The sequence below is a fragment of the Furipterus horrens genome, unplaced genomic scaffold (genome assembly GCF_987537825.1).
Source record: "Furipterus horrens unplaced genomic scaffold, mFurHor1.1.pri manual_scaffold_1, whole genome shotgun sequence".
Taxonomy (NCBI): Eukaryota; Metazoa; Chordata; class Mammalia; order Chiroptera; family Furipteridae; genus Furipterus; species Furipterus horrens.
In genome coordinates this window covers 193,375,246-194,528,678 of record NW_028327171.1, presented here as the reverse complement: position 1 = coordinate 194,528,678, position 1,153,433 = coordinate 193,375,246, and the positions used below count along the sequence as shown (strand labels likewise).

Here is a 1,153,433-nt window from a genome sequence, read left to right as displayed (position 1 = left end):
CACTTTTTGGCTAATGTGAATAACACTGCTATGAATGTTGATGCACAAGTATCTGTTTGACTCCCTGCTTTCAATTCTTCTAGGTATGTGTATCTAGAAGGGAAACTGCTGAATCAATGGTAATTCTGTGTTTAACATTTTGAGGACCCACCATATTCTTTTCCACAGTGGCTGCATAGGATACTTCTATTTGGTAAATCTGGCAACCCTCCAACTTTCAACAGCGTTTTTATCTGAATATATTTACCCTAAATTGTCATATATCATTTGTCATAAAATTATTATTTTACTCAGAAATGAATAATACCCATCTCCATGTTGGAACTTGTGGATATAACTTCTCAGTTCAGACTCTAGGAAACTTCCATGTTTCCCACTACAGTGAAGCACAGGTAGCAATTAGGAAGAACTAACACACTTACATTTTGGCCTGTACAAACAGGGCAGCTTGATCCCTGTCAGAAAGGGGAATTAAGACAAGTCACTCATTCATTCATTCATTCAACAAATGTTTGTTGTGCTTGCCTAGTAAATGCCAGGTATGAGTTGGGCGTCCCCATATGGTGGTGAATGAGATGCTTCTCCTTACCCCCCACCCCATTTTACTCCAGCCAGGTTTCCCTCCACCTCTGATCTTTGCACATACTGTCCCTTCTGTTTGACATGCTCTCCCTCCTGCCTGTCCCAGTCATCTGACTCACCCTGAGATTTCAGCTCCCATTGGACATGGTACTCAGGGGTGGCTTCCCCGACCCTCCCCCACACTCGCAGGTCTCTACACTTCACTTTATACCTCCTGCCATGATGATTCTGAGAGAGTTGTGTGGTTATTTGATTCACCAACATCTTTGTCCCTAGAGTGTAAGCTCCCTGAAGGCAGGGACCATTTCTGTTATGCTTATTGTCTCCTAGTATCTAGCCAGACACATAGTAGACACTTAATATAAAATACATTGATTATATGAATGAATACATGCATAAGTTCTTCTCTCAAGAGCTAGTGGGAGATAGACAAGTAAGCATATCAATATCTATGTAAATAGAAGTGAAGGGCTCTGGGAAAAAGAGCAATTCTGTTGAATGAGAGCTAGCTTGGATTTGGGCCAGCACCACAATAGAATCAGGCCTAAAGATGTGCTCCTGGCTTCTTCACAAAAGGAAGACTGAGAGAACTTGGGAACAGGCGCGTCTGCAGAGCTTTACCCTCCCTGCATGTACAATATGGATTCACACAACTAAACAGAACTATGCTATCTGCTTGGCTGTCAGAGCTCAGGGCTCAAAAATAATTTAGCCCAAATGTCCACTTTAGAGATGGGAAAGCCAAGATGTGCATGACCTTCCCAAGGTCACAGAATTAAGGCAGAACTGAGAGTCCTGGTCTCCCAACCTCCGGGACCAGGGCTCTCCCACCTCCTCAGAATGTCCAGGTTCAAGGGCAGAGGAGCATTGGTGGCTTTCATAGCCTTCTAAAGTGTTCTTTGAAGTCCCACAAGGTTTAAAAAGAATTGGCTGGGAATACAAGTGTGAATGCTCAAGAAGAGGTGAGAGGAAGGGGTCGGGGGAGAAAAAAGTGAAGGAAGAAAGCAAATTCAGAGGGGCCACCTGCCATGGCTCTGGAGTGCAGCCCAGCCAGGGCAGCTATGTGTGCGGCTTGGCAGTGCAGCGGGGCAGCCAGCGGGTGCTCCGGAAGGCTGCGCTTCAATTCCCAGTGGAGGCTGTCAGGGCTTCACGATGGAGATTTATTAGTGGAGCTGCGCTCCAAGCCGCGGCAACCTGGCTCAGCTGATGATCCGAGGCCTGGGGTGGGGTGGGGAGGCTGTAGAGGCTGCAGCCTGCACTTTGCAAAGGGCACTAGTTTCCAAGGGAGGCTGTTTGAATTGGGACAGAGGACGGTTCATACCCAACCGCAGCTCTCCAGGCCCGCTGGTTTGGTGAGGAGCCCAGAGCGAAACACCCCAAGTTCTCAGACCCCAAGTCCCTGGCCCAGAGGTTTTACTTCTGTGCTGGTGAAGGGCTGTGCTGCACACCTGCCGCTGTGTGCACAACACCTGGCAGGCTCTTGGGTCGGGGCATTGAAACACCGTGTCTGAGCCTGTGCAGGCTGGATCTTCTGTGGAGACAAGGGCCCCACTAACCTGGGGCCATCGGGCAGGAGGTGGGTGGAGGAAAGGCTCAGACCACTTCTGCTAGGTGAGCACGAGTCCTCCACTGGGTGCTCTCTTTCCCACGCACAGTTGTCCTGTGGGGGTTTCTGGCAGGGGACAGAGAGGAGACGGGTGTCATCCTCTGGGTAAGCTGAAGAAATAACTTGGCTCAGGGCTCCTTGGTGGTCTCTCACTCCCGTGTTCAGGGGGAACATAGAAGGCATGTTCTTCCTCCGGGAGGTCCTTTCTCCTCTGGGTCACTGAGGAAAGGAAGGACTGAAGAGGACCAGCATTGGCTGGGTGGCATGGGAATTTGACGAGGTGGGAATTCAGGGGCACGTGTGCTTCTGTCTCAGTCCTCAGGGTTCTTAGGACCCCTCTCCTTTGGCTGATTGGAATGGGCATTCAAGTTACTGTGAAGCCCAAGGCTGGACAGAAGGAAGCCCTGAGAACCTGCATAGGTAGCATTTCATGCTCTGGTCATCACCCCCTCATCTCACACCCTACTCCCCCCCGGGAAATATTCCCCCAGGTGTAGCTCAGCCTGGGATTAGAGGCTGAAGTTTGTGAGATCTGGAACAGTCATCTTTCCGTTTCTCCTTCAGGCTCCTCTCCCGTGCTCTACCACCACCAGCGTTGCGGGGGCAAAGGTGCCTCCGCATCCAGATGGGTCCCATTTCCCTCAAGGATGGGCCTGTTCCAACTTCATTTCACTGCCTCCCCTGAGGATTGTATAAACATTTCCAGAAGGACACAGATAAGAAAGAAAAAAAAAAAACTTATATAAACACTAGATGGCTAGAGACCAGGAGATATTATTAGTTTATTAGGGCTTTTAAAATACCCAAAAGCTCAACTAAAGGAAAATGGAATTTGCTTTTCATTTTAACCTCTGTTATTGTTGCTTGGGTCAGTAATACAATAGAAGCGGCTGTCTCAGCAGACACATAATATAAAGATCACAGCAAGGGCAGAGAAGGAAGTTGCAGGAATATGAGTCTGGTGACCTTACCGGCCAGTGAGGAATGGGGATGGGGAGTGGAGGAGCTGTACTTTCCATAAATTAAGGAAGGCCAAAGAGTGATGCAGATTCGACAGCACCTCCCTACTGGCTGTGAAGGATCTTACCTGGCCTCCAGCCTCTTCTGGCCCTGTTACCCCCTGCTGATCCTGCTTTCCATGCTTGTGTTCCCAGGAGCACAGCAGACTCATCCCCCAGTAGCGTCTCTGTGTGCTGTTCCTTCAACACGAAAAGTTTTTCCCAGACACTTTGCTTAGCTGACTCCTCATCTCTCCAGGTTTTAGCTTAAATATCACCTGCACAGAGACGCCCTCCCTGATCAACTGTCAAGAGGTATATTTGTAGAGATCACAGTCTTGGAAATCTGCCAGGCAAATCTTTGAGTTAAAATAGCCCTATGGCTTGGTAGCCCATTACCCATCTCCATCATATTTTCACTTTATAAAAAAGCCAGGCAGACAATTAACCTATTAATCCCACATGAAAGTGTTGAGAACCATTGTCCCAAGAGGGTGAGACTGAGGGGTTTTGGGGACATAGGACTTTCATGGAAGTCTTGGGCAAACTGTGATGATTTGCTCACCCCACGTCTCCTTTGTCTCCAATAAAAAAAGCATGCAACAAAATATCTCTGGTATAATGTTTATTTAAATAGTAATCTTAAAAAGGCTTTATACAAATCATATAAACACAGTTTGACATTGTTGTTTGTTTATTTTTTACATTGAAGAATCACAGTAAAAGCTCTCAAGTTCCCGTGATCTGGGTCAGCCAGCGAATGGTCGAATACCTTTAACTGCAAACCCTGGAATAGTTAACCTTCTGTATGATGGTTTAACTTTTTCCCTTGTTTTCTTGCCATCCGTGCCCATTCCTTGGACCCTTATCCCTGTTAACTCCTCATTCCCACCTAAGAGAGAAAGCAACCCTGTGGCCCTGTTGACCATCTAGTCTGGGAGAGCGTGGAGGTAATATGTCATTAAGTACAAGGCAAAAAAGGAGATCAATACTGTGAGTTGGGTTTCCCAAAGGGAATGACTTAAGGAGATGGGCCAGCCAGTCTACCTGCAGATGGAGACAACAAATGCACCAGGGCGCCCCCTGGCCAAGTTATAAAATTGGGCCTCACTGTCTTTCTGTCTCACAAGAGCCCAGCCTCCAGCGCTAGTGAGGTATCTACATGTAGCCCTGGGCAGCCTGCTTTCATTCAGCATTCAGGGCCCATGGTGAATGTGGCTACAGAGGGATGCAGGTTGAGCTGTACATAACTTAGAGGTGAACTGCAGGCTGGAGACAGGGCTGGTCTTTGGGGAACTGTAAAATGGCCCGCTGGGCATGAGACGGCCAGACACCCAGAGTAGGCTTTTGAACTTCTCTTCTTCTGCAGGCTACTTCTGGAAATCCCTAGGACTTGTTAGCTTCCTGAACACTGAGCTACGTGGGAAGGCAAAGAGGAGGGTAGACTAATTAAAAACTTGCTTCTGCTGTATGCCCAGCTCAGGGGGTATCCTTGAGCTTGACAGCTTTACTTTTCACCTCTAACTACCACTGTGCCAACGAGATCAGCAGTTAACTCAGGCCCTAGGTCAAAGTCAAAGTCACAACAACAACACTGAGTCCCACGTGACCATTCACATACACAGTAGATACAGAGAACTCAAAGGCGGCAAAGACACATACACATATGAATAAATAGCTGTGGGTAGGAACTCTCCCTCTCTGCATACAAAACACTGTGACATTACCATTTGAACTAGCATTTCCATAAGTTAACATTTAAAGGAAACTGCCAGCCCCATTCACCCTTGCCCTTTCACCTGGGTATGAGACAAATGAAATCGTGGGTGACCATAGCAGCAAAAATGGTCGCAGCAAAAATGGTCGGACAGTTTACCACTGATATGCAATAGGCTGGGCACACTGGTTGGGTTTCAAATATATTTCCAGCACACAGGCAATCCTTAGGCATTATTACAAAATCAGATTTGGACCTTGATGCGGACAACCTTACCCTTCATACAGTTTCATTCTATTCCTATGCCTCCCCTTCTGGAGTAGTTGAGAGTCATCTAGGGCTATGACTACCACTTGGGTAGCAGGGCTCATTCCATAGTAGGATCAGCGGTGAGGTGGGGGGACTGGGAGTGGAGCCATTGGGGTTAGGGAAGGAGGAATGCCTTAACTTGTATGATGTTCACCGATTTCGACATAGAGGGAAAATACATTTTTCTTCACTTTTTCAAGGCACTTAATAAAAAACACATAAACTGGCATTTGCGTGTGTGTGTAAGAATATTGGTCTCTATGGGGTTCAAGTAGAGTTGTTATGTTTTGGTTCACAGAGCTTGCAGACCTCTGGCTTGATTTGCACACATCCTAGCTCTGACTCTCCTGAAAGGCTGACATGGTGGCTGTAAATCCTAAGGAGAAATCAATGTTTACTAGCCTATTGGAGAGACTAACTTATCAAAACGCCTGTACTGTCTGCTCAGCCTTTGCCATCACGTGATCACAGTGGTAGGACTTTTTCTTCCCTCTCCACTGCTCTCCTTCCTATGCAGGGCACAGTGACATCGCACCGACAGAGAAAACATACCAACAGCCTGTATTTCCCCACCCCATCTTTGAGAATATCAGACAATGTGTATGTGTACATGTGTATGTGTGTGTGTGTGCATGTGTGTATGTACATATTTTAGAAGAACAAGGAGGGGGGAAAAGAAAAAGCAAAACTACCAGCAGAGGCCCTATGAAGTAGCCTCACAGCCATAAATTCTGGTCTGAATGGCTCCTATTCACAAAGCAAGTTAAGGCTTGTCCACTTCTAACAAGGAGGTGCTTTCTATGGATTTTGACGTGTGAAGTTTCCTCTCTGGTTTGTTTTACATCACATATAAGAAAGACCTGTTCATGCTGACCCTAAAATGGCAATTTTCCCCTGGATAAAAAAAGTTAAAGGCAACAACATCCTACTTAAATGCTAGGACTGGAAACGGCAGCTTGCAGGGTTGGCTGGCAGAGTCTACGCCACAGCAAATCCCGTAAGTCATGAGAGGGCCAGAAGACGGGATAAGCTGGTCAGGTTTTTTTTGTTTTTGTTTTTGTTTTTTTGTTTTGAGCTTTTTTCTTAAAGATGGAAAGTCTGAAAAGACTCTGCTTTTCAAATGTTAATTAGAAAGAGAAAGCAGAGGATAATGATCACCTCTCTGCTTCTATACTGGAAAAGTCATTCTCTTCTGCCTCTTTGAGTTGCTCACATACAAAAGAAATAAAATATAATAATAATAACAAATTCACAAACAAAATAGAACTGTGACCCCCAAAGAGATGAGCTCCCATCTTTGTCCCAGCAATGACTCGGCCACCGCGGTGCTAGGTGATTATAACCCCCGGCGCGGCTGCATCTTCACTCTCCCTAGACTTGCCTGTCTGTCCTGTCCGGACCTTCGGTATTCTGGATCAGTTTGATCAAGATTATGGCATTCAGTTTCCAAAGGAAAAAAAAACTGTAATCTTCATTAGCCCCTCTTGCTGGAATGAACCGTCAAGTGTGATTCTGGTGCAATCCGTCATGCCTCTGAGCAGCACTTCTGGTGGTTCATCTTGACCTTGTGCTTGAGGCCGTCGTAGAGCTCGAAGTTGTAGTTCTCCAGCGTGGTGCAGCTGCGGGGGCTCAGGCCAGAGTAGGAACAGGTGCAGTAGAGCAGGAGCCCTGCACACGTGGCCCCCAGGAGGACGCCCAGCGAGCTCATGGCGATGATGGTAATGAGGATGGGATCCAGTGTGTAGAGCCAGCTCTTTTCTTTGTTGGTTGAAGGGCCACTGGACCCCGAGGTTGAGGAAGAAGAGTTGTTCCAGTCCACTTCGTACTCATCTGTGACATAAAGCACATGACAGATTGCAGGCAAGTCTTCCTTCAGGGTGAAATAATGGAGCCTCCCCAACCCAGTTCAGAGGTTCTTCAGAGCCCAGATAGGAAGCTGGAACCTACATTGCTAGGCTTCGAAGCCCAGCCCTGCCGCATTCTAGCTGTGTAACTTTGGGCAATTTGCTTAACTTCTCTTTGCCTCAGTTCTCTCATCTGTAAATGGGGTTACTAATAAAATCTACCTTATTGGATTGTTAGGAGAATTAAATGAATATTTATAAAATGCTCGGTGTCCAGCACATAGTAAGTACAGTATTCCCTCACTTATCATGGGTATTACATTCTAGACACCCGTGTGATAGGTGAAAATCCACGAAGTAGGAACCTTACATTTATTTTAGTATTTATATATATTTTAAGGGTTTATAAACCCTCCCCACACACTTATAAACCGTTCCCAGTCCCTTATTAACCTTTCCTACTCCCTTACTAACCTTTCCCACAATTTTATAAACACTACTTATGTTCTTAAACATATTCTACACTCTTAAACCTACATATCTTTAACAACATACATATATAGTACCGCAAAATCCTGCGATATAGCCAAAAATCCATGATAAATAATTAAATATAATATTTAAAAAAATCTCGCGATACAGTGAACCATGATATAGAGAGGGACTACTGTATAGTCTAAGTACTTGATACTTAAATAATTTGACCTGTGTTAAGAAAACACATAACACAACTTTCAGGCCATCTTTGGAGAACCTGGGATGGCCCTCTGTCTGGACACCCTTCTTTCTTTGCCTCCTTGTCCCTTACTTCCAACCACTTTGAGTTAAGTCAAAGGACAGGCTGAGACTATTTTCCCATGAAGTTTCTCAATTTAGCATTCCTGGCCATCCAAGCAGCAGGCTTTTTGGAGACACCAAACCGCACTTGACACACCTCTTACTTCACTAATGGGTTGAATCATGTACCTTCCCCAGATTCGTATGTTGAAGTCATAAACCCAGAACCTCAGAATGTTACCTTATTTGGAGATAGGAGTTTTATGGAGGTACTCAAATTAAAACAGGGTAGGCCCTCATTCAGTATGACTGGTGTTCTTATAAAAAGGGGAAATTTGGAGATGACACAGATGGCAGAATGCCATGTGGATATAGAGGCGGCCATCTACAAGCCAAATGAAAGGCTTATAACAGATTTTGCCCTCACAACCTTCAGAGAAAAGCAACCCTGTTGACACCTTGACCTTGGATTTCCAGCCTCCAGAATGGTGAGAAATAATTTCTGTTGTTTAAGCCACTCAGTTTGTGGTACTTTGTTAGGCAGCCCAAGCAAACTAATATATTTTTACAGTGTGGCCAAGGCATGCCTACTCCATGACTCATTTTGTGGGATTTCCTAATAATTCCATGAAGAAAGGAAGGTGATATTAATATATGAGGAAACTGAGGTTTTAAGAAATTAGGTGACAAAAAAAAAAAAAAAAAGAAGAAGAAATTAGATGTCTAGGTAACGCATTCGAGGTCTCAGAGTTAGCAAGCAGTTACTCTAGGACTTGGATCCAGGCTGCCTGCCTCCTTCTGCCTTTCCTTCTCTCCCCCGTCACCGTGCTTCTGCTGCTAATCCGCTGCAGCCTCTCTGCAGAGGCCAGTTGCGCAGCTTTGTCCATAAAAGGAGTGTTAGACTAGGTTTTGCAGGGAGAGTCTGCATTCAGTTAACAAGGTGCTGTTTGGATTAGTCACTCTGTTTCTATAACTACACTTGAAGTGTTTGATTAAGGTCAGGTTAAAAGCAGCTGCTCTATAAACTGCTCTTCTTAAATGCATCAATCTTGGTCTAGAGCTGTTCTTTGAGGCGAACCTTAGTGATCTCTCTCAGAGATCAACTCTGGCACTCAGAGAAGCCCCGGGAGACCTGGGCTGCTCTGGGCTGAGGGAAGAAATTACATCTACACGGTTGCTCAGTGGCCCTCCAGTCAAGACTCGTGCTTCAGCCTCTTGAAGTATGTATGTTTGAAGGGGGAAAATAGAGCTTGGAATAAATAGGAAAATGTGAGATGGGCAGTGTGAAAAAGAAACATAAATCTTACAAGTCCCAACTTGGAGTCCTGGATAGTGAGAAGGGTGGCTGCAAGCCAGGGGTCTGGAAACCGCAGCAGGCCTGGGGGAAAATTCACGTTGACACGCACTCACTCAGGCCCTTTTTGGAAGGAGGTTAATGGGTTTGAGCCGTGACTTGTGTAGAGGAGCCTGGCTTTCACTTCTAAAGGGTTTATCCAGATTTGAAGTCCATCAGTGTTGAAAGTGGCCTGAAGTAGGGGACCTGTTTCAGATTAGGCAGAGGGAACTCAATAAACTTTCTAAATTCTAAATTTGACCTTGACAGAGCAATTGGTGGTTTCTAGCCTTATAATACCCTTCTAATAACCTGGGCAGTTTTTTTTTTTTGTTGTTGTTGACATCTTTATAACCAAACTTGAATTTCATGATTATCTGCTAAATCATAGCCATACTCACCATCAATTTCATCTTCAGAGTCCTCTCTCCCATGTATTTCTGGGATGTCCACTACAATGAAAAAGAAAATGGGAAAATCAAGTTATTATAAGTTCTACCGCCATGGCTAAAAGGCAGAAGACAGCCTTTCTGAGAATGACTCCCCAGGATGGTGGGCAGTAAAGCATCATATCTGCTTCTAGATCACTTACTGGGTATATTACTGAGCCTTTTTCCTTCACATGATTTGTCTTTACTTCCAGTAACCAGAAGCATGGAAACAATAAGAAAGGTCTTCAGTGCCACATAAGTTCTCACCTGTGTCTTTATAATGACTGTCTAAGGCAACTTCGACGACATCATATGCCCACACTCAGTTGCCATTACTGTGATGTTCATTTAGTATAACATGCTGCCCCTCCTTATATGCATATGTCTAAGTACAAGAGTCCTTTTCTTCTGGATTTCAAATAAACGTATGGTAATTTAAGGACGTCACATTTCATTGTTATGTATTTTAATGTAGATATAGAATTGGAAAGAATGTCCTAATGCCTATTCACCCTCACATATCTGTGTTAATATCTCTCATCTTGCCTTCCCTGTCTATTTTTCCTATTGGCTTTCTTCAGTTTAGAAAAGATCAAACATGGGCATCCAATATGACTAGCCCAGGCTTGAATAGAGCTAAGTTAATTTACTCTGAATTTTCTGCAGTATTATCACTCCTTTTTTCTTTTCTTTTTATGATAATTTTTTGGTGTGGGGTATAATACAGGTCTCTCTATTCACTATGCTGTCCATGTTATAGAAATGAGAGCCAATAAAAATTACCTGTTTAAAATGGTAAAATATTAAAAAAGAGAATCAAATATGTGGTGATGAGGAGGTTCTTATCATTTCTTTCAATCTCACAACTTAATTATACTTGTCCTGGCTGTCAGCAAAATGGCACCAACTGAATGTATGAGGGAGTTTTATTCAACCCAAAGTCAGGTAGATAACCTTGAAGTCAGCACTATAAGTTGATATCCAAAAAATCAAGGCTTAACCAAAACCCAAATTGCGAACAGATAAAGTATCAAACAAAAAGGAAAAAAGAACTTCAGACCAGCCTGAATTCCTCCCTCATCAGCACAACATCTCAGGGAAGATCCACTTGACCATGACCTGAACTGAGGATCGATCCATCATGGCCACACATAATATTCAGTCTTCTGGAGGTAGTGGTTGTGATCATGTTAGAAGGCCTCCTCATTCCTGGCCTAAGTGCTAAAGCACATTCTCATCCTCTTGGTCTCTAGGAAGGCATGCACAAAACAACGTGCCAAGGCCCCACTTAGAAGAATTGACACCATGTGGCACCGATCTGCCATAAATCCAGCCTGCTGCTGGCATGTTTATAGCACACCAACTGGCACCCGCTGGCCAGGCCAGCTTCCCCACCTCAGTGCCCATCCCCTGCATTGTTCTCTAGGCTCCTACATTGCAGCCTGTTTCCTTGGAACAAAGATGTGAATGTGAATCAACAAAAGACAGGTGGTGTCTGTCATAGGGATCAAATCAAGCTTGTGAAAGTCAACCTGGAGATTTTTATTTTTAACCGTATTAAAAAAAAAAAAAAGAACTGTGGAAGAAAGCCATTGCATTTCCAACAATTAATTGCTTTGATGGCAAGCTCATAGATCTTAACACCTTCATGGTTAAAAGATGTAGAACACTGGGTAAGACTGTATGAATCAGCCTAGAACAAAAATTGTGGGGCTTGTGCCAGTGAGTTTGGGCCAAATCCTGTTCTTGCTTTAAGGTATTTGGTCTTTGCCAAGGATATGACGAATTCTTGGAGGCCAGACTGCCATCTTATTCCATCTCATGGCCTCAGGGAAGAACTCTGAGGACACTATTGATGATGGGCTGGAAAGGGGTGGATGTGGCACGAATCTTACAGAAAAAAGGCTAAGAGGGTGGTAATGACTATGAGGACATTTTGTCCCAAGAGATCATAGCCTCTTGTCTCTGGAGGCAGAGGACTGGATGACATGTCGTCCTAAAAATTAATCAGTCCATTTCTAAGAAATTGAACCAATAAAATTGGTCTATGAAATTGATTGCCTAGATGTGACTGGTATTTCTGCAGCTGGAGAACCAAAGCCTACTTAAGGCGAAGAAGAATACATTAGAGGTTTAACTTGGCTTTTGACCGCTTCCAGCAGTTTGGGTGAGTGAGAAGGGGTCCAAAAAAGGATAAGTTAATCAAAATTTTCAAAAGCACATCTGCTCACCAAGCCTTAAAGAAAGAATGGCACACTGGGGAAAACCCAAATAAAGGGAACATTTGTACAAAAAGCAATTTAACTTGATAGCAATTTTCTCGAGTCCTTTTGCTAATATTCTTGATATCTATGGTTGATTAAGAGCTTTCTTTCTCAAAATCCTCTTTGCCCTTCACGGGCCACCTTCCTCTTCTGTTGAGCCAGGTAGGTAAACAGCCTGTTTCCTCAGAGTGCTGACAAAAAGAAGTGTGGTTCTGCCACTGGGTTCCTGTAGTTCTAGCAAAGAGAACGCAAGGGTTCAGAGGAGGAAAAGTGATGAACTAGGAGCTCAAGGCAGAAGAGTGGAGGCAGCACCTTCCTGGGAAGGAAAAATGACAGCCACAGGATGGGGACCCAGCTTGGGAAGTGAGGCAGATAGCAAAAAAATGTGGGCACCAGGGACTTGGAACTTTGTTTTTAACTTTAATTTTTAATGAGGAAGAACTTGGAGAGCCCCTTCCAGGACTCTGTTTAAGTGGGTGGGCGTGGTTATGACTGTGAGGTGCACGAGGAGTGGAATGGGCCACACAGGGATCTTACCACCCACATGAGTTCCACCTCCAACTTCTGTGCTCACATGACCCTGTTTCCTTTTGGACCCTTGCATGGGTTCAATCTCAGGCTAGACTGACCGCGAAGCCTGAATTCTGACTCTCAGTACTGGTGTGAGGGCCAGAGCAGAGCCCCTTCTCCCCAGGTCTGCACTCCAGTTCTCTGGGTGTGGGCAGGACGCTACAACTGCCACCACAGTACCGTTACCCCATTCTATTAACAGAGTCTGAGTAACCAAGTGAGCAGAGTAGTCTACTTAAAAAAAACCCAATTCAACAAAACATGGTCGTTTTCATATTGACACTGAACCTGAGACTGAAAGTCCTCTTGTCTCCCCAGGCGTCCCTTCTCTTAGCATCATCAAGAGGTGGGTCAGGTTCCCAGTGATGAGTGAGTCAAGGTCTCATCTGTCTCCCATTATCCTGATTTTTCAGAGCGAGAGTTATTTAAATACCCACTGGACTGCTGCAGGAACTCCCTCCACCCTAGAAGAGTCAAATATTCTCCAGTGCCACTATCAGTAAGATCACAATGCTGGCAGGAAGGGTGAACAGCCATACCCAGGTAAGAACCAAACTTGGTCTAAGGAGATGTTTTCCCCCAAGGAGTCTGGAACGCTGCCTGGTAGTGTAAGGCCACACGTGCTATTGCAGGGGAAACACCATAGAAATTCCCTGCTGAGGGTGATTAGGTCTCAAACAAGAACTCTTTCTCTCACAGTCCTTTCTCCTCCCCCCACCACACACACACACACACACACACACACACCCCTTTTCTCTCCCTTGTTTTCTTCCTTTTTCTCGTATATTAAGATCCTTTGGGGTTAGTTTGTTTCTCTGTTACAGAAAAATTGTGACCTTCACATGCACCACTTCTGCTCTGTTGTGGTTTACTGTGTGTATTGGCATTGACATTGTTCTTTGTACTTTCTGCATTGTGAAGGGAGCTTCGCAGGATTGCTAGGAGAGTGAGAAGTTTGCTCCAAACCACTGGCTACTTTTAGAGAAATGATTTATGACAGTCCATCCCTGGGTCATTTGCACACAGATCACTTCAGGACACTGGCGTACACTGGTTCTTTTTGAAGAGTCCCTTCCATGGCAACTCGGAACAGTGGCTTAAGAGGCTTGGTTGATGCTGAGGACAGGTTTGCCATCCAGAATGTGTAGGAGAGACACTCTAAGGGACATCCACTCTGTACCAGAGGGAAGCCACATGGGACATGGAGGAGTCATGGACTAGGAGCACTAGCCTGGGAACAGACTGCCTACTTCTTGTCTGAGTTCTGCCACTGCCCGGACAAGTCACTGACTTTTGTGAGTCTGTTCCTCTCTACGTAACTACTGATTGTCTTCCCTGCTCTAGAACTCTATCATCTTCATGGGCAGAAAATGAGAAAGTGATGAGGGCCCCTCTGATGAAGGCGCTCTGAGGAGGGCTGCTGGCTGAAGGGGACAAGGTGCCGCCTACAGAAAATGGCTCCATGGTGGCACACTCCTCACTGCCCCAGTCTTCGCCCCAGGTCTGCCCTCCCCTGGAAGTGGCTGCTCCCTGAAGGCATCAATCTTGAGGTGTGCGTGGAAAGAGAAGACCATGAAAAGGACAGATAAATGGGAGCCATGAGGTTCTATGTTTGCAATACTTGCTTATTAGGCTTAGGAATCAGTCCTGCCAGCCGGCACTGCAGGAACTGATGAAGCGGTAACTGTGCCCCAAGTTTTAAGCCTCTGCTGTAACTGAGGCAGGGCTGAGAAAAACTCATGGAAAGCCAGCCTTAATACCTCCACGTAACCCATCAAGCTGCAAGCGCCCTTTAAAGTAAGGATTGAAGAGACCGCCACACAGAAAATCATTGAAATCATTCATTTTCAATGGTACCCAGTGTCATCGCTTCTCTTAAAGAGGAAGGAAGGTAGAAAAACTCAATAAATCACTGAACAAATCAGCAGTAGAACTGAGAGCAAGCCACATTTTCAACACGTTATTTTGGGACTATGATTTGTTTGGGAAAAGCTCTCAGCCACTTCGAGCCCCTGCTGAATTTGATTCCAAGTTCCTGAACACCCTGAACCAGCTAAATCACTGGACTGTTTGGATGGGAGTAGCCTTCAGAAAATTATCTCAGCCATTCTGCTTTGACCCCAGCAGGAGATACAACACTGGGACCAAAATAAGTGAGACCTAATGAAGGGCTAGGAGATATTTCTTGGCCCTTCAATGTGTTTAATTTAGTATTGGCTAGAGGCCCCTCACCCCCCACCACCACTCCACTCAATTTCCTTAGTTTGATTTGCTTGTCCCCAGTTGCTATAAAAAGCTGAAAGTTCAGATGTTAATCCAAACTTTGCTAAAGCTGCTCCACAGAATCAATCTACTTGAACGCCATTCACCTCTCACTGGGTTTGGCTTGAGTTTAGAAGCTCCACCAGAAGACCCTTCACCATGGGCTTCTACCTCTTGGGCTACAGCCAAATCTATGGAAAGTCATGGAAAAAAAATTTTTTTTTGGAGTTTTCAAATGGGTTTAAGCTGGTAAGGAAAAGGGCGTTTGGTTTGAGATATTCGAAGAGTCTGAACTTGAATTTAGCCATTATTTTCTATTATCGTTAGTTGAGTAACTAGGAGGAAACACTAAAAAGGATTGGAAACACCAACTGCAATCAGAAGGCTGTGAAATGACCTAATAAAACTTTCAAGTGTGGAGGTGGATGAGCAGCAGAGGCCAGAATGGCTCCACTGAGCCCCAACAATGGTGTGAAAATAAGAAAAATGCAGCCAGAGAAAGGTTAGCTATGGAGAGAGGCTTTGTAACTGTGCAGGAGGGAAAAATCCAGCCATGCAGACAGAGGTCAATTCTGGAACCTCTTCTTTACTCTAGGTCTTTGAAAAATCAGAGCCGTTTTCCATCACATAAGGTAGATATGTCAAAAGAATGTCTTCTTAAAGATGGCTCGTCATATTCTATAGCTTCTTGAGAAAACTCTCTTACACATATATCTCACCAAGGGAGTTGGTTATACTCAGAAACTGGGCAGCTCTTCTGAACACAAGAATAAATGAATGATTTTGTGATGAGATTTCGGGTGTTCCAAAAAGGTACCTCTCTCTATCCACTCAAGAAGTGATTTCCCTAGCAGCTTGCTCATGACCAATGTAATTATGTATATTTTTGTAAATAATTAGAACATAATAGAATAATTGCTCTGGCTTTAGGTTTGGTCTCCTCTAAGATGGCAACTAGTTGGAGGAAATAAGCACTCATGTCTTTGTGTGAAGGAGTCTGATCCATGCTTTTCTGGGAGAAGGCTTTTGTGGAGGGAGGGCAAAGAGAGGGTAAGACTGCCAGAGGAGGCACAGGGGCCACCAAGAGAGAAGAGGGCAGAGGTGGAAGGTGAACGTCTGGGACAAAGGCAGAGGGTGGAGACCGGTCCTCCTTGGGGAAAGAGGAGGGCAATGATGGCCCTATCAGGAGTTAGAGCAGACGGTGATGATGGTGTGGGCCCAGGGCTTCTCATGAACACCACTGCTGAGCTCACACTCTTGGTCTGTATCTGGTCAAGGCCCCCAGGTCTCCTTTGATGCTCCCATATCACCCCCACCTGGATTCTAATGACTGTCTTCCTACCTCAGTACCAGCTGTAGAGAAAGTGACGGGGAAGCCTACACAGGTTCCTGAGGTCCTTATACCCCTTTTCCCAACTCCTTGGTGGCAGTAGGGAATCAGTGAGGAACAAAATAGTTCTTTAACAGTCTGCACTAAAATAGAGTCTCAAACCAGCAGGCTGGCTGAGAATAGGACTCTGGTCAAGGCCACCTCTGTCTCAAAGCTTTCTCTGTACTCCCATCATTACTGGAGCTGGCTGCTCTCTAACAAGGTACAGAGAACTCTAGTTCAAGCATCCTGTTAATAAGTCCTGCTGCCTGAGAAAAATTGCTGTGGTCAAAGGCCAAGACATGGCATACTCTCATTCCAGCTCTGGATCAGAGCCTTTGCTTTTGGGTTTGTTAGTTAATGATGTTAAAAGGGTTCAATTTTGCACAATTATACACAGAAGACAAAACAAAGCTTGTGTGTGTGTGTGTGTGTGTGTGTGTGTGATGACATGTCTCTTAGCTCACCCACATACCTCAGGCTTATGCTGCTTTTTCCCCCCTGAGCCATCCAGAGTTATCTACAAAAGCCTCGTGTCCAGGAGTTAGCAGTCCTGGAATTCTGGTAGGTCATAGAAAGCCCACAAAACCATATATGGCCATAGGATCCATCCATTATGCTTCGAGTTCAAGTAACATTTTCATAACCCCTTTGTCCTAGTGCATGGCAGAAATCAGGGTGGTGCTCTTGGAAGAACTGGTGTTTCAACCTAACAGGTCCCTTGTTTTCTCTTCCATTTGCCACTCCTCCCTGGAGCCATTCGGGGCTCGTAGCTTTGCCTGCACATATAAACCTCTCACTAGAAAACAGCCTTGTAGCCCAGTGCCTTTTCTTGGGTCACATTAGCCCCAAGCCTCCTCGGAAGGAAGCTGGATGCTGCCTTTCAGCGCAGAAAGTCTGCTCCTCTGAAGGTCAGTGTGGGGCCTTAGTCACAAGACCCCAAAGATTGTAGAGTCTCAGTTGGCATGTAGACCTACTTGTGGCTGCTGGAACATTTTAGTCTGCAGTACAATACTGTGCACTGACCTTAAAGGATGTTTTTTACATGAATTTTTTAGCAGAAAGCATAAATAAATAACAGCAAGGCACAGCACAGGCACTCTCTGAGGAAGCCAAGTGGAACTCATTAATCATGGAGAACAGGGCTCTGCCTGCTGAACCCAGGCGCAGAATTAACTCCTGGGCCACAGCTGCCACCGCTCCGGTGGGCTGCCATGTACGGCCAGGCCCACATTCTCCACATAGTATAAGCTTTTTTGAAAAAGTCCCTGGGATTAAAATTCCCTCTGGGTAAAACTATCCAGTCTTCTCTTTCACGTTAGAGAAAGGGAGACAGTCACAGAGATTATGTGGCTTGTGCAAACGTGACAGGGGATGTCCATTACTTTGTTACCCTCTCAGAAAGGGACAGGGTCATTTAAAAGGAAAACTTTAGCCATTCATTGGGTCATGTACTAAAATGAAGACAGGCATGCCCATCTGACCCAAAAATTCTATTGGAGAGAAACATGTGCACAGAGAGGTGATGTCAATAATGTTCATTGCCATATTATTTATAATGGTAAAAACAACAACAAAATCTAGACACAATCTGAATGCTCACCAGTAGGGGAGCAGTTAATAAACTACAGTACTTAAACACGAAATGGGATGCTATCCAACAGCTAAAAAGGGTGGGGTACATCTGTCTGTGTGTTCTGAAGTATCCTTGAGATTTTGTCAAATGAAAAGATGCATGTTGTCCAAAGAGAGCGAACGCTATGATACCATTCACGCAAAACAAAACAAAGCCTCAACCCAACCCAACCACAGCATTAGACATGCACACACATGTTTGTAAAGGTATAAAACAAAGTCTAGAAATACATAGCTCCAACCCTGTCTCTCGGTTATGCTTTTTGGGGAGGAGAGGGAGGATGTAGTCATGTATACCTTGTAAGAAAGAAAAGAAAGAAAAAAACGAAAAGAAACCAGTCATGGCCCTAAAATTTTCCCCAAGCTTCTTTGGGATGAATAAATACTCTGGTCATAAGTCTGCAAAAAAAGGTGTTTCCCCACTCAACACCCACTCCTACTGCCGGCAAGTGTTTTTTGACTCTTCAAATGGCCTTTCCCATCTCTTGGCCTAATGCCCATGATACTTTAGCTTTTTTTTTTTTTTTTTTTTTTTAACTCTTGAAGGTCAGTGACCAAAAGGCTGAAGAATAATTACTTTACCCAGAAAAGGAGAATGATTCTGGGTTTCCTGCCCACTTTCTGGGCTTAGGGCAAGAATGGTTTTCGCTGGTTTTCCTGAAGCACCTAGAGTCTTCTTTGTGCCATTCCATGCTAAAAGGGGTTTTGTTCTTTGGCGATTCCCCAAACTTCAAATCTCTGCTTTGCTTAGGTTTGGGGCCAAAGGGAACGCCTCCACACAGTACAGATGGACTCTGGCTGAGGCCGGTGGCCTGACGCCTTCCGTGGGTGCAGCTTTCTGATTATATCTAACCTCCAGACACACTCCAGTGCACCTGATCCATGTCAGGCTTCATTAGTTCCTACACTCTTCCTAGCTTTTAATTTATTAACATAAGGCGATGTTTTTCTGGGCCGATTGCAGGGCCATCCGCTGGTGTTCCCCTCTCCCCTTCTTTTCCTCTGGTTGGATTTGTTTTGTGTTTTCTTTGGGCCATCACTGAAGTGGATGAAAGGCAAACTACAGCTGTGAGCACCCCAGTAATGTGCACAATTAAGGACAGCAAACAAGCCGCATGGACAGATCTGCAGATTGGCTCAGATGTGCAGCCCACAACACAGGCAAATCAAAACCTAAAAATGAAGCGCTTTCTGTCAAAGATTACAGAAAGGCCACAAAGTGTGTGCCAAACAACTGCAGTCAGCGAAGAGGGGCAGGAACAATAAACACAGGGCTGCAGCTGATTGGCTGGGCTTCAGTTATCTGGGCTAGGAGGGCGGTGTCTGCTTCAACAGCAAGAGTGCACATTTAAACTGCCATAAAGGGCCAGGTAGGAGCCCAAACAGACCATGCTGCGCCTTGACATCTGGTATTTATGATCCATGGAACACAATTTCTGTAACATTTATGCTTGAGTTTGATATGAAACACCACACTGATAATAGCACTGTGTCTGATGCCTAAGATTAGAGTCCTAACAATCTTTGTCCTTTTGGGGCAGAGAAAGTACCTCCAGAATAAGCCTTGGGACTAGAACCAAGGTGGGAAGAGCCATGATGAAATTCTCAAAGGGGGCTCCAAAAACAGCAATGCTAATGAAGCATAATTGATGGCTAATTTAATTTAGTCTGGCAAATTTGGTTCCAGGCCAGCTCAGGAAAATGTTGACTGAGCCTGGGTCTTTGCCTGAAAGAAATGCTTTTTGAGATGTTTTCATTTTATCTTTTACTAATGAGAACAAATGGCTGTAAGGAAAGCCAAATGTTATTTAGACAAAATGGGTAATTATGCTTGTCATTGGAGGAACAAACAAGCTCTCATCATACACATTCTACTCTGTTCCCCAGCACAGGACAGAGAGGCATCTGTACTGAGCCATCTATACTAACAGAGCTTCCTGTCAGGTCTGAAAACTGGAAGCCTGGGAGAGGTTTTAGACTGTAAAAGCACTTTATCATGGATCTAGGTTTAGAGAGGGAAAGAAAGAAGGACTCTGGTGGAAATTGGATCTCCTCGATATGTCCCTTTTAAGACCTTTAATCATAGTTCTCAGACCCCTGAGGAAGGTTCCTAGGTTGATGGAATGCTCCATGAATAGGGAGTGGTGGAAAATCCTGCCATGACCTCTTCTTCACCACATTCTAGAAATATTGAACATCTGGGAGGTTGTAGTTCCTAGATTTTTCTCCCCTAATCCCCATATGTTAGAAATATTTTGTATAACTAATCACTAACAACCCAAAGAAGAGAACCAAAGAAAAATACCTGTCAACAAGACCTGACTTTTTGAGTAAGTTTCCTCAAGCTCCTCTCAGTTTTTATAGAACGTTCCTTTTATAAATGGTTCTAACCTGATAGTTCCAGGTTCACAGTAATCATATCATTGTCTTTATTACTTGCTCCAAAATGAAGTCTGGAATATCTTTGAGCCTCAGACATGCTACAAATTCCCGTTTTGCCTGCAAAAGTGCTCATAAATGGGAGATCAACATTCCCCTGGAAATAATAATAAGGTAGACGAGGGCTAAGATGTCGCCACTTCTTCTCCAAAGGAAGTTGATCTGTCTCTGCAGAGCCAAGTACAGGATTCAGCCCACTGGTCCCATCCCCTCAGGGACCCTTTGACAGTAGAGTCCAATCTCCAGGGGTTTGCCAGCAAGAGAAATTTTGTAGAAATCACATTGAGCAATTTAGCACTTTCCAACTTTCACAAAAGTCCCACACCAATCATAAATGTTGGCTGAGCTGCACACACTGGATAAAACCCCTAACAAGCAGTAATAAAAATATCAGAAAGAGCTGGCATTTGGTCTCAAAGAGAAAACCCACCTACTTCCCACAGAAATGCCCTACAGCTCAGAAGACAATCTGTAAACTTTGAAAATACCAATTTGTTCAAAGCCTACATTTCAACTTTGTTCTCGCAGGCAAAGGGGGAAAGAAAAACCCAGATGTTTGTATAAAAATATTATCACTTTATTACATTCCACACAATACATTTTCAAAGTTTCCAATGTCCACAAGTTATTTTGACACACAGGCAACTGAGCAATGCAAGAGCTGTCACAGTTACAGGGAGAGGGGATAAGAATAGGAAGTTCAAATGTTTAAGTTTTCTTTCTTTCTTTTTTGTTTTTTTGTTGTTTGTTTGTTGTTGTTGTTCTTTGGTAATTTTTGATTATTTAGGTGTTTGCTTGCCTGCTAGTTTCATTTTCAAGACAGGGTCTTTTGAAAGATGAGGTACCAACCTCAGAAACATTACTGTATTTCCTATCCTATTCTGGCTTTAATCCCATAAATGTGGGATAAGGGAAAAGACAATTTTACTTTAAGCATCCTGTTTTTTAAAAAGATGAGATGATATTTTTTTCCCCTTCTTTCTGCCTTTGCCAGCAATTAGGGGCTAGCAGTTGCCAGCACAATGTCCAGGAAGGGATTTTCACCCAGAGATAAGGGTTTCCTTCCCAGGTCTCTTGCTGTGAGACTTCTACTAAGGCAAAAATGTTAATAGCCCAAGCTGAACCTTCAATTCATTCATTCATCCTTTTATATTTTATTAGTTGCTATTTCCTCTTTGTCTTCTGAGAAGCAACTCTAAATACATGCACGCATGCATTCACCTTTCTGGTCTATTTTTCTTAGAAGAGCATGAGCCTTCCCTCCCTCTATAAAATACAGAATTTTGCTTTTTAAATGTGCAAGCCATGAGTTTATAGAAGAGCTGCCCTTTTAGCATAGTACCTGGATAATACTATGAAAGTTGCTGGGGGGCGGGGAGAGAGAGAGAGAGAGAGAGAGAGAGAGAGAGAGAGAGAGAGAGAGAGAGAGAGAGAGAGAGAGACACCCCCAGCTGAAATGCATCATGGGATTCACAAAGATTTGAGCAGTGTTATGTTCTCAACTATGAATGATGCCACAAGGGGCACCAGATAAAGATACAGCAAATTCACAAAGTTGATGTCATCTTCTTTTAAAGAAAGGAAATCCTCAAGGGTATATAGTAACTCAGACAGTTGCTACACTGGCTGGATTTTCCAGGAGTAATTTTCCTAACACCACACTTGCAGGGGGTGCCTGCAGGGGTGCCAATCATTTCAAGGGGACGCCTGGCCTGAGTGCATGACTGGATGTGGACACATGAGACAAAAGGCCCGTAGTGACTGGCATGGAAGTCATCACACGGTATCCTGGGCTCCGGCCCTTCCTCCCTCTCCCTGCTTCTCTTTTCCATCTTCAGCTGGGATAGGACTCTTCTTGAAATGTCAAGGTGGCTCATACTCTAGCCTTTCATCTTTTCTTTTCTTGGCAGGGCTGCTGTGGTTGAGACAGAGTTGCTCTTTGAAATAGAATTAAGAGTGGGAGAGCACCATTTTTTCAGGAGGATGAAACAAACCAGATGCGAAAGTGAGTGTGTACACTAGAGGGAGGATGTGGATATTCTGAAAGAATGCTAAAGTCTCTCTCTCCCAAGCAGCCAGAAAAAGGAAAAAATCAGTCATTAGTATTTCGTTCTCAGAAGGTACCTGGACGCTTTCAGCCCAAGCAACCATCTTTGGAGAGAATCTTCTACTTTCCCTGGGGATTCCTAGCAGGGAGTTGACAAATAAACACCCCAAAGGTGGAGCCCCAGTACACTGAGAATCTCATTAAAATCTATCAATGAAATTAACTCCATTATTGAATCTATCCTTTGTACAATATCATTAGGCCGTTTATCTCCAACATCCCTTTTCCCATGTTGCTTAGAGGACAAATGGGCAGCAACGGATTTATCTTCATTATACTTTCTCCTGATGATGCAGCAACATCTGGAAATGCCAGGCCAGACTATGAGGGTGTATTTGCCAGATGCTATGAATATGCGTTAAGGGGTAGTGCATTGGTACATTAAAAAAAAAAAAAAAAAGATTACTCTTTATTCTGTTATGATATTGAAATAAGTCAGGTGGACAGCCTTACATTTTACTGGCTATAGTTTCAGGCACACATCAACACCATGAAAGGAAAGCAAATGATCCCCTTTCCCCATATTTTACAAATGCTATCACAATGACCAATATAATACCAAAGAATACGGGTCGTGACGTTCCTACTCAACTCCTTCCAAAGTTGGGCACAATGATTCCCCTCGGGCGAGGAGACAAAAAGACAACGTTTCAGTCCTTCCTTCTCCTCCTTTCTTTCCCTCACCTCCTCTTGCTCTCAACTTAAGCTGCTGCTTTTCCTACATCAGTCTCAGTTCCGTCATACTCTATGACTTATTCCAAGATTGGACTTAACTGATAAAAGCTAAACATTCATTATGAGCTTCTCTTTTATAAGGCAACATGAGACAGATTTGCTTCAGGGCTGGAAACAGAGATGGTTCCACTGGCACCCAGTGGCTGTTATCTCATTACTTCAAAGGCGCCAGGAGACGGGATGGGGGTCACGTCTGAGTGCATCAGGGAACCTTCTTCCTGGGTCAGGTGGGTGGGGAATGGGGATAGGGATGGGAAGGGCCACATTTCAGTCCATGTGGCCTCTAGTTGTTTTTTTTCAGGTACCTGGAAATGACAATGGTAGCCAACAGAAAGCCAGCCAGGGCTAGCTAAGGCAACAAAAAGCTTCAATCTCTTCTCCAAGTAAACAAAACTAGTACAGTATATTATTTTCTTGTAAAATGTACCCCCGGAGAAGTAACACAAAAGTTAAAGGGGGCCCTCTCTGAACACACCCACACATTTCCCGTGACAATGAACCAGTCTCTCTCACACCCACCCCCCCCCCACACACAGAGCTACTCACACACACAAAATGTATGTTATGTACAAACACACAGATCCCAGTTTCCCCTCAAGTCTCCTGGCAGACTGCCCGCCGAGAGGAGGTGTGGGGTAAGGCAAGGGGAAGGATCAGGGAACCAGTCTCTGGAAGAAAACCAGCTGAGCCTTCAGCTGTGAAGTGCTTAGGGGTGTATCTCTTCCCACATCCAAAACGCAACATTAGACTTGGGGTCGGCTGGTTGGTTTGGTATCAACAAAAGGAAAAAGGAAAAGAACTCAAGAAAAACGGTCAGGATGGATAAGGGTGCACAGGGTTTGGGCCCCGAGAGGGATGTCTGAGAGTTCACACAGAGACTAGGCGAGGAGAAAAAAGTGCAAATCGAGGCAACGTGTTTGCAGTCTTTCTTGTTTGTTTTGGGCGCTGTCCTTGCTTCGGCCCTCAGCAGTGCGAGCTGCGGTCTTGCTCTAGCTTAATGGTTAGGGTGGGCTCCACCGCCAGAGGGGCCCCGTTGGTGTAGTGGGAGGTTTTGTAGGTGATGGAGTGATCGGTCTTCTTGGCCGCATAGCGGAACCGGTGGTAGTGGAGCACCAGGGCCAGCGCGACGGAGACCAGCACCAGCACGGCGCCCCCGGCGGCCATTACGTAATACCAGTAGACTGGGATGGGCTGCACGGGCACCGTGTCCACTGTGGGCTCGGTCCCTGGCAGGAGGGTGCCCCCTGGTGGAGAGACACAGAAGAGTGTTGCTAGGCTGAGAGCATGCAGACTAATCAAAAAATTAATATTAAAAAAAAGAAAAACACACACACATGCTTTGAAGTGGATAGGGAAGGGGAGAGGGGAATAAGATGGCACTATTAGTTCGTGGCAAGCACTTCTATTCACAACTTTCGAGTTAGGTACTATCAGACCCATTTTACAGATGAGGAAATAGAGGCTCAGAGATGTTAAACCAACAGTGGTTACGCAGCAAGTCAACAGTAAGTATGGGATTCAACCAAGATGTGTATGATTAGAAAGCTCTTTTTTTCTTTGTTACACCAGTTACTCTATAATACATAGAAGTGTATAATTCACATACGCGCACACACAAATGTACACAAACATGTACACACACACACACACACACACACACACACACACAAGTAAATAATGTTGAAATGACTTCTGGGATTCTGTAAGGCTGATTCCCTGAATGGATGGAAATACAGTATTTGGTCTGGCTGGCCAGCATTTTCAAACAGTGTATTAATTAGGCTGGCTAGACTTGAAGGTAAATTCCACGTTGGCTTGCCAAGGATTCCATGCCCACTGAAATCAGCCTGGTCTTGTCTAAACAGGTCAATTACCACAGTTAAGCAATGACTAACGATTCATTTTTTTTTTAATTGGGTAGAGGATTTAAAAATCTGATTGGAAGGATGTTGCAAGAAAAAAATGTGGGCACAAAATGATTGTGGGTGTGTGAGAACGAGAGTGAGGGAGAGCAAAGGGAGGGAGATCATTCTTAATCATGGAAAAGACAGAGGAGGGAAGAGAAGCTAGCAGAGGATTTAGGAGGCAACCACATTTGCTGGCCAGCCTCTGGTTGCCATGGAGATGATGTAGTAGATTTAAGCCCAGTGTAACTCTGGGGAAAGACTGGCTGGAGTCCCACTTGATGCAAAACAGTACTACAACTTGATTCTCCCAAAGATTTACATCAGATCAGAGCCTGGCCCAGAATGGGACTAGGAGCTTTAGAGCTTGCCAAAACCAAACATGATCTTTACTTCTGAAAAATGATGTATGCTTAACCTATGAGAAATCCCTCCCTAGCTGCTCACATCAAAGGCTGGTGGCCAGAAGGATGTATCTTCTCTATCCATGGGCTATCCCATGGTCCTCTTCTGTGGGTTTATCTCTGCTCAAGACACAGACAGAGCTTATTTATACTTTCAGACCTCCCCCATGAGACCAAGAGCTCCTTGAGCAGAAGAACACACTCTCGTCTTGGTTTCTACCCCTGGGTATGCACAAAGAAGACACTCAGTAGATGCTTGTGATTAAAGGACTGAACTGAGGCAATGCCTTCTGTCTGAGTCAGTGCTTGCCCACTGCTGCAAGCCCAAACACCAGAACTCCTCTCTGTGATTGGGGCACAGCTGAGGGCTGGTCAGACCCTCTGATGCCTTCTCAGATGTGGCAGAAAAATGAGCGCATTTTTCTTGAAAAATTTTCAGAGCCTGTCCACCTTCTCAGATCTTAGTTATTGGTTCCTCTAGTCTTAGGGATCCCTTCCATGAAGGTGCAGGGTTCGCGGATGCCTTTCAGGCCATCTGAAGTGCCACAGTATTGGAGGAACTTTGACAAGCATGTGTCACACAGCATGTACTCTGGCAGCCACATCCACAGCCCCCACCCACCCTGGGGGAAAGGATCCCAGAATCCCAGGATCCCCTCCATGCCCCTGCCTACATTGTCATCTTCAACATTGCCTAGTCTATTTTTTCTTGATTCCCATACTATTTCTGGAATCAAGAAGGTGCTTCCCCCTCCCCAACCATATTAAACATTATGCATAGAAACAGGAAAGGAAAGCAAAGCGCTGAAAACAGCTCCTTGAAATGGCCAACTTTCGAGTCACAGTGAATGAGTGTCACCTCATTATTCAGGTCACCAAGAGTGTCTGCTGCCTGGCAACCATCCTGCTGTTGGATTTCTGTGTGGGCTCAGAAGGATGCACAAGAAACCACAAAGCATGCGGGAATGGCCTGGAGTGCCTCCATGCCAACCCCCTGCCTAAAGGGCACCCTAGGCCTTGCCTCTGATGTCGATTTGGCCACACAGGGAGGGCCGTCCTCTAATGAGGCTGCAGCTCACCCAGGAGAGGAAAGGAAGGTGATAAGCCCACAGGGATTAACTCCCCAACTGAAGCACCTGACCAGACCACAAAGGCAGGAGTGCAAATGTTTGTCAAGCAGAAAACGGTCACAGTGGCCCACATTCCCTCCATCACTACCTAGTTGCAATTCAAAGGGTTGCTTTCCTTCAGTTAAAATGCTGGTTCTCAACATTAAATACACCACCCAGGGCTCAGAGGGCTGGGGCTGAGGAAGGATGTGGCCTTAATGTTATTCCTAAAGTGTTTCTTATGATAGAGACAAAGTTGGGGCACAGTGGGGAGGGTCTAGGGGGCCCACTAGAGGAAGGTAAAATGACAATATGTGGATCACCCATTCAAAATCAGAGACAGACACCCTGGCCTCAGAGTTCTGCTCTGCATCGGAAGACAAACTCCACTTTGGATAGAAGACCCTCTTCCTCTTTGCGAGCAATATTCCCCCACTTCAGTCAGCTCCTTAAATGTTTTCCTTATACATTGGAGAAATGAGAAAACAAACTATGTGAGTTTGTGCCAATGTTAATTAAGAGAGTTAGAAAAAAAAGGATATACCTAATAATCCTTCCCTCATCTCCTACAGGAGAGTTTTGGGTGACCTGCAGTTGGGGGTCAGGGTTTCTCACAATACTCTCCAGCTAGAGACTCAATCCCCACAGGCAGATGGATCACTGGTTGGGAACCTGGCTCTGTGGTGGCCTCCAAGGGCTGTACGCTAATGAGGCTATGGTAAAGGTAATAGATCAGTAGGGGTTAAATCCCTTTCTAAAGCACCTTCCAAGAGCAGCAAATCCAATAAATTGGTTGGATGGATGTATGGATGGATGGATGTATTTTGGACCAACATTCAGATTCCCTGGAAAATGTTAATGACCCACTGGCTTTTTACCTAACAGCTATTCTTGGAAAGTGCTGGACATTCTGCTAGCTCTACTGTGCCTCTATGTAAACTTGCAAGAAAGTGTCCCTTTCAGGCAGATTCTACCTGCGTCAGGTGCCTGGGTTGGTGAGTGGCTGTATTTATGCCCCACTTGTACACTCAGCCACATGGGGTGGCTGGGCTGTTGCTTCATGACAAAGGAGCCTGAGTTTGGTCCCCAACATGGGAGGAAGAGCGCAGGTGAGACTTCAACCTGGCCTAGAGTTGGTCAGGTGCTGACCTGAATGTTCCCTTTGACTGCTCTAACTTCCACTGCTTACTCACCTACCTCCTTTTCCCCAGTTGGAAAATCAACTCCCGAACCATTGTTTTATTAATTTCCACCCCCCATCCCCAAGGCTCCACAGAACTTTTTCTTTGCGTGAGATAATAAGAGACATATTTAAAGAGTCAGTAACTGCAAGTAAAGGCTCTCGGGGAGGGGGGCAAGGTAAACGGACAGATTTTAATTTGGAGAAACAGTAAATCTAAAGAAACCATGCATGGGAGGAAAGTAAGCAGAGAAATTACATAGCGGCCAGTGCTCCTTCCATTCGTAGTGTGCAAATGGAGTTACTGGGTTAATATGTAATTGGGAAATGTGGCCAGAACAGCAGCGACCATACTTGGGCATTTCCTGTGTGGCGGTCACAGGGCTATGGGCTTCACGTGTATTATCATGACCCTCAAATGGGAGAATTGAGAACTTGAAAGGGTGAGTGATTTTCTCCTGGTTTCACCTGGAGGAGAATTGAGGAGGAGGGTAGAGCCACACACAGTGAGACCGGAAATGGCCCAGAGCCCTCAGAAGACATTCATGCCACTGGTAAGGAGCAGGGCCAGGGCCGGAAGCACATTCTGTGTGCAAGCCCAGGGCTCAGATAACAGCACCTGTAGGTCAAACCTAGCCCACCTGGACATTGTACATTTCAGAACACAGCCTCCTTCATTTGTTCCCATATCACTGGTGGCTGCCTTTGTGCTCAGGGGCAGCACTGAGTACTTGCCACAGAGTCTCATAAAGCCCAACGCAGTGACTGTCTGGCCTTTCACAGAAAAAGTGTGCAGACCCCTCTGTCAGATCCTGTCTGAGGACCGTCTCAGTCAAGTCAGGTTCTCACTGAATTGCTGAGAAGAGAAACTGTCTGTTACAGCTAAGTTTACAACACTTCCCCCAGACCTGGAGGAGTCACCCAGGTTTCCTAAGTAATGTTTTGAAAGACAACAGGGGTGAGTCATCTCTCTCAGACAGGAAAAGAAAAGCGTTCAATGCAAATAAGAACTGTTGTAGGCCTGGCCTATCTGTGGAGTCCTTTTTGTATAGGTTGAAAATAAAGTGTTGGTGAAGGGGTATTTCAGATAAAAGCTTTATTTAATTTGAGAGATTAAACAAGCCAAAAAAAAAAAAAAAGTTTGGCTTCTCTAGAAAAGTTTACAGAAGATAGTAGAGGAATGTGGTGTGTTTGGAAAAAGAATGTAAAAGTATGAAATATCCCTGAGAAACGACTCTCGATTTGCCTGACAAGCAGTGTGTAGAGGGAAGGTTTGCACTAAGCCAGCAGAAACCTTGCTGACCCCACCTCCCCCCAATCTATCTAAAATGCCTTTTTTTTTTTTTTTTTTACATAGAACATGTACTGGTGTAAAAGGACCCTCTATGTTGGTGTTCAAATTTTGCTCTAAAAGATTTTAAATTCAGGGGATTGTGTGCTCAATGAGTGAATGTAGACAAAAAAACCCCTGTAAAGTCTGTATGAAGATTGAAAGCGCTAAAAATATTTTTTCTGTAGTCATCCCCCTTTTAAAAAACATCTGAATTATGCCCTATCCTACAGGTGTCTTGTCGGCAGCCGTCCGTCTCGAGAGACGATGGTGTAGCTTCTTAAGAGTCTATCTGCACCGCCGAGAATGGCTGTGCAGTCCGACTCGGGAGTGACACGGTATCTGTCTCCTCCCGTGTTGAATCGACATCTTGCAATGACGCTGAAGCTACAGAGCCTGGGCAGGGTAATATGGAGGGTCTGCTGTTGCCCATGCAGCAGACCCCCCCTCTCTTCGCAGCTGAAGGGTCCAAGGGAAAGACGGAGTCGATACAGCTTGGCTTCAGGTGCGCCGCAGGAGTTGCCGGTGTTGATCACAACATCAAACCTCCTTAGGGACTCCGGCTCCGGATTTTCTGTCGGGGTTTACTCCCTTAGCCTTTCCCCTGAAGAGGTATGCCGCAAGGCAGCGGAGGTTTTTTGGAGTCAGAGTTTTCCTTCTCTGATGTACCCTGACTGGAAGATCGAACCAGCGACACTTAGCTCGCAGGCCGACGCTCAATCCACTGAGCTAAACCAGCTAAGTTTTAATTATTGCATTGAAAAAAAAAAATAAATACAATGCCTCTAAATTCAGATCTGTGGTTGGTTGGTTGGCTGAAGTCTTGGAGACACTTACGCTACTGTCTTTAACCCTTTAAGTGCCAACGTCGCTGTGAGCGATGCTGACAATTTTTCCCAAAAGTGCCAGTGTCGCTCCCAGTGACTCTATTTTCGATGGCTATAAATGTAAACAACAATGGAATAATTCGTATTCTATGTTTTGTTCTCTTTTTTTGTACCTCGGGTTATATATTGATACAACTTTTTCTCATGTTGATCCAGATTTTGAATTTTTACCCTTGTTCAAATACTGACATATTAATTCTGTTATAATTTTACTTACATTTTAAATGGTCCTTTTAATTTCATTTATTTTTGCAATAATCGTCGAAACTCTATGCAGTGAGCATGATAAGGAAGCTTTTGCTAATGGACATTTTCATTGCTTCATGGTATAACGTTAGTATTTTGTTTATAAACTGTTTTTCACTGTTGATATCTATTGATATATGTCTCTAGTGTGAATGCCATTTTGTATTCATTTTTTGTATGTTATAAAGTTTTCTTTCTTCCCCCCAAATTTATGCAACATTTGGCATATTTCTTGCTTGTTATCCATGTTGTTATGTGTTTTTTCAAATTATAATCATAGGTTTTATATTATGCCATATATTATACTTCAAAAGCCATATTGAAGGAAAGACTGTATTTTTTCTAAAATAATTGTTATAATAAAATAACTTAAATTCAATAAATTTCTTGCTAAATTGAGTCAAAGAACACTGCTTACAAAAGAAGCGTGCATTTACTATATGTCATGGAATTTTCAGCAAATTATTATGAATAATAATGTTTTTATAGATATTTTTCATAAACTCTGCATTTCTCAGCAAAGTAGCCTGGCATTTTTCACACGAATTTTAGCAATTACGCATGGCACCCAAAGGGTTAAACTAAGGCTTGTCCTTTCTGTTCCTGGAGATAGGAAAGGTCCGCCAAAAAATATATTTTCAACCCTTAGAGAAACTGACACTGGCAGCTGTTTGGATAAATGGTAAACCTGCAGGGAGGGGACGTGCCAGGTCTCTGTGACGGGAGAGGTGCGGTGTACACGCGAACCTCACAGAGAAGGCCTCGGTTGTCCCCTTGGGCAGGCAACAGCAGCCAGGCAGTTACCCCATTCACACACATCTGATCTCCAGGCTTCCTTGCTCAGCAACACCTAGGCTTCATCTGGCAGCTGGAGACGGGAGGCGGGGGCAAGGAGAAGGAGTCACCCAGCACAGCTGCCTATCTGGAGCCCTGGCAGGGTGTAGGAATACTTCTCTGCCTTTCATCAGGAGATTATGTGCACAAACACCATTTAACCCTCACTGCAGCTCAGAAGTGCTTCTAATAGGGAGAGAACTGTGGGAGAAAAGAAGCCAAGGAGAGAGGGAATTGGAGGCCAAGCCCAGATCCTGTGCCCTGGGAGGGGGGCCATGACGCAGGTGGGCAAAGCCTCTGGCAGGCAGTTGATAGGGAATGGGGGTGGGGGTGGGGGTGGGGAGGGAGAGACAGGCCAGTTGTCACCAGTAAACAAAATGTAAGACCTGATGCAGGCTCTGGCTCTGGCACCCCCAAATGGCTCTCTCTTATGACTGCTCCCCTCTATGCCCTCGAGAGATGCCTTTGATGTTCACTTTCTCCTGGATTTACCTGGATGAAAATTGTGGAGGACTGCAGAACGTGAAAACCAAGAGATGGGCCCTATGCCCCTCTGACCTGCTCTGAGACACAGAACCCACATTCACGGTCATTAACAGGACATACTGATCTTCCATTTAGCACCCACCATTCCTGACTCTAACAACGACCGGATTCCACAAGTGCACCCAGCCTGGGATTGCCATGGATCTCTAACAAGTAGGGTACCAGACCCAGTCTCTCTGCTCCTGTTCGTTCAGAGCCCACAGCCTCTAACATGAACAAGGACTCCTGCTTCCACTATGAGCTGCTAAAAATAACCACATGGTCAACAACTACAGAAATCTGATTATGGGCTTTATATATTTTTACTGGCTTCTTTATTATTCTTTTTTATTTTACTGAAAAAAGAAAAGTATTGGTTAAGAGGAAATAATCCATCACCTTAATTACACCACTTTTTGCTTTTTGTTTTTCCCTCCTTTACACAGTTTTTCATTTGTTACAGCTCAAATTCTAGGAAAAGACATGACGGTACTCTGTTTATAGCTAGTGATTTAAAAAAAGAAAGAGAGAAAAGGAAAAGAGTGCACACCCAGGTTACATTGTTTAAAATGTGACTCATAACAACAAGAAAAGAAGTCTTTTTAAAAATCGCACGACAATGCAGCTTATTCATTCTCTCTTCTCCTTGTCCCTTTTCTGTACAGTTCTTTTTCTCCATGGCTTGATTCTCTTTATTACTGACTCACGCCCTGCTGTACAACCACAGTATATACACTAAGCAGAAAACACAAGGTGATTTGAATGAAAAGAAAGTTGCATGGCGAGAAACAAGGGGCAGAAAATTAAAGAGACATCAAAATATAAGAGATCAAGAATATCTAATAAGCCCAGGTCCACAGGCCAGTCTTATTGCATTTCCTTCAACATTTACCTAGTACACATTGGTCTTTCCTAAAGAATGAGAATGTGCCTCTCTCATGGTTAATTTATAATGAAAAAGAAAAACAACTCAAATTCAAAAAACATACTAACAATGTAAATGCCTGTTGTTAGTAGTGTTTTACCATCAACTTTCCATATCCTGTCTGCCTAAACCTGATTTCTCTTTCTGAGTAAGGAGGCTGATTTAATCCCAAGGCCCCCGGTCCCCACCAACAGAGGTCCTTCCTCTGTCCTGACCAGGCAAGGAACGGTATGCCAGTTGCTAGGTTAGAAAGAGCAAAGGGTCCTCTTCCCTCTCCCAAATGGAAAGCTTCGCATGAATCAAAACAAAGTTGCATATTGAGGTCCAATGGGCCTCAGCCCAAAAGAAGCCTCTCTGGCCCTGGAATCAGCCGGCTACCAACTCGGAGCTCCATGTCAAACTTGTCAATGTGATTGCAATTGTCCATTCTCAGTTCTGGCCCTGCTGTTGATTCTGTGTTTCTCAGCCAAGTCTCTGCTCCCAAGACTTGGTTCCATCCTTCCAAAGATGCTCTTTACCTCCCAAGACAACACTGGTGGGCCGATACATGCCACCCGTGCTCTGCCTTTGCTTAACCCTCAACCGGCCAGCCAGGAGCGCTGGAAATTCTTACCTTCAGATCACTGAGTTTCTGTGTTTATTTTGGCTAAATGAGCTCTGTGGCTCTGACGATGTTTTATTTATATATTTTTTACAAGGGAACATGACTGGACTGTGAAGTTCCACGGTAAACACAGCCTCAAGGAGAGCACATGTGCCCCGGTGTGTTTATTCTCTTACGGAAGCAAAGCACTCAGCCACCGGACCTGTCAGTCATGGACCCAGGCGTGCGTGCGCACACATTATACACAGTCTGCGGCAGTGGCTGCAAGTCTCTAACTAGCCTTCCTGGGGGCTTTGGGTCTCAACAACCAACCAGAGTCTGGCAAAACAGCATAGCAGGTTCCACATCCCCAACACCATCATCACCTTGGGTCCTGAAGGTTAGAACTTGAATTCAGCTACAATCTGAGTCGTTCAATTCTGACCTCAGCTTTCCTTCCCCTGCTCAGATTTGCATTAATATAAATCTCACACCCAAAAAGCGCCAACAAAGGCCCATGAATACTCTTAACCCTTCAAATGCTCAATGGGGTGTGGGGAGGGGGCTAAGGAGGAGGGTCAATGAAGGTGAGAAAGAAAGAAAAGATAATCTGTGTGGGCCCTCCTCCCCGTCTATTGTTGTAAGGCTGTGGGTGATGAGTGGCAAATTAGGTGACATGATTTGGAGTCAGAGAGTGCATCTAGGTGACAAACCAGGAATCCATCTCTTTCTAGCCAGGAGCTGGACAGATTAATGAGAGTGAAGATAATGAGTCTAGACTTCAGATGTAAAACTGACGTCCCTTATCTCTGAAATGCTGTCACCTGCGGGGTTAAGGCCAGCCAGCACAAACCGGGCCCAGCAACCTCACAGTTGTTTGCATAAATTAGGTTCTGCAGAGCGAGTCCTTAGGTGAGGGTGCATGTCCCCGAGTGTGCTGTCACACCCAGGCTTCTAAATGCTCAGCACGGGAACCTGGGTGGAAACTTCAGCAGCGACAACTAACTGGACTGCAAAGAGGGCAAAATGTGGAACCCTTTGCATGATAAAAGCACCAGTGGTACCACCCCCCCTCAGCTGGGAGGCCTCCCTCTCCCCTCCCCACCCCCAGCAGGAGGCAAGCATCTCAAATTCTTCTCTCTTTGATCTCCTCTGTATTTATTTTATGAGGGAGAAAATGCCCTTTTTGGTGTTTCAGCCCTCTTTTTAAAGTGCTCTAATTCCAGTCATCAGATGTGCCTCCTAATTCCTTTTATTAAGACACCAGCTCCTGAATTCTGCAACTTCTCCTCTGCAGGGTTCTCTCTCTTGGTGTCTTTTCCCTCCTGCTCCTCCCTCACAACACTGCCTGCCACTGGCTCTCGCTGAGGGTTAATAGAGACAGCTGCCTTGGTACCCCAGAACTGGAACTGGAAAGAAACCGTCTTCAGGCTAAAATAAATCATTGCCACCTCATTTCACTTTTAATTTGCTACTGATTTTTTGTTGTTGTTGCTCAGTCCCCCCACAGCCTCTCCTTTCTCACCACTCAGGCATTTTCAGCCTCATTGCTCCCTGTCGGACAATGCAAGGCTGAAAGGTTTATCTGTAACCTATTTGTCTCTATTGGAGGTCTCTAAACTTTAATTAAACAAGAGACAGTGAGGATCTCAATCCTCCCGCCTCTGCTTCTACAGGTGTTGTTGGCGCCATCTAGCGACAGCAAGGTGTGGTGTCTGTTTTCTCTTGTGACACTTGTTAAATTTGGAGGTTTATTTCCTCCATCAAATTCACATCACACGAGGGGAAGGAAAAGGCATGCAGAAAAAAACATTTTTTTTTTACCTTTAAAATTCTCACCTGCAAAAGCTGAGATGGGTTCTGGAAAAAAAAAAAGACAACATTTTGAGTTAGATAAGGGGAAGAAAGAATTGGACAAACATAGGGCATGATGACGACTTCCATTAAGTTTTTAAAAATAATATCCCTCAGAAAGTGTCCCAGGTCCTCCCCATGCTCTAGACTGTGTCTAACACATGATTATCATGGGGGCCAGTGGGTGGAGAGAGATTCTCACAGTTGCTTTGGAACAAAAAGCCCTTTATAGAGTAATGGGTCCCAGAAGCATTGTAATCAGTCACTTACCACTGATTACTTTCTCAGAGTCTGGATTACTTTTAGATGCCCGGGGCCTGAGAGTTGCCTGAAGGGACTGGGGTGGTCCCAGGTGCTCCTGACATCATCAGGCACACACCACCCCCGGGACCCGTGTGCCAAGAAAAGCACTTGGTGAGTTATTACGGTCACTCTGCTGATGGAAAGCAGGTTCCGTTCCTTCTCAGGATTTCCTCTCGCTTTCAAGAATGTCTACGGCTCTGATAGAAGATGACCAGGGTACCCTTGGGGTGAGCTGGGTAAAATGTGTACATTTGAGGTGGGCTCTGCACTTCCGTCCAAGAGGACAGTTATGGTACCCTCCCTATGCTGGTCACCTCGTGTGGAATGTTTAATCTTCCAATAATTCTGGGATCTTGGGCATTAGACGTATGAGTTTCAGAGCAAAATCTACAATGTTACTTCACACGCCGTAGTTTGCCCTGCAATTCAACCATGCCAAAGAACTACTTGGGTAATTACATTATCACTCTGATATAACAGAGGTACTATTCTTTCTCATTATTAAAGGCTTCCAATAAATCCATCAAAACTTTCCAGCATGTAATTCTGACTGGCAGTTGTTCTGATCCTCTAGCATTTCCTTTGCTAAAAGCTGGAGTCTGATGAAGGGGTGTCGACACCCAGAATCTCCCTGTACTTAGCGCACGTCTATTTCTGAATGGGAACGGGGCTATCACACTTCCCCTCATGTGACACCCTACCATTCTGAATGTAGTCAAAGACACAGCGACGCTCACCCCTCACCTCCTGTGCAGGCTTCCACTGCCTCTCCCACTGGGTAACAGCTGTGTCTGAAAAGGGTATGCTACCTTCTCTTGTATATCCCAGCCCTTAGGGTATTATTTGGAAGAGTCATGAAGAGACTGATATTCACGTACCCATACAGCTCTCCAGCGGGACATCAGTGCTTAGACGAATGTCATCAATGGCAATTTCTCCCGAATGTCCTTTTCTTATAACTCCCTCGAACACAATCTAGAAGCCAGAAGAACACGAGCCATGGTTAACTGAGCTTCCTGGTCCAGACAGTGCAAGGATTCCCAGTTTTCTGTTAACTGGTGCTTAAAATGTGTGTGTGTGGTGTATGTGTGACTGCTCCTGGTACACATCTGTTGACCACATGGCTATGGTGCTTGGAATCTTAATTTAAAAAGAGTTGGTCCAAATCAAATGTGTATTTGAAGGGATTAAAAATATATGTATTACAAAGTGATGGATATTGTTGTCTGGTAACTCGAATGTATTGATTAAAAGGACCACATTTGGAGTGTGTTTAAAGGGTTACATTTTCCATAGCCATTTTTTGAGCTTCCGTTCTCATAAATCTTCCAAATGCCCAATCCAAATATTTGGAAACTCAGGACACATGAGCAGGTGGGGGTAAGGTGAGAAATAAGAGTATACAGGTTTGGACTGCCTTGGGGGGAACACTGTTTTATGGCTCTATCATTACAACGAGAAAGGGAATGACTTGTTCCTTCACCAATAGTTACTGAGCACCTACTATGTGCCAGGCACAAGGACAGTAACAAAACCTAATAGGCAAGGCCCTTTGAGAATCTCACTATCTAGAGGGTGAGACAAAAATGCAAATGAATACTTACAATACATTATATTAAGATTTAAAGCGGGAATGCAGGTGGGGGTGGGCAGGAACTCAGAGGACACCTTACAACCTTGCAAGTGACTGCACACTGCACACAGAAGCCCCTCTGCTCTCTGGTCTTCAACCATTCCCCATTCTCGCCCTCACCAGATTTTCTCCGCAAACTAGCACATGTCCTCTGGCAAGCTAAGCAAGCAGTTGGCTGCCTCACCAGCCATCTGTTGCTGCTCCTCATCTGGGGAGGAGCAGGTTAACGCTTTGGCTGGTTCTCAGTCACCTCGTCCACAGTGTGTCTACTCTCCCCAAGTTTCAGGCACAGCTGCGCATGCCCATCTGTGCCTCAGTCTCCGCTCTGTGGGGCAGGGATAATAGAACTCAACTCCTCGAGCCGCTTCGTGAGAAACCACTCATTTGGAGATGAGTCTCTCTGTTCCACTGGCCATTAAGCACAAACAGCAACCTGCCCCTTCCTGTGTTCACACGGGGCTGGAACAGGTCTGGGAGGTTGTTCCCCTTGCTCCTCTGGAGTCTGCGCGGCTCCACAGGCCTCTTCCATGTGTGTGGAGGGTTTGTTTGTGTTTATTTCCCTGGCTGCTATGTGCCTTTGTCAGCCTACCTGATAGCAATCTAAAATAGAATGGAGAGAAGAAACATTTGCTGGAGAAGATTTCAGCAATATAAAAGGCAATAGGAGGAACAAAGAACCAAGTCTGGGTGTAGAGATAGTCACATTATGAATAACAAATAAGAGTGTCATTTAGTTACCATGGCAACGTGAGAAACACAATGAAAACAGCAGTGCTTAACCACGTTCCCTAATGATGAATGGGCACGGGCCCTTTGAAATATTGAAATACAGATCACAAGGACTCCCGCGGATCTCCGCACCTGCCTCCCGTCACCACCCCACCTGATACTCCATGTCGTAGCTGGGCAGGATGATTCGCCCGTGTTTCCACTCGCTGCCCTGGTCCTCGCGGATGACCCAGAGGAGCTTGCTCTCCTGGCTGGCTTCGCGCAGCACCTGCAGCGCCACCCCGCGGCCGCCTGTGGCTTGGTACTGGAACTCCAGGCACACGGGGCTTCGGGACAGGTGCACTGGCGGGCTGATGAGCCGAGCGTACTGGCCCTCTCTGCGGCCATCACTCTGCAGCCGCAAGAAATTCCTGTCATCTGGGGAAAATAAACCAAACAGAGGTTCCCGGTAAATGCTTGGGAAAGATACCAGTTTGCAGCTGTCGCTCCTCCAGGGGAAAAGCAGGGACCAGAGTTTGGGTATCTTGTTTTTTCACGTCCTCGTTCCCCAGGTCCTGTATCCCTTTCTTAAGGCTCCCTCAGGGCCTTGATTCTCATGCTGCATCCCTTGAAGTCCTTTGAGTTTTCCCATTAAGCCAGTCCCTTCTGCCTATTCCTTGCCACCACTTTCTTTGAGCCTCTTTTACATGTGACATCTGGTGCTGTTGGCCTTATGTCTTGGCTGGTTGTGTCTGCACTTGTCTTCTCTCCCTAGATTCTGAGAGGCCAGACCTGCATCGTGTTCATCACTGGCATCCCAGAGGGGCCACTGCACTCTAATGAACTAAATGATAAGGCCGTGAGGTGGCTGCTAGACTAGAGGATGATTCTGGCCAGGTGGTTTATGCTTCAAGCCTTTATCATCTGGGCTGGGCCTTGTCCAAATGGGAGACATTTAAAACCTTCTGTCTCCACCAGTGTTACTAGATGGTGCCTGGGCAGGACAGAGGGTGAGGGCTGATTAGGGGTGATTCACAGACTCCACGCCCTTCCTTGCCCAGCCTGGGGAGGCCTGAACTTGGCCTTTCTCAGACAGCCAGGCAAACACACTTCCAGTGAAAAGAGGTGGTGTCATCATCCCTAACAAAGGCTATGTAGTTAGTAGAGGATATACACATGCTGGAAAATGAGGGTTTCACCCATCCAAATGGTTGGAGAATGGGCCTTTTAGCTGATTAGCTTTCAACTACATCAGACACTGTGCAAGACCGAGTTCCTCTTCCTGTTTGCAGACCTCAGGCCTTGCAGACACAGGTGTGAGGACCTGCACCTGCAAAGCCAACTTGTGCAGGGGTGTTCTGGTCCCCTGTACAGAGAACCAGGTGGCCTCTGAGGAGACAGTCTCACTGCCTCCTTTTTGGCCCTGAAACCTCTGATGCTGACCACTTCTGTAAGATGGCTGGGCCGCTTTGTACCTCACACCTAGCACATCAGATGCCTCAGGATCATGCCAATTAGAGACATGTTCACAGAGCTTTCTTACTCAGCTGGGTCTGTGAGTACCCTGGGCTTGTCAGGGAAGGAGAGTCGAGGACTTCAGAGCTCTGAAACAGCTGGTTTGCTGTTGTTATTCCTGCTGACATAATCTTTCTAGTGAGAGCTGAGCCTGTGACAGTCCTCCCATCGGTGGCTCAGAAACAGCTTCTTCCTCCCCCCAACCCCCTCCCAGATACCTTGCTTCTCTTCCCTGGCTTCCCTATATCCCTTCTGGTTAGATTCTCTGGGATTTTTGCTCTAGAAGCTATCCTGCCCTGAAGTCAAATTAAGAGTAGTTTAGGATGCATAGTTGGAATTCCAGTTTGTGTCTCCTTCACCATTCAAAGCCATGTCTGTCTAATACCCCACAACACAAGGCCTCCTCAAGGCCAAAGTCAGCACAGATAAGCAGCCAGCTGCCTACAGCTTAGAATTTGAATGATGGCGATCTACTGAGGGAGGAGATACTGGTGCCACACCAGACACTCAGAGAGCTCCTGAACCTCTGCTTCTCCTATCAGATCTCATTACTGCTGCTATTAATGATAATAATTACAAGTCATATTTGCATAATGCCTTACAGGTTACAAAGCATGTTCATATGCATTATTTCATCTAATCCTTGCTCTACACCTGTGAGCTCAGTTTTATTAATCTTACTTTGTACAGGATGAAAAACTGAGGCTCAGAAAGGTTCAAGTGACTTGTCCCGGGTAGAGTGAGTGACTAGTAAGTAGTAGAGCTGGACTTGACATTAGGTGTCCCCACTTTCAGACAATAGGCTCTTCACTTCAGCTGTGTCCCATGCACCCTGCCCAAGTCTGGGCAGTTAATCACACTCTATTCAAGGTAAACTGGCTTCTCCCCTGGGCCCTGCTCCTTTTGCCCCTCTTGCTCTTCTTACCTGTAGTTCCTCCCTCCCTGACCAATCCACCTATCCCACCTCTTTTGCTAGTATTTCTCCTAACCCTTCTGGCACATTTCAGCATTAATTCTTCCCTTGTCTGAACAACTTGAGCATTTACTGACTGTATCACTGATGTTCCCTTGTTTCTTTAAAAGACCGGAGGCAATTTTTTCATGCATTTCAGCAGGTAGACACACATTGCCTTATATTATAATCTAACTGTTTTGGGCCTGTCTTTCTTATTGCCCTGGTTAGATGAAAGGGTCCTGGTGTCACACATATAAGGCTTAATACAACTTCTTCTCACAGTCCCTAAATAGTGACACAGATATGCCACTAACTCAAGAAAATTTTGTTTCTACGAATCATTGAATAACAAACACAAGGATCAAGAATGATATGAGGCTAACATGTTAGAAATGAGAACAGAGGGAGAATCAGCTAGCCTCTGGCAATCCCTCAGACTCACAATTCCCTCCCACTGTCCTGAGCCAACAAACAGCCCTTTCAAAGGTGAGGTGAACTAATAAGAACACAGTGACCTGTGGACACACTTATCCACTGACCACCAGTGAGAATCCCCCAAATGCTCCCACGCTCCAGTCATTTCCAAGCCTTGACTGTTTCCACCTTATATATAAAGAAAACCAGATTTCAGAGACTTATTATTCAGCCTTCTTCCTTCACAGTTTCACAAATAAGACCCCCTTGCTGCCTGAAAATTGCTTGGCAGAAATACTGTCACTTATGTGAATTTACATTCTTAAGCGGCAGGGGAATCATGGTATAATGGTTAGCATTTAGTAAGTAAAATGTGCGTGGAGGTGTAAAGAGCTGGGCTGGCTGGATGTTATCTGGGTCTGTTCTGTTGGCCCCTCCTGTTGCTAAAACTTCAGGCACAATTAGGCCAAAGATTTCACAGACTGCTTCCCCCAGGGGCCCAAGCTCACCCCCTCTCCTCTCACCTCCTTCCCCCTCTTCTCCTTTCCTCTCCCCTCTCTCTCTCACAATAAGATGATAATCACTATGCATGATTTAAAGGACCACTGGAAGACCAGGGAGCTAATGCTGGTGGCGTGCTAAGCACGAGCAGCTGAGGGATCATAATTCAGTGCTGACATCTGAGCTAATCCACTAGTTTGCAGAATCTCGAGACAAGCAGGCCTCTGAATTTCACTTAGTTAAATCATTTGTGCCCCACTTGTCTGTTAAGTGCTATGAGCTTGAGGGAAGAAAGATGATATGTAAATTTAAGGAATTAGCAGTAGACATCAGTCAGAGGGACGCTGAGCTGCAAAATGTCCCTGCCTATCACTGAGAGAGACCTGATTAGAACCAGGACATCATGAAGGAATGGCTCAGACTATGAAAATCCCAGGGAGGGGGAGAGGAGGAGCAGGGGGAAGGAAACCAGGAAACCGATGTTAACTGAGCACCTACTATGTGCCAGATAGTATATCAGAGGCTTTGTCTGCCTATCTTATGTATTCTTCCACCTTTACAAAGAAAGAAAGTGAGGCTCAGAGAACTGAAGTGATGTGTCTGAGACCCTAGCTACAGAGTGATGGAAGGAGGATATGAGCCCTGAGCAGACTGAGTGAAATTGCCCAAGCACAGTCTTTCACCTGGGCTGGAATCCTGGACTGATTCTCACTAATCTTTTAAAGCCTCAGTCTTCCCACCTGTAAAGTGAGTGTAATAACATCATTACTGCACAGGGCTGAAAAGGAGTAAAGAGAATGAGCCATGCACAATGCTTTGCATAGTAACGAGGACATGGTAAAAGCTCAGTAAGAAACATGGTCTTTAGTACTCCTACTATGGTTATACACACTGCCTCCTGTGCTGGCCTTAATGTTTGTTTTGTTTTATTTTAGAAGGAAAAAGGCTAGAAAGAGCACCAAGAACTTGGAGAGACCAATGCAAGACTCAAAGGGAAGTATGGTTTGGCCTGGGGACAGGAAAGATGTTTTTTGGAATAAGATGGTTCCCAGATCCATCATTTCAATCCCAGAAACCAGCCAGCCCCAAGTTACATATCATGCACTATTTACCACATATGTGTGTGTGACTCTATGGTAGGTGAAATAAAATAATACATGATCCTGGAATGAGAGTGGGACCTCAGGAGATGGTTTAGAGCAGGCCAGCCCTGTGATCCAGAGAAATGATGCCAAAAACATCCAGAACAGCTGTCCACCTCTTTGCTTTAAATCTCCCGCAGAAGGCATGGCCATAGGCCACATTGGCAATGTGTTTTCTGGGTCACAACCCTAACTGTCAGGAACTTCTTAAATCCAGTTTTAGGTTCTCCTGCTGTCATTTACACACATGTCTTCCTTCTATCCCTGATGGAGCATAGTCAATATCTGTCCTCTGACTTAGAAACACTGTCACTTGTGAAGAATTAAGACCCTTAGTCTTCATTTCTTTGGGAAACACAACCTTCTCCTTTAAGTGGCCACTTTGCAGGCCTTTAGTTATAGTGGTAGGTCTCCACTGACCCTTCTCCAAGCTAAGTGCTTCTGTTCTTTTAAGTCAGGGCACCCACTTACGTGCTGTAATGAAGCACACGTGTACAAGTGAGGGTCGTTCTTCTAGAATGTCCCAGTTTAGGGCCCATTACTGTCAAACACAGAGGGACTTTAAAGCACACCCCGGCTGTTGATTACTTGAGAGAGCAAAGGGCTGGCATGGCATGTGTGAGCTGCTTTCATAATTTACTTGGACTTTAAAGAAGAGCCCTTTGAATTGCCAAGAGGTGGCCTGAACATGACAATTGACTAGCTAAGAACCAGCTCTGCCTGCTGGAGGCTGTCTTCTTATTTTTGTAGTTGACGGCAGTGATGCCGGCAATGCAGAGCTTCCAACAGAATGACAATGGGAAGGAAATATGTTCAGTTGTTGAAAGAGAATGAAGAAATAATGTCCCAGAGACACAATCCCTCTCCTCACAGACCTGACATACTTGGGAGGCATTTTGCAAGGGTCCCTGACTCAAAACATCTGTTGTTGCCCACGACACAGGGAAAACAATCACATGGGAATGAACAACAGGAGTTTAAAAGGGCAGAGAGGAAGTGCAGAGGATAGGGCCATTCAGGCGTTTTAACCTGCTGCTGTCTCTGAGAAGGGTCTCCTGATATTTCACCTGGCAATTTACGGCCACATCTGGCTTCAGCTGCGTAAGTGCTTTGTGAGCACGTGACAGCGTCTGACCCAACAGCAATGGAACCACTGTGTCCCCACCTTATCGAACTCTGAAATAAATTACCAGTCTGATCCTCCTGGCTATCACAAAGCCAAACACACCATCTGTCCAGTACGTGCATCTCCTGGCTAGCATCTTGCCCTCCTGCTAGAGCAACCATCTGAAAGAATATTTAGTGCTGTAGGAGATGTAGTCTCTTTGTATAGGTCATGCTTAAAACATGAGTCAGCCCTGCAGCTGGCCTCCCAAGGTCACTCTGTCTCAGTAAGGTCCTCGAATTAACAACCAGTGAATGGAAACATTGACTTTGGATGAACTCAGCAGGATGTTCTCAAGGTTTACAACTGAGAGTTTTGTGGACAATTTGAGCTTTCTGGCCTGGTCTTTGCAGGAGTCTACTTGACGCTTTGTTTCGGTAGGTCAGTTTTCATGAAGGTTTTGCGATGGAGGCAGTGTTGTTATCATTCTGTCCCTTTGTTATCAAGTCACACACTGCTGGGGGACTCAAGGAATCATGACTTTCAAAAACTAATAATAATTGCTTCTCTTCTCTACTGCAGTCTTTTCTACAAAGTCAGAGAAGTGTTTCTACTTTCCTTAATGAAGGACCCCTATGCTTTCTTTTTCAGGTTGAAGTTATGAAGTTATCGCTGGAATATTGGCTTTCTTTTAGCCAAGCTGTTCCTGGTCTTTAATTATATCATGATCTAAGCCCAAGAAGTTCCTGTCTCAGTATTGCTGTGGCTGCAGCACCTGAGTCAAGCCACAGCAACCTCTCTCCAAAGGCAGTTCAAGCAAATGCCACTCCTGCATCTGGACTGTCTGTTGCCATCGGTCCTGTCCATGGGGAAGGTGTTTTGAGCTCACAGAGTTGCTTTTTAACTCACAGAGTCACCAGTAGCTCTCTGACAAAAATCAAGCCCATCATTAGCAAGTTCGCTCATCAATTACTTCCTTTGATTTCTTTGCAACCATCTGCCCACCATATCAATCCACACTCCATTGTCTCATGTGTGTGTGTGTGTGTGTGGCCCACAGTTTTGGCCCTCCATTCCAATGGAGCTTATTCAATGGCCCAATCTGCATCAGACCAGCCCCATGTCTACCATATACATTTGATGGGATGGCCACTGTTTGTAAAATTCAAATATTTCAGAACATTGTATTCTTGATTTTATGCCCACTTAAGATTGTTTTTGAACCTGGAGTAAAGACTGTGTTCTCTCAAATGCAATAAACATATAAATGCGAGGCAGCTCAAGCTCTGTCCTTTCATAATGGCATACTATCCGAATGGGCTTTGCCTGTTTCCTTTGCATCACTTCCATGATCTGGACTTATTGAAATGAATACTGCAATCATCCTTCATGAGGTCAACAACTGCATAAAGAGCACACATTTAGGGAGACCACACACACCTGAGGATTCTGAGGTTAACCTGGCATAGTACCTGTATTTCTAGTCTTCTTGTCTCATTTCTGACAATAATAATAACAGCAACAATAACAACAATTATTATTACTATTATTGGTATTACTTAGTATTTATTTAGGATGTTCTTTCTGGTTGAATGAAATAATTCCTACACGACGCAATACTCTCTTACTTGCTTACTTGATTATGGTTGCGCACCCAGGTAAAATGAAACAATGACCAAAATACCAGCCATTAAACACACCCATCAAGGGATAGTAGAGATGGCACATCCCCCTAATTACTGGTTCTTGTTTACATCAAACCAAGGAGCAATGGCATCAGCGAGGGTCCCAGAGGTCACACTCATGTTAACATCTCATGGTGCCAGGGCAGCGCTCGCCAAGACAGCATTCTATGATGATGAGCACTCTGTATACCGGCTCTGTCCAATACAGCATGGCTACTGAGCCCCCAAATGTGGCTAGCATGAGGAAGGAGCGGAACTTTGAGCTGCATGCAATTTTAACAAATTAAAATTAAAAGAGCCACATGTGGCTAGGGAAGACACTGTTGGCATCATTGAAGCTGCAGAGAAAAGGAAAAGTGGCCTGTGAGAGAACATGGGAGCAGCTCCTCTGTGACCACCAGAGGTCACTGACTTGGGAATAGGTTTCCCAGGGGCGGGTGTGAGCACACTACAGGCTTCTGAGCCCAAGCAAAGAGCTAAAAAAAGAAATTCCGAGTGGCCTTGAAAGACTATCTTGAAAAACAAAAACAGTGGAATGAAACCAGTGGGTGTCTTGTCAGCCCTAAGCACCCGCTACCGCCAGCCAAAAGAACAGAACTAATTGCTTACTTAAAAGCAAAAGAAAAAAAAATGAGAAAAACAAAACAAAACATGAGAAAAGAACTAAATCAGAAAATATCTAAGGAATGTAAGTAGTTTCCACAGACACTTCTAACCCAACGGCCTTGAGTATGATATTTCAACATGGCTGTTTCCTTTTTTCTTTCCTCCCTTCTTTTTTTCTCCCTACTTGATGGAGACACTTCCTTCCTTAAACGTAATTATTTTGTTTACCAATCTAATAAAGGGATAAAGCATACGGCACACTTCTAAAGAGCAGAGTGGGCTCCTCTCTGGGAAACCGGGGATGTGCCGGTGGCACGGCAGCTTTCAGGTTTGACTCCGAAGGTCCAGCACTCTGATCCCATTAGCATCTGCCCTGCCCTGAACCAGCACAGCTGTTTCCTTTCTCCCAACTGCTCCCCTCAGGGCCCCATTTTTTTTTTTTTTTTTTAAGAAAGGACCACCCTGAACAGAAAGGGCTTTCTATCTTCTCTTCCTTAAAGCCTGGTATCCAGTTCTGCAAGGAAGAAGGAACATGGGAAATAACAGCAAATAATTTTGTAACTCATCAGAGGGTAGAAGGACGGGCCCTGAAAACAATATTATGATTTTGTTTTCTGGAGGCAATTACAAGTGCCATTTTTCCAAACTTCAGGGATTCCTTTGGAAGAGGAAAATAATTATTTTCTTTCTCAATATCTTAGGAGGAAAACATCATTAGATCTAGCAGTTCCTTATGGCCCTAATTTTCCTTCTGTCCCTGTCCATCCAGCTAAAGGTTGGGATTCTGCCCACTTTGTGAGCTTGCTCTGAGAAGCACCCCCTCGACTCCCCAACCACAGGGTATAATGAATCAACCAGAATGAGAACAAGGACTAGGATTCCCAACCAGTAGCCAGGGGCGGCAGACGGGACATTCAGGTGAGGGTGGAGGCTGGGCCAGGGGCAGGCGGAGGTGAGTTGGCAATAGAACAGAGGTAAAGGCCAGAGTCAAATGGAGAGCTCTCCCAGAAGTGTCACTTGCTAATCGGTGGCCTCGCCAACTGAACTGGACAGGCCTCAGACGTTCTCAGAGACAATCTGCCCTGAAGAGTGCAAGGGAGGAGGTTGAATTATTAGAACCTAAATGTGAATAAGAGCCAGTAGATGTCTTCATGCTGTGTCATCTACGTCTATTTATTCCAACTGCCTCTGCCAAGCTTCCCTCAACCACACATAGAAGCCATGAACACACGCAAACACAAACCTACAGACACACACACACACACATGGAGATTCATGCATAAAACACACACACAAACACTAAATGCATCTACATCTACACATAAAAAACATATAACATATGCATATACACACCAAACACCTTGAGAAAGAAACACATACATACACATATAACCCACAAGTACACACATGTAACAACACTATGCATACACACAGAGACACATAACCTACAAATCTTTAAGATAAAAAGTGGGGGTTGGGAAAACAACCAATTAATTGGGCCAAGTCTCAAAGGAGAGGAAATAAAATGAAAATCCAGGCTGGGTTATAAAAATAAGTATTTTTTTTCCAACGTGCAGGAGGCTCATTATATTAATTAAACATTATTGCAGTGAACGAGAGGAGGGAGGGTGATTAAGGCTGGGACGAGGGTAAGTGTTCTCTCCTGTTGCCCGAGGCTGTGGTGATCTTCAGATATTAATCTCTCCAAGCACTTGAATGCTGAAGAGATAAACACTTGAAATATGAAAATGTTTTTCTCCAGAGCAGACGCTGTGACCCTCTGGGAAAGCAAGTGCAGTTGTGTCAGGAGGCCGGCCGCAGTGCTCTCCTAGCGCCTGTCCTTCTGCAGCCCCTGGGGACAGGGGACACGGCCAGTTCTTGGGGTGAGGGGCAGTGGAGCTGCTCTGGGGGACCATGCAGAAGGGGAGGATAGCTTCCCCTGTTTATTCTCTAGGCAACATTTAATCTACTAATTTCCAGAATTAACCCCTTTCCTCTCAAATACTTACGGGGACCTAAGGTCCAGGCTGGGGATGTAGGAAAATTGAAAGCTAATGCCTGCAGTGTTGGAGCTGATGTTTGTGAGAGGCCATTGTTAAATAATCTGGAATTCTGCAAGCCAGGTGTTAAATGCAAGCATTATTAAAAATTAAATTATATAAAGTTACAATTAAGTGAATTATATTAAAAACTAAAGGTAATAAGTTCTCAAAATTCAAGACTTCCTAATTATTTTAATACAATTTACCCGTACCTATGCTCCTGAAGTTATTTATATGTATTACACCTGTCTGATGGGAAAACACTATACAATACTGTGCTATTGCATTTTCTCCACTCCACCTCCAATGATGGTTGGCAGCTTGAATTCCATCCTAATAGTGGTATTTACATCACTGATAGTGGCAAACATTACAATGCAGGGTTTTTAAATCCTTGGAGAGATGGTTGTTCAACTTTTACCAGAATATCACTGTAACAGCATGAGACAGCAGATGACTTGCTTCTACTTACTCAGAAGGGCCAAAGGCAACCCCTCTCTGTCAAAGTGCCAAAGAGGTTTCTGAGATCGGACACTCTGAAAGGACAAGTGCCAGGTAGCTCTGCTAGATACCCTAATGTATGGCAGCATTCCAAGCCCTCTGACTGGGTTCTGCAGAAGCAATGATGCCCTAGGAGAAGGATCAGTCGGACCTGAGGCCACTGCTTTACTAATGGGCCATTTTAGGAACAATACCCAGCTTGAAGTTGACAAGAGGCTCTGTGATGGTGGCAGCGAGTCCTGGCTATGGGAACAAGAGGACATTGACTCATCCCATCTCTTAGGACCTCCCAATTGCTCTTTCTTTCTCCCTCTTCTTTAATCTTGGCCTCCCTCCCTCCCTCCCTCTCAGCTTCTAGGCTGTCCTGTAATCATAAGAGAGGGTAGGAACCACCAACCCGCTATTCTGTGGGGTGACGCTGTGAGCAAAGACTGTGGTGGTTTGCGGGCAAAGAGCAGAGGATGGCTCTGTGGTAGGAAGTTATGAAGCCTGCCAGGGAATCTGAGCTGACTAACATGGGGCAGGCTAGCATTAACTCTTTTGTTGCTCACTTCGCAGCTGGCTTACCTGGAAACGTCCGGTCGATCGGGCTGGTGCTGCTGACCCAGGTGCTCCTGAGCCACTTGGCGTGGTCATACATCCAACCACAGGGCTCCTCGGGGAAATCAAAGTTGCAGTTGAATCCTGAAGGGAGCTGCAAATCTTTGTCTAAAGGGGGAAAAAAACAACCCAAAGGAAGGCAAATGAAATGGATTCAGAGAACAGCCACAGTGGTGCTATTTAAATGGCTGGCAAGGCCTGAGTGCAGAGAAAAAAGTGGCTCCCTTTGCTTATTCATTTAACTCATCTTGGCGATTGTTGGCTTTCGGGTCAGCCTTTGGTCTCATCCTTCCCAGGCATGAAAGCCAAGTCTGCCAGAGGTTCCCATAGTACGCAATTATAAATAAGGCCACCAAATGACTTCAGGCTCTAATCTGCCTCTTCTGTCCAGCTCAGAGAGCAGACAAATGTGAAAATCGCTGTTCCCTAAATGCCAAAGAAGAATGTCTCCCCAGTGCCTCAGTGGATGGCTGGCTCCTGCCAACCTGCCTCGCAGGAGTGATGGCGCGGGCAGTGAGGAGAAAGTGGTCTTAGAAACAAGGAAGGCTTGTTTGCTCTCGTTCACCTCCTTGTGATGGTGTCTCTTGTTTCAGAAAGTCCAGGTCATTTCGGCGTTCCCAGGGGGAGGCACTGCCAGGTAGCATGTTAGGGCAAAGTGAGGGGAGTGGATCAGCTGGACCAGCCATCTACCCAGCTCGGGGCTGACCGGGAGGAAAAGTAATCCCACATGGTGCTGAGAGCCTGAAGGCCCGGATCCGAGGTCAGCAGAGAGTGCATTCTCAGGGAAATCTAAGAAGTGACCACCCAGCGGCTTGTCCTATCTGCTCGGTTGTTCACCTGCCTACGTGAGAAGACTGAACACAAGGCATTTCTTTTGAGATTCCACTCAGCTCTAAAAACTCAGTATGCGCTGGTGCCAAATATATGATGAAGCGGGGGTGAGTGTGGAGGTGGGGAAAAAAGGAAACGGGAACCCAAATCTGGACACTTGCCAGCTGTGGCTGTGGAGACAGCAGCAAAGTGTTGGCTAATGCTGGTAGCAGAGAGGAAGTGGGGTCTTTGGCCTTCTCACTTCCCTTCTCGGGGTTCCCAGGGAGGAATTTCTGCAGGGAAAGCCTAGAATGCAGGCTAGGAAGTCTAACAGGAACAACAGACTGCTGGAAACAAATTGCTCGTACTGCAGAGGTGAGGAGGGCTCACCTCTGAGACGAAGGGCACTGCTGGCTTTGGAGGCAGGGCACCATGGGGCACTGTTTATGCCTCTCTTTCCCAAGAGGCAATACATAATGCTTGCCCACCATTGGCCAAAGTCAGCTTGAGTCAAGAAGAAACACATGGAATCTATTACAGAAGTATCAACCTGTGGCTTGGAAAAGTCAGCTCTCAGCCCTCACCATCCCCTTCTCCCGACAATTTCTGAATTTCTATTTTTCCGTTTGAAAATATGGAGTAATTCAATATATCGTAATTTCTCTCTAATGTTTATATGCATACTGTATCTCAGGAACCAAATTCCACAATGAGATCTTATGCACGAAAAAGCAAAGGGAGGAACCACCAAAGAAACCTCAAAGGAAACAAACCACTACAAAAGGGAAAATTATATTAAACTTCTGAATGTTTGCAGCAGAACCCTTTAAGTTTTCCTTTGGACTGCCATTTAGATAGAGTCCCACCTCCTGCCTGCCATCAAGCTAACTTTGCTAATCTGAAACCATATATTAACTCCCTGTGCATTCCACTTTTGGTCCTCAAACTATCTTAAACATGTCTTGGAAGATTCTCCAAGTCTCTTCTCTCCTTCTCCTAAAACAAAAACAAGTTCATTAAAATGTCAGAATTCTGTATTCAACTAACCCTGACCAATAGTGTCCCTCCGCCCACACAATATACAAAAGCACATTCCTAAAAGCATGTGCATTAAATTATCATTTTTCAGTCACACAACTTCAGCGTTTATTTTTGGCTTCCCTCCCATTCTTCTCTGCAGCCACTTTTTGGGAGGCGGCCGTTCCATCAGCGCAGCACCTCAGACTGTCAAATGGCTGAGGGTGCGGGTTCCACAGACTGCACCATCCACCATCCACCTACCGAGTCGGTGCTACGTCTTCATGTCTCCATCACTTCCCAGGTCTCTTCTCCAATCCTTCCTCATTTTGTTTAACAAACATTTATTAATGGTCCGTAATTTACTGGAAATTGAGGCTGTCAAGCATTAAGTTCCAGCCAAAAATGCCAGGTGTTCCAAAATCTGTGGTTTGTTAGGAATGTCCTCAGACTCGGTCACCTTAGTGGTATGATTTAAAATGTGCCGCACTTTTCGGCCCTGCCAATTGTTTGTATCTAATGTGGATACGCTTAGAAGATGAAATGAAAGCAATACGGATTTCCCATGTGATGAGAAGGAGGCCCTGCGTTCTGAAGGAACGCCGAAGTACCTTTTCCCAATTCTGCCTTTGTCGCTGACCTGCCCTCCCCTCGTGGAGGATGCGCTATCTTACGGAGACATGATTATTCCACTTTCTCAATCAATGGTGAAAGACACAGGGAAATACAATTAAGGAATGGTTAACCGCTGAGTTAACCCGACCGTAGTGCTCTACCAACCATGTCAGCTCCAGATGTTCACCTGACTGTACAGTGAAGACATGACTAGTAGGAAAAAGGATCACAGCTGCAGATTCTGAAGATGTGAAGTGAGGGCTAGAGAAAAAGACTTCTTGGAGCAAGAATCCTTTTGCAATGGATACCGTATCTCAGCTGATGACCAGTGGATTTAGACCTGTAGGGCTCTACAGGTTGTTCCAATATCTGAGTGCTTCCAGATTGCTTGCAAATAGCCACTGCTCCAAGCGCCTGAGTACCCACACCTTCCTGACCTCTGACCCAGGCGACCTCCAGGTTTCTGCCCCAGCCACAGCTCAGCTTCCAACCCCACTGGTTGGCATCCATGCCATCCTGGATGAAATAGGACTTTGACCCCCATTCTCACCATCCTCAAAGCTGCAGTTCTCTCCACACTCTGTGGCCTCCTCATCGATGGGATATGGGGTGGTGGTCTCTTCGCTCTTCATAGTGGGTCCCAGCGTCTCTACCGTGGGCTTTGCATCTGCATAAAGGCAAAGGAAGAGGCATGAATGTTGCATGCAGTAGCCAGCATTGAAACGCAGCAGGAAGAAAATGCCAAAAACTAAGTTTCCTCTCTAAGTGTGTGCTACCAGAGAAGGGAAAGAAAGAAAAACTAAGATGGACATACACACCCACACACCTGAAGTCACCTTGGTGTGCTGTCAATGATGTCAGGAGTATTTTCTGAGTTGAACCAAAATGGACCCATGCTGCAGAAACAGCCCTGAGAGCAGCTCAGAGACAACCCCATGCTCCTTAAGGTACATCAGAAGCCCCATTGCGGCACAGAGGCTGCGTAAATGTTAATGAATGTGGGCGGTGCTGACCCGGAGGCGGGGCTCAACCATGCCCTGGGTGCTCTGTTTAAAACAGAAGTGTGGCTGGGCAGACACAAAACGAATGACGCCCATCAAGAATGGTTTAAGAAAATCTCAGTGCTTAACGAAGAGAGCTTCCATTCCATGGAAAATGCCTATCCGTGCACTTACCCTTTGGGGGCGTGTCTAACTCCTGCTTTCAGGTGGAATAGGTTTTCTCCTTTCAGCTTTCTCTGAGTCAGAAAGAACTTTCTGAACCAAAGCTAACCTGACCTAGGAGGCCCACCTATAACAAGATAATCAGCAACACAATCACCAAAGCCATAAGCAGAGCCAAACGCTTGGAGGTGTGACTCTAGACACTGTTGTCCTGTTTACACAAAAGTGAATGAAAAGCAACAGGGATTCAAGGGGACTCAGACTCCACTTGGTGGAAATAATTTGGGGCTGTGCCTTTAGGTCAAGGTGTGGCACATTCAAATGCTTCCTCGATGCAAACAGCTACTGTAAGCAAGGATAAATGGATTGGGGGTTAGGGAGAGTCAAATGTGGGACAGAAGGTGGCAGAGGGGATCTTGCATGCTTGGTTTAAAGGAGGCCACCATGGCTGTCTCCAGCAGATTGAGGCTCTGAAGGGTGGGGGTGGGGAGGCTTGGGGAGGTGGCCCGGTGTGGCCAGATCTTGTAAACCCCCCCCCACCCACCCACATGAATCCAACAATCCCCATGGAAGACCTCCAGACTCATCAATGTTGGCAGCTTATTCAAAATATTATAATAAGTAGAAAGCAACAGAACTGGGCTGGGCCAAACCTGGCTGCGGGCAGTTAGTTCTGACCTGGGTGATTCATGCCCCCATTCATTCACTTGTTTATTTGCTCACACCAATCATTCATTCAGCAACCATTTATGAAATGAATAAAACTGTGAGTCAGACCCTTGGTGGGACAAAAACAAGTTCTGGTAACTGGTGCTCTGGTCCATGTGTTGTGGGTGGGGTCTTCGTCCCAGAGCTGGGCTCCGACGAGACTCCGCGAGTAAGTTCATGCATTGTCCCTCCCATTTTTATATGTGTTCCTTGGCACGACTGTGTGTGATTAGGCATCTTTGTCAGGCCCCCTTCAGGATACCATTTAATCAAGCCGGGAGCTGAAAGAAATCACTAAATATGCTGAATAGCTTTCTCACGGTTGACTGCCCATCTCTTTGCTATTAAATACTACGCACATAACCTTTCAGACTTCCCTTTGCCGTGCCTGCCTCTTGCTCACAGTAAATAGCCAATAACCTCAAAGTGTCCTAATTTGTAAGTTCAAATTTGTCACTGTGTCACAGAATCTCAAACTCAATTGTAAAGCAAACTCTGGGCAGCAAGGCAAGAAATAATCATTTGAAACACAAACCAACTAACAGGTGAGGCACCCTGTCAAATTATTTAGCTGCAGTGACTCAGCCCAGCCCATTCTTTTTCCAGGGATCCTTCTGGGGTAGGAATGGAGAAGTGAACCAAGGATGAGTCGCAGAAATGAATGGACATGTGAAAAGCAAGAAAACCATATGCCATAGCACAGCAGCGTCTGGAAATGTTAGGTAGCAACATGGGTAAGCTGGTTGGTGGAGATGATGTTAAATCTAAGGGCACAGGGGGTTGGGGGGCCACAAGTGAGCAGGGCGTGTGACTGACAGTAAAGAAACAGCAGCCGGCCTCTGTGACCACGGTGTTTGTACTGGGCGCTCCGAGGTAACTGCCCGTTAAACTGCAATTGAAACCAGATGTCTGAGACTTCAAAGGGAGGGAGGGAAGCCCCAACTCTGATCTTCTGAGGAATGGCCAGGCAGGACTTTGAAATGAGAAACCTGTTGCTGACCATCACCAGTGTAATTTGGGCCAGGTTGGGGTGGGGGAGCACTAAGGGGAAAAGGCCATTTGCAACTGTCCGGCCGGTCACAGAGCAGAGCCAGGCTGGAAGAAGCATGGCAGGGAGGGACCGAGGACAGGAGGGCAGCGTGAGTCAGCCCCCAGTGAGCTGAGCGACCTCTGGCAGGTCATTTCCTCTCTCTGGGACTCAGCTTCTTCGTCTGTGAAAGGGGTGTTGGCTTAGATTTATGATTTTTTTCCCCCAAACTGTGTGTTGAACTTGTGAGTAGGTTGTAGAGTCAATTTAATGGGTCATGACCAGCATTTTAAAAATAGGAACTATACTATTTCAAAGTGCATGCACATGGTGAGGATGAGCACCGCTCTGGGAACCTTTTGCTTCAGTCATAGTTACTTACTCAAACATGTCGGATGCCAGGCTGCAGTCTAAGCACTTGAACTCTATGATTTTATTGAATCTTCATAATAACCCTCGGGGTGTAGCTCTGCCATTATCATCCCCATTTTTCAGCTAAGATAAGCGAAATGTGGAGAGGCTGAGTAACTCGTCTGAGGTTATGCCACCAGTGATTGGCAAAGGCAGGACTTGGACGTGGCAATCTGTCGCCAGAGTCCAGGCACTTCATGATAGTACACTATTCCCCATAGACACACACATGGGTGTGATTTTGTGTGTGTACATGCACACATGTATGCTTGTAAGTCAGGTGGGTTGTTCTATAAATTTATTTTAAGTTGCAGAGGATGGTTAAAAACATTTGAAAGCCACTGGCCCAGAGGCTCCTGGGTCTTGTGACTCTCTAATAATCTGATTTCAAGGAGGCCATAAATGCCACCAGCTTGTGTCACTGTTGGAGGGAGAGTTTTCAGCACCTCAAGCGGACAGGTGACGCACATTCAGCAGGGAAACTTGGCCTTAGTCCTGCCTAATGGGGAGTAAAGTGTCGTCCCATGAAATGTGTTATGGGGGCTGCTTTCAATCTGAGGGCGAGAGAGGCTAATTTGGGCCCGACCCCCACCTGCGTGCCTCAACAGGCCTCCTCCTCTGTGCCAATGCAGCCGGCACGCGGGAGGCACTTTTCTCCCTGGGAGCCAAAAGCACTTCTCCGACATGCCCTTATTAATCCTTCAGGCTACCCTGCGGGGGGAGCTGGTGACAGGTACTGCACAGACAGGAAAATGGAGACACCTGGGGCCCTGGTGGAGCGGGGCAGCCAGGCTCAGCTGCCTGCCACTCCCGCTGGCATGGGGCTCATGTGGCTGCCTCAAGCCCCTTCAGACAGGCAGTGTGGAAGTCCAGGGAGACCCAGTGTCAGCTCTGTGGAAGAGGGAGGGCCAGTGCCCAGAGGAAAGTGGGGGGGCAAGTCAGAAGGACGGGGCACTTCCCAGCAAACAAGAGGGTGGGCATGTGTCCTCAGTGAGCCTGGACCACCTGGCGGGGGCAGGAATGAGCAGTCCCCTGCCACACACTGGAAAGAAGTCTCCAGCAACAACGTCCCTCCTGAGCAAATGAATGCCTTTTACAGATGTGGCTTCCAAATGAAAATGCAGTCTCTTAGCCACTGACATCTGGAGGCCAGATTCAGACATAAACCAATTACTTTATTATCATGAGGGTTTTTTTTTCCTTCCCTAAATCAACAGCCACAGCTCCCTGGCCTGAAGAGTCAGGGTCTAATTGAATTTGGGTGGGTGGTGTGTGGTTATGATTTGTTTTTGAGAGACTCGGGCTGGAGAGCTGAAATCATCCTTTAAAAATGACAAAACCCCTCCCTTGAGAGATTGTCCCAAGACCAGAGGCTGTGGTGCCCATGGTCTGAGGCAGGAGAACATGGCAGGACCCAGGGTGGGCAGGCTCTGCAGGGTTTCGGGCTAGAGGGCTTCAACTGGGGATGGGTGTTCCCTCTGTTCCCATCCATGTCATGGTCTGACCTCCTCCCAGGGCATCCTGAGAAAGCAGGGCCTTACCTGTCCAGTCACAGCCAAGCACCTCCAGCCGCATCCCAATTCCTGCTGGCGACCACCTCTCGGGGTACACCCGCACGTACTGAGCAGGGACAGGGTCGAACCTTCGGATGTCAGGGGTGTCATAGTGCATGTTCCCTTCAAATAGCTGCAGGGAAGACAGGCTGCTCAGCCCTTCTTATGGGTGACCCCCTCCTCCATCATCCCTTTCTTCCCTCCCTGCCTCCTTCTCTTTCCCACACTTCACATCCAGCCAGAAGGCAGCGTCTTAGTTGATTCATTGTCATTAAACATTAAGATCCGCAAGGAGCTCCGTTCTCAGATCGAGCCTCTCATTCACTGAGAAGGTGGTTAGAGACCCAGAACACAGAAAACGGAAAGCAGACGTAGTGGCAATTGCCAGGGGCTGACTTCTGTCCTGGGACTGAAACTGAGGGCTCAGAAAAGAATTGGGCTTCCAGTGAGTCTTAAGCTGGGCCGAGCCAGAACGAAGAGAAGGAAGTTTAGGCTGCCTTGCCTGTTCCAAAGTTCTCAGCTTATTAGAGAAAGGCATTCTAATCCAGTTCTTTTTCTATTTTCTGAAAGCCTAGATTTAGAAAGTCCCAGTTGAGTGATAGGTCTTAAGTTCGCTGAGAGGCTAAGGGGAAGGTGACTGTCCCCTTCTCTAGATGAACAGCAATGCCTTCTGGTCACACACTGATAGTCAGAGACTGTGTCTTCCAAGCCTTCGCTTTAATGGAGGCAATTCCATCCAGAGAAAACTCGCCTAGTGCCCCAATACATAAAACTGATGACAGCGGGACTTCTCTGGTGAAGGTAGGTGGGGGACCCAACCCAGAGCACACCTGGGGGCCACTGATTTAGGGGAATGTTGGTGTGGGGACAGCCAGGGGTTGTGGCTGATTAGCATCCAGGAATGCTGCAGAATCACCTCACTTTGCAGGATGCCCTGGGCCCACAGTTCAAAAAGACGGGGGGCATAGTCATGCGGAGGGCAGGCTCTGACCCTGGCTAAGACCATCTCCTTTCCCAGGCCCCCACAATGATTAGGAGAGCCAGGGTCAGCTCTCCCTGGGGAAGCCTGTGGTCCAACTTCTGCTCCATCCACTGAGGGTTCCGGTTACCAAACCCGGAGCCTTTCCCAAGCCTCCAATTGCAAGCTGGGAGTGTACATCAGCATTGCAAAACCTCCAAGCCAGCCCTTGTCTCTGCATTAAGAATGAAAACATTTGCTTAGTAAAGGGGCTAGACAGAGACATGTGATACCCCCTTACTTGTTAGGGGCCCTGGTCTTCTGAAGAAAACAGGGTGGCAGGTGCGGAGTAACTTAGAAGTGAGGATGGGAAAGCCTGGCTAACCGGGAAATTAACCTGGAGAAGAGATATGATGTCCTCTCCTTCCTGGGGCTCCTCTGTGCCCTGTGGAAGGTGGACCCTCACTCCTCCAATGGCAGAGGAGTGTGCTACCCTGGCTTGCACTTGAGGCTGGCAGTGGGTTTCTCTTGCCTCTCCCCTGCCTCAGTATGAGAGGCGGGGAAGATCTAAGAGTCAAGACTAGGAAACTAAGAAAGAGGGCAGCAACATTCAGAAAAACACAGTTGTTTTTGGAAGTATATCCTTTGTTTCTATAGTTCAGCCTCCAAAAACCACATCTCTTTTGGAAGTCTGGCCAATTTGAAGGAAACTTGATCTGAAAGAGAATACAACGGGCATCAGACTTTACAGAAAGGCATTTGGGTTTTGAGATCAGACTAGCGAAGTCTGAATCATGGAACTACTGCAGGTGCACTGTGTGGCCCTGGGCATGACATCAAGCCTCAGTTTGTCATCTCTAAAATGGGAGTGGCCAGAGGGTCTACCTTCTACAAATGTTGTAAGGATTAAAATAATAATGATTAACATAAGGTGTTTAGTGCAGTGCCTGGCACAAGGTAATCTCTTAATATGTCATCCTGGAATAGAGGGGCTTGGTGATGACCATGAAGACGGGAAACCAGCAGCTCCCACTTAAATGGCCTGTTTATGGTAAGGTTACAGAGTCCTCTGGGATCAGCCTACCTTCGGCTGCTGGGTCCTGGGGTCCTGGACGTATTCCCAGTCCTTGCCATTTAGGCTGTAGGAGACTTTGAATTTGCGCACAAATGCCCTGGCTTCCACCGCAGTGATGCTGTCTCCTCCTCGGGCCCCCTGGATGATGACGCCTTTCACTGTCTTGGGTGCTCCCAGGTCCACCTGAAGCCACTCCTCACCTGGCTGGGCCTGTGGGATCCGAGGGAACCAGCCCGAGCGGCTGCTGACCAGGCGAGCGGTGCTGGAGCTCCAGAGGTACTCACGGGTGGAGGAGGCAGAGATCTGAGAGTCGGCGATGAGGCCTGAGAGCATCCCCAGCATGTTGGAGCAGGGGGCGTCTGCGGAGAGGCAAGGAAGGCATGGAGGTCAGGGCTGACACTGTACTAACTGGGGACCCCCCTGCCTTAGTAGAGAGCAGTAAAAAACACCCAACTGGTATCAAACACTTTAAGTCAGCACGAATTTCTTTGCATTTCAAGGGAGAACAGTGCTATGGCTAAGGGCTGAGAGTGGGAGCCCGACCATCTGGGTTCATGTTCGCTCTACCACTTACTATCTGGATGATCTTGGACAGAGGATTGAATTGCTTGCTGCCTCAGTTTCCCCAGGTCTAAAGGAGGACTAATAGTAGTACTTACCTTTTGGGGGTTGTTGCAAGGATTCCGCTAGTTATTATATAAATGCTCACAGCCTAACATGTCTAAGTATCTACTGCTGTCAGCCAAGGACTCTCATATCCTCGTTGGTGACACCAGTGCCCACTGACCCCCCTCGCCCCCCCCCCCCCCCGGGGGTGGTGAGCACAGGCAGGAGCTCAGCTGAGCATTGTTTCCTGGGTGATTGTTTTCCCAACTGGATGGAACCCTTCCTGGGGTCAGGTCTCTACCTCCTCAGCTGTTACCGAAGCCCTTTCCTACCTTCTGTCCTTCCCACATGGCGTTCTGCTGCCCCAAATGCTCTTTCCTTCAGTCATCGCTAGACTAACCTGTACCCGCCCCCCAAGCTTAAGTGTCACGCCCTCAGAAAGGCTGTCCCCACATTTCAATCAAGTCGGTTAGGTTGCTTCACTCTTTCTCAGAGCCCGCTGTTTTTTTCCTTCAGACACGCTTCTTAGTTTATAATGATGCAGTACTTGTCTTTGTGAATTATCTACCTTGCCCACTACCCTGCACGTTCCATGATGTCAGAGACAGCATCTGCTTCGCTCACTTCTCTAGCCCCAAGCTCCCAGCATGGGGCCCGGTACACAGCAGGCCTTCAACAAGTATTTGTGGAGCAAATGAGTCAGTGGAGGAGGCAGGGTCTACCGTCAGTGCGTATTAGACGCTAGTAAACAGAATGACAGATCCCCCAGGTGGTCCCAGTTCTTCAAATCCACTGGTTCTCTCTTTTCAGTTTTTCAGAAAAATGAGTTTTAACTGGGTCCTTGCTGGTTAGCCTGTGCTGACCTGGAACAGTAATGTGAAAGGGACCAAAAACGGGTGCCTAGGTAGGGTTAGGATGAACCACTTCCATTAGAGGGAAGCCGAGTCTTTGTACAAAGGTGACAAGAGCAGAGGATTGGTACTGAGAAAATGTGGGTTCAGTTCCTGGCTCTGCCACCTCCTAGTTGGGTGACTGTGGGCAAGCTCTTTATCCTCTCTGAGCTGTGGTTTTCTGCCCCTACTGACCTCATAGGGTTGTTACAGACAGTAGACAAGATGGTGTGCAAAGAAGACATGCAGAAATGTAGAGACCATATATATACAAGGTACTTTTAACTATTAATAGAAGTCTAAAACAGTGTTCCACAATGGGGCACTCACTCTCTGAGCTGGAATGAATGACTAGGGGACAGGCTGGTGGGGGGAAGATATACACTGAATACCCTGCTCTGGGCTTAGTCTACAAGACAAAGGGCTCAGACTCTTCATAAATGCTTGGGGCTGGTCCAGTCACCATCTCCCCCCATCCCCACCACTACACCAACCTACAGATGCGATTCCAGCTCCTGCTGTGGTCCTTCCAATCTGTCCTGGGGTCTCAGCTCACATTCCATGCCCCCTCACTTTCTCCTTTGGTCCCTCTTGCCCCTGTGCCGTTGAGCAAGCTGTGACTACTCCCTGCTGGACTCCCCACCAGTCTTTGCCCAGTAAGGCCTCTATGCCCTTTGCCCTCAGCTCAGTCACTACTTCCTCAAGAAAGTCCTCCTCCTCCCTGACCTCCAAGACTGAGGTCAAGTCCCCTAAAATGTTATTTATCATAGTTTTGATTTTACTTTCATTTATGGATTTGTTCGTATATTACTATGTCTTCCCAGCTTGTCCAGGTGTCCCTACAGTGTTGAGTCTGTTGTGTTCATCACTGTATAGCTCTTGGCCCCCAGCTGAGGCAGCAGAAAGTGTTATTTGAGAGCTGGGCTCTGAATTCAAACTGCTTAGTTTATTTATTTATTTATTTTTAGAGAGAGAGGGAGAGAAACATTGATGTGTGAGAGTAACATTGATTGGTTGCCTCTTGCATGCCCTTAACCGGGGACCCGGCCCACAAGCCAGCCATGTGCCCTGACCGGGAATTGAACCAGTGGCCTTTTGGTTCATAGGCAGGACTCAATGCACTGAGCCACACCTGCCAGGGCTCAAGCTGCTTAGTTTCAAACCCTGGCTCTACCACTTAGTGGCAGGGAACCTATGTCTCCAAGTCTTGGTTTCCTCATCTATAAAATGAAGAGAATAATAACATGTAACTTGTAGAAATGGAACATGATACATAGGTAGCATGCAATAAATGTTAGCTGGTAGAGATAGTAGACTTTTAATAAGTATATACTGAATGAATGAATGAACAGAGGAATTCTGCTAAGACTTGAATCCTTAAGCCAATCCTTCTAGAAAGTTCATGTGATGCAATCATGTGTTTGCAGAGCCTGGGACACAACCGACTCCCCAACCTAACGGGCGCACCCCCCTTACCTGTGACCCGGCAGCCGAAGAGCTCCAGCCGGAGGGCGATGCCCGAGTGCCAGGTCTGAGGGCGAACCCGGACGAACCTTGTCAGCAGCGGTGTGTGCAACTTGTTCAGAACCACCTCTGTTGCGTCGTTGTTGGCTTGGAATACCTGTAATATAAGACGCGAAACCACATTAATAAAATCCCCATTTGTAGTTGGGCCACCCGTGCAGCCTTTGAAGGGGGTGGGAAAGTTATGTTGAATTTTATTTCCCTCAAGTTTAAAAATAATCAGTGGGTTTGTTGTTTGGGGATTTTTTGGAAGCACCATGAAAAATATTTTAATTTCTCACAGAGCTCTAACTTGAAAACAATAAATGGTCTTCACAAAAACTTGGGGAGGCAAAGAAAATTTTGCCTCTGGGCTGAGAGCAAGCAAAGGAAGGAGCTTTGAAAAGGAAAACATGTCAGAAGCACAGGGGTGGAGGGAGTAGAAGAGCCTTTAAAAATGGAGCAGAACTATCATCTTTTAGGGCTAGTGGACCTCACTCACTAGCTTGAACTTGACTCTCCCCCCTCCTCATGTTGCAGGCATATACTAATATTTGCAGGGTATTTAATAATTAGGAAGGGCTTCACAATTGTTTTTGTTAGCTACTTAGAGGCCTGTTTGTGCCATGAAAGGGTGGGAGGGTGGGGGGCACCATCTATCCCCAGTGCCCCTGTGTCAATCAACATGTTCTTGGTTCTCTCTGGTCTTTGTTGTAGGGTCAGGGTTGCAGACAGTCCCCTTGGAGTCCTGCTCTGGCTTCCTCTCGCTATAGTCCCCGCCCTGTAATGAAATCCATCCCTGTCCTCATCTGACCAATGCATCTCTTACAGGAGGAAAGGCTTTCTGGAATAGCTTCTAATCCAACATGGTGGGAGCAAGTCCTAGCTTACCAGATGGCCCAAATCAATAACTGCCATATGGACCTTATGCTTTTTTGTGTTTGCTCTCCATTAAAAAAATAGCTGGAGCAAGTATATGTGAATTTTTCCTGGTTTCCTGGATAAGGATGGAGGGAAAAACCAAGTAACCAACCATCACTTTTAAATCATACCTGTTATGGCAGTAATAACCAAGTGACTATAAATCTATTCACAGCCAGCTGTGCCATGGCTAGCAATTTCTCCTGGGTAGGGGAGTTGATACTTCAGTTCATGATATCTAGATTGTGCCAGGTGTTTGGTCATTGATAGGGCTGGGAAACTGGTATATTAGAATATGAATACCTTCGAGCCAGACACTCTGTAAAGACAATTGCATCTATAACACCCTGCGGTTAAGTATTATTATTCACACTTTATTGATGAGGAAACTAAGGCTCAGAGACATCAGTCTGGATCCAAATGCCCTTGCCATATTTTTAGGTTTTAGGCTGCGTTTTCCTAGGTGGACTGTCATCTCTTTTAATACATCTGCAGTGTTTATGTTCGTGCCTAGAAGTCATGGAGCCCAGAAGTCATGGAGCCCTTAAGGTCTCCAAGCACAGATTGAATAGATGTAGAGCTGCTATTCCAGGTGAGTTTATTATCCCATTTTAGAATGTTCTGGGAAACAGCAAAGAGCAGCATGGAAATTCAGAGTTAATGAACAGTGTGGTGCTTTCTTCCCCAGGAGGGGTAGCCAGGAGCTCTGCCTTTTGGCAACCTTGAACCTGCCACATTTTCTGCTTGCTAAGGTCCAAAGTAAGAGCCATTTAATATAAAGCACACCACTGACGGTAAGGGTGAAGGGTCAAGAGACATCACACCTTTTGCAAGGAGATAAGAAGTGGCTTGCTTAAGACAAAGGAGAGGAAGAAATAGGTTTCTGCCAGCCCACCATATTCTGTTTAAATCTCTTGTTCTGGGTGCTAAATACCGCGGGTCCTAGGGAGCGTCCTGTTCTGGCCCTAAGGTCATCAGCTTCCTCCTTGGCTGCCTTGCTGGTCGCAGGGAGCACACAGGCAGGACTGCTTGACCACTCATGTCTCCCAGGTTCCATCTGGCTGCCTTATGCATAGGGACTGAGGGAAAAGGGGCGGGAAGACAAAGTGGGGAAGGCAAAGGGCCAAGGAAACACACAGAAAGAGGGCGAGAGCCGGACACCTGGGAGAAGACCTGTGGAGGGAGGTGGAGGGGGGGTGCTGAGGCTTTTACTCTCAGAGAGGGAGGACCAGATGGAGGGAGCAGGGCCCAGGAAGGCCCCCAGCTCACCATGCCTGTTTCTGGGCTTCCTCGGTGCTTATAAAGTACTCCGTGGCTCTGAGGAAAAGGAGAGAGGAATGGAACCCATTCAGGGAAGATGAATCAGTTCGCCCAGAATCCTAGAATTCAGCATGAGGCTGAGGCTTTGTGTTTGTTTTTTTGTTTTGTTTTGGCAAGGAAGAAGCAAATGCAGCACTTTGCTTATTTCGGGGACGGGTGCTGTGAGCAGTGGGGGGCCACCACTGGCCAGCTCCCTGAGGATGATGGCAGTGACTGTGTGTGGCCTCCATCAGGAGATGCTAAGGAGATTGAGGGGAGGGGGCCTCATTGGCCATGTGAATGCATAATTGGAGTGTTAGTGGATTTGAACTTTAACACAGCTGCAATCCACAGCGCACACACCACGCTGGTACTGTTTAGTTAGGAACACAGCACGTCTTATGTGTTTTTAATATCCAATTTTATCTTATCTGACCCCTTCATTTCTCAGCCTTGGCAGATAATACCAAGAAACCTTTCTTCCTTGACCTCAGTAGGGGAATGACTGTGCCTTTGGACTGCCTTTGGGAGGCTGGCGTTTGTGTGTGTGTGACTGCATGTGTGTGCATGTGCATTTGTACACGTCCAGGGAGAGGGCTGGCCTTCCTGTGGAAGCACGTGGTCACAGGCTTTGAGGGAGAGCCCCCAGGTCTCTGCCTACAGTGACATCAGTCAGACAGGGAGGCACACACTTGGTTTATCTGCCCTAGGCCACCAACCTGGCTGCTCAAATTGAACTTCACTCAGCCATTCCATTTTGCTCAGCTTCTTTCACTCCTGGAACCAAAAGAGGCTCTTTTAATGTGGCCTCAAATTGCCCTTCATGTTTCCAAGCCCAATCCCTTCTTGGTGTCTTATTTGCTCTTGGCCTTGTGCTTATATCTTCCCTCTGCAATTTGGATGCTTTGCTGAAGGAATACCATCTTATTTTAGTGAACTATTTATACACCTTTTACTTGGAGTGTGGCATATGGCAGCAGTGGGGGGTGGGGATGGGGGACCCAAACATCACTGAACTAGGATCCAGGAGACAGACTCTACTGCTAATTAGCTCAGAAGTGTGAGCCCCAACTTCCTCCTCTGTTAAATGAAGGGATTGTATGAGTCGATTTGTAAGTTCCTTTCTGGCCCTCAGATCCTAAGGCTTCCTTCACAAGAGTTTTCAATCTAGCACTGTCCCAGGAGTGTCCACTTTGTAACGGGGCATTTTAGTTACGCACTGTCCCTTACAGCCTAAGTGGTTTGTGGACAAGTGCTGAGGACTTTTATACACCTTAAATGGTGACCAAAACACACAGTGAGTGCCCCACTCAAAGGGAGAGTACACCTGGTGGATGTTTGGTTCAATAACAGTCCAAATTATTAATAACAAAGAGTAACAAATAACAACACCTTGGTCCTTACATATTGTCTTTCACCCAAAGATATCAAAGTGCAATTTATGAAAATCCATTTTAATGAAATATTAAGCACTTTCTATTTCTCCTGACCCACTGGATTTATAAGGTCTCTATTTTTTCCCCCTGCATCTCCCTATTTATAGCTGGTAAATGCTATCATATATTATACATCTTTATTATTTTCTCAATGCTTCTGTGGTTTCAGAATCACCTTTCATAAGTTTTCTGATCAAATTCTCTGAGATGGATTCTTGGCTTCCAGTCTAGGCATTGCAAGGTAAGGGGCTCTGCACGAGAAATGGTGCCAGGAAATTGGTTTTATACCCTATTCCCTGCCGACTCACTGAATCAGTACAGGCAAATCAATAAACCTTAGGTACCTTGGTCTCTCCTTCAGGAAAATAAAGTCAGTAACAGGCTTGCAGATAGATAGTATAACGTCTACCAGCCCTCCCCACTGAACTCAATGCCTACATAACACTCAGGACAGATGTTAAAGTAGAAACCATGTCACAAGTAACAAGTAGGTCTTTGTGAGATCGGGGGACTTCCAGTTCTGAAAGCCATTGACTCCCAAGTCGAACCTCGAGGCCACAAATTTTCCAGCCATAACTTCACAGTGAGATGTCCATGATGCTGAGAGAACTCCGTGGATTGTCAGCATGAGGGACACCCGGAAAGGCATAGATCAAATGCGATCAGATTATAACATCTGCTTTAAAAGCTGGATGTCACAGATGGTATACTTTTTTGTTAATTTTAAAAGAAAATGTTAATTTGGTTGCCTTACCACCCAAAGGAAGACCAGAAGTGTGTTCACGGTGACCCTAACTTCCTTAAGAAGTGGGAATAGAGAAAAAAAATCTATATATTATATTAATATAAAAGCTATGTTGGACATAAAGGTTTATTCAAATGTATCTCTGTAAACAAAGTTTAAAAAACAGTTCAGGGTACAAAGTTGTTTGGATAATCCATTTGGTGCCTCGCTGAATTCTGAACATAATCCAACACTTTGCAATTGATTCTTGAGATTTTTGGTTTCTTTTTCTTTTTTTAAATTTTATTTTGTTTTAAATTTAAATTTTATTGTATTTTTTTCCATTACCATTTAGTCCCTTACCCGTCCCCTCCCCTCACCCCAAGCAATCACCACACTGTTGTCCATGAGTCCTTTTTCCTTTTTGCTCAGTCCCTCCACCCCCTAATCCCCCCACCTCGCCCAAGTAGCTGTCATCTGCTCTCCATCTATGAATTTGTCTGTCTTGCTTGTTAGTTCAGTTTGTTCATAGATTCTACATATGAGTAAAATCATACGGTATTTGTCTTTCTCTGACTGGCTTATTTCACTTAGCATAATGTTCTCCAGGTCCATCCATACTGTTAAGGGTAATATTTTCTTCTTTTTTTATGGCCGAGTAGTATTCCATTGTGTAAATGTCCCATAGTTGTTTTACCCACTCATCTTCTGATGGACACTTGGGCTGCCTCCATATATGGGCAACTGTAAATAATGCTGCAATGAACATAGGGGTGCTAATGTTCTTTCAAATTAGTGTTTGGGGTTCCTTTGGGAACCCCAGAAGTGGGAGAGCTAGGTGAAAAGGTAGATTCATTTTTAATTTTTGAGGTATCTCCACACCGCTTCCCACAGTGGCTGCACCAGTCTGCATTCCCACCAACAGTGCAAAAGGGTCCCTTTCTCTACACTCTCATCAGCACTTGCTGTTTGTTGATTTACTGATGATGGCCATTCTGATAGGTGGTATCTCATTGTTGTTTCAATTTGCATTTCTCTGATGATTAGTAACGAGCATCTTTTCATATGTCTACTGGCCATCTGTATGTCCTCTTTGGAGAAGTGTCCTTAGCCCATTTCTTAATTGGGTTATTTGGTTTTTTGGTGTTGAGTTTTGTAAGTACCTTATAAAATTTGGATATTAACCTCTTATCAGATGTATTGGTGACTATGTCCTCCAATTCTGTGGGTGGCCTTTTTATTTTGTTGATGTTTTCCTTTCCTGTGCAAAAACTTTTCAGTTTGATGTAGTCCCATTTTCTTTTTTTTCCTCTTTCCTGGGGAGACTCATCCAATAAAATTTTTCTACAAGTAGTAACTGAGATTTTGCTACCTATGTTTTCTTCTGGGATTTTTATGGTTTCAGGTCTAACATTTAAGTATTTGATCCATTTTGAATTTATTCTTATGTGTGGTATAAGAAGGTAGTCTAGTTTAATTTTTCTGCAAGTATCTGTCTAATTTTCCCAACACCATTTATTGAATAAACTATCTTTAGTCCATTGAATGTGTTGCTTCCTCTGTTGAATATTAATTGGCTATAAAGGTGTGGGTTTATTTCTGGGATCTCTATTCTTTTCCAGTGATCTATGTGCCTTTTTTGTCAATACCAGGCTGTTTTGATTATTATGGGCTTGTGGTATAGTTTGATATTAGGTAGCATGATTCCTTCAACTTCGTTCTTCTTTTTCAGGATCACTTTTTTAAGTGGGACTTTTTTGGTTCCATATAATTTTTTGAAATATTTATTCTAATTTTCTGAAATACACCATTGGAATCTTGATAGGAATTGCATCAAATCTATAGATGCTTTGAGTAATATGGACATTTTAATGATGTCAATCCTTCCTATCCATGAACATGGTATGTGCTTCCACCTATTTGTATCTTCTTCCATGTGTTTCTTCAGTGTCTTATAATTTTCCATGTACAGGTCTTTTATAACCTTAGTTAGGTTCATTCATAGGTATTTTATTCTTTTGAAGCAATTGTGAATGGGATTGTTTTCTTAATTCCCCTTTCTGTCAGTTCTTTATAGGCATATAAAAATGCACCTTATTTCTGGGTATTAATTTGCTGAATTCATTTATTAGTTCTAATAGTTTCTTCATGGAATCTTTGGGGTTCTCTATGTACAGTACCATGTTATCTGCAAATAATGAAGTTTTACTCCTTCCTTTCCAATTTGGATGCCTTTTATTTCTTCCCTTTGTCTGATTGCTGTGACTAGGACTTCCAGTACTTTGTTGAATAAGAGAGGTGAAAGTGGACATCCCTGTCTTGTTCCTGATATTAAGGGGAACGCTTGTAGTTTTTGCCCATTGAGTGTAATGCTGACAGTGGGTTTGTCATATATGGCCTTTGTTATGTTTAGGTATGTTCCCTCTATTCCCACTTTGCTGAGAGTTTTGATCATAAATGGGTGCTGGATTTTATCAAAAGCTTTTTCAGCATCTATTGATATGATCATGTGGTTTTAGCCCTCATTTTGTTTATATGATGAATCACATTTGTTGATTTGCAAATGTATCAACCTTGCATTCGCAGAATAAATCCCACTTCGTCATGGTGTATAATGTCCTTGATGCATTGCTGTATTTGGTTTGCTTATATTTTGTTGGGGATTTTAGCATCTATGTTCATCAGGGTTACTGGCTTATAATTTTCTTTCTTTCTACTGTCTTTATCTGGTTTTGGAATTAGGATAATACTGGCCTCATAAAATGAGTTTGGGAAACTTCCCTCTTCTTGAACTTTATGAAGTAGTTTGAGGAGAAGTGTTAGTTCTCTTTGGAATGTTTGGTAAAAATTCACCTGTGAAGCCATCTGGTCCAGAGCATTGGTTTGTTGGGGTTATCTTTATTACTACTTCAATTTTATTAAGTATAATCCATCTATTGAGATTCTCTGACTCTCCTCCTAATTTATTTTTGGAAGATTGTATGTTTCTAGAAATTTATTCATTTCATCCAGGTTGTCCAGTTTGTTGGCATCTAATTGTTCATAATATTTTCTTACAATTCTTTGCATTTCTTTGGTGTCAGTTGTTATTTCTCATCTTTCATTTCTGATTTTATTTATTTGGGTCCTTTCTCTTTTTTTCTTGATGAGTCTGGTCAAAGGTTTGTCAATCTTATTTATCTTTTCAAAGAACCAGTTCCTGGATTCATTGATCTTTTGTATCATTTTTTTTTAGATTCTATTTCATTTATTTCTGTTCTGATCTTTATTATTTCCTTTCTCCAACTCAATTTGGGCTTTGTAGTTCTTTTCTAAGTCCCTTTAAGTGTGAAGTTAGATTGTTTATTTGAGCTTTTTCTTGTTTTTTTTTTAAGATAAACCTATAATGCTATCAATTTCCCTCTTAGGATTGTTTTCTCAGCCCCACAGATTTTCAATTGTTGTGTCCTTATTTTCATTTGTTTCAGGGTATCTTTTGATTTGTTCCTTGGTCTCACTGTTGATTCGTTCATTGTTTAATAACATGTTATTTAGCTTCCATGTCTTGGTGTGTTTTTCAGTGTTCTTGTGATTGATTTCTAGTTTCATAGCATTGTGATCAGAGAAGATGCTTGATATGGTTTCAATCTTCTTAAATGCATTGAGACTTGTTTTGTGTCCCAACATATGGTCCATCTTAGAAAAGTTTCCCTGTGCACTTGAAAAGAATGTATATTCTGCTTCTTTGGGGTGAAATGCTCTGAAGATATCAATTAAATCCATTTGATCTAGTGTGTCATTTAATGCCACTGTCTCCTTGCTGATTTTCTGCCTGGGAGATCTATCCATTGACATCAATGGGATGTTAAAATCCCCAACTATGACTGTATTTCTGTTGATCTCTCCTTTTATGTCCATCAAGATTTGCTTTACATATTTAGGTGCTCCTATGTTGGGTACATAAATATTAACAAGAGTTCTAACCTCTTGCTGGATTGCTCCCTTTATCATTGCATAGTGTCCTTCTTTGTCTCTTACTATACTCTTTGTTTTAAAGTCTATTTTGTAAGATATAAGTACTGTTACCCAGCTTTTTTTTCTTTTCCATTTGTATGAAATATCTTATTCCAACCCTTTACTTTTAGTCTGTGTGTATCTTTTGATCTGAGATGGGTGTCTTGGAGGCAGCATATATATATGGGTCATGTTTCTTATCCATTCAGCTACTATATGTCTTTTGTTTAAATGTAAATGGCATTTAAGCCGTTCACATTTAAGGTGATTGTTGATAGATACATATGTAGTGCCATTTTATCATTAGACTGTTTTTTTCCATTTTTTCTCTTTCTTTCCTCTGTCCTTCTTTCCTTCCTTCCTTCTCTCTCTCTCTTTTCTTCCTTCCTTCCTTCCTTCCTTCCTTTCTTTCTTTCTTTCTTTCTTTCTTTCTTTCTTTCTTTCTTTCTTTCTTTCTTTCTTCCTTTCTCTCTCTCTCTCTCTCTCTCTCTCTCTCTCTCTCTCTCTCTCTCTTTCTTTCTTTCTTTCTTTTTCTTTTTCTTCTTCTTAAAGCAAGCCCTTAAACATTTGCTCTCTCTCTCTCTCTCTCTCTCTCTCTCTCTCTCTCTCTCTCTCTCTCTCTTTCTTTCTTTCTTTCTTTTTCTTTTTCTTCTTCTTAAAGCAAACCCTTAAACATTTGTTGCAGTATTGGTTTGGTGTTAACAAATTCTTTTAGCTTTTTCTTGTCTGAGAAGCTCCTTATTCTCCTTCAATTTTAAATGATAGCCTTGCTGAGTAAAGTAGCCTTGGTTGTAGGTTCTTGCTTTTCATCACCTTGAATATTTCGTAGCACTCCTTTCTGGCTTGAAATGATTCCGTTGAGTAATCAGATGGCAGTCTAATTGGTGGTCTCTTGTAGGCTACTACCTGCTTTTCTCTTGTGTCTTTTAGGATTCTCTCCTTGTCTTTAAGCCTTGATGTTTTAATTATGATGTGTCCTGGTGGCCTCTTTGGGTTCAACTTGTTTTGGACTCTCTGAGCTTCCTGGACTTGTGTAACTTTTTCCTTCATCAGATTAGGAAATTTTTCAGTTAATATTTCTTTAAATAGGTTCTTGATCTCTTTCTTATTCTCTTCTCCTTCTGGTATTCCCGTGATGCAGATGCTGTTATGCTTCATGTTGTCCAAAATGTTTCTTAATTGCTCCTCAATTTTTAAATTCTTTTTTCTTTTTTCTGCTCTGCCTGGGTGTTCTTTTCTACCTTGTTCTCCAAAACACTGATTTTATCCTCTGCTTAATTTCACCTACTGTTTATTTCTTCCAGTGTATTACTTATTCAAGATATTGCATTCTTTATTTCTGACTAGTCCTTTTTTATGGTTTCTATGTCTTTTTTCATGCTGTTGAGTATCCTTATAATTTTTACTCTAAACTCTCAATCTGATAAATTGCTTGCCTCCATTTCATCTAGTTCTGAAGAATTCTCTTGCTCTTTTATTTGGGGTGCATTTTTTTTACCTTCCTATTTTGGCTGCTTCTTTGTATATTCCACCTTAGATGTTAAACTAATCAATCACTAAATTTATCAGTTGTTAATCTAATCAAGCTGTAATCAGCAGTTGTGATTAAGATCCACAGGGTGGGGCAGAGTAATTCCTGGGTGGGGCTATTTCTTCCTCTCAGGCTGATGCCACTTGGAGAGGAATGCTTTGCCTGAAAAAGATGGCTTCTAGTCTGGGGAATGACTCAGCATAGGGATCCTGGTAGCTGTTCCTTCGGTCTTCTCCCCAGAGCTACCAGCCCCAGACTCTCGTCTAGTGTCTCTAGTCTGCTCTAGCTCTCTCTCTGACTGAGCCCAGGTTAAGTGGCTGCATATGAAATTTTGTGCACTGGCTCTTTAAGAGGCTCTCTGCATCTCCAATAGTCTCTCCCTGGCAGATAGAAACCCTGCTGCTTTTCACAGCTGGATGTTATCTGGGTTTCTTTCCAGCTCTGGTGCTGTAGGCTGGGGAGCCCAACTTGGGGTTTAAACCCCACACTTCTCAGGGGGAACACCCGGTCACTGAAATATCCTTCTAGAACTTGAGCTGCCACCCATGGGAGCCTAGTCAGTCCTGTCATGTCTCTTCTGCATTCCCTGCCAGTCACATTATAGTGTAGTGGTTTCTTCTGTCAGTCCATGGTTATATGGCTTCTCTCTAGCTGGTTGGTTATTTTGGGTGATTTCTCCACAATTTAGTTGTAATTCCAGATTGCTCCTGGGAGGAGGTTATGTAGCATCCACTTACTCCTCTGCCATCTTTGATCTCGGTAAAAAAATTTAAAACCAAGAACTTTGGTTTCTTTTCAGTAAGACAGAATCTGAAACCAGCAGCACCTCATGGATTTTCTGATTTGTACCTCTTGGGGAGGGAGGCACCTGACAATTAAATTGGCTGCTATCCAACATCCCAGTTTGGTTATTATCTATACCCCCTCCCCCCAGTCAGAAAAAGAAAATCAACATATTTTGACCATGCCTGTGAGTTCATAATGTGTGGACTATAATACTATGTAAAATACAAGAAAATTAGAATTTGAAAATATTACTAATAGTTTCTAAGGTCAACATTTCTCTCTTTTTCATCCCATTTCTAGTTACAGCTACCCCTCCCTGCTGACCGTTGCTTGTGCTCTCGTTGAATAATATGCAGTGAATTTGGCACGGCTAGGAATAGTGAGCATTTTGGCCTGCCTATCCCGGAAGCCTCTGAGGTGGGGGATTTTCTGCCACGCCTAAGTCCCTTTCTTACAGACCATAATGTCTGCCACCAACATCTCGGTGCCCAGAACAGTGGAGATGCTCTTTAACCAGAGACCTGCTGGCTGAGGAAGCTTGAATAGCCAGGTAACACCATAAGCCTGCCCTCCAAAGCCTTTGAGTATAGGCTTTGGTGTTACCTGGCTATTCAAGCTTCCTCAGCGAGCAGGTGTCTGGTCAAAGATGCAAGCTCCAATTATGGGCAGTGCCTCTCATTTGAATAGGCCTTTGGCATTCAGTCTGCACCCGCCCATCTCCTCATTACCTGTGGTGTGACCTACAGTTTACTTCTATTTTGCTGTAAATATCTGAATGCAGCCAGCTCCAGGGACTGCAAAGAAAGCAGGAAATTTTTCAAAGCCAGCTCAGTGCTGGGGCCCTGAGGTAGAAATTGTGCAGGAGATATTCTTCTACTTCTTTCTTTTTTAAAAAAGTACTTCTCTCCACTAATAAATGTTTCACAGCACCCCAAGTTCTCCTTTCCTATGTACTTGGCACAGGCAGGGAAGGAGGAGGAGGACAAGGCAGGCGGCACAGAGAGGTAACAGGAATGAAGGGAGGAAACTGGGGAAACCAGGAGCAGAAACAAATGTACCGGCTCATCCTCCCTGCACAGCCCAGGGGCCTGTCCTCCCTCTCCACCCCCTGCCCTTGCATTTCTCTAAAACCAGCCATCGGATCTACATGTAAAAATAAATTGTTAATCGATGAATGCCACCCTGTATAATTAATTTGTTGCACCAAACAGGCAGGGGTGGTGTGTGTGTTGTGGCTTGGCAGGGGGAGAGTTGCACAAGGAGAAAATGATATTAAAGTAATGGACATTTTTTTCCCTTTTTGTAAATCACGGTCCTGACATTTCTCTCTTAAGACTCCTCCTTGAAGACTACTAAAAAATTTTCTTTTTAACCTGCTTTCATTCTAGTGGCTGTGGGAACTTAGCCAGACACAGAGTCAGAAAGATGTGTCTCTCCCTCATATATATGAGAGAGAGAATTTAAGTGAGGCTGGGAAGGGGGGTAGGGCAAAGAAAGTTCCCTAACCACCAAATGCTCATTTATGACCATGATGCCCTCCTGTCTCCTCCTCCTTTACTTTAGGGCTGTTTTTGTCATCAAGCCATTTTTGCTAATGTGGAGGAGACAGAGAAGCAGGAGCGTGTCATGGGGTGTAGGGCGGGGGAGGCCTGTGGGTTTCTTTCGGAGGGTGGTGGTGGGGAGGTGGGTGGGATGTGTACATCCCCATCTGCATGTGCAGGATTATGTTACCCCCATGGAGACACTGAGCCCTGGAACATAGCATACTAACAGGATTAGGGTTTCAGGATTTGAGACAGGAAAGCATCAGGGAGGAGAGCAGAGGAGGGCCGCTCAGGGATTTGGGGCTGGAGGAGGGACGGGGTGGGGGAGAGTGTAGCAGCAGAGCAATGAAGGGATGGAGGGAATGGTCAATGTTCTCCTGTGAAGGTGGGGGGAGAAACAGACATTCTAACTGGGTAGGAAGGGCCCTCCACAGGGAAAGCCTCCTAACACAGACATTGCCACTTTTTTTTAAAACTTGCAGGGGGGCAAAAGAGAAACCGGAGAGGTACAGGGAGTGATGTTCCTGAGCCTATCTGCCATCTGTCTTCCTCTTCTGAGGGAATCTCAGCAAACTGGAGAAGGAAAATGGTGAGAGAAAGTACCTGACAATCTACCAGCAGATGAGCAGTTGGCTCCAGTGCTCATCCAGAGACTCTATGGTCAGGGCACAGAGCATGTTTTCCCAGCCCAGTAAAATCACAGCACCTTTCCACATCCCTTGCTTACTGGCTCCGTCCCACTGGCCCCTGTGTGCAGCAGTGGCCTGGGAAGCATGGGGAATTTAGTCTCAAGGCTGAAAGCGCCAGGGAGGCTGGTGTCAGCTCCCATAGACAATTCAGCACCCATGGGAATAGGGTGAAGCTAGCAATGGGGGCCTGATAGAGAAAAGATTTCAAGCTTATGCATAATGACATTTTCCCTTGAGTTTCCTAAGTGGAGAGGCTAAAGGTCTGAGCTCATCTCATGTCAAATGGATAAGGTACTAACTTAATTACCTAGGGCCCTGCATTCTTCTCAGTTATGATTGAGCGGGGGCAGATAAACTGGGGGTTTTGACTTGGGAGAGGGCATTGGTCCTCTTCTGAAAACACAGAACCCTGGTGAGATGATGCATTCATACCCTTGACTTCTGGAGGCTGATACCCATTCCTTGCTGAGGGTTTGAGTCATTGCCCTGATCTTACATCCAAGAAACACAATTATTGCTGTTAACCACCAGGAAGATTTCAAAAAGGTATTTTTGGAAAACTCAAAATTATTAATTAGAGGAATGGTCGCACGCCTCAGAGAAGAATGAGGCCAAGAGGGGTAGCATTGATCTCAGACAGCTTCAGTGTAGGTCCCATCAGATGCGGGGAGAGGTCTGGATGACTTATCAGGCCCCTTCCAGACCTCTGACTTTAAAACAAGGCACATAAATATCCCACGGGGCCTTGTTGCTTTTTAAATTGATAACTTGCTTCTGCTCAAGAAGAGCTTTGTGGGCCCAATACATTAATTATATCGTCAGAGAGCCTTCCATCTACAGATCCCAAGGTGCCTTGCCAACAGTAGCTGCAGCACCATTCCACATGGGCAGACGGCAACATTGAGGCACAGAGCTGTTTGGGAACATTCCCAGGTCACACAGCCCATGGTCTAAAAATAGACGCCGCCACGTGGGTCACACTGTGATTTGGGGGGTTTGGTTTTCCGACACTGCTCTCTCTGCTCCTCAGTCTCTGATCTGTTTCACAGAGGTTTTTAAATTCCCCAACAGCTTTCAAAATGATTAGTTTTAATTTAGAAAATAAATAGAGGACAGAGGATTTTTGAAGTGGGGTGTTTGTTTTCAAGGGATGTGGCCAAAACAAATGCAAAGCAGCTTCTTTCAACTCTATGTCCTCAGGATTCTAGGACGGAGCCCAAAGTCTGAAATGCTGAGCCTGGCGCTTTAAGCTGCACTGTCCAGGCCGACTCGCCTTTGGACCTCAGTTATAACGGAGGCTCTCCTCGAGAATGCACACCTCTTGACCTCTAGACCAAATATCTAGGAAGCCAATTTCCCCCTGATGCAAGATGAGTTCAAGGCATGGATCCACCACCAGTCTGGAAATCAAAGCCTGGCAACCAGGTGCCTTCTACAGGGTTCCCCATGTCCCTGGGACAAATTACTTGTCTGAAATCTTCAATTTCACAGTCTTTGAAACATCAATGGAAGTGAAGAAGCCAGTGCCTGAGGGTTCTCTGAGCCCCTTGGAGGTCACCATTACATTAATTTGATGAGCTTAGTGCATTTCTACCACTCATTACGGAGTGATTTGAAAAACTCCTGGACCCAAACCTTTCCTCATCCCAGCCCTCCCCCTCCCATCCTCAATTCGGTCATCAGGATATATTTAGCAACCCCTAGACTTTCTCTTTTAGCCAAAATTACTTCTAAATGCATCCGACTAGCCCAGCAGCACTGTGACTAAGAGAAAGGTAACCAGAGCTGTGTCAGCAAGGGAGATGCCCACATTTTCCAAATAAGGGAAGACTGAAGACAAGGGCTTTTGCTTGGACATATAAGGGCAATGGTCTCTGTCCTCCTGTCCCGATACCAGTCTTGGTCTCATTCTCTCCAATGCAGACTCATGGAACCAGTGTCTCAGAGGCGAGCGGGAGCTGGGCCAAGGCCTCATGCCTTCCAGTGCCTCTTGCTTGCTCTAGGCCTCTCCCTGGGTTTGTGTGTACATAATTGTTCCTATAATTATAGACCCATCCACGAACCGTCTACTTTTGTATTTACAACACTTGTGTCTATGTTTTGGGTGTTATTAATACACCTGGGGAAACCTAAAGCAGTTGTTTTCTGCTTGTGGTTTCTGAGGAAGTCTATGTGAAGCAATTTGTATAATCTCAGGGAGCACATGGGCTGGACATGGCTCCATCAGAGGGACGAGCTCTCTGCCTTGTGGTTATGCCATAAATATACATAAGGAGGGCCCACCCTATAGGAAAATCATAGGTTCCATGTTCGTGGCATGTGGAATTGGATAAGGGTCGGGGAATGTGCTGTGCATGTGGCATGCATAATTGTGCTGTGTTTTGCTGGGAGGATGCTTGCAATATGCATAGTAACAATGTAGTACCTTTTACACAGGCAACCTCACCAGTACCTGTTGGATGGAAAGAGACTAAAAAGAAGCTGCTTCTGGACTGGGGAAGGCTGGAAAAGAGTTCCTGAGTTTTCCTCGCTTCCTAGCTACAAGGAGAAAGTTGTGCCCCCATAGGCCAGTCCTCGCGTTAGCCCAGCCTGGGTCCAAATTGTAGTGTTTTGCAAGGAAATAGCCCCGTCGTTTCTCATCACCTTATGTGCTCATTAATCTTGTTTTTCTCCAATTTCCCCAATTCCCTGGTCTTTGGTTCACTGCATTGGTGTTGACAGTGACCAGGGAATAAAGTCAAGTTCCCACATCTCTGCTCCAAACATTGCCATCCGCTCTTCACACTGTGCACTGGTTTGCATCTGTGAACCCTTCCCCATACACGGAGCAGAGCCGGCTGCTGCCTCCTTCTCAGCTACACTTTGCTCACAGGTCCTGCTGTCTGAATTTTGCTTTCAAGCCCGCTACTTAGCACCAGTTAGCTTGGCACGGCGCCCACCATCCAGCGGCTACAAAGAAAGGCTCAGCGGTAGCACCGGGCATAGACAGAGCCTCTCCCTCCACTGCCCTCAAGTCCCCTCCTCACCCCGCCTCCCCTTCATGGCATCAAATCAAACTGAAGCAGACTTGACAAATCTATTTGGCATGGTTCACTCAACTATTTCAACCCGAACAGCCCAGAGAGCCACGCTGAGGCCCAGGCATGGTATGGAACCTGCACATTAAATACAGACGTCCGGGGGTAGATCGGCTAATGAAAGGGCAGCGGAGATCACCCTTGGAGGGGAGGACTCAGCAGGTCTCCCAAGTCGCCTGCCTGCCACTTGCAGTGGGGCAAGGGAGCTTGGGGGAGGGGGCGACGCCTAATTGGCAGGCTTTGCATTCTCCTGCCTCCTTTTAGGTACTAAGAGGATGAATTTCTAATGGGGAGAGACTGCTATTCCTCTGCCCCAGTGCCTCTATGTGGGCAGGACTGATTCACTAAACAAGCAGACAGCCATAACAACACAAAAACAAAATTAACCTTTGGCTACTGGGGAAAACAATGTAGCCAGGGGTGGGAAGAGGAGGAGGAAGAGGAAGAGGAAGAGAGAGAGAGAGGGGGCGGGGGGGCAGGGGAAGAGAGAGAGAGAGAGAGAGAGAGAGAGAGAGAGAGAGATGTATCCAATATGGAAAAGTTGAGAAGAATGATTTTAAGAATGATTTTAAAGGAGCCTAGAAGGCAAAATTCAATTCTCAGGCATATCTTCCCTGCAGAATGAATACCAGGGATAAAGCCAGGAAGGACAGCATTCTATCAAAATATGCAGCGCTAAGGTATTTCCAAAAGCAGATTTCCTACAAATGGTGTTTTAAATAGCATCCCAGTCCATCTGTGTGCTTTTAAAATCAGCTTATGCTATAGTATCCCTCTGGCCAGCACTGCTTAGTCATTGAGCCTGGACAGGAAGGCAGCCAGGTGGGCCTCCTCCTCCTCCCCCAGGACCCACACCTACCCAGCTGGCTGGCCCTCGCCTACCTGGCTAAGCTTCTGGGTTCTACCAGATTCTAACTACAAACGGTGGGTGAAGAACGAAGGCATGAAAATGCGTGGGATGTGATGGAGATTCAGCCCACAGTGTGCCCAGCCCCCAGTGCCGACCCAGGCTCCCCATGGCCAAGTGCTGTTTGACAACTCTTTCCAAAACAAATGAGGTCAGTGAGAAACTAGACCTGGCTCTGCATGTCAGGGTGAAGAAGCCTTTCACTTGCTTTATCCGTGAAATGGGGAATTTCTGTGAATGTGTGCATTGATACCTAGTAATATCTAGAAGCCACAATTTTCAGATGAATGGTGCCATGTTACTATGGTAATTTTAATTTTTAAAAAAACCACATTTCCTGAGTGAAACAGTGCCACCAACATTATAGCTCAGGATTTTCTGGGTCCAAGATTTCCAGCAGCACCGGGAAGAGCAAGCTGTCATGGGTCAGTGACAGGAGCCGAGCAGACTCTGGAAAAGATCTTTGGCCCCTCTAGGTCTGGCCGCATGTATCCCATTTTGATCATTCAGAATCCAACAGATCAGGGGCCTGGTAGAACTATAACACTAAAGAGGGGAGACCCTTTCCCTCTGTTCCCGGTTCCCTTCCGAGAAGGATGAACACTCTCCCTCCAGACCTGAGAGCCAGTCAACGATTAACAGAGCTCCCCCTCCGCCCAGGTGAGACCACCGAACATTTCCAATAAGCGCCCCCAACCTCTTGCCCCAAACACCGAGCGCACAACCACATTGCCCACGCCAGATGCCGGCCTGTTCACTGTCAGAATCCCACACCTCTTAAGAAACCTGAGTGCCAGACATTCATCCATTTTACAGCAAAAGCCCCACATCACGCACCCGAACACGCCTCCAGGAGCCGCAGGCAGCAAAGGCACCAGCTGAGAGAACTCAGTGCTTTGCTGCCAAGCCTGATGGCCAGTTCAGATGCCATCCCCGACAAACTAAATTTCTCCTCGTTATGTATTGTCCTCTTTCTTCTTCGGGATATTGTGATTCCCTCTCAGGATTTGTACCCCTTTCATTTCCGGACCTTGGTAACTCCTGAACTGCCATTTCATGTGGTTTTGTGATTGTTAACCCAGCATGTGGAAGGGACTCAGGCCATAAATGCTCATTGAATCCTGTGGGGAGAGACACGGGCTGGGAACACGTTTTCTCCTTCATTTGTAGTCAGAGAGCACACTGCATGTTCGTTCTCTCTCTCTCTCTCTCCCACCTCTCTCTCCTCTTTCTGCTCTGCAAGATGCAATAGCAACCAGGCTGTTGGAGAAACGGTATTTTCCAATCGCTTTAGCATAAAGAAAGAATATTTTCTGGGCCAGCGTCTCCCATGCCTCCATCAATTATTTGAGCCTCAATGAACCAGGCTCCTTCCCTGTGTGGGGTCGATTTGAAACTCTTCTTGCCCCTCCCCTCCTCCCTGTCCCAGCATGTCTGTAAGGAGGGAAAGTGGGTTACCTTGTGGTTTTTGCCATGCCGATACACCATCCAGTCTTCGCCATTAGTGCTGACTTCCAGCTTGTAGGATTTGACATAATAGCCATTTTGAGTTTCCCTGGAAATCGCTCCCTGTGTTGCAATGGCCGTGAGCATGGTTAGAAAGCGCAGGTCCACCTGAGGAAGAGAGGTGGCAAAGTAAGAGGCGTGTGACTCACAACACAAAGCGGCATCTTGCTTTTTCCTTCAAAGGACACAGGTGTAATACTTAGCTCACAACCCATGTGTGTGATTCACTCACATGTACTGGTGATTAAGGACCAATTTGCAATTCTGCTGGACAGGAAAACTCAACTTAGTCGACACTAAATTGGACACATTTGAAATTGTAACAATTATTTTTTTCCTCCTTTTTGCAGATCTGAATGGACAGTATTAAGTTTAGCTTAAAGGAATCATTGAGCACCTAGAATTAGGACCCCTACTTACTGAACAACAGTCTGCCTTGGATGGCAAAAGTAGATTCTGTTTTAAAGGAATAATGGCTAAATCCAATCCAATCTACGCCACTCTGATCCGGTCCAGTTAAATCCAATTCACTTATAATGCCCAAGTGGCAAAAGTCTCAGCTCAGGGCTGTCTCCCCTTCCCTCAGTACCTCACTCCATTGTGTATTTAGTCACTCAGGTCAGGCAGGGGTCAAAGGGCATGCAGAGTCTGCCCAAGCAATTAGGCTTATGCACCAAGTCCTGACCTTTTGCTCGGTGAGGAGGATGGTCCACATTTTGAGGAAGCTCCTCTCCCACAACACCAAACCCATTTGGAAATCACTGGATGTCATTCCTTTGCTGGCCACAGTGTTTCTTAATGGTAATCTCAGTGGGATCAAAATGTAGTCAGCACACACTGGTAAAATTTAATTCAGCAAGCATTTATTGGCTACTTAATATGCACTCGGCACTATTAAGCATTCAAACAAAGTACCCAGTGCTGTACATGTGCATGATAAACAGGTGAATAGCAGTGAGAGAAAGTATGTGATTCAAGACCAAAACTAAGGGTATAATCAATGGGATGCCCATTCTAAGGGAGAACTTTCTGGAAGCTTTGCAGGATGGGAAGGATTTTGGGAGAGGCAGAGGAAAGACAGTGACAAATGGCCTCAGGGTTGTGCTGAGAGAACCTCCCTGGAAGTTTCTAAGTGGCCTTTCTCCCTTTCCCTTTTGTGCTCTGCAATGCCCTTCTCAGAGCAGAGATCACCAAGTCACATCAGAACTCAGACAGGCTTGTCATTGGGTCACAATGCTGTCTGCCGTGTGTCATAAGTCATTGCTCTAGCATGGAACTAGCAGCTTGCTCTTCCCTGGGGATGAGAATTGGACCAGTCTGTCATGCAGGGAGGGGTTACTCAACATGACTGCAAGTCTCATTCAGGAGGAAAGCAAACAATAGTCTGAAAAGATGCTGCCGAGCATCTGGGCAACTCGAGTTTCATAGCTGGTAGTGACATTTTCCCATGTGTTCTTCTGATAGCTATGTGCAAACCTTCCTGGCAGGGCTCCTTCCCAACAGCAAAGATCATGAGAAGCTGCTGTGCTCAGCTAGCAACTCAACAAGCCTGCCCGTAGGAAAATGCCCTCCATCTCCCTACTCCCCATCACATTTCTGTTGCCTGCCTGTGCCAAGCATGAGGAAGTCTGGAACCGTTCATAGACTGTTCCTTGGATGTCTAGAGTGAAAGGGCAAACAGCACCCTGGCCAAACAACTTCTCCAAGGCTGTAAATGTTCACAAGAGCAGGGGCAGTGTCCACCTTACTCACCATTTTATCCCAGTGCACAGCAAAGTGCCTGGCACAGCCTGCTTACGCCTGGCATGTGTATCTGTTTGGATGGATGGATGAATGAATGGAGTTCTCAAGTATGCTGTGTTTATTTTCTTTGTGTCCTTTATCCATTTGAGATGAGGAGCCACCCCTCTTGCCCACCAATACACACATGCACCCTGCATGCCCTCTGAGATCTGAGTAAATACCTGGAGATACTCCTTGTTGGAATCCAAGTTGGGTGTCCAGCCATTGTCATCACCATGGAGCCGGCTTTGCTGAGGTCTCCACCTCCCGTCAGAGTAGGTAGATGAGGCACTGATCTGTTCATTAGCAATCCTGCCAGACTCCATTCCCAGAGGGACATTGCACTGAAAGTCTGGGAAACAGAGATGGTCAAGTATAGAGTTAGGTATCTCTGCCTCATACCCCTGGGGCTCTCAAAACACTCCTCCCTTCTAGGGACAAGTCCTTGCAGGCACTCTCATCTTAAAGACCTAATTATACACTCACATTTTAAAAACAACTACACCAAGTCACAGAGCTTGACAACCCCTCTGGGTCTGAAAGAACCTAAATTGGACCTAAAAGAAATCAGGCTGTGGATAAATAAGAATCATCATACAAATTAAAAATGCAATCTAAAGCACAAGAACTGTTAGTGCTGCAGGCTACAGATGCTCACAGATGCCAGATGCACCATTATTGAAATACAGGTACACGTGTGATAGACTTGTGGCAATTTGGGTGGGCTGATACATCGTGGGAAGCCTGCTTTATTAATAAACACCCAGAGGCACTTTTGCTTCTTTCTTTCTTGCACTCCAGTGTCTAATGAGTTCTAGCACAGAAGGCAGACATTACAAAGCAATAAATACCTGTCTTTGGGAGACCTCTCTCTAAAGACATGCATGTCACTCACATTCCCCTGAACTACCTGTCTGGACAAATGGACCCAGAAGTCACTTACTCTGACCTTGTGCCATCAGTTTAATTGCTGTCCTTCCCATGGACACTGTGGATACTGGTTAATATTTGTGTGTGCATGTGTCTGATAAGGACCAGCAATCTTTTCAGGTATCAAATCTATTCTTTAACTTTGTCGACTGCCCTGGCCATTTGGAGGACTTGGTGCAAGTTGCAATACTATTTTCTTGTCACTCAATATACATGAGCTCTTTGGAAAAACAAACAAACAAAAAATAAATAAAGAAAGAAATATATAAAACCCATCAACTTTCCCCCAGGTCAGGCTGCCACGCCCATAGGTAAGCACGTGGCCTGCTGTCTGCAAACATGGAAGGATTTCCCCAGCTCTAATCATCCATAAAGTGTTCCTTTAGTCCTTAAAGTTTTCATTTGGGTTTCTTCCACTAAAGCACATGTCCAAGAGGAGCTGATATAAAGATGTAGCTCAGGGCAAAAGACTAGATGGCAAATTCCATGACCGCTGGGGTCAAAGCTACACTTATAATGCTTGGCAGAGTGCCTGGCACATTGTAGAAGCTTAAAAAGCCATGCTTATTGGAATTGTGAGGTGGACAATTCCAGTGGACCAGTCCAGTGACAGAAACTCTACTTAGGACCAGAGATGTTTCATGTCAAAATATTTATATATATATAGAGAGAGAGATTTAAAGTTGCTATTTTGTGACAATGGCCACTGAGGTGTGGAGAGGAAGAAAAATAGCCTCAGATTCTAAAAATGTTAGCATGGGGGAGACTTTATATAGATATCCTAATTAATCTCCTTTTTATTCATAGATGAGAAAACTGAAGCTTGAGGTGGTCCTATAGCTTCCCTTGGGAATAACTAATTCTTAGTACACATACTTTTTCTTTTTCCTTTAAAGAAATGAGCACCCAGATGGACATTTATTCTATTTTCATTAATATTTGTCTAACAAGAGGCTACAACTCCCATTCTCTGAACTCATAGGCCATTGTAAATTCTGTAGAATTCCCACCAGGTCCCTTGTCTTGAAGAGGCCAGCAAAACCTCACAGTTCTGCTGGAAAGACAGACAGAGGTTTCCAACTTGCCAACTCACTTTCTAGCGGTTCTTGGTGGACCAGGTAGTAACGTGCAGAGAAGCCGTCCTTGGCCACTGCCATGTCTGTGTGAAAGGTCAGAGAGAGGATCCCAGTTGCCGAACGGAGTTCAGAGGGTGTTTTAGTCCCACAGTACTTGCCAATCAGGGGGCCAACTGGATATGAAAGACAGAGAGACGTCAACAGATATGGAAACGTCAGACTCCATTTACAATACATTCTTTCCCGCAACGGCAGGTCATTCAAAAGAACATCACTTTGTATATCTTGGAGTAAAAGAACAACCAAAGGCATGTTTTAAAAACAATGTCCAATATTTCTCTTGCACATTAAAAAATACTTCCACTAACTGGCTTAGTTCTGTATTCACAGCTTTGGGAGATGGGCTATTAATATAATGCCTACTCTACAGAGGAAGAAATTGAGGTTCAGAGAGGTCACATGACTTTCCACTGTTCATACAACCAGGAAATAACGGAGATGGGACTCAAATCCAAGTTTTGTGACTAAGTCTTCATTCAGAAAATAAAACTACTTAGCTTCTGAGCCTACATTACAGGGTAAAATACTTAGAATGGCTACCAAAGCAAAAGGTTGGTTTGCTTGCTGATACTGACTATACCCAATACTTACGCTGGTCTCCTCCTAAGAATTACAGGCTCCTGGTTCCTTGTGGCCTTGGGTAATGTACTTTTTTAACATCTATGACTTTATTAATAATAATGAAATTATAGTAACGATAATGATGATGACAGCAGCTTATTTAGGCAGATATGACAAATAGGTTAGTAACTTTTCCAAGGTTGCAGAGGTGCTAATAAGCAGAGTCAGGATTTAAACCTCATCAATCTGGCTTTAGAGTCCTATTTGGGCAGAGAAGGTCGTCACTTTTCCATTTTCTATGGACATCCTGACATCTTGGAGCAGAGAAAAACATTGCCTATGGTTTTTCTCATCCTTATCCAAGTATCTATTCAGTCTCCTCCTATCCTTCTTCAAACAAATATCTCCAAGAAAGGAAATGGCCCTTCTGCAATTTCTCCGAAATCATCCTTGGTGAAGGATAACAAAAGAAAGTCATCGTGGGTCACACACAAATCCTAAGGAGCTTTTAAGTCTTGGTTCTCTTTTTAGTTTTACTAAAGCAATTAACAGGCACAGGAGAGGCTTCTGAGAAGTGCCTTGTGACAATGACATCACTCACCATGCGGAATGCCATCCCAGATGTCCAGCCAATCGTATTTGCAGTCTCCCTCTCCCACCTGCAAGGGGTCGTGTTCCAGGTCAAAGGTCAGAAATTGCAGGACGATCTCCATCTTGGGTCTGGCCAGGATGGTAAAGGTGCAGTCCAAGTTATGTGGGTACTTCTCTGGAAACCCGGGAGATTCGATGGTCCCGTTGGGGCTTGTGAAGTTTTTAGAACAATCTTCAGAGCCTATATATAAAAGAGAACCTTAACATTAAGAAAGTAGAAGAAGATGCCTTTCTTAGCTGCTGCTGTTATGTGGGTTATTTAAATGTTTGGGGCCAAGTCCCCCTACTCTTTGTTTCCACTGGAGTGGCCCCTAAAGCAACATACTCTTCACAGTCATGTTTCAAGCCTTTAAGCCAGACCTTCTTTAAGAGATAAATTAAGGAGGTGAAATGGCTTGTTCTACATACTAGAGTAAGAAAAGCAATTGAAGAATTGGGGGGGGGGGCATTAGAAAGAAGTTGTGTGTGTGTGTGTGTGTGAGAGAGAGAGAGAGAGAGAGAGAGAGAGAGATTCTCTTGAAAAGAAGAACAGAGTCTTCTTTCTCAATTACTCAGCTGCTTGCTCCAGAAATGTAAGTTATTTCAATCCTTAAGGAAGGCTTGCTGATTGCCAGCAGGGCAAACAATGTTACCCCTTATTTATTGCTGACCTCAACACAGCCCCTATTGTACCAGAGCCAACTAAGTGCCCCCTTCTCCCTCCAAGATCCAAGGTGCCTCAGGGGAGGGGCAAAGGGGAGCTCGGGTCTCATTCATGTCATGACTATATTAAAACGAGCTGCTCTGTAGTGGCCAGACAATTAACAATTGACGTTTTTAGCCGGTGGATCACAGCAGGGCGTTGGGGATGTTAAAGGCCGCTCCAGCCACAAGTTTGGAAAAATGCGGCAGTGTATTGACGTTTGGAAGGCTTCTGGCTCCTTTCTGGTGGGGATGGCCTTGTTTCTCTCCTAAGCGCTTGTGTATGCTTTCTTGGGACTTAGGAGGTGCCCTTATTAAATGCAGCACACATTCGCTTCCTGGTGCAGGCTTGGAGGGCAGTAGGAGCTGTAAAAGGATTACAGCACCGTATCTCCTAATGCCTCTAGGTGGAGTCACCTTAAAAGAGCCCCGTGTAGTTTAACGAGGCCACCATTTGCCAGGAGGGGCCCAGAGGCCGGTCCCAGAACACTGTGGCCCAGACTAGGGCTGGACAATCAGAATTGATTTCACGATGTTCTGATTTTAAAATTAAAAAACGTAGCAGGATTTATGAGGAGGATAAATAGGCATTCTAAGCATGAAGAAAAAACACAGAAATACTCAATAAAGCAGGTGTTTACTGGCAGGAAGTGTCCTCTGGGGATCCCACTGAAATATAACTATGCAATGTCAATATGCTGATCTTAGCCCGCAGCAATGTCTTTATCCGAGACTCCTGCAGAGGCCCCTCCATGAGTCTCTTTATTGATGATGGCTTTCTGGAAAGCTGCAAATGTCTGACTTGGAAAGGTGCTATGCAAATAAGCAGGAGAGAGGATTGCAACTTTTCATTTTTAGTATCAGGCAGGAAATTCCAATATTCCTACCTACCCATCCATCATCTCCACCCTTCTGCCTAGCACTGTGCTGTGGCAAGATAGGAGCCCCAGACACCTGGGGCTAGAGCTAACCTTTCCAGGACTTATTGGAGGCTCTCTATGTGCTGCATCTTAGCAGGTCTGCATTCCATCATTCAGGACAGGGCAGCCGAATGGGCAGCCAGGGCTTCCCCCAGTTTGTAAACCATAGAATCCCCAGCTTTGTTTGCCATTGAGCCCTCAGCTCCTGAGGGACTCCTCAGTGGCCGGAAATGAGAGACTTTGGCAAAGCCAAGCCAGCTGGCAGCTCTTGGGGGGCCTGAAAAGAACTCTGAAAGGTTAGGGCTTATGACTGCTGTACAGCCTTCTTCATGGGGGCCGATTAGCCAGAGGAAATTCACTCTTTATTCACAAGGTGCCTCCAGAGCTAGAAAAGGCATCCTGACATCCCCTCCTAGTCTGCTCGACTTGTTCTTCTCTTCCTGGGCAAGGGGAATCCTCCATCCCCTCTGGGAGTAGGGAATTTATGGAGGAATCTTTCATTGGTCCTTCCTATCCATGGGGGCCAGGGTCTTCCACAATGGATACCTAGTAAGTCCTAGAGAAGCCTGGAGAATGTGAAGTTCTAAAGTACTCAGTTTCCAGAGTTCTGAGGCTCTGCATTCAACTGATGGGGATTTTTCAATCTGACATTCTTAAGGCAAAAAAAAAAAAAAGTGTATCTATCTTTGACATATGGCCATATATACATGGGTATATCCCTTGGCTTATTTTGAATGAGGTAGACAAACAATTTTATCCCTTTTATGCAAAAAAAAAAAAAAAAATTAAACATCCATTATAATTGTGAATTTGTCTCACTGTTTAAAGTGTGGTCAAGGCATCAGAAAGCAGGCAGCTGGCTACCAAATGTGGAGAAGAGATCACAGAAAAGGGTGACCGTCCTTTAGATAAAAGTTGAATCTTGCAGATATATACCTAATCCAAGATCTTTGCTGTAATGTGTTAAAGGGACTAAAGGTTGAAAAAAAGAGCTCAATCAACAAACACTCAAGTCACTCAGCACTGAGATTGTCCACAGAAGCTGGAGGATTTTGGCTGTAGTGAATCATTTCACACCAAAGGATTCTGGTACGAAAAATGCCTCCTTCATGTTTTTTCACTGTAAATTTTACAGTAACCCTGCAAGCGGAAGAAGAATCTATACGTATAAAGCTATTTAAAACATGGTGGATTTATCCAAAGCTTAGCTTGACCTGAAAAACACATATAGTTTTTCAATTTTGGGAGTGGGGAAAAGGGGCCCTCCAGGCTTTTTTTATCTGTGAAAGACCCCAGAAATTTCAGTTCTCAAAATGTCTCTGAGCACCCGAAAAGAAGACTTTTTTTGAACATTGGTCCACAGAACATCAGAAAACCAACAAACAAAAAACCCACATTTTCCAGTGATTCAGTCTCCAACGCTACATTTTAAGTTATTTTAAAATTCCTTTCTCTGTTATGCTCATGATGTAGTGATTTGAGAGCCTTTAAGTGTGTGAGTTGTTCTGGTTTACCCTTTTGTATGGGGATAGTTTGGTAACATATAGACTCTTTTATAAGCCACTTCACTCAGGGCAGACATGAACTTCCCACTCTAGCCACATGTCCCCTGTCTGTACCCAAGTTGTGGGTTTATGTCTGTCAGTAATTGTGCAGCAGAGTCAATGTGCTGTCGAAGGCTTCCAGAAACCTTTGTGTGGATATTTGCGTATCTGTGTTTACGGTTCCCCCATCTTTCTCTACAAATCTGACCAGCAAACATAGCTGTGTTTGTTTGGATTTCGTTAGACTGTTCATGCATTTCTTTCATGTTCTGCAGATGATGTAAATGGTGTCTTTTCTCTCAAGACTCCAGCAGTGGGGGCAGAACATGGCACCTGAAGCATGTCGAATTTTGCATCCCTGCACACATAGTGTTTTATTCAGAGCTGGCTTCCATGCCGAGAGCTGCTCTTTGGAATGGCAGGTGGAGTGGCCCTAGGAAGCCATTGGGCTCTCTCTTCTTTCTTACATTCCCTACAAGTGGCTGCTGTTGGCAGGACATTCCTCCCACTGCAGTTACTTCCTTCTTTCTTGTGTAGACAATGCCGGTTCATAAAGCAGGCTGCCCCATTTCTCCACACCCAAACCACCTGTCTTGGCTGGCACTGTTGTTTCTAGGAAGCCCACAGACTTGTTGCCTCATTCTAAATCCTACTTCAGCCTGTCCTCCAAACAGCCAGGCTGAGTTGTAATACCCTCTTGTGTGTTTCATCTTTTAACATCGTCCATGCAAATTTGCCCGATGGGTAGGGTGAACATTCACGTTTTCTGTGGTTTTCTGGTGAATGTGGCAGCATCCTTGTGCAATACGAAGTCAGGAGGCAAGCCTGAGTGGTCCTGCACATCTTGTTCTGACGTCCCGTGGCCTGGCTTACAGCTGCTTTCCTTTCATGGTCAGCACAGTGGCGCTGAGTGACAGTTTTAGCACCGGGGACTTTGCTATCTAATAGACTCTCTAGGCTCTCCGCTTGCAACGTCACCCAATGGAGCCCTCATTTTCATAACCATGGCATGTCAGCCATGCCTTTACTTAGCACTTACTTTCAATTCACATACCTATTTACATATAATCATCCAACAATGTCTACTGTGCCTCTGTTCTGTGCTAAGGGTTTACACCCCTGTCAGCCTCACTAGAAGAGGGCAAACACTCTTCTGGTCCTTTTCCCCTCTCTCTCCCCTGTGCTCCCCAGCAGAAAATGGTACAATGAGCATTTTATCAGTGATCTGGTTCTTGTACAGGACTCAAGGGAATGTGGATCAAGCTATTCAGGAGCCCCCCACCAGCCCCGAGCCACTGGACACAGATTGTCAGTGCCTGTGGCCTCATGTGGTCAGGAGCATGATGACCCACAGCAGATGGTGCTTCTTGGGACTGGTGCCCTGAGAGAGTCCGGCTGCCACTCTGGCTTGACACGGTCCCCTTGGCCCCGCCCCTTCATTGGACTCAACATTCTTGTTCTCAGGCAGACAAATCCGACAAATATTTAGACAGAGTGGATATAAAAAGTGCTTTCAGCAGCTACCACTTCCTTTCAAGAACTGTTTAGTGAAAAAGAAAATATATATGAATAGCTCCCCTCACACTGAACTCGACAGGCGCCGGACTTGGGCCTCTCGATGACAAGGCCTCCCCTTTCACTGGGCTCCAACCACAAGTTGCCAAACTTAGGCTGGAGAGGAGAACACACTAGTTAGATGCGGCGGGGCCTCTTGGGTGGAGCAGCGGGCAGAGGGAGAGGGGAGAATTGGAGAATAAGCTTCACTTGGCCTCATGATAATGAGCTCACATACTGGAGGGAAGAGCACACTGCTTGGAGTGCTTAAGTGTAGGTGCTGAGCCAGCGTCTTGTGAGTGAAAGTTGGCTCTTCCCAGTTATGGAAATACGCACTGGCCCATGTTCTCAGGGCCTAAGGTAATCGAAGGGGGAGCAAAAGGAAAGCAAGCGGTCGACTTGACGTGCAGTGTTCTCTGCCTCTTTTTCTCCTATCTTTTTCATTGCTTTTCAGGGAGTCAGCTTCATTGGCATTTAGCAAGTAGGCCATTGGCATTCAATGGGTAGAAGTGGTAAAATGGGTCAGCAAGGGGGAAGCCATATCAGGCTACTGCAGGACCCCACTGGGAGGGGGCAGGTCATAGTGAGAGCTTTAGAGACTCTAAACACTAAAAAGATTATATCCTCTCTGCCCCATGTAATTCCAAATAAAAGCCACATTAAACCATGAAGTAATTAGGAGGAAGTTCAACCAAGTTTTGCTTTTTCCCATGAAGATTATTATGATTTTTAAAAACACATAAAGATCAGACTCTTTTCAAAAGTGGTTTTCTATTTAATTGGTGCCCCTCCTCTTTCAGTGCCACAAACAATGGCTTGGCCCGTCAGGCAGCACCCAGCACTAACCCTGCAACTTGCTCTCTCAAGTTGGATGATAACTTAAACTGGCTTTTTATCTTGGGCTATCTCCAGGTTCACCTTGAACCTCTCTGCCCTCCATCAGCTTGTCTATGCGCACATGACCATCACACAGTTCCCGGACATTGTGCCCCATGGCCAGACACAGATGGCGATGTCCCATCTTCTCTTAGATGCCCAGCCCCTGGCTATCCACCCACGACCACACTGACCTGTCTTGAAGATCTCATAGCGCAGGGAGAAGCCTGCACCCTGCCGGGCATAGTCGGAGGTGAACTTGATGTAGAGAACAGAGCCCGAGGAGATGATGGTGGGTGGAGCGATGTTCCCACAGTGCTTTCCCAGGAGGTCTGCAGAGTCACTGTCTCCATCTCGAATCTCAATGAAGTCATACCTAGGTGAGGATGGCACGGAGGGGCAAATGTGAGAAAAGCTCACTTTAAGGAGATGAAAAGGACACTTTGTCTTACTCTGGCTCATGTGCTCTCCATTCGTTTCTAGACACATAGGTGTTCCAGATTGCTAAACCAACTTATGTTTGCTTGCAGACTTTCAAACACAGATACAGGAAGTTGCATTGCTTTGTTAAAGCCACAGAAAGAACAAGCACCTTGGCGATGACTAGACTTGAAGGCCTTATCGCACCTACATAAGAGCAGTAGCATCATTCTATCAAACATCTAAAAAAAAAAAACCCCCAAAAACCCAGAAATTTCTTTGTTCCTTCCGTAGGACCATTTTTATTTCCATTATAATTTATCTGAATCTTGCTCTTTTCTTCTTAGGTCTATATCACAGCAAGTTGCTTTTACCCATTTGAGCATCCATTGCCTCATCTGCAAGATGAGGATAAAGGTATGCACTTCAGAGGGTTGGGATAGAGATGGAATGAAAAAAAAAAAGTAAGGTGCTAGGCACCAAGCCAGGCACACTGGGGATGTTTCGGAGATATTTTTATTTTCCTGCTCTTCCCCATGCTCCGGTTTTCTCCTGGGTCATCCCCTCTTCTCTCATTTTTAATTGTTAATGACAAAGACTTCCCACACATGGGCCACCTCCCTCACTGGGATGACTCTGCGAAGTTCACATCAGCATTGTCTAGTCAACAACGCATTTTAGAAGGGAATCAGCATCATCTCAGATAAGGCAATAAAAACATTTCTCCCAATGCAGGGGGTGAATCCCCAGGGACTAGCGTCTTTGAGCACAGAACTCCTTGCCTCAGCAAGAGACAGAGCAGCCGCCCTCCCTACACCACCAAGGCCTGAGCTCATTTCACACAGAATCAAACTGGATCCAGGTGGGGAAAGGCACCTCAAAGACATCCTTGGCTAGGCTCATGGGACGGCACCATTTTATCTGTACAGACACACGTATTCAGCCTTGCCATATGCTCTGACAATCATCACTGGGCCCTCTTCGGACTCCTTCTCTGGGCTCCCGACTGCTCAGGTAGGAAATTTCCCCACTAGCTCTCTTCCAGTTGTTAGCCACTATACCATTATTTACTGAAAACTCTCTATCTCTGTTTATTTATTTTGCATCAACCTGTTAAAACAACATGGGAGAATCTCTTTCTTTTGGTTAAAAAGAGGCTCTGGAAAGGCTTCCCGTCCTGGCGTGTGCCTGCCACACACACAGGGTCTGTGGGGGCTGTCTGTCTGCAGGAGTGGCTTGTTTGAGCCTCAGTGGTCTGAGGCCTCACTCCAGCCCCTGGGAGCCATATTTCAAATTGCTCAACTACTTCCAGATAACTAGGCCTGCAAAGGATGGATAAGGTGTGGACCAGGGTTAGTTCATTCTTTGATACCAGAGAGCTGGAATCCCACAGTCAAAAGAATCCCAGAAGTCGGTGAGACTTCTTCTGGGGAAGATGATGGCAGGGTTTCCCCTGAGAGTTCTGGGGAGATGGCCACGAATTGAGACAGGCAGTGGGGTGGAAAAATCTGGGTGGGTCTGTGATTTCAGCATGGGAGATGGTACTGACTTTGAAAAACACGCTTCCTCACTTCGAAAATAAAAGTGAAAAGACACTGCGTTACTTCTCAAAGGAAATTTCCCAAACCTGGAAAACCCCTTCTTACTATCTCTGTACTGAGGCAGTACTGCTGCCCTGTCACTCCCAGCTGAGTCATGGTGACACCCCTCCCTACCCCACGCCCCAGCATGCGCGATGGTGGGGGAGCCACGAGGATGCCTTAAACAGATACTACCCGTCTCCCCTCGATTAGCAAATGCATGGCCCATAAGCAAGAGACACCCCCCCCCCCAATTCCCCTGTCCATCTGGGAAGTGACACCACTGGGTTTGAACCCCCACTCAGCCTTCTTCACTGGGTACCCTCAGGCAAGTTACTTAACCCCTCAGCGCCTCAGAAATGGGGAAAATGAAAGTAAGATAGGGATAGTTGAACCTTTCTCTTTGGACTGTTATGAGCTTTAAATGACCAACATAATCTATATGAAGTGTCAGCTCACAGCTTGGCAGTGAGTGTGTGCTTAACAAGTGTTCACCAGGACCTGTTGCCCTCACACCCATTTCAGAGGGGAGGAGGCTGAGCCTGGAGCTGAGGAGACTTTCCCGGAGAGACGGAGCGAGTAAGGAGAGGTGCAGCATAAGCAGGAATGCACATCTGTTCAAACATTTTGGAGGGCATCTTGGCAAAAATGTGAAAAAAGTTAATATGTACATACCCTTTACTCCAGCTATCACACTGCTAGGAATTTTTCCTAAGAAAATAATCAGACAACTGTGCAAAGATATATATGAATATGTATATGAATCTCTGAGCATAGACATATAAGAGGCATATAAAGAGTGAAAAGATGCTTTGTTTATAAACAGTGTCATGTCTGAATGCCCAACGACAGAGAATAGGTAAATCAGTTTTGGTATACGAATAAAATGCAATACTCCACTGCTATAGTTAATAGTGCTGTAGGTATATGTTTTTTGTTTTTATGGACAAAAATGTTCATGATATATTGTTAAGTTGAAAAAAGTAGATATTTTTAAAAGCATGTTTTAAAAACATATGTGTGTGTGTTTATGTATATATTTCCTTGCATGCACTTACAGAAAAAAAAGTCTAAAAGAGTGTACATTAAAATATTAACAGTGGGGAGATAGATGTATGGTGGGAGAACTGGTAATTTTTACTTGTTTCTTTGTTCACTTCTATTATCTACCTGTATTGTTTACAATAAGTCTACATTTCTTCAATAAGCCACAAACATATAAAATAGAACTGCTTCCATGAAGACGTTTTCTTCAAAGTAGAAGAGCTGGGAAAAATAACCAGCTTTCATGAGTGAGCAGATGAAAACATAAATATCCCCATCACCATCACCATCACGATCACCGTCAACATCATCCACCTCAGACTCACAGTAAGGACTCAGTAACACACAGCCTTTGGGGGCACCTAGGCTAGTGCCAGTGACAGGGCCTACACTCAATAAATACTGAACGCTAGTTTTATGAAGACCACCAGATAGCTCTAGTCTTTGTGGTGCCAATTTCTCTAGGAAGGACAGAGAGGCCCTGACATCCCACTGGCTCCTTCATGAGAAGTGGGAGGGTCTGAGCTGCGTGGCCTCATCACCCAGGGAGCAATTGAGAGGATTAGCAGAATGAGCCAGGGAGCAGGGCTGCCTAACAAATGCCACAGATCTAGGCTGGCCTCAGTTTCCTCCATGGATACAGGGCCCCCAACCCTTCTGTGTAATGCTGGCAGTTACAAATGTGTCCTTGCATATCTACATGCACATAGAGTGAAGACACCCACTTTGGGAAAAAGTTTTTCTATGAATCAATCATTATTATAAATTTTCTCTCTGAGCTTGTTATTTAAAGGACCCCTCTAGTGAGTCCTTTTATAAAGCAAATAATCAGCCCTCACTAGCACTCCTTAGGATAGCTGGTCTTTCCTATCAGGTTCACTTCAGGGGAAAACTACCTTGCGTTTCAGTTTGGTGGTAAAATCCCTCCTCCCTCCAGTGTCTGCGCTCTGCCCTGTGGACAAGCCCCAGTTAACCACCAGGGCTCTGGCTGGGCTTTTTGTAGACAAGGCGCACTCCAAATGACATGCTGACTTCACACAGAATGTCTCATTTACCTCCTGTGTGACTGACTCATTTGGGGAAATTTTTTATTAGGGATTTGCCACAGCTGGAGTAAATCTCAGAAATTTCAGTGCTGTTGGGTTCATTTGGGAAAGCACACAGAAGCTTAGGAAATTTGCGCCCTTGGAATAAATATGGTTCTGCATCTAGCACCTAAGCTCCAGCATCTGCTTGGTAAAAGAATCTGGGGTACAAACTCAGGGCTCACCCCCTTCCCTCAACAGTCCAGTAGGATAATGCAGAAAGCCGTTCCTTTTAGAACATCATCATTCACTTTCTGGAAGGACACACAGACCAGCTAATGGACATATGAATTAACATGTTTACATTTCACTGTTCATAGTCCCCCTCAAGTGAAAAAATTCCTTTCCAAGCTTTAATGTTACCTTTTAGTGTTTAATTTACTTATTTACTTTCCTAGGCTGAAGTAGCCAGCCCTCTCTACCCCTTGCTCCATTTTCTTTTCTGTCTCTAAAATGGTTCCCCAAGTGCCTTTTTACTTTTCTCCTCACAGATTCTGACACCCACGTGTTGAGCATTTGCCCAGAGGACACTTTCTGTACTTTCTTTCTGGACTTCAAAGCCTTAGTTTCTCTCCCTAAACCCACATTAGGGGCATGGGAATCTTGATAGTGGAACTAATTTTAAGAGTCCACCGGAGAGATATGAAAAAGCAAGAGTCTCAACTCTTCCTCTCATCACTAAGCAAATCTTAAAAAAGGCTTTGTGGTCTCCATGACTCTATCCATACTTGACACTTTCCAGCAGGAGAGGCCAGCCACCTGGGCCTGGGCAGGAAGATGCACCATGCCGAGGCCCTTCTCGCAGGGCGAGATCCTACCCAGGCCCTTCCAGAGTCTCCCTTTGTGAGGGAGTTTCTGCACCACAGGGGGCTCTGAGGAAGAAAGCTGTGGCCATCCTATGGGATTTCGGTCTCCATGTCAGAACACCTGTACCCAGCCAAGTCCTGAAGCCGTAACATTTTACAACCAGGTAACGCCTCCTTTCATGCTACTTGATAAAACATTTATGACATCACAGTTGGTACAGCCTCTGGGCCTTGGCACTTGCTCTTCCCTCTGCCTACAGCACCATGAGCTTTTTCTACTGGCCGATACCTACTCATTCTTCTAAGTGCAAATGTCACCTCCATAGGGAAACCTGCCCTGACCACCCTATTTCAGACGGCATGTTCTTATTCTCTGCCTCACCACCCTCTTATTCCCTTTATCCTGTTAGCATAATCTGTAAAGATCTTGTCAATATGCTTATTTATCTGTTCAGAATCTGTCCTGCACTGGAGAGTGAGCACCAGGAGGGCAAGGGCCTTGCCTTCTCACTGCTGAATTTATAATACTTGTTTGGGACGTTGCACATAGGAGGGCTCCCTAACTTCCTGCTGAGTGAATAAATGAATGAGGGAGTGGGGGCTGGTGTTACACGTGAACTCTGGGACGACACTTTCCGAGTAATTTAATATGTTCGGTCCGTTTTACCGTTTGCCTTTGTGTTCTGACATATTCACCAAGCTATTCTGGTTGCATCTGGAAACCAAAAAATGTTGCCTCGTAACTCAAAAGCATGAAATATAACATTTTGAGTGGAAGAAACATCTCAAATCATGCTGACAGAATTTTCACTATTAGTGGCAAACAAATCAACTATAATTAAAATGCTGTCAAAATGATCTGAGATTTTTCTCACACTTTCAAAGTTCCATATTTCATGAGTAGATTATCCAGGCCAGAGAATTTATCACCTCCTGGAGTGCCTTTCTTCCAGGAAGCTCAAAGACATCTACAAACACTGTCTTATTAATCCTTACATTAAAACCTGCAGGGAAAATAGGAGCAAAAATAACTGTCATTTACAACTTCACGAAGAAGAAGCTGTCCAAGACATGAAGAGGCTGCATGGGGCACAGTGCTGAAGGCTCTGGTCACTCCAGGCCCAAAGTCAGGTCGCCTGTTTCTCGGGGTCAGTAGGGATATCCAGCCTTTATGGAGAGATCAGCTTGCCATCAGGTGGGGTTATTTAAGAAGCAAATTCATTTTCTTGAAATTCTCCCTTTCATTGCTACCACCCATTTGATAAGAAGCTGATGTATCAATGGGATGAGAGCCTATTTACTGAGCACTTACTATGGGCTAGGCCCTCAGTTTAGATACTATTTAATTCTATCCGCACTCAGTACACACCATGCCTTGTTCCAATTACCAGCCATTTGCAGGTGCTGATACTGAAGCTCAGAGAGGTTACATGACCTGACTAAAGTCACATGATGAAAAATGGTCAGAGGCAGGCTTTGAACCCAGGCAGTCTCGCTCCAGGGCACAGAGGACTCGCCTCTGTCACTCTGCCTCACTGCTGAAGGAATAGCTGAGAGCAGGAGGAGTGCCAGATGGCTAAAGCACAAGAATATTAGAAGGTACCAGGAGTAAAGCAACTGCTTGGTCTTTTTATTTAGCTGCTTTGTTTAAACAAAGTCCTCTAGGCTTTGTTTAAACAAATCACCAGGAGAAGCAGTGAGCAGATTTGGAATTCATGGTTGCAAGACTCACCCTGTAGAAATCTAGCATGTAAGTGTTCATATGGGATAACATATTAATTTTTGTAAGTGAAGTATTTTTATATGCACATATACACCGATACGTGAACATATGGTCTATCGAGTGAGAAAATAGTATCCTGTATATTCATAAGCTCCTAAAGTATGTTCTAGAGTATATATCCTTGAGCCCGTGGATTTTCAGTAGGGTCCACGGATGAGTTTCAGTAGGTTGGGAACCCCTATAATCACACGCAGAACTGCTGAGTGTTTGCGTGTAGAAAAGGAATCTGTGACAAAAACAAATCTTAAATCACTCTTACACAGAAACATATCTGTCTGTAAGGGTGTGTGTACTCTGAGAAGTATAGTACACAGCCTTGCAGACAGACCCATCTAGTTTCTGGTTCTCGCTAATGGTATGACTGCAGGCAATGCGTTATCTTCCAACTCTCAGTTTCTTTAATTATAAAATGGAAATGACACTAGTCCCCACCTTGTGAGATGGTTGGAAGGATTGCAAAGAGACATGCAGGCCCAACATAAAGCTGGGCGCCTTAGAATGTGCCTTGGAAACAGTGGCTCTTCTTATTATTACCTGTGTTCTGCAAAGCAGGATGGTAGACTTGGGGGAGAGGAGAATCGCATACATGACACTTTGGAAGCCAAACACGTGATGATGAAATGAAAGTTCATCAAGTTAGAGGATCTCAGTGCCCCACAACTTGGGTGCTGGGGAGGGTGGTTTCTAAAAACCTTCCTCCTGTACAAACCCATCAAGAGTGCCTCAGTCACTTGAGTTTTTGAAATTTCATTTCATTCTCGTGTTTCTGAGCCCAGGCTCTGGAACCAGCCTGCCAGGCTGAGTTCAAAACCCCCTGTCCCGCCATTGGCCAGGTCCTGAACAGCAACGCACTCATCTTTGCTCAATTTAGTGAGTTTATGCACATCGACAACTCAGCACAGTGCCTGGTACATAGGAGACACTCGATAAGTAGAAGTCAGTTATGATTGCTCCTGCTGCCAGTGTATTATTATTATTAGTTATCTAACTTATTATTATCATTTGTTATCTAACTCCATGGACTCAAACAGTGCCAAGACTCTACACTTGTTTGTGTATTTGCACTGGTGCCAACTGTTTTGTTAATAGTGCCCATTTGCAGTTCCATTTTCTTCCTTCATTTCTTCCCATCCCAAATTTCTGATATTTTGAGCTTATTCACAATCCCCTCCCAGCCAGGGTCACCATGACTCTTGAAAAAGGGAAGAAATCTGACCACCCGGCAAAGGAAGGATACGAAGAGAATAATCCAAAACAAACCGAACGAATTATTCCAAAAAAACTTGAAGGCAAGACTCTGGAAACTACAAATACTATCTATTTATAATTGCAGGTTGTTCTTCCACAGGAGCCCCGAGATGATGGAGAGGGCCCCACCAATCTCATTGTTTCTGACAGTGCAGGCTGCCAAGAATGCCTCCCAACATGAGGAAGGCTTCTCAAGACAGAGTGTCTGATAAGTGTCACTGCAGATGAACTTGCAGAGAACTAAGGGCAGACAACAAAGCCTCCACCACCTCTCCCCTGACCCTCTGGCTGCACACCGCTTCCCCTACTGCCCTGGCTCCCCAGCACTGCGCATTCCTGAGGCCGTGTGGCCACAGACCTGCTCTGCTCCTGGACCAGCAAGCACTCTGGAGGCCAGCCTGGATGGGATGTGTTTGCTTACGTAAGAAATGATTTTTTAGGCAAACAGTGCCAATGGGAAGTTTAAGGCTTTTGGGTCAGCTGTTTTCAGGGTGATTGTGGGGTCTTTCTTCTGTCTGTTGTACACATCTGTCAAGTCCTCACCCTCTGTGGTCAGCTTACCCATTTTGTAATGACACCAGAGAGGTATAAGAACAACCTCCAGTTTAGGTCCATTTACCAGCAGGCTGGTGCTCGGACTTACGGAGAACCCCAGCAGGGCCAGGGAGTCCCTACCTTGTCCTAGCTGACCTGGGTCAATCAAACTCGCCTGCCTCATATATGGAAACAGGGACCATGGCTCCGTGCCTCTTGGGGATGACTGGAAGGGGGCAGAAAGTGGCTGGTCATCACTGAGGGAAATCAGAGAACATGACCCTGGACCTGGGGTGCTGACAGCATCCCTGCACTTGGCCGGGTGAAGGGTTCCCTCTAGGACAGGTATACTCTAACCCTGGCTCCCAGAGGGTCTAACTGTGAGAGCGAATCAGAATCTCCCCATCTATCCAAAAAGTGGGGGCCTGCTGGGACCGAGGTGTGCTGGGCACGAGGGAACCCACTGTGGCCTCAGGAAAGTCCTTCATGGCTTCCCAGGAATTTAAGCTCCCAATCATTTTTCTACCCCCCATTGCTGGCATCCAGGCTCCACAACAAAACTTGGAAAATATGAAACTTGTCTGAAAAACATGGCATGTGGAAATCTAAACGGGACAATTGAGGAGTAGGTGGTAGGTGTGCTGGGCCTGTCCTGGTATTGCATTCACTCAGAGCTTCAAGTTACAGAGCTCAGAGCTTCTCCTGGCTCCAGGGACAAAGCTGTCATTACTGTGCAGAAAGCACTGTGGTGTGGGAATAACGCGCCTGCACTAACGTCGGAGCAGGAAGGGGCTCCTGCCACGCCAGGGTGGAGATTCTGAATATAGCACTCAGTGGCCAGTCAGCTGGAACTTCTTCCGCCTTTCAAACAGCAACTTGCTAAGTGTGGCTTCTTCGATGGCCGTGCTCTGCAGGCGCCGTGCCTGAGCTTGGAGCAAAAGCAGTCCTGTCCATGTTAAAGCAGAGCATTCCCCCTGCGCATGGAAGAACTGGTGGGCGTTCACTGTGGTTGGAAGCTGCACATGTTCTGGAATGTTGGGTGATCTTGGCCGGAGGCTCCAAAAGACCTGAGGAAATATGTCTAGAAAGGACACCAGCTTCTACAAGAAAGGGAACCAGATTGCAGGAAGTCTCCTCGAAGGATGGGAACAGTGTGCGTCAGACCTCGAGGGACATTTATTTATCCCACAGCCATCGTGTGGTGTTTCCTTTTTGCACAGAACTGCTGGCTGGCCGGCCACCAGGGGAAAAGGGCCCTGGTAGGCAGTAGAGAGCCCCCCAGAAACCCCAGAAGAGCAGTCAGTACCCCAATACTTAACCCAGCAGCCTGCTGTGAAGCTTGGCCCTAATCCTGTATCTTCTTGGACCTCAGTTTCCCAGTAGATAAGACCAAAAAAAAAAAAAACCAAAAAAAAAAAACCCAAAAAAACCAAAAAATACTTTCTTACCCTCCTACCACTCTCAAAGGGATGCCACATAGACAAATCACTTTGAACTTTTAGATGAAAGGTGCTCTCTAAACCTGAGGTCTCATCAACTGTAATTGTTACAGTAATTATTTTAATGATAATAATGATGATAATGGGAGACGGGGGTGGGTGGGCGGGCGGGGATGAACCTCCTGCCTTGAGACAAAGAAAATCTCTTCCATTAAAACCTGCATCAGGATTCCTTCTACTCCCAGCACTCAACCAGGTCTTTCAAACTGTCGATTCCTGGGCTGAAATATTATTTATTCTCCCACCCCCAATAAAACAATGATTTGTTCCACCGTTTTCCCTCTCGCTCACTCTCTGGTGTGTCTGGCTTCGCCCTGACAGCTCAGCCATGGACTGTTTACATGTCTCGCTCACCCTCCAAGACTCTGGTTCAGCTCCACTGACACTAAAGGCAGGAGAATTCTCTCTCTGTGAGGAATCAATTACTTCCGCTGACACTCTATTACTAGCCCTCACATCTTTGGAGTCCAGATGGAGAGTGAGGTGGGGGGGGATGTGAGGTGATAGCAGGGAACTTGAAGAGGATGGTGGGGGGGGGGAGGGTGGAGGAGACCAGGGGAGCAGGAGGTGGATGACAGGGAGGCAGACACAGACTATTGACAGAGTCAGGCCTCCAGCTTGTATAATAAAGACAGAAAGCGCTCTCTCTCCTTGACCGCCCTGCTGGCATCCGGAGGTGACCACATGGCAGGAAGGGGCAAGGGAAAGGAAGAAGAGAAGAGAACAGGAAAAGACTTGTCAGGATTAGCTAAGGAAACCAGAGAGTCCCCAAATCCCTAAGCACTGGGGCAGCAGATGACAGCTCTAGGTACGCGAGCACAGGTGTGTGAGGGCAGCTTTGGGTGGTGGGCTTCAAATTCCAGCCCTTCCATGACTGTGTTATTTCTCAGGGCCTCAGTAGTCCCATCTGTTAAATGGGAATAACGGTAGTATCAGACCCATAGGTTTGCTGCTGAAGTAAAACATGGAATGTTCTCGGTGTAGTAGCGTCGGACACCTGTTGAGAGTGTAATAAATGTTGGCCGTTATTGTCTAACTGCCAGTCCCTGAACAGCACCCACACACACGCAGTGAGGCAGGGCAGAAAAGTACACACCGACGGCCAGGGTGCCTGGCTACAAAGCTAGAAAACAAAGCATAAAAAATCCTGTGGATTTTCCTTTATCACGCTTTGCCGCCCTCCCAAACCTAAGCCTAATTCACATTTCTTTCAAATTTTATTTTGACCCAGCTAACATCTTTCAGGGGTTTTTCTCTGCCTATTCAGCAATCAGCACAGATGAGTTTTGAGGCCCTGTGTCCCCTAATGAAGGACAAGTATGAAAGCTCTTTTCTAGAAGGAAAGACAAGGGCAGATGATGTATTTTTTTTTCTCCCCGAGATGATTTATCCAGGCAGAAGCAGAAGGATGGAATTAAATTATCTGTTGAGTTTCTCTTAATTCAAAGGTTTCAAGCCCCCTTGCCACTAAAAGGACAAAACAAAATATATCTATATCCACCCCCGCCCCCCAGCAAACCCTGCGCCCCAGGACTCATGACTACAGGAAAACACACAAATCCCTTTTTAGAAAAATCTAATTTCTTTACTTGGTCCATTTCCTTTTCCTCTTTATCCCCTCCCCACCCAGAGCTCCCACTGAATTTCTGAAGACACTCTCACCCCGTGTAATTAGATGGGAGAATTACACGGAGTTACATGGGGTGAGATGCAAGCCTTCTGGGACCTCTGGGTTCAGAGAAGGTGCTCAGGCTGCGAGGCAGGACAAGTGGGATTGTGTATTAGGAAATCTCAAGTGGTTTTTCTCAATCAGAAGATAAAGTGCATTGTTAAGAAGGACGTCCACACTGAGGCTTGCATTTGGAGAGTTGCGATTGCAACATCGCCTGTTTGAAAACAAATGGCCAAAAATAACCATTGTCCCAACTGCTCTTTAACCTTGGTAGGAGGAGAAGAAGAATTTTGTGGTGTTTTTTCTCACTTCTTCAGTGAGCTCAGCTGCTGGGTGGAGTCCTTCCTTCGTCAAGGCTGGTGAGCGTGGGGTCAGCTGCCAGCTGAGCTTGAGTCAGCCAGGCCTGTTCCCCTTTATTGCACCACATACCTGGAGGGGGATCTGTTTCTGTTATTAGCAGGGTTGTTGCCATACACAAAGTATTGCTGCTCCTTGGTTCCCTGGGGGAATCAGAATATTTCTGTGGTTGGGCAGGCAGTACTACTGGAATAATGTTGTTAGTAATCACCTGAGGGTCTCTCCTGAGTGCAAGACACCCTCTTGAACCACAGAGAACTCTCACTCTGCTTCAATTTCTAGAGACTCAGGCAGATACCTCCAATTGGACGATGTGGCCTCCCGCTATCTATTCATAGGAAAGAGATGTGTGTTCAGAGGCAGCCCTGTGTAGGAGTAAACAAATGAGCAGAGCCTAATCCAAAGTGTTACCAGGACTTTCCCAGGCAACCCACTTTCAGACATTAAACTGAGGTTCCTGGACATAGAGTATGAGACCCAGAGACACTGGCCAGTGAGGGTGGGGGCAGCAGAGAATCCCCATAACCTCAGTCTTTCCTGCTTCCTGAGCACACTCCTTCTTTGAGATGGTGGAAGTTGCCTGGCCAGAAAATGAAATTAAACAGCAATGCTCAGGCCCCTCTTTGCCAAGAAGAGGGTTTGTATCAGCAAGTCACAAGAACAGTCCTTCAAATTACTGTGGTTCCTAAAGTCATTAAATTCTCTCCCCTTCTTGTCTTTGACATGCTGCTCTCTGCCTGGACCACCAGCGATACATACTCCTCTACCTGGCTAGTTCTCAGGATCAGCACAGGCATCATCACCTCCTCCAGGGAGCCCTCCCTGGTCTACCCAGCCTAAGCTGGATCTTCATGCTTTGTGCTCACATAACATGTTCATATCTGTTCCCAGTTAGAAGCAGGGTGTAGGGGGAGGCAGCAGAGCATAAGAGTAAAGAGCACAGGTTGCACAGTAGAGTATTCCAGCATTCAAACCCTTCTCTGCCACCTGGGTCAGTTGCTTAACTTCTTTGAGTCCAAGTTTCTCCAGCTATACAATGGAAAGAGTAACAATGACTTCACAGGTTTTTGTTTTTTGTTTTTGCAAGAATCAAATGAAATGATGTAGAGTGCTTAGGTGATACTCCACATGTGGCAGCTTTAACATCAGTTACCATATGTTTTTACTTACCTCCTCCTTTAAAACTCTAAGTTCCATGAGGGCAAAGAGCATGATTTACTCATCACTGGGTTCCCAATGCTATTATCATGCTTGGCACAGAGCAGGTTCTTAAAAACTATTTTTGGATGAGTGAATGAATAGTCTATTGACACTTTGTGGGTGAGAGACCAAGTCACAGAGAGCTTGGAGACATCCATAGCCTGTGTCTGATCCTCATGCTGTCATTATGTCACATTACAAGATGGACAACACAGAAGACAGCGCTGTCAGCCTTCCAAGGCAGGTTCATGTCATGCCGACCTATGTGCTGGCATCTCAAATGTAAAACAGCACTAAAACAATCACCGGCACGCACCTGCTTTAGGGGCAAAGACACGAAATCTGGGGTCCATGCCCTTAGAGAATTTACATGCTCAGAACACAAGGTGACCACACATGAACTAAAGGCAAGCAAGCAAATCAAGGTGCTCTGCAATGCTCTGAGTTCAGAGCTGGGGGTCCATAAGAGAGACCTGGAGGGACCCAGGACACTGAGGGCCAGAAGAAGGGGGCATGCAGCTGAATACCGTGGAGGGGTGGGTAAGGAGAGCCCGGTCACTGGGCACTCACAGGGTCTCCTGCAGATTTGGTTGTTTGACTCAAATCAAGAGTGTGTATCGAGCACAGGAAATCAATGTTGGCCAGGTGGGGAGGGACCTGCTTACTGAAGTCTGATCTGTTTCCTCTGTTTACTGTAGTCAATTTATCAACTGCTACCTTTCCAAGATAGCATCCCCTCCTTTGGGAAAAACAGATGCAATCTAGGATTTCTAGGGCTCCTCTGGCTGTAAATAGAAAGGAGCACCTTGTTTACCCAGGACACTTAGCTAGAGGCCAAACAGCCCACACCTCAAATATCCAGAACATGGGGATGGGGGGAGGATGGTTTCAGGAGGAAAGATCATGAGCAGCTCAATGAATGCAAGGTCTCCATGCACGGATGCTCTTAGAACTATTCCCTTCCTCGTTCTATGGTAAGCTTGGCTGGCTAGAGTGAAGCAGGAATGCTGGCCCTGGGGGTGCACTGCCCGGGGCAATGTGTAGACCTCAGGACCAAAACTTCCCAACAGACCAGTGATTTTCAACCCTTTTCACCGAATGGCACACAAAAAGTCTGACCAAAAAAAGGATAATTTTGATTCATTCACACCAGATGGCTAATTGTTGTGTTGGCTGTTATCCTTTTATTTTATTTTTTTTACTTGACAATCTAAAGGAAAAGAGATCAGTACACCTGACTAAATAGTCAGGTATTGCATGTTTAAAAAATTCCCCTGACACACCAGTGTGCCTCTTGCAACACACAAGTTGAAAATTGCTGCAATAGACAGCAAGACCTCCTGAAGCAAAATCCAGACCCATTATAAAAGAGTAAAAACTGGTCAGAAGAAGAAGGCTCCAGGAGATAGGCTACTCTTAACAGGAAGTAACAGCAAGAGCATTGACAGAAAGAAGTCCCCAACTTCCCCATGACAAAACATAAAGATGCTAACACGGTTGCTAATTTATTGTGCATCTACATTAACAAATAGTACTGTAATCATCATCATCACAGTTTTGCAAATAGAGAAACTAAGGGCTGGGAAGTTTAAAAGGTCAAAACAAAACAAAACAAAAAACAAACCTCAACTCTAAATCTATCTGATCCACATATGACGGAACCCAACTAGCCTGTCACAAAAGGTGAAGTTTACAATTCAAAGCCTGAATCATCATCATAAAAAAAAAAAAAAAAAATAAGTTGACTCTCCTTTGTTTCAGATGACAGGGAAGTGTGGCACATGCTTCAGAAGGCCCTTTATCAGCTAAACTTTTTAGAAAAAATTTTTGGAACTTTAAAGGGGTATGTTTCAGTACCCGGGAATTTCACTTGGATGGAATGTTATTCTGCAATGACCCACGGTAAATCATATATTGTTGAGCTGAACACACACATGAAGTCATTAGTGTAGACTTCTGTGTGGGTTTTTAGCCTAAGAAACATTCTTTCAAGTCTTCTTAGTGGTTTTTGCACTTTGTAAAACATGTTTTCCAAGATACTCATCTGGAAATGACCAGTTCCTTTTTTTTTTTTTTTTTTGGTATTTTTAAAATTTGTATTTGTTTTCCATTACCATTTATCCCCCTTATGTCCCCTCCACTCCCCGCAAGAAAATGACCAATTCTTCAAAGGACCCAGGCTCTCTCAATTTTGGTTTTATTGGTGGAGCCTCTGGGATGGGCTTGGATGCCAGGCCTGTGTGGACTCATGAATAAGCTGTGTATCATTTGAGGTGGGTGTTTTTCAAAATGCATACATTTTAGATTTCAGAAAGGGAAAAATACTAAGTTTGTGTGCATATGCTTCTAAAACCTTGCGTTCAGCCTGTTGGCTGATGACTCAATTCAAAGGCAACGAGCAGTAGCTTCTTCTCACCACATGAAATAAAGTGGCTTCTCCCTGTTTGTTCAGATGGCCCGAGTCCTGCCCTTTTGTCCCTGGGCCACAGTGACCTGGCAGGGCCACAGGGCCATCGGGTTTCTGACCACAGCAGGCCAGGAGGCTCCAGAGCAGCCTGAGGGTGCTGGGGATTTCGATTCCTGAGTATGGCCAGAGGGCATGATTCAGGCAAGCTGAGGCTTGTGAGGGAAAGTTCCCAAGCAGACAGAACAATTAAAAGGAACAAAATTCACAAGAAGATTAGGGGAAAAGGTCTCTGGGGTTTATTCAGTAATGGCCTAGACCAGCAATTTTCAACTGGTGTGCCACAAGAATTTTTAAAACATGTAATACCTGACTACTTAGTCAGGGACACTGACCTCTTTTCCCTTAGACTGTCAAACAAAAAAATGACAACAGCCAACACCTCAATAGCTGTCTGGTGTGAAGAAATCAAAATGATGCCTGTTTTTTTTGTTGTTGTTGTTTTTTTGGGTTTTTTTGGTCAGATAGGCAAAATATATATTTTTTTGGTGTGTCACAGAATTTTGATAGTTTATTTGTGCTGTGAGATGAAAAAGGTTGAAAATTGCTGTCTTAGACCTTCAGTGGCTGATTTCAAGGCACAGAGTGCCAACTGCACCGGCTGGGACAATCATCTCTGACCGGGGAACATTCCCAGGTCCTGGGGCAAATCTCTGCCGTTAATCCTGCACAGAGCAAGAAGAGGGAAAAACATGGTGGGGGGGGGGGGGGGGTGTTTGCTGGCTGATTGTCTGAGTTTCTCACTCATTTCCCTTTTTGCAGAGGTGTTACTGCTGTATTTTCTCATCAGAAGGACAGTTTTCTCTTGGTAAGCATCCACTCGATGGGCTTCGAGAGCCAAATCCAATTCGAAACATGCACCCGGCATGAAAGGAGAAAGGAGGCTAATTTCATTTGATAGTAAGTGCTTTCCAAACCCAGGAGCTCCCTTGGAACAGAAATGAGAGAGGGAAAGAGAGGAGGAACAAGACAGACCTTCCAGGACTTCAATTAGATTAATTGTTCCTTTCACAAGGAAGTGAAACAAGGCAATGGTAGGGAGAAGCCTATTTATTCTGAATGCAAATGGCCAGGGAAGAATGTTAAAAATACCTTGTAGAGTGAGAGGTTGAGAGAACCGGATGTGTCGTTTTAAATACAAAAATTAATCAGGATGAGAGAGAAATGGGGAGTGGAGGGGAAATGAGGGAGGGAGACAGAAAGAAGGACGAGGTTAAGTAGCAGAGGCTTGACCCCAACAGACCCTTTCTGACAATTTGGCACTAGAAGAGAGAGACCCCAGAAAGATTTTTTTTCTGACCTTCCTGACCTTTCTGGTTCAAGCCAGAAGCATAGCATAGGGGAGTGCGAAGAAAAACAGGAAGCTACTTAGTGAAGATGATAAGCCAGAAGATAACCTGTCACTGGCCTGCTTCCCCTACTCTAACCCAGGCAAGAAACTACTTTGTCCCTCCTCTACAAGAGCCTTCAGCAACCTGACTTCTCCCTGTCCCTGGAACTGAGTCCTGTAAGGGGAAGGGGAACCCTGCAGCCCCAAACAGGACAGGAACATGTTTTCCTGGCCTTTTCACACTTCAAAACATGTGTAAAAACACGCTCACTAGCTCCTGAGTTTTTCTTTCCAAAGCCATGCCTTCTCCCTCTGCCGCTATGAATATACATAAGATGACCTCTTAGCAATTTCCCTGGGAGATTTGCTGGCATAAGCAGAGCAGAATTTGGCCCTCAGTCGAGAGAGGTGCTTAGTCAAATTTCTCTGAGCTCAGACCCAAGCTCTCTGTGCATTACGTTTCAGTCTGTGCCAACCTTCTGCAGCCATGCCAGAGGCACCAAGAGCTAAAACACCTTATAAAGAAGCCCTTCTAATAGATATTCTTGGTAAAGTTCACTGGCAGGGAATAGGCAGCCCTGAGATTCTGTGCAAATGCATCCAAGGGAGTGCACTTAACTTAGACAAGAGGAACTGAGGAGTTACCCTATGTCAAGAGATGATCTGCAATTACAAAGTCTTGTCTTATGACCCCTTGTCACATGAGGCATGTATCCAGGAAACCCTTGGGTTTTCAACAAAGACTGCATCTTGTTGGGGGAAAATCATTATGTATTGTAGGTGAAAAGAGAGGAGAGCAATGACATTGATTCACAGCTTCACAGTCCAGCACTGGTTACAGAGGGTCCTGTCTCTCTACGAGGAAGCGCTGGCTAGACCTAGGCCTGTGTCCTCTACCTGGCCCCTCACCAGCTGGCCCCTTTATTCATTTTCAGTATCCCAATGCCTTGGCCACAAGAGAGGCGCAGACTATTTATAATCATAAGGGGGCACTGGGCGCCCATCAGAGCTATGGCCGTTATAGGAGCTCATCTGGAGCAGGACATGATCATCTGCACATTATTTCCTGCACAGAGAACTTTCCCTTTTGTTTCAAGAAGAAAACACTGTAAGACGGAGCCCACGAGATGGTACAAAGCACCTTCACATTCTTGACAGGACAATGCTGCCTGCTCCCTCACCGTAACTTAGAGGGCCCTAAGTGTTAACATGGCATTCCTGAAGCACTCACAGATGTCTAAATGTCCATGTGGTGTCTCCTAAGTCACACATTTCCAGTGACAGAACTGATGCTGTGAGACCAGCCGAGTCATCTTGGTGACTAACTTAAGTTCTCTGGGCTTTGGTTTTTCTTATTGGCAAAATGGAGGTCGTCGCGACCCCAATTTCCCAGGGCCACTGTGAGAATTGAATGGATTGATACTTATAAAGCAATTAGAAGAGTGTTTCTTAAATAAATCCAGCTTTGAGACACTAACCTGTGCAGCCCAGATACCAAGAATCAATGAAAATCTTAGATCTACCAGTGGAGACTCCGATTTTTAACTGTCAGGAAAGCAGATGCCGCTTCATAAGGTAACAGCCTGATCCTCCACGGCTGGTTGCAGAGGAAGTCTTCACTTGGGGACTTGGCTATTATTTTATTAAGGAAGCTGGTGGGGTTCCTACATGTGGTAGCAGCAGTGGAAATGGGGAGCTCTCTAAAGGGGAGGCAAATCCCACCGTCAAGAGCTGGTGTTTTTGTAGTCCACTGCCCACTCCGCCCCCACAGGGATTTCCCTCACTGCCAGCTCGTGAAGATATCATGCTATTCTTGACATAATTCACTCAAGAAGACTCTTTCCTCCGTACCAGGGGACCAACTGGGCCTTTACTTCCCCCTGAAGGAGAATGCCATCTTGGGTGAGATCCAGCACTGTTTAGCAGGACCCAGTGTTAGGGGTGTGGCTGTTAGGTGGCAGCGGGGGGGGGGGGGGGGGGGTGTACCCTGGGGGCGGGGGTGAGGTGGAGAGTGTGTCTCATGGATGTGCATTGAGCAGGATGGTGCTTACTTGCAATCATGCTTCTCGATTTCAAAGTGAGGGTTGAAGTTGAGGACAATCTTCTGGTTGGGTTCAGGGGCATAAACAATCCACTCGCAGTTCTGGTGGGACGGGTAGTCCTGGGGGTAACCAGGGGAAGTGATGTAACCGGCATCTTTGGAATTCAAACGTCCTCCACAGGGTGGGTCTGAAAGAGAAGGCAAACAACCCAAAGAATTTCAAATGGATTCCAGCACTTTTACCCCCTCTCCCCGTTTTCTCTTCTCCACACCACTGGCCGTCCAGAACATTAACCTACTTCCTCATTCAGTGGGAGAGATTATCAGCTCCTTGTGCTCCCTACTCCATGACTGAGCACACGTGCACACACACACACACACACACGTGCACACACTCCCCAAATGAAAAGATTCCAGCAAATGGTCATAAATATTCCCAATCATATGCTCTGGGGTTAAAAAAATATAAGAAAGCTGCAAACTTAGCATGCCTCCCTGCTTTTCCCATCTCTCCACCCACCTTGGCCCATCTTCTGCGCTTGTTCAAGCCTCTCATCTCTATCTTTACCTCATAAATCCTTCATGGTCTCCGGTGTGTCCCAGCCCAGCCCGGCCCAGCCCAAGCAGCCAGAAGTAACGGCTCCGGGAACTGACAAGGGCGGTTTTGTGGTGCCGACCCACAGGCAAGCCTGGTAACAATTACATGTGATGCAGAGGAAGCATTTTCAGCTTTGGGCCAGAACAGGCCCTGGAGGGTGATTTCAGCCCTTTTTTTAAAAAAAAAAAGAGAGAAAGAAAGAAAAAGCAAAACCCCCAAACACTTAATTCCACATACACCACAAATTTGATTTATTATTTCATTATACACAGAGTGGAAAATCAGCATTGGAGAATCCATCGACTCTGACCTCAGAGTTTCGACAAAGAGTGCTTTGTGCTGAGTGGATGGCTCTGTTTTTTCCGAGCTTTCTGCCCATTGTCCCTCCTGCCTGGTCACCACCACCAGAGTGTGCTGCTGCTTTGTCCAGCGGGAACCAGCGCTTGGAAAGGCAGCTGGCTGCAGGGGTGCAGCCCCCACCCCACCCCCCCTCTTCCCAATAGTGCCTGAGTGCCTGGCTGGATAAACAGCTTCACGTGTGCCAGGAAGGGAAGGGGCAATCTTCAAAGGCAGAAAAGGTGGGTGATGACATTTGAAGAATCTCATATATTTGGGAGTGCAGTTCTTCAATCCCCAGGAGGGGTTCCTGGGAAACTGGGGGGTTTGCTTAATACCACAGGAGATCAGAGGACAAGAAGACACAAGAGACCTGGAAATATTCAGAAGCCTCTTGGAGACCTTCCTGAGAGTTGCAACCCTCTTACCATCAACCACGATTTAATATCGCCATCTGCATGAGCAGCATGGGCCTGTGAATTATGTATTAGGGCTCAGCAGCCACCTTCCAGGATGGGTCTCTCTCCTGTGCTCACTCTTTGAGGGAAAGGGTCATGCATTTTTTAACTCTACAGGTGCACTTTACTATTCCCCCTGCCTGTTGGCATTACTGTCTTCCAGAACTCTGCTTTCCATTACTAGGCTGACAGGCTTTAAATGCATAAAAGATGGGCACGCTGCACAGTGGTGGTTGGGACACACAAATCCACACACGTAGCCTTTTAGGCATTGCGCCTCCAAGAACTCAAACTGTGCCCTGTTGAACTGCCCAGATCGAATGGATTCAGGTTCCATTTCCTACTGGGTGGAAAACAAAAGCACGCCATTTCCTCTGGCTAGCAGACACATCATCTTCTAATGGCCCTGAGCTCGCCCCAGCCCAGAAGGACAATAAGCCCAGGCCTCCTGCCCAGATGAAGAGGAGGCCAGCAGTGAGGCCTAGTGCCCCAGCCTCCCCTGCAGCCAATCCCTGCAAGCTTTCCGAGTGCTCACTCCACTCACCCGCGCTGGGCACCTAACATCCTTTAGCAAGTCAAATTGTGGCCCTTTGCTCCTGGCTCGGGCATGTCAATGAGGACCAAGAGTGGCCCTTGGAGAAGGCAGACGTGTGGGGACTTAGATCACCAGCTGTCTTACCAAGCCAGCAGGAGAGGAAATTTTCTACTGAACTTTTCTACAGAAAGAAGAACTTCACTCCCTCAGTTCCCCTGCCGCGTCAAGTTTAAGTTTTCAGTAATTGGAGCAGGCACACATGATCAGCAGGAAAGGCAGGAAACTTCCTCCTAGGAAGGTTTCATTTCTGATCCACACCAGGAGTCATCACTTCCCCACTGAAGAAAAAATTCCAGCTCTATATGTCTCATAGCTGACTGTCTGCCTTTTCTGCTGGTAAAGACTTAGTTCACTTAAACCAAAAGGAGCAAGTAACCCATTTCTTTTTCTCTGCCCTTTCTTTATGTGAAGAAGAATCAAGGCACTCATAAAATAGTTGAGAACTCAAGAAAAGATCTGTTTTGCTTGTGTTACCTTTCCAATATCCAAACATTTATAGTTACACTCAGAAACACACACAGATACCACACACATAGGGTACACATACATATTAGAAATTAACACTTTAGTCCCATACACACTTTCACACTCTCTCATAAAATATCACACATCGTTTGCACAAGACACAGATCCACCAAGATAAACACTAGAATTTCCATCTCTGTGTTTCTTGGAGAAAATAAAATTCGTGAAATATATCAGTAAAAATTGTAACGAAAACACACAATCCTTCTATGCCTTCTTTTGATAATCGATGATTTCCAGGTTTGGAGGACCCTCCACTCCTAAAATGTGATTATGCCCCTGAGAGAAATGACCTGGGTTTTCTTCTGAGTAGCTACACCACCCAGTCCTTTGGAGGCCTTCACTGTGTTCCAAAAGGAACAATATCAACGCTCTCTCTCCCTCTCTCTCCATAAGTCCAGCCCACCCAGAAGAAGGTTGAACTCAAGGGCAAAAGCCTTGAGGCCAATATGCATGTACAGAAGGGAGGCTGACCAGGTTGAAGTTTGAGCTACTGAGCCTGTTTGGTGAGTTGACAAGGGACTTCTTTCTCTAATGATTTTGTGAATACCTTTCACCTGGGGCAAATTCATTTCCCAAAGAGAAGCAGGCAAACTCAGACCTGCACTGTCCAGAGAAGTTTCTTCCTACTTCTGAGATGGGCCAGGTCAGGATAAAGACCTCAGAGGCCCGAGGACGAAAGGATTGAAACGGCATCTCTAGACAACAGTACAGTGGTTACCAGAGGGGAAGAGGGTACAGGGGCTCAAGTACATGGTGACAGAAGGAGACTAGACTTTGGGAGGTGAACACATAACGAAATATAAAAATGATGTATTACAAAACTGTACACCTGAAACTTACATTTTTTAACCAATGTTACCCTAATTAATTTAATTTCAAGAAGTAATTGAAATAAAGGGAATATTATGCTCTAAAGTCACAAAGGTCTGATCCCCTGCCCCCATAATGACTACTTAGGTGTTTTTATTTGGTATATAAAATGTTAGATTATTTATTTATTTATTGTTTAGAGAAAGAGGGAGGGAGAAAGAGAAGGAGAGAGACATCGATTGGTTGCCTATTATATGCTGCCCGAACCCCCACCTAAACCTGCAACGTAGGTATGTGCCCTGACTGGGACTCAAACTGGCAACCTTTTGCTTTCCTGGATATAGCCCAACCCACTGAGCCACACCGGTCAGAGCAAAATGTCAGATTATTTCTGACATTTCCCTCCTCCCTGCTCTCCCTCCCCCTTTTCCTCCCTTCCTCCCTCCCCAAGGTGCCCTGCTTTGCTGGTGGCCTGAGGGCCATCTGATACTGCCTTGGGGTAACCAGGCCCTGTGACCCTCCTACAGAATCCGAGGGACAACCCACTGGTTCCTAGTACTATCTGATTTTTAGAAAGTATTGAGGGGAAAATCTTTTTAAAAATCTGGTCTGTCTTTTGAGGAAAGTCATCTGGAGTTGTCTTATAGGAACACTGTATGGCCACAACTTGACAAAAATAGTTGTTAAAAACTGAAGCCTGACTACAGTGGGGACTTTTAAATGATCAGAATCACGACAGCCAGAGACACCAGTTGACACCAGGTAACGACCTGCTGGCATTCCCACAGCAAAAGAACAATCAGATCACCTGGTTTAGCTGAGCTGAAGGAAAAAGTCCTTGGCAAAAACAGGGGACTTTAGGACTGGCTGGATATGAGCGTGGAGAGTCAGGATGTTGTTACAAGTGGGTCTGGGTTAATGGAACCAGGTTACTAGGAAGGGGTGGGTGCTGATATTAGCAAGAAGAGAGATGAAATTCAATGAGTGAATGAAGTAAGTGTGTAATTTTCTAAATTCTTTTAGAAGTGTTTGCTTGTTTTCTCCTTGAACAAAATTCTACCCTGAACCCCAATGTGCAAGGCAGGTAAAAGTGGAGCTCTTCTTATGTGCTTCTGGGACAGAGGGCAGCCAGAACTGGTATAGTGTCCAGGCCTCGAAGCCCCTCCCCTCATCTCTGCTGGGCCTTCTTTGTAAGAACGTCAGGGCTTCCTGGAATAGGTTTTGAAACCCACAGAGCAGATTCCAGGTCCCTTGTTACTTAAAAAATGCCATGGAAAACAGAAAGAGCAGAAGGATTAGAATACATCTATTTCTTACATGGCCCTGGCTGGTTTAGCTCAGTGGATTGAGCGTCGGCCTGCGAGCTAAGTGTCGCTGGTTCGATCTTCCAGTCAGGGTACATCAGAGAAGGAAAACTCTGACTCCAAAAAACCTCCGCTGCCTTGCGGCATACCTCTTCAGGGGAAAGGCTAAGGGAGTAAACCCTGACAGAAAATCCGGAGCCGGAGTCCCTAAGGCGGTTTGACGTTGTAGTCAACACCGGCAACTCCTGCGGCGCACCTGAAGCCAAGCTGTATTGACTCCGTCTTTCCCTTGGATCCTTCAGCTGCGAAGAGAGGGGGGGTCTGCTGCATGGGCAACAGCAGACCCTCCATATCACCCTGCCCAGGCTCTGTAGCTTCAGCGTCATCGCAAGATGTCGATTCAACACGGGAGGAGACAGATACGATGTCACTCCCGAGTCGGACTGCACAGCCATTCTCGGCGGTGCAGATAGACTCTTAAGAAGCTACACCATCGTCTCTCGAGACGGACGGCTGCTGACGATGACGATTTCTTACATACACCTGAGGGCACTTGGTGGCGAGAAGTAGTGGGTCACATTTCCATTAAAATAACATACTTGGTTTACTTTATAATTTATCCTTTATCCACAGTATAATCCCATCCTGTTTCTATTTCCACAGCATTGTTTTCATTTAATTATTAGTAACCAAGGCAAAGAAGATTTCTTCTACTTAAAAAGAAAAGGCTGTCACCTAGCTACTTAGCCATTAAGAAGTACTGCACTGAGTTGCAAGCTGTGTGACCTTAGGCAAGTTAGTATATAACTCTGAGCCTTTGTTTTCTCATCTATAAAATGAGGAGAGTGAGTCTAAAGGTCAATTACAGTTCTAAAATTCAAAGCCTGTATAATGAGGTGGGGGGAAGATCTTATAACCTATTGATGAAGCAAAAAAAATTAAAGGTTCTCTACCCTTCTAGATGGCCAGATAATCTATTCAAGGTTTTACACCTGTTTCATCTGCTTTGGCTAAGCCTAAAACGAAACTCCAGGGTTCTTCAGATGAACATGTCTGTCTTGTATTATGGAAAGTTTAAATGTCACTTTTAATCACATTAGCTCTACTGACGTGAGTTTCTTTTCTTAACTGAGTCTCTGGCTGTATATTTATAAATATTATGGATACACAGTTCTGTGTGTGAGCCTGTCAACAACCGTGATGCATTAAAAGAAAGACCAAAAAGAGTTTCTTAAAATCCCTCACCCCAATCATTCAAGTCCTCTGCTCAGGGTTTTAACTAAATTTTGCTCACTTACCCTGGATAAGCTGCTTTTAAAGAGTTTTTCTCTGTGAGCTGAGGCTGGATTTTGTTTTATTCAAAGCGACTTCAGCCTGTCACAAGACAGTCTCATAAAATCTGTATCTTGGCTTAAGCTGGGAAGAAATGAGCCAATCCATCAGCCCAGGAATGCGGCTGTTTGACCACTTCCTAAGGCAACTGGGAAGGGATGCAATCTATTCAATTTATGGGGCCCGGTGGCAGTGAGTGATGCACTCCCGAAGGCACAGCAAATGGAAACCCTTGTGAACTTCTGCAGTGATAAAGTTCAAAATCTGAATAAAAATATCTCAGGGAGGGCAGAAAGGAGGGGATCTGAGAGCAGAAGAGAAAGCCAGCCCAGGGGTGTGGAAAAAGGAGAACAGAACACGGCGAATCTCCCTCCTCTAGAACACCTCCCATGATTCATCAAAGAGAGACCTGGATATTGGGTCTGGAAATAGGGCTTTGGAAAGTCTCTTCCCCTCAATTTGGATTCTAAAAATGAACCTTGGTTTAATCGTTAGAATGTAAGTTTGATGTGATTACTTCCCTGACCTCGAATCATGCCACCTGTGGTAACCTTGTTATTTGTCATCTTATATCATAAACAAATGCAATTCCAATAGGGCGGCCAATATAATATCATTAGTTTATATTTATGTCCACTCTTTTCAGCCTTCATTGCAAATGCAATTTTGATGCCATTGATGAGAGATCTGGGATTACAATTCCTGACCATTTCAACAGACATTTGGGGAAGGAAATAGAAGAAGAATAATTTTGAGGTCTCTCCAAAAACCAAAGGAGGAAAAAATTTGTAATATTTTTTTTCATTTATTTTGATTAACAGAAGGCTTATGTTGAAACATCAATGGCTCCCCATTTGCTAGTAAATGAAATCTAAACCCCTTGGCCTAGCAATTTGGGCCTTGCATTTAGCCCAAGCTACTATTTCCAACCTCATTTGCAATTATTTCCCCCATACATTCTACACTGCAGCTTCGAGTGTTACCTCAGACAAGCCCAGTGCCCCGTTCTCTGCTCCCACTTACCCTTCCCTGCTCTAAATCCTATCTCTTCTCTCATTCCAGGCTCAGATGCTACCTCCGCCCTCCCTGACCACCCATACCAAGGGCGCCCCTCCCCTTTCCCTGTCTCCACCCTGGGAGACTGAAGCTTCAGAATATCCTAAGGCAGCATTTTTTAACCCTTTTCACATAAACTAATTACTAAAATTGTGCAGCACACGCAAAAATATTGCTGATCTGACAAAAAAAATAGGTATAATTTTAATTCATTCACACTGGATGCTTATTGTTGTGTTGGCTGTTGTCATCTTTTTTAAAATTTGAAAATCGAAGGGAAAAGAGGCCAGTGTCCCTGACTAAAAAGTCAGGTACGGCATAGTAAAAAAAACTTTGTGGCACACTGGTTGAAAGTCACTGTTCTAAGTGGTGCGAGAGCCTGGGACAGCCTTATCTGTCCTGCTGGACCACCATAACTGGAGGGAACGGCTCCCTCTGATTCATCTTTGGTGAACCTCATAGGATCAAACCCAGAGTCTTTCCCAAGAATCAATCTCAATGAGATTTGATGAGGTAATAAATTACTAATTGCCTAAAGTAACACCAAAAGTATCAGTAGGTATCACAAATTCTAAGATAGCCTTATCACAAATTGTTCTGCTTCTCCAGCTACAACTCTTTCTTCCCAGCCCATAGCTGCTATTAAATGGGAATTTTCTTTAGTGATAAACTGAGTGTTTAAATAATTTGCTTGGGACAACAATACCTAGTCATAAGTCAAGGTAGACTTAGTGTAAACTATGTCTTTGAAGAGACCTTAACTTCAGATAATAATGATGAAGTTCAAATGACACTTACATTTTAATAATGGTAAAAATAATTTGTCAGAGGGTTTTCTTGCCCCCTCATTCCAGCTCCCCACCATCCCTCCCAAAGGCAAGTTCCAGGTATTTGTTATGAGCAGCACCAGGAAATGCAAACTATTACTTCATCACTAAACTTGTGCTAGTGAGGGACTGATTGTCTCTTGCTGGGTTTTAGTTCATTTCTCTCTGCCCATCCCCTAACCCTAGCCCCCAAAATGCCTTTTGGGCACATCTGTTTCATTTTTCCCTGTTATCAAAACAATTATTATTACCACTCAGTCCAGTAATTTGCAATTCCCTTTATCTTTTTCACTGAAAGACTGGCCAGAGCCCTGGTTATCACGGGATCTTTGGAGGCAGGAGCAGGGTCGCACTGGGTGTGTGCATTAAGCTGGCCAGCAGCCCCAGCCACTGCACACTACAGGGAGGGCTCTCCTTTTGTTAGTCCCAGGCCCCCTCCCTTTTTTCTGGATTAGATCATGACTCTTTTATGAAGACCCAGAGGGAAATGGGATTATTAAGAGTCTTGCTGGGTAAAAGCTATTTTGTCTTTATGATGACTTTTTTGAGTTCAGCTGCTGAGGAGCCTTAATGCCAGAGTAGAAGTTATTACACATTCGGGATGGGGGGTGGGGGGCACCTTCAACACTGTGATCCCTGCTGAGCACACTTTCCTGATGAAGGATAGAATATAAGAAAAGGAAAAAAGGGAGAGAGGTTTAAAATAATCAGCTCAAACACAAAGTGGAAGAACAAGAAGAGAAAAAAAAAAACAAAAAACAAAGAGAAGAAGTAGATCTAAGGTGAGAACCCAGGAGAAAACAGCCATCTCTGGAGGACAGAGTGCCGAGATAATCCGAAGCTTATAAAACACAGGCAAAGGTTTAGTGGGGTAAGAGCTGAGAAGGAATAATTATTTACTTATTAAAAAAACTCATAAAAATAACATAAACTTACCACAATGGTTATGGTGTGTTTTCTGTAATACCCCACTGAAGCTGTTTTCTTTTTTCAAGATTTTATTTATTTATTTTGAGAGAAAGGGAAGGGAGGGATAGAAACATCGATGTGAGAAACATCAATCAGTTGCTCCTAGTACGTGACCCAACCAGAGACCAAACCGGCAACTAGGTGTGTGCCCTGACAGGGAATCGAACCTGCAACCTTTTGCTTTGTGGAATGACGCCCAACCCACTGAGCCACACCAGTCAGGGCTGAAGCTGTTTTAAAGAAGCAATGACTTCAGAACAGGCAGATAATGATACCTATGATGCAGGCTTTATTGTTATCCACCACATTTTACAGACCAGGAAACTAAGGCACAGAGAAATTAAGTATTCCGGATCACAGAACTGGCAAGTGGCTGGGCTGGATTTTAAACCCAGGCGGTCTGTCTCCAGTGCTTCAGAAGCTGGAAATCCCAATGGAGGTCTCCCCAAAACTTCCATGTGACAAACTTCTTTAGTGGCATTTAGGGAAAGACAAATGTTTTGCCTGTTTGAAACTCCCTTTTCTCTTCCTGTGCCAGTGATCTTTCTGTGTGGACAATGGGAGATGTGTTCAAGGCTGGGTGTGAGAGGGCTGGAAACACTTAACACCTTCTCCGTTCTCTGCTCCCCCAGGCACCCTGCTCCTTGTCCTCCTGGCCCTTCCCTGTGTACTGGAAACTAGGGTGTGTGTTGTGAGAGTGTGGGGGGTAGAACGGACGCTCAGGCCTGAAACTATGTGTCACAACATGGGAGGGTTTTTTGCTGGCAACTCCCCCTTTTCTCCTTTCTTGTCAACCCTACTCTTCATCTATGCCAAATACCACGTTGTTATTGTTCTACTGGATAAGAGCAGCATTTTCAGAAATGGGGGATTTATTTTTATAGCACAGCTGGTCTGCCAAAGGTCACATAATTTGGCAACGTTCCCAGTGGTTAAAAATTAATTTCTCCTTATTAATACAACCAAGGTCCCATAGGATCAGAGCTCAGCCTTATCTAAACTTGACAGTTTCCTAAACCTTTAGAAGATGCTTTCTCCTAGAGGGCCAGCCACACTACAAGACCACTGTGTGCAGGAATTCAGCCCCACTGAATCCTGAATCCTGTTATGTAAGGAAACCATTAAGGCCCTCGGCCATTTCTCATCAAGGCAGATCAAGCTTTGAAGAATGCTATAGGCTCTCCAGCACAAACTTCTACAGTATCTTCCAAGAATGAGTTAATTTTTTTTTAAGTGAGTTCCTCACCTGGAAGGAACAGTACAAGGACTAACTTCTGGGGGTCAAACACATGTCTGCCACTCATGGAGGGTGCCTCAAAGACCATCCAGTGGCAAATGATGGTCAGATGATATAATAACCAAATATGTTAATGATATTACAAACTACTTCTCAGATGACACATTCCAAGTCCTTTCTTGGCAGTATAAGAAATTAAAATGGTATTATGCTTCTGTTCTATCCTTCAAGAATGGGAAATCACATCTTTTATTTCCTAAAGTCTTTCCAAACTGGACTTCTGGCGACTATATTCTGAAAACTCTTTACCAATGAACCGATCTCTGAATTCTGTTAACTCAGAATTGTCCCACACTTGGATTACCCAAAGTTAGCCATTCTCTTGACTGCTTTAATGAGCAGCTGAAGAAAAACACCAGGCAGGTTACCCGGAATCATCTAGTCCGTGGTGCGACCCCCCTGCCCCAACCAGGCCCAACTGTTATCTGCATTCATGCCTCTCAATTCAATGCATATGAACTGGCATTTGGGCTCCCAGCTTCTTCTATACCATGAAGATAGAAACTAACCTTTCATTTTCCCAGTGTGGACTTTACATTCAATAGCAGGGGTTGAAAGCCATTTGGTAGACAGCAGGAGTCCTGTCTGGATAGCCTGGGGTTCCAGTCACTTCCAACCTTTCCTTTTGCTAGCTGGGTGCTCCATCGCTTAATCTGAGGGCGCCACAGAATGACAAAAAACCAAACTGCGGGGCTGCCTGGGCATTCACAATTCTACCAGGCACATCTTGGACAAGAAGGGGCTTGCCCTGAAGCCCGCCCTCGTGGGAGCGCTCTTCTTCCCACTGTTTCGAACTGTGCACTCTGTTGGCAACAGGCAACAGTTTTACTACCTCTAGTGGCAGTTTATGGGGTAAAGTTTACTGGGCACCTATGGGACCAATCCCCAGAGCCTAGAACAGGCTGCCTGTGCAGAACCTAGGAGTTTATATAGTCATGTTGCAAATTATTATGCCTGCTCATAATGATCCCGCATTTGGGGGAGGGGGAACAGGCTAAAAAAGAAACCCTCTTCCAACCCTAATCTGGCACCTAAACCAACATTGTTTCTCTTTCAGGAGTTGTTTGAACTCAGACCTGTCTCCCACAGCCAATTTACACCTCTTATCTGATCATTTCAGACGAGAGGTTGAATTGACCGTGTCTGTCCGTGTCCATGGCAATGTTGTTAAAACCCAAGCACCATCAAAGCTCTCTTGGTGAGGAGGGGTATGTGGGGTAGCTAATGGGGGTCTGAGTTCTTTTGGCTCCAGGCAGTATGGACATTGGGGCTGGGAGTTGCCACTATCTGAAGAAACCCATTGTCAGGGCCTGAATGATTTCCTGAGCATAACCCAGTCCCCCGCAGACCATGATTAACTCCAGCAAAGGGGGAGTTTCATGGCCAGGCGCTGACAGGGAATGGCTAGCGCCAGGGGGCTCTCCTCTCTGAAACTGAAAGGAAGGAAGGGAGGCGGCAAGCAGTGAACACACTCCAATAAACCAGAGTGTGCATTCCCCCCTCTTCCAGATAAATTCAGGCAGAGCTGCAGAAGCAGCAACACAGACGAGCCGGATTGTCATGAGCGTATGTTCCTGACAGTTTTTCCTTTAAGTCAGATGGACAACTGCTCAGCTAGCTGCTTGCCTAGCAGCTCGGCACCAAGGAATAGACAAGAGTCACACATAGTAACTATGCTATTCGCTCCGCGTTTATTGAATGCAGGTTCACTCAAAGTAGAACATCAACATGCATTAATATCCTACTTGGATCAGTGTGGTGTGGAGCAGCACTGTGGTGTGTGGAGCTCAGCTGTCTTAGCAGTGGTATGGAGCCTGCCTCCGTTATACCTTGACAGTAATGTACTTCACCCTTCTGGTTCTTTTTTTTTTTTTAAGATTTCATGTAGTTATTTTTAAAGAGAGGGGAGAGAGGGCAAAAGAGAGGGAGAGAAACATCAATGCGTGGTTGTCTCTCATGTGCCCCCAACCTGGGACCTGATGTGTAACCCAGGCATGTGCCCTGACTGGGAATGGAACTAGCAACCTTTTGGTTTGGGGGCCAGTGCTCAATCCACTGAGTCATACCAGCCAGAGTCCTTCTGGGTCTTTTGATAGTGTCTTGGCACCCCTGATGGCAAGTGGGGCAATGCCCCTAGGATACTATCTATGGGTGGTCCTGCTCTTCAGACACGGCTGCTCTGATCACATGTGCAGATATCTTAGGTGTGTCTTCTTGCCAGATGTGTCTGCTCTGACTTAGGCAGTTTCCCTCTTGAACCCAAGTGTCATGGATGACTGGTAGCCATCTGGGTTGACATGAGTGACTCCACTTTGTTTTATATATTATACTTCACGCTGTCTTGATTGGACGAATGTCATTTTATTGGTCCTGCTCTCCACAGGGATGGATCCTCTAAGCTTGGCCCAGAAAGTTGATTCCCCCTCCCACACTCCCTTGATTCCCAGGGGGTCCATCGTTTTTTTTTTTTTTCCACCACCAACGACCAGCCCTAGGGTCTTAGCTCTGCGCCTTGTTGCAGCCGCCAGCCCCCACTCTAGGCCCCCAGCAGACTGGAGCCCCGACCTGAAGGGAGAAACGGCGGTTCAGGCAGCCCCAGGCTAAAGATAGGGGCAGCCATTTAATCACAGCCTGCCTCGCCTCCATTAAATTGGGTTGATATTAAAAAGAAATCAATCAGTAAAATGAAGCATTGGCCGTGAATATTTCTTTTTCTCACGTGGAAAAGCAAAAAGCAAGACGGCAGGGGGACGGGAGGCGGGGTGGCGAAGAGGAGGCTCGCCAGCGACTGCAGAGGTTTCTTCCAAGCAGGGAACTGCAGCCGCGACTCAACTTTCTGGCAAAGGGCAGCGTCGAGGAAAAGCCGCAGGCTTCTCCCTGGTGGTGTCCTTAGTCAGAAGGATAAGGGGGGGGTGGTGTCGGGGGGGCAAGGCTGGAGGAGTTAGAGTCTGCCAATTTTGCCCAGCTGGGTTTTGCTTTCATTGGGAATATTTTTGCCTAATAGAATGTTTATGGATCGCTGGGCTCTGTTTCTGCTGCGTAGCCCAAACAAATCGATGCGGCGTTAGAGACGGCACTGGGGATTGGGGTGGGCTGGGGGCCACTACGTCCTCACCACCACGTGGATGCCAGTGCCGCGTGCTCTTCACCTGTTTCAGCGCACCGGCGGGCGCTTGGCGCGCTGCGCTACTAGAGGCGGTGCAATTTGCGCGCATTCCCGCGGCTCCAGCTGGCTCTTTTCAGTCTCTCCGCCCTGGGTTCGGAAATGCCATCCCGGCTTCCCGCCGCCCAGCTCAGCCAGCGCTCAGATCCCCAGCTTCTCCGGCCCCGGGCCTCAGCCCTTCAAAGCCGGCCCTCCAGGGGTGGAGGGAGGGGTGATGCAGTGCAGAATGGAACGCGGGAAGGCGGAGGGGGAGCGCCGGACAAGATCTGACGAGCGGCCCCGGGTCCCCGAGCACGGGCTGGAGGGAGGCAGAACGGCTGCGGTGCTGCGATCTGGCTTGGCAGCGTGACAAGGAGTGAGGGAACCTGGTGCGCGCTGCCCGCTAGTCCCAGAGGCCGCACGCCACCAGGTTATTTGCTCAAATGCTCCCCGCTTTCACCTTTTACCCTCTTTTGCCTGACTCCTCAGAAAGGGTTCCCGCCGTCTCCGCCGCTGGCTGGGCCCGGCCCCCTCCCAGCCGGCGCGCACCGGGTGAGTCAGAGGTCTAGCTGGGCCTCGCCCTCTGCCACCCGCCGCCAGCTGCCTGGGTGCCAGTGGACTGCTCCGACAGAAAGCCCAAGCAGCCCGGAGCACTGGGATTGCCTTTTCGGGGGGCTGGAGAATATCTGTCCATGGGCGTGTCCCAGCTCCGCGATCCACCAAAAGGGTGACTTGCCCCGAGCTCAGCGTCTCTGGGCTTCTCTAGAAGTGACGTAGCGGGGTTGCGGGGTGGGAGTTGAGTGGGGGGCTCTGCAGAGAGCGCGTGAGGCAGGTGGCGGCGGAGCGGGAGTAGGACCCATCCGGTGTCGCGAGCACACACGTACACACTCCACACAGCGCTCGGGGACAGATGTGGGAACATCTGGGGTAGAAAATGGCCCCCGAGTCTTCGCGACCCCCCACCACCCCCGGCTCTGCACAACACACGGAAACTGAAGTTGTGTGTGCATGTGTGTGAGTGTGTGTGCGTTTGCCGGTGTGTGCGCCAGTGTCTGCACACTCCTGCACCGGGGCCTACCAGAGACTGTGCCTGAATACATAATCTACCTTGGGCATCCTCATCGCGCATTCGCGTGCGAGTGCGCGCGCGCACACACACACACACACACACACAGAGCGAATCACACAAACATACATAATTTATGCAGCCTTAAGGTCTGTGGGAGGTAATTTCATTTCACTTCAAACTGGGAACTTGGCATTAAGGCAAGAGGGAATGGGGAGGCACAGGTAATCTCCCCAAGTGAAGACCAGTTATGGCAGAGAAGGCACAGCAAACATGTGGATTTGGATAGCAAGGGCAATCCTGAATTTTCTTCCCCCTCCGATAAACAGCCGAGCTTAAAGTGGGGTGTGTGGTGTCTTAGGAGGTGAGAACCAGAGAACCAGGCACAAAGCTGGCTGCCTCCGGACCCACTAGCTGTTGTGATGGGGGGAGGTGCCCGAGAGGCTGCAAAGGGTTAGCCCCTACACTGCAGCTGTAGCCTTGGAAATGCTGCTGGTTTAGCAGGCAGGAGGGCTTTTGCTCCTTTCTCTTTTCCCTCTTTCCTTCATAGATGGTTTCCTCATTCTCACTCACCTGTAGCAGCTTCTGAGAGTTTTGTCAGATTCCAGACCCTGTTCCCAGAGGGAAGAGAGGCTCACCCTAGAAGGTGGTGTGGGGAAGGAAGGACAAACTCCACCAGATGCCCTGAAACCAGAGATCCCTGCTCAGAAGTGTACCCCTGTGCCAGCTGCCCCTACACACACACACACACACACACACACACACACACACACACACACACACTGGCCCCAGACATTTGGGGCCTTCAGTGCTTATCTCTGCACTCAGTCCACACACCCTTTTTGGCATCGGTTGAGAACAAATTCCACTCAAAAGTTTCTAACCACTTCACAAGAGAGACCTGGGAGGGCCACACAGTTTGTTTTATCTAATAATATATATATTTTAAAAGAACATGATTTACTTTCCCAGAAGACACATGGATGCAGGAAAGAGAGCAGAGACGATTCACCAACCGCCTTGGTAGCCAGCAGTGCCCAGCTCCAAGACCCTAACTCAGCGGAAAGCCAACTTGCTTCATGAGCCTGAGCCCCATGATTTTGAGGCGTATCCGCACATTCTGCAAAGAATCCACAGCACTGGAAAACCAAAACTAGCCTCTTGCTTTTTTCCCAAGCCCTTCAGTTAACATTGCTCAATGTAGCTAAGTGGAGGGAATGCAAATGATTTATATTTCGCTGGCTAGGTTGAAGAAACTCAAGGGAGATGTGCTCTGCTTCAAGAAAGGGAAAAAATTCCCAAAAACTGTAACGCAAAAAGGCTTTGTAGTATTTTTAAACCTTTGATTCAGTCCATATGTGACATCTGAACACCGCCAAATTCTATGTTTCAACACACACACACACACACACACACACACTCCTAGCAAGAGAATAAAGTTGGGTTTTAGCAACAGTGGTGGTGTAAGGTAGGGAAGGTCGGCTGGGATCTCTCTTTAAATTATTCAGTATTGAGGGAGCCTCTTTTCTGGTGCCATTCCTTGTGCCCCCCACCCCCTACATTAGCAGTTACTTTTAAAGGGAAAGAATGTTGAAATGAATAGAAAAAACTTTCAGGAGCTTACCTGGTTGGCCTCTCACTTCGCGTCCTGAAAAGTAGAGAGCTAAGAAGACCCAGGTGAGAAGAAACATATCCATTTTGGAGAAAGAGGCTCTCTCCAGAGCTGGATTTGTAGGTTTCTTGTATAATTGTAAGTCTTTGTGTTTTCTCGCTCTTATGTCTTCCTTACAGTGTCTTCTGCAGAGGTTTCTAAGGGTCAGTGTTTCCCTCCTGGGTCCCGGCGGCCAGTCTTCACCTTTATTCTTGCTGGATCCCCACCTCACCCAGCGGAGGGTCGCTCTTGAAATCGGCAAAGAGGGAGCAGACCGGGAAGAGGGGACAGGTTTCCTCTCTTAAAAACAAAACGGATTTATGTCCTCTCCAGTTCCTCAAAGTATCATTTCCTTTATCCTACAACATCACGAATATTTCCCGAAAGACAAGCGTAAAAAAATTATAATAAAAATAAAAGCCAAGACTTGCCTTGGGCATCCCACGGCCCCCGGGCAGCTGTGTGATCTCAGAGACGTAAACTGACACACATCCCCCCGGCACCCGGGACCCACAGGAGGGCGGAGGCACCCACCGCCGCTCGGCCGGAGTAGGAGGTGGCCGCCGGGCTCTTGCCCTCGCCGAGCTCCCCTAGCGGGATCCTCCCCCAAGGGCTACACCCGCTTGGCTAGCCTCAGGAGGGGAGTCTGAGGAAGGAAGCCGCTGGTGCTGCTGCTGCTGCTGCTGCTGCCGCCAGTGCGGCGGAGGCGGCTGGGATCGCCTGGGAGTGAGCGAGCCCCTCTCCGAGTTCGCTCGCGCCCGCCTTCACCTCCACCTCGCCCAGCGCCTGGCCGAGTGTCTGCGCGTCTGAAGATGTGCTGGGAGCCGGCTGCGGGCTGCTGCCTCGCTCGCGTTCTCTGCTTCCCCTCCGGCTGCCCCCTGCCTTTTCAGGCCGAGCAGCATGTGGATGTCAGAGCCGCGGCAGAGCTATCCGATTACGCGCCGGCTCAGGGCCCGCCCCTTCTGTGTTACTGATTAAAGAGGCAGCCGCGGAGACGCGCGGCGCAGAGCCGAACGCCGCGGCACCCAACTCGGGCGGGGCGGCGGCGGCTTCCCCCGGGCCGCGGCCGGATCAAAGTTAAGGCAGCTCCCACCCAGCCTCCCCATTCCCACCCGGAACCTCCCGGCCACCCTAGGCTCCTCAGCTCCTGGCTGCGCCCACCCGTCCGTGCGTAATGCCCCGGAGCAGGAGCGCCCCCGGGCACCTCCAGGGCGCGCTGCCCTTGACCACGTCGCCCCCCGCCCGAGGGAGACTCCGCGGGAAACGGGGAAATCCTTGTTCCCCCTAAGTCCCTGACTTGGATGCCACACACGTAGAACCCAACACAATGCCACGCGCAATGGCGTTACAAGAGGAGTTGGGCAGCTCACGGTGTTTGGAGTAGAGAGCGAGCCGGCAGCTCAGCCATGCGTTCGCACAGGCAGCAGTGCGTGGAGGCGACACTCACGCAGAGCCCAGGCCGAATAAAATCCCAAACACCCTGCGTTTACTGCTCAGATCCTTTGTTGTGTCCCAAACACACTCCTCTCCGTTCTAGGTGGTGATTTACTTCTCCCTGCGCCCCTAACTTGCAACGACCAGGAGAGAAAAGACTTCAAAAGAATTGGTTCAGGTAATTAAACTGGATTCCCCCGAGCCTCCAAAAAAAAAAAAAAAAACGTACAGGTATATGAAGTCTTCTCCTTGAAATGCGACTGTAACTACTATATATACATTTTCTCCTTGGAAATATGGCCACAACGTGGGGTGAAAAAACAGCTTAATGACAACTATTAAATGGAGGTGTGAAAACTGTTTGGAGGGAGCTGCAAGCTAACAGTTGGGGACACTTGTATCTTTGTTTCTGAGGATGGCTTTGTGGATTCCGAACTGTCTTGTTTCATTAGGCACCTATTACTACATTATCATAAAGACTCTAACAGGACAGTCTAAATAACACCCTGCATATACCTTTTCTGCCACTCTGCAGATTAAGAAAAATAAAGTTTCCGTGACAAGAAACATACACATACACACATCTGACTATCCCATTTATTTCTTTGCTTGTACTTGTGGATTCTTCTGGGTGGTTTTCCTCCTTATCTGGACTTGCCATTAGCTTTGTTTATCACTTTTAGTGTTTGAAAAATCTGTAACTCCCACTTAACTGTTATTTACACTGAGATAACCAAAACAAAATTGAATCACAAGTGATTTGCAAATAGTGAAGCCAAGCCATGGAGGGGTTTTACAATTCTGTGTAAATCCACAGGCTGCATATCACACTGTGAATCTTAGATGCCTGGTCTGAAAGGGCATTGAACAGATGCCTGGCGATTTCTTCTAGCAAGTACATCGCCAGGCCACTGGACTGATGGCTACCTTTCATTCCTTTCATTTTTTTCTCTTTCTCTCTTCCTGCCTTCTTTCCCTCCCCCTTTCCTTGGCTTGAGAGCACATCCACAAGATTAAAATCTCCAAATTTACCCTTTTCCTGTTTAAATGTCAATTATAAAGAAAGGCTGCCACTCCCCAATATTTAATGGAGTAAAGAGGTAGTTTGGATTTTGAACCTTAAGCAGATATCCCGGCTTCTATTATGGTCAAGATACCAACCTAAGGACAAATAACACTATCTACAGTGACAGTGCCTAACTGAAGAGGGTCATTTAGTATCACCTCCCCTCACCACTTACCAGGCTTGCCAGAACATTCCAGCCCATGACCAACATGGAAGAATCCTGTTTCTGAGAACATAATAGCCAGAGTTTAGGTGAAGGCCATGGAGAAGAGGACAGAGAGAGCAAACAACAACAACAAACAAACAGCCCAAGTCCATTGGGACTTCTGATCTTGGGGTCTCAAGGTTGCGGGTCTGTCTTTTCATTAGGCTGCTTCCAGAGTCCTTGGTCTGGTAGAGAGAAGTGTCTGTTTCAGTGTTCTATCTCTCGACCTGACTGCCAGCATTATGGATTTTAATTTTTCAGAGGTGTCCTAAAGGGGGAGCTAATTTACTTCCTGGGAGTCCTCAGACGGACTGCTGCAAGATCTCTCATGAGCCCACTTGAGTAAAGGCCTGATTTCCTGCAGGTGGGTCCAGGTCTGGCGAGTATGGTTCAGAGCCCTCAGGACTCCATTTGTTAATCCTCTAGGGGGCAGCACTCAATAAATAATGGTAATAACGACCTGCGGTAGCACTTCTGGTGGTGCTTTTATGTCTAGGAGCTCAAAGCCCTTTATCAGACCAGGGGGGATTCAGAGTGAGGCCGGTTCTCTCCCAGTCCACTCTGAACAAGATTCCATGGGCCCAGGGAGGATTTAGAATTACTTTAATCCAGGACTTCCAAGGACTCTTGGGAACGAAACACAAATCCCACATGAGCCTGATGGAAAATGAATCTTTAGGGAAATCTCCAGACTGGGGCTGGCTCAGACCTGCCAAGCCCCAGATTTTTGTCTAGACTGGAATCTCAGGGGTTTGGCTAGAACTGGTTTGGTTTCCACCGGAGGTGCAGAGGTGAGGAGCCAGGCACCGTACTTTTCATAACTGTGTGAGTTCACATCCTTGACCCATGGAGAAGCCTGCCTACTAAATGGCTAGTAGGTGGCACAAAAAGAAAAAACGGGCTTGTGAACAGAAATACCAAACGGATTAGAAAACAGCTAACTGGAGAAGCTTCCTGGCAGCATCACTGACTCACCTAGGATAGTTCACACCATTATCTCTAACTGTGAAATAATAATAGATAATCCCACCTTACATTCCATTTCTCTGACAGGGAAGGATGTGGGAAACATAAAAGAGATTTGTAAAAGATGCTGAGAGAAAGCTGTAACCTAGCTACACCCCAGTGGAAAGATGGACGTTCCCAGCTAGGCCTCAAACCAGAGGGTACATCAGAATTGCCCAAGGTGAGTGGTAAAAACTCAGGTCTCTGGGTGCCATCCTCCTGCAGCTTGGATTCCTTAGATCTGGGATGTTGTCTAAAAATCTATTTTAACACACATTTTAGGTGATTCTGATGCAGGCCAAGCAATTGGCAACCTCTGTCCTGAGGTATTATATTTACACATAGCCTTCGATACTTATACTTTCATTGGATAAGTATTTTTTTCACATTTCCTCTCCAGGCACTTTTTATCTTTATTTTTAATTAATTTGTTTGTTTGTTTATTTATTTATTTTTAGAGAGAGGGGAAAGGAGAAAGGGAGAGAGAAACATTACTGTGTGGTTGCCTCTCACTCACGCCCCCAACTGGGGACTTGACCTGCAACTTAGTCATGTGCCCTGACTGGGAATCGAACCAGCGACACTTGGTTTGCAGGCCGACGCTCAATCCACTGAGCCACAGCAGCCAGGGGGTTCCAGGCACTTTTTAAAAAGGGGCCCATGTCTCAAGATTCAGGGAAAAGCCACTGAGAACATGGTCCTTCAAACTCCCGAGTCGGGGGATTCCCAGCTTTGCCTCATGACCTTATTTAGCAGCCACAGCAAAGCGCCTATTTGAATAGAGGCAAAGCTCAGGTAAGGGGCAGGAGGGTTGCAGGAACATGTTCAAAGTGCCCGCTAATGGGAGCAGGCTCCAGCGCTTCCCCCACCTACCTACTCAACCACTGGTTGCTACTAGGGGTTTGTTTCAGGTATGGTTCTCCATCTGTGTTCATCACATCGTACTCATTAAATGCTCACAGAAGCATGACTACGCAGGAGGTATGCAAGCGAGTAAGACATTTGGGTCTTGCCTCCTGGGAACACAGGATTTAAAAGCTCCAGAAACTTCATGCTTCCACAATAGATGCCACCTGTCTCATGGTGCTTCCCCTTATCTCAGCCCTAACATCGACAAGCTCTCACCCTGAAAGGGGGAGATAGGAGGCATAATTGTGTCCTAATCTGTAATTTACTACCCTGCTTTAGTTAATATTTAGCTGCATCTGTCTCAGAGGCAAAGCTTCAGTTAACATGTAATAGCCCCTCATTTTTTATTCTTTTGTTTGACATGAAAATCCAGGTTTCTGGTCAATGAGGGTTTTCCCACTCACCCTTTAAGCAATCAACATTTTTCTTTCTTTTCAACACATTCAAACCCTGCCTAGTAGTTTCTTTTTGATATTACCTTTGGTCGATTCCCAGAATTCTTCAGATTTCCATACGGTATTGAAATCCCCTTGACTCTAATTGGTGTTTGTGACTCTCATCTCTTTCTCTGACACAGCCCCTGGGTCAGGTGGGAGGGAGCCGTATGAATGAAAGAAAAAGGGAAAAAGGAGCGAAAAGTGCAAAATTCATCCAAACATTCCTGGAATCCTTGCAAAGGAAACTAAAGTCATGTTTCTCTCTCTACTCTGTCTTAAGCATGAGGCTCATGTCCTTCTGCTAACTAATTTTTATACATTTAAGGTATCAGCGCTTCCAAAAGGACCCTGTCAACGTCTTCCTTTAGAGCAGCCTTCTCCAACACGACTCGACGTGATGCTGGAGATATCTGTGCTCTTCAGATGGCTATTGGGCATTCGAAACATGTCTGGTGTGACTGAGTAACTGAACAGCATTTTATTAAGTACAATTTCCCAGCACATCAAAAAGACACAGATTCTACATTGTTTAATGGTGATCATATTCAGCAACTCAGCTTTAGATAATCGTAAGACCAGAGATTGAAATTTCCCATAGAAGCCCAGAGAAATTCAGACTCTTATACGTCTCTGAGGCTACCTTGTCTGTTCACCAAAAAATGAACCCCAATATCAGCAGAGGCATCACTTGAAAAAGTTTGGTGTTTATTTAGCGAGGGAGAGAAGTGGTGGCTCATATTACTGTCTATCGTCCTGTGTCACTTCTGTGTGCTCTTGGATGACTTTCCAGAGCACTCACCAGAAATCGGGCACTTCATGGTGCTCCAGGCCTCAGCTGCAGCCCGTAGTAGAGAGAAGCAGGTCCAAGCAGCAGGAACCTGAGGTCAGGGCAGGTGGACCTTAGAGCTCCACTGCCCTTGGATGGCCTTGAAAAGTCTGTGAACCAATTTGGGACCAGTTTCCTCACCCGTAGAAGGAAGAAGCTGATTTGAATGACTACTAATCTTTTCCAGTTTTGAATTTTGGTTAGGGTCTTTTCTGACTTCATCCTCATTCATAAATTTAAAACCTGGTTTAGTTCTAATTTCTAGCTACCCTAATTAATTACCCCCAAGAGGATGTTAATGCATAGATGGGGCTTAATGGGATGTTCTAGTATTACAGTATTTATATTGCCTATCTTTTGTCAAAAAGTATGTTAGGCATCTTGGCAGAGCTTTTAGAGGAGACATTTTCAGACAAAGGAATTTCCCAATACCTCAAAACAAACAAACAAACAAACAAATCATATTCCACTTCACACTCACAAAGGCCAAGAACTTATTTGTAATCTTACAGCATTTACAGGTGATGTGATTAAAAATCTTAGAATTATGATCTGAATTTTTTTTTTACTACTCAAGAAAACTATCTTATTTTGAACTGGAAATTCCCATTCTCTTACTAAATTCATAGGCTAGTTTTCTTGGAAACTTGAATCTTCCATCTATAAGTGCCCATTGTTATTCCTTTGTTCACCTGCATACATACCCTATCAAGCCCCACAGATTTATAAGGGACTTTTTTTTTGTTATTGCTATTTTAAAATTTGTAACTTGTGACAAGTGATTGTTACATTATGATGGTAGTAGCAGCTAATTTGAACATGTAAGTCATGATGGAAAGGCAAGAGTCAGGGAGCTGACCTTTTGCTATTGAGGATACTCCATGGTGGGTTAATTCACACTCACCATAGTCATTAGTTCCTACACTCCCCCTTCATATTTACTCCTACGCAGTTTACTGAGCTGCCAATCAACCCATAGGATCCGGATGAGAGCCCCGATAGGGAGGAGGCTCTAAAGGATGCTTTCTTTCTGGAGGGATCGAGAAACATTTGTAGAGGCAGTCTTCTTTCGCAATTCCAGACTTGGATTCTACTTATTTTTTAAATTAAAAAAGAAAAATCAGTGGTACATGGACTTCTTTAAAAAAAAAAAAATCAAAAACACATAAAAGGAATTCTTTGAAGACTTAAGCTTCGCTCCCACCCTGTCCCCCAGTTTTTCAGTTCATCTCTCCATTGAAACAGGATTTGGGTACCCTTCCAGAGATATTAGACTATGTTCCAAGTTAAAAACAAAAACACATTTTATGTTTTCCCTCAGCTTCCTTTCTCCAGCTCTCTCCTTCCCTCCTTTTCTTCTCCAGCCCTAAGCAGTAATGATCTTGAAAACCATTAGGGGGCAGCTGTGACCAGAAAAGGAAAAAACAGGAGAAAATGTAAAACTAAAATCCAAGAGGAAAAGACGCAACAGGAATGCTAGGAGAGAGATCAGGAAAAAAGGGAGGAAATAAAAAAGAAAGCAGAAGCAAACAAATACAATGCATTACAAAATAAAAGGAAATGGAGAATGAAGTAATAATATTAAAAAGCTAAAGGAAGTGCACGTGTTAAGTAAGGGGAAAATTATAAAGAAAAGCCAGAGATTGAGGCTATTTTTTTGTTTATTCGTCTTGTCTTGTTTTAGGCAAACCTGTAGAACCCAAATTGGCTCAATGTTAGCAGAACGTGGTAGGTTATCGTTTACTGAACTGGAAGACATTTATTACGCCAAACTTCACATTCTTAGGACCTGGTCTATACTGAAAGGTTCAGTTAAGCTTGTCCAGTTAAGCTTGATGTGGGGGATGGGAACGGAGAGGAACAGCCCCCTTCCCTCACATCTCCCAAATGGTTAAGAATGCCTTCAGCCCTCAGCAAGGCAGCACAATTAGCCTGATAGAAGCACTTCTATTTCTCAGTGCCGAACTCAGAAATGAGGCAACGGGTTTCTTTTGAAGCTGATGCCATAATCAAAGTGCTTTCAGGTGGCGTTCAGGCAAACTTCCCCTAGTTTCAGCAGGTTAACTTCATGAAAGCTCCTAGCTACTGCTTGAATGTTTTCTAGGCTTCCCCCTGGGGTACATTAGGCATAAACAAGCCTTCGTGGGAGATCTGTGCCCTGATGTTTGGCATTGTGAATGGAATGCAGGGGCAACATTTATGCTGGGATCATAGGAAATGGAAAATTGCCTCTAGGGCATGGGCAAATGTGACCACTTGTACATTAGTCTTCTCTTTCTCATCGAAATTTCCCCACCCTACCTTTAAAAAAGACAAAACACCTTGAGGAAACCATAGTCTAGGGTAACTAGATAAAACATGGAATGCCTGGGCATCCTGTTTTTGTTAGTTGCTCAGTCTGATTCAGAAGATGGAATTGTCCCAGGCTGTCCAAAACTCTGTACTCACGGTCCTTCATCAAAATCCAGTGAAAACTCTTATTTTAGGATCGAAGGCACTAGTTCTCAATCACCCATCACGGTTGGTAGACTCACATTATTTACTGAAGACCCAGGATGGGCAGGGCGCACCTTGGGCATGTGGAGGTTAGAAAACCAAAGGTTGGAGTGCACTTGCTGTAGGGTACCGCTAAACCCCATGTCAGATGCAGCTGGGCTTTCTCAAGTGGGCCCTGGAGTTTTGAGGAACTGAGAAAAGTTGCAACATGAGCTGTTTCAAATAATGGTCATTTTGCAGAATTTGGGGCTTTCCCTGTAGCCGCAAGTCAAAATTTCTCTTGAGTTCTCTCTTTCTCTTATTCTCTTTTTCTTTAACATGGAATCCTGGAATTTCATTTTTAAGAAGTTTAAAAAGTTATACTGGAAACCTGGCCAAACAAAAATCTCTCTGACCAGAAGCAATTTGCTTCCCTTTAAACAAGTTCCCTAGAGTTAAATCTCAAAGAATTTGTCTAGGAGCTAGGATGTGAAAACACTTCCCGTTTGATTTGATCATAATTTAGAAGAAGCAAATGTAATTTTTGACCTTTCAACACATCTGGAAGTATCCTTCCCTGTTGCTATACCAGACTGACTGCATCATCACATAGACTGGCTTTTCAACACTGAGGTCCTCTAGCCCTTAGAGAATGGATACCTTGCACTGTAGGGATGAAGAATATTCTAGGATAAGGCAGCCTAGAAACATTAATAATTAGGTTAACAACGTAAGACGGCAGACATGTCAGAGGGAACTCAAGGCCCTGAACTGGGGTCAGGAGACCTGGTTTCTGGTTCTAGCTTTTTCATTGACACCATGTATACCTTGTGTCAAATCTTTTCATCTCTCTCTGATTTAGTTTCCTCACTCATAAAAGCCATGTTGTTATTCCAAAGCAATGGGCCTACCAAACATTCAGATAAATCTACACTTGATATAGACCAGGGTCCATTTAGAGCCCCCACTGTTTCAAAAAAATATTTATTGAGCACATAGTATATACCAAGTTGTGCATGGGTGGAATAATAGTGTCTACATCAGTAAAAACAGCTGTGCTCAAGAGCTTTATTTCCTTGTGGGAGAGATAGGTAACACCCAAGTCAACAATGAGCAGGATCATTTCAGATAATGATAGTGAGTTCTAAGAAGAAAACAGAATGAGATAATGTGATAGAGATCAGTAAACCAGGGGATAGGAAATCTGGGTTAGCCCTCCCATTAGCTAAGGCCCTACTGAGCAAGTAAACTAGCTCAGGCTCCATTTCTCACCTTTAAGATAAGGGGTTGTGGTTTTCAAAGTTCAGTTTGAGATCCATTGGTAAGTTGTTAAATCAACTTAGAAGTTTATGATCAATATTTTAAAAAATGCAATAGATGACAATAAGAGTGTATATTGTTTCATGAGACTTGTTTTCGTTAATGTATGGATTTTATGTATACACATCAACACACAGAAGTACTCTGGATCATATATAAAATATATTTCTGTGGGTTACAGTGGCTTGGGTGATTTTTAAGCTCTCAAATTCTATGATTCTATTAAACTTTGAAAGCGGGGCCCAATGGAGCATAGTTCTTCCTTGATTTTACTTATCATTGAATAAATAGTAGCATTGCTTATCAGAGAATCCCAGTGTTTAACCAGTTTCAGGCTCATGATTGGTGCTTGATAAATGTTTTTTGAATTAGTGGAAACATGAGACTTATGCACTTAATCTTAAAATAAATATAGCCACCTAATATAAATTGCCAAATAACTCACCAAAGTATCAAAGTAATTTATTATATTTTACCAAATGCCAGGTTTACACACCAAATTCAAAATTATATTGCCTTTGTTATGCTGGAAATTGCCTTTTTTGTAGAATTCTCAGAAACTTGGTTAAGATATTTATGAGAGAGAGAGAGAGAGAGAGAGAGAGAGAGAGAGAGAGAGAGAGAAATATGTTCTTCTCCCAAGTAATCTGCTCCCCTCAGCTTGGTACCCCCCTTCCCTCCAGCATGTCCATGGGTCCTGCATATATGTTCTTTGGCTTCTCCATTTCCCTTACTATTCTTAACATCCCCCCTGTCTATTTTGTACCTACCAATCATGCTTCTTAATCCCTGTACCTTTTCCCCTATTCTCCCATTTCCCAATCCCAGCTGGTAATCCTCCCAATGATCTCCATAACTATGATTTTGTTCTTGTTTTGGTTGTTTGCTTAGTTTGTTTGTTTGTTTAGATTCAGTTGTTGATAGCTATGAATTTGTTGTCATTTTAATGTTCATAGTTTTGATCTTCTTTTTCTTAAATAAGTTTCTTTAACATTTCCTATAATAATGGCTTGGTGATGAACTCCTTTAGCTTTACCTGTCTGGGAAGCACTTTATCTGCCCTTCCATTCTAAATGATAGCTTTGTTGGATAGAGTAATCTAGATTGTAGGTCCTTGCTTTTCATCACATTGAACACATCTTTCCAGTCCCTTCTTGCCTGAAAAGTTTCTTTTGAAAAATCAGCTAATAGTCTCATGGGAACTTCTTTGTAGGTAACTCTTTGCTTTTCTTTTGTTGCTTTTAAGACTCTTTCTTTATCTTTAACCATTGACATTTTAATCATGATGTGTCTTGATGTGGTCTTCTTTGGGTCCAACTTGTTTGGGACTCTCTGTGCTTCCTGGACTTACATGTCTATTTCTTTTGCCATATTATAGAAGTTTTCTTTCATTATTTTTTCAAATAAGTCTACAATTTCTTGCTCTCCCTCTTCTCCTTCTGGCACTCCTATGATTTGGATGTTGGTATGTTTGAAGATGTCCCAGAGGGTCCTTAAACTATCCTCATTTTTTTGAATTCTTTTTTCTTCTTGCTGTTCTTGTAGAATGCTTATTTCTTCCTTATGTTTCAAATTGTAGATTTGAATCCTGGCTTTCTCCCCTTCACTGATGGTTCTCTGTAGATTTTTCTTTGTTTCATTTAGTGTAACCTTCATTTTCCTTTATGTTGTTGCTGTACTCAGTGAGTTCTTTGAACATCCTGATCACCAGTGTTTTAAACTCTGCATCTGACAGGTTGCTTCTCTCCATTTTCTTTATTTCTTTTTCTGGGGGTTTGTTCTGTTCTTTCATTTGGGCCATATTTTTTGTCCCCTGAATTTGACATCTTCCTTGTGTTTGTTCCTGTGTGTTAGGTAGAGCTACTCTGACTCCCTGTTTTAGCAGTGTGACCTATTGTAGAAAAGGCATTTGTAAATTGTGTGGGGCAGAGCCTTAGGTAACTGCCAGGGTGGGGCAACCCACTTCACCGCTTTGCAGCTTGGTGTAGGGGAGGGCTAGGAGAAGGGACAGATCCACTGCCTGGCTTCTGGAGGTTTGTCTGGCTCTCACCCCATTTCCAGTCACTTCACCCCCTTCCCATATGCAACCATTGCCCTTCCAGCTGTTGCCCTTGTGGTGAATCCCAGAGTGGGTGAGTGAGTGTACATTCTAAGACTGTGCAGGATCATTCAGTGGAGTCTCCTGAAAATCCAGAAGTTTCTTCCATGTCCAACCCCCACTGGTTTTTACAGCCAGAAGTTATGGGGAATTATCTTTTTGGTGCTGGAGCCCTGGGCTCTGTGGTCTGGCCTGGGGCCAGGATCACTTACTTGCAAGGTATCCCCCTGATTTTTATTCACCACATGTGAATGTGAGATCATTCATTCCACTGCCACTGCTGCCTTTCTGTGCCACACTGAGTCTCTGTATCTCTTTGCCCATCTTCGTAATGCTGTCCCTCCTACCCATCTGGATGAATGTGGTATCTTTAAATCCTTGGTTCTTGGACTTCCATACAATTTGATTTTCTGACAGTTCTGGGTGTTATTTCTTTTGAGATCTAGTTGTAATTCTTTCAATGGTTGTGCAAGGAGGAGAAGCATGTCTACCTATGTCTCCATCTTGACCAGAAGTCCCTAAAATGTTTTTTAAAAGAAAGGATTAGTGGGGAAATTTTTCTGTTTCTTGTCTCTGGGGAGCCAGATAATTCTGCCTTCTTAAAACTGGCCTTGTACGTTTTCATTTGTTAAGTCACCTTTTCCAAAACAGCATTAATTTTACTTTAATAAAGATTTTTTTCCTCTTAGTTATGGCTTAAAAGTAGTCTTCTCAGTCTCAGAATCAATTTTTAAAATTATACATTTGATTAGAAATAGATGGCCCAAGTCTTCCATCCTTCCTTGCCAGCAACCCTTGTTGCCATCCATTGGGATGGGAGTACCAGACCGAGGCGATCTCATTGGAGAATCAATGATACATCATCCTTAAGAAAGGCAAGAGTCAATGGACCTTGCTCAGGGCCCAACGCACATGTCCATGAGTTAATTTTCAAGTCCATTTCCTTAATTGCCAGAAAATCCGTGGCCAGGCAAATTGACTTAGAGTTTAGAATTGCTACACCCAACCTTCTGTATCCATCCCCTCCCACATTCCTGAAGGCAGAGCAGACACACATATACCAAGAAGAAACAGCAGCATCACAGCACCCCAGTTGCATTGCAACTGCTTACCCGGTGCCAACACAATGGCCACAGATGTGTATTTGTTATGGGGCACCTTGGTTCATGCAAAAATGTGCCCTTGTGCTATAACGTAGGAAATCAGTTTTGTGAATTAAAGTATATTATAAGTAATCAAAAGGGGGGGCACTGTTTGAAGGAAACCCATATTTGAAAAGTAAATAATGATCTCAGAGTTGATCAGCCTAATCAGTTTAGGTTGACCTGGACTTAACTAAAGCATATTTGCTCTGAATAGTTCTAAAACTACTGTTTCGACCAAAATGTGTAAAAGTCATGAAAGCCTTTTGCATCATTTTATGGTCTTCATTTGTATTTTTATTGTTGCTATACTGCTTTTACTAATGATGAATTTGCCCAGGTTGGGAAAATTCGATATACTCACTTTTTTCTTCCTTTTGTTTTGCCAAATATAAGTCATATCAAATACAACCCCATCCCATGTATTTCTCTAAGTAATTCCAGTCGGTACATTTTCTCCTTGTAGGATCTCTCAAAGAATCATTTTGACAATGACATTCTGGTGAAAATATGCTGAGACTCATAATTTTCTTGTGGTAGCTGAAGTTAACTGTGCTCATCATTTTGAGATGCGACACCAAACCGACACCAAAATGGCAGCTTTCAGTTAAACAAATGCAAAGCTGTATTTAGGCTCTTCTGTAACATTGTGATGGGGAAAATCAAAGCCTCTTCCACTGCTATTTTTAAGACTTAGAGGGCAATTCCACCAGAAATATTGTTACGATAGATTTTGTATTTTGATATTTCTCTGTTCAATGGTAATGGGTTGAGAGAAACCCCAGATCCAGTGAAAATTATTTTAAGAAGTCAAGTTGAACAAATGTTGCTGTGATATTTATGAGTTAATAAATAAAAATTGTCAGAGTCTCTTAAAATGTGGTAGCAGAAGGGCTGTTTAAAGAGGAGGGAGCTGCGAACAATCAGTGTCAGGAGAGTCAAGTCTGGGATCCTCACTAAATTCTTCAGAGAAGACCCTTTACCTTTTGTTAATTGCAAAGTAAACAGACCTCCCTGCTCCAGAGTCTGGGAGACAGTCATTCTGCCTATGGGTACAGGGATGTCAGTTTATTTATCACACAAAGAGTTGTTGGCTGAGCAGGAAATTAAACTCTAAACTTCTGACACCAAGTTCTGAACTTTCACCACAGGGCAATGTTAGGACTCCAAACCCCAGCTCTCCCCACCTCTGTCCACATGGTCTCTTTATGCACATGGCTGCAAAAGAACTTGGGCATAGATTCCAAAAGAAATCTTGCAACATACTGAAAATCAGCATCAGCTGGTCAAACTGGGTTCTGTCATCAAGATGTTGATATAAAAAAAAAGAAAAAACCAGTTATCATCATTGTAGTAAAAACATGTCACCCTACAATAGCATTACTAAGCACCTAATTGCTCCTGGGGCATAGCTGGAGCCACATGAAGAGTTCGTTCCCCCTTCAGCTGATCTGTGAGTACAGATCACAGAGTTACACGTTCTGTGAGCAAGAGAGGGAAAGACTCACACATGCCATGCATAGAGTGAGATACACACTCCCGAGTGAAAGCTTGTCTAGTGTTGGTGTGTTAGCTCCAGGAACAAGCAGATAGGGTGTGCTTGGGTGGGGAGAACCACTGAATGTTATTTCTATTACTTCCAATGGGAACTTAGTTAAATAAACTAGCTTCTATCTACATGGGGACAAGTTGCCATTACCTGTCATGTAACAGTCTCAGAGATAGAAATATCTCAAATGTCTTCTTGTTGGTTTGTTGTTGTAGAAAATATTACTGTGCTTAGCCCAAGGAGGAGGCATGATGAAGGAGAAAGAGCATTGCTTTAAGAGATAAGAAGGCTCCTTTCTGGAATTACCTGCCTTGTAAGCAAGTTATACTCAACAATTCAGGTTTCTGTTTCTTCCTCTATAAAATGAGGGAGTAAGGGGGCCCTTGCCAGGTAGCTCAGTTGGTTAGAACATTGTCCCGATAGCTCAGTTGGTTAGAGCATTGTCCTGATACACCAAGGTTGTGAGTTCCGTCTCCCATCAGGGCACATGCAAGAAGCAACCAATGATGTATAATTAAGTGGAACAACAAACTGATGATGCTCTTTCTCTCTTCCTCTGTCTCAAATCAATCAGTTAATTAAAATAAAAATAAATAAGGGGGTTGGAATAGATTGGTATCCCTACAAGATTAGTTTTACTCGGTGGTTCTATGAAGAGGTTGCTCATTGAACATTTTTATCAACAGCCCTCTCACACTGGGTGTTCTTTCACCAGGCAGTTAGCTTTACATGATTCCAAATGGTTATCCATATTTGAAAAGAAAGAGCCTGGCAATTTATAGGTTAGCACCCTTTGTCCCAAAGCAGTGGGATTAAGCCCAAGGGTGGAATGCAAACACCAAGAGGGTCAAAGGTCTTGACCTTTCTGGGTGGAAACCAAGGCAACTGCATACCTGAGTGGCATTATGGTCTTGATCTGGGCTGGTCTCAAGGTCCCTTTGCACTGGAGCATTCTGTGAGTCCCAGGCCCTGGGTGGAGAGCTTCCTCATCAGGGGAGACGAGGTTATAGGCAGAGTTCAGGCTGGAGTTCTTTCAGTGGCTATAGAAAGACAATTTGGGAAAGTGAAAAGTGACAAAACAACAGAAGTGTTATTTTGGAGATGATATAGAAGTGTCAGTGTGTGTGACTACAATGTCTGGCTATTTCCCTGATGTCCATGGGAGCTTAAACAATGGTATAAGGTCATGGACCAATGACAGGGACAGTGCAATGCTGGGAGCAGCACCTGTGGACACAGGACTTTGAAAATGCTCATCTGTGCCAGGCACCTTCTAGACAGGAGGAAGTTCCTGCAGAGGATTGTATAAAGAGGCGGTGGTACCTGGGGCAGAGATGAGGAAATGTGGGGGTAGTGGAGGGTGCCACAGTGCCACAGATGTGGGTGGCACCCTGCAGCGGGCTTGACTGAACTGATTTCACTCACTGCTGAAAACAAATGAACAAAAAACCAGAAAGGAGAACACACACACGTGCACACACTGAGAAATGTTAAAGTGCAGCCACTGGGTATGTCTCTCAAGGATAAGTTGACAGAAAAGTAATTTGTCTGTAACCAAAGGTTGTGAAGGAGACAGATATCCTTTCAGGCTAAGAAAGTACGAAAGCTTTGCTAGCAGGGGGAGCGTGAGTCTCATCTGTAAAGTCACGGAAAGCCATTGGTAGGAGATAAACTCTTGCAGTGGAAGTGATCTGATATATTTAAAATGTGCCCGTGTGCCAGAGAGGGAGAGAGAGACAGAGACAGAGAGAGAGAGAGAGAGAGAGAGAGAGAATGACAGCATGCTCACTCCTAAAGTGAAGCCCACACTTTGCTTTTTTTCTTCCTTTTACCATAAAGACTTGAGGTTTTCCTCTTACCTTCCCCAACAGAGGAAATAGGACCAGGCAAGAACATTGGTGCCTCCTACCCCTAAAGGTGTCTGAAGCACAAGCAGAGACTTTGGGGAAGACTACAGCCTGGGAATGAACAGAAGGCTGGGAATTTGGGAGAGTAAAGAAGTCCCAGCTGCTGTGTGTGTGTGAGATAAGGAGGGAGGTAAAGAGTGAATATTGTGGCATAAAAAAGGGACAAGAAATTCTGTGGAGGACACTCAGTGCTGAAAAATAGCAATGAGCTGATACTCCACCACCACCACCCCCGCCCCTGCCAAATCTAAACAGTGAAACTTCATGACACTTTATAGTTGGAATAAACAAGCTAGCTTCTCCGTGGGAGCTTTTCTCAAACTTTAATGTCACTAACTGAAATAGGTTGTGTTGTTGGTCCTATTATTCACTTCATTCGCTGCAAAAACATGAAACAGCCCTCCTTTGTTCTTGGTGTGCAGTGCCTCTCTAAGGTGTAGTATCTCCCCCTTTGGCATCAGACTTGGCCATATAATGTGCTCTGGCCAATGGAAGGTGAGTGAGAGTGACATAAGTCACCTTCAGGCAGCCGCCTGAAGAGCCATTGTGAGTTTCGGCCATTGTCCATTGCCTCTGCTGTTGCCTCTGCTGTGAGAATGGCGTGTACCAGCCCAGGGCTGCGCGCCAGCTGAGTCCCAGCACGAAGAGGACACAGGGAGCAGACCTGAGCTGCAGGGAGCCATGCTGCTGTGTGCTGTGAGCAAGATGCTGATACTTGCGCTTGGAGTTGCTGAGACATTGGGGGTACGACAGCATGATCTAGTGAACGTGGAATTGGCAAACCCACTTTACACTGTGTGGATGCCCCCTGTGATCCTGGAACAATGTGGCAGGTAGGATGAGACTCACTACAGTTATGAGGGAAGGTGTGTCCCTGCTAGAAAGAGGTGTCCTGGCACCCCTCACCCCCCACAGTGTGGGTATGGAAATCAGAAGTCTCTGGCAATCAGCTGACCAGCTTAACTGTCAGATAATATTACTGCCCACGTTTTCCCAGCCCAAAGGAGAGCTATAGTCCCCTCTTGAGTGGCCAAAGGAAGGACCTAGTCTTTAAAGCAGAAATAACTGGGGGAACTGACCCAGAAAGGAGGAAGTTTAGGGCAGGGAGATTCTGTAGACAGAGTCCAGGAAATTCCACTGAGTCAGAGTGTGGGTGACAGACTATGAGATGAGGGTTTCCATCTGGAAGCAGAGGGTAGGAGAGGGTAGAGCGGGAGTTCAGAGAGCAAAGACTCTTGCTTTTCCGGTGACCTTAAGAAAGAGAAAAACTGAAAGAGAAGCTGGGAATGCCTCAGGTACTGCATATTGAGAGAAACGTTCTATCATCAGGCAGTGGCAGTAGGGAACAACCTGCGCTTTTTGTGACAGAGTTTTCCCAGGGAGACTCAAACTTTCTTCGCTCACTGGGCAACTCACCAAGCTTCATGTCATCAGTGCGGGCTTCTCATGGACATGACAATGCCGACGCTAGGGGTTGGGAGGTATGACGAGATGACCTGTCAAACTCTTTCAACTCAAATAGATTAATAGTTATATTTTAATGCTATAATGTATGACATTAAAATGTCAAAATTGACTTCATCAGGGCAAACAAGTCAAATTAAATCTAAAGTGCAGACATACTATTTTATCATCTTTATTCCTAATTTATAGGAATAAGGTGGGGAATAAATAAGTGAATGGATGAATAAAATGTCACATTGCAGCCTAATGCCACGTTCAGACTAATATGAGTGAGCTGTGGCAAGTTTTGAGAGGCGCAAGAACATGGAAATGGAATCTTCAGTCATGGGGAAAATTTTAATAAATTTGGGTAAAGAGGGAAAAGGACTGATAATGTACGTTAGGTTCATGAGCAGCAATACTTTTACAAACCACTGGAAATGATTCAAAGGAAAAGTGAACCATTAGGTAGTTCCCAGCAGGCCCTGGTGCATCCCAACGAGGCATGTGCCATTGCTTTGGCTTTACATTAATTTCTTTTTCATCCCAAATGTTCATTTTAGTCTCCTGAGAGGATTTCCCCCGCAGTATGACAAATCTTCCAATTTTGTAATGGAAGCCAGGAGAAAATAGAATTCTCTTTACAGAAGCCCATTTTGTAGCCAACTTTCTTGGGATGCATGTATCCCTGAAAGCAATTTTCCTCATACAGTAGAGGCAGCTGAGGTGTTTAGGGCCAACTACGTGGATGGTTGACGATTTGCTCCCAGAGCCTGTGGGAGATTTAACAGCAAGGCCTTGGGGGGAAATGTGATAGCCGTTCTTTGCTGGCTGCACCGAGTTCTGTTTCCCAGGCAGTGATTTCACGAGGGAGTAGGCAGCGGGGCTGGGAGCTGCTTCAGCACCTGAAAGTAGCAGGTCACTTCTCCTTTACATGTCTCCAGCATGCTTTAGAATATGGCTGAGAAACCCGCAGCTCTCACCAGTGAGGTGAACGGAAGACAAGTCAACAGATAGTGGTGGTGTCAAAGTATGTCCCTGTCACAGACCGAAATGGCCAACTGTGGATTTGTAGGAAAGGGAAAGGAGTTTTCTAACAAGGATGAGAACTCATGTCTGGCTGGCTCCTTGCCCTGGCTTACATTCCAACGCAGCCTCTTTGGGGGCACATTTGTGATTATGTAATGGCAAAACAAAGCGTTTAGTAGTAAATTAAATCAGTTTTAGACTATGTGGGTGACTTGCATGCAGTGTATACCGCCAGGCTTTGATGCATTCCGATGTGGGAAATGTACTTGGAGCATGACAACTGGCTCTTCTCCATCTGTTCATGTTCCCCATTTGACTCATCCCTGCTCTGTAAGTACTCTCTGACTTGTTAGCAAGTTGAACAAATTTCAAAGCTCTGTGAACGAAGTGCATGTAGGTCAGAAGTTACCTTGTGGGAGGCCTCAAAGGACTCGTGAGCTTGCCTTAGCATGAGAGTTGTTTCATCTGTTCGACACTCATGAACAACTACGTTTCTCACGCAAGCAAGGGGATGCAAATGAAGATCAGATGAGGGCGAGTGGGGAGGGAAATGGGTGAAAAAGTAAAAGTTTATGTTCTCAAATAGAGAGTGAAAATCTACCACTGGGATGAAATAAAGAAAAATAACTATTTGCGAGGGTAATAAGGCAGGAAACAAAAAACATTGACAAGAACAAAAAGGAGATTCTTAACTGAATTAAATTATTTTTAACTAAAACTTGATGGGTACCCTCGGTCCCCCTCACTGGCTTCCATAATGGTGTCTCAGGATGCCATCTGTGCCTTGCCATGGTGGCGACACAGTATGGAAGGCTTTCACGCGCAATGCCACCTGTTGTCCAGTCCCGCAGGACAGTGATTTAGTGTGGAAAAACAAGTATCTGATTTCACAGGCAAACAATCAGAAAAACTAAAAAGTGCCACTGGAGAGCAGAGAGGAGCTGGCTGATCCCCCGGTGAATGAGTACTACAGGCCAGATTTCACTCTTCATAATGCCAGCTTATATTTATTCTTTGCTATGTTCTAACTGATCTACTGGTGCAAATCAATTTAATTTTCACAATAATGAGGTAGGTTTATTTCTTTCCCCCTTTCACAGAGAAGGAGAATGAGATACAGAGATACAATAATTAACCAAAAGTCACACATGTGTTGAGATTTAAACTCAGGCCATCTGGAACCAGAGATAGAACTTGTAACCATAAACTCTAGTATAAAATACCCCGATCTAGTCAACAAAAAGCCTATGAGTGAGTTAAAACACACACACACACACACACACATGCACTTACACTTAAGTGTGTTGATTGACCTAACCAATCAGATTGATCGCAGAGTAAAAAATTGATTCTTTTGTGCCTTAGCTTTCCCTTAAATCTAGTGAGCAGTATGATATGTCACAGTCAATATCATTTTAGTAAATGCAAGCTCCAGCTACATACCAGGCAGTACACACATGCTGTCCCCAAAGAGCTTTCAATTTACACACAGTATAGCATCTAGGCTTATTGAGAATAATGTGATGCAAATGACAGAGCATTGGGATGAGAGTGAAGACTTCTGGTGGGTTAGAGCAGAAGAGAGGGGGAAGCCCAAGCAGAGGAACAAATATCAGGAGAATATTTGCTGTTGACCATGTGGATTAAATTATAAGGAGCAGGCAGAGAGGATGGACTCCAAACTTCTAATGATGCCCAACTGACTTATGGGGAGGCCAATTATATTCTCTTTAAAAAAACAGGGTTATTTCAAATCATGTTTGCTATCTACTTTATAGGTACTCTGAAAAAGTTCACAATCCTTCACCCAGTTATGGACATTGGACTTATGTGTCTCATCTTCCTCCAAAGGTGAACTGATCAGTCTTGTCTATTCTTCACTGGCAAGCTTGAATTAATTAAACCTTTTACTATAACAAGAAACAGATATTCAACCCAAATTAGCTCAAGCAAAATGGGATTCATTGACTCATACAATCAGGAAATCGGGGACCTAGGCACATTTAGATCCAGGGACCCAAATAATGTTGTTAATTTATTACGTCCTTGTCCCACAGTACACAACTGCCCCAAGTAATCAATTGTCTCTCTTGCTTCAGTTTGTCTCTGATTGGTGACATTCACAAGCAGGCTTTGTTCAAGTGGCAGAGAACTCACATCCTCCTGGCTTTAGCAACTTCAGTGGAAATTGGACTTCTCTCTCCCAACATCTGAACATCAATCATTGAAAAGGCTCCAACTGGCGGTGGTTAAGTTGAGGCCCATTGCTTAGGCCAGAGGATGGTGTCAACCTCGGTCATGTGCCCACCCTCACAGGGGGATGTGGAAGACACTCCATACATGAAAGCCTTACTATGCATACACAGTGTTGGGGCACAATCCTAGGAGACTAGGAGATGGGTGTGGGGGTTGGGTGGGGGCGTGGGAAAGAAGCTAGAGCAACAGAACCATAATTGCTACAATCCATCTGATAAGGCCTAAGGATTTCAAAGTCTTAGAGCCCTTTAATTTTTCCCATTGGTGCTACTTAGCATGGATAATACCTAGACGTGGCTACCTCAGTGTGATTTATGACTATGAACAAGTTTGTCTTCCCATAGCTGCAAGATTCCTATGATGACTTGCCTCCTGCTATTAGCAGTCACTTGCACTTGTATTGTTTTTATGGTTTCCCAAGCATTCCCTCCAAAAAACGATCTTATCGCATCAATACAACAACATAAAATGTAGGTAGGGCAGCCATCATTATTCCTACTTTATAGATGAGGACATGGTCACCTCAGAGCAGTTAATGGCTTGTCCCAGGTAACATGACTGGTAAGTGGTTAACCCACCTAGAAACCTGGGTCTTCTAGCTCCAAGATGAGCACAAGAGAAATTGGAAGCTTTATGTGAGCTTAGGGAATGTTTCTGAGGTCACAGAGTGACTCAACCCCTGAGAGAGGATTAGAGTTGCAAATTGTGATTTTCCTTCCAGGTTTTCATGACTAGAATGTTGGCCTCTGAAGAAAATTCCTGTCTCAAAACCTGTTCAGAACCCATGCCAAAAAGTTCTGTTTCAAAATGCATTCGGGGAGGACTCTGTGGGGCTGATTTGTCTCCAGCGCACACTGGAATGCTCCACATGCTCACTTGATCTCCAGGTTCCTTTTAAAAGGAGCCAAGACAAGAGATTTGTGCTTATGAAATACTACGCTTGTAATGAAGAAAGAATTACAATACATCCTTGAGATCCTCATATGTTAGATGAGCGTGTCGTTTTTATTATAGATTGCTAACATGGCATCTAACTGCCCAGCCTATTAATAATCTCATTAAACTTTTTACAAAAGGTAAGTCAACTTCTTTTGGGTGTCGTGTGATGGCAGGGGTGGGGGTAAGGGGCAACCTGTTTCTGGAATTACAGAAGCTAAGGAATAGGATTAGAAAGTGGAGTCAGAACACTAACTTGTTACGGTGGCTAATTGGGCGCTTATCTGACAAGCACCTTGTTCCTTTACAGTGGAGGAAGAAAAATAAAACAAGCAGCCCAGGCAATTAGGGACCAAGCAAAATTAAACAAGTCCTTATGGCCATAGGTATCCGCGCAGTGCTTTGCCTTGCAGTGTTAGCAACTCATGTATTAGGAAGCACTTAGGGATGTTCACTAATGGGGCCTCTCTGCCTCCTGGAGGGCGACTTGAACATTAGACTCTGTGACTCAGGTGTAGAAGCTAGGCTGTATTAGTGAGGGCAGAATGACGCTTTCCTCCCTCACAGGGGTGTAGTGAGGCTTAATTAATTGTTGGGGAAGCAATCTGTGATTCTGGGATGAAAAGCACTATAGGATGATAATAATTTGCATAGACAAGGTACATTTCTTCAGTGGAATTCCAAGCGCTTCACAAACATTAATTAATCCTCATAACACCCTGGCGAGGCAGGTAAGTTTTCCCAGGATACATTAAACAAACCCACCATGTTATGAGTAGGAGGGAGGCTACTGCTATGAGCTCACTTTATTATTTACTCTTGGTGGGAACTTCCAGAAAGGCTGATGCAGACTCTGCTTCCCATTAGTCCCAACCAGTTGCCATTCGCTTTTGATTACCCACAAATATCGTATTCTGCTGGAGCGCTAATCATTCTGCTGGAGGGACACGTGTCCTGAGCAAAGCGAGTCATAAACAGCTGTCATTCCAATGGATATTAATGCCTATTGTTCCTCATTCTGGAGCTCTGTGCCTCCCTTATGCAGAGAGAATGGCGGAGGAGTGGGAGACATCTGTTTCAGAGACAGTCCGCAGCCATACTGGAGAGCACGCACCTGGTTTCCAATTTCAAACCCATGTAACCAGTGGCTTCCTGGCCTTCCTTTGTCACGAGTGCATTTTATAATATATTCTACACTCTGGCTTTTCATCTCCATGCGGCATGGGAAAGCGGAACTGAGAGGCTGGGGAGGGGAGGGAGCTCTGAGTTGCACGTAAACAGGGCAACCAGTGTTTTCAGAGTCAGGGGTCTGGTATAAATCAGCAGTGCAGAAGCAGCTCAAGTGTCGGGACCCAAACAGCTCCCCCGAACCCCAACCGTTTTCCAACTGAAATAAACCTAAAGGGGGAAAACAAGCCTGGAGTCAGAAAAATGACTTCAACATGCTGAGTGGTTGACTTAGCCTTGAGTGGCTCTCTGATTATACCTCTGGTCCTCTACTCCTGGCTTCAATTCTGCACATATTCATTGATTGGAGGGTTTCACATGGGAAAGGAAATCAGCAAAGAAACTCGCTTGCTGTCGTTCCACACAAGCACCTGCACTTTAAGACAGTTGTCCCTCAGCCAGCCTCCTGGGCTGCAGGAAGAGGGTGGGGCTGATGAATCAGACGCCATCCAGGTATAGTAAGATGCCCTGACAAGAGATGGAAGCATTGTTTCCAGGCTTGTCTCTGATCAAAGGGAGAGTAAGCCCCTCTGGACAGGTACTTGATTTTGTCCAAAGGCAGCCCCTGATGCCAACCTGGCTCACTCTTTGAGTGAATCACCCACTTCTGTTTTCTATATTCCATTTTCTCTTCTGTGAAAGGAAGGAATTAGAACAGACTATTTTTCCAAGATACCCCTTTACCTCTAGTAGTCTATATATAGCAGGATGACCTGGTAAAACCACCCCCCCACCTCTTTCCATAAAGCCCCCAATCGGCGTGCCTTGAAAGGGACACAGTGTGAAATCACCTCCCCTTATTTGTTTACTCTGGGGTGCTTTACAGATATTTTAATTTTCTCTGTGTTCGATGACATTAACAAACTTGGAAGGGCTTCTCTTCTTACTGGTCCACAGACGAATAAACATAGGCAAGGAATGCTTGAGTGACTTGCCTGTCACTACACAGCTAGTGAGTAATAAGGGTCTGTCTGATTCCAAAGACTGAGCTCTGAACCACTATCCCAAGAGTTCCCAATCCTGGTGGCCCATTAATACCAGGGGAGGAGCTTTTAAAAGTACCTATGCCTAGCCCTAGAGGTTCTGATTGCACTAGTCAGGGTGGAATGTAGGCTTTGTTATTTCCTATAGTCTCCCCAAGTGACTCTCATGTGCAGCCAGCACTGAGAACACTGAGCCAGACGATATTGTTTCTGCTGTAGCAGTTGAAACCCAGGGAGTATATCTGCCCTTGAAAAGTCAGTGAGTAGCTGAGAGTCACCTACATGATGCACTAGAGGCAATCTTCTGTTTTTATTCCCACACAATGAAAACTGAAAATTTGTTTGAAAGTGAAATGTCAAAAAGCTGCAGAGAGTTAAACAATCTAAAATCCTAGATTATGTTCTAAATAATTTGGTAGGTGGCTGAGAAGCTTTCCTGCCCCTTGGAGTGAGGGCTGGAGGTTGCTCTGGGCTGCTTCCTTTCTCCCTTGTCCTTGGGTTGGGGACGTAGCAGAACCTGGTGGTATACCATTTCCCAGACACTGGGACTTTATCACATCAGACAAGAAGGTTCCATAGCCCTTTGGGCTTCAAATTTCCTTCAGTGCCTGGATGGGTGTCTGGAACCATGGTGAAGGAAAGGGTCAGGTACAGCCTTGGCACCTGCCCCCATTCTCACATGGTAGTGATGTTCTCAAGGCCACTGCTAATGCCTGTGGTAATGAGCCTTTGGTTGGTGGATGGAGGGAGGAAGGAACAGTGTTGGCACCTAATGAATAGGAGGGGAGTTGGGGCAGGTGTTTTAATTCTGCTCCCAGGGAGGAAGTAATCTCCAACCCTTCCAACTGGATAGTGGCTCAAGCCAGGTTCCTTGGGGGAAAGGGTAGAGTGCCCACCATAGCTCTGCTTCAACAGACAGCCTCCAACACATGTTGCTGCTTTGGGGGAAGCCAGCTCTGTCTCCCATCTGTGGTGTTCTAGCAGTCCCATCCAGCAGGAGTGAGAAATCCCTGTGAGCTAGGTTTTATCACCTTTGTTTTAGAAGTGAAGTAACAGAGGCCCAAATTGTGAAGAGATCAGTGTGAGTTGCATAGCTGGTAAGAAAGGGAAGAGCTAGACTTGAGTCAGTGCTTTTGGCTCCAACTCTAGTGCTCTCCTTTCTGTGATTTGGCATGGTGGTTTGAAAAAGGCATGGGGTTGGGATGCCCCCACTTCAATATTTGTATGACCTTAGACAAAGCACTTGAGGTGATAGTAGAGACTGAATGATATATGTGGCAGTGTCTACCACAGCCCTAGCAGTAACAGGTGCTCAATAATATGCTAGGCTTGGTGGAGTGGGTTTGGAGGGGAGGGAGTAAAAACAAGAATAACACTGAATCTTGGCCCTTAGGAAGTTCATTGTTATGAGGTACAAGATAGCATAGCAATTAGGCTCATAGATTTTGGAGCCATACCACCTGGATTTAAAGGCTGGCTTGTCTTCTTCTTAGCTGTGTCACTTGGGGAAAGTGACTTATTCCCACATTGCTTCACTTTCCTCATCTGTAAAATGGGCATAATGATATTAAATACTTCAAAAGGTTATTGTGAAGATTAAATGAACAAATGTGTGTAAATGCTTTGGACAGTGCCTGTAGGTCGTCAGTACTATTATATAACTACATAAAAATATAAATAAAAGATGTGGGTAACAGTCAATAAAAACAATGGAAGAAATGGAACAAAAGAAAGAATAAAAACTTTTCAAATATTTTCTAAAGAATAAATTTCCTGCTATGTCTGGAAACACTTGCAGGTACAATTCGTGACCAGACAGCAAATGATCTAGTTCTTAGTTAATCATGAAACAGAATCCAGAGGATGATGCAAATCTTTCTTTTAAAAATAGTCTTATTGTGTTTTTTCTCATCTTGTGCTATGATTCTCTCTGGGCATCGTGCTGCAAGGTCAAGACCTGAATTTTTCAGGTTTCACGTGGGGAAAGTCTGCGTTTGGTATAGAGCATTGGATTATTTTCCTGTTGCTATAACAAAGCAGCATAAAATTGCCAACTTAAAGCAACACAAATATATTATCCTACAGTCCTGGAGGCCAGAAGTCTAAAATGAAGATGTAGCATTTCTTTTTAAAAATTTTTTTTAATTTTTTAATTTTTTAAAGTATATTTTATTGATTATATTGTTACAATAGTTCCAATTTTTTCCCCTTTGCTCCCCTCCACCCAGCACCCACCCTCCCCCAGCAATCCCACCCCAAGTTCATGCCCATGGGTCGTACATACAAGCTCTCCCGCTTCACATTTTCATATATTCTTGTTCTTTTTTTTTAAATAAATAAATGATTAATTATTTTAACAATAAAAAATAACAATTTCTCCCTCTCAGACTTAAGACCCTTTATAATCTTATAAAGGACAATGGGTGAAGGTCTCGAGCTGCTTCACGCTGGACATGGTCGTTATCCTACCTACCCTTGGGTCCAGAAATCCCTAATAAGAGTGGGGGTGTGGAGGGGAGGGTGGCCTTCCCACATGGGGAAGGATAGCATTTCTTTTGGAGGTTAAAGGGGAGAATCTGTTCTCAGCTCCTAAAGTCTACTTATATTCCTTGGCTTGTGGTTCCTTCCTCCATCTTCAAAGCCAGCAATGTATCATCATCTGCCTTTTCTGATCTCCTGCCTCCCTCTTATATGATCTCCCCACCTCAATTTCCTTAATATAATCACATCTGCCTTATAAGGTAACATAGGCAACTAGTTCTGGGGATTAGCATGTAGACATTTGTAGGAGGCCATAAGCAGCTTATCCCAAGTATCTAGAAGTCAAACACATCTTTCTCTTGCTAATGTGGGCAGCCTTGCTCAGAATAATTAACGTGAGCTCTTATGCAAATTTGTCACCCTATCATGTGTAGGAAGGGGAAAAATACCAGTGGTGAAGGGGAGTGAGAACACTGTCCTACCACTTATCTACATAATAATTGCTAGGAAAATGGCAAGAAGAGAAGGTTTTTGCTGAACCTAAAACTTTTAAAATATCTTGAGAAAGGAGCGGGTCCAAAATATACTTTATTTACTCATCAAAACACGTTTATAGAACTTGATATATTCCAGGCAGTGTTCTAAACATTTCATTAATAGTCATTCAATCCTTCTAACAACCCCACGAGGTACCTCCTAGTAACATTATTTCCATTGTATAGATGAGGAGACTGAGACACACCAAGGTTAAGTTAGTGCCCAAGGTCACACAACTAGAAGTGGTGGCTCTTCATGAGGTGGTATCAGATGATCTTGAACAGCAGAACTCCTGGTTCCTGCCACCTTGAGCATTCTCCACGCAGGGCTTCATGTGTCCTCAGGCTTATAATTCTCACAGTGTTCCATCAGGGTGGCTTTTTGTTTAGATGGTAGAGCATGAACATGGGGAGAAGTAGTTTTCGCCTAGTGGAATGTCTTTGTCTCAAATCTGGAATAAATGAGGGCCCCAGGACAGCAGGGAGGAGGTACTTTTGAATCCAAGAGTTGGAATAGATCTTAATTATCATTCTGATTATCAAGGTTTCCCAAACTTCTATCCCTGGGGGCAAAGCAAAGTAGCTGAGCTGGCCTTGGGGTCCAAATACTTTGCCCGAATCTTCTGCTTCAAGTTAGAAAATGCCTTTCAAGTCTCAAGTTTTAGCTTAAAAAAATTCTCAAAGCGTTTTGCATTTTAAAGCTGTAATGTCTGTTAATGTACTGTTTTTCCATAAAATAAATCTTTGAATAAAATTATCAGAACATTGTGCAAGGTGTATTTGGTGATTTGAGTTTCCCCAGACCTACTTCTGAACTGAACACCTAATTCCCACACCTATTTAGGGACATAGACTTTAACTTCACCCATTCATAAGTCTAAGCACCGGACACATCAACTTGATGGTTTTGACCTGGCTTGGATATACTCCACTGAGAAGCAGAAAGGGACCAAAAGCCAGCTCGTGAGATGCACAAAGTGATGTTGTCAATCTGTCTTGTTGCTAAGGGCTGAGTTCTTACTCTTGCTTCTCAGTCCTCTCATGTCAGATCATCAAGGCTGGTGTGAGAGAAGAGACAATGGCAGTAGGTGGGGACATGGGGACCCTCCCTTTGCCTTAGGCCTGCCTGGGCTCCTGGGGACAGAATGGCTGACTTTAATGGAGAAGGAGCAATGGTTGGTGCCATGATCAGACAGCAATAGTGCTGAATCCCCACAGGACTTGAGGTATTTTTTAGCTTGTATTAGAAGCAAATAGTAACTGTGGTAAGGCAAGGGAGAGCCACGTCATTCAGTTCAAGTTCAGTGGGTTTCCCTATGCAGATACTGACAGGGCTAGATTTAGGGTCCAGGAGAGTGGTGTGGTGGGCAGTGAAAGTGGGGGACAAATATACCAAATAAGCCAAGAGTCTGTGTTCCAGTCTCTGGCTGGTCCACAAGGCAAATGGTAAATTCCTCTTAGTGACTACCTACCTTCAAGTCTCAGTTTACCAAACAGGTCAGAAATCTGTAGCTTATGGTTCTAGCAGGCCTAAGGCCATTGACTGGATGGCATGTATGCATCATTTTCAAAGCTTCACAAGATGTTTTATTCATGCTTGAAACAGGCAGATGGAAGGCTAAGAGCCTGTTTCTGTCTAGGGATATTGCCCAACCAACTTGGGCATCTCTCACTCAAGAAAACAAGATGGTGTTGAGGAGGAAGGAAGAAGCCCTGGTTTATATTTGGTTCTGGTAAGACTACACCAAAAATGTTCAAAGATCTATAAACTACGAAAGTTCACACCAACCTCAACTTAAAAAAAGATTAAAAAAAAAAAAAAAGCACCAGGTGGCTTTAGTGTGGTTCTTAAGATCAAGATGGGGAAATGGCTACTTTGCCATTCTACTGACTGCTCAGAGCCTCATTGTAAGTCTTTTAGAAATATGGTTCTAATCAGAAATGAAATCATAGAAGGAAGAGGATTAGAGGGAGAAATCTAGGAGCTGTGCCAGGGGCCTCTTGGTTTCAAGACCCAACCCACGGGGAGCTCCAAGACAGAGCGTTTCAGCTCGTGCTGCTAACAGGGGATTCTCATCAGAGCAAGGGGGTGGTTCAGAGCTGGGGCGAGCCTTCCTTTGAAGCCTTTGTTTCTTGAGTAGACACAATAATGGAAGGATCAGAAAGGAGAAGGAACCCAGCAGACTGGGTGTTACTAGGGACAGATGGTGACTCCTCTGGCAGAGGCAGAACCTGGATGGGGGTGCCGCTTGTCCTCCCTGCCGCTGCTTGCCCTTGCCGTGAGCTGCCGCAGACTGAAATGAAACTCTGGCTGTGGCACTTTGAAGTCTCTTTCTGACTGAGGTTTTGGTAGAGGACTAATCAGTGGATGAAAGGCCTTTTTAGCTAAGGCTGTGAACAGCCAGTTCCAGATGAATGGGCACTAGCAACACAGGGCGGCCTGGGGTGGGGGGGCTGTTCAAGAGAGGGAGATAGGAACAGAGCAGGCCTTTGGAGGCTGTCTGTCCCCAGTGCTAGCCCTGGAAACAATTAGTGAGGGCACGGCAACCGAAGGTAAGCAAGGACAGAAGGATAGTCCTCCCAGACTGGGTGACTCATTCAGGTTCTGACTTTGCCTGTCCTTAGGCATTTGAATGGACTGAGGATAGTAGAGGGTGTGAGCTGGTAGAACAAGGCAGATTCTGGCAGAAATCTCATCTTTTTTAGATAGGAGGCTTTTCATCCTCCTATATTTATGCATCAAGGGTTATAATATCACTATTTGGGGCCACAGAGCAATCTTTTGGATGCCCTGGCCTTGAGGTCCAGTAAGACCCTGTGTTCTGACCCTAGGGCCCTGGGCTCCTCTTCTTATTTTGAGGAAATTTCCGTCTCTCTTTCCTCTGTCCTTACATAAGAGAACAAATGCCTTTGGGCTCGGTTTTCCATTATCCCTGAAATGCATCCCTTCCCAGGCCATTACCTGGTTACTGTAAAACAGGCCACAAGCCCAGCAGCCTGCAGATGGGCTGTGTGAGGCTGAATTCTGTGTCTTCATTTAACAATCAGGAAATTTCCCCGGTTATAAACCATCCTAAGCCAGAAGCTTGGCCAGCACCTGGCCCTGCAATAAGCTGGAGCCGAATAGGGGCTGCCACCTTTGGGAGGGGCGTGGGCGCTCCTGTTCCCAAAGCACAATCTCGGGCCCCACCCCATCTTCTCCCAGACCCTACATCTGCCTGCTGTTGTTCTTGACCCTCTTACATGCTTGTGTGTGTCACATTGCCACACTATTATCCCGTAAGCATTTGAGTTTGTGACCCCAGATGAGGTCGGTGGGGGACAATCTCATCTCCCCTCTTTTGTGTTTCTACGTAGAGAGAGTTTTGAGTAACACTCCTGGCCTGTCTCCTTCTCCTGACTTGGTAAGTTTGGAAAAAGGACCCAGGCATGTCCAACTCAGACTTGCCTGCCTATAGGGAAATCTCTAACAGCTCTTTTCTCACCCAGAGATGGGGGCTGTCCCTGCAGAGGACCACTGAAGTTGTTCATCACTGCTTATCCACATTGGACTAATTTGGGGTTAAATGTTAGCAAGCCAACTCGGCTGCAATTTCAAGCCATGTTCTTCAGTGGGTTCTATCAGTGATCAGCTGACATTTCTATCAGTTATTCTGATATTTGGTTCAGAACAGGTGAGAGCTGTGGTTCAGATGGTGAAGACTATAGTCTAGCTTGGGAGAGCAAACTTCATACCCTGAAGTGCTACCCGAAAGTCCCCAGGCCTCATGGGTGTGTGTATACCCGTGGGCCACAGGATTTAATCCCCTAATTTTACTGACTCGGGCTCCCTCACCTGCATGGTGAGGACTTCAGCCCTGTACCAAATCCCCCTCCCTGCAAGTCAGAGAGCCACAAGGGCGTCTCTTGCTCTCACCCTGGCCCATGTATGGACAGCTTCTGCCCACCTGATGATGTCCCTGTTTACATTGTTTCTCAATGCCACCCATGGGTCCTCCCTGGGAAAGCTGATATCTCAGCGTATCCCTTGAGTTCCCATCCAAGGTCTGTTGGGTTCTCTTCAGGCCTCGCTGCCTAAGAGCAGTTTTGTGTTCTGTGCCGAAGTGTCAGGGAGACTTGTTTTTCTCGTCCTGGGTCATGCTTTGTCTAGCGCCAAAGCAGCTGTGTGTGCCTCTTCACATTCTATCCCTGGTTCATCCTCTCTTTCCACGGGCCTCCCTGGAGTTGACCGAGGGGCTGTGTTATGAATACTAGGTTCCGTCCACCCCATCCCAGGCTCCCTTAAAGCTCCTCTCTCCGCCAAAATCTCTCATGAACCTCTACTCACACGAATGGACTTCTCAATGGCCAATTCAACAGTCCTGTCCAGACGAACTGAATGACAAAAGCCAACATTTATTGAGCCAGACACTGTTCTAACCACTTTTTGTGAACTAAGTTACAGAAGCCTCCCAACAGCTCTGTGAGATGCTGCTTCTATTATCATTATCTTTTGTGGACATGGATGCTGGTTCAAAGGGCCTCAGAGATTTGCTCCAGGTCACACAGCTGGTCAGTTATAGAACTGCTCTTCAGATACAGGTGGTCTGGATTCAAAGCCAAGTGTCTTAGCCCTCCTAGGACTGAATCTGTATTGTAGGCCAGGGATAAGGAAAAAGGGAGAGGAAAATTTAAGAAAAGTTGGAGATGTGCAGAGAAGTAAAATAAAAAGGGAGAAAAAAGAACAATAAGCAGGTGGCCCAGCTCCCACTGTTTGCATGAGAAATTACTCCATCACACTCTATTATAAAGAGCTTGAAGGGACCTCAGAGACTCTACCCTCCTCATTTCATCAAAGAAACTGTTAAGGCCCAGAGCAGTAAGAAACTTGCCCAAGATGAAAATGTGTGTATTTTGAGAGGATAAGGGAAAACAAAATAAAAACTAAAACAGCTTCTCAAATGGAGAGGGTGCAAACCTTTGTTTTGCTTTATAGATGGGTTACTAAGGCCCAGAGGATGAAATGACTTGCCCCAAGATTAAAATCTGTGTATTTCAAAGAGGATAAAGAGAAAGGAACCAAAAAAAAAAAAAAAAAAAAAAAAAAAAAGAAAGCAAGGAACTAGCCTGAATGAACTTCTAAAATGAAGCTTATTCACTTTTTTGTGTTATAAATGGAAAAAAAATTACTTTCTATTAAATAAGAGGAGTATATTAAGTGTACTCTTTACACTGCTGTTGAGTAATGGTGAAAATGAAAGGTAGCTTATTGATTCCTTTGTGTGCAATGTAAAACCAAGCAATTTGCTAGCTGGAATATACTAGAATTTTGGGCCAGATGCTCTCAGATTTCATGAATTAAAAATGCTTTTTTAGGTACCTCACTTGCATGCGGGGGCTCTGCCATGAGGAGAGGCACACAAACTCATGGCGGCTGGAGAGGCATGATGACAAAGTGCGTGGCTTTGGGCTTGAGCGAGAGTCATCTGTGTTTAGGCATCAGGATAGATCAATGACTAGGAAGCACTAAGCATTGCAAACATTAGGCATATGTTTAAACATGAATCACTGTAAAAAGGCTGAGGTTAATGTGAGCGCCTTTCAATTCCCTAATAGAAAATCGAGCCAACCCACGCCTCTACCCACAGACTCAGCGATGCCTGAGTGGTTTCCGTGTGGTCAGAAGCATTAGTTAGGGTCTTGTCCATATCTATTAGGAGGGAGGAAGCCCATTTAGCAAATTAAAATTGTTTTTATTTCTCTAGCTAATTGTTTTCTAATTGTTTAAGTAAAAGGTTTTGGTCTTGATTAGAGGCTTTTAGTAAATTAAATGTGTTCACATTTTACAAGTCTAATATTTAGATCATAGAGAGGCCGTAATGGTTAGTGAGGTTTGCTATGGCAGAGGTTTCAAAATACAAATGCTGAGACTGAATAGGCCTCAGAAATTATCTGCTTCAATAGTCTCATCCTGCTACGGAAGAAGGGCTGGAGGCCCAGAGAGGCTAATGGATTTGTCAAGGGTCACACAGCATGAGAATGAAGGAATCTAGGCAAGAGCTGTTCAGTGTTATATCCCAGGTCAAGCAAACATTTTAAAAGTGAACACCTGTGATTAATGCAAAAGGCTTTAACTGATTACTAACCTAAAAAATAGCCTATACATAGAATAAGTGGGGCATGCAGAAACATGGATTAATATGTTTTATATCTTAATGTAAATTACGTGTTCACACTGTAATGTAAACTGGTCAGTTAATATTTAATTGAGCAGTTGTTATAGGAAAATTTAACAAAACCGTCATGAGAATTTGGGCTAAGTAACCCAGAGGGAGACATAGAAGTGTATACGTACTCCTTAAAATAAAGTCAATATATTCCATTATAATTTTTAGAACAAAAGTGAAAAAAATAATGTTAATATGATGTGTGATTTTTCAAAGTGTGTTCCTTGAACCCCACGCAATTACATGTAATGATAACAGAGCTTACGGGGTTGTGGTCTAATAAGGCTGGAAAACACCAGGTTATGCAAGGTTAAATAGATTTTTTTTTTCTCTTTATTTCCCTCCTCTGCTTTTCTCTTTCTCTTGCTTGTTCCTTCCCTCCCTTCCTTATTTCTTTTGTCCTCCATTCTTTCTTGCCCTCTAATTAATTAACATCAGGCCATTGGGAGACTTGAGCGTTGGCAATCATGGGCAGAGGGAGTATGTGACTCAGCTGGACACAGCCCCTCTTGGTTTCCAGGCAGGAGCCGGGGGAGGCTGGCTTGAGTCACACCAGAAATTTCTTTCTGACCAGAAGTCTGGCCAGGCTCACCTTGGCTTACTCACCACTCAAATCAGGAAGCCTCAGCCTTTTCCTCAGATTTAGACATCTCTACTCCATCCTTGTCTCCTGATCAGCGCTCTGGCCTAGTTGTCCTCTCTGCTCCTCTTTCTCTAGTGTCCATCCCAAGCCCCGCTGGCCATCAGACTTCCAGGATTCCCAGGGTGACTTTAAAAACAGGAGGATCCTCCAGCTTCTCCTAGAAAACTACGAGACACCTCCTGTTTGTATTCTGACAGTTCACCACAGCCTGTTTTCAGGGACTTTGTAATGGAGCACAGTCCTACACCAGCTGGGAATCCATGAAAACAAACTCTCTCCCCATCTCCAGGAAGGATCTGTGAGGGGCCAGTGGTAGACACAAGCTTCCCCTTACTTATCCGGTCACTTTGGTTATTAACAGCCTTGTAGAAATGAGCTTCTCTGTCTTGAAATATGGAATGACTGGGAATACAGCCCCTGGATTTATTGCTCCATACGGCATGTAGATATAATTTTTTCTTGGCTGTTGTGATGACAAGATTCAGTAAGGCATTAGCCAAGTAAGTCTGAATTACTTGGGTAAAATATGGGCCATTCCTGGACACTCAGTTTCTCCAAGAGGATCCCTGGTTTGCCGTGGTCCCTCTGGGGGCAGGGAGGTGTTTGGAATCTAAATTCCATTTGGCTGACTTGGAAAGGTGGGGACCATGTTGGCTAAGACTTTCCCTTGGGATTTTTGAAGGAACGTGTGAATAATGAAGACTGGCCACCTAGCCGCCACTCAGTGTCAGTCACTCAGATTTTAGATAAGGACTCCTTCTCTATTGTCCCCCTCACTTAACCTCTGCCTTTCTTTTTCTTTTCTGTCCCCTCTGGGAGTAGGGGAAGGGGAGAGGGGGGAGGAAAGGGAAAGGGTTCTTTCTTTTCAAGCCTGTAACCATTTCGGTTCATGTCTGTAAATAAAGGTTAAACTGAGAGGGAGCCTGAGTTAGCACAATAAATGCCCACTTGAGCTTTTCGGGAACTCTCTCCCCCACTGGTTAGTCTCCTGGAGTCTCCCTTGAAGAAGCAGCTGCAAAGATCAAACCCTTTAGCTATTTGGTCTTCTGAAGGCAATTTGATTTGGCCCCACTATCACCCACTGACATTTGAAATGTGTCTATTTAAAAAGGAAAAGAGAAAAGAGCACAAATAGGAGGAAAAAACTATGCTGGAGATGTCATATCCTGCCAGGCGAGAAAAAGAAATATCCGGCTTTGCAGAGGCCGAGCCTGTGTGTGTGTGTGGTATTGGGTTTTGTTGCTTTTTTGTCTTGATCTTTTCCTGTGTTTCTGCCCTCACACTGTAGCTTTATTAAGATGAGGATAACGATGACTTAAACGGAGTTTTTCTAATAGGAGAGGGCTTAGGAAATGAATGGTCTGAACCTCCCTCCTGATTAGTCACAGGGCCGTGCTTTGAAGGGTGTCCTTATGTTCTGGGTCCCTGGCTGGCTGGGTGAGGGGGGCCCCTGGAGGAAGTTGGCTGGCCTCAGACAAAGATAACAAACGCAGGAAGGATGTCCTTGACCTGGCTGCCAAACCCCAAGACCAAGGGACAGGGTCCTGCCGGCTTGCCTTTTGGTGGTCAAGCGGCACTAGGCGTTAGATGTGCCCTTTGAGAACCAGTCCAGGGGAGATTCTGACCAGGGCTTGGGTCATTCTGTTCTGGTGCTCGTAGGTGTTCTAGCTCAGTGCTTCCGAATCCTGTTAAAATGCAGGCTCTGAGTCAGTTGGTCTGGGGTGGGATCCGAGATTTCTGCATTTCTAACGAGCTTCCAGGTAATAATGGCGTTGCTGGTCATGGACCACACTTTGGAGAGCAAATGTGCTTGGCACAAAGTCAGAGGGGAGAAAGTGAGAAGGGGTTGGGGCCTGAGGCTACAGCAGTGAGGGCAAGTTTTCTTCAGAAGTGTTAAAAATGTTTTTATTTTTTTGGAGGCAGACCAAGGTGGCACTTGGTTTCCCCACACTTACCCATATCTAATACATTGGGCATTTTGTAACCTTAGAAGAGATTTCTTCTCAATAAGGAGTAGTGCATAGCAGTGTCTCTCAAAGCGTTGCCCCTAGGTTGGTTGTCACAGAATCACCTTTAAAGCATGTTAAGGTTGTAGCTTCTGAGGCTTTTCTAAGACCTCTTTAATCAGATGCTCTGGAGGGGTGGGCATGGGCGTGGGGGGTTAGAGGAGTCCAGATATTGGCATTTATCAACCTCACCTGCCGATTCATGGGTACACTGAAGTATTAGGTCCCCATGTCCAGTTGTTCTTAAATCTCAGTAGAGGAATAAGCATCACAAGAAAATAGAACATTTGTTTAACAGATATTTAAGAAACACAAGTAACACATATTCAGTAGAGAAACAGAAATGACAGAGAAGCAAAAACAAAGTGAATTTTCTTAAGATTTTGGTGTATGCTTTTTCAGATGGTTTTCCGTATGCATTTTAGAAACAAAAATGGAAGCATATTTGTAATAAGATGTTAACTTAAAAAAAAAAAAAAAAAAACCTCTACAACATATGGGAAACTTCTCTGATATACATTTTAATGATCCTGTTGGATTTTTCTCTCTAAAATCTATTGTCTCTAAGTGATCTCTTTTGGAACATTTCTTCCCTGAACAAAGTGAAATCTATTTTTTCCTTCCTCCCTCCCTTCCTCCCTTTCTTTTAAACTTTACCTGTACAAATCAGGTGACAAGCAAGGTGGGAAAGTTTGGTAATTAATTTCCCAGTTCTGCTGGGTCTCACTTGCTGAGTCACCCTGAGAAAGGCTGTCCCTTCTCTGTGCTCTAGGTTATTTACCTCTAGATGAGACTAATAACGTCTGCCCTTAACCCAGTCATGAGAGTTACATTAGGATAAAATTTTTAAATCTCTCCGAGTGAGGCAGTGATAAAAATCATCCAAGGCACTCTTATTATTTTTTTGGTACTCATCACAGAATTCCCAGTTGTCATCATATAAACCCACTTAAAATATAAACACTTTAAAGGTAAAGACAGAATGCCCTTCAGTCTTCACTTCTGTGAAGGACACATTCCTGATTTTTCCTGTTAGACATTGTCATGACATTGGCTGCAAAGGGCTAGGAGATAGACGGGGTCTATTTATAAGCCACTTAATTTAATTCTACTTTGAATTCAGTTTCTATAACATGGACCAGGTAGAGTTGTATTAGCCAGGTCTAACCAGATAAGCAGAATCAATAGGGGATGATGGGTAGGTAGGTAGGTAGGTAGTTAGGTAGCAGAAAGACAGACAGATTGATTTAGATATATGGAATATCTATGTTTATTTACCTGTGAAGTGTGTGTGTGCATGCGTGTATCTATATCTATATATATAAGTGGTCCACATATAGATTAAGTACAAGCTATTGGCTTACCTAATGGGGGATGATTAAGCAAGTGCAAAGTCTACAGGGCAGACAGAAAGGAAGATCACAGGGAAGCTAGAACTCCACAGGCACTGGCTGAAGCTGTTGTCCACAGGCAGTGATCTCTTCTTTTGCTAAAGAAGTCCTCGCCTGCTTTTAAGACATTTCAACTGATTGGTTCAGGCCCACCAGGACAATTTCTTTAACTTAAAGTCAACTGATTAGGGATTTTATATTTATCAAATCCCTTCACAGCATCACCTGGGTTGATGTTGGATTAAATAAGTGGGGGTTGTTGCCTAGCCAAATTGACACATTAATGGGTGTCTTGTCCACTTTACAACCAATGGTCTCCAAATGAAGACAGTAGCTAAGTAATACTTCCACCAAACAAAATATAACTATCAAGCACACAACTGAAAACAGTTGTGAAATTTGCATACCCCACTCACACTACCTCTTTTTGACCCTACCACTTTTTTTCATTCTCTTACTATCATTCTTCCATAACTTGTTAGCCTTATTTCCTCATATCTTTTCCACTGATCTTTCCAAGGCCAATATCTTCTTGATTTATTTTCATTGTTTCTGTGATAAAAAGCCAACTTAACAATAAAACAGCAATCAACTCTTTGATAAGTCTGCTTTAAACTTTTCCATTAGCAATAGCTGTCTCTGTATGAAATGTTTATAATTACCAGGCCAAGTGTTTAACATTGTTTATATAGTATTTTATTTAATCCCTGCAACAACCTTATGGCATAGGTATTATCTTTTTACTCCAGCTTGGGAAACTGAGTCTTAAAATGGTTATATTGCCTAAGACCATATATTGAAAATAGTAAATGGCAAAACTGGGATTTTTACCTAGTTTGATTTTTATTCCAAAGACAATGCTATAAAACACAACTGAGATATTATGAAGATCCCTGTAAGGATAATGTTTCTTCAAGGGTGGTCTTCAGAAAATCTGTATCAGAATTACCTTCTGTACATGTTAAAAATGCAGATTCCTGGACTTCTGACCAGATGGAGACCTAGACAGACATGCTGGATCTCCCTCCATAACTAAGAAGGAATATGACTACCTCAAAACTAGAGACAACCAGAAGTTCCAGAAAATCAAACTGCATGGAAGCCCAGCAAACAAAGATATAAAGAAGAAATACTCATCCAGACAGGTAGGAGGGGCAGACCTGTGGCAGAGAGGATGCAGTGTGGTGGCAGTAGTAGCAGGGGCAGTGGCAGGCTGGTGAAATGCCCAGTCACACATTTTAAAAAGTAAGGAGGGACACCTGGGGAGCACTCTCAGCACAGTCCCAGCACTGGGGAAAATAAAGCCTCATTGCTTCTGACTGTGCAAACTAGTAGGGGATGGGGCAGAGGCAGAAACTGCTGGTCTCTCAGCAGAGTCTGCTAGTTTAAAGGGCCCCCATGGTCCTAGAACATCCATAGACCCACCCACTCTGGGAAAGACAGCCAGGAGGACAGCCAGGAGAACAGCCAGAGAGGCGCCAGTCCCATACAAAGTGGGAGAAGTGCCTAGAAAAGGGGCGAGTGCTGAGCAAGTGACATTGTTCCCTCTCAGACCCCTCCCCCACAAATAGTGCCACAATGTGGTGAAATGGGCGCCAAGTACTGACGAATACCTAAGGCTCCGTACCTTACAATGTAACAGGAGCCACAGCTCTACCTGGGAGACAGAGGCAAACAAACACGGGAACCTGTCAAGATGAGGAGACAGAGAAGTATGGCCCAAAAGGGGGAACAGATCAAGTTCCAGTGGGAGAACTAAGTGATGAGGAGACAGCCAACCTAACAGATGTTGAGTTCAAAACACTGGTGATAAAGATACTCACAGGCTTGACTGATATGCTTAAGTACGGCAAATGCATAAGGGAAGAAGTGAAGGCTATGCTAAATGAAATGAAGGAAAATTCACATAAAACTAATGGTGAAAGGAAGGAAACCAAGGTTCAAATCAATGATTTGAAACGCAAGGAAGAAAAAAAATCAACCAGTACAGAATGAGAAAAAAAGAATTGAAAAAGATGAGGAGAGGCTTAGGAACCTCTGGGACAACTTTAAACATGTCAACATCCGAACCATAGGGGTGCCAGAAGGAGGAGAAGAAGAGCAAGAAATTGAAAGCTTATGTGAGAAAATAATAAAAGAAAATTCTCCAAATTTTGTGAAGGAAATAGACATACAAGTCCAGGAAGCACAGAGAGTCCCAAATAAGCTAGACTCAAAGAGGACCACACCAAGGCACATCATAATTAAAATTCCAAAGGTGAAAGATAAAGAGAGAATCTTAAAAGCAGCAAGAGAAAAGCAGAGAGTTGCCTACAAAGAGGTGCCTATAAGACTATCAGCTGATTTCTCAAAAGAAACTTTGCAGGCAAGAAGGGAATGGCAAGCAGTATTCAATATGATGAAAAGCAAGGACCTACAACAAAGATTACTCTATCCAGCAAATCTATCATTTAGAATGGAAGGGCAGATAAAGTGCTTCCCAGTCAAGGTAAAGCTAAAGGAGTTCATCATCACCAAGCTATTATTATATAAAATGTCAAAGGGACTTACTTATGAAAAAGATCAAAACTATGAACATTAAAATGACAACAGGACTTCCGGCCAAGATGGAGGCTTAGACGGACACGCTAGGTCTCCCTCTACAACCAGAGAGGAATACAACTACTTCAAAACAAAGGATAACTAGAAATTCCAGAAAATAAAGCTACACGGAAGCCCAACATATGAAGTTATAAACCAGCGGTGCCATTTGGGCAGGTAAGAGTTAAAGAAGGCAAAGCTGTTTGCGGAGCGGCGGGGCGGGGCGGCGAAAAAGCCCGGAGGCAATCAAGCCCCTGGCGTGCGCGACTCCAATCAAGCCCCTGGCGTGCCCGACTCCGGCGCTGGGGAGCAGCCGCAGCATCGCCTTGAACAGTGAGGCCCAGGGGGGGGGGGGGAGGACGGATCCCGGTCTCCTAGCTGAATAACTGTGTGAATCCATCTTGGACCCCCGCCCCCACAGAAAGCACCACAGGGCTGCGAAATAGGTCGCGGACAGGCAGGCGCCGGCAGGTCGCTGATTTGTGACGCGTACACAGGCACCGCCCCCGACAGCCAGCCCAGGAAAACAAAACGCATCTGTCAAAATGTGGCAGACAAATATAGAGATCCCGGTGGTGCAGCTCACCAGGCAGCAGATAGAGAACCTGACAGATGAACAGATAAGAAACCTGTCAGAGGCTCAGTTCTGGGCCATTGTTATCAGGTGGCTTACAGAATTCACAAAAGAGCAGGAAAAAGATATGAAAGAAGCGAAAAACTTTCATAACGAAAGGAACAAAACCATGTACGAGACAGATGGTGAGGAATCCAGAGTTCATTTCAACAAACTGGAATATGGAGAAGGAACAAGCAGTCAACCAATGCAGCGAGAGGAAATAGGAAGCAACAATGAGAGGATCAGAAACCTCTGGGACAGCTATAAAAGGCCCAACATAAGAATCATTGGTTTGCCAGAGAATGAGGAAGATGAACTAGAACTTGAAAAATTGAGTGAAAATATAATAAAGGAGAACTTCCCAGACTTGGGGAAGGGAATAGACTTGCAGGTCCAGGAAGCAAGGAGAGTTCCCAAGAGACTGGACCCAGGGAGAACCACTCCAAGACACATTATAATCAAAATGTCAAAAATTAAAGATAAAGAGAGAATCTTAAAAACAGCAAGAGAGAAGAAAAGAATTATGTACAAAGGAGTCCCAATTAGACTATCAGCTGACTTCTCAAGGGAAACCCTACAAGCAAGAAGGGACTGGCAAGAAATATTCAAAGTAATGAAAATCCAAAACCTACAACCACGAATACTCTATCCAGCGAAATTGTCATTCAGAATAGAAGGACAGAGAAAGTGTTTCCAGGACAAAATAAAACTGAAAGAGTTCATTAGATCCAAACCACTGTTATATGAGAAGTTAAAGGGACTGGTTTAAAAAACAGAAGCTAGGGAGATGAAACAAAGGCAAACGAAACAGGCAACGAGAGTGGAAAAGGAACTGTGGGTAAGGGAAGCATAGTGGGGGGAGGTCAACAGGGAGGGGGAGTGGGGAGAGGGAGGGAGATGATATAGGAATTGGGGATCATGGTAGGAGGGAATGGAATAGACGGAGAGAGGTTGGGAGGAACTGTATGCACAACTAATGGACATAATCTAAAAGGGGGGGACAACTGGAGGGAGGGGGCCACCGGGTGGAGGGGAGCAGAGGGAAGGGAAAGTGGCACAAATGTAATATTTTAATCAATAAAACACATTAAATCTGAAAAAAAAAATGACAACAAACTCACAACTATCAACAGCAGAATCTAAAAAATAAAAACAAAATCCAACTAAGCAAACCAGAATAGGAACAGAATCATAGGTACAGGGATCACTTGGAGGGTTATCAGCTGGGAGGGGGAAGGGGGAGAAATGGGGAAATGGTGCAGGGATTAAGAAGTGTAATTGTTTGGTACAAAATAGACAGGGGGGAGTTAAGAATAACATAGGAAAGGGTGAAGCCAAAGAACTTATATGCATGATCCATGGACATGAACTAAGGTGGGTGGGATTGCTAGAGGGAAGGGGGGTACTGGGTAGAGGGGAGCAAAGGAAAGAAAGAATTGGGACTACTATAACAACATAATCATTAAAATATACTTTAAAAAATGCATATCCCTGGGTCCAATCCCAAACCCAGTAAGGCTGCTTCTTTAGAGACAGGCCTGGGATCCATCAGTTTTAACAAGTTTCTTAGGTTTTATTTTTATTTCTATTTTTTTATTCTGTGGTTTGAGAAACCCTAAAGTAGAGAGTAAAGGAAAGCATTTTCAAAGATGGACCATCTTGACAGTTGGTAGGTTTCAATTATGCATGTTGTTGATAAAAAGCATTGTCAAATATTGAGAATAGCCTCCTAGGTGGGTTGGGGCTAGCAAGTTGGGAGGCTTTCCATTGCTTGGAGAATAGGTTATGCTAACTAGGGAAGTGTGTTGTCCATACAGGAGAATTTCTCCGCTTTCCCTAGGGGTTCGAGGTGTGGGTCCCTGCCAGTGCCATATATCTCACACTCAGAGGACCAATCTCATTACATATGTCAGTGGTCCCAACAGATTCAGACAAAACTATGAAATGCTGTTACTACTATACCTGGTGCAACAGAGTCAGCATTAGATGAATGGACAACTCAAATTACAGTGCAATTTTTGGTAACAAATATATACACTGGAATTTATAAGACCTTTTCATTACCCTGGTTTTGCAGATAAAGGCAAGGGTGGGGGAGGAAAGACGGCCAGAGGGACTCTGTAAGACATGTGGTTTAAAAAGAGAAGGGGAGGAGGAGCTTATTCTCATTCCCAAGCCAGATCAATCATTATTCCAAAGTGATCTCTAATCAAAACTCAGCATAAGGTTTTGATTAATTTGGGGGCAATTCCCCTACCATCTAGTGTAATAAAAAAGGTGTTGATCTTATAAAAGATTATAGCATCCCTTATCAAGCTAGCAAACAAGAAGTATAAAATCCAATGTAATAAAATAAGTTGAATTGCTTCACGCTTCCTTTTCTGGTTTTATTATTATTATTACTATTATTTTATTGCTGAAAGTTCTGAGGGGAAGAGATTCAGAACTGGGCTATGAATAGATTATAAGTCAGGTTCATTTCCAGCACAAAGTTGGTACCAAGAGCCCAAGCTTCTCCTCAACAGCCTCTGTAAGGCGAGAGCAAAGCACTATCTTTAAGCTCTAACTTGCAGGAATGATTCACCCATATTTGACTTTCTCTTTTCAGAAGGTAGAAAAAACCCGAGCTTATGAGTTGTTTTTTTTTTAAAAACTTTGTTGTTGTTGTTGCCATCAGTTGGTTTGACCCACTCTTGTTCCCTTTGGTATAGATCAGGTCCATGCTACTCTCTCCTCGGGGCCACAGAGACGCATAGTTCCCCTATGAAAGCCCCACTGTGCATCTTCGGTGAACTCCTGAAAAATAGCCTCCAACTCTGACGCATGCAGATACAGCCTGGGAAACAGTGAGAGCTGGTAATGCAGGAGGAGATGACCGTCCATGTCTGGGAGGCTGCTGATCCATCTTGAGGGAGGCCAGGCAGGAGGCGTAGGGGAAGAGCACTGGGCTGTGCTAGGTCTGTTTGCACAGGTAACACCTTCATCTTCTTAAACATCCTGTGAGGCAGCAATTGTGACCCCACCTCACGAACGAAGACAATGTGTCTCAGAGAGGTCAGGTAACCCACTCAAGGCCACGCAATGACTTGGCGGTGGAACAGGGACAGACTTTGCCCTTCCGTGGTGCTCGCTGAGGTGACTCCCTTCAGCCCTGAGGCGAGGGAGAAGCCAGGAGGCCCGTGGGTGGAGACAGGAGGAGTCTTTCTGCTGCACGTTGGTGCCCACAGCTCTGGTGTGCCGCCAGCTCTGGGGGACAGGGGCAGGGCTCTGACTCACGGGCTCTCTCGGGGCAGCCTGAGAATGGCTTTTCCTGTGCAGCTTACCAAGCCGAATGATGCCTCTTTGTGTGCCGGCTCTGTGCTTGGGAGAAAAATTCAGACCCACGGGACTTCTTTCTTACCAAAGTGCATGCTGCGGATTGCCACGGCACAACCGTTCAAAAGAGGTTACCATGGATGGGGTAGTTCACAAGGAAGAAATGATTATGCCATATTTTGCGGGTGATGGGGTGTCTTGATCAGCGCAGGCTGCTCTAACAAAATGCCACAGATGGGTGGCTTAAACAACAGACTTTATTGTTCACAGTTCTGGAAACTGGAAGTCCAAGATCAAGGTGCTGGCAGCTCAGGTTCCTGATGAGGTCCCTCTTCCTGACCTGCAGATGGCTGCCTTCTCCAGGTGTCCTCTCAAGGCAGAGAGAGCAAGTGAGGGCAGCAAGCTCTGGTCTGTCCTCCCTTTCTAGAAAGACACTAATCCCATCCTAAGCGTTCTACCTCCATGACCTTATCTAAACCCAATTAACTTCCGAAGGCCTTGCCTCCAAATACCACCACACTGGACGTTAGGGCCCCGCATATGAAATTTGGGCTGGGGGTAACACAGACATTGTCTACAACCGGGGGTCACTACATCAGTGAGGACAGGCCTGGCCACTTTCTGCTGTGCTCGGGTCTACTGTGTGAGAGGCATGATGGGGGTGGGGGTCGGACTGCAAAGGAACCGCTCTGAGGATCAGGCAGGCAGGTGGGGGCAGAGCTTCCCCTCTAGAATTGCTTTGAAGCCCCTGGACCTGGCAGAGGGCTCTTCGGTGACTCTCAGGGAAATTCTGGGATATTTTCCAGCCGAATGAACTGCTGTTTCAGGCTTTAGTAACTGGACACATAAAATCTTTTCCTGTCATCCTTAAGTCATTTTTCCAACCTTGAAGCTTTGCAACCTCAGCATCCTTTTTCTAAAAGCTGAGAAGCATCTCAGGATAGTTCCTGGAATGCTGTTTGTGATGTGTGATGCAAGAAGGAAATTTAACATTGAAGAATTCCGTAAGATTAAAATGCAAGGGAACTGTTTAGAGAGAAGCTGAGACCATACATAGATAGAGTTTGGCAGACAAGCAGTTTCTCACTAATAGGGCCAACGATTTCAAGGAGAATGTCATTAATTGCAATATTAGTTTACTTTTCATCTAATGAGCTGTAATGGCAGCTTTCACCATTACCTCCGGGAATCCATAAGAAACAGAAAAACCTGCCTGGCAATGTCGTCGCGAAAGCCAAAACTCTGGCATTATCTCAGCTCCTTTTAAAAAACACATTATTTTCCCATGAAAATAATGGTACTTTTGCCAAGTACCATATTTTAAATATAGCACAAGAAATATTCATCATATTGCTTGTACTCACTGTAACCTGAATGCAGACTTGCTTTGAACAGTCTTTTTTTTTTTTTTTTTTGCCTATCTTATTTTGTTATTCAAATGATGAAGCATATTTTGCATGAACTTACACCTTTTTAGAGGCAGATTTTGTTCTGGAAAATTGGTGCAGCATTTTCATTTCTCACATATTTACATGGCTGGTTTCTTGTCAGCAGATGTAACTGTGTTTGACAAGAGAGCCCTGTAATCTGCATCCCTGCAGGGAATGCGCTTTCGTGAGTTTCCCAGTCTCTGGTTAGGAGGTACTATAGCTTTCCCAGGAAGAAGGTGAAAATGGACAGGTGTTCCCAGAGCTCTTAAATAGTTCATTCGCCAAGTTTTTATTCAAAATACAGACGCTGGTAACCTGACAGTCAACTCTGTTCTCAAGTTAACCTTCAGGTTTCAACCTGACTGGCTTCCTAACAAGGTGTGCTCCTCATTAGCTCTGACGGAGAGCCACTGGCAACACAAGGCCCGCATTGACCCAGCTCACTGGGCTGTGGAGGCTGAGCGGAGAGGAAGAAATCCCAAAGCGTTCCTTTTTGGTCTCTTTTTACATGGAGTTTTTGACATTACAAGGTGGCATTTGGCACTCATGATCAAAAACCAAAATCACTGGCCTGCAAGCAGGTGCTTTTCAGATCGGCCGCCTGTACAATGTCTTGCACAGACATTGCCCCATTTATCCCTGGCTCACTAAGCTTTAGCCCCTGTTCTCACTGTGATCCCACATGACCCCTCTCAACTCTAGGAGGCACTGTTTACATTACATTCTATAGGAATGACGCCCCTGGGGCTATTGGAGTGGTGCCTCCTGAGCTGAATATCACAGTAGCCCTGCATGGTGATTAAAACAAGGTCAGTCACACCACAGGGCAAGAAGGCTTCCTACCCCAATTCTTCCTGATTCCATACCATGGTGGGATTCTCACCGGCCTGGGTAAGCAGCTTGTAGCTTCTTCTCTGAAGTCTCTGGATGTTGCCTGAAATTCCATTAATTTTGGTATTAGTTTTCTATTGCTGCTACAACAAAGTATCACAAACTTGATGGCTTAATACAAATTTATCTTACAGTTCTGAAGGTCAGAAATTCACAAAGAGTCTTACCAGGCTAAAATCTAGGTGCTGGCAGGCTGTGCTCTTTTCTGTCTGCTCTAGGGGAGAATTCATTTTCTGGCTCACTTAGGCGTTGACAGAATTCAGTTCCATGATGTTACAGGACTGAGGGCTCTAATTCCTCACTGGCAGTCCACTCCTACAGGCCTCTCTCTGGTCCTCATAGGTAGACTCTTATACTTGAGAGCAGCCTTCTAGAAGGAAGAACCTTTCTCACCTCAGTTGGGAAAGGTTCTCTGCTTTAAGGGCTCATGTGATTGGGTTGAACGCACCTGTATAATCCAAAATAATCTCCCCATCTGAAGGTACTTCACTTTAACCACATCTGCAACGTCTGTTTTGCCAAGTACCATAAAATAGTCACAGGTTCCTGGGATAATGATGAGGATGTCTTTGGGAGGCCATTCATCTGCCTTTTACATTATTGATTCAAGTATTTTATGCCTTTGAATGGTTAAATGTTGAAACCAATTATTTATTGAGAACCTTTATTGAGAATTCTGTTTCAGAGAACATTAACTGATTGTCATTGTTTTCTCCATGCACAGACACATATTTTCTGATTTAATTCCTTTGATAATCCTATGAGGTAATGTCAGTGTCAACCAAGAATATAATCAGTTGCAAGTAACATAAACCGCAAACAATGGGTTTATTATTATTTTAAAATAAAAAGGTACTACATAGCAGCTCAATGATGCCATCAGAACCTCTAGGCTCTATCTTTTCTGATAGTAATTACTAATCTTTTACTATAGTAATTAATAGTATAGATCCTGTAGCCCATTGTGTGGGTTTGTACAAGTTTCATTCACTGCAAATAGGGATAATCATATACTCAGCCAATGGGATTGATGGAGTGAGTTAATACATTTAATGTACCCCAAACCATGCCTAGTGCATAGTAAATGCTCAATAACTGTTGGCTATTTTAAATGTTATTCCTGTATCACCATCCTTAGCTTGTTGGGTTTTGACTTCATATCTTCATGCTTATCACCTCATGGTTACAAGATGGCTGCTGAACTTCTAGCTATCACATCTAGGACTTAGGCAGGAAAGAGAAGGGACAAGTAAGAGAGAAGGAGGCAGGTTTGCTACTTGTGTCAGGAAGTGAAACACTTCCCAGGAATCCCCATCCACTTCTGCTTCCTTTTCATTGGCAGAACAGTGACCTATAACCTTACCTATGTTGAAGGAGAGTCTAGGAAAGCAAGTTTTTTTATTTGTTTTTCATATAATGAGGAATATGAATGGGCAGACTTCATCCTTATCTCTTGCTGACTTTTCCGCAGTCTTAATAAAATGGTGACCTTTTCGGTAAAGAAGAGGAGAACAAAGACACTGGGAGACACTAATAAGATATGCAGTCAGTCACTGGCACTTGAGTGGGCATGAGTCTTTTTTTTTTTTTTTTAACTTTTTAATAACTATATTTTATTGATAATGTTGTTACAGTAGTCCCAATTTTAGGCCTTTGCTCCCTTCTGCCCAGTACCCCCTTTCCCTCTAGCAATCCCACCTGCCTTAGTTCATGTCCATGGGTTGTGCATATAAGTTCTTTGGCTTCACCCTTTCCTATATTATTCTTAACTTCCCCCTGTCTATTTTGTACCAAACAATTATGCTTCTTAATCCCTACACCATTTCCCCATTTCTCCCCCTCCCCCCTCCCAGCTGATAACCCTCCAAATGATCCCCATAACTATAATTCTGTTCCTATTCTGGTTTGCTTAGTTGGATTTTGTTTTTATTTTTTATATTCAGTTGTTGATAGTTGCAAGTTTGTTGTCATTTTAATGTTCATAGTTTTGATCTTCCTTTTCTTAAATAAGTCCCTTTGACATTTCATATAATAATGGCTTAGTGATGATGAACTCCTTTAGCTTTACCTTGTCTGGGAAGCACTTTATCTGCCCTTCCATTCTAAATGATAGCTTTGCTGGATAGAGTAATCTTGGTTGTAGGTCCTTGCTTTTCATCACATGGAATACTGCTCTTGCCATTCCCTTCTTGCCTGCAAAGTTTCTTTTGAGAAATCAGCTGATAGTCTTATAGGCACCTCTTTGTAGGCAACTTTCTGCTTTTCTCTTGTTGTTTTTAAGATTCTCTCTTTATCTTTCACCTTTGGAATTTTAATTATGATGTGCCTTGGTGTGGTCCTCTTTGAGTCTAGCTTATTTGGGACTCTCTGTGCTTCCTGGACTTGTATGTCTATTTTCTTCACCAAATTTGGGCAGTTTTCCTTTATTATTTTCTCACATAAGCTTTCAATTTCTTGCTCTTCCTCTCCTCCTCCTGGCACCCCTATGATTCAGATGTTGGCATGTTTAAAGTTGTCCCAGAGGTTCCTAAACCTCTCCTCATTTTTTCAATTCTTGTTTCCTCATTCTGTATTGATCGACTGTTTTTTTTTTCTTCCTTATGTTTCAAATTGTTGATTTGAATCCTGGTTTCCTTCCCTTGGTTTTGTGTGAATTTTCCTTCATTTCATTTAGCATAGCCTTCACTTCTTCCCTTATGTGTATGCTGTACTTAAGCATATCAGTCAAGCATATGAGTATCTTTATCACCAGTGTTTTGAACTCAACATCTGTTAGGTTGGCTGTCTCCTCATCACTTAATTCTCCCACTGGAACCTTGATCTGTTCCCCCTTTTGGGCCATACTTCTCTGTCTCCTCATCTTGACAGGTTCCCGTGTTTGTTTGCCTCTGTATCTTAGGTAGACCTGTCACACCTGTTACATTGTAAGTGGCGAAGTCTTAGGTATTCGTCAGTATGGGTGACCCAGTTCACCACTTTATGGAACTGTTTGTGGGGGAGGGGTCTGACAGGGAACAATGTTGCTTGCTCAGCACTCACCCCTTTTCCAGGCACTTCTCCCAGGTCCGTATGGGACTGGTGCCTCTCTAGCTGTTGCCATGGTCATCATTCCCAGAGTGGGTGGGTCTGTGGATGTTCTAGGACCAAACAGACTCTGCTGAGAGACCAGCAGTTTCTGCCTCTGCCCCAACCCCACTGATTTGCACAGTCAGAAGCAATGAGGCTTTATTGTCCCCAGAGCTGAAACTGTGAGCTGTGCAGTCTGATCTGGTGCTGGGTGGGCTCCCCAGGTGTCCCTTCTGACTTTTAAAATGTGTGACTGGGCTTTCCACCAGCCTGCTGCTGCTGCCGCCACTGCTGCCACCACACTGTGTCCTCTCTGACCTGGCTCCACCTGTCTTACCTGTTTGGATGAGTATTTCTTCTTTATATCTTTGTTTGTTGGATTTCCATGCAGCTTGATTTTTCTGGAACTTATGGTTGTCTCTAGTTTTGAGGTAGTTGTATTCCTTCTTAGATGTGGAGGGAGATGCAACGTGTCTGTCTAGGCCTCCATCTTGGCCAGAAGTCCCGAGTATGGATGAGTCTTGAGTGCATACTTGGCAAAGATTTTGGTGGGAGAATGGTGGAAGGTGCAGAGATGGGGGAGAGCCTCTGGGTGTTGTGTAGTATTTTGGGTTGAATTGTGCCCCCCAACAAAATATGTTCAAAATATGTCCTAAGTTCTCCTACCTGTGAAGGGGACCTTATTTCAAAATTGGATCTTTGCAGATATAATCAAATTAAAATGATATAATACTGGATTAGGGTGGGCCCTGATTTAATGCTTGGCATCTTCATAAGAGGAAAAATTTAAACACAAAGACCCATAGGTAGGATGCCATGTGACAACAGAGGCAGAGATTGCGGTCTGCTCTAATAAAGGTGTAATTCCAAAGTTTGCAGAAAAACGGAGCTTCTATTTGATTCTTTTAATACTTGGGTGCAGTCTGGTTTGCCTCTGGCTCTAGCAAGAGAATCAGCCAAACACTTCTGCAGTCATCACTGCTGCCAGGGAAGGGGGCAGTGAGAGCAAGAAAAAGACCCATGGGCAGGAGGCAGAACTCCGGCCAAGATCAAGTAGAGGCGAGGGAACCGGTTCGCTCCTCTTTAGCTCACCCTGAGTGCCAGGATTCAGACAAACAGTTTGTGTCCCCCAGAAGTCACCCTGCCTCTGGAAGCCTCACAGGTTCCCGGGGTGCCTTTTCACTGGCTTTGCACAGTGTTTCTAAACTTCTCTCTCTCTCTTTTTTTCTTTTTTCTTTCTTTCTTTCTCTTTCTTTCTTTCTTTCTTTCTTTCTTTCTTTCTTTCTTTCTTTTCTTTCTTTCTTTCTTTCTTTCTTTCTTTCTTTCTTTTTCTTTCTTTTCTTTCTTTTCTTTTTCTTTCTTTCTTTCTTTCTTTCTTTTCTTTTTCTTTCTTTCTTTCTTTCTTTCTTTCTTTCTTTCTTTCTTTCTTTCTTTCTTTCTTTCTTTCTCTCTCTCTCTCTCTCTCTCTCTCTCTCTCTCTCTCTCTCTCTCTCTCTCTCTCCTCTCTCTCCTCTCTCTCTCTCTCTCTCTCTCCTCTCTCTCTCTCTCTCCTCTCTCTCTCTCTCTCTCTCTCTCTCTCTCTCTCTTTCTTCTTTCTTTCCCATGCTGTGATTGTTACTGTATCTATTTGTACCATTATTTACTTAATATTTGCATACATATTTTTATTTTAACGGTAACTGATTTCACTATCATAAGTGGAAAAATGCCAGGATCATTCTGTATTACACAGAAGACAATTATACAATTAATACAATGAAAGCAAAGCAGTTATTACATTCAGGCTAGAGCCTGCAGAAGTCTGAGGTCTGCTCTCTGTTAACAGGAGATTAGCGAGTTGTAGGTGGGTGTTGAAGACATGCTGGCACCTGACCAAGTATTTCTCCTTGTAGGAAGTAGAGCATTGGAAGGGAAGTGTTTTCTCATGGTGATTATGTGCTATCTGAGTACCATGGAAAGTCAGATACTTCATGAAAATCAGGGCTAATAATGGTCAAAACATTGAGCATCCATTGGCTGATATAATAAATGCTTCATGTACACTGTTTCATGGACTATTCACGCCATCCCACGAGGTGAGCATGATCATTACCACATTATAGAGACAAGTAGCTGAGGCTAGGAAGTCAACAACTAAGGAAATCACCCAGCTTGTCGGTGCAAGAGCCACTTGTAACCCATCCACCCAGTGCCTGACTCTAGGATGGCCTGTTCTCCCAGGGAGGAATGGGGGCTAGGGAAGGTGCATCTGCCAGTCACCACGCTTCAACCTTGGCCCAACATGACTCTGTGTATCAATACCACTCTGATGAGTCTGCTTGAGCAGGGTGATGGTGTAAGATCCCAGGGACAGAGTGCAGCAACATCACAGCAGAAGTCCCAGAGGGAGCTGGGGACATTGCCAAGGAAGGATGGAGGTGTCCTAATGTCAGGTCCTTGGGAAGGACCTCTCTGCTCCTCTACAGAGTGGGCTGGCACTTACAACCGGAAATCCTGTTTGCACACCCCCACCTTCCATAGCACCGGCCTGGTTTGTGTGTTGACGGAGGGGGGGTGATCCATCATTAGAGGCCGAATTCCCTGTTCTGGGACAAAGCTGGGTTTCACACACCTGACACCTATGACAGGGGGTTCATCTGCAGATCTTCATATGCTCATCACTCTACCGTGTTCCCTGCTGTGGGCCTGCATCCTGTCGCTTGGTTTTGCAGAACACAGCCCAGAGGGCAGGGGCCTTTGAAAATGGGTCCCAAAGCAGTCTGGCACCACCTTTGAGGCTTCCCCTTTAAAGCCTGGGAGGAAGAAATCACCACAAAGAGGTACAGCCTCAGGCCAAACATTGTCACACTGTGAAGGTCAAGAGAGGGTCAGGAGAAAAACGGATATTGAAAGGCCACCTGCAGAGCAGGGCTCTGCCTGGGTCTCCATCATCCCTTTCCCTGCCCTGCCATCTCACCTGGGGGGTTGAGAGGCAGGATGGTGGGTGGGAGGGTACAAGGCAAAGGCCTCATTTCTTAACACCCCAAATGCTGCTGCTTATCAAAGGGATTTTGACTCGTAGGTTGTGGAGCTACTGGGAACTGGGAACTGGGCAGGTGTAATAGGACTAACTGCTGCTTTAATAAAACACAGGGCTGGGTTTAAGCCACACTCTCCTTAAATCAAAGGGTGACACCACCATTCTGTCTGAAGATCAGCAAGACAGTGTGTTGTTGGGGCTGGGGCGGTCCTTAAATCTAATCGACAGCTCTCTGAGCATAAACAGCCGTGACTGGAGGTCCAAAGGGGCTGCATACTGGAAAATACCCGAGGAGCACGCACATCTCCCTGGCGATATGAATGCTGAATGGTTCTGAGCTGAGAAGCCTTGGAAAACAATTAGCCAGAGAAGCAAGATAACCTGTTGAAATTATGGCCCTGCACTTTACTGCTCTTAATAAATTTTCTGGCAGCCTCTCTCCAACTCAGGGTCCTGGTCTCCTTCTACCTTTAACAGTTGTGGGCATTAAGTCATCAAAGTTTCATCTACCTGTCTGACTTCAGCCAGAAGGACAACTTATTTGCCTGGTTACCTTTCAAAACTGCTGTCTCCATAGATTATAATGTAATATATGGTAGAACTAACACAAGGCTGCCTGTTTCTTGAGTCTAAAATGTCAAAATCTGCATTTACACGTTCTAAATTTTCTTCAGCATTGCCCTCACTTTACATAGTAATCACAGTGTTAGCTACGGAGAATAAAAAAAACCGTACTGAGGTTTACCTTCGGTCTCCACTATTCATTGCTATAGTGAGGAGCATGGTGGACTCAGAGCTGCCACTTTGCTAGCTACAGCTGTTTCTTATTCTCTTAGACCCTCAGTTTTCTCATCTGTAAAGTGGAGATAATGCCCACCTTAGCTGATGTGAAGAGAAAATGAGATAAATGTAGAGAAAGCAACTAGCATAGCTCCTCTGTAGTCAATAAATATCAGCCCTGCCCTCTTCAGAAAGAACTCATGATTTGATGACATTTTCTAGTGTAAATCACACCATGCTTTCATCTGGGCCTGTTTGATTTATTTAAGCACCCATTTGTGTGAGCGATTTTCCCAAGTACCTAAGTCCCTGGAGTCTCTAAGTATCTTTTATTCTTGTTGGGTCCAGAATTCCAAAAGTAAGTTACTTAGTTCATTTAAGGCTCTGTTTCCTCACAGAGTTAGAGAGTTAAATGGGATAAATTATGAAAGATATTTAGGCCAGTCCCTGGCACTTACTAAGCACTTAAAAATATCAGCTATTATTATTATTAAGCAACAAACTTCCTTCCTCCTGGCCCCCAGATCATATGTATTTAGAGGTTGTCTGTGTAGACGCTTGTGTTCTGTTCTTTATCTGGAAAGCCAGTATGCTTCTTTGTGTGGCCTGTTTACATTCTTCCCATTCTTTAATGGAATTTCAGATGCCACATCTTCCCTAAGACCTACCCTGATCCTGTCTCTACTCAAAGCCAACAGTCAGGTTTTCCTGGGAGTCCCCACCTCCCCAAGCACTCACCACAGTCAGTTTTGGTTCTTTGTACACCTGTTTTTCACTCCTACTTGACTCTCAAGTGTTTGAGGTCAGAATCCAAGGCTCTTCCATGTTCCGGATCCTTTGTCGCATTTAACAGTGTCTGACAGGAAGTATCTATTGAGTTATAATTGAATCTCATTTCATTTTTATACTTCTTCTTATTAGCTGGACTGGGCAGAAGAAGTACAAAGTCAAGGGTTGTTAGGGTTCAGGTACACTCTTTTTTTATGGTGTCACGTATTTATGGTTTTGCAGCAAATGTAGGTATTTGCGATTATGTGGAGACGGTCAGTAACGACCAGCCAAATAAAGGTTCAAGTCGAAAGGATGATAGTCAAATGTTAAATGTTGGCAGCTGATCTCTCCTCTTCTTCTGGAGGACATGAGCCACCTTTAATCAGGACCAATGACCTCTGAGAATCCAGTGGATAGGAAGGTGCAGGGATGATGCACACTGGTCAGATATTGAGGGTAGAACTTCTAGTATAAGCTGGTGATATGCTCACCCACATTGCAGAGCCCACTCAGGAGCTAGCACAGTGTGCCAGGAACACAGTAGGTTCTCAGAAAATTCAAATGAATAAAGGAAGTTCAGCCTTTTCTTCTCCGTGTGGCCCTGGGTTGCTGGGTTGGCTACTTCATGCCTCAGTTCCTTCAGCTATAAACTAAGTATGAACCTGATGTTCTTTGACTATAGGAGAATCAAAAGTTACTGTGATCTTGAAACAGCATGTATTGTAAATAATAATTAGTGAGAATAAACCTGGCTGCTAAAAAAGAAATTTCAGTTGTCAAGACACTTATAAGGCAATCTCTAGTTTCTCTGGATATGCCTAAATAGTGTTCATTAAATCTTTATCTCAGTACCATTGTACGCAGGACTCAGTTTTCTTTCGGAAAGTTGGGGACCATCCAACTCACCACCTACAGCTGTAGAAAGGAATAAATAATGCAAGGGATTGCAAAGCCCTGGCCTAAAATCTGAGGAATTATGCAATAATAACAGCAATCATCTGTTACTAAAAATATTTCCATCTTAGTAGGTTGTAAGTAATACATTTTCTCTTTACTTAAGTCTCCCTTACTCTCTAAATAATGCATTACCCATTGCATTTACAAGCTGCTAGCCTGCTTCGTGTTTTAAATCGGAATCTGGCCTGCCCACGTGAGCTAACACTGTTCACCTCAAGAATAATACCAAGCGATCTTTAACAACAGGACTTTGAGATTTATGGTTTGGGCTGTGAGATGGAACGTCAGCCGTGCAGCAATTCAGAAAAAGAATCCTCACACCTCATTTCTTCCTTCAAATGAATTCAGCAAACATGTCTCGAGCACAGAGGCAGAGCCAGGCAATGTGTTGCAAATCCGATACTCCTTAGAAGGCCACACAGACATGGAAGCTAATCACTGTAATCGAGGTCATAAAAGTTTTATTGAGGACCTGCAGAAAGTAGCTTGGTAACATACAGGATGGAATTACCAAGTGGGCCTTGGGAGGAGGGCTGTGGAAGGTGTCTTGGTGGGCTTAGTTGTAGATAACCGCGTCCCTTCTAGCTTAAAAAGAGGGATTTAATGTGGGCAAAATTGTTGGAAGGATGGGAGGAGCAGGCTCCAGGCAGGGCTTTCAGAAATAACTCTCAGAACAACATTACAGGATTGGTTCACTGAGGCACTTGGTACCCTTCAAGGATCAGAAGGTTGGGGCCTCAAAGAGCAATACCCCAGCTGTCAGCAACAGAATTGCGTTGCCTTGGCTGTGATCCTTGCTAACACAACCCTCACACAGACTCAGGGTCCCCAAGAAGCTAGACTGGACACTGCTGTAGTAAAACCAAAAGCCTCTACTACTGTGTTTGCCAGCAGAAGCATGCCCGGACCTCAGTTCCAGGGTGTTTGGTCTGATTGGTAGAAGCCGAGCCTGTTGGAACTCAGGCTGCAAGGAACTCTGGGAAATGTGGTCTCCAGCTTTAGTGCCTCTGGCCTGTAGTAACTCCTGCTGTAAGAGGGTGGGATGGATATGAGGAGGCCAGTCTCCAATTTCTGCCTTTAAGTCTTCATGGGGAAAGTGTTGCTTTATCTGGGACCTGCAGGATGTTGAGGAACCAAAGGACACAGGGCATCTGAGCAGGGGCAGCTATGCTTACTGCATGTTGTCATGGTATGGAGCTGTGAAATGCATGCCTGGTTCGAAGAAACAGAAGTAATTTGAAATAATAGTAGCATAAGATGTAAACCTAAGAGCAACAAGACATGAGGAGGGAGAGGCACGGTGGCTTTATTTGGATTTTAGACTTTAAGTTGTAAGTAGTAGAGATATCCATAAAGGTTTTAAGGAATGTGTGCGTGTGTGTTTGTGTATTGTGTGTGTGTGTGGGGGGGGGGTGGGGGGGAGAAGAAAAAAAGAGAGAATTGGGGGGGGGGGGCAAGGATTAATTTTCCTTGATTGCCAGGCAACTATGTATGTTATATACAGTGGCACGCTGGTAAATGTTTAACAACTGGACTCTCCAGAGGCAAAACAGTTCCAATTTGTACAGTAGGCCAATTTCTGTGTTGTAAATGCTTCCAACACAGGGATGGTCTCTTTCAAGCTACCGATGTCACTGAGCATGCGGATGGGAAGAGAAATGGACATCTGGCTCCACAGCTCCTATATTTGTGATGGGAGTACGTTCTCAAAATGGTTCCATGAGAATTACAGCACCCTTTCACAACTGCTGAAACCGAGGCCTAGAGAGATAAGTATTTTACCCCAGGTCATGCAACTAATTAGTGGTCGAACTTTGTTTTAGGTTTGGGTCTGCCGGTTCTCAAAGCCAGCGTTCCTTCAACAAGACTATGCTGCCTGTAGAAGAGTAATGTGGTCAGATCTCCATTTCAGAAAAATTCCTCTGGAAGCGCCGAGCACAGGTTGGTATCATAGCATAAAAGAGTTCTAGACAGTTTATAAATCAATGGGTGAGTCTGTATGCCAATAAGATTTTATTTACCAAAGCATGGGGTAGGTCTGTGTAGTACAGTGGCAGGTTGGGAGGAAGCATGATCAGGGGCAAGAGTCACATAAAGGTTACTGAAGAAGCTAAGTGAGAAGCAATGAGGCTGAGCCAAGTATGCAAGGTAGGCTTTCAGGAAGGATGGGCACATTGGACAGGTGGCAGGATGCAATGGCTAGCCTTCCATCACATCAAATGGGGATGGGCTGGGGGGAAGGGGCACAGTTATAAGTGGGAAGGCAAGGATAATTTCCAGGTCTGGTTTCTAACTGTGAACATGGTGGTGCCATTGGCCAGGACAGAGTCATGAGATGCAGGTTTCTTTACAAGCTTCTGTTTTGAATGTGGGCATGTTGAGTTCAGAGGGCCTGTGGGAAGCCCCAGTGGGGATGACCAGGAGAGAAGCAGAAACCCATGTGCTCAGGAGACAGACCTGAGCTGGCGATGGTGAGCAGATCAGTCCAGAGATGATAGCTGAAACGTTGGCTGTTGGTGAACTTGCCAGAGCAAGTGTGGGGAGGTCTGAGAATAAGCCAATAAAGGGATGCTCTCAAGGAAGTCAACTCAGCCTTTTCTATAGACAAGGTAAGAGTTTTTCTAGCATTGAGAGAGTTCAACAGTGTTGGACATTGTCACGGATACTTCGATGCACTCCCCAGATTCCACTTCAGCAATAAAAACTGTTCTACCAAACACTTTGAATACCTCCCAAGGATGACCTCCAGCTGCTGGTCCTCTTTGGGGATTTCTCACCTGAAGAACACTGCCTGGTCCTGGGTCTCACCTCCTTCCAAGGGTAGCCCATATCCACTGACCAATACAGTGGGATAAATGTCTAGCTCCCTTGTCCCATCCTGGGACACCTCTGTAGGGCCCCTGTGGCTTCAAATTTCTCTGTAGAATTGGTAATGATTGCAGCTCAGCTTCTGCCTCTACCCTGTCCCACTTCCTGCTCATGCCTTCTGTATGGAACTGAGCCCAAGTGCACTCCCAAATAAACATCCTGCTTGCTCATCTTTGTTTCAAGTCTGTTTCTCAAGGAGCCCGGCATGGGACAGAGCCTTATTCCTTGTGTCCTCTGTCCCATGGCATTGCTGTTGAAGGGTTGGCAGGACCACACCAACCCACTCAATCACAAAATCCTAAAACAAAATGGTGGTAGGTGAAAACCAAGACTCTGACAAGTTGTTGACTGAATAAAGCTTTATTTTAATGCAAAATAAAATGAGAAAAATTTGTATATTCACATATAACAACATCCAAAATGTTTTCTGTAGTACAAATGGAATCATCTTAAAAAGCCTGTAAAGAATTTATTCTCTACCCCCATATGCCAAAATGTGATTCACATAATTTATATTCAGAACTTATGAACAGACTTGGTATCACATAAGCACAGGAAAACACTAGGAAAAGTGACTGTATCAACAGCAGGTTTTGGTTCTATGTTCCAGTAGTAAACAGCACTGCAGTCAGAACAGATGGAACAGAACACTCTCAAGAGCTGAGTCAGGAGATGGTCTGGGGTTAGTTCACTCTCCACTCGGCTTGGTAGTTAAGCCCAGTCAGGCTGTGTGCGATCCTATTACTATTTAAGGACAGGAGGGAGAAAGGGTTTCCCTTACAAGTCATAACTGCGTGTGAGATTCTAAGCTTATTTTAGATGCCTAACTTTTATTCTCTTTTTTATCAGACAGGTGACTCTGTAGGAGTATCTCATGGAGAATCCTCTTTGTGATCTCGTTGTGGCACCATTTCTACCTAAGTCAGTGTGAACGGGGCGTGCAGAGAAATACTACTGCGGGCTGTTTCTGAATCCCACGCCCTCCTGCCTAATTGTACTGAGTCTGGACTTTCTGTTGCTCATGGACTCAGAAAGCAGTAGGATGCCTACCCACCTGATTTAGCACCAGTTTGAAGGTCGATCGTTGTGGATTTCGGTGTTTAATGCTGATGGGAATTTTACAGACACACATTCCTCTCCACACCATACTGTCCACATCTCTCTCTCCCCCTGAAATGCTAAGATGTCCCTCCAAAGAAAACAATTGCGGTGGTTTTAGGTTAGGAGAATAAACAGTCTTAAGGGCTTGATCTCTATGCATTCCAACTCATGACAGCTCCAAAAGTTGCCAGGTAGAGTTCCTTGAGAAAATAGGTTTAATTAGAGAAGTTCATAAATCTTTGGAAGGAATAATGCGTCATGTTTTAATTGTATTTAATTAGTGGCAAAAATAAGGCTACAGTGAAATCTCAAATCTCCTCTATCAGGCAGTTGCATAGTTTGGGTGACATGGGTCTGAGGATCTGACCAAGGTCATGATTATAAGAGCTTTGCTCTGCTCTGTCTTATGGGGCTCAATACACAGAGACCTAAAAAATCTACCCAAAATGATATTTTTCCTACAATTTTTGTTACTCAGTTGTGATTTAAGTAAATGCTCTTGTCTTTGAGCTTGCCTTTCATCCACTGATTTGCTATAGTGGAGGAGCAATTATTATACCAAGAGTGATACTGCCAGAGCCCAGTGACACAACAGGCTCATGAGATATTGTATTTTTCTCCCTTGCAGAGGAATAAATTCTCCTGCAACTTAACATTTTCAGTGGTTTTGTCCCTTTCATCCCCTGTAAAAAGGGACAAAAACAAAGCCCTTTAAAATATCAAGTGACTTGAGGGCAAAACACCATTTCAAGGCTTAAATGACCCAGTGGTCATATCATGAGCCAAGTGGTGCATGTCAGTGGATTTGCAGCTCCCTGTGCCATCTATTCCTGGGAGGGTTCTGAGCTACAGGAGACCCCTGATTGAGTTTTTCCAAGGCCATAAACAAACCAGGAACTATTTCCTGCTACTGGGTATCTACTGATTATAGCCTGGTCTTCTAAATATTCTAAATAACCTGTTCTCTTAAATTCTGGAAAGAGGTTTTGGGACCTCTGGGTGGTGACAATTGGAGGGTTGGTACAAAGCCATTTATAAAGCTTATATTCAAGCTGTTCTTAATTGGTGCTTGGCTTGGTGGTATCTCTTTCCTACACATAATGTTAGGTTCTTTTGGGCAAGGTCAATAGGGCATGTGTTACACTTCAAGCAAAAAGAAAACTGCTCTAATCATTTTGTGGTTCCTTTTAATAGTACCTTCCCATCATGGGCTGCCCCTCAGAATTAGCAGCTGTTTGTGCTGTGCATACAACATGAAACCACACTTGGAGCAACTTATCCTGAGCCTTCCTGCAAGAGTACCATGCTCACAAGGTGGCAACATGGTGAAAATATAGGCATTCTTCCTACAAAGGCCACTCCTCCAATAAGCCTTGGCCTTAATCCAGAAGCAGCCTTCTGGCTTGATTATGTCCAGTAGTCCATAGACATTTGGTTAAACTAGGGGACATAATGAAGAGCTGACTTTCAAAGCTTCAAAACAGGTTCGATTTCCCTCACATTACCATTTTCTTCTTGAAGGTTTATTCCAATTGAAGGGAAGGCAGCGTTCAGCATGTTGGCTCTCAGAGACCCTATAGCTCACCTGCACTTCACTTCTAGGTGAACAGGGCCAGAGATTCTCCACCTCCTTGCACAAATTGCAAACAATCTAAAAGTGTGTGGCTTAAGAGAGATGACAGAGGGCAGACCCAACTTGACAGTCTATTTTCAAGAGGGCCATAAGTAAATTATAGTTTAGAAAATGATACCTCTTCAAGTCCAGTAAAGACCACTATTTAAGTCTAAAACCAGCAGCTGCATGATTCTTGGTAACAGAACTCTATTTTAAATTAAGAAAAGACCAAAACAGGCTAGATGGATACTCTATATATTTAATAATACTACAAGTTATTAAATCCTATCAGTCAGAGGTATTCTAATATTGGCCAACATACCTTAAATTGAACACAAGACATTTTAATTTGGAGTAGGGAATAAAGAAGGAATGTGAAAAGCCTTAAAGTATGTCGAGGGTCACTGAACGATTTGAACTGCTATTCCCGTTTCACTGTTTCTCAGTCTTTTGTCTGCATTCTCATTTGGGTCAGGGTTATGTTTTAGATTTTTAGATGTTCTGTTGAAATAAACAGAAAAATAGCTGCAAACCTCAAAAGAAACTGTGACGGGTTTTGGAGGGTGGGGGTTTCAGCTTTTTAAAACCATAGACCTTCATTTCCTAATTAGACACCTTGGTCTTGCGCTTGCCCTGACTTTTGTTAATGAAATAGGCAATATAGAATGATCTAGTTTTATATGTCTTCTCCTTTCTGTTTTCCTTTTTCCTTTATTATTCCCTTTCTCACCAAACTTTCCAGAAAGCATTTTTATCTTTCATTCTCAATACTGGTAATCACACACTTTCACACACACACACATATACACACACACTTACTGCCAGTCACCGCCATCTACTACCTGCTGGTTATCAATCTCCAAAGGTCACAGTCAGCTCCTCCCTGTCCCTGGGGTACAGATGACACTGTTTGGCACTGAGTCTGGACTTGGCACCTCCAGGGCATTGCCTCCTGTGTGGCCTAGTCAGTGGGCCCTCTTTTTCTCAAGTACATTTTAGTTCTGCAGCCCTGAAGTGTGAGGCTTAAAGCAGAGGCCCCAGTACGTAATTACAGACAGGAGATCTGGGGATGACTGAGGCCTCACATCTCCATGCTATTGTGCCTGGGGCATGTGAGGAAGGAAGGTGGGGACCAAGGAGGGGCAAGTTCAGCCCTCCTAACCTGATCACCTTGGTCCTTGGAATATATTCCTTCTGGAAGTTCTGACCGGCTTTGCACATTCTCCCAGGACACTAATACTGCATTTGCATCGTACTTTTATATAAAAAGTGAGGAATCGTGAAACACTTATACCAAGTAAATGGTACCAGGAACCTGAGAAATTCTACAAAAAAAGAATTGCAGTCTTCCTCTGGGTATAAGACATTTCAAGGAGATCACAAGTCATGCTTGCTGTTTTATTTTGTTTTGTTTTGTTTTTGTTTTTCTCATTGAAAAAAATCACTCACTTAAGAGACCATATTTGCGACCATTCTTCAGACTTAACAGTACCGTGGGTGAAGCTCAGCTTCTGAATGGATGACGATCCAGGGCAGAGTGGCCTCTACGCCACCAATTCTGTGGGTTGTGCCTGTGCACAGGTTATCTGGCCAGGGACGCACCGCATAGTGTATCTCCTTTGTTATTTGCTTGTTCAAGTGCCACTCTCACCGAATTTAACCATCCCCAAAGTATTTCAAATTACCAGGCAGCGTTCTTTTTATGGCCCCATCCATCCTCTTTGTCCCGATGTTTCCCCTCCAAACTTTTGCCCCTTCCTTTTCCCTCTAATCAGCAGTCAGGTGTTACAAACTCAAAAAACAAAAACCAAAAGACAAAGAAACATAACGTGTACCACGGAGAAGTCTTCACAGGAAGGCGCCTGTAAGAAAGGGCGACGTTAGCTGTCCCCCTTCCTGGGCTGCGCTGAGCTCAGTGGTGTCCGGCTACACGGCTGCGGTCATGGGGTTCTTCTGCCGGGGATCCTGGCTTCGGTAGGGGTACTGGTCTGGGCTGCCCCCTCGGGGGCCTGGCCTGCCCACTTCCTGATAGGCTGGCACTCTGTGGTGCTGAGGGGGCGAGGGCGGAACATCTTGTCGGAAGGGTCCTTTGTGCTGGGGGGCTGGCGGAGGTGGGTAGTACTGGGGGTACCGGAGATCTGCGACCCTCAGATCCGGGGGGCGGGGATAGCTCCCTTTGGGGGGATGCACATGGTGAGCCCCTGGGTAATATGGAAGCTCCCTCTCCTTGTAGAGCCCTCGAGGTACTGCTGTCAGATAGTCTATAGGATCGGCTGGTCCTCCCCTGGAAAGAAAAGAACAGACACATATCAACAGCTACTAAGCTGGCTGCCCAGCTGAAGGCCACATTCCTGTCTTCCATCAAGCCAAGCAACAATTAAGAACAACTTGAATGGAAGGTTTATTAATGCCTGGTGCCAACCCTCTGAATGCCACCACCCAGAGGTTACACAACTTTTCCCCAGTATTCAGGAGAACGGGTTGGCGTGACCAATGGAACGTGAGCAGAAGTGACATGGGCCCTTAAAAAGAAAAGTGGGAACCTTCTTCTTCCCTTCTCTCCTTCCTGTTGGCCATTGGAGTGGCCACGTTAGACCACAAGGAGAACACTACATGCCGAGGAAGGCAGAGCAGCCAAAGGCAAGAGCCTGGGTGCTTGACACCATGGAGCCACCCTGTCAGCCAGGACTGCTTCCCCTCAGGCTGGTACGTCAGAGAGACATAGACTCCTATCTTGTTCATACCCATTTATGCTGGCCTTTATTATACTAATCAGACTAGTTTCCTCAGCAAGGCAGAGCCTGGCTCTCTGAAGGCTGTGATCATTCCAGCCCTTCCCTTCTCTGCCTCTCTGAAGATGGTCCAGCATGTGATGGTAGAAATACTTGTGTTATTTGGAGTCATCAAGTTCCCACAGATTGCACTCAGTTCTCTCCTGGGTCTGTGGGTACTTTTTACATGGGCCACAGTCTTGGTCTAACTCTTTTGTCTTCTGTCACATCCCCGTGTGGATTAGGGTACCTTCCCCGCTCTACAGTTCCTAGAAAAAGTCCTGACCCAGAGCTGGGAATTATCTCACCTAGAACTTCCATATAAAGCCATTCTCCTGCAAAGTCAAGAAGCACCGCCAGGCCGGTAGCAGAGTGGGAAAAGCCAAACCAGCTGTACGTTACACAGTGTAACCAGTAGGCACAGGGAAAGGTCCAGGGCAAGGATAAACACTAACAGAAAGCGACCCTGTCTAGATCTTGCTGCTAAGACAACAAGCATCTTCTGATCCATTTGCCATAACAGAAGCAATACGTCTCTAAACCACGCACAGATGACTGCATCTTATCTAGCCTGGGGTTAAACAGATGAGTTCTATTTGCAGCTCTTAAAATCCCATAAACCTTCTGTGCACATATACACCACCCCCATCCCCAGATCTTTCCCACTTTTTACTCCTCCCCACCTTTTATTATTTTCTTAAAGGAAAACAGCAACAATCATAATTAGTGAAAAGCTCTCCAATGTCAGAATACACACTGGTAGAACTCTTGAAAGAAATGACAGGGCTGTAGGGACAGAGTGTCTGTGGTTAATCAAACACAGGCAATGAGGGTCAAAATCACCCTGTAATCTTCAGAGTTGGATGTTAAAACAGCTCTGTAAGTTCCCCAAATCAATGAAGGTTTGACAAGCTTCAAGCTCCAAGCATGTGGAAAGCCGCATGTGTGCACATTTATAAAGATGAACAATAGAATTCTCCCTCCACTTCTTTATGTCTTAATTTGGCTATGTATAATAATGAAAGATAGATCCTTGAGCTTGGGGTAATTTAGTCAGTGAGAGTTTTCAGATAAAAAAATTAAATTGTTTACGTACAAGTTATTATAGCCTCGACTGCTATTATTCAGTGCAGTGTGCTTTGCTCTATTTTAAATTGCCCATGACAAATTGAGCACAAATACATCATCTGTCACTCCAGCCAGGGGAAATTAAGGATCAGGATTTCATCTTCCCTTTTCCTTAGAATTTTATGTTTGATTTAGGAAAACTTCCAGCATTCCTTATATCTTTTACCATAAAATATTTGAAGCCCCCTGGTACCCCCACACTGATTTCTATGCTTTTTGGTTCATGTTAGAGATTTCCAAAATGTTTAAGAAGAAAAAATGTTTAACCTGTGCTTTCTCTCAAAATCTACTGGAGATATTTCTCTGCATGAAGTGAAACATGTGGTTTTTCTGCACTCATTTTAAGCCCTTGGGATAAATCACTGACATTTGCAACACACAAACATTATCTGCTTTAAAATGAACACACAGCCAGTGCTCCCTCCGGACCCTCTTAGCCTGGATGTTTCCTGTTTAAAATGGAAAGAGAGAAAGGAGGAATTCCAGGCCTTGGACTTTTAGGGTCCTGTTCTCTCCCTGGAGGTTTCTCTCTTTTAAAACAGAACATTATAAAAGACAGGCATGCCTTTTTTTTTTTTTTCCCCCCTTTCTTTCTTTCTTTCTTTCTTTCTTTTTTTTTTTTGAGAGAGAAAACCCAGATCAAGTGGTGACGGGGCAGGAGCCACCCTGAGGGCCACCATGACACCGCACACAGGGACAGTCGCTATCCCTTCCCCCACACCTTACTCCGGCAACTCCTCCACCTCCCAGGGCAAGGGCCGGGAGGGCTCCCTAGGCAGCTGGGGCAGAACTCAAGATAGTTTTGTGGTCCCATGTTGCTTCCTCTGAGGGGGGATTTCATGTCTGGGAGCTTGCTTACATGCATCAGAAACCAAGTAAGGTAGTTGTTCTTTGTCAAGCAATGAAATCATGGAAATCATCTTATTCTGTAGAACTCATCAAAACAGTTATCGTTTTTAATTTTTCAGAGAGAAGAAAAACAATGAGCTGGCCTATAAAAACACTGTTTAAGGTTCAAAGAGTGCTAGAAGAATTTTTCTTTCTTTGATTGGGGAGGGGGAGTTGCTAGTGTTTATAACTTTGCTCAAAATTAAGCACTTTCTACAGACTTTTCCCAGAACATCTAAGTGCTTTTGAATACTGTACATATATACACTTAAAAGAATGATTTTTAATGTAAAAAAAAAAAAAGAAAAAAGAAGGCCTCTCGTTAACTACAGGACTTGGTAGGAAAAAGGAAGAACAAGAAGGAGCTGAAATTTTAGCTTTGTTAATCTTGAGTTTCCTTATCCAAAGTTTCTTCATTTGGGTGAAATTTCTTATTGGTAGGACCACACAGAAATCAATCCATGCTTATTACAGTTACCAATGCTGCATGTTTTGAGCCAACCTTGAGAAACCCAGGCAGCTTCCTCTGGAGATTCTGATGTAAACAAGGATCCAAACAGAAAATGTATCAGAACTTTAAGACCCCCTCATTTCTCATGTGACCTCATGATTTTCATTTGTATGTGTTATTGTTTTTCTTAAAAACAATTTCCCATTGAAAGTCTCACCCAGGAACTATATTTACTTAAGGAAAGAGAAACAAGCCTATATTTGCTTTCTTTATAATAACTCTTTGAGGAAGCTGTCATGAAGATATCTATTTTTAAAATTTCACTTATTTTTTCATGTTTTTCACTGTTTACTTTTTATTTTAGTTTTGATAAGGCTCATTTTTGAGGCCAAAAGGATGCAAATTTTGCTTGGAAAACTCATAGAAAGTATCTCAGACATACAATTTCCAATCTCATAGACACATGCAATAATGAGTGTTAATCTTTAGGTCTAAACATGAGAAAGCTATATGATAGTGACATGTGAAGAAACAATAAGGATCACTTTATTTATACGAGGATTTCCTCTTTTGCCATTTAGGTATGCCACTATTTTTCATTAAGCAAAAACGGGGCTGAAAATCAGAGGCTATGCAGGTCAGAGAGCCAGCCCCTGGATACCAATAGTCTTTGTTCTATGGGAGGATGGAAGGCATGCTCCTACATTTGCTAAGACAATTCTATGTGGGGAAGGGGCTCAGTATTGGATGAACTGAGTCACTGATAAACCTTCTGGCTAGGAATGAGGTGGCTATGCTTACAATACTGGGAATAGATGAAGGGGCATGAGCAATTCTGAATTGTCCCATCTGTCCCTGCATCCCCTCACCCCCCCACCACCCTAAATTGCATAGAAGATCTCTTTCTTCGGCACTCACTACAGTCAGTCATTCTCCCCTCACCTGTCCTTCGCACTGCCCTGTGACTACTTTATCTACTACACTGGAGCACAAGCATCTTGAAGGAAGGAACTGAGCTTCACATATCTAGTGATCTCCCTCGGAGCTTAGCACAGAGCTTTGCACCTCACAGGTGCTCCATAAATGTATATTGAATTTATTCAAGGGTGTTTAAAGTAAAGAGAAAACCCACAAACAGATCCAATAATCATCGAGGGTCAGATGTAGGGGCTGGAAGGTGTTGGTAGGTGGTTAGAGGAATGAAAGGAAAAAGTGGACTCTCATTGAGATTCAGAGACTATAATGGCCGAGGTAAGATGACTCCTTAATTTTTAAAAAAGGAGGGATGGAGAGAGGGGTATGGGCTGAAAAAAGGGGTTGGATTGTGTCCAACACAGACTGATTCTCAATACTATCAGCGCACAGATTATTATACAAGGTCTGTCCAGAAAAAGTCCAGCCATTGTTAATATAATGAGAATGGTTTGCATGATATCAATGTAACCTGGCAGCCAAGGAGAGTGGACTGGAATGCACATGCGTGAACAACGACAAGTTCACTGTACTAGTAAGCATGGGTGGTAGATGTCATTGAGCATGTGTACTGTGTGGCTGTCACATTCAAAATGACAGAGTGAGTAGAGCAATGGCTCTGCATCAGATTTTGTGTTAAGTGCGAAGATTCCTCCATGGAAACTGTCTGGATGATTCAGAGGCTGCAACTATGGGCAACTGGTGATCGGCAGCCTCATCACGACAACACCCCTGCTCTTGCATTACGTCTCCTGCAGTTATTTTGTGAAACATAAAATTACCGAGGTGACTTAGTGCCCCCTACAGCCAGATTTGGCACCCTGCAACTTCTGGCTTTTCCCAAAACTAAAATCACCTTTGAAAGGGAAGAGATTTCAGATTGTCGATGAGATTCAGGGAAATATGATGGGGCAGCTGATGGTGATTGGGTAAACTGTGTGAGGTCCCAAGGTGCCTACTTTGAAGGGGACTCAGGCATCATTGTCCTATGTACAGTGTTTCTTGTATCTTGTATCTTCTTCAATAAATGTCTCTATTTTTCACATTACATGGCTGGATGCCTTCTGGACAGATCTCGTATATGTCTTTTTTGCCAATAACAAAAGTCCACTGTCTTATCTCTATTGACTTGCATAGTACTTGAAACATAGTAGGTGCTTAATACATCCTGGACTTGAATTTAATTGCCTTGACCTACCAGTGAGGTTAACATGACTATAACTGGTGCACGTTAAGTGTATTTATTCAAGAATCATTTAAGGGTTGTTTCTATTATGGTACAGCAAAGAAATTGTCTTTGTTTCTGTCATAACACAACAATCTAGTGACATCTTAATGTATACATTTAAAAATACAGTATACATGGTCTCAAATAAAAGGTCTTAGGAGATGATGTCAAAGGTGAAAACCAGGTGCAGTTTCAAGTACCTGAGCTTGAGGATTGATAAACACCAGTCAGAGGAAGAGGTGATGTCCAGTTCCCATCTGTCACAGAGCTTCCTGACCTTTTCTCTACCAGAATACACAAGATGGGTGACTTTCATACAAATCACATATGTGCAAGAGCGGCAGAGGCTAGGATTATGCAAATTTCTCTACCTCCTGCTGTAACTGAATGCCCTTCCCTCTCACTCAAAAAAAGAAAAAAAAACCCACAAGGAGATTCAAGAGAGTGGGGGCAACATTATCAAGGGAGAAAATTTGAATCTGCTATAACTTATTAAAATAAATTATTTTCAACCTTTTGTTCTTCAAGAATCAGGGACAAATGTTTGTAATAAATAGCTCATCACAATGCCCCTATGTGTGTCAAGCCCGAGTTTAAGAACAACGGCTTCATCCATGCAATGAGCTCCCTTTACGAGTAAGGACAGGCGCAGTTGAACAATGGGAAGAACAATTAAGGTGCAGGCAAAGTTTAGCAGGTGTAAAAATAAGATATGCAGTAAACAGGGTGAAAGCCATAAGAAAAAGTTTCCGAAGGAGAGAACCACGTTCCTCTTAATTTTTGTAAAATACTTCGCATACTAATAGCTGCCAAAACAAAGACAACTTCTTAACTTCCAAGGTCGCCTTCATGGGTTTCCTTTTGTGGTAATAATTGACTGTGACCAAATTTGGGGTGGAAATAAAAGGAAGGAACATGATGTAAAACTGCTGGTGCTGAGAGGTCCTTGTCCGTGTTGGCAGAAATTTGACACCTGGCAAAGCCACTCTGCTCTCAAGTACACCTAGTCAAGAGTAGTTACTGGGGATGTTGGTGCCTTCTTCTCTGATTCTTTGACAAATACGGCAATGTTAAAAAAAATGATCAGTGCAAATGAATATACTTGTAGGCGCTTGAATCCCCCAGGCTACGTGGCCAGAGATGCTTTCAGTCTGTGTTTGGAAATTCCTTCAGTGTCAGATTTCCAGTTAGCAGGCCTTCCCCCTTCACCCAGGCGTGAATGTGGTTGGCCAGGATAGGCAGGGCCCTCTGCACTGTACACCACACAGCTATGATTTCTGCAGATTTTACAGAATTGTGAAGTATAACGATAATTTGATGGCCTATTTCAGGAAGAAATTCCACTTTCATCACACATTTCCCACGGCATTACCAGGACTGGACTCTTGCTCTTTGCTAAGAACTGAAGTGGGAAGAGATTTATCAGCAGATGCCTTTAGCCCTTGTTAACACCAAGGAAATGTTTGCAAAGAAATGAAAGAGGAATGAGAATGACTGAGTGCTCAGAAGACATTTCTGAGACAGTTGAAGGCATTTTAAGAATTCTGGTGGCCCACATTTAATTCCTTCTTTCATGTTTTGCAACAATGACCACAAACAAGAATTCAGTTTTTAACAAACTTCACGTGCAAGGAGGACGGGATCCTAGATAACTGGTTAGCAGATATTATCTGGAAAATGGCCCTTAATGATAAATGTTTCATTCTATCAGACAATGGCAGGTATTCCCTAAAAGTGTTCCTGCTAAAATAATTTTCTTTATGAGGGGGGAGCAAGATTTTAAAAGTGGGTGCCGAGGACAACTAGAAAGGGTAACGTGAGAGCATATACACAGAGGGAATCTTAGGAAGCCCAACTGCTGTGAGTGGCCACAACAAAGAAAGTCATGAAATCCATTGAGCGATACCTGCATATAATTACCCCGCAGTCTTTTTCACTCCAGAAGAGGTTTTATTTAAATGGTAACCAAGGGAACAAATCATCATAACTTGTTAGTCCACTAAAGTTCTCTCTCTCTCTTTCTCAACAGTAGTTCTAGAATTTTAATATCTAAACACTGAAGATTTTATCGAATTGTCATGCAAGAGACAACAGTTCAAGTTTAAGGTCAGACTTGGAGGGGCCAACAGGTTCGAGAGTATAGGGTCCTGAATTCTAAAGATGGTTTTGCCTGCCTCTTAGGAGAAGCACCGCACAGTTTTCTGCCCCAAGGTCACTGCCTAGAGATGGGACATTCTAGGAGAAAATACACTGTTCACGAGGCTGTTTCCCCTGATCAGTTTAATTATATTTATTTTTAGAGTAATGCATAGAATTTTTGGTTAAGATATTCCTATGTCTTATCTAAAGGAATTCAGATACCATATAGCTGCCACATCTTTACATGCTCCCATTCCTCTGCCATTAATTTCTAATACCTGGGCAACAGGAGGCTTTTGACGTAAATCCCTCTTCAGTAAAGGCAAGGACCAGTGTCAATGAATCTTAAACATGTTCACCTTTGTGTGTGTGGGGGGGGGGGGTGGGCTTTCATATCATGATTTTATTAAGACCCAAGTGAAACCTAACACTGCAGTTGTCTTACTCTGAGATTCAGAAGCAGAAATATTAGTGTTGGGAATAGTGCTACTAGTCTATTGGATGAGCTCAGGAACAAACTTGGAAAGCTGAATTTAGAATTGCAGATTCAACGGCTGCCAAGCACAGAGGCTCTTTCCCAAGTGCCTACAGCGGGCCAGGTTCCATCCTAAGCATTTTCTCCACGTTAACATGCTTGTTCCTCACAACAGCACTGCAAGGTACTATCCTCCTCCCTGGTTTGCAGCTGGGAAAACAGGAAGACAGAAAGATTAAGTAACTTGACCAAAATCACACAGGAAGTAGCAGGCCCAGATTCAAGCCCAGGTCGACTGATAGGGAGGTCACATGCAGGACCACTAAGCTAGACCATGCAGCCTCCGACCTCTCTTGCTTGTCACCTGCCTGCAAAGTGCCTATTAGCAGCGAATGAGAGGAGGATTAAGGAGTGTGATTTTTATTCAGTAGAAGCTGGAGCAGGAGAGTGGCCTGAATTACCTATGGCGATGGCTCCACATGGAGGTTCCTTACAGGTACAAAATCAAACAATTACTTCTCCCCAGATCGGCTATTCCTTCAGGGGTCCCTTTGGAGAATGACACAATCTATTTTTGGCTGTCCATCCTCTCGGCTGTGGCCTTACTTTACTCAAATCCCTTTTCAACTGGCCTAGTACGTAGTAGTATATCATGGCTAGCAGACAAGCAGGCAGAGCTTGGGGCCAACTTCACAAGAGAGCAATTCAATAACCCGGGGCTGGGCGCACACGAATCTGAAGGACAGTTGAAGTCTGTAACCATCAAGCCAGTTGTCACCAACTCTGAAGCAATTTCGAATACATTGCTTTGTCCTTGCTCTCAAATGAAAACATGGCATAATTTGTAGACAGGGGAGTTCAGTTTTCTTTGCGGACTGTGTGGTCATTTACATTTTTTTGCATATGAAGCTCTCAAACGTAAATTCTGACAACTGTAAATGTTTTTCTTGTGCCTGAATATAAGATCGTCATAAAACTTTTTTTTTTTTTTTTAACACCAGGTAATATTTTCACCTAAATTTATATAATGTATCTTATAAACCTCCGGCTTTACTTTGTGCCTTAAGAAATGAGCTTGCTAGTATCAGTATTTAATGGATAAGGTAGTTGAAAGACCAGCGGACCAGGGACCAATGTAAAAACGAGTGCTAGGTTCATTTTTGGTTAGGAAGGGTTTTGATATCAGCACCTCCAAATACTGACTTGATTTCACCTCCATGCAGGTTTCCTGTGGAAAGACCTTTCTTCATCCTTCTCTCAGTAGTGACATCAGCTTCTTGGTCCTGCCCTCAGTTAGAGGGGGCGCATTGAGGGAGATACAGTCCGGCGCCAGAGCTCCATTTGGGGTTAGTTTGGATTTTGATCATTGATTCAGCCACAGCCAGGCTTGGGTGTATTTTGGAGATTTCTGTTCTAACAATTTCCCTGATATCCAGCAGCAAGGCAATGGGTCCATTCTTCAATTTCCACCGCATAATAAATGAAAGCCCTTTGGGCGTCTCTGTACTACTTTGATGTGGAACAGAAACACCTTATGATAATGTGCACTGAAATATGGAGGGTAATTCTGGGACTTCGTCTCCTGTCTGTGCTGAGCAGGTTCCAAGGCCCTGGGCTTGCCCTGGTGGGCACACAATGCTTAGCTGTTGGCCCCACTCAGCCCTTTTATCCGGAATCCCTCTCATTATTTGGCAGAATGCTTTGGAGCTAGCATCAGCATGACAGATTCCATATAGTATCGCATTCAAATAATCTTTCATTTTTGCAGATGAAATGGATTTACATCACGAAGGTTACTGAACTATATTGTAAAAATGGTTTTCGGCAGATGATAAAAGTTATTAAGAGCATCTTAGGTGCTGATGACTAGCGCTGAGCTCCTCTGTCCTTCCTGGGTCTCTTCATCCTGTGGCTGATCATTACATGGCTGGGAAAGTCCGGTTATTAATGTCATTACAAATCTTTTCCTTTCATGTCTCCTTTTATTGAAATTAGAGCATTCTTTGTCCTTTCTCTTTCTGGTGTAACGTAGCCTGTCAGCCCAGCTTCTTCGGGTTCCAGCCCCGCCTTTGATGCTGGTAAAATTGAGCAGCTAGCAAATCAAGGCTTATCATAGCTCATACTGATTGGGGCTACGCAATTGCTCTCCTCATCCCTTCTTCCTCTTCTTTTCATCTCCAATCTTCTTGTACAGTTACTGTCCTGAGCCTTTCCACAACCCTCTCCTATGCCCCCACCCAACTCCCTTTAGCAAACTAACATGTGGGTCCCAAGCCACTGATAAGTGCTTTTAACAAAGACAGAGCAAGACCAGCTTTTATTGTGAGTGAGCTCTTTCAGATGTTATTTCATCCCACATTTGTTCTCTCATTCCCTGATTTATTGATCTGTTCCTTGAACAATTCAAAGAAAACTGAAAACTCAGCCTCGCTTCTACTTCTTTGAGTGCTGCCTTGCTCTCCGTCCTATTTGGTGCTGGCACCTGTACCCATAATGAGGTGGTGTCCCTGTTTTATCCCATGCGTTCTACTATGAGCATGGTGGCAATCTGATTCTTAAAATCAGTCACGAAGCTGAAGCTTTAATAATTTAAATAAAAGCTTATCATAGAAAAGCAAATATTTACAAGTAGAAGGCATCTAATTTAAAGAAATTAATTAAAAGTAAATGCTGAAGTGATTTGAAACTAAGGAGTCATTACCAAATAAAACGGTATTTACCATTCACCCCATGGCAGCTTGATTTTGAACTTCAGGAGGGTTGTGATCCTAGGCTCTCCCCTAGGGCCCCAAGGTGCTCTCAGGGTTTTGGTACTGAGGGATCTCAGGGTGCACCTCTGAGTGTGGGACTCAGAGACACTAGATTGGGCTTGAACCGAACAAGGTACTTTGTGGAAATATGATCCAGGTGACTTAACTTTTTCTGAGTCTCAATGATCTCATCTGTAAAATGGGGATATTACTCCTGCCTTTCCTCCCCTTGCAGGGTTGTGAAGGGAACTGACCGAGAAAGAGCAAATAATCAAACAAAAAAAACGAATCATACAAAAGTTCTCAATACTTGTTGCATTTGAAATCGTAATCATTTTTTAAAAAAAATGAAACTGAATCTTTTATATGGAGTTTAAGGTGATTGTGCAAAGACCTAGAATGAGCAAGTAAACACATTTGTAAACAAATCCAAAATGTATGACTGAGAACTACGGCCCCTATGTACCCCCTCCCCTTTAACACGTGTCAGTGTAGGAAATCCTCTTACATAGGTTGCAACTTGTAGGCGTGCAGACGCATGTGCGCGCGTGCGCACACACACACATTCACTGTATATATAGGCTTACATGGTATTTAACATTTTTTTCAGTTGATTGCTGACACTGAAACACCGAGGGCTTTCACATAAAAACTTGGCTTTCCTGTTTTTCTTTAAGCCCAGGCCTCACCTTCCCTTAAGGCTGTAATCAGCTGGAGCTGCCCCCCTGGAGGCAGGGACAGAGCCCTCCTTAAGCTGTACTCCTGCCTGCTGCTCTCCTTGACAGTTCCCACCTGCCCCTACAGCTATTTAGGTTTGCAGCCCCTCCCCCCTGGGAATAAATCTCACTCCCTAAGTTTCTGCATCATTGCACTCAGTTTGCACCCTCCACTTATGGGTGAATGTTATCCAACTGCCCACTGTGAAGAGGAAAAGTAGACTAAAGTTTCTATCACCATACCTGGTCCACCTTTAAATCTTTCAAAATAAAGTCTCCATCACTAGCTCTGTGCTAGATAGAGAGCTGCAGAATGGAAAAGGACCCTGTCCCAGGGGGTTTCAGACAAGTCATTTCACTTTCTCAGGCCTTATCTTCAACTTTGTAAAATGAACAGGTTGCCCCAATGTGTCACCGTTACCGGGGTTACGATTTCATGACCCTTCCAGGAAACCACACAGGCTCCAATCCAAATTGACCTCGGGTCACACCGCTGCATTTCAGCCTGACCTCTGCAAGGCTGACCTGGCTGGACTTCTTTACTTATCTGTGCCTTGGTTTCTCCATCTGTAAAGTAATATGTGCTTTTCTTCTCATAAGAGAGAATGCAATGATATGGGTGAAAGTGTACTGGTGGAAAGTTGGGGTAAAACGAATCTACAATCTTATATTACTCCTGTAGCTCAAAGGTTGCAATTATGAAGGGAAACTTGCCTTGCCTAATGGGATTTCTGGATCAGACCTTGCACTCCCCACTGAAAGGCATTATGCAGATATTTTCCTGGCCAACAAGGTGATATTGTGCAAGTCTAATCAGCGCTGGGCAGAGTAATACCAGACGTCAGTTCCAGGGTATGTGTGCCCCACTTCAGAAAAACTGGATTCTAATCTGCCTCCTTGCCCCGTGCATTTTATGAGGAATGTATGTAGTTGGCTGTTATCAGGTGGTTAAGCAATTTGATGAGGTGTGAACTAGCCCTTTAATTGTTTTATTTACAACATACTTATCCACCCCCTGACATCCCATTGGGGAATTCTCTACTTAGTTGATTAAGTGAGGTTTAGGGAACTACAATTTGGTAAAACCAGAAGCTGAAAAATCTCCTTGGAGTTTTAGCAATCTTACAGTCATTTGTAAGTGTGCAACACACTTAGTTGATGTTAAAAAAAAGTCTCAACAACAAAAATAGATTAAATCATTAGTTACCATTATCTTCACCATTTAGAGAAATAATAACACGGAGAATCAAGGCGGAAAAATAACTAAATTTAAATCGTTTTGTTCTTCTCTTGGTATTGTTTCTAATAGAAAGAAATGGCTTCAGGGACTGTTTAATTTATCAGAGGCAGGTAATCAGAATTGCTTTTAGAAGCCAGCGCTTCTTTAAAAAAATAATCCTCTTATCTTTCCTCTGTACAGTAGTTCTAAATCCAGATGGATGATACTCCTAAAGTTAACCTAGCCTTGGTTGGCAGCAGTGCTAAATGAACCCCAAAATATCAAGTATCCATGGAAGGGTATGTACCCCAATGTCTACCCCAAGGATCTTACCACCTAGCTGGGGAGACAAAGGAAGAAACTAAAGACAACCCAGGACACTTATGCTAAATGCTAAGTGCCAAGAGGTTCCTGCTACAGGACAGGGTTCTGATGAGGGAGTGCCTTAGGGAAATCTTGAAGGAAGAGGTGGACGTAGGCAAGCAGAGAGAAGGGGATGGTGAGAGATGATGACCCTATAAGTGAGGCTGTTGAAAAACTGCAGGATACTGGGCAGAAAAGCTCAGAGGTCAAGGAAGTGTTCTTAATGCCAAAACTTCCTTGTCCCACATACTATTTCTTCCTGATCCCTTATTTCTGAATCAGATGCCCTTCTTAGGAACTTAATATCAGCAAATGTCAGCAATGTTCGAAAATTAAGTCATGATTGGTTTAAGTTTATATGGTAAAATTATATAAGATCATGGAAAATCTTTAATATAACGCAGACTTTATACATGCATAGGGAAAAGTTCTGCCTCTGTGGAATTGCTAACCACTATATTTAATTACCTATTTTCTTATGTGTCCCCCAATAAACTATGAGCTTTTTAACGTAAGGACTATTACTGAGTTACTGTTGACTTCCCAGTGCCTGGCACATGGTAGGTACTTGAAATAATACTTACTAAATGAATGCTATCTGGAGAGTTTTGGTGGAAAAAGGAATCCTCTTCTCTTTAAATTGAGTGGGACTTACACTTGCTGACTGAGAAAAAAATCTTCTCATTCGAGTTTCAGCCACGTACCTCTCTCCCCCATCAATTGGCCTCCTTCTTGTTGCCTAGTGACCAAACTCGCATCTCGAACACCAGCTCTACTAAATTAATCTCCATTGTAATAGTCTGTGGGCTCAGCTGCACTATGGTAAATGAGAGCCCTAGGCTTGGGGTCAAATCTGGCTTTGCCACTTGCTTGGAGAGAGGAATCTTCATGTCCATTTTCTTCACTCAAAAGTGGGGATTGTAGTACCAAGCTCATAGGGTTGTTAGGAGAAGGTCAAATTTAAAGATATATGGAAAAGCACTGTGTAACTGACAAAGCCCCCTCATTTATAAGATCATATTAGCATTACCCCTCCACTTTCTCCAGGCCTGAGGTTCTGCCCTACCCATTAAAATCCTTCAAGGAAATGAAGTCCTAGTCCTGAATCTTAATGTCCAAAACTGGGTGCCTTCATTCACTGCTGGACCTTTCTGATGCCAACAGAACCCCTTTGTGTTCACTCTCTGATAAGATTCCCTCTCAGGCTACGTTGGGATCCTGGGTTTTTGTTCGATCTGGCCTCACCACCAGATCTCTCATATCTCCTTCTGTTGGGGCCTCTCCCGATCTCCTTTGCTACTTCCAGGTGTGTCTGTGTTTAGGTCTCAGCCAACTTTCAGCTAAGCAATGCTGACCATCAATATGGACTCTGCTCTAAACACTAAGAAGTGAGATAAAACAGCAGGGGCGTTAGGCACAAATAATTACTGGTTTCCATTGAATGGACCTGTGACTTTGGAAAGCTGCTATCCTCTGTAACATAGTCTCAGTTTCCTCATCGGTAAAATTGGGATAGTAATGGTTACCTGATGCTCTAAGTACTTAGGAGGGTGATATTAGAATCTCTGTAAAGCACTTGGCCTAGTGCCTGGGCATGGTACGTGATTGGTAAAGATTGGGTATTGTTATTACTTTTCTTCCTGCTCCAATCTTTTATTGCTTATTCTTGATTCCATAATGTCTTATATGCTTTTCTTAGCCTTACAAATATTCAAATACGCCCAGAGGCATTTTTCTTCTCCAAAAATATGGTTCCTCCAGATGGAAATGAGGCAAGTTATCGCCACTTTCCCAACATTTATAAACCATGTTCATCAAAAAGACTTTACGACTTACAGTAAAATATAGACTCTCTTTTTTTGTGCAGCCTCAGTTACATTCTTTATTACTAATTGCTATTTACTGCTGTACCCTGGCTGGTTTGGCTCAGTGGATTGAGCGTCGGCCTGCGAGCTAAGTGTCGCTGGTTCGATCTTCCAGTCAGGGCACATCAGAGAAGGAAAACTCTGACTCCAAAAAACCTCCGCTGCCTTGCGGCATACCTCTTCAGCGGAAAGGCTAAGGGAGTAAACCCCGACAGAAAATCCGGAGCCGGAGTCCCTAAGGCGGTTTGACGTTGTAGTCAACACCGGCAACTCCTGCGGCGCACCTGAAGCCAAGCTGTATTGACTCCGTCTTTCCCTTGGACCCTTCAGCTGCGAAGAGAGGGGGGGTCTGCTGCATGGGCAACAGCAGACCCTCCATATCACCCTGCCCAGGCTCTGTAGCTTCAGCTTCACTGGAGAGGACACTCCAGCGTCATCGCAAGATGTCGATTCAACACGGGAGGAGACAGATACCGTGTCACTCCCGAGTCGGACTGCACAACCATTCTCGGCGGTGCAGATAGACTCTTAAGAAGCTACACCATCGTCTCTCGAGACGGACGGCTGCCAACGATTTACTGCTGTGTCCACACTGGTGCCACCTCTTGGGGGACTGCTGGGGGGTTGTTCACATTCTCAGAGGAAGACAAACACAACCACATGTGTGGCTATACAGGCAGCTGTAGATGCAAACGTCCAAATCCAAAGGACACTGTGATGTAGCCAAAAAGACCACAAAGCATGATCTCAAAAAAGACATATTATCCCCCATTTCTAGTCTTTTTCTTTTCCATTGAACTATCTGGATGAATCAAGCACTGGATTTCATTTACTTGAGGGAGCATTCTTGAAGCCTGCGGGTCAGATGACAATCATCCCCAGGAACAGAAAACAGTCTTGGTGCATTTGTCTGACGGATCATTGTTTAGGGTTTTGGCACTCATCCTGCTTTTTACGTGTGTGTGACAAGACCTTCCATTTGTTTCTTCATCCCTGATTCTATTTTTCTCCTTCCTGTTTTGTCAGCAGAGTTGGGACAGGGGAAAGTTGCCCTTTTCCTGTCCAGCACCTGTCCCATCTTATCCTGGTGGCAGTATTCTATCTCTGGGGAATCATCCCACGCCCCCTCTCTGTTCATGTTGTTCCAGGGGATTGACTCCACCCTCTACTCCAGAGGCGGAATGTGACCAAGACCCGGCCATCAGGCCGTTTCACCCCCTGGGCGCAGTGGCTGCTTATGGTCTGGTGTATAACCCAATCATAGCAACCTGAGACGGTTCTAGGACTTTTGTTGGATGTGTTGAAATGAGTGGCTACAAAGATAGGAGATAAGCCTGGTGCTGTGGGTACCCACCTCAACCCCAGGGGGGAGAGTTCGCCTGAGAACGAAGCCAATAGAGAAGCAAGCAGAGTCAAGAGACAGGAAGAAGCAAGCCAGCTCAGAATTCTTCCAAGTTCCTAGGTAACTAAATCTGAAGAAAAGCCTATCCTTGGACTATTTTTCAGTTATATTTGCCAGGAGATGTTTGTTCTGTAGCAGATACAGTGAAGTATTTCTGAATGATGTAGAGGGAGACTGACTATGCCTAACCACTGTTTGTGTGCTATAAACACCAGTTCTACAGGACAGCATTCGTCAAAGGGAAGCTGGCCATTCACTTTAGAAACCACGCAGGGAAAGAGAAGCTTCCCCATCACTCACGGTGCCTCAGCCTGGCAGTCTCCAACACCTCCAGGGTAGAGAAGGCGAAAAGCAAAAGGCCTAGAATAATTCGCTCTTTCAACTGTGATAAAGAGGGCACTGGGTGGGAACAGAGAAGAGGCACGGAGCATGGGCGGGTGCCTGACAGATTTCTGGTCCTCGATAAAGTTCTTTTAGGCTTAGATGCCTGTGCCCATAACTATGTATGCAATTATGCTAATATATTTCCAAGAAAGTGAATAATTCCAAACCCTTGTCCTCCAGCAATTATCCAATAGGTGACAACAATGAGAGTTTGCAAATAATTAGTAATTAGTTGCATAAATATAAAACATGCCAGGAAAATTCCTGCCCGCTTAGACCCAAGGGAGTAAATAAAGAAGATACCAAAATGACTTCCCATCTCCTTCAGCCTCTTCCTCTCCCTTCCAGCCGCAGACACATGCAGCCTTTATTAGTTCCTCACCTCTGCCTGTGTCTCGGTTCACATACACCATTGGAGATGGGGCAGGATCTGGAGTTGCTTTGAGAAAGGAGGTCTGGAGAGCTGATTTTTATGAGACTGTAACCTCATCCTATGCCATAGTGATTTCATAAAAAGAGTAACAAGGCTTGTGATGTTTATTTGAATGGCAAATAGACTCTTTCACTGCCTGAGAACGTGGAAACTTGTTTTTCAGAAGCAGCACAAGGCAGCCAGACTCCCTTGGTTTCTCTCCTTTGCTTCTGAAAGTGTGGTAAGTATGGGCCAGGGTGTTCCGGGGGTCTCAGGAGAGTTGGAGTTTGCCGAGGACCAGGAACGACAGAGCAACTGAAGATTTCTCAAGATCTCAAGCTCTACCGTGACATGACCTGGAAGTGAAGCCCAGAGAAAAATGGGCCTCTCTTTTCATCTTATTCAAAATTGACTAAGGCATAATGTACATGCAATAAATGTGCCCATTTGAAGTATTTAGTTCCATGAGATTTTACAAATGGACACATCTGAGCCACCACCAGAATTAAGGTTATGGGTGACTTTTCACTTTATTCAGCTCTCCAGTTTCTTTACCAACTCTTAAACTGAGCATTCCACAGCTCCACAAAAGGCACAAAGAAAACCCCACACTTAAAAAATGCATTACTTGTCTGGAAAAACTCCAATAACTCATGTTTGATAAAAATTGTTGAACACATTAAAAAAAAAAGAACGGGTCTGGATGGCTAACAAAAGTGAAAAATTAGAGTTTTAGAAATAATTCCCTGGGATAGATACACAAACTATTCAAAATTGAAACTTGGGAAAACATGCCAACTCATCTCAATGATTATGCACTGAGAAATGTTTTATGCATTTCTGTTCACAGAAATCTTTTTTTTTAAATGACAGAAATACAACTTAAAAAGAATTTGCTTTCAATGAAAGAATACTCATGACTCAATTAGAAAACCAGCAAAATTTAAAACAAACAGAATTTCCACTTAAATTCAATATGATTGAAAGTAGAAAACTGTCCTTCCTGACACCTGCGTAGTGAAATGTCTGTACTCCCTCCCTACCAGTTGCATATTCCTTCCTCTGTTTAAATTTTTTTTACTTATTGATTTGAGAGAGAGATGAAGCAGGGGACAGAGAGAGAGAGAGAGAGAGAGAGAGAGAGAGAGAGAGATTTATTGTTCCACTTATTTATGCATTCACCGGTTAATTCTTGACCAGGGATCAAACCTGCCACCTTGATGTAATGAGCTCATGCTCTAACCAACTGAGCTACACGGCCAGGGCCTGTCCTTCCTGTGTTTTTGCCTTCCTTTCTTTTTGCCTTAAATTTTAGTTGAATGCCTACTATGTAAGGCTGAGGATACAGTGGTGACAAGGCAAGGCGCTGCCCTTGAGGAGCCTGTAACGTTTGCTTTCTATCTCAGAAGTCTACTCTTATTCTCATCCCACTTCAAGTGGGTCTCTTGCTCTTTGCAAAGCATGGTTATATGTGGGAAACTGGGAAAAGAAAAAAGGAAAGGAAAGTAGCACAGTAAATATTTTCCATTTGATGAAGACTGGCAATTTTGTTTAGTTTTCCAGCATTTGAAATGGCTAGGGTTCATGGTACAGAAAGATTCTAACAATCCAAATCAATGAAAAACAAGAAACCAATAAGAATAGCCCAGTACCTGAGTGCTCACCTGAAACACAGAACTCTTTCTTGGCAGCTCTGTCTACAGTCACGCACCATTCAGTCAACGACACCTCGTATATACTACAGTGGTCCCGTGAAATTATAATGGAGCTGAAAAATTCCTGTTGCCTAGTGACATTGTAGCCACTGCAATGTCACAATGTATTGCTAATGTGTTTGTGGTAGTGCTGGTATAAGCAAATCTATTGTGCTGCCAGTCTTATAAAAGTACAGCATACACAATTATATACAGTACACAATATTTGATAATTATAATAGATGACTATATTACTGGTTTATGCATTTACTATATTATTCTTTTAATTGAAATTTCAGAGTATGTTCTTTCTACTTATAAAAAAAATTTGTTATGAAATAGTATGCTGTGTTACACTGGCAGCAGCCTCATACATCTGTTCACTGCATTTCTGGGTTGTATAATTTTTCCTTGTGCTTGATCAAATCATGTGTTGTCTTGTATTAGTAACATGCTGTGCAGGCTTGTAGCCTGGGAGCTAGGCTATATCATATAATCTAGGTGTATAATAGGCTACACCATCTAGATTTGTGTAAGCACACTGTATGATGTTTACACAATGACAAAATTCCTAATTTCCTAGAATTAAGGGGCACTTGGGTGCACATTAGAAAAAGAGAAATCCACAGAGAGAAATTAAAGTCAATGCCAATACAGCGAGGTGCCAGAAGTTTCCAATAATTAAAGTATTTCTTACATGTCAGAAATTTTGAGAACAGGATAAACTATTTATAATGGTCATGGTATTATTATTCAGACATTGGCCTAAATATAGACAGCATGATAGTCAACCACAAATCTAAATCTGATCTGTTCTAGTGCTGATTGTGAATTCCTTTCAATTAAGTACCTTCTATTTTTTTATTGGCATTTTTTAAAGTATATTTCATTAATTATGTTGTTACAGTAGTCCCAATTTTTTTCCCTTTGCTCCTCTCTGCCCAGTAACCCCCTTACCTCTAGCAATCCGACCCCCCCCCCCTAGTTCATGTCCATAGGTCATGCATATAAGTTCTTTGGCTTCATCCTTTCCTATATTATTCTTAACTTCCTCCTGTCTATTTTGTACTAACCGATTATGCTTCTTAGTCCCTGCACCATTTCCCCATTTCTCCCCCTTCCCCCTCCCAGCTGATAACCCTCCAAATGATCCCCATACTTATGAGTCTATTCCTATTCTGGTTTGTTTCGTTGGATTTTGTTTTTATTTTTTAAACTCAGTTGTTCATAGTTGTGAGTTTGTTGACATTTTAATGTTCACAATTTTGATCTTCTTTTTCTTAAGTAAGTCCCTTTGACATTTCATATAATAATGGCTTGATGATGATAAACTCCTTTAGCTTTACCTTGTCTGGGAAGCACTTTATCTGCCCTTCCATTCTAAATGATACCTTTGCTGGATAGAGTACTCTTGGTTGTGGGTCCTTGCTTTTCACCACATTGAATACTTCTTGCCAGTCCCTTCTTGCCTGCAAAGTTTCTTTTGAGAAATCAGCTGACAGTCTTATAGGTACCCTTTTGTAAGTAACTCTCTGCTTTTCTCTTCCTGCTTTTAAGATTCTCTCTTTATCTTGAACCTTTGGCTTTTTAATTATGATGCGTCTTGGTGTGGTCGTTTTTGGGTCTAGCTTGTTTGGGACTCTGTGCTTTCTGGACTTGTATGTCTATTTCCTTTGCAAAATTTGGGAAATTTTCCTTCATTATTTTTTCACATAAGCTTTCAATTTCTTGTTCTTCCTCTTCTCTTTCTGGCACCCCTATGACTCGGATGTTGGCATGTTTAAAGTTGTCCCAGAGGTTCCTAAGCCCCTCCTCATTTTTTTCAATTCTTGTTTCCCCATTCTGTACTGGTTGACTTTTTTTCCCCTTATGGTCCAAATCATTGATTTGAACCTTGGTTTCCTTCCCTTCACCATTGGTTTTGTGTGGATTTTCCTTCATTTCATTTAACATAGTCTTCAGTTCTTCTCTTATGCATTTGTCATACTTAAGCATATCTCTCAAGCGTGTGAGCATCTTTATCACCAGTGTTTTGAACTCTACGTCTGTTAGGTTGGCTATCTCCTCATCGCTTAGTTCTCCCACTGGAACATCGATCTGTTCCCTCTTTTGGGCCACATTTCTCTGTCTCCTCATCTTGATAGGCTCCTGTGTTTGTTTGCCTTTGTGTCTTAGGTAGAGCTGTCACACCTGTTATATTATAAGGGGTGAAGCCTTAGGTATTTGTCAGTATAGGGTGACCCGTTTCACCACATTGTGGCACTGTGTGTGTGGGAGGGTTCTGAGGGAACAATGCTGCTTGCTCAGTACTCGCCCGTTTTCCAGGAACTTTTCCCACTTCTGTGTGGGACTAGTGCCCCTCTAGTTGTTGTCCTGACTGTTGTTCCCAGGGTGGGTGGGTCTGCTGATGTTCTAGGACCATGGGGCCCGTTAAACAAGCAAACTTTGCTGAGAGATGGGCAATTTCTTCCTCTGCCCCAACCCCCACTGATTTGCACAGTCAAAAGCAATAAGGCTTTATATTCCCTGGTGCTGGAACCATGAGCTGCGTGGTCTGGTCTGGTGCTGGGAGTGCTCCCCAGCTGTCCTTCCCCACTTTTTAAAATGTGTGACTTTGCTTTCCACCGGCCTGCTGCTACTGCAGCCACCACACTGCATCCTCTCTGCCCCGGCTCCACCCCTCCTACCTGTCTGAATGAGTATTTCTTCTTTATATCTTTGTTGAACTTCTATGCAGCTTGATTTTCTGGAACTTCTGGTTGTCTCTAGTTTTGAGGTAGTCATATTCCTTCTTAATTGTGGAGGGAGATACCGCGTGTCTGTCTAGGCCTCCATCTTGGCCAGAAGTCTAAGTACAGTACCTTCTTAAAACACCAAGTAAAACAAAATCTACAACCCAAGTATAACTGTGGTTTATAAAGAAATGAAAACTATTTGGAAGAATATACATTTACTTTTTGACAAGTGACTCCTTTGATTTTTCATGATGCAATGGCTCATTCAAAATCACCACTGACTCTATGAGACCTCTGATTTCTATAGTAGTAACTTAGACTAGACTCCACAAGATACTAATCTGTGTCTTCTGGTCAACCAGGGTTGTGAATGTGGAACTTTCTTCTTGAGACCAAAAAATGGAAATACTATAAATGTGTGGGTATAGAAACTCATTGCTCTTGGCTTCTTGGAAGAAAGGCTCAAGAAATTTACAATGCAAATTGTTATCAGAAATTTGAAACAGACAAAGGGAATAGCCTGACAACTACCACCATGTACTTGGTTCTTTCTTAGGATTTCCATCTCTCTGCTTACATTGCCCATTTGTTCTTGTGTGTTCTCTACTTTATCCACTAAAGCCCTTAGCATATAATCATAGTTGTTTTAAGTTCCTGGTCTGATAATTCCAACATCACTGCCTAGTCTGGTTCTGGTGTTTGCTCTGTCCTTCCTTTTTTTTTTGGCTGTTAGTATACTCTGTTTTTTATTTTTGTTTGTTTGTTTTTTTGATAGCTGGACATAATGTACTGTGTAGAAAGAACTGCTATAAACAGGCCTTTAGTAATGTGGGGGGAAGATGGCAGAGGGAAGGGGAAGCAATCCATAGTCCTATGATAGATCTCAGTCTTTAAGAGCCTGTGCCTCTGAAATGTGAACTTCACAAGTGCTTCTCAGTTTTTTCTCCCCACTTAGGTGGGACAGGATGGCCAGAGTGGGCTGGAGTTGGATAGTTCCCTTCTCCCATGTTGGGGGCTAGCGCCAGAGAGAGTTGGGTATTTCCCTTCCAGTAGGTCATTTAGGTTCTGATAATACCCCCAGCAGGTTAGGCTCTGATAACTAGTTTCCCCTGAGTGAAGGCTTGTTAAGAACAGAGAGCTCTGGTGTATTTCAAAATGGTCCCCTTTTTCTTCCTCCATCTGGAAGCATGAGGGCATTTTCTCCAATATTTACTATGAGAAGCTGGTTGAGCTCCTGGACATGAATCTCACAATATTGTGGGGCCCTGCATTACTGAGTCCCCCAGAGTTTTTAACTCTCAAGAGCTGTCCTTATTGAGCCTCCAGCACTGATCCATCAGTTCTCTCCTGGCGCTGGTTCCCACAGTGGCTCTGCTCGAGAATCTGCTCTGGTGAGTCATGACTGCCTCTCCAACCTTGGGGACAGCAGTTTGCCCTGTGCTCTGTGTCCTTCCTTGCCTCTCTTATGGATCCAAGAAGAGTTGGTGATTTTCAGTCTGTTTAGCTTTTTACTTGTGAGTATCAAATGGTGACTTCCAAGCTCCTAACCTGCAGGACAGTAAACTGGAAATCTCCACCACATATTTGATGTCAAAGATTACAACTTGTGGAAAATTAAAAAAAAAAAATAGTAAAGTACAGGGACACTTGGCCCAGACTGAAAACTTGCAATCCCTCTGTACAACAGAAAACAACCATTCTCAGCTAGTCCCCTTCAGTGCTCAACTGCCTCCAATAACTGGGCAGAAAATAATGGGTAATGAGTCAAGTAGATGAAGATTTTGACTTAAAATTTATAAAATTGTAAAACCCAAATCACTTTTTATTCTTAGCCCAAATTCCGAAAGAAATTGTATCTTTTCATGTATATCTTGTATCTATGTATAAGGGTTAGTAGCAGGATAAGAGAATATGTCCCACTGTGACTTTAAAAAGAAAGAAAGAAAAATCATATGGGATGCAATATCATAGGTGAAGAAAATTCTTCAGTAATCTCCCATCAACCTTCCTTGGATATTAGGCAATGAGAGAGAAAATCATAATGGAATAATAACCTTCTACAAAAAAGAATTATAGTAAATCGACATTAGTTTGATCTGCAGTCCAGTCAAAATGAAAGAAGCTCAGAGCTGAGCCTGTCACAGAGTTTATAAAAGAGGACAATCAATGTATGTTTTTAAACTGTCTTTCTCATATTCAGCCTGCAGTAACTTGAACTGAGAATTGGCTTTTTATGGAGATTTATTACAATAGCATTGCCATTCAAGAATAAGCAGCTATTGTCATAAATAAAGAGCAGACACAAAGGGATCTGAAGATCCAAGACAGAGAATTTGTCAGGGTGGGTAAATCATGAACTTACTTATATTGCAAATAAATACACACTACTAAAGCAATCATTCATTAGGAGGAAATATTTTTTCTGCCCTAGGAAAACCGAGTCAAGCTTCCACGGTTTGAATTTCCCCACCTCGTCCAAGGAGTCCTTGGTCTTCTTCGAGCTCAGATACCAATGCTGGGTACCTCTGTTTTACAGCACACATAGGCCTTTCTGATGAAGAAAAGGTGTGGATTTTCTTGAACACCAATTCTGCAGTGGCCTGAGGGTGGATACTTAGGATCAACAGTGCTGAATTAGGCTTGCTTTCTGCAAGAGACCACAAAGCTATTGCAATCTACAAAGCCCTTCCTGAAATATCAGGGGAGAAAGACTGTAGACTTCTTATTCCTGGTACTTGCCCTAAAGGTTGAGAGGCAGGGCTTAAGTGTCTCCCCACATTTCTTTTGGACATTGACATCTGTGTAAGTGAACGTGTTTCCATGTCCAGCTTTGTTGTTTCAGCTGCTACAAGAGCTGGGGATATCAATTACTCCCTGCCTGGAGATGCTGACCTGCATAAAGGCTCCAGGCTTCTAGGCTGGCCCCCTTGCTCCCGCATTTCAGTAGGTGCCTGTGGAGTCTTCCTGGGGCTACCATTCTGGCCTCCGCATCCCCACTAAATGATTCATTAGATTGGATTAACCCTTTAAACACTACTATTTACCAAAGGGTCCCTGGGGATTCTCACACACTCCATCATTTTTAGCCATTATAAACAGTTGGTCCCAGCAGGGCAGAATCCACTTTAAGGCTACTCAGGTTGACAATGTGGGTTTTGTTAGCCCCAATTTACTTAAAAGCTCAAGACAGCATTTACTTTGTGCAATGGGGCACACGCATTTTCATCTCCCAGCCTGTGCATTCCAACTCCACCTCTCACCATAAACACCTAAGTGGGCATTCCACACAAAAAAAGACTGAACCAGAAGGAGTGATAACAGCAAGACGACGGGGTTATGTGGAATCTGTTTCCAGGCCTCTGTTCTCCAGGCCTCCTTTTTGGTTGTTGCCATTTTCTGCCTATAATCAGCTGTGTGCACAATGAGTGGTGCCTGCCAAATGGCCCTTTGTGGGCGCAATTAGACACCTGTGCCTTCAAACACGTTGCAAGCACCTAATTGTGTCTGCATGCAGCCACTTGTGGGTGCAATTATCCAGAAATCCAGGTGTGCCTGGCATTATGCACAATTTAAGGGGGAAAAAAAGAGTGTTTTCCAAAAAAGAAGGCTTAGGTTGAACACGTGCCCTTCAGACTTTAACCAGGGTGGTTCAGCAGAAGTTACTACCACTCTGTATATGTGGAGCTTCTTTCTTTTAGAAAATAATGCAAGCCACCTATATAACTTAAAATTTTCCAATAGCCACATTAACAAGTAAAATGAAATAGGTGAAACTAAATTTAATAATTTATATTACTTAATTTTTCTAAAATATTAGTTCAACATGTTATCAATATAAAAATAATTAATGAGATATTTTACATTTTGGGAGGTGGTTGTATCAAACCTTTGAAGCCGGGCTTATACTTTACACTTAAAACACATTCTAATTCAGGCTAGTTCCATTTTAAGTGATTGATAATACCATGTGGTAGGAGCTACCATATTGGAAAGTACAGGTCAACAAAGAATTATTTTCAATTGTGATTCAATTGGAATTTTTAACCCTTAAGCACTTTCCTGAATATGTACAAAATCAGATTTCAAAGAAAGAACATCAGAGAATGTCATTTAGTGTTTAGGATGGTCATTGGTTAACACAATTCTTCATATAATTATGAATAAAATAGTTAAGTAAAGTAGAATGTTGAAAATCTACCCCTAACTCTGTATTATGGTTTATGAGGAGTGTGTTGAGGCTAGTTCTGGAAGTGACAGGCACATGGTGTGTAGACAGAGTTAGAAGAGGGGCAGCTAGAATTGGAAGGTGGGCAGAAATGGGGCACCTAGGACAGGAAAAGGGAATGGACCCAAGACTGTGGCAGACTGCTGCATTTATTCTAATTTACCCAGGTGGCTATGGCTTTAAGATAAATTTAACAGAAAGTATGATTTATCTTGGTTGTATATGATAACCACTGAATTAATATTTGGTAAGATATTCAAGAAGTTATTTGTATTTAACTATAAAGTAAAGAAATGATAGCATCTAGGTGGTATACTTATGGTAAGGATTAAATGAGGTAATACTCGAGCTGACACCTAGAACAGTGTCAAACACATAATAAGCAGTCAATGGATAGCAGTTGCTATCATCCTCCTTCTCACTCTCACTATCATCATGATTTTTATCATGATATTGATTTTCAATTCATTCCAGGATACTATGCATCTATCATATATACACACACACGTGTATATATGTATGTACATATATACAAGGTCTGTCCGGAAGAAGTCCAGCCATTGTTAATATGATGAGAACGATTTGCATGACATTGGTATAACCTGGCAGCCAAGGAGAGAGGACTGGAATGGGCATGTGTGACAATGATGACTTCACTGTACTAGTCAGTTGGGGCAGTAGAAGCTGCTGAGCGAGCCTGTGTACTGTGCGGCCGTCACATTCAAAATGACTGAGCGAGTAGAGCAATGACTCTGCATCAGATTTTGCATTAAGCTTGAACAATCCGCCATGGAAACTATTCAGATGACTCAGAAGGCTGCAGCTCTGGGCACCTGGTGACTGGCCGCTTCATCATGACAACGCGCCCACTCATGCATCACATCTCATGCAGAGTGTTTTTGTGAAACACCAAATCACCCCGGTGACTCAGCCACCCTACAGCCCAGACTTGGCATCCTGCAACTTCTGGCTTTTCCCAAAACTAAAATCATCTTTGAAAGGGGAGAGATTTCAGACCATCAATGAGATTCAGGAAAAGATGACGGGGCAGCCAATGGCGATTGGGTAAACTGTGTGAGGTCCCAAGGTGCCTACTTTGAAGGGGACTGAGGCGTCATTGTCCTATGTAGAGTGTTTTTTGTATCTTATTCAATAAATGTCTCTATTTTTCATACTTCATGGCTGATTTTCTTCTGGACAGATCTTATATACACATATATACATAGAGTGTTTTGGAGGAGGGAGATGACTTCCTCTTTGCATACGGTTTCCAATGTCTCCTAATCCTTCAGAAATCATTACCATGTACTCAGCTCTCTGAGTGCAAAACTCACATGTGCATATCTCTGATTCTCCCATCATTCCTAGTAGACTTCAAGCTCATGACACAGACATTACGTCAGAATTGGTTAAGCAAAGGCTCAAAGCCAGCTGTAGTGCTCGAACTTTCATTTCACAAAAGAATCCGTGGAGAACCTGCATAGTGTTCTTTTTCTGACTCAAGAACAACCAATCTCACACATTTATGTAATAATTAAGTACATTTTTACACAATGAGGTTATATATTTACATACCTATATTCACAAACCCCCCTTTCCCCCACTCCCCCCACAAACAATAACCCACTTTTTATTCCTTTCCTGACTACCCTCAGAATAGCTAGTTCAATAATCCAGCTGTCCTGGGTTCTGTGCTTTGTGTACCATTTGTCACAAGAAACTGCTGGCTAGAATATTTCTTCCTTGTGCCTTTTTTTCCTCCTGTGTCAGTTGGCAAGAGAATTGAGTGTGCTCAGTGTTCCTCTGGGTGTCAATAATAAACACCCAGGTTAATTCCATCAGAGGCAACCCCACTTTCTTTGATAGATCCCTACCTCCTCCTCACTCTTCACTCCCCAGACACCTCAAGAAAAATGTACTTTGTTTCTTTTAGTTCCATTTTCTCTTTGTTCCATTGCCAAAATTATTCCAGGAAAAGGTAAGCTAGACTTCTCTACCGAATTTTTTAGGAAAAAAAATATACCAAAGGAAGCAAAGCCATCAACCTGGAGAGCGGCCAGATGTCTCTTTCAGAACTTCAACAACAGCTTCCAGCTACTTCCTCATCTTTCTCTGATTGAACCTGCTTTTTCTCAAGCACAATTATTAAAATAGATAAAGCAGGAGTTATTCAATTTTATATTTTTCTGCTTTAATTATCAGCATTGTAATGGTATTCTTCAGAGTAATGTTTCTTTATTCTGTTTCCTTTCATTACTTCTCATTTTTGTGTTCAGACTCTGGTGTGTTTACTCCAGAAGGCAAGATGATGTGAGTCAGAGAATTTCCCACTCTAGGGCAGGTGTGTCAAGTGTCCCATAGCAACAATATTTTAAAAAATGATTTTCATGTAGAAAGCACTTCAATTATATAATGAGATAAGTAGGCTTATGTGGTTGGTAGCCTGGCAACCTACTACTCACTGGTCAGAACATCCTTTCTATGAGGAATGCACTCCAAGTCCCAGGACACTTGGTATATGCACAGGCTATAGAAAACATGGCTTGTTTGAGATTGGGGACTGACTGCCTGAGGGATGGATTTGGGCTGGCTTACCCATTTATTTGCAAGTGGCAACCAGAAAAGAAGGCAGCAGGACCAGATTCCACATCTTGGATCTGGGACACAGCCAGGCTGTATCGATGAGCTCAAAACCCAATCCAGAGGAGGTAACTTTTATGTGCCTGAAAACTAGAGTTATGACTTCTTCCATCATCTTTTTGCTCTAAGAAAATAAAATTAATTTTTTAGACTGTTTCGGTGTCTTTAATTGTAAGTTAGTTCATTCTCAACCCTATTCAAATGCTTGAAATGTGAGCATTTTCTCAATTTAAGATACATATTTTCAAAAGTTTCTAGTTATTTTATCTACAGATTGCAAGCAGTTACTTCTAAATAACTTTCAGTATGACATAGAATAATTTAGAGTTAAACTTGTCATGATAATTTTAAAGAAGGCTACTATAGGTATTGTTGTATCAAAGCAAGTAGCTTTTATTCCAAGAGATTTTACATCTTTTGCCTTTCCATGATTCAATAAATGAAGAATGAAACAGCTATCTGTGGAAAGGTTGAAAAATAAGAAGGTTTTAAATCTTTCTTCTATGATTTTCATTAGTAGATCCATTTATGCTTCCAAGTTCCATTCTTCATGATTAATTTTTTTTACCATCTATGATCATGTCGAGTAAGAACAAGTCCTCCCTCTTTCAGGCACTGAAACTTATTCCTTAAATTTATGTATAATTAAAAAATAGACATTAGCATAGCTTTTGGTTCCAAATCTGAGACAGAAGTCATTGATGCATGCTCTCAACTCACCCTCTGCACATGGGGCTGAAGTCCCCACCATGGACAAATATCAGCACGCCCTGTCACAGTGTCACTGCTCACATGTCATTCCCATTATTACAGATGTTGAGAAAAGACAGGAGAAGCCTATTTTATTAGGGCCGTGAATAATGGTGAGAGACTGAACCTTCCAGGGGCCCTCTGATAAAATGGGTGATTCAGAGATGCTGCACCTCATACTTGAAAAAAAGATAGAAATTTATTACGTTTAATGTTTAAGATAAATCACCAAACCTGACTGTGCTATAAAAATGAGCTAAAATGTGGCTTAACAGACATTATTAAAGAGTCTTAAGTATGGAGCCACTTCTAATTGGTAAAAGTTCACAGACGCACACTTCTTGCAAGTACTCATTTTTAAGAACTATTTCTTCCAGTAAGAAGGCCTTTATTTCAGTGTAAGATATAATCTAGGAAACAAATCTCTTTATGAGAACATCATTTTTAACTTCACAGAAGGAATCTCAGTGAAATCTATGATTTAATTCTTATTCCTCACTTATTTTATTAGACAAATCAAGGTTAAAAATAATTAAGAATACAATTGATAAACAGTTTAAGCCAGTGCACTCTGAGGAAAACTTCTGCTCTGTGAGACAACAACTGTCCAGAGCCAATCTGCTATTATTAGTCTCAAAAAAGAAAAACAACAAAAGAGCAGTGCAGAAAATTATCTGTGCTGTTTTTTTTTTTTTTTATCATCTCGATTAAAGGATATAAACATGGGTAATTTAAAATTAATCTGTGGAAGAATATGCTGTCATTTCAATGAAAGGAAAAAGAGTCATTCTTCAGCTGTCCCACCTTAGCAAAGGCACCAACCTAAACTAGGGAAGTTTGGCCTCCAAAATGGGATGGGCGCAGTAAACCAATTTTCAGCCACGAAATGTGATTTGCAAAAATAGGTTTGAAGTGCTGCCGGCTGGCTGGCTGGCTACCACCTCTGCTGGGGAGTGAAATGAAAACTGTCATGCATTCACACAAAGTCCCCAAGAGCTTGGCTGCGTCTGGTGTTTGCCGGTTCATAACCACAGCTGCCTTCCTGACCGGCACAAAGGTAGCCCTTTGGGGACTCTGCTTCTTCTGCTTGTTTATTAGAATTCTCCAGCTGCTAATGGACGGTACCTCTGGGTCACAAGGGGAACTGAACCTCAGAAAAAGAGGACAGGAGAGGACAGGAAAAACTGACTAGCCACCATGGCTTTTTGTTCCCTTGTATGGGTCACTCCATTTTTTTTCTAACTCCTTGACTTCAAACTTTTTCTCTGCCTCGTCATTCCCTCCACCACATTTCCTTGCCCCACCCCAAAATGTAGGTTCTGAACAACCAGATATAAGAATAATGACTTCCATTCTGTTTTGAAAAGAGAATTCAGGACTCACAGAAATAAACAATTACAATGCTAGGAAGAGAAATATATTTTCTTATATCTTCAAAACTCTGAATTTTTTGTGGAAATATGTTCAGTTTTACATTTTACTGATTTATTTAGTTGTTCATTATGTTACTTGTACCCTTCACAAATAAATATTATTATAACCATAGCTCATTATAATCAATCTGAAGAAAACAAATACAGAATGGGGCAAAAGTAGGTTTACCATTTTGAGTATGTGAAACACAGAGTTTATTCTTGCATCAGTATTTATTAATCACTGTATAATTTTCCATATGAAGAACTGTAAACCTATTTTTGCCTGACTGTATTTACCAAGCACCTACGATCTAGCTGGGCACTGCAGAGGATACAGAAAGGTTTAAGACATAGTCTTTATCTTCAAAAAGCTTATGCTTCCTAGTTGGGGAAATAAGCTAAAATTGCCCCCTCCCCCTAAAAAAAAGATAATTTCACAGGCTACGTTAATGCAAGAATCCATGTAAGAATGACATAGAATTGGACTTACTATAAAGTTAAATCACTTGATGGTTATATAACAAAATCTGGTTGCTAACATAGTCACTTGAAAGGTGGACTCTGGGCTATGCCATTTGACTCCACCATGTTAATACTGTTTTTCCTTATGATTCTACTTTTATCATCCATTCTTATGATTCTGGTTTATATTATTTGACCCATCTCATAAGGGTATATGCTTTATGTCTTATAGTAGACAGGTCTTCATCCACTTATGTACCTTGCCAATAATTTAACTGCAGCTTTCTGTACAGGTGCCAAGATGGTTGTAATGACTGTAGATGTGCCTGTTCTAATTTTTTAAATGTCACAGGCCCATGTAAGAGAATGGCCTTGCTTTTGGGGAGGATCTTGTTCTTTAAATGCACATGATTAGAGAGTCGACAATGGATTTAAAACTCTTGCTTTGAATGACATGGTACTAATGAAACTCTAGCTACAGTCAATCGACTTACAGAGTTTATTTTATCTAACGCACTGGGAATACCTGTCAAGGTAAGGAGAGGAAAGAGAGAGGAACTGCATCTGCAGGGAACTCCCTCCAGGCACACTGGTGAGGCTCATCAGTGGAAGAGCAGTTGCTCCACAGCCAGTGGTGCCGGCTCTTGGGAATCTCCCTGGTGAGAAACTGGTTAGAAGTCCCTGCTGAGTGCATGGGCATTGAGGCCGACAACAATCCGGTGAGGTGGCCCTTGCATTTGTACCACTAAAGCTGAAAGGTTAGGACTCTGTCAGCAGCCTGGGCTGCTTCCTATCAGCATTATTCTAATCAGTGTTCAGGAATAAATGTCATCTAAGAGCCCACAAAATAAAGAATTGTCTAGTTTTGGAAAGCAACGGATGGCTCTGAACCAATCCACAGGTAGGTCAGATACCCAGAAGCTACCCAGGTACCTGCAAAAATTAACCGCATTAAACCATCTGCCCAGAGCAGGGAAACCTGAGCACTCTTGGAGACACTCTAACATATTAAAGATCCTATGAAAAGAAATATTAATTTCCATTGTGTTCTTGGTCTCAGGGGAACAAAGAAAAAAATCTTTGCAGACATTATCTTTAAGCTATCCTTGTCAAATATTCAAATATGTGGTACCCGCTTTCCTTTTATTATTATTATTTTTTGAAATTCAGCCCAGAAGGGATTTAAATATAAAATCCATATACATTTGTTTTCTCTTTAAAAAACTTACCTATCACTCACGGTGTATCAAATCCTCTGAATCAGTACCTATTTACAATCTTTCCCCATTTCCTCGGCCCATCTCAAGCCTAAAAATCAGAAAAACATTTTCCTCAAATATGCATTTTTCTTGGCTTTGATTGACATTTATTTTGTTTGTTTGGTTTTCAAAACAGCAAACGTGATACTCAAAAATGTATCCTGACGTGGAACATGCCTTGGTCTTGCCAAAGCCAGCAAATAGTTAAAGAGGCAGCCTGTGGCTTTTTCCCTCTCTCCTTTCCCCTCTGGCCAGTGACAAAGGACAGATGAACCCTTCTGTGTAGGACAGATGAAGCCACAGGCTCTATTTTAAGTTTGTAAATGCTGACTTTGGTTTGCCCTCTCTGTTTTTTACCCCTCAGTGGCTGCTATCCCCTTATAGCTCCTATGGGTCCCAAAGCTTTTCTATTTTCTAGCTCCCTCTCCGTATGAACACAGAAAAGAATGACATGATCTCATACATTTTAGCTCAGGAATTCCTGTTTTTAAGTTCATTAATGTAACTGTGAAGGGTACATGTTAAAATGATGTCAAGTTAGAGCATTCAAGTCAATGAGTCTGTATTGATTCCGGTATATACTAGGAAATGGGGGTCTTTACTACCAGGAATGACTCGGGGGGTCTCTTTGAGAAGAACAGATGACAATGAAGAGCACTGTTGGTGGAGACGTTTTTGGAATTCTTCCAGAGGCATCATTGTCAACTATAGTGGAAACGCGTGCGTAACAGTGAAAAACAAGGCTCATGCGGAACTTTGGGATAGTTCATTGCCATCCACCTGGAAGCCTCTCCCTGGAACCGTAATACAATTGGCACCACAACGACACCCTGACTTACAAAAAACACTGAGTGACGTGTTTAGTCCTGTTTGTTGTCTGCCTTTGCTGAGTTCTCTTTAGGCAATCCATGAACTCTGTACCCTTTTAATTCTATGCTTCTCACATTCCTGAAGAATGTAGTTCTCACCATGAAGTGGCCACAAGGGTTACTGGTTTAGTAAACTTTGATGTCAATTTTCTTTCGAAAAATGACTTTTGTGCACATAGTATAACATTGTAACAGTGGTTTCTGAAATTCTGAAATAATAAGTGTTCTATCCTTAAGGACATTTTTGCTATTCTGTGGTGAAGTTGTCAACACCTTCTAATATATAAGAATTTCTCCCTTTCCCCCAATATATAATTTCTTCCATATTTTCAGATACTTACATCATCTAAGGCAATTTGTTGGCACATTTCACCCCATACTATAGAGAGAAACCACAGTATAGATTTTAAGTGCTGACAGAGAAAGAACTGTTAATTTGCCTAGTCTGCAACCTGTGCAATTTTCTACTTCTTACATAGAGTATAAATTTCCTGATAGTCATATTGATGTTTTATTAACTATTGATGTGCTGGGTGAGAAAAGTGGCTTTTCTAGAGATGATTTGTTCTTGTTACTTTCCTATCACCTGAATACTCTCTCTCTCTTTTTTAAAAAAGTTTTATTTATTTATTTTTAGAGCGAAGGGAAGGGAGGGAGAAAGAGAGGAAGAGCAACATCTACTGGTTGCCTCGGGAATTGAACTAGCGACTTTAGGCTTGGGATGACACCCAACCCAGTGAGGTACACCAGTCAGGGCCTGAATACTCTTAATAGTGAGCGATGATAGAGCCTTAGTTTGGAGATATCTGTATCTTTGAAATCCTCTCCTTTGGCAGAAGAACTAAGAAGAACAAAATACTGTTTAGGGATGTAATTTACACTTGTCGCATTAGGCAGCTTTGTAAATCTCATTTTTTTTTTCCAGTTTTCTTACGGTATATACTTATCGGCTCTCAAGTGATCCATGTAGATGACTTCTAGTCTCTACGTGCCCTCTCAATAGCCTTTGCAGGCCCACAACTGTCACCACACTGCCTCTCCATCAAACTTTGCATCCCATCCTCTGTCACATATTGAGGAGAATGGCACCTCCATTTATCCAGGTGCCCAAGCTCTGGACCCTCGAGTTATCTATGTCACCCGCTTTTCCCTCAAGGACCACACACCTTATCAGCCATCAAGACATGTCAAGGTGAATCTTCTTAACAGGACATGCCTTTCTTCTCTTCCCAGCATTGCGTACTGTCAGCCTGATGTCAGGCCCTCAGCATTCCCCATAGGAATTACATCAACAGCTTCACATTGTCTTCCCTGATTCCAGTCTTATCCTTCTAATTCATTCTCCATGAAATTAACAAGGGGTTTTTCCTAAAGTGCGAATCTGATCAAACCATCCCCTTGTTTAAAACCCTTCAATGGCCAGAAGGCTTTTGAGTAGTCAAACTCCTTAGCATGCTGTGCCAGGGGCTTCAGAACTATACATCTGGCCACTTCGTCACCTCAAATGCAATGAAAGCATATAAAATTTTTAGCACTTAATATACTGTATTGCACTATATTTATTTGTCTCTCTGCCATTCCTTATTGAAGCCACCAGAGACTAGACTATAAAGCACCAGGGACAAAGATGGTGTTTCATTAAGGAATATTTTTTCTGTGCCTAGCTCAGTGACAGCTACACATTATTTGTCCAACTAAAAGTTTACTGCACTAGTGAATGAATCAATCAACGAAGCATCAACTCTCTCTACCATCATGATCTTACCCAACTATAGAACACTAGATTGAATGTCCCTCACAACTCAACTTCTCAAATTTCCTATGCTCATCTCAGATGTCATAGTGACAAAAGTCGGAGGTTTACTTCCTTCCATCAGATTCCATCTTGTCTTCATCTTCTCTTTGCTCAGCTTTGGCCAGATTCCCTCCAATTTCCTCCTACACATAAAGTGCACTAAATTGAACTCTAATCTTCTTAAAGAGTTAATGTGCCTCCCTAAATGACTAATTTACTACTAGAGAGTGACTTCGGCACTGGGGAGAATATGGCTCATTATTTAATAGCCAATAAGGCCAGCTGTTTCATTTCAAGAAATTAATGGTCTTTAAAACCTTTCCATATTGTACCAACTGTGCTTCTCAATGAAGAGCCAAGTGACTTTTATTAGTAAGGTTGATAAAATCCAAACCCTGTTAGTCTATGCTAGCCTTCTTCATAATTCCAAGAGAGTCTTCTGGGACATCTGGTTATTTTTGCCTTACTCTCCCTGTTGATTCTTTGAGATTGTTTTCTTTGCTGAATTTTCTTTGGTTGGTCCCTTAGCGACTGCAAAAGGTGGTCTGACAGCTGCACTCCATGGCCTGATGGCTTGACCCCCAGCCTTCTTGACTTTTTAAGGAATGCCTTTCAGCATTAAGCCTAATTTGGCTGAGACAGTGAGCAGCTTGTTATTTTCGGGTTAGCTCATTCCATCTCTAGCCACTTGAAATTACTCTTATGTAAAAAAAAAAAAAAAAAACACTCACATTCAGAGGATGTTTTATGAAACCATCTTTCTCTTATTAATACCCCGCCATAGGCAATAAGGTCAAGAAAAGGCTAGATTAAGCCACAAATCCAAATTATGAGCCGAAGATATAATAGCCCTTACATTTCTAGCCCTTGATAAGTATTTGAGGACATTTGGTTTTTAAGAACAGGAATGAATAAATTACATTTGCCATCTACCAGCAGCTAATGCCGCTATCCTTTTTAAATATAAACTATTGCCCATGGCACATGAACAGCTATGCTACCATACCCTACATACGTTAAATGGATTATTTATCTAAGTTATATATGGCAGGGTGGCTATGGCTTAATGTTAATATTTTCCTTTCTTTGGGTTTCCTGTGGTTTAACGCTGCTATAATTTAAAGTGAGATCGACATAGTACGTTTTGTCCCAAAGAAGGTTGCTGCCTGCTCATTCTCAGTGCTTCCTCTCCCTCTTTACTTTTTGGGGGGTGAGAACAGATTGTTAGTTTCCAAATGCAGGGAAGGCAGCCTTGGTGAGCACACAAATGTGGCCTCTGACACTTAAGCAGGCCCTATATTTCACGGGCTGGTGGGTGTGGTGGTGGGAGGGGAATGAGTGCACAGAGTCAAGAGTTTGATGTCATTCAGCCTGCTTTCTGGGCTTTATATGATGAACCCCGATACTGAACCCACAACCTAGGCATGTGTCCTGACCAGGAATCAAACTCATAACCTTTCAGTTTACAAGATCATGATCCAACTGAGCCACACTGGCCAGTTCATTTTGATGAACTGTATATTTGAGTGATACAAAGAAAAACTAGAAATACATTCTTCTGGGGTTATGTTCTTAAGCTGCTCTGTCAATGCTATAGTTGTTCATTGAGTACCACATAAGACATAACCAATTCACAGAACACCTCCAAAAATGAAATACAGGCATCAAGACTGTCTGGGCTCCTTAATGATTACTTATTTTTCTCTCATCAAAGGCAACCAGGACTGATCACTTTAGCCCTGGGACTTCACACCCAGGAGTGCTGCTGTGCCCCACCCATACCCTTCATCACTTCCGGTCCACTATAGGACTTACTCCAACTATTCGTGGTTCTTGGCTTAGGGCTTCCTGTCACTGGTGCACTGGATGGGCAGAAGTGCTGGGGAGCTGCCTCCTTTAGGAGCTACTCTTAGCCAGGAAAGAATAGGACATGAAAGATACATGGCTCAATATCCTGCCCTTCAGGCGGGGCAGAGTATGAGCACATCTATAGCATTTGCAGAGGGCCCTAGCAGAGTTGCTCCTCATTGTCTGCAGCAGTAACCTGCTGATGGACCACCATCCTGGCATTCTTGCCTTGCCTTCCCTTCCTCACTCCCCTTCCAGCGCATCCTGGGATCACTTCCCAAGTGGAACAGCTTGCTCTGAAGTCTTTGTCTCAGGGTCTGCGTTTGGGGCAAATCCAGTCTAAGACTCCAGAATGCAGGCATGTTTTACTTTTGAGTTTGTACTAGAAAATTAGGAGAACTTCTTTGTTTTGTTATTATTGCCACAATAGTGCAATGAACTCCAATATCTTCTATTTAGATTCACCAAATCCTTACATTTTGCTCCCTTTATGATTCATTCTCTCTCTTTTTCAATTACTTTCCTTCCCCACCCCCTCCTTCTCTCAATATACAATATGCACACATGTACACATATTAGTATACATGCATGCTGTTTCCTGAACCATTTGAGAATAAATTGAAGACTTGTGCCTCTTTACCCCTAAGTATTTCAGTGCATATTTCTGAAGAACAAGGATATTCACAGTTACCCAAATGATTTCCACTGTTTCTCTTACCCTCATGCTTAACACTTTATGGGGTCAGAGCTATGCTTAGTCACAGACTGCCAGATGGCATTAAGTCTCCAATTCTTTCTATATGAGAAAAGTATTATTTCCAGAATGAAATTACACAGACAGTGATAGATAAGACTTTGCTGTCCATATAAGCAGTGAAGACATGTCACAACCACAGACTGGCAGCCAGGCCTGTGCAATTTGCACTGATCACCTGCCTCTTTTTGTACTTTCTGAGTAGGAGACTCTGTGGCTTATTACATCATCACCCCTGATGTGCTCTGGGGTCTTCTGTTCAGTGTCAATGAATACATGTCCGTCTAACATCCTGGACTGGCCCCTGCAGTTCCTGTGCACATTAAGCCATTTCTCCTGCCCTTTTCAGGGTCTCCTCCTGGAAGTCTGAAAGGCACCTAGAATCTAGCACCTCCCCAACTACACTCATCATCTTCTTTCCAAACCTAGTCCTCTGCGAGCACCTCCTTACTTGGGGAATGGTAACACCACCCATGCTATTCTGTGTGCATTCATTCTTGACACCTGGCTTTACTTCCCCCCCATACCTCCACCTGCAATCCATCCTTGAGGTCTGTCAGTTCTCTCCACTATCTTTTTTGATCTCTACTATTGTTGCCACCAAGCTTGTACATACTACTAACATCTGTCACCTGAACTACAGCAATAATCTTTGAGCCGTTTGCACCCACCCCAGTCTCTCTCCCATCTATTCTCCACCCTGCAGCTAGAAAAAAAAATAATTGAAACACAGAAATGACCATGTCATTATTCTGCTTAAAAGACGTAAGTGGTTTCTAATTAGAGTATGAATATATACAAACATCTTTAACTTAACCACCCCTGGTCTGACTTCCACCTACTCTCCTGCTCTACCCCCGCAGTCTCCTCCCAGCCACACTACCTTCTTTCAGCCTCTCCGCTTCCCATGTTCTCTCCACCACAGGGCCTCTGCACGTGTTCTTTCTGTTGGGAATAGTCATCATTTCTTCCTCTAACCTCTTTTTAGACCACAGTTCAAGTTTCACTCCTGCCTTGATTTGGTCCAATTACACATGACACGTTCTTGAATGACATATCTCTTTCTTTTCATAATGAGCAGAGTTGCAAATGTTATACTTACTTTGTGATTGTATAATTACTATCTCCTTCACTAGATTATATAAAATCCATAGTATAGGACTGTGTCTTGTGGGCTTATTATTGTGTCCTCAAGGCCTACAGAGTATATTGAACTTGGTAGGCAGATAGTGAATAATTGCTGAATGAAGAAAGAAGCAAGGAGAGATGCCTTTTCTAGCTCATTTTGTTCAGGCTAAAAAATTGTTCAGGCACAATTTACTCTCAATCACTCACGACTGATCTGTTTTTTTAAAAAAAATCAGATATGAAAGGATTGATCAGAAAAAGGACAAACTGAGGAATTCGAGGTTTTGACAAGTGATAACGTAAGTGACTTGTCTATAATCAACCCACAGAAGGCAGTCATCATAATATCTTGGCCACGGTATATGTAGTGCATCCAAAAATCACTCGTATGAAGCACTGGCTAGAAGCTGTCTTATACAGGAACCTGACTTTGATGTTGGAGAAAACTGAAAAAGGGTGTTGCACAATCCAGGTCATTTAGGATAAATTGTCAAAGGCACCAACATTTCAGTAGAAAGTGACCAAGCAGAAATTCCAGTCCTGATTTTATAGGACTGTTTCCAGGAGAAAAAGTTCATTGTGGCAAACTCCTTCTCAAAATAGCTCAACGTGCTTATTTTCCATCTTAAGCCTGTGCTGCTACAATTACAACTCTTTCCAGAACCCTGCGAAAACTGGGCTGCTAGACAGACACTATCATTTCTGAAAATGGGTCTGCATTTGCCTCAGCTACATGCGAGCAATTAGTGGGCAGAAACCTTATCTGAGCAGTCAACACCCTGTCTTCACTTTTAAGCAATGGCCAAGTTTAAAGGCTACTAATAATGTCCCAGAACATATTGTTGGTGGAGAGTGGCCAGTGAGAATTGCCAGGTTCCTACCTATTTAACATAGCATTCCATGTCCAGCCATAAGGGTCAGTCTTGCTGATTGTGTGGTGGGACAACCCTCTACTGGGACAAGCCCCAAGCACTTCTATCTAGGCTTAATTGAAGTCTTGGAATATAAGCAAGGACACAGTCTGGATGCTGCTCTTTTTGTACCACCCCTTCCCACATTTGTACCGCAAATGTTTGCCTTTGCTAGAAATAATGGAGCTGGACCAAGGCGTTTCCTGGCACACTGACTGAGGTCATGGGGCCTGTGTCACACGAAATCCAGGGCACAGATGGGCTCATGTGGCACCTCTATGGTAATTGACTGCCAAAGCTCTCTTCTTTGGACTTGGAGCAACAGAGTCAATAAAAACCATCCCTCCAGTTTTCTGGCATGTACATCTCAGCCATGTACCCTGAGAATGTGCCAGGACTATACTGTGAAGAAAGCAACAATACTTTCCTGATACAAAAACTGCTGAAGCGGAATTAACTGGTGTGTGTGTGTGTGTATACACATATATATGTATATTTAAATATATATATATATATATATATATATATTTAAACTCTAGCATAACAAAGAGGCAGTCTTTAAAAAAGAGCACTGTTTAAAAGATATTTCAGTTGGAAGGAAGTGGGTGTTTATGTATGTTAAGGGGAGCTCTGTGGTTCTTAGTAATTTTGAATGCCTATTAGGGGTTTTTCCATTTTAATGTCCTACAGTTATATATTGCAGTGATTTTGGGGGGGGTGTGTGTGGAAGCAGGGCGGGCAGGGGGGGACGTCAGCATAGTGAGAGCTGCCTCAGTACAGGATGGTCATTGAATACTTCGCTCCTGTTTACAGACAGCCTAGCACAAGACAACTCGATTCTTGGAGATTCTAGAGGCTTTGAAGATAGGAGGAGCTGGACTAAATTCAAAGCAGCCCCTTATTATTCTGTGTGTAATCTTAGCCATTTCACTTTGCATCTCTCAGCCTCAGTTTCTTCATCCATAAAATAGGGATAGTAATATTTCAGGACTGTTACTAGAAATAAATGAAGTGGTATATTTAAAGTACCCAGCAGAGTTCTTGGAGTATAACTGGATACACAAGTGTTGGTTGTCAACCTCCACGCCCCATTACAAGAGTTTCTGTGGAAGAGCAGTGCACAGTGCAGTCTGGGCCTGGGAACCTGACCTCGCAGTTCGGGGTACATAACTGCTGTGCCTGCAAAGCCTGAAGCAGAGCCATTTACAGCTTCTTTATGCTCCCTATAGGAACAGAAGGGTTGTTGTAAGGAAAATGTGGCCACCTTGTTTTCACTTAGGGAAAACTTACAGTGATATAAGAATAAAAATAGCATACTTCATAAGTATTTTTCTTTTTTCCCATAAATTCCCTACTGTTTGTCTCATTGTATTTTATTACTTTTCCAACACCTCTAGGTCTCCACATTTTCCATGTTCTTGGAGCCCTAGAAGACAACGAACAAGGATGTGTTGTTAATATGGTCTAATACACGTCCCTTCTCATGGACTCATGTTACTCAAGAAAGAAGCTGCTGTATTCTAACCTCTCCCTACATTGTCTGTGTTGGTGGCATGGCAAAGTGAAATAAGATGGAAACCGGAAAGAACTAAGTTTGAATTCTCGCTCTGATGCTCCTTCAAGGATGGCTCTTTTTCTGTTGTGAGATGAGCAGCCATCACAACTACTTCCCAGTTCACTGGTGAGGATAAATGAGGCGACGCCTGTCCAACACTAGCCCGTGGTAGGTACTCAGTACATTCACAACACTCCCCTCACTTCCTTTGCCTTAACTGTTCTTAGTTTGATATTCAGTTCTAACATAATTGGCTACTTTAGGAGTAAATGTGACACCTTTGAAACAATCTGTATGCAGATTTTGGTACATAAAAATGGAAACTAAACCCAGTAATTTTACTCTCCATTATTCCTGTTGAGTATGTGTTCATGCATTTGGGGATACGCTTGCTTTTCATCCAGGATGCCTGCATGTTATAGTGATGAAGTATCATTTTAAATAATCATAAAGCACAGGACTCATAAACACACACAAACCAGACAGTAAAATGAATTAATACACTTGGTTTGTTCAGAGCACTTCTGCCTGCAGTAGGTTGACATTAGGACAAAAGCTGTGTACAGCAAACCCAGGAACCTGGGGCAAGGGACAGCTGCAAATGGCTGGAGTGACGTAGAAGACAGGGAGGTGGGTGCTGTGAGGGTGGTGTATCGGGTGGTGTATCGGGTGGTGTATCGTGCGGAACAGATCGGCCCGGTCGGTAAACTCACCACAATAATCCTAGTGCGTAAGCTTTGGGAGGCAGATGATAGAATGGGAATACAGAAGGAAAACATCCAGAACAACTAAAGAAAATGAGAAATCAAGTTGAGCAGTTGCCTAGGCGGCAAGTAACCTTTCCTTTTGGCTGGAGAAGTCGGAAATAAGTGCTGAAACTTTTTAAGTATGTGCAAGGAGGAAAAACAATGAAGTCAGCTTACCAAATTTAACACATTTCAAGTTCAAGGTAATGTCAGATTTGGCACTCTTAAAATAACAGGCAAATACTCTTCCTCTAAAAAGAGTACTTAACAAGCAAATGTGTAGTAGTTTAGAGTTTCCTATGGAAAATGAGGGAAAAGTAAGAATTTATGGAATTTAATATATATAGTCCATCAAAGTTCAGTTAAAACTATTTTTGGGACTTGAGTACTGTAATGGGTCTTAACATGTTTTAAATCACTAATCTTCTAACTAAACTCATAATGGAGGCCTTCTTTTGAATAATTAATATCAAATATTCTAACTGGCATCAAGGATATATTGCCTATGAGGAAACGATGAAAAATTTTATTAAAATGGACTTTTATCAGAGGAACTAAGTGACATAAAAATGATATGGCAGTAGCATTAACCCCCTGATCTCAGTTCTTGGCCATCGTATGGCAGTATTACATATAAGGGCGTTTTGCATTTTTCAGGACGTTGGAGTTGACAATGGAGGTATCCTAATCTCACAAAGAATTAAATCGCTGCTAATTCATCATTTTGTCCTCTGCATTAAGAGTGAGGTGGTGTCAGGCCAGTCAAACATGCAGCTACCTCTACAGGGCAGGGGAGTAGAGACTAGATTTCCAATATAGGGAACCTGAGGAACAAGAAGTTGAATCTGCTGGGGGAAAAGAGCTTCACGGATCTTCAAAAGGCATTAAACTTTGTCAAATGCGGATATGCAGAAGATATAATCTAGACAAGTTCATCAGCTCATCTTAGCATTCTTGCGAAGTCAGGCAGCAACCACAGCCATGAGCTCTGAAAGGTGGCTTTTCACGGTAAGAAAGGGCAGTTCAGATAAAGTTGTGCCACCAGGAAGGTGTCAGTGAGACTGGCCATGATCCGCAGTATCAGATGAAGTGTGACAAGCCCCTGTCTAGAGTCCTGCGGACAAGGACTACTTTTAGCTAAAATGACCTCAGATTCTGCCATGACTGCAGGGAGCAACATATATTCTCATGAAGCATCTTATTTGACACACTGGCCTTGTGGCAGAGAGAAGTACTCAATTAGGCAGCAGGGGGACTTTGTCAACTGCCACAGGCCCAGATGGCCAAACCCCCACCCACACCAGACACACGCTCACACACACATACACCCAGTGTGCTGATTGCTTATGTTTTCATTGAACTCATTTTATCACTGTCTAGATTAGCTCCAGCAAAGACCTGCACCGTGGCATTGGTGAATATCTTCGCAGAAGTTGAATGTCACTGCCACCTGCTTAGCAAGTGTCATAAAACAATGCAAGGTTGCCAATGGAAAATTCAATAGCTACAAGCAGAGCAGAGGCTAAATGGAGAAAGAACGAGAGAAATCAGAGGGGCGAGTGTCTTTAAGCAGTGAGGTAAATGACAATCAAGGACAATAGTGTGGTGATCGCTGGAGGGAGGGGTATAAGGGGACTAAATGGTGATGGAAAAAATACAATAAAGATAAAAGAAATGAGTTGGGAATCACTGGAGGGTTTTGAGCTGAGGAATGACATGAGCTGACATTATTCTAGATCCCTGATACTCAAATCATGATCTGTGGACCAGCAACATCGCCATCACTTAAAAGTGGTTCTCAACCTTCCTAATGCCGCGACCCTTTAATACAGTTCCTCATGTTGTGGTGACCTCCAACCATAAAATTATTTTCGTTGCTATTTCATAACTGTAATTTTGCTACTGTTATGAACCATAATGTAAATATCCGATATGCAGGATGTATTTTCATTGTTACAAGTTGAACATAATTAAAGCATAGTGATTAATCACAAAAAAATATGTAATTATATGTGTTTTCTGATTGTCTTAGGCGACCCCTGTGAAAGGGTCGTTCGACCCCCAAAGGGGTTGCAACCCACAGGTTGAAAACTGCTGACTTAAAGCTTGTTAGAAATGAAGCATCTCAGGCCCTACCCCAAACACACTAAACCAGAATCCACATTTAATAAGATTCCCCAGATAAGTGGAATGCATAGTAAAGTTGGAAACTTAGTGGCATCAGAATCACCTGGCAGGTTTTTTGAAATACAGCTTGCTGGTATCCCCACCCTCATCCAGAGTTTCTGAACCAGTATGTACATTTCTAGCAAGGTCCGAGGTGAACCTGACGCTGCTGGTGCAGGCACCACGCTCTGAGAACCACTGGTCCACAGTGTGCCCCGTGCCAGGGCTCAGGGCTGAGTAAGACAAAACCCCTGTCTTGAAGTTACTCACAGTGTCAAGCCTTTCTCCCAGCTCCTGGGGAAAGACAACATATCAGAGCAAAAGCTCTTTCCTTGTCATAAATCCTAGAATGGTAGATTTCATTAAAAAAAAAAAAAAAAAAAAGACACAGAGAGGATTCCCAGACAAAATGCTCTCAGGGACAATACAGGTAGTGGGTGCTGTGCGTGTTGCAAACTTCAGTTAGCCGCACACTTGTGAATGGAACCCTCCTGGGGATGGGCAAAAGCATATGTAGGAAAGAAAGCTGAAACTGACAAAATGAACCAACTGAAATGTTAAAGCAGAAGTATGTTCTCATGGTGTGTTCTTCTGATCTGAACACAATCTTACCCAATACCAAAACACTGGGAACACACTTAGAAAGCAAGAGTATTTTAGGTTCTCAGGCAGCAAGCATAAGCTGTTTGCGCCTTCTAAAGTTGTTCTTTCTACCAGAACTCAGTTCTAAGATGCTGCTTCTCATTACACAGCCAAGTTAAAGCTGCTTGAGAAGTTCAGAGAGAGGCCCCCCTCCCCGACAACTAACTTATGCAGTATGGTTACAATGACATCACTACTGGAAGCCACACACAACCTGAACGGGCCTTCAGCTCATAGCAGTCTCAGGAAAGAGTCTCTCACCCCAGGAGTGCTCATGAAGCTTTCCACCAGAAAATTTATTGTCATTTTGTGTCTTCTGGGTAGAGATTATTCTTAATCTTAAAGATCCAAAGTACCAATTTGCAGATACTGCTTTTTCAACTCTCAGGAGTATTCTAACAAAACAGGATCATCTTTTTGGTAGGCAGAGTACATTGCTTAGTGCTCATCAGGCAATTACACATTAAACTGTTCATATTTCAATGGAAGGACTTGAGGGAACGGGAGGAGAATTGATTTTATGACAGCGTTACAGAGACGGTTGAAAGGCATTACCTAACCTGTATATTAGTAATGTTCTGTGTCGTATAGACAGATAAGACACAGTCCCTGTCCTCAGAAGCACTTACGGTTTAGTGAGAAAGATAGACGGGGAGCAAATAATACATGAGAGGGTGATAACTGCAGGGTCTGGATCTGACTCTGAGTTGGGTAACCTTAGTCTCAGAGGTTAAATGTATGAACCTGCAACCAGATGGGGTTCAAATCCCAGCTCTTCCACTTCTAGCTATTGAACTTGGGCAATTTTACTTACTCTCTCTATGCCTGTGTCCCTGCCTGTGAAATGGGGATAATAATAGGGTTGCTACTGAGTCATAGAGTCTCTGTGAGCATTAAGCCAGTCAGTAGATGCAGAGCATTTAAAACAGTGCCTGGGACAGAGTAAGTGCTCACTAAGACTTTTATTGATTTTAGGGAAGAAAGATGTTCTCATGAAAAATCAGTACTTTCATTAGAAAACAACACCCTGAAATAGTCAAGAGAGCTTGGGAGAAATTCTTTCCCACAATTTACTTAAATAAAAACAAATCTATTGTTACCTGTATACCAATATATTAAGAACCTATTATATCCATGGTTCTAGGTCCTGGTAAATGGTATAAAAAGTGATGGGTATAAAACACAATCCTTACTTCAAGGGATTTATAATCCGATGCAGGTGGAAAGGGACAGAAAGAAATCATAATCTAATTTAGGGTGTTTTCAGTAGCCCTGAAAAGGTGCCAAACAAATATTACAGAAGTTAAAAGAAAGAAGAGCTTAAAAAGGCTTGGCTTTTGGCGTGGGGACTTTGGAGTATCTTAGAGGTAAAGGGGTGGGTGTATCAAGCAGACAGTTATAACTGGGGTCACAAGAAGAGGGAGATAGAAGGTTAGTCAGGTTCATTTTCAATCATCATCACAGTGATGAGAACCGAATCTGTAGGGATGGAGGATGCTGCTTAGAGAGCGTTAACACAAAGGAAAAGGCTAGAGGAGGAACCGGCTGGAAGTATCAGTGGTGTGGTCAGAAGCCTGCGGCAAGAGGCTAGAGCGTCAGTGGGTGGTGTGGAAATATAGCCAACAGGCACATGATACATTTTCCTAAAGTAGGAAATGAGGGAATTAAAGAAGGAAGAAAGGTTGAAGGAAGGTCTTCATTTTTGCTGATGGACTTGAGTCAAGTTCGCGGGGCAAGTCCTGCCACCTGAGCCCTGCTTGGCTATGAGTCACTACAGCTGCATGTTCAGCACTGCCTGGTCCCGAGCCAACAGGAGTATCTCAGGATTTCCTCCCACCAGTAAATAGAGTGCTGCTCCCACACCATATCTGACCTGGGAGCAAGAGCATCATGTTCAGCCTTCCTGGCTAACTTACATTGGCTATGTTCTCCACCACTGGGGAGATTCTAGGCCTGGACCTATGTCCTGTTGGATAGAGGCCATGGCCTCTTGCCTAGACCCAAGTCAGCATCCTGTATCCCTTATATAAACTTTCCTCTAAAAGAATTGCTGTCTCCTAGCATGTCCATAGCATAGCTTATGCTGATAATCTCAGATTACTATGTCCTCTTGCCCTTGACCACCTGGACTACTGGTTCTTTCTCACAGCTGGCTAATCCTTCTGCCTCAGTTATACCCCCAGTATACCTCTGTTCAGCTATTGGCTCTTCCCTTCTCCATGCTATGGGATTCTCAGAGAAATGTGTGGCTGAGCCTCTGCACTTATACTAATAGACAGAGGGAGGTAAGCAATTCCCAAAGGGCTTAAAGATGTAGCTGGGCATGGGGGTAGTTGGTGGTACAGGGTCCCCAAGAAACCAATGAAGATGAACTCTGTTGTATGGGTTTGACTCATTAAAGAAAGAAACACATTTCCCCCAGAGATAAAATTAAAAAGAGCTAACAATATTAAAACAGTCCATAAAATATATCAGGCAGGCCCTTCACTAAGTGGTTTGCTTATACTATTGTATTTAATACTTATACCAGCACCATTCAGAGGCCCAAATATCATCCCCAATTTGCAGATGAGAAAACTGAGCCTGGAGCAATTAGATCCCGGGCCCAAGGTCGCACAGGTGGGAAGTGATGGCTGAGCTGCAATTATGGCTTGACTCCAAGTCCTGCCCTCATCGTCTCCCCTCAGGTAGTGTATGTTAATGAAGATTCTGAAGTATAGGGAGCAGCAATTGAGGATCTAATGTTGACTCTTTCAAGGTCATAAAGAAAAGGAAGTGAGGTCATCCCTAGAGATTGGGTTTGTGGGGCTTAGTCGTCTTCCCAGAACTTGATTGGAGTAGAAAAGGGTTGGAATGGCCACTGTGGGACAGTCATGGGAGTTGACAGCACGACTAGAAGGTTCTGGACAGCAGCAGGGGCCCAGCTGGGGCTAGATAATGTGAATTTTCTAGTGAGACCCATTAATGCAGTTTTATGAGTTTTTCAAGCAGTCTTTCGCCACCCACATACAGAAGACTGCAGAAGAGATGGGGAGCCTTTTTGCTCATTCCTCAGGACTCAACACTTGGATTACAAGCCCGGAAGAGCAGTGTCATGTGCTAATGTACTGAGCCATCTGCAGAGAAGGAATAATGGGATCCCGTGGGGCCAGGGATGGGCCAGGTGGGAACGATGGAAGCTTGAGATGGGAGAGGAGAGTTCATTGCTGAAGGGATGGACCACAGGGAATCCTGTACAATCAGAATGGGTCCAGAGAGAATTGAAAGGGGTGGGAGGCTGCCGTGAAAAAGAAGTCATTTGCAAAAATATATACATTGATGTCTGCTTATTACAGCCGCCTAGGAAACAGCACCTTCCCTACTCTCCCAGGGTGAGTAATAATTTGTGTCAGGCAAGGATACAGGAATGCTTATTTCCTTCTGTTTACTACCGAAGAAAATTGGGGGCTGGACAGGATGGTAAAACACCGGCTCTGCTAAAACGCCTGGTGTTTACTAATGAGATTGTATTACAACCATGCTCTGCCTTTCAAAACAACACCCTCAGGAGAACAGAAATAAAGTCATTTTCCTTTGGAGGCAGAAGATTTAACATTGCTTAACAATAACACTTAACATCGCTGAGCCCTTAGCCTCAAGCAACCTCATAACTACTAAGTGTTAGGAACTGTCTTGTTCCTGGACCAGCTAGGGCTCTGGCTTTATTGTGTGGAGTGGCATTTAGCCTGGCAGCGAGCTGCATGGGCCCACTTTAAAGATGGCAGAGTTCCATGAAAGCATAGCAGGGTATCCCTGACTTGGGATATTCACCTACTGCATGCCCACTGGGAAGCATTTCCTCTCTGTCGATGGCTCTGAATTTGGCACATAAATCAACATAATTGAGTTTATCTTAAAAACTCTGGTGAAAGCCCTCCACAAACAACATAGGAGCTGAATCAGTCAGTAGCATATTAAGTCCTCTATAAGGCTGGCCACCAACTTCCTATAGATAGAATTATTCCTAATTTTATTTAAAAATTTAACTCCATCAATATCTTAAAGCTTCCTGCTGCTATGACAAAGAGGGGACCTGGTGCCTTAAGAAGGTGTGCTCTTCCAACTCTCCTGGCAAAAGGGAGAGAGAGGTGGAGTCGGTGTGATTCAGTTAAGAGGACAGTAAGATCTCCAGGGCCTGCAGAATGGAATATCAGGGTAAATGGCAGGGGCACTCAGTGCGGACTCTGCGTAACTTCTCTGCAGCCAGCAGGGTATCTTCTGCCTCTGCATTCTGCAGCTTGTTGGATAAGTATGGAGCCCCCATCTGTCCAAGGATTAGAGCACATGGTTGAGGGTCCTTTGCCTCTTCCTTTTAGATACTGAGATGGAAATTTGAATTTGAGCCCCCACTCCCCATTTACAGAACAGTGCCAGGGATCTCTCCTGCATTTGTCTGAACTCTACTCACAAACATCATGGCAACATGGTTGCCAGGTAGCTACAAAGATCTGTTTGCACGTGCAGCTCATCACTCCTGCCCTTGAGTATGTGTATGAGTGGACGGTTTGTCAAATTTGTTTCTTGCTTAAGATGCTTGCGTTCAGCTACAGTTATATTCTCAGGGCTGGCAGGATTTTATCAATTCATATGTGGTGATAATAGCTTCAGAGCCACATACAGCATAAAAGTATTGCCTTTGTCAGAAAACACCCTTTGCAGTATTTAGTACTAAAATAGACTTGTTTATATGCAGCCATGATTGAATATTTCAAGGCTTATTAGTAAAAATAAATACAGGTTGGAAATTCAGAGGACTTTATGTTAATAATAATGAAACTAAGCACCTGTCGCATCATCATAAAAGGTTGATTTGCTGCCTCCTGTCCTAGACTGCAGGGCCCTGAGGATAGACTGTGTCTCCAGTCTCCATGGTCTTAGGGCCTGCTACAGAATAGATGAACAATAGACATATTGGGAATGAATGGATGACTGAAATTTATAGAATTTTCAGTGTTATTTTTGTGCTTTTGATTTGTACCAAAAGATCCATTTCCTCAGTCTGAGTTCAGGCTGGCCAGGAAGACATTAAACTGTTTCCAATTTTCATTTTTTTCTTCCCTCTCACAAGAACATACTACTTTCCATCTGCTTTAACCACAATTTCCATACACTTCAACACTGGAAGCCAGAAATTTTATATTTAAAACAAATTTTGGAGATGACTTCCATTTTTTCAGAATGAAAACAAAATACCAGGCTAGGGAAAAGTAGGGAGAGGCAGGAAATCAAGGATGGGAAAAAACTGTGAGAAAAAATACAAAAAATAAAAAATAAAAAAAATAAAACACTTGATCTTAGGAAAATAAAGGAAAAAAACACGATACTACATCAAATTAAAAAGCTTCTGCACAGCTAAAGAAACGATCATCAAAATGAAAAGGGAACTGACTATGGGAGAATCTATTTGCCAATGATATATCAGAGAGGGTTTAATCTCAAAAATATATAAAAAACTTATATGACTCAACACCAAGAAGACAGACAACCCAATTAAAAAATGGGCAAAGGACCTGAACAAGCACTTCTCCAAGGAGGACATACAGAGGGTCCAAAGGCATGTGAAAGAATGCTCAACATCACTAGCCATCAGAGAGATGCAAATAAGAACTACAATGAGATACCAGCTCACACCAGTCAGAATGGCCATTATCAACAAATCAACAAACAACAAGTGCTGGTGAGGATGGTGAGAAAAAGGAACCTAGTGCACTGTTGGTGGGAATGCAGACTGGTGCAGCCACTGTGGAAAACAGTATAGAATTACCTCAGAAAACTAAAAATGGATCCACCTTTGATCCAGCAATTCCACTGCTGGGAATATACCCTAAGAATCCTGAACCACCAATTCAAAAGAACCTATGCACTCCTATATTCAAAGCAGCGCTATTTACAATAGCCAAGGGCTGGAAACAGCCCAAGTGCCCACCAGTAGATGAATGGATTAAAAAACTGTGGTACATCTACACAATGGAATACTATGCAACAGAAAGGAAGGAACTCCTACCTTTTGCAACAGCATGAATGGAACTGAAGAGTATTATGCTTAGCGAAATAAGCCAGGCGGTGAAAGACAGATACCGTATGATCTAATTTATGTGTGGAATCTAATGAACAAAATAAAATGAGGAACAAAACAGAAACAGAGGCATGGATACGTGGAACAGACTGACAGCTGCCATAGGAAAGGGGGTGGAATGGTGGAAAGAAGGGGAAGGGATTAGTCGAAGAACATGTATGAATGATCCATGGTGTGGGGATGAACTGTGGGAGCGGGGGGTGTGAGGGGGATGGAGGGCAAAGGGGGAAAATTGGGACAACTGTAATAGAAAAAAACAAGAATAAAAAAATAAAATAGGGAGTAAATAAAATATAGAGGTACAGAAGTTTTAAAAATATTGTATTTTGGGTATCCTGCCTAATCCATGTTAAAAATTGGTTCTCTGCTAGACTTGAGATTTTATTACATTTGACAATCAACATACTATGTGGAGCAGATGGTCACTTAGGCTATGCCTATTATAATTTTCAGGATGTTATTTTGGTTAAAATTTGTTATGAATTTACACCCAGAAGTTAGCACTTTTACAACTCAGCTTTGATGAAAAGTTCAGCTTAGGGTCCTCCTCTCCTTTCGTAAAGAAGATGTTTTGTCACATTTCAGTTTTCTGGCTGTCACTGACCTTTCTTTGTCTTATTTTTCCCCAAACTCACTAATTCTCACACTCCCAACTCATTTAACTCTCATAGTAGCTGTACTGTATGTAAGTTTGAAAAGGTTTCCTCTTTGTCATGTGCTACTGATAGCAGACTAAAATTATTCTTCATCTCGCAGATAAGAGCACCAACCTTTGAGAACTGTATCTCATTTTCAGGGTGTCTAGTTACAGCATCACTGGATCACGTTAGGCCAGAATCGCCAGATGAACTTTTCCCACGCAGTTGTTCCTTTCCTGCACTGTGCCCCTGCCTCTCATAAATATTTGCTTATTGCCCAAAGATCACAGTCAGATTCCAAGTCAAGCAAAGGACACCTTCCCAGGCTCACATTTCTCTCCTGCATTTTAACACCCACGTGAAGCTCCAAGGTTAAGGTTGGCATGCCCTTCCTCATGGGTAGCTCCTAGGACAGAGAATTTACTATTTTATTGTCTCTAAGCTTAGTGCAGGATGTTCAATACCATTTTTATAGTGATGGCTTAGGATTTCCATTCAGGATCCAATATTCTTGCTGACACGTTCAATTGCAGTGATATACTATTTTCCTCCCTTAAAAAATAACCCACAAGTGTTTCAATTATTGGCACGGTTGTGAAGATGGCACTACGGTTGCAGTGAGGCAAAATGATAAACATATTCCCTACTTCAAAGCCAGATTTCTATCTCATGTAGATTTCAATAAAGACTTCATTTGCGGGGGAGCTTGTGAAGGGAGACCCCTCAGTGATCTACCTGGGTAAAGATGCGTACTGTCTCTCCATCCCCTCAAAGAGGAGGTTGTGTGCATTCCCATCTGGACCCTTTCCAGACACCTGTGGAGAGAAAAGTAATTAGAGATGAAGATCCATTACACACCCTGGTTACTGACAATGCATTTCAAAATTATAATCAGTGCACAAATGCTGCTGTTGCCTGCCAAAAATCAACCATGGGAAAGCAAGCAAGAATTCAGTATCGCTATACGAATTGACGATTAAGCCACAATCACAGCATTTAACAACGAAGTCACTTCTTTCAAAAAAGAGTCATTGTCAAACTGACTCCTTCCTGTCACCATGCCAGGGATAATCTGGAGGCTGTAAGAACACTTAAAAAAAAAAAAGGCTTTAATTTTTATAACAGCTTTAGACTTACAGAAAAATCGAGCATCCCCTTATACCCAGTTACCCTATTACTAACATCTCACATTAATATGGTACGTCTTACAATTGATGAATTAATGTTGATACATTATTATTAACTATAGCCCACAGCTCATCCAGATTTTTACCTAATGTATTTTCTGTTCCAGAATTCCATATGACATTTGGTCATCATGTCTCCTTAGGTTTTTATTGGCTGTGACAAAAATTGTATTTTCAAAAGTACATTTTCAAGGAAACCTTTCCTTACTAATAGGTGCTGGTGACAGACAACTGCCTGCTCCGCAGCTTCCAGGAAGCGCTTCCTTCCCTAAACTTCACTTAGTTCCCTCACTTAGGAACAACCCAAGGGAAGCGATTATTTTCTGTCTAGTGTTGGTCTTCATTGTTTTTCTTTCCTTTTCTATATACTTCCTGTGTTCACCTCTCTCCAGGTCTCTTCTATCAGCCTCTGAAATTCTGAAGGGCAGTGATTGTCCCAGTAGTTTCTCAATAAAGTGTGTTAGTTCCACGAGTCTACAGACTTTATATATAGTCTTTCTGTATCCATCCTAGCAACTAAAAACAGGATGAACACTTACAGGTATTTAAAGGTACTTGTTGACTGATCGATTCCTCACATGTTCATGTCAACACACGAGGCTCTGTGGACCACTCATGTGCTTGCTCTTGCGCTGGGGTAGCCCTCATATACTGGGCATGAAAGATAGGTGAGTTGAAAATCTGGACTGTTATTTTGGGGGAAAGGGAAAGTTTGTTAGAAAACACAGGACATATCAGTGTCAAGGTCTCTAGGAAACTTTCTTTTTAGGTAGTACTCAACCTGGAGGTTATTTTCTTCCTACCCCTAGTCCTAGCTCTCTATAAAACCAGCATCCCAGCTTGGGTGGTATATGTAGGGAAGGTTTGCTGGGGAGGTGTTGCCAAGTAAGTGCACACACTCATTTAGAGTAAGGAAGACTACTGCTGGTGTTGATTTACTATAGGAGGCCCTTCAGAGTGGATCCTATAAAATCTCTTCATATTTCGCCGATGCCTAGAATGGGAGTGGCTGGAGTTATCCGAGAAGACAACCACTCAGTGACCTACCTAGGTAGAATGAAGATTGCACACACAGACTTATAAGCAACAGGGAGAAGGTTTAACGCTGACCTTTCTAACAAAGGCCAGAGCAAGGACGGTATCGACAGACGGGACAAACAGGGCAAAAAAAGAAGTGAAGGATAGAAGTACTGTCGTCAGGCACGCCCATCTAAGGTTTCTTTTGTTTCCAACCTATTTTTTGTTTTTAGGAAGGAAAAATGAACATAAATACAAAACTATGTTAAAGACTATTCATTGTAGTTGTTGGAAAAGATTATGACTATGTATCCCTAGTATGGCTGTAGACATTTACAACCAATCTTTTTTCGTGGGGCCACACAATTCCAAGTTGATACTTTCATCCTGGGTATCTAGACTGGCCTGGCCTGCTGATGGCAGTCAGCATCCTGGTGGTTCTAGGAGGCATCACCCATGCGGCTGTTCTTCTGGTGAGTTACCAGAAGACTAGAATTCTATGGAGGATAAGGTGATCCATATCCTTAAGGGACGTCCAGTCTCGGTAAAGTGTGCTGTAGGACACTGTATGATCCAGGGCCATTCAGGATGTTACTAACTGTAGCACAGATAGCACCTGAAGGTGTTTGGGAAAAAATTCATGGAAGTAGCAGAACATAGGCCAGGCTTCAGAAGATGGGTGATATTCTTTTATATCAAAGACTATTCTGTTCTTCACCAATTGTGTATATATTTAATATGCTTCTCTATTAATATCACAACATCTTTAAGACAATCATTCAGTTAGTGATTACTGAGCACCTACTACATCCATATGCTAGGCGCTACAGTCAAAGCAGGAACAGGAGCTGGATTCTTCATTGCTCTGACTACAGACGAGACCGGCCTGCAAACAATTACGGTGCAATGAGATCACTGGTAGAGTACTGGTCTGAGGAAGGAGGCTGCGGGAGTCTGAAGAAACAGATACCACAGTCCTCCTGGGAGAGTTGAAGACGGCTTCAGATGGGTGTTGAAGCCTTCTCTAAAACATGAATATGGATGAGGAGGAGTTTTTTAGGGGGAGGAGGGTATAGGAGTAGCAGGAAAAGGCATTCTAAGTAACAGGAACAAAAGTGAAACAACACAGAGGCATAAAGAAAAAAAGCACTGTGTTTTGTGGGAACGTCAAGATTTTGGTTAAGGAGGAATGCGGTCACGAGGGAAAGGATATCAGTAACAGTCAGGAACACCACCGGTGCTTCATTGGCCGTACCTGTCATGGCCACCACCGCAAGTTCTTTTCGCTTGTGTTTAAATTGACTTGGGGGTTAAATGGTGATCAAAAAAAACACAATAAGTTTTTTTGTTTTTTTTTTAATGGACTTTAGTCTTTAGAGAAATTTTATATTCACAGCAAAATTGAAGGTAGAGAGAACTCTCATCTGCTGCCCGCCTCCACTCACGCAGCCTTCCTCTCGTTGTCACCGATCCCCACCAGAGTGGCACATTTGTTACAAGGCATGAGCCGACACGGACACATCACTGTCACCCAAAGCCCATCGTTTGTGTTAGGGCTCACTGTTAGTGTGGTACATTTTATGGGTTTGGTCCCCATCCCCTGGTAACTACTGATCCTTTTATTGTCTCCATACTTTTGACTTTTTCAGAATGTTAGGTAGTTAGAATCATACAGCCTGTAGCCTTTATATACTGACTTCTTCCACCTTGCAATATGAATTTAAGGTTCCTCCATGTCTTTTCATGGCTTGATAGTTCATTTCTTTTTAGTGCTGAATAATATTCTACTGCCGGAATATACTACTATTTATTTATCCATTCACTTACTGAAGAACAGTCTAGTGGCTTCCAAGTTTTGGAGATAATGAATAGAGCTACTGTAAACATCCATGCACAGGCTTTTGTGTGGCATAAGTTTTCAACTCTTTTGGGTAAATACCAAGGAGTGTAACTGCTGTGTCATAGAGTAAAATGTATTTAGTTTGGTGAGAAACTGACAACTTTCCACAGTGGATATACCATTTTGCATTCCCACCAGCAACGACTAAGAGTCCTTATGGTTCCACATCCTTACCAGAATTTGTTGTTGTCAGTGTTTTAGATTTTGGCCATTCTAATGGGGGTGTAGTGGTGTTTTAGTGTTTTATTTGCCCTTCCCTGGTAACAAATGATGTATTTTTTCATATGCTTATTTACCATCTGAATTCTTCTTTGATGAGATATCCATTAGGTCTTTGGTTCATATTTTTATTGGGTTGTTTTCTTATTGTGGGCTTTTAAGAGTCTTTTTTGTACATTTTGGATAACAGTCCTTATCAAATATGTCTTTTGCATGTATTTCTACCTTTATGTGTTTGTCCTTTCATTCTTTTGTGAGTGTCTTTTGCAGAGCAGATACTTTTTATCTTAATGAAAGCCAGCTTATCAATTCTCCCTTTTATGAATTATACCTTTGGTATCATACCTAAAAAGTCATTGCCAAACTCAAGATCATCTAGATTTTGTTATCAATGTTGATATTCTAGAAGTTGTATAGTTCTGAATTTTACTTTGGGGTCTGTGATCCATTTTGAATTATTTTTGTGGAGGTTATAGTTCTGTGTGTACATTATTATTATATTTTGCTTGTGGACACCTAGTTGTTCCAGTACCATTTGTTGAAAAGACTATCCTTGCTCTGTCATATGGCCTTAGCTCCCCTGTCGAAGATCAGTTGGTTACATTTATGTGGATCTATTTCTGGGCTCTCTATTCTGTTTCATTGATCTTTTTGTCTATTCCTACACCAATACCACACTGTCTTGATTATTGTAGCTTAATAGTAAATCGAGAGTTGGGTAGTGTCAGTCCTCCAATGTGGTTCTCTATCAATGTTGTGTTGGCTATTCTGGATCTTTTTCCTCTCAACAAAAACGTTAGAATTAGTTTGTCAAGATCCACTAAATAATTTGCTGGAGCCCTGGCTGCTGTGGCTCAGTGGATTGAGCGTCGTCCTGCGAGCCAAGTGTCACTGGTTCGATTCCCAGTCAGGACACATGACTAGGTTGCACGTCAGGTCCCCAGTTGGGGGCGCGAGTCAGAGGCAACCACACAGTGATGCTTCTCTCCCTCTCTTTCTCCTTTCCCTTCTCTCTAAAAATAAAATAAACAAATAAACAAACAAAAAATAAATAAAATTAAAAAACAATAATAATTTGTTGGGATTTGGACTGGGATTGCATTGAATCTGTAGAACAAGTTGGGACTGACTGACATCTTGACAATAACGAGTCTTCCTATCCAAGAACATGGACTGTTTCTCCATTTATTTAGTTCACTTTTGGTTATTACAATTTAACATTTATTTGTCACTTACTGAATGTCAAGCACAAGGCTAAATTTTTTTTTTTTTTTTGCATTAGCCCATTCAATTCTCCAAATAGCTGCAATGGTTGTCCCATTTAGCAGAAGAGAAAACCGAGTAGTTGCCCAAAGTCATATAGCTAGTACATGGAATATACGAGTCAAGGATCAGGTATGTTTGCTCTCGGTGACGAAGCTCTGGAGATACAGACATAGACCAGATTTTAAAGGAGCTCATATGTCATGCTAAGGGACTTGATCTTATCTTTAGGTGACAGTGAAACCTTTGAGAAGTACAACATGAGAACTGATATGACATATTTGTAGGTTAGAGAGATTATTTTTGCTATAGTGTGGAATTCCAGTGCAGTCTTAGCCAGAGATAATAAAGACCTAAATTAGGGGATATTCAAAAGAATGGAGAAAAGGGAGTGACAGAAGGATGCTATGGAGGTAGGTTTGATAGGACTGACTGAGAATTAATGGGAAGGATGTGTGTGGAATGATGCACAACTACAATGGACTAAAGGAAGAACAAATGTAGGGGTATGAATGAGAGGAAGTAATACTTAGATATATTAAGCTTGACTTGGGACAGCAGATGGAGATGTCTGACAGAAATTGAGTATAAAGTTTGCAACTTAGAAGTCTAGAGTAGAGATGTAAAATGGGAAACAGTTAGCCTATAGATCTACCATAAAACCTTGGGAAAGAATTAGAATGCCCAGAGAGTCTGTGGAGACACACTAGAAGAAAATACATGCGATGAAAATAGGGAATGCTGATAATTCTCTTAAAAACACTATCACTTAAGGGGCAGGCAAAAAAAGTTGAACCCAGGAGGGAGGTTGATAAAAAGTAGTTGGTTTAGATGAGAATTAGGAAAGAGAGTTATCACAGAAAACAAGAGAAAAGAATTCATGACGGAGGGAATGGTCAACAGTGTGAAAAGCAGTCAAGAGCTGCTTCAATAAGACAAGGTCTATGGTGAATATGGTGTGTTGGTGTTTTACCAAATTCTCCATCCTTGTAAAGTGTAATCTGAACTACAGAGCCTAGAAAGCTAAAAAATGCATTTCCTTGAATTCCCTTGCAGTCACTGTACTGGTTATGGTTTAAGTTAGGCCAAGACACTTGAGAAATGAAACTGAGACAGGAATGACTAAAGGTGTGGTTGGTTTTCCTGTAGCAGTTTTGGCAGATGTACCAACATTGCTAGTTTCTGGGGTGGAGTGCTAGCTTTGGAGTTGTTGGCGTTAGTGGGTTCCTGATTGTGGTACCTTCTTCATTACGGTGGCTCCTGATAACAGGCAACGTTGTGTGGCTTCCCATATGGAGCAACAGCAGCTCCCGTGATAGCCTCGCTATGTAATGTGGCTTGGGACATTATTCCTGAAAGCGTACCCAAGAATTTATTTCTTTAGCCTTCCTTATGATTCTATAAGCCCATTAATATGGTGCAATAAATTTGTTTCTACTTAAACTAGCTGGAGTGGGTTTTGTTCTCTGCAACAGAACAGTGACTAATAATGTCTGCAACAGTGTATGCTGGAGTTGGCAATGAGATGGTGGTTGGTGCTTTACTAAGAGCGATTTCAGTGTATTAATGGAGAGAGAAAGCTAGACTCTATGGTGTTGAAAATCTTTATAGTTTTCTAATAAATAAACAACCACTGGTTGAACTGTCTTATGCTCTCATGCTCAGAAAATGAGATTAATACTTTCAAGTGAATAAACATTTGTTAGTGTCTCCTAAGATGAGAGAAAATCTTCTCCCTCAGGGACACACTGTTAGTTAATGGAAATGATGGGAATAAATTTGTGATCCATTATTTTAAAAACAGATTTAACTATTTTTTTCCCTGAATAATTATTGTGGAAAACTACCCAAAGATGCCCTCTGTTAATTTTATAAATATATACATATTTTAATGGTATATATAGTTTTTCCCCAACTATTTAATATTGGCATTTTCCTGTGCTATTAGATATATTTCATAAACATGAATAATCATGGCTAACTAGTATCCATTGGTAGATAAATCATAATTGATCTAAACCCCTCCTGTAACTTGATCAACTTTTAATATCCCCATCAGAAATGGTGGCAATAAAGATTATTGTGTAGGGTATAAAGGTTCTTGCAAATATCTGTGAACTGAGGGTAGGAAATTGCTGATAGAAGGCTGCCAAAGAGAAACTAATTATAAATTGCAGTTAGGCCCCTAGGAAGTCAAGCCACTTCAGGAGGGAGTGAGGGGACAGAGAACAGGCACAGGCATTTATAAGCTCATTTCTCATTTTGCTCTGTGTGCAACGGGACTCAGAAATGTTCCTACTCGAAGAACTCCTTATTAGGTAATTTCCCTCATCTCAAAAAAATAAGGTCAATGGCTTTGTTCCAATTAATTTTTTTTTTTTAAAGAAGCCCTTTATCTTACTTGGTATCGTGCAGGTTTAAAAAAAAAAAATTAATGACCTAAATATATGCCTGATAGAAATAATCTTGACTTCAGCCATAACAGAAACCAAGTTTTTCCACAACACTGTAACGTTAGAACTTATGCTTGGACTGGTGGCATAGCTGTCTTTCTCTGATAATAAACCTCAGGAAGTGAAACTTCAGAGGGCTTATTCAAAACAACCTGAAAAGCCCGTGCTCTGGTGGGCCCTGTACAAGGCTGGGTCAGGACAGCCTATCACGTGGGTTTGGTGTTTGGGAGGACTGTTGAATTAAGACACTTTTAGTCTATGGGAATTCTCCCAATTTTGTTTTCCTCAGTGCCTGCTGCCGGCTGGGGTGTTAAAAGCCTTGTTAAAATAAAGCCATTAGTCTTTCTTTCTACAAAAGCAAGGAGCTTGCTGCTTACAGTCAGGGTTCCTTAAATTAGTATGTATTTCTGGCCCAGCATTGCTAGAATCAGCAGTTTCACAAAGCGATGTACTAAAGAGGCCATTTAACCCCCCTCTTTCTCACATTTTCAGATTAATGGCAGAGGGCTAGATTTAATACCCTTGCAAACATTTTTTTAACAAATCACTGAAAATAAAAGAATAAATCACACAAAATTTCCTGCAAATGTCTGATGATAAAAAGTGAAAACAATTCAAAATTAGCATGTTTTCCAGTTCCTACAGGTTAGGTCACATTTTTGCCAGTGCTGTAATTTATGTCCCATAAGTCAATTTTCCTGAGGAAATTTAGATGCTGCTGTGATGGGAAGGCTGTGCAAAGTTGCAATGCAGCTTATTCACCCATATATAACGTCCTCATTTGCAAACATGTCTTACTCAGATGCATTACAAAATATGTTTCATGCTGCCAGCCACATCATAAAAGTAAGATGCAAAGTATAAAAATTTTAGGAAATATGCCTTTCATTTCAAGTTGGTGTCCTGACAGGTATTTTTGAGCAGTTTCCAGATGCTTTCTTTTAATTACATTGCTCTTACCTAGGCTCCAGTTTGGGCTGGAAGATTTTTGAAGAAATCAACACGATGAAAACACCTAAAAAGTTATGAACTTGGCTTTGAGCATCTTCTAATCATAAGATGTCTGCTAAAATGCTACATATTTGCAGGGACACTTACTACACTCCATTTAAACCTAAACAAATTAATCAAAATAGGTTGTTTAATTATTTCTCTTTGGTAATGTGAAGTATATTACTTTTGAGATGTATTTGCAAATGTGCTACCTAAGATAAGCAGAAGTATACACACTCGTTCAGACCATTATTTCTGAAGTGTTTGTCTAATTTAATTTCTGCAATTTTGTTAAATAACTGGGTATTCAGCTTATAGAGTATCTTAGAACATCTGCTAATTTAGAAAATACAGCAAATAAAAATATTTTTAAAATAACTCTCGGGTAAGCTTTTTAACCATTTTGTTCCTACAATTTTCCTCCCTTGTAAAATGTTGGAGTTAAAATATTGAAGTTGAAATAAATCCTTGAAGTTCCTTCTAACTTATGCGTATTTATAAAAGTTATCTTGCATACAGTGTCCACATTATATTAACCACTTACACTTCATTGATATAGTGACTATATGTAGGTACCCAACAATTGTTTTAAAGCTGAATGACCAATGTAGCAAAGTTATCAGCAACATTATGAAATTATAAAGTATTTATTGGAATTTAAGCCTTAAATTTCATGCTAGCACCAAGTACTAGCCATATGCACAACGAGCTGTGTCACATCTTGATAACCTGAGCTATCTTTCTTCTGATTGTCCTTGGAGAAAATAAAATCAAACATCTCCTGCCTAGCTCTGTTTGTTTCTGGGCCTAAGATACAGTTACCATAGAAACTATGATTGTGGATATGATTTTACAAATTTGGCTTCATTTTTGAGATGCACTTTGTGTGTGTGTGTGTGCGTGTATGTATGTCTTGCCAATAAGCTTAAGGAGCAAACAGGCTCTACATCTTTAATTAAAGAGCCAGACACCATTCCTCATTTCCTATCCTCAATCTGTCTGTGTACAAATGGAGATACTGTAACTCTGGCTGAAATATAACTCTTATTTAATATAAGACAAAGATTTGATAAAAATATGAATAAAAGGTATTAGGAATAGCATTCCCTAAGAAATCTGTCTATATACCTGTCCTGTGTTTTCCAGAAAAAGAGTAAACAGGAATTTTGTGGATTCTTAGCTAGTTACATTAATTACTAGATACTAGAATTTAGTACTTGTTGAATTTGGTTTCTAATTGTTTCTTGGATGTAATATGTGAAATTATTTATTCCTCTGATGTTTAATGGCATTGATTCTGTGACAGTGTTCTTTACTTTTCCTAAAAGAAACAGTTGGCCCTCAAAATGTGTCTACATCTTAAAATGATATAAAAGTTTGTTCATGTAATTTCTTATGGGTTCATACTATCCATTTAAACTAATAAGCCATATAAAGAATACTCATTGACTAAAGCTCTCCAATGTACTTAAAATATACTTGCATTTATAAAGATTAAACAATGTAACTATATATAAAATTGTACGTTTTACAGAATGTTTTCTTTTTGTAGTTTAGTCAGTGGGCAAGTTCCAGTTACTCCCATTTCTAGTTCCTAGGAATAAATGACTCTCTGGAACACTATAAAATCAGTATCATGAATTACAATCAATGAATTACAATCTCTGCCTCATTTTACACGCGAGGAAACTAGCCAAAGAGTCACACAGTGGTAAAGCCAAGATGTGAACTGATATCTGTCTGACCTCAAAATAATGCTTTTCTCACTCCCAATGCTGCCTCAGATTCTGGCAGTGACAGTCAAGTTACCTATGCTGTTTCCTAAACAAAGAGCTGAGGCCTAAGACCTGGAAGTTCAGAAGAGCCTATGGTGGCAGTGAGACGGAGTATGTGAACTCCTGACTGTCTGCGAGCTTTCTGAATGTGCTTATGGTCATCACAGCCATTTCACTGAAACAAAATTGCCTAACAACCTTCTTTCACATAGCTAGAGGCATTCATACATGTCTACATGTTAATTTTTGGTATAATAAAAGTAACTTTTTAGTAAAGTTATGTTTTATAAAACAGCCTGTATTACGTACATTTTTAAAAGTATTCATGCATGGTGTCAGTCTATTAATTTGGTTTACACAGGACATCCAATTTTAAGCTTCATTAGAGTTGGGGCAATGCCTCTTTTGGAGCTCGTGCATTCCCAAGGCCTGGCATATCCCCTCCTTCATGAATAGTTATTGAGTCAATAAAACAAAAGTCTCAAATATCTACTCAGTGGCAGTTAGCAGAAGGAGTCAGCTTATTTTCATTCACTAGTTCCTTTTCCATATGTGATATTACAACACATGTCGTCAAAATGTTTCTAGGGAAGTTTTATGACATTTGTCCTATGATTGAGTCTTAATAAGGCTGCCACTTTCAAGCTCTTTTGTTTATGTAGTCCTGTTTTTTTCCACTTTCCATAAAAACAAACAAACAAACAAAAAAACCAAAAAGAACCCCTACAAACATTCGTACAATTTAGATTTAAACTTGGATCTGGAGTATAAATCAAAACTATTAGGAACCTTAAGTATGTAATTGCTTAGAGTGAAGGATGATCCTATAAGCTGAAAATAATAGTGGAGTAGGAAAGGAACCTTCCCTGATAAGACAAATTACTGGTTTCATGAGGCATAACTACTGCTGATCTGAATGGCTATTTCAATGTACAGTACCTATTTGATTCACAATGTTAGCAGACCCATGCTACCACTAATGCTGAAATCAGGCACACATTAGCCCTAAATTTATGTTAACCAAATTATTCTGCAACTCACTATTATATCAACAGAGCTCAAGTTCTGGAAAGATGAATGAAGACAAGAGGAGGAGAAAAGAAGAATTAAACATGACATTCTGAAAATTGATATTCTTGTGTCAAAACCTGGTTTGAAAAACCAAACCAAACACACACACACTCATCAGTGGTTTTCCACTAACTGGCGAATAAAGGCTTTCAGTAACCTACAGCAAGCTAACGTTCCAGCTTTATCTCACCCCTCTCATATATGCTTAACGATTTAATCCCACTGGGTATTTTATGGATCCCATTTTGTGCCTATGGCAGAATGCCCACTTCCTGTGGTTAGTTTAGTGCCTTAAACATGGCAAGGCCTTAATAAATGCTTATTGTGTGAATGAATAAAGCAAAAAATGTTGCTCTGATTGGTTGTATTTACTGCTGTGAAGGGATAAGAACAGGTGAGGGTAGTAGTGGATAAACAAAACAGATTCTGCAGAAGCTGGTGGGAACATTAAAATAGTGATAAACAGAGATGGGAGCCTAAAAAAGGTGGTATAGATAAAGAAACAGAAAAACAGGAAAGTTGCAAAAGAGAAAGGGAACTATGGAATGAAAATAAGCTTGGTTATTGCAATCTATCCTAATTTGTAGCATACAGGTAGTTCCTGCCCTAAGTTTCTCTCAATTAATCAAACTCTGGGAATCAGAACACTCCATTCCTCTACCAGGCTTGGTAATATGTCTTTGCTCTTCTGCAATATATATATATATAAATAATCTTTAAAATGTGATTATTTTAAGTCAACATTTAAAGTTGAATTTGATAGAATCATTTAATTGGGCATTGATTCATCTGCACAGAACGCATTACTTACTGACTTCTTCAATTTCACCAACATAATTTCCTTCCAAATTATCTTTTATCTAGATGCTGGAAGTCCAAGTGCTATGAAAACTGCCAAAATAAAAAGCTTTTAGATTTCTAACGCTGGCTGGACACAAACCCATGGAAGAGTGTTGAAGAATAATGCATGCTTGCCAACTGCCAGAGACAATTGCTTTTCGCATAATTAATGTCATTCTTGCTGTTCGAGTACCATTTCCATCCTCTAATAATTTCCATTAATAGAGGAAGTCTCTGCAATAATTTTTGCATCCTGAAAAACCACTGTGGCTTCTATAGACCTTTTAATCAAAATAATGACAATGAGTGAAAGGGGCATGGTTAGAGATATTACTGTAACCCTGGGTTACATTTCCTTAGTCATTGTTTTGAATCTCCAAAACCTGTCCAAAGGTCTCATCGTGTTGACTATAATTATATCAATTAGACCTTGGTGCTTTGAGTTCAATAGCACTGAACCGCATGGATTTATACCAAGAAGAGAAAAGTATATAAAATGAGGGTATTGGGCAATTTGTCTACAAAAATATAAATGTAAAAAGAGAGTGTTTTTAAAAAAGCAATAACAAAAGATGAGCAGATACATATATAAGCTCAGGTTCTGTAATATATGAAAATTGTACAATAAGCGGAATCTTCCAGTAAGAGAAAGTGATAGACCAGCTGCAAATCATACCCCCAAACCTGCTATTTTACACTGTTTTTTATTATGCTCTTACAAAATCAAGAACTCTACTTGGGATATAAAATTATGCAAATATACAGAGAGCAACAACAACAACAAAAATCAGCTCAAGTTTCTTACAGGAGCCACTAAATGGATATAGCTAATGGCTTAGCAGTAGTCCCATACCAGGCAGAAGGCACCAGGTTTGTAGTTAACTGGGGTTCTGGGAACCTTCTCCTAATTTTCCCTATAAGCTGAGTGCTGATACTAAAATGAGGGAAGTCTGGATACAAGGAGGTCAGTACTGAGAGTATTTCCCCTTCTGTTCCTGAGTTGCTTTGGAAACTGAAAGTCTACATCAAAGCCTCATTCTTCTTTGCCTATGATGGCTTTGAAAAAAAAGTCACTTGAGTCACATCTCACCTTCCATGGCCTTCTCTGTGAAGTCCACCCAGTGGAGATCTGATGATGCCTAATGAGCAGGAAGCACTTGCTCTGTGCAGTGACCTGGAGGTGGGCACGGAGTTTAGGTCTAAAGGCTATGTTCAGTGACCTGATTGAAGCTTGAGACCCAGGTACCTAAGGTACTGAGGAAATAGTGCAGAAACAATACTTGTGTATGGGTTTTGATAGCCATTGTTAAAATACAAAACAGCTGGTTACAAATTGGGACAACTGTGCTTCCACTAGGTACTTAGGGGAGAACAGAGTGATGAGCAAGGGCTGGCTTCAGGGCTTGGATGTTGATGGCACCTGACCATGGGCTTGGCAGGACTGTTCACCCATTTACTCTAGAGGCTGAGCCCTAAGGGGTCAATACCAATTTTCAAAATATCTTTGTACAATGTGCTCACTGTCTAGTTCATCCATACATATAGAATGAATTGCGCATATCATCATATATTACTTTCATACAGACTTTTGCAATGATGAAAATATATTCTAAGTCATCTGATCTGTGCTGCTACCCTGACCAGAGAAAGATCGTCGGCAGCCGTCCGTCTCGAGAGACGATGGTGTAGCTTCTTAAGAGTCTATCTGCACCGCCGAGAATGGCTGTGCAGTCCGACTCAGGAGTGACATGGTATCTGTCTCCTCCCATGTTGAATCGACATCATGCGATGACGCTGAAGCTACAGAGCCTGGGCAGGGTAATATGGAGGGTCTGCTGTTGCCCATGCAGCAGACCCCCCCTCTCTTCGCAGCTGAAGGGTCCAAGGGAAAGACGGAGTCGATACAGCTTGGGTTCAGGTGCGCCGCAGGAGTTGCCGGTGTTGACTACAACGTCAAACCGCCTTAGGGACTCCGGCTCCGGATTTTCTGTCGGGGTTTACTCCCTTAGCCTTTCCCCTGAAGAGGTATGCCGCAAGGCAGCGGAGGTTTTTTGGAGTCAGAGTTTTCCTTCTCTGACCAGAGAAAGATAGTGTTGTGAATTCCTTGCAAAATTATTTTGCTCAAAGAGAGAGGCATAACAGTAAGACAGTCCTAGAATACCATAATTCCTCTAATGTACCGTGTTCCTCCATTCTCAGTGGAAAACAGCCAGCATGAAGGGTTCTGTATTGGACATGGACAGGCCATGGTCACTGGCCTGCACGCAGTGAGGAAAGTAGGTTAGAAGCACTGACTGCAGGACAGATCGCCTGGGCTTGAATTTCATCACGAACTGACTGGGTGACCTTAAGTTCCCTTCTGAGAATTTTTTTCACCTACAAAATGAGGATAGTAGTAGCTCCTACCTAAGATGCTTGATTTGAAGATTCAGTGGTACGATGCATGTGAACCACACAGCATATATTGTACATATAGGTGTTTAATAAATCTTAGTTGTTCCTATTGTTGCTGCAGTTATTAAACTGAACCTGGCCTTCCTTTCGGTAAGGAAAACACCTGTAGAAAAATATTTCTCCTGTCCTGTAGAATCCATTTCTATGAATCTTTGACTAGCCTGGTTCAGTTAATGGAAGCTTCTTTGATGATATTGTTCCAAAAATAGTCTTGGGAAAGAGTGAGGAGAGAGAAAAAGAAGGCAGAGACAAAAAGAGAGAACGAGAAAGAGAAAAAGAGAGGTGGAGGCAGATCCCTTACTTTCTGTTGTAAAATAGTCTATTTTCTACAACTTTATATAGGATGAGTGGCTGGAATTATAAAACATTAAAAAAGATGATATATGTATGTACATATACATGTAAATATGTAGATGGATTTACACACCCACACACAATCATCTTACTGCTCTTCACAGAAACTACTCAATGCCGGGATAAAGTTTAAATTCCTAAACATGACACCCAAGCCTTTCACAGTCTACCGCTGTCATCATCTTCATCGTCATCATCATCGCCACCATCTTTGCAGCCCCATTTCCTGCCACTTCATTCTTATACACCCTACTTGTGCCTTCTTTACTCTTGGTCCTCCCCTGTCCGCCATATGCTCTCCCACTCCCTTACCTAGCCTCAGCTTTCTCCTTTGCCCCTCTCTTCCTCCATCAGGTCCTTTTATAAGTTCTTCAGACAAAACTACATACTTCCTATTTTCTGAGAGTTTGGAGTATATCTTAAAGTCATTACCTAGAATGGTATCTTATAATGATCTCTGTTAACCCTTATAGTTCAGCACACATTTCAAGCTCAGTAAATGCTGAATGATTAAACAAATAAACCACTTAAATGAAAACGTAATACTGAAGGTGGGATGTAACACAGGTAAGCAGAGAAACACATAATCCTAAACTATCCACAAAAACAGACTTGGATTAGTGTAGCTGGCCTACCTCAAGAGGCTATTAACAGCTGAGTACAATGCTCCAATTCATGTGGGAACATTAATTCCACTGCATGGAATGAAGTCAAGAAAGAGTATTCTTTGTGATTGAGGCATTTAACAGTACAGCCGTGAAGTGTGTATTGTATTACAGCACTATCACGCTGTTTGGGATCAAACATAAATACCAGGGCTGTGTGTGTGTGTGTGCACTCCTACCGAGTGGGTCTGGAGAGGATGGCAGCTGGGACCCATTTCAGGGCCGAATGGGCTCTGTGCAGAGGGAGGGAGTGAGTCCACCTCCAACCGCTGACCTCAGCTATTCCATTAGAAGTTCTGCCATAGACCACTGGCAGGTTTTCCTAACTGAGTGCCCCCCAGATTGAGTGCTGCACTGTGGGGGAAGGCCCCATCGTTGTGTTTTCAAGTCTGACAGCATTCCTGGCTTCTATGTCCAGGAAGAGGCCCAACCAGGTATAGCTCCTTCCAGAGAAGCAAAGATTCAGAGTCTGAAGGGAAGTGTATGGAACAAGAGGTCAGTGGACAGGAGAAAAAAAAAAGAAAACGAAAAATGAAACCAACATCCAATCTGGTTCTTTCTGAGCAAAGAAACAAAATCCTAACTTTGGCAGCTAAGAACTGAAATGGTGGTTCAGTGCTGTGTAGATGATTTCCCATAGTTTAGAAAAAAGATGTTCATCCGCTTACTTAAGGGTGTACTCATTATGGCCCAGTACAGTATGAATGTTAAGCAGCAACCAGCACCTATTTATTATCTACTATTGCTTTTTGCTGTTTCAGTGGGCTCAATTGGAGAACTGCAACGTGATTTACAAACTTTAGCCTAATATTCCTAATGTCCATAAGATATAGGCAAAGGATATATAGGGATTTCTGCTCATCAATGTAATAAAATTAAGAAAAGTGAAATTTTAGGATGAATATGGCAAAGAACTTCCTATGGTGTAATCCATTAGGATGAGGGATAATTTCCCAGGGGGAATTGATGTGTATGTTAGAAAATGTATAACACCCATTTATAATGTATTTGTGACAGATGCAATGCCATGTCCATCTATAAATCAGATTTACCTTCTGTGTGAAGCCCCAGGGTCCTTCCTTACTGAAGGCTATCCTCATGGGCTCTGACCTGAGAGGATTTAAAATCCAAAAGGGCCCATTACTAAAAAATCCTCCATCATGTAATTGGTCTTTGGTATGGAAAATAACACCAGTATTAATCCAAGTCACTTGGAAGAAAGAAAAGAGAGCCACATCTCATTCTGCCAATTGGTCCAATGCAGTCTAGGGGATGGGTCTAAGCATCTCTCCCCAGGGCTGCGAGAAACTCACTTTTACTTTGCAGACAGAAACTACATAAATTACACTAGCAATCCACAAATGAATGGCTAACTACGTGAAGAACACTGAATTTAAACTTAGGAAACATCGTTTTCCATTTCAGGGGTATCCACTGGGAGCAACTCATCTAAACAAAGCTGGGTAGAATCATCTATTCTTAGGACAGAGACCAAACCCCATAATTCAAAAAGCAGCAAAACTCAAGTGAGTGGGAGCAGGAGGATGCAAAGCTCTGAAAAGAACAGGCATAGAGCTCCTTTCACTCCATTCCTGGGAACAAGGGACCATGTGGTTCAAAAGTTAATGGAGTCACTTAAAAAACAATCAAAATTCAATTCAGAATATAATGTTCCAGTGGCACACAACTTAGTTAACAGCCACCAGGTAGTTGCTTTGCCTTGTCCTCCTCACTCAATGGGAATTAAAATAGCTGGCCATAGTAATACCTTTAAAGGTTCCCCATTGCCCAGATATTCATGAAAACCAAACTGCAAGAGCCTATAGAAAGAGAAAAAGCTTATTAAGGGCTTTTGGGTCCACTCCAATTTCCATTAGGCCTGCTGCCAAGTTTTTATTAGATCCACCCCTATTATTTCTCAACCTACCCTTGTGAATTAACACAATGTAACACCGTTGGGCTTGTTTATAATCAGGAAGGACAATGTACCAAGAAATGCAATTTGGGAATAATTCTCTACTAGTAAGGGCTTGAAAGAGAAATGACCCGATGCTGTGGTGTGTTTCTAATTGCTAATTCCTATGAGTCATGAAAATTGGGGATCCTTAAAATGTGGGAGCTTGACTGTTGGGCTGTTACTTGCGGAGGTGAAGTGAAGCAGCAGGAAGGCCAGCATGGCTTTGTACCAAAGAAGAAATTACAGAGGGGGTGGCATGAACTCACCTGCTGCATGGGGTGGAACCCTTTAACTGAATAATATCTTCAAATACCTTGTGGTTTTAAACATTGTGAATTAAAGAGCCCCATTAACTCAGGCCCTATATCAGTACTTTCATACCTTTCTGAAGCAAATATATTTATTTTTATGTTATAAATATCCCACTAATGGTAGTATTATTGTGTGACTAGAATGGTAGTATTCAGTTTGACCAGAATATTCACTTATAAGTTAGAATGAACCACAGTGGCCCTGCTGTTTGGGGTTTCTAATCACAGTTGCAAACTGTCTAGTCTTGAAAGGTCCTATGACATCTTTTTAGAAAAAGTACCCCAGTAAGGAGTCTTAGGACCATGATTCTGCCCCTTTCTCCACCTGTTGGTGGGGGACAACCCTGAAGGACAGTGACACAAGGATTGAGCATGTGTTAAACAAAAGGAAGGACTTAGATGTCTGTGATGCACATGACCAGTGGCTGTGGCTACTTCCTCTTCCCATTACCTGTGGAATTCATAGGTGGGTGCAGTCCATAGTACTGCCAACCTCAAAAGGAAGGGGAGCAGATTTGCTGATGGGCACAGTATGTCTGCACGCAAGACATGGAGCCAAGAGATATGCATGATGGAACCTCACTCTCATCTGTATACACCCCTCTGTGGAGTGGAAACCTCCTATGGTCACAATTATGACAAATTTGTGAGTATGGTAGCCTCTGGCATAGGCAGTCTGCAGTGAAATCACAGGTTATTCTGAAAAGTGTTCATTAGAGTTGGGCTGTAAAAGAATATAGCAAGCTACACCCAATGCCAACCCTTTTCACTGTTTTCTAGGCAAGTGTTAGGTGTTGTAGATGCATCTTAGAAAACTAGAAACAACAACCGTCAGTGAGAATGGTGAAGTAGCGTGAACTGAATAATCTTGCAACAAACAACTCATAGGGTTTTCACTGAGCTGCCCCTCGGGCTTGTTCCCCGCAGTGTCCTCCTTGTTCTGATCGCTCCACCTATGCTGCTCTCCTCGTTGCGCCGCTGACTGCCAAGCAAGTTGCTACCCCAGGGCCTTTGTATGCGCATTTCCCACCGCCACGGAATGTCTGCTCTTCCAGATGTCCATATGTTTTACTCCCTCACTTTGCTCATGTCTCTGCTTAAAAGTCTCCTCTCCAGAGAAGCTTTCTCTGACCACCTTATACGAAACAGCCCAGCCTCATGCTCTGGCCCCTTAGCCCAGCATTATTCCTTCATGGAAATGATCATGGCCTGATAGTTACTCTTCAGTTGCTTATGGTCTATCTCTCTCCCCGTCACCTAGACCAGTGCCTGGATGGCATTCGGTAAATCAAAATTTAAGTGAAAATGTTATAAATCACTTTTCTAGACATCCATTTCTTCTCTTGTTACATTCCTGTTCCTTTCTTTTCATTTTTTCTTTCTTTGCAAAGACCTACAGTAAATGAATATACATAGTGATCCAACTTAAGAAGTCTTCTTAAATGTCTTTACTAGAGTTTATTAGAAGTCCCTGGCTGTCTAGTGATTCCTTTTTACATCTCTTACAGCTTTCCATATTGAAATCTTTGTCTTTTTATAATTCTAGTATTTATTTTCTTAAATTTGAGAATGATTTTGGTCACATGGGAGTCCTTTACTTATGTTTTCTGTTATTGATTTTTAAATTGGGTGATGAAAGATTTTTTTTTTAAATGTATATTTAAAAATTAACCTGAAGAAAAGATGTCTCTTGACCACAAACTTAATTCTTATTTGGGATAAAAGGTGATAGGGGTTTGGTAGTGAGAGAAGTATGGAATGTGATGAAAATGAGCTTTTATTTCTAATATTTATTATTTTGAATTAACCTATGAAAACTTTCATACACAAAAATATCTAGTGGCTAGGATAGTAAAATAAACCACTTAAAGCTCTGTTTAGAGAGAGTGTGGGTTTCATTTATTTGTCTTCTGTCATCAAGGTATAAAACGACACATCCAGGCACTGCACTATTCCTCACACTTCAGTCCCACTGCTGAATTGTTTTATTTACGATCATTATTATCCCCACCCCCACCTTCCTTTGAGGGAAGAGAAGGCAAAAATTAGAATTTATAAATTTAGAATATCTAAATCTTAAAGAGAATATGTCTAATATTTTCCTTGAGTGAAAAAAAGAGGGCCGGACATATTTTGCTTTCCTTTCTTTGCAATGGAAGTTAAAACAGTGATTTTGTGTTATTATAACACTCATCATTTCTCCTTCTAATTTGGATGGTTTTTTAATAAAGCTCCATTGATTCCACTGAAAGGAATTCCTCCTGGCAAAAGCAGAACACATACACTGATTGCTAAATATGCAGCAATTATCATATTCAGCAGCACACTTTAATATCTTATTTATAGATGTACCTATCTGTAATTTGCTTTAATTAAGTTGCATTGATTTTAATGACAGGAGAGATCCTCAGATAACAGGCTGGTGTCATATGCTCCTAAGAGTTCTGGTCTATCAATCACTCTTTAAGATGTGGGCCTGTGCCTTACTGACTTGTAGCTCCAGGCAAGCCCATCCAGACTTAGTAAAGTTTCATAGAAATGTTTAGTGCTGACACCTCAGAATTCATTCAACTTATAATAGGATGGTATGAATTGAAAGGTTGCTTGGTGGAATGAAAGCGGCCTCCAAATTTCAAAATGGCTTCGCTTCTGTATAATGTCATCACCTGCCCGAAGTCCAACTATTTTGACAACTACTCTCTTTCAGGTATAGCTAGCAACACTATTTTGCCACTCTAGTAACGTAGCCTCCCCCACTCTTGCCCCATATTGCCAATAACACCATACAGATCTCAGAAGGATCTTGGGACCTGAGGCATTTTTGCATTCTTGAGTATTTTTCACATCCCCTCCTGGTGAAAGTTTTGAGAAAACTGGAGACAAGAACTTATAACAGTTTTGCCTTTTACAACACCCATGATCAAGAGTGAAGGCTGGCTAAACATAACACAAAAAAAACACGAAGACAGCAAGTATATTTTTAAGGGCTCTAAAATATTACTCATCATGACCAGAAATGATTTCTCTCTCTTTTTTAATGGATGAAGAAGTAAGCACTGCTTCTATAAATCTTTGCACCTCGGAAGGTGCCAACATTAATTTTGTATAAATTATCCATGTTAGAATGCCAAGGCATGATCACAAAGGAAAACTCAGACAGCTATGCCAGTGCATTCGCAGATGCTGGTCACCGTTTTTCACTTACTGATGATTGCTACAAGTGTTGATTAATAGCGGTGCTCACACTGCTAGAATGCATTTCCCTGGAGCTAAAGAAAACATTTATGGACAGAAACAAAAAGGAAGAAATGAAAGATAATAATCAGCCCATCCTTCTGCTGCTCTGTAACAACTCTGCAGAGGGTGTGCAAATCATGGATCCAGATGATCTCCATGAGTGGCTTCTGAGTCATTACATTCAAAAGGTCATCCATATGCATCAGATCATCAATTTGTCAATCAGTTTTTAAGCCACTTAAATGTTCCCTACTCACCGCCTTCCCCCTATGGGAAAGTATAAAATGATATAAGCAGCAGGGCTCCGAGTGTGGTGTTGGGACATCTCCTGTCCAGGAGCTCTCCTGTGTCTCTGAGTCCTCTCTGAATGCTGGGGTAAAGCTTCCGTGACAATAACGTGCAAGCCCGGAATTTACTGAGGCTGATTAGCTTAGACTTATTTTTCTCTCATCAGTAATGCCATACCTCTTATCCATGAAGGGAAACTAATGAATTGGATTTAGAGAGTGAGAACATTTCTTAATAAATGCAATATGACAGGAGATATGACAAACATAGATGAGAACACAGCAGGGGAGGGGACTATGGCCAGGCCATTCGCCTTTAGACCCTGTTCAGACCTTTGCTGGAAGAGCGGTTGATTTTGAAGACCATATATTTCTTTTGTCCAGCTCAATAAGATCATTTCCTGCATTGCGTTTCTCTCTCTGGGTGGCTTTTTATCATTAATTCAATGATGTGATTTTGTTCTTCTAATCTTAATTGTCTCTAATGAGGAAAAGACCAGGGACGGCTACATTTTGCAGTTCCCCTCTTGATTTAAGTGGAAAGATTAATTAATATAAATTATGGTAAAAGAACTTGAGTCCCAAAATTGGAAGAATAAAAGCAAGTGGATTTACAATATTATATTTTCTTTCACAGAGCATACCATTTAATTCTACCTTGTGGAATCGGGTTTAGTTCATTTTGGCTTTTCCATACATTCTTTTGTGCAGAACAGGTCAAAGTCCACGTCAGTGCTTTTGGATCATACCTCCTTTGACATCTCATCTCATCCTCCACTCTCCCCCATCCTGGCACTTCTCTATGATTCCTCCTCCCCTACTATCAAGTTACTTTGTAACAATTCTTGTCCAGGTGATTCCTGCCTCTAATCACACCCTTTCTTCCCCACTGCATCTTTAGCTCTGGTCTTTGTGTGTGACCAATCCGCAAAGGTATTTTTCTTTGCTTTCTCTCTCAGTGCAAGTAGGTGAAATGTTGTGTAGATTAGGAAAGAGAGGAATTCACCTCAGCTCTCATCCCTCCAGCCATCCACAGGGCAGGACATTTTGTTTTGTGGTGAATTTCTCTCTCTGACTCTGTCATTCTATGGGAAACTGCAATGATCCTTAAGTAGTTCAATACTTAACTCTTGTAAGGAGGGAGCAGAAGTTCAGAGACAAAAAGCACACTCTTCTACCTAAATATGGTAGAAGAGTCTCAGACGTTGGGGTCATATGATCTGGGTTCAAAGCCAATGATGTGATTGTCAGCAACCATGTAACTTTTCTGAGCCTCAGTTTTCTTGTCAGTGAAAATGGGTTCCTGTCTCAATTGAATTGCACAGAGGTAATGAGAATGTCTTTCAGAATATATGGCAGTACGTGAATTACCATATATATATATAGTATTATTTTAAAGATAATGCTTTTAATGCACAGAAATGGCCACACAGAGCGTGTTGTTGTTTAGGTGATCACAATGCCACTAAATTCTCACTCTAATATTTCCCTTCATTTGGTCATTCATGCCTGGCATTCATGCAGAGAAAAAGCAAGGCAGGGACCAACAGTGCAAAGCAGATGAGGAAGTGAGCAGGAAGGCTCCCACGGACGAAGCAGCCTCATCGGCAAGCATGCTCTCGCTATCGGGAACCAGCGTTTGCCTTTGGAGCTCCTCGGGAGGGGAGGTGCTCTCTGAAGATGGCAATCTCTGGTGGAATGTATAGAATCTCAGCTATTAGCTATTGTACGAACCAGAGCACATGCCATTCCTGAAGGAAGCAAACAAATCAGAAAAGAAGGATATAAGAACAAGGAGAAGGTAATGAGTCGATAAATGTCTAAATCATTTCATAGCAACCACAAAATCCTTATTTTTTGCTACCATGGAACTGACTACTGTCTGCAAAGTGGCATGACATGGAACTTAAATTAATGCCCTTAAGATGTTGGTAGCTACGCCTCATCCTGAAGTCCTCAAGTCCTGTTAAGCACTTGGGGGTGGATGTGGTGGCAAAAGGTCTCAAGCATGTTAGGATAACATTTTCCCCTAAACTCCACCGGCAACTTACATGCGGAAGCAGACACGGTTTAATGTTGATCAAGTTGCAGCTCTAAGCTTAGATGTCTGCAGTGTTTCAGTTCCATATGCTCTCACATGCTGTTCTTTTGCATCTTGGGTTGGAAACGTGCATACCCTATGGACATTTCTTATTCTTCACAGAGCTGTTGGGTGGCACTTTTCTTTGCCTACTTATACCCTCTTGGCAGTTGGTACAGTTTCTCTGAGATCTGGTAATATCTTTCATTCCTGCCACCAGATGGATAGCAGATGGGTAACTGCAGCCAGTGCCTGAGCCCCACGTAAGTCCACACCAGAGCCTACGGCATGGACCTGTCGGTGAGCTGACTAAAATGGCGCTTCAAAGAAATACTTAAAACTATATGCATCTGTTCCCTACTTTAATAACCCCCCAAAATAGGGGGAAAAAAAGAAAACGTTTGAGACAAGCTTTCTATTCACTAGATGTCACATCTGTAAGAAGAGGGGGAGAAAACCATATAGTGGCTTGTGGATGTCAAACTCATTTCTAGCTAATGGAACCTCCAAAAAGCAACCAACTCAAATAGGCATGTTAGTAGAGAAAGTGAAGTATAATCAATATATTTCTTTTATGGTGATATCCTCAAAATGTTGGCTCTCAATTCCAGAAGTGCAGCTTCTATGTAACATTTTCTGAGGCCAAGAATGGGAGAGAGAGAAAGCTCAGATTTGAAAGGCCTTGGTGATGCCTGGGGAAGAACACTGAGTTTAGATTAAAAGGAACAAGCAAAAGAGACCTGTTGGAAGAACTCAGCCCTAATCTATTTCTCTTAAACTGATGCCTCTGCCACATATGACAAGTTATATTTAAAAAAATATCCTGAATGGATCATCAGGTTGTTTCAAGTGTGTGTTTCAACAGTTCATTATGAAGGTTTATTTTCTAAATTAAAGACAAATAAAGAGAAATCTTCTAACCATTCACTCATGCAATGCTGGTGGCTATTTTTTTTTTATTTCCCCAACAAACATCAAAACATCCATGCCTGGCTCTTTCATGGAGAAGTTATCACAAACAGGTTATGTGTTCCCTTAGGTTACTATGGAAACGCTTTTCCAGTCATCCACTTACAGTGGTAACATTTGCATTAAAGTATGTTGGAAGTTAATTTTTTTAATCCTCAAGTGGGGTCATGCCACCATATTCATATCTATTATTTCAAAATCCATGAACATACATTGATTTAATCTGTAAAAAGACTTGAATGACGTGCTCACCCTCCAGGTGTAATTGCCTATGTATCAGGTACTATCTGGAACATTGTAAAAGACACTAACCAAATTAACTTTTGTTGAAAAAAATAATAATAATGTTAGTAGTGACTCATTAATGTTAGCTGGCATTCCCATTATGCTGATTTGTTGAATATTTAAGTTTCTATTATCTCTGACGTGGAGAAAAGAGGTTGGAGATAAGAACACAGGGCAGGTATCAATGGTATGTATCCTGTCTTCAGAGATTATTAGGTGACTCTGACTCAGTTTACCCCTGTAGGCCATCAAGAATTCAATCTGGCAAACATCCGTCTAGGGGAGGCAAAGCTGTCGACGTGAGACTGAACACAATGTAGGTTCACATGTGCACAAGATCTCACCCAGCTAAGTTCTGTGAGGGCACCGGGGAGGATATGGTTAAGTTTTACCTCCTGGTGCGGACAGGAAATGGTAGAGAAGCAGTGACAGGAAACAGGAGGTGTGGCTGGAGCAGCCAGGGAAGGCTTCCCAAAGGAGTTTATTGTGGCAGTGTAGATATACAAACTGGGCATAAACTCCTCCTGGGACGGCTAATGGGGCCACTATCTCACCTATGTTGTGGATCCCATTGTAGACCACAGGCCAGTGACTGCAGTGATAGGATGCTTGGGAAGGACTCTGACCAAGTAAGAATCACTGTGCCTCACAGGCCATGAGGAATGTCTCCTGAAAAGCCACCAATCCACCTCTGGCTGCATCATGCAGTCATCAGCTCATTCCAAAAGGAAATGAGGTGAGCCCATGCATTGTAGCAGAAGGACCTTCCTATGTGCTACTCTTAAGATGATTATGGAAGTGTCTCAATCCTCCCCCCTTTTCACAAGAGAAACCTAGAGATAATGGTGTGCAATCCAGCAAGCATTTATCAGTATTATGGGGTGCTCTACGTGAGAAGAAGGTAGAGGTGGAAGCTGAGACAGACTGTGGTAAGGGTATGTTCTGCACCTGTCCTTATACATTGAAACAGAGGCAGGAGGGGTCTCCTGGTTGACCTCCAGAAAGTTTCATGTGGCAGAAGAGTCCCGAGTAGCCCCACCTTTCACCAGCCTGGTCAGTTACCAACACAGAGAAGGCGATTTGGCATGCTGTGGCCCAATGACATGGAGACATTAACGACTTGCTTTACAAGTATCCCTAAGCCATCGCCCACCTCTATAAAAGAAAGGAGAGCTTACTCTTCTCCTTTACTGATGTTGGTCCCATGCCGCAGAATCAAAAGCCTTACTACAGTCAGAAATGACTTTCCTATTTCTCTCCCTTGTCAGAGGCCAGATACTCTTCTATAGAAGGACATTAAGTTGTTTCGACAAGATTTGTGCTAACCAGTGCTCCTTGTTTCCCTGCCGTGTGTGTATATGAGTGTGTATTTATGTTTCCAAATAGATTGTTTAATTATATGCTCCATTATCTTTCTGGAAGCTGTACTTCATTGTATCAAGCATATTTATCAATAAGAAATGAATACCATCCTGGGAAGTGATTTGTTCAAGGTAACTTTCATTATAATCACACTTGCATGTCTGATAATGGTTCTATGCTTGTGCTGTTTTATTTATAGCTGCAAACCTCTCATTTGACTTCTTCATCATCCTGAAAGCCAAGTGGGATCTCAGCGGACACTTGTGTTTCTGAACAGAATTTACCCGGAAAAGGGTTGTGGACCTATGAATATAAAAATCATTGAAAATTATGTTTAAATCACTATTCATTATTGATGAAGATTGGTCTTCGCCACCCTACATTACCCCCAGATGCTTTTTCTAAGCATTAGGAAATAAAAGCAGCGAAGTTGCACTTTGGATGTTGCATATCTCAGGAATTTTAAACTCCTCAAAAGTGCAATAATCATTAAAGACAAAGCACTAGGCAGAAATTCAATGGTAATCTTGTAAGTTAAAAATATTTTTCTTGTCAATTACTGAGCATCTTACATTATTTTCCTCGTTAGAACTAAAAAAGGTAGGGACATGGAATGTGGCATCTGTCATGTTTGCTTCCGAGTTAAAAATGGAAATATGGCTAGGCAGTAAGTGCCATAAACAGAAGACGAGCAGTGTGACACCAAAGTTGAGCTTGCTACCAAGTTGGAGAATCACATGTATGGCCCTGAAGCTTGTGAGCTCCTGCGGGCCTTCTGACTGGCACAGTTCTAGGTCCACACACTTAACCAACATTTCAGGAAAACAGGCAATAGAAGTCAACGATGTACTCTAGAACTCTACCTTGCAATATGGGAATGAGCTTTGTATCTTCCAACCTTTCCAAAGGTTTGGTCACTACCAGCTAGAAAGGCAGCAACTGAATGTGCCAGACCCGTGACAGTTGCACAAGGGTGGGCAGAAGCACGCACCCACAACCCTGCAATCCACACCCTGGGGTGGTTGTGACTACCCAGTAGGATGGAGAGAGGAGATAGGTCTGAGAAAAAAGGGTTAGACCTAACTCTGAAGCAGAATCTGTTCAAGATCGTCCACAGCAAGCTGGCAAGCAGTTGGATCAAGTTCAAATGCGTGACCAATCCCGATCAGGGAATTCCAAAAGAAACTATAACTGGACGGTTCTGGGAGTACCAGAGATATCAGCCTCAATGGAAATCTGATACTCATGAGGAGGTGGAGCCCCTGACCCTGACAGATAGGAGGTCATACCAATCAGAGCAGGACTGGCTCGATTCTAAGAGAACTTTTGGAAAAGTATCCTGCAGATTTTCCTATACTATCTCAGGATTGAGCACAAATACTGGACCCTGAGGAACACAAGTAACAATATCTGCAGGGGTGAAGAGACTGGGCGGGGCAGGGAGTCAACCAGGCTGTTTTTGAAATTCTCATTGAGATAGAATTGTCACCAGAAATGAAGGGTGACTATTAGTTAGCTCAGGGTGTGAAAGGACAAGCCTTCAGTGATGCTGGGTCTTATGTGCACTGTTCTAAATACACAGTGAGAATTTTCTCCTCTTTTGCAAACATGATTTTGTTATTAGATTAGCATCTGCATTGCAGACCTCAGTCTAGGAATTAATAAAGTCATTCAACCAGTATCTCTAAGTGTGTGGCAGGTATCTTTTCATTGTAATCGCTTATAACAATGCATCTTGGCAGAGAAAATGAAACTTTTATATGTTGATAGGTTGCTTATACACAACACTCAGCATTGCATTATTTTTCACATCTTCACTGTGAACAAGAAAACACACAACAACTCAGCCCTCTGGATTTCTGTGGCCTTCTCAGCTTAGCTCTACTGGAGTGATACTGATGTGCAACCAGAAAACCAGCTTTGTTACTACATTTTGCAGAGGTCCTTTTCTTGAAGTGGCAAGGAAACTAATTTGGAAGTTTTACCCATGGCTCACTTTTGCAAGACCGTTGGAAAAAAAAAGGAGTTAACAGTGGAGGAAGGAAAGAAAAGCAGTTATATTTTCCACTCATATCACTAGATGTGCATCGTTTTACTGTGTGTGAATAAGAATAGGCTGCAGCTAGAAAAATGGTCTTTGTTGATGCCATAACACTGTCCTGATCTTGCTATGATTCATCATCAAGAAATCCCTTCATAAAGTAAGTTTAAGCGCTATAATGGGTCTTGAGTTCTGGATTCGATGGCAATGAGGGCACAGGCAATTCATTATTGATGTCCCAGATTCTGGCCGAAATGACCAACAGCATATAAAATAGGTAAAAATTGCACCTGTACTGGGCATTGAGGAGTACATACTAGAAACAGTGGCAGGGGTGAAGCAGAAAGGAGGACAGTGGGACCAGCTCACAGCCAACCTTCCGGGGGAGCTGGCAGAGGGAGGTTAAACTGTTGCATCTGAGGGGTGAGGTTTGGGGGCTGATGAGCTCACACGGATTCTCTCTTGTCTCTGGAGCAGAAGACTTTCTCAAGGGTACATCTGGAGAGCTGAGGGTTCTGGAGGAGGTTACGGCAGGGGAAAACAATCTAAGAGATAGGAAGTGCTCTCTCCTGATTTGCTGGGCAACAGTATGAGGAGGAAGGGTGGACACAAACACAGGCAATACAGCATGAGGGGGCTGGAACCAACAGAAATCAGGGCACAGAAAGCTGGCCCCTTGTTCACAGATTTCAGAGACACCATCTGAGAAACTAAGCAGAAGCCAAGTACCCCAGGCCTTGATCGGGATTTCAGTTCCCTGTCTTCTCAAGCTGCTTAATCTCTACACAGGAGGTTTGAATTCACATCAGCCAGCCCTCCCTTGCCCCCACGCCCCCATCCCTGGGTTTGGGCTCACCTACAGTCAGGTGTAAGGTGATGAAAACCAAGGGAACATCAACCATCTTGTTTCAAGAACCAAATCATGCTTTCAAGTAATAAAACAGAAATAAATCAACACAAAGCTGTTAACTGAAAGAACTCAGTAAATATCTGACAAAATGAATAAAAAGAGAATGATCTGGGTGAAAATTTTGAATGTCATGAATAAAGAAAGAGTCCCATAAGATCCAGAGAGGGAAAACATGCTACTTGTAAAGAAGAAAAATCAGGTCAGCTTCAGATTTCTCCCTCACCAATATTAAAAACCAAAATAGCATTGAATTTCTAAGAAAAAACCCTTGGGAAGCAGGTATATCATTCGTTCAACAAATATTTATTGTATACCTCAAATCATCAGGCATTGCTATGAGTTGAGATTTATACATAAAGGATATTATCAGATTTTAAGGATTTAGAAATATATGATCTATATATCCTTCCTGAAATAAAATTACTCAAAAAAGGTAAGCAGATTAACCTAGAGGGGAATCGAAATAAAGAACTCAAGGACGGCGATGTCATAGCAAAGAAAGGCTGGGGTGATAGGAAACATACCCCATAAAGAATAGGAAAAGAGAGGCTACCCACTCTTCCTGAAAAACATGATTGGATGTAAAATATGACTGGTGAAAATGTGAGGGAAAGTTGTGATAACATACAGTTGTTTCTTTTACATGGAAGGGACTCAACAGAGCTTATGTCATTTTTGAATTTGATAGAGAATATTTTCATCAAGTCAGAATGATTAAAGTTATGAAAATAAAATAATCAAGTAAATATAGCACATGGGGTAAAAAATAGCAAACAGAAAAGGGTGTACAAAAGAGAAAGCCTAAAACAAAAAGACAGAAAGAGTAATGCCAGTTATGATAACAGATATAAATGGGTTAAACACTTCTTTGGAAGAGAAAGTCCCAGAATGAACCAAGTGTCATAATTCAACCTTTTACAAGAGATAGACCTAAAAAAAAATTATGCTGTAAGGCTTCAGAAAACAAGAGCAGATGGAGACTTTAACCTAATGTTTATCTGTCTTTGACAGATCAAGGTGATAAATAAATATATATAATGTCAAGAAACAACATAATTTATAAGATTATTTTACCATATTTTACCAATTATAGGACATACATTTGTCATGCTTAAAAGTGTGTGAAATGGTGATGGCTCTTAATATGAAAGCTTATATTTAATGTCGTGGTCTCTTTTGTCCTTTTCCTGAAAAGCTGTTAATAAATGTATTTTGTGTATAGCTATGCTGGCTTATATTTAAGAAAACATAGGGATATAGGTATGTTATACACTACAGTGCGAGTACCATAGGCAAAGATTTTTGCCTGTTTTGCTCTCTGTTATATCCCTAGCACCATAACAGCACTTAAAATATAAGCACACAATAAATACATATTAAAATACGAGCAGCGAAAATGCGAAGGAAAGTTGTGATAACATACAGTCCTGGAGCTTTCTTTTTTTTACATGGAAGGGACTCAACAGAGATTATGTCATTTTTGAATTTGATAGAGAAAATGAGATAAAGAATGTTTTCATTAAGTCAGAATGATTAAAGTTATGAAATAAAATAATCAAGTAAATATAGCGCATGGGGTAAAAGGTAGCAAACAGAAAAGGGTGTACAAAAGAGAAAGCCTAAGACAAAAAGACAGAAAGAGTAATGCCAGTAATGATAACAGATATAACCATTAGTTTTAATTTAATTAATTTAAATCTTTAAATGACAAAAATTACATATATTAGGTCAACTTTTAATAAGTGCAAAAATTGCATAAGTCACTGTCCTTGACTACAAAGCATGAAAATTATATATATATATTAATAATATAATCTTAAATACATCTAAATTCTTAAAAATTTAAATAATGATCAGATGAGTAATGTGCTCAGAGAAGAGATAAAATCTTTAATTTCAGAATTCCAAGAAAATATAAGAACATTAAGATAATAACACTTCTGGAAGTACACCAAATTAAATTCAAAAGCAAATTCATTGATTTAAATTATACTGTTATTAAACAGGTTTAAAAAGTAACTGAAATAAATAAGCTAAATAATTAACAAAATAAAATAATTTAAAACATTTGCTTTATCTCTTCTTAAGAAAAGAGAAATAAGTTAATGAAGTAAAAAATGATTATTAAATATATTAAATGATAACAAAATATACCAAAAGGTTGAAAATATCAATATAATAAGTGATTGTATAGAAAAAAATAGAAAATTTCTAAAATTCAGTAAAGGAGAAAATCTCTCCTTTCCCAAAGATCTCTATCTACGGTAAAAGTTGGAAAAGATGTCAAAGAATTACTCACAAAAAAGCATCAGGCTAGACAGTTTTATGGATGAGTTATTTTAAATCTTCACAAAGAGATAATTTTTAGACTATAGAAATTGTTACAAAGCACAGAAAAAGGTAAAAAGCTACTAAAATTGTTTTACAAAGGTAATATAACCCTTCTACGTAATACTGCTAAGGTTACAAAAAGCTCAGATATCAATTGCACTTACAAATATACATATGAAACCACAACTGAAATACCAGCAATCCGTGCCCAGCTCTATCTTCACAGAAAAACAGACAGCATATATGAGTATAGATTTATTTTTTCAGAATTGCAAGAGCTATTCAGTATGAAGAAACTCTATTAATATAAATATGCTTTTGGGAGAATATAAACTTATCAACTTTTCTCGAGGCAAGTTGGGCAATTTGTATTCATTTAAAATTTTTTCATATCCTTATATTAGATAGAATCTTGTATTGATTTATGATTAAGAGTAATAAGAGTGTAAAGATTTATTTATAATGCTAATTATTACATCATTACTTATGATAAAAATGATGAAATAACTTAAGTATCCAACAATAATAGTGATTAATCAATTATTAAATATAATTTCTAGAAAGTACTGAGCATTAATATTAAATTGACATTTCTTAATGACATGAGAAATGCTCACAATATAATAGAAAGTGGAAAAAGTAGCTTACGTAACAGCATATCCAATAGGATTCCAATTTAATTGCTACATGTGACATGCATGTATGTGCATGTATTTATAGAAAAGAAAATACTCTAAAACATAGTGTTCATTTATTGTGTGGTCAGATAATAGATAATTTAAGTTTCTGTTTCAATGCTTTTATCAATTATCTAATTTTTTTACAGTGACCATGTATTACATTTATAATAAAAAATTTAAATATAAAAGAAAAAGTTATTTTCAGGAAAACAAGGAAGACTAGTGTATAACAACTATATCCACACAGTCTTTAAAATAAATTTTGTCTATATAATTAAAACCTCTTTTAATATGTTTATTCAATAGCTACATAAACCACTAGCTGCTAAATTAAAATTCATTAAAACACCTGCAAATTGTGTACATATCTATCTTTAAATACCAGTATATATGTATATCTGTATTGATATATGGATATAATTAAGAAAAGCAAACTCTGTTCAGATAGAATGTATTCAAAAACATTTACTCATAAAAAATTTGGAGCCCCCAGAAACAAATACCATGTGGGTCCTTATAAATGAAATACACCGATCAAATATGGAACTTAAAGTATAGAGTTTTTCAACCTTTTAAAATCGTAACCCATAGGAAGAAATATAGTTTATATATATCCTAGTACATATGTGTAGGTGTGCATGCCCTGGATATGAAACAAAAAAATTCACCAACCAATAGTATTATTTACTACTTGTCATACCCTCTATTCTAATTCTTTTTTTACTTATTGATTTGAGAGAGAGAGGGAGAGAGAAACATCAGTTTGGTTGTCTCACTTATTTATGTGTTCATTGGTTACTTCTTGTATGTGCGCTGACCAGGGATTGAACTGGCAACCTTGGATTATCAGGAGGGTGCTCTAACCAAATTAGCTACCCAGCCAGTACCTATTCTGGGCCATTCTAAATCTTTAAAATTGTCAGTTGTGACCAACTAATTGATGCTATGATCATCTAATAAGTTGTGATACACAGACTGAAAAATTAACCTGTAGGGCAGATCTCAGTAACTAGGACAGACGATGCACAAATTTTCAAAACCTCAAAATGAGAGGTTGAGCCAAAAGAAAAGTATCATTACAAAACATATGTTAAAAGCCACCTTATATTTGCTTAAAAATTACAAAGGGCAATTGGAGTGTCCTACATGCAGACAAAAGGAAAGGCTGAACACACAAGGGAAACATCTGGGATGAAAGGAAATCTATCTTATTAATTCTTGGGTAGTCTATGTATTCACTTATCATTTTTTTCTGCACAATTATTTCTAAATATCTCATTATATTTTAAATTATGTTTCCCGTCTGCCTCTCCCACCAGACAGGAACTCCTTATTCATTTTTGAATTCTCAGAGTCAAGTAAATTTCTAGAGCAAAGTTGCCACCAAATAAAAGTCTAAGGAATTAATTAATAAATGAATAAACTACATGCTTTGAAATTCTGTTCTTCAATCCTGGGGCCAAAGTGACACAACATAAATGAAAATGGGTTTATTCTTCTTAACTGATGATAGAAACAGGTTTTTTTCTTACTTTGGATATAAAAATCTTTAAGAAGGTTAGGAAAGTCGCATGAACTTCTAATTGAGAAGGTAGTCACATTTCTGATAAATTAAATTTATGTATCAATGAAGTGGAAATACTGAATGCTTAAAACAAAATGTTAGTTTTTTCCTATTTGCTTGTCATCTTTTTATTCCCCCTTTATCATGTATATTAAGATTAGATTTTTTAAACCTTACACATATGCAGAAAGGCGAATGTTATCCACTTTCTCAAACTGGAAAATTAAAAAATAGAACCACATGTAAACCATAAACTTATAAATCCCATGATATTTTTTCACAATCACCAATTTAAGTACAATGTTAAAAGACTTCTTTCTGCCTTCATTCCCATCACTTAAAAGGCCATAACCCCCTCTTCTGGAATGTGGGGCTCTGATTCCCTTATAACCACACAGACACCCAGCCCACTGCTGCTGGAGTGCGGCCTGACCATTAAAAACTGAGAAATTGCCACAAAGGGAACTGCATGGAAAACAGGAAATCTGGTCCATACTAAATATATGAAGAAAGGAAAAGTAGCTGACATATATACAAAACAATAAAAATAGACTTGCTATTCAGAAACAATCTGGGATTCTTGATAATTGTGAGGATGTAAAAATAAAACTGAAAAATGAAGGATCGCCACATGGTTTGGAAGTATCCATTATCAGAGAGTGAGCCAGAAGGTTCACTACAGAAAAGACATCTGATCATGACAGGGGATGTCTTTCTCATACAACATTTCTTACTGTTTCTCAAAAGGAACGACTGCAAAACATTAATATCTTTACACACACACACACACACACACACACACACATACACACAGCAATGAGGTCCTCCTTCTTGTTGGTTAGTGTTGATGCAATCATTGGACTTGCTGAGCACTTACCCATACATTGTCAAGTATTCAGTGAATGATGAGACCAGCAAAGCAATGAATGATTGTGGAAAATCTCTTTCCCTCACCTGCTGCTTTGGCTTTGCCAGCTAGGGAACGGAGCTATGTCTGGGAATAGGCTGAATGAAAGATCACATAGAAGGAGCTAAATCATTTGAAAAAACCTTCAGAAAGATAAAACTCAAGAACTCCATTACTTTATTAAAGTATTATCTTGAAAACAGAAAAGAAACAATTTCTTAATTGTTTATAATAACGCTGTTAAGCCCTTTCTTCTTAGATCATTTACTTGAATAAATGGAAAGGTTTCCTGTCAGCCTAGCTGAAATTAGTGGCATCACCTTTTGCCCTTTCTCATAAGCGCTCTGAAAATTAGCACTGTGATTTCAAGGTTCAGAATGAAGCACAGAGAAATTAATGAGATGCAGAGGAGGGCTGTAAAGTTATAGAGTCTAGTGTGAGACATTATAATTGTATTCAGAAACAGTAATTATTCTTATGGAGAATGGCAATTCCGATACCACTGTAGTGATTATTAGTATTTAAGGGTTTTCTTTGGTTCACATATTCTTCCTGTTTCAGAGAAGAATTTTCCGTGCGTTTTCTTTTTCCCACCATAACACCAGACTAGTTACTGAACTTTGGAACGACTGAGTCAAAAGAACAAGATGGCCCCTGCAGCGGCCTGATTGGTTGATCCAGCTTGGGCGGCTGTGGAAGGGATGTTCCAGGCTACGGAATCTGATCGCAAACGTGGCTCACGTCGAGTTTTAATTGCCTTCGTAGTTAAGTGCTACATGTGTTATAAATGCCAGTTAAGTGGACTTTCATCTTCTACTCCGAAGATCTTCATTTAAAATTTTGGTACCCAAAGTTTATTTTGGGACTTTTGAACTCTGCTAAAATAAAATGTATTCAACAGCTTTGAGAATAGTTTAGGGAGTCTGGAATTCATAGGCGTCTCTGCTATGGTTTTTCCTATATTACATGAAATGGCCATTTCTCCCATTGCAGTTGAAGAAAAGAATGTGATTATCATAGAAGTTGTAATTTTGGGTTTCACGATCCAACACAAACGGTTGTGGTTTGGGGGAAGTTAACCTATTATAAACTTGATATCCTGAGCTGGAATTAATTGCTCATTACAAGCAGAAAGAGTTCTCTTTTGACTCTAATGTAAGTGCAATATCGCGTTTTTTGACATATTAGGGAAAAATAATGTGGTTCTGAACTTTCTTTTTCTGCTTTTTGGTATTTTGGTTTGGGTCAGAGCCAGAGATAGGCCAACTCATTTGATTACAGCATAAAAAGAATGATTTCATATCAGCTTTTACAGAGAACTGATGAAACAATACCCAAATCTGGTTTTGGTTCAATAGTATGGGGTTAAAAAAACAAATTACGAGTGGTAATTAAAGAGTGGTTCAGCAGAGGTAGAACACAGTTTTTATAAGGTTTATGAATGACTAATAAGAGATTCTCTTTCTTTCAAACTTCTCATGTAAAAGGAAGTGTAAACAGCGCCCCAGTGGTCCTCCTTTCCTTCTAGTCCCAGAATTAGCAGAGATGAGAAAATCAGCATGGCTAATGATTGTTTGAGTAAGGTGCAAAGTCTTAGAACCGTAGTTTTCTTATCTGTAAATAGGATGAAAGCTACAACAACCTTATGGAATTCTTGTCTGGATTAATTGATAGAAGGTATTTTTTATTACACAGTATCTGGTAGAATCAGTACTGAGTAAATGCTGCCATTGTTGATATTCATCTGGCTGTAGCATAATTTATTAAGTAAATAATTTGCAAATATTCTCTTTGTGTTTCCCTCTATCCCCTATTTGAAGACCTTCACTAGACCTTGGTATTTCTTTGCTTTAGGGTTTTTGCAGAGTTGAAAGCAGAAGCTTCTAACTTTCTTCTGGTCTTTGGACTTTGATTTTGGAAGAAGATCTTTAAAAAGATCAGGTGTGCCCCCAGGGTCAGGGATGAAAGGCGTGCACTTTTGTGTGTGGGAGAAGGAAATAGGTTTTGACTTTTTTACCCAAGGGGCTTTGCCAAAAGTGCCTGACAACAAGGCCTGACAATCACTACCTAAAGGGACTGGGACCTTCTCAGTGGTAACCAGAGCGAGTTTGACCGGTAGGACTCCTGAATGCTTTGTGTGTTGTATAATGTCCCAGGATGTTGTAATTAAGCTCTAATAATGACTATGATAGAATGGTTTTCTGGCTAATGGCACGCAGTTTCTGAACACCTCAGTATGTGTACTACTTAAACTCCTCACATTTATTGAACACTTGCTACATGCCACGCGATATTCTTTTTTTTTTTAATTGCTAGTACTTGATCATTTTTTTTTAATTTTATTTTTTAGTTTTTCAATTACAGTTATCCCATTTTTCCCCCATTGCTCTCCCCCACCCAGCCCACTCCTTCTCCCTCAATCATATCCCTCCCCGTTGTCCATGTCCATGAGTCATTCATACACGTTCCTTGACTAGACCCTTTCCTTACTTATGCCCCTTCTCTCCCTCCCCCCTCCCCCCATTGACTGCTATTCTGCTCTTTGTTCTATTTAGTTCCTTTGTTTGTGTTGTTCTTTAGTTTCCTGTATTAGGTGATATGATATGTTATTTTTCTTTCTTTGCCTGGCTTATTTCACTAAGCATAATTCTCTCTAGTTCAATCCATGTTGTCGCAAATGGCAGGAGTTCCTTCTTTCTCTCTGCTGCATAGTATTCCATTGGCCACACAATATTCTTTACATAATCATTTATAAGTTGCCCAAATTTCCAGTTAGTAAGCGGTGTAGCCTGGATGTGATTGAGAGCTCACAATCCAAGCTCTCACACATTATGCTAAGACAGTTCCCATACCTGCCACATCATTATATTTAAAGTTAAAGTCATCTGTGGGTTTAGAAAGACCGATGGGAAGGTAGAAGCAGTTTAGAGTAGCTGTCTTCAGGGGAGATTTTCAGACAGTGCTGACTGAGGAGTCATGGTCCATGTTAGTTGTGGCAACTGGCCGTGGGCCACAGAGGACAGACTTAGAAACAAAAGGCTTCCTTTGGGGGCCGAGAGGACCAGCTTGCAGGAGAAATCAGTACCACTCTCAGGATCAGATCATTGACCACAGAAAGCCAGTTAGACTGGGAGATCTGGGGCCTTGGGCTCTGTGTATGAAAGAGAAATGCTGGAGAAACTTCAGGCTGTGGAGTAGCAATAAGACATCAAGAATGTGACCTCCAGGCCATGGGCCCTTTCTCTGTTTCATAAAGGAGAAGTTCCTAGGGGTAGAGTCCATTAGCTTCTCTCCTGCCCCCTTCTCATAGACGTCCCCTAAGTACCTAATTTTGCACTTAATCAGGTTAATCAAATGTCTTCTTCAAACAGAGAAGTCTCTCAGGGAGTGTTAAGGACCTTTATGGGTCAGATTTTGCCTCCCTCCTCTCCCAGATGAACTGCACTGAGAGAATGGTGACTTGGACGGAGGATGGGGAGAGAGGTTACTTTGCATTCCCGAGCACTTTGGGGGAAAGGGTGGGCTTAAGTGGTGTGCCATGATGCAGAATTAGGGGTGATTAAGGGTCATGAAACCTGGGGAGACACCCTAAAGACTGGTAAATGGGAAAGGGCTAGAGAACATCTCAAGAGTATATGAGGGAACGAGGTAAAGGGAATTTCCTTCTCCACCTCTTGGCTCAGATGGCTCCCTGCTCCTGCTCCTAGGTTACTGTTCTATCATTAGCACGAGGTTACTGGATTTTAGTGGGCTCTTGTGGGTTGGTCAGGGGCCCCACAACCAATAATTTTTTTTTCCTATGGGAAATCATTCCCAGTTCCAAATTGGCAATTTCTAAATGGGTTTCTGAAACACAGTTTATATCTATGTTGGGAATTGCCTATAAACATGTTGCCTCCTTTCAAAATGATTTATGCTATGTTTAAAAGCTAGACATTCACTCACATGATCTTCTCCCATATAGCTAATATGTCAACATGTTCCTTTGAAATCCACATTGAAATACACATGAAATAAAGCTACCAACCAAAACAAACAAACAAAAACCCAAAAAATACCCTTAAACTTATTTTTGTCTTCTTCTTTCCTCAAATTTTCACTACTTCCTGAAATCTAGGTGTCCCGACTCTTTAAGTGGCATTTAGTGTTCTACCCATACCAAGTTCGATCAAACCTCAAAGTCCACTAGTGACACAGTGGGTTCTTTTTCCTGCCTCAGAACCTCTTCTGCTCTGCAGTTCAGCTATGCTAGGAACTCAGGGGCAATATTAATCTGATGATGGAGGGACACACTGGGAAGGAACTGTTTATGGAGCTCTAGAGGGCTCATTGACAGTGAAGGCGTTGGTTATTTCCCGGTGGGAGCTAAACTACAGCACTTTCTGGATGGGTACTTCTGATGGCTCCAATTCTTTACTTCATTCCATATTTTAAAGATTTTAATAACAGAATATTTTTTAATTGACATATAACAACCCATTAGTTTTAGGTGTACAACATAATGATTTTGATGTATGTATATAGAATACATATTCCCTGGCTGGTTTGGCTCAGTGGATTGAGCGTCAGCCTGCGAGCTAAAGTGTCGCTGGTTCGATCTTCCAGTCAGGGCACATCAGAGAAGGAAAACTCTGACTCCAAAAAACCTCCGCTGCCTTGCGGCATACCTCTTCAGCGGAAAGGCTAAGGGAGTAAACCCCGACAGAAAATCCGGAGCCGGAGTCCCTAAGGCGGTTTGACGTTGTAGTCAACACCGGCAACTCCTGTGGCGCACCTGAAGCCAAGCTGTATTGACTCCGTCTTTCCCTTGGACCCTTCAGCTGCGAAGAGAGGGGGGGTCTGCTGCATGGGCAACAGCAGACCCTCCATATCACCCTGCCCAGGCTCTGTAGCTTCAGCTTCACTGGAGAGGACACTCCAGCGTCATCGCAAGATGTCGATTCAACACGGGAGGAGACAGATACCGTGTCACTCCCGAGTCGGACTGCACAGCCATTCTCGGCAGTGCAGATAGACTCTTAAGAAGCTACACCATCGTCTCTCGAGACGGACGGCTGCCGACCGATATAGAATACAATCTTGTCACACACACACACTCACTCAAAAATAATCTAAGGGGACGTAAAATAGAGCAATTCTACCCAAAAAATGAGAATCACTTTTAGTCCTTTCAAAGAATTCTATTGCCTTCTTCTGGAACAAATTCCCAGCTTGAGCGTGAATCAAACTTTTACTTGCCATGTGGGTTCCTGGGATAACTCAAAGATCCTGGACCAGTAGGAAAAAAATTTTTTTTTTCTTTTTACCTAGCCAACAATGGCAGCAAGTTTAAGGCTGATAATAGACCTGTTCTTTCTGATGATAAACAGGAAACTATCCAAAGGAAAAGGCCTTTTCTTCTTTTTCTTTTCCCCTTAAAAATCTAAGATGGTGGAGGAATTTTATATTGTTATTAGACCTAGACATTATAGATGAGACCTAATTGATTTTCCCTTCCTGTTGATAGCACTTTCATCGTTTGGGGACTACCTCTTTACCTATATTTATTTATGGAATTTATGTAGCTCTGATTCTACTTTCTGGTTCCAGGGGTGGCCTTGTGACCCAGTTCTGGTCAGTAAGAGTACTACATCTTTCTGGCCATAGGAATTCAGAGTAGATATGTGACCCAGGTTGAGTCAATAAGTGATTGAATATTGCATTGAACAGCAGTTCTAGGACTTCCTGGATGTATGGAAGTGATACAGTCTCTTCCTATAGAGTTGGGTTGAAGCTGCTGAAGGCTGTCTTGACACCAGATGGTATCCCTGAGAATGGTGCCTTCAGAGAGAATAACAAAACTGAGAGAAGAAGAAAGACTCCTAGTGGCCTGTAGGGAGGCGCTGGATCCAGCTTTGCCTGAAGTCAGATATGCCAATGGGCTTTAAAGTCATATAAGCCCACAAAATTTCCTTTTGTGCTTATGCCAGTTTGTATTATGTTTCTGTTCTTTGCAGAGCCATTGACTAATCAAAGACTGTTTATCGATGTCCTTAGTTTTAATTTAAGGAGCAGAGAAGGAAAACTCAGTCTCATCTTAATTCTTGTATTGGCCTATTGACAGCAGGAGCTCATTCTTTTTTCCCTCATTTTTAGGAAATAATGTTTTGATGGTTTTTATACTTGTGTGGCTATTAGACATTCCATCTTAAATCCCTTTCTCAAGATGGCTAATATGATCTCAGCATCTTGTTCTCCCTTTCCTCTGACTTCAGAATTCACCGGATATGTATTTCATTGTCCAGACAGTTGCCAAGAATGTTCTCTTAGGTTGCTTCCTAGACCATCTTCATAATAAGGTGAACAAATCTTTCAGAATGTTTTCATTTACTCACCCAACCATCACCTTCCTGAATCAATCCTCTCTGCCAGAAAAATAAATCACCATGCCTTTTATGACAGTGGAAACCAGCATACCTCCTTCCCATCCATGTGTCTACAAACCCCTTCTTCAGATAAACATTTTTCTAATTTAGTCAAAGAGTTAAAAAAAAAGCCAGGAGGAGATATGGTATAGTCCATGCTGCTCTGTACAAAAGACAATAATAAAGGTACTGGTATTTTTTCTAAAACTCTAGAGCCATCTTATTTCTGAAATTATTTACAGGATATTCATGTGGCTGTCAAATAAACAGACAATCTTTATCTGCTAAAAAAACAAAAAAACAACAACAAAAATCCCCCTGCTTATTGCCAGAGGACTGTCACAGTCTTAACAAGTTTTACGGAAAATAAAATACCAGCAGATAACAGGTATTATGTTTTCTTTTGGCAAATATTAACACTTCCCAGCTAGCATATCTTGCTTACTTAATTGGCCTATAAACATTCACCAGCCCTTTTCACTTGGAGCCATTGAAATTCTCTCAATTTGTTCTTTACAGCCTTTCAGAGCCTGGATGGGAGAACAGCTACAAAACAGACTGGCTGAAAAGATTTTTAAGGTCTCATGTCCATATTTACAAATCTTGCAATCTGTGTGTATTCACTGATTTTAACACAAATAAAGGGAATAAATTAGGAGCTCCTTTGGGGAAAAGAAAAACACCAACTTTAAGAGAAAAAGAACAAAGTGTGTCTGCTGAGGCAACTCTCAAATGGTCTCTGTGGCTTTCCCAGCACTCCTAACTGCATACCCTGCCTCCACAAGAGTTCATTGCTAATTCTCCGAGCTCATTTAGAAGCTCATACCTCTCTATAAGATAGCATTTCTCACATATATTATTGTCCTTTTTAGGTCGAGCTCAGATGTCTATATTCATGGCTAGATTGGTGAGTTCTCCCAAGGTAGAGATAATATTATATTCTTGTTACCAGCACTTAGCCTACACTAAGTCTGAGTATATATTGGTTAAGTTGAATAGGAGACATGGAGAAAAGAGAAGGAAAAGAGAATGATGTCAGAGCAAGGAAGAATCCAAGAGAATAGTGGGAGAAGTCTTCAGCTTTGGGCTGTTAGGCAGGCGTGATAATGGTGAGAACTACCAACAAGATGGCTGGGGAAGATTCAGAAGGTTCAAGGCCAGCCAAAGGAAGACTATTAGTTTCATTTGTAAAAATATTTTTCCTTTCAAAAAATAAGCATGGATTATAATCAAGTGTTTGCTTTCATCATTTGGCTTTGAAGATTTTTGTGAGCATACTTTCTTTCTGGCCTATTTTAAAACTACTTCAAATGTAGTTATTAGGTAACTTGTTTTCCTAATTTCCTTCTTGTTAGCTCAGAAGTTCCCCTGTGTAATGGGACTTGGGAATATTTGTTAGGCCTCTCAATGAAGTACCGGACTTGGTGAGTTCTGAGTCCATGACGGTATTTTTTGATGACACTGGTCCATGTACTAATTATCTTGTTAGAGAAGCCAAACTACTTTGGTGCTTAGAAGTGATCAGAATTAATGTTTTAATTTTAGAATTGTTAATCAGAAACCTTGATGACTACCTGGAGGCCCTCTCTTAGACCCCATTCATCCCCCTCTGTTGATAACTATTTAACAAGTGATACTGAAGAGCAGCACAATCCAGGGACTGCAGTCTCATTCATAAAAGCTGTCTTGTTGGGTCTGGCTGACTAACAGGAGTGAAATGTTAACTTTCTAAACTTGCTTTTCTAGATCTCTCCAAAACCAGCAAGAGAACGGTGCAATTTCTCAGGCCTATGCTGGACAAAAGACACTAGTGTTTTTTCCTTGGCTTGGAGAAAGGACAGGAAAGGACGCTGAGATTCTAATCCCTGTTTTGGAGTATCTCAGGTGATGAAAAAGAGCTCTTGTCTTTTATGACAGAGCATTTTCCAAGCATCCCTTTGGGAAGCCTTAGTTCCCAATTGTCTGGGAAGCATAAAATCAGTCACTTTTGGCAACACTCAACACATCTGAGCATGGGAAACACAAATTAAAATAGAGATACTTCTTTACTCACCAGGTTGTTTGTCCAGTTACGATTTTGCTTGGCATAAAAATAGAATCAGTAAGATAGGACAGACCTCAGTGTGCAGTTTTCTAGCTCAGGTTTGGTGAAGGTCAGAGGAAACTTTAAGTCTTGTGAAATAACCTTTTGGTTATGATGTAAAGAGATCATAGAAAATAAGGCCAAAAAGTCAAGACTGCTTACTCTAAAATAACTTGTCTTATTTTGCTCATAATGGTTTTGAGATGGAGGACTTTTCAATGCATTGGACAGGGTGTTCCATTTTGGTTAGGGGGGAAATGACTTCCCTTCATTTTATTGCTTGTTTGTTTGACTAAGGAGCAAGTCAATCTCAATTAAGTTCGAAATGCAGGGAATTGTTATCTACATTGTTATTCTCTAGAAATCGTTTTCTTCTGTTACTGAGAATTTAAATAACCAGTTGCTTCATCACTGTTAATGTTATTCTGTTTAATCCAAATGTCTGTAATAAAACCAAAAAACAGCTGTTTGTTCTGACCTACGGTCACAGGATGCCTACCTCTGGAAGAGGCTGAAGTCATTTGGTTGGAGGCTGCCTGTCCTTACGATGCATTTCTGAAGAGTGTTGTTAAAAATCTATCATACGTGGAAGAGCCTGCTGGGCCAAAGGGCTGCAGTTGCTCTGCACGGCAGTGTGAATGCTGAAACCGACTGTAAAACGGCAGCGTGGAAGTGCGGAGCGTCACACATGAGAGGTTACAGCACTGAAGTGAAAACTACAGGAATCAGCTCGGACACTGGACTTTGCTCTCCCAATCCTGACCTTGTGAGCAAAAATATGAGTGTGAAAAATCAGAAAAGTACCCTTTCTTTTAATAGATTTGCCCTTCAAAAGAGCTGATGTCTTTAGTGGCCACCGGGGATAAGAGAGTTCCTTACATGTTTCTTAAGAAAGCACTAAGAACGGTAGTAGACGGCAGTAATCATCAAAGGGAGCGAGAGCTGATGCACAAGGGGATGTTACTACGACCACATACAGCTGTGCCCCAATAATAATGTCAGCAATGAGAGCTAACATTGATTCCACACCAAATCCTCAGTGTCAGGCACTCTTCTAAGTAGGTGATATGTACTTTTAATCAAATTCTAAGCACCCTCCTTTGGGGCATTTTTGTGGATGCTCAAGAGTCTAATGTACTGTTTAAGTACAGCCTTGCCTTCTTGTAAGAGGCAGGAGAATGAATCACACTACCCTGAAAACAACCCCAGAGATGATCTCTTTAGGTGTCACAATATTCTTTTCTGTTTCCAAATGCTGAGGGACTGACAACGAGAATCCTCTAATATAAAAATTGCCATTGTCTCAAAATAAAATAATCTAGTGTCTGGTAAGAGCAAAGACGTGAATTGTTCAGATGCACCATTCAAACAATTGATATCTCTGAAGAAAACCCTTCTGATGTTTACTTCTAATAAGCATTTTCCAAAGGCAAGATGACTTGTGTTGCAGGTCCTATTAATGCTTGCCTAGATGTCTGAGACCAAAGAGATGGAGGGCAAGGATTAAGGCTCAGTAGATGATGACAAAGATTCTTTGTCCTCTTTAAAATAGCAAACATCTGTTCCACCCCAAGCCAGTATATAAGTCCAACAGGGAGTAAACATGAGAGCAATTAAACTGAACTACTGTACATTCGGTGCTTTGATTTATGTGAATGACGTCTGTGGGAGAGGACGGCTGTGGCTAGGGTAACCTAAATATAACTTGATAGATATAGAACGTCCTTGGCCATGCTCTTTGGCTCTAAACCATCTCAGTAAAGAGGAATTCAGTGATTGGAAGCAGGCATCGGCTTACCCAATGAAGGTCATAATCAGATGGCCTTGCTCTTCCTTCGTCGTCCTCATAGAACGTGAAACCTTCCCTCCGAGCCTGATAGTACTCCTTCCGCAGCTTCTGGATGCGGTCAGCACTTCCGCTCATGGGACGGCCACTACAGAACGTAAACAAACACAATCACACAGTGCACGTCATCCTGGAAACTCACTTTTTGATCTTGTTATTAAAGAAGCTGACCTTGACATTTGGAAGATTCAATAATGTCATTCAAATATGCAAGAAAAACTGTGAAATCAGTAATACCAATGAACAAAAAATCAGCCCTGATGTGCGTACCTTTAGCTTCAAGGGTCAGACCACCTACCTTGAAATTAATAAATGTCTTTTAAGTCAAAAGGTAAAAAAGGTCCTGACCTTCAGAGCAATTGAGAGAGCTATCACATTTTTCTTATAGTAATACCCAGAGTTTGGTTACATTTCAATGTGGGCATCTCCTTTTCTCAACTAACTGATGCCTATGTGAGACCAGTTGTTTGACCTGAATATTGGGGTGACTCAGAGTTGGCATGTGCCAGTTTTCAATTCAGTGAGACTCATGAATTTTGGGACTTGGGGGGGGTGAGGTACATGTACTTATCAATATATGGGAACAGGCTGGCCATAGGGAAAGGAAAAATGACACCATGCCAAGAAGTAAAAAGAAAAACAGAAAGCCGGTGATAGTAGAATGTGTCATCTTGGTTACTTGTCTAAGGTTCTCTTCCTACTTTAGCAACTATTTTTTCTCAGGAACCATAGCTTCCCCGGTGACCCATCCACTCAACTCCAAACTGGTCAGCCAGAGGCTCCTTTTAACTAGTATTGTCCCCATCATTTCAACAGAACCAGTATCATGTGATACAATTCAGGGTTAGGAAACAAGAGAAGAATGATAGGCAGAACTCAACGGTTTTCAACTTTTTTGGTTCATTTGAGGTGTAACTGAGAGTGCTATTGTGTTGGACCTTAAGTTAAGATTTGGGAAAGTGAAAATGAACAATTCACAATCCTTGTCTGCGAAAAGTACACAGTCTGGGAGTTAGGGGACTGGTAGGGATAAAGAAGACTACAATCCACCGTGACAGGCAATATCACAGATCTGCAGAGGCATTGAGAAAACATACACTGTGTAAACTTTGACAAGGTGAGAGAGCAGAGGCACAGGAGAAGATCGCAAAAGGCTCCATAAAGGAGGTGACACCTTGGTTGAATCTTGAAGGATGCATAGATACTCAACAGCTGGATAAGTGAGATGAGAAAATTCTGGTAGAGGAAAGGGCCATGCAAAGGACAGGAATGAGAAAGCATCTTGCTTTGGGGAGATGCAAGTAACTCATCTGGGACAAGCAGTGGTCCCCAACTTCATCTGCCCTGACATACACACATATCAGTTAATATTTGCTCTCTTCCCTCTCTCATTTAGGAAGCAAATTACAATAAAAGTGAGTGCTGGTGGTTAGGGTTGTTTTGAATATACTCTAGTGAAAAAAGTATATCACTTGCAAATGTTGGTATTTTAACTAAATTTGTAACAACTTATCAATCATAATGACACTCATGTTTCATGAGTATGAGAGTCACTGCTCTAGTATTCAGGGTATATGGGAGGGAGGGAGCAGGGAGGAGAGACAGGTGTTACTGGGGAAGGTAAGTGGGGCACCATTATGAACAGCTTTACAAGCCCAGAAGATGCCCGAATATTACAGCTGAGTTTTAAGTTTAAATAAGAGATCTTATAAAATAAGATATCTGAAAGCAATAGAGAGAGGTCTTATACCATTTTGTTAAAACATTTAACATTATACCTGTAAACTATAACAAGAAAATGGTGGTTAAACATCTTTTGGAGGAAAAGCATTCTTCCCAAACTAGACTGTAAGTTAACTGAGAGCATGAGCATGTGTCAGTATTATACAGCCTCTCCACAAAGTTAGTGCTGGGTTCTTGGCTTCCTACCTGCCTTACAGACAATAAGCAGACGATGCCTTTGATTAAGAAAAGACAAACGTTTACAGAGCACATGCCTTTATTTTTTTTTCAATATGTATTTTAAAACTCCCAAATAATTCTTTCTATGCCATACTTTTTAAAAAATAAAAATAAAAGTTTTTTTTTCTTGAGCACTTGAAAAAAATAAGAAAAATATGGAAGGCCCAAAATGCTTTTCTGAACAATAGGAAGCTATTTGGAACCACTCCCTTTGTGCATGAGTATGAGGAGCAGTCTGGGGTCCCTGTATCCAACATGCAGGCTTCTGCCGATTATGTGAGTGCACGGCCTTCCTTGAACACACCGGGTGACTTTGACCAGCACAGTGCAAACATCACATACATAGTCTGTTAGCTTACCCAGAGAAACTGAAGCATTGAATTCGAGCAGAATGAAGTCGTTAGTAATGGGGAAAAAAAAATGAAACCGATAAAGCACTGTTAAAAAAAAAAAAAACTCTGCAATTTTCCTCCATTTGTGGTGGGGAAAAATCATACTCAGACTATAAACTATTCTTCTATATGTCTAGAAATACACAAACTTAAAAATATGAGTTTTATCAGATTTTAGCTCTCAGATAGAAGAATTAGTGCAAGAATACAAAATCAGGTGTATAGGAGTCAGAAAATCTCTTACAGCTGACAGGAACATGAACATTCACACAGGAAAGAAATCTGGCTTCAGAGAAACAACAGAAAAAAGTCTAGAAAGTCGTGGACCATCTAAGTTTAAAACATGCTGTCCCTTCTCCCTTGTGTGAATATTTTAAAGTAGATATGGGCCACTGTGCAAACCTGCCTAACCTGGGACTACATCTCAATACTATCTTCTCTCTTTTTTTTCTCCCCGACTCCGATTTCACTGTTAGTACCTCTGTCATATTTTTTCCAAGTGGGTGTTTTATATAATAAAATTAGGAATAGAAAATTCTGATTTCATTTTTTACTTTTCTCTGCAGATAACAGGCACAAGTTCACCATCACATCAATGAAAATGATATGCACAGCTCTTGTAACCAAAGGAATTAATTGATTCTATTTTGTGTTGAGGATACAGAAATTTGAAAACGAATATAAAAAATACCTTTATCATAATAGTAGTAATAATCATAATAGTTATAATTTACGGAAACTTATATAGCAAACATACTTTTACTCCACTTTCTACCCAGAGAAGATATCACTAATAAATTACGGCATTCTTTCCCAATGACCCTAGACATGGTCTTAGAATCTTTCTCAACTGATAACCTCAGGAAGCCCCTACCAAGCCACAAGAGCTGGCACTTGAGTTTATTTTTAATTTTTATGTAACAGGTGCTGTAAATATCTCCAAATATTAAATAAAATTCAAAGATAGGTTCCATTGCTCTGTTCCAAAAAGATGAGGAATCTGAGGCTCATGGCTAATAGATGATGATGAAGGTCTGTCTGATTTTACGTCTCTCCACCATTGCATACTATATTCCAACCTGAGTCTCTTCCTTCATCTTATTTGTATCTTAGACTCTGTGTCCTCTAGCAACATACTGGGCCTTAAGAACTTGTTTTTTGTAGACTCCTATGTTCCTTTCTCTATTACATGCTATCTGTTCTAGTTTTCTGGCTTTATGGAACTTAGCAGTAGTAATTCTATCAAATCTTTTGCTTAATAGCTTCAGAAGTAATGTCAGATGATAATGTAACTCAAATATTCTTGCAATCATATAAAATCAGGCAAAGCATCAATAAGCCCATCTCCAAGTTGCTAGTTAGAAAATTAGGCTTTCTGTATTAGTTGTTCACTGGATAAAGTTAGCCATTCTTATTTTTTTTTTAAAGTTTCCTATTTTAGTTGTATCTATATTTAGTGATCAATGTTACTCCTATACTTTCAGTGTGCTGAAATTTTTTTGTGAAATGAATTTAAAGAGTATAACAAAACAGATTTATTTTGTAGAGACTTATCGTAAATTATACTGGCTATGGCTTTAAAAACAGATGTGTAGTTAAACAGGCTCTTCCTATAACGGTTGAGAGCTGGACAGAGTTTAAAGTTGTGATGAAGTTCAGAAACCATGTCTTTTTTTTCATAGCCACCTATGGCAATACATACCCATATGCAATAAATATACCACAGTAAGGTATTATCTGCTCTTTTGAAATCTAACCTTATCCTTCCTAGTTCATAATTAATTCAATTGAAGTACATTTTAAAATCAGTGTTCATTTGGGCATGTCATAGGCTCCTCCCATTACTGCTGCAGGCTGGAAAAGGGAAACCAATATTTATTAAGCCCCTATAATGCCTTGAATATTATATTTATGCCTTATATACTTCATCTCATTTAATCCTCATCAAATTTATGAGGATCACGCTATTACTGACATTTCACAGATGAGTACACTGAGGCTCAGAGAAATTAAGTAGCACAATTTGTTGAACAGTGGACCAGGAGTTTGTGACTCCAAAGCCAGTGCTATTTCTACCATATCATGTTGCCTTTCAAGAAAGGCATTAAAATGCAGCAGGCATTTTGTAGCAGCAGTTCACAGGCGTGTCAAGGCAGAGGGAATTTAGCAGAGCACATTTATAGCCATACCTTTTGATACATTTTTATTTGCACAGATCTGTGCAATAAAAATAGAAATAAAAATAGCTCAAGTAATAGAAATACATGTAATGAAATCTTTATTTATTAAGGAATGATATTGGAGCAACTGCAGACTGAGATTTCAGGATAATTAATATTACATTTCTAACAGGCTTATGTGAGAAAACTGGTATAAAACTGAATGGGGTGTAAAAGAGAATCAACATAAGACAAAGATCCCACAGGAAAGAGAAAGAAACTGGTCAAGACCAGGACTTACTGGCAGCCAGGTTGCTCCTGGTAAAGTTCACCACAGACTGAATAAGAGGGAGTTGATTGCTGACAATGAACCACTGTTGGACTTGTGAATTAATTTGGGAGGATTCTTTGTGTATGCTGAAGTAGGCATGTACGTAAATACACGGGTTCTAACTATTTTTAAAGTGTGTATGGTTAACTCCAAAGAGCTGAGCTATTTCAGATAGACTCGGGACACGCAGCTCTTCTCTGAAGGGCAGGTGTTTTTTTTTTTTTTTGCACTTGGTGAGTACCGCCCTCATTTGTAGGTACCAGCCTGGGGTCAAGAATTAGTGTAGTGGTTAAAAAATAGTCTTTATTAAATGGAACCTTCACAGGAGATTCCTACCTCGATGTGGTAATCCTTACAAAGTCACTGAATAAAACTATTTAAATTAGATTAATGCATGCCAACAATCATCAGTAGAATAGAGAGTGTTTTAAAGTTTGGGGTTAGATTCTTTAATTTTTTAATGACATTACTATAAAATGTTATTTTGATGTTTATCATTAAATTTTAATTATGTAAATATGGTGTTAATCTTTTGGTACTTACAAAAGCGTGGAACTTTAAAGGTTTTCTCAAAAAAGGGTTTCTTGAAAGATATGAAGTGAAAAAAAACACCTTTGCACCCTTTTAAGAATGCCAAGATGCTCTTCTTTTCCTGTTTTTTTCCCCCATGGGAAGGGTTGTTTGTCTATTTACATTCAAGGACCTAAAAATTATAGTTTTAACCTTCAAATTCAGTAGTACCACTGTTCTGCCTTAGAAAAACAGGGCATATTAGTTTTCTCAAAGTGGGAACAGAGCTCTCAAAGTACCTGAGATTCTGTGGCATTCACACTCTTGATAACATAAATAAAATCTAAAATATAATAAAATCTATATGTAACCTTATTTTTACTAAATTTACTTTAAGTCCCAAACTAGTTTCTGGAAAAAAAAATATTCAGCTGAGGACAGAGACAGTCATGGGAGCAACTGTTACTTATTTTCTGTTGGTGATAAAGATTCCTGTCAAATAAAAAATTTCAGAGTCTCATAAATGCACTCAGAATAATTAATTCAAAAGCCCTTTGAAGATTTACAAAAACTACAGACCAACAGCACTTACATTAATACTCTACAGATTTGCCATCCTTAATAAAAATATATTTATATAGTGTGCCCACTTTTAATGGGGCTTAATTTTAAATAAATCTTCAAGTGATGTTTTATTCTTGAAAAGCTTTAAACGTTATCCAGTGTAAATATTCAGTAAATATTATGATTATGTAAATTCTTTATCTTCCCCTTACTCCCAATTTCTTATAAAGAATACCTATTTCCTGAAAGGTACCTTGACAAGTAAGATTTTTCATTGTTTAGCCCAGTGAAATTTTGGGACCCACAGCTGAGTATCCATGAACAACATTTAGGAGTTCTAATTTCTTCCCAAATTCATCATCACTATTTATGATGGTGGCCTCCATTTTCAATTATTTTTGCTAACATATTTCCCCAAATAATAAGAATATGCCTTTCCTCATAAGGACAAGTAATGTCTTTCAGATTTATGTTATCTTGTTGATTAGACAGTTACTTTAAATTAATAATTTCTTGCCAATAAGGACTGCCTAAAAATTCCTACATTAAGAGTGATGAGTTTAGAGAAACAGTAAAGAACATTATTAAAAGGATATTTTAACAGGCAAAACAAATTGTTCACATCTACATCCTCCCTTTATTTCTAGAACTACATTTGTCCATTATCTCTGATCTTTACTTCTTAGTAGGTGAAGAAACAGTGCTTAGGCATTTTAAGAGAATATTTAATGTCACACAGAAAATTGATGGCAGAATATAAGAAAAAACTGTGCTCTATGCTAATATATATGTACACACACACACACATAACTTTGAAAAGTATGTATCTATAAATTACTAAAGGTTCAACTAAATTACTTTCTATGTCAGAATCCTGTGGGGAAGCTGAAAAACCAGTGCAGGGAGGCTGATATGCAAGTAGGGTCATAAAGAGGAAGAAAAGCCACCAAGCACAAGGATGTATTAGCTCAGCCTGTAATCCTGAACATAGTTCTTCCCCCAGTCATGCTGATGCCGTTTGGGGCGTTCTGACCTAGAAGCAATAATTTGACAATGTCACTTGGCTTACCTGGGCCTGATTTTGCCATGGCAACCTGAGCCTGACCTTTTTTTTATCTTTCTCAACATGTTTCCTGCTTTGAGCATCTGCTCTCTTTGAGATCCTTGTTTAGGTTTTTCCATCCCTAACTTGGCGAACTAAACTTGAAGATCTGTCCTGGAAATCTTAACCCTGGACTGGACCTTGACACTTGATAAATCAAGCCTTGGTAGAAATAAAGGCCCCCTTCCCTGGGCACTTTTGATTGCATAATGGCAAGCATTTCTACTCACACTACGAACCACTGCTGCCATTTATCGTTGAAAGCAATCTCATTGATGCATGAAGGACAACTTTCTCCCATGTGATTGATTGTTGTGACTGTGAATCTCACCAGATCAATGTCATCTCCTCTTCTGATAAAAGGCATTGCTCTACCTTTGCTCTTTATCACTTGAGACAATGCGAAGGTCAATCTCTAAGCAGATCATCTCTAATCGGAACATTCTGCTTCTCCATCTCTATTTCTAGCAAAGGTAGAAATTTCTTGGGAGCGATACTGACAGTGTTTTCCCCATTCAGCAACACACAAGCTATTAGTCACAGCTTGGACATCCCATTATAAGCCTGAAACACATAATTGCATGATTCTGATACTGTACAATGACCTCCTGGCTATGTTCAGATTTCAGAAGCCAGTTTTGCCATTAGTCATAAAATATCCGTTTGAGTTATTCATATTTTGTACAATATTCTAATATGTTTTCTCTGTGCAGTGTTTTTTTGAGCCTTAAGTAATTTACACAAATACTGGACACATTCAGAATTATGTATAAGCACATGATACATATTGTCTGGAGACATTTTGCCAATTTTATTAACAATACAAATTATGTGGAGGTCAAAGAAAAAATTTGTCAAGTGTTTCATATGGTAACTTTAGTTGTGTAAGAAAGATTTTAAAATATAGCTGGAAAGCTCACAATGGATGCTTGCAAAATTAGCCCTTCATTTCTACTCTACATCTTTGCAAAACAAGCATACATAGATGCAAAGAAAAACAGATTTGGATCAATTTGGAACTGTGCATCCACTGTGTCTTTTATTAAAGATGATCAACAAACCATGCTCTCGATTATAATTCATGTAGTTACAACTGTTCTTACATGGCTGAAATACAGTGACATTGTATCACAACTGCATTTAACTGATGCACCCAACATCTGAGCTTAGAGAAAAATGGGAATCTGTGAGAAACTAGCAATTTAAGTAGTGATAGTATTCCTACTGGCTATTCCATGTAATAAGTGTATGCCCTGGACATGAGCTGAGTTCATTTCTCTTGGTTGGCATCAGTACCTAAGCACCTCTCATAATGTAAGCTTGACATTGTGCTGAACATGATTCCAATGTTTTGAGATATGCATTACTTGTACAACACGGCCTTTTATATGCAAGCCAATGCCTTTAACTGATGCTTGACCAGGAACAGCCATCTGATGCTGTGCTAAAAGAAACAGTGTGGGGTGGATTTAGTGAGTCTAGGTAGGGTCCAAAATAGCCTTTTCCTTAAGTGTTTTTCAAGGTTTATTCTCACTATACACAATTTTCATCTCATGTAATGGCTTTAGAAACTAACCTTAAGACAGGATTCCACATGAAACATTACAAGTTTTCTCAAAGAGTTCTATGGTCCAAAATAAAATTAACAAAATATTGATAAAAAGGTAAATGGAAGAAACCTATAAAACTTGTATTATTTTAACTCTTATTCATGTTCTTGAGCTGAACAATAATGGTTTAAGGAGAAATAAACAATAAAGTTTGGTTGCTTATAGAGTACTTGAGCAAATTAATGATATTATAACACATACACACCAAAGAAGTTCTCACTCACAACTGCAGGACTTGCAAGATGAAATTATTATCTTCTAGGCTTAAATCAAACACAGCTTGCATTTTAGAAATACACAGCTGACATTTAGATGGGAATTAAACTTTCAGAGTCAATTCTGGGAAAAATAAGCCTTTGTGGGCTGCAGGCCATAAGACCTTGGGATTTCCTAGGCTTCCATAAAATTCCCTCTTTCTCAGAGGGAAGAACACAGAAGTTCTTCTTCTCCCAAGGGATTGCAGAATGCCACCCAAAGCCACTAATTCCCAAACCTGGACACCTAGAACTTCCGTTTTAGACAGTAAGAAAATAAGGCCTAATTGACTACAAAACAGTAAGGGAAAAGAAGCAGATTCTCAATGATTCAGTGTATGTATGCTGGTTTTTTTTTTAGAGGATTCTATCAGTCAGAGAGGCTATTGTATGCTGTGGTGAGTAAATGTCAGTAGATTAAAACAGCAATTTCTTACTCACATGGCAAGGCTAGTTTTCCCCTTCCAATGAAGGACATTGGGAAAATAGCAAGAGTGACAAGAAAAAAATATGTATATAAAAGAACAAAGTTTTCAATTAAAAGAAACTAAAGATTGTGATTAGGGACCCAACAGTAAACATTAGGAGACAAACCCTTCTAAATTCATGAGGTATGTAAACCGGTTGTTAGCCACCCTTTAAAGAGATATGATAATAAGTTGTCCAGACACCCAGAAAGGATGCATAGGTCATACAGGTATGTGATTGTGGGGCCGATGCTAATGATCATATGTATGGTGTTAAATCATACTGTCTCATAAGCATTAAAGTCCACATGCAGTATTCTTGCATGATTGGCATAATAGCAATTAAGTCCAAGAACTTATCAAGAACACTTTTTATATTATCCAATTCCTTTCATTCCTTTTACACCTACAAGCTTGGATACTGAGCTCTAGACATTTTAAATAAGGTTATAATAATTAGCCAATCCAAACAGATTTTCAACCCCAAGGAGCCACATAAAAAGTTAACATAGACCTAGGTCCCAAAGGATGTCCAGTCTAAGAATACCCCACTGCTCTCATCTGCCTGGGTGTAAAGTGAGCTCTGGCACCTCTGTAACCTCATGCTGACCTTCTGACACCAGAGATTTATGGATACAGACTGTTGACATTATCATCTCCTACGGATTGTTTCAGTTGTTTTTAAAAGATGTTCAGATTCCTACCAATCTTATTTAGGAGCATGGTGACATCCTTTTCAGAATAGAAGAGAAACTGATAAATTGGCACCAAACCTAGATCAACTGTTTTTATATACATTTTCCAATAATTTTCTGAATGTTTTCAGATCTGTAAATTTATTATTTATTCTTAAACATTCCATGTCCCTGGTCCTAATGATGTCAAGGTGATTAAGACCCAGAACCTGACCCCTAGAGATCTGACAGTCACGTGAGTGCTGTAGAGACATAAATAAAGAAATACAGTGCAATGTGGCAGTTATTGTGAGGAACTATCATGAAGGATACTGAAGATCTGCAGTAGCTCAGAGGAGAGGGTGATTAACTGTTTGAGGGGCGAGGAAAGGCCTCAAGGAGGAAAGGGGAGCAAGCCTGAGGAGTGGGGCACTGAGCATGCCCACGCGAGCTGAACACCTATAAAGGTGACAACAGAACAGGTCACATGGGCAGGCATAGCGGGAGTGTGGGAGTGGGTGGAGAAATTCTGGGCAGTGAAGCTGGTAGGACTTGAACAGCTGCGTATGTCCGTCTTTCCCAAAGGTGCGATGATGTGGAATCACTGTAGGATTTCAAATAAGGTTGCACCATCATGAGAGTTATTCTTTACATCCGGTTAACCCTGGGAAACCCTTCCTTTCTTTGACCCTGCGTAGCAGAACTTGTGAAGTGAACCTTTATGGGATTTTCCTAGCATTTGTATCCAATGATTTCTTGAGTGTGCCTAGAATTCAAGGGACAAGGCTGACAATATGATTGGCAAAAGTCACCTTCTGTTTCCATTTCTTCATTTGTTGGATACTATGCCTGGAGGGCCACTTTTGTTCCAGCCAATGGGCCATTGAGATTTTCTTTCAGTCTGAAAACTGAGTGTTTTCTATAACCAGAGTTCTTGTTTAACCAGTAACACTCACTGGTGATGAAGCATGACGCATCGTTAATATAGTGATAAAGTTCCCATTAGCAACAGGGCACTGGCTGCCAAATCTGAGGGTAGAAAGTTAAAAAAACAGAAGAAAGCAAGTGAAACCAACCCAGTATGGGTTGACAAAGACTTTTATTTTCACTGGCACTTTAAGGGAAAGTAGTCACAGAATCTTCATTAATAAATAGCCATTGCTCCATTGAGGCGAGGTAATGGTAGCGCCTCAGTATCTGCTATGGAGCAATTTGTAGCTGTCTTGGTGCTCTGAAAAGTGAATGAGTCGTTGCCTATCAAAGAAGAGGGAAAATTAGGCACTACGCTGTTGACAATTGAACTCTATAAATAACCTACAGTGAACATGAATAGAAGCATGCCTTCCTCTAGCTTTCAGTAGCCTCTCGACAGTGCGACAGTTGCTAGTTTTTTCAATAAACATGATGTCAATTATGCCTTTGATCCATCATGGCAAGTAGAACATTGAGTATCTTTTTCTTGGCACTTTCTATAACAATGCTTTTCTGTTTTATTTACATTATACTGACGCAAAGCAGCTGTCTGATCTGTAATCTATACGTTGCTTCAACATTCTTCTTTCTTCCTTAGTCCCAACAACTTTACTAGCAACAGCATTTTAGTCAGCTTCCAATTATAGGTAGAAATAGGAGGTTTGGAAGATGCTACAGATGATTTTCAAAACTCATTTAAACCAGCAACTTTAGTTTCTTTCCCAAACAGTGTTTTCCTAGAGCTGTAAACTATCCCCCAATTAATTGACTTAAGTTTCACATTCTTTTCCTTGCCCAGCCCCTTGTTTGGTTAAGGTACTAATGAGAGAAAAAAAGGGCCAAAAGGCAGGCAGGATTTAGAAAAATGGAGGAGCTACAAAGGCTCAAATGGAGAAAAACCGAATTTGGATGGTTGAGAGTTAACGACCCAGGAAACATTCCCCCTAAAGGATTTACTGTGTTCCTAGAGAAATGTAACTTGTCAGATTAAAAAGTAACAGGTATTAGCTTTGTAAGCGTATAGATGGAAAGCAAAGTGTTATCTGGAACACAGAGAATTAATGAGTACTAACAGAGCCAGCTCTAAGGCGCTGGTGGGTGACTGCATCCGTTTCCAGAATTCTGCTTTGTCATGAACTTAATTACCACCTTTCCCAATAACAGCTATTTTTTTCCTCCCTAGTTGCAGATATATTAAGTATAGTCATGCAGGTGTCATCAGTTCATCATTCATTAAAGACGCTGGTTCCTAGGAAGGAAGAGGGAAGAACATGTCGACCGCAAGCACTGAGTTATTTTGTGCATTCCACATGACGGTGGAAGGAAGAGGTATTGCGTCTTCTTCCAAATAGTTTCTAGTCTAAAAATCATCTTTTATCCAAGTGTAAACAAGCTTACTAGCTAGAAGCCTTTTCTCTCACCCAAGTTCTATATAAAATGTAAGCCAGAAAGCTTAAATTGAATCTCTATATTATTTCTTTATATATTACTTTTACATTTTTTAACGGAATGCTTACTGTTTATCTAAGAACACTTTTAAATTTATAATCTTCCAAAAAAAGAGGGGTATTTCCTCTTCTTCAAAGAAGCTTTTTAATACTGTATCCAAAATATCCTGGGAATTGGAGGGAGAAAAAGGAGAGTGGGGAGGGAGGAGGAGCCAAAGGAAAGAGCTAATGGTCAAAATGCATCCTTATAATAAAATGAGCTTCTTAATGGATGCTCACTACAGAAATAACATTAATTCAGTATTATGACTTTCACTAGAAAAATATGAATGTAATTTATCTTTTTAACTGTCAGCTGCATTTCTAAAGCTCCGAAGTCTGTAGCTTCCAGAGGCCTTTTGTCTTTCTGCCATGGCAGGGATATCTTGGACAGCTCTAAGAGCTTTCTAAGCGATCTTTCTCAAAATCCATTAGCTAATTCAAGGAACCTAATTAGAGCTGCCATTTTGATGGAGCATACTGAATGCTCAGTACAAACTAGTAACACCATCAATGTTTATTAGAAATTGCAAAACCCAAAGTGCTCCATTCCCTATGAATATTAATGGGAATACAGCGAACAAAATATTTATTAAAACATATGCTTAATAACATCAAGGTTTACAGACAGATATTGAAAGGGAGAGAGAGAGGCGCCCACTTGCATATGAAGGCATGTGCCCATGGACACACAATAAACCAAGATTGATATTTAAGCAGCATGTAATCATTATTTGTATGCCCCTCCCATTTGTCTGCCTTGGTTTTGCACCCTGGAATTCAGCAGCTCACAGCTAGGAAGACAGATGTAAGTCTAGAGAATTCTGAAGAAGGGAGTGGAGGCAGACATTTTTTTTTTTTTTTTTAACAGCTGCCGAGTAACACAGATTCTTGTCAGTGGAGAAGTATGTCTTGCTTCTCTAGAAAATCAGCAGCAAGATGATATCAGTACTTTCTACTGCCCGCTCAATGAGGGTGTTACCAAATTAATCCTAATAGCTATTATGCCATGTACCCGCCTCGGTGAGTTTCTGCCAGGACATGGTTCTGACTCAAGTGGTGCCTAAGGCTGGATGTAGCCCTGCTGTTATGCTGATTGGGGCCCAGCTGCCTATTCCAGTGCAGGTACAGACTCACACGCCCCTGCCAAAGCCCAGAGGACGGCTCTTCCTGGTCTTCTCTTGGGAGCAATTAAAGGACCTCTGTGACCTGTGACTGTCCAGCAGCTTTTACTATGAGTTATGGTTAAACTGTTGCCTCTTGTCTCTCTTTCTCTTTTATACCAACTTTTAAGAAGAATCATCTGTTGTCTCCTTTTGTCGTCTGCCATCCTCTCTTTCCGGCCGATGGCAATGTGGTTTGCACCCTCTCCTCTGCTGAGACTGCTCTCAGGAGGTTCACTCACACCCTCTCCTCTCTGCAGACTGGACAGTGACAGCAACTTCCTCGCCAGTCTCTCTTCTTTGTTTACTTCCTACTCTTTCAATTTCACTGTCCTTTTCCCTCAATGTCCTTCCCACTGTTCTCTAAACACAGGCCTTCTCTAGGATTCTCTACCTGCTTCTTGTGTATATCCTTCACTCTTGGGGATCCTGTTTACTCGAACGGCTTTGAGGATTATATCCCTCCTCATGTTCACTTATTTACTCATCCATCCATTCAACAGATGATTACTGGAGTGCCTCATGTGGGGCAGGTCCTGAACTCAGTCTGCCTACCTGAAGACACCCATCTCTACTGGTGACACCTCAAGGGAGCTCTAAGGACCATGCCCAGTCCCTGCACCTCGTTTGCACCTGAAATCTAACAACACCTAATACTCAACTTGCCCAGTAACAATCTCATCCCCTCTCCCCTAAAATCTACTTTCCCCCCTATATTCCTGGCTTTTTAATTGCTTCTCCACACTCATTAAGGTTTGAAACAATGATTGGCATTCAGAGTACAGACTCTGGAGTCAGACAGCCTGAGGTCAAACCCTGGTTCTGCCACTTCCCTTCTCCCTGCATTGGGGAAGTTATGTAACCTCTCTATCTACAGAGGGAGGATAACGTAGTAAGACCTCAGAGGGTTGTTTTGAGGATTAAATGAGCTATTACATTTAAAGCAGTTAGAATAGTGCCTGGCACATAATAAGATTCAATAAACAAGCTGCTACTGTTGTCAATATTATCTTATGTTATTGTGGACTTCTTTTCTCCCACATATTCTATATCCAGTCGGTTGTAATCAATTGCCTGTGGCAATGTGCCCTCCCATGTATTCTTTCTTCCATGAACCTAGTTCATATACTCATTGCAGGGATCATAATAACAGTTTGACAACTAGTCTCTCCATCCGACTCCACTCTAATCTGCTGCCAGATGAGACAAACTTCTGCTCACATAATTCTCCTGCTCTAGAAACCTCTCTGCTCTCTTCCCTTTGCCCCTACTTCCAACCCCAGTGATACTCTTACTGTTCCCTAAACTTACCCTCAGTTTTCACTCACCACCCCCTCCTGCAAGCCTGGGTCCATACTACCTCTTCTACCTGTAATCTTATGTTTAAACAATATAATTAAGATGATATTAATCTTTACTTTTTTTTAAAGTATATTTTATTGATTATGTTTACATTAGTCCCAATTTTTTTCCCTTTGCTCCCCTCCACCCGGTACCCACCTTGCCTTCAGCAATCCCATCCTCCTTAGTTCATGTCCATGGGTCACGCATATAAATTCCTTGGCTTCACCCTTTCCTACATAATTCTTAACTTCCCCCTGTCTATTTTGTACCAAACAATTATGCTTCTTAATCCCTGCACCATTTCCCCATTCCTCTCCCTTCCCCCTCCCAGTTGATAACCCTCCAGATAATCCCCATGCCTATGATTCTGTTCCTATTCTGGTTTGCTTAGTTGGATTTTGTTTTTATTGTTTAGATTCAGTTGTTGATAGTTGTGAGTTTATTGTCATTTTAATGTTCATAATTTTGATCTTCTTTTTCTTAAGTAAGTTCCTTTGACATTTCATATAATAATGGCCTGGTGATGATGAACTCCTTTAGCTTTACCTTGTGTGGGAAGCACTTCATCTGCCCTTCCATTCTAAATGATAGCTTTGCTGGCTAGAATAATCTTGGTTGTAGGTCCTTGCTTTTCATCACATTGAAAACTTCTTGCCAGTCCCTTCTTGCCTGCAAAGCGTCTTTTGAGAAATCAGCTGATAGTCCTATAGGCACCCCTTTGTAGGTAACTCTCTGCTTTTCTCTTGCTGCTTTTAAGTTCTCTCTTTATCTTGAACCTTTGGCATTTCAATTATGATGTGCCTTGGTGTGGTCCTCTTTGGGTCTAGCTTGTTTGGGACTCTGTGCTTTCTGGACTTGTATGTCTATTTCCTTCCCTAAATTTGTGAAGTTTCCCTTCATTATTTTTTTCACATAAGCTTTCAATTTCTTGCTCTTCCTCTTCTCCTTCCGGCACCCCTATGATTTGGATGTTGACATGTTTAAAGTTGTCCCAGAGGTTCCTAAGCCTCTTCTCATTTTTTTTTCAATTCTTGTTTCCTCATTCTGCACTGATTGATTGTTTTTTTCTTCCTTTTGGTCCAAATCTTGATTTGAACTTTGGTTTCCTTCCCTTCACCATTGGTTTTGTGTGGATTTTCCTTCGTTTCATTTAGCATTGCCTTCACTTCTTCCCTTATGTGTTTGTCGTACTTAAGCATATGTAAAGCGTGTGAGCATCTTTATCACCAGTGTTTTGAACTCAACATCTGTTAGGTTGGCTGTCTCCTCGTCTGTTAGGTTGGCTATCTCCTCATCACTTAGTTCTTCCACTGGAACCTTGATCTGTTCCCTCTTTTGGGCCATACTTCTCTGTCTCCTCATCTTGACAGGCTCCCGTGTTTGTTTGCCTTTGTGTCTTAGGTAGAGCTGTCAGCTCCTATTACGTTGTAAGGGGTGGAGCCTTAGGTATTCGTCAGTACAGGGCAATCTGTTTCACCATGTTGTGGCACTGTATGTGTGGGAGGGGTCTGAGAGGGAATAATGCTGCTTGCTCAGCACTCGCCCCTTTTCCAGGCACTTCTCCCACTTTTGTATGGGCCTGGTGCCTCTCTAGCTGTTGCCCTGGCCTTTGTTCCCAGAGTGGGTGGGTCTGTGGACATTCTATGACCATGGGGGCCCTTTAAACAAGTGGACACTGCTGAGACCAGCAGTTTCTGCCTCTTCCCCAACCCCCACTGGTTGGACAGTCAGAAGCAATGAGGTTGTATTTTCCCTGGCACTGGAACTATGAGCTGTGAGGTTTGGTCTGGTGCTGGGAGCGCTCCCCAGGTGTCCCTCCCGACTTTTTTAAATGTGTAACTGCACTTTCCGCTGGCCTGCCACTGCTGCTGCTGCCACTGCATCCTCTCCACCCCGGCTCCGCCCCTCCTACCTGCCTGGATGCGTATTTCTTTTTTATTTCTTTGTTTGCTGGACTTCCATGCAGCTTGATTTTCTGGAACTTCTGGTTGTCTCCTGTTTTATTCCTTCTTAGTTGTGGAGGGAGATGCAGCGTGTCTGTCTAGGCCTCCATCTTGGCCGGAAGTCTCTTAACCTTTACTTTTAAAACATCCACTGCCTTGTCATTACATGCAGACAAACTGTCAAACCACCTCTACTGGTTCACATGGTCTCTGCCCACAGCATTGGCCTCGGTTTCCCTTTCCCCCTCATCACGGACCATTCTCTACTGTGTTTAGCAGTTTCTTTCTTGCTTTCCCCTGGTTCCTTGGACAGCCCAAGCTTGTCACAGCCCCGGGGAGTCTGTCACTGCTTTTCCTTCCTCCTAAAACACTCTGACTCAAGTGTTTCAAGGCATGCTCTTCCTCGTTAGGGAGCCTTCTCCAGCCACCCCATCTGAAGACCCTTCAAGCCACTTCCTAGCCAGTCAGTCTGCTTGTTTCCTTTGTAGCACTGATCACTCCATGCACACATCTTAATTACCTATTTGTTCACTTCTCTCCATCTGCTTCCTCCACAAGAAGGAAACATGTGTGAGACTGGGACCATCTATGTCCTGCTCACAGCTGTCTGTCCAGGGTCAGTGCCTGGCACATTCACTAAAGAAATGACTGTCTGCCTGTGAAATCCTTCAAGAGTCTTATATTCATTCAGCAAGCATTTATTGAACAGCTATTATTCACTAGAACTGCTCTATGCCCTGATTATTTATGGGAGTACAAGACACACACCTTGTGGCCTTATGTTCCGGTGGGGGAGTGAGACAATACACAAACCAATGGAAAAAGATATTAACAAGTGGTGCCACTAGATTCTTAAAATATAATGTGGTGATAAAATAGTGGCTGGGTAGCTACTTTAGACTGAGTAATATTTTAAGCTAAGGTCTAAATTACTGAAAATATTTAAAGCCAATACCCTACTGAGGGGTGAGTGTCATGAGTTAAAGGGACAGAAAGAAAGTGCTGTGAATGGAGCTAATGCTCATGGATGTAGTGGTAAGTGACAAGATCAAGTGGACAGGCAAGGCTGAGATTTGTGGGACCTTGTAAGATCTTTGTATTTTATTCTGTTTAAAATGAGATGATATTAGAAGACATCAAGCCAGGAAGAAGCATGATCTAATTTAACTATTTACGACACAACTCTGGCTTTTCTGGAGAAGATTGAATAGAGGGTGTTGCAGAAGTGCAAGTGAGAACTTACAGTAGGCTGGCCACAGGGGTACTCGTGAAGATGGAGATGAATAGCTGAATTCGGAAGGATTTTGTCCCAAGCGCAGCCTATTACATGAACTTTTCCTAGCAGAAAACAGTCTTCCCTGCCTTGGGATCCTCATGGTACTTTGTATTTTTACTATGGCCCTTACTTTCCTCTTCAATCATTCATATGTTTTATATAGTTTAAATCTCTGTTTAATCCCCAGCCACTAGTGGCTAAGCAATATGAGGAGTTTAATCATTCTTGTGTCTTCTGTGGAACTTGGTACAGCGCCCTCGCCTAGGATGTAGTCCATAAACACATTTCTGTGGGAGTTGAAAACAAGAAAGTGATTTCAGAAAGTGTGCCTGGAGAGGTGGGAAGGAAGAGGAAGAAACAGTGTAAGGGTGAGGAAGGGTACGTGCACAAGCGTAATTATGGGAGAAGGTGTAGGGCCAAACCACTTGGCACCACCTCAAGCTGCTGCCACCTGGAGAATGCTTCCTTTCTGTATTTCTCTTTCCCAGGCTCATAAGCTGAACACTACGAGTATATCCATAATGGTTTGGGGCAAGCTACTTTGCTATTCCTAGGTGTTGCACAGATAGCTCAGTATTTAAAGACATTTCTATGTGTTTTTGACATTCTCTCCACTGCATCACAGATTCAAGGCCTTCTCTTTTCAGCTAGCTATGGCTGAACATCTTGGTGCCATCCACTCCCACATGGATTGTCTAACGAAGCAGCGATGCACTTGGCTTATTAATGTTCATGGAAGAGATGTGTGCTGAGATGGTGTTATCAGAAACCTTTTCTATGCTATTTCATACTAAATATAGCATGCACACTTCCAGGTGAAACTGTCCGGAAACTGAGCTAACGCTTTAGAGGAGGTAGGCTGGCACCATTTGCTGACCTTTAGCTTTGAATTAAATTTAGCTCCTCATCCTCATTAGAATCTAACTGCCAAATAGCACTCTGCTCTGATTAATAAAGTTTTCTAATAAGCATATCACTTTCTAGCACTCTGCCGAGGTAGCTGAAATCTTGAGCAGGGCTAAAAGAACTGCCAAGTGGACATATTACATTCCCTATCCAGTAATATCAAAAGCATCCCCCTTGTTGTTAAGTCAAGCCCAGCGCTGGGTGGAAGAGAATAGACTATGAGGTTACTATGGGAGTGGGGGCTGGGAAGAGCAGAGGACAAAGAGGGAAGAATTGAAAAAACCGTAATAGAATACCAATAAAAAGTGATTAAAACAAAGAAAAAGAAATGGGACAAAGTCAATGCTTAAGAAGTCAGTCCCACAGAAGACTTAGAAACCATGAACAGTAGCCACTCAATCCAATGCTCTAGTTCAGCGATTTTTAACCAGTGTGCTGCAAGAATTCTTAAAACATGCAATACCTGACTATTTGTCAGGGGCACTGACCTCTTTTCTCATAAGACTGTCAAATAAGAAAATGACAAAAGCCAACACAACAATAGCTGTCTGGTGGGAATGAATCAAAATTAAACCTATTTTTTTTTGTCAGATTGGCAAAAATATATATATATATATACTTCTGGTGTGCCGTGGAGTATTAATAATTAGTTTATGTGTGCCATAACACAAAAAAGGTTTACAAGCACTGCTCTGGGCTAATTTAGACTCTGACAACCCCCTTTCTGAAATGCTCCAATTAATAATTCCAGGAAAATCTGGCTGGACCTAGTAAAGGGACTTACGGGCTATGGGAAAAAGACATAAAGGTAGGTGGGTTTTTTTGTTGTTTGTTTGTTTTTTCCCTCAGGGTACTTGAGGAGCCCTCAGCACCTACCCATTGTCTCCAGGCTGATGCCAGAAATTTAACCTTGGTCTTCCCCCAAGGCTTTGCCCTCCATTAAAGTGCAGATGGTGCTGAATGTCTGCCTCTGTAAGACAGCATTGTGAGTTAATGCTTTGTGGAGAAGTGTTGATACCAGGAAAGAAAGTTGCAGAAGCTGAGGGACTTGGTGTCCTGGTGAGGGGCTGGGTGTAGTGGAGTGAGGTTCCCCAAATTAAACCTCTCCTTTCTCTACATTCCTCTCCAAGCCTAGTGCTGTGTGGGATATTCATGGTACTGAAGACCAGTCATTGATGGACAAAAGGAATTTACTGAATGCCTACTGTATACAGGGTGCTGTCCTTTGCATGAGAATTCAAGAAGAAAATTATGACATTTCCCTCAAAGAAACCAAAAAAGCTATTCTCATGCATATAATTTCCCTTTTCATCTGTTGCATGAACACGTGCCTCCTTGTAAATGCACGTGTAGGTCAGCAATGGTAACGGTAGTTCAGGGTGATAAGGTGGGTACTGTTTCCCGTACTAGGGTGCTCTATACTGAAATCTCAGGGACTATAATAATGGAATTCCTCCTCTGACCTCCCTAGACACAAGAGCAAGAAAGAGAGTCTAACATCTTGTGCTTTTAAAAGTGTTTTTACTGAGCAAGAGTAGGACAACAAGAGAAGACGTCTGTTTACCTCTAGAATGCTTTGCAGCTGTAGCCATTTTATTGCTTTTTGTTAAAACCAATACCTCTAGTTTCTTCACTCAAGACATTTAGACATATTCCACAACAGTGCACTTCAGGGCAACTGAACTATTAAAAGAGGATTCATACAGTTGAGGTATGACTCAAATTTTGTGGGAGACAGCAGCTACAGTGGCAAAAAGAGTGAACCTATAAAAAATTCAGAAGTAATGTTTCCAACCACATCCTCTACTCTGTGCCGAAGAGAATATTCATGGAGTTGTTCTAAAAACCTACAAGCCAGACTCAGAGTCAGTGTGCTTATTTGCTCATAAAATATTTTAGATAACTAATTACGTAATAACCTGAAGCATATTCCTTGTTGTGTAAAGTGGGGAATGCAGGTAAAGTGCAAAAGCAAATGTTTGCAGAGTTCAGGATGAAGTCCTACATCAGGGCTTCAGGGTAAAGGCTTGAAACCTTGCAATTTGGCAAACAAAAGGCCAGACATATAGTTACTGAGTTTTGTTTGAAGTGCATCTTTATATAACCAATGTGGCAACCGCCCACAAAAAAAAAAAAAAAAAAAAAAAGTGAAGAAACACTATTGCCATGGGTGAGCAACAGATGTTTTCAGTATACCACTGGAATACACAGGCAAAGGTTAATATTTCTGAGAGAAAAACAACCCATTAATGCTGTAACTACAAGATAACGTGAATCACAGGGCATGATTAGGAGATGAACTTTTCAGCCAATAAGTTTGATAAATGTTTCCTAAGTCTTATAAGGAGATAAAATGGTTCCTGTGGGACTCAAAATCAAAACTTCACTTTCAAAATTGTTTGCACACTTTAACTCCAATCAGAGGATAATGCAAAATTCATTCATGATAAAGGAAAAAGAGACCACATGGAGATGATCCAGTACAGGAATAATCATGCTGTGCATATAAAACATTTTGAAACCCAACAGAGGTCCAATAGATGTGGCATCAGAACTTCCCATTGCACACGCTGTGCTGTAGTTCAGTGCGTGGAAGAGTTACAGGCTACTCAGAAATGCATGCACTGAGGGTAGTGATTGAAAACAAATGGAGTGAGAAGCCTAGTTAACATGGCTTTTCCTCCCGTGATTCTTTAAAAAAAAAGGAAACGTCATCATTCCGCCTAATGCATTTGTTAGAAAAATGTTAAATTAAGTCATTTGCAGTCCAAATGAACAAATTGCAGGTCTGCCTAGGTGCACTGGTGGCTCACCCTACACGCGCTCCAACGTGTAGTCTGGCTGAAGAGATAGCTAATTGACGATTGTTCCTTCTCCTGCTTGTCCATTAGGATAAATCCAGCTTGTGGACACTGAACCTTTCAAAGACAAAGAACTGCATTAATTTCATAGTTCTAGAGTGCTTAATAAATCTGACACTGGTGGTTTTTTTTGTATTTTTTTTTTTCCTTTTAGACTACTTGACAACCACTGTGATCACAAGTTTTCAGAGAATCTATTTTCCTGTGTAAAATTAACAGCAATAAAACAAGCTAAATGGACTATGACCAAGTCAGAGCTTGTCACATCATGGAATTGCAAAACAAATCCTGCAAGCATATTGGAGAGGATTTGCATTATACACGTAAATTCAAAACGCAGCTCTGAATCAGAGGCATTCATTTAATATCAAAACAAACACAATGCTACTTCATTTGCAGAAGCAAACAGTTTGCCTATCACCGAGGAGCAGCCCTGGGTGGTCGAGGCTTCTCACAGTAAAAATGCCCAGGACTTTTTCTTTCTTAGGCTGGCATTTGTATTGAATCAAGTAAGTTCTTCATAATTTTTCTCTTCTAATGGATTTTCCCCCCATATATGTTTGCAAGGGGGAAGAAAAGCAAAGGGCAGCAAAACCAGCCTTAAGTGCTTGGCAAATGATCTTCCTGAATCTGGACCTCATAAATCCTACAAAATGTGATATTTCAACAATAGGCTGGAAAAGCTTTTCTCTCTGCAATGATGAAGCCTGGCTTCAAAATTTATAGTTTCATCTCAGAAATGGACTATAAAAAGAGATTGACTTAGCTGTCTATCAACTAAGTCTGACAATAGCAAATAAGGTGGGAGCCTTCAATGTCAAATATATATTGAATATTAAAATTCTCAGATTAAACATTGCAAAGGGGTTTCCTTTGCAACACATGCTAATGGGAGTGGTGATAGATGGAGCCTGGGTTGTCATAGCAATGTCCAGACCCTGATGTGACATTTCTTTCATTATCTGCTATGAGGGTCTTGTTTTTCTAATACCATCTATTCAAAGGGATGCTGTTCTGATAGGGGTAAGGATGTGTCAATTAAAACAAGATCCAAATAGATGCGGCTTAGTTTAGTGCATAAAAGAGCCAGGTGTATAATCATTCATTTTTGTCAACTTGGGTATAAAAGCCTGTATCCTAATACATCTTGATAAACCCAAATAGATTTTTTAAAATTTAAAAATATGTTTATTGATTTTAGAGAGAGGAAAGGGGAGAAGAGAGAGAAAAACATTAATGTGAGAGAGAAACATTGATTGGTTGCCTCCCATATGTGCCTTGACCAGGGATCAAACTGGACACCTAGGTATGTGCTCTGACTGGCGATCAGTCCCCCAACCTTTTGCTGTGTGAGACAACGCTCCGGCCAGGGAGCCACATTGGCCAGCGTAATCCAAACAGATTTCTTGAGGGAGAAAACAGAGGTTGATTAAAATAACTATCCCTCCTGGTAATGGAACAGAGCTGAGGTAAAATGAAAACTTCTAATGGTAATTGGGAACAAGCATGAGTTTCCATAAAGATGTTTAAACTTACTAGTGAGTTAAGAAGTTTAAGATAAAATGATAAGGTACTGTTTTTCAGCAATAAAATTGGCAAAGATTAAAGGAAGAAAAAAAGATAATAGTCAATGCTGTCAGGTATGGGGTGAAATGAGTTTTTACCCACGTTGCTGGAAGATGCATTATTTGCTTCAATTTTTCTGGGAAATTGTTGGCAATGTGTTTCAATCCCTTAATGCATCATTTACCTTCTAGAAATCATAAGAAAATAATCTAAGCTGTATAGCAAGATATATGCACAAAGATGCTTGTCAAAGAGCAATTTATAACAGTGGAAACTTTGAAATACCCTAAATGTCTACCATTAAGGAAAGGCTACATAAATTAATATATAGTTATACAATGATGTTTTATGTAACCATTCAAAGTGAGGGTTTTAAAAAGATTAATTTGCACAGAAAAAGGTCACAGTATAATGGTAAAAATGCAAGATACCCAAATTTATATATGTATATAAATATTATATATCTATATAAATGTGTGAGCACTATGCACACACAAATTTTATATACAGTGACAGACACACATGAGACTGGAAGAAGTACTCTAAAATGTTAAAGATGGTCAGCTCTGGATTGTGGAATGATTGGTAATTAGATTTTTGTTTTTCGCTTTAGCTTATTTAACATAATTATTATGGAAAATTTAGAAAAAAACATATATATTTAAATGACAAAAATATAAAAAGAAGATATATAACATTGGAGCCAGAACTAACTAGACTAGGGAAGAAATTTAATATTTATTAACTTGGTGATATGGGATTTCTCTTCTATCAGATAGATATAGCTTCCTTTTCTTCCTTATTAAGAAGAAAGGTTGTATTGAAGATTAAATGAGACAGTGTATGTGAAAGTGCTGTGTAACCCATAAGGAAAGCTGCAGATATTAGTTGCTTTAAATTTAACATAGAAGCCAGGTGGCTAAAGACAAATACTGTATGATCTCACCTACAACAGGAACCTAACGAACAAAACAAACTAACGAGCAAAAGAGAATCAGAGGCATGGAAACAAGGGACAGACTGACAGTGACCAGAGGGGAGGGGGGAGGGGAAGAAGGGGAGAAAGAAGGATCTAGTCAAGGAACATGTATAAATGACCCATGGACAGGGACAACAGGGTGGGGATTGACTGTGGGGGGGTGGGCAGTAGAGAGCAACGGGGTTGGGGGGGAATTGGGACAAGTGTAATAGAACGGCAATAAAAAAGTTTAACATAGAGTAAGGGAGCATTTCATGGGGGACATAAGAGGCTGAAGACTATGTTTCCAAAAATATAATTTGGTAGTGGAGGGTTCATTTAGACTTAACAAAGAAAAGGATATTTCCCCACTCATAAGATGGCAGACTGAATTGCAAATATAAAAATATATACACAAAGTAATATATTGAGAAATGCATAGGAAAGAAGCATTTCAGTTAGTGCATGCTACCTTCCTGTTGAATTTTATTTTGGCTCCTACTAACAATGTAAGATATCAGCAACATTAATGAGTGAAGCGTGTCCTGTCAGGCAGCAGTGAACCAGCAGTGTATAAACAATTTGGTATTGTAAAATACTCTAATGGAGCTTAATAAGAGAGGCAACATTTATACACTACAGGGCTGAGACAAGATGTGACATCTACCATAACACAGAATCTCATTACTTTGTTGGTTGTCTGAATCATAAATAGAATTTTAAGTTTGTTTGTATTTTTCATAACTGACCCATGAAGAATTAACCTGTGATTTGAAAGGTAGGATATTGCAATGGGTAATATGCTAAATTTATTAAAGCAGTCCTCTTTTTATTAATGGGAAAAGGAGAGTTTGTAGAGGTCTGGCAGTTGAAAAGTATCATGGGAGATCATTACAGTGGGAAGCTCTATGGGGATTATATGTGCAGTGGGAAAACTATCATGGGAGACTACCTAACCCAGAGCTATTTCATGAGCTTTTTAAGGTGTTGCTGGCATTTGTAAAAAGGTCTGGCCCCAATGGGTCACTTTAGCTTTCATTTTTGGTCATTCTTTATTTTTTAATTATTTTTTAATTTTTGGTTATTAGTTGTCATTCTCTCTAAACCAGGTGACTACCCATTTCTGTCCCTGTCTTTTTCCTGTATGCAACTTCCCATAGTCTCATTTGTCTCCCTTCTCCCTTCTGAGAGTTTGTCTCCCTTCTTCCTTCTGAGAGTTACAGACTCCTAGGACTGGAAGGGATATCTAGAACTCACTCTTCTCTCTATTTATTTGACTGACCATAAATACTCCAGGTTGATTATCCAAGGTTTCAAATGATGTCTTACAGAACCTGAGAGCTATGAGGACCATTTTTCAGCATCTTGTTTTGCCCTATGCGGCTTCTGCTTCTGGGAATCAAGTAAGTTTTAAGAATAGAGAATTATTATTCCTTGGGAAGGTAATAGGTAAAGTCTTGACATGTTATTAAGTTATGACATAAATTATGATTATATCATCACATATTATGTGATCCAAAATATTTATCTCATAAACTCAATATAATGGCCACTATGTACCCTAAAAACAAAACTTCCCTTTTTTAACAATGGACAAAATTTAACCTATATTATTTTATTGATTCTTGGAAATGTATATATCTTGGCTCTAATTTTAATAAAACCAGGACAACTTTGAAAGACACTCAAGAGGAAGTGTGTGTGTAAGTTCAGAGGTTTAGTTTTTTTTCATAACTTTCTGTGACTTCAAGAGCTGAGTAGACAACTGAAATTACACAGTTTACATATCCTGCATTACCAGCATAGAATAACAATATGCACTAATCTACTTACAGTTTTCATAAAACAGCACAGGAAAAAGAAAATCAAATACAAAGACTATAGAAGCCCTGCTGGCTAAAGGGAAGCCAAGCTAAACAAAAGGGCCCTCAGACAGAGACCAACGTTGCTCTTTTTGTTCTAAGTAGGCTGAGTAGGCCCTGTTCCCTATGAATGTGTATCACTGGGTTAGTGATGCTTTTGTAAAGAGGGTTTGACAACAATGGAGAGTCTCCTGCTGGCTAAACAAAAAGTGACAACTCCATTTGAAAACTGTCCCTAGGTATATTTTATGTGCAGAAATTATCTGTGACAGTCCCCATCAAAATAGAGTTTTATTTCACTCGGAATGGAAATGGACAATACAATAGGTTACCTTGAATGTTATCATTTTGTTCAATTAATGGTTAAGATACTTTCTAGTGAGCTTCTCATAGATTACTCTTTTCAAACTTAGAAAGTAAAAGTAGGCTTTTATTGATAATGTCTTCTCTTAAAAAGCCAATGTTTTTAACTTAAGAAAAACATGTATGCAGACAGAGAGATATGGATATATCAATTTGAAAACCCAGCTCTGGTTACATAAAACTGAATGTTAAAAGATAAATCATATTTCTATTGATGGAACCCAGATGTTTCTAGGCAACTTCACCCTGAGACTTTTCAGGTCACTCCTAATATTTGGAACCCACCTTAACAACAAACATCAACATGGATGCACCTACAAAGACAAAACTGTGAACACTTCCAGCCTCCAAATTAAAGGGTATGAGCAAGGACACAAACTTGTAATTTGTCAAATGTCAGACTACAAGGATGAATTCTCTCTTCTGATGTCTGACACACATTATTTCTGTGTTTGAAAAATCACAACAGACTTTGTTCTAAAGAATACTTTTATGCCTACCAGTCTATCATAGGCCAGGGTGATAAGAAATCTATTTAAGAAATTTCCAGGATTCCATACAATTTTGCATGCTATATTTAATATAGGCCTAAACATTACGTTCTCTGCCTTGTCCCACAAAGGATCCTATAAACTCCTGGGAGGGAGGGGCTACCTCTGTCTGAAACTTCATTAGCTTTATAGGTAGATCTTCAGTAGATTTTGGGCTGGAGAACCTAAGTGAGAAAGGGGATTGTCCTGAAATTACCTAGTGACTCACCTGTAATTCTTTATTCTATAGTCCTTGTCCCTTCTTTAAAGATTTTGATATTATTATTGAATTAAAGAGATTCTCTTTTATCTTTTTAAGGGCTATTTCTGCAAAAACAAATAAAGTTTGTAATAGCATAATTACAAATTTTGATATTAAATTGGAGTAAGAAAAAATTGCTAAGTATGTATGTATGTATGTATGTATTTATATGTGTGTTTATATAACATTCTATTGACAAAAGCTATTTACAAATCTCATAACCCAAGTTCTCATTCTTCAGGACCACCTGGATGACAGACAAAAGAGGTTTCCAATGTGAGTTTAAGGAAGCTCAGATCAACGCTCCAGTTCCCGGACTGGGTCAGGGTGAAGTGCGGCTGCAGGGGTGAGCACAGGGAGTAGGCGAGTGGCTCCGTTGTTAACAAAGAAGGGAGCAAAGGGTACGAAACAGGAGAAGTGAAGCTCAAAGGGGCCCTGTGGAACAAATGATGACATTAAAGATTTATTTTTTTACTTAATTGTTTAAAGCTACTTTGAAGAATAATAAGAAAGGATAGGTCGCTGCTGGGAGGAGATGCTTTGACAAGATAACAGCACCAGAGAAAAGGCAGAGCAACCTGAACTCCTATTTTCCTTCCATTAAAGAATCGCAGAACCATATAATTTTGGAGCTGGAAAGAAATGCTGAGATTGCTTAGTCCCACCCTCCTGTCTTTATAGATGAGGAAAGATACACAGAGCCATTAAATGACTCATCTGACACCTCCGTCAAGGAAGGCAGAAGAGAGGCAGAAAAGAGAGGACCATGGGAGGGAGAGAGAAAATACAGGATTCAGGATGCTTTAATGGCATTCTGGTTGCTGGTACTTATGAATTTGATCCAGGGTTTTGAGAGAGCTAAAAAGTGTGCCCCTGGAAGCAGAGATGTTGTCATTGAGAAATTATGGACAATGCGAGAAGTGTCCAGATGCCAGATGTGAGCAAATAACAGTCATCTTCTTTTAAATGGCGAAAGCAAACTCCAGGAAAACTAGAGGGCAATAAATTTAATGTTCATTGCAAGGAAAATTCTCTGGAATGAAACAGTAGAGGTGACTAGAGATTATCACCAGGAGTCAGTGATAAATATTAGGTGTGGGAAAGAGATTTACAAAATGTAATTGCCAAGAAGAGCCATTTCTCCTGGTGTAACAACCAGATTAGGATGACTGTAGCTTCTGAATTGTAAATACTACCTTATGTGCTTAGGAAGCTTTTGAAGCAGAGCCTAGATGAGGGAAACAGTGACCTGCCGTGTCTAGGGAAGTCTTTCATGTAGGGGTACTTGGCTGGGAGGGATTTCTTGTCAGAACAGGAATATGATACGTTGCCCCAAGTTGGGAGCCAAGGACCAAGAGAAACAAGTGGACTCACTGAAACCTAAGATTCAGGGCAGACCAGAGGGAGGAGGCTGTGCTGACCAGGAGGCCAGGCAAGTCATATTACCCTGGGAGGCTGGCCCATCAAAGAGCGGGACCAGAAAGCTGTGTGATCTTGAAGTCAGGCAGCTAAGACTGGAGCCACTTTAATTAATTAACTCATTCAAAACACACGTATTTATTGAGAACCAGATGCCACAGGAACTTTGCCAGGACTGGAAATACAGTGCCTGTGTCAAGATCTCACGAAGTAATGAACAAGTACCAGTTAATTCCAATACGTGATCCTTCTGGTGGTACAAGTCTCCATGGAAACTTTGGGAGGATTGCTGAGGGATGGGATGTCTGGGCTCAATCCTGAATGACACATAGGACTTAACCTAGAAAGTGACAGGCACAGGGAAAAATGACACTGTGGTCAGTTGGAGCAATGGTCTTGGGTCATACAGCAAGGTTGGCATCCTGAGAAAAGCAGAATGGGGTGCGCTTTAGCAAGAACAATGCTGTATAGAGAGTTGTATTTTGAGAGGCATTTGTAAAAGGTAATGCATACAAGGAGCACAGGGCAATGTTCTCGAACGCAGGCATCCCGCATCGAGCCTCATCCAGATTAATGCAGCATGCCAAAGCTAAAGCACAATGAACCAATGAGGTGTTTGAAGAATGTTGGACCCAACATTTCCTCATCGGTGAAATGCAGGGCACAGAGGCAAGAACCAAAGCTACCCATTCCTCTGGATCTTTCTGGGGAAAAGTGGGTGTGTGGCTAAAGGAGGTGGGAGCCTCCAGAAGGGGTCCCAGATTTCTGGCTTGGGCAACCAGGTGAATAAGGCGGCTCTATACTGAGGTTTCACAGGCACAAAATAGCAGCAATAGTAGGCAGGAAAGACTTGCAATTAGGAGTGGATGTTGATAAAGTGAGGACCAAGTCTGTTGTTACGTAAACTTCTAGAGACATGACATCTTAGGAGGAGGATCAGTTTACTGAAAATAAGAATAAGACCTAGGGAAAGAGAAGGTTGTGGTCTAAGGCACTGCCTTTCACTACTCCTGGCCAGAATGAATACCTGTTGGTAAGGTAGGGAGGATTTGTAGTTCAGTGAGAATCCCTTGCTGTTGTACTTTCGTAATTAGTCACACATATGCCTGAGTTAGTTACTGACAAAACTTTGTATAAGAGGACCAGGCTTCATTCTCCTGTCTAAGGTGGAAGCCTTTTAAGGCAAGCCAATGCCATTGGTTCTGTCTTCTTTTATAGGCAAAGCAAAGACAGATCTGGGATGTGATCAGACCTGCTGAGGTTACCTCGGCACTGCTCTGGCTACCCTGTCTAGCTCAGCCCATGCTGAGGGTCCCTCACAGCAGCAGCTGGCACCTACGGTGGGTGCATCTCTCTGGAGATGGAAAACGTAGGGCCGGCATGTCTGTCTGTTGCCTGGGGGTAGGAATGAGTTGTTTACTTGTCTTTTTCTTACCCGAGCTTGGAAACTCTGTGAGAGAAGAAGAGTGGTGCTTGTCTAGCAGCAGTTTAAGGTTTAACATGAGGAAAAATTTCCTGCTGTTAGAGCTACCCTAAAATAAGAGGGTCCTTCCATGACCCTGAACTCTAGTACCTGGAAAACTTCAAAGTGAAGCATCAGCCAGCACTGAGGGTATGTTGAAGGGATTCCAGTGCTGTCCAATATGGCGGCCAATAGCCACATGTGGCTACTGAGCACTTGAAATGCTGCTGGTCCAAACTGAGATGTGCTGGAAAAGTGTAAGATGGACACCAGATTTCGAAGACTTAGCATAAAAAAGAAGAAGGTAAAATAGCTCTACTCTACAGCAATTGTTTTGAATGCATATTGAAATTATATTTTGCGGATATTAAATTAAATAAAATATTATAAAATGAATCTTACTTTGTAAAATGAGGCTCATAATAAATTAAAAATTACCTATGTGGTTCACGTATTTCTTTTGGACAGAGCTTCTCTAAACTGAAGTCGAACAGTCCCACTCTCCTGACACCAGGCTGGGCCTAGTGGTTCTGTTCTCGATTTTGATGGTGTTCCACACAGAGAAGAAAGTCTCATTAATTGAGAGCATTTCCCATTTATTGCTAGTCAGTGGCATTCCACATACTTCATAAATACATGGATATGCAGCCCCACCCTCACAGGAAAATTCTTGCTTTCTCTCTTTTCACTAAGTTATAAATGGTTCCCATGTTGCCAACTTTTTGTTGTTGTTCAACAAGAAAAATAATTTAACCTAAAATATTGACATTCAAACAAAAATATCCAGAAAGACATACTCTAGAAAGCATTGTGCTTATTGAGGATGCAAATCAATGAAGGTGAATATCCCTTGTCAGAGAAGTTCCTATCTAGTTAGTTAAAATAATACCAAGCCACAAGCATTAGCTAAGTTTAATGTAATTGGCTTCGAATGAAATGATGGAATCAACAGAACCATTGAAACTCTTAATTGAATGGGATGCGGTGGGAAAAATGGATTACTTATTTGTATTGCTAAAACCTCTTGGCAGGTCTGTAATAGCGCGTGAGGAAAGAAATTTAAATTTATGCCTATTCAACTGTGGAGACAGAGCATGTTGCTAAGGTGCAGGAGATTTCTCTGAGTGCAGCGAGAGGTCAAAGCAGGGACACTGGTGCAGACAGCAGCATTTACAATACAAATCTGTCCTTTCCAGAAAACAGAACCCAAGCAGACCCAGGAATATACTGGCCTGTATAGGTATGACCTCCCTTATACTTCTCACTGATACGAGTAAATGACAGCTGAAACTTCAGAAGGTCGTAAAAAGGCTTTTGCATGTTTATTTACAATGATTTTTATAATCAGTAACTATTAATCACTACCTTACTCTAGTGGACACCCTTGCAAATCACAGCGTGAACCTGGGACCAGCAGTGTGACTGTCGCCAGGGAGCTTGTTAGAAATGCAGAGCCTCAGGCTCCATCTTGGGCATTTGGAATCAAAAATCTGCATTTTAACAAGATCCCCAGGTGAGTCAAATGCAGGGGGTTTGAAAAGCTAAGATTTTTTCCTTTGTAGAAATATACCTCTCTGTCACAGCTGCTTATTTTCTTGTAAAGGTGACCTCCTGCCTCTCACTCTGCTTATGAAAAGAGCACCTGAATGTTGGGGATCCTGGTTGGAGGCAGCTTTCAACCCATCCCTGGTCAATTAGTGCAGCTTTTAGCTGCAATTATTGGACATCACTGCTCCTCCCCGAGTGCTTCTGACACCAGCACACAGGTTTTTACCCCGTTCCTTCAATGGGGCAGGCTTTCTGCCAGAAGTACCTATTTTCTCTCCTTTTGCATCATTTGATTTTCACCAGAATGGAAAAGCTTTGAATTATCAGTTTTTCTAAAGCGAGCCACTACTGTCTTTTTTAAAGTAGAATGCACTTGCCACTCAACTGCCCGTAATCGCAGCCAGAGCTGTGGCTGACCTGGGGACCATTATTCAGCAGAGTGCTATTACTTTACACGGGGAAAGTTTATAGATTTAGACTTTACACACATGAGGGAGGAAAAGAGTCCAGATAATGAAATAGAATTTTAGAGAAAGAAATAATTTGTACAATAGTCAGCATAGCACAGTGGTTAAGCGTCTAGGCTCTGGATTCAGGCTAACTACGTAGAAATCCTGGCCCACCCTCAATGGCATTGGCCAGTTCCTTGCAACTTAGGTTCCTCATTTGTACCTTGGGAATAGTAATAGTGCTACCTGTCAGGTGGTTAGGAGGATGAAGTGATACAGGTAAAGCAATTAGCACAGTGCCTAGCAATGGTAAATTCTCAACAGCATTTAGTGTTGGCTATTATTAACAATCCTGAAGATTACTTCCTATCAAAACACTGCGATTTGGTTTCTGAATTATATGGCATTAGGGCAAACTTCAGTCATATTTAACTAAATATGTAGATAAAAATGTAATAAACTAATTTCTGTAAAACATGCTAAAATATCAAATTACTCTCTCTCTCTTTAAACCAGGAAGAAAGCTATTTTGCGTTATTAGAGATGTAACAAAATCCTACTATTACTACAGTGCAGGCACAGAGCCTGCCCGTTAGAAGGCACGTGGTGGAACCTGGAGCAGCCCAGTGTTGACTAATTACCTTCTCAAGGCTTCTAAGGGGTCTCATGGGTATTTTACAGGTTCCACCAACCCAAAGAAGGCTCCAGAAGAGGAAATAGGATTAACTTCTTGATTAGAAGGGTGATTAAACACTGGAACAGGATACCAAGAGAGGCTGCAAGATTTCCATCTCCAGGGAACTTTTAAACAAGAGACATAACTGTCTAGCTTGCGTGATTTGGGTCTTCTTCCTGGAGGTAGGACGTTGAACTAAATGAATTCAAACAGAAAAATGTGTATATTTAATACGAATGTTTTTTTTAATTGGTAGGATTAATTTCCTTGTGATTTATAGGTAACTAGACTCCTGACTGTCCTCCAGTCTCACCTGAGAGGCCAGCTCCCTCCCTTGGCCACTCTAACTGTACTCAGCATGACTGTAATTTGCTTATTGACGTGCCTGCGTCTCCTTGTCTCCTCCATTAGACTATGTGGTCCTTGAGGCTGGGATTGTCATTGTGTAGCCACACGTTAATACCTGGTGCAGGAGAGCAGTAGGGCAGCCAATTAGGTGGGTAGATGGAAAGGTATTTAAAGGAACTACTGATATTCTACTACCCAACCTTTAGGTAGGTCATTCATTAATTTATTCAGTATTTATTGAGTTGAGCTATGACAAAAGGAATTCAAAGAATATTTTTACAGTACCTCCTATGCACAAGGCAAGCCCGTCCCCAAGGAACTGATTGATGGTAGAGCCAGGTGCACAAAAACCATGTTTCTACCACCAAAAAGTCTAGCACTTTCAGACTTAAGGAAGTGTCTGCTACAGGTTGAAAACAACATGCTGCAATTCCTCGTCTCTCTTACAGAACTACTGAGTAACTTCTTAAGCAACCCATGTGTTCTGCCTACCCTGAGAACTACGCAGCACATAGGAAGGAAGTAAAATATACCTGGTTGCCTCGGATGAAGGTGTTAATGAAGATCCCTTCAGTAAGATGCTTTTCTGGTCCACTTTCCTACTTGCTAACTTTTACGTCAAAGAAAGGTCCCTGAGACTATTATTGCCACGCGCAGCTGTGGGGTGTGTGAGAATGGTGGGTTTTCCTCCTCCAGAAGGAGGCTTGCTTCATTCACCAGCTCTCTCGGTTAAGGGAAAGGCCACAATCTATCAGGATTTCACTTTCAGCATTCAAGTGACTGGCCTATAAACATAATTTTTAACAGCTTTTCTTCAGCAACTCTGACTGTTTAATTAATCTTCAGCCATTAACCATTCATTTAAAATGCCACTTATGAAATCTTAATTTTGCACATTATCAGCTGGTTCACAAATAGCTAACCATGAGCAGAAGCATAATGATCACTCTCTCCCTGTTCTTAGAGCCCAACAAGCTTAGAGCCAATTTGGCTTCTTAATTAACCATATGCATACTAGCATTTAAAATTAAATGACAGTTTTTTAAAAAAGAATTAATGCACAGGGAAATGTTAACATGAACATTATTCTGCTGCCTTTGGAAAAGGCCTGAAGGCAGTGTCTGGCCAGGCCACAGCTTACTGTGGGTGACCAAACACTACACTTGTGGGGATGTTCCTCACCTGAGTGGATTTCCCATAAATGAGTGCACACTTGCAATGATAGTTTGGATCCATTGTTCAAATCCTTCAACTTGTATGTTTAAAGAACAATAAAAAATGTCATCCCCAAAGATACTCATTGACACTGGGCATTTGATAATACCATACTCAGCAGCCCAGCCTTTTTCAGTGGTTGACCCCCATTAGGTAAGTCAGTTCAAACCAAATAATGGGACAGAGGCGGATTAAGGGCAGTTGAGGCTCCGGGCGCAGAAGGAAATATTGGGCCCCTTAAAAAAAAAGAGAGGGACAGAGAAAATAAAAAAATATGTTAGCCATATTTTATGCAGCATAGTAGTGAACCCAAACTTGGTGTCATTAGAAAAAAGTGTAAAGTTGGGGTTTTGCAGGGCCCTTCAGAAGTTGGGGCCCAGGGCACGCACCCAGTGTGCCTGCCGTTAAATCCACCTCTGAAAGGATATTCAGGGCAAAAAATAATAATAAGTGTCAGCTGATGCTGAAATGATTTTTTCTCTAAGTAGGACTCTGGTTACTAGAGACTTCAAGGAAGTCACTTGCAATTTGACAGGTGTCAGCTAGGGTCAAGGTGCGATCTAAAAATGGCACAGAATTGTTTAGGTTGGTTCATCACAGTATGGAGGGCTTTTTGGCCTGTGAGCCAGCACCTGGGTCACATCTGAGATTGGACGAATGGCTCACATCAGAACAGCTGCAAACTTCAGGGACTACACTATGCGTTGCTACTAGATCGGATAGGTGGCAGTAATATACTCCCAGATTATACACATCATATTTTGGAGAATTATGGTGATCCTGGGCACTTCTTCTTTTATCCAATAAAGAGATTGCAAGGACAAACAAATGAAAAATCACAAATGAAAATTACGTTGCATCATCTACTAAAACTCCATGCTCCTGGGATGACAAAAAAAATGGATAGAGTGTTCAACAACATTGTGGCAGTGAAGATGGGGAAAATAGCAGGCCATTTTATGAATCACAATGTGAACAAGGTAAAACACCTCAGAATTCATTAGGCACGCAGTGTAGGAGACAATGGTGGTTATGAGCCTTGTTTTAGTTATTCTATACCTGCGCAAATTACTCAGGCTGGTTTTGACTGAGAATGCATGTGCAGGTGTCAAAAAAAAAAGAAAAAATCCACAAAAAAACCAACAACAACTAAAACATTAAGACCGTAATTTGAAACAGAAATGTACTGACTGAAGAAACAACTTATAACCAAACATGCACATAAACAATTTGAATCTCAGTAAACTTGGCATTTTGTAATCTTGTTTGCAATTCAGCTTTTAATCCAAGTAAGTACTTAAAACACAAGCATAACTTGAGTCTGCAATTTCTGGGACTGTATTCTAAGAGAATTACAATAATTTATTCTCCTAGAAGGCCTTTCAAACTGAAAGGAATCATGAGAACTTTCCAAAGAATAATGTATAAAATCCACTGAGCTAGATCCATTATGTGATTCCTTCACTAGTTCAATTCACTTAAGGAACATGCATTGGGTACCTGCTAGGTGCTAAGCACTGGGATGCAGATATTTAAGGTAAGTCTCACCCACAAAAAGGTAGAGTTCCATTCGGCAAATGTGGGAGTTACCCACAAAGTTTGTTTTGATTTCAGTACTTTGGAAAATGCTACAAGGAACTAATTGTGATTGTTAAGCTGCTGATTGAAGAACGACACCTTAAACAAGTGATTCACCAAGTATGAAATCCCTGCCAGCAACAACAGTATCACCGGGGAGTTTCTTAGAAATGCAAATTTTAGGGTCCCATCCCAGACCTGGTGGGTGGAGCCCAGATCTGTAATTTAACAAGTCTTCTGGCGATTCAGACTCAAGGTCAAGTTTGAGAACCTCTTCCTCAGACAATTCAAGGTTGGCCTTTTACTGCAGAAGCAGACATTTACTACATTAATAAGGAATCTCATAGCCCTGAAGATGAGTGAAGGGGTGGAAAATAAGTTAGATCTGTTGAAGCTACATGTCCCTGGATAGGTTGAGAATAATGGATACCCTGAGATGTGGTAATGAAGAAAATGGGAACCTTTTTTACATCATGATTTATGGTGAAGCATATCTTCTAGTCCAAGGGAAGAGACAGAAGGTATGCAGACTGATTAAGTCATCCCATTACTAAGCCTCTGTTCTGTGTTCTTTGTGGGTGTTGGTCAGAGGACCTTCTTTCACGTCTTCACACACGCAGGCTCTTTCCATATCAGGGCTCGCTCCCAGGCTGCTCTTCTGTTTGAAATGCCTTTTTGCCCCTTTTACTACCAAATTTCTCTTGTCTACTCACACTTCAAGTCTCAAATGTCACTTTCTTAGTTAACTCCTCCTTGATCTTTCATAATGTCAAATATGTTTACAGGACCTTGTACTTGTCCTTGGTAGTTATAATAAAATATTTGACATTTGTCTCTGCCAGTAGATCTTAAGTTCCATGATAGTACAAACTATGCTCAAATCTTATTCAATAAATATTTGTTGAATAAATGGGGATTTAATTTGTAAATTTTATGGGATTCAAATGAATGTGAAAAGAACCACAATTCCTAACCTCTGGCCTGGGTGTTAAGAAGGTTCATAATACATCATCAGTGGTTCCTATAATCCCCTCTTTTTAGACTTTTGAGATATTTCTATTGATATTTGTTACATTCTTCACCTGACTGGTCTACTGAAGGGCAACTTGACCAATAGTGGTAGAAAAATGAAAAAATAAACAAACAAAAAAACCCCGAAAGCAAAAACAATAATGGATAAAATTCGCCAAGCACTCAATACGAGCCAGTCACTGTGCTACAGGTCTAACGTACATTAGCTCTTCCAGTCTCACAGAATTCTAGGAGTCATAGCCTCATCTACACCCTAGAGGGGAAGACAGAGAGGCTTGAAGATATTACATATTGTGTCTGAAGACCGCAGAATGATAGAGTTAGGATTTACACCTAGGACTTATGCCCAGCTTTAAATTCCATGTAATTGACTAGTAGGAGAAAGACTATAATCTCAAGAAAAGTAATAAATAGTTAAATACTGTTCAAGAGACAATGCAATGTAAGATGTAAAATGTTTGGACATAATTAGGTTTCAATGAATACTATTATTAGCGATCATCATCATCATCACTATCACCACACTTAGTCTTGAAAATATTTGTATATATTATGCTCATAGATTATAAATCCCACATCTGAACAGATTCTGGAAATACTTTATTTCTGATATGGCTAAGTTTGGAGAAATTCTCTCTCAGAAATAAATGACCCAAAAGGAAATTTATGAACTGAGGCTCTTCAAAACTGCATGTAGACTCAAATGGTCTAAAAATTACTGTTGACGTCTACTGCTTTACATTTTTTGTTTTCCAGTGCATTAGTTTTGAACTTAGAAATCACACAGCCTCATAAAAGTTCTTGCCCAGCCTTGAAACTGAAATTAAGCATGTATAAGCCTCTTGGTACTGTAATGTCCTGAATTTCTGCAATACTTAGGTCGTGTTCTGCTTCTCAGTCTTGGCATTTCATGGTCGTCACTCCCATCAGTGCCCAGATAAGTCAATTCACAAGATACTTGCCAGCTTTCACCAACACGGCCTTACTGTCAGAAGAAAAAGGCTGGAACAAAGCTGTCATGAGTGGAAGCTGTGGTAAGCTGTGGTAGACCACAGGAAAACACGTAATGAGAGAAAGGGCTGAACTTGAGCACCACCGGGTGAGTTCTTTGCTAAGGAAGAACATTGAGACATGAGCAGCAAGAAAAGAAAACAAACTTGTCCTCTCACCTGCTAAATGATGCCACTGAAATGGTGAGGATGGCCTCTGGGGTCTCTAAGTGAGAGCATGGTAGGGAGAGGTAGCCTTTAGACATGTTACTGATGCCAAGTCCATGAGACCAACACTCAAGAACACAAGACTGAGTGCTGTTCTGTGGGGCCTCAATAAAAAAGATCGATATGAAAAAATTGAATGCTAATGATGAATTCCTTCTACAACTTTTTCAAAATCAGTGTATACTTAGATTCAATTGTCAAATCAGTTACAAGTTCCTAGTATGTATCAGGTACTATACATGTGGCTTCCATGTATATTATTTTTTAATCCTCTAACAAAAAAGTTAACTATAAATTGATGTTATAATACTTAACATTAAAGAAGGGTGAGGGAGTTGCATTTTTGGTACTGATGGAATAGCTTGTTTTACTCTCACTTTCCTAAGAATAACCAGAACTGAACAAACTTAGGAAAACAACAACAACAAAAAGAACTCTTTAAAGGCACTGGATAACTCCCAAGGCAGCCAGAACTTGAGGGTCCAAGATTGATTTGCAAAAAGTAAGTAAGGACATTGAAATGAGACCAGTATTCTGTGTCACTTTGCTTTACAAGTTATTTGCAAATTCATAAGTGGCACAGCATCAAATGCTAAAAAAAGAAAAGAAGAAGAACAGAGTTTAGTGGCTAAGAGACCTGCAGACTGAGCAAATATTTTGACAGTCTTATAAGGTTGGAAAAATAGAACTTATAGTTCATGGTCTGACAAGAAAGTTGGGCCTGATAAATAATCCAGATTTCTAGTTAGGATCACAGGAAGACTACACTCCAGGAGTCAGGGTCAACTCCGAATAGACTACCCTCACAACAACTGAAACTCAGCTTCCAGACATCTCCATCCAACACTGGATTAAGGCAATATGTTCCTACTCTAACTGCCCATCAGAAAGCAAATATAAATCCTCTCTGGAAAAATAAAACATTAGCTTGAAATTATTTCTACAACTTCTCAACCAGTATGTTTAGAATTTGATCAATGCTTCTCAGGAATGACTAAAAACCAAGGGGAAAATAAAAGAATATGAATTGACCCACAGATAATGGAGACATATACATTATTAGACATACTTCTTAAAATAACTGTAATTAATAAAGTCACAAAGAAAGATAAGATGAAGAATGTTATCAGAGAAGTAGAATCTCAGGGTAAAACAAATGGACATTCAAACCTGAAAATTACAATAACTATAATTAAAAGCTGAACAGGTGGGTTTAATAAAAGATTGGGCAGAGAAGAGGCAATATTAATTACCTGAAAGATAGGACATACAAAAATAACAAAGCTAAAACACAGAGAATAAAAAATAGGAGCAAAGAGTAAGGAGCATGTTCACTTATTTTTTATTTTTTTAATTTAATTTTTATTGTATATTTTTCATTACCATTTAGTCCCCTTATTCCCCCTCCCCAAGCAATCACCACACTGTTGCCCATGTCCATGAGCCCTTTCTCCTTTTTGCTCAGTCCCTCCACCCCCTAGCTTGACCACTCCCTTGCCCTCCGCCAAATGTCATTCTGCTGCCCATTGACGAGTCTGTCCCCATTTTCCTTGTTAGTTCAGTTTGTTCATTAGATTCCACAATGTAAGTGAAATAGTATTTTTGTGTTTCTCTGACTGGCTAATTTCACATAGCATAATTTTCTCCAGGTTCATCCATACTGTCACAAAGGGTAAAATTTTCTTCTTTTTTTATGGCTGAGTAACATTTTGTTGTGTTGATGTTCTGTAGTTGTTTAGCCACTCACCTACTGATGGACACTTGGGCTGTTTCCATATCTTGGCGATTGTAAATAATGCTGCAATGGACATAGGGGTGCTTATGTTCTTTTGAATTAGTATTTTGGTTCCTTCAGATATTTTTCAAGAAGTTCAATAGCTGGGTCCAAAGGAAAATCAATTTTTTATTTTTTGAGGTATCTCCATACTGCTTTCCACAGTGGCTGCACCAGTCTGCATTCCCAGCACCAGTGAAAAAGGGTCCCCTTTCTCCTCATCCTCGCCAGCACTTGGTGTTTGTTGATTTATTGATGATGGCCACTCTAACCGGTATGAGATGGTACCTCATTGTGATTTTAATTTGCATTTCTCTGATTATTAGTGATGTTGAGCATCTTTTCACACGTATATTGGCCATCTGTATGTCTTCTTTGGATTAAGTGTTTATTCAGGTCTGTTGCCCATTTTTTAATTGGGTTGTTAGTTATTTTGGTGTTGAGTTTTAAAAGTTCTATATCAGTTTTGGATATTAACACCTTACAGATGCATCAGTGAATACATTCTCCCATTCTGTGGGTTGTCTTTTTATTTTCTTGATTATTTCCTGTGCTGTGTAGAAACTTTTTAGTTTGATGTAGTCTCATTTATGTATGTCTGTGTGTGTCCCCTGCCTGGGGAGGTATATCCAATATAATATTGCTATGAGCAATGTCTGAGATTTTGCTGCCTATGTTTTCTTCTACGATTTTTATGGTTTTTAAGTCTTTGATCCATTTTGAGTTTATACTTCTGTATGGTGTAAGAAGGTGGTCTACGTTCATTTTTTCTTCACATATCTGTCCAATTTTCCCAACACCGTTTATTGAATAAACTATCTTTAGCCCATTGTATGTGCTTGCTTCCTCTGTTGAATATTACTTGACTATAAATGTGTGGGTTTATTTCTGGGCTCTCTATTCTGTTCCATTGATCTAAGTGTCTGTCTTTATGCCAATACCAGGCTGTTTTGACTACTACGGCCTCATAATATGCTTAAAGTATACTTAGATATTAGGTAGTGTGATTCCTCCAACTTTGTTATTTGTTCTCAGAATTGCTGTTGCTATGGGGGGCCTTATGTGGTTCCATATAAATGTTGAAATATTTGTTCTAGTTCTGTGAAATAAGTCATTGAATCTATAGATTGCATTGGGTAGTATGGACATTTTAATGTTAATTCTTCCTATTCATGAACATGGTTTCTCCTTCCACTTATTTGTATCTTCTATTTCTTTCTTCAGTGTCTTACAATTTTCTGAGTACAGGTCTTTTACATCCTTGGTTAGGTTTACTCCTAGGTATTTTATTCTTTTTGTAGCAATTGTGAATGGGATTATTTTCTTAATTTCCCTTTCTGTTCGTTTATTATTGGCACATAAAATGCAATTTATTTCTGGATATTAATTTTGTATCCTGCTACTTTGCTGAATTCATTTATCAATTCTAGAAGTTTCTTGGCAGAATATTTGGGGTTCTCTCTACACAGTATCACATCATCTATAAATAATGATAGTTTTACTTCTTCTTTTCCAATTTGGATGCCTTTTATTTCTTCTTATCTGATTGCTGTGGCTAGGACTTCTAATACTATGTTGAATAAGAGAGGTGAAGCAGACATCTCTGTGTTGTTCCCAATCTTAAGGAGAATGCTTTATTTTTTGCCCATTGAGTATGATGCTGGCAGTGGGTTTGTCATATATGGCCTTTGTTATGTTTAGGTATGTTCCCCCTATTCCCACTTTTCTGAGAGTTTTGACAATAAATGTGTGTTGAATTTTATCAAATTCTTTTTCTGCATCTATTGATATGATCATGTGGTTTTATCCTTCATTTTGTTTATGTGGTGAATCACATTTATTGATTTGCAAATGTTCTATCAACCTTGCATTCCCAGAATAAATCTCATTTGATCCTGGTGTATGATTTTTTTTTATGCATTACTATATTCAGTTTGTTAATATCTTGTGAAGGATTTTAGCATCTATGTCTATCAGGAATACTATTGGCCTATAATTTTCTTTCTTTGTAGTGCCTTTATCTGGTTTTGGAATTAGGATAATGCTGGCTTTGTAAAATGAGTTTGGGAGCCTTCCCTCCTCTTGAATTTTATGAAATAGTTTGAGAAGTAAAGGTATTAGTTCTTCTCAAAATGTGTGGTAAAATTGACCTGTGAAGCCATTTGGTTCAGGGCTTTTGTTTTTTGGAAGTTTTTTTTATTACTGCTTCAATTTCATTAGGTGAAATCTGTCTATTCAGATTCCCTGGTTCTTCTTGCTTTAGTTTTGGAAGATTGTTCAGCCAGGTTGTTCAGTTTGTTGGCATATAATTATTCATAATATTTTCTTACACTTGTTTGTATTTCTTTGTGTCAGTTGTTATTTCTCCACTTTAATTTCTGATTTTATTTACCTTTGTCCTTTCTCTTTTTTCTTGATGAGTCTGGCTAAAGGTCTGTCAATCTTGTTTATCTTTTCAAAGAACCAGCTCTTAGATTCTTGATATTTGTATTGTTTTATTTTAGACTTAATTTCATTTATTTCTGCTCTGATCTTTATTTCCTTCCTTTTGCTAACCTGGGCTTTGTTGTTCTTTTTCAAGTTTCTTTAAGTGTGAAGTTAGATTGTTTATTTGCACTTTTTTTTTCTTTCTTTCTTTTATTTATTTATTTATTTATTTATTTATTTATTTATTTTTTTTTTTTTGAGGTAGGCCTGTAATGCTATGACTCTCCCTCTTAGGATTGCTTTCCCAGTGTACCACAGATTTTGGATTGTTGTGTCCTCTTTTCATTTGTTTCAAGGTATCTTTTGATTTCTTTCTTGATTTTGTTGTTGACCCACTCATTGTTTAATAACAGGTTATTTAGCTTACATGTCTTTGTGTGTTTTTCAGTGTTCTTGTGATTGATTACTAGTTCATAGCATTTTGGTCAGAGAAGATGCTTGATATGAGTTCAATCTTCTTAAATTTATTGTGACTTGTTTTGTGTTCTAACATGTGGTCTATCCCAGAAAACATCCCATGTGAACTCAAAACATTTGTATATTCTGCTTTGGGAAGATATCAATTAAACTAATTTGATCTAATGGGTCATTTAAGGTTGCCATCTCCTTGTTGATTTTCTGTCTGGAAGATCTCTATTCATTGATGTCAATGGGGTGTTAAAATCCCTAACTATGACTAAAGTTCTGTTGATCTCTCTCTTTGGGTCCATCAAGATCTGCTTCACATCTTTAGGTCCTTCTATGTTGGGTATATAAGGGTTTACTAGGGTTATATCCCCTTGTTGGACTGTTCCCTTTATCATTGTGTAGTGTCCTTCTTTGGTTTTAAAGTCTATTTTGTTGGATATAAGTACTGCTACCCAGCTTTTTTCCCTTTCCATTTGTATGGAATATTTTTTTACATCTCTTTACTTTTAGTCTGTGTGTATCTTTCAATCTGAGATATGTTTCTTGGAGGCAGCATATATACGGGTTTTGTTTTCTTATCCATTCAGTTATCCTATGCCTTTTGGTTGGAGCATTTACGCTATTTACGTTTAAGGTGATTATTGATAGATATGTATTTAGTATCATTTTATTGTTAATTATTTTCCTTTTTTTTTTTCTTTTTCTTTTCCTTCTTCTTAAGCTCCACAGGGTGGGGCAGAATTCCTGCAGGTGGGACTATTGCTTCCCTTCAAACTGATGCAATTCAGGGAGGAGTGCTATGCCTGAGAAAGATGGCTTCTGCAGTATGGGGAATGACTTAGCACAGAGATTTTGGTGGCTGTTCCTTCAGTTCTCTCACCAGAGCCACCAACTACAGACTCTCCTCAAGTGTCTCTAGTCCACTCTGCCCTTCCTTTGCTGGAGCCCAGGGTAAGTGGCAGCAAATGGAATTTTACTCATTGGCTCTTTAAGAGGCTCTTTGCATCTCCAGCTGTTTCCTCTCTGGAAGACACAAAACTTGCTGCTTTTCACAGCTGGATGATATCTGGGTTCCTTCCCAGCTCTGGGGCTATAGGCTTGGAGACTGGCTTGGGGTAGACCCCACACTTCTCTGTGGTAACCTCCAGCCACTGAAATATAATATCTCTCTGGAACTTACGCTGCCGCCCATTGGAGCCCAACCAGCCCTATTACACCTCCTCCACAATCCTACCAGTCTCATTGTGGTGAAGTGGTTTCTTCTGTTTGTCCGTGGTTATAAGGCTTCTCTCCAGCTAGTGTTCAGGTGGTTATTCAGGATGATTTCTCTCCAATTTAGTTGTAATTCTAGGTTGGTCCTGGGAGTAGGTTTGTGGAGCTTCCACTTACTCCTACACCACCTTCAGACTATGTACGTTAAAAAAAAAGGTCTAATATTTTTGTGTCATTGGAGTTTCAGAAGAAAAAGCAAGAGAATGAAAGTGAATGGCACAAAAAACAATATTTCAGGAGATATCAGCTCAGAATTTTCCAAAATTGACAAAGGACATTAAACTACAGATTCAAGAAGCTCTACAAATTCTAATCCAGTTTAAACACAGTACCACACACATACACACACACACACACACACACACTCACACATGAACACACACCATAGTAAAATTGTGAACAACAAAGTCAAGTTTTAAAGCAGTCATAAAAAGATCCATTATTTTTAAAAAAGTAACAACAGCCTGTCAACAGGTTTTGATAAAAACATCGAAAGCCAGAACATAGTGGAATATCTTTAAAATGTTTAAAAGGAATAACACCTGATAACTCCTACCCAAAGAAAGTATAATTAAAAAAAAAAATGAAATAAAATTTTTTAATACAAATAAAAATGGAGAGGATTTGCCATAGGAAGTTATAAGGGGAAAAGGAATAATATTCTAGATGGGAGCAATGTTTCTGAAAGAAATAAAGAGAAAGAGAAATATTAAAAATAAATGAGTAGTTGTCATATAAAACAATTACTGTATTGTAGAGTTTAAGACATATGTAAATTTAAAATACATTAAAAAAGATCTTAAACATAGAAGGGGTTAAATGCAGTTAAAGTACTGCAATTTATTTTGGATTTCTGTAATTCAAGAATGAATGTTATCATCTTTTGAGTACTAATGGCACTAAAACAGTAAAAGAATGTATAACAAACTCGTAGAGGGGAATAACTGAATAATAGAAAATGCTTGATTAATAATCTTTAAAAAGAAAAAAGGAAGAAAAATATAAAATAGCTATAAAAATAGAAAATAGAGAGTAAGATAGAAATTACATGTAATGAAATCAAATTATATTTCCAATATTATTAAATGTAAACATACTATTATAATTCAATACAGATATTGTTGGACTGGATATAAAAACAAAACAAAACCTAACTCAATATAAGTGTCCAGAAATATTGAAAGTAGGTTAAAAAATATATACTAAGAAAAAAATTATGCAAAAGAAAGATGGAATAGCTATTAATATCAGAGAAAGTAGATTTTACTGAAGTAGGCATTACTAGACATAAGATTAATTATAATAACAAAAGGGTGGATCTTCCAGAAATATATTACAATCCTAAATTTATATGAATGTAATAACAAGCTTCAAAATGCATAAAGTAAAAATTGACAAGACTAAAAGAGAAAAATAGACAAATCCACAATCATAGGAGGCTATTTTAACTTTAAAAGAGAAAGCATAAAGTTGTACAGAGCATGTTGCATGAAGTTCAACATATCAAAAATTTATGAGATACACATAAAGCAGTGATGACAGGGAAACTTGTAGCATTATATGCTTATATTAGGAAATAAAAAGGAGGTGCACTTTCCTACTCACAATGAAACTAGTATTATCCTGATACCAAACCTAAGGAGATTACCACTCCCTCCCCACAAAACTACAGACTAATATCTTTTTATTAATATAGATGCAAAGTTCTAATAAAAATATTAGCAAATAAAATTAACATATGAAAAGAATTGTACACCATGATCAAATAACTTTTAATCCAGGATGCAAGGTTAGCTCAATGTTTAAAAATCAGTAAATGCAACCCAACATGAAGAAAATAAAAAATCACAGAATTATATGAATTGAATCAGAAAAAGCATTTGACAAAACTCAACATCCATTTATGATTAAAAAAAGAACCCTCATAAAATTAGGAATTAATGAGAAACTCCTTAACTTAATAAAGATTTCTACAAAAAACTTACAGCCAACATTGTACTCAATGGTGAAAGAAAATGCTTTCTCCTAAGGTCAGGAAAAAGTCAAGAATGCTCACTTTCACTATTGCTTTTCAACATAGCACTGGAAGTTCTAGCTAGTGCAATAAGACAAGAAAAATAAATAAAGACAGGCACTTACAGAGAGGAAAGAAAAATTATGTTCACCTAAAAATCTATAGGTGATTATTCATAGAAGCTCTACTTGTAATAGCGCCCAAATTGAAAACAACTAAAATGTCCCTCAATAGGTGAATGATTAAACAAAGTGTGGTGTATCCATACCATTGGAATGCTACTCAGCCATAAAAAGAAATAACTGGGACTTCTAGCCAAGATGAAGGCATAGACATGCTGCGTCTCCCTCCATAACTAAGAAGAAATACAACTATCTCAAAACTAGAAACAACCAGAAGTTCCATAAAATCGAGCTGCATCGAAGTTCAACAAACAAAAATATAAAGAAGAAATACTCATCCAGACAGGTAGGAGGGATAGAGCCCGGACAGAGAGGATGCAGTGTGGTGGTGGCAGCAGCGGCGGCAGTGACAGGCCAGCGGAAAGCACAGTTACACATTTAAAAAAGTTAGGAGGGACACCTGGGGAGCGTTCCCAGCTCTTCACCAGACCAGACTGCGCAGCTCATGGTTCCAGCACCAGGGAAAATCAAGCCTCATTGCTTCTGTGAAAACCAGTGGGGGTTGGGGCAGAGGAAGAAACTGCCAGTCTCTCAGCAGAGTCCACTTGTTTAAAGAGCCTCCATGGTCCTAGAACATCCACAGACCCACCCACTCTGGGAAAGACAGCCAGGGGAACAGTTAGAGGGGCGCTAGTCCGATATGGAAGTGGGAGAAGTGCCTGGAAAAGGAGCGAGTGCTGGAAAAGCAGCATTGTTCCCTCTCAGACTCCTCCCACACATACAGTGCCACCACATGGTGGAACAGGTCACCCTGTACTGATGAATCCCTAAGGCTCCACCCCTTACAATGGAATAGGAGCTGACAGCTCTACCTAAGACACAGAGGCAAACACAGGAGCCTGTCAAGATGAGGAAACAGAGAAGTATAACCCAAAAGAGGGAACAGATCAAGGTTCCAGTGGAAGAACTAAGTGATGAGAAGATAGCCAACCTAACAGATGCAGAATTCCAAACACTGGTCATAAAGATGCTCACAGACTTGACAAATATGCTTGAGTATGGCAAACACATAAAGAAGAAGTGAAGGCAATGCTAAATGAAATGAAGGAAAATCCACACAAAACCAATGGTGAAGGGAAGAAAGCTGGGGTTCAAATCAATGATTTGGACCACAAGGAAGAAAAAAACAGTCAACCAGTACAGCATGGGGAAACAAGAATTGAAAAAAATGAGGAGAGGCTTGGGAACTTCTGGGACAACTTTAAATGTGCCAACATCCGAATCATGGGGGTGCAGAAGAAGAGGAAGAGCAAGAAATCAAAAACTTATGTGAAAAAATAATGGAGGAAAACTTCCCAAATTTTGCGAAGGAAATAGACATACAAGTCCAGGAAGCAGAGAGAGTACTGGGTGAGCTGGACCCAAAGGGGATCACACCAAGACACATCATGATTAAAATGCTAAAGGTGAAAGATGAAGAGAGAATCCTAAAAGCTGCAAGAGAAAAGTGGAGAGTTGCCTACAAAAGGGTGCCTATAGGACTATCAGATGATTTCTCAAAAGACACTTTGCAGGCAAGAAGGGACTGGCAAACAGTATTCAATGTGATGAAAAGCAAGGACCTACAACCAAGATTACTCTATTCAACAAAGCTATCATTTAGAATGAAAGGACAGATAAAGTGCTTCCCAGACAAGGTAAAGCTAAAGGAGTTCATCATCACCAAGCCATTATTATATGAAATGTTAAAGGGACTTACTTAAGAAAAAGAAGCTCAAAACTATGAACACTAAAATGACAACAAACTCACAACTATCAACAACTGAATCTAAAAAATAAAAACAAAACCCAACTAAGCAAACCAGAATAGGAACAGAATCATAGGTATGGGGATCATTTGGAGGGTTATCAGCTGGGAGGGGGAAGGGAGAGAAATGGGGAAATGGTGCAGGGATTAAGAAGCATAATTGGTTGGTATAAAATAGACAGGGGGAAGTTAAGAACAATATAGGAAAGGGTGAAGCCAAAGAATTTATATGAACGACCCATGGACATGAACTAAGTGGTGTGGGATTGCTGGAGGGAAGAGGGGTACTGGGCAGAAGGGAGCAAAGGGGAAAAATTGGAACTACTGTAACAACATAATCAATAAAATATACTTAAAAAAAAGAAATAACTGTTGGTATTTGTAATAACTTGGATGGATCACAAGTGCATTATACTGTGTGAAAAAGGTCACATACTTCTCTACTTATGTGACTGCATTTATGTAGCATTCTAGTAATAACAGAATTATAGAGATAGGAAACAGATTAGTTATTACCAGGAATTAGAGATGGTGGAAAGAAGAGTGAATAACAATAAAGGGATAAATTACCTTTGTATCTTGATTGCAGCAGTGATTATATGTGTAATAAAATGGCATAGAACTAGACACACATACTTACCAATGCTAAATTCCTAGTTTTCATGTTGTACTATAATTATTTAAGATGGAACCACTGGAGAAAACTGGGTGATGAATACAAGGGACTTTTCTGTATTATAATTGCAACTTCCTATGGCTTTATAAAAATTTGAAAATAGTTAAAAAATGATTATAACTATATATAGTTATGGCTATATATTATAACTATAAGCACCTGGTTATGAAAAAAAGCAAATAAAAATACATGAAGTCATGGTGGCAAGAACTGTCCATCTAACCTGAAAAGAAAATCTACTCAATAGAGAAATAATACTGTGAAATTCTCCAGACAACTTCAATTTTCTCCTAGGGGATTAGTAGTAATCTTAACAGCAGAATGGTGTAAATGCTGAGGTAGCAACAAATATGTAAAATATTAAAGTTAAATGGTACTTATGAATGCCAGATGCTTTTTTTTGTTTGTTTACCTATATAAAGTCTGTTAAAATCTTATAACAATAGTCTTTTGTAGATACTAGGATTATTCTCATTTTATAGATGAGGAAACTAAGCCAGAGAGAAGGTAAAGGGAGTGATATAAAAATATCTTGTCAGGCTTTGCTCTAAGAATGGACATGTTATTGGCCCAGGCCACCTACTGACCTTGACATACAAAATCGACTTTGTCTGCATTGAAGAGAATATCCCTTCTAGTCTTGTGATCAGAAGTCTTGGCAATTTGGAAAGTCAGAGGCTAAGTAATGGCTAAATTCAAGGGAATCCAGAGTGCTTGCTCAGGATTAACTGAAAGTCTGTGCAAAAACAGTAGCTACTGAATTCTATTTTCTGCATGGGTTCATATCAATCTCAGTCAGCTCTTCAGAAGGGAGGGTAGTCTACAGCACATAAATAATAAAAAAATCTCTTTAAGATGTTAGATATGTATGAGTCCTAACATTAAAACTATCTTAAAACTATCTTTTATTGCCCTTTCTCATCCCACTGATTATTTATTGTTTGAAAAGGTAAATACAGGAAAGCAATTGACCTAACAATGGCCTATTCTTGATTACACATTACATTAAATACAGAAATTATAAAGGGGGCACTTTGGAACTTGTCTTCAGCATTGGAAAAAATTGTGTAATGAAAAGGTATATGGTTTTACCTAACAGATTAATGCAAACCACAGGTCACAAGTGGCCTGGAGTAAGTGCTACCGGTCAACACAAACCTAGTGCTACTACAGAGAGGTAGGTCAAAGCCCAAGGCTTCTGTTACATCATTGTGTCTCTCTGGTCTTGAGTAGGGTGTTTTGCATATAATAGGCATCCAATGTTTTTTAATGAATCAAACAAACAAATTAATTAGTTAATCTAGGAGAAATGTCTGGCAGATGAGGAGCAATGTGCATGCTCTTCGTACATGCTTATTGCTTTCCAACTTTTCCTATTGCAATCAGCAGTGGGAAACCCATTTTGCATCATGTCCTAGTACTCAGCTACATATATACCCTGTATACACATGCACATATATACATTTTACATACAGCTGTAACTTAAAGAAATCATGGAGCAACTCTTACACTCATTACAATCTATACAATGATATTTTCTAATCTTTCTATCCTATTCTCTTTAAAGAATGTTGGTTGTTTCCACCAAACTGATTTCAGCGTATACTTATACATCACAACCTGCAATTTGAGAAATGCTAACATAGCTGCAAGCTCATGCATGGGTTTTGGAGTTAGACCTGGGTTAAATCCTGGCTCTGTCAATTTATTACCTGTGTCACCCTAGGTAAGTTTCCTAATTTCTCTGAGCCATCAGTTTCTTATTTGTGTAATACCTACTCTGTTATCTTTCTAAAGCTTGAATCTCAACACACCATCTCCATTTCAAAGGTTCCCTGTTGTTCTTGAGCTAAAGGCTAAATGCTTCATCCTTGATAATACGGCCTTTAATAATTTGGCCTGTGTTTGCCTTCATCTTTTTCCTCCAGCTGAACCTAATTTACATACCACTCTATACCTCTTCTTATACATAAAGTTCCTTAAACAGTTTCTCTTTGGGCCTATGTGCATGCTCTTCTGCCCACTTGATTAATTTCTACTTGTTCTTTAGGACATAAAATAGATTCCCTCAAGGAGCCTTCACTGACCACCCCCACCCCAGAACTGCATTCAGTGCCCCTCTATTATGATCCTATAGCATCTTTGGCTTACCCTTATCATAGCCTATCACCATTGTTACTCCAAAATATCAGCTGCATCCTCTGGAAGTCAGAAGACTCTCTATTCTGTTCTATTTTCTTTGTGTTATTTTATATGTTTAAAAAAACTCTATATACTCTCTTTATCTCCTCTAAGTAAACAGGATAACTTAGATGAATATATCCTAAGAATTGGGTCATTTGTTTGAAAAACAGTCAAGTCAATGCTTAAATGACAGCTTTGAGAAATCAGAGTAACCCTTTGGCAAGCATTCTTCAGCATGCTCACTTACTATCAGTGACTGAGGATGGCAGAGGAGCGGAGGCCTTGGAAATGGATGGCCATTGAGTACCAACCCTCCTTGCCTAGCTCATGTATAATAAGGAAAAGGTTGTCTACATTTGTCACTCCTGGAAGCTGACAACTTATGCAGACATAAGTCTAGTGAAGTCCCAAGAGTAGGACTTTCAGAAGATAGAAAAAAATCAATGAGAACATCAAGTTTTAAAGAGAGGGAATGGAGGAAAGTAGTTAATGGTATATCAGTTACTATTAGCACTTACCTGGTCCTAGATATTCTTTCATTAAGAGATTTCTCATTATTGTTTAAAAGTCACTTAAAAATTGATGGCAATATGTTCTAAGAAAAAAATCTGATTGCTTTGTTCAGTTGATGAATTTTAACTTTATGGAAACAGAATTTATCACTGAGGTTCACAAATGAAATGAGATCACTTCGGCTCTCTTGGTAGAAACTAAAAGCACATCTCCAAGTAATCTACTGTATTCACTCTTCAAGGCCCTACACAGAGCCTCATAAGCTGAGTCAGAAGTAAGAAGAGAAAAGCTTCACTTCTAAAAAACTTAAGAAAAATTAACAGAAAAAATCACTAGAGACATAAATTGGGGACAAATACCAAGAAAGGAATGAACTCTGCACAACAAAGCTGTGGCTCAATGAAATACAAACTCTTTGAAATCAAGAAATGAGATGTCAATTTTCCTGCATTGCCCAATAGCACAAAATATGTTCACATCCACCTGTTCACACCTGGCTACCAAGCTTTCATGTTAACACTTTTTTCTATCCTTCATCACTCTTAAATTGAAATTTCCCAAAATGTACTTTTTCAGTGATCATAAAAACTAAGAACGTATGTCCCTCACTTGCTTTACTTAAGTGATATTAGAAGTTATTCACACTGAAATATTTTTGTCTCAGGTTTAAAGGAAGGTCTACATAATAAAGATAGCCTCCCATAGGGAGTTAATAAAAATATATTTGAACAGATTTGCAACATGGAATTAATCTATAACTTTTACATTATTAAAGGGAAGTGGAATTATCTATAGGTAATCTGTGTGTGTCAGATTCCATGGAATGACTCCCTGAAAGCCACTTGCAATTCCTTTCTCCTTTGCCTTTGAAATACTATTTGTCAGTCCCTTTTACAGTTACCAGTGACTTTTAAAAAGACTTTTTACCAATGAGACGTTGTCTTCTGGGAAATGTTTTCAAAGGGATAAACTTGCCTGAAATACTCCATTGGCCATTTGCCCCTTTCTCCTTGGAAAGTGGACATGAAGCCTAGAGCTGCAATAGCCACCTTAGAATCACGATGCAACATGAGCACGAGGCCCAAGCATTGGGGAAAGCAAAGTAGAAGAATGAAAAGAGGTCACTTTATGAGGCCAGGGTCACCTAAATTACTTAAAGGGTGAGATAAATATATCAACTGAGTTCTCTGTTGTTTACAGCCAAACAGCATCTGACTGGACATGTTGTTGTTATTGACAGCTCTTCTGGGGCCCATAGAAATTCAGCTAGTCCATTCTAGGAGTAACTGTTGAGCCCAACTTCGAACCAAATGAACATTCAAGTGACACGGCAGGAAGAAAGTGTTAGTTTTAATGACAAGCGTAGGGACGTCTAATGAGCTATAGTTTTTAACGAGCAATTGACAAAGTAGGTAAGTGAGTAATAACTCTTCTTCATGTATGCATGATATGACTGATCTAAAATAATCTGAGCTAGTTTTCTTGCCTTTTATCCCTTCACCTTCTTTTCTGTTTCTACTTTTTGTTTCCGATGATTGAAATACACCAGCAAAAATTTGGGCTAGCGTTAGGAATTAACCATTAACCATGTATCCATGGAACAGCCAGAATCTAACAGGTTCCTAAACTCATGAATTTAAGGGTCAACAGCTAGATATAATCAATAATTTTTCTAAATAGTTATATTTAGTTCAATAATCTTATTAATATATATCCCAACAATATGTAATATCGTCCAATAGTATATAGCATAATAGCCTTCCTAAACAGGTATTGTATTGTTGTTGGCAGCCGTCCGTCTCGAGAGACGATGGTGTAGCTTCTTAAGAGTCTATCTGCACCGCCGAGAATGGTTGTGCAGTCCGACTCGGGAGTGACACGGTATCTGTCTCCTCCCGTGTTGAATCGACATCTTGCGATGACGCTGGAGTGTCCTCTCCAGTGAAGCTGAAGCTACAGAGCCTGGGCAGGGTGATATGGAGGGTCTGCTGTTGCCCATGCAGCAGACCTCCCCTCTCTTCGCAGCTGAAGGGTCCAAGGGAAAGACGGAGTCAATACAGCTTGGCTTCAGGTGCGCCGCAGGAGTTGCCGGTGATGACTACAACGTCAAACCGCCTTAGGGACTCCGGCTCCGTATTTTCTGTCGGGGTTTACTCCCTTAGCCTTTCCCCTGAAGAGGTATGCCGCAAGGCAGCGGAGGTTTTTTGGAATCAAGAGTTTTCCTTCTCTGATGTGCCCTGACTGGAAGATCGAACCAGCGACACTTAGCTCGCAGGCCGACGCTCAATCCACTGAGCCAAACCAGCCAGGGCTCTAAACAGGTATAGTCAACATTTATTGAACCAGGTACTGGGATAATTTTATTTAATCCACAAACAATTAATGCAATAGGATATACTCTTGTTCCTATTTTGCAGTGAGAAAACTGAGGCTTTAAAAAATTAATACATTTGAATTAAAATTGTAGAAACACCAAGCCATAGCCTCTAGTTTTCTCCAAATTGAATGCCTACATAATTTCATAATCTTTGCAATATATTCTGTACATATCCCTATTTTAATGGAATACATTATACTGTAATTATTTGTGTATGAGACAGTTTCAGCTATTTGACTGAGTTCCTTGAGGATAAGGATAATTTCTAAACTTGTTTGTATGACCTAAGAAATACAACAGATGCTTGATAAAAGCTTCTTACAAACAGTGGTGAACATCTGTTGGGAAATCAAGGCCGCTTAGCTATAATACTGAGGAGCTGTGTGCCACTTGCCACTTTAAGTTCATAGCTATGGTATATTGGTCAATAAATATTTAGTAAGCATATACTAATAGCCTAAAATTACACTGGACCCCAGAATGTCTTATTTTGCATAATTAAGTTTAAATGGACACATTATTTAAAAATACCTAGAAGAGAATAAAGTTGTCTTTAGGATTCACCAACAGCAAGCAATTCCCTTTCTTTTCTGGGTTACTAGGCTGGTAAGTTAGGGGATATGTACTTGCAAACACAGTGTACCTTAATATCAGTAAGATATGTGACAAAGTCTTCCCTAATGTTCATGGATGAACTGGAGAATGCACAATGGATAACAGTAGACTGGATTACTAGCTAACTGAACATCCCAAAGAGTAATGGAGGTCTTGAGCGTTGAGTTGCAGAAATTACATTTGACTTTGATCAACAGTGTTATCAATGACATGGATGAGTCCACAATGATCAAATATAAAGATAATATAAAGCTAGGAAGGATAGCTAATGTGTTGGAGGACAAAAATAAATACCTTTAAGTATCTTTATTGGCTACAAAAAATGGGATAAACCTATAAGCAACTATTTAACTTGAATAAAGAGAATATCTTACATTAAAAAAAAAAAAAACTATTGTATAACTGATTGGATTTTGTATAATATATTGAGGAATCTGGCTTATAGCAACTCAAGTGAAAACAAAATAGAAGTTTTAGTTAGAAAGTGCAATCTAAGCCAATAATGGCAACTGATACAAACGTTAAGTCCATGTTTATAAGTTTAAAGGATTAAGACCAAAAGATACATGAGCTGTATTGATTGCTGTGCTTTTCTGACCACATCTGAAATATGATGTCCATATCTCCATGCCATGTGCAACAAACAGCAGTCATAAACTCTATAAATTTAGTAGAGTTGAGTGTATTCAGAATCTAGTTATCAATATAAGACAAAAGTAAAGGAGTCCGTTATCATCAAACTGTTATTATATGAAATGTTAAAGGGACTTATTTAAGAAAAAGGAGAAGATCAAAACTATAAACAATAAAATGGCAATAAATACATATCCTGCTACAATTGAATCTAAAAAACAAACCAAGCAAACAAGAAGAACAGAGACCGAATCATGGAGACAGACAGTATTTTGATGGTTGCCAGATGGGAGGGAGATGTAGGGGAATGGGTGAAGAGGTGAGGGGATTAAGAAGTACAAATAGGTAGTTACAGAATAGCCAAGGGGATGTGAAGTACAGTATAGGAAATGGAGAAGCCAAAGAGCTTATGTGCATGACCCATGGACATGAACAATGGTGTGGGGATTGCTTGAGGGACTGAGGGGTGCTGGGTGGAGGGGGGCAAATGGGGGAAAACTGGGACAATTGTAATAGCATAATCAATAAAAATAATTTAAAAATAAAGATAAAAAGGGTTAAAAATTTTCCATTCTTTTATTAATTACTATACTTGGTATACATTGTATAGACATATAATATCTTACTAAGGTAAGTAAGCGTGTATCATTTAGAATCAAATACATAAATTTGGGGGAGTTAATACCCAAAAACATTTTTACTGACATGGTGTGTGTGATCAATTAACATAACTAATCATGTGAACTAATGCAAAACTGCAACCATGTCAAATGCCACATTTTCTATTCCCCTTCTTGGTACTACTCTAAATACATTAAAACATAAAGCTTTAACGTTCACACAGGGTGGGAGCCACCAGTGTTGCAGTGGAGACTAACACATTCTAAACCCTAAGTAGTTGTCAGGCTTTTGGGGACAGGATTTAACTCATGCTATGTTCATATCCTGGGAGCATCAGCACCATGAGAATCCAGTCCTATGATTTTTCAGAGTGGTAGGGATATTTTTAACTACCATCATTTACAGATGAATCCTGTATAAGCTAAGCTCTTCTTAGAAGAGCTGAAGGTTCAGGGCCAGGCCGTAAGAAGCAGAGACAAGAGGCAGATGTTGCTTCTATTAGGAAGCCATTGTGGGCCACACACATATGATGCATTCTTGTGATATAGAGATATATGGACAAATAGAGGTTTGTCTACATATTTATATATATATTGCTAGCTATATATACAAAGTGTAAAATTGCATTTAATCATCACAACATGTGAGGATGAATCACCTCGGCCATTTAACAGCCAGTTGAATTCCAGGATTTATGTCTCATGTTAAAAATCCTCAGTGACCCCTTCCCTACCTCACCCCTGCCCCACCTCTCAGGATGGAGTCCAGACTCCCCATCAAGAATCTGTCATCTGCCTTTTTCCCAGCTCTCTGACTCTCCCATTTGCTATCTTGCCACGGAAATCCTCCCTCTCAGCTTTCTATTTTATTGAGCTTCTTATAGCTGCTCTAACACACTCTGCTTCCTCTCACCTCCGCGCTGCTCTTTGTGCCTCCCACCCAACAGCCCCGGCTGCAGCAGTTACCCGGGCTCTGTACAGTAGCACTTCTCACGCTGTGTTCTCACTGTGTGTTTACATTTTTGTAACCTCTGTTGGACTGTAAGCTCCACAAGGAGGAATAGGTACCCAATCTTCCTCCTTTTTCCCTTATGAGCACCATACTGAACTCAGGTCCCGGTACTTAGTAGACAGGAAATATTTGTTGAGTTATATGTATGAGGTTGAAAAATAGCATCTTGGAGAAGTTAATTTACTGAAGGTCATGCAGTAGTATCTGGAAGAGAACTGGACCCAGCTCATCCTTATTCCAAAAGCCATGATTTAACCTGCCCTTAAGATGTTGGGAGTCCAAATGGATACCACTCTACCTATTTATTTATTTTATAAATGGAAATTTGTACCTTTTCATCCCCTTCTTCTATTTTTCATTCATCTCCCACCCTCTCCTCTGGCAACTATCAGTTTGTTCTTTGTGTGTCTGCATCTGTCCTCATTTTGTTAATTTGTTTTGTGTTTTAGATTCCACATATAAGTGAAATCATGCAATATTTGTCTTTCTTTGTCTGACTTTCATTTAGCATAATACCTTCTAGGTCCATCCATGCTATCACAAATGGCAAGACTTCATTTTTGTTTGTGGCTGAGTAATATTCCATTATAGTGTATATTTATATACACAATGCTTTCTTTATCCTTTTATCTACTGATAGAGATCTAGGTGGTTTCCATAACTCGGCTATTCTAAGTAATGCTTCAACGAACATAGGGGTGCATATATCTTTTCAAATTAATGCTTTTGTTTTCTTCAGATAAATATCCTGTGGTGGATTTCCTGGACTTTAGGGAAGCCAGAACCCTTCTTAACACAGATTTCTGGACAGCTACTACCAATCAATCCGGATGAATAGGTTTTCCAGGCTCATTTCCTATTACTTTCTTGCTCAGTCCATATTCTGGATACCTCTGATCTTCCTTAATATATCATCATGCTCTTTCAGGCTATTTCACCCTTGTGAATGATGATTATTCTAAAAGGAAAACAATTTTTCTACTGAACCTGGTTAGTTCTTATTAATCCCTCAAGAACCAGTTCAAATATCGCTTCCTTTTGGAGACTTTTCCTGAGCATCAGAATTAGAAAAGAAAAGCTTCCTTTTCTTCTGTTTACTGTATATTATAATGATCTATTTGGTCCACATGACTTCATCCCCTTCCAACTAGAACATGACTTCCCTTGGACTAGAACCATATCTGAGTCATGTTTGTATCTTCCCTAGAGCTTACTACAGTAGCTAGAACACATTAGGTGCCAAACAAATGCTTATTGAAAGAGTGAGAGATTGAAGAGAGAAAAAAAGAATGGTGTGCCTCTAATAGTACATATAGTAGGTTTAGAATTCATAGTTCCTGCTTATGAACAGTTATTGTCACGGCCATCACAACTCACTTCTTAGACTCACCTGGTCCCAGGTATATCAGGAATGTTCATAGTATCATTGATGAAGGACAGTAATAATAACAACAATGATAATGATAGCAGCTAACATTATTGCATGCGTATTATGTGCCCAGACAAAAAGTGCTTGCGTTAAAACTTAAAGAACAGGAGCAGAACAATCTTTAAATACAATTAAAGATAAGGGCAGAATAAAAAAAAATCCTGAGGATAAAGAATCACACTTTGATCTTTTATCCAAAACTATGACACCTGTCTAAAACTCCACTGGAAGAACTTTAGATCATTTATTAATACAAAGAGGCCAGAGTCAAAGGGAAGACTATTGCTTATACACATGTTCTGCTGGGCAGTAAATTATATATATATTTTCTGATATCATTCTATAGTAGCTCCAGTTATATGATTAGCTTAAAAAAATTGCTTTCCTAGTCAAAATTAGTTTCAGGAGAGTGTCTCCTAGTATTCCAAAGAAAAACTTTAAGAATCTGGGGGAAAAAAATAAGTGCTAGGTGACAAAACTCTGGGGCGTGATAAGTGCTGATTGTTGTATGCTCTGTGTAGAGACTTACAATGCACACGAGTATAACAGAGATAAAAAGACCACATTAAGGAAATTTGTTCAGTGTTGCTTAATCCAGAATTCTCTATAGCATTTGACTAGTGAACATTTTTTAAACAGAATGCTTCATATTTATTTTCTTGGTATTAGAACTGAGAAATTCTGGCTTTGGAAGTTCCTAGAAAGAGGCCTGTGCTGGGGTCCTAGCAGATTGCTATGAAGATATACCTGATTTAGAGGAAGTAAGATTTCCTATGGCCTGGGCTAAAAGGGACTCATACTTGGTGTCATTTATATGACAAAAATCCAACCCTACATAAAGGCTTGGGAGAAAAAGGCCGACTTTTAATCAGTTGTTTGAATTAACAGTTTAGTTATCATGGCTGTCTCACACAGTCATAGAAATTTATATTTTCATTTTATCCCAAAGAAAAACTTGACCATCTTTCTTTCATACTATCAACCTGCAAGCCTGACAGTAAGGATTAAAAATTGCTCCTTCCTTCCCACTTGGTTATTGGAAAGGCTCTGAAAGGTAATCAGTCTTGTGCAGCTACACTTTACAGTCTGCATAAAAATGCCATGATTCCCCTGCTTCTCCCCAACCTAATTGAAAGTGCATAATATCACCCAGCCGGGGAAATGTAAACGGTAAACATATGCAATATATCATACTATCACACAAAAGTTGGTTACTAATAGGACCAAAAGGAATCTGGAAAACGAGTCTTTCTTTCCATATAGAAGGAGAGCTCTTTGTGCCTTACAACCTCCCCCTCCCCCTCCTCCCTCCAGACTTCAAGCTACAGCCAGATTAAACCAAGGTCAGTAAACTCATTCCTTGCCCATGTAATTCTAAGGGTCACCTAACAATGTATATTGACTAACACTCTCTTCTATCAGCCTCTCAAAAGATGAGGTATTTTACTTTTGGCAGGAGGTGGGGTTGGAATCATCTTGTTCCCTACCTACTTCAATTGCATGACAGACGGTCCTATTATCTCTTTCCTTAGCTGCTACACCTAAAGATCCTTGGCCTTGTCACTTCTTATCTTTCTCTACTTCATCAAACTCCGATTGCAAAGATTATCTCCTTCTCTACCTCTGATCATCCATGAGTATCTGTACAGGATCACATTTTCCACGAGTATAAAATCCCAGTCTTACTTTTCAAAGTCCTCTGCATCTCTGCAGTGATCTATGATTCTGCTTCAATTATGCCTACTTATAAGTCATGATTCTCTCCTCTGACTCCTCCTCACTTCTTTGAAATAAGACAGTTGGGCTTTTAGGAGAAAGGACAATATTCCTTCAAAGTTTTCACCATTAATTCTATGTCATAATATTCCTTCACAAATCACTCCCCGCTGTACCATGAACTTAACTCCTACTACTCACTCATTCATGTCATCTTATAACTGGTTATTGCTTTATGTCTGATAGCTGATACCTTAGTTAGGTCAAAGCATAGCACTTGTCAAGGGTACTGTGTCATTTCAGTTTTAATAGATTGAAGGATATAGTCTTACCTGCTTCAGAAGTAGAGCTGATTTGAAACTTACTACATTAAAACTACATCCATCTTTCAATATTACCTGTCAACTGGCACTGGTGGATGGTATGGCTTGTTGACCTTGGCATAGAGACCCTCTAAGTGGTCTCTCTCTGGAGACAGAGGACGGCCATCTCGAGGATAAACCAGTGGTCCAGTTCGAGGGGGAGATGGAGACCTATAGACATTTGCTGATGCACATGGTTCCCGGAAGTGGTTCACTCTGGCATAATTGGGGTCCATTTCATCATCGTCCATATCATGCAATGATCCAATTGTACCAGTAGCATAATCAATAAGACCTCTTGCCTGCTTTTCCCTTAGCTCCTGATGTTTTGCTCCAATCCTGAAAAATGTAGAACAGATAGAGATATATGTGAGTTTATATGCTAATACAATGACACAGTCTCCTGAGTGTATGTTAATTCTTCTTAGTCACTTTCCTGTATACTCAAAACCATACCATGCAGAAATATGAATAGCATATTCCATGGGATTAATTTTTTATCTATGGCCTTTGTTACAGAGTCTTTACTTTTATAGCAATACTGTAGGTATTTTAACATCTTGCTCACTGATGACTGGGCTGATTGCAGAGTCAGAGGCTGATTTTCATGAACATTTTCTCTATAAATGAAATGTGCTCATTTATGGGAACAGTACATCTTTGGTGTGAAATTATGGAAGCCTGCTTTGGAATAGGGATGCATGCTAAAGAGCCTATCAGAATCTTATACTTTGTCTATGATTTCAATATTTGGCATCCTAGAGTTCAGTGTATTCTTCTAAATAAGAGAGCTTGCAAAAATTGATTTGAATATGAAAAAGAAATATAGAGGTTTTCTGGTCACTAAAAGCAGTTGGGAAAAGATGTAATTTATAAGAGGCTAAGTTTTTTTGGTTACGTAAATGGGAATCATTGTGTCTCATTATATAGGGACTAGGAATATAGTAAAATAGTGAAGAAATTAATAGACTCCTGACAGAGATGAATTGGCACCTATAAGAGAATTAAATACCATTACTGGCATAACTCCATGGTGCTAAAGCCTTAAGTGATATTACAAAATGCTTCTGCTAATCAGTGTACTGTGTAGACTACTGGGAATGAGAGTAGGAAAGTATACTTAGGTGGATTCCAAATCTATCTGAATTTTGAGAATTTGACATTTAATCTGGAAAGTGTTAGATCAGCTCTCCTAAATTCCCAGTTAGGTGTTAAATGGAAAGGTCACTGTGTATCTTATTGGACAATGGTGATCTGATGGTGTCAGGAGGTTTTCAGCGCTAATGAGGAAAGAATGTAACCTCACACATCACTGGGCAAACAAGGTGTATTGTGTAAAGGATGAGCGAAGTAAGATGATGAAAGAAAGACTCAAGAAAGGATGCTGACAAATCCGAAGTCCTGGGCTCAGAGAATACGAGAGGGCTGTGGGCTAGAAGCAAAAGATCTATATATGTCTGGTGATGTATATCGAAGGTTCAGATGAGTGAAAACAAAACCTGAACTCTCTCAATATCTTCTTCTCTTCAAACAAAAACAGCTGTTTTTGCACATGGCAGCTAGTTTTATTTTACAGAACATCAAACTCTTGGTAAAAAAAAAATCTTTAAAAGCCATGATCTTTCAAGGTATTTTTCTTTTGGCAGAATGGCGCTTTTTTTTTTTTTTTTTTTTTTTTTGAGTTGAGAGGAGGGAAGGAGAAAAAAACATGAAGGAAGTATAGGATAAAAAGAAACCCAGCATCTATCCTCAAGTCACAACAGATGAAAATAAATGCCAGGGAACATTACTGCATATTGCTTTTGACTAGGTCAAATCATGTACCTTACACTGCACATATAAATAATTAGAAGAATTTATAGTTTTGCAAATGGGAGTTTGAATCTCCAAGGGATTTTGAATGAAGATGAAAGGACGATTACACAGCAGGGTAGCCACTAAGAGTCCCAGCCTATCCTCTTTTAATGCCTGTTAGTCCTAGATTTATGGATGTTTGTTTTGAATAATTTTTTGATGAAGGAGATAACCTGCTCCATTCTGCAACAAAACAGTCTTTCCAGGGACAGTGCAGACTGGATTATTATAGAATGCTTGCTGCACTATGGTGATAGGATGGATTTCCATTGCTAATAGAGTGCAGGACATCAATAAAGTCAGGGGGTGGCACTCTGTGTGGTTACTGTCCCTCCTAAGTGGGATGCCTTCAAGAGAAATCATTCAGCAGAAAGATAAACATCTCATGGCTGCCGCATGGGGCAACACTTGTGCATTAATGAAAGAGGAAAACACCAAGCTCGATTTTTAAAAAATCACAGAAACAGAACATTAGTATCTGTGTTCCTTATTTCATCACTTCTCTTTCTTTGAGGTTTCTCATTAATTAAGTGTGCTGAGTAGGCAGAGATTCTCAGATGAAAAGTACCCTGTGAATGCATAGCAATGTTTTATCTTGTGTTTTTCCTTTCTAAAACAAAACCAAATTTCTCCTTGATCCTCTCCACACTACTAAATGTGACAGTAACTAATTTCCTATTAACCACTCAGTAGGTGCAATAGTAACTTTCTGAACCATCATTATTATGCCATATATCAAGGTCTCTCGAGAGAAGGTGGGCAAGGCAATCTCTGCAAAGGGTGTATGGAGGCAGAAGAGATTCTTTCTTTCTTTCTTTTTTTTTTTTTTTTAACATTACTGTGTGGTTGCCTCTCACACGTCCCCAACTGGGGAACTGACGTGCAACCTAATTATGTGCCCTGACTGGGAATCGAACTAGCGACACTTGGTTCGCAGGCCGACGCCCAATCCACTGAGCCACAGCAGCCAGGGCTGAAGAGATTCTTTCAAGAGAGAAATGGAAAAAAATATATTTTTGTTTTGCTTTGACCTCTGGCCCCAATTCAGCGTGAGAATTCTAATTGTTTATAGTCACTGCCACGTGGAGGTCTACTTATCCCTGGGAACACAACCTATTAAAATATCTATTATTCAAAATAGCCCTGGGGAATGTACCCTTTTTATTGGATGGTACCACCAATTTCCCAGTTCTCCCCAGTACTCTGCCCTTGAATTGTTTAAATCTTTCTCACTTTTTCCCCCATTAAAACATTTTTTTTTCCTATTACACTTCTAATTCTATTTCTTTTAATTCAATTTCTTTAGCCACAGTCCAGTGTTTAGGCTTTAAATAGCCTACATCCTCATTGTCCAACATGGTGATCATTAATTTAATGATGTTATAAATTGAAACTAATTACAATTAAATAGAATTTAAAAACTCAGTTCTTCAGTCTCACAAACCACATTTCAAGTGCTCAACAGCCACATGAGCTCGTGACTACTATATTGGACAGTACAGTTAGAGACTAACTCCATGCAATACTATATTAGTTTCAGGTATATAACCTAGTAACTTGACATTTATGTACCGTAAGATGTGACATCCCACTTTAATCTGTACCTTAAAAGGTTGCTAGAATAATCTTCCTCAAAGAGGATTTCCATCATATCTCTGTCAGTCAGTTTTGATTCGCAACAGCTCACCTTTTTCCTTGTGTATTTTAAATATATGACTATTTTCTTATGACAAAGTGTTGCTGTTGAAAAGTTAGTAATAATCTAATTTTATTTCTCTTATTAATTACTTGTAAAAAACTTGCCCTTTTGGCTTATCTGGTCAAAGTCCTTTCTCTTCTTTAGAGTCCAATAACCTTACTAAAAATGTCATTCTTGGTTGATAACTCTCAATATGTACTTTTAAGTATATATATATTTTCTATCAGGGAAGTTTTCTTAAATTATATATTTTATTGTTAATGTTGAAGGATGAAAGTTAAATATAAAAAAATTCAATTGTATTTCACTATATACTATAGTGAACAATGAGGCAATAAAACCAAGAAAACTATACCATTTAAAATAGGATTAAAGAACATTGCAAACTTAAGGATAAATTTAACAAAAGATGTGTAAGTACTCTACACTGAAAACGAAAAAAGTACTGTTAGGAGAAAATAAACAAGATCTAAACAAGTGGAGTATTTACCTTCTTCATAGATCAGGAAAAGTCATTATTGTTAAGATATCGGTTCATCTAAGTTATTTGATAGATAAAATATCATCCCATTCCTGCTTCTAACAGGTTTATTTTCTAAAAATTAACAATGTGATTTTAAAATTTACTTTGAAAGTTAAAGGGAAAAATATAGTCAAAATACTTTTGAAAAATAAGAATAAAGTTGACTCACACTACTGACTTCAAGACTTATAGTACTAGAGAGCTTCAGTAACCAAGCCAAAGGTTAGACAAACAGGGGAATGACACAGAAGACAGATTCTAGTTAACACACACACACACACACACACACACACACACACACACACACATTTGGTGAAGTAATTTACAACAAAAGTGCTGAAGTAATTCAATTAAGAAGGAAAAAAATCTCTTCAACAAGTAGTCCTGAAAAATCAGTAAGAGAAAGCCATAAGAGAAGAACCCTTGGTCCCCCCACATAGTACCATAACAAAAATCAATTCAAGATGGAAGGTAAGCCTAAATATAAAGTCTACAAAAATAAAGCTACTAGAATAAAATAAAGGAGAATATTTTCACAACCTTGGGGCAGGCAAATATTTCTTAGAGAGAATACAAAAAACATAAACCATAAAGGGAAAAAAAACATAAAAGGAGAAGAGAAAAACCAAAAAGAAAAAAATTCACTCAAATTAAAAACTTTCATTAAAAAGCATCAAGAAAATGACAGGCAGAGATCCAAGATGGCTACAGAGTAGGTGGAAGTTACACTCACCTCCTCTCAGGACCAAAGGTCAAACTGGAATTACAACTAAAATATGGAACAATCAACCTGAATAACTGACCTAAGACTAGCTGCACAGAAGTCTGATAACCAAGGATTTACAGAAAAAGCCCCATCAAGATTGGTATAAAGGGTGGAGATACAAAAGGGCTGGCTCTGCTTCCATAGGGAGTGACTGAGAATCCAGAGAAATATCTCAGCTGCAAAGGTTCCCCTTGAGGGGAATAAGGTTTCAATCCCATGCCAGACTCCCAAGTCCAAAGCACCAGAGTTGGGAAGAGATACCCACATAACGTCTAGTTGCTAGGGATCGAACCTGCAACCTTGGGGTATGGGGACAATGCTCTAACCAGCTTAATACATGTCCAGGGCCTAGTATATATGCTTTAAACTATGTCACATTAAGAGGCACACAATCTCAGGTTGTCTTACTTTAGTGGTGCTAAATTGACAAACTGATGTCTCTCCATTGCTCATTGGATCATTTCTTCCACCAATGATTTTTGCTTGAATTGTTTTATTAGAGGTTGCAAATTGATAATTTTAAAAGTAATTATTCCTTTCACATTTATTACTTGAAACTCTTCTATAAATAAAAACTTTCCCTCAAAATTTTTGGTGTTTTGTTTACCCTAAATTACACATAGTACAGGGAAGGCAGGATAAATGCTTAATTGTTCTTAATTGCTGGTTTTCAGAGTAAGGACTTAGTATTCTAGATATTTCCAATGGTGACCAATGAGTTATTAGATACTGTCTGAGGGTAAATGGGGGTAGTGAATATCATTATGAAGTCTATGTTTAAAAAAATACATACTTAGGGTTTTCAATCAATTATATTCCTTACTCTCTTTGTTGTACAAATTGCCCAAGATTTAGTCAAGTTGGACTACTTTATGTTGGTTCCTTTGTCCTTTTGATTTGACCCACTTGTCATTAATAGCATTTTTGCTATCTGACAAACAAGCTATCACAGGTTCCTGTTGAGTACTTTGTGTCCTTATCCTCAAAGCAGCCATTTCTCCAAGGAATTCTTCTTTTTTTTTAAATGGGAAATTATATCTAGAGAACACTATCTGGGCCCTAGGATAGCTCACTGCCATAGGGTTGTCATTGCCTCTATACCTGTTCTATGGATAGAGCTAGGATATAAAACCTTTTGAAAAAAATCACAAGTCCATACAGATAGTTTTAATTCAAATATAAAATCACAGAATTTTGAGTTTACTTTTAAGACATTTATATTTATTTCTGCTTTTTTAAAATGAAAAACCTTGATTCTTAAAACCACTGACATAATTATTTGTATTATTACACATGATTTTAAATACCTACAGTTTTACAATAATACCAATATTACTAACAGACTATTGAATGACATTTAAGATGTTTATAGCTCTATTTTTTTTGGTTAGAATGTATTTCACATTTAATGAGCTGATGCTCATTAAAGCAGGTCAAAATGTTCTAATATCACTTGAAATAATTCACTTTCCTAAGTTGATACACATCCAATTTCTTTTACAATTAAGTTATTTGCTTTAGTTCATTTTCAATGTTTAGGAATTGCTTTTTTCTTTTGTTTCAATTTCATTTGTTAAATATGTAAAACAATTACATATTAGCAAACAGAAAAAGATTGCATATTAGTGAACAGAGATCTTATTTAAAAAAAGTTTCATAGTAGTCTACCATGTGAACATGCTTTTTTTAATCTAATGAGTCACTATTCTTGAACATTAGGGTATTTCCAATCTTTTACTATTACAAATAATGCTGTAATGGCAAATCTTACACAAAAGTCAGTATATATTTGCCATTGTGGCTTTCAGATGAATTCACAGAAGTAGGATAGCTGGGTCAAAGAGCAAGTCACATTTAATATTCCTAGGTTATGACAAATTTCCTTCCATAATTGTTCTATTTTGCATTATCACCTGCAATGTAGAAGGATACCTGTTTCTCTATAGTCTCTCCAATAAAATAGGTTCTTGAACTTTGAGATATTTGATAAACATAAGTGAAAAGTAATATTTCAGTGAAGTTTTAATTAGCCTGTCTCTTATTATGTGATGCTGAGTATCTTTTCATATGTTTAAGCGCCATTTTCATTTCCTCTTCTGTGAGGTGCCCATATCTTTTGCTGATTTTTCTATCAGATTGTCATTTTTTCCCCTCAATTTTTCAAAGACCTTTGTGTAGCAGCAATATTAGCGCTGTATCTGTGATATAAGTTGCATACATTTTTTTTCTGTTTGCCATTTGCCTTTTATGATTCCACTTAAAGTTACTGATTAGCATTCATACTTTATACTTTACCCTCAAACACTTTATAAAATGTTGTTACTCTTGCATACTATTTCTTGATTGATTTGTCTCTTGCAGAATGAGTCAACAGTATAGTTCTGATTGACTTGTCCAGTGCTAGGAAAATGCAGCCTCCAGAATTCTCTTTGTTGGCCACTGTGTAAGCCCGAAAAACAGAGATACAGATGAATAGGCAGTAGAAGAGAAAATTTGCTACCTGTAGTGGTGACAGTAGCTGAGGTCAGAAAAGGTTTTTCAGGGGAGATCAACGGGGTTAAAGAAGTAGTATCATTAAAAGAGATTACAAACTACCTGCTGTACAGCCTTTTTTTTTTTTTTTGGACAGCGGAGATAATTTGTCCTGCTATCATTTCTGCTTTTATAAGAGAAGCTGCAATTAGGTCACTACTATTATCCTTTGTTCCAGTGAACAGGCCCAGTTTCTTCAGCTTTTCCTTATGAATACCATTTTAAGCTGCAATATACCTGACCAAGAAAAATTACAGTTATTATTATTATTATTATTATTATTATTATTCTGACCAGCAAATACAGGGTCACAAGCAGTCTTTGTGATCAATGTTTCATCTTTTCAACACAACTATTTTAAGTGCATTAATATTTTTCATGACTTTCTCAATCCTGCCTAGGTATCTATAACATTTTCAAAATGATCTCCTTTTGCCCTGTGCATTTTTCTTGTCAGCCTAAACCAGACCTGATGTGGTAAGAGAACTAGATTGATAGGATAATTTATCACTTATCTTGTAACAAATAGATAAATGTTCTGGAAAGTTAATTTACATTCTACAACACTGACATGCAAATTCTTTAATGCTGTTAACTGAATCTTTTAAGTAGACTTTTGCTTCATGTTTTCCTTTTTGCACACAGATTTGTAGATCTTGTGCCTAATATGAATACTGTCTATGAATCTGTATCTGTGGTTTGTCAAATATTATCGGGTAAGGGCAATGCTGATGCTCATTAAAGCAGGTCAAGACAATAACATTTGGCAAGCTCGTGAGAGTCAGGTGTGGTCTCAGAACTTTCAAACACTGGAGACCCCTGAGAGGCTCACTGGTTCTTTGTGTCAGTGGGATGACCATAGGAAAGATTTTCACATCCCACGTGGTCCAACTCCAACTGACTTTCCCACATCGGATGGTTTTTACCTATTTGACACTGAGCGCATTTCATATCCTAAAATCACAGCAGTCATTTTCAATTCCTACCTAATAGCTATATTGTTTTACAATGTCAAATGGCATGATTCTCTAGTACTTCCCCATTGCTACTAAATATTACCGTTTCAAGAGAATTGCCATTCAGCAAAGGCTCTCTTATTATTGCAATTTACATTTTCCCTTAATTTATACCTTTCCCAGACCCATTAAACTCCTCCATTGCTAATGTACTGAGTTCCTGTAATCTGTATTCTCATAATGTAGACAAATTTCTCAGAAGTGCTTAGTAAACATCTTTTAGCCTGCATTGGGAAATTAGCCCCAAAAGGGAGTGAGGGGGACACATGACACAGTGCTTGCCATCTTCTCTGATAATGCAGCATTCCCTTACAGCAACCCTAGACAGTCTCCATATAAATGGTGTTGTTAGGCAGTGAAGACATTAAAAGATGTCCAGGTTGCTGGCCAAACGTACATCAAAGAGTTATAGAAATCTGCCCTTGAGAGGGCTCTGCTGGTTGACTAAAGTTAGTAAGTTATTGATGTGCTTTATCCTTGTTCTTTATACTTATTGTCATGACATTTGTATGCAGCGAGAACGAGCCTTATTTATTTTTTATAATTCCACCCATTTATGTGTGTCCATTGTGGAAAGCAGAGGGGAAAGTAAGCTTTCTGTATGAAAATTATCTGGACTACAGCACTTTTTAATTGTAGGAACTGTCTGGGGTGATATCTGTAAAAATAAATGACTGGCCTTTGACATGCCAGTGGATGCCATCATATGGAAAAGAATGAGAATAAATCCTTAATGCTGACTGTCTGTGGTACTGTAAATCTATATACATTTCCTGGGGAGGAAACAGGAAGAATCCAGAGAATAAACGGAAACTAGCTACATTTCCTTTCCTTTCCCTTCCCACTCTTCTTTCCCTTCCATTTTATCACCTGGAATTTCACACTTAGCCACTGTTCTCTTGGACAGATCTTTGATCTCTGTCCCTAAAAGCTTGCTCACATAAAAATATGCTGATGCAGGGGGAACAGGGACACCCACGCAGTATAGTCAGCTTTATTTCCTTTGTTTTCTCAGCCATAAATCCCAGATGTCTGAAGCCCGTCTCAAGCCCATGGTCACACAGTCTTTCTTGAAAGAACTCTGGGTTTATGAAGACTCTAGAAGGATTATCACCTTCCACAGGACATGGACATACCATGTATGTAACTGGGACAAAGCAAGTGTGGAACCATGACTGAGACAGGATCAACACACATTTTGCACATAAGGTCTCCATCATTCGTGTACTCTGCATGATGAAGCATTTTAAAAGAAGCAGAAAGTATGGTCTTTTCTCTCCTATCCTATTTATACAAGAGACTTTAAAGAGGTCAGCAAAAATATTTTATTAAACCACTGCATTTTCTGCAGTACTTGTTAGGATTGTTATTTTTGCCTTTTCAAGATTTTACTTTGTCCTAGAGAAACCATATAGATTATTCTCGAAAGTCAAGACACATGCCAAAAAATGGAACTTGTCAATCAATGTGGTTTTTTGGTTCCAACATTTATTGAGAGTTTATTATGTGTTCAAAACTGTGCTAGGCAAGATTAAAAGGACAAGGGACTTTGACAGGTGGAAGAACCACTGGCTTGTCCATCGTGACTGCAAATTTAGGTCTCCTCTTAATTCCAAGATAGTAGCAACAGGGTCTCCTCAACACGGGTCCAGTTCTAAGATGAACTGGCACCTGGAGTATCCCTGTCATATGGCCTTCCTTCGTGTACATGCTAAGAATGGAACATGAGAAGAAGCCAACCACCACCTTCGATGATTACCACCATGCAGCCATCAGAGAAGGTCCAACAAGCTAATCCAGATGGCACCCATTGTGTCTACAGTGATTCTGCCAGTGAGTTGCTGGGCACTTAGGTAAGAAGACAACTACAAGGAATTACCCCATTCCTGCTCCAGTGGATAATAAGGAGAAATGTTCAACCACAACCATTGATTTCCATCTAGTAGTTTGAGGGAGGCTATTTAACAGAGCATGTACTAAGTAAATGCACACAGTCTTGAGAATGACAGTGTGGATTTTTTATTTGATATGAGAGCTGGTGGGTTTTTGCACATGGGAGTCTAATGTCTGATTTAACCTCACTTGTCCCTCCACAAAGACCAACAGACATTATGTCAGACATACTCTTTTGAGTGGTCATTCTCAGTTCTGACCACAGCATTCCATTCCTTGATTGGCTCCCAATTCCTCGGTTCACCTAGTGGCCTTTATCCAGGTTTTGTTCATAATTAACCTAAGAAATCTCTTAACAATTGAAAGGAGGTTTGGTTTACCTCCTATGGGAGTAATAAATTGCCAAAGTACTGTAAAGTATTGGGAATAAGGGAGAGGTTAGCGTTTTTTTTATTGTGGTTAGCAAGGTACTGCAGTGGTCTGAGTTTTAAGATGTGGGGAAACATCCTTAATTCCCTTCAATACTACCTGAGATTTAGACAGTCAGTTTCCGCCTAATAGCAATAAAGAAGCATACATTTTAAAAGGGAGGAAGGGTGTGGCTAGACGTCTCCCTGCAGGGAGAATCCATTCATTAGATAGTAGATTGGATGATTACATAAAAAATAAAAGTTTAACTGCTTCTCCGTTTGAAACACTTCCATGTCTTCCTTTTACACTTCCTTTTATATCAATCACCTTACTATGACTTATGAGGCTATGTCATCAGACAAAGTTCTCAATGACTTTGGCTTATGCCACCCTGTGTCTTAGTTATCAAACTCCAGTCACAGTTTCATTTGCCTTAGGCTTGATTAGCACTTGCTGTTCTTTGTGTCGGAAACCCTCTGCCTCCAGGGCTTCCTGTAGCTGGCACATCACTGTGATTTGAGTCTGGGCATTGCAGACATCCTTCCCAGTCCCATCTGCCTCTCATGTTATTCTATTTTATTTTCTTTATAGTTATATTACTACATGATTTGATCTCTTTCATTTATCTCTTTACAAGAATGTAAGTTTCACAAGAGCAGGGACCCAGTTGCCTGACTATTGATGTGACCCCAATAGCACAGTGCTTGGCATGTGGTAGGCACTTACGAATACAATGGAAGCGGAGAGAAGCAGAGTCTGAGAGAGAAGGCCATGTGACAACGTAAACAAAGATTGGAAAGATGTACTTTGAAGATAAAGGAAGGAGCTATGAGCCAGGGTTGCAGGAAGCCCCATTAAGGCAAAGAAATGGATTCTTCCCTTGAGTTTGTGGAAGGAATCAGCTAGCCTACAACTTGGTCTGTATCTCAGTGAAATTGTTTTCTGAATAGTGGCCTCCAGAACTATAAGAGAACCAATCTTCGTTATTTAAGCCACAAAGTTTGTGATAATTTGCTACAACAGCAATAATAGAAAACTAATACAGATTATAAATAAATTGAGTTGATAAATAAAAGTATTTAGGTATGACCTATTTTCTTTCAGAGCCTAGGATGGTGTGTCGATGTGACTCTTTTTTTTGCTGTAGAAATATAAGCAATGAAACCAACCTCACACCCTATAGAGAGACTAAGTAAGTCAAATTCTGGAAGCTTTCATACTGTGTTATTGACAGATTAAAAATAAAAATATATGTTTACTGTGGAACATAGAAGAAGGAACCTAAATGAATGGCTCTAAATGTCAAACATAACAATTATACTGTGGACATTACTGTGGATACAACACCTACACAGACTGGTCCTGGCAGCTGACATCAAGAAATGACACTGCAGAAGGAGAATTGTGGACTTAAAAGAGCTGATGTCAGGCCTTTCCTAAAGATATTTTCTTATTATTTCCCAAAAATACATTATACAGTACACATTTTCTTTAGCATTTTGAACAAAGGAAAACTTAAAAATAAGCAGCAATCTTTTCATTCCCCTTCTTAAAAAATCTACAGTGACCTGCTTGCTAACATACAGGGGAAGTTATCCCAGAAGAACCCTTTGGTTCATTAAAATAATCAGCATATTCCAACAGGCATTCATCCCTGAAATAATAACCATTCACTTCCAATAAATTAATTATGGTTTTAACAAGTGAAATTTACATTTACACTTCTGCCTTAAGACCTTGACAGAGGCAGTCTCCTTGCGCTTACAGTTCCGCTGAAGCAGACCTTTTTCCTAGTGAGTGGGAGCCCAGCAGCTGTTGGTGGACAGGCTGACACGCTGCTGCTTCCGAAATGGAGAAGCGGGTGGCAGAAGCAGCCAGAGAACCTGGGTTTGGAACCGAGTTTTGTCACATTTTAATGCTGTGACCACAGGCAAATTATGTAACCCTCTGTCACCCGTAAAATGAGACATACAGTCGTACCTACACAAAAGGAGAAGGCTACATGACTTAATACTACAGCTAAAGCTGTTAGAAGATTGTGACTGGCACGTAAGTGGCAGTGATTGTTGTTAGCAAGAGTAATAACAGTCCTCCATTCCTGACACAGGTGAGCGGCAGGTAGCGGAGAGGATCCTCAAGCAGCCCTCACCTGCGCACACAACCAGTGGTGCCTGAAAAGCATACACACAGTTCCTCCAGCTCCTTCACAGCTCTACTTGGAACCCTGGATAGAGGAGATACTTTTAATAATTGCTCTGTAATCTAGATTGGCGAAGTGCTCTGGGGATTGGGGGTGTTATGGCTAATTGAATTTTTAGTTTGAAAGCAGCAAATGCTTCTGGCTTGAATCTGTTGGCTGCAAATCTTTCTAAAATGTCCTAATCCTTTAACTTATCCTAACTGAACTCACAGATTTTTTTTTTTAGAAAATTGAGAACAGGCATTACTCGAAGACCATTCTTCTCAGTGCCACTATTTATCCTGTAACACTTGAGATATTGAAAGATCGCAATGGAGGAGCTAAATATTAGCTGTAAGTTGACTTGGTACATTTCATCTACATTTGCTGGTGCCTAGCCTGGGCCTGGACCTGGGGAGTGTGGTTTATTTTCTCCTGATTCTTCCCCCAGGCCCATGAGTGATATGTTCAAAAGAAAAATAAAAAGGAGTCTGGTTAGCTGAGTCCAGGTTAATGCAATTTGGGTATAATTACTAAGCTGAAAAAGTTTAAAAGGTAAGAGAATTATATGAAACATGGAACTTACTTCTTCAGACAGCTTGAGGTTTGTCATAGCTGTGCCAATATATGGGGCAAAAGGAGAAAAATATGGCCTTTTGTTATACTAGTTAGTTTTTGCAGTTTTTATCAAAACTGTAACAAAAGTTCAATTTACTCTACCTTTTTTGAATACAGAGCACATAGACTTATACACAGATAGTATGCAACTCACCTATCAACTGCAATATTGCCATATTTCGGCAAAATTTGCACAGACTACTGGAAAATGAATCTATCTGCCTGACTCAACTACTATTTTCCAAGAAAGTTTTGCCCTAAACTTTTCAACTGTTGCATCTGTCAGCTTTGGAGAAAGAAACTATAATCAAAAGCACCCTGATTACTTGGAAAATCCCTTAGATTTCAAATGAAAAATTTTCCTGAGTCTTAAATTCCTCTCCAGTTAGCAGCAAAAATATCATATATTATTGATGGGATTAAGAATTCAAACTTTTAAAAGTCTCTTTCAATATGTTGCACAGTTAAGTTGTACTTTATAATTGATATTAATGATTTCACTGCAAGTGTCTAGATATACTGGATGATAAAGAAGGTCCTTTCCATTGTCCCAGCCATAACACAATTTATTCATGTGACTCCTCTATGATTATACAGCATTTTATATGTCATTACACATTTTTAAAGTTTAAACTTATTGTAATTAGTTGTGTATTGGTTTTCTTAATCATGAACTTGTTGAGGGCAGGGACTAGGCTGTGTTTTACTCATCTTGCGATTTCCCCTAAGTGCCTAGCACCTCAGTTAAAGCTTGCTGAATTATTGAAGTGATCGGGCCAAAAATAATTAAAAAGTCAAAAGTGAATCATAACAGAAAGCATCTATCCAAATCTTCTAAGTGGGAAAATTTCATGTAACTATAATTTAGCTTTAGATACAAAGGCGTGATGGTGTGTCCTGAAGAAAAACATCTAGAGATGTAAAATGGATTGTTAGGTCCCCTGGTGATCAAAATATTTAAATTCATCAAAACACATATCTTTCTTATGTGCTTTTACAACTGAAATTGGAAACTCTTCAACTGAAGTGACCAACTAAAGGTGACCTTTCACACAAGAAATGCGAAAAATTAAAAAAGAGAAAAGAAAAAGCAAATACAAGATGGTAAAGATAAGCAATAGTTTCTCCAAAGAAGTACTGCCTATTAGAAAAAGCATGCCTGTTATATCTTAAAATTCACAGATAGTAACTGGAACTCAACTATGACCTCAGCTGAGGGCCCCTGCAGAAGGCCAGCCTCTAGTGTCCTTTTGTCTGAATGGGGCCCAGGGTCGTTAAACACAGAGCAGATTAAGAGACATTTCTGCACTTCAGCGAAAGGTGAAGGCAGCTGAGTTGGTCCTTCAAGGAAGGCTCCAGCCTGTGGGGATCAGTCTGGAGGGTTACAAGGAAGAGAGGCAAAGAGATGCACTGAATAAATCATGGTTGAGATGGAATGTGCCACCTTATGTTTATGCAGATGACATGGTCTAGTGTCCTCTCAGGTGTTCTCCCTGAAAACAGAGGTTTATTTGTTCTCTTAACTTGAAGGCCCTTGTTCAAGAGAACACTTTATATGTTCACGTGGGGTTGGAGGTACACTTTTGGGCTACTTATAGGAATTGCAGATTACTTGTTAAAAACAGAACAGAACAGAACAAAACAAAACAACTACAAAAGAAACGCCTCATCTCTGAGTCCTTAGCATCTGTTACAGTACTTGGACCACAGTGAGCGTGAACTGACTTTTGGATGCATCAGCGGTCAATAGAAGGGTATGGTTTATATAGTATCAACCTTATTAGCATGTTACCTTAATTATCTGAGCCAACCAACTGTATTCATTGAACAAAATGAAAACCTACTTTCGCTCACCTGCAGGTGCAGCCTTCAGGGGCATTTCAGGGATGAAGTGAGGAAGAGGGCAAGCTGGCTTCCCCACATGGTGGCCCGCTCCCCGCACCCTGTCATTTCTCTCCTTTTCTTTTCAATACCTTCCCCTTTCTTCCAAATACCCAATTCTCTTCATGAATACCCTTTTATACAGTATGTAAACTGATGCTCTATAATAACTGATTTAAAATGGAAAACTTCTACCTTTCTAATCAGTCAAGAAATGATTAGGAAATGCTTGAGATGGGACTAAGAAGTGTAGGACTTAGCACTACTAAAACTGTATGCATCTTATCTATCTATGTAGCTGCCAACCTCACAGACAGGCAGACACCCATACACAAACATGCACAGCCGTCTGTAGGGGTTACAACATTACAGATATTCCCACAAACAGTAAAACTTTCAGACAGCTAAGCTCTCTTAATACCAGAAAGATGTCCTTTGATGCCAGAAAGTAATAAAATAAAACTTAAGCACTCCTCAGCTAGTCTATGCCTGAAACTGCTTCTCGTGTTTTGCTAGATGGGAAAAATTCCTTTCCTATGTCATCTGATTATAAGGCAATGTGAAAGTGAATGTGTAAATAGAATCATAAACATGTCTGTATAGTTTCATATGTTTTCAAATGCTCCAGAAAAGTTGAAAAACATACTACACATTTGACTTTTAACTTGTGATATTTGGAAATCTTCCCCAATTTTCCCTTCTTAATTGGCATGCTTTTAGCAAAATGTGTTCCTCCTCTCCTACTTAGAAGCAAAATCTCTAAGAATATTTTTGATAAGTTGGATTTCCATTTTGGTTCATAGCCCATATTAGTTTATTATGTCACTGTAAAAAATTATTATGTAAACTGCAGCAGTGGGAACCATGGCAATTGACATCTGTAGAAGGTTATTTCGGACTGATCAATGAGGACTGCAGGACTAGCTCCAGCAGAGTATATTTATTTCCTCTGAATATTCCTCATTTGATGATGTGAATTGGCCAATGCTATTAGGCATCCATTTCAATCTTAAGTCATATGCATATTTGAGTCAGGGAATATTTTAGCATAATGTCAGTTTTTTTGGCATTGAAATTTTGTTTGCTGGTGAAAAGAATTATGCTTTCTCAAGAACTGACTGCCCATTTCTTAACATTTTATAAAATGTTCTGGTTTTGTTTAAAGCTTTTTTCTGTTGGGCCTTACCTGTCCAGCCTTGGAAAGTAACAAAGTAACTCTACAATTGTTGAGAATATAACTAATGGTTAAAAATTAGAAAAATTACTACACCAAGTTTTTAATCTGCTGTGTAAAAAAAAAAAAGCAACATATTTAATTTAATGTCAAAAGCAGCCAACTATAATACAAAAGCATTTTGTTAAAGCTATGATCTTGTTTTTCCAAGATGGACTATTTAATGGTCTTTGGATAATTTTTTTCAATACGTGTTTGCTTATGTGACCATTACAAAACACAGCTCTGAAATTTAAAAGCTCAACCAGTAAATTATCCTCTCATGACTTTATTACATCTATTATAACCAGATTTAAAAAAACATGAGTTACTCTAGATATTTTCTTGACTCTGATTTTTTCTTAAACAAAGTCAACCCACTAAAATGTCCTTTGATGCTCGTTCAGCTAAAATGTTATACTTTTTTTGCAAAGACATATTATTTGATCTGAAAATATCTTTAAATGCCTTGAATATATCTATTTTTAGCACTTGAAACTTTCTCTGGCTATCACAGCTTCTATTAGAGACTGTGAAACACTTTAGGATTATTGAACAAATATAAATTATTTCTATGACCTCAGTATCAATCTGAATTGGAAATATGCCATCTTTTATATCTTCACTAATAGAATTTTTAATTAGCTATTGATACTGTCAATAATAGAGTTTCCTATTATTTTAAACAGATTTGTCTGAGCAATTCCTTATCTAGACATTTTTAAAAAATTGGTGGTTACTGTTATAATAAGGGTAAGTTTTAAGCAGAACATTAGACTTCTAAAAATTTTAGGCAATCTATTTCATTTCACTTTTTTAATTTATTGAATTTATTGGGGTGACATTGGTTAATACAATTATATAGGTTCCAGGTGCACTATTCTGTAATACATCATCTGTATATTGTACTGTGTTCACCACTCCAAGTCAAGTCTCCTTCCATCACCATTTACCCCCTTTTACCCTCATCTACCTCCCCTCATGCTCCTTTCCTTCCTTCTGATAATCACCATGCTGTTGTCTGTGTCTACGAGTTTATTTTTTTTGCTTAGTTCCTTCACTTTTTTCCACCAAAAAACCCCCTCTCCTCTGACAGCTGTCAGTTTAGGCAATCTATTTTAATGTTATTAATTATTTTCCCATTTATTTTTAGAAGTTTCTCAATTTAAAAAATTACATACATAACTTATTATAAACCTGATATTATTTTATACTTTTAGGTCAACTAGGACTTTACTCACTATCGTCTCTCAAATGAGAATGTAAGGAAATGAAGTACATAGCAGTTACAATCTATGCCTCAAGAGAATTAGGATCTAGACAAGAAGAAAAGACATGAAGTTGCAGGAGAGTATAAAGTAAGAAATTATAAGATAAAAACTGTAATTTAATCATAATGTGGACTCTTAGTTATGGAGTAGAATTTTAGTACTATTGCCTCCAGGAGAGAGTAGCTCTATAGCATCTGGTATATTACCAATGGCTTTTACCATGTTTCATAATCCTCCCTTTCCATTATAGACTTTTATGCTTGCACCTTGAAATATAATCTGCACCATGAATTCTGATCGAATAGGCTCAACATGCAGTGCAAAAAAGATTCTCCTTTGATGGAGAATAAGCGAAGGACAGTGTGTCTTATCTATTTCAGTTTTCCCTCTAAAGGCAAATCTTTCATTTTTAGAGGTTGAAATGAATGGTACTTAGTAATTTCAGCTGGTTAAATTTAAGCCAATGGAAGAGGATGAGGGAAAAATCCCAATTAAAAAAATAAACAACTCTCTAGAACCATAGCATTTCCATTTCATTCACTTTAAGGTCTTGCCTCAGGATCTGGTTCAGTGACAGGAAAACAAGTGTTGATAGTTCTGATGGGCTGGCCACTCTGCGTCAATGATCCATTTCCACTGTTCTACTGCTCATTACAAATGACCTCATATTTCTTGACACCACTTCATAGCCCAAGGGACTGTCTTATTTTTCTAAACTCTGTGGCTCTCTCAACCGTTGATTTTTGCCTATTCTGCCTTTTGGTTCCATTCTAGTGATGATTCACTTGAAATATAAAATTAAAATTAGTGCAGTTTTATATTTGTTCATTCATTCATTCACCCATTACTCAACAACTGCTTATGAAGTGCCTACTCTGTGAAATTTAATGTATTAGATGCTGAGAAAAATAGAAAATGACTATAATGTAGTTCTTGCCTCAAGGAAATTACAACATAGTAAGGGAGAGAAGGCATGTTTGTAATCACAAACATCTACAATTCAGTGAAGCAAAATAGCAACAATGATAACAATGCGTATCTACTATATGCCAAGACCTGCTCTAGATGCTTTAATTATTTCATCTTATGTAAATTTCATAGGAACTCTGAAGGCTACATATTATTTCTCCTTTATGAAAAAATTTTCCTAACGAGCAAGCTGAGGCTCCGAGGATTTCAGCAAAACATGCACAACTGCACAGCCAGTGTAGAGAGGAGTTGGGCTTGCGATGCGACACTACTTGATTTTAATGCTCATTTTCTTTCAAATAAACACTGTCTCTAAGAAAAATGGTAAGTTCACCATCTACTGAGAGTCTCTACGCCTGGCACTATTCTGAACGCTTCACATGAGTACATCATTTAACCCTCACAATATTATGATGCTACGATGACTATATATCCATTTTGCAGTTAAACAAATGGAAGATAGGAAAATTAAGTAACTTGACCTAGGTTATTTAGTGGAAGAATTTTCTTCCAATTTAGGTAGTTTGGGAAGGCATAACGGAAGAAGTGAGGCTTTCTGAATTTTCATTGATTTAGACCAACTTATGCAGAAGGAGGATTTCTAGGCAAGGAAAATGGTATTTGGAATGGCCCAGAGACAGGAAAGGGCTATGATAATCTCAAAAAAGTGAACATTTCAGAATGGCTGGGGTATACAAGTCATCTTGACCAGAAGTAAAAATTATAATAGGAAACCTAGGCTACTATCAGGTACTATCAGGCCAAGAAGTTTGAACTGTATACAGTAGGCAACCCAAAGCCATTAATAATTTTGGAGAGTGAAATGGCTGATAAAAAGCTATTATTTATTGATCCCGTTACCAACCAGTTATATATAGCAGTCTCTACTTCAAGAAATCACAATTTTACAAAATATTTATTTTACATTCTTCCCAAGAACATGAATATTTATAGCTTCCATCTAAACAGCCAATTGTTCTTTTTTTTTTTTTCTTAAATAAAGCCTCTTTTAAGTGACCTCTTGAAAAAGCAGACTTTTATGCCCAGCCCAAACCACTTTAACATCTTTAACTTTCTATACTAAAATCAAACAAAGGACACAAAGCAGGAAGAGGCAGGAGTCTGAGCCCGGGGAAGGGGCCAGGTTCCTTCTGACATCAACCTAAGTCAGTTCAGATGCACTATAAAGTCATTAAATAATTAAACTACAAAGCAAGAACAGGTAGGTGGGAGAGAGTGAATGGAGACAAAAAGGACACGTTTGTTCCATTTCCACCAAAAACTGGATTTGAAATATTATCAGGCCAAAGCCCCAACCCCTCCCCCCCATCTTTATGTAATGCATACAACAAAAATGCAAAGTGAGGATTTTGTGAATTTAATGACTGTGGTTACAAGTGTTTTCTGCAGTCACATACCCTGTGGACTTGGAGAGGCTGGCAGTCACCCATGCTATTTGTGCCCCTACTTCTGAATTTGTTTCCATGATGTCCAGCACTGGTGGCAGCCAGCTCTCCCCTGCTCCTGGGCTGCCATCTCATGCCAAGACCCCTATGAGGTGCAACTTGCAACTGGTGATCAGTAAGAGATGAGGAGAAGCTTCTTGAATGGAATTATCTGGCATGACTCCAAGCTGGGCAAAGTCTGCATTCAAGTTGGCCTTCTTCATCATGACAGTATCTAATTCAGCAATTTTCACAGATGGTGTGTCTCAGAGCATTCTGGGCTCCCAAAGGCTACGGAATGGATTATCTGGGGCTTTGAATCCCCAGAGCTGGTTAGAAAATAACACTGAGCACCTAGAGTGAGCCAGGTGCTTGCTTCATACATATTCCTTTTCACAACAGCCTAAAAGACAGACTACTCATTTAACAGAATAGAACACAGCAGCTTGAAACAGTTAAGTAGCTACGGTGTGTTCAGGCAGAATCAGGTCTTTAACCCAGGTCTGACCCATTCCTGGGTCTTATATGTAATCTGACCACTGGACCACATGCCTCCCCAGGCCACCACCTAGGCAGGTGATCCCAATCAGTTTATAAACAACAATCATTTGAGAACTGGTTTTTAAAATACACATCTTCAGGTCCACTCACAGAAGTACTGGATACCTATTTCTATCTAAATATGTACATCTGTATCCACATTATATAACTATCTATTTATTTAAAACAGAGTTTTTTAACCTTGGCACAACTGACATTTAGGGCTGGATAATCCTTTCTCATAGGGGGACTGTCCTAAGCATTGTAGGACGCTGAGAAGCATCCTTGTTTTCTAATTACTAGATTCCAGTCGCACCTCTGTCCTAGTGTGACAGCTAAAAAGGTCTTCAGACATTGTTAAATGCACCCAGGGGGTGTATCACTCCCAGCTGAAAAGTGCCCAGAAATTTTGGGAAAAAGCATATTCAGAGTTTGGTGTTTGTAAGTCACAGGCCTAGGTTAGGATCACTGTATAAAGAATGTGAAAGGAAAAGAGAAGATTCTGGAAGACAATAGGCTGAGTATCCTTTCAACCTGCAGAATTTGCCAGCCCGTGAGCACAATAACTAACCTTGGCCTCCAGAGTGGATGTGTTGTCCTGGAAGCTTTCCAAAGCAGGATACAACATAACGTATGTCCAAATATGAAGTGAAGGTGACATATGTACTCTAGAAATTCTAGAAAGTACCATTTGACTTATGAAAGTATGACTTGTCCACATTTTTCAGAGCACTTTTAACAAATTAAGTTTATTTGTACACTGCCTAGCCCCAAACTAGTTCACAGTAAATATTCTGGATCCACTTAACTTTTATTTATTATTTTTCTTCAAAGAAACTTGCAGTTAAAAATCACTTTATCTAAACATAAGGTACAAAGCTGAGGTCTTAAAATATTATTATTACCATTTCATTTCACAGTAATAAAAAGAGGAACTTTAAGAATACATTCTCAAAAGTGGTTTATCCAAAAGCATGAAAGGAGTTGATAAAATGAGTACAGGAACTGTACTCTCATTCCTAAACTCTAGTCACCAAATGGCTTTCTACCTGGTTATAGTTACTCAAAGCTCTCACAGAAAATGCTCTTCTGAATTCCGCCTCTGCTGTAGGTAACCTCCATTGAATCAAATATACCTGTAACTCTAATTGGCATAAAGTTCAGTGCATGACCGATGTTTATTGATTATGTTGAATATGTTTTTTATGTGTTTATTAAAAGAAAATATCCAGATAAATAGAATTTAGGACATCTTTCCAAGTGTTTTTTTTCAAAAATCAGATCAGGCATTCTATACATTTCTGTAGGATCACTCTAGGTAGATTAGTATTTTTAGAATGTATTTTAACTGTACTATAATTGAATACAATAATATAATATGTCACTCCAGGGTATTTGAATATAAAAGTATCCTCTTAAAACACTTTTTAAAGAGCCAGTGTACTTTAATCTTAGAAGTTTGTCTAAACGACTTTTGGAAAGCACGCCAGTCAAGTGATTCATTTTATGTATTAATCCAGCTCAGTTGACAAGTAGTTGCTAGTACAGCACTTCTAGCATTGATTAAGGCTCCATAAAAGGATTTTGGCTCATCAAAAATGCTGGCATGGCATTAGGATGTAGGTGTTCCCATCTCTTGTCTAGAGAAACAGAGTAACGTGCCAAATTTTTTTGGTGGCCACAAGCATTTCTGATAGGTGTTACAATTATCAAATAAATGTACAGGTATTAAAGTCACCAGCATCCCCTGTGTCTTACCCCACCCCCCAATCCTTCTAAATTAGAAGTAAATCTTGAAAGATGGCCTCTGAATGAGGGGTGGTGGGGTGTAGCCACTGTGCTCTGTGTGTTGGTGCATTTTCTCTCTCTCTTTCTCTCTCTCTTTCTACCTCCCTTCCCCCCAATTCTTATTCTAGGAAAGGAGGCTATCCTTACTGTAACACAAGCATCAGTAGTCATTACTGGGATGTGGCAAATCTTTTATCATTCACTGAGATGGTTAGCACTATGAAAAACAAAAATCTGATTGCTTTTTTCTGTCAGCATAAAATGAGAACATGGCCTTGTCCTGAGAAACATTATCTAGTAATATTTTTCATAACTTCTGTGCAGTGATGATCTAATAAGAATCTAAAAGTAATTAACTGGATCTCATTTAGCCAATCAAAGCCTTATTCAAATATACATTTTTTTTCCCCCAGGATTCTAAAGGAGCCATAAATTGGGGCATTTTGAAAAACTGGGATCTAATCCAGTCCATGATCTGATCAGGGTTCAGTGGTAATAATAAATTGGGACTATTAAAACTGGGAAGCCTTCCAACATTTTATTTTGCCCACACCACAAGATCTAGCAAAATCTACTGCAAAAAACAGGGATATTCAGTGAGGAGTAAAACCATGCTGAATTAATCACTTGTGTGTAATCATGCCAAAACATGGGTGTTTTCAACAGTTTAAATACTGCCAAAGTTTAAGTTCAGTAAATAATTAATTATAGAGAGTCTCTTGGCATATCAAAGAAATCAACCTTCTGGTTTCTTTAATAAAATACGTACTCTTTTTAGGATACAGTAATGAAAAATCCTATCAATTCATTTGTTGCTCTATGTATTTAGAAGGGTAATACTTATGTAGGTTACAACTAAAATATTAATTCAGAATATAATACTTTCATTTCCTTTCTTAGAATGCAATAAGCATCTTCATTTTTCAGCATGGACAAATGTTGGATAAACTCTAGCCTTATTCTGGTTTTCATTTCAATTTCCAGTAACATAAAAATTTCCCAAAATTAAATAAAATTCTGAGAGTCTGGGAATAGACTTTCACCCACTTGTATTCTCAAACTATAAATGGTTTCTGAATGTTTTTATTTCTCTAAGATGCATTTCGTTTATGTGGGGAACTTGCAGCTGCATAATTAAATCTTGGTTTGCCAAATATCAAAAACACATGTATTGATTTAAACTAAGGGAACAGGCCACAAGCAGCTCAGCTGATAAGCAAGGGAGAAGTGTCTGCAGTTCTTGGAAGGCTTCCTAAAAGGCAAGAAAACTTAGAACCTTGAATTCAGACACTGAACCAGATTAACTTTCCTAAATCTTAGCTTCACTTTCACTTAGACATTCCGTTCAGGCCAGTTGTTGAAAACAAGAGCCATATGTTTTCATACTTCCCGATCCTGGGACCGGAGAGGTCGCCTCTTTCCCCTTCACCTCTTCGTTTACCCTACTAAGAGTCTAATAAGATCTACAAAAACAACGTTTCATTAATGCATTGAAGAGCTCCCCTGCAAAAGAAACTCTGACAATGATATAAGAGTAATAGGAAATCTTGGAGTACAAACTCATGTATTGTTAAACTCACCTCCCCATATTCGTAAGATGCTTTATTTAGTGAAATTGTATTTCAGTAACATGGGACTTTAATGGAAGACAGCCTTTGGTGTCAAAGGAGACTTTTTTCCCCCTCAGTACAATAATCCTAAATAAATGAGGGGGACATGTTTTTCTTTACCTGATCTCCACCTGACTACTGAGAAGGTATTAAAAGTACAACATGCAGGTAGTACTTTAGAGATCCAAGAATTTGGTGAATTTCACACTTTGCACAAGTTTACAAACTTAAGTTCAAGTCTTATAATCAAACAAAAAAATATGTTCACCAACTGGCTAAGATAATCTCTTGCTTTCTGCTCATGTACTAATATACATAATCTGAATGTTTGGAAAATGTTAATTGAATTTAGCGTGGTAAAAAATTCTAGAAGAAATAATCTTTGAATATAATAGTGAATTAATCCTCCTAGCAATGGACATCGGCATTTGGACTAATGTTTTATTATGACCAATCTCACTGAAGTATGAAAAAGATGAGTTTATTTAAAACAGGGCTTCACTGCAATGGACTGTTTGACTTGTTTCAGGAGGGAACACATGATCAGCCCAGGAAATCAAATATGAGACAAAAAAGACCCTGATGCACAGTGTTGAGCAAGAAACTTAGGCTTATCCACTCCGATAAGAATAGTGCATATACCACCACATGAGCCAATGCCATAGTAAGTTCAAGAAAGCCGGCTCTAGGAAATTCAAAGTCAATGCTTCTAGACTTAGGTATTTACACACTTCTCAAACCCTAAGTCAGAGAGATAATCTAAGGACAAATGCAGCATTAACAATATGCAAGATGACTTTTGATGGTATGTGGTTTAATGTATTTAATTACATTAACTCCCATGATTTTTCATTTATATATATTTTATTTATTTGGATATATAAATATAAAGAAGGCAATGGAGGCCATATATCAATGACTGAAGCTTAGGAAACGCTGATCTAGTCCAATACTTCCCCAATGCACTAATTCTTTCTCATTTAGCTCCTTATTTAGACATTTCCAGTGGCAAGAAAGTCACTGGCTCCTGAGCCACACTAATTGTCAAGATGTTTTCCCTTCTTCCCTTCTACTAAGCTGAAGGCTGCCTCTCTTAAAATAATTCCTCATTAGCATCTTCAAGAAAATAAAATGAATGTACAAGAAGAGAGAGAGAGAAAGAAAGAAAGAGAGAGGAAGAGAGAGAGGATAGAATGGATGGTATAAAATACAGTTGATTCCTCTTTTATGGGGAAGTTCCTCAATCATGTGAAATCAGCTAACTCTGAAGACTATGCATTCTCAGGTCCTTCAACATTTTCAAAAGACTTGGATTTAGTGCCACCATTCTTTGTCTGTGAGAGAGGGTTAGGACATTCCAGGTATTATCTCAGCTGCATAAAATTGGAACTATCGTTTCTTCCTTCACTGTGAACATGAACTTCCATCATGTAGCCTAGGACTGGATTAAGTTTTTTGGCAGTCATAGACTGATATTGACTCATGCTAACCTACCCTCAAGTAAAACCATCAGGCAAAGTTTTCATATATTTGGTACTAAGTCAAACCTTCCACATCCTGTGTTTATACTGTTCATTTCTGGACCTAAAAGCAAGACTTTACATATATTCCTATTAACTTTCTTTGTGTTCAATTCAGTCAATTGTTCCAGATGATTCTGTCATCGGACACATTATCAACCCCTGTGGCTTCTTGGCATTCAAATATTATATGATCAACAGGCACCATCATTTGATGCCAATTTCAGCAGGCCAACGTTAAAAATAAATTTTGAGAAAAACTTTTTTATTGCAAGCCTATTCTGATGGAATTTTTATTAGCAATCTTGTGGTACAGTTCCTCAAACAGCTAATAATCCCTCTAGGGTTATGTCATCTGGTGTGCATTTCTCTATGTTATTCACAGGACATCATGAGACAATCAATTCTAATGTCCAAGAGAGTACTCTCACTCTTTGTGAAGTCCAGAGACTTGAACAGCGGTTTTTAACCACTACACTGACAGTATGAGGCGGAAAAGTCATTGTTGGGGGATGGGGACTGCGTCTTATGCATTTTAGGATGCTTAGCCACATCCCTGACCCCTACTCAGTACATGGCAGTAGAAACTTTCTCTCCTGTCTCTATCCCCTCAAAATTGTGACAATCAAAAATGTCTCCAGATACAGCCAAATTTTCCTTGGGGGATGAACTTGCCCCCCCGCCTCCCTGAGAAACACTGTTCTGGACTCTGAGTTCCTTCAATCTCATCTAGTAACTCAATCCACCTGTTATGACTTTTTTTTACCTTTTCATAGCTATAGTTATGAAAAAGCTATTTATATATAGTACCAAATACTCCATATCATAAATTAGATATACAGATAAATAAAAATGAGATATAGGGATCATAATAAAAATAATGGGAGAAATGGAGAGGTAAGATACAATCCTAAAATTTAGAATTGAAGTTACATTAACCCTTAAGTGAAACAGTTACAAGGAAATTGAGCCTTCAAACAGGAATTATATGAATTATAAGTTAATCTATAAGAATATTTGTACCTTGATGCTTATCAAGGTACTACTATTTGGAAGATTAAAAAAAATGGAAATAGGTTATATGTTTGACAATAAAAGACAAATAAGTTATGGTATATTGATCTCACAGAATATTAGGTGGTCATCAAAATGACATTTTCAAAACATCAATGAATGGGGAAATGCTCATAATATAATGCTGTGAAAAAATAAGATCCTATACATGTGTATGCTGTATAGATACCAAGTTTTCAAAGGAAATATATACATAATAAAAATATAAAATATTAATTGTGGTTATAAAATTATGATGGAATTATGCATGGTTTAATAGTATTCTTTATACTTTTCTATGTTTCCAAAATTTTCTTAATGAACTGCATGGGAGGTGCTTGGGGAAAGTGATTCCATACTCCCTTAGGTGTGAACACTGGCAAGGGATCCTCCTGAGTCTGCATAACAGTGTGCTAGTGAGGTAGGGTGCTTCAGAGAGGGCGTATAAGAAAGATGACAATATTTTTAGACTGGGTTATTCAGTCCTCTTGGGGGAAAAAAATCTGTGTATCATTTTTCATAGAATAAGAATAGTTTAACCTAGTGTTCCAGCCAATTCCTATCCCTTTAAATCAAGTGGTTCTCTGACTTTAGAATGTGGAAGAATCACATAGGGTTTACCTTTTAAACACGGATTCCTGGGCTTCAACTCCAGAGAGTCTCACCCTGCAAGTATGGTGTGGGATTCAAGAATCTTCATTTTTAATAAGCACTGCAAGTGATTCATTCTGATGCAGGTGGTCCTTGAACTACACTTTGAGAAACACAGCTATAGGAGGTCATGTGGTTTGATTTGGATGAGTATTTTTTACCTCTGTTTTTGGTAATTTCTTCCTGGTTCTGCACTAAATAGAGTTGGTATTGATGCTCAGTGATGTGTTGGTAAACTGGCTCTTTGAAAAAGCAAATCCAACTTATTGCATATACCAATTTCTGAGTGGTAGTAAATATTCTCACTATAACCAATTTCAAGTACCAGTGGTTTATCAAGTAGCTCACAGAATTCTTGAAAGCTTAATAATTGTCTCTCACAAGCTGGTACAACTGGCTTCAGCACTTTATGGTATATATTCTATTCAAGTGCTTTAAATCCTTCGTAAAAGAGATACTTTAATGAAAAACTATTAAGTCTATGCTAGCTAGTACAAAACCAGCTAGCAATGGGATGGCTTGAATCATCTTAAGTTAATAATTTCCAAATGTTTTAGACAAAAGACAACTTTATGAACTTTTATGCACTATTTTGTATTTTATTTTTTCCATTGCCTTGCCATGAAGAGTGATACACTCGCTGAGTTCTTTAAGAGTTGTGAATTGGTTTCCTATGGATGATGGAGGGCTAAGAAATGGGACTCTGGGGTTGGGAACAATGCCAAATGCTCAGCCTCCGCCTGCACCCGCTATGGCCCTCAGGCCCTGAGCTGTTGAAATGCCCTTGGTCATTAATTCTCTAGCACCTAACCATAAAATCAACTCCTCTGACTTCTTCCCCTCACACAGGACTGAGATGATGTTGTCTCTAGGAAACCTTTATCAGATGTGCTTTATGTGTTCATGTGTGGGATGTAGCCTAAATGAAGGCTAATAGCGCACTTCTTTCAATATTTTGACCAGACACATTTTTTAAAAAATTGGACCTGAAGCCTATATAGCCAGCTGAGGCGAATTTACAGCCTTGTTTTAAGAACAAAACTCCCTCAGGCACCTGCTTCCTAAAGGCAAAACCAGAAAGGAAATGAACTCTTGCTTAAATACAACCCACCTTATTTTATGGGTTATCAATTTTCTGGCTGGCACACAGTTCCCTAGCTACTCTGAGTAACCCTCACCCCACTTCCCGCTCCAATCCCAAGCAAGTATTGAGCTGCAAACAATATAAAGTCTGCATTCTAGCAAACAGCTCAGTTTGCTGAAGATGAGGCATAGGATGTGGGCCCTCAGTAAGAAAAGCCAAGGGAGCAGCAAAGACCGTCTGCGATGGGAGCTTAGCACACAGATGTCTCTGCCAATACATGCATTAAATCCTTAGCCTGAATTACATTTTACATTCCAGGATCCCTGCAGTGTGGGCTATGATGGAGAGTTCATCTTTCTTGTCTTTGAGGCAGCTCTGTCAGGTGAATGGTCAACAACAATGGAAAGCACTTGATTTCCTTTTAACTGCTCCACTGACCCTGGGATGGAGCTTAAAAACCTCCCCAAAATGAGAAAGGACTAAATAGGTTTTTTCTTTTTTTTTTTTTTTTTCTTTCTCGCTTTTGATAAAGTCAGTCTTCTCAATGGGAATATCCTACAAGATAAGGGTCAAAGTTTAACAGTAGAGACTCTTAGCCTGCTCTGTGCTAGAAAATAATGGATACGTATGATTTTTTTAGTATACATACTAGAGTATTAAAATAAGTATGAGATTCTTTAAAAAATAGAAGAACTATCGGTACTGAATGAAAAGCAAGTGAAAAATTGGACAAATCTGACTGGATGCATGATGAAGTCAGAATTAAATACTTAAAATTATAAGCTAGCTTTGTCAAATCTCACTTTTCTCCAAGTTTTAGTTTTAAAGGCAAAGAATTTTCAGGAGAAATATGAATACGCAACTACATGTTTCAAAAATCAGATATTTACACATCTACTTGGGATAAATGCCAGAGTTAACATCACAGATATGTGAAGGGCCTCTTGCCCAAATGGAAACATTAAGCTTCTCAAACAGGAGAACTCAGCCCTTGCAAACTGTCATTATTTCAGTAAATGGAACTGGCCCTTTAACAGATGGGCGACATACTTCGCAACGTGCTGATAGCCTAATAAAAGACACTGGCTTTTAAAAAATGAAGGACATGGACTTCTCAAATTACAGTACCCAAATGGATTTAGCAGAATAAAATTAAGAAGCATACAACAGTTTGACAAAAATTAGAAACAGACTATGGAAATATGATAGTCCTAAACATCAACATCAAAATGATCTTTTTATTAAAAAAAAAAAAGCTGGTTATTTAAACCACAGGGAAAATAACCATTGATATAGTCAAAACCAGGGGTAGCATATTATGAAATTATAAATAATGATATAATAAAAACATGAAGTTAATTTCTTCTCTAAATATAATAAAAATCCCCCAAGACAGGCAGTCTCCTTTTATATCAGATGCCTTTCCCTTTGTATCAGTCAACCTCTATGCTTCTTAAAATAAAATTTCTCCAGTTGATTGATGCAATAACCAAATTAAATACAGACCAGAGGCTCAAATACAATAAGGGCCCAGTATTTCCACTCACCTTTCCCGTTCTTCTTTCATTTTTTCCAGCTCCTCTTCTCTCAGGCCTCCCTGCTTCAGAGGGCCTTTGGGCTCAGCCTTCCCACCCTTATCGTCTTTCTTTTTTCCAAATCTAGTGAAACATGAAGGAGAAGATAATGGTTAACAATAATCATGTTCTTCTTGGGGTACATTTAAGATATGTATGAGATGAACTCATTAAGCCATAATTTTTTATTCTAAGTAATACAAGATCATGCTGCATAAAATGGAAGTAAAATAAGATACTGAAAGCAGAAAAATAACATAGTTACTGAATTCTCTTCCTTGGACCCTCCTTTTTCCACTTAGATATTGATTGTGCAGCATGCACAAAATCATGTGATTAAAGACTAAAAATGTCAAGCCATTAATTCAGTAGAGATTAAAGAACTGAAAGCTTATCATTAATATATAAGTAAAAACGGATCAACCTCCTAAACAGGCCTCCAGAGCTCCAAGAGGTTTGACATTTAAGGTTAAACTCGTGGGATGATAAGATGATGGTGCCACAAGCGGCCTTACCAAATACCTACTTCCATGCCTTCATTTTACAGAGGAAGAACTGAAAGGTCCACGAGCCTCGGGCCTTGCCCAAGACCACCCAACAAGTTCAGGACAGGGCTGGGACTAGAGCTTGGGGAGGCCTCCTACACTGCAGTCTCTCCTTCACAGCGCATGCAGTCTCTTCTGGAGCCTCAGGCCCCCTAAGTTGTGAACTGAGCACAGCAGCCATGATGATACCTTATGTTTTCTCCATGTTGATTGAGATACAATTGACACCTAACATTGTGTAAATTTAAGGTGTCCAATGTGCTGATCTGATCATTTATAAGTTGAAAACGATTACCATCATAGTGTTAGCTACCACCTGATCCTGGCATCTAGTCACCTCTTCTTTTTTGTGGTGAGAACATTTAAGAGGTACTCTTTTAGCAACATTCAAGTACATCATACCTTATGATCAGCTATAATCACCATACTATACATTAGATCCCCAAATGTGTTAATCTTACACTTAGAAGTTTATACTCTTTGACCAACATCTTTTCATTTCCCCATGATAGCCATCACTCTACTCTGTTTCTCTGAGTTTGTCCTTTTTAGATTCCACGTAAGAGTGGTATCATACAGTATTTGTCTTCTTTGTCTGAATTATTTTACTTAGCATAATGTTCTCAAGGTCCATCCGAGTTGTCGCAAATCACAGATGTCCTCCTTTCTCATGGCTGAATAATATTCCATTGCATACTCAGGACGGGGCAAAAGTGGGTTCACAGTTGTTCATATAGAAAATAATACAATAATTAATAAATAATAATACAAGAATAATCTCTGCGTTTTGGGTACTCACAACTGTGAGCCTACTTTTGCCCCTCTATATACCACATCTTTTTATCCATTTGCTGGTGCTGGACACTTAAGCTGTTTCCATATCTTGGCCATTGCGCCTAATGCTGCAATGAACACGGAAGTGCAGATATCTCTGCAAGATCCTGATTTCAATTCCTCTGGCTATATACCCAAAATATATTGGGTTCCGGATTGCTGGGTCATATGCTAGTTCTAGTTTCACTTTTTTGAGGAACATCCATACTGTTTTCAATAGTGACTGTACCGACAGTCAACAGTACACTAGGTTTCCCTTTAAAAGAACAGTGTGTTTCCTTAGCATTTTCAGAAAATATAATCACACATTTGAAATTTTAAAAAGCCATTAAATTATTAGTAGGACACATTCTTAAAAGACAGGCATTTTTCCCAACAGGTATTTTCTTTGGAAGCAATCTCCTATTAAAAAAGAAAGAAAGAAAGAAAGAAAGAAAGAAAGAAAGAAAGAGAAAGAAAGAAAGAAAGAAAGAAAGAAAGAAAGAAAGAAAGAAAGAAAGAGAAAGAAAGAAAGAGAAAGAAAGAAAGAGAAAGAAAGAAAGAAAGAGAAAGAAAGAGAAAGAAAGAAAGAAAGAAAGAAAGAAAGAAAAAGAAAGAAAGAAAGAAAGAAAGAAAGAAAGAAAGAAAGAAAGAAAGAAAGAAAGAAAAGAAAGAAAGAAAGAAAGAAAGAAAGAAAGAAAGAAAGAAAAGAAAGAAAGAAAAGAAAATTACTTGATGCTATGTTGATAGCCAGGAAAAAAGTCACTCCAACCTGAGGACATTTTTCAAGTTGCACATTCCAGGGATGACTGTCAATACCCCCATTCAAAACCCCATCTCTGTCCCTCAATGTCCTGACAAATACACAGTGAGTCAGAATCTCCTCTTATGAGGACTCTGTAAGAAACCCATGTCTTCTTTTGAATTTCATAAAAATGGATTAATTTTTTTTCTAGATTGTGTTTCAATCTAAAGCAGAGGTTGTTAATCAAGTGGCAGCTGTAAGTATCACACATGAAAGACATCACTGCTAATATCTGTATCCTGGTTGTTATTATAATACAGACTGCATCCTGCTTTCTTAGAAGCCTCTCCCAGTCTTGACTCTACTGTATATTTTTTAAATTTATGATTACAGTGAACAAATCCTCTTTCATGAACTTTCTCTCTTCAAATTGTTATCTCTCCATTGGCCTCTGCCCCTACTGTATCACCCCCCCCACCCCATCTAGTTTTGGGATCTCAGTTGATTAAGTATCAGCTTTAACTTCTTTATCCCCAGCCTTCTTTATTTCTCTCTCTTTTTTGCCTCCCTTTCTGAATCTAATCTTTCTCAATGAAATGACCTAATACCATTTATAAACGTAAATAGGGAAGAGAGAAAAATATAGACAAAATATAAGAACACTAACTTTCAAATATAATTGAGATTTGTTGAATTATTTAAGATTTCTCTTTAACCTACAAAGCAGGAGATATCTAAATAATGTGTGTTTCCATCATTACATTCTTTAGTTTTTCAGACCCATGCAGAAGAGTCTTAGGAATCAACATTATTATGCTAAAAATATTTATGAAAGAAGTTAATGCCTTAGTACCCTCAAACTGTCATCAAATATAGTAATATTTGGGCAAAAAAATAAAATTGTAGGAAGTGAGGGTAGAATAATGTTTCAGGAAGTTGATAAATGCAAAAATATTGCTAAAAACTCTGAAGGCATTATTCTTGTTTTTTCCTCCATCTCTTAAATATCTTCTAAATTTGGAGATTTTGGATTTTCTGAAACAAGAGTAGTCTTGTTTTTGAAGGGTAAAACTAACCTATGCCTTAGTCTACATGATTTTTATTACTACAACCAATAAAGAGTTTTTCCTTCCTGCAGCTAAAATATTTCACTTGTATTGCAGTTCAAGAATAGCTTATTATATGCCAATAACAGTGAAACATGTTTGATAAAGAAAGGTTGTAAGTAAATTCTGCAAAGCATTTCTTCTTAGCAAGAATCATCAATAATAGTCAAATTAACCAATCCCACAAATACTATGTTTTGATTTAAAGTTCATTATCATTTACTAACATTTCCAATAAGAAGAGTACAAATAGCTGAGAAATTTATTTTATTAAACAGAGAGAACAGTCACAGAACAAAATTGTAAAATGATAATCTTTAAAAGGACTCCCATATTGTTCAGATGAAGAAATTAAGACCCAAAGAAGTTAATTGCGTTTTATTTATTCACACACTGAATTTTCTTTTTATTTCAGTTTCGTAATCTGACAACTTAATTATCAGTGGTAGATTTTAAAAAGCTTTGTCCTGCTTTTCCCAGCAGCCTCTCTGGGGGTCATTTCACAGCCATTCCTATTTTCACTGAGACACAGAGAGAGGAGTTGGGGAAGTTGGAATACATTGATTCATCTCCCCATTAGCTATTTTTTAAGAAGAATCATGAGGGCCCTAAATGGCTCAAATTACTGTTTTGCATTCTAGGGTTTCAAGTATCCACTGCATTCCAGGCCTCCCATTATCTATTACTTAGGAAATTTGAGAGTTGGCCATTCTGGGCTAGGTGCCTCGAGGAAATTGCTTATAGGTCAACCTTGCTTTATATAAAAGATATTTTCCTGAAAAATTCTGTGCAAACATATGGTTTTAATCAATAAAATCTTATGTTCCATGTACCTGAGAAGCCTGTTTAAAGAATTTTATGATGGATCTTTTTGTAAAGTGGAAAAATCACCTTTCAACATACCCTTTATGTAGATTTAGATTTTCATGAATTATAAGTTTGCCTAAAACACCTGTCCCTGTTCATTTCTATAGAGAGGTTATACGAAACAGCTTCATGGAAAGCAAGCTTGCTTGCTTTTTTCTTCTCTCTTTCATGCATTTGTTTTAAAAATATTTATTAGGCAACTCTTCTGTGTCATAGCACTTGATGTAGGTTGATGCTACACGGCATACAGAACCAGACACTACCCTCATGGAATTTATATTATAATAGAGGAGTCAGTTACAAAACAAGTGTGTGCATAAATATATATACACATACACGACTGCACATACATAAGCAATTGTAAGTTGTGAATAGTGCTATGAAGGCTGTTAAGAGAGACAATACTAGGATATTGGTTTGCTGGGGAAGTGTTCAGTGAAGAAATGACATTTAAATGGAGACTATAAGGGTGACAGGTTCAGACAAGCAAAGAAGGGAGGTGAGCCTGGTGGGTGGAGGAATCAGCACATGCAGAGGGCACGAGGTGGGAAAGGCTGGGTGCATTCCAAGCGGTGACAGAAGGTCAAGGAAGCTGAAGGAACGAGAGCAGAGCAGGTACTTGCACCGGATCCAGATGGAAAGGAGGGCAAGGACAGTGGGGTGCAGGTCTGAGAGAAGCATGGAGTTTAATCTAGGAGTGACTGCAGGTCATTTCTTAGTAATTCAAGGACCAGAGAAGCTACTTAAGGAAACTGGGAGGCTTAAGGAGCTTTTAGAGGGGAAACCAAGTCATTTTAAGCAGAAGTGACACAACGTGATGCACATTTTAATAGAGCACGCTGGTTACTGGATTAAAAATTAGCAAGTGAAAGCAGTAGAGCTAGTTGGGGCGTGCTCCGGGAGTGTGGATGAGAGATGATGGTGGCTCATGCTAGAGAAGTGGCCACTGAAAAGAGAAAACAGTGATTTGGAAGTGGTGGGTCAAGGGAGAGGACTCAAAAGTTCACTTGAAACACCATTATGTCAAAAGAACATATATGAATGACCCACGGACGTGGACAATGGTGTGGGGATGGCCTGAGGGAGTAGGGGGTGCTGGGTGGAGGGGGGAAAAGAGGGAAAATTGGGATAATTACAATAGCATAAACAATAAAATATTTAAAATAAAAAAAATAAACACAATTACTTTAGTATACCTTGGGAAATCCCAATGGATGTACTGAAGACCAGGACAAAGTCCTGAGGAACTGTAACATTTAAGGGTCGAGGGTAGGGGTGGGGGTGGGTGTAGAAAAGAGACAGGACAAGAACAGCCAGAGACATGAGAAGGAAATCAGAGAGTGCAGTGCAAGGTACGAGAGGAGAAATGTGCTGCAGGAGGAAGAGACGGTCAACAGGTGAAACACCGCCAAGAAGTCCAAAGAGCTGAGGGCTGAGTAGGGAATGTTAGATTTGGCGATCTGAAGCCATCCGTCGTGTTGGCAATGTTCAGTGGAGCGCTGTGAGCAGAAGCCACATGAGAGTGATCTCAAGAATGCCTGGCAGGGAAGTATAAAATTGTGTGTCTCTCTGAGTGTACAGCCATTGAAAGGAGCATATCTGGTAGAGTGGAAGCCAGAGGTAGGGTGGGATGTTCAAGAAGGAGGTTTTCAGTTTGGCTGATATTGAAGAACTTGTTTGCTGAGTAGGAAAAACTGACAATGTGAACGGCGAGAGAAACAGAGAAGAGAACTAAGTTTTTTTTTTTCATATGTTATGAAAATATGCATAACATAAAATTTACCATTTCAATAATTTTTAAGTATGCAGTTCAGTGGCAGTAAGTACATTAACATTGTTGTGCAACAGCCAGCAAACCATCCACCTCCAGAATATTTTCATCACCCTTGACTGAAATTCCGTATCCACTAAACAATAACTCCCCATTTCCCCTTCCTTAGAACCTGGTAGTCACTATTCTACTTTCTGTCTGAATTTGACTATTCTATGTACTTCATATAAGTGGAATCATACAATATTTTTCCTTTGGTGTCTAATGTCTTCAAGGTTTATCCATGTTGTAGCATATATCAGAATTTCCTTCTTCGTTTTTTTTTTTTTTAAATCCTCACGCAAGGACATATTTCCATTGATTTTTAGAGAGAGAAGAAGAGAGAAAGAAACATTGATGCGAGAGAGAAACATTATTTGGTTGTCTCCCCCATGTCTACCAACTAGGGACTCGACTCACAACCTAGGTATGTGCCCTGACTGGACCGAAGCGAGAACCTAGGTAATACACCCTGAGCAGGTTTCAAACTGGCAGCCTTTTGGTGCACAGACCAATGCTCCAACCAACTGAGCCACGTGGCCAGGGCAGAATTTCCTTCTTTTTAAAGACTGAATAACATTCCATTGTATGTACAGACCATAATTGTTTATCCGTTCATCTGTGGATGGACATTTGGGTGTGTGCACCTTGGCTACTGTGAATAATGCTACCATGAACACTGGTGTAGGAGAACTAAATTCTTGACAAGGGAAGAATACAGAGATACAGAACCACTGGAGAGATTGGCTGTGAGATAGGAGGAGATTCAGAAAAAGAAGCAGCTGGGAGAGGAAACTAGTTTGTTTAAAGAGCTGATATAGGGGAAGTGAAAGTGTTCCCAGGTAATTAACTTATCAGATAACATGATACAACATGTACAAGAGAAATGGCTTCTATCCATAAAATGAGATTTCTTGGTATAAATTAAGAAATCAAAGGAAGTAGAATACACATTGTGGAAAAGAAGCTCAGAAAAGGTTATAGAAAAATACCAAAAACAGACTTTATTTATGTTGTGATTTTGCCTGGGTTGGGGGTCCCTAAACAGCCATCAGGGGAAGCAGAATTCAATAATGGTTTATTCATTCACTCTGTCATTTACTGAATAGCCATTATACACCATATGGTTTATGTATATAGATTTTAACCATTAATGACATTAACTATTAGGTAAGTATCTAACTCTTCAATCCAATTAACAAAACAAGCCCCCAGCATCCTATTTTTCATATGATAAAGATTTTAATAACATTCTTGGTAGCTGTTCCCTAATTTTTCAGCAGAGATTTTCTTCTGTTTCTATTTCTTTCTTTGCGTTTTCTAGATAATGATGACATTCAAATTCGTCACAGATTCCCAAGCACACTGACAAATGATCCAAATACTCAATATGTATAGCTCTATCTCTGGCTTTTTCCATGTCTAGTGTTCTCCCATTTAATTCCCTTCTTAATTCTGCTAAGTACTGTCTGTCTACAACTTTCTTCCTAGACCCCATTGGGCAGTTTATGCAGCTATTAGCATCCACTCTTCTTCCACTTTGTACACGCACCGTGTAAAAGCAATCCTGAGCAATGGCTTAAGAGGACTGAAAAGTAAAGCAAGAAAAAAGTTCAGACATTCTTACTCCAAAGTAATGGTGAACTATGAATCAAACCAAGGAGAGCTGAAAGTTTGGAACAGAACGTATTCATCGTTCTCCGATCAGGAAATATCTTTATGTATCAATGGTACATGTGGAAAAGGCTACAAGATCCAAGTTACCATTAATATTAAGCTGGGAAATCTCTGGAATGATGCCAGATGTGAAAATGCACAAACCTCACAGTTGTAATATTTAATATTTTCTGGACTTGGATAATGGCTTATTCTCCCTGTAACTAGCTGACTTACAAACTGCACATGATATTGTCTTATCATTTTATAAATAATACAGTTTGAAAGAGCTCACGTAAAATATGGGGGTAGAGAAGTTCACAGACCTTTGACTACATTTCCATAGTTTATTCTGAAATTCACCCATAAAAGGTTTCTGTTGTCTGAGGTATTAAAATTGGGTTGTAAATTAGCATACGCATATGCCGAAGAAATTAACTTCCATGTATTGTAATCTCATATGGTTTTGTGCACTTCAGCTATTGCTTCTCTCTAAAAAGTATGACACAAAGGTCTTCACTTGTTTACCTCAGATGGTTCCCACTGTACTTGAGAGTTAATGCATCTGATAAAAATTCAGTGAAAATTGACCAATTACAGAGTTTTCCTTCTTTTTGCTGGGTACCTAAGGGCACTCCCGACTTCTATGTTAATATTATTGGTAGAATAATGAACAAATTTGTGTTTGTTGTATGTCAATCTTGATTAAGAAAGAGAAATATTCAGTTTTGTTTTTAGCCTCCCACAGTACACAGATTGCAGTGGCTGACGCCACTGACTGTTCAGGGGGAGGTGGAGTGCTGTTAACACTCTGTGGTTTCCAAAACAGCAGTGTTGTGGTTAAACTCTGAGTCCACTCCATGGCATGTGAAAGGAGACAGGGATCTGTAAACAGGATATGTTCACAAGCAGAAACTGAGTTGATGATTTTTTAATAAGTGAGGAAGAACTCAATATTAAAAATCTTACTTGTTAACTAACTGGATCAAGTAGTTGAAGCCCTACAAATAAGATTTCAAATAAAAATTTTGGTATATTGTTTAGACATTTATTTGGGGTATGTGTATGCGTTTCTAAGATGAAGACAAGCTATTAAAACAACAAACTTGCTTAATCCCACTGATATCTTTATTCACTACTTCCCACCCTCCCTAAACTCTCCCCTTGGGCTGTTCCTAATTCCAGGATGTGATTCCTAATTGGGTGGTCATGGCAACTCTTCATTCCAAGCCAGGGATCTTCAGATCTCAGATATGCTGGTGTTTGCTTTTTAGGACTGAAAAGCAGGGAGGTCCTATGATGTCCCAAGATTTCTGCATAAGAAGATGGAACACCTGCTGGGTAGTCTTGGGCAGCTCTGGCTCAAGTCAGTTGCTGGAATTCTTGAGCTAATTTGCTTTCCCCGACTGAGGAGCTAGGAAACACAATGAATTTGGAAACACCAGATACATTAAAAATGATTCTAGGGGGTCCAGAAAATACAGTAAAGCAAAATGCACATCACTAATAATCTATCTTCCAAAAAATAAAGATATGAAAGGGGTCTCTGGAAGACCAACTTGTAAGAATCTGTTAAGGAATTTGGGAACCACTGGGCAGTTACTTTCGCTGTTTTGTGTTTGTTTTTTTTTAATTTTTGTAGCAAATGAAAACTCTACTGTGAGATTATTAAAGCATCACTCTGTTAGGAAAAAGAGGGAAAAATATGAAAAAGAGGCCAGAAATTAAAATCAAATGAAAATAAGCCTGAATGAGTGAACAAGAATGATAAAGATACTAATAAGGTATGATTTTCAGGTCCACACAGGGACTATAAAAAGCTTATTAACTGTCACTACCACACTGGATTTCACGTTATTCTATCCCTCTGCTTTCCAGAAGAAGAAATACTCTACAGGAGCACAGTGAACTTTGATTAATTGCTTTCATACGTACTCACTGGCTTTGAGGCATTGTAGGCAAGAGCCTTAGAGATTCAGACTTAATGCTTATGATTTCTGGGAAATATATTTAACGGGAGCATTAAAGAAATAGATTTTTTTGCATTTTTACGTTTTCTTAATAGTTAGAAAGGCTTTTCTTTTGATTAAATGTTTCCTTATTTCAAAGCAGGAGAGCACGTGGCTTCTTCCTTTTTCCTTGTACTACTTTTCAGAGGGTCTTGGAGCACCTCTGAGGGCTGCTGGAGCGCCAAGGCACAACCGTAGGCCTGTGCGCCAAGCCCCAGCGCCAATTCAAACAGATCACATGGCGGGAATTGTGCCTTTGGTGGTTAGCCCGATGTTCCCTCCTCATGTGCCTGGCCACGGCAGCCCTTCTTCCTCTTTCCTTCCGTCTTCTCTTCCTCTATGCCCCAGAAACCCCCAAACAAGGAAAGGATAGAATATTCTGAGACCGAATCACACCTCATGTCTAAACTATTTTTCTACCAACTGTGGGAGGCTCCCCAAATGCTAGGGCTTTCCTGTGATCGACCTGCTGGGCTCTCTCCATAAGGACCACAGATCCATCCTACAGAAGAAAATAACCCCCACCCCCAAACCTGCAGGAAATAGCTCTGAGGTTCATTTATTGGCAGGTGGGGTCATTTCAACAAACTGCCCGGGAAGGGAAAAACTGACTCGTGTTAATGAAATTAAATCCAGGGAGTGCTAACCAAAAGTTATGCAGAAACTGGAGACTTCTATGTAGTCTCTAAATAAAATGTCAAATACAACGTATAGTCCAATATCACAAGTAAATATATATGTAATTTGTAGAAAACCTATGACCAGAAAAACAAATGAGAGTGCTCTAACTTGTTATGTGTAAAGAACAAAAGGACAATATTAAGAAATGACTGATTTTTTTGGGTGGGGTGGGGTGGGAGGTGTACACTTACTATCGAAAGAACCATTTAAAAAGAAATCCTGGATGTTACTGCTCCATCTTCAGAAGTTAGGAGAAACAGGCTACTTTTTTCTTTCTTTCTGGAATTCATCTGCACTAAATAAGAATAAAATGATTGTGTTCCAGATCCAGTCTAATGGGAGTAAAACTTATCTTTATAACTCTGATTAAACAAAAAAAAATTATCACTTCTTTGATGCCCAAATTAGCATCTTTTCTCTCATATACTGAATTAATTAGTTGAGTGACAAAAGAATTAGTCCATGTAGGATCAAAGCTGAAATTATATTTATCTGAAATTTCAAATTAAGAACACAGCATTAACCCCCTCTACCTCATGTAATATTCTTTTATGAACTATATATTCTAAATCTTTTGCATGTCACATAAAGTATAACTTGGGCTTTTAAAAATATTTATTTATTTATTTTTTAATATATAAAATCTTCCCTAAAAAGGACAATGAGAAGATCGCAGAATTTTTTTTCCCTAGGGGTGGGAAACTTTTCCATTGTGCCATAAAAGTCTTAAATTGTGTGGCTTTTTTTTTTTTTTGTCAAGCATTTATTATAAAAGTAGAAAAGAAGCAACATAATTAATGCATGTTAGGGCTGGTAAGAGAACCTTAAACAATAGAAAAGAGTTATTATATTGATTCTCAATAAGTGATACTAAGTTGGAAACTGTTCTTAAAAGGTGAAAGCTCTCTTAACTGGGCTTTTTTTTTTCTGTAGAAGAGAAAGCAATTTTGAGTAAGGAAGAATTGTTGGGGGTTAATGTCTCGGATGTCTACATTTACTAGAATTCACATTTAATGGATTTCATTTTTTTTATGTACACAACGTTTTTACTGAAGAAAACAAACTTGGGAGGGCATATTTATCTTTAGTCAGGATGGGATGGAGAGAGGATTCAGGGAAGAAATATGGAGAAAAGGAGGGCTTATGCTGATGTTACTAGCTGTATTGGGGGTAGGGTCCTATTTAACCATTCTTAAGTATGAGCTCCTGAAGGGCTAGGGCTGAGTCTCTATGTGTTGTTTATGCATACATGCATTCATGCATTCACGCATTCACGCACTCATTCAACGAATACTTGCTGAGGACCTACTTTGGGCTGGATTCTCTACCAGGATATAAGTAAGTTAGTCCAGCATGGTCTCTATTCTCATTCTCAGTGCCTAATACACAGTAAAAATTCAACAACTATTGCTGAGCTGAGTTACAGATGAAGTATGGATTTCAGGGAATATATCACTTGTCTCCTTTTTCATAGCCTCTATCCTAAAAGAACCCAATGGTTCCTCATAATTCAGCATGTTATTTCACCTAAAAGCTCCCAAGCTAGAAGGTGCTTTCCTCACAAACACACAAATCACCATACTAGCTGAATTTAGGTGTGAGAGTTACAAGCTAGTCACAACCTGGATATCTATAGCCACAGCAAGATCAAACAGGGGCAGACTGGTAAAGGCAATGAACACTTGCCTACCCAAGTGTCACAGGGGCACTGAGTCACCTTAGGTTTCTATCTCATGATGACCAGTTCTTTCATGTTGTACAAACACCCTGTTTAAAAACAGCAGGCTAAGTTCTAGAGTGATATTTAGACCCAAAGCCATCAATAAAGATGTTTAATCTGCAAGATGTCATCTGTAAAAAACATGATGTCTATCTCATGTTTAGACCTTTAATTTCAGAGTTTCAGAAATCATGAGCTCTTTAATCTTAGGTTTCAAGCAAAGATATGTGTGAGGTAGTTGCTGGGTTCTCTAGAGTTTTGACACTACTCATCTGCCATTAGTTCATACTGTCCGTAACAGAATTCCAAATAATAATACCTCCATCTGTACTCCTAAAGAAAAGAGTTGTTTTAGGGAAAAAAAAGATAATTTTAGAAATTTGAGCCCCAACTCAGTTTATAAGGCAAAGGATCAGATTTCAACATTTCTATGTTAGATTTTGAGTAAACTAATATCCCTTTTATTCTATAAGTCCCTTAAGAGTAGGTCATAAAACTGAATTGATCCTCAACTATGCGTGGGCTGATAAGAAAAATAAATATCTATCCTGAATGTCACAAGTGAAGTTGTACATATCACTTTGACTCATTTGGGCCGAAAAGTCACAAGTCTAATAAAAATCTGTGCTACCTGCAAGAGTCTCTACTCAGTTTTTAAGTATAGAAATGTCCTTTCCTTCGGTTTACTTGAGTTTAAAATTTGAGACCCATGAATAAAATAGGATTGCCAAATACAAAATGAGGTGTAGTTTATTATCTTAAATAGAATTTCTGTTTATTCATTAAATCACACAGTAAACATTGTAGGTATCTTCGGGGTCCCAGAACACCCTATTCTGAAGGAGCTCTGCCTAAGTGACAGTCACCCAAGGGCTATCAAGCAATTGACCTTTCCCTTTGTCCAGAGGGGCAGGGACAAAAGGCAGTAATCTTTGTCATAGGAATAGGTAGGTTTCCTGTGGGATTTTAATATCATTTTATATAAATGGATATAATCTCATTCTCCAGCAATATAACATCACTAAAGAAAGTACATCCAGGATTAAACAACAACAATTTTATTTCTGACAAGGTTTTCTAATCACCTGTAGTTCAGAAACAGCTATCACTAGTAACACACAATCACAAAAGTATGCTTTCACCTAGAAATGTATAGTACCTTAGCACAGTGATGATTTACAATTTGACCAAAGAAATCAGAAATTGATTTATAGTCAGTCCAAAGCATCAGGCTCTTATTTGCTTGTCCACTAGACTGTGAAACTACTATTCTGGTATGTAAGTATGTTTTCTTGTTCCTCTCTTTCCTATACCAATGGCTAATTTTTCTTTTCTTCAATATCACAGATGAATAATTCCTCTTGACTCCTGATACTGTTCTACAGTCCAAAATGGCTGCCACTGTTCTCACAGAATCATAAAAGAAACCCATGCAAGGAATGTTGTGTATATGTAATTAAATGCACTATCCTATAAAGTACATAATTAAATCAGAGGTCTAAGTCTCTGAGTAGAACATTCCCGATGAGACTTTTGGTATCTCTTAAAAAAATAAAAGAAATATATATATATATGAATCAACCAAGTGAATTAACCTGAGGGTGTTTCCTTACCTCTGGAGCTATTTTTAAATATTAAGTCAATTTTGTGGAAAGGACAGGTGTGTACAGGCAAGGATGAATGCCAGGTATGTGGCCCAGCTTCTGTGCACTGAAGAGCAGACTGAGGGCCACCCTAAATGTTCCTTGGGTAAGTTCCAGCAAAACAGAACTAAAGATCATAAGTGATCATTTGCTGCTCTTGTTATGCTTATGCAAATGAACAGGATAAATTAAAAATGAAATTAATGTAGTCCCTTTAAAGACAAGGAGAGTAATCTTAGGGAGAAAAATCAGTATTCAAGGAAAATCACAATGATCAGTGGCAGACTGTAAAGTAGGGCAGCTAACCATCTTAAAAGTTTCTTCTCATTTAAAAAATGGTTTCACTTGAAAATTAAACCATATCTGTGATATCACCAAAGAGATTCAAGTTGCAGGCAAGTAGAATGTCAAGTGCCTTGCAACTGTATGTCTTCCCAATAAGACAGTCTTACAGATTTAGAGACTTTTTTGTTGGTTATGTTACATAAATTAACATGTGTTTTCTGTTTTCAAAGGGCATAAGCCTATGACCGCATTACCTGAGTGATTGTCTGTACGCATAAGCCTCACTTAATCCTCTCTGCAGCGCTGCCTCCGAGACTCAACAGTTTGGCTGAACTAAATGGCTGAGTTGGTGAAGAATGGGGTGGTCTGTGGGCTTCACTTTAAAACTGAATTCTCTTTTCTATCCTAATGGCTTGGACAGAAAGGGCCCAGAGGTCTGAGAGGGGGGAAACATAAACTATTTCCCTCAGCCCAAACTAAATAAAATGGGCAAAAGGGTTTTGGACAGGAGAGATGTGCCTAGCACACCTTCCTCCAAAGAAGCCCTTTTTTTTTTTTTTCTCCTAATGTGGAACATTGAAAAATTAATCCCTGCCTTTTGCCACCTAGTAGTTATGGATTGAATGATGCTTTTTAACCCTTTTTGCCAAATCTGTTGCCCCCAGAACACAACAAGGATGCCAGCCTGCTAAACCAAGCACGCCGTTGTCCGGAGACAGCCAACTGACCTGGAGTCTGCATGATCCTTCCCCATGTGGGAAGGCCACCCTCCCCTCCACACCCCCACTCTTATTAGGGATTTCTGGACCCAAGGGTAGGTAGGACGACGACCATGTCCAGCTTGAAGCAGCTAGAGGAGCTTGAGACCTTCGCCCATTGTCCTTTACAAGATTACAAAGGGTCTTAATATCTGAGAGGGAGGGATAGTTATTTTTTACGAACCATGGGTATGGACTTGGGGGGGGGATGCTGGGGGAGGGAGATACTGGGTGGAGGGGAGTAAAGGGGAAAAAATTGGAACTACTGTAACAGCATAATCAATAAAATATATTTAAAAAAAAATTTAAAAAAAAATATTAAGTCAATTTTGGATCACATTACATAAAAGGAATGGTATTGGAAACTTTACTTTTGCCCGTTACTTTTAGCAACGTTGAACACCATAGACCAGTGTTTGGGCAAGCTGCAGCATTGGGATCAAATATAGCTTCACCATATTTTTATATGCCCTGTGAGCCTTGGTTGACTCCGAACTGATAATCTCTGCACTGTAACCTGGACTCCATGCTCCTGAAATCTTCATTCATATATCAGAGAAGGAAAACTCTGACTCCAAAAAACCTCCGCTGCCTTGCGGCATACCTCTTCAGGGGAAAGGCTAAGGGAGTAAACCCCGACAGAAAATCTGGAGCCGGAGTCCCTAAGGCGGTTTGACATTGTAGTCAACACCGGCAACTCCTGCGGCGCACCTGAAGCCAAGCTGTATTGACTTTGTCTTTCCCTTGGACCCTTCAGCTGCGAAGAGAGGGGGGGTCTGCTGCATGGGCAACAGCAGACCCTCCATATCACCCTGCCCAGGCTCTGTAGCTTCAGTTTCACTGGAGAGGACACTCCAGCGTCATCGCAAGATGTCGACTCAACACGGGAGGAGACAGATACCGGTTATAAGCTCATCCGATTGGCGAAGGAAACGAGCGCCAGGGGTCTCCTCTACGGTGGGAGAGGTCATCGCACCTCACTGGACAGCTACCGCCCGCCTCAAGCTGGGCAGCCCCAGCCAATTAGATGCCGTCTCGCCATGGCTCGCCTGCCCCACTGGGTGCGTGGGGATCAGAGAGGCGCCTCTCGAAAAGTGGGCCACAAAACACCCGCACCAGTTAATTCCAAGCAAACAACAAGAAAGAAGCCTCCGGCTCTTCGCCTCGCTAGCTGGAACATCAGGACCATGTGCCCCGGACTTACTGCAGACCTTCCGTGGATCAAGGGTGCCAGGAAAACCGCTGTCATCGATAGGGAACTGGCACGACTAAACATCGACATTGCGGCTCTACAGGAGACCCGGTTGGCCGAAAACGGAACTATCAGAGAAACCAACTACACCTTCTACTGGCAAGGGAAGTCTCCGGACCAACCAAGACAGCACGGTGTTGGGTTCGCTGTGAAGAACACGCTTGTTAACTCCATAGAGCCACCCACAGGAGGCACAGAGAGATTACTTACCCTCCGATTGTCAACAACTTTCGGCCCAGTCAGCATTCTTAGCGCGTACGCCCCAACCCTCTGCGCCACCATCGAAGAGAAAGAACAGTTCTACCATGCACTGGACGAAGCGTTATCCAAGATCCCCAGAAGTAACACTCTCTATCTCCTTGGAGACTTCAACGCAAGAGTAGGAGCCGACCACATGGCCTGGCCCACCTGCCTTGGAAACTTTGGGAGAGGAAAGATCAATGAGAATGGTCAGCGACTGCTTGAGCTTTCGTGTCACCACGGCCTGTGTGTGACAAACACATTCTTCAAGTGCAAAGAGATCCACCAGGTGTCATGGAGGCACCCCCGCTCCCGCCATTGGCACCAGCTTGACCTCGTCATCACCAGAAGAACGGATATTGGCAGCACCCTCCTCACCCGCAGCTACCACAGTGCAGACTGCGACACGGACCATGCCCTCGTGGTAAGCAAGGTGCGCATAATGCCAAAGAGGTTGCACCACTCCAAGATGAAGGGTCACCCACGCATCAACACCAGTTGTGCCAGCAACCCAGTTAAGACCCAGCAATTCATCAACAAGATGGAAGATGCACTCGGCGAGGGAGTGGCGGCAGATGACATTATCGAATCCAATTGGCCACGTCTCCGCGACGCCATATACAACTCCGCCATTATTGCTTACGGGAAGAAAGAACGGAAGAACGCTGACTGGTACGAGGCTCACTGGGAAGAAATGGAACCCGTGATCGAGGCTAAGAGGAAGGCCCTACTGGCTTACAAGGTCACGCCCACTCCCAGTACACTTCAAGCTCTACGGGCTGCCAGGAACAAAGTCCAGAAGACCACCCGCCACTGTGCCAACACCTATTGGCTAAACCTGTGCAGAAGCATTCAGGAAGCCGCCGATATAGGCAACGCACGAGGAATGTATGAGGGTATCAAGAAGGCAACAGGCCCAATCCCCTCCAAGATCGCCCCCCTTAAGTCCAAGACAGGTGAGGTCATCACTGACCAGGAACAGCAAATGCGGCGGTGGACCGAGCACTACCTCGAGCTGTACGCAACGAAGAACACCGTAACAGACACTGCTCTTAACGCCATCCCAGACCTACCAGTCATGGAGGAGCTAGACACCCCACCTACTGCGGCAGAGTTCAGCAAAGCCATCGACCGCCTCGCTTGCGGGAAAGCACCAGGAAGCGACGGAATCCCTCCAGAAATCCTAAAGAGCGGGAAACCAGTCCTGCTACAGCCGCTCCACCATCTACTCTGTCTCTGCTGGAAGGAGGGTTACATCCCCCAGGATATGAGAGATGCCAACATTATCACCATGTACAAGAACAAAGGAGACCGCAGCGACTGCAACAACTACCGGGGCATCTCTCTCCTCAGCATCGTCGGCAAAGTATTCACCCGGGTCGCCCTTGCCCGCCTGCAGACCCTTGCTTCCCGCATCTACCCAGAGTCCCAGTGTGGCTTCAGAGCTGGCCGATCAACAGTGGACATGATCTTCTCCCTACGCCAGCTGCAGGAGAAGTGTCACGAGCAGCATAAACCACTCTACCTCGCCTTTATCGACCTTACGAAGGCGTTTGATCTGGTCAGTCGAAGCGGTCTCTTCAGCTTGCTACGGAAGATTGGCTGTCCACCACATCTGCTTGCTGTGGTCATGTCCTTTCACGACAACATGCACAGCACGGTGTCCTACAACGGCGCAACCTCCGAGGCCTTCCCAGTCAGCAGCGGAGTAAAGCAGGGCTGCGTCCTCGCGCCTACGCTGTTTGGAATCTTCTTCTCCATGCTCCTCCAATACGCCTTTAAGGACTGCAGCGAGGGTGTCTTCATTCACACCAGATCCGATGGCAAGCTCTACAACCTGGCCCGTCTACGAGCCAAAACCAAAGTCAAAGAGGTGCTCATCCGTGAGATGCTCTTTGCCGATGACGCAGCTTTGACATCACACTCCGAAGAGGGACTCCAGCAGCTAGTCACTTGCCTTTCCCACGCATGCAAGGAGTTCGGACTAGCCATCAGCCTGACGAAGACGAATGTTATGGCTCAAGGCACGGGGACTCCCCCATGCATCACCATCGACAGGTACACCCTGGAGGTTGTCAACGACTTCACTTACCTCGGGTCCACCATCTCGAGCTCTCTGTCAGTCGACTTGGAGGTCAACCGGAGAATTGCCAGGGCAGCCACAGTTATGGCCAGACTGAACCGGCGAGCGTGGAACAATTCCAGCCTCACTGAGAAAACCAGACTGCGCATCTACCAAGCCTGCGTACTCAGCATTCTCCTCTATGGCAGCGAGACGTGGACCACCTACGCAAGGCACGAAAGGAAACTCAACAGCTTCCACATGAGGTGCCTGCGACGCGTCCTGCATGTCGCCTGGCAGGATAAGGTCCCCAACACCGAGGTGCTGAAGCGAGCCAATATGAGCAGTTTGCATGCAGTTCTTAGCGAGAGACGCCTCAGGTGGCTCGGCCATGTCAAAAGAATGGATGCAGGCCGTATCCCCAAAGACCTCCTCTACGGCGAGCTAGCAGAAGGCAAGAGGATGACAGGGCGCCCAAAACTGCGGTTCAAAGACATCTGCAAAAAGGACATGACACAATGCTCCATCAATCTCAACACATGGGAAGTTCAAGCAGACGACCGCCTAGCCTGGAGGCTCGCGGTCAGGCAAGGTACGTCACGTGCAGAGGCTGCGCGCAATGAGGAGGCGGTCCAGAAAAGATCGAGGTGGAAGCAGCGTCAACAGCAGCAACAACGGCCATCTGCCTTCACCTGTAACAAGTGTGGCAGGGATTGTCACTCCCGAGTCGGACTGCACAGCCATTCTCGGCGGTGCAGATAGACTCTCAAGAAGCTACGCCATCGTCTCTCGAGACGGACAGCTGCCGATGACGACGACGACTTTTGCCCGCTATGTGTTTATTCAGATGACAGAATCTGCCACAAGTCATTGGTAGCCTGTGTTTCAGAAAGGCTCTAGGTGGCTGGTGCAGATGATGGCTGCGGTGGCTGGTGCAGGCTACATACACTAGCAGCATCACTCAGATGATGACAGGGGTGGCAATCACCACCCAGCACATCTGCAACCTGTATTTGGCTTTGGATTTAATGCTTCTGGTCTTCTCAGGTTTAGTGTTTCTAAACTCCACAACCTAATATTAAAGTAAGTTCCAATAACTCATCCTTTTCCCAAACATTACAGCCCTATTTGATTCTGTAGAAACCCACAGTATCTGTGTTTTTCATTTTGGAAGGTTATTTGGAAATCCAGGCCAATATAGTATTTCAAGTGTGACTAAGCTGTTGTCATTCATTTTGCACCAACCTTAACACTTTCTAGGAGCCATCCTATTGAGCTCTGTGGGCTCACTGATCCAGCCAATCCAGTGATGCAAGAATCAGTTTGGAGTAAAGAACAATAAATCCAACCATTATCTCAGTTCTATAAGAGTAATATTTGAGTGTATTAGTAACAAAGAAAAAAAAGTGAACTAGAATAATGTACAAATTGGTGAAGAAAAGTCTGAACTTAACATGTTTAATATATTTAGCAAGTTTGGGGGAAGAGAAATAGTTCAAAAAGGGTCACATTAATGGACCCCAACTCAGAAGATTCATGAATAATAATGCTAAAGCAATTCATTAATATGTTGCATCTAAAATAATGATTATTTATCTACTCATCTACTGATAGGCACTTAGGCTGTTTCCAGCACTTGGCTATTGTAAACAGCACTGCTATGAACATGGGGGTGCATAAATTCTTTTGAATTGGTGTTTCAGAATATACAATGCACATATACAATAAAAAAAACAACTGTGGTACATTTACACAATGGAATACTACACAGCAGAAAGAAAGAAGGAATTTCTACCTTTTGTGACAACATGGATAGAACTGGAGAGTATTATGCTAAATGAAATAAGCCAGTCAGTGAAAGATAAATATCATATGATCCACTTATAAGAGGAACCTAATGAACAAAACTAACTAATGAGCAAAACAGAACCAAAGGCATAGAATCACATAACACACTGATAGCCATAAGTGGGGAGGACTGATTGAAAGAAGGTGAAGAGAGCAGTCGAAGAACATACATGCATGACCCACGGACATGGACAATGGTGAGGAGACTGATTATGGAAGTTGGGGGAGGCTGGGTAGAGTGGGGCAAAGGGGGAAAAGTGGGACAACTGTAATATCATAAACAATAAAATACTTAAAAAATAAAATGATTATTTCATATAGCAAAATTTTCAAGGTTATTCATAAGCAGTTTGAAATATAAAATGCCATTAAGAACCTATCATGTAATATATAAAACCATGGTTTGTTTATTTGTTGGATTTACATAGGATTTCTGTGTAAAATAGGCATACTACATATTGATTTTTTCAAGCACCAATATATTAAAAAAATAAATTTGTTCAATAAATATTTTTGAAATATTGCTTATTTAATTATCTATCAGGAAAATATTCCATTTTCCTTTTTACTTATAAAGAGACTTGTATGCAAAGTGTTCTTATTGGTTCAAAAATTGTAGAGTTACAGAAAGTCCCTTAAGGCTGGAGGGCCTCTTTGTCATCATACTTATCCAACACTTCTCAAAGCTCAGCAAGACAAGTGAATTGCCTAAAGCCACACTGGTAGCTGGGACCAAACAGGGACTTGAATCCTTCAATTCATTACAACATCTTTCCATTTCATGATGTCCCCCAATTTTTATACACATGTTATGAATTATTCACCAAGAATTCTGAATCCTTTAAAAGAAAAAACCCTATTCAATAAAATTTAATTTTTTTGTAAGTTCCAATTGCTCAGAAATGCAATTAGTTGTAATGACAAGCTCCAATTTAGTAACTACTTGGCCAAATACAACATGCCAACCAATATGAGGACTTGATGACTCTCCCATTATCTTAAGCTCCCTTGTTCATTGACATCCTCACCCTTGTCCACAGACAGACCCTTAATATATGCCAGCTGATTTGATCAGATTGCTAAGAAACAATTACTTATTATTTAGCTCAATTGGCTAGAACACTGTGGTAATAGGGTCAAGGTCATGGGTTGGCTTCCCTGTGTGGGCCAGCTAACTTGGACCTACTCCATAACCACAGGCTCTACCACCAACACAGACAGTCTTACAAATACGTGCCAGTGGTCAAAAGGGCACTTGCCAAGAATGTGTGGATGGAGCAGCATAAAATCATCAGTTCTCCCAAAATTGCAGCTCAATGCTAGTTTTGTTAAATATATGTGGATTAACAGTAACATTTTCACAGGTGAAAGACAGAATATGGTTCCAGATTTTGTAATACCATAGAGTTGCAAACCTAGTGTTTTAAAAGAAATTTCTGGAAAGCAGGAAAGCCTATGGTGAAACTTAAAATCAAGGAAGCATTTGAGATTTACAGGAAAAGTTTTAGACATGAGCAAATGGTTTTTACCATCTTATTAGTAAGTTAGCAAATTTGGTCCATCTTTGTGGAATATCTTGATTTTTAGATATTGGCTCATTTTCAACTAAAAAATAATAGTCTATGGTCCAAATATAAATGATCTGTGAGCCAGATTCAGGCTGTGGTATCCCAGTTTGCAAACATTGGTATATCTAGCACCTATGTACTTATATCTATGTATGTACATGTGCATTTTAATGACTATAGTTACCTTAAATAAGTATAATTTATTGAGCTTTTCATTGATTGATGCCTACAGCTTGGCTCTTAGCTAATTTTGAAGTAGGGGAGTCAGAACTGACATACTCAAAACAAAAATGTGTTACCTTACAATGGTATCATTACGTGACTAAAAAGAAAGATTACTGTGGATTGAAATTATTGGTGACCACCTTGTAGATGAGAAAGGAGCACCCAGGCTTCTAAAACTCTGCCCAAGTATATTTTTGAATAGCAAAACACATGAATTATCAATGCTTTCTTCAGAAAGCCCTCCACAGGAATTTATAAATCAATAGAGCTAGAACAGTAAATTCTTCCTGAAAACAGAGTTTTGCAGTTTAGTCCTTGTATCCAAAGTAAAAAAATTAAAATAAAACATCTCCCCTGCCCAAGATTTTGTACTACAGAGTGAGTGATCTTTTCAAGGTAAGTCAAACCTGTCCTCCCTTACACAGCAAAACAGAGATGGAGAAATGTATTCTGATTTCTCACCAATGCAAGCCACAGAGATATAGAAGAGGAAGGCACATGATGTAAAGACAAAAAGTACTGGCTGCATGTACTCACTAGCCTTAGTGATTTACTACTAGCTGATTAACTGATATATGACAAAGCCTTATGGATTCCTGCAAACTAATTAAATTATGTCTTATAAAATACAAGCTAATCAGATTTCTTATATCAATAAACTAAAAATTCCTACCAACAGCCTAAAAATATGGAATTCATTCAGAAAGCATTGATCAAACACCTATTATATAGTAGGCTCTGTCCTAGGTGCTGGTTATAAAGAAATAAGTTCAATACTATCTCTTAAGGATTTATAGTGTAGTGAATGCTTCTTGAACCTCATGAATATTTCTCAGACTAAAAAGAAAGGATATGAGGGCTTTCAGAGTTACCATGTCAATATTACAGGAGTTGGATAGGTGATCTTTCTCGTTAATGATCTTAATTTCGTTTATTTTAGTTTTGAAAATCTGATTCAAATTAAGATCCTTCCTCCCAGGAAATGTGCATACACCAGTATATATAATTTCTAGAAGATCACAGACTCCTAAGACTAACCATGTGTGCCTGTCCATGGATGTAAGGGACGAATATCTGCTTTAGTGCAATTAAGACTCTCCCAGTACCACAAATTAATGCCATGCTTTGTAGTGAAGAGCACAAAGGTAGCCGTAAGAGACAATAGAGCTATGAGGTTGGTATTTTATGAGTAGGAATATATTCTTTTAGGTTGACTTTTTACGCAGACCATAAGTCTATCAGTGAATCAACAAGTGCTAAGCATGAAATGGAAATCTAAAATGAGTCAAAGATACATAATCCCTACTCAGATCTATTTTACTAGAGTGCAATCAATTCTCAGTGACAGAGGCTTTTTATCTACTATATAGATTACCCACAGCCTGAGCTTTCCCTTTTTCTCTGTCTTTCCATTTTTATGGTCACCTGAGGACTCATTAGTGCTTCTACCAGAGGATGAGTAGAGGAAGAAAAAAGGATATAAAACTTAAAATGAGTCAATTCTGCTACCTTTAAGTAGTTGGAGGAAGAAGAAATAGCTATTACAAGGCTTGTATTTTATGTGAAGATTTCAATTATCCATATTCTTCCTGTCAATCTTACCAAAAATAATTAAGGGTTGGCTCTAATCTTCCTTGGAATGTTAAAGTGATTGATGGTTGTAGAAAATAGCCACAGTAAATAAGATAAAAGATAAGTAAACTTTGTCCTAAAAAAAGATAAGAAACATACTTTCAAAGTCACAGTTTCAGAGTCCCAAGGAGCATCAATCCAGGGGGTAATTTTATGAATGTAAATATTAGATGCATGAACAAGGATCACACATTATGTCATAAGAAGGGGGTACAGCATCCACACAATGGAATATACTAACACAACAACATAGATGAACTTCAAATGCATTTTACTAAATGAAAGAAGCCATATCCAAAAGGCTGCATATTGTCTGGTTCTATTTATGACATGTTGGAAAAGGTGAAACTATAGAGATGGAAAACAGATCAGTGACTTTTTAGGAATGGAGGGGAGAGTTTGTGGTTATGGAACTGTTCTATATCATATCTGTGGAGACATGACTCTTTGTACATATCAAAACCCCTAGAACTGAATACAGCAAAAAGTGAATTTTACTGTGCACATTAAAAACAATCAACCAAGGGACAGGGATACAACTATAACAAATGAACCTAATTATATTACAAATAACTAACATAATCACATTGAAGGGCTTGGAAATAAAAGAACAAATGTAAGTAACATTGAAAAACAGTATTTTTACTGGCTATGATAAGAATAAAGATAAGTCCTGACTGGTGTGGCTCGGCTGGTTGGAGTGTCATCCCATAGATCAAAAGGTCACAGGTTCGATTCCTAGCCAGGGCACATATCCAGGTTGTGGGTCTGATCCCCAGTCAGGGTGTGTATGAGGAGGCAACCGATCTATGTTTCTCTGAACTCTCTCTCAAAGCAGTGAAAAACATCATTTTGGGTGAGGATTGAAAAAAAATTTTTTTAAAGAGTAAACACAAAAAGAATTGTACATAAATACTATACTCTAGTTAGTACCATGGTATGAGCTAGCAATTCTGAAACAACTTTAGGTGTATAATAAAAGGGTAAACAAGGAAGTAAAAGGCCAGCTTTTTTCACAGTGTGAAGAAATCACCAGTAAGAAAAGGAAGACGGCTACATAAACACTGTGTTGTTGGGATTGGAATTGGTGGTATCAGCATAAACTCATAGTTTTAAAAAGTATACACAGATTCAGAAATAAATAGAGATGTGTGTGTATGCACAGGTTCGCATAAATACATATATTTCCAAATTCTGCTTGCTGAGAGGATCTAGAGGCAATGACTTCAGCAATGAGCACTCCCAGAGCCCAGAGCTTAGTTGTTGAATAGAGTTCTGTAATAAAGGGAATCAGGCCTCCAAGGAAATGTGGTGATTCCCGGGCAGTGCCAAGGAAAATATGAGTTGATCCTGGAGCATCACACTGAGTCAAAATATAAGAAAGTTCTCAAAAAAGCCTTGGCAAATCGAAAGGGAATAGGAGGTATGCTGAAAGAGCTCCCAATGGCCAAAGCCATTTGACCAACAAAATAATGATAAGACTGGATTATAAACCAAGGTACAAAATAAATATCCATGGGTCTCTAATGATATAAATAGTTGAATAGATAAATTAATGGTGGGAGGAGAAAGCACAGCTCTTTGTTAGAGAAGAATTCCAATTAGTAAATGTAGAAGAAATAAATAAAATAAAAATGATTATTAAAATACCATAGTAATAATAGCTGCTGACAAGAACCACTGATGGATGCTAAAATTAGCAGGTGAAAATACTGAGGAAAAATAGGATATTTGCATAGTATTAGAATATCTCCCCCAAGGTATGTGTTAATTACAAAGGGAAAAATAGTGAAGAAACCCAATAGACACCACTTTAATGATATGATCAAGCTTAACATCACTGATTCTAAGACATATCAACATCATGTGCCCCCTGAGAAGGGCACCTCACATCTTTAGTATTCTGGCCAAAAATACACAACCTCAATCTAATCATGATAAATCATCAAATAGACTCACATTGAGGTCTGTTCTACAAAGTAACTGACCAAAACTCTTCAAGGTGTCAAGGTCATGAAAAACAAAGAAACCAAGGAGACATAATAATGTGAAATCCTAGGTTGGACCTTGAAACAGAAAAAGAACATTAATAGAAAAACTGGAGAAATATAAATAGGTTTGTAATTTAGTTAATAGTTTTGTACCAATGTTAATTTCTTCTTTTATTTTTGTACTATAGTTAGGCACTATTTTAACATTAGAGAAAGCTGGGTGAAAGGTATATGGGAATTGTAATATTTTTTTCCACTTTTCTGTAAGTCTAAAATGATTTCAAAATAAAAGCTGTGTAATGAAAAGAAGGGGAAGTATAAGGATGATTAAGAAAAACTGAAGAAGGGAACACGTAGTTACTTCACTCTATTTTGTTCATCCCTGTTATTTCTTGTTGGACCTCTTAGGGATCCAGATCTGCGTTCCTCCCACGAAGGGCAGACCTCCCCCAGACAGGAATAGATTACTTTACCTACATGTTTCTGAGATTCCCAGAAACGGGCCCACTTATTTAACTGCCCTCCCAATACATACCGCTCCCCTTGGCTTTTGTTTTTGTTGCTAGCAGTTCACTAGATTCAAAGGAAGTGAAGCAGTGAAGATAGGGATACTGACATTATTGCCAGACGAAGGATTAACCTAAAACTCTACGAAGATGTGGTGAAGATGAGAAGCAGAAAGGGGCTCAATGAAAGGAGATAAATTATTCAATACATGTGAATCATAAATATAGAGGGTCTTCCAACCTTTCAAAGCTTTGGCATTATCTACTCTGAACACCACCCTTTGAAGAAGTTATTATTTAGGCCATCTGTAATGAGCAGATCTGGGATAGGTAACTTGATTTTGACTGTTCAGGATTGAGGAAGAGCAAATATTAATAGCAGTTGTAATTTGAGAAATATTAATTTTGAATGTTATGCATACAATATGCCACAGAAAAATAAATGTCCACACATCTTTTTAAAGTAAAAGGATTCAAATATGAGTTCTCAGTCTAATACCTGCTAAATTAAATCATGTAAGAAGCTATCTTTTTTTCTTTTTTTCTTTGCCAATTACTAGGAGCTGACATGGGAAATACTCAGGGTATGGAATAATGCAGAAGGAATTTATGAAATTATATTTTTAAATAGCAATATAATAGCTGGAAGCTTCTCTTTGCTAGTATACCTGTTAAAATCAGACTCTGTTTGCTTAGAAACTAAAAAATCCAAAACTAACATTAGATTTCACCATAATCTTAGACCTTGGGTACAGTCTAGAATCATCCGTAAGAGTCAGTATGCACATATTCAATCGTGTTATTCATTCAATAACATTTTCAAAGGCTTCGGTTTACAGAGGCCGATATTGTGAAGCTCTGGGAGGAAGGATATGTCTGCCTGTCAATAGACCAGCTATAAATTATAACTATATTTGATTGCTTCTAACAGCTTTGGTGGTGGCAAGGATTTGAAGAAAAACCAGGGGCAGTTTAGTGAATCTGTAGTGAACTAGCTGAATTATAGAGCCTTTGAGAATGACCATTGCTCATACACTTCAAATTCACTACAATTTTTCAATGAAAGTCTATGAGAATCAGTGCTTAGCCTCGCAAACTCCCCTCCATACTTCTTCTCAGATGTTTTTTCGTGTCTTCATGCTTCAAGACTTTGAAGGGACCTGCTTAACTCCAGCCAATCAGCAGCTGCCTTAGAAGTACCCAGAGATCGTTCTCATGTTGTTTTTTAAAAGCATGTCTCTTTTCTGCTAACTTCATTTCTCCAAACCCTCACAAGCTGTACCCCTGAGAAGCTGCACCTGGGTGAGCTGTGGCAACATTAAAAACACCCCATGGAACTCCCATTTGGCTTTTCCATAGTGAATGTGGACAGGTCAGCCTTGGGACTTCTAATGTAAAACAAGGAAAAATCAAACTTAGGTTTGAACCCTTTCTCCTTTTGCCCTTCCACCTCTCTTCCCTAAAAATAGTAGTTCTCTCCAGGCGTTTCAAATAGGCTCCAGTCTCTTGTTCAAACTGCCTCTTCCCAGGTCTTAATCCCATGGTAGTGATTAGGGAACTTGAGTTAAAAAATTTTAACATTAAGTTGTAGTTAATAAGCTTGGTAATTAACGCATACAGAAAGCCGTTGTTCCAGGAGCTGAAATGTACTACAGGACCTACCCTGACTCCAGGAGACCCACAAGCAATTAGACCTTTATGGCCCAGGGGGACTGCAGGCGATGAAGATGGTATCTGGACCATTTTGCTCCAGGGAGAGAACGTCCACTTACCAGGATTCAGGTGAAGAATTGCTGATGAAGGGAGGCAGGAAAATCTCCCTCTGCTACTTTTATCTGAGTAACCTTTTCCCCTGAATTCCAAACCCCTTACCTACTCTTTTCTTCTTATAAAAAAGGTTGGCTTGGGATGGAAAGACAGTTTTTAAGGTACATAACCTGCCTCAGATAGCCAGCCATCTGAATAAAGCACCCATGAGGATTCAGTCCTTGTCTTTACTTACTGGTTTTGGCAGTGACAGGCAGCGTGAATGCTGCCTTTTCCAGCTTCAGTAATATTTCTCAAACCTTTATAATCATAAAGAGCTTATTTTAAAAAATGGTTCCAAGGATTATCTAAACTTTAATTTCCAGACTCAGAATCTGTATTTTACTAGGCACCCCTGGCGATATCTAGTTTCAGCACACATGAAAAACATTGACTCCTGAACTCTCCATTCTAATTTTTCGCCTAACTCTAAAATTGCAATTTCTTATCTCTTCACTAAAACCTTTCCTACAACTCTTTTCTTTTAACTAAAACCTGGCTCTGCTCAGGGCCCTCACAAATGGGAGCTGTGTATTCTCCCAGTCATCCCTTACGTAGTTCTTATGTCATAGGCTAGTTGTAAAGTGTGTAGAAAAGTTCCAATATATCCTAAGTGCTCAATTAATATTAGCTATTATTCTCAACTCTGGACATGGAAGTTGTTCCAGCATTTTTCTGCCTCTACTACTTAAAAGCTTGTTCTTCCAGACTTATTAAGCAATACAACAAATGAGAAAATGAACCTTTCCTCTATTCTCACTGCAGAATTCCCTCCAGGACTCCCATGAATTCATGTCTGTTCCTCCAGGAACTTCTGCCACGCCCATAATGCTGTAGACACCTACGTTCAACCTCCCGTTGATTTCCTCCTGCCTTGGAACTGCTCAGTAGTGATTTTACTTCTTCCTCCTCAGCTCTCATTTACATTCCATTTACATTCCCCATGGTGGTGATTCCAGATTTTTATGCTGCCATCAAACTGCATGCACGCCACTTCCCTGTTCACCGCATGTGGTTCTTGAATGCACCAGCCATGATTTCCCCTAATGTTCCCGCCATCACCCTTAGATTTATCTAAAGCAACCAGCAGACCACCGAAACTCAACCCCATTCCTCTCCACCTCCTCCCAGTACCGCATCTCATACATCCCTCTACTCTTGGTTTGCCTGGACTCCCCCAGTTCTCAGGAATCTACACCACCCAAGTGTCTTCCATGTTTCCTAGAAGTGGTAATTGACTGATTGCTTCTTAGGCTCTGCCACTCAGTCCCACCAAGTCTTGCTTTCTCTGCTTCCTCAATTCCCACATGTTCTCTGACTCATTACTCTGTGTGGTAAGGATGTGCATGGGGTGTAGACGCTGCCTGCTTTGATCCCCAGCCCTCTCTACCTGCTGGCTTCCATGGTACTCAGCCCTCCTAACCTGGTCTCTCATCCACTGGAATAGATGAGAAAGTGAAGATAATTATAGAAAATACAGGAGTGTGGAGAGTTAAATGAGATAATATATGCTATAGTGCTTGGAACAGTACCCAGCACATAAGAAACACATGAACTTTGATAACTCCTCTTGCTAAGGTCACTGATGATTTCCGTGGTACATTTTCAGACCTTATTCTCTGTAGATCAGCCATGGTTGAGCACTGTCGAACATGCTACACTTTGTGAAATCCTCTTTGCTCATAGGACAAGCTTTCTGGGCAGGCCTACATTTCTCCATTTTCCGTCTTAATGTCCAGAAGCACTTTTTCTCCTTGTCTCACTTTCAGTCTATACCTAAAAGCAAAACCTCTCCACCAGAGTGTCTAGACACTACTCAAAAGCAAGTAAAAGCAGAATTTATTAACTTTTTCTCCAGGGTTCTTCCTTTTACTACTCCTCTGTAGTTTACCTCAGCATGTGGCCATTCCCCTTAATTACAAACTTAGAGGTTCCCTCATTCTTTCTCAGTTCCTTCCCTCTGCCAGTGCCTTCTATCAGCTCCTTATCTTTATTCTCAAGGCCTTTCCATATGTCCCCTGTTATCTGGATGTCTTGCCCCAAGTCTCCTGCTTCAGTCCCTTTTCCTCACAGTCCTCAGCACGTTCGTTCTAAAAACATTTGCAAAGGTGTATAAATATTTAAGCCTTGCTCAAAGATCTCTGTTGGCTCCCCATTGCCTCTGAAATCAAATTCAAACTCTTTAGCCTGGTATGCAATGTTCTTCCCAACCTCTCCCCCAACTTCCTTAGTCTTATTTTATATTACACTCTTAATAAATGAATAAATGAATGAGTTAATGAATGAAGAAGGCACTCATCTCTAGTGTCACTTGAAATTGGAAACTATATCTAAATTATCTGTGTCCTTAATATTGTATTTTACAGTACTTTACCCACTGTGAGTATTAAATAATAATTTCTAATAAGAAAATACAAGAAGTTTCATTTAGGGAAAAATATAATCCACTGCAGTTGAATAAGACAAATATCAAGGTAATAGTTGACACTGGAACTAATTATAAGTACAAGAAAACTAAGAGAGGAGGAAAATTAAAATTCTGTTTGGCTATGTAAAGGTATCCCTAATTATATTATGAGATTACCTATGTCAACATTCATCTCTGGACCTGGAGAATAATTTACACCCAATTACCATAAAGGGCCATTAAAATTTTGCAATAATTAAATGTTTCACATATTAATTTAAATTTTACTAGATTATAAATAACTTATTTATCACTTATTTTCAGTCTTCAGTGTACTTTGTGCTCCTACTTGGTGATCTTCCCAAACTATGAAGAATTAGAAGAACTTCTGTCCTAAATCTTTCTCTTAATTTTCTTGGTTTGGTTCTTTTTACTGTTACACTTTTAATATACCTTGCTTCTGCGTATGCACTAAACACTGTCATACTAATGGACACTAATTAAATTCTGTTGCTTCTATTTGACAGAGTATTATATAGCCATTAAAAATGATGGATGTGAGGACTGTAGTAATGTAGAAAATATGGACATCATATTAAATAAAAGTAGGAAACAAGATTATAAAGGAGGCAAACTATATAGAAAAAAGGCTGAAGGAAAATATTAAAATTAAAGTGGCTATGTTATAATAAAGAGATCATAGGGAAGTGGGCATCTTATCCCTTTTTCAATTTTCTCTAATTTTGTATAAAGTGGATATTTTGATTTTTAAATGACACAATAAAAACCAAGATACTGCCCTGGCTGCTGTGACTCAGTGGATTGAGCATCGGCCTGCGAGCCAAGTGTCGCTGGTTCGATTCCTAGTCAGGGAACATGACTAGGTTGCACATCAGGTCCCCAGTTGGGGGCGCAAGTGAGAGGCAACCACACAGTGATGTTTCTCTCCTTCTCTTTCCCCTTTTCTCTCTCTCTAAAAATAAATAAATAAACAAACAAATAAATAAATTATTTAAAAAAACACAAAAAGCACCAAGATATTGTCCTCTTTCTCTTTGGCTGCTAAACCTCTATTTATTTATTTTTTAAATTATGTTTTATTGATTACGCTATTACAGTTGTCCTAATTTTTCCGCCTTTACCCTCCTCCACCCAGCACGCCCCACTCCCTCAGGCAATCCCCCCACCATTATTCATGTCCATGGGTCATGCATATAAGTTCTTTGGCTACTCTATTTCTTATACTGTACCTTATATCCCCATGGCTATTCTGTAACTACCTATGTGCACGTCTTAATCCCCTCACCTCTTCACCCATTCCCCCACGTCCCCTCCCATCTGGCAGCCATCAAAATGCTCTCTGTATCCACGATTCTGTTTCTGTTCATGTTTGTTTGGTTTGTTTTTTAGATTCAATTGTTGATAGATATGTATTTATTGCCATTTTATTGTTCATAGCTTTGATCTTCTTTTTCTTAAATAAACTTCTTTATCCTTTTATATAATAATGGTTTGGTGATGATGAACTCCTTTAGTTTTGTCTTGTCTGGGAAGCACTTTATCTGCCCTTTGATTCTAAATGATATCTTTGCTGGGTAGAGCAATCTTGGTGTAGATCCCTGCTTTTCATGACTTTGAATATTTCTTGCCAATTTCTTCTAGTCTGTAAAGTTTCTTTTGAGAAAGCAACTGACAGTCTTATGGGAACTCCACTGTAGGTAACTAATTTCTTTTCTCTTGCTGCTTTTAAGATTCTCTCTTTATATTTAACCTTTGGCATTTTAATTATGATGTGTCTTGGAATGGGCCTGTTTGCATCCATCTCGTTTGGGACTCTCTGTGCTTCCTGGACTTGTCTGTCTATTTCCTTCACCAAATTAGGGAACTTTTCTTTCATTATTTTTTCAAATAGATTTCCAATTTCTTGCTTTCTCCTCTTCTTCTGGCACCTTTCTGATGCAAATGTTGGACATCTTGAAGTTGTCCCAGAGGCTGTTTATACTCTCCTCAATTTTTTTTGGATTCTTTTTTCTTCCTGTTGTTCTGACTGGATGTTTTTTGCTTCATTATGTTCCAAATTATTGATTTGATTCTCAGCTTCATCCACTCTACTGTTGTTTCCCTGTAAATTGTTCTTTATTTCAGTTAGTGTATCCTTCATTTCTGACTGGATCTTTTTTATTCTGTTGAGGCCCTCACTAAGTTCTCTGAGCTTCCTTATAACCAGTGTTTTGAACTCTGCATCTAATAGATTTCTTATCTCCATTTCATTTAGCTGTTTTTCTGGAGTTTTGATCTTTTCTTACATTTGGGCCATGTTTCTTTGTCTCCTTGTTTTGGCAGCCTCCTTGTGTTTGTTTCTGTGTATTAGGTAGAGCTGCTTTGACTCTGTGTCTTGGTAGTGTGGCCTAATGTAGTAGGTGTCCTGTAGGTTCTAGTAACACAGCCCCCCCTATTACCCAAGCTGGGTACTTGAGGTGCACCCTTCATGTGGGCTGAGTACATCTTCCTCTTGTAGTTGAGCCTTGGTTGCTGTTGGCAGATCAATAAGAGGGATTTACCTAGGCCGGTCAGCTGCAAGGTTTGGCTGTGACCACTTACCACCAACCTCTGCCCTCTGTAGAGGATTAGCTGTGCAGGGGCAGGGTGGTGCTCCGTGGTGATCTGTAACTCTCTACTGGGTTTGCTGGCCCTGGGGTGTCCTGGGTTGTGTTTTTCCCAGAGCCACCCTGAATGAGCTATAAACCAATCTGAGATGGCTGCTACTTGTGCTGGGCTTGGAGATTCCGAGGCAAAGCCAAGCTGTGAATCTAAGCTGGCTGCTGCTAGTGCTGGGCCTGGGGCTCACTGAGGCCAGCTGTTGCTTGTTTGAGAGGATTTGATGTTTTGAAGCCTGAGCCAGGACCAGTCATTCACATGGAAAACCAGCTTGGGTGGGCATGTAAGTTGGGTGGGGCTGAGTCTCTGAGGATCTCCAAGGCGGGTCAAACAGTGTTAGCCAGGTTGATGGAGTCTCAGATATGGCACCAGCTTGCCAGCTCTGTAGGGAGAAGGTTTAGAAAAGAAACTATGGCTTCTGTTCACCTTGATGCCAGGCACTTCAGTTTCTCTCTATATACCACTGGTGCTTTCAAACTGCTACCCCAGTGCTGGAGCTCAGAGAGAGGGTGTCTGAATAGGTGAGTCTGTATGTAGGTTCTTTAAGCAGAACTGCTTGGGGCTCCAGCAGTTCCTTCCACTGACTCAGTCCCCACTGTTTTTTTGCAGCCAGGAGTTGTGGGGACTTATCTTCTTGTCACTGGAACCCTGGAAGGGGGGGTGCCTGGTGTGGGGTTGAGACTCCTTGCTCCCAAGATATCCCTCCCATGATTTTATCCACCGCACCTGGGTGAGAGACCTGCCCATTCTGCATCTGTGCCCCTCTTACCAGTCTGGATGGGACGTGGTTTCTTTAATTCCGTAGTTTTCAGACTTTCATTCAACTCAATTTCTGATGGTTCTGGTTGATGGGCTTCTATATTTTAGTTGTAATTTTGATGTGGTTGTGGGACGAGGTGAGCTATGCCTGCCTATGTTGCCATCTTGACTGGAAGTCCTCCTAAACCTCTCTTAAGCCCCCTGGCCTTCTTATCTCACCCCCACCTCCAATCATCTAGACTCTCTCTCTCTAGTCTTTTTTTTTTTTTTTTTTTTTTTTTTTTACTTACACTGTTCAGTGCAGTAGCCACTAGTTACCTATGATTTCTGAGCACTTGAAACATGGTTAAGTCCTTATTGAGATGTACTGCAAGTGTAAAATAAACAATGAATTTCAAAGACATGGTACAAAAAAAAAAAAGTAAACTATCTCATCTCACTAATAATTTTTTAAATTAATTACACATTGTATTGATTTGCTAGGGCTACCATAACAAAACACCAAGACGAGGAGGTACAGAAATTTACTTTCTCAGACAACAGAAATTTACTTTCTCACTATTCTGGATACTAGATATCTGAGATCAAGGCATCAGCATGATTGGTTTCTTTGAGGCCTCTCTTATTGGTTTGTAGGTGATTATCTTGTCCCTGTGTCATTACATGGTCTTCCTGCTATGGGAGCCTATGTTCCATCTTCCTCTCCTTATATGCACATCAATCATATTGGATTAAGATCCCCTCCCCCCTGTACTAAATGGCCCCATTTTAACTTAATTACCTTTTTAAAGAGAGTATTTCCAAATACAGTCACATTCTGAGGTCCTAGGAGTTAGGAATTCAACAAAATTTGAGTAAACACACTCAGCCCATAACACATGTCAAAATGATATTTTGGATATATCTGGTTAAAATAATAAAAGACTTTCATGAAGATCATTATTAATGTTTATTCTGTTTTCTTATTTACACATGCTCAGTAAATATTAATTAAGAGAAAAGTCTATAGAAAACAGAAAAAGGAACACAGGGCCCTGAAAATAGACCTGAAAAGTAGACCTAAAAATAGAACTTACCACTAGAAGATTTTGCAATGATTAAACATTACATATTTTAACACAAAGAAATAAAATTTTTTAAAATGAATCTACATGGATGGGACAAAGAGGAGAATACCCCAATTATCACACTGAGAGAGGGCACCCTTTACTGAATAGTCATCTGGTTTAAACAAGATCACAATTTTCTGTCCAGAATAATTGTTGATGTACTCAAGAATTAGATGCTAACTCTTCTTATAGCATGAAAGGATCAAGCATAACTGGGGTGAGAAATACTGACATGGAATTAAAACTCCTACTTTTATTTATTTATTTATTTTTTGATATACCGTTTCCTTTTTAGTAATAAAACTTCAACAGGAGCTTTGATCGTTTAATTCATCTTGAGTTCTCACCCCACCTCCCCCACTTGGAATGGTTTAGAAGATTGTGTTGAACCTGTTTGAATTCTAATGGTATCTCTCTTGCTCCTGGTAGAAGGCACAGAGAATACACAAGCAGAAACACAGCAAAAAAGGTATATAATAATTCACTGCTATAGAGAGAAGTTCTAACAGATGCATCTTCTCTATAAAATATTTCACAGCTTTAGCAGTCATCCTCCTGTTCCACAATCACAGGTGTCTACTGAGCATTACTGGGATCTGAGTAATGAGGGAACTAGTGTTGTGATGAGTTTTTTTCTTGCTCCTGAAATGACATGAGACCGAAATTTTGATTTTATCTTCTGATTCCCCCTGGAGAGTCACAGAAACACCCAGCATCCTGGACTACATCCTAGTGTCTAGAACTGACCATCTTCTCTGCTTATTATATTTGGGTCTAACAAAGGATTTCACTCAGAAAGAAAAACAAATAAAAGCCATGCCTCTAGATTTTTAATACTAAAAGTTTTCTTTGTAAAGAAGAGAAAATCATGTTTGTATAAAGGTTTTAAATTTTATTCATTTTGGGTAAGAAATAAAGTTTAAGAGTCATTTAACAGGTATTACTATAAGAAAAGGGACAAAACTTTATAGGAACCTCTTTCATCCCCATCTTCCTCATTTTTCAATTCCTTACCTTTTCGATACATTCATATTTGAAAACAGGACTTAAAATTAAATAACCTGGATGCTAGGAGACATTTCTTTAAAGAAGATGTACAAATTTCCAATAAGTGCAAAAATATTCAAGATTATTAGTCATCAGGGAAATGTAAATCAAAATAATAGGAGATACCACTTCAAACCTAGCAGAATGTCTATAATAAAAAAAGACAGTTAATGACAAGTGTTGGCAAGGATGTGGAGAAATTAAAACCTAATATACTGCTAGTAGAAATGTAAAAAGATGCAGTCACTTTGGAAAATAGTCTTGTACAGTTACCATATTACCTAGCAATTCTACTCCCAAATATATATCCTTCAAATGAAAAATATATTCCTACAAAAGTTTGCACATGAATATAAATGAATATACACAGGTCAGAAAACTCTCCAGCCTCTGACACTGATTTTCTCATTTCTGGCCAGCACAGTGAACAACCAATAAACATAAACATGAAAGATTATATCACCATCACAAACTGCTCTTGACTTCATCAGACCATACCTCAAAACTGAGAAGCATTTGCCCATCTACCAGATTTAATAAATTCAACCATCAGAGAAAGTCGGCCCTATCCAGAACAAGTTTCATTATTCTTTACTATATTAATGTGACTATCCTTCACTATATTAACATTAAAATGCCAAGTTGAAGGCAGAACTATTTGTAAGTTCAATCCATGTTAGAGATCTTAAAACTGAACACTCATTTCTCTCTTAAAACAATGATACTTAGCTAGTAGGGTGATGGAACAGATTCCTACATTACTGAGATGATTTTCAATTATGAGAAGAAAAGTCACCAGTACATTGACCTATAAATAAGGTTGTCAAGCACTTAATCTTGATAGGATAAGGTTCCAACAGAAAAGCTACATAATACTAAACAATTTGGATGGGATGGGGGGACTTCAGCAACACCAAGGTGCCACAGCAGCTCCTCAAGGTGTACTTGTGGGTAAAATGACATATATAAGAAACACAGACTGCAGACCACCCACAAGCTAAAAGCAACACAAGACAAACCATATATGGATATACTTATTTTAAGTTGATGGTTGCCATGCCAATGCAAATATTACCTTAACACCCACGTCACCATCAACAGATTTCAATAAGTAACCAAGATGACAGAACACAGTTAAAGTGCTCTTTTTCCTTAAAGTTAAAGTGCTACTGTCATCCATTGGTGCTTTCAGAAATTCTTAGGTAATGGCTTGAATTCAGCTTTCAAGACATAGGGTCCCCCTACGCAACCCTAGAGCAATTCTCAGCAGTGGAAGCATCAGGAAGACAGGATGAATTGAGTCTCCCTCCTGGAAACTGGTGGTTTGTAAGGTCAGTTACAAGCAGCGGGAAGAAGCCTCCTTGCTACTCCTCTTGCTTTTGGCTGCCCTGCTGTTTACAAGCCATCTCTTCCTTCTTCAAAAAATAGCAAACACTGCATGTTATCCTACGCTGGCCCACCAGCACAATGAGAAAGATAAGTTCAACTTCACTTCATGCAAGTCTCACTATATTCATTTAATTTAAAGTATTCTTCCACATTAAGTGATTATATCCTCCCCATTCTGTTAATATTTACAACGCTTTTCTTTATGGAACAATGATTACAGCAGTTGTGGAATTTTATTTGCTTATGTTTTTAATTGATGAAATAAAAACCTGGTTGCCTTATGGTGACCTCCTATTAAAAAAAAAACAAAAAACTGATTAACCCATGAAAAGATTGGGAGTTGCTCTTCTAGGAAACAACATAAACATCTAATTTCGCCACATCATTAAGACTACCAGTGAGCAAGATGAAAAATGACTGTCTTCCACCCTTCTTCTCCCTAAGGACTCCTCTGTTGTTTGCAAGGGTCCTCATGTCACTCTGAAGTCACATCCTTGGGGTATTGAGAACAAGATATTCTTGGGAGCAGTCCAGCAGGCAGGCTCAGGGGACAAAGCCTCTAGGAGTTCCCATGAGCCAAGCAAGAGAAGTAAAGTCTATAGCATAACTCGCTGCTAACTAATGACTAGAGCTCACATATTGCATGATTTTCTTAAAAGCAACTAATTTCTATTTTATTCTAGGCTATTTTATTCATTAATGTATTAATTGAACACACAAAACAATTCCTTCTCAGCTAGTATGTTCCAGGCTCTGTCCATGACTGCTAAGGCTGTAAAAGTTCAGCCCTTAAATTGGGTCCCTGTTGCATAAAAAGAAAGTTATACAAACAAATGATTCCATTGTGATTGTCTGTCATGGGGGAGGTGGGAACATTTAGGTCTCAAGAAAAAGAATTTATAACTGGAGAATAAATTGAAGATGTGGTGAGACAAGGAAACACGATCGGAACATGGAAAGGCTCAGAGCCTATCTAAGGAATTTACATTTCACCCTTTAGGTGACAGCAAGCTACTGAAGGACGGTGACCTGACCACTGGAATGTGAGGAAGCTCATCCTTTCTGTCAGTGGGAAGATGGAGCACGGGGGAAAGATGCTGGGTGTTGGTAGACCAGTTAGGAGCCCATGATACTAGTCCAGGTGAGAGATAATAAATGTCTGGATTAGGAGAATGATGGTGGTGAGTAGATGCTGGATATCAGGTACACGTAATGCTAAGAACTGGCTACTGAGTAAAATCAAACACATAGTTAGTCCATGATAAATTTCATCATTGGCTGTGCCCATTAATACTAATGTATTTCACATAGTTCTGTCAGTAGACAGCTGCACACTCTCTAATAGCACTTCTACACACCTAACTTCCTTGTATCCACGGAAGAGGTGGAAGCATTTGAGTAGGTAAAGCTATGGCTACACTTGAAATATGCAGAGTGCCATCAAACTTAACAACACAGGAACTTACATTTTAGTGTTTTGCCTTGAGAGAGAACTGAAGTGTGGGCTATGAAACACACTAACTTCTGATTCATTCCCTGAGTCCAGAGGAAGGCAAGTGATAAAGGAGTTATAAGAGCTCACCAACGTTATGGGTTTTGTTGTTTTCTCCCCAGAACCCTGAATTGAGAATAGGTAGATAATTTGCATGACAAACTAGACACAGTGCCTGTCTGAGAGCAATGACAAGCCTAACAACCCAATGTCCTATCAATATTTTAGAAATATCAGAGAGATAAAGGTAAGACCACAATGATGATGTCAGTTTTGTGTCTGAAGTATGACATTGTTTATTTTTAATTTGAATTTATTTTTTACCGAGGTATAATTAACATACGGCATTATATTAGCTTCAGATGTTCAACATGATGATTTGATATTTGTATGTAGTATGAAATGATCATCACAATGTGTCTACTTGATAGCTGTCACCATACATAGTTACAAATTATTTTCCTTGTAATGGGAACTTTTAAGATCTACTCTCTTAGCAGCTTTCAAATATGCAATACAGCATTATTGACTATAGTCACCATATTGTACATTACATCCCCCTGACATTAGTTTTGTAACTAGAAGTTTGTATCTTTTGAACCCCTTTACGCATTTTGTTCACACTCCCCCCTCTGCCTCTGGCAACCACCAACAATCTGTCCTTTGTATCAATGAGCTTAGATTAGAATTTATTTTACTTTGCAACTTTAAAAAACCTGTGAATAAGATATATTCATATATACTACAGAGAACTTGAAAGACTCAAAAAAGTCTCAAGTGAAAATACAAAAGCCCTTGTAATTCTGCCACTAATATCCCATGGATATTAGTATATTTTGTACCCAGATTTTTGCTTTCTTATATAAAGACTTTTGGATTCATGCCATGATACAGTTTTGTGTGTTGTCTTTTCCTATATAAAGCATTTCTCAAGGTAATTAAATGTTCTTGAAAATTTTAAATTTTAATGACTCCACTATATTTTACTATATGGACATACCACTATTACTGTGGCGAATCCCTGCATATTGAATATTTAGGTTGTCTCTAACTTTTTGCTAATCTAAACAGCACAATGACCATCTATTTCTTTATACATCATTTCATAAAAGTAAAAAATTTAATTGTGAACATTTTAGCATTAAAGCAATAAAAGGAACAAGAAAGAAAAGGATCAATTGAATTAACTATATAAACTCAAACACTCTGAAAAAAACAAACAAAACACTGCTGTGACAGGCAGATTGTTTTGAGCTAAAGGCAACTTTAGACACTGGCTCAAGAAAAATTTCTTCCCCACCCTTTAACTACCTAAAAGAACTTGCATCAGGGGCCTTGGCTGTAATAAGCTATTATCAGAGATAACCTCTTTTGACCTGCTATAGGGCAGGACAAACTTCTGTTTACTAAAGATTTGCTGTTCTTATCATTCCACATGGACTCTTTGAAACCCCCCAGGTGCAATGACCTCATCCCTAGCTCAAAATATCTTATACATCTCAATCCTCCTTTCTAACTCTAAAGCATGTGGGGTATCTGACGCTTGTGTGCACAGGGTTCCCATACATATGTATGTATTAAATTTGGTCATTTTCTAAAAAAAACAAAACAGAAAAAGAAACATGCCATTAAAAAAACAGAACCACAAGCAGGGAGAAATGTTGGGCTTCTTTTAAACTTTTAAGCAGGTCTCCGGACAAGCTCACTTAAACTAGTAATTGTGAAATTCATTATCTGGAGGGTCAAGATGGTTTTACCCACAGCAATGTTTACTGATTGGCCAATTACTAGTACTCCCAACTTCCCTTGTTTATCATAGGACTGGAAAGAACCTTAAAAGATAACCTAATCCACTGAGAGGCTTTTAGGGTTTTCTGTCTGAAACCATCTCAGACACGTAGGAATCCATATTGTCTTTAAAGGTCTCTAGATAAGAAGATTTCATAGCCTCTCTTGATAACCCATTCTAAGGTTTAAGAATCTTATTGTCAGGAAATCCTTTCTTTTATCTAACTTAAATCCCCCATGCTTTAGTTTAATCTATTTCCTTCTACTTCCCTGATTTGGAGGAGGAGAAAGACCATTTGATCACCACCCTTTACAGAGTAACTCATCATATAAACACCACTAGTAGAGGATTATTATATTTGTTCTTAGCCTTATCTTCTCTTTACTATTTAACCCTGGTGCCTTCACCTTTAGGGATGGCTTGTCCTAAGTGATTCATTTACCAAGCATTTAATCATTTTTACTGCACTTTTAAATGTCTCCAAATTTTACAAGTTTGGCACAGCTCTGATCGTTAATGAAGACATAATTCACTAAATAATAGATATCAGGAAGTTTTACAGGTAGAGGTTGCTGTTCTAGAAGCCATTGCTTTCACCAAGGGGAACATGAGGAGGGCTCAGAATTCTTGGGAGACAAAGCCATTGCGAGATGTTCCCATTAAAGAAGAGGGTGGGCATCACAGATTTTGTCTTTGCAGCTCCCCAAACCTAACTGATAGTTCAGCTTGCACACCCTTAGGGGTTCTGTGGCAGCAACTGCAAGCTAGACCCAGTTATTACTTCTGACACCTTTGCTAGTACAACATCAACCAGTTATTAGTGGGGAAGCACATGGCCTCAGAGCCACCTCAATGCCCTGAGGTGCACAGAGGAAACTTCAAAGAATGTGGAATCAAGTGGTAGGTGACTAAGTGCTAGATATCTTGGTGGCTTCTATCCACTGAGGTTCAGTCACAGTTAAAAAAAAACCTGTGAATTTAGTATTGAGAGGAGACAGATTTGAGTGCCATCCGTCTGCTGACAGGCAGTATGATTAAGATAAAGTAAAAACCTGGAGGTTACGAGAGCTGTGTTTCGACATTAGCTCCGTCCTTCAGTCATGACGTGACATTTCTATTCCTCTGGGTCCCCACATGTAAAATGCGGCAAATTACAGATCTCTTGAAGTCTTCAGAAAAAAAGACACCTCATAAATATAAGCCGCTGGAATAACTAGTGATAGAGCAAAACATTTGGTTGTCATCATATATAAGTAGGGAATTCCTCACCCCCTCCTGAACAGCAAATTTAAAAGTTGAATCAGCACTTAATTATTAACCTTTGTGGATTATTCGGGAACAATTTAAATTTCTGACTCCACCAAACAAAAATGTATGGGTTATCTGTCCTTTCCATCAGCATCTGAGTGCTTATGAAAGAGGCAACTAATTTTAATGTTTCCTAAGTTACATATAATAAGGAAAAAAATACCAGCAGTTTAAAGGAATTTCCCAGGGTTCCAGACAAATAATATAGGTAGATGGATGGATGAATGGATGGATGAACAGACAGACAGACAAAGAAAGGTGAATAAACAATCTCTTGCTTTGCTTTTTGTGGCTAATTTTGTCAATGACTTCCACTCAGTACAAGAGTTGACCACTTTATGTGCTTATTTTCTCTCTACCTTTTCCCAAAGCAACCAGAAAAATTCTATTTGAAACATTGCTAAATTAGCACCCTGTGATTCACATGTGTGGTAATATAGTCAAGTGCCATTTTCTTCATTGGAGTTTATTAATTTATTCACCCAAAGACTATCTTAAATACATCAGTATGAATAATAAAAGGAAAATAATAAAGGGCATGAGAAACACCACACTGTGCTCACAATGCCTATCCTCCTATAAAGATGAATGATAGTTGTTGCCTTTAACACACCTGAGCACAAAGATTAAGTCCCCAAAGAAGATACATTTCATTAAAGCAAACTGTCATGAAGATATTAGCTTTTTCCTTTCCTGATGCGATACTTGGGAGGCAGAGAGAAGGGCAGGAAAGTAGAGACTGCATCTGCAAACTGGCTGGATGCTATGCAGCTGAAAAAAAATGTTGCAACCTGCTAGGCCACATCAGACTTCCAAAGCAAGGTCTTGGGATGAAAAAGACTTAAAAACTGTCAATAGAGTGAGCAACCTTTCGTGCTCCTTGAGAAATGATTATATGTGAGTAGGTATTATAATTAAACTAATTGTAGGCCTCCGTCAGTGTAGCCACAGCCACTTGACATTCTTACCTAGCCGCTAAGTGTCTTCATTACCAGAGCCTGTGTTAAGTGTTGAGGGAATGTGTGGCCCCTCTTAAGACATCCATGCACTTCATTTAAGCATACTCCAGTTGACAATAAAAATCACACTCTGCCTCGTAATATGATAGTCAAGAGTTGCAAACAAAATGAGTCTTTGCAATTTTGAGAAGGCTAATGCCTTGAGCTTCCTTCACACAAATAAAAGATGGAGAAGATTAAAGTCTGGGGGATTAACGGCCCAGTTCAAGCTTGTTCCACAGGCTGGAACCTCAGAGCTTAACTGCATCAAAATGCAAGACAAATGCTGTTTGTCACCTGTAAGTAACAAGGAGGGCTCAGATGTAATTTCTAGGCTTGAATGATAGGGGACAAAGAAAGCGGTACACTGGGGAATGCCAGGTCTCTTACTTACGTCATGACTAACAACAAAGAGATATAAGAGGAGGGGATCCTGAAAATGAATGAATGAAGAGGAAGTTCATCCAGGAAATCACTAACCTATGGGACTTCAGGATCTTGAAGCTTGGTCTGAAGTTTGGTTTACTAAGCTTTGAGCACCTAGGAGTGTCTTAACTCCTGGAATAAAGTCAACAGACAACTGCGAAATCCTCTTCCCTGTTCTGTTATTCTGGCATGTTGATTTACTTGAAAATCTCTAAGAATGCCATATTTTTACTCCACTTTGAAATTGACAGATGCACTCACTTCTCAGAAAGGGTGTCTAGACTGGTTCACAATGTGGCCTGGGAGGAAGGAAGAGAAGAGGCTCCAGAAAAGAGGCACACTTTGCTTCTCTGCCTTTCTGTGTGTGCTTGTCTTCAGGAAAAACCCTAATTTCTGTGCAGTTATACCTGTCTGCTTTGCTTTCTTACTTGCAAAGAGATATTGAGAATTTACTGTGTGCTAGGTACTATACTGAATGCTTTTTATGTCTTACTTCATTTAACTAGACTCTTATAAAGGGACCAGTCTTGGAGAAACCAATGCTATTGTTCCCGCTGCCTGAACTTCTTGTCCAGGCATCCCACTCTGGTGGCCCTTCTGGGAACAGTTCTGTGTTCTGGAAGGACAGTGATGTCTTGACTTCTGTTAAATCTTTCCGGGTTCCCAGTCCCTGTGTTCTCAGCTAGACTTGAGGTAATCTCACAGCGTGACAAGAGCTACATTGTTAGCTGTTGCCGGTGGCTCCCTGGAGTCACATCAGCAGTGAACACAGCACTGTCACAGCGCCCTTCAGTGCTCTGGGAAAAGGGAGAGGGACCTGTGGGAATGCGGGGACCATGGTTTTGGCAAGAGTTGGAGACCCATTACCACTCATTCAATATCAGTACTTGGTGGAAGCCTACTCCACCCACAGATATCTACAAGGAAGGCTGTTCTAGACCTTTCTGGTGCTGTCCTGCACGTGGCCCTGCAGTGCCTGGGAGTCACAGTGTTTTCTGAGAGAAGAGCTCCATCATCAGGAATACAGCGCAGAGGCATGGGGGAAGGGCAGAAGTCAGGAGAGCCGGCTTCTCAGTTCAGCCCTCTGTAACCTTAGGCGGGCCCTCCATTTTCCCATAGTCAAAACACAATAATAATTCATTCTTGAATTTCTGTCACATGAACTAGTTAGTACGAGGTAATGAAGGTGACCACTTTAACAAGTTTAAAGTCTATAAGATACACATAAGTGTAAGTCTAATAGACTAAGAAATTACAGATTTCAAAATTCAGATATTATAAAAAAATAACAAAAGGAGGGTGGGGCATTCTAATTTGTGACCCAGGTCTCTCAAGATGCTCTCTGAGGAACACAACACATATTTTGTGCCCTGCCTGTTTCTGTTTACCTGAATTACAGCAGCATGACTGATTGAGATGAGACATATAATGTTATTTAATTGTAAATTTGTTGTAGAACCTATTGAACACGAAGTCAAAATAAGTTATGATTGTACAATAGAAATAAATAGCTATAAATACAATGGCAATGTGAAAATCAAAATAAAGTAGGCTATTGTTTTGTTCTGACATTAATTGTATAATAATACCTATATTTAATGCTGTGACTCAATTTTGTATGTCAAGTCAGAAAAACAATTGATATAAAATATGTGAATCAGCAGTGACTGCTTTTCATTGTCACTAACTTCTCCTAGCAAGAATCTTTGGAAATAAAATTTGATGCTGCAAATATGCCCAGGGCCATAGGTTAGATAATGGCTGCCCATAGCAAATAGGTTTAAATGGATTCAGAAAAATATCCAGCTGTTTGAACTGCCCCCTCCCCCCAATTATTCTAAAGATTACATTTCTTTGTCCCTCCCACTCAGGCACTATGGTGCTAACAGATGGGCACTAATTTAAGATAGAGGCCTGGGAAGGAAACAGAGATGGGACAGGTGTGGGGAAGATGAGTATGACGGAGGCCACTAATGGGGCCTAGAAAAAATTTGTTTGGGAGGAGATTTGTTGGCCAGAGAAGCTTTTTAAGGGGAGAGAGAAAGAGAAGCCAGATAAAACAAAACCCAGTTATATGTGGCCATGATGTATGACATAGAGAGAAACAAACGGGGCAATGAGTTATCTCCTGGACTTGGAAGATGTGTTGTCCTCCTAGTTAAACTAGTAAAACCCACTTACACCGGACGAGGTAACTATCTGAAGATGTTACTTTAAAGGGCAGGATAAAATCCAGGGTCTAGAAATCGAATCAAGTATATGTGTCTAGAATGTAGGAAGATGGCTGAGGCTTAATAAATGGTGTTGATAAACCTGAAGAATGTGTGAGAAATAATGTGTTCTGCTGAACCTTATCCAAGAAGAGTAGGCAGGGAAGAATCTGTCAGTGCGTCCTCAGCACTGCCCAGAGTAGGGAGTCATCTGGGTAATTCTACTGCTTTTTGCCTTGCTTGGCAGGTAAGGTATCTCTAATATGGGATACTATATTTTATAGTATGTGTATGTCTCTGGCTACATGGTATGATGACATTGGATCTTCCATTTATCACATTCTTTGGTTCCATGAGCTTCGTACTCTAACATGCTTTCCAAATATACTCTCCTAGAGAAGAATACACAGATAATCAAAGAAATCAAGTACCTATGTCCGTTGGGAAGTTATTTTATCTCACCACAAATTAATAAATTGCATTGGCAATCTACTTTGTGCATTAAGGCCTTCTGAGCATTTTTCCCCTCTCTATATCAGCTGTCCAAGTTATATCTAACTAAGGAAATGTGGACAAATTCAACCTTTCAGTCTGTAAAACCGAGGGGGTAATCCTGGGTTGGGGTAGTAAAAAACGAAGTGAAGAAAAAGAAAAAGGAATGACAAAGGTATATAACAAGTATTAGAAAGGCATCGTTATTACATATATTGGTACTTCAGAGAAGATACTAATAAAATAGACTAAAGAATAATGGAACTGCAATAGACCCATGTACAGCTATGTGTTGCTTAAAGAACAACAGGTTCTGAGAAAGGCATGATCAAGTGATTTTGTTGTGTGAAAATCATAGAGTGCACTTACGCAAATCTAGATGGTTTGACCCACTATACAACTAGACTATATGGTACAGTATAGCCTATTGCTCTTGGGCTATAGGTGTTGATAGCATATTGCTGTACTGAATACTGTAGGCTACTGGGACAAAATGGTAAATAATTGCATATCTAAACACAAAAAAGTTACAATAAAATACATTATAAAAGATTAAAAAAACAGTATACGTCCATAGGGCACTTACCATAAATGGAGCTTACAAGGACTGGAAGTTGCTCTGGGTGAGTCAGTGAGTGAGTGGTAAGTGAATGTGTTATGGAGTGAGGGTCTCCCAAAATCCCCTGAGCCTGTGGGTTGAGGCATGGGGAAAAGGGAACAGCTTTTAAGATGCCTTTGCATGACTATGGCTGGTAACTAGGATTTGGTTCTTCCAAGGCCCCAAGGGGATGGGAGGGGTTTTGACCATGGAATGGTGCGGAAAGAGCATACAGAGCCTGCGCAGGGTTCTGTGAATGATCAGCACTGGTTACCACGACCACTGCATCACAGGGATTTAAAAATAGGTGGCAACCATTTTGAAGAAGAAGAGAGGAGATCCACACAGTTTGCAGGAAGGAGAGAACTCCATGTGGCTTGGAAAGGAAAGAGAGAACTCCATGCTGCTTTGAAAGAGAATACCATGTGGCTTTGAAAGGGCAAAGCACATGTTTTCGTGGACTGTTATACAGGGGCTGATGACATCAGACCGTAGATCCTGAAGGAGACAGCTGACAGATAAGGGATGGGGGACTTCTGGGCATGTTTTTGGCTTATAGCCTTTTGGGGAGCAAGGGAAGGGCTAGGTCCCCTGGGAGAACAGGGCTCTGAGCTGAAGTGCTCCCTGCACTCCCCAGGTTGGAATATTGTAAATAAAGACCTGTTTTCCTCAACACTAGTTGCTGGGTTTTACATCAAGGCGCCATGTGAAAGAACACCCTTTCGCTCTGTAACAAATGTGAAGGCCTAGAACTACTGTACACTGCTGTAGACTTACACACACTGTACACTTAGGCTACACTAAATTTATAAAACAATTCAAGATTAAATCAAGCTCAAGCGAAAAGGATGCAATCAAGAGACAAAGTAAACAAGAAATGTATGAGGCTGTTGCCAGTATAACATGGCATACTATTTTACAGTAAACTTTTTTTTGTAAGTAGAGAGAATGCACCTTAAAATAACAATTAAAAGTATAGTATGGTAAATATATAAACTGGGTGTTCATGTACTGTATATAATTGTATGTGCTATACTTCTATATGAATGGCACTGCAGTAGGTTTGTTTACAACAGCACCACTTCAAACATGTGAATAACATGTTGCTGTACCAAGGTAAGAACGCTGATATTACTAAGTGATAGGAATTTTTCAGTCCCTTTATAATCTTATGGGACCACCGTCATATATGCTGTCTGTTGTCGACTGAAACATCATTATTCAGTGCATGACTATAAATACAAGAACCTGATAAAAATAACAAAAAACGAGTGCTTTTGATGTGTTTGGAACATGTCATTTCTTCCTCATTGAGACGTGGAGCACTGTTAGGTAGTTGCCTATGCCACATAGTTGGTGTGAGACAGAGCTGGGATTCAGGCCTGGAATTAGGCCCTCAAACCTGTCCTCCCAGCACACCAAAATCTTCAGGGAAATGAAGATGTTTTTTAGTGGCTGGTGCTGGAAAAATGTCCTCATTATATTGAAAAAAAAAAAAAAAAAAGCTGGATTTCTACTTCCCTATTTAAACTCTAATCCAAAGTGGAATGCAAATGAATTAAACATTTAAATATGAAAAGTCAACCAAACAGAAGAAAATGTAGAAAGATATCCTTTTGACCTAAGAGTGGAAAAAGACTTCTTAAGCTCCTACATGCTCAAACTAACCAAATTCAATGAAAATAAGATAATGGATGGGACCAGTAAAATACTAAGAATTTCTGTTTTATGAGGTACACAACTGACAAATAGAATAAAGGACAACAAATTGAAAAGGACATGGAACACCCAAAAGAATAAAGAAAAAAAAAAATCCAACAAAAAATGGACAAAGGATATAAATACAAAATTATAGAATGAAAAGCCATGAGAGTTAACAATTAAAATTACAGTTGTAAAAAGGTGCCCAAACTCGCTAGCAGTGTGAGAAAGCCATATTAAAACACAACAAAATACAACTTAATGTGCAATAGAGAAGACACAAATTAGAAAGGTGAATAATACTAACTACAGGTGAAGACCTTGGGAAATGGAAATATGTATCGACATTGTGATTTTGGGATGCAGCCTGACAGCACTTCATGAAGAAAGAATGCATGATTTCATGACTCTCATGATTCTAAACCAGATAACTCTCCTCGGATCCATTACAAGGTATGTATGATGCCATTTCTTCATGCCTTTGTGTGGTAAAAGGGGTTGGAAGCTTCCTAGATGTCCATCACTATGGGACATAAAAGTAAAATGTAGTATATATTAACTATAAAATATGGTAAATGAACCAATTAGATTGATATAGAATTATGTGGAATAAACCCTAAAAATGCTGAGTAGAATTAAAAACAACAACAATATTTAGAGCAAAATACCATTTCTGTGAATTAAAAATATCAACACAAAATAACTTTAATTACTTATACATATACACCAAACACTTTACATGGAATATATATGGAGGAGAAAGGAACAGGGGTATGGATTAGGAGTAAGAAGGAGGCAAGAGAAACTCAAACAAGGAAGGGGTTTTGTATAGACTAGCAATTTTCAACCAATGTGCTGCAAGAATTTTTAAAACATACAATACCTGACTACTTAGTCAGGGGACTGAACTCTTTTCCCTTAGACTGTCAAACAAAAAAAAAAAATGACAACAGCCAACACCTCAATAGCCGTCCACTGTGAATGAATCGAAATTAATCTTTTTTGTCAGATAGGCAAAAAATATATTTTTTGGTGAACTGTAGAATTTTAGTAATTAGTTTATGTGTGTAAAGAGATGAAAAGATTGAAAATCGCTGGTGTAGACAAATGATGATAGAGCTATGGACTGAGAATTATTATTCATTCAATTCTTTGCACTCAGTCCCCACAAAAGCAGAAACAAAACCAAACTCATGTGGCACAATTCCAGAGGAAATACATTACAGACGACCTAGCCAGCCAGAGGACATGAACAACATGTCTCTTATATTTTGCATACATCATGGAGGCAAGATATAGTAGTGTTTAGAGAAACTCAAGTTATTTTCAAAAGTTGTATTCTTCTAAAAGCAGAACAGATGAATTATTAATTTGCTGACATTTTAATTTTTCAAAAATTGGAGGGGTTAATGAGAGTAGCTATTGCTTGAAAAAAGGGCCACGTGGTGTTCATAAGCACAAAGGAGAGAAATGTTAGGCAGAGTCATTCCCAAACATTACAGACTTACTATCACCAGATTCCCAGAAGCCACCCCAGAGCTGCTGATTCCAGAGACCTAGAGAGGACCCAGGAATTTACAATTTTATAGCAGGGTGCCCCACAGACCACAATTCCCAAGATTTGCGGGCATGGACATTTCTCAAAGATCAGAGGAAAGAATGATACCATTCCATAGGCAGAGTCTAAGAAAAAAAGATGCAAGGCAGTCAACAATAAAATGTTGACAATAGAATAAAAAATTATATAGCTGAGTCAAAATGCCATGGAGGAAGTGGAAATGTAAAGAGTGACATGTGGCTGACGAAACAGGAATGATACAAAAGAGAAGGGAAAAAAGCACATAATCAAACACCAATACAAAGGGCCTGGGATAAGAGCAGTGTCAGGAGGGGTTAAACCTGAGATGAGCTCAAGCTTGAGAAAAATGCGGAGGACAATAAAAGGAATTATTAACGTATGTTTAGAGTGAATGCAAGGAATGATTCACATCCCCCTTGGGGCAGATATTATAGTATTAGCAGATGATAGTAAGAGAGAACAGAAACTGTTAGCATTCTGTTTGCTCCCACCTTCCCTATCAACGAGAATGATCTTTAAACTAAGCCACAAAACAACAGATTAACTAGGAACTGAAGCCTGAGAGGTGATAAAACTAAAGGCAGCATCTAGCTCTTTTTTAGGAGTTCCTATCTTTAGGCCCAAACAAATCTTATCCAAGTTTGTGGAAGAAACTTGCAGATAGGACTGCAGAACTTCTGTGGTGATCTCTGAGCAAGCCTGGAAAACGTGGGAGGTACAGGAAAGAGGGGCTTTGGAAACAGTCTGAATTTTAAAAGGGTGGCAGAGTATAAGGAAGGGAGACATTTTGAAGACAGCAGAATAGTAAGTTGCTGGATAAATAATTAAATAGATGGTTTATAGAAACTCAAGAGAAAAACAATCAAAAATGGGATAATTGCTAGGGATTAATAAGGGCTCTAATAACAGTTTATGAAAAACTGATCTCCTTTCCATCTCTAAAGGACTCACCATATGAGGTAATGGATGTTTGAATCTCTATATTTCAAAAGCTCACAGGGTGATTCTGAAGGTCAGCTAGGTGTGGGAACAGGAAGCCATAGATTCAGTTATAGTGTGATTTTTTTCCTCAATGACTTTGCTGCATCAATGGCATCTTGTTTTGTAAGTATTTCTTATGCTTTAACATTTCTTAGAACTTTCCGACATCTTTGACGAAGAGGAACATTAAGCCCCTGAGTCTTCTCCTTAATCGTTACTCTAACAACTCCTGGAGGCACCATGCCATTTTCTCCCTTCTGTTTGATTTTAGAGCAGTCTGCATAATTACAACCTAAAATTAATTTTTTCATAAAACTCTGAAATATTCTTTCATTTCCCCAGCTAAAACTTTCCCTTAAAACTTGAGGATTTTTCACTTCACATACTTAAGATTTTCTATTCTTTACTGGTATTTTTCTCTCTTTTTCTCTGGCATCCTGGGCCCTGCTGCAATAATTCTTCACTTTTACTCAGCCAAGCAAGTTCTTCACCTTTCATTAAACACACATCCATGCTCATGTCAGCCCTTTTTCTCCCCTAACTCATATCCTTTGAGTTCTTAACGTTTATAAGCCAGAAAGCAATTCTGCTATTCTTCTAAACTGAATTTAACCCATGAAGTTTTCATGGGGCTTATTCTGTTCTCAACACCCAGTCTAAAGTGTGTAAGACACATTTGTCTTCAAATGCTCCAGCATCACCAAAGAAGCCCAAACACACACTCCTAGGGAACTATCAAGACTAATTATGATTAAGCAGTAAAATATGTCCTTCTCTCTTCATTTCCCCCACACCATGCCTAACATTTAGCAGGCACTCAATACTTCTCTTTGTTTTATTAATGAGTGAATAGATAAACATATGTTGGTCCAAATTCAGTATTAGAGGAGTCTGGCAGAAAAAAGATCACAGTGGAGCAGAAGTGGAAAGCAGCCATATGATTATTACTCAAATAAGAAATATAATATTTATAGCTTGGGTCTAGAGCAAGAGAAACTTTTTTCCTCATAAGTTTCTTATGTTCACTGTTAATGGACTGATATATATATATATATATATATATTTTTTTTTTTTTTTTTTTAAGATTCTGTTTATTTATTTTTAGAGAGAGGCGAAGGGAGGAAGAACGAGAGGGTGAGAAGCATCTATGTGAAAGAGAAACACATATTGGTTGCTCTCATACATACACCGACTGGGACCGAACCTGCAACCAAGGCATGTGCTCTGACTGGGCATCGAATCTGTGGCCTTTTGCTTTGCAGGATTATGCCCAACCAACTGAGCCACACCAGTCAGGGCTGGACTGATATTCTTTCATATGTACACTCAGCAGAGCTTCCCAACAAAGGATAATATCTAAATCAATTTTAGAAATAATCCCAACAAATACTTTCCTGATGATTGTTTTAATATATATAATGAATAAAATTCAAAGATATAAAAAGAGTATTTCAACTTCTTCTTCAAATTTTATGTCAAACCATTCCAAGATAGAATTGAGAAATAACATAAAATGAAGAATCCACTATCGGGGGAACAGGAGGAGAAGAAACTTTCAGGCATCAGGCAGTAAGGGGCAGCTCTGCCAGCTCAAGGCCTCTTATTGGCTTTACACCAGTTCTTTGAAATTTCTGGGTAAGTATGCCAGTTAGGCTGAAGAAAAATACTAACTTCACCTACATCAAGCTCTCAGGATTGTTCAGTCACAATCATTTTCTAAATACAAAGTAGAGATCACTTACCCAACATCACTGAAGCAGCACACAAAGATTCAAGATAAAATATTTAATTGATCATCTTAAAAATTCTAATACTTGACATACGATCATTTGTTGATCATTAAGAAATTATCATAAAGAAGAAATTTAACAGAACCATTTTAAGCTTATCATTTTTGCTTAGTTTTCACTTCTGGTACTACCTTTGCAATCTTCTCTATTTTATTTTTACTTTTACTAGAAAGTATGCATCATGGTTCAAAGATTTCTCTATCCTGAAGAATTAATCACTTGCAAAGGAGGAAAAATATCCCACATAATTAGAAAAAATTGGCAGAGACCCAGTCTCTTAACCAGAACTGGCTACATCATTTTTGGAGCCTAGTCTAAAATGAAAACATGAAGTCTATTGTTCAAAAGTTATGAAGGCTTTCAAGAGGGCCACAGCAGAGCATTAATCCAGCACAGAGCCTGACAGTGCAGGGCCCTGCGCAGTTAGCTGCACAGGCCGCACGTCCACACAGCCACCCTGCTCCTAAACAATAATGGGAAGAATGAAGATGCACTGAGCTGAGAAGTAAGTGCCTTTCCAAGAATGGTAAACAAAGATCTACGTAATCTTATGTCAAAAATGTGTCCTCTCTTTTGTACCCTGATCACACAAATCTATCATTTCTTAATGTACTTATTCTCTGTATTTTATTCCCCACCCCCGTTATAAAAGTTATCCCCTTACATACCTCTCTCAATCCCAGGAGGCTAATATTCTGTAACCATCTGTAGCCTACCTTCCTTTCCATTCCAAATTCACAGCCTATCGAATCCGGAATAAGCTTCATTTCTAGTGTGTTCTGGAAAGCTCCCTGCCCAATTCTAATGTTTTTTTTCAATGGTAAAATCTTTGTAAATCTCTGGGATAAACGCTCGTTGGAAATATCAGTTTATTCCGATACCCACGTAAAATAAAGAATCCTCGTGAGAAGATAAGGATTTGAGCCCTAAACTCTGGGCAGGTCATGAGCTTTACTGAGTGAGTCTCAGCTTCCTCATTTAGTAAATGGAATACTATCTTCCTTATTGACCTCACTGAGAAAACACAAGTAGCAAGTGAGAGTGTGTTTATGAGAATGCTTTGTAAGCTCCTAAGTGCTTTGCACACAAAAGATATTATTTTGGTGATTTTCATTATGTGTTTGTTTCTGTAATGCCAGCAAACGACAGGCAGCTACCAATCTGGAGTGAAAAGAGCACTGAGCTGCAAACTGGCGCGTCTGGCCTTGCTTTCTGCTGCTGGCGATACATGGCGGGATGGTGGGCAAACAGCTCCCTCTCTCCAGGCCCCAGACCTCACATCCATGAAACAAAAGGTTTCAGTCAGATCACCACGGTTCTTAACAATTCTAAAATAGCTTTATTTTATTCAATTTACTTCTTTGACAAAATATTTGTTGGGTTCCTTCTATACCCATTAATAAGTCATAGTCCTTGGGATACAAAGATAAGTCATTGTTTCAAGGAGTACTAAATATTCGGCATGTTCCAGAAATCATGCTTCATGTTAGTGGAACACAGGTGAGTAAGAGCTGGTCTATATGCTCAAGAGGATAACCAATGAAATAGACAATGACCAGATTCTGTAATAATTTGTTTTATAGAGACCTATATGCTATAATAGCAGAAAAGAAGGGTACCTTGCCTAATGCAAGACTGGGGTTGGGGGTGTGTTCAAGGAAGGCTTTCTGGATAATCTAATGTTGCTCTTGTCCAGGAGCACATTTGTGTTTCTTTTGCATGTGTTTCTGTGGTCCTCTTAAATTTCTTTCATTTATAGTTAATCTGCAGAACACATTAATTCCAAGTGGTGGCACAGGCTGGACATGGTAACAGTTTAACGGAATCTATAGGATCAAAAGATGTTAGTCTGCACAAATCCTTATTAGATTATATACGGGAAACATACTGCTTTGAAGGTTAGCAGGTTCTGTTCTGATTTTTGCCTCAATACATTTAAGGGAGACTTAAAAAAATAGATGAAAATTAAAATTTGTTTTCTGTATAACATAGTAACTGGTGGGGATTACTCTTTTCTACCATAATAGGGCACTGGTGAATTGTGCGATAAAAGGCAGACTGATGTTCGTGAGAACGAGGATAGTAGATGAATCAGCAGCCACAGCAACAAGTCTGGGGCAGGACAAAGGATTGGCTCACAGCTGCAAAGTTATGAGCACACTTTAGGAGGTGAAGAACGAGCGGGTGAGTGGAAGCCTGGTACTAATGCATACCTCTAATGTCTCATATCAAAGAACGTAAAGTGACATTTGACGCCACAACAGAGACCAAATACTACCTGTGTGTCTGAGCTAGAATGCTTACTCTTGAGTCCTTTTTGCTGCTGTTGTGAAATATTAAAGTGACAGTTATACAGAGGTAAATCAAAGCAAATATTCAGTTTTAAAAAAAAATTAACCAACCTAATAAAATCCTACATAATGAAATAAACATGGCTTCATTCTGTGAGTGGCATAGATCTGACTTAAAACTGTGAAGTTAATTATCTTAAAAATAGAGTCCTTCAGGGTCACCAGCTACCATATGAAACCCATTTACAAGACTCCCTATAATCCAGCACATGAGAAACCACAAGAATCTGAAATAAATATTCAGCCAGCAAAGATAATCCATAACTGTACAGTGCAAAGAAAAGCTCCACTATATTTCTTTTTTTCCTCCTTCACACATGGTTTAAATATTCACTCCTCCATGTTCACTTGATGTAAGATTCTGTTATCGTGATGAGGGAAACCTAGAATATGCCAGCTCTACAAAGAGTACTAAGCTCGGTTACAAACACCATCTTTATTTACACACAAAATCCCAGGCTCTCATGGATATCTGTGTAATGAGAGCAAACTGGGTAGAATTTAGCAGCTGTAAGACTATTTATCTCCAAATTCTCCACATCTATTTTAGTCTCATAAAAAGCTTACTACTTCATAAAAAATGGTTTTCTTTTAAACAGTTGGCTTTGGTAGAATTTCCTCAGCAATACGCATATAGGTGGGAGGCAGGAAGTTTGACAGAAAGACATTGGGTGCTACATACACAAATAAATCCCACAGAAGCCGTCACACAGCTCTGTAAGGGAGTCCCTGGTCTCTGGAAATCAGTGTTTCCTTTTGTTGCTGTCCTTCATTGCACCTATTTTAATAATCTTGAACAGACTAGCAGCCAAATTTACTCCTAGAGCTACAACGAACTACTCTGGAATTAAAACTGTATAAAGAATCGGAAGATATCACCAGAAACAGAGTAATTGCCTTCAATTTCCAAGGCAAGTGCTTCTATCTTGGAGCTGTGGGTACGCAGAACTGCAGAAATCTCTGGCCATGGCTCCTTCTTATTTGGTTAGCTGGATTCTCATTTCTTAAAACTTACTGAGTTTTGGCTGTAACTTTCTCCCTCCAGCCCAGATTGCAAACTCTCCCGCTCACTCAGCACTAGGCACAGTTGGCAAACTGCCCCCTCCAAGCCTGAGTGTACCCTTTCCCAGTTTTCTGAACACCCAGAGACATGATCTGGGCTAACTCTATCAAGATTAATCGTCGTCGGCAGCCGTCCGTCTCGAGAGACGATGGTGTAGCTTCTTAACAGTCTATCTGCACCGCCGAGAATGGTTGTGCAGTCCGACTCAGGAGTGACACGGTATCTGTCTCCTCCCATGTTGAATCGACATCTTGCGATGACGCTGAAGCTACAGAGCCTGGGCAGGGTTATATGGAGGGTCTGCTGTTGCCCATGCAGTAGACCCCCCCTCTCTTCGCAGCTGAAGGGTCCAAGGGAAAGACGGAGTCAATACAGCTTGGCTTCAGGTGCGCCGCAGGAGTTGCTGGTGTTGACTACAACGTCAAACCGCCTTAGGGACTCCGGCTCCGGATTTTCTGTCGGGGTTTACTCCCTTAGCCTTTCCCCTGAAGAGGTATGCCGCAAGGCAGCGGAGGTTTTTTGGAGTCAGAGTTTTCCTTCTCTGATGTACCCTGACTGGAAGATCGAACCAGCGACACTTCGCTCGCAGGCCGACGCTCAATCCACTGAGCTAAACCAGCCAGGGCAACTATCAAGATTAATAGGGAAGGGGAAAAGAAAGATGTGACCAACAAGAATTAAGAGATTAGTCACTGATACAACTTCTCCAAGGAAAGGTGTCAGCAAAACCCTGGTTTCAAAGACTTTCACAGTATACGTGAGGTGTGTAGGTGAATGGGTAGGAGAGAACAAAGTGAGATAAGAGAGAATAATGGCTTTATAACCATTATCCAAACACCAACAACTCTGTTTCCAATTTAACTCTATATTTTTATCCCAGGAAATAATATTAACCTTTTGAAAAATAACAAATAGAAAAATTTGACTTAGTATGAAGAGAAACCCAGAAAGGTGAACCAAGAATATAGATAAAAAGAACTGTTCTTAGCATTAATTCGATAAATAACTAGTAAAATTTAATCAATGCTAATTGCCAAAAGGTGTTAAATAGTTTTTAAGAAAACATTAAAGTCATTAACTGTATAAATAAGTTACAAAGAAAGGCCAAGAATATACTTCTGTAACTACTAGAGACAAATCATTACAGAAATCATGAAAAGTGCTTTAACACAAGGTCAGAGACTTTGATTCATAGAAATATTAAAAATACTGTGGGAAAATATAAATGAGTATTTTGGGGACACTCCAGAGACTTTTTCTTTCAATAGCATTAGGGTTACAGAGAAGGAAAAAGGGCCACTTGTAATTTTGCCATAGGCTATTATGATACCACAGAAAACATGATTAAAATTATAAAAACACAATAAAGGGAAAGAAACAAAAAGAAAATAGTATTTTTGGAAATGTTTATAAAAGGGGTGATGGAAGGGACCCCGACACAAAAATAGCAGCACTATGGAGGGGAGTCTTATTTTGAACAAGATTACACAATCTCATAAAGTCAATATTATTTCAGTGCAATCAAGTGTATCACTAATGTGCAAAATCTAACTTTATGAGATGCAGCGAAGCAGAGGAGAAAGTTGCCTTTGAATGATTACTCTGAAAGTCTAATCAAAGACATTCTCCCATGTTATCAAACACAGATGTGCAAACTAAGGAGGCTAGAAATGGTTTCTTATTGAAAAAGATTGGCAATAAGATTGAGTACCTTGAATTGACTTCATCTCATCATGCGAAATCCTGCATATACCTGGGAGGCGCTTCAAAGTCTACACACACAGAATAATGTTCAACACATGTTTGCCTGTGATGTGCTTTTAACCTAAACCCAAATCTTCCTAAGCCAATCCAGAAATCCAGGGCTTTCTGATAAACAGCGGCACACAAAGACTACTGACCTAACTGGAGAAACATGCAGATGTCAGGAGAGAGCTGAAGAGAAGCCAGAGGAACCACCATGAACATGCCTGTTCGGGGTTGGCTCAGGCACATTTCAGTGCATGTTTACTGTGTGTTTACACTCTGGGTAGGAGAACTCTTAACACGTCTGCACCCCATCAAATGACATAATTAAATAAAATACTGTGGAACATAGTATCACATTTCCCTCTTTTAAAAAGGGAAATAATTTGTTTGTTTATTTATTTATTTTAGGGAGAGCGGAAAGGAGAAAGAGAGGGAGAGAAACATCACTGTGTGGTTGCCTCTCACCTGTGCCCCCAGCATGCAACTCAGTCATGTGCCCTGACTGGGAACCGAACCAGCGACACTTGGTTCGCAGGCCAACGCTCAAGCCACTGAGCCACAGCAGCCAGGGTCATGTCCCTTCTTTTTGGCTAGAATATGTCCTTCAAACATTGTATTTTATGGTTAAGAAGGTGTCAGGTATCTGAGTGCTACCTACTTGCTAATTAATCTGGTTTTTCTTTCAAAGTTTAATTATATCTTCCATTCTTATCTCTGTAAAATGCTAATGGAAGAAATTCTTAAATACAAGTGAGTAATTAACACCCATATGTTTCTTTTAAAAATTGTTTAATTTAGTTTAAGAAACCTTGTGTTGCAGTGATGGTTGGGTCATGCAGGGAAGTGATTTCTCTTCGTTATTTATCTGCTTTAAAAAACAGGACTTCAACAAGAAACCACAAATGGTTGTTATTTATTATCTGACTGTGCAGGCCTCTCACTTGCCAGTAGAATGTGGAGAAGTAAGCCAGAGAAGGACCAAGGGAGATTCCATGTGAAATAACTGTTTTCACTCTTCCTGGATCCTACCTTGAAGGTTTAGTTGTAGCACCTATGATACATTTCAGATTCCCGGAACAGCTAATGTAACAGTATAGAAGAGCAAAAGTATAGAGATGACCAATTCCTCTCTTACTTCCTGCAGATCTTTCCCAGACATCTTTTTCTATTTTCTGCCCCAAAGTACAGGCATCATTATTAACAAAGGACAGAATACAAGCACATGCAAGAAAGGCCAGTCATTCAGGAAATAGCTATCATTTGGTAAATGGCATAATAAACACATTATGATCTTTGATGCGGTGGGTAATGAGCCGGTATATATACAATATCAATGCTAAGATTATTCTCTATCTCTGTATGTATTTTTCCTTATTTTACCTGAACTTCTCTTTTCTATTTGTTTGTATTTCCCAAAATTTAACAAGTCACTTTGTAATATCATCTAAGAGTTATTATTATTATTATTATCCTTTGCTTTTCACTATTTTGTAACTGTTCTACTAAAAAATGAAAATCTCCCTCATCTAACTGCTTTAGGCTACCCGTTAGGAAAAAATAGTCAAAGGCAACATTCAGTGTTATGAGAAATGAAAGAGGTGCATGTCTCTCAAAACTGGAGTTGATTCTCGAAGTTTAAAATTCCCAATGTAACTCTCTCCATGATTTTGAGAGCACTGAGAGCTAACCATTTTCAGGGAGGCACATGGCATCATTTTGTGTAGTGAATGGGAAACCGATATTTTAGATAACCATGGCTCGTGTCTGATTTCTTGGTCACCTATCTGGCATGTCCTTTTCGCCTACAGCTGGGATCAATGCTCAGTGAGTCCCTTTCCTATCCAACTCTGTGCTTTCCCTTGCTCATCCCCGTGTCACACATTTTGGTCTTTACTCCACCACCAGCACTTGGGAGCTGCTTCAGGTACTGGCAACCTCCTGTCTCCTGTGATTGTATCACTTTGAGACACAGGAGTGGAATTTTCAGGTGCTGGTGAAACACTGAAGTTGAGAGGACAGGAATGGCAAAGCCATCTCTAATTGTTGTTCAGTGCAAAGGGGAATGTTCTCTGCATCACAGTGGGGATACACTGCTTATGTCCTCCTTCGAGAAATAACTTGTCATTCAGCTGCATAGAGCAAAGGTGTAGCTGACAGCCTCTAGCTATTCATGCTTTTAGGGTCCTCCTCAGCTACTGACTAAAGGCCACACTCATTCGAGGTAGCCACCAGTTACTGACTGAGCATAGTAGGGTTCTACAGCCTGGTTATTTCTGCCCAGCGTACAGTTCCTCTACCAGGCAATCTTTATTCGGGAGCTCACGTTGGAGTGGCCAAGACTTTTTTGGACTTGGAGTATGGTCAAAGCTCTTCCTGCCCAACCCTGCTCTGCCCCCTTTTTAATCTTTCACAGGTGTTCCCCTATCAGTTAACCTTTCGTGCTCCTATCTTGTCTTATCCACTGTTTCCTGGAGGATGCAACTGGTAAACTCTGATTACTGTTATCTGACTCTGGAAAGCTTCCTTTACTTAGGCAAAGCTTGCAAAGTCCCTAAATCATCTGGCAATAGGCTTGGTATAAAATATGTATATGAGAAGATATAGATCAATAACTCAAATATTAGTAATGTTTGCAAGCACACCAAACTTGCAGGGTTTTTCTCAGATTATCCTGAATTTGACAAGCATACTTCTCATTAATCTTACTACTTTCATGCTGTCTGTACAAAGGGCACTAAGTAACATACTTTTAGGGTTCTTCCTGATCCACTTTCCCCATTCTATTATGGCTTTTAATTTCAGATTATTTGGCAGCTGTAGATCTGAGACTAACAAATATTGTACTATTTTATATCCTGAATGTTCTTATACAGGTTGGTTTAACCATGTTCACTTAATAAAATACAGTTTACACTCAATTCGGGCTCCTTAACTACTTTAAGTAATTGGTTGATTCACCTAAAGGTTTTTTTTAACACCATTTTCAATGACTCACTGGTCGTCTTAGGTTGTATAATTCCTAATATTCTGTAGAGATTGGCCATACAGTCTATATTACTTTATATTTTAATGAGAATGATTTGAATGACAAAGTAGCATCATTATAAAGTGTGATAATTACAACAATTCAAAGAGAGGTAACCAGCACCTTTGACAGCAGTAGAAAAATTAAAACCTACTTTGACCAATTTGGAAAAGTGTTTTGAATAAGAAATGTGAAATTTAATGGAAATAAGTAGAGGGCGATGCATTTAGGGAAGAAAATCCCAGTGCATAAATACAAGATGGAAACGTATTCACTGTGTTCAGCCAAGGTAGAAAAATACACAGGAGTCACAGGAGGCCACCCCCTGAGCATTAGCCATCAGGATAATGGCGCCATTTAAAAAGAAAGCAGGACACCAGGATGCAGGAACTGAAGTAAAGTGAGCGAGAGCTGTGGAGTAATCAGCAGACAAAGTCATTCTTCATTGATCAGGGCCTCACTGTGTGGAGAGAGTAAGTGTGGAGAAGATCAACAGCATGTGGGTATGATCAGAGAAATGAAGAATAAGAGCTTTGGAGACAGCAATCTGGAGAAGAAAGAGCTGCAGGATGACAAAGTCTACAAAACTTATAAAAAAGGGACCATATATGAAAGATGGTGCCTGTGCTCACAAGGGAGCTAAAAAAGCTGGTAGTGTATCGTTGGGGGATTTTAGGTAGAAAACTTAAATGTCTTGGAAGCCAGGCAGAGAACTGATACAGTAAGCCAGAGGAAACCCACTGTCCTCTTGGAGTCTCTTTCATTGACCCACTTTCGATGGAGGTGTGAGCATACACTTATTTTTCTTGTTAAATGCATCAAGTGAAATGACTGTGTAATTGCAGTGCAAAATAACGTCTGACGTTTAGCCTCTGCTGCAGAGAGACAGCAGGGCACGGTGGAGGCTGTGGCAAGCTGGAGAACATGAGCTTCAGATCAACGGGGCTCACTATACTGTCAGATGGAATATGGCTCGAAGGGGCACAGGGGTTTAATTTTGGGGGGTAGCCAGGAATCTGCATTCATGTTGGTTTTGAAAATAAACTTTTTTTTAATTAAAAAAAAAGTTCATGAAAATAATACATGCACATAATTCATAATTCACTGATAGGTCCTCATTTAATATCCTTCTGTGTGTTTCGTTGACTGTATCAACATGCTCCTATTTCTATTTCTTTTGATAGTTCTACAGCTATGGGTCTGTGGGGTATCCCCTGTGTTACCACACAAAACAAAACCAACTAACGCATTTCCTACCTCCAAAGCCCTGATTGCTCACCATCTTTCATGTTAAAAAATATACCAGGCCCAGTGGCAACAACAGATCAAACGCTGTATATATCTGCTGGAAGCCCTAGGTCCTTAAGGGTTTCTTTCCTTAACTCTCTACCACTTCCCGTTGCCACAAAGAAAATACCCTTCTCACTGTTGGTGCTGCTCTCCCCCATTTAAAAGAGAAGAAAAGAAAAGAAAGTTCATGCCTGGCAACTTCAATTTCCTTTCTCTTCCATGTACAGTGTATATTAAAACATCCTGTACTATATGGGGCCAGAGCAGGTGTGAGGAGTAGGGTCAGGCCTGGGGATGAGTGTGGAGGGGGACTGTTTCAGGAAGGACAGCAAAGATACTGGGGTGGTCAACAAGGCAGGGGGCCGAGGGACAGAAAGGAAAACATAGCTCAGGAGGCTCACACGCAAGCATGCTGTCTCCACAGCTGCAAGCCAGGCCACGGTGGCTGGACTGTGGCTTTTATTAGGAATGTGTCAGATGCTTTGTAGTTACTTCTTAATTTTACAGATGGTCAGAGAAAGTGATTATATTACTTGCCTACAGTTACCACCGAAGGCTGATTAATACAAGATGTCCTGACACAGGACCGATGTGCAAGGCAGAAGAAACAAGTGAAGGAGTACAAGTGTCCCTGTAGAATCCAAAGTTAAATTTTGAAGCAACTGAGAGCAAAACAGGTCGGAAGGTAAATTGGTGAAGATAAATCATGTCAGAACCATGAAAGTAAAGAATCTAAACAGTCCTCTAACTCCACGCCACGGCTGGCTTTCTAAGAGTCACGCCATTTTTATCCCCTTCATGCTTACAGCGCGTGGTATTGGCTATCAGCAGAAAGCTGGGGAAGGTGCCAGAGATAAGACTGAGCATGAAGCTGATTCACTGAGGGCAATTAGGAGATATTTGACTGGAAAGCTTTCTTATGGGGGCAGGGGGTACACGGGGGGAGTTTTATCCGTTTGGTCATTTGGCATCGCTTTCATTAGAAACTGAAGTAATATAGAGAACTGAAATGACCTTCATCATGACGAGGATATTTATTATAAGCAGACTTGGGACACGTGAGATTTAGAACTGAGGAAAAGGCTGAGAGAAATGAATTTGGGGAGTTTCCTTACTAATGAAAAGCCAGATGAAAGAAAAGAGATTTAGTCATTCCATGTTGCCAAATTGGTAAAAGCTTTTGAGGACAAAGTAATAATATAGATATCGCCTGGGTAACAGACAAAAGAGATTCTAGAAAAGATTGTGAAAAGCAATTTTCTGTTAAATGAATCCTGTTTTCCTACTGACTTGCATTATACAATCAAAGATGTGTGGTGATGAGAAAAAAATGTTGGCACCTGGATGGAATAAGGCTCAAAGGATACAGTAACTCACAGAAAATAATGTATTTAATGTAAAATGTTTAGGTCAAAAATAGTTCTAATACTAAATATTAACATATTACTTATACTACCATCCGGTAATCAAACAAATTACAAAATGAAACACTGACAATGAAATCAGAGCACATTCCCGAAAATTCTTTGGTAATACAGATGTACATGTTGCCCTGACTCATACTGTTCCCATTAGGGGTCTCACAATCTCCAAAGTTTAGTAATTTGTCCAAACTTTTCACCAGCCTTATAGTACCTGAGGGTTTAACTTCATATCCAGGGTAATTTTAAAATAAGGAAGTGAGGTCTCTATCTCAATTTCTAAATGCTTCATGTCGGTCTGGTTGATCTCTAAGATGGGTTGAAGGTGTTAACTTCTTCAAAGATGTGCTATTATAGTAAAGACATCTGATTCATGGTCTTCATTCACTTTCTGGAAGAGCTAGTTATAAATTTTGGGGGCTATGTAATCCCATGAGAACATGAATTTTTAGAGCTGGAATATTCATCTGCTTTGTTCACTTATGTTTCCCTAATGCCTACATGGGTGCCTGGCATATCAAAGACTATCAGTAAGTATTAATTACATATACTACTGAATACATTTTGCAAACCTGCCTCACATCTATTCCTTTATTCCATTAATCATACAAAGAACATTTTCTTCAGATACTGTGCTAGAGGCTGGGGCTAGAACAGTCAGTGAATAAAGCAGACAATCTCTCACCGAGATGGAACAAACACAGAATACTTTTTAAGATTACTTTTAAATCACAGCAATATGTGGCAAGTGTCACAAGAGTGAAGTACAAAATGCTTGGGGAGCATTCAGCAGGAGGACTTACTCTAGTCAGTGTTTTCCCAGTCTCTCCTTGAAAACCTCCAACTATATCACTCTCTACTTACAGAAAAAGGAAGATTTACTTCAGATACATATACAGTAGTCCCTCTCTATATCGCAGTTCCCTTATTGTGGCATCACTGTATCGTGGTATCTTTTAAAATATATTTAATTATTTATCACGGATTTTTCGCTACATCATAGAATTTTGCGGTACTGTATACGTATGTTGTTAAAGTTACGTAGGCTTAAGAGTGTAGAATAAATGTAAGGTTCCTACTTCATGGTGTGTGTGTGTGTGTGTGTGTGTGTGTGTATGTCTGTGTTACAGAAACAGGGGAGTCCAAAAACAAACCCTAGAGTTTGCGGCTGGGACATAGGAAAAAGGAAGCAGCTTTCAGGATTCCTTTGCATGCCTGGGGCTAGTGGCTGGAAACTTTGTTGCACAAAGATCCGCTTTGAAATTTCCAGGCCCAGGAAGATGGGAGGGGTTTTGGACTGTGGGATGGTACGAAGGAGTCTACAGAGCCTGCCTAGGGTTCTGTGAATGGGCAGAACTGCTTACAACACCCAGTGCATCAGAGGACGCAGTCAGGGAGATATAAGCAGCTGCGGACATTTTAGTGGGCGCACTCCCTCCGTGTGGCTTGGAGGAGGGGGTCTCCAGGCTGCTTTAAGAAGAGGCTCTCGCCATGCAGTTTTGAGAAGGAGAGGAGATCCATGCGGTTTTCAGGAAGAAGTCAGTTTACAGGGAGGCTGAGAATCCAGGCAGTTCTGCATTGAGAGCTGGAGGGCACCACAGCCCAGAAAGGACCTCCCCAGTCAGAATTGAGTGATTGACAGCTGCTGGTAAAGCTGAACTGTGCCTAGGAAGTAGGGAAATGGTGTTTCTGACTTTCCTAAGACTGGCCCAGTCTGGGAGGGGGAGGCAGGACTATGTGTAAATAATTCTTTTTCTTTTCACCAAACTCTGGTATTCAGAGTTATAATTCTGGCGGTGGGCAATCGGGCCCCTAAGTAAACAGCTCGTGGGTTCTGTTTCAATCGGAGCAGCCCAGGGGTTCTGTTACATTTGGATCCTAACACCTGTGATAAGTGAGGGAATACTGTAGTTGTTCCAAAGTCCATCTTTATATTTAGCAAAGATATATCTTCCCAACTTATTGTCTCTATGAATTGCTTTATTTCTGTCTTCTTTTCACTTTGACTGCCCTTTGAACCCTTGAACACAGCTAGTATAGCTGCCCTGTTTTCTCTTCTCCAGGTCAAATGTTCCCAGTTTTTTTTTCAATTAGTCCTTAGAGGAGATTGGTCTGAGCTACTTCACCATCCTGGTCACTGTCCTTGCTATGTACAGGATTCTTAAAGTATAGTGCCCATAACTAAACCAAGTGACCAGGACAGTAAGTTTGATTATGCAGCTCCTATTTATACCACATGCTTAGCAATGTGGGCTATGCTCACTTGGTTTTTCCTGGCAGACATACCACACCATTAATAAAAATTTCAGTTGTATGCATATCTCTTGTAGAACTGGTTATAACTCACATTCTTATTCAATAAGCCTGAGGTAGGTTCTGAGATCATTTCTAATGAGCTCCCACGTAAGCCTCTAAACTGCTGGGTCACAGACCACACTGTTGGTAGCAAAGTACTAAACTGAGGCCAAACTGCTAAAATTCTCCTTTTTAAGCATTCATACTTTTATATTTTTGAGTCACACTGTATATGATCTATTCCTCTTAGTTCTAAGACTCATGACTTCACTCCCACAAACACACAAACAAACAAACAAAACCCTTATTTTCCTCAATGTTAAAATGGAGTACTACTTGCCTTAAGGTGCCTCTTGGATCATGAGCTGACATTCCAAGTGAGGCATGTCCTTGGTAGTTAGTTCAGTTTGTTTTTTAGGTTCCACATATGAGTGGAATCATATGGTATTTGTGTTTCTCTGACTGGCTTCAAGGAAAATAGAGACAGATTCACAGATACAGAACAGGCTGACAGCTCAGATGGATGGTGTTTAGGGTGGAGGGATCGAGCAAAACAGAAAAGGGATCCATGAACATGGACAACAGCATGGTGCTTGTGGGGCATACGGGTGGAGGTGGAAGATGGTATAAGGGGGATACATGGTAATGGAAAAAATGTGATGAAAAGAGAAATACCCCTCCAAATAAAGCAAAGTGAGCATGTCCCATATAAATATAAATTATTATTGGGTCAAGAAATGCTTCAAGTTTGATTATTTCAGTGCACAACTTGAAACAAAATGGTGTTCAATAAACTTCAAGTTAACTTTATAAATTTTACATATTGGTAGAAGCTACCAGAGGTATATGACTATTTAGGGTAGCGCACATTTCACTGGACCGTTAGTTAATTCTTATCCCTCCACCCTCAAGAATCTCTGATTCCTTCCAGACTTATTTTCCCAGGAACACCTGTTTAATTTGTTACGGTCTTCCTCCTTGTGCAATATGTAAAATAAAGAAGGGAGAGGTCCAATGCTGGCTTGGCTGTAGAGCTTCACTCTGTGTCCTCTGGGACATAAAGCTATTTGGAAACTCACTACAATTCAGCAAAGATCAGTACTTACAAACTCGTTCTGTAGAATTCTATTCTCACTTGAATAGGAGAGACAAATTCCATGGCAAAACATCATGTTATTACACACTCTTTCAGAATTCTTATAGCTTAAGTAGGAGTAATTACCATGAACTGATTTGCTACAAAATCATACTGAAGCATAAAATAGAAATTGATTATCAAGAGTAGGTTGCTTGATCTCAGCATAAGTCAAAGCTGGTTAAATTAGTGCACCTGAAGCATGGAGAAGCCACATTCTACATCATTGCAGTTGCCAGAATTAGATGTGATATAATAAACTTAGGTCTTCCCATGGTAATATTCTCCATATAGCTGGAGCTGACCAATTTAACTGGAAATGAAAATACTAATAATATAAAAGAACAAGAACAGATGACAAAGTGGAACCACCATTAAAGAAATGAGTTAAAACATCTATAAGCCTATACTGGGAGGAAAGTCTTTATGTGAGACCATGACAACTCTACAACAGAGTCTTCCTTATATCCCTGGGTAGATGCTGTGAAGGGTGAATCTACAATCACCCTCTATCATAAATAACATGCCAAAAATTCCTTCACAAAGCCTTTTGTTATTTTAAAGCAAGAACACTAACTGGATAATTATATCCAAATTAAATGCACTGGACTACCATAAGCAAGTTATTCTTGACACAGGCACCCATTAACCTCATCTATGAAAAGAAAGAGTTATTAATGCATATTACTTGAACACCAATAAAGAAAATAACTGCATTTAACTTGAAAGTAATAGAAGGAAAATTTCAAGTGGCCATCCTATAATAACAGGAAGACAGTAAATAAAATATTTATTATGCAAAATGAATTAAAAATCTTTAAGTAGTATTAGTACTATTATCAGAGTAAACCTCTATTATCTCCAACAATCAAAGATAGATCAACTTTAACATTTCAACTTTAATAGAAGTCTACTTAATAAATGATTTACAGTCAATGAAAACATTAATGGATGCCAAAACATTGTTTTTCAAATGCACATGCTTTCTAAGAGATATAAATATTATGTTGGAATTGTGACAGATTCTAAATAATATGTTCCTAATATTATGAACACTCACTCAAGGACTTGAAGTATATGGACATGTACAAAGGATCCAAGTATGCCAAAATTGAAAATCACGTTTAGAATCAGGGAATTATTACTGCTTATAACTAAAATAAACCTCAAGTCACATAGACTTTCATACAGATATGTTTTCATCAGGTTATGTTGTTGAACGATCACTGATATTTGCATTGACAATCATAGATTTGGTTGGGTTTCTTTGAAACCTGAAATTGTCTGTAGAAGTATCCAATTGGGCTACCACTGCCTTGGCAAAGATGGAAAGAATCACAAAAAAGCTACCAACATTTAAAAATTGATACAGGTTAGGTTAAATCATAAAAGGTTACGTTGCATTAAAAAAAAATTTTGTTATAGCAGTTTAAAATATTCCACTAAAGAAAGAGCCAACCCTAAATGTAGTCCTTAAGATAATAACAAAATGAGAGAAGAGTAAGTAGAACTGGGTTCTGATTCAGCATTTAGACCTAAGTCTGCATCTTGGTTCTCATAATGGGTCACTGTTCTTCACTCAACCAAAGGATATCCCCCCTCACCTTCTTCTCTTTTTAAGGGTCACTGTGCACTATAATATAATTACCAGCTTATTACTTATCCTTTCCATCATAAAAAAAATTCCTTAAGAGCAAGGACAATAGATTATTAATTACCATTTCCCAGGTAATTTTATTTCTAGGGCACTTAGCACATGTTTGGTGAATGAGTGAATGACTGACTGAATGCTTCTCAAATGGATCAGGCTGTGGACGTCAGCAACTAGGTCAGACTATCTCTTGAGCGAGAACTAATTGTGCAACAAGTTATTGGTTTAAGTGGAAGTTAACGGCAGGTAGACATAGGGAAGAACTGAAGAGAGGGAAAGAAGAAATTCAAATCAAGCAGCATAAATGTTGCGCTTTTGGAGAACACGAGCAGCGAGCCTAGATGTGGTATAAGAATCAGAAATGGAGCTGCTCGTTGGAGTACAGTCTTTCTGTAGTTTTTAAGAATAAAGGCCCAAGGACACACTGTATGCTGACTTGCAGGTTGTGATGGTTAATTTTCTGTCAGCTTCGGCTAAGGGATGCTCAGATCGCCGGTAAAATATTGCTGGCTGTGTGTGTGAGTGTGTTCCGGGAAGAGATTAGCATTTGCCTCAGTAGACTGGGTAAAGATCCACTTCACCAGTGTGGAGGCATCATCTGAGCCACTGAGAGTCTAACTTGAATGAAAAGGCAGCCGAAGGGCAGATTTGATCTATGTGCTTAGCTGGCACATCCGTCTTCTCTTGGTTCTATCATCTTTGGTCTAGGACTGGGTCTTTCACCATCTGCCCCCCAGGTTCTCAGGCCTTTGGACTCAGACTGAACTACACCACCAACTTTCCCAGTTTTCCTGCTTGCATACAGTGGATTGTGGGACTTCTCAGCCTCTATAATCAAATGAGCCAATTCCTACAATTAACTGCCCCCCACCTCATTAGCCCTGAAGAATCTGGGCTAATACAGATATTAAGTGAACTCAGGGCCAAATGGTATGATGTCGCATTCATATATTCTCACTTATGTGAAACTTTCTACTAATTATTTATGCTGGTTCTTAAAGAAGTATTCTTGATCAAAGAGAAGGGCTTGGAGTCCAGTGTCAGAGGCAAAATGGAGTTTAGGGGTCACCAACTGACTATATATTCTAATACTGAAATCTATATTTACCATTTTTCATAGAAGCTGGGGTATATAGGGTTTGGAAGAAGAATTATGATAACCAGATTTAAGCTTGTTATAAATATGACACCTTAAACCCGAGAAGTTGCATGACCCTGACAAGATGGCCCCATGTGTTGGCAAAATACCTAAGTTTCAAACCTAAATTTCCTGTCTCTTGGTGCCAGTGGTCATCCACTCCAGCTCACTGCCCCTCAGTAGGACACACAGGAAGTATGGTTCATATGGCATGTAGGACTTGGAATCGTGTTATATGCTAAACATACACCCCCAACAAAAAGACTTTTAAACATGCTTGACAATCCTACCACTAGCATTATCAGTCCCTGAGGGCAGGGACTTTCAGAGAGCAAGATGGTAATTCCTGGAGATAAATGAGAGCCAATGGACAAGGTAGACACTTGCTGTCTGTTCCTGCAACTTCCCACCATGTCCCAATGGTGGGACAGGCATCACTATTTGGAAATGACTTATTTAGTGGCATGGCTACTAATGTTTATAGTCAGATGGGATGGAAACTATACAGAATGTAAATTCCATAAGAGGGTCTTATTTATATCTGTAATTCCTGCACTGTGTAGCACTGTTGGTGCTTTGAAAAATGAAGAAGGAAGAAAGGGAAGGAGGAAAGAAAGAAAGGTGGAATAGAGGGAAAGAGACATGGAGGGAAGGAAGAAGGTAGGAAGAAAGGAAAACAGTGCTTAACCTATGGGCTTGTTCCTTATCTGAAATTTCAGATACTCTTGCTTTTAAACGGATGGCAGAATAAATTCTTTATCTGTAACTTCAAGATAGAATTCTTTCCTTTTTGATCATGGAGAAATGTATAAAACCCACATTTGAGGGAGGTGCATGTCAATTATGTTATATCACCAAGTATGCACATCTGCCTGAGGTAAAAAAGACACATGAGGAAAAAATTACTTGATCTAGTGTGTTCTCACTTACACTCCATCCCTCACTATGGTGTGATCTATAGATTAACATTTTGCAGAAAAATGAATTCAGCCAATGATAAGCAAACTTTCTCACATCAGAATGTCTCTTTCCTCCAAAATGTGTAAAAATTGTCAGAGCGAAATTAACAGGCTTTTTGGAGGACCAAGTAGAAAAGTCACAGAGGAAGAAAAACTATAAGGCTTCTAAAAAGCAGAGATGATATTCTAACCAAGAAATTATCTGTTCTTTATCTGGGGTCCCTATATCTCCTCTCTGACAACACACATACACACAAATACCCCTTGAGGTTCCATCACTATTTTTAGTTACAATTAGCGTCAGGGAGATCAATGGCTTTTTCACAACATGCCACTTGTTCTTGCCTTTCCTCTATTCACGTCTATCACTCTCAAGTTTAGTTCACAGTATATATTCAGGTATGTGACCATGTGTTGACTTTATTTTGAGGAGGGGTGATTAAAATGGTCAGAATCACTTATTCTTAAGAAAATAAAAGTTTACAAAGTAGCTGAAAAACTCTTCTCTAAGTTAGCAGCTGGAGTCACCACTAAAACACACACACACACACACACACACACACACATGCACACAGTCACCCAAACAGGCGCATAAAGTTATGAACTGAAGAGACGTCGACACCCCTTAGAGGTTACAGGTTAGTTCACTGGTTAAAGAAGAATGTGCTGAGTTGAAACTGATCTTTACATAGGTAAATACACATTTCCACAAGAGACCACTCAATCATCCTCCGATCGCTGTTGCTAAGGGGGTAAGGGGAAGAGGTCTACATTTTCCAGAAGAAAAAGAATTCCTAATAAAGACCATCTGTAACTGGGCCCTCCATGCTATCAATTAGGAATACTTAGAAGACATTCCATTGCCAATAAATTTCTACAACTTACGGAAAAGGTGAAAGAATAAAATTTCACTAACAAATAAACCTTTGATGAACTCCCAAAGGAGTAAAGAAGGAAAGAGGCCCGCTACCATCTTACTGGGAATCATAGAAAGATCTAGTAGCCCCTCTGGTTAATGCACAGAGCAGAGACAGGGAATGGAGGAAAATGTCTGAGTTTGTTCATTTCATGCTGCATCTTTAGAGGGTTGGAGAATGTTACATGGCCAGAGTGGTCAAACGTTTTGGCTGCCGATTCTTTCCTTCAAAGATGTTCATAGTCAGAAACCTGGTTTGTTAAACAAACAAATAAGGAGCTGCTCTGATGGAACTGAGCCTAGCTGTCTTTCTTGGTCTCTGGCTGCCACACGAGGAAGAAGTTCAGGGTCGTTAGGAATCCAGTTTGAAAACCTACGGTCTAGAACAGTGCTGTCCAACAGAACTTATCATGTGAGTTACATATGTAACTTCTAATTTCCTATGAGCCACATGAAAAAGATAAAAGGAATGGGTGAAATTATCTTAATAATATATTTTATTTAACCTGACATACCTGAAATATCATAATTTCATCACATTATCAATATAAAAATTGTCGAGATATTTTACATTCCTTTTTTCATACTAACTTTTTGAAACTCGGTATGCATTTTATACTCACAGCACACCTCATTCAGACTTGTCGCATTCCAAGAGCTCCAGAGCTCAAAAGCCACAGGAGGTGTGTGGTTACCGCACTGGACAGCCTAAATGGCAAGTATCACCCCCCCCCCCCTCGCCGCCCCCCGCGCCCCCGGGTTTTCCGCTTTCTTGTCACCGGCCCAACACACTCAGTCCTTCCTCTTTTTTTCTACATGTGGGAGTGTGTGAGCTTTTCGTAAAGGAGACATTTTTGTTTTGTTTTGTAAATTGAAACCATATTTCTGAGTTAATTGCAATTCATTTCCATTAACCTTCTTATTACTCAATTCATGGAATCTTTTTAAATAGAATAATAAAGTAGAAAACCTGCTCTGCTACTTACCAGTTAGGAATAAATCACTTACCTTCTTCAAGCCACAGTTTCCCCACATACAAAATGTGAAAATAACACCTTTCTTGTAGAGGGTTGCAGGGACAATTAGAGAAGAATGGCATCCGTTGCCTAACCAGGTGGCTTCCACGCTGAGTTTTCAGTGAGAGGCGGCCACAACCGTTCAGCGCACGTGGGTAAGGGATGGCTCCCGGATCCTCAGCAGTATGCTGGCCGGCTCTAGTCCAGAGGAAGGCGGCGGATGCAGGGAGTCCTGAGTGCTCCTGGCTTCCTAACCTCCCCTCCCAGCCCTCTGAGAGTTCCGCTTAAAGCCTTGGCTTCCAGTAAGTGGTGGGAAATGGAAAGAATGACAGAGTGGGGAACGGTAAACATTTTCTTTTTTTGCCCAATTTTTCTTTATTTTTCCTCATTTCTACTTTTGTTTCTACTTCTTCCCTCTCCAGAGCTTCCCTTCCTTCTCTCTTCTCTTTTTTCCCAGGCAACAAATGAGTCTGAGGCAAATTGTCAACTAGTTGGATCTGCCCGTCTCTAATACCTCTTGCTAAGATTCTAACACCACTTTAGAAATTAAGAAGAAATGCAGCATATTATCACAGATTGTCATAACCACAAATTGTAAATGAGGACCTTCATTATAACGCACGCGCACTGTGGAAGTTCACCTCTGTAAAGTAGCTAAGATGACATGGAAAAGGATGTTATCTAAAAAGGTAAGCAGAAGTTGGAGGCTGAGAGTGGGCCCACAGAAAACATTGCCTTTAATATGATGAGAACACCAACACGGGGTTTTCAGAGTGTAGGAACAAGGGGTGGAGAGGACCCCCAGGAACACAGCACTCTGTACCCCAGCCCAGACGGGGCTGCTTCGTGGAGAGCTTCCAGCCTGGGTTTCCAGGAGCACTGCTGCCTGCTCATGGGTGTGAGATCCCAGGAGCACTGAGGCCTGCTGGCAGCTAAGGGGTTGTGTGTGTTTGTAAAGTACACGCACATGTGTGCTTGTGCATATGAATATGTGTGGACATATGTCCATATGGGGATGTATGTGCCTTCTGTGTACGCATGTGGCCATATACTTGCATGCTTGTATATGCACGTGCACACACACATGTTATGTGTGTCTATGTAGAATGGGGGTGGAGGGAAGCCTCATTCACTGCCAACAGTAAAGCAATATTGGGGGAGAGACTGCATGCTTACCCCTTCCCATTCTCTCTCTCTCTTTCTTCCTCCCTCCCTCTCCCTGTCCCTCTCCTTTCCCTCCTCCCTCCCCCCTCTCTCCTCTTTTTCTTCTCCATAGAGGAAGAGAGAGGAAGAAATAATAAAATACCATTTGGGAGAAGTCACTGGCTATGGTCTAGGTTTGAGGAAGAGAGAGGAAGAAATAATAAAATACCATTTGGGAGAAGTCACTGGCTATGGTCTAGGTTTGTTCAGTAGCCCTGGCTAAAACTGTCTGTTTGGTGAACAAAGACTAAGGAACCTAATCATAGTTTAGAAATTAGCATCCAACTCTTCGTGATGTGTAACGAAATAATATATTTTATCATATGTCCAGGTTATCCACTGTCTGAGCTAAGAAACTAGTCTGATGACACATGCCACTAGTTTTACCCAGGCCCGTATGTGTCCATTATGGCTTAAGAGTAGGGTAACAGCCCAAACATTGTTCTTGTTCTCTGGATGGTGAGTCACTTCACTCAACTCAAGGTGCCCTGACCACTTGCTAGGTGAAGATATACAGAAAAGAAAATAATTTTTAAGTTGTAGTCCTTGCCCTTTGTAACACAGACACCTGAAAAATCACTAATGAAATAAGGTAGCAGTGACAAGTCACTATATTCTGAGTCCTCCAAGGGCAGTGCTGCCTCTCATTCATCACTGTGCGCAGCGCCTGTGCATACTCAGCGCTTAATGAATATTTATCATGGGAGTGAGCAGCATGCATGCCAGAGAAGGCACAGGGGAAGGAGAAGTCGAGGAGCGTTACCATGAGGGTCCTTTAGGGGAGATGAAATATCTTAGAGGGGGGTGGGTCTGTAGGGTTGTGGTTGGCAGTGGGAATGCATGGAGGGGAAGGTTTGAGGAAAGATACCCCATTTCATGGTCTGTTGTACTACTTTATATTCCTAGTAGCTGATGAATCTCTAGGGCCCACTTACCGAAGCAAACAAACCAAACTTTAATGTACTGACCTTTCAGGAGACATGTGATGAATTCCCTTCAAGAATCTGGTTTTATATAACTTCCAATTACTGGGAAAGGGATAATTTGTGTTAAATATAGGTAAGCATTCTGAAAGACTAGCTATGCAGTGATTTCAGGTATCTTATTTTTAATTAAAAAGGGGGTTAAAATTTTTAAAAAGTATAGTAAAATTAAAAAATTAGAGAATAGGCAGGTTTTAAATTATAAAATTTCTAACACTAGTTTCAAATTAATGAATTCATTTTATGTTTGAATATTTACAATTACCTTAATATTACTCTATTTTTGTTGTTGTTCATAATGAAAGTTTTCTAATATTGATTTTCCTGCTCTGATAATTTCATACCCAGTATTAATTTATAAAAACCATTAAGCTGCTTATTATCTGCAGGATGAATCAGTGATGGTTATATAAGATAGCTAAAAAAATGAATCAAGGTCTAATACAACTGAAAATTGCAAATTGTAGCAGTTATTACCATAACATTAGCAGCATCTAAAACTCACAAGCTAAGGTGACAATGAGGAATAATGATATAATGTCAATCTCATAATGCAATAAAGAGAAAGGCAGGGTGTGGACATTGGAAAGATGACACAACGGGTTTTTCTTCCAGTCTCCTTATCATATATCTTTGGAAACATCAGTGATTTTAACAACTTATAACATTCCATGGATTATCCTATATATTTTTAAATTTCTAATTTAGTGGTCTAATTGCTCATAAAAATTTAATCTTTTCTTGTTATAATAGCTTTTTTTTTAACCTGATGCTTTCAGGAAAGAGTCCAAACTAGACTACTGAGTCCATTCTTTTTAAATGAGTTTCTCAACAGCAATAATGGAACAGGGAACGATTAACTTAGTGATTTTGAGTTATGACTCGTTATTACTTAATTCCTTCATCTGAAATTTATTTGTCACATGAGAATAATAATAATGATAACATGAATATTTATTTATTTTATCAGTAACTGAGCAAAACACTTTATATACATTGTCTCACTAAATTCTAACCATAATCCTGTAGGACAGAGCTTATTCTTATGCTCTTATCCATTTTTTATTTTTTTAAATTTTGGATAAGGAAGATGAATTACTTTAAGGTGTTCAACACTGCCCAGGTAGCTGGGAGTCAAGCAGTATTGAGAGAAAGTAGTATGGAGCCAGATTGTTGGGGGTCAATTTCCAGCCATTCTGTCCATTCAGGATTTATCTGCCCATTGGTTCTATAGCTCAGTTTCTAAATCTATAAAATGGGTATAATAATAGTGTCTACTTTATAACATCCTTGTGAAGAGTAAGTGAATTAATGAATATAAAAAACTCAGCACAGTATCAGTACATATATAGCAATAAACACTATAATATCAAGGTTAGCTATTCTTACTGCCTCTGTAATCTATGAGGCAGTGGTACAACCTTACTTAGTATTGTTAGTAGGTAGGGGCATCCTCATTTGCAACAGAACTGGGAAGACGCAACTTACAGTCATATCTTTATAAAAGTGGGGAAATGGAGTGTAGACGTACAAATTATGGACTGAACATTCAAAATTTTGAAAAGAGATGGGAGTGATAAGAGCAGTACTAAACCCTTCCATCGGCTTAATCTTGGGATACCCAGGTAAGAAAATAGTGCATATATCTGTTGAAGATCTTTAGAGAAGTTTCATACTCTTCCTAAGAGGACACAGAAAGACACAGCTGGATGTTCTGACAATCAGACCTAGATATCAAAAGTTAAAGATCTTACGTTAGAGAAATAGTTGGTGTCAGAAGCAGAGAATGTTGTAACAACAACAAATGCACTGAAGAGAACAGTTGTGCTTGAGGGTTTTCAGCTATTATTAGAAGCATTTGTCTGCTGTGATCAATATTGATTTTTTTCTGTCTTGCTACGTGATAGTTATCTTACTAAGTATTTACTATTGTACAAGAATGTACCAATTATTTCACCTAATGAAGAGCCCATTTCCAAACCAGGTGGACGCTATAGTAAATATCCTCAGCCTTGGGCTATTCAACATTGCTCTGCATAGATTTGTCCTGAGACTTTAAGAAGTTATTAAAATACCAAGGTAAAATGTTATATCACTTAATTATACCAAGCCTCAGCCTGCTGGGATTGTTTGTAATTTTTTTTCCAATTTTCCTCAGTAAAATAATATCCTTTCTGTTCCTTTACAATTGAATAACATGTGGTCATAAAAATGATAACTGTTGAATAGCTCCCTCATTCTAGCTCTTAAGATAATGCTTTCACTACTATTCCCTGACTTGGTCATCTCTTGCCACCACTTTCCAGGCAATGATGCCCTAAAGGGATTAACCCTCTCTCTGGGGTTGGAGCCAATTCTTTCAATGGATGCCAGAAGTTCACCAAAAAAATTCAATTGTCAAATGGTATCTCTAATGGAATGTGATTTTTGTTTACTTTAGATTATGCGGTTGAGGAAGTTGTGGCTAAGTACATTGGGGGAACAGAAAGTGTCATTAAGACGTGGTGTCACTGCTTCCTGCTTTGTTACATAAAATGCATCCAACTTTGCAAGGCATTCTATATCTCCACTTACAGTTTTTAACAGTTATTTTTATATAGAAGCTGTAATAAAGGCCAAATCCATTTTGTTACAATAACAGGAACTGACACAGTTATCTCCTTGGAGCTAGTAAGCTACATGCCAAATCAGTTTCCACCACCTACTGGGTACAGGACACCTCACATACAAATCAACAAATTAGGCAGTTTTTACAGATCCTATTCCCTCAGGTTTAAGACTTCATAAAATACCACATGATTTTCACATTAAGATACACAAGCAATGAAGTATAAGACGATATTATATATTTGTGTTTATTTGCCCTCATACAGGTAAGTTATAATAATGGACTATGAAACTCAAAAACCTGTTGTGTAACCAAATTCCTCCAAAGTGGAATCAGTAAAATTTCTGGTCTCAATGCAGGATGTCTAACTATTCAAAATAGTGGGATGCAATGGTAACATATCTGTCTAGCACTGAGGTAGAAGAGAGTGGTTTTCAGCAAGGACTCCTCAAGAGGTGATCCTGGAACTCAGCATTTAAGCATGACTACAAGTTGGCCAAGGGGATGGTATAGGCCTAAGGATGGAGAAATGACATTTTACTCATAGGAAATAGAAAGGGCCCCAAACAGTGACTGGCTTAATGTGCTTATGGTACATTCTGATAATTACATGTACTTATCTATGTGGCTGCAGAAAAGGATAAAAGAGGGGCATCATATGGTAGCTCAGAAATCTAAGCACTTCAAGGCGCTGTAAAGCCACTGGAATAATTTTGGCAGGTGATCAGATTTATGTTTGGGAAGCATAAATATAGGCAGCATTGTAGAGGGTGGGTTGGAAAAGAAAGTCAAAAATGCTCAGAAGGGAGAATCTGAACCAAAACAGTTGAGTGAAAATGAAGAGAAATAATTTAGATACTTAGGAAGTGGAACTCACGGGACTTGGTAATGGATTAGATTTGAGGAGTGAGGAGATAGGATGCATCTCTCTCTTGACCACCTACCTGGACAGCCTTAGTACAGGCACAAAGGCAAAGTTAATTCCACAACTTTCCAGCCAATTTTGGGGGTAGGGGAGGAAAGAAAAAAGAAAATGATGAGAAGACAGGACTGAATAGAAAGGTCCAGGAATGTCATCTTTTAATAAGAGGCTAGTATGAGGAGCTCAAAGTAGCAGCCAGAAAGCAAAAAGGAATACATCGAGAGAGCAGTATAGCAAAGTTTAATAGCAGTAATAGCATTAAGGAAGGAGTGATCTCAGTGGAAATGAAAGAATTCATTTTTCAACATAACTAATTTTAAAGAGAAGGTCGAAACATTAAACTACAACTGTCCTTGTATCTCTAATTGCCTGCCCTTTCAAGAAAGGAAATTACTGTTTCTTTCTTGAATGGTTAATTTGTGTCAAATAGAATATTCTTGTTTTTTTAAGATATATCAGTTTTTAAAAATTTTAAAATAAAACTAGCATTGCTCTACAAGGCTAAGCATAAATTATTTGACTATAACATTGAAATTTATGGGTAAACTTTATATATTTTATTATAGCCACTTTTTGTTTTAAGTAGCTTCTTGTTAAAGATTTTAAATACTCAGAATTGATAAATTAATAGAAAAAATTTATTTTATAGGTTTGCAAGTCCCAACCTGATCATTTTTCAGTTTGGAGATTCGTGTGCAATGTAGCAACACCTAATGGCCAAGAATGATATTACAGCCTAGTTCTATTAGACACTAAAAATCCTGACAAAAAGTAGGTGTGTAATACACTCCTAGTGGTATGAAACACAAGGAGCTCATAAAACGTACTTGAAATTTTCCTGGTCTGAGTTGTGCCAGCAGGTAGGAAACTATCTTTTTCCTGAAAAAGCACTGATAAACATAAGCACAGAAAGACTCCCCTGAAAAGAGTCATAACTCTTAGACTGAGGAAAGCTATAATTTGGTTTGCACTTGATAGAACCTAGCTAGAGAGTACTAGAAAGAAGACAGTCTTTAATAAACACCCTTCCATGGTGGACAGTGTTGCTTTCCAAGATATTGTACGTAGGAGCTTACCTCCAAACCAGGGTTTATGTTAAGAGATCTCTGAGTTACAGAAAAGGTTGAGATGGGCACTCTATACTTCATTATTCCTTCCATAAAAGGTGAGATTCCTATTCCAATGATAGAGACATATCCATCAGATGGCCATGCAGAGGCTGGATTCCATCATAAAATGGCCCTTGATTTCTTTTTAGTAATAAACCACTTTGGAATTAGAAGAAAATAATGGACTTTTTTCCCATAAAACTATGCATACTCATGATGGTCAAATTTTGCATACAATTTTTAGATAATCCCAGGATTGGGCCTTAGAAGTTTAACTCCACATGTGCTTTGTAAACACTATCATTGCATATGGAATCTTTACAAGATTATAAAATATGAGATGTGTTTTATAGAAATTCTTCACCATAAACCTTGATAGCGTATAGTTAACCTATAGAATAAGGCGTGATGACATACTGGCATTCACAAAATACTTATAATGCTTTCTACAAATTTACTTTTAAGTTGAAAAGAGATATCAATGATAATATAACAATACACATACTACCTTTTGGCTACAAGTTTCAAGGTACTTCATAAAGTTGCATTATTCTTTATATGAAAGATGTTTGGTCATAAACACTCAAAGACATATTCAACTTACAAGAGGAACAGAGTAATTAACCGTGACCAACTAAACCCTGACATACAGAAAGAAGACAAGGATTTTGTAGAGTGGTTACACTATTTTGTACATGTTTCTCTTACCCGGAACCAAACTATCTCCGGTTAGAAATGTGAATAAATTCAGTAATATGTGCTCATGTGCATAGGAGGGTTATTAGCACCACATTTGTGTAATTTAAGGACAGACCTATGATGAGGATCATTCTTGGAAACTGCTGTTTCATTTTCTGTTTAAGGTGGAATAAATGTTCAGGGAATCATGTATTTTCTTGTTTAAGTACTGATCCTCAACACATATGTATCTCTATATCCTCTACCAACTACACTTATATATTATATTATTATATAACACATATTACTGTACCTCCTCTTCTCTCTCAGGACACATGCACTTGACTAAAGTCAGATACCTCACTGACATAAAGCATCCTGAACACCTAACAAATGTAATGAAAAAGACTGGCAGAATATACCAGATCTTTTTCTCTAGATCTTCCCTCCTCATTTGGCAAATTATACATTTTTGTGGCTGAATTTAACTCCACAATTACTACATCATATTACATTTATCTTTGTACATTTTTTGCTTTCAAAATGTGTTTTCAAATGCAGATTTTGATAAGAAAAGCCCTAAGGTGATCAAAGACTGTTGGAGCTTCCCCAGTTCTCTCCTCCAGTCTTATCAATAAATCATTTGCAGCAAAATAAAAAGAATATGAAGTCTGAGAAAAAGATAGTATTGGAGATCTAAGAATCTTTCAGCAGCAATTTTAATAATAATCAGCAGGACATTTCCCTATTTACCATCTCATTCAAGCACATTGTGCTAATAAATTCAATGGTTAATGAGGCCTCATCACAGGGATGAGATATTTGCACCTTTTCACAGAGGTCTTACTTTTGAAGTTTCATTAACCATCAAAGAAATACACCTCACTCTTCGAAATGTATTTTTGCTTGTCAGAAGTCAATGCTGACTTAACTTATAGATTAGATGGCGATAATATAGCTCACAAAAATGAGAGAATGACATATACTTGTTTTCTTGACTTGTAATCATATTTGAAATCACTACCTTCCTCGCTTTATAATTTTAATTTCACTGGTTTGAGGTTGATTTGAGGCCAGCTCTTTATTTTTCTCAAATACAGGATAAAAACGATACAATGATGCAATCCTAGCTTCAAAGTCAGTTGAGGGGTAAAAGGTCATTGGCTTGCAAATACTCTCAAAGAATTTGGACAAAAATGCAAGCATGCATGTATCTGCACACACATCCATATGGAGGAAAAGGAAAAGAGAGTGAAATTGCTAGATGGGATAAAATGTTAACATCTGAGGAATCTGGATGAAAGGTATATAAGAATTCCTTGTAATATTTTTTTGTGACTTTTTTGCAAGTCTAAAATTATTTCATAATAAAAAGATTTTAAAAATCTAAAATAGTTCTGAGTTAAAAAAGACATAAATGTGAAAACAGATCAAAGACTTTATAGACGTGGTGCATAAGTATGCTCTCAGACACAACTGGTATTGGCCTCAATCTTGTAAATCAACAATCAATACTCAAACACTTACGTTGTTTAAAGTCACTGATCTATTGGCAAGATGCAGTCACATACATTACAAAAACCATCAACCCTAAATGATATTAATGTTTCAGTGTCAGCTCTCATCAATTATTTAAGACTTCTTAAGCAGGTTCGTAGGCTAGAAGGTAAGATTTGTGGAGAAGGTAGGGAGAATTATGGGAAGAGAAACAAAAATAACTTTATCCTAGTATGAGAATGTTTTCTGAGCAATTTAGAATAGACTATTTTCATCTGGTGGCCTGTCCACCAGATATAGCAAAATTGTAAGACTGCCTAAGAGGGGAAGGCAACTTGCCCCCAAGCTATGTATGCCAGCAAAATAAAGGATCAACTTATTGAAATATTGGCCCAGCTAGACTATCTTCCATTAACAATCAGTTGAGACACATTTTTAAAGCAACAGCTTAAATGAATGGCTGCATGTCTGTAATAATTTTGACTTAAAATGTCAACTGTATTTGAGATGCCATGTGCATTTAATCAATGTCTCTACATTGTAAAATAAATATACTTCAGTGTGACTGCTGTGCCAGCCATAAATCATAATTCACAAAGACAAGAACATTTTATCTTCTCTATTGATAGTTGTTAATGACAATACTGATTAAAATGGTATCTGCCTGCCATATTATTGTTAAGCAGCTTTTTATAATTTCTATTACATCCTATCACCCACAACTATTTCCACTATTTCTCTGTATGCTGATACATCTCTTGTGGAATAAAACATGATAGTTAGATTTAAAGTTTAACACTGAAAATGCAAAACTAAAGAGAAAAGTTTATTAGTACATTTTAACTTATATTTCCATAATCGAGAGAATTCCTTCTGTCAGAGACTCCACTGTTCAAAGGACTTGTTTCTCTTTTTTGGAATTAATATTTGAGTTTTTCCAAATGAATGATTTGGATTAAAAAAAAAAAACAAGAAAAAAATCAATTGTCATTTATAAGTCACATCAGCCAATGGAAGCAATTTCAAATAGAAACTGTCAGTCACTATTTCTAAAATAGATTTCTTGGAATCAAGCATTAGCTCAGCAATCCATTCCTGAATGCATACTATGGCCCAGGCAGTGAGCAATAACAAATTGGAGTCAGATATTCCTAACACCACCATAAGATCACTGGGGAAGGGGAATAGATAGAGCCCCACTAACTAGGATGAATAATAGCTGGAGGATTTACACAAAGGCATCGAGTCTGACTTGCAGAGGTCAGCCAGCTAGTCTACAAGTGGTTCATTCGGGCATATTTCATCAGCAACACAGGCCATGGTAGAGAGGAGAGCAAATGACAGATGAATACTTTAGAGTCAAATAAAATACATGAGGTTGAAGAAAAAATGTCCTGTAACTAGATTTATGGAGCTGGACATGGAGCCGGGAGCCAGCATACTGGGTGTGACCTGTCAGAAATAAGTTCTATAGCACTGCTCTAGTCTAAGAGTCATGATTGCTTAGAGATCCACAGGTTTATTGAGTTCTGTGGTTGGGCTACTAGGTGTCAACTGTGGAGAGAACGCATACAAAGCTAACCAGGGTCGGGGAAGAGACTACAGATAATCAGTCTGTCTCTGTGTTTAGTTCCAAATACTGGGACCAGGAGGAACCAGAAAACTGGGTTACAATTATGAGAAGATATGGGGGGAGCAGAGGGAGGAGAAGTGAAGCAGACAGAGGTATGGGGAGAACACTATTCATGAGACGCGGTTTTCCTATTTCAGGTGGTTACCAAACCAGTGGAAAATACCAAGATGATCCGGACCAGCTCTCATGCAAGTCTAGAGTAATCAGACCTGGCCAATGACCTTTCCATGAAGTGTAGCCTGAGCATGCTGAGAGCAAGGAGATGCTGGGTGAGATGGAGTTAGAAGGCTAATGGATGGATTTGAACTGTCAGGGGAGAGAGAGTTCAATCTCCCTGAGGGAATGCCAGTGACCTACCATGCCCCCATGTTTGTACAAATGCCTAGGTTTCTGGATTACTCAATTTGTGTGCGTGTGTGTGTGTGTGTGTGTGTGTGTGTGTGTGTGTGAGAGAGAGAGAGAGAGAGAGAGAGAGAGAGATACTTCTTTGACTTCCTTCTCCCCGAGGTACAATGTAGGGAAATACATTGTAATTGAAAATAGAAAAACATTAAGGGGACAAGGTAGGATAAATAGGAAAAACATTCTGATAGCAAGTGCCAATGAACTTGCCAAAGAGTCTTCACAAAAAGTGGTATGTGTCCATCGTCAGTTCACTCTAAACATTAAATACCCCAGTAGAATAAGGGTAATGAAGGCATGTCAGAGACCTGGAGACGGCATCGGTAGTCTGGTGAAGAGTGTCTGGGTCAAAGTTCTAGGAAGCTGGCCAAACCCTCCCCTTTCATTTTATAGTCCATCTTCATCATAAAAGCTGTTCCTTCACATACTTTGGAAATTCCAGGAGGCAAAAGGAAAGAAGAACGAATCTATGGTATTGATTTTCTATTATACATTGACTAGGGTTCAAATTTAAAGTGGAAAATTATAGTTCCCAGAGGAGAAAAAGCCCTATCAATGGGTGGAACTAACACCAAAAGCCCCAGAATTAGCGTTTTCAGTGTTCACTGGTGATTTTGCCTGCAATCAGAGTCGCCACCATTATTTCCAGTTGGTGTGCCTCCAGCTCTCTCTTTCTTGAGTTTAAATTATATAATGATTTAAGAATTCTTTTGTTGGCAAGTGGGGTGCTGCTTTTAGTCATTCTCTGCTGAGACATTTCTACTTTGATTTTTGGAGCTATGTGGCTTTTTCAGATACTGAAACGCTTAGAATAGATGGCAGCTCAGGTGAAAGCAAGCACAAAACACTAAGACAACAGAAGAGCTCACTGACTTTCCTTTCATATCTTCTACTCTCTTATATATTTTAAGTTTATAGTATAATTTTTTAAAGATTTGTGGTATTCAAAATAATAATTATTTTACATATTTTTTATTTTTCAAAAAATTTTATGCATATAAACAAAGGGTGAAAAAGGAGGCAAAAAAATTAGATAATGATTCTTCAGTACAGTTTATCACTCTGGGAATTCTAGGTGATGAACTGTCCTGATTTGCTTAAAATTGAGGACCTTCTTTGGACATGGAATTTTCAGTGCTTAACCTGGGATGAGATGGTTATTCTAATGCAGACCAAAGGATACTCTGAGTATGAATACAGGGGTAGGCAAAGGTAGATTAATAATACAATAATTAATAAATAATAATACAAGAATAAACTGTGTTGTGTACTCACAACTGTAAACTCACTTTTGCCCACCTCTGTCTGTTTAAAAGCCAAATCTTTCATTTTGCTGTTAAATTTTCAATTTTGGCAAGTTAAATGTTCATAATCTGGGTGATTTCCCTCAATACAGTGTCATTTCATTTCATGAAACAGAATTTTCAGATAATCAGTCCTTACATATTTTACTCTATAGACACATCCACCCTCTAATCATTTCCAGCCAATGGCCAAGTAGGTGATGACCATAATGTCAATTTATACACATATTGCAAGTGCATAAAAAGTATGCATTTCTAAGGCAAAACAAAACTTTCATTCAAGAAGGCAGTGACACAGCTGAGTTTAGATATCAAGACATCTCACTATTCAGTATTTTTACCAACTACGCTACAAGTACTTTAATCATACTTTTATGGGATTCAGGGATGCTCTGGTTATATAAAAGGATCTTAATAAATTAATAAATATATTAATAAATAAATTAATAAATATGTCACCTAATATTAGAATGTTCGTGGCCCACTAAATTTTGAAGACAATTACAGGTAACATGAGAACACAGAGACTTGTTCATTGTGGGTATCTCCACAGTGCTGGGGCTGCCACTTATTAGACAATCTATCAACGTGTGTTAAATTAAGGAAAGAAGATGTCAGGAAAAAAAGGAATAAAAGATAGGCTGCATGTCTTATCACAATATGCTTTAGGCTTTTTGTGTAATTAGCAGTTGCTTGCCCAATAGTATTAAACACATTATTTTGGGAAAGATTGGAGATGCTCCATTCAATCTAGAAAAGCAGGGAAAGAGAGGCTAAAAATCCACTTATTTAAAAAAAGGCTTAGGGTATATATATTTTTTAGGGTTGGGGAGGTAGAGAGTAATTGAAGGGGATGCATCTGAGTTCTAACCACAATTATGGCCACAAGCTCACAATTTAGCTCTTAACTGTAAATCCTCCTTTCATGGCTAATAATTTCATATTTATGGGTCATCTTAATTAGACAGTGAGTTTAAGTGAAGGGTTCATATTGTATGATCTTTCTTGGTTTCCCCAGAGTAGCATTTAATAGATATTCAAGTAATGAACTGATTGACACATTTTTTTTTTCCATGTCATTTTAGATGGATATTTAGCCTTCCTACTTTTAAAGTACTTTAGGGAGGTCAATTCCACAACCTGTACAGAAACCTCATTCCAGTGCTTAACAACCATGTTCTTTTTTATACGTAACCTCGTTTTTTTCCTGATAGTGATTTTGTTCCATTTTCTCTAGTACTGTCCTCAATGGAGACGCATAACAGCAGGTTACTATTACCAGTTAACACACCCCTCAACCCTTTCTTCAAGAAGAAATTAAAAAAAAAAAACAAAAAAACAAAAAACTCCCAATGCAGTTCACTCTCTTTCTTATTTTTAAACCACTTCCACTGGTTTCATTATTTTTAATACTATTATCTGGGATGAGTAAAGGGCACAACACTTTAATATCTAAATAAGTCCACTCCAATTAGCATGCCATCTAAGCCAGTCAGTCAATCAGCAAAAGCTTATTAAGGACCAACACTGTGAAAAGCATCGCAAGGAGGTCCCTTTGCTTAAATAAATTGACAACCCCCCTAAGGAGATGAGACAGACATGTAAAACCCACACTAAAACCAAGCTGGCCTATGGGAAGCATTAAATAAGAGAACAAGGACTATAACAGTTTTGATGAGAAAGAGAGTAATGAAGGTCAAAGGATTCATAAAGGAGATGGGGCTGAAGGCAAGTTTCAGAAGCCTGGAAAGACTCAAAGAGAAGGAAGGAAGGAGGGAGGGGAAGAGAGAAGAGGAGGGGAGGAGAGAGGAGGGAGGTCATTCTAATAGAGGGTGCAATTTTAGGGCTTCACAAAGTGTGTTTTAGGTAATAGGGTACTCTGGTTATATTGGTGAGTGTGCAGAAAGGAACAGTAAAACAAATAAACCAAAAAACAATGATAGAAAAATAAATTGGGATATAAATATAGAGGGTATTAAATATCCAAACTAAACAGTTTGAATCTGGCTGGCTGCATTTGAATTATCAGAGATTCTCAGGCCCCACACTAAACCTAACTAATTAGAATCTTAGAAGATAAGGTCCAGTGATCTTTAATTTTAAAACGCTCTATAGGTGACTCTAAAGTACAGCTGGATTTTAGAGAACTACTAGGTAATTGGGAATCATCTTAGTTCCTGGAGCTGAATACAATTAATATATAATCTCATTTACTCTGAAAGCAACTTTATTAGGTAGATGCTATTATTAATTCTAATTTCACAGAAGAGGAAACTGAAGCACAGAATAGTTAAGTAGTTGCTAAAGAACTGACAGCTAGAAAGAAATAGAGCTGGGATTTGAACCTAAAGAGAATGACTCCAGAGGACCTGCTCTTTGTCACTGTACTATTGCATTTTAGTGCAGAAGGTGTTCATTAAATGTCTGATAACAATGAATGAACGATTGGTAGCTTTGCTTAAGATGAACAGGAATGACTAGAAGGAAAAAGGAGGAAAATCAGTTCTGAGTCTATTGAAACAATCTAGTTATGAATCACAAAGACCATGAGGAGAGCACAGCATTGGAAATGGAAAAAAGGCCCAGATGTAAGAGAGAGCATTTTCCGAGTAGTGACAGGATTGCTGTGGGAATGTGAAAAAGGAGGCTCCCAGATGTCACGGGATTCCTGGCAGTGCCTCAAACAGAATTAGGAAAGTGAGGGTGAGCCGGTGACTTAGATTGGGGGATGATGAATTGGATTTTAGACATGCTGAGGCTCAGGGTGAGGCAGGGCCACCATGCAGAAATGATCAGCAGTTAGCTGGAGAAGCAAAGTTGGATTGTTTCCAAAATCCTGGTGGATATTATTTAGCATGGTTGAGATAATAGTCTTAGATGTGCAATCCAATAATATTTGTATATCTCTTATCTATTTTTCAATTTATGTACCTTCTATATCTGTCTGTAATTGTTCTGGGAAATCTCCTTCTTATTCTATGAAGAAAACAGTTATAGTTATTATGCCAAAGATTCAAGTCTTGTCCCTTAACTATGAACCACCTCATGTTATTAAATTGCTATTTTATATGTTGACTTAGGACAAGAAAATCCAGTGAATGGCAGAAATAAAGAAGTATGGATTCTACAGGGTGTGTGAAAGTACATACTAGAATTATGCCTAGTGTCAATCAATGCATTATTGGATGCTAATACATAGTAGCAATGACCAAGGTGGGTCTTTATATTATATCAGTTCAAAGTCTGCCTCTAGCCTGGCTGTCTCCCTTCTAAATGTCTCATTCTTTATCATCTGCAAAGTAAAACTACCATTTGCTACACCCAACTCCCGTGCATCCTGAAGATGGATGTTAGTAGATTACATTGAAGTTCTCAGATAAAAGGTGCTAAGCAAAGAACTGATTCCATTTCCCCCTCAAACAAATTATTAAATCTATACATACCATTATCTAATAGTATTAAGTCAACATCATACGAGGACGTGACATTGTGCTGGACATGGTATAAAGCAAATTAGGCAAATACAGTCCCAACTAGGAAGATATATATATATAGATATATGCATAAAACTGTTATTAATATGTTTTATTAGTTACTTTATATGAGTATGCAAATAGGTCCATTAGGAAATATTTTGCATTTTATAAACCCAGCATCTTAAATGATTATATTTCACCTCAACACTAATGACGTTTATTTAGTAATCTGTATTTTCCACTTTAGGACCTGTGAAAGTCCTTTTAGCATATCAGTTTTTCTAAAAGTTGAGCCAATTTTTTTCCTGTGGACTTCTGATCTGTTAACAAATCTACACCTCATTATCTGAAAAAGTAATGAGACGAAGGGGTCTATTCTTCTTTAGTGCTTTTTCATAATTCACATTAACATTAATGGGAGTTGTGACGCATATTAAGAGGAGAAGAGAACCTTAATTAAACCAACAGGACTTTCAGTTGATACTGAATGTGATCATTTTTACTGTGATATGTATGAGAAAAATATCATGCTTTGAATAGCCATAAACAGAGCTACAGAGTAATCAAGATTATATAGGGTAGGAAAGGAAGGTGATGGAGAGCAATCAGGTTTTAAAATGATTTTAAAAATAAGCTACCCATCCACTTCTATACTAATTAACTCCATCTATGCCTCTTATTCCTCCATGAGCACATTAAAAAACAGAATGATAAACAAACATTTGCAGACATGCTTGACAGCTGAAAAAAATTATTAAGAAGTACAAATTGCCAGTTATAAAAATAGTCACGGGGATGTAAAGTATAGCATAGGGAATATAGTCAATAATATTGTAATTATGTATGATGTCAGATGGGGGCTAGACTTATTGGGTGAGCAGTTTGTAAGGTATATAAATGTCCAATCACTGTGTTGTACACCTGAAACTAATATAATATTGCATGTCAAGTGTAATTGAAAAAAATTTAAAAATGTTAAACACAGAGTTACCAAATGACCCAGCAATTTCCCAAGCTATACATACACTCCATTGTCCCAATATATAATATATGCCCAAGAGAAATAAAAAAAAATATATATGTATATCCAAAAACTTGTAAAAGAATGTTCATAGCAGCATTATTCATAATAGTCAAAAACTGGAAATATGGCTAAATGTCCATCAACCGATGAATGGATAAACAAAATGTGGTTTATGCCTGCAATGGGATATTATTTAGCAATAAAAAGAAATGAATTACTGAAATACACAACAAAATAGGTGGACCTTGAAAACATTATGCTAGGTGAAAGAAACCAGTCACAAAGGACCACATATTGTATAATTTCTTCTCCGTGAAATGTCCAGAATAGGCAGATCCACAGAGACAGACTGCAGATTGGTGGTTGCCTAAGACAGGGCCATGGGGGTGGAGAGTAAGTGGAAATAAGGAGTGAATGCTAGTGGGTACAATGCTTCATTCTGGAATAATAAAAATGTTCTAATTTAATGTGGTGATGGTTGTACAACTCTGTGAATATGAGGTCTGCCCAGAAGACATCCATCCATGTAATATAAAAAGGAGAGACATTTGTTAAAGAAGATACAAGATACAAGAAACATTGTACTGTACACAGGACAATGATGTCTCAGTCCCCTGCAAAGTAGGCACCTTGGGACCTCACACAGTTCTCCCAATCACTGCCCTGTCATATTTTCCTGAATCTCATCAATATCGACAGACTTAAATCTCTTCCCTTTCAATGGTGATTTTAGTTTTGGGAAAAGCTGAAAGTCACAGGGCACCAAATCTGGGCTGTAGTGGGGCTGAGTCACCTGGGTGATTTGACGTGATGCATGAGTGGGTGCATTCTTGTGATAAAGCTGTTAATCACCAGTGGCCCATAGCTGCAGCCTTCTGAATCAACCCAATAGTTTTCGTGGAGGAATGTTCAAGCTTAATGCAAAATTTGATGTAGATTCATTGTTCTACTCGCTCAGTCATTTTGAATGTGACAGCCACACAGTACACATGCTAGCTCAACAGTGTCTACTGCCCTCACTGACTACTACAATGAAGTCACCATTGTTCATGCATGCACATTCCAGTCCAGTTTTGTTGGCTGCCAGGGTACATCAGTGTCTTGCAAACTGTCTTGTTATACTAATAATGGCTGGACTTTTTCTGGATAGATCTTGTATACTAAAAACCATTGAATTGTACACTACAAAGCAGTGAATGGGATGGTATATAAATTAGATCTCAATAAAACTGTTATTTTAAAAAGTAGATATGAGAATCTAGCTGTTTTCTATTGAGAGAATCATTAAGGAGATTTGCAAAATGTAAAAAAAGTTAATGAAGTTAGACACCAAACTGTACACTGGGCACTGCACCAGCTCACTTGTTTTTCTACTCAGCCCCTCAGAGAAGTAGCCCATCAAAACAAGCTGAAACTTGTTTGATCCAAATGTAATCCACACTTTCCAGTTACCATCCCTGCATCTACCTCCATCATTTTATATCACTTGTCCTATTCGCATAAGCACTCGCAGTCACTCTCCTGTTCACAATATATTCGTATTAGGTGCTAATTGTTCTCTCTGGTGCTTAGTTGCAAATGAACAAAAGCTAGGGTATACAATACATAAATATATAAATATTATCAGCTATCACACTACTGAGTTAAGTGGAAGTCAATATCGGTGTATTATACTCTCTACTTTGCAGTTCTATTATGGGCTCCACACTGCTGCTCATAAAATGTAGCCCAGGCCTTGTGATAGCAATAATAAAGACAAAAAGAAAGGGTCATGGCTCTTGCAATTTGAACAAAAAATTAAAATTGCCAGGGCATTTAGCTCAAAGGAAAATCAGCAAATTAACAAAATGAAGAAATAGAATATTCATTGCTCATATTGTGAAAGAGAATGTAAATAATGTAAGATGAACTGTGAGGTGAGAAAATTCAGTTACCAAAGAGACAAAAAGTGAACCTAACAAAATTCTGTTTTTCACTTCCTGTTTCTTTCCCCCTGTAATCATAGAAAGTCATGGAAAGAAGGATGGATGGCTGTACTCATAGTAGCCTTTGACATGCAAATTATTATTATTATTATTTTGCCAAAGCCATATATTTCTCCCAAGCTCAATACATGCAGTCATTTTGCTCTGATTTGTAAGTTTCTCTGTATTCAAGGTACAAATAATTTCTACATCCAATTGAAGCTGAATTAAGAAGTTTGACCTACTTTGGCTTTCATTTCTCATATGAAATTTCAGGTTTCAAACTGGCTTCTATGTCATGAAGCAAAGCACCTTAACTCTGGCCTTCTGTTGGCCTTTTGCCTTTGGGGAAACGACTGTTCAAATCTCATTGGCCTGGCTACATGAGCTAGGTCACCCTTCGTACCCACAAAGTTGAAGGCATACCCAGACCTTTCACATCCGCTGTCTAGAAAGAGGTAATGACGGGCATAGCCACGTTACATTTATTGTACACAAGACCTATAAGAGCCGTTAGGGGGTGAAGGTAAAGAGGAGAAGTGTATGACGGATGCCATGCTCCTTGGAGATTTAAGTATTCAGTCTCTAACCAAATTTAAAAATCAAGTCAAAATGTATTTTGATGGGGAATGTATTATAAGACAACTTCTAAGGCAGCCCAATGAAAAACTACAAGCTATGCATTAAAAATATCACGTCCATTGCTCTCCCCTGTCCCGTGGACAATTGTACTAGAACAACAACAATAAATAATTAATAGTAATTAAAAAAAAAGAATATCAAGTCCAAAACCCATCCATATACACTGGTCTCCAATACATGAATAAAAAAAAGAGAAAAAAAAAAAAAGGAAAAAGAAAGAAAAGTCCTTTTTTCTCTTTCTGAGTTCATTTTCATCTGTACTCAGCACTACCGAGCGATGAGATAGCCTCTGAAAATAGTCCATGGTGACACTTAGAAAGGGCTGACGCAAAGTTCATAAAATATAAATGATTGACTAATTTTACCTATGTCATTACTTACTATAGTTTATTATGCAAAATTGTCCAGGCTAAAGAAAAAACAGCATGCCCACCTGGTTGGCTGTCTGGGGTGGGGCCATGGGGAAGACAAGCAATAAACCAAGTTAGGCACGATAGTATTATGGCTTTGTTTACATAAATTGTTGTTTACAAAGCAACTTAAAGAGAATGTGTTATTATCCCCAATTTACTGATGAGTAGATTGTGACTCAGGGGAATTAATGAAGGTCTGGAGATTTAAATATTCAGAGTTTGTCAGGGACAGATATTTAACTAGATTAAGTATTAACTTGGTGGTGGTGATATCTGTGTTGTTGTTTGTGGTAGTGACGGAGGAGGGAGGGTGAGTATTTCTGTAAACATGTATATGTGTGTATGTATAGGAGTGTTCTTTATTGACCAACTCACAGCAAAGTGCCATTACATAGAGTTGCCCTAATTTCAATAAGACATATAGTATATTTTGGCACAAAGCAAACCAACATAAATACTTTAGATTTGCAAAGCTTAGAAATAAAAAGATGGTCCCTCTAGATTTTTAAAATACTTCCATCTTTAGGTTTTTCTGTGTAGACACTGAAGCAGTGTAGTCTTGAGGCATACCTACATTGGCTGAGTTAAGAAGTAAAAATAAAGAATATTCAACAGATGGGCTAGGAAGAGGAGAGTTGTTACAAACAGCTGCCAGCCAAGTTCACCATTTAGATTAAAGACCACATTTCTTTAGAATGTTTACTTCAGGTATAATAGGGCTTTGTGTACTAAAGCAGACACAATTGGGCTTAGCTTTTTATGATAGCTTTATGTGAAGTTGGTTTAAAAATAACCTTCCCATATTCATATGTTGCAAAATTTATTTTGAGAAAGCAAGCATAAAGTGATTTTGGCATTAGTACCACAGTGTGTGAAATTCTGATAACATAACTGCTAAAAATTCAGTGTAGCCTGGGCAGATGCCTGCTCTATTACCTGTGAAGACCGTTACCAAGGGTGAGATGGCACCATCCCTTCTGACTTCTTACCTTCTTAATAGCACCTGCTACAACCTGAAATAATCTCAATTATTCTGAGTTAGATGTTCATTCTCTCCCCCTCACCGAAATGTACGTTCCACAAGAGCCGCTGCCTGGATGTCTTGTTTGGCACAGAATAAAATGACTGCGGATTTCCTTGAGCTGTCAAGGTGCTGCTTTGTCCCAGAGGTATGCTAGGCAAATGGCCCACCGCTTCCTGAGAAATTCATTGTTACAAGTAGTTTACATGGTTATGCGATATTCTGCTTGTTTGTTTCAAAGTCAAGAAATTCAAAAGTCTCATTTTTTCTTCCTTCACTATGACAAAAAATGTACCGTAAAAGCAGAAACTGCATTGCTGTATGCCCAGAGTCTAGAACAGCACCTGATCAAAACATGTCTTAAATAGAGTTGAATAAATGAAGAATAATTATTAATGTGCTTGTCAAAGAGTAGACATTCAATGTATGTGTTAATCAAATAAATTAAGGCAAACAAATTTTAAAAACAGAGATGAAGTTTCTATTGGCAGGTTTTACACTTTGTTCTGTTGATCTATTTAAAAGGAGTTTACTAGGCACAATTCCTTTCAATACAAAATCACACAAAAAATACACGGAAAAAGGTACTTGATCAACAATATCAAGGTTTTCCATTCAAGGTCCAAACCAGTTGCCAATTGAGGAGAATACAAAAGCTATGATATAAAAGCTATAGATTTTAAACACTAATCTATGACAGAATTCAGTTTAAAAAATATAAGGATCAACAAGGTTATATTTTCTTAGTTATGTTAACTAAGAAATCAGGGACTGATTTCTGGGTTTTTCACTCTAGACAGAGTAAGATTTTGTTAGTCAAGGACATTTCCCTTCAGTGCTTAGGAGGTATCTGCTAGAGTCTACAGCCACACCACCCTGAACGCGCCTGATCTCGTCTGATCTCAGAAGCTATCCCGGGGCGGGCCTGGTTAGTACTTGGATGGGAAGAAGTATCTGCTAGACCCCAGGAGGGTGGCAAAGACTGAGAGGAATGGGCTTGTCTATTGAGCGGTTTGAGCTTCATTGACCCTTTGGCTACCAGGAGCAACAGATAGTCTTTCTGCAGGGTAGTGCCACACAGAGTACAATGCCTATAGGAACCCAAACACGTAATGGAGAAATTTAAGCAGCTTGATCCCCTAAGTTCTCTTTCAACAGCAGGCAAACAGGATGCAGGAAGACTACCAGAGTTCTAGAGCTGCATATTTTTCCACAATAATTTATGGCCTGGGTGAGAGCCATAGTTGAATCTGCAAGGAATCATTCTGAAATCAGCAAAGAATAGGCATCATAGAACCAGAAAACACATGTAAAGATGAATTAATAAGATCCCAGTAATTTGTTCAAAAGGAACAGGAGTATAGGTTAAATTACCTAATGAGCTAAACTGTACTACTTACTTCTTATCATCAGCATGAATGGATTAGCTAATATTAGAGAAGCACACAGCACTTAGCTTTTTACAAGCATAACCATGGTCAGCACATTCACACTTCCACAACGCAAGGTTTGGTGAGAAGAAAGCAGAATTTCAGTCCTCGCTCACACCCTTGACCAGGGGCCACGGTGCATGGTACAAGTGCACCACCTATATGAAAGCCTTAGGTTAGGGAAGTGTCTGTCTGTGAAACGCAGATAATAGAAAAATTAATACATATTTAAACCACACATCTGACTCCTAGAGAACCTTAAAGCAATCAATCTTTTTTAAATAAGAAAGAAACTAAGTCAATAGCATCTGAGCAACAGATGAGAATTAAAGCAAAATCTGTCGGCTAATGGTAACGGCTTTTGTGTTCTTTGTTGTTGAAAATGTGCGTGTAGCAGAAGCTCCAATATGCTCACAAACTGATGAGAAAGGCTATGGGAAACAATGCTATTTTTACACCAGAGATAAAATCAACACGACCTTTCAGATCTTAATTTTGCTAAAATAGAAGGGAACAAACCCTGAGTTGCTAGATGTCTAAAGGATCTAGGAGGTCCTGTGATTTCTAACAGAGGAAAATAGAGGGCGTACTGAACAACAACAAAGCCAGCTCTGTGTTATGGGCGATGGAGTATGAACCTGCGAATCAGATTATCTGAAATAAAATAGAAAGTTAAGGCCTAATTTAGTGATAGTCTAGAAAATGGGAAGTTCTCACAGTTTTTTATATTTATAGACTACTCTAGTTAAATCTTTATAGTTTTTTTAACACCTTAAATTAAAGAGGACTTTTTCCCTTGTGAATTATAATACTATGACATAGAAGTAGCTATAATCATGAAAATAAGTATATTAGTTTTCTACTGACACTGTAAAAATACTACAAACTCAGTGGCTTTTAAACAACAAAAAGGGACTGAAATTAAGGGGTGTCAGGCCTGCGTTCCTTTCCTGAGGCTCTCCAGAGAGAAGCCATGCCCTTGGTCTTTCCACCTTCCAGGGACTGCCCACATTCCTTTGCTCCTGACCTCCTCCCTCAATCTCAAAGTCAGCAAATATATATATAATTTCTCTAAACCTTTGTTCCATAGTCACATCTTCCTTTCTACTTTTAAGGCCCCTTGTGATTACATTGAGCCCACTGGGGAAAACCTGGGACAATCACCTTATCTTATGGTCAGCTGATCAGCAACCTTAATTCTCCTTTGCTGTGCAATGTAACATATTCACAGGTACCAGGAATTGAAACATGTACATCTTTAGGGGACCATTATCCTGCTTATCACAATAATGAACATTTATGGAATGTTTATTACTTGCCAGTCACTACTCTAAGCATGTTGTATGGAAGTAAGCAAATAAAATTTTCATAATAATAGTGGATTCTATTATGATTCCTATTTTTCAGATGAGAAGACCGAGGCACAAAGAGATTAAATAACTTCCTCAATGTTACGTAGACAGGAAGTAGAAGAACTGGACTCAGAGGTCCACATGCAGAGCCGGCACTTTTAACCTCTGAACTCCATAGCCTATAAATTCTGGTGATAATAATCACTACCTGCAAAAGGGCAAGCTCAAAATTCAAAATGTGAAAAGGAAAGAGTCTATGGAGGCCATGAGGAAAAACAAACCAATGGCTAGAGAGATTTGCCCAGTGGTGTAAGTATTATTCATTTCCCCTAAGTGTCACTATACATATGTATATACATATATATGTAGGTATATATATGTATACATACATAACTAAATATATAAAGTAGGGCAAAATAGTTTAACAGTTGTGAATATGCAGAACACAGAGTTTATTCTTGTATTATTTATTAATTATGGTATCATTTTTCATACCAACAACTATAAACCTACTTTTGCTTCACCCTGTATATGTATATATGTGTATATATATATAAAGATTAAAGAGAGAGGATTTGTTACATATATATGAATGACACATATTAAATGAAACTTTCCATTTCTGTCTGAAATTTCAGTCCAAGGTCCAAACACTGAGAACATCTGATGACAAATGCTGCTCAGCACCTTGAAGAGAGAGATCTCCTAAGGGTTTAATATGTTTATTATGAGGGCCAAACTGATTCATCAGCTGTCACCTCCTTTCACTCACCTTCAGTCCATGGAGAAGGGTAGCGAGTGAGAGAGAGATTTTCTGTGATGAGAAGTTGTAAGAGTAAAGAAAGTAATAAACAGGGGTGTCTCCATCTCTGATCCCCAACAAAATAAATGAGGAGGCTACAGGAAATCCCCTTTGAGAATCTGAAGGTAATTGTATGAAAGGAGAGACTGTCATCCCACTTCCTACCTGCTTGCTTGGTGACTTGCAAACATTTAGTGACCTTCCCCAGCATGAAAGCTTTCTTGGGAGAGTTTGGCATGTGACCTTCCAGTTGGGGAGGCACAGAACCATGCTTGACTCTGCCCTGGAGAATTCGGAAGACCCCAAGCTGGTTGGGGCATTCCTGCTGCAGGAGGAAAGGAGCAGTGGGAACAGGCTGTACTTCTGTCATGTGGAGGCTCACGAGATCATAATTCTAGTGAACCAAGTAGGTGCTATAGAAGGAAGTCAGGTTAAAGCCATCTGGAACTGAAGTCCACTAGCTGGGGTAACGGGACTTCAGGACTACCGTCTGGGATAAGAGGGGTCTCCAGAAATCAGGGAGAAAATGAAACTCCTATGTCAGTGACTGGTACAGTAGGAAGCCCCCTGAAAAATCCACAATAGTGGCCCACAAAAGGGCACCTGACAGCCCAATAATACCAGATACAACTTAAGTAAAATCCTATTTCAATAGTGCCCTTCCTTTCCTGCTGAGTGCAGAGTCTGAGAAACAGGAGAAGGTGTGATCTTGACACCAAAGTGCAAGTTGTTTTCTCACTGGACTCCGACGAGCCATGCCTAGTAAACGGAGTGATCGCATATGAAATCTTGCTTCTCAGCCCCGCTGCGTGAGGAGAGCAGGTGAGCCAGCTTCACTTTGAGTGTGGAGAAAATAAGGCTCAGGGAAGCTGAGTACCGTGTGTGAAGCCCAGTGGCTGCCGTGTGGAAGGCTGTGAATTCAGACCAGGGCCATCTATCTCCAGACCTAGTGACATCTCCACTACCACAGATCCTGTCGGTGACAGCTAATGCACCCACAGGCTGCCCATACACACATCTAGGGTCATGGGGATGGGGACAGGGTGCGGTTTATTTACACAGTTTGGACTCACGTTTAATTTACCCGCAAAACACTTTGCTACCGAGGGCTCCAGGGATTGCCTGCGTCTCCAGCAAGCATTCGCTTTTCTTGGACAATAGAAATGAAACGCCTTCCTGTCACCATGAGGAGTTTCAGAGACATCTTTTTTCGCAGAAAAGGAGCAAGCACATTCTCAGTTTAACTTTTTATGCATTTAGTCAAAGGGGAAGGAAAGCTTGCATTTTCTTCTGAGTGCTCACAAAGGAGTGATTTTACCAGGAGAAACAGAAAAAACAAAACAAAACAAAAAAACCAACTTAGCTTTCAAAGCAAGTCCATACCTCAGCATGGCACCAAATCCCTTCCTCTTTATTTTCCTTTCAGGATCTTCATTTTCCTCTTTCTGCTTTTTCTCCTTGCCTTTCAATTTGCCCTTTTCCTTCTTCTTCTCCTTCTCTTTTGTTTTTTTGACTTTCCTCGCTTTATTTTCCACATCCTCTAGCTCAGAGTTCCCATGAGGGACAGAGTCACAATTTAGAGCTCCTTGGCCGGAGTGAGAGCTCCTATCAGACAGTCCATCTGTACAAAGAAAAAAAAAATCGATACATGTGATCAAGGGCACTTACTGTTAGCATGTCAAGAAAAGTTAAAATGTAAACACAGAAGAATGAATAACAGCATTCTGCAGTTCTACCCTTCCATGTGGCTACTTGTACCCTTTGAAGAGACAACCGCCTAAATCTGGTGACTTCTAGCAAGGGTTGGTGTTGGGCGTGGGAGACGACCCTTTGCCTACCTGGTGGCCTGGAAGGTTTGATATGTGGTACAACACTAACCTCTCTGAAAGCCAGCTTGTTAACCTTGAGCAGCTCAGAGAGGGCACATGCTGGGTGGGAAACAAACAGGGTGAGTTATCTCCAGGAGGAGTTTCAAAGACAAAAATAACCCAACTGCTTCCACCCAATTAATGCAGCCAGTCCTCGGGTTGATGCTGCTTCTAATGACTCCAATAAGAATGTCAAGAAATGCATACTTAGTACTCCTGCCCTCAGGGTAAACGACAGTTGGTCCTTGTAGGGAAGTGAAAGAGAACATTTCTTTAGCGTTTGCACTGTAAAATAAATTGCATATTGCCTTATCCAATTCCATGTTCGTTAAGCCAAAGGGCAAAACATATCGGGAAAATGAATTACTTTTAATATCAAAAATATAATTGTGGTTCTTAAATCATTTTCCTCCGTGGTTAAGTACACATTCTTGCCTGTGACTAGTGGGGAATAACAAGATGAAGAAACCGTTTAAGGGAGCAGGTTGCCCTACCAGCTTCTAGTTCTTCGGGTCCATCGTAAGATTTGTCAATGGCCGCTCGGAAGCTTTCGTTGCAGCCACGGCCGCGGACCATGTGCAGGCGGGGCCTGTGGAAGGGAAGTTCATTCTTCCTGACCTCCGCAACCGCTGTCTGCAAGCTCTCCAAGGAACTGGACTTCTTCAAACCCAGAGTTGGACCGAAATCTTTGCTTGGAGATTCTGGAAAAGAAAGGGCAAAATGTCACCTTTTCCCGATTGAGGCAGTGTGGTGTCCTGGAAGGGTTTGTTGTTTCAAAAATATTTCTGGTTGGGCAGCTGAGGATTAACCCAAGCTTTGACACTTTTTGTGACTTTGAGTAAGTGGTTTGACTTCTTTAAGCCTTAGTTTTCTTTTGTATAAAGTTGTGGTAAGATTAAAAATGATATCATATATATAAATAAATATGTATATATATATATATCTGCATATACACACATATAAATTAGAAAGTTGATAGCATACAAAGATATGTATGAGGATGTGTACATGGCTGTGTGTGTATGCACACACACTAACACACACTGACACACATGTACACAAAGCACCTAATATAATAAATGCTTTTCTCCCAGTACCGATATCTAGCACTCCCATACTCTGTAGCTTTTATTATTCCCATCACTGTTTTCATAATTATTTAGTACCATGCTATGTACAGAAATCAAAGAACATTGACGAGATTTCCATTTTTGTGATTAAATACTTTACTTTGCTCTGGTGGCTATTCATGTATGGTGAATGCAATTTATTTAGTCTATAGATAAATAAAGCAAAGCAAGAGAGAAAACAACTTTTCTGTATCAATGCTTATTGCTACAAATTATTTCTGATTGGGTATTAACAAAAGGGGAAACTTTTATATAACATAATATTCCAAAAAGAGAAAAACAAAACCTAAACAAGTTATAATAATTTGTGTTCTGACATATAATATTTTTCCCTTGTACTGTTTGTCTTGCCCTGTATCTGCCCCCTTTCACCCAGGCCTTGGTCTTGACCTCCATTCCTACCCACAGCCAAACTCCCACTTGTCCATAACAGGATTAAGCCATATAAATATCAGCAGCACAGGTTTACTTTAAAGATGGAAAGAATTCTATAAGAACTCTCTTCCACCACAGCCAAAGCTCACAATCCTTTCCAGTTACGAATGGGATTATTATTATGACGAGGCTATACTTGCATTACTGGAATTAAACTACTTTGCAATTTTTCAGTAGATATACATTGAATGCATATTAAGGGGTATGTACATAAAGTACCTACATTTCCGTGCCTAGCGTACAGTAAGGTTCACTAAAGAGCACTACCTTTTCTTACTATGGTCACTATTTCTGCTCTACTACTGCCCTCACCATGAACACCACCACTGATTGCTTAACACAGTGCTAGGCAATACAAAGAATACGAAAGTACAACAAAGATGAAATGCCTATATAAACATACATAACATAAATAACAATACACACTTTTCTCTATGTTCTGAATATATTAAGAATATTCAAAATAATGACAATAACACTGACAGCTAACAATACTTAGTCCTCTTCTAAGTGCGTTGCTTATATGAACTTACTATAATCCTTATAGTTGTGCTATGGCACTACTGTTAGGCCCAAGATGAGGAAACTGAGGCACAGAGCAGTGAAATACCTCCAAAGTTGCACACTTCATAAGTGTCAGAACTGGACACTGTCCTGAGACAGCCTACCTCCACCTTTTCTGCTATGTGCTTCCTAGAGTAGCATGTTGCCTCTGCTCTCTACTTGATTATGGTCAAGCTACTTAAGCTAGAATACAGATTCCTCATCTCTAAAATAAGAGCGTTAGTTTAGATGATCCCTGAGCCTAGTCAAGCAGGCAAACTGCAAAAAACGGATTTTTTTTAGTTTAATCATTAACTTATAGGAGGTAATTCTGCACTTTGAACAATATGCAGGATGACAATATACACTGTGTTTTATAGAGCGACAGTGTATTTCCCATAAATGCAGCAGACAAGTGACTAAGCAAAAAGAAAATTACAAGAAATTTCAGGGACACATTTCAGTACTACTTGCAAGTCATAAATACAGGGAATACATTACTACTAAATTCAGAAAGGGAGATACTTCTTATGTTCCCAGGAAGGATGGTAAGTTGAAGAAACAGAAATCAAATAAGATCATTTCTGACAAGCAAACAAAAAGCAACCTAGAGGCTTGGGGCATTGAGGCAACAGTAAAAGCTTTGGTGTTTACAGAACAAATTTTACACCGTGAAGCCGTAGGGATGTCTGGTATGAAGTTTGGCGAAAAACGTGAAGATGAAAAGTTTCTGAGAAAGCCTCATCCTTCTGTCAACAATAGTAACCATCTTTTATTTATTAATTGCCATCCCAGAGATTATATTAGAAACCAAACTGTAAGTATTCATATCAACCTTTAGCAATAAATTCCAGGGAACATGAAAGTGAATAAATCATCCAAGATACAAGGCATGTTATCTAAAAGGAGCTCATCTGAAGCTTAGCAAGACAGTTATATTCCAGAAGGAACAGATACATTGTTATTCATTCTAAGAAAACTGGATTTTGCAGGATTAATAGAGCCAGCTATGAATTCACTTTGTATAAATAGAAGTCACAAATTAGAGGCATCAACTGATGTTCACCAAAATTACAACCCAGCTCTCTTAGATGTATTGAATCGTACATAGTAAAACTAAAAGCAAAATGGGCGATTGAGCCCTAGGTTGTAATATGGTCTCAGGGGGTTTCAGGCTTGGAAAAAATGTTTGTATTTATTCCTAGGGAGTAAACAGGATGTAGCAGTGGAAGAGACAATGATGGTAGAGAGAAGAATCCAAATTCAGGAAAGTTTTTACAAGGCCTTACAGGAGCATTGACCTAAGGGAACTGAACCTGCAAGTGAAAGGGGACTCTGACAGGACCTTGAACAGGGCTCACACTTCCTTTATATGTCAGAAGGCTTCTGACAAAAGTCAAGGTTACTGGGATGGATTATTATGTCAATTGATGGGCACTGGCATTAAATGCCAACAAAACACTTGCAATAACTACTCTACCATGCAAAGGTTTTATGATATACAATAAATTGTCACATTCAATCCCTCTTCTCTACACCTACCCTTACCAATTCTAGCTTGGGAATTCTGTAGCTTTTAATTTGGGAATAGTCAACTGTCTATTTTTAGCCTACTTACCCAAATCATATTTTTTTTTCTAGGTTCCCACTAAAAGTAAAGGTCTCTTTGAAGGCATAATATAAAATAAGCAATTAATCAAAATCAAAACCTCAGTCATTTTATCCCATTGAAGTCATCCTAAAATACGATCACTCCTCATGTTTTCATCTGTAGCTGATATGACATTGGCTGAGGCTGAGTTTAAGTAATTGTCTGAGAGAGTGATCTATGAATACCACGTGTTATCAGTCACAGGGTGGACTTTGTCCAAATTTGAGCATTTACTTGTCCTGCTTTGAGCATCACAGAACTAATCTGAGTACAACTGTTCATTGATTTCCAGGCCAGCTTAGGTTAGTTGCAAATGCCAAGGAACAAATCTTCTTCAAAAGTTTAGTAACAGGACTTTATTTTTAACTTATGACTTCTATGTCCAGTGACCACATTCTGTAAGATCCTGATAAACTTATCTGGCCATTAGAAATATGAATTTGACATACACAAACTTCTCACAATACATGATACAACAGTTACCAAGGGTGCTAGAAGAGGGATTACATGTTAAAAATTATTCTGAAGGTGGTAAAATAAAAATATTCTTAAAGTTCCATGTGTCAAATATTCCCTTAAAATAAAGGCCTCATAAAGAAATACCACTGCAGTCATTTTTAAGATGTTATAACACTTTCAAAGATTCTTCTGTTCTCAAAGGAAGGGTATTGTCCTGAATTGGTCCTAGAAGCCTTCCTCATACAGAGTAAAGGAAAATTTCAGCGTCATGTCTTCTGGCCCCACCAATCCTCAGACACATTCACTACTCCATGCCATCCAGGAAAATAGTGTTATGAAGAGAATTAAAGATTTAAAGGAGGCATGCCACTAATTCTCCCACAGGCATAAACAATGTGAACAGAGGGGAGTATAGAGCTATTGTGTAGGGGGAGATGGCTGTTTGGATGTGACCCTCAGCTTCTCAGACTCAGTCTGGGATGCCTGCCCCTGCCCTCAGGCTGAGAACTGCTGTTGGTTCCCTACAGGGCAGGTGACTAGGATAACAGAGAAAACAGTCTAAAGCAGCAGTTCTCAACCTGTGGGTCACGACCACTTTGGGGGTCGAAAGACCATTTCACAGGGGTCCTCTAAGACCATCGGAAAACACATATATAATTACATATTGTTTTTGTGCTTAATCACTATGCTTTAATTATGTTCAATTTGTAACAATGAAAATACATCCTGCATATCAGATATTTACATTATGATTCATAACAGTAGCAAAATTAGTTATGAAGTAGCAATGAAAATAATTTTATGGTTGGGGATCACCACAACATGAGGAACTGTATTAAAGGGTCGCAGCATTAGGAAGGTTGAGAACCACTGGTCTAAAGAGTAGCAGTTAATAGTGAGTTATTATAGGGAGAGGCTGTGGCAAATCCCAACATGCCCCACTCTTTTATTCATGGAGTGATTAAACCCTCTGTGCCTCAGTTTCTTAATCTGTAAAATGAGGATAAGCAAGGATGAAAGAGTGCCTGGCACAAAGTATGTGCTCATAAGACAGTGATAATTATTATTACTGTTCTCTCTAAATTTTTGAGTAAGTGAAGGCCCAGCAAAATGCATGGGTTCAATCTACCACTGCATTCTTATATACAATCATTTCTTCTGCAGAAAGCTGAAAAGGACTTCATACAGAAATACTATCCTTCCTTTTTTTAATTTAAAAGTTGACCTGATTTTTTTTTCACATAACTCCTTACACCTTTCTTTTGAAAAAAAGGTATATATATCCATCTTTTCATCACATATAGAGGCTGTTTATGGGAAGATTAATAATGGGGCTTTGGTTGCCCTTTCCTTTAGGCTATAATCATTTAATTAGTCAGAGATTTCATTGGCAATGTTCGAACTTTCCATTCTAGCATTAAAATCTCACATTAAAAGGATGCCGTAATCCAGAAGACCAGTAATTGGATCTTCCATTATTGATGAAATTGCTTCCAATACATTCTTATTAAAACATAAGAAATTATTTTGGGGAAGGTATTCACTTTCAGATACATGGCAAGTTTTTCTCCCAGCTCAAGTTTAATAATTAACATATATTTATGATAAATTAGTAATAAATAATGAATGTATTAATCTGCACATTTCAATAACATCAACGGTCCTTAAGGCACTTAGTGAACTTTAATTAAGTTAGTGTCCCTCCCTCTAAAATAAAGGAATTGTGCCCTGTTGTAAATTAGGGATCAAAATTATTACAATGCTATCCAGGGGTCACAGCATGAAGCCTGAAATGGCCAGGAATTCATCAAGATAGCTTGCTTTCATGATCATTTTGGCCTTTCTGTATCATGAGCAATGAACTGAGGCAAATACAATAGAAATGCTTTACTAGTTTCATGGGGAGTTGTGATGTGAAATTAATAGTTTTAAACTCTTTGAATGAAAAATTATTATAAATTCTAAGTAGGAAGTCACAACACCATTTTATTCTTCGACATATTCCATTTTCTATTTTTATTTTAGATTATACTTACTGAACATTTTGTATATTTAATTTTTTTAGTAAGTTCCCTAGAGGCAAAATGTCTTATGTGCTTTAATAGATATCATTGCAAATCCATTAGCCCAGAAAAAATTCTTCATAAAATCCAAATGTATAATTTCCCAAATTGTGTTATCTGTGCTGTGTCCATAATGGTACTAATTACTTTCTTGCCTATCTCAGTATTCCAAATATTGATCATCATTCCAAGCTTATCACAGTGCCGCATTTCCTATTCATTACCAGAGGGCATAATGTAATCTGGTTTATACATTATCTGCTGTCATTTGGGTCTCAGCTCTTTTACTGGCAATTCCCAACTTCTCCAAGAACAGAGTTTTTTTTCTCTTAAGTCTCAATAAATCCCAGGGTCTTTTATTATTTCCTGAAATTCATGTAAAAATGTTCAATAATGAATTTCTCATTAAGATTCATATGTTTGCATAATCTCTCATACTCTGTCTTCAAACATTTATCTATTTTAAGGTGAAAATATCTGGAGACAATATGGTAAGACTAGGTGAACAAATACAATGAATGCTTTGATTGTGTGTATGGTCATGGCCCTGCAAGGGTCTTTACATCTTTGCCAAGAGTTGTTATACATTTTAATTTTCTTTCCTAAAGATTCCTTCTTTTATAAACTGAAAGTCAAATTCTAGTGCTATACTTTGATTTCCTTCCTGGACTCAAATTATGTTCAACAAAATTACTAAACAGTGAATTTATTACACTAAAAATATTCTTGCGACACTTTCTTTTTCTTTAATTCTCTCTTTTATGGATAAAAAAAATGGTTCAATTTCATGAGTAAATTTTTTTTTAAAAATATATAAGCATATCTCTAGGTAGATTGGGTTAAGGCAAATGAAGAACTCAAGGCAAATTCATTCCCAATAGACTGGTTTGTTTTAATCTTTTGTTTTTCCTCTATCTGCCTTATCAGGAAAACCCTACTAGATTAAAAACCAACAACAAACAAACAAACAAACAACCTAGCATTTGAGACAATAATGAATTAAAAAATTAGATAAACAGCATTAGTCTCTGCAGGGAAATGTGGCTACTTAAACAAAACAAACCAAAACAAAATTAACACCTCACTACTTTTATTATTTACCTGGAAGAAAGACTCATTTTGAGAGTCAAACAAATTCACTAAGGTGGCATGCCTTTCTACCTATGGTATAGGATTAAGAAGATGGATAGATGCCACCTATCATGTTCTTAGTCTTGCTGATCTTTGTATCCTCAGCACAGAGAAATGCTAATTAAATATCTGCCGTAGAAATAAAAGAAGGTGAAAGTAGAGGGTAGTTATAGCACCTGGATGCCACTTTCCTCAGTGCTGTGAGGGTGAACAAAGTTTTACCTGGAGAAACACATCCCCCAATTGCTTCACTTCCTCAAAGCCCACACATAGCTTCCTGTTCTTTGCTAATCCAACCCTTAGGCTGTTTTGGGCCACTTTCAAGGATTTAATAATTTCTACCCCACCTAATAACTATCCATGTGTCTTCTCTATGTTTTGGTCTTTCTCTAATAATAGTCATTGCTTTCTCTCAACTTCTCTCTTTGTAATGCCAACCTTTTTTTGCCACTTTAAGTAATCTTATTTTTACCCACTGCCAAGAGCACTTTTATTTATCTTCTAGCTCCTTGTATATGTTGGTAACAGGCTTTTCTTTTGGAACACAAACTGTTTCAGTGAGAGCCACTCCCTTTCCTTTCTACCATTTACTCTTTGTATGACTTGCTTTAACAACACATTTTTTCTTCTGCTTTTGATTGTTGAATGATTTCTGTCATGTGAGTTGTGTATTATAGTACTCTCAAAATAAAGTATAATATAAAGAATTCTAATGAATTTCTTAGAAAACCATTAGCATAACTAAAAGGTCAAACAGATTGCGTGGGTGGTATTCAAATGACGATATTTTTACATAGTGTATAAACTGAGTACCTATATTTTTTTAGGATCAAACGTTCTTTTAATATTTTTTGCTTTACTATTTTATCTCCTTTTTATATCTGACTGTACTAAAAACAACTGCAAATTCTCAATTACTGCGTTAATTACAGAACAGAGATAAAGTGAGGTTTTTCAGTTTCATGTTAATATAAATAACGATCTCTTTATAGATATACTTTGAGCAAGATTTCAATCTAATAAATGCCAAGCCAAAATCAAGTCAGCTATCACTGAGCGTTTACGGAGTATTTTTTATTGCTCAGAACTCTGCGTGGTCCTGAGAGGAACAGAAGACAAGTGTAATTAGTAACTAACAGTCCCTTGCTGCTCTGTAATTTACAAAGTTCTTTCCTGTACAAAATGAGATCACACTATACACAATTGATCTTTCCCAAATTTGCTTGTATATTCATGTCCAGAGAGAGCTACAAAGGGGGAGAAGGAGGGAGGAAAGGCAGGATAAAATAAGTTAAGAAATAGGAGCAATTTCACTCACCATTTCACTCAGTGAGAGTGTGTGTCTAGGACAGAGTAAGAGTTTGGAGAAATGAAGTGTTTTCTGTTAGTCTCTCTTTTGTTTTTTTAATCCTTGGGTTACATTTTATTATTTATCAAGGTATAATTGACACACAATACTGTGGAAATTTAAGGTATACAATGTGCTGATTTGATACATGACTATACCGTGAAATTACCACAATAAGGTTAGTTATCACCTCCATTACCTCACATAATTATGGTTTGTGTGTGTGTGTGTGGTAAGAAAATTTAAGATCTACTCTCTTAGCAACTTTCAAGTATGTAATACAGTGTTGTTAACTATAGTTACCATGCTATACATTAGAACTTACTCATCTTAGAACTTTGACCAACATCTACGCATTATCCACATTTCTCAGCTCCTGGCAAACACCATTCTATTCTAGGAGTTTGGTTTCTTTCGATACTGCATATAAGTGAGATCATACAGTACTTGTTTTCTGTGTGTGACATATTTCACTCGGCATAATGTTCTCCAGATCCACCCATGTTGTCACAAATGGTGGGATTTTCTCCTTTTTTAGTGAGTGTAGATCGCATTTTCTTTACCCATTCATCCACCAGTGGACACTTGGGTACTTTCCATGTCTTCGTTATTGTGAATAAGGCTGTGATAAACGTGGAAATACAGATGTCTTTTCAAAACAGTGATTTCATTTCCTTTGAATATATATTCATAAGTGGAATTGCTGGATCACCTGAATAGTTCTACTTTTAATTTTTTGAGGAGTCTCTGTACCCTTTTCTACAGTGGCTATACCAATTTACATTTTCACCAATAGTGTGTAAGGATTCCCTTTTTTCCACATCCTAGTCAACACTTACTATCTCTTCTTTAAAAAAAAAAAATCATTCAAATAGGTGTGAGTAATGGCCTCTGCTTGATGTTCATGCCATTAGCACTTTATCACAGGGAGTGTGACTCTTGTGTTTCAAAATTTAAATCTTTCATGTGTCCCCACCCTTAATCACAAGCCAATCAGTTAATCTGATGCTTGATTGAAGATAAAGCTATCTCTTGGGAATAATTCTGTAGTTTCTACTTCAAGGTGCATTTGGAGGATTTCCAACTGTGTTTTGTGATTTCCCTTTCCCTGATGACTTGAACACCATGTCTGAGAGCCAGCGCTTTAGTACGATAGGATAGCTTATGCAAATCTCAGCACAATCACTGGACCTACTCTCCTCCAATTCCTCTTTAAAATGCCTTGAATTTATAAACAAAAAATAAAAACGTCATTCTATTCAAAGCTACATAGAAGTGACCTGAGACTTTCTGGTCTGGATAATCCTTGAGCTGAAGTTCCTCCCACTTTCTTTGATGCCTCAGAAATAAAAGATTAGGCATCTACTTTCCTCCAGAATCTTATAATCCTTGAGTGAAGCAAAGACGAACACACAGGAGGTGATAACACCCTAACATTTGTGAAGTAGATCCTCTGAGGGCAGGAAGATCCCCAAATTTTAGAAATGAGAAATGTATCACTCCTAGCTTTCTCTGGAGTTGTATTTCCAGTGGGCTCCAAGTTATCTCTTAGCTCCACTGATTAGCTGCCTCTTCAGTCTCCACTAACCATTTAACGTTTAAAGCGACACCTGTTACAAGCACAGACCCTGGCATCACACAGTTTGGGTCCATGTCCCAGGCCCATCCCTGCACGGTGTTCATTTACCTCTTCGTGCCTCAGTTTCTTCACCTGTAAAACAGGTAATGACTAAAAGCATCTCCCCACAGGACAGTGAGAAGATTATCTGATACAGAGCTTAAATGTGGTACTTAGCACACAGTAAGTATTCATTAAATATTGGCTTGTACCATATTGTTACAGAGTAGGGGTCTCCAAAAATCCCCAGAGCCCGTGGGTTGGGGGATGGGGGAAAGGGAACAGCTTTTAAGATGCCTTTGCATGACTATGGCTAGTAGCTTAGTTTCTCAGTTATGCAAATGGTTTTGGTTCTTCCAAGACCCCAAGAAGATGGGAGGGGTTTGGACCATGGAAGGGTGCAGAAAGAGCACACAGAGCCTGTGCAAGGTTTTGTGAATGGTCAGAACTGGTTACCATGTCCACTGCATCACAGGACGCAGTCAGGGATTTAAAAATAGGTGGCAGACATTTTGGCTACCACCTATGTGGCTTGGAAAGGAACGGGAGAACTCCATGCGGTTTATAAGGAGGCTGGGAACTCCACGTGGTTCTGCATTAAAAGCTGAAGGGCACCACAACACAGGCAAAACCTCCCCAATCAGGATCGAATGATTGGGAGCTGCCGGTAAAGCTGAACTGTGTCTGGGAAATAGGAAAACTGTATCTCTGACTTTTCTAAAACTAGCCTGGTTTGGTAGGGGGAGGCAGAACTATGTGTTTGTGGGTGTTTTAAAGAAGATAAGACTTAACGGCAGAAATCCGCAAATAATCTAAATCTATATAACTATTAACTGCCCTGGCTGGTTTAGCTCAGTGGATTGAGCGTCGGCCTGCGAGCTAAGTGTTGCTGGTTCGATCTTCCAGTCAGGGTACATCAGAGAAGGAAAACACTGACTCCAAAAAACCTCCGCTGCCTTGCGGCATACCTCTTCAGGGGAAAGGCTAAGGGAGTAAACCCCGACAGAAAATCCGGAGCCGGAGTCCCTAAGGCGGTTTGACGTTGTAGTCAACACCGGCAACTCCTGCGGCGCACCTGAAGCCAAGCTGTATTGACTCCGTCTTTCCCTTGGATCCTTCAGCTGCGAAGAGAGGGGGGGTCTGCTGCATGGGCAACAGCAGACCCTCCATATCACCCTGCCCAGGCTCTGTAGCTTCAGCTTCACTGGAGAGGACACTCCAGCGTCATCGCAAGATGTCGATTCAACACGGGAGGAGACAGATACCGTGTCACTCCCGAGTCGGACTGCACAGCCATTCTCGGCGGTGCAGATAGACTCTTAAGAAGCTACACCATCGTCTCTCGAGACGGACGGCTGCCAACGATATAACTATTAAATAAACAATGTTTTTTCTTTTCACTAAACTCTGGTATTGAGAGTTATGCTTCTGGCGGCGGGCAATCGGGCCTCTAATAACTGAACAGCCCGTGGGTTCTGTTTCAGTCGGAGCAGCCCATGGGTTCTGTTACAATACGTCTTCTTTTATGAGCAATGTTTATACTCATTATAAGGATTCTCTACAAGCAAGAGAATGCCAGGAGGATTTCTGTTTCCATATACATACATAATGGGCCTGAGTCATCACTAGCTTTGAAAGTTCACCCTTTATTCAAAACTTCCACTTTTAAAAATTTTGTTTAACACTCTTCGTCACTTTTCAAATGATCTTTTATGCCTTTACTTCTTCCAGTAGCCCCCAAAGCTTATTTGTTACAGAGCCATTTGCTATAAAGAAAGCAAGCGTTAAAAATCACTTGTTAAAAATAACCATGTCTGGGGCAGCAAGTAAAGAGCTGGTTAGTTTCTTTCACAGTCATGTAACTCTTCTCCCTCAGACAAGTGCATGACACCATCAACAAAATGACAAACCAGACAAGGTCATAGACTTTTGGGGTCATTGGCCAACAGGCATCTCTGTGAACAAGAGAGCTAAGAATGCCGACCTGTAGCGCAGTTCAAGGCTGGAGTACTTTTGACCTGCTGGACGCCCAGAGAAAAGAAAGCACACTGTGCCTGAGTCCCTGTAGAAAGGGCTTTGTGGATAAAGCAGTACTTGTCCTTGAAGATGGACTGAGCACAGGCAGTAAAAGTCACTCACAAATGGGGAAATGCATGACACACTTACTGCGTGGTGGAAAACTAGGAGGGATGGAGTGACCATAAGGGAAAATGACAGTACCTGAGATTGGTGGGAAATAAGGCTGGGTCTAGAGGAGAAAGGGAGATATAACAGGCCTCAAACTCTGGCTGAGAAGGAGAGACTCAAAGCAGGGGGCAACTGGAAGCCTTTAAGAGTTTTTCATTGGAGGAACAGCTTGATAGTATTTGTATTCTGAGAAAAGATAATACAGAAGAAATACAAAGAATATACTGAAGAGGAAAACTGCTTGCTGCATTATATAGCAATGGGACTCACTGCTAAAAAAATCATTCTTTACTTTGTTCCTTTTTACCATTTTGATTTCAGGCTTTTGTGAAGCAATTTCTTTAAAAAAATATTTTGGTGCTTAGTCACCTGTCGTCACAGTGAACAGAGCTACTTTCTTTAGATCCTTCTTTGACCAGAAGGGAAAGGCTGAAGACAAGCGTTCTCATCCACTTGAGAGGCAAGAGGCGCCTGCGGTTGTGCCCCCGCGAAGGAGTAGGACAGGGGCCCTGCCTGCCATTCCTACTCTTTTTTCCTGGCACAGCTAAGCTGTGACTGTCATGCCCAGACCCTGTGCTATCTCCCCGTAAGCACATTTCACTCCATTTTGTAATATATAATGATTAATGGGCAGTAAAACTAATAACTTGGGGACACACAAAATAAATGAGGTGGCAAATATGAAAAGGAAGTCCCACTTAATGTTGTTGTGAAATCTGACAACACGCTGGAGTTTCCCTATAACTCAGCCAGAGGAGCCCTTGCCAGAGGGAACAAGGTTACAAGAAGGTGGTCTTTCCATTAATAACTACGCCTTGGGAAAGTCTATGATCAATCTCTCTTGTACTGAAATTCTTGCTGGATTGTAACGAAACATTAGGGTACGTGAAAACGCTGCTTTACTCCCTCTCAGGGAAGCTCAGAGAAACAAAAAAAAGAGTCATGTCTCTTCAGTTATCCTGATCTGCCCCTTTCCTCTGTCCCTGATATTGACATCTATTCTTTTTATTCTACCCAGTATCCACTCTTCCATGTGGAATGAGCATCCTGTCTTTTGCTTGCATTACTATGTCTGCCTACCCTTATCCACAAGGGTGCCTCTGACCCAGCCATGACTAGTCAGTGCATTTCATCCTCCTGATTGGTTCAGCGATAGGCTGTTGACTCACATAAGGCTAGTTAGAACTAATCCTGGTGGAATGATCAGGAAAAAGTTATCTTCTTTGGTACTGGGGTTACTGGAAGGATAAGCCTGGCGCTTCTGGTCGCCATCTTGCTTTTCCATAAGGATGATGTTGAACAAGAGGAACTAGACCTTAGAGAGGGAATGTTGTTGACACTGAGACTCAAGATCCAGCTAGATGTTTATGTAGATGTTCCTCTAAACTCCTCAGTTGTATGAGTCAACAAATGGTCTTCTTTGCAAAACCCAGTTTAAAGTTGTTGTTGTTTTTTTAGATTGTAGCCTACAGAGTCTTAATACCCTATTCTCCAATTTCTCATCCATATAACAATTCACTGCTTGTCTCAAGTTAAGCCAGACAGACACTTGAGGAGCAGGGAAGATTGTTCCTCAGCTATTACGTCTACTTGACAAAAAGAATCATAAGTTACAGAGATGATCACAGCAATGAGAAATGTGTCTGATGCCAGCTGATAGGTGGGCATGTTCTAGTCTATTATTGGGTAAGTTTTATGAGAGACAAATTTCCCAGCACTGAGGAGAGTTGTACAACATTACATTGATCTGCTCAGCTTGGCCCCTTACACCCCTGTGAAGGGGTGGGCATTCTCCAGATCATTACTAGTAACTACAGACATACCACTAATTGCCATATACTTTAGAAAAATAGAATGGCTTTCCAAGGGGAATAAAATCAATTCTTGCTATAGTTGGCTACGGGTTTGGGCAACCTATCTACAATTGTGCTACTTAAATATGTTCTTATGTCTGTGACAGATAGAGGACTAATACTTACATTACCCTTAAGTTCCCAATCCCCCCGTTGTACTCTCACGGCTACTCACATTTGGGAGGAGACAGAGCTGCCTCCCAGGGAAGAGGTGGCTGTTTCTGGAGGAGGGTTTGGGCCACATAGATATTTTCATTTCAAGCTTTTGATTAATAGAGTTTTGAAACAACTGTGGTTTAGGAACTTATCTATAAATGAACTGAGGAAATGATGGACACAAAGCCATCGAAGGCTGTTAACAGTAAAAGTTGGCGGAGGAGGTATCTTGGGTGTGGACCTGGAATTTGAAGATCTGGGGTCTAGGGAAGTTATTTAACCCCTCTGGGTTTCAGTTTTGTCATTAGTAAAAGTGGAATAATGAAAAATATAACACTGATGATGATAATGATGATGGTGGTGAAAATCACAGCAACTACCTGTACTAGGCACATACTGAGTCATTTAATGTACATTGACTTGTTTAATTTTATGAGGTGTACACTATTGCTATTCAGAGAAGGAAAACTCTGACTCCAAAAAACCTCCGCTGCCTTGCGGCATACCTCTTCAGGGGAAAGGCTAAGGGAGTAAACCCTGACAGAAAATCCGGAGCCGGAGTCCCTAAGGCGGTTTGACGTTGTAGTCAACACCGGCAACTCCTGCGGCGCACCTGAAGCCAAGCTGTATTGACTCCGTCTTTCCCTTGGACCCTTCAGCTGCGAAGAGAGGGGGGGTCTGCTGCATGGGCAACAGCAGACCCTCCATATCACCCTGCCCAGGCTCTGTAGCTTCAGCGTCATCGCAAGATGTCGATTCAACACGGGAGGAGACAGATACCGTGTCACTCCCGAGTCGGACTGCACAGCCATTCTCGGCGGTGCAGATAGACTCTTGGGAAGCTACACCATCGTCTCTCGAGACGGACGGCTGCTGACGACGACGACACTATTGCTATTTCTATTTTATGTGGAGGAAATAGAGGCACAGAGAGGTTAAGTAACTTGCCTAAGTTAACAGAATGCCACTCTCGTGGGTTTCTTTGGGATCAGATGACATTTCACACATAGGAGAGGGCTGTAAAGCTGCAGCGTCTTACATGCCATGCGCTGCTATTCAGAAGAAAAAAGGGGTGTCTGCTCCACAGCTGTCACTGGTGCCGGACTCATTTGACCAAAGAAGACTCAGAAGGGTATCTCTTTGTGAACACCTGCTCTTCAGGAACAAGCAATCTATATGGAAAGTTAAAGTGTAGAATTGGAAAGCTCCTCCTAACAGGGCAGGATAGAGCAAGACGTGGAGAGAGTGGTGGGAGTCAGCAGGGAAAGGCTCGGGGCTGAAATGGACCCCTGAGAAACAAGCCACATCAGGCACATTGAGAGACAGAGCCGGAGGCTGAGGGGCAGGAGGGTAGAGCAGAGGCCTGCTGAGGGGTGGCAGCCCAGCAATTTATCTACTACAGAGTGGTCACGTGGCGCTGGGCACGTGTAGAGATGAGGGTGGGCAGAAGGGATGGAAGAAGAGTGAGCAGGACCCTACCAGCCAGAGGACCAGGTATATAGTTGCCCCCGCAGCCAAGTGAGGCCTCGGAACACTCTGATTCTGGGTCCAAACACGGCCACTCAAATACACTTGTTTATTTCTGTGGCCGATAAACAGGGCAGGAGATTCTAACTGCACCGTGTACCGAGTGGACTCATTTGCCCAGTGTGTATGACCTAAGGCCCCAAAACTGGGATGCATGTTTTGGTTCAGCAACTATAACAGTAGCTAATCTTTATTCAGAACTTACTCTTTGACAGGCTCTGTGCCAAGCGCTTTTCATCCTCTGGACAGCCCCAGGAATATCATTATTCACCTTTTATAGAAGTCAGCCTCCCAGAACAGAAGCCCTGTTCTGCCTCAAACATTGCAGAGCCCTATTTTATTTTAATAATTAATTTAACACAAGCACAAAAGCATACAGTTTTTCTGAAAACTATTTACATCAAAAAAAAAAAAGAGAGAGAGAATAATTTGGCTCATTGTTAATACTCACACACACAAAAAGAGCTACTTTTGTTCTTATTTTAAAATCAACTTTTGAGCTAAGTGTCATATTTTATTTTCCCTGCCTTGTTCTGGGTAAGAATTTAGAAGGAGCTTGTGATGCATCATTAAATAGTTTTCCCATCATCTTGTGACTGAGTTATTGGCACTAGATATAGCCATGGGGAGAAAAATAAATGTTTATGATGATTTAAAAGACCAATTATAAGCCTTTGCCTTGTTCCTTACTCAGCATTCTGCACGGGATATAAAAATGGCAATGACAAAAACACTACATTTGAAATTTCAGCTGAGCAGAATGTCAGTTTTCAGTTACACTTAAAGACTAAAAAACATTAGGATGCCATTAACAGTTTTAGAGTAATGGAGGTAAAGTGGGATTGTTTTCTATTATTATTATTACTTCCATTAATGGGTCAGAGCCTTCCAAGGGAGAAAAGCTGGGGACAACCTAGACACTTTCAATATAGCATTAACTCTTTCAGGTCAAAGGGGGCCTATTTAGTAAACTGTAGCAGCCATTTAATAAATGATACTCTTGTGGCCTCGAAAAATTTATCTCCTGTCTAAAGAGTATCGCTTATACATTTCTATTTTCTGCAGTCTATCCCAACAACTATTACAGTAAGAGAAAAAGTTAATTTGTGGATAATTATTTAGGGAGGGAGGGAATATTTCTTGCAGCAGAAAAACAAAAACAACCCATCACAATGCATCAGTCGCTGTGTGCAAATCTGGAAAAGGATAATGAGCTTCATGAAGTAACAGAATTAGGTTGAAAAATTAGAGGTGCAAGACAGAACAATTTTCTTCTAAGGGAAGTACTTGGTGAAATAATTTTTTCCCATAGTTCACTTCATGCAGTTTATATGCGACTAAGTACAGCTAATCCTGTCTCTTTTCCAAAGTTAATGTCAGCTACTAGAATAATCTGCTTTCTTGATTTAATTGCATAGTTTAACCTCTGACATAACCTTTTAATTCACACCATGACAGCCAACCCGACTGAAAGTTTTTCTAGGAATCTGAGTAACTTCCCCAAGGTAAAAACTGCTTTTCCTTGTGTGGATATAGAGGGGAACATTCCACCCCAGGTCAAATATGAGGCTGTAGGGGTGGCCTGCTTACTGCAGAGAAGAGGGGAATTCAGTATAGTGTCTGGTATGTTAAAAGTCAGCTGCACAATAATGTAATGTACATGACACTACTGACTGCACACTTAGAGATGGTTAAGATGATAAATTGGATGTTATCTTTCACTAAAATTCGTTTTTTGGAAAAAAGTTTGTTGCATGCTTATTAAAAAGGGGTATGATACAAAATAGTGATTAGATGATATTTTGGATAATGAAAGAAAGTACTTAGGCCAACTTTGATTCAAATAAAATTGTAGAAAAGGAAAACACTATATACTTTTTGCTGCATTTCATGAATTAAATTAAATCGAGAGAACTGAAATAATTAGAATACCTGGTTCCTTAAAATGCTAAGACAGAACCTTTGACCCTAGTAGTGTAAAGATTCACACCCTCTAAAGGCTTTAGTTTCATGTAAAGACCTAACAATGAATCGCGCATTGTAGAACCTATATGCAATGAGTTTAGGAAATTTAAAGAAAATTATTAAATGTATTGGGGGACATTGGTTTAAAAAGTATATAGGTTCCAAGCATACAATTCTATAATATATCACCTGGGTATTACATTGTGTATTTACAACCCAAGTAAGTTTTTTTAACTGAAAGGTGGCAAAATTCTGATGTTTAACTCTAATTTTTTTTTCAAATTACTAAGAGCATTTCTCCAATTGTTGAATTAAAAGACAAACAAACCATGATTTGGGGAAGTGACTTAATTTCAACAGCAAGAAATTTAAATCTGTTTTGTTTTCCTTGTCACTGAAATATCTAGAGAGAAGACAAATATTAAGGGTTCTCTTGTAAGAATCACTGGAATTATTAAAAATACCTAGCTCCTGCCCTGACCCATGTGGCTCAGTTGGTTGGGCATCATCGTGCAAAGTCAAAGGTTACCAGTTCAATTCCTGGTCAGGTCACATGCCTGGTTTGTGGGTTCAGTTCCTGTTTAGGGTGCATGAGAGGCAACCGATGGATGTTTCTCTCCCTCTCTTTCTCTCTCCCTTACCCTCTCTCTAAAAATAAATAAATAAATAAATAAATAAATAAATAAATCTTTAAGAAAGAAAAAGTGGCTTCTTAAAATTCTAGAACAGAAGTCTCTTGCCATAGGTATCATCAAGGGAAAAAAAAAGGAGAGAGATCAGTAAGGTAAAATAACAAACCAAGTCTAAATACAAATCATTTTGGATTAAGTCCCTCTGAAGATGGGCGGGGGGCGGGGGGTATCTCCTCATTCAATATTTTGCCGTAGGTATTTTTATTTAAATTATTTCAATATGAGTTTTTCTCCCTGTAACTGGATTTTTTTTCCCTATGGTGAAATGATAATTCTTTGATTATACAACCTCACTAATGCTGTATTAGAGTTTTGCTGCATGATCAAATAAAAAGAGGTCTAGGGGTTGAGGAAAGAAAATTTGTTTAAACAAACATCTTTAGTAATTAGAAAACTGATGGGAAATGTTCTACAAAGCAGACCAAAGCTAATGATGTGCATAAGTTAAAACCAGAAAGCCACACAAGCAGAATTGGTTTCTTTCTGTCTGTAACCCCCAATACAATGCATCCTCACCTGCTGATGCATTTCAGGAGCAAACATGTAAAATATCTCCTTCTCTTCTTCTTATGGAAAATTAGGTCCTTTAAAGTGCATACAACCTGGCCAAGAGGTTAATTATTGGGCTATTTCCGGATGAAATGGTTTTGTTTTGCTGGTTGATACAAAATAATTATTTGTCCTCAGAGGAAAAGTTAAAGACTAACATTCAAGAGAGTCTATAGAAAGAATATATTTTCAGAGGTTAGGAAAAAAAAATTAGATTTCTTGTTTAGTAATGATTCCAAGAATAAGGTTGTGCCTGGGACCCGGGGCCATAAAGACCAGGGAAGTTGTACAAAATGGGCCTAGACCTCCAGCTGGTCTCTGGCTCCACCTCACTTTTCCGTTACCTGGTTTTCTGTTTCTTGTTTCCAAATAGTGCTCAGTATCCGAGATGCTAAAGGAAAGGTTTATTTAACACGACCAACCCACATCCTCGTCTCTTTAGGCCTGCCCCTCCTTTCCTGCACCTGCCTGCTATTGCATCATGGGATCCTATAGCCTTGAAACGTTTCTGGCTTGTTTCTGAGATGTCTTCGCCCTCCCCAGCAGTGGAGCAGCCACTGCAGTTTAAGAAGCCCTAAATATTGTTGCCATGGGTGACACAAGAGCATCGAGAATGGTGGAGCTCAACTAATAAAAAGCCTTTCACAGCATTTCAGCCTCTGCTCATAAGTAAAGTTAAAATTTATGGCTTTTAAAAGACTGGATCTGGAAGAGGTTACGTTAAACGGCTGCTAGTAATAAAAGGAATCAATACACCACAGCATCTCGAAACAGCCAGCAAACTAAATAAACACTTCATCCAAATCCACTTGGCCCTGAATTAAAAGAACATAAAATACTGTATTTATTTGGTTTGTCCCACATCCATCAAGAGCTTGCTGCTCTAGGTCTCAACAAATTCTACCCAAGACAAGTATCAAATGTTTGTTTGCCAAATGGCAGTTATAGGATCTGTCAAGGCTCTGGGTAATTAACCAAGTGTTAACTTTTATCAGGGAAGCATTTGTAGATTAGTTTACTATACACACACAAATAAGACAAACAGCCTGGCCTGGGAAGACAACAGACTTGCTGATACTTATTTACAAAACTGACAATGGAATTTGATAGCCTCTGAGAACCAAAGCCTTCTCCTAGGAAAAAAAGAAAAAAGAAAAGAAACAAGTGTTTTACAATAGCTCCTTTCTTTCATGCTGAATCCTGAAACGTAATCTAGGTTTTAGAATGAAAATTAGACCTTTTGCAATAATGAACAACATCACAAGTCTGCAAACCAAGCACAATCATGAATTATATTGGAAAAAGAGAAATTAGTGAATTTTGAAAGTAGGCCAAGTAAAGGCTATGCTTTTGATTATTTTTTTTCCGACTGTAAATTATCCAAAGCACAAAAATACTTTCTACTTTTCTTTGGTGACAAATAGTTTAATCATCTATTAATGTTATTTTTCTCTTCAAAAGTTCATGCATAAGAAAAAGGAGTAGTGGCTGTATTTTGTCCTAAAGCCATTTTTTTTCCCTCTAGAAAGTATTGTATGAAAGCAATTTATGTCAGAGAAAGGCAACCGCTATTCATTCCTTCAGACAGAAGAAATCTTGACACAAAGAGACTCTTTTACCCTCTTCTAATAGCTTACAGTTTACTATTTTAAATGTGTTTTTGCTTTTCATGGTTCAGCACGAAATATGGCTCTGGAATGAAAATAAGTGATCACAATTTATAGACATCTCAGGTAAAATAGGGACACTTCTTTTTTGTAGCTTCAGGCTGTATTTAGGCTCCCTGCTGGGCATAATCTTGAATTTCAGAAACCCAGCTTTATGGTCAGAAACAGTGGAAACGTCCCAGAATGCACTTCTCTTCAGTCTGGGTTGACTCTGTTGGAAAAGGAGCAATGTCCTCCAAGTAGGGGTTCATTTCAGGGGAGTGATGTCCTTTTGCTGAAACGGGACTGGCAGAGCCACTGAAAGCAGCTTTCCTCCTCTGAGGGGTTCCTGCACACCATGAAGTGACCCTGAAGAAGCTTTTCAGAGTTTTAGGGGAAGACTCTACAACCAGACTGAGGTAATTCTAAGGTCTAAACTTCAAAGACACATAAAAGCAGTGATTTGAGGAGAAATTCTGTTCCAACGGGTGAGACATCCATTTAGCCTGCCCTTTGGACAATGTGACATTTTAATAATGCCATTGGGAAATTATGGCAAACGTACATAATTAAGAAAGCAACAGACTGAACATATGAAAGAATCTAACGAGGAAAGCTGGTCATAAGATGAAATGTATGACTGGGACGAGTCCTCCCATGGGGTTAGTTCACATCAGAGGCAGTGAGAGTGACAGCCGAGAGCCAGGCACGTTCTGGGCACCCTGAAGGGGTCGTTTTAAGAAGCAGAGTGTTCTGAAATGTAACACACACTGAACAAAGTGGGAGGAGGGAGGCACTGGCCACACTCCCACTTATACTTTGGCCGTCTTTTGAAAAGCAATGTTGAATTTGGGGGAAAAGTTAGCAGAACTAAGGGAATTGGAGAACAAACACTGTTTTATAAAATTCGCTCACTTCTTGAAATTCTGACTTAGAATGAAATCCAAGTTTCCGAAGGAATTAAGTGGATGCAATTTTTCAATCTCAAGATTATAAGAGACTCACAGACAAACTAAATTCATTAACTGATTGTGAAAGAGTGGCACGTAGTCTCACGGGTGTCTAGCAATTGTTCCAATCATTTCTCATGAAATCCCTAAAGCCTCCCCAACAGCAGCTGACTCAGAACCTTCCCTAAGAGCAAGTGCCCTATTTCTACATAAGTACCCTCATTCTCAGAACGTAAAGAAATAATCCTCTAAATTTCTTTTTCCTTAATCTCAACAATAGTCTCTGTTCCTGCTTACATCCTGTCTTCTAAGTCTCCTGTCCAATCAGGAGAGACCCTTTCCTTTCTGTGCCTGTCAGTGGTCCGGGTTCTCTCCAGCCCTCAGAGTCTAGAAATTCTTTCTCTTCACTGAAATCACGTCTTGGGTCTCTCCAATTCAAAACACCCCGTGGGTCTTCTATCTTTTCCCTTCTTCTATCTAATGCCAGGTTGGGCACACCCTGAGGTCTCTCATCCAAGGAGCCTCCTTTCTCTTGGTCCCTGCATCCCCTGCCATGTGGCTTCTAGCTCCAGACCGCCAAGGTGACCAATTACCTCCTAATTGCCAGAACCAATAAACTTCTCTCACTCCTTATTTTGTCTGATCTCTCCACAGCACTTGCTACTTTGCTTAACCCTTTTTGCTTGAAATCTTATCTGCGTCCAGGCCGGGAGCTACCTGGTTCTTCTCATAATATGTCCGTTCCTCCTCAGTCTCCCTTCCTGGTATCCTTTCTTTCCCCTTTCCCCAAGTGTGGACCTCCTCTGAGATTGACCCTCTGCTCCATGCCATCTCCAGGTATTCGCTGCTCCTTCTGGGCATCTGTTTCCCAGGTTTTGGATCATTTGATCAAATTACCCTTCCAGCCTCCCCACTGCTTTTGGGAGAAAGTGCAAACTCCTTAGATGGTTTGCAAAGCCCTTCATGATCTGGCCTCTGTTGCCCATCCCACCTCACCTCTTTCTCTTTCTTTTGCTCTTCACCACATATTCCATATACACAACATATTGTATTACTTCAAAGTTGGTAGCTCCCTCCTTTGTGTCTTTGCATATACCTCCCCTCTCTCCAGGATTCTCCTCTCTCCTCTTGGGACAGTTTTTCCTGCACTTAATTTTCTTACATACCACTTCCATCAGGAAACCTTGCCTAACCACTGCTGCATCAAAAAACAAAGAAGGGAGAGAGAAGTAGTCAGGTTCCTCGCTTACGTTACTGCAATGTAATAACAACCAGCATTTACTGAGTGCCAAGCACTGTTTGAAGCCCTGTACAGTATTCATGAGATTAATCCTCACTTCAACCCTTGGAAGCAAGTGCTATTACTACTGTCACTGATACAGGGAAAAAGTTGGGCACAGAGAGGTTAAATATCTTGTCCAAAGTTGCACAGCAACACAGCTGGAATTTGAGCTCTCTGTCTTAGGTTTAGTGATTGAAACAACATGATGCAGCTGCTCTGATGATTTACATATCATTCTGTCCATTGTGTATGTATCTGTCTTCCTCACTAAGCTCAAAGCTTTTGAAGGCAGGGATGAAGTCATAGTCATCTTTGTATAAATGCCCAGTAGAGTGGACATTCAGTAATTATTTGTTGTTTGACTAATTGATGGAAACCGTCCTGACTGTAGTCTCAAAGATCTGCTGTCCTTGATTGCTGACAGCATGGATTCTTATTTAATTGCATCCTGGTGTTGCAAATATGAAGACCACTCAACTATGATAACAATTAACACGTTTAGAGGTCATCCAAAGTGCCAGGAACCGCGCGAGTTGTTCTACACAAATCCTCTAATTCATCTTCCTTTATGAGGTTGATACTATTATTATTATTCATGTTTTTAAGCTAAAGAAGCTACGTCTCAGAATAGCTAAGGGTCCCACACTGAGCCAGCAGTGGCCCCAAGTCTCGAACCCAGGCCTGTCTGACAGTGAAGACTACGCAGCTAAGCACCAGTCGCCAGGCCTCCCTACCAGGATGGCAAACGCTCTACCAGCCACAATCCTTTGGGCCACTCCTCTCAGAGACTGCCAACAGAGCTCAGAGGCAGCAGTTTCTGTGTGGATGGTGCCTGGTAAGTGCTACAAGCAACACTCTGAAATTCCACTTCCTTCCCTAGGAGAAACTTTCCAGTGTTTCCCAAAGGAGCCATTTCTGTGCTCTTGGGTTCTGTCTCCCCCTCCCACTAAGGCCCCACCCAAATGCCTTAGTGGTATCTCTCTCCTCTGCTGGACTCCCCCACAGAAACACTTTGAGCTTTGCTCTGATGCCTCTGACTTCTTTTAAATTATTTTAAAAAGTCTCTTCTTGCTGAAGCTTTTGTCCTTTCTTCTAACAAGGATGACTAAGAAAAAAAGGCAAATACCACAATCACTAAGGAATTGGAGGCCTTTGAGATTTAATTACCTTTTCAAGGTGCATTTTCTTTCTAAGTTGTTTTCCAAAGCTCTCCTAGCACCAGAAATCCTGCTGACTTGCCACAACAGGAAGGAATGGCAGGTAGGATGAAGCTGCTGAATGCTCTCCCATTCAAATTTCCACTATCCCCCTATTTCTTCCAAATGTCACTTCCTTGTGTCAGCAATTAATAAATGCTACATATAGTTTATTGTGTACATTATAGCCAATAAATAAATTTTCAGGAAGTGAACACCTCAATGAGGGTAACAGCTTTAGTTATTGTATCTGTATCAAGACTATCTCTTAATACATTTCTCAGATTAAATAATGATAAAATCACGAACACACCTGAGATTATAGTTTCTGTTTCCCATTGTTAAAAACAAACAAACAAAAGTCCCAAAATGGAGTCACTTGTGCTAAGTTCCATGTCAGCAAACCAAGACATAAAACTTAACCCAAACGTCGTTTCAAGCTTCCTCAGAAACGTTGTCTTAACAGAGAAGTCTGGAATTTGCTGGTCAGCACCTAAGAGGTAATCTGACATATAGGACCTTTCCACCCCAAAAAGGAACAAAAGAAGATGAGGTCATTGGCTCTCTTCCATCCTTTCCCCCTTCTGCCTATATGATAAGCCTTTCATTTTGAACAGCTCCTCAGAGTTAGTTCCTCTCTACCTGCTAGATGGGATGCTTCCTGATTTAGGAATCATTCAATAAAGCCAATTAGGTCTTCAAATTTACTCAGACAAATTTTGTTTTAACATTATTAATACAAACATTGCACTCATAACCACTAAGAGCAATCTGCATAGTATTTGAGTAATTGCATTGATATGAAAAAAATCACTCTAACTTCTTGTCTCTCATAAGAACATCTAATTAAACTTTTTATCTATAGTTTCTGTTTTCAACAGAATATAGAACTCAGGATTAAAAATAAGAATGACGACCCCAGATTTTTTAAATACTATTATGAAGCCACAATTACCTCTTTTGGGTAATTGAAAGAGGCAGGAGGCTCCTGATTTTTATTGCTGGATCTCTTAAATAAATATTTTGAGATAAGACACATGAACTTGTATTTCATAGCCTCATTAGAACATGCTTTGCAGAAACTAATTTCTCTTTTCATTATCTTTCTTCTCCCCATACACACTGTTAATTGTATTTTCAGTGAATGGTAAATACAAGAAAATTTGTGCTAATCTGTGAAACTCAAGAGAATTTCCCTTTCCAACAGGGTACTGAAAGAGGCCTAACATTGGGCCTTGGGGTTGATTTGTGATTATATTTATATTACCTCTTTATTCATTTCCTGCTCAGTCTGCAATCATCCCACATAACTGTAAGATGCTAACATAAGCATTGGCCACAATTTTTGTCTTCTCATGTTTAAACGTGTATTCCAAAGGCACACAAACAGACAGAAATCTAGAAGAGGCTAAATGAAAAGCCCTTCAAGACATGAACCTCTATAATGAAGGATGATAAAAACTAAGGGAAGGATAACAACAAAAACTTATTTTAAAATGTTAAAAGAAGGTGGATCCAAGATGGTGATGGAGTAGGTAGAAAGTACACTAACCTCCTCCCAAGACCAAACTAAATTTACAACTAAATTACAGAAAAATCATTTGAATAACCAAATGAAGACTAGCTGAAGCAAAGTCTCATAACCAAGGATTTGTAGAAGAAGCCACTTGAGACTGGTAGGAAGGACAGAGACACAAAAAAGACTGACCCATCCCATGGGCTGTGGCTGAGGTTCAAGGATATCTTAGCTGCGGTGGGTTACCCCTGAGGAATGTTTGGTCTCAACCCCAAGCTGGGGTTCCCAGCCCAGAGCACCAGAGTCAGGAAAGGTACCCCAATAACAACTGGCTGTGAAGTTCAGCAGGGATTCTGTCTGCCAGGGAGAGACAGGAGTCCACTGGAGACACAGGCTTCCTCTTAAAGGGCCAATGCACAAAATCTTGTTTGCAGCCACTCACCCTGGGCTCTGGCAGAGGGAGGCAGAACAGACTACAGTTGTGTAAGGAGCTACTCTGGGGTTTGTAGCTCCGGGGAGAGAGCTGAAGAGACAACTGCCAGGATCCCTGTGCTAGGTCATCTCCCACACCTCAGACACCATTTCTCCTGGGTGGAGCACCCCCTTTCATATAGTATCAGCCTGGGGGAATGTGACAGTCCCACTTTCTGGACTCCCTGCTGCTCCACCCTGCGAAGCTTATGCCCTGCTGAGAAGTCAGCTGCCCTGGCCAGGGCGGAGAGGTGTAGGCAGACTCAGGGAATATCAGTGACTCAGTTGTGTGGCTCTGGGGTGAGTGTCATTCCCACCACTATCCCATGAACCTACCTGGTGCTCCCTCTTCACAGGAGATCTGCTAGCCCCACCCTCCAGGATCCTGGTGGTCCCATCCTTTGGACTCCTGGGGGCTCCACCCTTCCAAGGGCTGGGCAAAATCTGGGACAGACTGAGTACTGTGGCTGGGGCCACAACTCTCAGTTTCTCCAAAGCCTCCCTGGCATCTCCCCCTCACAGGCCATCCACTAGCACCATCCTCTCGACCTCTGATAGCCTAGCCCTGCTGAGCTTGGGACAGACTGAGTCATGTGGCTCCAGGACAGGGGCCATTTTCCCCTCACATGCCCAAGCAGTGCAGAGCCCTCCCTTCACACAGCCAAATCTTGGTCTGTACAGGCCTGGTAAACTCTGCTGGCCTCACTCTGACGACCCCCAGAGACCCCACCCCAACTGAAAGGTGTGTAAGCTCCCAGAGGGTGGCACTTAGATTGGGTATACCCAGGGGCTTTAGCTGAGTGACCTCTGATCCAGAACTGGCACTGAGGTTGAAATTGTATCAATCAGGTGAACACCACACAACCCTACCTAGTGCCTCACTGAGAGCCTATCTCAGGCAACTGGAGTGTGCCACAGGCTCTTTTAGGTCATGAGCCTAAGAGGCCTTTGGCAAGTGAGGACAAACGAAGGTAAAATTTGGGGTGCCTTGGGACTTTTGCTGAGCTACCCTCAGGCTTGGTTGTGGTAATAGATGGCCTTGGTGTACAGCTTGGTCCTTTTCACACACACCCAGGCCAAGCAGAGGCAGCCACAAACTGTGGGTCACTTGTAGCTCCAAACAGGTGGCACAGGGCCAGTCATAGGCAGCGTCCGACATTGAGCGGCAGCAAAGTCCCTCCCAGAGCCCCAGGATTAATATAACCAGTGTCCGGTCTCAGAACAACATCAGAGCAGGACCAATAAGCTTCACAAGTGGCACATCCAAAGGGAGATCTTGGCAGGCACAGACACTCCTGCGTGAGTTCTGTGTTAAGTGGTCAGTACCGGCACAGCAGCTTGCATGAAGTGGAAATAATAAAGGCAAGAGAAGAAACAGACAAACCGAGTCTAAAAAATAATACAAAAGATCAATGAAACCAAGAGCTGGTTCTTTGAAAGATAAACAATATTGATAAATCTTTAACCGGGAGACTCACCAAGTTAAAAAAAAAAAAATCAGAAATGAAAGAGGAGAAGTAATAACTGACATCAAAGAAATAAAGAAGACTGTAAGAAAATATTATGAAATATTATATACCATCAAATGAGAAAATCTGAAAGAAATGGACAGATTCCTACAAACAATCTTTGAAAACTAAATCAGAAAGAATCAGAGAATCTGAATAGACAGATTACAAGTAGTGAAACTGAAGCAGATATAAAAAAAATTCAACAAACCAAAGTCCCGGACAGGATGACTTCAGAGGTAAACATTTTTTTAAATTTATTTTTTTGTTTACTTATTTATTTTCAGAGAGAGGGGAAAGGAGAAAGAGAGGGAGAGAAACATCACTGTGTGGTTGCCTCTCACTCGCGCCCCCAACTGGGGACCTGACGTTCAACCTACTCATGTGCCCTGACTGGGAATCGAACCAGTGACACTTGGTTTGCAGGCCAACGCTCGATCCACTAAGCCACAGTAGTCGGGGCTCAGAGATAAATTTTAACAAACACTCAAACAGAAAAAAACACTTCCAATCTCAAACTATCCCAAAAAATACAATAGGAAAGATTCTTAAGCCCATTTTATGAGGCCAGCATTATCCTAATTCCAAAATCAGATAAAGATACTACAAAGAAAGAAAATTATAGTCCAATATCCCAGATGAACCCAGATGCTAAAATCCTCACCAAATAATAGTAAACCAGATACAATAATACATTTAAAAGATCATAGACCATGATCAGGTAGGATTTACTCTGGGGATGGAAGGTTGGTACAATATTTTCAAATCAATAAGCGTGGTACACCATATAAACAAAATGAAGGATAAAAATCACATGATCATATTAATAGATGCAGAAAAAGCATTTGATAAAATCCAGCACCAATTTATGATAAAAACTCTCAGCAAAGTGAGAATAGAGGGAACATACCTAAACATAATAAAGGTCATATATGACAAGCCCACTGTCAGCATCATACTCAATGGGCAAAAACTATGAGTGTTTCCCTTAAGATTGGGAACAAGACAGGAATGTCCACTTTCACTGCTCTTATTCAACAGAATATCAGAGGTCCTGGCCACAGAAATCAGACAAGAAGAATAAATAAAAGGCTTCCAAACTGGAAAGGAAGTAAAACTGTAATTATTTGCAGATGACATGACACTGCATATAGAAAACCTTAAAGATTCCAACAAAAAAACTACTAGAACTAATAAATTCAGTAAAGTAGCAGGATACAAAATAAATATCCAAAAAGCAGTTGCATTTTTATACATCAAGAATGAACTATTGGAAATGGAAACTAAGAAACCAACCCCATTCACAGTTGCTTCAAAAAAATAGCCCTGGCTAGTGTGGCTCAGTTGGTTGGAGCACTGTGCTGCAGACCAAAAGTCACAGGTTTGATTCCTGGTAGGGCACATACCAAGATTGTGGGTTCAATCCCTGTTCAGGGCACATACAAGAAGGCAACCAACCAGTGTTTCTCTCACACAGATGTTTCTCTTTCACTCTCCCTTCCTCTCTTTAAAAGCAATGAAAAAATATCCTCAGGTGAGGATTAAATAAATAAATACAAAAAAATAAAATACCTAGGAATACATTTAATCAAGTATGTAAAGGACTTATACTCAGAAAATCATAAGACATGAGAAAAAAATGGAAGAAGATATAAATAAGTGGAAGCATATACTGTGTTCATGGATAGGAATAACTAACATTATTAAAATATCCATACCACTCAAAGCAATCTATAGATTCAATGTAACTCCTATCAGTATACCAATGGCATATTTCACAGAACTAGAATAAATATTCTATACATTTATATGGAACCACAAAAGACCCTGAAAAGCCACAGCAATCTTGGAAAAGAAGAACAAAGCTGGAGGAATCACACTATCTGATATCAAGCTATATTATAAGGCCATAATAATCAAAACAGCATGTTACTGGAATAAATACAGACATATGGATCAATGGAACAGAATAGGCAGTACAGAAATAAATCCATGCCTTTATGGTCAGTTAATATTTGGCAAAGGAGGTAAAAACATACAACTGGGTAAAGACAGTCTATTCAATAAATGACATTGGAAAAATTGGACAGATACATGCAAAAGAATCAAAGTAGAGCACCAATTTATACCATACATAAGAATAAACTGAAAATGGATTAAAGATTTAAATGTAAGTAGCAAAACCATAAAATCCTAGAAGAAAACATAGGCAGCAACATCTTGGACTGTTCTTGTAGTAATATATTTTTTTCCTGATATATCTCCTTAGGCAAGGGAAACAAACAAAATAAACAAATGGGACTATATTAAACTAAGTTTTTGCACAACAGAGGAAGCCATCAATGAAAATAAAATGAAATAAAATGAAAAGACATGCCACTCAATGGAAGAACATATTTGCCAATGATACATCTAATAAGGTGTTAATATCCAAGATTTCTAAAGAACTGATAAAGTTCAACACCAAAAAAAAAAAAAAAAAAAAAAAGAAATTAAAAAGTGAGTAAAAGATTTGAATAGACACTTTTCCAAAGAGGATATACACATGGCCAACAGACATATGAAAAGATGCTCAATGTCACTAATCATCAGAGAAAGGCAAATTAAAAAAAAATACCATAATGAGATATCACCTCACACCTGTCAGAACGGTTATCATCAATAAATCAACAAGCTACAAGTGCTGACGAGGATGTGGAGAAAGGGGAAGCCTTTTGCACTACTTGTGGGAATGCAGACTGGTGCAGCCACTGTGGAAAGCGGTATGGAGTTACCTCAAAACAGTAAAAACTGAACTGCCTCATGACCCAGCAATTCCACTTCTGAGAACATATCCAAAGAAACCTGAAAAACTAATTCAAAAGGGTATATTATATGCACCCTTATGTTCATTTAAGCATTATTTACAATACCCAAGATCTGGAAGCAGCCTGTGTCCATCAGTAGATGAGTGGATTAAAAAAAGCTGTAGTACATTTATACAATGGAATACTGCTAGGTCATAAAAAGAAGAGAATCTTACCCTTTGAGACACCACAAATGGACCCACAGAGCATTGAGCTAAGTGAAATAAACAAGTCAGAGAAAGACAAATACAGTACCATATGATTTGACTCATGCAGAATCTAATGGACGAAATAAACCAAGAAACAATATAGAAACAGACTCATGGATACAGAGAACAGGCTGACAACTGTGACAGAGGAGGGGTGTTGTGAGACTAGGTGATAAAGATGAAGAAATTAAGAAAAAAACAACTCTTAGACACAGACAACTGTATGGTGACTACCAGAGGGAAAGGGGGGTGGGGGAGGTAGGAAGAGGGTAAAGGGGGATAAACGGCGATGGAAGGAAACTTGACTTGGGGTGGTGAACACACAATACAATATACAGATGATTTATTATAGAATTGTGCACCTGAAACCTATATAACTTTATTAACCAATATCACCCCAACAAATTCAATAAAAAATATTAAAAGAATATTTAGTAAAATTAAATTTTAAATTTTACTACCAATTTTTCAGTAGTTTAAATTATGAAAATAGTAAGACATACATATTACAGACTTGTTGAAAAGCCAAGAAGAGAAAATGCTATGATTCAGTATAAAGTAATATAATAATTTCTGAAGAAGACTTAAAAGTAGTCATGAGAAATTTTGCATTTGGTGCTAATTAAAGACAAATAATGTATTTAATAAAAGGTATGATGAAGTCACAGGTCTACTGACATAGATACCTAAATAATTTCAGGAAGAAATTAAGTAAAAATGGTGATTTTTAAAAATCAAAAATGTAATAGTAAATTATATAAAAACAGAATATAAAAAAGGAGGTGTTCATAAAAACAAATGTGATATATATTTGTTCAATAATCAATATTGCAAACATTTCTCACTGAAGTGAATAAGATGATTAGGTGTTTTCTCAGTAATATTAAAAGTAATTGCAGTGTAAGAGTCTAAAAGGGCTTGAAGAATGGAGTATTTTCCTCCATTCATCATGGAACGAAATCAGTTGGATGAGCCTCCTGCAAATTTTCCAAGTTTGAAGTTTAACATATATCCTAATCCCAAAAGGATGTAGACATGTCATCTATTCACAAAAGAATAAAGAAAATAAAGAACACAAGTACTAATTGCTCTTGAGATTTTAATACTTATGGAAATTAAAGGAAATAGTAATTTTTCTAAGATCCAGATACATATGAGGAAAAAAAAACTTACAACAAAACACCCAAAACATCTGTACTTGTCCAAATCTAGATGATCTAAGCCAATATCATGGATAATGCAAACCAGAAACCAATCCTCACATGTGCAATAAAGTAACCAGAGACACTATATAAACTCATGCAGGTTGTATGCTATGTAACCCCTGGGGGACTATTCACAAAACTCACATTTAGTCTACGTGATTAACTCCCACCCTCACCATTGAGCTGTATAATCTGGTAAACTTGTTAGTAACAAAAATAAAACAACAGAGGAAATTTAGGAGAGTAACAGTTTCTGCAAACCACATTTACAAATATTATTCAGTTGGGCTGCAGAATACAGAATGACTGTACATTGTGAGCTCAGCATGATATACAGCACACAGTAGGAATTTAACAGGTGTTTGCCAAGTGAATACGTGACTTACTGAAGAAATTGAGTGTTTTCCACACTGGAAACTCACAATATTTGAAACAAGAAAGTGAATACTTGATTTAGGAGGAGTTGGTAAAGTCTTAGGCAAATGCATTTTATATTCGTATTCAATATTTCTCACCTTGATTCACACCCAAGACCCAGAAGACTGCCCCCAAGTAGCTGCTTCTTTACATAACTGCCTGTGTGCTTATACCTTTGCTGCAGGAGGAGGAGGTCATGGGAGGTAAAGACCCTTTAAGGAAGATAACCTGAGTGTGCAGAGGAAACTCACACATGTTTCCACTCTGGCCTTGCTTTGCTATAGCGAGGAGCCAAGTTCACCCTACAATTAACAAAGGAGTGAAAATAATGGGAAGTCAGAGAATTCACCTTTTTGTAATTAAGAGCTGATTGTATATATGAATAGTTAGTTGCAATAGTTAAAGTAGAAATTTAGGTTAAGGGAAATCATTGAAGCAATCAACACAATTTAATATTCATTAAATTTCTGCAATGTGTGTGTTAGTTGCTGTTCAGAGAATACTGAACTTGTTTACAGATAATTTTCAGTGGATGCATTGCAAAACTGCTTTTTTTTCAATTATTTCAGGCTTCTAAGTTAAATTTGGAAAAAAACTAATATATAATAAATGGGACAATTTTTATTTGGTTAACTCATCTGTCTTATGCAAAACTATTTGTTATCTATATGAAATCCTTTTCATCTTCTTTGTTCTAACAAAAATCCTGATTTTGTTTAGAGAAGAAATACTATTTATTAAGAATACTCATCTCCCCTTATATTCATAAAATTCTGGGTTACCATGCAATGGTGTTAAATAATTACATATAAATGACATGTCTGAGGTCAAATTTCTGGAAAGCTATTGTTTTCTAGATAAAAGGGGCTGAACCAGTGGGCATGTCTTATGTCTTCTGCCTTTCATCCAACTTCCTTGTCACTGCCTGGCACAGGAAGAAACCACAGCTACCTTGTACCTCTGAAAGCCACAAGGTACAGATGGAGGAGCAGGAGGCCACAAAGAGGCCAGTACTCTGATGACTTATTTGAGGAACACTCCCAGCTCTGGCCTGCCTGCTTCCACCCTTCTTCATGCCCGAGAAAAACAAACCCTTTTGGTGAAACTACTGTCATTGATTATTACTTTCAGCCAAACACACACTGTTTGACAAAACAACTAATCATAAATATTTACTGGTTTCAATACACTCAAGCCCACACATTTTAACGCCAGTGATTGGTACTATTTATTTATGGCAACTGTGATCTACCAAATAAAAATACATAATTATGGGAATGAGGGGACAGATATGTTAAATAAGAAAATATATGACAAGGTATAAAATATATATTACAGTACTGAATACTGATAAGTCAAATTATGCAACATCTTTATCTTTCATTCAGAGAATAAGGCAACACATAGCATCTTTTCCTAAAGTTACTACTAGAGGGATAATTTAAGATAAAATTACATGATATGTTTTCTTTTTTAATTGACATGTATTAGTATCATGTGTACAACATAATGATTCGATATTTATTTATATTGTAAAATGATCACTGCAAGAAGTCTTGTTAACAAGCATATAATGTTTTCTTTCAAATGGGGGAACAACAGAGGAAAGTTGAGAATAGTGGTTTGCAACCTGGAGATCCTGGTCTATGTTTAGGTTTCCTAATGGAAATAAGCAACAAGGATCTGTGAGTTACTTCCAAATGATGACTAGCAACTGGACATTTTTATAAGCTTACATACTTTCTAAAAGAGCAAATATTTTTGCTTTGAGATAAAATTATGTCAACTTAGGGGTAACACTGGTTATCTCAGGTGGAAATTCTGATATACCTATTTCATAGATGTGCATTTAAATAAATATATATGTTCAAACACACATATATGTATATATGTATATATGTACACACACACACGAGGGTCTGTCCAGAAGGTATCCAGCCACGTAATATGAAAAACTGATAGTTATCGAAGAAGATACAAGAAACATTGTACATAAGACAATGATGCCTCAGTCCCCTTCAAAGTAGACACCTTGGGACCAACATAGTTCTCCCCATTGCCATCAGCTGCCCTGTGGTATTCTCATTGATGGTCTGAAATTTCTTCCCTTTCAAAGGTGATTTTAGTTTTGGGAAAAGCCATAAGTTGCAGGGTGCCAAATCTGAGCTGTATGGGGGCTGAGTCACCTGGGTGATTTGATATTTTGCCAAAAAACTCTGAAGGAGACATAATGCATGTGGGCACACTGTCATGGTGAAGCTGCCAATCACCAGTTGCCCATAGCTGAGGCCTCTGAATCATCCAAATAGTTTCCACAGAGGAATGTTCAAGCTTAATGCAAATTTTTTTTGTAGATTCATTGCTCTACTCAGTCATTTTGAATGTGATGACCACACAGTACACGTGCTCACTCAATGATGTTTACCACCCCTGCTGACCACTACAGTAATGTTGCCATTGCTCACATATGTGCATTCCAGTCCACTCTTGTTGGCAGTCAGGTTACATTGATGTCGCACAAATCATTCTTGTTATATTAACAATGGCTGGATTTTTTCCAGACAGACCGTCTGCGCGTGCACACGCACGTGTGTGTACAAAACTATATACACACATAGTGATTGGCACATTTGTTTATATGTCAATAATTAAATGTTGAACAATCAATCACTCTTATTTATCAGTGCCATTTTTTTTTCATGGATATCCTTCAACATGGGGACTGTGAGGGTTCCCTGCCATTACCCTCTGCAGCAAATGCTTGACATTGGATTTTCATATGTTTCCAAGTGACTCTGATCATCCTTGTCTAAAAGGAGTCTGATATTTTGCTGAGGCAAGAATTTAAATCACTTTTCAGAAAGTGCATGTAGTACAAAGTCCAGCTCCTAAAACATTCAAGAGAGTAATTTTTCTGTTTGTCTTTAGATATATAGGAATTCTCTTTAAATGATTATTTTCTAGATCCAGGTAAGCTCGGGGTGAATGCTACGACTGTAATGGGGCAATGTGATATATGGTAAAGCTTACTTCAGTGGCAAAATCCCTTCACTGTCTCCAAAATAGAGGCCAGAAAATCAAATATTCACATTCTAGCCTTTGCTGCCAGGGTTGGTGATGAGGCATTCTGGGCGATGAGATATGTGATGAAGAAGGTGGAACCTTCTGGAAGAAGGTCTTAGCTTGTACTGGGGAGTTAGTCAAGAGGAAGAAGCCAATAGAATCAGAGACACAACCAACCCAAAACCCACTGACCCTCCCTCCTTCTCTTCCCTGCTAATAGGGGCCTATATTCAGACTCCTTCTTACGTCAGAAGCATAAACCCTACATCTTAATGTCACCAGTAGTTGAGCTTTCTGTTATTTGTAGCCTAGAGCATTCCTAACTGACACAAATAGTGTTATGAATTAATTTAGTCCTGTCCTCCAAACATTATTGGCTGAAGGATCTGAAGATGTCCCTTAAAGCCATCAATTAGTATTTGCTCTATTTCAGGGAGAACATTACAAATTATACTGATATTTGTGGATTAGGAGATTGGCGAAAAGTGTCAGGGGGAATCCCTAGAAAATGTTTAGTCTGTGATACATTCCCATGGCGGAGAAGTGTATAGCTTCCTTTCAGGTAATCCAATTATCCTTGCTTGCTCATCTGGGTAAGTATTCTTCAGATCTTAATTTGTTTCTGCAAGTAAATTTTCTTACTAAGGAAAAGATATTTTTGACAGCTAAAATGACTATTCTAGTTCAGAGGGAAATTACTAATTATACCTTGTCACAGAGTAATGCATTTTTGTTTGTCAGGTATGAGTTTGCTTATTGAGAATCAGCAGCCCAGGAGCCCCACTGTCCCTAGGGGGACTTAAAAAGATCAGTAACATTCCTGACTATAAATTCCTGAACATAAAAGTTCTTGGAAATTCTAACAAGATGCCAACATTGCTTTCTCTCTCCTTTCTCATGAAGCATTACCTGTACGTAAAAGCCTCCTTGCTTCCTTTATAATGTCCGAACTATAATAGTAATGAAAAAAAAATGAAGTTGAAAAACAATTTGAAAGAGTCTGTTTGGTTATAAGAGTGTGTCATTATTTCTGTAGGATTAAGTACCAAAAAGTCTTCAGTACAAAAATCTAAGTGAATGTATTTAAAAACAATCAAAAGACCTTAAATTATTGAGAACTTGACTTCAATGAATGGGAAAAGTATAATAAAAAAGGTTCTGTTTGGGTTGGAATTTACGTATACTATTTATCTAAAAGTGAATTAAAATTCTAATAGTTTTGAGTGATTTTAGTATTTAAAAATAAGTTTAAAGTGACTTGGATTCAAATCTAGACTCTGTTTCTATTTGCATCAACATCTCAGTTTCCTCATTTATAAAATAAAATAATATCTTCTCTTCCAACCTCACAGGTTTTCTGACACTGGATGATTTATATGAATTTTATTCATAGGGTGAACCACTTGCTTGGAAAATCATACTTGAGTGTGTCTTTTATATAAGAACATTACATTTTCTTCTTTTTGAGAAGTGCTAGTCCACAAATGAAGTATTTTCTAAGATGGTTTTTTAGCTCATTAATGAGATTGTTAAAATTATGTGATTTCCTGTTCTCCTTCCATTTCTGTTCTAGTCATGGTCACATGATAGTCTTCACTCATTTCAAACATTTTCCCAAAGAGTTAACAGGCCTTCTCTTTTGCCAAACCTCTGTTGTTTTCCTCAAAATTAATACTGTTTTATATTTTTAAACTTATTTTGGACTGGTCATATATCTCAGAAGTAATTTTTTTTCTAATTTCCCTTTTTTATATATTTTATTTTTCTTTTATTAAATTTATTGGGGTGACATTGGTTCAGGTGTACAGTTTTATAATACATCATCTGTATGTTGTATTTTGTGTTCACTACTCCAACTTAAGTCTCCTCAGAAGTAAAATCTCAAAATACTAACTTGCAGACCTGTATTTTTACTTTTTATCTACAAATTACTGTCTCGTAACACTTGTGACATTAGAGCACAAGGTTCTCTCCACTTTATTTCACATCAAATGTTTCGGTGTACTTGAAACTCAATTTTCCTTCTCTTATATCCCCAGTAGATTTTTAACACCCAGAAAAGTACAGCATCTTCAGAGTGCTGACCAGTAATTTGAATCAATACTGGCTTCTGCCAGGATCTTTTACTACAAAACTCTAAGAATTCTTGTTCAGTGTTACAAAAGAGTCACTTTGATATGTAAGTTGACGCTCATTTTTCTCCTAATATATTGGAATAAAGGGTTTTCAAGAACCAATTATGTAAGCAGAGCTTAATGGGTCTGTCATCATGCTTATTTACTTTTACTAATGCATGTTTGTCACAGACATGGTGATGCACAACCTCTAATTTACTTTGTGATCAAATCCCCGATGATCAGCAGTTCCTACTTGGGCACAGTATTAATGAGTTCTTGCAGTTGACTCTAAAACATCCGGGTGTCAGCATTCTTTCTCACTGGAGATGGCAAGAGTTGAATGATGGGTATATTCACCAGGGCTCACTTGCTAAAGGCCTGGGGATGAGAGCAAGTCTGAAGTTTAGCCTTAAAAGAGTTTGATTAATAACTGAGAAAATTGGTGCCATATAAAATACGGTGGCAGCCATTTTTATTAGAGTCTTAAGAAAAACATCCTTCCTCTACTTTATAGATTAGATCAGTTTTCTTGAATGTTAGAGTTACTTTATGATCTTAAGAAGTCTGTCTTCTTAACAACAAGCCCTGGACTAAAGTATCTAATAGCTAGAAACTAAAATTTTGGCTTTTTCATATTTCTATTTACTATTATTATTTCTTAAATGTATGTATTCAGTATTTATTCTTCAATCTTCCTTCTCTCTAAATGAATTAAACTGGAATCTTTGTTGTTGGCAGAAATTACAAGAAGATCAAAGTCACCTCGTAGGACCACAGAATCATTAAAATTAGGGCATACTATGACATTTGCATGACATTTCTGCTTCCGAGCTTGCTTTTTCTTTTCCTGCTGCCCAGAATGCCTTCCCCTCTCTTCTATGGTGATCCAAATCCAACCAATCCTTCAAAGCTCAGGCCAAATCCTTTCTTGATGAATACAGCCCACACTGCTGTGGCTCGTCTTTAAGTCCCTGTTGCCCTATTGTCTGTGGCACATAATCTGGCATTTCCTACTTCAGAGTTTAGTGTTTACAAGTCACTTGCTCTTAATTGTTTCCTATGTATAATCAGTTTTACCTTCTCTGAAAACTTATCTGCTCCCATGCCTTTTCCTTTGCTCAGATCCTCACAGTGTCTCATGCAATATCAGGACCCAGTGAGAAGTCAAGTATCACTACTTGATGCCATAATTTGCACGAGTGTATAAATGTTTGGGGAATTCTGTTATCATTGTTGGCTGAAATGGGAAAATATTATTGGGACTACAAGAGAAAAATAAGACAAAGGAGAACTTAGAATAAATGATCACCTTTGAAAATTAAATGTATGTATTAGTAAAATTTCAAAATGAGTTCAGTTACCTTAGAGTTTAATAATAATAAAAAAAAAATCTTGGACTTAGATTTTCTAAATCTTGTGGGGAAAATGTTCTTTTTTCTTTTTCTTTAGTGTCATTATAATTGAGGATGGGATTCGTTTTGTTGGAAATTATTTTCATAGCCCTGTCTGTAAGGGCAATTCAAGAATAAGCCTGAAAAGTGGCATGTCTCACTGAAAATCACTTCTGGTCTTTCAACCTGACTCTAAAAACCACACGTGCAAGATAAGTCTGGCAGGAGACCACCACCATTGCCAATCTCTTCCTCTTTCCTCAGTGAGAATGAAACAAGGTAAGGCATGGAAAAGAATCCATTCATTGCTAAAAGAATAGAAGGCGGAGCTCGAAAGCTCCGTGGGTCAAAGGCAAGCTTCCTGAATTTAGTCAGAGGGAAAAAGGTGAAGAGATACACCGAGCGAGCGGACAGAAAGCAGCAACAGAAACCATCAGAACTGCTACCATTTAGGGCAGATTTACTGTGTTCTAGGTGCTATGCTAAGTACTTCCCATGGATCAATTCTCAGTGCTGGATGTTATCTTTAAAAACATCTTAAAATATTTTAAAGAAAAGACTCCAATAATTGTATTTTTGATCTACAATGTTGTATGGCGTTATGAGCTACAAAACTAAATTCATTTTCATATATTTCTTACACTGGGTTGCCATCTTATTAGTATCCCTCCTTAAAATATCACTGTGTCCTGAAGGAGATAAAATACTGTCCACTTTACTTCTTGTTCTAAAGTCAGTGAAATTTCTGTGTCCAGTTAAACAGTTGCCAAATTCTATTTCAGCTGCCAAAATTTATTGTAGAGGTAACTGCATTTTAGTCTTAGAAAAACTCCATTTGGTGGGCCTGGGAGACAGTAAATCAATAGATATTTAATCAAAAATTACTTTTCCTTTCTTAAATTGGAAGTCTGAAAGGCAAAGCATATTCAGATAAGAAGCTATGTATTTTCAAGAATAGAGTGGTGCAATCTTAGTATAAGAAACATTTTAATTTTTTAGTATGATGTTCCTAATGAGTCCTGTGATTGATGTCTTACAGGATGTGCAAGTTACTTTTAGTAAAAATCAAAAGCCCTTCTCTCAAGATTTACGTTTTATATCACTGGCAAAGTCCCAAGATGATAAAAATCTATATGAACAGAGGATTTCTAAGCTCTAGGTAATAGCCTGTTTAATTTAATAAGTAAGTATCTGGTAAAATCCACTTCTGGAAAATCCAAAGACTTGAATATTTCTTAATTTTCTATACTAGCATGTGATTTGCACTTAATATAATTAATAAGTATCAAGTGTTAAAAAGAGCACTGAATATTAGTTTAAAAAAATAAAAAATAGCTTCCTTGCGGTAATGTTTCCCTATATTTTCTTCTCCTTTTTTGAGAATAACATAATGAAAAGCGACATCTATATAACTACACTGCATTGACTATCTTTTCAGTGAAGCCTCAATATTAGTAGCAATATTGAAAGTAGTATATCAAAAAGCACTTGAGATTCCACCCTAATCCACCATGTCAGAAATTATGCCATTTGTAAGTAGAAAAACAGTGTCATAATTACAGCAGTATGTCAAAGCTCAACACAGGAAACTGCAGAGCCCTTCACATTAATTTCAAAAGTAAATATTCCAGATTGTTACTAACATTTAGAGACTGATGTGCACTCTTGAAAGTGCATCTATCCTGCTCACCACCCCACTTCTCCACAAAGGCCACGTGTAAGTAGGTGTTTTATGCTCATTCTTGGAAGCCTTTTCTTTTGCTAAGCCTAAAAAGAAACATTAATTTATCTTAGAGTATGCTATGGGTGCTGGCGCCATCCAGTTTCAATGTTATGTTTTTCCTGCTTGTTCTGATGACAGCAAAGCGTAGAGCAATTTTTGTAAAAACTTCAGCATTGATACCAGCAAACATAGCATATGAGTATGCAAACTAAACTACTGTATATGTGTATAATATGAATTACCAATTTATGATAGACATAAAAAAGTCACTCTTTGCAAACCTGTACTTTTTGTGCTTATATAATAAAACTATTTTTAAATAATAAGAAAATTTATCTATTGATCTATGAGGATAAAATCTGCAAAAAAGTGAAAATAGTATATTTATAAAACTAACTACTTTAGGAAGTACATATCATAATTTATTCAACATTTATTTTTACTAAGTGGAAATATCTATATAAGCTGACTTTTGTCAGTTGATCAAAAGAGAAGACCAATATAATAAACACACATAACTGCATCTTAAAAGAAAACACAAGACTACATGGGCAGAATCAGTGCCATTTTCAATGTATAATGACTTCTTTGCACACTTATCCCACTAATATTTAAAAACTTGCACAAAGATCGTATCTACATGTTTAAGATGCCTTATGAATATAAATATATAAATTGATTTAACTTGGTATCAAGTTTATAACAGCAAGAAATTGTGCCTTTCTAGACAGCTGCTTATTTTCAGAGAAAAATCCTAGTCATTTTAAGTCACTGAACATGATAATAGCAAAAATGAGATTGATCATTAACTCTAGTAACTGCCTTTGCCTTCTTCTGAGGCTTCTAGTTAACCAAATCAATTAATGGCTGCTAAGTCTTTAAAAGAATTATTACTTAATTTAATCTGTGCAGTCATGTGGACAAAACCAAGATCCAACTATCAGCTCTATGTAGATAATTTCTAAATCTATACAGCTAACTTTGACCTATCTCTTGACTTCTGGACTCGTATTTTCAAATGTTTCTTCCTCATGACTTGGCTTTTCTTCATGGTTTATTTTTTTCTATCAAAGGCATCACCTTTCTGATGATCTTCCAGCCTAAAAGTCTCAGGTCTGCTCTAGGTCCTCCCTTCTCTTGTCCCCAAATATAAAAAATTATCAAGTTCTATACACTCTTTTTATACATCCTTTTATAACAATTTTACCCACTTCTCTCTAACTGTCTGGCCTCTCACTGCTACTTATCTAAAGTGGCTTAGTAGTCTTAGCTGGTCCGTTGCTTGTCCTTAAACACTGGTGTCCCCTGGGGTTCAGAAATTGTATATATTCTGCATACAGATCCTTTCCTGGATATAGGTTTTCAAGCACTTTCCCAGCATGGCTTGTCTTTTCATTTCTCAACAGTATCTTTGGAAGAAAAAGCATTTCTCATATTGATAAAGTCTAATTTGTTGAATTTTTCTTTTATACTTGATAGGTTTTTTTGTGTGTGTCCTACAAAGTTGTTCTGTTTAATCTACTATCACTGAAATTTCTATTTTCTTCTAGAAGTTTTATAGTTTTATCATTTACATTAAGATCTATGAACCATTCTTAATTTCTCATACAGTAAAAGGTATAGGTTCTTTTTTCTTTTTTCTTTTTCTTTTTGCATGTGGATATCTAGTTGTTCCACATTGAAAGCTTTGAAGAAGGGTTATGACTAGGTCTGATTTTTAAGTTTTAGATGGTCACCCTGTTATTGCAATGACAAAGTGAGATTTCTTAGCAAATAAAACAAAGCTTTCAGGACCTAGTTAGTGGCTGTACTTACTACTATCCACTGCTATTTTAATCCACTTCCTTCTGTTACTCCCTGCTTCTGTATACTCATATTTCCACTGTTTCCACCCCACGAGTTCTTTTTCACCTTGAGCAGTCCTCCTTGGATTAAAGGAAGGGGCCAACAATGAGCAAGAATATAAAGATGGAAGAAAAAAAGCCATTAATTGATTGAGGAAGGCTTTGGAAGAAACAGTTGAGGAAGGATTCAGAACAAAAGTGACAGCTTAGCGCAGGATAAGGAATGATAGATACAGCTTCTTTTCTAATATTCATCTCTTTTCCTTCATCTGTTCTTCCTCTTGATATTTCTCCAGGAGCATAAGGCATTATCCTCTCAGCAGTAAGAAAGTATCTGTGGGCCTCCACCTAGCCCGGTGTTGTCATTTGGTAGCATTCTCTGAAATGAGTTAATTACTCCAATAACTATTTCCATATAGAAATAACATTTGAAGGGAAATTATATGTCAGCTCTTGAGAAATCAATACAATTTAAAGCAATGAATGGACTACTCCACATTTTCCCTTCTTGCAGATATTGCTGTAGTCATTTCAAATGACCTGTTAAGTTCCTTAACAACAGAGGTCGGAGGCTGTGTATGCCTGTTGGGCAGTACTTACGTCGGCTTCTGTGACTGCCGTGCATTACACACACTTTAATTTACTGAAGACAATCCACAGGCAGTTTTACTTATACCTTATTAATACTCAAGTAACAATCGAGGAACGTCCTCTCTCTTACACTTTGAAAGCACTGCCGAGACAATTTCTCATCTGTCCCCTCTGCCACGGCCATATGCTCTGAAATGCAAGCTAGAGTGGCAGATGTATAATCTGGGAAATGAGCCAAATTCGCGACCTCTTTGGAGCCAACGATATTGTGTGTGCAGGGCCAGCCTTGGCTGCCATGCCCAGAAATTCTAATTCATAGAAACAAAAGATGAAAAGGCACAGAGAGAGAAGAAACATAAAAGTTGACTAATTTCTTAAGCCACAAATGCAACTAGCACATCGTCCATTTTACAAAGAGTGACCAAGCTAGTATTTTCATTCCAGAGAACTAATGGAGTTTCCTTAACTGTTATAGACTCCAGTAAGTAAAGATAGCGCTTCAGAAATATGACTGTGAGCTGCAACTTCATCTAAATTCTCATGCCATTCCCTTGGCCAATCTCATCTGATACTCTATGGTAACTTAAGTCTTATGTAACTGATTGGTTACATTAAAATTGTATAAAGTAACAGAATTTCTGGTTTTCAAAAAAATGAAAAACTAAAGAGTATGTGGTGCAAAAAGAACGTATGGGATAAAAGCTTTTGTTAGAATGGACTGGACTGGTTTTGATTTGGTTTAGAACTTCAAGGACCTATCAAACAGCCTTCTCATGTACTATACTTCGGGTGTGGTCACGACCAGGAATTCAGTCTGAAGGGCGTTCCAGAGGTTCAGAAAGAATGCTGATAAGTATCTGATCCAAGGCCCACACAAACAGCGACAACAAATAGTCAGATACGCCTCTTCTTTCCCACTTTACCACAAGGCACATTACAATCTGATAAAAGCTCCTTTGTGAACCCTATTTTATTTCTTCCTATAACAATGAATCATTATAAGAATCTCTAGACAGCGTAATTAGCCATAGCCTGTAACTACAAATATAACCAGAACTTTTTATTATGTGGTTTCTTATTTAAAGGGAATTTTCCATTTCAAACTTTCTCAGCATATTATGGACATCATCCTCCACTTTGCTCCCATGTCATGCGGCTTTCCATATTTTTCAAAGGAATATTTTAAGTTGGTTTGGCTTACCAAAAGTAATCCAGATCCAGTGAGATAAAATCTGGCTTAATGTGTATTTTAACCTGCATTAGACCCAAGTGTTTATTTCAATTCAGCCATTTACAAAGGATAGCCATTCATTCGTTCATATTTTCATTCATTCATTCAGCAAACAATTACTGGACTCTAGACTTCTGCTTCAAGTAATGTATCAATTCTCAAAATCCTGATGGTAAAAATACAGATAGTTCTTGGGTAAATTAAGGCAAATACACATTTAAATGCATTGCTTAGCTTATGGGAAATTCTTAAGCAAAGCCCCTTGACAAACAAAAAATAAACACAAAATCAAGATGAATGACGCTAAGCAACCAAACTTGAAGGTTGAAATGCCCTTCAGGTAAATGTTGATACTAGGAATCAGGAGCTTGGGGAGGTGGTGTGATAATGATAACCTGGAGGATTTGGGAGACAAATTTAGAAATACATGAGAGTTAAAGCAATGAATCCTCAGAACGACCTACAACCTTAGAAGGGTGAACTTGCAAACTTTATCCTCTGAACACAGTTTCCTCAGCAAAGGGAGTGCAAGGAAATCTGTCTTTGTTCTGGCTCTTGATAAGGAAAATAACAAACATAATTTAAAAAAAAATCACCATTAATTTTTGAGAATTTTCAACCACAGGACTGTCCTCTTAGAATCATTAAATCAAATATATTTTCTCTCAGTTAAGCAGTCGGCCAAGAAATTATATAAAAGTGCAATATAAGGAACAATATAAATAAACAGATAAAACAGAACCAGGCTCACAGATCCAGAGGACAGACTGATGACTGCCAGAGGAGAGTGGGTTTGGGGGACGGGGTGAGAAAGGTGACCGGATTAAGAAGAACAAACTGGTAAGCACGAAACAGTCACAGGGATGTACAGTACAGCACAGGGGACTGAGTCAACGATATTGTAATAACTCTGTGTGGTGCCAGGTGGGTACTGGTAATAGTGGGCGGAACACTCTGTAAAGTATGCGATTGGCCACTAGGTTGTACGTCTGAAACTAATCCAAAATAATGTTGAATGTAAACTGCAATTGAAAAATAAAATGTAAAGTTCTATCAAAAACTACTATAAATTGAAAACCAGTATTTTACTAATGCACACTAATAAAGATAGATACTTTTTAAAGAAACAAAAAGTGTTTACCCATGCATATCACTTAAAATGGTTCATGGAGCACTAGGTCACTAAACTAAACAATAGCAGCATTTTCTCTGAGGTACGTCAATATAGCAAATAAAAAGTCTCCACCACCAGCGTGACACCAGTGTTTCTAAATACCTCTAACATCTCCCTGATAGCATTTCATGATGTTTTATAAAACTGTGTGATTTTTACCTCTCTCTCTCTCTCTCACTCTCTCTCTCTCTCTCTCTCTCTCTCTCTCTCTCTCTCGCAGTTGTAGTTTGCCTTGTTTAGAAAGGCATGCATTTTTAAACTTTGGGTAATAAAAGGGTTTTTCTTGAAGAGGTATATTTGAACAGCTTTGTTTTGTTTTGATGGGGTAGGAATTTGTAAGTTGTTTTGTGTGGGTGGGTGTTTTCTAATAATCAATAGAGGGGGAATGAATTCACATTTTAGCAAGAAGGAGTCTAGGTTGCTTCAAGCTTTGTTTTTAATTTTTACATATTCATCATTAGTCCTCCTATTATAATTCTGCTTTTATTGGACACAATTGGACATCATGAAACTCTATAAAAGAAGATTTTTTATACATAGCCTGATGTGTTTGCCTTACCAAATAAACTACAAAGACTAAGTTCCTGACTTCTAGGATACCAAAAATTGATAGGGGAGTTGAAAGTTCCCTAAATAGATTTTCCATTGGCACTTTTTCCAACAACCCATAAATGAGGTTGCTCATGGTTATTCCCCTCTCCATTTTGATAAAGCAAAAGTCCCCCTTGGACCCCATACTCAATCTTCTTCTCTCAGCAAAGGTAACTGCTGTTACTTTTCTATGTATTTGCATTATACATAAGCACATGGTATTTTCCCTGTTTGCATTCCTATTGCTGCGACTAAGCTGTGAGCAGGTTAGGGGCAGAACCCATACTCTGTACAACTTTATACTTGTAGTGCCTGGCATAGTATCTGACACATGGTAGGTGTTCAATAAATACTGGTTTAATAAAGTTATTGGTTCCTCCCCTTTTATGCAGTAGCTAACAAAGTTCACTTGCCCGTATGTGGAAAAGGTGAGCCTTGGGATTATTAATGGAGTAAGGGAGCCATGGCTACCGATCAAAGGAGACTGAAAAACAGTCCAAGGGGATATTGTGGACTGACTGGATCTGAAGCAGAGGTGTGAGTTTGGCAAGAGAAAGTGAGAGAAGTTAAAAATTATAGAAATGAAGCGCAGAGATACCTGAAGTTCCACAAGGATACGAGCCAGAAAAGAGCCTTGCCTGAGGGAGCTGGGGAAGGCTGTTCTCAGAGCCCACAAATGGTCCGGCGGCGACAGGTGGACAGCTCTGTGAGAAGGGGACGTGTGGGATGAGCTGACGGGTGAGGTGGGGGATGGTGGCAAGAGATAACTGGCAGGGCAGGTCGTAAGGTGATGGAGGGCATGGTATGACTTACAGATATTGACATTTATCTCTGTGACTGAAGCCTAAATACAGGAGCAAATGCATGTTTTTAAGTAGGCAATATTGTTCTAGAAAGATTTATACCTTTTAATGCTTCCCTTCTACCTGCCCCACCCAACAGAACAGTATGCATTTATGAAACTTATGCTTTTACACACACATATACACACACTAGAATTGATAATATTGGAATTATCAAAGCCAATAGAGCCTAAAATATTTCTCACCTTTAGTTGGCAGTATTATACCCTTATCAGCTATTAAAAGTAAATTTTAGGTCTTGACATATTTCATATTATTCAATGCAGATTGGGTATCTATCATGTAAGAGTTCATCTTTAGATTTCCAGGTTCGATTTTAAACTTGTCCTTCCATGTGTTGGCTAATTTTTGTCTGAGAAAACTTCAGAACTAAAATCATTGTTGGAATGACTAAATTGCCATTCAGTTAACACTGGCAAGTAGATTTTCCATAGAATTTTGAAATAAAAGGTCTTGCAAGCAGATAGCTTATAACCTCTATGGAATCAGTGCCTCGTTTTTTACTCCACAACAAATTTACACATAAAGTGTCTTCCTTAGAGGAGTGATTTTTATTTCTAGGTCTCAATATAAACCTTCTAAAGTAAGTAGGCAGGAAGTAAAAAAAAAAATTAGCTCTTCCTGAGTCAATTATTGATAAGGGTTGTCATTATTTAAAAGCCAGTGATTTTATTGAAATATTCTCATTGCAAAAAGTTTACTGAAGACATCCTAAAGCTAAATATAAAGGAAGGAGGACAGAAGTGATGATCATACTGTAGGTTAAAATTTATGTTTTTATGAATGTGATTTATTTTTACTCATGGTATATCTAAATTCATACAATAATATTCTGACTGATGATGGCTCCTTTGATTCATTTTTAAGTCACTCCCTACCATTGTTCCTCTCCCATTTCAGAGCGAATTCAAAGTTGGGTAGAGCTAGCTCAGCCTACAGTAAAGTTTGATGTCAAACATTCACTTTGTATCATCAACCATCATGTCATCCTTTAATAACATTTTTCACCGCACATGTTCACTCTGGCATTTAGAAACACTATTAGAATTGTCAGTTCCAAACCACTGTTTTCCAAACATACAAGACACATATTCCCCATGGATGGTAAAGTCTGAGAGTCAGCCAGCCACATTTGAAGAACTTGCCATATACAGAAATATTCTCTTTCTTTTATGAAATTATTTTTAGTTGTTCAAATAATTTAAAAATGTTAGAAACTATAAGTTTTCTAAATCAGTGCATGCTTAAACACAGTAAATTTTATCTTCAAAGATAAACTAATTCTGAATAATGAGAGAGCTAGGATAGTAAAAAATTGTTATTGAGAATTTTATAATGTAAATATCAATATATAAGAGCATGAGGAAAAATATGTACCAAAATATACCACATCCACAAATGTTCACTGGAGCTCAGAATAAAATAGTTTGTCCTATGCATTTATATTTAGGAAAAAAAAAATACAACACAACTGTAAAAGTAAAAAGTATAACTAATAGTAACTATAAATACAAACTGTTACAAAATCTTTACTATAAACTTTGAACAAAATATGGATTTTTTGTTTATAGGAGCTTATTCAAATCTGGAGGGTTTCAATGCAAGAGGCTCAAAGGAAGGTAACGGCTGTGCCAAATTACTCTGTTTTTGATATCCATGCTGGACTTGGGGGAAATTCTGAGGTTTTAATGATAGTTTAGGTTGTTAAATCAGCAAAACTTGTAGAATTCACAAAGCAAGAGACTGCTGGAATAGATCTGAGCCTCAGTTCCAACACTAACCAGCTGGGCCTCTGATAGGCGGATGGCTTCCCCTACTAGGCTTCAATCTTTAAAATAAGTAAATTGATTGTACTGAAGATATATAATGCTTCATTTAGGTCTAATGTTACTGTTGGTATTTAGCTAAATACTAACAGAGAAAAGGGGAATAAAAGGAATTAGATATTGAGTGTAATAAACTCAGGAGCATAGCCTGCTTGCTTTACCAGGAAGCTACAGTCAAGGGGATTAACACTCCCCCCTTAATCTGCTCCAGTACTGAATTATTGTTGGTGGGGAGGAGGGGCAAAGAGGGAGGAGCTTGACCAAAGAGGTCTGTCAGTCTAACTAGGGGGTGAGCTTATCAAAAGCCAAAGAAAACTTTGGAAGTTGATTGGTTCTTTTGTAAAAGCACCTGGTCTGTCCCAAGCTCAAACTAATATAATCCCAGGGGAACAATGAGCAAAGATACACGCACACACACACACACACACACACACACACTCTCTCTCTCTCTCTCTCTCCATCACTTGCCCCATGTGTTCGTGTGCACTGTCTCTCCCAAAGCCCCCATTCCTCTGACTTCCCAGTGGGCTAAGGCAGCCAACTCTAGGCATTCCTGCTTCTTCTTCTATGCTATGCCCTTGTTTTACTGTTCCCAGCTTTAACAAACATACCCTCAGAGTCACCTGGATTCATGTTATGAAGTCTTTCCCACCTGAAGTCAGAAACTCACACACTACCAGTTGGCCCTAGGCTGACACACTCAGGACCAGACACCCTGTCTGCTAACACTAACATTCTATAATTCCAACATAAATAGAGTATTGAAAATGTAACTTCAAGAGATAAGAAGATTTTAATTCAGGGAAAAACTAGTTTATCTGTAACCCAACCTTTAAATGTAGTGTGCATGTTTGTGTGTAGGTATAAGTGTTTTTGTTTTTTTTAATACTTTCCCATCCAATTTTGCTTCAGTGATTTAAACATCACTCAACATGAGTTACTTATCACCTACAGTGTTTATTATTTCCTTGGCCAACCCCATGACGTACCGACGTTAACATTATCAAGAAACGGAGACGACTGTTGCCTTAACTTCTCATGCCCTCCACCTACACATTTATCTATACACACATTCATCCCCTCCATTTTTCCTACAATTTGACCCACCTTCTTCAAGGCCAACTTCTATAAAATTATACTCTTAGTCCTATCCCTGTAACAATTTTCTCATTCCCTCTTTCCTCTTTATAAACATGGTTCCATGTTTCTCATTAATAACATCAAATAGAACAATAAAAACAATTCTTCACATACATCTGTCTGGGAAGAATACCTACGCGTTCTTTTACCCCCCATTCTTCTGCAAGCCACTTCCTTTGTTCCTTTTCTCCTGTCAACTGAAATTCACCCCAGGTGAAGTGATTACTAATGGCCATCTCTCAATTTCCAGAGCTAGTGAACATTAGGTATCTTCTCAAACCTTCTGTAACTCTGGGACCATTTCCTCCCAAAACTCTTCATCTTATCCTTCAGAGACAGTTTACAAGAAGTAACCCATCCAGGTTACCACTAAGTCTACACTGGCCTCACCAGAGTGAGGATTAATTCTCTTGGCAACTGCAGAGCAGTCTAAACAAACCAGGCCAGTCACTCTTGCCATCCTCAGTCTTTCTCAAGATGTAAGGCTCCTGGTCATTCTTTCCTTCCTGTGGAGTCAACTTTCACCAATCTGTCCATCTTCCTGTGTGACTCACTGTCCCACTTTTCCTCCATTCCAGCCTTCTACCTTGATTTCTTGAGTCTCCACCTATCTTTTGCTGGTTGACAGAATACTGTGCACTTTCAACCTGTTCTCTGAAAATCCCCTGATTTAATTAAAATCTAACTATCCACTAAAACTTCTGCTTCTCTTGAAGTTCTCTCATTTGAAGCTGTTCCTTCTCACCCGTATCATGCATGTATGGGTTTCGGGGTCAGGGGCTCAACTTCCTCCTTATTTGTCCTTTCCATTTTCAAGTGCATTGCTCTTCTACCCTCATATAGAATCCCTCTCCTTCCCAGCTCATGCCGTCCTGCCACACTTTCTTCTGCTGCGTTTGCATTCATATCACTAGCTACATTAAGACTCTGGCGGGTAGCTTATGCATTTCCTCTTTATCCACCCCATTTTCATCTTATCACCCTTGTTTTCTCAGGTACTTGTTTCAGGAAACCTTTGGTCTAAGGAAGATGAGAGACACATGCAGAAAACCTGGACCTAAACTGTAGTTTGGAGCCAACCTCCAGCAAACACTTCTGAGATCAGTAAATCTCAGCCTACATGAATATATGTGATCAAGAAATATATGTTTATGCTTTATTATGCAGCTTAGTTGTAACAGTAGCCGACTGATACACTGAGATTCAAATTGGATCTTCTTCTTCTCTCACCAAGTTTAATTTTAAAAAATTCGAGGCTTTGTATCCTAAATATTGAATATTTCTTATTTTTCTTTCCATTTTCATTGCTATCCATTAAATTTATGGCTACATAATCTTTTTTTATGGACTATTGCAATGGTATTGACTATTTCCCTTGCTTTTTGTTTGTTTTTGTTCAATTGGGAGGAGTTCCCTAAGATCTGGTATCTCTCTATTAGCTCTTTGTTAGCCTTGGCTTTCCTGACATAATGAATTGCTTATAGTTTCTTGAACATATCATGACGTTCCATGTTTTTATACCTTTCCATATGCCTGAAATGTGTTAGTTCATTGACCTTTTCTATTTCTCAAACTTTAATTTATCTTTCAGGTCCTGCTATGGAAGCACTTCCTTCTGAAACACAAGAGCTGATTCCCAGTCCCAAGCAGATTCAAGCAATATTTCCTCTGTGAGATTTCTGCACTGCATTCTTTGACATGAATATACCAAATACTTAATTAGGTATTTACATGCCTTCCTCCTCTACCACTTTATAAACATTTTTTTTCTAAAGCAGATACCATATTTTATGTCATTTTGTATCTCCAGCACTTAATGCAGTATCTGTCACAGAATGGACATTTAATAAATGTGAGTGGAACTGCAATAATTCATTTTGAAATTTGATTTGTAAAAAATTGTAATCTCTATATACTCATGGAATTCGGAGATGCACACACCTATACCATAATTAAACAGTGAAGAATCTTATGTCATTTCTAAAATGACTGACACATTTTTTTTCTAATTCAATTTGATTCATTGAATTTTAGAGACTAGAGTACACGGTAAACTTTGCAACGTAGAAAGTATCAGGATTGCTTCATAATCAAGTTTGTACAGGAGAATCCTGGACATATTGCTAATTTTTTAATGATAACTTCCTGAATCCCATGGAAATGTAAAGTAAAGCTGGAACATATGAGAAATGTGTACATTTCTTGTGTGTAACAATTACAAAATCTTTCAGAGTACTCAGCAGAGATATTTTTCCAAATAGATAACCAGACAGTATTACCTTAACCAACTGATAAGGAAAGAAACATAGTTCAATTCCACTGACTTGAACTAACCCCACTAACTCACTAACTCCAAGGTTTTACTTCTTCATCAGCAATAATAAAAAGTCATGAAAAACAGCCATCCAATCAGAAGACTCAAATATTAAAAATGGCCATGGTGGTGTTTCAAAATATAAATGCATATTTTAATTTAGATATTCTATAAAAATATGGAATACTAAGACTAAAGAAAATTTATAAAATGTCATTTAATAACTCATTGCTCTTGTATTAAAGTGACTATCCAATCACCTTATGTTTTTAAGAGTTTTGTTCTTTTGCAATGACCCAGAGATTTCTTTGGCCACATTTGAACATTCTAGATTTGAAGTTTACACATAAGGCATTTAGAATAGAATGTAAGGTCTGCCAAGTTAGCAACTTGCATATTACACTCTCAACCTTTGCCATAAAGATATACATCACTTGCACTTTTGCTATAATTTATACATAATGCAGGCACATTACATCCATGTTTCCCATCATACATCTCTTAACCTGGCCCACATGTTCATATACATATACATGTGTATACATGCATGCAGGGAAACAAAGGTAAGAATGATCAGATGTCTCCTTCCAGCTCACTGAATTACAGTAGTTTGCTAGAGAAATTGCACCTGTTGTGTTCCTTGTTCGGCTGGCTGAGGTTACAAAAGGTAAATAAGGATTTATGGGCTATCTTGATATGTGTATCATGTCTTCCAACTAGAAATTTGTCTTACTCTTACATTCTTTTCAATTCCTGGGACTGTGAGGTATTAGGCACATGTTGGTAGAAAATGAAATGTCTAAAAGCATGTAGTATCTGGGTTCATATCCTAAACCCACTAGCTGGCAGCTGAGAGACCGAGTCCTTAAATTGAGCTTCAGCTTCTTCATCAATAAAATGTGTTAAGATATCAACATACTTAGTTGCTGCAAGGTACCTCATATAGAGATATCCTCCTAGATTGTTAATAAGTACTTGCTCATTAATTGATAAACTTGTCTCAGAAAAGGTCTGGAGTTACTGCCAACCATTACTTTTACAGACTTGCCCGCTTTACAGCTCTACAGACAGGTGTTTGAGAATATAAGAAATTAAAATAGAAATAGGAAAGCTTTTTAGTCCATTTTGCTAATTAATGTGTCAGAGCTCATAAAGAAGAAGTCATCAGCTTTCTTTAGTACTGCATCATCTTAAAGAGCTGGGTCAGCAAAGATCTCTGCAGACAGTCAATACATATTAAAACAGCTCCAAGCAGTAAATCAAAACAACAAAAAATGAAGACACAGTAAAAAAGTAAAATTTATAAGTCCTTTCTGTCTGAATGCTGAGGAGCATGAAACTATTGGTTTAGGTGTCAATTCAGTATGCATAAAAAAAGAAAGAAAGAGATGATTCCTTCTTGGACACAATATATGAGTCTGTATAGTCAAAACTAAAGCATATTTTTTTAAAGCTACGCCAAATTTGATGCCATTTTCTCTGGATTCTAATGTTGCCTTATAATATTTAATATAAATCAATACTTATTGGTTTTATTATTTAAAAGTAATTTTATTATTGAATATATATTGTTTACCAAGGGTAGGTAGGGCAACAACCATGTCTAGCTTGAAGCAGCTAGAGGAGCACAAGACCTTCGCCCATTGTCCTTTATAAGATTATAAAGGGTCTTAAGTCTGAGAGGGGGGAATGTTATTTTTTATTGTTATGAAAAATTAATTAAATTAAAAAAAAGAATAATATAGGAAAGAGTAAAGCCAAGGAACTTATATGCACGACCCATGGACATGAACTAAGGAGAGTGGGATTGCTGGGGGAAGGGGGTACTGGGCAGAGGGGAGCAAAGGGGAAAAAAATTGGAACTATTGTAACAACATAGTCAATAAAATATACTCTAAAAATATATATATATATAGTTCAAAATATATTGGTTTTATTGTTTAAAAATATATAAATATATTAAAATGTATATTGTTTAAAATATATAGTTTTAAATTTATATATAGAAATTATATATTTGAATATATATATTCAAATTTTGCATTGCTAGGATTTGAATTTTGTTAGAATTCAATTAGTGAGATAGCTAGGGAAAGAGGTAAAAAACACCTTAATCGTTTTTCAAGGCTCTCAGAAACTTGTGATTTTTCTTTAAAAAACCAAATGAAAGGCAAAAATTTGCCTCTAACTTCTCTGGATAGGCCTCTCCATGCCGTAGACATGAATACCTCTCACACATGGAGGAGAACCCTGCATGATTCTAAGGAGGAGAATCATCCTGCCATCTTTCTTGCCAAGGTATGACTGTAATGTATTCCCAGGGGAAGGGATAGGGCATTAGAGGAATCTTGAGAATACTTGGATTGATTCCAGAAGGGATGAGGAAACACTACCTTTGAGGCCAAAATTGTTAGAAAGATTATCTTACCGGAGCCTTGGATTTGATCTGAGCTCTGAGGAATCAGCCATTTAAAGATTTAGCCAAGGAATGGATGCCAAAAGTATTGTCACAAATCTGGGAGGTATCCAAGCCAGACCAACAGATGGAAATTGGCACAAGATGGCTCTCTACACACCAAGTAGCTGACGCAGAAGAAATTTTAACGCAGATGAATTTATTAAAATATTGCATATCATCCTGAATAAAAGGATGGATGATAGATTTAGGTCAGCATATACTATTTAATTTAACTTCCTGATGGTCTTGGATTGCATGAATACTGTCCACATTTCTACAATTAAAAATAGACACAGAGAGATATTCTTTCTTCTTAATAAAAGAGAAATCACTTTTTTTTTTTTTTTTTTTAAACCTAAGTATTCTGGAGAAAGGATGTGGGGAAGGGAAAGGTGAAACAAAAAGAAGTTGAATGATTTCCTTTTGACACAGGAGAGCCAAGTATCACCATGGAACATTATACATTGCAGCTCAAACTGGTAACTAGCTGAGTAGTCACAGACTATAGCAGATTGAGACTATGGTTATATATTAGGTTACTTTTAAAGATTATTTTGTAACTAAAAGAGGTTGCCAGAATAAAGGGCCCTTAACCCTCTTTCACCAACACCACCAAAGCCTAAGGAGAAACTGCTTGACAAAAATGCAGAACACAGAAGGGGTTTGCCTTTTATATGAGAGATGAGTTCCTGGAGATCATTATAATTCAAGACTAAGTTTCCAAAGAAATATATAGAGAGCATGGGGGAGGGTCTATTTCTGAGTATATAAACTTATAATGTTAGTAGCATATTTTTTTTCAGTGCTATTTTGTATTTTTTCAAAACTGCCAGCAAGGTTTTATGGAGTGCTTCAATTTAACTCTAGAGTGTCTAATTTTAGGGAATTGTTTAGTGCTTTTTACTGTGTTTTATCATATGCCACTTTTGCTCCAAAGTTATCAAGTTTCTGGTTGATTATCAGCATTTACACCAGTTCAACAGACAGCCAATTAGAAACTCAAATGACGCTGTGATAGGATATAAAAGTACTTAAAAATATAAGGATAATGAATATTGTAATGACAGCTCCATTATAACCCAAAATCTTCTTGAAAATAGCTGATGTATATAAACATTATGGCTCATATAAGTAATATAAAGACTGTAGCTACGATTTCTACCAATCAGATAAAACCACCATGTGGATCTTACAATGAATCTACCTGACAGCTTTAAAATTATGCTATTTTGACATTTTTAATTTAGAAGACTGTTATAAGTTTTGTACTTAGAGTAATTCTTCATTAATATTTTCATAACACACTATATAAAAACTTATCATTCAAATTTACCTAAAATATTACAGCAAAATACTAAGGTAACAATGCTCTCATTTAAAAAGACTGACAAAAACTTTTAGTTACTGGCTAATAGCAATTTGCTTGGGAATTACAGATATTAGAATAAAATTTGATTTCTTGGATAAAGCCAGAAAGTTTATCATTGCCTCCTTTTAAAAAACCAAATTGATAAACATTCTTAAAAACTGCTTTCACTTTTTACCTTGAAGCTTATTCCAGTATGTAAAAAAGCTTTAATTTTCAAGTATTGAAAAGGAAGAGAACTAACTACCAGCTGTACCATACATTTAAGATGAAAATTATAATAGAGGCCATCCTTGGGGTTCCTTGATCATGAGAACTTGCTTCTCAGACTCCTAACAATATTTCCAGCAGTGGAGAGTTTAATGGACAAGGATGGTGGGAACGAGCAGCATGTGGCAATTTATCACTCCCGCAGAAATCTTTTCTTTTACAGTGATCCAACCTCTCAGGCTCTTCATTAGGACGAGCAAAAAAAAGAAGGAAAGAAGAAAAAAACCCTAAGCGTTATGAACCAGCCCTTCCCTGCTGTTATCACTAGAGAATCAGGAGAAAGAATAAAAGAGAAAAACCATAATTTTGCCCTGGAACATGATGGAGGTAATGAGGCATCAAGGCCACTTACTGCTGGAAACATAATTGGTATAGAGGCACAGGAGACACTTGGTGGTGGGAAAGACTTCTTTGTTTCAGAAACAGAGGGATGTCAACAAATTATAACTGTTCCATTTTTTGGTGTGGCAATTCTACGAGTAAAATGGATATGTCTTCCCCAAATAATGCACCCCTGGAGAACAGGGATTAGTGCAGTGTTTACTAGCTTAGTGGTTGTAAGTGTTTTTAACGAATGTGAATAAATGATGAAGGAAGGGCAAAGGAATGGAAAGCAGGCCACTGTGCAGTGAGGAAGCAGCTTGGATCTGAGACCTGAGGGTTTCTCACGAACCATGACAGAGAAAGAGCCAGCAGGCACTTGGAGATCCTGTGGACTTTCGGGGGAACCTCTAGGAAGCTCATTCGTGAGTCTAAAGAAAGGTAAGTCACCCTGGGTACAGTTGCCTTTGATGTCAGGCAAAAAGACTATTCTTTTTGTAGAGAAAAGATGAGCAAAATGTTCTTACTTTGGAACTTTCTGTCCAATCACTTTAATGTAAAGGTCATCATGGGAAAATTTTTTCAAACTTTGTTGGGGTTTCTTTATAATTTTTTTGTTTGTTTGTTTTTGTTCTAAGTGTTCTGCTGGCATACAAGTTAAGATTTTTGGTTTTAGAATCTTTTTTTTTGGACACCTTTATTCTTGCCTCTCAAATATTTTGAGTCAGCATATATTATGCTACTACACACAGAGCCAAGCAATAATTCATCTTCGTGGAAGTCAGAGACAACTCATGTTTTAATTAGCAAGCCTTTCAGAGACCAGTGGATGGAAACAGGTTCCAACTGCTACTCAAACACAGCCAGTGATTTCCAGGAAGAAGAATATCAAGTCAGTTGCAAGGAATTCCTTACCCAATTTGTGTCCAGCCAATGAATGGACTTTGCTTTCATCTGGCACTGAGGAGAAATAAAAGAGACAAGGATCAGTCTGCTTGCAAATCAGGCATTTTTTGAACTAAATTAATATAGATTTATAATAAGTTAAATCTTTTACTGGCAAAGATTTGAGAAAAAATTTCCCTAGCTTACCTGGGGCACCTCATTTCTATTGGCAGATATTTTACTTATTTATTTTTCTCTATTCTTTTTTTACTGTTTATTCTCTACAGCTATTCCAGTTCTTTTCCCTTTTGCCCCTTCTCCCCCCAGGCCACCCCCATTGCCCACAGTCAGTCCCCTCTCCATTGTCCATGTCTGTGAGTCACTCATACATGTTCTTTGACTGGTCCCTTCTGTTTTCTTCCACTATTTGCATTCGCCCTTCACTCCTCCCCTTCTACAGCTATCATTGGTAGATATTTTAAAAATACCTATTAAGAAATATATATTTATTAGACTTCTATAAATATAATTTAATTTTCTTTTAATTCTCAATATTTTCAGTGTTCTTTTTAAACTGGGTTATTGTTTTCATGTTTGCAAAAGGAGAAACTAAACTCATGGGCCTAGAGATGTGTAATATATGGTAAAACTCTTTGAACATAACAGCAATATATACATTCAATGCTGAACTTCTGTATCTGATGAACATAGAGTAAAAGTGAACAGACTTATAATCCCCCTGGAAAAAATTTTAAATAGACAAAACATTAAACAAGAAGTTAGGCATCAGGCAACAGAAAACACAGGCTCCTAAGAGATGGGAAGCAAGTGAGGTGAACCCTACAATTGCTCTAGTTTACAGTATGGAGAGTTTCCAGACTGTGGTGCAGGGAGGGGAACACAGGCAGAGCCCAGTGCTATCTCAGCTTGAGGACAGGCAGCTGGGTGTCCGGGGAAGCCCAGGCAGATGGGGTTTGTAGGGCAGAGAACTGGAGAGGAGAGAGCTTGACAGAATTCTTGCTGAGATCTGTAGAGGAGCTCCTCATGTATTTAGCTGACTACCCTGATCATGAACTGGAATGGCAAAGGATCACCTCAACGTAAAAAGGGAACAGTGTCCAAAGTTCACATGGGGTTGGAAAAGGCACTATTTCCAACAGCCAGATTGAAAAACTAACTAATTCATGCATTAATTAGAATATAAAGAGGAACCTTGCTTCAGGATTGGGGGAAAACAACTCCAGATTAATTCAGCTCTAAATTAATAGGTATATATTTGAAACACATAAATTACCAAAATTCAAACAGGAAGAAATAGATTATCTGAATAGCCTATAGGCTGTTTATTTAATGACATTTTAGTTATAACTTTTTCACAAAGAAAACTCCAGACAGATGGCTTCACTGGTGAATCTATCTACCGGATATCCAAGGAAGAAATAATACTAATTTTAAAGAAATTCTTTCAGAAAATTCAGAGGAAGGACTATATCCCAACTCATTCTATGAGGCTGGTATTACCCTGATATCAGGCAAAAATATTACACGAAAGCTGTTAACCAATATTTCTCATGAATGCAGATGTAAAGTTCTTAACCCTTAAGCATCTCTGCATGGATTACCACTTTAATGTTCAACAACAGCTGGTCATTATTCACCATGTGCCATTGTTCATGTTAGTCTATAAAACTCTAGTGCTCAAGGGATGAAGCAAGGTGGGGGGAACTTTACTAACAAGAAGGACCTCTTCCGTTTTCCCAACAAGGAGACTGGTCTCAGGGTGATATGGCCCTCCTTCCTTTGCCTGCCGGTCGGTCACATTTCCTTAACCCAGTTACCAAACATTGCCCTTCCCACTCCCACCCAGCCCTCCTTTCCTAAGCGATTTCTTTATTTTCTATATAAAAGCACTGCATGTCTGCAATTTTTCTGGTATTAACTATTTAAAAATATTGTTAGAGTTCTCTTTGTACCTCCAGTGGAGGATGTCAGTTTGTCTTTATTAGGCTCCAATTTGGGGGCCAATTTTTGTCTTTCCCAAGTCTAAAAAAATCTTACAGTAAAATCTACAGTATAAATACAAAAAGAGTGGAAAACAATCAGAATGATTTAAAAATACTAGTTGCTAATATTTATTGAGCATTAGTAATTGAAGGTTATGTCCTATACAATTTATATCTAGTAATTTGTTTAATCCTCACAATGACCTGTAAAAATAGGTGTTATTATCCTTTCTTTACAGACAAAGAAACTGAGGCATACCTCTTAAGTGGAGGATAGGATCCAGAACTTAAACATGGCTCTCTTAACCACTCTAATTGTGATGTGTCACAGAAGAGTTGTTATATTTCTTGTATCATCAGTAACATAAATTTAACACTTGCTAAACATCTATGTGTTAGAAAGCTATTATCCCTTTTATTTGAATATGTGTTATTAAGAGAAATCTTTCTGTGGTGACCCATTTTAATTTTATTTAACATATTTGGAAATGTACAATTCTAGTAGGTTCAAGCTAAAATATTCATTCCAATTTCACAGATGGAAGAAAGTCACCAGTCTGAGTTAAGATCTTGACATGAAAATTTACTAGTTGTATGCAATTTAATTTAACTTTCTGTGCTTCAATTTCATCATATATAAAATGAGGATAATATGGCTTACTCCATAGGTTTGAAATACAAATTACATATGTAGGTTTATGCGAAGTACATAGAAGATCATATAATAAGTGCTTAAGAAATATCAGCTATTGTCATATTTATTAATGAGAAACTAAATAGGAAAGCAGAATAACATGATAGCTAATCATGAGATATGTGTAAGTTGAATCTCAGCTTTACCAGGCAAGTTACAAAGCTCTTTTTAAGCTTAATTTCCCCACGTGAAAAATGAAATAAAAGCACTACACAGGAAATTGTAGGAATAAAATGAAAAACATGTACAAAAGTACTTAGCACAGTGCCAGCTACATATTTCTCAATAAACAAAATCTTTTGAGAAATGGAAACTGTGAGAATGGTAAAGGTTATGAATTTGGTCATGATGGTGGTCTCTATGATTTAACTTGCCTGGGATTTTAAAGGAATAGAGAGATAAAATAATCGAGTGTACTATATTTCAGGCCAGGTATTAGGTACTTCGTTATCTCATGAATAATACAACACCCATGGCAGCTTTTACCTCCCAGTTTACCTGGCTCCTAGTGCATCTTGTGGAGGAAGAAAGCAAAGAAGATATAATACTCAGACTATATGGTGTTACTATGTACAGTTATTCCAAAAAAGGGACTCATATAAGGGTAGAATTTTGTTGTTTTGCTTTTGTCTGTATTTTTTAAAAACAGACATGTTATCTCATTAAACCTAAGCCAATTTAAGTACTGCAAATTTTCCAGTCATATTAGGTAGGTTAACATGGTACTTTCTTAATTTGGGGGGTGCGTACCATTTATTATTCTTAGTAGGAATACTTATCATTATTTTAATCGACAATCTGAGATTCTTTAGAACACTAATATAAGTTATTTTTAACAACAGTGTAGAAACTCCAAATGAGTGATAGACATAAAAATTGAATTCCTCACCAAAATATTCACTGACATAGATATCTATCTTTAGGACAGAAGATATATGAATAAACATAATAGAAAAGAGAGAGAACTGTATGACTTAATTAATAGGATACATTTTATTTAAAAGGTTAAATTGGGAACAATCATCTTTTACGCACATACTTAGTGCTGGGAAATGATTTAAATAACAGTAGCAAATGAGAAAATGAGGTAAAATTATACACACCATCACCACTTCTTTAAAATGACAAGTGTTATAATTAATACTTAACTTCCTTTATAACTCACATTACCTTAGAGCTACTATCAAGTTGTCTCTTGGGGCAGGAACTTAAGTCTAGTCATTTAACTGTATAATATTTAGATAGCACAGTGATGGGAACAGCAGCAATATGATTATGACAGGTGTGTCATTTCAGACAAAGACCTTATTTACCAGAGGTTGAAAAACGAGTGGGCTGAGTGTGGGAAAGGTCTTTCTTCCAAAATCAGAAGGTACCAAAAAGCATCAAATAAGAGTGTGAATGGAGCAAGAGCCAACATTTCTTGTTCTAGTTCTGATGACAGGTTGCTTTTATTTTCTTTCTTTTTAAATTTTCTTAGCCTATATACTCTCTTTCTTATCCTTCAGTTTTACCCTAGCGATGGTACTACTTGCTCTTGATTACCTTAAAAGGACATTACAGTAACTGAAGATATATCAGTGAAATTCTCAGTCCTTCTGAAGATACAATGCAGACACTTTTATTATAACTGTTATTAAATACTTAAAGGGTACCACAAAATTGTCCCTCCTGAGATATCTTTGGGTTTGCTTAGATAAGGAAATTTCTACACTAAGCTCATGCTTCCTGGTATTCAACCCAATATTGACGGACTCCAATTGATTTAATTACTGTAAGGTGCTTCATAAGATCACTCTTTGATTTGGATGTTTGTTAATTTCATGATCTGTCCTCTGGTTCAGAAAGACTTGCTTGGGAAATATAGCCTATGTTTCTGCCTGCCTGTGTTTCTACTTGTCTGGGTTGTAGACCTTTGAGCTAATTAGAACTGCTCAGAACCAATGGCACCTTTTTCAAAGGCATGGATAAACACACAATTGGAAAAATTTTTTAGCCTGTTCATTGTATGGAAGAGAAACCATAAATAAAGAAAATATGGGGAGAAAATCTGTGAAAGATGGCACTATGAGAACTTATTAGCGGCAAACACTACAGTGCCTATAATACTTAAACATATTGGCTTCCAAGTAGGATACATTTCTATTAATATAGTGATCACTTAAAGTGTTTTCTTCTTTTGTCAAGCCTTCTTATACACTTCAAATGTATTCTCACTAGGGTAAAATAACCCCCTTGCTTATTGATAGCATTTGATACGCATTCTATAACATAAGTGACTATTAGGAACTGCACTTGCTTAATAAAAATTTGCAGAACAGTGGCTTATTTGGTGAGTTAATGGGCCCCATATGCTCTTCTTATGTTGACAGAAGATGGTATATTGTTCACATGCACAAATCTCTTCAGATAAAGACTGCCATCAGCAACAGCTATTCTTTCTGAGAATGCCAACCCTGTGTGTCACAAATGGGGAATATGCAAATGTGGTCAGATTCCCACTAGTTCATTTTCAGGTACTCTGATGTAAAGGAACACTCTAAAATATGATGCAATGCTTGCCATTTACACAGACAGCTCTATTTCATTTAAGTTTTGATGTCCATGTCTTTGACATCACAGAGACTGCAGTTTTGAAGGTGATGTTTGGAACAACACAAATGTATCTTCTAGTGAGGCCGAAAATACTTCTCTTTTAATAGTTTGCTAGGAAACTAAATATCACATAATTCCTTAATGGTTAATAACTGGTTTCCAAGACTTGTTCCTTCATAACTTAAAATTTTTGATGTAGTTGCCAATATTAAGAATCCATGTTATTCTCTTTTAGCAGATCAATTTCTGTATCCCTGATTGATTTCCAGGATTTTTTAAAGGACGGCAAACCTGTTTCAAGTTGTAAATTAAGTTCTGTCCTTAGCAACCATGAACTCTTACTGCATTGATTTATAGTGTTTTCTTATATCAATGACTATCTGGCATACTGTTTCTCTCTAGGGAGACTTTTTGAGTATCAGCACTATGCATTTTTATATGTTGAAAAAATTCTTCCATTTCTTGAAAACAAAAAAACAAAAACATAAGGTTTTCTTCTGAAAAAGGGGTTAGGGAATTAGTACAAGCTAACGATGCAAATGTTTACCTCCTTGCTACCCCCCTTAGCAAGCTCCCCCAAAGCATCATGCTGCTCCCTGGCTATGTTGCTGTCTGACAAGAAGCTAGTTAGGACTCAGTAGGCTGATGTTTTCTTCTAATGTTACAGCCAGGGCACAGCAGGACAAAAACGAGGACCTGCTCCTTCCTCGTCATCCAACTATTCCTATGTTGACAGCTTTACAGTCATCCCTGCAACATTTCTTCTTCCTTCATGAAGCTTGGGGGAGCTTAAATCTAAAGTTAGGAAAATCTAATATTTTTCATATGTTCCTATGCCGTTCTCCTTATTTCATTAAAGAGTGTTGGGAAAATCAAAGTATTTCCTCATAAAGAATCCATTCAATAAACACGATCTTTCTCAAAAGAATCAGAAACTGTGGGAGCTCTGAGTACTGCTTCCTCGATCCTTTTGTGAGGGATTTCCTGGCCTCGGTAGTCTTCCAACATGGGTGCTCTGTGTAAAACTCAAGAGATTCTCTAACTATTTCTGGAGTTCACTCTGCAGTTCTTTCTTGTCTGGTGCTGCATATTCCAATTACTTTGCTTTCTCTGGGCTCCCAACCCTACCGCCTCAACATAGATATTTAAATATGTGATATAAATCTTACAAGTTTCATGGTATGGTACTATTTAATTTCTATGGACTAAGTTGCAAAATAATGACACTATTTAGTAAATTGAAACATCTTTGTCCTAAAACCACCGCATCCTAAGTCACAGGACCAATGGTCCTAAGACACTCTGAGAAATTCTCACCTGAGGTGTAAAGGGGAGAACACTAAGCTAAGAATGTGATCAGTAACTAAGACCAATATTCTTTGGAAGTCCCATTACCAGCTTCTCTCCTGCATTAGGATATGAAGGCTAAGCATAGGTGCTTTAAAAAATTTTGGAATACAGGGCCACATTGTGAACTGAAAGGAAACCAAGCCTAGGCTCTGTGCTCTTCCCCTGTCCTGATAGCACACATGCCATCTTCATGGGCAACAGTCACGAGTCTTCCTTCCGAGTCCCCTAACCAGACCCAAAGCTTTTCTATTCGGTGGCTGAACTTTGGAAACTGCTACCATCTTGCTCCTGACCTCCCTCCCTCTCCCCAACTCTTCTATACATTTCATTCACGCGACTGAGACTAGCCTATACTGCACCATTTTCATCATTTTCCTAATCTAACCAAAAGCTTTCACTAAATTTAACTGCCTAGCAAATAATATAGTCTCCTTAGCCTTATATTCAGGTTTCGACCATTTTTCCTTCTCATTATATTTTTCTCTATACTGAAGTCATATAAAGCGATTTCTCTTTTTTCTCATTTGCCCTTATCCTTAGTTGGAAATGCCTCAAGTCTCACATGTATAAATACTATTACTCCTCCCGGGCCCAGCTCCCCATCATAACCTCCTTTTTGTCAGATATTCTCTTTATCTCTGCTTCCCCCAGGACACTGCAGTTTTACCTCCAAGAACATACCACTTTCTACTCTGTATTATGTTGATTTGTGTGCAACTTGGAAGACAAAGATAGCATTTTATTCATCTTTTTGTGGTAAACAGTTACTGATTACAAAGGTCATCAAAGATCAGTTGTATAGAGTCTGTCCTTTTTTTGTATGGCAAGAAAAAGACTACTTGTGTGAGATCACTCCTGGGAATCTTCTTTCAGTGAATTCTTGGGATCTACCAGGTTCAGACTATTTCTACTACTCAGATGATAAAAACACCCATGTTTCCTAGACCCACGGTAAGTATTTCTGTTATCAGGAGGAAATTGATACTGATTAAACCATAGGAGAAATAAGGGCTCAGGCTATCCTGTAAGTCACACAACAAACAACCATTATTCTCTATTAGCAAGTAAAACAACACTCCTCTAATTCCACTACTTATAATGTGCATTCCCACATAGTGATTCTATCTCTAACAGGGAAAAGGAGAAAGGAAACTAAAACCTGTTACCCACTCACCTGTGTCAGAAATCATGCTAAGCATTTTAACACGTGTTATCTAGCTTACTCCTTACAAAAGCTCTGTGAGTTGGGCCTTGCCATCTTCACTTTATGGAGCAGGTAACTGAGGCTCAGTGGGGTTACATCATAAAGCTAGCAGGTGGGACAGCAGGTATCTGCAGGGTTCTTGACTCCCAAGCACAAATTCCTTGTGCTGTGTGAGTCCGAGAGGTAAGATTCTGCTAATGACTTTACGATCAAGAACTATATATTTCACTAGTCACCACTACCTACTAAAAGTATAATTTCCTAACAAAGTACGTGAAAGAGCACATGATGTCTCTTAAAAATGGTTGCTTATACTCTCAGAAGTACAAAATAGAGCTGTCATAAGTTGTTTGGAGCCTCACACACCTGGAAATTGTTACCAAGGAGAGGCATGGACTATACTATTCAAGTGTCAGAGAAGTGGAAAAGGGAAGAAGACAGCATTAGCTTTTTTGGCAGCCAGACTGCACTATTGTTGGCTCATCAAGTGCACAGTCAACTAAAATCCTGAAGTCCCCTTTATATTAACTCCTGTTAAGCCAGAACTTTGTTCAACAAGTACCTGTGGAGAGCCAGTGCTGTGCCAGGCATCAGGCTGGGCATGGGGATTGTGGCAGAGAACAAGACAGCGTGGAATCCTCAACCAGCAGGGTTTCTATCACACAAATAATCATGAACAGTGTGAGAAGTATTAGCAAACCTTCCCAAACAAAGCTATCTTCAGCTCTCACCTTGACAGATGTAATGACCCCCAAACTGAACGTTGGGATTCTATACTCACTCCCTATAGATTATTTTCCATACAGAAGCCAATGTCATCCTAATCATGACAGTCCCTTGCTCAAAGCCTTCTGATAGTTTCCAGTCATATTTAGAAGAAAAATGTAAAAATGTACAGCATCCAAGCCCACCACTAGCTGGTCCCAGTGGGTCATTCCCAGCTCATTCTGCACAGCTGTCTCCTTGCTCAGCATTCTTCTGTCATCCATTCTGGCCTCACTGCAGTTCCCCAGACACAGAAAGCATGCTCCTCTTCAGAGCTCTGGGGCATACTCTTCCACACCAATTGCTGTGCTATTCTCCTGGACAGCCACATAGCTCACTGCCACCCTCCATTGGCATCCCCATAGACATCGCATCATCAGGGGGCCTCCCTGGCCACCTTACTAAGGTAGGGCCTTCCACCCCCAATTCTTTGTTACTATCTCTTCCTCCTGCTTCATCTTTCTACAAAGCACTCATCACTACCTTCTATCTTCCCCACTCGAGCATACACTCCGTATAGACATGGGCTTTGTTTTGTTCACCAATTTATTCCCAGGCTCTAGAACAATGCCTGGCACACAGTAGATGCTCAATAAATACTTGTTGAATGAATGAAGGATGATCAGGGAGCTTTATAAATAGGTCATGAAGAGACTAAAACTAGTTTATGGATTGGGCCTTCCTGAAGACTTTGAGACTGGAGTTACATAGGGAAGTGTGAAGGTCATGTTTGGACAGAGGAAACATGAAAACCCCTAAATAGGTCCCACGCATGGAACCCAAAGATCTTCCACACAGCTGGAGTGCTCAGCATGAGGAGACTTGAGCGAGACCAGATGGAGGAGAATGGAGGGGGCCAGTCATGGAGGATCTCAAAAACCCGATAATGACTTTTGTCTTTATTCTGAGGGCAATAGGGTGCTGTTAAGGGATTTTCAGCAGGAAAGTGACATGACCAGATTTGTGTTTTAAGAAGATTACCAAGGCTGCAGCGTGAAAAATGAATTGAATGGGAGTAAGACAGGAGGTGGTTGCTTCTTTTTCATGAACCTGAGTACAGGAATTTACATTTATCCTTATTAAATTTAATCTTCTGAAATGTAGCTCATCAGTTCTTCCTGTTCAGATCTTTTGGAATCCTGGTGCTGTCATCCAATGCAGAAGATAACCCACCAAGCTGTGTGTCACCTACACATTTAACAAGTAAGCCTGCTAAATCCAAGTCACGTGCAGGGCTTGTTACTTAACATTCTCCTGCTCTTTTCATGGCACTTCTGCATGTGCTTGTGAGCTGGCTGGCTGGGTGAAAACACACTCTCCCATCACTCAGCGTTTCTTCTCGTAAAGTTAACTGGCCAGCCCAGAACTGAACAATATCCCACAAGATCTAGTAACCTGAGCTACCCAGGATTTTCACGTGCATTTCCCCTAGAGCTTGTGGACTTCACAGTAACACAGCAACTCAGTTTACTCCTGCATGAATTAATTTTGGCACCTGGTTCCTGGCTGTATAGCTGCTTCTGTTCTTGGCTATAATAGTGCTTTTTCAAAAGATTTCTCTTCTGGCATAAACTGAAGTATATCATACTGTCTACATTTCTGCCCAGAATCTACTATCATCTGCTTACTATGCAAACAGTACAAAACCAGAGCTGTTAGTATGTAATAGATTTTGAAAGTTGTCATCCGGACTCATTGTTTATTAGAGGATATTAGCTTTGGGGTTTATGGGCTGTCTCTAAAATTCAGAGCACAACCATCCACTTAAACGGGATGCACAAAGTTCTGCACACACTGTGGTGAACTGATCTGGTGTTTTACACTGATCTACGGGATGAGCTCATCTGCATCAGGCTCCTTGTTGCATGCATGCAATTACACATACAGATTAAATAGCCAGTATTCTTTTTTTTGGAAGGTATTGAGGTATATTAAGATCTTGAACAAGGTTGAACTAATAAAAAACATTAATAGGAAAAACAGGAAGTTGCTAGACCAGAGTCCAAAGTGATGTCACAGGCAGCAATTTTTAAATCTCTTACCTCTGACTAGGGGTTTCTTCAGAGGCCTCCGAGGCTGCTGACGAAGGAAGGGGAAAAGGAAAAGCACCGGGCTCTATCTGTGGTGCATAATCCCCTCCGCCCCCGACCCTCAAGCCTTATATTAATGTTTCCTGCTATAAAAAGTTTAAAGAGATTTGGGGAAATTGATTCAAAATGATTTGGGTATGCATTACTCATTTAATAGACATTGACTTTTTTTTTTTACCAATCTTTGTGAATGACTAGAAATTCTTGTGTACTGGAAAATAATCCTTAATATAAGCTGTTTTCAAATGTAATAATATTTTAAAATAAATTTGAAATGTAACAACAAATAAAATTGGCATAGGGTTACATTTAGGAGATAATCAAACATTTATTACTTTTAAATTTATGGCTTTATTTTCATATTTTAGAGCCAATAAATTTTTTCATATGTCAGATACTCTGGTAGTTCCTTCTAAAGCTCATAACTTCTAAGCTTTATGCCTATAATGACTACCAGGAAAAACAAAATCCTTGCCTGCTAACAAAACCAGAGGAATTATTTCAACAATTCAGGGCATGAAAATAAGAAGTTAAAACCATTGCTTTAAGATAATTAAAAGTAAAAAAAAATGATATGTCATTGTTCTGTTTTGGTGTCTCCTTAGGTCTTCACTAGATTCTGTGCTTTGAAAATGGCACCACCATTGTCCCAATCAACTCTGACTCTTGTCCACTGCTCCGGCCTAAATATAATTGGTCAAGGTTGACGTTGACATGGATAGGAAATCAGGTAATTGCTCTATGAGTTTACAATACCAACAAAAACAGGATTGGAGTAACAGTCTCCAAAGACTAAGATTGAACAGAACTCAGAAAACTGTGCCCAGCTCACACAAGACTCTCTTTGCACTTCTGTACATAAGCAGAAGCTCACAACCTTAGAGGGCAGCCATGGCAGACACTGGGGGCTGGCTGACCCAATGTCACCAAAAACCTCGTTTCTAGCTAGAAGATATGTGATATGTCATCCTCCTGGCTAATGATATAAAAGTGGAAATTTGATGGAAAGCACTCCTTAGACAATATTGGATTTCTTCATTTAAAGGGAAGCATGTTGGCAATGACCTTTTGCCTTTTGTTGCCTACCCTGCCCTTTTCTTTTCTTTTTTTGGTCTGGAATATGGATATAATTTCTGAAGATACAGCAGCCATCTGTATACTGAAGAAACAAACGTGAGGACAAAAGCCAGAAAAATCAAGAATGACAGATTGGAACAGGAGAAGGAGCCTAGGCCTCTCATAGCTTCGCTGAGCCACTGAATTGGATCTTCTTGAACTCCATGTTATGTATGACAAATAAGCTTCTGTTTATTACACTGCTGTTGGCAGAATTCTCTGAGCACTGCACTGGAATGTGCTAGTATTTAATCCCATTTAACTGGTAAGGAGTCTGTGTCAACTTGGAATCTGTTAATATCTCATCATATGTGCATACTCTTATCCTCTTTTTCAGATAACAGTCCTCAATGATATGAAGTCAGCCAATATACCCTGCACCCCTTTCATCCTTTAGGTACTTAAATATCCCCATTTCTTTCTACCATAGATGGGATGACCTGCTTTTTAATTCCATGTAAAAATTATTTTAATGCTGCTTATTGATTTTATTCTGATTGTAAATATAATACGTATCTGTATTAAAATATTTGAAATATACAGGAGTGTATACATAAGATAAAAACTATCCTTGTAACTTCCACTAAAAGATAAACCAATGTAAACATTTTGATGAATTTCCTTCCATGTGTACACATACTAGTATAATTGCATACTCTGTTTTCTTCAAATGATGTTTTACTATTAACATTTTTATGTCATTAAATAGTCTGAAAATTTGTGTTTGTTGCTTAATAGTCTATTATTTCTATTAGATTAACAGTCAATAATTTCCCCAACCCTTTAATTGCTGGAAAATTAAGTTCACTACAGTGAAAAATTCTTAAACTTAAATCTTGGTCAAAGCTTTTATTTTATTTTATTTTTTTAGATAATTCTTTGAAATGAAATTACTGGATAAAAGATAAAAGAGTGCTAAGGTACCTTATAAAATTACTACATTGTCTTGTAGTAAAGAAGCATTAACTTAAACACCCAACAAACATGCATTGTGACAGCAGCACATGTGTATTTTAACATTTCCCAATGTTTTCCAATAAGATATCTTAATTTTCTTAATTACTTGTGAGGTTGAACATGTTTCATATACTCATATATTGGCCAATTAAATTTCCTTTTTCTTCTGTAAATTGTCTGATTACATATTTTTCCAATTTTGACTGAGATATTTATTTTTTAATAATTAATAAGAGCTCATCATATATTAAAGATGTTAATTCTTTGTCATGTACTTTATATTTATTCCTGTATTCTCTTGAACAACAAAGAACATGTGGAAAATATGGAGTGATGATTAAGTGTCCCTTAAGCAGGTCTCTTAATCCTATTTCAAGAATATTGTTGTTTCCAAATTAATTAATTTTTTAGGATGTTGCTGGATTAAAAAAGAAATAATGTAATCCAAAGTAAACTCTTTGGATCATTTCTTAGTTTTACATATATTATCCATACTAAAGCTCTTCTCTAACTGAAGAAGAAAGATTTTTCTCTTATATACTACCATTTTATTTTCAAAGCCATCCTTCTAAAACATGCTTAGCCAAGTACATGGTGATGCTATGTTAAACAGCTGTGTAAGACTATCTCCTTCCTTTACATGTATAATATTCCTAATCTATTAATGATACAGCATATCATCAGTTTTTTTTAATTTTTTTTTTCCAGTGGGGTGGACAATTACACCGAACTCTTTTCAGAAATTCTTGCCTTTAAAGACTTTGTGACCATATTTTCAATATAATGACATCTCTAAATTATGTCTTGATCATGAATAAACTCTTTATGTACTATATTTTATAGGGATACAGAGTTAGATATCTAAGGGGTTAGTTCATTTGATTTAAGAGTTAACTTAAACATCTATCAATATCAAGGAGCTAATGCTGGACAGTGTATAAATTAGGTTATATGAATATGAAGCACATTAAAGTTTCTTGTTATCTTAGCATATGAGGCTATGGTAGATTGTATCAATAAATTCTCTGATTAAACTTAAATACCAAAACTGCTTTATGGATAAAAATGTGTGTAACTTAAGAAGCTGTAATGGGTGAGCCTTTCCCAAGTATTTAAGCCATGTAGAATATTTTCAATTTATTTTGAGTCAATCATGTTCTTCGATTCAGGGCTTTTTTTTGGTATCACTTTAGGGTGTTTGTCATGAAGACTAATACTATATGACCCAAGGTGAATAAAACCTCTGAATATTCAGCTCACACAATATTTGGGACAACTAACATGCAATCAAATTGTTCTGTATTAATGTAATTCAATTTCATGTTGCTGCAGGTAAAACCAAGCAATTCAAGAATGTTTTAAATGTAATTCCCATGGCACTAGGCTTATGCACTGACTACACTATTCTGCAAACAGATTAAAAGAAAATAAAAAACAGGATTGATAAATAAGAGGCATAGGTTTTTGTTGTTGTTGTTAGAGAAATATTTATATCTTCAACTTTTTTCTAACTACAAACAAAAAGAAAAATTCATATTAATTAAAATTAAATAATGTAAATAAGAGACATATTTCCTGAGATTAAAGAAAAACATCAATAAAAGTGAGGTATAGATTAACACAAAGGGAAAAAAGAATGTCAGTAATAAAAGACTAGGGAGGGCCACAAAATAGTCTGATCTAATTAATCCTCTCTGGCAGTGCAAGTGAATTCACATGATCTAAATCAATTATGTCAAGTGATTGCATAATTTATTCATAGATTCCTCCACTTCGGAAAAAAAGCATGCCGCCCTTTCCTTCAAGTTTTAAACAACTGTTTTCACTCTTTTCTGTGTAATGATATTAACAGCCTTGGTCTTCCATATTTCCTGCTTTTGACTCTTGCCGTAAGTCTGTTCATTCATTATTATGAACTTTCTCCAAATGCTTTCAAATGAACACTAGTCTGGGTAAGTGAATGTGAGTGTGGAGTGCTATATTCTACACCGCCCCCAAACACCTTGATCCTTATTTTATTTTGCTGCCCAAACCAAACATTTATTTGCACTTTTATTCATTTATCCTTTAAGTATTTGTTTGCACTGTTACTCACCTATTCACGCAATCTTTTGATGTAGGAAAGGGGAACCTGCCTACTTAGTAAAATCAGTCATATCAACCAGGGAGGTCAATAGGATTCTGAGATTGCACCCAGATTGCTCTAACATTATCCATGCATGTCACCCTTGGATTTACTCAGCAGCTTCACATTCTAAATGGCAAGGAGAGGGCCAAAGAAATGTAAGCTATGACCCTGCAGGAGCTTCTCACCTGATTAGAGTGAGAAAAATGTTCACACAGTAGGTTCCCCAAAGAGTATGCAATTCTGTGCTAACATTAGTGATGCCAGTGGTGATTGCTTTAGGAATTCAGAGAAAGAGCTGGGGGGAAAACCACAGCTCCCTGGAGCAGGCAAGACGTGAGTGGGTCCTGAATAAAAGATAAAATTTAAATAGGAGAGAAGATGGGTCTTCTGTTTTTTAGAGTTAAGACCGAGAAATTAATAAAACTCACTTGAAACAGAAAGGTATAATGGTTGGGAGCCTAGAAATCAAAGGTAAATGTTCCTGAGTTCAAAACCTGGCTGCGCTGCTTACCAGCTTTGACACCTTACACAAGCCAGTCTCTTGAAACCCTGTTACGTTATCTATAAAATGACAATAGAATTGTTGTGAAAACAAACAAACATGCTTGGCATACAGCAGGCACTCAGAAAACATTAGCTGCTACTACCACCATTACAGTTACTACTGTTTTCCCTGTTTCTTCCTATTGTAGATTAATAGGTATCATCACTGCCTTGAATATTGAGCTGAGGAGTTTGATCTTTTTACCACGTGTAAAGTTAAGGCAGCGGTTTCTGGCCACTGACTTGCAGTAAAGTATTAGAGCTTATTTTACCATACATGTGCTAATCCTTCTGAGGCACATTGCCTGCAGTCAGCCACAGCCTGTCACAGTCCATGGTTAATTCATGTTCAGTTACTGCCTTGTTCTTTAATGCAGTTTGTTCCTCCTTATTCAGCAGCCATGGACACTTCTCTACCCTGGAGATTCTCAGGTTGCGTCCCGTGTCACAGCACTGCCCCACGTGCCCCAGCTTGTTGGCAATCCTGTCCTCACCCTACTCTGCTGTTGCACAGCACCTCTAAGCCTCACAAACATTTCTCTGGCAAGAACATTCCTCAGAGCACTGGTCCTATGAGATAGTTTGTACTCAAGTTTTCTGTGAGCAAACTAGTTTGGGAAATGCTGAGTGTATTACACCTTTTATTATTATTATTAAATTTTGGGGTGACATTGGTTAATGAGATTATATAAGTTTCAAGAGTGCAGTTCTATAATAATACATCATCTGTATATTGCATTGTGTGCTCACCACCCAAAGTTTAGTCTCCTTCCATCACCATATATCTGATCCCCTTTACCCTCTGTTCCCCAACCCCCTTTTAAAATTAGATTTTTAAATTTTGTTGTTGTTGAGTTATATTAGTTTTTATATATTTTGGATATTGGCCCCTTATTGGAGGTATTTGCAAATATCTCCTTCCATTTGGTTGATTGCCTTTTTGTTTTGTTGATGGTTTCCTTTGCTTGTAGAAGCTTTTTAGTTTGACATAGTCTCCATTCATTTATTTTTGCTTTTATTTCCCTTGCCTTTGAGGTTACATTTATAAAGTCTTCTCTGAGACCAAGGTCCATAACTTTAGTACCTAGGTTTTCTTCTATGTAAGTAATATTTTCAGATCTTATATTTAGGTCTTTGATCCATTTTTGAGTTAATTTTTGTATATGATGTCAAATGTCAGTGTAGTTTCATTCCTTTGCATGTGGTTTTCCATTTTTTCCAGTAACATTTCTTGAAGATTCTTTCCTTTCTCCATTTTATGTTTTTGGCTCTTTAGGCAAAAATCAGTTGCCCATATACATGTCGGTTTATTTCTGAGCACATCTTGAAGACTCGTGGAGACTCTTAAAAGCCTAGAAATGTACATAAACACATTGAAGGCTGTGAATAATCTTGCATTTCAAAAGGCTGTTTAACTGAATTTTCCAGTCCGACTTGACTATTCATTATTAGCCTATGGCTAGAGGACTTGGCCACTTGTGATTGTCCTCTAACCTTTCCTGAGTCCAGAGAAAGCACAGAGATGATTTATGTGGTATTTATTGATTTATTCAAGCTGGAAATGGAAATCTTTGATATAACTCATTTTTCATTTATTTTGGGTGTTACAATAACGTTTCCAAACTTAGAAAAGAGCTAAAATTTTTCTAATTTTCTTGGTGTAACCTTCTTTTATTTTTAAGGTATTTCAGCTGAAACCTTTGCAGGCTCTCATAATTCTTTCAAGACAATCCTGAAGTACTTGGGGACAGGCCAGCTAGTCCCTGGATCAGCAGAGGGTAGATCAGCTTTTCTCTGCTCACTTGGAACCATCACTTTTGATTAGTCAATTTCCAGTTTGATCTCTATTTTAATTTTAATACTATCTTTGGATAGAGTTCCTCCTAACTTTTTCTTATGAACTCTAGTCAGTGGTTATTGAAACATTAGTCTCTCCAGTCATGTTTCTTCTCTCCACAAGTTACAGTTTATGTTTGTTACACTGAATCTCTTTCTGGTGTCTTTGTTCACTTATTTTATTATTACTTTTTATATCCCTAATCTCTCCAACTTTGTTCGTGAGACTATTTCTACTATAGGTAGCTTAATAGAAACAAGCTATTGTTGTCTGGTGTCACTGGTAAGCCTCAATTATTAGAACAATAACTGGCACAGAAGAAGCACTCAATAAATATCTGTTTAATAAGGAAGGAAGAAAGAAATAGATGACGGATGAATTTTACATGAGACTAAGATTATATTTTCAAGTGTTGAAAAACTTTCCAGTCTTGTAAAAGCAGAGCAGGTGTTTCTGGTGACACGAGGCTTTGTACTAATGTGTTCTAGAGCAGCCAGCTGTATGCAGGGTGGGGGAAAAAGCAGGTCTGCAGTTGTCTGTGAAATACAGAGTTAATAAAGCTACTCTAATAATTATCACCTGCATGTCTTTTTTCCATAGGTACAATTGTATACCTACTTTGACATACCCTGTATAAAGTATAGTAATTTTAGTGCTTCAATAAATAACTAAAAAGAAATTATTTTAAAAAGATTAATTGACTTTCCCTGGATTAAGCAGATTTTCTTAAATAAGTCTGAGTTCTGACTCTGCTTCTTGTTCAGAATCAGCTAGATATTTTCTAACTATTTAATGAAACACAGATTTATTAACTAATATGTATTTTGGAACAGATCACATACTTAGCTTTAGGAAAGTAAAAGCAAAATATATATTTTCCCCCACGAGGAAGAGTTAAGTTTTGACCTTTAATGTAAAATAGCATTTTATTTTCAGAAAGGTGATATTTTATTTAGAAATTTTCAGTCTTACAGGGATAATGCTCAGATGATTGACAAAAGAAAACATAAAATCAATGAATGTATAAAAATGTTTAGCTACAGAAAAAACTTTAAAAGTAAAATAAAAATACCCTTTTAACCCTATAAAATTAGCAAAAATAAAAAAGTAATGACATTATTTTTTATTCCATGTACTTCTGAAAAAAATCAAAATTTTATTTCTGTGGGGCAACTGGTCAAAAGCTTCAAATCCTTATACAACATTTGTCCAAGGAATTATACTTACAGAAATTTATAATGATAAAATAATTATGATTGTTTACAAATGTTTATATACTAGCAGCCTCAATGTATTGCTGTTTTTAAGAGCAAAAACTTGGAGACGACTCTTATGGCCAAATATAATATTAGTAAATAAATCAGGCCAAATTTATTCGAGAGCAAACTTTACAAATAAATGATAATACAGAAGCAAAGATATAGAGAATAATATTTAAGCTAAATTGTTCTTAAAGGACACAAATTTAAAAGCGTAAGTTCAGCACAATCACTTTTGGAAAAAATTAGAACATAAAAAAAAAATATATATATATATATATATATGAAAATAAAAATATAAAAAGCGAAAGATATTTTGCTTTTTAAAGGACAAATAGCAACTACTGCACCTAAAAATGAGGTAGTTGTACCTTCCTACAGTAGTATTAATTTCCACCTAGGGTGGTGCCAATAAAAATATCATTCTAGAAACCATTCAGAAGAGACAACTATGAAATTGCTGAACTTTAACATATATTTATTATATTATATATTCATATATTATTATACTATACTTAATTATATATTTATATATAGTATTTTTAACTAATGAAACTCTCACTTCAAAACAACTAAAATGAATTTGGTTCATATTTGCAGGGAGATTTAAGTATTTTATTCAATTCTTTAAATAGCTCCCTTAGATTCTCATTTTTATGAAGATGTTCTTGTGCTAGTACAAAAGATCTTTAAGAAGGAACACAGAATTTAATTTAAACATGAACAATGGTTTACAAAACAAAGGCAAGTGAGAAAGGAGGGTTCATACTTGGCTTTATTGAAAATGCTTAGTATCTGTGAGGTAGAGACTTCATCGAGGTACGCCATAAAAGGAGCAAGCCTTCCATGTACTAATCCAAGTTTCAAGAGGAACTCCGAATACCTAGAATATTTCAGTTCTAAAGGATAAAGGGGGTTTCTCTATTGTTCAAGATTTCCCATCAGAGCATAAATAACATTCTAAATATATGAGGCTAATTTAATGAAGAGCTGCACGGGCTTGTTATTGACATATATCATTGGTTAAGTTTCAATTACAAACATTTTTGAGCATAGTTTTCTTTATACCTCCTGTGGGAAAATAAAACCTTGAGTTTCTCTTCCAGACACTGAATTTTAATTTATCTGTGTATTCCACTAAAGAATGCCCCAGCTTAAGAAAATGTCATCTTAGAGAAAAACTGCAGGGCAACACTTGAGACCATCTGTGACACCGTGATTGATTAAGGATCTACAGAGTAACCTTTCCGCCAGTATTTCACCATACTTGCTTGAAGAGGATCTACCGACATTGATAATTCAAGTTAACCACCAATTATAAGAAAAATGTGGAGATGTAGATGCTCAATTCTAATAACAAACACTACGAACATCCTCTCCATGGCTGCAGCTAATACCAGCACCAACATCAAATCTCAAGTTCTAGGCTTTGGGCTGCGTGTTTTTATATAAGAGAGATGATCCTTGCCTCAAAGACTTTTTCTTTCCTGATGGAAGTGTAGGAAAGAGGTGTGTGTTTTAACCAGTCATTCAACAAATGATGAATAAAAGCAACTGTTTTTACAGTGTTTTCCACATTTATGCATTGGAGATGGTAGGAGAGTGGTGGGAGGGAATATGTCAGGACTTTTGGGCATGACTAGAATATAGACAGTAGCATAACAGTACAGCTTCAACATAAAAGGCATCATTTTCCAATACATAGTAATGATGAACACAAAGTGCATTATTCTTGAAAATACATTTCTTAAAAAACAGATTTCTTTGGGAATAAAAAAAAAAAAAAGGCAGGAAAAAAGATACATTTGGACTTACAGGGAGAAGATCATGTCCTTTATATAAAAAAGCATTTTTATGCCTTTGCTTCCAACCCAAATAGTGATTCTAATTAACTTGAAACAAAACCTGTATTATTCTGCTATTGCTAAGATTTTAGTTACAATACAGATATAGAGAAGTGATCGATAGCTCTATAATTCAGTTAATATTAATACTAGCTTATAATTCATTTTCATTTTTAAATGTATAATTCTCTACAATTTAATGATATGTTTAAGTTTTTGTTAACTCAAATGGTGGATTTTTTAATGTTTTGAAAGAGGCCCGCTTTGAATGGCAGTGCAGTGAACTATTTGTGAGGTCAGTTAGTTATTCCAGATTTTCCTCACTGGGTTCCCTTTTCTTGCCAGAGATGTCTTTCTAAGAATTCAGCCTGAGTCTTGCTGTGTAATTTCTCTAAAGTCACTTGTTTCCATTAAGTCGCCCCACTTGAGCTATAACCTGTGTGGTTATATTAACTATATAAACATATTAAGATACACTAACAAAAAAGAAAATGAACATCTATCCTTTATCTAATGATAAAAAATATACAACGGTTCCTTTTCCATAATTCTGATAAATTTTGCTTTTCTTCTCGCTCTTCACAAGTTGTTTTAATTTATATATCTAATTTTTCCTTGCATACCAAACATGCCACAAACCAGAATTTAGTTTTCCATCACTATTAACTCCCTATATTTCAAAGCTTGTGAACTTGACGTATCTTCTGATGAGGCTATCACTACTTGATATAGTTAGGGTACATATTCAATTTTAAACATATTTGAGTTTTTTGCTATTAGCCATGAAAATATCTAAGGAGTTCTTTCGTATGCCTTCAATAATCTTTCTTCCAAGCAAATTGTTTTATTTCTTTCAATGTTTTTTTATTGGACATGGTTTCTAGGCCTCTCACCAATATCCAGATGCATTCTATACTGTTTTCATCTATTAAAATACTGTACCCAGAGTTCAATACAGTACTATATTTAACATATAATTAAATATAGGCCAGGGTATAGTGGAACTGTTGTCTTCCTTGATCTGGTAACATAAAACTAGCTTTAGGGGTGGCCATGTCAACAAGCAGTGAAAACCAGGGACATCTTTAGTAACTATTATCATACCATGTTTCCCAGACTGTGTACATGTGTAATTCAATTCCTTTAACTTGATTTCAGGAGGCTGCCTTTATCTTTCACCACCATATCTAAAATAGGCTCACCTCTCCCCAGTCTTCATCTTTACCTGAATTTGGCTTCTGAAATTGATTTCTAGTTGAAATTTTATTACTTATTTACTTGTATACAACTTTATCATCTGTTTACCCAAAGGGAATGAAAACACAATGAGAGTGAAGCCTTTGTCTTATTCACCTAGGATATTGTCTGGAAAATAGTAAGTATCTAAGGAATGCCTCGAAGATGAATGCATCCATCATTATTCATTAAATTCTTCTATCTTTTTTAATTCCAGAAGAACTTATTTGAATTCTATTAATCTAACATATTACCCAATTCTCTGAGACAACATCTACAAAAAACTTGGAAGAATGCCTTTCATGCCTTCATCCAAATTATACATATATATTCATCAAATTATGTTGTTTTATTAGAATATAATGGAAAAATCCAAATACAGAGTCTAATAGTATATATTATTTAATTTCTTTCAGAATGACAATGAGTCTTAATCAGCACATTCTGGGAAAGGGCATTGTAATGCTCTTATTTATCTGAGGGTGTAATTTGGCTCATGTCTCAATTAAATGGAATACCTTTATAATGACCAATATAAATTGTACTCATAACATTTCCCTGAGTTATCAGTCTAAAGATTCTATCAAAAAAGAAAGAAGACATCAGTTGGTTATTTCAAAGATCCCCATGGAGGTTGCTGGAGACCACCTCTTTTTTTTTTTTTTTTTTTTCGTTTTCACTGTACAAACATGGAAATTCTCAGAAGATCAACATTGAGATCACTAGTTTACCAGTTGCTTCTGGAAATTCTCTTTCAGAAAAGTGGTAATTTGCTTTCAGGGGAGATAGACTTCTTAATTTCTAATGATCAGGGACAGTCACTTTATAATCACAGTCCTTTCAGTGGACAGAGATATCAACTGTCTAGTCTTCCATTTGCTGGCAGCCATGCTTCACCAATTCAAACACCTTTCTCTTGTGTGGAAGAAGATAAAATTAACATGGGAAACTGGGTGACGCCGCGTTCCACCTGACAGCTGTTTAGGTGCAATAAATAATGGGCCACCACACTTTGTTTTTTGTGCTCTAAACATTGCTTGACCCTCTAAGTCTTACAAGTTTTTCAACCTCATCTCAAGCACCTGTTTAGCTCATCCTGCACGTATGTATGTATGTATGTATGGATGGATTTATTTATTTATTACCATTTGCTTCTGCCTTCCTCTTCTCTACACAGCCAAGGTTATTGGTTAGTTTCTAAAGCAGCCACACTCCTGTCTTCAGATGCCTCTCTTTTCTTCCTCTCTGAGATAAGTTATCATTATAGGTTAGTATTTCCTTTTGGAAATCTTAACTCAAGTTTTTTCCTGTTTCGCTTTTGTTTTTTTGTTTTGTTTGTGTTTTATTTTTAGGGTTTTTATCTAGGTACATGCAGCAAACATCATTTCTCTCATTTACTATCAAATTCTCAGTGTTTTGTCAGTTTATTTTGTTCATTAGATTCCACATACAAAGGAGATCATATGGTATTTGTCTTTCTCTGACTGATTTTTTTCACTTAGTATAATAATCTCCAGGTCCAACCATGCTGTTACAAAAGTAAGATTTTCCTATATATTTTATGGCTCAGTTGTATTCCATTGTGTATAAATGTATCTCATCTATTCATCTACTGATGGGCACTTGGGCTGTTTCCAGATCTTGGCTATTGTAAATAGCGCTGCTATGCACGGGTGCATATATTCTTTTGAATTAGTGTTTTGGGTTTCTTTGACTACATTCCCAGAAGTGGGATCACTGGGTTAAAAGGTGGTTCCATTTTAATTTTTTAAGGTAACTCCATACCTGTTTCCACAGTGGCTGCACCAGTCTGCATTACTACCAACAGTGCAAAAGGGTTGCCTTTTCTCCACATCCTCCCCTACTCATTTGTTGATTTACTGTTGATAGCCATTCTGACAGGTTTGAAGTGATATCTCATTTGGTTTTACTTTGCATCTCTTGGATGATTAGTGATGTTGACCCTCTCTTCATATGTCTATTAATCATCTGTATCTCCTTTTTGGAAAAGTGTCTATTCAGGTCCTTTGCCAATGTTTAAATTGGATTATTTGTTTTTGGTGTTGAGTTTTATGAAGTTCTTTATAAATTTTGGATATTAATTCCTTATCAGATATATCATCGGCGAATATGCTCTCCCATTCAGTGGGTGTCTTCATTTTGTTGATCATTTCCTTTGCTGTGCAAAAACTTTTTAGTTTGATGTTGTCCCATTGTTTATTTTTTCATTTGTTACCTTTGTCTGAGAAGATATATCAGACAAAATATTGCTATGATAAATGTCTGATATTTTACTGCCTATGTTTCCTTATAGGAGTTTTCTGGTTTTGAGTCTAACATTTAAGTCTTAATCCATTTTGAGTTTATCCTTCTATATGATGTGAAAAGCTGGTCTTACTTCACTTTTTTGCACTTATCTGTCCAATTTTCCCAACATCATTTATTGAATAGACTGTCTTTACCCCATTGTATATTCTTGCCTCCTTTGTCAAATATTAATTGACCATAAAGGTATAGGTTTATTTCTGTGTTCTCTATTCTGTTCTGTTGACCTATATGTCTGTTCTTGTGCCAATACCATGCTTTTTTGATTACTATGGCATTATAGTATAGTTTGATATCAGGTAGTGTGATACCTCTAACTTTGTTTTTCTTTCTCAAGATTGCTGAGGCAATTCAGGGTCTTTTGTGGTTCCATATAAATTTCTAGAATATTTGTTATTTATCTGTGAGATATGCCATTGGTATTTTAATAGGAATTGCATTGAATCTGTACATTGCTTTGGGTAGTATGGACATTTTAAAGTTGTTATTTTTCCTATCCATGAACACGGAATATGTTTCCACTTATTTGTATCTTTCTCAATTTCTTTCTTCAGTGTCTTATAATTTCCTGAGTACAAGTTCTTTGCCTCCTTGGTTAAATTTATTTTTTTGTTGCAATAGTAAATGAGATTGTTTTCTTAATCTCTCCTTCTGATAGTTCATTATTGGCACATAAAAATGCTGCCAATTTCTTTTTTTAAGTGTATTTTATTGATTATGTTGTTACAGTAGTCTCAATATTTTTCCCCTTTGCTCCCCTCTGTCCAGGTACCCTCCTTCCCTTCAGGAATCCCACCCCCTTTAGTTCATGTCCATGGGTCGTGCATATAAGTTCTTTGGCTTCACCCTTTCCTATGTTATTCTTAACTTTCCCTTGTCTATTTTGTACCAACCAATTATGCTTCTTAGTCCCTGCACCATTTCCCCATTTCTTCCCCTTCTCCCTCCCAGCTGATAACCCTCCAAATGACCCCCATACCTATCATTCTGTTCCTATTCTGGTTTGCTTAGTTGGATTTTGTTTTTATTTTTTAGATTCAGTTGTTGATAGTTGTGAGTTTGTTGTCATTTTAATGTTCATAATTTTGATCTTTTTCTTAAGTTAAGTCCCTTTGACATTTCATATAATAATAGCTTGGTGATGATGAGCTCCTTTAGCTTTACCTTCTCTCGGAAGTACTTTACCTGCCCTTCTATTCTAAATGATAGCTTTGCTGGATAGAGTAATCTTGGTTGTAAGTCCTTGCTTTTCATCACTTTGAATACTTCTTGCCAGTCCCTTCTTGCCTGCAAAGTTTCTTTTGAGAAATCAGCTGATAGTCTTATAGGCATCCATTTGTAGGTAACTGTCTGCTTTTCTCTTGCTGCTTTTAAGATTCTCTCTTTATCTTTCAACTTTGGCATTTTAATTATGATGTGTCTTGGTGTGGTCCTCTTTGAGTATAGCTTGTTTGGGACTCTCTGTGCTTCCTGGACTTGTATGGCTATTTCCTCCACCAAATTTGAGAAGTTTTCCTTCATTATTTTCTCATATAAGTTTTCAATTTCTTGCTCTTCCTCTTCTCCTTCTGGCACCCCTATGGTTCAGATATTGGCATGTTTAAAGTTGTACCAGAGGTTTCTAAGCCTCTCCTAGTTTTTTTCAATTCTTGTTTCCTCATTCTGTACTGGTTGACTGTTTTTTTCTTCCTTATGTTCCAAATCATTGTTTTGAACCCTGGTTTCCTTCCTTTTATTGTTGTTTTTTTGTGTGGATTTTCCTTCATTTCATTTAGCATAGCCTTCATTTCTTCTCTTATGCATTTGCATATCTGTCAAGCCTGTGAGCATCTTTATCACCAGTTATCTTCATCTGTTAGGTTGGCTACCTCCTCGTTGCTTAGTTCTCCCACTGGAACCTTTATCTGTTCCCCTTTTTGGGCCATACTTCTCTGTCTCCTCATCTTGACAGGTTCCTGTGTTTATTTGCCTCTGTGTCTTAGGTAGAGCTGTCGCTCCTGTTATGTTGTAAGGGGCGGAGCCTTAGGTATTTGTCAGTAGAGGGAGACCCATTTCACCACACCGTGGTGCTGTTTATGGGGGAGGGGTTCGAGAGGGAACAATGCCGCCTTCCCAGGACTCACCCCTTTTCCAGGCACTTCTCCCACTTCCATATGGTACTGGCACCTCTCTAGCTGTTGCCATGGCTGTTGTTCCCAGAGTGTGTGGGTCTAAATGCTGCCAATTTCTGAATATTCATTTTTATCCTGCTACTTTGCCCAATTCATTTAGTAGTTCTAGCAGTTTCTTGGAATCTTTAAGGTTTTCTATGTACCATATCATGTCATCTATGAATAATGATGGTTTTACTTCCTCCTTTTCCATTTGGATGCTTTTTTATTTCTTCTTCTTGTCTGATTGCTGTGGCTAGGACTTCCAGTACTATGAAAGAGGACATCCCTGTCTTGTTCCTGATCTTATGGAAAACTCATTTAGTTTTTGCCCATTGAGATGATGCTGGCTATAGGCTACTCATATATGGACTTTATTATGTTGAGGTATGCTCCCTCTATTCTCACTTTGCTGAGAGTTTTTATTATAAATGAATTCTGGATTTTATCAAATGCTTTTCTGCATCTATTGATACGATCATTTAGTTTTTATCTTTAATTTTGTTTGTATAATGTATCTGCAGTGTTTAATCTACCTCCTGCACACAGTAGGCACTTAATAGACATTTGTTTAATAAAAAAGTAAACATTCTGTGTAATTCTTTAATTTTGACTACCTAAAGCTTAGGGCATACACTTGAATATGTCTTTATACTCTTATTCATTTATTAGAGATGACACTCTCTTTTGGTGTTACCATTAATTCTTCACCACCCAGGTCTTTTCTTTTTAGTAAGCCAAAGTTATGTCTTAAATAGCAGTACTTGATTCAGCTTTTATGATCTCCTGCAATGTTACTTATTGATGAGCAATGAAACAGATCCATGGATATAAATAAATATTTATATTTATGGGGGGGGCAAAAAACCCAGAATTATCTTCTGGAGGGTGGGACACTTTAATATAGGTTTCCTCTGCTGGTCAGTGTTCTAGGAACCCACCTGTATCAGTGTACCAATTGGCATTGTTGTTAGAGGTTGCATTCTGCTTCAGTGAATTTTTTTTGAAGATTATTTCAATGCATTTGCCTATTTCATAATGGGTGATTTACAACTGTACCTACCCATAGTGTGCTGAGACTTCAGCAGTTTTTTATCAAAAATGGCATGACCCCCAGCCCCCACTCTCCCTATTCTCCCGATCTTGCCCCGAGTGACTTTTTTTTAATTTCCCCAGATGAAAAAGATACTCAAAGGGAAACATTTTGCCAATGTGATAGAGGAGAAACAAAAAGTGGCAGAAGCTCTATAATGCATGAAAATAGAGGAGTTCAAAAACTGTTTTGAACAATGGAAAATATATCTTGATAGGTGTATTGATTAAAATAGAGAGGACTTTGAAAGTGACTGAAATTTAAACATGTAAGAATAAATACACAATTTTTTATAAATAAATTCTGTTTTTTGGGTCCACCCTCATATTAAAATATATTAATATAATATATAAACATAATATATAACATTAATTCATAAATCAGCATTACAGTTATTATAATATACAGTTTTATAAAAATTCCCCAATGCATCCAGTGTTCAAGATTTTTGTCTTATTATTAACAATGTATATGGAAGTACTTCACTATAAAAAATAATTTTAAAAAGAATGTATTTTAAAAGTAGAGTGGGGTTAGTTAAGTTTTTTCATGTCCTTCTTCAATCTGATACTAGATGCCTAAGTACTCTTTGACAGGAACATCTGACGATTATGAAAGGGTTATATTCCAAATGTGACCCAAATATTTACCTTTGTTGATATGAGAAATCAGTTATTATATAATTTACTTCAACTGTAAGTATCTACAAAATAATTGCTGCCTTAAGACAAATTTTGAACAAGCAACTAACAAGATAAAATTGCTGAATCACAGATCTTGAATGGAAACCAGCCAGTTTATTTATCGTCTTGATTTTAGGAACTCCTAACACATGCACTTTTTAAGAGAGACTGAGACGTGGAATGTTAGCAATCGTCTTTGTCAGGAAATGCAAACAGTTAGCCTGTGTGCCCCATGCATCACTGAGAGCTCATTTCCTCTCATTGAACAGGGGCAGGACAGCTGGCCAGCATCTCCCATCCACACTTCCCTCAGTGTCCTCCTGACTATGTGACAGAACACCCTTCTGAAATGGAAGTAGGAGGTCCATGGAAACAGGGGAGAAAACACTCAAAGAAATCTTTTTGTGAAATAACGTTTTAAACTTAACTTTGAATGGGGCTATAGATTAGGTCAATGAATGGGACAAAATTCTAAAATGCTATCCCAAGAATAATTCAGACTAATACTTAAACAGCATTACTGGGTCATAAAACACCAGGCCTGGAAATTAAAGATGTTTATTCCTCATCAAAAAGTCTTTGAATGTAACTCTTTGGAAAGCTGCCAACAAGGGCAGCTCTTTGGGGGAAAACCCTATGCCAAAGGCCAAAGAGGCAGCTGTGTTATTCAGCTCCTGAGAGCTTCCAACTCAACACTCACACAAGCTCAATTATGAGCAAATTAAAGGGATCCAGACTGAACATAGTAATTCTGGTAATTTAAATAAATAGAGGAAAGTCTACAATTAGTAGGAAAAGATTGATTTTCTGGAAAACCCAGAAAATGACACCCTAACCCCTTTGAGTAAGCATAGTTACATCTAATTATTTAAAAATAAATTTCCTTTTATTCATCATTTTAATCATTCCTGATCTGACTTAAATGTGGCCATATGCATGCCAGCAAAAGTATCCACAAAATATTGAGGTAGAATAGCCTAAAAAAAACCTATAATGGAAATATAGGAATTAATCACATGACGTAAAAACATAATTAGAGTTTTATACAACATGTCTATAAACCAACCCTTGTATGTAAGAAAATTTAGTGCTCAATGTGACTGCATTCTGAATTACTAGGGAAAGGATGCAGAAGTCAATAAATGTTATTAATAATTTGCCTATTTACACGGAGAAAAATTTTCCCACCTCATAAACCACATATAATAATATATTACAGATTGCTACACATTAAAAGAAACAACAACAAGCCTTTAAAAGTACTAGAAGAAAATAAATGAGATAAATATAAAACCCAGAAGTCATGAAAAAAAAAGATGGAAATATTTGACTATAAGACAAAAATAAACAAACTTTTTAATAGAAGAACGTCATGCTCAAACTAAAAAGACAAGTTGCAAGAACTTACTTGCAACATATATAATATTCTCAAGAAGAAAAGAAATAACAAATGGAAACATTGGCAAATGACATGAATGAATAAGCAAATTATGGAATAAGAAATACAAAGGGTCCCTCCAAAACCTCCCAAACAAAAGAAAGCCCCTAAATCTCTCTATGAAGCCCAAGTTATCAAAAGGGGAAAAGCAAATTGTAAATCAAGATTCAAACATATAACGTAACACCATATGCTATTACAAAGAAACACAATATATAATACAGACACATGTACACAGATGAGGCAGCAAATCGGAAGAGTGCTTTCTAGAAGAAAGTACACAGTGAACTATTTTAAAATAATGTTCGTGTCTGGGAAATAGAAGAAGGAGATAGAGATGAGAAGGCTTTATTTTTTATAATAAGAATTATCTATCTTTGGAAATCTAAGTGAAAATTAAAAAATGGAACCCATCCACCTTAAAATAATTTGAACATATGAACAACAACTTATTAGCAGGAGAGTTAAAATACTAGCTTAGACTTTACAGCAAAAGTGAAACGAACAAACAAAAAAACAAACAAAAAAGTACTAATTGGGCCTGTTAGCCTTTGAAGATTCCTATAAACTTTATAAAGGAGAACTATCTGGCATAAATTAATTACACAAAAAACAGAAAGTATTTTTTAAAAAATTTCCTTACTGTTTGAAAAACTGATCATGACCCTGCTGAAATCATTCCTCTAAACATAATAACCAGTCTTTTCATAAATTCCTTACCTTGGCCTAGTGTTATACACAGAAAACTAAACTACATACAATATTCTTTTCACCTAATCAAACAGGAAAGACACTTCCAATGTTTACCATTCCGATATCACCTAAATTTATTCATTGACAAAATCAAACTATTTATTGAGCTCACTCAATTGTTCTGGGGACAGGGTTTCAGAATGATCCTAGAACAGTGACCCTTAGAGCCCTGTACAAGACTGTTAACTTTAAATTGGCACTTTCTGGAAGGGACCAAACTTTGATGGTTACTGAAAAAATGTTTTTATAGCATATTTTACCACTTCTGCTGTATGGTGCATTTTAGCCAATGCTTTTAGTTTGGCACCTGTCTTCCGAAGAAAACAGTTCAACCTCTGCCCAAGTATGTAAGCTGAACAAACATTCCTATTATTGTTGTCATTCACGGTATGAATACAATGAAATGCAGTTGGTGACTGCTAACCATACATACTTTGCAAAGATTATTTTCAACTTAAAAGAGAAAACTTCTCAAAAACAAACTTTTCAGTAACAAAAAATAGAAAAAGAAATACTGTTTCTGGGCCTGATTTAGGTTTTATTTTTACTGATTTGATAATATTTATTCTTCCTTAAATTACAATGGATACTTTTTTCCTCTTGTACAGATTTTTTGAGAGCCATACTGCTGGCTACTTTTTTTAATTAAATGAGAAAAACAGTAATATATTTCTCCTCCAAAATGAAGAGCAGTTTTTATCCATTCATCTTCTTCATAGAGACATTGGGAAGACAGAACAGGAAATGTTTATCAGGCACGCTATGAAAATAAATTGCCCCTTAAATTATTAGTAATAACCTATGTCCCTGTCACACTTTATTCCTTTGTTTTGTCAAAGGTTCACATGAGAGAAAATACCCCTTTCTGACCAGTGCTAAAGACAGCGTCCTTATTAGGGCTTTCTATCTGCTTTTCACTAAAGGAGATTAGAGCAAATGTGTCCCAGAATCTGTTTAATTTATAGAAAATAGAATCAATTTCTCTTGTTTCATCATGATTGAACATTTTTCTGAACTCCTGTAAATGAATTACAGATAAGCACTATTTATCAGATTGTTTTGTGGAACATATAGTTTTGATTATTCTGTTTTCTACTCTTTGCTACTAATGAAATATGTAGTATGCCTCAAGAAAACACATTCACAAAGCTTGGCCTCTGAGCATTCAAGAAGCAATGAGTAATTTGTTGGAAATTTATTTTGCGCCCATACTCACTAACAGTTTTCCCTCTCCATAAGCCCATGGGAGGGAGCAACGCCCTTGGGTATCTGAAATGTCTTCCAGTGTCCCACGTTCCAGGGCCTGGCTCTGCCCCGGCAGCTAACAGTCACCTAGGTTCCTTCTGAGCCTCAGAACCTCAATGAAATTGCTCAGGTACAGACCCACATTGACACCCTCAGTCTGGCAAACCCAGGACCCTTCTTCCCTCCAGAGTCACAAGGTTAAGAGATGGGCAATTAAAGAGATGAATCCTCTGCTGCCATTCCTATGCATCGCACATAGCGATGGGAAGCCCAGTAGAAGAGGACTCATTTAACCACGTTATCCTCCCAGGCCCTGCAACAGGTATGTATGTAAGAAATGGAAAGGCAGCAGCCGAAGCCAGTACAGATGCAAGGACTGGGGAGTTAAATAGATGCTTATGGCATTCAGAGTCTCCGGAAGGTATAATCATGCTTTTTCTGACCTATATGGACCACTTTATAGAAATAAGTCATTTATCTCTCTTTTAAAAAGGAGTAATTACAATTAAGTCTGTGAGAGAAGACAGGAAGATAGGATGACCATTATCCTCCCCCCCCCCCCAACGTTTCGGCAGGCCTTGCCCCATAAGGTTGGAGCTGGAGAAACAAAGGCAGGATATTTGGGAAGACAGATGGGCTGGATGACCTGGATGTCACCTCACCCTCGCTTACCAAGGTCCATGCTCTTTGAGGCTTTCAGATTCATTGATTCAGGCTGCCTGGCAGGTGTCACAGATTTGAAGTTGATGTGCTGATCTGGAAAACATAAGGCTGAATCCACCCCAGAGCTGTGGAAAGAAGGCATATACCATATTTAGGTTTAAATTAAAATCTCCCTCACTCTCTCTCTCTCTTTTAAGAAAGTTGTTCTCATTTTGAACAGAGACCCTCATCCCTCTCTCTGCAGCTCACAACCATGCATTTTAAACTAATTCTTCAATTTTGGGTTTCTTTTATGAGATGCAGCAATTCTGTTTTCATGTATTTTATCACATCCTACAATTTAAGTAAAATATTCTCCGGCTAATGCCGTGTTTTCCTCTTCACTGATTTCTGCTAATTGGGACCCTGCTGTACAGTATGTAACTGGAAGTGTGTAGGGCGAGCTGGAACACACTGGCTCTTCAAAGGATGTCACCAGACAGCAGCAGAGCCTAGCAGCAGGTTAAGAGATATCTGTGGGCTAAGCATGCCCTTCCTTTAAAAACAAGTGAAAGGGTATATCCTTTGGAGCAAACCATCCTGTTGAGTGATGGATGGCTGCAGTAGTTTTTGGTTTTCTACTTCTTTTCAGGTCCAGTTTCTACAACTAATGTTAATGCTGAGCAAATAGTTTACTCATCAATAACACCAAAAGGAAATAACAGGAAAAACACAGTTGACAATTGAGACACAGATACATCAAATGTCTGTTATAGGTTTCCTTCTACTTGTAGTCAGTCTCAAATAATTCCATTTCTACTGAATAGTGTATTTATTTTGCTTGAGAATGGAGGGGACTATAAAAGGGAATTACAGATGATACCTTATTTCTTGATTTGAAGATTAATTATATTTATATATTTCTTTATAAATTAAATTTCAGCTATCTTCTCCCTTGGCAATCTTGTATATTTAGAAAGTAAATATGATGGCTCATTTTAACATAACTTTATCTTAATCTTAAATACAATGAAAAGTCAAATCAAGTATCCTTGGTGAGTCTGAAAGTACTGAGACTGAGTTTTTCAAACAGCTGGGATTTGACACTATAAACAACAAAAGAACAACAAAAAATAAATTATTATGAATGAGAACCCTTCTCAAATGTATAGGGGGGTCTCTGTTTCTTAACCAAATATACCACATAAGTTTAATATTTTCTTGAAATTCATTAGTCATGCATATTTAATATTGACTTGCAGTAATATTAAAATTAATGTGGAGCTATCATAACATCGCTGAACGAATGAATGAACCTCTGCTATTGTAAGACAGTGGGTAGATGAGAAAAGTACCTGGGACCAACAGTACAGCTCCAGGCTCAAAAGCACACACATCACAGCAGGGCTGCTCAGGTCTGAGTCCTGGCTTTGCTACTTACTACCTATGGGGCCAGGGCAAGTTATTGAATTTCTCTGTGCTTCAGTTTCCTTATGTATAAAATGGGCGTAATTATACTCCCTATCTTTTGGCTTGCTAAGAGATACAGTGAGTTAAGATTTGTAAAGAAAATAGTGTCCAGTACAGGGTAAGCTTCAGAGAAGCTTTTGCGAAAAAAATAGATCTGCTTTAGCTTCCCAAATGAGTGTAATTTCTGTTTTTAGGGTTCTCTAGGCTTTTTACAGATTCTTTGCCTTCTCTGTTTATTTTTTAGCCTCTTGGGAGGTCAGTATCTAAGAGCCCTTCTCTCTCCCTGTTTGGAAGAGGATGTGGTGTGATGAGGGGAGCTCTGGGCTGGAGAGCGAGATGCCAGGGTCCCCGGCCTCAGTTTACTAGTGTACAACACAGGTGGTAATGGCACTGACTTCATAAAGTTGTTGTGAGAATTAATACATTAAACTTGTTAATACTGACTTTGGTGCCTTGCATACAATATGAGCTCAGTAAGTGAGTTATTAATCCTTTCCCTTATTTCTGCAATTTTCAGTGGTTTTTGAATGAGGACCCAAGGCACTCTCTAGTGAAGAGATTATAGATGTTTTCATGAAAATTCCTCAGGAAATTTAAATCTACTCTTTAGAATTTGAAGCTTTTTTGGTGGGGAGGGGCTTCTTTCTTGATGTCTGTCTACATTCTCCATAGATAAAGCCACTGACCTATAAAGTGTATTAGATGTGGTATCTACTGATGGCAAAAGATGCCAACCAGAACAAAAGTCTTTGACCCACGAGTGCTGTTGTCACACTGGCTTGGCATAATTGTTGCAGCTCATATTAAAGAATTCTGAGATGCTACTGTGAATATGAGCTTCCCCTGAGCCTTGATGTTTGGAAGCACTTGCCTTTAACTTGTTATCTGACCTTTATATGCACTTAGTTTTCCATCCTTTGATCTCTTGTGGTGATGTGGTTTTAGTGTCAGAAAGACACATGGCCTTCATAGAATCAGAGACTTTAAGAGCCAGAAGGTGTTAAAGGTCACCTCATCTAACTCTTCATTTAGTAGATAAGTCACTGAGGCCCAAAGATGGGGGGCTGATCTTCCAAGGTCACACATCTGGCCTGTGGCAAAGTCAGGAACAGAATCGTGGTTTTTTGAACTTTTCCCAGAGACATGAAAATCTTGCCTAAAATGGTGGCCAACCTGAGGCACAGGTTGTTGCAGATCATGAATCCAAAGAAATTGAAACTTTCCTATTAGTATAGATTTGCTCAGTCTCTTATGCTTCTTGCACTTTAGGTTTGCTTTTGTTTTAGTAGAGTGGTGCATATCATGAAATAAAAGAAAACCAAAGAGTTAATCAAAGCAGATACTATATGTTATAGTGAAAGTCTTTAGGGAGAAGGTTTAAGACCAACATGAATAGTCGTCATTAAAACTTAGGTCGCACTGCATTTAAAGTCCTCTGCTCAAGGCAGACAATGGGAATCTACCCAAATGAGTAATATACTAGCTAACCCACTTCATTGTCTTAGATTACTTACTAGCTAGTCATTAATTGATAAGTTAAGAACAAGAACTTAAGTCTCAAATTACTCTTGGGAGACAGTTATCCCTGTCCCTGATATAAAAAACAAACAAAAAAGGGTGGCAATGAACTTGATACAATAACATTAAATAAGGATCTGTCTTAATAAAGTAAATTTTCATTTGTAGAAATGTTGAGATATAATCAAGGATGATCAAAGAAATAAAAAGCTGCTTTATATATACATGTAATAAATATTCATAGCCCTGGCTGGTTTGGCTCAGTGGATTGAGCGTCGGCCTGCGAGCTAAGTGTCGCTGGTTCGATCTTCCAGTCAGGGCACATCAGAGAAGGAAAACTCTGACTCCAAAAAACCTCCGCTGCCTTGCGGCATACCTCTTCAGGGGAAAGGCTAAGGGAGTAAACCCCGACAGAAAATCCGGAGCCGGAGTCCCTAAGGCGGTTTGACGTTGTAGTCAACACCGGCAACTCCTGCGGCGCACCTGAAGCCAAGCTGTATTGACTCCGTCTTTCCCTTGGACCCTTCAGCTGTGAAGAGAGGGGGGTCTGCTGCATGGGCAACAGCAGACCCTCCATATCACCCTGCCCAGGCTCTGTAGCTTCAGCTCCACTGGAGAGGACACTCCAGCGTCATCGCAAGATGTCGATTCAACACGGGAGGAGACAGATACCGTGTCACTCCCGAGTCGGACTGCACAGCCATTCTCGGCGGTGCAGATAGACTCTTAAGAAGCTACACCATCGTCTCTCGAGACAGACGGCTGCCGACGAATAAATATTCATACATATGTATACATACCTATATATGCATAGGTACCTTAAGTTAGTCCATACTGATATATACACCTGCTACCATTGTTTTGAATGTGACCAACTGTGTACTTTGCAAACCTTCAGGAGAAGTATCCCTCTTGCAATGGTAGAAATGGATATAAGGCAAAATAAAGCTGATATCAGATTGGAAGATATTTAAGGAGGGAAGTAAATATAATATGAGGTACTATGGGAATAAAGCCAATGTGAGTACACAATGCACTCAAATAATGAGTACAGTATTGAGTTAGTTAATGTGAAAATATTTTAGACATGCAAGTTAGAGTAGCAAAACAGTTTTCAATTTTATGCTAAATAGTAAAAGTTCTTCGAGTGGGAGACTGACACAATGATTAACTATAAAAAATGACATATTTTAATTTTGAAGGGAGCTAGCATGTGCTCATGGCTGCCATGGGTGCTGTGGGAAGCTGGAAATTGACAGCAGGCCAAAGACATGTCTTAGATAAAGGCTGTGTTTTCAGCATGAACAACCAGGGAATCTATCAAATAGAAACGATACTCAATGTCAAATTATGCTGCAAAATGAAATAAATAAGAGCAGCATGAAATACATGCCAGTGTCCTGAATGTGGTGACAAATCAGGAATGTGAAAGACATGTAAGACCAGCCATGAATGTTCAAGGAGAACTGTATGAAATAAAAGCAGGAAGAAGATTTTGAGTGACATGGCAAAAAATGATGTCAGAAGTTTCAGGTGTCCATGAATAGGGTTCAACAATTGGCTACTATTTGTGAGAGTAGATGTAGGTTATGCCTAATCTCCCCTTTACCCCCAGAAACGAGATAGAACCAAGACAGAGGGAAACATGAACAAGTAGAGAATAGCCAAATATTGTCTAAACTGTAAATAAAACTGTCTCTGCTGGTGTGGCTCACTTGGTTGGAGCACCCTGCAAAACAAAAGGTCACGGGTTCCATTCCCAGTCAGGGTTCATGTCGAGGTTGTGGGTTCAATCCCCAGTTGGAGGGCGTATGATAGGCAACTGATTGATGTTTCTCTCCCACATTAATGTTTCTCTCCCTCTCTCTCTACCTCTTTTCCTCTTTCTCTAATACCCATAAGCATGTCCTCCAGTGAGGATAAAAATAAATAAATTAAAAATAAGTAAACTGTTAATAAAACTCAGTAACATTCTGTCTGCTGTTAATTTGCCTGAAACTGTTCCTGAGATATCAGTAGAAAATATATTTCCTTTATATTTATTCACTTTTTACTTAAATATACATATTATAAACCTTTTGTCTAATAATCATTTACATAATAGTACAAATAAATTCAGTAAATTCCTGATTTCATTTTGGTTCAAAGTGCAAGCACGAAGTTTGATCTAACTTGATCTCCACTCCTCATGCAGTAGCAGTTTTCTGCTTCATAAGACTGGCTCCCTCCCTAAAGCATCACTTTCCCTTTCAGAGGGTTTTCAACTTTTATTTACTTACTTATTTATTTTGAAAGACAGGACAGCCTCTCAGTCTTGTTTGCTCAGCCACCCTGGATCCCGTCCAATCTTTCCTCCACCCCAAGTTTCACACATCTAAACCCCACTGCTGCTGGTCACCAAGGCAACGCAGCAGCTTGCAGGATAGCGCAGGTCACAAGATCCCAGGAGAGAGAGAGTTTAGCTTTAAATTTGTTCCTTGCATCTGGGAAGTGTCTTTGGTTCTGTTTCTTCCTCTTCAACCATGCTGCTCTTCCGTTCACTCTAGCCCGTCTCCTCTCTCGCCAGCCCCCAGACCAGGAAGCTTGTCTGTGCCTTCTTCTGTCCACTCATCCCCCCACAATCTAACTCCCTTGACTTGATATTGTCATCCAGGCTAGACACCCTTCACCGCCTCTCCACGGCTCTCTGGAGAAGCAGGGTGTTCACTGAGCATGACAGACAATGCCCTTCCCACTGACTCTTCACCTGGATACCATATGTGTCAGCCATACTGAACACAGCCTGCATCTCCCTCTCCCATTCACTTGGCTTTCCAAACCTAAATTGCCCTTCCACCACTTCTCTGCCCATTAAGCCCCTTTCTGTTCTCCAAGGAACCATTTCAACATTACTTCTCCTGTAACATCTTCCTTGATACCTGCAGAGTTAGTGACCCATTCCTCTGGCTTCCAACAGCATTGTGCATCCAATGCTCATCAAGCAGGCTGCTTCCTGATAACCTGTCTGTCTCTTCAAGAGGAGACTTCATTCCTCATGGGCAGAGATGTTTTCCAATTTGTGTTTCTTCCGCAGTGCCTAGCTTAGAGATCCATAAACATTTTTGAATGGATGAGTGAGCAAATTAATGACTTAATGATCTAATACTATGGAGAAAGAGAAAAATAAATAAAGCCTGAGATAATAACATAATTTTGATTGAAAGGAGGTTACTGTAGATGGTGAAGAGAGCAATTCTAGTACAGTGGTGAGAACAGAAACCTAAACACAGAGGGTTAGAGAGGAAGAGGGGGGAAAAGAAATGAAAGTTACTGTTTCAAATCATGTAATGAACATTTACAGCAACAACGGCCAATAGAAGCTGTTTTTCAAGATCATGGAATAAAGTGCTTTACTTAAAAGGACAGGAAGAAAAAGTCTGTGGAGACACTGAAGCATCTACAATGGTAGTAGCTAATTCTCAATAATTCTATCTCTGTGACATCTCTGAACTCCTGTCTCTCTCTCCTGAAGGTTTGTCATCTTTTAGCATAGGAAGCTAGTTAGGTATTAACAAAAGAGAAGTGAGGAAACTGGCTGAGCTTGATTAAGTTGGGAAACTAGGGTTTCCCAGTCTCTCCAGGGAATAGCCGCCATGGCTCTGCCAAAGGGATTATCATCCAAGTGGGCAGGAAAGTCTAGTTTTCCCTTCACCCCAGAGAACACTGGCAGCCTCCCCTGGATTAATGGGGAACAACAGGAAGGTAAAGGGGCAAGTCCTTTCACTGGATACATGTACAGTAGGTGCCAAAATGGCGACCATAAAGCGAAGGAGACAAATTCGGGAAACAGATTGGACAGGAAAAAGGCACAAAGCCCAGGAAAGGGATTGGAGAGGGGGAGGAACAAGCATAGCCTGGGAAGATCCTGGAACGAGACTGGATGGTTTGAGAGAAAGCTTAACCCTTCCCAAACCCAAGGAAATACAGGGAAACTTAACAAAGGTCCAAGTCTCTTCAGCAGCTGGGCAAGCCAAAGTGCAGTGCCCACAGCTGGCAGGACAGGGCGGCAACAGAGACTAAGCTAGACTACTGGAGCCTCCGATGCCGGGGTAATGGCACAGCAGCGCTGGGCCCTGGCCCTCCCCTGGGCTTGGTGGATGAGGCTTTGGGTGTGGCGTGTCTGCCAGCAGTGAATGCGATCTACCAGCTGAGTGCCTAATGGAGTACGGCAACCTTTTCTTGCTTTCCTTCTTTTTTAAAGATGTTTATTTATTTATTTTTAGAAAGAGGGGGAGGGAGAGAGAAAGCATTGACGTGACAGAAACATAGAAACATCGATCAGTTGCCTCTCGTAGGCCCCCAGCTGGGGACCTGGCCTGAAACCCGGGCATGTGCCTTGACTGGGAATCGAACTGAACCTTTTGGTTTGTGGGATGATGCCCAACCCACTGAGCCACGCCAGGTGGGGTGTGCAGCAGCCTTTTCAAAGGTGCTCTGATAAGTCTTGCCATTATTGCTTAAATTCCTCTTTCATAACAGTCTCTGAGATTCCTTTCTCACCTCACGGCAAGAACCTATTTCCAAACCATGCCAGGGCAGACCCAGTCTTTCTCTGGTAACAATCTGGAAGTGTCTCCGCATCCTCCCCAGGACAAGTCCTCAGTACCGTTCACTTTCATTGCCTCAAAAGGGATCCAAAGAGGCTGCTTTTAGTAAATATTAACCCACCTCCATTTGCCTGGTGCATGTTACACACAACTAAAATCTGGGTCATATCATGTTACTGTCTGCTGAAACCCTACAAAAAGATATTACTGTCTACAGAATTAAATCTATATCCCTATCCTTGCACTCTGGGCTTTATCCTCCAGCCAATCAGCCATGGTACAAGTTGTACAAATCAACTAACTTCCCACCACTGTCCTGTCCCTTTTACTCTTCTTTCTCTCTGAAGTCCCCCTTCTTCCTGGGCTGGCTTCATGGCCATCTCATACTCATGTTACAGTTCAGCTCAACGCCACATTTTTCCATAATGTTTTCTCTTCTGCTCTATCTGGAAATATTCTCCTCTGCCTTAAATGTTCAGAGCATTTTGTCTATACCTTCTGGTAACTATCACTTTGTTCCTTGTGTTCTATTGTCACTTTTACGTACTAGTCTACCATCTTCTTGAGCGTATGGTTTACAACTGATCCTTCTTGGCACTATCCTAACAGTTCTGCACATATATACATGATAAACACTGAAGTAGAATATATAAAGTTATTTTTAAATGGAATTTTTAATGCCACGGGTCTGTCATTTTTGATTCAGGATTGAGGTAGGAAGTGGAAATGAATAAACAAAATTAAATCTGTCTAGCTAGTCTTTCAAGAAACCCCCAGAGACACTGATCTAGAACTTCACTGCGGTTATTAATCTAGTTTGTGAATTGTCTTTGAGTAAGAAAGCTGACCTCAAAAATGTAGGACTGATAAATGTCCTACAGGGATAGGTAAATGTAGGTAAGCGTCCAGCTGATAAAGTTAGCTCTACTCTTGTGCTGCTTTATTTTTCCAAGATTGCAACAAAAGGTATAAGAGGAGTAACACTAGCATGGCTGCAAGAAAAACTGGAAAAATTTCACAGGATTATCATGGGACAGCGAATGGAATAAAATACACAGTTTTTAATAGCCATAATAAATACAGAAAATAGCAAAGGGGCAATTTAATGATTTTTAAAACTCATCAGAACAAAATCTATGAATTCCACTCGTCAAATGGTGTGTATGCTTAGTAAATCTCTCTCTCTTATGCCTGTGTGATTATAAAAAACATTGATTTTTTTTTGGTTTCTATTACAGAATGCACATAATATTGGACACCTTTCAATATTTTAGATTATATATGGTATTGCTTTAATTTTTAGATTCCATTAGTTTTCTTGGAACAGCTATTTTTAAAATACCTTTAGGGTTTGCCAATTACAAATAAAGAAAAAAAAACATACCTAAGCATTACGTCTTCTCAGTTTTGTTTTATACCTGCCTATATTTTTCTTTGAGGTCTATTGTTCTAGTTTTTTAACTTGACAAAAGAAATTTCAGCAATTTTCTTAAATATTTTATAATATGATGAATCTTAACAAATTCCAGGAAGCAAAATACAAACAATCAAAGCTTTCAAGTATGAGAAGCTTTCCCTGGAAAGGAATTATAGACCCAATGAGAGTTCCATCTGGAAAGAACTAGAGTGAAAATAAGCTTGTTGGGTTTTCCAAGAAAAACCATAACAAGGAACATTTATGGTCTATCAGTGTATTGATACCTGTGGCTGTAATCTTCAAGGCCCAATTCCAGAATGGGATGGGGTGGTGGGGAAGGTGGTAGTTCATTCTCAGCCCATGCATCACTGGGAAGCAACAGCTCTACAAACAAAGAACAAATAAAGCTGTAGTGAACTGGAGGCAGAATTGTTCAGTGTCTGGTTTTGCTTCAGTCCAACTCTCAGACACAAGTTTCACCAACACATAAGCCAACGCTGAAATAAATAAGTCCTCAGATGGAACAGAAGGATTTGTAGGAGAGCTAATGCAGCCTGTCCCAGGAAACCTAAGGCTGCTAGTATGTTTTTACACTGGTGACCTGCTGGCAACTCGTGGCAAGCCCATGCGTCTTCACTGCCTTTCCAAACGTAGGAAAGGCTGATGTACATTCATTTGTGATTTGTGGAAGATTAACAACGCCATTTCTTTTATGGCAACAGTTTTGTAAACAAGACTCTATAATGAATGCTCTGGATTATATGGTGATGTAAGCATTTGCCTTAATGACAAAAAGTACTTAAAACCATGAGATACAGTATATCTACTCACCACTTAGACACAGTAGAGAGGAAAAAACACTATTTTTGCTTGTGTTTCGTAATAACATCCCTGGGTTTGGGGCCTTGCGACCAAAAGAGTGGGGTCTGAATTTTGGCTTTCTGACCCACCAAAAATGTGTACTTTTTCAGTCTATTTAAAAAAAAAAAATTAGATACATATCCTGAATATTATTGTTGAGATCTTTTTTGTGTATCTGCGTGCTCAAGATCCTGTGCATTATGTCATTTCATGCTCATCTTAAACAACAATATTAAATAATGTATAAAAAGCATTGGTGAGCATCCTGAGTATGGGTATAGTTTGTGGAGTAAGACTGCATGCTTTCAATCATGGCTCCTAATGCTGTTTTAACTTGGACAAATTGGCCAATTTCTTTTTTGTTGATTCTTTGTCTCTGGTACATTTTTAAACAACATAATAGATGCTGGTCCAAATAGCTTTGTTAAGCCCTATATCAGTGTGAAAATCTGGAAATCTTATCTCTTATAAATAATATTTCTCAATTTTATTGAGTGTAAGTTTTAATGGTCATTCTACAATTGTGGGCAAAAGTAAGTTTAGAGTTGTTCATATGGAAAATAATGCAATAATTAATAATAATACAACAATAAACTCTGTGTTTCACATACTCACAACTGTAAATCTACTTTTGCCCCACCCTGTATACGTTTGCCTGTGAACGTTGATGATGCACCCTGTAGTCACTGCTCCATTGATGACCAAATGACCTTCATTTTTACCAACATCTTTTATTGTTACTCGTTATATAGAATCCATCCTGCCAGGGCAAGATCAGGAAAAGAAAAGGGGGGGGGGAGGGATTGTGACTTTAGACAAGGGCTCAGCAAGCTATTGCTCTGGTTGAAACCAGGCCCACCTCTTGCATCTGTTTTGTACCTAAAGTTGCATTACACACGGTCATACCCATTCACTTCTGTACTGTCTATGGCTGGCGGAGTTAAGGAGTGGCAACAGAGACTCTCTGATCCACAAAGCCTAAAATATTTACTGCCTAGCCCTTCCCAGGCAACGTTTGCTGACCCCTGCTTTAGACTCTTCTTGACACTAACAGCATTGTATTCATCTTTGCATCCCTGATAATGTATTCTGAGCAATGGAGGTTATCCAATAAATATCAGTCAAATCAAAGAGTATAATTCAATTTCTGAACATCACTGTAGAGGTAGTATCTTATATGCTATGGAGGGAGGGATGGGTATATGCTGGTTCCCAGGAAAAGACACATTTGAAATAATGACACTAATACGTGTCTCCTCAAAGGACCCCAGGGAACATAGGGGACCTCCGGGGTGATTCTGGGCAGACTTGGGGCAATGGGTGACTGAGGCAGGGGCTGGGGTGAACTTGAGCTGAAAGGAGGGGTGATGCGAGCTGTGGAAGAAGTCATAACAAACAGAGGCAAACTGCGCTTAGGCTATTGCTTGGCCTGTGGTGAGATCTGCCAGCAAGATTCTTCAGGAAATACAGTGTTGGTGGACTTCACTACCATTCAAACACCTAATAGGATTTTACAGGAGACCCCCGGGAAACAACCTCCATCCTTATTACCGTCTTGGAACACCACACTTTTTCCACTGAAGGCATTGCTAGCAATTCTCCAATTCAAATGTGAATTTTATGGTGTTACAATTTCTACAAATGTTAGTTCTAAAAATGCCTTTTCTGTGTAACAGCTTGACAGGAATATGTATGTATAAAAAATAACCGTGGAACTGTGGGTGGTATGTACTATTATTACAAAAATAGATGGAACACAGCATATCAACATTGGATTTTTAAATATACAAAGGAAAGGCAAAAGGGAAGAAAAAAAGTTAATGTTTTGGCTGTAACAGTTCCTCTCCTCACTAGACATTACATTTTGTCAAATCAATCTTGTTTTTCTAAAAGAGCTCCTTAAAAAAGTTGGTTTTGGTGAGTCAACACTCTCTCAGGTTTTATGAGTCTTAATGACCTATTGCCACCTCCCATGCACTGAAACTCAGGAACTCTCAATGGTTCTCAAAATTTAAAATGTTATTAATATTACAAAGAGGTGATGGTCATGACATTCTTCTACAACGTCATATTTATAAATTCTGTTATATATATTTTTTGTCTCTTAAGTCTATAAGCTTATATAAAAAGTAAGAGAATTTTATCTGGTCATTTACAATTAAAATTTAATGAGTCTATGCTTTGTAGACCTAGTTCTTGTAACATAGTATATCACAGATACATAAGAAAATAATAAAATAGATGCTTCCTAAGTCACTTCTTGAAAGAACTAGGTTTTTCATGTTTACCTTAGAAATCTGAGGTCAGGGAGGGAGTGCAGTAGGAACCTTATAGGCAGCTGATCTGCTTGGGTTTTTCACTGATGTAAACACTGTTCTACCTGGATCTGTGTCTCAGGAAGAAGAGAACAGACAGAACCTCCCAACCTCCCAGGGATTGTCTGTGGCCACTTATGCCTAAAGAAACTCCAATTGTCCAGTGGAAATACAAACGCTGAATATTCTATTGATGTTCCAAAGTATTATTACATTATGTTTATAAGTACATTGTTTTGAGTATACTTTATTATTTAAAAACTTTTTTTCTGGTTGTAGTTTTACACTTTATGTAGTTCCACAGTTTCATTATTTTAGCCTTTGTTATCCTTCCCAGATATTATCAATTTCCTTGAATATTTCAATGTTCCCTAAAAATGTACTGTGTAATTATCACTTCAGCATCAATTTTTTTATAGGTACTGAAAATGAAACAAGATGGGAGGTAATATGCCCAGTGTTCCTATGGATGTCACTGATATAATTAGGAATAGAATCCTGAACTTGGATTGTCGCTGATCATGTTGCTTGAAAATTAAATGACAACCAAAATCATATTAACACTAGATATTTTAATATGGTTGTGACAATGGAGAAGGCTGTTCTAGAAACTTGCTGTCCCTTCCCCAGATTCTCCTGCTTCTGGGATTTAAGGTCTCAGGAGGAGATCTTGCTTTGTCAAGAAAAAATTTAATTTTAAAGAAGAAGAGACATACTGAATATTTCTTTATCTGATAAAAGATGAAGTTGGATTCTAATGGACATTTTTAGTATCACATAAAAGGATTTCAACAGTTTCAAGGGATTAAGTGAGACAGGGCCTGTGCTGTGGTTCAGGGAATAAACCTGAGTCAGAGAGACAGGAGTTGAATCCAGGCTCTGTGTGGATCAAGTATGTGGCCTTGGGTCAATTATTTGCTCTCTCCAGTTTTCTATTTTTTCATCTGTAAAATGAGGATAATAATATTACCCATTTCGAGGGTGCATATAAATTGCTTAACACAGTATCTAACAGCCAGTAAACAATAAATGGTCACAGCTGTTGCTGCTGATCTCACTAAAATGGAGGAATTCAGAGTGAAAAACAGCATCCCATTCTGATGCAACAATTTAATCTACAGAAACCTTTGTACCAATCTCAGAGTTGAGAAATTGTTCCCACATAGTTAACTTCTGGTAGCATCTCAAGTGTAAATAAAGGACTGATTACATAAACAGAACTCCATTCAATAGCTCACTGTGACTACTGAATGTGATACTGTAGAATACTCAAGGGCATAGTAAGGTGTTCATAATGTGTTATTAACTAAAAAAGAATTTCGTAAACATTACGTATAGTATATCCATTTCCATTGCACTTTATGTACACCTATTACATAAAGACTCGAAATATATACATAAAAATGTTATTGATTAGTATCTTTGATAGAAATATGAATGACATTGAATTTCCTTTTTATTGTTTTTCTCTAAATATTTTGTAATGAATATGTATTGCTTTTACAATGCAAAGATGAAAATTATTATAGAAAGGTGATTCAGGGAAATAAAAGAATTCTCTTAGTGACCTGAAGTATAATTTTTGATAAGCAAAGAATTAACTCTAAGTGTCTTCCATCTAGAGCTCAGCTAGAAGATCCACAGCAGATAATAAGGGAAGGACAGTGCATAACAGGAACATTCCACTGTCACATACTTGTCTCGGTACGTGGGACTTACCTCACTCATCTTAGAATCAAGCACAAATCTCTGAATCATGGGATAACCATTTCATGATTTAATACTAGTCCACACCTTTTTTTAAGTTTAGTAATTTATACTCCTTAACTTCCAATATTAAGATTGTAAAAAACAAAAACAAAAACAAACAGTTGCCATGTTGTTTCTCCAGGCATGGTTTGTTTTACACCTAACCCTCCATGTTTGGGGCATCGAGCACAGAAACTGTCATTTAAGCTGGAGCCAATGCCAGGAATCTGCTTCACAACTTCTGAATCAGCTCTCCCGCCCACCTCTGTGTTCATGACTCAGAGGAACAAAGTCTGCACTTAGTTTAATTAACTCCTCTTTGTTTCCTTCTCTCTTCTTCCCCTTCTTCCCCTTCCCCTTCCTCTTCCTCTTCCTCTTCTTCTTTTGAAAAAGAACAGACTGGTGTTTGCTCACACCATTTGAGTGGATGACAACAGATAGACTCTTACCTCTCTGTTTGTCTTGTGGACTGTAAGTGCTAAATGGATGCAAAGTGCCATTATTATTTCTCCTGTAGGTGGTCACAGCATTTTGACAGTTCTCAAAGCATGGCTTAGAAAATGCCCCACACTCTGCAGCCTCCTAAGGGATGAAAATAAAAATTACATTTGCTTTTTAACTATGTTCTGACTCAGTCAATGAAAGCAAAGCAAAAGAATGATCAGTTTATTAATAATCTTTTCAGAGTCTATTGCACATAAATCCTCAGCTGTGGAAAATCAAAATGGACCTATGAGTTAAAACATCTTTGAATATGAAGTAAAAAATACTGACAATGTGGTGCTAAGGATTAGGAGTGCTGATAGCCAACACAAAAGAGGATTAACTTTATTATTCTACCCCCTCCCCTGCCCCACTTACAACTGGCTTCTTTCAGTTTTTCTTCCATCTGGGAGTACAGCTTGTGGCAGTGTCAACACAAGAGTACAGTTCATGCCAAGGATGTTTCTCTGCCAACCAGCTGGTTCCCCCTTCTCTCCCTGTTGACTGAGTGCACATGCCGCAGGACAAGTCAGAACCCAAGCACGTTTGTCACGGAAATGTCATGAGTGTGTCCCACTGCAGACACTGGGTCTCTTGGCCAGCAGCTTAAAACAAAGTGCTGTGACAATGCCAGGCTGTGGTCCTCGTAAGACATTCTCCCTCCGTCCCCATATTTCACCCTCCTATTTTGCATTTCTGTAAACAAATTAAAATTTCCTTAAAACTGCTGTATCCAGAATAACACCCCCCAAGCCATGTTCCACAGGTGTGGGAGAGGCAACACGAGGGGGCAATTATAGAGAGCTATTTGTTCACAAGGAATGAGTCACAGAGAACTGGGTTTTGTTCTTGCTCATACTATGTGTCTTCCTAACAGATTTCAAGGAAGTCACTTGGAAGCCATCTCATGGCTGTGCCCTTGACCACTTATGAGAGGAACATGCCACAGAGACAAAGTACTGAGTCCCAAAGCTCTTTCCTTCTGATAAGGGCATTTGGCCCAAACAATGCATTTGATTTATACTTTCCTCTTTAGATACAAAAACTCGGTATCCTGATAGTTAAACAAAATAGTTAGAACATTCAATGCATTTACACATTCTTAATAATTACAGTATTTTCAACTGCTGAAGGTCCTTTAGCTTTTTGTCAAGCCTTTTAACATTTTTTCCACACCCAGTGTTTCCACAGCCAGTGTTTCCACAGCCTTTGCCTCTATACTGCTATGCAAACCAAGGCTGGTGCTCAGCAAACTTCTGTTAATGCTGGAGCCCTGGCAGGCAGGAGAGGTAGAACTTACCTTGCATAGCCTCACGCTATTTAAAAAAAAAATCATTGGTTAATAAAACTATTTGGTTTCAGGTGCACAATTCTATAATACATCATCGGTATACTGCATCATGTGCTCAGCACCCAAGTCAAGTTCCCTTTCATCACCATTTAACCCCCCATTACTCTCTTCCACCTCCCCCCACCATTTCCCTCTGGTAATCACCATACTGTTGTCATGCTTTGATTTAACAACAACAAGAAGAAAAAAAATTATTTTTTCCTGCTTTCCCAGCTCTTTGATAAATGATATAATCGATATCCCAACAACTGATCAGTAACCAGCCTAATTAAAGTATTCAGCCTGTAAAATAGAGCTGTCATGCAGCCCTCCATTAGTGTCCCAGCCAATAAAAAATATAATGGATTTTTAAACATACTCTGTGCTTCTACCAAGATGAGCCTGCAGCAAGAAGGAAAATGTTTTGGGGAATGGAAAAAAAACAGGTCATAACCCATTTTTTAACACCAAGTCTCCAGGCTCAAATAGAATTACAATTGAATCTCAAGCTCATCCTTTGAAAAACATGTTTCTGTTTAAAATGATTTTGATTCAATCAAGAGCTCATTATGTATTCTTTACAAGGTCCTCATCAAAACTGTTTACGTATCTTGTACATCTGGGTAATGTGGGAAAATAACCCAACAACTATATATTTTGACTTTTCTTAAGTAGCTTCTTCAATTTTTATATCAATATAAGGTTCAAGTAACCATGATGGTATTCTTGACGCCAAGTCTAACTAATTTGTCTGAATGTATGAGCAGTGCAGAGACCCTTTTTCTAGGGTACAGATGCTTCTTGATTTTACCTGGGGGTGATGCGGTGCCACAGGAGAATACACCAAAAACATGAGCATACAGCATATGTTTTGACATAGTAAAACACAGATTTGGGGTATCAAATAGCTGCAGATTATTTTTTTTCAATTTAATAAAGATTAGCTGTTTTAAAAGAGAAACATGCTCTTTAACCTTCATGGTTACCATATGATTCTCAATAGCCGAGAGAGTCAAATGCCTGCTCGTTCCTCATGGAAAGCATGTAAATATTAAGAAAACTAAAAATGGATCTTGATTAACTATCCTCATAAAAATTGCTTTCTGTCCCATTTCTTATTCACAATGGATTCTCTAGTGAACTTCTGAGGATGGGCAACAAACTGAAAGTTTAGCACTTTCTTCTGATGGTATAACTGTCAACCCACCCCAGAGAATGAGAATTAAAATTAAACAAAACAAAACAAACAAACCGTATAATAAAGGAGAATGAAAATGATAAAATATCTCATCTATATGAGCCAAAATACAGAACATTTATCCACTAAGCAGTCATATGTTTTAGAGAAACACATAAAATTAGGGAAGATGAGAGGTGTGGGGATAACTAACTCTTAAAACACACACACACACGCATATAAGTATATGTATATATGTACACACACATACATGTATATGTATATATGTACACACACACATATTTAACTTTTGCTATCTGCACAGGTATGGTACTCTAAAGCAATGCCCTCCACAGTTTTCTATTAGTTTAAGCATATATTTTCCAAAAAAGATCTTAAGTGAGATCAAATACACTGATATACAGGCAAGGTGGTCATCCTTCATGCTCATCTCCAACAACTGGGTCCCATGAAGTTCTAGGGCTCTAGAGTAAGAACCAAATTAAACCAGAAAGGAGCCAATTCTCTCCTGGATGGAAGCAATGCATATGGTTTTATAACTATGTATATAAGTAAAACCCATTAAATATTCATGAAAGTCTCTCTGTCACTTAAGCAGACACAAATGTTGAAATCGAGTTGGCTCATTATATATAGTCTCCAGTAATTGGCCAATTTACATTTATTTAACATTTACAAGGTTATGTACAGGGGAGTAAAAAGGTACCATTACTTCTTTCCAATAGCTGATAATATAACAAAGTAAGATACAGTTTATGTGTACTACTTCAGCTTATCCTCTCAGATGAAGCAGGTCTCAGATGTAACCTTTATTCATTCATTCAACAATATTTATTAAGTGTCTCTGATGTGCTGGGAAATAAGGATACATTAAGGGATAAAGCAGACAAAAGTATCTGTCATCTGCAAGTCCCAGCACTCAACTATGAATGTCTTCACATTGCCAGGAAATGGCCAACCTGGGATTTTAACTCAAGTAATCCAAAACCACTTCTACTCTTGTTATTTTGAACACCCTTTATTTTTTTCTAAGTTGAACTTTTTATTAAAATTAATATTTTATATTGGTATGCTTTAATAGTATTCTATTTTAACTTTATTATTGTATTACAAACATGATTTGTTTTAGAGAATATATGTGTGATTTGTTGATGCTTAACTATTAATTACTATAAACTTTTTTCTTCTTTTCTTAAAATAATTTTAGCAGCATTTAATTTCCTCAAATATAAGAGAAAATGATGTTAATATAATTGTATAATAGAATAATATAATTTTTTAATATAAATATAATAATGTAATTGAAAGTGAAGTGTTTAGGAATGTTAGCATTTGAGAATATTTTATGCTTATACTTCATGTGGAGGGAAAATTATTCCTTATATTAAAAAAATCCATAAAGAAAACATAAAATTTCAAGTATATTTATTTAATGAAAAACATTAATTAATAACATGAAGCAAGCAGCTTGTGTAATAGACCAAATTCTAAATTAGTTAAGTCCCAATTCTGTCCTATCCATGTGTGCATTATGGGGGAGAATATAGGCAGCTGATTGAGCATTGTATGTATCTGATTAAGAACTTCCTATGATATGGACACTGTTAGCACATCAATCAAAAAGTATATAAAGAAGTTACATAATTTAATAATTTATTATGTGAATAAATCCTTATTCATAAAGTCCAGAGCACTAGGAATTTCTGGGGGGGAAAACTAGAAAATATGGACCTGTTACATTTGATAAATTACTTACTTTATATGCACATTTTTACACTTCCTAGTTATGCCTAAAATATAGAACCACCTCTTCACCACATAAATCCATCAGAGAACTTCTGGGGCATATTTTTCCAATTTCAGAATCAGTGTAAGTCTAGCTACCATACTAGTGATGCAAGTTTATATATTCAGGGGCCCACTTGGGTGATTTGCTGAGGGAAGTAAAGATTTGCCCACCTCCATCGGCCTCTCTGGCCTCCTCAGAATCACCAACTGGATCATCCCTCGTATGTTGCCTTCCATGGACATCGATCTCCTAAGTGTTTCCATAGCTTCGTGGTTGGACTTTCCCAAGAGGGATTCCCCATTAACTGCAATCAGCTGGTCATTCATCCGCAGACGACCATCCTAGGGCAGAGGAAAGAAAAATAGTATTAAACAGAGGGAAATTTGGTGATGACATGTGGCTGCTTCAGGGAAAAGTTCAAGTTTAAATATGAAAATAGAAAAAAAAAAGTCAGCTATTAGGAATGATTTATTTTCTATGACAGAAAAAGGTTCTGGAGCTTATCAAATAGTCACAAATACAAACGGGAATGAATTGTGTGAAAGTATTTTTTAGAAATCTTTGAGTCCTGAGATGCAATAATTTAGACATTTGTATAATGTCTCTTACTGAAATCTTTGGCAAGTATGCGAACCTCATTTGATTCTGCCATTTGCTTTGGCAGGGACCATGTTGCTGACTCCAGGAAAGGGGCTTGCCAATAAAAGGAAGTGGTCATATCACTTGAGACAAGGGTGTGCATTTTCAGGCACAGAGAGACATCATGCTTAAATGTCATATACTTGACAATAGTAATGTGTCTCCTGATATCGTTGCTAGTTCTACTGAATAGTGCTCAAATAAATCCCTGTGTTATTTTCTCCAGCACAACCAAAAAGTTGCTAGTCTGATAGTCTGCAAAAGAACCCAGAAGGGTCTAGTGAAGGACCAATTTGCTGTGATGTCTTCTGGCAGAAAAGCTTGAGGGAGGGGACTCTTAAGCTTTTTTGCAAGAAGGTTCTGACTGATGAGGACTTTTATGCAGCATCTCCAGGAAGGAATGGAGGCTCAGCATGTGAATAGACTAATTCAGTTCCCAAAACCAGTCTTCTTCAGCCAGAACCCCTCACAAATGGGAGTCTAGCAGTAGCCAGCTCTGCCGACAAAAGTACTTGAGGGGACCAGGGTGTATCTTCCCAACAGGCAGCCTGGGGGTGGGGGAATGCTTAAAATATTAACAGTCAGATTACAGACATTAGTTGTCTTATATCCATTTTCCACTAGGGTTGAAAGTTCTTGCTGAGGCACAGATGCTGTGTTAGGGATGTCATGCTGCTGTTGCTGCCACTGGTAAATTTAACAGAAATAACAGTAGGTGCATATAACAATTTGCTTTTCCAGAAATTTTTTCCCATCAAGTGATTCACACAGAACTCCAAGAAGTTAAGTAGATTAATGTTTTTATTCACATTTTACAGATAAGGGCCCTGGTTGGTTTAGCTCAGTGGATTGAGCGTCAGCCTGCGAGCTAAGTGTCGCTGGTTCGATCTTCCAGTCAGGGTACATCAGAGAAGGAAAACTCTGACTCCAAAAAACCTCCGCTGCCTTGTGGCATACCTCTTCAGGGGAAAGGCTAAGGGAGTAAACCCCGACAGAAAATCCGGAGCCGGAGTCCCTAAGGCGATTTGACGTTGTAGTCAACACCGGCAACTCCTGCGGCGCACCTGAACCCAAGCTGTATCGACTCCGTCTTTCCCTTGGACCCTTCAGCTGCGAAGAGAGGGGGGGTCTGCTGCATGGGCAACAGCAGACCCTCCATATTACCCTGCCCAGGCTCTGTAGCTTCAGCGTCATCACAAGATGTCGATTCAACACGGGAGGAGACAGATACCATGTCACTCCCGAGTCGGACTGCACAGCCATTCTCGGCGGTGCAGATAGACTCTTAAGAAGCTACACCATCATCTCTCGAGACGGACGGCTGCCGACGACGACGACGACGATGACAGATAAGGAAACTGAGGCAGGGAAGTAATGTAATTTTCCCCAGGTCACGAAAGCAAGTCAGAAACAAAGCAACTCAAGGTCAGGTTTCATGAACCTTGACTCTTCAGTCTCTCTGCTAGAACTCCCTCATTACTGCTCTCTAGACTACAGATGTCGTCGTCGTCGTCGTCGGCAGCCGTCCGTCTCGAGAGACGATGGTGTAGCTTCTTCAGAGTCTATCTGCACCACCAAGAATGGCTGTGCAGTCCGACTCGGGAGTGACATGGTATCTGTCTCCTCCCGTGTTGAATCGACATCTTGCGATGACGCTGAAGCTACAGAGCCTGGGCAGGGTAATATGGAGGGTCTGCTGTTGCCCATGCAGCAGACCCCCCCTCTCTTCGCAGCTGAAGGGTCCAAGGGAAAGACGGAGTCGATACAGCTTGGGTTCAGGTGCGCCGCAGGAGTTGCCGGTGTTGACTACAACGTCAAACCGCCTTAGGGACTCCGGCTCCGGATTTTCTGTCGGGGTTTACTCCCTTAGCCTTTCCCCTGAAGAGGTATGCCGCAAGGCAGCGGAGGTTTTTTGGAGTCAGAGTTTTCCTTCTCTGAACTACAGATGTAGAATGCTGAAATAAGGCAAGGGAAATATTAGAGTTTTTGCAATTGGAAGTCTCTGGGATCCATGTTCAAATTGTCAGAGTGAAATGCAGAAGGAAAATATTTCCTTAAGAAAAGAGAAAGCCAGACATACAGTGAACAATGGGACCAACCCTACAACTCTTGAAGAGAATCCTGCAGACAAGCTGGTAAGTTTTGACTAATGCAGTAGCAGATGGTCAGAGGACGTTCCTCTGCTGACAGCCGTGCTGGAGCGCTGATGTCCTCCTGGAGAGGCACTGCACAAGCCACTTGCTAGAGAGGGTGTTGGCCACGTGGGACCGCGGGGGGCTACCCTAAGGGGCACACGCCCTCTCCATGAAGACACTGAGATGGCAAGGCAATGGATGGATGAAGACGGGTGTGCAATCAGAGCTGTAAAATGTCTGAGCGGGCTGCCTCAGCAGAGTAATGTCCCCTCCCTTCCTCTTGTTCTCCCACTCCACTTAACCTTTACCCTGATTTGGAGCAAATCTGGAAATGAGATTTACAGGAAAGGCCAAGCGAGAAAGAAATCATCGCTTCATTTCTGTTATCTATTTTGAGTGAGGCACAAAAAGAACAAGATTAAGGTTACTGGAAACGGGGGTAAAACAAAAACAACCTTAATGGTTTAGTCCTATGAAGTGAGACATGACTCAAGAAATTACTCTATTTCGGCATTTAATGGAAGGAGGACTTTTGGGCTGACTCTTGAGAAGGAGGTTACGAGGGTCACTAGAAATCTCTTTACAACAACTGGAGATGGGTGTGTGGTTTTCAAAGAGGAGGAGGAAGCAGAAGAGTTGGATCAAGATCCTAGCTCTGTTAACAGGAAATGAGGTCTAATGTTGGATTTGTAGAGGCTTAGTCTTGGCAGGACACCTCGTCCTGTGTAACAGGAAGAAGAAAGATAAAGATGGAAATTTTATGAATATCTGTAGAATGAAGGAAATAAAATCTGAGTGAGATCCCACCTGGTAACCTCCTGTGAACCTTCTCTGTGAAGTATGGGAGGAGGTCTGCGTGAAGAGGTAACGAAAAGACAAGGAGATACAAGAAGAACTTTTTTTTCTTTTGGTAAAATAATCTCTTATGAACAGGTATTAAGCACAAGCTTTTATTTTCAGCTACATTCCAAGTCTCAAGCATGCAGAACTACGCTGAAGTAGAACATGTTTGCTGTATCCAAACCCTAAACACAAAGGCAGGGCAGGTCATCTCAGGACAACTGGGATTGCTTGCTTGCTTGCTTGATTGATTGATTTTTTAAGACATTCACACTAATCCCAAGTGTCACTTAGAGCTGTGGGCTTGATAAAAACCTACACACTCATTTTCGGGCTTGGCCTGTCTGCTGCTATTGGTGTGTGCTTTTCTTCCTAAAATGGGTAATTTCATTAAGGTGAAGCCACTAAGCACCATGTTGTCCTAACAGTTAGCATATAATCACAGAATTTAGAGTTGTAAGTATCCTTAGAGGTCACCTTGCCCACCTTCTTCTGTGCACACATAAATAATGTGGTCAAAGAGGATGATTAACCATTTATTGAACTCCTCTTAAGAGAAGCCTCTTAGATTAGGACTTGCTCAGCTAGTTAAGTCAAAGCTCAGTCAGAAGAGCCCAAGTCTGAACTTCTCAGCATTACCTATTCACTAACCGTTCTGTCTTCTACACAGGTGACCACGACTCATCCCTGCATCAGTAATGCTTCAAGAAAATTTGCAAAACCAAGGAGGACATGGTGTCACCTGGGAGAGAACCCCATACCAAAGCCAGCAGGGTGACAAAAGATGTGAAAACAGGAGACTGTGCTGGGTGACGGAAGAGCAAGGAAGCAAACCAGCAGAGGAAGAAAAACCCCTCTCTGCCCACCTGGCTGCATATACACGCATATCCAGGTCTAGTCTTGATCTAAAATGAAGTTCATTCAACAAGAAGCTCATTACTCCTCACTCATTAAATAGCTCTCAAAATTGTGTATGTCTATTCTGCTTTGGAATAATTTTGACAAGAAAAATATTTTAATGGTTTTATTTTATTTTTCTATTAATATTATGCTTAAGTAAATACTAAGGCATGGGGATGCTAAGTCTCATCAACTCATTTTATGTAAGTGAATTCAGCTATCCAAGGATATTATTTAGTAATCTAAGCATATTTTATTTCGTTATCATCTGGGCCATGCTTACATTTGTTAAAAAATAAAATAAAATCCCTTTCTGCTGAATGTTTGTATCCCCTCCCCTTCTCCCCAAAATTTGTATTTTGAAATCCTAACTCCCAACGTGAGGTTATTAGGAGGTGAGGCCGTCAGGGTGTGATTAGGTCTTGAGAATGGAGCCCTTATGAATGGGATTAATGCCATAAAAAGGGGCCCGAGAGGGAGATCCCTTGCTCCCTCTGCAATGTGAGGTGACAGCAAGAAGATGCCGATCTATCAACCCAAAGGGGCTTCCCACCAGACATCACATCTGCTGGTGCCTCGATATTAGCCTTTAGCCTCCAGAATTGTGGGAAAGGAATTTTTGTTGTTTCTAATCCAGCCAGTTTATATTATGTTACAGCACCTGATCACACTAGAACACTTTCCTCTTTAACCAAAAAGACAGCAGTTGCCGCTGGTAACCCTATAACCAACTCTATCTATCCTCAAGCCGGGAAGGAGTACCAGAAATTTCCAAAAGAGGAAGAAAAAAAGAGGAAGGAGAACAGCATAAAAATAAGAAGTAATTTCTTTAGGGCATTTTAGGACAAATGAAAACTGGTATGAGAGTAGGTCTCCTTCATTTCCTGGGCTTTATGTCTCACCAGTCCTCCCCTGGTCCTAACCCAGGAAGAAGAGTGGAGTGGGAGACAAGGTGTTTGAGCTTCAAATCTCCCTTTGATTGAACACCTAATATAGGCCAGTCCTTGTGCAAGTATTTTGCCTATGTTCTCTCATTCATTTCTTACAATAACCCTTTGATACTATTCTCCGCTACTTAAGAGATATAAAAGGGACGCTCAGAGTAATTAAGTGACTTGCTAAAGGGTCCTGGCATGATCAGGTCTTCTTGTTTTTGAGTCAGGCATGTACCTGTCATGCTATGTTGCTTCTGAAATCAGAGTTTGAGAGATGATTAAGGCACTAAAATTATTACTGACAATAATTATTAATGTTGTTCTACTTTGTGTAGTCATTGTGCTAAACCCTTCACATGCACTAGACAACTTAATCCTTACAACAATCCTATACGTTGGGGATTACTGCCCCATTTTATAAAATAAGACACAAAGAACCAGGTCAGTTGAGTGCATAATTACAAGTCACATTTCTAAAAGCAGATCTGAACTAGGTCTGGCTAACTCTGGAGTCCATGTTTTCAACTGCTTTGTTAGTGATTCTTGTCCTTTTGGGGACCTTAGACGTGATTCTTGTCCTTTTGGGGACCTTAGACTCCTTTGAGAATTTAATGAAAGCTACAGATTCTCACCTCTTTAAAATAAATATTTACACCCTGGTTTCTCCATAGGTGCACATCTGGACCAGCTAATTCTTTGTAGTCAGGAGGGTGTTTTATTTGTCCAGTGAAGCATATCCATGACTTCTGAGGGTGGGAGGAGTTCAGTGACCTTATAGTTTGGCTCCCACTATATTCAATGGTGCCTGGTTTCTACCTCTGCCATGATTACTGGTGACATTGCATGGCTTAACCCACCACTTTGGGCCAATTTCTTGTGAGGCCCCTTTACCCCTAAAGTTCTCATGACTACAGAGGGGAGAGTAAGAAAGCCACGGTAAAGAACTACTCTCCGCAAACCTGAGACAGCATGAGAGAGTGGGTTGGCTTTCCCAGGGGTAGCTGGCTGGTGCCCAAAGCCAGTCCGCATTAGGCCATGGTGTTGAGAGGATTAATCATGACCAGATGTCAGCTTCTGCCTCTGCATGTTTCTGAAGGGGCCCTCGGTAAAGCCTCCAGGGATAGTATCAATGCCCATAGCCCAAACCCCAAAGCCTGACGTTAGACTGCAGAACAGGATTCCTCTGGAGTGGGGTGGGCCTCTAGGCAAGGTGACACCTGATTGAGGGAGAGGATTGTCCTGAAAATAACTTTCTCAAGGCCCTAAAATCATTCCATGACAACTTCTACCTATTGTATTTTTGAAAAAAAGAAAGAAAAATATCCCAACCTAGAAAAGAACCTTGCAGTCCAGATTAAAATCATTTAACTTCACTTAAAAGCAGTAGCAATGAAAAGGAACAGAATAAATCAAGATTTTAAAGTATAGTTTTGCAAACTAAGAAGTGGAATAAAGAAAGTTGGTAGAACTGGAAGCACATTAATTCTTGTCTTGAAGAGTACCTGCCTATAGTTAGCCAATGCTTCCCATCACCTGTCCTATGACAATTTCAACCAAAATGAATGGGACATCCCTCCTCAATCACAGCTCTATTTTCTAGGGACAGTAAATTGCATTCTGGTGTACATACCATGGTGACTTGACCCATAATCTTCCTTCTCTCCAAAATGTCCTTTGCATTCCTGCTCACCTGTTGAATATTCCTTTGGAAGAAGGCTAAGCAACTGCCTTCCATTCACAGTTTTCTCCAAAGGGAGAATTAATTGCTCTATCATCTCAACACCCAAGATACTTTTATACTTGTCTACCATAACCCAGATCATATTAGAGTTGTTTACATACTTACTTTATCACCCTACCACCTCCCTAGATTATGGAATGAGTTGTCTTAAGTTTTCTGTCTCTAGTTTATTATCTACTGCATATCTCACAGCAGATGTTCAAGAAACACTTGCTAAATAGGGTCACTTGAAAAATATTTCATCCAAGTGCTTTGGGCCTGGTGTAAGTTTCAACTACAATAGACCAATTGTTTAATTTACAGACTATGACTATGAGAGATTCGTGAATCCAGGCTAACTTGGATACACCAGCACATGTTCAGAGAGCCTTTATAATTCTAAAACTGAAGCTTGATTACCTCCTGTGAACTGACTCAATATCTTGTCGGTCAGGTTGTAAAATTCTCAATGTATTTATCTAATTCAGTTATTGTCATAAAAGCCTCACTCCATTTCTATGTAGCAAACCAGTAAACTTATAGCCACATACCATTTACTCAGTACCTGTAGCACGAGACTTTTTAAAAAAGATAACTGAAGAGCATTTTTTTCGAGCATCAGAACATACATAAAACCATTCTGATATAATATTTTCAAAATGTATTATAATTCTTCCCATTTTGAACAGCTCCTGGAAATATGGGCATAAATAAATATATCGTAACTTAGAGCCTTTATTATAGTCATTACTGAATCTTATAATTTCCTCAGCAAGAAAATGTCAGAAGCACTCACTTAGAGTCATCACCATATTCACTGGCCTATGATGCAGTAATAGCATTCTGTGCTTGTTTTACACTTTTTCTGTTTCCGGTCATTTCAGCTTCCTCTCCATCCCTTCCTATCTCCTTCCTGATTTTCTGTTTTCAGTTTACTTTGGCCTAGAAAACCAGATAATAAAAAGCTTACTAAAGCATATGTGTTACATATGAATCAAAAAGATTCTGCATGAATACCTAACCAGATTAGAATCTCAGAGGCCTCTCCAATGTATTGAAAATTATTTATTTACTTAAAAAAATGAATAGTGCTTTTGTATGTGTTATGATTGCTAAAAGCCTGGTTATTAGAAAAATGAGCCCAAAGTAGATTATCTAAAAGAAAACTCTGAGCACATTATAAACTCCTATCTGTACTTATCATGAAGGTGAATATAGCTTCTTAGGTGAAAGGTACTGTTTTCAGATTCAAAGTATCATCATCTTGGAATATGAACTTTTGTAGATTATAATTTCCTTTTTGATTAGGTCTGTCAACTCTTTTTTTTTTTTCAAGCCTACTAAGACAATCACAGAGTTCAAAATATACATCACATTGATGTAGACTTCCAAAATTTTATCCATCATGGTAGAAATTTATTTTTAATTTGCATGTCCATGCATGAATTAAAAAATGTGAGAGTGATAAAGGTCATCAAAAAAAGTAATAACTGATACTGGTGTTGTGGGATTTTAAAAGTAATATTACATATTTATAAAATAGTTATTACTGCAGAAAACTCATATAGTCAGGCTTATCATTTATGGGCTAACATATACTTACATTTTCAGCTTTTTTAAAAAAGGAAATTGGCTAAAAATAATTGACATAATATAATTGATAATTTTCTCATTTCTAAATTAGTAATTTAATTTTTTAAGGTAAAATTCTTAATGGATAAACAGTGAGTGTAAAATTTTCCTGGTAAAGTTTCTGCTTTTTGTTTTTTTTAATCCTCACCCAAAGATATGTTTATTGATTTTAAAGAGAGAGGAAGTAGGGTGGGGGAGAAAAAGAGAGAGTGAGAACATTGGTATAAATGAGAAACATCAATCGGTTGCCTCTAGAACAAGCCCCACTGGGGATCGAACCCACAACCTAGATGTGTGCCGCAGCCAGCAATCAAATTGATAACCTTTTTGTGTACTGTATGAAGCTCCAAACAACGGAGCTACCTGGCTGGGGTGGAAAGTTCCTGCTTTTACTTGTTCATAAGATGTATAATGTTTTTGTGATTAGGATAAAATGCTAGAGTTTGGCTTCTAACATTTGAGGATTTACACAGAGCTATTTGTTCACTCAGATTGTATGGTCCTTTTGTCAAAGGTAAAAATCTGGAAGGCATGTCTACTGGTAATGATCTTTACAGTTCTCTCCCAGTAGAAAATATTATCAATTTTAAGGAAAATGAAGAGTTGAGGAAATCATTTAACATTAGTGTTTCTTAAAAAGCTGTCCCTTTTATCTTCCTTTGAATTCATTAATTATAGATCTGTCACATGATTTATAGATGCCAGCAGAGATGGAGGTGGAAATTACTCATGCTGGGAACTCCTACTGGACTCCTGTTAAGAGCCTGGAAGCTATTAAATGTTCCTTATTATGAAGAGATGTGAAGATTTAGAATCAAGCCCCATGTTCCCAGAAATTCTAGAATTGTGCATAGTCTCTCCAAAAATTCATATTTTAGTCATTTTAAAAATAGGAGATTGCTTATATTAGATAAAACTTTTTCTTTCACCTATTACTGAATAGTGTAGATTATGAAATTCTGCATCTCTCAGAGGGAAGCATTCAAATTTCCTAAGCACACAAAAATCAAATCATTTAAATTATGTCTATTTCATATTCTGAGTGCATGCATTTGTAATTAGCTATGTCAGGCATTTTTCTTTCATCTAATTTCATCATCATCAAGTAGTATTTATTAGGCACAAACCTGGCTAATTAATTTTCTAAAGAATAACAGATATTCTTAAATTCATTCTCTCTATTTAAGAGCTCTTAAATAATCTACCTCATATATGACATTATTCCCTTAGCAAAAATTGTCTTTAAATTTTAATTTTTACCTTATTATTTCAAGGCTTCCACAGGACACATTTCAGTCCCATAGTCAGTATATTCAAATAAAAAAATAAGGTTCTGTGAAATTTCTGTTTTTATTACACGTTAATATTCTACCTCAATTAAAAATATCACTATTCTAGTTATATATTTTTTGTAGAAGTGATTTGTTTTTAAGGTAAAAAATAAAATTTATATTAGTATAATCAAATAGTTGTAAAAATGAGTTTTCTCCAAAAAGGATTCAATTAATATGGTACATCAAAAGCAAGGCAAAAAAAGGCCAGTGGTTTTAGAATTCAAAATGTTTAGCAAATAAGAATGAAAATATCTAAGGACTTCAATCTGATAATCAAGATTTTATGTTTGCTTTTATGGAGAAAAGGAAAAGCTACTTTTAATGTGGGTTTTGAGAAAGGAGAGCATTTTTCTCGAGGGCTTTTTTTTTTTTTTTCCCACTACAACAAAAGCAATGTTTCCTTTCACTTACCAGTCATACATTAACTTTAAACTCCAATTGCAAAAGTGAAATTTTAGAAAAGCACATGACATATTATTTTTTTCAATTCATAGTCCTTGGATCATGAGAGTTTAACTCGTATACTTGGATGGAGTATATTTTGGTTCTGGAAGCAACTGCCCTGTACTTTGGCGGCAAATGCCCAGGAAGTATGACAGAAAATGAAATGAAACTACAAAATACAATAATCCATGGTATTGTTTAAGCATGTTAGCCTCAGTATTCTGAGTTGTATTTGGCTGTCATGGTCAATAGTTACTTTTTACATTGCAAAGCAAGCTCAGAAGGATGCTCCTGAGGGGTCCACAGAGACCTGTCGATGCCAACATGGTCTGAAATGCAAATGCTGGGCTCTAACATGAGCAGGGAAGAGTTTCTGGGCTTCTGGACTGGAATTTAAATATTTAAGCATTTGAATAACTCTGCACAGGGTAAAATACCATTTAGCTTGCCGTTAGAGTGAGTTAGGGATTCACTTCCAAGAGGGAATTCTAGGGGAGCTGGATGCTCCTACTTACGAATAGAGATTTACTATCAGAAGTGACTTAAATAAGAGTTGAAATGATAGAAAGCAGTAGCCTGAAAGGTAAGGTGGGGGTGGGGTGGGGGGAAGAGGCATTCAATTATAGTCATAGTCGTTCAGGAGTTTTACATCTGGCACGAAGTAGCTTATCTCTGTTTACACCAGCTGAAGCCCCCAGGAGAGCAGAGCACACCGCAATCCACAGGAAGAATTTGGTCATAGCTTTCAAAGTAGTTTAGTTTTCAAAAACCCACCTTCCCTAAAGGGAAAAAACACCTTGAGAACCAATTAGTGGTATAAAGGGCTAGGAGAAAAAGACTATGCTTTGGCAGAAAGATTATTTTGTTGATTTCGGGTAAAAACCTGGGGCCAGATGCTAAAGCCTGTGTCCCCATGCTTATCTCCCCTTTGCCCTAGGGATATGCAGTCTGTTACATTTGCATCTTCTGAACAGGGACACGAACAAAGTCTCAAAACAATTTTTGTAAAGCATAATCCTGCATCACAGAACAGGTGGCAATTTTCTGAGGAGGAACAGTGGAAAATTGGAACAGCCGAAGGAGAATAGAAACACTCCTTTTTTCCTAGTTAATCAGATTCCTTGTAAGCAACGCTTAGGCCTCTTCCCTTTACACCGCAAGTAAACAAGACAAATGGGTACTAAACAGTCACAATAAAGCTAAATTCATGATTGATGCCTTGTACTGTTTAAGATCAGCTATAAATATGCTGTCCAGTGGTTTTTAATGGTGTGACTGTCTGACTCAGCAGACCAGTGTCAGGAAAGAAATTTACATAAATGGAAAGTGAAATCTTTCTGCAAGAAACAGGACCGTTAGAAACTGCTTAGGTAAGGAGATGCTCACTTTCACAAACATGGATATACATATTAATCCAGCTCTCCAATATCTGCTTGAGCGTAAGTTATTGCACATCAAAAAGCTAAGATGTTTGCTTTTAATTTCCAAAAATTCATTTCAGTTTCCATTTTACTTGGAATAAATTCTGCAAATAGAGCTGTCATTTGAATGAGGAGAATAATACTAAGCTGATGTCCACAAACATGACCAAGACTCATCCTCAAACAGCACATGCTCAGAGGGCCTGGCTAAGAATGACAAGCCTGACACAAGATAATTCCAGGACACCATCCCCTGATCTCTGGGAAGATGAACAGATTCAATGAAGGAGCCTTCACCTCAGGGCAGCATAGCACAGAGTCTGAAGTCAGGCTGCCTGGATTCAAATTTCTGTTTATGCAATTCCTGGCCATGTGACCACAGGCACAGAGGTGGAGAGGCATTCACCACTGCAACCTACAATTTCCCCTTGGTGAAATGACATAATAACAGTCCAGTGTGAGTGTAAAGAATAAAAGTAGAGAAGCCACCCAAAATACTTTCCATGCTATCCAGCATATATTTGCACAATGAACAATGGATATTATTTGCTGTTGTTGTTTTATTACTATTATTTTCCTTTTGCTCCTGGTTCAGCATTTCTGAGCCAGATTGGGGAGTCTGAGAGAGAGGATGATGGGCCTCAATTCTTCATCTTTCTTTGCTTTGCACGGGGAAAAGTGTGGATGGACTATGCTTCCTTATGGGTGGACTATGTTTCCTCATGCCTTGGATTGACTTTGGACTCAACCATATGACTTGTTTTTGCCAATGGTGTGTGCATGTGTGTGTGCATGCACACGTGTGTGTGTGTAGTAACAGTGAGCCAGTTTGGATCCCAGAATTTATGAGACTTCATCCATTGCTGTGGGCTCTCTGACAACTCATTGCATAAGAAGAACATGCTTCAGCTATCCTGCTGGTCCAAGACACAGGTGAAATGTGGGGAGCACAGTCAGACTTGTCAACCTACAGTGTGACAGAGAGAGACTAGCCTGGTTCCAAACCCCTCCAGCTGTCCTGCAGTCAGGAGGGCCATGAGGAAAATAAAGACTTACTGATGTATGTTACTAAAATTTTGTCATTATTTATTATGCAACAAAAGTTAACTGATCCAAGGATTGGATTGAAGAATTGTCTATCCACAATGCATTTCTTATTTCCCAAATAAAAAGACATTACCTCAGTATCTATGTCTGAAAAAAATGATAAAATAAGTTGAAGAAGAAAAGTGCTTCAACAAAGCCAGGATTCTAGGACCAGGGCTGCTCCTACGAACCCTAACTAGGCCTTCTTGGCATTTGTGTGGGAGATGGCATGCATTATTAATATCAGGGTTATTTAAATACAGCTAACATTTATTGAAGGTTTACCATAGGCACTGTGCTAGGCACTGTATATATATTGTCTCATTTTGTCCTCACAAGAGCACCAGGAGCTACACACACTAATTGTACTCTTTTTACAAATGAGGAAACTGAGGCACAGTGAGGACAAGAAGCCTACCTACATTCAGAGAGCGAGAGTAGTTAAGGTCAGATTCAAACTCAGGAGGTCTCACTGTCCAGCCGGGGTTGATGTCCAGCTCAACATGTTTCGCCTCCTGCAATCACTTCACTGCTTTAATCACATTTTCTGTATTACTGTATTTAATCCTTAAAACCCTGTGAGTTAGTTCCTTGCTAGCGGGTGGTGGAGTTGGATTTGAACACAAGCAGTCTAGTTAACTATAGATTACACTATGTTAACAACTATGATCACACTCCTGATCAAATGTGAAAGGGCAGAATCATGTTCTTCCCCCTTTTTTGAAATGTATAGGCTTCTCCAAGTTCAAAGGCAAATATGCACTCCCAGCACCATGTTTATCTTCAAGTGTATAAACTGTGACAAATGACCTTAGTTTGTACTACAATCACTCACAGGTTCCACTGAGCCTTTTTTCTTGCAAGCACAATTCTCTTATTTGCTGCCTTTACATTGACTTAATTTTTTTTAGTTCTGTTTTTCTGATTGTGTATTTTGAGGTTCAAGTCTGTCAGGTTACAAATGCAGAGTAATACTAAAAGAGTAATAAAAGGAATGCAAAAAGGAATATCAATCGTGATAGGTTTGTAGAACCATGTCTAGGAAATGAAACTAACCACTTAAAGTATGAAAAGAGACCATTGCTGCCCAGATGGGTTGACACATCCATTTCCTGAACGTGGCAGGAAAGCCTCAGGGGTCTCACACCTCTGCACACTTTCCCCATCCAGTCCTCAAGCTCAAAAGAGCCACATCCCTAAGTACTTCCCATTGATGTGGAAACGTCATTCTTACCCACCTTAAAAGCAGCACCTCCATGGATAATGGATTTGATAAAAATCCCCAAGTCTGTTCCAGTGTCTCGAGATTTGTTCCCTTTCAGGCTCACGCCAAGACCAGCAGAGCCAGAATCGTTCAGGGGGATCTCAAAGGTGAGTTGATCGGTTGTCTCCGGAGAGAGAGCATGGCAATCAGGTTCTCCTTTCTGATGGGGAAATGCACACAAAAAGAGCAAAGGGAAGAAAGCAGGTTAATATCTACACACTCACATAGCCAAACACGGATGCATTTGCTAAGACAGAATGACTGGACCTCTAACAGCATATCCCTGCTCCCGCTGGGAAAAGGGTGGTCTTTTTCTCCGCAAGGTGCCAACACCACATCCAGGGAGAGGTGGAAGAGTTTTGTGGAATAATATTTGGTCATGGGCAATAGAGAGGATCCTTTGGCAAGGCAGAGCCAAGTCATCTGAAACATTGTAGAAGTATTTGGAATTTTGGCAGAATATTCTCAATAAATAAAGAGGCTAGGCATTAGACTTAGGGAATCTTAGATACCAGAAAAGACGTTAGAGATAGTGTGATTGTAACACCTTCATTTTATAGAAGAAGAAACAGAACTTTGTGCTAAAATTGTAAAGAAATTATCTGGCTTATATAATTTAAAACATATCATTTACCATGAAAACAATGCTATTGATAAAGAATGTCAATAGGATACAGAACATTAAAAAATGTTATTTTAATGTTAGAGAGATGTGATTTATAATGGATATCACTGAATTAAATTTTACTTTGTCAAAACTCAGGCTTTAAGCATGTTTCTTCGGGTAGGATAACTGACTGGCAATCCATTTTTAAACATAAAAAGCAGTAATGTACAACAAATACTGATGTTTTCCCTGACAAATGATACCTATCTGCAAGAGTAGCTGTTCTCAAAAAATACAGAATATGGTGGCAAAAGGCACATTTAGGGCTCAGGTATCCAGGGAGAAATCCATGGTTAATCACATTGGGTCCCTAGTGTTTTCAAATATACACGAGTGGTGATAAGAAGGTGCTGTCCACATGGTAAACTTTGCAGGTGCCTCTCCCACATCCCTCCCAAGCTTGCAGAAATGTGAAACTCTGCTTCAGGGTTAAAATTGGAAAATGAGATAGCCCTGCAAACCATCAACTCATTCTAGGTCAGTAATTCCTTCCTCTCTATAATTATGTCTAGAGACTCTCCTCTGAAGGCCACTTTGAGGGACTCTTATGTAGAATTACGTATTTTAAAAATTACTATGAATGTCTGAATGTCAGTCACAAAATAACAACTATAAAATCAGAGGTAGCAAAGAACCCATAATTAAAACAGGATTAGGTCTGATCATAGCCAGATCCACTGGCATGGCATTTTCAGCTCCTACCAAAATAGAAAAAACCCATGTCAAACTTTACAGAAATAGTTCCTTCATTTAATTTCATTGTAAATGAAGTTAACTATAAATATTTTGACAAAAGGTAGTTTTAAAGAAATGAAACTTTATTGCTTAATTTAATAAACGTATTACAGGTTAGCTCTTTTAACAAATTCATTTTATTATTATCTAAAAAGAAATCCTTTTATTTGATTTAAACTAGCTGTCTTTTGTCCGTTGCAATGCCAGAACTAGATACTAAATGTAAATTACTACCCTTCATCTTTGTCTTCCAAAATGCCCTATTTAGAATCCATAACATTTCATAATCATTTACAGTTCCAGGTCTCTCTGGGATTTAGTTAATTTAAGTCTAATAAAGTTCTACTGAATTAAAGTATAAATTAAAGAACAGCTGTTCTTACTAGAAGTTTGTGAAAGAGAAAGACTAGAAAGCTGCTCTGGCTTTTTATCTGCAGAGACAAAGCGACACGAGGAAAAGTTTTGCTTGAGTAGTACCTTCAAACCTCTGTATTCTATAATTAAATCAGCTTTTGGCAATTGCTTAATTCTTAAGAAGTTCAACAACCACTATTTGCACTAACACCTTTCATTTATCACTTAAGTAGTAAAAACAAAATAGAAATCAGGTGACAGTATGGTTGGTTATCTTTTCATTTTAAATGTAAAATTTATCTTTTATAAGTCCCTGATCTCTGAGGACAAACTAGTGCTGACAATGACTGAGTGGTTCTCTTCTGAGTGTTTTCCGCGTATCAACACACCTACTTTTCACATCAGTCCTTTGGGGATTATTACCATGCACAAACTAGTGCTGACAATGACTGAGTGGTTCTCTTCTGAGTGTTTTCCGCGTATCAACACACCTACTTTTCACATCAGTCCTTTGGGGATTATTACCATGCCCATTTACAGATGAGAAAACTGAGGTGCACAGCAGTTTGTAAGTACTGTGTGTGTGTAAGTACCATGTGCATGTGCGCAGTACTGTGTGTGCATGTACTGTGTGTGCACATATGCAAGTACCAAGTGTGCATGTGGGTAAGTACCATGCCTACTGTCCATTCAACTTGTCAGTGTTGAAGTTCTGTGGAGCCCATGCCCTGTGGTTCCTGTGTCAGACTCTTAGCTGCTAAGCTAAGTCTCAGCGTCTGTGAACCACCATGACTTGGCCTCACCGCAAGAAATTCTAACACAGAGTCCTACAGTGACAGTGAGATGCCACGCAGTTTCACATTTTCCACCCAATAACAGTTATGTTTTATATCTTTCTTATGCTATACTAGGCTTGAGCCATAATTAGTGGTGTCTAATAACAGCAAACTTTCCAATGGCGAAGGAAGCCATCACAGTAGTTATCACAGCCATTTCCTCTGTTAGAAGTAAATGTCCCTTTACCTAATGTACAAAAAAGTCAATATGCTGAATGTCTTCCTCTAATAATCTTGGTTCAACTAGTAACTCTGAGGATTAAATTCAAATCTTGAGAGACAACATTATGGAGCAGGAAGGACACAGGTAAGAGGTATAAAGTTCTCACAGGGGCCCCAAAGGCAGGACCTTAGCGATACAATGATCCCAAAAGATCATCCAGACCTTAGACTCTCCCTGGCGTCCTATCTTTTGGACCAGAGCTTTTACCACACTGTGTCAGAAGCATCCCTTGCTTTTTCCACCCAACTTCCAGTGGAGGCAAAAAATCCAAAGAGGCAAGCTTGGCATAGTAAGGGAAATCTTACAAATTTCATTTAGTTTTTGTCTTTTCATTTTCTCTTGTACTTTGCTGCTAGAGGCCATGTTTCTAGATTCAAATTCCTTGAGGTTCCTTGAGCAGGGCCCAGGATGGATGCTCAGATGCCTGAACTCTGCATGTGCTCAGGTCTAATGTCCTAGCACCTGCCCTGGGCCAGCCATACAGGATCCTCAACTCAGACTTTCTCAACCCCTGCATGACTGATACTGGGGACCTGATAATTCTCTGCTGTAAGGCACTGCCCTATGCATTGTAGGGTATTTAGTAGAATCCCTGTCTACTACCCACTAGATGCCAGTCGTAGCTCCTTCTGCAGTTGTGACAATCAAAAAAGCCTTTAGACACTGCTAACTGTCTGCTGGAGGCAAAATCGCCTCAAGTTGAGAACCATGGCTCTGAATCAACAATTACCAAATGTGGTCGAGGTCAAGGCCACCAGGGTCCAGAGAGGTATTTGAGTCTACAGAACTGTCTGTCCATATATTCCTAAGTCCCAGGAGGGGGTGAAGGTAAAAACCCCTTCAACTGACTACGTCTCAGGCTCATAGGTTCATGACTGACCACTTAGTTGGTCAGAATGAACTACTAGGGAATTCTGCACTTAGTTATGTCTGGTATCATAGCACATAATTTTCCAGAGGCAGGAATGTGATCTTTGTGTCATGAACAGAGTAGGAAAGGTGATAAATATTAAACTTATTGGTTCATATGAGAAATACTACCTTTAACTTACATAGGAATCAAGAATAAAATGCAGCCTATCAAGTGGTGTTTGTTAGGTTAGCTATGCTTGTATGTATGTTTTTGTACCCCTATTTGTTAAGAATCACAGAATTATATGAAATAACATTGACACAAAGACTTTTAATCATGTGAGACTATGATACATAATTAAGCACAAAACCTTATATGTAAGGTACATAAGGTCTGTCCAGAAAGTATGCAGCCATATATTACAAAAAATAGAGATGTTTATTGAAGAAGATACAAGATACAAGAAACATTGTACATAAGACAATGATGCCTCCGTCCCTTTCAGAGTATGCACCTTGGGACCTCACATATTCCTGTAATTGCCATCAGCTGTCCCATCATATTTTCCTGAATCTCACTGGCGGTGGGAAATCTCTTCACTGGCGGTCTGAAATCTCTTTCCTTTCAAAGGTGATTTAGTTTTGGGAAGAGCCAGAAGTCTCAGGGCACCAAATCAGGGCTGTTAGCAGGGCTGAGTCACCCGGATGATTTGATGTTTTGCCAAAAAACTCTGCATGAGATGTGATGCATGAGTGGGCACACTGTCATGATGAAGCTGCCAATCACTAGTTGACCATAGCTGCGGCCTCTGAATCACCCAAATAGTTTCCGCAGAGGAATGTTCAAGCTTAACACAAATTTTGATGCAGATCTGTTACTCTGCTTGCTTGGTCATTTTGAATGCAATGGCCACACAGTACACATGCTCACTCAATGGCATCTACTGCCCCCACTGACTAGTACAGTGAAGTCGTCATTGTTCACACATGTGGATTTCAGTCCACTGTCCTTGGCTGCCAGGTTATATCAATGTCATGCAAACCATTCTTTTTATATCAACAATGGCTGGGCTTTTTCCAGACAGACCTCGTATTTCATTTATGTAACACAGACACTTTATATACATACACAGGCACCTACTCATCTACCTGTTACCTACCTGTCCCTATCCTGCCTCAGCTATTTCTATAGAAATAACTTGTTTATCTACTGGCACTGGAATATGGACCATTCTTATTCAGTAGTATTTATAAGGAGTATATATGCTGTATATATTCTTTAAAAACTATATATAATATAAAATATGTATACATGTTCTATAAACATATGTATGTGCATCTGTCTAGTACATTTATAGCTCCTCCTAGAATCATCAATGACTTTCATGTTGCTGAATTCTCATGTTTCATCTTTCTTGTTGTATAGTAGCATTAGACTCAATTGCTGAAGACCTTACTTCTTGAAATGCTTCCTTCTCTTGGTCCCAGGCATGATTCTTTCATAGTTAACCTTCTACTAACTGTGTACTCTTTTTTAATCCCCTTGGCAGATTCTTTTTCATCTCACCAGTCTCTAAATACTAGAATGTCCTAGGGATCAATCATATGACCTTTGATTTTCTTTCCCTTCCTCACTCATCTAATTTCCTGGTTTTAATTATCATCTACACAGTCATGAGTCACGAATGCTTACCTTCATTCCTCTCTCCTACACTATAGAGGCATAAGCAATTTTCTAGTGATCAACACCATCAGGATTTTTACCTTGAAATTACCATAGTCAAATAGGTCATCCCTTAAATCGTTCTTCCTGAACAAGTTAATGGCAATTGTATTCTTCCGGACATCCAAGCAAGAGACCTCAAAGTCATTGTCAACTCCCTCCTTACCTCACACTCGACATCCGGCCTGTCAGCAACTCCTGTACATTCTACCTTAAACACACACACAGAATCCTACCCCGCCAACTATCTCAAGCCCTGCTTCTCACTTGACCCGCCCCGGAACAGCGCCTCCTATCTACCTGCCTTCTTCCACTCTCTCCTCTTCAGGCTATTCCTCAACACCCCAGCCAGAGTGGTCACATTAAACCAAATACTCAAACCCTTCTAGTGCCTTCCCACCTTATTCAGAGAAAAACCCAGTCGTTAACAATGTCCTGTAAACTCCGCCAAGCTGAGTGCCCTGACTCTGCTCTCTGACCCCGTCTCCTTCTATTCACCCTGCACCTGCCACATTGGCCTGCCTGTTGTCTTCAATGCCACATGCATGCTTCTGCCCCAAGTCCTCCGCACGGCCTCTTCCCTCTGCTCTGAATGCTCTTCCCCTACATTTCTGCAGACCTCCTTCCCTCACTGCCTCCAGTTCTCTGTCCAAATGCCAATTTATGAGTGAGGAGTTCCCTGACCACTCTGTTTAACATCGCTTTTAAGGGCCTCCCAACACCACCCTACCCATGTCCATTATTCTGCTTTATTTCTCTCCATAGCATTTATCACACACTGTGTACTGACTTGCTTACTTTTAAATAACATCTCTTAAATGAAGGAAGTTGTATATTGTTCTATTTTTTGTACTGAGTCATTAGTGTTTAAAATAGTACCAGACTCAAAAAAAAGGGCACTGTATAATTATTTGTTGAAAGAATTAATATATGAATAAGTGTCCAACAGTATGTGCTTGTGTGTGTGTGTGTATATCTGTGAATTGTATTTGTGGGATTGGATATACTATATGCAGATGGATAAATTGCTGGGACTACACTTAATTCCTACTATTACGGTTTCATTAATTTAAGTCTTTATACAAACTAGTTTTTACATTAAAATAATAATAAAGTATCACAGTTATGAGGAACCTTAAAAGTAATCTAGTCCTATTTCTTTTTTCATACCATACTTCCTGCTCTTAGGAGAGATAACAACTCAATTCAGCTTTAATATCAAATCCTCAAGGAAGGCACCACAATGTGTCACAGTCACCAGTTTGTGATAGACATGGGCTATTCATGATTTTAAATGGCATCATGTACCTCAAATCATAAGTGAACCTTGCAGACAGCAACATTCATGGTACATTTCATCAACTTTGGGAAGCACTGTAATCAAGTACTACACCTACATTATCTATCCACTTATCTGTCTTTCTGTCTATCCTTCCGTGCACATCCATACATATGTACACACACACATAAACAGAAGTTTCATGAGATCATACCCAGGGTGCAATGGATTCTAGTATTTTCTAAGTTATTTTATTTTTTAAAAGCTTTGATCACAACCCACTACATTAAAATAATGGAGTCTAATTTTCAACTTGGAAAACATGACAATGATATATACATATATATGTAATATCTTTATTAAATAAAAAAATGCAAAACCAAATGGTGAGTAAAATGTTAACTGCTTTTGCTTTTTTAATTTGTATAAGCCTTTTTCATGCTTTATCCTATCCACCCCCAGCCTCAACTAACTCATTATTGTTTTTCAGGCAAATGTTCTTCAAGTTCTTATAGCTGTTGATTTGTTCCACCCTAATTACATATATATTTCCTTTTCTCTCCCATTCAATTATCTCTTTTCCTATTTCTCCATTCTCTCGTTTTATTCTCTATAATACTATGTTTATACCTAAGCATGATGAATAACCTATCACAATTGGAATTCAGGAATGAGACCGATCCATTCCGGTTCAAGTGACAAGAGATGATCTTTGTAAACCACAGTCATTTGACAAATTTTTATCAAGCATCTATTATGCACTAAACAGTGTAATGTGAAATGGCCCATCTATACAAAACATAACGGGCAAAAATCTTATGGAACAACATGAGAGGTCCTTGCATTTCCATTCACAGTATTACCTGAGAGGAAAAATATAGACTTTAAAAATAGGAAAAGAGGAAACAGAGGAATCTACATGGTTGGACCTTGCTAGATATTCAAACCATTTTTATCAAACAAACATCAAAAGTAATTATTTGGTGTGAGAGGACAAGAGGGAGGCAGGAAGATGGATGACTGGGGAGGCATCTATATTATTAGCTTAAGAGTGTTCCAAATGGGGCCATTTCTGGAATCACAAATGTTCTTGTGTCGTAAAGTAGTGCTTGATTCACGCATGCAAGTGGTAATAACCCAGCTTTCAAAGCCCGGGGGAATCCACCAGTCTGCAGGGCCAATGTTCAATTTCCCAGAAGCCCAGGTCAGACCTGAAAGCATCCATGCTGAACCTTTTATGGCCCTCATTTCATTAAATGCTGTGTTCTTGGCTCAGCATGAGTAAGTTCTGGTTGTCTTTGCCTTGCCTCCCAAATGTGTAATTAGTCTGTGTTGTGAGCTGCTTATTTTATGCAAGACTTATGTTCCACATGCAATCATTTTGTCAATTACCAAAACTCAAACAAAAGGCCTTTAAGAAAAAAAATGAATAACTTTTTCTTTTAATATCAAGCAAGAGCCATACCTGGCAATTTTGCCAGAATATTTTATAATAAGCTTAACCACTGTTAACTTTTTTTGAATAAGTAAATTCTAAGGAATTTAAGGAGATGAAATTTTTGTTACCACTAAATAAATTTTTACAACAATGAAAGGATAAGACACCTGCAAGACACTTAATTTTCTGAAAAATTTTAAATCTTCTAGAGAAGCGTGGGTAGCTATTACAAACATGAAAGCTTTTTGGCCAATTGGATTATATAAGACTCAAAATGTGAATATCACCCTAGAGTGGGGATCAGAGGCTCATTCCAACAGCTGGGTGGCATTTTATTTTAGATTATATTTTTCAGAGAGTAAAGAAAAGAAGACAATGAGAGATGAGTGGGCACATGCAAATGTAAATGGTAATCTAAGGATGATCACTGTAATAAATTGTAAAAGACTTTTCCACCACTGCTGCTAATATAGAAATGAAATCAGCAGAACTCAGGGGGATTTACAAGTGGATAGATGATCTTTTAAAGTCTTTTGTCTTCTGGACAATATAGACAAATTACCAAAAAGAAGCAGAGATCATAGTGTAGATATATATATTTTTTAATTATACTATATCGACTTATACTACAGGTTATTCAGAATTAACACAAAGCTCAATATTATATATTAATCATATAGAAAACTGTAAGTTAGAGTTGCAATAAGTAGGAGAAGTTTTATAGAGCTACATGAAAGTAACACTGGTATTTACTTTTAATGGTGAAAAGTTTTAATGTAGATTTCTTATAGTTCATTAATAATTAATATGTTAGATATATGTCCTTATGTGATACTTACAAATGCAAATTTATTCAATTTAAAATAATTTTTAACCAAAGACCTGAATGAAGAAAATCTTATATAATATTTGCAATTGAGACACTTAATTTTTTCATGTTTTTTAAAAGGGGGCAAAAGGAGGAAACTACTGAAAGCGAGAGCTGATCTCTGACTGAATTTGTCAGAAAAACAAATTTCCTTAAGTAAAGGATTCATCTAATACCAGGAAACAAATGTCAGGAAATGGCTATTCTTTCTTGCCTGTTCAATCTAAAAGTACCTTAATTTAATACTAAGTCAGAGAGCAAAAGTAACAAAAGTAAAGTGATTCAGAGTGAAGATCCCTATAGGAACGTTCTCCCCCTCCTACTTAGAGTACATATGCTTGAAAACTCAGCAAGCTCAACAGTTTAGTGACACTGGCAACTTTTTTCCTTTTCAGATAAAGATTTTTAAAATGAATACAATATTCTGTCATTAAAAGTACTGTAAGTGAATATTTTATATTCAGACAGTACAGAATATTATAAAACTAAAACCTGCTTTGTTAATATTGAGAAACAGCAGGTCTTTTTGTTCTGTTTACTTCTTCCTATTAAAAGTGGATTAGAGAAATCTAATTACAAATGTCTTAAATATGTTATAAGCAATAATTTAGTGGTTGAACTATAAGAATACATGCTTTCATAGGAATATACGATCCAAGAACAATGTGATTGTAATAATTTACTGATCTAAAAAGGAGGCATAATGAGTCTGATTCTAAGAGGCAGAGATCTATCAGAGAAGCTGGGTTCTTTCCAATGTCTTTGGGCTTGTAAATACTTTGTATGCCAGGCTACCTGCACTTAACACCTTTAAAAGGCAATGCAACTGTCAAGGACAAAAGCGAAACATAAATAAGGATATGCAGCACCTCATGGAAGGGATCACACCAGTCATAGTGTCTGTTCCATCCACAGCCCCGCCCCCTGCTCAGGACGGGGTGGCACTGAGGAAATTGTAGATGCCCTCTGACCCTGCAACAGTCAGTCCACCAGCTGGATATTTTATTTTTCTGCATACATCTTTGTGTACTTTCTCTAGGTCACAATTAGCATCGGCAACAACAGAGTGAAGTCATGCCAAGCCTCAAAAGATTCAGAACAGCAAGAACATTCTGAAACTTTTAGAATGAGGGAGGGCTTATTTCACAGAGAGAAATAAATGTTTAGTTTCCTTATGAGAATATTTAAAATATATTATTATTTTTCAATTTTTGATTGGGAGACTTCTATAGATAGTTTCAAGGCAATAAATTACAGGTTGTTTTCACTGGGATTTTAGGAAGTATACAGTCACGGAATAAAATCTTCACCGTTACAGTAAAAGTGTAAGAATGTTCTACATAACATCATCTATTTTTAAGTATATGTGTCATTATTTAGGGTACAATAACTCTTTCAGTAAATATAATATGGCTTTCTTTCCAACTTAAGAATTCCAAAGGCAGAAATTACATCTCAGTCCTACATTTTCCCGAGAGGACCCTGTAAAATGTTCTTTCACTTTAAGGTGTACAGTCACGTTTACTGAGTCATGCTACAATGTAAAACAGTACAACTGCAGCCTTAAGAAAGTAATATTTGTTTAAAGGAGGAGGGGCAGTTTCTGTTTGTTGGTTAAGGCTATCAGAAAATAAAATGATAAAAATATAACCATTTTAACCCTAACCTTTTCTCTGATGTCTGAATTGAATTAAGGAGACTCCAGGTGGAAACCAATCCCCTTTAGTATACTATTAATAACAAATAATCCTGAATTCCAAATAGAGATTGAGAAATCTCAGTGTATGACAACCATTCTAAATTCACAGTACATGTTTATTATTTTAATGAGAATGCTCTTACCATATATATAATATTTATAAATACCATATACATATATAAAATACATCATTTTTAGTAAACATATAATTTGCCTTTTAATAATTAAATCAATTAACCTGTTAAAATTAATTTTCAGATATAACTAACTATAAAATAAGAAGTCATTTAGGTTCTATAGAGTATGAAAACCCATTAAAATTATACTGTGATATATCTTCTTATTCTCACTACTACAAAAAATTTTAAGGGAGAGGGGAAATCTACCCAAGGTTAATTAACGGGGGGAAGAGAATGAATGTATCAGTTGGCTGTTGCCATAAAAATGTTGCATAACAAACCATCTGAAAATTGTGACATCAAAAATAAGGCATTTATTTCTGGCTGACATATCTGTAGGTTGGAAGGGGTCTGGCTGACTCAGGCTGGGCTCCGGTAGGCCTGCTTCCATGCTGTGCACTAGGTGCATGTCTGTCTTACCTACATGAGTGGGCAAAAATAGGTCTACAGTTGTGAGTTCGTGAAACAGTTCATTCTTGTATTATTATTTATTAGTTATTGTATTATTTATGTGTATTAGCACTATAAACCTACTTTTGTCCACCCCTGTATTTCTCATCTTCCTTAGACCACTGAAAAGCTGATTTAAAACAGGACTTCAAAAAAAAAGAAAGTGATTTTAAAGGCTTTGATCAGAAAACATCCATAAACACCTCACTGGCCAGATGAATTAATATGGCCATGCTCACAGACTATGGTTTGAAAAGTACTCTTACGTTCCATGAGACCATAACAACAGTATGGATATATAATGCTATCATTGGAAGTGAGGAATAGAGACCAATAATTGCATTCACCAACTGGATGATTTTTTTTTTTTTTTTGACATGTGGGAGAAACCAAAGATTAATGATATATCATAGGGCTTATATTTCCCTTATCATATCTTTCTCTCCTTTTTGGGGGGTAATATTTTATTTATTTTAAGAGAGAGGAGAAGGGAGGGCTAAAGAGAGGGAGAGAAACACTTATGTAAGGGAGAAACATTGATTTATTGGTTGCCTCTTGCACGCCCCAGACCAGGGACAGAACCTGAAACCCAGGTGTGTGCCCTGACTGGGAATCAAACCTGTGACCTTTTGCTTTGTGGAATGACACCCAACCAACTAAGCCACACCAGTCAGGGTTCTTTCTCTCCTTTTGGTACCACATTTTCTATTTGACACATATATTTATCTGCTATTAGCTGAATGTTTGCATCACCTTCAAATTCATAAATTAAAATCCTAATCCCTGATATGATAATATTAGGAGGTGTGCTCTTTGGGAAGTGATTAGATCATAAGGTAGAGCCCTCCTGAATGGGATCGGTGCCCTCAGAGAACCCACAGAGCTCCCTAGCCATTCCACCATATAAGGCTAAAATGAGGAGCCTGTGGCCCAAAGAGGGCCCTCATCCAACCATGATGGCCCCCTTGTCTTGGGCTTCCAGCCTCCAGAACTATGAGAAGTAAGTTGCTGTTGTTTATAAACGACCCAGTTATAGCAGCATGAACAAACACACCATCTTATAGTCTGAACTTCACAGTGGCTTCTGGATCTCTGGTATTTTCCCAAGGTAAAGGAAGTAGGCAACGTAATCCTAGGAAGATCTCTCCTTCCACATCTCTACACGCTCTTGCCCAGTTCTTGAAAGAGACTGTTCAGGAGGCCCTTGAGTCCTAAATAGCTGGCTTGAACTACTGAATATTGTCTTTCACTTTACATTCTTCTTCTTCAGTATTCACCTTCCAAACACTCCTCTGTCTTTGCCATTATACCTAGGAAAGCAGGACAAGGGTAAGGGAGCAGTTTCTATGACCTTAATGCCTGTAAAATCAGTGTGTAATTACAAGGAATTTAAAAGTTCAGCACACTTCCAATCAATATTTCCCTAGTTGTAGGTTGAGCAGGACTTCTTTCTTCCCTGAACTAATGGATCTTAATTTTCTGACGTCTGGTATGCTTTAAAGGCTAAACAAGGACTATCTCAGTTCAGTTCATATCTAAGGAATTTAATTTAAAAAAATTTAATCCAACACTGCTCCAGTTTTACTTGCTGATACAGAAAAACGGAAGACGCATCCAAGCACAATGAGTGAACAAATCATTTTAGTTAAGCATTTTCCTGATGGTACAGACCTACAATTTTTATGACACTCGATGAAATCATATTAAGGAAAACTCTCTTTCACATGTATGTGTGTATATATATCAAGTATAGAAATTCTTTTCATCTCACAAGAAAGTTTACATTGAAGGTTTAATGGAATAGAAGACTCTTAGCATCTCCAAACACCCCGACTTTATGTGTCAGTGTGTAAGACACCTCCGCCTTCCCTAGTTTCATCAGCGGGAAAACAATTTGCATTCGTCTGAGCTTCCATAATGAGAGGATAAAGTCAGCGCCATTGACTATCATGGCACCATTTGCTGAGCAGGCCTATGGTTTTGTTAAATGTGACTGCCATTTTACTCTTCCAAGCTTATGTCCCCAGGACTGGAAATTACTGGAAAGCAAGAACAGAACTAACTGCTCCCTATAGCCACAGGCAGAAGATAAGACTGGAACAGACTGCAGCCTCACATTACAACGCCCCAACAGCCCATGGGCCACATCACAGCAACCCCCCACTCACCTTTTTAATCCAATTATAATCCAGTAAAAGCTCAAAGTCCCCACCCCTCAATGCTGGTGTATCTCTCCACACCAGGCCCCTCTCCTTTCTTGGAGAGTGAAATAAAAACTTTACTCTCTGCACTTTCTTCTTGTGGATTCTTTCCCAGTCCGTGTCATGGACTACCCTAACACATTTAAGTTTCTTTTTCCCATTTTTATGATTCTCATCACTTTCTATATTACTATTAGTTGCTGGCCTGTCTGTCATTGTGCCATTGTGATCCCACCAAAGGCAGGAATTATGTTTAATTCAACTTTGAATCTAGTTTAGCTTCCGGTAGGATGCATATGTATATTAAATATTTGTTCTATGGTGACTTCATAAATTATTTTGTTGACACTTCTCTGCCACAGTGACCTTCTTGAAATAGCAGCATTAGAAGATAAAAAAAAACAACAACAAAAAACCAACAAACCCCCCAAACAAAAAACAAAGTGACAGCTGTGTATCTATAAAAAGATAATTTTAACACTTCTAGCATTCATGTTCTAGCATATTTGTTAGATGAAAATAATTACTTAAATGTTACAAAGGGGTTCTCTTACTTTTTAGATAGAATTCTATCTACCTAAAAATTACTCTTTCCCCTCCTCCCACTTTGACACCCACTTACTTAGCCATCAAAGCTTGTCTTAACTGTCACCTGCTCTCTGTGGCTGGGCCCTTATCTGGGTTTCCTTAACGCTCTGTACATAATTAGCACTACTCACAATGTATTATGATTATTTGTTATTATACACACCTATAAGAATTTTAAAGCCAACAACGACCACTCTACTTCTATTTATGCCACTAGTACCTATTCTAATGCATGCCTGAGAACAAGTGTATACTAAATATTTTTTAAAGAGTGTTGCTGACAAGTATTACCATATGGGCCATGTTTTTATTAATATTAAAAAATTGTTTAAAAACTGTTAATTAAGTTTCAATACTTTGCAATATAGACCACTATCACCACCATCAGCATCATCAAATGGAATTTTGGAATATCAGTTGTGCATATCTATAGCAACAGTGATTCCCCTTTCTCATTTTTAGAACAGTGCTCAGCTGAATCATGACCTGTGTGCACTTTGATGCCTATGAAGGGCTGAGCTATGCAAGAAAATAGCTTGCAAATGTTTCTACAAACTCACATTTATTTTGGCTCATCTGATCACCATATCCTCTCTTGAGTTTTGATATGGGGTGGAGTAAATCTGTCATTCACTTCTGCTTTATTATGACAGCTGGTACTATTTGGCAACTACTCTGTTCAAATTAACCCTAAAAAAAAAAAAACAACACAATTTTTTACATTTGAAGCTAAGACTGTGTTTATATTAACTCCTAAACAATTGGTTGAAAAGTTTAAAATCACCTACTGAGACAATTCATTTGTTCTAAATTAAAATTAAAAAGCAAGTAAACTAAAAATAGTTTTGACAGGTTTTTTTTTCTTTCAGTAAACTGGGTACTTCTTGGGCATAAATACCATGTAAAACACTCTTAATATATTTGGTATCTCCTCATCTTTGTCCTTTCAAAATCATTACACATTAGGCTCAGATAATTCAGAATATTTTTTATACTGTATTTGACCTGAAAGAAGAATCAAAGTCATAATTCAAATATGTTAACGATGGGTAAAAAAGACACCTAACCAATTATGTTCTTGTTAAGGCAGTCCTTAATCTCAGCCTTTGTCTCTGTGGATATAGAGTTCATCCCATTATATTAGCCACATCAAAAGTAGGCCATTGGCTAAACAAATATGTGTGATTTACAAAGGCAGCCATATTTTAGCAAGCCATCTAGTGCTTAATGGGGACCGTATGTTCAGAAGCCTCTTTCAGTTTTTTTTCTGTTACACTGAACGAAAACCCAGTGTACTCAAAGAACAAGCTGAGAGATCGTCTCAAAGAGTCAAAAAATTATGGAATTATAAATAAATGCAAATCATTTTCTAATATGCTATAATTCCATGGAATAGGTATGCATCAATTTTAACCATTATTCAGCATATTGGTAGACTTTGTCCTCTGTCTAGATCACTAACTTCAAACAAAACTATCTGTGCTAGTAGAAAATTCAGCTGCAACTTCCTAAGAAACATTAATAGTGTCCTTAAGAACACTGTGTATGATCAAAAACCCACTTTCCCCTCTACTATTCTATTAGAATAATCTCCCACATTCTCTTAAAGAAAAACAAATTTGGGAACTTAAAAAAATAGAATGGTCTTCCTTTTGCTTTCCTTACTCTCTCGTCCGGTCATTAATGTCTACTCAATACCACGCTCAGTCATCTGTCGCTCCAGGGACAGTACTTTCAATTAAACCTTTTATTTCATCCCCAAATGCCTGTTTCATTGACCACTGCACTTTTTATCTGTGGATTTATGATAATCGAATGCACATCCCCTCGCAGGCAGAATGGCCTTATGAATCCTTATTGTTCTCATACCAGCAGAGAAGTGAAAAACAAAATTAGCTCCTGCAGAAGACAGGAAGGAAACCACATTTGTTTAACACAGCAAGAGGCCTTTCACTACCTGCCCAGTGGCCTTGACCACTACACTGCCCTGGCCTCTCCATGTGCTGGCTGCCCTTGCCTGGCTGCTCCTCTCTGATAAGACTTGCCAGCTCCCTTGAGAGTCATTGAGACTGAGGGTGAGAGGCAAAGCAATCTTCGGGTTACATTTTCAAAGGTTTCTGAAGTAAGACATTTACATGCTATCACTATTCTCTTCTGCCAAAAAAACCCCTACAGGTTAAAGAGAAACCTCTGAATTGGTATTGGGCAGCAAAGGCTGGGCTTTTTAAAAAGTGAGCAACTTATGATCCAGTGATCCTACTTCTGGGAATTTATCCGAAGAAACCTGAAACACTACTTGAATGAATATATGCACCCCTATGTTCACAGCAGCGTTCCTCATGATAGCCAAGATCTGGAAGCAGCCCAAGTGCCGATCAGTAGACGAGTGGATAAAAAAGCTGTGGTACATTTACACAGTGGAATACTGCTCGGCCTTAAAAAAAAAAAATGGAAATCTTACCTTTTGTGACAGCTTGGATGGGCCTCGAGAGCATTATCCTAAGTGAGATAAGCCAGTAGGAGAAGGACAAGTACCATATGATTTCACTATCAATAATAAACTAAAATTATAGAAAGAGACCCATGAATTTGGCAAAATCGCAGGGTACAAAATAAATATACAGAAATCTAAGGCATTTCTGTACACCAACAATAAAATAGCAGAGACAGAAGCAAAAAAGGAAAATACCATTTACTATAGCAACAAGAAAAATAAAGTACCTAGGAGTAAACTTAACCAAAGAGATAAAAGACCTGTACACTGAAAATTATGCAACATTGAAGAAAGAAATTAAGGAAGATAAAAATAAATGGAGGCAAATACCATGTTCTTGGATGGGAAGAATCAACATCATCAAAATGGCCATACTACCCAAAGCAATTTACAAATTCAATGCAATCCCTATTAAAATATCAATGACATATTTCACTGACCTAGAACAAATCCTCCAAAAATTCATATGGAACCAAAAAAGACCCCGAATAGCAAAAGCAATCTTGAAACAGAAGAACACAGCAGGAGGAATCACGATACCAGACATCAAACAATACTACAAAGCCACTGTGATCAAAACAGTCTGGTACTGGCATAAGAACAGACATATAGATCAGTGGAACAGAATTGAAAGCCCAGAAATAAACCCAGGCCTCTATGGTCAACTAATCTTTGATAAAGGAGGAAGGAACATAAAATGGAGTGAGAAGAGCCTCTTTAACAAATGGTGCTGGGAGAACTGGACAGGGATGTGCAAAAAAATGAAACTAGACCACCAACTTACACCACACACGAGAATAAACTCAAGATGGATTAAAGACTTAAATGTAAGCCGTGATACCATAAAAGTCCTAGAAGAAAACATAGGCAGGAAAATTTCAGCTATCACATGTAACAATATCCTCACGGATACATCTCCTAAGGCAAGAGAAATAAAGGAAAAAATAAACAAATGGGACTACATCAAACTAAAAAGTTTCTGCTCATCAAAAGAAAACATCAGCAAGATGAAAAGGAAACCAACCATATGGGAAAACATATTTGCCAATGATATCACAGACAGGGGACTGATATCCAAAATTTATAAAGAGCTGATACAACTCAACATCAAGAAAACAAACAACCCAATTAAAAAATGGGCAAAGGACCTGAACAAACACTTCTCCAAAGAGGATATACAGAGGGTCCATAGGCACATGAAAAAATGCTCAACATCACTGGCCATCAGAGAGATGCAAGTAAAAACCACAGTGAGATACCACCTTACACCTATCAGAATGGCCATCATCAACAAATCAACAAGCAACAAATGCTGGCGAGGACGTGGAGAAACAGAAACCCTACTGCACTGTTGGTGGGAATGCAGACTGGTGCAGCCACCATGGAAAACAGTATGGAATTACCTCAAAAAACTAAAAATGGAACTGCCATTTGATGCAGTGATTCCACTGCTAGGATTATACCCGAAAACTCCTAAAACCCTAATTCAAAAGAACCTATGCACCCCTATGTTCATAGCAACCCTGTTTACAATAGCCAAGTGCTGGAAACAGCCTAAGTGCCCATCTGTAGATGAGTGGATCAAAAAACTGTGGTACATTTACACAATGGAGTACTATGCAGCAGAAAGAAAGAAGGAACTCCTGCCATTTGCAACAACATGGATGGAACTAGAGAGAATTATGCTTAGTGAAATAAGACAGGCAATGAAAGACAAATACCATGTGATATCACCTAATACAGGAAACTAAAGAGCAACACAAACAAACGAACTAAATAGGCAAAGACTAGAATAGTAATCAGTAGGGGGGAGGGGGGAGGGAGAGAAGAGGGATAAGTAAGGGAAGGGTCTAGTCAAGGAACGTATATGAATGACTCATGGACATGGAAAACGGGGAGGGATATAATTGTGGGAGAAGGGATGGGCTGGGAGGGGGGAGCAATGGGGGGAAAATGGGACAACTGTAATTGAATAACCAAAAAATAAAATTAAAAAAATAAAAATAAAAAAGAAAAAAAAAGAAAAAGAAAGAGACCCATAGATATAGAGAACAGACTGACAGCTGTCAGAGGGGAGGGGCTTGGGGGCTGAATAAAAAGGTGAAGGAATTAAGCAAAACAAAAACAAAAACAAACAAAAAATACACCTGATAGGCAATAGTATGGTGATTGCCAGAGGGAAGGGGGGCGGGAGGAGGTAGAAGAGGGTAGAGAGCGGAAAAGATGGGATAAGCGGTGATGGAAAGAGACCTGACTTGGGGTGGTGAGCACACAGTATAATATACGGATGATGTGTTATAGACTTGTACACCTGAGACACAATTTTCCTAACTAAGGTCACCCCAATAAATTCAATAAAAAATCCATATACTTTAATAAATAAATAGATAAGCAAGCAAGTTACTAGCTTCTTGGAACCTGTTTTGTCTTTAATTTCTTTTCAATGAGGATGCATATGATTTGGTTTCTATTTCAGAAACACACAAATTACAGTGACATGTTATTAACTTAACCACCATGAAAAATTACATACATATTTTTTTACAATCATACTCAGTTATACAGCTGAAAACTAGTGTATTTCTATCCCTGTATGATACAGAGAATAAGTCACTCTTATGTGTACCCTCAAATAGAAGCCAGTTCAGCACTCTGGATCTTTGTTTAATTTCCTTGTATGCCTAGAGAGCACATAACATTATTATCAAGTTAATGACTGCATTAATATTTATTTATATAACTTATTTACAACATGTCTAGTAGCAAAGAGGAATTGAAGTGGCTAGAATTAATAATTACATTGAAAATACCTGCCAAGTTCTCAACAAGTTGCTACTGTTGACATATTCATATTTTTTCAATAAAAGAACCTAGAATCTGGAGATTTTCTGTTGCATTAAGGATAGCCAAAACCTTAATGAACAGTGTTTGTTATTTTATTCACTTTTCTTTGTGTGCAATGCAAATTAACTTTAAATAAACTGACTATAGATAAAGACAATTTCTAGTTAGAAAACAGTTTATATGCTGTAAGTTTGTTTGTAAACCTGGTTCCTGCAATCTGAACTTTTTTTTTTCTTTCAAAAGAAATACTGGTAAATTGAACCTAGGTTTCAATTAGGTAACAGGTTTGTTTATGCCACAGTATCTCTAAAATATAACAGTAGGTGATAATTTACATTCTATTGGATGGGCTATAGTTAAGAATGTTCTAAGGCAAAATACACCCAAACTCCCAATTTAGGAAAGCAGGAACAATTTCCTTTTCAATTGGCTATGGAAGTGAAGTCTCTTATGGTACCCGCAGCCGTGGTGGCATCAGAAGTGGAATGGAGGAGGGGCTCCGTCTGTGCCTACTAACTACTATGGCAACAAGCCCCACAATGGCTGGAGATCAAAGAGGTGGGCAAGAGAAAGATATGTGCTGGCAGTTTGTTAGCTCTACATTTCCTTAGGAGAAGGTGCTCTTTAGGCCCCACTCTCCCAAAGCATTCCGAAACACACACTCAGAGGCAGCCTCCTGCTGTCCATTCATACAGCATACAGGGCACTCACAATTCAGCACCGTCTGTATTGAGTGTCATGCCAAGATTTGATGTGCAGAAATTCAGAGAAGGGTATTTTACATTAGGAAGAGATCTAAAAGACCATTTAGTTCAATCCCCTCGTTTTATATATAAGAAAACGCTTCTCCTTATTTACCGTCAAATTACTTTTTCATTTGCTAATTAAATTTTAGTATTTATTAGTTTACCACTCTCTATACAATCCAACTTCTACTCCCAATCCCCAATCCAGGTAGTGGGTGTTGTCAACGTGCGAAATGTACAAACCTGTAGAGAATTTTTATGAGTTTCTTTGAGCCAAAGTGACGACAGTGCTGGGAAGCAAAATCTCCATGGATTTAGAAAATGCTCCTGAGAATGGCAGTTTTGCAGTTTATTTTATACATTAGAGAAAAAGAATAAGATGTAAGGAGGTTCACATGAAATCACTAGTGGTAGATTAAGGTGGTGGAAGAAAGCAAAGCCTGGAAATTTCGGGGATTGGATAAAAAGTAAAGCTGGGGAGCTTACATGAGATGGCATGTAAGGAAGCAAGGCTAGCCCCTGGAGGATAAGAAATTACATGAAGGAGAACCAACGTGCCCCACCCAAAAGCCAGCGCCACCTGACAGTCACGTAAGGGAGGCAGGAAGCATGAATAAGCCCGAACACAGAACTTACACACAGATAACTCATGAACATAGACCTTATAAAAGAGGGCCTCAAATAGATCTTAAATTCACATTTAATGGCATTTCTCTATTATCCCACGACATGGTCCTGGTTATGGACTTGCAAATTTTACTCATGTGACAGCACAAGTTGCCAGCAATATTAGTACTTAACTGACATATTCCTTTCCTCTCCTGTCCCTTTTCCTCGCTTTTCCTTCCTGTCTTGCCTCATGCTTCTCCATATCCCTAGAAGTGTTTTCTCTTTGCTTCTCTAAATCCATCCACAGCCCAGAGTCCCACCTCATAACTGAAATATTTCATGATTTTAAAGCCCTTATGGATTTCTTCTTTTTTAGAGCAAATTTCTAGTTCACTATTAACCTCTTAGCCTCTTCCTTAAATTTGTGCAGCTACTGCCCTCCTATCAGCGTTCCCCACAGATGACAGGCACGATGTCATATTCTTGCCTTGTTTCTCTAATGGCACTTAGCAATGCCTCTAAGTTCCTGATTTTGTACACTTCAAAATACCCAGTGCATGGCACAGCATCCAGCACAAATAAATGTTCAATAAGCATCTGATCAGCTAAACTGGAAATAGTAGATGTTCAATAAATATCTGTTGAATAATCGAGCCCTATTTTCATCAATGTGGACCCAGAAATGGAGGGACATGAGGCCCAAGAGGACAATTCTGAAACCCTCTGAGCATCATTTCCATTTGCTCTCCAGGAGACGGGGGGCAAGCAAGTCGTAGGTATGAAGTTTTGGTTCGACATTTTTGTGTTTTTCTGTATTTGGGTTTTTTGCTTGTTTGTTTCTGTGTGTTTTTCCCCTAATGTGGGAAGTCCAGGGTCTATAGATGAAATTGTTGCTGCTGGGAGGGAGAGAAGGAAGAGGATGAACCCTCCCCTGTCAGGCTGAAAGTTGTAACTCACCTGCAGGGACCTAAGGCCCATAGTTCCATAAACCAAGAGTCAAGGGCTCCAAAACATGGTGGGAAAAAATAGGTTTACAGTTGTTGCTATAAAAATAACACAATCGTTAATAAATAATAATCCAAGAATAAACCCTGTTTGATGTATTCACAACTGGAAGTCTACTTTTTCTCCACCCTATTGGCAATGATGACTATTCTTGGGGACATTATTTCTTCCCTCATTCTATTACCATCTTCAAATATCATGTGGCATTTTAATGTAATTTAATATAACGTACTATTACCTTCCTCTTCATCACCACCTGACATCTTGAAGTAATGTATAAACAAATATATTCTGTAATTGATGAGTACCATATTGAGTGTTATTTACTTCCAGAAAGGCAGGGCGATAGATCAGAAGAAAGGAAAGGAGAAAGGAAGGGAAAGGAGAGAACGAGGAAATATAAGAAAACTGAAACAACATTTCAAGCTGTTAAACAATGCTTCCTTAGAGCCTAAGCCACTAAGAAATGCAAAGAATTAATTACAGAAAGACTAGTGATAAAAGTCCTTCATATAACTCAATAAGCGGTCAGGAAACATAATTGAACTCATTTGTAATCGAATATCCTGCCATCAGGGTAGATTTAAAGAAGGGTAAACTTAAAGCGACATAACAATATTAAATGTTCTTTTGTCTTTGAACATTTGTGATAAAACATTCTTCATTTAAAAGAGAACTAGGACTGTGGAGGGGCTTCATTTAGGCAGCAACAGGAATTGAACAGTATGTGATTTGTACTTAGGCATCTTAATTTAAATAATTATAATATCTTAGAGAAAAATGAATCTTAACTCCTTCGATGTTTTATTATATCTGACAAGTTCAGTAAAAGAGCACCTATTTACTGGTGCATTATGCGTTGTATGTTCTGCACACTCATTAAAAATAATGAGAACATCTTTAAAAGTCGTCGCTCAGAGAATCTTTGGGGACGGAGCATGGGAAGAGGTAAGTGGCAACAGATTGTTATTTAAGTGTCTATCTCTGTTTTATCAGCCCTCAGGAAAAAAAAAAGTAGCAATCTTAAGCTGATATTCTTTAATGATAAAGATCACACGTTTTCCTGAAAAAATAGACACATGAAACATGTTCAAAGCCCTAAGTATACTTTCAAAACCAAATGGACTGTAGTGGCAGTTTTACATGCATGGTATTTACTTTGATAACAGCTGGAAAAGTCAACCACAATCAATTAAGGCGGTAGTTTTCCCCCCTTAATCTTTAAATATTTTTTACAAAATGAATGCATGTCCTTATCTTGCACCAAATGTACCTTAACAAATGTACAGATCACAGGCACAGAAGTAATTAAGCAAATCAAGGTCTTCCCCCGAGTTTTGTAACCACCTTCTATCCAGCTGCTCCGTATCAACAGCTGGCATGAATTACTGGTAACACTTGGCTAACTGGATAATGAGAAGGATAGAGTTTGTGGTTGGTCATGATATTACTCTTTCTAAGCTGTTTAAACACATATATTAAAAAAAAATTCTTTCTTTCTTTTTTTAAGCCTTCAGAAGCATAATCGTGGCCACAGTACCTGTATTTCTTGTGCCGTGAGAAAAGGACTGAATCTCACGGCTCTTCATCCTTAACTTTGCCAGAGAATGTAATTAGGCCCCAATCCTCTGAAATGTCCTGAGAGCTTCTTCTCAGCATAGAACACTCGTTCTTCTAGCACCTTCCCCTATCCAACAAAACCCGTCTGTGATAAAGGCCATTAAGTATTTTCATTCTGACACCTGGAAGCCATACAACCAGGCAAAACGGCCAGCGCTTCCTCCATCTGTTTTAATAATGCTGAACCAGAGCATTTATCATCATCTATTTTACCAAGACTAGATTTTGCTGACAAGGGTTCAGTAAAATTCTTTCAGGTATAAGTACTTCCCAGGGAGCAGCAAATGACTATTAATCCCCCAGCCTTGTGGCTTATTGAACGCATTCAAACAACTGGCAGAGATTGAAGACCTCTAGATTCTCAGTACACAGCGTAGGTGAGTGGAGGTATGCTTATCTTAGTGACAGGGAAATCTCACTTACAAAACATTTCTGATTTTGACAAACAATGTAAATTTTGAAAAGGGCCAGTAGTATCTCTGTGTCCCATTTTTACTATGTAAACAAACAAACAAATAAAAAAAAAGAACGAGATAAATGGGAACAACTAAGTCTAGTTGCTTTGTGATAGTAAATGAGGATTACTTTCTTAGGAGCTTTAAACTCTTTGCCATGAGTTCTACCACAGCGTATGGGGGGATGGTAGAGTGTGGTCCATGCAAGAGGCCAATGAAGCATTTCTTACCCTATGGGGCTGCGTTTTGGAGATAAAGGGGAAGGGAGAAAGAAAATTGGTGTAACTGCAAACAAGTACCAATAACCCATTTTTTAAAGCTTCCCTAGAAATACCTCCCTTTGTTAGGTGTTTAAGTCTACAAATTACAAGGTGGCATGTAACAAATTTTGAGCACAATCAAACAGCATGAAATATTCTAAAGCGCAATCGAGTTGGGCCTGAAAAATTCAAGTACAATTGAATTTGCCGAAATGAATCAGGTGTAATTGAGTTGAGTAACTGGATTGTGCTCAGCCCTGGCCCTTGGCCAAAATGAGGGGCACATGGCCAAAGAGACACGGGGCTTCAATCTTCAATTTTTCATAGAATATTTTACACAGAGGAAGAAATTGTTTGCAGAACAGAAAAGGATGAGAATTTGATTACTGAACCTAGCCAATTATAGTCACCAAGTTACCCCATAGTCCTTATGCTGTTTATAATGAAACCACTATCCCAGTGGTTCTCAACACTGAATGAGCCTCAGAACTATCTAGAAGACTTGTTAAAACATCTCTTTGAGCCCCACTCTTAAGAGTTTTCGATTTCTTTGGTCTGGAGGGAGCCTGAGAATTTGCATGTGTAACAAATTCCCAGGTGATACTATACTGCTGGTCTGTGACCACACTTTGAGAACCATTGTTCTAACACCTTACTGGAGCCAAGATTGAAACATTTAAAAAATACTTTTAAAATACCTCTGATATTTAAAAATACAAGGTAACTATACTTTCCTATCTCCTTATAAGTAAACTGTTCTAGATTATGCAAATGTCCTGATGATAATTAAAACTACCTAAATTGTCATTTACATTCAATACTAACTATCCCTACCCTCTCTGTCCTGTGTAGCTGTAATTAAAGATTGTTAATGCCTTGAAATCTCAGGAAATCTCTGCATGTTTTTAATTTGGTTTAAAATAATTGTAGCAGAATGAATAATGCATCAGATAAAGATTAGGCAGGGATCAGAGGTAATAGCTCCTCCAGCAATACATTTCTTAGCTTTCTATGATATCTGCTTTATTCATGCAGAGCTTTCATTTATTCAGTCAACAAATATTTACTGAGCATATAGTGTGTACCAGGCACAGGAAATAACAGAAGTTAACATTATTTGAGATTTTCCATTTGCTAGCATCTATGCTCAGCTAATTCTCACAATTATGTGTGGTTATCATCACCTGACAGACAGGGAAATTGAGGCACTGGGAGGCTGAGTAGGATAGGAAAGCAGGGTTTCACATTCAGGCTATGAGACTCCCAGGCTCTTAATGGCTATTTCCCTTAAGTCTTAAGGTCTAATGGAGAAATCTTAACAATGTGTGGTTCTGGGCCATGGTAAGGGGAGGCCTGAATGGAAAACAAAGTGGGGCTCCATAATTGACACCTGAGGGTTCAAGGAAGCTTTGCCCTGCAAGTAGATATCTGAAGGAGCTATGAGGTGAAAGGAAAAGAAGGAGGGTTTCCCAGACAGGGGGAAGGATCATAACAAATGTTTGGCAAGGGGAGGGCCCTGGTAACATTTCACTTGTTTTTTCTTTTTTTTTTTAAAGATTTTATTTATTTTTTTCATTTTTAGAGAGAGGGAAGGGAGGGAGAAAGGGAGGGAGAGACACACTGATGTGAGAAACATCGATTGTTGCCTCTTGTACATGCCCGGACTAGGGACCAAACCTATAATTGCAACCCAGGCATGTGCCTTGACCAGGAATCAGACCAGTGACCTTCCCCTTTGCGGGATGATGCCCAACCAATCAAGCCATAACAGTCAGTGCCGCTGGTAAGATTTTAGACAGGAGAAAAGAGTTTGGAAAGACTAGAGAGCAGGAAGAAGGAAAAAAGTACTGATGATCACAGGCCCATAGACCAGCTTGGGATCCATGGAAGGAATACAGTTCTAGGACAAAATAATTATTTTCTCCTCCACACCAACCTATACATCTTTTAATGCCATCCCAGACATCCAAACTCAAAACTTTAGAATTATCGATATTTCTCACTCTAGCACCCTGATATCTATCATATACCCTAACTAAAGTTTTCTAACTTCACCCCCCCTGCCCCCCCCCCCCCGATTGCCAATGGGTGGGAAACCCTAACTGTTCACTTAATATCCCTCATTCAGATGACCAATGGTGATAACAGAAACATCTTTAGAATCCCATTCTGTGCCCTATTCTAAGTACTTTACGTGCATCTCATTTAACGTGAACAGTTTCTTAGGTAGATAATAATCTGATTCTCATGTTAGGGATAAGAAATGGGGGCTCAGGGTAATAACGTAATCAAGCCATTCAGCCAATCAGTGATAGAGGCAGCATTCAGCTCCTGTCTGACTAATCCCAGATCCCAAGGCCTAACCACTACATTATAGGGATTTACAATAAGCTCCAAGCAAGCATCCTAACATCCTTTCACTCTTTCCAATTTATTCCAAATAACACTACTTCTCATGTTAGCCTCTTGCTTGGTAGTATGTCAAGCTGGGGTACTCATTATCTCCTTGATATATTTTATATCTTCCAATCTCTGAGCATTTGAAGACACTACTTTCGCCAACCCTCCACAGCTTTGCATTGTAAAATTTCCCTCAATCATCAAAACCCTTCTCTAAGTCTGTTGTATTTTTAAAGGTTTTCTTGGTTCCCAGCTTTGAATCACCGAAACACTTTATTTATATAACTTCATGAACTCGTTATTTTCCTTTTCTTTTGGGCTAGAAACTCCCATAGGACAGAAACACATCTTATTCCCCTCTGGAGTTCATGCTGCAGAGCCTTGACTAGGATTAAATACAAATTGGTTGAATGGAAATACAGGAAGAAGGAAATGGAAATTATTATAGGGAGAAGCAGAAATGTAGATTTTTATCTCAGGATGGATTCCATCCTACAGCACTAGAACTGTGTTACTTGGAAAAATCCATAAAATATAGCAATGCATTTTAGCTTTTGCATAATGATTTAAATTTCAACACATAACTTGGGCACTTTTATTTATATAGAAAAATAATTCTGAAATTATTCTTCAATTTCTCCTACTTATCCACAATAACTGCTATAATATTCACTCTTCCTTAAGTACCTTGGTTAATTAAGCATGGAATCATTTGAATCAGATAGCCAAAGGGAATAAAATAATATATCAGTTAAATGAGGTTCATCTAAAATTTCAAACAAAAATTGCTGCATGATTTATGATGTTAAATAATTTGACATTTGAAGATGTGAATTTTTCACTTAAGAAGACAGAGAAAACCAGGAAGGAGTTGAAGCCACATGTCACTGGCTAAGGTAGTCACAGGGACTAGTAAGTTTGGTAGTATTGAAATGCACTACGTGCAGCAACTATTAAAAGAGTCTCCACACATGTATGCATTTTTTTTTTTTTTTTATTTTCTCAGCAGGAGCAATATTCCTAAGTGAAGGTCAAATCAGCATGACAAACATGGCTAACTTTTGGATCTCAATCATGCCAGGCAGGAGCAACTTGCTTCTTTGAAATATAATTAATCCCTCTTGCAGAGGCCATCATTTACTAGCAGGCAAACTTGGCAGGTAGAAATTATAAATACATTTGAAATTTTCTCAGCTGGTCTTACCCACCAGGGATTGCTGTGATTTCCAGGATAATTTAAAGATAAGGTAGCAGGTCAGAATATGAACCATTAGAGGTTAACGAAGAAATGGCAGAATATTCCTTTCTCCTCAATAAATGAAAGGAGACACACATACATGCACACAAGACAAGTAATTCAGTGTTGCTTTCTCTCTGAAACCCTTAAAACAAAAATAAAAGCATGAAATAAATAGAATACCTTCTGTTTTTTAGGATCTTTCCTAAATGGAAAGAGAGCTTCATCCAATTTTTTTTTTCTGGTATCAGAGATGAAAAAAATAAAACAAAAAACTTGTAGACCAGTCTCTTATAGAACAGACCAAACAAACCAGCAATTAAGTAGCATAGTTTTCATTTCAAGTGCAGATGCGGACATGACAGTTTCACCTTCCAATACTATTACTAACACTAATCTCTAAGTTCCTTCTGCAAAAACGTTCCTTTTGGGAACAACCCTTTAATAAACTCTCACTCAGTTGGGGGGTGAGGAGATCAAAGGATCTTCCAGACTGGGATTCTGGAAAGATTACCTTTGAGGCACAGTCCTTTGGTTAAAGGTACTAGAAAGAGCTAAATAGTTGTAATGTTATTACACATAAATTCCTCTCATTTGATTTTCAGCCCAGCTTGCCACAAATAGGAAGAAGGTTGACTAAATGTGTTGCTAAATTTGTGATATTAACCAACTGCTCAGGAAGGAGTACGTGGTCCAGCAAATGTATGAATTCAGCACACACTTCTCTTCTGTGGCAGGCAGGAGAAATGACCAGGAAATGGATGCTCAGGCCTTCGGCATGACAGAGGGTCACATCTGAGAGGCCATCCTGTACTGCGGCTTCCTGTCTAACTGCTGACCACATGCTTCCTTGGCTGTGTTAAGATTTTACAATGAGCTAGTGATAACAAGGAAGTAAGGAAGATTTAACTGTCAGAAAGTAGGCAGAGCTCTGCTGTTAAAGGGTAGCGAGCTCATGAAATAGCAAGGCTTAACAAAAGGGAGAGGGCCGTTTCTCAGAACAGAAAAACAATAAACACCGTCTGTTTTCTTCAAAGGAGATAGAGCAAGACAAAAGCAGGAAGTGCCGTCCTTCCTTCATCCTGCCAGATTTTCAATGGAAAGTCAAGTGGGTCCATCAATCACAATAAGGGAGAAGAGACCAAAGTGATAGCATCTTCAATATTTTTTTGAAGAAAACTACAAAGATGTATCACATAGTTCACTGTTTTTCATTTTGCTCTTTCAAATCATCCAGCGCGTGCCACACTATGAAGTAATGAAGTAATTCCCACTGAAATACTCCCGTGCTTGCCAAGCAGGGCCTCTCTTTAAACTTGCCGAATGGCTCACGCCACTTGGCTCTCAAGGCGGACACGTTTGGGCTGGAAGGAGAATCCTATCCCATATTTCTCCAAAACAAAGATTCTGGGTCCACATTACTTAGGTGCTTGTAAGCCTCAAAGGCCCTTGCTTTGCTGTGGTTTCAAAGAATATTCCACATACTTGGATAGTTAGAAGTCAAATGTTTTTTTAGAGAGTTGAGATGATTTGCCAGGGAATTCTAAGGAAATGGATACTAACCATATGCCCTCCAAATTTTGTATAGAGCTAAATGCAATGAGAACAAATAATTTATTTGCACTCAATCTCATCATTGCACAATTAATTTAATATGTTCTCTGGTGGGCTCAACCTATGATGTCACTTTCTGGGATAGAAATCAAATTTTGCTAGATTCTATTAAATGAAAATGAAATAATATATACAGGCTGTCCTGAATTAGGGGCTTGGTTGGTCATAAAAATTGTTTGCAGTCTAGTATTTTGGATACCAAAATGCACTTTAAAATAATAATTTTTTTAAAAATCAATGTTTGAAATAATGGTTAAACCCAGGAAAAATTGTATAAATTTATTTACCCCGTAATGAATCTAAAGTATAGTATTATGTTCACAGTACTATAGAAGTGGTAATGTACAGCAAGAAATAATTAGAGGTAACATATATCAATAACTTACAATTGGCCAGAAATTATGCTAAAATATTTGCATGTATTATATATTTTTTTAATCCTCACAACAGTCTTAGGATACAGATGAGGAAACTGAGCCTCAGAATGATATTATGACCTGCTCTAGAACATACAGTGAGTGGTGGATACAGAAGTCGGGTACAGGGAATTGAACTTCAGAAATGATACTAAGAGTTAAGAAACTTAGGCCTCTAGTTCCTGCTCCTTGTGGGACCCTGGACAGGTTCTCCACTACATGAAACTCTGTTTCCTCAACTTCAAAATTAGAGTTGGACGCACAGATTCTTCCCGCTCCCTTTAGTATGAAAATTCTATTATCCCATTTGCTAAATTCCACATGTAATTGCCTTTGATTGAAAATGTATTCAGTTTCCTTTTCCCCTTCTCGTGGGGGAAAGGCAGAGCTTCTAGGAAGAAGGACTTAGCAGCGGCGTTGGGAATTCTAGAGGATGTACGGAGAGGGGCATATGGAACTGTTAGGTGGGGGGCCAGAGGCACGTGAGGGTTTGAGTTTCCAGATGAAGCTCTGTCATTAGTTTCTTTGGTGTGTGCAGGGACGGATTAGAATGTTTCTCCTTCTATATCGGGTTTTACTCCTTCCAGGATCTTAGTTCAACAGAATACAGAGTTAAAACATCTCACCTTGTTGTATCCCTGGAACAAGTACTATCTAATCCCATTGAGGTTTTCTAAGAGGTTTTATGTCCAGTAACCAAAGACGTGGATAGGAAGTGGAAGGGCTTCCTGCCATATATACATGCTGCTCCTTGTTTTCTGTTTCTTTGTGCTTTGACTTTTGTAGTGAAAGACGAAGGTGTTTGAATAAAGGATTGAAGGAAGAATCTACCTGAATCATAGAGAAAAAATCCAGACTCCAGTTTCCGCAGCACTACTCTTTTGAAAAAGTAAGGTGCGTCAGCAAGAAGATGAGATAAGAGAGTTAAGATCCTGCCTTCCAAACTGGCTGGATGCAGAGGAGCCAAGCAGAGGGAAGGAGGTGGGGAGCACAGTCTTATGGTTTCTACCACTCATTCTTCTTCCTTTCCCCGTTGTACTGCAAATCATCTCAAAGCATAGAGCAGGGCAAAGGGAAAAATGTATAAGATGATGGGAAAGAGAAGGAATAACTGAAAGTAAACTCCAAGCCACAAGTACATGGAAGAAAAGGGCCCTTTGGCCAGTAATAAAGAGCACTGCCATATTAGAGAGGTGATTCTGCAAGGCTATCGATTCAAACATGAATGTAAACACATGTAACAGAATGTTAGGCTCAGAGTAGATATCTTAAAGTTTATGTAGTCTTATCACCTTATCAATGTGAGAATTTTTCTTAGAGTACCTTAGATAGATGGTGAGGCAGGCTCTGTTTCAATATCCTAAATAACCCATTTCTTCCTTGAATAATTCCAATAGTTAGAAAGTTTTTCGAATATTATCACTTCCAACTATTGGTTTTGGTATAAGCTCAAGAAGGGCAGAAAAAGAGTCTCATTTTTGCATCCCCAGAATCTTCAATTTAGTGCACAGCAGACAGTCAATAAATTGTTAGATTAATACACAAGTAAATTAAGGGATATAGACTATCTGAAGAAACAGAGTAAGTTTCTAATCCATACAATATCTCTTTACATATCTGATAACATTATCATGTGTCCTAAATTTGCTCTTTCCCAGGCTAACTGTCCTCCATTTTTTTCAACTAAACCTCTCTGTCCTGATGATCTAACTCTGGGAACCTATCATATTACCCATATGTGCCTTTGTCATTCCTTAGATAGATTCAGCTGAAATAAAATAAAAACCAAGGGGTAATAAAAAAACCTCTTAGCACATTTATTCCTCTTCGTTATTTGTCATAAAAGTTCTTTGAAGATTCTATAGCCTTCTTAAATATCTCAATAATAAAATAAATAGCATGTGTTCATTGTAAAAAAAATGAGAAAATGAAATTCTCTCATAATCCCAACTATTCAGGTACATCTCCTTTCAGTTCTTTAAAAAACTTTTTTGGAAGTAATTTGATCATATTTCATTTATCTTTTTATACCCTACTCTTTTACTTAACAATATATTATGAGCATCTTCTCATGTTATTATCAGTTCCTCACAGGGACCATTTAAAGTACTTACATTTCATTAAAGAGCTAGCCGGTTACTTAGCCAGCCAATACCTTAAGGCTGTACAGCACCCAATATATCACTACAATAAATAAGACTTTAGAAAAAAAAAATCAATGTGCATGAATTTTTTCCACATCTTGGCTGATAGGCTTAGGACAGAATACTAGAAGCATCATTACTAGGTTAAAGGGTATACATTTTTAATAAGACTTGAAATACTCTTCCTCAAGATACCTGTCGTAGCCCTTAAGACTAGGTTGTTAAATTCCCTGTTATATGGTACTGTAGCACTAAGCATCATCATCATAAACATTTTGAATGCTTGATTGTATTTTTATTTCCTTTTAGACTACAAACTACAGTAAGGTAGGGCCATGAACATTTTTGCTAATTGTGTTTTGCATAGGGCCTATACCATAGCACATACTCAATGGATATTTTATTTAGTTGAATATGATTAAGTTGTTTCCTTAAAAGGGTCTTTGAATTTTTACATCAGAAGCACTGTTTGCATACATACAGCCCACTGCATTAACATCCTAAAACTATGGTACCCCAAGTGGAGCAAAATACTCTTGGTGTGATTGAATAGTTACAGAACAGCTCCTCTTTCAGCTATTAGGAATTTACTGTGTGTATTAAAGTTCTATCTAAACATTACCAACTCTCGGGGCAGAAAAGTTCCTTCTTGGCGGGCGATGACCAGTGAAGCTGTCTCTCCCTGCTTGGTGCTTCTCAGCATGGCCACGAGCTCTTCCTGAGTCCGTCCAGTGACATCTCTGCCATTTACCTATGGATACCGTCACATGAACAACCATGATCACAATACTTGCCATCTTCTACCCTAATTGGTTTATGAAAGTAAGCAGCAAATGGGCTCCCCATGATCCATGAAGATCTGAAATAATGAAAAGTGAACACATGGGCCCAAACCAACCATGTTTAAAATAACAACAACACACCAGCCATCATTAATTATGGTGCTAGATAGTCTCAGGCAGTCCGTAATGAATATGAGCAGTTTCTCCTAAGACATCACATTCTTAGGAGGAGAAAATCAAATCAAAAGACACCAGAGAATGATTCCTTGATTAAGAAGGAAGTGTATTTTAAATGCTTAACTGGCACCGTTTTCTGCCTAATACAAGAAGCAGAAATGGGCTACTATCACATGGTAAATGCCTCTGGAAACAGGAGTCTTTTGTTATCATTCTACAGTGTTCTCCGTGTTTAGAAAATTATACTCATCACGTTACCATAGGTTATTGGGAATTCCCATATGCTGCTATATCAAGTCATTTGGTACATCTTCTTTCATGACCTGGAACTGTATACAAAGCTATGTAGTGTTGCTTCCATTCCAGGAGAAATTTAAGCAGAACCAGACAGTTTCAATAAAGATGATTTCTTGAAAGGTGAGTTGACTATATATTTGCCAAGGAGACAGTGCTATCAAACAAAGTAAACGAGAAAAAAAAAAGCCCCTTGCATTGGGTAATTCCAAATACTTCTCCATAGGCATAGATCAACCTGATGCAGGCTGCTCTGTTCTTGAGAGAAGTTTAAAGAAATTGTTACCAGGGCTTGGGTATAACTTTGAAATTCTTACCCCTAATTAAAGGAACTCTTAGATTTGATCCAAATTCCCCCGGGATCATAAGAGGTGAAAGTAAGAAAAAGAAGACAGGGAAAATTTTTCAGTATTACTTGTCCCATATCACTTAGCTTCTTGGGGGCTTACAAAGTTAGGCTGCTTATTAATTAGTTTTATAATTAAAGCCATTATCTTGTCTTTGAGTAATAATTTTCAATATATCCAAATATAAGTATTACACATTTTTATACTTATTTATTTAAACACCAAGATATATTTTATTGAAGATATTTATTCCAATTCTTACCTCCAAAATTCTGTCCCCTGATTGCAGGCGGCCATCTTTTATTGCTGCTCCTTTTGGTAAAATGTTCTTTACAAAAATGGGACCAGGCCCATGTATGGAAGAGTCTCTGGTAACCACAGTGAAACCAAGTCCTTCAGGGCCTAGTGTATAAGACCAGGAAAATGCACAGTCACCTTAAGCAGTAATAATATTATATTCAATCTTACAGCAAAGCTACCTAATTTAGACTAATGTAGAATAAGTGAAATATTTACATTCCTGTAAATATTTTAATTATGCTTCAGTTGTTCTGGTTTCAAATACAGATTGTAGTTCCCGGAAGGCTGTGATGCTATCAAAGTGAATTTAGGGCCAAATGCAAATGCATAACACTTTTGTTTATTAAGGTCCTAGAAGAAATGCCATGTTACCCATACACTTGGGAGAGTGATTTCTCAGTAAAACCATAAGAAGCAAGACAGCACCTGACATGAGTTTTGTTAGGCTCTCAATCACCTAGCAAACCTGTGATTCCCCCTCTACCTGTGTCTCTCCCGTACACTGTCCCTTCAGTCACTCTGGTTGCTCCTCTCCTGTTCTCTTGCATCTCCAGGCTGTCTCTGTAAGGATATATATTTTTCACTCTAACTGAAGGTATGCTCATATTTTTCTGCCCTAAGGAGTCCTTACTTCAGTCTTATTGCTTCTTCAGTCTTCCATCACCAATGACCTACCTGTGAGCATACCCAGTAATTCTTCCTATTCTTGATTTTTCCCCTCCTTCTCTAGTTTTCATACTTTTCACTAATCATTTTCTTGAAATTAACTTCCCTCCCTTGGCTTCCTTTATTTTCTAATTATTTCCCTGCCTCTCTGATCATATGATATCTGTCATTATCTCTCGTACTCAGTGTTCTCCTACAGTAATATACACGTTCCCCAAGGATCTGTCTGGAACAATTTTTCCTCTAAGCTCTGCTTTGTCCAGCTCCTGGCTCAAACTACCACCTCCCTGTAAATGACACCCAAGTGCTGTTGTTTGGCCCTAATCTCTGGTGTCAGCTTCCTAGCCATCACTGTGCACTACTTTCACCAACTTTTCAAACTTCACTATGAACCCCTTCCCTGATCCAGGTCCTGACCCTTCTGCATATAGTCACCTACATAAAATTCTGATTTCTTGCAATGGCATCTCCACCACGCAGCCCTCAGCAATAACGGCAATTCATCTCTTTCTTCCCTCCGACATCCAGGCAGCTACTCAGGCACATATATATCTAGACACACGCAATGCAGCCTTTACTGATCTTTTGTTGTTCGGTCTCTTCTTTGCTATGTCTTTTTGCTGTCAGATTAATCTTTCCGAAGTGTAGCTATTATGTCTTAGTCTTTATTTTTGCATTCAAGGCTTTCTGATAGATTTTTAAGGTCACAGCCAGCTTTTGAGTCACTTATTCTCAAAGCACTCAGCCCTATATCTACACATACTTGGATAATTTTTATGAAAAACACAAACTACACATTTATATAAAAAGTCTAATTACTAAGTACACTGGACTATTTATGCCTCCCAGTTAATACATTTTCTCCCCAGTGTAGAATTATTATAGGGGGAATGAAATTTTTACCAGAGGATCTTTTAGAATAATCTCTATTAAAGGTACATGCTATTTGCTTTTAATATATGTTAGTAAGTATTCTAAAACTACTTTATGATCATTAAATTATCTATTAATTTAGACAAGAATCTATGAGATCTTAGTTCCTTTTGAATTGAGTTTTGAAAAATCACGTAAGATCCCAGAAGGTTGCAGTGGGGGAAGGGGAATTACAAAACAAAGACACAGAAGTGCATGAATGTTTGCATGTGCATGATGATACTGCATAAATATGCATGTACACACATGATCTAGTCTCACTGATCTGCATTAGAAATGGATAGAAAGATTGAAAAAGATGAAAAAAATGTTATACGTGCCTTTGAAATTAATTATGTTTTTCAAAAATTATTTGTAGTGTTGAAGTAGTGAAATGACTAGTTATTACATACTTGCTTTCTGATGGGAAATTTTTTTGCTGGTTCAAAACTATCTTTGACAACCAGAAACAGTATGCTTTTTGAACATGGCCTAAGGATGTTTCAAAAATCACTAATCTTGCTCAAAACAGGGACACCTGAATTTTAGTGTCTCTTGAGTATTAAGTGGTGATACAGGATTGCTCTGTTTCTATCAAGTTTGCAATGATTCTTTCCATTCCCCAACACATCTTCATTATTTTCTCGTTTCAAATGAATTACATTCCCCAGAAGAAAAGATTAATAAGAAAGTACTACAGTTTCAAGAAATTTGTTTCCTAAGTATAGACTTAAATCTATTCTTTGATACAATTACATGAAGGGAGAATTAACAAAATTAGCCTTAATGCATTTCTCTTAACCAATTTTACATGTTACAATAATAGAATGCTATTAAGCATAATTTAATAATTACCTTTCTTAAGGTCAATCTTAATTTTCTTTGCATTTTTCTTGCTGCCAAACCCCATGAGAGGGGAGAGTGAGGGAGAGGATGGCTTTCTACCTATTCTTGGTACTCGCGGGCTCTTGCTTTGTTGCAGGGAAGTTGTTGCATCTTCTTCAGGACTGCTTGTTCCTGTGAGATTTACTGTCTTTATCCCCGATTTTCCATGGCCAGAAGGTGGTGGCTTTGTTCTCAAAACACCATCATTGTTACTAAAAATGTTCAGGGGTCCAATGACTGACTTTTCATACTGTTCGCGGTTTTGAGGGGGAAGCACGTGGAGCAGCACACAGGGCGCTTTCATCGCCTGACGGAAGACGTCTTGAGCCCTTGAACGAGAGTGAGCAAATGTGTAAGGACACCACGCGCTGGCACGCCACCTTCTGAAGCACCCCAGCCTCGCGGTGGTGGGAGCAGCGCCGCAGCACACGTGCTGGAGAGACTCTCACTAGCACTGCTGGCTGGGCTTTGCTACCTGAAAAGCAGTCACTACTCTTGTCCTGCCCACGAGGTGCCCTGCACTGGGCTATGCATGCATTAGTCTCTCAATCTTCTTAGCAACCCTGACGGTGAGTAAAAGTAGTTCTCACTTTGTAAAATGAAAAAATTGAGGTTCAGAAAGATTAAGTCACTTGTCCAACAAACCGCAGCTTTTAAGTATTTCTACATCTATCCAGAAGTGATTACTGAAGTAAATTCAAAAGCAAGCTTTAATTTTAGATGGAAAAATATCATCTGGTATATTGATCAGATTATCAATTAATTTCCTTTTAGGGCTTAACTCTAAAGTGCAGGTCTCCTCTAACATGAGTTGTGCTTTCAAAGTTCAGTTTTGACACAAATGTTTCCTCGTAGAGACATTTGGAAGGTGTGTCGGCTCTGCCGAATGTCACAGTGGGTTGTTAACCCCATCTGCACCCTCCCCGTTATTCTTGTTACTCTATTACGGGCTACCTGTATTTAAAATGTTTTGTCTTAGCACTTTGTGTTTCTCCTCTAATTCCCCACTCCTTTTTCTCTCCTTCCTTCTGCCTTATGATGAGGCAAAGTAACTCCCTTTCCCAGCCTTCCTTGCCAATGAGAGGCCAGTGAAAGGGCAGAGAAAAGCTGGATTATCTGGGAGGCAGACCCTTTTTTGTTCTTCAGTTTCCCTTTCCTATTTCTTGAAACTCAGAGGTGATGGCAGGAATTCCAGCAGCCATCCTGGGACCGTGACACAGCCAAAACGTGGCAGCCACATGGTGAGAACGAAGGGCAGAAAGGTGGGAGGTGTCTGGCACGCTGCTGGTGGTGGAGCTGCCACACCAGTGCTGGGCTGCCTGCCACCTCCCTCCTTCTGTCCTCAGAAAAAATACATTGTAATATTGTTTGGGGCTACTCTTATTTCATGTCTCTGTTACTAGCAGCCACGCCAAACAATAATCATAATGCCACCTGTCACCTGAGCCCCCTTCACCTTACCGACGTGCTTAATTGTCCACGTGGTGAGTGGAGGAAGGAGGACTTAACATGACAGCCCAACTCCTACAGCCAGGCCCTTGTCCAGGGGTCAGTTTCTACTCTCTACGAACTCCATAGTGAATTTTTATGAGCTCCAATTTCCCCCTCTCTAAAACGGCGATCTAATGTCTGCCTCGCACACTTATCAAGTCCTTGTAAGAAGGACAGTGGCATATAAAAATAATATATTATTAATAATGACTATAATTTTATCTATTACTCATTGTTTTTGGAAATACACTATTAAGCCTTCATTTTCTTCCACACTTCAGCAGCCAGTGCCCGCTGCCCCTCAGCCACAATCATTGGCCCACTCCCCCCCACACTATATAGACAACGAGTGGCCACAGACAAGATATATTATGCGTTGTTTTGGCCAGGAACAAGAGATTGGTGATTATTACTAAGATGTATTCACATTTGTTTTCTTGCTCTAGAATCCCACTGCAATGCCAACATACATTTTACAAATATATGCAGACTGCTACATACTCTCATTTCTAGGTCCGCAAACTATTCCCATAACATTTTCAAAGACAGAGAGAAATGATTTCTTGAGGGAGAATATTTGAATTTTTTCCCTTTGTTTCTATTATTCAGGGAGGCCTCACAGGCATCCCCCATAGATATTTAGCTGAAGGAAGCCTGCTGACACCGAGGAAGTTAATTAATAAGCTGAACTAACAGTCTGTGAAAAGAGCCATTAAATACCAGTCTAACTGACCCATAGCCCAAGGAAAACAAACCCATCTATCCGTGCGCCAGAAAGACAACCAGGCAGGAAGGACTGCTCTGGTCCACAGGCCACCTTCGAGCATGCTTAAACATAAGATGCATGTGAAAGTGGGTATCCTGGGGTCATTCAAAGGGAACTGACAGAAATTCTACCTAAAATTTTGATTATAATGAGCTCACTAATGATTACAAACATCCTAGGGAACAACAAAGTAAATAAAACAATGGAAAAAATGCTTACTGAACAAAGGTTTTGTCTACGAGGTCCACATTGTTGATTTTTACAATGCATTCATTTTCATGAAAAAGTCCTTCCCGCTTGGATCTGCTGTTTTCTTCAATGCCGCGGATGAAGAGTCCTAGAATCCTAAATGCAAAATTTAGGTTGACACAGAACTACTGAATAATAATATGCTAATTATGTCTCCACTTGCAACTATTTAGAAATAAGTATTAATTTCTATTTATGAAAGAAATTATGCTTCATATTCAGGCAACTGTTTGTTATTTAGATCTTAGTTAAAAGTACAAAAAACACAACTCACTCAAAGAGAAAAATCCCTTTAAGACAAATACACATAAATACTACCCAGGGTACATTAATCTACGATCCCATTCCTAATTCGTGTAGTAAACTTAGGAAAGGCTTGTGTGGCTCAGTGCCTTTGAGGACACAAAGGACTGCTGGTTTGGAGGAGGGCTGACTATAGTAAGTAGAGTTAGTGTCAAGGTGGCAACTTGTTGCTTAGTACCAGGAGAGGATTAGTTATTCACTGCGATTTATTTTTTTCAGTCTTACTACCTGTTCTAATAATCCGCATTTTAAGAACATTTAAGTACAGATCTTATGGCTCAGTTTAGAAGGAAGTTTGGTCTCCCTTGTTAGTGCCACTGAATCTACTATGTGCTGAGAGTTTTCTGTGTGTTCAGGGTGGGGGAGTGTGAGACAAAGTTACAGGACCAGGACAACTGGGCAGTTATAGGCTTAGGGTAAAGTAGAAGTTAAAAATATGGACAAATCAGTAATCCTAAGATGCTTTGTAGAAGGCTATGGGGAGAAAATGGGATATAAACTGGATCAGAAGAATGAGGAGAGTTTGGAGAGGAGGAAATAGAGAACCTACGAGGAGGCAGGATGTGTATAGGTGTAGGCCGTATGCGGAGCTGTGTTTGGACCTAACAAAATGGAGAGGCCAGTGTCCCACAGAGGGGCCTTGAACACTGGTTGATGGACTTAATCTGATAATGTTGGAGTGGTACACCCACCACCCACTGCTTCTGAGCAAGGCAGTGTCAGGATGAAGGCAGGACTTTGGGAAGAGGTGTCTGAAATTTCAACCAGGAAGAGTCCAGATTCAGAGAGGATACCTGGAGGATCCCAGCGCTTTATGGTTGTGGCTTAGAATCAGAAGGGGACGGAAATGGGAAAAAAGGGAAAGAGGAAGAAAACTTCAGCAATAAGGAAATTTTTTTTTTTTTTGTGTGTGTGTGTGTGTGTGTGTGTAAACCTGTTACACATCAGCAGTGTCTAAACCAAAAACTAAAATACATTAAAGTTGTGTATGTTTTAGCTATTTCTCATTTGAGGGATTTCCCCTCCAGGAGGCATTTACTGGGTGTGGAGAAACTGCCATCTCCTCTTTGCTTGTCCTCTTGTTTTTCTTCATTATTCTCCTTCATATAGCAGCCTTGTGTGCTTCTACATAGTCCCTTTACATTACATCTCAAAGCAAAATAAAACATGAGCACATTTTATGTGTGAATAAGGGTCAGCCATGGAAAAAGGGTAGTCGCTAATAAAAGCGAGGGAGAAACACCATCTTCCTATTTGGAAGAACCACAAAGTGGAGCTTCGGCCTCTGGGGCCTCAGTTTGCTTAATGAGCTCATGTCATCTCAAGATGGCAGAAGGAGGGGCACATGCAGTGATATTTAGATCTCTGCTTCCAAAATGTTACACGAATACAATACGCGGGTGCAAGACACAAAACGGTAAATATCATACCACCCATTGCAGGGAAGGCTCAGGGTCACAGGCCCAGGTGTCGTGAGGTGCCACGTTCATTTCCTAGTTCTAGTAGGTTAGTAAATTAATCACATTCTGTGTGGAAGAGCAAAGGGGCCAAAGCTGCTATTTGATAAAGGATCTGAGACTCCAATTAGTATTTTTAAGATACTAATCCTACCTTAATCTCTTAACATAATATTTAAAATTGAACTCTTTGATATGCAAAAATAAAAAAGAAAAGAAAGAGAACAAAGTAGTGCTTCTTTTCTAAGTTAAACAACTCTCTAAGAGTTCACATTTTGGATTTTTTTTTTTTTTTTATGGTGGACTCACAATAACATGATCCATTAGGAGACTTACATGTGGTTATAAACTAGTTTATGTAAGTGATATTTTTTTAACAAGCATTCAAGTCTTCCTTTAATTTAATTCAGTACATCATCAGTCATGTAATGTTACTCCCTAGGATTTAATTTCACATTTTGGGGGATGAATTAATTCTTTCAGGCCACTGGGTTGCAATTTAGCTGGCATATTACAGCTGGAGAATGCCATGTGAACACCACTGATCTAAATAACCTAACTTTCCATGAAAAATTTATTGACAGAATAAGCCCAACTCTAAAAGCCATGTGTCAGAGGTAATTTTGGTAAAATGTAAAACTGACTGAATTTATTAGTTTGGTCCCTGGCACACCACTCCTGCCTTCACTGTTCCATGGAAGGAATAGATTCCCACCAGTTTGATTTCATCCAGACCAGTATGAGAAGTCTCTGAAAAGAATCACCTTTATCCCCTTGGCCCCAAACTGATGGGCTGCAGTAGCTCTCTCTTTTGAGACCAAGACTCTCAGTATTTAAAGATTAATGCTGTGAGGAGTAACAACTAAGATAAACCAGTCAATCTGCATTAATTAGCAGTGATAAAGGAGGCTGAAATTCACTGCCCTGCAGAATTAGAGGGGTAACAATTACTTCTTGGTCTTCTGATAAAAAATTAGGCCCTTACCCATCTCTCTCTTGCCCCCTTACATCCTTTCCACAGTATCACATGCCTGGACTGCTCACCTCACTTGGCATGTTTATCTAAACATCTGCTCTTCTCACCCTGTGCCACCCTTTAGCCATTCCTTTTTCTTCTCTGTCATCCGATATTTAGCTGTCCTTCCTATGAAATTGAGGTATACTGTTTTCAGTTATTGAAAAACAATTAGATTCCATGTTTTTAATTGTAAAACAAAATCACATTGATCTGTTTTTAACTAATATTAAGTTGCATTTTACCTGCGGGAATTCAGTGTTGCGTAATTTGTTTTGTTTTTACCGGGCCATGAATTCAGTGTTGCGTAATTTGTTTTGTTTTTACCGTGCATGTCAATGGCCCTCCACACAAGTGGCATTTAGCAACCTGTGCCGTGATATCTAATGAAGCCACTGAGTCTTTACCTAACACAACAACCACTGTATTGCACCCAGGGTGTTCTGACTTAGATTAGGTTTCTCATTCAACAACAGGTGTGGCAGTACTTAAAAAAAATTGGAGGCAAAGCCAATTACAGTAGTCCTAGTAAATAATTAAATGTAAATTCTAATTTCAACTAATGACACAAACCAATAAATGGAAGGAAATTAAGAACTAAGTATAGCACTATGACCTTAACTCCCCCCCCTCTGCCCCCCGCTCACACAGTGAAACCATATGGCATCATGAAGTCAGACACTTGTTTGCCATGCTCTATACGCAGTTGCATCTAGACACATGGGTTGAGTTAAGTGTGCTGTTTCAGCCTGTACTCATTACTTCTTAACTTTTATTGGCTCATGTCTCCACTTCCATATTATTTTTATGTTTTTAAATTAAATTTCCTTTCTATAATACTAGTGGATAGCAAAAAAGAAAAAAAAATTCACACAAGTATTTCACCAAGTTATTGAACAGTTGACCATGAACTTACAAGAATTTATTGTGAAACGAAGATTTTCTGTTTTAGCCAAAATAATAATACTGATAATTTACACATTCATATGATGTGTGTTTTATAAGGAACTTTCACATTTTTAATGTCATTTAATTCTCAAAACATTGATGTGAATGAGGCAAATTTAGGGCACTTGATCAAAATTATAAAGAGGAAATTCAAATCCAACTGTTCTGAATCCAGGTCCAACACTCTATCAACTATTCTACAGGTTTCTGCTAGAAATCAAAACCAGGAAGAAGGGAGGAAATCAATAAATTCTAGTGTGTTTTTCTCATTTGAAGTGAGAGAAGGTGATTTCTGGTCTAAAGGGTCAACTTGTTTTCCAAACTATTGAAAATGAAGTACGGTGATTGTCACATTGTATATTTCTTCATGGTTGGAAATTGGGACGATCTTGTGTTCTATTCCAGCTTCATTAAGCTAACGGGCCTGGTAATTTAACCGCTCTGGTATTTCACAAAGCTCTCTCACTACACTTCTGCCAAAAGCCATTAGACTTTCTCCTGACAACTGGGTAAATACTCTCCCTGTCTATCAAAAACAACCTCAGCTTGTCCTGTGCCATCACCCGTAACATTTATAAACACGCTTATTAACACATACAGGAAATGAAACAATAAGAGCCACTAGTTTTCCAGTTCATTTCTTTTTAGGGAACATTCATTCCAGCAACAGCTTGGCATCAGATGTTATTTGCAAAAAAAAAAAAAAAAAGGTGATGACTTTGCAATTACAGGTAGCAGATGGCTACCTGCTGAAAATAATGCCAACCAAAATATCATGACTAAATCTGCTCTTCCTGCTATACGGTAGACTGAATTGAATAAATATTCAGAACCAGTAAATTAATACTATATAACCTTTGGGAAAATTTCTAATTTAGATAGAGCAATGGAGTTGAGAGCAAGTCAGGAGATCTGGATTTTGTGTAACCTTGAGAAAATCAACTGATTTTTTTGGTCTTTGGTCTCCTAAGCTAAAATAGGGTGTTCTGACTTTTCAATTATGCATTTAATTTAAGACAACAAATTTAGCCAACTAATTAATATCATGTCATTTGAGATACTGATTTTCTTTTAAGTTCCTGATAGTCCTTGTCAATATCAATTTAGTGCTAAAGGCAGTCATTTTGTTGAAAAGTGACATAATATCTTACACTAGTTTTATATGCTGGTTAGAACAGTATTAATATTAATAGTATCTCTCAGGTACACACTTAATTTCCATCAGTATCCAGTTATGTAGACATTTGTTTCAATAAATGCTGACACAATCTAAATTACCACTTGCTAGTGTGAAGTTACCAATATAAAAATTTTAAAGGATGTGGTCAATTATTTTTAATTGATCATATTTAAAAAAAATAAATAGCAAGATGGCATTTTGCTACTATGGCTAAAATCATCAGAACCTATAGAGCTTCTGATATAGCTACTTCTATTGTTATACTATTTATTATTTTAAAGTCTATATACCTGAGGAATGTCAGGAAGTATCAGTTTGGAATAACTATATTCACTTGTTGAAGTGTATTTTACAATATTAAAAAGTTCAGTTGCAATATAAATCTAACAATATGTTAAAATCTTTTCCAAGGATTCTGTTTACTACATATTACTGATAAGAATACTTTAAGAAAGTACTTCATAACTAATTGTAAATGCAGTAACTGAGATTTTTTTTTTCTTATTCAATTTCATCTTAGAAGTAAATGACTTTATTTTCTTTCTAACATAAGTGGCCAACAGAAGTATTATCTTGAGGTGTCCATCTAAATAACAAAGATATACACTTAATTCCTTCTGAAAAATGTTTGGAAAAATGAGCTCCAGTCAAGCTTTTCATTAGCATGAACTTCTGATATAAAAAAAAGCATCTTACCTTCCACTCAGAGATGAAAAGAAGGGCACTACATGTATTCCCAAGGGGCCTCCTTCCCCGGAAATCTCCACTGTTCTTGTCATATCACTGGGGCAGAAAAAATAAAAGCAAAGATGAGTCTCTGCTAAAAAAACAGATGAGGCACATTTAAAAAAATTAGGATTATATCAACTACTATAAATTTAACAGCATAGATGAAATCAAAGGGATACATGATTTACTTATACGTTCAGAAGATTCAAGAAATAAAATGTTTCAAAGACTACCTGATTTCTTATTTTTTCCCCTAGAAGAGGAACAAAAGAAAATGACCACCTACAAAAATAACTCCCTACTTAATCTACATAAATCAACATATTTAAAAAGATGTACACAAAATAAAATTTTCCCCATTGAGATACACTTGAAAATTATTTTATAGATGATAAAATACATAAAACTAAGCATATCGATGCTTAATCATAAAGTAAGATTCCCCCAAAACAGAGGGAAAATGAAATAAAATATGTATTTATTAGAAAAAGCACAAAATTATATTTTACAAAAACTGTGAAGCCACATTGCTAATATATATGGGTATGTTCAAAGCATTATAAATCAAAATTAAAAATTGCCTTTCAATAAAGTGTCAATTGTATTCAATGAAACAATTCCAAATTTTCACCTCCTGTATTTTTTTTTAATGGTAGAAAAAGAAGTTGCAAAGCCTGGAGAAAATATATTACAGGAAGAAATAGAAAGCCTGACCCACCTAACCTACTTCAGATTAAGAAAAGGATGGGCTAGGGACATTAATGAATAGTGTGCATGACTGAAATGTATAAGACACTGGAATCTTTTGAGTAATAAAAAGTGAAACTAACATGTTTTTATAAACATGAAAAATAATAACTGTGAACAATTATTGGCTCCTTTAATTCCAAAGAGAGAAAATAAAATGGCCAGAGGAAAAGTGATAAAGTTGAAGCATACATCTCAGTTATGGAAATTGTAAGCAGATCTCTATTGTTTCCTATTTACATGAAAATAACCTGAAACTAGATGTCAAATTAAGAGCTACAGCTGCTACAAATACTTTCTGCTCCAAATTGAAAATGGTGAAATTTGGCTCCTTGCTGGAAAGTTGAGAACAGCATTAAGAAAGCAAAATGCCTGATGAACTCTCTCTGCTTGAAGTATTCTCTAAATTATCAGCAATCTAAAATAAATACATTGAATATATTCTCATCAGTGGATTAGGCTTATTTTTAATGTGTTTTCATTGAAAACCTGTTATCATTAAGAATTGCAAAAAAGAGCATTTCAGTTTCCAACATTTGTTGAATATGATGGAATTTCAAATCTGATAATAAATTTCAAATGAGTTGTGCTCAGATATTGCTGATAGATTTAAAACTTGTTCAGTCAAGCAGGTTATATCAGATGCCTGGAATAAAAGTTAGAAACAAAACAAATCTTAGAGTGATAACATGGGATAAAACAGATTCTCCTCTGTAATTTCTATATGAGAACGTAGATATTAAATGAATAAATGTATATAAAATACTACAAAAAGGTATGCATTATAAGTCATGAATATAAATTGTTTGGTGGCAAGAGAACGTTATATAGCTTTTAAAAGACCACAAGGCAATCATTTTTATATAATAACAGATATATAGTGTATCTGAAGGCATCTGAGGAAGACTAAACCCAAAACATTCACATTCTAGGGTTACGGTACTGTTTTAAAGACTTAAAAAGAGAGACTAAAATGTTACTTAACCATTGAAACTTTATTATCTCTATCTTTATGATGTATTTTTATAGTTTGGTACTTAGAGCATAATACTTATCTTTCCTAATAAATGTATTAAGTATGCACTGCCGATAGACTCATATGTATCATATAAAGGTATTGGAATGTGTTTAGTCTAGTATAGCCTTCAAGATTTCAGCTTAAGAAGTTTTAGAATGGCTCTATGCATTTTCATTTTATTATTTTGCAAATATTTCTCTGCCTCACTTAAAACTCCGTGTGTAAACTTAACTTCTATGTGTCATACTGATATCTACTCTTTAGTAATTATCACCCTGCATTTTTACATCACTTAGTAAAGTAAATCTTACAACCTGTTAAAGTAATCAATCTTGTTTCAAATACTAAAACTTTTTTGAGGAATGCATTTTAAGGTTCACTTCAACTTTGTAAGATTTCTTTTTTCAATATTTCAGAATAAACTTTTATGCTATCTTTACATGAGAGCACAATTTTGGCTTGAAGGATATCTGACAACTGTTAAATTACCACGATGAAAATATTATTATACCAGAAAAAAACAAGTAGGACTTTCAATTTTTCTTGATTGCAAGATGCAACTACTTATAGAGAATTAGATCCATTTAATATAGACAAACATTATATGTTTTATACAGGTAATGTTTCACCATGCTCTTTATAATAAGTTATCCATTATTTGTTTCAAGATAAAAAGCATTTTAAAGGAGGAGCCCTCAGAGACCATTCAATAAAGTTTTGTTTTTTAAAAGGGGAAAAAGACCCCTCAGTGTTATATATACTTAATAGGTTTTGTTATAAATCTCTATATACACCACTCATGGAAGACAAACACAGGAAATAGGGCTAGACACAGTATCTCATAGAGTGAAAATACGCTATTAATGCTATTTGTTTAGGTAAATTACAGAATAGGGTTCAGTGACCAGTGAGCAGGATATGCACACATTTATGTATGTATGGGGAAAAAGCAGAAAATGTAGAGAATGAAGTGAAAAGCATATTCTAGCAGTAGAAAGAGAACAGGATTGGCCACTACTTGTGAAAAAGAGACAAAAAGTGAATTGTGAGGTAAAAGAAAATACTTCAGTTGTATAAAGAAAAGTTGAAAGATATCACTACAGTCAAAATAGCTAACTTTACACAACTTTCTATGACATGCTAAACCAAAAGCTGATGGTCACAAAGCATTAAGTCCAATAGTATTCAAGGAAGCTAACCCTTCTAAGATTCAATTGACAAAACTGATTCAATAATCACCAGAACCAGCTGCAACCTAAGAGTTTAGAACAAGATGAGGGGTGAAGGCACAGGTACAGAATCAGGGGTTAAAAAATGAGCCCGTTGTGAACGGCTGCTCTGCAAAATCTAGATGGGAGGCCTGCTCTGCAAAATCTAGATGGGAGGCGTTGCATTTGGTTACACGTGAAGCTTGAGGGAAATAACACTATACAACAGGAGATGCAGACGTTTGTAGGTCTAATTTCTTCAGAGGAAGCAAAGGGAGAGCATTTTTAACATTACAATTATTTCACTCAGTGGGAGGCCACTTGTTTAGGGCAGGGAGGAGACAGGACTGAGGGGTAGGGGGGTGGAGACACTTCGTTTCAGGAGGAAATCATGATTCACTTACGAAATTAGACAAGAAGTATATCCTAGCGGTGACGTCTGAGTAAATCATCTCAACTAAGCCCCAAATTATCTGTTTCCTTACTTGTGCAATGAGAAAATTAAGATAAATCCCCAACGGAGCTGTTGGTGTTAAAGAAAAAAGTAGAGAGGCTAACAAATATACATTGTATGTCAGTATCTGGTATATGCAATGGGTTCAAGAACTATCAGTTATTAGTATGATTATCAGAACTTTCTAAAGGAATAAATGAGCTTAGGGATTAAAAGGGAATAACCTATTTCAAGCGTTACAATTTTCTCAAGTGATTTCCTCAGAAAGACTCTAAAAAAAAAATCTTCCAATGCTGTAGGGCCGAGGAACAAGTCTTCACGAATAGGCTGCTGACAGTGAGGGAGAAGAAGACGGGCTGTCATGAATGGAGAGGAGGCAGGCAGCAGGCAGCATCCTTCCGGGGCAGAGGCCTAGCTCCGTCGTGTACAATGGTGTGAACTGCAGAGTTAAACATCGGAGAAGAGTTTGCATGTGACACTGAAGTCGACCTGATGGTTAATGGTCCGTTAATGCAAACATACTGAGTAAAAATACAACAAAGAATCCGTTGTTGATGGGTGGTGGAGTTCACTAATTCACTTGAATTCAATGAATATTAATCGAATAGTTCTAACTGGGAAGTTCTGCAAGGGAAAAACAGGGTTTAAGGAGTTCATAACCTAGGATGCAGGTTAAGACAGGTGATAAAAAAATAATACAAAGCAATGAAACAGAAGTAGTAGTAGTAGTAGTAGTAGTAGTAGTAGTAGTAGTAGTAGTAGTCCATTCTCAGTGAATGGAAGCTATTATTTGGGAGGACGTGTGCTATCTGCATTCTGGGTATTATATCATGTACTCATATCAAATTTATGCAAGCACTTAGATCACTTCCATTTTATAGATAAGTAAACAGATGCCTAGAGGAGTTAAATAGTTTGTCCAACATCATATCATTTATATACAGTAGATTCAGGACTCAAATAGGAATTTATTGCATTCCCGAGCTATTTTAAACCACTTTGACATGTATTTCAAGGCAGAGGCACTTCCTGATGAGGTTCAGAGGAACAGGGTACAGGGTCAGAAAGGGAGACTGGAATCAGAAAAATCTTCTGGAAGGAGGTTGCATGTGAGATGAACTGAGAAGGGCAAATGGATCTTCAATCAAAAGAGGGAAGTGAAGTGGCATAAAGGGAATGCATAAAGAAAAACAGTCTGCACTGAGATTGTGAACTAGGATGGTGTGGGCACATAAATGGGGGACCAAGGGGGAGGAAAGAAGGGGAAGAGGGAGAGAGCAAGGGGAAGAGAAGGAGAGAAGGGGGAGAGAGAAAGATTGATTGACTGACTATGGTGGGTAGGAGATAAGGTTGAACCATTAGTCTGAGATCAAATCTCAAGACTGATACATCAAATTCTATGCTGAAAAATTCACACTTAATATTGTAGAAAATGGAGTCAGTAAAGATTTTAGAACTATGGAGCAGTGTGATAAATGCTGTGGTTTAGAAATATATACCTGGCAGTGATATGTGCGATCAATTAGAAAACGGAAAGACAAGGGAGAGATTGGTACTGGAGATAGGAATTAGTAAATTACTGCAATAATCTCTCTGACAGGCAATAAGGCTTGAGCAATGATCATAGGAATACAGTGTTAAAACATGGGAAGAAGATCGAGATACTTTGAGATGGACTCTGCCAACAATTTGCCAAATGAATGGATATTAGAGGCAAAGGAGAAGAAGGGATAAAATATGAGGGCGGTTTAAAGCCTGGAAAAAGAGGCAAGTCTGGAGGAGGCAAATTTGGGGAAGTGTCAAGAACAAGGTAAATCAGGAATGAGACAGAAATTAGGGGTGAGGTGAAGGTCTCTGGCATCCATCACTTGCTATTTAAAGGAGAAGCCAAAGTGTAATTTTATATATAAGAAAAATTAACCCCCTAGAAACCTCTTGCTTCGTTGTCTTCTTAAGATCAAAATAAATTGAGTAGTGCTTTATCAGAGATAGATATTGTAAGACTACTTGGAGACTACCCCCTAAGGGTTAGTTTCCTTTAAATACAGATGTTTGTGTTAATAATGGGTAATCAGTTAATACTTATGTTTATGATTTATGGAGCAATGCATTTTAGCCATTCAGTCATCCAGTCAATAAATATGATACTATTATATTCCAAGACTTGTTTTAGGTATCAGGAATCCATTGGTGGGTCTATAGTCTTGTTTGAAAGAATAACAGATAGTTACAATAAACTGTAGTTTGTGTCATACTGATATTTGAAATAGCAATTAATGTTTATCTGGCCTTTCATTTAGCGTTATACTAAGAGTAATTGCCAGTAATGTATCTCATTTAATCTTCACAATAATCTATGTGATCATGATACTCATTTTCCATATGAAAACACTTTTAAAAGGTTAAATAATTAGCCCATAGTTACATAGGTAGTGTTCAAACTCAGGACTTAACTAAATCCAAAGGTTTTGGCACTAAGGAATGGCTTGGTAAGTTCTGTGGTTTAGAAAATGCATCAGCTTTTCTGTAAAATGGAAGTGATGTAGTATTTATATGTTTGACATGAGTACATGTTATAATGCCCAGAATACAATTAGCACTGCTTTGCAAATAACAGCTTACATTTTATCCAATAGTGAATTGTGGGATCAATTAGAATAAGGAGTTATTGATACTCAGGAGAGGAGTTAGGTTATTATAACAGTATAGCTGAGAGGTAAGAAAGGCTTGAGCAATGACTATGGGAATTAAAACACAAGAATGAGTTCAAGACATTTAGAGATGAATTCACCATTCTGCAAATAACCTACCTAGCTTCTATGCCACCTGCAGAGAAGTAAGCCCGAAGTCCTATGCTCGGGCCAACCTCTGTGGGATGTCAGACCCTCCTTACCCTAGGAGAATGCTGACCAGGTAACAGCTGCTGGTGGCTTCATAATTCCTCTTCAATTGTTTCTTCATCATTCCATACCAGCTAGAACCAATGTCCTCTTCTAGAAATGTAATCTCCAAGTCTTCCCCTGTTAGCTGTTCATTCCATGCTAGATTCTTCTCACCCAAAAGTCTCCTGGTGCTGGGACTTTGCACTCACTCTGCTTTCTGAACTTGGCCTCTAACTGATTTCAGCTGATTTCTCCCATACTGGTGCTGACCACATGAAGTTTCCTAGCTCCAGTTACGTAGCATGAAATAAAACACCAGGAAAATGCATAAGACGGGTAACATAGGAGTCAAAAGATTTGGGGACAAGAGGGATGGATGTAGATTGGGTCTCTAGCAGTTACGTATTTGCTCTGAACTTTGCAATTCCTTAGCTTACTAAAAGTGATGACAAAACTCATGTGAAGGGCTGTTTTGATAATCAAATTATAAATATATTTTAATTAAAGAATACTTTTAAAAATTCCTATACTCGATTTCTCTTAATTCTTTGTACCTAGAAAAAGCTTAGCTAATTTAATTATGCAACTCAAAACTGCACAATTGTTCATTCTATGACAGCTATCCACATAGCATTTAGCAAGATGTCAACAAACTTCAAAAAGTTAACATTAAAAGAGTAAAATTAGAGTTAAATGGAATAAGGTAATTATATTCATTATGCCTACACCCCAAAACAATCTTTAAAAAATTTTTTTTTTAGAGAGAGAAAGAAAAGGAGAGAAACATCAGCCTGGCTAGAGATGGAACTCATAACCTTGACATAGCCAGACAAAGCTCTAACCAACTGAGCTACCTGGCCACAACCAGCCAGAAACAATCTTATCCAGCTTCAAAAAAGATAGGTCCCTGGAGATTTTTCAGTACCAAATTTTTATTATTGTGTAGCTCACTAATCAAATAAACAATCTACACTAAGAGTACCTATGTCATATGGCTATAAATTATATGCTTGAGGAAAATCCACACATCAAAGCAGTGTAATAAAGGATGATCACATATATTTTTAAAAAGCTAATGTCTTGTAAAATGCTTGGCATCTATTAGTAACTGGACTGGATTATAGGAATATGTTAATTAAATGAATGAGTGAATGACCATCAACTACAGAAGTATCACCTTCTAGTGATGAAGCCAACAATCTATTAAATTTGGGATTACTTTCCTTGTGCAAACGTTAAAGCAACTTAGTATGACAATGATGATAATATAGATAATGATAATAATAATGTAGTGGTAGCAACAGTAGGAAGGGCTCACAGGGCTTATTCTGACCCAGGCACTGTTCAAAGTGCTTTCCATGTATTAACTCATTTAATTTTCATACCAATCCTCTAAAGGATTTAATATTATTTCTGTTCTACAGATCAGAAATGAAGGCAAAGAGAGAGGAGTAAATTGCCTAAGTGATTAGTAGCAGCTGGGCTGGGAATTGAACCCAGGTAGCAGCCAGGGCAGAACTAGAAAATTAGTGCAGAGAAAAGAAGTACTGGTCAAAACAAGAGCAACTGGCTTCCTAAATTAGTTATTTACACTTAAAACATGAAAAATCTTGACTGATAGGCTGGATTCATTTTATATACATTGAATAAAATACAGCAAAATTGTTAAAAGACAATGCAAAGCAATATTCAAAGACCTAACGTCAAGGTAAAACACTCAATCAAAATGAACTCAGCCAAAATGCACTTAAACTATTGTTCAAAGGGAAGAGAAAAGCCATTAAGAAATTCAGGTTGTAGAATTGTTGAAAGCATTGAGGCTCATTTATATATATGCTTGTCAGGAAGTTCTCATATCATATAGAGAAAATGAGAGAAAAGAGTTAAGTTAATTAGTTTTAGAAGTTGAGCAGGTTTCACTCCACTATTCTAATTATCGTGATCTTCTCTATAAAATAAAAATAACTATAAACTATGAAAGAAACAAACATTGAATTGAAGGGAAATAGTCCATTCACATGAAGAGAATACCTCAGTGCATCCTTAGTTTTCAGTGATGTGAGTAGTTCTGTCTGTACACCGTTCATCACTTCCCCATCTTCTAAGTTTTGTGTAGAATCCTGTAGAGAAAGAAATGCATAAGCATGTGGAAGCTATGCATGTAGAATTGAAAATTTGAATAAAATGTCTCAACATGAGAGAGTAAATGGTTTTATTCTGGATATATACAGTATGTTCCAATTTCTCTGAAGACTGGAAACAGGTGTTAATCTTTTCAGTGCTTTCAATTTTGTTTTCTCTCCCATTTGGGTTCTGAAATTCTCAAATGGGCCATTTACACAAGCCAAAATGTTAAGAGCTTTGGAATTCATCATTTAGCTACCTGCTACTCAGCCCCAAGCTTTTGGGACTGGATGTTTTCAATCAGCAAGGTAAAGGGGTACCAAAGGGAAGGGGCCATTGAGGTATTAGCTTTAAAGTACTGTGCTTGCTTATACTCCCCTACCCCGCTCACACTGGAATATGAAGAAAGCAGAATCCATGGGGAAAAAACGTTGCCTGGCAAGGTCCCTTCTGTCAAAAGTGTAATAGGAATATTGCACAAAAAGAAATGTGGAGTTCTGCGTTTGTTATGAGCGCCATTGATTCTGAGGATGCTCTTCAACATAGAGAAAGCAAAATTAACCATTTGATTTCTAAAATGGTAAACACTCTTCCACTATCTACAGGTAAGAGTGTCAGAGAGGCCCTTTATTCCAGGACTGTGGTAAAGCTGAGCTGGACATCATATAGAGGCGAGACTGCATTCTAGAGAGCACACTTGATATAGATTTCCATTTATGTAAGACACTAGTTCTCCGTTAGGCTTTGGAACTGTACTTCAATAAAGTAATTCTGCAGATACACTACCCTTCAGAAGCACAATCACAAATAAATAGTGTTAGTCATGGACTTGGGTTTCGATGAAACAACGAACCACACGGAGAATGACCCATTATTTGCCATTAACACCTGTAAACAGAGCACTCCTGGATCTGAATGTACCATTTCAACAACAAAAAGACAATATATGAGTTAAGAGTTGACCATAACAGAGTTAGGTTAATATCTTGAAAATAAGAAGACACAGAGCCACAACTTAAGCGGTTTGTCGTAGTGAATTGAGTAAAAATACAAATGTATTTCACTTTTAGACTGAGTAGCAACATTTCATATAGGCATTGGTTGTTTTGTGAAGCACTTGCTCTAAATATATATATATATATATATATATACACACACACATACACACATATATATATATGTCTATGTATATATATGTGTGTGTGTATATATATATATATATATATATATATATATATTAATATTTGTTTTCTCCTCTCCACAGAGATAAAGAAAGGTATCAAATCTTAAAAGAGGGCTGTCTCTGAAGGCTTTCCAACATTTGTATTTTTATGAGGGGCTAGATACACGTTTACATAGAAAAGACACAGGGCTGGGCAGGTGACAAAAATACGTAGGAAGACAATTTAACAAATTATTGCATTTGCATCTATCACACATGTCAGAACATTTATGTCAAAATCATTAACATTCTTAGCTGCCCTTTCACACAGGAGGGAGCTCCATGAAGGGAGAGCGCTTGGCTAATAATTTAAGGAATATTAATGGAAAAATGAGCTGAGTGCGAGTTAGTTTTCAATTGCTGTTTAATAAATCACCCCAGAACTTAATGGCTTAAAGAAATAAACATTATTTCTAATTTTCTGAGAGTCAGAGATTTAGAAGCAGCCCAGCTGGGCAGTTTGGGGGTGGGGCCTCTCAGGAGGCAGTAGTCACGTGTTGGCAGGGCCTGTTGTAATCCTCCCAAAGGCTTGACTGGAGCTTTAAGACCTACTCTTTTTTTTTTTTTTTCTTATAAAAGCTTTATTAAGATATAATCCACATACCATTAAATTTTTCCTTTGAAAAAGTACAAGGCAGTCATTTGTAGCTTTTTCAAAGTTGTACAACTACCACCACTAATTTTAGAACAATTTCAAAGCTCCCAAAAGAAACCCCGTACCTATGAGCCAGCCATCACTCCCCATGCTCCCTGGACCCCACAGCCCGCAGCAATCAATTTGCTTTTTTTTCTCTAAGGTTTCCCTATTATGAACATTTCACATAAGCAGAATCATAAGATATGTGGCTTCTAGCTCATAGTATTGTATAATGTTGTTAAGTCTCATCCATGTTGCAGTATGTATTTCCTTCAATTATCTACTGAAATGGTATTTCACTGTACAGATACAAGGCCTGTCCAGGAAGTATCCAGCCATGTACTAGGCAAAATAGAGGCATTTATTGGAGAAGATACAAAATACAAGAAACATTGTACAGAGGACAATGACGCCTCAGTCCCCTTCTAAGTAGATACCTTGGGACCTCACACAGTTCTAACAATCATCACCAGTTGTCCTGTCATCTTTTCCTGAATCTCATCAATGGTCTAAAATCTCTTCCCTTTCAAAGGTGATTTTAGTTTTGGGAAAAGCCAGAAGTCGCAGGTCATCAAATCTGGGCTGTAGGGGGATTGAGTCATCTGGGTGATTTGATGTTTCACCAAAAAACTCTCAGACGGGATGCCTGAGCAGGCATGTTGTCATGACAAAGCTGTCAATTACCAGCTGCTCATATCTGCAGCCTTCTGAATCATCTTAATAGTTTCTATGGAGGAATGTTCAAACTTAACGCAAAATTTGATACAGATTCACTGCTCTACTTGCTCAATCATTTTGAATGTGACGGCCACACAGTACATATGCTCACTCTATGTATTTACTGCCCCCGCTGACTAGTACAGTGAAGTCGTCACTGTTCATGCACGAGCATTCCAGTACACTATCCTTGGCTGCCAGGTTACATCAATATTGTGCAAACCTTTCTCATTATATTAACAATAGTTGGCTTTTTTCCAGACTGACATTGTATACCACATTTTCTTTACGCATTCAACTTCAGGGGCATTTGTTTGCACTTTCGCTGATTATGAATAATGTTGCTATGGATTTTAAATAATAATCAATCATGAAATAAGGTTAAGAGAAAGAAGTTCTTGTGTGTAGGCATATTTTTTAATTCTCTTGGGTATATACCTAAGAGTAAACTGTTGTGTCATATGATAACACTATGTCTAACATTTTTAGAAACTGCTCTACTACTTCCAAAGTGTATGCACAATTTTACATTCCAATAAGCAATGTATGAAGATTCCATTTTCTCTGTATCCTTGCCAGAACTTATTTTCCTTTGAAAAAAATTTTTTAGCCATCCTTTTGTGTATAGAGAGACTTCTGACTTGCATTTTCATAATGACCAATGATGTTGAGCATCCTTAAACATTTGTATGTCTTCTTTGGAGAAATGTCTAATGACATGAATTTTTATTGAGTTGTAAGAGTTCATTAAATACTGTTATACAAAATCCTTATCCTATATATAATTTGTAAATATTTCTCCCATTCTGTGGACAGTCTTTTCACTTTCTTGATGTACCCTTTGAAGCACATAAAAAGTTTTTAATTTTAATGAAATTCAACTTAGCTATTTTTGCTTTTGTTGCTTATGTTTTTGGTGTTGTATCTAAGAAGCATTGCCTAATACAAGGTCTTAAAGATTTACTCATTTATTTCCTTTCAAGCATTTTATAGCATTAGCTGTTACTCTGAACTTAATTACTACTTTGAGTTAACTGTTATATATGGTATGAGGTGGGGGTCCAACTTCAAAATTGGCATATGAGTATCTAGTTGTGCCAACACCATTTGTTAAAAGGACTTTTTTTTCCCCCAAACTGAATTGTCTTGACACCCTTATCAAAATCAACTGACCAAAAATGTAAGGGTTTCTTTCTGGACTCACAATTCTATTTCATTGATCTATATGGAGCCGTATGCCGGTACCACACAGTCTTGATTATTGCAGCTGTGTACTAAGTTCCCAAACCAGGAAGTTTTTCTCCAAATTTGTTCTTTTTCAATTTTGGTTTGGTTATTCCAGGGCCCTCGCATTTCCACAGTAATTTTAGAATCTGAACATCAATTTCTGCAAAAAAAGCCATTGGATTTTTTGATAAGGATAGCATTCAATCAATCGATTTAGAATTTTACCCTCTTAACAATATAAAGTCTTCTAATCCGCGAAGAGTTAATAATGGTGGTTAGTTTACATAAATATTCTTTTTGGCTTTGTAATTATGCATAGATATATATCTCTAGGATGACAAAGAAAAAATTGGGATATTTGCTATAAAGTTCTAACTATCCAGTTTTGCCTATTTGATCCCTACCCCACATGGAACTTCCATGTTAATCCCTTGCTCATGTAAGAAAATAGCATACATTTTGTTTCAAATCAACATTCTGCAAGGTTAAAAAGACTTTTTTTCTAGTGTTAGTTAGATGGTAAGTAAAGATTCTATTTATGTCAACAACATACTTAATGCTCCAATTACATGGAAATGTCAATTAGAATTTGAAAGCAATATTGGGCCAATTGCTATGTAATAATCTGCTCAAGGGTAATTCTGAACTGACTACAGTTTTAGAGTAATCATGTTAATAACTTAAGGTTTAAAAAAGAATACACACAACACAAACTTATATGTCTAAAGTAAGAGTCAAACTAGTTTAAAAGTAGCATCAAAAACCCTTTACTTGCCACAGCTAACAAAAAGGGCAATCACTGTAGGTTATTATCTCAACTAATGGGCAGTGTTTGTCACTTGGCAAAATAATGTCTATATAATGTCTGAATATTGCAATAATAGATTTATTTGATATTTTGGAGATGGGGCAGGCAGACAAATGCTTAGGGCATTAAAGAAGGACACAAAGCTGATTCCAGATTTACTTCAACAACCCGTAGTAACGCAGTGCTTCAAGAGTTATAGGCCAGGACAGTTTATCAACAGAGTTCATAAAGTAACTTTTTATAAATATTAAAAATAATTAAGAAACAATAATTTAAAAGTGTTTGGGATTCTCCCCTCACTAAATTAATTATATGGGGAAATAGTCACAAAACAATAGATATCTAAAAATAAAAATTATATTTTTCTCATAGCTAGCTAATTTAAATAACTTGGAGAAAAATCTGTAAAACCATGACTTCCAAATTTGGAAATAAAATGGAAAAATATCATTCTGAAAAATCATAGATATAAACAACTGGTGTGAGTGGCCACTATCGTTCTTCAACTTTAGACTTGAGAAATGGCATGTGATTTCAAATCTTCAACCGCACCTCTAGAAAACACAATGGTTTGGGAAGCTCCATACTTAATTTTATTAATAAAATTATTACAAATTTTATTTTTAATGTTAACTTAAAATAGAGGGATTTGATCCGCTGCATAGGCTATGAGTGCACAAAGCTACTTCAAAATGTATTTTGTCTTTTCCTCTGGCCCCATTACAATCCTTCGCTCTCTGATCAAGTTCAGAAGGTTGTGTCTTGCTAATAACCAGGCAGAAACCTTTAAGAACCTTTTTCTTCACCTCTTTTTATCAAAAGAGGGAACATATATATGACTCTCAGAAGAGACAAGTTTGATTACTACCATTTTTAAAAAGTGAACGTTTTTAGCAACAACTTTAGGATAATGCGAGCATTTCTGACAGGCAGAAGGAGTTAGATTTAAACATCCCAGCACTATTTTTAGCTTTAAAATCAACACTTACATAAATATTCCCAAACCAATTAGCAGCAGCTGGAAAGTAAAGGTGTTTACATTTAGTGAGCACTAGTGCTAACAACTGCCAGTGCTCAGAGACAGCATGAAAGGGGCCACGTACCAGGCGGGGCTCCCCGCTCTCCAGGGTGATCATGGTTTTGGCACCAGACTCTCATTTCATATTTCACAGTTGGTATAAGTCACTGATTTCATACAGGAAAGTGTGTTCATTATGTAGCATCCTTCACTTATACATCTTCAAATAAGCTTAGCATGTTAGAAAACGCTACCCAAATTCTCATTGCTTTTCCCTAGCTGACCACAGCTATAAAACAATATTATAAACAGTTTTACAGCTCAGGTTTTCATCTCAGGTGAGAACTAAAATAGATGTCCCTTTGACTTACACTAGGTGAAAATATACAGCCACGATTGTTTTCCCCCATCAATGCATTTCAGCCATATTTGAAATTACTTGCCCACAAAATTTTAACTGCAATTGAGTTAAGTTCCAGAAGTTCAGGTGCATTTTAAAACAAGAGTTGCATTCTGAAAAGTCAGCTGCATGTTTTTTTTGAAATTACACATGAATTTTAGAATGAAAGTAATAGAAAAATTATACAGAGATTTGAATGCCATATATATATGCCTGGTATTCATACATAAACATAATGTAAATTTTAAAATTACCATTTTAGGCATGCTTTCAGAATATTTATTTTAATATTTAGAACAAGAATATCTGTGCTAAAGTAAAAATAAGTTTATTTCATAAGCACACATATGAAATATGCACATGCATTTTGGTAGTCAAGTACTGTTATTCAAGCACGATCTAGTAAAGATTCTTCATGTGTTGTTCAATGCATTTCATGGAAAAATCTCTCAACTTCACAGACACTACCCCAAATGTTTCAGTCCTAGTAATTTAACATGCCTATAATTTATTATATATGTATATATCAAAGTAAGTAATTATATAATAAAATAATTTAATCTAACATAATATAATGTGATTATATATAATGCATGTTAGATTGTATATTCATATTTCTAGAATTTGGCTAGACAATTAGAGATTTGAAAAGTGCTAGATTACAAGTTTCTTAAGAATAACAACTACACTTTCTTTCTTTTATTCAATACTTTTAACAGAGGTCCTCAAACTCGAGTGTGAGTCAGAATCACCTGGAGTCTTGTGAAAAACACATTGTCGGGGCCCATCTGATGTTCTGATGAAGTAGGTGCAGGGTGAGGCCTGTGAGTTGGCATTTCTAACAAGTTCATGATGCTGCTAGTCAAGGAACAATGCTTTGAAAAATGCTGCCTTATAGTAACTAGTGCACATCCTCAGAAGTCCTGAATGAGGTAAGTAAAGCCCCGTACAGACTGTACTGATGAGCTAGCCTAGTCAACTAATTTTATAGCTAAGGAAACTGAGAGCCAGAAAAGAGAGGTGACTGTTCCTTTTTCACTTATTGTGATAGTGACAAAGCCGGAATCCAGATTCTTGATTTTCAATTTAATGTTCTTTCTGTGTACCAAAGTAAATGATCATGGAGCTAATAAATGTTGATCTTATTCATTTTATAGGTCCTTTTAACTTCCAACTATGTTAACAAACACTCTAATAATCTCTTGCATATATTTTACCTTTATTTCAAAGATTTGAAAACATTTCACATATAACTAAATGCATATTCATAACAATCCTAAACATTTCTTGTCATTCCTATTTGAATTTTATACACGGACATATTCAAAGACAAAAAATTAGTATCTTGTTCCAGGTAAAACTAAGGGTCAAAGAAAGAACCAAAATTACTTAGGACTAGTATCTCTTAAGATTTAGGTTTGCATGTAAACATGGTAAGTATATTTACCTTGTAATTTCTCCTACCTACTGATTTTAGACAAATGGAGTGAGGAAACAATATCATATAATGAAACTTTAAAGGAAATGATTTTCATGAAATAACTATCAAATGTTTCATTATTCTAGCACTGAGCTCTAATAATAGCATTTTAAAAATATAATGCTTTGTTTTGGGAACACAATTAATTATATTATAAATAATCTACTGACTAGTCTTTTGGTAATCTTGAAAGCAGGTAAAACATTAACACTAAATGGCTTGCTCAAAACCTTGGCTTTTGGGTTGTTTGTACACACACTCACTGCTAAGCCATGGGGTAAACAATAATGGACTTTGTAAAATACACTACTTATCAACAATCTTCCAGTTGACTGTCTCACAGAGCTTATGCACTTTTGGATGACATGCTGTACAGGTGAAATACCACTGACTCTCATCCTGGCCAATGTGGTTCAGTTGATTGTGTTGGCCTATAAAGCAAAAGGTTGCAGGTTCAATTCCCAGTCAGAGTATATGCTTGGTTTTTGGGTTTGGTACCCAGTCGGGGTGCATGCAAGAGGCAAATGATCAATGATCCTTTGTCACATAGATGTTTATATCCCTGTCTTTCTTCTTCCCTTTCCCTCTCTCCAGAATCAACAAATTAAAACAAATTAAAAAAAAGAAGAAAAGAAATACCACTGACTCTCGACACACTCACATGAGTTGGCCACATTTGTATTCAAGAGATGCTCAATGGTTTTAATAGATTTAATAAAAATAAATTTGAAATGAGAAAGACCAAAGTATAGTAGTAAAATTAAGGTCTGGTCTAAGACAAAGAAGACAGAGTTTCCAATATTTCTCTCATTAATTTGCCTGGTGACCATACTCTTAGTTTCTTGGCCTCAGTTTCACTATCTGTAAAATGGGGACAAGAAGATTTCTATTTCCTTTCCAGGAATAAAATGTCCCAGAACTTAGTGAAAGGATACCATATAGTCAGGTAGGCAAGCCCTTTCTAAAGAAACAATAAAATTCTCCAAAAGATAGATTTGATCAAATATTTTTTTGGAAAGCTTCCACTGAGAAGCAAACTCTCACAGAGATATATAATTTTATACTTTCTCAACATACTGATTCTAAATAACGTTTGAGGAACAAATCCATGGCATGAGTAAGTAAAACTAAAACCTTCCCTCCATACCTCATTTTCTTTCTCTATATTTTTTCTATGATATTTTCTTGGATATCTCTTTTCCTTATTATTAATAATTATCATAATTATAGTTATTTGTTAAGACTTCCCAGCATTCTGATTGAGATTTGAAAAGACAAATAAATTTTTAAAAAATGCATACCATTTATACATTGTTGAGAGTGTGTGTGTGTGTGTGTGTGTGTGTGTGTGTGCATGTTGTTTGTTTCCTGTAGAAGTTTATAAAGTGGCCTTGACCAAACCTGATACCAGGCAGTTGAAACCACTGTGAGTTTTAAAAAAGGTAAAGAGGAAGAGGCAAATTCTGTTTTGTTCGTGAGATGTGAGTAGACTAGACATATTGACCAATCTCATCTAGAGATGAAAAATGAAAACCACTATATTTCCTATGCTGTACTTCACATTTCCATGGCTATTTAACTATGTGTGGTATCAGTTGGGTACTGGAAATATTAGGGGGAACACTTTGTAAAGTATATGATTGTCTAACTACTATGTTGTACACCTGAAACTAATACAAAATAATACTGAATGTAAACTGCAATTGAAAACATTTAAAGTTAAAAAAAATTAAAATTAAAAAGAAAAAGAAAACCACTACTGATATCATGATCAGCATTTCACCTGCTCTGCTGGTCTTTTCAGCAAAGGACCAACACCAATGGGTGTGCTGCTTCCCACTCAAATATTTAACGAAAAGCTGTTTTAAAATCCTTAGAACTTCTGTGGAAGTTCAGAAGTTCAAAGAGGACAAAGTACAGCCCCTATATTAATGCCCCCTGTTTCTTATTCACAATCAAATAACACATTTTAAAAATGCTAAAAATAAGAATGGAAAACAAATATATATTTATTAAATATAAGACGGACATAAACATGTCTACAATGACTAGTTTGATTTACAATGGGATTATTTTCCCTAACCAGTTACAGCTTATTTTCTTTATTATTAAATATTACAAAACCACTTGAATCCAATGCTTCAGTACACCAAAATAATGCTATTTATTATTGAAAGGTGAAGATACAGGACAACAAAGCACGCTCTCTCCCATAAGGGTCTGCTTTCGATCGTGAGCCCATCATAATACCGTATGATCAAAGATATCGTAAACATCTGCTCCTCTTCCATGTAATCTCTGTTTAAACTACATCATCCTCTCAAATATTTAGAATACAGTTTTGTCAAAATGGGCAGTTTGATGGCAGGAGGGCCTCAGGTATACCTCCAAGCCATCACGTAACTCTGGTAAATATATAGACTTGAGGAAGCTGGAATAATTCAGCAATTACAAAACATTTCTAGCTGAACCACTTTCATTTGGCTGGCTGAAATATATTTCAATCAGGTTTGGCTATATTAAATGTACCATATGCTTTTAAGTAAAGCTATAGGAATTCTGTGTTTCGACAGGAGAGTGCAAACATTTTTAAAAACGCATGATTAAGGGAATACTTTCATAGGCATGTACATTTCACGCATGTTGGCACAGGCACATGTCTCTGCTGGTCTTCACTAGGCAAATCTTCACTAGGAAAATGAGCTGCAGAAACTTTTGAGTCAACAGACCAAGTCTGTAGCTGTTTCAGGAAGGAAAACGCATAGGGATTTATGTGTAGGCTAAGCCTATTTGTACGTTTCAAAAACTCTTAAAACTAGGGAGCCAAAATTCTATGTTGGAGAATCCTTTGTAATTATCAGAAGGGGAACCAAGTTTATAACCCATCTTCATTCACGAATAAAGCATGTTCAAGGACTTTTCAAAAAAGTCTTTCTTATTGCTTATGTAGAAAGGCATTTCACTATCTTCTTATCCAGCTTACATGGCCCATGTGAACTTGTTTCTCTCCTTTGACCTTCATATATCTTCCCACACAATTACTTGGCCATCCACTTTGTCTTTTTTGCATTTCACTCTGTGACACCTTTATTGGAAACCTCTGGTAGCAAAAACTTTCACTCGCCTATGTTATAAGGTCTACTGAAAACAAACCATTCGAAAAAAAAATTTTTTTAGACAACCTAAGATGCACTTGAAGCAATGCTAACCACGACATATATGAAGAATGAAGAACAGAGGGAGAGGGAAAACACTGTATGGTGAAAAGAAGTGGGGCAATCCAGAGCTGGCTCATCTGAGGTTTTAGCAGCACATGGAAAGAGCTTTAAATAAGGTGCAGAAGTCTGAGCTGCTGACAACAGCTGTAGTCACAGGGAGCAGTCAGCAAAAGGTTTGTTTTTATTTTTGCTTTTGGCTACAGAGACAAAACAGAGAGTTGGAAGAAATTTTGCAAAAGCAGCTATAGCCAAACCAAAACATATTCTACTCATTCTAGGAAACCACCAGGCCTTTCTATTCAAATACTAATGCCTTTCACTTAAAAGTGTTCACAGTGCTTCGGGGGGTTGGGAAAACACTGCCCCATTAAAAAGGTCTCTTTGGTTAACTGTCAATAGCTAAAATATAAGCTCCATGACGGTAGTACTTTGCTTACTGATAGATCCCAAAAACCTAGACTAATGCTTAGCACAGAGTAGATGCCCAACCAATACCTAGACACATCAGCTATCTAGAACACCTTTGCTTGTCTGGCAAACATTCATCCATCCTTAAATGGAATGGGCCCTTTTCCCTGGAGCACTTTGCACAGACTCAATGTTGCTCCCCAGGGCTGCTTTTGTGTTATGCAAGAACTCTCCAATGACATTTACCTCAGGCTAGGCAATGGTTCCCTTATAGATCTGTCTCTCTTGCTTTGTTTAATATTCTTAATGTGGGGGACATGTCTTCTCCATTTTTGCATACCTATCACTTAGCACAGGCCTGAAAAATGATAAATATTCCACTTCAGATGTGTATACTTCATAAAGAAATCCTTTTCCTAGAAATCCTTCCTCTTAGAAGCTCTAAGGTAACTTTCAACAGAAGAAACTATATCCCAACATTTAGGAACCCTCTACGACATGCAGATTATTATGCCAGGCTCTGTGGGGATAATTCAAAGATGAATATGACACTGTCTTTGCATTCAAAGCTGCAAGCTAGCTGCAACCATTGCCAGAGGGATCTCAGCAAGAGAAGTTAAAGTGGAACTGAAAGCTAATCTTTATTTATAGATTGAAATAATTGAAGTAAAAGAGACTGCACCTATTTATACCTGCCTGGTTATGTTTCTTCATATGTGCTTTTATATTTTATTTATAATAATATAATTTAAAATGACTTCCATTATTTATAAACTGTATCTAAACCAATATTTAAAACCATCTAAGTTCCACAGTCACTGGAAGCTTGAATTTGTCAGGCTCTCATCAGCTGGGAGAGGAACCCTGCCAGGCTGACACCTCCAGATCTTGAACCTTCAGATGGGAGATTACTGATCATGGTGGGGGCCTTCCACCTGAGACAGGGCATGAGAAAGGTTCTACCACCACAGTTAAGCTGTTTTGAACCTTTTATTCAATATGCTTTTCTTTTTCCAGCTATCCCGTCTCTTTAGATCCAAACACAGTCAAGGTGAAGAAAACTCTTGGGGCAACTGTTTTCTCCCATTTTTTTCCCTCTCTTGGCACTTCCTTGTCTTTCAATGGGCTATCATTTCTCAAAGGCCTCCAAACCCTTCTCCTCCATTATTTTCAAGAAACTCATAAGCTCAATAATTTTTTCAAGTATTCCCTCTTCTCCCTTGATTTAAATGAAAATTGATGTTCCCCAGGGAAACTACTTGCATAGCAGCCTTCTGAAGTAGGACAAGCTCATTTTCTTTATGCTGCCAACCCCCACCCTGGACCTGCTTCTAGGCTCATATCCCGCTTCCTCCTTTAGACCCTGCACATCCTTCTCACTGTCTTCACCTGTCAGTCTCCATGTTGGTCTCCAGCATTTCCTCCTTTCCCACGATTTTAATTTATTTCTCTTTCTTCTTCCATGTCTTATCTCTCATTATCATCTTGTGACTTCTATGTCCACAGTGCTCTAACACCTTGACTTCACTCAGTACCTTCCTTCTCCTGTTTCAGAAACTGTAATCAAAAGGGAAATCAAACATATGCCAAGGGAGAGGTTCCAGGCCAAGTCCTCATTGCTCATCCACAGATGTTCTTGAGAATCAAGACATAGCAAATGACATGTTAGCTCATGCTAGCAAACCCACGAGCAAAACAGGATTCATTCAGTTCACATTACCGAGAATCTCCTTTTGTGCCAGACACCATGCTAAGCACTGGAGACACAGAAAAATAACTGCATGTACACATACGCACATGCATGCACACACACACACGCACATGCATGCGCACACACACACACACGCACACACTACACCTTAATGAGCTCATTCTGGGGAGGGAGGGGCAAAGAGGCCGGAGAGAAGATGGCAATCACTGGCCTTTCCACTGTTCCCCTTTATATGCTCTATAATTAAACTCATCTGAGCACCAGTCAGATACTAACTATACTGTTATTCTTTCTTCAACCTCAATTCCTTTCCATGTGCAACAGCAGGTATATGCAAAAAGACTAACAGAAACTAACCATTTTCCAACTAAAGCATTTTTTTCTAACTTTTTTAGGGCGGAATCATACTCTCATCTGCAAAACTAATGATAGTATTGTTTCCTCACCCAATAAAGATATACATATGCACACACAGAATTCTGCATAAAATTTTACGACTTTTCAAACTCTCCAATCTTGACTATGATCTCAAGGTTAAGACCTGATGTCTAACTGCTAATCCAAATCCACGTCTTTGACAGAATCATAAGAGATTTGTAATACAGAAATGATAATAAATGTTTTCACAGGCAGAACCTTGACTAGTGATTGCTACCTGGAAAAATAACTGAATAGGAAAGGTGGTAGCATTTACAGATAAAAAGTCTAAGTGAATGTGGGGAGGGTATCCCACTGACCACACTTCCCACCAACTTCCCTGAGAGCCTCTGCAAAGGTGAGAAGCGCAGTAACTGTAGAGACAAAGATCCCTTTAAAAATGTCACAAATATTGTGATCATTTCTGAAGTCTCCAAGACAAGCTAAGTTGCTCCAGCACACAGACCTTCCAGTGTGAGTGCTTCACATCACGCTGCGGCAAAATTACAAATTACTATGTACACTGGAACTTTGGCATATGTGCAGTATACATGAAATTTCAAATGTTAAATCTGTGTGTGCTAATGGTCTGATGTTCTTGTCCACTAATCCATATGTTAGCTCTTCTGGGATTGATAAATTTTGGTCTCCAATGCTTAAATCTCTTTCTCCTCCAACCTCTACCCTAGGCAATTGCTAGGCGTATGTGGCAAAACTATAATCATATTTCTTAATTCACAGTTTTAGATCTGATTCTATTAGACAATGATGGTGCCATCTCTGGATTAATCTTTGAATCCCATCCAAACCCACCAAATAGGCATAGTTGGTGGCACATTCTTAGGACAAGAAATTTAAGCAAGGAAAACTGGTAGAGGATGAAATTCACAGATTGTTTATTAAGTTCTGATTCCTCTTACATAAGATCTATAAACCAGCTTTATAAAGGACTTTTCAAAAATCACTGAGCTGATATTTTCCCCATAACATGCACACCTTTGCCATTTCTCTCCCTCCTCCCCTTTCACTAGGCTCCAAAATCATAGTACCTACATGGTCTGATAAATGTCATCTGAAATCCTCATGAACTTTGACATGGCTTCCAGCTTACAAAGTTGTAAAAAAGCAAGGCACGTCCAACCACCTTAGGGTCTCTGCTTGAGTTTTATCTGCTTATGTTATAGTGGATATTCATATTTATTGAATAAATGAAAATAAATCAGTGAAAAGGCCAACCAACCCACCTTGTTGTGTGATTGGGAACCAGATTACATCTCACACTCCCTCCCAAAGAAAGTGCATTTTTTCATAACTGCATTCAGAAATAAAAAGCCAAAGAGAAATTGTATCCTTCTAGTCACTCAGCAAACTGTCAAATTATTAACACTTATAAATATTTGAATGTTCCCTGAAATGTATTTTTAATAAGTGATGAGCATAACAGGAAAATTTAAAAAAGTGAAGCAGGTGTTATTCCAATCTATAACGAATCACTTAATGCTCTATGACACACAAAACAGAGTCTCAAAAGAAAAAAAAAGAAACAATTCTAATCCAAGCTTCTATTGGCCTGAACAAAACTGAGATTCTCTTTTTATTCAATTTGTTTATGTTTCTGCCATGTCACCATTATCCAGCCTTCAGCTATGCCTAACCAGTGATGCAACCTCACACTTCTAATGAACTCCCAGGGTTGCACAAAAAGTGCATGCTTCCTGAGAGATAAGTGTTTTTCATCTGAATGGTGATGTAAACCCTTCTCTTCTCTTCTAATTACAAGGGAAATATTTCTACTGTCATTGAGGGCACTCACTCAGGTAATGTGTCTCTACAAAAGACAGCAAATTTATTGGGGAACTCAAGAGTTAAAAAATTTTAACTTTAGTTGTATAGTTAACAGACTTGGTGATTAATACATATAGAAAGCTGTTGTCCCAGGAACTGGAATGTATAAGTGGACCTACCTTGACTCCAGGAGCCCCATATACAATTCAACCTTTCTGGCGCAGGATGACTGCAAGCAACCAAGATGAGATCTGAGCCACTGTACTCCAGGGAAGAAATATCCACCATCCTGATGCAGATGAAGAATCGCTGGGATGCTAGGAAAATCACTCGACTGCAACTTTTATCAGACTAACCTTTTCCTCTGAATTCCAACCCCCTTACCTACCCTTTTCTTTTTATAAAAATGTCAGCTAGAGATGAGATGTTGAGATGGTTTTTAGGATACACAACCTGCCATCTCAGATTACCGGCCATCTGAATAAAGTCTCCACTTATTGGGTCTGGTAGTGACAGGCAGCACAAATGCTGACTTTTCCATTTTTGAAATGACCTCTTCACTTGCAAGACAATCACAACAGATTAAAATGACAGCATTTAACAACTCTTCAGAAAGAATGGCAATAGGGAGCAAAAATAATTATTCTATGTAATCAAACATATTGCTTAATTTTCTGTGGGTAAATTTCTTCTGTGAAATGAACAAATTACAAATATGGCAATAAAAAAGGTTGATTTTTGCTCATTCTTAAAGTCTGAAATATATGCATGCAGAAAGGGTAATGGTTAGGACATCAACTGGATGTAAAAGGCTAATATGAACAAGATAATGAATTCAATCTTACCCTCTGCTCCAGTACATGGAGAATGAATGAGATTTCAGGATCCAGTCCATCATCTCACCAAAAGAAGAAATGTCTAATGATTTGGGGTTTGATATACAACAGTAGGCTGCTATGGACAGTGAAAGGAGCTAGAGTATGCAATCTGTTTGTGCTCACTTTGTCCTCCCCATTCAGGTTGTCAGGTGTCCTTCTTAAGATGACACATGGTTTTATGTCTGTTTACAAAGATTTGGAGCTTGTAGAAAAGATGGGTCATAAGTTTTCCACTACTCTGTATGCTATACTTCACACTTTGGAGTCAGCAGTCACTCATACAAATCTGTATCATTGACACCGAATGGTACCAAGATATGTCACTCCAAAGTATGCCTCTTTGACACCAGGGTTATTTTGACCTAAAGGCAATTGAGAACCAAATGATACAGAAACTACCTCATCCTAAATGCCTAGAAATAAAGATTTCCCCTTTTGTAAAGGCAATTTCATTTTGGAAAGATGTCTTCTTATAACCTGAAAGACTCTTATCTACATAACAAGACAACTCTTATTTACCATAACATTTCCTTCCCTTACCTTCCCATAACTTGTTTCTTAAGCCCAGGTCCCCAATTCCCTTTCCCTTAAAATGGTATATAATCTCCAATAATTTGGCCACCTCCTAAAGACACATTTTACTTTGTAAACTCCCAGTGTGTATGTGTTTGTACACAATTAAAACTATTTTTCTTGTATTAATATGTATTATATCAATTTGATTCTTGAGTTCTAGACATTGAATCTAGAAGAATAAAGGAACAAGGTTTTTTCTCCCTTACAAAATAAAGAAGTTGAGGCCAGGAGGCAGAAAAGAGACAGAAAGTCATAAAAAGGATTAGAAAAGGAAGAGTAAAAGTCAGTGATCTGAATTTGTCTCACTCTATTCTCAGGCTTTTGGACTAAAAAAAGTGAAAATTGAGGGTCAATTTTTAATTAAAATAGTTCTCTTTCTTGGCATTCTTATGGTTATGAGCCAAATGAGTTGAAACAGAGCAAAATTGGTTGGCTTTTCTCCCATTATTTTTAAAGCAATTCATTCCCCAAATCCAGTATCACATTCTACCCTTTTATCCTACAAAGCAATATACCGATCTACTTATTTTATTCTTGTCAACCTGAATAATTCGATCCTCAGTGTGTCTATGCATCTAGACTTCTTGTTAAAATAATTGATTTCTTAAGTATAAACTCTCTCAAATTTTAATTCTTATCTATAAATAAATTGACTCTGTACAATTGTCAAATGCATCACTGAGTACGTTTCTATCATCCTCTCAGGTTCCAATAGGGTGCTAATGATAGTTTCTCAATGTGTGGGTTTGTTACTGTTGTAGGGGAGGAAAAAAACTTCCCTGTACCCTTTTAGGTTCTTTCATATGGTCTAATGATGAAATTGATATGAAATAGATTAACAAGAGGAAATAAGCAAATTTAATTACATACATATATATGGGAACCCCAAATACATAAGAGAGTCAGAGACCCACATACACAAAATGTTTGGAGACAGAAAGAAAGGTGGTATCTATGACATTCGGCACTAAGGATGACGTAAGGCACCTTGGGGCTTCAGAGAGGAGGAAAGTCATTCTCAGGATAATAAGAAAAGCAGACGTTTAGTAGTTAAAAGTTTGACCTGCCCTATAAATAGGTCACAAAAATATTTCTGGTGATAACTCTTATTAGGGGCAAAGCTCATGATTTAAATTATCTGAAGGAAAAGTAAATGTTTCTCTTGGGCCCACAAAGTCTCAATCACCTTTCATTCAAAACAGTTCATATGCCGGAATGGCACATCTTAGAGAGACCTGTTCTGAACCCCTTCACTGGAAAGACTGGTAAATGCATGAATTAAAATGCAAAAACTTTACTTGACTGTTTTTCAGAATCACAGTCATCTGGATATCTCTACATAAAAATAGCTCTCAATTTATATATAATTGCTCTGGACTAGAGCAGTTGGACTAACCTTATTGTCTTCTATAAGTCCACTGCCACATTTGGAACCAAGTTTTAAGAATTTCTTAGGTATGGATTCTAGTCAACACAATATATTCATGTGGGATGATACCATATCCATTTTGCCTGTTCTAACCCTGAATAGCTATTTTGATCGCATAGCTATTGTGATCAGCATCACTTTAAACCTGGTGGAGATTTTTTGTTTGTTTGTGTTTTATGATGATATCATTGGTGATATTATCCTGCCATCTGAAACATCTAATATTAACACAGATGAAATGGTGACATGCTTTCCAGGTGATGCTCTATTGAAACTACCACCTTTCATAGACTTTTCCTCTGCTTACTTTTGGATAAAGCTATATCATTTTAACAAATTCTTAACTATAGATCTTTCATTACTCAAATAGTCTCATTACAAAAAGATGCTTTATGAAGTGTAGAGAATCTGCTAAAATATGACCATTTTTTCCCATAATACTGAAGACAGCAATGAAAAGAGAAGAAGACTTACTGATCCAATGGCATGGTTGATGATTTTTTTTAAAAGCTAGCTAAGGAGCTGCCAGAATTATAAAAAGCCAAATCCTGCTTCCCCATTTTAGCCTAAGGACCACTGTAAATTGATTAGCATAAAAAATAAAGCAACCAATTAATGGGAAGTGTATTATATAATGAACAAAGAAAAACGTCAGTTTTAATTAATGGAGGAATAAGTAGGGGTTGGTGTCTTTTAAAACTGAACCTTAAAAGAAGAGCACAAACCTATTCTCCAACCTATAGAATATTTTTCATCTTCAGTTTAGGTGTACTTTTAAGTTCAGACAATTTTCCTTTGTTTTTATTTATACTCTTCTCATCAAAGAAGAGTTTTATAAAAAATGAGAAAAAGAAATAAATAAAAAGGCTTAATTAATTTTGACAGGAATCGCATTAATATGAACTGTTAAATATCCTTCTAAGACTCCAAGCAATGAAAGCAAGAGGAGGGCTGCTAACAATGCCCATATCTAAAATCTAAATTTCAATTATCTGCTATATTTACAGCTTCATGCTTTACAATGTGCCAGAAGGGATGGCTTAGTGGTCTTGGCATCTGGTTTCGAATTGCTATATTCCCCAAATCGCACAATTTAATTCATCTCTTAGTCTTTGTAGGGGCTGGATACATAAGCAACCCACCTATGGTTGGCTTATTAATCCAGAGCTTTGAATATTGGTGGTGGAGTGACAAGCAGCTTTGAAACTGTCACTTCTGTTTTATAATTGCAGCAAGCCATATTTTGAATGGAGACTAGTTTCTCTCTCCATACATTAAAAGTGCTCCCAAAGATCCCCTCCAATGCAGTGAAATATATAAAGCAGCAAAGAATTCATTACTTTTAAAATATGACAAAAATATTTAATAATAAAATATGGTCATAGTTACTAAAGTTTTCAAAATTGGAACAAAACTGATGTAGAGGCAACTTAAACCATGCATAACTAGGTGCAAATGGATGCCTTGGTCCTTGAGGAAATAAAAGAGACCTCTACGATTGCTCCCACATAAACCATGTACTTCGTCCCCATCTCTCATATTCTGTGCATATTTTCCTGGAAAATAAAGAGGCCACAAGAGAGCTCACTTAAAACGCTCCTGTCATGTAAATATGCCTGCACTCTATGGCTTTCCAAACAGCTGTACTTCACTACTTGTTTTGTAGAGTGCATTATTTGTGTAATATTTACTGTCACCCCAGGAACAAAAACCAGTAGGCCTAGTTGAAGTCTTCACTAAAATTAATTAAGGTTAGAAATACCATAATTAATTAGACCAGCTCTTCTTCACTTGAGGGGCCAGACTCTAAACTGAGTGATCATAATCTGCACTTACTAATAAAGCTCCATGTTCTGTGTTAACAACAGCATCACCATAAGATGTAGAAGGTATTAAACTTGATCTTTCATCGTTTCTCAGCACTCCACATTCTTTTCTGCAATGAACAATTCCGACCATATTTAAAGCTAATAGCACAGTCTCTGAATATAAAAGATGGATCCAGTTACAGAGAGAGATTGACAAGTCTACCATTATAATGGAAGGTTTTCATATACTTTTCTCAGTAACTGATAGCTATTACAGACTACAGGATAAAGGGTATTTAAATATCACAGTTGGAAAGTTTGGTATAAAGTTTAAATGGGAATGAACTGGCATCTGACAAACAAGTACATATAAAGAACATATAAGAAAAGTGACAGCTAAAGTAACGAAACCGGACCATATACTCTGACATAAAACAACCTGCACAACCCCTAAAGAGATTATAAATAAACACCTTGTTTCTAATCACAGTGCAGTTAATAAGTTAAAATCAATAACGAAAGGAAAATGAAAAGCAAAAGCCCCACTCTCATGCATTCGGGAAAAAAATTAAAAGCAGTTATATAAATAACTCATCTATCACACAGCAAATAACGATGAAAATGTAAAAATGCATATAAATATGTTTTTTTTAAATTTCATAACAGCATTTAAAAACCTGAGTATTTATATTTAAAAAGGAGGGTTGCAACAGATGGTAAATACACCAAATGGAAGGGCAATGGAGGATTTTATAATATAAAGGAGAGATCAGGGGCTGTCACCTGAATGCCATGCACATAGACATCATGTGCCCCACAATGAGATTCAGAAAGGTAATATGTTCACAGCACCACTTATAAAATATTTTTTTGCCAAAAGAAGTGATCCTGAATCTAATCAAGCCTCTATATTTAACTACAAAAGAAACAAACAACAACAACAACAACAAAAACCCAGGGAAAGAAAAACAACTTAAATGATACCACGAGTCAGCAATCAGCTAATTCCAGAATGTAGGATTCGGTACAGTAAAAAAAAAGAAAAAAGATGTGTCCCCCCCCCCCCCCCAATTCAAAGAACTTAAAAAAAAAATAGGAGGAAGGATAGTTATACAATACAAATCCTAAGATCTCGGCAACAGATGCAATGTGTGAGCACAATTTAGATCCTATTGCAAACAATTTGACTTCTAAGTATTGTTTTGGAGATATTTAAATATCAGGGTATCAAGAGATATTTAAATGAGTATTTATTAATTCTGTTAGATTATGTTTAAGATTTCCAATCTGTTAGTGATGCACACTGAAATATCATGTAAGAAACAGCTTGATATCTGGAAGTCACATTTCAGTATTAAAGTAAAATTAAAAAGAGGGAGAATAGGTTAAATAAGAGGATAATATATTGCTGATTATGGAAAGTAGTTGACAGATACATGGGGGTTCATTATACCAATCTCCTTTTGTGTAAGTTTAATATTTTCAATAATACAGAGGCTAAAATGTTTTCAAGTAGTAAAAAAAAAAATATATTTAAAATTAAGTAAACCTAAAGAAAGGAAAAAATAACAAATACAAAAGCAAACAAGAAAATGAAATAGAAAATAAAGCCACAGCTTAAAACATTAAAGCTGAAAAACAGGTTCCAAAAAAATAAAATAAAAGCAAAAATAAATCAGAAAAGCCATTGGTAAGACTGAGGAAGAGAAATGAAAAAGAGGAAGTACACACAGACAATATTAAGAACAAAAATGAAGGTACTGTTAATAAACCTACTGAGGTTTTTAAAACTATAATTTGCCATTGTCCATAATGTTGTTGATTTTTATAAGTGAAATCAGCCTATAATTTGCTCTTTTCATACCATGCTTACTGAGTTTCATATTAAGGATATACTAAGGGTATACTAACAGAGTAAGTTGAAGAGTGCTTTCTTTTCTTTTTTCTATTCTTTCAAATCATTTTTATACTACTGAGGTTAACTGCCCTTGAGGACCTGGGAAAATATTCCTAATAGACAGTCTGGGACTCTCTCCTCCCCTCTTTTTATATGGGTACATGTTACCTTTTAGTTCAAGTTAATTTATAATTGTATGTCTAATTTGGGTTTTAATTTTTCTTAAAAGTGCTCTAGTAATATACTGTCCATTTAAGTGAAGGTTTCATATTATTCGTCTGAAGTTGATTAAGTAATCTCTTCTAAAATAAACTATCTAAGCTTCTACTATAAAAAGCTAAAGAAGGGCAAAGTAAGAAGAAAGAAAAGAGTGTAAGAATGGAAACTAATAAAATGGAAAATATATACATAATAAATATCAATCAAATCAAAAGTAAATCATATGAAAAGATAAGTAAAATGAACAAATCACTAGCCAGAGTAATCTAGAAAGTGAGAAGACACAAATTTCTAATGTCAGGAATGAAAGAGGGAATACCATATAGATCTCACAGATAGTTAAAGAAAAGTAAACAAAAAATAATACTTATGGCAATATATCTGTCTACTTCAGTGAAGCTGATGAATTTCTTGAATGACACAAATTACCAATACTGACTCAACAGAAATATGGAACTTAAAGGGCTCTGTATCATATAAAGAATTCATATGACCACTACCAGCCCAGATGACTACACTACAGCATTACAGAAAGAAATAACACCAATCCAACAGAAACCCTTTCAGAAATAGAGAAGCAGGGAACATTTCTTAACTCATTTTATGAGACCAGCATTATTCTGAACACAAGATCATATAAAGACATTACCCTAAAAAAAAAAAAAAAGAAAGCAGAGACCAATATCCCCCATAGACAGAGATGTAACAATCTTTAATAAAATATTAGCAAATTTAACCCAGCAATATACACAAAGGATAATGTGTTGATATCATCATCAAATGAGGCCATTCAAAATACATGCTCAATTTCACATTTAAAAATTTATCAGTATAATTCACCATGCTAACAGAACAAAAAAAGAGAGATATAAAAAAAGAGTTTCATGATTAAAAACTCTTGGAACATTAGGAATAGAAGTAACCTTCCTCAACCTAACAAAAGTAATCTATCAAAAAATCTGGATATAACGTCATATTTAATGGCAAAAGACTGAATGCTTCCTACTGAAGATTGGGAAGATGACAGAAATATCTGTTCTTACCACTTTTATTTAACACTGGAACCAGTGCAGTTATATAAGAAAAGGGAATAAAAACATAACAATTGGGAAGGAGTAAGTAAAATTAGTTTTTTTGTTAAAAATAAAACTATGCTGGGTCAAACATGCATAAACATAAGAAAAAGATTGACCTCTAGTTTATAGCACAGAAGAAGATAAATTGCAGGTAGATTATAGAGTTAAAAATGAATGGCAACAATAATAAAGCTTCTTGAAAACAACAAAGAAGAATATATTCACTATTTTGGGATAGGAAAGGACATATTAAACAGGACACAAAAGCACTATTTCTAAAGTCACAGACTGATAAATTGAACTACATTAAAAGTGACTCTTCATCAAAAGATACCACACAGAGAGTGAAAACAGCAAGCCACAAACAGATATCTGTAACACGTTTTCAATAAAAGGATTCTTACAGAAAATATATAAAGAAAACCTACCAATCGACAAAAAAGGAGGAGAGAAACAGGAAGTCCAATAGAAATACGGTCAAGAGATCTAGATATGTATATCATAGAAAAAATATGGCTAATAAACATACGAAATGTGTTCAATCTCATTAATCATCAAGGAAACACAAATTAAACCCTAAGTTGATATCATTACATAATCTATCAGAATGGCTAAAATGAGAAAGCCAAACAGTATCAACTACTGGTAAGGCTATGGAACTCCTACTCTGTTTTACTGCAGGGGGCAGTGTAATTTAGAACAGTCATTTGAAAAACTAGTAATATGCACACAGCCTTTAACTTCTAAGTGTATAGACTCAACAAAATGTGTATATCTTTGCCCAAAAGACAAGTACAAGAATGTTTATGGCGGCATTATTAATAATAGTTTTGAAATAGAAAAAATCCAAATATTAATCAACAGTAGAACAGAGATTTTAGGTAAAAATAATAACACAAAACTAGAGTAATAAATCAAGAAAAAATTTAAATAAGAAAAAGTGGTTCTAATTTTTTTCTTTTTCATAGTAAAGCTTAAGAAATATTTCTTATGGTAGGTGAATAAAGAAATAGATGTTTAAGTATATTATTTAAAGCTATAAAGGCAACCGTTAGTCAAAAGATAGACATAAGCTGAAAATTATATGTAACCAACAGGCAGCTGAAGAGGTAAGCAGGAAGTGGGAAGTGTAAGTGTATGGAATTCTTCATCTATAATAGCAGGTTAGGCAGGAGCAGACATTACATTATATTAAGTTGACATATCAAGAGAGGGGAATAATGTAATAATTAATTTAAAGGTATATGATGGCCAACAAAAAAAAAAGAATGTAATAAGAGCAACTGTGAACAAGCAGTGTTTGTCTTTGGGATTGGGACTGAATAGGAGGAAGGCCAACACTCATTTTATTCTTTTCTTTTTATTTGTATCAACTGTTTGGCATGTGTATATATTACTTGTATAATATAAATACTAGAAAAAGTCCACAAAATAAGTAAAAGGCTCTGAGTGAAGAGCTTTAGTCTCAACCATAGCTCAGCAAGACGACCTTATTGACAAATGGTTGCAGTAAGATATGATCATACAATCCTCTAGAATCCTAAAATATAAGCTAAGGCAATTGCCTGTGATTTTATAATTCAATGAAAATTAAACTCAATAGCCTGTTAACTTTCACGTTAGCATAATCATATTAAATGTTTTTGTTTTGAAATATGAATTTATGATATACATTTTCAACACATATTAACCTATGTGTTGAACATAGTGCCAATTTCTAAAGATTAACTTAAAAGGTAATAATATAATTGGTTGAGTTCTTTGAGGCAAAATAATTTTAAAAAATCATGATTATCTTTGATAATATATCATACAAAAACAGATCTATCTAATTTAATAAGCACACTTGCCCTGGTTAATATTATTTCATGACAAATTATCCCCCAAATGCATGGTGTAAAACAATATGGACACTTGCTTACATATTTATATTGTCTAGATTTGTGGGTCAGGAATTCTGTGGATCTAAGCTGAGTAGCTCTCACTTGGGGTCCTTTATAAGGTTTCAGTCAGATGTAGGCTAGCGCTACAGTCAAGGCTGCACAGGTCTGGGCATCCAAAATGGCGCACTCACTTTGCTGGCAGTTTATGCAACCTGGCACTAGAAGCTCTGCCATGGTTGTCAGTCAAAGTGCCTAGACATGGCCTTTCCACCCCGATGGACTCAGAGTAATAGAACTTCTCACTGGCAGCTGGGTTACTCTAGAATGAGTTTCCCAAGAGAATTAGGTGGAAGTTGTGTGGTTGTTTATGACCTACTCTCAGAAATGACACCAGGTCTTCTGTGAATAACTAATATTAAACTACAGATCCAGGGATTCCGACTCCATGGAAGAAGCATCAAGTACTTTATAAACACATTTTATAGTCATCACACTACTCTATGAATTAAAAAAAAACCCTACAATATTAAATTAATAAAGTCACATTTACTTTGAATTTCTACCTTAGCAGAATAATTCATAATGGATTAAATAACATTCATTGGGTAGAGGAGAAAAGGGAATTACCAAGGAAAAAAACAAAGAGTTGGCTCATCTTTAGAAAAGAAATATTCTCACCTGAAAACATAAAAGGAAAACTATGCAAGTGATAAAAATTATGGAGAATGATGGCAGCAGTAGCCACTGGGTGAATTTAAAATACAAAATTGTTTGTCACATCAAATAAAAAGAACAAAACTAAATTATAAACACCCAGAGTTTTCAATGCTTTAATTTATTAACCAAAGGCTGCATGGCTCCTAATTAGTTCAGGTTAAACACTTAACCATAGAAAAAGTATCTTTACCTAAATATACAATACTTCAATGTTAATTACATAAAATCCTTTTTTGAAAGCCATGTGTGTTTTACATATATTAACTAATTCTTTGGGATCAAAATCTCAGTGAAGTAATTCCTAATTGTTAAGTCAAGAATCAGAGGATACAATTTTAATCATTAGGTGAGTTCAATTTGTGACAAATGCAAATATCTCCTTTCCATTAGGACACTGGAACAAGTTATTATGTGTCCTATTCCTTTATGTACTTCTCCCCCACCTCAACACTAACTTCCTACGGCCAACTGTCTTTTATTGTTTAAATAAGAAAATGAACTGTGAAGGTGGGTATTCAACAGAACAATCTCTTTAAATAAGTGTTATTCCTTAATGTTCCTGTTTTCTATAACTTATCCCCAAGTGTGTATTCACCTCAAGCTTCTCCACTGCTATTAATTTCTCAGTCACCGTTCTCAATCATTCTCTAAGAGATCTTTGAACTGGTTTTAATTTATTTGGAAATCATTTAAAATTTCATTATCAATAAGATTTAGGGTGTAAAGGGAATGGCTCCTCATTCTTGGCTTTTTCAAGTAAGACATCACTCACAGAACAAGAGAATAGTAAAGAAATAAACTCTTATTGGCTGCCTCTAACGTCAAGACTGCATACATCAAACCGAACAGCTAGCAAGATGGTACTGACAAAATTGTCAACCATTTTATAATTTCTACACCGTAGTTCTTTAAAAAGGAAAACCAAACAGAAGAAAAACACTGAAACTTAGTCTTGAACATGGAATTTCAGAACTCAGTAGAGGTTGTCTGACCTCATTAACTGATAATCAAGAAAAACAAGACCAAAAAAGTACTTCAATTTGCTCATAGTTCCAAAGAAAGTCAATACCCAGGCCCTTAGGACCTTTCAAGAACAATGGTTTTAGACATTTTTCATAAATAGTAATACTCCTTCCCTTTCTTCCAAATCACCTGCCAACTACATCTAGATTTAAAAAAAAAAATTGGCAATTTATTAAACCATGTGCAATTGGGGGGCTAGATTTAGGGTTCATTTTTATTGCCATTAATGAGATGTAATAAAATTGATATTTCTGTGGGCTAATAGTAGCTGGCACTTACAAAAAGGGTGTTATGGTCAAATAAATTTGGGAAACACTAGTTCAAATTATATAAAATTTTTTATATCATACTTCTCAGTAGTTTTAATTTGCTACATTGTGAGCCCCCATGGAGGGAATGTAGTATGCAACATTTCCCAGTCATATCTGAACTGGGGTTACCTAGAGAACTGGAAATCAGTGGAACACACTTTGAGAAGTCCTAAACTACATATATTAAATGTGAAGTATAGTAATAATTATTAAACTGAAAATGATATGGAAGCCAATCTGAAGTTCTCATAGCATATGGTCTTAAATATGTGAAGGGTAATTAATACAATTTACTAGCCAATAGTTTTAAATATCCTTGAAGTCCCAACAGTCAAATAATTGGGGTTGTTGAATGTACTGGTGACCAATGCATTGGACTGGCTTCCTTTCTTGTTGTTCTGCATATACAGAATTTTTCAAATAAATCAGGTTGTGTTCCTTTAAAAATCATCATCCTATGATTTAAAGGTGTGTTACATATGAAACTGGTTCTGGCATTGTCCTGCTGTGGTAAATTTTGGAAAAAAAATAACTTATTTGCTTTGAAGTGAGAGACCAAGATAAAACCAAAATAAAATTAAAAGGAGCTTCCTTGAAGCTCTTGAACATTTTTCACTGTGAAATTTGGTGTAAAATATCTATAGGGCTAGAAGAGATTGTCCCATTACAATACATTATGTGCACTACCCCATTTAAAGCCACATCAAATTCTAAGTAGTAATGATTTTAAAAGGCCATCTTATGTGGCCCTCTTTATTTCAGAGTCATATGAAAATATTATTTATTAATGAGTTTGAGTTACATGGAAATTTTTGCCTTTGGGCACCAGAACAAAGTTAAAAAACATTCGGTGAGCTACAGAACACTTAACAATTATAAAAGCAGTCGGCGGCACCATAAATCACAATTATTCCGAAACAATACACCAAAAATGCAATTTAAACTGATAATGTATCATTTAATTATATTTTGATGTAGAGAAACATTTGTCTAAATGACCTAAGAAAATACGGAGTTTGGAAGATTGTTTTTATTAAGAAATACATTGGACAGCTGGGTTGGGTTTTTTTTTTTTTTTTTTTGAGTGTGTATGAAACAAAAGGGCAGTCTGAGGCTTTGGGGGCCTCCGTTTACAGCTTAAAGGGAAGCCAGATTCTGAACATTGTAGATTTTTCCAATACAAAGAACCCTGCCATGGAAGAGCTGCTGCTAACATTTCTGACACACCACACAGCCATATAACTATGAGTTCACCTGACCGTTCTATTTTCACCAAAAATGATATGGAGGGCAGAACAACTAAATCAGCACCTTTTTCTGTGAAAATAAGTTGCTATTCATCCTGGATGAAACAGTCAACAGACTACAAATGACAGTTTTTCCTAAATAGTTATGTAAACCAATATTCAGCACTGCTTTCAAATTCCACAAGATAGATAATTTCCTTAAATATTACCGACTTTTACGAGTTCAAATAAGTAGGAAACCCCTGATATATGAAAATGTGTTACACGATATATTTAATTCTTATAGTAAAAACTGATTAAATAAAAGTTCTTTAAAAATATTTATTTGTAATTAATAAGTTCTTGTTTTTATTCAATTAGACAGTTTTCATATTAGTCAAATTATTTCAGAAAGCATTATGTAAGTCAAGACTTTTTGATTCAAATATTATAAATAAAATCTAAGCTTACAAACTAGATGCCCCGTAGATAAGAGCATCCACTGAGGGAAAAAATCCTACATTTACATAAAAGAAACAGTGGGTTTTTAAAACAAACAAGATCAATAAATGTCCACTAAGATTAGCTAAGGAACAGCCTTTCTGTTTGTTTATTAACAGATGCTGTTAATAAAATAAAGAGGAATACCTTCAGGTTAGGTTGCTGGCTTGTATGGCTATCATGAGAATCATTCCTATAGCTTCAATATGTTGTTTATAACCAATGAAACTAAAAAGTATTAGCAAATAATTATTCATATTCCTTACTTGAAATTATTTCAGGTTTTGTATTCAACATATCTTGCCAGTAGTAGCTAAAAATGTCATACATGTGCCTAAGGCTTTTAAATGCTTTCCTATTCTAATAGTTGGTGTGAATCTAACAGAGTATGGATTATCTCTGTTCTTTTAGGGAAGGAGGGAAAAAGCAACAAAGAAACCTAATCAGGTCTAAAAACGAATTTATCCTATTCTGTACAAAGAAAACAGAGTCTGGGGAAGATAAACTAATTTCCACCAGTTTCTGCCTACCACATATACACTAACTCAATTTAGATTGATCTGATAATGTCTACAGACTTACTACCAAGACACAAGGTTACTATATACATCTGGACATTTTTATTTTTTTCAAAAATAGCATGAGATGAAATGTTGTCTAAGCTCCTTTTAATTTTATTTTGGCATTATCTTGGTCTCTCACTTCAAAGCAAATAAGTTATTTTTTTTTCCAAAATTTACCACAGCAGGACAATGCCAGAACCAGTTTTATATGTAACACACCTTTAAGTCATAGGATGATGATTTTTAAAGGAACACAATCTGATTTATTTGAAAAATTCTGTATATGCAGAACAACAACAAAAAAAGTAGCTTTATTTTCCATTTTAAAATTGTTTTAAAAAGAAGCCAATTTTCATGTACAAAAATAACCATTTGTTATTTGCTGAGGCAATGGAAAGATAACTGGAATAGTAACCAAGAGAACAAATCTTAACTTTCTTATTTTTCACTAATAGCTTTTTGCCAATTATATTTGTGTTTAATTTAAAGAGTAGAGTTTAAAAATTTTTAAAGATATATCTTAATCTATGAAAGTATTCAGGATTTAGTAATATAATTTAATCCCTTGGAAACAGTATCTACAGTTCAATATTTACTAAGCAGGTATTGTACTATGTCATATGTTAGGCAAATCAAAAGGACATTTCTATTCTCAATGAACTGAGTTTGATTCTCATACATAATATTTTAATTTTAATAATCTGACTTGGTATTGTTTTTTTCAAAAACTGTATTATTAGTTACCAAATAGAATTTGTATAATTAAAATAAAAAATACTGTCATAGCAAGTAATATTATTTTTAAAATTTTATTTATTTATTGGAGAGAGAGTGAGAAAGAAACATTGATTTGCTGTTCCACTTATTCATGCACTAATTGGTTGACTGTTGATTCTTATATATGCTCCAACCAGGGACTGAACCCGCAAACTTGGTGTATCAGGACAATGCTCTAACCAACTGAACTACCCAGCCACAGCCGTAATATAATTTTTTAAACAATAAATAAATGAAGTTACAGAAAAGGATATTGTTTTCTTCCTTACCACTTTCTATTTTCCTATTTACAGTAATTTTTACAAAATAAGAAAATGTAATTTACATTTTAAAATATCTGAATTGTAGACTATTATAGTTGTGAGCTAGTGATATGAAATAGAATTTGTCTATCTTTTCTTATCCTTTAATAAGCAGCCTTACTTATTTTACTTATAGAGGTAGGCAAAAGTAGGTTTACAATTGTAATATAAATAAATAATTAATAAATGATAATGTAAGAATAAATTCTGTGTTTCATGTACTCACAACTGTAAGCCTACTTTTGCCTACCCCCATATTAAGGTCAAGTACAAGTTCACAAAATTGTGGTCAGTCCTTAATGTAGAATTCTTGAATATATTATTTAATACCCATGATTTACTATCACAGAAATACAGACTTCAAACTGTATCTTATTTCTTCATAAAAAATAAAAAGTACAAAGTTTATTTTTATGTGTGGTTACATAGCTTCTTGAGAAATAATATGTGTAAGAACTCATTTAATTTATATCTAAAATTTTAATATAGCTGCACTATACAATGAGACTTTGTTTTATGTTATAATATCCCATTAATAATGCACAGTATTCATTCATAATAAAGGAGAAACTGAAACTTTCCCCACTTCTTTTATTTAAAAATATCATTAGTCACTTCCAGCAAAGAGATAGAGGAATAGTCAAGAATTGCTATCCCCTCTACTTAAAGCACATAGAAAAATAAAATAAAATTTAAAAAAAGAAGAAACCCTAAAAGACCAGCTTGTCTCAAAAACAAGATAAAAGAATAGTATACCTGAAACATAAAAGTGGCAAATGGAGCCCAAGTCATATACTTTCTAGACTCTGCAAGAACAAGTTGAGAGATCTCAGTGAATGTCTAAATTACTGTAGCTTGAGATAATAGCTAATAAATTTTCAGAAGAGAAGGAAGAGATAAGTCTTGAGACTGAAATTGTTTCCCAAATACCACACGAACAAAAAATATTGAAAATGAAAAACATCAAGAATAAAGTGAAAATGCATACCTTCAACCAAAGAGTGATGATTAGACTTGCATCAACAACAGACTGCCTGCAGACAATGAGTAATCTCTTTAAAGCTTTAAAGAAAAATAGCTGTCAGCCTAGAATTTCATACCCCACTAAGCTATCATCCAAGAATTAGGGCAAACTAAAGGCATTTTTGGAAATTAAAACTGTTTATGTTTCACACATCCTCTCTCATAGAAATAGCCAAGAAAGTACAATGACATCTTTAAAGCCAATTCATGGAAAGGCATGAGTAATTAATTAATGACTTTAAAATATTCATTAGCAGTGTTTTTTAAATGATTTTTTTTTTCTTAGAAAGAGGAGAAGGGAGAGAGAAAAAGAGAGAGAGAAACATTGATTTGTTGTTCCAGTTATTTATGCATCGATTGGTTGATTCTTATATATGCCCTGACCAGGGATTGAACTGCAACTTTAGTGTATTGGGACGATGCTCTAACCAACTGATTTACCCAGCCAAGGCTAATTCCCAGTGTTTAAAGCTTAAAGATAAAACTTAAATCTACAGATAATAGTAACAAGAATCATGAGACTACTAATCAACAAATAGAGAGTGTACAAGTGACAGTCATGTTTAGGAAGACAGAAATTCTTAATAACAAAATTTACTTTAAAAATTATGTGCATGTAGGTGCGGATCTTTCTATATACACATACATACATATACACAATAAAGTACAAAGTAAACTTCAAATGACTTTAGATCAAAACACTTTGATGGTACCTCTTTAGTTGTTTGTACTAATATTAATGCTATTATTTTGAAACTTTAAAAATAGCATATATCAAATAAGTAAGTATGTTAAAGTTAACAGCAATCAAAACATTCAGGGTGAATATAAGCAACTAAAAATCAAAGAAATTATAAACTCTGAATGCTAAAGCTGAATTACAGATATTGATTTTAACAGATTCATATATTTTCTAACCCAGGCCGGAAACAGATGCAGAAGGAATGTACTCTTAAAGAAGAGGTGCACACCTAGGACCTGGATTTTGGTGCAGGTCCATACCATTCTCCATAGGTCTTTGAAGAGAAAATTGATGTCAAATCTGGGGCAAGGAAGGTGTAAGATACTCCTGGGAAATATGTTCCAGAGAGTAAGAAAACTTATAAAAATTAAATCAAGTCAAGAACACAGAAGTGAGCCTAAAGGGACTTCCCACTCACCAAAGCGGAGGCATCAGAGAGAATTACTTTGACTGACTTAAAACACATTACATCTCTGAAAGGCTGAATCCAAAATACTATTCAAGGAAGAAAAAGTCAGAGAAAACTCATTTGTTATCATTTGGTATGCCTATGAGACAAATTAATCACTTTGAAAATCACTGAGTCATTTAAAGCAAAAAAAATAAATAAATAAACATTTCCCCTACATTTACTAGTATGAAATAAATTTCAAAGTAATCAAATAGCTCCAGTTGATATCTGGGAAAAGCATTATATAATAAAAGAATGCTAATAAAGTGTAGAAAATTGAAAGATTTTGAAACGTCATATTATAATACTAAAAGAAATGATTGTATCAGGATAAAATGATCAAATGTTATAAAAATTATTGACAGTAACTGGACATGGTACGAAAGTAATTATTTCTGGTTGCAAGTAGAACAAATTCATGTTTGCAGTTGGAGGGATGAGGCTATCACCTTAATCAAATAGTCAAATAAATTTAGGTCACTAATGAAAAAACAGATATCATCTGAATTTTTTATCTGATGCATAAGAAGTATATGTCGCCTAGGATATACTCTTTCTAAAAACTTTAAATTAAATTTAATCAAGGCTTTAGACATAACTTCCAGTTAACAGAACATAAAGGGACTAGAGGAGCAAGTCAAATTATCACAAGGAAACAAACAAATTCATTAAAAAAATGATGTACTAAAGGACAACAGGTTGGTTTTTCTGCAAGTCAGGGTAATAAAAGGCCTACTGTACTGAAAGATGTAAAAGGCATTGCAATCAGATACATTGCCTTGAATTAAATGTGAGGTCTTACATTAAATCCAAATTTAAAACAGTATTTGGAGGACAACTGGGGAAATATTAATATAGATTATTAGATAATATTAATTAATTTATGAGGTTTGCTAATGTTATATTTACAGCGTAGAAAAGGATGCCTTTTTTTTTTTTTTTTTGAAATACACATTTAAATTTTGGAAAGAAGAGGTGTGTATCCTGGTTTCTATCCTGCAATACAGATCCTTTAGTGGTCACCTGGAGAACAGGGATCAGGAATTTCACAACCTCACATAGAAGAGGGAAAGGAACAGGGTTGGGGACATTGAAGCCACAGGGACAGGTAGAAGAGTAGGGTCGGGGAAGCTGAGTAGGTCCCAGGGTGTTCGCTGAACATCCCAGGACAGCCGCATTCTCCATTACTCCTCCATTTGGCGGTCAAGTGTGAGAGTAACCGGGTGAGCGGCAGGAATGAAGCAGCAGACTGGCCCCTGGCAGAGCAGAGTGCAGATATCCAGCTCTTCTTCACTGTGGTGCTGTGCAAAGGCCGGCTGCCCTGAACCTGGAGATCTTGGGGCTTCTGGTTTTCAAAAATACCTAGTTCATCACAGTGGGTTTAAAAATATACATGATCTGTATGCCCCTTATGCCCCTGTCTATATGCCTAAGGGAAAACCACACTGAGAGGATGAAAATAAAGGAATAGAAAAATACACGAGGAAAACTGTAACCAAAACAAGCTGGTGGTTGTTAAGTATATGAGACAGAATAGAATTTAATAAAAAATTACTAAAATGGATAAAGAGAGAAACTTTAAACAAAAGGATGCATCAAAATGATAACAACCATGAACTGTAAACAGCTATCACAGCCTCAGTACACATAAGACAAATCTCACAAAGTTAGAAGCAAATTTGATAAATCTATAACCATAGGTGGAGATTTCAGTACACTTTTATCAGAAATAGAAAGGTAGGGTAAAAATTTTTAAATTTAATCTTTATTGTACTTTTAAGGTAGTTAATATTTTTAAAGTGTGTGTGTGTGTTTATATATATATAAATGTGTGTATATATATATATATATATATATATAAAGAGAGAGAGAGAAAGAGAATTTGAACTACAAAATCAACAACCTTGAGGTAACAGAGAAATAAATAGCAGATATGCATTTATTATACTACCTATCTTAACTGCTTATCAGAAATCAATATCATATAAATTTCCTTGCAGATGCTGTGATTAAATTAGCAATGGATCTAGAGTGATATGTTCATAATCTTTAAAATTTATTACTAAATATTTCATAGGGTAAAGAGAAAAGTCACAATAAAATCAAAGCATTGTGAAGTGAATTACAAATGAAGGTATTGTGCATCAAAAATTAAAGGATGCAGCTACAGTAGATGTACTTTGATGAGAAGAAAATATATTTTAAGTGTATTTATTTAAAGCAAGAAAGCGAAAAATAAATAACAGAACCTAAACCTTTCTTTCTCTTCTCTTTATTTTACTTAAAACTAATGTGAAATAAAGGAAACGAGAGTGTAAGTTCATAAAATAAAAAAGAAAGAATAAAGGAGTTTTTAAAAACCCTAAAACTGTTTCTTTGAAAACAATTCTAAAAATCTAATCACATAGATAAATCTCCATTAGGACAGATCAAGAGAAAAAAACAGAGAATATAAAAAATAACATTATTAGAAACAGAGGAGAGGATAAGTACACACATAACAGAGATTATTGTACAATTCTAAGATTACTTAAACCAATAAATTTGAAAAACTTATAACAATATAGATAAATTTCTAGAAATTTTAAAAAATTGGCAATATTTTAAAACTTATGTAGACAAAACAGAAAATCTGAATAAGCCATCTTTCCCTACATTTCTCATTACAGAGGGACTAACAACACACACACACATACACCATCACAGAATGAATGAGTGACTTTATAAAAGACTCCATCCTCATACTAAATACAAATTGCTTCAGAGAATGAGGGAACAGCAGAGTAAAAGCTTCCCTACTCATTTAGTGAAGCTTACATAGGGTATGCCAAAACTAAAGAAAGACAATGCAAGAAATAAAAATACACAACTATTTTGGTTATATAGATAATAACATATAAATAAAAACAGTAGCAAGTTGAATTCAGCAATAAAACAGAAAAAATTATGGCCAAGGAAACTTCCTCATGAGAATGTAAGGAAGGCTGGACATCAGAATATTAAAGGAGGAAAATTATTATCTAAATAAACAAAGTAGTAGCATTTGATAAACAACCTTCATTATTTTAAATGACACTACAATTCCAAAATAAATAAATAAATAAAGTGACCCCCTACACATGCTCATGAAAAAATTTACAAGTGAATTTAAGGCTTAACTATGAAAAATAAAACAAAAATTTTAGGAAAAACTAATATTGGGGAATGCCATGTGATCCTGAATAGTAAATTATTTCATTAAACACACACACACAGCACACTAATAAATATAAATATCTTAAAGTTGAAAACCTGTCTGTAATTTTAAAAACTCAATTAAAAAGACAAGTCATAACCTGGAAAGATCTTTCCAATGCCTACAATAAAAATGCCTGGTACTCAAAATAAGAATAAGAAAACACAATAGCAAAAAACAAATTGAAAGAATAATTTGGTGTCTAGAGAGAACGGTGCTAGTTTCCTATTAAGATCATTTCATCTCATTTTCCTTCCAGTTAGAACTGCCAGTTCTGTTCAGGTACCAACTTCCCCACTCCTAATGTACTGCATGGCATTTAGAGGAAGCCAACTCGAGACAGTTTCAACAATTTCACTGTCTTCTTGGCCACTTGAGAAAAATAATGAAAAACTGGATATAAAAGTTAGACATACTCCTTAATATTAGATGATTCAGAACTAAAGAACAGCGGTAAACATGGGAAAGTAAAAGGTAGGAAAACACGTTCCCTTATTACAAATTCTTACACTGAGAATTAAGGTCATCGATAATTACCAAGTGCATTATATCAATTCATATTCCTACCACTGTTGCATGATACTCCCATTTAAATCATGCCATCTTTCTTATTCACAGACGAAGAAACCGTTCCTGGGAAGTTAAGATACTTCTCCAAGGTGACCCAATTCAGTCTTTAAGCTTACACCCAAAGGTGGGTCCCAGTTCCTAGCCTACGGAACATTTGCTGTCATTGTTTAACCTGAACACCTTGCATTATTAACTCAGGTAGAAACAGCCAACATTATCTTCCATTTGGCTGATTGCTCTATCTGTACAGCATTTCACGAGAGTCAGAATACCTATCTTAACTGCTCTACCAGTTTCTCTTCATGCTTGATGTTAGCCATTTAACCAAATGTTAGAGCCCCTGCCAGATGAAGAATTGCTAAGAGAGCAGGTTGTCCTCCTGTTCAACACAATCAGATTAAGATTAGTGCCTCAGCCCAATAGAGAGCAGAATAAAATACTCAAGAATCTTTAGGGAAAGCTTTATCAGTTCTTATACGTGACAAATGTCAGTTAGTTACTTGAGATACATGAACTTCTCCAGACCCAGGAGAGACTGTGTGCTAAATTATGACTTCTGTGGCCAGAGACAAAAATCCTTCTTGGAGGGCGATAGTTAAGTGGTAGTCATTTTCTTCCTTATCTACTTATTCAGTTAGGCTAATGATGCTAAATATGATTTATTAAATGAGAGTAAATGAAAATACATGCTTGTGTCTTAAAATATATCAAGCCAAAGTTGCATCAAATGATCCTCTTTTGTCTTTCTCCACTCCTTTCCTCTTGGACAGAATTTCTGTCCCACTTTCTTCTGCTTCTTCCTTTGTTTCGTTTTGTTTTAAAACTTCACCATTTCATGCAAAATGTTAACAGCTAATTTATTTTCACAACTCCAGTGGGTTTGTTAATTTGTCAAATACTTTGTGATATTTTCATTCTACCTGCTACATCATTTAATAAATTCATGGAGATTATACTTCTAAGCGTTCCTTCCACAGCAGTGTTGAAATGGCTGACCACACCTCCTGCCAGGTCCAGGCTCTGATCATTTAACTTCGCACTATTCTCCCATTGCATTGGAGATTGCAAAGTATTTTCGTTTACAATACAGATTCCCTGGACCCTACTGGCAAATATTCTGATTCAATAGATTAGGCCGTAGCCCCCAAACTGACATTTCTGCAAAGTCTTCAGGTGTTTTGAGAAAGAGTGAATTCAGAATTCTTCTCCTCAGTCCAAATATTACTTGCATATCCTTGTTGCTATGAATTTAATCACTGAACTCTACATGCCTATCTAATACTCACCCTTCAAGGCCTCTTCCTCCTTGAAGCTTCCTTGACCACTCTGGCACACAGCTCTCCTGCATCTTACTGCCCTCACTCTCATTATTGATTGTTTATATCTGGCCTTGGATCTGGTTATACATCTGGGCATATGTCTACCTGGTCCTCTCACTCTGGAAACTACTCTTCACTCAATGAAAGCATGTACCATATGTTGCATGGCTATAGAATACGCCTCCAAACCCGGACTGCATGGCTGATTTCAAGTACCCATAGCAGTTACGGTCACCAATCAGACTTCTTCCCTAGAACCTAGAAAAAGCATTAGTGCCTCCCTGGAGATGGGGAAATTGGAGTTGTTATCAGGCACTCCACCCCCCTACCCCCATGTTGAGGAGGCTGCTCTGCAGATAAGCATGCTGAAATATGTGAAAGAATAAAGCAGAGGCAATTACTTGATTTAGATTCCAGAGCTTACTGAATCCCAGCTGCATCTCTCCTTCCCCTGGTGTGGATATTCAACATGCTCATAAGATTATATGCAACAATTTCAGAAAAAAAATGCCCCCAATTTTTTGGCTGACATTTTAAAATTGTACTTGAGTCATTTTCAATAAAAGAGTTCTTAAATTGTTACTGGCATATAAAATTTAACTCTGTGTGCTTTCCAATGTAAGTCCCTAAGAGCTGTTCCCACTACTTTGCCTCCAATTTGCTTCTCAACTAACAGCACAACAGTTTATCCCCTACTTCCTGCTACTGGAATTGTTCTTAATAAGTTTATTCACAACTTTAAGGTTTGAACTGTTTCCTTGATTTTCAAGTACCTCTCCTTAAGCCTTTGCCTACAAGCTGATTCTAAGTTCTGTATGTTGGTTAGTAGAGCATTCATTGGCCTCACTACACCACAATGAAACTTGCAAATTATTTTTGACAGCTTGTTTGTACTCTACTGCCTTATCCAAGAGCTGTAAATTTTATTTTCTAAATATTTCTGGCCCTTATTGGTTTTATGACTAAGGATTTTGACCTTTACTTAATCTCTATGTGCCTCATTTCCTTATCAATAAAATGGGCATATAAATGGTGCCTACATAATAGCAGTGTTATGAGGATTAGCTAGGACAATATATTTGAGGAACTTAAAATAATGACTGGCAAAAAGTAAGTGAGGTTGTGGATGTTTTGTAATTATTACTGAATCAATCCCTGAGTTTATATCCATCAAGGGGTTGTGATATAATTCAGGCTTTTGCACCTCTGTCCTGAATCATATTATAACAAATTTCTAAGTATTTTCTTATCTCTTCCCTTTAATTTTTGCCAAGCTGAACCCATAAACCCTCTACCTAAAACTCTTCAATGGTCTCGCGTAACATATAAACATCAAGCTCCTATGCGTGACTTATTGGGTCCTTCATGACTGGCCCCTCATCTCTCAACACTCCCTCAGCAAGACCAAAGTGCTTGTACTTCTTTGGGAAAACCTCACAAAAGCCATTGCTTGCATCTGCCTTTAGAATTCTCTGATTAAAATGGGTTTTTCCATGAATTGGCTTGGTTGGTTGTCCTCTATTTATCCTTTAGGACTTGGCATTTCCATACAACTCTGTCTTCTCAAGAATTATTTTCAAAGTCCCCTGTTAGTTTCCCATATATTTTCCTTGCACATACAGAAGTCATTGCACCTGCCATATTATATCATGACTTCCATTTATATGTCTGTACTCCTCGATGGATGAGGGAGAGAGACACATAAATGAGACTTCTCTAGGGGGAGGCCCATGTTTTATTCATCTTTTAGTTGCTAGCAAAAGCCAGGGTACTTGGCACAGTGTTTGTTAAATGAAGGAAGACATTATAAACCATCTTGCAGAGTCAGCCCAACATTATGGACAAAAGATCTCAGAAAACTCACATAGTCAAAAGTGGGGAAAATATGAGAGCTTGACAAGGTCTTAATTTTCCAGGTGTAATAGCAGTTGGGAATAATGCAATGAACTAAAACGATAAAATCTTTTTCTCAAAAATTGATGCATAGATTCATGGTTTAAAAATATTTAATTTTACATGTTATCTTTGGGCCATCAATTTGAAAAATAGCCAGAATTTTAAAACTAAAAATCAGTTTGGAAATTTCTAAGGTAAATTGCTTTTGGTTAAATGATGCAGTAAATCCTGTGGTAAAAGCAAAACAAAACAAATATTTCATCCAGAGGGTTTCTACAGCACGAGGTATAGTCATACAAGAAATGATTATAGCACGCTTTCACAAGTTATCTGTTATCAGGACTAAAGGTAACTAAAAGAAAAATATAGAAGCAGAAACATTGGGAAGAATATTTATTTCACTTGTTATTTTAGGGAAAGTATCGGCAGCTGTCCATCTCGAGAGACGATGGTGTAGCTTCTTAAGAGTCTATCTGCACCGCCGAGAATGGTTGTGCAGTCCGACTCGGGGGTGACACGGTATCTGTCTCTTCCCGTGTTGAATCGACATCTTGCGATGACGCTGGAGTGTCCTCTCCAGTGAAGCTGAAGCTACAGAGCCTGGGCAGGGTGATATGGAGGGTCTGCTGTTGCCCATGCAGCAGACCCCCCCTCTCTTCGCAGCTGAAGGGTCCAAGGGAAAGACGGAGTCAATACAGCTTGGCTTCAGGTCCGCCGCAAGAGTTGCCGGTGTTGACTACAACATCAAACCGCCTTAGGGACTCCGGCTCCGGATTTTCTGTCGGGGTTTACTCCCTTAGCCTTTCCCCTGAAGAGGTATGCCGCAAGGCAGCGGAGGTTTTTTGGAGTCAGAGTTTTCCTTCTCTGATGTGCCCTGACTGGAAGATCGAACCAGCGACACTTAGCTCGCAGGCCGACGCTCAATCCACTGAGCCAAACCAGCCAGACCTGCATTTTAGGGAAAGTAGTTTATGGATATTCATTAAATACCTATCTGATCCCAGATCAAAATTTTCCTGATATATATGTTTAATAGGACATATTTGCACAAAGCCTCTCATTTCTAATTTATTTAGTTATCAAAAGAGGTTTATAAATCCAGATAAACTCATATTCTGACATTAAATGGTCATTTTTGGAGGCTCTATAATTATTCTGCCAAATATACAGGTAATTAAATTAAATCACATATTTTCAAATTCTTAAGAACGCACTTGTCAGAGGTTAAATGTGAATGACTATCATCATTTCCTAACAAATTTTCTCCCTCATCTTTTTCACCATGTTCAAAATGAAAGAAGCTGAAAAGTGACTGTAGGGATTGAGTTTGAACTATATTAAAAATGCAGAAATGGCATAGTACTCTCAGAGGTCTATGACTGTTCTATTTGGTGCTATGGGTATAAAATGTAAATAAATTATTTCATACTTAAGTCCATTTGTTCATCATTTAACAGTGAATGAAGAAAAACACAAAAACATGTATTACCTTTAAAAAGACTATTCTTTATTTAAATATTTCTCTAGAAAAAATTAACCTATTAGGATCTGAGAATCTGTTCTTTTTTTTTTTTTTTTCTTCTTTCTTTCCATATGTACTTCTTTTGGTCATTCATTCATGCATCCATCCGTTCATTCAATGAGTCATTATCTACCATATGCTAAGTTCTGGGCTACAAGGATAAAAAGCACATCCTCTGCACCCCCATGCACTTTCACTCTGCAAGAAGAGGGGACAAACCAATACAGATGGCAAGTATTCAGGACATGGGTATGAACCATTCTCAGGGAGGGAAAATGGGGAAAGCAGGACCTGAGGAGGGAACAGCGTGCTCAACCTTTGAGCACAGCGGAGCTCTCCTGAGGCAGGGAACCAGTGTGCGATATGGGAGGCACGAATACTGTGCTCTCTAGGCATCTTTTGGCTTATATCTGATATTTTGGTCCTATATTAAATACTGCTTCCTGCCAATAACATTTTATCATCATCTCAACAAATGCCATTTCACACATTACTTTAAAAATGATTGCTGAAATGGCACCAAACATATGGTAGGGAATAGGGTTTCCAGGATAGATTCAGAAAGGAGGTGATGTTTTAGCCTGGTCTTAACAAATGAGAAGGCATCTGCCCTGCAGACAAGGGAGAAGGTGATTCATGATAGAGGGGCAGGAAGAGGAAACCAGGGAAACAAGGAAAGGCAGGGGCTTTCAGAAAACTGCCGGAGACGGATGACAGGTTTGAGCATTTTTAATGGCCCTGTTCCTTAATAACTCCTCCTTTCCTGTTTCCTTCTAGGTTTTCAATTTAAACAAAATGTTTACAAAGAAGAGAACCATTTCACATCAAGAGAGGAAAGCCAGGGCTGAATTTGGTGATGCAGTTACAATACTGCCTTAAGAACTGGTCTTCAGAGGGTTTGTTTGTTTGTTTGTTTTTTCTTTTGGTTTTGTTTTGTTTTAAAATGAAATGAACTTGCCAGGGTCTCTGTGAATGAAAGCTGTTCAACATACATTTAATGTTCAACTTTGGAGTCAGTATTTTTTTCTAGCTGTGTGCTAAGTGCCTTTCTTAAATTAAAGCTAAACTTAATCAAATTCAGACTTAAAAAAAGATTATTCTCAGAACTATTTCCAGCTTAAACTACCACCCTTTCTTCCTTCATGTATGGCACAAATCAAACACATATTTTTATCAAATATATATAGTACTTACCATGTACTGTAAAAATTTTTACTAATAGTCACTCATTTATTTATCAATAAAACCCTATGAGGTAACTGTTGTTGCTAGCACCATTTTATAGGTTAGAAAAGTGAGCAGGGAGATAGTTACCAAAAATCAGCCAGGTAGTCAGTTGGCAGAACTAGAGTTGAACCAGGCAGTTAAGCTTAAGAGTCCATGTTCTTTACCACGCTAGCCTGCTGCCTCTCATGGTTCACAACTTCCTCCTCCCATTCTAGTACCTTATGAAGTCACAATACTTTGAGTTCAAAGGATGAATCTCCAAGCTGAATTTCATGGGAAAAATACTTATGATTATTGCTTCCTCTTTCCCATTGAAGTCTTTTAGAGACCTTGCAGGCACATCTGTTACCCATGCCTGGGGTGGTACCCAGCTACTAGGAAAAGTATCTTTCTCTCATAGAACTCACAGAAAGTATTATGGGGATAAACTATAATTATAATGTCCAATGCACAATTTCATAGGGTCAAGCTCCAATGACAAGAGTCTCATAAGGTTACCCATACATAACCGTATTTTCCAACTCAAACAAATGACTTACTAGTTTCTAGAACCTGCGTAGCTTCTCCACACATGACCCTAGTGAAACTATCATCCTAATTGGACTTCTAAATATTGGAGTCACATGCATGATGTTAGTTAGAAAGCTAAAAATAAAAGCTGTGACTATCTCTAGTTTTTGTGTGCATGCAGAATGATCTGTCACTTCTCTTTTATTATATTTAACACACATTAGAAATTTGGTCATTAGAAAAGACCTTTAATTATCAGTATTCATTATTATCACTATTATTAACATATATTAAGCACCTTCAGTGCACTAAATGTTATACTCAAGATAAAAGGCATTAACCTTGTAATTCCACTGTGAGTAAGGCAGAAGACAGCCGTCTTGTTCCAGACAGAGAACAAAAAATTATACTTACCTAACTTGACAAAGAGCCAGTGGATGAGTCAGGGAGAAAACCTAGTTGTCTTAACCACTAGACAACTGAATAAACAAAGAATGTCTATAAAAATCTGGGGCTGTAAGCACATCTGAATCTATTCTTCCATATGTATTTTTAATGCCTGCATTAGATTTTTTTTGTGGTGGCAAATCTATCTGCTTCATAGGATTATCTAACTTTTATAAACAGTCAAGCCATTTGAGACCAACTTTACAATATAAATGCTGGCATCATATAGAACAATTCCATTTTTGGTAAAAAAAAATATGACTATAAAACAGTGAAATAAATTTTAAGGGAAGGCTCATAAACTGGCTTTGAAGGCAGTTTCGAATAAAGACTGCCCAAAGCATTTCAGCAATGGCAGCATTCATGAGACCAAGGTAAAGGTGCTAGGGTGGTTCTCTCATTTGATTGAACATAGAATGAAAATATGCTACACTTTGGATTAAGACTTATTTGAAGTAAAATTCTAGCACTTCCACTTATTAGCTATATAATCTGAGGAAAATGAGTTAACTTGTTTGAGACTTAGCTTCTTCATCCACAAAACAGTCAATAAAATGGAACTTGCAAATTTTTATGGGATAGAATAAAATATTTGAATATATATAATAAAGTGTCCACAACTGATGTGAACTGGAAACTGAGTAGAGAAAGTCCCTCCTTCCATGATACTCTGGGTAGTATTATCTGGTCAATTGTTGGCCTACCTAGCACACAGATTAATGCCATTAACACTGCAATTAAAGTGCTTTGTGGTTTAAGTAGGCTATTATGCAATGAGAAAATGTACTCTATTCCTTATATAAACCTTTTACAAGTGCACCCTGTTCTTTAGGCACAATGCTATGTTGGAGGTATGTGGAAGGAAATTAAATCCACCCAACAAGGGGCTCAGAGTCTAATAAGGAAAATATAAAATATAGGAAATAATGATGTGGTATAAAGAATTATAATAAAGATACACCAGTTTGCCAAGAGTAGAAAGTGGTTACTTTTACTCCTAACAGAGACGGGGTAGGAAAGGATTAGTAAAGAATAAGGCCACAGAAACCATTACACTGGACTTTGAAAGAAAATTGGAAATTCACTAGGAAAAAGAAGAAAAATGACATTTGTGATTTGCCTGGAAGAATAAACAGCTGGGCAAAGAGACACAAAAAGAAGCATTCTCTGCACATGTAAGAAACTGCACGCATGGGTGTCTAGTGTGAGGTGGCTAGAGATGAAGCTAAACATATAGGCTGAAGTTAGGTTGTGAAGTCATGACAGGAACACCAAAATGAACCCTTGCCTGCATGTTCAAATGATTTTGGGCAAGAGTGCCAAAACCATTCAATGAGGAAAAGACAGTCTTTTCAACAAATGGTTCTGGAAAACTGGATATTCACAAGCAAAAATATGAAGTTGGACCCTTACCTAATATCATATGCACATATTAACTCAAAGTGAACCATAGACCTAAACATAAGAGCTAAAACTATAAAACTCTTAGACGAAAACCCAGCAAGAGCTTCACAGCATTGACAGTGGCTATGATTTCTTGGCTTTGGCACCAAAGACACAAACACCGAAGCAGACAAACTGGACCTCATGAAAATGAAACACGCTCGTACCAACTAAAAGTCAACAGCAACAAAATAAACAACCCAAATAAAAAATGGGCAAAACTTGAATAGACATTTCTTCAAGGAAGACATATAAATAACTGACAGGCACAAGTAAAGATATTCAACATCACAATCATTAGAGAAATACAAACCAAGATCATAAGATGCCACCTCATAAACATAAGGATGGTTACTACCTGAAAAACAGAAAATAATATCTGCCAGTGAGGATGTGAGAAGACTGAAACTCTAGTGCACTATTGGGTATATACCCAAAATAAGCAGAAGAGGGTCTGAAAGAGATATTTGTATACTTATGTCCACAGCAGCATCATTCACAATAGCTAAAGGATGAGAGCAACAGAAGCACCATCAACAGATGAATGTATAAGCAAACTGTGACTTAGACATACAATGGAATATTATTCAGTCATAAAAAAGAAGAGAATTATGACATGGATGAACCTTGAGGACATTATTTAAGTGAAATAAGGCAATAACCAAAAGACACTTACTGTATAATTTCCTAGAGCAGTCAAAATCACAGAGACAGAAAGTAGAATGGGGTTGCCAGAGGCAAGGAGAGTGGGGTTGGGGGTTATTGTTTAATAGGTATAAACTTTCAGTTTTGCAAGTTGAAAAGAGTTCTGGAGATGGACGGTGTGATGGTTGCACAATATTACAACTGTGTTTAGTGCCACTTAACTATAGACCAAAAATCATTAGGATGGTAAATATTATGTGTATGAACCGGAATAAAAAAATTTTTTTAAAAAGAGGAGAAAAAAGCCATAGCAAGACATTTAAAATATTTCCTGGATGCATGGGAAATGGTTGAACATTTCAAGCCAGATATTTACAGGTATATAATAATTTTATTCATCAAACAACAAGAATTTATCTCATACCAGTGGAATCTCCACTTTTATGCCTATTTGTTTATCTTCAGAGTATTCACAAAACAATGTGTCAAAAATATTTATTTATAAATGAAAAGGAAAAAATGAAGATAGACGATTGACACAGTGATTGAAATTCAAGGCAGAGGAAAAGGAAACAATTCCATTTCTTCAAGCAACTCCATCATGTCTGACTTCTGAGCCTAAGACTCTGCCTCTTCCTTTTAAAGGAGGGTACTCCTTTTTGATCCTGGCAACAAATACCACTTAGCCATTCTTTGCTCGAAAGGTAGGGAGCTTGGTAGGAAGAGTATGCTGGAAAACAGCAGGGCTGTGTCAGTCTGAAAGTCGTCTGCCAGTTGCAACTCAAAAAGATTTGCTAAGAGTCATGATGTTTTTACTGGTTCTGGTCTGTCAGAAGGCTTTGGATTTTCCACTGCTTCACACCAGCAACTTCAAAACTAACTCGTTCCAGATGTCCCTGTGATCATCTAATCAGACATCAAAAGCTGTGCAGTGTGACAAGCTCACATACTGCTTACCAGGATGCTACATGTTTCCGCAAGCGTAAAACACACACAGTAGCTACTTTTAAAATGTGATTCATCTAAATCAGAATTACATTTTCAAGTATGGAGCTATTAGGAAAGTGGCCACCCTTCCAGAGAAAAAGTCCTTTAAATGTCTGTACCATGCCAATTCTCTGACAAGATTTTGAAAGAAAAAAACAAAATGAAACTTGCACTTCAGAAGAACTTATGTTGTGAGAAACAATATATATCCCCCATCAGAAGAGATTTCTAAGACTCGCACCAAGCTCAAGGAAAAAATGAAGCTTTTCTTTCTTGCTTCTTCTCAAGGTGAACTCCCATTAACTCTTTCTGTCCAAGCCGTCAATATTCAGTTAATGTCCACAACATGGAAGGAAGGAACATATAGAAGACTGGAACATACAGAGGACATGGTCTATATCCTTGAGCTTTCATGTTAAAGTAACATGACCTTGTACTTCCGTCTTCAGATTTAAGTGGTGCTCTCCTCCAAAGACTGTAAGTATGCATGTGTATGCATCTGTATGTTATTATGCTGCTGCCTTTGTGTGTGTGTATTTGGCTTTTTGAAAAATATATATTTCTTAATACTATTTCTTGAGCAATATAAATAAATTTTGGTGTTTTGGATAGAATTATAAGCTCATTCCATAAACATATAAATATTGAGACATTAAGAGGAAATTTAAAGTTGAATTCATACAAACTAAGTAATTCACATCTGGAAAACTGAAGCTGCTAGTTTGGATGTTTGAAACCCTAAGAACAACAGGAGTTCATATAGAATTTCTATTTATTATTTCCTTTTAGTTACACAAGGTTTCTGAGGAAATCATCCACAATTTAAATAATTTTCTGAGGGTCACAGAGTTATGGAGGCAACCAGGACATGGGATCTTGACCTTTTAAAAAAGCTACTTTAAACATCATCTTTACCAAATTTCAAACAGCACTGTCAAATTACATCTGCTTCTACCTTGAGCTGTTTATTAGTGTTTTGCTAAGAAAGACCTTGTAAATGTTCCCATACTCTTGAATCAATTCACATACCAGGATTTTTATTTTCTTCAACATCACTTGAAACCAGGTGAACTTTTTAAAGAAATTGGAATATGAGAAAAATTTGGAAGAGGAACATCTTTATTTTTATGTGTAGAAGAGATGCATCCTGTCCAGAAATTTCTAGTCTACTCAAGAATTTTCTAAATCTTTAAAGTTATTAGAAAATCACAAATATGTAACTACAAAGTTTAGTAGCTTTTTGACTTTAGAACTCATGGTTAGTTGACAAAGAAGAACTCAGATGGACTCTATTGCATGCATATTAATTTCTTTTCTTTGTTAATATTTCATGCACACTAAAAAATCAGATTGTATAATGGTTAATATCTAGAATTACCAAGGTTTATCTTTTTCTACAATGTCTATTCTTTCTCAGAACCAGTTTCTATGATGGTCATTTCTAGAATGGTAGGAACATGAAATGGACCTCACAACCAAAACCGCTGACCTCGGCCATGAGGTAGCATTTTAATTCTAAGTGGAGAGCTTGTGATGAATCATTCCTCTCCCCTTGGCAACACAGGTAACATTGTTAGCAGAAAATTCTACACTAAAAAGTTACTTAAGGAACAGAACAGTATGTTAAACAGATTACTTCCCAATTTTTAACATTCTAATTCAAACACACACACATACACACACACACTATATATACACACAAACATACACACCTTTACAAAATGAGTTAAAAGTTGTTAAACTGAATGCATCTTGCCCATCTCAAAAGTAAAAGTTGCAATCATCTCATTGCGTTTTCAGGTGTCAGGCACGGCGCCTGGGGGCTTGAATACAGAAATGAATACCCTGGCTCACCCCTCTGAGGAGCTCAGTCTTGTCACAGACATGGAAACAGGCAGTTGGATCTGAGTGAGATGAGAACTAATAGACCATACATGGCAATTCCCTTGAGGGGCTCAAGAGGCTGAGCAAAGCGCAGACTGAAGGGAAAGGACACTTGTTTTCATTGTTAAAAATATATGGTTTGATCATTTTAGATACTCGCTTGCAGATTGCTAAGGTCGTTGGACCACTTTAGGTCTGGTCTTCATAACTAGGTTGTAAGTATCCTGAGGACAGGGACCATGTTTTATGCTTTCCAGATGGCACATGGCAGGAGTCTTGAACATCTAAGGGATTAATCAATTAATGTTGACATGAAAGCAAAACTCATTCAATTTTCATTACCTGCAGATCAATCTAAGCAGCAAAAGACGACATGTCATGGTTACCTTTTTAATTTCTGAAATTGACCTCTGCATAGTGAACCTTCTTTAGACTTTCAGCCCTAGACTAGGTCCAGCAAGAATGATGGGAGAGCACACACCTAAACAGAGGTCACATTCCCCAGGTTCTTTGATTAGTTATGGTACAGACATTCAGATGATCCAGCTCTGATTCGCCAACTTCTACAAGATTTGGTGAAAATCTCTGTTGCTGAATAAATTGGGCTTCTGGATTTTCCTCACTTAAATTCAAGTCTTACAAATACAAATGCTTCAGAAATTAAGCTGCCTAAACTTGCCAAACTAAGTAAACAGTTGGCCCCATGAAATATTAGATGGCAGCTTTATCTCTTAAAAACAAAGCCATATGAAAAGCATCGCTGCAATGTGTCTCCAAGCTCTGGTCTTATCAGCACACAGCATGAACAGCTGGAGTAACAAACACCAGGACTATTATTAAATCACTGTGTCAGGAGAGGGAAGAAAAAGAAAAACCTTTGTAGGCTTCAGTATCTCTAAATAATGCAATTATATATTACATGCTACTTCTCTCTCCCTTTTGCTCTTCAGTATCCATCTTTCTTCTTTGGAAGACAATGGATAGAGCCCTCCTTCCAATTTGCATCTGTATCCAAAACAATTATTTTTGTCCCAGTGTTTCCGCAGCTACTTAATTGTATATCTAATGGATAGGAATATACAAGTTGGCTATTCAGAATTTTTTTAACTTTCTATGTTGGATTTTTGACAGTCAGCAACCCACAACCAAAAGCCCTCTGACATCTCAGAGTCAATTCAATTATTTTAATCCTAAAAACCAAGCTATTTCAATTTTTCTGTTATATCAAGATGATATCTTTCATGGATTTGAAAACACTTAAACCAGGAGCAATACTGACTATAACTTCAATATATGTGGCATACAAGGGAAAATTTCTCAAATCAATTATACACAAGACACAAAGATAATGCTTTTATTCACTGGAAATATTTTCTCCCACTAGAAAGCTACCTGCCACTCTCTTTGCTGATATAAAATACCAGAAACTCTAAAGAACCAACACAGTACTTTCACTTCTCATGCCCACTGAACAAGGAGGACCACAGGAAACATATTTCACACTATGTCTTCCCACAACCAGTCAGTGCCCTTGGTCCCCAATCTTTCTGTTGCTAAGAATTACATTGCTACTGACTAAAGAGTTATTTTTGGCCTCTCACTGTAGCAATTCAAAAACATCTATTCACCCTAGCATCTTGAATTTCCATACCACGTGGTGGATAGAAAAGGTGATAATATGGTGAAATAACCTTAATTATTTAATACATATTTGGGGAATGGCAATTTCCACTTTACTTCCTAATCTCTATCATTTATCATACTTTGGGAAATGGTGTCTTTCCCACATTATTTCCTCCAAAACTAGTAGTTCTTGATCTTTTGTTTTCCCTTTAAAACTTGATAACAGTTTTAGAGTCCCCTTCATGAAATATACACACACCTTTCTCTCTCTCTTTCTCTCTCTCTCCATACTATGGCATAAAACTTCCAAGAACTGACAGACCCTGTGAAACCCATTCATGGACTTAACAGTCTAGCAGCCTCAAAGGTTGCCATGTTATTATTATTTTTTGAAATAAAATGTACCTATTATTGATATGGACTTTAAGAAGACAGACCAATATTTTCTTAATTTATTCTGGGGATGCAAGACAAGTAATGGTTTTAGAGCAAACAAAGCCGTTCACTATCTGAGAACAACCACAGCCTTATAGTGTTCAGAAATCCACTTTTTAATTTACTCACCCTGCAGGATCTTTTTTGCTTTAGGGGTTAAATGTGAAACTATAAACAGTCATTAAAACACAAAACAACCATAGTAGTTAACCGGATATTAAAAAAAAAAAAAAATCACATCTGTTTTAGAGTTCTCTTCCATTGGCAAATTCAGGAACATCAATTTCAAGAACCTGGTTTTATGGCATGCCCTGAAGCCAAGAACACCAGGTTACAATCAAGACAAGGAAGGTAAGACTTCACATAAGCTGATTCTTACTACAATTACCTGCCCCCAGGATTCTCTTTCTTAATTCAAAAGCAGTTAGTAGAATTAGATTTTCTATTACCTTGAAAGAAAAACAGTCATTACTAGTTGCCCATTAATAATTATGCTATTCTGATTAACTGGATGGGTTTATGAAAAGGGGAAGAAAGGAAACAAAATTTTCATGTTATTTATCTGGTGGTTCTCTAAGTAACAATGAGGTTTGGTGGCTTTTCTTTATTCAAAGAACTTGAAGCTTGCAGGTAATCAGATTTTTCTAATTTAAATCCCTTTTAAAATTACAGCTTGCCTGAGGATGTATGTCTCCCCCCTCCCCAAGATTTTATTTATTTATTTTTAGAGAGAGGGGAAGGGAGGGAGAAAGAGAGGGTGAGAAACATCAATGCGTGTGGACGCCTCTCGCAAGACCCCAACTGGGGACCTGGTCTGCAACCCAGGTGTGTGACTTGACTGGGAATCGAACCAATGACCCTTTGGTTTGCAGGCCAGTTCTCAATCCACTGAGCCACACCAGCCAGGGCTGAGGGTGTGCATCTTAAATAAGCAATTGGTAAGAACTTAACCAGCTAGAAAACAAATGTGACTGTTTCAACTTTTCAAAAACACGAATCTCTGGGCATCAAAGAAAACTCTTCCCTCTACAGTAAGTCTAATGAAGTGCAACTAAAAATAACCATCATCAACTGTGGTTGTAAAGGCAATATTTCACCATAATCAAATGTGTCAACTATTCAGCCTTACAGCTTCTTAGACTCTGGGTTATAAGTAAGTTTCATTTCTTGGGAATGATTGAACAGTACCCACTTGGGGCTCTGCCATCTGTGAATTACTTACATGTGAAAACTCTGTTTAAGAGATGGAAATTTTGATTTTTTTCCCCTTTGTATACTGAAATAAAATGCAATTGAGAAGAGCTTTTTAAGCAATTATTTTTCATACTAGTTGCTACATGGGTACATTATCACATGCTCCCCATATTCATCACCACTTATCAAATCATGGGAATCAAGAAGTATGGTGTCACTGAAGTTGTGGAGGAAGCACCAAGTAGAATTATGGAATCTGAGAGACGGAAAGGAATCTGTAGTCTCCAATTCTGTTCTCCCAGGCTCAGGCCCTTGCTAGAGAGAACCCTCTCTGTAGTGTGCTCCAATGTAAGATTGTCGTTCTGTTCCCATGGCTCCCTTGGAAGACCACTCCTCTTATCACTGAGCAAACAATAAAAGTGACTATAGGGCTACCATGTAGGGTGCCACATAATTTGTCATCCCACACGAACACCTCTGAGAGTTAGTGGGGACACTTAATAATTAGGCATGGACTAGGACTTCCCCAGGCAGAGCGAATCACACTGTTACCCCAGATATGATGTACAACTCAGCTTCTCCCAAGGGTCTCCAACCATTTCATTACTGCTACATCTGACTTTACTTCTGTCTACAGCTGCTATGTCCAATAAAACAAAATGTGATCCATGGATGTAATTTTAAATGTTCTAGTAGAACTATTTTTTAAAAAATAAAAACAAGTGAAAGTAATTTTAATAATTTTATTCAACCCAATATACCATAGTATAATTTCAGCATGTAGTCAGTATGAAAATTATTAATGAGATATTTTACCTTACTTTTCATATTTCAATCTTTGAAATCTACTGTTCATGTTACCTTTAAAATACATTTTTAGTGCTCAATAGCCACATGTAGCCAGTGGCTATGATACTGGACAAGGCAGTTCTAAATAGTCCATTAAGTTTGAATATGCAGGGATAAATGAATAGAATTATAATACACATGCTCTCACATGGACACAAATGTATTTTTCTTCTAGGTAAAAATAGATACACTTCAATGTCTTCATTTACTAATTTTCATACCCTACACAATAGGGCAGTTAAACTATCTATCTATCTCTTGCCTGGGGTGAACCAAACCCTGGAGCACATAAACCTGTACCTGACAAATTCTTTTGGGGAACAGAATGAATGGTCAAGTTAGAAAAGCTGGGTAACTGCTGAGTCCTTCCAGGCCTTTTCCCAGAAAACTGTGTATCTTGCATTCCTAAATCCAACACACACACACGGAGCACCCTTCACGTACTTGACACTAGAGATAAAGAGATAAAAAAGGCACAATGCCTGTACATTGAACACTTAATGCTAAAAGTTTTCATGAAGACGATTTTACAATTGAAACAAGAAGAACGTGCCAGTATTCTGTAGCAGGTCAAGGACCAGACGCTGTTCTTCAAGTCTCAAGTCTACACTTCATCATTCACAGAAAGCACTGTGAGAAAAGGAGAGATTGTGTGTTTTTCTTTTTACTGTTTCCTTTTTACATGTGGACTTGGCCCATGTTTTATAACTTGCATATTATTAGGTAAGAGCATTTGGCACGTCAGCATTTCTTCCTGAATCAGAATTTGCATCTTTGTCAGTAACAATATATCTCTCGCCCCAAATATCCCAACTTAGAACTCATTGATACCAAATGTTGGTAAGGATATAGAATCATCAGAAAGATAGTAGTCCTCACTCCCTCTAGGAAAAGCAATACTGATGTCTTTTCAATTGGTCTAAACACAGAGCATAAGGGATAGAAACATGGAACTAATTGGTGGGTCGTCGTCAGCAGCCGTCCGTCTCGAGAGACGATGGTGTAGCTTCTTAAGAGTCTATCTGCACCGCCGAGAATGGCTGTGCAGTCCGACTCGGGAGTGACACGGTATCTGTCTCCTCCCGTGTTGAATCGACATCTTGCGATGACGCTGAAGCTACAGAGCCTGGGCAGGGTGATATGGAGGGTCTGCTGTTGCCCATGCAGCAGACCCCCCCTCTCTTCGCAGCTGAAGGGTCCAAGGGAAAGACGGAGTCAATACAGCTTGGCTTCAGGTGCGCCGCAGGAGTTGCCGGTGTTGACTACAACGTCAAACCGCCTTAGGGACTCCGGCTCCGGATTTTCTGTCGGGGTTTACTCCCTTAGCCTTTCCCCTGAAGAGGTATGCCGCAAGGCAGCGGAGGTTTTTTGGAGTCAGAGTTTTCCTTCTCTGAATTGGTGGGTAGTCTGCATGTAAATAATGTTAACACAATCAGATATATTCTCATTTTAGGGTACACTGACATTGTAAAAATAAGCAGTAAATTGTAGTTTTTCTCTTTTATATAATTATTATCCCATTTATATAGTTTTCCCCCCTTCCAATTAGTGTGTGTTAAACACATACATACAATCGCACACACACAAACGCACATAGCACATACTGCTTCTTTTTCTACTAATCCTTACAGTGGAACACACAAACCTAATTTTTATTAAATGATTTTCCATTACATATATTTCCTTTAAAGGATGGAGAGTAAGAAATATTACATTTAAGCTACTTTCAGGATACTTGCTTCCTTGTGCACAGAAAAATATAAGCCAAAATATTGCCACTAACCTATTAGTAACTATCCAATGATATGATATAGTGACTTCTACCTCAAACAGATTGATACAGGTTCTTGATAAGAATATTTTATATAAAAGTGGAAAAATCCATTTTGCTCATTCAGTATCAGCTGATTTCTCAAAAGAATCCTTTCAGGCTAGAAGGGATTGGTAGGAAATATTCAAAGTGATGAAAAGCAAGGACCTACAACCAAGATTACTCTATGCAGCCAAGCTTATTTAGAATTGAAGGACAGATAAAGAGCTTCCGAGATAAGAAAAAGCTAAAGGAGTACATCACCACCAAACCAGGATTATATGAAAGGTTAAAAGTCTTGTCTTGAAGAAGAAGATAAAAAATATGAACAATAAAATGGCAACAAATACATATCTATCTTCTAAAATTTCCCCTAAAAACAAAATAAACAAGGAGAGCACAAAGAGAATCATAGACAACAAGACCATTTTGATGGCTGCCAGGTGGGAAGAGGGTTCCGGGGATGGGCGAAAAAAGGTGACGGGATTAAGAAGTACACATTGGTAGTTACAAAATAGTCACAGGGATATAAAGTAGAGTATAGGCTACAGAGTAGCCAAAGAACACATATGCATGATCCATGGTCATGGGCAACATCATGGGGATTGGCTGAGGGAGTGGGGAGGCTGGGTGGAAGGAGGCAAAGGGGTAAACATTGGGACAACTGTAATAGCATAATCAATAAAATATAATTAAAAAAACATCCTTATATGCCTGTAAAATATTGCCTTTTCTTAAGGTGTTACAGACAATGAAACTTAAAATGGGGAAAAGCCTTGCTTCTAGGAAACCTTTTAATGTGGTTACATTACTGAGGTTCACTTACACAATGATATGTAGCCATTAACCAGAATCCAACTCTCAGGCCATTTCAAGGAATGAGCCACGATCACAACTTTTCAAAGCAACTCAGGATTTAGCAGAAAGATCCCACAGGCCCATATGGAAGGAGGACATTATCTCTTTAGGAAACTATTCTCCATTTAATCTGTCAGTTTATAAGTACCGCATATATCTGGTTATGGCACTTTTGGTATGTAATATTATTTTTCTTTAATTTCAACATAAAATTCTAGAAACCCAATACCGGTGCCACATATCCATTATATTGGTAATCTTGAAGCTGTATCACCATTCACCAGTTATGACTTCAAAAGCATTTCACTGACACACTGAGAATATATCAATTACATCCTTGGGCCTTATGAAGCAGGAGGGTGATGGAATTCAACAGTATAGCACACTGGTTAAGAGCACTGTGGAGCCAAACCACAAGCATTAAATTCTTGGCTCTGGAACTTTCTAGTTTTGACTTTAGACAAATTACCAAACAGTCCTCTGCCTCAATTTTATCATCAGTAAAATGGAGACAAAAAACATGTTGTTCCTTTGATGTGCAAGTTTAGATGATTTAAAACACTGCTAGGCACATAATCAGTGCTATATAAACAAAAGCTATTATTACAACTAATACTCGTTATAGCTCATACGAGCTATTATTATAACTAATATGTATTTTATCAAAAGGTCTCTGTCAACTTACTTAAGACCGAACATCTGTTTATGGGTAAGGCACTTTGGTATTTCATTAGAAATGCAAATAGCAAGATACCTACCGGAATAGCAGGTTTCAGACTCTGGCCACTGGGGTGTGAGACGCTTGGCTGGGCATCAGTGGGGGGGCCAGGCGCTGGGTCACTGCTCCTCCGCACCAGCAGTGGAGTGCCTGTAGGACAAAGTAAGAGGTGAGAGGTCAAGCGAACCCTGGGGGGAAGAGAGTGCATGGTATAATGCAATTTAATTAAAAAGGTTTACAACTGGCTTTTATGTAAAAAACATTCTATTTCTTAAGGATGCTTGTAAATTAATCCATTTAATGATCTTTTGTCATCTATTCACAGAACGCCTCATGGAAACAAAATCTTTCAACTCTCATCTTTCCCTACTTGCATTTCAAAACAAGTCATTGGATTTAAGCAAAAACTGGTAGGCAATACCCACACTGACAGTGTTCAGCCTAAAACTGACCTAGAAAATACATTTGAGTCCTAAAAAGAATAATTATTCAGCAGATGAGTAAAGAGGTTCACACAGTCAGTGCAATTTGCTATTCAGTAGAGCAGAAGTATAGTTACAACTGCCATTTGGGGCTTTCCAAATCTTTTGAATGATGATATATACAAAAATAATTTTCTTGCTGGGGTTATTGCCTTAGTGTCTACTTAAGTACACAAAGAGGTAGGTTTCATTCTCTTTTTTTTGTCTGCCAAAGAAGATAAAACTGACAAGGAAAAGGAGTTACTTCTAAAAATATATCCCGATTTCTTTTTAATTTATGAAAGCTTCCACTATTAAATATTTGAATCAGTTATTAAATTCTGAAAAAAAATCATACCATTAGAAAGTTCAAATGAAATTCAACCTTAGCAGAGCTGGCGGCCTAATATTCTGCTTGCAATTAGGCCTAAAATAATTTGCTTCATTCAAAATTGGCTTCTATTGAGGAAACTCTCAAAAACTCCATTTGTGGTTTAAAATTGTTGTCATATAAAAATTAAGTTTTTATTTGTGTGCTTTTGGGGAAAAAAAGTGGAAAACAGTAGAAAGGTGAGTTCCTATTAATTAATCAATATTCTGAAATTAATCCCCCAACTCTCTCAAACTACTGCAGTTTAAAATAACATATTGCATACTTCATTTTATATGGTACAGTTATAAAATGGTAAATCTATTTTAAATTATTTACAAATCTGATTTTTCTATGTGTTTCAACATTCTTATTCTGTGTATGAAACATAGAATTACCAATACTTTCATCCTTGTTCAGATAAAAGTTGCTTTTTAATAAAATTACTTATTTTATAATAAGAAATTATCATGCTACTTAGGATGAAACACTATACCAAAAGGTATTATAAATTCCAAGTTCACCTTCCATTATTTATTTTTTATTAATAGGCACTTCACTACATTATTCCCCATCCCCATCTCCATTTAAAAACTTTCTCAAGCAAGTGACAGCAATAGATGAATGGTTGGCAACTGTGCTTGAATGAAATAGTTAAGAACAGGAGGAACAGAAGTAATACAAAATACCATAAAATCTAAAGACAGTGGAGTCCCAGTCCTGCACCACTGTATTTCTCCCTCTTTCAGGTAAGCTGAAGACTAATTGCTTCTCACATGAAGTCCTTGAATTACTATGAACAAGTGAACAAGTCAGTCTAAGTGCAATATCCCCAGAAGTAACCCATTCTGTTTAAAATTAAGAAGAGAATGAGGCAAATTTCATGAAACCCTGGTTTGTTTTCAGACCCATACACTGCATGTCAAATTGGAGAAAAACAAATAAATAAAATATAACAGATAAGCAAAAAGCAAGTAAAACCACCATGATACACCAAGGTCAATAGAGACACAGTAATGAAAGTGTGAGGGAATGACAGTTTTAGTTACACTGCTTTTTCAGCTCAGTCATATACATATATATGAATAGATGTAGAATACGTGTGTGAAAAAAAGACCTGTTATTTTTCTTGTATGATAAATATATTTTTCTTAAAGAATCCATGGTAGTTTTCCTTCAACTTTAAGGACACAACTGTGACTCCTCACTTATTGTTATTTAAGACATAATATTTGATCAATATGCCATAATATTATAGTGCATCTCCAAGAAGATGACACTTCAGTTTTGTACCAGTGTACCAACTATTGGGAATAAACACAAAAAGCAAACTGTAAGATGGCTAGATCTCTCTCAAACATACTGACAACTCATTAGGAATAAGTTTTGTTCCTCTCTATTTTTTCTGTATTCCACACTTTGTCTCCTGTAGTGTCACTTTTTTATTTTTCTTAATGTATTAATAACAAATACAAATCATTTTATATTAGAATGAATAATGAGCACCTTTAAGTATGAACTACTATCTCAGACTTTTGAATAACCCTTCCTCTGGCTAGCTGTCAGGGACAGACGGAGTTCCTGCCTTAAAGACAATCTTAAAGACAAAGAAAGGAATGTCCTAGTGTATAACAGAAGCCAAAGAATTAAAAGTACTGATGATGATTTGGGCAAATCCTTGGATATATGTAATAGAGTAAAAGCCATACCTCACAAGCAAGCCTAACAAAAATGAGAAGGAAAAAACTAGCCTGGTGTTATGAACCTCCCAGGTTGGGGGAGTAAATAAAACATAACCTCTGCATGGAAGGAGCTGGTAACCTAACAGTGAGATTGGAAAACTAACACTAAGAACTACCGTGTGTTGGTATAATGGAGAGGACCACGGGTTTGGGGGTCAAATAGACTGAGTTTCACCTTTCCTGGCTCTTGGACATTGAACTGCTCAGTGACTCGCTCTCATCATTTAAAACCTGGCAATGACAACACACCACAGAATTGACGGGAGGCGGAAGTAAAATAAGGCATGTGTGACACTGTCTAGTACGTGATTTTCATGCAGGAAATCTCCCTTCCTTCCATGAACAGGAGATGAGGTCACTTGCTATTGTTGTAAACAGTGTTATCTACTCAAAAAGCAGAACTTCAGAAAGTTAAGTTAATTTTCATGGAATAATACATAAATTAAAATAGTAAAACATAATCCTTTGCTTAAGCAGGTATAGCCTTATCATAGAAATCAAAGCTTTTAAGAGAAAAAATGATTTAAAAAACAGGATGTTCAATGGTATTTTTCAGCTAATTGAGAAAAGACTCTTAGTTTTTAGAGGCAAAAGCCCTCAGTGCAGCTCAAGAGAATAGCAATGCTACTTAAAATCATAGTTTAAAAGCCAATGGCTGTAAAACCCAAATAAAATAAGACATTGTTATGCTTTTTAAAGCACAAAGCCTTATACAAACAACTGCATTATATTTTTCCACACAGTTAAATGTCTGAAGGCTCATGATGCATCTAGAACTCCACCAAGGTGGGTGATATTAAGATGAGTAGTCATGGTGCTTCCTCCAGGTTATCTTTTAGAGAAGGAGATGTGAGGACAAAGAACATCTTAGGACACAGAATGATGGGTACCAGTGCAGAGTTCTGGGAGGCTGATGTATGGATCATTGAACCCACACCAATTAACACACACACTGTAGACTAGATCTAGTCCCATTTCATTTATCCAGGTGCACAGAAACTTAATGAAAGCCAAAGATATAGCCAAAGAGAAGCTGTATCCTTTCAAGCACAAAAGTTCCTGACCTGGTGTCTAGCTGCTGGTGACTCTGTCCTTGCATGGAGCACTGCCCATGTGTATTTGGAAGTTACATCACACTCAGGAAAAATTTACTCACACTCTCGCCGTTCTTCCCTTTAAGCAGATGGCTAGGTTCACCTGGTTCGCCCAGGCCTTGGGCCAACTAGCATTGGACTCTGATCCCAGGTGTCTATGAATGATGACACATCTTCCAATTCTCAAGCAATCACCGTTTTAATGATAGTAAAACTAGAACTAAAAGGGGTACAGTTACTTATCTAATGTCCCCAGTAAATGGAACTAAGGGAGTCATGGAAAGATCACCTAATCCATTTTGCGGAAAAGAATTTTGAAAGAGACAGCAACAGTTAAAAGGCTCATACTGTACATCAATGAATCACATAAGATATAAAGGCCAATACAAACTTAAGTTAGCTATACAAATACAAGGTTCTGTCTCTTCACTATAATATCACACATACGCATGTGCCTCAACTGATTATTTTCACATTTAGAGGATGTGTTTGGGGTGGAGTTGGCTTAAATGACAGTTGATACGCTATACATAAAATACTATATTGGGCGTTTTGAAGGCTGTCTCAGAAAGACAGGCAGCTATACAGACTGAAACCAAGGTGCAGCAGAATCATCCAGGTGATGCTGCAGTGGGCTGACGAGACATCCGTAGGAAGGGGCCTTAAGCCCAGAGAGGCTGGAAAAGCAATGGGAAGGAAAAGAATGGGGACCCCGCAGTCACAGGCAGAGATGCAAAAATAAACTAGAGGAAAACATGGGAGAAAGTAGCATTAACGACACATACAATGCAAATGGAGTCAACGTGAAAACTGTACAAAGGAGTAAATCCTGGTCGTTTTAGAGTTTCAACTTTCCTTTGCTCTAAAGAATTACTTCTGTGCTGCTGAATTATCAAATCACCAAAACACTTATTTGAAGAAAGAAAACATACTCTCCTTCCAATTCGACTGACACTGCTATTTAGCATAACAAGATAAATATGAATGGGGGAAATGCTACTGAAATACATCTAAATTGGTAACTATTGATAATGAAATGAATTACAAATGGTTAAATGTTTTATAAACTTAAAAAGAGATAAACAGGAAAATATATATTTACCAGATAATCAATAGTCATAGCATATTAATAATATCAATAATATACATAGCTGCATTTTGGTTTCATAGAATACATTTCTTTAATAGACTCTAACTAGTCAGCACCTACAAAAATGCCTTTGTCTTGTACTTCAATACTGTGCAATGAATTTGACATTGAATGAATATGACAGTAAAATATAGATATGTCTTCCAGAGATATGGTGCCTTCTACAGGCAGCTCTGGAGGTGAGTAACCTCTAGGAAGCTCCTCTACCTGAGTCCAGCCTCCCATCAGCTACATAAATGTGCTGGATAAGCTACACCGAAGTCCCATTCCAGATCTACAAGGAGATAGTTCTCTGCTTCATATAACTAATAAGGAAACTGAGGTCCAGAGAATTAAGCTTCTAAGTCTTTTGGACTTGATTTCTACTCCAGTTTTATCCACTTGACCTTCTACTGAGGGGTCACCTTCTCTATGTGGGTAGATGCGTGGAAGTAAGAGGAATATCTCTTTAATGCAGTAGCAATTCTTTCCATCTGAAGAGGTCAGCAGAAAGAAAGACTTGAATAGAAGGATACAGATAAAAGGAAAGGGTGATGGAAACTGAGTAGCAAAAGGGAAACATTAAGCAATAGCCACACGGGCGTATCTGGCAGGACGCTGGACCCGCTAGTCAAGGCACAATAGCACCTTTCCTGTATGCATGGTCTCTCTTACAGATGAGTTACATAGCACGACAGTAGTCTTTTCCTATGAGTCCTATCAATGAAAAAAACATGAATGGAAGGGCACATCATTTGTTTTTGGGCACATTCAGGTTTTCTTTTTTGCATGGATTTTATGGGTTTCTGATAGGGCTTTTCAAATAATGCCTAACAAGCTCTACTGCACTGAAATCTGGAGACCCATTTTAAAAAATTGGTAATGATATCAATAGCAGCACGATTTATGGCAAAGCACCAAGAGGAGATCACTTTCACTGCAGGAGTGGCCGGCCGGGTTTGCGCCTGGCATCTGATGAGGGCAGCAGCTGTGACATGCTTTCAGGCTCCCTGATGAAGAAACCACACAAGAGAAACCAAGGCAAATTGGAGCAGAATTTTAGCTGTCCAAACACTTTAGTCTTAAATATCACTCCATTAGGAAAATGACTCCCAGTATTGCTATAAAAGGAGCAAAGAAGTTCCAGTTGATGAACAGTATCATTTTTCTTTCATTTTATTGCAAAAACCATTCCAGTTCAAAATAGGCCAATGAATAGCCACTACCTACACAATAGGTATGAGTGAGCACATGCATGATAAAGTACCTTCTAGCATTTGTAAAGCTGCTTAAATTGGAGCGCTACTGCTATAAAAACCAGTGCTGGGGGGGTTAACTGACTTGTATTGGGAATCCTACTTTTTTCTGAAGACGGTTATGGCTTCAACTTGAAGTATATTGTTGCCACATTCCTGGGGGCACATGCTTTCCTTCTGTTGAAGTTTTCACATTTTACACAGTTGATATATACAGCTCTAGAATTTTCTATATTGTGTAAAATACTTCACCGTATCAGCTTACGCATGTTATTTTTAGTCAGTTTATGCTATGTGTCAGACATGAACTAGGTCCTAAGTTGTTATGTTAAGAATGATGATAAGCAGTAAAGGGACAAAACGCACTGTAGGTGTTTGAGCAATGCTGACAGGAGGAATTCAGAAGTGGTCATTTTTGGTTAAAGTAAAACTCAAAAGATTAAAAGAAAACCCAGCCGACAATGACAGTACAGAGGAGGTTCAGGATGAGCAAAGGCATACACCCTGGAAAAGGTACAGAACATTAACAAGCACATTTAAAGACCCCTGAATTAACAAAGCCAAATAAAGGTTTTGAGTCAGAGAGGTGAAAGGAAGAAGTATGACATGTGCACCTCAACCTCCATCTTCTCACTCTGGTATTGAAGGAACTCACTGCTTTCCCCCAACCTACCTCTCTGATTACAACTTACTGCACGCTTTGCCAGGTGGTACATGTCAAACAGGACCACCTGCCATTGCCTAAACATGCCCTGCAGACTCTGACCTCACAGCGCACGCTAGTTCTGCCCTCTCATTCTTTCATACTACAATCAGTTCTAATCCCATTTAGTCTTCAAGTTCATAAACAATTCAAAGGAATACCCAGACACATGAAGATATATTGTGGTGCTAATGAAAGGTAACGTCAGGGCCTTCGTTGGCATGGGTGCCTTACAAGATCCTGAGCAACACGATCACATAAGTAAAATGGCTTAACTGCAATAGATGAATACCATCTCTTTCAGCCCTAATGTCCCCTCCATCACACTCTGCCTCCCACTGGGAGAACATACGGTGGCCAAAAGCATTTTTGGGATTCAGTTAAGGAGGAATTGAGTTGGGGATATACTTCATTTAAATACAGTGGACTATACTTCTGTGGTTCCCAGATACTGCTATGTATAGTTAATGCCAGTCACCCTGCTGGAGAATATAGATACATCCCTATTACCCACTGTGCTGCTTCACCTAGCCTCATGACACAATGGGGCCAGGTGACATAATAAAATGACTGCTCTTTTGCACCAGCAGAAGGGTGTGGGTATTGGAAGATAATATTTGAAATGTATAAAGCTAGAAGCTAGTCTATAGAAAATTATTTTACTCACCTGATGTATAAAACTGTATATATTCCAGTATTCAGATAATTCGGTTCTAACTAATACCCTGTCAAACAGAAAGTTCTCTCCTATATAGAATGAACTTGGAAATGCAGCATAGAATTAAAATTTCTGTGCTAGTAAGACACAAACTTGTAGCAGTTTCACAGATTACAAGCCTGTATATGTGAAGTCCCATGTTTACACATCCAATAATTTAAACAAAAACATTTTGATTAACCATGCTAGAGCAGAAATCAAGTTATCCATTTACTCAATGTTCAAAAACTATTGTTACATATGAAGTTTTATTAAAGAACATGCAGTCAAAAATTGTAGTGAAAAGTGTAAAAGAACTATTTTTAAGCATTAATTAATATGTAATCAAGTAATGCATCATTAATAAACTATTGTTTTTAATATTTTCTGACATCCCTAGAATATTAGCTTTATTAAGTTTATAAGTTGCTGTGATCTCTTTTCTCATTCTAAATATTAATTTTTATGTTTTTTTTAAAAATTTAAATTGTATGTTCCTTTTCTTAAATAGTAATCCCTAAATTATCTGAGGCAGTCTTCCAGACACTCTAGATAGACTGTCATATAATACCCAAAGGTTCTGATCTTGTAGAGCTTATACATAGCTGGAGGAAGACAGATAATAACCAAGAACACAGTAAGTGTGGGCATTTCAGACAGAGACGAAGCAAGTTCTTCAACAGGAACATGCGAGAGAGTGACGGGAGTGAGGGAGTGAGGTGGGTAACACTACATTGTAAGCTCTTTGATAGCAAGCAGCTCATCTCAGTGAATCAGTGCGAGGCCCTAGCAGATGGGGTACTTCATAGGCGCATACTGAGTTGAACTAAAGAGAGTGAGAGGATCAAAGATCAACCTCTACATTCAGAAATCTTTGGAATTTGAAGTGCCCCAGACAAGGACATTCTTTCCCCCATTAAAGGTGTCTATGCCTCCAATATGTAAATAAATTGCTACTGTCAGGTTTGTTTCCCTTCACCTAACACTTTTTTCCTTCAGCATCAACATTTATTTTAAAACAAACACCATTCACACTAATGCAGCATATGTTATCACCCTTGTGACTTAATGATAAATGAGCATGTAAGTGACATCAACATCAGTGCTAAACAATTCCAGGAGAGGCTCTGAAATATTGACTAGGATCTTGTCAATTACTGTGGTTTATGGAGCAATCTATTGCCCGGTCAGTTGATCTTTCAGTTTTCTATAGTTTACGATCTTACAACCTAGATATTTATAAGGTTAATCTATAGTCATTAGATTTATGGCAACCCATGGAATAATTGGAAAAATACCAGTTTACTTCTTGTCTTTCAAAAGAACGGACTTTTACACAGAATTTTGAAATTCAGAAGATATATCAATTGGTAAATAAGTATAAAATTATGACTAAGGTATTTATGGAAGGCAGATAGGCTCATGGTCTTAGAGGTTAGAGACGGACATTCATTCATGGACACCGATAAGATCTGCTCGACGAGAAAGTAGGCATAAGCCCGGTGACACGAGGCAAAGGCGATTGAAGACTAAGGAAATCTGGTTAGAAGAACATTACTAGAAGGTCTTATAATGAGAGAGTTTTAAGATAATCTAATTCAAATAGCACTGAGGTTTCCAAAGAGGGATGCTCTGTAGTGTTTTTGGAAAGACATTTGTACCTAAAATATATATAAAAATGTTGAATAAAAGAATAAGTGAAGGTAATTCCAATGGTTTCTTTAGTAATTCCTTTATAAAAAGCATAAAATGAATCCTAATAGTGTCCAGTGAGGGAGGTTTTGACTTGGGAGGTTTGTTAGATTCAGCATGGAGCTCATATGGAATGGTTCGTTAGGGCAGTGATTTTGGTTTAAGGACTTATGAAACTTCTGTTTTCTCCTAAATTTTGGCCACTGCTACCATTGAGTTGAGATCAGCCTCTGAAAGAACACTTCACTATCTCTTCTATCTCTTTGCAAGATGAGAAAGGGAGCAACCAGCAATGTCCTCAGGCCATTCAGCTACAGTTGCAAACAATTACTGACAACATCAAAGTACTAAATTCAAATCACCAAGTCCTTCATGATAGATGAGAAACATCCACAAGTCAATTTAAGGCATCCTGGGCACAAATCTCTATGATTTATCAGCTGCATTTGAAACCTTTGATCATTACATTTTATTGGACTGTTCAAAGTCCCTGGTGGGACTGGAAGAAGCGCTGCATTATGCAGCCACTGTTATCTCTTAGGAACACTCAGAAAATGGTTTTATGCCAGCAATTCCCAACCAGTGTGCCGTGACACACTGGTGTGCCCCAAGAATTTAAAAAATATGTAACATCTGAGTATTTAGGCAGTGATTTTGGTCTGTCAAATGAAAAAAAAAAATGACAGCAGCCAACACAACAACAACCATCTAGTGTGAATGAATCAGAATTATACCTATTTTTTGCCAGATCGGCAAAAATACATTTTTTGGTGTGCCATAGAATCTTAGTAATGAGTTAATGTGATGAAAAAGGTTGAATATTGCCAAGAGTCAATCAAATGAGGCTCCATCCAGAAGACACAGAAACTGGGCTTCCCTGGCAGGGAACGTGTCTAATAAAATTGCCAGTGGAAAATTTGACTCTGTCTTGTCCTGCTCTGCATGAAGACTTCCCTAACATTTGTAACTCTAGCTAGAGACCTCATCTGTCAACCCACAGCTACTCCTGGAACCCAGGGATCAGCACTGAACTCGGGCACCTTTTACCTTTGCATCTGGTAGGCAAGAGTCATATTTAATCCATGATGTGGAACTGGCCCCAGATGTCCAAGCCTTTGTGACCTCACATTAGATAAGTGAAATCTAATCCACCCTGAAAGTACCCTGGAAGACCACCCAGGTATTTCATAAGGCTGCTGTCTTGCTACTCAATATGTCCATGACACAAGCCAGAGCACATTACACCAGTAGACTAATTCACCCGGTGGCAGGGTGAGGCCACGATCCACAGACCATTATTGACTTTGCTGTGTAACTCCTGGCAGCAGACTCAATGTGTATCAACATCCAAAGGTCTCAGGGACAATACTGTACTGTGTTTCTATGATTCTTCAAGAGAAGAGGCAAACCGCTCTTGGTAACAGCATTAAAGCTCTAACTTGCAAAGGAAAAGACATTCAGATATAGAAAGCTTGTTTGTGCTAAATATGGGGACTATAGAGTTTGGTTTATATTTATAGTATTTCGTACAAAATGATTTTTGAGAATCACAGGAATGATTGGGTTTTAATCAATTTAAATAAAATAAGTCAACGACTGGAAACCCATCACCATTTTAAGGGACTGAACAAGTAAGTTTATATCACTATTCTCCCCACAGGTCCTAGGAACAAACAAAATTATACCAGAATAAGATATGTGTATTAACTTGAAAGTGATATGTGTTTTATTTAGCTTATGTCACAGGCCCATTATACTCATAAGAGCTGCATTACACTAGGTTGGTATTTATTATACCGGAATAGCAGGAGTAGACGATATTGATGAGAAGTTACAGACTAACAAATTGAAGCACAATCTACTAAGATAAGTGAAAAACTGATAACCCAATTTAACAACACAGACCTACCACCTATGAAAAACATTAAATTGCAGGTGCTGATAAGAGGCCAGTATCTAAGTCAGCCAGTATTTGAACCTGTCAAATGGTTCCTGTGACAAGCCTCCTGTCATTTGAGATGAAGGATCACAATCTCATCTTCAGGTCTTCTCAGGGCAAGCAAACCAATACACAGTGCTGTTTTTTAAAAAAAGAGATTGACAGAGAAAAAGGAGGAGTTTCCCTTATAAGGTATAAATGAACCATTCAGATGCTATCACAGTTGTCTTTGTACAAAGCTTGTCTAGGTCACCTCACATGACGCTATCTAGCCAGATGGAAAACACATGAATGCACACACACAGCTGCTTCTACAGATGACATACTTGGGCCTCAAAACAAAACAGGTCAACTGCTCAGGTGTGTAGTGACATTGCTAAATTATTTAATTTGTTCCTTTCAGGTACACACAGCTACCTGGGATGCATGAGGGGTATCTTCCTAGCTTGCATCACTCTTTGGTCATGTTCTTGAAGTTTACCCAATATTTTCACAAAAGATGTTTGATACTCCTTGTCTATAGCCCCTCATAATTGTCTTTTATTTAAAAAGAAGATTTTATTTATTTTTAGAGAGAGGGGAAGGGAGGGAGAAAGAGAGGGAGAGAAACATCGATGAAAGAGAAACAGATCAGTTGCCTCTCACACACCCCCTACTGGGGACCAAACCTGCAACCCGGATATGTGCCCTGACCAGGAATTGAACCAGTGACCTTTTGCTTTGCAGGACAACAGCCAACCAACTGAGCCACATCAGTCAAGGCAGCCTCTGGTCATTTTCAAATATAAGTGGTCTTCAAAGAGAAAAACCAGCAATTTCACACTAGACTTATAGGCCATAATAAAAGACTTACTACCCAGCAAATACTAGATTTTTAGCAAAGCATATGAGAGTGCTTTGTAGCAAAGGGTGAGAAAACATGCTCTCCCTTTGGATGGGAGGAGCAGCAAAATCACAATAGGAAGGGTCAGTCAAGCAAAGATGGGAGGAACCCGTGGGCTTGAAGCAATCTACCACAGCTTCTACTCCTAGATACTAACTTCATAAGCCCTGCTGTTTAAAATACAGATTTCATAAACCCTTATGTTTAGAATGAATTTTGTTTCCTATCTAAAACAAACATATGGTATCAAACAGTCTTTTAATGCTCAGATTTAAATTAGTCTTAAAGAGATAAAAGAACTGAAATAGTTCTGCTATTTGAGTATGCTTAACGACAGCAATATTTATATAAACATATTGGCAGAGGAAATGTTAAGTTCCCTGTATCTATGTGGGCCCACGGCTTCATGTTAGAAGCAACACATTTATGTAAAACATTTGCATGCGGTATATAAACATGGTGGACTGAATGACGAGTAGACCTGCTACCAACAACTCTTCAGCATTCAAACAATTTAATTCTAATTCACGAAGGTGCCCCAGGACACAACCTAAGTGTTTGTCTGTGATTGATTGTTTCTTTCTTAGATGAATGTTCACTGCTAGTGTTGTGCTAATATTCAACAAGTAGCCACAGTGTGCCCAGGAATCTGGGTGCCAGGTAGAGTTTATGAGGCTCTTCTTGAAGTTCACCTCAGGAGAATTTCTGGATCCTTAAAAACAGGATTTTCTCATTCTGTGGGTTGCCATGCATTCATGAGTCTTGAAATCAATTTAAGAGGCCATGATCATCATTCTATATCATGAATGATACAGGGGATTTCAAACTCTGTTACACATGGTAAAGATATGCTTTGTTTTACAGAATAGTGAGATACATATGTGTGTGCTGGGTTGCAACGTAAAATGCATTTTGTTGCTTTGAGTCATGGCCAAAGTGTTTGGGGGAAAAAAAACTCTAAATCTGCCTTAACTGGAGGATGTTAAATAGCAGGTTTGGGAAGTCTCTGGGGGTTACAAACTCTTTAAGGAAACACATCTAGCCTAGGAGTGAGTCTGATAATCTACTTCCAGAGCCCTTCTGTTTTTAGAGCTTTATGTCCTGTTTAACATTATGCTGCTCAGGCATTTACTGGAAACTTGTTAAGTGCTAGAAACTGCACTAAGTCCTGGGGAAACAAAGATAAATATGACATGGTCCTTGACCCCCAAAGAGCTCTGAAGAGCCTGACACAATAATGCATAAGTCCATTTCACTAAAGATATCCAAGAGGGAGAACTATAATTGTAGCTGTTGGAGAGGGCTCACAGGATACTTGATGTCTCAGTGGGTATTCATATATTCATTCATCCATCCATTCATCCACCCACGGACACACAGCCACCTCCTACTTTGTTCAAGACACAGAGGCAGGAGTGTGGGAAACTTAGATGAACAAGTGAAGGGGACTACCTTAGAAAGGCTCCCAGCCAATAAGAGAAAAAGGCAGGATGAAGCAGGAAAAGCAACAGAAGTGGCAGGGACCAGGCAAGGAGACGCCACAGCATGGGACAGAGGGATCACCTCCGCTGCACAGAGGGCCTCCTGCAGGAGAAGGGGCTGGTATCAGGGGATGATGGTGGATCATGGAGGAAGGCTTTGACACACACACGGAAAGCTGGTCCATACGTTAGACAGAGCAAAATATCGAGAAATAAGTGCACAGATATTTGTAAACATTTAAAAAACTAAATGTTGAAAACATACGGCAGGAGCCGAGATAGGGCCTAGTACTCTGGCACCGGAGATCAGATTTAAATCAAAGGGATAGAAACAGAGACAATGTAATCAAATTTTAGTACTTCCCTGTTTCAAATCCTTATTTCTCACCATTTCCATTAGGGAAAAAAAATCAACTCTTGATCAAGACTTACAAGAGTATATAATCAGGCCTTGCCTCTCTATCTCACTTGACTCCCCACGCTCTTGCTTTCTGCACTCAGCCACCTGGCCTCCTTCATGGCTCTGGATCTTCCAGATGCACCCAGACTGCAATTGTGCCTTTGTACATCGAGCTCCTCTTCGAAATAGTCTTCTGTCCTTCCCTGACCTCTCAGTTAGTCACTGTTCCTTTAACTTGTTTAATGTTCTTCATTGCAAGGTTACTATCAGAAACACTCTGTGCATCTGTTTACATGTATCATTTCTGACTCAGCCAGAATGAAAGCTTCTTGACAGCAGAGTTCATCTTTTCCCTGCTGTATGCCCAGACTCTGGCAAGCTGCAGGCACTGCATACATGTTTGTTAAATAAAGAAAAGAATTGGGACAGGTATAGGTTAAGCAATCATATGGGGGTACGGGTGGGTCTGAACCAGGATATACAGAATTAAATGACAAACCAGAAATTCAGATTCATGAATCAATTTATAAGGCCAAATACAAAGGGTCTGTGTGTCATGGGGTCAAGAGATCAGGGTGGGTAGTGGGGGTAAGGGATGTGGTGTCATGCCTGGGCCTCGATCCCAGGATCTGGACTTCTCACATGCCTGCTCAGCAGGAACGCAGACCACTGATCCAGCTCCATGGGTACAGGAAACCAAAAACACGGCATCTCGTGGTAGATTCTCAAGTGTGTGCATAGTTACACCAAGGCAGACAATCTGGAAACCAGACCACCCGAGAAAACATTGTGGCACAAATCCTGTCAACAGTCACAAAGTAGCAATTAAGAAGAAAAATTTATTTATTCCAATCTATTCTTCAAGGGAATGGTGGGAAGCAACTCCAAGATAATAAAAGTTATCCATGATGTTAGCGGTTAGTTATTTAGCACAACTGAAGAACACAGTGCGTGTGTCCTATGGACAGGGCTGTAGGAGAAACGCTGACATTTTTGGCAATGACAGGAGTCCAGAAGGAACACACAGCCACAGCAAGCCCAACTAACGGGTGCTGTGAATCACCCTGATCATGAACCACAAGCATGCAATCACTGGCTTGCAGAGACTCCTGACTAACAGCCGTGAGCAGTTTGCCTTTGCTATCTAAGTGTCACAGACTGAACACACTCTTGCCCGACCCAAACTCGGCATTAACACCTGAATCACCGCCTGGGGAAGCTCCATATTCCACTGCTGGGAAGAAGATAAACAGCAACAATACAAAGCAAGATGCAGCCGCTTTTAGTGCCACCAGTTAAACCGAATGCATTTAATCTTTCTCTTGCATCAGAAATGTCTGTCATCTTCTCTTGGTGGAATGAATGATATTTAAACGCTCCTGCAGCAAGCCAGTTTCTTGAAGGCTTTTCTACAGACCAAATGGCAAACAGAATGAAAAACCCTGGTTGCATTCAGCATCACAGGACACAAATCATTAGGTTGCCAGAGGGCATGCTGTTTGTTCAGGGTTCCACAAGTGAGAAAACCACATGATCATTAATGGTTACACCTACCTATAGCACTGAATTTCCATAGTATGCGATATGCACAGTCTGCTCTGGAAACAAATGACATGCTTCATTAACTATCATGGTACGACTGTATCACACATCTATAGGGAAATTACCCAGATCAAATGGTTTCTTCTCACCTTGTTCCAGCATGACAAGGAATTAAATCATAGTGTCTCATCAGAAAGTTGATCAACATACCTGGACAAATGTCCACTTAACCACTGCCTCTAGTACCACATCTAGGATGTCCTATCATTTGGGTTGTGTTGGGGGGTTAAATAACTATAATGTACATCTCAAGGAAGCATGAGCTTCTACAGAAGATGATGGTGATGCATATATAATTGTAGCTAACCTCATCAAGAGCTCACCAGCATCAGGCACAATTCTAAGTGGTTCTGTGTGCTTTCTCATCTTCGCAGCAATTCTAAAGCTTGAGGATGACCATTACCCCACTGCAGAGCTAAGGAAACTGACACCAACAGAAAAGGTAAATAAATAAGTTGCTCCTGGCCAGACACCTTGAATACAGTCAAAGTGGGATTCAAACGCACTCTGACCCCATAACAGTGCAGCTTTCCAAGGAGACTCCTGGGAACAAATCAAAGCAGATGCTGCCAGACCAAGTCCTGGATATGCTAAAGTCAATCCGCATTTGTTTTCTTAAGGAAGGACACAGCAGTCTTGCTAAACACCTGAATGGTTGAATCCATTAATGTATTCTTTAAAGGAGGAAAGACTAAAACCTTCAGTTATATATATTCAAGTTGTTGAAGAAATATCACTGCATAGAATGCCCTTTAGCAAATTGTTCCTGGCTGCAGTACAGCACAGGGCATCGAAGTATATAGTTGGAGCACCATAATTAGGGTCCTTGAGAAATTGGAACAGAGTCAAGCTCGTCATAATCCCAGGCCTCCGTCCCCCCAAAATCAAACAAACAACAAAAACAAAAAACCACGTGATAATAAATAAATAAATACATGAAAATAAATGTAAAGTAGATGATTTGAGGAAGGTGTATGCACCAACAAAGATGCAAACCCAGTGACCACAGTTATCAGAGCCGACTCCTCAGCTTTCCCTTTCTTCCACTTTCTTAGCAGGGAGACCAAAGGTGGGGCCCTGTGTTAGCAGCATTGCTGCCGTGGACAATTATTATTTTAATCGACATCATGGTGTATTAATGAGTGCCAACCATATGCCAGATGGTGTGGAAAACAAAGCCTTCTCTGCAGTCCCACCCAGTGGGATCACCACGTCTCGTCTCCGTGAAGGCGAGCACAAGTACGGTAATGAGCTCACTCCGATGCAACCGAATTCTAATCCCCTCGGCACCTTCTGATTGGGCACTGCACCAAGTTGTGGCATAGAAAAGGCACCTGGAGTGCTGTCGGATGATCTCTTCAGGGATAATGGACCAGGGAACTGAGCCTGTAATGATTTCATATCAGTTTGTTCAAGTTCAGTTGCTATTAATTGGGTTCAAGTTCAGCTCCAGTTCACACAATCTAAATAAATAGCTGTTGAAACCAGCTTAGTGCCTGGCACAGTATGTATCTTTGTAACTAACAAGAAGCATGCAAAAGAGAAAGCTGTAAAGGGACGCCTTGCATACATGTTGTCTGGTGTAGACAGTCTGCCTGGTGGACATGAGAAGTAGGGGGGGTGGAACCCAACAGTGTGCTGGCTTGTCACAATTGTGCATGGTTCTATTGCTTAACAGATGATAATATTCTAATGAACTGAGCCTCAAAATAATTTGAAATGTAGTAAAAGGTGCACATAATTTTTGAAAACAGCTACAGGCAAAACACTGGCTTAACATTAATCTGGTTTAAAATCTAAAATTTATTTGTATTTTGCTTCCATTTTGGCAATTCTAAGGCATTAATTCTATTGTAATCTAAGTAAAATATGAAAAGAATGCTTTAGAAAAATTTATTGTTAAAGGAGCAATATTGCAGAGAAAATATCTATTTAAAAATAGGGCTCTGCATATTTTACGGAAAAAATCAATCCCAAATCTACTTTGTTCTAGCCCATTAAGATTTACTCTAAGTCGGTTTCATTAGGATAAAATTTAAAACACATCTTTAAAAACCATTTGTACAAAATTTTGAATGGAGGCATTTTCTAATTCCATGTTGGCTGGCAAATTCTGATTTCTGTTAGAATTTAGTCATAAATATTGTACTTAAATGTGGACTGTTTTGAAAAGATACCAGCATGGTTATTTAATAAAGTAATTATATATTGAAGGCAGTATGTACAGGTAATATCAAACATGATATATCATAAATACATACCCACTTTTTGTGACATAGTAACATACCTTTTAAATATATCTAATGTAACTGAATATAGTCATTATATTTGTTTTCATTATCTATTTAAATTACTAATTACTACTGGCTAAAAAAGAAAATTATGATTTGAGTTTATTTAAAACAGGTAATTTCTGCTATTTTGGAATTATTTATTTTATTTTATTTTCTGTAGTAAAAGCAAGAGGCGTTTGCTCGGTATGAAGAATTTGGCACCCTAGCAATGCACCTGAATGACAAACTAAAGGAGGAAAAACAACATTCAAAGTGCTATGAAATCAAAAGGACCCAGATTCTCTGTGTTTTTACTCTTTACTTGATGTATCAGTATGTTAGGTTTCTTATCTTCGTTGTGTATTAGTTTCCTCATACTAAAAGTAAGAATTAAAAGAAAAAAAGGTACAGGGTCATTGAAAAGACAGGGCAAGTTAATATATTAATGTGTCCAGCAAAATACCTACAACATAACAGGTGTCCAGTGACAGTCATTCCCTCCTGCTAGCCACTGAGCAAGCCTATGTACTGAGGTTCCATTTTGTAACCAGTCCTTCCAAAGTTACTCCTTCTAGAGACAGTCTAAGAAGCTGCTGAAAAGTTGACCCAAAAATGTGAGCCATAATAATCTATGGCCCCAGTGTGGCCCAGAATCAGGAAAACCTCCGATATTTAATTTATTTACCATTCACCATACATTTTATTGTTTTATAACAAAGTCTAAATAATGATTTTATATTACATTCTAGCCACTCATAATATGTTCCTTAATCCACAGGAGCGTTTTAAAACTGGGATTTAGCTAGTGTGGATGCATTTCTGTTGAACTATTGACATCGTCTTTTTCAGGACACCTTTCCAGCTGTAGACCTACCTACATGGCTTCATGAAATCATTCACATTTGCCTTATTTGCAAACATTAGAAATTTGCAATTTTGAGGCAACCCATACGTAATTGTGCTTTCTTGGCCCTTTTGTCACCCATCACCTTTCTCTGAACCCTGTCACCCGTTCAGCTGAGGTGTTCTGAGGCAAGGTCACTAAGGGGGTCCCTTCCTGGTCAAATTTCCAGTTCAAGCAGTTTTGGTCTCCGGAGGGAAGGCCTCTGGCGGGACCTCCCTTCAGGCTGACAACTCCCATCTGTTTCCTATTAGCCTGACCATATTAACCTTTGCCTTGTTTGCTTGACTTTGCCCATCTCTAATTTCAAATTGAGAGCTCAAGGACAGAAGTGGAATGCAATGTTCCAAAAGACTAACCTTGAAGACAACTCAACAGTAGAATCCCTAAATGAAGCATCCACCCCCATGGACCTAGGGTTTTAACATTTGGAGGCAAATGCCACCTTAAATCAATATTACCCACCTGACTTTGAAGACACACAGAAGTTCGAATACTAATTTCATATATAGAACAAACCTCTGAATAATAAGTGTAAATGGATCCCCCCAGATCCTTCATAAATTCTCAATTCCATAAAGTGTTGTAATCTTATCTGAAAATAAACTTATTTTTATCTGAAAATATAAACTCTTCTCTTGTTTTGTTTAATAAATTTATAAGAAGGGTATTTTTCCTAAGGCCAGTGAGAATCTGTGTGCATTTATGAAATTTTAAGAAGACTTTAGATGGAAACAGAAGAACAAATTGATTTAATTCAACAAATGTGTACTAAGCAGCTATTATGTTTCTGGTTTTATAGGTCATATTAAGTAGCATAAACCCATTCCTACCCCATAAGGAACAAACACGCAGGGATACCTGAAACCATGCATACAATAATGCAAATAATGCAAACAATGCAAGACGATATTATCACGAAGTATAAAGTTGAGTGGTACAAACCTTCTAAGTGCTGTCAGTGCTATCCAAGAGGTCAGAAGGGTTTGCAATGAGCAAGTGGTCTGGGTGTCAGCATTAAAGATGGAATTAGGACAGAGAGAAAACAGGGGAAGTCATTCCAAGTGAAGGGAAATGCAGAATGGCAAGAACGACCAAAGCAAGTAGGGTTGGAAAAGGGGTGGGTAGGAGAAGAGAGCAGGCCCAAACCACTGTGTTTAAACCGAAGAAGCAGCTTTATGCTAGTAATACTGGGTCTGTGAATATGCACACACAGTCTACCTTTCCATGAAGGGCTGTAACTTTACCATCATTGAGGCTTGTGCCATGTTCATAATCCAGAAATACAGGCTGTCCTGCTTACCACGCCCTATTTCTTGGCTGGTTCTCTAAGTAACTGACTTCTACATTTCCATCCCTGATATCCTTTTCTTGCTCTGCACTTTCTCCCAGTTCCTGTCTTTGTCACTCTGACTCTTATCTTTCAATAACTACCCATTTAATTGTAACCTCAGGGAAATGCATCTCAAAACCATAATGAGCTACCACTTTATACCCACGGATGACCATCACAAAGAAGACAGATAATAACAAGCATCTGTGATGCTGTGGAGAAACTGGAACTAACTCTACACACCAATAGTAGAAATGCATCAAAGTGTGGCAGCTATGGAAAACAGCCTGGCAGGTACTTAGATGATTAACTACCACATTACCATGTGATCCAGCAAAGCCCCGCCTCAAGCATATATCCAAAAGAAATAAAAGCATGTGTCCATACAAAAACTTGTATGTAAATGTTTATAACAGCGCTATGCACAGTAGTCGAAGATTAGAAACAACTCAAATGTCTATAAACTGATGAATGGATAAACACAATGTGGTCTATCCAGAAAATATTATTATATTATATATATTATTTGCCAATAAAAATAAATAAAGTACTGCTATTTGCTACAACAAAGATGAACTTTAACCTATTATGCCTGGTAAAAGAAGCCAGTCACAAAGGATCCCTTATTATATAACTGCATTTACATGAAATGTTCAGAATAAGTAAATCTCTAAAAACAGAAAGTAGGTAAACGTTTGCTAAGACTGAGGCTGGGTTAGGGAATGGGGGCCAGGCGGTAGGGTATCATTTTGCTGTGGTGAAAGTTCTCTGAAATTCATTGTGATGATAGTTGCAGAGTTCTGTAAATACACTAGCATTACTGAATTATACACTGTAAATGAACGAACTGTATGCGAGAAATTACATCTCAATCAGCTGTCATATCCAAAAGAACCACCTATTCTGGCTGGCTGGAGCACTGTCCCATACACCAAAAGGTTGCATGTTTGATCCCTGGTCAGGGCACAAACCTAGGTTGTGGGTTTGATCCCCAGTCCAGGTGCATATGGGAGGCAACTGATAGATGTCTCTGTCTCTCTCTCCCACTTTCTCTCTCTAAAAGTCAATACACATATCCTCTGGGGAAGATGTAAAAAAAAAAAAAAAAAAGAAAAGGAAAAAAGAACCATCCATTCTGATAAGTTCAGGTAAAAATCACTTTTATTACATGACTCATAAAAGTCCTAGATTCTTAGAACTGAGGTGGGTATTGCAGGTACAGGCAAGTGATGGGAACTTCTTTAATAGAAGAATTTATTAGTCAAGAAAAATATTGCATTAAACACAGTAAATACAACTGGAAAAGCAATATTTGTATTAATCTGCAAGTACAGTCTTTATTTATACTGCTAAGTCAAATTGGTAACCTTTTGGCCTATTTTGACATGTTTATTTACAAGCTTAGGTCAGGAACAATGATGCTCTCCTGATCAGGCAAATTATAGGTATATAATACATTTACTTAAGCATATACATTTTTCTTACACCTTTTCAAAGCATTTAAAGTCTAATGTTTCTGGATTCTTTGCAGCATCATTTGTTTCTACAAGAGCTCAGTTGAAAACATTTCATCTTTTCTAATGTTTCTAGTTTATAAGTGAGAAAACTGGGGCTCAGAATAAGTGCCTTGGTTATATGGCTAATAGATTTCAGAATGTTTGTCCTTCTAACTTCCACCCTTCTTTCCACATTTAATAATCACATTTCATATTCTGGATATTAAAGAAATTAGGTGATTAATAAATAAGTGGATAAATACACCTTTTTATTACTACAGAGAGTGAATGTCTCGAGGATCCCAAGTCCCTCATTTTGTACTCCCAGTGCTTAGCGTGGTACCTGGCAACAGCATACGCTCACTGAACATTTAAAGAATTAATACCTGAAGAATGAACTTTATCTTCAGGTATTACTAAAAAAAATAAGATTTCCAAACTAGAGTTCTAGTGCCTTGTCTTGAACCACCGAAGTGTCCCCATGCTTGAATTAATTGTATTATATATTAAACATCTTTTTCCACCCATCAGTTCCTCTTTTGACCTCAACTGTTTCTGGCAATGGTCCCATCTTTTTTCTAGGCACCTGGTGACAAGGCCAGGATTTAGAGAGAATAATTTACACAGGATAATTCAGTAGAGTCTAGAACCACTTCATTTAGGTATTCAAAGTTGAGAAGAAATCAAGTCATTGATTTCATTGAAATTCATTGACATGGGTAGGATAGAGAGGAAGGGTTAGGATAAGCAAGAGAATGCCTTGGTGAGACCTGTAAGCAAAGCCTGGCACAATAAGGAGAGCTTACTGAGCAATCTAGGCTAAGGCGGACATTCACGGAAGCTAAAAAACATGAGTGCGTATGAGGCACTGGTAAGATGATGTTGGAATTTGAAGTCAGGGAATGGTTACTTTGTAAACTTTAAAAAGCAATTCATAATAGATGAGTTTAGTCATCTGCCAAGATGTTCTTGGGCAAAAAAGTGATGGTAGAACAACAAAGATGTATCTTCAGAAGCAAGAATTAAAATATGACTAAAATAAAAAATGAATAAAATGACTTTATTCAATAATATTTTTTTCATAACAGGTTATACTATTTATGGCAGCAATAACTACTATATTTCATTTATTAGTGTATAATGTTCTGTCTTTTCTACTGAACTGACCCAGCTACCTTAAGAATTTATAAATACCTTACATTACATTTCCATAGGCCAGGCACTTGATTACACACTTTACATTACATTGGTGAGTCCTACAAAGGTAGATAAGATTACCTTGCTTGATAGAGGAAGAACCCAAGACACAGAGAAGATGTATAATCTGGAGAACATCCTGAAGGTCATATGTGTGGCAGAGTTAGGTCTCGGGTCTAACTCCCAAGCCTACGCTGCTTCCTCTATACCACAGCATTTTCCAGACACAACTTCTTTCTAAATAGGAAAATGCAGACTAAGAGGCAGCAGGGCTTGGAGAGGAAGGATTCACAAAATATTTGCACAGCTCTGAAGAGAACAAGATGCTCTGCTTCTCAACATATAATCCTAGATATTTAGATAGAAAAATCTTCCAGTAGAAAATAGTAGTTAATTTATCAGACAGCCTAAGCTTAATGAAAATATTTCTGATGAATAATCAATTCCCTTTGTTTTAATTCTTTTTGCACTGAATAACCTTCTGCCCTATGATCTGGTCTCCTGAGTACTTCCCTGAGCTAACAACCCCAGTTCTTGAGACAGATCTTTCCCCTGCAGTAAAGTGATCATGTAAGGTTCACAAATGCATGTCTCATGAGTTTTGGCCCTTGAAGTCTATTCACCTTTGAAGAAATTAATAAAATTGCACATATGGACCCTAAAAATAGAGAGGTCCATTTATATAGAACTTTATGGTGATCAAAGGACTTTCACATTTACTCCATGCCACAATGAGGTTAATGTCTCTTGAATACATCCCTTTCCCATTTCTACTGACACCAGTCTATGATCAATTATTTTTAGAACAGGGAATTCCAGATAGTGTATTGTTTCTGATTAGCCCAAAAGTAATAAACCCATGTTTAGATCCTTCTCACTTGTTGATGTAAATTATGTAAAAAATGCCCAGTTGGTCTTTCTATTCTGCTTTCTTTATCATGAACATTAACAGACAGATGCAAATCCTGCCTGTCACACTTACAAAATCTGTAAAACTCTGAACAAGCAGCTTAATGTCTTTACACTTCTGTTTCTTCTTCTGTAAATGTGAAAGTAATTATGGCTTTGATTTATAAGAATTGGGAAGATAAAGAATTCCTACCAAGTACTTGGGATACTGCTCAAAACACAGTGTTATTCATTACATTTAGATATTCCTTCAACTACCTTGCATACATTTACGGCCCCATTCACTTTTAGCTTTGGATCTGCCTCCACAGCGTGGCACTCGATGCTTTTAGCGTTATGTCAATACTTATGCTCCCAGTCTTACAATGGGATTACTTCCCGATGAACCTGTAGTATCAAGAAATTGAAAATATAGTAAGTCAAACATGCATTCAATACACCTAACCTACTGAACATCATAGCTCAGCTTAGCCTACTTTAAATGTGCTGAGAACACAATATCCCCTCCCCCCAAAATGCTGACAACACAGCACAGTGTAGAGCATCGGTTGTTTATCCCTCATGATCACATGCCTGAGTGGGAACAGCTCACTGCCGCTGCCCAGCATTATAAGAGAGTATCATAAAGATTACCATAGCCCAGGAAAAAAATCAAAATTCAAAAATCAAAGTTTGATTTCTATAAAATGTGTATCAGTTTCACACCATAGTTAAGTTGAAAAAAATCTTAAGTTGACCCATCCTAAATCAGGGACTGTATTTTTTAAGTCTATTTCATATTGTAAGTGAGGTTGTTATGGGTTCTTCCTCAATTACCATAACTTTCTCATCCCCTTTGAGCTTTTTGCTCATTCTATAATACATAGGAGACTATCTGGGTCATTTCCCCCATATTCTTTACTATTTTCTGATCCCCATCTTAAGTCCCAGCAACTCCATGAGTTATTCCTGTACCTCTTAAACTCCAGTAAATTCTTGCTCTTTGGACTCTTATGATGCTTACGAAAGCCATTTGAAAGTTATTTATATATGTTTTATTTAACATACATACATTCATCTCACTTCCCCACCTAGATTGTTTCAAGTTTGCAAGTGTGGAGTGCTTGGCCACGTAAGAAGGTAGGTTAAGAAGAGAGTGAGTCAGGAGTCCAGCTGAACAAGAAACACATTCTACATGACTAAAAGGACAGTAGTCCAAGTTCAGAGAAGCCAGAGACAGTAAACGCAGAAGGCAAGCAGGCATCATGGGACTTGGTCAATTCCCTGCAGACCACAGTCCATGGAGCCCTATGTTTCCAAAAGAAGCAATGGCTCCAAGAGGTGATTCCTGGATTCCCTTGTTCCCATGGGAATCAGAGTCAAACCACTTTCCCTTCCTTTATTTGTTGGAGTTCTTCAAAGAATTTCTTTGGAAAGAACTAATCCCCAGGTTAAATAGCATCTGAAAACAAGTAGACTAAATAAACATTCAAGTCCCCATTAGCTCCTGAGTGCCTATTCTGGGTAGGATCCTGATTCGGGAATGAGAGTTGAGTACGTACATAACATGTACGGAGGCCACTGTGACTGCAGCATGAAGAACAAGAGGGAGCCCTGGCCAATGTAGCTCTGTTGGTTGGAGTGTCGTACAGTAACCGAAAGGTCATAGGTTTAATTCCCAGTCAGGGCATATGCCTGGGTTATGGGTTTATCCCTGCTCCGGGTGAGTACAGGAGGCAACTGATTGATGTTTCTCTCTCACATCAATGCTCCTCTCCCTCTCTCTCTTCCTCCCTTACCCTCTGTCTAAAATCAATAAGCATGTCCTCAGATGAGGATTAAAAAAGAAAGAACAAGAGGGTAAAGGGCATAAGATAAACTCACAGGGGTCAATACAGATAGATCTGGCAGGTAGGGAGGGGTTTGAATTTCATTCTATGTATCAGAATAGTTCAGAATAGGCCATCAAAGTTCTTAATGTTATTATCTGACTTGTAGAATATTTTAAATTCTACATTTATATTTTACACTTGCATATCATATTTTAAATTATAATTTAAGCTGCTTTGTGGACAATGGTTTGTAGGGAGATAAAAGTGGAGATTATTGTACTTGTGCTAGAGAGGGATGATGGTAGTTTGGCTTAGAGAAAGAGATAGTTTTGAGACATAACCAATTTTTCTAATTGGTACTCAGAGTATAGAAATGCTGTAGGCAGGCAGGCAAGACTGCAGATTTCAAAGGTCAGCAAACAGGCTTATGTTATAAGGCTAATGATCAGGAAAATAGCCCATTCTTTCATTCATTAACCTCTTGCTTACTGAATGGGTAAGTGCAGGCATTGTGCTCAATTCTGGTCATCCATGTCAAACAGGGCCAAGTGTCCAAGACCAGGCAAGAAGAGGTTCACAATATTGGTATGAGAAAAATGGATGCAAAGGACAAAGGAGACAAAAATATCCTTTCCAGCATCCTCCAGTTTGTTCATTCATTAATTCATTCACTCAGTAATCCATTTCCCCAATATTATTCAATTCAATATTTAAGACATGATTTGTATTTTGCAGGGACTCAGGTTACATCTTGCTGAGGGGAAAGACATGTTAACATGTCAATATCATGGGAGGTGCTAATATAAAAATATACACAACTAACTGCGTGGGACATAGAGAATGTTTCCTCTGCAGCCTATAGCACAGCCCTACATACATAAAGGCACTTAGACAGGAACATTCCTTCTGCCTAAAATGTACTCAGCTTAAATTCCACTTCTTTACAGAGGTCTTCTCTGACTCTCTAATTAAATCGCATTCCCTGAATACTCTCGCCTTTGTAGCTCTTCTCAGAGTTTGCAGTTACATGCTTGTTAAATGTCTACCTCTTCCACTAGACTACATGCAGCGTGTCTGCCCTGGTCTCCACTGCTTTCTCCACGGCTAGCTAGCACAGCACTTGGCACAGAGGAGATTCTTAATAAATATTAGTTGAATAAGTGATGTTTTTAAATCCAAGATGATTGTGGGAGCATTTGGTTAGAGGATGCTAAGTATCCTTATGGGAAAAACTAGCTGTCAAAGTCTACAAGTAGATGTTGATGAACAATGGTACTCAGGCACCTTCTCTGCAGCATGCAAACTGGGGCACCCCAGCTGTGAATTAGATATCACTACCCTTGTTGCAGCTCTCCCTTCATGCTCTGTACCTGAGAACTACAGATAAGAAGGTACTTCTACCCTGCGGACTTCAATAGCCACACATGTGACAGCCAGACATCAGAATCACAAAAGCAGGAGGACAGAAATCTACTTGAACCTGCAGAGAGGTTAAAACAGCTGTGGTTGAAGTCCAGCTGTCAGGAAATTTCAGGTTTTTGCAGACTTATTTGAAAAGGACATAGGAGTCTAGTTGATATTAGCGACAGCAAGCAAATGTCGTTATTTTTGTTTAGGGTATGGTTTCACTTGTACTTTTACTTCATTTAAAGTAGCAGCATGCAAATATGAACATAGGAAGCCTTTCCTAAAAATTCTCCAAATTCCAGGAGTGAAGTTGGTTAGCAAGATAATTTAGATAGCTAAGTCTACAGCTGGGCGGTTGACAAGGTGAGTTCCACTACACTAATGAAATTGCCTCCCTCACCCATCATAGAAGACATTTTACAATGACTAATATACTTTGGATATAATTAATGTGGGGGTAGGCATGGGAGTGCCACTGGTATCTAGTGGGTAGGGGACAAGGGTATTGTTAAACAGCCTACAGTGCAGATGTCCAGGACAGCCTCTCCACAACAAAGAATTACCCAGTCCAAATGGCAGTGGCCCCGAGGTTAAGAAATCTTGCACTACACCACAAGATATACAAAGGAGCTCCAGAATATATTCTCTACTTCTGAAAATTAAATGATCTCATTGGGGATAATGACACTTATACAGAAGACAGTCCAAGCAAAAAAGAAAAAAGTTTCAAACATATAAAGATAACTATTTTGAATAATTGAACTACAGTTATAAATTATGAATATGAGAAGAAGACATGTGAACAAAAGAAGACCACAGAAAATAAATAAGAATTGGCATTTGAAGTACAAACAATACGAACCACCCTGGGATACGGCTTTGCCTGCATGGGGAGGTCTTGCACAGGGAGCCGTCGCCTCACCCAGAGGAAGCACTTTTGCATCTTAATTTAATTTTGGAATCAAGAAGGGACAGACAGGTTCCTAGTCTCCCTGAGGAAGGACAGTGTGTGAGCAAAATTCAAAGACACAAGAAAGTACTACCTAGATTTTAGGTCCATCAGCAAAAATTTTTTAAACCTTAAATATATCTATTCTTCTACTTTTGCTAGACAAGTAAAAGTTACTAATTTTAGAAATGCTGTATTTTTGAGGTACCTTCCATTGAGAGTTCAGGACAGTCTCTATGTCTGCGATCTATCTAGCAGTGCAATATATCACCCACAGAAGGACTTCAGTGGTTCACCTTGAGGTACTGTAATAAATATTTCCAAGTTGTTTATAGCTTTCTATGATCCTAACACTGAAAAGAACAGGCAGGTTTAAACACTGAAAACTAAGGTAAATACAGATATACTTCAGTTCTCTATATGGCTAAACCATTATCCTCAATGAAGTCGCATGTGTTAAGCTATCAAGTGTTTATTTGTGGTTGGCACTTTAAAGAACAATTCAAGGTAAGTAAAAAAATCCTTGGATTTCTAAGCTGATTCTCTAGACATTATACTACTGACCACTTTCATCTACTTTTATTTCCTTATAAACTTACATTCTAAAGCAGCCAGAAATTCAACAGTATCATGGAAAACAATATCCTTTCTATTCTTATCTCAAAAGCTTTGGGCAGGATAAGCTGATTAGTCTGTTAATATCTTCAATTCTTCCTCTACAAGTGAACTTTGTAGGCAACACTATTTATCAAGGTATACATTAAAATTACACAAGCAGAAACACACACACACACGCACAAAATACTAACTAATGGTGGGCTAAATATAGAAATCCCTGCATCCTAAAAATCTTATCACAGAGACACTGACATACTAAAGAAGAGATAAAGCTGCAAAGACAAAGAAAACTGGAAGGAAAATGAGAGCAGGTGAGCAATACCAACAAAATGTTGGAGATGGCAAGTGGAGACACAAGTAATTATTTTACCAGAGGGGAGAAAGCTGAAGACTGAGATACGGCAGGGCTGGGGAAGCCAGTTGAAGCTGGAGAAACCTTGCAATGCTCAAGAACTGGGGGAAATCATGTGACTCTGAAGACCAGGGTAAGGCTGATTGGCAGGTGGACTGATAGAAAACCTATAAAACGCCTGGTTAAGTTCCGGCCCATTTTCTTCTATCGGTCTGCTGCTCCAGTGTTGCACGCATCAGTGTTACATGTGCTGGATGGCCTGGCAGAAGAGGATGTACCTACACAGAGACACCAGGGCTGATTGCAGAGGGTAGTATGACGCACTGGACTGCAACCAGAGAACTAAGTGAGAGTCTGAATACTGAATAGTGAGATCCCCTTCTCCCTTCCCATGCCAGGTTCCCAAAACTCTGACATCCAGGCTTAACACTCTAGGCAAGGAGCCAGGAGGAGTCTTCTCTGGGGAAACTGAGGACTGAGATTCACAACAACCTGCCTCCATGATGGCCCCAGTGATCCCTGCTTTTCGGATTTGATTGGAACTCTCGTAGTCCCTCCCCCCGCTTTATCAAAATTAGTCCATGGGATGCCTACATAATGGCAGAAAGAAGTATTGATGTGTCATTGGGATGTCATTTCAGAGATTAGGTTATAAAACCACACTTCTCTCTTGGATGCATGCTCACTTGCTCTCTCTTGAGTCACTCACTCTGTGCGAAGTCAGCTGCCATGCCCAAGCAGCCTCGTGGACACACCCGAGTGGTGAAAGATGAACAGCAATCACATAAGTACAATCATGTAAGTGCACTTAAGAATGAATTCGCTGACCTAGTCCAGCCTTGAGATGACTGCTGCCTCAGCTGACAGCTTGGCTGTGGCCTCTTGGGAGACCCAGAGCCAGAATCACCCAGTGAAGCTGTTGCTGCATTCTTGATACTGAGAATTCGTACATGATAATAAATGTTTGTCATTTTAAGCTGCTAAGTTTTGGGTAATTTGTAGATAACTCACACAAGACCTATGGATGAAGACCTTCAGGAGTCCCAGTGAAAAGTCAGGATGTCTGTCTAATGAGCTTAAGGTTGCTTTCAGCTTAGGAGATGCTCTATATTCACTGGACCCCATATACACAGAACTTGCAATCTGCTTTTTTAGGGGATCCTTCTTAAATATGAAGAGACAATTGAGGGTAACAGAAAATGGAGAGAAACCTCTAAAATAAGTCACCAAAGAGATCAGATGAGAGAAACTCAGAAGTAACACAATGTGAGAACCGAAGACTTAACACTAAGGACAAAAGAAAGATACTGTATTCATAACATAGAAATAGTATGATATAAAAAGGAACATTCAGAAAATAAGAAAGAGCTGTTAGATTGATAGTACAATGGTAGAAATGAAAAAAAACCACAAAAGTACTGGAGGATAAATTTGAGAAAAACATCTCATGAAGTAGTATAGAGGCACAGAAATGAAAAATAAAAGAAAAAAGCATTTAAAGTTAGAAGATTGATCCAAGATTTTTATCATCCAACTAATATAGAATTCTAGAAAGAAAAATATAGAGAAAATAGAAAAGGGCATTCGATGTCAAGTTGATGATACAAGACAGAATTGAGATTTATATGAGTTTTTGAATTAAAAAGTCCAGCTGAGGGCCCAGCTCACTGAAAACAGAGACTTGATAGTACATATCACTGAATTTTCAGAACACTAGAAGTAAATAGAGGGTCCTAAAAGTTTCAAAAAAGAAAAAAAATTCACGCACAGGATGTAGAATGAGAATGGCACCATACTTTTCTCCAAAGCAACACTGAGGTTTGGAAGATAAAAAAAATCAATGGCTTTACAATTCATAAGTGAAAAGATTTCCAGCCTAGAGTTAAATATGCAGTCAAACAATAAATCAAGTGTAAAGGTAAAATGAAAGCACTTAAAATTTTTTTGGAAATATGAGGTCTCAAAAAATGTTTGCTTTCATGTAATCTTTCTTAGAAAGCTACTGAATGGTGTGTTTTACAAAAATGAGGGAATAAACCAAAACTGAAAAAACATGAAATTCTGATAGAGAGGGGATTCAGCCCCAGATTAAGGTAAAGGGAATCATACAAATTACAGCTGTGGAAAGAACTTGAGAAAAACCAGTACAGACTGACAGAGGAGGGTCCAAGAACTATGCCAGGGGGATGACTTCAAGAAAAAACTGAAACTGGTACAGTGACATCCTTGATTATAGTGTGGGAAATTTTGTATTACTGTTGGAAATTTTTAAATAAAAGTGCTTTATTTATATACATTAACTCCTTTAGAAAAGTAGCATAATGAAGGAACTGTGATATAATACACTAACTACATGCTCTGTAGTATATACACACAGCACACATGATTGTGTTTATAAACATGCATACACACACATATGTGTACTCACATATACACAGAGGAAATAATAATATAAATGGAATTACAGATTAAACCCAAATTTTACTATAACTTTTGAGGAAAAGGGGAGAAGAAAGATGAGGGCTGTTCATGTAAGAGGTTAAATCCTTTTCTTCCATAATTAGAAAGACAAATGGTAATGTCCCAAATGGAAAAATTAATAAGAAAAAGGGCACAAGTCTTCCATTCACAAATATCATTATATCAGCACTGGAAGAAACCACCAAAATAATTGTGAATTGATGTGTAGAGAGTAGGAATTAGGGCTGCGATTCTTTTTTCATTAAACCTTTAAGATAGTACTAGACTTTTAAAGCTTTGTACATTTTTATTGATAAAATTAAAAAAATAAAAAAGGACTGAGTTAAGAACTACAAGGCAAACAAAATAAAGAAGAAGTGATGATATTTACATGAGTAAAGGTGAATCGTCGGCAGCCGTCCGTCTCGAGAGACGATGGTGTAGCTTCTTAAGAGTCTATCTGCACCGCCGAGAATGGCTGTGCAGTCCGACTCGGGAGTGACACGGTATCTGTCTCCTCCCGTGTTGAATCGACATCTTGCGATGACGCTGGAGTGTCCTCTCCAGTGAAGCTGAAGCTACAGAGCCTGGGCAGGGTGATATGGAGGGTCTGCTGTTGCCCATGCAGCAGACCCCCCCTCTCTTCGCAGCTGAAGGGTCCAAGGGAAAGACGAGTCAATACAGCTTGGCTTCAGGTGTGCCGCAGGAGTTGCCGGTGTTGACTACAACGTCAAACCGCCTTAGGGACTCCGGCTCCGGATTTTCTGTCGGGGTTTACTCCCTTAGCCTTTCCCCTGAAGAGGTATGCCGCAAGGCAGCGGAGGTTTTTTGGAGTCAGAGTTTTCCTTCTCTGATGTGCCCTGACTGGAAGATCGAACCAGCGACACTTAGCTCGCAGGCCGACGCTCAATCCACTGAGCCAAACCAGCCAGGGACGAGTAAAGGTGAATATAAGCTTATAATACTATATATGATAAGTAGATTTAAGAGATAGTAACAGGTATACTACCTAAAAACAATGAGATATACTGATCTTGAACTTATATATACCAAAAAAATAGCACTTTTTTTATTATATGAAAAGAATTTAAATAAAAAAATAAATAAATGTAAATAAGAGTAGAAGACACAGTAGGACATCTTCATACTACTAATGAGCTTAGATTTTTTAAGGAATGAGATTTGGCTTTAAACCTGGGGTTACATCATAGTGTAAAGTAAAATCTTTCATTTTCAACTTTTTCCATGTGCTCTAAATGTTGAGTATTAAATAATGCATAATCTTCATAGAGAAATGTGGCTGTTTTATAGGCACAAGTCTTTTTTTTTTTCCACTGAAGTGAGTAGACCATGTGGAAACCAGTTCTAAGAATATTTCTAGGCTTCCTTTAGTAAGAGTATTTGATAAAAGTGATGAATTCCCCTTCCCTACCTTCAGAACATATTTGCTTTTATTTTTAAACTAAGGAAATGAGCCTGTCTCTGCCATCAACTCCACTGAACTTTGACATTACTATTAACATTTTTAGAGATGCATTTTTGAAAAGCCCATTTCTTCCCATTTGCCTTCCACTTGATAGCTCCACTATTGTGATTTCCAATGCTGAACAATCAATGGAAATCAGCTTTACACATCCCTCGATAAAAGAGAGATATAACAGCTAACAATCCTTTAAGTTTAGAATAGGGCAAAACGAGTCTTTTCAAATCAATTTAAGATCGCTAGAAATGATATTAGAAGATAAGACACTAGAATTTCTTGTTGCAATAATATGCCACATACATTATTTCTGTGATGCATGTAAAATTAGTCCCAGATTTCCAGATGACAATTATTTGCATCAGAGAGGTTAAGTGATTTTTCTAAGATGACACAGTTTCTAAGTATGTAGGTCACAAAGCTATTGTTACATTGAAGAATCAGGTATATGAGAGAAGTCTCATAAATGCATACTACAACCCAAGTTACATTATGACTAATGATGATAAAACAGACAATCAGAAGAGAAAATATAAACTTTAAAAACATTTAGTATAGCCCTGGCCAGGTAGCTATTAGTTAGAGTGTTGTCCCAGTAGCAAGGTTGAGGGTTTGATCCCCGGTCAGGGCACATATAAGAATCAACCAATGAATGCATTAAAAAGGAAAACAACAAATCGATCTCTCTCTCTCTCTCTTTCTCTCTCTGTCTCTCTCTCTCCCCCCCTTCACTCTCTCTCTCTCTCTCCCCCCTTCACTCTCTCTCTCTCTCTCCCCCCTCTACTTTCTCTAAAATCAATAAAATAATTAGATGAAATAAAAGATAGTACCTGACAGATAGTAAGTACACAAATATTTGCTGGGTGAATAAATTCATATAAAGCAAATTAAACAGATTTATATGACACCTTACTTTATATTGTGTGATTAGTTCTATGACATAACTTTTCTTTCTAAGAATATGGAGGCATTTGGAATACACTTTGTAATTAAAATAATGTAAAGTTGGTACCATCTAAATATTTAATACTGTGATATGACTGCCGCTATTCCCAGAAATATTTTAGAAGATGTAAATTGATACTGGGAGTCTTAGAGTATATTTAATGGAGTCTTGGAGGAGTATATTGCCAAGAAAGTACATGCATTAAGGTCCCATTTCTATTTAAATAGAGTTTAGAAGTCATACACCAAAATATAAGTATGTTGTGCATAGGCTTAGTTGTGGGTGGTGGGATTATAGCAACCTATTTTCTTCCTTTTGGTTACCAATATCTTTACTTTTACTAAAATGAGGTAATGTGTTATCTCAACATTATGTATTAATTATTTAACATGTGATTTTAAGATGCAGAAGGTGTAGAATTTTCATTACTGGCACGAGGTACCAAGCTGGGTTCTTTACATGCAAAATCACACTTGTTCTTCATGAAAACCTATTTCCTATTTCACAGGGAAACTGAGAAAATGTAATTTTAGTGAGCCAATATAGTAACATTTTTCTAAGCAGGCAATTTCAACCAATAACAACATTAAAAATATGAACATAAATACCCCTTTGAGGAAGGAAGGAAGGAAGGAAGGAAGGAAGGAAGGAAGGAAGGAAGGAAGGAAGGAAAGAAGGAAGGGAGGAAGGAGGGAGAAGTGAAACCAGCTTGACTGTTAAAAGAACAAACTGAAACCAGAGGGTTGGTTGTGCAGTGTGAAAGTGAGGCTTAATAACATTATACCGCCTCTTCCACTAATTCTCGACAGAAACTCTGCTTCGGGAAGCAGAAGAGTACAGCAGACAGGTTGCTAGAGCACACCGAGGGGGAGAGGCTGAACGCCTGAAATAAACGTGACAGGAATCTTGAGAGTGCATCAGGGTGAACGATAAATAGCACATTTTTCATTTCAGCTGAGATGCTTTGTGTCTAATTTCTGGTTTTAATCCTAAATAGTTATTCTTGTGTATTTGAAGTGATAATAAAGAGAAATGCAATATTTATTTGCCATATGTATCTTAATTTAATTTATGAAAATATTATCGATATGACATTGCCTTGGCAACTTAACATTTCCCACAATGGACATGCATTACCCTCATTTCATTTCATTTCCTTCTGCCTTCATAATATTACCGAGCTTTGTCAGAAAGTTCTCAGGATAGAGATGCAAATCAAGGCTTCATTACAAAGCCCAGTGAAATAGCATTATTGCAAGGACATTTCATGAAAGGTAACTACTGTGCATGGCATGCTTAGGGCCTGAATTGAAATGATAAAATAGAGATTTCATTTATTTTTATAACAAAAACTTATTTTTAAAAAATAACACCTGGGCTTCCAAATATTCACTCCTCAACTCATTTACTCAGAGAGAGAAGAAGTCTTTCAGAAGCAGGCTAGAATATACAGGCTATTTCTCATCATCCACACTGACAATGCACTGAATGATTAAATATTCTCTCCTGTAGCTCCCTCCATGAGGCAAGAACAAAAGAGCCCTCAGGGATGAAGACCTAGAGGGGGTAATTTCAAGAAGCAATATAGTGATACCCCAAGTTTTAATAAGAATTCAGGCACTCTTCCACTAGCTCGCTAAACTAGCTCATCTCCTGAATTACATTGACTATGAAATTGCCTGAAACGCCTTAATTCTGTTTCTGAAATCCAGTCTAGACCAATAAAATGAAAAGGGATTTATGCCTGCCCCCACTCCCAGAATCCCGTTTTGGTAATTCACCTTGACATACCAAATGTCTACAACAGGCCAATTCCCAAGGCAGATAGGAGGCGAGATCCTAAGACATACCATGGCTCCTTCCTGGAGGTTACTGGGAGGATCTGATGCATGCAAATAATTATATTTATAAAAAAAAAAAAAATTAAGAAAAGTGTAACTCATAAAAGCAGAGAATAGAATGGTGGCTGTCAGGGGATGGGGTGGAGAAATGGAAAGCTTTTGTTCAAAATGGGTATCAAGTTATAGTTGCAAAGATGAATAAATTTCACAAAATTGCTGTACAACACAGCACCTACCTTGAATATTGTATTATGTACTTAAAACTGTTAAGAGGATAGAGCTCATATTAAGTGTTCTAGCCAACAAAAAAGGAAAGGGGGCACACTGAATCTAATGGAGGTGCTGAGTATATAAATCACTTTGTGGTAATGGTGTCACAGCCGTTTGCATATGTCCAAACTCATCAAAATGTATACATTAAATAGGTGCCATTTTTTGGTATACTACATATATCTAAATACTGCTAAACAAGGCAAACAAACAACAAACAAATAATTCATCCATTCCATAAATAGTTTATCACTTGGTGCCAGAGACGTAACCAAAGGAAACAGAGAAATCTGAGTTCCCCAAGAGCTTACATTACAGACCACAAACATAAACGTCAGTTGTTGATGGCATCAGATGTGGATAAGTGCTTATGGAACAGCAGCACAACGCAGGCTGGGGGCAAGCTGGGATTTTAGAAGGGTGGTCAGGATAGACCTCACTGAGAAGGTGATTTTTGAGGAAACATCTGAAGGAAGTGAGACAGTTAGCTATGTGGATCTTCAGGGGAGAGAGTGTCAGGATGGATGCGTATCAGGCATTTGTACATAATAGCAAGGAGGCCACTGCGCTGAGTGTGAGGGAGCACATGGGTGAGCAGTGGGGCAACAGGTCAGCAAAGTAACACGGGTTAGATCATGAAGGCCTTGAAATCCTCCACTGTGATAGGCAGAATCATATTACAACACCAAGAAGTCCACGTCCTAAATCCCTGGAACCTGTGAATGTTACCTTAGATGCAAAGGGGAAATTAAGGTTACAAATGAAACTAACATTGTTAATCAGCTGACCTTAGGGGAAGATGGTCCTGGATGACCTGGGTGTGTCCAGCGTAACTGCAAGGGTCCTTTAAATGCGGAAGAGTGAGGAACAATAGTCGATGTCAGAGTGATACAGCACGAGAAAGACCCTATGGGCCATTACTGGCCTTGAAGATGGAAGGGGACAGGCGCCATGGAATGCAGGTGGCTTCTCTAAGCTGAAAAGTCAAGAAAAGAGATTCTTCCCAGAGCTTCCAGAAAGGAAGTCAGTCCTGCCAACCCCTTGATTTTAGCACAGTAAAATTCTAGAATGATAAGACAATAAATTGGTATTATTTTAAGCCACCAGGTTTGTAGTAATTATTTTAACAGCAAAAATTTTATTAAAAATCGACCTACTGTAAGAGTTTGACTTTTACTCTGAATGAAATGAGGAACTACTGGATGATTTGAAGCAGAAGAAAGACACGATTTGGACCATACTTTAAAAATATACTCATTGCAATTGAAGAACAGACTATGAAGCAGCAGGGCTGGAGGCAGGATTGTGGGGAGAAGGGTTCCAGACAGAGAGGAGGGACGCCTGGCCAAGTTATTCATCAGAGGCAGCTGGCGATAAGAAGTGGTTGAATGATTAGGATGAGGAAAAGACATTGCTCTGGACTCAAAGATGACTCTCTGGAAAAGAAAGTATTTGATTTGGACCTGAAAAGACCAAATGCTTTCCTTCAGGTAAAAACGTCAGGGGGAGGTAGCTGGATAGGGGTGAGCATGGGAAATATTTCATACTGAAGAAAGAATATTAAGGGCAGAGAGCTGAAAAGTTCAGCATGGGGACCATTCAATGATGTGGTCTTTCGAAAATGTCAGAGCTAGACCATGATTTCTTTAAGGATTGAGTTTTTATTCTTTAAATATAGTTTACAGTCTGAAAAAAAGTAGAAACAGGACCGCCTGAAAGAAGGCCAGTATTTATTTATGACTTGTTTAGCTGGTGGGCTAGGAACATACACTTTCACCTTATAAATGCTGTCTACCACATGACTATTGACAAGCTTCAAGGGAATTGACTGGTGGTTGGGGTTTTAAACTACTCACATGAGTATTATGAATGTTATTCATAGCTACTTATACTAGGGAATGGAGTAAATATATTTTTGTTTGGGGAGAGTTTTCTGATATTTCTTGTGTAATTTAATTCATAAAGGAACCCAATTAAAGTTTAATATACAGGGTATTTCCGCCTTTCTCTTTCTTAATCAATACTGTATATGAGATACACATGAGACCATCTTTCACAATGTAGTCCTTAATAGTAAAAGTTTCTCTCATCTTCAGGGCACTCTCAATTAGTTGTACTTAACAAGGGCCGCACCAGCCTGAAACACAGGCTGCGAGTCTGGGGTTTTGTTGTAGAGCCTCTCAGTGCTTATTCCACAACTCGTTCTCTCCTCTCTCCTCCCAAACACACCAGAGGAACACATCATGCTGCCCACTGACATCTCCACTGAGCAGATCTGATCAATGGGTGGAAAGCAGAAGCAGTAGGTGCAACTTCTGAGCCAAATTTTTTAATGCCTGTGTAAGACCATCCAGAGTTACCACCTCTGATGTGCTAATCAGGGAGGCCAGGTGTCCGGATGGTTCAGCTTCAGATCACAGTGCCTGTCTCCCTGGATCACCCAGTCACCACATGAAGACTGTTGCTCTGAAAAGTGATTTAGATCTGCAGTGGACTTCATATGCAAAGAAAATGAATTCTGTTGTATTCGGCTACGAAGATACGTGGATTTAGCCAAGTCAGACACAAATGACTATGCATCAGTAACAAAATAAAAATATTAACACAGAGTCAGTATTCCTGGGGTTTGGTCTCAGTTATAAGTATTGGATACTTTTGCAAATAAGCATTTAAATACCACTATAAATAGCAATAAAGTAGAAACCACACACACACATAGGACTAAAAAAACAAACAAAACAAAAGAAAAACAAACATCCCTAATGTGTAAAAGATGACTTAGGGTGAAGTTTCTGGTGTTGGTATTTTCACTGTAGAATCTTTACCCCATAACTAATTGGCCATAAGGCAACTTTGCCATGAAAGAAGTAAAATAACTGGTTCACAGTATTTTTGTCTGCTTGTTTGGTTTCATTTTTCACTGACAAACCACTCAACCACCTTCAGCAGACAACGCCTTTAAGCTAGTTGTGAGTTTGGTTTTGTTTTTTCAGCAATGAAGTTCCTGATGTTATCCCCATTTTTATATTCTATAGAAATCTTAGCCCTCCTATTGGCTGATACAATGATAAGTAGACATGGTGGTGGTGGTGGTCCTAGAATAGTTAGCATGTCTTCCAGATGATGATGATTTGCCTTAAGAGTTGGTTTTCTTATTTTGAAGCACACTAGCCTGGAGGAGACAGGCCCAGGGCCTTTTTGAGGGCCCACAGTTGGTTGGACCCAGCTGTCCCAGAGGTCGAAGACATGTGCTTAGAGACAATCTACAAAATCAATTCAGTTATTTGTGCAGTATTGTCATGGATCTACACACATTGTAAATAACCTTCTTAATTTTGCCATTCGTGTTTCTGATGTGTCATTATGCTCTTTTCACTGTCACTCTTTAATTTGTTGTGATTTTATGTTTGTTTGTTTTTTTTTTTACAGTAATACTGCCTTATGGCCAATTAGTTCAGGGTGAAAATATTTGCAGCAAAGATGCTATAGTGAAAGTACCTATAACCAAAATTTCTAGTGTATCATGCATATATTTAAGAAGTTCAGTATCTCAAAAAATTTGGGTGGAACTAAGGATAATATGTTCAGGAAACTGGTGTAAAAGAAAATAAAGTCCCATGATACCAATGCATTATCATAATAAATGTATTCAGTTGGTATGACGTGTTTCTGTAAAATGTGAGAGTGAAAAAAAAGAACATAAATAAATTTTACAAATGTAATTATCAAAATATATGTTTAATTAAGTTAGTAGATTAAACTTAAGTTGACATGTGACTATTTTATCTATTGCTTTATAAGTTTTCATACCATCATTGGAAAAATGGGGGTCACCTTTGATTTGACTGTGCTGTATATTCAGAACATATATAATACATAATAAAACAAACATGGAATTGTTAGGGAAATATAATAAAAACCAGAAGAAGGAAAGTTACTTCTCTAACATGAGCTACCAGCAGAAACTTTATCTAGTCCCCTCACCACCACAGGCACTCAATAAATATCAGCAACAAGTTTTATCTATGACACCTGAGCAGGCTCACTCGGCATAAAACTCAAGGCCACGGCCTCACTGAAAACATAATTTAACAAGCCTAAGGTAGCAAATGAAGCTGTGCAGCACTGGTCCCGCTAGGACAGGAGAGAGCTTACTGTTAACATTGCACTGTCCAGAACTTCTCTTGCATGTGGCATATGCTCCAGCCAGTCACTGGTTTCTATGATAATGTTTCAGTAACAATATCAGTAGCAGAGCAGAGCTGCCCTCCCAATTTACCCCCAGAGGTGAACAGTTTTTCTACAAAGGCCAAAAGAGCAAGAGAAAAGTATACTTCAACTTCAGTAGTGCTTGTATTTCTCATTGATAACAATTCTGCAAACTCCCAGGCTGAAAGAACTTGAAATGTATACTGCCCTTGTATCCTATATAAGTAAATAAACTATTTTTCTGAAAATTTTTTTCTTGAGATAAAGCTTTAAAAATTTCTGTGGTCTTGAATACACGCCAAACATTTTCCTTATCACTCTAAAAGTTCAGGCAAATGTATCATGTACCGCTTGCCTCCTAAGAAAGATTGAATTCACTGATGTAAATTGGGTAGTTCTCAATGCCACTTTATCACCTACAGAACTATTCTTCAACTGAGAGCACTCCAGTTCCAACAGCCTCCTTGTGAATATTGCAGCAATTAAGGAGAGCACTTTAATATATAGAGAAAAGAAGGATCATTATCGGTAGGATTACGGCTGTGGAATTAAGTTTAAACATCACAGGAGAAATTGTCTCATTTCCAGTGACTAGAAAAGATTTGGGGCACTTGGCATTATTATCAGGTGAGATTGAAAAGGAACATGTTCAAAGTTCAAAACTCAATTTTAAATAGTTTCTCTGCATATTCTATAGCAAGTTACTGAGGCTAGTAGACAATGTTGCATGAATCAATTTCAGAAAGTATGCGACCATGAAAATTCTAAGTAAATGTTATGAAAAAGTCATTCTTATGACTGTTATATTTTGAAATATACTTCCACTTAATGGAGCACCATTGGCTTTTCTTTCCATTCCCTATCCATTTTTGTAATTTTTGGGGAATGTGGAAAATGACGATCAGATAATGAATTACAAAACCATCACATCTTAGGGTTGAATCTCATAGACCAATAACACTCTATATCACCTCCAACCTATAATGAGATATGTGTCTATATATGAAAGATGACTGTACTTTATTATACTCCTAATTATGGTCCATATTAGAACTATACCTCAAAACTAAGTAGGTCTTTACCCCTGATCAAACATTTTCAACAAAACTAGGCACAGTTCAAGAATGGAAATTACAGTACAATCTCACTCAAGAACAGACGGAAAAATAAAATATTAGTAAACTAAGCTCAATAATGTTATTAAAAACCAAAAATTTATTTCCAATTTGGAATTACCCCAGGAAGACAAGTTTTATTTAAACTTGAAGAATCAAGTAATAAAATCCACCATGTAAATACGTTAAAGGACAAAATAAATAATTGCCTCAGTGGATATAAAATAAGTTTAGTAATATTTAACATTCCTTATCCTAAAAAAATGTTTATCTCAGTTATTCTCTAATCCTTACACTTTTTCTCTTGTCTTATTATGTCAGACTTTAAATGTTGAACAGAAGTAGTGATAGTGGCTGATCTTATTCATAAACTTCATAAGAAAATATTAAATAATAAGGCAATACATATATAATTACATCACAAGTGTGTTATAATTCTGTAGATATGTTTATATACAAAATAATCTGAATCATATAAAATAATATGTAATGCTGAACATTGATCTATGGAGTCAATTAAATCTCAAACAAAATGCAAATCAAAATATACTTAAGTTCAATCAGAATGAAATATTTTATAACCATATAATTAGAAAATTTAAAAAATTTGGCAATATTAAGTTTTGCTTACGATGTTAAAAACCTGTAGTTCTTTTCCATTTAGCAGTAGAGGAAAAAAATTGGTAAAATTGCTGTGAAGAATATATTGTAACCTGATGTATTTGGAAAGTGGTATAATCTATGAATGAACAATTTTATCCTCAGGTATGTATATTTACACATGCTAATCAGAATATACGGAGAAGAAGGTTTATAGACATCTTGCATTAAAAAACCTGGACATAACACAAATGTCCATTAAAAGAAAACTGGAAACTATGCAGCAGTGAAAATAAATGGATAACAAGTATATTTAACATGGTGGATGCTTCTTAGGAATGAAATATTAAGAAGAAAAAGCAAGGTGCAGATGAATTTTTACATTAAATTCCATTTGTAAAGTTAAAAAATCTTATAAAAGTAAGCATAATCCTTAGGAATAATAATAAGTGGTCAAATTATAAAGAAAAGCAAAAAAAAAAAAAAGATTATTCCAGAGAAAAGTGAATTAGATGGAATTGGCAAGGGATACACAGAGGACATCAAAGATGATAATATTATCCATTGTTTTCAAACTGAGTGTTATATATATGGGTGCTCATTGCATTTCTACTGTTCATTCCCAATACACAGTTTTAGAAACGTCTCTTTTATCTACTTGAGATTTAATTTCAAAAAACATTCAATGGCTAAAAAAGAAAAAGAAAACGTCTAGACTCCTTATTGGCTATCCAGGCCCTCAGACAATTTTTATTTCCTTGTACATACAATGTTACTTACTTTGTCTAGAACATTCTTTCCACTTTCATTTGCCTCATCAATGCCTCACTTCCTCTGAGAAATTCTCTCTCTCTCTGCCAGATTTTCTCTTGACCACTTCTTTTCCCTGGACCCTCCTTTTCCTTTCCCTTTAACAATCCCTTTTCTGTCCAGCCTTTTATTTTACTTAGCATGATGCTCTCCAGTTCCATCCATGCTGTAGCAAAGTGTAAGATTTCCCTCTCTTTTATGACCAAGAAGTATTCCTTGTATAAATGCGCCACAACTTTTTTATCCACTCATCTATTGATGGACACTTGAGCTGCTTTCAAATCTTGACTATTGTAAATAATGCTGCAATGAACATAGGAGTGCATGTATTCTTTTTAGTAAATTCCCCAAAGTGAAATTGCTGGATTAAGGCAGATCCATTTTTAATTTTGGAGGATAATTTTATACTGTTTTCTACAGTGGTTATACCAATCTGCTTTCCCACCAACAGTGCAAAAAGGTTCCCTTTTCCCCCACATCCTCACCAGCACTTGTTTGTTGATTTATTAATAATAGCTATTTTGACAGATGTGAGCTAATATCTCATTAGAGTTTTAATTTGTATTTCTCTGATGATTAGCTATGTTGGGCATTTTTTCATATGTCTATTAGCCATCTGTATGTCCTCTTTGGAGAAGTGTCTGTTCAAGTCCTTTGACTATTTTTTAATTGGATTGTTTGTTTCGGGGGTGTTGAGCTTTATAAGTTCTTTATGCATTTTGGATATTAACCCCTTATCAGAAGTATCCTTGGCAAATATGTTCTTTAATTTAGTGGCAAATATGTTCTTTAATTTAGTGGGTTGTCTTGTCATTTTGTTGATGGTCTCCTTTGCTGTGCAAAAACATTTTAGTTTGATGTAATCCATTTGTTTATTTTTTCTTTTGTTTCTTTTGCCCAAGGAGATATATCAGAAAAAATATTGCTATGAGAAATGTAAGAATTTACTGTCTGTGTTTTCTTATAGGAGTGTTATGGTTTTAAGTTAAATATTTAAGTCTTTAATTCATTTTGAAGTTATTCTCATGTATGATGTAGAAGGGGGGGGTCTAATTTCATTTTTTACATGTATTTGTCCAATTTCTTCAACACCATTTATCAAATAGACTATTTTTACCCCAATGTATTTTTTGCCTCCTTTGTCAAGTGTTAATTGACTATAAAAGTTTGGTTTTATTTCTGGTTCCTCTATTCTGTCCCATTGATCTATATGTCTGTTTTTATACCAGTACCAGGCTGTTTTGATTACTATGGCCTCATAGTATAGTTTGATATCAGGTAGCATGTGTCCTCCAGTTTGTTCTTCTTTCTCAAGATCACTGTTCTATTTGGGGTCTTATAGTTCCATACAAATTTTTGGAATATTTGTTCTAGGTTTGTGAACCATACCATGGAAATCTTGATAGGAATTACATTGACTCTATAGACTGCTTTAGGTAGTATGGACATTTTAATGATGTTATTTTTTTGCTGTCCATGAACATGGTATATGTTTCCACTTATTTGTATCTTTTTCAACTTCTTCAGTGTCTTATAATTTTCCAAGTACATTCTTTTACATCCTTGGCTAAATTTTTCGTTAGGTATTTTAGTCTTTTTGAAACAATTGTGAATGGGATTGTTTTCTTAGTTTCCTTTTCTGATAGTTCATTACTGGTGTATAAAGCCAACTGTTTTCTGGATATTTATTTTGCATCTTGCTACTTCACTGAATTTATTTACCAGTTCTAGTAGTTTTTTGGTGGAATCTTTAGGGTTTTCTGTATACAATATCATGTCATCTGCAAATAGTGACAGTTTTACTTCTTCCATTTTAAATTTCACTTTTTGGATTCTACTTGTCAGCTAAATTAACACAGAGAAAAATCCATGAACTCCCCAGAAAGCAGCTAATAGAATGAAACCACTCCCTGTATGAAATCATAAATAATGTTTCTAACCTTTTCTGGCATGTGGTTAACATTCTTGCTGAATGAAAAGCAGCAAAATAGGATTAAGATTTCCAATTTGAAAAGACAATGAAAAAGCTTCAGTCTTGGGACATCAAAAAAAATACTTAAAATAAACAAGATTAAGTATATATTTAGAGATCAATTTGTTTCTTCAATTTGTTCATGCATCATTCGGTGAATATTTACTGAGTGACCACTATACACAAGGCATTGTTTCAGGCATTAAAGACACAGTAATGTACAAGATATACTGTTCCACAGTTCATGCAACATATATTCTAAAAAAGGAGAAGACAAATATATGAGCAAGCGTGTGTCACTTTCATAATTTGTGCCTGAAAACTATGAAAAAACTTTTCATAGACATAGGTAAAACCATAAGAAATATTCCTGATGAAAGTACATATTTTATCAATGAACAAGCCTTCCATTCCAGTGATACTCTCAGAATGCAAGAAAAAACATCTTCCAAAATGATTTCATTCCTAGAGAAAACAGTCTTCTGAATTTACATGTCGCCCCAAGGCGACATTTTAAAAACACATTTATTTGTAAATTAATTCCCTTCATTTTACTAGTAAGTGCTTTTATTTTTTACTTTCTGGATATTTCAACTGGGTACTTCATAGTCTGTATTTCCTCAAAGTCAAAGCTATTCTCTTGTAAGGAAAGGCACCTTCGGCAGTTGTGCTAACACTTACAATAGGACACTAGAGTGCTATTTAATACACCAAGCCAGTACTATTTAGCAACTTCACAACAGAGTCCCTTACACACCTGGGAAATTTGATTCAGCAACTGTACTATTGTTTTAGCATTCTTTCCCAAATGACACGTTTTTCTCCAGGTAATAAAAAATACCTTGAAAAGAGATAGAGCTTTCAAAATTTGAGGAACTGCACTAAGGGAGATATGCAACAAATGACTGTTGAGAATCTTATCAGTTGAGTTAAAATGTTGCTCCTGAATTTTATGGCAGGAAGTAAAAGGTTGGCAGAGACACGGGAGAATGCTGTCCATCAAGTGTCTGTCAAATTATCCACTGGAAGGTCATTACACTGACAATTATTCTTCTAGTTGATACCATATTATGAATTTTTACTCAAGAGATTTTTTAAACTCCATAGAACAGATTGAGAAACTTTGAACAATCCTGAGCTATGAAAATCAAAAAATCACTTCAGAGTATTAATAAGAAATCACACAAATATTCATTACATACTTTAGCAATATAACCTTGCTAAAAATACAATAACTCTAATTGCTGGATGATTTACTCTTACTCAGAAATAGCTATCAGACCCACACAAAAAAGGAATGTCACCATTGAGGGGTCGTCATACTAGTCTTCATAGTTTGCTGTATTACAAAACTAAATTTTAAGAGCTCAAAGAAAGGTTATCCTGATTTATACTAGAAAAGTTATGATTATTACAAATTAACAATGACCAATGCTGAAATAAATCCCAGTTTAGTGCTGGTTTGTGCTATCCATAACACTGCATAGTTCCATAGACATGTTTTAAAGAACAATGATTCAGAAGCTGATTTCGAAACCATTATTCCCTGTGTACTTCTGCTGACTTCTATACCTGCAGCCTCTGAGGTTTCCCTTCAGTCAGCAATGGCACGTGACAGGGCTCAGTGAAATAAAGGAATCCAATAGCATTTGATTTACCATCAGAAGCCACTATCAAAGTCTGCAAAAGATGCAACAAATCTGCCACATCCATGAAGGTGTCTAGCTCAAGGCTCCACTTACACCCTTTTTCAATACAATCCAGCTGCTTCCCCTCCTTCACATCCTTTTCTCCCTGTGCCCCTCCCAGACTCTTTTGAGGTCCTCCCTCCAAATGAAGCCAGCTTGTGACACAGGGCTGCATCACTTGTCTCTACTTCCTTCAAGTGGCGTTTTACATTTCACTACATTGGCACAAGAAAGACCTTCTGTTACTGATATAAGATAGGGTGGCAGATACTCAGTTCAGCTTCAGCAGAACCCTCTGCCAATTTTAGTCAAATGCCAGCCATGTTCACGTCTGTGATGCATGACCACAAAGCGAACATTGTGAAAGTTCCTCCTCCTTGTTCTTCTGAAAAATCTTAGCAATTGTGCATGTTCCCAGAGTTCAACGACTTCACAATTCTATTTTAATTCATTGTGTGTGAAACCTTTCCTTCTAATACAAGAAATTCTCTCTTGGTATCAACAGTGTCCACTCAACTACTTAGGCATTTTGTCTCGGCACCCAAGCCATCAGAAAGAGGAACATTGGGAGTTAACTGACTTTGCTGTATGAGCTTTAATACATAATCGGCTGAGAAAGCAAAGTTGAGAGACACTGTGAGAGGGAGAAAAATAAGAAGAGGGGGAAATGAGGGGAAAAAAAGAAAGGAAGCCTTGAAGTAAAGAGGTAAAGGAAAAAGGGAGAGGAGAAGGAGGGAGACTAAACCAGATAATTCTTAATTTTGTAGTGTACAATATTACTACTGATTTTGGGGTAAAGTCTGCAACCATGATTAGACATGCCAAATGTGGCCATGAAGATTGTGTTGCCATTGGAGCTGCACAGGATTGTTTGCTTGGACGTAGGTGAATTAAGATACCATGGAGTCCTTCAGAGTGAGTGAGGGTGGAGCAAAGGGGGAAGCAATTCTTCCCCCCAATAATTAGTCCATGCCCCCTTTACATTGCTTCTGCCAGACTTTCAGTCTGTACACATCTGTCAGTTTATGCACCTGCAGCACTTAAACCCATATCTAAAGTGTGTAAGGACAGGGGGATTACAGTCTCGCACTTGAAATGCAGAAATGACCCTCATTTTTCCAATCATATCTGCACCCTCCAGGAAGAGAATGCCCTCCTCCAAATTCCAGGCCCATTCCATTTCCAGCTACTGAATTAAAACACTTCCCAGAAAAACTAGGAAGTCACACACCAGTAACATCACTTTTTGGCTTATCTGTTACACACATTTATCTTTAATATTAATGTTATTCATATTAAATACAGAAGGGAAGCTTCTACTTTTCCTAGTGGCCCTGGCTATGACTAATCTAAATTTGAAACTCCTTGAAATCGTTTTGCCAAATCCTCCCTTGAGTGTTTCCCAATGTTAATTCCATTCTATCTCTCAACATAAAACTCCAACAGTTTCAGCGATAAAGTGGCAGCACTTACACATCTAAACATATGTGAAAATTGTTTTAATATTCCCAGTTGACTAATGAGAGGATTAAAAAGTCCTGACTAATATTAATACATTTTAACAATGATATATCAATATTTGTCAAATTATGCAACTTCTTTTAAAAAGAAATGCATTTTATTAATTCGTTTGCTAATTTTGCCATTAATTATAAATACAGTGGATATTTTCTCACCTCTCAATTTTTTAAAACAATGTCTATTTAGATAGCTTTACAGGTAATAAAACAGCTGAATATTTTCTCCATGCACACTGAATTTTCTCCTCTAAATTACCAACTATATTCATTGGTTGAATTTAATAATATCAGATGTTGCCTTTTTTTTGTCTTTACTTTCTTTAAGGGAACTCTCATCTTCCTTTACCCTCTGTCTGCACCACACGCATGCACAATGCACTGTGTGGTTGCATTCTCTCCCAAAGCCACAGTCTGAAGCTTTGTAACTTTCAGTTCACAATACGCACATGACAGAGATAGCAAATATATTTGCTCAGGATTTAATAATACCAATATATTCCAGAATAAAACTACAAAATAAGGAATTTCTTATATAATGCCTGAAAGTCATCAGATTCAGCACCGAACCGGACAACCAAAGTCCCATTGTGCCTCCGGCATTTCCCAGTAGCAACCCCTTCAGCTTCAAGTCATTGTGCTATGAAATCTCAACTTAACAACCTCTCGGAATGTATTTGAGCTGCATCTACCTACACTAAGTCAGGTGGAAAGTGCAGGCAATTATCCAGATAATCCAACAAAACAAGACAAAAGGTGCCCCAATTATTTGTATATTTTAGGTGAAGTATTTTTAGTTATTCTAGATTTAGATAATTATCTCTGATATCATTTTAGACATATATAATTTAAAAATCTCCCAAGTAAATATCAAATAAAGAAACAAAAAGACAAGCCCTACAGATACAGGAAGACAGTTTGGGTGGCAGCTGAGGCATGGTGCCAAGCCCCTGACAGGGATGATTAACTTGGGTGGATTTGGGGGTGCTTTGCAGCTGTGCTCAGAGGTGGCTTTGGTCACACTTATTCCTGAGCCTCCCAGCTTGGTCTGTGAGTTGGAGAAAAGGGGGTGAGCAGTTCTTCCCAGCAGCTGATAAGGGTATCACAAGCAATTCCTTATCAACAATAAGTATTATGTTTTGCAAATCGTTTACCCTTTAAAAATATCGTTAGAGTGGTTTTAAGGTTCTCTAATAACATCCCTCACATTCCTTGCCCACTGCCAACACATTTTAAGTATTATTTTAAATATAAATCATACCATCGTAATAATTCAAACCATGAAGAAATAAAAGAAAAACAAAATTCTCCTTTCTCTACTGCATTATCAGGCTCAGACGCCCAGTAGTTAAGTCTTTTATAACATTTTTATTTTTGACTCTTTTGGTGGCTAATTGCTAATAATATAATATAATTCTTTATTTTTCCAACTTTAAGTAGCATCGATTGATTCCTTGCTATGAAGGATAAGGAATTTTTCTGACGTACAAGTCTCTCCCTCTCACCACCGATCACTTGTGCTACCTTTACTAACTGACCTCCTCCAAATTTTTGTGTAAATGCCACTCCATTTGACACTGCACTGCCACTCTCACCACCATACATCCCCTTTCTCCTTCTTCTTCTTTAGTGTTCTCCCAAAAACTCTTAGCACTTTCCAACAGACTATATAAATAACTCATTTATCAAATGTATTGTCTCCTCTCAGTAGTATGTAAACTACAAAAGAACAAAGATTTTTGTATTTTTTTGTTATTTACTGTTATATTTCTAGCACCTACAAAAATGCCTGGCATATTGTTAAGTGCTCAATAAATATTTATTGAATGACTTTTAGGTTAATTGCCACTTTAACTTTTTAATATCTATACTTGCTTGACTCAAATGGCTCCGTGTGTATTTCTCTTCACCCCACCATGAAAGATGAAGATGTCAACACCCCTATTCTGTTTTGTGAGTTTCTTCTGAGGTGTTTGTTATTGTTGTTGTTGTAATAATTAGTTCACTCTCACTGCCGTGTTCTATCATGTGAATATACAATATGTCATTTTATTATTAATGGGAATGTAAGTTTTTTTTTTTTCAATTTGGGACTAGTAGAAATAGGGAGGCTATGATAGCTTTCTGTGAATAGTGTATATATGCTCCTTTTCTGTGAGAAGTACCTAGTTGGACTGGAATGGCAGAGTCATCGGGAATGTGGAAGTTCAACTTTAGTGGATACTGCTAAAAAGTTTTCAGAAAATGTTGAAACAATCTAACTTTGCAATAGCAGCATATGAGAGTTCTAGTTACTCCACAGCCTCGTCGACACTTGGTATTATCTTTTTCATTTTGGTAACTTCTGGTGAATTATTAAGGTCTTGCATTAAAAAAAATTAGACCAACTTTTCATTTTTTATTTTAAATTTATAAAAAGTCGCCAAGATAGTATGGAGAATATCTAGTTACATCTGTGTTAGCATGTTATATAACTATGGTACATATGTCAAAACTATTAACATTGGTGCATGACTATTAACTAAGCCATGGACTTCATTCAGATCTCAACAGTTTTCCTCTAAATGTGCTTTTCTGTTCCCAGAACAAATCAGGACACGGCATTATATTTAGTCATCAAGACTCCTCTGGCCTGAGACAGTGTGCTAGTCTTTCATTGTTGTTTATGACCTGGACAGTTGTGAAGAAGACTGGTCATGCATTTTGTTGGGTTTGTCTAATGTTTTTCTTCAGATTCAACTGGGGTTATAGATTTGGGGGAAGAACACCAGTAAGATGAACTGCTCTGCTCATGATGTCATGTTTTCTGATATGATGGAAAGATTTGATCCTCCCCACCACCATCACAACCAAGACCTTTATTTATTTATTCAATATCATTTTTAATATCAGTATGGACTCATACACATTTAGTTTATATTTTGAGCTATAAACCAATGCTACATTATCTATTTTATTGTCAAGTTTGCAATGTGATTTTACTATGCCTTTCTGTGAAGATTAATGAAGTTCAACACCTTTATATATTTACTAACAATTTTAATATTTATTTTGTGGAGTGCCTGTTAGAGTTGTTTTCTCTTTTTCTGTTTAGTTGCCTCTTTTTCTCTTGTCATTTCTGAGAGAGCTGTATATGCACTGGGCGTGGTCTTTTTTCAGCTATATGTATTACAAATATGTTCTCAGAATGTACAGCTTTTCTTTTTCATTCTTTTAAGGTTATCTTTTAATGGACAGTAGTTCTTTATTTAACATAATCCAACTACAAAAATTTTCACTACAACTAGCACTTTTTATGCCCTGTTGAAAAAATGAATTTAACTCCAAATGTATGTACATATTCCCATTTATTATCTTCCAAAAATGTTTTCTCACCCTTACTATTTAGATTTATAATTTACATATCATTGACTTTTATATAAGGTGTGATGTAGAGATTGGGATTTTTTTCTTCTTTATAAATATTGAATTGACTCAACATAATTCTTACCCCACTGAACAGCAGTATCTAATCTGACAAAACTGTGAGGGTCCATTGCTGGAAACTTCTATTCTATGCCATTCATCTTTCCTTGTGCCAAAATCACACCGAATTAATTACTATAACTTTGTAAATCTTGGTATCTGGTAAAGTAGCTCTTCCAGCTTTTTTTGTTCTTCTCCAAGGCTGTCTTGTCAGTTCTATCCTAGCATTATCTCTTTTTTGCCTTTCTTTTTTTAAAAATTGATCTTCATTGTATATTTTTCCATTACCATTTAGTCCCCCTCCACTCCCCACCCCCCAGCAATCACTTTGAGTTGTTGTGCCCTTCAACATCTGGTGAATGGTGGTTGCCCATTTGTTCTTCTGACCATAAAAACTCATCTGCTTAAAAATAACAAGTAGCAGGCCCTAGCTGCTGTGGCTCAGTGGATTGAGCGTCGGCCTGAGAGCCAAGCGTCACTGGTTCAATTCCCAGTCAGGGCACATGAATAGGTTGCACGTCAGGTCCCCAGTTGGGAGCGCGAATGAGAGGCAACCACACAGTGTTGTTTCTCTCCCTGTCTTTCTCCTTTCCCCTCTCTCTAAAAATAAATAAATAAACAAATAAATTATTTTTAAAAAAATAACAAGTAGCTTCATTTTTTGTTGTCAATATATTAGTCTTTTCTGAACAGACTTTTCCTCTGATATAGGGGGGGTGAAATGGTAAAGCATGTTCAGTGATAGGTCTCACTTCAACAGACATTATCATGAAACAGGCAGGCAGGCAGGCTGTTCACCCCCCGGCCGCCCCTCAATGCCAAAAGGAAAAAGCCTTTACTTGAGGGTGACCTGAAGTCTGAGTCATCCGTCAATCTGATTCTCCTCACTTTCCATTTTCCCCTCTTCCCACTTCCAGTGTTTTTCATTAATCCAACCCCCACATTATTTTTACTTAAATCTATCATTTCTATTAAAGTTTGGAAAGGGGCAGACAAAAGAAGTATATTCAATACTTTTTTGTAAACTGAAAGCTTATGTGCTTTACTACGTTATAAAGGTGGTGGAATTATAGTCAGCAAAATGGTAATATTACCTAAACGTGGGTACTACATTTCAGTATGTTGTGTATGTGTGTATATACACACACACACACATATACACACACATATAAATACATATATATACATACACATACACACACACATATGTATACACATATATATACACACACATATACACACACATATATATCCTAAACTGTCTCAATAGGAAAAATTAAAAAGTGACAACTACTGCACTGAATTGTAAATACTTGAGAAAAAAAAAGTTTATTTTAATGGTTACTTGTTTCAATAGGTAGGTTCCATACCAAATATATAATCAACTGTTTGCTAATGTTAAAGTATTATTGATCTCTACCAGCACCAAATTTAAAAAAAAAAAAGTCACCTCGCACCTCAGAGACACAAAGACTAGGTATTGGTGGTGGTCTATCTTCATGTTGCTATTTAGAGCCACACTCCAGTGTCCTAAGCCCAGCTCTGGCCCCCAGAAGGTTGACTTCCACTCAGTAGGCTCAGTGCCTCACACAGGCCAGGTTTCCTCTGGTTGTTGTAGGGTTTGGTCATTGGGAAGCAGCAGGAGATCAGCGGGTAGGAAGAGAGGGATATGAGAATGTAGATACATGAATCAGGATGTTTATCCCCCACTGTGCTCCCTCTCTGCCAGCTCCACCTTTGGAAGGGGCAGCACTGCACAACATTAGGTCACAGCTTCGGGTCCTCTAAGGCCCTTTCTCCCACATCTGCATCTGCAGCTCGCACCAGATTAGTGAGAATGTTCTGCACTTGCCCTTTTCAGGCCTGGGCTGGTAAGAGCTCTCCAATCTTTTTAAAACATGAGTACCTCACTTTCACAAATAGTCCCATTTTAAAATTCTCTTCAATTACACCTTTGAGCATGCCATCTGTTTCCTGCCGCCACCCTGACTGATACAGAAATCTAGGTCAGTTGGGTGAGTGGAACAACATTAAAAATAAATTGTTATTCCCTTGTGTAAAGTATTGTCAAACATGAACAGCACGCACTTATCAATTGTAAAAGAACATTCTTATGAACAATATGCTGAATCAGGGCAAGGACATGAAAGTAAATACTCGAGTTAAGTAAAGATAAAAAAAATCAAAGCAATTACCCTTCTATAAATCTCTAGAAACAAGCACAAAGATATTATTTGAAAACTTTGCAGCAATTACACTATTTGGATTAATGTCCCTGGAAATTGCTTTGGCTTCAATAAACCATTTTACCATTTATCTTATAAGCCTGAAGAGAGAAAAAACAAATTTATTTTTTGAATTAAGAGAAGGCGTAAGATGACCAGAAGCTCCATAATGAAAAAGAGAGAAAATGATGTCATGGGTTGTGAGTTGAAAATGAAAAAAAGGGAGAACAAAGGCAAAATCAAAATATCAATTAAAAAAAACACAAAGAGACCTCATAATTTTTATAATTTTCTTCCATTGATCAATATAAATATAATGGTAAAAATAATAATAGTAACTAGTAGTTATTTACCACTTATTATATGCCAGGCACTGTGTTAAGTGTTTTGTTGATGCTCACAAGTTATTTAGCCCAATACTAATATTAGCCATTTTACAGATGAGAAAACTGAAAGATCACCCAGCTTGTGAAGGACAGATCCATATTTGACCTATGCAGTCTTACCCCAAGGCTTATGTTCATAATTTTTATACTATACTATTATAAACTAAACATGGTAGATATTATCCACAACCTTCTCTACCCCTTATTTCTTTTAGAAATAGTGCATCGCTTACTTGCTCAACTATGAGATTATAGAAGAAATTAAGTCAAATATATTCAGGTTACATTGTAGGCACTGAGAAAAGAAGCAATTTTCAAGAAGATATGAATTATAGACAAGAATTTTGCCTAACATCTTATAACTTTTCACCTTACAAGGATAGAACATAATCATATCAAGTATATGATAACTACCAAACAAATAATAAACATTATTTTTAATAGTAAGGGAATAAAGTAATAGAGGAAGTTCTTTTACATAAAATTAATTTTTGAGTAAGTTTTTAAAGGTCTTGACTAGTATGAAAAGAAGAAAAAACACAAAATGCACTCTCTAGGTTTCTCTAAGGAAATTTTCCAAGATGGTCAAGATGCTCCTTTTCAATACAGCCGACAACGTAGACGAAGTCACTTATAGAAAAAGCATGTTTAGACACTTTGGACACTCAACTGAAGCATGGTGTTTTGAATTTAAAGAATAGAGAGACTAATAATAGAATGTCCTTAAACTTTATGTAGCATGTACACAAATTAGGCTGAGGTATATAGCCTATAGATTTAGAAAAGAAAAGAGCACCCTGGGGGTCTAATCAGTAATGTATGTGGTACTCAGTGGAAAAGAAACAAGGACTGGGTCATTGATATCTACCTCCTGCTTGGAGCACAACTAATTCTTTGGAATACTGTGTTTGCTGAGCTCACCAGGGCAGAAATCTGGAGAGTCTTTGAGGGAAAGAATAAGAATATTAATGGACAGATAGATAAATATTCACGCATCAACCCATTAGGTCATTGGAGACCCATCTTGGGCAGCAAAGGACATTGTCAGTGGTTGTGGGGAAGACTTGGAATTTAGTTATTTCTTGTTACCTAATAGGATACAAAACTCACATTGCCCAAGACAGAGAATGATGAAAACTGTAGAATAATAGTCTATGAATCTGAAGTTTTATTATTTCCATAGACCTCTTCATCAACCAAAGATTCAAATAAAAACAATTAACTGAGCTATGGAGAGGCACTGCACAGACTAATAAGAACGCACAGAAAGCTTTTGTGTATATCTAAATTTACTTATGAGGTAAGATCTTTTTCAACTACAAGGTTTTCCAATTGTAAGCTTTGTATTATAATAAGAACAGTTGTAAATGATAAAGATGGAAACCTCACCAAGTTTAGAGACTCACTCAGCAATTTACTTTAAGTCAACTAGATTGCAAGAAGCTTGGAAATGAGTTCATGACTTTTGATGTTTGATATTCTTCTGGTAGCCTAGCAAAATACTTTTTTTTTCATTCATTGGGCCAGCAATAAATAATTATTGATTAGCTTCAGTTAGTGACAGGCATGCCACCATCTTCTGTAGCACTGACATCAGATATACTGATTTCCACAGTTACATTCTTAAACCCAATCATCTCAAAAGAGCAGATGTTAGTTGTGCAAATGCTGAGCTTTGCCATAGGGGCAGTTAAATGTAACAGCAAACTGAAGTCCTGAGGTCAAAGGACATTATTACTGAACTGTGACTGAAATAAGAAGTTTGACTCATGATTTCAGATCTCTGGGGTAGAAAGTCTATTTGTTTTAAAAACACAAGAAGAGTTTAATTGATCATCACAATTATGCAGAACCAGATGGCACAAAGTCATTCAGCTTGCTGTTATCCATGCCATTTTTCAGAACAAACAGTGCAAAAGGATATGGAAACACCATTCTTACTAACAATTTCAAGAAATATGGACACTGAAGTAAAGGCTTCTTTAGTCAATATTATCTTAAAACACCAAATACAAGTATCATGATTTTAAATAGGTTGTGGGAACACAAAAAGCCTCACTTATTTTCCTTGATCATGCCATATTCTACATCCATGCATTAAGTAATCATAGCCAAGTTTTCCACATAAACAAAAAGAAAATAAGCAAGATGGACCACATAATTTCCTTTAATTTTACACATCGAAAAAAAAATTGAGCCCAAAATTTCTTCCATATGTAAAGGAGTTTGAGGAGTTTAATAGTCTCATATTTATACAGAAGAATAATCAGATTTTTGTCTGGTATTTTTAGAGAGTTACCTGTATTTTGGGATAGCTACCAAAGATTTTTCTCATTAAGTCCACGAATAAACAGAGTGAGGACAATTTCCTATGTACCAAAGATGGATGCATTGTTTCAAAGATAAATTGACAGGGTGTGGTGCTGATAGCTGGGAGGTTGTCTTCTTTTATCTGGTAAACATTAAAAAAGGGCATACACAAGAGAGATAGCTTTTCTCATGGCAATTGCTAGCAAAGGCTATCACCTTTCCCTATCACCTTGGAACGTGAGAAAGAAGAGCTCAAGCTGTTTCAGTATCTTACTTTCTTGAGCTGAATCAAGATCTTAGTAAAATTTCAAATTGGGTATAGAGCACGGAAATAACCAAATGTGCGCATATTGGGGCATAATTCATCATATGGCTTTATCAGATAAAGCAAATGAGAAAATCCTGAGCCAGTCATAAAAGCGTGTCCAATTCCGAGTGACTTGTCCTTAAGATGGATCTTCTGTAAATAATTAAATTAGTGGATTTTTTTCTCTTGCCCATCTAGGCAGAAAGAAAAAAAAAAAAAAATCACACACACACACACACACACGAAAAAAATCCTAAAGGCTAAACCTTGTATTTAAGTTGTTAGTGCAAAAAAGTCTTTGCCATGTATTGAATTATTAGCGAGATTCTTGAACTTCAAACTGCAAAAGAGAATCAGCACAGTTATTATAAATAATTTGTTTAGGAGTGATTAGAAATTTATGATAAATGTTATTTATTTTATGACCACAAAGATTTATGTGTACAAAAATCCGAGTCATATCATTAAAAAGGTTTTAATACAGATAAGTAGTGTGAAAGTATTTTGTAATAGACATGCAAAACCCTAACAGGCTCTGCAAAGCAGCACTTATATTTATAAAATAAAAAGCTGTTCTGCTTGGTCCTGTCTGGCTGTCTCTGACTACCTGGACAGCAGAACAGAAAAGTTAGGACTGGTTATAGGGAAGGATGGGAAAGTGAGGAAAAAGTGACTGTGGGGTGGGGTGGGGGTTCTTTCCTCTCTTTTATTAGAAGTACAAACCGCAAGTGATCTTGTCAGTCATCCCGGTAAGTACAAGGAGCTGACCATGACGGCATGGCTGAAAACATTTTCACTGCTCAGGGCCTAGGCCTCTGCAAACATGGCCTCACTGGACTTGCTATTAAAAGCAATCTGCAAAAGAAGTTTGAAAACCCAGGGGTCTGCTGGCAAGTGAGCAGTAGGAAGGTGACCTTTCATTCCGCCTGTTTGTGAGAGGATCTGCAGACTTGGTCTCAGTGTGGGCCCAGCATCGGCAAGAGGCCAAAAGGGATGGTGAACTCAGTTTTGTTTTTTTTTGTTTTTTGAGGTCACATAATCAACTTAGAAAATATAGCTAGAAAAGAAGAAGAATGAAAGCTTGGTTTTTATGTACTATTACATTTTGAGGTAAATGGCTAAATACAAATTCCCTTTAATATTTCTTATTAGAGTATAACAAACTTAGTAACAATTTAGTTATTACAGTTAGTCATTAGATATAGGTACACAATATTAAAGACACAAAAGGAGAACTGAAGGAGGTGGTAGAAAATTAAATTAAATGTAGACTAAAATACAAACACAAACTAGATAGAAAAAATGAAAATAAAAATGTAGTTCTGTGAAGATGATGATTTTAAAAATTTTTCTTGCTTAACATTCTATAATAAATGATATCTCATTTAAAAGCCATTCATGAAAATATAGAATATTTTCAAGCAAAACTCATCTTACTTTTACAAACTGTTATGAAGTGACTGCATGTCTATGAAGTAGGCACATATCCACCATCGATCTGTAATCACTCAGAGGAGGCAGTGCCAGGTATATTGAAAATTTCATATTTGAATGACTGTTCAAATTTGTACTTGACTAACACAAACAAAAACTACTCCTGTGTGGTGATTACCTTTTGATATTTGTTAGGAGTGGCTTTTCTTTAGGTATTGCTTTTATTTTTTTATTTAACCAAGTACCTCAGGCCCTTTTCCAGAGTATTAAAATTTTTAAAAATGCAATGTATAACTTGACCATGCCCCCCAAAGCCACATTTCACTTACTGAGAAAACAAAGTAAAATAAAACCCAGCACCACAATAGCAAAAGGAGAACAGTGCCAGAAATGGGTTAGTAACGCTGTGCGTCCTCAGTCCTGTTTTAGTTACTGACCTACCAAAGGCATGCACACGCTTTGTTGCCTATATGGCCGTGACTGATGGATGATAGCCCGGTAAGGTTACCATAGCTAATTACAGCATCATTCATCTAAGCCTGCCTGGGGTGGGGGGGGGGGAATATATATATATACCAGGCTCCTGAGGAAGAAAAAGAAAAGAAGGAAAAGCTATGCTGTAGCTAGCTGTTAACTTTTGAATAATCAGCCACAACAGGAAACAAATAGGATGAAACTCAAGGACCAAATTATGAGTTATGGATTCAACCAAGCAAATGATCTCAGTTCCCTGGTAATTTCAACTCTCGAGTTCCACAGCCCACAGCAGAGAGCTTCCAGCAACAACGAACCCTCACATGCTTGTGTGCTTTGTAGTTCCAATTCAAAGGCTCCGGCAGAAGCCCAGCCCAGCCCTGAGCTTTAGTTCTGCTATGTGTGTGGTGTGAGCGTGTTTGTCTAGGATCAGATGCCAATACTTAAACTCACATTATGGGCACAGCAGCTACTTACATACTGCAGCCTAATTAAAGGAATAAACTTCCCCCTTCTTTATTTTTTTCCTGAAGATCAGTGCCATAAAGGGATTTGGTTTCGTTAAAAACTCAGACAAATGTTCCCATATGCTTCCCTTATGCAGTAAATTATCAAAATCAGAAGAAAACAGTCACAGTTTCCAACACTAATCTATGGCTATACAATATTTTCTGAGAACTACTGAAAATAAAGAGCAAAGAACTCAGTGTTTTGAAAATAATTATAATAAACACATAATCATAATTTCCATTTTAGTTTTGAAGAAGCACAAACACACATGGAAACAATAAAGCATCTGAGGCACCTTCCAGCTTTCAAATCTCAAAAACAAGAATCACTTTCAAATAGAAAGTAGCTCATCTTCAAAGTTTAACACACAAGAGGAGAATAAAGCTAATACCATTTCAACTCCAAACTTTAATCAGATTGGCTTTATATCTGGGTAATATAGATCACAAGAGTAACAACAACCAAGTTTAAAGGACTTTTTTTATCCTGACATACTGTTTGAATTAAATTGCTAAAATAATTACAACTAAAGAAATATTTTTTCATGGAAGTTTGAACCCAAAATAGCAAAATTCAGTCAAAAAGTACTGAGAAAAATTATCAACATGTCTGAATAAAATTATGAATTAAGTGGAGTCAAGGGAGGAAAAGTGACAGGGGCAGGGAGTCAGGTTTAAATTCAGCTTGGTATTAACGAAATTCTCCTGGGGCAATAATAGCCCAGAAGAGCAAGAAAGGTTTATTTTATAGATGAGAAAACTATGGGCTGCTGAGGGGTAGTGATGCATCAGGAAGTCACCTGGTTGGTCTTAGATAAGAATGTTCACTTCTATGAAATGTCAAATGTGTCTTTTTGGGGGGTGCGGGGTTGGAAAAACATGGTCCTGATAGATATAGATTAAATGACTTGTCTGGGAACACGGCTAGATGAAATTCTGCAGGGTCTGGGACCAGCTCCCTATCATTGCTACTCGAGGGACAAGAATTGGGCCAACCTTGGGCCCCATGAGGTCTTTTGGAGAACAGTACAAGCTCATAAAAGCAGCAGAGGAACTACCGGGGGAAAGGCTAAAGAGCTTATTTTTCCAAACTTCAAAATTAATTGTCCTCACTAATCTGTCTTATTTACAGAAGGCCCTATAAGCAGACATTTGAATGTCAAAAAGAGTACAACAATATCCACAACACATAAAAGTAATCACCTAGGAATCCCGTGAGCATAATGCTTTTGGTGAAATTTCCTCCTGAACACACACACACCACACACACACACACACACACACACACACACACACACACACACAGGTGTGTGCACAAACATATGAGATGAAGAGACAGGAGCAAATTCATTTCAGAAACTTAAAGAAGGATTTTTTTAAATGTTCTCCATCTTAATTTTCTAGTCTTTATTCCCTTATTAGCTTTTGATTTACAGCTATTCACAGTACCTATTTATTAATTTACACTGAATCTCAATTCTAAGAGATGAGATGCTACTTTACCACATACAGCATTAAAAAACATGAATAACTGAAATCTAACTTAATCCAAAAATGTCATGTAGTTGAAAGAACACTGAAGTAGAAGTCAAGAGATGTAGGTTCCAATTCTAGTTCTTTAACTAAACAGTTGTTTGAGGTTAGAGCACACATACTCTCTAAGCTTTTATTTGCTCCTTTGTAAAGTAATGCCAATTGTCTAGACAATTGCTAATTAAGAAAATCTATGGAACTAGCTATTTCTAGACAAGCATTTCATAAAAGTTGTTCTAAGGGGCGCTAACAATTCTTTTGGCGGTTTCTTTGCTGTAGGAATGCTGAGAAGTGCTGGGATTCTCTGCTGCCTACTCAGCAGCTTTCCCATCCCTTTCTTCCCAGCAAGCACAACCAACCCTGCTGGGACAACAAGTGAACATGAATGAATTAAAATAGCTTCTAGAACTTAAGTGCGCAATAAATGTTATTTGTTAAGTTACTAGAATCAAATTTTTGTTGAAAACCCAAAACATGTTAAAAAGTACCATATGGTTCTACAAAGAAGATTTGAACATTTCCTGAGTCTGGTAATTTTAAAGTGCAAATGGACTCTGTAAATACGATTCTTTGCTATTTCAAAGAAATAGTCTTGGCTACAGAGTAAAAGGCATCCACCAATATTAAAAACATAGAATCTTAAAGTGTTAGAATGATTTGCTAGTTAGGGCCAAGTCAGGACTTAGTCATTTAGCATTACATTAGAAAATCCATTAGAAAATAAATGATAGGAAATAATTTAGATGAATGAAGTTGGAATTATGTGGTTGCTCACTTGATTTAAAACTCCTCTTACAAATTAAAAATATATACCCCATTAGCTTATAGGATACAAGACTATAGACCCTTGTAGGTCAGTAGAAGATTTCTTCAATGAATTTTGTAACACTTCATTGTTGACTAAAGAATTAACATAACATATATATATATATATTTTACCTCTACTATACTATCTTGAAGATTTGGACAAGGCATCAAAAACAAGGTTATATTTGAGCTTGATCTTAAAAGGTGCATAACTTCACCAAGTAGACAAGAGGCCAAAGGGCTGAGCCAGCTAAAGGGACTAGTACCTATAAAGACACAGAGGTTTGAAAACAAGTGGCAAACTTGGGGACTAGTAAATGGTTCCTAGTGGCTGCATGTTAAGGTGACTGTAGCAGTGCGGACAGGAATAAAAGGGGGCGGAGAGGAAGTAACCAGATCATGAAGTGCCTGTGAAAATGAACTTTCTGCATAAACTATGCATAAATATTTCATCTTGGAGGATTAAAAAAAAAGAACAGCAGGGGCCAGTAGGAAAGGTTGTTGGTGTTTAACAGAATATTGTTGATGATTATCTTGTGTTGGAAAACAATGAAAAAATTATACTGAACTTTGAGTATATTTTAATCCCAGATATATGTAAAAACAACTGGTGATCAATATGACCCAATCATAAAAATGACTTGATTCCTAATATTTGTTAAATTGTGTCTCCTTAAGTGAGACAAGCCTGAGAGCTGATAAAGATTAAGCTCCTCATTTGTCCAAAGGGGTCTGAAGAAAGGAAAACCAATGAGAGTAAGCCCTTGTTTCTGCTCTACCAGCCTGGGCATATGAGCCCCATGAGAAGTAGGACCAGTTCCATCGACATTGGGGAGCTGAGCGGGAAGCAGAGATTAATGACTTCGTGTTTGGCATTTTATGTGCCCAGTGTTATGACGAATCCCCAGGACACAGATGCTGTTCCTTCTCTAACCACCCCCAACCCTTTATGTAAACAGGATCTCACAGTGGGCCAAACAACACAACTCTGGGAGGACCCATGAACAGGGTCTGCTGCCCTGCATGGCCCTCCATCCTGAGATGACACCTGTCCAGCCTACCACTGCACCATGCCCTGAAGGCGATGCAAAGAAAACAAACAAAATGGGTAGAAACCAATGCTGGTTGTATTGCTTCCTTCCTTAATTTCACCGAGAAACTGCATAAATATGCTCTTTTCTTTGCTTTTCAAGTTCCAGATATGAAAAGTACTCAATCTGATGGAACCATGAAGATAGATAAGGGATGATCTTGTCATTACTCATCCCTGCCCAAATTCCTCCAGCTATTTCTGAGGAACCATCTGCATCAGCTTGCTAATGAGTTTGGACATGGTTCTCTGTGCAATAGGAAACCATTGGAGGTTGTTAAGCAGGGGAGTTATAATCAGATTTGTGATTTAGAAAGGCAGCTCTGGCAGATGCAGGGAATAGAAAAAGCAGCACTGGACAGAAAGAGGTCATTCGGAGGCCTGTGCAAGGGTCTCATTAATGATGAGGTTCTGTCTTGCTGTAATGGTCATGGACATGAAGGCTGAAGAAAGGGGAGATGGTGGGAAGGAAAAGGAGGAGGTGGAGATGCTGCCATGATTTCAGACCAAGTAACCGGAAGGCAACACTGATCACCTAATGGTGAAGGTCATCTGATCTCATCCTTTAACTTACAGTCCTTGAGGAAATGGAACTTCAAGCCAAAGAGTTCAGTGTTTGCAGGGTTTTGATATATATTTACAAAGCGAATCCCAGGAAAATAATATCAATTATTATTTTATATTTGACGGTTTTATTTTATCTTTTTTACAAATAGAATATGAAAGGGACACAGCAAAAATTGTTCCCGACACAGGAGCCAGCAAGGGTTCAAATTCTGGCCTTGCCACCTAATAGTTCTGTGATTTTGGATGAGTTACTTAACTGCTCTGTGCCAGTCCCCTCATCTCTTACATGAAGGGAATAACAGAACTCAACTGAGTATGATGTGGCTTAACTGAGTTGTTATGAATAAAGGAATTAGAATGCTCTGTGCATGGCCTTGAGGTGAGAGCCTGCTGTGTAGTCACCATTTAATAAATATTATTTTCTATCTCTGTCTTACCAAAAATCGATATTGAAGAAGTAGAAAGTCCACCTGCAAAGAAGAGAACCCTCAGCTTCCTTCTCTTTCTGCAGACGTCGTATCGCTCAGATGGTTCAACAAAAGAAACTATGAATAAGCTGAAGAAAAACAAACTTTGCTTCTCTGAGACTGCTCATAAGAGAAAGGTAAAAATGAATTCCCAGACACAGGGGTACTCTGAGGTTCAGCCTTTGAAGACTACAGTGCTTGCTTATAAACAGAATATTAAAACAAGCAAGAGCAATTTTCTCCTTTCGTCTTCCCTTATTGCCTAATTTTCCTCCATACCATTTGCATAATGGATAAAAAAGGCATCCATTATGCAAATGAATGACAGGGCTGTGAGGCTGTTGAAGCCACAAACCTCACTTCCCTTGAAGAGAATCTGCCACAAAGCCCCTCAGTGTGGGTGTTCCAGCAGACTGCTTCACTAGCTTGCTTTCTAAAAGATAGAGGAAAATCATGAAGACTATAGATCATTAATTTCCACTTGGCTATCTTAAAAGGGGCACTACAGATGCTTTTCAGAAAATCAGTGCGAAATATGGATATTCAGCATTGTGGTATGTAAAATAAACTCGACAATATACATTCTGCTTCAAACGTGAAAAACTAGTACTATATACAGTTTTTGCAATTTTAGCATACGCTTTGCTTTAAAAAGCAAAGTGGAAAAAGCCTGTGTTCTAGTTTGGGGATTAACCTGTAACAGGGGTTCAGAGCTGTCTCAAGATATATATGCATCCATTCAACAGGAATTAAAAATTGTTTTAAGTACCAAAATATTAAAATTTTCAGAAACTTCATACTGTTAACCTGACCTAAATTTATCTGTAAGAGGTATTACCAAAAACTGACATATTTTTTCTCTTACAGTTGTAAATTCATTGAAACTTGAGAAGAATATTTATTTTTTCCTTCTCCCCACACCTTTGAAACAAATATAATAGAAAAAAGAATTCTGAGCAAAATCATTGGGTAAGTTGCTCTTGGTTGAATAAACCATTAGAACAGAATTAAGAAACTAACTTCAAAATGTTTTTTCCAAACTCTGAGATATGTATAATAGTTTGGGAGAAAAAGAAGGCAGTTAAAACAGAAAGTGACCTTTATTTCTAGTCTAGAGTCCTTCGTTATGCTTTGTTTATTCCAAATGACATTTTCAGAGACTATTTTTCTAAATGATCCTTGTAGGCTACAGATGTACCTTATCACTGACATTCTTATCCCTCCCCTACGATATATCGAGGGCACACAATTCAGATTCAGATTCACCTGCAATTCAAGAAAAAGGTTGCATCCACTTATCTAAACTTCAACAGCTGCAAAGAGCTATGTGAAATAATAATATCACTAATAATAATGTAGAGAAAGAAACCAGGCATTCTTCTGAGAAGAAAGGTAATAAGATAAGTCAGAAAGTAGACGCAACTCATAGTCAGCAAGGTGATGTGTATCAACCAGGCGAAAAACATACTGCAACGAATACACATACCTAATTTCAGAGCAGAAGGGGTTACTTCAATTTCCCCACCAATGGGTTTAAATGCAGCCAGTTGGGCAGCCACTTCTGTCTCAAAAGCATCTGGGCTCTGCCGACCTGCAGGGTTTCCACTGGGGCTCTCAATCTTGTGGAGTGGTTCTTGTTCGTCAAACACAGCAATCAGCTACAAACAAACCCAACAACACTGATTACTTCACAGGACACATGTACCACCTGGATACTGTATCTGGCTGACTGAGATTTATATTTGGTTGTAAAGAAAATGGCCTCTGGAAACTTAAAACCTGAATGTGACTCTACTCACAACTCTTAGTTCAGTATTATGTTTAAAAGCACCACGGTTTAGTTGTCGATTCCTGAAACAGAGAACCAGTTTTGGTTCTCTCTCTGGAAGGAATGAAATGGTCACCTCCTCTCCTCCCCTTTTCTAATACGTCTAAAACGACGTTGGTATCTCTTTTATGAGTTGTTCTGAAAAATAAAAGTTCGATATGCAGAAAGGGATCAACAGACGTTATGAAATCCATAATCCTATCTTTCCTTTTAGACCCAATTATAATAAATTAATAAAGTGCGTATATTTACACAGATTTTGTGTTTATCCTGTACACACAGATAACCCATATTTATACATGCCTTTCGTTTTGTTCCTTTCCCTCATGACTGACTATTTGACTGGTTTAAGTCCAATGAATGCCAATTTGAATGAGAATAAACATCAGCACTTTTAACCTAATTATTACTATCTTCACCTCAATTTTAGTTCACATGTCATTAATATAAAAATGTTTGCCAATTTCCAAGTCGCTTTTTAGAAAATAAAGGCGAAATATCATAAAACATTCCATCAACTGTGCAAACACTCTGTGTAAATAGTGAGGACAGCCGGGCTGAAACTGCATGGCCTTCAAGAGCCTCACAGGCCTCTCGCTCCTGCTGTGGAAAAGTCCACGTGCACAGGCAGTGGGCCGCCCAGGGATGCGGCTGTCCACCCAGCGAGTGTAGTGCGTGCAAACTTGAAAACTGCTAATAAGTCTCCACGTAGTGTTCAGTCACTAAATAAAACAAACCTAGTTATGCTTCACACATTTATTCAGAAAAGGCATTCAAAGCCCCACTCATAAGGGAACTTCGTCGGCAATAGCAGTAACGACATCAGTGCAGGGGTAACCAATCAAAACATCATACATTCCAAGTTCACACTTTCAAAAGAAATGAATACGATTAGGGACATGCAAATTGACTATTCAAAAATAATTTTCATAACTGACTACTCATTTCCAATATGGAGACAATCCTTTCACCACAGGAAATAAATGCTCCTCCCAAAGTATTATTTTTAATTCTTAAAATTGAGCACACACACTTTCTATTTTTAATTGGTAGTACTAATGAACTAATTTCAGAGAAGATTTAGATGGATTAATAATGAAAGATTATTCAAGTATAAAAATAACCCGTAGAACTATCTCTTTCTAATAATCTGGCCAAAGTGAAGAGTTTAACACTTTAAATCCTGAAAAAAATAAAATAAAATCAATTCTTAAAATATGGTGGAAGTGTTACTTTCATCACTATTTCTGTGACCGTTATAATTTCAACTTTACATACTGGTGAATTCTAACACATATTAGTAACATTTATTTTAATGCACTAAACAACTAAGCAAAGTGGTTTGTTATACTGGTACTAAGAACAGTTTCATGTAAGTTTAGAGTAATACCTTAGTTTTTCCTTTTGTTATAGCCTTAACTCCTAACGTATCGGTATGTCTTAAATATTGGGGCAAAGAGAAAAATAAAATACCAATCTAAAGTATAGCACAAAAGCTTAAAATTGATAACTCATAAAATAAATCACTATCTATGGCTGTTATGTAACATATTTTCTTAAGATACTTTACTGTCTTCCATACTATTATATCCACACAAGTTGATAAAGTATGCAGCAACAATGTTATACAGATATATGAAAGTGGGACAACAGAGTAATTTGGAGATTGTGTTTCCCAAAGTGACAACTAAAGAACAATGTGTGCTAGAATCTAGTCTTTTTAAATGTTCAATCCAGTGTCTCAGACCACACTGTAACCATTTTCCAGAAAGAAAGCTGTAAAAAGAGAGGTTACATTGAGTAATATTTATAGTTGTCCTTGAGGATGTTATGCCCTAAAGAATGTGGAGTCTACTCTTTGAAGATACAGGAAGTACGTGTCTCTTCTCCAGGATGTTAGTAAGATCTGAAGGCTCTTCAAATCTCATAATCTCTTTGATTAATTAGTTGCTTAGTCTGTCTCCTGATCCCATGACTGACAGAAATGATCTCTGCAGAGCCCACTCTGAATGAACGGATGAAGTGCTGAATAAATGAGATAAAGTCTCTGCTCTTGGAAGGAAAAGGACCAGTTCCTGGATCTGTGGTGCCCAGACAAAGTCACTGGCACTGTAGGTGCTGGATGACAAGTCTCTCCATCCAGTGTTCAACTCCACAGCTACAATGCACACAGACTTATACTTGTTTCAACATTGGTAATTTAAACCATATGTTGTAGGTGCTTGTTAGCCAGGTTACTTGATTCATCAGGACATTAACTTACTGGATAACAGAGTTCCTAGAAGACTGTGTTACACAGATGTGTTACTGAACATAAACCACTGTTCTAGTTCCTCAACAGAAGGCATGCTGATTTCCAAAGTGTCCAGGGTACAGAAATGGCTTCCTCTCTCTGCCTTTAAACCCATTCAAAATGACCTCTCCCACAGAGATGGGTTGGACAAGAAAGAAGAAATTCTATTAAAAAAATATTTTTTGTTAAGGTTTAAACTTTTGCGGCACGTGAAAGATTTTTCACTGCCCCCCATAGAGACTACAGGAATGTAACCTCTAGGCACAATGCAAATAAGCAATATTTGATTGGATTTTTTCTCTTCTGTTGCTCTACCCATCTTCTGGTGACCCTGCTTCTCTCCTTCGCTGGGGCCAGCATTTTCATGTCACCCAGGGCAGCACTGACACTTCCCAAAGTCCCCATGAGCCAAAACGATCTGTTCACACAGCCTTGACTTCCAATCAAAACTCCTATTCCCAGACGTCTCTATCAGTAATTAGGTATCTCATCCCCAGATACACACAGGAAGATCAGGCTATAAATATGCCATTTATTCTCCCACCCTAAGCAAAAACAAAAACAACCTTCCCGCAGTCTCCTATCCCCTCCAGGTACACCCCATTTCTTACCTTTCCTCTAAAGTTAAGTTTGAAAAAGCCATGCACAGAGCAGTTTCCACATTCTCTCCTCTGTTTCTTTACTGAGGTCACTCTAGTCAAGTTCTCACCCCTTCACTCTGCTGACACTGGTCTTGTCAAGGACAGAAGCAACCTGCAGATTGTCAAGTCTAAAGCCACTCCCTCTGGCTTGATTTTAGGACACAGTTGATCATCACTTCCACTTTAAAGTACTTTTTTTGCTTTCTTTTCAGGCAATACATTCTCTCTCTCTCTCTCTCTCTCTCTCTTTCAATAATATTTTTATTGTAGTTGACTTTCAATATTATATTATTTTCAGGTATACAGCACAGTGATTAGATATTTATATAATTTACAACATAATTATGCAGGTGAGTCTAGTACCACCTGACACCATACAGAGTTATTACAATATTATTGACTATATCCCCTGTGCTGTACTTCACTTCCCCATGGCTGCTTTTATAATTGGTCATTTGTACTTCTTAATTTCTACCTCTTTTCCACCCGTCTGTCAATCATCAAAATGTTGTCTGTATCTGTGTTTGTTTGCTTTGTTTGTTCATTTATTTTTTTAGATTCCACATATAAGTGAAATCCTGTGTTATCTGTCTTTCTCTGCCTGACTTATTTCACTGAGCATAATACCCTCTAGGTCCATCCATGTTGTCAGAAGTGACACAATTTCATTCTTTCTAACGGCTAAGTAATGTTCCATTATGTATATTATATACCTTAAACTTTGAGCTCTTCATAAAGTTTCCTTCTACTTATTCCTCCTCACCTCTAAAACTGTCAAGGACAATATGTTTAAATTTGTTTGGCAATCTCATTTTTTTCATGGCATAGATACAAGCACATGCTAATCAATCCAATCCAGAGCCTCTTCCTGAATCCCAGGCACATATGGTCTACTGCCCAACCTAACAGGTCAAAAATGAAAAAACTGAAAATCCACTCTTTGAAAGCTTTTTCCACAGTATTTTTATATCCCATTTAATCGCAATTCATTCTTCCAGTTGCTCAGGAAAAAGTCCTTGTATTTCTCCTTAACCACTCTTCCCTCCACCTTTCAGCCGCTTTGTTGCTTTGTCTCTCATACGCATCCCTACACCCAATTTCTCAACAAATCTCAGAATATAACCAGAGTTCTACCACTTCTCAATCCCTCCACTGCCAATCCGCTACCACGGTCTCTCTCATGGATCACAACATCTTGTCTCCTTGTTTCCACCCACGCTCCTTTTCAGTCCATTTTCAGTGTGACAGTCTCTGTGATCTTGCTCAAAGATAAGGCATGTCATGTTTCTCCCACAGTCAGAACCCTGTATTACCTCCCATCTCACCGAGAGTAAAGCCCAAGTCTTTGCAATAGTCTATATAGTAATGGGCTCGCAGTTACATGTCTGACCTCACGTTCTGACTCTCCTCTCCTTGTTCTCAGGATACTACCTAACTATGCCATCTTTGTCTCTGTTCAGTGTCCTTGCATTTGCTATTCTCTTTGACTGACAGTGTCTTCCACCAGACACTGGCATGGCCTGCTCTCTAGTCTTCAGATCTTTACTGTAATGCCAGGCTTTTACTGGCCACACCACAGAAACAGCAGCATCTCCATTACATCTTATACTCTCTCTTCCTTTCTTTTTCTTTATAGCATTCATCACTGTCTCAATGTTATGTCTTTTCTTGTTTGTCTTATTTTACTGCCTGTTTCCCCACAGTATTAGCAGGAAAGCTCAGAGAAGACAGTGATTTCTGCCTATTTTCTGGTTGGCTGTATGACCATTGCCTAGAAAAGTGGATATGACATAATAGGCACCCAACATATATTTCTTGGAATAAGATCAGTGAAATGAGATAAAACACAGATACTAAAACCTACCAGAGCCACAAAAAAAGATACCTAGATTTTTCATGGGTTTTTTAAATAAACATTCCAATTGTATTAAAAAAAGAATGAGTGAGTATAAACGACCCCTACAGTGCTCAAAGTGCCGTCATCATTATTTTTGTTTTTCCTTTTGTAATTATGGGGAGAAATTCCTCATTTTCTACTCAATACCTGGGGAAGCTGCTTCTGCAACATCATGCACCTAAAATGGAGATTATGTGTCTTTCTGGTTCCTTTCAGGCAAATTTTTGAAAAGGAGAATCTGCTCAGTTGCTCTGTAGTGGGAGTGGGCAGTGGGTGGTGCGAGGGGCAGGGTTAGCAGTTGGGTCCCCGACTCTCCCTTGACTGCTTTCCTCCAAGAGGCCACTTCGCTGGTTCTGGTGTGAAGCTTCTGGGCCTGTGCCTGAAAGGGACTTGAAAACAGGCACGAGCAGACCTCCAGGGGAGTGGAGGCATAAGCTGGACTGGCATGCCGGGAGCTCAAAATTGAAGTGCTCAGCTTTATTTTACAAATTCAGTACATTTTACACTTTAGAGTCTACCATATTTCTGTGCTTGTTTTAACAGGAAAATAATTCCTCTTTAATTACCATTTAACGTAAGGCACCAGGAATATGTACAATGTTTATCTTATGTGTTTTGTTCCTCTGTGTGGCCAAGGGGGAGTGCACTTTTTAGGAACATACCTACCTTATAAATAAGACTTAGAAAAACACATGAAAATAAACATATTAATGAACTGTGCATAAATTATTTTCAATAACCATATCTCAATGGCCTATGCTGATGATGTTCCCAATGCAGAGATTAGGCACTAGATTTGGTGACCAGAAGTATCCCCAGATTACTAACTCCCTGGGCGGGGAGTAGGGGGGCGCTTCTGGAGGGAACATCTGAAACTAGGATTGGCCTAGAAAAAATATCACCCATAAAGTTTATTTTAAAGAATTTTTCTTTCTCATTTACCTTGTAAAGGTTAAAATAATGTAAAAGTCAACAACAATGAAAAACTCAAAGATCAAAAAGAAATAATAGAGCGTTGGGTAATTTACAACATCCATGACCCTGTATAACAGACTTGATCAAAAGAGCCATGTTTTCTTTGCAATTTCACACCATCAATATTTCTTCAAGGACTCAGACCTATTTCTATACTCAAACAATAAGGCTATTATGATAAATATCACTAGCAAAGGTGTATGTGTGTTTGTTGGGGGCTGAGGGGGTAGTGGTAGAATATTAACTTTCTTGATAATATCCCTAACATGCCTAGGTGCTTAGCACAGAGCCTGAGACACATGGAAGGTTAAATGTTAATTCCTTTCCTTACCTAGTTAACATTTCTTGGCTTCCAGACTGAGTCCCACTTGACTTGTTTATTCCTATTCTACTTTCACTTTGTTGCTTCTCTTTAATCTCTTCACAGGATTGACAGAGGAACAGAGAAAGTACCAAGATCAAACACATGAAATAGGTAATTTTTGTTTTTCTTTTTTTTTTCTTGCTTTTCATCACACAAGAATACACAACTCTTAGACAGGCAGTCCTGCTCTTCCACGGATAATACATGGTTTGTGTTGTCTGTTCTGTTTCTACCATAACTCGAAGCAATATCCCAGCACCTTTATTTTTTACACTGACGAGTAAATATTTTAATAATCATGCCACCAAGTACCTTTAGTGCAGAGCCCTTCAATATTCATGATGTGGTTTGCTCTCCAGTTAACCTATAGCATTCTGTCACTTCCATAGCCTGAGCTTTTATAATCTGGTGCTATTATCTTTGGCCTACATAGAGAATAAAAAAGCATGATTCAAATGCCCATAGAACAAAATACACTCTATTAAAAATATTTTTATTAGTAATTACACTGAGAAATACATGGCTCTATTTTAATTACATGTCAAGTGAACTAATGTACTACTAAGAAATGCTTATTTGCTGTATTGAATTCTTTGGATTAAACTGTTGAATTTAACAACATAGTGCTATTTTTTTACTGTTTGAGATATATTCTGTATTTCTAATAATGATCAAGTAAAATTAAAAGACAAAGAATAAACACTATCCTACAAAATAAAATTGGAATCATTTATCTCAAATCTTAATAAACACAATTAAATCAAAGCAAGACTGTGAAATTACAACAATTTCACAAGTAGAGGAAAACACATTATCACCTTTGGGAAGAGAGTGAAACACTGCAGAATTTCATTTAAATATATGCATCTGCTTGTAACTAAATAACAATTGGTGATTTGAGATAATTTTATGCCACTATAAACAAAGGTTGGAAAATAGCTTCTTTTCCTTCATAAGATTTTGACAGTTAGCTAAAAGCATTTAATCTGAATTTTTAAAATAGCAGGCTCATACTATTAGTATCTTCATCAGCTGCTAGCCATCAGATCTAGCATCCTCAGAGCAAGTGTGTAACAGCTCAGATTCTCAGAAAGTTCAATCAACATTCAGTAAATGAGATAAAACCAATTTTCATTTCCTCTCGCACTGAAAATCTATAATAGGGACCTTTACAAACTTTACAGCTTTAAGCTTCATTATAAAGAAAATAACATGATTCATTTAACTGTACTAAGAATGCTATTTCTCCTTATCACTTTTTAAAGAGGACTCTGCTTAAATTGCCCCATAATAGAAATATATGCCTATTAGAAACCAGCCATATTTCAGCTAAAAATACATTTACTTCCTTTAATTATGTAGTAAGTTACTTAGAAGTCAGGTATATATTAAAACATTTTATACTGAATCATATTTTTTTCCCTCTGACTTGAATTAAAATTTCAAAAGTAGTGCATTATCATTTGACAAGTTTGAGAGAATCTTGTGTTTGTTTTTGCTGCATTCTCTTCTTTCCTTAGTAATAACAGCTCAGCATGTAGGAAACCACATTCATAACTCATGTCTAATACACACAGGGGACTCCTGAGGAGCCCTTTCCTCCATGCCCTCCAGCATCCACAGCAGTGGTCCAAGGGTCCATGGAGGTCAGGTGCCAGCCACCAAGCCCTATTCCTAGGGGACCCTGGGGTCAGCTACAGGAAAAGCGAACAGAGCAGTCTGGAGAGGTTTCAAGCATAGTCAGGATAACACACATGTCAGACACGTAAAAACCTCAACACACCTGACTTGTCAGTAATAATATTTCCACTATCCCTGAATTACACATATTAAAAATAACAGCTACACAAGAAAGTGGAAGATACTTGGTTTAAATTGGTTGGGAAATCCTCAAAGATGACCCCAATGCACTGGGTGGTTTGTCTGACATTTACCCAGTATACCACTAGATGGGTCTGATAGAGTAACCAGCTAGACAGACATCAGCAGAGTAGGACCAATGGGTCAGGTACAGAAGATTACCAGTAGAAAACCCTGGGTGCCTAGCAACACACAGTTTGTAAGGTGGAACCTAGCCCTCAGGGTGACCTCTCCTCTCCTCTCCTCTCCTCTCCTAGTATACTGCTGGTCATGCGGTTCAGACCCCGACCTTTCATATCGCTGGCTATGTAATTTGGACCTTCCCCTGACCTTTCCGCCGTTGGCATGTTGCTAGTCATGTGGCAGACCCCCTCAGAGGAGAAACAAGGGGGCCTTTAGAATAGACTTACAGCCTTTGCACAACCACTCCCTTAAGCACTAAGCCCTCAGGACAATGAGGTTGTGACCACAATCAAATAATCTTAAGAACAAAACCTCAGTCTGTTGACCACAGAGACAGAGTTTGGACTAACTAGAGATAACATGTAGGCCTCAGTTGTGTTTCAGCTCCAGGCTCAGAAAAGCAGCAAGGCCAGGTCGGGTAACCTCAGGTTTGACACCAGGACCAGCTGCAATGACCATGATCCTGAAAGGACCCCTAGGGTTCCTGCCTTTGGAAAGCAGATAAAACGTCTCAAGACAGGACCCAGAACTCAGCTCTCTCTCTCTCTCTGGATCAGCACATGCCTTTCTCCATCTTCTTTCCTCAGGTTCGTTCTCTCTCCCTCTCTCTCTCTCCCTCTCTCTCTCTCTCTCTCTCTCTCTCTCTCTCTCTCTCTCTCTCTCTCTCTCTCTCTTTCTCTCTCTCTCTCTTCCTCTCTGTCACCTCCATCTTTCCTCCCTCTTTCTTTGCTTTCTTTCTCCTAAACTCCAAGGGCCCTTCTTTGGCCTCTGTAACTTGTTCCCTGAGCCCACGCAGCCCAGCTGGCTCACTCCTTCCAAGGCTCACTTCTTCTACCTTTGTGACTTTCTAAATAAACTTTAGCTTCTATTTGATGAGTTCCTTGGCTGTGAATTCTTTTCTTAGCTGAACTCAAGGTCTGAGGTCTGATATCTGGTACCTTTCGCTGTTAACAGTTTCTCAGTTTTATTCAGTACTGGGGGCTTTGGAGATCTCAGGAGAGTATACATTACTGGAGATGAAGATACAGGTTAAGATATTTTAAAATGCACAGACACATGAATACACAATTGGCTTTTTATTCAAGTTATTCTTATCTAAATCACACACATTTAACCTTTTTGAAAGAATATTTTATTTGAAGCAAATATCTGACACTACAAAACATAAAATAGAATATGAAAAAAATATTTTGTAAATTATAAAGCATACATACACTTAGAATGTTGTAAGATCCAGGTTGAAAATTATTTCACTGGCTCAGTTTTATTTTTTCCCTGCTTTCTTACAATTTCTATTCTCTGACAAAATGGAAGTGCTAACTGTCTCAGGAACATACAACTTGATAATCTCTTAGCCAAGGCTCAGTGCTACCACAGCCATCCAATAGATGTCAATAGATTAAAGGCAATAATTTACTGGAATCTGAGGATGATTTCTCTCTTCTGGGATTATCCCATTCCAATGACATGACACAGTGCCTCTGGCCAGGTGTACACATATCCACTCTACGGGCCTCAATTCCTATCTGGGTTCCAGTTCCAGTCCAGCCCCCTGAATTTACCCACAACACTATTGCCAGATGGGTCTTTCCATCACAGATCTGGCATGGTCTTGTGTCAACTTAAATTTCTTCATTATATATTCTTCTAGCCTTCAAAATGAAATTCAAATCTTCCATATGAGGCCCTTGAGAGCAAGTTCTGTGACATTTCTTCAATACTGTGTCCATGTCTTTATCATCACCAGTCACATGGCACGAAGATCCTTGATTTTCTTCTCTATCTATAAGAAAACTGTACACCATGGGTAACATCATTAAAATTTTATATTTGACCCATATTTATATATGGGTCCTCACCATGTGCTAGGCACTGTTTGAAGTGCTCACATATGCTCTTTTATACTCATAAGAAACCCTATGAGAAAAGCACTATCATCCCCAATTTACAGATGAGAGAACTGAAGTACAACTGACGTTATGTTCCAAGCTCCTAGCATGGGATTGGGAGGACAAAATTGGGGCAGATAAATGAGCGATTTATGCTTTCTGCTATATCCAAAAGGGACAGTGAAGCCTCTTTTATATGAATATCTACAACTTTATGTGGACACCACCTCCCTGTGTCCTGATTTTCCATTCAATTAGGAATAAAGGTAATGTCCATTACCATGTATGGTCCTATACAGGGCAAGTTAGCTTCTGCCCATACTGAAGAATCAATGTAAATTGGCAATTTTTCCATCTAAAGTCCACTTTAGTATTTAATGATCCCAATCCCATTTCCTGACGGACTACATTAAGGCGTCTGATTCTCTTCCAGAGGAAGCCTTTTGAAATTGTAAAACTAATTTGCACATTAACATACCTAGTTTTGAAACAAACACCACTGTACAGTGTTCTCCTGTACTTCTGTCAGAAGAACCCTGCTTATTTGTACTAATGACTGCAATCCAGGGTGGACTGCTTAATTCTGTGGATTAATGAGTAAGCAATCAAATGTGATTTTAAGTCATGAATATAACAAACATACTATTCATTTATTTTGACAAGTATTTTAATTTATGACTTGGCTACAAATAGAGCGGTCTATTTCTTTAAAAAAAAATAAAGAAAAGAAAAAGAAGCCTTTCTGCTTTTAAGACAACACCTCTCACATAATAAACCTCTGCAGAGAATAATGACAAAGCCACCACCTTCGAAAGACAGATAAAAAATTGATAAGCTGATAGGAAAAACAATGAGATCTTACTATATCATTACAATTTTCAAAGAGAATTTTTTTGCATGCACTTGAGCTGTATGCAATATCTTTGTGGTGTGCAAACCACTCAGAACATACTAATCAAAATAGGTCAGTGCTGGCCTGAGGCAAGTATCCCCTAGCCTGTCACTCTGGTAGCCTAAAACATAAGTTTCAGCAGCTTCACGTGTCCCTGAGGTGGCCTCGTATTCCAGGCCTGAGATACCCCAAGGCCAGGTAAAGCACTGAGTGGACTACAAATATGAAGAAGGGCACAACTCCCTGAAAATGGGCTGGGGATTAATTGGTACTACATTTCATCTGACCAGTTAGGGACCAGATTCTTTAGAATGGACACATTTAGCAAATTGGCCTGAGCACCAGCTGACTGACCTCATGACAGGTCCAATGATGCTCTACCTCCCCCGGCATTTCCTGACAGCTGAGCAACTGGTGGAGACCACAGAAAGGTCAGCGTGCAGCCCTAGTGAGAGACAAGGAAGCACTTTGCCTACACATTCCATTCAGACTCAGACCTTCCTTGTCATGAGTGACAAGGCTTCAAAGCCAATATTTAAAAAAAATTAACAATGCTGTTGTAGGTGGGCTTAGCTGCTGAACTCCCTCCATCTGAGTGGTACAGCTAACCTTTTTCCTTTAGCTTCTAATTGCTCTACATCTCTTTAACTAGTGATAAGGTAGCTAACCCTGCTGGGGTGGGTGTTGACTTTGGGAGCATCTAAATGTCAAGATTTGTAATTATGATTGTGGGTTTATTAAACTCACAAAGAATGATGTCTTGCTAATTGGGGGCTGAAGACAAGAAGCCTGGGGTCCTTGCCCTTGCTCACAGTCACAGGAGGCACGTTACTTCCCAGAGCGACTGCGTTTTAGGTCTTGTCTCTAATTGTAGAAAGATGGTCTTTGCAAGTCCGTGATAAATCTGTAACTTTAGGGCAGAAGACCTTTCTACAGAATCTAAAATATATTCTGTAGCCATAAGAAGTATGATTTATTTCCAAATGAAAAATTGAAACACATTGAGTATACTTATGGCAAAAAAAAAAGAAAAGAAACACACGTTTTAAAATTAGGACTGGACTCCCAAGCGCAGGTTTCTAGGACCATCATCGGCGTGGGTTTCTACAGTCATGCTTCGCACTGATGCTCCTGAACCCAAAGGCTGCTTTCTAACTTTGTTACCCAAGCCGTTATGTTTTCTACGCAAAAAGTAAAGTGAGGGGGCAAGGACGTGTGGAGATCACAGGCTCCCCCAGTTCCCTACAGTATGCGATGCCTGTTCGTTGGAGAGGGGAAGAGGGTGAGGAAGGAGGAAGGAGAACAAAACTTCAAAAGGATGTCATTAGGAAGACTTCTGAAAATACCCAGAAGTCAAGACATACAAGATCATCAGAAATCCCAGAAAACTTCTATTGCAATGTTGATGTTTTTCTCCAGTGTTTCTATGTATTTACATATTTATCTTAACATTACTTGAGCCATACTGCATAACACACCATTTTGTTTTCTGATATTTTCACTTAGGATTTTCTTATAAGAAATTTTCTCTTTTTTAATCTGCAAAAAAATAAAGAAAATTTATGACTGAATAATGTTTCAAAACATAATTAGCCATATCATACATAATTTCACCATTTTTTCATTCTGGACATATGAAAGTAGAGGTTATCTTTGTACAGTAGTATTACTTTTTCAGTCATTGAACATTTTTCAGACAAAATTATATCCACCTGTTTAAAGGTCAATTATTTGATTACCACTAATACTGGAAATAATTTTATAAGCCACTTTTATTTCTTCAATGGATTGTCTGTTCATAACCTTTGCCCTTCTTTTCCATTTCACTTTTTGTGTTTCTTATTAATGCATATAAGCTCTTTTTAGGTATATTAAATTTGTCTTTTAATCTTCGCAAATTTATTTTTTGCCAGTTTACCTTTCAATTTTGTTTATGATGTAAAATTTTCATTACATGGCATTCCATTCACTTAAAACCCTCTATTAAATCTTCAAAGGTCCCTCATAAATACTTACTCACCTGGAACCAGTAATACTTTCTGATGGGCAAGTACTAAAACAATGCTGGTTTCATTAAACTTACTGCATTGATAGCCCCCTAAGAAAGAGCAGGTGGAAAATGTTTTGATTGATAGGCTTTTGGTTTTTAAATCATACCTTCATATTCTAAACAAATACAGATAGATACAAGCTATTACAATAAAGAAATCACAAATAAAATTCTAATGTTGCTATAGGATTTTGCAATCCAAGTGTCTATCATTATTTTCTGCAAATTCTTTATGTTGAAATTCCGCATCCAATTTATTATTAAAATGAGATAAACTTACAAAATCATTAGAATATCACCTTCAGTTTGACTGAAGACTCTAAAATTTCTTTAGTTATATATTTTTTGTTTTCCAGACAAGAGAAAGTTTTTGTGCTACTATCTTTTGAAGTTTCTTCTATATCCCCTACTCTCCAGTCATTAATCATGTTTGTTGCTTTCCTATAAACTGCCTCCCGGGCCATCATATTGCCAAGGATTAAATACTCCAGCAAGGCCTGGACTACCAACAGTGGTGGATAAGAAAAAGGGATGTGTGTCCTTAACTCTCACCCAACTGTTCTTTCCATTGTTTATTTAACAGCATAGTCGCCACGGGCCAGCCAACTTATTGCCCTGATAACTGCTGGGTTTCTAGCCACATTCTCTATTTACCTAAAAGCTCTTGGTTATATTCTATCTTCCAATTTGCTCTGCCACTTAATCCCATTTTCATATAAATTTTAAACTTAATACATTAATTTCATCTATAACATGTAAGTAATACGTGAGGAACTTCTTAAAGACTCAGAAAACAATGAATTCTCTCAGAATTGATCTATTAAATTAATTTGTAATGGTTTGTTTATAAATCTGCACAGTCAACTTAAAAATATACACCCAGGCAATGTTTAAGTGGTTATACACGCAGGTGAAAGAAGTACTTGTCAGTGATATAAGAGACAGTAAGAAAAGTCAAGACAATGGTGTAAGAGGTGAACATGCTGGCGATGTCATTTTAAGCATTATCCAGTTGAAGAGATCCACTAGATTAAGGTACAAACCTGCTGTCTTGTCAATAGGGATATCCTTACCGTAAAATGGATGAGACACAGGATTATAGTATTGTACCATTAAATTTATATATCTAGAACCAAGTACATCATATCTCGGTCCAGTGAAAAATAAAATGTAGAGCCGTTGTTCAAAAATTTTTAAGAATTTCAAGGCAGTGACAGCAAAGCATTTAACCATGCTTAGGGCCCTGATGGACATGGGACCCTGAGCAACCACACAGGTAACATGCCATGAAGTTGGCTGCACTTGAATCATGTGACTTTCTAACCCTATTCTATGGTCATATTCCCTGTGGAATAATGTCTGATTGCAATTGAACTTCATCATTCTCTCCACAGAGAGAAGATATGCAGTTAGTGGATATCCATGTCTAGTCCCTTTAGCAAAAGTTCTGCATATGCTTAGAATCCTGGTGAACTTTGCTAGCTGGAGTCAGAATCCTTGAGTCAATCAATGCAGAGCAACGACAAGGCAGAGTTTATGGAACTACAACACTTCGGTTGTGATTAAAAAGAAAAAAAAGGCTCAAGGATATTACCTAGTGATACCACTTCTGTAAACTCCCTAATCTTTAAATTTTTTTAAATCATCATCTGAGGATACATTCACTGATTTTTGAGAGAGAGAGAGAGAGAGATGGGGGGTGGGGGGGAAGAGAAGGGGAGGAGAGTGGAGAGAGGGGAGGGAGGGGAAGGAAAGGAAACATTGATGTCAGAGGCAAACATTGAACGGTTGCTTGTGCCTCACTGTCACATACATACACATTATCAAGCTTCTGAATCTGCTGTTACTCTTTTCTTTCCTAGAATTCTTGGTAGTTGGAAACCAGACTCTGAATTCCGGTTGTCTGAGATCAAATCCTGGCTCAAACTACTTTTTAAATACATGAACGTTACATAGCTTCTCTAAGAGTCAATCATATTCTTCATCTATATAATAAGGAGAATAGTTGCTAACATTTATTGAGTAATTACCATGTCCTAACCACATAGTATCAGACTGTATATTCAGTTATTTCTCTACCACCTCTGCCACCTCTAGAAAGTAGTTACCATCAATATCTCCAAAACTGGGGGCGCTGATAGGCTAGATGGATTACATGGCCAGTAAAGTGATAAAGCCGGAATTAGAAACCTGTCAGTCAAACTTTAGCACCTGTCCATTAACTCTGGGCTTACCTCTCACGTTGTTGTATTACACGAGATATGACTTACCATAAAAAGTGCTCCTTTAATGCTAGCCCCTAGCTTTCATTAAAATATCTTTATCATTATTATTATTATTACTCATAAGTCCAATTTATCCTTGAAGAACCAACTCATTTTATATCCTGGATAACATCTGGTATCTAGAGAGTGCTTAAGTATGTATTAAATGTAAGAATTTACCCTACCATTAGTTAATTAGAAATTCACAAAGTCAATTTAAAGAGACAAAGTAACTCCCAGCCTGAAGCGATATTTGAATATTTGACTAATAAGATAGACTTGATTTATAAAGCATAGACTAATAGCCAAAAGATATAGACATTTTATTCAAAAATATGTGTATATATTTATTAAATAAAAAGATATATAGTATTACTAGTAGATATATCACCATGTCAAGTGATACGTGTCAAATAAAAAATTCTTAAGGAAATCAAAGATGCTGATGGGAAGGGAAAGGCTCTTAGTAGAGCATACTCTCCATTCCCCATTTTGTACCTAGTTCCTGCATGTGGGATATTGATACTAGAATCAGGAGAAATAAGTCACATTTCCATAGAAATGTAACATAGTATACTAATAAAACACAGCTCCAAAGAGAACCTATTTTCAAAACCTGCATTTCCCAATAGCATCTTTGGATTAAACAGAAGTGAAGCTGCTTGCCCTAGGTAGTAAGTATCCTTTCACATGAGGTTCATGACTAGAAATGCTGAGCAGCACTTTCTCAGAGAGGCCTCTAGAAAGCTCATCCAGTTAATCAACCATAGTCTCCATCCTTATAATTTATTTTGTTTTTATAGAAAAAAGGACTTGGAAAGGTTCCTGTGAAACATAAAAAAAATACCAAGATCTGTCAAGGATAAACATGTTTCATCCCCAAGCCCTTAACGTCAGTGAAAATGGCTTCCAATAATGAATTGCCAAAGGAAAAAGCCCTATTTTTATTGGACTGATATTAATAATTTCTATGAAACAAGAGGACAAATGGAAAGTGGATGTAGGCAACCAATGGAGAATGCCTGATTCTGACTGCACTTAGAAAATCCTGTAACATAAATACTGGAGCACCAGAGAGAAGCCTGGTGAGACAACAAGATCCTTTTCTTTTCTTTTCAATGCTCATGTTCAGTCTCAGTGTGCTGGGGAAAATTGTTTTAAATGTGTTCATAACTGGAAGCTTTTGGCAAAGGTGAACCCATTTATCTAGTCAAATCCAAATGGAAGTCTGAAGTAAGTGCATGATGTAACATGCAAATTATTCAACTAATGTAGCTAAACTTGACAAATGTGAGCCCAACATCACACATCTCTAACGGTCTTGCTTCTAACTTCAGGGGGGGAAACATCATTTATTTGTAGCTGCCAAATACTATATTCTCACTAATTTAATAAGCAGGCACCATTTTTCTCTACCTCTGAAAATTTATGTTGGTCTTTGGACGAGTTCGGCTGCCTTTTTAAATCTAGTGGTCTGTGACCATACAGGGCTTTAGCCAAAGCGAAAACGACTCCATAAATCCACAGAGGCTGTCTTGCTTTAAATTATAGTTTGAAGGCTTCGGGGCTATATGAAAAGATTTTGAACAAGAAAAAACAGTACACACTACCACATATGTATAGAAAACCATCCTCTTTTACAACAGGAAGCATTCTTCAAGCTTTAGAAAGCATGCTCACATATAGCAATGTATAGACTTGGCAATGCCTGGAGAGACTTGCTACCTAATTTCCAAGAGATTTTGTCAAATTACATTAGGAGGCACACTCATGTTCCTAGTGGTTTTTTGATACAAAAATATGATTGGGATATTTCTGCTCTTGATATTTTTCAAAACTATAGACCTACTGTTTCAATACAATTCACTATAGTGTCACTGGAAGGTTATGTTGCTTCAGAAGATAACATGTCACTTTCCTTTGAATTCGTGTTGGACATCTTTAGATCAGCAAAGGTGTTATTTCATAACCTTTCAAACTTAACCGGCAGGTAAAATGCATGGAAAGGTTCTTGAGAATACAGATTAGCCATCTAGTCTAATAAAATAACTTGAGTTCTAGGAAAATAAAATAAATTTCTAAAGTCCTATAGCTAGTTGATACCTAAATAAGGGAAAGAACTTAGCCAAAGGCTAGTTTCAATTAACAGCTTAAAATTATAAATTTGCATACTTTTAGCTATGATTTGAGTCCTCCTATGTGCCACAGTTCCCATCATTCTGGGTTGGCATATACACAACATCCTGTACTGATTTATTAATTTGCCTAGCTCCTAAAATCATTTAATTTGAGACTCTTGCTCTATGACTAGAATATATAGGATTCTTTCTACTCTATACTTTTTCCATGATTATATGCAATTATCAAATGAGACTAGACTTCAAACTTCTTGCAAAGACTTTAATTTCATTATCATATGCAAAGTAAGCGATGTTTTTTATAGAAAGAATTATTTCCTTAAGTCACCTGTCTGGCAACATTGGCAAAACACATGTGCAGAATACTGCCTCCGTGATGTGAATTTTATGTGCCAATGAACTGGACTTGGGATGCCCAGGTATTTGATTAAACACTGTTTCAGGGTGTGTCTGTGAGAGTGTTTAGGGATGAGATTAACATTAGAATCAGGAGACTAGAAAGTAGACTACCCTCCCCAGTGTAGGTGGGCCTTGGCCAATCTGGGGAAGACCGGTAGAGAATAAAACATTTGAATAAGAAAGAATTTTCTTGCTGCCACCTTCCTGCCTCACCGTCTGAGCTGGGACATTGTTCTCTCCCAGTCTTCAGACCTGGATTGAAACCTTGTCTCTCACGGGGTCTCAACCTGCCAGCTTTCAGACTGGAATTTATACTATTGGCTCCTGGCTCTCAGGTTTTTGAACTCACACTGGAACTACGCACTGGTTCTCCTAAGTCTTCAGTTTGCCCATTACAGTTCGTGGGACTTAGCCCCCATAATATGGTGACCTAATTATTTATAGTAAGCACAGACACACACATGCACGCACGCATGCATGCACATACATATACATCCTACATCCCATTACCTACATTTGACTGGTTCTGTCTCTCTGGAAAACACTGACTAATAAAGCCTCCTCAACAAGAGGGAAGAATAATACCAAAGTCAATATAAACACTGTGACATGATAAAATAGCTGAACGAGCAAGTGCCGTGGAAGGAAGAGAGGGGGAAGATTCATTCTATGTGTGTTTGAGGGAAAGCAGTTGAAGAAAGTAGGGAGGGGAAGATGACATTTAAGCTGGACCTTAATAAGCAAGATTTCACAGGACAGCAGGGTTGGGAAGCCTTACAACGCAGAAGGAACCACACACACACACAAAAACACGGGAGTTGGAAATTACAAATTCACTGTGTGTGAAATGTCAACCAACTAGCTTGATGTGCTTGCAGTGCGGGTCCCTGGAGGTTGAGAGGCAAAGAAATAGAAGAACGAAACCTGGGCTGAAAGTTTAGAGACAAAAAATAAAGGGCCTTGAGTGTTTTGCACATAAATATTTCCTAAAATTTGTACAAGGTTTTATTACTTAAAATGTGTGCTTGTTAAACTTCCCATCCTAACAACAACCCCAGGAAGAAGGCCAACCTCAATCTTTTGGGGAATAATATTAGATGTAAGTAGATACACTGTGTTAAACTGGCATACTGTGCACCTCTCTCTCTCTCTCTCTCTCTCTCTCTCTCTCTCTCTCTCTCTCTCTCTCTCTCTCTCTCTCTCATGGCCCCTATCTTAGCAAACCCCCATGGAAGATTCCAATACACAGTTTGGGCACTTGAAATGTGAGTTATCTGGCATATGCAATTGAAAAGTTACTGTACATTGACTGGTGCATGATTAAGAGGGTGAGCGAGTTTGTGTGTGTGAGAGAGAGAGAGAGAGAGAGAGAGAGAGAGAGGAGTAACAACAGGCAGGCAGCCTTAGGTGATGGCAGGTACAATTGTAACAAATCATTGTCAGCATCTGAGAAAGCAGACCTTCTCAAAATAAACTTTTCTAAACTTAAGAAGTTCACTATTATTTTTACTTGAAAAAATCTTGATTACAAAATATCGAATTCGTAGGATGTTAAAAATATAAAGTGATAAGACAGCTGATCATATGACAGAATGGACAGCCAGCCACACCGGTACTTGACCTCCTGCCGGAGCAACACTGGGCTAAATGTGAGGTCTTCCTTCAAGGAGTGGGTCTCACAAAGGATGGCAAAGGAGTGGCAGCTTTCAGGACTGTGCAAAGCCAGTGAGGGGAAGCTGGCAGCAGGATGGATGGCGATTTACTGAAGGGCACATCTCCTCGCCCTCTCAGGTATCCTAGAGGGGGCTGGGGGACAGGAGCCATTGACAGGAGGCCCCCAGGAGCACATCTTACCCTCCACAGTGCAGCTCTCTCTGCCGGTAAAGATCTCTGCAGAACCCATTGCCATGGAGCTGCCTCAGTTCCGGGGACCAGTGTACAAGGACCCCACTCTCTCCTTTCTCCATCTACATTTCCTTCCGAGGCTAACCTGTTCACATCAGTTGGCTTTGCTTGTTCTAGTGTACTTCACATTGAAGAGTCAGTCGTTTCTTTCATTCTTTCTTTTGTTTCCAGGTTATCGCCTACTGTCTCATTTTTATTTTTATTTTTATTTAATTCTTGGTTTCTAAAGCATTTGTAGTCTTCTTAGTTTAGTTTCCTTTAGGTGATGTTAGGCTGAATGTCTAACCTCCTTTTACACTTTTATTAATTTATCGCTAGTACTGTTTTTAAAAGTTCCCTTTAATATTTTACTTTTCAGCTTTAATTTTCTTCATGTTTCCCTCCGAAAACTTAATTTCTGGTGTTATAGTTAACATTGCTACTTTAGTATTCTTGGCTTTGCCCATGGCAAATATAGGACAGTGTAGAAATGGCAACAGAGAGAAGCGCATTCTCTCCAACAGGACAAGATGGTTTTTTCTCCTACTTGCTCAAAATAGTCTCCTTTACTCCCTTTATTTGGTCCCTCCAAATAACACTCTTATTAATGTGGAGTCAAATAAAATAAAGTAAAGTCCAAACTGGGGAACTTAAGACATCATACTGCTTGCTTTCTCATGGCATAAGCACTTACCTCTATTCTGAGTGGTCTGTAGAATCTAAAATCTGGCACACAGAACCAAGGGCAATATTAGACTAGAGGGTCCCTCTCAGAAAAGGACACGAAATCAGCTGCCTGGGTTAACTTCAGAACTACTAAAGATCCCATGGAAGAAGCGCAGGTAAGGGCTCATGTCGGGATCCTCGATTCTCTCTAATAGCTGCCAACCTCTCTCTAATCTGTCAGTTTCTCATCACAAGTCACAGGGTGATACAGTTGGCATCTGGGGGTCTTTCAAATTACATTCATTTTAAGAGAAAAGATGTTTGGGTTTGAGAAAAGCAAAGAAAAGCTGTTTGGATCTATGATCATCTCCAAACAAATGTGTTTATTTTATTTTCTATTCAAGGATATTTTTAAAAGAGGTACATTTTATACAAAATACTTCCTAATTCTTTGAGAAAAAAAATGTATAAACTTAGTTTGCAAAGAAGTAAAAATAACGTTATAAAAACTTTATGGAGATTTTCTTCATATTTCAAATATTGATGCCAGTCTTGAGTCTCATTATGTAGGTCACAGAAAACTGGCCACACAGAAGACTGTTCTTATTAGCAGTTATTGGTGACTAGCATGATGTTTGTATGATCACTACTCTTATTTATTTTTTTAAATATTGACATTTTGAAAAGGAAAATTAAAACTCTGTTAAGATGTCCAAGTCTATGGAAAGAATAGAGGGTTTTTCTCCCACTCTGCTTCTCTCTTGGGGACAACTTCAATAAAATTTAGAATTCAGAAATGTTTCTAATGTCTCAAAAAGGCATGTGATCCCTCCGAGTCCTATCAATAAATCAGTTCACAGAATCTGGTAAGCTTTATTTATCTGACTGGAGCTAAGGAATTTGTACTAAATCACTGCATTTTTTGAAATATTGGTTCTCAAATGAAATATCAAAACAGAGAGAGAAAGAAAAAAATATTTTGACCTGACATCTTAATGCGGCGTTACTATAAAAACAGGCAAAGTAAAAGTTACATTTCCAGAGATAGTCCATTTTAACTGCAACCAACAACAAAAAGCTCTTTAGTCCCAGTTATTCATTTTATTTTTTTTTCCAGTTATTCATTTTAGCAGTTGGTGTATAACACTTACCCTGCTTTGCTTATGATAGCCTAAAGAAGATTGATTTACATGTTGAAAAATCCAACTTAGTTCAATTGTGCAAAGTACTAATCACTAAATAACTACAACTCATATTTTTTTCACATAGTTGAATCTAGTTACCTGAAATAAACATAAAAAAATTTAAATAGTTAATCATTCCTGGGATCAAAATCACAAAAGACTAACTTAAGGAAATGAATTTAGGAATGGCTAAGTTTAAGTTCATACTTCTTTTTAGACTAAATATTCCAGCAGTTATATTGGACATTTAAAACATATATAAAAATATAACTTTTAAGATATATATCCTCAAAATGCTGCAATAATGACAGCTCTAAAAAAACAAATAAAATTCAGTTTTAAAGAAATAAATTATTTCCCTCAAACTCTGCAGTCTCGGCTCGTCATGTCCAGCATCTAGAAATGCCATCAGAGGGAGAATAAATCTTTCAGGAAAACTACCTTTAAATGGGACCAAAGGTTAAAAGATCCACATTGGAAGCCCTGAAGCACAAAGGACTCCAATATTACCCTTAGCAATTTACAATGAGCTTTAATTTACCCATTTAGAAAACCTGATTTCCATAGGAAAGGTACAGTACTAATAAATCTTGTCTTGCTAGGAAGTCTAAGAGGCTAAAAACAAAACAAAATTTCACCGCCTATTTGTGCATTAGCTTGTTCATGTCACTGACAACCAGGCTGTGAAATACATTTTCAGGGCATTAATTACCATTCTAATAGATTTATGTGTTAGAACTTTCCAAAACAGGGCAATTTAATCTATGGTTAGCAATGGAACAAAGCTTTAAAAATATTTTGCATTCTTTGAAAGTATGATAGTGAAGTCATTTTCATTCATGAATCTTGAATTTTAATGTAAATGTCTATAAAATACAACATTGTATATAGCTCTCAAGGTTATGATATAAAACCAAAATGTCATGGCTAAAGCTGAACATGTGGAAATAAATACGTAGCAAATACCAAGATTTATCACTGACTATAAGACCTTTGTTTTTAACATCCCCATGCTAATTGAATAGAATATATGACACCGAACATCTGCTACTCAATCAACTAACTTTGAGATGATTAATTTGTTCGCAACATATCTTTTATAGCTCTTCTACTCTTCCTTGCACTGCAGTTATTCTTTTCACTCCCAATAAATTATAATCAACATGAGATCACGCACACTCTCCTACTGATATTGGGGGCCCTGCAACAGTGAGCCCCCACCTTGAATATGGCAAGCTCCCCCAGAGTATATGCACTGTCGTTAAGAGAAGGCTATTCTCAGCAACTAAACCTAATGTCCAGTTCTGAGACTAGGCTCAAAATCACTGTGACAGAAGAGCCAGCCTTGGAATTGTCCCACCCATTTATGTTTACAGCCAGTGAATTGTTCCCAAGGCTCTCAAATAGTACCTCCTTGTAGTAGTACCAGTTGCTGTTTCCGCTTAACTTCAAATTGCCTCAACATAATTTTATTTTTAATGCTATTCACGCATATGAATGATGGTGTCAATTTTAGATATAAAAGGTGTAAATGAAATAAATGAGTTAAAGAAAAGCTCTTGAGTTACTTAATGGACGTAATTAAACAGCCTGTACTGCTGCAGTCACTTAACTGTCATTCTGCAAGCTGGGGAACCCAGGGTGTCCCAGAGATCGTTCACAACTACTTTATCTGACCCTCTAAGTCCCAGATCACAATTCTACCATTAGGATATTATCACATTTCTTAAGGGGGAAATAAACATGAAACATGACTGAGAGAGAAGCCCATGTTCTTTGTCCTACAGCTGGTCTGGTTATTAAACTAGACAAGTTATTAAATACAGCTGAACTCTTCTCCAAAAGCATAAATCTTCCTATATTACATCGTAGAAGTATTTTTTTAAAGATTTTATTCATTTATTTTTAGAGAGAGGAGAAGGGAGGGAGAAAGAGAGAGAAACATCGATGTGCGAGAGATAGAGACACATCAATTGGATGCCTCCCGCATGCTCCCCACCGGGGACCTAGCCGGCAACCCAGGCATGTGCCCTGACTGGGAATCAAACCTGTGACCTTTCGGTTTCCAGGCCAGCACTCAATCCACTGAGCCACAACAGTCAGGGCACATTCTAGAAGTATTATAATATGAATTAAAAACACCCACAGAGCCTGGTAAGCTCTCATATAAATATTTTTCTAAAAGAATCAGTTTAAAAAGTAATGCGTATCTTTCTTATTTTTGGAAAAAAGAAGTATAATATTTCAACTTACAAATTTTTTGCCAAGGTAATACAGCAGGTATGTTATTATCATGAGATACCAGACAACCACAGGGATTAGGGTAATTTGTGTACATTTGGGGACTGTGAATGACCTAAAAAAAAGCATGTCAACTGAGAAATAATAACATGATGACAAATAGGAAATAGCTTTTGATTACTGTTAAGTTTCTGATAAGTGGTGGAGTTTCCCTGAAGAGATAAACACTTTACCAATGATGTGTAATAAGCTACAAGGCCCTATTTATAAAACTCACTTAAATTGTAGATGCAGAGAATACTGGCATTATAACACCTCTTTTCATTTCCTACAGATATTGCCCAAGGACCATATATTACAGTATACATACAAGCGCCTTTAAATGACAATGTACTATTAAAATGCAATATTCTTTGCCTCAGATTTCAGTTGAATGACAAAAATGATAAGCTTATTAAAATAGATCTTTTAAATTTCTTAAGTGATGTATATGTCACAATAATTTTTAAATATCAAAATAGAACATGACATTTATTTACAGTGCAATTTCTGGATTACTTTGTTATTTTGTTGGTTTGTTTAAGAATACTGAATAATACAGAATACTGAATAAAAGACATCTGTAACATATTTTGTCCTAAATTTCACTACCTGCTTTCTAGTGATCTAGTTTACAGCTCAACAGTTCCTGCAAAAAACAATGCCACCTTGCTTTGGAATCAATATAGCACATATCTTTCATTTCATGTGGGTTAATGGAGAAAAAATCTGGTACTAAATATATATATAAGTTTGACTATGCTATTCCAGTTGTACCAATTTTTCCCCTTTTGCCCCCTCCACCTGGTACCCCATTCCCTCCAGCGATCCACCCCCTTAGGTCATGTCCATATATCAGGCATATACGTTTTTAGCTTCTCCATTTCCTATACTATTCTTAACACCCCCTTGTCTATTTTGTACCTACCAATTATGCTCCTTAATCCCTGCACCTTTTCTCCCATTCTCCCACTTCCCCTTCCCAGCTGATAACCCTCCAAATGATCTCCATCTATGATTCTGTTTCTGTTCTGGCTGTTTGCTTAGTTTGTTTTTTTAGATTCAGTTGTTGATAGTTGTGAATTCGTTGCCATTTTGAAGTTCACAGTTCTGATCTTCTTTTTCTTATATAATTCCCTTTAACACTTCATGTAATAATGATTTGGTGATTTACCTTTCCTGGGAAGTGCTTTATCTGCCCACCCATTCTAATAGCTTTGGTAGACAGAGTAATCTAAGTTGTAGGTCCTTGCTTTTCATCACTTGGAATACTTCTCACCAGTCCCTTCTTGCCTGCAAAGCTTGTTTTGAGAAATCAGCTGACAGTCTTATGGGAACTCCTTTGTAGGTAACTCTCTGCTTTTCTCTTGCTGCTTTTAAGATTCTCTCTTTAATCTTTGGCATTTTCATTATGATGTGCCTTGGTGTGGTCCTCTTTTTGGGTCGAACTTGTTTGGGACTCTCTGTGATTCCTGGACTTGTATGTCTATTTCCTTCACCAAATTAGGGAAGTGTTCTTTCTTTATTTTTTTCAAGTAAGTTTTCAATTTCTTGCTCTTCCTCACTCATTCTGATATCCTTAAGATTCAGATATTGATATGTTTGGAGATATCCCAAAGGTTCCTTATACTATTCTCATTTTTTTAAAATTATTTTTTCTTCTTGCTGTTCTGGCTGAATGCTTATATCTTCCTTATGTTCCAAATCGCTGTTTTAAATCTGGCTTCATTCCCCTCCACTGTTGGTTGCCTATAATTTTTTTGTTATTTAACTTAGTGTAACCTTCCCTCATCCCTGGGTCTTTTTTATTTTGTTGCCAACTCAATGAGTTCTTTGAGCATAATGATCACTAGTGTTTTGATCTCTGCATATGATAGGTTGGTTATCTCCATTTCCTTTAGTTCTTTTTCTGGGGTTTTGTTCTGTTCTTTCATCTGGGCCATATTTCTTTGTCTCCTCAATTTGGCAGCCTCCCTGTGTTTGCTTTTGTGTATTAGGTCGAGCTGCTTTGACTCTCTTAGTGATGTGGCCTATTGTAGAAAAGGCACCTGTAAATTGTGTGTGGAAGAGCCTTAGGTAATCTCCAGGGTGGTGCAACCCGTTTCACCGATTTATGGTTCTGTGTTGGGGGGAGGGTCCAGAGAGGGGACAGTGTTTCTGCCAGGCTTCTGGAGGTTTGCCCGGCACTTGCTCTGTTTCCAGTCACTTTACTTACTCTCTGTATGCAACTGGTGTCCTTCCAGCTGTTGCCCTGGGACTGAATCCCAGAGGGGATGGGCCTGCTTAAGTTCTAACTCTGTGCAGGTCCTTTAAGCAGAATCTCACAAAAATCTGGTAGTTTCTTCAGCCATTCCACCCCCCCCCCCCCACTGGATTTTACAGCCAGAATTTATGGGATTTATCTTCCTGGTGCTAGAACCCTGGGCTGTGCAGTATGGCCTGGGGCTGGGATCACTGACTCCCAAGGTAACCCTCCCAATTTTCACCCACCACATGTCAATTTGGGACCACCCATTTCACAGCTGCCGCCTCTCCACACCACACTGTGTCTCTGAGCCTCTCTACCCTCTCTGCATCTCTGCCCCTCCTACCTGTCTGGGTGTGTGTGGCATCTTTAAGTGCCTGGTTGTCAGCTTTCCATATAGCTCAATTTTCTGATAGTTCTAGGTATTGTTTTGAGGTCTAGCTGTAATTCTTTGTGTAGTTGTGCAGGTCTGGCATTATTTTTACATAAGGTATAAAAAAATCCTTTCTTACTTTTGTTTACAGGGTAGAGATAGTAATAACTAGATTGCTTGGGATGTGGTTAACACATTTTAAGACTCTTTGTATATAAGGCTCTGTGCTAGGCAGTGGGTATTCATATTGGTCAACAGACACCACCTTTGCCTCTGTTCCTTCTGAACTGGCCTAATGGTTCTCCACTTTGGTTACACATTAGAATCATCTGAAGACTGTTTGAAAAATACTGATGCTCAAGCTCTAACCATGGCTTCAATTGGCCTAGGATTTTATCTGAGCAATGGCATGTGAAATTTTCTCTGGGTGATTTTAAGGCACAGCCGTGTTTGAGAAGCAGTAGTCTAGAGAATGAGAGAGGCATAAGATAAAAATATGATTATAAACTTTTATAAGGGGTGTAAAGGAAAGGTATGACAACGCATGAGAATGATTAATAAGACTGAGGAGGAATTAGTCAAGAAAGGCCTCTCCGAATCTATGGTATTTCAACTAATGTTTAAAAGAGCTCAGAGATGACAGTTGAAAAAGAGAGAGTGTGCTAAGGTGGGAATTCCAGGCGGAGAAAACAGCATGTGCACAGGCTTTAGGGCAAGGAAGGCCTTGGCAAGTAGAAAGAGCAGGAGAAAGCCAGTGTGTCTCGAATGCAGTGAGCAATAGAAAAGTGTTGCAGAAAGTAACCAGGGAGGTAGGTAGGGGCCAGACCTTACTGGGCCGTAGAAGGTTGAGTGAAAGTTTGTGGATTTCACTAAGTGCAGGACAAAGCTATCTGATGCATTATTAGTTTTTTTAATGTGACATTCAGATTAAGAGAAAGCACAATGACTTTTTCTCATTTGTTTAATATATAAATTTAAAAGTTTATTTAAAAACTCTAGATAGCTAGCCAGACAGACAGAAAATCCACAAGATTTTAAGAGGCATAAGGCATCATTTTCCACTTCCTGTGATAGATGACAATGATAATAGCAGTTATAAAACCTGAGGGCATACCTAGGAGTCAGGCAAGAATTTCTCCACTCTTTCTAATTTTGACCACAACATGAAATTTTCTAACTAAGTTTCCTTTGCAACAGGGCAGATTCCCAAGGAGAAGCCTCTTAAAACTGAAACTATTCTATTTTATAACTACAAAGGAGGACTGGTATTTATTAAATATTTACTCAGGGGCCCAGGATTTAAAATTTATGAAATTGCCTATATGTTCTCAGTATCATAGAAACAAAGGAAAATAAAGGTAAATGATGAACAATGTACAGACACAGGTTGAGGAGACCATCATAGCTGGTCACAGCTAGAGAGGAGGCACGTGTTCAACCAGCTAAGAAGGAAGAATGTGCTGGACTCACAGGAGTTTGTCCATCACAATAACATATACTGATCAGTAATCCATATTCAGAATGTCAAAATGATGATATATTTCAATAATCAAGGTCCAGAAACATTCACATGTAATTTTTAGGCAATACCTTCTTGGGCAATGTCACTAAAAAGCTTATATTGTCTGTCAAACTAGTCAATCCTGGGGTACCCCAACACAAAGCATAATGTCACACACTAGCAACCACAACAAAGAGCTAAATGATCAGTAGGTTAACAATGAAGAAAATGTAAAGGCACATTTAAAATCTTTCTAGAAAAGAGATCCATAGGACTACAGTCAAGTACCAATCAGGGTTCTCCCAGGCAGCTGAATGGGTAAGAAAAGGGAACAGTTCTGAAAATACTGTATGTTTATAAACTGAAGGAATGGGGAAAAGTCAGCATGCAGAATTCAAGTGCATTCAGTGCGGAATTAGGCAAACAAGCCATTGTGGTTCTCTCTATCTTGGTCCTCGGATCATCCTAAATCAGTGATTCCCTTTACCCATGGAAAAATTATTGGGGACTCCAAAGAACTTCACTTCATGTGACCTTGTACAAGTTACTTAAGCACTATATGTCTTCAATTCTTTCTCTTTAAATGAGAAAAACAGTATATAATTCTGTTGACTATTTTCACAATTGAACATTGTGTTATTATCACAGTGCCTATCATCTTATAAGTGCATAAGGCCTATTAGCTATACTTTTACTGATAATCTTTCTCAATACTAAATGCCTGCGTGTTTTTCCATCAGTTTCTGTACTTTTCACTTCCTTTTCTTTGATCTATCAAACTATGTGTATGCCCATATCACAGTTTTAAAGATTTCACCATTGTCATTTCTTTACTTCTCTGATAAGGCCTCATCAGGCCACTGTGTAATCATGATTAACACCAGAAATATTTGTTTTCACTGAACTCATACCAAAGCAAAGAGTAAGAGGCTGATGTTGGTGGTTAGCAGTTTCGGATGCAGTCAGGGAATCCTCAGGTCAAATCCTGGTTCTACATCATACCAGCACATTACTAAGATGTCTAAATCTCTGCTCCCTCATCTGTAACATTAGGACGATAATATAATTTTTTTTCAATGGAATTGTTAATAAGATTAAATATGACAGGCAGTGCCTGTCATATTGTGAGTTCTTAGTAAATGTAATATTTTAAAAAGCAAGAGAGAGGAAAAAAAATGCTGAAGTAGATAGTCTAAAGCAGCAGTCCCCAACCTTTTTTTGCACCAGGGACCGGTTTCTTAGAAGATGGGTTGTCGGGGGGCGGGGTGGGAAGCGGACAGAAGGCAAAGCTCAGGCAAGCGTCAATCACCCCCCGCCCCCACCTCCCATTTCCCAACAGGCCTGACTGGTACTGCTCTGCTGCCTGGGGCGTGGGGACCCATTGTCCAAAGCACATGAGAAAGAAAAAATATGATAACCTAGTTTCTTAATGGATAATCTATAAAGTTCTACCTTTGTCAATTTATTTATAAGTAATGCACTATTTTGAAACCATAGGTAAGAGAAAACTGAAGAATCATCTTATTCAAATACTATTGCTACTAATAAGCAGAGAAGTCACTAGCTGTTTTCACTGATGACTCCCTGGTCATATGGCATGTGTCCCGGGAAGACCATTAGGTGAGGACACTCAGAGCACAAGCGGGAGCATGTAGTTCTCCCAGGGGCCTGGAGTAAATCTGCATTCTGGGACTTTAGCGGGAAAGGCCAAAAAGCATTCTGTTTCTCTTGAAGCACCTGGGAAAAAGACCAGTGAAGCAATATCTATAACTGTCTTCAAAGAACATTTTAATAAAATTCTTCGATATTGAAGATAAAAGCTATACTTAGGGGTTTCTTTGAATCTACTAACAGTGTATACTCAATTAATATTAATTACTTGAAATGTGTTTTTAATTACTCTTTCTGTGAATTTTTAAAGCCTACAATCACCTATGAGTTTACAACCTGTGATTATAGACTCAGCAAAGCTATAGCAATGCTGTTACTTGAAACAATGATGTTTGAAACCAAGGAAACTAGAAGCTCCATTCAAATTAAGTCTCAAAATGTTATAGACACTATAGTTGAAATAATATGGCCTGTGACTTGGAAAGCAGCTAATTTCTAAAGAATATATATTGGTTACACATGATATATTTGACAAAAGCAAAACATTTTTTTGTTTTATCCTCATCCAAGGATATGCTTATTGATTTTAGGGGGGAAGGAAGGGAGAGAAAGAAAGGGAGAGAGACATCAACATGAGAGAAAAACATCCATTTGTTGCCTCACATATGCTCCCCACCCAGGAACTGAACATGCAACCCAGGCATGTGACCTGACTGGGACTTGAACCCCTGACCTTTCCGTTTATGGGACGACACGCCAACCAACTAAGCCACACTGGCCAGGGCAATAAAACACATCTTAAGAGACAAGAAAGATAAGACTTGGTCTATATTTTTTTTTAACACACTCTCAGAAAATGCGAACACAAGAGACATGGTGATCTTGCGTGGAAAGGAGAGAGGAAGGTAATATATATATATATTATATATGTATATATAATATATATATAAATCTAAATATAAAATATATTTATACATATATATTAAAAAATGAATGAAACAGTGACTATAGAAACATGGAAAAAAGTAAAACTGCTAGATAAAAGTGACTAATTGAAGTATGGTCATCAAGTTATAATCAAGCATCATGTAACAAATGAAATTGAAAACAAGGGGAAGAGGGCAAAAATAATAGATCTTCTAGTCACCAAATTATACTTTATTATCTATAAATTTGTGGTCAGAACAATTAAATCAGTTCTTTCTATTATTAAATCAATGAGTCATATATATTAGACCCAAATATCATGGGAAATCTTTGATGGATATACCCTTCAAAATTTTTGCCCTTCCATAAGCAACCCCTGAATTAAACTAATAAACTAACAAACTAATAAATACACATCCAAGGTCCCATTTGCTTCTAAAACTTGTCATTCATCCAGAGGAAGAGGCATGTGGGTATCCTGACAAGAGCTACAGTTTCACACCTTAATATAATAAAGGGAGACAGAACATTTCAATTAAAAAAAAAAGGTATGGCTAATAGGGTGCAATTCAATATCAAGTTGTAAATATATATTCACAGAATCTCAAGACCCTTACTATATATTTGATGATTGAACATAAAAAGATACATCTGCTCAGTGTTTCCATTCCTGTGGAAGATCTGTGTTCATTACCCAGAACTTGCTACAGCTTTCGAAAGTTCACGGTTTTCGTGCTCTGTTCATTACATGTTTTGATTAAAGATACAAGATTTCTTTTTTCTTGAGATCGTTTTATTACTGTTATTCTATTACAGTAGAAACTGAAAAAATAAACATGCTAAAATAGTGTACAATATGTTCTGAAATTACATAATTGTGGCTTTTTTACATAATTGTGAAAATTCATTATTTTTTCTGAATGTTAAAATTCACTGATATTTTTTAAAATTATAGGTATTAAGAACATTCTTTTAGATGACCATAATATTATAATACCATTATCACACCTAAGAAAATGACCAATTTTACCCTATCACATAATTTAATATACAATCTACATTCATATTTTCCTTATTTTTCCAAGTATAAGTTTTATTATTTACATCTGTTTTAATCCAGATCCAAGTTAAGTTCAACCACTGCATTTAGTTGTTACTTTTTAAATATTTCTTAAGCACAGTCCCCTTCCTTTTTATTTGTTCTAAGACACTGAAAGTTGTGTTATAAATATTCTATACTATAGCTTTGTCTGACTAGTTACTAATATCTGGAAGCAGAATTCTAAAATGACCTCCAGTGGTGTACGCCCTCACATAATCCCTCCTCTAGAATGAGAGCAGGACCTGTGAATAACATGGGACACCACTCCCATTAAAAATAAGGACCTCAATTAGTGGACCAGAAGTCCATTAAAATGGAGGTTATCCCTGGTGGGCCTGACCTAATGGAGTAACCCCCTAGAGAAATTCCAAGCAGCAGAGACACATTCTCCTGCTGACTTTGAAGAAATAAGTTGTCATCCTGTGAGAGGAAGGGTCACGTGGGGAGGATCTGAGGGTGGGCTCAAGACCATTTTCTGGCCCACAGTCATACAACTGCACCACAGTAAATTCTGCCAACAACCAGATGGGGCTTGTAAGATTCTGAGTATCAGATGAGCTGTCCCTCCCAATGCCTTGATTTCAGTCATGGGAGACCCTGAGAAGAGGACAAAGACAACCCACTTCCTGATTCTGATTTTGGGAAAAATTATGAGATGATGAATTTAAATCATTAAAAAAAGACACACCTGCTAATTCAGTGGACACTTCACTGAGTATAATTCACTAATGAACCAATTGATCGTGTTTTGCTGTAGTTGATGCACACAGGAAAACTAGACCAGTAACTTCGAGGCAGGTGCATCATTCAAAAATCACCATTTAGGTAAAACATAACCCCACAGCGTCCTCCAAACTAGTGATGTTCATCAAGCAAGCAAAGTCCAATTAAACTAATCTACTTGTAGTCCCCATAAAGTGTCACTGTTTCTCTCATGCTGTATTAAACATATTTTTAACAGAGTGTATATGTTCCCTTTAGCTAGTCTTGCAGGTAAGTGATATTAAGTAATTAACAGCATGACAATGATGGAAACAGATGTCACAAGTGAAAAAAACTGGAGGCAAAGAGAAGTAGATAGAAAACTGGTCTGGAATCAGGAGGTTTGGCTCCTTCCCATCAACGTCTCTGATTATAACCTCCCTAAACAGGTCATTTAACCTGGTTACACTTCAGCCTCCATTTCTGTGACCATCTGCTTTGCCCACAGAAACACTGTGACAATTAACAAGAGTGACAATAAAAGCGCATTGAGCTCACAAGAAAAAGACTATGTAAATATTCAATACAAGGTATTATCACTCTGATTACATGGAAGTATCAAAAAGGTTTTTGTGTAAGTTGCAATTATAAGGGAAAGTAATCCTTAACAGCAAAGATAATACAGCAAATTATAATCTATTGTCATTTTTCAAACACTTTTTCTAGGCAATGATATTAGAGACCTAACAAAAGAGAGAAATAACTCCAAGTGAGATGCTGAGCAGATTCAAGAGATATGGCTAGCTAAACTGGAAAACTTATGATGCAGAGTGATTTACTAAATGTAGGTTTGGACCAAAAGTCACTAAAAAATGAACTCTGGTTATAATACAGCATGGTGGTTTAGTAGTTCATGTACAACATTAAAAACAATTTGGGGTTCTTGTGGGATAGATCAGCTGGTTGGAGAGTCTTCCAGATGCAACGAAGTTGCACATAAAAGAATCAACCAGTGACTGCATAAAGTGGAACCCCCCCTCAAATGAATAAATAAACATTTAAAAAAGAAAAGCAGATTGGGGCTTTTTGGTCACAACCATTATTTTTAACAGAGCACATATTTCCTAAATAAACCTAAATCTTCCAAATGTCTGTATTTCTTAGAAGTGAAAGTTAACTGTTAATAAGTTCTATATAGCATTTTCTATAAAATGAACAAACCATTTAATAAAGCCACACTTCATTACCTAAACCTCCTTTATTTCCAATTACCAATATTCCAATCTGCCTATGTTTTTATTTCTTAATTAAAGAGTCCCTGATATATCAGGGTATCATCAATTAAAATCAAATGTAAATTAATTGTGGCTCTGGATCCCTAAACCCATACACAATATTTATCAGCCAAAATTCTACTCGTCCTTGAGAGTTTCTGGGTAGGTTCCATTTATCTGTAGCTTAGGAAGTAATTTTACTCTAGACAGATCTGCACAGAGCCATACAAATTTTATGAATTCTAATGAAAAAAGTTATCCACTTAAACTATCTTAAGTATTGTCCTTGCAGACACCTTAAAAGAATCAGTTCTTAACACTAAAAGTACCCTAAGGAGTTTGAGGTTCGCGTCACTTAGAGGTTCACTCACAGCCTGGGGAGTCTTGAACTTTGTCATAGAGTATTTAAGACTTCAGGTAATCTAATCATACATAACCCCTCTACTATTAGTTCTTCACAAGCCAAACAAACTAGGCACAGGAATAGCTGCATCATCTGGTACCAAGAGCCTGACAAACAAGAAATGTAAGTTTTTTAATGACATATTGTTGACTAAATGTAAAATCGAGAAGTACAGGTTTAACCACAGTTTGTTAGGGATAATGCAAAGTGGTTTTTATTTGTGTGTTTATTTAACCTATCTTTCCTTTGATAAACACTTCATTTTAATTAGGACAACAATTTCAGAGTAAGTAAGGTTTACAGCAAAATGGAGAAAAAGGTAAAGACAATTGCCTTATAGCTCCTACCCCCATACATGCATAGTTTCCCTCATTATTAACCTGTCTTACCAGAGTGGTACATTTGTAACAACTGATGAACCTACATTGACACATCAAAATTACTCAACATTCACACTTTACATTATGGTTCACTCTTACTGCTGTATATTCTGTGGGCTTAGACAAATGTATAATGATATGTATCAATTATTATTATGGTATCACACAGAGTAACTGACTGCATTAAAAATGATCTGTTCTCTTCCTGTTCATCCATCTACCTCCATCCTAAAGGACAACCCCTTGCAATTGTTGATCTTTTTACTGTCTTCATAGTTTTGTCTTTTCCAGAATGTCCTATGGTTGGAATCATACAGTGTGCAGCCTTTTCAGATGGTCTTCTTTCACTTTGTAATATACATGGCTTGATAGGTCTTTTTTTGTGTGTTGAATAATTTTCCATTGTCTGGATGTAGCACAATTTATTTATCAATTTACTTACTGAAAGACATCTTGGCTGCTTCCAGTTTTGGTAATTCTGAAGAATGCTGCTTGTAAACATCCATGTGTGGGTTTTTGTGTGGATATAACTTTTCTATTCCTTTGGGTAAATACCATGGGGCGTATGGTAAGAGTATGTTTAGTTTTGTAAACTGCCAAACTGTCTTCCAAAGTGGCTTACCATTTTGCTTTCTCATGAGCAATGAATGAGAGTTCTTGTTGTTCCACATCCTTGTTTGCAATTGGTGTTGTCAGTGTTCTGGATTTTGGCCGTTCTAATGGGTGTGTAGTGGTATCTCACTGTTGCTTCAGTGTACACTTCCCTGATCAACTATGGTGTGGAGCATCTTTTCTTATGTTTACTAGCTAACTGTGTATCTTCTTTAGAGTATCTATTAAGTTCTTTGACCCACTTTTTAATCAGGTTATTTTCTTATTGTAGAGGTTTAAGAGTTATTTGTATATTTTGGTCACCAGTCCTTTATCAGATATGTCTTGCAAATTTTTTCTCCCATCTGTGGCTTGTCTTCTCATTATTTTGATCCTTTTTTTTTTTCCATTATAAATTATTATACTACTGTTCAATTCCCAAGGACATTTATTTCTAGTTAAAGAATGTTTATTAACTAGTGCATTCTTTCTTGACAAAATCATTTTAGGTATCTATTTTCCTCTGCTATTTAAAATTTGTTCTCTTTCCTTTGCAATGAGCAAATACACATCACTGAACACTAAGTATCTATCCTATGCAAAAAGGATACAATAGTTTCAAGGAAGAAATTATAGTCTACCTACTTAGAGAGAAATAGTAGTAGGTCAAAAGCAAAATCAATTTTTAGGATGAAAATTGAACAGAAACCATTAAGGAAAGATGTTGATTTTTTTCCCCTAGGGGGAAAATTAAGAATTAAGTAGAACTGTTTCTTTTGCAAAGGAGAAGAAGAAAGAAAACAAAAATTAAAAATGTAATCTCACTAAACAGATGAAACATAATCAAGTGCAGAGAATTATCCTGAAATTAAAACCTAAACTACGACAAAAAAAAACCTTAGACCCAATTTATACTGAAATAATATACCACATTACACTGTAACCTACTGAATGCATTAATGACTAAAAATCCTAAGGTAATACAACATGTGTAGCTTACCTCCTGACCTAAATGAATGTAAGACTGAATTTGGCGAATCCAGATAAAGGAATGGTAAATATATCTATCTCTCTCCAACATCTCTCTCCCACATCAAATGCCAAAAGATTTGTGTAGTTTTGTTCAATACTGCTCATAATCAAACATTTAACAAAACAAAGTGCTGATTATAAGTATCTGAGACAGATGCATATGCTCAGAGAGGCCAAGCAAACTGAGTTGCAAATTTACTCTCCAGTTTTGAAAATTTAGCAGCCAGACTGTATTCCTTTTTCACTTCCTTAGTTTGTTTTAATAAGAACTTATAGTTCAAAGAGAACTTAAGTAAATTAACCCAAATCATTAAGCAAGTAACAGATCTGGTGCTAGATCAGATCTATGCATCTAAAAGGTCTTCAAAAGGTATCAAAAGCTCGAAAGCTTGCCAATATTGTTTTTCCTTAGAAAAAAATAAACTTAAAAGATTGTTTTTCTTTTTCTTTTTCCTAAGGAAATAAAATGTTGGCAAGCTTTCCAGCTTTTGATACCTTTGTCAATTTGAAAAAAAAACAAAAAAAAAAAAACCCTAGTTTTTCAAATTCAACCTATGGAAAAATCTCACAGCATTACACTATGTGTATTTTAAAATAAATTACAATTAAACAAGCCTTTTCCAAACGCTACAATGAATACTCCTAAGTTGAAAAGAAAACTGACCTACTGAACAACTATCATTTATTAAGTATTTTCCATAAGCCAGGTACTTGCTAAGAGCATTGAATGAATAATACCATAACACAGTACATACTACAATTATCTCTATTTAAGATAGTGAAAAAATTTGACCAACATCACACAGTTAATGTGTTAGAGGTAGGATCTGCAGTAAAGCAGTTTGACCCCAGAGTGCTAACTCTTTACACAATTCTTTTTTTTTTTAATTTTACTGTTCCAATACAGTTGTCCCAATTTTCCCCCATTGCACTCCCCTGCCACGCGCATGCCCCCCGCTCCCATAGTCAGTCCCCACCCTGTTGTCCATGTCTTTGGGCCCTTTATACTTGCTCCTTGATTAAACCCTTCCCCATTCTTTCCCCCGTTATCCCCCTCCCCTCCCCCCTCTGGTCACTGTCAGTTTGTTCCTGTTTCCATGTCTCTAGTTCTATTTTGCTCATTTGTTTGCTTTGTTCATTAGGTTTCATTTATAGGTGAGATCATATGGTATTTACACAATTCTTAATTTGCTATCATAAATATCCCTGAAGATCTGATTTTTATTTTTTTTATTTTTTTTGCTTTGGTTCTATATTCGTCGTCGTCGGCAGCCGTCCGTCTCGAGAGACGATGGTGTAGCTTCTTAAGAGTCTATCTGCACCGCCGAGAATGGCTGTGCAGTCCGACTCGGGAGTGACATCGTATCTGTCTCCTCCCGTGTTGAATCGACATCTTGCGATGACGCTGAAGCTACAGAGCCTGGGCAGGGTGATATGGAGGGTCTGCTGTTGCCCATGCAGCAGACCCCCCCTCTCTTCGCAGCTGAAGGGTCCAAGGGAAAGACGGAGTCAATACAGCTTGGCTTCAGGTGCGCCGCAGGAGTTGCCGGTGTTGACTACAACGTCAAACCGCCTTAGGGACTCCGGCTCCGGATTTTCTGTCAGGGTTTACTCCCTTAGCCTTTCCCCTGAAGAGGTATGCCGCAAGGCAGCGGAGGTTTTTTGGAGTCAGAGTTTTCCTTCTCTGATGTACCCTGACTGGAAGATCGAACCAGCGACACTTATCTCGCAGGCCGACGCTCAATCCACTGAGCTAAACCAGCCAGGGCCAGGTTCTATATTAAAGCTAAGCTATTTCTTCCATCAGCATCCAGCCAGTAAATGGAACTTTTCCCAGGCAAAGACCATCACATCAACCTAGAGAACTCTGCTTGCTTTTTTGTTTGGCAAAACAAGAAGACAAAAATATAGAAGATATTAGACATAGAAGGTAAAAAAACCTTTATAATTTAGTTGAGGAGATAAAATGTATACAGCAAGTGTTAAACTTGGTTTTCAGACAAGTTTATAGTATTAAGGAAAGCAGAGGAAGTAAGACAAGCCATTGATCTAGGAGGGGAAGAGAGGGAACTGAAAGCAGCCGATAAAGAGGAAACTGTCTGAATAAGGAACTGGGAGAACTGGACAGTTCTTGAACTCACAAGCAATGGAGGATGAAGTTTCAGAAAGAGAACATGCTCAGTGGGTTATGGGTTATAATGGCTTAAAGACAAGTCACAGGATTGAACCTCTATATGGTGACTGATTATTTTAAGAAAGAAGTTCCCCAGAAATTGTGAGAGAGCAGGGCAGCTAGAAAAACCAAAGGTTGGATTATTGGATTAAGGAGAGAGAGAAAGATAATGAAGTTGGTAAGTACAAAATACTTCAAAATTTTAGACAGGAAATGAAAAGAATAAAAACAACATGTATTAAAAGATTGCAGTTGTTTTTTTTTTTTGAAACAAAAAATATTGAGCGTGTTTTTATGTATAGGGAGTACAGACTCTATACAGAAAGGAATTAAATATGTAAAATAAAGATTTTTTTCAAACCCTTTAGGAAAATGTAATTGTTTACATTTCTTTAGAAAATTTAGAAAAAATGTAATTGTTTAAGAAAAGTCCCAGAGATTTAAAAAGATGGGGGATTGTGATTAAAAACATAAATTAAAGGGATGGGCTTGGCAAAGAAGAACACTATTTATTACTTAGACACAGTAAATAGAAGCAAATAAAAACACCAAGATTTTCATGTTGAGGGAAGGGGGACTTAAGGGAGCTAAATTTGGGTAGCCTTAATATCCTCAGCAAATTAAAAGTTAATGTCATCCTGCAAACTGTAATGAGAGTTGGATTTGGGAAGAATTAAATTGTCTGGAGTAGTCAAACGAGTGAGTAAGAAAAATAATTGTCTTATGAGTTGAGGCACATTTGTTTTCATTTTCAAGTTTGCTGGCATTCAAGGGAAAAGAGCGTCTCCCAAATGCCCCAAATGCCCATGTTCTGGACAAGAACCGACACTTCCTTATATATGCATTTCATTTAGTTGATCTTCTGATAGTCCACAGAACCTAAAGGAAGTACTTTTCCATTCAATTCATGCTTATTTAATCTTCTTCAATGATTGCTGCCTAACCTCACCCTGGCTGGAAACTCTAACTCCATATAAAAATTTAAGTATGGAGGAATATCAGTTTCCTTTTACAACTCCAAAACAGTTTCTGATCAGTCATCTCTAAGTCATTTTATTATCAATTTATAAATTTTATGTATTCTCTGATAAGACTGTAATATTAAGATGTTTACTTAATATAAAATAATACCAAATGACCTGTCTTGATCCACTGTTCATGTCATTAACAATTGGCAATTTTGAAGTTTAGATTATTAAGGATGTTTACCATTCAATGTCAATTAAGTGTTATTGTGCCCATTAGCAGATTATTTGATCCACAAAATAACCATTTTGCTGCTTGTGTAGATACCTACCAAAAATGCATATTACTACGATACACATGCATTTGTAAATTCTTTTCAAAATATATTGAAAAGAGCCCTTGTGATTTTGTGGATAATATTTTTGCTTAAGTTCAGGATCACTAAAATGTATTCTGATCATGAAAACCTGACCTGTGGAACACCCATTCATCAGGAGGATGAGGGCTTAGTGAGTGGGAGTCAGTTGCAGATATTAGAAAATAATCCAATGTCCCCATTATGGAAAGGGTGGTCAGGACAGAAACCATTTTCAAGGAGGAATGTTTGCACCTAAGAAACATTGCATGGCTCGGATACTAGACCATCTTCACCTCCTCCAGTTTGTCAGTTGGTCAGTTACAATCTCAGCCATTCCACTCTAATCACTGTTAATCTTGAAGAAGGGGATACATAATTCAAAAGTTAAAGGCAGGTTCTCCGGAGGTAAGAAAGGACCCGGGAAGACAGTAAAGCAATGTGCCCAAAGCTCACAAAGAGTAAAGGCAGGCAAAGTTCTCTCTCTTCTCCCTGTTTGGGTTGGGGTGCTCAGCTACCTATGGCACCTACATGATGTGACTGACAAGAGGTCTTTGATGAATCTCCTCTCCAGAAGCAATGTTTTCTTAATTGCTTCACATACGACTTAGGACCCTGTTTTTTTTTTAAATTAGCAATTCATGTTGTGAATCAATTTCTGAATTTTAGGTATATCTTTAAATATGTTCTGTGATAAATTGATTTTTTTAAATGACCCCAGTTATTCTCATCATTAGATCATTTCCCTTCACAGTGTAACTGAAGCTCCAATCATCAAAGGTAGAGTCTGTTTCCCCGCTTCCTGAATCCAGGTAGACTGGTGACTTATTTTGACCAACAGCATTGGCAGGACTGATATTGTGCTATTACAAGTCTAGGCTTTCAGACACCTTGCATATTTCTGTTTGCTCCTTTGGAAATCTGCCATCACTAAAAGAACAAGGGCTAGGCTGCTGAGGGTAAAAGATCCATGAAGAAGAGCCCAGTTGTCCTAGTCCAGGTCATCGTAGACCACCCTATAGACGACCGATTCCCAAGCACATGAAAAAGCACACAGCTTAGATCAGCAGGCTTGCCTACCTGACTCACAACTGCCCAAGATACATGAACACTCAATTAAAACCAGGAAACCAGAACTAGCCAGCTAACATGTGAACGCACAGGCAATGAAAAATTGCTTGTTATTTTAAAGTCACTGAGTTTTGTGATAATTTATTACACAGTAGTATTGTAGCAACAGATAACTGATACATTCTTTTACTTTTAGATACATTTTTAAAGAAAAAGTATACAAGTATATATACACATACATTAAAAAAAAACTATTTCTATTAATGCTTTAGCTACAGAGTTTCTAATGGATTATTAGGTCTTATTAAGGAGCAGAGATAACGGGCTATAGTAAAGACGTGTGACTTGTTTCGAAGATTCCATTATTAGAAGATTTTGTTGTTTATATAATTCCTCTCTAATGGAATGAATTCCTGTATCAACCCAAGCCCTTCATATGATTTTTAAGATTATAATTACAATCTAAAACAGCTAGAGTAGTAATTCTCCAAATATACATAAAATTATATTGTCAATCTTGATATATCTCCTGAAATTATTCATGTTTTCAGTATCACCAATAATGAAGATATACTATTCTTCATTCTTAAATAGGGCTATGTATGTATGGATTCTCTGCTAAAATATTGATGAAAACAAAAGTTATTCTTTCTCTCATTTTTGGACTTTCCTTGAATTACTACTAATAAGTCCAGTTACCTACACTATTGTCCTTCTAAGGAATTTCCCACCATACTATTGGAATTAATTACTCTCTTTCTAGTGACAGAAACCATTTCAGTGTTAGCTGGGCTTTCCGGTGACAGCTACAGATCTTCTAACAGTTATGTTTGGATGTCACAATTTAGAAACTTTATCACATAGAAGAATAATATTTGATATCAAAAGAATGGCAAATGTATTTGCATTTGTCATTCACCATGTAATGAGAAAACTAGCCTGAATGGTCTGCTATACAACTGAATATTAAGAAATTTTTGTTAAAGTCTAGCCTTGGGCTCTGGGATACTGCATTGGAAGTCAGGGGTTCTGTGGTTCAAAGGAGATAGATTATTAACCGAAGAAATGTAAAATCTGCTGTGGAGACTTGGTTTGCTTCCGAGAGAAATAACAACAAGCTTTCACAGACAGAGCTCACATGCTGTAAAGAGATTCTGTTGGAGCACTGCGTAGCACAGCACTGTATTGGGACTTCCAGCTGTTTGGTCCCCTAGCAGTTTCATTAGCTTAATTTGAACTGGGATTAATTAGTAATACTCAGGTTCTATTCTTAGTAGTGACGGGTGTACTATTTCCCTTGGAGAACTATTTCACTGAGGAACTTCTTTACAGAAAAATAAGTTGTTTGACAAATATATAGTTTATATTGGATAAACTGATAAATAGCTGCTTTATGTGTTGAAAACACTAGGATAAATGGCTCCTATTTTTCTACTCAAGTTCCAAAGATAAAGTAGACATTTTTCAAAATTTGGGCAAAGAACATTTATTCCCTATTTCTAGGAGGAGCCTTTTTGTAAGGAAGTTCCCTTGTGTGTGGTCTTGCCTGAATGACAGATCCAGGTGCCCGGCATTCATTACCACAGCCAAAGGGTCTAGATATTTCCCCTCTCTCTGGACTGGTTCAGTCGAAAGGTGGGAATGAGACCTAGGCTCAGTCAATACTATTCTGGAAATTTAAATCCTACTAAACTGACACAGGATGAGAAAAGATTGGTGTTTGCTTGTTGCAGAATTATATCCTGACCAGATATAGCATTCTTTTGAAAGAGCCGTTTTAACTCCCATCTTGCCTTGATTCCTCCCATTCACAAATTCTCATTCTTAGCCTCACCTTGATTTTATGGTCCTTCTGTTTTTCAAACATGTGTCCTTTTGTTTGACCTAGCCACAGTTGGTTTTTGCTGCTTGGAATCAGAGTTCTAATTATTACAATTACTATGTCAAAATACAGGTATGTGTGTGCGGTATGGGGGAAGCTGTGTTTCAATCCCAACTACAAAGTTAAACAGTGTACTCAATAAAATAATCAAAATTGATTTTTTTTCATCATACCACTGTCATAAAAAGAGATAAAATACCCACTTCAGTCTCAAGATTTCTAGCTGCAAAGGTATAGATGTAGTGAGTAACTAGGTTTTTCCATTCTTATTTCTTCCCCAAATTGTCTACCTTTCTACTCAGGGAAAACTGATTACCACTCCCATACCTGCATCTGTTGTAGGCTTTCTTGTACATTTATCTGTTATATATTTTACACATGACAGGATTTCTTCTTTCTTCAATTCTAATTTATGCTGTTCTCTTCATTGAAAACCTTGCTCAGTATTCGGTTTCTGTAAAGTTGTCTTGTATTAACCTCCTTGACTGATCATTCCATTACTGCAAATCCGATTCAACACTTACATATGTCATTTGCATTACATTTTCACTTATTCCAGTTTGTGAATAGTTTTATATGTGTGTGTGTTTTAGCGTTTTCATTAAAGTTTCAAGTTCCCTAAAAGCTGGAACAATGTCTTTTTTTCAATCACCAATGTTTTTATGACAATATTCTGACAGATTTTATGACAGAATTTTGTAACAGTGGGGACTAATACTGTTGAATAACCATTTTCACAAAGATTTTCAGGAGATATTTAAGAGGGAGCTGGATCTTGCAAAAGACTATTCACAGATAACTTGAATAACTTTTATAGTAACTGATATCTTGATAGACTTTTAAAACATGGAATTGCTCTGAATGTATATGATTTTAACTTTTCCTTTTGAATGGCAATTTTTTAAAAAGGATCTACGAAATTAATCTTCATTTATTTGAGAATGCCAGTTTGAAATGACTCAGATCAAAACAAGCTACCACCAGCTCTGAACATTGTGTATCAATGATCTATTACTAATTGCATGGGAAGATGTCACTTGTAACACTTCTAACAGCCTGGAAAAGAAAGCATCTTCCCCCAATGAAAGGTGTTTTTGTTTCAGGTCGTCCATAGCTAGTCCTTCTCCCTTTTGAGAAGTCCCTGAAAACTTAGGTTCAGTAGGATTGCTGTTTTGGTTACATAGTCAAATCACACAGTTTCCATCCTTCAACTGTTTCAAGAAGATATTTATTGCTCAAGGTTTGCCTTCACTAAGAATGGCTTTAGTCCTTTGTGTTATGGCTTTTATGGAGTTTCTCGAGTTTAATAAGCTTTGCCCTGTAATAATATCATCCCATCAAGTACTACATCAACAAGGCAAAAAACTTATTGATAGTATATCCTTAGTGTTCTAAAAATTCTGGGTTATATCAAAATTCAATTCAGGACATTAAAATTTGACTTGCACTTTTAGATATTTCATCCTCTGAAATTGTGGCTATAGTTTTCTGTAAATAAAAATTACCTGTGGGTATAAAAATGATCATTAAGTATGTATTCTCTTGAGGTATTGTGTCCCAAAAGGAGTAGTTGTTATTTAGTAAACTCAGTAGTAGTGGTATCACATTGTTTAGTAAATCGCACAGGTAAGTCACTGTTCAATTAAAGTAATATTAAGATTCTTTTACCCAAGTATTTCTCAACCCTTTTTTTTTTTCCACAATTTCTTCCCTAAGGAGCCTTTTAAGGTATTCTTTTTCTAATGGCTACCCCACATGAAATTTTAATATACTGCATATCTTTTTATGTGTCATATGTATATCTATGCTTTACAGATCAAAAGAATTAAGTATAAGGCTTATAATTTTTATTCAATGCAGAACAAAGCATGACTAAATATTTTTTTTAAAAACTATTAACATTTAATTTAGCTTTATAACTCTATGTACTGAGCAACTTTTAATGAAACTTTTTTAGTTCCATAAATTTTAATTATCAAATTTCATATGAAACTAATTTACATAAATCCATATTAGTGATATAATCAAATTTCTAAAAAATAATTCAAAATTATTACATTTCCAGTAAAATCAACTTTACTGGAAATTTTTGATTAATTGTTAAAATATATATTTTAGTGAACTGAACTTTTGAATTATGCTTGATAGAAAAAAATATTGCTGCTAGATAATCATTCAGATATTGTCAACATTTTTTCTTTTCAGCCCTTGAGATAACTTGTATAAAATCAAAAAGATATAAGCTACTTTTATTTATTTTTAAAGCCCAAGTCATACACAAAAGCACTGAGGGACAAATAATAAAATATCCACAGGGCAGCCAGTGGCAGCTAACAAGCAGACACAGGCCACCTCTCAGGTGACAACTGTGAGATGCAGGAATAGATTAGGAGTCCTCCAATCACAGCTGTGTATTTTCCATAGTTCTATAACCCTGATCTTGTAGGCAGTTTGTGTAACTTCCAGGGACTCAGTCAATGCTGCTCACAGGATACCCAAGAAAACCCAACAAGACTGGACCTTGCTGGGACACAACACATTGTAATATATGATATATAAAAATATATATATTTGCTGTTCCCTCCTAAAACCAATTTTCATTTATATATATGCTCTCTCTCCCCACAAAGAATCAATTTTCATTCCTTTGGGCATGATATCTGACAATGTTTGCCCTATTTTTTAAGGAAATCATTTTATGTATTCATGTGTCCTTCAAGCTACAAGCCCAATTCCTTTTTCCCTCTACCACCGATTTCTCTTAAAGAGTTGCCAATATCTTCAATAACATACCATTCATTCACTCCTCAACCAAATACAGTGTGATTTCTATATCTTCTTTTCCACCAAAATTGCCTTGGCTCTTGACAAACTCTTAGTAAATATTCTCCAAATAGCAAAAAGGTCTCTTGCATTTATTAATCTTCCATTTGCTTAAGTACTCTACTGTATTTGATAGTGTTGGCCATCCCCTACCACACACTAGTCTCACAATACTTCTCTTTTCTGGATAATTGCTAACTTCAGTTTGTTTTTTTTCTCAATTTGCTTTGGTACAACGCCATCGTCTCTCGAGACGGACGGCTGCCGATGACGATGATGACGATGCTTTGGTACAATTTTCCTTTAAACATATCTTAATCTCAAGATTTCTTTGTTTAGCTACTTCTCTAGTCAAGGTAACTGGAACCAGTCCCATGATTTAATTATTCATTGTATAGATAAAAATGGCTACCCAATATCTCTTCCTTCTGACCACTGATTATAGCTATTTGGATCGCCCCTAGGAATATCAAATTTAGCATAGCCCAACCTGGATTCCTTATCTCCCCCCACCGATACTTAGGTTGGTTTTCTCACTTAAATGGTATCACCATCCATAGCACCCTGTTTCACCTGGAGACCTGGGAGATATTTGTGCTCCATCTTCCTTTCTTCTCCTTGCCTCCCCCCATCCTTTCATATCTGACCCAGCTGTAAAAGTATAAACTTTAGTTAGTAATGTTTTTAATATGTGTCATAAGTTTTCTATTTCCACTGTCATTGTCCTACTTTGGGTCCTTATCTCTCATCTGGTTTACTGCAGGAGTCCTCTATTAAATGTCCCTTTTGTTTCTTCTCTAATGCTTCTTTCATACAACCATCCCATTTTTCTTTCTAAAAATTCAAATTAAACCACGACACAGACCTGTTCTAAAAGAAAAAGATGATTCCCTCTTATCTACAAAATCAAGACCTTTCCCATATGCTCCTAAATTGCTTTTCTAGTCTTATTTGCCACCACAATAAACAACTGTTTGACTGAATAAATAATGCTCCCCTGTATCTCTGATTTTGCTCTTATTCTTTCTTGAGTGCTCCCTCTCCCCTTTTCTGATTGTCCAAACATTTTAGTAAATTTCAAAATATAAACAACAGTCACCTCATTCCCAAATCTGCCAAAATTCTCCCATCATATTCTGTATTTGTCTAAGATGATGTAATGCAGGTCTATTGTTTCAGACCTCCTCTAGGCTAGAAACTGGCATATTATTCTGTAAACAGATTTTACTAGATTGTTAGCTACTTTTACACATTTGATAAAGTGCATGATCTCAGACAGGAATACTCTTTAACATTAAAAATATCTACCCATAACTTGCCTTTTTAATGGGAAAAATAATTCTCATTCCCTCATACATAGACAATGGATGAATTCTATTAAAAATGCTGAAGGTCTAATGAACCAGCACTGATTACTTAGTCTCAGGTTTGTAAAGAGATATTGAGAAATGAAATAAAATTCATCAAACCTTAGGAAAGATCTCCAGTTTAGCCTCACTTATCTATTGCACATCTGCCTGACCACATTATCTTAGTGCTTAAGCATCATTTTTGCATTTCAATGTGGCATTTTATCAGATTAATGCCCAAGATATTCCAGCTGCGCTGCAAGTCAGTGAGTGGACATATAGGGATATTATGCATGGCTTGTATCATTGACATTGAGCAAAGGAAATGTGATTAGCACCAAATTGCATCTGACAGGGGAATCAGAAACCTGTCAAACACGATGACATGGATCCAATGTTTAGAAGGCAAAAGGGGGGATAAAGGAGCAGGGCAGTCTGGCATGGAGACAGCAATAAAACACAACAGCGATGATAAATTAATTCATTTACTTATGAAAAATTAGAGTCTTCCACACACAGCTCTCATTTATAATCTTGTCAATCTGTTTGAGTAAATAAAAAGGCTCTACATGGTTAGTTGAAAATATCAGCAAGTGTAGGAAATGCAAAAATTGGATTCTTTGCCTCACTTTTAATCAAATACAATAATTACTTGGTATGAGCCACAATGGTCTTTCAAAGAAATTTGTCATTGGTGAATATATTCCACCACCTTCTACATAGGTCTTCTTCCTTAGCTCAAATTTAGAGCTGTAAAGTTCCAATGTATCACAGCATCCCAGTGTGCTAGTTTAATCAGAAAAGATATTTAGACAAAAGGACATGCCCAAATGACCTCTGTGCTTTGCTCTTAAGGACTCTGAGAAAGAAAAGTACAAAAATCAAACTAGAGTCTTCTGATGTTAGGGGGTTAGGGATAAGTATTATAGCCTCACTCTAGGAAAAGTGATGGCCTGAAGTTATATCAAGTTTATATTCAAAATCGTTTTTGTTTGTCAACCTAATAGAGATAAGCATATCCTGGCGGTTCACAGTCTCAGGATGAGAGCTTAGATGAACCTTAAGCCTTTCTGTTTTACCATGCTTCAAACTGAAGGGGGCATTTAGAAACGTAACTACCCAGGACCCTGTATATATTCTTCAAGCATTCTCCCCAAAGCCTATTTCTTACTACAAATATTATTTATGGAAAGAGAAAAAGCTCTTCTGTTGTCCCACAATTGGCATGACTGTGGAGACAAGCATGAAGGAGCAGAACCTTCAGCAGAGATCCATTAGGCTTGTCTAAATGGAAGACCTTCGGAGAACACTTGACTGCCTGGAAGAGGCAGCTGAAGAGGAGTTTCAGACACAGAGAATTCCCTGGAACCATTCATTTCAAGTCCAAGAAAAGCTGCTTCAGATATGCAAAGTGTTTTCAGAAATTCAAATAAGCTATAATGTATGGATCCCCTTTAAAAAACCCTGAATTATAATAAGACTTTTTGTGGGGAGGGAGAGGGTTATTTATTAGAAGAAAGAGGAGTTATATGTTAAAAAGAGGAAGGTCACAGTGATATCATTAATAGCAAGTCCAAAATGGAAATATTCCAGGTGCTCATAACAGGAGACTAGATAACTTGTAGAATATCCACACAATGCAATATTAATCATCACCACAAAGGATTTAACTACTATATACCCAACAAAGGGAAAATCTCAAAAGCATTGAGTGTAAAAAGCCTTACACAAAGGAGTATGTTCTATATAATTCCATTTATATTGATGCTCTAAACCAGGCAAAACTAATCCATGAGAGAAAATTACCAAAACAGTGGTTACTATGGGGAGTTGGAGTAGACACTGACAGGAAAAAGGTGACTTTCTCAGGTGATGGGAATGTTTTATATCTCAACAGGGGTTTGCCTTACAGAGATATATGTCAAAACTTAACAAATAATACACTTAGGATTTCCACATTGCAGAAATATGTAAATTTTAGCTGAAAAAGATCATAAACAGCTAGTTTTAGTGGTGAAGTACACTCATGTTGCACCAAAAATGAGATGGATTAAAGAATGGTTAGAGGAACAGCTATGTGATAAAGCAAATATAGTAAAATGTCCATTGTAAAATCTAGGTGTTGAGTACATGCATCTTCACTGTGTAATTCTTTCAACTGTTTTATACATTTACCATTTATTTTCATAATACAATGTTGGAATAAAGGTGTGTGGGGCAACTGGAGAGGTAATGAGTATGAGCTGTAAATAAAGATGGAATGTAGTGGGACCAAAGATGTGTCTCAAGTATCAGAGATCAAAAACAATGTCCCCAGAGCCATGAGCTACTGTGCAGTAACCAATACTGAGGGCTAGATGCCCCCCAGACTGGGACAAATGACTGAGCCCAGCGCAAACAGAAAAATCACAGACTGTCAAAAAGGACAAGTGACATGTCAGAGCTTTACAAACTACACTATTTTCCCATAACTTTTGCAAGTTTCACACCTCAGCAAAAAAAATCAAAGAAAAGAGTATTTTCTATGTGGAGTTTCAAAGCAAGTCTAGTAAGGAAATTTCCCCCTTAGGAGAGAATACTACCAAACATTATGATATTAAGAAAACATGTTGTCTGCTTGTAATGTTTAAAATCCAACAGTTTTCATCTTACCTTAAGAATGTTCTCAAAAAGAGAAATTTGAAGGGTGTGTAGTTTTCTTTCTTTCTTTCTTTCTTTCTTTTTTTTTTTTCCTACTCACTTAAGTAACCATTTCTCTCTCTTTGGTTTAACTCAATTCCACAAAAACTCCCTCCTGATGTCAGATTGTCTATCAAACCTTAATAAAATGTATCAGGTTATATATGTGCTACTACAGGATTGTCTTAATTTTGATAGCTTTATTTTAATTGCTTTAACCAATAATGCAAGCTCTTGTAAGCTAATTTAACAAAAAAAGCTTTCACTATTCAAACTGCAAGTATTTTTTAAATGTCATCTTTATTGTATTTTTCCCTTACCAATTAGTCCCCTTATCCCCCTTCCCCCAGCAATCACCACACTGTTGTCCGTGTCTATATGAGTCCTTTTTCCTCTTTGCTCAGTCCCTCTACCCACTAACTGCCCTCCAACTAGCTGTCACCTGCTCTCCAGCTATCAGCCTGTCCCCATTTTCCTTGTTAGTTCAGTTTGTTCATTAGATTCCACATATGAGTGAAACCATATGGTATTTGTCTTTCTCTGACTGGTGTATTTCACTTAGCATAATGTTCTCCAGGTCCATCCATACTGCTGCAAAGAGAAAAATTTTCTTTTTTATGTCCAAGTAGTATTCCATTGTGTAAATGTCCCATAGTTGTTTTATCCACTCATGTATTAGGATAGATACTCGGGCTGCTTCCATATCTTGGTGATTGTAAATAACATTGCAATGAACTAGGGGTGCTTATGTTTTTTCAAATTAGTGTTTTGGGTTCCTTTGAATATATTCCCAGAAGTGGGATCACTGAGTCAAAAGGCAGATTCATTTTTAACTTTTTTGAGGTAATCTCATAGTGCTTTCCACAGTGGCTGCACTAATCTGCGCTCCCACCAACAATGCAAAAGGGTTCCCCTTTCTCCACATCCTCACCAGCACTTGGTGTTTGTTGATTTAGTGATGATAGCCATTCTGACTGGTGTGAGATATCTCATTACGGTTTTAATTTGCATTTCTCTGATGATTAGTGATGTTGAATATCTTTTCATATGTCTATTGGCCATCTGTATGTCCTCTTTGGAGAAGTGTCTATTCAGGTCCTTTGCCCATTTTTTAATTGGGCTTTATTTATTTACGTATTTTTTTTTTTGAAGTTGATTTTTGTAAGCACTTTATAAATTTTGGATATTAACTCATCAGATGTATCAGCAAATATCTTTTCCCATTCTGTGGGTTGTCTTTTTATTTTGTTGATGATTTCCTTTGCTATGCAAAAACTTTTCAGTTTGATATAGTCCCATTTGTTTATTTTTTCTTTTGTTTCCCTTGCCTGGGGAGATATATCTGACAAAAATTTCTATGAGCAATGTCCAAGAGTTTTCTACCTACATTTTCTTCTAGGATATTTATGGTTTCAGGTCTAACATTTAACATTTAATTGGATTATAATCACTTTTGGTATTACTAGTGCCAGAGTTTATTCTAAAACAAACAAACAAAAAAAAAAACCTTACACTAGCCAGTATCCACAAATCATATCGTCCACAATAACCTTTCAGAGCTTAAAACAATTACCTTCTATTTGTACAAATGAAATGCTCCAAATAAAAGAAAAATAATACCTTTGTCACAGGTCAGTTAATACATTTCTGACCCAAATTAGAAGTCAAAAATTGTAGAATGTTAGTATTCTGCCCCTAGATTATGAATCAATGGAATTCCCAAACATACATCTCAGTCCAGATCCCTTCCAAATTTCAGATTTCTGGGAGCATTCATCAAATCAGCAATCCCCTGCCTTTCCTGCTGAGTATATTATTTCATTCTAAATGCTCAGGACAAAAATCTTGGCGCTCTCCTCAGCTTTCCTTTTTCTTACTCTCCATAGCCAATAAGTCAATCGACCTGACTACCCGGAACGGAAGCTCCCCTTGTGTCCCCCTGAATTACTGCGAAGGCTTTGCTGTAGGGTTCCTGCCTCCCAGCCCGCACAGCCTCCGCTCCACACGATGCAGCCAGGTCATGTCGCTCCTTCGCTGAAAACCCTTCGCTGGCTGACGTCTCAGAATGCAGGATAAAAGTCAGAGTCCCTAGAATGTGACCTACCCACTCATGAAGCCCTTGTTACCTCCCAGGCTTTAAATACCACTTTCTTAGTAGAGTTTCTCTAATGACCCTGTTTTAAATTGGCCAAGTCTGTCTCTCTGTGTACCCTTCCTCCCTACTCTAAATTTTTCCAAAATACTTATCACTCTATGACAAGGTATGTATTTACTTACTTCCTTGTCTTTAGAGAGGGCTCCCTTTACTAAAATGTTAAAATCAAAAACACAAGAATTTAAATCATTTTGTTCATTGTTCTGTATATCCCCTGGGCCTAGAAAAATACCTAAAACCTTGTTGACACCCAGTATTTGTCAAATAAAGAAATGAAATGAAATTTATTTCATATGTGTGACTTAGTATGAGTCCTACCCATATTTGAAAAGCTATTCATGTAAATGGTAAAGTAAAAACTACAAATAACTAAGAATAGGGAATATACGTGCTCATTAAGAGAACTTCACAAACAAATGGATAAATTAGTTCTAATTACAGTTTCCTCACATAGAATATTTTTTATTAACATCTTTAGACTCTGAAAATATTTTCTAATTTAGTTTTTCTTATAAATGAACTCTGTATTATATATCGCTTAAAATGCAATTGCACCGATAGTAAAATAATGTGAATTTTAATAAACCCCAACAGCATTTTGAATTTAATGTGCTAGCATATAAATTAGACTATTCATATATTACTTTATCCATTCTTTTGGGTTAACCAAGGAAAATTTTAAAATATTACATGTCTTCAGAGATTCTCTAACTATTCTGTGGATACAACAGAAAATGCTGCATATGATTAAGGAAACTGAATCTAAAAAAGACCTATGAAGTTCAAAATTATATATCTTTAAGAAAAGTGGGTCAGTCAGTAAAATGTTTTCTGTTTAACAAAAGCACAGGGTTTAGTAAGGCACTAGTACAAATAACCCATGAACATATACAACGAGGTGGGGACTGACTGTGGGAGAAAGGGTGGGCTGGGTGGAGGGAGGGAGCAATGGGGGAAAAAAGTGGGACAAATGTAGTAGAAAAACAATAAATAAATAAATAATTTAAAAAATAAAATAAAGAAAACAAACAAAAATACAAACAAATGCACAATATATTCTCATATCTGAAAGTGTTTTTCATAAATAGTAAAAAGTGAATAGCTATATGCTATATGATCCTAATTTTTTTTTCTTGGAAAATACATTGTCTCTACATTCAATGATAATTTTAAGTTCTTTCCAACAGCTATCTGTGCCTTTAAAGTACAGTTACCACAAAAGCATTCACTGAAGCCATCTATAAAATATGACCAGGGCATCTCCTGAACTTGGGATCAACCATGCAAACCTATCAAGAACACTTATGGGCCCACCCCTCAACCTTCCAGCAGTCAAATTCACAGCTACAAACCACAAATGAATTTTTAATTAGTCCATATTTGATTTTTCCAATGCTCTGAGACAAGCAATTATGTAAGGCACTTTATTTATCTGATGTCATTAATAAGCATCAGTGACAATGAAACCACAGAAAAACCTAGTAAAGGGAGTATCTCAAGCATTAATTAGTTAAAAAACTTGCCAAAAATGTCTAAAGATTTCACGAAAGCCCCAAGTATTGTTATCACTATTTCAGACTATGAAGGCATTTGAATCCTGAAAAAGTTAAGCTCTCTAAAATATCTTATGTTTACCTGTAGGTTTTTATATGCTGAAAGAGTTTTGACTTGTTTAACTGAACTTTAGTGGCATTTTTCTATATATAACCCTAAAAGTGTTATATATTTATATTTTACACATTAGTAACTAAAGTTATATGAGAAAGTAACAACTATTAAAATATCCTTAATTCAAAATTTTCCTTAAACAATGCATAACAACTTCGGCATTGCAATTATTACCAAAGGAACAATGGAAATTACTCATAAACTTAAAATGAAACAGCTTCATTTGGGAAGAAGGCTTCTTCAGAGAGGAAACTTTTGTAAAATTAAAATGAAATTTTATTAATTACATAGTTTATTAAGTGTAGAATGAGCCCTTTGATGAAATAAAAAGAAAGTAATATAATTTAACCTGGAGAAAATATTGGCTGAGAGAAGGGAACTACAAGAATATATGTTCATATAGGGATAGTTAAAAGGAATTAGCTAACCATGTTCTCTATTTCCATTTAGGAAATGTTTTCCAGATGTGACAAGCGTTTCCCTGGGCCATTCACTGAGAGGTACAGTAAGGGTACAGATTAATAGCTGAATAATTTTCTCAGTACCTCTACCACTGCAATCTACTCAGGGGTCCCAAGCAGGTGAAGAAAGTGGGGGGGGGGGAGGGGTTCTCACTACTGCCTCTCCTGCTTCTGTTTTCATGGCCTGGGTCTCTCCCTGGATGAGAGCCTGGTACAGCTTTTGAGAATTATAACCCAACCCGGTGACTCCCACACAGACCTCTGAGATGTGGGCTGGAGCCAGGAATATCTGGGCAGCCTTGGGTCAGAAGTTCTGGAGCCTTTCCCCTGAAGCACACGTGATTTCCCCACCCGTGGGCACTACACATAAGCCCCTCCCAGTCCTGCTGGAGGCTCTTTCCCTGTCCCGCCAGGCCCCCCTTGGTTTCTGTCCTGCTCTCTACACAGCTGCTCCTGACTTGTCACGTTTCCTGGTGTTTAGGCTAGATGGCGGTGTCCCTAGGAGGTTTTCTTCTGGCTCCAGAGTTATTTCTACATGATAAGCCACCCCATCTCCTTTTGTAGGAGGCAGTGCCTCTTCTACTACTGCTTGCTGGAGGTGGCTTTCATTTCCCCACCTACAGTCAGATGCCCCAATTTCCATCATGCATGCTCTTATTTCATTTCCTTCCTTCCCTTCTCTTCTTCTCTTTTCCCTCTAGCTGTCATTACACAAAAAGAAAAGTTAGAATGAAGTTGGGAGAAATTTAAGCTAAATTTAAAGAAATGGCTTCTTGCTTTTTAATCGTCACCACACCAGAAGTACCAGCCAACCCTAACTGAGAGTTTCCTTTATGCACAAGATAATGCAGCTTCCAAACTTTCTTGGTTCACAGAGCCTTTTAGCATCTCAGTCATTTTTTCATGGTACCATTAGACCAAATGAAATTCTTAACATTTCTATTCATTAAGTAGATACAAAGAATTTAATTATTTATTGTCCTAAAACATCTCAGTAGCTATCTGAGAAAATAATACACATAAAGAGAACAAAAACATCTTAATACTTAAACACAATCACTAACTAAAAAAATGTGTGTGCTTACTGGGCACCATACAACTTCTAAATCAGACACTCTCACCCTCATTTTCTATTCCACATCACCTTTGTGTAGTACTTGTTTTTACTATTGTGGTGACTGATGAAAACCCAGCTTCACAAAGATATTACACCATCAAAAGAAATACAGTATGAACGTATATTGAAACTAAACTTCCCCGGGCTGGTAGTCTGTGTGGTACTTCACAGAAGTTAAACTACTGTGCAGTGCCCCTGGCAGTTGACTGTGAAGTACACTGGGTACCTCAGCTCATAGTTTGGGTACCATGAGAACTGTGATTCTAAGCACTTTTGCATGATTTACTAATCCTCTCATAATCATATAAGATCACTATTGTCCACAGAACAGGAAACTAAAGTAATATCACACAACTTGTAAATGTGGGGCTGGATTCTATTCCAGAGTCTGATACTGGAGCCCAGGCTCATCACCAATCTCTAACACAGATGACACACACAACTAAAGGATACAACATAATATTCCCATGAAAGGTTATGAAATTCTGTCCACTGAATATTTTTAGGAATCAATCTCTCAATTACTGTCTTCCTGTGATGGTTATAAGCATAGAATTTGGGGAATTATGAGATAAAGTATCTCCTGTGAACATAGTATAAATGCAATATTGCCTCCTTAGGAAACATTAATTTGAGAAATTTAAACATCTGAAAAATTTGTTTTGTAAACATATGATGCTCATTTTACCTGTAAGCCAAATTACCATCAATGGGCTGAGTCCATTTCCATGATAAATGATAATAGCCCCTTTGAAAGTCATCACTTCAATGCTTCCAAACATCTATTTGTTATGGTTAGTATTCATATCAGCCAGGTGAACACAGAAAAATTCTGATAAATGTAGGGAGAAGAGAACAAAACAAGACCTAAAATTAAAAAGGACCTATAATGTTAGAGATAAGTAAAAGAGGAACTCAATATTCCTCATGTATCACTTTTGGCTTTTCATATAGTTTTATATTTAACTATTTCCAAATTAAACTTTCAAGGTTTTTTTTCTCTCACTACTCAATAATTTAACAGATTTACTAATGTTCAATATCAAATGGCAAACACACTTGGGGTATGCTACAAGGTTAATTCTTAATGGTTCTTAATGATTATATTCCTTCAAAACAAATCTGCTTGAAATGCATTTAAAATTTTTATACTTTATACTTAAATTTGATGAAACTGTTATTAAAGTCCACATTTATGCTAAATGTGATATCTTCTTTAAACAGATAAAACTCACTATGAAAATCAAAACATAAATACAAATGATCCAGAAAATATTTAATATGGTATGATAACAGATGTAACCTGAAGGTCAACTTGTATACTTATTCATTTGGATTATTTCTTTAGAAAAATTTAGGGAGGATCTATAGCTATAAGAACTTGTGATTAAAAGACTACCATAATTTTGTACCAAGGTATATAAACCAAAAATCAGCATCCATTCCAAATTTCCATAATTTTTTTGTGTGTTGCAAGTTAACCTGAATTTGCTTTAAAATGATCACAAACAGTTTCTAAAACATTTAAGCCAATATAACCCATATGCTCCTTCCAGAGACAAAGCTAAGCAAATAACCCAAATAAATATTTGTCTAGAATACTGGGAGAATTTCCAAAATGGCCCTTAATAATTCCAAACTATCTTTGAATTTTGGTATTTTAACTAACAAATTAAAACAAATATTTCACTGTATCCAATATTATATTAGTGTAAATATGTTTTATAGCCCTAAATATTCAGTACATTTTGCTATGGGCAGATGATCTATGCTTAATTTTAACTTTCTGTTGATGCTGACAAACAGCCACATATACCCTGAGGCACAAATGTCCAAGGTTGAAATTCATGTTTGTTGCATCATGGGAAAGCACAGTTGCAGACTGAAATAAAGGTTTCTGAGCCCAGAAGCAAATTTCTGATAACGTTTTGCCTTGTGCAATGGAGACAACTTTGGAAATTTAAAAAAGAAAACTTTTTTCTGAATTATTGAAGATATATTGATGAGCTCTTGGTTCTCAAAATACTATAGAAATGAGAAAATATAAGTAGTGCCATGGCTTCTGGCCATTGGTGTTCTCTAGACTTCCTTATAATCAGATGAACACCTCTGATGATGGGGAGGCCAACCATTGAGCGTACAATGTACCTGGCATGCGCTGGGCACCTAACATATGGAAACATACTGAAGGATTTAAGCTTTCTCTCTAACCCGGAGTCACCTGAGTGTCTATTCCATCTTCCCGTTCCAGTACACTGGAAACAATGACCTCCCATACAGTCTTGTTTGTCTGTGCACTTATTTGCTATTTCACTTATTCAGGCATTATTGAGCACGTCTTTATGCTTGACGCTTGAAATGCTCACAGGCACACAAAGAAAATTTTAAAAATACTGTAAAATGAAATGATAATTGACAAATAATGCAGTAACATCACATTAAAATCATGGTCTTCATTTACTCTCAAGATTATTAGTGTTTACGCCTTTTATGTACCAGCCCGTCTGAATAAAGATCCTGCTCCTAAATGGATCTTATTCATAGGTATAGGCAAGACATTAATCCCCCCCACCCCCAGTAGCCAAATATCTCAGGGTCATTTCTGATTCATCATCATTTTTTATTCTCTTTTTCAGGTTTTCATTCAATCCTGTTATATTTAATTGTTTTCTCTTCATCTAAACCTCTATCTCTTTTCGTTAGAAAGTAGAGAATCAATATATATTTTTATGATGGTTATTCTAAGTTTTCTCCCCCCAACTTTCTACTTCTCTGACTTCTCTTTCTTAAGTAATTGTCTTTCCTTACCAGAAAAAGTTCTATTCTGAAAATAATAATAATTATTATTAGTATTATTGTTATTATTATTATTTAACCAAGGTCAGTTTCTTAGGGCCTTTGCTCAGCTATCCATTCAGCTAAAGAAAAGAATAAAAATTCTCAACCTATTTTATAAAACCTTCAAATGCCTTTGTTACAATCTCTTACATATTCGCCCAACAGCTTTCATTTCATTTCATGTCACTCTTACTGATGTTTTCTTCATCCAATCATATCTCACAATTTTCCATGCTTTCTTCTCAACATTTTGCTTCACATGCTTTCTTAATGTTTTGTCACCAATACTCCTGCCCTCTATCTAATCAGCCAATTAGCTCCTACCACTCAATCCCCTTCTACATCATCTCTAGTGATGAGATAGGTCATGATCCTTCATCCTTGTACACTTCTGTTTATGCTGTTTCTTCTACCTGGGATATCATTATTTCTCTTAGAAGAAAATAAAAAATAATGATTTAAAAACGTTAGTGTCTAGTAACAAAAAATACTGCATAAATTACAGCAGATTTATGCACTAGAATATTGTGTAACAAATTTGCTTTTGATTTCAAAAGTAAAGTCACTCATATTCCCACCATTTTAAAATGATTTAAACTAAATGAAAGTCCTTTCCAAAACTGAAATCCACTCACCAATACCGACATCAACATGTGGACAGCATAATCACTACTAACAATTGGTTATGTACACTTTCATGCTGGTTCTGTGGTTACCTTTCTTTTACAGGTGTGAACGGTTAATTTTAAGTGCCATGTCGATGGAGCCACAGATATTTGGTCAAACATTCTGAGTGCTTTTGTAATGATGATTTTGGATGAGATTAACATTTATATCAGTACACTGGGTGGGCCTCACCCAATCAGGTGAAGATCTGACTAAAACAAAGAGGTTGGCCATGCCCCAAGTAAAAGAGAATGCTTCTGCCTGACTGCTGTGGACCCTGACATCAGCTCTTCTTCTTCCTGCAAATTCAGACTGAAACAATTTGCTCCTTCTGGTTCTCAGGTCTTTGGGCTCAAACTAGAAGTGAACCCTTGGCTCTCCTGGATTCCCCAGCTCGCCAACTTACCCTGTGGATTTTAGGATTTGTCAGACTCCGTAGCTGCATGAAAGAATTCCTTATAATAAATGTATCTTTGTGTGCACATGCACACACACATCCTGCTGGTTTTGTCTCTCTGGAGAACTCTGACTAATAAAACAGGTGAGGATACTGAAGAACACACAAGGAAAGTGACATATCCTTAACTTCACAGATTTGGATGTGGAAAACCTTTCATTAAGCCCACACAGTGTGGCTTCATAATCTGCAGCTGTGAGCACTGCACACTATATTTATGATAGGAATGTTCCAAGAGTAATGCACATAGATTTATCTTGTTTTAGGGGGCATATACTTCCAAACATTCTAATATGAGTGCTATGAATGGATATTTGTGTTGTTTTTTTTTTTTAAAATTACTAACAATGCTGTAATAAATATCCTTCTGTACCTATTTTCACAATTTTTCTTTTATTTCTGTAGAGTGGATTCCCAGTCAAATATTTTCTAAAGAGTATGTCCATTTTCAATTCTAATAGAGATCAATGTAGACAAACACTCTCCCAAATATTGTACCAATTTACAGTCTTGACAAAAGTATATCACAGCATCCTTCCTTGCTTTAAGGTTTGATGCCTGCATGGTTCCAAAGGGCATGACACCCGAACTCTTGTTGTAGAACTTTGAGCTATGTAAACTCCTGGTAATAAATTCCCTTTGGCTTAAATTTGTTACATGAAAAAGAAGAAAGACCTGCTGAAGAACACAACGTATCATACGAAAGCACTCAATTTTGTGTCACTCAGATTCATGCTTTTTTCTAGGCCATAAGGGCTCATGAAAGTTGTTGTTTTTCTTAATACATCTTACCTAAGACATATATACTATTCTTATGGAAACTACTTGGTCAGACAATCTTTAGACCTACAGAAAAAGCAAAGAGCTCTTCTGGCTAAACAATCCTTTTGGATCTTTGGTAGCAGCTAATATTCTCTTAGATGCTGTTAATTCATATGGTTTATAGAAAATTGAATAATTTTACAAGGATTGCATCAAACCCAAGAGAATCTAGGTTCCAGTTTCTTGTATTCTTTTGTATATCTTAGACTTTTATTCTTTATAGATTATGCAAACTGTAAAGTAATTATTTTTGTAGAAAAAATGATAGTGATTTTCCCCAATGTGCAACTCCAAACATATTTTTTGACAGAATAACTTAAAGATACTTCTGACATTTTATTATCCTAGAAGTCTTATGCACAAGGACAGTGGTCAAGGAAGAGATCTGGTATTTTAGTTCAATTTCTTCCATTTTCTTTTTGTATGAACTTGGGCAAATGATTTATATAGGGTTCAGTTTGATCTTCACTATATGATAATTATACTTAAGTATATTTAAGTTTCCTTTTACCTAAAAATGTTTACAATACATTGGGTAAGAAGTCTTAGTATGTGTTCATATTTCTGAATGCCCTCACTATTTCCTTTGTTATCATTATTCTGTTGCATTAAAAGCTTGAAGAAGAAAAAATGTATCTGTTTAACTCATTTGGTATAAAATAGCCTCAAGGGGCTCAGGAAATGCTTTAAATTATTTTGATAGACAGGCTAGTAACAATATAATTTGTAGTGCATCCAATGCGTGTCAAAAAGAAAGAGAACTTTAAAAAAACTTTATAGAAATAAGTCTGGGAAATAATGTAACTCAAGACAGTATTTTAATGTAAATAAAAAATGCAACTTTATGACAATACACCAATTGAACCCTGCATCTTATCAAAATAAGAGCTTGGCTGAACCTAAAAACTCCCTTGCATTAATATCAAAGAGCTTCAGAGAAAACTTTTCTGAAAAGGATAAATTTTTCTGCATTATCAGCAGGGTGCTCTAGAGAAATTAGCTCCATCAGGAATTCTCCTCCAGATGATTTTATTACATAATATAATTTACATTCAAATGAAAAAATAGAGGCATACTAAAATTTAAGCTTTTAAAGATAAGACCAAGAAGCATGGCCCCATGGATTCATACCATCTATCATAGATCTAGTCTTCCACAGACATTTTCCTAGTCGCTAAAAAAGCTTTCATGCTTTTCATATTTCAAAAGGAATTATCTTTGCTTCATTTTTTTCAATCTACCTAGTTCTCTAGAGATATGCTGAAATTTCCAAAGGATGTTCATTATCAGTATATAGCATCATTCTCCAGGATATCACCTTGAGTACCCCAATTCAAATGTTTTAGAAAACCACACATATTAAAAAGTCTCATGTAAAATGTTTAAGATAGCCCTGGCCAGTGTGGCTCAATCAGTCAGTGGGTCATCCTGTAACCAAAAGGCTGTGAATTCGATTCCCAGTCAAGGCACATAACCTAGGCTGCGGGCTTGATCCTGGTCTGTGTGCATACAGTCCCCCGTCTGGGTACCTATGAGAGGCAACCATTGGTGCCTCTCTTTGGCATCACTGTTTCTCTTACTCCCTTCCTGTCCTTCTCAAAAGCAATGAAAAAATAAAAGAAAAGTCCTTGGTTGAGGATTTTAAAAAATGTTCAAGATAAAGGTAAGTTTGGGAAAAACAAAACTTGGTGATCATGTACAAAGAAAGCATCCCCATGGCTGGACATTAGGCACAAGATGGCTACACATGTTGGACTCACTCCTTTTACAAATATTAGTTAGGCAGCTAATAAATCTTTCACACTGTGGTTATTAAACAGAACAATAGTTAAATTACCAACATAAGAGAAGGCACGGAAATTACAGCCTGAATGCCACACTGAGCAAAAGACATAATTAACAATAACAGTCCAACAACCACGTGTTCATTCTCTAGTTAATAATAAGGTCTACCGTCCATGTACACAACTGGCATAGGAGAAGAATTCTCTCTTGCTGATATTCATTTACACACACACTCAAACATGTGTGTGCCAATAAAAAGAGAAAACAAAGGAGGAAATAGGGCTTTGGTATCCTAAATGCAGTTTTTTGTTGTTTTTTTTTTGAGATGATGGAGTTATTATAACACATTAAAGCATAGAGTCTGAATCTGAGTCAGTTGTATTCTGACAGGAATATGTTGAAGTTATATACAGAGGAAATAGGAATGGTTCATTTTACCTCTCTGAACAAATGGTTACTTTGATTTCCAAATAATATATTGTCCCCTCTAGGTTTAGTCATAGAAAATGTGTGGAACCTGTTCCCCAGTCCAGATAAGAAAGAAAACATGGTGCTGTATGGATCACAACCTGCAATCAGGAATTCCTTCCAAATACCAGCCATCAGCAAAATCACTTTAACTAAAAGCAGAGTGATGTCCACAACTGCCCCTGGAGTCTTGTTCCCTTTGCCTTCCACCTCATCCAGAAGGACATGTAAATTTTTATTTTCTTACATGAACCCCTAAGCTGTTGTGTTTCTGCTCCCTCTGAGGCAGCAACTTTTCATTTCTGGAATGTTTTAAGGTATAAAAACCACTGCATGGCTGCCTCTGGTCCTCAAGTGTCTTTACACCCCCCTCCCCCCCGCAGACTAACCTACTCAGATTGTGGGCTGAGATCACTCACCTTGAACACTCTAAGTGCGGAGCAGCTGCCCAATAAAATCTAACTTTGACACCTCCACTCCACTTCTATCCTCTATGCTCAGGCCCTTTACTTAGAGCAGATTTTGAGACTCATACGCAGCTCAGAGGTTGAGGGTGCCCTCTGTGGAAAGTCAGTCCAGAGGGAAAACAGTCCGCCTCTTTAAAAAGTATTAATGCACCCTGTACAAAGTTTTAAAAGCAGTTTCCTTTAATGATCCCAAGTGTATTTATATTTGGGTACTCCAATATCACTCCAATAAGTGGTGAAGACATTTTTCTTTCAATACAAATCTTAGACTGAACCACAATTTACTAAACAGATCTAAAGAAAAATAGGTGGAGAACAGAGAGAAGGATCAGAAAGCCCTCTCTGTGACTCCCCGCCTCTCCTTCCCCTCTGTTCCCACCATGTCAGGCATCAAGGGCCACCTGATACATCCATTCTGCAACACCCTTTGAGAATAGCACTGCCCCTCCAGCTGCTTGTTTTTAACATTTATCTTCTCTTTCACTTGTTAAACTCAAGAGAGGGAAGAGGAACATTTAAGTGTTGTACTACTTACTATGTATCGGAGAGTTCTATATGTTATCTCCATTATTCTCACAGCAACCTAGAAACTGGGAGTTTACATTTCTTTTTCCCCCCGGGACACAAAGAAGCCAGGATTCAAGCCCATGTTCTCTTATTCCAAAGCCTATGCCCTTTGCACGTTACTATGTTGCCTCTTAAAGTCCTAATTTTAATAAAAGTCAGTATAACACTGATTCAATAATATACTCACACTGTATATAATAAATTTTTTAACTCTTAAGATTATTAATACTATCAAATGTGTGGACCCAAAGTCAATTATGAATAAGATAGAGTGAAATAACAAAACTGCAGTGAATCATATAAAAGTCTATCAAAAGGATTAATGTTCATTAAAAAATAAAGTATAAAAAATATATATTAATAAGGTAAAAATAAATAATATCCCAATTAACATCCCAATCATTAAAAAATTTTTCAATTACAGTTTTTATTCTATATTCTTTTGTATTAGTTTTGATGTAGAGAAAAGGGATCCCTTGTGCACTGTTGGTAGGAATGCATATTGGTGCAGCCACTGTGGAAAACAGTATAGAGGTTCCTCAAAAAGGTGAAAATGGAACTTCTTATGACCTAGTGATTCCACCTCTGGGTATATCTATCTGAAGAAACCTCAAAACACTAATTTGAAAGAATATACACATACCTATGTTCACTGCAGTATTATTTACAATAGCAAAGATATGGAAGCAGCCCAAGTGCCCATCAATAAATGAGTATATGTAAAAGGTGTGGTCCATATATATAACGGAATACTACTTGGCCATAAAAAGTAATGAAATCTTACCATTTGGACAGCATGAATGGAACCAGGGTGTATTATGCTAAATAAGTCAGTCAGAGAAGGACAAATAACATATGATTTCACTTTTATGTGGAATCTAAGGAACACATAAGTGAACAAACAAAACAGAAACAGACTCACAGATAACATTCCAATCTTAATTTAAACTTCTTATTTAAAAAAACCTTTTAAGGACATTTCAAGATTTCTAAAAAATAATTAGAAATTAAAGTAATTACTATAATTAAAATCTATAGATGAGTATAACCTGATGATAGAAAATTTGCCTGTCAACTAGGGGATGATTAAAATTAATGTAAATAAAATAGAAATAAGGGTTTACTCACAGAATTTGAATTATACAAAATTTCCAAAGGTACTTGATAAAATTTCTTGGAAGAGGCTATAAATGAAAATAACCTTTAACAATGAATACCTGAGGTATATTAATAACAGGATAAGCAAAAGAAAATAAACAAATAAACAGCCAAATTAAGGTCTATGATCTGGACTCCGTCATAACAGTTAATAGTGGCAAGGGTCAATATTTGAATTAACTTGTTTAATAATGATTATTTGTGTTTTAATATCAATAGGTTGGGTCCTGGTGAAGCTAAATTATTTTCATTAGTAAAACTATCCTAGATGATGAAGAATCCAGGACCAGTTTAACAAAAGAAAGCAATAAAGACTTCTTAAAAGCTTAGCAAAAGCTAGTACTAAATTGAACTTAAAGAATTATAAAGCAGGTGTTTGCAAAAAAAGAAAGAAAATGAGAGAGAGAGAGAGAGAGAGAGAGAGAGAGAGTCTCTTTTACTATAAGGGTGCAATATCCTCTGATGGGAAGATTTCAAAACCCTTATGTGTGGTATAGATCAATGAGATTCTTTCAAGTGGCATTCAATAGCAAATGGGATACTGTAGTACAGAGAAATTACAAACAGTAGCCTGATAATTACACATTGACAACATAATGAATAATCTCAGCACTGAGTTGAGGTTAGTCACCTAATTTTAAAGAAGATTCTATAGAGACTGTAAATATAGCTCTGTAAATCTCCTCTATTTGTCACACGTTTTTAAAGTTTTAGCTTCTAGAAAGCTCAGTAATGGTGAGAGGCAAAACAAGATTTACATATAAAAGGCCACTGCAATGATTGCCTTTTTTAATGAAAAGGTAGAGAGGAGGAGGAGAAGATAATCAGAATTATATTTATTCTTCATTTTATTTCAGGTCAATAACAAAAAATGAGGAAATTTTTCAGAAAATTAAAGAACAGAAAATTTGTGAACCAATTGGGAAGGCTTCTCCTTGCATATGTTACAGTATCATTGGTTTGTGGGATTCACAGCATCAAGAAATTATCAATACATGCAAAACTGTTTGGTTTCAAAGAAATAGATATATTTTAGCAAATTATAATGGTTTTAGGCTATTTGTGACTTTGTAAAACAAAATATAAGTACCCACAAGGGTAGAAATTCATATATATTACACAATGTATTTAGAAGCTTGTTGCTTAAATACCAAATGTTAGCCACTGGTCTCATTATAAATAGGAAAGCAATATTTACACTTACTTGAGTAATAAATAAAAGCACATTTTATTCAAGCTGTTGCTAAATTGTTTCAAACTCAAACTTTTGTTCCATCTCTTACTACCCAAGTGTTTTTTCAGCCCCATAAGGTAAGCTAAAAGAATCACAACTTTTCTCATTTTAAATATAGGTACTCAAAACTAGAAGTATCACAAAAACCTAAAGAATAGATTTACAGGTTTATATAACTGCTATAGACTGAATGTGTGTGTCCCTCAAAAATTCATGTTATATCCTAATGCCCAATATGATGGTATTTGGATATGCAGCCTTTGAGGGGTACTATATAAGGGTGGAGCCCTCATGAAGAGGACTAATATACTTATAAAAGAGGCCCCGAAAAGCTCCTTACTCTTCCATGTGAAGTTACAGTGAGAAGACAGATGTCTATGAACCAGGAAGTGGGCTCTCACCAGACACCAAATTCATCAACACCTGATCTTGGATTTCTCAAGCTTCAGGACTGTGACAAATAAATTTCCCTTCCTTATAAGCCACCAGTCTATGGTACTTTTGTTATAGCAGCTTGAACAGACTAAGACAATGATAGATGTGTACGGACTATCCTCTCATTCAATGACCTCAACTATTCACATGGTTCACCCAGCTCTTTTCCCCACAAGTTTTCTAACTCAGACTCTTGTTCCAGCCACAGAATGCCTTCGAGTATTCTTTTTGTCATCACCACTTACATTTCTGGGAGTTTTAAACAGTGACCAGCATTCCAGTAACCAGTGGACCAATTTGGAAATACAACAGAGGTTTTCAACCCTTTTCATCATGTGGCACAAACTAATTACTAAAATTCTGCAGCACACCAAAAAAAAAAAAAAAATTGTTTTTGCTGATCTGACAAAAAAGAGGCATTATTTTTATTCATTCACACAAGACAGCTATTGTAGTGTTGGCTGTGGTCAGTTTGTTTGCTTGTTTTTTCTTTCTTTCTTTATTTTTATTTTTATTTTTGACAATCTAAGGGAAAAGAAGTCAGTTCCCCTGTGGCACACCAGTGTGTCTATTGTGGGAAAGTGCACATCAAATTCAGGAGCCATTGATGGGTAAACAACTTCATTTTGTCCAAACACAGTGAAAAGAGATGAATTAAACTTATTAAAGTTCCTACAAAAGCAGGGCATCTCATTTATGGAAATAATAAGGAGATGACTATAGGAACAAATAGCAAACCATTATGTATACAGTTTAAAACATGTAGCTACTCAGAAAGTATCTCTAGATCCTTACAACTCATATTTAAATCCCAAGCCTGGAATTTAATCCCTGAGATTATGAGTGAAAAACGCCAATCAATTAATGTATAGGAACACTGGAAGCATACCTGAAATTTCCAATAGCTCTTTAAAGAAAATAACCCTTTCTGCCTAAAAAAAATCCTGATGTTTTTTAAAAGGAAGTTTTTCTATAAAATAAAGCTTCTTAACTATAGTTGAAAGATAGAAAATGGTCAATGTATTTTTTGTTGTTGTTCGCTTGCTGAGTAATTTTTATTATGTAAAATATTCATAACATAAAATTTATTGTTTAACCATTTTTAAGCATATAGTTCTGTGGCATTAAGTACATTCACAATATCATGCAGCCTTCTGACTATTCATTTCCAAAACCCTTTATCATTCCATAATGGTCAATGTTTTTTAGTTAAATTTTTCCTTTAGTCCTTTTAATATTTATAAAAACATTTTGCTTGTTGACTCAGTCAAGGTCTATGACATATATTAGATTTTCTATTACTTTAAAGGGATATTAGCAATAGTCTTTTGTTCTCTACTGGTGGTGTGGCTTGATTGACTGCCACAACATTCCAATTAAGAGGCAGAAGTTAATGATGTTCTCTTGGTAAATTTCTGGTTTCTTTGAACTAAGCTCAGAATTACATTGATCCCTTTGAGGTGACTTAGCCATCAAAAACCAGAGCTGTTAAAAAGCTGTTCTGTACCTTGACTGTATCAATACCAATATCCTGGTTATGATATTGTATTGCAGCTTTCCAATATATTATTGTTGGAGGAAACTCAGTAAAGTGTACACAGGATCTTTCTGCATTATTCCTTATAACCACTTATGAAACTATAATTATCTCAGGAAAAATTTTAATTATAAAAAAATAATCAGAGTTTTAGAATATAGCCTATTGCTCAGTTGTCTGTCCATTTCTCCTGTGGTACCTAATGAACTAATAGTACCATGTTTATCATAAGTTCATTCTAAAATACATGAAGTTTAGTTATGCAACTATTTACCAACACTTTGTCCTCCAAAATTTTGGTTGATGGCAATTACACTAAAGTCTAAATGAGAAACTTCTAATAAAGAATGAGACAAATACAGCAGTCCCTCCTAAATCCACAAATTCTCCTGTTATGTCCTAAGCCTGACAGCAAAAAAGAAGGCCGGGAGAATAAAAAGTACTAGTAAACTTGTAAAACATCTTTAAATTTACATCTTGAAAATATTTATGAAATGAAAATATAAAGAAAAAACACTAAGCCCTGCCTGATGTGGCTCAATGGATTGAGCACTGGCCTGCAAACCAAAGGGTCACTGGTTTAATTCCCAGTCAGGGCACATGCCTGGGTTGCGACCAGGTCCCCAGTTGGGGACATGCAAGAGGCAACCTATTGCTGTTTCTCTCCGACACTGATGTTTCTCTCCCTCTCTTTCTTCCTCCCTTCCCCTCTCTCTAAAAAATAAAATAAAATATTTTAAAAAGAAAAAAAAAACACTAAAAATGAATGCGCAAGACACTGGAACACTGAACATGTTTATACTCAGTAATATACATTAACATCCTTTTATCATTATTCGCTTGCTAAAATATTTTCAACCTTCTCTTCCCTACAGATGCAATTAACTACTAATACATTCATTTTGATGTGTTGGAGATCATATGCCTACCAGGCAGCAATTTTTGCTTTTAAACAAAAGTTCAAAGCCTTTCTTATGTTATGAACTTGAAACAATTAGGCTCAGCCTGAGTCTCAGAGATTCAGAGTAACAAGGATGTTAACAATGGTTAACGCTTTAGGTAATCTTTACTTAATATACTAAACTGGGCTGAATAGATATTTCTCAACCCTCTTCTTAATTAAGTTGCACTGTTATTAGTCTCTTACAAAGAGTCCAGGTAACAATAACAAAACAATAATGATGATGATTTTAATTGTTAACATTTATGAAGCTCTTACATTGTACTAGGAACTGTATGAAATGATTTACATGTATGATTTAAGTTAATCCTTTCATATCTCTACGGTATAGTAAGTATTAAGTTATCACCATTTCATAGATAAAACTAAATTTTAGATGAATTGGATAAAAGTATCCAAGTTGTCACCATTGAGAGAGGGACCCAGGTAGGCTAACTCCAGAGCCCTTGTGCTAAACCTCATCAATATGCAGTATACCACCCACAGTTAATATCGAGAGACAGAGATGGGTCACAATGTGAAGGCCAAAACCAATTTTCATTTAGCTTCATTTACTTTCACTATTGCTTTAATCCAAAAATCCCAAACCTGACATCTAAACCACTCTCCTTTTCAAAACCTAACCTCAAATTGTCTCATTTACTAATTACCCCAAAGTACACTAACAAATTATAACAACAGCAGCTAGGATTTGCAGAATGCCATTTTACAGAATAAACAAGCACAAAGAACAGTGTTAAAAATCTCACAGAGAAAAAGTTTGGTTCAAGCACAATCTGAGTAGAGCCTGTACATTTCCAAAACCCAAGTTGAAGAAAAGACACAAAGAAGTTATTTGTGCTCAAATTCTATTTAAGAAGACTATATACTATTTAGGTAAGTCAACAGTATTGTTCTTTCTTTGTATCCTGTCTACCTTTTCAGATACTGTTTACAAAAAAAGAAGAAAGCAAGAAAGGAAGAGAAAGAAAGAAATAAAAAGAAAGCAAGAAAGCAAGAAAGGAAGGAAGGAAGGAAGGAAGGAAGAAAGAAAAAAGGAAGGAAAGAGAGAGGAAGGAAGAAAAGAAAGGAAGAGAGAGAGAGAGAGAGAGAGAGAGAGAGAGAGAGAGAGAGAGAGAGAGAGAGAGAGAGAGAGAGAAAAGAAAGGAAGAGAGAGAGAGAAAGAAAAGAAAGACAAGTATTACTCCTTTCCTTGGACTCCCTGTACAGACTAAGAACAAGCATTCCCTTTAAGTATCTATTTCTAATGTCTTTCCTCCTGCTTGCTCTCATGTGCATAATTTCGGTTCCCATAGTCAAAAAGCCAGCAGAAGTGAGCTTAAACAGAGAACAGAAATAATGAAATTAAAGATACATAGAATCTGATTAAAGAGAATAAAATACTATGGAGGAAAAGCACAATGAATCAGTTAATATTAGTTCTTTTCTTTTGGAATTCACTAAGTTTGAATATATTACCTCAGTAAAACAGTAAAATTTTAGCAAAGAATTTAATGCAAGAATGATAAACAATGAGGTCTGATCAGAAAAAGCCCAGCCATTGTTAATATAATGAGAACAGTTTGCAGGACATAGATGTATACTGGCAGCCAAGGAGAGTGGACTGGAATGTGTGTGAGTGAACAATGACGACTTCACTGTACTAGTCAGTGAGGGCAGTAGCCACTGCTGAGTGAGCATGTGTACTGTGTGACTATTGCATTCAAAACAACTGAGTAGGGCAACAAACCTGCATAAAATTTTGTATTAAGTTTGAACATTCCTCCATGGGAATTATGTGGATGATCCAGAAGGCCTCAGCTATGGGCAGCTGGTGACTGGAAGTTTCATCACAACTTTTTCACTCACACATCATGTCTCGTAAAGACTTTCTTGGCGAAACATCAAATCGCTCAGGTGACTCAGCTCCCCTAACAGCCCAGATTTGGCATCCTGTGATTTCTGGCTTTTCCCAAAACTAAAATAACCTTTGAAAGAGAAGAAATTTCAGATCCTTGATGAGATTCAGAAAAATACAATGGGGCAGCTGATGCTGATTGGGAGAACTGTGTGAGGTTACTTTGAAGGGGACTGAGGTGTCACTGTCCTCTGTACAATGTTTCTTGTATCTTTTATCTTCTTCAATAAATGTCTCTATTTTTCATATTACATGGCTGAACACCTTCTGGACAGACCTCGTATTTTCTTAGCTTTTATTGCCAAAATACCACAAGCTATTATGGATGTTTGCAGGATAAATAAATGTAAATTTAAGTAATCTCATTCACAGATAGCATTTAAACACATTATAGAGTAAAAGTGACAAACTTTGGCAGGGACATAACATCATGATTAACAGAAATGCACATTTGCACACCCTTCCCTTTACATTGCTCTATGCACATTGAATTATATATTTTAAAAGAAAAGCCTTTCTCCTTAATCTTCTACTTTTCAAAAAATATATATTAATTCAGTCCAAACATTTTTAAGCCAGTTTGTCTCAACCTTAAGGGACTAAAGCCTATATTACATTTTAACAAATTTAGTTTTATTTTTCCAAATAAAGTTTATTATTTTTGATTATCCCTCCTTTTATCACTGTTTGAAAGACATTGTTTCCAATATCTTATTTTATCTATGTAGTCTATAAATATATTTAATATTTTTAAAATATGAAAAAATAAATCTGAGGAACTTTCATGAAATTCATTTTAGAAGTCCATCTCTGAAGCACCGAAAACACAACCCAGGGGTGGTCTCCAAGCAGCGTTTCACAATGTTTATTTCCTTATTTCGTACTTTCATCATTCAATGCAAACCATTTGTATCCAACAGTTATAATTTACTATATAAACTTGCAATTTACTGTAACCACTCCCATTTCAGAGACTCACAGAATTGTGTGTCCTAAGGAGCATTTAGTCCATTTCCCCCTTTTAATGAATAAACTGAGGTAGGGATATCTGACTTGTTCATGTGCAGAAATTTAAGTGAAAAAATAAAAATAAAAATGGCTCTAATCATATTTTTCTAGTAATCCTAACAAACGAATTTCAACTTATTCCAACCCTACTTTGCACTCCTTTCTGTTTTTCCTCACCTCAAACTATTTGTTTAAAGAAAATGTCTATATAACATACAACCTTGCAAAATGCAATTCCATTACTACAATTTCAACAGATTCAAGTAGAATACACACATTCTTTGCAAAGGACACCATTAATCTCTGAGTGCCAGCATGTATAATTCATCAAAGAAACCCTTAATGCCCTTTAAATCACCCAAAACTTTATAAATGTTATAAATAACATTAAATCCATTTCAAATTTTACTGCAACCACACTGTTGAAATGGCAATTAATTTTTTTTACTAAAATAAAAAGTTTAAGATAAAGTTTTAGTGTCTTTGAAAAGGGCACAGTCATGTTTTCTATTTTAAAATAGTGTTTACTTATATAAATACAACAAACTCAATACAGCATTTTAAATTCTTATTCATTTTGCATTAATTGGTATAAATTATATAGTTTGAATAAATAGTATAGTTTAATAAAAACTATTCTACTTCACCCTTATCAATAGGTCAGTCTCACTTTGGAGAGCGAGGCACAGAACCGTCCTGTCCAGTGTGGCGGCCTCCAGCCACACGTGGCTCTTGAGCACTTGGAATGTGGTCGCCCTGAATTGAAAAGTGCTATATATGTATGTAAAATACAACTGAATTTTGAATGTTTAGTATAAAAATGAGAGCATAAATTCTCTCCATAACTATTATATTATGTCTTTAAATGATAATTCTGTATATAGTGAAATAAATAAAAAATATTGAAATTAATTTGGCCTTTTTCATGTTAATGTAGCTACTAGAAAACTTAAAACTACATATACTGTTCACATGCTATTTCCTCTGAACAGCACATCTTTGGAATCTTCTAGTGTGTTGATTTATTCATTTGTTCATCAGTCATACAAATACAATTTATTTAGTCACTTAGCACCAACTTATAAAAATCACTTTTGACTATTTCTCTCCAAGTAGGCTCTCATATCTCTATCTAACTATAGCATAATCCCTTAAAAAACCTAGCTCTACTGCCTTCATTTTTCTTCACCATTTAACTGAAACAGATTTCTTAAAGGAGACCTATGACTTCCAAGTCACCAATTCTTACCCTCCTCTTACTTATCTTACACGGTTCATTAGTGTCTCTTTGAAATGCTTTTTCACTAGGCTGCCAGGACACCAAGTAAAAATCTTCTGATTTTCCTCCAGTTCCAGCTCCTCCATTTCTCCCACCTCCTTCTGATATTTAGATATTGGAATAATCCTGGACCAAGTCAGAGACCTATACTTACCACTTAAGGGTGTTCATCCAGTCTCATACTAAAAAAAAAAAAAAAAAAAAAAAACCTTTCTATGCTGAAATACGTACATGTTTTTCTTCATATGGATCTTTTCTATAAACTTCAGTCTTTTGTAACTATCTGTGAAATGACCCTTTTCCCTAGATGTATAATAATTATCTCTAACTAAACATATACAATAAGGACTTACTGATTCTCCCTCCCCCCAGTTCAGGTCCCCTCAACCAGTCCTCCTCATCTCAATAAATGGAGACTCCCTTCTTATAGTTATAGGGACAAACTCTTAGAATTGCCTTTGTTTCTTCTTCTCATTTCCCCACATACAATCCATCATTAAATCCTATGGAGTCTGTCTTCAAAATATACCCAGAATCATATCATATCTTTTCACCTTCACTGATGTCATCCTGGTTTAAGCCATAGACATCTCCCACCTTGATTCTTACCTCTTACCTAGTCTACCCACATCATTGACTCCCAGTAGAGCAGCCAGAGTGATTCTATAACTGCCATGATATAACAGATGATTTCACTTCCCTGCTCAAAACTCTCTCATCTAATCTAATTTATTCCAAGTAAAAGTCAAAGTCCCTACTGTGGCTACAATGCTCTAAAAATTCTTCTTCTCCCACCACACTTATCTGATCTCACCTGCTCACACCCTCCTTCTTCCCAGTCAACTCCAGCTACAGATGTTCCCTTGCTACTGCTGCAGGAGACCAGTCTCAGGGCCGTTGCCCTCATTGATCTTGCCACCGTGCCCACATTTCCTCTGTGAGGCCTTCCTCCTCACCCCAGATAAGATAATAGCTTCCATCCTACTCTGGCCCTTCTTGCTCTCCCTATCCACTTATCACCATCTGTTATACCTTATTTACACTGTCTCCCTTTCTCACCTGAATGTAAGCGTCAAGAGGTACTCAATACATTTGTGTTAAACAAAAAAATAAATGCAAAGCATTTCACTAGTTGCCACCTACACAGATATGTAAATATTAATCACTGCGTTCAAGGACTCCTCATTCCAAGGCAGACAGGCATGGACACATAAATAGAGGGTCAGAAGTGCTGCAACAGGGGCCATCCACAGTGCTCTGGGGGTGCTCAGTGAAGGCACTCCTAACTGCGGAAGGCTGGAGGAGGGGCACATTCAGGAAAACTCTCCCAAGGGGGAGACTTGAGGCTGAGTACTGGCTGGCAATGATAGCTTTTCAGGTAAGGCAGTGATGAGGGGGGGGGGGGTGGGGAACAGCCCAAGGAAAATAAAACAACTATCGAAGGGCCCAAAAAGATAAAGGAGAAAAGTCAATTTTAGAAATAAGTGATTGCTTTTGCTCTATCTAGGTGTCTATGTAGAAAGGAGAGATATAAAGGAGATGGGAAAAGGAAATACAGACAAAAGGACCCACACATGCTAGGATAATTATAAATATAATAAAAACAAATGTACATGCATGTGTGTAGATATATCTGTATGGGTGCAGGTATGCAAGAAATGCACATATATGTATACAAAATATATGTGTGTATATGTATATACATGAGGATGACGACATAATTCTTAGGAATATGGTTAGGATCTTCTACTCATACCTCCTATTTTTTTTTTTTTTTTTTTTGCTATATATTACAACCTCAATAGAAAATTTAGAAGGCCACGGGGTGATATAAATATGAAATCAGAAAATCCCTAAATTCCAAATATATTCTCTTCTCAAAGAAATATAATAAAAGCAATATCCTAACCTCCACTTCTATTGGTTTACGAAAAAGAGTTTATAGAAGTAGGTAGACAACAGGATTAATGCCTGATGTCAAAGCAAGATCTTTTTTTCTAGGAATGTCCTCTCTCTACTGTATCCCAGCAAACAGTTCATCAATTTACACAAAATATTCCTTGGCAGAGACTCCCTTCTGTTCATCACATGCTGCCAAGAGCCAGCCAGCTCCCAAATGGTGGCCTACTGATTTTTCCTTTACTGGCAGAATCCAGATCAATAAATGATCTTTAGCAAAAAAATTTAATCAGAGTGAAAACAGATACAATAGCTAAATTTGAAGCTTGATTAAGGTGTGAATGGGAAGTAGTAGAACTCTGGCAGGTCTTTAAAAAAAATGGCATGCATTATAAAAATGGCATGCATTATAATAATAAAGTAACCTGAGGATATATTTCAGGGAAGAATGTGGCTGGTTTTCGATGAGACTGCAGCAAGCATTTCACTGCAGTGTTGTAAGTATCTCTTAATAAAGCAAGATTACAATCTATCCAGTGAAAACAGTTGTGTTATTTTGAACACTGATTAAAACATTTTGTGTGGATCCAGCACAGGAGTGCCATATACTATGCAAGACCCACTGTGTCACTTGGCAGAAAATAAATCACCGAGCTCTAAAACCTGCTGTGGTTGCTGTCTTCATTACAGAGACCTTGCATGCAGCATACAAAAACATCTATAGTGTTTACAGCACCTGGATGCCTGCACTATTAAACATCAATACAATCTGTGTTTATATCATCTCCATGCTAATCAGATCGATTACTACTGATATAGTGTCTTGTCACAGTATCGTAATGCTAATCAAACAAATGGAGCTATGGGGAGATGATTCAGATAGAGAGGTATTTAACAACACACTGTAAAAGAAAATATAAGGAACCAACAGTAAACATGCAAGGTGCAGCTGTGTCATAGGCAGGCAGATTCCTCGTCAAGTCCTGGGGGGTGCTGCTGTAATTTTGTCAGCAGCCGTTAAAAGGGGAATATAATACAGTTTGATGCCATAAAATGGACTTGAAAGGGAAATGAGATTACTGCTGCTGCTTAACATGGCAGAGGTAATTAGCTGCACAGGTAATTAGATACAGATTCCTAGCATATCCTAGTGGAGGCAGTGGATGATGGCAGGAGATAATATCTCTTGCCCCTTGAAAAGGATCAATGTCACAGTTGCTTTGGATCCAAACAACAACCACATCAAACATTCTAATCCTCCAGACAGCAGAGATGCTGTAGTAACTGCAGTAAAACGTGCTATCACTTAATAAAAATGAACAAGGCAGGGTGGGATGGGTGGTGGGACAAGTGGGGACATCCTTGCTTCACAGTAGCTAGCAGGCCTTAGGCCATGTGTCTGTCTATCTCAGCCTTCGCTTTGTGACACTCTCAGAGAGAATGTCTCCTGGCTTCTCTTCAGCTAATTTCATTTACAGCAAAATTCTCAGACAGACAATGAGTGGGGAAAAATCAATGGTATGCCCAAAACATGGAAAATCCATTAACATAGTGATCCTTTAAATAATTACTCACTGAATTTAATATATGTCTAATGTACACATATTTGGGCAAAAGCTTATATTTCATTAACTTATATCTATCCCTACCGTTGGATGTGAAGGCAAATAAAACTTCTTGACTGGTGACTGAAAATTAGTATCTCTTACTACTAGAAAGCAGATGAGTAGTTCCTAGTACTACCAGGCTGTTCTGTGCTGTGTCATCTTCTGCTGAAAAGACATTGATGAATAAAATATGAAATGAAGCTTTTCCATGTATTTATTCAATAAAAGTTTCTGAGATGACTACTCTATGCAGTGCTGAAGCAAAGCACATCTCCCTGCACATCCTCGGGCCCCTGAACCATTATGGTGGCACCTAAACTTCAGCTGGGAGCCATGTGGATTGGAAGTGTGGTGAGTGCTCCCCGGCTGCAGCACATGGGAAAGGCCACGGAAACACGGTAAATCCTACATTCAGCTACAATAAAACCAACAGCCCTAGAGAATGCATACCAACAGTGAAATCAAATGTTTTTTGGGAAAAAAAAAAAAAAAAAAGACTTCATACCTCTCTCCATGAGAAGAAAAAAGAGATGACATAATTCAGATGGTTTTAGAATCAGCAATTTTGGGTAACTGAGTAGAAGAATCATGGCTACTAAAAAAAAAATTCCTTAGTGTACTTGAAGGAGACTTTCAGTTGTGCTACTCTGGAAGAGTCCTACCATTTTCAATGTTCTCATCACCTTTTCTGCTTATTTTGAGACATCAATGGTAGACTAAATGGAAAAAAAAATAAGTGTAACTATTTTGACACCGTAAGTGAGTATCAGAGGTATACCTGGTCAAATCTGCTGGCTAAGGGAAATCACCAGACAATAATATTCACTTTTTGTTCAAATGTTCATAATTCTTCCCATCACTTTTTCCTTTTTTTTTTTCTTAAGGTGACGGAATGGTTACTGCCATCTTGCTGGCCTTGACTAGTTCATGTTAGGGCTGGCTTCATGGATGTGCAACCTACGCAAAGAGCCCATGTTTTCCTTGGTCTAATGTTCTGCTGTTGCTGTCCTGAATTCTTAACATCGTCGTATGTGCTCAATAATGTGCCTGCATTTTCATTTTACACTGTGTCCTGCAAATAATGTAGTTGGTACTGCCCCCTGAGGAAGGTAGCAAACATCAGCAACCCTTTTGTATGCAGTAGAAAGACACAGAACTGCCTGATTCCCCAAAGGGCATTCACTATAAAATGCTTTTCTGTCTTTAATTCTTAAGAATGTAAGAAGAACTGAAATGATAAAGAAGGAGCAGAAAAGATGTTTAGAAAGATCCAAGCACGAGAATTTAAAGGGTGTGAAGCAATCACTTAGGCGTGCTCACCTCTGGACTGGAGTGGCCCCAAAGAATTAAAGGGTCTGGAAAATAAATCGAGAGTAGCTGGGAGGCAACATTAAAGAGAAATGCAGCTGAGACATGGTTTCCCTAAAATGTGGGAATGTCATCAGACTCACGAAGCACTGACATCTGAGAACCCAATGACACCACGTCTACTTATCTATTCGCACATAATATTCCTCCTCTGCCTTTGCTTATCTGGGAAATAAACACCCAGTTAAAAGTAGCATTTATAATTTTTTAACTTATAGACTCTACCAGTCTTAATGTTTCACAAAACATCCTTTGACTTTCTCCTAAGCCAACTAAATTGTTTGTTTCTTACTGTTTTCCCAGATTCTCAAAGGTTTCCACGGTCGTGATCAATGGATTTTCTTAGTCCTTGTCATCTTGGCACCTCCACACCTTCTAATATATTTACGTCTCCTTTGACACTGACTTCAAGGCCTTATCTTCTCCTTCTGCTGTGAGACACAATACTTTTCTCAATGCTTTATCTGCCCTCTGACTGCTATCATGTCTTCTCTTCTAGAAAGATATCTCGGTCCCCTGCTGAGAAGGCTTCAAGACTGGCATCCTAACCCGTCTCATCATTGATGAATCTCATTACACATCCACCAATGTTCAGTGACAATGCCGACATGAGTGTCTAGAAAATCATGCATTTCATCCTTCTAAATTTCTCTCCTCCCTTCAAAACCAGTGCTTGTGCCTCTAACAGCCTACTTCTGTCCTTTCGATCCAACCTCCTCATTACTCTCATGCTTCTCAACTCTCTCTAGTGATCACGCCATACAGCTTCCTGCCCTTCTCACACTACCTCTCCCCAAGGGGATGCTGGGGCCTTATGCTCCCACATATTCCTTGAGATCAGCTCAACATTTCACCACCTCTCTGACAACTTTTCAGGCCACTCCAATCGGCAGTGAGGTCTTTGTCATAAATTCAGGACACCCAAATCTTGCCACCCTTTGCTACTCTACATATGCTATCTTGTCCTATGCCTCTTGTAGAGTTGTCCTGTATCGCTGTTTAGCATTTCATGTGTGTTCATGTTATGTCTACAGTTATGCTGTCTCCATTTTGAGGACAGGGATGTAATTTTAAATTTGCTGAAACTCCCAAAGGGAATGAAATAGAGCCAAGTAAAGAAGAGTGCTCAATCAATATCGCTAAATCAAAGAAAACAGCATTCTCATCTACAGTAGTTTGGCCTTCTTTGGATTTATAGAGCAGTTTACCACCATTCTCAAATAAATTAATTTTACTTTTAAAGTCATATAATTTCCTGAGTATGTTGCTTTTAAAATTTTCTCTAACTAGCCAACATGCAGAAGAGACATCCCAAACGTGGTTGGGCTTTGTCTGAATGAAAAACTATTACCATTTACCCCTGTAAATCACAAACAAGTAATGACTTCAGCTTCGGTAATATTCCACTAATGCTTTTTAAACAAAGATATATGCAAGCTATGGGTGACTCAGCTTCCAAAATAGGCTTAAATAAAAATAATCACATTGTTTTAGAACAGAAGATTGTGTTTAATTGGTAATTTGTGGGTTCAAAGATGGAAATACACTGCTGTGGATTCTATTGCTCTGTTAATAAATGAATTACAGTAATATAATCCAATTACTATTCATCTCAATTGAACAGATAACTTTCCCTAACCAAAAAACAAAGGAACCTAAGAGATCCAGTTCACCTAATTTTGAACAGATGAAACAGAAAACTGATTTTTAAAAATAATGCCCAAATACCTTAATGTGCTTGCTGCATAAAATGCTCAGCATAATGACATACCTTGCAGGCCTCTGAAAATGCCTTAACTGTCTGCTGACACCAGTAGTGACTGTTAGGCAGTCACAGCCATTAGGTTAAAGTCACATCTAAAAAAATTGCCTTTGTATGACACCCTGATATTAAACAGACCAACTCTCTGACTATTCCTCAAGGGACAAGAATCCCCAAGAGTCCTCATCACTATATGATTCTCAGTCCACAGAAGACATTTATTCTTCAGTAGCTCCAGTCAGCTCAAAATGAACCAAATAGTTGTCATGAGGCTTTCCTGGCACCGAAGAGATATTATTGATTATATTTGTTGTATAATTTCCTATGTTGCCTAGACACCAATTTCAAATATTTTTAATTTCTGTTTCCTGCATCCCCAAAGCAAATCAAAGCAGGTCCTGCTTAATAATATCAAATATTTTCCCTTGTTGAAAACTAGTATTTGGCCTAAGGACCATTAATCAGAACTGTCAAGCGTGATAGAAATACAGAGGCTAAGGAAAAATTCATAAAACATCAAGACCCAAAGCACTGGCAAGCAACACCCAGGAATTCACCAAGTGAAATCTCAGAGCATTCCCAATTTTTACTGGAGATATGGGTGCTAGAATGATGTGACAGCTCTCTTGATGTCTCATAATGAGGGTCAAATGCTTATGTTTCAATGGCATGATTTATGACAGGAACTCATAAAAATAGATTGAGAAAACAGGACTTAGTTTTTTACTTTGGTTTCTAGAAAAGCCCAAGGTTAAGACTTGTCTTCCCATATTCCTACATAAGGATATAACCAAACCATCCGGGCAAGACTCATTAGATGGCTGAGTCTTATTTTCTTTCATAGTTGGCTCAGTATGGCAAATGCTTTTTGTAGGTTCCATAAACAAAACCAAAAGCTTTCAATAGTTTGAAGAAGTATATTATAATGCCTCAAAATTGTGGACAGAAGAAAACTATTGAAAAGTGAGTTTACCATCCAGCTCCTCTTTGAAGATATCCATGGGAGAAGTGAATCCTATGTCTATAGGTTGCAGACTGTTCACAGGAGCTATGTGTGGCTCATGCACCATCTGTGTCACAAATGGTTTTTGAACAACTATGAAGTATGCCAGGCTCTACCTGAGATATAAAACTAGAGTCACTGAATCTTCAAAGTTTTCATGATTCAAATCTAACAAGAAACCTGAAACACATTATATTATGTTCTCCACAATTAATAATGAAGTCCAATAAACTCTCTTTCAAATCTCATTTTTCTTGTTTTTCCAACATTCTTTTTCACAGTCAAACTCTAAGTGGAACAAGCATGAATCCTGAAGGAAGTTCCAGTTTACTACTCTCTGAGACTATTTCCTTGCCTTTGAAAGATGAATAACACAATTTATTTCACAGGACTCATAAAGATGAAACTAAGCATGTACCATGGCTAGGATAAATGGTGTTCAATAAATATTAGTTCTCTCTGAAGAAAAATTTATGCACACGTTTACACATGCAATTGCTTTCTGTTTGTAGAGAACATTTTGCTATTGCCGGTAGGAAATTTCTATTCTGTTTACAGTTTCATTATTTCTTTAGTGAAAAAAAAAAATACAGAAGGTTAAAAAAAAGATTCACTCTATTATTGGTTATAAAGCCACAATTCTATTTACAAAGTATTTAAATTATAGAACTCTACCTTTTTTAATCCTTAGTAAGGTAGCCCTGTTTCAGTTATTTCAACAGTTGCATTTCAAATTTGTTGGCATAATCTATTCCTATTTCTACCCCATCGGCTCTTAACTATTAGCAACAACCACATTGCAGTGGTCTTCTAGGACTAAATGAGCTCTTAGCTACCTTCTGCTTGCCACTCCCAAAGGTTGAGAAGCCTAACTCTTAGCCTTGGAGGAAATTGTAGACTTAGCTACTACCTTGTATTTATTCCCACAAAGAAAATGTGGTTCATGCATCTGAATACAGAATACATATTAATTAATAAAAATGAAACACTGAACAACAACTTAGGTCTCAACAGCATTTTGAAAAATAAAACATTAACATAATTGCCACTGGACCCTCTAAGAGTTGGTGAGGATGATGAGGGGAAGGAAAAGGAGATGATGGTGATGGTGATGATTTCTACCATTGCCTGGATACATGCTATGTATAAGGTATATAGATCTTCTCAAATCCTTCCTTGGTAAAATATTTAACCAAAGTGAAGCAAAGATATTGTAAATAGTTGGTCTCACATTCCCATTTTACAGTTTAGAATACTAAGGTTTGGAGAGACTAAGTAACTTATTCAAGGCTGCATAGTTCTAATAAGTGGTAAATCCAGAATTTATATCAGTTTCCATTGGGTTCAAAGCCGATACTCACCCCATTACTTCACAATGCCAACATAATAGTTACTGGAAAAAAAAAACAAAGGTAATTCAACAACCATTTGGAAACTTATTTTTACTAGCATTTCCAGAGACAGTGAGAAAACATAGAAATTATTAATTTGTATGATATTCCAAACAGATTAGAGAAAATTAAGGAATACTTTTTAGATGTGAATTACAAGTTGTCTTAACAAGAACAATGGAAGCTCATTTCCGTTCATAGAAAAGTTTAGTCTGTTGTTCCCAGTAAAGTTGTATTTTAAAAATGGGGTTGGAATAATCCTCCAAATTCCTCCAGAACTCCCAAACTCATCCTAAATGGTATTTTATGGTACTGAAGGTTAACTCTCTAAGTTTCTATTATAGCCATTTTGAATCTTTGGAGAAAGGCTTCCAAGTCAGTGACTGAAAGGAAGGGCACAATTTTGCATTTCCAAAAACCTCCTAGATGTTGATGTTGTCATATGGTCTATAAACCACATTTTGAATAATAAGATTCTAAACCAAGGCCATAACATTGAAAAGATCCTATAGCAGGATCCCTAGTTTGAAGCCCGAAGAATCAACCTGTAGACTTCAATGTGGATGTGTTGTCAAGGAGCCTGACTGCCAATACATTAAGTGATCTTTTGTAAGAAATGAAAGAAGAATGGTAAATAAAACAGAAATCTACAGACAAATCTTTCGTAATCAGCCATATGCCAGAAAACAAATCAATCCAGTGGTAAAGTAGTCTATTGACATTTCTAGATTACCCAATAGCATGCTAAATTTTAGAGGGATTATGAAAGGATTATCTGATTGTTGTCCTCATGGAAGATATAATCTAGAAAAATATTTAGAGCAATTTAGCACCAAATTTAAAGATCACTGTATATGTAATGGGACTAAAGTTTTGGCAGGTAAGAAAGATTTCTCACTGGAGTCCTACTTCCAGGAAACACAGGAATGGTACAGATTTTTAAACATGAGGAATTTGCAATACTGCTTTTTTAATATACAAAGTTTTGAAACTACAACCAACCCTAGCCATTGCATTCCAAAGCAGCAAAGGTTGGTTCACAGCTTCAAATTTCAGTGCAGCTGAGACTCTGTTTTATCTAAAGTAAAAAGGAAGACTGTTTGTGTATCTAAGAAGGTCTTTGTGTTGCCTGATACCAAAATGTATCTCAGAGATGCTTCTTTCAAGGCTGTCAGCTATTTACTGGGCCTCCAAGAATGAGAACCGCAGCATAGCCCTAGTTCCTGGGACCCAGCTCTAGCTTTGCCTCCCCAACATACTGAAGATTCAGGAACAGTGAAAAAGCTCTGTGAGTGGAAGACTGTTGCCTAGACTACACGGATGCCTTCCCATACCAGTAGTACTCTTGACTTCCAATTATAAACCTGCTCTCTTTCTGAACAATCTACACCTCCTTTGCCACTAGCCTGGCCTGGAATTCACCGGGAATTTGCCTTTGAAAGTATCCCATTCAGTTAGCATCAGCATGCTGCTGTGGGGATCATCTACCAAGTCCAAGAGTTTTTATCTTTAGACTGAGATACAGAAGTTAAAACCACTAAATTCCCCAGCCACTCAAAATTACAATAGTGAGTCATTCATGACTAAAAGAAAAAAAGCTTAAATCTTCCTTGTTGTTTGCTAATTTAATTAAGCAAAATTCTAAAGGTTAGGTTACACTGTCGATGTATAACAACCAAAGTTATGCAGAAAATATATAGCATCCTGCTGAAGAAACAGCTGCCCATTTAGGTTTACCAACTTGTAGATATTGATCTGGTTAAGCTGCTCTGTATTCAGCCAAAAATAAGTAATTTCACTATAGTTTTAAAAATGGTTTGTGACATCAACACAGATAAAAAAAATTATAGGGGCAGAGACTAATTAAAGAACATGTATGAATGACCCATGGACATAGACATCAGTGTGGGAATTAACTGTGGGAGCAGGGGGTGGGCTGGGCGGAGGAGGGCAAATGGGGAAAAACTGGGACAACTGTAATAGAATAACGATTAAAAAATATTAGAAGAAAATGAAGTAGCTAAAGATACATGTAATAGGTCATGTTTTTCTAAAACACAGACCTCAAGAAAATGCTTCTACTTAGCTGTAATATAAACATGAATCATTTTCAGCAGTATGAAATTATTTCATTGAGATGGAAAAAGTTGCATAGAAATGTTCTAACCTTACACAACAGGTAATTCCAATGATCCAAGGATTCTCTGGTTTATTTTCTTCTTAATGAAATATGATAAAATATTAATTCAAGATGCCAAGAGACATACAGAAACAGAAACACTGCAGCACGTTTGTTCTATTATAATCACAGGATGTTGGCTCCACTCCTGGATAATTATTGCATTAGTTAGCTAGGGCTCCCTATAGGATTATGCAATTTTTTTAAGTAGTTAGACCAGATATCCTGTCCATGGGAAAGTCATTTGTGTGCAGCTCCACATCAGCTGTACATTTTGGGGAGATAACAAGGTTTTTGCATACTCTGTTGTACTCCAAGCTGCTACATACTGTATAAAACTTGCAGGCACCCAGCCAAAGCTAGAGATGGAGAGCAGCTGATAACTCCAACACGCTAAATGATGGTAAAGAATAACCCACTCTCCCAAACGTTCTAAAAGGACATTAACAGCAAACTTTTTTCTTCTGGGGGGCTTTGACAGCCCCTTTGAAAACAGTGAGAAGAATCTTTGAGAGAAGGGGCTCATTTTATAGGGCAATCTTCACATAGCAGAAGTTGGCAGTCTGGAAAAGAAAGCTGTGGATCCAATCTATTCCCTTTGAGAAACACAATCCAGGTACAGCAAAGAAATAAATCCGTTAGAACAGTCACATTAAGTCTGATCAATATAAAAGGATGCTTAGCTATTTCACACTTAATAAAACAATCAAAGTTAAAAGAACCTTGCCTTCCTTCCCCACTGAAACTCTACTAATCATTAGTTAGAGTCCATTTAAATCTGACTGGAGTCTGGCATCTGGCTTTTGTTGGCCAATCAACCCATCATTGGCAAAAAGAATAAGCCCAGTGATATCCAGGATTTGCAAACCTAATTTCAGAATCAAGCTACAAGCTGAAAATACAAAAATTGATTAGGTATAAGAATATACATACAAGCCAAACCACCTCCAACCAAATATTCAATCCCTAATCTTTTAATGCTGATAAGAGACAATCTTTAATAGACTTACAGAGGACATGCAGTGTGAGCAATCAAGAATTATATTAGAATTGTGTACTACCCTTACAATCCATTAAAGCATTTGGTTCCCAAGATAATGCTCTCACCTATTTTATAAATTATATATATTTTAAACAGGTTTTCTCCATAACTGTCACACTACCTAAGCAAACTTAGAGCTGACCATAGCATTGTAAGATACTCAAAGGAAAGGAAAGATTTGGTCCATGTCAAAGAACATGAATTAAGATGGCGATAAACATAGCCTGATTACCTGTCCTCACATACCTGAGCTCTATCACCTGGCTTGGTTAATATCTTTGTTTCACTTCATGATTTCAGAATCATAAATCCAAATAGATTAAGCATATCCTGGAAAGCATTAAAACAACTCCTCTGTCGGTTGCCTTGTCACAGTCTCAGCTTAGAAATTGGAAGCTTCCAAAGCCATGCAGCATCTAGTAACACAAATGGGTTCATTTCTTTCACATTAGCAATTTTTAAAAACTGAATGGTTATCATTATAGAATGCTTCCAGAAATCATGTCTTCATGTACCTTTCCTATAAAACAGCTATAATTGAACCATTCTGAAGTGATGACAATTACAGGAGTGAAACATTTATAGTGTACATCTTTCCACATCCCAAATAGCTAAGGGCATCCAAAGCAACCAACAATTACAGCTTTCTGCTTTAAGTACTGAACCTTCTGTAAAGTGAAAAAAAAAAAATCATTGTCAATCTTGTAAACCTAAATAACTACCGTATGCTTCATTTCTCTCTTCCTGTGCAGCAGTCCTATAATTTACAATTTTCTAAAAAAAGACATCACTAATAATCACATACATTCTGTCAAAGCTAACACTAAAAAGTTCTGCTCTTAATCCATATATACATATATACAGAACAGCAGGACTCACTTCATATTCACCCTTGATATGGCTCTTCAAAAATTAAATTCATATGCATATGGTAAGTTTCCCATATATACACATACATATGTTAAAAGTATAAAGATACTTGTGCAATTTATTACTTTTAGCTATGAATATAGTGTTTTTCAGAAGCCTATATATATATATCTAATAGCTTATTCTTTTTACCAGCTTTACTGAGATGCAACTGACAAGTGCAAATTGTATATATTTAAGGTATATAATGTAATGAGTTGATATATCTATACATTGTGAAATGATTACCACAATCAAGTTAATTAACCCATCCGTCTCCTCACCACACTTAGTTACCTTTCTGGGTGGAAGCGGTGGTGGGAATTCTTAAATTCAACTATCTTAACAAATTTCCAGTATACAATACATATGATTAACTATAATCACCATGGTGTACATTAGATCCCCGGAACTTATTCATCTTATAACTAAAATTTTATACCCTTTGAACAACATCTCTCATTTTCCTCAATGCTCCCACACCCAGCTACAGGTAACCACCATCCTACATCCTGCTCCTGTGACTTCAACTCTTTCAGATTCCACATAAGAGATCACACAGTAATTGTCTTTCTATGTCTGGCTTATTTTATTGGGTTGGCCAAAAAGTCCAGTTATTTATTTGTCTGTAAAATAAAAAACACATTTTTTCATTCTCACTAATAACTTTATTGATTTGGATATTTTGAGAATGTAGGCTCTCTCCTCAATGGTATGCTGATTTGTTCTCAATCAACGTCTCGATCCAATCGCTGTCAACTTCAACTCTTCTACCTGACTGTGGAGCACCGTCCAGCGAAAAATCTCTAGCATAAAACTTCGCAAACCACTTTGGACAGCTTCAATCAGTCACAGCATCTTCTCCATACACTGCACAAATCTTTCTTTGCATTTCAGTTGTGTTTTACTTTTCTTGAGACAATAAAGCATAATATGCCAAAAATGCTGCATATGTTCTTCCATCTTCAATATTAAAATGGCTATACAAAAACTCACCAATTTTGATGTTTTTTTCATGCACACTATCACAGCTGTCACAATACGATCTAACAAAATTGTTTTGAGTGAAGTTAAAGACAACTAAGTGCTAGTAGAGCGATCTTACAGAAAAACCAAATGGAATTTTTGGTCAACCCAATAATTAACACAATATCCTCCAGGTTCATCCATGTTGTTACAAAGGCTAGATTTTCATATTTTTTATGGATGAACAACAGCTCATTGTGTATAATACACACATACACATATACATATATAAACATGAATATATATATGATACACCTACAATATACTCTTACATATATACACATCATGTTTTCTTTATCCACTCATCTATCACACTTAGGCTGCTTCCATATCTTGGCTATTATGAATAATGCTGCGAAGAACACTGGAGTAAGATATATCTTTGAGATGCTGATTTCATTTCATTTGCATATATACTTAAATGTGAAATTGCTGAATCATATGATAGTTCAATTTTTAATTCTTTGAGGAACCTCAGCACTGTTTTCCACAATGGCTGTACCAATTTAAATTCTCTCCAACAGTGTACAAAGGTTCCCTTTTCTCTACACCCCTGCCAATACTTTTTATCTCCTGTATTTTTTATTATAGCCATTTTAACATGTGTGAGGTGATATCTCATTGTGATTTGATTTTCATTTTCCTAATGACTAGTGATGTCGAGCATCTTTTCATGTATCTATTGGGCATTTGCATGTACCTGTTGGCCATTTGTAAAAATGTCTTTTCAGGTCCTTTGCCAATTTTTAATTGACTTATTTTTGTTGTTTAACTATTGAGTTGTATGAGTTCTTTATACACTTTTCTATCAGGTCCATATCAGATATATGGTTTATAAATACTTTCTACCATTTTGTATGTTGTCTTTTAGTTTTGTTGACTAATAGTTTATTCTTATTAAAATCTTCTATATTCTTATTTCAATATAAAATAAAACTTCCAAGGCTATGAAAAAAAGTGTCAGGAGAAAACTGAGATTATACTTAGAAAAACAGAGGTAGACTCAATTTTAGATTAGTCTGTTTCTCTGTAGTCCGAAACCATTGTTTCAGTTTTTATGTCTGACCATTTTCTTTTCAACATTATTGGACAGTAACATGTCAATTAGCTAAGTCTAATAAGAATTTAAAGAATTTATATAATTATACGCCTAGTTTTACTGCTTTGCCTAAGATCATTGTCACCTTCTATAAAACACTTTTCATTAAAAAAGGCAATTTCTTCAGTCCTTTGATGGGACATAATTAGCTTTCCTGACATATCAAAGTCACCTTGCAACACTAACTCTATTCTATAAAAATAAAATAAAATTAAAAAAAAAAAAAAACACTAAAGCCAGGTGCGCTGTTACACGATTTTTTTCTTTACAGTGCCAACTGAACTGTTGATGGATGCCTCTGTAGTTTAATATCTGACAGTAGGTGCAAGTAAATAACATTTTTATTTTAAAAAACTATAATACATAGTGATAATGAAGAGCAGAGGCAGCTTTTTCATTTACAACCTGTCTATAAATTTTGGCAGGAAATTGAAACTAATTTAATATATTTAGCCCAAGGAAGTTACTCAGTTCTAAGAACACACAATCATAGTTAAAATGCTGTAGCTGGAATTATTTTCTCTGGAACGAACAAAATAACAATGTAGGGCACCTCATTGATGTTTCAAATGAACACATGGTATTTGGCTAGACTTGAGTAGAAAGAGAATTTTTCTCTCTGCAAACGCACTGCAATTATTGTCATTACTAAATAAATCTTAATTTGCTACCCCTCACTATTTAAACAAATTAGTAGTGTTTTGTTTTTGTTTTTTTTAGAAAGTCATTGCATATTGAGCCCTCATAAAATACTAGCATCCTTGGTGTTGTTCTTTGGTAGATTGGCAGAATTATATACTTCACTTTAAATAAACTAACTATACAAAATTTCTACAGAGGAGCGCTTTCATTTACATCATCTTTATCTTCAAATTAAGGGATTTCAGTCAAGACTTTAGACAATGTATGGCAGTGGCCCCTACTGGTAAAATGTAACACCTTAATACAATTTAAAATTCATTAAAAATTGGGCATGATGGAAATCACTTCAAGGAAGCGATTCTGAGTAGAGATCACCAGGCCTGGAAAGAGAGATCTGTGTGAACATGGTGGAATGATTCTCACAGTAAAGGCAGAGCTGCAGCTTGTTGAAATAACTAAAAACAAAAAAGTCAAGATTTATAGTCTTCCTTGCATTTTATTTGTTAAGTCTACACATCTGCCAAGGCTAAGAGCAGCATGAGGTATTTGCCACTTCTATGTTTTTTTGTAGAAAATTGAAATCCTTTAACTCAATCCAATAATCATTTTGCCCATATAAACATCTCTCCAACTGTCTGATGACAAATGATAGAAAAATTTGGTTTGCTCTACAAAAGTGTACATTACAAGCCAACTTCAAGGAAATATGGGAATGGATGCTAGAAGTACCAATGCAAAGCTTCTACCAAAGGTTGATTCTGTTAAAGCCATTATATTTGCAAAGAGGGCTTTCTAAATGAACCCCTGGATTATGAGACAAAATATTTAAGTCCAACTTAATGTCTTTGATGCAATTATTGAGTCCAGTATTGACCTTTTGTTCACTATTTAACTAACAACCCACTGCCAGACTGAGAGAGAGGTGGATATTGCTCTGTTTTGGGAGGCCTAGGCCCACATGCCTCAACTGGCTCCAACCCTGCATACAATTCCTACTTCACCCCAGGGCTTCAAAAAACTCCAGGAGAGTACAGTGAGGAAGTAGGTCCAGAAATTGAGGAAAAGCCCTAAAAGGGCTTTGAAGAATTCCTAGTGTTCGTTAGCTAGCACCCTCAGGGACCTAAAGGATTCGCCCTGTATAGTTGTTTCTCATTCATTCTTTATCAGGGTCCTTTGTAAGCTATCAATGAACTAATGACATGCTGTAAGATTTAGGGAGCCTTTTTCTTAATCCTGCCTTTAAAATTCTTGAAGTCCATTCCCTTTTACATACTTACAAAGAGATGTGATGAACTTTTTAAAAATTCAAAATAGATTAGGAACTGTTCTGAAGATAAAAATGTCATCTGCATATAAAACATCAGATAAAGAATATTAAACACAGTATACATTCTCTCGTATACTGTTCCTCTTCAAACTAACCAAAATCTCTTACATTGCAGCTCAAAGCAGCCCCATGGGCCTATGGTGTGGGCACGTGAGAACTTGTTAGAAATGCAGACTCTCAATTCCACTCCAGACCTACCTAATCAGAATCTGCATTCTAACAAGATCTTTAAGTGATCTGAATGCACATTTAAGTTTGACAGCACTCCATCCAAAGACTTTCTCATCACCTACAAAGGAATTCGAAAAGATAAAACTATTAGGAAATACTCCATCTTCATGTTCACTGGGAATAGACATAAAGACAATAGAGCTCTTTAGTAAGACTAAGGTAATATATATTACTATATATCGTTGGCAGCCGTCCGTCTCGAGAGACGATGGTGTAGCTTCTTAAGAGTCTATCTGCACCGCCGAGAATGGCTGTGCAGTCCGACTTGGGAGTGACACGGTATCTGTCTCCTCCCGTGTTGAATCGACATCTTGCGATGGCGCTGGAGTGTCCTCTCCAGCGAAGCTGAAGCTACAGAGCCTGGGCAGGGAGATATGGAGGGTCTGCTGTTGCCCATGCAGCAGACCCCCCCTCTCTTCGCAGCTGAAGGGTCCAAGGGAAAGACGGAGTCAATACAGCTTGGCTTCAGGTGCGCCGCAGGAGTTGTGGGTTGTTGACTACAACGTCGAACCGCCTTAGGGACTCCGGCTCCGGATTTTCTGTCAGGGTTTACTCCCTTAGCCTTTCCCCTGAAGAGGTATGCCGCAAGGCAGCGGAGGTTTTTTGGAGTCAGAGTTTTCCTTCTCTGATGTGCCCTGACTGGAAGATCGAACCAGCGACACTTAGCTCGCAGGCCGACGCTCAATCCACTGAGCCAAACCAGCCAGGGCTCATTACTATATATATGATATAGATTATATATAAACACATTTTAAAATATATAGATTGGGGATGGGAATGATTGCTCATAGGTAAAAGTTTCCTTCTGAAGTAATGAAAATATTCTAAAATTAGATTGGTGATAGTTGTACCACTGTAAATATACTAAAAACTGTAAATATACTAAATATAAATATACTAAATATTTACTAATATTCTAAAAACCACTGAATTACACACCTTAATAGGTGAACTTTACGGGTTGCAACAGTAAAACTGTTAAAAACATAGATTAAATAAATTTTAAAATCATAAAATGATCAAATAGCATTAGTCATAAGGGGAATGTAAATTTAAAATACCACAAGATACCACTTCATGACAACTAGACTCTCTAAGGAGGAAAATAAATAAACTGTAGTATAGTCATACAATGGAATATTATTCTGCAATAAAGAATAAACAATGGATGCATGCAACTATATGGATATATTTCATAATCATTATGCAGAATGATAGAAGCTAAGCCCCAAAGATTATAAACTGTGCTTTTATTGATATGAAGTTCTGGAACTAAGCTAGGGAGATAAATATCAGAGCAGTAGTTGCCTCTGGGGAGGGGAAAATTGATTGGTAAGAGACACAAAGCAAATTATTGGAGTGACAAAAAAGTTCTCCATTCTTTATTTGAGTGGTGGTTATGCAAGTGTGATTACATTTGGTAAACCATATTGAAAGTTTTATTTAAAACCTTTGTCTTTTATTGTATGTCAATTATACTTCAAGTTAATAACAATAACAACAAAATATCTTACTCCACTCCATACATCCATATATCCTATAAGCCCTTTAAAAATTGGAAGATATAAATGTTGCATTACTCTGTCACTGTCAGGTATTCACTTGAAGTGAATTTTCTACCAATGGTGGCTTATTATTTTTAATATTCAAACCTATTTATTCTAAATTTATTAGTTTTTTTATAAAGTTCTATACAAGTACTGACTTTCTGTAAAATGAATATCTGTATAAGTAACTTTAATCATCATGAGCATCACTTAGAGTTCTCTCCTAGAACACAGGGATATCATCAGAGGAAGGTTAGAAGGGGCTACGTATTGTCTCCATAATAAGAGCTCCTACACTCCCAGCATTATTGTTGTATTCCTATCTTTGTTACTTGTTTGCTATTAGCCTGCCTCTTCTCTCACTGCCAGCTGCCTACTATCTTTTCTTTTTCTTAAATTTGCATCTAGAATCATAATGTGGACTCAGGTGGGACTTCTGCAGAGACATTCCATGATCAACCTACCCAATGTTGTTTCTAGTCACTTTCTCACACAACATCCTGTTTTTTCTTTATTACCATATTATACTTTTATATTGTTTTATTTTTCCAACTTGTTTACTATCTATCTCCCTTTACAAGCAAACTTCATTGGTGTCATTTTATCATTTAATGCTCAGTAACTTGAAGAGTGTTGGGCACAAAATACATACTTAAGAAAGTGCCGTGGATGGGTGGGTGGTGGGTGTCTGGCTGGGCAAATGAGTAACAAATGGCTAGGGAAAGCACTGAATTGAGAATCAGGCAACTGAGCCTAAATCTCCTACTTTACTAACCAGAATGATTCAGACCATGGGAATGAGCCCTTTGAGCTACAGTTTCCCTACTTGTTAAAATGGTACTATACTACAGGTAACATATATTACTGCTGTGAGGATTAAATGGCCTTCCAGCCTTCTTTAGGGAAAGGCTGATAATGAAGCTCAAATTGTAAAGAACACACAGGTAGGTCTGGAATAAGATTCTTCCTGTAACAGATATAAGCTTTAGTGCCACCCTTCTTATACATATTTTAATTGTTTTAGTCGTTCAGATAGATGTAAGACCTCTACTGATCTATTAATTTTTATTATTTATTATTTTAAATAATTTACCATTGTTACAATATATTTGTTTATATAATTTATCTAACAGCTAGCTAGCTAGCTAGATAATATACTGTTATAGTCAAGTGCTTATTAAAGCCAAATCAAGAACCATCTGTTTACCCCTTTCAGCCTTTGGAAACTGTTTAAAATACTGTTTACTCCTCTAAATTTGAAAAGCAAATAAGGACAGAATACAGAGGGAGAATGAAATTTAAAAAGATGCAATTCCCAATAAAGGAATTAGGTTAAAATCTACAAGTGACTTAAATAAGACAAAGAAAGTGTATAGTTCAAATAAGTATTTGATTTCAGTAGTATTTGCCAAATTAGGTAAATGAAAATCATCCACACCATCATTCAAATATCTGAATAGAATAGAGCTAAAGCTAATCCAATTAGAGAAGCACACAGAAGAATTTATTACAATTAGTTTCTCAAAGTAATCAGATGACCTTTAACAACTTCTGTCCAAACAGACAGTCAGCAGTGAGACAGAAGTCTGGGCATATTTTTCAGGCTCTAAACACATTGAATAACAAATCCAGACAACTGCATGGCCGGCCCAATAGAGAGCCGAGAGAAAAACAAAACAACCACACACAAAATAAATCACATTCTTTTCCTGACTATCCTGTAGGCATGGGCAAGAGTCACTGCTGAGACTTTCTAAAGCACCCTGTATACAGGGCAACTCTCAAAGTCACTCACATTTGAATTCTAACCAAAACCTTTAGGCAAAACTTTTTGCCCTCCTTTTGAAATATTTTTCACACTCTTAAATAATTATATATATGTATATACATACATATATACACATATTGTACATATATAATTGTGTACATATATTAAAAACATATATTATGTATATAATTATGTATATAATTGCATCTATCAATCAAACGTGTGTGTATAAAACTTAGCAATGAGTCCTGAAAAAATTGCCATATGCTCCTTTTCCTATCACTTTGCAGATTTTTCAGAAAATTATACTCTTTTGGATACAAAAACAAATATATGTATTTTTAATGACAAAACATTTAATCTGATATGAGTGTTAAGGGTAGTTATATCTGTGCATGTATGTGTGTTTTTCTTTTAGCTTTGTTTTGGGGAATTCTTATATTTGTTTTACCACTATCTACAAAATGATAATTAGAGAACTTTGAGATTATCTGTTCATCTTAATGACTGTTTTCATAGTGTAGACTTTCTCTTCCACATTCTCTTTAAGAATAAAGGGCAAGAAGGCTTTAATGTGAGCATCAGGCACTGACTGTTACACAGAGACCTGGAGAGCCACTGCCAGCTATACATTTTCAGAAGATCTCATAGCTCCACCTAGCTTCAGACGAGGGAATTCAGGGAAGACACAATTATACCCAACAGGACAACCAAAACATAAAAGAGAGACCAGGAACAATTCAAATGAGCCATTATGCAAGCACTGGGTTTGTAAGTGCAGGAAATGTGTCAATTAACACTGATTAAAAAGAATATTCATTAGTTAATTGGCAGTTGATTTTCTCAATAAAGAAACCATTCGTATCATTATTTGCTTTTTTAGCACTTCATTAAAAAAAAAAAAAATAGAACAGATATGTGAGATGACTAGAACTAATTTTTTTTCTTCCACCACTGAAAATGTCTTTCTTTCTCACAGTGTTCTCAATGTTCTGAATACTCTCTTGAGCTCAAGAAAACAAAGAGAAATCTACTTCTAACATTAAAATTAAAGGATAAAACAGGATATGATGCAGAAATCTGACCTGATCAGTGTTTCTTTTTAAAATCCAAACAATAGAATTCGTTCTGAGTTGTTTATAGTCCAAAATAAATCAAAAGGAAATTTACACAAAGCCTCCAAAAGGGATTTCACGAACAATTCATGAACAATCTACAAATACCTTTTTAATATGAAAACACAAAAAATAAGCAGTAAAATATTAAACAATTAATGGAAATCCATCTAGGAAAAAACTTTGGGCCTAAAAGTGAAGAAATACCAGGAAGAACATGTAAAACAAAGAATTTATCAAAGTAAATTCAAATCAAATCATACTACATCAAAACATGAAACTGGAGTTTGCACTTGATATTACACAATTAAACAGTAACATAATGTTTTTTAAAATGTTTTCAAACATTTTAAAATCTTTTACTAATGCGCAGGCAACTCTACATTTCTCTAAATACCCTTTATGGCTGAGGAGCTCAAAACACACACGAAATCAAAACAAATTGGTGTTTATACCAATTTGACTGGTGAGATTTAAAATAAAATATTCAAAAAAACACAGAAAGGAAACATTCTGTATACTTCTTTCTTCATTTTAAGCACTAACTCATTTTTGTATATTTTTTTATTCAATTGAATTGCAAAATTCTCCAAGTTCATTTTATAGAGCTTTGTATAAAAGGATGTGTTTCATTGTTTGTTATCCTTGCAAACTCCTCAACATGAATGTACATCTTGCGACTTTATTTAGCAGAATGAGCAGATGACCCTAATCAGCCAGGACAGTTCTGGCCTCTAATGCTCATACCAATTGGGTCAGGACTTACAGGTTAGTTCCTACAGGACCATGAAAACCTCTACATATACAACAAGACGGGCATAATTATAATTTCCAGCCAAGTCTCTCAGCTGCAATTCCATGGACGTGTTTCTTACACATGGCAGATAAATGAGATAAAGCATTTTGGTAAAAAACTAATTTTTTTTTACATGTATTTAATTTCACTTCTGTGTGGCAGCATCTCTATTTTACTTGATCAGTCTTTCTGGTTTTGGTCAGCCAGTAACTCTGTCATTCATCTTTCATATCTATCTTTTTTTGTCTATTCTCTATTTTCTAAGATCCTCTTTTTGTCATCTCAAGGCTAGGTTGCTGCAACAAGTCTCCAAAGTGATCTCTCCAGACCTCCTGTATTCTCCCTCTCAGTTCTAATTAGCACATGTCTTCGTGGTTAATCCTGGTATGCCTCCTAACTGACATTTGTTCAGTAACATAAAAATCCTCCCATTTTAACCATGAAACATCCCAATTTGGTCAACTTGAGTTGCCAAGGCATTCACAATTGTCCCAGAGTCTTCTATGCTCACCCGACCACAGGAGCTGTCCTTCAGCCTTGATAACCAACTCTCTATCTCTGCTTTGACTGAAGTATATTCCATACTGGGAAGGGCCTTTTTATTTCTGTTAATTAATAGAGACCCTCCTGTTCCCTCAGACTCATTTCAATTCTAACTTCTACAATGACATTTTTCATGATGGCCCAGCCCAGCGTATTGTCTCATTCCTCAAAATCCCCATAGTATTTTTTCTAAATGGCTCACTGGCCCCTTAATAAAAATGTACAAGCCCAGTGATTTGTGTGTGTGACTTCTCTCCCTTGCTGGAATACAAATCCTTCAACATAGAAATCACAGCTCTATTATTAGTGATATCATCACCCTGACTCATTCAGAGGTACCGTTAAGTAATGAGAAAGGCATAGGTTTTGGATATAAACACATTGCTTGTGTGACCTTCATTTTCCTCACCTATGATGTGAAGACATGCCTATCTACACTTCCTTGCTTGTCATGAAAATGTAATCCCCAGCCCAAGCCAGAGCCGCACTATTTATCCATCCCTTCCCTTGCCTGCAATACTAAAACCTAACATGCAAACACTGCAGACATTTGGTGGGTACCCTTAGAAACATTCAAATTAATTAATACCATTTCTTTTTTAACTCCAGCTAAGGAAATTCTGAATTACAGTTACAGTAAGAGGTGTTTTGGTAGTTATCCAATTAATTGTCATGCTTAGCACTTTCTTTGGCTGAAAGCCTGACAAAAGACTTAAGTTTACTCACTTCTCAATCTAAGGGGGACTTTCTCTGCACACGTCCCTCATCCCTCTGTAAAGCACTCATTTTGAGGGCCTTGGAAAAAGAGAGTCAGAGAAAGAGAGAGTAATGGGAACAAAAGCCTGTTTACCTGTGTGCCTGGGTAGGTGTGGAAACTGCTGGACAGGGTGAGGCAGCGGATTCTGCATCCACTCTCATACTAGTTGTAGCCCTGACAGCAGACACCACGCTAAGCAAGGGCTAAAAGAACAGAAAACAGAGCCAACGGGATATTATTCGCCTATAGCCATTATACAATTATTATATATAATTGCGCAGAAAGGGGCATTTTGAAATTTAAGTATGAACTAAACACTTAAAATAACACAAATGTACTTTTAAAACGTAATTCCAAAACACCGGAGGAGCAACGGAAGGGAATGCAACAAGTCAGAGGAGAAATAAGACTGGCTGACCACAGGGTTTGGTTTCTTCTCACCATTCTCAGCACTCTGCGATTCTGGCAAAGAAAAATGTGAATCGCCTCCACGTCTCAGTCCAATGCTACAAGACTGAGTAAAAAGAATCACAGCCAACAGAACTGTCTACATTGAAAAGAAAACCTCCTACTGCAGAAAAGAAGTGATCAGAATCTTTTGTTTTCCTAGGTTTCCAGGTATTGCTATAGTCTCTCTAGAAATAAATTCAGTCCTAAGGTTCTAATTTTATACTTGGCAATAAAGAAAATTACCTGTGGTCTAATAAGCTAAATGTTTCTTTTCAGAGAGATCAAAAGCACAATGGCCCCTGTAATTCAGCATTTGTCAAAGTTTGGTTATGAGCAGTCACATCCATATCTCCTGAGGCGGGATAAGGGAGCAAAGGAAAACTCCTGGTTCCCGTCCCAGAATTTTAAAATGAAATTCTTTCAACATGTTCCCCAAGTGGGTTTCCATCCACAAGTTTGAAAAACAATGAAATGGACAGAAAAGACCAAAAAGATTCATTTTTAATGGAGGTATGGAGTCCCATACCAATCACATCATATATAATGCCCTTTGCTTTTACAAGTAACATTTGATCAATGTAAAAGTAGATCATTGGTAGCAAAAAAAAAAAAAAAAAAAAAAAAAAGTCTTTAGGAGGAAAAAATGTACATCAAAAGCCTAAAGGGTATGTATTACAGCGGTCAGTGGTGATTTCATATTTCATAGATAAGTGGATAGATGTAGTCTGATTATCTACTATTGACTTTTGAATACTAACTGGCAACCAGTAGTCACACCCCCTTTCTACCTAATTGACATGGCGTGGGATCTGCACCATCAATTCAGAGTCTGGGCAGATCAGCCCAACTCAACCAGCCCCACCCAACTCAACATCTACCCAACCCAACTCATCCCAGCTCAACAGATCAAGAAACTAAATTACCAGTTTAATACAATATACCCATACCCTGTATAAATCTAAAGTGCTTGTAATAAAGGAATATTAATATAAAATTCAGTAAAAGCAAAAGCCTTCCTAAGAATTTATTAAAGAAATTGCTTGGTCAGGACATTCCGAAAGAAAACTCAGAAATTCTCAGAAGTTCAGGGTCCTTCTCATCTAAAATATTGGTTGGGGGGGCAGGGCTGGAGAAAAGATTGAATGATTTCTAAGGTTTCTCTAAATTTAAAATTCTATGACTGCAGCATGCCACAAATAATTTGAAGCTTTATATATTACATTCTGCATCCTTTACAGGCCTTGGGTCTATATATAAGTTACTTAATCACTATAAACCTCAATCCTCCCATTGATAAAATAAAGATAATGGCATAAGTATCATCCTAGTGGAATTATTGTGAAGGTTAAATGGAATAAAGCTCTTAAAGCATCTGACCACTCTGTTTGGCTCATTGAAAATTCTCAATAAATAATATTATTTATATATAGTCTGATTTAAACTTTTCTCAACAAAATGTCATATTCACTGGCAGTTAAGCACAGTTTCTTTACATTTATAAAGCTCAATTGTGCCAAAGCCATGGAAAAATCTAATAACTCAGCTGGGTAGAGACCCACGTGAAGTCATTCACATAAGCCCTTCACCACTCCAGACGTGAGTGACATGTGCAGATGTTTTCCACAATGTTCATTCACGCTTTAACCAGATGGCACCTGAAATGTTTCTCTCCGGGAGGACTTACTCTTGAGGCCCAACCCAGTCTCTCTAAGACCTAGTCCCTAAGAATGCCCTGCCTGTTCAAGACGCCCCTTCCTCTCCTATGCTTTTGATGGTCAAATGTCTAGGTTAGTCTGTTTCAAATCTCAGGCTTCCAGTTTGCCTAACAGCACCAGTTAAAGACCAATTGAGTAGTAGTAGGATTTTATTTTCTTTCTTTTTTTCCCATTTCTTTTTTTTTTTTCTTTTTTTTTACACAACCAAGTAACAGCCATTCAAAACAGACAAATGTCTGCTAAATACATTCCTGGAAAGTAAAAGAAGCTATGTGAAACGAAGCGGCAAAATGTATAAAACGGTCAGGGATTTGTCTTTCATTACTGTTATCAAATTTCAAAATTAAAAAGTCAATAGGGGTATAATATTTATTCAGGGGACACAAAGCACATGGAGCAAATGCTCAAAGGTGCATTTTAAAAACCTTCAAAACGTTAAGGAAGCCAAAGTTATAAGACAATAAAAATACTATTACAGCCCATTAAGCATGTTGTAATGGAGCTCAGGGATGATGCAGTCATGTTTTGCAAAAAGTTATTTACATCCATCTCCCTAAGAGGAAATTCAGTACAATCCAAATATTCTCAGACAGGAAGATACAAGGAATTTCCAGATAATACAGAAATGTTCTTCACCACTGAAGCAGACCTCTAACATGAGAAGTACAATAAGCCAGAAAAGAGGATCAAACTGAAAGATTTTTTTCTGTTTTTTTATGGTTAAATCTCTCCGGTTTGTCAGGGTCAACAGTTTAAAATTAATTAGGTCAAACATTCAGGTTTTCAATATTTGGCATTCATTGTTTCTGAAAAAGAAACGTGTTTTCCACACACAGTGGAAATTGTATTTTCATGACACAACAGTTCACATGATCATATGCCAGAATTGATAGTTTATAGAATAATTTTCAATTATTTTTTTACTCTATACACAACTGAGTGGAGAAGACACCTGAGATCTTCATCACTGTTGACTGTACTATTTTTCATTGTTCCATTTCCAGCACCTGGAATAGTGCCGACCCTGATAAATAGAGGTTCAATAAATATTTTTGAATGACTATGTCAATTATTGAATGTTTACCCATATACATTTGAATGGATGGAGGTATGAATATATGAATATGTACACACACACACACAGAAATGGCTTGAGAAATTTAAGAAAGGTGAGAAGAGATCTCTCTTGTTTTAAGCACCACCTACATGCCCACTCAGAGTTACTATTTCACTTACATATTAGGTTGGCAAAAAAGTTAGTTTGGTTTTTCTGTAAGATGGTTCTAGCAGCATTTAGTTTTTTTAAAACTTCACTTGAAACAATTTTGTTAAATTGCATTGTGACAACTGTCCTATCAGCATGCTTTAAAAAACAAACATATCGAAATTGGTGGATTTTTGTGTAGCCATTTTAATATTGAAGAAGGAAGAAAATACACAACATTTTCAGCATATTATGCTTTATTATTTCAAGAAAATGCTAAAAAAGGTTTGTGCAGTGAATGGAGAAGGTGCTGTGACTGATCGAATGTGTCAAAAGTGGTTTGTGAAGTTTCATGCTGGAGGTTTCTTGCTGGACCATGCCCTCTGGTCGGAAAGACCGGTTGGAGCTGATAGCGATCAAATCAAGACATTGAGAACAATTAACATTATACCATGCAGGAGATGGCCAACAATACTCAAAATATCCAAATCAATAAAGTTATTGATGAAAATAAAAAATAAGACGATGGCGTAGCTTCTTGAGAGTCTATCTGCACCGCCGAGAATGGCTGTGCAGTCCGATTCGGGAGTGACAATCCCTGCCGCACTTGGTACAGGTGAAGGCAGATGGCTGTTGTTGCTGCTGCTGACGCTGCTTCCGCCTCGATCTTTTCTGGACCGCCTCCTCGTTGCGCGCAGCCTCCGCGCGTGACGTACCTTGCCTGACCGCGAGCCTCCAGGCTAGGCGGTCGTCTGCTTGAACTTCCCATGTGTTGAGATTGATGGAGCATTGTGTCATGTCCTTTTTGCAGATGTCTTTGAACCGCAGTTTTGGGCGCCCTGTCATCCTCTTGCCTTCTGCTAGCTCGCCGTAGAGGAGGTCTTTGGGGATACGGCCTGCATCCATTCTTTTGACATGGCCGAGCCACCTGAGGCGTCTCTCGCTAAGAACTGCATGCAAACTGCTCATATTGGCTCGCTTCAGCACCTCGGTGTTGGGGACCTTATCCTGCCAGGCGACATGCAGGACGCGTCGCAGGCACCTCATGTGGAAGCTGTTGAGTTTCCTTTCGTGCCTTGCGTAGGTGGTCCACGTCTCGCTGCCATAGAGGAGAGTGCTGAGTACGCAGGCTTGGTAGATGCGCAGTCTGGTTTTCTCAGTGAGGCTGGAATTGTTCCACACTCGCCGGTTCAGTCTGGCCATAACTGTGGCTGCCCTGGCGATTCTCCGGTTGACCTCCAAGTCGACTGACAGAGAGCTCGAGATGGTGGACCCGAGGTAAGTGAAGTCGTTGACAACCTCCAGGGTGTATCCATCGATGGTGATGCATGGGGGAGTCCCCGTGCCTTGAGCCATAACATTCGTCTTCGTCAGGCTGATGGCTAGTCCGAACTCCTTGCATGCGTGGGAAAGGCAAGTGACTAGCTGCTGGAGTCCCTCTTCGGAGTGTGATGTCAAAGCTGCGTCGTCGGCGAAGAGCATCTCACGGATGAGCACCTCTTTGACTTTGGTCTTGGCTCGTAGACGGGCCAGGTTGTAGAGCTTGCCATCGGATCTGGTGTGAATGAAGACACCCTCGCTGCAGTCCTTAAAGGCGTATTGGAGGAGCATGGAGAAGAAGATTCCGAACAGCGTAGGCGCGAGGACGCAGCCCTGCTTTACTCCGCTGCTGACTGGGAAGGCCTCAGAGGTTGCGCCGTTGTAGGACACCGTGCTGTGCATGTTGTCGTGAAAGGACATGACCACAGCAAGCAGATGTGGTGGACAGCCAATCTTCCGTAGCAAGATGAAGAGTCCGCTTCGACTGACCAGATCAAACGCCTTCGTGAGGTCAATAAAGGCGAGGTAGAGTGGTTTATGCTGCTCGTGACACTTCTCCTGCAGCTGGCGTAGGGAGAAGATCATGTCCACTGTTGATCAGCCAGCTCTGAAGCCACACTGGGACTCTGGGTAGACGCGGGAAGCAAGGGTCTGCAGGCGGGCAAGAGCGACCCGGGCGAATACTTTGCCGACGACGCTGAGGAGAGAGATGCCCCGGTAGTTGTTGCAGTCGCTGCGGTCTCCTTTGTTCTTGTACATGGTGATAATGTTGGCGTCTCTCATATCCTGGGGGATGTAACCCTCCTTCCAGCAGAGACAGAGTAGATGGTGGAGCGGCTGTAGCAGGACTGGTTTCCCGCTCTTTAGGATTTCTGGAGGGATTCCGTCGCTTCCTGGTGCTTTCCCGCAAGCAAGGCGGTCGATGGCTTTGCCGAGCTCGGCCGCAGTAGGTGGGGTGTCTAGCTCCTCCATGACTGGTAGGTCTGGGATGGCTTTAAGAGCAGTGTCTGTTACGGTGTTCTTCGTTGCGTACAGCTCGAGGTAGTGCTCGGTCCACCGCCGCATTTGCTGTTCCTGGTCAGTGATGACCTCACCTGTCTTGGACTTAAGGGGGGCGATCTTGGAGGGGATTGGGCCTGTTGCCTTCTTGATACCCTCATACATTCCTCGTGCGTTGCCTATATCGGCGGCTTCCTGAATGCTTCTGCACAGGTTTAGCCAATAGGTGTTGGCACAGTGGCGGGCGGTCTTCTGGACTTTGTTCCTGGCAGCCCGTAGAGCTTGAAGTGTACTGGGAGTGGGCGTGACCTTGTAAGCCAGTAGGGCCTTCCTCTTAGCCTCGATCACGGGTTCCATTTCTTCCCAGTGAGCCTCGTACCAGTCAGCGTTCTTCCGCTCTTTCTTCCCATAAGCAATAATGGCGGAGTTGTATATGGCGTCGCGGAGACGTGGCCAATTGGATTCGATAATGTCATCTGCCGCCACTCCCTCGCCGAGTGCATCTTCCATCTTGTTGATGAATTGCTGGGTCTTAACTGGGTTGCTGGCACAACTGGTGTTGATGCGTGGGCGACCCTTCATCTTGGAGTGGTGCAACCTCTTCGGCATTATGCGCACCTTGCTTACCACGAGGGCATGGTCCGTGTCGCAGTCTGCACTGTGGTAGCTGCGGGTGAGGAGGGTGCTGCCAATATCCGTTCTTCTGGTGATGACGAGGTCAAGCTGGTGCCAATGACGGGAGCGGGGGTGCCTCCATGACACCTGGTGGATCTCTTTGCACTTGAAGAATGTGTTTGTCACGCACAGGCCGTGGTGACACAAAAGCTCAAGCAGTCGCTGACCATTCTCATTGATCTTTCCTCTCCCAAAGTTTCCAAGGCAGGTGGGCCAGGCCATGTGGTCGGCTCCTACTCTTGCGTTGAAGTCTCCAAGGAGATAGAGAGCGTTACTTCTGGGAATCTTGGATAACGCTTCGTCCAGTGCATGGTAGAACTGTTCTTTCTCTTTGGTGGTGGCGCAGAGGGTTGGGGCATACGCGCTAAGAATGCTGACTGGGCCGAAAGTTGTTGATAATCGGAGGGTAAGTAATCTCTCTGTGCCTCCTGTGGGTGGCTCTATGGAGTTAACAAGCGTGTTCTTCACAGCGAACCCAACACCGTGCTGTCTTGGTTGGTCCGGAGACTTCCCTTGCCAGTAGAAGGTGTAGTTGGTTTCTCTGATAGTTCCGTTGTCGGCCAACCGGGTCTCCTGTAGAGCCGCAATGTCGATGTTTAGTCGTGCCAGTTCCCTATCGATGACAGCGGTTTTCCTGGCACCCTTGATCCACGGAAGGTCTGCAGTAAGTCCGGGGCACATGGTCCTGATGTTCCAGCTAGCGAGGCGAAGAGCCGGAGGCTTCTTTCTTGTTGTTTGCTTGGAATTAACTGGTGCGGGTGTTTTGTGGCCCACTTTTCGAGAGGCGCCTCTCTGATCCCCACGCACCCAGTGGGGCAGGCGAGCCATGGCGAGACGGTAGCTGTCCAGTGAGGTGCGATGACCTCTCTCACCGTCAGAGGAGACCCCTGGCGCTCGTTTCCTTCGCCAATCGGATGAGCTTATAACCGGTATCTGTCTCCTCCCGTGTTGAGTTGACATCTTGCGATGACGCTGGAGTGTCCTCTCAAGTGAAACTGAAGCTACAGAGCCTGGGCAGGGTGATATGGAGGGTCTGCTGTTGCCCATGCAGCAGACCCCCCCTCTCTTCGCAGCTGAAGGGTCCAAGGGAAAGACAAAGTCAATACAGCTTGGCTTCAGGTGCGCCGCAGGAGTTGCCGGTGTTGACTACAATGTCAAACCGCCTTAGGGACTCCGGCTCCGGATTTTCTGTCGGGGTTTACTCCCTTAGCCTTTCCCCTGAAGAGGTATGCCGCAAGGCAGCGGAGGTTTTTTGGAATCAGAGTTTTCCTTCTCTGATTTTAGAGATGTCCTTCCTCTTTCCTCCTTTACAGTCTTGAGGGCAGCATTTACAGGCTAAAATAGAAAACTGGCAGTGTAACCTTCTAAGCAGATACTACCAATACCCTGCTTGGGTATACTCACCCAACAATAAACATCTCTTAAATGTCCTCCAAGTGCCATGCCTCAAATTAGTAAATGGCAGTGCAATGGCAGCCAAACATTTGGATCAGTTTCACTAAGTAAACCACCAACACAAGTAGGTTTTTAAAACAATAGAATAGTGTCTCATTTTATTAAAAATAATAACTATTTTTAAGCAACTTACCAGCAACACTGAATAAAAACCTGGCTGTGTTTCCCACTTAAAAACAGCATATTTTCTAGAAAATTAATGTTTTCCCTTTAGATGCCCAAAATAATTGACCAAATTTTGAAGAAATTTATTTTAAATTTCTTAATTACAGCCTACTGAAATAAGTTTGTTTTTTTTTCCCCTTGAATTCTTTAAGCCATCATTTTACTCCTTCATCATTTTATGTGTTCTCCATTATGTTAAGCTAGAGCTGGGCTTCATGGCCAATGCTTTTTTCTTAAAGCCCTTTAATTCCAATCAGATCTTTCTAGTCTTCTATAGACTGAGAAATCAGATCACAAAGACTGAGAATACTGTGTAAGGTAAGAGTCCAAAAGCTCTACTAGAGGGCTTATCAAAGTTAAATAATCATTATCGTGTCAATTTTGGTGGTTCAGAAGCATTCCAGGTGACATCATTCTGAATATATCTTACTTATCTCTTTTTATCTGAGTTCAGTAGCACTTTAGATTATGTCCAGAAGCAATTTTCTGAACAATTGAGATAATAAAAGTTTAAACTTCAGTAAACAAAGTTGAAATAATTATTAGAAATATATATAAAAATTGTTTTTTCTATTTCTAGCATTTTCATTTTAAATCTGACTTTAATCGGGGAGGGATATGATTGCGGGAGAGGGGGTGGGTTGGGTGGGGGAGAGAAATTAGGGGAAAAGGGGACAACTGTAATTGAAAAATCAAAATAAAAAAAAATAAAAAATAAAAAATAAAAAAAATAAAAAAATAAAAAAAAATAAAAAAATCTGACTTTAAACACTCCTACATATTCCTCTTAATATTGTTCTTGATATATGAAAATAATGATTTTATAACAATCAACTTACATATTTCAGTTGAAAGTACTGCTTGTGGATATAATGTATTAGGTAAAAGTCATCTAAATCAATTAATTTTAGAAACATACTATCTAACAAGACACATATGAGGGAGAGATATTATGTAGCAATAGGTGAAAAAGCTACAAATGAAAAATTGTAGCAGTCCCAATGAAGTCATTAGGAGCTAAATGCCTATTTGTTACAGGTGGCTCCAGAGCCTCCAGAAAACAAATGTGATACATGTGGTAATGACTGTAACCCCCAAAGTAATTCAGTGACACAACTGCGTACACCCTTTGCTAATACCACTCTATGTCTATAAGTCATGTTCGCCAAACCTGACTTCATCACACATTATTTCAGCACACCGAGCACGGCTGAAGGGCACTTTAGGTTGACAAACGAGAACCACACTCCTAATCCCTACCATGTAAAACTAGTTTTATTATACCATATAAATGCAGGGAAACGGAGTCATCAATAAAGATTTTTTAAAGCCTTATAAAAAGGAAAAGTGGGTGACACTTTCTATAAATAAAGTTTTGAAGAGGTACCTGTTCAGTAATAAAAACAGAATGAGTGTGTCCAAATATTCAGTCACCATAGTTGGTTCAGATGATCTCTAAAGGGCTCTTCCCTGTGAAACTAAGTGTAAATTACACCAGAGGGAGCACACTTTATGAAAACTTGATAACAATAATTCTTTGCTTTCCCAGCAGCCAACAATTGAATATCTTTTATCAGTCTCCCCTGTGCCAAAACGCTTTCTGTATACAAGCTGGCAACACTAGAGAAGTTGTCTTCTTTCTTTCCAACTCTTAGCATTGGTAGCCAAACGCGTCTTTGTTGCTCAAATAGTCCATGCCATCTGCCAGCAGTTTCTCCAGCCTGCACTACCATCTGCCAGCCTCTCTGCTCCTGAGTCCGGGCCATGTTGCCGTGTGCTCTTTCAAATGGCTCTTTCACCAGACGAGAGAGAGAAGAGCAAACCAGAACCTTTCAATTTTAACCACTCTTGGTAATCATCCCAAAAACCGTTATCTAACCCATGGGTCCTCCAGAGAACAGAAGGATCAACAATTTGAAGGGTAACAATTTCTTTTAGTCCCGTCCCCCCACTGGAATAAAGAATTAGATGGGTATAGTGCATTAATATAATTACTCATTAGTATAACAGGTTTTTATGGCTACATTCCCTTTTTGTTTTTATAATATATTCTTAATTATAATAAATCACTCTGTGGATAAAGAAGCAAAGAGGAGAAAACAATCCTTATTCTTACAGTTAATTCTGATCATTTTTAAAGTAACTTTTGGTAGAAATTAATAATTCAGTTGAAGGTTATTAACAGTATAATGTTAACTTTATGCTGCACTGCACTGTTCTTTCTTCTAATCTACTTAAAATTCCTGACTTTAAAGCAGAAACAAGAGCTGCAAAACAGTCTCTTAACAAGGTTAAGCCTAAGGAAGGCCACCAGGCAATCCCTTAAAGCAAAAGGGTTTCAGGCTTTGTTGTGGATTATGCTCAAGAGGTTTTCTTTCTAGATTTGTTATTGCTGGAAATTTATCTAATGTCTCCATCACTGACCAGGCTTCAGAGGGAGGCTCTTTTTATTCCTAATCACTCAGCAGAATCCCAGAATACCTCAACTACCATGAATTTTGGAAGCCCTGACTATCCCAGTACTGAAATTAAATTAGCATTTACGTGAATGTCAGAAATCAAGTTCACTTATAAGAAATGGTATCATTCTACCCAAATGTCAGAAAATATACACAAAATATGACGCTCCCCAATCTTTAAAAACAGTTGGTAATGTTCTCTGCAGGCATGTGTGACCTTTAGAAATGGTGGAGGGTGCTCTTATTGTATTAACCTTCACATTTCTTTTAAATCTTTTAGCTTCATAAACCACAGATCTTGATGCTGGGGCATATGGTTATTCTAATCGATTTCTAAAAATATGCCATGTTTCCTATCCCAAAAGTGTGTGTCGTAAAAAGTTTCTAGTTTTAATTTACCAAGACTCTGTCTGCAATGGAAGAGTAAATATCGCTTATAGTTGAACACTTATGAGTATCACTAAGTAAATTTTCACAATAGCTATCATTATCTATATTCTGCTCATTTTAAGTAAAAAAAAAATTAGGTATTAAATTTTCCTCTTAAGTGTCACATATACCTTTTTCCGTGAAGAATATATTTCTAAAAAAAGTTAGATAAAAACAGTATTTAATTCACATTTAAGATTTTACATTTCAAGTTAACTAAAATTGGGAAATTGAAAAGTTTTTAAAGACTTCCAATTTTCCTCAAATACTTAAACAAAGCTATGTAGAAAATCAGAAACATGAGGAAGATACATAATTTTGTGAAGGGCAAAGCCATAAGTATTCTGAAATATAAAATTGTTTTTAAAAATTCTAGTTCAAATCATAAATGAATGTGTTTTAAATTGAGGTGATTCTCTCTGGTCCTTGAAATTGAAAGAGATTTTACCAAATGATGAAAATTAAAGAGGTTAAGATGATGGTCTTAATAAATTATCTAATAAAGTGATCAAGAAGTTTCCATCAGTTTAAACTTACTAATATACTATTGAATCAATGTATAAGTTAATGTGAAGTTAGCAGTTTAAACAAAAACAGATAAATTCCATTGAGAACTGGGTTGAAAGACAAACCAAAAATAGCAAGTGTTCAGAACCAACCTTCTCAAATGATTAAGGACTGTTGGGGGATATCTTTGCCTCACTCCTTCTCTCTTGGGGTGGACTCTCTTCCAAATAGGATCATCCATAAAGGCACCAATAGTGTGAGAGACCAATACAAACGATCTTCGTTCTCAGAAGTATGAGTTACCTTCTGGTGAGGAGGATCTCCTTTGAAATGAATGGTACAGACCTGACTGGTGTGGCTCAGTTAGTTGGGCATTGTCCTGCAAATCCAAAGGTTGCTGGTTCAATTCCCAGTCAGGGCCTATGCCTGGGTCGTGGGTTTGGTCCCAAATCCTGGTGCATGCAAAAGGCAACGGATTGATGTTTCTCTCTCACACTGATGTTTATTACCCCCTCTTTTTCTGACTCTCCCCCTATATCTAAAAATATGTAAATAAATCTTAAAATGCATGACACAAAGTCATGAAGTGATGAAGAAGCCATGCCTTCCTAATCCTGTCAGTCACATTAACTGAAGGAAGTTGACAAAAAGATGCTGAGAGTTCTCCAGGGGAATGATATGCACCATTAGAATACGGATACAAAAATACATTTTGAGTTCTGCTGACTTTTTTTTTTTTTAGCAATAACTGATGAGTGAGGGATTCTTTTTAAGTTTAAAACGTGTGTGTGGGGGGGTGTCATTTAATTATACTACCATGACATCACACCATTGTTATCTGTCTAACCTGAAATCTTAGAAGTCTACATACCTTTATGTTAAATAGGCTAATATTTCTTTTTCTACTATTCAGCCTTTTGAATAGAATGATAGAATATTCTCTGCTGAGGATACATTTAGCCCTGTATGCCAAGGACATCAAACATTCTGAAAGTTAATGTCTGCTATGTGGACAGCATAATGCTTTCACCATGGGATATTCACCGAAGGGCACTTTCCACCCATTCTTGGTAAAAAATAATGGCACCATCATTAGAGTCCACCAGAATCTTCTGTTTAAATCTGTGTTTTCTGCTTCCTCATCACTGTCTTTCTGCAGCATGTCTAGACAGCCTTGCTGCCCTTACTCCCTTCCTCATCTCAAACTATATTCCTTCAATTTTCTCAGCCAAATAGTTAAGAGGCTCTCTTCTAACCTGCACCCTCAGTAAAGATTACTCCCATCACTCTTATTTTACTGCTCCACCTTCCTTATTACATTAAAGAAACTCGTCTGTAAAAGAGTAATAAAAGAAAGGGACCCCCAGCTCTGACTGAATTGTGCCACTTCTCTACAGAGCTGAAAGAGTTGGCTCCTCACTTCTTTGTTCCAATTTACTCTTTATCTTCAGCCTCTCGATCCCTTAGAGTTATTTTCTACCTATCCCTCCCTAGCTTCGCCTTACATCACAGTTTCCCTTCTCCCTGCCTAAATCGCTCTTCCATTGCTGTCTCCATCTCTTCCTTCAGGTCTCTTCTATTCTCTCTTCAGACAAAATGCTTTTGTGACCCCCTATCTACATTCAGATAACACTTTTCTATCCTCTGTCAAATCCTTTATTTTTTCTAACTACCATTTATGGCAACTTGTTATTACACATTTATTTGTGCAATGATGGATTAAAATGGATTTCTCCTGCAAGAGTGACACCCATGTGGGTAAAGATCACATTGACTACATGTTCATTGTTGTCTCCTCAGCTTCTAGAACCATGCTGAGTATGTAAAAAGTACTCAGTTGATGTCTGTGGGAGGGGAATGATTGAGAATTTTCAAGCTGTTTTTACACTTTGTTTTTCTCCGTAGTTCATTCATCACTCATTTAGCCATTTGTTACGGGTGCGAGCATGCCCCTCAGTTGGCTGAGCTTGTGTACGTGAGAAGTTCCAGTACTGACTCCCCAAACTCCCCGAGCCTGCCTGCTGTTCTGTGCTAGTTCTTTCATGCATCCAGTCTTCAGGAAGCCAACACTACTTTGTTATTCCCAGCTCAGCCCAAATGTGGCATCCAACAAGAGGACTTCCCTCATTCCCCAAGCTGACTGAAACTCTTTTTTGTTTTTAATTTCAAATATCCCCTTTTTATTTTGTTATTATAGGTTTCAAATAGTTTCATAGTTGAAAACTTATCCAACTGTCCCTTTCATGGGCTCTCTGTTTGAAAATTCTCACCCAAGGATATGTTTATTGTTGAGAAAGACACATTGACATGAGAAGAACATTAATCGGCTGCCTCCCATAAGTGCCCCCTCCCAGGGATTGAACCCATAACCTATGTATGTGCCCTGACCAAGGATCAAACCTGCAACCTTTTGGTGCACAGTACAATGTTCTAACCAACTGAGACACCCAGCCAGGGCTCAGAGGCTCTTAATTATTTAAAATATATTGTTCAAATTGAACCTAGGATATAGCAATACTTAATGGAATCTGATAAATGATCAGATGCCATGATGATAATGCTTTAAAAATGTGGTTATAAATAGAACACCAAAATAATGTCAATGGGCAGAAAGTAGTAGACTCTTTCTAACAAATCTTTGTTTATTTAGATAATCAAACAATTCTCAAAACTCTAATAAGACATTAACGTTTGGTAAGAATAAAGACAAACAATTGAGAAATACCATAGAATGACTTGGGGACTGGAAGAACTTCAACATGTTAACTTTATTACTAAGATAGTGATGGGTACCTTTTTATTGCATATTTTATTAGTGACACAGCTATATTTAACAGTCTTCATTCCATCTCAATTAAAGAAATTTTAGCTGAGTTGCTGAGCCCTTAAAACTTAAGTTAGCACTTAAAATGGAATAATTAGAACAGCTTTTATAATTAAGAAATAAGGCACTCTGGAGCATTGGCTTTCTGCAGAATTATGGCATGGTTCAAGCACATTAAGACTGCAACCAGAGGCATAGTACCTTAGCCTCTTGGGAAATACACTAATCCCTAGAAATCCACTACTTAGAGGAGCTTTTTGTGTGTATGGATTTTTTTATAGTATTTAAATATCAACTCTGATAAAATTTGTGCTTAATGTTTATCACATTATTCCAATTTGTGTCTCAAAAAAGTATGACTGTTTTTTTTTTCATATGGACATTTAAAATATTAGGGAAAAATGCAAGACAGTCAACCTTTCTGTATTTTTGTAGGAAGTCATTAAGAAGCCTTAACTAGCCTTACTTATAAACATACATTATATATAATATTTTGCATAATTGCAATTATGAGATTAAAGAACGCTGTACTCCATTGGAATTTAAAAGCAGAACAATCACCTACAACACTATTGAAAAAAAAACCCTTCAAAAGGCAAACAGTTTTTACCAAGCAAAACTTGTTCAAGAACCTAAAAAATATCTCCCGAATGCATTAAAAGGCAACCATTTGTAAAACAATGTTGTCATTTTACTTTCTAATACCTCTACTTACATCACACTGTGGGAGTTGTAACAATGTCATACTCAAATTGTTTCATCAGTTAAGACCACCTATTAAAAAAGTGTTCATGCTTGGTCCATGTGCTTTTTTGTTCTTTTTTTTTTTTTTTTGAGGTCATAATGTTGTCCAGTTGATAATGAGGATTTCATTGCAATGTGTCCATTTGCTAAGCTTGCTAATCTATTTAACCTGTGTAAAATATTTAATGGCAAAGTCCAATACAGTTTAATCAAAAAATGATAACTATCAAGGAATCTTGTTCTAAAGTTACTTTTAGAATAAAAAGCCATAAAACAATTTTTAAACTCCGAATCTAATTTGGTACACTGCTTATTTACCAGTCATGCTGACAAGAAGTAAAAATCTATCCTTATAATGTTCTAATATTTTCTGGATTATCTATTATTCCCAAAGCCTTGGAGAAAGTTCCTTGGATTAGCATGTGGGGTGAGGGGGGTGGTACTGGCAATAGTTATCCTTACCACATTCTTCCAGAGCTCACAAACAGCAAAATCACATGGTACACTGGCAGGCAGATTTGAAATATTTCCTGTTCTTGTTCACTAATCTCTATTGGTGACTGATGAGGAAAAGCAGAAAGGGAAGTATGTGTGTCACCAAGAAGAATAAACAGGAAATAAAGGAGCACGCTGGTATAAACTAGGGTAAGTCCCTGGGCTACATTTTCTAATGACTTACATCACTGATATTCCACTTAGGAACTCTGCATTATTCAAGTTTTTCTGACCTCTAGGAGCATTTTCCCAGCTCTCAGGATAACTCCTATTAGAAAAATAAGCATATTCTAATAACCAAGGGCAAGCCTAATTAAATTCTGTAGTGTAGAAGTGAGGAGAACCACAGTGCTTCTGTACTTGTTTCTCTTACTTCACCAGATGGTAACAATATGATTCTTTGAACAGCACTCAGAGCAATTTGCCAGAGAGTCATAATGATCAAGCTACCAATACAAAGACAACATACACCATGTGTGGAGCTCTGTAAGACATTATGTAAAACCATAAAAAATACATTAAGCACAGTTCCTGTTCTAGCTCACAAAGTATACGGACTCTCAGGTAGAATCATGTATTTCAGCATTTGGTCAGCAGTTGCTTAGATGATGAGGATGAAGAGCAATGTACCAAAATAGGAGTCAGGGACTTTGGGAAATCCTCCCAGCACTGCCTACTGGAATTAAACAAATACAGTGAGCTTGTGGCACACACTTATATCAGCAACTTCCTGCTGAGCCAGGATCACCAAATGTAACAACTTCACCAGCCTTTTACATGCTTTCATCACATTCACCTCATTAATCATATATGCATGCACATACTTGGACTGATTAAGGTGGTTCACCCAGGTTCACTTCTCAAAAGCTTATGAGTCCCAGACTCAATAAATATATTCACTTTCTGCAAAATATCAAAGGGACATAATGGCCTCAATTACTTCTTTTCTATGGGAAGGATGAATTCAATATGGGATGTTTTCTTTCCCACTTTAGTTAATAGGAAAATCAGAAGGAAAAAGTAACAGAACAGGAATGTCATATATCTAAATAACATATCAAATAAGGTTTTAAATGAAACAATACTGAGATGAAAAAGTAAACTAAGCTTCAAGTAGCAAATCTGCAAGCACCAAATACTGGAGCTTTGCCAAAGCGAACCATCCAAATTGTTTGATATGACTGACCTAGCATGTGTCAGCTGAAAAGGAGTTGTATATTTATATGTGTGTAGATATAGTCATAGATAGACATGCATATATAATGTATGCTAACCATTCAGTTATTAGAAACATAAATACCAATTATTTCATTCTCTGTGTACTAATTCTCAATCTCTCCATTAGCAGAAATCACCACTATTTCCAGAAACACTAAATGACAATCTGCTTATTCTTCTCTGAAATAATATACTCATTTAACACCACTTTTTGAGGATTACTTAGGCCAGATGAAAAAAAAAATGCTAATTTAAGTATAGGTCATAGTGATAATAAGGAAGTACCTACTATCAGAGATAGAAAAAAAATGTTTTAAAAAACTTTTTCTTTTCTTTTTGAGGTTTATCCCATTCTTAAAAATTTTAAGTGAGTGTCACAAATCAGTCATTAATCAGATGCTCATGAAGCTCTAATGTGTAAAATATAGTATTTTAAGATTCTTTATATTAGTGTTTGGAGATAATAACATTGTACCAACATCTAAATTTCATCAAAAGGTTCAAAAGTTAGATTACACAGATGTCAGCGCTTCACTAATTCCTAAATGCCAGCATGCTTCTCATGTTAGATCAGCACCTCAAACTCCACTCACTCATTTAAAAGGTTGCTAGGTCAGGGTGCAGCATAGACAGATGCTGAAACAGCAAAGCAGAGTGGCTTAGTTCAGAAGTCTTAAATACAAATATATTAACCAAAAGAGTTTCTATTTTTAAAGAATATACATATAGTGTTTTGTATATTAGGAATAATCATAATTCTCTGGAGATTGAGTGTCTTGTACATCTTACAGAGTATTCATTTTTCTATCTGCTTGAAAAATGACAGCATTCTAATTATTCTGTCAAGGTTAATGTACCCCAGATTAGACTCTTAAATCAGTGGGTGCCTTTCTCTAATAGCCAGTACTTCTCATTTGTGACAAGTTTCCTCCCCAAAATTACGTTTTGCAAGAATTCTTATAAAGTCAATTTATATACACAAGCAACCTCTAAATCAAAGACCTAGAGTGGTACAATCATGAGATAAATTAAGAAATAATCTTAAAAATTTTTAACAAGTGCTTAAAAAAAATCTTAAACATGGGTTTTAAAGATTGTTAATAAGCTTGAAATTTCAACTTCTAGTAAGATAAATAAACTTGCAATGAGGAATATACATCCTCATAATATATTTCAGTTGAAAAAAGGAAAGTTTGAATCAAAGACAATAAAGCATCAATAGAGGCAAATATCAAAGTGAAAGATGGGCCCAGAAAATTAGTAAATGCTAAAGCCTAATATTATTCTGACAGTAGATGACAATACTTAGTAATATCAACATTATTCATGGGCACAGGATATAAGAGAAAGGAAACAACCCCTAGAGAATGTTGACAATCAAGAGTTCATAGCAGGCCTTCATAATAGATATGACAAAAAGCTAGGACATAAAAAAATCTATATCCCATGGAAGAGATCAACAAATAAACCTGCCTAGCTTGACATTGGCAGTAGGTGAATGGGGATCGGGGGAATCACATCTGAATATATACTTACTGAATTCTGAAAACTAGAAGGTGAGAATTTAATTTAAACTGATTCTGGTAGTAGTGTTCCCAAATGGCTGGCAGGAAAAGAAAGACACATACAAATTCTCAAATAATCGCCACAGAATTCTAAAAAAAAAAAAAATAGCTTAAAAAAAGAGAAGAAGAAAAAATTATAAGGCACCATGAATGAGACTGTGAGATTGCAGAAACAACAGAATCAAGTCTTAAAAGATATCACACATTAATTAGAATGTACAAACTAAGGATGTAAAAGAACTGTTTCATGTACTAAAGAAATAAAAAGAAAGCTTTACAAAAATAAGACACCATAAACATGATGCAGCTGGTCCTACATAGAATGAGAAAATATAATTCAAATGAAAAATAAGATGAATATGTAAAATAACACATTAGAAATTATTGGAGAAAAACTTGGTGAAACAGAAGTAAGTTTGAAGAAATAATCCAGATGCAGCGCCTGTAAGTTAAGAGGTGCAAGATATAAGAATATGTGATCAAGAATAGTGGAGACAAGCCCTAGCTGGTGTGCTTCAGTAGATTGAGCACCATCCTGCGAACCAAAGGGTCACCAGGTTCAATTCCCAGTCAGGGCACATGCCTGGGTTGTGGGCCAGGTCCCCAGTTGGGGGTGTGAGAGAGTCAACCATGCATTGATGGTTCTCTCCCTCCCCTTCTCTCTAAAAATAAATACAATCTTAAAAAAAAAATAGTGAAGACAGAGGTAAATGGATAACATGTATCTAGTCAAAGTTTCAGAAAGACAATAGTGCAGACAAAATCTTCAACATGCTAACTGCTGTAAATTTTCCAGAATTACCAAAAGTTATCAAACTTCATATCTAATAAATGTCAAAGAGGATAAAACTGAAACACACACACACAAAAAAAACCCCTGTAATTATATACATTAAAGTAAAACTCCAGAAGAAAAAAGAATTTAAAAACAGTGATAAGAAAATAGATCAACTACAAAGGAATTGTAAGTACACGAACAGCTGATATCTTGACAGCAATCCCGAAAGTCAAACAGAGTGGACTGCTTCTATGAGCCAAAAGTGATTGTTAACTTACAGCCCTATACCAACTGAACCTAACATCTAAAACCAGAAATAAAAGAGACAATAAAAATGAGTGAATTTACTATTTAAGACACTTAATTATGCATGCTAAATTATCTAGTTTTTAAAAAATGAATCTAGACAAGCTAATTCTGAAATATTTACGGGAGAATCATATAGCTAAATAATAAATAATATATTCTGAAGAAAAACAAGATGAGGAGACCTGCCCTACCAATGAGTCTACACTACAGAATTAAAAACTGCAGCTCTTCTCCCAACGTTGTCCTTCTCAATTCTTTGCTTTAATTTTATTCTGAGAAGTGAGATTAGAATTTATCATCTTTTAACATGCTAATTAATATTTATTGTTTATGGATCCATACTAGAATATATGCTCCACAGGGCAAGGATTTTTGTTTTGTTTGCTGGGTTATCTCAGACATCTAGAAAAGTGCCTGACACATACAGGTATTCAATAAATGTGTTAAATAAATATATAAAATGAGGATTTTAAAGCTATAGAAAAAAATGACCAATGGACTAGAGATCTCAGAAACAGACCCATGCCATTTATGACATATTTGATCACTGGGGGAAAGGGTGAATTTTCAGGGTTAATTAGTTATCCAAATGGAAAAAATAAAAGTAGACCACTAATTCACATAACATTTAATCAATTATAGGTGGATTAATGATTTTATGTAATATCTTTAAGACAACAACCAAACCATATCTTCAAGAAAACAACCAAAATGTCTATAAACAAGAAAACAAATGAGATATCAATTTGGATGTATTCCTCCACTTAAATATTATGTAATAGCTAAGCTGAAATCAATTTACTCAGCTGCAATCAATTTTTTTTAAGTAAGATGAACTGAAAAATACAAGAAGCTCAATTCATAGTAAATATAGGTATTGTGTGAAACTTCACTTTCAATTTCGTGTGTGTGTGTGTGCTCTAATTTGTCATTTAGACATATTTCTTGTAGTGGTTGCCGGTTAAAACTAATTGAAAAGCATTGCATGATCAATGCATGATCAGCAGCTTCTTACTCATCATCAACATGGATGAATTAAAAACATAATGTAAGTTACAGAAAAATAGGTATTATAAAATTCCATCAAGACACAAACATGTCTAGGCAAACAATATATTGTTTAGGGATATAGAAATATGTAGTAATTGTCTATTCCTTAATCTGTGTAGTACATGGGATTGTTTATTATACTATTGAAATTGTGAATGAATTTTTACATGTAGTTTTTGGTATATGTGTTTCACAATAACACTAACAAGATTAAAATATGAGTATTTAAAATACGCAATGCACTTGATAAGCAGAGAATGATCACTGTTTATGGTTCTGTAATTCCGTCCTTTCATCTCCAGGCTAAGAAGGTGAGAAGGAGCAGGAGAACAGACACTGGTATTTTATGTGGTTCAGAAATTTGGACACATTTCAGGCAGTCAGAATCCTCTGGCATAAGAATTATTTCTTCTCAACAAGGAGGTAATACATTCATCCAAAAACACACAGAAGACAATGAGATAAGAAATGTTCTCAGACATATGAAGCCTAAGTACTATTTTTAACTACTGTCTAATATTCTACAATATGATCAGCATAATAGATTTAAACACATCTTATTGATGACCATAAGGGATTATTATTTTTTTTAGCCATGACAATTCTGCAGAGTACACACCTGTGTACTTCTCTAGGATTATGTCTAGCATTTGAACACTGGATCAAAAGTTTGCATATTTTTGGTTTTGACAGCTACTCCCTAACTGCCCTGCCAAAGAGGCTTTACTATTTTTCATTCCTACTATTGCTATGGGGCAGCAACTGCTTTCCCACAGCAGTGTAAGGAAGCCAGCACTGGATATTATCAATCCTCATATATTTTTCCAGTCTTCACAGTACTTTGTTTAAAATTCTAATTCCCAGATAAATAGTGTAAATGATTATTTTTTCATTCTTATCATTCCTTTCCTTCCTGTAACTCTACTGTTCAAAAGCTTTTCCTTTCCTATTGTTTTGATTATTTTCCATTTTAATTTATAAGGCCTTCTACCATATTCTAAATATTAATCCTTTGACTGTTAAATAGGTTGCAGGTATTCTTTACCATTTTGTCTCTTGTCTTTTAATTATGTATATTGTTTTATCACATACATGTTTTCCACTTTATATAGGGCTATATGTCAAATGTTTCTATAGGTGAGAAGGATGAAAAATATCTTCAAAAATATTTTTCGGATCAATTATTATCTATACAAATAATTTGGAAAAAAATTGTTTAAACAATAAATCTCTCTAATGGGTTTGAGACTGATGTGTAATTGTGAGGCTTACAGTTTTCTGTAAAAATATAACACACAGTCCTGGCTATCAAGATGCTCACTTGAATTTAGTATATTTAAAATATGTTTATTGATTTTAAAGAGAAAGGAAGGAGAGAGGGAGGGAGGGGAAGGAAAGAGACACCGATATTTCTAATTCTAATTTTGATATGCAAAATAATCTGCTCTAAAACATAGTAAAATATTACCATCTGAAGTATCTCCCTCAGTAAATGCAATGGTATCTAAATATATACTTAATTATCACATATAAGCCTAAAGAGTACCTTAATCATTCAATGGATAAGACCATAAAAATTATAAATGAAGCTAAAAGCTTCATTCATGTTAAATGTTAATTTCAAAGTATACTAGAAAATGCATGTGTTGATTTTACCTCATTCTCAGATGTTTTGATAAATATTAAAATATTTTTATATTAGTAGATGTGCAAATTGAGTATTTTCCAGAACTGAATTTGTGCATTCCTTAGATCAATAAATCTCCCTTTTCCAAACCATCACACTGCTTTTCCAACACAAGTATGGGGAAGGGAAAGGAGAAGAGGGGGCAGATAAAAAAGATGCTGTTTCACACCTGCATTATGCCGCTTTCTGCACCAAAGCACATTTTTTGGGTGTGCATGTCATCTACCAAGAAGAATGTAAGTTTGTCCAGAGCAGGGCACAGGGTGCAACTCCCTCATCTGCACAAAGTGCATTTACTTAGATACATACCTACTCTAAAGAGCTCATTTTAGTACTGCAGACAGGCCTCCAAGAGCTTTCCTGTAATTATCTTATTTGATACATGCAAGGCTCCTGCAGGGTACCATTACATAAATATCGTAAAATCACCCTGGGTTAGGCTGAGTGACTTGTCCCAGGTCTAATATATAAGGTAAGTGGTGATGCCAGAACTTAAATGCAGGTGTTCTAGCTCTAAACCTAGTGCTTTTTCAACCACATCAACTACTGCAATCAACAGGGTACTTAGAATCAGAACTAAAAACAATTACTCATCAATTCATGAAATGCAGGTGTCTTTTTCAGCCCATGCTGACACAGGAAAAGTAATTTGATCACTTTTGGTTTAATAAACACTCCTCTGCTGAACTGTGGGAGGAGGAGAGTGGTAGGAGAAATTTCCTCTTTCCCTGTGATTTAAGATTTTGCTCTTATTCTCCTTTTTCCAGATCCAGTCTATTAATTGCCAAAATGCCTCTCCAGAGTGGAAATGTATTCTTCTTAATGAGCTATGTTGCTCTCCTAATGAAGATAATAGTAAATATACGCATGCTACTCAAAATAATTTTAAGATTATTTTTATATTTCTACTCCTGCTTTAGCAATGGCCAGATATATCTACTTTTACCTTCACTGAAGGATATTTTGTCCAGTACCATTGTAATGTAGCTCCTCTGCAGGATTCAAACTTATCTCAGCACACAATTGCTTGATTATTTAATGTTAAATTTATTATTTATTTCCAATTACTTGAACCTTAACCTTTTACACCCCTCCCCCCACCTGTCCAAACACCAGTCAAAATGTATTTATTGAGCCTCTATTCTGGGCAGGACTCTGGGTGTACTATACAAAATTGACATATTTGCTCAGACCAGATGAAGAAACATGTAAAGCAAATAGAAATATATATATATAAATAGTAAGAGCTACTATGAAGAAAAATTTGATAATTTATGAGTATTTGATTTAGTGTGAAAGATCAAGAGAGGCTTTCCTTAGGAAATGATGTTGCATATGAGCAGAAAGAAGGGGAGGAGTGGTGACTGGGCTGAAGTAGGTGGAATATTTCTGATGTGGGGGACTGTTAGGCTGGAAGAAGGGAAAAGCAGCTTCTGTGGTTGGGGCAGGGGAACAGAGAAAAGTGACAGTGATGAATTTGGAGAGGTAGAGGAGCCAGGACCCTCAGGACTGAGGGCCATGCCAAAGACCCTGGATTATATTCTAGGTAAATCTACGATATTAAAAGCGTTAAAACACAGAGAAGATATAAGCTGATATATGTCTTTCGTTAAATTAAACCGCTTCCAATATTGGTCTGGAAAACAGAGTCTCAATTTAGAGCTCTAGCTCTGTTAAAGCAGCCAAGAAACATGGGGCTACTCAAATGTCTTTTGGCCTTTCCACAACTGAGTTAACATTCAAAAATGCCAGTGAATATGAAGTGTTTTTGATGTTGAATACTTGGACTTACCAAGGTTTATCCACAACATGGTCTCCATTTGTGTGACTATGAAATTCCTGATGATCGAACCATAATAGGGCATGAACTATACACTCACCATTTTTCATGATAAATAAATGCATTGTTAGGTAACAAGCTAGAATTTGAAGGTATTTTCAGTGCAATAAATCTTCTTCTGTAACTTTAATTGCCTGCTTAGAACAATGCGTTTTCTTTTACTATAGCAATAATGCTAACTTACATCTGTATAGTACTTCCGTTTTAAAGCTGATTAGTTCTCTAATGATAGGGACATTCATTTTCCATTTTCTCATTACAGTGCCCAGCACACTTTGCTACATAAGCAAGTGTTATTTTTCTTTTCAAGACAGCTAATAACTATCAGTTAGAACTGTCATTGAAAAGGAAATGCACTACACTGGGGGGAAGAAACAACCTTCTACACTACAACGGTGCTGTGTCATAGCTCTGTCTACCTGTCTGATACCTTGAGCAGTTCCTCACACCTCAACCCCAGTGCACCAGCCTCAACCTGGAATCCACTTTCTCCTGCAAGTTACTCTCACCTCATCTCCCACACCAGTCTTCTGTTATGTCCACAGCATACCCCTAACGCTTCTGTTCTAGCTGTTCTTTTAATGTGACATGTTCATTCTTGCTGTCTATGAAATTCAGCTCTTTCCAACATGAATACAGTTCATGTACAGACAAGGTGTGTGCCGTGAGATGATTCGATATTCCCTCACTTTCTATATTTGAATGGCTGTTTAATTCTTGTCCATACAGAAAAAAATCAACTACCACTGAATCAATTATAAACATGAAAGCAAGCAAGGACACTGAAACTCATGGAAGTACAATTTTTAAAAATCATTCTGACAGTGCAGAATATAATGACTAATGTTCAGGACCATTAAAATGCTAATGGGACACTCCACTCATGGTTCTCCAAATTAGCATCTACATATACTCAGGAGTCCATAGAATTGGTTTAACAAATTCTGTTCAATACAATTTATATGGTAGTAGAAAGAATTCTGAAATCTTCTTTCACAAAATCCATATACTCCTGTTGATTAGTATAGTTTCCTCTTAAATAGGAAGGCCTCATTACTACAAAGTCAGAACTACGAAATGAACCACTATAGTGAGGTTTTCTTCTGAAAGGCAAGCCATTCTCTTTAGCTGCCAAATATGTACAAAAATAAGCCAAGTCTATTCAGGGGATTTGGTTTGGGTGCATAAAAATTTGTTTCCCTCTAATTGTAATCAAACTCTGTTCTTAGGCATTTTTGGCACATCACCATTTTCTTCTATTCTAGATTTGATTTTAATAATTCTGTTATGTGAGGCTTAAGAGCAGTTTTATTTCTGAACACAGTTATGAAAACAATGAAATGTCTTTATAGCAGCTTCCAATTAAGCATGTGGATTGAGTTTGTGCAAGCTTTTGTATAAATGTGATTTTTAAAGAATGTTGTCCTCATATTTTAGATGCAGTAATAAGAAATTGTACTTCTTTTCCAATTACTTGTAATGGCTACCCAGGTCACCTCTCAAATGCTTTTGATCTCAGCTCCGTAGCTTGAAGAGTAACATTATATTTCTCTTTGAAGTACACTTTCCTACCCCTAATTTTTCTATTCATAGCAAAGTTCAAGTAAAAATTTTAAATTACATAGCATCTAAGTAAATAAAACTATTGGGCTAAATTTAGGAAATGAAGGGGAGTTCAGATACCAGAATTTGCTTACCTTGAAAGCTAAAGCCTATAATCTACTCAATTAATAATTTAAATGGTAAGTATAAAAACTCAATTTAGCCAGTTACTTAGATTATAGAAGTAGGTAATTATTTTTAAAGTATAATAGGTATACTCTGGCAAAGGTGGCTTGAATTCTTCATTCTAAATGCCGTTTGCTCACCAAGTCCTGATTAGGAAGTATATTTCACACATATAACAGAGAACTAACTGGACAGCACTTGTCCCAGGGACGTGCCCTCCTCCCTTCTCTGCAGTTACAGAGGACAGAAGGCATCCATGGTCTCCTGTGCCCTGAGAGAATGCAATTGTCAGCTGGACAGCAACTACTATGGGACACCAGCCTTATTTCCCATTTCAAAGAGACAGTGGTGGGAAGACTGATCCCTCCTTTTGAAGGAGGTAAACTGTGTTACATGGACTTGAATCGTCCATTAACCTAAATCCTCAAATAGAAAAGGTGGAGCTTGAATCCATGTTCATTCAAATGGCTTCTTAGAAATTTCATATGCTGGATAATTTTATAGCCTGTTCAGCATCATGCCCATGAACAAGGCATTATTTAAACAACTCCAACAATCCAATACAAAAAGCTGCTGCTCCGCCAGTGGTAGCCCTTCTGCTTGGGACTGAACTTAAAAGGACTTTCAGAAGGTGATTTGGAAAATCCAGCTTACCCTATGATCCTTCTCACATTTCCTTTATTTAATAACTACCTATTATATTATTCAGTGAGTTTCAGGGGAAAAAATGTTAATAAAGTAAAAGTGTGCAATTCTTGCCCCCCACCAAAGAACTTACTAACTAGGTTAGGGAGACAAAGCCCCAGGTTGGTACTTTGAACACCCAAAGTGGAATCCTAGTCATGCCTGTAATATGAAAAAATGGATTAATATATTGGGCCTCAGTTTCTCATTTTAAAATTGAGATGATACTACTTTATTTTACATAAAGATGAAATAAGTTCTTAGCACATAAAAGCCATCCAGTAAATGTTGGTTGACTAGGAATTTGTAAAAATATTTTAAAATATGCGTTTTCCGCCTCTAACATTCCCATTCCTTACACATTGCTGCTATCGTACATAATCTATGTCTAATCACCTTTTCTTATTCATTAAAAATGTCTGTGATAAACAAAAGGAAGTACATATTCACAGTTAGGTTTCAGGACAAGATCAGTTAGGAGTCTGTCTAGGCAACAGCAAAACTTGATAAAAGGAGTACATGTTTCAGTGCATTATACTATAATAAGACTAGGGAAGGAAAGGCAGCCATTATTTGAAGACATCAAGGACGATTTTGTGCAGAAGGTGGGAGTGGACAGGCCCTCCTATGAAAGGCTAAATAGGTGTTCTATGAGGAAGGTTACCTATGGGTCTGGGTCTAGATTTTTAAAGCTTTCTCTTCCATGGTAAGTATTTTTAATTTGACCCTGTAGTCGACAAAGAGGCAACAGCATTTGGGTAAATGAGTAGCTATTACTAGCTTGCTCCACCATTTTACTCACAGTGTGCTAAAGATATTGAATAGAAGTAGGAAGGAAAGCCAAAGATTGACATTTCTGAACTGGAATTAAAAATAAAGAGAAATCAGAAGGTAAAGATATTTTGGAGATAAAGCAGAGAAATGACATTTCTAAATGGAAATATCTTCTTGGCATAGAACAAGCACTTAAGTGAAAGCAGATACTGGTACGACACTAATCAGGAAAGACAAAAGTGAAGTCCTGATACACAAACAATTCCCTGGGTTATAGTATAAAAAAACAGCTCTCCACTCTAGCTGTGCATCAGAATCACTTACGGAGCTTTTAAAATGTGTCCATGCTCCAGGCCTCACCCCAGAGGCTGTGATCACAGCCAGGCTTAAGAATCACCAGAGCACATAAAGAACAGAGGGCAAAAACTGAGCCTCAGGGAACGCCTAAGGCAAGGCTGGAAAAGGAGATTGAAAGTGAAGCAAATTTTACAGAAGTAGAAGGCAAGCCAGGAAAATGAAATCTGGCAGAATCCAAGGAAAGAGGAAATTTCTGGAAAGACTGGGTGGCAAAAACAATTGCAAAAACTGTTTAGAGATCAACGGTGAGGCATCTAATTTGGGAGACAGGAGGAGAGAAGCCTATCTAAACAACGTCTGGCTCCTAGTGGGTGCTCAATAGATATGTACTGAATGGGTGAGTCCTAAGAAAAGCCACCTACCCCCGGGGCTCAGATACGCTACAGCTTAGGAATACTACACTGGACAAGCACCATTCAGGGTCAACAATCTTCACAGGGTTGAACTGGATTGATTAGGTTAAACTTGGTGTCGTAACCTCCCACATTCTAGACTCTACTTTGAATATGATCAAAAAATGACTATCTGGCAAAGAAAATGTACCAGGTTTAAAAGTGAAAAAAAGATTCATTCATTCTTTCATTCAGCCCACCAGCCAGCCAGCCAGCCAGTAAGATATTTACACATCCATTCTTCAACAGCCATTTACTCCAGGGAATGAAGATAGCACTTCAAAACTTAATCTTCAAGCCACATGATTTGCATTAATTTGCATAATTTTAACCTATTTCAAAACTGTAGGAAAGCACATTTAACATGCATTTTTTAAATACTTGGAATTCCTTCTGACAGATTTTCAAGCAAAAGCTTATTTTTATTGTGATCAGATTATTTTTTGCCTAATATCTACCACTGTTCTTCCACATGTCTCAACTTCATGAGAATTTAGTTCTGTTATCCTAAAAATGTCATACTAATGGGTACTTTTAAAATTATTGCATTAATGTTCTTAATGCAAATTTCAGCTTTGAAGTTATTCATTTACAAAAGAGAAGGCCATATCTCTTTAACTAAGCATGAACAATCTTCCTACTTCTATTAACTATCACTGCCATTCTGACAAAGGTCTTAAAGGAAACCAATTAAATTAATATTTCTATGAAATACATGAATAGTTCCTCACCTCTGCTACCAGCTTTTTTTTTTCATATAAAAAGCTCTCCTTATGTAATTTCATGCACTTCTATCACTACACTGATTTGCAAAAACCTGTAAATATATAAGGCATGATGTTGCCAATGCTAGATTGCTAGCATAGTTTAATACACAGTACTTCAACAACTATGAATATGGATCATTGCTTAATTCAAATTTTATACAATTAATGACTCATTTTCATCTTAGTTTTTTAAATCTATTTTCACATGAGATGAATCTCTCATTATAGGATAACAAGCAAAAGTTCGGTGGGAGTAAGTCTAGGAAGGAAGGAAACGCCGTTGCTTGCTTATGCAGCCATCCATGCTAAGGTGCAAAAGCTGTTGTGGAAGAAGGAAGTGATTCAACAACAACGAAAAAACCAGGTAGAGCAGGAGTCAAGGATGCATAAAAACGGTAGCCATGAACTATCTCATTCCTAAAAGCCATGTTCGGTACCCTCCTCTGGATGAGGATGAGGTGGAATCAGGGCCTTTTTCTAGTATATGGTTGAAGTTCATATCAGCTGCAGCCACTAACTGTCAGGAAATGATATGAAAGCATGGAATGTATGGTTTTGTCCACACTTGATTCTTGACTCACATAGTTGCCATTCCCCAACTCCAGATTCTCAGATGAGAATGAACTTTTCTCTGCTTGGCTCTTATGAGAAATTTTGCTGCCTCCCACATAACAAAAGAGCTGGCAAAGTTGTATCCCGGTCGCATTAATGATTGACAAAGTTTCTACACAAGAAAATCAGCTATTTTAAAACCACATCCCTGAGGTATATGTGTGACCCCAGATACTGCAAGTGCTATTCCTATCTGCCTCAGTCCACCACACTGTCAACAGAACTGCTCCAAGGTATGGTGAATTTGTTTCTCTCTTCCACCATCTTCCAGAGGGCCAGCCACACTTTCTCGTCCTAGATTTGCTGAACTGTTCCCTAGAAACATCTATAGTCAATCCGCTGTTATAGTTTATCTGCTACTCAGTGGCCCTAGTTCCTTCAGATAATGAATAAGAAAGCCTAAGAACAAATCAATTGCATTCATGCTCAAGAGACTGATTACATTAATAGCTGGATCATATATGACAATACAGCTCTGACCCACATACCCTGCAGTTATCACCCCAGAACAATCAGGACTTGGACAGTGATGACCAGTTTCCCTATTTGTTTTTCCCCTGCTTCTAACTCAGCACCAGGCAGAGAAAAACAAATGTGCTCCCAAACCAATCAAATCAGATCTCTCACTCCTGCTACCCCACCTCCACCTTTACCATGTCAATGACCTCCAATCAGAGCATATATAGAAATTTTCTCCCCACACTAAAGCTTTCCACTTTCCTGCCTGCCTTGGAGTCTCTGCCTGACTAAAGTCACGGCAGAGGAGTTACATGCTATTGCAAGCTCTGAATAAACAGTCTCTGTTTGTTCCCATTTGGGTGGTCTTCTTTTATTCCCACATTCTCAAAAGCTGAATGCTGAAATGTTCATTGTCTCTGCTTCCAGAAGCTTTGGATTTGTAAATAAAAATGTAATATATTTCCATAATTTCAAAGCAGATGGGAAATGATAACTAGGTAGGTAGAAATTGGCATGCATAGATTCTAGACCAGCCATTACCATTAACTTAAAAACTTATGAAAAGTTGAACTTCCTCTGGCCTCATTTTTCTCATTGATAGAATGAAGTGGGAAGAAGGCTGCATGATGCTAAGCATCTTATAGCTCTGATTTTCTGAATGTGCCACTTAGAAAACCTAAGATTCACTCGAATAAGGAAAATTCAAGAAAAGTTTAAGATAAGGGCTATGTCCAAACGTGTGGGCAGGTATAGAGAAATCTCAAGATAAGTCAGTCCCCCAGAGGTAGTAACTCCTGGACTATTAGCATACCTGAGCCTGAAGAAGTAAGAGGAATGGGTACCAAGATTTGGAATGAGAGAGTTGGGGAAAGAGCTACTTTAATATGAGCATAATCTTTGATTGAGTAATGCAGCCAGCCCAAGGGGAACCCCTGGAGAAGGGAGCAAGAGAGAAAAAAACCCTTAACATCACGTCCTTCCTCACTCTCATTTCTTTCTAGTTCTTCATTAGCTAGATTCAAGTGCAAGCTGGAAAGAAGGGAGCTAGAAAAGTCGGCCTCCCTGTGCAAAGAGCAGAATGAAAAAGGGTAGAGAGGAGATTTGGGGGGGAAAAGGACAAAATTGTACACTGATCTGGCTCATAGTGCTTCTGTTTGGAGCTCAGATTTGCATGGTTGTCTTTTTTATCATCAGAATCCCCATCCCTAACTTCTTTCTCCTCTTTATCTTTTTCATTTTCATGATTTCTCCTTTTTAATTCTTGCTATCCCCACTGCAGTTCTTTATTTCTTCCTGATAATAGTAAGAAAATAAGCATCAGTGACAAGAAGATTAAGAGTTCTCAGTAAGCATCCAGAGCATCTCAGTAAGCAGTATCTCCTGGCTTGTACTATTGGTTTTCCTGTATTAATTATAGTGATGTATATGTATCTGCTAGACTGCAAGGTCCATGAAGGTAGAATTGCTATCCCTTATCTCTGCATTTCCATGCCTCATGTTACAAATAAATGATACTCATATGTATTCCGGAATAATTCCTAAGCATTTCACCATAACACATATACTTTCTTGGTTCTTACTCTTCACAGACACCAGTAACTTTTATACTACTGATAACTGATTGAATAAATTAAGAATACCAGATAATTGAATGTCACATAATAAACCTGCAAAGGACATATCATTCTGTAGCACAAGAACAGAGGTTAAAAATACAGGGAAAATTTGCTGTGGAAAATTAGAAACAACCTGAAATGTATCTGAAACTTTAAAATCTAGTGAATCCCATTCCTTCAGAAGGACATGGGATTCCAAAGTCATGCTGAGAGTGGATGAAGCTGAAGAGTTAATCAATATGTGGCTAATTAATACTTTTACCTTAAAAAATGAAGAAAGTTGCCACTTGTAAAAACTGTTTCAAATGGCAGTTCCATTGTGGCAGAATGCTTCTCTAAAAGGCAACCCAGCAGCTTAAATATTTTGTTCTCAATCAAGGAAGTTAGTAGGAAAAATACATTCCACATTACACAGCTTGAAACAACTTTTAATGAGCTAAATCTGTTTTTCTCATTTCTTCTCTCTCAGTATTTACTCAGTACTATCAATAAAGAAAGGTGGGGGTGTTGCATTCAACCCAAAATAACTGGGACAAGTTATGCAACAACTTAAGAAAGATGTTTATTATATAGATAAAATCCATTGAAATAAGTTTATTGGACTTGAATATTAAAGTCTATTTGTAGACTGCTTATATTTTGTTTCACTACAAACTCATTAACTGCTAAGATAAGCTTAAGTTTTTAAATAGTTTAAAAAAATTTAGAATAGACTTGGATTTGCAAAAACATTGTAAAGAAAGGACAGAGAGCCCCATATACCCTACACCCACTTTCCCGTTATTAACATCTTGCATTAATATGTCATAATTAATGGACCAATATTGATATATTAACAAAAAAAGCATACTTTATTTGTTTTCTTCCTTTTTACCCCCTGATGTCTTATTTCCATTCTATGATGGCTAGGATAATAGTTATTTTCATGTTTTCCTAGGCTCTTCTTGGCTATGACAATTCATCAGACTTTCTATGTTTTTAACGTCTTGACAGCTTTGAGGAGTACTGATCTGGTGTTTTACAGAATGCTCATTATTTTGAATTCCTCTGAAGTCCTGCTTATGATTAGACTAGGTTTTTGGATTTTTGGAAAGAAGACGACAGAGGTAAAGTGATATTCTCATCACATCATATCAAGGGCCTGTACTATCAACAACATGACTTAGCACTGCTAATCTTGACCATCTGGCTGAAGAAGTACTTACCATTTTTCTCCACTGTAAGGTTATTCTTTGTTTCCCCATTTCCACACTGTGCTCCTTACAAGGAGCCCACATTAAGATATAACCACTGTATTTTTCACTCCATAAAACACACATTTTTTCCCTCAAAAGTGTGTGTGTGGGGGGATGTCTGTGCATCTTATGGAGGAAATATTGCATCACAGACCATGATGTGTATTACTTGACCTGTCAGCAGTGGCGAAAGCTGTTAGAAGAGGAAGCGGGGGGCCCATGCAAAACCCCTGGGGACGCTTAAATGTCCCACTTTACTGCTGAATCTCAGGGCATCTGGTCAGTATGAAGATGGTGAAGAAAGTGATATCAGTGATTGTGAGCAACTGAACTTCATAAATTCTGACACTAGCGATGATGAGTTCTTGGGGTTCCCAGAAAACTAGAAGTGTACTTGAACCTTAAACTCTCATTTGTTAATGACAGTGATGATGGTTTTTAATACTGCTGTTGACTGTTATTGACTTTACATGGTTGAAAAATATTATTCTGTTATATTTTATTAAATATTTTGGTACACCACCTGGTTCAAAATATTTTCTTTCTTGTTTTCTTCCTCTAAACCTAGGTGCATCTTATGGTCAGGTGCATCTTATAGTACGAAAAATATGGTATTTATTCTTCACCTTCTTGAGGACAGAGTATCTACACAAATTATTTCTACATAGGGATTGTATTCTTATTTATTTACTTACTAATTAACTTATATCAGTATAGACTTTTGGATATTTGTTTGTCACTGTGGGTTATATTCCCAAAACATATTTTTTATACTGCTGCTTGTATTTTTCCACCGTTGGCCTCTGAGAGTCCCATTTGGCCCCTGTGTCAATCTGACATGCCCCTATCATTGGGGAATTTATTGAGCACTCCAAAAACTTTACTTTCTTTCTGGCACTACAAATGACTTAGGCTCTCTTGTATATTACTTGTTCTAGGCTTAAAGTTAGTCATTTTCTACGAACTCTTGATTCCTTTTATTCAAATACAGTATTCCCTCACTTATTGCGGGTATTATGTTCCAGACCCCTCCCGTGAAGTAGGAACCTTACATTTATTCTACACTCTTAAACCTACGTAACTTTAACAACATACATATACAGTACCACAAAATCCCACAATATAGTGAAAAATCCACAATAAATAATTAAATATAATATTTTTTAAAATCCCATGATACAGTGAAGCCGCAATAAGTGAACCGCGATACAGCAAGGGACTACTGTATGTTATTAAAAACCAAGATGTGGGTATTAGGAGTGCTTGTTGCTACTGGTGTGTTGCCTTTAAGTACTCTCATCCTCCAAAGCAAGGAAATGTATGTAGACATAATAACCAATAATACATATATACATATGTATGCATGCCTGTGTATATATGTATGCGTGTATGAATACTATCTCCATCTGTATTAAGCTTAACATGCATTCATACTGATGTTTCCAACTCTAATTTGTTACCACATGGATCATTCTAGTCTCTCTTTGCTTATTTATAACCTTTCACTCTAGCGTATTCAAGTTCAACAAGTCCTAAAATGTACTTTTACATATTCTCCTATGAAAATACCAAGATTTTTAAATAAAAGAGTGATTTTCCAATTGATAGTTCAATCCACATATATAAGACAAGTTATATCAAGGTACTAATTATAAGAGATACTACTGCAGATTTTCTTTGTCATTATGAATCCTACCTAGTCTAACTTAACACAAGCAAGGGTTTTAGTTGAGACTGAAATGTTCAGCCTTCACTTGAAATTTCTCTAGGGGCAAGTTATAATTGGATGTCACACCTATTAACTCAACTTCAGGCTGATAATTATTTAATAATTTCCCTCATATTTGTTCTTACACTTGTATTTAGAATAGTATCATATTAATATATGCAATGATAATATTTTGAGACATATGAACTACTTAAAATTGTAATTACTGTATGATCATCCCACAAAAATCACTGAAACTACATGAGCACAATCAGGTAAATATAAAAACAGTACTTAACTGTATTCTAGATTTCTAAAGAAGTCAATATTTTTATAAACCTTATTTTTAAAAAATCGGCTTGTATTTAACAAACATCTTATATCTTCAAAATGAGACCTCCATGTGAATAATTAATAACTACTTTCATTTGTACTCATAAGCTAATTAAAACAACATTTTCATTTATTCCTGATAGAACTGAAGATTATAGGTAAAAGATACATAATACTCTCAAGGTCAAGCATGACTTAAATGGAAGTCAAGGCTATAAATCCAATTCCTTTTACCCTTTGCTCTCTTACTAAGGGAAGAACTACTAGTTTACTCTTGTTACTATATTTTTTGGATTGATAATCACTTGAGAGCCTTTGAGAGTAAGTCATTCCACAATTTATCCAAATGACTGGTAAATGTTAAAACACATGTACATCTGTCAAGTCAAATTATTCTTAGCAGTAAGCAGCTTATGCCATTAGCATGTACCTTCACTAATCAATACAAAGACTAGTTTTGGAATACACCTTTATGCCAATTTCACCCTTAAGAAAATATTTCAAGTAGACTTCTGCTTTAGCCAAGAGTAACTAACAGGAACTAGGTATTGCATCTGCTTCTCTGAAACAATTTTTAAAAAAATACAAAATATACAGAACAGCAATTTGCAATTTAATTATCAGGAAAAGAAACCTGATACACAAGAAACGATCATGGTGAACCCAGCAATTGTTTCAGTTTACTGTCCTCAACGACTTTCCAGGCTACATATCAGGGGGAATGCTTCCTTGAGAAACTCAGCAGACTTCTTGTTCAGAAGATGGAGCTGAGACCGAGGTGTCCCAGGGAGTCAGAATTCATAGCAAAGACATGGGAGTTGTGCAAAGAAGTGACTCCAAAGGTCTGCAGAAAGTCTCTGTCAAATATTCAGGTGAGTATTGATCAGCACATGTCTATTAAAGATTAGAAATAACAATGCTAGGCCATACACAAGGCTCATGATAGTGTTTCTTCCCAGCAGGCAGACTGAATCCACCTCAAAATTCACCGAGAACTGGGCAGAGTATACAGAAGGTTCAAGGCTCAGTCATGTAAAATAGACTTAGACTGAGTACTGATGTGGCTCCACTTAACAATTTTGTTATCTGCAAAAAACCTATTTTATTTTTTCCAGTTTTATTGAGAAATAATTGGTATACATCGCTATATAAGTTTAAGGGGTACAACATAATTGTTTTCTTTACATATGCTGTAAAACAAAACAATTAATACAATAGGTTAACTTCCATCATCTCATATAGATACAAATAATAAGAGAAAACATTCTCCTTGTGATGAGAACTCCTATGATCTACTCTCTTAACAACTTCTTATATAATATTTGTATAACAAGAATGGTTTGCGCGACATCAATGTAACCTGGCAGCCAAGGAGAATGGACTGCAATGCACATACATGAACAATAAAGACTTTAGTGTACTAGTCAGTGGGGATGGTAGATGCCATTGAGCGAGCATGTGTACTGTGTGGCCATGATGACTGAGTGAGTAGAGCAATTAATCTGCATCAAATTTTGCACTGTTTGAACATTACTCTTTGGAAACAATTTGGATGATTCAGAAGCCTGCCACTATGGGCAATTGGTAGCTTTGTATGAGATATGAGGTCTGTACAGAAGGTATCCAGCCATGTAATATGAAAAATAAAGATATTTATTGAAGAAGATACAAGATACAAGAAACATTGTACATAGGACAATGACGCCTCATTCCCCTCCAAAGTAGGCACCTTGGGTCCTCACACAGTTCTCCTAATCACCTGTCATACTTTCCTGAATCTCATTAACAGTCTGAAATCTCTCCCCTTTCAAATGCGAATTTAGTTTTGGGAAAATCCAGAAGTCACAGGGTGCCAAATTTGGGCTGTAGCGGGGCTGAGCCACTTGATTTGATGCTTTGCCAAAAACTCTGTATGAGACATGATACATGTGCATACATGTTGTAGTGATGAAGCTGCCAGACACCACTTGCCCATAGCTGTAGACTTCTGAATCATCCAAAGTTTCCACAAAGGAATATTCAAGCTTAATACAAAATTTAATGCAAATTCATTGCTCAACTTGTTCAGTCATTTTGAATGTGACAGTCACACAGTATATGTTCACTCAATGCCGTCTACTGACCCTACTGACTAGTACAGTGACGTCGTCATTGTTCACACATGTGCATTCTAATCCACTCTCCTTGGCTGCCATGTTACAGCAATGTCACACAAACCATTCTCATTACGTTAACAATGGTTGGACTTTTTCTGCACAGACCTCGTACAGAGAATGTCACTTAGCATAATGCCTTCAATGTCCATCCATGGTATCCCAAATAGTAGGACTTCCTCATTTTTATGACTAAATAATATTTCTCTGTGTGTGTGTGTGTCTCAAAACTTTTTTACCCATTCATTCTTTAATGAACAGTTAAGTTATTTCCATGAACTGGCTATTTTAAGTAATGTTGCTGTGAACATGAGGGTGTAGATATCTTTTTGTTAGTATTTTTTGTTACCTTTAAATATATTCCCAAAAGTAGATTTGCTGGATCATATGGTATTTCTATTTTATTTTTTTGAGAAACCTCCATATCTTTTTTCATAGTGGCTGCACCGATTTACAATCCCACCAACATGCACAAGGGTTCCTATTTCTCTACACCCTTGCCAATATTTGTTCCCTCTTGTCTGTTTTGTGATGGGCATTATAACAGGTGTGACGTAAAATCTCATTGTGGTTTTGATTTGCATTTCTCTAATAACTAGTGATGTTGACCATTTTTTCATGTACCTGTTAGCTATTCATATATTTTCTTTGGGAAAATGTCTATTCATTCCTATTGAGTTGTATGAGTTCTCTTATTTACATATAATTACATGCAATTAGAAAGTTCTTTGAATGGAGTGAAAATTAAAACAAAGTATATGAAAATATGCAGGATGCTGCTAAAGCAATTCATAGGGGTAATTAAGAGCACTACATAAATGCATATATTAAAAAAGGGAAAAGAACTCAAAATCAGTGATCTCAGCTTCAAACTTAAATCAATAGATGAAATAAGAGGACACTGAGAACTATGCAGCAAAATGAAAATAATGAAGGTGAGAAAAGCAGAAAAAATAGAGAAAATTAATTAACTGAAAAGCTGATTCTATGACATGTTTTTTAAAAAGGACAAACATCTTGCTCATCTAATGATGATAAAAAAAGAAGAAACAAATTAAAACAAAAATTAACAATAACAGGAATAACATAGGTAAATATCATAAGAAAGTCTACAGATAATATAATTACAGTAAGAGAATATTATGAATACTTAATGTCAATAAATTTAACAGCTTAAATTAACTGCAAAAATGTCTTGAAAAGCACAAACTATCAAAGTCATTCAAAAAAGATATAGATAGCCTGAACAATCTTATATCTACAAAAAAATTGGATCTTTATTTTAAGACATTCCTACAAAGAAAACTCCAGGTCCAAACAACTAAGGAAGAAATAGTATTAATTCTACTTGAAGTCTTCCAAGAAATTAAAAGGAGAGAATACTTCATAACTCATTTTATGAGGTCCATATTACACTGACAACCATACAAAGACATTACAGAAACAGAAAAACTATGGAAATAGATGCCAAAATTCTGAGCAAAATTTTAGCAAATCAAATTCAATAATGTATAAAAAATATAGCATGATCAAGTTGAACTTATTACATATCTACTTGTATTCAAGTATAGTTTAACATTTGAAAATTAATCAATATAATTCACCACATTAACAAAATTAAAAAAATAAAAGCCATATGGCCATCTCAATAGAAGCAGAAAAAGCATTTGACACATCTGACATCCATCCATTCCTGCTCTTAAAAGTAACAAAACCAAACAAAACAAAACCACTGCTCAGCAAACTAGAAGTAGAAAAAAAAAATCCTCAACCAGAGAAAAAGCATCTATGAGAAAGTGTACAGCTAATATTTTACTTGATGAAAGATTAAATACTTTCCCTTTAAGATCAGATACAAGACAAGGATATTTACTCACCTATTCAACACTGAACTGAAGGTTCTAGCCAGCAAAATAAGGCTAAGCAAAAGAAATAAAAGGCATTCAAGTGCAGAAAGGAAGAAATACATTTCTTTATTCACAGTGGACAAGACAATTTATGCAGAAAATCCAATAGAAAAAATATATAAATAGTCAATGTGTTTAGGGAAGTTATAGGATACAAAATCAACATAAAAGTCATTGCATTCCTATATTTTAGCAACAAAATTTTTTTTAAATTGGAATTTAAAGCAATATGATTTACAATAAAATTTAAAATTATGAAAAACAAATATAAACCAGGTAAGTACTATGAAATATCTATATACTAAAATCAAGAGATTTCTGAGAAAATTAAAGAAAAATTTAATAAATGGCAAGACATGCCTCATATAAAAATTCAAAGGATCTAGAATAACAAAAACAATTTTTTAAAAAGGACAAAGCTAGAGGACTACCACTAATTTCAAGACTAATATTATAAAGTTACACTATTCAGGACAGCTATGAGTTCAGAAATAAACCCACACACATCTGGACATCAGATTTTCAAAAAAAGTGCAAAGGCAATACAGTATAGAAAGCATAGTCTCTTTTAAAAATGGTACTGAAAAAACTGATATACAGGAGCAAAAAAGTGAACTAGGACCTATGTCTCACCCATTATACAAAAACCAACTCAGAATGGATCACAGACCTGAATGTAAAACCTACAACCATAAAACTTATAGAAAATGAAATTCTGCAACCGGGAATTAGGCAAGGTTTCTTTATTATGACATCAAAAGCATGACCCATAAAACAATAAATGGATCAACTAGAAGTCATGCAAATCAAAACTTCTTCCTATATTTCCAAAAGAATGAAACTGTAAGCCACAGACTAAAGTATAATCACATAATGTATCACATAAAGACTTTTACCCAGACACAATAAAAACTCAACAAGAAAACAATTAACTCAATGAAATAAATGGGTAAAAACTTTAAATAGACTTTTTCATAAAATATGATACATAAATGGCAAAAACACACATGAAGAAAAGCTCAATATCTTTAGTTACAACAGAAACACAAATTATAATCCATATCTATTAAAATGGCTAAAATTAAAAAGCTTAACCATACAAATGTTGATGAAAACATAGATAAACTGGAACTCTAATACAGTAGTCCCTCGCTATATTGCAGTTCACTTATCGCAGCCTCACTGTATCGTGGAATTTTAAAAAATATTATATTTAATTATTTATCCTGGATTTTTCGCTATATCGTGGGATTTTGTGGTACTGTATATATATATATATATATATATATATATGTGTGTGTGTGTGTGTGTGTGTGTGTGTGTGTGTGTGTGTGTGTTGTTAAAGTTACGTAGGTTTAAGAGTGTAGAATAAATGTAAGGTTCCCACTTTGCGGGGGAGTCTGGAACGTAATACCCGCCATAAGTGAGGGAATACTGTACAATACTGGTAGAAATGTAAAATTGTACAATCACTTCCAGAAACAGTTTGTTAGTTTAAATATACACTTATCATATGATGCAGCCATTCTACCCTTAGATATTTACCCAAGAGAAATAAAAGTATATGTTCATAAAAAGGTTCATATGTGAATATTCATAGCAGCCCTAAATGTAATAGTCAAAAACTGAAAAGAAAATTATCCACCAACAGATAAATATACAAATTGTAGTCTACCCACACAAAGAAATAAACTACTTATCACAGACTGCAGCATCAGTACATCTCAAAATAATTAAATTGAGTGAAAGAAGCCAAACACAAAAGAGTACATGCTCCATGCTTCCATCTATATAAAAATTGAGAGAACATGTAAAATAATGCATATTGATGGAATGCAGTTCATGGATGGGATAGGAGTGCATGAGGCAATGATTATAAAACAGCTCATGGAAACATTTAACCAAATAGATATGTCTACTAACTTGACTGTGGTGAGAAGTTTCATGAATGTAAATACATGTGAAAAAAATAATACTCCAACAGAACATATATTTCCAGGCAAAATATCTTCAGAAGTGCTAGTAGGAGCCATAATAGAAATAGCACAAAGAAGTGGGGGAGACTTATAAAAGCATTAGTTCATAATGTAGGTGAGAAGAGTTGAGGCTGGAGAAAAACTTCCCTGTCCTGCTTGAAGAACTAACAGCTCTCCTGCAATTTCAATGTGTGAGGATATATGAAGCTACCGATCCTTGTCCTTGGGATTGTACTCTACTATGTTTTTATCTTCAATAGATTTAATACATGCTATATCGGGGGCTACTAATCTAAAGAACATTTTTAGTGTGTTATCAGAAAGATAATATCTTTTTGTATTCTGGTAAAATATACACACTGTAAAGTTCACCATTTTAACCAGTTTTTGGTGTGAGGTTCCATAAGATTAATTTCACACGCACAATCAAGTACAGTGCCAAAGATGTAAGAAAACAAAAGAAGAGAAAAGGAAAGAAAGCATGAGGCAGAGTCACAGAGCTATTATGTTCTATGTTAACGCCTACCTAGAACAAAGGAAAAGGTAAAAGAAAAAAGACAAAAAAGAAAAGGAATAAACATACTTAAAACAATACAAATTCAGATAGGACAAAGTATAAAGAAAGAACCAGAACTATATGTATATTCAAATAATTAAGAAAATAATTTTAATTATTGAAATTAATCTCATCAACTGCTTACAAGGGGAAAGCATGATGAAAAGTCAACAGTAACAAAGAGAATACCAAGGATCGCCAACAGTAAACTCTGAGGTCTGTGGACAAACCTACCTTCTTTATTTGCTTAGATTCTATGCAGACAATTTTCCAGAGACCAAACTCTCATCCCATCTCACCCTGCATGCTCATTTCAGTAGGCATGTCCAATACTTTGATCCAGCCAATCAGGAAACCAGAAAGCCCCTAAGAATCTATCTCACCCTACACCAAATTCCACAGCACTGATGGGCCCAATTGTACTTAGAAATCTACAGGTCAACTTCTATTTCTCTCTTGCCCCAGACACCATGAGAGATGAAAGAGAGACTTCAAACATTACATAGGCTCCACAAACCAGTAGAGTATGATGCAATATGGAAACAAAGAATAAAATGGGCAATCTGTAATAAGCACTTCAAAATATTTTCTTACAATAGACACAAAAATTTCATCCCACCCCCAACCTAAGGGGAAACGAAACACTCAGGCAGAACTTCATGAATACAAATGCAAAGCACAAATAGATTCATGCAAGGGATCCGCAACTCTGCAAAATGAGTATATAGACAGGTGACTTCATTCTCAAGTATGACAGTGGAGATAAAGCTAAAAACCTCTTTCAAATATAACTGGTTTACAAAGGCAAATACAAATAGAAATGCAACCCAACAGGGAGTTCTTATGAGTCCAAACTTAATGAATTTCTTATAGAACATGTTGCAGATCATTTTAGTATCTATGAATGTGATGGTATTTCCCAAGAGAATTATATTAATTTTAAAATAGCCTCCTTAGTGTTTTAAGTTACCAAAAGAAATGTGTTTTTAAATTATACAAAGCATTTCTCCTATCTCATTTGGCCAATGGCATGCTTCCAAAAAAACTCTTCTATTATAGAAACACTTGATATCGCAATATATTTCATTTGAAAAAGTTCAGATATATAAGATGTCTCATATGCTGATATGAAATATATTTATTTCACAAAGAAGGGAAGGCAAATAAACTACCAAGAGCAGTTAAATAGCAATGTCTTTTATTAAGTGAAGATATTTTAATCTATTAGTTCAAGCTCTCTTCTTTGTATCCATGTTTAATGTGCTTTTCCTGTAAGTCAGTATTATTTACAGGTATACTTTCCTGGTATAATATTTATTTTAATAACTTCCCTTTATTAGAAAAATACAATACAATAACAAAAGAACCATGCAAAATGAGACATAGTTAAATTCTCATGTTGCAAAATGTTTTCTAAATTGATTAATTTTCTTTCAGATAATAAAATTATCAATAAAATGTGAGAATTAATTTCAGTAGTCTATTTAAATAAAAAGAATAGAATGCTATACCTTGACTCTTACAGAATAACCACATTTTAATTGAAGAACATTCTCTCACATGCTATAACTGTTTCTTAAGTTGTTAAATTATTAATGATATACACATCAACTTATTTTCCTGTGAAAACTAAAACCATTTAATAGCGTAACTTTTTAAATCTAATGAATAGTTAAAAATGAGTATGGTCAAAAAACAATTCAAATTTATCTAAATATAGGCGAGCGAGAGGCACCTGTCTATTCCAAACATAGCGCCTGGATCTGACTACATGAGACCAGAAACTAGAAATCACCAGACCAACTGGATTAGCATGCTGACTACAACTGTCATCCAGGAAAAGAGCAGTATGGAAACTAGCAGACCTGCTAGGCCTCACAAGAACTTGTACGGCATGTAATGCAATGAACATTAATTATGCTGGGGTGCTGCTTCCCTGGTTATGCTTACTCGGCATTTCTGATTTCTCACAACGAGAATAAAGGATCATAACACTTCACTATGTGCAAGGAGCCTCAGTTTCAAATGAATGGTCTATGTTGAGAAATTCAGAGGAAGAAGTGGCCATTGAATTTAATCTCTGAAACAGCTTCTCAGTCTTGGGGGTGGTGAAATTCTGTTCCCTGACCTGTATGCTGGATGCTGGTGGCATTCTCCAGACTGGATCCATGTGCTTCCCATTGTTGGGATGTGAGGCACACCTGCCATTTTTTCTGTATAGTATCTTTCTATCTATGATACAAGACCAGTTGTGCAATGCCATATTACTCCCTGTGACATACTAAGTGACCACATTTCTAAACACAGCCACTCAATTATGTTATATGTTTCTGAACATAACAGGTCAATCATGTCATGCTGCAAGTCATGGGATCACACTAGTACAGGAAGTGATGGAGAAGAGGATCGTGACTTGGGAGAGCAACTTGGATCACAGACAACTAATAATACTTACTAACATGGCATTGATGGCATTACAAATACTACTACTTTCTCCATTAATGATTCTTTGAACTAAAGTGATTATGACTTATGTCCTACCTTCTGTTAGAATATTTAAAGTTGCTTATAAATAATGATGTAGATACAAAAGAGGGAGAAACAAAACATGTAGAGTGACCAGGAAATAAGTCTCAATCACACCTGTTAACATGGACTTAACTTTCACTTCCTGGTCTCCAAGACAAAAATCGGAGGATTAATGCATCACATAGGGTCCTTATCTTAAGAAAAAAGAAAAAAGTGTGCTATAAGAGAAAGAAATTACCTCCTGCTATAGCAAACTCTGAAAATAATTCCTAACATTGGTTATAATATAAGAATATTAAATGTAAAGTTAGAAAAATATTTAACTGCTGCTTACAATTGTCCTGAAAGTAAAAATAATATAGACTTCTGGAAATGCATTTCTGGGCAGACTTAGTTAGTAGGTTCTTTAATGATCTAATCATGTAAAAGGTTGGACTTTTCTGTAGAATACCTCTCTTGGGAGAGAGCTTGGGTTGCTACCAAGTACTCTTTGTTGGAAACAGAAAGGAAATTCATATACTGTGGTGTCAACTAGCAAGACTGGCATCTTCCTGTCAACTCTGACCAACCAGCTGAGCATTTTTCTTTAGTAAAAGGAAACCCCTGCTCCCTTCGTTATTTGCTAACAAGTCCCAAACATTCCTCATATCTGCCCACTGGTCTCAGAAGTCCCTCTTAGACAGACTGTGGGAGTTTTCCTTGTTCTTTGAAGCTAATCTGGCAAATAAGAGTATAAATGACTAACACTCATTTCCTGTTTGGAACACAAAGAAATGTCCCCCAAATCACTATCTATTCGTTTGTACAAAAATTGAAAGAGGAAGGGCTGAGGCTCAATAAAATGTTATTTTAATCCACCAAAGGCATTACTGGACTAATCAGAATGGAAGGGAACATATTTTCCTTGTCTAAACTTGGGAAACTATGAAAATTTAACTCACTTATTGTTCAGCATTTACATTCTGAATACTTCCATTCTTTCCATGACTAGTACTATCTATCCTGGGTTTTAAGTTTCAGAGGCACAATGACCATATATATTTAACTTACTTTACATGGAAACAATCAGTTTATCAAGACAGTTTATATTAATGGTGATGCTTGGGCAACAGCAGACCCTCCATATCACCCTGCCCAGGCTCTGTAGCTTCAGCTTCACTGGAGAGGACACTCCAGCGTCATCGCAAGATGTCGATTCAACACGGGAGGAGACAGATACCGTGTCACTCCCGAGTCGGACTGCACAACCATTCTCGGCGGTGCAGATAGACTCTTAAGAAGCTACACCATCGTCTCTCGAGACGGACGGCTGCCGACGACGACGAATGGTGATGATAAAATAATATAAATTATCTAGAAAGAATAGGTGGTGGCGTTTTCAAAGGCAAGGACAACAATCAAAGAAACAAATCACATGTGTAACAACTCAGTGCCATAATACATTTACACTGGTACACTAAAGCTCGCTCACACCAACTCAAGGAGTTGACTGTAGTATTTTAGGCATTTTGTGAGCCAGCTGTTAAACCATAACCTTTACTAAACATCTAATTGTGTACATTATAATTAAAAAATTATGTTAAAAACAAATGCAAAAAAATCTCAAAACTCATCACTTCCAAAATAGTTGACATTTTACTGTCATCTGTGCTTTTGAGGCTGTTTACATCCACTATTATCAGTACAACGGGGAGACTGAATAATGATGTGCTACTGTGCAGTTTTTACTGATCTTCCACTCAGTAACACCATGTTATTAGGTTGGAGTGCCCATAGTGGGAGTGTTCTTATCATGGTAATTGGCACAGTGCTGCAGAACAGTCCCACCCAATCTCACCTCGGCCTTGAGCACTGGTTGACAAACATTTCCCAACACACCACTGCAGACACTTAACCAAAATGAGCTGAGCACCATGTCAAGTCACCATGGCCTAGAGAATGCCAGTTACTATTGTTGAAGTACTGCTAATGCCAAATTTAAAAAAAAACTCTGCAATACTGCCATTCTTTTTTTTTTTTTTCTTGAAGTAACAATACATCTCCTTGGTTACATGAACTTTACAGAGATTTTATTCTTAATATCAAGACTGACTAAAACTCTTGGATAAGAAAATTCTAACCTTCAAAAAAGAACAGCAGCGATTCTTTGAACATTACCAATAGCATTTATGAAATCCCAAAGTACTTTCATTGATTTTATCCAAGTCTACTAACCACTTGTGACTGTAGTAGCTTTAGCTTCTTTCAATCTCCCCTAGTTCTATAAAAATTCCATCACCTTTAAACAGATTCTTATGGAGATTATACTAATCCAGGGTGATCTCCAGAGTCATAAAGGGCCAGAAAAATAAGTTACAAAACACTACAAAAAAACATGCCCCCATATGAGTGTATTCAAAGACAGTAAAAAAATTCAGTCTCAAAAAATTATTTTGATGTGTATGTAATGATAAAAAGAAAAGAAGGGAGAGAGTTCTACTAAAAGAGGTCAATGATAAGTAAGAATATAAAAAGTTAACAGGATTTATTGGAAATACTTGAACTATACTCTCACTTCAAGGATGACCTTACAGATTTATAATCCTAAAAGTACATATATTTTTATTAGCACTGATACAAAACCAAAATACACTTATTATTAAGTAAGGAGTCTGCTCACTTTCAAGAAAAATGAGGAATATTTTACAAGTCAAATGAGGTAGAGGAGAATTGATAGGAAGTCCCTGTGGTGATAAAGGAAAATAGTCCTTTAAAATATGAATGAAATATTCTGGCTAAAACTAAAACTTGTTTTCCATCAAAAAGAAGAGGAAAAAAAGAAAAAGAAAAAGTTGGGAGTACAGCAAGTCTCATACAGTTCGCAAATACAAGCCACTGTCAAAATCAGTCCATACTGTTATTAGTGACTTCTTTTGATCACCAGGGTTTAAACAAAAACCGGTCTTCCATTTTCCTTCCCTATTCAGGCTCATGACAGTCAAGGGCAATTAAAAAAAAATTTTTTTAAAGGAACCGAAAGAGCTCTAAAACAATGCCAGTGTTACTGCTTGCCACCAGCTGTTTGTGAAGTGCTAACAGATCCCAGGGATGAAGGGGTCTATATAAAGAAAGGAAACCTTGTTATTATGTTCAGTAGCCCAGATTAAAAGAGATGTAGGAGGTAATCAAGTAATTTGTGTACAAGACATCTAAAAGAATTAAAAGTAGCTGAAACACACCAGGTTGTAAACTCTCAGCATTAGAAACCATAGGCCTTTCTAATTGAGTACTTAAGAAAATCTAATACTTCATCATAGGACTGAGTTTTTATTTTGCTTATGATATTTGAAGTACAAGGGGTGTTGGGTATAAGTGGAAGTCTTGGGGGTAGAGGATGACAGTGGTGGCCGGAGAATACGTGATCATATGTGAAAAATACTAAATTCCAAGTGTTTTTTTTTCCTTCCGCTTCTCTAGCTATTAAAAATAAAGTCAGCCTTATTTCAAAAGGAAAATCAGGGCTTTGTCTGGTTTTCTTTACAATAAATCACTAGGAAAATAAAGGGTACCTATTATTGGTCTTTTGTCAATATAAAACTTGGTAAAAAATACAAAAACTCTGATCCCAATGATTTGTTTTAAGATTTCAAGTTTAAAACCATTATTGCTGTTTTCTTTAATAAGCAAAAATAGTGAAGCAGGTTCAAAGGGATAATATTTTAAGTACTTTAGGAAAAAATGTAAGAGAGAAGAAATACAATATGTTCTGATATTTGTGCTTTTATCTATAAAGTTCAGCACATATCCATAACCAATCAAAAGTCTAATAAATGTATATTTGCTACCAGATTCAGAATTGCTATTCAGAATTTTCTATTTACCAAATTGGTGAAGTCTTTCTAAATTAGATTTTTAACACCCCTCTGACTTTCATTATCAGCTGTCCCAGGGGCATTAGCTCCAAAGAATTTTTTTTGTTTAAAGTAAAAGATATAGTCTAGCATTCTTTCTGAAACCATATCCTTGTACACATTTTAGTAGATGTGATAAAAGTAAGTTTCAGGCTCTATAAGGCAAAGGAATATTACCATTAAAGAATTTTTTAAAGTATCCAAATACAAAGTTTCTAGTTCTCAGATCTCAAGGGCAAAAGTAATGTGGATTAATAAACAGGCACAGGCACAGGAATAGTGAAAACCAATCACAGTTAAGCACTTTCATTTTTTATACTCTAATAACCTGGGAATAATAATAAGTAATAGACAAAGTCAATGATATAATGGCCCTGACCCTAGCAAAATCTGATTACTGGTACAATCCTTGTTTTAAAAAAGCAAGGCAATCTGATATACTCAAAAAGAGCAATGCGATGAAAAGTAACCAGAAAACTGGGATCTAAAGTTATCACTGCCATGAACTTATTATTCTCAAGTGAGTCACTGAAACTCAGTCTCACTTTCTGCAATTGCAAATTGAGCCTCATTATCCAAATGGCTTCCAAGATGCATTCCACTCCTAAAATCCTCTGATTCTGCCAAAACTCTTCTTTCAGAAAGCAAAATGTAAAGTGAAAATTATTTTAGAAATGCATTCAATAAACAGCCAATGTTTTCTTATTGCTAAAATATTATTAATTATGAAATATTATGAATGAATTTTAAGATTACTATGAAGGACAATTTTTTAATATGTATAAATAGGATGGGAATGATATGTGTAAGACACTGTCAATGGGAAACAATGCTATAGAAAATATTATTAAATAATACTATAGAAAACAAGGCCTAAATTTAAATCTGGAGTGAACTGCTATCATTTTCATTCTGATGGGGGACAAGACAGAAGTGTGACTGTTGTATTCAAGTGTTCATAATTCCGTACAGCTGTCAGATGACTAAGAAAGGCCTTTGAGCTTGCTCCATTTCTAAGATAAATAAGGTTTTACTTTCTATTTCCTTTCAGATGAGTATTTTCTCTTATACTACAAACTTAAGCCATAAAAGTTCAGGGCAATCTTCCATTTTCTAGACCCTTCTGGACACTGACAAACACTAAATAAAAAGTAAAAAATAAAAACAACAACCGAGAGGCCATGATTTTAGGAAAACTTCATTCTCTCTTATACTGGTTGGTTATCTCAGAGGCTCTTTCCTCTGCAGAGACTCAAAATGGTAGATTCTTAGATGGTGCTTTGGGAATAAGATGATGTCAACTGCAGGGCAGAAAATTCATTCAAACAGTCACTGGTACCAGAATGGAAACATCACGACCCAGAGGACTTCCTTTTACATATCGGGTCTCTACCGCTTCTCTGAACCTCAACTGCAAATGAAATGATTCCCAAAGCTTGGATATATTTAACAACTCAAAGTCTTTGTTGGTTTGTCAAAAACAGGAGAGTGACTTAGGTAACCCCCATTGAGGGAGGAGTCACTAAAATAAACCTCTGTGATGAAAGATATATAAGGTAGGATTTGGGGCTCCCAAGACTACAAGGAAAGTTTTGGAATAGTGCCACCACCACCTTGTTAACTGCAAAGCAACCAACTTGAGGCACATAGCTGGTAGAAAGATGCAACTCAAGAGGTCTAAATTGTTCCATGAACTCTCTATTTTTCAAAACGATTATAAAGCTCAAAATTCATCTTCACCATGTTATAGAATTTAGGACTGGAGGAGGCCACAAAATTCTTGGAAATGGGGGACTAAAACTGCTATTGACAATAATAATGCGATCAATTAAAATTTCTGAGAATAGATTAGCTTTAGGAATTTTCTAAAGTTTAAACATTTAATTTTCACTAACTAACTAGGGAACACTGATAGCTCTCTTGGTAGTTCCTGCTTCATTACAGTATTAAAATCAAGCCTTCGATATATCACTTTTCCTCAGGTGTATAGTTGTGTTATCCCCTGGCTGGTTTGGCTCAGTGGATTGAGCGTGGGCCTGCGAGCTAAGTGTCGCTGGTTCGATCTTCCAGTCAGGGCACATCAGAGAAGGAAAACTCTGATTCCAAAAAACCTCCGCTGCCTTGCGGCATACCTCTTCAGGGGAAAGGCTAAGGGAGTAAACCCCTACAGAAAATCCGGAGCCGGAGTCCCTAAGGCGGTTTGACGTTGTAGTCAACACCGGCAACTCCTGCGGCGCACCTGAAGCCAAGCTGTATTGACTCCGTCTTTCCCTTGGATCCTTCAGCTGCGAAGAGTGGGGGGGTCTGCTGCTTGGGCAACAGCAGACCCTCCATATCACCCTGCCCAGGCTCTGTAGCTTCAGCTTCACTGGAGAGGACACTCCAGCGTCATCGCAAGATGACGATTCAACGCGGGAGGAGACAGATACCGTGTCACTCCCGAGTCGGACTGCACAACCATTCTCGGCGGTGCAGAAAGACTCTTAAGAAGCTACACCATCGTCTCTCGAGACGGACGGCTGCCGACGACGACGATAGTTGTGTTATGTATTTGACACATAAGTCTTCTTTCTTTTAAGAGATTTAAAATAAATATAAAATATCTTTTCATTTTTACAACATTGTATTTGTTATAATTATATTTAAAATTACAAATATTAATACTTGTTACAAATTAAAAAACATTTCACCTATTTAAAAATATACTCTATTTTATAATAGGACATGACAACTGTTTAACAAAGCTAAGTAATATAAATGTAAGTGAATGAGTGACACATTTATCTAAAATTCTAAAAATTGGCATCTTAATTCATGAGACACAGCAAAAAAGGAAATGTTCTTACATCATATGCAGTACAATATACATAATACCATGTAAACAATACTTTATAAAATGCTCTTAAATATACTATGATCTCTGTGTTTGGAAAATATATCCACAAGCATTTTGCTATTACTTTAACCTGCATCATAATCTATGTATCTTGTCCTCTCCTGACTATTTTTATGCACATCTTACCTCAATAGTTTTAGATGAAAAAGGCATTGCCCAGAGCCTTTAAGTGTGTCCTGTATCTGAGGACAAGGGGAAGATCTGGCGCTAAAACCCCAAATTCCCTACTGGAAGTTCAAATGTTTTTCTCTCTAAAACGAAACTCACGGTCAGAAATGACAAGACCTCCAAAGGCTGTTCAATTTATTAGGTCTAAAATATTTGATATAAGAAAAGATCATCTGTACTTGGATAGCTTACTTTTTCAAAAGAACAAGTCAGATTAAGAATTCCACTGTGTACATCACAAAACCATCCACAGACAAACAGGTAGCCTGTTATTATTTTTCTGCATTCTAGGCTCTATTCAATAGTCCCTATGGAGTAATGAAGCAGGGATTTAAGGAAGAATATTTCCCATAGATTCTGCTCAAGTAGAATTTCAGATAGAGGAGGGTGGCTAATTTCTTTCACTGGTATCAGCATATCTTAGCCCTCTGATTAGGGTGTTTGGTTTTCCTATGGAACAGGCTACATTAATGTATGTGCATTTTACTGCCCCGGCACACGTAGAAAAATGCGAGTGGATATTCAGATGGGTACTTCGGATTCTAAGCATAACCATTAGGAAAAAAGATTGATCTCTGACTTGTTACACAAATCATTCAGGAGTCATTATAAAAGCAAATTTATTCATAAAACATGTATTAAACATCTACTACAGACAAGGAACTGCACAAATGTACCAAAATGATAGTCAGGATGCCACAAAGAGCTCAGTCCAGCAGGATCCACAGACAAATCCAGTTCAACTGTCACACTCTGCAAGATGAAGAACTTGGAGGAGGAGGCGCACATCCAGGGTTGGCAGGACAGAGAGAGAACACAGAATATCAAATTCAGTGTTGAGAGTCCTTCCCAAAGTTCTTTTCCTTTAAAGGCAATTGACTATTTAAAAATGTTTTCTCCTTGAAAAGTGGCAGAAGAGAGTTAACTTACACCAATTAAGAATATATTGAAGGTCCAAAATTCTGAGATCCAATCATGAAATGGCTACACTAAAATGAGAAAACTGTACAACTCCTAACTCATGTGGTCAGGGGAATCAAGGCTAGTCTTGCTCATATTCTATCTACTCTCCAGAAACCCTGTTTACTAAGAGCGTATAAAGTGTAACTAGATAAAACTCAGTCCCGAGTTACAGGTGGCCTTCCAGAATTGCCACCTTCATGGCAATGGTGCCGAGACTATATGTTTCACATAGAATTTCCCAATAGGGTTGGAGCTACACTCTCTCTTAATGTTCCTGCCTCAACACCTGATGATAGGGAGATTTTTCTCTCTCCCACACGAGAGACTGACAAAAGGTAAGAAGTTTTTAAGAGGGGAGAGAGTAAGGTAAAAACTGAAATATAATAGCAGATACTTTCATGAGTGAATTTCAGGGCAGCAAGTTAAACATGCCCCGAGAGAAGGGAGCCCTTACCCTAAGGATGAGAAATGCAGTGTTTCTTAATAGTAGGGATTTGAAAAGATATGCTGAGGAACTCCTAGGCTGCCATTAAAAAAAAAGAAAGAAAGAAAGAATCCTTTTAAATTTGATGAACTGATGGTGGAAGCTGTGCAAACAAACAAGAAACAAGTCTGTTTAGTTGATCTGGACTTAAGAAAACAAAACAAAATATTGATGTCCTATGTGCCTAGAGAACTAAGCAGTCCTGTAAGTCACAATCATTTCAGAGACCATGGCTGGAAAATAGTTTTCAGTCTTATTGATATTTTTGTCATTATTATGTTGAGAATAGGAGCAAAATGCGTGTGATTTTCAAAGTATTTAATGCTCAGAGTATCTATATTATGATGAATATAGTTTTTCATTGCATTGGTGGGACTGTCATGTACCATCTCTAAAATAACTTATTTTAGATGTGATATTTTGTTATTTGCTCTTTAAAGAAAAATCAATGTAGATTTTTTTAAGTTAAAAAAAAAAAAAAGCCATACTCTTCATAAATTCCTAAGGAGCCCAGAGCAATACTGACAAGGGAAAATAAATAGGACAAAAAAACCTATTAGCTAGACTAAGTTCTAGTGACCTCCTTTGGTGCCCTGAGATGCAGTAATTTTTCAAATGTTCAGCTTATTGCCATCCAAGGAAATGGCAGTAAATTCAGGCCACTGTGTGGAGTCTGCAGTGCAAGCAGGTTGCTGGAGCTCTGAGCTCCAGGAATTCCCAGAAAGGAGCAAAATCAAACAAGCAAACAAAAGGCAAACAGGAAGCACCTTAGCACAAGAAAGGCATTCTTTGTTTGAGACTCATTTTTTAGAATCCAAAATAAAGGAATTCAAGTAGTAAATTAAGTCTATGTAAAAAATATACCTTGAATTTCCTGACAGTAAGAGCCAGTAAAAGCAGGCTACGCCTGTCACCATATACCAGTTTCTAATGTCACTTGAATAATCCACTCCACATATGAGAGAAGAGGTAAAAATAAAAACCTACTAATTTATTGAACTTACACATATTTACTGAGTGCCTCCTACATGTCAGGGCTAAAGTGTTTGAGATGAAATAATGGGAAGAAAACTGTCTAATGTTCTGGATAAGGGGATTAACATGTGCAACTCATGAGAGCAGGGCACAGGCAAGGGTATTTGTAAGTTTTGTAGGGCACTGCAGGAGCATATGTAGCCTTGAAGTGTCACATCAACGAAGGATGGCCAAAGAGACGTGACTCCTAAGCTGAGTCCCAGAAGAGGAAGAGCTACCAAGCTGGGCATGGGGATGGGGAGGCAGGAAAGATCAGAGATCAGAGAGTCTGGCCCACCTCTGCGCCTGCAGCACTAAATTCAATATTATGGATTCCAAAATTTGCGGGAGACAATGGAGAAAGGATATTGCAGGTATAAAGCAGGGCCAGATCACAGGAGGAATAGAGCTTACACAATTCCTAGGAAAAGAGATAGATTAGAGAACCTCAGATGATGAGAAAAACATTACAAGATATAAAGGGACTATCACAGATTAATGAAATTTTATTAGTAAAAACTGATTAAGGTTTTAGAAATATAATTTTCTTATGGTATAAACAATAGGTAAAATACAATCAGACTTTCAGCTTGGGTACTTATTCTATCAGTATTTGCATTGTGATTTGTTTGTATACTGCCTGTCATTATTGATTCTTAAGAGCTTGATGGTCACTGTATTTAACTAACTGTTTAATTTGTTACAGCTAATGGGGCAGTATAACTCCATTATCAATGCTGAAAAACCTCAATGTGAACTTCACCAGAAATCTCAGCTCTGTCAATGGAGTATTAGTAGTATATGAGTAGTTATAAAAATAAACAGTCATACCAACTTATAAAAAAGTTGTATACCGAAGTTACATTTGCAAATAAAATGTTTAAAACAGAAACAAGTTTTCCCAAATATCAATTATCCTTGATATTTGGTTCCATGACTAGCTCAGGAATGGTTATTTGCCACATAAGATAACTAAGGGTGAGTTCAGTTGTACCTAGCAACCACTGAACTTGGCAATCAGCCTTCAGGAACCAACACAATTTCTCTTCTTGTTAATGGCTTACAACTCCTCAAAGCAGAATTAGTTCCTTCATCCCTGGCATTCAGTACACTAATGTATAAATGTTGCCATGTCACTTCCCTCCATCAGGCTGTGAACCCACTAAGCCTGACCCTTGGCACATAAAATATTATAATGAAGACTTGCATATTACATTTCCCTGGGGGAACTAAGAGAAAGTCAAGAAGTACTCCCTGCTTTCTTGGTGCCCACCATCCCAGGAGAACAGAGGCAGAAGGCAGGAAGGGTCTGCCTTGGCTCTCCCCTCTCCTTTCAGAGTTTTCCTTCCCCTTCCTAGTCCCCATTCTACTGCTTCAGATCCTGTGAAAATGAATTGGGGATGAGCTGGGAAGGGATATTGTTGAGTGAGGGCAGTGACAGATCTGCTCATGCAGAAGTAGAATTTGTGGCAGTGAAAGGAAACACAAGTGGGTGCAGAAGGAGCACCCCAGACAGATAACCATGCCGGGGAATCATGAAAGTTGAGTGCATCTGTATTTTAGATACCTTAGGTACTATTCTTATACCAGAAAGGCATGGACTGTCCTTTAAGCATAAAACTTATAAAGATCTTCCGGATTATTAGGAATTTAATAACCTACCACTCAAAACAAACAAACCAAAACACTCTCTTGATATCTCAGTTATTTAGAGAAAAAAAAGTTGAAAACCATATTCACATTGTAGAGACGTGCCTACCTGGCAAGTTTGCCAGAGCATATAAATTCTGTAAGGCAAGCCGGGGCTGCCCCAAGTAAGCAGGCATGTAAGATTTACAACAAAGCACTTTCCACAAGGCAAGCCTTCCCTAAGACAGGTAGAAAAAACAACTCTTTGGCCTGAGATCACCTTTTATTTACTACTATCCGATCTTAATATTCCCTCACGCTTGAGTGCACTGCGCGCTGTGCTGGTTTCCAAGCCCTTTACATGTTCTTTCATTTAACTATGACAACGTCCCAACCAGGTCGTTGATTCCTAGTCCCTATTTTCCAGCAGAAAACCCCTTTGACCCAGGAAACTTAGGCTCTAGAGTCTGCCCTATTAACTGTTACAGCAGACAAAATGTGAATTATTCCTCCCACCAAAAAAAGCAAAATAAACCTAAAAACCAACTTTATACTCTATACAAAAAAAGCCAAATGAAACCTCATATAATATTAGATCTTAAGTAAATTTAACTAGGAAAAGCTACAAATATACTACTAGTATTTTAATGACAGACTAAGAAATAGGTAAGGACACAGGTTCTGAAGCCAGACTTGCAGGGGTTTTAATCCTAACTCTTCCCCTATTATCTGAATTTCTGTGAGATACTTAATCACTTGGTATCTCAGTTTCCTCCTCTGTAAAACAGGTTGTATGTAAGTGAGTCCCTGGCACACAGTAATGTTTCTTATGTATTAGCAATGCATTATGAATGGAACTGCGTATTCCAAATTCAATAAGTTGAAATCCTATCCCCCAATGTGACTGTATTTAGAGACGAAATCCTTAGGGTGGTGATTAAATGAGATCATAAGGGTAGGGCTCTAATCCAAGAGGACTAGAGTCCTTTCAGAAGAAGGAGAGACCCCAGAGGCCTCTCTCCATGTGTGCACAGAGGTGAAAACACAAGAAGGTGGCTCTCTACAAGCCAGGAAGAGAGACCTCACCAAAAACCATCCCTGACTAAGACACATGGATTATACCTGTTCCAGGTTTTCTCCATTCAGGTCAGCTTTGATCATTCCATACTGTCACAAGCATGTTCTAAACTAAGCTGTCTCCCTTGCATGAGGAGTTCACGTAAGAAGTCACTGTGAGAAAAATCAGGTTTGCCAACTCAGCCAACATTCTCTCACTACCAGCCCAGCTCAACAAGAAAAGTAGTTTATGGGATAGGCATTTTCTTGTTAAATCCAAATGAAACAAAAAGGCCACAACAGGTACATGGAACAGAAATTTTCAAAGCACAATCATTCTTTTGAAAGTATAAAATAATCACAAATCTGGAATACCACCCTTCCTCTTGTTAGATGTAGTTTGAACTAACCAGCATCTAATGTGGCTTCAATTATTATTAGTAACTCATAGTACAAAAATAAAAAAATTAACATATTGTATTAAAAATATTCATACTTCATCCAGGAGGATAAGGACATTGTAACAAGAGATAAATAGTGCATTTCCAAATTTTTAAAGACATGATAGAGAACTACTTTTTTTTTCTTGCAGAATTATTAAAAATAGCTTTAGCTGCACTGAATTTCCTTTTTATATGGATAATTTAAAATGATATAAATGGATGACTGGTGTGGCTTTATTCATGCAGATAAACAACCAGGAGTGTCTTAATATATATTTAGTAAACAGTATCATTTTAACAAGGCATGAAACTCATAAGTGAATTACTAATATGAAAAAAAAATCTCTCATGCATATGCAGTGTGGAAGAAAGTTATTTCAGAGACGAAGGGAAAGTCACAGCTGTAGTAGCATGTTGGAGAACCAGAGATTCTTAAATAATTAGGCTGATCAACATTCTGGCTTAACAAAACCAGTGACATTACTTACACTCTCCAAAACAGTCTAACACACTCTCAGTTCACAACTTTTGTGACAGCAGTTGTTTACATTAGAGATTTAATTTTTATTGTTCCTCATCAAGCAAACTTTGAACAGCATGATTAGCCTAGAAACTGGTAGAGTAAGAAATGGATAAACATTAAGAGCTGAGTAAAAAACCAAAGCTGAAAAAGCCATTAGTACATAGTAAAATATTTTTAATGGCATAATTGGTGATGCCCCCGTAACAACAAAAACAGACGATGAAGCACTTTGATTCACAGAAGCAGAATCATACTAAAAAGTACATTAACAAAAATAGAGCCAACAATAGGTTCATGTTAGCTGTATCCGTTACACAGTATAGTCCTACTGAACATACCACAGGGTTGGAAACCTTTAAAAAAACACCTGTTTTTTAAGTCAATAAATCATTAATATATGCAGTCACTCACACTTCTGAAAAAAATAAATTATACTTAATTTTTTAGTAGAAGCTCAACAATGGAAAGCAACTGTTGCAACTGTTGCCATTGTTGTACACTGACTATGTCTAAATCCTATTGCCAAATCTTTGTTTTGATCTGAAAAGTAAATAATCAATTTTAAAGCTAGCTTTATTCTGTAATACAAACAATTGTGGAACTAAACTAACTGTAAGAATTAGATTGTGCAGTGCAAATGAGCAAACTGATCCAAGTCTCAAGGACAGATGTTTACATGTACACTTTTATTTTAAAAATTGTAATAGAATTAAATTGGGACTTAACTTTTTATTTACCAATATTGCGATATTTTGTGTATATCATCTGCAATTGTATGTAAGAGGCAATAATCTTCTCTAATACATTCCCAAGAATTTATAATTGAGCAAAAATGCAGAAAGTAAGCTTGTTTATGTATTATAACATGAAAATGCATCACTATTGTTACATGTCACCAAAATCCCCTCTACCAATAAGAGTGGAGAACACACTTACACACTGCCTCCTCCAAAGGGCATGTTACCCGTTCTCTGGACAAGATGACATACTAAGGACAGTACAAATACGGCAGATTGCCACTTCCCATGTTCATGTTCACCCCCATTCAGACTGTAATCCTTGTTAAGATTCACTTTAAAAGTACAATGACATATTTTTTTCTTTTTGAACTAGATGAAATTTCTCAGAACAGAAAATAAAAGAATCTTTTATGTCTGCTCTCATCTTTGAAGAGCTATCACTTCAAGAATGTATTAATACCAATAACAATTTTGCAATGTCAGTATTGCCTGTTTATGTATATAAATATCATACACACATATATATGTATACATACACATATATAAACGTTCCCAAATTCAGCTGTTTTCCACCTTGATTTGCAGCTTCTATGCACTGTAAAACCACTGTATCAAATGGAAGTCAAGAATTACTGTAGACTTGTATTAGATGGTTCTAAACATTTTGGTGGGGGTGGGAGGAAAGATTGCTTATGAAAAAAGCTCTGTAACAAATATAGAATTGGTATAAAAGCCTTTTAACTTACAGTCAGAAATATCCTATAGAACACAGTTCTATTATTTATAAATTATTTAGAATACATTTCTGTTACATAGAAATTATTTTAAAATCTTTGTTTCATGCCAAGTTTTTCTTTCTTTCTAGATCATAACCAATTATTTATTTCCCCTAACTATCAAAGGCTAAAATGGTTTAAACACTAAATTCTATAATTTTAGATAATAACTAGTACTGCTAAGGTTTCTATAGTTACCCAGGAAAGGGTCATGATTGTCTGAAACACATACATTCTCTCTGATAATTAACCACATCAGGATAGACTGACAACACTTAATGATTAATTAGGCTAAGAACTCAAACCCTTAGCAGGAGGTAAAAGCACAGAATTTCATAATGTACTGACTACCTCCCAGAGAGACACAGAATACAAATAGAGCCAAATTTTAAAATTCAGGTTTGCAAATTTAGTATTAGTAATATAAACGTCTCTTTAGGAGTCTCACAGCAGAAGAAATTAGGAATTCTTTGCTTGGCAAATATAGCCATGCGATCATAATGAAGCCTTTGCAAAATAGTTCGACTTGGTTCATTCAATATAGCCTTATACGCAAAACTCAGTATTCTCCTCTAGTATTCAATGAAATATACATTTTATGGTTACTTCAAAGAGCAAACTGGATATATCATCTGCATGCTAGACCTTACTTTGCTTGGTGTTTCACAGCTCACAAAACATTTTTGCATACTTGATGATACCTGATTTCAACAGGTAAGTGGCTGAGTCCAGATTTGGGAGTTAGAAAGAATACCGACTACTCTATCGATTATTAGCCATGGGACCCTAGGATTGCTTAACAGGGCATTTCTATTGTGATATTACCCTGGTTGATCAATACAGTGGTTGGTAGAAAATAAGAAAGAGCAAAGATTAAGTCTTCAGTCCTCTGTTTCTGGCTTATACTTTCCTATCAGATCATCAGAATATTTCATGTTTGACTTTATTCTGACCTTCAAAAAACCATCAATTCAAGCATGAACTACATTATATCCTCTGTTTAATTGAGAGATATAAGAAACGGGTAATTACTAGACAGTTTACTAAATATTCCTTATGGCCCATATAACTAATTCATATCAGTTCTGTTAAACCCATTAATCTTTTCATTAGAATATATTTAATAAAGGGGCTGCTATGCATCAAGCACTGCACTGGGGATTTAGTAATTTTAAAAACTGGAAATACTCCCTGCTCTCATGGAGTATAATTCTCTAAACAAATAACTGTATAAGGACGATGAAGTATGAAAAGAAGTGAACAAGCCTAGTCAAGGGTCTCAAGGAAGCCATTGATGAGGAAAATAATAAAATCAGAGACTACAGGGGAGAAGGAGTTGGCCAATGAGAAGGACAGGCTAAAGCATCTCATGCACGGACAATGCATGTGCAGAAGCAGCAAGTCTGGAAAGAGCTTGACACCTTGAAAGATTGGACAGCTGGAGCTGCATAAACAGAGCAAAGCGGTTTGAGATGAGGCTGATGCTGCAGGCAGGGCCCACATTGTAGAGCTCTGTAGGCCATGTTAAAGAATGTTAAGAAGGCGAGTGACCTGATTAGAAGAGCATGTTAAAAGGATCACTGTTGCTTAATAGAAAAATAGAAGGAAAGGAGGAAATAGCAGATACCACGACACCAGTCGATAGGATATTGTGGTAGTCCGGGTAGAAGATGACAGCTTGGATTACTGATGGGTGTGAGTCAGTAGGAAGGATTTGCTATGTATTCTGGAACATTAATCAACAGGACTTGGCAACGAGCGTCTTGCGGGTAATGAGAGAGGAGATGCTCTAGCTAGTTCTAGTTCTGTAGAGTTGCTATATTCTCAACCACACTAGAAATTCCGGACTCCATCATACACTTTACTACTATCATCCAAGTTCAACACATTCTCCGCAAAATCATGTCTCAGGTAGACAAGCCTTCTCCATTTGCACTGTCACTGTCCTGGTTCAACAAACTTGTCCTAAATGTCCTATATCTCTACAATCTCTCTCAATTCCAACACAATCTCTCCCTTTCAGCCAGCGCTTCTTTCTTCTAAAACACAAAGTTGACTCTAATTTCACTGCTTCAAAATGTTCAATGGCTCTCAATTAACAATAGAATAAATTACACACAATAACATCCAATTCAGCAGAAAATATTTTGTTAAACTGTATTTTAATAAAACTACACAAAAAAAGAATATATAGGATGATAAATTCAAGGGTAGAGATTAAGACATTATTTTAGCCATCTTCTTTTAAATTCATAGAAATCTTCATGTTTCCTTCCATTACTCTCTTTGTGTCCCATCCCCCACTGCCCCCACACATAGCAAAGCAATGTACTAGAAAGAGTACTTGCCTGAAATCAGGATGTCTGGGTGATAACCAAATGGTACAATGCCTTTAAATGTTCATACAAGTTCTAGCTCCAAAGAAGAAACAATTAGTTGTCTATTCTTATATCAAATGCTTTCTAACCATCAGAGTTATTTGACCACTACTGGATAAACTAATAATGTTCTGTGCAACTTTTTTATAGTTGTCTTTCTGGACTTTGATTCTTCTTAGTCTTCCTTAATTTAAAAACCAACTTTCTCCACAACAGGAATAAATATATCACTGAATTTATTTATTTTTATTTATTTATTTATTTATTTATTTATTTATTTATTTTACTGTGTGGTTGCCTCTCACTCGTGCCCCCAACTTGCAACCTAGTAATGTGCCCTGACTGGGAATCGAACCAGCGACACTTGGCTCACAAGCTGACACTCAATCCATTGAGCCACAGCAGCCAGGGCTTATCACTGAATTTATTTATCATCTTCACTTGGTAAAGCTGCTGTCAAGAGTACATCAGGCAATGTTCAGATATAAACCATTGGCTTCCCATCTACTGACTTCTCTTTCCCTTATCTCAGGCAAACTCCTTTACTCACCCCCATTATGTCAGTCATCTCCTTGAGATCTCTGGACACAGCCTCGCCATAACTAAAGATTAACATAATTGTCTTCACCTGGGCTTAAAATTGCCTTCTTCAGGGGAAGGAGGGAGAAGAGAGATCACTGCATATACCAAATTTCTCACACCCTCTCTGTAGTGCCTTTGGTTCAACTTAGATTCCTACCATGGTGGCTCTGTGGTTTGGCTGCCCAGGCCCAAGGCGATGGTTAGCAAACTTCCCACTTCCCTATGTCTAACTATAGAATAGTAGACAAGTTTTATTATACATAAGGCAAAGTTTCACAATTATGTTCTGTCTATGGGGGGAAAAGAATAGGCTTAGAAAAGACAGTCATAAATATTGCATATAATTCTGCTTTTGAGAAACGGCCACTTGCCTACTTAAGTCCTAACTAACAATAAAATATTACTACTGGAAACCAGACTACCACAAAATGATATTCTATCACTAATAAACTATTTTGTGCTCACACAGGTAACCTAAAGAGAAAACTATTCTATTACCTCACCTCTGAGGCTAACAAGTTCATTCGGAATCTATTTCCAATAAGTCACCTTCATATAAAAGATCTTATTCAAGCAATGTTTCTCATCTTATCAAACCACTCTTGCAAACCCTCAAAGTTTTCAACTTCCCTTCTACTTACTCAGGTTAGTCCCAAAGCTAGAAAATATATCAACGACTGTATCTGCTATCCGAAGATTATCTTCTATCATTTCAGCAAAATTTCTCAAAAGATCATGTCATTCAATAATATTCATAAGAAAAGTTGAAATAGTAGCAAAATGTTCTGTTAGAAGATCAGTAGACCACATATTTGGTTACTGGCAGCTTTCTCTAGCTAGCAAAGCTGCAGAAATTCCAAAGTTTTCGCTAACAAACAAGTGAAAGAAAAGTAAATTTCTATTATAAGAGCTAAATATAGCAATGCTCCTTCTTACTCCAGCACTCAGGCTTATGGTACAGATGCTATTACAAAATCTTCCCCAAGAGAATTGGAGGTACACAGAAGCCAAAAGATTTTAAATAGCACGAATAAGTCTTACTGAATGAACTACGCTGTTTATTTGATTTCTCTCCTCAAATGGCAGGGAGCTAACAGATTCTGCACATTGAGGGCACTTGTTAGAAACCAAAGCCCTAAGAAACAACCAAAAGAGACAGCTGAATCAGCAGAATCACTCACTATCTGGGGCTTTAAAAAGGGAAGTGAACAAAGAGGGTTACACACTCTGAGGGCTGCACTCTATTTTGGTGGAAAGAAATAGTGGGTTCGTCATGAACTTCAGCCAAGGAATGAGGATTCCTTGGGTTGAGATCCTGGGTTTGAGAGTTAGGAGCTCCTAGATTCAAATCCTGACTCATCATCTCCATCGGCATAACCAAGGATAAGTTAATTAACTCTCCCCTTCCTCAAGCATAAGAGGCACTTCATAGAGGTTTTGGAAATAGACAGAGATGACATTATGTGAAATTCTGGGATAGTTTCTGCCACTTAAGCATTCAATTACTATTAAAATCATTATTAGCTATATCTGTGATCAATATTTAATATAACAGACTTTATTAAGGAGAAAAATTTTATAAAATTGCCCAAGAGCAGTGCTTAATGTTCTCATTGTCCCCCTCCCCCCCAAAAAATGCTTTTATGCTGTGCACCTCATTTCCTCGGAGCTCACAGGTGAGACTTCTCTTAGGAGTTTTTACCAAGTAAATTACTTTAACCACTGGATTTTTAAGTTATCCAACAATATCATCTCCATTAAGCATAATTAGAGCAGAATGGAAAACCTCAAGGTTATTGTAATCCAGAAATTCAGATAACAGGTATTTCTGTTGACAATAAGAAAGGAAATTACATATCCTGAGGATATACATTGGCATTTTTAGGTCTTTAGAAAGACTTCAGTAAAATATTTCTTCCTAGATTATTGTAAATGAAGAGAGTAACTAATCTCTGCAAGTGTAGGGATATATGTACTTTTTTTCCCTTCTTCCCAAGTATAAATTATTGAAGACTAATACTAAAGGAGACACAGAAGAGAAAGGATGTATTGGGCAAATTCTGACTGTGGGTGGATTTTAGAAATATAAGAACTGATAAAATGGTAAAATTTTCATAGTAAGGCTTTTACATAGTAAGGCTTTTACAAGTATGATAACTGTTTCACATGCAATACATCAAAAAGCATTATTCTAAAAGGCGCTTCCAAGAAATAAGCATTCAACAAGTAAAAGGAACAAGGTTTAAGCACAAATGGGACAGACAACACTCAGGACAGGCGTTTGAGCTAGTGATGAATCTAAAGAGCTTTAAAATGACCAGCACTTGCCGAGCTTTAACTGCAACCCCACCTGTATTTTAAATCTACTCTTGATCATCTATTTGAAAATGTGATTTCTATACCTGCTCAAGCTTAGTTCTTTTGAATATTCATTTTTAAACAACTGCATCAGCTATTATATGCCACAAGTAGGTACTGCTAATTCAGAGGAGGACATGATAAAAACTCCCCACCCTACAGAGCATGCATTCTAATGGAGGGAAGAAGACAAATATATATAATGTCAGGGAGTAGTGCTGTGAAGGAAAATAAAGCAAGGTAATAAAGAGGGAGAGAGGGGCTATGTGACAGGGTGGTGAAGGAAGGCTTCTCGGAGGCCTACACTAACTGCCTGTGTGCCCCCCAGAACTCAGAGGTTGAAACAATGCTCGGTGGGATGGCATTAGAGCGGGGCCATTTGGCAATTGAAGGGAATAGTGCCCTTATAAATGAGGCTCCGCAGAGCTCCCTTGTCTCTTCCACAACGTGAGTAGAAAATTAACCATAAAGCAGGCTTTTACCAGACACCAAATCTGCCAACATCTTGATCTTGCTCTCCCCAGCCTCCAAAACTTTGAGAAATAAAGTTGTTATCCATAAGCCATTCAGTGTATGGTATTTTTGCTACAGCTGCCCAAAGAAACTGAACATCTAAACAGAAATTGGGATGCGGCCAGGCATCAGCTAGCTAGCTGTTGAATATCTGAAAGAAGAACCTTTCAGGCCTAGGAAACAGAAAGTGCAAAAGCTCTTATTGGGGAAATTGTAAGTTCAAAAATGCAGCATTGAAGCTATGTGGCAGGAGTTCAGTGACGGAGTGAAAATGAGGCCGGGGCAGCAGGTAGGATCCACACCATGATAAACACTTCAGACCTTTCTCTCAGTGAGGCGGGAAGCCATTAAATGGTTCTGAGCAGGATGTAGCATAATCAGATTTATAATTTTAAAAGGTCGCTCTGGCAGGCATGTGGGGGCATGGAGGGAAAGAGGAAGTCAGGATAAAAGAAGCTGGGAGAGAGGTCAGGAGGCTGCTTCAATGTCCAAGAGAGATGATGATGGCTTGTGTTACTGTCCAAGGCAATAGTGGAGATTACAAGAAATATTTGGCTTCTGGAGAGAATTGAAGGTGAAGCCAACTTCATATTTCAGACATAAAGCCAAGTATATAATATGACATTAAAAAAAAAAGTCATCATTTACCAAAATCTTAAAGTTAAGACCTTCAGAATTATTTTAAAATATACCATTAATAAATCTATTCATATCAATTATATTCAATTCTCCCGGGAAAAACATCTTAATGTTGACTTAAAATACATAAGGTCAAAATAATAAAATCCCCTTTTGCATAAAGCACCTAAGGTGAGGCAGAAACTCGAGAAGAAATGGGAGTGGCTTTGAACATACTAAATTTGAAGCTTCATTTCTTCCCAGTAGCCTCAACCGCTCTAGCTAGCATATGTCCATTTATTTTTCACAACAATCTATAACACATGCTGTTTTATGCAAATCACACAGAATACAACAATTTTCCATTTGTTGCATTTCCGTGGGAATACTAGAAATTTACCATTCACATCTTTTAGAAAACTCAGTATTACTGTAATTTTATGGAGAAATTGAAGTTGCCATCATTTAAGTTTAATTTTTTTCTTATTTACTCTCAATCCTATCTCCCTCTCTGCTTTCTTAAAAATGTGCTTGTCAACTGTTCCCTTATGAAAATGAGAACTATAAAATGTATAAACTTCCTTTATATTAAATTTGAGTGGTTGCTGGGGAATCCAACCTCCTGAAAAATAAAATGCAATGTAGTCCTATTAAAACAGCGGGTCTTAAAACCACAAATAGTTAATTTTGTCTCAGAATCTTCACCCCCTGGGATCAACCACAGTTGTACTTGTCTGTGAATTAAGACTTTTTCTACCACTGACTTTCCATCTCTGCTAGGAGTAAGCAAATAAGAGTAAATTGGTCACTGTGGTTACAATGCTTAATCTACAGACTACGAAAACCTTAACCCTTTCAGTTCTAACTAATTAAGAAGGTAAATAACATATACTATGTCTTCTTGTGTGTGAAATGTCATTATAAGGGTAAATATCTCATTTAGTAAAATCCAAAAATTAAATTATATGCACACAATACTAACTACTATGGTAAACAATAATGATGCCAAGGCTTATTGAGACACAGTCTAATATCCATATTCAATATGAACTTGTTAAAAAGAAAGTCACTCTCACCAATTTATTTTGTTTAGGCAAAGACAAAGGAAAATAAGCATAAGTTGTTAGAAGGAATTCTTAGGATTTGAAACTACTGAAGCTACTTCAAAAATAATACAGAAAAAGACTGCTACATAAAATTGTTTTTGCTTTCTATTCTACTAATATTGCAAGGCTTGCACAATGAGCACGTATGTGGTCAATAGATTTTTAAAGTCTTCTCTAGAAGTCATATGCAGAAAGTATTAGCATTCTTATACACAGGCATCAGTGGCATAAAGATGCAACAAAGTATAATAATAAAATCCATAGCTGTATGAATAAATGTATTTTTAAGACATTCAGGAAAACATGCTTCTTTAAATCAATCACATCAATTTTAAATGGCTGCATGACAAACTATAATTAACCACTAAGACACAGTATTGCACAGTACAATTCTCTTATCATTCTCAAAGGGCCCGAGCTTCCCCACAGCAAAGCTGGCAGCGCTCTCTCTGGGTGTTGGTGGGCACCACACCTCATCAGCTTGGGTGTGGATTAATTCACAGACTGTAGGAGTGCTACCCAGCACAAACTTACACACAGACACACTCCAACTGAGGAACTCAAGACAAAAGACAAAAAATGGAACCCATTTTGAAATGGAAGGAGAAAGATTCTATAAATTACTGTAATTACTTTAATAGCCATTTCAGAAAGGATACTAACAAAGGCCTGGTTTCCTCATGCATGCACACATGCCTGTTCTGATCCTTAAGAGGGCCCACGCTATTCTTGTCTACAATTCTTACCTTACACCAGCGATTTGCTAAACAATGGGCCTCATTTGTATCATTTCAATTCTGTTCTGATTGGATGTTTTTCCTTCTCCCAACAGAAACATGACAATCTGCAAGTTATTTGTTAGGAAAAGCAGAGCTCAGACTGCTGTTTGTCAAAATCACACAAGAGATCAAAATTGTTCTAAACATATCTTGGTCAATGACAAAACAGCTACAGAGACCCTTGACGGTCTAAGTTGCCTGCCAGGTGTTAATGCAAGTGGGAGCAGTGAGTACAGGGTGGGTGTGACCTGATTCTTGATGGGGCCAAGGAGTGCCAGGAGATGTGAATGATAGATCTGTTCTTTCAAAGGCGCACAGAAATAAAAATCTTGCATAAACCTCTCAAAACATTTCATGCCCAATGCATAGCAGATTTGAAAACATATTTATTAACTGACTTAATAAACAGTGAATGATTCGTTCTGAAATTTTAACCTCATTGCCACATTATTTTGAAAATACAAGCAACAACAGAGAGCAAGGTACTACAGTCCAGACCTTCCTACAGGAATATCACTATTAAAAGTTAATTACTAAACCAAGTCTGCAAAATAATTTCCTTCAATCAATGCCTTTTTAAAATCTCATAATATATCATTTTACAAAAGGGTATCTTTCTGCCTTATGAGTTTTAGAGTTTGCTAGTTATTTCCTTAACATTTTTTTTTTATTTTAGTTCTACTTGGCTTTTATTTTTGATGGCGTTCATATCTACATTTTAGGAGGATGAATATAAAGATTTCACCAACATACTAAAATTCTGCCTTAGATTTGTCAAAGGAATTGAAACTTGGACTATGTGTGTAACATGAAACAAAGTGTAACAATAATAACTCATTAAGAATATAGTACACTAGCATTTTTAATAGTACAACTTAGAAAAAAATCTAAAGGAATGTATAACAATGGTTACTTTGGGTAGTGGCCAAATGTAGGGAAATTGGATTCCAAGGGGCTTTTATTTTTTATACTACACACTTCTATAATATGTGAATTTTCTACAAAAAGGACTTACGCTTTTATAATTACACTATGGACTTTGCTTGTTCCCAGAAGAAATGTTGATGGACCTAGCAAGACATACAGCTTGGGGAAAAGCAGGAAAATGTAAATAACCTGTTGAATGTGTTGATGGGTAAAACTCACCCTAACCAAAATGTATGTTCCGAAAGATGTGGAGATGGCACCTGCAGGCGCATAGGCAGGAGGCAATTCCTACGGGCCCTTCTGGGCAACCAGGAGTCTCCACTTCCCCTTCCTTCTCCCTTCCCCTTTCCCCTTCTCCCTTCCCCCCTTTCCTCCTTTCTCCTTCCCCTTTTCCTTTTCCCCCTTCTCCTTGCTCCAATGGGCCCCTCAAGGTGGACTGGGAGTTTCCCTCTTACCTCTAATCCCTTTTCCTCCCTTCCCTCAATAAAGTTGGTGTGAAAACATTTTTTAAAAAGAATTTTTATGTACTATTTAAAACACATAAAACAGTCAATAAGACTTAAAAGATATTTTCTTTTTCTAAAAAAAATTTAAAAAGATATTTTCTAAGATTTGTCAGGTATTGATTATATAAAGCAGAAGAGCTTTTACATCTGTTTTACTGTTCTAATAACCTATTATTTGATGTTTCTTTCTGGACATCATATAAAATAAACTCTATAGAATTATGTTAGAAGTTAAAGCACAATACAAATATCAAGTTTGTGAGGAAAGAAAGCCACAACAAACTAACATCGAGCAAAGAATTTTATAATTCATTCGTTTTTAAAACATGCCAAGTAGTACAGGAAGCCATCAATATTAATTGCTTCCTTCATAACCATTTGTTGGCTATACCAATTGCAATAGCTAGACAAGTTCAATGGGCTCTAAATTGCTGAAATTACACTTGGTTTTATACTCCAGTACATCAAGTACCACTAAATATTTTAACTGTTCTTGTCAAGTGTCTTCTTAAGCAAGGCCTAGAGGTGTCTGGAAGACTCAGGGCCATTTCTTCATTATTAGTTTGTAGCCTAAGGGCACCTGACAAATGCTTTACTTCCTTTTCCCACAGCATCTTTAACTGGGGAATATTGAATGATGTTTCTTTCAGGCTTTGTATTTTTAATTGCGTAGCAATAACAGAAGAAATAATACAGCTGAAAGATGTTTGAAGTGATTAATGCCTTGGGACATTTGAAAGAAAGTCACAGAACACAATCCCCTCAATTTATAATAAGGGAGCAGGGATCCAGAAAGGCCAGGTCACACAAAACTGGTAAGAGGCTAAAACCAGAACTCAGGTTTCTTCAATTCAAGGAACAATACCCCATTCCACTAAAGTTACTGCAATAATAAGACTGAATAGACCAATGGTTCTCCCATTTTAGAGAGCATCAGAGTGTCCTGCACAGCCTGTGAAAGCTCAGATTGCAAATACCCACCTCCAGAGTTTCTGATTCAGTAGGTCTTGCATCGGGCTTAGTCTCCCCCAAATTCTCAGGTGATGCTGATGCTGCTTTGGTGACTACATGTTGAGAACCCCTGCACAAGCACCATCAACCCAGAGGAACAGATTTCCTCACCTCTATTCTCATAGTCAAACCAGTTAAATAAGGTAGGTCATTTCCCCAGTTAATTAAAACTCGGTTTGCTGATCTAATCATCCTCATCATCCTCATCCTCATCATCTAATTGGTGGTAAATCTCCATTTCACTTTCTCTCTATAACCCAGAAAAGGATCCAGATGACTTTTAACTCCATTCCTCTTCTCCCCCAAATCCCAATGGAATTTCATAAAATACATCAGTTCTTCCTAAACAATTAAAACAAAATAATTTGTCAAAACATAACTGATTCTATAAGCCAGGCAGGTAATACAAATGAGTGAAGCAAGCCAGTGTTACATGAGAGAAGATGGAGTTAACTACTGCACCTGCAGAATGCCTGCCTTACCCAAACATTTCAAATTTAAATTAAAAAATGCACCTCACACACATCCACCTGCATGGTCAGGCAGCCAGCTTGCCCAGACTGAAGTCGTTATATTAATATCCAGGTATATAGTATTTTCCTTTAGTTTTTCAAGGTTTAAAAGAATTTTTTTAAAAAACCTATTAAAATCGTGAAGGAATCTTCTCACAGAAAAAAAAAAAAACTTGATCTCTAGAAGTCATTATCTTAAGTATAGACCAAATATTCACTTCCTAGATATTATATATTGTAGATTAAGAAAATCAATCTATTCTACAAGCATGAAAAAAATTTTGGTCTAATCAACGACCAATACACATTAGCCTTTCACATAAGATTCAATATTCAAGCATGGATATTATCCTTGACAGTGCTCCAGATATTCTTCAGAGCTCATTGTCTGGCATTATGTGCCCAAGAAATACCTTTTGTAAATTGTTTTTCTATTACAGTTGTCCCATTTTTCCCTCTTTGCTCTCCCCTGCAGCACCAACCTCACCCCTCTCCCACAATCAATCCCCATTTAGTTGTCCACGTCCACGGGTCATTTATACTAGTTCCTTGACTAGACCCTTCCCTTTCTTTCCACCCTTTTCCCCCCTCCCCCTCCTCTTTAGTCACTGTCAGTTTGTTCCTTGTTAAAATGTCCATATTACCCAAAGCAATTGATAGATTCAACACAATCCCTATTAAAATACCAATGGCATATTTCACAGACCTAGAACAAATACTTCTAAAATTTATATGGAACCAGAAAAGACCCTGAATAGCCTCAGCAATCCTGAGAAAGAAGAACATAGTAAGAATCACAGTACCTGACAAACTGTACTATAAGGCCGCTGTAGTAAAAACAGTCTGGTCCTGGCATAAGAACAGACATATAGATCAATGGAACAGAATAGAGAGCCCAGACATAAACCCAGGTCTATATGGTCAACTAATATTTGACCAAGGGGAAAGGAACATAAAATGGAGTGAAAGAGCCTCTTCAACAAATGGAGTGAAATATATATTTTTAAAAAAAGAAAAACAAAAAAAAACTCAGGCTGTGAATTGGTTAGTAATTTCCAATATTGATAGTAACAATGTATACTTTATCTCTTTAAAAATCAATTTATAAAGACCTATAATATTTTTTAAATCAGTTTTACTTTCCATAAGATCAATCCACTTCGGTTTGCTGGAAACTACTTTAGCACCTGTTTGGAAAAAAATAACTCCTATATTTTGAAGAGTTTTGAGGCTTTTGCTAATCTAACTAGGAAATCAATTTATCCAGGCAAAGTTGCCTATGTATCAGAACCAAAAAGTGCAGTTACTCGAAATAGTCAAATAGAATCAAAACTCTAATCTGTAAAACAAAATTAAAAACAAACACAAAGCAAACTTAATCTGTATATGGTACCTTTACATAAGGGATACTTTGGCTTTGTGTTAGCTAGATCAGATTTAGCTGCATAGAATAGCAGAGGTGTTGTCAACAGTGAAATATAGTTTATGACTCACTACCTGGTAGGTAAAGCCAAGAGGTGCATATCTAGGGAGAAATCATATAGCTATGCTATAGGGTTGCACAACATGACAGGCAAGTGGCAGCACAGGAAAACTAATTATCAACTGGAGCAAGAGAAGCAGTTGTCAGCAAAGTTCAGCAGCTGGTCTCTCTCTTCCATTTCAAGTCATTTCATTGTAACACTGATGAGATGGCATCAGAAATTAACTCTTGTTTATATCAATTAGCCTATGGTAAACTGGTTTTGTTATGTCATTTCACTTAAGGTCATAGAACTTATGGACAACATTAAGAATGAAGAGCAGATTAGAAAATTGTTGCTTTCATTAAAAAGTTTTAAAAGTTCAGTATAATACAGACATTCCCTGGCACTATTTGAAACCATACCCTATAATGAAATAAAAGTAACCAAATATCCTGTATCAGGGGTGTGTGTGTGCATAAATATAAAGTGCTAGAAATCTACTGACTGGCATGAGACTGGTATGGTACTTTGCACGTGGTGCGTTGTGGCAGTTTTAAATAGTCTATATGTGTATTTCCTTTTAACTATGAAGTGAAAATATGTTTCTTTATCTGGATTTTGTGCAGATTTCCTCTTATATAAAAAACAATAGAGTAAATGACTAATGAAAAGACAGTCTGACACAGGTAGTAGAATATTTAGGAAAGTCAGAAAAAATTATACCTTATGTAATGAAAAACTGGCATTGAGAAGTATTTTATTATAGTGTGATTAAAAAATCATGATATTATGAATTACATTTCATATCTGGCCTCTGTAGTTTTTCTTTTAATATATTGAAACTGTTTTATTAATAAGGAAATTAAAGAAAAACTTTAACCTTTTACTTTGAGGCAAATACAGTTTTCCTGGCTCATAATTAAACTTATCTATTAAATATCTTGCCATTTTTTGAGGGTGATAGAAAATGTAGAAAGCTTTATGTTCTTTAGGATTTTAAGAAATATTTATTGTTTGGAAATATTTTAGGATATTATTTACTTTTAATGAGTGAAAGAGTAGCATGCTATCAAATGCCTTTCCTTTTCAAAATGTGTTATCCATCATTGATATGAATGAAGTTATATGCTTAATATGGATTCATGAAACTGAAGGTGTCTGAATTATTTGTTTTTTATTTATAAGTACTTAATTCTCTTTAGCGGAATTCCTTTCTGCCTGTTATACGAGAGCTTCTAAGTAATATCTACCAAAATTATTAACTACTTTATATATTCCAGTATTTATATATGGTATTTTGCAGATTTTTAAGATTTAATCTTTATAAGAGCCCCTTCAAGTGTTGTTATCACATTTTATGACTAACAAGACTCAACTTCTAATAGGTTAAGTAATTTGGCCACTGATGAAAGAATTTGTTACGGGCAGATCTAGGATTCAAACCTGGCTACAAATCCATAGCCTCTGCACGCCTAAGAATGAACCTCGATCAGCAAGTCAGATTCCAAAGAGTTAATTTTAGTTTTCCATTGTCTTCTGTACATTTTTGTGCCACTTGACTTCATGATATTCCAGAAGCTAAAAATTGGAATAACTAAATTTTACAGTTCCTATTTTAATGCAGAATTGCTCAAAGGCACACCAGTCTCTTTGCTGAAAAAGTAGCCTCTGAGATAAATCCACTTCAGTTGAGAGCAGAAGTAGATAATGTGAAGCTACTGAATCAGTTCTTCGTGCTGTCTTACCTTTAAGGAATTAGATACAAAAAAAAGAATTCTACTTTGTGGCCAATTTTGAGCTGGCTATTTTCTTTTTGTTGTTGTTGTTCCATTTATTAAATTCTCCCATAGGTTTTCTTTGATAAAGGGAGCTTGTATTTCTATGTGAGAATTATAAAAAAAAAAAAAATAGATTTTTATAGTTTCTTTAAAGTGTAATCTCATACTATGATATTTTCAGTTATTTTTTTTTATCACAGTTCATACATATTAAAATATTTTTAAACTTCTTTTATAAGACCAAAGACTAAGTGCTTTATCTGGTTTTTATATTTAAGGCCAGGAATTTTTTTATATCAGTTTTAATGAACTACTATGTCAACTATGTATTTGGCATAAGTAGTTATAAAACTTGTTTTAAATTTTGTGATACATTGGAACATAAATATAGCATATGGTGTAGTAATCTCTATTACATATTTTGACTTGAAGTCATGATGGCTACATGACTCAGGTTTTCAATTTTAAAAATCTCTTGTTTACTCTCATGCTTCTGGGATAGATGTTGTCTTTGCCTTTAATATTTGAGGAAAATGTCTTATCTTGTCATTAAGACCGCAATCTTTTTTTTTCCTTTTAATAAGTAAGCATTGTCTAATAAATATTTTTCTAAAGCTAGATCAAATAAATTTCTAGAAACTCCAGAGGCGGGTTTTATATTAAGATAGAAGTAAACTTATAGTTGAGTCTTGATGCATCTGTAGATGACTATGATTTGCCTTGAATTAGGAATTAGTTGTACATTGATTTTTTATTATCCTGACCCAAGGACAAGCTTATTGATTTTAGAGAGAGGAGAAGGCAGAAAGAAAGAAAAGGAGAGAAACATTGACACAAAAGAGAAACATTAATTGGTTGCCTCTTGTATGCACCCAACCCTCCCAGCTGGAGACTTAAACAGCAACCAAGACACGTGCCCAGACTGGGAATCGAACCCATGGTCTTTCAGTATATGGAATCACACTCCAACCAACTGAGCCACATTGGTCAGGGCTGATTTTCTTTAAAGATGTCAGTTACAGCAACGTGGGCATTGGAGTTTTATTTATGGTGTCTTGAGTCAGGCAATGACTTTTTCCCATTGGTTACTGTTCATGTCTATGTAGGGTAAACAGAGAAAATAGATGATTGCAGTAGTGCAGCTGAGATAATAAGGACATAAACTAAAGCAAAATATTAAAAAAATTGGTTAAAATACAGGTTAGATGGGAATATGGAAAAACAGGTATTCTTATAAATTTTTAAGGGAATATAAAATTAGTGGCATCTTTTGGAAGGCACTTTGGCAATAGCTATCAATATTTAAGTATACAAACTATTTGATGCAGCAATTCCCCTGATATATATTAAAAATAACAATTAACCAGAAAGGATGCAAAGGTTACCAAGAGAATATAATTTAAATAATTTATGTTATAGCCAGAAAACAAAATATAATGAATTTTTAAAAGCCAAAAGTAGCAAGATCTCTACAATATATTAAATTTTTAAAATTTTCCAAAACTATGTTACTTTTATTGCTATATATATTTTTAAAAAATATATATTTTTTGATATATGCCTGACATTTTTCTGGAAACACAATAAAGCACTAATAATTTCCTCTATAGAATTAAACTGTTGATTAGCATGGATAGAATTTTCTCTTTATGTTATACTTATCAGACAAGTTTTGATTTATCAAATACACATATCATAGTTAGAAACATATTAACATCATATAAATATAAAGGTATGTCCAACCACAGATATACAAATGTATGCATTCAAATGGAAAAAAGAACCAAAAAATAAAGTGTCAGATTACAGAAATTATTTAAGTGATTGAATTCATGAAGAATTATTCTGTGAAAAAATGCAAGGAGAAAGAAGGGCAATAATGAAAGACTGCCACACAGCTTACACTGTACAAAGGCACCTGCTCTGGGAAGGGGAAGGAAAGTGAAGAGCCAGAGAACTTAGACTGACACAGGCAGACCTAAGAAAATGTTAAGTCTACATGAGACATAAGTGGGCAGCAAGAACATCAGAGGAGGAAAACTGAGAAACTGAAATCAAAGATATCCATATGAGATATTGTAATGTCACTTATGGGAAAATACTGAACCATTTTAGCATTCTGTGAAGGGGACAAATACAATCCCGATGATATCTCAGGAAAAAAATATGATTGGAATAGTGGAAGAAGTCATAAACTTGGAGCCCAACAAAAATCATAAAGAATGCCATGCTTGAGGTTTTATTTATTGCACATTTGGCAAACACATTATCTATCAGTGATGCCAAGAAAAGATATGGTTGTCCTCCTTCAAGTTCAATCTGAAAGAAAGTACCCCTAAAACAGTGATTCTCAACCTTGAATCCTGCCAGAGAGCTTGAGAATTTTCCTTTCCAAATCAACTCCTAGAAATTTTTATTTAATTGGCATGGGTGCAATCTAAGCATCTGGAATTTTCAAAGTTCCTCAAGTAATTCTAGTGTGCAGCCCAAGCAGAGAACCACCGCCCTAAAACATCCTGTTTCTCACATTTATAGAGTAATTCAAACTTTCATAGTTTAAGCTTGCCCCATCTTTCAAGATGAGGTTTAATCAGAAGTAAATAATTCCCTCAGAAGCTTCTTTCTTCCCACACTTGTCATAGGCTGCTTCATTGGTGGGTCCCAGTGAAACACAACTGAAGTATTCATTCCTTTGTGTAGCCCTTTCTTATATTGATTCTGGGTTTGGCCACATGACTTGTTTTAGCTAAGAGACAGGCAAGCACTTAAGCTTTTGGGCTTACTCTCTTGGAAAAACCATCTTGGTACCCATCTGCCAAGCTTTAAGTAAATCCAGCTGGAGAGAGAGATTGCATGCAAGAAAGCCAACAGGTCCTAGCTAAGCCTGAATGAATACAGATGCAGTGACCAACTCGCAACTGAAACCCATGTGAAGCAAAAACCAGCCTGTCAACCAGCAGATTTGTGAGATAATAAAAGTCATTGTTTTAAGCCACTAAGTTTTAAAATGGTTTGTTACCCAATGAATAATTAAAGCACTTACAACTTGTAACCATTACAATTAGTCCTTAAACAGGATCCTGGGCTCACCACTACCCCTTAAAAAAGTTATATATGCTCAAGTCTAATTTTTCTCAGCCTTGATAATTTTTCTCTTTATGCACCTTATTTCTGTTACTCTGCCTAGAGCAGTATTTCTTGGACTTAAGGGGAACTATTTAACAACAACAACAAAAAATCATCAGAATTTTTAAGTAAAAATGAAAAGTTTTCAGGTTAATAATAAGTTTATTTTGCTGAGACATTATTAGCTGTTTGCAATGCTTCACTAAAGTGTCTTCATCTGAACACAAGCTAAAGGTCAGATTCCTCATCTATTCATTTTATTTTCTTACTCATTCTTTTACATAAATTTGAAACTCCTTTTTTACCATTATGGGGTATTAGGAGCAATAGTAAGTGTTTTGTGATTCTCTCAGTTCAGAATATTTGAAGCAAATATAGATCGAGAAATTTTGGAGCGGTTTCTCACTGATATGTGCCTTGGAAGTCAGTGGAAATACCTACCACATGTAAAATGAGACTGACCATTTCTTTCAATATAAATACATCTTTATATCCTGCTTCAGCATTTTTATTAATTTTTAAATACTGTTCAGCTTCATCTACATGAAAAAAATCAAGTTATAGGGAAAAAATAAAATTTTTGTTAGGAACCATTTGGAATCAGTCTTCTTCAAAACCCCCAATAAGTTAATCCTTCAAGTTTAAACACTGTGATAATGCAGCCATGAAAAGGTAGGGTCAAGCTAGTCAAGAAACTGAATCACTATAGAGAAATACCAACCAGGGAACTACTTGAAATAATATAAATAAATGAATCTATGGCCAAGAAGAAATGCTTTTATTCCATTTTCCAAATAATCTTGTTTGAACCCCTTTGCCACTGAGCAGCCAGCCAGCCAGCATTCTTCAGCAGGGAAAAAAGTGATCTTATATTTCTTTGCCCAGCATGCTAAGATATATACTCAGTGACTGCAATTCTATCCTACTCACAATTTTCACTATTTTCTTCATCCTTGAGTCATGAGCAGGAGGCAGATTAATGACCAGCAACTACTTTTGGATGAAAAAAAAAAAGAGAGGAAAGAAAAAAAAAAAAAAAAAAAAACAGGAGATGGACAAGTACTCAGGTAAAACTCTAATTTACAAAGCAAATGCCATCCTTCCCCCTCCCATCACAAAGTGTTTTATTCTCTCAGTAGATCTCAGTAGATCCTAATCTTCCTTGTTAAACCTAGACCAGAACTCTCAAAATAATCACTCCATTTACCCGTGGCACAGAATCTTAAGTGGTACCTAATACTAAGTTATCAAATAACAAGTTTTGAGAGGGCAAGGGTTTTGTCTCATTTTTTCAATGCCATATTTCCAGTGTGTGAAATACTTCCCAACATAGAGTAGACTTTCTAAAAACAAAAACAAAAAACATTTGTTGAATAAATGAATGTATGTATTTCATCCATTCCAAACTATGAGTCAGTCTCCAAATCTGTTCTTTTGCCTCACTGTGAAGAAAATGTTAGCATACAAAATAGTGAATGTTCCTTCACACATTAATATGTCACTTAACAAAAGGGTGTTGCCAATAATTAATATGCTTTCCCTCTACATACATTTATAATTAGTGTTTGAGCTAGTTGATGAGTTTCTTGATAGTCATGTGACAGGTCACACAAAGTATGGGCATTCTGAACGATGTCTCTAGGATTTTAGCCTCCATCTTCCTCAATCTTTGGGGGGCAGGGGAGATAATTAACTTTATATCATTGGAAAGACTTACTTTGCAAGTTTTATAACAAGTGACAAGCGGGTCAATGGATCACCAGTCTAATAAAATCTGAATGCTAGATCTCCATTGCCATACTTGCTATTCCCATGTTTCCTTATTCCAAAGCCTCTGGTAAATTAGGACACTAGCAGGGTCTCTTCTCCCAACTTACATAGGTTTGAATTCAGTATTTGAACTAGAGTTCTGATGCTAATAATTCTATTTTTGTCTTTTAAGTAATAAATTTTGAGACATCAATCCATTTTTGTATACATAGGAATTGAAATAACACAATAAAAGGAACATAAAATAAATATTTAAACATACAAATCACATGCAAATAATATAAAATATTTTAGCAAAGAACTTAGAGCTTTACTGAAAAAAATGAAGTACTTAATCTTCAACATGGAATAAGATTTGTAGAGAGGTGCTAGCTATTTCCAAATATACCCTTTCATGCTGAATAGAACAATTATTTTGGACTCCTCACATAGCCCCCCAGATTAAAAAGCACATTTTATATTTGCCTTTGAAGCTAAATTACATGGACAGACTAAGTTCTGGACAATGAGATGTAAACCAAATGGTCATGTGTGACCTCTAAGACTTGTGTTTAAAGAAAAGGCACATCCCCTCCAATCCTTCCTTGTCCTGGCCAGAATTCAAACAAGGTGGCTTGAGCAGCCACATTGGACCAGGAGGTGAAAGCAAAACCCACTGAGACTGATCGGTCAGAACAAAACAAAATGAAGGAACCTGGTCCCTAACACCAGGGGACATTGGCTACCTGTGAACTTTGTTTTGTTTTGTTTTGTTTTTGTAATATTTGAGAGAAATAAGCTGCTAGCTTACATCATTGCTATTTAAAGATTTGCAGCTACTTGTGCCTAAATCTATTCTTAACTAATACTATAAGTTTTCTGTGAAAAGAATATAATGTTAACAATATCAATAATATATCACACATAATATGTACCAGACCTTATACTAAGTGCTTTAGATATTTAGTAACACATTAACCCTTAAAACAACCTTATAAGCGAGGTGCTATTATTATGCTCATTTTACATGTGAGGGGACAGAGGCACAAAAATGTTAAGCAACCTGCTCAAAATCACACAGCCATTGAGAGGCGGTGCTCCCACTTGAACCCTTTGAGACTGGCTCCTGAGTTCCCTTTCTGAACCATTGTGGGCTCTATCTATTGTCTATAACATTTGTTCATAATTAAATATGCTATACTGCTTGTCATAGTTAATTATGAACGTTTAAAATCTGTGGAATGTCTGTGAACAAAGTTGCCTCATTGTTCTTTTCTTCCCCAATGCTGGGCCCCAGTGGACCACAGAAGTCCGTGGACCCACTTTGAGGTTCTCAGTGGAACTTAACTTGTCTCACAGTGGCGTTATTTTCCAGAGTATGTCCTCACTGCTGGAATCCTATTGGGCAAGCAGAAAGCCGCCACCATGTTACAGATGCCTGCATCAGCATGGCCCCAACTGCAAGCTGAGCCTTGCTTTTAGCACAAACGTAGAACCAACCTGACCATCAATTGGGGACAGAAGTTCAACAATAACAGGAATGTTGGTCATTATCTTCAAATGTCCAATGAATAATTTAGACTATACATAACTGTGAACTTCATTCCTGACCACTGAATACGTTCCAGGAACCAATGCTTAATAATATTGCACCATATAATTTTGAATAAAGCATTTTATATGCTACTTTGTGACAATCGAATCAAAACCTATTAGAGCTGAAAGGGAAATTAGAGATCCATTTAACCTAATCTTTCTTGTTTTGCAAATGAGAAAATTGAGGCATACAGAGATTAACTTACTTTGTCAAAAATCACATAAGAGTTGAGTGACACAGCTGGGCCTAGGCCATTGGTATTCTAGTCAAGTACCAACAGAGATTTGTGCGTTATTTTGTTTGCTTAACTACACTACCCTTTCATAATTCTAAGTAAGTTATATTCAACAATTTTCTGAATAATAGCTGAACTAAAAATTTCCAAAATTGAGTTGGAATTTTTTTAAATAACTACATGCAATATGTTCAGCTCTAAATTCACAGAACTTTGTGATTCCAAATTTTTATCTCTACCTATGATGCCTTGTTTCTGTCAGATAGACAAGTTTCCTTAGTAACGTATCATCCATAATATCGTTCAGTAATAGAAATTTTTCAATATATTTGGAGCAGCTAGCTGCAATGTGGGAGAAAAGCTAAAGAGAGAGAAAAGGCAGTATTTCCAGCTTACCAAAATCTTAGGTAATAAAAATATGACTAATTACATCTTTCAGTGGAAATTTCTCACTTGGGGAAATGAGACCTAAGTTCTCATTTAATGGTGATTCATTCTTGAATATAAACTATAAGCAAGTAAACAAACCAAAGGCCTGAGGGTATTGACAAAACTGTGTTTTATACCTCCTATATAAGTTTTGGCTCTAAAATTCTGAATAAAACTTCTGGTTTCACCTTAAAGTTACCCAACGACTTAACTGAGTTTCAAAAACACATTGTTTTAAAGTTTATGCACTTAGCAAGCAGATGATTATTTCCATTTTGCTCTTCAAACCATGTCAGGAAGTATGGTATTCGTATAAAATTAGCCTGGCTGGTGCACTACTGAAGGCCTTAGATGGTGTGCAGGGCTGGCCAGTGTCCCAGTTAAGTCTTAGTACAATATCTAAAACAACTAAGACCTCACAGATGAGAAGCTGCATGCAACTGAACATGATAAATATATTAATGCAGAATTGGGATAGAACATTTCATACAAGTTACTCCCATTCTCAAAGACTTGGCAGTGATTTATGGATTAAGATAGTATAAAACTAGAAATTAAAGAATCAAAGAGAATTTCATCTGAGGAAAGCAAAGTAGTTATTCTCAGACTCAAATTATGCCACCACAGTAATAAATTCAGCTCCAATCTCACTGATATCTGAGATAAAAATAAAAATAGGTTGGGTTACACAGTTCTAATTTTCTGATAAGGAAAAACATTTAAATTTATAAAAACACCAATTTTTACTTACTTGCTAAGAGTAGGAATTTACCAGAAGTGTGTTTGTGTAATGCTGAATCAATGGCAAAACAGCAGCTGCAGCACTAGGTAAACACTTGGAAGGGCTCGCTATATTCCAGACACTTAACCAAGCACCCCACATTTATTATACTATTTAACCACTGCAAGAACCATAGGAATCCTCCATTTACGGATGAGAAAATGGGAGCACAAAGATATAAAGATTGCCCAATGCACAGTTAGTAAGTGATATACCCAAAGACATTGGGCCTACCTCCAAAATCCACACTTTTGAAGGTAATCCTTCTTTCTGAATACATAAAATTAGCATATTTTCTAAATGTTTTACAATGGATATAAGAAAGTACCCCTGAGGTATGGTGATTATACTTAAATATTTTACATACTAAAGCCTGTATTTTTTTTAAGTCAACACTTCTGTTTCACTAAGCAAATATCTACTAGGACACACTAGATATTGGGATCAGCAAGAAGGATACATACTCCGTGTCATTTGACAGATAACATGTATTATGTAATGATTATGATTCAGACATACATTTCCCACAGATGGGTCTCCTATTGAGCTGCTATAACACATAACATTAAATTATAAGTCTGATTACATTTCTCTAGGAATAATGTGATTCACATACTTTGCTTGCTGGCATGCTAAACTAACACATTAAAACATGGCAAAATCCAAAAAAGTACCAACCGATTCTGTAACACAGTTTATCTCACTTTTCAACAACTTTGGCTAAGTGCTCTAAATCTCAGTCAACTTCTAACTGACCAATTAAAAAATATCTACTTAGCAAGTTTCATTTGAAGATTTCAGCTTTGTAAACCAGGACACAAGAAGCTGAGATGGAAACTCTCTTACAGAAGAAAACCTTTTCAGTTGGGAGTGGCAGTCTGAAAAATGTGGCCAGATGCGGAAAAATCTTTGGAGGCCAACTCATGCCCATCAGCAGGACCTACAGCCTTCCTTTTTTTCCTGAAAAGTAGTATTTACTTTGAAGCTTGTGAAGCTTGTACTTAAGGGCCCCTCAGATACCCTTTCCCAGCCCTGGGAGGAAATCCAGTGCTTTCACTTAGTGGTTTTCATAAATTTCCAAAGGAAAATATTTTCAGGTTTTTTTTTCTTTAAAGAAAACTCCCAAATAATATATGCTTCAGAGCCCACCACACCTGGTTATGGCCCTTGCTGACTCCCTTAAGACTTTAAATCCTCTCAAACTTTTGCAATACTGATTAGCCATGAGCCTAATGGTACATATCACAGTTCAAGAGAAGAAGCTCATTCTATTTTTCTTCAGACATTTACTTCAGTATTAATTCCTTTCATTGTGATTCTCACCTACCTATTGCTGACAGGTGGTAGCAGTTTTAATAAAAACTCACAGGATAATAGAAAAAATGAGTATTAACTTTTCCACAGGCATACAATATAACCTTGTTTTTATGTAAAATACAACCTTCAAAAAATGCTAAGAACTGTCTTAATATACTGGCTTTTTGCCTATGGTGAAATTGTAGCATAATCATGGTTTATAAGAATTTTTTAATGCAAAGCCTTTGTAAAAGTTACTCAAATTACATTAATCTGATTCATATATATTTTTTTCAATTCTTCCTGACAATTTTCGAGACAGTCAAGCAAAACAATCCAGCTGTAGAACACTTGAAATAAGAAAATAATAGTATTTATCTGCTTTCAGAAAAGCAAATTACTTAATATAGTCCCCTCTCTTCATTAAAAATTAGACGATAATAAGACTATTTTAAAGAAATAGGATAAACTGTTTCTTCAGAATCAGGTCTTGGGGTACCATCTTTTGACTCTAAGCTCTAAAGTGATATTAAGATTTCTAAATAATATATGACAAACTTTAGTTAATTGAAATGTAGCAAATTCTTATTTAATTATTTGCCACCTAAGTGAAAATGCTGATATCAGAAACTTTTTGAAGGCCACATCTATTTGCTCCTCTGTGTGTACAGTGGAGTCATCCTTTGAAAAATAGTTCCATTTCAAAGCTCTTTTTCTTTCACACATTTCAACCCAGTTAGAAACAAGAAAGATGAGTGTTAACAAGACAGTTAATTTTAGAAAATACATGCAAAAAAGCCAAATGTTTTTAATTAATATTTTCCACATGTAGAACTTCATCTTATTAGGCATTAAAACAATATCTAAAAAAGGAAGAAAAAGAGCCATTAGCACTCTGTATGAGTCAGTCAGCTGGACACTGTTTATTTATGTTTGGAAAATTCCTCTACCAACTATCAGATATTTGTGTACGGAGTATTATATTCAAGTTTTCTCAAGCATAGTTAACCCACATGCTCTTATCAGGTAAGTACAGGAAGTTCTCACACATGTTCTGGTTTTCTCCTAAACTACAGCAAGAACCAAGGAAAAATATAATTCAAATCTCATTGCGCTCTTTTAATTTATGTTTTCCAGAGCATCTTTATTTTCAGAATTAAAAAAAAAAAAGATAACACCTACTTTGTAGTCTCATTAGCTCAAACCTAAATTGGTGGGATCTCAATCTGAAGGAAACTAGGAAACCACAACTCTGAACCATCCATTTTACCACTCATATTCCCTATGAACTTATAATATTTCCCTAAATGCAATTTAGTCTACATATTTCAGAGATATCTCTCTTATTAAGATATTCTAAAAAAAAAGAAAGAAAAACCCATGAAGCATTTCTTAAGAGCTCAATGCTATATCAGAACATTGTTAAAATATACCAAAAATATTCTCCTAAACCAAAAATTGATATGGAAGTCTTGAGAGAAAAAGTCATTAAATTGAGCTATTTCAATACCCATGGAAACTATGCCTTTGAAACGCTGCACAAATTGAAAAATTGTTCATTTTATATTCAAATGACCCTTGGTGGTATTATCATTCTAAGGAAAGAGGCTACAATCTTTGAACTTTTGTACTTTAATTAACAGATAAGTTTGAAGGAAAAAAACAAAAATTCCCTGTGAAGTTGTAGAATTTCAATTCATCGTGAATTTGACACAGATTATAAAAAAATTACCTTTGATATTATTAGTGAAAAGGGGGTTGACTCAAATACACTAAAGCATTAAATGATAAAGTCTTCTGCAAGGAATTAATACATGATCCTTTCCAACAAATTAAAAGGAGTCCTATTTAAAAAACCTTTGAACCCACTCTCATTCATTAGTTTACTAATACAGACATGCGTGTATGAAAAACAAGAACATTTCTGAAAAGACAATGTAAGACATTCCCCTAATTTAGTATTAATATTTGTAATTATCATCCAATACCATTTTATTTCCCCTCAGTAGAACAATGGTTCTCAATGTGTGGGCTCTGACCAGCAGCATGGGCATTACTTAAGACCTTGTTAGAATTGCAGTTCTCAGCCCTACTGAAGACCTACTAATGCAGACATTCTGGAGATGGGGCCCAGCTATCCGTGTTTTAACAAGCCTTTCGAATGATTCAAATGCATGCTAACTTTGGAGAACCACTGCCCTAAAGATTCTAAAATGAAACAATATCCCTATGCCTCATTTTAAAAGTACTCAAACACAAAAAGGAAAGAAAAAAAACAAAACAAAAACAAAGAATCTGATCTCATCCCCCTAGAGTTCATATCCTACTTCACTATATATTGGATGTCATAGTAAATACTGTCCTCTGCGCTAACCAGGCTCAGGGAAGAGTTGAACTCAGATCAAGAAACAGCAGCAGTTGATTCCAAAGCTCAGCCCATTCTACTCAGTCCATCTTACTGCTATCAGCAGGCTGATGTTTTTGTTATTCTGCTGTGACATTTCCTACTCATCTTCAGCTGTCATCTGGTCCTCTACCAATCTTTATAAAGTTTGGCATCTGGCTAGGTGTATCTACATTTCTGACCCTTATTTTATTGAATATTGTATTCAACCACATTGTTTTAACCTGCATAAAACTAACTTTACTTTTCTTACATTGACATATGATCACAGAGAACTCAATAAAACGTAGTGCTATTTTTATCTAAAGAGCATTCTTGAAGATTTTGTTTATCACATTACACAGGGCCTGTCATTCCCACATCTCAGTACTAGAAGTAATCTTCTGAGGGAACTAGGTTATTTTTATCTTATCAACCGTGAGTGCTGGGTAATTTGTGTTTTTTCCGTCAGGTTTAATCTTAAAATGGTAAGAGCCAATTTTACAGCCTAGTCGTCGTCGTCGTCGGCAGCCGTCCATCTCGAGAGACGATGGTGTAGCTTCTTAAGAGTCTATCTGCACCGCTGAGAATGGCTGTGCAGTCCGACTTGGGAGTGACATGGTATCTGTCTCCTCCCGTGTTGAATCGACATCTTGCGATGACGCTGAAGCTACAGAGCCTGGGCAGGGTAATATGGAGGGTCTGCTGTTGCCCATGCAGCAGACCCCCCCTCTCTTCGCAGCTGAAGGGTCCAAGGGAAAGACGGAGTCAATACAGCTTGGCTTCAGGTGCGCCGCAGGAGTTGCCGGTGTTGACTACAACGTCAAACCGCCTTAGGGACTCCGGCTCCGGATTTTCTGTCGGGGTTTACTCCCTTAGCCTTTCCCCTGAAGAGGTATGCCGCAAGGCAGCGGAGGTTTTTTGGAGTCAGAGTTTTCCTTCTCTGATGTACCCTGACTGGAAGATCGAACCAGCGACACTTAGCTCGCAGGCCGACGCTCAATCCACTGAGCTAAACCAGCCAGGGCACAGCCTAGTATATGTATTAAAATTAATACCATAAGTTTGTATATTAACTTATCCTTAATTATATGTTTTTTACAAATATATTTATTTTTATTGAATTTATTGGGATGACGTTGATTAATAAAACTATATAGGTTTCAGGCATATAATTCTATACTATATCATCTATATATTGTATTGTATGTTCACCACCTCAAGTTTTCCATCACTATTTATCCTCCCTTTACCCTCTTCTACTCCCCCCCAACTCCTTTCCCCTTGGGTAATCACTATGCTACTGTCTGTGTCTATGAGGATTTGCGGGGGGGGGGGGGGGCTTGCTTTTCCTACTTACCCTTATTTCTCATTCTTTTTTTAATCCTGAGTTATTACATGTTTTTGTTGGTTGTAAATTATTTTGTGTAATGAAGAAAAGCATAAAAAAGGAATGAAGGATGAAAGCTTCCTTGCAGGATTAATATAATCATTAGAAATAACATATGTAAAATTGGTAACAGTGCCCAGCACAGAAAAGGTTGTCATGAAATATTAGCTATTGTTATTAATGTCCAGGTGAATAGCCCTTTTAAGAGCCCAACATCCAAATTCCTTGATTTTTTCCAAGGGACAGACCATCACTGTAAAAATTACTGGCTTTAACCTGGACTTCAACATTACCCAGGATGGGTTTACCTCCAACATCATCAGTTCTGAAATTCCACTTTCTCTCTTCCATCTCTGTCATTAAGTGTGAGCTTGGACCACTGAAACACTCAGGTTCTTTAAAGCTGTCCTGTTCCTCAAAGCTTTTGCCCTTTTCTGTTTTCATTCGCTTCCCTACTTAGACTAGATCTCACAGCTAAGTATTTCTACTTTCTCACTTGCCAACTGCGTTTTTTTCACCCTCTTTTCTCTTAGTCCTTCTGTTGCATCTGACTGAACAGTCCCACCCTACAGTAATTACCCACTTCTGAAGGGAGAATGGAGCAAAGTGGTACCTATCGGTCCAGATACTGGATTTTCAGCTACAATGGAACCTCAGAAATCCTTAAATTTATTCATGGTTCTATTCCACATTTCAGTTACCTTGAACCTCACCATCTTCTTCCAGGCCCTACCCGATCCTATCACTTTTTCCTGATATCCATGCTTCTACTCAGAAATTATGTTCAACTCTCAAACTCTGACACACAGTCACATTGATACTCCCTGGTCTCAGAGAACAATGTATCTTTTCTGCCCAAGGCCAACAACTCATCTGGCCCTGGACAACATTCTTCCTGAATCTTCTTGGACCTTCTATTAGCCATTAAACCCTATCTCTTGTTCACATTCTTTCAGCTGCTTCCTCCCCAATTTCTCATTTCTTGCTGATTAGGAACATTCATTTGTTTCTCCCATTTGAAAAACAAGAACTCACAGTTTGAAACTGGCAATTAATTAGGAAAATGTGATGTGAAAGTCAAAAAGGTTTGCACCAATTAAAACCACAAACCTCAGGTTTTTCTTTTCTCCCTCAGCCCAGCTTGAGTCAGAGCAGATACGACCTCACAGTGGAACAAGGCTGCAGAGAGCCCACCCTATGCTTACAGTAGACTTCATCTCTCACCCACAGTGTGTGGGATGGGAGGGAATATATAATCCAAGTTGGGCCAATCTCAGCGACTTTACTGGTACAAAGATCTGATAATTCAGTCAGGCATAATCTTATGAAAGAAGGCAATTTTACAATGCAGTGGCTCTGGTTTAACCATCTCTTACTGAGTCAACTTCAAGTGCAAGCTAGAGAAAAGAATGGAGCAGACCTACAGATAGAAGCAACAAACAAATCCAGCTTCCTGATAACTTTTCATTTCCCTTTGTAAGGTTTATGGCTTTAAGTCCTTATCTTTGGGTTTTGTTAGATTCTTAAGTCACGTTTTGATTACTACCAACCAAAAAGTCAAAACATTTCTCAATGAAAGAAACTAGAACTTCTCCCTCTGTTCCCTGTCACACTTTCCCTTCTAAAATGTCACAGTGATCACAGAGCAGGGCTAAAGGGAAGGGAAGAACTTGGAAATGGTCTGAGATTACCTTATAGGTGATAACTGAGTAGAGTCAGAGAAATTTAAGGTGGGAGTGGTGTGGAAAGCAAAAAGGTGAGGATATAGAGCAAGAAAAACAACTTGAAAGGTCACTTAGAAGCTGCTGGAGAGATTAGACACAATAAGAAGTCAGAAACCCAAATGAGTCTGCTGGTAAAAAAATGTCTGGTGAAATTCTTGCCATTTCTTACAACACCATTAAAGCAATATAACAGGTTACCCTCACCCCATTTTGACATCATGAGAAATCTTACCAGCAAATACCATAGTATGCACCTGTATAATAGTATAGTTTTCAAGACATGCCCCTAATATATATCCTAGTTGAGAGCTTGTTTTAAATTCACCATCTGAAATTAAGTGGAACATTTAAAACAAAGAAGCATAAAATAAAGATCAACTTTAAAAATCCATAAGCAATTAAGAATTTCAAAAAGAAATCAATATTTAACTACAAAAATGTAATATAAAAATCAACTCAGAACAATCGCAAAAATATTTCCAAGTCCCTTCCTAACATAAAAAAAAAGCTTTCTCAAAGAATTGTAAACTAAATTTAAAAAGTGAAAATTCAGTCATTTAATCAGTATTTATTTAGTAGGAACCCAGTATGGGTAAAGATTACATTTTTAGGTTAGACTGAAATTAAGAATAATAACTATGATTCAAAAAAAATCAATAAACAAATTTTATAAAGGGTTAACTTACTCAAGCCATGTTACTTCCCAAGCTACTGCGAGATAGGAAGTGTGGACTCCAACAAAATAAAATCTGAGAAAAAGCCTTGGAAAAAAAAACAATAAGTGAAATATTTCATTTGATGAAACAATATTATGTTCTTGAAGTAAGCAATGGATGCCATGGATGCCTCTTTTCAGATGGACACCACCTCTGTTTAATCTAACAGTAGTATCACAACCATAATCTGCACACTACAATGTATTCTACAATATATACTATAACACTGCAATCCATTTCTGGGCTCTAATATATAGAATACAAGTTAATGACAATTGTGAAATCATTCAAGTCATCTTATTTTACTGTGGGAGTGACTTTATACAAGGCTGAAGGCAAAGGCAGTTCTTGACTATCCAGCGACTGAATCACCTGAGGAAAGAACGTTGATTCAACCCCCCACCCCACCTCCCCCTTTTCACCAGAAGGGAAGAGTCCTGACTAAAAGCAAATGGCAGAGCATCAGCTTTCACTGTATTCCCACTTAGCTGTCCTGATGATGTGTTCTCAGCTCAGCTCCCAACACAGGTCCTACATCAAGTAATGCCCTCGTATTTCCCTTATTTCACCCCTTTTCTCAGCACTGTCTTTCCACCCTTTAGCTAGCTGTCAATCTCCAGCTCCACAGAGTCCCATCCTGGTCAAGTTTTGTCTACATTATGTGATTTTGTTTCTATCTCAAAATCTTCAGGGGACAATGGCAGAGATCATATTATTTTGTTTGTTTTGTTTTTTTAATTAATATATAAAATCAAGAAAATATATTGACATGTATATATACATATATGTATCATATGTAATAACTAAAATAATACACAAAACTGTCTTACATAGATAATTACTAATACTTATGCAAAAGGATAAGAAGGTAAAATTTATGCTAAATGCTAAAACCAATAGCAAAATCTTAGACAGCTGTTCTCACACTCAGCATGCATACCCCCTGTAATGGCTGTTCAAACAAACTGCTAGACCCCACTCCCAGAGTTTTTTGAGTTTTTGAATCCTAAGAACATGCATTTGTAACAAATTCCTAGGTAATATTAGTGCTTTGGAGCCCATGAACCACACTGACAACCTCTGAACTCTGAATGTCAGCATCACTTAATCCTAATGTTCTAACTCAGGGGTTTGCTGAATTCTTTAAAAAATGATTTTCAGAGAAGCCCAATATGTAATGAAAGAACAATGACAGTGTATCTCTTCTGAGACAACCATCTAACTGACTTAACATTATAACTTCTAAGTGTCAAAAAGCATAATGTAAAAGCTATGGTGTTAAACACTAACAAAACAGAAACCCAAAAAGAAGATGTGATATTTTTTTATAAGGTGACAGAAATGGAAGGTCAATCCTGAAGATTTTTCCAAGACTTTTCCTCTCAGATTAGTAAGAATAAACATAGTCTCCATAACCTAAAGATATAGGAGAATAAATGTGGGGCTCTAAGTTTAAATAAAACACTAGAATTGTTAAAAACAAAACAAAACAAAAAACACCTAAATAATGAATTAAGTCTGTCATCAGGGATTTTTTTGAGGTAAGTTAGTAGTGCAAGTGGCTGCTCTAACAGATTTCTGTTCAAGAACCATGAAGATTTAAGAAGGTGGAGTCCTAATTTCTGGAGTCATAAGAGTCTGTCATAGAACTCAGCCTCATTGGCTCCCACTTTAGGTAACACAAGAAAAAGTTCTGCTCTCTGTTATGTGAGAAACCCAGGACAAGGCAAATATAATTTGATTTCATAAAGACTGATTTTATGATTTTTCTCCTATCTTTTCTAGCACTATCCACCCCCTTATTTCCAAAAGTCGATAGCTAGCTTCTCTACAAAATCCTAACAGTTCATTAGTGATGACACAGGAACACAGCAAAACCTGCCATATTTAATTATGCTGCAATCTTCTTAAAGCACAAAATCTATGCCTTATGCAAATTGATGCCAATTATTTTTAAATGAAATAAAAATGCTACTTAGTAAAAAAAGAAATGCTACTGAGCTATGAATAACATAGATAGTTAATTTTTTTTTTCCATCCATCCAGGAGTCTGAATTTTATGATTTAGAAGTCATAGTTGCTTTTTCTCTGGAGACAAAATCAACTTAGAACATCTGAAAACACTTTAAGAAAGTTGTATACCAACTATCAAACATTAAAAATAATGTTGAGACATGTCTCACTTAAAATAAATGTGAAATAAGATTTTTAGATGAACATTCATTTGTAATGAGATCCTTGAGGTGTCATGCATGAACTTGACTACCCTGAAGTCACCTTACTATGAGGAATGTCAAGGCACATGGGGCAGGTATGTGGAGGCACTCTGTGTACAGTCCCAGCTGAGTCAGGCCTGGGAATCATCCCAGGCCTAACACAGACATGAGAGTGAAGAGCCTCCAGGTGATGTGAGGACCCAGGGTTTTGAGCTACCCCTAGCAGTGGAAGCCTTCCCAGCTGAGGCCCCAGACACTCTGAAGCAGAGACAAGGCATCCTACTGTTCCCTGACTAAATTCCTCAACCATTCAATCCATGAGCGTAACAAAATGGTTTTTGTTTTACACTCTTATGGTTGGGCTGGCTTATTAGCTGAACAGATATCTGGAGCATGCTAGCAGAGAAGTTATGGCTGAATTTGATTTGATATAGAGCAATTTGAAAGGATATATGGTAAGATATAAAGAGAACTAATACTTAGGGAATAACTTTGAAATTACAATACAAAGAACTACATAAAGAACATTACATATTTTCTTTAAAATGTTCATATTTCTATTAGTGATATGATTACAAAATAAAGCTTAGGTATTTTTCATAAGTAACAAATGCCTGCCCTTTTACATTGTATTAAAACCAAAAGTTTTTCATAGGCAGTAAAATTTCAGGTATCCAACGTAGCAATATTTTTGCCAATGTATCTCCTAGGGCAAGGGAAATAAAGGAAAAGATAATCTAATGTGACTACATCAAACTAAAGGGTCTGCTCAGCAAAAGAAAACATCAGCAAGATGAAAAGGGAACCAACCATATGGGAAAATATATTTGCCAATGATACCTTAAACAAAGTTTTGCTCTCCAAAATATATAAAAACTTATAGAACTCAACACCAAGAAGACAGACAATCCAATTAAAAATGAATTGACACCTCTCCAAGGAGGACATACAGAGGGTCCATAGGCACAAGAAAAAATGCTCAACATCACTTGCCATCAGAGAGATGCAGATAAAAACCACAATGAGATACCATCTCACACCAGTCAGAATGGCCATCATCAACAAATATACAAACAACTTGTGCTGACGAGGATGTGGAGAAACGGGAACCCTAGTGCACTGTTGGTGGGAATGCAGACTGGTGCAGCCACTGTGGAAAACAGCATGGAATTTCCTCAGAAAACTAAAAATGAAAAGGCCTTTTGAGGCAGTGATTCCACTTCTAGGATTATACCTGAAGAATCCTGAAACACCAACTCAGAGGAACCTATGCACCCCTATGTTCATAGCAGCGCTATTTACAATAGCCAAGTGCTGGAAACAGCCTAAATACCCATCTGTAGATGAGTGGATCAAAAACTGCGGTACATCTACACAATGGAATACTATGCAGCAGAAAGAAAGAACTCCTACCTTTGGTGACAACATAGATGGAACTGGAGAGTATTATGCCTAGTGAAATAAGCCAGGCAGCGAAAGACAAATACCATGGTATCACCTAATACAGGAAACTAAAGAGCAACACAAACAAACAAGCAAAAGAGAACCAGAGGCATGTAAACAAAGAGCAGATTGACACTGATCAGGGGGGAGGGGCAGGAGACAAAGGGGAGAAAGAAGGGGAAGGGTCTAGTCAAGGAACTAGTATAAATGACCCATGGACATGGAAAACAGGGTGAGGACTGACTGTGGGAGAAGGGGTGGGTGGGGTGGGGGAGCAATGGAGGAAAAAGTGGGACAACTATAATAGAAAAACAATAAATTTTAAAAAAGTTTTTTCTAATTAAAATGTCTCTTATTTTTAAAAAGCAGATTAAATAGATATAATTCATTCATCATTACAAAAAAAATTTTTGTCTCCTAGAACTCAAAGAAAAAATCCTTAAGCCAAATTGTAAGAATGATCCCAATGATGCTCACTGCTGTATAAGCACACTCTTTGAGTATAAGTGGAACCCATGGGTGTGATGACATATCATTCCTGTGATTATTTTATGTTATATGGCCCAGTTGACCTTAAGATAGAAATTTTCTGATAGATGTAATGCAATCATGTCAGCCCTTTAAAAAGGAAAGAGTTTTTGTTTTGTTTTCTCCTAATGGTTGCAGAAGAGAAAATCAGGAGAGATCATTATGACAAATAAAATGATGCTAGTTTTCGGAGGGAAGTATGTGAGAGAAAATGCAGGCGGCCTCCAGAAACAGAAAGCTACCCTTGGTTGACAGCCAGCAAGGACATGAGGCCTCAGAACTACAACTCCAGTGAACTGAATTCTGCCAACAGTGTCTCGCAGAGACCCTAGATAAAAGTTGTGCCTGGCTTGACACCATAATTTTGGCTTTGTGAGTCCCTAATCAGAGAAGCCAGCATAGTCTGTCCAAACTGCTCAGTTACAGAACTGTGAGCTAATAAACCAGTCTTGTTTTAAGCAGGGAAGTTTGTGGAAATTTGTTATAGGCAATATACCCTTGACCCAAATCTCACCAGCTCCATCCATATAAAAAATTAAAGTTTTAAGTCTTTGTTTTAACTAGTTATATTTTCTTATTTATCTAAAATAACTTAATGATCAGTTAACCTTTAGTTTCTCAAACAAATTTTAATCGAATTACTCAAAGGTTTCCCTCCTTTATAGAGAAACATAAATTTTTAGTAAAACTGTTGATTTAGTAAAACTGTGATGTTCAAGAACAGTGAGGAAAAGAGAGATGTACTTTCTTAAGGGGCCATATCTTTTAAGAACTAAAAATTTCAGAGTTCCTTGAGGTATATGATATTTCAGAACTACCTTTCCAAAAAGGAGAGTATAGATCTTATTTTTTTTTAACATTTTATCATAAAATTTCCTAAGCATATAGAAGAGTTACAAAGAGTAAAATGAGGGACAAAAAAAAAGAGTAAAATGAATACTCTTAACCATCTGCCTGGATTTACAATCAATGTTCTGCCACAGCTGCTTAATTTATGCGTGGGTATATATGGTTCCTTTTATTCTGACCCAAAGTAAGTTGCAGACAACAGGATACTGAACCATGTTTCTCCTAAGAATAACAACATTCTCATCATAGGCATGGTAATAACGTCATGTCAAAAAAAAAAATAAATAAATACAGAATTCCATTTGGGCTAATGGCCCAACTACCTATATTTTTCAATTTTCCCACTTGCCCTAAAAAGCCTTTTATGACTTTCATTTCTCCTAGTCAGAATCCAGTCAAATTATACACATTGCATTTGACTGTCTTCTTTTTTAATGATTTAGCTCTAGAATAGTTCCCCTAACGCTCCTGAATGTTTTCTGATACAACTTTTTGAATAGTTTAGTCCAATTGTCTTGTAGAATATACATTTAGAATTTTAACGATTGTTTACTTATGGTGTCAATTAACTTGTTCCTCTATCCGTGATATCTCTAATTGAAAATTAGATTTAAGTTTGGTTTAGGTTCCAGTTAGGCAGGTTGGGCAAGAACATTTTTTTATCAGGGTACACTTCAAGAAGCTCCTGGTGTCAGGTTGTACACTGCCAGTGATGCAAATTTTGATGACAAACATGGGTTACCATAGGGAAGGGCACATTTTGCCCATTTAGAGTAGTCACTAGTTAGTAGGGTAATCTGCAAATGTATTGTTCTCCAATAACCTCCCCAAATGGTTTCGGCAGTCACTGGTGATTCTTGATTGAATCAATCACTGCTTTATGATTTTCAAAATGGTGATCTTACAAATCCTATAATTCCTCTTAAATTTATTAATTGGCAGACTGCTGGAGGGAATTCTTTTTCAAATAATAGTATGATCTTAAACAATGTTATTGATAAATGATTTACATACAATAAAATTCACCCATTTCAATGGTAAAGTTGGGTTTTCACAAATGTATACCACTGTGCGACCATCACCATGGTCAACATACAGAGCATTTCTGCCACTCAAATTCCCTCCTGCTCCATTGCAGTTAATTCACTCACTTCACCCCCAAGAAACCACTGATCTAATTTGCATGATTATAGTTTGCCCTTTTAGAATTTCATTTAATGGAATCATATTACAGTTTGCAGTCTTTGGTGTCTGGCTTCTGTCACTTTGCAAAATGCTTCTGAGATACGTCCATGCTTCTTCATGTAAAAACAGTTGTTCCGTTTTATTGAGCAGAATTTCATTGTACTGTATAGATATAACACAATGTGTTCATCTATTTGCCAGCTGATGGACATTTGGGTTGTTTCCAGTCTGAAGATATTATAAATAAGTTTTTCTGAACATTCATATACAAGTATTTGTGTGAACATGTATTTCATTTCTTTCGGGCAGCACTTAAGGATGAAATGGCTAAGCAAGCATACGTTTAACTTCAGAAAATGTCAGAACATTTTCCAAAATGATTGCACCATTCTGAATTTCCACCAGCTGTATCTGAGGGTTTCAGTTGTTCTATACTCTTGCCAATACTTATTTTCATTTTAAAAAATTTTAACTGTTTAAGTGGATATAGTGATATCACTGTAGTCTTAATTTGCATTTGTCTGATGATTAGAGATATGGTGCACATTTTCATGTGCTTATTGAATACATACCTCCATATCTTCTCTGGTGATGTGTCTGTTCAAAATTTTTGCCCATTTTTTAATCAGGATGATCTCTTTCATTAAATTGTAAGAGTTATTTGTAAATGCCAGATACTAGTTCTTTATCAAATATATGTTTTGCAAATAGTTTCTTACAGTCTTTGGCTTGTCTTTCCACTTTCCTAATAGTGCCTTTTAAAGAACAAAAGATGTCAATTTTGATAAAGTTCAATTTACAATTTTTCTTATGGTTCAGATGTTCCATGTAAGTAATAAATACTTGCCTAACCTACAACTGAAATGTTTTTTCCAATGATTTTCTCTAGAAATTCTATAAATATATAAATATATGACTTATTTAAAACCATTTTTATATATGGATAGAGAAGTTTTTTGGCATATAAATATGCAGTTTTACTAGCACCATTTGATGAACAGATGTATTGTAATGTTAGACTAAAGAGAAAGGCAATAAATTTAATTACTTGCATGGACATCTTTTCCAAAAATTAACAGTGATATAAATATGATCTATTTTTGAATTTTATTCATATCATTGATCTCCTTTTCTATCCTAATGTCAATACCACATTGTTTTTACTTAAATACCTTTATAGATCTTGAAATCAGGTACTGTAAGTTCCCTTAATTTTTTTCCCAAAACTGGTTTTGCTATTTTCTGTTCTTTACATTTCTATATAAATTATAAAAGCAATTCATACACACACAAACCCACGCATACACAAAAGCCTGCTGTGTTTTGTTGGGATTACATTGAATCTATATATAATCAATTTAAGAAAGATAAGCATTTTAATAACAGAGTAGTCTAATCCATAAAAACTTTCTCTTCCATTTTTTAGGTCCCTTTTCATTTCCCTCAGCAATTTTGTATAGTTTGAAATGTACAGATCTTGCACATATTTTGTTATAGTTATCCCTAAGTATTTTATGTTTTATGATGCTACTGTAAATGCCATTATTGTATATCACTATGTGCATTGCTACTCTCTCAATTTTTTTTTATTTACTATTTACTATTTAAAGTCTTTATTCATTTTTGATGCTCAAATTCCAAATTGTACCAATGCAAGCTCTGTCCAGCTGGCTTCTGATTCCTTTTGAGGTGACCTGATCAACTGAGTGTCTTCTAGACTAGGGAAACAAGTTTCCCAAGCTTACCTCGTTTTTCCCTTGTGAATCCCTTTAGCACCTTAAACAAATATTTAACACTCCTTGTAAAAATCATTGGGAGTGGCATCATAATGGCAGGCACTCTGCTAGGAGGGAGATGGAAACTTGAGTGAGGCACACAGCTGGAATGACATTTGTCCCCTCATTGTGAAGTTAAGCTAAAAGGCAGAAATTGGTCATTCCTACATTGAAAAAAATCTTTGTATTAAGTCAGATACTTTTCTCCAACAGTCTATCCTTACCATAAAACTCACTCAGGTTTGTAGAGATGAGGATCCAAATACTAATATCTACCTAGTGACCAAAAGTCCATAATTAAGGTAGATATATCACTAGAATTAGACAAAAAAAAAAAAAAAAAAAAAAAATGGGGTTTTACCTAGACCAAATGTGTTCTCAAGATTCTACTAATTGTTTAAATTGGGAAGAGTGTCCAAATGGGAAAAAAACAAGACATCCTCATTTCTTCCTTCGTGAACAGATATACCGCAATGTTAGACTAAAGATAAATGGTCTCCTGCCATTGGTTACCCACCCAGCACCAGATTGTTGGGGCACTGACAATAACCATAGAAAACCAGGACTAGAGTAAAACTGCCATTTCCGCTCCCAACACCCTCTGCAGACCCAATCTTCTTGCAGACCAGATCCTTTGCCAAGTAGGTCTTAGAAGTGATACTGTGTCTAAGAATCATGTCAGGTGTCTGAATCCCAGCCCTTCCGCTTTGCACAACTGCCTGTCAGTGGCAATGGACATAATAAAGGCGGTGTTTTTCTAGCTTTTTACCAACTTATACATTGGTAAACAATGTCACTTTTTTATTCTGAAAACCATTACCCCCAAACCCTCCACAACATACAATTTTTTTTAATGTCGAAAGAGGATGGTGAGTTAAGGGTAAATTAGCAGGCTTATAGGAAACAAACCCATTGCAGGTGAAGACTGAAAGGGAGAACTTAACTGGTACAAAGTATTCTTCCCTTGTGAAAAGGGGAAGGTAAATAACTTTGGGGAACTGAACAGGGTGTCAGTTCAGGTAATGTTACCTCCTGTGCTCAGAGCTAAGAAAGCTGTGGAGCAGAACTGAAACTTGATCTGGTCAAAACAGGTTCTAGCCAGACTTTATACTAAGAACTCAAAAACAAACGTAACTTTCAACTAGACCACACATAATTGTATATTTAACTTAAATGTAAATCATTTCATTTCATTTTATTCAGCTGTAACTCAAAGAGCTCCAAATTTTGCTTGACTAAATGTTTTCATTTACATTTTCATGACTATATCTGACTCAGTCAATTCAAAGGTGATTGTATTAATGAGCACTATATAGAGTTCTGCCCAATATAGTTCTCTACTATGAATCCAGAGAAAAGTCATTGGTATTTTGTGACAACAGATAAACTCCTAAGTGGGTCTAGGTTGCTTTCACATAATCTAACCCCAATTTGGGGAAAAATATTAAAATGTAATCATTTATAAACCTTCTATCACTAATTCATAATTCATACAAGGAATGTTCTTTTGTTAGTAAAATGTAATTTAACTTTGTTTTGATTTTAATCACAGACAATGGTAGAAAATAAAGGAACACAAGTTACTGCAAGAATCAACAGCCAATAAATCTTTTGACTGGTTTTAAAGTAGATAAATTGAGTAAGTGGTGATAAGCACTGTAAACCAATTTTTAGAATCCACAATAAAGTAAGAGCCCTAAGGCAGAATGATCACCATTCACTGCTTCAATGGGTGAGAACCAGAGCATTAATTGTGTTATTATTCTAAAAGCAATAGTAGCAAAATAAATTTGTGAAAACAAAAGTAGGAACAGCTTTCCATCACTAGAAATGGAGATATGGCAAGGGCTTACAAAGCACCCCATTTGTAAATAACCAGTACTCTCCAAAATATCTAAAAGTGTGTCAACTAATTTCTCTGCCTCCTCCCACATTTCCAATCTCTTAGAATTCCATTTCTTTTTTAAAACTGTTGCCATCAAAATCTAGCCACTGAAAGTCTGATCTTGGTCAAACATATTCTATGCTAAAAATGTCTACAAATTCCAAAGAAAGACAAATCATGGCAGAGAGAATTTGCCATCCTCTGTAGCACCAGATGGCACAGATAAAGGCTGTTGTGCACACCAGCTCAGGAAAGAGGCAGTTTTATCACTGTCATTTATTCATGCCCCAAAGGTGCTCGATCCAAACTGATGTGGAGATTCTTCAATGACAGCTGAGACTGAAATAGTCCATCTGTGTTTAATACAGAGATTGCATCCTTTATTCTTCAATGAGGCCCATTCAGAATATCACTGTGCAATTTTTTTCTTCTGAAAGACAATAGCCTTTCCACTATTTTTTCCTCTTCGTCTATCTGCAAAATTGCTTTTAGGAGAATGGCATAAGTTTAAGAAAGAATGCTTAGTACTCTTCCAACTTTACTTTTAATATCAATTTGAGGCCTTGCAAAACTACATACTAATTTTGCTATATATGACAAAATGCTACGGTACAGGAAATTTGCTTACAAAGCAGAATATGCTATAGAAATTAACCGTCTAAAACCAAAGGCATATAATCATTTAGATAGATACAAATATCTATACACACATATTAATATATATATACATAGATAAATATCTATATATATGTAGAAAGATATATTAAATAGTCTGAAACTGGAGAGGGAAATGAAAAGAATGATTCCTGTAAAAAGGAAAAAACAAAAAAGAAGAAGGAATCACTGATCACAGAAGTCAAAGTTAAATAATTTATTTGCCTTTTCAGGGTGGAATATAACAGGACATGGAAAAAAAACAGTTAACCAAAACAAATATATAATGAAGAATGTGGGTCACTGACAGATTATAAAAATAAGAAGTAATTTAACAGGGTATGCCAGAGCTTTTAAAAGTAAAACCAAAGCATTTACCAAATACCTAAATGATGCTCTGCTACATGATACAGTGATACAGCTGTCATCCTCTCAGGGTTCATCACGTAATAATACCTGAAGAGCATAATTTAAGAAACAAAGTGGAAATACAGATGTTATTGATATATTAATAATTTTGACATGAGAGTTGTCTACTTGGTCTCACATTTCAAAATTATATCATAAAAATCAAACCTTAAGCATCTGTGAAATGGACAGTCATTTGTAGATTTATCAGCATGAGAATTTTAGCATTACAGATACAAGAGTCTGGGGAATGAGCCAGTTAATGCCTCCAGAAGCACAGTTTGCCTCTTCTTATCCAGGAGTTAGGCAAGAATCCAAGAAACATGGTGAGAGCTTACATAGCTCTAAGTTAGTTATCCTGCAAAAGCTGGTTCTTAAAGAAATATTGGGATCAATGCAGGAAAAACCTAGCAACAAAAGGAGCCAAGTGCCTGGTTTTTATACTTCATTGATCCATGAAGATTGGTGAACAGTGGCTACAAATACACAGTTGCATAACTATATGAGACCTAATTAAAACTTTCAGCCAAATGTACTATTGTGTATCATCACCACAGAAAGTTCCCTAAAGGCTTTGTGCCACACTTTCCCCAGGCAATGTACGGAATGGGGGCTCACCCCACACCTACCAAGACTCCTTACCTGACACTTCCAAATCCCAGACTCTATACTCAGCCTATCACCCTGTCCTAAAATAACAGAGAATGAACATCTTTCTTCCTCTTGAAAGATAATGTTTCCTCCAAGTCCTGAAAGACAGTGTCTTCAAAAATCAGCCTTTCCTTTCCCAACATCTCCTCTCTCATTATCTTCAGAAGTTCCCTTCTTTCTTCTTTTGTATCAAATAGTCTTATGTTAGAAGTAAAGAAGAATCATAAAGCATAAAAATTACAGGAGCACATTAAGATAACCTCCATTCAAATCCCAACTCCTAACTCTATACTTACGTGGTCTACGTAACTCACACTTTGAAGTGATTTTCTCATCTATAAAATGGGGATAACAACAATTTTACTGTTACACCTAAAATAAGAGGGAAAAAGTGAATGTGAGCATGCTTTGCAAGTTGTAGAGTACAAATACATAATACATAATAAATTGTTAATATGACCAACCTCAATCTAACAAATATCCAATTTCTCCTTTATAGTTCACAAACTTTTTTTATTTAACCTTTATTGTATTTTTTCCATTAGCATTTAATTCCCTTATACTTCCCTCCCCACAGCAATCGCCACTCTCTTGTCCATGTCCACGAGTCCTTTTCCCTTTTGTTCACTCCCTTCATCCTTTAACACCCCACCCAGCTGTCATCCTGCTCTCCATCTATGAATTTGTCCCCATTTTTGCTTGTTAGTTCAGTTCATTAGATTCCACATATGAGTGAAATCATATGGTATTTGTCTTTTCCTGACTGGCTTATTTCAATTAGCATAATGTTCTCCAGGTCCAACTATACTGTAGCAAAGGATACAATTTTTTCTTTTTTATGGCTGAGTAAATTCCACTGTGTAAATGTCCCATAGCTGTTTTATCCACTCATCCACTGATGGACACTTGGGCTGCTTCTATATCTTGGTGATTGTAAATAACGCTGCAGTGAACACAGTGGTACTTAATGTTCTTTAGAATTAGTGTTTCGGATTCCTTCAGATATATTCCTAGAGGTGGGATTATTGGGTCTAAAGGCATATCCACTTTTAATTTTTTGAGGTATCTCCATACTGCTTACCACAGTGGCTGCACCAACCTGCATTCCCAACAATGCAAAAGGGTTCCCCTTTCTCCACATTCCTGCCAGTACTTGTTGTTTATTGAGTTATTCATGATAGCCATTCTGACAGGTGTGAGATGATATCTCATTGTGGTTTTAATTTGCATTTCTCTGATGATTAGTGACTTTGAACATCTTTTTATATGTGTATTGGCCATCTGTATGCCCCCTTTAAAGAAGTGTCTATTCAGGTCCTTTGCCCATTTCTGAAATATTTGTTCTAGTTCTGTGAAATACATCATTGACATCTTGATAGGAATTGTGTTGAATCTATAGATTGCTCTGGGTAGAATGGACATTTCAATGATGTTAATTATTTCTATCCATGAACATGGTATGTGCTTCCATTTATTTGTATCTTCTTCAATTTCTTTCTTCAGTATCTTATAATTTTCCTAGTACAGATCTTTTACATCCTTGGTTAGGTTTATTCCTAGGTATTTTATTCTTTCTGTAGCAATTGTGAATGGGATTGTTTTCTTAATTTCCCTTTCTGTTAGTTAAATGTTGGCATATAAAAATGCAACTGATTTCTGGATATTAATTTTGTAAGCTGTACACCCAAACTTCCTGATTAAGCTGTAGACACTTACTGCCCCAGTGTTGATACCTCTTACTCTTTGTTGAAGCAAGCTCTCACACTGTTCAACACTCCACTAAACACAGCCCCGTGGCCCGCTCCACATGAAACACTGCTCATGGTCTGCCCTCCCAAAGCCCTTGTCTTCCTTAACCTCTTCTGACTTTCCTTCTGCTTGGTCACTGTGGTAGTAAAGCTGTGCTACAGTCACTTATCCAAGGACTTTCTGGAATGAGTTTGAGAACAAACCATACATAATGGATAAGGATACCTCACTGATAATCCACATGTTTACTTGCTATGGTAAAAACTGTAGAAAAACCATGACTGAAAATAATTCACATACCCATGTTTAGAAACAAGTCATCATTATGTAGTTTTCTACATAACTGACTCAGAAATCCTGGAAAATGTTTTTAGTTTACTGGATTTAAAGTGTTCCTGAGAGACGGTAAGGTAGATCCAATTAAAAATGTAAGTCTAGGCCATTAGTGGGTACTTAGGGGTGGTCATTTGAATGGAAAGAAATTGTCAAGAAAAAAACCACTTAACACCAATGGTGGCCTTACCTACCTAGCTAGTCAGGACCCATCAACCCTAACAGTCTCCCATTCTGGCCTAATGACCTTCTTATTTGCCATGCAGCGTTTCCTCTTACTGAATCCTTAGTACGTTTTTCAAATGAGCTTCAGTGAATTATAAGGGAAGAAACCAGAATTACAGGATTAAGAGGTGGCCTGAGTCATCATCCTCTCCTGTAAACAACTAATTTAAGCACCTTACTTGTCTAACAAAGGAAAGGGCGAGATTAGGAAATTGCAGATAAATAAATGAAAGGAGGAAATATAGAAGGTTTTGTTATTTGTTTTCCCTGTTTGGTTTTAAGAACACAGAGCAAGGTGAGTCAGTATAGTAGGAAGGTTGAAGACAAGGAGAGAGAGAAGGGGTTAAGTTAAAAGGTCTGGGGTTAGAAGGAAGGAAATGAGAGGGTAAGGGCAAGAAGAAGAATCCATTTTGAGGAGAAATAGTTCCAAGTGCCAAGGTCAGAAATTAATAACTATTTTAGACAATAAGGTAAGGGATTGAGAAAGTTTATTCAAGCCTCAAGGTCTTTGATTTTTTTTTTTTTTTTTTTTTTTTTTTCTGTAAGGCAGTTAGGAATCACCAACTAAGAGTTAAGAGGCCAGGGATGCAGCTGGGGCTTAATGAGAGGGGTAAGGTTTCAGAGTCACAACTGAAGGAAAATAGAGGGATCAAGCCAAGTAAAAACACCCAGTTTGTGGGCTATAAAACCAAAAGCAACAAATAAACAAACAAAAACTCATAGACTCAGGAAACCTTATGGTGGTTACCAGAGGAAACGGTGGGTGGGAGGCAATAAAGGATAGAGCGGGGGTGGGGGGGTCGAGTGGATGGTGAAGGAGATTTGATTTTGGATGGTGGGCACATGATGCAATATGCAAATGATGTATCAGAGAATCATATGCTTGAAACCTAAATAATTATATTTACCAATATCACCCCAATAAATTGAACTTTAAAAAATCATTTTGATGATTTTCTCCAGGAATGCTCAGCAGCCAAGGTATAGATGACGGAATAGCAAAAGCAGACAATATCTCCGTGATTTTAATCTCAGAACCCATAGGCCTTTGACTCCCCTAAAACACACCCCAACTCCCGGGCTGCCATCTTGAAAAAGTGTGAGATCAGGGGTGGATGTGCACGAACCAGCAGCTGAGCTAGGAATATACTTCAAAGAATGCTATGAGAGATGGCTCAGCAATTCTTTGCCTTCAAGGCCAAATTCACATTAAAATTGCATTACTCTTCATAACAAAAGGTGCATTTCTTACCTGTCACTGTCCAGCGTGACAATGAACATAAACATTTCTTCCCTTTACCAGAGAAGTTACTGCTGACAGTAAAGAAATTCCAATGTCTGCGAGCGTGGCAGAGCCACTGATGGGTGGCCCACAGCCACACTGTATTCAATCTGTCTCTTAGTTAATGTTAATAGCCACTGTTTGCACAGGCTGTCACTGCTGTGTTCTGCTTCTTAGCCTCCTAGTCAGCATGACATTTTTCATCCAACTGAGCTAGTCCATTTCTGACTTCCACTGTGCCAACATGGTCTGTCAGCTACTGTCACTTCCCAGATGTCAGTGCCTATGTGACACTGGTGGGGATCATGTCAGATTGTCCTTGAAACACTTACTGTCACCTCCCACAAGTTTATAAAGTTGGCTGCAAGAGTATTTCTCTGGTTTTCTGATTTTTCTTTGAAATTCTCACTGAGACCCCCTAATAAAGGAAGGCAAGAGTTTACTATATACTGGATGAATACATTCCAGAGCCTCAAATTTATTAATGCTTTATACCTAATTGCTTAAAAATATAAAATATGTCAAGTAGATTTCACAGACTCTAAACTAATGTATGAAAAATTAAGCAGATTATAGCGCTTGAAATAGGTAAAATTACTATGCTCATTTTAGCTCTTCATATTACCCATATTTTCTATCATGTTTATTAAATTGAAAACATTAAAATATACTTCCATATATATGTTCACGGCACTTTCTCTCTTGCTTTTTCCAGGTAAGAAAAGATCACACCTTTTTCGTTATTCCTTATTCTTTAAGTTATATCCTTACTTGTGTCTGCCAAACAATGTCTTTATGTCTTCCAAAGAGTTCCTGCACCTGTTTGATTAGTGGAATTTTGAAATGGATTATTCAAATAGCCATAGTTCAAAGAAAAATGGAAAACTTCCAGGAAGAAAACTTAGATTCATTTGTCTTTCTTCATATTGAATTTCCTCATAGTGAATCTCCTGTGTTTTTAAATGTGTTCCCCACTGTACCTCAGTGTAGCGATTTCTATCACACTGTACTTATTCATGACACAATGCCACTTTCCCAGTTCTTACTCCCTCTTGCCCACCTGGTGGCCCAGTCAAATTCTAACAATTATAAATAGACTAGATCAGTCTTACCTCTCTGTAAGTTCTCTCATGCTTACCCACACCCATCCTATAGAATACATGGCCTATATTACTTCTTTACGCACATAATCAGACTTCAAAGTACACCTTGTCTCCCCAATAAGATCATGAACTCCTTGAAAGCAAGGACAGTATTTTCTACCAACTTGTCTCTTCTAATACTCCCCTTTCCACAAAGTCACTCCATAAATAATTAATAAACTGAATATCAAAAGGCCACCTCTCCTAGTTATGCAGCAGGCCTATTATTCAAACCAAAATGTTGTAGATAATCAGAGGAAATTCCTGGAAGGGATTTTTAACTATCCACTAATGACAGAGGTCATACCTAACAAAATGAAAAGCAAGTTCATACTGAATGAGAAAGCAATAATTTAATAGTAAGGGAATACCTGGATGAATGACACAAATAATTAATTCTAAGGTGTATTCTTGCTGTGAATACATTATTGAGTATTGCTCCATGTGGGGAATAAAATGCATAAAAGATTTCACTCTGAATCAACCATAACAATGGAGGATATTATATTTTTTACATTTTATATTAATTATTTGCCAGAAAAAAGGCAAGCTGAAATGCAAAAGAAGCTAAAATGTAAGACTTTGACTAGCAACGATAAGTGAGAAAAATAAATGATTGCCTGTCAAATGTTCCTTCATGAAAGTAGCTACAGGTACTGCTCTTTTATAAGGTGGATAGAGACAGAGAACAATGAAAGGTGCTTTGGAATGTCAGACATAATTTCAAAACTGCCAGTAGAGCAGTACATAAGGGGGTTCTGACCAAGAAGAGACTATAATGAGACCAGTATAAGGAAGCAAAGGCATTAGCCATAAGGTTAGTGATTGTAAGGATAATAATTTTCATGTTCTTGTTTTGTGCCTGGAAGGCATATATAAGAACTGAATATCAGCAAATTTATTACTAGCGTAGGAAAAAAAATCACTATTTCTTGCCAGAAGGAATTTGAAATGTACTCTCAGGTCATAAATGTAATTAGGCTAGAACAACATGTGAATACTCATAGGCTGGCCTCCTTCAAAACTCTTACCTGCTCAACCTTCAATTCACTGCTACCATGCTTGCCTTCTCCTGTAAATCCTCATGACCTTCATCACGTCAACCATCTCCCAACTCCCTGTAGTAAGTGACTTATCACCCTGTCCTCTTCGCCCACTCCTGATTTCCAGCCCATTTGCCATTTTAAGTGACAAGACTGCTTTTGATTTCCTTTAAAAGAGGAAGGTGGCTTTAAAACCTGAGGTCCTATAAGCTAAACATACAACAGAAGAACTCCCTTCAGAACATGTAGTGAAGTGCTAAAAATTATTTATTTTCTTTTTTTTTCCCTAAAAATTATTTATTTTCTGACTGATGATGTAGAGAATAGTGAAAAATCCAATAAACCAAAAGACAAAATCTCCTTTTTGTCCTTTCACAAATCTGAAAGAATACAGATGAATGTCATTGGTTTTCTGAGAAATATAATCAAGCTAAAATATTTTTCAAAAATTGCAAAACATATATATTATGACTAAAATAAATGTTGGCTAATTCAAAGCAATTGATACATTCACCATTAATGAACCATCCTGATTTTTTAATACATTTCTTAAATAAACATGAAATGAACTGAATCATCAAATGGCTAAGTCACCTTAAAACCAATGTACTTTGTTAAAAATTTATGCAACAGCACTTGCAAGTTTGTGTTAGGGTGAAAATATGAATTTTAACAACTTTAGCTAATGTTTCTTAAAAAGATTAAAGATAGCTGGCTCAAAAGATACTTTACTCCATATTCAAGAGTGGCTAAATGGACATATATGGGATATCAACCATTCATTTCCCAGAGATAGGTAAAGTGTCAAAACAGTGACATTTATAGAAATTATACTCAATTACTAAATGCTGATGAAACAATCACCCTTTCTACACTAATTATCAGCCACCATCCTTGATCCACCATTTGCAGCCAAAGAAAACAGCAGGAGGCAGAGCGTGAGAGTGGGGTGCCGATGCCACAGCCTCTGTCCCTCTTCAAATGATCAAGGGACAGAAGGACCACAGCTTGCATGTATTCAGAGGATGTCTCCACAGAGCTCCACACAGTGAATGCATTATAGACCTGAGAAACTGAAACAATCAGAAAAGTTGTGGTTTTTCCTCATCTACATTAACAAATGCGATATTATATGGAATCAATAAAAGTAAAAAATTACAGTACCTGCCCAAACTCTGAGAGCACATTCTCAGCCCACAAGCCTCATCTCTTGTCTCGCTAATCAAGCATTTTAGTGACAAAAGCTGTTTTAGACAAAAGGAGTACATTTCCCTTTGTGCAATGGGCACAGTAACCAAGGAAGTAAGCCCAGAAAGTAAGCCCTTCTAATCCAATAGCACTGCCATCCAAGAAGCTGCCACTGCCAAAGCATCTGACAACCAGATTTTACCAGATAAACAAATGTGTTCCAAAATACAAGTCAGACACTTTTAGAAATATATTTTATGTCATTATAAATCATGACGAATTTATTGAATAATGTCTTAACCAACCAAGCAAAAGAGTTACCTTTCTACCAAGTAATGAACTCAGTCTGTGAGATCCAATATTTGTCAATGAATAAAAAGCTTATTTCAATCTAACAAGTTTGTAAAACTGAAAAGAACATTCCAGAAATATTTTTTATTATTTCCTACTGATATTGGTTTCATTAACATCTGTAAAGGCCTTTCTTTATTGTTGTTCTATTACAGTTGTCCCAATTTCCCCCTGTTGCTTTTCCCTGCCCTACTCACCCCTCTCTTCCACAGTCAATCCCCATCCTGTTGTCCATGTTCATGGGTCATTTAAAATCAGTAAAGGTCTTATATTAGGGATGAAAACACTAATTATTATTTAACAGAGGTATCATTTATTCATTGGGTGCTTTTGTGCCAAATACAGTGCAAAGCACTAAAAATATCAGTATAGTATTACACAGTTTACAAAGTGCCTCTGCAGACAAACTGAACAGTCACAAATATCACAAAATCATTGTTAAAACAAAAGCAGCCAAAATCCATTAGCTTATTTGCTAAAAGTTCATCCATAATTAGAGTCCTATAAACTTCATTGAAAAATGTAAAATTAATTTGAGTATAATAACTTAAGGAATACCAAAATATCACATATAGTTTTATTAAAATGCCCAAAAGGTAACTGCCTATTAATATAACATCTTTTGCTATTCTTAACAAAATTTTTATTATAATTTTAAATATTAGAATGAATTTTGAGGAATATAATTTTGTCAATGAGAAAAACGCTCTCTTTGTCTTCTAAATACTGTGCTATAAAAATGAGGTCACAATTTCTAAGTAAACAGCTGTTAAACTATATCCAACTTAAAGATATGTTAAATTTGGCTGATATTTCAATAAATATCTAGCTCTCTATCTGGATCTAAAAGACCTAGTCCACTTTCCTAAATGGTAACAACGGGTAGAGCTGTCATTTTAAAGGAGCCCTTCCAATTTCAGAAAGATCTAGCCCTTTCCACATGCTTGACTCAGGCTGGAGTTTGTGCCTCCTGTAGGTATTCAGTATACTACTACCCCAGTGTTATGCTAACTAGCCTCACACTCCATCACTGTCTTTTCTCTCTACCAATTGACTTCAAGTCATTATTATTGTTGAGTATCTCAAACTCTTAACCTGCAGGTAAATAACCAACTAATCATCCCCTACTATCTATCTTCTTTTCAATAATAAAACCAACCAAGTTTTAGCTGCACGCTTGCCTGCAGCTAGAGATTATATTCCTAGCCTCCCTTGCAGCTAAGTGGAGGTCTGACGACTAAGTTCTAACTACAGATTCTGATTCAGTAGCCCTGGGGTGCTACTATTTGTCAGAGATTAAGTTATAATCTTATATAAAGCCCAGGAATCTTTTTTTTTTTTTAGCTCTCCAGATAAAGCTAATGCATAGACCAGTTTAAAAACCACTGCTAAAGCATGGTAGGGTGATAAAACAGTCCTCTGAGAGCAGAGATGCTTGGCTTCCACTCCCAAATCACCTTCTTCTCAGACTTCTCCATGAGAGAGAAATAAACATATCTTGATTAAACACTGTCATCTGGTCTTTGTCAAAGCAGTGGAACTCATAAGCTAACACAACCCTTCTGGTCGGCAATGAATCATCGGGATGCTGGCTAAAGTTCATGTGCCTACTGCTTGCTGATAGAACCAAGCCTGCATTGCCTGATCAAGATTATTGGAAAAATGATTTCAGTTTAAATTTAATTTTTTCCCTTTTGCTTCAAGAACTCACTAAAAAAACAAAACACATCAATTTATTCTTTTTCTTTTTCCAATCATACACCTGTTATTCCTTTCCCATACTATACAGCTAGCTGTTCGATGATATCCTGTTTCAACTGATTTATCATTTTAATTGTTGTTTGAATGTTAAGTAATATACAGTTTTTGCCTTGACTCCAATATCTTAGTTTGTTATTTTATCACATTTAATTTTTAAAAGGCTAAGTACCATCCTTTCATTCAAATTGGGGCAGACCGCAGACAAAAGCACCATTACGGCCATGACTATGAAAGCTGCACTGTGGACCGGCTGGAGCAGCAGGTGCTGATGAACCTAATGCGGCTTCTACTTGTTACAGATAATACAAACAAGAGCTGCCATCTCATACATAGATGTTTTTGCTGATTCACAGTAATTTAAAATCTTAAGAATAAAGTTTGTATTATCACTTTAACATAATCCAAATACAGTTAATGTGCTGCCAAATGACAGTTTACTATGTTTTCATTTGACCTTTATAAAAATCCTATAAAAGCAGCATTGTTATATACTTCATGCAGACTAACAAAGAAACTTTTTTAAAGAAGTAACTTCAAGAGACAGATGCTTAAAATTTTTACTTTAACAACAACAAAAAAAAAGAAGTAGGGAAGTAGAATACAAATGGACATATTTTCCTGGGATTTATTCACAACTGTAGAATAGTATTTAAATAGTTTGGCTTCCACAACAAAGTTTCAGGTGGTTATTAACTTCCTATAATTTAACTTCTATGAAGAGCTGAAATATTAACCTAATTTAGAAGTACATTAAAAATTACTGTATAGATCATCCTAAAATTTGTGGTTATAAAAAAAAAACCTATGTGAATAATAATACTTCTGGTTTCTCTTCATCATTTTAATGTAATTGAAAACAATGAAAAAAGTTCTAATTAAAAAAATAAATAAAAGTTGTATTATAAAAGAACTGTCTGAAAACGTAAAAAGAAATAACCAACAGGTTACATGTGGTTAAAAATTTGCATATTTTCATCAAAATTATCAGTTTTAAATAAAAACACATTGATTCACATAGCATTATGATGAATTGAATCAGCAGTTAATTTATACTTTAATGATATGTATCTATTATTAAAATGGCCAAAGATATTCACTTATATTTTCTATCTATTCAAATATCAGCTTTAATTTCAAAAATAAATAGACAAGCATTTGAAGGCATCTGGCCCTAATTTCTTAACTGTTTACTAATCCACTAGGCTTTGAAAATATACCTCAGTCTAAAAATACTCCACATTAGCCTTGTTTGCCATAAAATACTCCATTATAACTAGTATAAGAAAGTATTTCAACTAAAGTAATTCACAATATGTGCTTTTGAAAAGTTTCATTTGAAGCATTTCTTCACAAAATGAGGTCAGATAATGAGTAGGAAGTTCAACAGTATTATAAAATACAACTATAAATACACTATTTTCAAAACTGTTTAGGTCAGTCAGCTCTTGTCTCTACTAGATAATAAATTTTCTCAAGGTGTATTTTATTCAGGGTTGTAAATTCTACCAAGTGCTTTTTGAAATGAGTCAGAGCTGTATAATTATTGGTTAGCTATGTCATGGGTATTCATAATTAAAACACATATATATTTTATTACCTGATGCATCTGCAATCTCTGAGGGAACAGGTTTACATGCCATAGGACCTACCCCAAACTCAATAAAGCTGATTGACTAGGGATGCACATCTCTCAAAAGCAGCCCAGCACTTGTTTGGTTTGGCTTATAGAGACAAAACAAAGAAATCTGGTACTCTCACTCCCTTTTGAATTTGATCCAAGACTCAAGAGATTATTGCCAGTCAACAGTGGATACTGAACCTAATAAGTCATGACAATGCTGGGGATGGAGGCCATGTGCAAGGTCAGTAAGCAGTAAGAACTAATCAATGGGAAAAGGGAAGAGAAACAGGAGACAGAGACTAGATCCCCAAGAAAAACATACAGATGAATAAAACCATGTAAATTCCGAGAAAATAACTGCCTCGGGTCCTGAAAACATCCCCATTTCTACTTTCATTTCTCATAAGGCTACCTTCCTGCCCTTGGGTTCCATGAAATTTCCATATTTCATTACAATAACATACTTTAAACTAGTGTGAGCCAGATTCTGCCCCTTGAAACAAAGAGCAGCATAATTAGGACATTCACATTACATTTAAAAAGATGCAATACATATAAATTTGGTCTGAGGTGATTCAGCAGAACTGTCATCACAAATGTCAATCACTGTGGCCACTGAGCACAGAAAATGAGAGCTCACTAAACTGAAGCTGTGGCTTCCTGGTTGTCAGTGGCTGACAGACAGACAAGCAGCTACACCTTGGCTCCTGCTGCTCCATCTACCTCAGGGAAACGTGCCATCCATGACCCGTCACCACTGCAGCCGTCTCTCCCGATGCTTCTGCTACCCTCGAGTTCTTTGTTTCCCAGTTTGGCTCTCTGGCTACCTGCCCACATTCAGTTAGCACAGGGATTACTGCAGTTCTTAGTGCTCACTTTATAGTAGCACACTTATTTAAATTATGCAGCATTACTTTGGGTGTCTTTTGGACTGTTCACTCCCTAGTTCCTTAGCCGTTTCTGCCTTCAGTCCATGCCACCACTGAACTCACAAGATCCCAAACTGCCTAAATTGAAATCAAAGAGAGGAAAGAAACTCCACTTGTTTGCACGGCAGGACTAACAAATATGGGCAAAAAATGGGAGGAGCACTTTAAAGAGGAGAAGAAATAGAAAGACTTAAGTAACAGTTCTTTATTTAGCATTTACAAGCATGTAAGTTCAAATAAGAGAAAAATCCTATGGAAGTAATTAACAAATTTTAATTATTTAATTATTATGTAGGCATACTGATTAGACTTACAGAAGTTAGAAATATTTTAATAGTAAACCAAAATATCTCAGACCTGTCCACCCAAGTCTCAAGTGGCCATTGAATCCGTTTCCTACAGTTGAAAAATGTCTGTTTCCCACAAAGGTACTTACTTTATGCTTCTCAATCTTAGATCACCTTATTAAACCTGCAATCACTACTAACTGGCACATTCCGCAGTTATTAAGGGAATCAGATGCACATCCCATTGAGGGAAATCCTGATGGAAACAATGTAAAAATGAAGTTTTTCCCTAATGTCCCAACTCAATCTTCATCTATACAAAGAAATCAGGTAACCTTATCTATACATGCTTCTTCAACAGCACATCCTAATTTTTATAATAGTCCATTCCCATTACCTTCTCCTCAAAGTACCCAATCTTTTGATACACATTCTTTAATGACTCAAATTCTATGGTCTCATTAAATGGTCACTCCTTGTCTAATGGATTAATATCCTGCCCACTCTATTCCAAGGATGGATTGTAACCCTGACCCCTTAAGAGCGTGCTTCTCAAATTGTAATGTACATACAACTCACTATGAGTTTTTATTACGGTGAAAGTTTTGACTTAGTAAGGTGGAGCCCAAGGTTCTGCATTTCTGGGTGATGCAGATGTTGCTGGCCTGTGGACCACACTGAGTAGCGAAGCACTATATCTTAACTCGATACCATATTTAAGGGGCCAACAGCAACTGGACTGGAGATAATGATTACATCTTAGGGACAGTGTAGGGCTCCACATCTTAATATTTAACCGCCAAGCATTTACGGATCATCTGACGAATGTGCAGCACTGATACAAATACAAATAAAAACTGGTCCCTACATTTAAAGGATACACTTTGATGCAGTAATGTTCCAATGTTAATACACACAAGAATTTTGTGTAGTGCTTGTTAAAAATGTAAATCTATGGCTCACTTCCTGAGACAGAGTTTCAGAATGTCAGGGTCAAGTCCCACAAGTGTGCTTGTCAGGCAAGTCTGATGATCCACATTGAGAAACACTGCTTTGGTGGAGCAGGCAAGTAATTACAAAATTCTGTGACAGGTTGACTTTTATTCAATGCAATGTGAAATGGCAGCTCAGATGATGGGACTCTCAGACCAGGGGCAGATTTGCAGAAGATATAAATGAATGTACCTGGCAGTGAAGCGAGAGAGGAGCATGTATAAGGGTCAGTAGTAAGGATGGATCGTGGCTGGCTCTCAAGCTAAGAAAAACTAAAAGCCAACTCTGGTGAGAGTTGTGGAGTACAGGAATGGGATGAAGGTGTGTGTGGAAAATAAATTGGATAGATTATTAAAAGCAATATCACAAAAGACCCATGACTCTGGACTTGATCTGTTAAATCCTTTGTCAAATGGACAAAAGGAGTTGAGATGCCTTAATTCAGCTACAAAGAACTGAGCATTCCAAAGTCTTTTCTCATTCATAGAAGACTATCATCTTCTCTAAAATGTCTTGCAAATTTCAAACTGGGTTTTCCAATATACTTTGCACAGAAATCTGGTTACAAAGTAGTCTGGATTACAATTTAAGTTTTAATTGATTAAATGCCAGGAATAATAAGTTTCATAGTCAACAGCAGTAGAAATGGAGAGAAAAACAGCATCTGCTTTTTAAAATGTTGAATAAACTGAAATAGCTTAAAAAGCATATTTTTAAAATGACAACTACAATTCTTGTCTAGAAAATCTAGAGGAAAAAGAATCCACCCACTGGGAAAATGACTGATTTCCAAAAAGCACATTTTAAAAAATTGTTCTTAAAATGTGTCAGTGTCACAGGGATTTAAACTTTACTAGGATTTACTACAAAGTCATCAGAGACAGAAATCCCATATTAAATTAAAATTTTTAAAATGATTGGTTCATAACTACTAATCTACTTTATTTTATTATCTCCAATAGTTCCTCACTCATGATTTCTGAAAACTAAGATTTCTATAGAGCATTCCTTTGAAAAGCAACTATAACCTCAATTGAAACAGTTTAGTAGAGATTAGGAGGCATACTCCATATTCCCTTCAAGAATGCCTTATTGGTAAGCCTTTGAAAAGCTAGTTCTTTATGAGTGTCCTGTAATTTTGTTTTTAAAGGATAATTTGTAACCTCTCATTGCTTTGGATACCTCTAATTGTGACATGGAAGCTATTTAGCCATTAAATGTAATATTATTTCTGTTGTATAGCCTAAAATGAAAATTATAGCACATCACACTATAACATATTGTCAAATTGGAAAGTGAATGGTGAATCCACAAGCAAAGTGATTAGGTGTGAGATACTGATGACTTGCCATGATTTTTGTTTTGTTGGTTGGGATTGTTTTTATATATATATAAATTACAGTGAAGAAGTTATCAGAATTTTCATTTCATATAATTTGATATCACAGAGATAACGGAAGGGTATAATGGAGTGTTCTCAAATAATTTGTAGTGCTTATGTACATTTTTTCACTGTAGCTGGTTTCTTCTCCTGAGATAATTTCCTTAAATTAGAAGAGTTTTCTCCTATTGTTCTTTGTGGAATGACAGAGACGACTGACCAATCACTCTGCTTTTGTCAGGGCGGGTTCGTAACAAGTGAAAGATACAGGCTAATATAGGCAAATTGAAGTACTGGCTCATATAACTTAATTACAGAAAGGGCAAGGGCCTTATTTAGATTTTTACACAAACTAAAAAAATTGTAAGAAAAAAATTCATTAGGCAAACAAGAAATATGAACACTTACTGTATACTGATTTTTAGAAGGTTCTTTTTTCTGGTCTAATAAATGTATTATTGCTAAGCTTAAAATTGAAAAGAATATTTAAATATACAAATACCCTAGCCAGTAAACTGATAGCCAGATTTCTCATTCTCAGAGAAAGAAACTAGATGTAAGGAGAGAAGGAAGGCTAAAATTAAGTCTGCAGTAGTGGGTTGGAATTAGTACATGCATACATGTGTTAATAAACATGCATTTCCTAGCTCTGTAAACAGAGAAGGACTAGAAACAACACGTCAATAGTAATAAGTACAAGTAGTACCTAGATCTTCTCAAATGTTATTTTCTAATAAAAGGAATCCAAACTTGGAGAAATTACTGATTCCAGGGCTGGAAAGAAAGAAGAAGCAAGATGATCATCAAACAACGTCAAAGATGAATGGATAAACGCATGGGGTATATACATGGTTTGGAACATTATGTAGCCTTAAAAGGGGAAAGAAATTATGACACAAGTTACAATATGGATGAACCTGGAAGGCATTATGCTAAATAAACCAGTCTCAAAAAGCTAAGTATTGTATAATTCTAGTTATATTAGGTACCTAAGAATAGTCAAATTCATAGACACAGAGCAGTAGAATGGGAAGTTAATATTTAATGATTACAGTGGTGCAGCTGGAGAAAATGGAAACGTTCTGAAGACAGATGGTGAGGATGGAAGCGCAACAATGTGAATGTGCTTACTTAATGCTGATGAATCATACACTTAAAATGGTTAAAATGGTAAAAGTGGTGTTATGTATATTTACCACAATAAAACACAAGGAAATAAACATATAGGCAATGAGAACTGACACAGCCAATTTGGAAAACAATTTGTCATCTGGTAAATGATGAAAATATTTATCTCAATCAACGTACTCCTCTGCTTATACCTTAAATATATTCTTAGCATAATAATCTCAAGATCCATCCATGTTCTCAAAAAATGGCAGTATTTCATTTTTTCTTAGGGCTAAGTAGTATTCCATTTTATATATGTACCATATCTTCTTTATCTAATAATCAAAGGACACTTGGATTGTTTCTATGTCTTGGCCACCAAGAATAATGCTGCAATGAACAAAGGAGTGCATATATCTTTATAAATAATTACTATCAAATTTTGGGGGTAGATACCTAGAAGAGGATTTGCTGGGTCATATGGTAACTCTACTCTTAATTTTTTTTGAGGAACCAACATACTGTTTTCCACAGGGTTGTACTAATTTACATTCCCACCAGCAGTGAATGAAGGTTCTTTTTTCTCCACATCCTCTCCAACATTTATTATTTGTCTTGCTGATAATACCCATTCTACCAGATGTGAGGTGGTATCTTATTGTAGTTTTGATTTGCATCTCCCTAATATCTAGTGAATTTGAGTATCTTTTCATACATCTATTGGCCATTCATATGTCTTCTTGGGAAAAGTGTCTGTTTCAGGTCCTTTGCCCATTTTTAAAGTTAGATTGTTTGTTTTTTGTTATTGTTGAGTTGTATGAGTTCTTATATATTTTGGATATTAACCCCTTATCAAAGGTGTTGTTTGCAAATATCTTCTCCCATTCAGTAGAAAGCTTTTTAGTTTGATATGATCTCATTCATTTATTTTTGTTTTTACTTCCCTGGTCTTTGAGGTCAAATTCATAAAATCCTCTCTAAGACTCGGGTTCATACATTTAGTACCTATGTTTTCTTCGATGTAATTTATTGTTTCAGGTCTTGTATTTAGGTGTTTGATGAATTTTGAGTTAATTTTTGTGTATGATGACAAATATCAGCCTAGCATGGGGCTATCTAGTTTTCACAGCACCCTTTATTAATGATTCTTTCATTTCTTCATTGTATATTTTTGTCTTCTTTTTTTAAAAACTATTTGGCTATATACATGTGGGTTTATTTTTGGGCTCTCAACTCTGTTCCATTGATCTCTGCGTCTGTTTTTCTGCTAATCCCATGCTGCTTTGATTATTGTTGCTTTGTAGAACCCTATGATTTCACTCATATGTGGGATATAAAACTGAAAGCAACAAATGAACAAACAAGACAAACGGACAAAAACTCATAGACACAGACAATGATATAATGGTTAGCAGAGGGAAAGGTGGGTGGGCAAGGTATTAAAGGGGAAAGTGGGTCAAATATATAGTAAAGGAAGAACATATGACTTTGAGTGGTGAACACACAATGTAATGTAAACATGATGCATTATAAAATTGTACATTTGAAACCTATATAATTTTATTTAGCAATGTCACCCCAATAATTTAATAAAAAATAAAGTATTTAGTTGTGATTTCTCTAGCCTACTCAAAATAAAAAGATGGAACTTTTTAAAAATGTAATTACCATTATTCCTTAATCACTTAAAACATTTAAAATCTTTTTTAAAATGTTTAAATATGTTTATTGACTTGAGAGAAAGAGAAATATCAATGTGAGAAAGAAACATTTATTGGTTGCCTCCCATATGCACCCCAACTGGGGATTGAACTTGCAACCTAGGTATGTGCCCTGTCCAGAAATCATACTCCCAACTTGTTGGTGTACAGGATGATGGTCCAACCAACTGAGCCATAACAGCAAGGGCAACATTTAAAATATTTTTAAGTTAATAATCTTTTATTCGACAAATGCTTAATCCTGAGGGAAATATGAAATTCTAAGCATGCAATGATCCTTAAAATTTGGCCTACAACTCCATAATATTACAAATTGGACGTTTTTCTATTTAGCATTAAACTATCTCCATGCTGAATTCCAGAAATTGGGTTCTAACCCATATAGATATGCATTAAAGATTGAACACCTGGGATATATCTTGTGTGACACTACCACAGAGAAATCTTCTGCTTCACCAGCCATGAAGCAGATAGTCCACTGGGTTTAACAGTAGCTGACTTTAAAGAGAACTAAAGGTTGCATGTACAATGATATTGCAATCTAGAAATCATAAAAACAAGAGAAGAAAGTATTAAGTAAAGTGATAAAATACACAGACGCTAAGACTAACAGTCTTAAGACTAGTACCTTCCACATAAACAAGTACAATTCTAGAATGAGAAAAGTTGGCCTCAAACTCACAGAAAATTTCTAATAGCTAGGAAGCATTTCATTTATGTTTTCCCTCTTGTTCATTTTTTTAACTCATGTAAAGCATTGTACTGTGTTCTACGCCTTGTGGATATTATTTATTAGTTACTCACATGATGTAAGTCAAAACCTAAAAATTCTCAAATCCTCCTGTCATAACTGTACCAGAGTCATGGGGCTATCTAAGCATTGCAGAATACCCTTACAGTTCTGGAAACCAGAATAAAATATAGCAATAGGAATACAACAAACTTATTTTCACATTCTCTATGTATCTTGCTCCAAGAAAAATTACATCTATTTCAACTGAGTTTCAGCCATCATCTATATTTATAGTACATAATGCTCAATTACAACATCCCATCCACCAAAATAAGATTTTTAAAAATTAGTTCTTAGATAAAAAAGAAAAGAAAAAAGAATTTTCTTTTATCATTCAGCAATACAGGTGGACAAATTAAAGCACTTAAGAAAATATTTTGAAAGACTTCCATAGAAATTATTATCAATGTAGATATATTTGATTATAGCTTCTTGAAAGAAACACAACCATGAAAAGACTTTGTAGTTTCTGACCTAAAACAACATTGAAAACATACAAGGATATAACATGCCCTCAAGAAGACATTTCTACACACAAAGTTGCTCTGGTAAAATTCTCTAAGAGAAGAGGTTTACATTATACTTTGAAAGTAAATTCCTAGGAAGAAAAAATAAAAAATAAATTATCTGATATGACAAACATCTAAGTTCTTGGAGATGCTGAGAATTTAAAAACTATTTTATAAAAGTGAAGGTTATACAATTATATCATTTCACTATTATAATGATTTAATCAATGAATTCCCAAGCCTAGATTATCTTTATTTGTGCCTACATTCTCATGTTAGAAGATCATTTTGAAATCCAATGACCAAAATGTTTAAGTGCTCATTTTATAATGTCAAAAGCAAAGTATGTATATTTATTCATTCTATCTATATGAAGGACATTTACTTCTTCCATAATCAAAAATAATGCACCATTAAAACACATGTGCACATTGAAAATCTCCCTTCGTAATTAGAATATTTTCTCTTTACCTAGTCAAACAGGTTTCTCCAGTTATAAAAGGAGACTTACTCCTCCCAGTTCAAAGACTTAGAGCCATGAGTTATACTCTAGTTCTTTTGTTGGTCTAGATTTTTGACCAGCTGACTAAGTTTCCAAAGTGATCTCTCACACTGTCCTCAGTACCCCCAGGACTTCCACTGCAGGTCTCTCCAATGACCCCCTTCAGCGTGGAACTTCACAATCTTCAATATGGAATACTTTCAAAGTGAAATAAAAAGCCTAAAAGATTGTACCCATAGAAAGGGTTTTTCCAATTAACATTCAAAATTTTTTAATATTAGGGTTCACCACTTAGTATTTAGATTGCATTCACTTGAGATGATAAAATCGACTAGAACAACTCTTTATTGACATGGAAATTATGTGTGAAATTACACTAATATTGAAACATAAATCATAATTCTTTTTTGAAAAGGATTGTGCACAAGCATGCACACAAAAAAACCCACAAAAATTATTTAGTCATAATTCATTTAGAATAAATTATAATAATTCATAATTCTACTAATTATAGTAATTCATTTATTTAGTACCCAATCACCTACTATGTATATCCAGGCACAATGGCCTACATAGGTTTTTCCTAAAAAAGCCTCTTAAAAATCTCAATAATTTCATCCCTTCCTTAACTCTGACTTTAAACTGTATGCCTGTCTCACAATTTAAGACCCTCCATGCCAGAGGAATGCATGCCATGCCGTAATGATAAAAGAATTAACTTGCAGTCCTACGTTATTTAATTCGCTCTGGATCACCATTCAGGTTGTCAGCATCAGAACTCACGCGTGTGTTCAGGAAGGATGCAGAGAAAGGCTCAGGGATGTGGTGCTGAGGTTCAATAAGCAACCACTCTGCCATCTCAGACATCCCAGCAGCTACCCTAAATACTCCCTTGCTCAAAATACCTGGTGCTTTTCAAATCTTAAATACCTTGATCCTCTCAATTATTCCTGTGAACAAAAACAGATAATGCAAGTTGCACAGGTCCACAATGCCTTATCTATTACTCCAACAGCCAAAGTACTCTGAATACCCAGTTGGGTTCTTCTTTATTTTTTAATAAATTTGCTACAAACTACATTGAATGGAGGCCATTTATTATCTTTATCCCAGTAGGTGTAAATATTACTATGTTTTGCTCAAGAAATGTTAATGTGTATCCTTACGGGGTACTGCACCAGACCTATGGGGTGAGGTAGTACTAAGTATATGGTACATGCATCTATTGCCTTCTCAAAATCTGAAAAATTCCAAATTCCAAAACCCATTTATCTATAAGAGCTTCTAATCTCTCTTTATTTCAGATGGTGTCCCTTTCTCCTTCTTTAAATCTGTAACCCTAGACCTCTATAAATCAAAATTGTTTTTCACCTATTCTACCTGTCTTATTTTTTTTTTCTCCTCTCTTTGAAGGAAAAATGTCATGCCAAACTTTTCATGATCAATCCCTACCTGGGCTGGTGACCACACCCCATTGGTTTTCTGGAGTCATATTCTAACCATTCCTCTCTTTATTTGAATCTTGACTTGTCCTCTCCCCTGTTCCTTGTTTCCTTTTCAAACTGTGATGGAATTTTTTTTTCCTACTCTTAAGTAAATTTCATCCTTACAAATACATGCAAAGCATGCTCTCTCTCACTTTCTCTACTTTTCTTCAAAACCTTATTTTATAAAAGCTTACAGTCTGTCTTCTGTTTTCATTCACTCAAACCGTTCACACAATCAAAGAGATTTCACTGAGCACCCATTACGCACCGAGTACCCGGAATAAATATATGATCATCACTGAAGGGCCTCATAGTGTTGGTTAGAGAGGAGAGAGCAGTAGACATGGAGACAGAACTATAAACAATTACCATATAATAAATACACTTTGCTAGTGTTTGGCCAAACAGGAAACATGCTATATCCCACACACTTTGCCTTAAATTGCTCATTCCTCTTCTCTTACAATGACTGACATTGAACTGCAATTTTCCTGAATGTAGAGATACGTTTATCTTTTCGCCTCTTTAGACTAGTGAGTATCTAGTCAGTGTCTTGTACATGACAGGAATTTAATAAATATCCCTTAAATAGAGTATTACTATATTTGCTTAGTTAATAGCTTTATTTGTCTTATTATATTTTATAGTAAGTTTATTCACACTATGTATAGTATAGGAGCGATATCTATTAAAATTTTATGACTAATATTTCAAAATGACCTTCACTCATGACTCTTCTGGAATGTCATATCCTCAGAAGAGCTTCCTTTAACTATTTTATTTAAAGTGCCTTTTCCTCCACACACACCCCACCCCCCACCCCCTGCAAAGACTCACTCCTATCCCTTGACTCTGCTGTGTTGGTCTTTATACGCATTACATGGTATATCATTGCTGCTGCTTTGCTTGTTGTCTATTTTGTCCCTCAAGCATAGAGGCTCCACTAAGGGAGACACTGTCCTTTATATTTCCCTCATATCCCAGTACCTAGCACACAACAGGTGCCCAACACTAAACAAAATGAAGATAAATCAAGAATAAGATCTGCCATGATCACAGCATCCCTGAAAATAAGATGTTAAGTCTCAGAGCAAGTAGGTGACTAATTTTCAATTAATTCCACCCTTCCTGTATCATATTTGATAGCATTGCATGCACTATGCCGTTTCTCTTCCCACTTCTGTGCCAAAACAGCTTAACCTTTTATTAAAGTGTCTCTGGTCCAAAAAACATTAAAATTGGGCAGCTCTAATAAATACTACCACATAATAACTTGCTCCAGTTCTCTGCAGTAATTAGTACTCTGGTGATGAAATGTGCCTCTAGGTTCAAAATTTTATAACATTTTGACAGTTGGAATCTTACCAAGCATGAAATGAACCAATAAAAAATTCTTTTTTGTTATCATTCTCCAAGCATTAAAAAACATATATTCTCAAAATACAACAGTAGTACCCTAAGGAAAAAGAAAATAGTGACCTCCTCAGAGTCAAAGGGCAAGGTTTATGTGGCATTCAAATGAAAAGTTGATAAATGTAAAATCCCTGATAACTATAAGGTGAAAGCAATTTCTCTTTAACAGGCAAATGCATCTCAATCACCTTGTTTAACAAAGCAAGATAATGTGCGTGAAAATTTTCATGCCAGTCAAAAATCTCATAAACACCATATCTTATTTTCCGTTTTAACTGTTTCATAATCATGGTATCTTTAACCATCTCAAATTGTTCTATATAAGATTGCTTTTACATGAATATAGTTTCCCCTAATATCCTTGCATCCCAAAGAAAATAAGCACAAGACTGACAGTATTTCAATGGCTGAGCAAAGATTTCACTTGTGTCATTGGATGTCATGTTTCTTACCTGAAGTAACAAAAACTACAACTTTAAAGTTAATTTTTACATAAATTGAAAAATCAAAGCCCTAAACGTTCGAAGTACCTCTATGAATTCAAAATAAAAAAGTCATAAGACAAAAAATTTCATAGATGAATTGTAATCAATGTACTTAATGCCAGTGAACTGTACAAGTAGAAATGGTTAGAATGGTAAATTTTATTAAATATATTTTACCACAATAAAAAATACTCCTTTATGAGCTAGCTCTTTTACTTGAACATTAATTTCCTTATATTTTATTCTGAAATATTTACACTTTTTGTGAAGGAATTTTATAATTCATTTCCTAAATGTATGCTCTGACACCTGTAACAGGTTTCAATGAAACTTTTTGATATTTGGCACTGTTAAAGAAATTACTAGAAATGTGCCTTAATTTATAGCATCAAATTCATCACCATAACTATGAATTTTTTTTATAAATTATGTAGTAATATAGAATGAGCTTTGTGGTAGGTGGTCACAGACACTCTCAGTAAGTGGTGGGACATGAGGTAGAATCCGAAAGTACCTCAGTAAGTGATAATGTAACTGCACCCCTCTAAAATGAAATGCCAGGCTTACAAATTGGTTATTTTTTCAATGATTAAGCTAACGAGTTCTGAACTTTTAACCTATATGGGTTTCATAATTACACAGCTTGAAATCCTCATCAAAAAATCTGTCTGCTCCTGAAATTCAAATCATCACGTAATCTTGAATAATGCATGGCAACTCTACAGAAATTAAAACATTTCATAAAAGAAATTCACAACCTAGTTGTTTTTTTTTTTTTTTTTTTTTACAAGAGCAAAAAGCAACAGAAATAAATTAGTTGTCACTTCCTGGGACTCTCCAGCTCGATCCCTCTCTCTGTACACTCTGTCTCTTTAACAGGAGGCATCTTATTGCTTTTTACATAAACTACATCAGGGGTATGGATTCATGGCACAAAGACTCTACACATGATCCAGTGCAGAGAACAGAGTTCCAAATATCATGAACATGAAAAAGCAAACTGTGTCTAAGCATAAAGTTAAGAACTCTGGCTTTAGACATCTGAGTTTGACTCCTGGCTCAGCCATACACTGGCTCTTAGACAGTAGGCAAACCATTTAATTCTGCTCTCTAAGCAGTAGATTCTTCAACTGTAAGATGAGGAAAACAGCTCTACCCCACTGGCTAATCCTACAGATTCAATGAGATAATGTAAGTATTTTAGTAGTGTGGCTCATACTTGGTAAATTCTCAATAATAAATTCTAATTAGAATCATAGATAGTACTCTAATCACAATCTTGTAATTCTATAATAAATATTTTCATGTTTACAATACCTTCCTCAGTAGAAGACACCTGCAAGTATGTTTCTTTTTAGTTGGTAAGAAAAGGTATTCTAAGGATTATTAAAATGCTAAACAATGATTAAATCAATAACAAAATAACACTCAACAGAAAAGAGATATTTTAAACATAAAACAGATTTAAGATTTTTAAAACTTTAGACCTGCCTTAAACCCCTTATATATGTATTTCAAGGGTAAAATGTTTTTAAAGCAAATTACAGCTAACGATTTACCACTATTGTAAGACAAATGTGAATATTCTTCCAAACACAGTAACAGAAATCAGAACCAATACATAGCTGCCTGGGTAAGCAATCAGCTCAGTAAGCCCCATTAACATAGTCACTTAAGGAATTCTATGCTGTACTTATTTTCCTAAAATATGCCAAGGTTTTTATACTGAAAATACATCTTGATTCCAAAATTCACCTACAGTCCTGGGTGCTGTGGCTTGATTAGTTGGAACAATGCCCTGTGAACCAAGAGATCACAGGTTCGATTCCTGGTCAGGAGCACATACCTGGGTTGCAGGTTCTGCCCCGGTAGGGATTCACTCAAGAGACAACCAATCAATGTTTCTCTTTCACATTGATGTTTCTCTCTCTCTCTCTCTTCCTCTCTTCCCTTCTCTAAAACCAATGAGCATGTTCTCAGGTGAGAATTTTTAAAAGCTTACCTACAGTATTTAAAGTAATTATTGACCATAATTATAGCAAAAACTTCAGACAAAAAGCAAGATGCTAAAAATCCACATTCAAACAAGACAACATCACTACACTGACATTAAAATTACCTCTCAAAGAATAAACACATAGAAAAATGATCTATTAAGTTAAAGAAAAGCATGTAAATGTATCAGTTTTATATGCTTGAATATCTTTATTAAAGAAATTTATATGCCTGGTTTTTAATAATGATTACTTCTGCCTGATGTGATTACAAGTGATTTTGGTATCCTTTTTATTGTACTTTTAATTTTGAGGTTTAATAGGTATTAAATTTTTAGTGGCGAAATAGTTTTGTATAATTTCACATCAAAGGGAAAAACCTGCAGAGTGTCTTTTGTTCAAAACTCCTCTCCTACCACCTTTCATTCTTAAAATATTGTTTTGATATTATGTGTGTGTCACTCAAATGCAACAAGAAAGTCACATATAAAAGTTGTCTGGACTTAGATGAATTCTTAAAACAAAGCATTCAGACTATACTTTAAATACCATAACCAAGGCACTGGCACTGTCCCAAAGTGAGTGATGAGGAGTACAAAGTGGATGCCAGGTTGCATGAATGCTCGCAGCTCCAGATCTAATCAACAGTGAAAGCAGAGATTTTAAAACAACGATTTGGTTGAAGTATTAATCAACTAAATGTCATAATAAAAGATTGTTTGTCAAAAAACTTAAGCCAGAGCTGCATTCCTCTCCTTATATGAAGACAATATCAATTTAAATCTGTTATTTACTTTGTATAAGGTCTACTACTGTCAAAATAATGCTCTGAATATTCCAGTCATAATTAATTTCACTGTCTAAAAATTAAATTTTCAAGTAAAGTTATAGCTAAAATTTAAAAAATTAAATTCCAAATTATCATGTTTACTTTTGGTGACATTGGGCCATCAGATACTATAATTAAATAAAAGAAAATTTCTTCCATTTAAGAGGAAAATATTTAATTTTGGAAAAATCTAAGTAGTATGCTCAATTAAATTACCAGGAAACAGACTTCCATAAGTATTCATTTCAATAAGTCTGATATTTATTTTCAGTTTGCGATTTGCAATGAACAGTAAAGATATAAAGAACAGTACCTTAGGATGTTTAATATTCTACTTTTATTTGAATACTCATTTCAAATACCAATGTAGCAAAAAGTATACATGTTCTCAATCTAAATTTTCTTGAAACATTACAACTTGATAAATTTTCTGTTTGTGTTTATATACTCAAAAGATACTACAATTTAAAATTAAAACTTGGCCAACCAGAAGTTGCATTCCATATTTTAATGCATTATATATGAGTACAAAATTCATCTCAGATTGAAGTTTCTGTCAAGTGCAAAATAGTTCATCCATTATATTCAATCATTGCAGTTAAATACTTCCTTAAATAGAAGTTTCCATTTGGAAAAGAGACATCTAAATAGCTTGAGTGTTTATGCCTTTGACATTAGGCCTCCCTAAGGAAATGTCAACAATTATTTTATCATTTTTCTATCACTTTATTCTTCATATTATTCTTGCTTGTTTTATTTTGACGTTTATCACAGCACTTCTTTTTTCCATGTCATCTGCACACTGATTCTGCAGATTATTTTTCTAACCAGTCACAGTCATGCCCCCAACCCCAGCACTCATTTAACCTTGAATCTTCCTAAATACACCAAAATATCCCCTGCAGTTTGAGGAGAGGGGCAACTTTTGTAGCTAGCTCAAAAGAATTCTGATTTTAACTGCCATGTAGCTATTTCAAGAAACAATGACCATGATTTAAGAACCACTGTCTTTATGTTACATGAATATAAAATGCATTGACTATCACGAAAATATTCCCAATGTTAACACTGTGAGCACTCCCACCACCTTGGTGATAAGAAAAAAATCCCCATTCTGCCCCATTTAGTTCCCTGGACCGCTCTTGCTCCATCAGGGACACCTAGACATGTCTATAACTTAGGTAAGGGTTAGAAGGAAAAGAACTATATGTCAGCTCAAGGGCTCCATTTCTTTCTAGATGTTTTCAGAAATTTCTGATAATTTGAAAACATCACTACTCAGAGGAAGCTGGAGTATTAAGAACATTTTCTCATGACATTGTAGAAATTATTTAAAGGATTATTATACTTCATTCCAAGTTCTGGCAAACCTTTTAAACTGTCTGAGTGTTATTTTTAAAATTTTTTATTTTAAATTTTAAACATAGTTTCCAATTTCCTGATATAAATAAGATTACGTCTAATTAAGGAGAGATCCCAGCATTTCAGGATTAGCAGCAAATATTTCTTTGTGATATTAAAACAAAAAAAATTAGGAAGACTAGGTCAAGGTTTTTTATGGAAAAATAGTCTCTGTGTTCCTCTGTAAGACACACACAATTTAGCTATTTATGTTTTAAGTATCTAAAAAGGCCAAAAACAGGATTTTCTGATTCCCCAGTACTTAGAATATTGGCTGTCAATATTTAATTTTGAAAAGAATGAGTGAAATAATGAGAGTTTCTGATAAACATGAATCTAATAGTTTAATATCATGAATTGTTTCCTTTTACAAAATCAACAACCATAGATTATGAAGAACTTAAAATAAAAACATATAACTCTCACCAAATAAAAAAATTTCAATTTTATATTTCCTAAGTCAAAGTCCTGCGAACTAAACAACTGAAATATATATTTTAACCTGAGGGGCTTAGTTCTTTCACTGACAATACAAAAATTTCTGAAAGGAAGAAGCTAAGTAAGTTAGCAGAAGCATAAACAAAATTCAGACAAATTTTCAAATTAAAGCTGTATAGAACTAAAGAGGGAAGACCAAACAGGTGCTAATCAGGTGAGAATAAACAGGAGTGGGAAAATGAAGCCCAAACTCCCATAATAATGCCTAATAATGAGGAAACTTTAATCTGTGAGTCACAGAATATATACAGTCAAAACAGGCTTAAGTATAAGGGAACATATGCTTCGTATAACTGGAGGTTCCCCATTTCAATGGACTGACTTCAGAGTTGATGAAATCTACTGGCTCGCAGACCCTGTCCCCGAGCTCCCCTTCCATGACAGGTCCCATCTCATGCTGGGAGCTAGATGGCTGCTGCAGCTCTAAGCCTCTAACTGAATAAATTCGTGGAAAACCTCTCCCACAAGACGAAGAGAAGCACTTTACCAGAAGGCCTCAGCAAACCTCTTCTTGAACATTTTTGCACAATCCCATGACCATTCTTAAAGTAATCACTGGCACAGGGAACTAGATCTCAGACGAGAGACACCCAGACTCACGCTTGGAGGTGGGTGGTCATACAGACCAAACCATACAGGCTGCATACTGAAGTGAGAGAGATACTGGAACAAAATGGGAGTTCTCGAAGGAAGGAGAAAGTGAAGGATGGATGCTGGGTATGCACACAAAACTAGAGCTGTGCTCAAATAAGTTTTATAAGTCAATCCTAAGTTTCTAGGTTGAAATTCATGTCCCATAGGCTCATAGTGGGCCTGCAGAGGGTCTAACCAAACTCCAACCCTAAAAGAAGAATTCCTGGAAAAAGTCTGCTCAACTCTTTCTTATATATTCTCAATGACCGAGAGACTATGCTTTATAAAGCAGCATGTGCTTCCCATTTTATTGACCTGACATGTACTTCCTTAACACTTCACTGGCCCAACTTCTTGGGATAACAGTAAATAAATTTATTCCTTCTTTTCTATAATCACCCAAATATCTGAGGACAGTGATAGTAAGTTCTCTTGAGCCCTCTTTTATCTAGTACACTTCTAGCTTCTTCAGTCTTAGCAACATTAAGTACTTCCATTTTTAAATAAATCACCCAAAAGCTTTGTCAAATTTCCCTCTAAAAAGTGTGCTCTTTAGAACACCACACTGTACCATCATGTTACTTTCATTTCAAACTGGTACTCAGTGGCTATACTAAGCTAGCATTCTAGAACATCAACTTCTAACTCTTGTTATCAGGAATTATGAGATTCTTCAACTTTTTGTTCATATATATAACTGCACATTTCAGATTGTAGGGCTACTGGAATCATCTCAAATCATCTTAGCTTCCAGTCTTTCTGGTTTGTTAATGGTTAAGTATTGTGTAAATATGTGTGTTTCACTTGTAACGTATTTTGAATTTAAGATGAATAAAGATATTATATATGAACAACCTTCCATGCTATTTTATTTTTCTGATTAAAGGCTGCACAAGGAGCTTTTCTTCTTTATTGCTAAGGAAATGTCACTTGATCCTCCAAAGTTGATTCATAACATCAAAAGAAGGGAACCGCTAAAAAGAGAACTTAAGTTAAAGCAGTAAATATAAACTTTGGTAATCCAGCCAAAGGCTCTATAATATACTTTAATTTTAAACAGAAAAATTATATACATATAGGACTTTAAAAAGCTACAATTTCAGAAGCCAAGTATAAGGTAATTAAATATTCTTATTTACTAAAAATTTATTAAATGTAAGACATCTGTACATGTAAATGGAATTTGGAACAAGTGCCTCAACAGAAGTGTTATAAACCTTAATTTGATTCTAAGAGCAGCCCTCCCCGAAAGTCCAACTGATTTACAATGTAGCTAAGTAATGATATAAAGTGAGTTTGAGCTCATGGGAAGAGAAGACCTAGCACAGTAGAAGATTAACTAGGGGTCTGGTACAGGCTAGTTTCATGAAATAGTCCAATAGCTAATACCTCTTGGTGAAAATATCAAGGATCTATATCACTACTTGTTTAAGTTTCAGGGGTCATTTGTCAGTTCTGGGCAATATCCCTGCTGCTGGCCTATATTTTCTTTTTCCCTTAAATCATGGGACCTCAGATATTAAAGTGCTTCTCTTCTTTTCTTTCCATAATATTTTATCTTATTTCTTGAAACCTCTCTTATCCTAAGACAGACAGACACACACACAGACCATTTCAAAGACTTACCTAGTTCTTTTCCATGTTAAGAAACCTATTGCTAATCATTAAGGAGAACCAGGTCATGAACACAAAGACACAAATTGTAACAGGCTCCAGAATCTTGAGAAGCTCTGGGAAAGTGCCCTTGCATTGCAATGTGTTCCTTGCTGTCTGTATGTGGGAGCTCTGATATCTTTTCTTGTCCCCTATTAAATTCCTAAGGGCAAATTCAATCTTCCTTTCAGTAACCTGCACTTCTCACAATCCCCACCGCTGCCCTCCTTCCTGTTAAAAAAGTCCCTTTTTTCCCAAACACCTCATTGGATGACAAGAAAAGACTGTTCTTTTCATATAAGCACCTCCTTCCTTCCAAACCTCTCTCAGATCCCTCTCTCCTGAGTCACTGTTCTTACACCACATAATTCCTCCTGGACAAACAAGTAAATGTTTCCTTAAATCCCTGCTGCAAGGGATAAGAACAAAAGAGCTATGTTTGTTTGGTACATCAGAGTTCAAAGTGTCACCATACACTTAACTTCATTTGATCTGCCTCCAAACCCGGTGGGGACGGTGGGGCAGGGGCAGCTGATTTTACAACTGAGAAAACTGTGGTTGAGAGAGGTTAGAGCAATAATTGGAAAAAAACTAGATGCAAACTGCCAAAGCCCAACGCTCTGCCATATAACACTCTACAATATTCCTGTAATGAAGCTGGTTTTAGCCAGATGTTCGGGAAATGCAATCTGATTTAAATGATATACACCTAGCTACTTCTGATGGACGCCCAATTAGCACCCACAGGCACTGGCCTTTTTCAAAGAGGATATTACATAACTTATGTAGCTTTCTATTTGGTGTAAGTCGAGGTATTCTAATGAAACTGCCATTTATAAGTTATATAAGTCAAAAGTAGATGTATTTAAAAAGTAATGGCCCCATGCCTCTTGGGCATCGATATGCCTATACGAATAGCTTCTAAAGAAGTTAAGTGAGAGAGCACATTGGAAGAACTGGGTCCAATAACATAACATATTGCTATAGGCATGTGGTAATGGTGAAAATGTTCATTGGGTATTCTTTTTTAGAATCACATTTTTAGCTCTAAGTAAAGCATTATTGTAATCTCAAGTTTTATAGTCTTTTACCCTCCAACCAAACTTGAAGTTTTACACATATATCAAACATTTTCTTATATTTCCTTCTTCACTGTACTCAAAAGCCTAGCTAAATTACAGGCACCATCAGGCTTGATATTTTCTTTCTAACCTCTAGTGAAAACTTTGCACCCCACATGTACACAATGAGCACACACACACTTCCTACATGCATACATCTGTGCACAGATCCACACACACACACACTTCCTACATGCATATATCTGTGCACAGATAAACACACACTTCCTACATGCATACATCTGTGCACAGATACACACACACTTCCTACATGCATACATCTGTGCACAGATACACACACACTTCCTACATGCATACATCTGTGCACAGATCTGCTCCCCACCCCCCAACTCTAGCTGCCAACCTACTAAATTGCAGAAGGCACCAGGGACAACATATTTGACATGGCCATCATCTGGACTACTTTGGTTTAAGTCACTATCTCCCAGCACTATTTGTCTTTGCCACAGTAAGGTCACAAAGGCATTGATTCAAAAGTGCCCCTCTGGGGTTGAGACATGCCCACAAACTGCCTCCTACTGAAATATTTAAAAGAGACAACACAGTTCAGTGAAAGAAAAAGAAGAACTAGTAGAAATATTTTATTCTAGTTCCAATTCTATCACTACCTAAAATTAAACATGTCTATTAAAAACTGGACCCTGGCTGGTTTGGCTCAGTGGATTGAGCATCGGCCTGCGAGCTAAGTGTCGCTGGTTCGATCTTTCAGTCAGGGCACATCAGAGAAGGAAAACTCTGATTCCAAAAAACCTCCGCTGCCTTGCGGCATACCTCTTCAGGGGAAAGGCTAAGGGAGTAAACCCCGACAGAAAATCCGGAGCCGGAGTCCCTAAGGCGGTTTGACGTTGTAGTCAACACCGGCAACTCCTGCGGCGCACCTGAAGCCAAGCTGTATTGACTCCGTCTTTCCCTTGGACCCTTCAGCTGCGAAGAGAGGGGGGGTCTGCTGCTTGGGCAACAGCAGACCCTCCATATCACCCTGCCCAGGCTCTGTAGCTTCAGCTTCACTGGAGAGGACACTCCAGCGTCATCGCAAGATGTCGATTCAACATGGGAGGAGACAGATACCGTGTCACTCCCGAGTCGGACTGCACAGCCATTCTTGGCGGTGCAGATAGACTCTTAAGAAGCTACACCATCGTCTCTCGAGACGGACGGCTGCCAACATTAAAAACTAAAGCACAGGTAAGAAATACAGGTATTAAAAAATATTTTAGAAGACCATTCCAGTTATAAAGAAGCATGTAATTCATTTGGGGATACAAAACTAAGACTCAAGTTACACCATGATAAAATTCTTAAGATTTCTAAGGTGACATAAATGTTACTAGGCAATAGTATTTTTTTTTAAAGACTACTTAATTATTTCTATAAAATTACAAGCACAGAGAAATCACTTAGGATTGAGAGAGTAGACAACACTGGTAGGAAAAAAAAATACAATCTGACCTGGATCTTAAAAGATCAATAAGAATTGAGCAGCAGAAATAAATACATTTTACATGTACATAATGCTTATTCATTGTACTTTCACACACAACTTCTCAACCTTCCCGGTGATACTGTGAAAAAGATATCACTTACCACTCTCATTTATCAAGCAAAAAACTGGAGTTTAGTATGGTAAAATGGCTTGCTGAAGACCTCCACTCTACAGCTATCTGAACAGTTATAAAGTGCCAGGCACTGCTCCTGACACTAAGGTTACAGCAATGAAGAAAACAAAGGCCCTCTCTTCATGAAGTTTACATTCTATAATATATAGAATGACTCTTGGATAAGCAGGGAGTAGGAATAAGGACACACTAAACAAATGAGACATTAAGAAAGCTACAGAACAAGAAAGCACATAGCACATTAGAGAAGAGTCAGTACAATAGTTTCATTACTGTTGAGGTTAGAGAAGGTTGAATTTTAAAAAGATAGTTTGGGGGGATTCTGAGGCCTCTAAATATAATGTATAAACAGGAGGTTTGGACTTGATTTAGTATACACTGATAAAAAATGGTATGACTTAACCGTTACTTTAGGAATAAGGTAATCTACATTAAAAACAGTAGTATGTTCATTGCACCTAACATACTGATGGCTAGATACTCTCCTGAACACTTTACATGTATGAACTTGTAAAAATGGTACTATTTTCAGCTCCAATTGCCTGTAAGGGAACTAAGGACACACATAGCAGAGCCAAGAAAAGAACTGCCTTTGCTGTGGAGAATCCAAGTTCTTGGCCCCTCTGCTTGCTCTTATGTCACAGAACACGTGATGGGTAAGGAGGAAGCAAAGGCAAGGCCACCCATTCCTTACCCTTTAAGTAACCCTACCTGAGATTTTATGGATTTAAATTTGGTGGCTGTGGAAATACAAAGAGGGGAATAGACACATGAGACAGGTTAAAGAAAAGAATGAATTGTTTGTTAAGAAACTAAATCTTAAAAACAAGTATATGTTCAATCCTGGAAGACCAGGAAAAATGTTTTTATATATAGAAACAAGGAAGTGAAATGGAGGAAGCCAGCTTGGGGGGAGGTAACTGCGTAGTTTTGATCTGCACCAGATGTTACCAGCCTTCTGGGGGGGGGGGGCGGGGGGGGGGCGGGGGGGAGGCAGAAATGGACTCGGAAAGACACAGCTGGTGATACAGTGCTCTTCTTGGTTCAGATATTTCTGTTGTAAGATGATGGGCTTAGACCACATGATTGCTGAGGTCTCTCAGGGTCTATGATTCTATAACTCTAATTCTAAAAACAGAAAATAGTTTTTTAAAGTTTGACATGGGATTTTTGGCCAAGTTAATATTTTTGTGTTTTAGTGGCTTCTGTATTCATTTCTGTAACACTTTGTCTCAAATATGGTTTCAAAACTTCAACACCCATAAACCAAAGAATAAAACTTTAGAAGAAAAATCTAAAACCCCAAATTCTGACCCATGGACATGGACAACAGGGTGAGGATTGACTGCAGGAGTGGGGGGTTGGGGGGTGAGAGGAGAACAATGGGGGAAATTGGGACAACTGTAATAAAACAATATTAAAAATCTTTCTGATTTGTTAAAAATCAAGGGTTTAAAATAGGTGTGTCTCCTTGAAATGGGAGTCTTACTGAAAAAATGAGAACTCAAAAATGAAGTAATTAACTCAGGACCCTCTTTTTAAAGGAGTCTTACTTAATTTAGCATCCCCTGTCCTCAGAAAAAAACAATATATCTCACAAATTTTTTTAACTCCACACTGAAAGAGTTACATACTTCATCACAACCAACCATTAACCTTTAACTCATGAACAGGAAGATGAGAAGTCTACACCAAAAGAAGGGGTTTTATAAATGCAAATATTTAGCATTAGCCCTTCTAAGAAAACTCACAAAAGTTGGTAAATACCAGTACAATTGGAGACCATGAAGAAATGAAAACTACTGGTTGAAATATAAAGTATGATTTTACTATCCATGACTGAGTCTGTGGGTTTTCCTTAAAATATAGTTAAATTGATTTAGAATGAAATAGAACTGAATACATCATCACATTCAGGGAGGATCTCCTATAAGGTGGTTCCTAAGTAGCTGCAGACTCCACTAGAGGGCAACAGAGCGCGCTCAGAACGCAACTTAGGACAGTGTCTGGTTTTAGGTCACAGTTCATTCAATGTGCAAATCAGTCTCCACTTCAAAAACACATTTGATACCTGAATGCTTTTTATATCAGAACACTACATTCTGATAAAAGCACTCTTATTCTTATTCTATTGTTAACTTCAATCATATTGGCATTTTGATTTTTCATTAGTACATAAATCCAAATGTTTTATCATAATAATAATCTTCCCATAAAATGACTAATTAAAACAATTTAATAAATTTAATGAGGGTTTTTAAAAAGAGACTGTACTGTGAAATAGTTTGATGTTTTAATACTAAAATTTAAAACATTTACTGGTTAAATCAAAACACAGGTTAAAAAATGCTAATAATAATCCCATAATATTATTATATATCAGCTAACATTTAAGTACTTACTATATACCATACTGTAATTAAAACTTAAGATAGTTTTTCTACACTAACCCTGTAAGATAAAAACTAACATTCTACTCATTTTACAAATGGGAAACTTGAGGCTAATAGAAATGAAGAAACTTGCCCAAGGAGACATAACTAAAAATGAATAAAGCTGAACTGAAACTGTAATATTTCAGTACCAGATATCACATATGATCCAGGAAGCCAACTCACCCCCTAGAGACCAATTTGCCCTAGCTGGAGTCCAGGAGGTTTTGGCATCTCTCCAAAATAAACTCTGATGACAGTCAAAGTTTTGAGGAAAATAGAGACATTCTCCCACTGTACTTTACCACATAATATAGTTTTTACTTTTGTATATTTAGTAAGACCATGGCAGTAATCCAATTTACATAATACAAGTTTTATATTATTGCATTTTGGTATTTTATTGCAATGTCTTCTACAAGAAAGTCAAGATAAAATAATGTCAATTAACAAGGAAAACAATCATTTAAAAAGTTCAATAATCAAATGTTCTCACAATCAAAAATTAGCAATTACTGAACAAACTTTGCAGGGGCTTATAAAGTCTTAATTTTTTAAAATATTTCATTTATTTACTTTTATAGAGAGGGATGGGAAGGAGACAGAGAGGGAGAGAAACATTATTGTGTGAGAGGTTGGTGGCCTCTCCCACACATCCCCAACAGGAGACCTGACCTGCAACCTAGGCATGTGCCCTGACTGGGAATCAAACCAGCAACCCTTCGGTTCACAGGCCAGTGTTCAATCCATTGAGCCACACCAGCCAGCACTTAAGTGTTAATATTTAGACTTCTTAGGGCCATTACGTATTGCAATGAGAAACTGATAAAGGAATATATTACTTGATCTTGGGTATGGCACTGAAATGACTTCTACACAATACAAGACAACAGCATGACATTCAAGTCTCAAAGAGTGAAGGCTCACCTGATGAACTGAGAACCAATTTGTGATAGACCTTAGAAGGAATGCACATACCAATAAACTAATCTGAAGTAAGATATTTTTCCTATTCTCCAAGATCTAAAAAGCCCAGTTAGTATGAAACTTGAGAAAGCCATCATCACTTTAAAAGTTAAAAAATTGGGTAAGAGACAGTATATGAGTGTCTTATTACTACTATAACAAATAACCACAAATACAGTACCTTCAAGCAACACGAACTTAACTTACAGTTCTGGAGGTGAGAAGTCTGAAATGAGCCTCAGTGCGCTAACATCAAGGGGTCAGCAGCACTGTGTTCCTTCTAGAGGCTCTATGGGAGAATTCATTCCCTTGCTTTTTCCAGCTTCTAGAAGCTGACTGCATTCTTTGTCTACATTCTGCCAGCACCAGACAATCAACTTTTTCTCACATTGTGTCTCTCTAATACCAACTCTCCTGCCCTTCTCCTTCATTTATAAGGACCCTTGGGATTATACTGGGCTCACCCAAACAATCCAGAAAAATCTCCCCATTTTAAGATCTGTAATCACTTTTGCAAAGACCCTTTTGCCATGGAACATACAATCACAAATTCTAGAGATTAGCATGTAGATGTCTTTAGGGCTATTATTCTGTCTCCTGCAGACTGAACAGTATAAGATTTGTGCACATTCTGCAACGCATCTGAAAAGTAGTTACTGGAATATAGCGTTTATTTATTTGTGTCATTTCTACAACAAATGTAGTCTATAAAGTCCACTTGAAATTAAATTGTACCTGAACTGGGATCTGAAAAAGGGGATGCCAGAGAAAGCAATAGAGGTAAAACAGGCAGGCATTTAAAGGAAATTAGATGCAGGCTTCAAGCAAAGACAGTTGAAGCTAACTATATATGCATGACCTACTAATTCTGAATTAATTTTGTTATACTCCAGAGTTCTGTTATGATTTCTTAACAATCAGGTACCTGTGTAAAAACAAATTTTTTATTATTTATGATTGATGAATTTTTGTAATTAGAAATTATAGATACAAACACCCAACACATTGTTTGGCGCATTGAAGAAGAACAAAATAGTGCTGAAATTTAAATTCTAGGCTCCAGAGTCTGATTCTGCCACTTACTATACCTTTGCGGTCTTCAGCAAGTCACTTAAAAGTTTCTGTGGCTAATCTCAGAAATTAAAAATAGGGATAATACATAGCTCCTGACCACGGGGTTGCTCTAAAATAGAATATGTAAGTGCAAACACATTCTGGGCCACTGTTAGTGCTCAAGAAAATATTAAGTAGTTGTTATTAGGTGAACTAAGTCAGTAGCCTTAGGCAGTCAGAGAAGAGACGATGGTGTAAAGCTGTAAATTCTTAGATATTTATCCCAAAGAACTTGAATTATCAGGCTGATACATAAAACTGAAGAATTCTGAAAGTGACTGCCAAACTGGATAAATATTACTTTTCAGCACAAATCTTATACAACTATTATTTATCGTAAGATGCAAAATTCCAAACCTGCTCTAGCCAAAGGAATAACAGAGGTAAGATCAAAGGCAAACCACTTCTGGTGCCAAAAGTTCAGAAAGTCATTTCTTATATTTAGAAAACTGTCTAAACTATATTAACCCATGTCTCATTTTAAGTGAAATGCCATTTAATCTATAATTTTAGTCTTTACAGAGTATACTCCATGGCTTTTCTATATACTAAATAAATGGCCACAGCCTATACTGCTCTCTAAGTTTCTGCTTTTCCTACTTCATTCTTTCCAGTTAAGCTCTCAAAGTTTCCAATTAAAATTTTTCACCTGTAGTGAGTCCTTCCTAGGAGTTGAGTTATGTGGGCTTTGGCACAAGGATTAAGTACATCCATCATGGCTCTTGTGGCTTGCGTTCTATCTGTACTCTAAATGCAATAGATTGTTAAATAGCCAATTTGAAAATAGGTGACTTGTAATTTTATCTAAGCTCAATATGTCTCAAAGGCTAGGGTGAATTTCATATGTCACTAAACATCCAGAAGCATCATTTATACTTACTTCTTAATCTAAAATGACAAAAAAGTATGGTAAAATAAAGTCTGGCAGAAACTTCCTTTCACATTACACATATGAACTGAAAAAATCTTAAGACTGCAGAGAGGATGTCAGGGAAAGAAAAATCAGTGATGCTTTCTTTGCCACTCACATCATTTTAAAAAAGAGACAGGAGTACAATATTTTCAGGCAGTATCAAAAGTATAAATTCCCATCAACTCTGTAGAACAATACAAGTTAGACTTCATGTAGAAGAGAAAAGTACATTACGGGAATGACTAAATCTAAAGTCAAACAGCACTAGTCCTTTGCTAGGATTTTAACTGATTATCTCACCTTTTCACCTCATTTAGTAGTGATGGTGAAGTCCCTTTAAAATGGATATTACATATAACAATGCTGTTTCTGGATCTAGTAAATGGATTGCGATTGAGAAGCACACTGCCAAGATAGTTAAAAAGAATTCTCTAAAAGGCAGAACTCTATAGAACAAATTATTTCCCTCGGCACTGTTCATGGAAACATCCTTCTTGTAATGAGGTCTTGGATAAGCTGGGGTGAGACATTTTCTTCAGGTTTTTCTTAAACTTGTCACTTTTTGGCTTTTCATGTTAATACACTGGACATCAGTGAAATCTGAGACAGAAAGAACTTCTTTATTAACAACCAAAGTGCCTAGAGTATTTCAAAGGAATAAGGTGGCTATAGAGAAGCAGCAGAAAGTGAGACAGTGAAATACAAAAGTCAAAGTCATCCTTTAAAGTTATGAACATAAACAATACATTGTTACTTACTGTGAGACCAAACCACAAAAAAGAAGTGTGCATTAAAACCATGTGCAGCCAGAGTCAACTGTAGAGAATAAAGCTTTCTTTTTCACTCATTAATTCAGTAAGTGTTCTCTGAGAATCAAGTTTGGATAAGATATTATACCAGATATTAAAATACAAGGAACACAAAAGAAATAAAAATCTCCTTGTTCATGTCCTCTAGGAGCTTACAATCTATTTAAGGAGACAAGTCCCTTATAAAGTAGCTAATTTCAATGCAAGGCAAACCCGTATTGAGTCCCAACAGGAAACTGAAAAAATAAGTGGGCAGTATATCTGCAAAGACTAATTAAATTTGAAAAACCAAAAAGATCTTATAGAAACACCCAACATGCTGTTCAATAAATTACTAATTTACATTCTAGTCCAGTTAGTTAAAACATACACACACACACTTATACACACATACCCATACCTGCGATTTCAAAAAACAATACAGAGAAACATGTTTACAGACACAAATTGGCCAAGTGCACACAGCACTAAGGATGCACGGCAGAGGAAACTTTGAGGCAAGGATCTCTCCGGGAAGCTATAGTTCAATTCTGAAGGACACATTAACCATTGATTAGAGGAGCCTAGCACAGAAGTAGTAATAAACAATGTCCCAGTATCAATAATCCAGTTTATTGCAAATGAGTACTTTAATTTATACTTTTTTCAGTTTGGCATTAGAAGAAAAATCCCATTAAAACAAGATTTTGCAATGGGATTATTCCCAAGTAGGTGGCAAAACATGTTCAAACTGTTTTTGGAACATTCAGTGTTTTACTTTAGCAATGAAAACAAAACTATCATGAAGATAGTTGCATGCAATTACTTCAGGAAAAGTCTTCACCATAGTTCATTACAAGACTTTCCTCCCTATTTTATTATCAACTTTGAAACATGTTCAAATCTCAGGCATTAAGTTGAATATTTAGCAAGGGCCAAGAATAAACTCCAGACACATCAACGACAGTGAAAACTCTAACAGCCTTAGAGCCTGACACTAATTTACTGAGATGGATCAGGAACTCTTGGGAATGAAGTATCTGCTAATTAGGCTACCATAAAATGATTCCCAAATCTTGACAAAGTTTTTCCAAACACCTGATGGAGAACTTTGATTTATGGGCTGTCCAGGTAAAACCTGAACAGATGGTACCTTTTAATAATAACTGACACATGAGTTTGTTAAGACTCTAAATCTCTGGAAAAACATACAACACTAAAAAGAAAACAGAGAGAAATATTTTTAGTCATCTACCTTATCTTTGTCTTCCACGACATCTGCCAGGATATCATCTGGATCCAGAATTCCTCCATCTGTGTATTCTAAGTGATGAATCTTTACCCAATAGCCAGGATCCTGTAGAACCATCAAAAAAGTAATATACATTTTAATTTAAAAGAAATAAACTGGCTCATTAAAAATATGCTCCAGTAATAATAAAAATTTTAAACACCAAAATCAAAAGTTATCCATTTACTTCGATAAATATTTGGCATTTTTATCCCGTTTAACGTAAATCAGTAAATCAAAGCGTGTGTGTGTGTGTGTGTGTGTGTGTGTGTGTGTGTGTGTATTTATTTATTTATTTAATTTTCCTAGAAGATAAATTGCAATGCAAAAATAAATTGCTCAACTCTTTGAAAAGCATAATCTACAATTTAGGTAATCCTAAAACTACTCTGGAAAAGAAAGATCTGCTTGAAAGTACTTTCTGAGGCTAAAGATTGGAAGTTGAACTGAGATCCCAAAGCTGCAGAGGAAAAACAATCAAAAGGCAGAAATCTGGGGTGGCAATCACTGTCACTTTGGAATTATATGAATGAAGTGGGGTGACCACTGATGCTTTGTTGTTTGGATTGCTATGCTCTCTGCATGTCCTCAGCTCTAAGATTCAGTTATATTGGGAACAAGAGCTCCCACATTCGGTTCCATTTACTGTAGCATGACAGCAGCTCAAACTGTGTCATAGTTGAATGCGGGGGTTCACTCAATTGTGTTACTAATTTAGGAGATTTTCAAGTGTTTTTTTTTTTTTTTTTTTAAAACAACTGCTTAGGAGTGTAAGGTTTAAGGAAAGAATTGTTTCCTCAACTTGATATATGGCTAGATACACTGATACTACAGCTTAGAATTAAGTAATGTAGCTCATTAAGTTATTTATATACTGCCCATTTCCAGAAAAGGTATAAAAGTGGAGCATTATACTAATGAGACAAGAATATGAACCAATGAAAAAAAAATTAGTCAAGTTTTTTACCAGAATAGCAAAGCGATAATCAATTTGGTTCTGTGACTCTTAGAAAGCCTCTCAAACTGGGAAACTTTTGAGTTATAAATCACTCAGTTTCCAATAAAGAGATACCAGTTTGTGAGAAGAAATGGAAATTCTTCTAGGATAAAGCTCTAAACCTTTACTACATAAATCTTTATATAAAGTATTAAGAACAAACATTACCCACAGAATTCAAGTGCGATTCTACAAAAACTAATAGAAACAGTTGTCATACAGTCTCCTTTTTAATTGCCTCATACTATTAAATAATAAGTCAAGGGCATGCCATTAAATAATAATTCTTTTAAAGCATCTATGCAAAAGGCTACTGAAATATGGCCCAAGTATATAGCTTTTCAATAATCCGACTTGATAAAGTAATAGGCTTTAAAAATAGAAAGAAATTCTCTTTAGCTATGCTTTTGATATTTTAAAATTAAGTTTTCTATAAAGTATTTGAAGAGCTATTCCAAGCAAAATGAAAGGAATTCCTTTTGCTTTTAATACTGGGCTTATAAGTAGAAACACTAATAATTTATTGGGAAATTTTGCCTGATTTTATTGCCCAGGTGCAGACCACAAAGACATGAGCAGTGATTATACAACCAGGTAAGAAAAGTGTAAGATACCCATCAATCATAATCTTTAATCAGAGATCTTTCCAAACTCAAGGTGATTGTGCTATAAAAGGTGGGCTAATAACAACAGACTAGATTCTAAATTTAACCCTGGCTGGTTTGGCTCAGTGGATTGAGCGTCGGCCTGCGAGCTAAGTGTCGCTGGTTCGATCTTCCAGTCAGGGCACATCAGAGAAGGAAAACTCTGATTCCAAAAAACCTCCGCTGCCTTGCGGCATACCTCTTCAGGGGAAAGGCTAAGGGAGTAAACCCCGACAGAAAATCCGGAGCCGGAGTCCCTAAGGCGGTTTGACGTTGTAGTCAACACCGGCAACTCCTGCGGCGCACCTGAAGCCAAGCTGTATTGACTCTGTCTTTCCCCTTGGATCCTTCAGCTGTGAAGAGAGGGGGGGGGTCTGCTGCATGGGCAACAGCTGGCCCTCCATATCACCCTGCCCAGGCTTTGTAGCTTCACTGGAGAGGACACTCCAGCATCATCGCAAGATGTCGACTCAACACGGGAGGAGACAGATACCGGTTATAAGCTCATCCGATTGGCGAAGGAAACAAGCGCCAGGGGTCTCCTCTGACAGTGGGAGAGGTCATTGCACCTCACTGGACAGCTACCGCCCGCCTCAAGCTGGGCAGCCCCCAGCCAATTAGGTGCCGTTTCGCCATGGCTCGCCTGCCCCACAGGGTGCGTGGGGATCAGAGAGGCGTCTCTCGAAAAGTGGGCCACAAAACACTCGCACCAGGCAACTCCAAGCAAAAAAAAAGAAAGAAGCCTCCAGCTCTTCGCCTCGCTAGCTGGAACATCAGGACCATGTGTCCCGGACTTACTGCAGACCTTCTGTGGATCAATGATGCCAGGAAAACTGCCGTCATCGACAGGGAACTGGCACGACTAAACATCGACATTGCGGCTCTACAGGAGTCCCGGTTGGCCAACAACGGAACTATCAGAGAAACCAACTATACCTTCTACTGGCAAGGGAAGTCTCCGGACCAACCAAGACAGCACGGTGTTGGGTTCGATGTGAAGAACACGCTTGTTAACTCCATAGAGCCACCCACAGGAGGCACAGAGAGATTACTTACCCTCCGATTGTCAACAACTTTCGGCCCAGTCAGCATTCTTAGCGCGTACGCCCCAACCCTCTGCGCCACCACCAAAGAGAAAGAACAGTTCTACCATGCACCGGACAAAGCGTTATCCAAGATCCCCAGAAGTAACGCTCTTTATCTCCTTGGACAGTTCAACGCAAGAGTAGGAGCCGACCACATGGCCTGGCTCACCTGCCTCGGAAACTTTGGGAGAGGAAAGATCAATGAGAATGGTCAGCGACTGCTTGAGCTTTTGTGTCACCACAGCCTGTGCGTGACAAACACATTCTTCAAGTGCAAAGAGATCCACCAGGTGTCATGGAGGCACCCCCGCTCCCGCCACTGGCACCAGCTGGACCACGTCATCACCAGAAGAACGGATATTGGCAGCACCCTCCTCACTCGCAGCTACCACAGTGCAGACTGCGACACGGACCATGCCCTTGTGGTAAGCAAGGTGTGCATAACGTCGAAGAGGTTGCACCACTCCAAGATGAAGGGTCGCCCACGCATCAACACCAGTTGTGCCAGCAACCCAGTTAAGACCCAGCAATTCATCAACAGGATGGAAGATGCACTCGGCGAGGGAATGGCGGCAGATGACATTATCGAATCCAATTGGTCACGTCTCCGCGACGCCATATACAACTCCGCCATTATTGCTTACGGGAAGAAAGAGCGGAAGAACGCTGACTGGTACGAGGCTCACTGGGAAGAAATGGAACCCGTGATCGAGGCTAAGAGGAAGGCCCTACTGGCTTACAAGGCCACACCCACTCCCAGTACACTTCAAGCTCTACGGGCTGCCAGGAACAAAGTCCAGAAGACCGCCCGCCACTGTGCCAACACCTATTGGCTAAACCTGTGCAGAAGCATCCAGGAAGCCGCCGATATAGGCAACGCACGAGGAATGTATGAGGGTATCAAGAAGGCAACAGGCCCAGTCCCCTCCAAGATCGCCCCCCTTAAGTCCAAGACAGGTGAGGTCATCACTGACCAGGAACAGCAAATGCGGCGGTGGACCGAGCACTACCTCGAGCTGTACGCGACGAGGAACACCGTAACAGACACTGCTCTTAACGCCATCCCAGACCTACCAGTCATGGAGGAGCTAGACACCCCACCTACTACGGCAGAGCTCAGCAAAGCCATCGACCGCCTCGCTTGCGGGAAAGCACCAGGAAGCGACGGAATCCCTCCAGAAATCCTAAAGAGCGGGAAACCAGTCCTGCTACAGCCGTTCCACCATCTACTCTGTCTCTGCTGGAAGGAGGGTTACATCCCCCAGGATATGAGAGACGCCAACATTATCACCATGTACAAGAACAAAGGAGACCGCAGCGACTGCAACAACTACCGGGGCATCTCTCTCCTCAGCGTCGTCGGCAAAGTATTCGCCCGGGTCGCTCTTGCCCGCCTGCAGACCCTTGCTTCCCGCGTCTACCCAGAGTCCCAGTCTGGCTTCAGAGCTGGCCGATCAACAGTGGACATGATCTTCTCCCTACGCCAGCTGCAGGAGAAGTGTCACGAGCAGCATAAACCACTCTACCTCGCCTTTATCAACCTCACGAAGGCGTTTGATCTGGTCAGTCGAAGCGGACTCTTCAGCTTGCTACGGAAGATTGGCTGTCCACCACATCTGCTTGCTGTGGTCATGTCCTTTCACGACAACATGCACAGCACGGTGTCCTACAACGGCGCAACCTCTGAGGCCTTCCCAGTCAGCAGCGGAGTAAAGCAGGGCTGTGTCCTCGCGCCTACGCTGTTCGGAATCTTCTTCTCCATGCTCCTCCAATACGCCTTTAAGGACTGCAGCGAGGGTGTCTTCATTCACACCAGATCCGATGGCAAGCTCTACAACCTGGCCCGTCTACGAGCCAAGACCAAAGTCAAAGAGGTGCTCATCCGTGAGATGCTCTTCGCCGATGACGCAGCCTTGACATCACACTCCGAAGAGGGACTCCAGCAGTTAGTCACTTGCCTTTCCCACGCATGCAAGGAGTTCGGACTAGCCATCAGCCTGACGAAGACGAACGTTATGGCTCAAGGCACGGGGACTCCCCCATGCATCACCATCGACGGATACACCCTGGAGGTTGTCAACGATTTCACTTACCTCGGGTCCACCATCTCGAGCTCTCTGTCAGTCGACTTGGAGGTCAACCGGAGAATCGCCAGGGCAGCCACAGTTATGGCCAAACTGAACCGGCGAGCGTGGAACAATTCCAGCCTCACTGAGAAAACCAGACTGCGCATCTACCAAGCCTGCGTACTCAGCACTCTCCTCTATGGCAGCAAGACGTGGACCACCTACGCAAGGCACGAAAGGAAACTCAACAGCTTCCACATGAGGTGACTGTGACGCGTCCTGCATGTCGCCTGGCAGGATAAGGTCCCCAACACCGAGGTGCTGAAGCGAGCCAACATGAGCAGTTTGCATGCAGTTCTTAGCGAGAGACGCCTCAGGTGGCTCGGCCATGTCAAAAGAATGGATGCAGGCCGTATTCCCAAAGACCTCCTCTACGGCGAGCTAGCAGAAGGCCAGAGGATGACAGGGCGCCCAAAACTGCGGTTCAAAGACATCTGCAAAAAGGACATGACACAATGCTCCATCAATCTCAACACATGGGAAGTTCAAGCAGACGACCGCCTAGCCTGGAGGCTCGCGGTCAGGCAAGGTACGTCACGCGCAGAGGCTGCGCGCAACGAGGAGGCGGTCCAGAAAAGATTGAGGAGGAAGCAGCGTCAACAGCAGCAACAACAGCCATCTGCCTTCACCTGTAACAAGTGCGGCAGGGATTGTCACTCCCGAGTCGGACTGCACAGCCATTCTCGGCGGCGCAGATAAGACTCTCAAGAAGCTACGCCATCGTCTCTCGAGACGGACGGCTACCGACGACGATCACGACGAGATTCTAAATAGGGAGAGTACTGGGGTAGACAAAACTCTATAGAATGGCCATTAGACTATACAGAAAAGAGAGCAAGAAAGAACTTCCCCAAGTAATCTTCCAGAAGTGAATCTTTTTGCCACGGCCATGCCATGAGCAACATATTTCTACAAATCTACCCAGGACTTCTGGCTGAAATCTATGGAGTATTACATTTTCCTTGTAAAATAGCCTTCTTACCAAAGGAGGTCAATTTAATTAATTTCCATTAACTTCCATTGAGTTAGTTTTTGATATATTAATGCTACAGATAAAATTTGTTGATTTTAAACATGTTTATAAAAATGGTGTATTCTAAAAAGTTTGCTTTTTTAATATTCAATTACTTAAAAGTTGACATCTATTAGGTTGTCTCCTTTTTTTCTCATGTTCAGTTTGTAGAAGCAGATTTTATCAGCTAAGACTAAAGTAAACAATTACCCCTCAACAACAGTACAAAGTTTAAAGTATACTTCTCTTCCTGCCTGGAAGTAGGAACAGACAAAAACCAAAGACTGATTGAAAATAGGGAAATTCAAGAAATAGCAAGGGAGAGGATCTGGTCAGTGGCAAAGGGACCAGCAGACCAGTGGCAGCAAGATGGGGGTGTTATGTCACATAACCTCTCTCTCTCTCCGAAAAACTTGTGGGATCTAAGATGTTCTGGAAAATGAGGCACAGAACTTGAAACTAAGACATATTTTTCTCTAATTTTGATTCAAAATAGTATAGAACTTAAAAGTTTTACAGAACTAAAGTGACAAAAGTAATTTGATAATTTTGGCATCACATATTCAGCCCCCACCCAAAATATTTTTAAGTGAAATGCATGGTGCCATAATATAAATAAGACTGTGCAATTTTAACTCTCCCCATCCCACATTGATACTGCATTTTATTCACTCCAAAGAAGGAAAGGCTAATTGTGAACACACATGCAATTCTGAACAAAAACAGATATGCTATATGAAAGCAGTCTCAGTTAATATTTTACACATCCAAGAGAGGTAAATCAACACACACACTACACACCAACTATGTTTTTTGTCCCCATGGTACTTTGGCCATGGTGTGATAGATCACTATAAGAACACACAAAGAATATTAACAGTCAATAGCTATCACAAGATCATAAATTCACCCTGACTCCTCTATGCATGTAAAAATTTCAACCACTACCTTGCAGTAAACATTTTACATTTCATTTACTTGCTTTTATTACCATTAGGAATAAAACAGATCAAACATGAAAAGGTGTTCACATATGTGTCATGGTTCACACAATGACTTGAAAAAAGTACAGCATTTTTCATGACTGTGATACTTAATCTACCTTTAGATTATAAAAATACCTAATACATATAACTTCTTAATTATTTTGAAAGTGTCTCTAGTACATGTGCTATGAAATAAATCTTATTACTTACACTTTTAGGATCATTAAAGTACTGAAAAATCACATAATATACATTATATTTTCTCCATTTCTTATAGTATCATCTTTTTTTTTTTTTAAATAATGCATGGTTAACTTAAACACTACTGGGATTTTATAACAGTCTACAAGGGTGAACTGATATAGGCAACTAAAACAGATACATTATGGGAAGAAGACAATTACAGGGTACTTTTAATGATCAATGTAAAAACTGTTCCAAGCAGGCACTGATATTAATAGCAACAGATATTCTTCACTGTGGGTAGATGACATGAAATTTATCCCTATACCTTAGAAAATTTGTATTAGCCATGGCTTTAAAGAACAAAAATTTTCCATCTACAATACGTGGAGGAGTAAACTGGCAAGCCAGATACTATAATGCTGTGACTATTGAGAACTGAGACTATGTCAATAATCAAAAGAGGAAAAATGTGGAGGTTTCTAAATAAAATGCTTAGGGTTCAACAGGAAAAAAATACCCTGCAATGATGACAAGATCAGAAAGAGAGGAAATCTCTGCAAAGCCAAAGCCGATGTCTGGAGAAGGGATGTGTTTACCAGTGGTGGTAATTACAGTGCTCAGTAATGCAACTAGTTCTTTATGGCTTTGTGTTTTCACAAGAATAATGTTATCCACGGTGAAATAAGAACAACTGTAAAATGAAAGTTAATGGAAAATTAGAATTTTCCTTGTAGAATTTAATTCTGTGAATTTGGTACAATATATCCATAAAATAAGATTTCAACATTTGCATTATTATCTTCATCATTATAATAGCAGTTAATTTATTTTACTACTTACTATAGGCCAGGGACTATAACAGGTACTGCATGTTTTATATGATGAACTCAAACAGACTCATGAAGTGGTTATCAATCCAATTTAGAGGCGAGGAAAGCAAGGCATAGGTAGGTAAATTCACTTATTCAACGTCAGATGCTTAATAAACAGCAAAAACAAAGGTGCATTTTTTAACATAGAAAAAAAATTTAGATGAAAGAACTTAACAAAAAAAAAACCATTGTCTAAGAGTAAGGCAGGGTATCCATTTCTATCGCTACTTAACTGTGTGGGTCCAAGTAAATAATTACTCTTGGCCTCAGTTGCTTCATCATTAGTGAAACTAAAGGATCTATGGCCTTCTGCACAACATACCACATAGACATCGAAGTGTAAAGGACACAAGAGCACAATAATGGAAAACTGTAGTCTTTGCATAAGTGTCTCTAGTTTTTCACAAGTGAGGGAAGGTTCCAAACATAAATCCTCAAAATCATGAAATTAAATATTCAGTAAGCAATAAAGAAAAAGATTTTCCTGCTAAGGAAGAAGCTGGGGGATTAGAAGTTGGGTAGAGGATTATGAAGTTTTATATGCATGCACATTTTAACTAACTATTTCTGTCATAATCCTCTGAAGTTATTTTCCCCTCTATCCAAGAACAGAAGAAAATCAGATGCTCCAGAATACACTCAGGAAAGACATAGTGCTCCAAGCAGGTCTGGAAACTGGAATAACCAAGCACAGACAGGGAAAAACAAAAGTTCCAGAAAATGGTGCCAGAGCAAAGACTATCAGAGCAGTACTGACACATGAAAGGAAAGAATTAAGTCAGAAAATGCACAAATGAATATATACCTTATTATGAGTTAGCCCTGTCTTCAGAATATGCCTCTGCCTTCTTGAAATAAATCAACCAAGAGCAAACTTCAGAAAAGACTAGGAGAGGAAGATGAGCTGATGTGACTTTAATCAAGTATGTTCCAAAGAATTCAGGAAAACTAGAAGGGACCAAGTGGTTTTATGCTAGGTTGAAAGTAATACCTAGAGAGTTGAAAAACCAAATCATAAATCTGCTTCCAGCTTTAGAAATCTATAATCTAACTAAAAGAAACATTATATGGCCATAGTAACATCAGGTGAAAGAGACTTTAAGAAACATCACTACAAGTAAAGGGAGACATCCATGATGATAGAAATATCTAACAGAAAAAATTTTTTTAATTCTAAACCTACATGAACCTGATAGTATAATTTCAATACATATATACTGCCAAAATGAATAGATTAAAAAAATTCACAATCACAGTGTCAGACTTTTGATAGAAAAATAGAAAGCAAAAATTCCAATAAAATATAAATCACCTGAACAACACAATTAATAAAGTAACCTAAATTATTTATATTATATAAATATACCTAAAACACTGCACCCTAAAAGATTAGAAAATACATTTTTTATAAATGCACATGAAATAAATATACAGCAATTTCAGAAGTCTAGAACTAGTTCAAAATATTTCACTTATCACTGTGGAATCAACTGCAGAAAGGCATCTAGAAAATATCTGGTTGTTTGGAAATCAGTAAATACAGTTCTGAATAATCCATAGATTAAAAAATATAAAAATTAGAAAGTAGTTTTAACAAAAATAATTAAAAACAAAAATTGTGTGATGCAACTAAAGCAGTGTGTAATGGAACCTTTATGCAAATATTAGCAAAAAAAAAAAAGTGCTAAAAGCAAGAGGCTAGAAAAGAGTAGGTAGTCAGGAGATCCAACATGGTGGAAGAGTAAGTGGAAGCTACACTAACCTCCTCCCACGACCAGTCTGGAATTACAACTAAATTGTAGAGAAATTATCTGTAATAACCAACTAAACAGTAGCTGGAGAGAAGCCTTATAACTACGGACAGACAGAAGAAACCACTTCAATACAACGTGACTGATAACATCCCAGATAACATCCAGCTGTGAAGAGTGGCAAGGTTTTTGTCTGCTAGGAAGCGACAGATGGAGACAGAGAAAGCTTATTAAAGGGCCAATGAATAAAATTTCTTTTGCAGCCACTAACCCTAGAATCTGGCAAGGAGTGGGGATGCAGAGTGGACTAGAGATACTTGAGGAGAGTCTGGGGATGGTGGCTTTGGTGAAAGAACTGAGGAAGCAGCCACCTGGATCCCTGTGCTGAGTTATTCCTCATTCTGCAGGAGCCATCTTGCTGAGGCAGAGCAGTCCCCTCCAATTTGCCTCAACCTGAGGGGACGAAATAGCCCTGCCCATGGGAATTACTCTGCCCCACCCTGTGGTTCTTAAACCACACTGTAGATTACAGATTGAATAGATTAACAACTGAAGGAGACAGCCGAAGACTGTAGATCTCTGGTAGTCTTGAACAGGTTGCCTAGGACCTGACTGGGACACCATCTGACACCACCAGGGGCAAATCCAGAAAGAGAAAATAGTGATAAACACTATATTTTACTGAGATAGATTCCACCATGATCTTCTTCATTATTTGCATTATTTTCTCTTCTGCATTGCTTTCTAACACTCATTTCATGCCCTTCAAGTGTGTACCAATTAAGTCATTAGATTTTATCTTATAGTTTATTTCATATCTCAATTTAGCTCCTCCTTTCTCTTACTCCATTTTATTTTCTGCTTTCCTCTTCTAACTTTTGTTTTAAATTTTATTTTCTCTGTTGCTATGGCTTGTTTCCATTCCTCACTCTTGTTATTTCTATCCCCCAGCTTCTCAAAACCAATTCCTTCTCATTGTCATCTCACATTTTTTTTACCCATTCTTAAAATACCTTTATTCTCTCTCCATCTGTATCAATCTTTGATCATTGGTTGTGGATATCGTGACTGTTGCATTTCATCAATTTTATTTCTAGATCTTCGCTACTTTTGTATTTCAAATCTCAAATTTTATTGTTCCCCTCCCCTATTCTATTTTGCCTTCCTCCTGCCCTTTCTTTTACTCATTTTAAATTTTAATTTTTCTATGTCTTAGCATAGTTTTCATTCCTCATACCTAGTATTCCTTCTCCCTCTATCCTCTCAAAATCATTTCTCTTTCCTGTAGAGATCTCTTAAACTTTTCTTTCTTTATTTTTTCCCTCTTATTCCCATCTCATTTATATTAATCTTTGCTCATTTGTTGTTGATAGTGCTGTGGTGGATCTTTTTCTCCAATTTTGGTTCTTATTTTTTCTTTCTATCACTTTATTTTTAAATTTCTGTTTAAACATATGCATCTGTTCTCTTACTCCATTCTGCTTTGTTCCTCCCTCTGTTATTTATGATGTAAATTTTACTTTCTCTCTTCACCTTGTCTCTATTCCCTACTCTCATTATTGTTCCTCACTGTACGTTCCCAAAATCATTTTTCTTTGTTAGTCATCTTATATTCATTCTTTCTTTCTTATAACAGTCTTGGCCTGTTTACACTTTTATTAATATTGGCTCATTTGCTGTTGAGTTGTGATGGTGAGTGTGGGATAGTTTGGAAGCTGTGTGTTTGTTTTCTGGGCTGTTTGATTTTGTTCTGGCAGCACCTGTACAACAGCATACAAGACATGGTGGTGGAGTGACTCTCAGTCAGCCAGCTGGAGGGAAAGACCCACCAAAGAAGAACCCAACAACAACCAAAACCCATCTGCAACCAGAGAGCCCACATAAATGGCATAAAGGGCATCCCAAGAACATCAAGTTCAGGAGATAAAGAAGACTGCCCCACTGAGTCCTACAGGTCTTATACCACATAAGGTCACACCACAATGACAGAGAGTCAAAGCAGATCAATCTAAGAAGCAAGAAAATACAAGAAGTATCACCTAAAATGGAAAGACAAATAAACAACCTCCAATCGAAAGGAAAGGAGGAATCCCCAGAAATAATGCTAAATGAAACAGAAGCAAGTAAACAATCAGAAATTGAGTTCAAAATAATGGTTATAAGGATGCTCAATACGCTCAGTGAGAACTACAAATAACCCTAGGGCAGCTACAAGGAAGTTACTGAAAACTACACCAGCATGAAAAAGCACATAGAAACTATCAATAAGAGCTGAGAAGAAATGAAGAATACAAGATATGAAATGAAGAACACAGTAGAAGGAATTAAAAGCAAGCTAGATGAAGCAGAGGATCTAAATAGCAAGCTGGAAGACAAGGTAGAAAAATATTCTCAGAGCAACAAAACAAAAAAAGATTTTAAAAAATGAAGAGGATTTAAGAGAGCTGCAGGGCAACATGAAATGTAATAACATCCAGATCACAGGGATAACAGAAGGAATAGAAGAGGAGCAAGGGATAGAAAGCCTATTTCAAAAACTAATCACAGAAAATTTCCCTAACTTGATTAGAGAAAACATCATACCACTCCAGGAAGCAGAGCGAGCCTAAACAAAATGAACCCAAAGAAGCCCATTCTAAGATACATCATAATTAAAATGGCAAAATTTAAAGACAAAGAGAGAATCTTAAAGGCAACAGGGAGAAACAGCTAGTAACATACAAAGGAGCTCCAATAAGACTATCAGCTGATTACTCGACAGAAATACTACAAGCCAGGAGAGAATGGCAAGAAATATTCCAGGTAATGAAAAGCAAAAGCTTACAACCAAGACTACCTACCCAGCAAGGTTCTCATTTAAAATGGAAGGCAAAATAAGGAGTTTTCCAGACTAAAAGAATATATCTCCACCAAACCAGCATTGCAAGAGATGCTAAAGAAACTGCTTTAAGAAGATGAAGGAGAGAGAAAGAGAAAGAGAGAGAGAGAGAGAGAGAGAGAGAGAGGGAGGGAGAGAGAACAAACACAGGTACAAAGGGAAAAAATGGCAATGAATAAATACCTGTCAATAATAACCTTAAATGTAAATGGATTAAACATTCCAATCAAAAGACATGGTAGCTGAATAGATAAGAAAACATGACCCACATACATGCTATCTATAAGAGACACACCTCAGAACAAAAGACCTGCATAGACAAAATGAAGGGATAGAAAGAAATATTATAAGCAAACAGACATGAAGTAAAAAGCAAGGGTAGCAATACTTATAGCAGACAAAACAGATTTCAAATCAAGGCCATAAGAAGGACACTACATAATACTCAAGGGAATAATTTATCAATAAGTTAAAACCCTTGTGATCATATATGCATCCAACATAGAAGCACCCAAATATATAAGGAAAATCTTGGAGGACTTCAAGAAAGGTATCAACAGCAACACATTCATAGTAGGCGATTTTAACACCCCATTGTCAACAATGGATAGATCTTCCAAGTGAAGAATCAACAAAAATATTGTGTCACTGAACAGTACTAGATCAAATCGACTGAATAGATATATACAGAACCTTTCACCCTAAAGAAGCAAAATATACATTTTTTTCAAATGCATATGGAACATTTTCAAAGACAGATCAAATGGTAGGAAACAAAACAAGCCTCAACAAATTCAAGAAAATTGAAATCATATTAAGCATCTTCTCAGATCACAATGGCTTGAAACTAGAAACCAACCTCAAGGGAAAAACTCAAAAACATTCAAATTCATGGAGACTGAATAACATGCTATTAAATAATAAATGGGTTAACAATGAGATCAATGAAGAAATTTTTAAAAAATCTGGAAACAAGTAAAAATGAACATACAACAGCCCAAAACCTATGAGACACAGTGAACGCAGTCCTGAGAGGGAAGATCAGAGCAATACAGGTCTACGTAAAATGATACAAAAATATCAGGTAAACAGCATAAGCCTACATCTACAAGAACTACAGGAACAACAACAAAGCCCAAAGTGAGTCAAAGGAAGGAAATAAACAAGATCACAGCAGAATTAAATAACATAGAGATTGAAAGAATAATTTAAAGGATCAATGAATCGAGCTGGTTCCTTGAAAAGATAAACAAAATCGACAAGTCTATAACAAGACTCATCAAGAAAAAAAGAGAAGACCTAAATAAATGAAATCCAAAGAAACAAAAGAGATTACAACTGACACCACAGAAATACAACAGATTGTAAGATATTACTACAAACAACTATATGCCAAGAAATGTGACAACCTTGGTAAGTGGACAAATTTCTAGAAATATATAATCTCCCAAAAATGTATCGAGAAGAAGCAGAAAGCCTGAATAGATCAATAGCAACTAGTGAAATTGAAGTAGTAGTCAAAAAATTCCCAGCACACAAAAGCCCTGGACCACACAGCTTCACAGTCAAATCTTACCAAACATTTAGGGAAGAGCTAACTGCTATCCTTTTCAAACTATTCCAAAAATTTCAAGAAGAGGGAATACAGGGAGCAAACCTCAACATATTAAATGCCACATATGAGAAACCTACAACCAACATCATATTCAACAGGCAAAAACTAAAAGCTTTCCCCCTAAGATTAGGAACAAAAGAAAGATGTCTTCTTTCACCACTTTTTTTCAACATAGTATTGTAAGTTCTAGCCACAGTGATCAGACAAAAGAAAGAAAGAAAGACAGAAAGAAAAGGCATCCAAATTGGAAAAGAGGAAGTAAAACTGTCATTATTTGCAGATTCCATTATGTGTACATAGAAAACCCTATAGGCTTCACCAAAAAACTACTTAAGCTAATAATTGAATTTGGCACAGTAGTGGGATACAACATCAATATTCAGAAATTGAAGGCATTTTTGTACATCAACAATGAAATATTATAAACTAGGAAAAAAATCCCATTTACTATAGCAACAAGAAAAATAAAGTACCTATGAATAACCTTAACCAAGGAGGTAAAAGATGTATACTCAGAAAACTATAGAATACTGAAGAAAGAAATTAAGGAAGATACAAATAAATGAAAGCATATACTGTATTCATGGATTGGAAGAATTAACATAATTAAAATGTCCATACTACCCAAAGCAATCTATAGATTCAATGCAACCCCTATTAAAATACCAATATCATATTGTAGAGATTTAAAACAACTATTTCAAAAGTTTACATGGAATCAAAAACAACCCTGAGTAGCCTCAGCAATCTTGAGATAGAAGAACAAAGTAAGAAGGATCACAATACCCAATATCAAACTATATGATAAAACTACAGTAATCAAAACAGTCCAGTATTGGCTTAAGAACAGAGACATAGATCAATGGAACTGAATAGAGAGCCCAGAAATAAACCCAGGTCACTAGGGTCAATTAATATGTGACAAAGGGGGCAGAAGCATAAAATGGAGTGAAATGGTTTGGGGAGAAACAAGGAAAAGACTGACAGTGACCACAGAGGAGAGGGAAGAGGGGAGAAGAGGGGCAAGAAGGGGAATAGGGGAAGGGTCTAGTCAAGGAACTGGTATAAATGACCCATGGACATGGACAACGGGGCAGGGATTGACTCTGGGAGCAGGGTCAAAGATCTTACAGATCATCAGAGCTATGAAACTGACAGTTTATATAAAATAAACAAATTCTTTGAAAAATACAACTTATCAAAACTGACAATAGCCCTGACTGGCATGGCTCACCTGGTTGAGAGTTATCTCTCAAAATGAAAGGCCCCTAATCCGATGTCCAGTCAGGGCATATGCCTGGGTTGTGGGCTGGTTGGTGCATGTGCGAGAGGCAACTGAGTGGCAACAAATAATGTTTCTTTCCCTCTCTTTCACTCTTTCCCCATCTCTAAATACACATAGGTAAAATCTTTTAAAAATTATTGAAACTAAAAGTAAAAATTGAAACTATAATAGTACAAAAACAACAATTATATAAATTGAATCTACTACTTATTTAAAACTTTCCCATAAATAAAATACCAGGTTCCAATGGAATAGTACTCAGCCATAGGAAAAGAAGAAAATCTCACCCTTTGTGACAGCATGGGTGAACCTGGAGAGCATTGTGCTAAGTGAAATAAGCCAGTCAGAGAAAGACAAATACCATATAGTTTCACTCATATTGGATTCTAATGAACAAACTGAACTAACAAAATAGAACAGACTTATAGATAGAAAACAGACTGACAGATGTCAGAGGGGACAGGTGTTGTGGGGCTGAATAAAAAAGGTGAGGGGTTCAGAAAAAAAAAAACAGACGCAGAAAACAGTATGGTGCATAGTGATTACCAGAGGGAAAGGGGAGTGGGGGAGGTAGAAGATGGTATAAGGGGGATAAATGGTGATGGAAGGAGACTGGACTTGGGATGGTGAACACATAATACAATATACAGATGATGTATTACAGAATAATGCACCTGAAACCTATATAATTTTACTAACCAATGTCACCCCAATAAATTCAATAAAACAGTAAAGTAAATAAAATAAATTAAAAAGAAAATACCAGGCTCAGATTACTTCATAGTTAAAATGTTCCTAATGTTTAAAGAAGATAGGTTTGATATTATACAAATACTTCTAGAAACTAGAAAAAGACAAAAAATTTCCCATTTCTTATGAGAACAACATAATATTAATACCAACATCTTACAAGGACATTACAAGAAAAATTATAAAAATTACAAAAATATGCATATGATACATATGCAAAACCTTAAATAAAATGTTTGTAAATCTAATTCAGTGATATGTAAAAAGAATAATAAATCATGACCAAGTACAATTTATTCCAGTAATGCATGAATGGTTTGAATTTCAAAAGTCAACCAAGGTTATTCACCAAATTAACAGGGGAAAAACAAGCATAAAAATTAGATGATCATCAAAGGAGATGAAATATAAGCACTTGAGAATATTCACCACCAATTCACAATAAAAATTATCTTAGTAAAGAAGGCAAGCCAATGACATACAGAAAAATGAAATTTTTAAAAGTAATATTTATGGTAGCATCAAAAATAAAATATTTGGGAATAAGTCTAAAAAACTGTATCAAACATCTATATTAAGACTTATAAAGCACTGGAAAAAATTCAAGAAGAGTTTCATAGATTGAAATTTGTTTTGTGAAAATTAAAGATCAATATTATGAAGAAGTTGACCTTGCCTGAATTAATTAAGGTTAGGATTAGGATTGTGGTGATGTGGAGCAACCAGAATTCTCAGATACTGATGATGGGAGTGTATATTTGTACAGTAAGTTTGGAAAACTGGCAGTATCCAAACAGAAACATACCACATAGCTCAGCAATTCCACTCCCAAGTATGTATACATATTCAACAAAAACAAGTACCATATTCTTTGCACTATAAGACACACCTGACCATAAAATACACCTAGGTTTAGAGGAGGAAAACAAGAAAAAAACTATTCTGAACCCAATGGTGTACTAAAATATTTAATAAAATATAACAGAATAATATTCCAACCACATAAAGTGAACAGCAGTTAACAGCAGTATTAAGAACAATCATCACTGTCATTAACAAAAGAGGAGAGACTTTAAGGTTCAAATATTCTTCTAGTTTTCTGGGAACCCGAAGAACTCATCATCACTAGTGTCAGAATTTATGAAGCTCAGTTGCACAATCACTGATATAACTTTCTTCACTGTATTCATACTGACCAGACACCCTGAGATTCAGCAGTAAAGTGGGACGTTTAAGTGTCCCCAGCGGTTTTGCATAGGCCCACTGCTTCCTCTTCTAACAGCTGTCGCCACTGCTGACAGGTCAGGTAATACACATCACGGTCTGTGATGCAATATTTGCTCCATAAGATGCACACACATTTTTCCCCCACTTTGGGAGGAAAAAAGTGTGTGTTATGGAGCAAAAATATGATATATACAATTACCAAAGACAGGTACTAAAATATTCATAGCAGTATTATTCCTTATCCCTAAATATCTGCAAATAACCCAAATACTCATCACCAGTAGAATGGATAATATCATTGCAGTGGAATACTAAACATCAACAAGAAGGAACAAACTATAACACAACTTTATGCAATAATATCAGTGACTATATGGCATAACATTAATCAAAGAGCCAAATACAAAAAAAAAAAAAAAAAAGGACATACTATGTGTGATTTCATGCAGATAAGCTCAGAAATGAGCAGAGTTAGTTCGCGATGTTAGAAGTAAGGATATCGGTTACAAGTCGAGAGAGGAAGGGCAGTGAGTCAAAAGGGCACAAAAGCTCCTCAAATAACAGTCTATTTCTTGATGTGTGTACTGGCTATACTTATTTGAGTACTTCTCTATGTGTTATACTTTTAAAAAATGTTTACATAAAAATGAGAACTACTGCTTCAAAAGATGAGATTTCTTTTTTAAACTGTAACACCTAATAGTTCCTTTCACACATGACATTTTTACAAATAAACAAAATAAAGAACACTAAAAAGCCATTTCGAATAAATTTCTCTAGAAGTATAAGAATGAATCTTAATGCAAATAAAAGAAAGGGAATGTAGAAGTCTCAAAAACTTGAGAGGCCAGATTATCCCACTAGCAGAACAGGTAACTCACTGACCACCAATTATTGAAAACCTCTAAGAGTCATGGTGGAGATTTAGTGGACCACAGGCTCAAATGAGTCAATAGGGTGACAGATCTTCGAAAAATGTCACCACCACCTTAAGCTATGATAATAGAAGTACTGTGTCCAGAATAGAGCAAGTAATAATCTCATTCTATGCTAAGTGGTCATACCACATTTAGAGTATTTTTTCAAAATTTAAGGGGTGATTACTAACAAACTGAGAAGCACCCATATGGGAGACAGAAGTAGGTTTGCTCACTCATCAAAAGAATAATTTAGGTTTGCTTACATTGGAGGACACAAAGGGAAAAAAAAGATCCACCGTTTATAAGGCACTGAGCCCTCAATGTTACCTGGTAAGGCCCAAATTTCTTATTGTTAAAATTATCCCTGGAAATCTCTTAGGGAGACACCATACTGTAAACATATCTCCTTTTAGTAAGTCCGACACTTCCTGTTTTCAGCCAAGACTGGAGCATATTATTGTCTTTTCAGTTAAGTACCAGATAAAATATCTAGATCAGCCATGGTTCGTGTGGCTCAGTGGATTGAGCCTCGGCCTGTAAACCAAAGGGTCATTGGTATGATTCCCAGTCAGGGCACATGCCTGGGTTGTGGGCCAGGTCCCCAGTGTGGGGCATGTGAGAGGCAACTACGCATTGATGTTTTTCTCCCTCTCCTTCTCTCTCCCTTCCTCTCCTTCTCTCTCCCTTCCTCTCTCTCTAAAAAAATTTAAAAAGAAATAAAATACTTAAAAAAAAATATCTAGATCATGTGGGAGGATTATGTGAAAACTGCTTATCTTAGACCCTTAGAATCATACTCTGGCCATAAAAGCACATGGGAGCTGAGAAAACAAAGGTGTGGCAGTCGCTCATTTCATGCTTCCCCTGGAATACACACTCATTCTCATACAAGTTAAATTACCTACAATATTCAAATTCTTGCCCCCTTCTTTTTCTTCAGTTGAACTTTTATATTTTATAGATGAATTTGTAGAAGTTTTAAATGACCATGTGAGATTCCCATCAAATGAAAAGGCTGCCATGTACAAGAAAGATTTGACTTGTTATCCTGAAAAGTTACATAGACAGTAAAGAGGTAGACTGAAGCTCAGCATAAGAAAGAGCTTTCAAAAAGAACTGTTTTAATAGTGGATTAGGTTGTGTGATGAAATATTGAGTTCTCCATTCCTGTAAGGAGTCAAGCAAAGGCTAGATTGCCATATCTCAAGGATGCTGTAGGATAAGGAGCAGAAATTATATGATCCTAAAGACCCTTCCAACTCTCAACCCTATATCATCTAGAACCTTTAAAGTTCCTCAGGACTTTGAATCTGTAGTGATAAAAACTTCTTGAAAGAAAAAAAAACAAAAACCCTCTATTTCATAAGAATACTGTTTTCACTAGTGCAACATGATTCCACAATTACTGTGCATCTCTGAGCAGAAAGTCTATGAGCAAACCACTATATTTTAAATTTCCTAATCTATCTGATATTAGTGTCTTTCTGTATGACCTAAAAATTCACTAATTTATATACAAATTTTTTAAAAAGTCTTCCATCTCCAACATAAAGAAGTACTCTGGGAGAGGGAAAGAGAGAACTGTATAGTACTTAACATTATTTATAAACAGATTAATTTTTCACTTTAGAACAATTCCTCCTCACTGCCCTCCTCCCCCCCAAAAATTGTCGTTAAAGCCTTGACTAATAAATTCATAAGTTCAAAAACAGGTAGAAATTCATTCATTGGTCCACAGACCATCTAGACCAGCTGACCCATTTTACAGGGGGGAAACCAGAATATACAAATATCAAGCCACAAGGAAAGTGGTTGTTTTGTTATATGTGATCCTAAACAGAAGTAGTCTCAATATAAGAGCACCAACAATTTCAGAGGACATTTTCTATTTTATCTCATAATCCAAGTTTTGATAAAATTATTTACTCTCCTTTTCAAGCAGAAGGAAATATATTTAATCATCAAAGCACACACTTCACTTTCTTGTTTATTTACCAAATAAACAACATATTAAAAAGAACGTTAGTCATGACATCTCATTTTCATTAAGCTTTGTGAAGTATCCATAATCTCAGAAGTTTTCTCTATATAAAGAACTTTAGTTTTACATTCTGGTATTAACCTAAATTTATTTGAGAAAAAAAATGTTCAGATATCTAGATCAGAACTTTTTTTTTTAAAAAGGAAAAATTTCAATTATTTTCAAATTTATCATCACAGCACAATCTAACTCTTCACAAGAATATGTAAATTTCCTTTTCCTATGGATATGAGAGTTAAATACAAAAAGGTATTAAGCCTTATATAAATCTTCAGGATTAATTATACTATAATCTTAAAATTAAAGTTTTATCAGAAAAATTAAATGTTAACTTCTGAAATGAATAAAAATTACACATGTCTTTAATTGATATATCTATTTCAAAAGATCCCCAGTATGATTTTTAAAACATTAAACCATTATTCATTTAATAACACAGAAAAACAATGTTTCAAATTAGTGTTAAAAAACAGCTATTTTAAAAATCCTGCTTTCCATTCATTGTTTTCAGTGAAATTTTATAGTCCAAAGATGTGGATGCCAAGGTTTTAGAAGCTTGTGTGGTCCAAAGGAATGCAAAGCCTTCAACCAAATAACAGAAGCAGCCATATCCCCAAAGACAAGGAAGGACAAGCTAGAAAACTTTATATGATTTATTCATTAAAGAACTCCCAAAAGTATTCTTCTACAAAATGGGATTTAGTAAGAATATAAGAATGCAAATTCATACAACTCAGGATTTACTTAATGCAGCCAATTAAATTCCAACTTTCTTGCTGCTATGATGTTGGCATCTTTTTTAAAGTAACTCCAAAGAATATCTTCCCAGATACTGCCAAATGTATATGTAGCTTTGCATATATGAATGAAAGAAGAAAGTGTAAAGAAACCACTGTGACCTCTAACTCTTTACTCAAACACAAAGTTTTATGCTCCATCACTGAGGAAATTAAGACACAGAAAAGAGAATTTTAATTTACATCAGAAGAGGTACTGATGGCAGTGTTTATAAAAATGAGTTAACTCTAAAATACACATAAAGACCTCATCAACTTTATTCCTGCTCACTGTTTATAAAACTTCTTTTCAGTATAATAGTAATAGGAATGGTGAAAGATTCTGTCTCTGATTTTCAAATGTATTGGGACACTATTGTCCACTACTGTTCATTCTGTTTTTCCAACAGTCATTCCTCCAGAATGATACAGATGGATCACAGATTCAGCTAAAGAGAACATGGAAAGCACAGGTGAGGGAGTAGGAAGAGTTGAGCTCAAGTGTCCCTGCTCAAAGATGCCCTTCCTGTCAATCTAAAGCTGATTCTCTTACCCATTGACAGTATCAAACATTATATTATTTTATTCAATTATTTGGTTTTTACCCATGCGCTGGTGCATGAGAATAGAATCAGCAGACGGGAAAAGGTGGGCACAGAAGACATGACACTAAGTGGGCTGGAGTCCTTTCTGTCTGCCTCTTATGTTAGGGGGATCAGACCACATGCCCAACCCCCATCAAGAAGAGGAGGGTTGTTAATTTTTATTTCTTGTTCTCCCCTGACTAGAACGTAAGTTCCATGATACAGAAACTTCTTCTTTTTCATATCCCCAGCATCTAAAACTACTTTGGCATCCTTTATAAATGTGTCATATGATTGAAGACAAGGAGAAACAAAGACATAACAAAGGAGGAAGAGAAAAGAACTCATTGTTCGAAAATAAAAGGTTGAACCATGCTACCTAGACCTTTTGATAAAGCCAAGGGCAACAGAAAGAAAGTAGAAACCCTTTGGATTGTATGCTAATGGCAGTCACTTCTGCAACAAGTATATGTTGAATTTCTACAACCATCCAAGAACAAAACAGAGGAGGAAAAACCCATCTTTGCAAGAATAAAACTTACATTTTCAGTGAGGAGTGAAAACAGGCAGCAATTAACAAACAAAATAAATAACTAGAAAGTGATAAGTTATCTGGGAGAAAAGGTAGTATAGGGTGAGGGGGAGTACAGAGAGCTTATATTTTTAAGCAAGGTATCAGGTCAGATTTTATTGAAATGATGACATTTGAGCAAAGATGTGAGGAGGCAAGTTGGTGGCAGTCTGGAGAATGGGAGTCAGTTCTCCTAACAAACTACAGGGCCCTTGAGCAAGTCCATTTGCATCATTTATAAAGGATGTAAAAGTTCATAAAAGGGTCCCTTATCCCTTATGTGGGCACCGCAGTGCGAGAGCTAGTCCACTGGTCAGGTTGAAGAAGCACGGCAGAGACAAGAAAATACCAAATGGTAGCAACGGCCTGTCTAGCCTGTTGAAGAATGCCTTGCCCTGCAGCAAGTAAAAATTTTACAACACTAACTAAAATTTTACTATTTTGTCCATACCATTAAACATATTAAAAAGTAACTTTTCTTTTAAATAAAAATCTTTTCAGAAATATAGAAAAAGGGGGTCTATATGTTATGTCCACCTCAGGTGTTCCCTTCTAAACTACTGAGGTAAGACATTCCAGATGTGACTGGGCATGGTCTACCTAAAGAAGGTGATCAATGCTACCCCTCAAAATTAAATGGTTTAGTTGGGAAAGTGTGAACATTAGAGTAGGTAAGACTAGGTTGAAACCCAAACTCCACCTGTTATATGGGAACAGTGCCATCAACCCTCACCCTTTTGCAATAAATTCATTACATGTTCAAACACAGGCACATATACAGGCACACAGGTATAAACCTAGATAGATTTTCTTTCTTGGTAGCATGCTGTTGAATTCTACAATGGCGGAGCCATATCTTTCTAAGTCACATACTATTGTAATCCCAGCATCTGGTACAATTTCTCTTTACAACAGATGTATAGTAAACAGTGTCTGGTATTACTACTGTCCTGTGCAATTCTTCAAAACTGAGATTTACTGATAGTTTGGAGAGCAAAAAGACCTCCTGGGCTTGAGAAATAAGAAAGTTGAGGAAAGTGAGCAAAAGGTCCAGAAAGAGAAATATCAGAATGTGAGGCCCATTTTCCATATGTCAAAATTCTGACCAGTAGAAAACACTCTCCCCAGCTTTCTCTCTATGCTTCTAATCAAAATATGCTGTGTAGAACAATGCAGTCCATGGACTGTTTGTTCTTTATCTGCAACACAATAAATGCAAAAATTGGGAGTAACCATTAAAATTTTCACATCGATCTTTTTTGCTATAATATGTAAGCATGAAATTTTATATTTTAAAAAATTATCCATTTGCTGTAGATAAACTAACAAACAAAACGATTTGATGATCTGCTACCACAAATAATATGAGTAGCCCTGGATACACCGGCCATCTGCCTCTGACACCCAATGGCTTAACTGAGAATCATAATTAACTGAGATAGTTCATTGACATTAATAATAATGTTGACATACAAAACACAGGCCTTTACAGAAAGAAAACATTTTGTTTAAATATTATTTACATAGGAAAGTGCATGCCAAACTTCAAAGACAATTAGCTAAAACTTATATAAACTTTTAATAAACTGAGATCTGACCTACCTTAGTCACAATACCTTATCTACTTCATGAGAGTAAACAAGAATACAGATAATGACCCTGAAACCTATGTATTTTAGCCTAAAATTATGGTATAATTATATATTATTATACTATTAAATTATAAATATAGTGGATGGAAAAGTCCCAAGCAGAAATGCCAATTTGGAGCAGGCAAACAACAACAACAATAAGAAAAGGACTCAAACGTCACTTTATAAAGAAATATTTCCAAAATTGTAGAAATATAATCAAAATGTTGAGAAAAGTTTCTGAGAGTTATATCACTAAATTAGTTATATATATTCAATATATTTATATATTCCTTCACAAATACATATTAATATAATATAAAAGCTGATATGACTGTAGATCTATTCTTTACTTTGTACAAGAAAATTAATTTAATACTTTTTTTTCAGTCGCAGATAAAAAGCCCAGGCCCATACACCATAGGGTTTCAAGCTGGATGAGACAACCTATCAGTATTTCTCTCTTACACCGATGTTTCTCTCTCTCTCTCTCTGCCCCTTCTTCTCCCCCTCCCTCCCTCTCTTCCTCCTCCTATCTCTAAAAATCAGTAAAACATATCCTTGGGTAAGGATTAAAAAACAAAGAATGACCAGCTAACACATGCCCATGGTTACAGTTGTTAACACCATCCCATCTTTTCTTCCCTGGAAATCATCCCTAAACAAGAAAATTTAAATACAAAACCAAAAACTCTACCTCCATGAAACCAGGAGGTATCTGCAATTCAAAGCATAATACAAAAGACAGAAAATGGTCAAAGAAATAATGACATATTAGGGAGGAGGAAGATCAAACCCAGTATCTTTAGATGTTGACAGCTAGCATGAAAAACAAGCCAATCCACCTGGGAAACAGCCTGGAGATAAAGGGGCCATAAAAAATAGAAATGGGTGGAGGATGGAGATTGGTGGTCAGTGGCCACAGCCAATCCTTGTAACTGACTGGCTTGAGTAAATCCTTCCCATTGACCTGCCAATAGCAACCAAGGCTCAAGTGCAAGAGGAGGGTGTACTCTGCCCACGTGAAGGGCACAACTCGAGTACCCACCTTGGGTGATAGGGGAGGCTGTGCCACTGGACCCTAGAGGTCTCCTATTACATGAGGCCATGATACCACGACAGGGAGTCATAAAAGCTCTACCTAAGACACAGAAACACACACAGGAAGGCTGCCAAAATGAAGAGACAAAGAAACTTTGCCCAAATGAAAGAACAGATCAAAACTTCAGAAAAAGAATGAAACAAAATGGAGTTAAACAATCTATCAGATGCAGAGTTCAAAACATTGGTTATAAGGATGCTCAAGGAACTTAGTGAGGTCCTCAACAGCATAAAAAAGATCTAGTCAGACATGAAGGATACACTAATTGAGATAAAGAACAATTTGTAGAGAAACAACAATAGAGTTAATAAAGCCAAGAATCAAATTGATGACTTGGCACATAAGGAAGCAAAAAACAACCAAGCAGAACAACAACAAAAAAGAATCAAAAAAAAAAAAAAAATGAGGATAGTATAAGCAGTGTCCGGGGCAACTTCAAGTGTTCCAACATTCTCATCATAGGAGTGAAAGGAGAAGAGAAAGAGCAAGAAATTGGAAATCTATTTGAAAAAAATAAAGGAAGAGAACTTCCCTAATTTGGTGAAGGAAATAGGCATGCAAGTCCAGGAAGCACAGAGTCCCAAACAAGATGGATGCAAAGAGGCCCACTCCAAGACACATCATAATTAAAATGTCTAAGGTTAAAGATAGAGAATCTTAAAAGCAGCAAGAGAAAAGAAGCTAGTTACTTATGGGGAGTTCCCATAGACTGTCAGCTGATTTCTCAAAAGAAACATTGTAGGCTAAAAGGGATTGGCAGGAAGCATTTAAAGTCATAAAAAGCAGAGACCTACAGCCAAGATTGCTCTACCCAGCACAGATATCATTTAGAATCACAGGACAGGTAAAGAGCTTCTCAGACAAGAAAAAACTTAAAGAGTTCATCATCACCAAACCACTATTATATGAAATGTTAAAGAAACTTATTTAAGAAAAGAAGATCAAAACTATGAACAATAAAATGGCAATAAATACACACCTGTCAACAACTGAATCTAAAAAACAAAGTAAGCAAACAAAAAGGACAGAGACAAAATCATGGATACAGAGAGCATTTTAATGGTTGCCAGATGGGAGGAGGGTGTGGTGGAATGGGTGAAGAGGTGATGGGATTAAGTAGTAGAAATAGGTAGTTACAGAATAGCCATGGGGATGTAAAGTAAAGGAAATGGAGTAGCCATAGAACATATATGCATGACCCATGGACATGAACAATGGTGTGAGGATTGCCTGAGGCAGTGGAGGTGCTGGTTGGAGGGGGGCAAAGGGGAAAAAATTGGGACAACTGGAATATCATAATCAATAAAATTTAATTTAAAAATTTTCTAAAAATATATTTAAGAAATGAAGAAACTCTTAGGTCCCAACCACTACCTCCCCTGTCAAGAGGCAAGAGACATAATATCTGAAAAACTGAGCCTTAGTAGGATCCAGACTCCAAAATAACAGGCACAGAAAAGGGCTGAATACAAAATATAGACTGCAAATAGGGGTCTGCAAAATTAATGCTATGCATTCCAATTCTGTTACCTCATCCAACCCCAGAAAAACTAGCATCCAGGCTTACAGCCAACCTTCCTCCCCAGTCAGTCCTCTCAGGTGATCAGAAAAATCTGTGCCACCAAAATGAAGGAACTAGGAAACAGAAGACCTAACACAAAAGAAATGGGAAATTAATTCCCCAGAAAGAGTAACAGCAATTAATCTGACAGCCATGCAGGAGCTTAGGGAGCAACTGTCCCAGATCGGATGAACACTCCTGAAGGGCTCCATGATATCAGGGGAAAACACAAAATTGATGATTCTATGACAGTTTTAACGCTATGGAAACTGGTACTGAGTCATTTCAGACAACAATTACAAAAAGAAAAGAGAAAGCATGAGTTTCAAAGAAAACTAAACAAATAAACTAACTCCAGGAAAATTAAAATTTGCAGAAGACAGGAAGCAAACATAGTTATTAAATCTAGAGTGAATAATATCTGCATGGTTACAACAGTGAAAATGGTGGGGAAACACAAGAGTAAAGCAGGTAGAACACTGTTGTTCTGGGAACTGGAAGGTATGGCTGGACCTACCCTGACTGCAGGAGGCCTGCAAGCAATTCAGCCTTGAAGTATTCAAGACAGAATCTGAGCCATTGTGCTCCAAGGAGGGAACATCCCCCACCCAACCAAGATGCAGGTAAGGAATCACCCATCAGCAGATGAAGGGATGCTAATAAAATCACTATAGTGCAGCTTTTATCTGATTAACCATTTTCCCTAAATTCCATACCCCTTACCTACCTTTTCTTCTTGTTCCAGAAAGTGTCAGCTTGAGATGAGAAGTTAAGATGTTTTTTTAAGGGTACATGACCTGCCATATTCTCAGACTGCTGGCATCTGAATAAAGCACCCATGAAGATTCAATCCTTGTCCCTACATAGTGGTTCTGGTAGTGACAGGCACTATGACCACCAACTATTCTGGTTTCAAAAACACTGAATGTAGATTTAACTAAATTTTCCAATAACAATTTTGGACTAATGAGGGTGAAAAGGAGAAGAAACTTAAGGAAGTTGCATTTTCCAACTACCCTAATAGAATATAAACAGACAATGTCTCAAATTGGTGAATCAAGAGACAGCAATAAATTCATAACTGGAAATAAAAGCACACTAGTATCCCTTGATTCATAATTTATTTAGAATTATGGAGATAATTACCAAAAAGAAAAAAAAAAAAAAAAGAAACAGCTAAAGGGTTTGGAGTGGCTGCTTCTTAGATGTAGGATGGTTGGGAGGGTCTCAACAGACCACTGCTTTTTGTTAAGGCCTTTTGCACTATTTGACATTTTAAACAAGAAATCAGCAAACTGTGGCCATCACTGATGTTTGCAACAAACTTTAGCGGAACACAATCACACTCACTCGTGAAAACAATGTGTATGGCTATTTTTGCAGTACAATAGCAGAGCTGAGTATCTTCAACCAAGGTCATATGGCTTGCAAAGGCTGAAATATTTACTATTTGGTCCTTTACAAAAAAAAGTTTGCCAAACCCTGCTTTAATACATGTGTTAGAATTACATTGATTTTAAAATTAAATGGTGCAGGTGGGTGGCTCAATTGTACGAACCATTGCTAATATAACAAGAACGGTTTACGTGACATTGATGAAACCTGGCAGCCAAGGAGAGTGACTGGAATGCACATGTGTGAACAATGACGACTTCACTGTACTAGCCAGGAGGGTGGCAGATACTGCTGAGTGAGCCTGTGTACTGTGTGGCCGTCACATTCAAAGTGACTGAGTGAGTAGAGCAATGAATCTGCATCAAATTTTTCATTAAGCTTGAACATTCCTCCGTGGAAACTATTTAGATGATTCAGAAGACTGCAGCTACAGGCAGCTGGTGATTGGTGGCTTCATCATGACAATGTGCCCATTCATGCATAGTGTTTCTTGCAATTTTTTTTTGGGGGGGGGGCAGAAAATCACCCAGGTAAGCCAGGCCCCCTACAGTCCAGATTAGGTGCCCTGTGACTTCTGGCTTTTCCCAAAACCAAAACCACCTTTGAAAGGTAAGAGATTTCAGCACATCAATGATTTTAGGAAAATATGATGGGGCGACTGGGAGAAATGTGTGAGGTCCCCAGGTACCTACTTTGAAGCAGACTGAGGCACCATTGTCCTATGTACAATGTTTCTTGTATCTTGTATCTTCTTCAATAAATGTCTCTTTTATAGTACATGGCTGGATACCTTCTGGACAGACCTTGTATTCTCCAGAGGCAACTCTTTTAGGCATTTGATTCCATCTATTTGATTGTTAACAAGCACTTCTGATCATCTGGACTTACACAGAATCATCTTTTGACTTTCTGATGTCATTGATGGCAATTAGTATACCTAAGAGTCCCCCAACTTTCCCATCCTTCTTTCTCCTCATGGAGTGATTTAAATGTTTATTTCCTTTAACAGTTACTTTTATCTTTAATAAATAACTTAAATTTCTGTGTTTAATTCTAGCATCTAAAGACAGTATATCATCTTTCCTTTGAGCAAGAGATTACATCACATTTTTTACTTTTACTTTTCTTTCTGCCCTTTCATTTTTAATTTCTGTCAGTTCTACCTGTTCTTTATCCTAACTTTACTTTATCAAAGTTGAAAACATCTACATTCTCTTCTGCAGTCATAACCCTACTTTGTCTATAATTTGATTCCAAAAGTTGAAAGCCAATAGACAAGTATTAACTTTTATGTCAACCCAGATAATAGGGTTCAGTCACACACCAATTAAAAAATTACTATTAGTCATATGTTAATGTCATAACCCCTAAGCCATTCAAAGAAGAACATTCAAATATATTCTCATTTTTAGTTTTCCCATTTTGTCAAAAGTATTTGGGGTACTTTAATATGTAAGCTATAATAGTTGACCTCAGCAGCAAAAATATATGATAAATTATCCCAAAATATAATTTTATAATAGTTTCTATATGTATATGTATACACATTATACATGTGTATATGTTCACAAAATAACATGTAGGTGGATATAATCATACTCAATAGCAAAACAAATTGTGCCCAACTTTCTATAGGAGATACATATCAATCTTTGAAAATAAGCATGGTTGCCTTTTATACAAAGTAAAAATAAGGCATTTTTTCTAGGAAAATTATAAATCCCTGGTATCTAAATATGAGAAGCAAGCCCAATTAGCAATAAATAAGGTACTATTAGTTTCCTATTGCTTTTATAACAAATCACCACAAACTTAGTGCAAAGCAATACAAATCTATTATAGTTCTGCAAGCCTGATCTGATGCTGATCCCATTGGGTTAAAATCAAGGTGTCAGCAGAGCTGAATTCCAGTCTGTACTCTCTAGAAGAGAATAATGATTAGCAATCTTAATTCCATATGCTACCTTAATTATAATTTCCCATGGAACATGACATACACAGAGATTCTGAGGAATAGGATGTAAATGACAGGGGTCAGATACAGTATATTGTCTTTTCTTAAAAAGTGTCCTAACAGCTCTAATAATTATTCCAAACTAATTACAAATAAAAATCAGTGGGTTAGAAGACCCATCTCAGAGATATATTTGGAATAAAAAGTTATAAATTAGTCTAATAATGTAAATTTTTACTGTTAATTTATAAGTTCAGCCTTCATGAAATGTGGATTATATTCAACTTTTGGTCTGACATTCCAGAGAATGTTACCCAAAAAGAGCTTTCATTTTTAAACCAAAATATAAAATAAAGATAGAAAACTTAGGATTAAAATAATTAAGTAAATAATAGTTCAAAGTAAGCCAAAATAATATTAATCTAAAGCACAGAGACAGTAACCATCAGAAAAAAATGCCAACTAATAAGGCCAATCAGATGTCACCAGCGGATTACATTGGCCTCCCACTTTCCCCATTTGACCTTCAGAGCCACACTTATCAACAGGAAAAATTTCCAACTAAACTTTCTCTCTTCTATTCTGCTTATTTAATCCTTTCAAATTGGGGAAAGGATTAGATCACCTTTATAGCAAATAACAGTTCACAGACTTGGAAGGCTTTTTATTTATTTACACCTATTCCACAACAGACATCAGATGTATTATGAAATCATCCCTTGCTTTCCTTTTTCCTTAAAAGAGTAACCACAGTTTTGAATCCCTTTATAACTAACCCATTAGGTATATCTTATACTTCTCTGAAATTTTTACAAGTCTTCCATATGCTAAAAGGAAGAATCCAATACATAAAAGACATAGAATAAGGCATAGTGGAAATATAAAGATTCTACTACAAAAGCAAGAGTTTTTCACTATTTGTGAGTCCCCATGAAAGGAGGGGCTGACAAAAACCAGACAAACAAAACACACACATACACACTAAAATCAAGACAATAGGGAGTTGATTATAAGATCTGTAACAAAGACGAAAATATGGAGGACAAAACAGGAAAGTAGAAAAAATTAATATAGTTTCTACATGTGTTGAATTTGAGGTAGTTCCAGGTGATCCAGGTTAAGATGTCTAACAGGCAGATTAAAATATTGGAATGGAGCTCATAAGAGAGGTTAGGGCTAAGACATGTGTATTTGTAAGTCAAATGTACAGAGTAATACTTGGAGTCAAGGAAATCATAAAATACATGAAGAATTAGAGAGAAGTTTTATGGACTATATCAAAAGCAGTGCTAAGAGGGAAATTTATAGCATTGAATGCATATATTATAAAAGAAGAAAGTCTCAAATCAGTAATCTTTCACTTTAAGAAACAGAAAAATAAAAGAGCAAATTAAATCCAAAGTAAGCAGAAAAAAATTAGAGCAGAAATCAGTAAGATTGACAATGAGAAATCAATAGAGAAAAAAATCAATGAAACCAAGCTGGTTATTTTAAATGATCAATAAAATTGATAAGTCTTTAGGACATGCTAACTAAGAAAAAAAGAAAGAAATTACTAATATCAAAAATGAAAGAAGGGACATCACTACAGCTACAACAGACATTAAAAATAATAAAGCAATATAAACAACTTTACACAGACAAAAATAAAACAAAAAACAAAAAATAAAAAATAAAAAATACTCCTGAAACTAATAAAAGATTACAGAATTCAAAGTTAATATACAAAAGCCAATCACTTTCCTATGTATTAGCAATGAACAAATAGAATTTGAGAGTATAAGCACTACACTATTTACATTAGAAGCCCCCAACTGAAATATTTAGGTATAAATCTAACAAAAACTGTGTAAGAGCTATGTGAGGGGACAGGGGAGGGACAAATAGAGCACAATTTTTAGAGCAGTAAAAATATTCTTCATGATACTAAAATTATGGATATTTGTCATTATAGTTTGGTCCAAACATATAAAATGCACAATACAAACAATGAATAATAATGTAAACTATAGACTATGGGTGATCATAATGTATCAACCACGTTCACCAATTGTAACAAATATACCACTGTAGTAAGGAATAGTAATAATGGGGAGGCTATGCCTGTGTGGGGGCAGGGAGTACATGGGAAATCTCTTTACTGTCTCAATTTTGCTATGAACCTTAAACTGCTCTAAAAAAAGTCTGAAATTTTTTTTTAAGTAGATGACTCCCAAATCTCTAACAAGACTTATTACTGAGCTCCAGCCTGACACCTCAGCATAGATGTCTTACAGATGCTTTACACCTACATGCACGCCCTGGCTGGTTTAGCTCAGTGGATTGAGCGTCGGCCTGCGAGCTAAGTGTCGCTGGTTCGATCTTCCAGTCAGGGTTCATCAGAGAAGGAAAACTCTGACTCCAAAAAACCTCCGCTGCCTTGCGGCATACCTCTTCAGGGGAAAGGCTAAGGGAGTAAACCCTGACAGAAAATCCGGAGCCGGAGTCCCTAAGGCGGTTTGACGTTGTAGTCAACACCGGCAACTCCTGCGGCGCACCTGAAGCCAAGCTGTATTGACTCCGTCTTTCCCTTGGACCCTTCAGCTGCGAAGAGAGGGGGGGTCTGCTGCATGGGCAACAGCAGACCCTCCATATCACCCTGCCCAGGCTCTGTAGCTTCAGCGTCATCGCAAGATGTCGATTCAACACGGGAGGAGACAGATACGATGTCACTCCCGAGTCGGACTGCACAGCCATTCTCGGCGGTGCAGATAGACTCTTAAGAAGCTACACCATCGTCTCTCGAGACGGACGGCTGCCGACGACGACACCTACATGCCCAAAACTGAAAACTGAGTGCATGACTTTTCACAGCCTAGGTATTTCTTTTCTCAGTGAATGCCAGTCTTGTGATCCAAAAATCTATGATTCATATATACTCACCTCCCTCACCCCTATATGAAATCTATACATGAATTCTACAGTTTCTAGATTCTGAATCAACTTCGAATCTGTCCACTTTTCTTTGCTTCCACAACTATTTCCCCAGCAAAATGAAGCATCGATTTTTGTCTACGGTATATCGAGTCACCTAATTATCACCTACTCTTTCCTTCCAATAATCCATGCCCTTCCCATAGTTGTGTGCCTGGAGTCCTACTAATGCTCAAATCCAAAACATACTTCTTCCCTGCCTGAAATGACTTTTATGTTTTTCTTCCTATTTTAATCTTTACTTTCATTTCTCTAGGCTCAATTCAGATATCAATACTTTCTCATCTCACATGGGAATACTTCTCCAAATCTCCAATTAAAATGAATTTCTTCTTCTACTATGCTCCATATTACCTTAATCACATTTTACTTATATCTAAGTTTGCCTCTATAGTCAGTTGTTGGTATGTTTCGTTCTCAAGTGTAGGTGCAATGTCTTCATCATCTTAACATACTCCCTTTACTGCCCCACTCGAGAGCCTAGCCCAGAATAATAAAACAAGCATTAGCTCAACAAGCAGCAAAGTCAATTAGTAGTGATTGCTGTACAAATAATATCCTATTTAGACATCAGAAGAATAGTTAGGACCACAGTAAGTTCAAGAAAGGAAATCTGCACTAGTAGGCAACCAGAAACAGTCAATTATTCAGTAAATAGTTACTGAACAGCTTTAGGCTCCATGCAAGGACCAAGTCACAATCACATAATTTTTGAAGAGTTTGGCACTTCTCACACATTGTCCAAATGTTCCCACAATACCCTCAAAGCCTTCTAAATCTTAGTAAGAAATACACCAATCAACGTCAATGTGCAACCTCATTTCCCAGTAATTTTTACTTCCTTGTAATACAGTTCTATGAAAATTACCAGTTAGATGTCACAGGTTGATTGATCAAAGTGAGACTTTATAATCAAATTATTTCATTTTGCAGATGAGGAAACTGAGGCCCAGATTAAACATATTCCCTGAGGTCACAAAATTGGCCTCTGACAGAGCCAAAATCATAGCATAATTTTTCTGAGTCTTAGTCTAGTGAGTTGGCACTTGCTCTGTATAAATAAGAAGAGGTCATAGGCATGAATAGTTGGAATGGTTGGAATTTTATATCCACTGGTTGAGGAATATGGCTTACTTCCTTTGAAATAAAGAAATTTGCCATTGGGTGTGGGGGCCCAGCCCTGAACCAGATGGCACAGAAGAGCCATTCCAGGAAGAATATATTTGTTCTGCTAGCAGAGCCCTTGTAGCCCTTTCAACAGGAGCCAAGCAGCTGTAGGGTGGGGCATTCTCGGGCAGACTCCACCTTTCATATGGTCAATAGTCATAGCCTATTATCCAAGGCTATACCAACACTGTTCACAAATTTTATTTATTCACATACACACACGTATGTGTGTGTGTGTGTGTGTGTGTGTGTGTATTTATGTAGAATCATTTTTCCAAATCCTAAAGTGGGGACTTTTTAAAGAATTATAAAAGCCTGGTTAAAAACAAAAAACAGGAAAATCACAAGCCATAAACACAATTAATACACTGCAGGGTTGAGGAGCCACTCCCAAAAAATTCTTAACACTTCTAAATCAACACAAATATTGTCTCTGCAGTCTGCTTTGTAAGAGCAATGCTAAAATTTGCTAAAACTGAACCCAGCAAATACTTACATAAAATATTTACATATGCCAAAGTTCCCATTAAACAGAAGCTTTAAAACCAAGGCCCAATAGACATGATAAAGAATTAAGTAAGGAAAGGGAGAGAGCCAGAAGACACCAATTAGTCTTTGGACTGTCTCATTTTACCTCATCCTGTGTATATTCACTAATGAGCACAGGAGACAAATTCTTCCTACTTCCACTATCTGATATTCACATATCTAAAAGAAAACTATTATCAGGAAATATAGCCAAAGGAATAAACCCTGATAATGAGTTCATATTCTCAGAAGCTATTTGCCTTAAGTTCTTCAGAATGGATTTCACCTGAGCCCATAAGGGCTTATAAGGAAAGTTCCTTAAAAACCAGAATCAGTTTTTAAATATGAAAATAGAAATATACTTTCATAAGTGCATTCATACAATGCATTATCATTCACTATCATTTCAAACAGGAAAAACAGCATCCCTCAATACATTAAACCAATGCTCAAAGTTTGCTTTTAATGACTAAGTTACAGGGAGAGTGGTGAGCATTTAGCTATGCCCCAGCTGGCAAGAATTTTATTTGTTTCATGTATTTGCAGGCCACAATTTCTACAGTTCATTTGGTATACATAAACATAATATATACTTCCAGATGAAAATAAAGGTATTTCTTCATTACTTGGGAAAAAAAAGTCTTGCATCTGAGAACAAGCAATTGATTATTTAATTCCATTTTAAGCTTTATCACCCTGGACATTTTCTGTTTTGCCATTTACTTTTGAGATCTGAAGAAAGAATGGATATTTTGGAATGTCATGTACAGCATGGTGACTATAGGTAATAATACGATACTGCACATTTGAAAGTTGCTAAGAGACTAGATCTTAATAAGAATTCTGAAACACCAATCAGAAAGAATATATGCATGCCTATGTTCGTAGAAGCATTATTTGTAATAACCAAATGTGGAAACAGCCCAAGAACCCATCGGTAGATGACCAGATAAAAAAAGATGTGGTACATTTACAAATGGAGTTCTATGTGACTGTAAAAAATAAGGAACTATTACCCTCTGCAACAGCATGGATGGATCTGGAGAACATTATACTAAGTGAAATAAGCCAGGCAGAGAAACACAAATACGTACCATATGATCTCACTCGTATGTGAAATCTAATGAATGAAACAAACTGATGAACAAAATAGAACTAGAGGCATGGACTCACAGAACAGACTGGCAGATTGAGAGGTGGTGGGGGGAGTACTGGAAAAGATTAACCAAAGAACATATATGCACAGCTCATGGGCACAGGCAACAATGTGGGAAGGGAGGAGCTGGATGAAGGAGAGCAAAAGGGAGGAAAATGGGGACATCTGTAATAATGTCAACAATTAAATAAATAAATAAGTTATTGTCACAAGGAAAAAATCTGTAACTATGGTGATGAATGTTAACCAGACGTGTTGTAGTGATTATTTCACAATATATACAAATATTGAATCATTATGTTGTACATCTGAAACATACATCAATTATATCTCAAATAAAAAATATTCTCAGAATAAAACCTATGCAATGGTATGACTAACCAATGAACAAGTAAGTGATTAGAAAGTAATGAGCTTAGAGCATATCAAAGCAACAGTATTAGCCTCAGATTATGTATGACTCAAATAAAAATCCCTTACAATTATGGTCCTATTCTTTGAAAAACATGAGTTTATTTGCTGTCATGTTTGAATATTGAAAATAAGATTTATTGCATTTTGTTTCTCATCTGCTGTTCATTATACGTACATGTAAAAAATCTGTTTTACAACTTTAGCTAACGCACACATGCCAAACCGCCACTTTTCTAAGGGCACCATTTCATTCTAGAACAATACAGCTATATGTGACAGTTAAAATTTGACCTGGTAAATGTCTAAATTACCAAATTAATAAATTGTTACAATTTTTAAAATAGTTGTTATCTGTGGTTTGTGACATTGTGGTAGCTACTTTGTTATACATAATGAGACTATTCTTCACTACAATCTTTATAGGGAAACATCACTAACTCTTTTATACAGAGGAGGAAAGAAGACTCCAAGGGGCACCACACCTCACAGAACATCCAAGAGCTGATAAGTGGAGAAACCACACCCGGAGTTTGCAAGTGCAGGCCCAATCCCACATTTTAAGTACTTCATAGCCTACCCAGCTGCCTTCAATCTCATGTTCATGTTTTAAAATCAAAACAAACTAATTAATGAAATAATTTCTTCCATTTGGTACAATCAACAGACCTATTAGAATAGTAGAGAGGACATTTACTTCCAGAAGTGTGCTTGACCTTACAATTTATATTTCACAGTATGGGTGTAAGTTCAGCAAAATATCTTTAAATACTGACACTGTAATCAAGGACAGGGTGACATTTTACCAAAAGAGTATTAAAATTCAGAAGAAGTACGTCTGGATGCAGAGCTCAGCATGAGCTATGGGAGACCTCAGGAGACAGGACAAAGATGGGCAAAAGATGGGCAAAAGGGAATGTGTGAGCCAACAAGTAGGACCAGGCTGGGGATAAAGGTACTGAGGTTACAGCCTAGAAAAAGCTCATACCACCTCCCCATAATGGCAAATTGAGAGGAAGAATTACTAAAATGCGGCAGATGTAGGTGCCTTGTTAGTGCAGTAGGTAGTGCATCAATCTCATAAAATGTGGTAGATGTAAAGGGAACAGTTTGCTTAGTCCTGGTGTTTGGGTAAACAGGGAAAAGTAGCATATTCCACTTCTTCACAGTATATAGTGATGTTACAGTATTAATATAACCCTGCACATGCAACACAGGGGTCCAGAACACACAGGGTGGGGGAGAAAGGTTTGCAGTTGTGAGTACACAAAACATAAGAGTTTATTCGTGTATTGATATTAATTATTGTATGATTTTCCATATAAAGACCTGTAAACCTACTTTTGTCCCACCCTGTCTGTACCTAGAGCAGCAGTTCTAAACGTTGGTCAACAGACTCCTGGGAGTCCGCCAGACCTTTTCATGGGGTCTAGGAGGTCATAACTTCCATATTAATTCTGTGATGTTATTTGCCTCATTCATTGTGTTGCACTTGGGACTATTGGTGGGTAAAACAGTCAGTGCCTTCGCATGAATAATGTCAGGGGCACCAAACCATTTATGAAGAAATATTTTATTTTTACCATTATTCATTACCAATTTAAAAAGAAAAAGAAAAGCGGTTTTACTCAAGGTCTTTGATAATGCAATAAACATTATTAATTTCACTAAATCTCAACTCTTGAATCTACATCTCTCCAACATTCTGTGTGACAAAGTAGAAAATATGCACAAAGCACTTTTGATATATGATGTTTCTCTAAAGGTAAAGAATTTGTGCAACTAGGTTGCAAGCAGAACTAGCTATTTTCAAGGAACAGTATTTTTACTTGAGAGAATGACTAATAGACAAACTATGATTTTTCAAACTTTGTTAATTGACATTTTCTTGAAAATTAATAAAGCCAACCTACCATTTCTAGGAAAACTGATACCATTTTTTGTCAATAATAAAATTCCAGGTTTTAAATGAAAATTAGAATTTTGGATAATTTGTATCCACCACGGTGAGTTTCAGAGTTTCCCAATGCTTAAAGACCTTTATGATAAGATTGGTGGTGATATTAAATAACATAATTCTGATATCATACAATGAAATATGTTCATATCTGGAATATCTTCATAATATCTACCAATATTTTCCAAGGGACAAATGTATGTTACAAAATCATGTCTAAGTAAAAACACCCATTCAAAATTTAAGATAGACCAATGGATTTTAAGTTCACTAATATGGTTTCAATTTTCCCCTTGCAAAAAGAAAAAAAAAAACTTAAATTGCCACTTGTCAAACTTTGGTATAATTATTGAAAATAACATACACAATTTTCCAACTATACATCTGTGTGAGGTCCAACTTTCTTCATAAACCTCAACCAAAGAAGCATATCAAAACAGATTGAATGTAAAAATAGATCTGAGAGTCCAGCCATCTCCCATTAAGTTAGACATTAAAACAATATGTGAAAATGTAAAAACAGTTTCCTCACCAATATTTTTTGTTCTGAAAGATAGTTACCTCTCAAAAAATGTTACTCTTGTTACCATGCAATGAGCTTATTTATGAATAAAATTTTTAAATACTTCAGACATCTCAGTTCTAATGTCTAACACAAAATATTGATAAATATAAACCACATAACCTTAAGCTCACTGATGTCCTCAAGGATTTAAGAAAGCAAAGGAGTCCTGAGGCCAGATGTTTGAACACCTCTGTAGCAGCGTACTGTATTTCAAATGCAGCTGAAGAAAGGGTGTCTAATCATCAAGGCTCATTCTACCTCTAGTTATGCTGGACTTGGTTTAATTATTAAATGTCTTGTTTACAGATTATTGTTTTAAAGGAAAAGCAAATTGCAGCTGGGTTCACTCCTATGCACCACAGAGACTCTAATGCCTTCTACAGCAACATCTTTTTTAAAAAATATTATTTTGTATTAGATTCAGGTGTACAACATAGTGGTTAGACAATCACATACTGTACAAAGCGTTCTCCCTGATATTTCCAGTACCACCTCGCCTCATGCTTAGTTATTATAATATTATTGCCTATATTCCCTATTTTGTATTTTATATGTCTGTGACAATTTTATAACTACCAATTTGTACTTCTTGACACTCCTTCCAGGTATTCTTGTGTAGCAGGAAGGAAACAGCAAGCAGGAATAGGACAGTCATCAGCACAAGGGTAACAGCTGGTAGAAAGCTAAGCACTGCCATGTAGGATGAATTGTCTCACTGGATAATCTTTTTAGGACATTCTTTTGGAGGGTGAGATAGGGAAGAGGGAGGATTACTACCTGTTTCTAATAACAAAAAGGTATAACTGAGGGGGAACTGGGTGCCTAAACAAGGTTCTTGGAACTACCAGTTCTTGATAGGAAGAGGAATAACTGCCAACTACTAGCCTGACTTAAAAGGAGTCTGGAGCTGTAGAAACTAGAGGAATTAGATGGCAGTATAGTACTCACTGGGAAAATCAGCAGTATGCAACTCCTCAGTCATTAGAACATATTCAGACTCTGGGATGGAGGGAAATCAGGGTTTAAACTCCTACTGGACTGCTCCCAAAGTTTTATGACAATTTAAGAATTAAAGGTGCATTTTTGATATATCTTACAAAGGAACATTGCATGTTCTGCAAACTCACTCAATACTTTAAAATTAAAGTTATATTAAGTTAAGGTCAAGCTAGATTTTGGTAGCACTTTTATCTAAGAATTATAAAGCATCACACAATTTCTATTTTTAGCAGGAATTAATGAGTTATGCTTTTCTAAAAAATACAGGGCAAACAATAATTTTTCAGGGGGTGAAACAGGGGTGAGGTTACTGAACAAAAAAAAAATTAGTAACTTATTTAAGAAAACATAATTTAATACCGGAGTAGTGATGTCAGAAATACACTTTGGTAACTTTATGGAGCCCAGATCAGCACTAACTAGACTTTGGCTTGTGCCACTAATGACTAATTGTACACCACCTGAAGTCCTGCCAGAAACAGTACTGACATAACAGTATGTGAGAATCTTTTTTAGAAGCATACATTTCTGTGTCTTATTTATTTTCATACTCCCTCCAGCTTTGGATATTACCTGACAAACAATAGGTATTCAATAAAATAACTTCCTTTGTTTTAAATGGCTGGGGATGGGAGGGGAAGATATTTCTCGTTAGGAATCTTAGAAGTACCTGGCTGCTGCTTTTCAAAAGAAATTGCAAAGACCAGCTGGAAGGAGACGGTTAATTGCAATGGTAAACAAGGATAAAATGGAAAATATTGAGTGAAGGAGAAAACCTTCAGACAAAGGGATACAACACAGGGGATGGGAATTTATAATTTAGAAGGTCCAGTACTCAATAAACATTTGTTGAATGGCATTTTCCCCAAGGGGAACAGATGAAAAGAAAGTACACCATCTAGAGACCTCTTTGAGGGCAATCAGCAAGCACTTCACAGCTCTTCCACATGCAAAGACATTTCAGGTTGGAGGGGAGTTATCTGTAGGGGCTTTTTCAAGTAGAACCTCATTGCTTTAAGGCCCCCACATAGACAGAAAATAAGTTTAGCCCAGAGTGTTCCCATCTGAGAAAAAGAATAGCATTATTGCCAGAATTTTATTAAGGAGTAACAGTAATGGTTGCCAGTTTGCGCTTAGAGTGTAAAGAAACTTTGTCCTGGATCTAGGTGTTGTATTGTAATCTTTTTCATAAATAGTACTCACTGTTTACAAAGACAGATTAATGTTATTTCAATGCTGTTATTAAATAATGTATGAAAGTACTTAAAATGATAATATGGTGTCAGTGCTACCACGTAGGGAGGTCCAGATCATGGTGCAAAGCACACAGTATTTTCAAGATAGGAAATTTTGCATAGAAATCTGGTTTTCCCACAGCTCTTGGGGAAAAAATGATGCAATCTTTCAAAAGTGGGACTGCATTCCAATGTGAAGTAATTAAATGATTCTGACCCATCACACTACACATACCTGCACATGGGTTTACACACATATATATCGGCAGCCGTCCGTCTCGAGAGACGATGGTGTAGCTTCTTAAGAGTCTATCTGCACCGCCGAGAATGGTTGTGCAGTCCGACTCGGGAGTGACATGGTATCTGTCTCCTCCCGTGTTGAATCGACATCTTGCGATGATGCTGGAGTGTCCTCTCCAGTGAAGCTGAAGCTACAGAGCCTGGGCAGGGTGATATGGAGGGTCTGCTGTTGCCCATGCAGCAGACCCCCCCCTCTCTTCGCAGCTGAAGGGTCCGAGGGAAAGACGGAGTCAATACAGCTTGGCTTCAGGTGCGCCGCAGGAGTTGCCAGTGTTGACTACAACGTCAAACCGCCTTAGGGACTCCGGCTCCGGATTTTCTGTCGGGGTTTACTCCCTTAGCCTTTCCCCTGAAGAGGTATGCCGCAAGGCAGCAGAGGTTTTTTGGAATCAGAGTTTTCCTTCTCTGATGTGCCCTGACTGGAAGATCGAACCAGCGACACTTAGCTCGCAGGCCGACGCTCAATCCACTGAGCCAAACCAGCCAGGGTATTACACACACATACACACACACAAACTATGTACCCTTCACTTGGGCAGTCTCCAAAGCTCCTAAATTCTTTTACATAGTTCACCTCATTCATTTGACTTCTCTGTCCAGCTCCACTGGGGTTGAGTTTAAAAACCCTGGCCTGCCCAGTTGTTTCATACAGAATAAGAGAGGATCCCTCTTCCCAGTGCCAGCCACCAAATGTGCAGGGTAAGAATAGAGATTTAAAAAATGACTTCTTTGAGGCTATCTTTGTGAGCCAAATATTAGTGTAATGGATTGCAACACTATTGTCTAATTTTGTCAAAATTACTAGGATTCTTCCAACTAAGTAAGAGAAAGCTAAAATCTCTGCTATTGATTACTCTTTAGATCAAGAGCATTTCATAACACTCAAAGCAGTAACATATCGAAGAATGTAAATTGAGGACTTAGCATTTCCTGACATCAGCATTTCTACACTGCTATTACAGCCAGAGAATGCTAAAACACCTCACACAATGTGATAGCTGGTCTGGCTACTTAAACTTTCAAGGATTAAGCCATTTGCTATATATACCTTCAAAGAAATGGAACCTAGGTAGTGCATTTTAATATCTATAAGCTTTTAAATGTCTGCAGAGATCATGAGGATTGATTGGACACTTGACTATTTCTTTGCATAAGTTATTAGGTAGTAATAAAATACTCAGACACATTGATAATAGCAGATTATACTATGGAAATAAAAACTGAGCTACTTCGGTATGTTCAGATACTCTTGTTGGATCCTGGAGTGTTTTTTAAAGTAGAAACTTAAATAATGGAAATGAATAAAAATTACTTGAAACTAACATGAGAATTTCCCATAATTTCTACATATTTAATTATAAAAATCATATCTATCTGTTAAAAATCATATCTATCTGTTAAATAACTTGTATTAATTTCTCCAAGATTGAAAGGGAAAGGAAAAATTGTTGAATGCATCTTCTGGATGTTCTGCAACATCTTTCCTTTAACCACTCTTCAACCTCGAGGTAACTGGCAAAAGAAATGGGCACTGACATTCACAAAGAGCTATGGCTTACATAGTGGCTACAAACAATGAAGGAACTCCTTCTTAGAATTTTTTTCAGGCTATTTATTAAGGTGTTTTTAAAAATTTAGAATAATAATTAATGATCATGTTCATATTCTTTAAGTTGCAGAATTCAATGAAGTAGAAAGTCTGTATCTATGGGGATGTGAAAGAAACTATATAGACTTCCGACCAAGATGGAAGCCTAGACAGACATGCTGCGTCTCCATCCACAACTAAGAAGGAATACAACTACCTCAAAACCAGAGATAACCAGAAGTTCCAGAAAATTGAGCTGCATGGAAGTCCAACTAACAAAGATATGAACAAGAACTACTCATCCAGACAGGTAGGAGGGGTGAAGCCGGGGTGGAGAGGACACAGTATGGTGGTGGCAGCAGTGGTGGCAGCAGCAGGCTGCCAGAAAGCACAGTCATACATTTTAAGAGTCAGGAGGGACACCTGGGAGAACTCCCAGCACCAGACCAGACCAGACCACACAGCTCACAGTCCCAGCACCGGGGAAAATAAAGCCCTGTTGCTTCTGACGGTGCAAACCAGTGGGAGTTGGGGAGGAGGAAAAGACTGCTGGTCTCTCAGCACAGTCCACTTGTTTAAATGGACCCCACGGTCCTAGAACATCCACAGACCCACCCACAGTGGGAACAACAGCCAGGGCAACAGCTAGAGAGGCGCCAGTCCCATACGGAAGTGGGAGAAGTGCCTGTGCCTGGAAAAAGGGCGAGTGCTGAGCAAATGACATTGTTCCTTCTCAGACCCCTCCCCCACATACAGCGCCACAACATGGTGAGACAGGTCACCCGCTATTGACAAGAAAACCTAAGGCGCCGCCCCTTACAATGTAACAGGAGTGACAGCTCTACCTAAGACACAGAGGCAAACAAACACAGGAGCCTGCCAAGATAAGGAGAGAGAGAAGTATGGCCAAAAGGAAGAACAGATCAAGGTTCCAGTAGGAGAACTAAGTGACGAGGAGATAGCCAACTTAACAGACGCAGAGTTCAAAACACTGGTGCTAAAGATGGTCACAGGCTTGACAGATATGCTTAAGTACAGCAAATGCAAAAGAGAAGATGTGGAGGCTATGCTAAATGAAACAAAGATAAATCCACACTAACCCAGTGGTGAAAGGAAGGAAACCGGGGTTCAAATCAATGGTTTGGAATATAAGGGAGAAAAAAACAGTCAACCAGTACAGAATGAGAAAACAAGAATTAAAAAAAAAAATGAGGAGAGGATTAGGAACCTCTGGGACAACTTTAAGCATGCCAACATCCAAACCATAGGGGTGCCAGAAGGAGAAGAGGAAGAGCAAGAAATTGAAAAGTTATGTGAGAAAATAATGAATGAAAACTCCCCATATGTGGTGAAGGAAATAGACATACAAGTCCAGGAAGCATGCAGAGTCCCAAACAAGCTAGACCCAAAAAGGACCACACCAAGACACATCATAATTAAAACTCAGAGGTTAAAGATAAAGACAGAATCTTAAAAGTAGCAAGAGAAAAGCGGAGAGTTACCTAAAAAAGGGTTCCTATAAGACTATCAGCTGATTTCTCAAAAGAAACTTTGCAGGCAAGAAGGGACTGGCAAGAAATATTCAATGTGATGAAAAGCAAGGATTTATAACCAAGATTACCATATCCAGCAAAGCTATCATGTAGAATGGAAGGGCAGATAAAGTGCTTCCCAGACAGGTAAAGCTAAAGGAGTTCATCATCACCAAGCTATTATTATATGAAATGTCAAAGGGACTTACTTAGGAAAAAGAAGATCAAAATTATGAACATTAAAATTACAACAAACTCACAACTATCAAAAACTGAATCTTAAAAAATAAGAACAAAATCCAACTAAGCAAACCAGAATAGGGAAAGAATCATAGGTATTGGGATAATTTGGAGGGTTATCAGCTGGGAAGGGGGAGGGAGGTTAATGGAAAAATGGTGCGGGGATTAAGAAGTATAATTGGTTGGTACAAAATAGACAGGGGGAAGTTAAGAATAACATAGGAAAGGGTGAAGCCAAAAAATGTATATGCACGACCCATGGACATGAACTAAGTGGGTGTGGGATTGCTGGAGGGAAGGGGGATACTGGGAAGAGGGGAGCAAAGAGAAAAAAATGGAAAATACTGTAACAACATAATCAATAAAATATACTTTTTAAAAAAGAATGAAACTATAAACCAACTCTGCAGCTAGTACTCAATCCTACATTTATTATTTAAAGCAACTCTAGTTTTCCTGTTCTCTTCTGCGATATTTTGACATGAAGAATTTAATTAAAGTAGTCTTTTTTAATTTTTAGTCTTAAAGTGTCTTTGAATAAAGGTCAAAATATAAAATTCCAGCATGTCCCAAATGCAAAATGAAAAATTAATTCATCTAGCACTCAGAAAAATGATCTGCCACAATAGAGTATTTTATAATAGTTGCACATTTATCTTTCTTTGCCCAATAGGTTTGGATCACGCCTAAGTCATCACTGAATCATTTACAGCTTCTAGCACAGTGCTTTGCACCTAGATGTATCAGCTAAATACTTAAACACCCCCAAAATATATGAAATATAAAAATCAAATGTGTATATATATTTGTCAAAAAGCTCATATATTTTAATTTTTAAACATTAATAAGTATTTTGTAAAGCTCCTTGAGTTTTAATAGCATGTACCATAGCTTAGCAAAATACATTATCAAAATAATGTGATGGAGAAAAATTATGACCATACATACACACTACTTAAAATTAAGTATAGTGAAGAGTTTCAATTAATTTTGCATGTGCTCTAAGTATAGTCTTCAGACAAATATTCATATGTGAGTGACCATGCTTTCACTTGTCTGTTTCATGTAACTGGTTGAAAACGTATGGCCTGTAAAAACCAGGCTTTGGAAAGATTTCAGCGCACAGCCTTCAGTAAACTCTCGGCCCAGTTCCTGTTCTCTTCAATGTGTCTTGGTTTCTCCAGCAGGAATTAAGTTACATATCATAATTCTTAACCCGTGAGAAACGAAGTTTAAGTACAAACATTAGCGTGAAATGATATTGATCATATCTGGAGTAGTTTCCTCTCTTTCTCCTCCAGACTTCTATACTCTTAGCAAGAGAAACAAGTGACAGAGCAGTGAAATGTAATATGCGGGTCAAACAGGACTGTTTAGAACTCACCAAAAGTCTACGGCAATCACTTGACCCTGATCCCAAGAAGCAGCACTGGCAAAATTATTCCTGTGACTCGGGCACACATTCTGGGCACCCAGAGACGTCATTACTTATCCTCAATGGCCCAGGCTGTGACCTCAGAACTGTGCCTAGAACACTAGAGGCTGAGAGGCCAGAAAGAGACGATGTAAGAAGCCACCATAATAAATTTGAAGCTTATAAATTCTAAGCATGAGGAGGTGGTAGTACATGAGGGTTAGGTATCGCCTCATGATTTTCACAAGCCTCTCTGGTCAGCCCACAGTGAGAGATTCTGTGAAATAATATTGAAGTGTAGAAGGCAGGTCACACTGAGAAACAGTACCTGAAACAAACTGCCTTTCAGGAATGTAAAATGGGAAACATGGAAAAAACTATGGAGAGCAGAACAGAGGGAGGGGATCCAAGTGAACAGGTCCACTCCAGTCATTTCCAGATGGTCCCTCGTTGAAAAATAACTGGCCTAAGATCTCTTCAACCTTAGATGTAAGACCCTAGACAGTGAGCCAGACCTGAAAATAAGACTGCCACAAAGTGCTGTAACAGGAATAAATTTGAAATTAAATTGTTCATATTTTGCCATCTGAACTCTTAGTAAGTCTATGTTCCATGTCTTCTACCCACTTTGCCACCTCAGGGAAGCCTGGTTACACATTAAAAGCCTAATACAAATGTTATTTCCTTTGTGGTACTGTTACAGGAGAAAATCCCAGAAATTCAGTTCTTCTCGCCAATGCGAGAATTACAGATCGGAGAGTCTATTAGCAGGCAAGTAGGGTTCATTGGAGATCTGTTCTCATGGAACAGAGCAGGCCTTGCCAAGGTGGGGGTGGGGGAGAAAGGCAAGAGACAGGGTGGCAATGGCAGGGGTGGCGAGAGCAGGAGCCCTAGCCAGGGCCGTCCTGAGGCTGGGCAGCCAGAGAGAGTCTTCTGTTCTGAGGACTTACATAGTTGGTGGGATGGGAAAGGTGAAGAAGTTACATATTGATGGACAGGTAAAGGTGGTGCTAGCATTCCAGAACAGGGGTGTGAATCCCAAAGGCATTAATGGGCTTTTTCCCTTAGGCACTATGCGCCCTTTCCACAGCCTTTTAGGCCTTGGGGTGAAAGCACAGTTTCAAAGGCTTTCTTAGGATTGCTCAGTCAGTGGGTAAAATATGTATCCCTCCTCCTGCCTGCCTTGGCTTGCTATCTATCCCACCTAACAGTACAGTGGTAGACTGATTATAAAAAATGGCCCAAATTGTTCCCCTACCTGGATCCATAGACTTTGCCATTTGTCTTTGCAGCACTTCTCATCAAAAGGTGGGATCTATTTCCATTCTCCTTAAATACTGGCTGGCTTTGCAACTTGCTCTGCCAACAGCATGCAGCAGAAATGATCATGTGCCAATTTTGAGCACAGACTTCTAAGGGCCCTGTGTGCTTCTGCATGCTCCATGGAAGGCTGCTTTGCCATGAGAAAAAGCCCAGACGACTCTGCTGGAGGAGGAGCAACCGCCAGAGAGAAGTATTCCCAGATAAAGCCATTCTAGGCCAGTCCACAAGCCAGCTGACCCCAAAATACCTGCAAGAGCCCAGTGAAGATCAGCAGAGACACATTCCCAACCTGTAGCTGATCATATGAAAAAGAGTGAAAAACAGTCAAAACCAAACTCAGCCAGCCCACAGTGTTTCAGGCTACTGAGGCTTGTGGTGCTCTGTTAGGCATTGTTACCTAATACAGATGCTCATGCTGATCTAATAATACTTGAAGTTTCCATAACAGATTTAACCACATCTTTTCTCTGTCCCCACAGTACATATTTATAATGCTTATCACATCACAGAACAGTTAAGCACAGACATATCTTGGGTTACGATCTCAAAGACCACCTCATAATCATTTTTGTATCCCCCATCTCATAATGTATTGTGTATATAGATGCTGAACAAGTGAAGTATAATTTCAGAAAATAAAAATAAAGGGTGGAATGACTTTCCTACTTGAGGAGCAAGAAGAGACATACATAATGTAGAACAGACAAGCAGAGGTAGCCAGAGAGAGGCAGAATTATGAAAGAGAAGAGAAATACAGATACAATATGGAAATGTAGACAGTATTATTATTATATGACTGGAGAGATCTGAGCTGACTGAAGCACTAGGCAATCTACAGCCTTGTATGTAAAAGTGATGCTTAAAAACAGAAAGAGGCTCTCTGCCCCTCCTGTTCCACAGACAGCCGTGTCTTCCTGCACAGTTCAGCCTCAACCCTAAGACGTGATGGTGAAGGTCAGAGTGAATGGATTTTGCCATATTGGGCAGTGGTCACAAGGGATGCTTTTCATTCTGGCAAAATGGATATTGTCACTATCAATGATCCTTTAATTGACCTCTACTACATGGTCTCCATGTTCTAGTATGAGTCTATACATGGCAAGTTCAAAGGCACAGCCAAGGCTGAGAACAGGAAGTTTTTCATCAATGGAAAGCCCAGCTCCATCTTCCAGGAGCAAGATCCCGCCAACATCAAATGAGGTGATGCTGGTGCTGAATATGTTTTGGAGTCCACTTGTGTCTTCACAATAAGGGTGGAGCCAAGAGGGTCGTCATCTCTGACCCTTCTGTGGATGCCCCCATGTTTGTGATGGGCATGAACCATGAAGATTGTCAGCAATGATTTATTTACCCCCAACTTGGCCCCCTTGGCCAAGGTCATCCATGACAACTTTGGCATCGTGGAGGGACTCATGATCACAGTCCATGTCATCACTGCTACCCAGAAGACCATGGATGGCCCTTCTGGAAGCTGTGAAAAGATGGCCGAAGGGCTGCCCAGAATATCATCCCTGCTTCTACTGGTACTTCCAGGCTGTGGGCAAGGTCATCCTTGAGCTGAAATAGGAAGCTCACTGGCATGGCCTTCCGTATACCAACCCTTAATGTGTCAGCTGTGAATCTGACCTCCCGCCTGGAAAAAGCTGCCAAATACAATGACATCAAGAAGGCAGTGAATCAGGCATCAGAGGGCTCACTCAAGAGCATCCTGGGCTATATAGAGGACCAAGTTGTCTCCTGCAACTTGAACAGTTGACATTCACTCCTCCACTTTCAATTCTGGGGCTGGCACTGCCTCAATGACCACTTTATCAAGCTCATTTCCTGATATGACAATGAATTTGGCTACAACAACAGGGTGGTGGCCATTATGGTCCACGTGGCCTCCAAGGAGTAAGAGCCCCCTGGACCACCAACCCCAGTGACAGGAAGACAGGCCCTCAGATGCTGGGGAGTTCTTGCCCCAAATCGATCCCGCAACACACCGAGAATCTCTTGACCTCCAATTTCCATCCTAGACCCTCTAAAGAGGGGAGGGGCTTAGGGAGCCCTGCATTGTCATGCACCATCAATAAAGTTTACTGTACCCAGCCAAAAATAAATAAATAAAAATAAAAACAGAAAGAGTTCTCCAAAAAGAGACTTACTGGCACCTGGGCAAGGAATGTAGTTACATAGTTAAGGGAAGAATCAACAAGAGATGCATATTTCCAAGAAATGAAATAATGACAAGTTTCTAAAGTTACAAGAGTTTTCTTCCACTCTAACAGCCACAGGGAGTAAAAGCATCAAACCTAATTATTTCAGGGAGATAGGGGATGTTGCTCCTTTGGGGTTGCTATTCCACAGCAGTATATATCAAGATCCTCTTGTGTCAGAGAGGTCTCTAAGAATTCTACCCTGAATGTATTACATAGTCTGCTCTGTACTCTTGGGGCTGTAAAAATTTTACCATTTGTCCCTTCTTTCCCCACTCCCCCCACCCCCCACCAACCACCTTGGTTCTGTCTCGGTGCAGAATGTTTTATCTCTTGTGCATGTTGTGATGTCCTCTTGGCCTGTTCCCTACCTATTTTTATTGAATATCCTCGTTATGCTTCAGATTAATACTCCAAAGTAAAAAGCTTATGATCAACATTGATTTCCAGTTCCATATAAATCACTTCCTTCCGAGAGCCCCTCCCAAAATCTCAAGTTCAAGAATATCTTTTAGAGTTAACTCTCCATCATCCATGCTACAGTGGAAAAACAAAGCCCACTATACAGATATAAAACACATTGTCCAACTCTCCACGGCATGAGAACTTCCTACCTGTAGGAAGCCCATTACCCTAAATTAGCTAAGATGGCAGAATAACCCAATGTCACCAAATTAAGTTTTTAACCCCAGTCTGTCATTATCAGATAATCAGAGTTAAGCAAGATGGTACTTAAGGACTCTCACTGAGAAATACCCCCAAACAGATGTGTCTATTTACCCATGATACTAGAAATAAATCCTTATATGAATAAACCCTCATATTTAGTTCCACCTCAAAACTAGAAATGAATCCCTTTTATTCAAGAACTAATATTAGGTCACCCCAGACCTTTCATGCCCAGGTGGTTTTCCTCAGCCAGGTGAGTCATCTCTCCTTCCTTACGTAAAGAGTACTGGAAGGATGCAGGCATCCACCTATGTCAGCCAACCAGCAGCATCTCAGGCAGGGGCTCAACTTTCTTTCTCCAAACTACATTTTGCACAACTAACCAAACCTCAGGACTTTGCTACAGAATGGGTAAAGGAGGTTACACAACAAAGAAATACTGGGTCTTCAAAAGCAGTGATGTGGGTAACCCATGAAGACACGAAAGTGAAATATTTATGGCCCAGGTTTTTTAAGCTGAAGTCTGTGAAGGAGCATCAGGGTTTTATAAATCCTCATGAGTAGATGCAAAACTGTATACATATGTATGTATATGCATGTTCATGAACAGTCATTTTTATCTGGGGAGAAAATACACAGATGTCATAAGATTCTCAAAACTCTCCCCCAAAATTTAAGAACGAGTGCTTTATGAGGTCAAACTAGTCCCAAACATCAGGTCCCTTTCAATGACTAATTCAACTTTTTTTTTCCCAACATTAACCAAAGCTGACACAGACCAAGAGAAACAGTTATGCTAGGAGTTTGGGTGTCATAGAAAGTAAAACATTATCCTGACAAGTGTGTTTTCAAAATCACATGTATTTACAACTGAACATTTTGTATTCATAATTTAAAAGCAGTTATAACTCCAAGTGTTAAGATGACCCTTTTTGCCATAATAGTCATATTTCTTTCTTTCTCATTCTCCCACACACAACCACACACACAAAGTAAAAAATGTAAGGAGATGCTTTTCAGGGGAGGGATAGTATAGAACTCATACATCCACAAAACAGTCAACAAAGCAGACAAACACTTCTAATGACACTATCATTACAATTTTTAAACTTTTGTTGAGGACAGTATGTCAAAGGACTTGTATCCAAAATACATCTTTAAAAAAATACTCTCAAAACTCAGTAAAACAAACAGACCAATGAAACAATGGGCAAAAGATTTGCACAGACACTTTAACGAACATGTTCAACATTACTTGAAATCACAAGTACAGGCAGGAATATGGAACAACAAGAACTCTCATACAGACATTGCTGGTGGAAATGTAAAATGGTAAAACCGCTTTGGAAAATGATTTAGCATTGTCTTATAAAGTTAAATATACAGCATTCCCTTACTTACTGCGGGTGTTACGTTCCAGACTCCCCCGCGAAGTAGGAACCTTACATTTATTCTACACTCTTAAACCTATGTAACTTTAACAACATACATATACAGTACTGCAAAATCCCGTGATATAGTGAAAAATCCGGAATAAATAATTAAATATAATATTTTTTAAAATCCCGCGATACAGTGAGGCCGCGATAAGTGAACTGCAATATAGCGAGGGACTACTGTATATTTGTCATATGGCCTATAACTTTCACTACTAAGTACTTGCCCAAGAGAAATGAAACATGTTTAAAAAACAAACTTATATATGAATTTCATAACACCTTTATTCATAATAGCAAAAAAATAACCCCTCAAAACAACTGAAATGTGGTATATTCAACAATGGAAGGCCAGGGGTGCATATCCAATGATGACTGTATGGGGATATATACATTTTTCAAAACTCTATAAAGGTACATAAATTAAACTATTCTAAATAAAATAATACACTAATACCTACAGATTACATGGTCTTAATGCCCTGGCTGGTTTGGCTCAGTGGATTGAGCGTCGGCCTGCGAGCTAAGTGTCGCTGGTTCGATCTTCCAGTCAGGGCACATCAGAGAAGGAAAACTCTGACTCCAAAAAACCTCCGCTGCCTTGCGGCATACCTCTTCAGGGGAAAGGCTAAGGGAGTAAACCCGGACAGAAAATCCGGAGCCGGAGTCCCTAAGGCGGTTTGACGTTGTAGTCAACACCGGCAACTCCTGCGGCGCACCTGAAGCCAAGCTGTATTGACTCCATCTTTCCCTTGGATCCTTCAGCTGCGAAGAGAGGGGGGGTCTGCTGCATGGGCAACAGCAGACCCTCCATATCACCCTGCCCAGGTGCAGATAGACTCTTAAGAAGCTACACCATCGTCTCTCGAGACGGACGGCTGCCGAACGAACGAACATGGTCTTAATGTAATTCCAAAAACATTTAAAGATTAAGAAGCAGCAGCATTTTTTAAATACCTGAATAGCCTCAAAACTCACCCTTTGAAGCTTAAAGACATATACTTTCCTGCACATTTAATAATACCATTCTTATTACTGTGTAATGACCTTATCCAAATACATACAACACTAAAAATATTTTTAAACATATAACTATGCACACCTAATAAAACTAAAATAATAATAATAATAACAACAAGTAATGTGAAGAGAGATTCCAGACTACATCACAGTGCTGGGCCTTAGTACCCAAATTAAATTTAGTATTTCCCTTAGCCAACTGGTATTCTGCCTTCTTAACAGTTACATTATTTGTACCTTGTAAGGTTTCACAGCTTTTAAATCATAACGGCAACCTACCGCTCCAAAAATACTGTAATTTAGCACTATGTATATATTGTATTTAATTACTCACTGCATATTCTATCCCTGCTCCTGTTTGAAAAAGTTCTAGAAACCACAGCCCTTAAAAATATTTAAATTACACTTTTGAAATATGTCTTAAAATTAAAATTGGATATTGCAGATGATGACAGTGTAGCACTGTGGGTTAGTTTAGAGACAGTACAATGTGCCAATGTTTCTTCCAGTCCTATTTCATATGACAAAATGAATCGAAATTTTTACAGTGAATTAATAATCACAAAATTATAATAGCAAAATAAAGCACAAAAGGTATAAACCACATAGAAAAAGGTTGATAAACTTAAACTAAGCTTCTGATCATAAGATGTAAACAAGCCATAGAGTGGGACAATATATTGGTAACACCACACTATCCAACGAAGGACAGACATCTAGAATATATAATGAATGCCTTAGAAAAACAAAACTGACAACCCATTGAAAAAAGTCTAACAAAACCTTCATAGAAAAAAAATGCCAATAAACATATGAAAAGTATTCAACTCTATTGGTTACCAAGGAAATACAAATTAGTATTACAGTGAGATACCACTACACACTCATCCAAGTAGAGAAAGCAGTCAATCTAATAATAATAAGTATAGATTAGGATGTGGAGGAACCAGAACTCTGATGATGGAAATGTCAACTGGCATAACTAATTTATAAAACTATTTTCATTATCTGGTAAAGCTGATCCTGTGGTCCCTTCATCTGTATACTAAGGAAAGTAGTACACTTACTCACGGGGATACATGTGTTAGAAAGTTCATTGCAACTCGGTCATAATATCCCCAAGCTGGAAACAATGCATGTGGTCATCAAGAGAACATATAATTAAAAAGTTTTATGAGGGAATTTCATACCATTATGAAAATTAAACTACAGCCTCATATAAAAATGGAGGAATCTCACAAATATTGTTGAACAAAGAATTCCAACGCAAAATTTTGTGAGAACATAAAGTTTAAAATGTTGAGAATTCTGTATTTAGGCAATAAAGGAAAACAAGGAATAACTGTTACAAGTTAGGTTGGTGGTTTCCCCTAGAGCAGGGGGAAAGGGTTTTAGTGAGGGCACTTAAGGATTCCAGTTGCAGGTGACATTCCATTTCTTGATCAAGGAAGTGGTGATATATGTATAGGGATATACAATTTATAATTTATAGTTTTCTAAACTGTACATACTATGAATGTACGTGTGCCAACTATTTAAAATACATTAAATGAAGAGACTCATCCAAAAACAAATAAACCAAGATATACCAAATACATTGACTGTTTAAAATTAAATCAATACATTGGCTAGAACCAGAAAGCATCCTCTGAGGGCAAAAAGAGAGACAGAAATATTAATGCAGTCATACTTAATGATAAAAGTCACTGAAAAAAGCCACGAAAAGGCATTGACTATCCAGAAAATACATCTCAGTCATATTCTGTTGCCACATCAAGAAAGCAAACAAACAAAAAAAGGTAGAAATATTTTCCTCAAGTGTCTTTGGAATTTGAAATTTTTAGTGAGATGTATTTTGTTCTAATTAGCCAAAAGAAGTTACATAAGCACTCTGTGTTTTTGCATCACATTACAGTCGTTATTTAGTAAATACTTAGGTAGTAATGTGCTCTCACAAGAATGGACTCTGAAGGTGAGTCTGAGGGAGGTAACACCAAAATCTGACTAACTTATAGGTTGTTGAACAGTACTATCTACAAACAAAGGGGGAAGAATTGAAAATCATAGAAAAATTCCTTGTAAGATATTTCATGTTAAGAAAAAGCACAGGCTGTTGCTTAAGGAAGCCATTAAGCCAAAACTGATTTTCCCTTCACATAATTAGTAAACTGCTCAAGGAAGAAAGGTATAAATATTTTTCTTGAATAATCTCAATTACAAAAATCATCAGTAAAAAAATTTAAGTCATTGCCCAAGTGACTATGAACAATCACATTTTATCACTTTATTTTTCTATTACTGGGCTCGAAGAAGTGCATTTTTATATCAGAAGGCCTGCGGTTTTCTCAATGTTTATTTAATAGTTAAGCAAATATACAGAGCCAATGATGTAACAGTTTCCTCCTAAGCCTCAGTGACTGAGTATAGATGTTTGTCAAATAAACACAAAATGACTCTTCTTCATTTACATTCTCGTGGTTTTAACATCAAATAAAAATTCTCCACAACCCTGTAAAGAATCTGAAGTCTCGGGATAATTCCTGCCTAAGCCACCCAACATTTAAAAATGTGATCCATCAAACACTTACTGAGTATATCTTAGGGAAGTGGAAATAAAGAGCAGAAAAATAATTTTACTGGCTCCCAATCTATGAAAGGGAGTTCATATCTGCTATTAAATGTTTATATCCTATTCTTTTGGAAGAGATATTTTGTTTTATAGAAGTATCAGAAGAATATATGGCAAATAGGTCCTGACCAGGTAGCTCAGTTGGTTAGAGCATCATCCTGATACAGCAAAGTTGTGGCTTCAATCCCTGGTCAGGGAACATATGATAATCAACCAAAGAGTGCATAAATAAGTGGAACAACAAGTCAATGTTTCTCTGACTCTCTCTTTCTAAAATCAATAAATATATTTTGATCTATTTGCTTTTTAAAAAAGAATATATAGCAAATACATGCACATCTAACTCAACATAAATTATTATTTTATGTACAATAAACCTCAGAATTCAAAGTATTCTAATATTTCTTTAAAAACTATCCTATGAGAAACCCTCCACTTTTTCTTTTATTAATAAATTTGTATATAGTAGTGTCCAATATAAAAATGTTTTTAGTATATTTGTTCAAATCATCTAGCTAGGGAAATATTTCTAATTTTGAAAAGTAAAACAACATATTTTTTATTTATTTCTACAAGAGTCACTGAATTATTTTTCACTTTGAGCTAACATAGTAGTAATAAATATTAATAAATCTAGTTTGGTATATAAAGATTTTCAAGACCACACATGACGGTAAAGTGATTAGCAGGGCTGAAAAGCCAGGAAAAAAAAAAAAAAAAAAACAAGATCAACCAAAAGTATTTGCTGCATATGTATACTAGGCCCTCTAGATAGTGAAATGAACAAATGACTGTCCCTGTCTGCAAGGAATTCAGTCCCTAAATAGAGAGATGTGTCTCCATGAAAACATAACACTAATAAAACATTGAAAAATAGACATCCTAGACAGAATTCAAGGGAGGTATGACTTGGTTGGTTTTTGAAGGTTAGACAAAGTTCACCAGGCAAGGGGAACTATCAAAGCAGCCTAAACGGAATGGGCTGTGTAAACCAAGGAGCAGACAAAGGGACAAACCCTCCTCAGAGGACAAACAAATAAATTTGTGTTACTAAGGAATTCTTACAAGGGGCACAAGATGAGAAAGACTCCTAAAGGGTATTAGTCTACCAGCACCCACACATGAAACATTAGACTGTGGGCCTTTAACTTCATCCTCTCAATGAGGGTCATTTTTGTTTTAAATGTTGTATTCCTGACTTGGCTCCAGGAGGGACTGGTAATCACCCTTGAATTTCATGCAAAGCATCGTATAAATGAACTTTTGTTGAGGAAGATGTTCAGAAGAATTTGCAGCTCCTAATCTCAAAAAGGAGGAGATTGGTATTTTCTTTTACAACTTATCTTAAGTGATATAAGGAATCAAATTTGCAGGAAGATATTCAGTTCTATGTTAGACATGAAATATCTGAGGTGGCAGTGAGATATTCTAGCCATGACATCCAGCAAGTGTTTGGAGATGAGGTGTAAGTGCTGAACGATACTACAGCATTCATTATAGGGGGGAATAGCTGAACCTCCTGGACAGCAATGGGCAGATAAGATGAAATCATACCTTTCTCCAGAAGAATATTGGGATGATCTAAATTGAGAATATATTTCTTAATCTCCTGATAAAAACATGCATATTTTTATAGCGATAGCCTCATATAAATGCCCATACACTACTATTGCCATTGACAGGAATCAGAAATTTCCCATGGATAGGGACAACAGGGTAGGGATTGACTGGTGGGGAGGGGTGGGGGGTGAGGGAGGCGGGTCAGTGGAGAGAAGCTGGGGAAAAATTGGGACAACTGTAATAGAACAACAATTAAAAAAAAAATAAAGAGAGGAAGAAATTTCCCTAGCATCACAACATACAGAGTTTTCCATGTAATTTTGGCGCTGAATTGGCTGGTTTCCCTGTGACATATCCATTTAATCACTAGGAAAAACATACATCATTAAGTTCCTATGGATAGTTCATAAAAAGCAACACCATCCCCGTGATTCAGTTTGCACCACGGCATGGTAAAAGCCTACCGCAGCACTGTGCTGTCCGCACTGCTCACATTCTCGTCCCACTGCCCCCTCCTCCTCTGGTCCCATAGCTTCAGTAGGGGCCACTAAGCCAGGGCCTAGGTGCAACGGAAACCAGTGCAGCAACAGACAGTCACACAGAGACAAGCTCAGGTAGAATCCCATGTAGCTTCCCAAGGAATACTAGAAACCAAGAGGAATCAGAGGATCAAATGGGCTGACCAGTAGCATACATACAAGTTCTCAAGTTCCACCCTACCCTTTGAAGCAATTTAATTTCTAAATAAGGTAAAGCCTTATTTAGTGATTCAAGATAATTTAAGCCTCCAGATGTTTTTCTTTGAGATAGTTAGATGACTTCTTCTTCCCTCTCAATATTTCTAAATAGAAGAACATAAGTCATTTTGTGGATATTCTTTCTTGTTGAAGTCTTCCTTTTTAGATTCTACAAAGAGCTGCCATCCCCAAAAGGGGAATTTTATTAAACAACAGTTTTGTTTTAAAGTACAATGGAAGCTGATTTCTCAGAAATTCAAGCATTGGAAAAATCTTTGTGACAACTGCTACTAAGCACACTATTTTCAGTGTTCTCAATACTGGAATAGTTCCCAAAGAATACATTTTATTGCTGTAATTACAAACTAATGATAATTATATATGGAAGTGTTGTTAAACCCAGAGTATGAATTACAACCATGGTGTGTCCAAACACAACAGCAGGCCGACATACAGAGTCAATATATACTCAAAGAAACTTGGTTTCCTCTCCAAAAAGAAAAGGGGAGGGGGGCTAGTCTAGGCATTATTAGTTACATCAAAGCAGTTTCAATTTATCACAGGCATGAACAACCATATGTAGAACACTGATTTGGGTACAGACATTTTTTAAATCAAGATTTAAAAAAAAGAGTTTTCAACACTTAAGTGCACACCTCACCTATCCCCCACCATTCCTCCTAAGTGGAGCCCTTAGCACCACCTAGACTTACCTACTCATTATCCAAAAACACAACTAAGCATCTGCCCATCTGTTCCACTGCTAGCCATAGAGAGCTCTCTAGTCCCTAAATTCATGTTGCATTTAGCCTATGCTATTTTGTATTATCATTTTAAAAGCACTGTCTTCTTAGATAACCTTTTGTTGTTTTAAAGGGCAGGGCCCATTCCCCCTGCTTCTTCAGTCACCCTACTACACCTAGCACAGTGCCTCAAGCCTTGTAGATAGATACTTAATGAGTGTTTGCTGCTTGACTAACATGCAAACATTCATCTTAGTGTGGCTTATTTGCTTGAAATGGGAGAGCTAGTGTATCAGTCAGGATTCTGGCAAGAAGACATGACGTGCTCAACTGAGTCATTTGAGAAAATTTAATAAGGGCCTATTTACAGAATGTATGGGCAGTGTTTATGGTAACCAAAATGGGACAGTACAGTGTGTCAGGTCTTGTAACAAGAATTGACCACTCCTTGAAAGGGAAAGGAGAGAGAGAGCAATTACCAGAATCCTGGAAGGGCTGCCTCACGAAAGATGGAGCCGTGGGTAAAGTTACACAGCTGACCTGGCAGGGAGGCAACCAGGATACTGACCACTCTAATCACTCTCTCCTTTTGCCTCATGTTCTCCCTTCAGTACACCTCCCAGTGGCTGAAGAGTTCTGGAAGCCAGGCACAAGGGTACTGTTAAATGCATTCCAGAAGGGTCACCACCCTTCCTAGAGAAGTGTGGTGAGGAAGAGCGTAAGTAAAGGGCGTATCTGGAAGGACAAGTAGAGGACACACAACTCAGACAGCGTGGAACAGCAGTTAAACTGCAGGCACTAGATTCAGACAGCAGCCTGCATTTCATCTCATATCCCCACCAATGGACAGCCCAACAGTGAAGCTTTCTGTATTGGCTTCTGCATCGGAGAAAGATAATAAGAATATCTGTCTTCAAAAAGCACCAGTGATGGAATTAATTTGATTACATATGTAAACTACTTATCACAGTGCCTAGAAGAGAGTAAGCACTAAACAAAAGTTATTAATAACAGTAATAGTTATTTTCACCCTTATTAAAATAATACTTCCTAGAAATTATGTTCTAAAAATCCTGGTCTTCAACCAACAAGAGCACCTAGAATATCTCATTTTTAAGTTCTTCCCCACCTTCCCCTCAAAATGCCTATCTGAATCAGAATTGAATCTTAAGATTATTTTTGGAATGTTTTCCTCCAAACTCCACCCCACATAGAAAAGAGTTTGGTGTTCAGTTTTCCCAGTCTCTGGACCCTTAGGCTTGGTCTTTCACTGCCCTCTGCCCCTCCAGCTGGAATTCCCAGAGTACTGCTGGCACCAATCTGTCAGAAACAGCGAGCTGGGATTTGTTGGAATTTATGATTTATGGCATACAGCCAGACTCAGAAGAGTTAAAAAGACACTTGCCTAAGGACACATGGTAGATGAGCACCCAAGTCAACTGTCCATGGAGGAACTAAAGGCCTAATAAATAAAGAGGGGCAGCCTAGGTCCTGGAATTAAAGAACGACACTGTCAGCTACAAGGGAGTACAGAAGTCTGTAAAGCAGCCTCATGTGAACTATACGTTATCACTGCCTTCAGGCTATAGCCTGAGTCTTGTATAACAGAGCACTTACATAGAATATGTACCACGGACAAGGTGTAATTAATGCATAGTCATTTGAAGGCCAGAAAGAAAAAAATCTTAGCATAGCTTCTGATGGCATAACCAATAGAATAATGAAATGGCTTAGTGTTACAGTCAACAAGTCTATTTTCATTAGTAATGTGTAAAATGTTGTTACTACAGTCTTGAATGGGTGACAAAAATACCACTTCCAAAGTCCAGTTTGCTCTAGATAACAAAATTACACTTAGCTCAAGCCAGTATATATATAAAGCATATATATACACACACATATGAAGCAGTAATACTCAATGTGTGAAAACCAATTCACCACATTGCAACACTAGATCACAGCTCTCCAGTTCTTCATCTTCACATGACCACGTTCATTCAAACAAACTTGGCATGCCTGGTCACTGTTACATAAGATATTGGATGATATCTGTGAAATCATTTTCATAAATTTGCAGGTTTGCTAAGCAATCTTGAATGATTTTCTGGGGAATAGCAAACATCTGCTTTTGTATGTGCCTGACATACAGTAGCTTCCTAACTCTGAAGCCTGGTGACCACATCTTCAGTGAGATATACACATCACAATCTATTCTTTATAAACTTAGAGACCATTGCTTGTAGCTTTCCATTTTTTTTTTCTATGAGCAAATGCACAGCTTGATTGCTGAGGATCTAACTTTTTCATTTTTATAATCCAGTCACGGGTTTATTCCTTAACATAGGATACTGACACTTCTACAGCTTAGACATAGGTTCTTACCAGCAACAACACCAGAAGAGTAGTTTTACTTTGCCACCCTCCCTCCCACCGCCTCTACTACCAGGGTCTTCCATGGCCTCACATCTCTGGTGTTTCAGAAGCCCAGGCTACAAAGAGAAGGCCACTGCCAATTGCATAGTTTGGCTAAAATGCTGGTAGGGCTAGAATGTAGCTGTAAAACAATAAACTGTAAGTTTTAGAAATTTTCATTGACCTGTGGTAGGAAAAGTTAGAGAGAAAGCTAAGTACAAGAAATGTAGGCTAGAATAAAGTAAAGCTATAAAACCAGAGGGAAGATTAAATTCAGAGCCCTAAGAGCACAGGATGGCGGGCGGGGGAAGAGAACAGGGCTCCTGAAGGCAGAGCCAGAGAAGCACCTCTCCAGTTAGGAAGATATGCTAGCCAATTTTTATCAATCTCAAATGGATAAACAGCACCAAGATAGGAAAACAAACAAACAAACAAACAAAAAAACCTGTTTGAGAATATTAAAAGAATTGTTTTTTAAAAATACCAGTTGGATCTTTAGAGTCTTGGCTAAGAAAGCCTCTGAGCCAAATAATGATAACAAGGCCTCGCAACACCAGGCAGGTAACATTTGCATCCAGTTGACCTGCACTTGCCGTTTGTTTCCATGTTGTGAAGTCAGAACTCTAAAGTCAGGTTCTACCAAAGGAAAAGATTAGTTAGATATACCCACAGAGATACACCTCTGGTGTCTACAGTATCCATGGCACTGAGTACAAGAAAGGAAGCATTACCAAAAACAAGGAACAGGCTTTGCTGAAAAAGTCTTCTCTACTTTAATCCTTTTTTCTGTACTCACTTGATATAATTTTAAAAAATTGATATGTAAGCCAAACAAATATTTAGCCATCGAGCATCCACTTCAAGAGAAGCCTACAAACATATAAATTGAACTATAAAGAAGTTCCATTAAAGAAGAAAATTATGAAGGCTACCCCAGCAACCTCACAAAAAAGAAAAATATACCCTGAAAGAATAAACAAACCTTGAAAAAAAGTTAATCAGAAGTCCAATGGTTCAAAGACTCATTATTTTTTAATAAGATGGGGAAATGATTTCTATTATGATATATTAATAATTTACAAAGCACTCTCGCATGTATTATCTTCCATAAAAGACTTAGGATATAGATTATTACTACCCCAATTTTACAAGACTGGAAGCAAGTGATGGGTAAGTTGGCAGAGCCAGACCTCAGACCTCAATCCAGTATCCCTTCTATCACTCATTTTAAATAATCTGTCTTTAACACCTCCCTGTAGTGATGTGGCATATGGAATACTGCCCAGTTATCTTCCCCTCATTGAAATTGAATGAGAAATTCCTTCTCAACATATGTAGCCTCATGACCTGTGAATCAATGTGCTATCTCTTTTAAGGAAGAACATACAGCATTTCCAAACAAATCATGTTGATTCTTTAGAAAGAAAGATATGTTAGAAAAAAGAGAGGCAAATATAAAATCAAGTTAAGTGAAACTATATAACCTTACATTTTGGTTGAAAACATCAGCATAAACTCAAGAGGTACCTTTGTTTGTAAAAAGGTCTATCCACGGGCGGGGGGGGGGGGGGCGGCGTAGACACAATGACCAGCTCTTTATGGAGACCTGGTATCTTTCAGTGTGAAACTGTACTCCATGGAGAACAGCTTGCCCCGGCCTGGGGTGGAAAAGGTCCAATATGAGCCTAGGAAATGTTGTCATAGCAGAAAGCAAGAAAGGCTTCAAAGACTATCAACCTGCAGAAGCTCCCACTGGCTAAAAGATGAGGAAACTAAAGCAAAAAGAATATAATAGGTTTATTACCCATATGTTCATAATAATATTTATATTTTTATAAGGTTCCTACTTACCTCTGAGGAATCTAGGGAACCAACTTACTTTCTGAAAACCAGCAAAAAAACAAAAGTATCAAGTCTTGTACCTGTCTCTCAGGGTAGGTAAACAGTTGATGAAAATATTTCTCTTTAGTATTATTCCAACTAATAAATGTGGAAAGATTAATGAAATATTACCTTTTTGCAAATAAGTAATGAAACAATGGCACTAGGCAATGATCATCCACAGCCACTAAAATCAGAGAGAAATGTAACTATATTATGCAATATCTGGAGTATAGGAAACAACTATGAAATACAGTATTCCCTCACTTATCACGGGTATTACGTTCTAGACCCCGTGCGAAGTAGGAACCTTACATTTATTCTACACTCTTAAACCTATGTAACTTTAACAACATATGTATACAGTACCGCAAAATCCCATGATATAGCGAAAAATCCGCGATAAATAATTAAATATAATATTTTTTAAAATCCCGTGATACAGTGAGGCCATGATAAGTGAACCACGATATAGAGAGGGACTACTGTATTCCTACACCCTCAAAACTTTTTTGATTGAACTTTCAGAGCAAATCAATTTAAAGAAAGAGACATCAGAAAAAACATGTTAAACACTGCAGTCAACAAAAGAAAGACTACATAGAACAGCAGAGGACAAACGATACTGTTTCTTCAATGAATAAATTCCAAGAACCAAAAGAGGGGGAGAGGAGGACCCATATATAAGAGACTTAAGAGATATTGAAGTAAATGCAATTTACGAGCCTTGTTTAAATCCTGATTCAAGAAAAACTAACTACAAAAATATGTGAGACAGTGAAATTCAAACCTTGATATATCAATTGATGATATTAAACTGTTAATTGTTTACAAGTTTGAAATACTAGGTTATACTTTAAAAGAATCCTCATCTTTTAGAGCTACATTGAGAAATATTTATGAAAGAAATATGATGTCTGAGATTTGCTTCAAATTGAGCCAAGGATATTGGGGCATAGGTTACAGATTCAAATAAACAAAATCAGGAAGTGGCTGTGGTAGTTGTAAGATAATGCAGCAGAAGGTATGTTTTCCTCTTACCTACTTATTTGTAAGTTTAAATTTTACCATAATTATAAAATATACTTTATTAGAAATTGCTCACTACTATATATACCCATTTATCCTTTGTTCTGAACTCAGTGGAAACACATAAACTCTCTTGTAGTGGGTTTTTTTTTTTTTAAGATTTTTATTTATCTTTAGAAAGAGGGGAAAGGAGGGAGAAGGAGAGGGAGAGAGAAATCAATGTGTGGTTGTCTCTCACCCCTGCTATGGACCTGGCCTGCAACTCAGGCATGTGCCCTGACTGGGAATCAAACCTGCAACCTTTCAGTTCGCAGGCTGTCACTCAATCCACTGAGCCACACCAGCCAGGGCTTCTGAGGGATTTTATTTTTAATGACTGTCAATTTTATTTCCAAAATTAAAAAAACATTTTCCTGAACAAAAACTTATATTAGAATAGTAATGTAAACATGAACATTAATAAATAGGAAATGTTTTACCACATAACTTTTTATTATACTTAAAAAATTAATATGATCCTTTCACAATAAAAAAACATAACTACCTGGTAAAAATGTATATGGGCAATAACCTAAAGTTTTTGATGCAATATAAAGTTTATCAGGAACAAATCATTATAAAGCAAAGTGCTTAATTTCTAACCAAAACTAAGATATTTATAAATTTGATAACATGTTAGAAAACACAAATCACAAATATTTGTCTAGTCCCCTCTTTTCTATGAAAATTTGTTATCCCAAATCATTCATGTGTTTCCAAAATTTTTCAAAGTTCCCTAAGCATACAGTTAACGCGTTATTTTAACATCAGCGCTTCAGATCCCCTACAGCCTTCTTATGCTGTTTACCCCACACACACAAGCCCTATCCCCTTTGCCTTGTTACTGCTTTACCTCATAAGCACAGCTGCTAATATTGCCTAATAAAAACCAGTTTGGAACAGACTGACTACAACACTATTAACATAAAGGATAGAGAATATTAGGTGGGGTCTGGTTTATATCGCCTATGCTAATCATTAGCTCAGGAATTTAGGCTCTCGTTTCAAGGCACTGAAAGTTAGAGTAGCATAATTCCTTATCTCAGGTATACAGAGGCTAGGAACATATGTACTCTAGACCTAGCTTCATTCTCAACTTTTGATATACATCACTATATGTAATGCTATATAAACATTAAGATTGGGGGGTGGAGGGCGGTGGCATATATTTGTTAACTATTTCTTGACCTGACCAGGTCTACAGTGTTCGGTATATAATTTTATAAGAAATATTGGATAAATCAATGTTCTTTCTAAAGAGAAGCTTCAGAAAGATACTAGCTTAATCTAAAATGTAATATAATTCAAAATCACAACATTTTAGGCAATGAGACATCATTAGACATTATAATAGTATTTACATTATAGAGAGGTAGTGAGATGAAATTTGTCACTCAAAATGCTCAGAACCATGTCTGTCCCAGAGTGACAGCATGCAGGTGTCGGTCACTGCTGCCACCACTGCTGCTACTGCAAGTTATTCTAGCTGCAATAAGCTCCCAGGAAGCTGTGATTAAAAAGAATAAGAGTATGAATAGGATATAGAAATACAGAAGAGGTAGAAAAATTAATCTATTGTTAATTCTGATGAATGAAAGGATAAATTGTGCGGCTTGATTGTAGATACGATGTCTGTATAAGGTTTGGAAAGGCTCTTCCAATAGGAGAAACAATGCAAGCAAAATGCAAGGAAGAGTAAAACCATCCACACAAATAGGAAAGCAAGTCACTTGGCAGGAACGTGATATGTAAAAAGGTCAAACAGAGTAGGCAGGGAGCAAATTTCTAATTCTTAGAAAGCTAATTTTTCTGTTGTTCTTCTTAACAGATTTTCAAAGGACATCATCTCTCCACTTGAGGTTCTCTATAGATTTCAAAGTCATTATTTTATTCTTTTCTTGCTTCTCTTTGAACAGCTACAAGTTTGACCATATCTTGTTTTTTCATAAAAGTTTTGGAGGGTGTCCAACTTCATGAGGTCTTTTGAAGCAAGTTTATGCAGTGGGATGCACGTCCTCTTGGAACCATATATGAATATTTACCAATTATTATTTTCCACAAGTTCTTCCAAGTAAATGTACTGTTAGGTAGGCAAAGACCTAACCAGCCTTATCATATATATTTTACAACTGCTATACTCTACAGGGTGTCTCCTTCCCTGTCCCTGCCCCATTATGCTAGAGACATGGTTTCTTTCTCCACAGAAATTGCCCCAATCAGGATGTCAAGATATTGTGATCCTCACATCACATTACCAATGCACCTTCAAACAGTGTTCAAAGGTGATCTCCTAGATAAGCACATAATCATCCAAGCCTGAAAACGCATACCAGGAAGGTTCTACTTATATAAAAATGTGTTGAAAACATGAGGCTGGAGGGCCTGTGCCTTGGGGAGCTGTGTCTCACACGGGAAAGATCCCTTCAATGAAGTGTTTTGAAGATGTGGGGGCCCGCTCTTCCCCACGTGACCTGCTGCAGTCCTTCTGGCCTCATTCTTCCTGTATGGAGTATAGCATGGCCCGTGTCCCTCAGCGGTGGGACAGCCACCTGCGGATGAACCAGTGAGGCATGGCCAGCCTGACACTGAGTCCAAAGAGCAGTCTGAGTAGAGGTCTCTCCCAGTTTTCCTTGCCCTTCTTGTCCAGTGGGGAAAATACAACCTTGATACCCTTTTCTAAGTTGAATCTACAAAGTGAAAAGTAGTGTCACTAACAACTGGATGTTGGCTCCTTGAAACTATAATCCTTTCAGTCAGATTTCTTGTCTCAAATAAAAAGTACTTTTGTGAGCTTGGGGAAAAAAAAAAAAAAGAACATGATGCCATTATGAGTAAGTTCACCTTTTCCTATCCCTGAGTGCCATGGTCAAAAATGAAGTCACTGATCACTTTTGAAAATATACTCCAGCTCCACTTAATAATGAAGATGGGAGAATCTTCTAAGAAATGTGTCATTAGGCAATTTTGTCATTATGTGAACATCAGAGTGCACTTACACAAGCCTAGATGGAATTGCCCACTATACACTGAGGCTCTGTGATATAGCCTATTACTTCTAGGCTACAAGCCTGTACAGCATGTTACTGTACAAAACAACATGAGGTTAATCAAGCATGAGAGAAAATGGTGCAATCAAGAGACAACGTAAACGCAAGATGTATGATGCTGGTCCATGTAATATGGCATACCGTGTTATAGCAAACTTTTTTTATACGTAGAAAGAGCATACTCTAAAACAATGATTAAAATATCATAAATACAGAAACCAGTAACAGTCATTTATTATCATTATCAAGCATTATGTACCTTCCATAATTGTTCTGCTACACATTTACATGACTGGCAGGTTTATTTATACCATCATCACCATGAGCAGGTGCGTAGTGCATAGTGCTACAATGTTATGATGGCTACACATCACAAGGTGACAGGAATTTTTCAGCTCAATTATGGACTTATGGAACCACCACAGTAGTAATATTGTATGTGTGGTTTGAGGTTGACAAAACACCATGATGCAATGCATGACTAGTTGTTTAGGTGCTTATGTGCAGTTATGACCCTTAGTGATGTTACAGAACAAGAACCAGCAGAAACACTTCAAAACCATTTTCTTTAAAACTACTTTCCTGTTCTCCCTATTTTTAAGTTCATGCATGTATACACCATCCTTATGGCATCTATGAAGTTTTTGCAAAACTATTCACTAATCCTATTTGTTCACCAGCATTAGCACCAACAGCCCTAATAGAATTTGCTTCACAGACTAAAAACTCACTTTACATTTTTTTCTATAAAGAAAAAGAATGGCCAAAATTTAAGTCCAAGTCTTTAGACACTACACACAAACTTTGCTGTGGCATTTCCTAAGATGATTCTAAGGTTGTGGAAAGAGGGGAAACAAAGGCTATGAGAGGGCTTTGGGGAGTGATAGCAATGTTCTGTTTCTTGAGAGCAGTTTGGATGAGCATAATTGTCAGATTTGTGAATTCTATTATATAAATTTTAAATAAAAATACAAATAAGTGTTGAGCTCAATGATCTGCATACTAAATACAATTTACTTTGAAATACATCAATATATGATGGATTAATAGGCATAAACTAGATGTTAAATATATCAGCATTCCAGTAGACTTCTTTTAACTGCGCTCTACTTTTGAGACATTTCGATCAAAAACTGTTGGGGCGGGGGCTAAATTCTGAGTTTCCTAAAATGGGAGTGGGGGAAAGCTAGAGAGTAAAATACGGACAAAAAATTTTGCTTATCTTTACAGAAAAGTTCAACTGTATTTATCAAAAGTTTGAGAGAACAGATTTTTAAAACATAAGAAATACAGAAAAGGAAAAAAAATACATTTACTCTAGATCTTTTTTTTTTTTTTTTTTTTAAGCTTCGTATTTCTAACAGGTTTGTTTTTCCATCTGGGTTTGTTTTTCTAATGTGTAAAAGCCATTTGTAAGTCTTATTTATTTTCTACGTGTTGTCCAAATAACATAATTACATCTACTTCATGAGTACTTCCAACAGCAATATCAAACTTTTATTTTTTTCTGGAAACATTTGCCACAGTAGTAGCACTCGAATAAAAAAGCAAAGTTACATTGTTTCTCAGTAAATAGACTCATGGAAAGAGTAAGAGAATGGCAAGGAGTTCATGCCTAAATATACTTAACTAAGCTGATATGCCAAACACATAATTTGGTGTCAGACTGTCCTCTGGTTATATAAAGGCATTTGCCCCTTTATCAAAACTCACCCAAATTATCCATCTATGGGGATTATTACTTCTAACTGTTCACTTACTAAATAAGTAGTACTATAAAACTAAAGTCAATCTTTTTTAAAACTTTAATTTCTCCAGAAATCAACTGTCAAGTCTTTATTCCAGAAATATTAAAGCTGTCATTTATCTCATACACAGAACACTAGAATTTTCCATTCCATAATAATTTAAAATATCTAACTGAACTGATTTCAACTTAAATTTAATAATTTTAAGCATATTTATGGTCTCAAGGAATTAAAAATGTATGGAAAGATAATGCAGCTATAAATGATATAGCAGTAAATCCTTACATTCATCTTCTAAAAGGAATTTTCATCATATTATAGCATATACAGAAAAATACCTCTACAAAATGAGTGTTCAAATTTAATAAAAGTTAAATCTATAAATAATCTATTCAAAAACAAAGGTTAGATCAGTCTTCATTGCAAATGCCATTTCAAGGCATGTGTTATAAATACATCCAGAGCTAAGAGCAATGCATTGTTTTAATTAGAGAGAGGGATTTAATTACCTGAAATAAACAAAGCTGAGGCAGGGGAGAGATGTCTAGAATCATCTGGTACAGATGTCATCCCTTTTATTTATTACCTTTGTTTCTGGTTCTTTGTTAACAGATTTACTATACTAAGGCAACAAGAATCTCTCATCCTGTCAAGGATCCATGGTGGTTTTCAACTAAATAGCAACAGCAATGTTCTCTATGTGAACAGAATGGAGGACGGCCCTCTCCAGCTGCACTCTGAAGGACCATGTTCCCTGCCACTCCCTGTTTTAGTCACTGTGCTGGAGAAGTGATGCCCGTGCTTCAGTAGAGGGCACTGTTTCCTTTGACACAGCTGTCCATGAACTTCTGACAGAGCAGAGGGCATGCACACCTAGCATCCTTTCATAGTTTTGTTTTTGTGAAATCATAACCATGGTCCAGGCAAAATATTCATCTCTATCTCCAATAAATAAAAATGAGGAAAGAAACGGCAATCTACAGACAAGGAGAAAATATTAGCAAATTGGACATTTGAAAAGGATTCATATCTAGACTATATAAAGAACTCTCACAACTCAATGGTAAAAAAACAAATAGTCCAATTAGAGAATGGGAGAAAGACTTGAAGAGACATGTCACTGAAGGCAAATGAGCACAGGAAGAGATGGTCAACATCACTAGTCATTTGGGAAATGTAAATTAAGACCACAATGAGACATCACTACAACTTATCCAAATTGCTAAGAAAAAAACAAGAGTGACAACACCAAATGCCGGATGTAGATAAACTGGCTCTCTTCCACATTTCCGGTAAAGAGTAAAATTGTACAGCTGTTCTAGAAAACAGTTTGACAGCCTGAAAACTAAATATACACTAAACATATGGTCTAGCAATGACACTCCTGGACATTGTGTGATAGAAATAAAAACTTTGTCATTTGTCCACACAAAATGTGTACATAATTGTTCATATGGACTTTGTTTATAGCTAAAAACTGGAACAACCAAAATATACTATAATAGGCAAATGGTTATACAAACTGTAGTATACTACAATACACAGCAATAAAAGAAATAAACTATTGATAAATGTAAAAACTTGGATAGATCCAAAGGCACTGTGCTGAGTGAAATAAAAAAGAGCCAATTTCAAAGGTCACATACTATATGAATCTATGTATACAACATTCTTGAAATGACAAAATTATAGTGATGGAAAAAAGATTACTGGTTGCAAGGGCAAACTTTGTAAAAGAAGGGTGGCATAAGGTGTGGGTGTGACTGTAAAGGAGTAGCATGAGAGAGATTTTTGTGGTAAAGGAATAGGCTGTACCTTAATTGTAAGGGATGACTATATGAATCTCCCATGTGATACAATGGCATAGACCTAAATGCACACTTTATTCCAATGCCAATTTCTTGGTTTTGATATTGCACTATAGCTATTTAAGATTCAACCAATGGAAGAAACTAGGTAAATGGACTTCTCTGTTCTACCTTTGAAACTTCCTGGAAATCTATAATTATTTTAAAATAGATTTTGTTTAAAAAATAAACAAACTACTATCTAAAAATACAGCAACAAACTACTAGTACACAATATGAAAAACTAATTTGAATTCTAGAAATTCAGAACTCAAGATGAAATTTATAGTCTATCATCTCTGAGATAGGATTGGCAAAGCAAATGAAAGAGGCATAAAATGTAATGGGAAATATCACTTTGATCGTAAGCTACAGATCTACTCACTAGCTCATTATATATTAAATAAGTTGTAGCACTAATCAAAATACTTATTGATAATCTACTACATGCAATAGTCTTTGTGGAATATAAGGATGAAGCCTAGGATTGCGTTTAAGGTTACAAGTTGGATGGTCTGTCAAGAAACTAGTGTGAATGACCAATGAACATGGACAACAGGGTGGGGATTGAATGTGAAAGAAGGGGTGCATGTGGTAGCAGGAAGCAATGGGGAAAAATGGGACAAATGTAATAAAAAAATAATAAATACTAAAACATTAAATTTTTTTTTCATTGGATAGTCTGAATTCAGAAACTGGCCCAGATACCGCTATGCCATCTTGGACAAGTTATTTAAGCTTTTTATGACTATTCTGCTATTTTTAAAATAATAGTATTATAATAAATATAATGTGTATTATAAATATATTATATAAGTAATTAACTACAATTATATAAAGAAAATAATATTATAGTTGAATATCTTATAATGATTAAATGAGGTAATCTATGTAACATGTTTAACCTAACAACCAGAACACACAAAGACTGAAAAATGTGAGCTATTTTTATCTCAGAAAACTTCTGATTAATTAGGAAGTGAGTTACTACACACTATTGTCTATATGTACTCAACAGAGAATGACATACAGGGACTACACAAACTGTTATAGAAGTTTAGAGGAGAGAGATCATTTCAGATACAATAGAGTGATGTCAGCTTTGTGGAAGAAATGGCACGTAAGTGGCTTTTGAAGGGTGTATAGGGTTTAAACTGACAGATATACTGGTTTTTCAAATCAGTGGGTATCATATACATGGTACTTGGAAGATGGGAAAGTGGGAGGCATGCTCAAATTGTCCAGTCTTGCTAATTGCAAAGGTGGAACCCAGGCTAAAGGACTCCTGCTCGAATTTCACAGGGTCCCAGACCAGGCCATGACCAAATGTTTCCTTTGCTAAGAGTATGAAATCATCAGTATACACTTACTCTCTAATGTAGGACCAATGTCAGAGGTGAAATAACCACCTGATAAAGTAGAAACCGATGAACTGACTGATGTTAGAATCATGATTATACAAATTGACACATTCAAATGCTAAAGTGTTTTATAGCTTACACAACCCAAGACATACCGTACTGACACAAGATCTCATTGATCACTGTTTACAAATAAAAGCTGTATTGCCCAAATATATTAGTAATGGCTATAGTTTAGAATGAATGCTGAAGGATATTCTATCTTTCTTTCCCTGACTCAAAGAAAGCCTTAGAAATAATGGGACAGACCACAAAAATCTATTTATAAAAAACGAGATAAAGGATTTCTAGAAATGTTTTATCATGTTTTATAATAAAACTAGAAAGTGAAATATATGGCTCTGATTACAACAAATTTAAAAAATATTATAGATTCAAAATGGAGAAAAGTCAGGTTGATAACTTAAGACATAATTTTTTATTGTACTTCTCCATTCCCAAGATATGTTAAACAGAGTCAAAATTAATTCAGTAAGATTATAAGTTGGGTATTTGGGACTAGACTGTATTATTTAGTAAAAATATCATTAAGCAAAAGGTTAATTTCTAGAGTTTATTAAAACATAGTGCTTGAGAGGTTTGATAGGATAGGTGGAAGAAAATACATATATGAAACTGAGTAAGTTACTAACTATCCGACTTAGTGCAAAGAAAAAATATATATACATATAAATATATATAGTATACACATAAATTAATGTCTGTGTATGTACGGATATCTTTCACTTGTTTAGAAGTTTTGTTCTTCTAACCCAAACCTTTTTTAGTTCCCCTTATAGCTCTGAGTATTTTCTACCTACTTTTTGAATTATTAGTGATATGTCACATTCTTTTATGTTAGAGCATTTAATAGCTTTTTGTATCTATTCACTAAGTAAGTACGTATTGCATGCCTACTATGGGCTATTAGAGATGAAATTCTTTTCAAATTCTAAAAAAAAAAGAGAGAGAGGCATATGTAAACTTGGCATTCCTCTTGTTTGGATGTACAGGTGTCAGATCTGATGTTGGATGATGGCACTTAATATCCTTGGGGTTGAAATACCAGAATTTACTTCATCCAGATGAGGGCTTTAAGGAGTTGGTTGGTTGGGGCTCGTCGTCGGCAGCCGTCCGTCTCCAGAGACGATGGTGTAGCTTCTTAAGAGTCTATCTGCACCGCCGAGAATGGTTGTGCAGTCCGACTCGGGAGTGACACGGTATCTGTCTCCTCCCATGTTGAATTGACATCTTGCGATGACGCTGGAGTGTCCTCTCCAGTGAAGCTGAAGCTACAGAGCCTGGGCAGGGTGATATGGAGGGTCTGCTGTTGCCCATGCAGCAGACCCCCCCTCTCTTCGCAGCTGAAGGGTCCAAGGGAAAGACGGAGTCAATACAGCTTGGCTTCAGGTGCGCCGCAGGAGTTGCCGGTGTTGACTACAACGTCAAACCGCCTTAGGGACTCCGGCTCCGGATTTTCTGTCGGGGTTTACTCCCTTAGCCTTTCCCCTGAAGAGGTATGCCGCAAGGCAGCGGAGGTTTTTTGGAGTCAGAGTTTTCCTTCTCTGAGGTTGGGGCTATATATCCTGGTTATGGGGGACTCAAGGAAAAAAAAACATATTTTCTGGAAGAAATCTCCAAGGACAGGCAACAAAGCAAAACCCTGCCTGACTCCCTTCCTCCTTTAACTCTCTCTTAAATAATAACCACTGCTACAAATTGTGGGATATAGATTTTTGTAAGTGATAGGGCACAGAATAGTTGGAATTGAGATAAACTGGAAGGAGACTGGAAGAGATATCAAAGTGGAAGGGGCTACACCTATCACCCTTGTGAGACAGAACTGGGGGGAGGGTGGTAAATATCACAAGTGGCATTTCCTACTCCAAAATGCCAGTGGACATGATAAGGTCACTAAAGTTTTCCAAAATTCTGCAAACCACACCAGGGTTGAAGAAAGGAGGCCCTATAAGTGCTGAGAAGAGCTTTTAGAACCAGTACTAACAATACTAGAGAACCCAGGTCTGTCTCAGGCTGGTCACCCTGGTGCTGAATTACTTGGTTTCTCATTACTAATACTACTACAAAAATAAAGAAGAAGAAAAAGAAAGAGAGAAAGAAAGAAAGAGGGAGTGAAGAAGGAAGGAAGAAAGGAGAGAGAGAGAGGAAAGAAGGAAGGAAAATACTGAGGCTCCCAAACTTGCTTTCTATCCTTTCCTTATCTTTTGTGTTCTTTTGTGTAAGAAAACAATCAAATAACTTCTTTCTTATCCTGCTATAGGTGAGAATATCCCAGAGAATCCTTTTACATGTTAAGATTTATTAATTGCAATCAATAATTGAAACAAAAACAGAAAAGTTATAAAAATTATCACTCTTTATTCACATTTCACAACATATCCACTAGACCTGAAAGTTTGGAAAATGTTCTGTTATGTGCCAAATAAAAAGATCTGGATTATGATATGCAGAATCTTTCAAAAAATATCATTTCTTGGGAATAAAGTATAAATGCATTGACAAAATTTTAAGCATACAAGTGACTAAAATGATAAAATTAGAGGGGAAGCAGCCCCCAGAGTATTAGGTCCTAAAGACTTTATTATATTCCACTATGTGCCCTTCCCTAATACCCAGGAGTGCAAAATAGCAGACGCTTAATAAATGCTTAATATAACAATTAAATATAAGTTCACCCTTAAATTATCCTAATATATCTCAGAAATAATCAATTGATAAATATAATAGCAGGTTCTCAAATAAAACCCCTGCATTAAATTAATTTAATGCACATTGACTTTAGGAGCACACCTCACTGAATACCCACAAGCAGTTGCCCTCTGTTGATCCACAGGGCAAAGCAGCTTAAGGAATACGGCTGACTACATCATGTTAAGAGGTATTTGACAATAGCATGCAAGCCACAAATGGAGATTTTTAAAAGACTGTTAAACCCTTGTGCCTAATGAGAAAGACCCTTGGAAAGTTACCAACAGTATGCATTTAATGGTGTTTTTCCCTGCTAGGTGGTAGTTGAGTCTCAGGGTTCATGAGCTGCAGGTAGATTGGCTCATCTTAAGACCACAAAATTGAACCATCTCTATAAGGTACCGCAATGTATGTGATTGGCTTTTATTAGTTTTATAACCAATTTAGGGTCTTCAAAAGGTATATAAATTTCAGGAGGAAACCAGATTGCTTTCTTAGGACTCCTGACATCATAAGATTGGTTCACATGGCTTTATATATGAATGCCCACAAGTCATTCTGATGGTAGCTTACACTCAACTTTGAAATAAAGCAACATTGCTTCAAAAAAAATTTTTGGCTTATTCCTCCCTACCACTGCATCCACTTAGAGTAGTGTCTCCCTCATAAAATAACCTTTGGCTCTCATTTCTGTCATGTCACTCACCGTGTCGCAAAGGATGCTATAAACATAACTGCTTGATAATAGTGTCAACTGCCATACTTAATACAGGCTCAAGACACTTTGTACTTTTGTAAAAGAAGTGAGTGAACCAGAAAAGGACAGTTCTGTATTCAGTGACCAAGAACAATGATAAAATGCCCGTCAATTAATTCCGCGACCAATTCCTTAGCTTTCATTGAGAACTGGAAGACATGAGCTCAGCAGTGGTCATGCAGTGACGAGGCTACTGAATTGCACACATTTAGAATGTAAAGTGATGTCCCAGTGGTGACCTCCTTCAGTCTCTGCAACTCTGATGAACAGCCACAAAACCAATAGCCAGTCCTTGGCTAAAAGGGAACAGGAGGAGGTAAGGGAGAAAATGTCTCTCAAAACAAATAAGGCGCAGCCCAATGTGAAGTCCAGGTGACTTAGGGCAGGAAGCATCTCAGCAAGAAAATACTGAGCAAGAAAGAAACACCGACAAACAAATGTAGAGGCAGTTAGGAATATGGTAAACAAAAAGAGAATCATTTTTTCAGGAAAATATTTATTGCATAATTACCAAATGAACATAAAATGAGAGAAAGAAAAAAATCAGAAGCATAATAAAGAAGGAAAAACGTATCCACCAGGAGTATTCAGCTATATGTGTAGGTGTTAAACACATACAAATATAAAGACTGCAACACAACATATTCCTAGATAAAACTAAAGGGGTTCAGGCTCACCTTCTCTTGCCTTCCTATTGTTCTGCATTTCATAAGTCCTCTTTCATGTCTTAGGATTCTAGAATCTCTGGCTGCCTTAACTGACAAAATACTCTAAGAAGTCATACTAGGAGATTTGTAGCTTGATCTCTTGCTCCCAAGTGTTACCACTGTAAAGGAAGTTAATTAGAAAGGACCCAAAGAATTCCGCTAGGAGAGGGGCTCCCCGACTCAGACATTCGGGTAGCATCATCATTTTCCCAGTTGTGGTCCTGTCCACTCAACATATGATCACAGTGTTCCAAGTACTCTAAGCAGCATTTTATTCACAGTCATTTGTTTACTTAAATCTTCACTATTACCCAACAAAGTATCGTTTTATAGATGTGGAAAATGAGAGGAACAAATTGCTTGTCAGAGGTATAAGTGGCAGATCAGGGTTTCCAATCCAGTGTGCTGTGCTTCCCGAGTTTGCCCGATACATTCCATGCCTCAGGTTCATCAAGACACACCACTTCCTCATAAGGTTTGTTTGTGATCCCAGGTGGAATTTTACAGACATGAATATGACCCAGTAAGAAGAACTATGGTTCAGACAACAAATAGTTTAACAAACAGAGATAACAGAAGAGAAAACACTCTCTTCTGTCCATTGTCACTGGAAGAAATAACTTTGGGAAAAGTGAGGTTATATGGTTTTAAATGTTGGAGAGCATCCCTACAGTATATTCATTTATGCTGGTTGCCTTCTTCTTGGTTTACATTGGTATGCAGACTGGGACTTGTCCGTCTCCCCCAAAAGGACCCAGACTATGTCCTCCAGGAGGGAGTGAAGGAATTTTGCCTGGGAAGGTTTCAGAAAACAGGAAGCATTTGAACTGTGCCTTGAAGGAAAAAGAGTTGTGTGGCAAAGAAAAGGCTCACTGTACGTTCTGTGATTTGAGCCCATCTACAATTATAGGCTGAAGAAGACTTGAAAGAAAGGGGCTGAGGTCAAAGTATTAGCAAGAGATGACACCTGGTTTCTACAGGAGGCTGCAGATGACACCATTTACCTGTATGAAAGTACACCAACCTTACAGTAACCCCTAACCTTGTCAGCTTTCCAGAAGGAATTTTTAATAGTTTTTTATTGTATTATTTTTCCATTATCATTTATCCCCCTTACACCCTCTTCCAACCAGAAGGAACATTAAGACAGCACTGCAACTTTCCAAATGAGGAATCTTGGAGAAGAGGAGGCAATGTCTGAGAAATCTAAATGACTGTAGAAGGAAAAACATGTCAGATTTTTTTAAAGGGAGAAATACAAACTATAAAAGGTTTAGAAACAAAGGCATAAGATGAAACAAAAATAGTTTACAAATGACAAAGTTTAAGGGAAGAAAGAACTTAGCACATATTATACACGTATATTGGCCAAATATAATGCTGAAATGGTATGCTCCTGTCAGTTTCAGTAGAGGTCCCCCAACTCTAGAGGACACAATCTGAAGACCACAACGCACAGGGCTTACCACAGAAGCTCAGAGAAAACCCAGTTTATGGCTCTTAATTACCCCTTTAGCCACACCAAGGAAAAAAAGGGGAGATGGCATCTAGTGGTTGGAGATCTCTGCAGAGCAGTCCTAGTATACTGAGAAGGAAACCCTGGAGGGAGTGAGAATTAACTGCTGGATTCTCAGCAGCTGGGGAAGGAGCTGTTTCACCAACAAGAGAACTGCAGGTGAGATTCTCAGCAATGGGGGTTGGAGGTGGATGGTCCACCAAGAACTCAAGAAGCCTGCAAGAGTCAGAATGAACATCAGCCATTCCAAGACAGCCCATATGCAAAAGTACTCAATAGTCTTTGTCAATAATTTTGTTGCCATTGGTTAACAGACTAATGACCTCCCCCCCCAAATAATTTCCTATCCCTCAAACCTAGGAATTTTGTATGTCAAATATGAATTAAGGTTGTAATTGGAATTAAGATCACTTAACCAGCTGATTTTAAACTGAGAGATTATCCTGGTTTATCCAGGTAGACCCAGCTCAATCACAAAAGTTCTTAGAAGTGGAAGACAAAATTGGAGGACAGAGTCAGAGAAATGGGGACACACCATGAGAAGCACTCTGAAAGTGGGGTCAGGGCCCTCAAGTGGGGAATGCAGGCAGTCTAGAAATGGAAAGAAAGGAAACTGAATCTACCCTAGGACCTCCAGAAGAGAAAGCAGCCCAGGTACACTTTGATTTTAGGCAGTGAGACTGCCTTCTAAGCTTAGAACTGTCAACTAGTAAGTTTGTTTTAATTTGTTAACAGCAGCAGTAGAAACAATACACTACCCTACTTACTAGCCCTTTCCTCCATACCCCAGCAATGAGTATGAAGACACTGAGGTTAACAAGCTGGGGAATGAGTAACAGAAATGTTAGAGGAGAGAAAAGAGGCTAGCTGTATCCCTTTTCCTCTTGTAAGTAACATCTCAGAGCAGGCCTGAACTGGGTTACGGGCATTACCATTAGCTGTGAATGAAGTTTGAATTTTTGCCTATTACACTAGACTAGATTAATTACCAAGAGGAGGGCATTTTATTATTTCAAGTTGACCAGAAGAGTCTTAGGATTTGCTCTACATTTCATCCAAGAACACAGGAAGAACTATCCATATGGAATAAATTTAAAGAGACAGTGGGAAACAAAGTAAAGCTGTTGTCTAATTATCCCCCTTGAGTCTCACTTATTCAACATGACAGCTACATACAATTGAAAAGGAATGGGAAACCGAGAGCGCAAAGAAGGGTGTAGCATGACAAATCAGAAACTTGACCTCCTACTCTACTGAGAGATTTTTACATTTGAGAAACAATGAACGTTATGAGTACACTGTAAAGCTACATGAAAAAAAAGAAAGATATAAAGGAAATTTTGAAAATAATAAGAGATATGCACATAAAGAAGGGATTTGGAATTGTCTAAAATCAAAGATGAGTCAATAAAATTTTCTTCAGCTGAACTCTGCTACTGACTGAATGTGCGTGCCCCCTCCCAAAGTGTGCATGTTGAAACCGAATGCCCAGCATGATGGTATTGGGAGGTGAAGCCTCAGGGAAGGGCTTGGGTCCTGAGGGTAGAGTCCTGATGAATGAATGAGTGCTCTTATCAGAGATGCCACAGATCTCCCTCACCCCTTTCCACATGTGCGCACATAGCCAGAAGAAGGCAATCGGTGAGAAAGGAGACACTGAACCTGCCAGCGCCATGATCTTGTTCTTCCCAGCCTACCAAACTGTGAAAAATGTCTGTTGTTTATAAGCCGTTCAGTGTGTGGCATTGTGACAGCAGCCTGAATAGACTAAGACAACTCCAAAAGAAGATGATTTCTAGACAATCCTCATGAGTTGAACACAGGCATTTCTCTCAGCAACTTCTCTATGCACCCCAGCCCTCAAAGTCTCATGAAAATAAAGATATTTCAAATCACACAAAGAGGACAGAAGTGGTGATCATCACAGATGAGAGACGGCAACACAATTTGGGAGGCTGACAGCAGGTACATGCAAACTCCATGACTTAAAGCAGAGACAACAGATAGCTGAGCCAACATGGAAAGCCAACAAGAAGCAACCAAAGATTTAGGACCAGGAGGCACCAGGTACCCTAAAGGTGGAGACAAGGGCTAAAAATAGAGAATTCTGCATAGGCAATCGTCTCCCCCAATCCAAATAAAAAATGGAGAAATAAAGAAAAGACTTCTAACTTAGGAAATGAACTTTGCAGACATTAAGCCCAGCTAAGCAAGAGTCGTCGTCGGCAGCCGTCCGTCTCGAGAGACGATGGTGTAGCTTCTTAAGAGTCTATCTGCACCGCCGAGAATGGTTGTGCAGTCCGACTCGGGAGTGACACGGTATCTGTCTCCTCCCGTATTGAATCGACCTCTTACGATGACGCTGGAGTGTCCTCTCCAGTGAAGCTGAAGCTACAGAGCCTGGGCAGGGTGATATGGAGGGTCTGCTGTTGCCCATGCAGCAGACCCCCCCTCTCTTCGCAGATGAAGGGTCCAAGGGAAAGACGGAGTCGATACAGCTTGGTTTCAGGTGCGCCGCAGGAGTTGCCGGTGTTGACTACAACGTCAAACCGCCTTAGGGACTCCGGCTCCGGATTTTCTGTCGGGGTTTACTCCCTTAGCCTTTCCCCTGAAGAGGTATGCCGCAAGGCAGCGGAGGTTTTTTGGAATCAGAGTTTTCCTTCTCTGATGTGCCCTGACTGGAAGATCGAACCAGTGACACTTAGCTCGCAGGCCGACGCTCAATCCACTGAGCCAAACCAGCCAGGTTGTTACAAATGATAGAAGTTTCTTCTTTCTTTCTGCTACATAGTACATACTCCATTCTATAAATGTACCACAGTTTTTTGATCCACTCTACAGATGGGCACTTAGGTTGTTTCCAGACAGGGATAAAATCTTTGTGGGTGTTGTTAGGGATAAAGAGCAAGAGTAACCACTGAGAAATTAAGTACAAGTATGCATTAAAAATGTGTAAAGCTTCCCCTGGCCCACTTCTCACTCTCAGCAACCTGGACACTGGTTAGCCAGGTATGATCAACAGATTGGGAGGGACAGAAAGGACTATAAAACTATAACTATTTTTATAATACTACTTTGACACTATTTGCCTTTTGCCTGTTGAAATTTGCATTGATGGTACAAACGCAATGGTGGGAAAAGCTTCTCTCTTCTTAGCCAGAATCAAGGCAATGGCACAAAACCATATTCTTCACTGAATTCTTCATGACATACTCACGGAATTTTAAGGAACTGAGTTCACATCAAGATCTTGATGAAGCAGTAAAAATTATTTTATTAATCTCAACCTTGGATTACACATCTTTTCAATGTTCTGTGTGACAAAATGAGAGGTATATATAAAGCGCTTCTGCTGTTCTCCAGAAAAAGGATGCATGCTAATGTGTGACTTGCAGGCTGAACCAGTGGCTTCTTTTCATGAAACACCATTTTTACTTGAGAAAATGACTGACAGAAAACCACAGTTTTCCAGACTTGGGTGGTTGGCAGACATTTCCTGAAAAAATGAACACCATGAGCCTGCCACTTCCAAGAATAAAAACTGAGAGTACTTATTGCCAATGATAAAATTTGAACTTTCAAGCAAAAATTAGGGTTTGGGGTAAGTTATATCCACCAGCATGGCCTTGTATAATATGCGTCAATATCTGGAAGGCTGGCCCAACTCAATCAACTAGTATTTTCCAAATGACCAATGCCTGTTACAAAAGAACTCAACCACTTGTTGAGTTTTGATGTAGTGTCAAAGAAGAATATCCACAATTATCCAAAAAGACTTTTGAATATCCCACCCTTTTCCAACTACATGCCTGTGTAGAACAGATTTTTCTCCTCTACTTAAAACAACAAATTGTAACAGTCTAAAGGAAAGGCAGACATAAGGATCCAGTTGTCTTTTATTGAGGCATACATTATGGAGATAAAAAATGTAAAACAACCTCACTCTTCCTAATAAATTGTCTTTGAAACAGTTATTTTACATAAAAGCAAGTTATTTGTGTTAATCATGTAATGAGATTACTACTGTTGTTATTTTTAAATAGGTGAAGTAACTCTTTGTATATTTTTCCAGTTTTAGTTTCTAGTGCATAAACATTGGAAGCTATAACCCACATAAACAAAAGCTCTATAGCTGTATTGTCCAACATGGTAACAAGAGGTATATTGGCTACTGATCAAGTTTTGAAATACGACCAGACTGAATTGAGATATGCTGTAAGTATAAAATATACACTGGATTTCAAAGACATCACATTAAAAAGGATGTAAAACCTCTCAAACTTTTATATTGATTACATGTTGAAGTAATATTTTGGATGTATCGGTAAAGTAAAATATATTAATGTCAAACTTTTACCCTTAATGTGGCCATTAGAAAATTTGAAGTTACAAACATAGCTTGTATTTTTGTTTTGCAGTATACTTGTATTGCACAGTACTGGTCTATAAATTCCTTAATAAATGTTTAGTATGTAAAGGAGTCATGAGATCCAAGTTTTGAGAACTGCTACTCTATAGAAAAATGGACTAGCTGAAGAAAAAACAAACCTCTGACATGCAGGGAGTCCATTAGGACCGAGGTAATTCCACAGGGAAAACCACCACCCATCAACAGTCCAGAACACAGATTCACTCAGCTATAAACTAGTGATAATAATAAGTAGACATTTGTGGAATCCTCTACAATGAAGGTCAGAGACCAATGCAAATAAAAATAAAGAATAAATGCCCCTGTGCAAAGACAGCATAAATGACAGAATAAAACTTCAAAAAAGACTTCAATAAATATCCTCAGACAGATGCTTAAAAATGAACAAACACTCATAAAGCAACCAAGAAATTAAAATTTTACAGGAAGAATTTATTTTTAAATCAATAGAAAGATAAACCTCAGAAAACCTCCAAAGTAGAACAAAAAGACAAAGTGAGGAAAAATAGGTGGAAAAAAATATATAGGAAGTTTAGAAGAGCAATCCAGAAATTCCAAAATGCAAAATAATACAAGAGCCAGTAAGAACAACTGAAAATGTGTGTGTGAGTGTGTGTGTGTGTGTGTGTGTGTGTGTGTGTGTGTGTGTGTGTTTGGGGAAAGGGGTTTAAAAAAATAATGTTTGCCAAAATTGGAAGGTAAGTCTACAAGCTTAAAAGCTTTAGCAAGTGTCCAAAATTTTATAGAATTGAAAGAGAAAAAAAATGGAAAGGTTTTGAGGTGCAAAACAGGTTAAGAGGAGGCATTCTCAACAATAACATGGAAAACTGAAAACAGTAAAATACTCCCTTCAAAATTCTGAAGGGGAATAACTTCAACCTAGAATTTCTGACCTTGATAATCAAGTAGGATTAAAAAGCAGACGTTTACAGACAGGAATGTTTTGGGGGGAAAAATAAAGCTCCCAAGAATTCTTTTCCAAAAATTTACCAGATGTTTTTGAAACATATTTATAGGAGTATAACTAAACAAAATAAAACCATTATTAAAACCAAGAAAATAAATATTTTTGTACAAGCAAAAAATTTTAATTATAGTATACTATGTGGCTCAGCTTTGAACTATGTTCTACAGTCATGCTAATGTAAAATCTGAATATTGATCTGTCAAAAGGTGGAATAATGTAAAAGCTTAATGAATAAAGCAGAGAATGGAGACGGGGGATTAGGGAATATAAAATAGGAGGAAGGAATGAAAAAGAACTAAATCAAAATTTATAATAGGATCAAATGAACACATCTTGACTTTTAAAATCTTAAGCATATTGCTAAGAAAGGAGAAGAAAACACCTAAGGAAGTAAAAGTGATTTCCACTAAGGAGTAGGAAGGGGTGGGATATGAAATTGTGGATGTTATGTCTAAAACCTTGTAACACATGTATAGTTTTAAATGTCTTACTTCAATTAGTTTAAATTTTCCAATATTTAAATTGATGTCAAATAACAGAAAGGTAAGATATTTTTAACTTTGTAAACACATTTACCAAGAAAATAGGCATTTGCAAAGAAATTTGGAGTTTATTAACGTTTGTTGACAAAGCAATCTAACCCATGGAAAGCTAACAAAATCAAATAAATGCATTTGTAAACTATATTAACAAATTTTCTGCCCCATTTTTGTCTCAAACTAGACACAACTGGAAAGAAATTTTAATGATTCACCAGGGACCATAAACTGGGAACCCATAGGCTGACCCCAACCTACAGACCTGTGTTGTTGGCTGATACAGTTTGTTGTTGTTCTTGTTTAAAAACAGAGAATTCAAACGAACCCAGACTGCTATCTTTTCTTATAAAAGCAAAAATATGGCCACAGCCAGCCTGCATGCCACCTAGGTACCAACCAATCAAAGCTGAGCAAAGGGCAGCGGGCAGTTCCCCAACATTTAGCACCACACATTCCACTACCAAGTAGTGTCTATTTCTCTGTCCACAGCTCTGTAAATAAGGAAACACAGAAAAAACAAGAAGAACCTGTCATTCAAGAATAATCAGAAATATCACATATATCTGTGGAAACGAAGAAAATTCTCATTGAATAAAATAAAACAGATGTTTGTTTCCCAGTTACTTGTCCAACCCCTGCAGTAATCTGGCTCAGACTCCTAGTTTAAAAGTTGATAGGCTTGAAAAAATAAACTAATTCAATTTAATTTTGCTATGTCCTGCAAGCTTGCATCCATATATTTAATTTTTCCTATATATTGCAAAGCTTTATATATGTGACACATGCAGAGGAAATTATATAAGCAGATCAGCATATTTTTAAGTAACTGGAGACTTATTCCAATTTAATCTGTAACTCTATATATTAAAAGTATTGAAAATTAGACTGCTTTATTGTTTTCTTCACTTGACTTTTGATTTATGTTATACATATTATAATCCTATTTTTGCAAAAAGTCTGGAAGATCTCAACCTTACAATAGGGGTGAGGAAGAAGGGGAGAGGCAGTATGACCTTAAAACAAAGACTTTATATTAGTTTTATTTACATGCCACAACACAATCTCCAAATGACCTCTGCCTTCCCAAGTAACATTCTACCTAAAGTGACCGAGAATGGAATGCAATATTAGAATTGAAAGCAAGAGAACAGGTATAAGTCTCATACTAGAGGGAAGGAGGGTGTGTGGATGCACGAGAGGGTAAAGGGGGATAAATGGGGATGAAAGGAGCCTTGACTTTGGGTGGTGAACACACAATACAATATACTGATGATGTGTTATGGAACTGTACATCTGAAACCTACATAATTTCATTAACCAATGTCACCACAATAAATTCAATGAATTTTTTAAATTAAAAAACGTAAAAGTCCTAATCTACTGCTCTACATAGTATTATTCATGACAAGGCTTTCTGAGGCTTTAAAATGTCAGCTTTAACTATATTTCAAATTTTAATAGGATGTTTCTAAATGGGTGCCTAAGAAGGCTACAAGGATTTCTTCATAGCACTTTCAAAATGACACTAACTACTTCTCACCTGGCCCCTGTAGTAAAGAAAGTCTCTCCAACTGATTTCCTTTCATCTCTGATGCATTTGGGCTCCTGCTGAGCTAACCACTCCCTAGCAAGACAGAAGCTAGAATATGAATTATGTTTTTTGTTTACAAAACATCAAAGTATGGGCAAGAAAGCCCTTGCTAGAGGCTTGCCTGCCCTGGTTACAGATTTACTCTGCCAGCAGGGTACTCCTCTACCCTCTGACTGCAGGAGGGAAGACATCAGGAAAGTGGTTTGGAAAAGCAGAAAATGCAATGCTGGAACAACCATTTTCAGTGTAAATTGTGAAATATCATTGAGGTCTTCAAAAACCTTAAGAGCAGTTTTTCAGGTATGCATCAATACATATAAATACTGCTATGCAAATAATATACTTAGAATTGTTGGAGAGCAGTAACATAGATTGGACAAACTGGCCATGTATTGTTCTCAAGAGTGCTCGAGGGTCAAGGAGATGTTTCTTCTTCTATCCAGAGAGAGAAGAGCCTGTTGTAAAGTAGACCAATGCATCAAAGTGATTCTAGAAAGGACAGGGGAACAAGAAGCCACAACTATGCTGAAAAACTACTTAAATGATTATTAATATTTGCCACATTAAAAAAATTACCAGATTTTATATTTTTTAGTAATATAAACTTTAATTCTTCCTAGCTATTTTCTAATTGCAAAACACTTAGCAAAATTTGGGGGGTTATTTAAAGAACTGATGTTAGGTACATTATGCTTTACTTTTTACTCTCAAAAAGACTCAGTTTTAAAAATCAAAACTTTCTCATAGATCCAAAAGCCTACTGGGAAAAATGCCTTAAAAACATCATTCAAATTTTACTTTAGAAAGAAAGTATAAGTAAAGTTATAACTTTTAACCAAGATATCTTATAAGAAGGATAACTCCAGAACAATATAGCAAGGTATTACCTGAACAACCATAACTTCATCATAACAGAAATGATTTATAATACAAGAAGACAAATTCAGATTATTAAAGTACCTAAGTATCTCATACCCTTATTTTAAATCAGAGTTTCAAACCTCTCTCTCACCCACAACACATTAAAACCATTCCCCTGTTAATCTGAGAAATGTACATTAAAGATTTAAATCCTCTCCCTTCACCAATATCATCACCATCACACAAACATATGTGTTGTATATGTGTGTGGGAGGAGGAGCATGATGAGTATTGAGCCAATGATGTAAAAATCAGGATATCATAATCTACTCCTGAGTATTTCCCATGTAATTGGCATCTCTATGCCTCTATGCAATGATTTATAAAACTTAACAGCACTCCCAAAATCTGTTGGGCCAACCAATTGATTTGTTTGTGCTAATAAAAAGTTTATGCTTTCAGAAGACATTACACCCTACTCCCAACTCCTTCCAGGCATAACCCTGAGAAAATAAGACCCAGCCAATTCAGAACAATTCCATTTGGCTTGAGATTCTGGGAGCGAAAGAGCATTCTGTACAGCTTTACTCCCAGTGCCCTCCCTCCAGAGATGCACAGCCGCCCACACACACTAAGGGTGGAAGAATGGGAAAGGGCAGATATTTCTTTCCTGGGAAATAAGCCAGAGTGAAAGTTCTGGAGGATATAAACATGTAACAGTTAGTGGAGAGCCATGGAAACCTTCTCCCCAAGCAAATGTGCTTTGCTGTAAACTTTCCTTGCCCCTTACACTATTTAGTGTTGCGTTGGAGCAAATATTTTTAAAATCCACAAGCATGTGTGATTTAAAATGCCTAAAATTAAAAACAAACAAATTCCCCCTTATTGCCTGCCTAAAACCACCAACACATCCACTCTAGATCACCATAAATATTTATGAAGTAGCTGACTGCTGGGGATACCAACTCTTTTGCAAATTTCCCCTTGCATGCCCTGCCAGGATTCTCAACTGCGGGTCCCATTAAACCCCTGAAATTAAACACAATATGGCACACACTAGAGCATCTTTCTGGACAGAGGATTACTAGATGTCCCAATTGTCAGAGGGGTCCAAGTATTTAAAAGGTATTATGGCTTTAAGGGGATTACCATTTACATTAATAGGTCACAATGTACATTAGAAGATTCTTCCAGTCATCTAGTTCAGTCACCTTAAAACTCCTAAACAGGAGGACTGTAGGCAACGTATTCAGAGGTAATCCCCTCTCAGGAAGTCTCATATAGGAACGTGAGCCTACATCCCTTTAGTTCTCTGAGAATTAAGACCAGCCAAACAGTTTCACAGGTGCAGCATTCCCATACCCTTCATTCCGTTGGTTTTCAAATCCTTTGTTTCCACTGTACTATTTATTTTATAATTTTATGTCTTTTCTCAATCTTTTTACTTTTAAGACCACTAACAAAATGACAAGTAGATATACAAGCACTACTTTCTGGTCCTTCCAAGACCCAATTAAGCATAATGTTGCCAACTTAACATGTTTGGTAGAAGCCCTACTCTGCTGTATATTTAACCTGTCAGCTATGACCCATGTTCCTTTATTTGCCGTTCTTACCTCGAATAAGATATTCCTGAAGACATTAAGATGTCTCTAGAATGTGTAGATCTTAGAATTCCTTAAAGCAGTTCTATGGTAAACCTTCATAAGGCTTACACTATAAAACAAACAAAAAACTTTCCAATCATTGTGATTTAATAAATTTGATCTTTTATACAGTATATGGTAATCTCCTATAATTTCCTTTTGACTTACTATCTAAAACTTTGATCTACTGAACAATATCATATAAGGACTATCTTTCCAATTTGCTAAAATCATTATTACTTTAAATTATGTAACATGCTCAATGTGCTAAACCCCAGAAATCTAGTGACTATGCCCAGGAATCTATTCTGTCGTTCTAGGATGCTGAAGTTTTATGCCTCATATTTTGCTAACTAGTTTTCACTTTAAAGCAAGAATCAAAGTAGAGGGTAAGGAGAATAAATGTCTTTCTTTAAAGAGAAATATATGAAAAAAATGAGAGAACTTTTGAGTCTTCCATATTTTTAAGAAAAACCATACACCCAATATAACTGCTGCTACCGATTTTGTTTTGTCTTCCTTAGGTAGCAGAGCATCCAAATTGGTCTAAAAGGGTGTCTCTATAAACTCACCTGAACTGAATGTTCTAACCTAATGAGGTGCACACAGGTGTAGTTTTTACAGATACTTGGGCCTATTAACCTAGCAGCATCTCATGGGAAGGTAATGAGAGCAGGGATTTATCTGTGATGGCCACTGGAGTTTGTTCATAAATTGTTAATTCTCATGTTCTGAGACCAATCACACTTTATCACCCACTTGAACTTGGGTCTGATCATGTATCGCCCAAAGGAATGTGAACCGAAATAAAATGGGCCTGTTTGTGCAGAATCTTTAAGAGCCAGTAAATAGATTTACACTTCTCTTTTCCCTAATTATCTGTAACCATGGAAGCATGTTTTAAGATAGAGCCTCTAACAACTGAGACCCCAATGAGAAAATGAACCGATTTCCTTACGACCCACCATGGGCTCATAGCATGACCAAGATTTAAACTAGTTATTTGAAGCCACAAAGGTGTTAAGATTTTGTTACTGCAGCATAACTTAACCTTTCCTGATACTACAACTAAACTTAAGCACCAATGTGTAAGGCACAGTGCTTTACCGGACCTGTGGGAAAAATCATTTTCTAAAGGAGAGGGGGAAACAAGTCAGCTTTCCATTGACAAGCAACAGTGTGAGTAAAGATAAAGACAGAAAAACATGACAAGAGATAATTGGGTGAGACTGCAGTCATAGAAAATAAGGTTGGAAATATAAGGTGCAAAGACAATGACAGTCCTTGAATGCCTCACTGTGAAAATGTTAAGAGCATCCTGGTCAGGTTGCTCAGTTGGTTGGAGCAACATTCCGTATACCAAGAGGTTGCAGGTTCAATTCCCTGTCAGGGCACACAACTACGGTTCAACCTTTAGGTCAGGGTGTGTACCGGAGGCAACTAACCAATGTTTCCCTCTCTTCTCTCTCTCTTCTCTCTCTTCTCTCGCTCTCTCTGCGCCCCCTCCATTCCTCTCTCTCTTTAAAAAAAAAATCAATAAAACATATCCTTGAGTGATTTAAAAATGTTAAGAGCAACAATAATAAAAACAACCACTATGTCCCAATGTTGTCAGTAGAAATGAGGCTCTTCCATGAGATAGCAAGGAAAGCATTCCAAGGACCCATGCACAGGAGACTGTGACTTGGCGAGGTTTATTCAGGTGGAACTCTGCCCCTGGGTTTCCAATGTCCCATCTCCCTCTGTCCTGCCATGGAAAAAGTCCAACTGTGTCTTCAGCAAAGCCAAAACTAAGGCCAAAGTCCAGAGTTTGCCTCATATCAAAGCTCAGTCCTTTTGGAGCGCATGCAGTCTGCCGTGGGTCCCAGTGGCTGCTAGTCCTACATGGTCACATGTCCCGGAGCAAGAGAGAATGTGCAAGAGGCAAGGACGAGTGCAGGTCACTGACAGAGAGACGGAGAGAAAGAGACTGAGATTGAGTGGGATTATATTAGCTTGGGTTTGAGATGTACCAAGTGCTTTTTCAAAATAGCCAATCAACTTTTGATAGGTCCACCCTTAGTTAGGTTGACAGTCCTCTATGGTCAAGTACGTTCCCCTGTACCCTGCCCCCCAACAATCTGGTACCAGCGAGGCGGAGAGAAGAGCATTAATCCCCTTAGCAGAGAAATGCTGTAATTCCCTCAAATTAAAAGCTGTAACTTCCTAGTAAAGCAAAGAGGCTTATGCTCCCCAGTTTATTAAACTCAATGTCTAATTCCCTTTGCTCTCTTTATTAACATCTACCTAACTATCTATGGTAACACCAACACATTTTAGGGTATTACATAAATCACTCATTGAATTGTCACAAAACCCACTGAAGTAGGTAATTTTTTATTCAGTAAAATAGAAATTATATAGAAAGGTGCAGGTAGAGTGCATTGCCCAAGGTCACAAAGGGACTAAGTACAGACACACCTTGTTTTATTGTGCTTCACTTTATTGCACTTCACAGATGTTGCCTTTCGCATACACCAAAAAAAAAAGTTATAATTCACTTTATTACAAGACTCTCTTTATTGCAGTGGTTTGGAACTGAATCCCAAAATATCCAGAAGGTATGCCTGGAGCAGAACCAGGACTTGAACCCAGCCAGCCTTACCCCAGGGTCTGTGATATTAACCACTACACTATACTTTCAGCCACAGAATTTAGACTATCTTCTATATAGGCAATGAGACCCATTTACACTTTTGGGAAAGGAATCTCCTTAATTAGTATCATGCTTCAGAAATATTAGTTCTGCCATGCATAATATGAATCAAAGAAAAAAAAAAGAGAGAGGTGTATAGGTGTATAGAAATCAACTGAAACCGATCAGGTAAAAGGCAATAAGTCCCTGCATTAAGATAGTCACCAGTAACTGTGGATCAATAATTCAGAAACTCATGATAGGGTCATAGTGACATGCCCTCTGCCTATTACTGTGTGAGAGTTGGAAGCTGGACATAAATTCTTCGCTACTCCTCTCATTTAGAGAGAGAGTCTAAATCCCCTGTCCTTAAATCTAGACTTTTTCATAGACTTGCTTGACCAATACACTGGCAGAAATGATGCTCTGGGACTTCTGACACTAGGTCATAAAAAGCCCTGCAGCACCTGCCTGACTTCTCTTGAGGCACCCTGCCTGCAAAACAGTAGGAACCCTGAGTAATCTTGTAAGAAACACAAATGCTTTGCTAAGAGACTCTGTCTAAAAGCCCCAAGAGTAAATGGAGAGGGCTCAGCAGAGGCCCGCCTCCCAGGTATTCATGCCTGGGTGCCAGAGATGTGAATTAAGCTGTTTTTTTACCCTCCAGACCAGCCACCAGCTGATCTCACCAAGTGACGCCAGTTGACTCTGTGTGGAACAGAAGCATTCCCAGGCAACTGGGCCAAATCCCTGACCCACAAGCCCACGCGATATCATAAAGTAAGGACCTTAAGACAATGTTTTGGAATGGCTTGTTATACTGGAATGGGTAATGGGAACACGGCATTTATTAAAGGAACCCTGAAGATCCCAAATCCCTCAGCATGCTCTGCCCCTCACTTCACTCGGAATGAGTTAGAATTTGTGCCTATGGCCCCCAGGACCAGCATTTATCAAACTTCACAAGTGTTTCTTACATTAGAGTTTGAGACGATTAGAATCAAAACCACTTACACAATAAGAATAGAACCAAAGGGGCTGTTTCACCACAAAATGAGTGATACATGAAAACGTCCATTACTACTCATCTCCCGCTCCCTCCACAATCACTCTCTATTCTGGCTTCCCTAAGAGTCACCTGGGAAACTTGAATGTTGCCAAAGTTTCAAGCCCTGCCCTAAACCTGAGAGAGGAATATCCAGGTGATTATAACTTGCAGCCAGGATTAAGAGCTGCTGGTTCACAGCTAACCATTAATATTTTATTGCTTTATGAGCAACTAAGGTATTTAAAAAACCTTCCTACCAAAAGAACCACTCAGAAGACAAAGAAAGGTTTGGCTTCATTCCTCAAACTGCAGGGATGATCTCCAGGCACCACTTAAGTAAAAGCGATCAGAAAGAATTACAACATCTTGCCTCCCCAAAACTCTAAAATTACTTTCATATGTATATCGTTTTGGTATTATTTTAAATATATAAAGTCATTTTTTTTTAATCTCTGAGCATGTTTCAGGAAGCAGTTTAAAGCATATGACTTTCAGGAATAGATTTATATTTCTTCTTTAAAAATGTCTATTGGAAAGACTATATGTTGGACAGCTTTTAAAGGAAAACCTTAATTTGAAAAAAGCTTAGCTAATATGTACCAAGCTACTCCCCACCACATGAGTGCAATCTCTCAGTGAGCTAGTATCCAAACTTTATTTCAACGTGAAAATTCCAGTATGAAATCTAAAGAATATTAATACATAGAGTTTATACAAAAAGGAATCAAAATAACCTCCATCGCTTTTGTGACAGAGCATTGCCCTTGACAATCTTCAGTAGTGAGGAAAAACATTCAGGATGTCAAAGGAATAAGACAGTAGGCCATTTCCTATCAAACAGATATTCTCTCTGAACACTTAATATTCAGGGATTAGAAAATGAGGCCATTAATGATAAATGTAATCATCTCAGCAGCTGTCTTCTCAGCCTCATCAAGTGTTATTTGAGTATGAATGGAAATGACCAAATATTCTTCAGTAAATATTTATTACTCACCCAGCAAATAGTAGCTACTATATGCCAGGTAGTAGTGAATCAGATGAAAGGAAATCACCCAAGGATTTGCCAAAAGAGGGCTGAATGAACTAGATGAACACTACAGTTTGTGCCCAGGAGCAATTATCCTAGAAAGGTATGAGGTTTTCTGTTCAAGTGGAAACCAAGTGAGAAAGTGAACAAATGTCTTTCACAGCAATATGAGGCGTTACCGGAACTTTAAAGTGTTGTGGCAATACTCCTGTTGGGTTTGCACTGCATACTGCACAGTCTGTGCAGCGTCCTTTTTGGTATTAGACAAATGCACCTGTGGCTGGGATGAATCAAGTCTAGTCTATATCGTCTATAGGGCACAGTTTTTATCAGAATGTACTTAGCAGGCATTAAGGTTCTGCATGTTTTTAACACATGGTGATTAGGGCAATGAAAAATGTAGTATGGTCTGATCTGAAGAAAAATAATACTGAAGTTGTGGTGGTGGTTAAATTTTCAATGTTTTCATTGTCTGCTTCTGATGGTACTCAGGACCCAAATGGTTCATGCAGGCTTTGCGGATACCTTTACTTCTCAACACTTAATTTGCCCCAGTAGAGAAATTAACAAACAATAACCACTAAAACACTTTTTATGAGGATTCCTGAAATAATACTGGAGAATTAATCAAGACCTACAAATTATTTCAACCGTATCTAAAATACTCTCTTTCTGATACAAAATGCACTATTAGAAAGTCAGATCCAGACAAATAAAGAAAATTCTCAAAGACGTTGACAGACAGCAAATTTAATAAAATAGGAGTTATAAAGGCATAAAAGAAAATTAACTTAGATGCCTCAGGTAATGTGATAAGGATTCAGTATTTCTACTTTTCTGACTTAATAGACTATTCCATCTATACTTCCTCATGCCTTCGGTTATGTGATAAGGATTCAGCATTTTCACTTTTTCTGATTTAAAAGACTACTCCATCTATACGTCCTCATTCCTGTGCTGAGCAAAAAGGCTATTTTATTGACCACTTTAAAAGAGAGGTGAGCATGTGACTATATAATTCAGAGAAGTAAATCTGTTTTCCTTAAAGTTTCAGAGGCTGCTATTAACCTAGCATCAGTAATATCTGTCCTATCAACTGTTTTTCTGAAGGTAAAGAGGGATGTATAATAATTATCCTGGTTCTACAGCTTGTTTCATCTGCTAAGGGGAAAAAACTGTGTTAATCAATACAGCAATACAAAGAAGTATAAAGAGAGCTCCTTGCCCATCCCCTGGGAAAACAGAATGTTTTATGAAACCCAAATGACCAAATGAGTGATTGAGAGACACTTAATATCAACTTCTGACTTGTATATAATATGGCAACTCCTAATCAGACTAAAAAGTTTAAGGGTTTCTGTGGGTTTTTTTATCCTTTTATCTAACCCAACCATAACAACTAGCACAGAGCTGTGCACACAATAAGACTTTTTAAATAGGGACTCTTACTAATGAGATGTTTGGTGAGAGGTGGCCATATAGTCTGTGACAATGGAAAATATAAACAGGACAAAATTCAGTTTAAAAACCAACATTCTGACCTAAATAGACATCTTACTAATCACAGATTAGGAATGGTTATATTGATCTAATTATAACATTCTACCTTCTCTTGAACTCAATACCAGTTGGATTTTTACTGTTTCATTGAGTTATTATTTAAGAAACTTATTGGGCAGAATTTGTAGGAGTGAATTAAAAGAATGAAAAATAAGACTGTTGAATGAAAGAAGTATATTTAGCTTGGAGGAGACATACCTAAGAGTGACAGGTAAAGCTTCACCTAGAATGCAAACAAAGACACATCTGGTATTTACATTACATAGTACATTTACAAAGTATTTTCACAAGCAAGTCCTCATTTATTCTGTCCATGTGATGAAGTTTGTGTACCCATTATACAAAGCATAATATTGAGGCAGAAGGACTGAATGGCAAGTGCAGAGCTGGGGTACAAACCAGATGTTCTCTCCTTCCCCAAGATGGTGCTATCTAAGCTAGACCAGAAGTACCTCTCTGCAACTAGCAGATCAAAACCAGCAAACACTGGGTTTTAGTCTCTTGTGGCCAAAAATTACAGTGATTATAAAAGACTAGCACACCACCTCCAGTAGGCACAGAAAAATAAATTGCTTATATCAACTTCACTGTAATTAGTTAAACAAAGAAGAAATTTCTATCAATTTCTAGAATTCCTTAAGAAGAAGATGAATATCATCTGTTTGAATAATTTAGAAGATGAAGTTTGCCTTTGAACCACTAATGATTACTTCCAGAACTTGTCTTTTAATCAGATAGTGACCACAAGAATAGACAAATTTTCATGCAAATTTGAACAATAATATTCATAGAATAATAGTGATAATCACTTTCACCAATTTTCTTAGATTCTTAAATTAAGCAGTTCATAAACTACTTAAGTTTTAAATTATAATTTTTTTCTGTGACAGGAAACCTATATATTAAAGCACTGGTTCCTGATTCACAAAGAAATTCATTTGGAAGAGTCCATCTATTTTATTTATATATATATATATATATATATATATATATACACATTTATATATATATAATTTATATGTAAGAATTCAAAATTCACATCACATATAATCATTCTTCAAATAATCAAATTTGATGAGGAATTCTAATAAGGTTACACAATTAAGTTTTTTATACATTAAAAAACAATATAGCAATCACCATTTAATGTGTAAGACCTAACCACTGCACAGATGATGTTCTAAATTTGAACTTGAAAGCAAAACCCATCAGTGTGCTGCTTGATTTCTTTAATCTATTCATGTAGGTTAATTACCTGACACTCATTAAGATGACTCTGGGCTTCTTTAAATTTCTGACCATATTAACCTTTCCAACTAATCCCTATTAGAAAAATATTAAAGAGTGTTCATTGCTATTATAAATTGAATTTGAAATGATGAAACAATTACCAAATAAATGGAGTAGAAAACGAGGTTATATGCATGAGAGGATTCAATACATCAAATATTTTACTTCCATTATTATAAAATAAAGGTCTTAAGGTCCATACCCAGAAAATGTGCTTAAAGATCAGTCTTTGAAAGAAATATCTCCACTCTATTATTATCCAATGAAGTGACAAACAAAAACCTCAAGTTCATCAACAGATTTATTCAGGAAAAAATATTATTTTAAACTATATGATTGAGCAAAAACTGTCTAGTTCAGTAAGTCTACACAAAACAATCATTTAATATTGTGGGTCTAACATTCCATATAACTCACTTTGCAAATAAAAAAGTGGAGAGATATTTATAAAGTACTGGTCAACATTTAAAAAGCACCAAATATGAATGAGATGTTACTTTAAAAGCTGAAACCTTATCACTTCAGTTCTAGAACCAAAATGAAATTCAAAGACATTTCTTCTCTAGACAAATTTCATTTAAAAACTGTCCTATGCCCTTCAACACAGATATATCATCTCTGCAGACTCCTTTTCTAAATATATTGTAGAGTGTTAGTGATGATATTTTATAAATGCTCACTTAAGTTATACTAGAGGCTAGACTAAAAAAAAACAAACACACACGTGCACATGCAAAGAAAAGTAGAAATGTTTAGATTGAAGTAATGATGTAAAGCAATTGGGAGAATTTGGAGAAAGATTAAGATAAAAGGGGGAAAGGATGCAGAAGATATTTGCAACAAATGACCAGGGATTAAAATCCTTAATATAGAAGGGGGTTCTCACAAAAAAGGAAGGAAAGAAGGAAGGAAGGAGGAAGGAAAGAAGGGATGGAGTGATGGAGTGAGGAAGGAAAACTTTGGTCCTTTTTCCATTTATTTCTTCGGAGTTGTAAACAACCAAAGGGGAAACACAAGTGGTCCTCAATCCTTACAGCAAAAATTAACTTCATTAGTAATGTTTTTCTTTTTAATAGGAAAATATTTTACACCCCTGATATTGACAAAAATGTGAAAAGATAGTTTTAAACAACACTGATTGGATCACTTACCAAGTTCTGTAGAAGACTCTGCCAAAGTTGTAAGAACATGCAGTGGTTCTGATTTAAGAAATTAACCTAAGAAAATAATTATGCCTACCCAAAATTTTTGAGGAACAGTTGATCATGACAGAACTGTTCATCATTGTAAAAAATCCGTAACAACCGAAATATCCAACAATGGTGCATTACTTAATTTGTGGTATATGTATACAATATAACATTGTACACGCACATACACATATACATTTTTGTGTACATACAATATTTCTCTAATTTAGTCCTTATATAAATTCTATGTGCCAGGTACTATTCTAAGTACTTTCCAAATATTAATTCCTTTATTGCTCATCACTCCATTCCCGTCGTCGGCAGCCGTCCGTCTCCAGAGACGATGGTGTAGCTTCTTAAGAGCCTATCTGCACCGCCGAGAATGGTTGTGCAGTCCGACTCGGGAGTGACACGGTATCTGTCTCCTCCCATGTTGAATCGACATCTTGTGATGACGCTGGAGTGTCCTCTCCAGTGAAGCTGAAGCTACAGAGCCTGGGCAGGGTGATATGGAGGGTCTGCTGTTGCCCATGCAGCAGACCCCCCCTCTCTTCGCAGCTGAAGGGTCCAAGGGAAAGACGGAGTCAATACAGCTTGGCTTCAGGTGCGCCGCAGGAGTTGCCGGTGTTGACTACAACGTCAAACCGCCTTAGGGACTCCGGCTCCGGATTTTCTGTCGGGGTTTACTCCCTTAGCCTTTCCCCTGAAGAGGTATGCCGCAAGGCAGCGGAGGTTTTTTGGAATCAGAGTTTTCCTTCTCTGATGTGCCCTGACTGGAAGATCGAACCAGCGACACTTAGCTCGCAGGCCGACGCTCAATCCACTGAGCCAAACCAGCCAGGGTTCATAACTCCATTACATGAGTACATTACTATCACCATATTAGAGATGAGGAACTGAGGCAAAAGGCTAAATAACTTTCCTAAAGCTACCCAGCCAGCAAGTGGAAGCACTTGGAAGATATATATAACATATAATAACTAACAATTATCTCTGATAGTGGAAGTAAAAATAGAATTAAGTCATGTTGTACTTACCTATATTTTCTAATTTTCCAACTTGAACATGCATTATTTTTATAAGAGAACAATTGTTTAAACACAAATTAAAGAAAAACCCAGGCCCTGGTGGGTGTGGTTCAGTGGATGGAGCAGTGGCCTGTGAACCAAAGGGTCGCAGGTTTGATTCCCAGTCAGAGCGCATGCCTGGGTTGTGGACCAGGTCTATAGTTAGGAGCATGTGAGAGGCAACCACACATTGATGTTTCTCTCCCTCTTACTCCCTCCCTTCAGCTCTCTAAAAATAAACAAATAAATAATCTTAAAAAAAGAAAGAAAGAATAACCCAGGAAATAGGTGGAGATTGAAATGTAAAATCCAAATAATGAAAACACAGATAACAGTCAAGCCTTCAAAATGGGAACAAAAGGAATGACTTGAAGGCAAAGGCAGAAAGCCAAGGTCTGAGGTGAAGTTTTAATTTTGTGGTCTTAACTGGTACATGTCAAATACTCTAGAAAGCCATTCATTTGGAGCTGTATTTCCAAAGACTATTATACATAACAGCAATTCCACCAGACACAAAAAGATGTGCTATGATTGGAAGGCACCACGATCATATGGTTTTATACCCTGGATTAAGAAAGGTAAAATGGTTTCTTTGATGCAAGACAAACCTTCAGTGACTCTACCAGAGATTAGTATTTCCCAGCTAATTTGTCCATGAACTCTTCCAAAGATTTCCTCATAATTCCAAAGCTCTATAAAGAAAACTCCAAAAAAAAGCTGGTTTGTAACATTTCCACTCGTTCATTCATTCAATTATCAAGGCCTACAATATGCTACGCTCTCCCTGAGATACCAACAACACAGACAAAACTTGAGTTCTGGTCCCAGCTTGCCCCTCTCTGGCCCACCTAAGACAGATTACTCAAGAGTAGGAAAGGGTCAATATCATCTGTTCTCCTGTTTCTCTAATTGAGATGTTTAAGGACTGAAATAAGTTTGCAAAGCACCTTTACACATGTTCACAGTGTAATCCTATGCAAACAACTGCCTTCTCTCCACATTCTAGGACTAAACTGATATTACATACTTGTACTGGATTCTCACAGTTTCCATAATTCTCATTCCCTTGCTTGGAGATCTGAGGGGGGAGAGAGAGAGAGAGAGAGAGAGAGAGAGAGAGAGAGAGAGAGAGAGAGAGAGAGAGAGAGAGAGAGAGAGAGAGAGAGAGAGAGAGAGAGGGAGAGGGAGAGAGAGGGAGAGGGAGAGAGAGAGAGAGAGAGAGAGAGAGAGAGAGAGGGAGAGAGAGAGAGAGCGAGCATTTTCAGGAGGACTCTCAGTAGTAAATATAAAGTATCCACACTTGATAACTTTTAAGGACCCTGTTAGTGAGGATTTATTTATTCATGGAACCCCTTACTTACAGGCAACAATGGCTCATATCTGTACCAGAAAAAGATCTGCCTCAACCCCTGCCACATAAGAACTGAGTCCATTCTTGGAAATGAGTTTTGTGGAAGCATTACACAGTACTATGAAATAGTGCCCTAATCACAGATCATGAGCAAAATGAAGCCAATGAATTAGGCAGGTTAATTACCCATACCCAGCTCCCCAGCCAGCATAATTCTGTAAAAGCCTGAAATTTCTGCCTTTCTACAATATAAATGTAGACCACAAATATACACATTCTCTGCAATGATTTTTTCTTGCTAAGCTTTGCTTACTTGAAAGATTATTTGGAGGGCGTTCTATGTTTTTGTACCTGGTAAGGGTATGTATACCTTACCATGAGGCAAACAAACCTCTAATTTTCCAAAGCCAGCGAAGAGCAGCCCCCTTTATGAGCAGCAGGACTGACTCATCTTTGAACCTGGAAGTCAACTAACCATTTTATTGCCTTTTTGCTGAGCAACTAAAAACATAAAAATAAAAATAGCCATGCAGCTGGCCAGCATTCCTTGTTTCCAGCCTGATAAAATAAGAAGCATACAAGAAGTTACTTGGAAGATAATGTTCAATAAGATTCCATTATCACACAGGAAGCCCCGCTCCACGAGTCAGCATCTCCAAGGAAAGGGAAGCAGGAACAAAACAGATAGAAAAAGAACAAAAAATGAGGCCGAGTGTGCCAGTGGTTGATGATTTGGTGGTGGTGGTGGGGGGTGTGAGTGATGGCTACACGGAGGTGAGGGGCTCATAATCTATCCTATGTATAAGTTTGAAATTTTTCCCAATAAAGTTTTTTTTTAATGAAAAAAGGAGGAAATAATGGTTATTAGACCATAAAAACTGAGGACTTTATAGTCCTTTATCTCTCATGACTTCATAATTTTAAATGTAATTATTTATGAAATTTAATCTCTATCAAAAAAAACCCACCACAAGACTCATTATAATTCTGTATTGTTTTAACTTAATTGTCTTTATCCCCAGTAGTCAGAAAGCTTCATGAGAGCAGAGCACATGACTTGCTCAGAGCATTTAGAATAGCACCTGCAAATGATCAGTTGCTCAAAAGAAAAGAAAGTTTGCCCAACGAATGAATAAAATCCCATTTCTTTGTTTCCCCGGAGAATTCAAATTGAGCCATACTACATCATTCTCTCATTTTCCTTAAAAATAAAATTCTAAATCTCAATTTTGACCAGGGCTCTAATTATCACAAAACATAAGAAAAAGCAAGAACAAGTGAAACACTTGAAATATACACTCATTTTATTCATGTGGTTTAACACAAAGATACGTGACTCTCTTAAAGAGACTTCTCAGTCACAAAATGATGAAAAGATCTTACAAAATGACTGTTTTCAACTGGATAAAATATGTAAATGTCCTACCTCTTAATAAACACCAATAATGATTGGTATTCCTCTACAAATTGTTTCTTTCTTCCCACCCAACTTCTTTCTTTCACGCCCCCCTCATTCCCCATGGCCAATATTGAACCAACACAGTCAGTAACCTCACCAGCACTGGGAGGGGAGTGACAAGAGCCAAACCGGCAGCCAGTGTCCTGAACATGCTATTCCCTCGGGTACCCATCCTCGCCCAAACCCTCAGACTCCATCTCAGTTTTTCATCTGTTCCATGCTCGGCCTCATCATGGGATCCACCAGCAATGATTTAGAAAGAGAGAACTCCCACTGTCGGCAGGGGAGGGCTGGAGGAAGGGAGGGCAGGCTAGACTTGCTCTCCTCTGGGGGCTGTAAAGGGAGCTGAGGCCTTCTTGGCACCACATGCAGGCATTCTACATGCATTTTTCCCAGAGAAGCAAAACTTCCATGTCACTAAGCTGTAATTCAGGTACAGCGCTGGCCAAACAGTTCTGTCGAAGTGATGCAACATCTGAGCATCCTGTGAAACAAAGGGCAAACTTGCAAACAACTCTGGAAAATTCTTAGAGCAAGAATTCCATGGTAGACTCAGGACCCCAAGGAATAGGCATTTCTCAAGGCAGATTACTGCAGGCAACATTTGGACTTCTAAGAACCCTTAAAGACAGGAATAGTGGAAAAAATTCACAGAGAACTGATTAAACCACCTTAGAGACACCATCACAACTGGGGCCTCTATCTCGCTTTAATTCTGTGACATTTACATTGCAGGATTTCAAGTGCTTTTTATTTTTTTCTTTGTGCTATATTTTCTGACATTTTCATCCGTGAGTGTGCATTACTTTTATAGATCAGGAAATAAAACACCAATAGAGCTATCTAAAAGAAAAAAAAGGAAAATATCACTTTCACTGTGAAAGCGCGTTCGCAGCACGCAGTGGTGATGGGAAAGGGTGATTAGGAATTCACGTGCTGGGTATGGCAGTTCAGCATTGGAATCCAGAGCATGTGCCCTGGAGGTCCACAGCCTGGGTGCAGTCTGGCTCCACCGCTGGACAGAGGTTGGATAAAATAACTTACACCTTGCTTGTACATATACAAGATGAAGATAAGAGTTCCTACTCAAAGGATGGTTCTAAGGATTTTATATATCTGTGCAAGGCCTCAGCACATTCCTTAACACAGTAGGTTCTGCACACATGGTCACTACTGTCACATTCTCTGAATTCCTTTCACATCCTACTTAGAGTGACATCCGTCTTAATGCTTTGCTATTATTATGAGGATATACGTTGGTAAACTCTACAGAAAAGGACTGCGCACTGTCTATTTCTCATCATGCAAGACAGATGTTATTATAAATAGATGTTATGTTTATTTAAATGCACAAGAAGACATGGTAATGAGTGAGAGAGCAAAATAATGACTAAGGTGTGCAGATCTGAAGTCATGAATCTTCTGGCCCTAACACTGATCTCATCCTGTAATAATGAGGGTAACCTCACAAAGCCCTTTTTACCCATATCTGTTTTATTTTAATTAATTAATCTGAGACTCCTTTTCATTTATTCAGTTCTGGACATTTGTTTTGGACGCAAGAGTGATGGGACCACTTTGTGACATCTTAGAGTGCCATATTCATTAACACTATATTGATACTTAAGACAGAGTTTTAGATTCAAAGAGCAGCCAAGACACTACTGTTAAATTCCTTAGTGAGAGTTTTCAGTAAAGTCATTTCACACTAAAACACTTAGATGCCACTACAAAAGTTCTAGAGTGTGCTGGTCATGGTTAACAAAAGAGGGATAGAGGGATAGGGACGATAAAGGCAGAAGGTAGAGAGGTGTGTAAGCAAAGGGATATTTGAGAACAAGCAGAGGTTCTGCATTTTTTAAAACCTGGAATCAAGTTTGACCCTGCTGGTTAGAAGTGAGTCCAAGTAATTTCTAATTCCAGAGTTGCTGGCAAATGAGATGATTCCCTACTCGACTCAGTATTCACCTAGAAAAATTAAATGAAGTCAAATAATGTTCCCCAATAGATAAATGAATAAACAAAATGTAGTATAGCTACACAACAGAATACTATTCAGCCACAATGGGAATGAGTACTGATACTGTTACAACATGAATGAACCTTGAAAACATGCCAACTGAAATAAGCCAATCACAAAGAACTGCATATTGGAATGTCCAGAACAGGCAAATATAGAGAGACAGAAAGTGAACTAGGTGTTGTCAGTGGCTGAAAGAATTAGGGAATGACAACGAAGAGGAACAGAGTTTCTTGGAGGGCAGGAGGGAGTGGTGAAGAAAATATTCTAAAATTGTGGCAACAGAAGCACAAATCTGAGAATATACTAAAAATCATTTAATTGATCATTTTATTTTTTGAAGTATCTATTTATTTATTTTTAGAGCGAGGGGAAGGGACAGAATAAGAGAGGAAGTGACACATTGATGTGAGAAACATCAATCGGTTGCCTCTTGTACGCGCCCCAACCAGGGACCAAACCCGCAACCCAGGCATGTGCCCTTACTGAGAATCAAACCAGCGACCTTTCGCTTTGCGGGACAACACCCAACCAATTGAGCCACACCAGTCAGAGCTGAATCAATCATTTTAAGTGGGTGAGTTGTACGATATGTGAACTATATCTTAATATAGCTATTGTAAAAATAAACTGGACATACATCATAAAAAGTATACATAAAACAAAATTTTAAAACATCAAAAATATTTTATGAAGAGAAGTTAAAAGTGGAACAGCTGATTATTTCATTTAAGCTTATTTTCTTCTGGGTTTTTTAGTGAACAAAATTATTAAAACAACATATGCTTTTCTATCAACAATACATACACCTTTTATTACAAAAATAATCATTTTAAATAGCACTGAAATAAATGGATCAGACATGCTCCTTTCCTTTCACTGGGTCATAAAAATATTGTATTTAACTCATTTTATGGATTTCCAGGGGAAAATGAGGGCCACCATTTTCCTCACTGCTGAGAATGTGAGTCAGCTCAGCATTTCTTTACAAAGTACTCTACCTTCCTAAAATGGATGTGGTTAGTCCCCTCAGGCCTTGGCCTCCAGCCATCTCCCACACTGCCTCAACTGCAGAGGTCACTAAGGGGTCACCATTTCTCTCCTGCCCTCCAGGCAGGTTTGTATTTCAACCAAACCTAAATGATAACTGCCTATCTTTACTTGCATTTCAGATCACAAAATTACCAGTGCTAGTAGGGGGGGGAAAAGATATATAAATTACCCATTATGGGTATCTTATCAAATATATCTGTTTTTAAAAGAAAATGTTAGTGCACTAAAAGGTAGAAAAACATTTTATATAGTAATTTTGCATTCTGCCTTCATAATAAAACATGCCATTACATATGAACACAGCATTTTTAATTCATCTTGCACAGTAGTAGTCCAAGAAAATAATAATGTCCCAAATGAAAAATATGTAAAATTTGGGAAATGTTATCCAAATCCTGCATGCCTCCCAAAGATACTACTCCTCTCATCCAGATGCAGTTATAAAATTAAAATACAGATTTATTTTTGTTACTCACTCATCTTTCCCAAGTCTGACACTTGGCACACCATTTGCTTATGAACTTTAGCCCCTAAGCCCCAATGGACATTCTTTTACTATACCATTGAGTTGGCAGCTATTGTTCTAATTTCCCTACTGATGAGCCAAACAGTTAATCTGTTTTAACACACAATGCATAAAAGGTTTCATTTCACTCCAGAAAAGAGAAAGAGACACTTATAATCACTGGGCATTCATATTTGAATGACAGCTAAACATAAAGGAACATCAGGCATGCAGCCATCTGGAAAAAAGCTGGTATTCTTTCATATTATCTGTTCTCAAACCTTTAAGACAAAAGGGTCAGAGGTTGGCCTAAGACTTCCATTTAGTAAGATGCTCATTTCAAATCCATGGCCATTAATAAACATTCTGTCAGCTCAACAATAAAAGACAATCAGCTTCCCTCTCTTTCCATTTGGTGCTTCTGAAAGATGGCTTCATAATACACATATACATGCACACTTAGAATTATTTTATTTACCAGGATAAATTGTGTGTACCTGCTTATAAATAATACTTTTTAGTTCTAAATGAAAAAAGGGAACATAGTTTCCTAGGTATTAATACATGGTAATTGAAACATTCATTTTAATATAAAAAACTAAGTAGGCAATCAACACATGCTTATTAAAATTGTAATATTTCCCCATTTAAGTTACATGAACCCTAACTGGAGATATCAAATTTACTATAAAATGCTGGAAAAAATAAAATAAAATAGAGCATAATCTGACTGCCAATATTAAAACAAAACCTTATTTTATGTTGTATATATAATTTGAAAATACCTTTTAATCTTTATTATTGTCTCTCAGTACTCAGCTTTCGGGGGAAGAGAATGGCTATTCAGTCCTTCCTAAAAACTAAAGGGGAAATAATTTGACTAATTCTACCTTACAAGAGGTATTTCAACACAGAGAGACAATCATAGACTCAGACTCGGGCAGTTTATAGAAATGGCTGAGTCGTGGTCCTCCCAAAAAAAAAGTTTTGGTAACTATAAGCTACATTTCCCTGGAGACAGTTTGTAGTTGCCTCTGGCCATAGCAATGTATTCTGTCTTGCTGCAGGAATAGTCACCAGAGAGAGAGGTCCCTCATGGCATGTTCCCAGTTCCTTTCTCCCCACCCCAGGCATGAAAGTCTGAATCTCACTGTCTGTACTCTCAGGACAAAGGGGCTCTTAATGACTGATCATTGGCATCAGCACCAGTGTCAACAACAATAAACTAAACCATGCATAAACTGCATTTGAACAGTATACTCACCAACATTTCCTCATGCATTCTTCATAGTCACAATGAGACAGGGAAGAGACTACTCAGGAGAGCAGTTGATCAATGGTGAACTAGAAACTAGAGCTCAGATTCTCAAAAAGCAAGTCTCTCCCTCCCACCCGCAATCAGCTTACAGGATCCAATCTCTCCTTTGAAACTAGGAACTCTGTTGGGTTTGTTGCCCATCAGGCCTCCTATACAGCCACCCATTCATCCAAAATGGTGGGGGTTAGGGAGAGTGTACTCCATACCCAGCCCTCACACCTCCCATAATTCTAAATACTTCTAAGAAGGCTATTCTGCAGAGATGGGTCTTGACCCATCCCAAAGAGCAGGGTGCAGAGGGACCTCACAGCCAACTTAGAGCCTTGCTATGACAGCGTGTTCACAGCAGAAGGAATTTCACTGCCAAGGGCAACCAAGCATTCTAATATGCCCAGGAAAGTCCCAGTTTACTCCTGTGGTCCAGGCACAATTACTAACAGCCCCCTTTTACTCCCCAACATGTTTCAGTCTGAATAATAAATTACATGGTTGCCCTGTGTATACCTGTCGGGAGGGATTCTGGTTATAGTCTTCCCTTCCCCTGGGTGACAGGGTTCAAAGGATATTAAACACAACCCTCTGAAACATCCTTCCCCACCCATACCCCTCATTTCTTCCCAGGACGACTCCTACTTCTACCCAAAACTCAGCTCAGGCACCTCCTCTAGGAAGCCCTCTTGAATACTCAGCCATTTCTCTATTACCAGAGAGGATGTCTTCATTAGACGCTTCTCTGCTTCTCTTTCTACAGTTTCCTATATATCCAGCTATATTACAGTTAATCTGCCCCTCCCACCAGACAGTGAGCTCCTTGAGGGTACAGGCTGTGCCTCCTTGCGGGGTCACACTGGACATGGCTCTTCTAACACCCATAATGGAAGACTGGCCAGAGGGCCCTTGGCCAGAAGGAATGTGTATTGCTTTGGAAACGGATTGTAATCCCCTCCTTTCCTCCTTTTGGGAGCAGCTTCTTGTCCTGTGACTGCTTCTTGACCCTTTCTTTCTGCACGTACACACTGAGGTCATGTAGTTTAGAGTCACATGCAAAGCACGTGCCTCCTTTGTCTGGGACCCCTTAAAACAAGTCTCAGACTCAGGAAGGTGCAGTCAGTGTTCCCTGTAATGTGAGTAATAAAGGCTACGTCTGCTCCATCTGGTCTTCCTTATGGTTTTTTTAAGCTTATCCAAGCGAGATCCCTGGACTCAACCTCCTGCCTTACATTCCTGACCTCTGTACCTTCAGAATTCAGCTCAACGCGCCTGCCATAGACTGGGCATTTAAATAATGTTCAGTATATGATTTTGGGGGGAAGGGGGTAGAACGTTAAGAACCTTGAGGCCTTGTTCAGGGGGTAGAGTTTCAAGATATGGACAATGAGACACAGGAGTAGGGAATAATTTGAGTAATAAAAGGACCAGAACTGTTTTTAGAAAGATGCTTGTGGCCAAAGGGGATCTGGAGAGCCTCACTCAGTCTTTACAACCAAACTACAGATAGTCAGATAATCACACCTTCACCTGATGCTTCATATCACCCCATTTCCCTCTTGCCTACCACTTCACCTCCTTTAAAAATATTATCATCTTGCACTTGGTCCCCACCATAATCTTAAGGGTAAGTAGATTCTAATACAGAAAAGTTGATTTGCCCAAGCCACATACAGGTAGTAATTCCATATGTCGACAGTGAAATATGAAACAAAATAATTTCAGTCCTAATACTCCCATTCTGTCAATGGCACCATTTTCCTTGCCAATAAAAACTATGGTCATCTGAAGGCAATTCCATTTTTAGTTTTTTGAGGAAATGCCATACTGCCTTTTGATTCAGTAATCCCACTACTGTGATTATACCCTAAGAATCTTGAAACACCAATTCAAAAGAACCTATGCACCCCAATGTTCATAGCAGCGTTATTTACAATAGCCAAGTGCTGGAAACAATAAGTGCCCATCAATAAAGAAGTGGATCAAAAAACTGTGGTATATTTACACAATGGAATACTACATAGCAGAAAGAAAAAAGGAACTCCTACTCTTTTGCAACAGCATGGATGGAACTGGAGAGTATTATGTTAAGTGAAATAAGCCAGGCAATGAAAGACAAATACTATATGATCTCACCTATAAGTGGAAACTAATGAACAAAACAAACAAGTAAAATAGAACCAGAGGCATGGAAATAAGTAACAAACTGACAACAACCAGAGGGGAGTGGGAGGGGGGTAACGGGGGAAAGAAGGGGAAGGGTCTAGTCAAAGAACAAGTACAAAGGACCCATGGACATGAACAACAGGGTGGGGAGTGACTGTGGGAGGTAGGGTGGGAGGGGCAGGGGAGAGCAATGGGGGAAAAAGTGGAACAACTATAATTGAACAACAATAAAATAAAATAAAATTTTTAAAAACTATGGCCATCTGAGATTTAAATTCTATTTCTCATTGACTATCTCCAATAACCCTTTTGATCTTCTTTATCTTCCTTTCTGATCCATCTATCCTAGGCTGAACCTCTCTGGTTCAATCAAACCTGAACTCAGAGCCAACAACCCTGAGCAGTAGTTCTATCAAGTCTTTTAGAGTCCATTCTCTTCCAATTTCAGGGCATTCCAAATAACCAAGTAGGTTAATACTGATAAATAAAAGTACTGTCTTCATTTGGTCACACCAGTGCTAGAAAGCCTATAATGGCTCCCAGTAATGTTAATGTCAAATTCAAAGTTAGCCCTGTGGAATCTGAGTACTCTTGGTACTTGGTCCTCTTTATTTATCCTATCTTATTATTACTACCTTCCCCCATGAATATTGTTCAATTAGATCAGTCTCTGTGCAAATCTGCTCCAATATCTATTATCACATCAATGCTTCTGCTATCTCTCTGTCAAGGTTCAGCACTGCCCCTTCCTTTCCTATGACCATTTCCCAACCACTCTGCTTTCAGCACTTATATTTTAACATATTGCTTTTCCACTTAATGATCTAATGACAGGATCTTTTATATTCTGTCTTAATTATACCACATGAACATGTGCTGCCATCTCAACTATACGCAGCTCCTTCAGGACAGAGGGTCCTATTCAAAGCCTCCACTGGTCTCACCTACATCCATCTTCCCTACGCCTTCTGGTGATGCTTTATAGACACTTACTTGGTCTTATATTAAAATTTAAAATTTTAATCATACCTTCTAAGTATTATTTTAATGTGGCATCCAAAGGAGCTTCAGAAAGAGAGAGAAAACCAAGGCCATGAGCCATCTGGAAACCATATTTTAGGACTGATGTTGGAGGAACACAGAATTTTTAGACTGAAGTAAAGATTGTCCCAGCCTTCTCTGCGGCCTCTGGAAACCAGAGCTTAAAGACTTCTTCATCAAAGGAGAACTGATATAGATAATTTCCAATTTCAAATGTTATGATTACAGTAAAAAATAATAAAAAGCTTTCTCCATAGAACTTTTCTTCATTTAGGAGAAAAGAGGAATAGAATTTGCATTTAAATTTATTTTTAAAGTAAATTTGAGAATCTATTTTAAGTGATACATCCCAAGTATTTTTTAAAAAGCACCTTTCACTAAAATATTCCATAACAGAATTTCATTTAAAAATAAATATTAAAAATTATTTTCAAAGTAAATGAAATGACCAAATACAATGATGTAGCTTCTTTGAAATCATAAAAGAAACCAAAAGTCCAGTGGAAATATTTGCATTCTGAATACTGGGCCATGAAAATTTCTGCAGGAACCAATAAAAGATCCAGCATTAAATAATAGTGAGGGCCTTTCCCCAGATGATTCTTATGATTCACTCCTTCAATTAGATATACAGGTTACTTGCTTACTCCAAAATTTTTGGCATCCTCAATATTAAAAAACCATTGTGTTATTATAGGCCAGCTTTATCTCATCTGTGTGATAAATGCGTTCCTGTAACTCCCACATATTGTTTAGCTTGTTCTGCATGACAGAATTGTAAATCTGGCATCACCAAGAGAACCTACCAAAGTCCAATTCTCTGAGTCTACACAGCAACATGAGAAAATTGGTTTGGGTTCTAAGTCAGGTACTATGTCTTGTTACAGTGTGTTTCTTCTACTTCAATCAATACCACAATAATTCTAATGTACATCTTCCTTCTGCGTACTATGGATGGTGTATGAGCAAATAAAAAACCAATTGAGATGACCCAGGACCTGCTAGTCACCCCTAGAGCAAAACAGAAAAAAATTGTGTTGGAACTGAATGAACTTATTTTTGGTAATTCAGGGCTTTAAAATGAATTTAAAATCAGTGAAGTGGTTATTTTTTGTATTTTCAATACTTGAAATGCTATTTCTCGTATTTAAATGTCCTCATAATGTAGTTCAAATACCTTCACATCTCAATTATAGGAAAACTCCAAAATGGAAGCATCTATCAACAATTTCATTTATCTGTGGACAATTCATTGCCTATGATGGATAAAAGCCCCCTAAAAGTAATTAAGGTATATGGAAAATATAAAATTCATTTTTTTAAAGATTCACTCAGTTTTAAATAATGCAGTAATCTGAGTAGAATTAACCATCATAAAATAGCTTTTTATCTTCTTTATGTTCTGTAAAAGATAAGATTTATCCTATAAGCATCTATCTTATAATGAGCTTTCTGGCTTTTCCATATGAGTTATGTCTTCTCTATCTTACTGGCAAACCCTCTGCTGCACCCGTGGCATAGCTCCCAGTGTTTAAAAAAGTCACACACACACACACACACACACACACACAAATTTTACAGGACATGAACAGTCAGTAGCTTCCTAAAATTAAGTGTTTCCATTCATTCCACTTTTATAACTGCACTTATACAATACTGTCTGGTTTCGTGCCACTATCTAGCACCTCTGTATACCTTAGTAAGAAACTGTTACATACTCTACATCCTAATTTTTCTATTAGGAGTAGATATTAGAAGTAAAAAATTATACAAACATACCATATTCATGTTAGTCATATGTATTTTTTAAATTAGGTAATGATACACAATGTTTACCTGGCTGGTTTGGCTCAGTGGATTGAGCGTCGGCCTGCGAGCTAAGTGTCGCTGGTTCGATCTTCCAGTCAGGGCACATCAGAGAAGGAAAACTCTGATTCCAAAAAACCTCCGCTGCCTTGCGGCATACCTCTTCAGGGGAAAGGCTAAGGGAGTAAACCCCGACAGAAAATCCGGAGCCGGAGTCCCTAAGGCGGTTTGACGTTGTAGTCAACACCGGCAACTCCTGCGGCGCACCTGAAGCCAAGCTGTATTGACTCCGTCTTTCCCTTGGATCCTTCAGCTGTGAAGAGAGGGGGGGTCTGCTGCATGGGCAACAGCAGACCCTCCATATCACCCTGCCCAGGCTCTGTAGCTTCAGCTTCACTGGAGAGGACACTCCAGCGTCATCGCAAGATGTCGATTCAACACGGGAGGAGACAGATACCGTGTCACTCCCGAGTCGGACTGCACAACCATTCTCGGCGGTGCAGATAGACTCTTAAGAAGCTACACCATCGTCTCTGGAGACGGACGGCTGCCGCCGACGACGACGACACAATGTTTAAATTTTGAGATTATGTTGAATATTTACTATTAATAATTTGTGTGCTACATCAAAATACAAAATGTCCCAAAACCAGAAACCATCCAATTAACTGAAGGATAACAGACATGTCGGGAGCTGACTCCCTGGTAAACCTTCCTAATGAATATGTTGGAAAAAGAATATTTATGAAAGTCATAAATTCCAGGCCTGCATGTTCTTTCTGCTTGTAAAAACTATCATTAACCACAGGTTAATTCTGAGAAAAAACAAAGTCAGAACACATTACTGGAATCTGTAGTTGGCAATTCAAGCAAAAGTCTAGAAATTGGAAGCCAGTTCTAACCTTCCTCTGCTGGTGGCCTTGGGGAAGCATTCAATCTCTTTCTATTTAAGTAGCTTCATCCTCAAAACAGGGGCAGGCCTTAGTATTTAATTACTCTCACGGCAGTTCAATGAAATAGGTTCAAATAGAAACGGGTCTTCAGATTATGACCTACAGAGATACCAAACACTTACATTGATGCTGGGGTAAGGATACACTGTTAAAAAACACACTTGATGCCTTTCGTATTGCTAACTGAAGCCCCTCTGGTACCCCTATTGATTAAACAAATGAGCAAAATAGAGCCAGAGGCACAGAAACAAGGCAAAGACTGACAGTGACCAGAGGGACAAGGGGAGGGGGAGAAGGGAGGGAAGAAGGGGATGGGTCTAGTCAGGAAACAGGTATACGTGACCCATGGACATGGACAGCAGGATGGGGATTGACTGTGGGAGCTGAGTGGGGGACAGGACAGGGGAGAGCAATGTGGGAAAACTGGGACAACTGTAATAGAACAACAATTAAAAAAGTGTCAGGTATGCACTTAAAATGGAATTATCAGAATGCCATTAGAAAAGAAATATGGTATTGTATTTATTTTAATAAAGCTCCCTTATGACACCAGACTCATTATCAAAGTCTAAAGAGCACTGTGCTCTGCAGGGGAGCTACAGTGGGAACAGCAGGATGGCAGGGCTTAGCTCCGCTGGGTGCGAAGTACTTGGCCCATCAGGCAGAACAAATAAAATGCAGTATATTATAATTCCATTTTTCTTTAAAAACGCCTTTAAATGATATAGTAAAACACAGTCTACCATCTCATCTACACACATGGAATCATCAGGCGTTAGCAATATCTCTAGAAAGTATGTAACTAGTCCTCAAAGGAATACATGCTTAAGATTTAGCACAGATAAGTTTACCAAATGGTCTTTCTAAACATATACATATATATGTAAAGGCTGTAAAACTATAAACATATCAAAGGGAAAGAGATGTGAACCTGAATTGAAATAATAAGTGGATATTAATGAAAAGGTACACACCTTTATTAAGCCTTTTGATCATACCACGGATAAAAATCAACATAATTATCTTCTTTAAAATGATTATTCCTCCAAAAAAAAAAAAAAAAAAAAGTTGTTACCTACTCCACCCAGAATTTACTGAGAAACTTTCATAAAACTCTCCTTTATGAAAACACCATCCAAAAACAGGTCTGCTCCAAATACAGGAGCTCAGCACATCGGAAAGACCACAGTGCTGGTCATCTGCTGGTTTTCTCTCAGGTCCAGTCCCTCTTTTGCTCTGGAGGGAACCACACCTTCCAACTGGAAGTCCCAGTGCAAGACTAGAGAGCATGGGTGAAGAGGAGAGATAGAAGGACATTTCTCCTTGTCCCCTTCTGCTTAGGCGGCATCTCCAGCTCCTTCTATTAGTCTCTGCTCCTGATGGTCAGCCCTCCACCCCCACCACAGTTCTAGTTCCCTCCAAGATTGTTCTGGCATCTGGGATCCACAAACACCATCTGCTCCCACCATCTCTCCAGACCTAGGGCTGATGTAGTTGCTTCCTGCTGTCTCTGGTCTCAGAGTTGCCTTACTGTCTCCAGTTTGCATCATCTATGTCGACAGTGCCCTGTTTTCAATTCCCTTTGTTTGGGAGGCCAGGAGTGATTTCTGGACCCTGGGCTAAGAGTCAGGAGACTTTTGTTTATTTAATCCTGTCTCTGCTCTTAAAACCATGTGACCTTGGAAAAATTCATAATCTTTCTAGACCTGAATTTCCTCATCTAAAGATGGTTGCCAGATGGAAGGGCGTTCGGAGGGCTGGGCCAAAAAAAGAGAAAGAGTGAAAGGATTAAGAAGTACAAATTCACAGTGCAAAATAGTCAAAAGGATTTGAAGTACAGCAAAGGGAACAGAGTCAATAATATTGCGATAACTATGCATGGTGCCAGGTGGGTACTAGACTTAGGGATGTGGGAGATGATAGATGATGTCATAAGTTTTACAAATGTCAAATCACTATGCTGTACACCTGAAACTAATATAATATTGAATGTCAACTGTAATTTAATTTTTTTTTATTTTAAGTAAAAAAAATAAAAAGTTTTTTAAGGCAAAAATAAATAATAAAAATGAAGGACTAGAGAGCTTTTAAAATCCCAATGTCCAGATCATACCCCCTACCAATTCAATCAGATAATAGTATTTTTAAAAACATTCCCCAGGTGGTTTCAATGTACAACTAAGTTTGGGAACAATTGCACTAGAAAGCTGGAATATGTGCTTGTGCATTTTCATGTTTTCTAGAATATCCTAAGATATTCTACAGCAGACCCTCCATATCACCCTGCCCAGGCTCTGTAGCTTCAGCTTCACTGGAGAGGACACGCCAGCGTCATCGCAAGATGTCGATTCAACACGGGAGGAGACAGATACCGTGTCACTCCCGAGTTGGACTGCACAGCCATTCTCGGCGGTGCAGATAGACTCTTGAGAAGCTACACCATCGTCTCTCGAGACGGACGGCTGCCGACGACGAGAGTAAGAATAGAACATTTTCAGAAATTAACTTGGCTTGTTCTTAGTATTGTACTGCCACTGGGCTCCTAAGTAGCTATCTTCGATTTTACCCTTTACTTGTACAGAATATGTACACTTAATCCACATTATGCATTATACTCAATATCTAAATATTCAATTATCAAACAAATTCCCAGTAGCTAAACTGGCCAGTCATATCATAAACACCATGAGGAAAAGGCTGGGATTAATTAGTTCCAAAGTTCCCTTGGCCAACATCAGCCCTATATCCCCGCCTCCACGCTGTGCCCACTGGGGCCTCCTGCTACTTCTGCCTTCTATGTGTTTCAATCTCATTTCTCTCCTCTGCTCCCTAAGACAGCTGAATTCAGCTCCCCTGAGTACAGATACCTCTGCCTTGAATTGAATTCCATGAACGACATACTCCAGGCCTCACCTCCCCTACCTTCTGGTCTCCCTGGCACCTTCACCCACCCACCACTCCCAGCGCTGCTCGCCAATGAGCTCACGGGGAACTTTTAAAAGCAGGCCATCTCTGGTGGTGACGAGCCACAGTGAAAGAAAATGTTTGTGCCAAGGTCTGAGCAAGGTTGAATGATGTGATAAGTCTGCATTGCCACTTTGCATCAAAGAGAAATTTGATCAACCCATGAAAAGAATACTTTTAAACCACAAACAATGACACTGTCATTCTGATTCAGTGAATCTGGGGTGGGCGAGGAGTGTCTTTATTTAATAAATACCCAAGCGATTTTTACGTGGGTGGACCTTGGACCACACATGAGGAATCATTTCATAGGTATATGTGCTGTTGCCTTTAATGAAGCAAATGGACATCTCTATGGATATGAAGATATTCCTGTTAAATTATTCTTCGCAGTTGTGTAAAAACCTTCCTTCTACAACTAAGTACTGGCAGGAATATGACTAGCCAAGGGATCAGGGACAGCAGAGAGTAGGAGTGATGTGGGGTAGGGCAGAGCTTCTACATGATCCAATCTGGTTCACAGATCCACACCAACCTGCATGTCCTACACACCCTGTAGAAGAGAAACCCTGAGGTCAGGTGTCACCTCTTACTTTAAGGACCCTTCAGGGAATCCAATAATAATAAGCAAAAATAAAAATAGAAAATAAAAAAGTCATTGCATACTATATTCACTCAGACTTGTGAAGAGTTCTGAGCATGTCACTCTAAAATATGCTGCTGGCATATTGAGTTAAAGACACTTGGGAAACAGCAGGTGCAAGAAGGGAATTCTGACCCTCATTTTCATTTCTGAAAGCAAGATATACTACTCCCATGTGAAAGGTACCCTCCCTATACCAGGAAAAAGGAAGGCATTCTATCACCAGAGATGAAGAATCAGGGCCCTGGGAAATCTGTACAAACAAACTTTATTGAACTAACCTTACCTCCTAGTCACTTCTCCACAATTTACTGCCTGTAGCCCGAACTCCTTTGTGTTTTCAATTCTTCACAAAGCTATTGTTTTTTTGCTCAAAGATATAAAACTCTCTGCTCTGGTCACTTCTTTGGGTCTGTGTTCTCTAGTGAAGGCTCCCAGGTACATGCAAAAAAAATTAATAAAAACTTGTATGCTTTTCTCCTGTTAACTCTGTCTTATGTCAGTTTAATTCCAGCCAAAGATCCTAGGAGGGTAGAGGAGGATTTTTCCTCCTTTACACTTGTTTCCCCTCCTTCTCAATCCTGCAGGGGAAAAAAAAAACTTATCCAAAGAAAGAAGTCAAGGACAAAGAGAAGTAAACATTTATTTTCCCTTAAGAAAAAGAATTAAAAGGTGCTAGGGAAAACTCCTTGGAATCACCAAACAGTAGAGCAAGGAGAAACCTTACAAAGTTTACAGTTGTGCAGGGCATGTATTTACACAACCTGTGCCACACTCTAATGTGATGGGAGGTGCCTCACACCTCTAGGACATTTTGGGGTGAGTCAGGGCTGCAAGCAACCACCACCACTTCCCCAGGACAGAAAACCAAAAGGAGAGAAGGCAATATTCACCCAGCAACTTCTGCGTGCCAAACCACTTACGTGCATTGCCTTATTTAAAACTCTCAACAACTCCAAACTGCACGCATTATTACACCCACTTGCAAATGGGGAAACAGATTCAGACAGGTTGCACTTCACCCACAATCACAGAGGGCTGGGAAGTAGAACCAAGGATTGGGACTTGGGTGGAGGAATTCCAAATTAGTTCTCCCATCAAGACCTTTGAGGGCTGCAACCCGGCTGCCTAGATCCAACTTACTAGATGGGTCACCTTGGGCAGCAAGGTAACTAACCTTTTCTGCCTCCATTTTTGCATCCATAAAATGGGAATAGTAATAGTACCAATCTCATAGAGTTCCTGAGGTGGTTGAGTGGGTGAATCCATGTAAGACCCTTACAGAGTACCTGGCAGATAGTAAATACTCAAGACATGGACTGCTGGACTTACACGCCTCGTCCCCTTCTCCGCCACCATACCTAGTCCCTGTTTTCTACACTTCTCTGCACAGTTCACTCCCCCACCACTCTGCCTTTCTCCGATGGGATTTTATTTTTAACATAACCTTTCGAGCTCAACACTTAGTTGTAAAGTAATTATGGCGCATCTATCAACACATAAGAACACAGCAACGCTTTAATGACTGTGGACATACATTTACTTATAAATGCAACTCGATATCTAAAAGCCCTATTAGGAGATTAGATGGCCTCAGAAAGAACAGGCAGGCATTAGAACAGAATGCACAATCCTACAACCACAGAACTCAGAGAACTAACAGCAGGCAACTTCCAGTTCCTCCAAACCTGTCCTCTAATTAAACTAATTGGTTCAAAATAGGTTAGACTTCTTCTGTATAAAGCCTTAAATGGTCCCTGATTTGACAAAATGTACTAGGATACATTCACTGGCTTGCATTTTATTAGAATTAGGGATTCATAATTATAACATACACTCTGATGTTTAGGAAAGAAAATAAGGCTTTTCGAAGTGGAATAACTAGTCTGCTTCAATTCAAAATTCTTCAGATAGAAGTGTCATTTGTTTTCCACAAGATTACTGCCATTTAAAAACATACTTTAACAAAAGACATTATTGCTTCCAAATTTATGGTTTCCATTCCCCCAACTCTTTTCCTTGGAAGGGATTCATTCTACGTGTCACAAAAATTGCTATTACAGGCTTTGACAAGATCACAACCTCTCTTACAGAGCCCCATTCACGGCCCTAGGGGCCACAATCCTGCCATATCCTGTAAATTAATAAGGTCAGGTGTCAACAATACTTAAGAGTATATTTTTAAGAAAATAGGTACTTCCAAATGGCACATAGGAAGTAGGAATATATACATGAACCTGCACTTCAAAACTGAGGTGATGCCCAGCATGATAAATGCTCCCTCACATTAGCAGAGTTATTTGTATATGTTTGCTATGTTTTGTCCAATACAGTACTTTCAATATTCCATATACATCTGGCTACCTTGGCCAGGGTCAGAAGACAGAAGAAACGGGGGACACAGGCAGCAGAAGCTCATCAGTATTAGAAGAAGACTTCAGTGGCGCCCTGGGTATGGCTGTGGGTGTGAGTCATGAGGAAGAACAGAGAGCAGCCCTCGAGGAGAATGCAAAGGGGTGACAACCATCTTGCTGGGTTACCTGGGAGACTCACTCTGGACAAGAGGAAAAACACAGGACCTGACGAGCAGGGTGTCAGTCCATGACAGTGGATAAAACAGAACAGAGAAAACAATTCCCAGAATTAAGGGCTAACACCTACCCCCTCCACTATCCCTCTAGCAGGAGCCCCCTTCTAGGGGCTGATAAACATTTTGCTCTACCTCGGCCACTTCACCTTCACACCCACCATTGTGCTTAACAGTTCCCACGTCTGTTTTTTCTTCCAGAGTCTAGACTATGAGCTTCTCCAGGTCAAGGACTGGCTTTCTATAAATGCTCGGTGAATGAATGAAGAAGGAAGAAATGGAACTGAATTCTCTTTGAGCCTGACGGTCAAATTAAATTCATCTCCTATAACGAAGTCACTCAGGGCAACACAAATAGATACCAAGAATTTTTTGATACACTTTTAACTTGTTATTTTATAACCAAACCCAAGCCTTTGATTCACTGTCGTGAGGGTGGTGATGTGGCAGGAAGTATAAAATCTAAGAGAAACTAAAAATGAGTGTACAGAAATCTTAGCTATCCCAGTCAAACAAGGAAAGATACCTCTTCCCCTTCCATACAGGGCATCCACCCGACACGGGGCCTACCGCAGGGGGAGGGGAAGAATGAGCTATTGTTACATTCTTGCAGCTCATCTAAAGAGCCACACATTCCAGACTGGCCCGACCCTGACTGTTGGAGGAAAGCTTTGTGGTAATAATTTCCATTTGTTTAGTCTATAGTTACACTTTCATACTTAATTGCCCAAATTAATCACTTTGGCCAGTTCAACTCAAATCATACCTCTCCAATTTTTCAGGTCACAACATTTCCAAGAATCCTACTGACACCAAGTATAACAGAGCCAATTTCCTCAAATGAAGTCCAAACATACTCTTCGTTACAGAAAGCTCGGTCAAGGGCATTTCCTCCAGAATCACGTTCACCTTGCCACGGCCAGCTCTGCCCACGTGACTCCCTGGTCACAATGGGAACTGCCACTCTGAACCGTGAGGGCTGCTGCCCAGGGTTGCCTGTGGTCCACAGGAGCCTTGTGACTGTGGACAGGCACTGGGCCTGTCTAAGGACCAGTTTTTCTCTCTGTGAAGATTATAATAACACCAACCCCCATGAGACTGCTCTGGGGATTAACTGAGTTCATCATGAAACCCCAAGACTAGTGCCTTTACAGAATAAGTACTCAATATATGGTGGCCATGATTCCTCTTGACAATTATGATTTCTTTTTATCTCCCCTTCCCCAGGCTGTCCTTAAAAGGCCACACTATTGCCTTGGATGGTATTCGACCTAGACTTCTCCCAGTTTCTCTTAAAACAAGATCCACTGCAAAGGCCACCTCCTCCCTCACAGCTCCTTGCACCTGGGTCCTCACGTCTCAGCACACAGATGAATATGCATCTCACTGCTGCTCTAATGCTGTGTCTACAGCCTTACTAGGCTGCTTTTCTGCCTTGTTATCTAAGTAAATCCTGTCTTCACATATTATGCCCTTTCTCATGGAACAAACACCTAAAACTTCCTCTGTATGGGTGCATATGGTGAGTTCTTAACAACGATCTGTGGAAATATCCACAGACGTGACACTTTCATTGCTTAGGGGAAAATGCCAGACTTCAAATACACACTTTGAATTTTTATAACCTGCTTAGTCCTTAAGGTTTTGCATCACTGGAAATGGGGATGATAAATCATGCATCCAAATATTACATCATTATAATAAACTAGTTTACATCTTTCTCATGAGACAAGAATTACTCATGCTCTTACCTCTTGGGTGAGTACATTACCTGCTGTGTTCTGAATTCTGGCAGATGCCATCTTTTATGAAGTCACTCTTATACACCACACACACACACACACACAATGTACAAAGAAGTGTTCACCACACAGATGCCCAGAGACACGCACTCCAGACTATACCTGAAACCCCGCTATATTCCAGAAGGTGAAAGGTCTTTACTCCTGGAATTTATGATACTATGAGTCCACTCAAGCACAGCTTTTAAAGTGAGAATGAATTCGGGCCATCAGAAATGGCTCTCTAAGCCAAGACCCTCCCTATTATAAACCTATTATCAGTTCCACCCCCTTTTTATTTTTACTTTTCAGACTTAAAAAAATATTTTGCATGATTTTAAACTAAGAGCACTGATTCCTAGGAGAGAAAAGGCAGTACTAGAACCACCCTAAACTAGGATTTCTCAATCTTAGCATTACTGACACTTTGGGCTGGTAATTCTTTGTTGTGGGGGAGCTGTCCTCTCTACTATGAGGTGGCTAGCAGCATCCTTGGCCTCTAGTAAATGCCAACAACACATTCTCAATACTTGTCACATCCAAAAATGTCTCCAGACATTGTGCAATGACCCTAGGGGACAAAATCAGTCCTAATTGAGGCCCCACTGATCTAAACATGTTGTGACTCATTGCTAATCATTTTAAATTCCCCTTAAGAGAGGTTGAGACAGAAGACCAAAGTTCGTATCTCTATTCCAGGGTCACTGTGCAACCATGAGTCAGGCAGCCAGGGCTTGGGACCCAAGTCTGCCACTTTGCCACCAGGTGATATTGGGGTAGGCACTTAATCTCCTTAACCTCTAGGCCTCAGTCTCCTCAACTACAAAATAGTGATGATAATAGGAAATATCTGATATAGTTGTTGTGAGGATTAAGTAGATTAACAACAGAGTGTTTAGCCCTTGTCTGGCAGGTAGTAAGCATTCATTAAATACTACCTAATACTGTCATCATATCCCTATCCCTACACTTCAGTTTGCTCCTCTGTAGCTTAGAGATGTAAAATCAGAAGTACTTTACTTTTGCAAGAATTAAATGAAATGATAAAATGAAAGCATCTGGCATGGAGTCTGGAACATCAGAAGTATTAATGAATACTTGTTAGCCCCAGCCTGTATTGTAAGAATATATAGAAAAATTACTTTGATATTTGTAGAACTAAATTTACTAAGCACACTTACACCACCATACCCCATTACAAAGGCTGACTCAAGACCTAAATAAATTAACTCTAAATATGAATGTGTGTGCATATATATAGTCGTTTTATTTCAAAATTTAATATTATCATGTTATAATTGTCAAACAAGTGGCTTAACTCAGCACAAGAGAAAAATATCCAGTGAAAATATTCCTGGCAAAGAATAATTGCTCAATATATAGTAGTTATATTTTTATTGTTATTATGATCCATGACCAATGACTACAACCCACCCATGAGTACTGTACAAACACAATATAAAGAACGGAGATGAGAGCTTGTAGATGGCTCATAAATACCCACCACAACCACTAGGAAACTGAATGGGAAAGGGGCGGAGGAGAAACTAGACAAGGATATTGTGGAAAAGCATCACCAGTGATTCCATTGTATGATACAGCTAGCTATTTCACTTACATGTGTGTACATGTGTACACACACACACACACACTTGATACTGTCAAGTTGAGAACCACTGACCTACAGCATCAGCTTCAGGTATGCAGAATTAACACTTTGTTTTTTATTTAAAAAGAAGTGAGTTACAACAACATACAGATATCCTTGCTTTACAAAAAAAATACTGCTACATGCAAAGTAAGTTCAGATACTGATTCCCATTCCACTCATCTCTCCTCTTTTCCTGAGATCACACAGAGATATGTTCAAATGTACATCATGCCTCAGGGAACCTGTGTGGAATTTTTAGTGTAGTGTGGATTAAGGTAGTCCGGCCTTCAAAGCTAGCAGCACCCCAGCCGCTGATAGGAGGCAAGCCTCTACCAATCACTGTCTTGGGTGCCTCAAGCTACAGTGTAACTTTAAAAATAATAAAATCTTCAAGTCAAATATTCAAAATCAGACCAAAGGTAGATAGTGTTAGGACAGAACTATTAATTGCAAGACTCTAGTTGGTATAGCAGGGACCCTAAAATAAGAGAGGCTGGGGGTAAAGGAGTATCCAGAAGGAAATACAAGAGGTTATAACCTAGAAACTTCATAAAATGAGGGATAGAATGTTTTAATTTTTATTTATTGATTTTAGAGAGAGAGGAGAGAGAAGAGAAAGAGAAAATCGATTTTTGTTGTTCTATTTATCTATGCATTCATTGGCTGATTCTTAAATGTACCCTGAAAGGAGTTCAAAGCCACAACCTTGGTGTACTGAGAATGACACTGTAATCAACTGAGCTGCTTGGCCAGGGCCAGAATATCTGAATAACACAGAAGCTAAAAGTCATGTATCACGGCTCCCTGTAACAAGGATGGGACTGCCTGAGAAATCACAAGATAGAAATAACAGACTTGGATCTCCAAGGTTATCTAAGGGGCCAGCAAAAACTGATTCTACTAAAGAAACAACAGGAATTGGCCAAACCACAAGCTGAATTAACCAGGTGAACAGGGTATTAAATAAGCACACCTATTCTCAGTCTCTAACACTTCACTGAAGGGGCTCTCAGAAGCACTGATGAATGTCAATGGTCAAAGAGAAGTAGGAGGACAGCAGGTAGGGCCCCGAATCTCCAACAAAGATGACACCAAACTCAAGTACCACATCATTAAGAGCATTTCCAGCTTCAGTCCATCCCACACAAAAGGGAGGGAAAATGCCATATCAAGAGTCAAGGAGATTAAAATTTTAAATACTTTCTTAGCACCAGTATGTTTCAAAGAATCAGTAATCTACATTTTTTCCTTCAACTACAAAAGAAATCTAAACTTCACATATTCCAAGCTATTTAAATATTGAAGCACTTTACAATATAACTTAGGTTTTAGGTTTTAAATGAATAGACTTTAAAAAGAAAAATGAAATAAATATGTTAACGGCTCACCACAACCATTAACTGTTAAGCAAGAATAAATTCATTGGAAATATAACATTAGGAAACACACAGTCAGGAATGACTATTTTTATAATTTCAGAAACTATGCATGCTTAACAGCATACTGATTATAATGAAGCCACATACCTCATGGTCCTAAATAAGTTGTATTTGGTGGACAACTCAGAACCAAAAGCCAGTTTTTATGAAAATGTTGTTAGTCTTATTGTAGATAATGACTGCTCCTATGACAGCCAGAAAGAATCTTAACAAATCATAATTAAATCAATGAACACCCAATAACTAGAGCAGAGTCACCCAAAGAGCATAGAACTGAAGCTCAGAACTATTTAATCAATGAAAAAAATACTTCAACGGACTAATGAGATTTAGTAAAGGGTTTGCCACTTATTTACATAGTCATGCATTTAGTCAACAAGCATCTGAGTGGAAACCACATATCAAGGTCTATGCTCGTTATTGGGAATAGAAGCCACAATTGAATGTACTCAAAGTCTACTTGAGAAACCTTAATATTATACTGGAAATACTCTTAGACTATCAGTGTGTGTCCAGCACTCTCTAAGCACTTTAGAAATGTGAACTCATTTAGTCCTCCATAACAATGCTCTAACCCCATTTTACAGATTAGGAAGCTGAGGCACAGTAAGTATAAATTGCCCAAGGTCATACCACTAGTACCTAGAAGAGCTTGCATTTGAACCTAGGTAATCTCACATCAGAGACCACACAAATGACAAACATGTCATGCTTCCTCTCCAAACTGAGGTGTCCCCATATCAGGTGTTGAACCTCAGACACTGTGTAAAAACCAGGAATTGTAATATCTTATGGGTGTTAAGTACCAAAATAAAAGGGTACACTCAAAGTGCCCACTGTAGGGAGGAATAATTCAAACTCAGGAGTTAAAATACAAAGTGCATGTTTCAAGTCACATTTATTATGAACAAATAAATATTAGTTGGGGTTCATAAAGAACTCTGCTGTAGTTCCTTTTAAAAAGAGCAGAATAGCAGTCAATGGGGGGAGGGGGAGGGAGAGAAGGGGGATAAGTAAGGGAAGGGTTTAGTCAAAGAACATATATAAATGACTCATGGACATGGACAATGGGGAGGGATATGATTGCGGGAGAGGGGGTGGGTTGGGTAGGGGAGAGAAATTGGGAGAAAAGGGGACAACTGTAATTGAAAAACCAAAAATAAAAAAAAAAATTTTTTAAAGAGGCAGCACAGAAATGGAAATCAAGATTTAGGAGAACAGAAGTCTTGTTTCTAATTGTTATTACACTGTGAACTATCATGTCTGGTACCATGGTTCTTAAACAGCTTCAACTTGGGAGCTGTACACAACCAAACAAGCAACACCCTGTGAGGACCAACTAATAGCCCTGGGCCCACACACCCTCCTGGTGATAAAGCTCAGAAGAAACTCTGAGAATAAGAGGTTCTGACACAAAGTTACTTGGCCAGTTCACAAACAAAGTGAATGCCCAGTTGGCCAACCTCTTGGAATTGATGCTGAGACATACCAATGGTTCTACAGGAGACAGAGGGAATGGAAAAAGGAGTAAAGAGATTGGTCCACCCTGGGCTCAGCTGGGGTCAGCAGTGCAGAAAGCAGCTGGGGATTAGCCACAGTGACAGAACAGGTATCCAAACATTGATGCCCAAGAGCAGAAGTCAAGTGAGAGTGCTAAACTATACTCATAGACTGACAAATGAGAACAAAAGAGCCAGTGATCAAGGCTGAAGGACAAACAGTGACCTGAATCTCAATGTCTTAGCACCTGTGGGCATCTGGAGACCACTCTGATGGCACACAACCAGAACTACAAGAAACCAGGGAGCATAATCACCTTACACAGGAGAATCCATCATCTATTAAGTACTTATCACAAAAAAACTATACTAGATGAGAATATGGCAGGGAAGAAGAAATTATATGGAGACATCCACACACACCCAAAAAGAACAGAAAGTGACCACTTACTCCACCATGTTGACAGCTGATACTGACATGGCAGAGTCACACAACCTCTCGAAGTCTCAGTGGCATCTTTGGTAAGACAGGAGTGAATGACAGCCCCCACCTGAGAAGCTGAAGGCATTAGCTGAGATAATGCACACACGTTGTCTGGGGCTGATTAATGCTCAAAGAATGTTAGGTATTATCATCACTACTGCCTACATCGATATTACTATCATGATCTCATGACTGACCACAAAAAGAGCTTACAATCTAGTGTGAAAGATATCAAGAGTGAAAATCAGTGTTGATAAGGAAAGTATGGAGATGACAGAGTGTGGAGACTGGGGTCAATTTCAAAGTGTCCCCTACATCTCACTCCAGCATCATATTTAAGGTAAAAAATAATCCCAGACTGGGGCTAGAAGAGCAGATGAATGGAATGGTCCAGCCACCAGCGAAATTGGACTGTCCCCTATATCATCTATCTCAACACATGGTCTCTATGAATTCATCCAAAGATCATTTTTGAGTCAATGATTTAAGGCAGCAGAGAAATCTCAAGTTCCATTCCTTCTAGGAGGGCATATAAAATTCCAATCCCCAAGCAGAGTGGTCATTCTTGAGAGGTGATACTGTATAGGTGAGGGGCACTGTTAGACAGAATTACAATTACCCACAAAAGGGTAGGAGGCACACAATATCTTTATTGTATTTCCATTGGCTGGCAAACTATTTAACACATATCTACCAGCCAGTGAATACTGGCTACACAAATGAATAACTGATGTTATAATTTTTATGTGTAAAATTGAAATAGCTGTGTAGAGCATCTACCTATTTAACTCAGTTTCTCGAAGGGTCAAGTAACTAAGGTACCATCAGAAGAAAAACAACAGACATACTATGTTTATAGAAATATTTCTGATAAAGAAATTAAATAAATATCTGGTTTAACTGGCTTCTGATGCAATGTCTTAAACCATAAGTCACACATATCCATTCGCTTTAACCACAGGTCAGATTTATCATTAAGAACATCAGTGTATGTTCTAGGTTAAAATATAAAGAACATTCAGGACACTAGTGATGCGGAGAAAGGTCAGTTTCCTTCCATAGTGAGGAAGGAAGATCCTCTATCTCAGTTCTTTCCTCCCTGCCTTTCCCCTGACAGTGGCTGCTCCTCTCTCTCACCACCACTGCATGCACCTGCCTCCTCATCCTCCTCCCAGCTTCTCCTTTTATCTTCTCTTGTCTCTGGTTCCTAAAGAAATTAAAAGCAGAAGCCAGGCACCCTATATTTTGGAAAACTTCCATTTTCAAAATCATCTCTGCTCAAGAAAAATGTTCTTTTCCTTCTGGACAGAAACCTGACAAAGTGCTCTGTTCTCTGTGTAGCCAACCACTTGTTGCTTCTGAACTCCTGAATTTATTCTTTGTCCTACGCCCATCCCCCGTCCAGCAATTGCAGGGTGCTGTCCTGGATCCACGAGTTTACTCAAAGACTGACCTCTGGAAACTTTCAGGGTAAAGGATAAAAGTTATACAATTATGAAACAACTCCTACCAACTTTTTGCATAGCGGTACACTGTGAAGACCTTTCCTAGCCTTTCCTATCATACCTACATGAAGCCACAGCAGTAATAAATTCAAACGCATTATGTAATTCAGGACACTAATAAGTCATAGGCCTACACCTTTATTAATTCATGTTTAAATATTTCAGAGTTCACAATATCAATGAACTGAAGTTTGTGCTCCAACTACTCACTCACTGATATGCTTTAGTAAGTGTTATATGTATGCACGGTGCTATTTAAGGTATTAGGATGCATTAAAACGAACAAGCAAACAAAATAAAACAAAGCATTCTGCTTTCAAGGAGGTTAAAATCTAGTTAGGAAAGTGAGTTATATATATCTCAGACATATACATTTCCCAAATAAATCAGGATGCAAACAAAATTTCAAGGGCTTGACCCTACTTAAGGAGTTAGGGGGTCTATTATGGGAGACTTAGAGCTCAGAAATTGTTCGTATAGAAATATATACTGTTAATTGTAAATGAGTCATCTATTCATCATATTTCATCATAATAGGCCCCTAAAAGACCACTCCTTGGCATCATGTAGAAGTTATTCCTTAGAAATATGTATTCCAAAGTAATAAATAAGAGCTGGGAAAGAGCCTTAGAAATAAGCTACTCCATGTCTGCGGTCTTGGGAGTTCAAGGTCTCACCCATGGTTTCAGAGCAGTTCCTCATATTCACTAAATTGCCGTGCTACACCGCAGGCCCCAGACGCCAAGTCCTGTGCTTTTCCCAAAACCCCACATGGATCTGTTTGCCTTTCTTTGCCAGCCAGTCTAAGTCAGCAGATTTTCTACTCAGAATAATGCCTGAAGTACTAGAAATAAAGTATACAATAATCAGACCCAATACCAACAGGATTTACCCACCTCAGTTGTAACAACTATCTGTTTGACCTTCGGTCTTTCCCACTTCCACTTCATGCTGTACACTGGGCCGTGGACAATCTACCTACAAGATAGCTTTGAATATGTCCTTATTCTTGCTTTCCCTTGCCTTTGGAATAAAGCTTTTAGCCAGGCATTCAAGACTTGATATTCTTGAGAGAAATTCTAAAATCACAACATTCTCAACTACTAGTCCTCAGTAATTAAGCCCCTTATTCCAGCCAGATGGACATAATCCTGATCAGGACAAGAAAGAAGTTGTCAGGCTTCAGTCTACCCACTGTCCTTTGCCAGGCTAAGTCACAGGAGGCACAAAGCAGTGAATTGTCTTTCCAACCTCAACTGTAGCAATGAGGTCTGGTCTGACCACACCTTGCCAACACAGCCAAATTCTTCAGACTCCTCACCTATGCCACCTCTTGGGAGTAATGAGCTCACTACAAGAACCAGGTACTCTCTGGAGGCAAGGTTTGCCATATTTAGAGCACCAAATGCTTTCCTTCCCACTGGAGTTTGAGTTCTTCAATTTACCACACATGCTTTGTGCCTCTAGGGTCCTCATCTATACAACCTCATCAACTCTGTCTTCTCAGAAAAGGCCCAATATTTTGACTCCATCAGTGCTGGTGGCCAGACAAGCCTCCAGCCCAATGGTCATCTGAACCACTACTTGAAAACTTTACCCCACACTTTAAAATGCCAGGCCCAAACATGGCAAGGCATAGCAAATACTCATTTAAAAGGGTTTTTTTTTTTTAATACTATCTTGATAATGCTTAACATCCTGATCTTTGAGGCTGCAGCAGCACGTGCGTGGCCCAAGTATACAGAAGCATTTCCACTTAAGCACCATCTCCCCACCTTTGCCCAAACATGTACTGTTTTATAAGTGTTTTCTCCCATCATCACTGCATGGGAAATTTAGTGTTCAAAACTGTACACCTCATTATATTAAAGCCTAAAGGGAAGTAACTAAAATTTCTATTAAAAAATTTTTTATTTACAAAAGTATATGCTAAAGAGCTTATTATGCAAGAATCTGCCTAAACAACATGGCCATAACCAAGAACATACCACCTGAGACTGGCTGCTACATGAATGTAGGTTTGATATGTATGATGGTACATAGTCCACATCCTCCAAGTAACAGTCACATGAATATCTGCCATGTGATGATCACTGCTATTACACATTTTGTCTTGTAATTTCAACCTATATATTGATAACTTATATAAAGTATTATTTAAACATTTATATTCTACAAATCTACTCTCCGTGAATCAGAGTTTAAGGAAAGGCAATATGATTTTCAACAGCACCTACAGTCCTACCAGAAAGTAAAGATGAGTGATCATCATCTTTGATTTTTTTGCGAAATAAAAGAAAGGAACTATACAAATGGAGACAATTCATAATATTTAGGGAAGCCATTTTCAAAAGAGTCTAAATATGAAATTTTGAAGTAAAAGCAAGAAAGTGACACTGGGGAGACTGCCTTGACCTTAGGGGAGAGAAACCAATTCTGTACCACCATTCCCAATGTTCAGTGGATTGCTGATGAAAAATAAAAATACTCTCATTTAAATGTTGATATTTCTGGTACGTCACTTAAAATAGTGATATATTTGGGTTTGTAAAATACAAAATGATGTCCCTAATTTTTGTTGCAATTTTTTTCTGTTAATCCGATTTCCATCATTTTGATTCCTGCTCTAAGCATACTAATAGTGTGATGTCAACTGGTGTTCTAACAGTATATTTTAAATAAATTTTGTCACTGCTGTTTTAGAGAAATCTTTTAACTTCAAGATTAAGATAAGTACAATCTTTTGTAATTAGATTATCTTTAAAAAATAATTTTTTTTAAAAGGAACAGACTTAAAATATTCCTGTTGTCAGAGAAGTACAATTTATTCCAACCTTCTATTGCCAGATCCTAAGTAGGTTCCCAGTCAATGACAAAACATTCTTTCTTTCCCAACTTTAATTCCATGGCAACTGATTTGTTTGTTACTCCTTTTTAATAAAATAAAATCTTGGGTGGAGATTATGAAAAAAAAAAAAGTTTTGAAGCTCATCAATTTGCAGACCAAGAGAAATAGCTTTTACCTACTTAGGGAAACAGAATCTGAACTCACTGTGAACATGTTTCCTACACCATACTTCCCCAAACAGTTATCGAAGTGAGGTCTATGAACCCCTGGGGGGTCTTAAGGTGTTTTGAGGTCCACAGGACCAAAATTTTTCCCCAAGTAATTCTAAAAGGTTATTTACATGTTGTATTTGTCCCTTTACAAATTTACAATATTTTTAATCTTTTCAAAAATACTTCTAAATGTTCAAATATATCAAACTATCAAGTAGAATTTTATAGTTCATTCAAAAATAAAAGAAAATGAATACCTGTTTTATATTTAAAGATGGACATTAGTTTAAAAGGGAAGATTTGCTGCTGCACATCCATTAGGGTAGCTTTATTTATATATATATATATATATACATATATATATATATATATATTTTTTTTTTTTTTTTAAGCAAGAAAGAACAAAAAAGCAATGTTGGCAGGAAACTGGAGAAACTGAACTGAAATGTAACATGGTGCAGCCAGTGTGGAAAACAGTATGGCAGTTCCTCAAAAAATTAAACATAGAATTACCTTATTATTCAGCAATTCCCTTCTGGGTATACACTCAAAAGAACTGCAAGCAGGGACCCAAACATATTTGCACAGCTATGCTTATAGAGCATTATTCACAACAGCCAGAAGGAGGAAACAACACAGGTATCCACCAGTGGACAAATGGATAAATAGAATGTGGTATATACATTCAACAGACTATTATTCAAACCTAAAAAGCAAGGAAATCCTGACACATGCTGCAACATGGATGAACCTCGAAGACATTAAGCCAAGTGAAATAAGCCAGTCACAAAAGATAAATAGTATGTGATTTCACTTACATGAGGTACCTACAGTAGTCCAATTCACAGAAACAGATAGTAAAATAGTGATTATCAGGAGACAGGATAGAGGAAGTGGGAAGTTGTTTAATGGGTAAAAAGCTTCAGTTCAGGAAAATGAAAAAGTTCTGGGGATGATGGTGGTGATGGTTGTACAACAATGTGAATGTACCTAAAGCCACAGAACTATACACTGAAGAACAGGAAAAATGGTAAATTTTATGTTACATATATTGTATAACAATAAAGAAGTCCAGCACATAAAAAGGGGGGATTAGAAAACCTTCTTTCTCAACAGCTCAGCTACACCATCTACATCTAAAGATACTAAAAACAGGCAAAACTAATACGCCAAGGGTCTCTGATCCATGGAAGGGAAGACTGTACTAAAAAAAGAAGAAAAAGAAAAACAACTGGGTAAAACTGAAAGCAGACAAAGACATGAAAGTTCTTTTTTTCTTGTCCTTAACAGATATTGGTAATTTACATAATTGTGTCTCGTGCAAAGAACATTTTCAAGTAGTTAAGCTGTAGCGTCATTTTGAAATTAATCGCTAAGAATTTAAAGGAAAAGAAAGTGAATATTTTTGAATGCAGGCATGATGAGCACTTTTAAAATCCAAAAATGATTACAGCTTTTCGAAAGGAGACATGAAAAAGCCACTGAGGCACCTTACAAGGTAAGCTATTGTGCTGCATTAGCTGGAGAAGTGCACACAATAACCGAGACACAAGAAAGCCTCGTACAACTGACAATGTGGAACGCCTGCGAGTTGATGTTAGTTTTTAAAAGTATGACAGTACCACCTCCCAGTGATACAGTAACTCCTCAAGTGAAAGATCCGGCAGGAAACATGAAGACTGAGTTAATATCTCATCTGTAGAATTATACCTCTTGCCTTACAAGTGGATTAATCTATAGATAGGACTGAAATTAAGGTTTCTTTGGTCTGAAATGACTACTTGGTGCTGATACTGATGGAAGCATTTTTTTTTTTTTTATGTGAATGCCTGACAATAAACACTGGTGCTGGAATAGTCCACATGTTGAATAACTTGTTGGAATCTCATGGTTTATCCTTGGAATAATGATGTGAACACTTACATTGCTGGTGTGGAAGCGATGGTGGTAAAACTGCTGGTGCCTAAACAGTACTGGTAGTCACCATATTCTTCACTGCTACTCATGTGACTTAAAAAGGTAGAGAGGGACAACTCACAAAAGTCCTTGATGAAGAAACAAGAGTATGATCAATCTTAAACCTTTGATTTCATACCTTTTTGACACTTTCTGTGAAGTACACAAAAAGTACTTCTACATAATGACATACAAAGGCCACATGTATGATTGATTGAGTTGAGCTGAACTAACTGGTATCTTCATGGAGCACCATTTTCACTTGAAAGACTGACAGACAAACTATGGTTATTTATACAGGAGCTTTTGATAGATATTTCTCAAAAATGAATGATGTGAACATAGGCACTTCATGGAAAACAAACGACAGTATTTGTTGCCAATGATAAAGCAAAAATTTAAATTTTGGAAAATTTGTATCCACCACTGTGAGCTTGATTGCTTCCCGATACTATCACCTTTCTGATTAAAATGATGGAAATATAAGTGTATGTCGTGTTTTTAATTGTATAAGGAGATGTGTCAGCATTTAGAAGATCAGCATAACCCAGTAAACCAATGTTTTCCACATGACCAATGTACTATGCCAAAATATCATGCATGGGTAAAATATCTATTCAAAGTACAACACAAACCAATGAACTGTAACCCAATAGAGTTTGAAAATTTCATTGGTATGATTTCAGATTCCACATTGCAACCAACTAACCTTTTAGAAACCATCACTTACTGAGATCATTCCCATGATTATATTATCTTATATAAGATTCCATCTTGCTTCAGAGATCCTCCTTGCTTGATGCCATAATCAACTAGGTTGGGAAATTCTACGTGATATGGAACTGCAAGTGACTTCTAGGAGCTGAGGTTAAAAGCCACAGCCCTCAGTCCTGCAGCTACAAGAAATGAATTCTGCTAACAACCTGAGGGAGTCTAGAAGCAGATTCTTTCCAGTCAAGCCTCCTGAGAATATAGCCTGAGATCTTGAATGTAGCTGGTCAAATTCTGAGAAGAGGAAGCAGTTAAGCTTTACCCATGTCCCTGACCCACAGAAACTGTGATATCATAAATGTATGAGAAAGAAAGATAGAAACAAACCTTCACGTATTGGATTTGCATGTAGAACACAGAAGCCATGTCTACTATTATCTGAAAAAGCTATTAAAATATTCCTCACTCTTCCTACTACATACCTGTGTGAGGCAAGATTTTCTTCATATTATTTCAACCAAAAAAATACATTACAACAGATTACATGGGAAGGCAGATTTGAAAATAGAGCTATCTAATAAGCAAACATCAAAGAGATTTGAAAAAAAAATTACACTGTGCTACTGTTATCACTAAATTTTTCTTGTTTTAAAAATACAATTATTATTCATGACAATAAGTGATCTTAACTTGTCATAGGATCTTTAGTATATGAAATCAATTAAATGTATCTTAATTTCTCAGTTTTAATTTCTAATACGCTAAATAGAAATTGGTATAGTCGACATAAAAAGCACTCTCAAGTCCTCTAAAATGTTAAGAGTTTGAAAAGGAATGTTGAGACCAGTAATTTTGCAACATTTATATTTCCTTTGTCTCTGTCCCATGAAACACCTCCTTCTCTTTTCCTCCACTGGTCTAAATTCTATCAAATTTTTTGACGTTTTGCCATGCCAGCCTACTGTGAGCACACTGCCTTCTGAATGCCCAGAGAACTCACCTGGCACCTAGTTGTGGCTTTCTTAATTTTCAATAGGTATACATGTCTCTCCAACTGGGTAGTAAAGCCCTAAAGAAAGGGGACTATGCTGTGTGGCAAATGACAGGTGCTCAAAAACACCCTCCTGCCTTCTCCCAGCTAACTTAATTATGGGCTGAATGGGAATGGAATTCAGACAAGCCACTGGGCTTCAATCAATACTTGAAACAGCCACACCAGAAAGGACATAGGATGAGATGGAATTTGGTGCAAACATGAATATCTAAAAGGTCACCTGAAGAGGTAGGTAAGATAAATGTTTTCATGAAAAGGGAAGTACTAAATGATGTCAGACCATAAGATCTTTATTTCTCAGTAAAACAAAAAGCAAGTTATCTGTGTACCATTTTGGAATTTTGCAGGAAAGAGAGACAGTGAGAGAGAGAGAGAGAGACTGTAAGGAACTGACAGAATTCCCCCAATGACTCTTACTGTGAAAGCAGGGGAAATGCTTAAACTGAATAACAATTGTTTATCATTTGAACTGTGTTCCCCCACAAGCTAAGAGATGTCTCAGGCCACCAGGAGCTGGAAAAGGCAAGGAAGGCTCCTCACTCTGAGGTATTGAAAGGGGAGCATGACCCTGTCAACACCTTGATTTTGGACGTCTAGCTTTGAATACTGTGAGAAAATAAATTTCTGTTGTTTGTGGCACTTCATCATGGCAATTCTAGAAAACTAAAAGCAATAGAATGAAGGACCCCCTCATTATCCAGTCACATTTCCAACTAGCCCTTCCTCACCCACAATAAAAAAGATGAAATGCAACTCTAGTAGCAGCAACTAAAAAAATCTTTTAACTAGAAATTCCTGATGTGCAGTTAGATTTTTATAAGGTTCTGAGAAAATGTCTCTGATCAGACATTGCTGTCAAAACTCAAGCCCACTGAATCTCTATAAATGTGCCTTTAAATACAGAGACAAGAATTATTTATCCTTCTTGCATTTCCTCAACAATTTGCTACAAAAGGAAGAAATCCAGAGCCTAATATTTAAAGTCACTAATACTGTTACTATGCCATGACAAAAGAAATATAGGATGACAAGCAAAACTCTTTCCATTTCTCCAAAATTTCATGAACCCAGCCTGATGTCTAGGTCTAGGCCAGAAGGACTTTAAGCTGACGTGCTGGGCATTCACGAGTCTCAAGATCCAAGTCTATATATATAAATTACTGGGCATATAATCCAGAGAAAAATTCCTTTATACACTTATAGTACATGCTTGACTTTAGGAATTTACCTTCAGCTTCACACTTTATCTCGACCTATAAAGCAATGGGATCTTGGCACTATGGGGATTTTTGATGACCCATCCAATGTCCTCTAAACAGAAGGTAGCCAGCCCCACTGGGTTTCTAAATATGGGCCCTAAGCTATTAGGGGACAGTGAAGTCAATTCAATGTGTCCCAGCAACTTTTTTAAGTAAAAATAATTAAACTAAACATACCAGAGGGCGTCATTCATAGTAAAGGTAAGTACCCTCATGAAACTTTTATTTCAGTTGTGTATATGTGCTGTAGGACTGTAGGTGATGGGTTATGAAAGAAAATCTTATTATTACGGTATTTATCAGTCAAAACCCTGGCAGGAAACAGATGGTTCACTCAGGCACTTAGGAGTATAACAAAGGCACTATTTATAAAGGCTTGCACAGGGTTAAGGGAAAACATTGAAGGATAGTGCTCCTAACAGCGGTGAGCCCTTGCCATCATCTAGGAAGCAGGGGGCCAGAAAAAGAGCAGATGCCAATTCAGTAAACACAGGGAGGGCTGCCGGATGGGACCTCCAGCCTCCAGTACAGAGAGGTGGCCAGCCCACAGTGACCTGGCAGGAAGGGAGCTGTCCACCCTCCCTTCTCCTGTGAGGGCCTCCCCAGGGCTGACCCCTACCAGAAGCCAGAGAGCTAGAGAGTCCACACTTCTCAGGCTTTCAGGTCACAGAGAGAGCTGGGAAAAGGTTAGGAGTTCATCTGGAGGAGCAAACAAACTTCCAGACTCCTGAATTTCTATAACAAACGTCTTAAAAAAAAAAAAAAAAAAAGCACCAATATACTCCATGCATTCATCAACTTGGTCCGAACAGTTTTATTTCTGGATGCCACATTTTTTTTCCACATCTGCCCTCAAATTCCACTCTTGCATCAAGGCTCTAATCCGATGCCAAACAACTGATGCAAGAGATTAGCATCTTGATGAATGCATGATTTATGAGCTCAGCCAGGCCCTCAATGCTGCCAGGCAACCCCTTTATCTGTCCTCAGTCTCCCACCTGTCTTATCCCTACCTAGGGGTCTCCATGAGGGCACATACCATGTCTTACTTGTCTCTGTATCCCCAGGCCTCGGACAGAAGAACTAGGGTGTGGCCATTGAGATGTCTGTTGAAGAGTGATGACAGACACCTCACATTGCTCTTTATCCCCATTTCCACCCCTAGAGAGTCAACTCTCCAGTCTGATTACCTTGCCCAAAATGTCAAAGACAATTTCTGATTCTGCCTCAATATGTCTAACCTCTACTCCCACGGCAGGGACATGGACCAGTGCTCCACCTCCAGTCTCAGCTCCCTCTGTCTCCATCCTCCAAAGCAAACCATACAAAACAGCAGATCACAATATCAGCACCCTGCTCAGACTCCTTAAGCTCTTTAGCTAGTCACAACAAAGGCCTCCAGGCTTTGACCCTGCCTTCACCGAAACAGACCCATCCCCTACTACTACTCCCTCCCACAATCACCCTTGGGAAAGTTTCCATAATATTCTCCTCCTCCCCTACTCAAAATGACCACTTGTTTACCTTCAGTCAGATACAGGCTGTCTCTCTCTCTCTTCCTCTCTTTCTCTTCTCCCTCCACCCAGTACCCCCACACCCTCCCCCACCCTTACTGAACTGGCAAATGTCCATTCATCCTTCAAAGTCTTGCCTAAGTATAATTCCCTTGGTGAAACTTGCACAACTTCCCCATCTCTCTCCACTCCAGGCAAAGTTGAAGCCAGTCACTGCCTATGTCCCCCACTCTAGGGCTCCTCTACCACACTGTTTGTCTATTTACATTGTTCTCTCTGCCCTTTTAGTCTAAAATCTGATAGAGGCAGGATCTGTGCCTTATTTTATTCTGTATGTCCAGCATAAAACACAGTGCTTGACCCAAAGCCACTCTCCAAATCTTCTCTTACTGACAGAAGTGACATTTAGATTGTTAGATTGTTATGGGCAAGCATAGCAAAGCAGCCACTGCTTAGACATCTGACTGAAGCCTCACTGAGTATATGACATACATTTTATGTGATGCAGATGAGATTAAGGGACTATTGTTATTTCCCATCATTCTTAAAAGTCTTCTGTATCTGTATCCCTTCTCCAAAACACTCCACCTATCTGTAAAGAGGAAAGAGTACAAATTATATCTATATACCCCTTGTCAAAACCTGTTTTGCTTAGAGATCACTCTAGGGTTCATGTCTCTATAAAAGAATAGTGGCAAAACTTACCCTAAATCCCCCTAAAGAGGTATCAGAGTCTATTACTGAAGCACCCCCTAAACCCTTAATTTCTGCCTCGCATAAAGCAATAAGATGGGTCTGATCATTTTCCCTGTCAATGTGCTTCTCTGATCTTACTGGTAGTGTCTTAGCCAAGAGGTGCGGACATTTCTGTTATCTGCCTCTATTACCAAGTGGGCCTCACCAGCTCTTCTTCTAGGGCCCAGGATCACCTGGTGAGTTTAATAACCTCACCTGTAGGCAGAGGACAGGGGCAGTATGAGGGGTATTTGCCTGGATGATACTTGGCACTGCATCTGATAGGGACTAAATTGAGTAAAACCTTCTTAAGCAGCTGTCTCTTGGTACCCACAATTCCATCTCATTGCAATCCAAAAAGTGAGGGTCCAGCAATCTGAGGAATGACTGAGAGCAGAGATTGGAGGCAGACCTAATTAGGCAGCCCCTCAGACACAGATACTATGCCTCTCAAAAGTAAAGAATCCATGCAAATTGAGATAACTCAGAATCATTTTAAAAATCACCATGAAATTAATGAGTATGACACTGAAAATCAAATATTGTTTAAATATAAGAGACAGCATTTCACAAATCTTCATGAAGCAGAAACATGATGTTCCTCCTTTGAAGTTCAGAACTACAGAGCACTCAGTCTCAAAAACCTGACAAGTGAGTCAACCTCTCTGAATTCAAAGCTCTTATTTAAGACAATCAGCATGGCAGATATAATGGACCACTAAACCATTGCCTGCCGTAAATGTGGATATGCTGAGGTATGTGAATGCAACCAAGAGAAAAGTTGCACTTAGTCTTCTTTAAAAAAAAAAAAAAAAAAAACACTCACGCCTACTATAAAGATTCCAAACTTACAAAATATTACTTTTAATACAAGGCTGGTCCCATTTTTATGGGGGGAAAAAAGCGACATGAGATTTAACATAATTTAACAAGTGTTTATTGTATTCACACTCTATCATCAGGTACTATGCTCAAAGCAAGATAGGAAAATTAAAAAGACCCACTGTTTATGCATGAATACTTTATAAAACAGTAGTGAAGACACGATGGTTGCAGTATGAGGCAGAGCCTGAGGAGTTGCTTACCTGGACCCAAGTGGACTGCTTTCCCAAGCCCACTGCATCTGGATAAGGCTCATGACTAGTCTCACCAGTGGGATGCTAGCAGAAGGGATGTCTGCCACTTCCAGGCCAGGCCCCGCATCTCCTGTGGCCACCTCCACACTCTCTTTATTCAACAGTGCGCACAGTGCAGATCTACAGAAAACCCAAGGCCAAAGGGAAAAGCAGGAAGGAGACTGTGTAGGTCAGAGCCCCACCTCCCACCCAGAAAGAGAACCCTTTGCTGGGATAAGCTCCTGTCACTTGGGGTGGTCTGTTAAGTTAGTAGACCCTGACTAATAAACAGTAATGGAAGAGGTAGTGTCCAAAATGAAAGCACAAGCATGGGGAGCTCTGGGCACACAAGAATTAGGGAAGAGGGAGGGAGGAGATTTTTAAGCAAGAGGAATCTGGAGCCTCATCCCGAAGGATGAGGCAGGATTTACCTGGGGTGAGAGAAGGTGTGAAAGAAGACTAAATTGCATGTAGGAGTTTAAAAGGGATAAAGAAGATATTAGACAGGTAAGCAACGTTCAGGTTTTCACCTAATAGCAATGGGGAGCCACTTAAATGTTCCCAGCAGTACTCTAGACATGATCAGATGTGTGGCTGTAAGGCTGTCAACCTGAAACCAAAGGAACTTTCTGAACACCCAGAATAGAAGGGAGGAGAGGTCACCGAGGAATGGAGAATTTCCAGGTTTCTGAATTAGACCACCAGGTGAATGATGGCATCCGAAATGGAGAAATGGGGACAAGCAGATTTAGAGAGAATAGCCTGGGCTGGAACCGGATGTGGAACATCAAGGGGGTCAAGTTCAGAGGCAGGTGGATACTGGGGTCCATAGTAAGTTCAGGGCTAGAGGTGTGTATTTAGGGATAGCTGAAGCCATGCAATAGATGAGGTCCCACTGAGAGCAAAGCCAGAAAGAACCCTTACATACCAGCACACAAGAAAATAAATAATTTAGGGAGACCCTGCAAAGACTGAGAAAAGACATTTTAAAATCCTGGAAAGTTCATAGGTAGAGAGAGTTTTAGAAGTTTATTAAAAATCAGGACTGAAACCCACAGGTTTTGGGTACCAGATCTTGATAATCTTTTTGGAAGCAGTGTAGCTGAGGAAGGTGTGAGAACTGGGGAACTGCGGTCATCAAGTGGGTGACTAAGGCCTTAACAGAAATATCTAATTTTCTAAAATCCTCTCCCTTGTTAAATTCATTGAAATATCTTTAGACTCATGCAAATTGAGTAACACATGACTGTATTTGTAATAAAACTAAAACTACATTACAGTGGCACCCAAGGGCCGTCCCAGTCTGGCCCCAGCTAGTCTGTGCCCCACCACTCCTCCCTGGGCTGTGCTCAACTCTTCACAACTCTGCCAGCCAGCTGATGCCTTCTCACTTTACTCCCTCCACCTGGAATGCCTCATCCCACTTTCTATCTGGCGAAGTCCTCCTCGTGCTTCAGAACAGCTTCAACGTCTTCTGTTTCAAAGAGCATTCCTTACCTACACTGTATCCCAGCAAACGCGCCACTGGCTCATTCACATGTGTGTCTCATCCCCCCAGAAGGTTGTGAAACTCATCAAAACCAGCGACAGTGACTGATGAATCTTCATATTTTTATCACCAAGGCTGGCTGTGTGACCAGTTACATTAGTGGACCTTCAAAGAACTAAACTTCCTATTAGTCAGCTTCTTGTGTAACCCTCTCCCTTGAATCTAAGCTGAACCTGTTACGTGCTTTAACTAATAGAACATGGCCGAACACACCATGCCAGAAGACTTGCAGGTTTAAGCCTTAGAAGCACCTGGCAGCTTCCACTTTTGCACCTTTGGGACCCCTGAGCTGCCATGTAAGAAGTCTCAATACCCTGCTGGGAAGAGGTCATGTGAAGATGATCAGATGCAAAGAATACATGGAAGAGAACCCAGGAATCCAGCTCTCAGCAAGAACCAAGGCTCCAGACATATACTCCCAGGCAAACCATGACAGCCAACCTCCAGCTACTGAAACTATCCTGGCTGGGGCACTAGTTTCAGGCGCTGTCTCTTAGATCTGCTTCATGTGAATGCAGATGCCAATCTTGAACATCCCGGACCTAGAAAACATTACACTGAGCCCTCTCCACGTATTGTTGGGTGTTATTTTAAGATACTACATCTTGGGGTAGCTTGCAATGTATCAAGAGATAACTGCAATGAATGGTGAGGGACACATAGTAAGAGAACAATTTACTCAATGAGAAACTTATCAACAGCTTACCATGTACCAGGCACACTTACAGGAGCTAGGGATTCAATAATGAACAAAACAGACACAGACATTTCCCTTTATTGAACTAACATTCTAGTGGGGAGAGACAGACAATAAATATGGTTAAAATAAGCAGCATGGTAGCTCTGTGGAGAAAAATAAAGCAGAAAAAAGCAATACAGGGGGTGGCTGGAGGGGTTATAATTATAAATAGTGTGGTCAGGAAAGTTTCATGGAGAAGGGAACAATCTTTTAAGATGGAGAAGATAAGGGAATCAGACGGGTGGATTCCTGCGGGCAAATATTTCAGGTGGAGAGAACAGCACATAAGGCAGAGCCTGTCAGGCATGTTTGAGTAACAGCCAAGATATCAGTGTGCATGAGGGAGAGTGAGACCAGTAAAAGTCAGGTCTGAATGGTAAGACACAGTGTCTTGTAGTCCCCAAGACAACCCAGGTTCAGTGATTCACTAGGAAGATGCGCAGGACTCGGTATATAGCCATTCTCACAGCCATGATTTATTAAGGCAAAAGGAGAGAAAGCAACAGTAGGAAAGGGAAAAGGCACATGGGTGAAGTCTAGAGGAAACTAGGTGCAAGCTTCCAAGGGTCTTCCCAAGGTGGACCCACCCCCTGCAAGCAAAGAGTTTTAACAACCATGTGAAATGCTGTTTACCAGGGAGGCTCATTAGAGACTCAGCATCCAAGATTTGCACTGGAGGCTGATGACATAGATCCCTCCTCTACCTCCTCTACCTAGCATCCCAAAAATCCCAGACCTCCAGAAGAAGAGCAGGTATTCAGCACAAACCATATTGCTTGCATAAACAGTTTTGGCATAGTGAGTTATTCTCTCCAGGGAATGGTGGAAACCCTTCACAAATCTAAGTTCCTGGATGCCACTAGAGGACAAGCCTTGCTAGTAGGGCTCAGGCTAACAGTTTCAGGGCAGTTGACTTTTTCCTGCACAGCTAGGCAGATCATGCAGCACTTCACGGGCCATCTGAAAGAGTTGAATAGAAGAATGAATGACATGACACCTGGCTTGAATTTCAAATGATCACTCTAGCTTCTGCCTTGAGAAGAGATTGTAGCGGGAGCATAAATAATAAAAAAAAAAAAACAAAAACAAAAACAAAAAAAAACTAAAGTCCATTTGGGGTGGAAAGCAAGCCCAGCATGCTAACAGAAAAGCTAGAGAGACGTGGTCAGATTCTAGATACATTGTGAGAGTCAAGTCAATATGATTTGCATACTGATGGCATATGAATAATAAGAGGAAAAAGGCAGTCAAGGGTTATTACAAGAATTTCTGGCCCCAGCAACTAGAAGGATGGTATTGTCACTTACTGAGATGGGAAGACTGTGGGAGGGAGGGATTTGGAGAGGGAATCCGGAGTTCAGTTTTGGGCACATTAAGTTTAAGGCGCCTCCTTAACACCCAAGCAAAGGTGTCAAGGAGTTTGGAGTTCAGAGGAAAAATCAGGAGTGTCTCAAAAGAGATGAAGCCATAATGCTAGATGAGCTCATCCAGAAATGTCTAAATCTCACTAGAAATGTCTTGAGTTTTGTTCACCACTCCTTGTTGGCCCACTATTCACCTAATACCAAAAACAGAGGATGTAGACATCATCTTGTTCTATAATTCAACTGGGTTTCACTTGTGTCTAGATACAGGATTTAGGATTCTAAAGGCTCTCTCTACTACCTATAGATATGAAAGAGGAGTAAATAAAGATCCCCTTCTGATGGCAAGGTTCTCAACAGAACAGACAGCAACGTCTATAATAATGTCAGGTCAAGGACTGCCTGGGATCTCAGCTTTAGACCAGTGGTTTGCAAAGGCAGTTGAGAGAAATCATCGGAGGAGCTTTGGACCCAAACTGTCCATTAAGGTAAGTCCCTTGAGACTATTTAAATTAATTAAAATTTAAAATTTAGTTCCTCAGTGGCACTAGCCACGTTTCATGTATTTAATAGCCATACATGGCTAGAAGCTACCCTATTGGAAATCACAGACATAGAACATTTCCATTATCACAGAAAGTTCTATTGGGCTGCACTGCTTCAGACTTTCCAAGAGAGGACCAAAGTTCTGCATTTTAATACACCCCTTAGATGATTTTAATAATCAATCACCTCAGCACACACAGTCTCGTAAAAACCTGACATTCTCATTTGTCCCACACAAATACCCTGGGAATGAATAGCTGGTTAACAGCCATTTGAGCACAGTGCTCTAAACTACAAATCAGAGTTGTGATAACCCCACATGGGACAATTAACTTAGTTCAGGTGAACTAACCCAGGGATCCCCAACTTCCGAGCTGCAGACCGGTACCAGTCCAGGCCTGTTAGAAACTGGGCCACACAGCAGAAGGTGAACTTGAATGTAATGCGCTTGAATCATCCCGAAACCATTCTCCCAGCCCCCCAGCCAATGGAAAAATGGTCTTCCACGAAACCAGTCCCTGGTGCTAAAAAGGTTTGGGACTGCTCAGCAAACCCTATGTGTAGGCCACTGGATTATACACGGGGGGAGGGATGGGGAGAGAAAGGTCCGGGGTTCACAAATTCAAAAGCCTCCCAGTAGACCAGTCAAATAGCAATAATGCATTAAGTGGGCCATAAGCAAATAAAAATGAGATAAAATTTAAGCATGAAGAGAATAATGTATACTCACTTTGGGGAGGCAATAATAGAAACTAAAGCATCCCTCCTAAAGAGAAAAGAGATGGATGTCTCGGCTCCAACTAATGACTGCTATGTGGGAAAGTAAAGCTCAGAATTGTCAGTGCTTCTGTTTTGGTTTTCCCCAAAAATGATAGAAATGTGTATTTTTTTTGCATGAAATCTCAAAATATTTAAACATGACAACTAAGTGAAAACTATTACACTGAGCAGAACTGTAAAAGTGCATCTGTGGGTCACAGCAGGTCCCCAGGAGCCCTGTGTTTGCAAATCTAGAGGCTGATCAGTACAAGTCAAGTAGCAGAACCAAAACCGAGTTAGAAGCAAGTGCCATGCTTATGGTGAGTCAGTCCTATCCACACGTTGGGAAGAACACCTAGTCCACACATTACAAGAGGAGAAAACTGCACAGGAAATAAAGCTCTCAATAAGTCAGTGCCCCCAAAAGCATTTTCAATGTTCTGGTCCTAGTTTACCCATAAGGAAACCTTAAAATACGAAACAAGGCATCAAAAGCTGAAAGAGTACTAGCTTAGTCCTCCACACTAGTCCCGTACAGTAGCATACCAGATTCTCATTACCGATTAGATTCTGATCCCACAATTAATCAAGAAATAAAGTTGCTGCTCTTGACTTGTTCCTATCTGAGAAGTTGGTCTCAACTTGTAAACAAACACATTATTCAAAATGTATGAACACAGAAGAAATTCATTTTGAAAGGTTTATCAAGTGTTTGATTAATTTTAAAAAGAAAGGAAAAAAAGAAAAAGGTTTTCTCATACAGTCTGATCCACAAATCAGTTTCTGAAAAATACCAGCACACCCATTATCCTATAAACTCAATGTTCATATTATCTCATTCATTTTAACCATTTTAACTCCTGAATACACCACACACTCATTACTAAACAGGTTGTGCACTTCGTCCTCATCTAGTGTGTGTGTGAATGTGTGTGTATATAACAAATGTTCAATTTAATAAATTGTTTGAGCACCTGCTGAGAGGGACAATTGCTAGTGACAGATTGTTCTATAGATGTCTGAGACACAGAATCTGCCATGAAAAGAGTTTAAAATGAGTTCGGTGATACCCATATTAGTGGTTATAGACTGGTGGTTCTCAACCCTGGCTGGGTATTAGAATCACCTAGAATGCTTTTTAAGATACCTATATTCAGGATCCACTCCAAAGCCAGTGAGTGGGAATCTTGGAGAAAGGAACTCAGGCATTTGTATTATTTAAAATGTTAAATGTTAAAATTAGAGGTGACTAATAATTAGCCAGGGTTGAGCCCCTGCAGGATATGTCTTGATTACCCCTTCACCTGTGACACATAATTTTGATGATAAATTAAACTAATTACTCAATGATCCCCATCTTGACTATTTAAGAAGACAATCTCCTCTCCACTAACTACTTAACTAAATTGGATTTAGAGCCTGGGACACTGATAAACTACCAGAATCCAAAGACAAGTGATCCCATAATTCTCACCCATTAGTCAATTCAGGCCCCCTGCCACTCCACCACCCACCCCCCCACTAGAGTGCATGAAATGGGAGGGCGTGAGGAGGCGGCAGAAATGTCCACATCCCAGATTTCAGAACATAATTAAAGCCTTCATCAGCTTCTTCAGCATCCTACCTCTTCTGGCTTTATCTGATGCTGAATCAGCTGGTTCCCCACATTCCACAAATACCAGTCTTCTCTGTTTTTTCTCAGCAAGAGGTGAATACTTCTCTGATGATGCCTACAAAATCCAGAATGGCCTCCTTGGCCTTCACTTACCCTCCAAACTTTAGAAACCCTGAATCTATCCTCAATCTTGAAATCTGACTTTCTCCCATCTAAATTATTCAGGGCCCCAGAAGAAACCTACTTAATTACATTCAGTTCCCGCCAAATTTGTTTTCTATACAGCACTCTCTACCTGGATGCCTAAGAGGAAGATTTTTCATACTTGATTTGCAAATCCCACAACATTTGCCTCAGATGTGTACAGTATAAGATAATTGAGAGGAACTGTGGATGTCCCACCTCTCCACCAGAAACAAAATAGCTATCATTATGTTATTGTAGCAGTTTTCAGATGGAAATGTCTTTTTAAAACAAACTGTAAAAAATAAACAAGGTGGGGAAATTCAATGCATAATAGCCTACTGAACTGTATAGTTCATGACTGCATAATGACCTGAAGACACAGTTCCTGGGTTCAAACCCCAGTTCCACCATGTACTAGTCACATCTCAGTCTCCCTTCCCCTCTCTATTAAATGGGAATAATAGTACCTACCCTCATGGAGTAAATCATTTAATACACGTAAAGCTCCTAGAACAGTGCCTGCATATTGTAAGTACAATTCATGTTAGTTATTACTACTGCATGCAGGGTTTAAAACCTTGCTGTCCAGGGAAACAAGCCTTTTACATTGTTTTTACTGATTTAAAGAAGTGAACTTAATGAGAAATTATTTTTCAAATAGAATTTTGACATTTTCGGTCTGTTCCCATTATTTTCTAAATTCAGTGGATAAAAGCATGGAATTTGTCAGAGTATCTCTTGACATTTTAGTTCCATTAGGAATTTCCATTTAATATTAGTTAAGCCTTATTATGATTACAATATTATTTAAAATGAAACTATGGGAGAGAGATATTTGGGGAGGGGAAAAATATCACTTGCCACTTATTAAATTAAGATTTTAAAAGCCAAAGAAGGGAGGGAGAATTTATAAGCTGCAGGTGACCTTTAAATGCCACATTCAGTAATATATAAATGTAAACAGAAAAATGTAACGTCTGGTAATAATGGTAACTGGATCAATACAATTACATTATGGGTTCTGTGATATTATAAATTATGCTTTCAGTCCAGAATATCAATAGCTTTTTAACACCTTTTAAGAGCAAATTATAATACATTAAATATCATCTAGTTAAGTTCCCTGTTTATTATTTATAATTTACTTCTTAAGCTATAACTTATAGCTTACTTCTATTACTTAGCTCCATGTACTAAACTTCTAAATGTATATGATTTTAGGGCACAAATTATTTTTAATAATGAGTTAAAAATAAAAATAAGTCATCGTTTCATTAAGACAACCTTTTGATAAGATCTACTTTAATAATTAGTCTAGAATAACTTTGTTACTACTAATCTTAGCTTACTTTCAGAAGTTAGTAAAATATGACTTCAAAGACAATTGCTTACATGTGTAAATCTCAACTTAACTGAATTACACAATGTAAACAACACACACTATTGTAACAATGAAAAAAAGCATTAGGGTACTCATTAGTTTTATAGGCCACTTTGTTTATTTTCCCTGCTCTCCCTCAATTCTATTAGTAAAGACTTCAGCTTGGAATACCATATTTAATATATTTACAGTCCTCTCACTAAACAATTCTCAAATGCTTGGCTGATCAAGGCAACATAGACATGTATCTATCCAGAGTAATTTTTTTCTCTGTATAATAATTTTTAGTGGAGGCACAGAAGGTGCAGAGGGTTTTCTTAAATGCCAAGTTGTATATTTGGGAGAAACAAAATTATTTTTATGCCCTGGATAACCTATAAGACATTAAAATAAATGACATCTTTCCATCATTAAATTGATCAACACAGTATTTCTACAGTTCTCACAGTGTGAGAACAAATATTGAAAAGAACAATGGGCCTCTAAAGCAAGCGTTTATGACATGCCTGTTTCTGAGGGTTTGGGGCATACAAGATGTTCTTTCAGAATGCCTTCAATGCTTTCTTCTCCATTGAATACACAGAAGTCCAGTGTATGACTCAAAAACCTCACATGAGTACTAGTGTCCAGCCAAGTCTTTTTGAACATGCATTCCACACTAAAAAACACTCTTCCTGAGCTTCACTTAAGTTTACATGTTTCTGAGTTCAGGGACAGAGTTAGGGACAGTCTAGGTCGTCATATCAATAGCCATCCAGGACATGATACAGACCCCGTACATAGTAGATGCTCATGAAATGTGTGGCATTAAACTATAAACACTTGACATATGGACGAGTTGGTGTAAGCAAATAGAATCCGTCCACCCAAGTTCCTGCCCAATTAGAGAGGACAGCTCACGAGGTTGAAATTCCAAGGGCCCCATCAGTTCTAACTTCCCAGTATGTTACTTGCGCCAATCAATTTCCTAACTCCAAAGAGTGTGGCGGGCCTTGGTGGGTCCAAAATTACACCTCAGGTCAGCAGCACCTTCAAGAGTTCTCTTGAAAAGCGTTCCCTCAAACAACTTTTAAAGCAGTGCTTCTCAAACTCCAATGGTCATTCCAATCACCTGCAAACTTGTTTAAATGCGGACTCTGAGGCAGTGAGCTTGGATCAGGGTGCCAGACTGTGCATGTCTAACCAACCCCCAAGTGGTTCCCATGCTGCGGTTCCTCCCACCATCCTTTGAGAAGCAAGGCCCACAAACTCCCAAAGACATCCAGTTCATTTATATCAGCAACATTCAAAAGTTGTAGCCACAGGTAGTAACAAATCAAGTTGCATAGGAGCTCTGCGTCCCGTGAGAGTCGGCACCAAGTCCTCAGGGCACCTGGCAGGTGTCTTGGCCTCCAAGCGCTTGCGGCTATACCGCCCGTAGCCGCGCCCCCCTTCTTCCGCCCCACGCGCGCCCCCAGCGCCGCGCTCACCTTCTCCCGGGTCTTCAGGTACCGCTGCAGCGCCTGCTGCGTGAGCTCCCGGACACGCAGCTGGCCCTCCTTGCAGGGCACGACGATGCCGGTCCTGCCGAAGCACACGGTCACTTTCATCCTGGCCCCCGGCGACCACGCTGGGCCTTGCTGAACAGGTGTCTGGCTCCGCGGGTGCAGCCCCCACTCTCTGGGGACGCACGGCACGGGCAGGCCCGGAGACCGGGGGCTCCTCTCCCCGGCGCCCCCTCAGGGCCCGGAGCTCGTAGCTGTGCCCCTTCGCTCCGGTGAGGCAGCCTCCGGGGGGGCGGGAATCTGGGGTAGGGAAGGCAGCGGGAAGGGCTACCTCCCAGGTGGCGGGGGATGGAGGGAGGGGGGGCCGGAACGGCGGCACCAACGCTGGGCTCCTCCTCCGGCTCCAGCTGCAGCTCGGGCCCGGCCGAGGTGGCCGCTCTGCGCGTACCAAAGCGAAACTGCCGAGCCGACCCAGCCCTGGCTCTGGTCCTGGCCCTGGCGGCGGCGGGGTCGGCTCCAGGCCCCGGGCTAGAGTGGGCGGCGGCGATGGCGCGCGGGGCCGGAGTTGGGAGGAAACTTTTGCGCTGGTCTCAACTCCTCCGCGGCGCGCGGCGCTCTGGGCTCCCGCGGCCCCCGGGCCGGCCTGGGCCCGGCTCTTAAAGGGGCCGCGGCGCTCCCCGGACTCGCAGCTCACTTGGCGGCGTGGAGCGGGGACTGTGTCGGGCAGTAACTGGAGCCCGGGAGCTTGGTCCCCTCATCGGTCTTTCCCTGGCTCTCTCCCTCCGGCACACACACACGGAGCTCTAGGGAATTGTAACGGGACCTGAGAGCTACCCACCAGGGGACTGAAACAGGATCTCATAAAGCACACTTGAGGGAATAGCTAAGAGACTGCAGAGCTACACCCTTAAAATGAGGGGATTGGAACAAGATTCAAGGAGAACCCGGGAGCAGGTGCTTCTTGGCACACCCACCCAAACACCTCAAGAAGTAGCTGCTCCCAGGTACTGAGCTGCCGGGATGGCCAAAGGTCATTTTAGGAATTTGTCCTAAGACCAGCATCTCATCTGCCCTCTGGAGTTCTGAGATAGCAAAAACGGAAGGGATTCTTGAAGATAACGTGGCAGTTAAATCATTCCTTTTACAGAGGAAGACACTAAGTGTTTCCACAAAACTCATATCCTAGACCCAGATATGATC

General features: G+C 38.8%; 2 protein-coding genes and 1 non-coding gene across 6 annotated transcripts; all 3 read right to left on the bottom strand.

Annotated features, from left to right (window-relative positions):
• Window positions 1–4,730: 4,730 nt before the first annotated feature.
• On the bottom strand, window positions 4,731–125,566 carry NRP2 (neuropilin 2). Of its 4 annotated transcripts, none has more exons than XM_090282868.1 (17): window positions 124,859–125,566; window positions 108,927–109,104; window positions 90,048–90,229; window positions 84,229–84,459; window positions 83,024–83,179; window positions 81,183–81,352; window positions 79,171–79,326; window positions 60,779–60,923; window positions 57,816–58,165; window positions 55,762–55,906; window positions 51,462–51,578; window positions 48,437–48,577; window positions 37,579–37,841; window positions 35,941–36,037; window positions 34,730–34,765; window positions 9,568–9,618; window positions 4,731–7,042 (listed from the first exon to the last, which is right to left on the bottom strand). In XM_090282868.1, the coding sequence occupies exons 1-17, from the start codon at window positions 124,929–124,931 to the stop codon at window positions 6,738–6,740; spliced, it is 2,796 nt and encodes a 931-aa protein (XP_090138994.1). In that variant the 5' UTR covers window positions 124,932–125,566; the 3' UTR covers window positions 4,731–6,737. The 4 variants fall into 4 exon arrangements, with proteins under 4 accessions (XP_090138994.1, XP_090138997.1, XP_090139000.1 ...); XM_090282871.1 differs by having other exon boundaries at window positions 34,745–34,765; XM_090282874.1 differs by lacking the exons at window positions 4,731–7,042; window positions 9,568–9,618 and adding an exon at window positions 21,572–24,222.
• Window positions 125,567–185,956: 60,390 nt separating this feature from the next.
• PARD3B (par-3 family cell polarity regulator beta) lies at window positions 185,957–1,152,864 on the bottom strand. The gene is made up of 23 exons (XM_090282860.1): window positions 1,152,219–1,152,864; window positions 1,005,645–1,005,746; window positions 769,666–769,837; window positions 705,043–705,152; window positions 649,288–649,376; window positions 640,915–641,001; window positions 635,286–635,411; window positions 632,780–633,138; window positions 630,309–630,448; window positions 629,069–629,197; window positions 596,485–596,670; window positions 582,331–582,501; window positions 577,810–577,942; window positions 572,720–572,819; window positions 563,475–563,590; window positions 531,525–531,569; window positions 474,268–474,474; window positions 473,289–473,526; window positions 374,906–375,016; window positions 344,879–345,181; window positions 284,312–284,447; window positions 239,650–239,729; window positions 185,957–187,688 (listed from the first exon to the last, which is right to left on the bottom strand). The coding sequence occupies exons 1-23, from the start codon at window positions 1,152,336–1,152,338 to the stop codon at window positions 187,331–187,333; spliced, it is 3,618 nt and encodes a 1,205-aa protein (XP_090138986.1). The 5' UTR covers window positions 1,152,339–1,152,864; the 3' UTR covers window positions 185,957–187,330.
• On the bottom strand, window positions 1,027,437–1,027,583 carry LOC150022547 (small nucleolar RNA SNORA57). The gene has a single exon (XR_016513631.1). It is a non-coding gene; the product is annotated as a small nucleolar RNA SNORA57 (small nucleolar RNA).
• Window positions 1,152,865–1,153,433: the final 569 nt, after the last annotated feature.

Coding starts and splice junctions, on each gene's coding strand:
- NRP2 (XM_090282868.1), bottom strand. CDS start 124,931: ATGGATATGTTTCTTCTCACCTGGGTCTTCTTAGCTCTCTACTTTTCA. Junction 55,907..57,815: donor CCAGGACCCAGCAGCCGAAG/GTAGGCTGATCC, acceptor TCTTCCCTGCAG/CTATTTGAAGGGAACATGCA. Junction 51,579..55,761: donor GCTTGGCTGTGACTGGACAG/GTAAGGCCCTGC, acceptor GCCTTTATGCAG/ATGCAAAGCCCACGGTAGAG.
- PARD3B (XM_090282860.1), bottom strand. CDS start 1,152,338: ATGAAAGTGACCGTGTGCTTCGGCAGGACCGGCATCGTCGTGCCCTGC. Junction 649,377..705,042: donor GTCTGAAACCTGCTATTCCG/GTAGGTATCTTG, acceptor CTTTCTCTACAG/GATTCTACACAAAACTTAGA. Junction 284,448..344,878: donor CCACCAGTGCCAGTTGACAG/GTAATATTGAAA, acceptor TACGTTCTGTAG/TGGCCGTCCCATGAGCGGAA.